The sequence below is a fragment of the Aricia agestis genome, chromosome 12, assembly GCF_905147365.1.
Source record: "Aricia agestis chromosome 12, ilAriAges1.1, whole genome shotgun sequence".
NCBI lineage: Eukaryota > Metazoa > Arthropoda > Insecta > Lepidoptera > Lycaenidae > Aricia > Aricia agestis.
In genome coordinates this window covers 3240185-4229779 of record NC_056417.1, presented here as the reverse complement: position 1 = coordinate 4229779, position 989595 = coordinate 3240185, and the positions used below count along the sequence as shown (strand labels likewise).

Here is a 989595-nt window from a genome sequence, read left to right as displayed (position 1 = left end):
TGTAGAATGTAGAGACACATTATGTAAAGCCTTAGTAGCAATGGAAATAATACACCGGAGCTAATGAAATGAAATGATATTTATTTGGATAAAATATGGTTGCTTAAGATGTTACATAATGATATTACACTAATGATATTACACTTAATAAATGTGATGTTGGGTATTAATGTGGTCGCTGGGTATTATATACTAGGTCGTAGTTATTACGACTCTATTTATAACTTTATCATAATCTACTGCTCGTTTAGTATTGTAGTTTAGGCACTACAGTATATTAAGTAGTAGATAATAATATAGTATGTGATGAGATGTCTGATACAGTAAGGCGGAAAGACAAAATACAATAATATCTAATTGTAACGCGTATCTATGTAAGTTGGGATGTGTATGATGGGTTTTTATTCGTTTTCGTGTATACTTTTATGTAAAGGTAACGAATGTACTGTACGATATTTTATGCTTTCCCAGTTGAAGGTTTCGTCCTTCTAAAAGCCCGCACCGTCATCTCTCGTATGGCCTACGGTCCTGGAGCTGTGGGCGTAGCTGCGTGCGGCGCGTGCGTGCGACACAGGTGCTCGCATAAACACCTTACGTAATAGCCCCCTTATTTATAAACAAGTAATTACTACGTGCATCTGCATCCGAAAATGGGGGTAATTCACCATTTGTGGCTACAGTTACTCGGGTACTTTGACTGAAAATTCCATGTAATATGATTGGATGAATTCATTGATAAAAAATTCAACGCGCAATAGCCCCCTTATTTATAAACAAATACTACGTGCATTACGATTCTATTTATAAAAATTAATTACTAAGTTCATATTCTGTACCCGAAAATAGAGAAATATACGTGTTGTGAAAATTCTTTGTAATTTGATTGGGTGAATATGAGTAATCGAATCTAATTATTTATAAAAAGTAATTACTACGTGCTTCTGCACCCAAAATTAATCTGAATAATATTATACTGACGACTTACGTTTTGGGTGAAAACGTTGAGAGTCTGCAAAGTTAATCGGGAAAAAATCTTGCAGAATTACGCTTTGGGTAAAAATTCATTGAGTAAAAATTCTAACCTCATGTCTTATCTTTATACAAGTATCTTCTCTTCTTATTTTTATATTTATACAAGTATAATTACAGCGTGCATCTGTAGTTCTGTACCCATACCAGTAACTAGCACCAGCTACTTTATCAATGTAAATCAACATTCAACACTGAGTTTTCAGGACACAATAAAACTTTGGAATGAACTGTCACCAGCGGTATTTGCAGAACCGATCTGCAAAGGTTTTCACTGATATTATAGAAGTGAATTTGGGAGTGTGTATATTTGTTACTGCCTCACAACATACAGATTTTGATAAAGTTTGTCATAAAAGGCCTTTTTATTTGGGTATTGATCCATGATAGTAGTGAAGATGCCGCACTTAAAAACACAACTTTAATTTAATAAAAAATTGACAAAAAGTGAATGGTGTTTATGACATAATATTAATTAAATTAAAGTTAACAAATCTTTTAATGCAGTGAGCTAGATTAACAGATCTGAATCCCAAAAAACAGTGTCCCCTATGGATATTATCTACCGTTGGGAGTAAAAGCTTTTCCAATAAACAAGCTAATCCAAAATCAACTTAGAACTTAGAGCCCAAAACACATTAAGATCACAAACACTCGCAATTTATTTGTTTTCAAAACTGAAACTGTCCCGTGACCCAGTTCAAGTCACGATAAGTCATAGCATGACCTGGATTACGGAATACAAGGATCTAAGGGGTGTAAGGAATTTTTTATCCCGGAGAAAAAGAAAGCAGGGTATTTAGTTACATTACATATTGCATTAGATAATTTTCGACAGCGAATTTGAACGTCGAGGGGATTTTACATAACCTTGAGTCAAATCCTAAACATAGGTGTTTCACACAAAACATTTTTTTTTTTTGATGATCAGACAACAATAAAGTATTGTATTTACCAACTATAAAATCTGTGTGCACATTCCGCCTAGTACCATCGAAAAAATTGAGAGATAAGATAGACTTGCGTCTATCGCGGAATTATTTTTCTTGACTGTACCTTCATTTCCACCACTGAGGCAGAGTAGACAGAATGATAGAGTATACCGACTTAGAACTGATGCTGAAATTTTTAAATTTGACGTATTATGACGAAAATCGTCGCTAGGCTTGTTAACTTGTTACCTACGAATTTAAAACTATGACATATTCGATGGACGTGTTCCTCTTTGGTCGTATTGTTGTTTGTGTTTTGGCACATGTGATTAAAATTGTCAGAATCCAATTTTGAAATCTTTATTTTAAATATTTAAAAATAAATTATATCAGCCAGCGCGAGGCACATTCCGTTCATAATCCTAGTGAAACCCGACGAATTTGACAGATATTGAAACCTGTCCGTCTCTTTGCAGTCGAACTACTGGTCGTTATGTCTATTGTGACTGAGGCCTACTTTAGTAACTGTTGATATGACGACTTCTGAAGTTTTATCATGCTGTCGGCCGCCGTGTGCGGGGTGTGACTGTCAATACTCTTTGTGATGCGACCTCCTTAGATATTTTACATCAGTGCTATGGTATAATAGCTTAATATTATTATAATCAGTTGTAAGCACACCAGAGACACGACAGTTTTTAGGCAGATATATCGCATAATAAAAAGTACTAGACGCGCACATTTGAAACAAAACGCCTCATAGACAAAGTTTTTTAATGCGTACAAGAACTGCACCGCTACAAGTCTGACTAACGACTGTCGGCTTCTGTTTGAAGTGTATGCGAGCGCGCACATCAACGACAAAACTGTCTAGCGGTGTTCCTAGTCTGATCCGAGCGTTTTCTACTGATGAATATACAATTGTATGCGTTGCGTCGTCGTAGACAAAACAGTTTCGTCTTGGTGTGCGCCGCGTGGTAGACACAACTGTTTCTCTTTAATCGTAAATCTGACTCGTATGTGTGAAACAAGATTGTCTAAAAACTGTCGTGTCTCCAATGTGCAGTGGCCCTTAGTATATGTCTTTGACATATTATTATACTTTGACAATATTTTTTATTGTATTATTTTATTTATACATGATTTTAACTTTACAATTCTAATTTAATTTTTATTGCTAAATGTCTTTTAGTTCATAAGTTTTTAATTTTTAATTTAACTTTAAATAGTATTTTTTGCATACAATGATTTTAAATTTATTTATACAAAGATATGGTGATTAACTGTGATTTTGATTTACTTATTTATATTTTAAATTGTATTTTTTTTGACAATTTTTATTATATTATTTTATTTAAGTAAGTATGCATAATTTTAACTTTAAAATGTTTATTTAATATTTATTGTGAAATCATATATTATTTTAAATGAATTGTAATTTTAATGTAAAGACTTAGCTATAATGTTAATGTTACGAAATTTTCAAAAATTTTAAATTGTAATGTTATGGGTCGCAGAAGCCTGAAATAAATGATTTTATTTTATTTATTTATTATTATGTACAACCAAAGACTTCTTTAAATAGAATTCTTTGGTTATAACCAAAGACTTCTATTTAAACTGATGGTTATTAACTTATTGTGATTTGTAGAGACTGATTTTTTTCTGAGTCGATAATCTAAAATACATTAGAATAAAATATTGAGTGTTAAATATGCAGTTATGTATTTTAACGAGCATTCCCACCACACATTATCACCACTGCGACTTTTGTAAGCCAGACTCTACATATCGAAATGCAGAAAAACCCCTTGAAATAATCTCAGGGGTGTCCAAAGCCCAAACTGAAACATTTATTTAAATATAGGCAATATAAACTAGCGAGCTGCATCTATGTCGCTCTCAAGAGAGTAATATCATTGCCAAAACGCGACGATTAGGCCGTGCCCAGGTGTATACGGCAACGCACCTGCAGCTCTTTTAATGTTGCGAGTATCCATGGGTGACGGTAGATGCTTTCCATGGTGACCCGATTTCCCATTTGCCCCCTTATTTTTTTTCGGTCTGCGTAATGTAATAAATTGCTTAACAATGCACATCAAACACACTCAAACAAAATGCCCGTACAAAAAGCTATCCGCCTACATTATGACTGCAATTACCAGCTCAGGTCTCCCGTAAATTGTGCTAGACAAATCACTACGTAGACGTTTAAATCTATATAAAATGAGAGTTGGGAGTTGGCAGGCCGCCCGTACTAACATGCAGGCGGATTGCTGCATGTTGCCGCTCACGGCTATCTCCAATAAACTTATGTAATCCTAGTAGCTGTTTGCCTATGTGCTGAAGATTTTTCAAGTAAATGAGAGTTTCAGCGCCTCGTGGTAAAACTTAAGGCCCAGTAGTCCCTTAAATAAGCAGGTCGATGTCTGTCAGTACGAATATCGACGTTAAGGACATTAAAATAAAATTCATATCAGCGCGCCTTGTACAGTGGCTGTTACGCGCTCGCCGCGTGCCTTGATAATAGAAAATAGGAATAAAAACCTTTTGTTTTTAGTATTACACAAATCAAATATATCAAATCGTTTACGTTAGGTTACGACACATATACTACATTTTTTGTTTTTTCTAGAAAGTGTGTAATTTAGCCATAAAATGATTTAATTATGAAAAACAGCGTTATAAGAGTCATATTTGAGATTTTTTCTATCGAGCAGAATTTTTCAAATTGTGTAGGTACTGATATACCTTTGCGTATAGGAAATTTTCTCAATTTTAAAACGGTACTTATTTTATACTTAAATAATGACATTTCCTTTACTAAAAACGTGTTTTAAAAAACCCATTTTACGTAGTTGCAACAACCACCACCACCATAACCACAGCGCCTTAAGGGGCGTCCACAAATTACGTGAGGTGTGAGGTGAATTTTTTGACCCCCCCTCCCCCCCTGGTGAGATTTCATGAGATTTTATTCAACCCAGCCCCCCCCCCCCCCCCCACAAGTATCACGTGAGATTTTTCAAAATGTAACCCACATTTTGGGTACCTTACGTAAACGTATGGTTTGACAGTCAGTATATTTTCTTTCGAACGCATATTTTGTGAATGATCTTAATCGTATAACGATTACGCTTACAATTAAATCTTAAGCATACGTACAATCTGGATGAAATGGACCAAAATAGTATTATTATGTTGAGAAATAAATTACGTGAGATTAGATGAGATTTGACTCGACGTCGTTTCAAATTCAGAATATTACCTACTCCCGTGAATTTTTTCATATTTCTAGAAGCTACCGTTTACCGCAGCTGGTAGAAGGGGGGACACCGGACACTGGACTCTAACGATTTTTTCCGCTTTGAAATTTCATATTTCACAAATGGATCCCTAAATTGGAAAATAATCTATGAATACTCGTAATATTTTAAAATAACCTACCCAACGACACCCCACACGGTAGGATGGACGAGAAAAAAAATATCATCCCCGCTTGATGTGTAGGGGAGGTACCATAAAAAATATATTTTTTAAGATTTTATATACCACTTCGTCGGCATCATTAATATCTGCATTCATGCCGAATTACAGCTTTGTGGATCCTATAGTCTCTGAGTAAAACCACGGACAGACAGACAGACGGACGAACAGTCCAAGACTATAAGGGTTCCTTGTTAAATACGGAACCCTAAAAAGGAAAGGAAGTTAAAAGCTATTGGTTTCGTCAACTGTAAATATAATATTTTTTTAGAAGCGACGTATTTTCCATTCCCATAAACCACCCCAAAGTGTCAAGTTTTATTAACACTTTTTAATGTTAAAGAAAACTTAGTGCCATGAAGGGCTTGGAACTTATAGAACCACTAGCTAACTGTTATTTGGTCGAACTATTTAGTAGTAGGTAGATACATCAAGTAATGTTTTTGTATAGATTAACAAGAGCATTAACAAAACTACTCTACAATTCAATCAAGATAGGCGAACAAATTAAAACCAAAACAAGTCGACAAGTTGGCGAACAATTTGGGATATTTTAAACCCCATCTGATGCCAAGTGTGTTATCACATAGCTGTTAACCCCCAACTGTTGCGCCTGGCGCCGGTCCAGGCGTCCAATTATATACAAACCCATTTACAAACGTACATCATGTCAAGTTAAAATATTATGGCTTTAAAGGCCCCATGAAAATATTTGAGAAAACTTATAAATCGCGCATTTTTGTATATACAGGGTGTAACAAAACAATGTGATGATACTTTAGGGTGTGTATTGTAGGGTTGTTGAGGAAGTGATTATGAGGAAGAGGAGGAGGAATCCTCAGCAACCCTAGTGTATTGGTCCCCTGTAGTATAGAGTTCACTGTGAACTTAGTGCAGCGCACAGAGTTACTTTTTAAACTTTTGTATAATATTATGGTCAAATCCATGACGCTGGGGCGTCCGTACAAATCACAAATTAAATTTTACTCTTTTACCGCTGCTACTTTCACAGTGAACTCTATATAGGTATTAAGTAGGTAAAAGACACAATATAGGAACGCAGGACGCAAATACGAGTGAATTTATTAATCATAGATGCACTAGGTATTTATTTTCTTATTCTAATTTAAAGAAGTAGGTACCTATCAGTTATAATAATATTATATACTTAGTCAAATGGTGGATAAAGCCTTTAGATAAAGAATTATCTAAGTATAGTGAGTGTGGCAAAGTGCGCCTACCCGGCAAGTGCCCCATCTAATATATAAAAATAAGTCTGGTTTTCCTTCCTGTCGCTATAACTAACGCACGAACCGATTTCCACGGTTCGTTGGAAAGGTCTCGGGCTCCGTGAGGTCTATAGAAAAAAAATCAGAAAAAACTTCAAGAGAAAAGCAGAAAAACAGGGAAAATCATTTTATGGCAAAACAACGTTGCCGGGACAGCTAGTATAGCTATAATTCCATACTGCTAAATGCTGAAGTGCATGCCCTTGCCGGAAGGCGCATTCTGCCACACTATATTATGTGAAATACGAAATGCGAGTGTGTAGACTGTCCAAAAACCACCGATTTAGAAGAAATAAGAAACACATACTTACCGCGAAAAATATAAGGCTTCCGCGCGATAAAGTTGCAATAGCGCAGTTGATCCAATGTGTTTAAATCCGTGCCCAAACTTCATAAAACTTTGAAGTTTTATACAGACCATCTTTCAGATTTATTAAAAACCCTAGATGACCATGTGGAGACATAGCAGTTATAAATGATTGTACCGTACTTTAAGGAATTGTTCGGAATCATACCTCCTGCAACTTTTCGCCATTGTTCCACTCGAAAAATACTTACCTATATCCTACCATCTTACTATATCCTACCATCCTCATCACCTTGATTAGTGTAGTTTTTATTACTCGTAGGTAGCAGACCTATCTGCCATGCACTGTAAAACTCTGAAACGAAATGTCGCCAACAGTAGGTATTTCAGAATCAATACGACCGGCAAAGGCGGCAAACCTTCAAGAAGAGAGGCTGCATCTCTTCTAATGTTGCGAGTGTCCATGGGCAAAGGCACGTAGTGATTATAGGCGCCCAAAGGTATTCTCTTTGGGCGAAGGAAGTTGCTTTTCATCAGGTGATCTGTTTGCCCCCTAATTTTATAATAAAAAAAAAAACTCAACCTACTTACACCTCCTGAGCTGTATTCAATATTTATTGCAATTTTACGTATCACGATTCCGTCCTCAGCAGCTCAAGCCTTCACAAAACCTCTAAATGTTACCGCTAGAAGGCGCTATCACATGAAACTTGGAATCACCCTAGGCTGCGTTTCCACCTCATCAAATTCGAGTCCCAGAGTGCACGATGCACAAAACGCTCCATGCATCGTGACACCAGACAGGGCGGGTCCAAGCAAGCCCCAAGTGCGGCCTCTGTCGGCCTGCGGGGCGAGAAGCGCCCCCAAATGAGTGTGGTCTAACAAAGGTCGGACGGCCACTGACGGAGTTGCGGTGGGTGTGTCGTGCCCGTGGCTTCGTCTTGGGTGGCGAGAGGAGCGTCGCAGAGTTTTAGTGGGTAGGGTCGCGGCACATACCATCTTCGCCGCGATGAGCCCCACATATCCGCAGCGGGAGTCCCCATCCCCTGCGTCGAATGCGTTAATGCATTTCTCTGCGTGAAAAAAAAAAGGCTGCGTTTCCACCAGAGATGTGCGACTTGCGAGTAATGTGTTTTTGAGAACCAATAGAATCGCTTCATTGATGTGAGCTTGCCATGACATCGCTCTTGAATCTTAAAAACACATTCCTCGCAACACATCTCTGGTGGAAACGCAGCCTAAAAAATTGCATTTTAAGTTTTTTTTTTTTTATATTGTAATGTCGGCTGTACACTCTCGCCGAGAGCTCTCGGGCGAGAGTCTCGTGCGAGAGCCCCTTGCCCGAGTGCGATCATGTACATTCTCGCTTAGTTCAATCGCAGTTATGAACTCAGAGAAGATGGACCATTATTTTTCTTTATGAGATGGACGAAAACACTTCCTTACAGCTGCCGTAGCTCTAGAGAGCTACAGCAGCTGCAAGGAAGTATAATAATATGTGTAATATTATGTGTAATTTTTGATAAATATTTATAATAGATGCTATGAGCTATTATAAATATTTATCAAATATTTACACATTAACATAACAATATTTAAGTAGATACATATTAAAAATACAAAATTAAAAAAATGGCGAAAACGTAGATGGAAATGTGGATGATCACCATTCACCATATATACATCGAAAGCCATCATAGTAAACCAAAGATTTTTAATCATATTAAATTTTATTTCTAATAGACAATGACTGATAGTGACGTTTATTGTTGTTATTTTTCTGTTCTGCACTGTCTAGCGGCGCGACTAGTAGTGAAAAACGCGAGAGTGTACAGTAATGCGCTCGCTTTCCTCGCGAGACCCTTTGTCTCGGGCGCAAAATACCGACACCGGCCCGAGAGGGTCCGAGACAGGCGAGACGAGGCGAGCCATTAATACTCTCGCACTCGGGCCGCCTCGCTGTGTCTCTGCGAGAGTGTACAGCCGACATAACGGAAATTAAGGGGTTGTTTTAAATTCTGTGTGGAGTTTCGAATAGCCTATACGAAAGTAGTTTTATCCGCTACTTTGTACTGCGCAGCAACAAATTTATGAATAACTACTCGTCATTATTATGAACATCGTCTATTCAAGTCTATTGTATATTAGTGTTACGGACACACAGAGCATCTAGCGTCAAACCAGCGCACCTTATCGAAGAAACGCAGACAGCGTAAATCCGCTATTCGATACTAGATGGCATTAGGCTTCTAGAAATATACCACACTTGTTTACGCGAATCGGGTTTATTCTAGAAAGGAATGTTCCGGAACATTATGAGATTCGCCTCGGCCCATATAAATAGTCGCAGGCAGACGGGCCGGTAATTTAGTTCAGTTCGAACGATCCTCAAAGCGACTTCGGAGTGAAAACAAGCGATCAATGGTGAGTGAACCAGTGAAACCAGTGAAAATACACCAGTATTTGGTTGGGTTGCACCAGAGGCGTGGTTATAGTTAAAGTTAAATATGGTGGTGTCCAAACACCCCATATTCTCATACGACATCTGTCAATTTTTCCGGTTATAGTTAAGTTAAAGTCAAAGTTAGTTGGTGCAACCCAGTCTTATTATTTTATATTAGTCTACATATTGAATAAAAATGAATTTAAAATATTGTTAGTCTGCCTTTATTTTTACATGCTTTACGCATCCCCGGCATTGGGAATACGGCCGGGATATGTGGGACTCCTGCGTCTACCCACTAAAGACCCATGGTGCTCCACTCCTCGCTTAAGATTTACCACTCCTCGCTTAAGGATACACCAGTCACCAGGGGCGAGAGAAATTGAAAATAGGTATTTAAAAATGTATTGCTGTCTCACCAATCTCGAGTCTCCCTCCGCAGAGCGTGATAGAAACAACACGACAAAAGTTCTAATGAAAGAACAGAAATCTTCGATTCGTTGTCCGCTGATTCCTTTTCCAAAACTTAACCGATTTTAGTACTTTTTTCATTAAGAATTAAAGCAAGGCTTGAGCTGTGTTCCTATATTATTTTTTTTTGTATATTTTAGCCAGTTTTGTTTTCTGGGTGTTTGAACACAGAGGAGAATCTAGTAATAGTCTGCTAATAGTGGCCATAGATATTCAGGAAAAAAATTATAACTCTACCGGCATTATCCAGGGAGGAAACAGGGGACAACGTTTGTATGGAAAAACGGCGGTGTGGACTCCTCTTAAGGCAGAGTTGCGAGTACGATAGAACCTACCGCAAAATGATTGTTAGTCTGCATAAAATTGAAGAACGTCTGAGTGTGATTTGGCTAATTTTAGTCTTAAAATATTCATGGATGTCTAAGGAAGGTTTATGTTAGGATGGAACTGATACGAAGTTCATCTAGTCTAAAATAAAACGACAAATACAAAATAACATTTACTTACCATTATTAACAACATCCATTCAAATCCTCTTAAGATTATAATACACTTTCTTATATCGAACAGTCCTCATTTCGAACTTATAAACTCAAAAGGCTAATATTTTAAACCATGCAACGGTTTTTTAGAATCCACAGTTGACTGTTTAGTGTCATTTTAATCCCATTTTCTGGAGTTTATCATTTTTTGACTTGAGTTTATCTTCTCAATAGCGTTGTTGGTAAATGTGTATGTAAGCCAATCAAACGAATAGATAAACTCTGACAAAAATCTAAAAAAATGGGCATTCGACAGTGATCATTATGACTGTTAACATACGGCCCTAATAGGAGCAAAATAACTCGAAACAGTCTGTAGTTACAAGATATTTTACTGACTACAATAAGCTATATTTTAGAAGTCAAAAATTAAAACCATAGAATAAAACAGCAGTAGCTAAGCGACTATTTTAGAAAGTTCCCCATAATACTATGCGAATAAAATAAATAATTTGTTATCGCTTTCTCTTTATAAGCATTTATCACAAAAAAATAAAAACAAGAATTAGTCAGCCACAATTTAAGAAACTTTTTGTAACCAAATATTAAACAGTAATTTCCATAAGGGGAAACCAGAAAACAAACTTGTAGTTCTCTCTATTAAAGTTTTTTCCACATTACAATATATTATTCTTTTCGTAACAGGATTTGTTGCTTTATATTTACCTCTTTACCAATAACAAGAACCATGATTTTTCCAACGACATTATAAATCATACTATCCTTGTCTGATACATTAGAAAAGTCGCTTGACAGACTAGGACAAACATAGTTTAACTATAACGTATGTCTATGTAAACAGTTTAAATATTTTTATTAGTAGGGAATAAGTGTTATAATTGAGATCTTTTATGCCTCAAGTCTAATAAAACATAATAAGTTCTTGCCTTACTATGTGCTATTTACCAACGCATGGTGTAAGGGTCAATTTATACTAGCGCAGAGTCGGAGCGCATGGAAGCGAACTATTACAACTGAACATAACATATTCAACCTTAACTGCAAAGCGTTAACGCACATATTACTTCTGAGAATTTAAAAAGGCGCACGCACTTTCGCGAATTCGCTTGACCACCGCTTTTTGGTGCGCGCGCATTCTCGCGCATCCAAGCGCACACAAGCGAATCTACGCGTCATCACTGTAGGCACTCTGGCGAATCCGCGCGCATTCGTTCGACTTGTTGCGAATTTGACGCTTCGACGCGCTTCGCTGCGCTTCGACTCTGCGCTATTATAAATTGACCCTAACTGTCTGTCAAAAAAATATTCCCTTTCTTCCCTTCATAACGGGAGAGATACTAGATACATATAGGTAACAATCAACAGGCATTAGTGACAATGGTAGATATTAAAATTATGGAATCATAATGATTATTTAACCATAATATTATCAGATTTAAATGCTAAGACTGGATAGGCGTCCGCGCGAACGCGTGTTGTGATCACGAGACCATGTATGTATGTAATGATTTATTTAAATAATGGTACTGTCGCGCTGTCATTATACTATTCCCTTATAATCTCGCGGCCTAACAGCCAAACCGCGCATTTGGGCGGACGCATAAAGGGTGCAATTAAACCTTCCGGCAAATTTCAATATATTGATCCTTGTTAAAAATAAAAATACACGTATTTTTTCTTTTATAATCACTCAGTACTAAAATGTTGAGACATAGCATCCGAAAGTTATCCTAAAAAGCATCCGAAAGTTATCCTAAAAAGCATCCCAATTAATGGACACGAGTCGCTGGCGCGTGCCGCGGTCGGGTCTCCCCCCCCCCCCCCCCCCCGCGTCACCCCCGCTATACCCACCGCCGCGGCGTGACCGTTCTGCAACTATTTTAAGTGGGATAAAAATATGTAACTGTAAAAAAAGTAACACCCCATTTTTTGGTTTAATGGACTCTCGCAATGATACCTAAACCCTGAAAAAAATTTGGCAGGTAGGTAACTAACAGCGTTTAAATCTGATAACAATGCTATATTAAAAGTATCTGTAAATGATTTCTACAGTGATAGAACTATACATATTGTCGAGGTGTTAGCGAAATAGCACGAACTGTCATTTACAATATAAGCTTACAAACCTATTTTTACAACTCTATAATGTGCACTTACATTAGGAGTTTATACATTTTAATAAATACTAACTGTCGCACACAGAGACAAATATAAATTACTTATAATAATTGAATGAAGAATTTGTGTCTAAACACACTAGGCCGAAAAAACGCGGCCGAAGGTCACGATTCCGCTTGCAATTTATTTTAAATTACCGATGACACACCATGCCGAAATTACGTCGCGTTATATTGTATGCGTAGCGCATTGCTGACGTAATCATGCGGAACTTCAGCCGCGATTTTTCGGCCTAGTGGGTTTAGACTTTGACATAAGTCCCATACAATAGTAGTAATTAATATTCGTCTGTGATAACGGCAGTAATTCGCCTTGACTCTACATTGGCAAATCGGATGTACCATCGAGGAAGTTGATTCCTATGCAATAGGGATGATGACAAGGTCAAAGATTAGCGAATTTTGTTAATAAAATAAAGAAATCACGGTGAAAAATAAGTGTTCCCAAAATTACAGCTCGATAGCATTTTTATTTTTTTTTTGTTATGCGCCTCCAAATTTAGATAATCAAGTCGATTTTTTTTTCAATTAAATTTTTTAATATTTGTATACCAATCGATAACTTATGCAATTAAAAGCAACTTTTGTTACGAAACCACTTTCATAAACGCAATATTTAATATACCTGTCGAACAAAGTTGTCTCCCGATGCGTACAAACTACGAAAGACTGACGTCAGTCTTTCGTAGCAATTTGTATGAAGCGTTTCGGGCAGGTCTATTTTATGAGATGTTTGAATTGTCATATCTTGGTGAATTTTTAAGCTATCAGAGTCATTCTTTCAGCGATGTTCCTATTTTTTAAGGGTCTTTCAATTACCAATAAGAAAAAAATAGTCATCTAGCCTATTGACAGACCAACGTTATTTGGTCGAATATGTCAATTCAATGTTAATTGTGATCTGTCAGCTGGGTTTGACGTAACGCAACCAAACTACTTAGGTCCCCGATTTGCATAGGAATCAACTTCTCTGATAGTACTTTAAAGTCTATAAGCTCAATTTTCATACCGTGAATCAGAATATTACTTCTATAGTTTGAACATGCAGCAAGCATGTTTTAAATGTGCTACATATTATCAGAACTAGATTATACTCTGTTGGAATAAACTATTACAAGGCTGGTAATTTGTGATCCAAAATCCGGAAGACCCAAGAAAACTTAAAGAGTTCTCTAAGGCTCTGGTTTTTCTCCGATATTCCTTAGTTTATTTCACAATCTTAAAAAAGCGTCGGCTTAGTTAGCAGATTTGTCTTTGGTCGAATTTCGTTTAATTTAATAACCTATCTGCTTTTACAAAACATGCAGAAAAACCGACACTTTTAGAATCAGAAATAAGTCTAAAAGCAAGTACTAATATATTAGTTTATATTTGCCATAACGGATAGGAAAAGTTTTCAAGTTCAAACTGCCATGATGCCATCTTTCGCCATAAGATTATTTTTAAAGATGTGAATTATTTACAATATACATCAATTTTGGCACGTGTTTTGCCATTTACAAATTCGAAATTCAAATCATTACAGTACTTACTCCCAAATTAGTAAAGCGCATGCAAATCTTCGGTAATTGTCGTAATCACGAAAACACCCGAATCTATGAAACGTAAGAGCCCCATGCTTTTGCATTTTACACCTTGTTCAAAGGAAATAGAAGTAAATATCATATAGCCGGTAGCTGTCCGCTGTCGCCGGTCCGTCAATAAGACCTATAACTCAACGGGAAGCCTTCGCGACGTTGCCAGTGACGTTACCATGGTAACGTCCAAGCCTCTACGTCCTCGCAAAACGGTGTTGTTCTTAAAGTTAAGTTTAAAAACAGCGCTTTGCAAGCGACGTATTCTGACGCTCGGGAAATACGACCGTTGCCGAAAATTTCTTTGCGCATTATTACTTTGGGAGCACTGCGGGGCTAAAATGGTCGCTTTGAAGGATCATGATATGAATCATAATATGATTCATTTTTCTAAAATCAGAAAATGCAACTCTGCTTGCAATTCATTTCTGTATTTTTGTACTGATTTGACATTTGTCAGTTTGACAGTTTTGACAATTCATTTGCTGAATTGATTGAGAGGAATTGCTAAATGTGACCATTTTAGCCCCGCTGTACTATGTACTTATATTATGTCAACATTAAACCTCTTATAGTTGTCTCGCTTAGTTTACTCTTAAGGCTTCAGTCTCGAAATTGGAAAGCGGCGCGTTTCCAATGTATAGATTAATTAGATCGGTTCTCGAAAATAGCGGCGCGCGGCGTACTAGACGGCTTATCCATATAAATCTATACATTGGAACGCGCCTCTTCCGCCCCGCTGTCCGCTGATTTCGAGACTGAAGCCTTAGCACGGGATAGATACCTTAGTATGAAACCGCCATAGACCACGCGCACCTGGCCGCACGCTGTCAAGCGGCCACACCATACTTTCGATGGCCGCTGCGGCCTGGCCGCTAGTGCGTCCCGGGCTTACACTATTCAAGGTGTCAAAGAGTACACTATATTATTTTTACTCACATACTTAACTACAAAAACTTCTATTCTTAATCCAATGTTATAATACATTCTCTTTGCTTCATTTTCTGATTGTTATTTTCTAAACGTTATGATATAATTTTTAGGAAAGTACGTTGAACATTTGCGACATGATAATTCAAATAAAATAGAAACATATTTTTCACAGCCACAAATCATAATAACGTCTTTTATATAGAAACAATGTAGTCGCATTTTAAAAAACTATAATGTAAGATAATTTTATGAGTGAAGCAAGTTACTAGCATGAAATGCTTGAAAAAAATTAAATTGATGGTCAAAACAATAAAAATATAAAAGATTGTAATATACCAGCAGTGTTCATAGATATTTTGACCGGGTTACACTCCTCATTTTTTTAATATTGATATAATGCAGTGCAGTTTAACGATGCATAATAACAATTGCGTTTCAACGTTAAGAAAACGCGACTTTTGAAAGAGAAATTTTACTCTCGCGTAATTTTGCAGAGAGAAAACACTTAGAGTGTCAAAATGACAAACATTAATGACAGTTAAGTCATAAGAGCCATTTTGACGGCAACACTGATGATTAAGAGCTATAACTAAGGGCCGGGACACATAAACACGACACGACGTCGTGTCGTACCACGATGCGGCGTCGTATCGTGTTAATGTGTCCCGGCCCTCACCGGGACGCCATCGCGACGTAGCCAGTCACCTCTACGTCGCAGCAAAGCGGTGTTTTTAAACTTAACTTTTAGAAAAACACCGCTTTGCGGCGAGGTAGAGACGCCAGACGTTGCTTGGACGTTTCCATGGTAACGTCGCTGGCTACGTCGCGGTGGCGTCCCGGTGAGTTATAGCTCTAACTGCAAACGTGAATTGACTTTTGATTTTCTACAGGGTGTATGTGTCCCTCATATAGAGTTCACTGTGAAAGTAGCAGCACTGAAAGAGTATTTCTTTGTAATTTGTACCAGCAAGCACTCCAACGTCATATGAGAATTTGTCCATACAAAAGTTAAAAGAAAATTACTTTTTCAGTGCTGCTATTCATAAAACCACCTGCCTGTATACAGGGGATTCATAAAAACACCCTAAAGTTGTTTTGTTACACCCTGTACAGTGTACAGTCTATTTACGTTCGCAGTGTTTTATAACAAAGGGACTGTAGAAAGCCGACCCTGGGGCCGTACCACGAAACCGTTTTGAAACTCAAACAATTCTACGAAAATGCCACGTCCTACTATAACAAATGAGAAATTATGTTGTTAGAGCAGGACGCGGCATTCTTGTCCGATTGTTTGAGTCTCAAAACGGTTTCGTGGTAGGCCTACTGGTTTCACTTTTAAAGCAGGTATCACATCATACAATATTCAGAGATCCTTACCCTAAAGGTTTATAACAGGATTATAGTGTCCATGTCCTGCTGAAGGACAGCCTCTAGTTCGGTAGACCGGGCCTACCGAACCGGATCCAAAAAAATGTCGGCTTTTGAGACTTTCTCAAAAAGATGGCTAAAATTCAGCTGTATTTTATAGATTTTACTATCAACCGACTATAACAGTACTGAGCAATGCCAATACAAGTTAGTAGTCGAGTGCCCATTCGTTCTCCTGCAGAAAAGCGTCGACAACTTCCTTCATAGTGAAGTTGGGTATCAGCTGGTCCGCAGTCAACTTCACACGAGTCACCGGGTCGAAGTGGCCGACGCGCTGAAAATAAATCATCAATATCAATTCAAAAATTCTTTATTAAACACACAATAATATACAATGGTATAACCTAGGTAGCGTACATCGCGTCGTCTAATTCCATGGTAGGTAAAAACTTTGGCAATCAGACAATGGATGCAAGCCTAACAATTTTATCCTAATATACAGGGTGCAATTAAACCTACCGGCCAAATTTTTATTAAGGGCTTAGGTATCAATAGAGTCCATTTAACGAAAAAAATAGGGCGTGTTAATTTTTTACTTTACAAACTCAGCATTATGACTATATACTTAAAAAATTAAAAGGTAGCTTATCAATAACGCCATAAAGTTGTTTTTCTAAAGACACCAAGTTCATATTTTTGACTTCAAAATTGGGATAACATTCATCCTTCAGACACAGGCGACAAAACTGAACGATACCATTGATGTACCCTACACAATAGACAGACAGAACTTTACCATCGATGTACCTACACCATAGACATACCTCTAGATGCTCCTCGATGTCTTTCCTCTCGTAGGTGATGCCGCTGGGCGTGATGACGGGCTCGCTGGGGATCTATAAGTCGTGCGCGGCCTACACCACCGACCATAGACAACACACATACCTCAAGATGCTCCTCGATGTCTTTCCTCTCGTAGGTGATGCCGCTGGGCGTGATGACGGGCTCGCTGGGGATCTATAAGTCGTGCGCGGCCTACACCACCGACCATAGACAACACACATACCTCAAGATGCTCCTCGATGTCTTTCCTCTCGTAGGTGATGCCGCTGGGCGTGATGACGGACTCGCTGGGGATCTATAAGTCGTGCGCGGCCTACACCACCGACCATAGACAACACACATACCTCAAGATGCTCCTCGATGTCTTTCCTCTCGTAGGTGATGCCGCTGGGCGTGATGACGGGCTCGCTGGGGATCTATAAGTCGTGCGCGGCCTACACCACCGACCATAGACAACACACATACCTCAAGATGCTCCTCGATGTCTTTCCTCTCGTAGGTGATGCCGCTGGGCGTGATGACGGGCTCGCTGGGGATCTATAAGTCGTGCGCGGCCTACACCACCGACCATAGACAACACACATACCTCAAGATGCTCCTCGATGTCTTTCCTCTCGTAGGTGATGCCGCTGGGCGTGATGACGGACTCGCTGGGGATCTATAAGTCGTGCGCGGCCTACACCACCGACCATAGACAACACACATACCTCAAGATGCTCCTCGATGTCTTTCCTCTCGTAGGTGATGCCGCTGGGCGTGATGACGGGCTCGCTGGGGCTCTATAAGTCGTGCGCGGCCTACACCACCGACCATAGACAACACACATACCTCAAGATGCTCCTCGATGTCTTTCCTCTCGTAGGTGATGCCGCTGGGCGTGATGACGGGCTCGCTGGGGATCTATAAGTCGTGCGCGGCCTACACCACCGACCATAGACAACACACATACCTCAAGATGCTCCTCGATGTCTTTCCTCTCGTAGGTGATGCCGCTGGGCGTGATGACGGGCTCGCTGGGGATCTATAAGTCGTGCGCGGCCTACACCACCGACCATAGACAACACACATACCTCAAGATGCTCCTCGATGTCTTTCCTCTCGTAGGTGATGCCGCTGGGCGTGATGACGGGCTCGCTGGGGATCTATAAGTCGTGCGCGGCCTACACCACCGACCATAGACAACACACATACCTCAAGATGCTCCTCGATGTCTTTCCTCTCGTAGGTGATGCCGCTGGGCGTGATGACGGGCTCGCTGAGGATCTCGAAGCTGATCTTGCCGCACAAGTAGTCGGGGACGTCGCGCTTCTGAAATATTGTAGTGTATCATTAGTAGATATACCATCGAAGAAATTGATTCATAGGGAGTTGACGGACATGCGTCATTTTGTCGGATTATATTACGGCACATATTTTATTATATTTAGTATGTACGGTAGTTCTTTCTCATTCTTGTTTCTGGTGCAGTGTGAATTCCTAAATCATTACTATTAAAACTCCGAGCAAAACTTGGTTTTCTAAGTACGAGATTTTTATAATATGAATACTCCCGCGAGAGCCTATAAAAGTTGAATTTATCGATTTAAAAAAATCCTTTGCATTAAATAGGCTGCAAAACTAGACCGATTTTGATAAAGACACGATGATACATAAATATAACGGAAGGCCGAAGGACATGGACAAAATTGTATCACGATAAAATCATAGTTTTCACAGCGTTTATTTGTGCGCATTCGAAGTCACAAAAAACATCAAATGATAGTTATATTTTTCTAGTCCGTTGTTATATTTAGTAGGTACTACTTAAGTAGACATAATATCCTCCTATGTAAACATTATTTTGAACATCAACCTTGATGTATTTCGTTAATTCGATTACCCGTATGAATGGTGTCATCATGTGTGGGCGTCATACAATTGTACATGTAACACGATACATGGTAATACGTCTTCAATGAACATCACACTTGGCTGGGTGCGTAAGTATATACTTTGTAAGTTTGTATAGATAGAACTACGAGAAATGGTGCGGTTTCGTATAGACAAGAAATTGCTTGTTTTTACTTAATATGATTATTAGTCCCTTGACATATTGAACTATATTTTAATTATTATTGTAAATGAATCACAATAAATTTTAATTTCATTTCGATATAATAGGTAGGGGGAAATTATTGTAATATACTTTCATTAGGTCTGAAATCTGAATGATTATTATTATACTGACTTAAACTTTGACAAATTATAATGATGTAAAATTAAAAATATAATACGAATATAATGTACTTAATAGAATTAGGTATGTAAAAACTAACGAATTAACTGTAAATTGTAATAACTTGACTAACATTTATCTAACATTTTGCACGTCGATTAAGCGACAAAATATGTGAAACACTTCTTGAATTTTATCACCCTCTGTAGGTACCATATTTATGCAAATAAAAAAAATATTATTATTATTATTATTGCATGGTTTCGACTGTACATAGACAAGGTACTAGACAAATCGAGACAATGAAAATTATCATGCTCTCTCAGAAACATAAATATCAAATTATTAAAATTTCTCACACTTTTTTTGAAATCGATACATGTAATAGCGAGTGCAGGTACTCAATGTTATTTCAATCTATGAAATAAGTTTTATGCTTCAATCTAGTTCAGGGTCTAGGATCAACTATAGTTTGTGCGTTTTATGATGATATGCGTGACACATTATAATTGACAATAGTAGAGAAGTTACCTAACAAAAATTAATCGATAGTTTAAAAATATCGAATCACTTCGTAAAGGAATTGCAATCGAAATTATCGATTTCGTACCGACATTTCAGTGGTGACGGTGATTTAAGATGGCCGCCCTTTTTTATCGATTTGATTTCGATTCAACAGAGTCAATCTCTATTGACATAAGTTCCGTTTCATGCATATGACATTTTTCAAATGTTTTCGTAAAAATAATTTTATACTCCTATTTCACAGTTAATATTTATAATTTTTATTAATAAGTTAGCATTTAGCATCTTTTCGTTTTTATTCATTTACAATTATAGGAAACATTTGTTTTTGTAGATGGAATATAATTTATTACATTTTGATTTTTTTTGCTTTCTTGTAAAAAACCCGTAGCAAGGAACATGAAAACTGTCACCCATATCATCTTAGAACGCACAAACTATAAATTCGCTAACTGCTCTCAGAGAGATTTAATAATTACTCAACTTTAATTTAATGCAGATTTTGACAATAACTCAATACATTTTATTCAGTATTTAACCCAAGAATTTAACATTATAGGCTGGGTTGCCCCAACTAACTTTAACTATAACTGTAACTTTAACTATAACTACAGTGCGAAATATTAAATCTTTGGTTAAGGATGCCATATTTAACTATAACCATAACCGCTCGTACCAACTTAAATCGAAATTTTTTCGTGAAAATTTACTGTGTTGTTTAAATAAGAAATATTTTCCTGTTGATTTTTACGGATAATGAAATTATACTCTTAATCCCGTTACCTGTAGCTTGAATAAAAAAAATAAACGCAACAGACATCTATCAATTTCTCCGGTCAAAGTTAAGGTTAAAGTTAAAGCTAAATTTAGTCTTAACTATAACCATAACTTTGACCTTAACTTTAACTTTAACCACGCCTCTGGTGCAACCCACCCTTAGAATAGTATTTAAGTAGTGTAAGTGTAACTTGTAAGTAATGTGTGTAAGACTATTCCTAAGTAATTAAGATGTAGTGATAAGCCTAATTTAATTTCTAGTTTTACGTTTATTCCAATTCAAGCTGCACTGTGTTGTAATTTGTTTCCATGCGCCAGAGGTTAGGATGGGTGGATAAGGAGATAAAGCCGCCTTTGTGGTTATGCTGAGTTCATGTGAAATTCCTATATTTCATTTGTATATTTTGAGCACAATAAAGCATATTCATTCATTCATTTTCAGTAAACTTTTCAATTAATTAAAGTTAAGTACCTACCTAATCATTTCATGTCTCTAAGTGCTGTCGGAATTCAGCGCTTGTGGCATCTCCTAACTGTATCAATGTAAATCATTATGTAACTTAAGAAATGGCAGATATGCTGGAAAGCTATTTTAACGCCATTCAACATTACAGTTACATAATGCCAACATAGTAAGGCACATCTTAGACACAATATAAAATACAGTACACTAACTTAGTTTTCTTTAAGTCCAACTTGACTTGTCCTAAAGGCCTGAGCAAGCGAGATGTCATTATCAGTACCACTACGTAGTAAAAAGAGACGTGTGATACATGACAGCAGGACTCTATTTTTGACGTCCAGTCGGCACTTATCGGCACGTTGACAATTGATCTCTTGTGCAAGTGTATATATACACATATTTTTACACACAGACGTAAACCAATTTCGGTTTCGTTTGACAGCTCGAGATTGTTGCTCTATTCCGCTAGGTATATTAACTTTATGGTCTCAACACAGTCAAGTCGCACGCAAGACGAGACAGACGCTCCATTTTTTACTACTTTTTAGGGTTTCGTACCCAAAAGCTAAAAACGGGACCCTATTACTAAGACTGTCTATCCGACAGGCTGTATCTGAAGAACCGCGATAGCCAGATAGCTGAAACTACTAGACACAACAGCAAAGCCTAATACAAAATAAATATTTAACATGGGCTCTCATACATAAAACACCATTTCTTGCCCCTTTTAGCCCGATGTCAATAAATGGTACGGAAACCCTCTTGTGCTCCGGCTCGCACTTGGTCGATTTTTCTGAGATCAAGTCTATGCTGCCCCTATTTAGTATTAAGATGATCTACTGTTCTCAATAATTTTGTAGCTCAAGTGAACTAGTAAGCGACTTACATAATCGCCATTCAAGCGAGCGGTGGGCGTAGGTTCAAATCCGTTTAGGCGCTACAACAATCCCATTTGCGGACAATTGACATGCGAGTCCTAAAATATATACGTGTGACGTCACACCCCTCTCATTCGCACCGACTTTTGTACTTTTATTGGATGTTCCTTACTAATATTATTAAGTGTAGGTAGATTCATAATTGGGTAAAAACTACTAAGTGGATTTTGATTAAGTTTTGTTTGGATGTAGTTTAATCTCTGGATTAACGCATTAACTACTGTTTGTCATTCAATATTTGGAGTGTGAATTACAGCATCAAAAATTTACTTATTATGAAAGTATAATATTATGGTAACAGATGCAGGGTTTTTAATAAAAAATATCATTTCTTGTTCTTACTTTTGGGTATGCCAATAAGATCGATAACAACAGGACACAAAGACCTGTTATATTGTTTACTTTGTTATACTTTATTATAAAATGGGGACTGTCGAATCTGATTCACAGTAGATCATAATACGATTCGATTTCGATTCATGCGCCAACAAAAGCGGAAGTACGACGAATACGAATCATAAATTAATACATTGGTGTAGTAATAACCTGAAGTACATAATAGAAGTACATACAAGCTTCATAATACTTTTGTATATGCGATAGCAATTTACCTTGCAAAATTACCTTTGTTCTTTAAAATATCGGCCAAGTGGGAATCGGATTCGCGCACGAAGGGTTCTGTACCGGTATAGAGTGAAAGTAGACAAAAATTTGTGTTGTGTGGGACGACTTAAATATTTACTTTATTATAATTTTATTATTAAGTAATTATTAAAGTACGAAATATATAATTAAGGATTTTGTGAAAATTTCAAGTGCCTAACTGTTACCATTATTGATTACGAGCAAAAAAGGCCATAAATACAAGAAACATGTTCTTGTATGGGAGCCCCCTTGAATATTAACTTTATTTTATTTTTAGTATTTGTTGTTATAGCGGCAACAGACATACACAACCTGTGAAAATTTCAGAAGTCTAGCTAGAGCGGTTCTTGAGTTACAGCCTGGAAACAGACAGACGAACAAAAGGACACACATCGAAGTCTCAGAAGAAGTAATAGGGTCTACTTTTTCTGAGACTTCGAAAATGCTAAAAACATCTTATACATTAGATGATACACAATTCAAGATGTGAGTGGAAGAACCATGTAAGTAACATGAAAAAAAAATCCAGTTTTTGCATAAGTAAATGGAGGCTTTAGGGCCCGAAAACTTATTTGAAATAGAAAAACTAGGTGATGAAGTAGATAAGTTACAAGGTTTATTTAAATAATAAGGGAAAAAATTAGTTACTTTATGTTACGTTACTTATTTGAGTCTTCCGTCTTCAATTAAATTAACATACCCTTCTCCTCTCGTCGATCTTTGAGAACAAATTGTTCAACTCGCTGCTATAATTATTCTGAAATTAAAAATTTACATTGTCAGTCAGAAATTACGACAGCAATGTTTCATTTTAATTGTTATGCGTAATATAGAAAAGGCACAATGTTATTAATATTAAATTTAGTTTATTAACATCATGCCTCATATCTAATATAGTCACAATAGATCCTCAGTTACATCTGCCTGCCGAGCATACGCCAAAGAGATATCTCACTCTCGAGATAATTAAAAACTACTCGTCTCATAATGTCAAAATCTCGACATCATCTCGACAAAACTCTATAAAAATGTATTATTTCGATGATATATCTACGCGAGAAAAAATGTTTGTCATGCTAGGGTCAATAGAGATGAAGAGACAAACCATCAAACATCGAGAAAACATGTAGAGTGAGATATCTCATTAATTTTTTATACATATATAAATCATTCTTTTCAAAATTTGGGCACCCCTGATGAACTATATTGAGAAGACAATGTGGCATACAAGGCCAATCTTCGGTAGAAAATGTAGCCCTGATTCTCCTTAATGAATAAAAAAAAATCAACTTAATACTTACACATTCCTCCTCCACCTTAGCAACTTTACTGTTAACCTCTTCTTCACTGATACTCTCTAGTTTCACCGATTCTATTCTACGCTGCATGTCTTCATTTATTAACCTAAAAATTTATTCCAATCATCATCAAAACAAAGTCATTCTATTACAAAAAGAACACATAATGATAATAGAGGAAAAATATTATCTAACCTGAATTAAATTTTGTTCTATAAATATATTATGTATTATCAAAAGGATGTTTTGCAATTTTTTATCAAAGTGTACTTTAAATGTATTGTAATAAAAGTTCAAGTGATATGTGTTTAAATGTTAAGTGAAAGACTGTTGCTCAGTAGTAAGTAAATATTTAGGATAAGTCCTAAATATTTTCTATAATAATGTCCAGGTTCTAAGACTAGTTTTATGGGACTTTAAATATATTTAACAGCATTTTTAATTGGTTTAGAATTCAGCTATCCCCAACCCGATGCGACAAATAAAGTCCCTTATCTGTGGTCCACGTGCTGTTAAACCATTTTGAAATTCATGCCCACCGACAAAATATTTATATTATAAAGTCATCGTGAAAGTCGTGAATTTTTTACACTTTTAAATCGTTAATTTTGAAGAACATTATTTTTTACTTAAGTAAACCTAAAAAAATTTGTTGCGGCCCGTGACACCAAGACCAAAACAAAGTTTGTGGCCCGCATGAAAAAAAGGTTGGGGACCACTGGTTTAGATAAACTTCAGCTAAAAATAAAAAAACAGGCATTAAATGTAATTTAACTTAAGTTTATCCTCTTACCGATTCAAATAAGTCTGTAACTCTATTTCTTGTGATATTCTTTTCTCTTCTTGGACATTCCATCTCTTCTTTCTGGCAATTCTAATCTGTGCTGCTATGTCATCACCAAAGTTCAACTTTTGATCCCTTGCCAAATCATTTGCTGAAAAAGTAAATTATTACTTTAAAATATTTTATTATAACATCTACTTTCTTAAAAAAACATTTATCTACTACAAGAATTATAAATATAGAAAATAATAACTTTGAATTTGACATTCAACAAAAATTAATGGATAACTTAATTTCTTATTTGAATATTTGAAAGAATAGTACACTATATTATGTTTTACAACATGCCAAAATCAACTAGTCACCTGTGAATGTGCTTATCTTAGAATGATGTGCCTAGTATCTGTAGTGTAATATAAAATACTAGAGATCGCCCAATGGTCGAAATTCGACCTTAGTTTCAGCGACATTAGGACTACTACGTATATTTTGTAAAAAATATTGACTTTATCATTTTTTTTTTCAACTCTTGTCTAGGACTTAGCTGACCTTAGACTGGCCGTGTAAGCATTGTCTAATAGTATCTTAGATTCAATAAAAAAAACTATAATCCATTTTCAATTTGTCATCTTGTTGTCAACAGGGTGGAGGTATACTATGTCAACAGACTTCAACCATAAATAAAAGAGTATAATTCGTATGTATAGGCTTGTCACTCAAAAATCTGTCATTTCTCATGTGTGTGTGTGTTGTAGTTTGTGTAATGTTTTATTTGTTAAAAAAATATATGATAAAAGAATAATTTCAAAATAATATTAGTTTGATGCACTCCTTCACCATATAAACTATAACTGTGCAAAATTTCATGCACCTACGTTTCCCCATTTTTCGTAAAAAGGGTTACAAAGTTTTTCATTCGCGTATTAATATTATGATAAGAATTCCATACCTCTATGCAAGTGTTTGATAGCCTCGTCGTAGCATTCTAGTTCAACAAGAGCCTGTCCGAGGAAGAAGTGCCCTTTGACCTGGTTGTTGTCGATGTCCAGAGCCCGTCGGCAGTCCTGACAGGTGGACTCCCACCTTTTCATCTTCAAATGGCATAGTGCTCTATTTGTAAAGTATGTTGCGACTGACGGATTCTTTATCTAAAACAGAAGACAAGCTATTGTGTCTGGTTTTTCCACAATCGAGGTATAGTAAATTTTAATTCTAAATGTTAAATATTTATCATTAATTGATGTCACACTTATTTGAGCGTTTTACTTGTAGGCAATCCAGTTTCAACAAAGGTTTGTATTTGTATAGTTATATTATTACAGTAGTGAAACCTAATCCAAGTATGCTGTTACCTGCTTGGGAAAATGTGGACAATAATATGATTGACATAGACTTTAAAGTGATTAAGAGTTGTCGACAATTAAAATTAGAAATCTGGAAAATCCTTGGGCTAGATTAAATACAAGCTGTTGAGGTGAGTAAGCCAGTTTGCGTCTGTTTCTCATTACATAATTGTAATAATGAAGGGTAGCAGTAAAACTTACGATTGCCTTAGTGTAACAGTTCATAGCATCTTCGAATCTTCGCAAACTGAACAATCTATTGCCTTGTTCCTTTAATTCTTTGTCAGAGAGATTGGCGGTGGAATACATGTGTTTATTCATGGCTATCGATTGACACTATTACTTTGGTCTCAAAACAAACACAACACCATTTTATAATGTATCCAGTGATCCTATTTTTAATTAACGTGGATTTGAAAATTATTTTCAAAATAATATTCGCAATGAAGAACTTTCGTGTACGTAAACGTCAACTGTCACTTATGATGACATTGCATGACGTTTGACAAATTTTTTTTCTTATTATGGCGCTCGGCTTTTTGATAAATATGGCGGGAGAAAAAAAAATCGCATAATGTTTAGTAAAATGTTTAAAAAAGGTCTAGTAAAAGTCTAAAAAAGTAGTCAGAAAATCAACGAGTCAAGTCAGTTGTTTTAGTAAAGTGGTAGACCCTTTACTAAAACTTTCGATGGAGTTTTGGATGGAACACAAAATGGCATGTTTCTTGAAGTTGTATCACTCGCCCACACTTGTGCACGACATGGAATATTTAATGGTTAATATTCTACCAACATTACACATAAAAAACCGAAATAACACAATTTTAGGAAAATAATACAAAAACACAACGTCAAGCTTGTCACACACAGAGCAGGTAATGTAAAGATGTATCCCATCAAAAACATCCTGTAAAAAAACCAAGTCTCGCAACTCAGTTTTTATACCGTAAAAATTTATGAGATCCATGCCGTCCAAGTCGGTTAATTCATTCAGTCCCTACCTAGGGGACCTTCTGTCTCAAGTTATTACGTAAGTTACTATCATATCAATATTAAAAATATTTTACGTTTAAAATAAATAGATCAACTTAGACATCGCATGGAGCGCATTTAGACTAAACAATCTAATAATAAGTATAATAATTATGTTTAAATTGTAAGATACATTGTGTTTTCATGCGATGTCCAAGTCGATCTATTTATTTAAAACGTAAAAGATTTTTAATATTGATATGATAATAACTTACGTAATAACTTGAGACAGAAGGTCCCCTGGGTAGGGACTGAATAAATTAACCGACTTGGTATTGCATGGATCTCATAAATTTTTACGGTATAAAAACTGAGTTGCGAGACTTGGTTTTTTTACAAAATGTTTTTGATGGGATCTCACTTCTTTTTGTAGAGTCCTACTTTTCTCCTTTTTGGTACCTTTTACTACTAAGTATAAAAAATATCAATAACGATTTTTATAAGAAACAAATATAACTAGCAATTAATAATAATATAAGCATTTTGTATACAGTATGACTATACTACTTGCCTTTCATGACTATCCAATATCCATACTAATCTATACTAATATTATAAATGCGAAAGTATCTATGTCTGTCTGTCTGTCTCGCTTTCACGCCAAAACTACTGAACCGATTGTAATGAATGAAATTTTGTACACAGATAGTCTAAAGCCTGAGAAAGGACATAGGCTATTTTTTAACTGGAAAAAGGGGTTGTAAGGGGGTGAAAATGCGTAAATTTGTTCAAATCAAGTTAGTTCCAAAAACTCAAAATAGATGGTGCCAAGAGTCGCCTAGATCGCGCTATCGCTTGCTCGTATGTATTTCTATAAGAGGTATTACCATGTAGAACTACGTTTTTCGATTTTTTCGATTGTTATACACGTTATTAATTAATAACTCACCTACCAACTTTGATTAAACCAGAAACAACAGCGCCAAAACTACTGAACCGATTGTAATGAAATTTTGTACACAGATAGTCTATATATATATATATATATATATATATATATATATATATATATATATATCATATTTCTTTATTTGCTTCAAAAGTGGTACATCTAAAGCCTGAGAAAGGACATAGGCTACTTTTTTACTAGAAAAAGGGGTTGTAAGGGGGTGTTTATGCGTAAATTTGTTCAAATTAAGTTAGTTCTAACTGATAATATATTACTACTAATAATACTAATAATAGTTCCAACTCATAACAGATGGCGCCAAGAGTCGCCTAGATCGCGCTATCGCTTGCTCATATGTATTTCTATAAGAGGTGGTACCATGTTGAGTTGAGTATTTCGATTCTTTCGATTGTTATACACGTTATCAAATAACTCACGGCTCACCTACCAACATAGATATCAGAAACAACAGCATACCCATAAACTATTTAGTATTTATATCCTAAATAATTTATGGGTAAAGCTAAAGTTGTGTAATGCAGCTAAGTTGTGTAAAGCTAAATAAGCTTTAAAATTTGGTATAAAAAAGTTTAATAAAAAAAAATATTATGTGCACACTACACGGCTGTTTTGGGTATTTTGATTTAAGGGGTACCAGGGTTTTAAAAAGCTTTTGACACCAATTTTGTTGACACCGCACGCTATAAACTGAAGTCCACGCGGACGAAGTCGCGGGCAACAGCAGCTAGTATTATTATAAATGCGAAAGTGTGTTTGTTTGTCCTTCCTTCACGGGCCACGGCCTAGCGAAGCAACCAATCGACTTGATTTTTGACGTAGACTTAGTTGAAAGGATGAAGAGTAACATAGGCTACTTTTTGTCTTGGAAAAACGTCAGGTTTCCAAAGGAGGGTCACAAGAATATTCGTATTTTACGCGATTTTTGAACTTATATATCTCGGAATCGGCTCCAACGATTTTCATGAAATTTAGTATATGGGGGTTTTCGGGGGTGATAAATCGATCTAGCTAGGAATCATTTTTATAAAATGTCATTTTATTCGTGTTTTATCGAATACCGAGCAAAGCTCGGTCAAATAGCTAGTTTTTAATTTTATGAATGTTAATATCTTAACTTTTCGGGAGGGGGTTTGAACCCCCAAAACCCTCCCCCTGGCTACGCCCGTTAACTCTATGCCGTCTAGGGAATACCTACTTCTCAATACTAATAATTATCTAATATTAAAGCGTTGTAACTTGTAATATCGGCAGAGCAGAAGTACGCAAACATAATCATTAGGATACCTTGTATGTATTGAGCACGTAGGACCAGAAATTATTACTAATTACGGTATTTACTAGGTACACAATAATTCTAAATAACCTGTTGTACGGTAAGCCAATACAACAGGTAAATACAACAGGTAAGTAAATTAGAATGTACATCAATAAAAACTCCAAAACAATCAAAATGTAAGCACACAAAACTATACAACCACTTTTCTTAACAAAATGGTTAAATGTCCAGTAATTGTAAAATAGCCACGGCACTCGCAGACCAAGGTCAGTAATTTTGTAGACCAATCTTCTTATTGTGATACGGAACCTCTACGGTGCGGTGTCAGTCAGAAATTGCAATGACACGAGCTAGCACGCTATCCCAAAAAATCGGCCAAGCAAAAAGTTTGAAAACGAGAATATTTTTCATTATTGGCACAATAGTTTTAATAACTTTGGTCTATTTTATTCTGAGAAAGCTATACTCAGTAGGGTCTTCTGGTGATTTTGTTGCTAAGCGTATACCAAAATCGTATTCAAGACCAGAAGTCTTAGTCCCAGAGGATCGAGATGTGTTCCAAGGATTTCAGACCTCTTTCTTACCGTCAGATGAAGTGGTGATTGCTAGAAGACCAGAAACTGACCCGGTCAGTTTAATATTTAACAATGAGCTTGAAGAATACACGCCTAAAAGGGTAAAGCGCAAAAGTCACCATTTCCCTAAGAATGCAGGGTAAGTAGGTAGTAGTTAGTACTACGGCTAGTACCTAGTAAGCAGGCGCGGTCCGAAGGGTGGGGGGGGGGGGTCACAGGGGCCATGACCCCCCCCCCCAATCCAAGGTCAAATCTTAAAATCTTGCCCAATAATGACAGGAAATTTTTGCCAATATTTTTTTTGTATAGTGACTCCCTCCAAAATTTCAGGCTGCGACCGCACCTTCTAGTAAGAAGTCTCAACAGAAGTAAACCTTTAAATTATTATTGGCGGGAAATATCTAGACACTTTAAAACGCAAAAGCAATTCATACAACTGTACATTTTAAAGCTATACCTACCTAGTGATTTAAAAAACTGCATGCTTGCTGTTGTATAAGAATCTATAAGTATAAGTAATGTTCAATATAATATTATGTTTGTCTATAATATTAATGGGTAATATAGGTAGGTATAAAAGTATTGACATTTTAGTACAATACCGAAATATAGAAGAGACATTGATGACGATGATGATGAAGGTGAGAAAGAGACAGAAGAATGCACAAGCTCTTCGAATGAAGATTATGAAGAAGAAAGCAACATTCAGAGGTAAAAGGCTTACAAATACGCTCCGGTTCAGGAATAAAATTTTAATTATAATTTGTAAATCATCTTTTTATACCTACTTTAAATTCATCAGCGTTGTTCATCCCGAGATGTATGTCGATCGAGGGCCCTTGGATGACGTAGAACAAGTTAGAAGACAACCTGAACTTGAAGAAGGTGAAATGGTCTCATCGGCTCACATTTTTAAGCCTCTCAGGTGTTATTCAGGTCAGTACCGTAACATACGTAAAAGTTTAGTCAGCACCTTTTAAACTAGATGTATCCTGCAGAACTTCAACAGTCGTTTAGTTCGTAAAACTTAATTTCAGCAATTATTGTCAAGTCTACAAAATTCCAGTAAGCTAAAGACGTCATAAACCAATTTTCCAATTGCAGGAATCCACGCTTTCTGGAAAGGGCAGGGAGACAAACAGACAATACGAGAAACGCAGGCGAACATAATGAAACAGTATATGGACGAAGGCGCTGACCCATGTCATGATTTCTACCAATACGCGTGCGGAAATTGGGCTGCTGTCAACCCCATACCTGCAGATAAAGCCGGGTGAATAGCTTTTTTATATGAAATAAGGGGGCAAACGAGCAACCGGGTCATCTGATGGAAAGCAACTTTCGTCGCCCATGGACACTCGCAGCATCAGAAGACCTGCAGGTGCGTTGCCGGCCTTTAAGGAGGGAATAGGGTAATAGGGGAGAGTAGCGAAGGGAATAGGGGTTAGCGTGGGAGAGCCATGCTTCGGCACGAATGGGCCGGCTCGACCGGAGAAATACCACGTTCTCACAGAAAACCGGCGTGAAACAGCGCTAGCGCTGTGTTTCGCCGAGTGAGTGAGTTTACCGGAGGCCCAATCCCCTACCCTATTCCCTTCCCTACCCTCCCCTATTCCCTTCCCATCCCTACCCTCCCCTATTACCCTATTCCCTCTTAAAAAGGCCGGCAACGCACCTGCAGCTCTTCTGATGCTGCGAGTGTCCATGGGCGACGGAAGTCGCTTTCCATCAGGTGACCCGTTTGCTCGTTTTCCCCCTTATTTCATTAAAAAAAGAAAAGGGGAGGGTAGGGAAGGAAATATGGGAGGTAGGGAAGGGAAAAGGGTAGGGGATTGGGCCTCCGGTAAACTCACTCACTCGGCGAAACACAGCGCAAGCGCTGTTTCACGCCGGTTTTCTGTGAGCCCATGGTATTTCTCTCGTCGAGCCGGCCCATTCGTGCCGAAGCATGGCTCTCCCACGTCAAAGCTTTAAGTTTACGCCTTAACCTTAATAATACTCGCAGAAGAGTAAACTTGTCAGAAATCCTACAGGCGCTGCAATAAAAATAGATCGTATTTACGCCATGCATGCAATAACATTTTATTAAGGTAGATTTTGATTGCAGATACGATACATTTGAGATATTGAGAGAAAGTCTGGACAGCGTACTAAAGGACTTATTGGAATTTAAAGAACATGAACAAATATCATCAATGTATCCAGGTGTTAAATTAGATCTTCCAGACAATATTTTAAATTTGATAAATTGCCCAGTATGTAGCTGTAACACACGCGACGTTTTGGATGTAGTGATGACGAATTCCAAAGAGTCGTTGAATTATTATTCCGGAAAATTAAGACATAACGATGCGTTTAATACGATGAACCGCAACAAAAGATATCCAAACATAGTTTTGAAAAGAAAGTTTACGAAAAGAAACAACAGAGCAAACTACAAATTCAACTATAACTCCTTAAATACATACAATGCTATTAAAGTCGATAAGGTTGATCATGTTAAAGGAAAACGGAAAAAGATAGATGAAGGGAAGCATCAGCATCGAAAGAAAATATCGTTTTATAAGAAGAAACGACGCAAAAGATCGATCGACTTAGCAAACAATAATGAGAAAGTGAATAAACAAGATGGCTTAGCTGTGGGCGACGCTACTTTAAAAGCACGATATCTTTTCAAATCCTGCATGAACCATGACATTTTAAGCGAAAGGGGTTTCCAACCTCTATTAGATCTCTTGGATGTTTTTGGAGGCTGGCCAATTCTAGATACCAATTGGAAATCAGATGGATTTGACTGGTTGGAGCTAATGGCTAAGTTGAGACTATTCAATAACGACATTCTCATATCAGAATGGGTTGGACCAGATATAAGAAATTCTGATGAGTATGTAATACAATTTGATCAAACAAGTCTAGGTAACTATACAGCGATCTCAAAATAATATTTAGTTGTAGATAAACGACTTCATAATATATTATTTTTCCTGTGTTATGAATTACGATGTAAATTCCATTTTAGATAAAGATCTATCTCAATCAACTGGTCCGTAAACTACATTGTAGATAGAGTATCTAATCTATGATAATAATATAATCTACTAAAATTTTAGGTCTACCAACTCGAGACTATTTTATTCAAGAATCAAATAAAATGTATTTGGATGCGTACAAAGAATACTTGATCAAAATTGCTTTTATATTAGGAGGTAGTCCTAATCACATCGAGCAAAGCGCTGACAAATTAATAGATTTCGAAATTCAGTAAGTTCCTACATTATTTTTCTGAAGTAACAACAACGAATTACGAAACACGGAAAAGTAAATCAGATAGGTAATAATTTATACAGCAGATGCTCTGAGCTTGTTGTTTGACTAAATAATTAGTCTATTACTAGAATGAGACCTGGTCGCAACTCGCATACTTAAACGCTTTTTAATTTAAGAAGCTCAAAACTAAATTATATTCCGTCGTTATAATTTGACAGTCTCTATTGTCTTTACAGTAAGATAGTGTATTGAAAGATACCGTCAAGTATATTATATAAGAATTTGTCTGTTTAACTTTTAGGCTGGCAAAGATAACGTCTGCTCCAGAAGACAGGCGTAACGTATCGGAGCTTTACAGACGAATGACGCTATCAAAATTAGAAGAATTAGTACCAGAAATAGATTGGAGAAAATACCTGTGCATAGTCATGAACAAGACAGTGCAATCAAATGAGCCTGTTGTGTTGTTTGCACTGACATACGTCCAAGTGAGATGAATCAGTGATATTTCTTTTCTGTGGGAGTTGTAATTATAAGTTTTTTTTATTCCCTACCATATTACTCTTCCTCATTTCTTTGCAATGCTTCGGGGAACCGAAAATCCCCCTTCATCTGTAGCACACTTTTAAAATATGCAAAGACCAAATCTTTCTGCTAAGGGATTGCTATTCGTTTAATAGGAAGGTATGCATAGGTACTTTGTAAATGGTATATTATATTCACAGCACTTGGTTCAATGGATACATAGGACGGATCCTAACACTTTATCAAATTACCTGTTGTGGCGCTTTGTGAGACACCGGGTGAACAATTTGGACGATCGGTTCTCGTCTGCCAAACAGGAGTAAGTCTATTTATAAATTTCAATAGCGTCAGATAAATCGAACGAACGACGTAAAATATGTTCACAAGCAACAGCTGAGCTTACAAGCAAGTGCTGAGTAACTGATACAAGTGCTAGATATCCAGCTAACAGCTATATTCTGAAAACTAGCGACCCGCCCCGGCGTCGCAGGGCTATAAAATATATAGCCACTTAAAAATTAATAAAATCGATAGTAGCCTATGATCCTTCACGTGGTCTACTTCTTATCAGTGCCAAATAACATAAAAATTGCTCCAGTAGTTCGCGAGAAAAGCCCTTTCAAATAATTTCCCCGGTTTTTTTTTTCACATTCTCCTATTAGCCTTAGCGTGATAAAATATAGCCTATAGCCTTCCTCGATAAATGGGCTATCTAACACTGAAAGAATCATCAAAATCCGTTGAGTAGTTTTAAAGTTTAAAGGGAACAAAGGGACATGAGGGAAAAAAAAGTATAGATGATGGAAATATTTAACAAAAAGCAGCAGTATGTAAGCCAACACTCTTTAACTTGCTAATAAAAATATGCTGCAGAGTATGATACCGATTTCCACTAACTTATTAAAGACGCTTTTAGTTAAAATATACCCCAAATTTCAGATTCTACAACATCCTGTTCGGTCGAGAGCAATCGCCGCCTAGATGGAAAAACTGTATAACTCAAGTAAATTCAAATATGGGCATGGCATTAGGATCAATGTTCGTCCGAAAATACTTCGACGAGATGAGCAAAAATGACACATTGACCATGACAAGAGAAATACAACAATCGTTCAGAGATCTCCTCCGTATGACCTCCTGGATTGACGACGAGACGAAGAAACTAGCGGCTCACAAAGTTGACACGATGATGCTGAGAATCGGATATCCAGATTATATTCTCAACAAAGACGAATTAGACGATCGATATAAAGATGTGGTTATACACCCAGAGAAATATTTCGAAAACATCCTGAATATATTACATCATTTGACCAAAACTGAACAGTCCAGGTAATAATTAAGAAGAAGTGTTTTATGAGCCAAATCTTAAGTAATCCATCAAACTATAAAATTTCTTTAACAGGGTAGGTCAACCTGTTAACAAGACCCTATGGAATACCGCGCCGGCAGTGGTAAATGCCTACTACAGCAGAAACAAGAACCAAATCATGTTTCCTGCTGGGATTCTCCAACCACCGTTTTACCATAGGCATTTTCCACGATCTCTTAACTTTGGAGGCATTGGTGTTGTTATCGGTAAACTATACAAAAGTACTCAACCTACACAGTATGTCTTTAATCCTATTTTGTTTTTCAAAACGATTTTCGGAGCTTTTGCTTTGAATTTTTGTCTGTCATGTTGGTTTCTTACTTTCTTCCAAAGCTTCCCCTACTTTTCCTACTGGTTTTAACTATCTTCTCGTATCTCAAAGCCGTTAATTTTGTAGGTCATGAAATAACACACGGGTTCGACGATAAAGGGCGACTCTTCGACTGTGAGGGTAATCTTCACAGATGGTGGTCGGACTCCGCCGTAAGAGCCTTTCATAAGCACGCTCAGTGCCTTATCGATCAATACGGAGAATATATCGTACCGGAAGTCAATATAAGGCTAGATGGAGTTAATACTCAGGTAAGATAAAATGGCTAAAGAGAATCTATGACAATTTTTGCATGTAACGTCAAGATATCTTTTAGCCTCTTTTTGGCATCCCTCGATCATCGGACTTAAACAAAACTGCTGGTCATCATCCTTAATTTGGCCTATAAGTACAGAAGTTTCAGATCTAGATAATGTAATTAAATCTGATGCAGTATGTATTGAAAGCCAGGATAATGTCGATCCTGTCAACACAGGAGATACAGCCGCGGTGGGTACGCACTACGCCAACGAGATATCTCACTCTCGAGATAATTAAAAACTACTCGTCTCATAATGTCAAAATATCGACATTATCTCGACAAAACTCTATAAAAATGTGTTATTTCGATGATAGATCTAGGTACGCGAGAAAAAATGTTTGCCATGCTAGGGTCAATAGAGATGAAGAGACAAACCATCAAACATGAGAAAACATGTAGAGTGAGATATCTCGTTGCCGTATGCTAGGCAGGCTGTACAGTGACGGATTAAGACTACTTGATGCCCTAAGCAATCGCTTGTGGGCCCCCCTATCCGTATGACAAGTGACTACTAGAATCGGTCTTTAAACCTTTACCGCCTAGAACATTAGTTTTTTCCTAGAAACTTTTTTGGTTTGGTTTTTGGTGATGTGAGAGTGAGACGTGATGCCCTATTACGGATTTTTTGTGCTTCTTTTGGTGCCCCCTCAGACGTGATGCCCTAGGCAATTGATTAATTTGATTAAGGGTTAATCCGTCACTGAGGCTGTAGTGGGCCAAAGCCCGATAAAAATTATGGGTCGATCGACCCCGTAAAAAATTCCATAATGCCCGTTATTTTCCAGGGAGAGAACATAGCTGACAACGGCGGCGTGAAGCAGGCTTTCCACGCGTATCTGCGCTGGCTGGAACATCACGACGCCTCTGATGAGCTCATGCCCGGCCTCAACCATACGCACAAGCAGCTGTTCTTCCTGAACTTTGCTCAGGTGGGAGTTTTGAAGTGCGAGTTTTGATACATATACCATCAAAGAAATTTTGATTCATTGTGATTGGCAGTTGACGGACCTACGGTATTTGGTCAAATTATATATCGATTCAATGTCTCAGTTTGTAATTTGTTGATTGTATATCGATTCAATGTCTCAGTTTGTAAATTTGTAATTTGTTAGCTGAGTTCGACATAACGCAACCAAATTAGTAATTACATAGGTCCGCCAATCGCCATCTGCCTATGAATGAACTTCTCTAATAGTAGACCTACATAATACATAAGTGATATAACATTGTATATTATTTTCCGCGCGAGATCCGCGGATTTGTAAAAACCCAATAATTCCTCGGAGCTCGCACGCATACCTAGTATATATTTTTTAGTACCGTACATAAATTTCGATTTCGACAAAACAGGTTTAGGATTTGTTTTAGAATTTATACAGCAGACCAAAGCCAAACCGAAAGCAAGTTTACTTAGTTGTTTTAAAATATTATGTCGGTCTTTTTTGTACAAATCAAGTACACTAGGGCCTTGAAGTACAGCCTATTGCTACTCTGAGGAGCCGAGCAACACCATCAAAGCGAAGAATATATAATACTAGCTGTTGCCCGCGACTTCGTCCGCGTCAATGATATTATATTATGAAAAACTCAAAGCAGATATGTTTCTACCGCGCGCGTTGTAAAGATTCAAATACGACCCAATTGGGTCGTCTTTTATTTAGTCTGTCTCTTTTATGTAAATGGCATTTCGTATCTTTTGTTTCACTTAGCTGTCAAATTTGACAATTGAATTTGAAAATTGCTCAGAAGAGCCGGAAAACAGTATGAACGTAACAGATCTGTATAAGTAGAATATCATTGGTCCGCGTGGACTTCAGTTTATAGCGCGCGATGTCAACAAAATTGGTATCAAAAGCTTTTATAAAAAAACGGTACGGTACGGGGTACCCCTTAAATCAAAACAGCTGTGCAGTGTGCACATAATATTCCATTTTTTTTACTTAATTAAACTTTATATTTTAATTACGTCACTGCATAAATAGAGGTACTGAGTTAATTAATAACGTTAATAACGTTAATAAGAAATAAAATCGAAAAAAAAAACGCAATTAGAGTATAAGATAATACCACCTCTTATTACTTATAGAAATACTTTCGAGCAAGCGTTAGCGCGATGAAGGAGACGCACGGCGCCATCTATTATGAATTTTTGGAACTAACTTAATTTGAACAAATTTACACATTTTCACCCCCTTACAACCCTTTTTTTCAGTAAAAAAGTAGCCTATGTCCTTTCTCCGGCTTTAGACTATCTGTATACAAAGTTTCATTAGCTCGGTTGCTTTAGCGTGAAAGCGAGACATTTACAATTTATGTCGGTTCGGTAGCTTTAGCGTGAAAGCGAGACAGACAGACAGACAGAGATACTTTCGCATTTATAATATTAGTATAGATTAACCCATTTACCACCGCCGTACCCAATTGGGTACACATACAAAATCTATACTAATATTGGGTACACATACAAAATCTATACTAATATTCAAATCGGACCAGTAGTTCCAATGATTAGCGAATAGCGCATTCAAATAAGCCCTTTCAAATAATTTCCCCCGTTTTTTCCACATTTTCCTCTATTTCTTCGCTCCTATTACTCTTAGCGTGATAAAATATAGCCTATAACCTTTCTCGATAAATGGACTATCTAACACTGAAAGAATTTTTTTTAATTGGACCAGTAGTTCCTGAGATTAGCGCGTTCAAACAAACAAACAAACTAACAAACTCTTCCGCTTTATAATATTATAATAGTATAGATGGCTAGACGTTCCGCGCGGCTTCGCCTGCGTAAATTAGATATTTCACAGAAAAAATAGTCCACAAAAAAGCCTATGATCCTTCACGTGGTCTACTTCTTATCTGATCCAAATAACAGGAAAAATGCTCTAGTATTTCGTGAGATAAGCCCTTTCAAATAATTTCTCCCGTTTTTTCCATATTTTCCTCTATTTCTTGGCTCCTATTAGTCTTAGCGTGATAAAATATAGCCTATCGCCTTCCTCGATAACTGGGCTATCTAACACTGAAATAATTTTTCAAATCGGACCAGTAGTTCCTGAGATTAGCGCGTTCAAATAAGCCCTCTCAAATAATTTCCCCCTGTTTTTTCTACATTTTCCTCTATTTCCTCGCTCCTATTAGTCTTAGCGTGATAAAATATAGCCTATCGCCTTCCTCGATAAATGGACTATCTAACACTGAAAGAATTTTTCAAATCGGACCAGTTGTTCCTGGTATTAGCGCGTTCAAACAAACAAACAAATAAACTAACAAACTCTTCCGCTTTATAATATTAGTACAGATAATATATTATTTTTTCAGGTATGGTGCGGCGCTATGCGTCCAGAGGCGATGCGCAACAAGCTGAAGACGACAGTTCATTCTCCTGGCAGGTTCCGTGTGGTCGGTACCCTGTCCAACTCGGAGGACTTCGCCAGGGAATGGAACTGCCCGCCAGGGAGTAGCATGAACCCCGTCAATAAGTGTAGTGTATGGTAGGGATCCAAGTGCTAGACCGACCGACCATTTTGAAGGAAGGATAGAATGATATTTGACGATCGACGACGAAGATATGACGTGGTTTTCCGCATTGTATCGCAACTGAAATTGCAGGTTTTGATACTGAAAAAAAACGAAATAACTGATTAGTGATTCTTTGCACTTTTAGACTGAAGAAAACAGGGTTGAGAGGTTAAAAATTCATTGTTAGGGTTCTTCGAACGGCACTTGTCGACGGCTGCCGTTGACGCGCGCCGTCGACAAGTGCCGTTCGACGGGCTCTAAGTGCCTGTCCAGATGAGGCGTTTTACGCGCAAAGTCCATACGCGCGTTTCAATTTCTATTGCATCCAGATACCGCGTTTTACGCGCGTTTTTACGCTACAAACAATATGGACTCGAAGTTATCACGCTCCAATCTAATGCGTCCATTCGCAACGGATTCGCGCGTAGTTCTCGACGCTGCAAATATGGCACCCAAGTATCTCGACTCGCGTGTCGCTCGCGCAAAACGCGCGAGCGACACGCGAGTCGACGGGCGAGTCGAGAGTCCCGCTCATTGCAAGCGTTTTACGCGCGACTAAGAAAACGCGCGTAGGCATCTGGACGCGATATATTAATAAGTAGCTCTAGTATCTCAGGTACGCACTTAAAACGTGCGAGTCGCTCACTCGCGCGTAAAACGCCCTGTCTGGACTCTGGACAGGCTCTAAACCTCTAATTTTTCTACTCCTCAAAAATGTACGCCAAATAACAGCTGATGTTATAACTTTAGTACCTACCGTATATTAAATACTGGTTACCTAGTAACGTACTTATTACTATGAAAATATTCACATTTTATGTGGTGTAATTAATTTATCTATGAACACATTGTTTATTTTGAACTAGCTTTAAAATATTATGTGAATTTATCTTTTGAGGAATTAAATAATTATACACAACAATGTGTTAATATTACATCTTTTATCTTAACTTACGGACACCTTGGCGATTATAATTACTTAAGATTTTTAAAATTGCTTGTGAACCACGATAAGTTTTTATCAACTAAGAGCAACACGCAAAGGTGCACAGCCCATAGTATAGGGCTGACTAAAAGGGAACATTTTTATTGAGTCGAATATAATATCATTTAATCGTAATTTGTAATTATATTCGGTCTTAAATATATTTTTTTAGAAATGACTAAAGCAGTTCTTCCCAACCTGTGGACGCGCCCGGCGCCCCCCGAGGGGTGCCGAGGGGTCGTAAACTAAAGTGTCATCTGTTTAAAGGTGGATTAGTAAAAATATGTGGTTTAGGTGTTAGGGCCATGGTTCTCCTTGACATAACATTTTTGGGAAAACATAGACTAAAGAATTAAATGGCTTACGTTTTTTACTACTTGTCAGTAGTTCCTGAACTTATGAGCAAAGCAAGCATAGTTGTAAATTATAAGCAATTGTAGAGGCAATTATAAATACGTATGCACCTAAGTATAGCAATTAAAAAAAATCTACAATATAATCCAACATTATACTCGTTTAAAAATTAAAAAGGACATCTCAAACATCACTATACTTCGCTATTATTAATAATTAAATCATTCAGTGGTGTCACGAGAATCGATTCAGAACGATGATTCTCCATATTTTGTAGACTGTAATCATTACTTGCGTACGATTATGAAGGTAAGTGAAAGAAAACGATAAAAGTCATTGGAAATCAGTTGATGTTACAATTTTATCAACAAACCACGTACGACACGTAGCATACGCCAACGAGATATCTCACTCTACATGTTTTCTCGATGTTTGATGGTTTGTCTCTTCATCTCTATTGACCCTAGCATGACAAACATTTCTTCTCGCGTAGATCTATTATCGAATAACACATTTTTATAGAGTTTTGTCGAGATAATGTCGAGATTTTGACATTATGAGACGAGTAGTTTTTAATTATCTCGAGAGTGAGATATCTCGTTGGCGTATGCTAGGCAGGCTGGATCATCAGCGCCTAAAGACAAGTGTCGAGCGATTATCGTAAACGCCAACAAAATATTATAATATTTGATATATTAGTATTCGCTAGCGAAGAGATGACTTATGTCAAATCGCATACATTTTGTTGGCGTTTACGATAATCGCTTGCCACTTGTCTAGTAGGGCGGAATCTTTATTCTTTTATAGATTACCTACTAAGGTCGGGTTACACCAACTAACTTTAATTATTACTGTAACTTTAACTACAATGCAAAATGTCAAATCTTTGGTTAAGAGGAGTCCACACCGCCGTTTTTCCATACAAACGTTGTCCCCTGTTTCCTCCCTGGATAATGGCGGTAGAGTTTTAATTTGTTTCCTGAATATCTATGGCCACTATTAGCATGTCCCTATGTTTTCTTTTTTTTCATAATTTTATTATTAAAAAAGATAAGAACGTCCAAAAATCCGAAAAATGGCCAGATTTTCCTCTGTGTTCAAACACCCAGAAAACAAAACTGGCTAAAATATACAATAAAAATAAAACATAGGAACACAGCTCAAGCCTTGCTTTAATTCCTAATGAAAAAAGTACTCAAATCGGTTAGGTTTTGGAGAAGGAATCAGAGGACAACGAATCGAAGATTTTCTGTTCTTTTATTAGAACTTTTGTCGTGTTGTCTCTATCGCGCTCTGCGGTGGGAGACTTGAGATTGGTGAGACAGCAAAACATTTTCAAATACCTATTTTCAATTTCTCTCGCCCCTGGTGTATCCTCTTAAAGTTAAAAATGGACGCCATCAAGACGCCATATTTAACCATAATAGCTCCCACACCGGTTTCGGTGAAGGTGGCCGGTTTCATTGAAAACAGGCCAGCTACGCAGCAGTAATTTTTTATAGTGCCCAAGTGTGTGCGCAGTACACAAGAGCGCTCTCTATTCCTTTACTCTCAAAACCCAGTGGGACGGAAGACCGACACGACTGGCGAGAGATCAGGCGCAGGACCGACTTTTTACATGCCCATCCGACGCATGGATCATCTTACTTGTCAGACAATCAGGTGATCAGCCTGCATTATCCTAACCAAACTTGGAAATAACATGTTTCCAACGCGGGAATCGAACCCACGACCTCCGAGCCAAGAGCCGCGCTCTATACCACTGGAGTCTGGACCACGGAGGCGTAACCATAACCATTATACAGCTCGACAAGGTTTAAAATGCACGTGGCGAAAAAAGGAACTAACGCTGTCATCATACAAAAACGCCATTTTTGACAGTTCTTTACCTTATTGGACCAACTGTCATCTGTCAATTTCTCCGGTCAAAGTTAAGGTTATTTTGTTAAAGTTAAATTTAGCCTTAACTATAACCATAACTTTAACTTTAACTTTAACCACGCCTCTGGTGCAACCCAACCTAAGTAATTTTACCTTATTATGATCGTCACCCATTTTCTCTGTAAATTTTACGGTTTTTCATATTATTTAGGCTCTCTATAATACAAAATAAATAATTATTATTGTTAACTGTTACCTGCAGTTTATTTTATACTTAACATAGAATGTTAGCGTATGGTAATAGGTTTCTCACAAAATAGCCAGTTTGGAATGTCTACGCATAATTATGCGTATTCAAAACTTGTATAAAATGCGTAAATTTTCAGAGATTTTTGGAAACTCAACGAAGTGCGGCCGTATTTTAATTGAAGTATACTTTGTAATTCTCAAAAATTTGTGTGGACTGTTCTTGGTAGTTACTAGTTTCAGTGACTTATGTTCTAATAATATTAACTTATACGTGGGAGAGCCATGCTTCGGCTCGAATGGGCCGGCTCGACCGGATAAATACCACGTTCTCACAGAAAACCGGCGTGAAACAGCGCTTGCGCTGTGTTTCGCCGAGTGAGTGAGTTTACCGGAGGCCCAATCCCCTAACCCCTACCCTATTCCCTTCCCTACCCTCAACTATTCCCTTTCCTTCCCTTCCCTACCCTCCCCTATTACCCTATTCCCTCTTAAAAGGCCGGCAACGCACTTGCAGCTCTTCTGATGCTGCGAGTGTCCATGGGCGACGGAAGTTGCTTTCCATCAGGTGACCCGTTTGCTCGTTTGCCCCCTTATTTCATAAAAAAAAAAAAAAAAAAAAGTATACCTAGTGGTTACTTCCATATAATTTTACCAATCTATTATCAGATGTAAGTAAAGTCGCTCGCGAAATTGTTATAATTTTGAGTACTGGTTTGTAAACCAAATAACAAATTGTTTCAGATAAATCATATTATGGTGAAAGCACGAAAATATGTCGTAAGGAAACATTTTCAAGGTCTCCCAAAGAGGTTCGACTATGAGATTGTTGAATATGAACTGCCACCTTTAAAAGACGGAGAGATTCTTGTAAAAACAGAGTGGATAAGTGTCGATCCATATTTACGAGCTTTTAATCGGAATTTGCCGGTGCCTTACGATCAATTCGGCTACCAAATTGGACTGGTGGTGGAAAGCAAGAATCCCAAATATCCCAAAAATTGCAGAGTCGTCTCCCACAAAGGTTGGTGTGATTATGCTATAATAGAGAAAAAAGTGTTAGAACCTGAATCAGAAAGCGAACAAACGTTAGAACTACAAGCGTACAAGCTGCCTGATTTGCAAGGCCTACCTGATGTTTTGGGAATAGATGCGATCGGCATGATAGGAGCTACTGCTTATTTCGGGTTCCTAGACATCTGTAAGCCTAAAGCTGGCGAGACGGTTGTAGTTACTGGTGCAGCAGGCGCTGTCGGTACGTTAGTTGGACAAATCGCAAAAATTAAAGGATGCAGAGTCATCGGGATCGCGGGATCAGATGCAAAAGTTAAATACTTGGAAGACGAACTAGGTTTCGATACGGCTATCAATTACAAAACAGAAGATATAAATTCTGCTTTAAAAGAAGCGGCTCCGAAGGGAGTAGATTGCTATTTTGATAACGTCGGTGGAGAGATAAGTAGCATTGTGATGGGTCAGATGAATGATTTCGGCCGAGTGTCTGTATGTGGTAGCATCAGCGCATATAACGAGGATCCGCGGCAAATGCCAAAAGCAACGATAATCCAGCCTAGCCTAGTCTTTAAGCAAATAAAAGTAGAAGGATTTTTAGTTGCGAGATGGGCTAAGCCTATCAACCAATGGCCCAAAGCGTTTGAAGAGCTTCTGAATTGGGTCAAAAAAGGAGACATAAAAACGAAATATCACATCACAGTTGGTTTTGATAAGATATTCGATGCATTTGTTGGGATGCTAAACGGTGAAAATATCGGCAAAAGCGTTGTCAAAGTTTAAACTTAAAGTTGTAATAAAAATTAAATAAAAGTGCTTAATGGTTATGTCTTTTTAATTATGTTATTAGCTGTATTACGTTGGTTTCTAATTGGAATATTTTGTGCTTGGTGTGAATTTATGCCAAAGACTTCTATTTAAACTTAAATAGAATTCTTTGATTTATGCAACCTCAAAATATGTCTATCTTGACTGGGGTATTAGTCCACCCGAATAGTCAAAATGAAGGTGTAGAGTGCGTGAGCTACAAGCCTGCAACCTAAGCAATGTGTTCAGGATGGCTAGAAGGTAAACATAAGTACTAAAAGTCCCCGCTCCTAGGGGTGGAGCCGGAGTTGGGGGAGGGGGTTAAAGTTCCAAGTTTTGAGTTTTTTGCTAATATTTTAAAACGGTGCGTTTGTATTACCGGCAGAGAACGTGTTATAGAACTGATAGCCTGTACATGTTTGTAAGTATCGACGTTCTTTTAAGAATTTAAGGCATAATTATGCTAACTAGAGATCGTCCAATGGTCGAAATTCGACCTAACTTGCAACGACATTACGAGTACTACCTATATTTTGTAAAAAATATTGACTTCATCATAGTTTTTTTCAATTCTTGTCCCTGGGACTCAGCTGATCTCAGACTGGCCGTTTACGCATTGTCTAATAGTATCTAAAATTAAATAAAAAAAAACCAATAATCTATTTTCAATTATTTTGTCAACTTGTTGTCAACAGACTTCAACCATAAATAAAAGAGTATAATTCGTATGTATAGGCTTGTCACTCAAAAATCTGTCATTTTTCCTAGTAGTAGTGTCGCAGTGTGTGTAACGTTTTATTTGTTAAAAATATATATGATAAAAGCATCATTTTAAAATAATATTAGCTCGATGCACTCCTTCACCATATAAACTATAACTGTGCGAAATGTCATGCACCTACGTTTCCCCATTTTTCGTAAAAAGGGTTACAAAGTTATTCTCTCACGTATTAATTATTATTCTTCATTAGTACATAATATTCTATACACATATTCTATTCCAAAACTAAACCTCAACTAAGTACTTCTGCACTCAATTTTCATTCTTTTGAAGTCGGTACCGGGCACCGGCTAAGTTCTATGTCAAGGATCTCAGTTCTGAGCTAGTACCGACTTCAAAAGAATGAAAATTGGGTGCAGAAGTAGTTGAGGTTTAGTCGAACTTTAAAAAAGGCACTAATGAAGCATAAAAATTATTTTATACTTTTTAGATCATTTTAAGAATATCGTTTTCATCTTGGAAGTCGGTTTTAATTTTTTGTTAAAAAATAATCCATCTAGTAGACTTTAATCATTACTTGCGTACGATTATGAAGATAAGTGAAGGAAAACGATAAGAGTCATTAGAAATCAGTCGATATTACAATTTGGACAGCAAATCACGTGCTACACCTGGATCATCAAAATCTTTCAATGGTACTCATTTAACTTTATTATGATCGTCACCCAGTTTCTCTGTAAATTTTACGATTTTTCATATTATTTAGGGTCTCTATAATATAAAATAAATAATTATTGTTAATTGTTACCTGCAGTGTTATATCAAAAAACATAGAATGTTAGCGTTGGGTAAAAGGTTTCTCAAAAAATAACCAGTTTGGAATGTTTACTCTACTTGTGACTTATGTTTTAATATAATATACAATGGTTACTTCCATATAATTTTACCAATCTACTATCAGATCTGTAGTAACAACGCTCGCGGAATTGTTTTAATCGCTACATAATAATATAAAACTTTTAGTTTTCTTTCTTTAGTATATAGAGTATTTAAAGAGGAAGGTTTATAAGTATAATAACATTAATTAAATGACTGGGGAAATCATGTTAATTTTGGGGTTTCTAATGTGATGTCGTAAATAATTACATTTTTTCCGCTTACATTGCAAACGCAGGCTGAACCCTACGAGATTTATCAAAATAATGTACTAAGTATTCTACACTATGAATAGGTCTACAGAAAACTCCGCGATAGTATATTATGTCTAATGTCTATCTCTAATGGATATCCCACAATAAAAAAATTTTGTCATTTACTTTTAACTTCAAATAATGGCTAATTTTCGAAGGGATTTTAACCAATACGGCATATAATTAAAATTTAAATACTTTAAATACATTATTGAATTCAGTATAGATATATATGGCCCTAAAGGGCCAAAATATTCATTAAAATCATATGCTGTAAACAGCATAATATGATTTAGATGAATATTTTCGAAGAGATTACAGATTTAAAAATTGCGGGACGTAGCTTTTGCGGCGGTACCGACCAATGCCGGCCACGAGTAGTAATGAATATAGGTACCTAATTAAAAACTACTGAATCGATTTTAATCATTTCTTCAGTGAGTGACATAGGTTCTAATATATTTTATACCCGTGCGAAGCCGGGGGGGGGGGGGGGGGGGGGTCGCTAGTTTTTAATAAGTACTCGTTTTTAACCCAATAACAAATTGTTTCAGATGGTAAAAGCACGAAAATATGTCGTAAGGAAACATTTTCAAGGTCTCCCAAAGAGGTTCGACTATGAGGTTGTTGAATATGAACTGCCACCTTTAGAAGACGGAGAGATTCTTGTAAAAGCAGAGTGGATAAGTGTCGATCCATATTTACGAGCGTTTAATCGGCATACGCCGGTGCCTTACGATCAATTCGGCTACCAAATTGGACTGGTGGTGGAAAGCAGGAATCCAAAATACCCGAAAAATTGCAGGGTTGTCTCCCACAAAGGTTGGTGTGATTATGTTATAATAGAGAAAAACGTGTTAGAAGCTGAGACAGAAGCGTACAAGCTGCCTGATTTGCAAGGCCTACCTGATGTTTTGGGAATAGATGCGATTGGCATGGTAGGAGCTACTGCTTATTTCGGATTTCTACACATCTGTAAACCTAAAGCTGGCGAGACAGTTGTAGTTACTGGGGCAGCAGGCGCTGTCGGTACGTTAGTTGGACAAATCGCAAAAATTAAAGGATGCAAAGTCATCGGGATCGCGGGATCAGATGCAAAAGTTAAATTCTTGGAAGACGAACTAGGTTTCGATAAGGCTATCAATTACAAAACAGAAGATATCAATTCTGCTTTAAAAGAAGCGGCTCCGAAGGGAGTAGATTGTTATTTTGATAACGTCGGTGGAGAGATAAGTAGCATTGTGATGGGTCAGATGAATGATTTCGGTCGAGTATCTGTATGTGGTAGCATCAGCTCATATAACGAGGATCCGCGGCAAATGCCACAAGCAACGATAATCCAGCCTAGCCTAGTCTTTAAGCAAATAAGAGTAGAAGGATTTTTAGCTGGGAGATGGGCTAAGCCTATCAACCATTGGCCCGCAGCGTTTGAAGAGCTTCTCAATTGGGTCAAAAAAGGAGACATAAAAACGAAATATCACATCACAGTTGGTTTTGATAAGTTATTCGATGCGTTTGTTGGGATGCTAAACGGTGAAAATCTCGGCAAAAGCGTTGTCAAAGTTTAAAGTTATAATAAACTATGTACTTTATTAAATTAAGTAAACGTACTTAATGATTATGTGTTTTTAATTATGTTATTAGCTGTATAACGTTGGTTAGTTAGAATATATATATATATATATATATATATATATATATATATATATATATATATATATATATATATATATATATATATATATATATATATATATATATATATATATATATATATATATATATATATATATATATATATATATTTAATTAAAACGCCTGAAACTTTGACAAAAGGAAACTGCGATGATGAAATAGCCTAGTGTGGTCCTTTCCTCAGGCTCAGTTTTGTTAAATTGTATATCTTTGTTTTTTTAAAAGCTTAGTAGCTTTGGAACCTTAATTATTATTTAAATCTTTTATTTTTGTGACTTGAACCTACCTAAATTAAATGGCGATATCTATCTTTGCAAGGCAAACAATAAGCCGGACGCCGGCCAATAAAAATAAGCATTCGTTTCTTATTATTATTATCAGCATCAATATTGTTTTTAATGCTGTAGTTTAAAGTCATGATACTTAAAATGGCAGCATCATGAGCCCGCGCACATAATATTATATCGATACTGTCATATTATTGTGAAGTTGCATGCAAATTGCAAGTCATTGGTCAAGGCTATCAACCTATAATCTGCAACTTCACGCCTGTGTCCACAAACACAATATTATGTTGCGTCACTGTCACTAGTAAGTATAAAATATATCCGTATTATCTATTATCATTTATTTACCTGTGAGGCTGTGCCAGTACCGGCTTCCAGTACAGTTCCAAAACCAAAGCACGTAAGTACGGAAACTTTTTTTCTACTAAATACACTTGTGAAATCTAGATCATTGAGTTAAAAAGACAATATGTAGTTTAGTTACTACGTATAGATAGTATTTGCTTTTAATAATAATTAATATGTTGTTTAAAAAACACTTTTTTTTAATTAACAAATTGTTACCTACACCTACATGTCATAAATTAAGTTTCTAATTAATTAAGCTACTGAAGATACCTAGTAGTCAGGGTTCCCCAGAACAATTTTTGTTTTGATTAGGTAAGTACTAATTACTATCAAGCAAATTTTTTGTGTGTAGCTTCATTTTGATAAGACGTACAACATTTTTATCTGCGATAAATCTTGAAAGTGTTAGCTAACAGATATAGAAAGGATTTCATACTTTGATTTGATGGTCCCAAAATATGGATTGTTCTATTTGTAGGACAATGCAACTCTTAAATTATATAACTAATACCTATCAATATACAAAAATCTGCTGGTTAGGGTTCCGTTTTAGGGTTCCGTAGTCAACCAAGTTTTGTTGATCACAGAACCCTAAACGGAATTCTGTGCTAACGGAGTAGGTAGGTTAAATTCGCGGTCAAAGATTCCGTTACATAGTCGTACGTACAGCCCGAGCTAATAAAAGCATGTTAATAAATTGATAACATCCGTTTTTATTTATAAACGGAATTACCATTATTGACCTAAGCTACTATTGAAAGTGTTGATACGATTGTTAATAATATGAAATAATAACAATACGTTGAAGTAATTCAAATCAGGGTTTCTCAACCTTTTTTATAGAGGTTGTTTGTTGTTGTTTTATAACCTTGAATAACAAAAATAGGTACTAATTATGCATGTCATTATATTTAGTATTTTTAACGGCGTTTTTATCATTAAGTATGTAAAATGCATTTACACACGACAATGCATGCAAAATAAACATTTCAATTCAGGTTATAGACTGGGACCGATAATTTTAAAACAAAAAAAAAATACAGTAGGAAACCCATTAGAAAAGAGGAGAATATTAAAAAATTGAGGGTAAAATAATTTACGGGCGATCTGAGTTCGAGAAAAGTGTGGGGGGAGGTTTTAAGGGAAAACGGTTTATCTCGATTTCTGGCAAAACTAATATTCCCATAAAAAAAAGTTAAATGGCAAAGTTGTAGGTAAGAAAAAGATCTAAAACTTTTGTACATACACTTTTTTTCCATAACCTCAAAATGTATGTGAAAATTAAAAAAAAACATGTTTTTGTTTTTTTATTTACTTACTTATATCTTTTAGAAAAAAATTTTTGTTTTCACGAAATTTGGTGAAAACTTACATTTTTATGTCCCAAATACGCTGCCATTTATTTCATTACAAATATTTATTTTTTCACCTAATTTTGAATTTATATCGAAAAAATACCCTAATTTTCAATCGAAAATTCACCCTTCAAAATATCAGCTTTTTTCAAAAAGTTGGTATGCTTTATGTTCGTTGAAATATCTACTTTGCGATGGGAAAAATATATGTTTTTCACCATAGTCTTCTCAGAAAATGCAAAGAATCGAAAAAAACTCGAATTTGAAAAAAAATCTTTAATTATTATGAATAATTTCATCTAAAAAAAATGTGATTGCTGCAATTTGTTACAGTTAAAAAGTTGATTTATATAATTTTTATTCCATTTCTGTCATAGAAAATCTCATTATATATAAATATAATTATATATGTAGATCTATACTTATAAAATAACATGTCCTGACTGACTGAATGATTCATCATCGCTGAGAAAAAACTGTTAAAATTACCGCCAAAAAATTTGGTGAGTGGGTGTTTTATTAAGTAGAAACCCACTAAGGAAAGAATTCCGGAAACTTTATCGAAGGGGGTGAAATAGGGGTTGAAAGTTTGAATGAAAGTCCGTCATTAATGAAGACGTGAGTGGAAGAATCGAACAAGTAACATTTCGTAACATACGGACAATAATTACTCATTTTTTCACTTATTATTTTAATAAAACTTGTAACTTATCTACTCCATAATCATAACCCAGCTAATATATCTGGCTACACATATAATCCACAGTCTTTCTATTTCAAATAATTTTTCCGGCCCTAAAGCCTTCATTTAAGCAAAAAAAACGATGTTACTTACCTTATTCTTCCACTCACGTCTTGATTTCTCAAGTTAGAAACGTGAAAGTTTATGTTTGGGCTACTTATTGAACGTGAATGGATACTTAAAAAGCGTTTTTGGAAATTTTACCCCCAAGGGGGTGAAATAGGGGTTGAAAGTTATAATGAAAGTCCGTCATTTCTTTAGTCAAAATACATAAAAAATAAATTAAAAATCTATAAAAAATATATTAAAAATAGTCGATCAACTAAAAAACTTCGGCGAAGTATTAAGGAACTTTTCATTCAAATTCATTTGATAGTAACTGAGATGATGTTGTTAGTAGTGTAAAACACGTTATAAATGTACATTCATTGAACATATAAAAACTATCAAAAACTAGCGGTACCGTACTACGGAACCCTATATTGCGCGTGGCCCGACACGCACTTGGCCGGTTTTCATTATTTTAAATTAAGGGGCCCCTAATCCCTATATGTTGGGGATCTCTGTTCACAATGCATGTCGTTCAGTAGTTTTTCAAGTATAAGTAGGTTTCATGTTTTCATAATATTATAGCAATGAGCACTGAGCAGTGACTAGTGATCATTAAAGAAAAATATTTTTGTCTAAGTATTCACAAACATATTGGTAGTACATTTAAAAACAAAATAGTATAATATTATAATTAGGTCGCTGTTAAGCATTTGTGTCCTAACCCACAAATTTTTTTGCTGTTGAATTTTTAAAGCAGCCTTGTTCTAAATGATCTAAAGAACCATTCAAGTCATAACTCAATAGGTACGTAATTTTTGTGTTGGTTAGTACACAAATGCCTGACAGCGTCCATATCATATCTTCCGCGTCATAGTGATAATGATAAGTTTATTTTATCTAAAGGTGCTCCCTCACCGCGAGCATTCACTTGTAAAGATTCGAATATGAGCATTCCATAGCTAGTTGATGTTACAAATTAGAAGTTGTATCAAGATTCAAGATATTATTACATACTGTATCATGCGTGCGGATGGTGGTGCGCATTGCGCATTGTAATGCTCGACTCTGTAACGTTACATTACTTGACAAACGAATGGTACCGGTGACGGAGCACCAAATAGCGATACATTATCTTAGCCATAAGTTAAGGATAAAGAAGCATGCTTATCACATTTATATTATTTTTTGTCACACTTACTATCTAGGTACTTAAATATTTTATTAAGTCATGATTATCAATAGGTATCACAATATTATAGTGACATGATATTAAATTTTGGTTTTCAGCTTTTCATTACTTCCGAATTTATCAGACTCTTATATTATATTATATTGATCTTATGTTATTTAAATCGTTATAATTATGTTGTTATGCCACTTTGAAAATAAAATACCTAACTATACTTAATAAAGTTGGACCACCCTCTAATACAACTAAACTAGACGAAGATCAAACCGGTTTGTAAGAACTAAAACTCTTTAAACACTAAAGAAAACAGAGTAATAAATAATAATAAGCATTTAAAACAGAAACTCAGCTCTACCAGTCGAAGCCATTAAGTCTAGACACTACTGTTATATTTAAAATTAAAGTTAAATTTTCCAATATTGGCTAACGTCATTCCTATTGTTATTCCAGGTAACCTAGGCTCAAAATGGTGAAAGCACGCAAATATGTGGTGAAGAAGCATTTCCAGGGCCTGCCAAAGAAGGATGACTACGAGATTGTAGAATACGAACTGCCGCCGCTGAAAGATGGTGATATCCTGGTCAAAGCGGAATGGGTCAGCGTGGACCCTTACCTGCGTGCGTACAACCTTCGGAACCCAGTACCCTACGACCAATTCGGTTTCCAAGTCGGCCTGGTCCAGGAAAGCAAGAATCCCAACTACCCAGCCGGAAGAAGGGTCGTGTCACACAAGGGCTGGTGCGACTACTGCATCATCAATGAGTCCCAGGTTAATCTCCTCAACGTTTATCTACTGCCAGACATGCACGGTCTTCCCAATGAGCTTGGCGTTGGAGCTATTGGCATGCCGGGAGCCACCGCCTACTTTGGACTGCTGGAGCTCTGCCAGCCCAAGGAGGGCGAGACAGTCGTCGTGTCTGGAGCCGCAGGGGCTGTAGGCACTCTTGTAGGACAAATCGCCAAGATCAAGGGATGTAGAGTCATTGGATTCGCCGGATCAGATGATAAGGTGGCATACCTAGAGAAGGAGCTAGATTTCGACAAGGCCATCAACTACAAAACCGCCGACATCAACGCGGCCCTCAAAGCGGCGGCTCCGAAAGGAGTGGACTGCTACTTCGACAACGTTGGCGGTGAGTTGAGCAGCATCATCATCGGCCAGATGAACGAATTCGGCAGAGTCGCCGTCTGCGGAAGCATCAGCGCCTACAACGACGACCCGAAGCAGATGCCCAAGGCCACCATCCTCCAACCCAGCCTGGTTTTCAAGCAGATCAAGGTCGAGGGCTTCGTGGTTCATCGTTGGAGCCCCAAGGAGAAGTGGCCTCAGGCATTCTCGGATCTCATCAAGTGGATCAAGAGTGGGCAGATCAAAACCAAGTCTCACGTGACCGAAGGCTTTGAGAATATTTTCGACGCGTTCGTCGGAATGTTGGTCGGAGAAAATACGGGCAAGGCCGTTGTTAAAATATAAGTATCGTCTTTCGACTGAAAATCTTATAAATTTCTATCTTTTTTTTTATTGTAAAAAACGAAGGGAGTAGATAACTATTTCGATAACGTCGGTGGACAGATAGTACTAGCGTTAAGTTATGGGTCAGATGAATGATTTCGGCCGAATGTCTGTAATTCTGTATGTTTTTTTTTTTATGAAATAAGGGGGCAAACGAGCAAACGGGTCACCTGATGGAAAGCAACTTCCGTCGCCCATGGACACTCGCAGCATCAGAAGAGCTGCAGGTGCGTTGCCGGCCTTTTAAGGGGTAATAGGGGAGGGTAGGGAAGGGAATAGGGGAGGGTAGGGAAAGGAAAAGGGTAGGGGATTGGGCCTCCGGTAAACTCACTCACTCGGCGAAACACAGCGGAAGCGCTGTTTCACGCCGGTTTTCTGTGAGGACGTGGTATTTCTCCGGTCGAGCCGGCCCATTCGTGCCGAAGCATGGCTCTCCCACGTCAAATGTGGTAGCATCAGTGCATAATATAATTAATTTCATAATTAATTAATATAATTTTGTCATGGGAGAGCCGAGAACGGAGAAATACCACGTTCTCACAGAAAACCGGCGTGAAACAGCGCTCGCACTGTGTTTCGCCGAGTGAGTGAGTTTACCGGAGGCCCAATCCCCTATCCTATTCCCTTACCTACCCTCCCCTATTCCATTAACTTCCCATTCTTACCCTCCCCTATTACCTTATCTCAAAAGGCAAGCAATGCACCTGCAGCTCTTCTGATGCTGCGAGTGTCCATGGGCGACGGAAGTTGCTTACCATCAGGTGACCCGTTTGCTCGTTTGCCCCCTTATTTCATAAAAAAAAAAAATATATATATATATATATATATATATATATATATATATATATATATATATATATATATATATATATATATATATATATATATATATATATATATATATATATATATATATATATATATATATATATAACGAGGATCTGTGGCAAATGCCAAAAGCAACGATAATCCACTATCTAGCCTAGTCTAGTATTCAAGCAAATAAAAGAAGAAGGATTTTAGCTACGACATGGCTTAAACCGATTAACCAATGGCGAAGCGTTTGAAGAGCTTCTGAGTTGGGTCAAAAGAGGAGATTGTTGGGATGGTTAACGGTGAAAATGTCGGCAAAAGCGTTGTCAAAGTTTAAAGTTGTAAGAAACTGTGTAATTAAAATATAAAATAAACGTATACTTAATGATTATGTGTTTTTAATTATGTTATTACAGAGTAGACAGAATTGATATTACGTAAAATATATACGTCATAACATCTCTGGTCATAATAAGACGTTTTCAATATGTTAGAGCAGAGGCAGTGATGCCAGATTGGGGGGAATCCCCCCAAATTTGGGGTTTTTTTAGGTGATGGGGGGAAAATTGGGGGGAACAATTTTTTGGGGGGATTGTTGGAGGAAAAAAATCTGGGAACAGACGGCGAAATCTAAGTACTATGGTCCCGTTTTTACCCTTTGGTTACGATTTACGGAACCATAAAAATGATCAAGGAGCTCGCGAAGATGCTGATTCTGTAAATATTGGACGCTATTGCAGAAATGGTGTACGTTCATCGTATCCATTTGTGAAATTCCCATTCATAATGAACAAAAATTTTCTTTTATAATTTGTGGGGGGATTTTTCTTGAAATCCCGAATTTCGGGGGGATTTCGGGGAAGACTTGGGGAGAAACCGAGTTGGGCATCTGGCAACACTGAGCAGAGGTCACCAATTAGTTTCACTCGGCGTCCATTTTAAGAAATAAAATGACCTTCTAGCCTAGTCATTACGTCGAAAAAATCGGGTTAGAAATGCAAATGAACCGAGAAAGCCGAATTTTGGATATTACGTGGGGAATGGCTAGAAAAGCTTAAGTTTAAATTGTCGACCAAAATATTAAATAGCCTTGTGGGTTTTCCGCCATCTTGAAAAAGGGTTAAATTCAGTTTTTTCATCATTACTCAGTTCCCTTTTGAACTAAAGCTTTTCTAGCCATCCCCCAGGCTTTCTCAGCGGTTCATTTGCATTTCCAAATGTATAATAAATAATGACTGGAGTATCGCGAACCACACATTTTATAAAAAAATATATTCATTAAACAGAGGTAGGTAATTACTAATTACGGAAATTACAAAGGTATTTATTTACATAATATTATATCTATCAATGACAAAAGTGACAAATTTTGTTGCTTGTTTGGAGTGAAATTGGTGCAAGCTATTGACTTTAAATCCTGGAGATATTCATCAGTAAGCGAAGACAGAAATTTATTTTCAACGAAGTTCATCTTCGAAAATGCTTGGTCCGCACCATGTCCGCACACAATGGGTCGGCGGTCCGGATGCGGACCGCGGTCCGCCATTTGGTGACCGCTGTGCGAGAGTCTAGACCAAACAGATCTTGAATAGTTATCCACCGTGGAAATACCTCTATTTATTCACGTAGATGAATATTTTTATTTTTTATTAATGAGGATGTCAAAGTTATTCATTAAAGGCCAAATCCAATCTTAATACTTTACAATCTTTTATTTTTCAAAACAAAGTAAGTAAACACATAATCAAAATATTATATTTTATTATTTGGGTCTCTCGATTGTCTTTTTATCACAACTAAAATTTTAGTAGTGGAAATTCCCAATTTCGACGCTAGGTACCTCTCTGCGTACCGTAACATGTACAACAGTTTCTTCTACTCTCTTCTCTCTCTTCATCACGACTATTCGAGCTACCTCCAACCACACACGAGCTTCCACTACTAGAAGACAAAAAAATTATAATTTTACTGTATTCGTCTTAACTCTTTATGATGCGTTATGACCTATTTCAGTGTTTCTCAACCTGTGGCTCGTGTAAGTCTCCTGGGGGTTGTGAAAAGTTTTTTCATACGTCATTTTCTCTCGTGATGATTTGGGCATCACTCAGTGAAAAAATCTAACTGCCGCACTCAGAATTAATGATGATTAAACTTAAAATTTAATGAAGATTTTGACAGATAATGTATGGGGCTTATTATGTCAAAATCTTAATTTTATAATCCGTCTCTGTCAGTACGGCAGTTAGACAGATGTTTGATAAAATTACGATCGACACAAGAGTTGATGTATGAACCTATATCGAAGTAGAATAATCAGATAAAATTTTGTATAACCATTACTATAATATGAAATGTTACTTATAATTTGTATCTTAGCATATCCGCAAGGCTACTGCAAAATAGCATTACTAATTACTATACATTGTAATAACGAATAGCTAATTTAAATGCCAGGATTCTATCTTATTCTAAGAACCTCATTTCACATTTTTCTGTAAAGAATTAGGCTCCCTGGCCTTACTGACGCATTCACCTCCCAAGATCTTGGAGCATACTTACTCAAAAGAGCGCAGAAAGTCGACAGGAACAAGAGATCCAGGTTATTGTTGATCACTACCATGGTGTACAACAGCGCTGCTGCAGTCGGTGCCTGGCGACATAGTACCCCACGTAGGACAACACCAAGCCATGGCAGAAACAGGTGGTTACGGAGTTGAGGTCGCTGGAACAATTTTTTTTAACATTATTGGCTGGTAATTGGTATGATCTATCAGATAAGTTGTGGATAGTCTATCCGGCACTTATCAAAAAATGGTTAGAAGAGCCGTAATTATTGTATTTTTTGAAGTGAAAACTTCTTTAGCGGCGTGGAGCACTTTTGTGGGATGGGTAAAAACTGTGAAACTCGCGTCAGATTCTCGTGCTGATCGGAAAACCGTAAGACGGTTGGAGAGTAGTGTAGTAACATCGAAATTGATTAATCGAACAATCGATTGTTTTTTTTTCGATTGTCGATATTTTTTAATCAATTGTAAGGATTTCAATTAATTAAAAAAATCTTTTTTTTTTAATCGATTTTCATAAAAAATGGGTTAAAAATTTAATCGATTGTAAGGGTTTCGATTAATTTAAAAAAAAATATTTTTTAAAAATTGATTTTCATAAAAAATGGGTTAAAATTTAATCGATTGTAACGGTTTCGATTAATTAAAAAAATCGATTTTCATAAAAAATGGGTTAAAAAAATAATGCACAACGTTAATAATCAAGTTTTCACTTCTGCCGGCACTCCCGGAGTGCAACCCGTCTTTTTTTTATTACATTGGCTACTGCTTGGAATATTACTAACTTATACATAAATAATAAGTTGCCTGCGATTTTGGGCGCGCAAAGGGAAACTGCGATGATGAAATAGTCTAGTGTGTCGTTTCGTCAGGGCACAGAATACATATTAGTTTAACAAGTAAGGGTGTATTCTGTTAAATTGTATATCTTTACTTTTTTAAAAGCTTAGTAGCTTTGGAACCTTAATTAATATTTAAATATTTTATTTTTGTGACTTGGACCTACCTAGATGAAATGCCGATATCTATCTAAGTTGCAACGCAAACTCAAAGCCGGTCGCCGGTCAATAAAAATAAACATTCGAAAGCATTAATGTTTCTTATTAATAATTATTATTATTATCAGCATCAACTTATTATTGTTTTTAATACAGTTGTTTTAAAGTCATTTATAATTTAAAGTCATTAATATTTGCATCACAGCGTAAGCTGTATCATGAATCCTCAGATCAAAAAATCAGCCAAGTGCGAGTCGGACTCGCACACGAAGGGTTCCGTACTGTTATACAGCAAAAGTAGGCCAAAATTTATTTTTTTGTACGGGAGCCCCCCTTAAATTTTTATTTTATTTAAATATTATTATTAATTATTAAAGTGCACATATAATTAAGGCTTTTGTGAAAATTTCAAGTGCCTACCTTTTGTCATCATTGATACCGAGCAAAACATGTTTGAAAAATCACGTTTGTTGTATGGGAGCCCACCTTAAATAATTAATTTTATTTGTTTTTACTATTTGTTGTTATAGCGGCAACATAAATACATAATCTGTGAAAATTTCAACTCTCTAGCTATTACCGTTCTTGAGTTACAGCCTGGAGACAGACGGACAGACGGACAGACATCGAAGTCTCAGTAATAGGGTCCCGTTTTTACCCTTTGGGTACGGAACCCTAATAAAAAGCATGAATCATGATTCATGAGCCCGCGCAGTCGATACAAATACCGACATTCAATATTCGATACGTCATGTGAAGTTACATGAAAGTCGGTCAACGCTATCAACTTATAATCTGCAACTTCACGCCTGTGTCCACGAACACGTGATAATGTATTGCTTGTGTCACTAGTACATATCTCATTATCTTATTATCATTATTCCATGCCAGTGCTGACTTCAGTTCCAAGACCATAGCACGTAAGTACGAAAACGTTTTTTAGGATTCCGAATCCAAAGGGTAAAAACGCTATTAATCTTCGTTGTCTGTAAGTCTGTACGTCTGTCCGTCCGTCCGTCTGTGTGTCTCCAGGCAGTATCGCAAGAACCGATAAAGCTAGACTTCTGAAATTTTCACAATTTGTGTATACCTATCTGTTGCCGCTATAACAACAAATACTAATTAGCGGTCCCCCGACACACCTTGACAACAATTATGGACTAAAATATTACTTTACACAAGTTAGGAATTATTTGAACTTAAAGGCAGTAAATATTATTTCATTACTTTTTAAAGTTGTTTTGGCGGGGTTTTCTTTTTTAATTTCTTAATTTAATTTTATTTCATACTTTTTAAACTAGTGTTGGTTATAGTGCAGAATAATTCCTATCAACAGAATCATATTCTCATGATTACCATCTTTCAATGTCCTTTTCGATGAGGCCGTTAATATGAGCCCAAACATGAAACCTCCACTTTAGGTTCATAAGAAGCTCGGTTCCTATAGAATCCAGGTGATGCTGCAGCAGCAGCATGTAAATATTTACTGTTTATATTTTATCTACTTCTTACTGGTCGTCGCAATTAAAATGAGCCCAAACACGAAACCTCTGCTTTAAGTTGGCGAGGAATTGGATATCCTATTGATTACCAGGTGATGCTGCAGCACCAGGTCAACTTTCCATTATTATGTGTATACGTATATTGTATATTCACAAATGTCACGAACTAGAATGAAATATAAAACCCATCAAACGACTACAAGTTGCTAACGGCCTTTCATGAACTAGATAAACCCTGATTGTCCAGCACTGAGCAGGCTGATGATGATGAATTATAGCTAAGAACACTCTCGATCATGTCAGCTGTCAAACAAAAAAAACTAGATCAAAATCGGTCCACCCGTTTGGATGCTACGATGCCACGGACAGATACACACACAGACAAACAGACAGACAGACAGACAGATACGTCAAACTTATAACACCCCTGTTTTTTGTCGGGGGTTAAAAACAAAATAAAATTAATATCTAAGGGGGGCTCCAATACAACAAACGTAAATTTTTGGCTGTTTTTGCTCGTTATCAATAATGGAAACAGGTAGGCACTGAAAATTTTTCAAAAATGCCCTAATTAATAATTATATGTGTACTTTATTAATCTATAAATATTATAAAACAAAGTCGCTTTTTTCCCCTCATGTCCTTTTGTTCCCTTTAATCTTTAAAACTACGCAATGGATTTTGATGATTCTTTCAGTGTTAGATAGCCCATTTATCGAGGAAGGCTATATATTTTATCACGCTAAGACTAATAGGAGCGAAGAAATAGAGGAATATGTGGACAAAACGAGGAAAATTATTTTAAAGGGCTAAGTTGAACGCGCTAATCTCAGGAACTACTGGTCCGATTTGAAAAAATATTTCAGTGTTAGATACTCCATTTATTGAGGAAGGCTATAGGCTATATTTTATCACGCTAATACTAATAAGAGAATGTGGAAAAAATGGAGGAAATTATTTGAAAGGGCTTATCTCGCGAACTACTGGAGCAATTTTTATGTTATTTGGCACAGATATTAGAAGTAGACTACGTGAAGGATTATAGGCTATCGATTTTAATCATTTTTTCAGGGGCTATATATTTTATACCCGTGCGACGCCGGGGCGGGTCGCTAGTTAATAATAATATTAAAATAAAAATAAAATATACCATACAAAAAACACAATTTTTGGCCTATTTTTGATCTATAACGGTACGGAACCCTTCGTGCGCGAGTTCGACTCGCACTTGGCCGATTTTTTTTTAAGATTACAATGTGATAGGGTTGCCAACCATCCTATTTTCCCAGGACATGTCTTGGTTTTCGTAGTGTCCTGGGACGTCCTGGATAATTTTTAAGCAGCGTCCTAGGCTTTCTACATTTTATGTTTAAAATTAAGTTACAATCAAAATTGTTTGTTTTACATTATGATAATTAATAACTAGTTTTAACTATATTGTTTCATTGTTATACCTCTATTTTTGTACCTCTTTTCTTGATATTAATTTCGCTATGGCAAGTATATGTGACATGTTTTTGGACGAAATTATTGTCCTGGTAAAATGCGGAAACGTAGGTAAATGAAACTTTGCACAGTTATAGTTTACTAGACGTTCCGCACGGCTTCGCCCGCGTAAATTAGACAGAACAATAAGTCCACAAAAAAAAGCCTAAGATCCTTCACGTGGTCTACTTCTTATCTGATCCAAATAACAGAAAAAAAGCTGTAGTAGTTCGTGAGATAAGCCCTTTCAAATAATTTCCCCCGTTTTCTCGACATTTTCCTCTATTTCTTCGCTCCTATTAGTCCTAACGTGATAAAATATAGCCTATAACCTTCCACGATAACTGGGCTATCTAAAACTGAAAGAATTTTTCAAATCGAACCAGTAGTTCCTGAGATTAGCGCGTTCAAAAAAGCCCTTTTAAATAATTTTCCCCGCTTTTTCCACATTTTCCTCTATTTCTTCGCTCCTATTAGTCTTAGCGTGATAAAATATAGCCTATAGCCTTCCTCGATAAATGGACTATCTAACACTGAAATAACTTTTCAAATCGGACCAGTAGTTCCTGAGATTAGCGCGTTCAAACAAACAAACAAACAAACTCTTCCGCTTTATAATATTAGTATAGATGTCGCAGCCGACTGGTTTAAATAGCCTTTCAATCAAACAGCTAGCCCTTTGACTGAACAACGCCATTCAATCACATGGCTTTACGTCATTTAGTCGACTTGTTGACTACAACGTTCAACACTACAGCTAGACGACGCTTGGCCAACTAGTTTAATGGCAAATTAACTAGGGTGACCATTAGTTTAATATGTAATTTGGGAGAATAGGAAAACTTTTTGTATTTTATTGAAAGATTATTCTCGGATTAAGTTTAAGGGGTGACCAAAAGTTTAATGCAATAGCCAATAAGTAAAAATAAAAAATTCTGAGGCGTGTTTTGTGACGGTCGCCGGCTGCTGCCGCAGCACAGTCACAGTTCTAACCTAACCTACTTTTGGACTTTCTGGATTGTGTTTTTGTTTTGGCGGGGGGCTGCGCCCCCCGAGCCCCCCTTTTATTTGATGACGGTCCCCGGCTGCTGCCGCAGCACGCTCGCTGCGCTCGCTCGGCTCCCTCTGTGTTGTGGTCTAAGTTCTAACCTAACCTAACCAACTTTTGGACTTTCTGGATTGTGTTTGTTTTTGTTATGGCGGGGGGCTGTCCCCCCAAACTCCCCTTTCGGGGGGGCTGAAAAAACTGTATTCTAACTAATTTTGAACATATTTAGCACATACTACAATAATTATAGCTGATTTATTATTTATGGAATTGCAATAAATACCTTGGTGATGTATTTCAAAATCCCGTAATTTCTCCTCGAATATTTGTTGAAATTTTGATTCACTCGTATGTGCCTCCATAATTTTTGTCTCTTTAATAACACTTGTAACTTTTATTAACTACTTTCTTTCCGAAAAACAACCACAAACACCAACAAACACCTGCTAGTTGACGCCATATTGTAAATAAAACGCACCTAGCGCCGCAGCGGTGCGCGCTGAACTACTTCAATTAGACGGCGGCTTTTGAATCAGCTGTAGTGTTGAACGTTTTGAGCGACTAAAATATTCAGTCTAAAAGCTAGACATGTGATTGAATGGCGTTGTTCAGTCAAAGGGCTAGCTGTTTGATTGGACGGCTATTTAAACCAGTCGGCTGCGACATAGATATGGTGAAGGAGTGCATCGAGCTAATATTGTTTTGAAATTATGCTTTTATCATACATTTTTTTTACAAATAAAACATTACACACACTACAACTCACACACTAGGTAGAGTTTGACTGACAAGCCTATACACACGAATTGTACTCTTTTATTTATAGTTGAAAAAAGGCTGAAAAAGATTGGGAACCCTGCAGGGGTTCCCAATCTTTTAGTAGGCAGTTAAATCTTGGATTGGGTCGAAGATAACCTGCTTCCCCTCCTTTTACCATGCCGATGTTCACAATGCATATTATGTTGTTCTGTGTTCAGTAGATTTTAACCGACTTCCAAAAAGTAGGAGGTTATTCAACGACTTATAGGTTTTAATGTTTTTATCAAGTAGTGACCAGTGATCATTAAATAACTTATTTTTATTCCATACTTATTATATACTATCTAATTCAACACCTTTCCAAATAACTAATCTGCATCCTTGAGATCTAGATACAAACGATAACAGCTACACGTTTATCGATTTTACTACGTAATCACACACATGTTGGTAAATGGTAGAACATTAAAAAACAAAATAGTAAGTATATCATTATCGTCATAGTCATACATTAAGTTTATTTTATCTAACGAATAACGATACACTATCTTAAGGCGCTGTGGTTGTCGCAACTACGTAAAATGGGTTTTTTAAATAATGTTTTTTGTAAAGGAAATGTCATTATTTAAGTATAAAAAAGTACCGTTCTAAAATTCAGAAAAATTCCTATAAGTACTCAAAGGTATATCAGTACACAATTTGAAAAATTCTGCTCGATAGAAAAAAAACTCAAAGATGACAATAATTTTATGGTTAAGTTACACACTTTCTAGAAAAAACAAATAATGTAGTACTATTGTCGTAAACCTAACCTAAACGATTTGATATATTTGATTTGTGTAATACTAAAAACAAAAGGTTCTTTCTTCTATTTCCTATTATCAAGGCACGCGGCGAGCGCGTAACCGCCACTGTACAAAGGCGCGCTGATAATGAATGTTATTTTAATGTCCTTTACGTCGATATTCGTACTGACAGACATCGACCTGCTAATTTTAGGGACTACTGGGCCTTAATTCTTAGCCATAAGCACAGAATATATTATATTAGTAGTGCCATAAGTAATTAAGGATAAAGAAGCATGATTATGACATTCTTATTTTTTTTCACACTTACTACTCAATGATCACAGTATGCTATGACTACATAATATTTTATTAGGTCATGATTATTTTTATTACAATTATACAGTGACTTGCGATTCGGTTTTCAGCTTTTTATTACTTATACTTCCGAATTTAACAGACTCTTTTAATTAATGTTGATCTTATATTATTTAAATCGTTATAGTCAATATGTTGTTACTTGTTATGCCACTATGAAAATAAAATATACTTAATAAAGTTGGGCCACCTTAATGCAACTAAACTAGACGGACGGTTTGTAATCTAAAATAGTACAGTTAATGAAGGCAAAAATCAGGCACAACCTCCGATTTCGTTGAACCTCAATCGATTTGGATGAAATTTTGGAATTGAGTATGTTTTACCCTCTACTTCAAAAGTGACATACGCTCGTATTGCGCTTTTTGCATTTTAGGGGTGAAATTCACCCCTTTTTCAAAAAGGAGGAAAAATGCAGATCTAACCATTCTGGCTTTAGTAATTGTGTTTAATTAGATAAAATAAACGTTTTTTCAATATTTTTTTGCCTGATTTGTGATTGTAATAAATTTTTAACCCTTTTAACAACCACCAACCAACAAATGAAAAACTATGAAAAAATCATTTTTTGTATTTCTGAGTTTCTAAATATTACATACAGGGTTTGTTTCATATTTATGATATAATTTTTGTTTGACGATGAAATTTCGACACTTACAAACTACTCTCTTGATGCAAAATCACTGTAATACTATTGGTTAAAAAACTTAAACCTATTTTAGTACACGAGTAAAATCTTATTTACTAAGTATGTATTAAAATTATAATTATTGCGAAATTTTTTATCCTTAAAAACTACGGCTTGTCTTAAGGCGGGGATTAATCTCAATCAAAAACGATAACCTTGCACACAACCAAAGACCAAGCGTATACGCATCGCAATAAGATTCATTTTAGCTTAGCATAAAACTGTAACAACTCTAGCGGATCTTCTCTATTTTTCATGTTTTTTTTTAAATATCTTTGGAAAAAAATATTAAGAAACAAAATTGTTCGGTTAAAGAAGTTTTAATATAGATTTACTAACAATTTATTCAAATAAAATGTATAATTATCCTAGTTAATACTTATATTTCGATGAAATAGAGTTTTTTCGGAGGTGAGTTTGTAAATTAATTACAGCCAAAGTATAACGTTTTATTAAAATATTTATGGTTTAAGGTATTTTAAATATTGTGCTTTATATCTCATATTTTTTAACACTTCGTTATTATATTAGAACTAGGTAAACCGGGAGTCACGGAATAACAAATTGGGGTTTATCCTCGCCTTAATAATAGTTCTAACATTTTTATCAGCTGATAAAAAAGTTAGAACTATTATAATTATGCCGCGTGTGAACAGTTAAACTTGATAAAAAAGTTTGGATGGAACGTTAATTTATCTTATAATTAAATAGTAAGTATTTTAAAATGACAAAACCGACTTCAAAATTGTACGAAGTTGAGAATTAAAATTGACTTATCTCAAAAACTACTGAACCGATTTTGGTGAAACTTGTAGTGTTCCCTAAGTTGAATAATACCCAGTACAACAAAAAAATAATTACTTAAATCGGACTTGTGGTTCCGGAGACATGCGAACACAAACATAAAAACATACATACATTTGAAATTTTGCACATTTGTTCAGACACTGAAATAGACTAACATATACAAAAACTGGGCAGTTCTGGATATATTACATACATACGTGTCGAATTGATAACCTCCTTTTTTGAAGTCGGTTAAAAAATAAACACATTTTTATTCTAGTTCATCACAGCTCTCAGCTGAGCCGTTACCCAAAGGGTAAGAACGGGATCCTATTACTAAGACATCGATGTCTGTCCGTTTGTCCATCTGTCTGTGTGTCTCCAGGCGGTAACTCAAGAACCGCTATAGCTAGACTTCTGAATTTTTTTACAGATTATGTATATCTGTTGCCGCTATAACAACAAATACTAAAAACAAACTAAATTAAATATTTAAGGGGGCTCCCATACAACCAACGTTATTTTTTTGAAACTTTTGCTCGATATCAATAAGGGCAACACATAGGCACTTGAAATATTCACGACATACTCAGTTGTATTTGAACTTTAATAATTAATAATAAAATTTAAATTAATTAAATAATTAAGTTGGGCTCCCCATACAAAAACACAATTTTCAGCCTATTTTTTGCTCTATTGTGGTACGGAACCCTTCGTACGCGAGTCTAACTTGCACTTGGCCGATTTTTTATTTTTGGATTGTCTATTGTTTTCCTACTGATCTGAAATTAATAGCAGGTTATCCCCTTTCTATCGAATCTCACTAACCTAGTGGGGATTTGGAGAGTAAAGGAAGAGAAAAGGCTCAAGTGTACTGCGCACACACTTAAGCACTGTATAATTATTCCTATCTATCACCAAAACCGGTGTGGAGGTATGTTAATTGTTATAATTTAGAAAATATACTAAAATATTCAATAGACCACGTCATCCTCGAAAGCCCCACCACTTTTTCCAGTAAATGTTTACCAATTCTTTCACTTTTTCCATCATGAAAAGACACATACACGTACCCATACATGACGTGTATTTAGTTTAGTACCTATTGACACGTTTTCCTACAATTTAAGAATACCAAATCTCTGCTTCAAATTTTTTTCAAAAAATAATTTATTTGTTTTATTACCATAGCTCCCTTAATTTTTTAGTTATCAGGTTCATTTAAAAAACATTTTAAAGGTAATTTCAAGAGCTTTGATATCATGCTAAGAAACCCTTTTTAAAGCCCTTAATTTTTAAAATAAAAAGGGTTAATAAATGCTGGTTACGTGGTTATCGCAGTAAAAGTTTGGCTTTATACGTCTCTATCTTGGCTATTTTTCATCCTACAAAAATAAAAAGGAAACCAAAAGCTTTTTTAGGAAACGAACTCAAATTTTGTACTTAATGTTTTTTACGAATATCCAATATTTTAAAAGTTATATCCAAAAGAAAATTAAATTTACGAAAATTTGAAAAATTTAAATTTTATGAAATCATCTTTTTTTTCAAAAGTAAGCATTCTAAAGCAGGTTAATTTTTTGAGGTCATAACTTATGCTAAAATAAAGAAAAGCCTTTAGGGATAACCATAAATTTGAGATATTGTAGAAATGGTGAACGTTTTATTTTTCGTTTTTTCCAAAAAAATTCGAAAGTGTCATCTTATTTTTATCATAACTTGCTCAATTTTAATGCTATTAACTTTTTACAGTACTCAATAAAAAGGTAATTTTAAGTAAGTACTTTAAAAAGTGTTCAAGAAGTATATGTCATAAAATGCATTAATTTTCCGTTATTTGTGTATGAATGTTTAGATTAAAGTAGTCGCCGAAAAAAAGTATGCATATAATCACCTATATTTCACTTTAAACAAAAATTAGAAGGTTATTAAAATTAAGCATTTATTTGTTATTTTATTGACTTTAATTTAGGTTATAAAACATTTTTCGTAAAAACGTATAGTTTTTGAGTTATTTATGAAAAACAGTTTTAAAACATGTAGTTTTATCTCAAAAAATCACAATCTTCGATCTTTAATTACTCAGAAAGTATTGATTTATTCCAAAAACTTAAACTAATTTTGCTTAAAAATTGTCTGTTTATCGATTTTTACGGTTTTTTTATTTGAAAATATTTCACCCCCGAGAAGGGTTGGCATCCACCCCCAGGGCAAAAGCGCAAGTTGGCACTATGTCACTTCTGTTTCTTAGGGTATCCCCCACCTACTCACCAATTTTCATGAAAATCGATGGAGGTTCAACGAAATCGGAGGTGAAAACCTTCAGTGACTCCACTAAAACTCGTTATGGATTAAAGAGAGTAATAATAAGCGTTTAAATAATCGGCCAAGTGCGAGTCGGACTCGCGCACGTAGGGTTCCGTACCGTACCGTATAGAGCAAAATCTATACTAATATTATAAATGCGAAAGTATCTCTGTCTGTCTGTCTGTCTGTCTGTCTGTCTGTCTGTCTCGCTTTCACGCCAAAACTACTGAACCGATTGCAATGAAATTTTGTACACAGTTATTCTAGAGTCTGAGAAAGGACATAGGCTACATTTTGATGTGGGAAAATATCTTATTTCCATGAAAATATCGATGAAAATTACTTCGCATTGCGCGTGGCCAGCGCTCATCCCGGGGGTCCTGGGTTCGAGTCCCGCAGGCGGAACAAAAAGTTTTCAATGTTCCTGGGTCTTGGATGTGTATTAAAATAATATTTCAAAAATCTTAAATATATTTTATGTATAATATTATAAAAAATCCAGAAATATATCGACGCGATGCAATGAACATTTTAGTTCTAATACGATTCAACAGATGGCGCTTTTTTTTTTACTTCGTTGGAACATAGAACTAATCATACTTATTAGTTATTATGTTTTTGTTTATAGTTTTTAATACGTTAGAATACTTATTATGTTTAATAATATTATCACTTGCTATAATAATAATCAATCTACCTTATCTTATAGAACTCCTACTGCATTTCTAAGGAGTTCGAGTGTGTTGTGTTGGCCTATATTCCATCCAGAAAATATATCAATGCAATCAACATTTTAATTCTAATATATGAAAACAGATGGCGCTTTATTTTTTACTTCATTATTATAACAGAACTAATCATACCTACTTTATTATATATTATTGTTTTTATTCATAACTAGCTGTTGCCCGCGACTTCGTCCGCGTGGACTTTAGTTTATAGCGCGCGGTGTCAACAAAATTTGTGTCAAATTTAAAAACTTTTTAAAACCCTGGTAAGTGGTACCCCTCTTAGGGCCGCGCTACACCGGAATGGCAGCGCTGAAAGTACTCGCCTCGCCGCTGCCATTCCGGTGTAGCGCGGCCCTTAATTAATCAAAATACCCAAAAACAGCTGTGCAGTGTGCACATAATCTGTACTAATATTATGAATGCGAAAGTATCTATGTCTGTCTGTCTGTCTGTCAGTCTCGCTTTCACGCCAAACGCCAAAACTACCGAACCGATTGTAATGAAATTTTGTATACTGATAGTCTAAAGCCTGAGAAAGGACATAGGCTACTTTTTTACTGGAAAAAAGGGTTGTAAGGGTCGTAAATTTGTTCAAAAAATTCATAATAGATGGCGCCGTGCGTCTTCTACATCGCGCTGACGCTTGCTCAAAAGTCTTTCTATAAGAGGTGGTATCATCTTACATTTAAGTCTCGATTTTTTTCGATTGTTATATCTATTCTACGGTATTAAATAACTCAGTACTTTATCTGTGCAGGCAGTGACGTAACCTTAAGACCAAATTTCACCAACGACTGTTAAAGTTAATGCTCGAATTAGTATCACGTTAGCTGTTTTGTTTTTCATATGAATGAAAGAGAAGACAGGATATTTTAACAAGCTGTTAACACTAACAGACGTTGGTGAAATTGGGGCTAAACCTATCAATGATAAATAGTTTATGGGTAAAGTTGTGTAATTGGGGGCTAAATAAGCTTTAAAATTTGGCATAATATATAAAGTTTAACATACAAAAATGAAGTACTTATTGTTTGCACACTGCATAGCTGTATTGATTTAAGGGGTACCAGGGTTTTTTTTATAAAAGCTTTTGACACCAATTTTGTTGACATCGCGCGCTATAAACTGAAGTCCACGCGGACGAAGTCGCGGGCAACAGCTAGTTAGGCCATAAATTGTGTTTTTTGTATGGGATCTCCCCTTAATTTTTTTATTTAATTTTAATATTATTATTTAATATTAAAGTACACATATAATTGGTCGCTGTTAAGCATTAGTGTCTTAACCCACTAATTTTTTTGTTGATAAATTTTGAATGCAGTCTTGTTCTAAATCATCTAAAGAACATAACTGCATTCATAACTCAATACGTAATTTTTGTGTGGGTTAGTACACAAATGCTTAACAGCGTCCAATTAAGGACTTTGAGAAAAATTCAAGTACCTACCTGTTGCCATTATTGATATAGAGCAAAAAAGGCCAAAAATTCACGTTTGTTGTAATATGAGAGCCCCCCTTTCATATTAATTTTATTTTGTTTTAGTATTTGTTGTGATAGCGGCAACAGATATACACAATCTGTGAAAATTTCAGAATTCTAGCTATAGCGGTTCTTGAGTTACAGCCTGGAGAGAGACGGACAGACGGACAGACGGACAGACGGACAGATGGACAGACATCGAAGTCTCAGTAATAGGGTCCCGTTTTTACCCTTTGGGTACGGAACCCTAAAAAGCAACTCAGTTGCCAATAGAAGCCTAGTCCCAAAAAATATAGTAACAGATTTATCAACTATTTTAAACTTCAAAACATTTACCAATGAGGAAAATAAACAAGCATAAAACTAAAGATAAAATTTGCAATATTTGCTAACGTCATTCCTGTTGTTATTCCAGGTAACATAGGCTCAAAATGGTGAAAGCACGCAAATATGTGGTGAAGAAGCATTTCCAGGGCCTGCCAAAGAGGGATGACTACGAGCTTGTAGAATATGAACTGCCACCGCTAAAAGATGGTGAGATCCTGGTCAAAGCGGAGTGGGTCAGCGTGGACCCTTACCTGCGTGCGTACAACCTTCGGAACCCAGTACCCTACGACCAATTTGGTTTCCAAGTCGGCCTGGTTCAGGAGAGCAAGAATCCCAACTACCCAGCCGGAAGAAGGGTCGTATCACACAAGGGCTGGTGCGACTACTGCATCATCAATGAGTCCCAGGTTAATATCTTCAACGTTTATCTGCTGCCAGACATGCAAGGTCTTCCCAACGAGCTTGGCGTTGGAGCTATTGGCATGCCGGGAGCGACCGCCTACTTTGGACTGCTGGAGCTCTGCCAGCCCAAGGAGGGCGAGACAGTCGTCGTGTCTGGAGCCGCAGGGGCTGTGGGCACTCTTGTAGGACAAATCGCCAAGATCAAGGGATGTAGAGTCATCGGATTCGCCGGATCAGACGATAAGGTGGCATTCCTGGAGAAGGAGCTAGGTTTCGATAAGGCCATCAACTACAAAACCGCCGACATCAACGAGGCCCTCAAAGAGGCGGCTCCGAAAGGAGTGGACTGCTACTTCGACAACGTTGGCGGGCAGATAAGCAGCATCATCATCAGTCAGATGAACGAATTCGGCAGAGTCGCCGTCTGCGGAAGCATCAGCACTTACAACGAAGACCCGAAGCAGATGCCTAAAGCCACCATCCTCCAACCCAGCCTGAACTTGAAGCAGATCACAGTCGAGGGCTTCCTGGTCCACCGCTGGAGCGCCAAGGAGAAGTGGCCCCAGGCATTCGCGGATCTCATCAAGTGGATCAAGAGTGGGCAGATCAAAGTCAAGTCTCACGTGACCGAAGGCTTTGAGAATATTTTCGACGCGTTCGTCGGAATGTTGGCCGGAGAAAATACGGGCAAGGCCGTTGTTAAAATATAAGTGTCGTCTTTAGACTGAAAGTTACAATTTTTATCTTTTTTATTGTAATAAACAGGAGAATTTTATTAAATTTTAAGATGATAAGTGAAATGTTGAGAAAACTGTTTTTCTTGCGTTTTTTTACAATTTTTAAAGCAATAATATCTATATATTAATACGTGAGAGAAAAACTTTTTAACCCTTTTTACGAAAAATGGGGAAACGTAGGTGCATGAAATTTCGCACAGTTATAGTTTATACGGTGAAGGAGTGCATCGAGCTAATATTATTTTAAAATTATGCTTTTATCATATATATTTTTAACAAATAAAACGTTACACATACTACGACACTACTACTAAAAAAGATGACAGATTTTTGAGTGACAAGCCTATACATACGAATTATGCTCTTTTATTTATGATTGAAGTCCGTTGACAACAAGTTGACAAATTGAAAATGGATTATTGTTTTTTTATTTAATTTTAGATACTATTAGACAATGCTTAAACGGCCAGTCTGAGATCGGCTGAGTCCCAGAGACAAAAATTGAAAAAGACTATGATGAAGTCAATATTTTTTTTTTAATATAGGTACTTAGTAGTCCTAATGTCGTTGCAAGTAAGGTCGAATTTCGACCATTGGGCGATCTCTAGTAATATCTAAAAGATGTTCATAATATTGATAAAATTATGCAACACAATTCAACACATACCTAATTTACATTATGCGAAAGTGATTAATTTAATCACTTTTTTGTCCTACAAAAATTTAAGTTATTATTTTTAAGTAGATAGATTTATAATAAAAAGTACCTGGATGACCGAGCTTTGCTCGGTATAGCAAACACTCATTGACTTCTTGTTACTTAACAACGCCATCTGCTGGAATAGCTTTAGCTGTTGTTGTGTCTTTAAAGCAATTACTTGCTCACGAAATAGTTTTATTATTCGCCAATAGATGTCAGGAACAGTCATATTTTTCAGTTTATCGATTATCGATAAAACACGAATAAAAAGACATTTTCTAAAAATGATTCCTAGCTATACTAAATTTCATGAAAATCGTTGGAGCCGATTCCGAGATTTCAATTATACATATATATACAAGAATTGCTCGTTTAAAGATATAAGATATAACAAAAAAATCAGCCAAGTGCGAGTCGGACTCGCACACGAAGGGTTCCGTGCCGATACAGAGCAAAAATAGGCAAAAAATTGTGTTTTTGTATGGGAAACACCCTTAAAATTTTATTTTAATAATATTATTATTAAAAATTAAAGTACACATGATATAACAAAAGAATGTGTGAAAAATTAAAGTGCCTACCTCTTGCCATTATTGATATAGAACGATAAAGGGCGAAAAAAATCACGTTTGTTGTATGGTCGTCCCCCTTAAATATTAATTTTATTTTGTTTTCAGTGTTTGTTGTTATTGCGGCAACAGATATACACAATCTGTGAAAATTTCAGAACTCGAGCAACTCTATAACGGTTCTTGAGATACAGCCTGGAGACAGACAGACGGACAGACAGACGGACAGACAACGAAGTCTTAGTAATAGGGTCCCGTTTTTACTCTTTGGGTACGGAACCCTAAAAACGACAAAAAAACTACCACATTAATTAAAATCGGATTGAAACGTAAATTATATTAGTGTGATAGAGTGGTTATAAAATTTATCTAACAAATATGGCGCTGAAATTAAAATGAATGAGACCCATACTTTTTCCGATGCAATGTGATCCAAATTAAACTTAAAACTCATTCATAAAATTATTAGATACTTTATGAAAAAAATACCTACAGATAGGTATAATACTAACTAGTTTTCGTAAGAAATACCTGTGTACCTTTTATAAGATAATTATTAAAATCCATTCCCAGTAAACACATTTACGTAAAATTTACGTCAGGGTGACATCATGTTAAGTCATGATTACGTAAGATATCGGTCACATATGAATCATATACAAGTCACTATTTCATACCTCCTGACGTAACACTTTTTACGTAAAACATTGACGTAAATATGACGTCTATTTTACGTCATTATGACTTACCTGACGTCAACCTGATGTATTAATGATGTCATGATGATGTCGAGTTTTTTTTATCCCCTAAAATTACCTTCATGTGATCTTAAATTGACTTCAATGTGATTTAACTGACGTCGAGCTGACATAAAAATTTGAATCTTTGTTTTCATTACCATGCGACTTTAAGAATTTTAACATTTATTCTGCTGCTGCATATATGTTGCTGCGTAGGGTAACCTCAATGAAACCACCACACTGCTGTTGGAACTTGGTTAATTCGAAACTAACTCAGGCTTATATAGGCTCACATTAGGTTTTCGATAGCGCGATGTAGCGGATTACAAAATTTGTACAGTGCCATCTATTATCACATCCTATAACTAAAATAACAACTATCGAACTAACAACTTCTATTTAACCTGCCTAGATATGAACCTATACTAGGTGGGATCTTTATATGTCAACGTTCTCAATTGGCAATATTATTTTGTGTACTTATGTCATCTGTCATACCTCTTATTCGTATTAAACAGATATGATGTTCTTTTTACATCAGTTTTACGTAAAAATGGGAACTTTTGTCTTACATAGAAGTGTGATGGTAATATTATATCATTTCTACATCAGTAAACTGATATGTATCTTATGTAATCATATGACTTACTAATTACATAAATGATACTTACATCTAATTATGACTCGAATATGACGTCACAGCATGATGAAAATATGATGTACTTAATATGGACGTAACAGTCAAGTCACAAAAATGACATCACATAGAAGTCAAGTTTTTACGTCAAATCGAGGTCATAGTGATGTCATACAACATGACATCAAATGAAAGTCATCAAACATAGTCACTATTATGTCATGCCTACGTAAAATTTTGTGGACCTCTGTGTGACCTATGTATGACGTCATTTTAAAGTCATGTGTTCACTGGGTTCCTATTTATTTTTCGTGATGTAATCATGTAACTACCTCAACAACTTTATAAGGATCAAAGGTTTATTCTGCTGCCTAATGCCTACTAATCTATTAACCTTGAAAACACGTGCGGTCAGAGAAATTGATTGTTATCGGGTAAAGATTTAGGTTGGGTTGCAGTTTGCACCAACTAACTTTAACTATAACTTTAACTTTAAATTTAAGTATAATGTAAAATGTAAAATCTTTGGTTAAAGTTAAAAATGGACGCTATCAAGACGCCACAATATTTAACCATAGCCATAGAGCTCGACAATTTTTTAAATGCACGTGGCGAAAAAAGGAACTAACGCTGTCATCATACAAAAACGCCATTTTTGACAGTTCTCCTTTACCAGCAGCGCCCCCGCCCACGTTCATTTATAACCTTGTTGGACCAGCTGTCATCTGTCAACTTCTCCGGTCAAAGTTAAGGTTAAAGTTAAAGCTAAATTTTAGCCTCTAGTGCAACCCACCCTTAAATGTAATGCTTTATAAAATATGTTAACTGAGAGACGAATATTAATGACTTAATTGTAATTGAATGAAGATTTTGACATAAGCCGCATACATTTAACATTATGGGTACGAGCGTAATTTGTGAGTTGAGAGTCGCAGAATTTCGTCTGGCAGAAATTCTGCTGCATTCAGTTTCAGACAAAAGTCCTGTTTGATTCACACGAGCGTTTTTGTGAGTCATGATTTGTATGAAAATATATATTTACGCGGCAGAAATTCTGCGACACGCGACTCACAAAATTACGCTCGTTTGGCTTCATCCTACCTATATGATTTGCTAAAGTTTTCCTTAAATTGAAGTTTAATTAAAGTTAAAATATTACGTCTCTGAGTGCGGTCGTAAGACTTCTGAAATTAGCAATGATAAGCGACTGGGGGCAAATCAGTGCAAGACGAACAAGAGAACCATTAAAATACTAAAAAATTAGAAGAACCATCAAACTACTCAACATCAGTTTTCCACGAATGTACATGGATTTAATTGTTTTTAACTTGGTTTGATAGTAAGTGTTGCCAATTTCGATATACAAATGCCCACCAAAAGTTGTTTTACCAAGCGAATAACTAGAAGAGCCTATAAACAAACTCATCTCATGAAATTAACCTACGTTAATAACGCTCAGATAATAACTGTGAGCAATTAGCTCTACTTTTCTTTATGTGACATATTGGACAGTGAACACCTAATACATGACAGACGAAGGACTTAAATAAATTATATTAAGTATTTGTATTTTATTATGCTGTTATTAAAACGCGTAATTCATAACACAGACTAAGTATTCATAAATGAAACTATAATATCTATCCTGTGTGTAGTTGTTTATTTTCTGTGGTTAGGCAGTTTTGGAAGCTATTATTTTGTATTTGGCGGAAATCGACTAAATTGCATTTGTTGAACGCAGCCGGCTATGATTCTGCCTTATGTTCAAACTACTTTTCTAGAAGTTAATAGATTTAAGTAAGTGAATATTTTTTTACTTTCTTTAATGTACCTATAAAGATATATACTGGGTGCAATTAAACCTTCCTGCCAAATTTTTTCCAGGGCTTAGGTATCATTAGAAGAGTCCATTAAACCAAAAAATTAGGTGTTATTTTTTTTAATGACATGTTTTATCCCATTTAAAATCGTTGCAGAACGGTCACTCGCGGCGGTGGATTTGAGAGGGGGTGGCGCGGGGGGCGGGTCACGCGCGGGCATTCGGAAGCTCTTTCTCAACATTTTTAGTACTGAGTGATTATAAAAGAAAAAATACGTGTATTTTTATTTTTAACAAGGATTATGTACCAAAATTTAGCAGGAAGGTTTAATTGCACCCTGTATTTATAACTGATAAAAATTAATACTTATCACTTAAACCGACATAAATAAAATAGGACGACAGAGACAGGAGACATTTGAGCGAGCCAAAAATAAAAAAATATATATAACTTTTATAACATTATAAGTATACATAATCATATAAGTCCAAGGCAAATTTTAATTCCTAATAAGTAAAGAAATTTAAGAAAAAAAATCGCCCATACAACGTGACACATCCTGGATACATCATAGAGTTCGACAAGGCTATTTATGAACGTGGCGAGAAAAGGAACTAACGCTTCTATCATACAAAAACGTCATTTTTGACAGTTCTCCTTTACCAGCAGCGCACATTGACTGACATTGACAGATTCAATTAAAGCCTTGTTGAACTGTACACGCATAAACCAATCGTCCTTATATGACTATCTTCCCAATTCCATTCCTCGCCCTATAAATTTTAAATCGGTTTTATCTTATGTAGATACCCCATTTATTGAAATTTTGTGTACATATATTCGGGTTAACAATATTAGATTGTGATGTTTCTACTAACATTTGTGTTTGTGTTTGTTTTAGGTCAATCAACTTCTGTAAATAGGTAATCTTGTAACTGACTAACCGTACACTTGTTACTTCACCAGACCTTCATTTCATAGAGCAAAGTCTTTCAAACCACTCTGACATTGGCAACTCACTGAGTCGGCCATTTGTAAAGAAGAAGAAGAAGAAGAAGAACTGTACACGCAAATCGTCCAATGGTATCGTTTTTAGCACGAAGCTTCGCGACGATAAACGCATGTGCGGCCGCGGCATTAGTGTTACAACTTACAAGCATTAAATTACTACATATTTAATATCTATGATTATGATTGTAGTAAAATCTGGGTTGATTTGCATTTACGTCTGTAACGTAACATTATCTATACATTAAAATATATAGCATTGTAGTATTGATAGTAAACAGTAGGTATCATAATATTATAAATCCCACACTCGCACTGTGCAAGATTACTGTGAGTATAAAATCCACCATTTTTGTTGGACATGTTTATTAACTGGCAAGTGGCAACAGTTCTTTATCAGAGCAATGAACTTGAAAATATCACCAGCAGTGTGCTGGCAGTGTACATAATATTTAGCACATTTAGTTGCTTCATCAGAGATATAAAGACGCAAGACGTTCTGTTCAAAGTTCTGTTTTATTTTTTTAACCGTGGAATTTGAGATATCGGTCAAAGGTAGGTTTTGTTTTTTTTTTCTGTGATTTAGTTACACGAAGAACATGTTTTTGCCACTACTCACTAAACTCTATTAAATATTATGGTTTTCATTCGAAAATGTGTAAAATTAATAAATACTGATGACTGTTCGAACTATTGAATAAAGGTGAATGATTAACACGTAAAGTTTTAAGTACTTATATTAACGACTTGCGTTCAAAGTGCACTTAGATAAAAACAAAATGCGTTGTTTACAGTTTCAAACGAAGACGGAAGACCTCCCTAAAAATGAACAATTCACTGATGACTTTTGTGAGAAATGGCCACTTCCAAAACTGTTTGAAATGCTCCATTGCTGCTGTACAGCCTGGAAATCGGTCCTTCCATACTGTGAGTATAGCAAACTTATTCCAAACTTACTACCGGTGTTGCACCGGTACTTAAGGCGCTGTGGTTGTTGCAACTACGTAAAATGGGTTTTTTAAAACACGTTTTTAGTAAAGGAAATCCCATTATCTATACTAATATTATAAAGAGGTAATTGTAATGAATAGGCTTTGTATTTGAAAACTACTGGACCGATTTTAAAAATTCTTTCACCATTCGAAAGCTACATTATTTACGAGTAACATAGGCTACTTTTTATTTTGGAAAATATAGGGTTCCGTAAGATATTTCAGTTTTTCGGAAAGAACCAGAAAATTTAGTTATTTTGCGTACGCTGCCTAAACTATAAAATATAGAACCATACAATGTTCTAAATAAATGTAGATCTCATAAATATCTACAAAAATGTCCGCGACACACTATACCTATCTATGTCAAGTGAGGCACAACAACCATTTTTTTATTTAAAAATCTTGATTTTTTGGACTACATTTAAACGCATTTAATTTACTCATGCTAATAATCCTTATCAAAATAAATTATTTCATCTCTAAGTACAGTTTATGTAGACAATATTTGGTCTTTGATTGATTAAAATTGGACGTTTGGTTTAGAAGTTATGGCGAAATTAAAATATTGCGATTTACGCCCGAAGTGGGCGCTGCTACCAAGGCAGGGTCGGGGGTGCGCTCGCGGCAGAGGAGTTTAGATCTATTCAGAGTATTGACTATTGAGTAGTAATATAGATCTATCAGTAGTATCGACGGAGAGCTGACGACCAAATCAGCCATGTAGCTTCAACTGTGTTAAAACTCCGTTAGCTACTTCCCTGAACAACCCTTTCTGATAATTTGCGTGCTGGCAGGCTGTGGGCGGTGGGTGTGGGAGTAGTGGGGTGGGGAAAAAAAGAAAAAAAATGTAGGTTCAGCTGTATTAAAACTCCGTTAGCTACTTCCCTGAACAACCCTTTCTGATAATCTGCGTGCTGGCAGGCCGTGGACGGTGGGTCTGGAAGTAGTGGGGTGGGGAATGTAGTTTCAGCGACTTAATAGTGTTTGCGATGGTACCTACATGTTAATTTATAATTTTTTCACATAGATAATAAAGAATAACCGGCCAAGTGCGAGACGGGCTCACGCACGAAGGGTTCCGTATTTCAGAAGTCTATCTATAGATATAAATTTCAGAAGTCTATCAATAGATAGACTTGTCCTTGGTCCTTGTGATACAGCCTGGAGTCATACAGTCAGACAGACAGTCATATTTTTTTCATTTTTCCCCACCCCACCACTCCCACACCCACCACCCACGGCCTGCCAGCACGCAGATTATCAGAAAGGGTTGTTCAGGGAAGTAGCTAACGGAGTTTTAACACAGCTGAAGCTACATGACTGATTTGGTCGTCAGCTCTTAGTCGAGTAGTAGTAGAAGATCTATGAGTAAACAAACAAAGATTACCTCTTTATAATATTAGTATAGATTAAAAACTACTGAATCGATTTTAATCATTTTTTCAGTGAGTGACATAGGCTATATATTTTTTACCCGTGCGAAGCCGGGGCGGGTCGCTAGTTTAAGTATAAAATAAGTACCGTTTTAAAATTGAGAACATTTCCTATACGCAAAGGTATATAATATCAGTACACAATTTGAAAAATTCTGCTCGATAGAAAAAAATCTCAAAGATGACTGTTATAACGCTGTTTTCATAATTAAATCATTTTATGGCTAAATTACACACTTTCTAGAAAACAACAAAAAATGTAGTATATGTGTCGTAAGCTAACGTAAACGATTTGATATAATATTTGATTTGTGTAATACTAAAAACTAGAGATGTGCCGATCATGACTTTGGGCGACTAGCCGATTAGTCGGCTGCAAAGAAGCCGACTGATCGGCCGACTAGTCGGCCAAGCCGATCATGGTTTCGGAAGTTTTCGTAACGTATTTTCAGAAACACTTCATTTAATTTTAAAATAAATAAAAATCAAGTATAATTTCAATAATAGCAAAAAAGTAAAAAGCCGATTAGTCGGCGCTTTTTGCCGACTATTCGCCGACTAGTCGCCGACTACAAAAGTGACCGGATAGTCGGCTTTACCGACTAGTCGGCGACTAGTCGGCACATCTCTAATAATAAATAAGCCTGCGTTTGTTGTAGAAATAAAATTTATAATAATATAATTTCGATAACAATAAGTTTACACAATTTAATGAAAATAAAACGAAGAGCTAATTTTTGATTTGGGACAAATGTGGAAAACATAATCTCAAAACACGATTAAATAGATGGTGCCGAACTGAGCCGGGCCTCGCTGGCAAGCAAGCACGAGTTAACTGCGAAGTTTACCGTACGACGCATGAGTTTCGGCGGGGCCGAAAGTTTCGGCTATATTTTGGCCGAAACCGAAACTAAGGCCGAAACTAGATTTTTTGGCCGAAACTGGCCGTAACCGAAACCGAAACCGAAAGTTCGGTCGGTCACTAATAATTAAGCACTTACGGCCGAACTCGGAGACATTCAATCATTGCTTAACTTTAATTTAATGAAGACTATGACAGATCACAGAAAATATATTTTATTTTGTAGAGATGTGCCGACTAGTCGGTAAAGCCGACTATCCGGCCACTTTTGTAATCGGCGACTAGTTGGCGATTAGTCGGCCGATTATCCGGCTTATTACTTTTTTAATTTTTGCTATAATTATTGAAATTATAGCAAAAAATATAGAAAAACGCTTAATATTTATAATGTGTTTCATAATGTACTTCATAAGTCTTAAACACATCTTAAAATTAAATGATTGTTTCTGAAATTACTTGCTAGTAAAGAAATATTTTTTAATATTATAGTTTTTAACAACAAATTAGGTATGTATTATTAGATCAAGATTGCATGTAAGTATATGAAATATTTCCTCAAAACCATTAATTGTATTATAAAAAAAGTAACGTACGCGAAGTAAACAACACGATCTGACCTTCGCAGGCGGCGTGTGTGACTTACCCGCGAATCAGCAGAAAAAAAAGTGTTACAGAAACTTCCGAAACCATGATCGGCTTGGCCGACTAGTCGGCCGAATAGTCGGCTTCTTTGTAGCCGACTAATCGGCTAGTCGTCCAAAGTCATGATCGGCACATCTCTATTTAATATACATAACTGTTGGCAAATTACGTGCTATTTTAATAATGTTTCCCAAACAAACGATTTAGTAAAAGCTGTAATAAATTGATTATATTGTGTATGAACTTCATTTACTTAAGAATTTTGTTTGATTATAGGATATATTAGGATATATCTTGCGAAATTTATCTACTAAATCATCTCGCCTCACTCTTTTCCTTTTACCACGCGTTTTATTAAAATAATTTTATAAAATTAACTTTTAACTATGGACACACAATCTCTTAGACCGTTCCTACCCTGCTAGAATTAAGATCTAGCCCACTTCCCCGTAAGTTTCACTCTTGCGGCCCTCAAAACGCCTTCTGGAGCAAAAAAAATGTGACGCCAACTGCAAGTTCGCTTAGTAATTTCGTTTTGAACTTCGACCGCGGTCGTGTCCATGTTTCCCATAAAAATAATATATGTACTACAGTTGATTGTGTTTTCAGCTGGTAGTACGTCGTTAATGTCTAAGGGAGGATTTCACCAATCACACAACTTCGTTTTGTAAAACTTAGTTCTCATTAAACGCGTTCCTACGGGGATATAAATCTCGTTTTGTTTCTTCTGGATTGATAGATTTTATAATCTTCTCTGAATCACGATTAATAAATCTAAGTTTATGTGACGCCACGCGATGATTTTATCATTTTGGAGTCTAGTTACGTCATTTTATCAACAAAAAAGCAAGAAACGATACATAAACTACTCAAACACATCTATCATCATGTCATCTTGACATTTTTTTCGTCTATGATTTTTGATTCACCATGACACTACACTAACAGGGCTTAAACGGCTTTTATAAAGTTTATCCGTACAACATTGGACGTTCTGAATACAAAACTCGGATTTGCTGTGAACGTTATGTTGGTGAAATGCAATTTGGTGCTATAAACGCATTTAGAACCGATTTAGTATACACTAAGCGCGTTCTATTTCTTGTTTTTTAGGGTAATCATACGTTGTAATACATTAAGGTGAATTTTAACAATCACACTAAAAACTTCGTTTTATTAAACTAAGTTCATTGAACAATGAACGCGTTTATATGGCGACGTAAATCTCGTTTTGTTTCAAATAGATTTTACATTCTTCTCTTAATCGCGATTAATAAATCTTAGTTTACGTTACGTCACGCGATGATTTGTATATGTTTTTATCATCTTGGAGCCTTGTCACGTTGTTTCTTTTTTAAGAAAATAGCAAGAAACGATAAATATTAAATAAGCTAACCAAACACATCTGTAAAAACTGTCGTCTTTTTTGCGTCTATTTTTTTCGATCTGTCATGACACTACACTGACAGGATTTGCTGTGAACGTATTTAGTTTATGTTGGTGAAATTCAATTAAGTGTTATAAACGTGTTTATACCGGTTAGTGTGCGCTAAGCGCGTTCAATATCTTTGGTGAAATCGCACCTACTTGGAATCGTATAAAAAGACGGAATGTAGTACAAAAAGTTTCTAGGGAATATTTGAGTCTAAGATTAGTAATATTTATTTTAAGAAATGTCGCAAAAAGTAAAAAATTCAATGTGGTTTTTCTTTAGTTTAAAAAGTTGTAATTAATATTAAAAATCAATAAATTTCAGTAAATAATCGTAATTTTAAATGTTTTACGAAGTTTCGGTTTCGGTTTCGGTTTTGGCCGAAACTGAGCGTGCGGCCGAAAGTTCGGTTTCGGTTTCGGTTGAAAAATCAGTTTCGGTCGGACACTAATAATTATAATTAGTCATAGTAACTTATCGTCAATCCCTGTTCCCCATGTATTCTTCTTTTTATTTTCAGTCCAATCCTGAGAGGCAAATCGCAAGAAAGTATGTAGTGAAAAACTATTTCCAAGGACCTCCGAAGAGATCCGACTTTGATATCGTCGAGCACGAGCTCCCAGCGTTGAAAGACGGAGAGATCCTGGTTAAAGCAGAACTGATCAGCGTCGACCCTTACCAGAGAGCATACAACTTGAGGAGCAAGCTACCCTACACCCAATATGGGTACCAGTTGGGTGTGGTCCAAGAAAGCAAGGATCCAAATCACCCAGTCGGAAGCAGAGTAATCTCGCTCAAAGGCTGGCGAGACTACAGCGTGATCAACACAAGTAGCCATCCCTTTTCGGACTTCTACAAGCTCCCCGACTTACAAGGTCTTCCAAATGAGTACGCCATGAGCGCAGTCGGCATGATTGGAGCGACAGCCTACTTCGGTCTCCTGGACATTTGCAAGCCGAAATCTGGCGAAACCGTTGCAGTGACCGGTGCTGCTGGCGCAGTGGGCACCATAGTAGGACAAATCGCCAAAGTCAAAGGATGCAAAGTCATCGGATTCGCCGGATCAGATGACAAGGTGGAATTCTTGGAGAAAGAACTGGGCTTTGATAAAGCATTTAATTATAAAACAGCTAACATCGGTTCAGCACTGAAATCCGCTGCCCCCGAAGGGATAGATTGCTATTTCGACAACGTCGGTGGTGAAATAAGTAGCACCATTATTGGGAGGATGAGGAACTTTGGAAGAGTCGCTATTTGCGGCAGCATTAGCTCCTACAACGAGGATCCTAGGAAAATGCCCAAAGCAACAATTCTTCAGCCGAGTTTGGTGTTCAGACAACTAAAAGTCGAAGGGTTTCTGGTGCAGAGATGGGCCGGACCGGAAAATCGTTGGCCCGAAGCTTTCGCTGATATCACGAAATGGATCAAAAACGGACAGATGAAAACGCACCATCATGTCACAGAAGGATTTGAGAATATTTTCGATGCATTCACAGGTATGCTAGAAGGTAAAAATACAGGAAAAGCCATTGTAAAGGTCTAAAAATATCGTGCCTGATTTAAAAAACGCGAATAACAAGACTGATGTAAGTGAATAAATTACTTTTTATAGAATCGTTTTTTTCCATATTTTTTAAGGACGCTAAAGGGGCAAATCAAGTCATGGCAAGTAGGTACCTATCATATATAATTTGCTCATAACATAACTTATCTTTTATCATTTATATTACTGTATTTACAATGAAGAGATATGTATTATGTAATGTTCCCAATATCAGTTTAAACTAATCCAGCCATTTTGAAACTGATATACCTAGGTGAGATTGTAAAGTACGGACGCTGCAGGGCCTGTAGAAATCATAAAGTAAGGTATATTAATACCTAGCGGAATAGAGCAACAATCTCGAGCTGTCAAACGAAACCGAAATTGGTTTCATCTGTGTGTAAAAATATTTGTACGTATACACTTACACAAGCACGATTGAACATGATTTCTTTGAGATTAAATTGTCAACGTGCGGCACGTGCCGACTGGACGTCAAAAAAAGAGTGCTGCTGTCATGTATCACACGTCTCTTTTTACCACGCAGTGTTACTGATAGTGACATCTCTCTTGCTCAGGCCTTTGTTTTCTCTATTCCGCTAGGTATATTAACTTTATGGTAGAAATACAACCACTGAATACCGACCCATCGCCATCTGTCCCTCCCTGTCTTTTTCATTCGCACAAGAGTATAATGCTATCTCGTTTCGGAAGGTACGCAATAGGAGCGTCACAAAAAGCAATAATTGAATGCACCTGACCCTAACTTGACTACATACTTAAACCTAGATCTCAAAATCTGTAAGGTCTAGAAAACTGATTTTTTTACACAAGTAACTTCAGTTCATGACGATTAAATGCTCAAGACGAAAACACGATTAACTGAAAAAATGCACGATAGTTTCTTTTCTACAAAAAAACCTTGTACCTTGTAGACACATTTTGGATTTTCGAATTTTGCTGTCTTTTCTTTAATTTTTTTTAACATCTAAAAAGGCATTGATAAAACCTAAATTTGCTCAAAATACTTTTTTCATATTCATTATAGTTCGTCTTTTATTCATAGTAAAACCGCAACTAACTTGCCGATGATTCCGCGTCGTCCTTTTTCACCTAGCATATGAAAGACGGGCGTGAGTGTGAGGAGAGAAGGACGATGTTTAATTTTTTGGGTCAGTAGCCCTCTTAATGCACGAAAGAAAGAGCGGTGTAGCTTAGGGTCAATAACGTTTTAACCTTCTCCGGGACTTGCAAGAAAATATTATGACTGACTAAAGGACACCCGCAACACCGTTTCGCAAAAACTCGTCCAACGCGCGGTAACCGTACATTTTTTCGGGATAAAAACTATCCTATGTCCTTTCCCGGGACTCAATTTGACGACCTCTGTGGCTCAGTGGTGAGCGCGTTAGTAGCTCAAGCTGGGGGTCGCGGGTTCGAATTCCGCCGACGGAACAAAAAGTTTTCCAAGTTCCTGGGTAATGGATGTGTATTAAATATGTGTATCATATAATAAAAATCTTAAATATATGTATTGTATAAAAGTATTAAATATATTTCCGTTGTCTGGTACCTGTAACACAAGTCCTTCAGGTACTTAGCACGGGGCCAGACTGACGTGGTGTGAAGCGTCCATAGATATTATATTATTATTATTATTAAATCGCCATACCCTGCAAAATCGGTTCAGCAGTTTGGGCGCAAAGAGGTAACAAACAGACACATTCGCATTTAAATTATTATATAGTATGGATGGGTATTAACTTACCGCATATGATGACAGCCATACCAGACTGGAGCTGATGATGATTGCAATAGCATCTGATGCCTCGAGACATAACATGACTTCTGAAAACAAAGTTATAATTAGGATTCATATAAAAACCCACTAAAAACTCTGAGACAGATAATATGTTTGTGTATTTAAAACCTAAGGATACCACAAGGTTAAAATTAATAAAGTAATGTCTAACACGTGGCCTAACAGGTGTAATGTAATAACATTTTGTATGCGCTGAAATTCATTGCTTTTTTTTCAATAAAAACTATCCTATGCCATTTCCTGGGAGACAAAGTTCATACCAAATTATCAAAATCGGTTCAGCGGTTTAACCATAAAGAAATAATTGAAGTAGAAGAACACAACAGTAAAAATTGCCGTTTTTTGCATAAATGGAGACTTTAGGGCTGGAAAATGATTTTAAATAACAAAAACTGTGTATTTTATGTGTAGCCAGATGATGAAGTAGATAAAATAATATAAAATATAAGGTTTGTTCCAATTATAAGGGAAAAATTAGTAAATGTCCGTATGTTCCAGAATTTTAGTTATCCTGTTCTTCAACTCATGTCTTCAATTGAATGGCCAATTTCAAGATGTCCCTAAATCCTTTTTTAAAGTTTTCAAATATCAAGCCTTAAACATTTCGTTTGCTTCTCAAAACAACACCTTATAGTTCTAGGATATAAGGTGTTGTTTTGAGAAGCAAACGAAATGTTTGAGGCTTGATATTTCAAAACTTTAAAAACGGACTTAGGGACATCTTGAAATTGGCCATTCAATTACAGACAGAATATACTCCTTCGCAGTTATAGGTAAGTAATATTAAATACTAGCTGTTGCCCGCGACTTCGTCCGCGTGGACTTCAGTTTATAGCGCGCGATGTCAACAAAATTGGTGTCAAAAGCTTTTATAAAAAAACCCTGGTACCCCTTAAATCAATACAGCTGTGCAGTGTGCACACAATAAGTATTTCATTTTTTTATATTAAACTTTATATTTTATGCCAAATTTTAAAGCTTATTTAGCCCTCCGATTACACAACTTTACCCATAAACTATTTATCATTGATAGATTTAAGGTTACGTCACTGCACAGATAAAGTACTGAGTTATTTAATACCGTAGAATAGATATAACAATCGAAAAAAATCGAAACTTAAATGTAAGATGATACCACGTCTTATAGGAAGACTTTTGAGCAAGCGTCATCGCGATGTAGAAGACGCACGGCGCCATCTATTAAGAAATGTTGGAACTAACTTAATTTGAACAAATTTACGCATTTTCACCCCCTTACAACCCTTTTTTCCAGTAAAAAAAGTAGCCTATGTCCTTTCTCAGGCTTTAGACTATCTGTATACAAAATTTCATTACAATCGGTTCGGTAGTTTTGGCGTTTGGCGTGAAAGCGAGACTGACAGACAGACAGACAGAGATACTTTTGGCGTTTGGCGTGAAAGCGAGACTGACAGACAGACAGACAGACAGTGATACTTTCGCATTTATAACATCGCATCGCAGCGGCGAGGCGAGCACTTTCAGCGCTGCCATTCCGGTGTAACGCGGCCCTAAGAGGGGTACCACTTACCAGGGTTTTAAAAAGTTTTTAAATTTGACACAAATTTTGTTGACACCGCGCGCTATAAACTAAAGTCCACGCGGACGAAGTCGCGGGCAACAGCTAGTTATGAATAAAAACAATATTATTATATAGTAAAGCAGGTATGATTAGTTCTGTTACAATAATAAAGTAAAAAATAAAACGCCATCTGTTTTCATATATGAGAATTAAAATGTTGATTGCATTGATATATTTTCTGGATGGAATATAGGCCAACACGGTACACTCGAACTCCTTTATTTTAGAGCGCCTTCTGTTGTCAACTTGTCACATATATTAGAAATGCAGTAGGAGTTCTATAAGATAAGATAGATTGATTATTATTATACCAAGTGATAATATTATTAAACATAATGTTCTAACGTATTAAAAACTATAAACAAAAACATACTAACTAATAAGTATGATTAGTTCTATGTTACAATAAAGTAAAAAATAAAACGCCATCTGTTGAATCGTATTAGAACTAAAATGTTCATTGCATCGATATATTTCTGGATTTTTTATAATATTATACATAAAATATATTTAAGATTTTTGAAATTTTATTTTAATACACATCCAAGACCCAGGAACATTGAAAACTTTTTGTTCCGCCTGCGGGACTCGAACCCAGGACCCCCGGGATGAGCGCTGGCCACGCGCAATGCGAATTCATTTTCATCGATATTTTCATGGAAATAAGATATTTTCCCACATCAAAATGTAGCCTATGTCCTTTCTCAGACTCTAGAATAACTGTGTACAAAATTTCATTGCAATCGGTTCAGTAGTTTTGGCGTGAAAGCGAGACAGACAGACAGACAGACAGACAGACAGACAGACAGACAGACAGAGATACTTTCGCATTTATAATATTAGTATGGATCGATAGCGAAACATTACAACAGTCCATACGATACGGTTACATTACATCGAACCAACTACCTTCGAGTCGAGAGCCAAGCTGTAAACCACTGAACCAGAAGCATTATTTGGCTTCCATATGATATATCTACGAATAATAAAAACTAAGGAAAAGTAACTCCGTCAAAAAACATGCTCCACAATACTTGTCAAAAAAGTGTACCTTAGGTACACATTTCAGTACATTTGCAATATTTAGGTGACCTTGAGCGGTACTAGGCTGACGTTACATGACAGATCAAAAGGAACCAAATTTAAAACGGTAATAGTATGGGAGTTACGATTCCTTAAGTTTTATAATTTGTAGTGATATATGAAATAAATAAGAATAAAATTAAATTAGGAAATTTAAAAAAAAACCCGCCAAAACAACTTTAAAAAGTAATGAAATAATATTTACTGCCTTTAAGTTCAAATGATTCCTAACTTGTGTAAAGTACCTAATAATTATTTTAGTCCATAATTGTTGTCACGGTGTGTCAGGGGACCGCCAAGTAAACTACAATACAACCTACAACCGCCAAGTCGCTGATTACCTATCTCGATTCAGATCGCTGTGAATTGATCCTTAAACTTGTTAAGTGAAATTAAACATCTACATTAGCGGTCCCCCGACACACCTTGACAACAATTATGGACTAAAATAATTAAGTAAGTATTACTTTACACAAGTTAGGAATCATTTGAACTTAAAGGCAGTAAATATTATTTCATTACTTTTCAAAGTTGTTTTGGCGGGGGTTTTTTTTAATTTCCTAATTTTATTTTATTTCATACTTTTTAAACTTGTGTTGGTTATAGTGCAGAATAATTCCTATCAACAGAATCATATTCTCATGATTACCATCTATCAATGTCCTTTTCGATGAGGCCGTTAAAATGAGCCCAAATATGAAGCTCGGTTCCTATAGAATCCAGGTGATGCTGCAGCAGCAGCATGTAAATATTTACTATTTATACTTTATCTACTTCTTACTGGTTGTCACAATTAAAATGAGCCCAAACACGAAACCTCTGCTCTTAGTTGGCGAGGAGTTGGATATCCTATTGATTACCAGGTGATGCTGCAGCACCAGGTCAACTTTCCATTATTATGTGTATACATAGTTTACATACGTATATTGTATATTCACAAATATCACGAACTAGAATGAAATATAAAACCCATCAAACGACTACAAGTTGCTAACGGCCTTTCATGAACCAGATAAACCCTGATTGGAGCAGGCTGATGATGATGAATTATAGCTAAGAACACTCTCGATCATGTCAGCTTTCAAACAAAAAAAAACTAGATCAAAATCGGTCCACCCGTTTGGATGCTACGATGCCACGGACAGATACACACACAGACAAACAGACAGACAGACAGACACGTCAAACTTATAACACCCCTCTTTTTTGTCGGGGGTTAAAAATATACTCACTCGAAACATCTATATCATCGGTATACAAATTGTCTTCTTTGCTCAGTAGAATATTATGCAAGTCATTACTCAGAGGTTCATCAGTAATTATGGTACCCACTTCAAACTTCACATTGGTAACCACACCAAGGAGGAAAGCAGTTATAATCAAGAATGGTGAAAGAGACACTTGGCTCTTTTTCTGATGCAAAATCTCTCCTTGGACAAAAGACTTACTTTTCACATATTGGTAACTTTTTGTAATGTAGTCTATTAGTCCACCAATAAAAGGTGCATTGGAGACAGAAAATCCTAAACGTCGTGATGAAATTTGGGAATTAGACATTATTTAGTAAGCACCAAAAAGGCGTTGAAAAGTGTATGTAAATTTGGATGTTTGTGATAAAATTTTAATTTGATTTTAATGACATTCATGAATTCATGTACCGACAAACAACCGACAAACGACAAACTAGTTTTTAACCTCTTTGTGACACACTCTTTTATATGACAAAAATAAAGTTTTTTTTTATGTAAGTAACAAAATCATTTGATACAAAATATTTTTTACTAAAGTGTCGTAAAATATATTTGTTAGGGTACGCTAAGATATCACTTCCCACCTAATATAAACCTTCCCTAAGATTCCACTAATATTCAAGACTAAAATTAGTCAAATCGGTTCAGCCATTCTCGACTTTTAGAGAAGATTTACGAAATTCAAAATTCATTTTTATTTACTGATTATACATATAGTTGATTGTAGATATATGCGTGTTTTCCAATATGAGCATAATTTGACTCAGTGGGTCACAATGCCAAAATGTTCTAATTTGTAACGCTTACTTGGAACGTGAAAAAATTTCTTTGAGAGTGCTTGTAGGCCGGTGGAAATTAACATTAAATTCGCAAAGCATGATGTAGTGCTGCATTTTTGGTATGTTGTTTGGATCAGTTAGGGTGATGTAAATCCCAATTTGCAACTTCGAAAAAGTTGTGCTCGCTGCGCACCACGTGATAAACTGCGAAAATTTTCGACTTTTTTTACTTTTTGCTCTAAAAGTCATAAACTATGCGTTTCCGACAAGTAACATTCATTACATAAATGTAGCTAATTAAATTGGCAACAATTTAAGACTAACCGCAGCTCTCTAAACCTTATAACAACTAAGCTGTGGCCCTTCAAAGATGGTCCGTCTTTCCCGAAAATTTGAAATTTTTAGTTTTGGTCCCGTTTGAAGCAAAATATTAGCTAAACCGCTCGTTCTATGAGAAGGTCGTAAAATAAAGTTGTAGTACATTTAATTTTCTTTTATTAGAGCACAACACAATCACTCACAATCTGCATATATCAAAACATAAGTTGGGAGTACCTCCACAACAACAGTTAACAGTGTAAACTGGCTAAAACTCCCATTAACTAAACAAATGCCTTCGGGCTTATGTTTTCATTTTAATTTTCGCACAAGATAGTACTTGGAAGTAGCCTACCCAGTAACGCAGGGGAGCAGCCAAAAAAACTATTATCTTATTAACGCGAACGAAGTCAGGCTAAACAGTCATAAAAATGTCGGTTCCACCGGGAGTCTGCTTTGTGTGTCGGCTGGCACTCAAGGAAGGTGACAGTACAGTGGTAATTGTAAAAAACGTGGCATCCAAACTCTAATTAACTCGAGTGTGGAGCGTGGCCTCAAAGATGATGAACTTTTTTTGAAAAAGCTAGACGAAGTCAGTGTTCACGATGCTTGCAGAAAGAGATTCATCGCTGGGCATAATATTGAAGCATGTGGGCGTCGTGGAGGCGATCCAATTCCACAACCTCACCCATCAACCTCTAGAACATCGGGCCCTATGAATCTTCGGAGCATTTGTTTCCTTTGTGCGGAGGAAATCTCTGAGGAGTTTCTCCAGCTTCAAAACAATCAAAGTAGAATCAATGACAGCTAGGGAATCAATGCTCGATGCAGCCAGTCGTCGAGGTGATACATGGGGACGGCAAGTCATTGACTGCTGCTCAGGAAAGTCATGCGATAACGTCGCCTTGATTTTGATAGATGAAGATGATAATGATCCCGAGGAAGCTGATGAAGAACAGGAAAGTGAGCTTAACGAACCAGAGGAACGTGACAAACCTGAGGAGGAAGGAGAAATTGAACCTCAACCAAAAAAAACGCCGAGTGACTGCAGCTTCTTAAACATTCAATTTGCGTATAAACTTTTATTTTACTTTGTCAAATTTTGTACTTTTGTTGATTTACCTAGCCTGCAAATGAAAAAGTATTATCCTTTTTATGATTTTATATGCCTTCTGTTTCAATTCTTTAAAAATCTATTTCTACACTCTTTTTGTTTTTCAGATATCGTGAGTGAACTGTTTGTCTCACAGACTTTGTTCTGTGCTCTAATGGAAGAAAATTAAATGTACTTCAACTGTATTTTACGACCTTCTCATAGAACGAGCGGTTTAGCCAATATTTTGCTTCAAACGGGAGCAAAACTAAAAATTTCAAATCCCCGGGAAAAACGGACCATCTTTGAAGGGCCACAGCTTAGTTGTTATAAGGTTTAGAGAGCTGTGATTAGGCTTAAATTGTTTCCAATTTAATTAGCTTCATTTATGTAATGAATGTTACTTGTCGAAAACGCATAGTTTATGACTTTTAGAGCAAAACGTGAAAAAAGTCGAAAATTTTCGCAGTTTATCACGTGGTGCGCAGCGAGCACAACTTTTTCGAAGTTGCAAATTGGGATTTACATCACCCTAACTGATCCAAACAACATACCAAAAATGCAGCTCTACATCATGCTTTGCGAATTTAGGGTTTTTTAGTGTCGATTTCTACCGGCCTATTGATTGTGCGAAGCCAAACGAGCGTAATTTGTTAGTCGCAGAATTTCGGTCGCGTAAATATCTTTTCATACAAATCGTGACTCACAAAATTACGCTCGTGTGAATCAAATAGGACTTTTGTATGAAACTGAATGCAGCAGAATTTCTGCCAGCCGAAATTCTGCGGCTCACAACTCACAAATTACGCTCATTTGGCTTCACCCTACAGGTCTACCGAATCTGATGGCTAGTTTTGATGTTAGATTTTCAAAAAATATCCTTGATCATTGGATAAATTTTTATATTTGCATGTTTCACACACAGAATAAGCCGCTATAAGGAAAAAAAATATCAAAATGTTTTATTCCAATTACTTACCCCGGTATTTAATTTCTCACTTTTTGCCGTCAGATTCTGGTAGACCTATACTGTAGTTGAAACATTCGACGTTGAGCATTATGTCGCATAATGCCCTCTAGTGCAACCGGAAAACACAATAAAATAAATCGATATAGATATCAGATCGAACCCTTCTTCGACATATTGTTTCCTTCCAAAATAACTATTAAAATTCACTTCAACAAAAGCATTATTATGAAGCATTATTTTTAAATAAAATAACTCTTAAAAGGTCAGTATATTTATTACTTACATTACAATATACTTTATCAAAACAAATTATTTGTAACACTTAAAATCTAAAGATTCCTAGTTTTTACGAGTGATTCATGAATATTTACATTGTGTAAGACTTTTGTAATTATTGATGTGTACCGAAACGTTATCACCGAAAACAATAAAAAAAAAAAACAAAGCGCGAGACGAAATAATATATATTCTAGAGTCAAGGATTTTTATTTTAAAGACTGGCAAAAAATTATCTTTTCCAAGGCGAATTTCTGTAGCATACAAATGAACTTTTACGCATGAACTTTTAATATAATATTATTATCATACCTTCTGTTTATAAGCATTTTATTTAAGATGCTCATAAACTAATAATAAAATATATTTTATTGTGAATCAAAAATGTGAAAAAAGAATCAAGAATGTTGCCACAGCTTTAATTAATTTTTGCCAGACTTAAAAATGTCTAATTCAGTCAGTTGTAATAATAAGATTATTAAATTAGTTTTGCTTACTAAAACTAAGTCAATTCAAATTTAAGTTTTATATTATTACATCAGGACTTAATGTTTCTGATATTCTATTAATAAATAATGTTAAAATTAATTACTAATTTTATTTTATAATTATAAAACACAAAGAAAGTCGTATAAAATTATAAGTATAGATCAAATACAAAATCAAGTAGTTGAAGCGTTTACACAATATGCGATACGATAAATCGGAAACTCTCTTTTGGCATGGACATAGGCATAAGAACGCCCTTTCAAAAAGTAAATTTTAACCGTCATCACACAAAAATGACAAAGACGGATATAATGTTTTGTTCCATACGAAACATTATATCTCTGCCCTCACAACGAATGACGACGTATTTTATCGAAACGACGCGATATCGTACCGTAAAATGTATAAACCCTCTTACTTCCAAACAAACTCCAATTTTCTTACTACTAAAGATATTTATTCAGCGTATAATGCGCTGTCCAGCGGTTCTCAAACTATTTTGGTGGCGGACCCCCAAAAAAATAATCTTTTGTCTTTGCATTAATTATCTCCAAGCTGTTGTCTGATGATATTTCTATATAAAGTATCGCTTGCGACCCTTCAAGGCATCTACGGAGCCCCAGGGCGCACACTTTGAGAACGATGGTGCTAGACAAAGACAAGTAGACCTTGTACTATCAAAGAAGTTGATTCATAGGTAGATGGCGGACCTACAAATTTTGACCCCCTCCCCCCCAAATCTTTTTCTCAAAATCTTTGGGAGCTGTGTCACAGTTTTAACTAGTACAGCTCCCAACGCTAAAATCACTGATCTCGTATTGAAATTAAATATGCCTTACTTATAAGCTTTTCAATGTATATGATTTGATTTGAAATAAATAATTATTAAATCAAGGTCAAATTGAAAAATCTCAAAATCTTGCCAAATAATAAAAGGAAATTTCTAGTTATCCTATCACAGCGCTACATTTTTAGTATAGTGACTAGTGAGTGACCTCCAAAACTTCAGGCTGCGACCGCGCCTGCTTATGCCTCCCCTATTAGGAGTTGCCAGCGTCAGAGCGGAGGTGCAAATGCAAATAACGACTTACAGTTGACATAATCCAACCAAATGACGTGGGTCAACAGCCTATGAATTAATTTCTTCGATGGTACTGTTGTTCCCCGTTCAAAGACAAAACCTTGTACTATTCGCTGTATAAATATCTATTAATAAGTGGGTATATGTCTATAGTTATACACTTACATACTATGCTTATTCAACGTTTCACGCGTTCAGTCTCTTCGCCGGCGATGCTGTTTCCTCGCTATTCTTCCGTTTCCTCTTGATGAGGTGCGAGATGTCTGATGCTGCTGGCTTGTCGCTGCTTGATCCGGCACCGGAGCCAGAGCCGTTGGATCCGGAGAAGGATGAGCTACCGTTGGATGGACATAGCGTCTCAGCGAGCCTTTTCTTTGTCTGAAATTAGTGTTTGTTGTATTAGTTTTTTTCATGACGTTGGGGCATTTTTCATAGAAACAGATATCAAAATGTCAGCGCTGCTACTTTCCTAGTGAACTCTATTTTAAAGGACTCACAAGCATTTTATGCATTTGCATATTACTTTTTAGGCGATAGTGCATATTTTGGCAATTTTTCGTTAATAGTGCATATTTCGGCCATATTATGACCTCGTAGACTCCAAACTAGGTATCATAATACACACCGAGGTCACGAAACAGAGGTACAATATATGAAAATACTTCAAATATGTGGCACCACCCCTGTTTATAGACACCCACAATACACCCGATAGGTACAATATCTTTCTAGAAACAAAATGTTTTTTTTTTTTGTAGTTGGCAACATTAGAAAAAAATTGAATAAAGATTAAAGTAGCTAATGAACTTCTATGGGCACTAAGATTACAATCGGAAAGACGAAAAAAATCCTGAATTTGATGGAATTGTGGAAATTGGCGCATTTATTATGGGCAACACCGGAAAACTCTTCCAAAATAATAATTTTTAATAATAAGTCACTTTTGATTGTGCATATTTTCTGCATATTTCGGCCATTTTTCGTGCATATTTGCAAGCATATTTCGGCATTTTGATCGTGCATATAATCCAATGTCTATTTATTACACTATGCATAATAGACCAATACATTTAAAAGTAAAAGTAGAGAGATAGATTTAACAGGTTTCGTATTTCTCTATGCGACGGCGTATATTTTAGCTCTGATAGCTATCCTTACGAAGGCGTAGACCGTAGTGTAATTACTAATTACAAGGTGACAAGTAGTTCGATCAGTCAAAATTGGCTATGGCCAACGCAGCTTTACTTTCTAATTCACTTTATGCTTCTCATAAATAGAGAAACAAATGCCTGAGCAAGAGATATGTCACTATCAGTAACACTGCGTGGTAAAAAGAGACGTGTGATACATGACAGCAGCGCTCTTTTTTTGACGTCCAGTCGGTACGTGCCGCACGTTGTCAATTTAATCTCATAGAAATCATGTTCAATCACGCTTGTGTAAGTGTATACGTACACATATTTTTACACACAGATGAAACCAATTTCGGTTTCGTTTGACAGCTTGAGATTGTTGCTCTATTCCACTAGGTATATTAACTTTATGATGCTTCTGCTTCAGTTTAAGATGTGTGATCTTAAACTGAAGCAGAAGCATCATAAAGTTAATTTCCTTTAGGTACCTGTTTTTTTTGTGAAACAGGTATCTTGGGAATGTATGGAATGGATTAAGGATAGGTTGCCTTGAAAAATTAGAAACTATTTCTACTTATACCAACTACATTTGTTACTTCAAAAAGGGTGTGAAGTTTTAAAATCTATGGCAAACTACAAATTTATCATACTGAAGAACAAAATTGGCGAAATTTGCACCCGTACGTATCGCCATAGGACTTGTTAATAGCTACCTCCGCTCAGGGGCGCCGAATATTAGAAAGCTAAAAATGTGTACTGCCAAGTTTCGCAAAGTAATCTTAAAATTGTGAGCAGCCTATACTATTCATAGACAACTGTCATAGCTTGTTTTGGGTATTTAAAACTAGATCAGTGTTTCCAAACATGTGGTCCGCGAGTATATGGGGGACCGGGGTGTCTTCTCTGTCTGACCAAACAGTTAGATTTTCTGCTGTTTATTTTATTAGAGGGTCCGTGAAAACTGTGCTTGACTTTCTAGGGGTTTCGATGGGTAGGTTGGGAAACACTGAACTAGACAATAACCAAATGAACCACATTAATGGCCATAAAAATAACATTTTACCACATGGCCATCAATGTATGGGATACTGAAATAACACACACTCGTAATTTTCAATTATTTATTCCAAAATCGTGTCAAGTTATACAAAAATGGCCAAGTGGTAAATTCAAATTCTTAAAAGTAATCAGTACACTATACTTAACTCTAAGATCCAAACCAGAAGACGATTCACATAACGTCATAGCTCGTCTCATGGTTTTGACTATAGCAACCATGAGCAGTTAGAGTATATTAAGGCACATACTAATGTCAAAAAGGAACATACTACATAATATTATACCTAGATTAATTTTAACAACTAAGAGCCTGGACACAAAAACACGACACGACGTCGTGTCGTACCACCACGCGTCGTCGTTTCACGATGCGACGTCGTGTCGTGGGAAACTACGAGGCGCGTCGTAAAAAACTACGACACGACATCGTATCGTGTTTTTGTGTCCCGGCCCTTAAACAGAGAATTATCACAATCCAATAATACAATTTGGCACTAACAGGAACCACCAATTTTTCAAGCATTTTCATTTATAGTAAAAATTGGACATAACAAAGTAATACCATTAACAATACTGACAGATGTAATAATAATAATTGTATAAATGCAAAAACTGGAATGTCATCAACCTATCCTACAAGTCTTTCAAAGAAACTAATTCTAATAAGGCAGTTTAGTAAAATGCAACTATTTTGGACTAATTGAGATTCTTTTCAAACAATGACAAAATAAGTCTAGTCAGTCAAATGATTAAGAAATGCAAATTATGAATCTTAAAAATTACTTCAAAATTAGAATACCTAAATTTTACTATCATAGCAAAAATAAGTATCTAAAATTAGGATTCCAAGTAATGCCACCTAAGCTTGGACGGTACAGCACAGATTTTTCTCCTTAAGTATCATATTCCGGAGCATATTTCTCGTTTCCTCTATGCAATCACACGGTCTTACCTCAGCCTTGTAGTCCATCATATCCTGAATCTTCTCTTGGATCTCAGGCAGTAGACTCTTCAGTTCCTTGATTTCACCATCAATGGAGTAGAGTGGATCGTTTGCGGAGTACTTCTTGACGGACACATCTTCGGTGGCAACGTTGGGACTCTCCAAAGTCTTGATTCTCGTTTCCAGAATGTTTGCTGCGTTCTTGAAATGTAAGATCGCGTCTTCGAAGTTGGAAGCGAGAGAATTGGCGAGTCCTGAAATAAAAAGAGAAATAATTTACTACAAATTAACAACGCTTGAACATTTTGATTTTTTGTTTTCAAAAAAACGTTCATATAAAATGTTTTGATACATCGAGTCCTGAAAAAAAAAGAGAAATAATTTACTACAAATTAACAATGCTTGAACATGATTTTTGTTTTAAAAAAAACTTTCATATAAAATGTTTTGATACATGACGAATGTCGATGATAAAGAATTAAGACAACATACCAATTTGATAATGAGTCTCAGCAATTCTTCTGTTATCAAGTCCATACAGATCTTTCTGAATCTCCAGGCATGTCACTGAAACACAAAATTACAATAAATAGAGTGCTTACGATATAATTTTTGATTGGGGTTTTTGGGTTTTGTGGCCTATTTGCCTCATTACTTACTACTCGACCAAGCCAACTAGACGACTGTCAAATCAGGCTCTCTCGCACTTATGTATTGCTAGCGACGTGCGTAAGTGCGAGAGAGCAAGCTTTGACATTCATCTGGTTGGCTTGGTCGAGTAGTACGTAAAAAAAATAAGTTTTATAATTTTACATCATGAATCAAGATAATTATGATAGATGCAATCTACTAACTACCGAATTTGAGTTACTGTTACTTAAAGTTATTTAAAAGTGACATAGAGCAGGACTCCTATCAGCAGCATAATACAATACTTACACATATCAGTGACCGCTTTGTCATATGTTTCACTCTCGAGCGCCACCTCCCCGAGGTACAGGTGGACATCAGCCAGCAGTGCCTTTGTCTCGGTGGCCGCTGAACCCTCAGCACGCTTCTCCAGGATGTTACGAGCCAGGTCTGTAAATGGAAGTTGGAATATTGCTTACAAAAACATTACAGGGTATAACAAAACTAAGCTATAATACTTTAGGGTGTAACAAAACTAAGCTATAATACTTTAGGGTCCAAAAACTTTTTTTTTTTGTAATTTGTATTAAGACCGGGCTGGAAAAAATATCAAACCACGCTAGCCCCGCCTACACACCCCGCTATCCTCCAATCGTGATATAATGATTCCATAATTGTGCCTGCATGAATTGTACTTTGCGCTGCAGCTAATAGTGAACAATATTGCGTAACAACGGTTCCCGCATTATAACACGAAAGTAAAGGTCGTAAGTCCCAAAAATGTTTTTGATGAATACTTAAAAATTAAATACTTACAATACTAATATTTCCTTTAGCCATTATTTTATAAAGTGTGTGATTGTAGTAGTGCAAGTTATTTAATGATAGTTACTCAATCAGTGTAACAGATATTTGTTGAAAATCCCAGAAATATTCATAATTTTGAAAAATAAAACTATTGAGTCAATGTAAGTGAATCGTGTTTTCCGCTAGGCAAATATCAGATAAATATACAATGATTAAATAAACCTCAATTCCATTGAAGTCAATCGTCTTCCGGGATCGTAATGCTTATTAGAAAACACAGCAAAACTTGAAAGCTCGCTCTTAAAAAAGAAATTAAGCTTTCAGCACTACTACTTTTACAGTGAACTCTACATTATAAGGGACACATCACACAATACACACCCTAAATTAGGGGATTTTCAATTGTTATGTGGCAGCCGGCTGTTGCTTTGTTTTGTAACACCCTGTATTAAACAATCACTTATTGAAACTTAAAATCGAGAAACAAATGTAAAATCCAGATAAACAAAACATGTTTTATACAAAAATATATTATGATAAACAATCATATAATTTAATTTTATTAATATCTGTGCACAATAAACTACTCACCGAGCATTTCCCAGGCCAGCTGTAAATTATCTATTTCGTCTTTGTTTTCCAGATCCACAACAGACTCATCATGAGTCTCTCCATTTGACGTGCCCTATTAACAGAAAAATTAACTATTATACACTGTGTATTCCTTTACCTTAAACATGATTATAGTACAAGTGATACGTGGGTGACACTGAAAGTGTTTAGAACTAGCTAGTTAGAAACATTACTAATGAAAACTTTTTTTAAATTACAATTTTAGAACTCTTTGGTAACATAATCTGGTATACTACATTTATTTGTCATTTGTTTTGGTGAATTGGCGGCAAATCTAAAACTCTTGTTACACGTGAAAATGAACTTAACGCGAGAAAATTTTCAGTTAATGATTTTTTTTTTATGACTTTCGTTGTGGGCTTACTCAATAACAAAGCTTTGATAGGCTGCTATTACCATTTCATGATGAAGCCCCATCTCGTGTCACTATTTACAATTGGTTTAACGAGTTTAAACGTGGACGTAGCAATCTCACTGATGATCCGCGTGAGGGACGTCCTTTAATAGCGACTACTGAAGTTAACATTAGTGTTGTGCGACGCATGATAGAGGAAGATAAAAGAGTGACCTACCAGCAGATACGGGCAAGCCTAGGCATTGCTATGAGTCAAGTTCAACAAATATTACATGAACATTTAGGCGTCAGGAAGCTTTGTACCAGATGCATTCCCCATACTTTAATCGACGACCAGAAACGCCTTCGCATGGACTGGTGTCGCCAAATGTTAGATAAGTTCAACGGCGGTGACTCAAATGCTGTATTTGACAACCTCACAGGTGATGAAAGCTGGATTTATTGCCTCGAACCCGAAACCAAAAGACAATCAGCTCAAGGCGTGTTTCCTTTCGAGGTTTGGCCAACTAAGGTAAAGAAAGGAAGAAGTCAAGGAAAAAGATGATTGCCTCATTATTTGGTCGGAAATGTAATTTTGCGACAGTTGTGCTAGAAGATGAAAGGACAGTTACTGCAGAATGGTATGTCAATCGCTGTGTGCCTGTCGTCTTGGAAATATTTCGACAGCAGCGCCCTCGAAGCAGGACACTCGTTGAATATTTGACAAGGGAAGGGGTTGAGATATTGAGTCATACGTCATATAGTCCTGGCCTGGCGCCCTGCGGCTTTAATTTATTCCCAAGAAATAAAGATAAAATTCGAGGTACTCGCTTTACGAGCCCTGAAGATGCGATGAAAGCGTACGAAAATGCCACAGAAGAGACCCCTAAGGAAGACTGGGCCCACTGCTTTTTTCGGTGATTCCATCGAATGTGACGATGTGTAGAGAGGAACGGAGATTACTTCTAAAAACAATAAAAGCATTGGCAACTTTCTACATTAAGCCGTTTTTCATTTTCTAAACATTTTCAGTGTTACCTAGGTATAGTAGTAAACACACATTTAAAATAACTAAAAGTGAGGTGTCTAAAAGACGCAAGACTCAGCTAGATATTTTTTTCCTTCAAAACATCCTACATATTAAGCTGATCGCCTATTTGTTACGCGCCGCGCGCTTATTCACAGACACTACACAAGCGAAATGAGTTGATCATGCCAGCTTTAGTTAACTGACCTACAACAAGGTCACATTGTTAGGATGTTAATTGGAACGCAACGTATAGTCTGTAGTTTTACATATTTGCCGTTTTCTTAATTGTCAATGTCACTGCTGACACTTCCTTTTCCTGCTCTGGCGCCTCTGTACTTATAGTAAAATATACGTCGTTGCATTTTCTCTGTGAAGTTTCATTTATTTCCACGCAAATATCAACACACATACGCATCCAAAAAAAATAATATATACATATAAACATTATATACAAATACTGAAATGACGTCTGTGGGCTTCGGCCTGAACGGGCATACCACTTCACTAAGGCGGATAATCTTCCTTTGAGGCACCTATCAGGAAAAAGAGCGAATGGCGTGACGTGCTCGCTCCATCTTGTTATGTATCTTTATAAATGACAGATGGAGCGTGATATTTCCTTATAAAATACTCTGTGGCGGTACACACACCATTCGCCTAACATTCCTGCATCGCGCTATCGAAGTTTCGGAGAACGGCAATATATATACAACGTCTGAAATGACGTCAGTGGGCTTCGGCCTGACCGAGTATGCTATCTCGCTCAGTCTGAAGATCTATCCGAAGATGAATGTTATGGTTTAATCTGAACTACAAATCATGTTCCTAAAGCTAGGTACCGTAACTGTTGCATGCATTGTAACAAAAAAAAGTAACTTAATAAAGATTGTATAGGTACCTAAATTAACCAGTAATAGGCATGTTGGATTACCACGGGCGCCGGATTAGACAGGGGCCGGATTAGCGTGGTTCTACTGTACCTACAATATTATTTTAAAGAAATAAAATAAGATTATTTCAATTTCATTATCTCACCGGTTGTTCATCCGCATTATCCTCACTGGGTCCTGGTTCGGCATCTTCTGTGGTGGATTCAGCTTCAATTTTCTCCACTATTTCTGCCTTCTTCTCTTCTCCATTGTCGTCTGCTTTCTCTTCTTCACCACTATCTTTTTCATCCCCATTTTCTTTTTCATCTCCATTCTCTTCTTCATCTTCTAAAGAATTACCAAAATATATGGTAATTAAATTATGTTCTCACAATTTTTTTGTAAGATGTATAATTTCCGAGATATCACGAAAATAGTGTTGAAACCCCTTTTTTCAAGATGGCGGCCGGGGGACAAAAGTGGCAACCCCACAAACTTGAGGTTAAACTTCTATTGACCCCCCCCCCCCCCCCCCAACATATTCCAAAAATATGCAAATTATTTTTACTTACATCCATCAATCTGATAAGTTTTGTGCATTATGAAATATTTACTAGATTTTATCCTATAAGGAATGGTCTCATTTACATGCTATGGTACAATCTAACACTAACCTTCATTTTCTTCATCGTCTTCATCAGCATTATTAGTTCCTGGCATTCCATCACCCAGCACGCCATTTTCTTCCCTTGATAACCCTAGTAGAGCTTGACCATACCTAAAGAGTATTTTAATTTAAATAATGTTTTTAAAATATGTGTATTTTAAAAACATATTTTTTTATGATTTTGGTCTTATTAATGACCATTTATTCTTTGAAATTATAACAATAGAATTTATGAAATCATACTGTCTTGGCATTTTTCAATGAAAATTTAAGAACCATTAGAACACAGCTGTAGCACCAACATTTTGAAAGAGTTTGTTTCAAATCCATTTAGAAATAAAACAATTTTTATTTCTTGATTTACTGCTGCAAAAATGTTTTAAGTATATTCTAAAGAAAATAATGTAACCAAATTACAAGACTTTACAAAGGCTTGAGAAAGGGCAATGATAGTCTACATAGTTAAGTTACAGTGTGTTTTTCTATTCAACTTTTTTTTTCATACCACAAATAAGCTTCAGCACATTCATCTGCCAATTCTCCGTGTTCCTTGGCTAGCTGTTCACATGCTGTGGCCAAGGCTTCAGTAGCTGCATGGTAGTCTTTGACGGCAAGATGTCTCCTTCCTGCCGCTATCAGCTCAGATGGTGAGGTTGTGCTTACTTCTGGTACATCAACCATCTGTAATGTTGAAAATTAACATATCATTTTCTATGGATAATTTTAATTTTGGAGGTTTGTACAAACTTATTTTACAAGAATACGGTAACTAAGTCATTAACGATTATTTGTAGGGTAATATGTATGTTTCAGAATACCCACATACTAAAAAGAGAAAATTTCTTAATAGCATGGTTAACTTTCTAAATAACATCAAATAAAACTCAACATTTATGAATGAATTCTCCAACACAACTTTACAACTCAGCATCTGTTAGCTTTAACTAAATAATTGACATCTAGTGTAATAATATAATAATAATATTTTTGTACTGTATACTACGAACATTTTATTAACGTTGTTCCTTTTAAAACTATAAGCTATATACGATTAAGAACTCGATTAAGGTTGTATCGTGTAACGGACAACGGTTTCTTTGGCGCTTGACATTTTGCTTTCTAGCAAAGGGCCACGTGCTCAAAACAACTTTTAAATTGTGCACTTCGAGTCTGCAAAGCTAAAACACGTGTTATAATAGATTAGAAGACGATAAATATGTAAAATAATATAAATATTACGTTAGAACAAAGCGGCATGTTGTTCTAACAACTCGAAAGTACTTACGTTTGTGATGAAGTGTCGTATAATTTATGTAATCAAAGGCGTTACTAATTAAAATTGATGAATTAATTTAAATACTAGAACAAATAAAAGACTATAATGTAGGCAGAGAAATTGAAATTGAAAGTAAAATGCAGTAAAATGTAAATTCAGCCAAAGCGGCACTGGCGGCAGATCACAAATCACAAATGTCAGAACCACAGATTACAGTATATATTTGTAGACAGAACTCAGAAGTCAGAAATCAGAATTGACTTTGACATTTCAAAACAGTGTTGCCAGATGGTCTCGGCGCCGTAACCCTGAACTAATTTGATTTCCCTCTAGAAATCCCCTAGATTACTTTTTCTTTTAATATTCAATAAAAATATATTACAAAACTTTTTTTACAGCTCGACAAGGCTTTATATGAACGTGGCGAGAAAAGGAACTAACGCTTCTATCTTACAAAAACGTCATTTTTTGACAGTTCTCCTTTACCAGCAGCGCCCATTGATATCATTTACATATTCATTTAAAGCCTTTTCGAACTGTATTCATCTTTTCAACATCTCGAATCTCGACCTCGCTTAGTTGTTGTGGCGCTCAAGTAATTTAAACATGGTTAAAAAAAATTAGGAACGTAATATTTGTCAAAAAAAAACTGTATTTGACGTGTATTTTGGATTTCCCCTAAATATTTTTTCCCCCTGTTCTGCCCCTAACTTGGTCAAAAACCCCCTAAGTCTAGGGGGAAATCCCCTGATCTGGCAACACTGTTTCAAAACCGACTTTGACATAATATTTATTTTTTAAATCCATGGAATGAAAAGAAGCATGGAGCTTCCTACAGGTGAGACCGCATTACCGTATTGCCATATTTTGCCACACAGTGTCGCTCCTTCGATCGCGGATTCTTGGAAATCTATTGTTATTCTATTGTTGTCGCGGTCGCCGGTGTCCTTGTGGTGGTTGAGAGGCAGAGTTTTTTTCTCCTTAAGAGTTAAATTAAGTTGCGTGTCCACCGGAGCTGAGCTAATTAGCTGCGTTGCGAGGAATGTGTTTTAAGAACCAAAAGGAACGCTTGTTGCCTGACTAAGTTCAGCGCAACGATTCTATTGGTTCTTTAAAACACATTCCTCGCAACGCAGCTTAGCTCGTCTCCGGTGGAAACTTATAGACTGCATTTTTCGGGAACCTTGAACATTTTTCGCGTGACCGACGCTTGCGAGCTCATGCGATAAAGTAGGCTTAAGAAGGTACGAAACTTTCGGTTGTAGCAGCCGTAAGGCTGCGTTTCCACCAGAGATGTGTTGCGAGGAATGTGTTTAAATTAACCGACTTCCAAAAAGGAGGAGGTTATACGTTCGGCTGTGGATGTTTTTTTTAAAGATCCAATAGCATCGCCGCGCTGAGCGATGTTGTCAATAAAGCGATTCTATTGGTTCTCAAAAACACATTCTTTGCAACTCATCTCTGGTGGAAACGCAGCCTAATACAGCGGTCAGTAAGCTTTTTAGCACTGACCTCCATTAATACAAGTACGCGGAGGTCAGTGTTTTTAGTTAGCGGGAGAAATTTGCCATTTTTTTTTCAGTACTTTTGTAAAAAAACAATGTGATTTAAAAAATATACTTAGGTATTAAAATACGTGAGGCGATCGGATAAAGCTAATGCATAGCATTTTTATCAACTTACGCAATTATAATTCGCATACCGTACGTTTAGTCGTACGCATACAAACACCGTGCCGACTAGCAACGCCGCACCGGGGCCGGGGTTTGTTAGGTTTTTTCGTTGTACGGAATTTCTTGATTCGGTCACCGCGCTCAAGCGGACGCGTTAAAAGCTATGCAATAGTGTGCGCTGCGCAGTCACGTGGCTTTCAAATCGCTCGCTAATCGCCACTGTGATAAGGCCCTAAGTCGTATTCATAACTAACGATGTATTAGCTGCTCATCTATAAGAAAAAACATATTAGGCACCCCAAAGAATTCTAACTACGCTACTGACTAAAGTTCATAAAAGCTTGCGATAAACAAAAGCTTGGTTCCGAGAGCTTCTCCACTCTTAAGTGTCTTTTTGTTCTAAGCGTCAAAGTTTGCGACCGTAGGGGTCCTTAAATGGTTTTAACAATAAACACAGACAGTTTTTTAATAGAAAAAAATACGATTCTTTCGACATAGAGTTCTAGCAATAGGAGTGCCTACTAGTATATTTCCTACGAAAAATATGGAACATATTTTGTGGAGGGCTTCGAAAAAAGGTTTTCATAAAATGCATTTTGGATAAGTAAAATCAGGCTTAAACTCTTAAAAGTGAGTTACTTACATTATAATTATTTATTTTTGTTAATATTTTTTTTTAAATAAAAATAAAATACTTATGTATTAAATACTCACTTAATCGACTATCCTAGTTACTTACATAATATAAAAAACAATCAATAATTTTTCGTAGCCTCCGACTTCTAATGATATTAAATTAATAACGACAGATTTTAAAGCAAAAACTAAATCAAAATCGGTTCATTCGTTCGTGAGCTAGGAAGCCACAGACAGACACAGTGATAATCCAAACACGTACGCCTTTTTATGTCGGGGTAAAAAATATAATCTAACCTATTCCCGGGTGGAGTGTACCAATGAGACATTTTCAGATCTTAAGTACATCTGTACATAGTACGGACGCTCTTTCGGAGAAGAAAAACATCATGAGGAAACCCGCACATGATTGTTCCCAGACGTATTGACCTGCTTAAAACCTAACCTACGTCCTAACTGCCGCACTCAGAGTGGAACATTAATTACTTAAATGTAATCAATTCAAAATTTTGACAAAAGTCTCATACATTATCTGTCAAACTCTCCAAAATTGAAGGTTAATCGTAATTAAATGTCTCTGAGTACGGCGATTAGGTACAAAATATTATCCACAATTCTATCGTATCATTATTGTGAGGAAAGATATTATTAGGTATATTTGTTTTGCATTTAGTAAGTTCCGAAACTATAACTGACTTTGATGAAACTTTGCACATATATTGCGTAGAAATGAACGATTCCTATGTCATACTATTTCGCGCGTAAAGTCGCGGGCGGCGTCTAGTATTGCTGACTAGACTCATACATAACTAAATAATTTAGTACATAGTAATTTTAGTAATTATAGTGCATTTGATATTGTAACGACACGTACATAGATATCGACTTTTCCCCCGCCACTGCGATTGCCCACCCAGTGGTAGTGATGTGCCCTTATCTATAAAGCATCGATGTCGATAAAACCGATTCAAAATTTTTGGTAACACCTTGAGACTTTTAGGTATTTTGAGTTTATTTTTGCTGCTATATTTGTTTGCTGTTTTGCTGCTTTATTTGCACTAGAGATTGCCCAATGGTCGAAATTCGACCTTAGTTTCAACGACATAAGGACTACTACCTATATTTTGGAAAAAATATTGACTTTGTCATTTTTTTTTTCAACTATTGTCTCAGGGACTTAGCTGATCTCAGACTGGCCGTGTCAGCATTGTCTAATAGTATCTTAGATTCAATATTAAAAAAACTATCATCCATTTTCAATTTGTCAACTTGTTGTCAACAGACTTTAACCATAAAATATAAAAGAGTATTATTCGTATGTATAGGCTTGTCACTCAAAAGTCTGTCATTTTTCATGTGTGTGTGTGTTGTAGTGTGTGTAATGTTTTATTTGTTAAAAAAATGTATGATAAAAGCATAATTTCAAAATAATATTAGTTCGATGCACTTCTTCACCGTATAAACTATAACTATGCAAAATTTCATGCACGTACGTTTCCCCATTTTTCGTCAAAAGGGTTACAGAGTTTTTCGCTTGCGTGTTAATATATAGATAATAGATTCTATCAAAATTACATCAAACAATAGGAATTTCGAACAGCTTATTTTTTATCAATCGAAGTATTTGTGTTTATAAAAGAATCAATTCAGCGTTTGAAAGCTACATACAATATATAAACAAAGTTATTATTATTAAGTATATTTTTAATAAAATTTTAAAAACAGTAACAGAATTTGCAAAACTTAATTTAAAATCAAAGTACTTTAATTTAAAATCAAATAGTTTTCCAAATACATGAAAATAAAAGTGATTCTACCTCTTACAACTACTATACCAGCAACAGTTATAGATGCGATCTCAAAAATTCTATAATTTCGTAGATATCTTGTCAAACATTTATATTTCCTTATCAAATCACGTTCACCTCTCTTCAAAGTAAGCAATAAAAATCCCAATTTAAAGCTTATCGACTCGGTTTTTCCATCACTATTGATTACTTCATTCTCCCATTTTCCCCAAGCTCAGTAGTTGCAACAGAATCGCTGCTGGAGGTGGTTGTCTCGAAACCGCTGGTTGTTTTCGACCCGATAAATCGAAAAAATACGCGATATATTATGACTTATTCCGAAGAAATGTGACTGAAAGTGGTACATAAAGCGAACGAAATCGTGTAGAGAAAGTAAGTTTGGCTTATTATATCGAATTTATTGTTTATTTGAAGTAATTTTTGATATCGATTTCGTATATATTATAATTTTTTTTCCATTGGGTATATTTTGAAAAACGTTTTATGCTGATAAAATGAGAACCTCCTTTTTGCAGTCGGTTGTTTACATATGAGTCTTAGTATTCCGTGTCAATTTTCATTCCATATGGTAACTAGAAACCGGCACTTAGAATAAAAGACCAAGATATATTACATTATCTAGCTTTTGCCTGCTCTAAATACAGTAGTTTATCCCACTAGAACACTGTATGTAATTGTACTATAATGAAAAAATGTACGTATAGAGACCTCTACCATATCAAACCAATCCATCCACAATTTTTTTGAATGAAAACAATCATCCATCATTATGAACTTTCACATTAATTCAGTTGAGGAATTTGAGGTTCAGTTATCGACGAGACCTTTACCGACCTTTGACCTTACAGCTACTGCATAAAACTCTGCAGTTAATTGCAGCTGGGTGTACAAACAAATTTATACTACATAATTATAAATGCAAATGTCTGTGTGTCTGTTACCTCTTTACGCCCAAACCGCTGAACCGTATTTGCTGTTTGGTACGGAGATACTTTGAGTCCTGGGAAGGACATAATTTTGACGTGGGAGAGCCATGCTTCGGCACGAATGGGCCGGCTCGACCGGAGAAATACCACGTCCTCACAGCTTGCGCTGTGTTTCGCCGAGTGAGTGAGTTTACCGGAGACCCAATCCCCTACCCTATTCCCTTCCCTATCCTCCCTTATTCCGTTCCCTTTCCATCCCTACCTTCCCCTATTACCCTATTCCCTCTTAAAAGGCCGGGAACGCACCTGCAGCTCTTCTGATGCTGCGAGTGTCCATGGGCGACGGAAGTTGCTTTCCATCAGATGACCCGTTTGCTCGTTTGCCCCCTTATTTCATAAAAAAAAAACAATATGATACATTTTATACCGGAAATATGTACGGTTTCCGCGCGATAAGCGAATTTTGACGGAACGAAGTTGCGAGCTCACCTGACTCTAAATATCAAACATCGTCCTTCTCTCTTCACACTCACGCCCGTCTTTCATATGCCAGGTGAAAAAGGACGGCGCGGAATCATCGCCGAGTTAGTTTTACTTGAATAAAAGACGAACTATAATGATTATGAAAAAAGTGTTTTGAGCAATTTTAAATTTAAAATTTAGGTTTTATCTATACCTTTATAGATATTAAAAAATATTAAAGAAAAGACAGCAAACTTTGAAGATCCAAGCAAAAATGTGTTTAAAACAAGGTTTTTTGTAAAAAAGAAACTATCGAGCATTTTTTGAGTAATCGTGTTTTCGTCTTGAGCATTTAATCTTTATGAACTGAAGTTACTTTTGTCAAAAAATCAGTTTTCTAGACCTTACAGATTTTGAGATCTAGGTTAAAGTATGTAGTCAAGTTAGGGTCATATGCGGTCTTAACGCCCGCAACTCCGTTGCCCCGAAAATTGTTTTACACGCGGGTACTGTACATTTTTATTTTGTCAGATGTAAAAATCATATGCATCCGCCTCTCAAAGCATCTCCATACCTAAATTTCATTAAAATCGGTTCAGTGCTCTGGGCGTGAAGAGATAAAACACAGCCAGACAGACAAAAGGACAGACATAGTTTAGCATTTAAAACATGAGTAATGCCTTTTTCACCAACCGCCTCCTAACGCTAAGTGGTTCCCTAGCGGCCATTAAAGGTACATATCCTTCAAGATTTCACGAATTTTTGTGTGTCACATTCGTCCTTAGGGCGTAAGAACTTTTGCAAAACATTACTTTTTTTTTAAATGTGTTTGTTTTAAGAGACATTTGACACTTAGCGTTAGGAGACCGTTAGTGAAAACAGGCATAAGGATTTTATAAACCATACTGCATGCTACACTAGCCTACTGGTATTCCGCGCCTGTTTTTACAACCTATATAAGTAAATAGCTTTTGTTTTTGTTACTATAACATTATAGGTATATTTTGTTAAAAGTACATCCCTTTATGTATTTTATGGAATACTTAGCGCGAGTTACCAAGAAGTTTTCTGATGAAATTTTAATAGTATGCTTATTTACAAGAATTCAAGACCGATATTTATTTTTAACGTTCATCTTCAAAAATGCTCGGTCCGCACACAATGGGTCGGCGGTCCAGATGCGGACCGCGGTCCGCCATTTGGTGACCCCTGATCTACAGTAAAACATTTTCTATTCAGCAATCGGCCAACTGTAGGCCATTTAGAGTTGACCTTTGACCTATACTCTCAAAATATTATCTCAAAATATCTCCATACTATTGCAAAATTGGTTCAGCGGTTTGGGGTAAAGAGGTTACAAACAGATAGATATTAGCATGGTTAATACTGTAAACTAAACATAGTCATAACCCAATTTTAACTTTGGTGCCTTTATTTTTATGACGTAATTGTAAGTACTTCCGTATTGCGGCAAGTTAGTGGCAGTTAAAATATTCAGCATTTTACATTTATTGCTGTACGCTACGGAGCCGTCATGAATTTTATTAGTTCGTTTCAAATTCACGACCATACCTCACTAGGCTAAAATTAACGGTTTTTAGACGCTAACCATAAAATACGGAAAGTAAAATTTTTGAAGAAGTGTTAGTTAAAGAAAATTTATCTCATACTTATTCAAAATGCTATTTTTACTTTCTAAATTTTTCTTCACATTTATACTCTTTACTTTACGTGGTAGAGCCATGCTTCGACACGAATGGGCCGGCTCGACCGGAGAAATATCACGTTCTCACAGAAAACCGGCGTCTTCTGATGTTGCGTGTGTCTATGGGCGACGGAAGTTGCTTTCCATCAGGTGACCCGTTTGCTCGTTTGTTATTTCATTAAAAAAAATACTCAATAAATTATTAAAGGAGGATGATTGTAGCGATTACCATAGACGTCGTAGGAGTTGCGTAGAGCGGCGTAGAGGTTTTGTAGCGCATTGTAGGAGGTGCGTAGCGCTTCGTAGTAGTTGCGTAGCGGAGCCGCGTAGGAGTTGCGTAGCGGAGCCGCGTAGGAGTTGCGTAGCGGAGCCGCGTAGGAGTTGCGTAGCGCTTCGTAGGTAATGCTTAGCGCGTCGTAGGAGTTTAACGTAGCGCGTCGTAGATAATGCGTAGCGCGTCGTAGGAGTAACGTAGCGCGTCGTAGGTAATGTGTAGCGCGTCGTAGGAGTTTAACGTAGCGCGGCGTAGGAGTTTAACGTAGCGCGTCGTAGATAATGCGTAGCGCGTCGTAGGAGTTAGGTAGCGCGTCGTAGGTAATGTGTAGCGCGTCGAAGGAGTTGCGTAGCGCATCATAGGTAATACGTAGCGCGTCGTAAGAGTTTAACGTAGCGCGTCGTAGATAATGCGTAGCGCGACGTAGGAGTTACGTAGCGCGTCGTAGGTAATGCGTAGCGCGTTGTAGGAGTTGTGTAGCGCGTCGTAGTAATGCGTAGCTCGTCGTAGGAGTTGTGTAGCGCGTCGTAGATAATGCGTAGCGCATCGTAGGAGTTACGTAGCGCGTCATATGTAATACGTAGCGCATCGTAGGAGTTACGTAGCGCGTCGTAGGTAATGCGTAGCGCGTTGTAGGAGTTGTGTAGCGCGTCGTAGTAATGCGTAGCTCGTCGTAGGAGTTGTGTAGCGCGTCGTAGATAATGCGTAGCGCATCGTAGGAGTTACGTAGCGCGTCATATGTAATACGTAGCGCATCGTAGGAGTTACGTAGCGCGTCGTAGGTAATGCGTAGCGCGTTGTAGGAGTTGTGTAGCGCGTCGTAGGTAATGCGTAGCTCGTCGTAGGAGTTGTGTAGCGCGTCGTAGATAATGCGTAGCGCATCGTAGGAGTTACGTAGCGCGTCATATGTAATACGTAGCGCGTCGTAGGAGTTACGTAGCGCGTCGTAGGTAATGCGTAGCGCGTCAAAGGAGTTGCGTAGCGCATCATAGGTAATACGTAGCGCGTCGTAGGAGTTTAACGTAGCGCGTCGTAGATAATGCGTAGCGCGTCGTAGGAGTTTAACGTAGCGCGTCGTAGATAATGCGTAGCGCGTCGTAGGAGTTACGTAGCGCGTCGTAGGAGTTACGTAGCGCGTCGTAGGTAATGCGTAGCGCGTCAAAGGAGTTGCGTAGCGCATCATAGGTAATACGTAGCGCGTCGTAGGAGTTTAACGTAGCGCGTCGTAGATAATGCGTAGCGCGTCGTAGGAGTTTAACGTAGCGCGTCGTAGATAATGCGTAGCGCGTCGTAGGAGTTACGTAGCGCGTCGTAGGAGTTACGTAGCGCGTCGTAGGTAATGCGTAGCTCGTCGTAGGAGTTGCGTAGCGCGTCATAGGTAATGCGTAGCACGTCGTAGTAGTTGCATAGCGCGTCATAGGTAATGCGTAGCGCGTCGTAGGAGTTGCGTAGCGCGTCGTAGGAGTTACGTAGCGCGTCGTAGGAGTTACGTAGCGCGTCGTAGGTAATGCGTAGCGCGTCGTAGGAGTTTAACGTAGCGCGTCGTAGGAATTTAACGTAGCGCGTCGTAGATAATGCGTAGCGCGTCGTAGGAGTTACGTAGCGCGTCGTAGGAGTTACGTAGCGCGTCGTAGGAGTTACGTAGCGCGTCGTAGGTAATGCGTAGCGCATCGAAGTAGTTGCGTAGCGCGTCGTAGGTAATGCGTAGCGCGTCGTAGGAGTTACGTAGCGCGTCGTAGGAGTTACGTAGCGCGTCGTAGGTAATGCGTAGCGCATCGAAGTAGTTGCGTAGCGCGTCGTAGGTAATGCGTAGCGCGTCGTAGGAGTTGCGTAGCACGTCGTAGGTAATGCGTAGCGCGTCGTAGGAGTTACGTAGTGCGTCGTAGGTAATGCGTAGCGCGTCGTAGGAGTTGCGTAGCGCGTCGTAGGTAATGCGTAGCACGTCGTAGTAGTTGCATAGCGCGTCGTAGGTAATGCGTAGCTCGTCGTAGGAGTTGCGTAGCGCGTCGTAGGTAATGCGTAGCGCGTCGTAGGAGTTACGTAGTGCGTCGTAGGTAATGCGTAGCGCGTCGTAGGAGTTGCGTAGCGCGTCGTAGGTAATGCGTAGCACGTCGTAGTAGTTGCATAGCGCGTTGTAGGTAATGCGTAGCGCGTCGTAGGAGTTGCATTTTCGTAGGCGTTTCGCAGCAGATCGTAGCGCGTCGCGTCGTAGCTTTATTGCGATGGCTTTGACGTACAGCGTAAAACCTTGAGTACTCCTTTATAGAAAATGAGAATAATATTTTATCTTCCATGTAAATCATTATAGAGTTCAAAAGAAATTCCTACTTTAAATTCTGTACGTAGGTTCTCGTTACGTAGAACGACTACCAAATCACGATTGCTTTTATGCAAAGTGTTACTTGAAATTCAGTCCAAATTAAATTAATTGGACTCGACTAATGTTCTCAAACTTTGACAGTTTTCGGCGCGTTCTACACAGTTTCAATGTCGCGTAATAAAATTTGTGAGACATTTTGTACAATAGGTACACTTCGTACTAGCTACGATAAATTATAAGTAACTAGATAACATTAATTTATTTCTAGGAAATAGTATATTTTCTAGGATACCAACTTTACGATTCTTTTTCCGGGGCTTAAGGCACATCCATACCTAATTTTATTCGGTGTTCTAGTTTAAGCATAAAGAGGAAACATAGACGTACATGTGGATATTTCAGGGAAGTGCGAGGTGCGTCAAGTATTCTTTACAAAATGTTCCATAAAGGTTACCTATGCCGCAGTCGTCGCATTCAATTATTTCATTCTAGATAGAGAACGCAAATGGTGAGCGGTAATTGCGCATTTTGCTTCAATAATAATAGCCTATTTTCTTTCTTGTACTTCTTCGTCTGTGCCAAATTTTATTTAAATAAGACCAGTAGTTTTTAAGCCTATTGCTTTAAAATAACCAATTTTTGTCACACTTGCATATGATGTAGGTTACTACAAAATTGAGTTTACACGGTCATAGATTACACGGTCATTCTGGCATCAGTTCAGTCCATCAGTCTGATCCAGACTGAAAGGAGAATTATCGTGTAACCGTTTGTCTGACGGACTATTCATTTTTTTAATATGTACTTTCCGGTCATCATTCTGGCGTCCGTCTCAGACTGATGGACTGAATTGATGCCAGACTGACCATGTAACTATAGACTTCTCTTTCTCAGGTGGTGGGAGCGGTCGTAACGGCGACCAGATGAGCTTGTGTGCTAGCGAGACAGGACAGCCACAAAAATTGCTCCCCACGGCAGCCCCGCGCGCGCCTACATCGCCTACCACAAGCTGGGCGCTGACATGGATGCCCAGACGCCGGGCGACGACTGCGCCATACATCCCAGCGGCTTTTACCTGTTGGCAACGCTGCTGCTCACCAGGTACGCACACATACATAGCGTCACATGCATGTGCATCGTCCGCGTGGGCGCACGCACACAAAAATGCGCGCACGCTCTAATGTAGGTACTATCAGAGAAGTTGATTCATAGGCAAATGGCGGACCTACGTCATTTTGTTGGTTTATGTCAATTCAATATAAATCGCGATCTGTCGAGCTGGGTTTAAACTTACTTCTAAAATCTGTGGTTTAAACTTTGACATAATGCAACCAAATTACGCAAGTCGACAATCTGCCTCAAGGAATCAACTTCTCTGATAGTACCTATATTGTACACACCTGCGTTCTAAATACTAACCACTTACGCATACAGGCAACTCCTAAGTACGAGAGCGCACATGCGCATACACACGTAAGGATAAACTATAACCATTTTGATAATTCTGGCTGAGCATTGTCTATGTTTTTCTGTGCACACTATCCACAGAAGAAGATGTATTGTAAACATACTGATAGCAAATATTTTTTCTGCATCGTAGAATATTTGAAGCTCCTAATTTATACCCAAACTAAACACATATTCAATAAAATATGTGGATATAGATAAGGCACGATTTGCTCTCGGTGGAAACTCAAGATTAGCCATAGCTCGGGTGTAAAATAACATTTCGCATACTGGATAGAAATATTGAATTTCAGGCCAGTGAGTTATGTGTTGTGACTTGTGACAGCTGATATTGAGTAGGGTCCGCTAATACAGAAACGGTGTAACGTTCTAGTAACTAGTTATTACTAGATCTTAAGTTAAAAAGTAATACTTATTAGATGAAGTCGCAATGCTATGAACGGTGCATAAAAACAAGGGAATCCGTACAATTTGACGTGGTAAAAGTAGCACTATATTTCTACCATTGTCTTCTCTGTGTGCAAATTTTTATGAAAATCAGTCTTAGTATTGTTCACTAATATCTAACTGGCTTTTTCTTACTGTTCTAATTCGTCGTTTCTTCAAACAAACATACAAAATGTCGTATGTCTTTTGACGCGGCTTCACAGTTTGGCTATGATATTTTATTTAAGTACCAACTGTAACTTTTTAATTTTTATGCAAATCAAAAGGCAATTTATCACGCGTGTCTCGATGACTCGTTCTTTTAACCCTGTCGTGTCGTTTGATTCACCCCACCCTTAGCTCTCACCATAGATTCATATATAAGTAGATGTCACACGTAAAACCTTAAAAAGAATTGTTTTTGTATAGTATAGTAACAGCTTAGATAGCATCGCAACACGCATAGATCTTATATTTACGAGAAGTAGAGTGAATCTATTTGTGCTTTCTCTATGCAAAAAACTTTCATACCTGAATAATATACTAGTATAAAATATAACGCCTCCGTGGTCTAGTGGTATAGAGCGCGGCTCTTAACTCGGAGGTCGTGGGTTCGATTCCCGCGTTGGAAACATGCTATTTCCAAGTTTGGTTAGGACAATGCAGGCTGATCACCTGATTGTCTGACAAGTAAGATGATCCATGCGCCGAATGGCATGTAAAAAAATTCGGTCCTGCGCCTGATCTCTCGCCGGTCGTGTCGGTCTTCCGTCCCACTGGGTTATGAGAGTAAAGGAATAGAGAGTGCTCTTGTGTACTGCGCACACACTTGGGCACTATAAAATTACTCCTGCGTAGCTGGCCTGGTTTCAATGAAACCGGCCACCGTCACCGAAACCGATGTGGGAGCCATTATTATTATTATAAAATATATACTTTCTGTCTACATAAGACACGTTTCACTTTTACCTAAATAAATAGTTCGGATAACCCCAAAAAAGGTGAGGCATTTTATGAAGCGTCTACTACTACTTAAATCTACCTAAATCTGTGGTCGTCCTTGTCAGATCGACCTTGTATGGGCGGGGACCGGGGTTCAGTTATCGACGTGTGAATTTAATAACCATTACGCCTGTCAACACTTTGGGATTGTACAGTATAATGAGCAAAGGTTTCAAGCATATTAAGCGGTTTTCATGGTAATGTTTAACAAATACTATTATGGCGGACTCTCGCAGCACGCTACAATCCTGCATCGCGCTATATAGAAGTTCATATTATAAACTTACAGCGGATTTCGGAATAAACGACAGCTAAAAATTAATATTATACCATGTTAACTTCGGCCAGACCGAGCATACCATAATATTGCTCGGTCTTAATCTTCCTTTGTGGCCCTCGCTCATATTCTCATAATAATTAGACATTGCTTTCGTGAAAATGTAATATGTATGTCAATTATTTCAACCCCGTCTTTTGTTTTACCCTTTCAATTGTTTATCCAAGTACAACTTAAGTGTATAAGTCACGAGCTTACGAAGGTAATCACTCAATTCAGGCGCATTTCATATCGCCTGTCCTACTACTGATTTTTTTTTCAGTTGTTTTGTTTTATTTTGTCATTTCCAGGCTAATATTTATCAAAATAATACAAATGACACTAATCGCTTTTTAAAGTACCTAATTAAGCGAACGTTAATATTGTCGTAGAATTCTAAAGCTTTTGTTTATAGAAATTATTTACAGAAAGCTTTCAAAAGTTACAGTCGTTATAAAGCAATAATTATTGTTGTAATGACTTTATTCTCTAACGGCCTTATTTAGATACATTTAATGATATTCAACTGTAATTTAATGATGACTTTGGTATACCCATAAAACCTTTCCTTTAAAGTCACACTGAATTAAGTTTGAATGCTCATGTTGGTGTTGTTTTGTTGTTAGGTTTAAAAAAAAATCGTTTAAAAAATCATGCACAAATTATTAAGAGGGAGGAATAACTTTTAAGTCATTTTGAGAAAATAAAGTCCCCTCGTTCCACTTGACGTTAAAAACTATCAAAACGCTCAAAATAGGAGGCATTTTGAGCGTTTTGATCGTTTTTAACGTCAAGTGGAACGCGAGGTAAATTTTGAATTTCAAAATGGCGGAGTGTTAAGAAAAATCAAAACTTTGAAAGTAGGCCGCAATACGGCGTTGTCCCAGTAGTAACAGGCACTTCGTTTAATAAAACTTCACTTAAACTTGGCGGTAAACTTTACAGTTTTTTCATATTTCCAACGACACTTTGTTGTTAAATGCTAAATATCATCATCATGGTTATTAATCGCGATGGTATTCATGGCGATTATGATTAGAATTAGGCACTTAGTCCGAATATGCCGTGATATTTCTACCTTTAAACATATTATACTTATTACATCGTATATGTACTATACCGATACGTGGGAGAGCCATGCTTCGGCACGAATGGGCCGGCTCGACCGGAGAAATACCACGTTCTCACAGAAAGCCGGCGTGAAACAGCGCTTGCGCTGTGTTTCGCCGAGTGAGTGAGTTTACCGGAGGCCCAATCCCCTACCCTATTCCTTTGCCTACCCTCCCCTATTCCCTTCCCTTCCCTACCCTCCCCTATTACCTTATTCCCTCTTAAAAGGCCGGCAACGCACTTGCAGCTCTTCTGATGCTGCGAGTGTCCATGGGTGACGGAAGTTGCTTTCCATCAGGTGACCCGTTTGCTCGTTTGCCCCCTTATTTCATAAAAAAAAAATACCTATATAGAGATTCTTATTTGCAGGTAAAGTTATTTTCCCTAAAAAATGTAATACATACAATACAATAGACAGGTACTTTTCTCGTATAATTGGAGCCGAAAAAATACCTTTTAATAATTATTGTTTAATTACTGTACTCTAAAACAGGCGCATTTCCTATTCGCCGCTTTTGACCAAATGTTGTAAAGTTGGCAACCCTACCGTACCACACGCAATAAATATTCTAGAACACATAAACTTCGATGTGCCGCCATTATTACAAATTGCATTTCAATTTTAAATCACGCCTTTAAATCTAATTTAAATCCTGCTTCTTCGTTTCGAATCAAGACTTTATTATTTAAATCTTTCTTTGTCGACCTGCTGAAATAGGGACGGTAATATACATACCTACCATACATACCATAATATATATTTTATTTCTCGCGTTTTATAAAAGCAAATTATAGTGACATGATAATGTCATAGGTACCTAATACTTGGTTAATTAAAATATGATTACCTACTGTCTGACCTAGAAAAATATGCACAACTACAGTAGGACAGGAGTCAGGATGAACATTAAAATAGTGCGCTGTTTCCGAACAAATAAAAGGATAATACGATAAGCGATTCTACGCTAGTTTACGCATTCCAACGAGAAAGAATTAATGTTGCTAGCACATAAATATGCGACATCTTTTAAAAATTCCCCCTAAATATTATTATTATAATATTCTCATTTACTTAAAACATTTTGATTCTTTTTAGGGTTCCGTAGTTTTCCTTATAGCGGCTTATTTTGTGTGTGAAACATGAAAATATAAAAATTTATCCAATGTTCAAGGATATTTTTTGAAAATCTGCAATCAAAATTTACCATCAGTTTCTGGTAGACCTATAAACATAAGGTACTAATTATGTATTCTGTGCTATAAGTATTGCTATTACCCCGGTATTGCTAGAGTCAATATTTTATTATCTCACTTTTAATTATTTTTAATTATTATCTTATATCTTTAAACGAGCAATATATATATATATATATATATATATATATATATATATATATATATATATATATATATATATATATCATTTTTAGAAAATGTCATTGTCATCGAATACCGAGCAAAGCTCGGTCAAATAGCTAGTGTACTTAAAATGTTATTATAATATAATTTTACTGTGAAATATGTCTTAGAAATGGTCCATAATATTCCGTCCAACTTTGCGCTGCAGGTTTTAATGAACTAAAAAATTTCTACACAATGTCGCTTCATCATATACTAAAGAGGCTAATTAAAATGGCGGCTTGTGGAATGGCGCCAAAACCTACTTTGCATATAATTTGAAAACTGTTCTTGAAAATAAAGCGCGCTTTTATGAATGGAAACCTAATTTCGCGACCGAAATTACATCAAGGATTCTGAGAAGTGCCTGTCGACAAATTTTATGAAAGACAATTTATTTAGAAAGGTGCTTTATAAAATACAAATTCTCTTTTTATAAAATAAAATTTGAGCATCACGTGCTTTATCTATTGGGTACACAATTAAGAATAAAAAATGATTTTAGGATGATCGTCTTACGGCCGTTCCCAATATTTGATCTATCTCTGGTTTTGCCCTACTAGAGATAGGAATAGCTCACATTAGACATTAGAGACATAATATAATATTTTATGTCAATTATGAGCTATTCCTATCTCTAGTAGGGCAAAACCAGAGATAGATCAAATATTGGGAACGGCCGTAACGGACTGATATTTTTTTATGATGAGCTTTCCAGCCATCATTCTGGCATCAGTCTCAGACTGATGGACTGAACTGCGGGGCTAAAATGGTCGCTTTGAAGAATCATATTATGAATCATATTATGATTCATTATTTTAAAATCGCAAAATGCAAGTCTGCTTGCAATTCATATCTAGTAATTCGTACTAATTTGACATTTGTCAGTTTGACAGTTTTGAAACTTCATTTGCTGAATTGGTTGATAGGAATTGCTAAATGTGACCATTTTAGCCCCGCAGATACCTGGCTGACCGTTGTCAAATCGTCTTCAAATACAATGAAGTAGTGTAGATCTTAAACTATCTTCTCTGGGGTCAACCCGGGTCATAAACACCCGACCCGACCCATAAACTCCCGGTTAACATACGACCCGATCCAGGATTACATACTTTATGTGAGGGATTCTATACAGGGTGTGATTTGTGTATAGCATAAGATGTAGTTTATACAGCGTGTTTATACCTCTTGCTTTATAGATTGTAGAATTGATCGTAATGTTTTTTACTGCGCAATAAGTTTGAAATAATTTTAAATTTGGAATCACAGCTTTGTTGTTCTTTAATTATTTTATTTTGTGTAAATTAAGACGCATTCGTTGTGCTTGTTAATTAATAAAGTTTAATATTATGATTACCTGATTTTTTAGAAATACATAATATGTTTAGCTCACAATTAAACATTTAAAAATTGAAAAATCTACTACTCAACCTTAGTTGAGTAGTATGCACCAACTAACTGTAACTATAACTGTAACTTTAACTATAACTACAGTGCAAAATGTCAAAAGTTAAATATGGCGTCCAAGGACGCCATATTTAACCTCCGCTCATACGTATACATATAATCTGAAAATTTACTATGTTTTACAGTGTCATATTTTTCCTGTCGATTTTTACGGATAAGTAATTCAATTTTTTATACTGTCAATCCCGTTACCTGTAGCTTCAATAAAAAAAATAAACGCAACAGACATCTGTAAATTTCTCCGGTTAAAGTTAAGGTTAAAGTTAAAGCTAAAGGACGCCATATTTAACTATAACTTTAAACTTAACTTTAACTTTAACCACGCCTAAGTATATATATTAATATTTAAATGCACTTGGTAAGAATTTACCAACATGCAAGCTGCATTTAAAATCTTAAACAGCTTGAAAATTTCACAGTTTCGCTTACATAATATGCTCCAGGGAATAAAGACAATTTTCTTATTTTAATCTTATTTTACATTAAAACCATTTCGTAAAAACAGATTGCATTTTATGTTAGAACTTTTTTTATTGCAATAAAAAGGTGAATGTACTGTACATGTGTTAAATCTTCAAGACATCTGAGCAATGAAATTCAGAAGTCTTGTACATATTTTATCGTCAGTACTTAAGGATTTACACTGCGACCGTAAAAGGCTTTATATCGCACATAAAAAGAGGTTTTGTAACATTTACATATCTACGTGTTTTCAACGTCTTTCGTATACGATTTACGTTTTGATTGTTTTCGAATGATATCTAAAACCTTGTGTTAACCTTGTGAGACATACAATAATATTACTAGCAAAAACCCGAGCCGAGCAGCTCTGCATTGTGTTGCTCTACATCTCATATTATAATATGATCATCTGCCATTTCAGTAGAAAACTTTGTATCAATAATTTACTCGTGCTGTACTTTAGATGAATTTCGTAGACATTCGTAGACAGACTACGCGCCGTAGCGTAGACTATAATCTACGGAATACTTTTATCACAACAACATAACACACACAGCTCTGACCTTGAAGTCAAGCATGATTAGCACAGGCACAAATTTTATGCACGTGTGATATGATACTAAATTGAATACAACCTACATTGCTACATTCACTCATCTGAAATCACGCCATTGTGTGAGTGCGCCGATCCGAGTGGTCTAGTTTCATTTAAGCATACTAATCAACAAGAATAGCATCGTAATTAACATATTCTTTTGTTTCAGTTGCTCCACGGCGATGTTATGCGCGGCCATCATGACGGAGCACTGGGAGCACGTGTCCTGGGAGAGGAGCGCCCTCACCGCGCTGGCCAACGCCTCCAACACGGCGATACACTGGCTGCTGGACGACAAGGTCGCTAAGGTGAGAGACAGCACGATATACCTCTCTCGCTAAGGTAAGAAGAAGCAAAGAAGAACAACCTAACTCTCTCCTTAGGAATAAAGTTTTAGTAAACGTGTCAGGTATTTAAACACCATGAACGTATGTAGGATTACTAGATTCATGCTGCCTACTAGACTATAAGATTGCTAAGTTAAGAGATAAAATGGTCATTCCAACAGTGTTGGACCAAAACAGAAAGAAAAGAGAAAGCACGGATAAATGACGTCACGCAGTGCTTTACATCAGTATACTTCTCGATGATAAGAAATTGATGACGAAGATTATACAGGGTAAAACAAAACTAAGTGATAAATGATAATACTTAAGGGAGTTTATGACTATGTCCCTCGTGTAGAGTTCACTTTGAAAGTAGCAGCGCTGAAAGCGCATTTTTAGGGTTCCGTAGCTAAATGGCAAAAAACGGAACCCTTATAGACCTCGACCTCGACGACCTCTGTGGCTCAGTGGTGAGCGCGTTGGTAGCTCAAGCCGGGGGTCGCGGGTTCGAATCCCGCCGACGGAACAAAAAGTTTTCAATGTTCCCGGGTCTGGATGTGTATTAAATATGTGTATGATATAATAAAAATCTTAAATATATGTATAGTATAAAAGTATTAAATATATTTCCGTTGTCTGGTACCTGTAACACAAGTCCTTAGGTACTTAGCACGGGGCCAGACTGACGTGGTGTGAAGCGTCCATAGATATTATTATTATTATTATAGATTCGTCATGTCTGTCTGTCTGTCTGTCTGTCCGTCTGTCTGTTTGTCTGTCTGTCTGCCTGTCTGTCTGTCTGTCTGTCCGGCTGTCTGTTTGTCTGTCTGTCTGTCTGTCTGTCCGTCAGTCCGTCCGCCCATAACTTTCATCAAATCAACTGAAATATAAAAATAAACCTTTGAATTTCATAGAAATAAACATTATTGCTGCTGCGGAACCCTTCATGGGCGAGTCCGACTCGCAATTGGCCGGTTTTTTACTTTAGTTAGTTTGCAGTAGTCATAAAAAGTTAGTTTTCGACATCGCAAAAGAGCATTATTTTCTAAACAATATAATAAATGTCAAAGTTCAAATGAAATAGAATCCACTATATTGCGAGTTTCTATTAATTTCTCTTTACAGTTCAGCTGTGAACGTCACCAGCGCTGCTATTTTCAGTGCACTTTGAGCTAGCAAAGTGAAGTTTTTCTATTATAAACTTTGTCTTTACAGCTTATTGTTCAAGCTAAAATTAAGAGCTATGCTTGTTTGTTGATAACTAGGGAGTTCCAAAGTATGAGCACAATTAAAATTTTGAATAATAACAGTAAAGAAAAATCAATAATATTATCTTTAAACACTAAAATGGTGAACATTAGTTAGAGACAAAAAAAGTTTAACTTTTAGTGTAGCAAAAAAAAATTATTTTTGGCTATGAATTATGTTGTTTTGAGTCTTTTCTTGTATTGTTCTGACATAGAAACCATAGAATGACATAGCCGTGAAGAAAAGAAAAATGAAAGAAATTTTATAACATTTCACAAACTGGAAATTTCTCGAAACTTTGAACTCGTACAAGCTTCGTCACCTGACAAATTCATACAAAACTGAAGCGACGGTTGATCAAAGTTTTAACAAGTTGTATGAATTGTTAAACTTGAACTCGAGGGAATCAGGAGACGAGCTTCAAACAGAATCATGCAAATTAGAATGAACTTTCATCCATACATTCATCTATTTATAAAGTAACTAGCGACCTGCCCCGGCGTCGCACGGGTATAAAATATATAGCCACTGAAAAAATTATTAAAATCGATAGCCTAATATGATCCTTCACGTGGTCTACTTGTTATTTGTGCCAAATAACATAAAAATTGCTCCAGTAGTTCGCGAGATAAGCCCTTTCAAATAATTTCCCCCATTTTTTCCACATTCTCCTATTAGTCTTAGCGTGATAAATATAGCTTATAGCCTTCCTCAATAAATGAGCTATCTAACACTGAAAGAATTTTCAAATCGGACCAGTAGTTCCTGAGATTAGCGCGTTCAAGTTAGCCCTTTCAAATAATTTTCGCTACTATTAGTCTTAGCATAATAAAATATAAAATATAGCTTATAGACTTCCTCGATAAATGGGCTATCTAATACTGAATGAATCATCAAAATCCGTTGCGTAGTTTTAAAGATTAAAGGGAACAAAGGGACATGAGGGGAAAAAAGGGACTATGTTTTATAATATGTATAGATTAATAAATCAGTAGGTAAATCTTATTTATATAAATCCTGATTCTCCTTGGTCTAAGCATTGTGATTTGTGAACGACTGAGCTGAATTTGATGAAATTCATCGCAAGTGTAGAGCAGACCACGGAGAATGATCTGTTGTAACTTGTAGCAGTAATCTATAAAATAGTCGTATGCACACCCACATCAGATTACTGCTAGCTAAATAATAAGGCTAATAAAAATTATAGTATTTAAAAAGACTTTATATTCCAAACAACATTAATTACAGTGTTGGTACTTAGGCATACATTTTATACGTTTCTCTCCAGCATACATTTCCGTTTAACATTTCTATCGAGAGCGTTGAACGTTCGTTATCACTAACTGCCGCCTAGGGCTGCTCTCTACCAATTTACTCGTAATGGCGTCGTAAAAAGACAAAAAGATAACCTATTTCCGGTACAAAATAGGAACAGCCTGAGAGTATTGGCAACACTGAATCGATTTGAAAAAAATTTGAAAGTAGAACACTTATTTTGCAGTATAACCGTATGGCAATCAAAATAACTCGTCTCGTTCTCTTCATTGAAAGTGTCTCGACTAACTACCTATCTGGTGACACTTTACAAGGTGACGGCATTATTTCCAAATGTCACCGTTTGTTAAAAGGCCCTTGTTGGTCTGTAATATTAAATAATATTTTGTTATCAATGCCTTATCGACTATATTATGAAAAATCGACCACATGCGCAACGCACATGAAAAATTCCTTTAATTAATGTTCGTGGTAAGTATTACCTATTTTATTCTCAGCATCGACAATATCTATCGACAATAATACGCCGTCACATTACAACTTGGCACGATCGGTAAGCTTATTTTCAGAGATTACAAGCATTAGAGCACTCAGTCGTTAAGGCTTTATTACACATTAGCATTTAACACATTTAAGGAGCATTTACATTAATTAACACAACATGGAGTGCTCCTGTATTGATGCCGCCATAATCCCTCCCTAGAGACCCGAAACACGCTAGCTTTCGCGCCAAGCCAACAAATATTTGAATTTCGAATTTGAATTAATTACAGTGTTGCCATGTTTGTCACCAATATAATCAACTTTGTATTTTGTGAAATATATGGTTTTTAATGTTGTAAGCTAAACTGCTGAAGGTGCGTTGGTAATTAAATTATTTAAAAATGTTTAATTTGATGAGACGTCTGCGTTCCATATTTTATGACGAGCTTTTGCCCGCGGCTTCGCTCGCGTTAAGAAGCATTATTATATACAAACTTTCATCCCCTATTTGAACCTATTGGGGTTGGAATTTATCAAAATCCTTTCTTAGCGGATGTCTACGTCATAACATCTACCTGCATGCCAAATTTCAGTCCAATCCGTCCAGTGGTTTGGGCTGTGCGTTGATAGATCACTATGTCAATCAGTCAGTCACCTTTGAGTTTTATATATATTTATGATTATGATTATAAAATAGTGAAAAAAAATCAATAGTCTATTTGTGTCGTTTTAGCATTAGCACATTCAAAAAGAGATAGCATTTTTATTATTGTCGTTTTAGGTGAAATCTGTATTTAGACCACGGCCATCCCTAATATCAAAGATGCGAAAGAGGATATAAACTACGTAACACCTAATATAAAAAGCTTCCAAAACATTACAATACGGAATAATTATTGTTTAAGTACGCCTTATCTATAACGACGTCCGCGTCGTCGTGTAAAACGCAAACAAAAGGGACGAAACCCCGAAAAAGCTGTTTACCATTCACCATAAATATACTGTTTATTGGTGGATTTTATAGCTTGAATGGATTGTTTGGATCTCTTTTACGCTTTTAAAATACATATACAGATAGTTTTTGGCACATAATATAATACTTACTTACTTCTTATTTCGGAAAACGTATGATTTAAGTACACTCATAATATTTTATTATATTACGCGAAATCGTGGGCGAAAGATACACAAAGTAAGTGTACATTTATGTAACATATTTCATGCTTACAGCTTATGTAATACAAAATATGTAAATTTCTCAATCTCCAAGGATTCTTTGTACGACAGTTCTGATAAACCAATCATAACTTGGAAATAAAATCCTAAATAGGATTGAAGATACGAAAGTTTGTTATCCCCTAGGAATTGCAAGAGTTTGAGAGTAGGTAAATATTAATTTGCTGATCGCTCTGTATAAAATTTAAAAAATATTAATGTGGGAGAAAATTATGAGTTAATAGATCGGAGACGATTGGGGTTACGAGGTTTTTAAACAAGTGACAAGTGAAGTTAAAACTTCATCAATAAAAACAACCCGCTATTTAAAACTTTAATAAGATTAGAATTTAATGAAATGAGCCGACCAAATCACTGAAAGTTGTTTGCAACCTTTCATGAAGTAGAGGAACCAAATTTTTCACCACTGACCTCACATTCATACATACATACCACCAGTGCTGGATTTATATTTTTTATGAGTGTTGGCTCGGGGTTTGTCAAAGAGCAATGAAGCGCAGCATGATAGGTGTAAGACTAGTTGACCGAATAAGAAATAGCACGCTCCGCTCCAAAACAGGTGTTAAAGACAGAAAGCAGCAAAATTAAAGTGAGACTGGGCGGGTCATACCAGCCGCATGCATCCTGACCGTTGGGCAAAGGTCACCACAGAGTGGGTACCAGAAGACGAACGACGCCGCCGTGGACGGCCTCCAAAAAGATGGCGAGATGAACTGGATGCCTAAAAGCCAGACTGGCCTGCGGTGACGTTGGAACGAGACAGATGGAAGACCTTGGGGGAGGCATTTGCCCAGCAGTGGGATAGTATAGGCTCGTAAAAAAATGAGTGTTGGCCACTTCATTTCCGCCGCCCCATGTATCTACGTAATCTGTCGGCCCCACAGAACAATAAAAATGTTTTTATTGTTCTGTGGTCGGCCTCTTATGGACGCTGCCGCACCTAAGCCGCGGCCTATACGGCCTATCTATAAATCGGGGGCTGCATACCAATACATACATATTATACTGCCAAAATCATCACTCTTTTTTTGTATTCGCTGTAGTTGAGTAATAAGGGCATGAGGCTTCAAGTCATATTTCTTCGAACACCTCAAATACGAAAATCTGTTTGCCCTAAGGCATGAAAGGGGTAGAAATTGAACAATAATTTCACCTGCGCCAAGGTCGTTATTCCAGTCACCTTGGCGTTTCGCACGCGATGTGTTATGATCGTCAGCTGACATACATTATATGCGAATTATATTTTCGCACACATCGGCCGTGACTACGCGTACATTTTGCTATTTTTGCTGATAAAAATGGTCATTTTATCCAAAGACTCCGGCAAACTTACGAGTATCAAATACTTGATAATTTTATGTATACAATATAATATTTACATTCATACCCAATAGTGTGAGTGTCCATGGGCGACGGTAGTTGCTTTCCATCAGGTGACCCGTTTGCTCGTTTGCCCCTTATTTCATAAAAAAATAGATACATTTTACGTTGTGGTAATCTTGGTGGTAATCGCTTGCCACCCAGCAAATGATTTGCTTGATTTCTTCGATATGATTATATCCGTTTTAGGGTTCCGTAATCAACAAAACTTGGTTGACTACGGAACCCTAAAACGAAACCCTAACCAGCTGATTTTTTGTATATTAATGGGTAATTTAAGAGTAACATTGTCCTACAAATAGAACAATCCACATTTTAGGACCATCAAATCGAAATATTAAATCCTTTCTAACAGAGATTCTGTTAGCTACCACTTTCGAGAATTTTCGCAGAGGAAATTATTCTTCGTCTTATCAAAATGAAGCTCACGACAAAATAGCTTGATAGTAATAAAAAAAAATGTTCTAGGAAATCTGTACCTACATATAGTACCTACTATAGCATATCCGTTGTATAGCGTTTAGTAATAGAAGGGGGGGAATAAGACGTATACTGTGCTAATAATGATGATATTGTGGACTGAAATAATTTACTGAAGCTTCCACGTTGTTAACCTTGGCCTTAAATGATTTAAGGTTAGGGCTATCACAATAATTAATAGTTTGTCTTTTACTTCGACGAAACGTTTTTATGGAATCAAAATTACAATAGCATGAGTCATGCCTTTGAATTTGATAAACACAATTCGAAACAAAGAAAATGATCACTCGGTGTATGTGTCGCAGGCGGATTGTCTATTTAGCCGTATTACATTAGGGCTAGCCGTTTTAAAAAACGGCGCGGTTTTGTAATGCGGCGTGTCGACGTTTAGCCGGATTCAATGCGGCTGAATAAAAAACCGCCGGAATGCATTCGGCGCTATACGTCATTCAATACGGTTAGCCGTAATGTAATACGGCTAGCCGTAATGTAATAAGGCTACAGACAATGACATAAGAAGTGTTTCATATGTCATTGGTTAGAGACTAGTCGCCTTTTTGACAGTTTTAGTTTCGTAATTCATTTCTTAACACCCGTGGCGCTGCCCGTGTCACAGATTAATATATGAGAAGTAATTAAATTTTGTGTATGCCATTTAAAAATTTGGTTTGCAAGAAATAACAGCTAATAAATAATTTTGTCAGAATACAAAGATTTTGTTAGCAATAATTAAAATCAGGCTGCAATTCGTGTTCTGTAAATAATCATGACAATGGTCAGCAATTTAAACACATAACTGGCAGCGAGTTTTATTATGTATCTGCAAAATAAACAGTCACTCGGCAGAATAATTACTTGGTCGGCAAGATTATACATTCGGTCAGCAGAGAAAACATTTCAGTATTTTATTTCATTTCATTATTAATTTATTTATTTTATTAATTAATAAAGACTTAACAGAAGGCCTACTTACCACTGATACCTAAGCGGGGGGACGGGGGGGTGCTGGCCCCCCGTCAAAACAAAAACAAACACCATCCAGAAACTCCAAAAGTAGGTTAGGTTATGTTAGAACTTAGACCACAACACAGAGGGAGCTGAGCGAGCGAAGCGAGCGTGCTGCAGCAGCAGCCGGCGACCGTCATAAAACAAAAGATAAATCCAGAATTTTTTGCTTATTCTATGAGTGCTTACCAAAATTTAATGAAGGCCACTCATTGCAGCATTGTTTTATTTTGCAATCATGGTCACCCTATAACTTACATAGGACTACGATGCGGCTAAATGTGGGCCGCCTTATTGAAGAACGTATCTCAATTACAATCCGGCTAAACGTCGACACGCCGCATTACAAAACGGCGCCGTTTTTTAAAACGGCTAGCCGTTATGTAATAGGGCTAATTATACAATGTGCCTGCGACATATGTATTACTCTATCTATATCTATACATGTTATAAAACAGTCGCTTTTCTCCCTCATGTCCCTTTGTTCCCTTTAATCTTTAAAACTACGCAACGGATTTTGATGATTCTTTCAGTGTTAGATAGCCCATTTATCGAGGAAGGCTATAGGCTATATTCTATCACGCTAAGACTAATAGGAGAATGTGGAAAAAGCGGAGGAAATTATTTGAAAGGACTTATCAGTTATCTCGCAAACTAACTTACTGGAGCAATTTTTATGTTATTTGGCACAGATAAGAAGCAGACGAAGTGAAGGATAGGATATCGATTTTAATCATTTTTCAGTGGCTGGGTATATATTTTATACCCGTGCGACGCCGGGGCGGGTCGCTAGTATTTCTCTATGGGCTAGATAATATAAGAAATTCGCTGTCTGTCCCAAAAATATAATAAGTAGTTATGAGGTTTTTGGAATCACGCAATGGATTTTGATGCGTTTTTATAGATTGAATCAAAAGGAAGGTTTATATTACTAAACTTAACTCAATATATTATAAGTGTTAAATGCTTATGACAAAACAACGTGCGACACGAAAAAAAAGGTGAGCTAACCAACATATTTACTTTCTATTTTGTAGTCTTTTAAAAATTTTAAATGAAATCGTAAATTAAAACTGGAAACCCTAACACCTCATTATCGCTTAATCCAATGTGACCCAATTCAAAATAATTACCGCGAGAGAAAACCTGCAATTAAATATAAGTTGTTTATTTAAAGCTTTCCTAACAAGCCAAGGATACTCTAAAACTCTTTAGGTGAAAGATTAAAGAATATTATTCTAAGGACCATTAGTAGAATAAATTTTTAGTAAATACTTTTAAATTGGGTTACTAAAGATGTAAGCTGAGCATTACTTTAATATCTCTCTACTAAATTGCGAGGATGCAATCGACGCATACAGTGTTGCAAACACAAACATAAAACTTACATATATTTGGCATACGAGTATAATTGAAGTTTAGACGCTGACATAGACTAACATATTATACGAAAACTGGAGATTTCTGGATATATTAAATACAAATTGGTCGAATTGACAACCTCCTTCTTTTGAGGTCGGCTAATTAAGGACCATGCTTGATATCTATCTACTGCTCACTCTTCGTTCTATCAAAGAGACCTTTCCATTTTTGCCGAGCTTTCAAGTGGTGCGCGAACTATACTTTCTTACAATATTATGATTTATATTACAGATAAAATTCTTCCGATCGAAAATAAATCAAAAGATAAACTTTAATACCCCTAAGCAATCACCATAAGCACTAAAGTGCTTTCACGACCTAGGCATTAGCAAATGACCTTAACCTAGGCTTTAACCCTGAAAGCAGGTTCCGGTCGCATTACCTCGATTATCGGTTGCATACGAAAGCACTATAAAATGTGAAGGAATTTGCTTTTAGGTATGTTATTTTCTGTTCACAATAGTTTTTGTAGTTCCCGTTAAAGTCGAAAGTTCTTTACCGTCTAGTTTTAAAATAAGGGTCCAAACATTATTTGAGCCGATTTTAATAAGAGTAGATCACAGGGAAGGCTTTTTTAACCGATTTCAAAAAATGAGGTTATCAATTCGACGCGTATACAGGGTGTAACAAAAACAAGTGATAATACTTTAGGGTGTGTATGTGTCCTTAAAGAGAGTTCACTGTGAAAGTAGCAGCGCTGAAAGACCAAAAATTTTTTTCATTTTTGTATGGGCAAGCGCCCGAACGTCACGACTCACGAGTTTCCCCATATAAAAGTGAAAAAAAATTTGGTCTTTCAGCGCTGCTACTTTCACAGTGAACTCTCTATAAGGAACACATATACACCCTAAAGTATTATCACTTATTTTTGTTACACCTTGTATATGTAATATTTCCAGAACTACCCAGTTTTCGTATATGTTAGTCTATATCAGCGTCTGAACAAATGTTTCATCAAAATCGGTTCAGTAGTTTTGGAGATAGGTACTCGTAGTATTAATTCTCAATTTTGTTGTTAGTAAGCTACGTACAATTTTGAAGTCGGTTTTATCTTTTTAAAATAAGTACAGTTATTATCGTAGCAAAAAAGACAGACCATACAAAATACAGAATTTCCTTTTGTGTGCTTCAAGTCGCAGGCAACATTAAAATCAGGTTAATAATAATAATAATATTATTAATCATTTAATTCGTTTCCATTGAAAATTACGCGTAAACTACGTTTCCAGAAGTTTTAATTGTAAGTCCCTATCAAAGGCAACTTACATTTACTAAGCTCTAAGTAAAGACTAGAATCTAGAGCACGCTCTTTGAAAATAAAAGGTATCTTTCAACAGTGATTTATATTATACCCTACTTGTATTCCTGCCACAATACCTGAGCGCAGCCCGACAGTGAAAAAGTGCTGTTAGTTGATTGTATAAAATTGCTGAGGTCGTCTTTTGTACGTTTCGATTCTAACGACAAAAGAAATTGAAATGGACATTTTTATTTTTTACATTAAAATCTTTGGTACATGTTCAAATGTCTTTAAAAGAAATTGAAATCGTCGAAGTGATAAATAAATGAAATTTATTTATTTCTAAACGTCCATAGAAAGTAAATCAAAAACCAAAATATACAGAAAAATATTGGTTAGCATCCAACAAATTTTAGGAATTTTTTTTTCTATACTCGTAAGAATCATTTAAACTGATATTAAATATGCGAAAGTGTCTTTCAGTCAGTCCGTCTGTCTGTCTATCTGTCTGTCTATCTGTCTGTCTGTCTGTCTGTTTGTCTGTCTGTCTGTCTGTTACCACTACACGCCCAAAACGCTGAATCGATTTTGCAGTTTGGTATGGATAATGGAGATATTTTGAGTCCCGGGAAAGGATAGGATACCTTTCATCCCGGAAAAATGTACGGTTCCCCCCGCGATAAACGAATTTTGGCGCAACGGAGTTGCGGGCATCATTATAATTAATAATAAAAAATAAGAAATGTTTTATTTCTGAGTAAAGAATCAAATTTTTTCAGAATGTCTACCTGATGCCTACCACCGGTTCGAGAACTACCCCGGCGAGAAGAACCGGCGTAAGAAACTTGCACGGGGACATTAAATTCACAAGATTTAAAATTTCTTCAAGATTTAAAAACACTGCAACCAGACCTTATTGTTTTCATTCCTATTTCATAACAAGCTGGCAACTTTCCAGAAACATTTATTGACATTATTTTGCAGGTCGAAGACGGAAACCGAAAAGGCGGCGGCACGTTTTTGGTGCCAATGAACGGGGGTATTTGGACGATGTGCGTGTCCCTAGAAGGTATTGATTATATGACTCACTCTTAAATTAGATGTGATTTGGTTTTTGTTGGAGTTGGGTTTATGAAGCATTGGTTGAACGCTTTCGAATTCATGTTGGTTAGCTAAGATTTAATTGTTTTTATTACCAAAAATCTGGTAATAAATCTGTGAAGAATTATGCTGCCTTCTTTTTATTTGATAAGCTTGGGTACCCGACTTGCGATAAAAATACAACTGTAAGTATATCTACACAAAAAAACAAGATAGGTCATGACCACACGACAAGACCTATAAAAGACTTAATATTATGAGAAACTGTATTTAGCAAACCTGATGATGATGATGAAAATAAAATGATGATTAAGTAAGTATCCAAATATCGATGACAGATCATGTAGAAATAGAGTAAAAGAGCCGAGTAGCGATGAGCCAAAGTATGAAATTCTGTGTTTCCGTAATCTTACTTTTTTTTCAGATGAAGAAGTCTCAATACTATCCAGGGTGGGTTTCCCCAAACAGCCGCTGTGCACAAACTATCTCGCAGACAACGACAGCGAGGAGCCTAGATCCGACTGGCAACACCGTAAGTTGACTTAGATAAGGACTAGTTTTTATTTATTTATGCGCAAGGGAAACCCTTTATGGGTGCCCCGGGTTGGGGATATGCCTCAGTTAAGCTGAAGCACCCCGGGTGTATGTGGGCAGTGGGACTCCGGACTCGCCGTCGGCCGACGAGAAGCGCCGAGCCTGCCCACTAAAACCACCTGCGATTTGACATCAGCCGTATTTAAAATAAGGATGTCCTGGATCATATATAGTAGATAGTTAACATAACGTTTATACGTGGGAGAGCCATGCTTCGGCACGAAATGGGCCGGCTCGACCGGAGATATACCACGTTCTCCGGAGGCCGGAGGCCCAATCCCCTACCCTTTTCCCTTCCCTACCCTCCCCTATTCCCTTCCCTTCCCTTCCCATCCCTACCCACCCCTATTACCCTATTCCCTCTTAAAAGGCCGGCAACGCACCTGCAGCTCTTGGTGCTGCGAGTGTCCATAGGCGACGGAAGTTGCTTTCCATCAGGTGACCCGTTTGCTCGTTTGCCTCCTTAATTTTATAAAAAAAAAAAAACCTCTAGACCAGTGGTACTTAACCATTTTATTGCACTTTTTCGCCGGTGGGTGGAAAGGAATAGAGAGTGCTCTTGTGTACTGCGCACACACTTGGGCACTATAAAATTACTCCTGCGTACCTGGTCTGGTTTCAATGAAACCGGCCACCGTCACCGAAACCGGTGTGGGGAGTATTATATGAATGCAGGTTGATCACCTGATTGTCTGACAAGTAAGATGATCCATGCGTCGGATGGGCATGTAAAAAGGAGGTCCTGCGCCTGATCTCTCGCCAGTCGTGTCGGTCTTCCGTCCCACTTGGTTATGAGAGTAAAAGAATTGAGAGTGCTCTTGTGTACTGCGCACACACTTGGGCACTATAAAATTACTCCTGCGCAATAGGCATGATGACTATTTTTTTTTTCTTATCGGTAATTGAAAGACACTTAAAAAATAGAAACATCGTTGAAAGAATGACTCTGATAGCTTAAAAATTCACCAAGATATGACAATTCAAATATCTCATAAAAAGACCTGCCCGAAACGCTCCATACAAAGTGCTACGAAAGTATGACGTCAGTCTTTCGTAGTTTGTACGCATCGGGAGACAACTTTGTTCGACAGATATATTAAATATTGCGTTTATGAAAGTGGTTTCATAACAAAAGTTGCTTTTAATTGCATAAGTTATCGCATTGTATACACATATTAAGAAATTAAATTGAAAAAAAATTCGACTTGAATATCCAACTTTGAAGGCGCATAACAAAAAAAATACAAATGCTGCTCAAGCTGAAATTTTGGGAAAACTTATTTTTTACCGTGATTTCTTTATTTTATTAATAAAATTCGCTAATCTTTGACCTTGTCATCATCCCTATTGCCCTAGTTTCAGTGAAACCGGCCACCGTCACCGAAACCAGTGTGGGGGTTAAAAATACCCCGATGGATGAGCCTGGTCGAGGGCACTATCTCACCACTATACTCGATTTTTTTCGAACGAAATTGTAAATAGTTTGTTTTCAGACTATGTCTCAATTATTGAGCGTTCAATCTTAAGGTTCGGCTCCCGTTCAAAAAATATTTGTGATAGATTTACGGCTGTTCCTAATATTTGATCTATCTCTGGTTTTGCCCTACTAGAGATAGGAATAGCTCACAATTGACATAAAATATATGTCTCTAATGTCTAATGTGAGCTATTCCTATCTCTAGTAGGGCAAAACCAGAGATAGATAAAATATTGGGAACGGCCGTTAATCTTTACAAGTTTCCAGTACCAAATTAACCTCACCCGAACAATTTTGGTTAACTACAAACTATAACTTACTTACCTGACGTTCAACTTAGATAACTTATAGTTAATCTGAAAGTTTTCGCAGTTTAACTTTGAGGTTCACGTGTGCATAAACGGAAATTTAACTTCAGTCTACATTTTACAATTTATCTTCATAACACTCAGCATAATATAAGTAGTTGTTAGTAGATATAATTTTACCCGATTTCAGCAAAAGGTAATAGGTAACTTTGGCTATAGACTGATCTATGTTTGTTCTACTGTAGCACCTTTTTTTTTATGAAATAAGGGGGCAAACGAGCAAACGGGTCACCTGATGGAAAGCAACTTCCGTCGCCCATGAACACTCGCAGCATCAGAAGAGCTGCATGTGCGTTGCCAGCCTTTTAAGAGGGAATAGGGTAATAGGGGAGGGTAGGGAAGGGAAGGGAATAGGGGAGGGTAGAAAGGGAATAGGGTAGGGGATTGGGCCTCCGGTAAACTCACTCACTCGGCGAAACACAGCGCAAGCGCTGTTTCACGCCGGTTTTCTGTGAGAACGTGGTATTTATCCGGTCGAGCCGGCCCATTCATGCCGAAGCATGGCTCTCCCACGTATGAAACCTTTTGAACTTTCTACTGATTCTGATCCTTTTTTAACGAATGAGCTATCAATAGATTCCTAACAGTAGTTTGGTTAACTATTAGGCCTATTTTTGACCCAATTGCGATTGGAAGAACGATTACTGTATAACGTTTTATGGTTTAACGGCTTACAGCTTTTACCCAAATGCGACTTGAAGAAGGAAGGGTCTGTATTTTTGTTAAGGTTGCTTTTTCTTATTTCCAGGTATGCAGAATCTATCGATATCGTGTGCGCTGGTCTGCCTCATAGTGCTGGGCAGCGCGGCCCTAGTGGGAGCATTCGGCGTCTGCAAGCATCAGATCAGTGCAGTACTTGTTACTGGCGTTATGTATTTACTGGCCGGTAAGTTGGCACAGTAAAATATTGTTGTTAAGTCCTCGGGAAATGTAGGGAAGGGCAGGGGCAGGTAGCGTAGCATAGCCTAGGGTCAGGGTATGTCAGGGTAGCGCAGAGCAGAGCAGCATAGGGCAGGGTAGGGACTAGGGGCAATATGTGAATTTGTACATATTTGGTGACTCCAATTTGTCTATTTGAGTCTTACGTTGATTAGCTTCGACATAATATTGTTTTTTGAGATTTGTTCATTGACATTGTTGTTTGATCATTAAGTTTGACAGGATCTTAACTGGATCGAACTCTTATCTATTAATGATAAATTAAGTCATCATTTCTTTAGTAATAGTACATGAATAACAGAATCAAGGGTTTTTAACCAACTCATTTTTCCCTCCAGGCCTCTTCGCGATGTTCACCCTAATGATCATCCACGTGAAGCGTGTCCAGCGAGTCTCCACCCGGGGCTCCTCTGACGACACCGACGATGGGGTGCTCGGCCCCCGCGGCCCCGCCCTCACGCTACTATCAGCGAGGGAGTTCACCACCGCCTGGTCGCTCGAGCTGGGCTGGGGCGGAGTCGCCCTGGCTACCATCACATCGATACTATGGATACTGTTGTCCAAGATAATGAGATATAACCCGCTGTCGTCGATGCTGCTGTAAGCTCCAGGGCCCGATCTAAGGGATGAGCTGGCCATTTGCCCAGAGCGGCAAAAAATTAGGGGCGGCAAAATTGACTAATTTATATTTTCCTAGCTATAAAGCTGCCCACGTTTGAGAATTTTAACTTACAACCAACTTCAGGTTGGATAGTGGAAATATTTAAATATTTAACCAAAATTTGCCCCCATTTCCAACATAACTAGCTTATTAATTATGTATGTAAAGGGCGGCAAACAATTTCTATGCCCAGAGAGATTAAATAGCTAGATCGGGCCCTGGTCAGCTCCTTTTTTTGGATATGAGATCCAATGCGATTTTGGTTGGTTTGAGACTTTTTACTCTACTCCTTTCAGATGTAGGTAATGTCGACAAAATTGGAATTCGATAAAACCCACTATTTTGCGTCTGCATTTGAACGCTTTAAAAAATAATTTTGTGAAAGCGATTGCAACGATTACAGACATGTTTAAAAGAACTTGCATAACGCGCATGGGGGCGAAATGCGAAGATTGAAACGCTTGACCAGCATAAGCTGAAGATATGCTAATTAAGCGCCATTATTCTGTCGATATTATACTAACAATCTACATTATAATATTAACACTACAATATTACTAGATGTCATTACCTGTAAATTGTAATATTTTTATGTTGTTGCCGTTTTTAGGATATTCCTAACTTTGCAGTCTTACTTTTTCCAGCCTCTCTTCAAGGTTAATGTTAAGTAGATGTCAATTATGTGATAAATAAAGTTTATATACTGTTAAGAAAATTAGTTAGTTAAAGTTTAGGTAGTAAAATACATCTTGCTTCTACCTATTCATAAATTATAACATTACTTTCAATATCGGTTTCTGAAAGTCAAAATACGAAATAAGAAAAACCTAAGACATCCTAACGTGAAAGAATTAAAAGCAAGCATGCGCAAAAATAATACTTACCTAAGTTAAGTACAATAAATATTATAACTATAAGTAAGACGTAATATTGTAATTAGTAATTTGTACACGAGTGAAAGAAGACTAGGTACTAACGGTAGGTCGATAGCCAAAAATCTACTTGTTCTGTGCCCCAGCTATAGTGAACTTTCAGGAGCCGATAACATAAACAACTGTTAAGTATTTTATACATTCTCGCTTCAAATAGTTTGGCCTGCGCCTGTTTGTTGCCGTCCATTTCCAATAACAAACATTTCATTTCTTGCCTAAATTTTTGTCAGCAACATATTTCATGCCAAGTTTTCTAGCTCTAAATAAGAGTATGCTGCATTTAGCTTTTCTCGCATACCTTAAAACCAAACCTATTGATGACAAAAAACTGAAAAAGTTATGCCGTGGGCGAAAAATGGCTGACTGGAAAGAGTGAGAGCAGAAGCGTGCCTTGGTGGGGCTCGTATAAAAAATGTTCGAGGCCCTCTAGGAAGGATAACTTACGCACATTGGGTGCCCGTTTAGTTGATACGGTAGCTACGCCCCTGAGTGACAGACAGCGATCGAGTTTTTAATCAGAATTTGAAATTTTTAAGGAGTTATACAGGGTGTAACAAAAATAAGTGATAATACTTTAGGGTGTGTACGTGTTCCTTGTAGAGAGTGCACTGTGAAAGTAGCAGCGCTGAAAGACCAAAATTTTTTTTCACTTTTGTATGGGGAAACACTTGACGCTCGGGCCCTTGCCCATACAAAAGTGAAAAAAATTTTTGGTCTTTCAGCGCTGCTACTTTCACAGTGTACTCTCTACAAGGAACACGTACACACCCTAAAGTATTATCACTTATTTTTGTTACACACTGTATACATGCAAGTTGTGATAACGCGGTAGCTTTCGAAAATGGTAAAATCAGTGAGAAATTGCTTAGACGAATTTTGTGTGTGTGGGAATTTTTCAAAGTGTGTCCTCATCTTCAACGCTGCACGTCTGTTGCATGTTGCATCGAAATTGGACCGCACTTTCAATAATATTTACGAAATGTTGACGGATTTATTGACGATGCAATGCTTGCACTATACAAAGAAATACTGGCATTTCGTACAGCACGATACCGATCATAAAGTTAATATACCTAACGGAATAGAGAAACAAAGGCCTGAGCAAGAGAGATGTCACTATCAGTAACACTGCGTGGTAAAAAGAGACGTGTGATACATGACAGCAGCACCCTTTTTTGACGTCCAGTCGGCACGTGCCGCACGTTGACAATTTAATCTCATAGAAATCATGTTCAAATGCTTGTGTAAATGTGTACGTACACATATTTTTACACACAGATGAAACCAATTTCGGTTTCGTTTGACAGCTCGAGATTGTTGCTCTATTCCGCTAGTTATATTAACTTTATGATACCGATGCAAAGGAAATGCAGCTTAGGGCCTGATCACACGATGATCAATTTCATTGGCTACTGTCTCGCCACTCTACTCGGTTGGTGTCAAGTTGGTGTATGTAGCCCCTTAGGACTGAAGTGCACTAACGCTTTTAACATGTTTACCTTGAGCTTACTACATTTTGTACCTTTTTAATTAGCACTTCGCTTTATATTTGATGCTGTTTACAAGCTGTTTACCTATTGTATACCTATCTTAAGATATACTTAATTTGTAATAATTCTATGTCTAATAATAGTTTTAAATTAATAACTTTAATGGTTGTATGTTCTGTTTTTTTAATGTTTTCGTGTAGTGGCTTAAGAAAGTTAATCCATAACCTACTCTGCTTGTATTTTCAAAATATAGATCCCTCTAAAACTTGTGTAGATGTAGTATGCTGTTTAAAAGAGATCTTTAGCAAAACATATTATACACAAAGAATAATAAGTATTTAAATAAGGTTGAATTTGTAAAGTTTATTATTTGTAAGGTTGTTGTAAGAAAAAATCTAGTCAAATTCTGGTATTGGAACTGAACCAAGATACACTAAAGCTGGAAACCGTGAAAAATTACTGATAGATCTTCTGTCTCATATTACGTTACCTACATGTTTGCGTCTCGCTCTTTCACATTTTCGCGGTTTGCACCATCTGTATGTAAGCAACCTATAGTGCAGCCAAATAAAATAATTTAAAAAATATTACCACTGAGAAACTTTATTGATATGAAACTTTAAAATATATTTCAGTTTCTTCAATAAACAATAATGGACATGTTACCCTTGTGAAAACTTTCCCTTTTTTCACCTTTGGAAACAGGCAAACATAGAATTCAAAATTCAATCGCCTAAGGGCAAAGATTCATTTCAAAGGTCCATGATCCATATTATATACAAAAATATTAAGTATCTTTATATTTGGCTGTAGTTTTAGGCAAGTATAGACGTGTATAAATCAACAAAAACAGCGAACGTGAAATGATATAAGGGAAATATATGCATGGATAATGGATATACTTTTTGTTGTGATATTAATTTTACGCTGATGTTTGTAAATTGTTTTTTATGGAATTAAATTATTATTTTCAATAAACTTGTCTTTAATTTTATATTGAAACAAAAAGTTATTCAATTATATAATTTATTCGTAACAATATACAAAATATTGAATACAATATTGTATTCATAACTTTGTGGTCTATAGACCGTCACAGTCATACGATTCTAATAAATAGGTTATTGAAAACGTCGATTTTGAAGATACCTCCTTGAATTCTAATAGAATAATAGGCGGTTGTAATTATTATTAATTCTACCTAAAACATCATTACAGTAGAAATCCAATTATCCGAATTAATGGGGACCGGGGCTCATTCGGATAATCAAATATTCGGATAATCGGATTTTTAAAAAAAAATTGCCATTGGAGAGAATAAAAGCTACGTTTTGATATTGCACTATTTTTTTATTGAATTAAATGAAAGAAACATGAAATTTTCACATGTTTTAAATATAAATAAAATGTACTTATGTACAAGTTTAGAAATAAAAATCATTGTTTTTTAAACATCTCCGTTAATGTAAGCTGTTTTGCGGTCTTCAACCGTTTTCGGGCAGCCAGGTCACGCATTCGCTTGACGGTGAGCAGTTGCAAGTGGTCACACTCGGGCTGACGCGTGATTCGGATAATCGGCGATCCGGATAGTCGGAGTTCGGATAATTGGAGTTCTACTGTATTAAAATAAGTTATCAAATTCGTAGTGAAAATTATTTGCATATCTTTCCACTTTTTGTAACATTGGTCGTAACAGAATTAAATTTGAAGCACCATTCATAACAAACTCAAAGTAACTCACTCGGAATATCTTGCGTGAATTTCTAACTTCTCGATTCAATTTAAATAATTTAATCATCTTTTAATAAATCATCTTCTAGATCAATATCTTCTGCTTTTCTCTTCTTGGGCCTCGGTCGTTTGCCGTGCATCATTTCTAACTTGATTTTCTTCGCCACTTTCTTCTTTTCCTTCAATTGTAATTTCCTCTTTGCCGCTTTTTCTGGATTATTCACCTTCTCTTGTAACAATACCTTTAAAAACAATTGAAATATTAGAAATATTCACATGTTACAGCTCGACAAGGCTTTAAATGAACGTGGGTGATATTGACGGGAGCGCTGCTGTTAAAGGAGAACTGTCAAACACATGTAAAAAATGACGTTTATGTATGATAGAAGCGTTTAGTTCCTTTTCTCGCCACGTTCATATGAAGCCTTGTCGAACTATACTATTATTTTATGTCATAGAATGCTACTTTCAACCTCATACGTTTTATATCATGCTATTAGCTGATCGCACATTTGTCAGCACTCCGCACCGTACGCGTCGAACGCACCGCATAATACCCGAAATGCGGCGCGTAAACGAATTCTAAGATGCGGTGCGTACAGCGCGTGCTCGCTGATAAATGTGCGATCACTGTTAACCGAAAAATTTCCGTGAATTCAGTTGTCAGTGGAGGAATTGTTAACTAGTCGCAAACCTAAGTCGAGACTGTCGGGTATTTGGGGTTAGCCACTAACCTAATGAGGTAATTAACCAATCAACAAAGCTATTGAAGAGATAAACTAGCGTCGAGAATACTCAAAAACTAAACTTTAGTCGAATCCGTCGTCGATGTTTGGTTTTTCCGCTGCTGAATATTTGCAAGCAGTGATATTACATCCACAAAATATGAGTGATTAACTTATTGTATATTTTACTTTACAGTGAGTGGCGACCGAAAAGGAAGATCTTCCGACCGAGCGAGATAGCATGCTCGGTCAGCCAGCCGAAGCCCACACACGTAATTTCAAATGTTGTATATATCTCGGAAACTTCGATAGCGCGATGCAGGATTGTGAGACTTAACGCAGGCGATGTCACAGCCTGAATTTTCGGACTGAAGATCGGACGCAGTGGTGGTTAGGGGATAGCTAGAAATTACCTTTTATTATTTGGCAAGATTTTAATGTCCCCCCTCCCCCTTCGGACCGCGCCTGATGTAACGCCACACTACAATATTATGTTTACGCAACGCGCAGATGCATTTCTAAATGGCGGTTTTGAAATCTGTCAAATCCATACCAATTTAAAAATGCATCTGCGCATCGCGGTACCGTCTGAATTAACATTTATACTACAAACATACCTTCTTCCTCTCAGCCCGTCTGATGTTCAGTTTGGTCTGCACGTCGGCGGCCATCTTGCTGAACTCGATATCACCCAGCTTCCTCCGCAGCTTCTTGCCCAGCCGCCCCGCGAGCTGCTTAGCCGGGGACGCTGCGCCTTCGCCTATAGCATAAAACAAAACATGATGATAATGTTGAATGTCCTCATTTTTTCGAATTAAGATTTAAATATAGAACGATGTACTATCAATTCAGAGAAGTTGATTCCTATGCAAATCGGGGACCTAAGTAGCACAATAGACATAACTACCAGTAGTCCGACTGCAAAGAAACGGACAGGTTTCAATATAGCTGTCAATTTCGTCGGGTTTCAATAATCAACGGAATGTGCCTCGCGCTGGCTGATATAATTTATTTTTAAATATTTAAAATAAAGATTTCAAAATTGGATTCTGTCAATTTTAATCACATGTGCGGTGCCAAAACACAAACAACAATACGACCAAAGAGGAACACGTCCAGCGAATATGTCATAGTTTTAAATTCTTAGGTAACAATTTAACAAACCTAGCGACGATTTTCGTCATAATACGTCAAATTTAAAAATTTCAACCTCAGTTCTAAGTCGGCATACTCTTTAATTCTGTCTACTCTGTAAGTAGTTTGGTCACGTTACGTCAAACCCAGCTGACAGATCACAACTAACATTGAATTGACATATTCGACCAAATAACGTTAGTCTGTCAATTGCATAGGAATCAACTTCCTCGATGGTACATTTATTATTATTATAAATCCGCAAGTGTTAGTCTGTTTGTCTTTTTGTTACCTCCTCACGCTCAAACCGCTGAACCGATTATCTAAAATTTGATATGGAGAGGATACTTTTTTTTTGTGGAAAATTGTTGAGTTTCCGCGCGATATGCGAATTTTGGCGCAACGGAGTTGCTGGCGTTATCCAGTAAATAGCTTGCTTACCCGTGGAGAGTTCTCTAACGATCGGCGGCAGTATCACGTCGACAACCCGCTGTATGTCCGCCGTCTCGAACGAGCTGATCACGTGCTGCCACATCGTGAATATCGCTGTTCGCTGGAAAGTAACACCATTTTTTAATCCTTTATTAACCAATAAATAGTTACAAAGTAAATGTTATACGGCGCAATATAAGCTTATACAAGTTTTACCATGCGCCGATCATCATTCACCATCATTATCATCACTTAAGAATTTCCCTGTTTATTCACAAGTGAAAACATGTTATAATGTAAAGGAACAGACTAGGATAAAATATGATGTTTAAAGTAGCTGCAAAAGTATAAAAGTGAATAATTCACCCACCTAGTTAGTTTTGCAATAATATGTATGTTATAATAATATGTTTACTGTGCAAATTACAAAATTGTTTACTTAAATACTGATTAATACAAAGCATGCATCATTATTTCAGCAAACCATTTTGTCACTTGCACAGTTGTTTGTTTTTATTCCCTGTAAATTATAGTTAGGAACCTAAATTTCTTCTCTCTTGAGAGTAAGCTAAACTGAGTAATAACTTAGCACATAAAAAACTTGATACATCGCTAGAGTTAAGTTTCAACGAACACAATCGAGGCTTGAAATAGCAACTTAGATATACCACTCGCTTATAGTAATGGGAATTAATGTAATTTTCTATTAATTTCATTTACATGCTAATTTTGATGTCACAGAATGATAAGTGTTATTGTTTTGCTATTTGCTAAAAACGCGGTATTGTGAATTATCGGTTCGCATCGAAATCGCTTGTGTCGAGTATAATTTAGCATCCAGTGAAAAATAGCAATTCATTAACAGTTAGCGCAGCGGTGCGTAACAGCGCTGACGTGAATATTTTATCATGACCGGAGAAGTGTTGGTGTGCACGATAATATTAGCAATCGTATTTTTTAGCAAGTACTATTAATTTAATTATTGCTAATGGGCATTAAACAATAAATTATTATTGCTAATGCTATTTTTGCCAACACTACTTGCGTATCTGTCGCCGTCATCTGGTTGAATCTGCTACTTGATTGAATGACCAGCGTATTCATCAAATGAAACCATTTAATTGACAGTTAAAGACTTGACGAGTTGGCCTTTAGTTTAGACTTTAAACGTTACAGTCATCGACTTCACAAGTTGGCTAGTCATTCAACAAGAAATTCGCTAGTCATTCAATTAAATAGCAAATTCAACCAGATGACTGCGACATATATGTCATTACTAGCAGAATTTGTTAATAATTATTAACATTTACAATTATTGTAGATATATCAACAATAATTGTAAATGTTAATAATTATTAACAAATTCTGCTAGTAAAAACAAAATACTCACAATATTCATACACATTGGCGCTTTAGCGACCTCAGCGTTCACAGCTTTCCGCAGCTTGTATAATATCCACCGCACGTTCACTTTAGACGACTCCTCTATCTGTTCGTCTGTCTCTCTGTTCGATGACGTGAAGTAGGGCAGACAGTGGACTAGCTTGAGTATGGCGAACATCACTTCCGTCACCTGAAAGATCAAGTATTAAAAAAAACATAATCGAATATTTAACAGAACCTAGACAAATACAGTGTTTAAATATAAAGAGCTTGTTGCTAATAATTATGTAATAGGCTGCGCAGATAAAAAGAACGAAAAAAGAAAAAGCAAACTTGCAATTTGAGATATCTACCAATAATTAGTAAGCAATTAATAGCATGCCCCCGTCTGATCGACCAACTACACAAAGCCTACAATGTTTAATTCTTGCCGTACTATCTAATGCCTAGTTACTGAGATATTTTAATTGGCTAAATTCACTATAGCTTTTGACTGGCTAACCTAAAAATTCCCAATCAACATCGCTAATGAAAACATAAACTTTTGTCAAAAACCCTCAGAAACTGGGCATTTGAGTTTTGACTAGTTTTTGTTTGTATACCAAATATGTAGTGTTTAAATCCTTACCTGTTCGGCCATATCCTTTTCAACATTCGGCACATATTGAGCGCACAAATCTAATATCAAACTCCTCAACGCTTGTTCCGTATCATTGTATATAAAACCTCTATCACTTTCCAACTTGCCAGACACAATTTGATTAAATTCCTCCAAATCTATAGCTAGGATCATCTGACCGAGTATTTTAGCTGCCTTTAGTCTAACCCACGAATGGGGGTAGGCTAAGAAAACTTGACACTGCTGCCCAATCTCATCGAAGTCAGATATATACTTCTTGTTCTTCAAACTTGTAGGACAGTTAGTAGTTATCCTATCTATTAAGTTTAAGATCTGTATTAGACTGTGGTCTTTTTCCTTTTGCGTCTCTTCGTCAGTTTGTTTGCTGTCGAGGTTAATTTTGACAAATCTACCGATGCTTGTGTTGGTGCTTAGTTGATGAGTCTTCGCGCTTAGCATCGGGAGTAGATCTGGAAGTCTGGATTGGAAGTTGGATTCTTCGATGTTGACGAAGCGTATGCAGAGTTGCGCAGCAAATTCAAAGTGGACGGGCTGAAAAAGGGAATATAAGAATTATTACAAAATTGCTTTTATTGCGTGTCAGTGACAAGGATTCACATTGATTCAGTAGCGGGTGGGTCACAATTCAAGATATTTGTCTAAAAAATTGTAACCATACAAACATGTTCAATGTTTATGTTAGTCCAGTGCACTGTGCAAGCATTCAGAGATTTCTAATGCTTGCACTGGACAAGCATTAGAAATCTGTATGGTTACAATTCTTTAGACAAATTATTATTTACTTATGTACTACGAATAATAAAAACTAAGGGAACGTAACTCCCATACTTCAATAGTTTTGAATTTGGTTCCTTTTCGCACACTAAAATATGGCAATAGCAACGAAACACTACATTCAAATTGACAAATTAAAGCCGTTGACTATAATTCTCGTCGAGTCTCTTTTTGCATAAAGTATGCATGTATTCGGCTCTCTTTTTGCATAAAGTATGCATGTATTCGGGTCACATTTTGTAGAATCGGAACATATTTTTTGACACAGTTACTCTTCCTTCGTTTTTTATTATTCGTAGCTTATGTATTTATAAAGAAAAAACTACATGGTGAGGCTAAATAGTTTGTATATTGCCAGCAGTTTCTGTTGAAACGCTTCGACGCAGCGTTAAAGAAACAGCCTTAAATCTGTCATAAATCTATCACAGCTGATTGAGCCTAGTCTCAGCTCTAAACCTCACACAGCTGATATTTTTTTTTAGAAGGCAGGTCGCTGTAGCCCTGACGTCACTGCGACCCATGAGGATCTATTAATTATTATATACATATATTATTACATAACTGATAATATACTCACCTTAGTATCGCTAAAGAACTGCACAGCCAGAGCGAACAGTTTGTTTCTGTCTGTCGCTGGTAACTTCTGTAGTAATGCTTCAATGCAAGCAGCGGCGCTCGCTCGGCACGCCGGCGCCGCGTCGTTCATCATACTCGCACCCAGAGATATGAACAGAAACTCGCTGTGGTTTGCTAGCTGGGCCTGAAATTACATTATTTAGGGCCTGTTTCAGCACTTCCTGATAAGTGACGAATGGGCTATCCGCCAATTAACTTGACAGATCAAGTATGGAGAATCTGTCAAAAAAGTTGTGACTAGCGTATTTTATCAGAAAGTGGTGAAACGGGCCCTTAATATTATTAATCCCTGATTCCCGATGTGTTACTCGACTAAGATTAAACACATAACACATTCATAAGACAATAAACATGAGGTGCGCCTATCACTGACAACTAAACGCGCCAAAAGAATCCGAGTCGAATGAGAATTTAATTATTAAGAATAAGCATATCGCAAATCAGAATAACCTTAAAGAACAATAATACATACAAATTTTATTTGACCTGCTAGATTGACACACGGTGTTATTTTTTTGGTATTAGGGATGAAATATTTTTATCAGTATGTATTGTATTAATTATTATTAAAACAAAGTTTACCTACCACATGGAGTTTCTTAATGATCATATCCAGGAACTGCAATGCAGATTCTCTGCCGTGTTGCAGCTCATAGTTCAGTTGGGCCACGAAGAATTCCAGATGTTTCTCCAGTCTTTTGCCCGGGGAATAGTGAGTTAGGTAGGTTATAAAGATGGCACGGGCTTCTTCCCTGAAAAAAAACAGACATAAATATAACGATGACTTACAAAATTTGTCGTCAAATACATCGCATCTGTTATATGGATAAAATCCAAACCCAAAGAGTGTAATACAGCTATCCTAAACCCGCGGCCCGCCGGGACTTTATCAGTAGCCCGCGTAAAGTTCAACGAAAGTCACGCCCACCGGCAAAATAGTTCAAAGTCAAAGTGAAAGTCGTAATAAAAATTAAAAAAAAATATTTCCACAGCCGAAAATATAACCTCCTCCTTTTTGGAAGTCGGTTAAAAAACCATATGGAAACCACCGCTCATTTTGAAGAACGTCATTTTCATAGAGAAAAATAATACACGGGGCAGTCATATTTTAACCATAAAAAATTTTGGTTGCGGTCGCGACATACACCAAAACATAAAGGTGTTTGTGTCCCGTGTGAAAAAAAGGAGTACCACGTCCACTGGTGTAACTGCTTTGGTGAAACGAAAGTCCGTATGGTAGCACTGTATAGTTTTTTTTAATACTTAGCATTTCTGCATTTTCTTATTCTAATTTATAATGTAACAAATAAAATTATTCATACACAAACATGGTCTACCTATGTTTTATGAATATTTTTTTACACAATAGGCCCATGAATTAGTGTCTTAACACACTAGGCCGAAAAAACGCGGCCGAAGTTCGGAATGACTACGCCTGCAATTATTTTTAATTCCTGATGACACACCATGCCGAAATTACGTCGCGTTACATTGTATTGCTGGCGTGATCATGCAAAACTTCGTACGCGTATATTCGGCCTAGTGTGTCTAGACGTGTCAAAAAATGCTTACCTAGACCTCGCCGACTCGCTAAGTATACACACTTTGGACACCTTAGCCATTACTTCATGTAGCTCATCGGAAACTAGCCTAGCCTCTAATATAGCCTTCAGCAGAGAGAAGGAGTTAGCCTGTCTCTCATCATTTTGACAATCCTCTTCGGCATATAGAAGTAGAGTCTTCAACTGATCTGCTTCTAGAGTGTAGTATCTTACGTTGCGAATCAGTACTGTTACTGCCTGTAAAAAGACAATCTTGTTGTATTTCGATTACAATTAGTTTCAATGACATATTTTATGCCATTTAAAATCGTTGCAGAACGGTCACTCGCGGCGCGGGGGGAATGAGCGGGGGTTACGCGGGGGGAGGCGCGCGCGCGGGGGTCGGCATAATTAATGGTCGTGTCCATTAATTATAGTTTTTTAGGATAACTTTCGGAAGCTATTTCTCAACATTTTAGTACTGAGTAATTATAAAAGAAAAAATATGAGTATTTTTATTTTTAACAAGGATCAACACATCAAAATTTGGCAGGAAGGTTTAATTGCACCCTGTATGTTTTGCTTAAGTTTTAAAATACAGAAAAAAAATCAGACATAAAAGATATTTTTCAATCTCGTTATAGATTTGTATTTAAGCTTATTAAGGGTGGGTTGCACCAGAGGCGTGGTTAAATTGGTGATGGTTATAGTTAAGGCTAACTTTAAGTTTAACCTTAACTTTGACCACAGAATTTGACAGATGACAGTTGGTCCGACAAGGCTTGAAATGAACGTGGGCGGGGGCGCTGCTGGTGAAGGAGAACTGTCAAAAATTGCATTTTTGTATGATGAAAGCGTTCCTTTTCTCGCCACGTTCATTCAAAGCCTTGTCGAGTACAAGGTTATGGTTAAATATGGCCTCCATTTTTTACTTTAACCAAAGATTTTACATTGTACTTAAAGTTACAGTTAATGCTAAAGTAAGTTGGTGCAACCCCCCCTAAATAATTAAAGATATATAAATAGATTAAAATATAAAATATGCCTTACCTTAAAAGCATTTCTAACTAGATGATAATTATCATTTTGCTTGCTAATCTCAAACGTGGCATACTTATGTAATATCGTGAAGGTAGTTTTGACGATATCTTTGGTCATTTCCTCCAGAGTAGGCGTAGTTACGCGTATTGTCCATAGCGTAGTTATACATTTTAGTGCAACAGTAGTAACTTTAACATGATCACTGTTTAAAGCGTCCACTAGTATAGGTATCAAAGGATCGACGAAGGCCTTACAATCCATCCTAGGTACCTTCTCTCTTTTGAGTATAACATACAGAATATTCAAACTGAATTCGACCAAAACATGAGCGTTGGTTTTAGAAGATGTGCGTACATGTCTAGCTTGAGACTCCTTATTTCGTTTAGGAGTTTCCGGTATAAGAAAACAGTCCGGCTTCGCTCGTAACATTTTCTCCCTCTGTGCCTCAGTTAACTCTCTCTTTGGGGCACTCAAAACAAACTCTGGTATACTCTCCGATGCGACACCATGTAGGAAAACGAATAAAGACTCCAAGTCAATATATTTATTTGTAACTAATCCAGTAGTTATATGCATTAACGCTTCTTGGACTTTTACTACAACCTTCTTTGAATGATGTTTCTGTAATACCTCTTTGAATGGTAAAAGTAGATTGATTAAACACTGTTCTGTGATATTTTGGGCAGCTATCATCAAAGTCACATAACTCTTTTTACTTGGTTTTGCTTCTGGCGTTTTATAATGTAGCTTTTCAACCTCTTTTTCCTCTGATAGAGCTCCAAATAGGTCGTTAGTGCATACATCTAGGATATAGTTTATATTGTCGTTTATATCCCCAGGTTTGAAGTCAGATTTCAGTGCTTCTAACACTGTATGTATGGTAGCTACTAACACATGAACTTGGAAACCTCTAGTCAGCAGCAGAGTTAGGTGCTCCAAAAGTATACCTAGATAAGATGTGCCAACTGTTAACATAATTTTCTTCACTATATCCCTGGCGGTTATTCTAACTTGCTTTAACGGTGACTTCAAAAATGAACAGAGTTTGATGATTATTCTGAAAATAATTAAAATGGTAATGATAAAGAATTTAATTTAATTGTTGAAGTTTATTTTCATTGAAATGATAGCTCGGCAAACGCCTTACGAATAAGCAAAACTTCTAAAAAATATTTTTTATAGAACTAATTTCTACAAAAATATGTAATGCTATTTAGTTAATATCCGGCTACGAATAATAAAAATCCGGTTAACATAATATATTTTGCAACTTACTTCACACTAAAATAAAAAATCGTCCAAGCGCGAGTAGAAGTAGGGTTTCATTTACCCTTTGGGTACAGATTACAGAACCCTAAAAAGTGTCGTTTAACAAATATACACAATGATGACGTCATTATCAAAGAACTTACCCAGGCAATTGATGCTTCAATATCTCTCCAGGCAGTCTCTGTAGTAGCTTGACAAGCGCCAACGCTATCGGTACACGCAACATGTCTTCCTCCTGACGAATAAATCCCGTTTTGCGACGATTCACCTTGTGGGACTCTTCGTGTTCAGTCAGTTTTCCGATAGCTCTGTAAATAGCAAAATAAGTTAATTGTATACTAGCTACTAAGTATTTTATCTAATAAAGAAGAAATTCATTCATCACGCGGAAACCGTACATTTGGCAGCGGAAAATAAAGTATCCGATGTCTTTTCTTGTGCTTTAAAACACCTCCATACAAAATTTTATCTAAATTAATTCAACAGTTTAGGCGTGAAAAGGTATCAGACAGGCAGAGACATACTTTTACATCTTTCTGTTGTTGTTGATGTTACGTTAATAACATGGCGTTTTTTTTTTCTTGTTCCCCCGTACTTTATACAGGACCATTACTCCTCTTGTTATTTATTACATTTCATTAGTTTGTTTAAGTTTATTATTTACTAAGCTTTAGAACATGGCATGTTACGTTAATGTAACATGTCATTTACTTTATGTACTTATGTACTTGGATGTAAAAAGTCTTTTATAGAATAATAATTATTTATTATAAACCTCTTGCATTATTTCAAGCTTTATACTATGGCTACTTTCAAATTTGTTAGATTTTTACTTACCGATTTAGTTGTGGCAGCAACCCAGTAGTCAAAGATTTGATGATCCTATTTCCTACAGACGGAGAAACAATAGTCACTCTCTCAAATGCCGGTATAGTTGCTGCTTCGTTATTGCCTTGTTCTTCGTCTACCTTATCATCAACAGTAAGTAAATCAGTTTCCATCGCTTCTAAATCTTCATTTGCATCACTTTCAGAATCTGAATCATCATTTTCGTTATCTTCTTTATTTTCTTTACTTTCACTATCGCCTACTTTCGATTCTTTTTCAGAGTTATCTTTTTCTGATTTCATGTTATCATCAACAATCTTCTCATTATCCTTTGCTAGTTTATCTGATTTATTGCCCTTAAATGACCTTATGTTTGTCGTCAGTGCTCTAGGGATCTCAATATTTTTCACTTTAGAGAAGTCGTAATGGAATACATCAAGAATAGCCACGAGTATTCGAGTCAACTGTTTCTGATGTTCCGTAGAATGGCGCATTTTGTTTAAATACAATTTCAGTATAACCTCATAGTGATACCACGGTAGAAGCCTACAGCATGTAGCTATTGTTTCAATGCATGCGTCTATTAGAGAATTCTTATCTGAATATTTGTCATCACAGATATACATAGTTGCTAACGGCAAAATGAAATTAGTCAAAGTTCTAGGAGTAGGACATTTATTCATTTTTCTAGCCACTTTCGAAAATTTTAGCAACGCTCTTACTCTTCTATGTAGTTGTAAATGGCATGAATTCTCGAAGAAATCTACTTCTAGATCTTGCTTGTTAGTGAAATGTGCTAAATCTGATAAGACAACATCCGCGTCAGGACATTCTCGTGCTAACTCACCCAATAATTGTATACTCTCATTATGTAGCACTTCGTTTTTTGTATCTCTTATACCAGTAGATATAAGAGATAGTACTGTATCTCTTACTAAAAACTGGCCGTTCGGACTAGATCGATATTTCATTAGTAGTTTAGGCAAGATCTTTTTCAAGCATAGACCAGCACTGTCTCGTAAACCGATATCCTTTTCAGTTCGAATAAAGAAGAAACAATTGTTTACGATGAGTATTGCTAGATCAACTCCAATTTCATTGTTATCAACCATTCTATATATTTCCTTGTATGCATCCAGTCTTCTGTCAAAATCTGGTTGCTCAATCCACCTTTTATTAAAAGCATTCATTTCGGTTATTACATCGGCTATTTTTGTTAAAGCCTCCTTGTCACTCTTAGCATTTTCAGCCATAGATGTTAATAGTTTTATTAGAAGTTTTCTGACTTCAACTAGACTAACTTTGTTGAATAGTACTGCAATATTTTTGATGTACACCTGTGGGTTCGTACTGTGGCCTAGTAAATTAATAATAGTTGTAATGGCATGTTCCATATTCTCTTCTGCCATGTTCATACAAACTTTTTTTACTAATATTGGCAAAAGTAGACTGAGCAATTCATCACACATTTCAGGAGTAGTCACCATTTCTGTAACGCGTGACAGAATCAACAAATCCCTTTTATTAACAGTATTAGATTTAGCTGTATTTGCGATACGCCGTTTCATTACTTCTAAAATATTTGGTAGATGTGGAATCAATATTTTACTTCCATAGTTTATGTCACTTCTGTCGCTACTGATTTCCAGTGTGTTAAATGACTTTATTTCAACTACTTCTTTGTCGTCCTCGTCTGTTGTTAGTGTTAAAAGTTTTTCGACCATATCCAAAATCATATTCACTACTCCAGGAACAGTTTTAGGAGCTAAGAGCAGTTTGAATATAGCTGAAACTGCATTATTAGATACATCATTTGCTGGACACGTAACAAGTAAAACATAGTATTTTGGATTTTGGCACCACGTGTTAATAAGTTTTAGGAGAGCAGTTGGACTATGTATTCCTTCTATATGCAGCTTTGGCAGTATCGGCCATATCAAAGTTTTGTATATTACAAACAACTCATCTGGGGTCCAACAGTATCTTTCAAACTGGTCAAACAATTTCCCTAATATGCCAAGTGCGATGGTTCGCAAATGTTTAATAGTTTTTACATAACCAGTATGAACTTTATCAGTTTGGGTTAAAACTGCCCCCAAATTGGAGCAAACCGCATAATATATTTTAAATAGATCCGACAGCAGTTGATCTTTCATATATCCACCAAAATATTCTCTGACTACATCAAAGAGATTTAATACGCTATGTAACTTTCCTGGACTAGTAACAGATTTCAAATCAATACTCTTGACAATATTCTCGTAAATTTCTTTAGGTTGTAAACTCATGTTTTCTTTGAGATTTTCGAACGCCATTTCAATGAACATTCGTAGTTCACTCTCATTACAACCACTCAAATACCTCATGACGAGAGATCTTCGAGTTTGGCCTCCGCCTTTTTTATCGGCACCAAGTTTCGACGTCATTTTACCGTACAATATCCTCAAAATTATCGGCACAACATGTTCCCTATCTTCAAGCTGTATGGCTTGTGAATCTTCTGTTATTTTAAATTGAGTCATTGCGTCTTTAAACTTATTTTCATCTACCAAATTATACAATTGGCTCTTGTAAGCTACAACACTTTTGTTCTTGTAATTCAACACACAATCTAATGCATATTTCTGCAATCCAGGATTTTTGTGCTTCAGAAATTCCATGTACAGATCCCAGAATATTGGTTCCTTATAAAGTGCCCTTGGATTTTTGAATTGTGCTAGGACTTGCATAATATTTATGAGTGTTTTAAATATTATCTTGCCAGTAGCAGAGTCAAGATAGCTATTTTCTTTTTCAATTGTTTTCTCTATATCTATATCATCATCATGAATATCGTCTACTTCCATTTCATTCTTATTATGTGCTTCCATATCTACTTTGAGAGCATTCGTTTTGTCGTTTCGTCTATATTCTTCATCTATAAACTTTAGAAACAGTATAACAACATCCCTATTCTTAGCTTCACACACTTGAATGCAGTTCCCCATAACTTTTAAGAGTAAAGTCCTGTAATTATACAGATCAGGTCTTTCTTTTAAATTATTACATTCAGCATACAGTCTAGTGACATATTCGTTGTCGATCTCTATATCGCAATCGAATTGGAATGACTTGAAATTCTTCTTGGCGTTATTAAAAGCAAATTCTAGGGATTTGTGAAAGGTCGGCCAAAATTCTTCAATCGGTAGAGCATTGCCGTATGACGCTATGAATTCCACAACAGGCTCCCAGAGCAATTTAAAGTTGAAAAACAGAACACCATGCATATAATTTAAGGCATAAAAGTGAAAATCTGTTTCCTTGGCCAACTCATATTGGGTTGTATTAAATGTCATTTTCTGTAGTGTATTTATTTGCACTCTATACTCTTGGATAGAAGGAGTTATCGATTCCACACTAAAGCATCTAGTGAATATTTCAAATCTTTCCATTTCCCCTCCTACTTCCACAGTTTTGTTGAGCTCCTCTATATTTTCGAATAGTTTATAAATGTGGGTAGTCAACAAACGAATCTGAAAAGAAAATTTAAATAAATACATGAATATTTTATTTAAAATCACTGTTTGAAGATTTTAATAGATAAGATCAAATAATTAGTAAAGTACTCACCATGTGGAAAGGAGATGACACATTACATCTTAAAAATGAATCTATTAATGATAGCATAGGGTAATTCAGACCGTTTTCTTGTTCATATGCCGTCAAATATAGATCTAATGTGTGTAAGGACACAACAAAACTAGGGTTAGCCGCGCATGGTAAGAGCACAGGCAGCAAGTCATCTTTATCACATATTTTGCCAATATTTTTGCAACTGGATATATGAATGGCGCATTCTATTGCATTGGCCAGCACAAACATAGCTTTGCGAGCTTGCTTCATTAATCCTGTATCTTCATGATGAAATTTATTGCATTCCACTGTCTGCTCAATGTTATAAATAAGCAGCAACTTCAAAAGTTTTGAAATAAGTGCGCTCAGTTCCGTGACACATAATTCTACATTAACTTTTGCGACATGTGGCAATATGAAAAGTACATTTAATAATTTTAAAGGATTTTCAATAGTGGTTTCTTCATTTTGGCTTAAAACCTTCTTCACATAATTCATAAGTGATGGTAGTCCTTTGCCAAAATCCAGAGGGTATTTCACCCATTCAAAGAGTTTTAGACCATTTTTGGACAACGGAGATTTATTGAGGCAAACTTGGGCTAGAGTTGATACAGCTTCATCATCAAAATCCGATTGCAGTACAAACTTTACAAATGGTGGCAAAATGTGCATATCAAATTGGGAGTAATCCATAACATTTTTGACGAAGTTCATCAGAATTTTCGGGAAAGGCAACGGCAGTAGGACTTTAACAATAATGCCTGCATGCTCCTGAGACAATGTTATATTCGACGACAAGAGCAGTAAGGATCCTATTTGAGCGCAAACTTCCAATATACTTTCTGCAGATTGTGAGCATATAACTTTTATAAGAAGTAAGGCAAACTGGGGTGGATTTGTCAGGAATTTACCATTCTGGTGTTCAATCACTTGACCTGCTAGCCTCATGATGTATTCTAGACCTGGATTTTCCTCCTCATCAGCTAAACAGTGTTCCACAAACTTTTGTAGATTAGTCCAGAATATATGAAACTCTTTATGTGATATGCCCTGTAAGCAATCTTCTACTGTCTGTGTCATTACTTTAAATAGTGTTTCTTGATCTTCCTTTTTCTCTTTTAAGTGCTCAAATAATATTGGAAAAAAGTTTTCTATACAGCTGTGAAACTTGTTTGATACTCCTTTTAATATTTCAAATATAAGATGACCACAACCAGTTATAGCCTGAAAAAATAAATTATAAGTATTTGTAAAAATTATTATTGCACTAAAAATAATAAAAGCCTCTAAAATTGCAACTTTCTATTCAAGTTTTACATACTTTTTTATTTAGTATAATGATTTACTCCAAGCAGTGTTTATAAATTTGTTTAAACATACTCACACTATCGTTTTTCTTTAAATAAACAAGCATCAACTCTATAAACTTCTTTTTATCCCTTATATCTCTAGCAACAAATGCAAAACTTTCTGCTGCAAAATTATTTATGTACTGTGGCTGGCTCTCACTCAAAAGTGGTATGATCCTTGTCAAAACCACTCCTATGTCCTTCTTCAGGTATGGTTTAAGTGTTTTGAACAAAAAGGCCAAACAAATGAGTGCCCATTCCAATCTTTCTGCATCTTTTGTATTTAAAAGTCTCAAAAGAATGTCAAGAAACTTAGGAAAATGCGGGTAAAAGTCACTTCTTAAATCTTTTGCCAATGATACTAATATTCTGAAACAAAATAGAAAATTGTGTAATAACTTTGACTTAATACTTTGATTTGTAGGTCCACATGGCATATATGTACTATCAGAGAAGTTGATTCCTATGCAAATCGGGGACCTAAGTACTAAACTAAGCATTATGATGAATTGACAAATTTGACCAAATAACATTGGTCTGTCAATAGCATAGGAATCAACTTCCTTGATGGTACAATTATTAAATTTTTTCTGTATATAAGTAATATTTGTATAAATTAAATAAGTAGATGAGACAAATCCAAAAATATAAGATATAGATTTTAATGAGTTATGTGATCTAACACATTTATCTTCATTTGATTGCAAATATTAATAACATGGTTAAGACTTTAAGTTAATTATTACTTAAAAATTAAAATAACAAATTATACACTACTAAAAACTCTCGAGACTTACTCTAACAAGGGCTGTAGACACAACTGGTCCTCCAAATTCAAATACTTCTCTAATATTTCTAAAACTTCATCTTTTTTATGTATCAACTGCGCTACTGTGACCACACCGAAAACTTCCTTTTTAAACTTCTTGAAATTCTCGGTTAAATTTAGAGCGTGCCATTTTTGTACCGCCAAGTGGAAGTGCGTTTCGTTTTCCCCTGGGTGGGTCGTGTAAGCGTGTTCTATGTGATACAGTGCGGCATGGCGAATATCAATAGAATTGATTCTCTCCGCGAACGGAATGAACTAAAACGGAAAACACACAAGGTACAGGTTATCAAAAATAATTTAAAATTTAATATGAACTTATATATTTTGTTTGAGCCGCACGAAAAGAATATTATTTACTTACTCTGAATGTGTTGGTTGTTTTATGTTTTACAGGTTTGCTTTTCATTTTGGAACCTTACTTACAGGATATGATAATAATGTTTCACAATATTTAGAACTGCATTTTTGTTCGTAATGATGTTATTTTTCTGATTATATAAAGCTTTTGATCCCAAATTGAAACTCGTTCACTTGCACCTCGCACGTTCCAGTATATAATAAAGTACTCTGTGCTCGCACGTGCCCGTGTTTTGGTTTATTTGACACTGACAAGTGACAGGCTCAGCTCTGGGACGTGCTACAGCTATTTTTTGTGCCGATTTGAAGCGCCGCGGTAAACGTACCTACTGCGAACTCATTTCCAAAATTCTCATTATCAATGACATTTCTAAGGGATGTCAAAATTCATATCGATATTATCATAATATTCATGTACCGTATAGCGACATTATTTTTTGTTCTTAAACGATATGTTATTCAATAAATAATGTTTACCATTAATACCATACACTATAGCACTACTTTGATATTAGAAATGAAATTAGAAAATACAATACAACAAAGTTTTTGTTAAAAGCATTGGAAGCTCATCTTCAGTTTTGTTTTTATTAGTTATCGTAGTGCTAACTGGTAAAAATATATGGATTAAAGATGGGTACTACTACTTTACGTTATCTACGTATGAAATCGTTGTTAATTTATTACGCCTATCTTTTTTATTACGGAGAGGATTAAGTCAATATAATTTGTATTATAAATTAATAAATGTAATATTTTTAATTCTAATGGTCAAAGTCGAGGTCGATAGAGGTCAGTGGCCACCGGTGAACGTGAACTAATTACATTGCAAATGGCCGTCGTTCGTTTTTTGGTGCTAATATGGTAAGCGTCTCTGCGGAATTCATAGTAATAAGTACCTATTTACAGTTCGATAAGGCTATAATTATGAATATGTCAATGATGTCAATGCACTAACCTCTATAATACATGTGGGCATTTTCAAAAAAACGTGTACCCTTGCAAAAATATGTCTATATTTTTTAAGGTCATTTATTTACCTTTATTTGAATGTCATATACAAGGAAAAATATTGAACTAATGGAATAAGTAAAAAAGAACGCTGAAAACGTTATATTATTCTGATATTATTGAAACAAAATCGAATTTTCGACGAAACAGATTCCGTTGTGCGACTAAATGTAAAATATAATTTAATACAAAAAAATACAGCAATAAATGGATTTCTTCGTTAATTTAATCTAATGAAATGCATATTTAATTGTTTATTAAAAAAAATTTTGATAATTTCAAGGATCAACAAGAGTAGCAATTATTTTTAATCCATAGTGTGACTATGTGACCTATCCACTAGGTTATTTTTCATTTTTTTACATGAGTAAGTAATATTTAATATATATAAAGAAGTTTTTATAACACAAAAACCTTTTCTTTAAACATTTTTATTGTTGCACTACTTATAAAAGTAAAAAAATCTTTGATTTCATAGATTTAACTTCATTAATTAGAGGGACGAACATCTCATAATCATAAAGATGTGTTCACATGTCTACGAATTCCTAAGTTATTAATGACATCGGATTATATGCACGATCAAAGTGCCGAAATATCCATGCAAATATGCACGAAAAATGGTCGAAATATGCACAAAATATGCACAATCAAAAGTCACTTAATATTAAAATTTATTATTTTTTTGAAGACTTTTCCGGTAGTGACATTAATAAAAGCGCCAATTTTTATGATTTCATAAAATCCCGGATTTTTAATTTCTTGAAATAAAGACTTTTTATTTATTTGTTATACGCCAATAATAATTTTCTACCAACATTTTCCGATTGCAATCTTAATGCCCATGGAAGTTAAACTACCGAAATATGCACTATCGCCTAAAAAGTGACATTATATGCATTTGCATATGCAAGTATGCAAATGCATATAATCTGATGTCTAGTTATTATAAATCTGCAAATATCAACGACACAAAATGATTTTCAACTTTACTGATAGAAAAGTAGTGGAAATAAAATCAAAATTATTAAAAAAAAAAAACTTTTAGTACTTACTTAAATTTTAAATAGTATATTTGTTATTGTTAAGTAAAGTCGACGCCTTTATAATTTGGCTGTAGCGATATCGATTTTTCTCAGCAATGACTAAAGCTAAAAAATTAAAGTTCATTGTCAGTATTTAATCAATCAATCAAAAGTAACTTAATATTAAAATTTATTATTATTTTTAAGACTTTTCCGGTAGTGACATTAATAAAAGCGCCAATTTTTATAATTTCATAAAATCAAAATTTTTAATTTCTTGAAATAAAGCCTTTTTAGTTTTTATTTATTTATTATACGCCAATAATAATTGTCTACCAACATTTTCCGATTGCCATCTTAATGCCCATAGAAGTTAAACTACCGAAATATGCAAAATTGCCAAAATATGCACTATCGCCTAAAAAGTGACATTATAATATGCATTTGCATATGCAAGTATGCAATGCATATAATCCGATGTCTAGATGCAAAGAAAACTAGCAATCTAATACATATCCAAAACGGTTTTTTACTTTAACGCGGCGTCACCTTAACACATAAGTAATAAAAAATATATTTGTACGTTAATCGTACCAGTTTAAAAATCACCAATTTTCTTAATAAAATCTTTGAATAAAAAAATAATTTATTTAAAATGTGAACTAAGCCTTATGCTTTCCGCCTGTTGTGACTTGTCCGTTCCATTATATGTGACCATACGAAAAGTCACAAGTCGGAAGTCACGTAATATTACTTTCTTTTACTTTTAAAGTGTTTGTAAATAACCGATAATAGTTATCACAATTTCATTTTTTTTACTAAATACTAAGCTAATTTTGCAACGTGTCAACAGTAAAAACAGTTGGAGAAAGTATAATAATGCTTACAAAATATGGTCACTTATCTGAACAAATAAACCGTTCCTGAAGAACCATCCAACCTGCGTCCGCGTCTTGTAGCAGATTTTTAACGACTAAATTCAAATTGAAGTTTCTCGATGTATAATGAAATATAGTGCTATCATTTAGTGCCGAAAATATTTTTGTAGTATGTTTATAAAACTAAAAAAAACGGTCACTAAACCGAACATTCCGGCCGGGTTGTTTTTTCATGATTATAATTTTAATTAATTTGTAGTTAAATTATGTTAGATTTTTCAATAACAAGAAAAAACAATTGATACATTAAGTATTTAGGAATCTAACATATGTTTTTTAAGTAACTTACTTTAAGAAAAAAAATAGTTATTAAAGATTTTGTTACAACTTCTGGGAAGGGGACAGGTGAATTTAATAGGTTTCGGTACTTAAAAACCCTTATAAATCTCATACTAAATAAAATTTTATACAAACGTGAATGTATTTTAATAAAAGAAAACTTGTTTTTGCTCCTACATTAAAATTACAAAATGTTAGTATGTAATTTTTTACAAATAATCTGTAGCGAAGTCAAGGGACAAGGTAAAAACCAGGGGTACACATTTTTTTGAAAATGCCCATGTATTATAGAGGTCAGTGTGCAGGGGGGGGACAGAACCATGTAATTGGTGCCCCTCAAGGTCACACTCACACATACAAATCGATACAAAACTTTTACTCCTTCTTTTTATATTGTTTTCCGGAGCTTTGATCATAACATTGTAAATTGCCAGTGGCAAAGTAACTAATAACATTGTAAATTACCAGTGGCAAAGAAACTTAAAAAAATTGACGTAAAACCAAAACAGAATTTTGGTAAAGGAATTGAATATTCTTTTACATAATATTATTATTATAAAATTAAGAGAAAGTATAAGGGAGCTCAAAGGGGTTTCTTTTTAAAGAGTCGTCGAATGAAGTAATTTTCAACCTTATAATAGTTTATTTAAAGTTTCTTTTATTATGATGTCTGTCAGTTGACAGAAAAAATGTGTAAGTGGGCAAATTTACTATATAAACATAACAAGTAATTTGCTTAATTCATTCATGAAGCCCTAAGCGGCCGCATCCGGCCGCGATAACAATAGAAAAGCTATTGTGTCTCGTTATTCCACGATCGATGGGTTAAAAGGTAAAATACACATGACAATTATTATCGTAATGATTTATCTCCTTGATGTTAAAATCGAACGACAAATTGAACGTGTGTAGCAATATCGCAAACGATTTTACGTTCAAAAGATCGATTGGACGATTTTCTTGACGATCGATCGGAACGACAAATTGTCCCGTGTATGGGCACCTTAACAACTAAGTTTGTTAAGCAAATTACTTGTTATGTTTATATCAGCATAATTAATTATAAATAATGTTTAGTTTTGATTTTTAGCGCATTATAATTATTATTCATTATTAACTACGCTAGCAACATTTCGTGTAATAATTGGGCAGATAAACAAAAATAATTGGCAACATTCGAAAATGGCTGCCGTTAAAGAAACTGATTTCTAATTTATTCAAAATTTGTTTATTATTCATAAAATAAAATCAGAGATAATTATTTACAATGAGCAGTCGTTGCATTTTTGGAGGGTTCGCCACAGGAAAGTAAGTATTAAAGTAGCGTATATTAGAACTTAGTTATTTGCATAACCTCGCAGCCTCGTAATATTGTAAGTTTATCGTAATTATTTATCAATTAGTCATTTATCAGTTACAATTATTGTAAATAAAATCAGAACCATCACTGGCTTTTTTCGTGTTTTAACTATATTTATTCGCATTGAGTGGTACATACTACGTAGTACATATTAGTACAATGTAACCTACAATCTAGATTTCATAATATTATGGTATGGTCAGACTATTTTCTATTTATTATCTTTTGGGATCATATATCACACGTTTTCCGTCACCGGATTCTTATGAGGTTTAACTATATTGATACGCATACGGCATATAGTTGTACATACGTACGTACGTAGTACATAGTAGTACAATACAATCCAGATTTCATATGCTGTGGTCAGACGATTTTCTATTTATTATCAATTATCTTTTAGGATCAACCTTAGATACCGTCACCAAATATCCAGTTATATCCAGTTCTATACGAAGAGTGGTTGGAAGTCGTCCCAAGCAGATTTAAAAACGAAAATTGCTATCGCAAGTATAGAGTTTGCGATAGACATTTTGAACCAGAAGGAAAGTACGGGAAGGGTCGCCTTCAAAGATAGCGATTCCTAAACTACATTTACCTAGTGAGCCTACCACAGTTGGTAAGTACATTAAAAGTAATTATAGAATTAATTTCCTGCAATGCAATGTAACTACTATGATTATCTAAAACAGTGGTTCTTAACCGGTGGTCTGCGGACCACTGGTGGTCGCTGAAAGCATTCCAAGTGTTACGCAAAGCCATTCTAATAATATGTATGTGACAATTCAGAAGTTAGTTAATAGTATGGACTATGCAGTCACAAAAATCACATTTTATTAAAATCTGTAACTTTTCGATTTTTGCAAAATAAAAAAAATGTATGTGCTAATATTTGTACAGTTGTCCTTGTTTTCTTTATCAATAAAACCTTAGTTTTGGTAAACCAGCGGGTGGTCCCGGCTAGACAATCATTTGGTGAAATGGCCCATCATGACTAAAAGGTTAAGAACCACTGATCTAAAATTATAGTAGCCAAATGTGCGTATATTATTTAATAATAAAACAACACACACAAAGTAGATAATTTTGTATTGGAATATGGTTTGGTGAGTTTAATGTTATTCATCACAAGATTATATTATCATCTTTACAGATACACATTTTCCCTGTGCACTCTACACTAAACACTGATTTACCAACCTTAAGTAAGTAGTGATGTAATGTAATATATACACATTAATACAATATAGTACAGGATTAACGCCTCCGTGGTCTAGTGGTATAGAGCGCGGCTCTTGACTCGGAGGTCGTGGGTTCAATTCCCGCGTTGGAAACATGTTATTTCCAAGTTTGGTTAGGACAATGCAGGCAGATTGTCTGACAAGTATGCTCCATGCGTCGGATGGGCATGTAAAAAGTCGGTCCTGCGCCTGATCTCTCACCAGTCGTGTCGGTCGTCCGTCCCACTGGGTTATGAGAGTAAAGGAATAGAGAGTGCTCCTGTGTACTGCGCACACACTAGGGCACTATAAAATTACTCCTGCGTAGCTGGCCTGGTTTCAATGAAACCGGCCGCCGTCACCGAAACCAGTGTTGGGAGCTATTATTATTATAGTACAGGATTCCTAGATAATTTTTGAAAAGGAAAGGCAATACTTCAACATATTATAATATATTTTATGAATGTTTCAGGAAATCAAGTGGTTGATGATGCGGGATGTGTATTACAAAATCCTATAGAAGTTGAGGTTGCTTCAAGTAAGTAACTAGTCTTTATATTAAAAGTTATTGTATAACACAATAGTATAATAAAACAAATGTGCTATTAACGTCAGCTGTATCGACACACATGACAAATCATTAGATCTAAAAAAAAATGGTTGACTTTTTAAATGAATATAAAAAGAATAATAGTAATAATATCTATGGACACTTCACACCACGTCAGTCTGACTCTGGCCCCGTGCTAAGTACCTGAAGGACTTGTGTTACGGGTACCAGACAACGGAAATATATTTAATACTTTTATACTATACATATATTTAAGATTTTTATTATATTATACACATATTTAATACACATCCACGACCCAGGAACTTAGAAAAATTTTTGTTCCGTCGGCGGGATTCTAACCCGCGACCCCCGTCTTGAGCTACCGATAGCCCACCAACTGAGCCACAGAGGTCGTCGAAGGAAAGGCAATACTTCAACATATTATCCATACTAATATTATAAATGCGAAAGTATCTCTGTCTGTCTGTCTGTCTGTCTCGCTTTCACGCCAAAACTACTGAACCGATTGCAATGAAATTTTGTACACAGTTATTCTAGTCTGAGAAAGGACATAGGCTACATTTTGATGTGGGAAAATATCTTATTTCTATGAAAATATCGATGAAAATTAATTCGCATTGCGATTTTGCATTGGCCAGCGCTCATCCCGGGGGTCCTGGGTTCTAGTCCCGCAGGCGGAACAAAAAGTTTTCAATGTTCCTGGGTCTTGGATGTGTATTTTAATATAATATTTCAAAAATCTTAAATGTATTAATTTATGTATAATATTATAAACAATCCAGAAATATATCGATGCAATGAACATTTTAGTTCTAATACGATTCAACAGATGGCGTTTTATTTTTTACTTTATTGTAACATAGAACTATTCATACTTATTAATTAGTATGTTTTTGATTATAGTTTTTAATACGTTAGAATATTATGTTTAATAATATAATCACTTGGTATAATAATAATCAATCTATCTTATCTTATAGAACTCCTACTGCATTTCTAATATATGTGACAAGTTGACAACAGAAGGCGCTCTAAAATAAAGGAGTTCGAGTGTACCGTGTTGGCCTATATTCCATCCAGAAAATATATCAATGCAATCAACATTTTTAATTCTAATATATGAAAACAGATGGCGTTTTATTTTTTACTTTATTATTGTAACAGAACTAATCATACCTACTTTACTATATAATATTGTTTTTATTCATAACTAGCTGTTGCCCGCGACTTCGTCCGCGTGGACTTCAGTTTATAGCGCGCGGTGTCAACAAAATTTGTGTCAAATTTAAAAACTTTTTAAAACCCTGGTAAGTGGTACCCCTCTTAGGGCCGCGCTACACCGGAATGGCAGCGCTGAAAGTGCTCGCCTCGCCGCTGCCATTCCGGTGTAGCGCGGCCCTTAATTAATCAAAATACCCAAAAACAGCTGTGCAGTGTGCACATAATCTATACTAATATTAAAAATGCGAAAGTATCTCTGTCTGTCTGTCTGTCTGTCTGTCTGTCAGTCTCGTTTTCACGCCAAACGCCAAAACTACCGAACCGATTGTAATGAAATTTTGTATACAGATAGTCTAAAGCCTGAGAAAGGACATAGGCATAGAAAATGCGTAAATTTGTTCAAATTAAGTTAGTTCCAACAATTCATAATAGATGGCACCGTGCGTCTTCTACATCGCGCTGACGCTTGCTCAAAAGTCTTTCTATAAGACGTGGTATCATCTTACATTTAAGTTTCGATTTTTTTCGATTGTTATATCTATTCTAGGGTATTAAATAACTCAGTACTTTATCTGTGCAGTGACGTAACCTTAAACCTATCAATGATAAATAGTTTATGGGTAAAGTTGTGTAATTGGAGGGCTAAATAAGCTTTACAATTTGGCATAAAATATAAAGTTTAATATAAAAAAATTAAATACTTATTGCGTGCACACTGCACAGCTGTATTGATTTAAGGGGTACCAGGGTTTTTTTATAAAAGCTTTTGACACCAATTTTGTTGACATCGCGCGCTATAAACTGAAGTCCACGCGGACGAAGTCGCGGGCAACAGCTAGTACCTAATATATTTTATGAATGTTTCAGGAAATCAAGTGGTTGATGATGCGGGATGTGTATTACAAAATCCTATAGAAGTTAAGGTTGCTTCAAGTACAAGTTGTAAGTAACTTGTCTTTATATTAGAAGTTATTGTATAACACAATAGTATAATAAAACATTAATGTGCCATTGACGTCAGGTGTATCAACACACATGACAAATCATTAGATCTAAAAACATCTATTTTCATATGTGTTACCTAAATATGTGGCCATCCGCTATAGAAGGAATTTTAAACATCCACCCTGAAAATGGTTGACTTTTTAAATGAATATATAAGAAGAATAAAATATGTATACAGATTTTCATGATATTATTTATAGGTACTTGGGGTGGACTAATACATGAAGAATCTATACCCTATGTAGGAGTTTATTGTGCTTCTGGTAAGTATTTTTACTATTTAATATTTTTATAGTGCTTGCACTGAAGTGCAACTCTAAGTAACTCGCCTTAGCGATGTCCCGGTGATAGTTAGTGTAAAAGGTTCTGGGAACAAAAAAGGCCGAAAAAACCGTTTTTTTTTTTTAATTATTATTAAATAAGGGGGCAAACGAGTAAACGGGTCACCTGATGGTAAACAACTACCGTCGCCCATGGACACTCGCAACATCAGAAGAGCTGCAGGTGCGTTGCCGGCCTTTTAAGAGGGTATACGCTCACTACTTCGATGCTTTTAAAAATTTTTAAAACCATCTAAATAGTCCATTTGTTTATAATTTTTTTATAAACAAATGGCGGAAAAATTTTTTTTTTTAGTTAATACATGTCTTTCATTGATATAAAAACAATTATGTGATAATAAAAACAATTTTTTTTTTGACAATATTACTTTGATTTCTAGTTTTTTGTTCAAGTTAAAAAAAAAAATATACAAAGTATTAAACATTTTTAAACTTTAATGGCGTGATCTTGTTAAGTATGTTTATATCAAGGGCTCCACGAAGTGAACAATTTTTACGAAAATTATTTAAACATTTTTTTTTAATGTACAATGAGGACGGAAGTTCGAAAAAATTTCGTTAGTTAACATTTGTCTAATTTGTTGAAAAATTAACTTTAAGTTAAATTTCCAACGGGAGCGAATTCTTTGAAGTGTTCGGAATACACCATAAGTTTTTTTTTTAATTTTAAATTAATATATAATACCTTAAAAAAATAATTAGTGTGACGTGCTCGGTTTTGAAGCCGCGCGCGCTACCTAAAAATGCCGCGCGGCCTACTTTCAGCGTTAAATTAAAATTATAAATACTAGAGATAGAATTCCGGGAGTTGAGAGTCTTTTTATGGAAATTTCCTCCTCTTAAAGAATCCTTTTTTTTTAAATTTCTTAAATGTTAATAGTTTCGGTGTTTCTAACAAAAATCCTAATACCTTTTTTTGCAACCTAATTTGCTTATAACTTTTGCAATTTTTTGTGTGCTAATACACGCTTCCGTTACATTTTTCAAGACGTCTTCCCGAATCTAATGAGCTATCGCACGTAGTTTTAGGACCCTTATCTCTATATTTCGCCATTCTCAACTTATCGCTTAGACTATATCGTCTAGGCTCTAGGGCATAAATAAAAAAAAATCTACCAAGTGCGGGTCAGACGCAAACGATGTGTTCCGTGAGATTTGGCGATTAAAATAATTTTTGAAGTTATTTTCTAGGGTCTAGAAAAGGTATTTAAAAAACAAATTAATATTTGTTTTTTGAATAATACCTTATCTAGACCCTAAAAAATAACTAACAGTACGTTAAAATAAATCATTTTAATTTTACAGTGACATGCATCAAGAAAACGAAACCAACAGTTTTGATATGGGAGGAGATGAATATTGATTTGGAGAAAGGATGACAACGCCGAAGCGGACCTACGCATCAAATACGCTACTGAATAGAATATATTATTCTTACAGATAATAAAACCTAAGGAAGCGTGACTGTCAAAATATTCGGCCAAGTGCGAGTTGGACTCGCGCACGAAGGGTTCGGTACCGTTAGAGAGCAAAAATAGGCCAAAATTGTGTTTTTTGTATGGGAATTTTTAAATTTCCCTTAAATTTTTATTTTATTTTAATTAATTATTGCCGTAGACATACAATAAGGGCCTTCGTGAAAATATAATGTGCCTACCTGTTGCCATTTTTGATATAGAGCAAAAAAGGCCGAAAAAATCACGTTTCTTGTATGGGAGACACTCTTAAGTATTTTTTTTAAGTATTTGTTGTTATAGCGGCAACCGAAATACACAATCTGTGAAAATTTCAAAAGTACCTATAGCGGTTCTTGAGTTACAGCCTGGAAACAGACAGACGGACGGACAGACATCGAAGTCTTAGTAAAAGAACCCTAAAAATCCATGAGTCTACAAAATTAGTACCGAATACATGCATGATGCTATTGTCATATTTTAGTGTGCGAAAAGGAACTGAATTCAAAACGGTGGAAGTGTGGGTGTTACGTTTCCTTAGTTTTTATTATTCTTAATAATATGAAGAATATTACAATAATACAATCATCAATTGTACAAACATGTATAAAATTTATATTTTTCTAAATCTTAGCAGTAAATTAAGGATTGAGCTAGATAAGACTAGGACGAGTCGGCGCATGAGTACCGAAAACTATTCCACCTCAATTTTTTTATGCGATCCTCTTCAAATTGCCCTCCTGATGATATAAATGCATGTTGTTTAAACAAACATTGTTTAAACAATTGCAAGGAATTGTTATTTTTTCAACCGAACAAATTTTTTTATATTTTTTATTGAAATACCAATAAAAAAGGTTCTATGACTTTTTACGATAAAGTTAATATTTTTAAAGATATGAATTTTAAAAGGTTCGAAAAAACTCAAATTTGGGTACTTTCGACCGATGAAAAATGTATTAAAGCAAAAAAAAAAGGCCAAAGTAATATATTTTTTTAAATTTATTTTTTTTAAATAGTTAATAATATTGTTAATAGAGATTTCAAAAAATTTCATTGTTTATATATTTTTTTATCTTAGCAAAAGTAGACAAAAAATTGTGTTTTTTTGTATGGGAGCCCTTAAACAGTTACATTATTTTAATTTTATTATTAACTAGCTGTCCCGGTGAACTTCGTGTAACCTCCCCTGGACATCTACGAATATTTTAAGACTAAAGTTAGCCCAACCCGTTCAGCCGTTTTCGAGTTTTAGCGTTACTAACACAATTGAAAATCCATTTTATATATAAAAGTGCTGTTTTTAGCCTTTTTCAGAAAATTTTATTTTTTTTTTAGAATTTTTCTCTCCGTAAGAACCATCCTCGTACTTCAAGGAATATTTAAAAAAAAGAATTAGCGAAATCGGTCCAACCGTTCTCGAGTTTTGCGCTTAGCATCACATTCAGCGACTCATTTTTATATTATAGATTATTAAATTACAAATATAATTAAGGATTTCGTGAAATTTTCAAGTGCCTCGCTGTTACTATTATTGATTACGAGCAAAAAAGGCCAAAAAAATCACGTTTCTTGTATGGGAGCCCCCCTAAATATTGACTTTATTTTATTTCTAGTGTTTGTTCTTATAGCGGCAATAGAAATACACCATCTGTAAAAATGTCAGAAGTCTAGATATAGCGGTTCTTCAGATACAGCCTGGAGACATATAGACAAACAGGCAGACGGACAGACAACGAAATCGTAGTAAACCCTATTATTAAGACTTCTGAAATTTTCACAGATTGTGTATATCTGTTGCCGCTATAACTACAAATACTAAAAATAAAATAAAGTATATCATTTAAGGGAGGCTCCCATACAAGAAACGTGATTTTTTTGGCCTTTTTTGCTCGTAATCAATAATAGTATCAGTTAGGCACTTGAAATTTTCATCAAATCTTTAATTATATTTGTACTTTAATAATTAATAATAAAATTAAAATAAAGTAATTGTTTAAGGGAGTAATTGTACAAAAACACAATTTTTGTCTACTTTTGCTAAGATAAAAAAAAAGATATAAACAATGAAATTTTTTGAAATCTCTATTAACAATGTTATTGACTATTGTATACAGAATTTAAAAAAAAATGTTACTTTGACATTATTATTTTTTTAAATATATTTTTCATCGGTCGAAAGTACCCAAATTTGAGGTTTTTCGAACCTTTAAAAATTCGTATCTTTAAAAATATTAACTTTATCGTAAAAAGTCATAGGACCTTTTTTATTGGTATTTCAATAAAGAATATTTATTATAATAAAGAATATTAATTTGTTCGGTTGAAAAATAACAATTCCTTGCAATTGTTTAAACAATGTTTGTTTAAACAATATGGCACCGGGTTGCGCCCTGGCAACATGCATTTATATCATCAGGAGGGCAATTTGAAGAGGATCGCATAAAAAAATTGAGGTGGAATAGTTTTCGGTACTCATGCGCCGACTCGTGCTAGTCTAAGATTAACAAAAACCCGTTATTATGAATAATTATAACATTTTTGTAACTATTTTGAAACACTTAATTAAATTGTGTTATGAATGTAACGTTGTAAACTCAGTTTAATTTCAATTGAATATAAATAATAAGTTTATTCGTAATATTCTTCATTAACAAAGTCAAACGGAAAAAATGCAAACTGTATATCTACAGTTTGTTAAAAAAATCTTCAGACTATTTATTATCAATTGTACAAACATGTATAACTTAATATATATTTTTCTAAATCTTAGCAGTAAATTATGGATTGAGCTAGATTAACAAAAAACTCGTTATTATGAATAGTTATAATATTTCTGTAACTATTTCAAAACACTTTATTGAATAGTGTTATGAATGTAACGTTGTAAACTCAGTTTAATTTCAATTGAATGTGAATAATAAGTTTTGATTGAGTGATGCATAACAAAATGTTTTACGGAAAAAATGCAAACTGTAGGTAGATTGTTAAAAAATCTTCAGACTATTTATTATCAATTGTTATACAAACATGTATAACGTAATATATATTTTTCTAAATCTTAGCAGTAAATTATGGATTGAGCTAGATTAACAAAAAACTCGTTATTATGAATAATTATAATATTTCTGTAACTATTTCAAAACACTTTATTGAAAAGTGTTATGAATGTAACGTTGTAAACTCAGTTTAATTTCAATTGAATATAAATAATAAGTTTATTCGTAATATTCTTCATTAACAAAGTCAAACGGAAAAAATGCAAACTGTATATCTACAGTTTGTTAAAAAAATCTTCAGACTATTTATTATCAATTGTACAAACATGTATAACTTAATATATATTTTTCTAAATCTTAGCAGTAAATTATGGATTGAGCTAGATTAACAAAAAACTCGTTATTATGAATAGTTATAATATTTCTGTAACTATTTCAAAACACTTTATTGAATAGTGTTATGAATGTAACGTTGTAAACTCAGTTTAATTTCAATTGAATGTGAATAATAAGTTTTGATTGAGTGATGCATAACAAAATGTTTTACGGAAAAAATGCAAACTGTAGGTAGATTGTTAAAAAATCTTCAGACTATTTATTATCAATTGTTATACAAACATGTATAACGTAATATATATTTTTCTAAATCTTAGCAGTAAATTATGGATTGAGCTAGATTAACAAAAAACTCGTTATTATGAATAATTATAATATTTCTGTAACTATTTCAAAACACTTTATTGAAAAGTGTTATGAATGTAACGTTGTAAACTCAGTTTAATTTCAATTGAATGTGAATAATAAGTTTTGATTGAGTGATGCATAACAAAATGTTTTACGGAAAAAATGCAAACTGTAGGTAGATTGTTAAAAAATCTTCAGACTATTTATTATCAATTGTTATACAAACATGTATAACGTAATATATATTTTTCTAAATCTTAGCAGTAAATTATGGATTGAGCTTGATTAACAAAAAACCCGTTATTATAAATTTTGTAACTATTTTAAAACACTTGATTGAATAGTGTTATGAATGTAACATTGTAAACTCAGTTTAATTTCAATTGAATGTAAATTAATTAGTTTTGATTGATTGATGCAATGAGTTTCTAAAATACTAGAGTAGCAATGTCTTACAAAAGATTCTCAGAAATGCGTAACCACTTTTTTGTTCAAAAGACAATGTCAAGTCATATATTCGTTATGTCATTATGTATGTGAGATATGCCTGCAGGCATCTTCGAAGTGGCAACGCGTTGCTACCGTAAACTTCCAATCTAGTTACGTTAGTAACATAGAATATCATTGGATTGATGCATAACAAAATGTTTTAACTTTTATTTTACGAATTCAATTGTATCTAAACACAGTGTTTATGATGTAACTATGTATTCTAGCATTGTTTGTTTAAAAAAATAGACTCATCGAGTTTCTTACGCCGGTTCTTCTCGGTGGGTGGGTCAGCGAACCGGTGGCAGGGACTTTATATTGACCAAAAACAATAAATAATCATATTCGTCAAAATTTTGTTTTTATTTGTTTTATAGTGTCGGATTTTTATGTTTCAAAGACTTTGTTTTTGTGAAAATTGTGTATTGTTATGTGAACTAAACTTAACAAACTCAGTTTTTACAAATTCAAGGTAATTGAAACATAAAAATCTGACAAGGATATCCTATCCCCATAATATCCTAATACACACATGCAAACATAAACGCACACATACACACCTGTAGAGTTTTATCGCCCCAATTTAAGATGGCGCTAGCTGTCGCATCAAATGTCAATTCGTGAGCCGTCAAACTCTTCTAAGACGCTTATCTGTCTACAAATATATACTAGTAATCTGTGTCAGTGTGTCAATGGGTGCTGCTGGTAAAGGAGAACTGTCAAAAATGACGTTTTTGTATGATAGATCATAGAAGTGTTAGGTACCGTTCCTTTTCAGTTCTCTCGCCACGTTTATAAACAGCCTTGTCGAACTGTACTGTGATTGTGATTCAAATTAAGTATTTTAGTAGTGACAGTGATCGTATAAATTATAATAAATTTCATTATTCTTTCAACATGAGAACGTGTGTTTATTGTAAAACCCGATACGAAAAGGGCAGTGCCGTCACTTTTCACAAGTAAGTGGATCTAACATCTAAGTAATTATTTATTTTAAAGCTGCTATCATGTCATGTGCATTGTGTTATTACAATAATAAACGTAAACTGTTCGAGTTTACGAGATTTTATGAAAATTTTCAGTATCAATGACATTTCGTAGGGATGTCAAAATTGATATCGATATTATCATACTTATTCATATATTGCGAACATTATTTTTTGTAAACGAAGATATGAAATAATAGATATGTTATTCATTAAAAAATGTTTAACATCGTTGTTGGTAAATTAAAATAATACAAACATTAAAATGGTCTCTAATTTTAATAAATAATAATAAACACTGCAAATTGTATTTGTACCCATAGGCACTAATGTTCCTTTTAATTACAGGTTCCCCTCCGATCACACTTTGAAACTTTGGTTAGAAAACATGAATATTGTTAATTGGATTCCAAAAAGCCATGATTGTCTTTGTTCTAAACATTTTACCGATGACTGTTTTATTAAACATCAGTCACGGACCACTTTGAATAAATTCAGTATACCCACAATATTTCTTGGTAAGTTTTATTTAACATCAAATAATAATGAACACTTGTAACTGAATATTATTATGTTGGAACAAAGTTCCTTATTTTCCTTATGGTGTGCATTAAAGAATCTACTTTACTCAATATAAACAAACACTATGTTTTTTACAGAAACTGATTCGTCCTTGGTCACTGCACAGTCTGAGATGTCGTCATCCATGCAAGTCGAGTTACCCAATTTTGACTTTACACATCATACTAAAACAGCAGGTAAATTATTTTCGGAATATTCATGTACATACAATACAATTCCTGTCATTTTCACTATCTTCAGTCAATTTTCGTCTCTGAACAATATAATTCAGAGCTTCCCAATCTTTTTCAGCCTGTTGTTGTGTATATTTTTTACAGAAACTGATTCATCCTTGGTCACTGCACAATCTGAGATGTTGTCATCCATGGAAGTCGAGTTACCCAATTTTGACCTTACACATATACCTAGTACAGCAGGTAAATTATTTACGGAATATTCATGTATGTACTATCAGAGAAGTTGATTCCTATGCAAATCGGGGACCTAAGTAGTTTGGTTGCGTTACGTCAAACCCAGCTGACAGATCACAATTAACATTGAATTGATATATTCGACCAAATAACGTTGGTCTGTCAATTGCATAGGAATCAACTTCCTCGATGGTACATACAGTACATTTCCTGTTATTTTCACTATCTTCAGTCAATTTTCTTCTTTGAATAATATAATTCAGAGCTTCCCAATCTTTTTCAGCCTGTTGTTGTGTACCTACGTTTTTTTTACAGAAACTGATTCATCATTGGTCACTGCACAATCTGAGATGTCCAGTCCAGTTCCAAGTACAAGTTACACCACAAGCCATTGTAGAACACCAAAAAAATCTAGAACTCATGCGGAAATCTGTGCCAGTATCAAGTTGGATCACCGATACGAAAGCACTCCAAAATCATCCAAAAAGGAACTTCAGAGGGTCAAAAAAGCTTTAAAAATGTCCCAAGCCCGAGTTAAAGTTTTGTCTCAAAATGTAAAATTGTTAAAACTTCGCGTGTCTAGCTTAAGAATAGTAATTGCAGATTTAAAAAAGAAAAAGCAGGCTTGTGACGATTGTGTATACGTGCTAAATCAGTATGATGATTTTAAACCTCAGCTTTTTCAAAGAATGAGCAAGAATGTGAAACGTGCTAAGTATGCTCCAGAATTAAGATCATTTGCCATTACTCTACATTTCTACTCACCGAAAGCCTATTCCTATGTGCGTAAAAAATTTGACTTGGCTTTACCTCATCCTCGTGTGATTCGCTCATGGTATAGTTCCATTGATGCTAATCCAGGTTTCTCCGTTGAAAGTTTTAATGCTTTGCGATATAAAAGTGAATTTGCAAAACAGAAAGGAAAAAAACTAATAGACTATAATCACTGACCTCTATAATACACTGGACAGGCTATGCCGTACAAAATGACAGCTATTTTTGTGCCGATTTGAAGCGCCGCGGTGAGCGTACTGTGAACTAATTACATAGAAAATTACAACCGCCATTTGCAAAATAGTAGTTCCAAGTACACGCACTACTGCTTTCACATAGCAATCAGCGCCAATATGGCGACTTTCAAATAGGAACATTAACTTATTGATAGCGATCGCCTGTCCAGTGTATTTTAGAGGTCAGTGACTATAATAGGGGCATTTTCCAAAAAAGTGTACCCCTGGTTTTTAGGCTGTCGCACGTCTTTGAACTTTAGGTTGGGTTGCACCAACTAACTTTAACTGTAACTTTAACTACAATGCAAAATGCAAATCTTTGGTTAAAGTTAATAATTGGACGCCATTAAGACGCCATATTTAACCATAGCCATAAAGCTCGACAAGGTTTTAAATGCATGTGGCGAAAAAAGGAACTAACACTCATCATCATACAAAAACGCCATTTTTGACAGTTCTCCTTTACCAGCAGCGCCCCCGCCCACGTTCACTTTAAATAACCTTATTGGAGCAGCTCTCATCTGTCAATTTCTGCGGTTAAAGTTAAGGTTAAAGTTAAAGTTAAATTTGCCTTAACTATAAGTTATACAGTTCGACAAGGCTTTAACTGAATGTGTCAATGTCAGTCAATGTGCGCTGCTGGTAAAGGAGAACTGTCAAAAATGACGTTTTTGTATGATAGAAGCGTTAGTTCCTTTTCTCGCCACGTTAATAAACAGCCTTGTCGAACTCTAACCACAACTTTAACTTTAACCACGCTTCTGGTGAAACCCAACCTTAATTACAACAATATGGATAAACTATATAAGTAGGTTAATTTTTTCAAAAGATGATTAAGATAATATCTTATTTATTAAATTATATATTATCTTTAAATTTGGCTAGCACCTCTGGGACCCATTATGAAGACGTCTGGCCAAAATCGCAGCAGAAAATATCGTTTTTGATACAATTTCGACATTGGATATTTGATATCGATATATCGTAACAAAATATATCGCCCAAAAATATCGATATGTCGCAGCCGACTGGTTTAAATAGCCGTTCAATCAAACAGCTAACCCTTTGACTGAACAACGCCATTCAATCACACGTCTAGCTTTTATATTGAATATTTTAGTCGCTCAAAACGTTCAACACTATAGCTGATTCAAAAGCCACCATCTAATTGAAGTAGTTCAGCGCGCACCGCTGCGGCGCTAGGTGCGTTTTTTTACAATATGGCGTCAACTAGCAGGTGTTTGTTGGTGTTTGTGGTTGTTTTTCGGAAATAAAGTAGTTAATAAAAGTTACAAGTGTTATTAAAGAGACAAAAATTGTGGAGGCACATACGAGTGAATTAAAATTTCAACAAATATTCGAGGAGAAATTACGGGATTATGAAATGGATGGACGCAGCCTCCCTCGAAAGGGGGGTCAAAACAAAAACAAACAGAATCCAGAAAGTCCAAAAGTTGGTTAGTTTAGGTTAGAACTTAAACCACAACTCAGAGGAAGCCGAGCGAGCGCAGCGAGCGTGCTGCGGAGAAGCCGGCGACCGCCGTCAAATAAAAGGGGGGCTTGGGAGGCGCAGCCCCCCGCCAAAACAAAAACAAACCAGTTGGCTGTAGTGTTGAACGTTGTAGTCAACAAGTCGGCTAAACGATGTATAGCCGTGTGATTGAATGGCGTTGTTCAGTCAAAAGGCTAGCTGTTTGATTGAACGGCTATTTAGACCAGTCGGCTGCGACAGATATATCAAATTGAAAATATCGATATATCGATGTATCGATATTTATTCGACAAAGCAAGGCTTGAAGCATATATATATTATGTCTATGGCTTGAAGCCTAATGTACCATAGACATTAGACAGCAACTATCGATTTCCCATACTGGTATAATCGATTTGTTTACTCAGCTCGGAAGTTTAAAAAATATAACCTATATAATCTCATCATAAAATACTAATTTGAGCAAGATAAAGGATACCTAAAAATCAAGAGTCAATACTCAAGAGAGTTGAAGACTCAAAAGTCAAAACTACTCAAAGTCAAAAGGACTCAATAAAAGACTCGATAATCGGGATGATTAATTCGATACAATCGTGTTTATTCGCAAAGATACATCACTATCAGGGTGACCATATGTGACAGGTTCCTGCCATTTTGGCAGGATTGGCGTCTTATTTTGGCCTGTGGCATGATCGGTTGACGTTTTAAAAACTTGGCAGGTTTTGGCAGGATTGGGGTATGAAAAATAAATGTTATTTTTGCATCAAAGAAGTCAGTGATTTATTAGAATCTGGTGGTAGTAATTCAAATTAATATTACCAAATAAATTTATTTTCTTTCTTTCTTTCAAATTCTGTTTTAAGTGTAAATAATTTTTGGGGTGCAATAGGCAAAATGCGAAATTCTAATAGACAATAGACAGTATAATTTTAAATGTTTCAAAGGGATTGTTATGCTTACCAACGCTTCATGCGAAAGAATGTTCTCCCAAAATAAATACAAAAACTCGGAACCGTTTTTAGGGTTCCGTACCCAGAGGGTAAAAACGGGACCCTGTTCATGAGACTTCGATGTCTGTCTGTCCGTCTGTCTGTCTCCAGGCTGTATCTCAAGAACAGCTATAGCTAGAGTTCTGAAATTGATTGCCGCTAATTTGCCGCTAAACCAAGCAACCGGAGCAACAAATACTAAAATCGCACTTGGCCGATTTTATAAACAAACATGTTGCATCGATGTTGCATGAATGGTGAGCATAGTGATTGCAAATTTTCCTTCAAACCTACAAAATAAATTTTGAATCGCATGAACAAATCTATGTATAAAGGTGAAGAAATGGAAGAAGACGATGCAAATCTTATAAAAAATGCAATATGTGTATTTTTACTTTTCTTACTTTAAAACAACACTAAATAAAGATGGCAGTATTTGGGCATTTTTACTACAGGCTTTGGCAGGATTTGGCAGTTTTTTGACCAAAGTTTGGCAGGATCTGTAATTTAAATATGGTCACCCTGATCACTATTTATAATTTTATTATTTGTGATAAGAAATCCTGATAACTGATAAGAATTTTCTTGTTAATGTTGAATAAACCTTAATTATTACAGCATAAACTGCGCCTAAATTAATTAAATAAGTTAAGTTTGTCTTGTGTTACTATCTTTTCGGTGCCGGTTTGTTTAGGTCACTTTTTTATACGTCTGAACTTTCAATGCTTGCAAGATTTGTTAATTCTATGCCGAACGGGCTGTCGCAGCGAATCACCAAACTTTATTTTCAAGGTAATAATTTAATGATATACAGGCAAAATACCTACCAAACCTTGCAATGAATAAAGTATAAACAAACATACTAATATCGACGTGAGGTTTGCTGTATCTTGAATCTTGATACTTATCAACAACTTACATAATTTTTGTCCTACAGTACTCGTCCGGAATCAGCGCAACTCCCACAGCGAGCAAGTTTTCCACGAAGGCCGAGCCATGGACGTCAAAGTATTGCCGGCTTTACAAGACAATTATATGTATCTAATTGTTGATAAGGCTACAAAAGAGGCGGCTATTGTCGATCCTGTGGCGCCAGAAACTGTTTTAGAAGCTGTAAATGAACAAGGAGTGAAGCTAACGACAGTGTTAACGACACACCATCATTGGTAAATATCTAGCCTTTTGAATATTATTTTCTTTCACACTTAAATGATGTAGTATCTGATTTAAGAAAGCTTTTATGTTCATCAATGACCAGATTATGTGTATACAATATAGTAAAATTAGCTTTTTCATATGCATATTTTGGGTTATGTTGTTATAACATAGTCAAATTAACTAGACGCACAGTTTAACCCTTAATTTACCCGGTAGGTCCCTGGGACTCCCTCGAAAACTTTAAGCGCTCATAAAACCGTTCGTTCTTGGAATTATAACTTATACGTCCCAGTACCTTCAAGAAGTGACGTGCAAAACGCAGGGTAGAGAGGACGGCGCTAAGCGCATCTCCAAACTGTAGGTAAACACGTTATTGGAGTCCGTGGGACTCCACCGGGGTATTAATGTTATAGTTTTAGCCAATTTACAGTATTTGCATATATACATATATTGTTGTTTTCTGTTGATGTAATGGCCTCTCGTAGTACTATAAACGTCTTCGATGAAGATTTTGAGTCCGTGGTGAACAATTGGGTTGTGCAACTAACTGACAGCGATATAGATGATGAAATTCAGCAAAATGTAACATTGAACCAGCTTATGAGTCTAGAGCCTTATGTGGTGGTGTCTAAAACCGAGGATGACTGCGAGCTCTCAGACCATAGCTCTGCTTCGGAGTGCTCAGATACTTCGAGTGATGATGAATACCGTATATGTGCCATATTTGTACAAAGCCTGTGTGCTTTAGCTGGACAAAAAATATGTAATGACTTTGTCAACAACCGCGATTGAAAGGTCTTGCACGTTTTTGTTTTTTATTTTACCCATGTTCTTTTTTTTTTGCTTTTAATGAGCTTTTATGATGTCCTTAATAAGTTTGATAATTAGTTATTTTAAAAATATGTTTTAAAATATATTTTTTAGAGGCTAGAAGTTAGACCTCGTAATTTTATGATAAAAAGTGCCTTAGTCTTAGTCTTTAATTTTTAAGTAAAAACCAATGCCATATTAAAAACAAATAAATAATTAACAAATATAATAAGTATTTCACTTTAAAAATGTTATTATTTCATATTAAATTTACCAATTTGTTTCCAGGAGTCCGAGGGACTCCACGGGGTATGTTGCGCAGGTATATAGTCACCGGGTAAATCAAGGGTTAATGACATCATTATTGAGCTTGCATGTTATATGTTCTCGCATATTTCAATGCGTCAAGTTAATGTGACCATGTTGGAAGTGCATGATGGAAGAGACTGGTCTCCACGACACAGGAAATCCTAGTATGGAGATCAAAGTTTGTGTAAGATAGCGTGTAAGTTTCAGAAATAAAGATTTGTTTATTATTATTGTACTTGAAGTTAGTGTATGCCGTATGGTATGGTGGTACTTGCACATAATACAAAATATACTGATAATGTGTGTTATAAATTTATTTAATGTAAACTACCATAGAGTTATTTTGATCTTTTTAGGGATCATGCTGGTGGTAATGAAGATTTGGTGAAGAAACATCCAGGTCTTAATGTGTATGGAGGTGATGATAGAATTGGTGCCTTAACAAAGAAAGTAACGCACAATACAAAGTTTAATATAGGCAGTTTGAATGTGGAATGTCTTTTTACACCGTGCCATACGTCTGGCCATATTTGCTACTATGTCACTGCACCAGAAGATAATGTAGATCCCGCTGTGTTTACTGGTAAATTCAAATTCTTTATTAAGCATTCCTCCATATAAACTACAACTGTGGGAAATTTCATGCTCCTACGTTTTCCACATTTTTCGTAATAAGGGTTCCAAAGCTTTTTGCTTGTGTATTAATATATAGATATTTTGCTCTTTCAGGTGACACACTCTTCCTTGGAGGTTGTGGAAGATTTTTTGAAGGTACTGCTGATCAAATGCACAAAGCACTCATTGAGGTTTTAGGAAGTTTGCCAGACAAAACCAAAGTCTTCTGCGGACATGAGTATTCTGTGCAGAACCTCAGATTTGCACTCAAAGTTGAGCCTAACAATAGTGACACAAAAAGTAAATATGACTGGTGTACAAAACAAAGAGCAGAAAAAAAACCTACTGTAAGTAAAAATATTTGTAGAGTATTTCTTTAGTTCCCTTTTTTCTTTCGAGTTTTTTTTATTCATAGTTTTGAGTACTTATTTCAAGTCTCTTAACAGTTGTTTTATTATTTATTCTAACCAGTTTAATTAAAACTCTCATCTCTCATTAATCTCATATCAATTCAAACTTCAAAGCATACAACTAAAGTCTTTTCAGATGATAATCACTTCACCTATAAGAATTTAAAACCTAGGCTGGTTTTAAGATTCAATGCTTCCATATTTTTATTGCAGATTCCTTCAACAATTCAATAATCACTTCACCTATAAGAATTTAAAACCTAGGCTGGTTTTAAGATTCAATGCTTCCATATTTTTATTGCAGATTCCTTCAACAATTCAAGAAGAAAAGCAGTATAATCCATTCATGAGAGTTAATGTGCCATCTGTGATGGAACATGCTAAAAGTAATGATGCCGTAGAAACTATGAAAATTATACGCCAAGAAAAAGACAGTTTCAAATAATTGAGGATAGGTACCTTTTTATATCTTTTCTACTTTATCGGGAAGTGTAATAAAATATACAATCCTTTAGGTAAAGTGTAAAAGTTGTTGCACAATGATTATATTCTTAAACTTATTAAGTATGTACCCTTTTTCTAATAAACAAAAAGAAACCCATAATGTTGTTTTAGTTACACCCAGTTTAAATGTTTATTTGGAAATTATAAATAAAACCCTTAAAAAGTATAATAGAAAACACTATATTAGTTATAATTAACTTAAAGCTTATGATCACAAAGGAATGGATAATTTTCATGTTTCATTGTTCTTTTTTTATGTATGCAGACATTTCTTCTACATATTTTTCCTTTGATCTCTCAAACATAGCAACATATACCTGCAAAAGACAAAAGGTGCAGTTAGATAAAAGGTATTATCTAGTAGTGTTGGTAAAAATAGCATTAGCAATAATAATTAATTGTTAAATGCATATTAGCAATAATTTAATTAATCGTACTTGCTAAAAACTACGATTGCTAATATTATCGTGCATAACAATAGTCTGCGATAATCATGAAAATCACGTCCGCGCTGTTTTGCACCGCTGTTAATGAATTGCTATTTTTCACTCGATGCGAAATAATACTCGACGCGAGCGTTGCGATGCGAACCGATAACTCACGATGCCGCGTTTTTAGCAAATAGCAAAGCAATAATATTTAGCATGCTGTGACATCAAAATTAGCAGGTTAATGAAATTAACAGAAAATAGCATTAATTCCCATTACTATTATCCAGTGCTAAAATTATATTTTTTATGAGAGTATGCCACTTTATTTCTGTTCCCTGTACGTAATCTGTAGGGCCTCTATCTATGAATAAAAACTAAGGAATTGTAACACCCATACTATTACCGTTTTAAATTTGGTTCCTTTTGATCTGTCATGTAACATTAGCCTAGTACCGCTCAAGATCACCTAAATATTGCAAATGTATTGAAATGTGTACCTAAGGTACACTTTTTTGACAAGTATTGTGGAGCATGTTTTTTGACCGAGTTACTTTTCCTTAGTTTTTATTATTTGTAGGCCTCTATAGATGTTGTGGCCTATTTATAAATCCGGGGCTGGGATACTTACCCTCTTCTCTTCGTTATTTAGTGATCTCCATCTGGATGCCAACTGTCTAGTTATTTCCTGTTTTGAAGGTTCCGAGCCCATTTCTGTTGTGGTTTCAGCGACTACAACTGGCCTTTGTTCCTGACAGAATTGGAAGAATGCATTGCATGGTTTCTTTGGAGCATTTGGATCTCTTTCAGGCTGCAAATATCAATGAACAATTATATAGCAAAAAACAATACATATTCTATTACTATCCAATATCCATACATTATATTGTAAAGGTAAGCTTTACTCAACTGTGCCATATGACTGAGTTGCTTGTACTTTTTACTCAGATTACATTTTGTAATCCTAAAAAATATAAACAGGACTAACATACCTTTTCAGCTTTAGTTTTTCTTTTTGTGGCTGGTTTTTTTGTGCTGTTAGACTGAGTTTTGTCTGAAGGTTGTTTGGCTCCTGTGACATTTTTTGTACTCGTTCGCGGTGCTTTTTCCACTACTTCTGGTTTCGTATCAATCTCCAATGAAGCAGTCCTAAAGGCATCTCCATGTTTGTCGAGGCGCTCGACTAATAAGTCGATGTCTTTCTTGTACCTTCTTGTGATTTTTTTCACTTCGTGTATCCTAAAACAATAAGGCCTTCGTACACTCCGTTTACACACAATATTACAACAATATCGCTACAATTAGCGGACCTATTAACGATTCGTTCGTTATCCTGCTGTAGCACTTCACATCGTTCCAAAAGCATTTGATATTTACGCCTATAGGTTTCCTCCTCGGACGGCAAACTAACCATATCATCCGAGTCGTCAGAAATATTCGACTGGACTTGTTGTACTGTCATTTTAAATTATTTCCGAGCTTCAAATCGCACTCCAAAAATTTCTTGTTTTCTACTTGTCAGTTGTCAAATTGTAGCCATGTTATCTGTCAAAAGCCGGAAACAGTTTAGTTCTGTTTATTGGCAGCACTGCGCAGAGTGCAGACGACAGTATATAATAAGTCTATGGTGCAGACAGACTGAAGTAAACCAGAAAGGGATAAACCAGAGACAATCAATTTACAAAATATATATTTTTCTCATTTCAGTAAAAAAAAAAACATGAAAAAGTAGGGAAAATATTGCCCGGAAAATATAATATATTACTAGCTTTGCGGAACTGATTGGACATCATTAAAATAAACGCAGCATTGATAATAGAAAACCATCTTAGAACTTACAAGTGTACCGTCCAATCATAAAGATATTATACCTGGCGTAGGTAGGTATGAATCCGCTACGTAGGTATATTATATAACTTTATGCGTCCAATAATGTTATATATTTTATGCCATCACACAATACACGTAAGAAAAAGGAGTATGATTTTGCTAAACTTCTTAAAGGTATTTGTCCGTCGTCCTTCCTAAATCCTAATATAAGGATATAAGGGATTAGTCATTAGGGACGCATGCCTTAAATATTTAACATTAATAATATATAAATAACGTAGTGTGTTGTAAAATAAACTAGAAAACGTTACAGCAAAACATTTCAATATTATCTTTTTTCAATTATAGATGGCGCTTTTGCATAACTTGGATATCGTAGGTATAGGAAACACCGCAGCTCTGTTTACAATTACACCTCATTTGCCATTGAAAGTTGTAAACTCCCATGTTTGTCCTCACCCTCGTGACCCGGCGCGCGGCGGGGGTTTCATTAATTCATGAGAGGTGTCTTCTAGGTACGTTTTCCGCGGGGAGATTGCGCAGTGCGACTCATTTCATCAGATGCGGTAAAGATACCGCAGTCCCCGGTCGTGGTGTGTCGCATTAACTTTTGTTTTGTTACATAAAATGTTATAATTTAAATACGACTGATAAATAAAACTGCTGAATAAAATTAGTTATAGTTCAACATATCGGTACATATCGGTAAAATGTTTCTAATTTACATAATTTATACAGCGTACTTAGGTCGTGCGGAATTTTGAATAGCAAATGAAAATAAAAATATTTACAAATGAATTCAAAACTCAGCAATGAAATGGAATCTAGGTCTAACGAAACGCAGTTTATTTATATATTTCACATTGCTGTTTCTATTATATTTATTATATGTTACGAATATTTATTTAGTTGACGAAAAAAAGGTGAGTTTAATTGAAAAACAGGTAGGTACTATAATCATTATTAATTAAATAATAATTAATTATGAATTGGTAATCAGTAATCACTAATCACATATTAGGTATTATTATAAAAATATTTAAAAATATATTTTTACCATTTTTAGCTGGGAATGCAATATTTAAATTTAGGACATCATGTTTCCAAGTATAAAGGTTTAACTATACGAATTGGCGCGCTTTTTGGTTACACTTTTAAAGAAAATATGTTCCGTGATTTTTATAACAGAAGCTTGCCTACGAAGAGACTGCCTGATGCCTTGATAATAGGAGTTAAGAAATGTGGTACACGTGCCCTTTTGGAGTTTTTAAGGTGAGGATAGACATAATCAGAGCGAGCGAAGCGAGCCCTAGTATTTCCCACAAGTCACAACCTGTACATTTTGTGGTACACTTTACGGAAAAAGTAAAAACTATCACGCCTTTAACATAGTAATTTTTATAAATTTATATGTAGATGTGACTGTGTTATCATCAGTCAGTTAAGTTTTTTATATGTAGACGTGTCATCATCAGTCAGTCAAGGTGTGATGACGCGAGCCCTCACAAAGCTCGGCTTTTATAGCTAATATACAAGGTCTGCTTATCTTTGCCTGGCTTGTTAATAAAAAATTTTTACACGTCGTATAACTGTACAAAGTATGTTTATGTTTGTCTGGAATATTGGAAACTAGATGATGCCCGCAACTCCGATGCGCCAAATATTTTTAATCGCACGGGAACCGTACATTTTTCTAGGACAAAAACTATCCTATGACCTTTCCCGGGACTTAAAGTATCTCCATACCAATTTCATCAAAATCGGTTCAGCAGTTTAGGCGTGAAGAGGTAACAGACAGGCAGACACACTTTCGCATTTATAATTTAAGTATGATAATATGCCAGGCAAAGACAGTACCTAAACCTTTTTTTAAATCTAAAAAGATGTTTTCAGGTTACATCCAGATGTGCGCGCTGCCGGATCTGAAGTGCATTTTTTTGATAAGTACTATTATAAAGGATTCCAATGGTACAGGTATGAAGATATTTACTTATACAATGTTGCTGTATCTCTCAAACAGCTTTTCCAAAGTATCACAAAAAAGGCGCAACAAATAACATTATTTATTACGCCATGTAATAATGTTTATTCTCTTGTAACATAATATTTTAAGGCCCCATAAGGTTATTCATCTCCGAAAGCGAAGGACTGGACTCTGGAACAATAATATAGTCTGTCAAGAAAGTGAAGAAATTATAAAGTGGCAACATCGGAGTGTCATCCCTTTCAAATCAATCTAATAAAAAAGGGATGACACTACGATGTTGCCACTTTTTAATTTCTTTACTTTCTTGACGGTCTATACGTGCGTTCTAGTATTTCATTATATACTGTACTGTGCCATTTCAGAGACAGAATGCCACTTACCATCGAAGGCCAGATTACTATGGAGAAGACACCGTCATACTGGGTGACGCGGTCAGCGCCAAGAAGGGTGTATACTATGAATCCTGCGGTCAAATTGATAGTGGTGGTTAGAGACCCCGTCACACGCGCCATTAGTGATTATACACAGTCTGCCAGGTATGTATGATCTAGAATATATAAAAAAACATAATAAATAACAGTATTTTAATTAAAAAAGATAAAAACGACTTCAAAATTGTACTAAATTGAGAATTAAAATTCCCTATCTCAAAAACTACTGAACCGATTTTGATGAAACTTGCAGCATTCCCTAAGTTGAACAACACCTAAAACAACAAAAAAAGAATTTACATACATCGAACTTATATTTCCGGAGATATGCGAGCACAAACATAAATAAATACATTGCATACATACTTTTGAAGTTTGTTACATTTGTTCAGATGCTGATATAGAATATCATTTACGAAAACTAGACAGTTCTGGAAATATTACATACATACGTGTCGAATTTATTACCTCCTTTTTTGAAGTCGGTTGAAAAACAGAAAGAGTTATTTTGCCGCTTATTGCCCGGATAGACTGAATAAATAACATGAAAACAGAATAAGCCAGCAGGAAATAACGCTTGCGTTATCAATCTGTGTCATCAGTCATCACCTCAGTGAAGCCTATCTCTTCTTTAGAAATTCTAAATCGCAGCAAAACTATGCAGGCATAGATATCTATAGTATCCTAAGCTATATTTTTTTTTCAGTAAGCGTCCAAGTTTGCCACGCTTTGAGGATCTGGCGCTGATAAACGCGACAGTGGGCTGGGGTGGTCCATGGTCAGTGATAGACTCGTCTTGGCCGCCACTGAGACTGGGGATCTACGCTCGGCCGTTGCGTCGCTGGATCCGACGGTTTCCGAGATCGAGGATCTTGTTCATAAGTGGCGAAAGACTCGTTTTGGATCCTGCTGCCGAAATGGCTAGGGTACAGGTATGTCACCTTCACCATCTTTTTAATGGAAAAAAGACATAAACATCAAAGAATAAACTAGTGAGTTATATTTAACCATACCATTTTTAACTCCCAAGTTCCAGTCGAAGAATCATATAGTTAGCGTCTTTTATTTAATCAAGAAAAAATTAACGCGAGGCAATCGTGTCTACTCCTCCGGCTTTCAATGAAATTGCAGGCCTAATCATTAAAAATAAAAATAAATAGTAAGGTATAAGTTATAAAGAACTACTAATCTTTTTCCAGAAATTCCTCGGACTCAAAATTGTGATAACTGAGAAGAATTTTTATTTTAATTCTACTAAAGGATTTCCATGTCTGTACAAGTCAGAGAGCAGCACTCCACACTGTCTTGGTAAAAACAAGGGAAGGAGTCATCCGTTCATTGATCCAGTTGTGATAGAAAGGTTGAGAGAATTTTATAAACCGTACAACGAAAGATTTTACGAACTTTCCGGTATTAATTTCGGTTGGCCATAGACCGTAGACCATAGAGTTACTTCCGTCAATTTAAATTTAAATATAAAAAGAATAATTTGCTAGCTAGTAGCGACTAGCGATTTGTTAGGACTTAGGTACCTACCAAGCATAGACATGATTATATACTGTCGTCTACCAAGAATGTAACCTACACATTTTAAAAAGTAAGCTTAATTATTATTTATTTACAATTTAGATTGTAGATACACAGTAGAATTCTTACAAAATTAGTAGATAATATTAGTAACACATTACGCTTTTTGATTTTCCTACAGAAATAGATATATTGTATAAGTACACGTAGCTCAAACTAGTAAAATATTTTTAGTCAGTAGGCACGAAATATACATTCCTAAAGCAATAATTAGCTTTAAACTAGTGAACTAGACGTCCGAGAAGTGATTGCCAAAATACCTGTTATTATTACACAATTTACTTACTAATAATAATTTTTAATTTTAATGGATCAATAGGTACCACAGAAATAGATCAAGATAGATACCGCATGTCGCTTTATTTGTATAAAAACGAGCGTGCCACTTTTTACCACATACTGTGACGTACCGATGATAAGAAACGTGTCCATTATCAAGGCCAACGTTTCTATTTCAATTTCTACAGCTCAATACGGCACTTTTAGGCATTTGGGCATTTTTAAAATTCCGATTGACTTCCGATTCCGATGGCAGACTAAAGAAAAGACTTTCGAAAGACGATCATTGCTCGTCGTTTGGGAACGCGATATGGCACGCGAAGTACATACACATGCGGTATCTATCTTGCTCTATGTCTGTGATAGGTACCAATTATTTTCCTAGATAAAGGTAATGAGTAATGACTAAATATGAACCACCTCTTTTTATACAGTACCTAATGTCTAATATATTTTGCGATCAAATCACTGATTGGATTTAATTATTTTTCTCTAATATTTTTGAACGTTGTACCTATTTTTGTTTTAGTAATGATAATATTAAATATTTTATTGAATCTCTAATAAATACAATATTTCTAAGTATTATATTATTTACTGTTAATAACTTATGCGATGATGCTTTGTGATAATTTTTAATTAAAAATATAACAATGCCAAAGTGTATTTTATTTCGACGTACAAAATATAATGTCAGAAATGATAATATTATAACAGTTTTAAAAGAGCTGAGACCTCGCTGAGACGAATCATATTATTCAAAATATTATGTCTTTCATAAACTCAAAATAAATATTATATAGATACATATAATAGTATTGTTAAGTTTTTATATATGTTACGCTCAAAGATCGAAAATTATGAGAGTGTAAATAAAAAATCCGGGAGTTGACGGTATGTTTATAATTTTAAAATAATTATTATATTTTATAGATTTATTGATAAAAACTCTAAAACAATACAAATAACGAAAAAATAATTATTGATTTATTTTATTTTACATTGAAAAAAATGTATTTATTAACTGTAAGTCACGTGTTTGGAAACGCTAATCTGAAGCAGTGACGTCATCGTTCAGTGTCAAACAAAATTGACAGTTGTTAGGTTAAACACTTTAACTCATGTATCTATATATTAAGTCTATGCTTTAACTCACTTTTGCTCTGTCTACGCTTGTTTTGTTTCATGAACGATGACGTCATACATCACGTGACCATAATGCCGCGTTTTTGTGACAGATTTTGAATTCAGTATTTATCTAATTTTTTACTCATTCTAGGGCATAATAATGAATAAAATATTAATTTACAGGTATTATTGTAAACAACTGAAGCGCTTATAACTATTTTTAAAAAGTTGTCAACTCCCGGAATACAGCCGGAAGAATAAAAAGCAAAAGTTCACAATATAATAATCTGTTATATATTATATCTTATTACTTGGTATATACATAGGCAAATCGCTTGGGTTCATTCGAATATAAGATATAGAACCGATGCCAACGATTGCGAATACAATCGTAATGTTATCATCATATTCTGCGTTGAGAGAGACTATTTCTTCCCCATTTGGCACTCCATCTTGTTCACTGAAAAATATTTAAAAAATGTGTCAGAAATTATGATCAAATAAAACCTTAAGTTTGTTTCCTAAGAGTAATAATAATAATGATGATAAATGTATGAACCCAGATACAATACATGTGCAAGACGAAGCTGCAAAGTAATAATATTTTAGAGTTTAGAGTGTGTAGAGGATAGAGTTCACTGTGAAAGTAGCAGCGCTGTTTTTTTATTATTTTACTTTTGTATGGGCAAACCACAGAAATAGATCAAGATAGATACCGCATGTCGCTCCATTTGTATGAAAACGAGCGTGCCATTTTTTTACTACATACTGTGACGTACCGATGATAAGAAACGTGTCCATAATGGACACGTTTCTTATCATCGGTACGTCACAGTCTAGGGTAAACTCATGATGTCGCTTGTCTGTACAAATCACAAAAAAATGCAGAAAAAAAATTAGGCACTGCTACTTTTACAGTCAACTCTATTAATATGGGATACATACACACCTTATGAAAATTCGGGAATCCTTTATCCATGCATAGGTTTGTCACCACAAAAAGGTGATAATGGTCAAAACAAAAATCAAAATTGTCGAGATATAGTCTGTCAAAAAAGTGAAGAAATTAAAAAGTGGCAACATCATAGTGTCATCTCTTTCCAATTAATCTAAGAAAAAAGGGATGACACTACGATGTTGCCTTCTTAACTTTTTAATTTCTTCACTTTTTTGACAGACTATAGTAATTCTGCTATAAGCCGTTCTATATCTTGTTATTTAACTTATTCATCGTTACTTATTGGAAATACATGTATAATAATAATATTTACTAGAGCAAATTATTTTATGATATGTTTACAACATTGAAAAAGATAATTATTATACTTACTTCAAACATATTAGCCGAAAATGAGGTGGCGGTGGCTTCGATTTCTTAAAGTTTTGTACATTCCTATTATACACATCAAAATCAACAGTTAGGCTAGTCTCTATATTTACAGTATTGGTAGTCTTGATTATTTTCAACTTATCGATTACATTTTTTATATCAGCACCATCTTTTGTTAACGAAACATCATGACTTTCTTTTACACTCTGAAATTCTGATACTGCTTTTCCGAGGCTTTTAAAAAACGATATCTTCAAATCTAACCAGTTGTTAAACTTATTTTGACGAAGCGTCAGAAAATCGTACAAAAACTCGTCATGTTTGTCATCTATCAGACAGTAGTTTTCATCTCTTTCTACTATTTCAGCTCTACCAAAGTCATCTTTGTTTGGGAGCCAGTTATTCGGAAACAGATCTAAAAGTCGTTCAGAATATTCCTTATCTCTTTCTGTCACATTATTAGACGTATGCGAACATTCAGCTATTTCATTTTGAGTTTCCGATAATCGTTTCATAATGTTGAATGGATTCTTCAGTTTTTTACTCTTACTTTTAGGTTTTATTTCTTCAATATGACTATCGGAATCGGATGATGCAACAGTGATGTATCTACTATCAATAATTTCGAATTCGTTATTAGCATAATACTCCACATTGTATGTATCATTGAAAAATTTTAGTGCTTTCGTAAATGCTCTTCTATGCTTAGGTGTTGAGTTGCCTTTACTCTCAATATCTTTGAATTCATGTGCTAACGCTTTAATTAAATTCAAACTTTGTTCGAAATTTTCATCAACGTCGTAACTCTTATGTCGTTTTCTTTGTGGTTCGTCGTCATCTAATGTTATTGTTTCCACTATATCCTGTTCTGTATCTATTTCAAATTCAGAATTCAATCTTATTCTCGTTTTATACCTAACGTTGTATGTGTTAATCAATCTTTGCAATGCATCTACATTTTCAGGATTAGCGTTGCCAGTAGCGAAAAAACGTTTCAACCTCGTCGCCAACTTCTGAATTTCTTCCAAATGATCGTTCTGTGCATTACCCCTTCTTCTTCTAGGTCTACTAATATTGGTATTAAACTGTCGCATACTAAAGTTATTCATGTATGTATTACCAAAATACGATTGTGTTTGGTTGAAAAGCAATCTGAAATTTGTGCTGAGACGTGGCATGTACTGACCGAATTGTCTCGGTACAAATGGTCTTTGAAATATAAAGTTGAAATTGAATGGTGATGGTCGCCAATAATTGAAGAACCTTATTGGTATATTTTGTGCAGGAAATGCGATACCTGAAGCATGCATTATATGAGGTGGATGACCAGTAGATAAATGTCTTATCCTTCTAATATGAGAGCCATTGACTTCATCATTTTGGCTGTACAAATTAGAATCAGACGACGCCGGGCTAACCACTTTCTTCTGTATATTTTCTATATTTATATTATAGTTAGTTTTTACCATATCAATATTTTTTGGAATATATTTCTTTTCAGGAACATTAATAGAGACTGTTTCTGCATTTAATAAAATAGGAAGCTCATCAAAACACTTCTGAATGACTTCATTATTACAGGGCTTTATCCTTTTCTTCTTTAATTTTTCAACATATCTTTGATATATGTCTGCTCCCTTATGCTTTTTTATTTCAGCACTAGAGATACTTACCATTTCAATATCATTAATATCGCTTGTATCAGCAACTGAAAACATAAAAAAAAATTTTTTAAGCCACAGTTCTAAGTATTATTAGCACTGGATTGGTTAAAAATTATTATTAAACTACTTACTTAATGAAATAAAAAACTATTTTATTTAGAAATCTTTAGTTGAAGTCCAATAATGTGTTTTTGTTTGCAAGTGGTCTCATATTAGAAGAACCGGCCAAGTGCGTGTCAGGCCACGCGCAATATAGGGTTCCGTAGTACCGCTAGTTTTTGATAATTTTTGTATAGTTAATGTATGTACACTATGTACATTTATAATGTGTTTTACACTATTAACGACATTATCTCAGTTACGTTCAAAGGAATTTGAACGAAAATTTCCTTTTAACTTGGCCGAATACATTTTTTTAGTTGATCGACTATTAATTGAAGCCTAAAATTAATAATGGAACCAATTTTGATTAAATTTAGCACAAAAAATAAAACAGTGATAAAATATTTACTGGAAGATTTCTTTGCTTATAAAGACTTACAAATTATTATATACTAGCTGTTGCCCGCGACTTCGTCCGCGTGGACTTCAGTTTATAGCGCGCGATGTCAACAAAATTGGTGTCAAAAGCTTTTATAAAAAAACCCTGGTACCCCTTAAATCAATACAGCTGTGCAGTGTGCACACAATAAGTAGGTATTTCATTTTTTTATATTAAACTTTATATTTTATGCCAAATTTTAAAGCTTATTTAGCCCTCCAATTACACAACTTTACCCATAAACTATTTATCATTGATAGATTTAAGGTTACGTCACTGCACAGATAAAGTACCGAGTTATTTAATACCGTAGAATAGATATAACAATCGAAAAAAATCGAAACTTAAAAAGATGATACCACGTCTTATAGAAAGACTTTTGAGCAAGCGTCAGCGCGATGTAGAAGACGCACGGCGCCATCTATTATGAATTGTTGGAACTAACTTAATTTGAACAAATTTACGCATTTTCACCCCCTTACAACCCTTTTTTCCAGTAAAAAAGTAGCCTATGTCCTTTCTCAGGCTTTAGACTATCTGTATACAAAATTTCATTACAATCGGTTCGGAAGTTTTGGCGTTTGGCGTGAAAGCGAGACTGACAGACAGACAGACAGACAGACAGACAGACAGACAGAGATACTTTTGGCGTTTGGCGTGAAAGCGAGACTGACAGACAGACAGACAGACAGAGATACTTTCGCATTTATAATATTAGTATAGATTATGTGCACACTGCATAGCTGTTTTTGGGTATTTTGATTAATTAAGGGCCGCGCTACACCGGAAGCACTTACCAGTGTTTTAAAAAGTTTTTAAATTTGACACAAATTTTGTTGACACCGCGCGCTATAAACTAAAGTCCACGCGGACGAAGTCGCGGGCAACAGCTAGTATTATACATAAAATATGATTAAGATTTTTGAAAATTTTATTTTAATACACATCCAAGACCCAGGAACATTGAAAACTTTTTGTTCCGCCTGCGGGACTCGAACCCAGGACCCCCGGGATGAGCGCTGGCCACGCGCAATGCGAATTCATTTTCATCGATATTTTCATGGAAATAAGATATTTTCCCACATCAAAATGTAGCCTATGTCCTTTCTCAGACTCTAGAATAACTGTATACAAAATTTCATTGCAATCGGTTCAGTAGTTTTGGCGTGAAAGCAAGACAGACAGACAGACAGACAGAGATACTTTCGCATTTATAATATTAGTATGGATAGTATGGATTAGAAATGCAGTAGGAGTTCTACATAAGATAAGATAGATTGATTATTATTATACCAAGTGATAATATTATTAAACATAATATTCTAACGTATTAAAAACTATAAACAAAAACATACTAACTAATAAGTATGATTAGTTCTATGTTACAATAAAGTAAAAATAAAACGCCATCTGTTGAATCGTATTAGAACTAAAATGTTCATTCCATCGATATATTTCTGGATTTTTTATAATATTATACATAAAATATGTTTAAGATTTTTGAAATTTTATTTTAATACACATCCAAGACCCAGGAACATTGAAAACTTTTTGTTCCGCCTGCGGGACTCGAACCCAGGACCCCCGGGATGAGCGCTGGCCACGCGCAGTGCGAATTCATTTTCATCTATATTTTCATGGAAATAAGATATTTTCCCACATCAAAATGTAGCCTATGTCCTTTCTCAGACTCTAGAATAACTGTATACAAAATTTCATTGCAATCGGTTCAGTAGTTTTGGCGTGAAAGCAAGACAGACAGACAGACAGACAGAGATACTTTCGCATTTATAATATTAGTATGGATAGTATGGATTAGAAATGCAATAGGAGTTCTACATAAGATTGATTATTATTATACCAAGTGATAATATTATTAAACATAATATTCTAACGTATTAAAAACTATAAACAAAAACATACTAACTAATAAGTATGATTAGTTCTATGTTACAATAAAGTAAAAAATAAAACGCCATCTGTTGAATCGTATTAGAACTAAAATGTTCATTCCATCGATATATTTCTGGATTTTTTATAATATTATACATAAAATATGTTTAAGATTTTTGAAATTTTATTTTAATACACATCCAAGACCCAGGAACATTGAAAACTTTTTGTTCCGCCTGCGGGACTCGAACCCAGGACCCCCGGGATGAGCGCTGGCCACGCGCAATGCGAATTCATTTTCATCTATATTTTCATGGAAATAAGATATTTTCCCACATCAAAATGTAGCCTATGTCCTTTCTCAGACTCTAGAATAACTGTATACAAAATTTCATTGCAATCGGTTCAGTAGTTTTGGCGTGAAATCAAGACAGACAGACAGACAGACAGACAGACAGACAGACAGACAGACAGACAGAGATACTTTCGCATTTATAATATTAGTATGGATTAAAAATCTGACAACACTTACCAGTATTATCAGGTAAATCAACATCTGCACATTCTGATTCATTAACTTCATTACATTTCTCATCACCACAATTGACCATTGCAATATTATCTGTACAATTGGCAAGTAATTTAATTTTCCTCTCGTATTCTGTGAGTTTAACCTTTTCATGTCTGAACAGGCGATAACCAAGTCTGCTAAGTGATGCGTACACTTTATAGTGTAACAATGTAACTTTGCCTCGTAACAACAAAGAATAGGCTTGTTGTAGTGACACTTTCATATCATTATGTAAAAGTTGAAGGCAATTCTGAAAGTAATAATGAATGTGTTAAAAAGTTGTGATTAAACACAATGACAAGCTAACATTTCTGATTCATATACTATCTTGTCTAGAGAGCACAATTTTTTTTTTTTTTATGAAAGGGGGCAAACGAGCAAACGGGTCACCTGATGGAAAGCAACTTCCGTCGCCCATGGACACTCGCAGCATCAGAAGAGCTGCAGGTGTGTTGCCAGCATTTTAAGAGGGAATAGGGTAATAGGGGAAGGTAGGGATGGAAAGGGAACGGAATAAGGGAGGATAGGGAAGGGAATAGGGTAGGGGATTGGGCCTCCGGTATACTCACTCACTCGGCGAAACACAGCGCAAGCGCTGTTTCACGCCGGTTTTCTGTGAGGACGTGGTATTTCTCCGGTCGAGCCGGCCCATTCATGCCGAAGCATGGCTCTCGCACGTCAAAATTTTTCTATGGAAATAACAGACAAAATTAGAAAACAATGATTGCAGAGCGCACTTGGCAGGATGACACATCGCACAGCAGTAAATTAATATAATGTCAAAAACAATAGACATTTGATTTCTAAATAACATGCTTAAAGTACCCCAAAACATCTTGTCTTTGTTAAATTTTCACATAATATACATAGAACTAAAAGGAGTACCTACAGGTATTTATTTGTGATGCATTAGATTCATATAATCTAATAATAATAACTCCCACACTGGTTTTGGTGACGGTGGCCAGTTTCATTGAAAACTGATATATGAATTTATACTAGTATTCAAATTAGGAAATTGTATCTTTTACCCCTTCACATCTAAACTGCTGAACCGATTTTGCTGAAATTTGGTGTGGAGATACTTTGACTCTCGGGAAAGGACATAGGATACTTTTTATACCAGAAAAATGGTTCCCTGCAATAAGCTAATTTTGGCGTCCCTTGCAAGTGTCATCTAGTATTGATATAATATTTCTAAAGTAGACTTGACACTCTCAATAATACTTACCACTTCCATTAAATAAAGGGCTTCCTCTGGATAAAGGTATAGTTGGTTGCCTACGTTGTGACCAAGGAATTGCCAGTGTCCACCCACTTTCTGGGTCACCTCTGCTAGCATTTTCTCCTCATACCACACAGCCACACTCAGGGCTCCGCTGAAAACAAGGAATAAAAAAAAATGTTTTATTTTTGAATGAAACAAATATTTTCAGAAAGTACATGGTGCCTACCACTGGTTGGGAAACTAGCCCGCATTAATATTTGGTTCATAATCTTCCTTAAAATTAAATTATTAATCTTTTATTTCAATAGTTGACTCATTATTAAAACAGATTTAAAGTAGCTAATTACATAGTAAGTTTGAGTTAACAGTATCTCAAATTAGTGCAAGATATTTTAGGCTTAGAGTAGTTGTATGCTTTAAAAAGTAATTAGAAAGAATGAGTAAAAAAAAACTTATTGATAAAAATATTTATTACCCATTTAAGCTAATCAATGTTCCTGACATATGTGGCTTATCTAACATATGACAAAAAGAGAGCAACATGGGTTAGCGCTGGCATGGAGTAAATATTTTAACCTATGAATTCCCAAGCGGCTGTCGCATAACAATTTAAAATCTATTGTGTCTGCGATTCCCACAATTGAGGAAGGAGACTGTACCTGACCTTACTGTTGAAGGAGTAAAGTTACACTGCTGATTGAAATTTAACAGGCACATGCATGAACTAAGTTATTCATATAATTCTTTTATTGATAATTTGTTTTACAGCTCAACTGTATACAGGGTGCAATTATAAGGTGTAAGGTTACCTTTTTTCTATTCGTTCTACTTCAATCAGATGTTTCCTTGCCTCCAAGGCGGACTGTATTTGTTTTTGTTCCAACCAGCTTCCATTTGGTTCGACATCTTTGAGGCCAACTTCGGGTAACGTAGCTTCGATTTTTGTGAATCCCTTTGCTACCAATTCATGTCCACTGAAAATAAATTTGCAAGTTAAAAAAGACCAGAAAATTTTACACATGCCGTCCTTGTAATACACCAATACAATAGAACTAACGATAATATTTTCGTCTTCGAAGTCATGCTATCGTTTACTTTATTATTCTATGGTAATACATAGTTTTAAATTCAGCAAAATAAATTAAAATCTGTTTTTCATCGTGTCGCACAATGTTTACAAATGTCAGTTCTCAGCTGTCAAGACTCAAGTCTCAACTCTCAAGTGTCAGCTGTCAAGTGTAGCTTTTTATCCATTTATTGCCGAAGGCAAAGCAAATACCGTATGGTGGACGAGTCAAGTACAACAAAACAATTAGTAAAATTTTAACTAGTTTCGGGGATCACGATACAAAATATAAAACGGATCAAACCATTGGAAGTTGCTTATAACTTTTCATGAAGTAAATTTTTCAGCATTGAGCGGGCTGATGATGATGAATCTCATCGTCTTTTAACAAAAAAAATGACTTAGATCAAAATCAGCTCACCCGTATTGATGCTACGTACGACCATCGTACGACAGTATATATTAACGGCGGTTCCCAATATTTGATCTATCTCTGGTTTGGCCCTACTAGAGATAGGAATAACTCACATTAGACATTAGAGACATATATTTTATGTCAATTGTGAGCTATTCCTATCTCTAGTAGGGCAAAACCAGAGATAGATCAAATATTGGGAATGGCCGTAAGTCTATGATGCTACGATACCACGGATAGACACACACATGACACAGCGAGGGAATAGACAAACTAGCAGACAGACTTTTTTGTCAAAGTTAAAAACAGGGACACGGGACAACAGCTGACAAGGCACGTGGGAGTTGGGACAGCTACAAGAACAAATAACAGGGACATGGGACAGGAGGTAGGGCCATGCGACATGAGAAAGATAAAGGAGCAGGGGGGAGAGATGTGGGATAGATAAAGAGACAGGGGACAAAGAACAGGGGACAGTCGACAAGGAACAGGGGAGAGGGGACAAGGGACACGGACAAGGATCAGAGGACGGGACTTTATAAATTTAAAGATTACCCTTTTTAAACATCTCATGAATCTAATCTCACCTTAGGTAACACCAAATTAAAAAATACATTAAAAAACAAAATATTCCATTTTTAGGGTTCCGCACCCAAAGGGTAAAAACGGGACCCTATTACTAAGACTTCGTTGTCCGTCCGTCTGTCCGTCCATCTGTCCGTCCGTCCGTTCAGCTGTACACAATTTTGGCCTAATTTTGCTCTATGATGGTACGGAACCCTTCGTGCGCGAGTCTGACTCGCACTTGGCCGATTATTTTCTTTCAAGTACGAAAATTTTATCCCTACAGTTCAATGTTTCAAGTTCAATAATTTATGACATTACTATGTATCTTATCTTATATCTTTAAACGAGCAATTCTTGTATATATGTTACGCTCAAAGACCGAAATCGCTCAATGAGCGAAAAAATGGCTCACAACGCGTTGTGGTCACAGTGAAACAGCCACGACGCGAAATTCGCGTCGTGGCTCTAATGAAAACGGCCACGACGCGTTATGGCAATCACAAAAAGACCATAACGCGAAATTCGTGTCGTGGCTGATATGCTATTCGTTTTTCTTGATTTGTTCTTGATTGGTTAATCGTCCATAGCTATAGAAGATTATATTTAAATTACCACGCACTACTACAATTATTTTTACTTTTACTAAATCACTGCATAACGTGTTTTTCATTATTATTTGAAAATATCCATAGGTCCATAATATCCGTGCTAATATTAGTACTTCTGTCTGTCTGGCGCAACGTGTTATTGTTTGTTGTTGTTGTTGTTTTTTTTTTTAATATAAGGTAATCTGATGTTAATAAATTATAAAAATTTTGCTTAATTTTTATTTATATAATTTAAATATAATACTACTAGTTGATGCCCGCAACTACGTTGCGCCAGACATACAGTAATAATACGTAAGTAAGTACGTATAGTATGGAATTATGGATATTTTATAAATAATAATGATAAACACGTTATGCAGTGATCTAGTAAAAGAAAAAATATTTTGTAGTACGCGTGGTAATTCAAATATAATCTTCCATACCTATGGACGATTAATCAATCAAGAACAAATCAAGAAAAACGAATAGCATATCAGCCACGACACGAATTTCGCGTTATGGTCTTATTGTGATTGCCAGAACGCGTCGTGCAGCCACGACGCGTTCTGGCAATCACTGGCAATAAGACCATTTCACTGTGACCACAACGCGTTGTGAGCAATTTTTTCGCTCATTGAGCGATTTCGGTCTTTGAGCGTAACACACACATATATATATATATATATATATATATATATATATATATATATATATATATATATATATATATATATATATATATATATATATATATATAATTCCAATTATATTATATATAATTGGAATCTCGGAATCGGATCCATCGATTTTCATGAAATTTAGTATATAGGGGGTTTTGGGGGACGATAAATCGATCTAGCTAGGAATTATTTTCAGAAAATGTCACCTTCATCGAATACCGAGCACAGCTCGGTCAAACAGCTAGTACCTACTTATAGACGTATGTATAAGTATTAAGTAGACGCAAAGTAGACGTCTACCTTGAGACTGTTTAATTTTAATACATACCTATAATACAAGTATGGGAGATAATTAACGTATGTTTGTTTAGTTTGGAAACTGTCGCATTGCAGTATAGACTAGTGTATAGTGTATACGCTTACTTTTAAGCTCCGACATGCGACAGGCAGCAGGCTTAATAAATTGGACGTTTCAATCTTATAAAAGTCAATATTAGCTTGACGCGGCCTTTTCACGTTGCGCGTTGGTCTTTTGGTTGGTCTATCACAGGGGTCACCAATTAGTTTCGCTCGCGGTCCATTTTCAGAATTGAAATGACCTTCGCGGTCCACACATTTTATAAAAAAATATTTTTTAAACAATTAACGGAAATTACAAAAGTCAATCAATGAGAAAAGTGTCAATTTAAGTTGCTATTAATTATTAATAATTAAGTATATGTCTGAAGTTTGAAGTGAAATTGGTGCAAGCTGTCATTAAACGAAGTTCATCTTCGAAAATGCTTGGTCGGTGGTCCGCACACAATGGGTCGCGCGGCGGTCCGAATGCGGACCGCGGTCCGCCATTTGGTGACCCGTGGTCTATCATCTATGGACTATGATGGACCAATGCAAGTGATTATAATAAATAATAATATTATAATAACTGTCGCACCGGTTTCGGTGACGTTGGCCGATTGTCGAAATGTTTGAAAGTTGAAACCAAGCCAGTTACGCCGGAGTAATTTTTAAATAGTGCCCAAGTGTGTGCGCAGTATACAAGAGCAGCCTATTCCTTTACACTCAAAAGTCATAAGTTGATGGGTTATGACTTATGAGTTATAAGTCATAACCTAGTGGGACGGATAACCGACACGACTGGCGAGAGATCAGGGGCAGCAGGACCGACTTTTTACAATATTATCCGACTCATGGACCATCTTACTTGTCAGAATGATCTGCCTGCATTATCCTAGCCAAACTTAGAAATAACCTGTTCCCAACGCGGGAATCGAACTAACAAGTAACAACCTTCGAGTCAAGGGCCACGCTCTAACCCACTGGGCCACATAGGCGTAGTACTACTGATTAGGAACATAATAAAAGTGCATAGCTATATTTTGTTTATTATTGCCCATGATGTCGAAGGTGCATGATTAAAGGGCCATCTCCATGCTAATCCATGATGGCTTTCCATAACGTCTTGATTGCGAAGCAGCTTCTGAGGGGTTAGTGCGAGTTTTATTCGATCATACGCATCGAGCACGTTAACGCGAATTTATATGGAATCAAAGCAGCGCCATCTACTGGCTGACGTGGATACTGCTTTGATCCCATATAAATTCGCGTAAACGTGCTCGATGCGTCGGATCGAACAAAACTCGCACTAACCCGTCTGGACAATCGATGCGTTCGTAATCACATGCAGTAGGGAGTTCGTTATCATTAGCGTCATGGGAAAGCAGTTTGACAAACGACAATCAAGACAGTCCGAACGAACGCGCTGCGCCTAGGGCCAATAAATCATAATATTATATCTATTATTGTAGATTATTATACATCTATTAATTATATTTTAGGGACATTTTGTTTTAAGTTCGAGTATGTTGGGCGACGGATAATTAGGGGCGCTGAAGGCACACAAAAGGGGCGCCAATTTTTTCAGCACTAATTGCAGCACCCCGGGCGCCGAAGAAATCTCGGCCAGGGCGCTGGTAGTTAAAACCGACACTGACTTTCGCTTCTGATTCCGCTCATGTTTCCGCTTACGTTTCCACTCCGTTTTCTTCCCGCTATCACTCAGGACAACGCTATCAAACAACCCGCTATCAAACAGAAACAGCTACCATGCTCCGCGCATAGCGTCATAGTACAGCTGTGCAGTGTGGGCCTAACGGCCATGCACATATACTCTATAGTGCCTTTAGGGGCATTCGCTGGCAGGGTCGCTGTTGTGTATCCCGCGTATCCCGTGACTCTGCCTAAAGCGGAAAATGGGAACACTCGTTGGGGTTGGACCAAACATTATTTTTCTTCAATAAATGGTAGAAAACGAGCTTTTCTTAATACATAATTTGTATTTCTACCAAGATTACTAACGCGTAGCATGTTTCATGTTTGATGTTGATTTTTGTCATAAGGTCAACTTGGGTAAGTCCATCTAGCGGCAATAACTTCCATATTTAAACGACAAATTTCATATTATGGCTCAGTGGGTAAAACAGTATTGCAGAGTTAGTTTGACCCACGATTGACCTAATAAACAGACATGTCGCTACTAATTACCTGTTACAAAAAAAACGATCGGCAATTTTTTTCCCGTTTTGTACTCGCATTCGGAGTGTAAGTCTCTGCCAAAAAAAATAAAAAAGGAGCAATACGAAGGAGTTTTTGGAGTTTCTTGGATTACGTAAGTAATTTAGTGATCCGTTTACTTATTACTGGTGTTCAATTCGTTAATATCGCTTTAATTTGGTTATTATCACCTGCAAAATATTTCTAACCTAAAAGTGCAATAGATGGGAAGTCCGTCTAGCTTGCATAAGGAAAGGCCGTCATATGCCGGTCTTGCCTCCAATTGTCAACCTTTTCAAACCTACTAGATAGCATTGCCCAAATTTTACTGTGCACGAAGAGAGCGTACTCCTTTTTAAAAACTCGACAGCGCACTTGTGAGTTGTGACTCCCCTTGTATTACAGGTATCCAAGGGCGACGGTAGTTCACTTACTATCAGAGGATCAGTTTCCTCGTCTACCACCTGTATCGTAAACAAAAAACTTGTAAAATTAACTTTTTCATAATGTCAGAATTATTCGTTTATACTTAATAATAGTAATATAATAAGTGCGAGTTTCTTACGCCGGTTCTTCTCGGCGGGGTAGTTCCCGAACCGGTGGTAGGCAACGTAGTTTCTTCGTTCGACTTTCAAAAAGTGTATCATGATAACCATTTTGAATAAAAAGATATTTTATTATTTATTATTATTATAAAAAAATAAAAACTAAATGAGGCTTTAAAATTATAACAGTATAGTTTCTTTTTCTTTGCGGTATTTTAAATGCGGTCTTGTTCTGAATCATCTAAAGAACTGCATTTATAGCTCAATACGTAAAAGTACCCGAATTTTAAATTAAGTTAAGAGCTCACCTGACTCTAAAAATCAAACATCGTCCTTTTCTCTTCACACTCACGCCCGTCTTTCATATGCCAGGTGAAAAAGGACGGCGCGGAATCATCGCCGAGTTAGTTTTACTTGAATAAAAGACCAACTATAATGATTATGAAAAAAGTGTTTTGAGCAAATTTAGGTTTTATCAATACCTTTTTAGATATTAAAAAATATTAAAGAAAAGACAGCAAACTTCAAAGATACAAGCAAAAATGTGTCTAAAACAAGGTTTTTTGTAAAAAAGAAACTATCGAGCATTTTTTGAGTAATCGTGTTTTCGTCTTGAGCATTTAATCTTTATGAACTGAAGTTACTTGCGTCAAAAATCAGTTTTCTAGACCTTACAGATTTTGAGATCTAGGTTAAAGTATGTAGTCAAGTTAGGGTCATATGGGCTCTTAATACCCAAATGCCTAACAGCGTCCAGCCATCGCCCAACGTAGAGAGAGGCCTTAAAAGTTAAAGGCAATTACTATGATGCAGATGTTTATTCACCGGAGTTCCAAAATTAAATTGGTGCAATAGTAACAACTTCGGGACAATGCACTTAATGAAATAACGAACTTCTGACGTAAACTTGATTTGCGCCCAATTGCATTTGCAATATCTGTATCGTACAATACAAACTAACTGGCAAACTAACCTAACTGAATATAGTTCTGAGTCTTCTGACTCCTGAGTAACAGACGGCAGACCTATTTCGGAATTCGGTCGGGTTATAATTGTAGCGTAGGCTGCGTAACGTAGACTCGTAGTAAACAGCTACGGCGAGCGTAGCCGGTAACCCGACGGCTATCGATTAGTCGGCTTACCCGATCATAGCCGAAAACACCCGAACGTTCCCGACAGTGAGCTACCAGCCGTTCGGATATATTTTGCCTCGAAAGAACCTCAATACTTTGGACATAAGGATCTTTATAAGAAACTCGAAGGTAGGATAAATGTGAACGAACTGTACGTCCATACATAGCGGAAGTAATGAAATGTACAGAAGGATATGATCCGGAAAAATTGTCGTTCCCTTTTTCATCGCGTCCCATTTTACCCTTACCTACGTAAACTTATAAATATTCAATTTATCTTAGATAATCTCGCTTCGTATCAATTTCGGCTAATTAGCGCTTTTTATAATTTCTACTGTAATACATAGGCTTTGCCACCACATGCATAGCTTCTCTGAAATATCTTCATGCATCTTTGCAGTGCACTCAGGCAGAGCGATTAACTCGCATTGTTCATAAGAGCCCCTTATTGTTCAAGGAACAGTCGCACGCTAACCCTTGCATAAGCCGGCCGGCATTGAGCGTCGCTTAAAAAATTTCAAATTCGTAATCGCAATTTAGCCCCGTTGACGCCGTCGATCGAAGGGGGACGCACCCCGCCATGCCATACGGTTTTATTTATGGTGTATTTTGACGTGCGCGCTCGTTGCCAACTTCAAGTCGCCTAGATAATGGGGTGATGGATAGTGTTATCGGTCGTATACGACGTGAACTGTGTCCGAATCGTGTGTGTAGTGGAAAACCCGAGGAAATCAACTGCAGTGAAAAGGCTCAGTGCAATTTAAAAGCCGGTTTATGGAATCGATGTAACGAGTAGTCTGTAAAATGTTTTTAAAAGCTTAAGTGTTTGCCACTGTGTGCTATTTTTGTTTTGAAGCTGTTCTTATGTTAGAATCTCGGCTCTCCGAACGTCTTTGAAAAGGTAAGTCCTTTTATGTGTTTTTAGATCAAAATCCAGCAATTATATAGGTGATTCTTCAGAATATTTGACTAGAATAATACACATTTCGTTTATTTTAAATAGTTTTTAAATATTATATTACTCTTTAGTGGTTTCCATTTACATACTATGTAACATTTTCTGCAGTACTCATAAAACACAAAAGAGATAGGTAAATAAAAGAAAATTATATTTTATTATAATATTTTATAACGTAAACAAAAAAAATATGTATACTCGTGAAAGCGCCATCTATGACGCAACTTGGGCAACTCTAGTTGACTAACTTACCACGACAACAGCGCCAAAGTGTCAGCAAGCGGGCAGCGGCACGCTTGTCTTGCAAGTTGCAGTCACGCGGGGTTGTCTCGCGTTGTGTGTTGTGTGTGGGATTCCGTGTTGTTTTATCGATAAAAATTGTGTTGTTAAAACATAGTTTATACCATCGGAATGCTTATGTGTTAGTGGATAGTGGTATCTGTGTGAGTGTTTTCGAGTCAGCTGCAGCTGCAGGATTTTGGCTGTGCGGAGGCTTAAGCCGGCATGAGAAAAATTAACGGTAAGCTATAAAATATTGTCACAAAACGACGAGGCAAAATAACTGGTAGCTATCTCTAATATGGCAAATGATATTAGAATTTATCACTTGCAGTTTATTACACGTTATGCCCGAGTTGATAACCTTTTGCGGAGTTATCCGACACATACATAGATGTCGTGACACTATAGTTATTCGTGTTAAGTATGCAGTGAACGATCCGTGCAAATGTCAAAATTTTGCAAATGACCCACCTGTTTTCTACCGTTGTGTTTACATTTGCCAATTTAAACAACCTGTAGTAGGTATATAGACGCTTGACTCATTGCCTTCTACGTGCATAGACAATACATAATATTTAAAAAATATTTTGTGTTTATGAATCCTAAGTCCTTGAAGAAATATTGGTACTAGTACCTGCCCTTAATAATTTTGACCATCTGGTATCGCACTAACATCATACACACATTGTCAATTTACTAGGGGAGTGGGGACGACCAACCATTGTTAAGTCAAATTTAATATTTTATTGTGTGCATTTGGGTAAATAAACAATTATTGAGTCTCCACAACGCATCCGAATTACCTAATTGCGTTTTTATCATAGACTACTTAAAATTAATTGATTTTATTACAAGTTACGACTGTTACGAACAAACCACTCAATCGATTAATTACTAATGAGCAGACAGACCAGCTGATGCTAAACAATAACCATACGGAATAATTTGCGTTCTTCATCCTTAAAATAATTTAAAAAAAGTACATCGAACCTCATGATCCTTTTTTTGTCGGTTAAAAATCAACACAAATTACACTCAAAATTACATTAAACATTGCGTCGTTACTAGTTCTACTAATTACGGTTTTGTGTGAGACCGTGTTATTGGTAGTCAAGTCCGCCAATCCGTGCTGAAACTAGTGATATACGAACAGTCAACGAAATCTATGTAGAAGAGTTTTTCTTTTGGTAAGTAAGGAACCCTAAAACAATTACGGTCTTAAGACAAATAGAATTTTGTTCTGTACGTCTGCGAGTCTGCGAGTGACAGGTCGTTGCAGGACAGACTTTAATTTCTCTCTTGTCCTTAGTCTTGGTTTAGTCTCGGGCTTAGTTTCATACCTATAAAATAATTGGATTCCGTATTTACTTGAAACTGGAATCTGGATGCTTTTGACATAACTTAAAAACTTTAAAAGTTTTTCGGTAGTTGCTTTAATTTTTTTACAAAACATGGCTTTCTTGTATGTTGTGAAAAATTGTATAAGAAAATCTAACCTAACTAAAGATACTGTTGTTATCTTGAAGAAAAATCTGTAAGTATATCGTTCTTTTTGAAATTCGTACAATATTTTTTCATTAAAGGTAAAAAAAGTAGCCTCAGAACGTTTAAAGTTACTTTTGTATGACGATGGATTTTAATAATAATGGTTTTGAAAAGAAATTGGTGTCACATATACTCGTACATTCAATTCCATTTTGCCTTTAGTATTCGCGTCGCCGAAGTTTTCCATATTTCCATCTTATTACCATGCAATAAGATTTAAAAGTAGTACACCGTGCGTTACCTGAGGCGCAACGAATTACCGAAACAAAAGATTTAACTTGTACAATAATTTATTAACTGTTAAGGCTTGCATTCGTCTGAATACTGGAAAATGTAGAGATGTATGAGAATGTAGAGACAGCCGCGACTATGGGCTAATAACGGCCGCAATCCAGCTATGGATTTATGTATGGCAGTATGGGCCATGGCCTAGGCGGCAGCGTCCTATGGCGTCTTAGGGGGGTGGCAGCGTCCTAGGAATAAGATGGCAGCAGAGTTCGTACATAGGGGCTGCAAAATTCATGTGGCCTATACTCATAAAAAATATAAATTCGCCCCTGCCGCAATGTTGAATTGCTTGCCGCAATGAGGAATTCGTCAGAAAATGTATTATGTCAAAATCTTAGTTAAATTAAAGCATGTTATCGTAACTTTAATTTAATGAGGTATTTGACAGAAAATGTAATGTCAAAATCTTAGTTAAATTGAAGTTAATTTATCATTAAAAACGTCTTTGTATGGTACACAGGGCCCCCGTAAGGGCTATTGGCGCCTGTGTGCAAAAAAAGGATTTTGGCGCCCCTAGTTAGGCATATATTTTGGGATCTTGGTTTTAGCGCCCCTAAAGATGGCAATTTGCCCCTAGAGGATGGCGCCCGTGTGCATTGCATACATTGCACATATGGTAGCGGGGGCCCTGATGGTACATGAAGCTAATGGAGAAGCCACTAGACAAAAACAGCCACATGGATTAAGCGTCAAGAATCAAGCGTAATTCAAATATTTTTATCAACTACTACGAGGAGTATCTAGATCTCTATTACGTCTCTACCCCTGCAAAAATTGCGGTTCCCATGGAATGGTAATGGCTTGCTGTTGTCCACTTGATGACAACACAAGATTTATAGATCCATGATTGCTTTGGACGTGGACCGCGGTTCTGAAGCTGCTATTTGTTTCAATATCACGCTACAATGAAGACACGTTCTAAGAAACTGGTCTTGTTGTTATTTTATTGTGTTCATGTCGTTGAAGAGTAGCTGTCCATAGGCCCGTTCAATGTGGTCAAAGTTAGGACTTTGGCTTGCAGTACAGTAGAAGTACGAAAGAATATTATAATAAATTATAATAGAATTAAGTAGTAATAGATTTTAGGGACATGAGTAATGGCCGATTTGTCTTTGAAAATGTGTCACTTTTTTATTCCTTAGCAGAAAGAAACTCATGGTAGCCATGTTAAGAAAAGAAAGAAAGAGCATCTAACTTGTAACCATTGCTTCATTACGCTGGTTGAAAAAAAAAACCAACGAGATTTGAAATTCGAACGCAGCCTTTGAGAGGCGGGATTAGATGGAAATGTATGGCTGACAGCGATAGCACTTAGTATGCACGTAGCAGAAAATCAAATAAACAGTCGCTTTCATCTCCGGTGTACGATGCACTTCGCAGCACTGTCTTCGTATACCGTCAGGGCTGGCGAAACTGACCTACAGGACCATCAAGCCGATTTATATATAACTACAATACTATTAAAATAGTGATATAGCTATTCATACTTCCATACAGTTAAGTAACATTATCATTAATTTATGTGAAAGTGTGTCTTTTTGTCCTCCTCTTCACGCCTAAATCGCTGAACTAATTGGGTTGGGTATGGAGACACTTTGAGTCCCCAGAAAGGACATAGGATACTGATTATCCCAGAAAAATGTATGGTTTCCGCGCGAATTTGAAATTCTGAGAAAAAATAACTCTAAATGGAATAGCTTAGCTCTACATCAGAATTTTCCGACTTAAAAACCTAAAGAAGGAAAATTATATTATGTCTGTCCAACACTTACTGACACTGCATATTTTCTACAGGAAAGAATCTAATTCTACGCTTGAACTAAAAGCATTATCAAACTTTTAAATGGAAATAATGAACATTTCCAATCACGTAACGTGGTTAGCTTCCCTTTCACTGTCTGTCAGCCCTACGACGGCTCCAGAGGTTATCGACTTAATTCTCTATCGATCTTGCATTCCGACATTAATTTATGGCGCTTTTGTCAATTAGTTAATTTAAACACACTATCAGTAGTATTCCCTGATACATCCGAAGATACCTTCGTGAGGTCTCAATCATTTCTGTGTTCAGCGGAGGATTTAAAATAAAAGTACCTAGTCTGAACATGGATAATATTGTTATGTATTTCATTGCACTATAAAAATACAGTAAAAAAAACAACCCGTCATCAAATGTCACTTAAATTTCGAATTCCGCCGATACCGGGGTTAAAGTAGTTATGTCTATTGTGGTTAAATTAAAACAATTTAGCATTATTTGTTGGGTACACCGGGATAATATCTATTGATTTAACGACTGGGATCTCTCTATTGACAATGAGCGGTAGTTTAGACGCCACTACGTGCCCGGCCGCCTGATGAAGTAACTACGTGACCGCCGGGTTCATTGCTCCACTTTTTTGTAACTTTTTCCCTTGAATGAGTTCGCGGGGATGTACGATTTATTGATACTAAAACTCGTTTTGTTACGCGGAAGCGTAATTGTGTGATTAGAAAAGTTTTTTACCTTCATGAGATAAATCTACGTGTATAAACTATAAGGGCCTCATTATTATCAGGGGCGTAGCTACCGCCGTATATGCTGTTTCATTATAGGGGGCCCCTGACCACAGGCTCAAGTTAGCAAAAACCTTTCTTAAGGACTCTAAACAAATTTTATGCGGACTCCGTATAAAAATTTGTTTAGGGAGCGTGCCTAAGCGAGGCTCTTATTAGGTACTAGGCTAATACAAATCCGTTGTCAAAATTTCAACTTGCTTTTCCTACGTATAGCAACAAGGAATTGCGGAATCGTAAAGTACTTATTACCTTTATTTTTATTAATAAGTGGACATAAAAATAAAGTATTACCAACGAATGCAATTAAACTATTAAATTAGAAAAATAATCTATAATAGGTAAGGTCGAATGCTAATTGATATACTTAATTTATACGTGGGAGAGCCATGCTTCGGCACGAATGGGCCGGCTCAACCGGAGAAATACCACGTTCTCACAGAAAACCGGCGTAAAACAGCGCTTGCGCTGTGTTTCGCCGAGTGAGTGAGTTTACCGGAGGCCCAATCCCCTACCCTATTCCCTTCCCTACCATCCCCTATTTTATTTATTTATTTTATTTTACTGGAAAACAAAACAGTAATTAAGTAACAATATGAGTAAATACATAGCAAGAAGATACACAATTACATTGTTTTCGCATATAGATAGTTACAAGAGGAAATAAAGACATTTAACAAAACTCAATTAAACTGATTAACAATTAGTAACAAATTATTTTGAGAACCAGTCTCTAGAAAGTGTATTTCTAAAAACATTCGGCGAAGAAGTAAAAAGATCGAGTGCGGAGCCATCCGCCGAATGAGTGCTATAGTGGTTGAAGGTAAACATAGACCTTATAAAGAAAGAATTTTTCTATTCCCTTCCCTACTCTCCCCTATTACCCTATTCCCTCTTAAAAGGCCGGCAACGCACTTGTAGCTCTACTGATGCTGCGAGTGTCCATGGGCGACGGAAGTTGCTTTCCATCAGGTGACCCGTTTGCTCGTTTGCCCCCTTACTTCATAAAAAAAATAAAATTATCATGATTAACAAGATTTAAAATAGTTGGCTCATAAGTTGTCCACAGTTATCAAAATCATAAATTCCGTTCGAGAATTTGAACAGACTAAACCTAAACAATCTTTTGGCAGACTTTACAATTAGTTGATTACAAAACGCTTTCTTGATTCAATAAACACATGGGCCTCCAATTGACTCAGAGGTGTTTTTAATTTTTATTTTGTTACCAGTCAAGTCATTTCAGGTTCAATAACCCACTCTTAATTAACGATTTTAAGTTGCAACCATAACATGTATTTTGGGATTTGCACGTACACGCAATTTTGTTCTCATGCAGGTTCCATTGAGAAGAATCATAATATTATTGAATTATTACGCTACATTCATGAAGCCCTAAGCGGCCGCATCCGGCCGCGATAACAATAGATAAGCTATTGTGTCTCGTTATTCCACGATCGATGGGTTAAAAGTTTAAACGTCAATGTTTGAGAAGTTTGCTTAGGTAGGTACGAAGGGGGAGGCCTTTGCCTAACAGTGGGACAGAATGGGCTAAAAAAAGGTACGAAAGAAAATTAAATTCGACACAGCTAAAATTAACGGGTATTGGGGAAAGCAGATATTTTTTAAGTAATGCTTATTTTTTTTTATAATTTATTTATATCAGGCATCTTGGCCCATATTATACAGTGTGTAACAAAAATAAGTGATAATACTTTAGGGTGTGTACGTGTTCCTTGTAGAGAGTTCAATGTGAAAGTAGCAGCGCTGAAAGACGAAAATTTTTTTTCACTTTTTTATGGGCAAGGGCGTCACGAGCTTCCCCATACAAAAGTGAATAAAAATTTTGGTCTTTCAGCACTGCTACTTTCACAGTGAACTCTCTACAAGGAACATGTACACACCCGAAAGTATTATCACTTATTTTTGTTACACCCTGTATATTATATTAGACTAACATACATAACTGATAACATTTATACTAAAACTAACACTAAGCATTAAACACGTATTGTCAGCGACGTGGGGCTTAGTAATGCGTTCAATATCAACCCTAGAGGCTAGACGGTCAATAATATTGCACAAATACGTGATATTGCACAATAAAATTGATCGTCTAGGGCAGAGGTTCCTAAACTTATTTTGTCTACCGCCCACTTTAAGAACAAATTATATATTTTAGCGTCCCCATTGTTTCAATTTAAAATAAATCACCCCCAAGCCTCTACACAACGCCCCCATTTTTTTTCTGGGTCCCACACCTTAATCAGAGTTCAGACCTTCAGCGCCCACAAGGGGGCGTTATCGCCCACTTTGGGAAAGGCTGGTCTAGCCCGCTTATAAACGACAAAAGAAGTAGTAATTTTTTTTCAAGAATAATATTTCAAGACGAGACAGGCTTTTTCTAATAAATAATTATTATTCAATGAGCATGATATTTCCTTAGCAATTTGCCAATATAATATTCCCAATTCCCATATAGTCTTTAGAAATAAACGTTTGAGAACTTTAAACGCTGAACCTTAAGCCCTTTCTCGGCCTTTGAGGAGGTCATGGTACAGCATTACGCCTGTTTGAAGAGGGCAAAAGGCGGAATAGTTTACACGTTAAGTAGACCCAGGCTAAAGGTTTCTCCTAAGAAGTAATTTCACATGATAGAAACGTCCATGGTAGAAACGACACTTCTCAATGTTCTACTTATCTGTGTTATGAAGACAGTGAATTAAAAATATATAGTGTTAAATCAAAGTAAAAAAATCATGTAATGCATCCAGGGTTAAGTAGTAAATATTTAGTAATCTGTGGTATGGGTGACTATACCCTAGGAGCAAATGACTCTATGAGACTCTATGAGCACAGAGTCTTTGCATAGAGTTTTTCCGGGAATGTGAAAGAGTGCTGTTGTGTTTTTGTATTATTTTCCTAAAATTGTGTTAACTGGGTTTTTAATGTGTAATATTAGTGGAATATTAACCATTAAATATTCCTTATCGTGCACAAGTGTAGGCAAATGCTGCAACTTCCAGAAACGTGCTTTTTTGTGTTTCCTCCAAAACTCCGTCGAGTCAAGTTTCAGTAAACCTACCACTTTACTGAATTGACCGACTTGACTGTTTTGAGTCTTTTGACTTTTACTTAGACTTTGACTAATCTTAAGACTTGACGATATTACTATATCGTCAAGTCTTAAGTCTGATGATGAAAAATATTGTAAGAAGATTATTATACCCTTGTATGTGGCAAAGTACGCCCCCCGGTCACTGGTGTCAGTGCCAAAAGCCTACAAATAAAATGACTTAGGGCATTTCTCATAGAAACAAAGGAGTCAAAAGAACTGCTACTTTCACATTGAACTTTATTACAAGACCTCACCCTAAAGTACTATCACTTAATTATAGTTGTCATGACGTAAACATTAACCAATTACAGCTATATAAACGGTTTAAACGTGAACTGCTAAAACTATGCTTGCGTGATTAATTGACACTCTGTCTTAACGCGAATAATTTACACATTGTCGCGACAGATAGATCAGAAATACCAAGATACAAGGCAATGAATCTTCATTGCAAAGTACATGTCCGTGAGAAACCGATGAATCGAACATATTAGCAATAAATATGGCGTAACACGTGATCGTTTTACTGAACACAGTTACATTACATAACACGACGCTACCAATTGATATCCGATACATTTGTAATCGAAGGCTGTCAATCACAATCATGGCTAGAATCCAGCTTTTAGCGAAAAAAAAAAAAAAGAATCTGTCAATGCTATTTTGAAAAGAGAATTTTCGCATTCTTTTTAATTTTGTTTTGTTCGGATTCATTCATGTTGGTTTGGACGATATAATGAAACGGATTACGGAACCATTTAGGAACAATAATATTTATAAGTAACAGCATTTAAAAAATAATAGTTTATATGTCTTGTTAATATTGTTAATTTAGATTGTAAAATTATACTTGCTTAAGCCCCAATTTCACCAACGTCTGTTAGTGTTAACAGCTTGTTAAAATGTAATGTCTTCTCTTTCATTCATATGAAAATCGAAAGAGGTAACGTGATACTAACTTCCGGCGTTAACTTTAACAGTCGTTGGTGAAATTGGGGCTAAGCCTTTATTTATAATGGATTATAATATGACTGTTTATAATTACTTGAAAAAATAATATAGCAAATTACAATACTTTTAATTCATTCAAAATCAAAATCATGAAATAATATTCGACGAATGCACAGGTAAAGCTCCAGATGAATCTGTGATATTCGGATGACAATGAAATATTCCCAAGGGATGGAACCCCTGCCAGGGTTATGAACTGGCTAATCATGTTCCATTTAAAAGCAACCGATACCTAGCTTTTAAAATAGTTTATTGAGATTGTATTATAAAGAATATGGTATTTAAAGTTAAAATACCGTGTTAAGTACAAATACATTTACCTAGGTCTATTTAAAAATACATACTAACTGACCCGTTGTTTTGCAAATACCGTTATTTCGGGTAAAAAAAATTAAGTCGTTGATTTTCCCAAAAAGCGCACTAAAGAAAAGCAGTCCAGCCGTTTCGGAGGGGTTTAGCAAATAGCAGCAAATAGCAGCAAACATCGCAAAACTAGTATTAAACATTATATTAAAAGGTACAAACATTTCTACTTACTCGTTTCCAAATAATTTTATAGCTCAGGTTAAAGTTGAAGACGATAAACGTCTTGTTTTCCTCAAAACTCCTTATCACGCGCCGTTATCATTTCGGGCTAAGGTTGCATAAAACGTAAATATTGGAATTATTTTATCTACGTTACGTATAAAATATTTATGTAATATTTAACGTATAATTTTATTTAGTCTATGTTTTTAAACTTAGCTCTACAAAATAAAAAATAAGCAAGAGTCAGGAAATCCTCAAAAAAGCGACGCATTATTAATTAGGTTCTCTTATTCCATGGTATCCAATAATCCAACCATGGGATCCTGTGCTGGAATTTACTTTATGCCACCTTCATGACCAAACATGCATAACTCTTAATCTTACTCTTAATCTAATCTATTTATTTCAAAACGAAAGCGTACCATTTCTATCGGCAGCTTTCCTCACTTATAGACTTGTAAATACCCTGGAAATTGCTAGAATAAACTTGTACCAATAACTAGAATACCAAGATGAATATTCAACAATCCTTCATTGATAGTCTCTGGTGAAATTGAATACGGAGCAACTTTGCGTTAGCGGTCTGCATTTTGATGAGCTATTAAAATACTGTTTTGATTTATGCTGCCCTGTCATACTTTGACCTTCCGTGGGCTTTCCACTAATTTGGGAATGTCCATTTTGGGGATATTAGATGAAATTGAAAGTGTAAGCAGCAGCAGCTAAACGTAAACTCGTGGGAAATGCTAATGTTACATATAGAGTGATCCTACCGACAAAATGACGTATTTCCTTTTGTTGATCTACCACTTTGTCTATCCTTCCGTAGAAAGAAACTCTTGCTTTGGTGGCCATGCCAAGCCCATACAAATTCTTATCAGAGACTCTAATAACTTGCGTAGCTTTGGGAATATGGTCCGTGACAAAATCCGTAAGAGCTGAATACGCGAAGCATAATCACCATTTTGAGAACATTTGCGAAGAATGGAACAAGGTCACTTCCTTCTTCACAAGTCATCTTTTAATTGATCTATTCTTCCGTCAGCAGCACAGCAGCACTTAAAATGTATCGACAGCTTACACCGGTCAGGTTTAGTTTACCTCCTGGTGGGCCATAATACCATGATATTACTTAATGCGTATCGTGCCTCAGCATATGTTAATAGTGCAGTGGCCCAGGAAGTGACGTTATCCGACCTTCACCCGCTACCAGTGTCTGCTTACACTATTCTGATAATGATGATTGTTATGCCACGTCAGAAATTATAAAACATAATATGTTTTCAACCAACTTTGCCATACAAAGTTACCTAAATAAGGCATTTGATAAAAACATCGAGTACGGTATGTATAACCTACCTATTGCTTTGTAAATATGTTCAACTACCGTCATTGCGGTCTCTCAGAGCACCGTTCTTCATATTTTGAGGCTTCGAAGTGCAAAAATAGGTAACGTCCTAAATCGAGCACTAAAATTTAAAAAATATGAAACTCTACATTTGCAAATTGCAACACTAAAAACTTAGCTCCGTATCTCTAAACCTCCAATCATAGAACTTTGGTAGCTGGGAAGCAATAAAGCTTCAAAGTTTGCTGCAATTGCATCCTGCAGTTATGACTTCAAAAATTCTTCGCATTGAATCAATAAACAAGTTTTTACTACGCTTCCGCGTTTGGAATATTTCATTAATACTTTGATTGCTGGTTGCGGCCTCAACGCATCATATCTATAAATTCCAAGCTAGTTTTACTTCATTTTGTCCTTAGTATAACTTGTTTTACAAGTTCATCATAGCTAAGTTATATCCGCCAAGCACGATACATGCGATGGTTTCTGTCATAGTTATTTTCAAGTATTGATAGTTTACAAAATATAATAATTGGCTAATTGCTTTCTTATAAATATGCTAGTGATAATAACTTATAACTAGAGCCTTTTATTTATCAGAATTACTTTAATTAGATCTGCGGGGCTAAAATGGTCGCTTTGAAGAATCATGATATGAATCATAATATGATTCATTTTTCTAAAATCGCAAAAGGCAACTCTGCTTGCAATTCATTTCTGTATTTTTTGTACTGATTTGACATTTGTCAGTTTGACAGTTTTGACAATTCATTTGCTGAATTGATTGAGAGGAATTGCTAAGTGTGACCATTTTAGCCCCGCTGAACACCTGTAGACCGATTTGTATGAGAGGCATAGATTTAGCTATGTAAATCTCTTGAAAGTACATTTAAAGCTTCTTTTTAACCCCCGATAAAAAAGAGGGGTGTTATTACGCAAGAAAACCTAGTGGGATATTTTATTTACTAGTATGTAATCACGGCAAAGCTAGTGTTTACTGTTTGCAAGTAACAAATTAACTTCTAGGTTAAATATGCAAATCAGATTTTTATGGTTTGGTAAATTTATTTTCAGAAGAAGTAGTTCATATCACGTCGATATTTAATATAAAGTTTTGACACACCTCGTTATTTGCTCCACTGCAGTCTGCAGCACTGTACAATTACACAATACAATGAAAACAGTAGCAATACACTGACCACTACACAATTAGGTCTTCAGGGCGGGGCCTGAGACAAATAAACATTGTGCGACTTTCCTACCCGATTAAACTCCACTCGTGACTCACGATCCTGTCGAAATACTAAACATCGCTACTGTAAATTGTTGGAGAACAGTAGCACAACGATTTTCAATAGATTTTATTGCGCCACGTCATATACTTTTAACCTTTCTTTGACCCTCAAACGCGTTTTAAATCACTGCAATCGGGAACCAATATTTGCTGCATACACTGCCATGTGTTGAATTTAGAATTCAATTAGATTTTTTACTTCCTATCTTGTCGTTATACCTCTAGAATTATATAGAAATTCTATAGGTTAAATCGAATCATCGAATAACAAGTCAATATTTTTTGTTACAGTTTTGAATGGTAACGTCTTGTGATAGTTTGTAGATTGTAGCACAACAAGAAAAGATCCACTAATTTATCCGCTATTTACATTTTAAGCAACGAAATTCCATTGTTTATTGTATCTAACTATTCCGCCCATAAAACTGCAATATAAACGGGGATAAACCGTAGCTCAAACTCAAAGTAAATTGAACGTCGAACATAAAACCGATACAAAGAAGCAAACGTATATAGATAAGCATTTGATACTGTTGATCAGTAGCTCTAGCTCCTGCTACCGGATAGCAGTTATACTGTATATGTTTAGTTTTACTACGCTACTATCTAGCTAGTTGCTACTGTAACACAATGCAATGTTTTGTCCGCACTACAATGTTCGGAACTGTCGGGATCAGCTTTTCAATGGACGTTTCAAAGTTCAACGTAATCTATTCAACGTTTTCAATTTATGCCCTTCTACAGCTCTTTCAACAATACACGAACCGTACACGAATACGTTTATAACGTGAAGTCTTTGTTTAATTAAAATGAAGTTTTACGATGCTCGGTTCGGAGTGCCCCATGGGGGTATTGTAGGTCCGGTACTCTTTATAATTTATGTAATGACTAAATTATGTGCAGAAACCGAATAATAACCGTTTTAATGTGTATTTCGACGATATAATATTCTTACAGCTTAACTGGCAAGGAGCCGACTAAGACATTCTTTGGAATAGCCTAGCCGAACTCTTCAAATGTCATTCACGCTTATAAGTGTACTGTTTGACTGTTCGAAAGGCACTTTACCTTTCTGTTCCTTGAATTCTCTAATGAACTCAGATGTCGCATTCCGAGTACCTATTCAATTTCTGCTTTCATATTATGTTGCGAAATCATAAAACTACAATCAGACGGAATATTAAAAAAATTTTACTAGGGTACCATACCTACATCTCAAAATTATTTTTCATTATAATATGAGTTATAACTTATAAGACATTTAATTAAATTATGTAAATTACGTTTGTAACATTATACAAATTCTATTTTAGATATTTCCTAGCAATCATAAGGATTTGAATATAAAGTATGATAGAGAGTCAAACTAAATAACTAAGTAGTAAGTTAATTACTAAGTAGTAGACCTTAATATTATGGTTAATGGTTACGTAATAACTTTTTTTAACCCCAACACTATGACACTAATCACCATTTCTAACCATAGACATTTTTTTTAATTCGTCCCGGTCGGGACAGGCAAAGGCCAACCATAGACAATAATATTTTGAAATTCGAAAATTTATAATAATTCTTAATTTGAATTATGCAAACAATGGCGTCTTACGTAAGCCCACACACGTTCAAGATCACGACCGCGGCTAACGGTGTGTAACAGATTGCGTTTTTGATTTATTTTCACGAAAATACGCAAGAATTTCTTTGCTTTGTTTTCAGAATTACTTTTATTTATTGCGTAAGCGTTACAAGATCTATAGGTATGGCGGTAAGGTGTTTTGGATCATTACTTTAAAGCCAAGAAAATAGAATAAAAAAATAGAATACGGGTGAAATAAAAAAATATACAATTGGCACAGAATATTATATTAGTATATAGTATTTGTATGTAGACTAAGTATATGAAACGAAGCACTTGAAGGTTTAAAAATATGAATATAAAAGTCGGTCATTGAACGCATTTTATAAAATATCGTAATAAAAAAATACAGAGAATATACTTACGATTCGAAATATTCCGTACCGAATTCATCGAGGAGGTTATTAGTCTATGGCACAGAATATATATTAGTAGTACCAATCTATGGCTAAAGTAAATGTTGCCAGCCGTAAAATATAACTTGGCAGATATATCCGAGTTAAGTATTTGGCAGCGGTACGGCGTACGTCGTTATCATAACGACCCAAATTTTATACGTCGCTTTATTATATCCGTCAGAAGTTTATTGTAACTCAAGACGAATGGGGAGGTACATTTTCAAAATAACCTAACACATTTTAAAGTAAGTTCAGTTTTACGACTTATTGGCTGACGAATATTGCGCCTTTGTGGAGACTCAGTGGCATTTTGTTGGAAACTGTGAAGTTCGCGCGTATAATATTATATTAATTTGTCTCCAGTGTTATATTGTTTTGAAGTAAAACTTTTTTTGGAATGAGTTAAGGCTAAGCGTACCTCAGGACACTTCATATGAGGGTAGACCGCCAGCACGGCGTATAGGATAGGAAGAAATTAAATTAAAATTAAATCTCGGCCCGGAGAAAAGTTTGCGTACTCTTACTGTTGATTGTTTAGTTCATGCAACTTTTTTGCATCAGATAAGCCTTTTAAAATAATTATGACTGAATGACATTGTAACTTAAAATATATATTGTCCTATACTGGCAACATTGAATCATTTTCAACTACCTCGCATTTTAAACGGAGAATATGCTCACATATTGCAGTGCATGCATTTAGCGAAACGCGGAAGAGCACGCGTAGCGAGACAACCACGTTCAAATTCTCTTATTTAGATCGGTCGAAATTAAAAACGCAATATTTCCGCCATATTGAATACACGAGTGTCAAGTGCGATCCTCCTTCTCCCTTCCTCTCCCTCCTTCGAGTACCGCTCATATTTGTCGTCGGATTTGAATACGGGTTATTAATATTATATTGCGTTTTAATATGCCGCTTTACCTACAACCCCCGCAGCAGTAGAGTTCACTAAATATGGAAAAAATCTGAAAATATGTCGTCTTTTCTGATACCTCGTAGGGTAGGATAATTTTATAACAAAATACTAAATAAACTCTTTATACTAACATGAGCCAAGCCACAATTTTTTTTTATTCAAGGCTATACGCACAACTAATAAAAAATAATGAGCAAATTTTGATTTACCGTTTGCAAGCTTCTTGTTTATGCTGATTGCACTTGTTATGAGGTTTTTAATCTTTTTTTTTTTCTTTTAATGATCGTCGAAACGAGTATTTGCACAGCGAGTGATTTTTCTTATCTCTTCAATTTAAAATTCGCAAAGAATTTTCAAGGTAATATGATAATTTTATGTTGAATACACTTTGAAATAATTTTGAAACTTGCGGAATAACTGTAGGCTGTATCATGATATAGTTATCATAAAATTTAGATTTTTAAATTAATTTTTAAAATTTTAGAAGAATAATTTTAAACCGTACTTAATTAATTTTAAGTCAGTGAATGCTTTTACAGTTTTTTTAACCGACTCCAAAAATGGAGGTTATCAATTCGAACCGTATCTATACTATTTCCAGAATTGCCCAATTTTCGTATAATATGTTAGTCTTTATCATATTTTGACGACCTCTGTGGCTCAGTGGTGAGCGCGTTGGTAACTCAAGCCGGGGGTCGCGGGTTCGAATCCCGCCGACGGAACAAAAAGTTTTCAATGTTCCCGGGTCTGGATGTGTATTAAATATGTGTATGATATAATAAAAATCTCAAATATATGTATAGTATAAAAGTATTAAATATATTTCCGTTGTCTGGTACCTGTAACACAAGTCCTTTAGGTACTTAGCACGGGGCCAGACTGACGTGGTGTGAAGCGTCCATAGATATTATATTATTATTATTATATATCAGCGTCTGAACAAAATATGTGCCAAATTATCTTTTTTTTTAATTTTTATTTCCCTCCATGACGTCAATTCCGGGCGAATCGCGCTAATTTCAAATTACCTCTTTAATCAGTTATGTAAACTTCTTTATGAGATCTATATTTGCGAAACAGAAGCTTTGTACATGTTCTTTCTGTATAATGTCGTTGTAATCTTGTAGCGATAAAAAATAATGAGCAAAAACGTTGTTCTCGCTATCAATGACATTATATTTTAGTCTTCGGTAAACGAGCCACAAAGATTATTCTACAAGCTAATACAAATTATAATATTTCAATGTAATCGTAGAGTTCTAAAATGTTTTATCTCTTTTAATGCAGCCTGTAATATTATGTGCGCCGCAGACTCGATCACACAAAAAGTGCCGTCTGCGATCATCCTTAATATCAGGGTAAAAACTATAGACTTACAATAAAGAAAAGGACTCTCGTTAGGGAGAGAGAAAACGGTCGTGCGGCCAATGCTTATTAAGAGGGCGACTAACCTCAAAAATTAAACATCGTCCTTCTCTCTTCACACTCACGCCCGTCTTTCATATGCCAGGTGAAATAGAACGACGCGGATTCATCGCCAAATTCGTTTTTTCTCAATAACTCGATAAATATACAACATTTTAAAAATCCGCTAGGTCGATCTCTCAATGATAGAATTTTATACAATGTGTTAAAATATTAACTTAGTTCAATACACGGTTATGGCAATAAATGAAAAATTCGTGAAAATTAGATGCATTTTTGTGATTTTTTTCTATCGAGAAAATTTTAAGATATCGTGTTTTTGCTCAGATCGAATTCTCGGAAATATAATGTAGTATGTAATTTTAGAAAATGAAACAATTCGGGGCTTATTTTCAAGTATAAAAATGAGTTATAAAATCGACACTTTACGGTTAGTCGCCCCCTTCATTTAAACTGTACTTTGTCTTGTAGATGTGTACTCTGTACTCTATACTCTGTACTCTGTAGTACTAAAAGACAAAGACAACTGTTGCACATACGCTAGTTCCATTTTTTTTATGAACTAAGGGGTCAAACGAGCAAACGGGTCATCTGATGGAAAGCAACTTCCGTCGCCCATGGACACTCGCAGCATCAGAAGAGCTGCAGGTGCCTTGCCGGCCTTTTAAGAGGGAATAGGATAGGGATGGGAAGGGAATAGGGGAGGGCAGGGTAGGCAATAGGGGAGGGAATTGGGCCTCCGGTAAACTCACTCATTCGGCGAAACACAGCGCAAGCGCTGTTTCACGCCGGTTTTCTGTGAGAACGTGGTATTTCTCCGGTCGAGCCGGCCCATTCGTGCCGAAGCATGGATCTCCTACGTATAAACTTCCAATTTTGCCAATTAAACTTCCATTACTTCCATTACTTACTATTAAACTTTCCTGCCTGTATTTGCTTTATAGTTTATTAAAGAGAACATTGTAATTTTTTTTAATTTATGGTTATAAGCCGTGCGTGACATTGACAGATGTGCGTGACATTGACAGGTGTGCCATAGACAATGCAGTACTCTGCCTGCACGGCCCTTAAGCATGAACCTAAGGACGGTATGCAAATGACTTGCAATTTATGACGGAGAAGTGACCCTGGAGATACAAAGGCTGTACCTCGTGAGTCACGACAAAGTGACAACTTTCAAGGACAATCGTACACAGAAGTGCTTGTCAAAATATTTGAATTGAGAACCTGCTTGGAGCTGAAAGAAGTTACGGTACAGTTAATTGTTCCATTGTAATTTTTTTTTTTTTTAAATGAGTTGCATTCCAGGGAGTGCCACCAGAAGTGTAAACGGAACAGCAAGATAATAATAAGTATTTAGCATACAGAAAAGGGGATATTACGTGATACGCCGCTTTGGCTGTCTACTCTCGCTCCACCGAATTTTCAATCGGATCACGTGTCCTGATTAGAGTTTATTAAGACTCCCGGGCAAGGCCATAGGATACTTTTTACCCTGCAAAATGTATGGTTCCCACGCACGTAGTCAAGGGCGTCATCTACTTAAATAAATTTGTATTTTGAGCAGTCACTCAAATGTCACTTTCCGATGCGTGAAAAAGGACTATCGAAGTCCAAATAAAATGAATATTGAAATGCTATTGAACGTGCAGGAATGCCGTGTGCACCTGTTAGCTGTATCATGTATGTATACATTCGTTAGGTATGTTTGTTTACAATATTATGTTTTATTGTCTACGTGTAGAGTCAGCTCGATGCACCTAAGTCAATACGCCAGGATAAAGGGTTGAGAGAAACACACAAAAGGCTTTATCAAGATAAAAATATAGTGTTATTGTTACTCTACTTGATATGTAAAGAATAACCTATATTTAAGAGGATCTAGAAGTTTCATAAATTTTTTTAGGTAAAAAATATTTTTGCGGCGTTGTACACTTTTTTGGGAATGAGTTAAGACCGGGAACTCGTAAACGGAGTTCTATTTTTTGTTTTAAAATGGCTAATGTAACATACATGAGATGATATCAAAATGGAGCTTTTACATTTAAGAATATTATGTATATTGGACCTGTTGCAGTAATAATTTTCTTCTCGACTGTACAATAAAACACAAGGCTCACTTTTGAGTTCTGACATGAGTAATTGGTGTCAATTTTGACACCTCTTGTTAGTCTTGTTGTAAACCTTTATTTTATTAAAAAACAACTTATCTTTGAGTTGAAATATATATATATTTTCTAACGCTTTTTATTGAGATCTGCGAAAGATCTGCAAGCAAGTTCATTTACTTGAATAGAGCTATGTAATCGTAACATTACCTCTGTTAAATGTATCGGTACTGTCAAAAATTTTGACAGCTCTCACAGCAAAAAGAAGACTATGTTTTATAATGTCACAAAAAAAAAACTTTATAATATTCATTGATGAGTTGATTTTTTTTTGCTGAATTTTTTTACTGTCTACATAGTAATTAATAATAAAATCAATAAATTGTAGATCAAATATTATGTTTATTTGCATATTCTGTATCAACTTTTCAACTTTGAATAGATTGTTTACTCAGGTTGTTGCGTTTCAAAATTAACCTCACCCTCGTCGTATTATCGCAAATTTGTCAAACTTTTCTAATCTTCGATTGATGTTTACCATAAAAATCAAAATTCCCATTAAAATTCCATTGCAAAATGGACCCCACGCCCGTCGAGTTAAAGTTTAATTTTGTTTACAGTTATCATTTTAAGTACTTATTTCAATTCCGTATAATCGGTTTAGTATTTCCGCAGTTCCGCTCCGTAATTGGATTGGAGGAGAGAGAGAAAGAAAGAAAGAGACAGAAAGAAAGGGAGAGAACAGCAAACCGTTTTAAAAATTCTCTCCCTAAAGTTTCCACGGATTAGAAGTGCGTTTAATCAATGCTTGAATCCCTTTGCTTTTCTATTAAATTAAAGTCCAATAAGCTCTGTAGAATTTCCAGGTATTTCCTGAAGCTTATTCTTTTCAGTACTGGCGGAAACGTTCATTTGTTTTTGATCCATTTATATGTTTAATTTTCATTGTGCTGAAAACACCGGCAAAAATATTCGAACCCAAATTCTTGATACAGCATCGTTGTTTGTTTCAGCGCATTTCCTATCAAGCTACAAAACAGTATTCTCATAAAATATCATTTAAATTATTTTTTTTATGAAATAAGGGGGCAAGCGAGCAAACGGGTCACCTGATGTAAAGCAACTTCCGTCGCCCATGGACTCTCGCAGCATCAGAAGAGCTGCAGGTGTGTTGCAGGCCTTTTAAGAGGGAATGGCGTAATAGGGTAGGGATGGGAAGGGAAGGGAATAGGGGAGGATAGGGAAGGGAATTGGGCCTCCGGTAAACTCACTCACTCGGCGAAACACAGCGCAAGCGCTGTTTCACGCCGGTTTTCTGTGAGAACGTGGTGTTCCTCCAGTCGAGCCGGCCCATTCGTGCCGAAGCATGGCTCTCCCACGTATAAAACACCCTATTTTAATTATACTATCTTACTTTAGAAATAGACTAGATCGAACAAGGAACAAAGCAAATGCTAAACGCATCATAATAGTAGAATAGGTTTTTCATGCACGTATTTGAGTGCTAACAACTTAAAACTCAAGTGAAAACGTCACTTCTCATTTATTACAACAATGTAATACATCAACAGATCGTAAATATTGCCAAGAATTACACTCCATAATAGGTTCGAGAATCGATATAAAATATTCACATTGGTTGAGGAGCCCTGGAATTTTATAAACTCACGCCCGCACTTGATGTTTTAATATAAGGGGAGCAGATGTTGGGAACCTTTTACCATCTTTCACTTATTTCGTCACGAGAGGGGAGTATTTTAATGTTTGACACGGAACGGAATTTGGCGGTAAAGATACGTGTCTGTAAATAAGAGGATTATTATTGTGTTTTAAATTAAAATAGGGTGTTTTCCGATTGTTACTACCTCTATTTTTTAAATTGAAAGAGTAGATAAAATATATTTAGTAGAGTTTTTAAAATTTTCTGACCAACTATTAAGTATGTTATGTACTTAATCATTAATTGTCTCGAAGTGCGACACATTGACTGAATATAATGCAATTATCAGGGATGGTTCCAAATCCCTGATCAAAAACACTTAAAAGAAAAAGCAAACGTCAAGATCCACTCAACACTAATCTTTTAATCCTAAGAAGAAAAGCGATAAAGTACTATGTTTTAACAAGACATGGCTTAACGTCTATTTCCAAAGGAAATATGGTACCATTACACATAAATATCCCGCGCAGGCTTCGGAAAGGACTCACGCTCGCACCATAAATTGCTAGAGATTTATTAAAAGCGTTCGATTGCGTACACTGATCGGTCGTTCCCCTATTAATTATTGATACAGTGACAAAATTAGAGGGTTCTAAATTTGAATGTTTGTGTTTTGTTGCCGGCCAGGTAGTTTAACTTTTTTAAAATTTGTTTCTTTCTTATGTGCAGTGGCCAGTGGTGCAGCGAGATGTACAGTCTGTCAAGAAAGTGAAGAAATTAAAAAGTGGCAACATCGTAGTGTACCCTATTGTGTAACAATCCCTTTCAAATCAATCTACGAAAAAAGGGATGACACTACGAGGTTGCCACTTTTTAATTTCTTCATTTTCTTGACGGACTATATATTTTAACCCCATCTGATACTATTAAAAAAATATAACTTACGCCAAAAACATTTTTTTTATTTTAAAAGTGGAAGAGCGATGATTCGGCACCAAAAGGACGGCTCGATTTGTGATTGGAGTGTTTTGAGTTTTGACTTTTAACAAGTGTGAAGTGAGTAAGTTAACTGCAAATTTATATACCTCCACTTTTTCTTCAAGTCCGTTGCTTTTGATTTCGTGCTGTAGCGGCTAAACCGCTCGTTCACGCGGACGCATCCATACTAGTTCATACTTTAATATTATAAATGCGAAAGTGTGTCTGTCTGTCTGTTACCTCTTCACGTCCAAACCGCTGAACCGACTTTTGCTCAAATTTTGTATGGGGATACTTTGAGTCCCGGGAAAGGACATAGGATACTTTATATCCCCAAAAAATGTACGGTTCCCGCGTGACAAACTACTTTTGGCGCTATGGAGATGCGGGCGTCATCTAGAATATTATACAAATCGAGGGAGAGTAGGGATATTAAGACCCAAGCACGAGACTTACAACACTAGAGGACTAGCAAATGTAATTTCAAGGGGATTGCTCGTCTCCAAAGCCTAACTTAAGGGGGTTAGACCTCAGTTTGCTCTATTAAGGCTAGGACTATAAAGACATAATATGAACAGATTCTGTCAGTATTTACGCAACATGTAATATTAAAGTAATTAGAAACATAGCCACGATTGTCTAGCCAGACTAGTGTGGTATGTTGATGCCTTGACGCAAGTACCTACTACTAGACTTGCATATTAATTGTGCAGTTTTATTTATCAAATAGTACTTAGTAGACACTAAGTACTTACCTACTTACGTGCCATAATTATTTATCTACTACTAGATGGTCCCCAATGATGTCGCAAGTCGCAACTGCGACAGTTTCTATGGGACTCACATAGGCAGTAAAAGCACGTCATTTTAACGCATATAGAGCATGTATGCTCTAAGCTGAACCGATTTGTTTATGCTCTTTTCAGATTGAGACAAATATGTGTACTATCTACAGTTCTCGCGATGTACCATGCTTACGTAGCATCTGTTCTTAGATACGGTCTAATGCTCTGGGGAAACTCGACATAAATTAATAAGGTATTCATAGCACAAAATAAATGTGTAAGAGCAATTTGTGGTAGACCCCCCTATGAATCATGTAGACCACTATTTAAAAGACTAGGACTGATGACATTGCCTAGCCTATACATATTCGAGCTAGCCAATTTTGTAAAGCAGAATTATGGACAATTTACAGAAGCACATGAAATATATTCACGAAGCAATAAAAATGCTGACAGATTGGTACTCGACACTTTACCACGAATAACCTTGTATCAAAAACAATACTACCCTATGTGCATCAAAGTATACAATGCGGAATGCCATACCGAAAGAAATTAAAGAGTTACCTTATATTAAATTTAAAAAAGAACTAATAAAGTGGCTCAAATCTAAAACATTTTATTCTACAAATGAACTTCTACAAACCTGAAATTATTTATATTATGTATTGAAAAAATGTTGACGAAATTGACATATAATAATATTGTAACCCCTATGTAAATTTACTTGACTAATTATTAAAAAATATAAATAAGATTATGCATATTATATTATTGGTATATTGTTTGTAATAACTTATAACAATTCTTAATGATGTGATTAATGTAACTCATAATGAACTAGCTTTTATAATAATTTATTATAAGTAATTTATAATTGTAGACTAAGTGACATAATATAATTAAAATTTACTAGATATAATATTTGCATGCTATTGTATAGCTAAAAGTGTCAGAACCACTAATATTGTAAACATCTTGTATAACCACCACTTTTACTGCAAATAAAGAACTGATTACTGATTACGTTCGCGTTCGATTACAATTTTATTTATTTATTTATTTATTTGAAGTGTAGTCGTGACTAATTTAAAGGTCTACCAGGTGCCTTACTCCCGAAACTGTTATCGATTTCGATTTGCGATTTCAACGGTTTTTTGACACTTTAGCCATCTAAAATGTCTAAAAAATGTCAAAAAACCGTTGAAATCGAAAATCGAAATCGATATCAGTTTCGGGAGTAAGGCACCAGAATCTTATGGCTGATGGCAGATTTTCAAAAAATATCCTTGATCATTGGATACATTTTTATATTTGCACATGTTTCGCACACAGAATAAGCCGCTAAACCCTAAAGGAAAAAAAAGGATCAAAATGTTTTATTCCTATTACCCCGGTATTACTAGAGTCCATTTATTTTCTCACTTTTTGCCATCTGATTCTGGACTATAGCTAGTAGTATTGTAATTTTAGACTTTATTTTTTTTGGTATTAACTATTTTCTTTGATAAACGAAGAAAAATTACACACTGACACAAGTCAAGTCCTATGACAAGTCTTTATGACACATTGAAAAAGTCACATGGTACACAATAAGATGCATAAAATAGCCCCACTAAGGGGGCGAATTACAATGATCAAAATGATCTTAGCAATTTAAAAGCTATATAATATTTTAATATCGCTTATTTATCTTAATTATTCGTAATACACATTAAAGATCATTTCCTTAATTATTTCTTTGCGTTGCTGTCAATTTTCAAAATGGTGGACGTTAAAAATTAACGAACGCTCTAATGTAGGATCAAAGGGACGCGTACAGTAGTGGAGTCCCTTGTTACTTTGAGATTTTCTCTCTTTGCTCGAAAGAGACCGACGTAAGTGGGTAATTAGGAAGTTATTAAGACGCCATCTTGTTTGGTCCTTCGAAAGTTTGAAATTGTTTTTAATGTGACACATCTGTTTGTGTGTAACGCGTTGCCAAAATAATGTTACATGAAACTTTAAAAACAACTGAGATTATTAATAAAAAACAAGTAACAATTTTTATGTTTAATAATTACTTTTTATTTACGCGGAGTACCTACTTTTCTTATTCAAATGAAAAGTATCCTATTGTCCTTTCCTAGAACTCAAAATATCTCCATCCCCAGAGTAATCGGTTCAGCGGTTTGGGCGTGAAGAGGTAACAGACCGACAGACAGACACACTTTCGCATTTATAATATTAGTATGGATATGGATATTCGGGTATAGTGTATACCAGGGATGTCGCGGATCCCAATTTTTTCACATCCGCGGATGCGAATGCGGATGCGAAATTTAGAGGTTCACATTCGCGGATGCGGATGCAGATGTTTCGGATCCTACATAAATATAGTTTATAAAATGAAAAAGTATTATTTAAATTTTTAATTAATGTGTTACTAATAGTACAGGTTCCCTAGAACAATTTTTTTTATTAATATCAAGCAAATTTTTTGTGAGTAGCTTCATTTTGAAACGCATTTTGAATAGAACAATCCATATTTTAAGACCATCAAATCGAAATATTAAATCATATTAGTCTTTATCAGCTACCACTTTCACAGAGAAAATTGTTGTTCCTTTTATCAAAATGAAACTACTTACAAAAAATTACCAAGATAGTAATAAAAAATGTTCTAGGGTACCTGTACTATAATAATACTTTTGTATTAAAGAGATAATAATTTGTAAATGAAAATTACATTAATTTCCCAGTATTAACCTCTAAAACTTTTTTGTTAGTAAGTACACGAATTTATAAATAGGAGCATAAAGCATTATACTTAAATTATTTAATAGTAATAATGCCGCTTTTTATTAAGTAAGAAGCACAAACAAACACGTAGTGATTAATTTACACAAGACAATAATTAATGCACCACAATAAATGCGTCGGTTCTTGTGACTGTTTTTAGGGTTCCGTAATCAACAAGGAACCCTTATATTTTCGGTCTATCTGTCCGTCTGTCTGTTTGTTTCTCTGCGGTTTCGCTCAGAGAATAGCCTACGAAGCCGAAATTCGGCATGAATGCACATACATATAAACGGTGTCGACAAAATGGTATATAAAACCTTTAAAAAAAATTATGGGACCTCCCTTACACACCAAGCGGGGATAAGTCTTTTTATTTTGCGTCCACTTCACCGTGTGTAGTTGTTGTTGTTGGATAGGGTTTTAAAAATATTACGAGTATTATTATTCGAAGAAATATGCAAAGTTTTAAAGTGGAAGAAATCGTTAGTGTCCAGTGTCCTTCTACCAACTATTAGCTAAACGGTTGATTCTGAAAAATATGTGGAAAAATTCACGGGAGTAGGAAATATGCTAAATTTAAAAAGAAAATTATCACGGCTAAGAAGACTTTATAAGTTATTGAGAAGTACAAAGGAATTTTTCGTTCAAATTCCTTTGAATGTAACTGAGATAATTTGTTAGTAGTATAAAACATGTTGTAATTGTACATTCATTGACGATACAAAATTTATCAAAAACTGGCGGTACTACGTTACCCTCTATTGTGCGTGGCCGATACGCACTTGGCCGGCTATTTCGCTCCCATTGGTCATTTGACACGCGCAAACGGCACGCGCCATTCACAGACCCCGCCGCTTTTTTTTCTTGTCGCAACTCGCAACTTCTATGACATTCGCATCCGCATAAAAATCCGCATCGATTTAATGCGGATGCGGATGCAGATGCGGATGCCCAAATATATGCGGATGCGGATATTCGCAACATCCCTGGTGTATACCTAAGAAATTATTCTTTCTTTTACGAATGGCCGGGCTCTTGTCGTGGTTCGCAATTCACATTAGCTATAGCGGTTCTGGGTAAGTGGTAATGTCAGTAAACCAGTTTATGAAGTTTCCATCATGTGCTCACGCGTATGTAAATCATTCGTTCAGTGCGATTAACGCATTCGTTCAAATTGTTTATAACATGAGAAAAGGAAAAATAGGAATAAATGCAAATTGTTTAACTCAACAACTTTGTTTAACTCCGTTGCGCCAAAATTCGTTTATTGCGCGAGAACCGTACATTTTTGTGGGATAAAAAGTATTCAATGTTCTTTCCCGAGACTCAAAATATCTCGATACCAAATTTCAGCAAAATTGCGGTTTGGGCGTAACGAGGCAACAGACAGACATACGGACAGATAGACAGACAAATACACTGTCGAATTTATAATATGATGAGTTGTGGTAAAAATTGTGGTTTTGTAGCATATTCAACTAATGATAACTAAAAAAATTAGAAGCCGAATAAAAAAGCTAGAGCCTAGAACAGGGATCACCAAATGGCGGACCGCGGTCCTTATCCGGACCGCCGACCCATTGTCTGCGGACCGAGCATTATCGAAGATGAATTTGGTTAAAAATAAATTTCGCTCTCGACTTACTGATGAACATCTCCAGGATTTAATGTCAGCTTGCATCCCAAACTTCAGACAGAAATTAGCAACAAAAATTTACACTTTTCTCACTTATAATACCACAAGAGCTTCAAAATTATCGGATATTTCCCGATAGGTTCGTTGCAAACAAATAAAGTCGTCAAGTTTTTCAGGAAAAATCACTCGCGCGAGGGAAATGCCAGATAATTTTGAAGCTCGTGTGGTATTCGGGGGATTATTTTTCCGTCCCAAATGTCGGCCAATATAATTGCACCATGAGACACAATTGAATTCAACCTGTCAGTTTGACGTGTTTGTCTTTTATATATAGCAACTACCAGAGAAAATTTTCAAAAAATTATCAGTATAATACCATGTAGGTTGTACCACGTGACGTCGAATGGTGCAATTCTATTGGTCGATATTTGGGTCGGAAAAATAATCATTGATATTATGTTAATCTTAAAAATACCTTTGTAATTTCCGTAATTATCTAAAAGTGTGGACCGCGAAGGTCGTTTCATTTCTTAAATTGGACCCTGAGCGAAACTAATTGGTGAGCCCTGGCCTAGACGATGCTATCTTTTCTTTCTCTATGGAAGTATTTGGAACCTATAAGATTCAAATTCTTCTTTGTCTATTCGACCTTTTGTCCAAACAGTAGTCGGCAGTCGTTTCATTTTCTCGGAATATGATTTAATATTAATATTATTTAAGGTCACGTCCCCCGTATGTTTAATTCAGTACGTACCGCCGGGCGCGTGCTACTCGCAGCTGGATAAAAGTAGCCTATCAACCTTTATTTTAGGGATTTTTGTTCCTTTAAGGAGTGAGCACACTGAGACGGGCCGTGCCGGGGCTTAGCGTGCCGGGGCTCATCGCAAAAATCCGCCTCCATACAATTTGTATGGAAGCGGATGCGCGTATCGCACACTGTGTCGGGGCGCAGCGGATTTCCGCTTCCATACAAATTGTATGGAGGCGGATTTTTGCGATGAGCCCCGGCACGCTGAGCCCCGGCACGGCCCGTCTCAGTGTGCTCACTCCTTTAATCGACTACGCGGTGAAGCCGAAAGGGAGGGTAATGATTTGTTTATACGTATATATTGTGCCTTTTTAGCGGTTAACTAGTCTGATTTTTACAAATAAGGTGCCAATGGATTAGTAATTTAGTTTTTTTTTCAAAATGTTGTATTTTCAGCCTATAGTTTTTTTTTAATTAAAAATGTACCGTACCAGACATTCATTCTAGTATTGGATCCGACCGTAAAATCCTGCAGGAATCGTTTTTTTCTCAGGCAACTCAACATTAATCCATTCTATACGTTCTAAAGATTATTTTAAAATATATTTGATCGAAAAAAACGATTCATGCAAAATTTTACGGTCGGATCTTAGGATATTTGATAACTGTAAATTTTGTCCAATTTTACTTTTGAATAAAAAGTCAAGTCTTGTTGGCATTAATTTTTTTTCTTCCTACACTCATCCATGACCTTTCATTTGCAAACACAAAACTAAGCCAACAGAAATACCATTTTCGGCAATCGATTAAAAGTATAGACTATCTCCTACATTCTTTCACCATATAGGATTAGATAAAAACTAGTCTTCGTGTTCCCGTTCACCGTAACTTTGAACCGCAGACGTTCAGCCAAGCTGTAGGGTTGGCGATTTCCAGTTATTGATGACCTAAAATCTAAATTATCTATCTTCTGTGTAACGTGCCGTAACTGCCGTAGCGTTAATTAAATATTTCACAGACAAATTAGTCCACAAAAATAGCCAATGATCCTTCACGTGGTCTACTTATCAGTGCCAAATAACAGAAAATTGCTCCAGTAGTTCGTGAGATAAGCCCTTGCAAATAATTCCCCCCGTTTTTTCCACATTTTCCTCTATTTCTTCGCTCCTATTAGTCTTAGCGTTATAAAATATAGCCTATAGCCTTCCTCGATAAATGGGCTATCTAACACTGAAATAATTTTTTAAATCGAACCAGCAGTTCCTGAGATTAGCGCGTTCAAACAAACAAACTCTTCCGCTTTATATTATTAAAAAAATAAAAGTATAGATGGGTATTGAGTATAGGCCACTTTAATTTTGCTGCTCCTATGTACGAACTCTGCCGCCATCCAAGGACGCTGCCGCCCTCCTAGGATGCTATAGGACGCCGCCGCCCATAGGCCATGGCCTATACCTACTACCTATACCTAATTATCCAGAGCCGGTCCCACATATAGAGTGCACTGTGAAAGCAGCAGCAACTTTTAAATACCATCTTAAATTTATAGATACTTAAACTGTCACTAACAAATTAAAATCCTATTAGTTTATATTGTAATTCGTAATTTAGTTTATTAAATTATTCATTTGTAATTATAACACAGCGGTTTAAATTAATTAATAATAACCATTTAACAATGTGACGACCTCTGTGGCTCAGTGGTGAGCGCGTTGGTAGCTCAAGCCGGGGGTCGCGGGTTCGAATCCCGCCGACGGAACAAAAAAGTTTTCAATGTTCCCGGGTCTGGATGTGTATTAAATATGTGTATGATATAATAAAAATCTTAAATATATGTATAGTATAAAAGTATTAAATATATTTCCGTAGTCTGGTACCTGTAACACAAGTCCTTTAGGTACTTAGCACGGGGCCAGACTGACGTGGTGTGAAGTGTCCATAGATATTATTATTATTATTATTAATGTTGGCGCTGGCTATTAGTAGTGTTTAATTTATGTGTGCTTTTAACTATAATAAACAACGATTAAATAATTTATTACTATGAATACTTAATTAATTTTTAATATAAGTAAACTAGATATGATTAAACGATATGTCTTAATCCATGCATAATAATGCGAAAGTATGTCTGTTAACTCTTCTCGCGCCGAATTAGATGAAATTTCGTATGGAAAAATAAATTTTGTGTTCCGATTTAGATTTTTAAAGTTTCTTAAGAAAAAATGTACGGTTTCCAATAGATAAATGAGATACGGACAACATTTAGTATGCAATCACCTTAAGACCTATATGTCGGAGAAACTATTTGGATTGTGGAACCTGCAGCAGAATTATTTGCAAAATATTTAATAGTGGGCAGTATGATTCAGTATTTACTTAACAAAAATATTTATTGCCTATTGAATTGTACATTGTAGGTGCTGGTGATCTATGTAAATGGTTTTAGATAATCATTATATTGTAATTTGTAATTAATTATTTACTTTGCTAAGCGTTCTTAAAGTACTTATTACTAACATAATGTTTCTCGCAAGTCGCAACTTCGTTTATCGTGCGGGAACTCTACATAATATTTTATTCGAGACAAAACCTATCCTTTTGTCCGAACACAAAACTAGTATTTGCATAATATCTTTCAGAATCGATTTATCGGTTTAAGAGTGAAAGAATAACAAACAAAAAGGCAGACAGAGACCAGCTTTGGCATTTATAATATTATTAATATTAGTATCTAAGGTTAGTAATATTAACGCAACGTTAGAAACTTTAGCAGTCCCTTAGTTATATTGTGTTCAGATTCCTTAAAATCAAGTATTAAATACTTTTTTGTGCCTTGTGGCAACCCTAGACGAGCGATGCATTGCTCTTCCCAAAATGGCGCGACCGGATCGGGCTTAGCGGTCACGGCTAGCTGTTCCGTGTCACCGGCGCCACTGTATCCATTGGATTCCATCATCATCAGTCTTCGATCACTAATATACTCATCAGTGCCGGTGCTAACACCAGCGGGCGAGGTTTCTTCGGCGCCCAGGGAGTTGGTAGTAAGTACCTACTAAAAAGGGGCATCCCATTTTGTTTGCCTTCGGTGCCCTTTTTAGAACGAAGTTCCTTACCGCGCGTTGCGAATGGGGGCTAGACATAAAAAATTAAGACGAAAAGTTGTAACGACACAAGTGTCTTACAACTATAGCAAAAATGCTATTATACATTTGTGAGCCGTGCGGTAGCGCGTGTTTCTCTCTCTGTCTCTCTCTCTTGCATTGAACAGTTTTTTGTACATAAGAAATAATAAACTGAAACTTCGTTCCATCCGGGTGTCCCTTGACACCTCTCATTTTTATCCGGCGCCCATAGGCATAGGAATAGTTGAATCTTTCGTCCCAAAATTTTTCGTCCCAACAGGACGAAAGATATTAACATGAATTTTTATCATTTGTGCGCGAAGGGAGTTGCGGGCAACATCTATTTATTTCTTTTGTTGATCCAGCCTATTGGTGTAGAAGCACTCTAAAATTATCATAATAAACAAGTTATCAGACTCATACAGATTCCCTATAGATATCCGTCAAAGCATGTAAACGTAATTGTTTGGTGTTCCGCGCGTGACGGGCATACGCGAAAATAATTCAAATCGTGTGCGCGGAGCGTAATATCTGTTACCATTAGGGTTGCCACAAAAAGATTTTTTTTCTCGGATTTTTGTGTTTTTGCTTATTTAAATTGGAATCCAAGTACCTATATACCTTATCTAAAATACTTTTTATTGTAGAATAACAGTGTCTTGTCTGACAGTTGTACTATAGTACTAAAATGTACTCTTGTAGAAATATCTTAAAATAAGTAAAGCCATACTCATTAAGCTCTATCATCTATGATCAGCTTTATGTAAAACCTACAAAAGATACGTATTAGAATAATAATCTTAATTTATAAGTTATGTTACATCATGAGAAATATAATATGAGCCAAATAACATATTTCGTCGTTTTTATCTTCGCAAGTTTCTCAGTGATACCTAACGAAGAGATTAAATTTCTTAGAAACTTTCTGAGCCTCACACGATTTTGGAGTGAGGAATTATTGATCTTCGCTGCTTAGCAACAGAACAACTTACAGATTCAACTGAAAAGGAAAAAAATATTATATTTCGTCCAAAAACTTTAACAATAAGTAAAAAGGTGTACCTTTTTGTGAACTCTCCTAGAGGCTTTTGCACATAGGCTATGCTCTTTATAATATTTATAGGAATTGATAGTAATAGTTTATCCATATGCATTTTTTACAATAGCACTATTTCTATTAGCTGGCATTCGGAAGATATGATATAACATCAAGCCATAGACAATAAAAATCTTAAGAATTGTGAAAAATTAAAATCAAAATCAAATCAAAATCAAAAATATTTTTATTCGGAGTAATTTTTTTTACAAAAACTTTACCGAACGTCGATACTACGGTACCTACCACCGGTTCGGGAACTAACCCGGCGAGAAGAACCGGCGTAAGAAACTCGCACGGGGCCCTCTTTTACTAAAAAGATGGAAAATTACAATTTTAAACATATACAGTACAAAACGGTCACATTAACCTGACGCACCACTGGAATGTACATGCAAGCATCGTACTGACGTCATCACTATGCGTTTAGTTAATTTGACTGTGTTAAGTGGTGACAACCCTAAGAAGTCGTGTTTCCAAAACATATCAGAGTGTTTTACCTGTTTTTCATGCTCGCATAAAATATTGTGATCAGTGTTTTTATAGCTCCTCCTCCTGGCTCCTCCTCATTGTCCAATAGAGTTGGCCATGGATAACACGGGCAACTTTTGATGGAGGCAAAATATACGGTTTTAGCATAGTTCACGCAAAAGTCTTGGATGAATAAAATTTATATAAAATCTTTTTTTAGTCACACGTTTACTGTGTAACGTTTTTGTCGCAAAAGAGGATGAAACGGTGTCAAGTGTCTCTGTCAGCACATCAAATATTTCTTTCAATTAGAAATTCTCTTTTTTTCTTTATAAGGTCAATTGCTATTTTAGTGCTTTTGATGGTGCAGGTTCGATGACCAATTAGCCAATGGGGTTTACTGTTATTAATATGAAGAACTAGAGGTGTCAAGATATCGAACTAGGATTAACTTTAACTTAGATTTGAAGAAGTGGGCATTTAAGCTTCATCCTGCTGCATTTCAATATGTATGGAGAAGAACCTCTCATTCTTCTTAATATAATAAAAATAAAGTTAAAAAAACTAAAACCCGACTACTAAAACACGCTCTAAAAAGTACGAAACAAGAAAACAGTTTATAGGTATATAGAAATGTTTAAAGTATAGCCGTGGTCGTATGTATGCCCTTTATTATATTAATATAATATAATAAATCTGTTTTGCTCTAGTAGGTGGTATACGACCACGGCTATCCTTTAAACATTTAGTCTATATCCCTATAAACTGTTTTCTTGTTTCGTACTTTTTAGAGCGTGTTTTAGTAGTCGGGTTTTAGTTTTTTAAACTTTATTTTTATTTCAATTATTTTGGGGCTAAGATTCACTCGACCTTAAACTATCCAACTCCTCAAATGATCGAGGATCATGAGAATGTTTTACAATTTATTTGGTTCTGATTCACTACCTGTTGCCCGCGACTTAGTCCGCGTTAGCACTTAGCATAGTATAATAATTTTAAAGGAGATGGATAATTTTTTTCCAAAAAAAGTGTATGTTTAGTTTAGGGTACAATTGATGGAAGTTCCAGCTGAAGGCTTAGCCCTTCATATAGGTAATTAAATGATAGTCAAAAAGTGTGTGTTTAGTTTAGGGTACAATAATTTTCCTTTTAATAATTTATAACTTTGTTCCTAAAAGAGGAGAATCGAAACTCAACAATAACACTTCCACGAGGGATGTTTGGAGGGGCGCAGCCTGACGACGCGACAACATTTCCAGGTGGGGGAAGTTTGGTACAGGCCAAGGCGAAGCCCCCCACACCATTTTGATATAAGCAACATTTACCTCCGACCTACCCCCCCGCTCCTACTCCCCCCCCCTCGATCCTCCCCTTCCTATTCCCGTCCCCCCCTCCGATTCCGATTTTATTATAATATGTATTTGTATAGATATTGTATTGAAGTGATTTATGAATTCTTGCAATTATCAGGTGATTGCTCGTAAACCCGTGAGAAATTGATAATAATGTTTACATATTTGAAATGTGCTAATAAGGCTCTTTCTTTTGATACCCCACACGACATTGTCAGGAAAAATATTTTTTTTGTTCTTTACTTTCAGTCCCCTAGATGGTGCTACAGTTAATGTAACGTGATGTCGTGTAGCCTATAACCAGCGGACAGTCAAGAGGCTTCTAACGACCCCTCATTTGTCCAAATGCGTTAAGTAGTTTTAAAGTTACGAGGGAACAGATGAACATCCATATCCACATACATACATACATACATACGTACAGGCCAAAATCATAACCCTCCTTTTTGCTTCGCCGTAGTCGGGTAAAAAAAAAACATTGCAACCTAACAAAAATTTAATTGCTCTACGAAAGCTGTTTTTCTCCTTTTTTTATAATAGAATATCATAGGTTTTTCTCTATATTATACAGGGTGTAACAAAAATAAGTGATAATACTTTAGGGTGTGTACATGTTCCTTGTAGAGAGTTCACTGTGAAAGTAGCAGCGCCGAAAGACAAAAAATTTTTTTCACTTTTGTATGGGGAAACTCGTGACGCTCGGGCCTTTGCCCATACAAAAGTGAAAAAAAAATTCGTCTTTCAGCGCTGCTACTTTCACAGTGAACTCTCTACAAGGAACACGTACTCACCCTAAAGTATTATCACTTATTTTTGTTACACACTGTATATCTCTTTGCCACTGACCAGTCAAACATGTCTTTAAAACAGTTCAAGGTATGATGTAACACAGTATTTCTATTGTGAAGCGGTTTTTTCTCACATACATTATGCGTTTAACCCAGAACCGGAGTGGTGTGCGGAATGACAAGTATTTTAATAAGGTGCAAACGTTGGGGACCTTGCAAGTGAAATTGTTTTTATGCCGGTAAGATCAGACTGTTTCTTTCAATTTCACTCGTGTAGAATTTGTCTGTCTGTCTGTGTATGTGTGCCAGTCCGTGTTTTGATTTAATCTAAGTAGTATTTTTGCTTGGAAACTTATATAAATTGAAAGTGTTTTTGAAAATATTTCACCATCATCAACTGCTCTGTGGTGAAAGATTAGTGATTTATAGAGTTTTTTAAATTCCGTAACGAAACTAAACCTAACACTTTTGCGGTTTTGAAAGCCGTGCATCGTCCCACGTAGCGCGTCGCGTCGTCACAACTCACAGTATTACAATATGCGTCGTTTCAGTTCGGCACGGTGTTTGTGTGCGTGCGACTAAATATATGCTAATTATTTCTTTACTGCGACAGTCCGCGAGTGCAACACAGGTATATTTTATTAATTTATTGTTTAATATTATATTTTAGGGAAATGTCGACTAAAATAAAACGATACAAAGGCGAACACGTGTTGATGATCATGATTCATGAACAACTGGGTCCTACCCGACAATTTGTCAATAAGTTTGTTAATACAATTGCTGAGTATCCGCGATTCGGCGACCCTCGTTACCAACTCGCCATAGAACTCGCTAACTGCCACAGTTCCATGTTAATTACATGACAGTATGCTCGAATAATTTCACCATAGATCTTCATAGCGCTCGGGAATATTTTATCTACTAGATAGCGCCCGTAACTCCATTAATACGCAAATTCGTTCGTCGCGCGGGAACCTTAAGTACATTTTTTCGGGATAAAAAGTTCTCTATGTCCTTTCCCGGGATTCAAAATATATCCATACCACAGAAATAAATCGAGATAGAACGGCGACGCGCGTGCGTTGCTAAGGAATCGCTCGTGTCAAACTAATAACATACCCGTGGAAAGAAATACCTCATTTTGACCGATTTACTTTCTTACTTCTGTTTTTACAATTAGACACTGCACAACGAGGCATTTTTGCACATCTGCTCCGGTGTAATCTAGTCGAGACGTGCGCGCTGACTGAATGAACGTTCAACGAATCTTGCAATATACTGCAAGATTGAAACATGCGTACTCCACCCGCTTAGCCGTTCTATCATGATTTCTTTCTGTGATCCATAGCAAATTTCAGCAAAATCGGTTCCACGATTTGGGCGTGAAGAGGTAACAGTCAGACTGACAGTCAGTCAGACAGACAGACAAACTTTTGCATATTTATAATTTTAGTTGGGATACATCGAGTAATCAATGGACTTCCTTGATAGATTTTCGTTCCATTGGAAGTATCGAGAGGTGATGCTGAACATTGAAGTATCATCCTATACACACCAATTTACTCCCAATACCCGTATAATCTAATATCCCACTTCATCTATCCATCAGGGCATCGTGTACAACATTACAATACATGTACCAACTAGGGATGTACAGACCTCGATATCGATTATCGATAAGGCTATATTAATACCTAAATCGCACAGGCAATACAGATAAATGGGATTTGGCTAGGTATATAGAATAAATTCGTTTGTTTTTCTGTCTGTTTAATGTTTATTCTTTCGATAACGACGCCCATTGAGAAAATAATATTGTAAAAGTGTTTTTCTTCGCTCGAGAGAAAATCGTATTTGATAAAATGTTTTTTAGTTGCCAACAAACAGGATTTGTCGATTGCGTCCTTACTAACAAAAAGATTTACACAGCGAAAAACTATACAAGGTCTGCTCTTCTTTGTACGTATAGTGTAACAGTCACAAGACATACAAAGACTGTACAATTTTTATAGTTAGTCACTGTGTATATATTTTATTAGTAAGAGGCTACGAGGAAAATGCTTCATTCTGACATAATTTACACGATTTAATTAACAACATAATCAAAAACTATCCGTGATTCGCTAAAATTTGTTAGCCAAATTCACTCAATTAAGTCCAAATTGATTGCAAAACTAAAACAAAGAGAACACAGCCATGAGAGCGATTAATTTACATACAAATTGAAACAGTTACATAAGTTTATCGACGAATCCGTCCGTGACACGTTTAGAGCCCGCATCGATCAATTAGCACTCGATACATCGATATCGACATGATAGCGGCGCATCACTAGTGTATAAATGTGCTAACATCGAGCATTAATAGACGATATTTATTACGATTGGATAGAAGATTTACGTCGAGATAGATTCCACAGATAATTTATGTTATTAATACGTTTGATGACTGCGTAGACGTAGTAGGTTTATTCTGGAAAGGTACAAGACGCCATACTAATATTGTAAATGCGAAAGTGTGTCTGTCTGTCTGTTCCTCTTCAAGTCTACACCACTGAACGGATTTTGCTGAAATGTGCTATGGAAATATTTTCGAGTCCGAGTTTGAGTCGAGAGGAAAGTTGCGACTAAATGAAATGATTTTTGAGTTTCACCCAAATTAAGAGGATACAACAGGGGCTAGAGAAATGAAAAAAAAAGTACGTGTAATATCTATAGCTGTCTCCCTTACCTCAAGCCTATACCGCAGAACGCGATAGAGACAACTGCAGAAAATCCAGAAAATCAACGATTCGTTGTCCCCTGATTCCTTCTCCAAAACTTAACCGATTTAAGTACTTTTTTCATTAAAGATTAAAAAAAGGCTTGAGCTGTGTTCCTATGTTTTGCTTTTTTTGTATAATCTAGCCAAATCTGTTTTCTGGACGTTTGAACACAGCGGAAAATCTGGCCATTTTTTTGGGTTTTTAAACGTTCATATCTTATTTAATAATTAAATTATGAAAAAAAAGAAAACATAGGGACATTGTATTAGTGGCCGTAGATATTCAGGAAAAAAATTATAACTCTACTAGCATTATCCAGGGAGGAAACAGGGGACAACGTTTGTATGGAAAAAAGGGCGGTGTGGAATCCTCTTAATCTTCCTGCAAATGTTGTGAATTACTTACTATGAAACTAATATGACATAATGACATAATATACTTATTAGGTATTAATTTTCATTCATTCTTTCATTATCTTAGAATAATTATAGACCCCTAGTAAGTTTTAGTTATAAACAAAAGACATTATATTTCGTCCCCTTTTCGTCTATAAATAGTTAAAATATCTCATCTATGACATGATGACGACGTCGAGGTTCTAATGAAACAGTTAATATTCATACAACGTTCATACAGTTATAGGGTCCGCCATAGATATTCATACAATATGTAACTAGATGACGTCCGCCACTCCGTTGCGGCAAAATTCGCGCAGAACCGTACATTTTTCCGGGATAAAAATTAAGAGCAAAGCTTGGCCACCCAACTTTCTATTAATTAAAAAATATAACACGTTAATATAAACAAATAAAAAAGTGTTTTTAGGTAGGCACTATCTTCGGTCAACATCCTGTGTACTACCTACATTCGATTTTATTGCTGTACCAATATGGTCCAAAAGTGGTACATCGGAAACGACAGGTTGTGATTAAATTTGGGGTATATTTTATTGCTTGAAACTGCACAGGTTTTTTTTAAACATTGCATAAAAATTATAGGAATCCGTAGAGGTATTCCAATAAGTTTGGGAAAAACCTTTTTTTTTTAAGTAAAAATTATGATAATTAGCTTTTTTCTTGAAAGTTTTAGGCTTTTTCCTTGAAAGAAAGAAAGGTGTAGTGTGTACTCTTTACTGAGATACGAAGATACGAAGCTAACGACCACAATCGGAACATTTAATGATCCCTTAACTTTAATTTACATTCAATTGAAGTTCAGTAATCATTAAATCTTCTGAGTGCTGCCCGAACATTCGCGTTCGTTAGAGATATTCTAATACAATATCAAGTGATGGAGAGTAAATTCGAGACGCTGCTGTGATGTGCTCCTAATTTGTATTATACCCATTATTACAAAGTTACGAATGTATTTAATGATATAACTCATATATGCGTTAATTGCTTATGCTATTATAATTGACCAAAAAACTTGTTTTCATTAAGAGGGCGACTAACCCAAAAAATCAAACATCGTCCTTCTCTCTTCTCTCTTCACACTCACGCCCGTTTTTCATATGCCAGGTGAAAAAGGACGATGCGGATTCATCGCCAAATTAGTTTTTTCTCAATAACTCGATAAATAATATTATGTATACAACATTTTAAAAATCTGCTTAGTCGATTTCTCAATGATAGAATTTTATACAATGTGTTAAAATATTAACTTAGTTAAATGCATGGTTATGGCAATAAATGAAAAATTCGTGAAAATTAGATGCATTTTTGTGATTTTTTTCCATCGAGATTTTAAGATAATGTCGTGTTTTTGCTCAGATCGGATTCTTGGAAATATAATGTAGTATCTAATTTTAGAAAATGAAAAAATTCAGGGCTTTTTTTCAAATATAAAAATGAATTATAAAATCGAAAATTTTGGGTTAGTGGTGGACTACTTTTACCTGCACAAAGTGAGTGTAGTGTCGGTCACGTTTTGGGCTGTAGTGTCGGTCACAATTTCTTTTGCTAATAAATATTTTTTTTATAACTTACAGGTTTTAGGTAACCATTTTATAATAGTTTGTTTCATGCACTTTCCATAAAAATACAAAGTAGAGTTATTTAGCACACAGAGAGGAAGATTATTGGTGTTTACAAACACTCTCGGAAACGACTTCCTTTTGCATGTAGTGTCGGTCACGTTTATGTTTGACTAAATAAATGCTATTTGAAAACAACAGTGTACACCATTTTTTCTGCATAAGTTAACTTGTTTAATCTGCTACAAAGCCATCTGAAAATTGATATTAACGACATGATAGTAACCATAATATATGACAAAATAAAACGCAAGTCGTATCAAATGTAGAGTCAGTCACATATGGAATTGCCCTATAGCTATGATCGAAGTGCAGGCAACTTGTTGTATTCGTGACAGTACTCTTCTATAATGCAGTTGTCAGCACTTATCAAGTATCAAGTGTTGTGAATGGGCCCGCTGTACCACTTGCGAGCGTTTACCGCGCTGACTGCAGAGTGCTGACCTTTACCGGACTGGCGGCCGTAACATTGACATTTGACAGTGTTGCCGTCTGTTGCTGAGGTACAGTCGTGGAAATGTGTACAAAACCATATCATTGTATTTCATATTAATTTCTTAGTAATCCATTAAATGTTCTGGAGGAATAATTATGTTTGTTACTACAGAACCTCAGATGTTTATTTTATTTACTTGCTACTGCGACAAGAGAGAACAGCATGGGACTTAGGGTGAAGCCAAACGAGCGTAATTTTGTGAGTCGTGAGTCGCAGAATTTCGGTCGCGTCAATTATTTTTCATACAAATCATGACTCACAAAATTACGCTCGTGTGAATCAAACAGGACTTTTGTATGAAACTGAATGCAGCAGAATTTCTGCCAGCCGAAATTCTGCGACTCACAACTCACAAATTACGCTCGTTTGGCTTCACACTTAGAGAGGCAGTAAAAGAACGTCGTTTTAGCTCTTTGGGTACGGACTACGGACTAGGGAGCCAAAGATAATAATAAGAGTCCAAAAATAAGCAACAAAAGTTTTCTTCGAATACCAAACACTTTTTCTCAATTTTCTTTAACTCTCCGTATGTTTTTAATTTCTATTAATTGTATTATACTTTTCATATATTTTATTAACTCTGCTGTCACAATATTAATATAAAATTTCTTGTTTCAGGTCAGTATTTCTCAATCTTCAGTGCTCAAGTCTATTAACTAGTCGCAAGAAATGTGAAACGGTGAGCTAAGCTTTGTGTGTGTTTATTGGACTGAAACGGATGAGGGTAGGCGACAAAAAAGATGTCAGTGCCAGTGGTGACTAGACTAAGCGAAATATCACGATGTAAAATCTTTTAGGTGTAATAGCTAAATACTTCTACGACTTTTAGTAAATAGGTGGCATACCTATTTACTCGGAATTAAGCAAAAACTGGGCCTTTGCATCCGTTATGCATGATTTATACAGTATTTTCAGAGCGAAGTATAACCTCTCCTCTAATACTGTAGTGCCTGGGACAGGGTAATGTACGTATGGTTGCCCAAGCACATACGACATTCTCGCAAGTCGCAACATAGTCGGCCTAGTCCAGCGGAAAGAACAGGTAAATACGTCTGGGACCAACTATGTGCGCGTTTCCTCACGGTGTTTTCCTTCACCGTACGAGCGTCCGTATTATGTACTTGAGACTTGAGATCAGAAAATGTCTCATTGGTACACGCCTCCACCCGGGATCGATCCTGCACCCTCTACGAGTGCGAACCAAAGGTCTACCAATTTAGCAAGTAGGCTACGTATCAGACATAGTCTAGAAAGGACTTTACGAAACGCTACCTAAGGAGCTACTCTACATAGTACTTACTCTAAGGGCGTGAAACGGGGGTTGTTAGTTCGTATGAAATTAGATTGTTTTAAAGAGGGCGACTAACCAAAAAATCAAACATCGTCCTTCTCTCTTCACACTCACGCCCGTCTTCATATTATGTCAGGTGAAAAAGGACGATTATGAAAAAAGTATTCTGAGTAAATTTAGGTTTTATCAATGCCTTTTTAGATATACTTAATTAAAAAATATTTAAAGAAAAGACATCAAACTTCGAAGATCCAAGCAAAAATGTGTCTAAAACAAGGTTTTTTATAAAAAAAACTATCGAGCATTTTTTCAGTACCGTAATCGTGTTTTCGTCTTGAGTATTTAATCTTCATGAACTGAAGTTACTTGTGTAAAAAATCCGTTTTCTAGACCTTATAGATTTTCAGATCTAGGTTTAAGTATGTAGTCAAGTTAGGGTCAGGTGCATTCTAAGTTCATGTTTCTAGTAAGTACTCTGTTGAGTCTAGAAAATTTTGAAATTATTACTTGCGTCGTATTTTGCGGCTTGTCGAACGGGTAAAATGATACAACAAAGATAAGAATGTTATTGGCACAATCTGCTTTTAGGTGCCAAAGTAATAGCTATCTATTGGTGGGATGAAGTCTATTGACTAAGTAGTCTGAGTGCGTTGAGACGTTACAGGCTCCTCACAGTGATAACTAGCTGTCTTATTGCCTTCCCACGGGAATGAGCCAGCCCCTATGTAAGCCTTTGACACTATGTGACGTGTCAATTTGTGTTGTGTGGCCCACGCTGGGCGATGATGGACAAATTTATACGAACGTGTAGAGCGGCACGTTCGTTTGTGATTGCTTATGAATCATGATTTACCCAAAAGTAACGTAAAAAATTAGAACTTATGTCTGCAAATACGTTTTGTTCGTGTGTGAAGATGGTCGCCGTCTCTAAATGTTGAGCCATGCCTGGCAATTAAAGACGTGAGTGAAAGAACCAGAAAACTAACATTTTACAACAATTTATTACTCATTTTGCAACCAGAAAATTAACATTTACTCATTTTGTCCATTGTCTTGTTGGCAATCATGGCGCATTCTGCGATTGTCCATCATCATGATTCATGACCCTATACGTAGAGATTGGAGGCCAATTAGTCGAAATAATCACTATACTTAATATAAAGCTGTAAGCTGACCATAAAACAATTAATGTTTTAAGCAAATTATTATGTTGGCATCGTTTTTGATACACACCTGCCTATTTAATTGTAGTTCGTCATTATTTTGTGGCAGATGTTTCTGGCAGTTATTAAATTACAGAATATGATGTTTAATCATAACTGCTAAACAATAATTTTCCTTTGTGTACTTTTGTAGAGCTTATAGTAATTTTGGTGCCGTGTTTGTTTTTTTATTATTTTGTGGTTACCTTCGGTGGTTACTTACTCAATTTGCCATTAGATAGTTTACATACCCTGACATGTCCTACTTAATTCATACTTATATTATAAATGTGAAAGTCTGTCTGTCTGTCTATTACCTCTACACGCTTAAACTGCTGAACCAATTTTCCAGAAATTTGGCATGAAGATATTGTAAAAAAACATAGTAAAATGTACGATTCCCGCGCGATAAACGAGTTTTGGCGCAACTGAGTTGCGGGCGACATCTAGTATTTTTACAAAGCTAAAACTTAAATACAGTAAGTAAATACTGAATTGTTTAAATTGTCCCTTTTAGGCTAGTTAACATTAATTCTAGGTATCGTATAATTTTAATGAATAACGGTTCTTATTTACGCCATAAATTGTGCAAATAAATCAAAAACATCCTCGAAAATACAATGAACGAGGACTTGAAAATGTCAACGTACCGTTTTATAATTTGCAGGTGTCTTGTTAAAGTTGGCAAATATGCGAGTTGATTCAACCGGTAAAAAAAAAAGTCTAGTTATAGCTTTTTAAATATTAAGAACGCGGGAAGTTCTTTTAAACTTGTTCTGCGTCTGATTCACTGCCTAAAATTATTGTATGTCAGGAGAATTGTAAATATTATGTCAGTTGTTTAATACTTTTAATTTAACTCACAACCAACAACTGCGAATGTTACAAGGAATTTTCATGATTTGTGTCATATCTGTCTTATGGGTGCTGTCACCTACCAAATTTGTTTTTTTTCGATAATATTATTATAAATTCGTAGCTGTCAATTGTTTCTATTTAGCTTTATGATTTTTGGGTAGGTGTTACTGAAGTGGAAACTTCTTGGGTAAATGGGTAAAAAATTAAAAACTCGCGCCAGAACACGTGACGTGATCGATAATTCGTAAGACAGAGGGAGAATAAACCGCTGGCGCGGCGTAACAGCCCCCCTAGACAAGTGGCAAAACGCTAGCGCTAACGCTAACGCTACAAAATGTATGGATTTGACTTTAGTATTCGCTAGCGAAGCGATGACTTATGTCAAATCGCATACATTTTGTAGCGTTAGCGTCAGCGTTTTGCCACTAATTGTCTAGGGGGCATAAGTAATGTCCTCCTCTCTTCCAAGTTTCTACCGCGCAGCAAAAGTCCTCTCTTCCTACTGCGCGACGAAAATGCTTTTCTGCTGTTTTTTTTATGAAACGGGTCATCTGATGGAAAGCAGCTTTCATCGCCCATGGACAATCGCAGCACCAGAAGAGCTGCAGGTGCGTTGCCGGCCTTTTAAGAAAGAATAGGTTAATAGGGGAGGGTAGGGAAGGGAAAAGGGTAGGAGATTGGGCCTCCGGTAAACTCACTCACTCGGCGAAACACAGCGCAAGCGCTGTTTCATGCCGGTTTTCTGCAAGCCCGTGGTATTTCTCCGGTCGAGCCAGCTCATTCTTGCCGAAGCATGGCTCTCTCACGTAAAAAAAGTGTTAAATTCTGCCGGCACTCCCGTAGCACAACCCGTTGTTTAAAGGAGTGTGCACACTGAGACAGGCCGTGCCGGGGCTCAGCGTGCCGGGGCTCATCGTAAAAATCCACCTCCATACAATTTGTATGGAAGCGGATGCGCGTATCGCACACTGTGTCGGGGCGCAGCGGATTTCCGCTTCCATACAAATTGCATGGAGGCGGATTTTTGCGATGAGCCCCGGCATGCTGAGCCCCGGCACGGCCCGTCTCAGTGTGCTCACTCCTTAACTAGTAATTAGTAGAACTTACTGTGGTGTGATTTGTGAACAATATACCGATACGCTTGATATGATCAATACAGTATAACAAGCTTTGTACTATTCTCATTGTCACCGCGAGTCACCCATGTGAGACATTTCAATAGCAATACGTTCCGATCGGTAGACACAATTATGTGCATTGTTAATTACTGCATTCGGAAATGCATGTACTCAGTGACGGATTAAGACTACTTGATGCCCTAAGCAATCCATGCCTGTGGGCCCCCCTATCCGTATCTCAACTAGAATCGGTCTTTGAACCTTTACTTTTCTGGTGCCCCCTCAGACGTGATGCCCTAGGCAATTGCTTAATTTGATTAAGGGTTAATCCGTCACTGCATGTACTGTATCATCGAAGAAATATCGCATCCGATAACACTCGTTAACACAAACTAAAGGTGCAGTAAAGATTACTGCGGCCAATCGCGACCGACAAAAATTCAATTAAAGTGCCACTTTATGACAGACTAAAGTAGGATATTATTTAAATTTTTAGGACTATAGTCTGTCATAAAGTGGTATTTTAATTGATTTTTTGTCGGTCACGATCGGCCGCAGTGATCTTTACTGCACCTTTAGTTTGTGTCCACAGTTTGTCTATACTTTCGCATTTCTACTGGTGGCCGTGCTAGGGCTACAGGTATACAAAACATGATTTCCTATTGAACAGTGAACACTCAGGTGGAATTTTTCTATTCCTTTTTTTGGGAACGAAAAAAGATCGGAACGCTACCTTAAGTTTACCTCCACCTTTTGTCCATACATTCGCATTTCTACTGGTGGCCGTGCTAGGGCTACTGGAATTTTGAATCACGCTGGCGAAGCAGCGAGTAAAAGCTTCTATATCTATCTTTGCAATAAAGTAGTAAAATCGTTATAAAATGGACTCCAAGTCGTCAAACCTGGGGACACAACAGCCTTTTAGTGTTTTCTCTATGCTCTAATGTCCATACTCAGTCACAGGTATATTTGGCACAAAATTTTGAATCAATTTCGTCACACATGGACTCGCCTGTAAAAGCAGAAACTTAACACTTTTTTAATTAATGACATGACATTAATATTTTTAACGCAACATTTTTGATAAATGAACATTATTAATGACAATCAGAATTATTGCTTCACCGTGCGAATACAATGTTCTTAACACCCTAAATATTGATCTTTAATGTTTTTGATAAACTTGTTTGTGATTAATTAAGGAATATTTCGACAGTGTTTCTCTTAATTAAATTCATTTGTTTGCAATTCACGTTTCATTTGGAGTGCTGAATTTGTGAAATACAAAACGCGTTACTTATCTTCTGTAAATAATTTAAGTAGATGATTTAAATATGTAGTTTGTTTTAATCCTTTGAGCCATAATACCACGCATAATAAGGATAAAATAAAATCGGCCAAGTGCGAGTCGGTCTCGCGCACAAAGGGTTCCGTACCATTATAGAGCAAAATTAGGCCAAAAATTGTGTTTTTTGTATGGGAGCCCCCTTAAATTTTTATTTTATATTAATATTATTACTATATATTAAAGTAGGTACACATAATATAACTAAGGAATTTGAGAAAAATTCTAGTACCTACCTATTATGATATCTAAGACTATAGAGTAAAAAAGGCCAAAAAAATGAGGTTTGTTGTATGGGAGCTCGCCTTGAATATTAATTTTATTTTGTTTTTAGTATTTGTTGTTATAGCGGCAATAGATATACATAATCTGTAAAAAAATCAACTCTCTAGCTATTACCGTTCTTGAGTTACAGCCTGGAGACAGATAAACGGACAGACGGACAACTGACAGAAGTCTCAGTAATAGGGTCCCGTTTTTACCCTTTGGGTACGGAACCCTAAAAAATGATTGTGATTTTACTCATCCCAGAATCCTACCACGTTTTCCTTAAAAGAAAATGCATTACGGCTGACAGTATTACCTCTACTTCTCTAATATGGATAATCCGTTCAGTGATTTGAGCAAACTATTATGTGGACAGATACAAAATATGACGACTTTTAATACGTGTCTTAGATAAAGAAAATTGTATTTTGCCAATAATATGCCTTTCATATTCATTCATTTTATTTCCTATCATCTTACTTGTTTCATCCAAAATATTACACTACGTATTACGCAGCATTTCCTTCTTTATATTAAATAAAATTAAATATAAAGAATAAAATATAATAAAATTGTATTTTGCCAAAAATATGCCTTTCATATTCATTCATTTTATTTCCTATCGTCTTACTTCTTTCCTCCAAAATATTACACTACGTATGTAGCATTTCCTTATATAGAAGAACCGGCCTTTACAAGTTTTCACGTAGAAATACGCATGATAATATCACAATAGACAATTCTGTCTACTCTGATAATACCATCGAGGAAGTTGATTCCTATGCAATTGACAGACCAACGTTATTTGGTCGAATATGTCAATTCAATGTTAATTGTGATCTGTCAGCTGGGTTTGACGTAACGCAAGTCGCAACCAAACTACTTAGGTCCCCGATTTGCATAGGAATCAACTTCTCTGATAGTACACTTAACAGGTGTACAACTGCTACAGCTAGGATCCTTACAGCCCACCTGTCAGCTGTCAGATATCACTTGAGTCTCAAGATGAGTATAATTTACAATTCGAGCCGCACCACTATCCACGCTTTCACTCTCATATACTGAGAACTCGACGCTTACGTTATATTTTGTACTTTTCAACACATTAGAGGGTCTTGTAGTAATAAGATAAAAAAATTGAGCCTCACTCTTTACCTTTGTCAGAACTATCCACCTCCTAAAGTAACCGCGACTGCAACTCCATAGCTGTTGGTCGTTCTTACCTCTATACAGGTAAACTTGTATAGGATGACGAAAGTGTGGCTGCCGCTGGCTCTTGGGTTATAATATAGTATTTTTTTTTAATAAGGGGGCAAACGAGCAAACGGGTCACCTGATAGAAAGCAACTTCCGTCGCCCATGGACACTCGCAGCATCAGAAGAGCTGCAGGTGCGTTGCCAGCCTTTTAAGAGGTAATAGGGGAGGGTAGGGAAGGGAATAGGGGAGGGTAGGGTAAACTCACTCACTCAGCGAAACTTTTTCTGTGAGAACGTGGTATTTCTCCGGTCGAGCCGGCCCATTCGTGCCGAAGCATGGCTCTCCCACGTATGAATTGTTCGTCAAACTGTTGCATTTGCAACAGTTTGACAAGTTGAAAACCGTCGTTTATGTCAAACGCGTTTAAATTGGATCGCCATTTTGTATGACGAACCCGCTGGAGATTTTGCAAAATATATTTATTGCGAAATCGTTTAATTTTACCATCCCACTATTTTACCCCTGAACGGACCTGTATGTCCAAGGAATAAAGAATATAAGTCTGTGGTTATTACTTGAAGTGGCGAAGCAATTTTAGAGCACATGGCTATCTAATTCATCATTTAAATTAAATCTACTAAATTGCACGTTCACTCTACTATTTAAATGTTCTATCAGAGAAATTGATTCATACGCAGATGTCGCGAGCCTACGTAATTTGGTTGCGTTATAGACTATAGTCAAGTCCAGCCATCGAGGACTAAAATTGACTTGACATGACTCTACCATAACCTATGAATCAATACATTTGGTCACAGCACACCAAAAGAAAAGAAACAAATTTTTTTTTGGTAATCTTACAAAATATAAATTTACCTCTTAGCAGTAGACTAGACATTTCATTAATAGTACAGTCAAACCACGTTGCTAAATCTTTCTCTACCACCAAAATTAACTGCCGAATGCCATCACAAACTTGATAATACAACCCAAATTGACTGATTGAATAAAAACGAACAAGATGAAACGGGCTGGGTAAGTGGAACAAATGTACCGAAATGATTTAATAAGAGCTCTCCCACTGAGCGCGCAGCCTGATCAATACTCCCATAAGCTGATAAGAGCAATATTGATAACGTATCAGATTTCGTGAATACGCAATCTGGGGTATAGATATTGAAAGATTGGGGAAAGAGATTCTTAGTTGGCTTTCAGACGTTGAGTAATTTAACCCGGCTGTCGCATTACAATTGAAAATCTATTGTGTCTGCGATTCCCACGATCGATGTAGTAAATAACAGTTACTCTATTACCTGTAAATCTTTTGACCTGAAAGAAAAATCTTATTCGTCCAATGTAGGTACAGTAAAAGAAAAAAAAACATGGAGTTTTGAATAATTGAGGTTCCAAAAGTAATGAAGTCTGGTTCATCAACTTCCAATTACATAAAACGCGTTAAAACTTATTCCTTGAAACCCTTACTACATTCTACATGAAAATACTTTCAGCGGCTGTCGAATAACTATATAATATACAAAAATTGACACATTTGAACTACATGTAGAGTAAAATGTTTCCGGCGAGTTGCAATTTCGTAGTGTCAAAATTCGTTTAGTGCTCGAGAACCGTAGGTTTTCTGAGTTTTCTATCCTATTTCCTTTTGCGGGTGTAAAAATATCTCCATCCCAAATTTCATTACAATTTCAAGTTTCTAGTGATAAAAATTTTTACAAATTTTAAAAATTACAATTGCCGCCAACCAAGCAGAGATTAACCTCAAGCGGCGCAAATATGAGAACCTCAGCGGAGATCTCATATTTGAACCGTTTGGGGTAGAAACCCTAGGCGCATGGGGTCCGGGGGCACATAGGCTTTTTAGAGTTTTTAGAGAAATATCTAAGAAGCTTATTGAAGCCACCCGAGACCCCAGAGCCGGGAGCTACCTGGCACAGCGGATAGCAATTGCCATCGGATTATATACCAGCGTTGCCAGATTTTTTCTGAGCCAAGTCGGGACTTTGGAACTTTTTGAGTGAAAAAGCGGGATTCTTTAGTCAAAAGCGTGACAAAGTAAAAAAAAGGTATAAAATCAAAAGTTTTTTTGAATTTTTATCTTTTTATTTGCGTTAAAATAACGTTTACGTCACAACAGATAGCTAAAGTAGCCAAAGAAAATCCACCCCTCTACCTCCCACACTCTTATCTTCATTACGCACCTTTCTTTCTCAGCACGCTGCACGTACGTTTGGGCTTACCCCGAAAAGCGGGACTGAGCTTGTCCCGCGCGGGACATTTAATTTTGATGAAAAAATCGGGACGTCCCGCCAAAATCGGGACGTCTGGCAACCCTGTTATATACTCATATAATTCATCCTACTCAGGATGGATCATACACGTAATAATCTAGCCTACATTCAAGATCATATCATCTCCAGACTCCAGTAGTCAATCCCACAGCACTTTCTCCAAGTAGGCGGCAGTCCCACGTCCCAGGATGCGTCTAATTGTTGCCATTCATCATCACTAACCCTGGGGTCACCAGATATATGCGTATACAAATTGATTGTGATTGTGGACTGTGGTCAGGCTAAGCCGCTTAACGATTTATGCGTGGAAACGTTAGGATAATGTGACTTTGAATTTTAAGTAAAACAGAGAGGCATGAGATGAGTATAGACCATAAAGTTAATATAGAGGAATAGAGAAACAAAGGCCTGAGCAAGAGAGATGTCACTATCAGTAACACTGCGTGGTAAAAAGAGACGTGTGATACATGACAGCAGCACCCTTTTTTTGACGTCCAGTCGGCACGTGCCGCACGTTGACAATTTAATCTCATAGAAATCATGTTCAATCATGCTTGTGTAAGTGTATACGTACACATATTTTTACACACAGAAAAACCAATTTCGGTTTCGTTTGACAGCTCGAGATCGTTGCTCTATTCCGCTAGGTATATTAACTTTATGGTATAGACCAATGAAATGTTATAGTTAGGTATAGTGTAGAGACAGATATCTTTATTAACTTTATGGTATAGACCAATGAAATGTTATAGTTAGGTATAGTGTAGAGACAGATATCTTTATTAATATGTTATTGAATACTAAATGTCAAATGTATGAAGCTGTCAAAAATTTATTAAAGTTCCCATTTGATACTTCCCATCACTTCGCACTCTCTTCTGCAGGCAAACATGGCCATTGGCCACAGAAGAAATGGGAAAAAATAGAAAATCTGACAGGTATTAGGGACATAGTACTTAACAGTCTTCACTTTGTCTATTCTACAGTACAAATAAACTATTCCTTTAGTGACTATGCTAAGCAGGAGGGAAATGACCAAATGGATGGTTGAAAACGATTAAGAAACATACCTTTAAAAGAAAACTTTATACATAAATAATATTTATTTAAGCTTCTTAGATATTACTTATTAGTTAATAAGTTAGAAGAAGTTAGTAATGTTTCTTAGATAAGCTGATTTAGGAATAAAAGTTAATCCATAAAAGTTAACACAACTTAGAGGAGTTGGCGTTACAACTAATAACAATACTTTCACAAATTACGGCCATAGATCAAAAATCTACGCCGCTCTCGATCATTTGCATGGCATAGATCACACGTTTCCTTTTTAAGTCATAGATCCTTATCGATCTAACTCGATTAACTACGGCGTATAATTTTACTCGGGGGTTTTATGAAAGTGGATAGGGGGGGACTGGCGAGGCGAATTCTATGGCTGAGAAAGTAAACTCTACATTGCAAATATCGTTCGATTTAGTTTGTGTGCCAGTAATTAATTTTAAATAACCAGTTCTATACCAGGCAGTGCCTTGCACCGAACTTATGGGGTCTATGCAATGATAGTTTGCAGGTTTATAGTTGGCAAAAGTTTCCGGGTCAAGAAATATACGGGAATAATTATTACTCGCAGATATTACTCGTGGATATAAGTTTTTCCTCTGACAGCAACTTATCAACTTGAAATAAATCAGCTGTTTAATACTGAAGCGCGTTAGCACGTTGTGTAAATCAGCTGATGATTTTCAAGTAAAAAAGTTACGGCTACAGAAAAAGTTGCTGATATTCAGGAGTGCATTCATTCTGCAAAGTTTCGAAATGAAATGTATGTTCACATTGTATTTTTCCGGCATCTACCTGTATAAACTATAGACTAACGGCCATTCCCAATATTTGATCTATCTCTGGTTTTGCCCTACTAGCGATAGGAATAGCTCACAATTGACATAAAATATATGTCTCTAATGTCTAATCTGAGCTATTCCTATCTCTAGTAGGGCAAAACCAGAGATAGATCAAATATTGGGAACGGCCGTTGCTGTGTGGTCTACACACTATCTCCGTCAAAATCTAGAATCTAGTTTAAAGAATACTTAAGCTCTTCAAGCCTATCACAAAATCAATATTTCGTAACCCAACACCTGGGAGTTGCGGCAACGATTTAATGCTTTCATCAAATATGAATAATATAATAAGGTAAAATCAATACAACAATGTGTATCTCATTTCGGTGGACCTAATGACAGTCGTGATAGGGCTCTTGCGTCAGGTGGACCATGGAGTGGCCACGAGAATTGACCGCTGCGATGCGCCTGGACGCTGCGATTCGTAAAGTTTAAAACTTTAAAGTAGTGATTGTGGTATTAAAACTATGACTAAGCCAGACTGGCGCAAATAGCCAAAAACGTGTAAGTGTTAGTTGTGTTATTTGTATTCACATCACAAATTAAATTTTGCTGTGGTAAATGTTGCATGCGTCAAGATGTTAGTATGTTTTTGTAAGTTACAATGAATTTAAACTTTGTTAATGCCTTTTTTTACCCAAATAAACCATAAAAAAGTATATTAATGGTAGAATTATCTATGTAAAGAACCTCTTGAAATATTCTCGTAAACAAAGACCGAAGAAAGAGTGCAAAAAGAAGATAGAGGTAATGTGTACGTTAGCTAAAAGCAATATTCAACCTGTAGAAAACCTCAGAAATCGTGCATGATCAGATTTCAGAATCGCAGCGTCGTACGCTAGCAGCCTCTCAACGCAACACCGCTAGACTTCATAGCCCAACTGTAATGTTAGCGATTCATCGACTCATTCGAATAATCATCGATACTCAACTGGAATACCAATTGCTTACTATAATAGGGATGTAATGCGATGCAGCTATCGATATTATAAATTGGTAGTGGTGTCATTATGGTAATGTGTGGTTGAAAGTTGAATTGATGGGTTAGTCGGATAGCACCTGAATTTAAAGACCATTTTCACGCTTTTACTATGTAATTTTATATGAATTGATCTGATGATCGTACGTTAAATAAAGTAGGATATTGAACCTCTTTTGAAGAAATGTAAGATTTTTCTAAAGCTATAATATACGGTCGCTACTTTTTTGTGGTGAAGGCAGGTCATGGTAGTCCTGATGTCACTGCAACCCTTAAAGATCTATTGTGAACCCTTCGCATTAGAGTAACGTCCCCAACCCAATGCTGCTCATAAATTGAACGATGTGGTTGGGGTTGGTGCCACGAATTTCCTTTGTGGATGAGTATTTGTAGCGACCAAGGTGTCTGTTTCTGCTCTGTAGTAGAGCAGGACAGTCAAGGCGAAGGTGTATACTGTATAGTGTATAGCTGTGTCTCGTCCTCCTCGCAGAATCTGCAAGTCGTTAAGCTACTAATACTTATTCTGTTAAGGGTCTTATTGAGCTTGCAGCGCCCAGTTAGGCTTCTGGTAAGGATTCTTAATTGATTCTTTTGACACAAGCAATTATATGTACGTGTAGAGGGCAGTTTGTGGTGATACTTATGGTATTCTTTCATTGTCTATAACGAGTCTTTAGGATGCGGAATTTCAGCCTGTATTTGCGTTATTATAAAATTATCTAATGTCTGCTTATAGTTTTCTTATTCTATCACGCCTTATTCTAGGATCTGAAGTTCACTTTCTAATCGTAATCTGTCGTATTCGTCCATCATTGGGTATCGGCCAAAGTGAAGAAGCCTTATCACAAGAAAACAATTGTGAATCTAACTGCCAGATTTCCTGTCAACACTCCACATCCGAAACCGCCAATATTTCATAGTAAAATGTCACGGCCTAACAAAACAAAACGTTACGTAAGGTAACGGAGCCCTAAGGGAGGCCTGATCAAAGACGGTGTGATTTAGTACGGTCGAACGGAACAGCTTACACCGATGAAAGGAAATGCCCACTCAGTTTTACTATTTTTAACAATCCGGTGAAATGCTGTTATATTTAAAATAGTTTTTGTTACATTTGATACAATCTAAGATAGATTTTTTCTGGATCTATAACTAGACTTTCCGCGCAAAAAAAAGTTTATGGAACAATTTGGATTTGAAACAAAATCAATAAACAAATCCATACTAATATTATAAATGCGAAAGTATCTCTGTCTGTCTGTCTGTCTGTCTGTCTGTCTGTCTTGCTTTCACGCCAAAACTACTGAACCGATTGCAATGAAATTTTGTACACAGTTATTCTAGAGTCTGAGAAAGGACATAGGCTACATTTTGATGTGGGAAAATATCTTATTTCCATGAAAATATCGATGAAAATGAATTCGCATTGCGCGTGGCCAGCGCTCATCCCGGGGGTCCTGGGTTCGAGTCCCGCAGGCGGAACAAAAAGTTTTCAATGTTCCTGGGTCTTGGATGTGTATTAAAATAAAATTTCAAAAATCCTAAACATATTTTATGTATAATATTATAAAAAATCCAGAAATATATCGACGCAATGAACATTTTAGTTCTAATACGATTCAACAGATGGCGTTTTATTTTTTACTTTATTGTAACATAGAACTAATCATACTTATTAGTTAGTATGTTTTTGTTTATAGTTTTTAATACGTTAGAATATTATGTTTAATAATATAATCACTTGGTATAATAATAATCAATCTATCTTATAGAACTCCTACTGCATTTCTAATCCATACTATCCATACTAATATTATAAATGCGAAAGTATCTCTGTCTGTCTGTCTGTCTTGCTTTCACGCCAAAACTACTGAACCGATTGCAATGAAATTTTGTACACAGTTATTCTAGAGTCTGAGAAAGGACATAGGCTACATTTTGATGTGGGAAAATATCTTATTTCCATGAAAATATCGATGAAAATGAATTCGCATTGCGCGTGGCCAGCGCTCATCCCGCGGGTCCTGGGTTCGAGTCCCGCAGGCGGAACAAAAAGTTTTCAATGTTCCTGGGTCTTGGATGTGTATTAAAATAAAATTTCAAAAATCTTAAACATATTTTATGTATAATATTATAAAAAATCTAGAAATATATCGACGCAATGAACATTTTAGTTCTAATACTATTCAACAGATGGCGTTTTATTTTTTACTTTATTGTAACACTAGCTGTTGCCCGAGTTAAGAGTGGCAGCCCTGCCCAGATCAGCTTTGTCAGCTCTTCCTAAGTGGAACAGCTGACAAACACATTATCAGCACTTTAGTTATATAAAAACGTAGACTTAAGTTAGTTAAGGGATTCTTTCGATTGTTAAATTAGTAATAAGAACTCTGTTGGTCTGAAATAAAATTATTTTTTTTAAGTCAAAACCTCGACTGAGTATTTAATTGGCGCAGCCGGTACGGAATCTCCGAGTTGATATCCTTATCAAAATCTAAGGCATCAACGTGCGTCTCAACGCTTAACGGAGATAAGATCGAACAAATAAATTTATTAAATACACATCGGAGGGGTCCAGCCAAGCAGAGTTCCAGCCAATCGACGGATCCAGAGCATGGTGAAGACGACGGGACTGTGAGTGATCTAATTCTTATTCACTTTCCTACTTTTCTTTGCTTCTTATTTTACTGTGTGTGTATGTGTTTCTACTCCACAGGGATTTTAGGTATTTTATTTGTTTAGTTTTTTTTTCGGGGGATAATTATTAATAATAAATTAAAAATAACAATAATTAATGATAATTTAATTAAAGAGATTTGACAGAAATATTTTCGAGCAATTAATTAACGTGTCGATTGTTTATTCTCTTCTTTATTTTTACTTTTTGTGTGTGTTACTTACAAAATGGAAGGTGTAGTCCGTGTTCCCAATGAAATATTAAAAATTATTCCAGTATTCGAGGGGGACTCTAGGGTTTTACCTTTGTTTATAAAGAAATGCGAATATGTATTGCAAACTTTTCAGGGCGATCATTTACAAAATGAATATTTGTTCCATGTCATTACTAGTAGATTAGCTGGAGAGGCCGCTAGTTTAGTAGGGGAGCGAGATCAAATTAATAATTGGGATGAATTAAAAACTCTCTTGAGACAGCATTTTGGCGATCCTAGAACGGAAGAATGTTTAGCCTTAGAACTTCAGGGCTTAAAAATAAATAGAGGCGAAAATTATTTAGACTTTTGTCATAGAATCCAGAATATAAGGAGTATTCTTTTCTCAAAAATTAACGAAACAACGGCAGATGCCAGTATTCGTCTGGCGAAGCAACAAATATATACGAATACGTCGTTTAACGTTTTTCTTTATAATTTGCCATCATATTTAGTTAGAATTGTAAGATTACGGGACACCTCTACTTTAGAAGACGCATTAAAAATTGTTTTGGAGGAACAAAATTTCAATACGGTATATACGCAGAAACATTCTAGCAATAATGGCAACAGCAGAAATCAAAATATTCCACAGCATTTGAGATCATCGTCATCAACATCACCACAAAATAATTTTAATAAATTTTCATTCCGAAATTTCGACAATAACTCATTTAATCGTCAGAAAAATTTTAACTCATTCCAAAGTAATAATAATAATAGCCCACAACAAAATAATAATTTAAGAAATAACCAGTTTAGAAGTCATTCATTCCAATTTAGAAATAATAGGAATTTTAATAATTCGTCTCATCAGGCGACAACAATGCATCCGCAGTTTCAGCACATTCCTAACTCGGGGTCAAACACCGATGTAACAATGCGAACTGCTAATTCAAGGCGTATTAACTGCACAAATAATAATTACCACGATAACTATGAACTTGGACAAAATAATATGTTTAATAATAATCATCATCAATCCCAGTCGATGGATAGTGTTGAAAATTTTCACATGCGAGCCTCAAGGGACGAGAAAAGATAAATGTAAATTCTAATAGTATTCGTTCGTTACCGTACATAGAAGTTCCAGAGTTAAATTCTATTTTTATGATAGACACTGGTAGTTCCCGGTCTTTTATTAGCCCAGAGGTTGCATATAAATATTTTAAGGAATTTTTAAAAACAGAACCGTTCGAAGTAGTTAGTACTCACGCTGCGAGTAAACACGATCAAGTCATTTTTATTCAATTACCAGAAATTTTCCAAAGTTCACAGTGTCACAAGTTTTACGTTTACAGTGTTGATAGTCGTTACGATGGACTATTAGGTAGCGATTTGTTAAATCAGATTGAAGCGAATATTGATATGAAAAATAAATTATTAAAAATGCCTAATACTTGTATACCAATAGTTTATTCACCGCCATTTAGATTTACGTATGAGTTACCGTCGCGTTCAGAATTAAGAGTTAAATTACCGACTAGTATTAAAAATGGAGAAGCTATTTTAGAATATAAACAATTTGGCGAAGGAGTTAGGATGCCCACGGCATTAGTTAACTGTGTAGATGGTTTCGCATATACTGTTATACAGAACTGCACGTCACAAAAAATGATTTTAACTATTACTAGTCCCTTTATCGTGCAGCCCTATGATAGTAATTTACATGTAAATTCGCAATGTAACGTAAATTATACCCGGGATAGAGATAATACTGAACATTTATTGACGGAAAATTTAAAACGTCTTAAACTCGATCATATGAATACCGAAGAAAAGAAAGCTATTTATGATCTTTGCAAGTCATATAAAGATATTTTTTATTGCGAAAATATTCCTTTAACTTTTGCTAATGATGTAAAACATAATATTAGGACTAAAAATGAGGACCCTATTTATATTAAAGCACGTAGGTTACCCCCAATGCAGACTGCAGAAATTAAAAAACAAATAGATCAGATGCTCCGAGATAATATTATACAGGAGTCATTCTCCCCTTGGAGTGCTCCCGTTCATTTAGTACCAAAAAAACCTGATAGCTCCGGTAAACAAAGGTGGAGAATGGTGATTGATTACAGGCGCCTAAATGAAATCACTGTCGATGATAAATATCCTTTACCAAATATTAACGATTTATTTGACACGTTAGGGAAAAGTATGTATTTTACTACGTTAGACTTGGCTAGTGGGTATCATCAAATTGAAATAGCTGAAGAAGATAAATCTAAAACAGCTTTTAGCACACCGTTCGGGCATTATGAATTTAATAGAATGCCGTTCGGATTAAAAACAGCGCCTGCCACTTTTCAACGAGCAATGGATAATGTTCTTAGAGGTTTACAAGGAATCCATTGTTTAGTTTATATTGATGATGTTGTTATATTTTCAACTAGCTTAAAGGAGCATGTAGATAAATTAAAACTAGTTTTCGATAGATTTAGACAGACTAATCTTAAAGTGCAGTTAGATAAATCCCATTTCCTGCGTAAGGAAGTATTATACTTGGGACATACGATAACTAATGAAGGATTAAAGCCGAATACTGATAAAATAGATGCCATCTTAAAATATCCCCTTCCAAAAACTATAACTGAAATTAAAAGTTTTCTTGGTCTTATAGGTTATTATAGAAAGTTTATTAAGGATTTTGCTAAGATTACTAGGCCTATGACGTTATGTTTAAAAAAAGGAAGAAAAATTGTTTTTGATGAAGCTTATATGGAATGTTTTGAAACGTGTAAAAAGTTATTAACAAATGCCCCATTATTACAGTTCCCTGATTTTTCTAAGCCTTTTGTTTTGACTACTGATGCATCAAACTTTGCAATCGGTGCAGTTCTGTCACAGGGACCTATAGGCTCCGATAGGCCTATAGCATTTGCTAGTAGAACATTATCACCTACAGAAGAAAAATATAGCACAATAGAGAAGGAACTGTTGGCTATTATATGGGCAGTAAAGTATTTTAGGCCTTATTTATACGGAAATAAGTTTACTATTTACACGGATCATAGACCCTTGGCTTGGTTATATTCATTAAAAGAACCGAATAGTAAGTTAATTAGGTGGAGGCTACGCTTAGAAGAATTTGACTTTGAAATTAAATATAAAAAGGGACCACAGAATACAAATGCTGATGCACTATCGCGTATTAGAATAAATGCTTTAGATGATGATTTAGATTCAGTTTTGGTTAATGTTGATGACTCCGATGTACAGGGCATCGTTAGGGAATTAGAAAATGATTTAGTTAATATAAGTGAACCTGAGCCAATGGAAACGATAGAACTCTCGGATTCTGATGATGGCGAAACGGCACATTCGGTTTCAAATAAGGAACATGAAGGTTTTCCCATTCTAAAAGAAGCCATTGATAATAAAACTAAACAAATTCTAGTATATTCTTGGCTTGTAGATAGATTAACTGTAAAAGATTTGTCAAATAAAAATCAAAGAATTTTAGAGGTACATTTACCAATAAACAATGAACAGTTAGTAAAAGATTTCTTTAAAGAATATGTAGACCCTAAGCATAAATATTTTATTTATTTTGAAGACGATTGTTTTAGACGTACATTTTCTAAAGTGGTAACGGAATTATATAAAAAGGGAACAATGAATTTAGTTGAGTGTACTGAGAGAGTAGTGAACTTATCGGAATCAGAAGTAGATCAAATAGGTGTTGTACGTAAATATCATGAGGGCAAAACATGCCATCGTGGTATAAATGAAACATTAACAAAAATAAAAAGGCATTATTGGTGGAATAATATGAAACAAACAGTTTCAGCTTTAATTAACAGTTGTGAGCAATGTAGAAAAATGAAATATGAAAGGAAACCGATTCAGCCGCACCTTCAATTAACGCAAACTCAAAATAGTCCTTTTCAGGAATTATTCATAGATCTTTTATATATAGAAAATAAATATTATTTAACTATAGTAGACGCATTTAGTAAGTTAGCCCAGGCCATAGACATACCAAATAGAAGTACTCCAGAAGTAGTAAAAGCATTAATTAAATATTTCAGTATGTATGGCATACCCGATAAAATAAATAGCGACTCAGGAACGGAATTTAATAATGAATTAATAAGGGAATTATTGAACTTGTATAAAATTGAAATTCATGTTGGTACTCCTAATAATCCAAATTCAATGGCTATTGTGGAACGATTTCATTCTACAATAATCGAAATTTACAGGCTTGCTAAATATGATAAGAAAGATTTGGATGCGTGTAGTGTTATGACTTACGCTATTATGGCCTATAATAATACGATTCATACTGCAACTAACTTCACACCTTTTGAAATGGTATTTGGACATACGGATTCAGGAAACGTTTTTGATATTGATAGAGATAGAAATTTGATGCAAAAATTATTACAAGATCATAGGAAGCGACTTAAGGTTCTTTACGAATACGTAGCGGAAAAAATAGTAAATGATAAAAAAGAAGTAAGGGATAAGAAAGGAGGAGAAAATCCGGTTCCTGAAATTAAGAAAGGAGATAAAATTTTTATGAAGAATACTAGAACTAGGAAAGCTAAGCAATTACCTAGGTTTGAAGAAGCTGAAGTCACTGGGGAGGTTTCACGAAATATAATACCGGTTAAGCTAAAAAATAGAAATACTAGAGTAGCAATAAAAAACATAAAACGGCCTCCACAGGTGGTGCTTCCTGGTACTAGCAATGGCGAGTCCGACATGGCATCTCAATGTTCACAACATGACCAGGAATCCAGGCATAGCTCCGATAAAACTTGGTGCAGCAGTGATGAAGACTGATCACTGGAGCATCATTAAAACGGTTGATTTAGAATATATTAAGTTACAGTTAGATAATAATATTGGGGAATATAATAGGTTAAGGTCTTTAATTCAAGCAGACTTTCTGGTTAAGAATGAATTTTTAGGATTAGAAATACAAATAAGCTCTTTTATAAAATTAACTAAGTCTAGATTGTCACAAATTCTCCCTTATTTAAGAACCAAAAGAGGTATTATTAATCCATTAGGATCTTTTATAAAACTTATTACTGGGAATTTAGATAATAATGATGCAATTAGATATAGTAAAATAATTAATAATTTACAAGAGAAAGAACACTCCGTGGAAGATAGAATTTCAGTTATGCAAGTAGCTTTTGATAAATTAATTAATATATCTAGCGACATGAATTTTAATGTTAAACAAATTTACGCTAAAACAACTGAAACTCAATCTTTGCATAAGAATCAAACTACGTTATTTAACTTTATTTCGGTGATGAATAATTTGTATCAATTGCTAAATAATTTTCGCACTATTTACAGCATAATCATGGAAATAGAAACATCAATCGCTTTTAGTAAATTGTATACTCTCCATCAGTCTATTATTAATTCGACGGAACTATTGTCTATTTTATTAAATGTCGAAAAACATGCTCGATTAATTTACCCAGCAAACTATGATACTTTGCCAGCCCTAGAACGATCAATAATTTTAAAATCGTATATTCACCAGCATAGATTAGTATTCATTTTAGAAGTACCATTAGTAGATAGAAACACTTATACATACTATAAAATAATTCCTATTCCTATACATAATTTCCTTTCTAAAAGTACTTCCATTATTTTTCCTGAATTTCCATACCTTATTGTGAATAAGTCACTCTATCGGTCTCTAGTAAGTCCATGCGAAGAATTAGACAGCAACATGTTCCTTTGCGACTCTGACAAAGAGGCACAATACAAAGAAACTTGTATAGAACAAATTATGCTACTGAAAAATAACTTTTCAAGTTGCCAGTCACACCGGATCATTTTAGAAAACAGTAGAACTTATAGAATTGCTGCAAACCAATGGCTTCTGTTCAGTATGAAGGAAATAATCATAACAGAAAATTGTAAAGACCAAATAACTAAGACGAAGCTGCAAGGTACTTTTATATTGGCCACTGATCCTGACTGCGAGACAACAATTGGCGACACTTATGTTGGGCAAGTGTCCAACACCACATCCAGCAGCCTGCCAGACGTCACGGTTCAACTACCGGAGGTGCAGTTGGAGGTTCCAGCTCCGGATACTTCGCTTGATGTTCGTGGAGTTGACTTTGATAGTGTTAAACAGTTAGTGCAAAGTATGAAAGTAAAATATATTAGTGAAAATAATAGTGTTAATAGTGACTTAAAAATTTGGACAACGGTTTTATGTATATTAACTATTTTGATAATTATTTGTATATTCGTTATGTTCCTTATGTTGTTTTTTAGAAATAAATTTTTAGATCTTTTTAGAACAAAAAATTCTCCGAAGCCGTCTTCCTCGGTTTCTACGTCTTCGAATAATTTTTCTCTAGGGGAGGGAGGAGTTAAGAGTGGCAGCCCTGCCCAGATCAGCTTTGTCAGCTCTTCCTAAGTGGAACAGCTGACAAACACATTATCAGCACTTTAGTTATATAAAAACGTAGACTTAAGTTAGTTAAGGGATTCTTTCGATTGTTAAATTAGTAATAAGAACTCTGTTGGTCTGAAATAAAATTATTTTTTTTAAGTCAAAACCTCGACTGAGTATTTAATTCCCGCGACTTCGTCCGCGTGGACTTCAGTTTATAGCGCGCGATGTCAACAAAATTGGTGTCAAAAGCTTTTATAAAAAAACCCTGGTACCTCTTAAATCAATACAGCTGTGCAGTGTGCACACAATAAGTATTTCATTTTTTTTATATTAAACTTTATATTTTATGCCAAATTTTAAAGCTTATTTAGCCCTCCAATTACACAACTTTACCCATAAACTATTTATCATTGATAGATTTAAGGTTACGTCACTGCACAGATAAAGTACTGACTTATTTAATACCGTAGAATAGATATAACAATCGAAAAAAATCGAAACTTAAATGTAAGATGATACCACGTCTTATAGAAAGACTTTTGAGCAAGCGTCAGCGCGATGTAGAAGACGCACGGCGCCATCTATTATGAACTGTTGGAACTAACTTAATTTGAACAAATTTACGCATTTTCACCCCCCTACAACCCTTTTTTCCAGTAAAAAAGTAGCCTATGTCCTTTCTCAGGCTTTAGACTATCTGTATACAAAATTTCATTACAATCGGTTCGGTAGTTTTGGCGTTTGGCGTGAAAGCGAGACTGACAGACAGACAGACAGACATACAGAGATACTTTTGGCGTTTGGCGTGAAAGCGAGACTGACAGACAGACAGACAGACAGAGATACTTTCGCATTTACAATGTTAGTATAGATTATGTGCACACTGCACAGCTGTTTTTGGGTATTTTGATTAATTAAGGGCCGCGCTACACCGGAATGGCAGCGGCGAGGCGAGCACTTTCAGCGCTGCCATTCCGGTGTAGCGCGGCCCTAAGAGGGGTACCACTTACCAGGGTTTTAAAAGTTTTTAAATTTGACACACATTTTGTTGACACCGCGCGCTATAAACTAAAGTCCACGCGGACGAAGTCGCGGGCAACAGCTAGTAGAATATAAACACTCGATAACAAATTTCTTATTCATACTAAATATAAATGTAAACCATTTACTTAAAAGTGCTTTAAAAACGACAATAAAATAATCAAGAGTTAAGTATACATACTGTATATACTTATAAAATATTATGTCAACCTAAAATCTTTCGAATTTCATGCAAAACTTTTACCTGCAGTCTATTAATTCAGAAAGTAACATAGTTGAAGAAAAATTTGCTCTTAATAAAAATAACAATTAAATATTAGCGAAGCCCTTCTCAGAAATAATCTGTTCCCAGAGCCCTACCACCAGTAGCGTAGCTAGGTAACCGAGGACCCTTTGACAAAAAATATAGTAGGGCCCCAACTCTCAAGACGTAATGTAGGCAAGGACCCCTGATTAGATGAGTAGGTATTTGGAAAATCGGCGTGACAGTTAACTCTTGCAGTACAATCTAATTACATTAGGTATTTACTCTTTGAACTTTAGGAAAAAAACAGCTACAAAACATCTACAAATTATGATTCATAGATTGTAATTGAGAGATTGAGGGGCCCTCTGAGCTCAGGGGCCCGCCACCATTGCCCCTTAGTAGTAGCTACGGCACTGCCTACTAAAATGTTTCTCGCTTTCTTTAAGTAATGAAGTTCTTTCATAAGATGATGAAGATAACATCATTACTGCCTATTCACTGCCTCGCTTGTGTTTCCTCTCATTATGTTTAATGTTATATACTCTACGTGATCAATACTTTGTTGCTTTTCATTTTGTTTGTAACATACTTATTTCATATTTCTTGTGTATGAATTGTAAAAATAACATATTCTTCTGAATTGGGTGATTCAAATTCTTGACACCCTATTCAGATTAATCAGTGGAAACAAAGTTTATGTTGATGTAATAGAACTAGCGTAAGAAACTCACATAGTAGGTATAAAATATAACATACGAATAGCTCCGCAATAGCAAACTTCGTGAGAAATTCCGTCCTTCCAAATGATGTTATATCAAGTGAATATCCAACATCTGGGACAAATTGTTGAACATATCTCACTTTTTCTGCCGACACCTATAACACGACAGGCGTTAGCATACGCGCATAAATCATAAGGGATCCGTTTGGGGGATCGCTGACGCATCAAAAGGTACAATCAATAATCGCTCCAATTTCTTTGACCTTCCACTCCCCCTGGATCACAAACAGTGGCGGTGAAAGACCTTTTGGTGTGGGCAAGATATTTTGCGAGGCCCCCTGATGACACAAGAGGACGGATTTTGTTGAGAGGAAGAACTTTTTGATACTTTTGATAGTATTCATTAAATTATTTGTAAAAAATTGAGTATCAGAACTCGTAAATCCTAAAAAAAACTCGTGGTTCAAGGAGTGCGAGGAGAAGGTTTTTTTAGGATTTACGAGACACCGTGGGCGGTGGCCCACATCGCCCGCGCCTTACTCCGCCTCAGATCACAAATACCAATTTCTTCACCTCACCAGCTCGAGAGCTCAAGATAATCTGGTCGTGACTCGTGAGCTCTCGCGTTCTTATAATTCGGTGAATAACATAAATTCGCGGGCTCTCTTTATTGGATTTATCGGGCGAACGAGCTATTGAGTCGGATCCGATGAATGGGTCCCGGGATTTTTGGGACCTCTCCACGTTGTGACTCAATTTCGACCCATGAAATTTACGGCGCACACGAATTATTGCGATTTACCCAACCTTCACTTTCTTAATTTTACAACCTTGTGCATTTAGGGTGGGTTGCACCAACTTACTTTAACTATAACTGTAACTTTAAATATAACTTTAACTATAGCAATGCAATATGTCAAATCTTTGGTTAAAGTTAAAAATGGACGCCATCAAGACCAAGACCATATTTAACCATAACCATAGAGCTCGACAAGGCTTAATTTAAATGACGTGGCGAAAAAAGGAACTAACGCTGTCATCATACAAAAACGCCATTTTTGACAGTTCTCCTTTACCAGCAGAGCCCCCGCCCACGTTCTTCTAAAGCCTTGTCGGACTAGCAACGTCTTCTGTCAAATTCTGTGGTCAAAGTTAAGGTTAAAGTTAAATTAGTCTTAACTATAACCATAACTTTGACCATAACTTTAACTTTAACCACGGCTCTGGTGAAACCCAACCATAGAGATCTAGCTAAACTAAATCAAGGTTTTCTATCTACATCGAGGTAAATATATCAGACAGCAAGATGAACGATACATGAGTGATATTTCAGACCAACATAATATTATATTGCGTCACACTAAAGGCGAAAGTTTGTGAGTTTGTATGTTTGTTACTTCTTCACATCTAAACGGCTGAAGCGATTTTTAAATTTATTATTAAAATAACTAACTCCATACCATTAAAATTTGGTATGAAGTTGGTTGATACTCTGGAATTGGATTACCACAGGTCACAGGCTACTTTTTAGTGCGGGAAAATATCTCAATTTATTGTTCCTAATAAACAATAAATTGAGGAACGCTGGCAAGGAAATTCTGAATTCAAAACATAAGTGGATGAAGTGGGTAACTACAATTTTATAACATAAGGACAATTTCACATTTTTTCCCTTTTAAGGTACAATTCAGACTGCAACACGACGCGTAGGTGCATATTTTCTTTTGAATGGATTTGACAGACTTCAATTGCGTGAGACGTCTTGCAAATCTGTCAAATACATTTAGAAATGCATCTACGCGTAGCGTTTCGGTCTGAATTGACCCTAATATAAACAAACCTTGCAAATGTTCTTCATCATCTGACTTATCTATCCGGCTATAAATAAAATCCACATTATTTTTTTTGGATTTCAAATCATTGTCCTAAAACTCCTAAAGCCTCCATTCATGCAAAAAACGTAAATTTTCAATTTGTTAGATACCCACTTCATCCTACGACTTCAATTCTGATTGCTCGCGAACCATTCGCTAGAAATTCCTTTGTGAAGCTTGTCATAGTCTGACAAAACAATTAACGTTTCAGTTTATGCACCGCTTCTAATATTAATAGTTCCATTCTCTAGGGCGGAGTGTTCTGATAACTGTATTTCTTTGTGTGAATAAATTGACTTTGATTTAGTTTCTTCTTGAGTTTATTTATAGTTACTTTAGTTTCTTTAATTTAATATGAAAGTTACATTAAAAATAATTATCTATATCAATATCGGTGGCTGGTTTTCGTAGAATGCCAGACTGCAGAAGCCGAAATACAACACAAATTATTATAAATCGATATACAATTTTCGGCAACGCACCTGCAGCTCTTCTGATGTTGCAAGTGTCCATGGGCGACGGTAGTTGCTTACCATCAGGTGACCGTTTGCTCGTTTGCCCCCTTATTTAATAAAAAAAAACAAAAATTAATTCAAATCAGCAGTTAGAGCGAAATTGGAAAATAAGCGATTACATTAAAGACAACAATGCAAGTATGTTGTAGTAGTCCCAAATCCCAATAGGGAATATTATTGTTAATCTGTAAGGGCCGGGAGTCGGGACACATCGTAACGTGCCACGAATGCCACGATACACGGCACGACCGCGACGCCGCGTCGTAGAAACCCACGATGCGTGTTATTCAAAATTCAAGGAAATTGACTGCGACAATTCACTCTGGACTCTATCGACGGCGGCGTGGCACGTTACGATGTCGCGACGTAGTTTTTTTACAATGCTCGTCGTAGATTCCCACGATGCGACGTCGCATCGTGAAACGACGCCGCATCGTGGTACGTGATTATGTGTCCCGGCGCTTAAGGTCGGATCAGAGGGCGCTACTATAAGCACTTAAAGTTCGACAAGGCTTTAAATGAACGTGGGTGGCAGCGCTGCTGGTAAAGGAAAACTGTCAAAAATGGCGTTATTCTATGATGTTAGTTCCTTTTTTCGCCACGTTCATTTAAAATTTAAATCCTTGTCGAGACTCGAGCTCTACACAAAAAATCCGACATATTGCACACGTCATATACTTTTCGCTGGTGCTGCCCCTAAAGTGGAAACATTGTCATAATTAATTTAATGCTATTGTATTATTAACTTCAGCATTTTTAGCGAATCATGATCGATAATCCCATATTTAATAAGATCTAATTTTACATAATTACTATATCCGGCGTATGCATCATAATTTCGCATTTAATTACACTTAATCTCGGTCATTTAATTTATTAATACCTTACCTGGCGTACACATTAAATCGCTTTAGCCATGCGCGAAACACAAGTTACCTTAAAAGGAGACCGATTTTTCTTCAAGAGAAAGTTTTGTATGCAACTCGGGTACGGACATCCCCGGGCTTTTAAATATTTGCATTTCTTCGCATAGTGGTCGCCGGTTCACTTTGAGCAATCTCTTTTATTTTTTTCTCTCTCGACGTGAGCTCTTATTGCGTTTTTAGTCTGTAATTAATTGCGCTGGCTTGATAGAAGATTCCTCGCTTCGTTTGTCTGCGTTTGAACACCACCATATCGTTATAATGTAGACTAGAATTATTGCTGAAATTGTTTCTTGCATTTCACAGACTTTTAAGTGATGGGTACTTAGACAACTTGCATTTTGAAATTTAAAAAATGTGATAAAAACATTGGAAATGCCGTGTCTCTTAGCGATGCGATTGTAGTCAATTCTGTCGTTGTATGTCGTGTCGACACTCGACACGACATACAAGACACACAGACACTTCAATAGCGCGATTCAGTAGGCCTACTAAGAAAACGTTTTGAGACTCAAATAATCGGATGAGAATGCCGCGTCCTGCTCTAACAACGTAAATTCTCGTTTGTTACAGTACGAGACGGCATTCTCGTACGATTGTTTGAGATTCAAGACGGTTTTGTGGTACAGCTCTAGAATTGAGCTTTAATCACTTTAAGCTGCAGGATATAAATCTGGCCCTTAGTCAAGACCTTTTATTTATCGCTTCTTTATAGAATCGCCGATCAAAATGTATAGAATTGACATAACACGAGTCGAACGTCAATTCATATTAACGATCGCATAAGTCAATCCTATACATTTTGATCGGCGATTCTATAAAGAAGCGACAAAGGAAAGGTCTTGGTTAAGAGCTCAGATTCTCTTCACAAATATCTAAGCTTATTAAAAATTCGAAGAATTTATCAGGCATTTCTGTAGGCATTTGTTTACCTCGTTGTCAAGACGTTGGGTTCCGTCCAAGTCGAGCCAATACGTGTGACTGACTGTTGAATTGCACATTGTAAGACGAGCCACCATTGTACAGTCACATCATCATGTCATTACTCCAACGTGAGACCTTAGCGCACCTCGGTGTGACTAGTTTTTAACCGACTTTTTTCGACGAGGTTATTATGTTCGGCTGTGGATATTTTTTTTTGTATGTTCAACGATTACTCCTCCGTTTGTGAACCGATTTTCGAAATTTTTTATAAGACGTATCAAAGTATCTTTTCGCGAAGTCTTTAATAGATATCATTTCCTTTGAACCTAATTTATGGTACTTGGCATAGTTTAATATGTGTATAACATGATAAGTGGTTTCTCTATGGCTGTTAACTAAATTGTTTTTCCCCTAAAGCTCTACTTACATACATACAAACAACACGGTCACATTAACTTGACGCATCGCTGGAATGCAATAACATGCCCGCTCCATGATGAAGTCATCAAACCATGCGTTTACTTAATGTGACCGTGTTATACTTACATACAAAATTTAATGAAAATACTACCAGCCGCTTTTATAAATAAAATAAAATAAAATATAAACAGACGAACATATAACCTCCTCCTTTTTGGAAGTCGGTTAAAAACTCTATATTATGTTTCCAGCCGATTATCTCATATACCTTTAAGTCCTAATCTAAGACTAAAATGGGATTTTAACTTAAGACATCCTATGATTTAAAGTTTAAACTTTAAACCCATAGCTAAGCATTCTGAATCATAAAGATAAAAAAGCTTCATAAATAACCAACAAGCTTGAAGCATACTTGGCTTCCACTCATCCAGAGCAAATTGGTTGTATGGATATGTATGAGGTAATTAAGTCTCTACACGTGGAAGGTGTCAATAGGGGGGGGGCTGATTAACAAAGCAATACATTCAACAGCCTTTGAGATGTTAGATGACTTTATGAATGATGCCGGTGCCTTTGGAACGGAGGAAATTGGAAGAGAGGTGACAATTAGGGCATTTTTGATTAGCGATTGGTTAGGAAGTGAATTTTTGCTGTTTAAGTTGCTTTTTAGGGTTCCGTAGCCAAATGGCAAAAAACTTCCGTTTTTTATATATATTCCCTTATAGATTCGTCATGTCTGTCTGTCTATCTGACTGTCTGTCGGTCTTTATGTCACAGCCACTTTTCTTCGAAACTATAAGTGCTATACTATTGAAACTTGGTAAGTAGATGTAGTTGGTGAACCGTATTAAGATTTTGATACAAAAATGGAAAGAAATATAAAAAATTTCAGGGGTTGTTTCAGTTGTACCTTTAGGGATAGGTACAATACAACTGAAACAAAAAATATTTTTTTCATCTAGCCTATGCGTGTGGGGTATCTATGGATATTTGTCTTCAAAAATAATATTGAGGTTTCTAATATCATTTTTTTTAATCTGAATAGTTTGACCCCCTTACTAATAAACGCTGTATAAGCTTTGAATAGTTATACAGTGTTTTGTCTTCTTCAATCCAATTAAAAATCTCACTTGTGTGACAGGAACAAAACACTGTATAACTATTCAAAGCTTATACAACGTTTATTAGGGTTAGTGTACAAATTCATACAACTGAGAGAGATAGTAATGTCTTTGAAGTTTTGTTTGTAGTTAGTAGTTTCAATTTCGATAAGAAATGTTCGATTTAGGGCCAATCCACACGCACCACAACCACACCACATCGCAACCAGAAAATGCCGTTAAGCAGTGGTTAGGGAGCATACCCATACTACGTGACCCATTTAGGGGGGGGGGGAGGGGGGTCTTCAAAATACGCTCGGTCACGAGAGGGGGGAAGGTGTCTAGAGTTTTGTCACGTAGTCAATTTCGCCGAGAGAAACGTCATACGATTATTTTTTCCTCGCCATTTAATACTTAACACTGGCATTTATTATGGTTATAGCGAACAGCCATAAAAAAAACAGGCACTGTTGTCACTTGTCAGGCATTTTGAAGTTTGGTGAAGCTGTCAAGCTTGGTGATAATTTACTATATTTGGTGTTCGATTACAATTTGAATTACAGTCGTGACTAAAATAGCTAGTATGTACCATCGAGGAAATTGATTCCTAGGTAAATGACAGACCAACGTCATGTAGTCGGATCATGTCAATTCAATGTTAATTCATACTTGTGATCTGTCGGTTGGGTTTAACTTTAAACGCGACCAAATTACTTGAGTCCGCCATCTGCCTAGAAGTTAATTTCACTCATTGTTCTATTGTAATTTTATACTATTATATATATATATATATATATATATATATATATATATATATATATATATATAAAACTCGTTGCACTGGGGCGCTTGCCCATACATTTAGCGCTGCTATTTGCACTATATAAGGAATACGTACACATCCTAAAGTATTATCACTTAGTTTTGGTACACCTTGTATAGTATATCTTAATTAATATTAGTGTCAAGTATTTCTTTTTGGCAAACTATTGGGTATTAATGTATTTTTGGTGATCGTTATTTTTATTCTCATATTTAATTAAGTAGTACTTAATAATTATTATAAGAGTCTTTTGTAATAAATAACTTAAGAGGATACACCAAGGGCTAGAGAAATGAAAAACAAGTATTCGTAAAATCTATTGCTGTCTCCCTAAACCTCAAGCCTCCCGCCGCAGAGCGCGATAGAGACAACTACAGCTTGAATTGAAAATCAACGATTCGGGCGTCAAAAAATCTTAAAAAGTAGGTCACGTAGTATGGGTATGCTCCCTTACGTGTGAATGGTGTTGCTGCAGCTTTATGTAGTTGCGTTGTGGTACCGACTACCCACAAAATATCGACGTGGTTGCGTTGTCGCCAGTAGTTGCGATGTGGTTACGTACGAAAGTCAATGAAACGGAGGGGGAAGAGCGCGAACTGTGCACGGTGTACGCGCACTGTCATTGCATCGACGCAACGTTGTGGTTGCGATGTGGTCGGCCACTAGTTCGCTTGTGGTTGCGATAAGGTCGGTATCATACAAGTGGTCGACAACGACTGCAAAATGTGGTACGTGTGAATAGTCCAGTTCATTTACAACACGAAATATACGCCCGACCACGTGGTGTGGTTGTGGTACGTGTGGGTTGGCCCTTACAAAAGGTAATAAAATAAAATCGCAAAGGAACTGAAAATAGGGAAAATAAGTGAAGCATTAATATGAAAAATCAATAAGTGTTAAAAAAAGATTCAATAACGAGGAAATGTTAAATTACAAGAAACTCCTGAATAAGTTTTTAAAATTAACTAAAGAATATGTTTTTAAAATTAGTTTTTTTACTTCAGCCACAGATTACTCTTGGTTAAATCCAGCTTTTAGTTGCAGCTGCAGCTAATTATACGGTGTATCTTTGAACTGTATTCGACAAAGTTATAATCGATTTAGAAGCGCACCTTAGATCCATTGGGAGTCTATTTATCATGTCTCCCCTATGGCAGGGCGTCGACCCGGGAGGCGCTTCCATCATTTTAACCCGCCATATTGTTGTTCGAATTTCAAATTATTATTTTTCTTAATTTTTTCAGGAAAATTCGTTAGCAATGAATGTTTTTTTAAAAGAGTAATGCCTCGTGTCTAATGTTTATTGACGGGAGTTTATCTTTTCATTGACGCTTTTGATTGTTTTACAACAAAACATTAACCAATTTACAATGCTGTTGAAATGAATGAATTCTTGCCAAAAACCTCATAAAATTGCCATAAGTACTTATTACTTACTTACTTATTAGTAATAACTTGAACATAATAATTGTATTTTTTTTTACTAAAGTTGTAAATATAACTTATTTTGACTTGAAATGAACAAGACGTGTTGACTAGTATTTTACCTTCTTACTCAGTGAGTACCAATCGAAAGAACTAACTCCTCAGTATGGATGCTGGCATTTTGTAGGTCGGTTCGGGCATGGGAATATGGATTTTGCTGTTCCTTTTTCAAACATCAAAACCTGTGCCATTTTCTTTTGTTCGTTGGTCCTAGTTTTGCGTACGACTATTGATTTTTTCGTTGGCTTTACTCCAATATTTCTTTGCTTAGTTCACGGCGACGTGCCTTAAAAAATAGACACCCAATTAGTAGAGGTAGAGACATTTATGAAACTGATAAAAATCCTTTTCGTACAGTTTGTGTCAAATAATAATATTTGCGTCTGATTTGCTGACAGAGTTTAAACAAATGTTACATCTGACAGAGGTTAAACAAAAAAAAACTAAATTATCGGATTGCTAGCTCATAGCCGTTCCTCGCAAATTCGTACACGTAAAATAATATCCCGTGGGAATTGTGCATTTTTGAAATAGTGCCCAAAGAAGGTTGCTCTGTAGAAATCCCCTATTTATATTTTCTCACCGGAATATTGAGGTCAAAGTTTTCCGACTCAAAACCGTAAACACCTCAAAGTGAGAAATATTCATCACCGATGCATAAAATATCCCCTCATAACCCTCCAGACCCTTTTATATCAATAAGTAGGTGGGGGTAAAATAGGCAATCTGGCAAACGAAACAAACGGGGTACGGGTTTAACTCCTGAAAGGTGCGGTCGATTCTACCCCGCGGGGATAGTTTGAGAGTGATTTACTCATAAGTAATCGGGGATGGAGTTTTACGGGTTGGGATATTTTTTAACCCATGAAGGGTTGAACGTAAATAATTCTATCATCTTGTACTGGGATGCAGGAGTTGCTAAAAGCAACGAGCCTTTGCCATTTTTTTTAATATCAAAGATGTATTGTACTACACACTGTATACTGTGGTCTGTGATGCGCACACACTTCGACGCTATAAAATCTCTCCGTAGCCTGTCAGTCATTATTATTACCACATCAATTTTGTCGTGGTTCAAAAACAAATACAAGGCCTGGCAAAATAAAGCATGGATCTTTCTCTCTCTCTTTTAGGGTTCCGTACCCAAAGGGTGAAAGCGGGACTCTATTACTAAGACTTCGATGTCTGTCCGTCTGTCTGTCTGTCTCCAGGCTGTATAACCGCTATAGCTAGTTGTGTATTTCTATTGCCGCTATAACAACAAATACTAAAAAAAAGTTAAGGGGCCCATACAATAAACGTATTTTTTGTGGCCTTTTTTTCTTGTAATCAATAATGGCAACTGCACTTGAAATTTTTCACAGCATCCTTATTAGTTATTATTATATTTGTACTTACTTTTATAAATATTAATAATATTAAAATATTATATAGGGGGGCTCCCATACAAAAAACACAATTTTTGCCTACTTTCGCTCTATAACGGTACGGAACACTTCGTGCGCGAGTCCGACTCGCACTTGGCCGATTTTTGGTCGAAACAGCTAACGTTAAATATTTTCTTTAGTATTTTATTTAGTATTTTAAACAAAAAAGTGTGCTCAGCCAGTCTTGAGCTATTAAATTAAAATACAGCTCGAAATTCCGAACTGCACGTCGAAACCGCCTTTATGTGCCGACTGCCGCCAGCAGAAATTGAGTTTTCATCTTAGTTTTGAAAGCTTCCGACATCACAAGTTTGCGAAGATATCAAGTATTACCGTTCTAATTAATGTTTATTACTTGTTTGAACGTTGTTGCTGGTGATACAAAATATATGTGTTTGGTAATTAAATGTATGTTCAGACTTCAGTTGTTTGTTGCTCAAATATAATAAAGACAGTATTAATATTATTATTTCGTTGAATTTTTAACATACTTAGTACTTACCTGTCTACAGGGTGTAACAAAACAAAGTGATAATACTATGGGGCAAGCGCCCCAGCGTCATGAGTTTGCCCATACAAAAGCTTGAACGAAATCGCTCTTTCAGCGCTGCTACTTTCGCAGTGAATTCTATACATAGGATGTATCCTATGTATATAATTCACTGCGAAAGTACCCTAAAGTACTCATTATCACTTAGTTTTGTTACATACAGCAGAGTACGAAAATGTTTTATGTATGCAACGATTTATGTAAGCATCCAAACATTATTATTAAATCATAAAAATACGAAAACATTATTAATACGCTCGCCAAACTGGGTTTAAATTTATACGGTGGTAAATTAATACCATATTAATACACTGACTTACGGGTGCACTTTCATGTTATTTTATTGGTGTGTTAATAAGATGTATTAAGATAAACATGTCGCTCCTGTCCAGTGCATGGAAAAGATTAATGTTGACAAAATTCAGTGCTACCAACTGTTTAATTGTTATTGTGCTTTCGTAACGCTCAACGTATCCGATTACACTAAAATATGCGAATAAATTACAGAGCCGAGTCAAGTATCAAAATTGTTTTTCGCTGCTACATTCGGTGACGTTTTTAATTTGACTTTTTTACTTTTTAATGAAAAAATGTTTTATTTTTTTATTTATAAAATGTGGTCCATGGATTAAGTTTCGAAGACTTGAATTATTGTTCTTGTTATTTCTCTCTTTGATTTAAGAATTATTTATCTGTACGCCCTTTTAACAAAAAGTATGTTGCATATTTACCATCTTCGATGAAGGTATTAAATAGCTTTTGAAGTAACTTTAGGGGATGCGAAAATTCAAAATGAAATTCCGTCTGCTCTCGAGACGGGTTCAAAAATCTCTCGCGCGTGTAAGTATTGCATACATTCTCGACGTTTTTTAACCGACTTCCAAAATGAGGAGTTCGTCGGAAACTTTTGTCAATGAAATTTGAGAGGGGATAAGCTTCGGCACGATTGTATTTACTATTCATATGTAAAATCTTACGGAAAACTGGCGCAAATTAAATAGAGACTTGATTTAATGGACTAAAATGTAGATCCTAGAATTTGCTGGCTACTTCGTCCCCATAGTTCCATAAAATTTCATCAAAATCTGTTCAGAGGTTTGAAATTCCTTCGCGGGAACCTTACATACGCGATGAAAACAATCATATTTTGACGTTTTCCTCAAAATGGGACTCAAAGAACTATAAAGTAATAAAATTGTCATACTTTCATCTAACGGCGGTTCCCAATAATTGATCTATCTCTGGTTTGGCCCTACTAGAGATAGGAATAGCTCACATTAGACATTAGGGACATATATTTTATGTCAATTGTGAGCTATTCCTATCTCTAGTAGGGCAAAACCAGAGATAGATCAAATATTGGGAACGGCCATAAATCGGTTAAGGGGTTTACGCGTGAATATGTATCATTTTAATTTGTAATATAGAGAATGACTAGCATAAATAACTTTTTAAAATAGCAATAAAATACAGTGCGAAAGTTTTCCATATTGGAAAGTTGGCAAAGTTGTCAGTTGCAGGCTGCAGGGTGAGGTAAAGCCGCGGTTACATCGCTTACTCACTTGCGGTCAACACGTGTTAAGCCTGGATTACACATTCCAGCATGCAGAAGCTAAATCTCGAGATCATGAGTGCGAGTTTTTACAAACTACAAATAAATGAAATGGTTGTTACACGTCTATGACTGTAGTCTGTATAGCACCACTGTCCACTGTAGCACGAAATAAGGTCTGACACCAACAACAACGATAGCTTAAGTTAATAATATCATCAACAATAACACTCTTTTAATCCTTCGATCGTGGATTCTTAGAAATCTATTGTTATTCTATTGTGTCTCGCTCACCGCTGAGCTTATGGGGCTTGATGAATTAATGTAGATACATGGTTTAATTATCGCTTTCAGCCTACACTCTTAGGCTGCGTTTCCACTGAAGCGGAGCGGAGCTTAGAGGTGCCCGAGTTGACCAATCGTGCTATTCCAGCGGAATGACAGCGAAGATTTCGAGCTTGGTGATTGGTCAATTCGGCACCGCTAAGCTCCGCTCCGCTTCAGTGGAAACGCAGCCTTAAGAATATGTGGTCTTTAAGAAGTAGTCTAGAAGTCCCTACGAAGGTCTTGCAGCCCTTCTCGTTCAAGACAACCTTTAAATCTTAAACTGCAAAGTTAAGGGCGTTGTCCCCAATTTTCGTTTTTTATTTTCTTTTCTCATGTAATTTTAATGTAATAATGTGTGTCTGTTTGTCCACAGGTAAACATTGTTATGTTCATCGAAACACCGTGACGCGTCGCTCAACCTTAACTCGCCATTGTTAAGTAATCTTAAGGATCGCTTACACTTTCCGATTTGCAGAATAGTCTAAGTGCACGGTCTGCAGTTATACAGCCGTTCTCAACCGTTAAAGTAATACTAGATTTTGCCTAGAAATACGTTTAAAAAAAGAAATTCGTCTATCCTTTGCCCTTTTTTGGGACACAAAATATCTTCATCATAAAATCGGTTCGGCGGTGTAACCAGGAAAAAGTATCGATAGTCCGACAGACATACATTCTCATTAAAATATAGAATTTAAAGTATAAGATTTTTCAATGTTGGACTTTAAAAAACTATTTTCGAATAGATAACGCCTGCAACTCTGTTGTGCTAAGATTGGTTTAGCGCACGGAAACCGTACATTTTTCTGGGATAAAAAATATCCTTTAGCGGGACTCCAAGTATCTTCATGCCAAATTTTTGCTAAGTCAGTTCAGCGGTTTAGTCGTGAAGAGGTAACAGACATACCTACACACTTTTATTACTAACTGACCCGGCAATTGTTTTGCCATATAAATTGTTTCTAGTATCAATATAAAAGTAGATAAAAACCTATTCTCTAGCCTAACGAATGTACACTGACTAGCCGTTTTGCAGAAGTTCGCGCACAAATACTGTGACACGAGAATTTTATATTATACATATAACATAATATATAACTAGCTGTCCCGGCAAACGTTTCTTTGCCATATAAAGTATTTCGCCCGTATTATTTTATTGAACTGACTAAATAAGTATGTCACCATGGCAACGTCCATCGCTATCCCGTCGCACAAACAATGGTCGCCGTCAGTCTCGAGTTGTAATAATTTACTATTATTTATTCAATAAATTCACTTATGAATATAAAAAGTACCCAGTAGCCGATTCTCAGACCCACTGAACATGCATATAAAATTTGGTTAAAATCAGTAAAGCCGTTTCGGAGGAGTACGCGGCCTAACATTGTGACACGAGAATTTTATATATAAGAAGATATATTAGAAGTATGGATTTCTGGTTTCAAACAAATACTTCTATTTAAACTGAGGATTTCAAAATGTGCATTGCGGGTTATTTCCTGCTTTTCCAGACACGCGTAAATCGCATCTTTAAGGATAATTCTTGTTTAATTCAATAGACTTTTTATTGTGCTGGCAACGTAAGTTCTTGTAAAACTTTATATGGCTGGATAAGCCAGGATTGACAGCGGCAAAAACACGCGGAAATACTGGAAAAGGACTTATGTTCTATGTGGATCGAATGATGGGTTTTTGATAAGGAAACAAGCAGATGAGTTGACTGGTAAGCGGTAGGGTACCCCATACAACAAAAGTTACTTTTTTGCTCGTAAGTCGGAATCAATCATGGCAACAGCAAGGCACTTGAAAGTTTTATAATTTTCATGCGCGAGTCCGACTCGCAGTTGGCCGATTATTTTTTAATCTAGAAACTTAACACGTACAAGAAGGTTGTTTTTAATTAAGAAAAAGTGTAGTAAAGCGGTAAGAAAAGCTGATGGTACTGCCACGGACTGCGATGAAGAAATGCGGTCTGAGTCGTCTGACCAAAAGCGACGTGCTGCGGCCGCGGTACTTATTACACGGGGTAAGGCTGCGATTTGATGCGATTAGCGTTTTAGAATAATTTTTTTTTTGGAAAACACCCGAGATTGTCAATGAGTGATAATGATAAATTATTTTATTCTGTAGCTTAGGGACCTAAAAGTTTTTATAACTAAAACCGAATTAGACATTTTAGTTACTTATAATATGCAGTTGTAAATTGTAATATTATGTAGTAAGCAACAGAAAATTCTACAGGAAATAAAACTCTATTCTGTCACTGTGACATTCGTTAGTTTGACAGTTTTGACAATTCATTTTCTGAATTGATTGAGGGGAATTGTTAAATGTGGCCGTTGTAGCCCGGCTGTTCGGTGTATTTAATTGCATTCATATGCGAGATGTAACATATTAAGTAGTTTATTTTTATTTTTATTTTTAGCTCGCCAGTTCTGTTATACTTGAACTTGGCTTAACACGCCACCACGTGTCTAAATACTACACAAATTAATAGCTATCATTCGAAGTAATATTCGCTGTCCGCTCCGCTATCCGCTCCGCTCCTCTCAGTTCCGTCATAACAGGTCGAATGCGGAAACGTAGCTCGTAGCAGTATACAGTACAAGTTCACAATTGTATGACGGGCAGTAAGAAAAACACAATTTACCTCATAAGCGTCAATAAAGACCGCGACGCGTAGATGCATTTCAAAATTTGCAATGGATTTGACATATTAATGCAAGACGTCCTGTCAGTCAATCAGCAGGGCTAAAATGGTCGCTTTGGAGAATCATATTATGAATCATAATTTGATTCTTTTTTTTTTAAATCGCAAAATGAAAGTCTGCTTGCAATTCATGTCTACAGCTCGACAAGGCTTTAAATGAAAGTGGCGAAAAAAGGAACTAACGCTGCCATCATACAAAAACGTCATTTTTTGACAGTTCTCCTTCACTAGCAGCGCCCCCGCCCACGTTCATAGCCTTGTCGCACTTTAGTAATTCGTACTATTATAAGTTTTGTACGCTCAAACTGCTGAACCAATTTAGGTTAAATTTTAGGAGCCACTTTGAGCCTAGAGAAAGAATACTGTTTATCACAGAAGACAGAAGTATTCACGACTAGATAACGCCCGCAACTCCGTTGCGCCAAAATTTGTTTATCGCGCGGGAACCGTAAATTTTTCCGGGACAAAATGTATCCTAAGTCCTTTCCCGGGACTCAAAATATCTCCATACCGAATTTCAGTAAAATTGGTTCAGTTTTTTTTATGAAATAAGGGGGCAAACGAGCAACACGCATTCACGCCGGTTTTCTGTGAGAACGTGGTATTTCTCCGGTCGAGCCGGCCCATTCATGCCGAAGCATGGCTCTCCCACGTCTCTCAGTGATTTAAGCTTGAAAAAGTAACAGACAGACTTTCGCATTTATTAATAATATTAGTATGTGCTCCTATGTTGTAAAGTAATAAACGAATTTTAGCGTAAAGAAAGATAAGGACTAGCATACTAGTTAGCATAGTGGCCAAACTAAAGATAAGCTGCTCTTTAAGGCGCTGTGGTTGTTGCAACTACGTAAAATGGGTTTTTTAAAACACGTTTAAAACATAAAATTTCCTATACGCAAAGGTATATTAGTACATAATTTGAAAAATTCTGCTCGATAGAAAAAAATCTCAAAGATGACTGTTATAATGCTGTTTTTCATAATTAAATCATTTTATGGCCAAATTACACACTTTCTAAAGAAAAAACGAAAAATGTAGTATATGTGTCGTAACCTAACGTAAACGATTTGATATATTTGATTTGTGTAATACTAAAAACAAAAGGTTTTTACTCCTATTTTCTATTATCAAGGCACGCGGCGAGCGCGTAACAGCCACTGCACAAGGCGCGCTGATATGAATGTTATTTTAAAGTCCTTAACGTCGATATTCGTAATGACAGACATCGACCTGCTTATTTTAGGGTCTACTGGGCCTTAAGTCCCAAGAATACTGATAAAAACTCCATTTGGGAAGTCGGTTAATGATTGTCGGTCAAGCCTGAACGGTAGTTCCGTCATAAACACGGACCAGCTGTAAAGCTGTTAGAAGTTTTACAGCTTAGGAATTATGTATTTTCACGTAGCTTTGAGTGCTTTTGTTAGGTTAGGGCAGCTTTCTCTGAACTTAGAGGTTGTAAATACTAACCTCCACTAATAATATCCATACTAATATTGTAGATGCGAAAGTGTATCGTTCTGTCTGTTACCTCTTCACACCCAAACGGCAAACCGCTTAACCTATTTTGCTGAAATTTGGTACGGAGATACCTGAAGTCCCGGAAAAGGACATAGGATACTTTTTATCCCGAAATAATGTACGGTTTCCGCATGAAAAACGAATTGTTGGCGCAACGGAGTCGCGGGCGTTATCTAGTAATTCATGAAGATACCTTTACAGCGTATGTTTTCAAGGTCCGCTGTGTTTGTCTGATGTGTTTAAAGAGCTAGACAAAAACAAGCATTTGTAAAATTATTCGCAAATCGCAAGTAAACGAAATTCAACCGCTAACCAAAAACGCTATTATAGTATTCTTTCACAAATATCAGCGATTTTCAGGTACCATTTTAAAGAATTAGGAGTCACGCTGCGAGGATATTTTGGTTTCAAATTAAAGATAATATATTCATCTCCACGTCTACACCATAATTTTACAGCCACATACAAAATTTTCACATAAATACTTTTTAACCATCACAATAATCGCAAAAGATAAAGAAATGGGGTTTGATTTCTTACCATTATAGCTAAATAGACTGAACTAAGGAAAATAAATATACAAAAACATTGTTGCTTATTTAGTCCCCTGTACGAATAACTAAATATTTTATATTTTTTATGTGATTGCGTCCTTAAAAACTATCCTCGATTCGAAACTTTATATACTTTGTCAGGCAACACAATGCAAAATATTGAACCGATCTAACCCCTGGATTATAGCCTTCCATTAAAAAGATAACCCTTTTCAGGAGTGGGACCAAGTTCTTCGTTTAACAGTTCATAAATCATGATGATGAACTGATGATGAAATAAAAGGTGGTAGGCATCGTGTAGACCAGGGATGTTACGAATATTCGCATCCGCATCCGCAAATGCGGAGCATCCGCGCAAATTTGGACATCTGCATCTGCATCCGCATCCGCATTAAATCAATGCGGATTTTCATGTGGATGCGGATGTCATACGAGTTGCGACAAGAGAGAAAAGGGGTGGGTTTGATTTGTGAACCTCTACGTAAGTCGTAACCTCCTTCAGTGCCGTAAACAGTCTTTCTTGCGCCCTGTGCGAGCTACTACAATTGCGCCCTTGCTTTTGTAGACATTATATTACCCAAAGCAATGTATAGGTCTATTTTACTGTTGGAATCGTGCTCTAGGGGCGCAGCGGGAAGTGGGAACTATTATCGGGAGCAAAAAAAAAAATACTCCTGCCTGGTTTGGCCATTTTTGCGCCCCCTAGAGTCTACGCCCTGTGCCTAGGCATCGGTGGCACCGCCCTATTTATGGCACTGACCACCTTGACTCGGAAAAACGGCAATTTTACTATTTATTAAATACTAGACGTTCCGCTCGGCTTTACCCGCGTAAGTTAGATATTTAACAGACAAGTTATTCCACAAAAAGTAGCCTATGATCCTTCACGTGGTCTACTTCTTATCTGTGCCAAATAACATAAAAAATGCTGCAGTACTTCGTGAGATAAGCCCTTTCAAATAATTTCTCCCGTTTTTTCCACAATTTCCTCTTTTTCTTCGCTCCTATTAGTCATAGCGTGATAAAATATAGCCTATATCCTTTCTCGATAAATGGGCTTGCTAACACTGAAATAATTTTTCAAATCGGATCAGTAGTTCCTGTGATTAGCGCGTAAAAATAAGCCCTTTCAAGTAATTTCCACCCGTTTTTTCCACATTTTCCTATATTTCTTCGCTCCTATTAGTCTTAGCGTGATAAAATATAGCCTATAGCCTTCCTTGATAAATGGGCTATCTAACACTGTTTTTTTTTAATCGGACCAGTAGTTCCTGAGATTAGCGCGTTCAAACAAACAAACAAACTCTTCCGCTTTATAATAATTAGTATAGATAATGCTCCTTTTTTAACTTCGAGTATTAATTTAAAAAATCGTGAAGTTAAGAATGTTTTAGATTCATAATGCGGTTTAAATTAGGAAAAAAGGAAATAACCGTGGATAATTAGGAAAATTAAGAATTCCTTACCACCGTATAGAATTATGTCATTGGTCATTACGCTATTGACAATTCAAACTTCATAGATATGAGTTATGATCTTATGACGGGACGTCGTCTGTCGGGCCCGCTAGTATAGTATATTTATATTTTATATAGGATCCGAAACATCCGCATACGCATTCGCGGATGTGAGCCCCTTAAAATCCGCATCCGCATTCACATCCGCGGATGTGAAAAAATCGGCATCCGCAACATCCCTGGTGTAGACGTTCAGAGAATATTTGAAAAAAAATTATTCTGAATAAAAAAAATGTTTTTTTAACTTTATTTCTTTAAAATAGTTTTTTTTTTAACTACGGTATATAATAGAACTAAGAACTTGTTCAGAAACATCAAAATCGAGAATTTCATAATATTATGGCTAGTTTCATTTCGTTAGATCGCATGAAGCCCAAACTTGGCGCCGCATTATAAATTACCTTCTTAGAATTCTAAGTATATCTTGATATTGGTGATATTGCCAATCTATTATTATCAGATAAGCTTTCTCCTCTCACTATAAGTTCAATCAAAACTGGTCTAGCTTTTGTCCTGCAGCTGGGGCTGAGGGAAACTGAGGAAGTGCCGGTTGGGACCCCGCTGTTTGCATGTAATTCTTGTTTATTGGAATAGAAAAGGACGCATATTAATTCGACACTTAGATTAATGAAAATTGTGAGTGATTTAGTTTAGTTTAGTGTTGACTGTTATATTATAGTTATTTCTACATCAACATCTTAAATCTTAAAAGAAGTACCCCTATGTCTGTATCCACAGCCCCGTATATTCGGAGTACTACAAGTACATTTAAGTAGGTACCTGTTGAGGGGCAGATTCGTCCATGATCAATGGTCGATGTCGATTGTTTTTTTTTTTTTTTATGAAATAAGGGGGCAAACGAGCAAACGGGTCACCTGATGGAAAGCAACTTCCGTCGCCCATGGACACTCGCAGCATCAGAAGAGCTGCAGGTGCGTTGCCGGCCTTTTAAGAGGGAATAGGATAATAGGGGAGGGTAGGGATGGGAAGGGAAAAGGGGAGGATAGGGAAGGGAATTGGGCCTCCGGTAAACTCACTCACTCGGCGAAGCACAGCGCAAGCGTTGTTTCACGCCGGTTTTCTGTGAGAACGTGGTATTTCTCCGGTCGAGCCGGCCCATTTGTGCCGAAGCATGGCTCTCCCACGTATAAATGTGCATGTGCATGCAATAGATATTATCTTAATTTTTAATAATTATTTACTACATTGGCTCACTACTTAGCTTATACTTTTGTAGAGTAACAATAATATAGAGACTATAGAGTACAACTTGCTATGTAAAGTTATCATAATTCCTTCCCTGTGGTAGAGTCGTGATTGAAATATTAAAGTAATTATTAATAACAGCGGCAACTTGTACTGGGGACACCTTGATGTATCGGTGTGGACAACGCGATGTTGCTCTATGTTATTAATTTTCCATTACCAGGCATTGAGAATAGGCTAGCTAAAACTAGATAGGGCTTGTCTAACTTAAATTGACGCGCCCCTCCCTTGTATTCACAGACCACAGTACAAAATTTTTCATTTATATCAACTAGTGATAGTGAAGTGTTGGGGTGCTCATTTCAAATTAGACAAACTCTACTATAAGCTACGTAGAAACACTGCTAAAGTCTTATCCTTGACTAAAACCGTACTTTTTAGTAATCTGTGACTTGACCAATATAACGCTACCAAGTAACATGCGTCCGCCATTTGCTTATGAATCAATTTATCGGATAATACTATGTATATAAATAAGTCTATGGATAATACCTACCTTGTAGTTAACCAAGTTTGTTTGTGTAGACAAAGCTTTATTGTACATACTGTTTTTTTTACTACACTCTAATGTAGAGTCAGTAAAGAGGTAACTGAATTCAAAATATGCACTAATAAATCATTCGTTTGTATACCTACTGATTGAACAGTAATTAATATTATTGTAACTTAATATCATTCATTTTATTACATTTAAAATTATTATGTGAATATTATGTGCATAACACGTTCAGGTGTCGAAAATTCGATATTATAAAAAGTGTACTTAATCATGTGTGCATAGCGCGGGAAAAGTGACAGCTGACACTTGTCAAACAGAACGAAATGGCGGCGAGCGTGTTTTTTTTTACGGAATATTTTTATTGGCACATGTTTTAATTTGCAAGCCTATTGGTAATTATAAAACGAGTTACTTTCGTTTTCAAAAAATCGAAAGTTTTATCTTCATTTAAGACTTAATGATGATGTAGGGTAGTTAACCATAAGTTTTATTTATCATTATTTGCTGTTTTTCGACAGCAGTTTTGACTTTTCCCCTTATCTGATTTGTGTCCCATGTCCCAATACGTATGTGTGGAACCATAAAATAACTCACAAGACCATAAACTAACACCACAAGTGCCCGTAGAATTTAGCACAATATTAAACCACAAAGACTTTCTCAATTGGCGACGCACTAAAGAACCATAGATTATACTACCATAGTAAATTGATAACGGTTACGGGAACGGTTTAATCTTTGGCCATACGTTAAATGTCAGTCTCGTCACTATCCGATAAGACGGAGTGCCTAACAAGTGATAAGGGGTCGTTGACTCATGCGACAGGTTGATAGTATCTACGCCATTCCTTTGTTAAGTTAGGTAAGTAAGAGTACTTACTACAACAATATTGCTTATCATGTCTATAGAAGAAATTAGAGAAGGAAAATTTACCGATTTTAGAGACGAAATGACACATTTTTTTGTGGATTATTTCGTTGCTTTCTACGGTCAACCCTTCGTATGGTGACCATTCTAAGCGTGCAGGACTCATCATGAAGAATTCTTTCAATACATAGCTCAATCCAAAATATGAGAGAATTACAACAATGATTCGAAACCGAAAAAAAGCTTTATTCTAATTTCGATTACGATAAATTCCTATATATCAGCACAATATTTAGACTTAAAAAAACTGCGTCGAATATTAAAAATTGAGTTTCTTCCTATTTTTCCTTTATTTTAAACCTTTTCCAAAATTATAGCGATATAAAAAGCGATTTCACCTTCATAACACTTTTTCCAACCGAAACTAACTTGGCTAATGACTAGCTAGCTAATGAACGCTTAACAAAGAGTCAGACACATAGACTTATGTGCTCAGTGCTACTACAGTTTGACAATGGCGTCAACGTTCAGCTCTCAACCGCGAGGGTAACTCGGAGATTAAACAATAACAGATACAAGCAGGATGCAGGAAAAACGTGACAAAAAGCGGAAGATACACTGTTTTACACGTATGTTAGGTGAAAATAAGCAAGGAAAGTCCAGGTAAGAGTTTGACAACAATAGAAATATTACTCTAAGGCCGGTATAAATAGTCAGTTATACTGATGCGACCCGGTCTCAAGACGCGGTTCGGATCTGTGATTGGTCCAAATTTTGACAGCCAACCAATCACAGAGCCTGAACCGTGTCTTGAGATTGAGATGCATCTTGAGTACTGACTATTTATACCGGCCTAAGTACTCACATAATATACGGTTTTGCTCGATCGAGCAATAACGTCGAGCAAAACTCGCGGCTCGGAATTTCGTCCACACATTCAGCATTGCTCGATAGTTTTATTCTAAATCGATATACATATTATTATTTGATTCCATCGAGCCGGCTCGATGCGAGCCTTCGAGCTGTAAGTTTTGAGGTCCACAGTCCACATAGTAAAAAATTTATTACTCGATTTGGAGTAAAACTATCGAGCGAAACCGCATGTGAGTACTTAGCATTAGCCTGACAGAAAATCTAATACTACTGCATATTTTTACACAAAACAAAAATGTTTAAATCTAAATCTACACTGACTTTAATACAGAGGAAAAGTTTGTTTGCGTCGAATATTGGGCCGTACCACGAAACCGTTTTGAGACTCAAACAATCGTAAGAGAATGTCGCGTCCTACTCTGACAAACGATAAATTACGTTGTTAGAGCGGGACGCGGCATTCTCAGCCGATGGTTTGAGTCTCAAAACGGTTTCGTGGTAAGGCTCAAGGTCGAGCCGGCCCATTCATGCCGAAGTATGGCTCTCCCACGTATAAATTGTGATAACTAAACTACGTAGGTCCCCCATCTGCCTAGGAATCAACTTCTCTGATAGTAAATATACATAGTTGATACTGTACCATCGAGGAAGTTGATTCCTATGCAATTGACAGACCAACGTTATTTGGTCGACTAGTCAATTCAATGTTAATTGTGATCTGTCGGCTGGGTTTGACGTAACGCAACCAAACTACTTATGTCCCCGATTTGCATAGGAATCAACTTCTCTGATAGTACATGCGAGCAACTATGTAGTACACTTTTTTTTTTAATTATTATTAAAATAAGTACTAAAATAAAATAATGTTTTTACAGTTTTCACTTTTCAAATATTTAATACTAAAAATACAGGCAATTACTACTAATGATTTCAGACTCAAAGTTTAATTTTTCCCCAAATTTATAATGAACTTAGTCTGACTTCCAAAATTAGTTTGTAAACCTAATTATCTTGAAGTGTATTGTCTCGACTACAATAGCGAATACTCAACAAACTATTGGGTGAAGAGGCGAACTAGATAATCAAAACAAAAGACAACTCAAACTTGAATTACTAAGAACTTGAACACTCAAAACAGGATCAACTTAAGTGGGAACGTTCTGTCAAAACCGTTTTTTTTTTATGAAATAAGGGGGCAAACGAGCAAACGGGTCACCTGATGGAAAGCAAATTTCGTCGCCCATGGACACTCGCAGCATCAGAAGAGCTGCAGGTGCGTTGCCGGCCTTTTAAGAGGGAATAAGGGTAATAGGGGAGGGTAGGGATGAGAAGGGAAGGGAATAGGGGAGGGTAGGGAAGGGAATAGGGTAGGATAGATAGGTAGGATTGGGCCTCCGGTAAACTCACTCACTCGGCGAAACACAGCGCAAGCGCTGTTTCACGCCGGTTTTCTGTGAGAACGTGGTATTTCTCCGGTCGAGCCGGCCCATTCGTGCCGAAGCATGGCTCTCCCACATATAAAATAATAATGTATAAACGTTTTTTATTTAAACTGTAGATTCTCTGTGACTATGTCAATATGTCCCCTTACACAAGTAACTTAAAAAAAAATTTAGTGCGATATTTTCAACAACCTTAAATCTCCTACTCCTCCTACCTTTCTTCTGATTAATTTCGTTGCGGGGCCCAAGACAGATTTAGCTTGTCCCTCGGGCATCCCTGAGATCACATCAAAGGGTTTTCGTGGTGGTTAACACTGTTGATCCTGGTGACACAGGAGTTGCAGTAGTGGAAATGTGTGGCGTGGTAGTACGTTTATAAAAATATTACGAAAACCTATAATAAGTACCTTTACCCCCTCAGTGACCAAACATGTTAGGTACTATACTGTACTCGGCGAAACATGGCGGTAGCGGTCATTGACTCCCTGTCAAAAACTTGTCATTTTCTATATAAACCGCGATTGACAATGAAGTGACCAAACATGTTAGGTACTATACTGTACTCGGCGAAACATGGCGGTAGCGGTCATTGACTCCCTGTCAAAAACTTGTCATTTTCTATATAAACCGCGATTGACAATGAAGTGTCAGATGTTGTCAATCGCAGCTTTGTATGGAAAATGACAAGTTTTTGACAGAGAGTTAATTGCTTTGTCCACACTGTGCCTTTTTCTGTTCGTCAAGGGCATGCGTTATAGCGCAATCAACGGCGAACGTGAGGCATGCCCGCGACGTATGCCCTCTGATCGTATCCAAAACTTAAAAAATGACAATATTGGCGTTGCGTTCCTTGACGCATTCAATTATTGAATGCGTCAATATGAAAGTTGATGACGAAAATTGAAGATGAAAGTGCACAATGTGGCTAATGACCGCTACCGCCATGTTTCGCCGAGTACAGTATAGATCCCCTTAATAGGTCACGTAGTTAGAATGTGTTCCCTAACATGGTGTTGTCATCTTACTAATCAAAGACGGATTTAGGGAGCCCAAAATTTCAGCACTTCCGATCAAAGAAGCACCAATATTAGCATACTGTTTACTCAGAGTTATATTACCTTTCTGTTTCTAACAGTGACCCTTAAACCGTAGCTATAAGGGTGATTTTAGAGGATAAAGAGGATTCTAGAGTGTTCTACAAGTTATGTTAATCGAGAAGTTCCAAGTAGTTTATTAGGGACCATAAGATTTTAGTTTAGCTGATGCGACTATTGTTTGTCTCTAGCTTGTTTTGTGGACATCCCATTTAATAATATTATTGCTGGTAATATACTTTGGTACAGTCTGAATTTCATTCTGCTAATAAAATATTTTATTGGATTATTTTATTGATATTAGAAAATATTGAAAATGCATCACTAGTTTTCGATACCTATAGTTCACTTACGTGTACAGTAATGCAATGTTTCTAAAATCGATTAATGCAGAGCTTATTAGTATCGTTTCAATCCATCACATCTCATGTCTAAGTCTAGTTAACATCAGGTGCCTTACTCCCGAAACTGATATCGATTTCGATTTTCGATTTCAACGGTTTTTTGACACTTTTTAGACATATTTTAGATGTCTAAAGTGTCAAAAAAAACCGTTATAGATAAAGTAAGTTTTTTTTTAAAGGAGGGGAAATGCATTACGCATCCCCCGCCCTCTCGGGGGAAAGGGAAGGGGTATGTCGGACTCCCTCCGCAGAGGTTTACCGACTAAAACCCCCCATGCCTCGTCAACACTACACGCGGAGGAGCGGGATCGCTACGCATTCTACCACGTCCTCCGCAGCGCTTGCCGCTTCCGGCACCACAATCACTGCAGCAGCCTATGCTGCCGCCTGACTTCACCGAGAGGCTCCCCGGGCACCGGGCGAGCCTATCTCCTCGGGGCCTATATTGTGGGCGGTGATCCCCCGATCAGCCGCCCACAGGCCTAGGCTTCCACCTCCATAGCGGGGGCGATTTCACTCGCCCCGGCTTTATCGGCTCCAGGCCACTTATGCGGCCGAGCCTTGGAGGGAGCCTTACGCTTCTGCCTCGTGCCGGGAGGCTTGCTGGCTGCTGTGATACAACCTTTAGTCCCCAGCACGTGGCTGCTCTCTTTGCCGTACTCTGCACAGAAGAAGCAGCTAGGTTCCTCCGCGCAGTCGGCGGCCTTGTGCCCCGGCTTCCCGCAACGGAAGCAATTCCCGCTACGGTCTACCGGGGACTGGCAGCTCGATGCCAGGTGGCCGGTGTCCAGACATCGGTAGCACCGCTTTGGCCTCGCGGCCAGCAGCACTACCTTTGCCAAGACCCATCCCACCTGTAGCCGCCCAGAATCAACTAACTTCTTGGCGGCAGCATTGGGGACGTGGAGTCACACGCTCCGTGCGCCCTTGGGGCCCACCGTAATTCTGCCCGACCGGATTTCGGTGGCCGGGCAGCTGCCTTCATTTGCCACCGCCTTAGTGACATCGGCGGCGGTAGCTGCGTCGTCCAAGCCGGAGACGAGCAGATCAACTCTTTGGACAGGGCGAGCGATCCTCACTGCGTCGTTGTCGAGGACCTCCCTCATTCTGTTCGCGAGGGCGTCCGCCTTCTGCTGGGCGTTCTCCCCGGTCACTTCTAGTATCCGGGTGGCCGTCCTCGCTAGCCGGAATCGAACCTTGTTTCTCTGGGAGATTCCTACTTCTTTAAGGTCGATCCGGCTCGTCGCCTCCTTTAGTATAGAAGCGTACGTCACGCTTTGATCCACCCCCTTCTCCAGTGTGAGAGTGATGGCGGCGGACTTGAGCGGACGCAGCTTTCTCTTCTTTTTCTTAGGAGCTGTCTTTTTGGCAGCTCCCTTCTTCTTCTGTCTTTCTCGCGGTTCCACTCTGGACCACGAGGGGTCTGTCGCAGACGGGGCGGCTGTTTGTGCCTTCATCTGTTCGGCCTCACGAGCGGCCATCGACGTTTTCTTCCTCTTCCTTCTTTTATCTACTTCTTTGGGCGGCACGCTAGTGGCGGGTGCCTGCGATTGCCCTGCCGCTTCAGTTGTCGCCTTCTTCCTCTTTTCGGCCGGTGGCTTACTTTTAGACTTCGGCTGTCCGCTCTCCGCATCCGCACTTCCAGCCGCTGCGTCGGCAGCCAGCGGTGGCCTCCGCCTCGGCTCTGGTAGGAGACGATCCTCCAGACCGGCGAGACGTGCATTCAGCATGTTGCCGAAGGTCTCGATATTGGTACGAGAAACCTCCGCCAACAGCTGTTGCAGGTCTTGTGTGGCGGGCTTGATCGCCTGTTTGCGCATCTCCTCTAGCTCGTGGCGTAAGACGTCCACTTGCTCTTGATCTCCTCCGTTGCGGAGCGATCTTTCACTTCTTCGAAGACCATTTTAATGGTCGCCACCGAATCTTTAAGGTACCTTACGTAGGTACCTTTAAGATTGGAGGACTTCGTGGCGACCATTTCAATGGTCTTCAGTGAAGTCTCCATCTTCTTCATCAGGTCAGAGCGTGTCCGCTCCATAGCTTCTTCTCGCGAAGGAGAAGAAACGGGGAGTCCGGATTGGGAGCGGGTGGAGCTGGTGGTCGCTCGCGTTTTCCTCGCCTCCCGTGCTGCCTCAGCGATCTCTTCCTCGTCCTGCAAACGAAGGGCCTCTTCCTTCTCCCGATTAAAGTCGGCTTGTGCCTTCGCCAAACCGACATATTGGCCGGTTATTGGCGGGCGGCCACGTCCTCTTTTAGATTTAGGCACCGCCCCCTTGCTGAGAGGCGGCGCCATGTCATCATCCGAGCGCCTCTTTCGGCGCGTCCTGTCCAAGAAGGCGGGCAGGCACTCGGAGTCCAGCGACAAGCCAGACATTTCGCTGGAATCCGAGAGCAAGTCCTCGCTGTCTAGTCCATGAGTGTCTCGTCCGGGTATTCGAGTCGGGGGCGGCATGAGCACATCGCGTGTCAGCAGGACACGCGGAAAGTCTTTGTCGCCTTTCAACTTCTTGTCACTCAAAGCCGCCGCCGGCGCGGTAATGGGCGCCGGCTTCGGGCTGTCGCGCTTCTTAGGGGCATCGCCTCCTAGCGCCGCCAAAATGGCCCTCTGCCTCGCCGCTTTTGCGGCCTCCGACTCACTCATCGCAGTTGTTGGTCCCTCCGTATACACGGACCTCGCACCCCCTTGCGGAGGTGCACGGGATTCTCCGGCCCCAGAGGAGCCGGGACCCGCCCGGAGATTCTTTTCACAATTGCGATCCTCCATAGCTTCAAACTCCAACACCCCGGGTCGCGGGCCCGTTCATCACACTGCGGGCGCAGCCAAACACACAACAAGCACGCACACAAACACACGCCATACCGGCGTTCAGCTACCCCTCCCGTGTCACCGTGAAAACGCTCACGATGGCTCGGGGGAGGTGGCCAGGGACACGACGTGGACGGACCGGTATCGCCCCCAGATAAAGTAAGTTGGTGCAACCCAGCCTAAGGTTTAGGTTGGTTAGGACTTAGGAACCGGTGGTAGGCATCATGTAGACTTTCAGAGAAGATTTCCAAAAAAATATCCTGAATAAGAAAAAAAAATTGAATTTGAGTTTGTATTTAAGGTCTACTATGAGATTAGTCTTACATACACGCTGTCTACAATTTTGTAATTTAAAGCATTTCACATACGTGTAAATGTAGCATTCTCGCTCCTTTATAGCCCTTTCCGCCCTTAACAATTCCGTAGGAACAGACACGTGAAGGTAACATTCGAAGGGACGGAATGGCGGCTCGGGGCCCTACAAGTGCTATTCTGTATCATTACGCACATGTGTCAAGCCCTGCGCCCTTACAATGTTCGACGAGTGCAAACAATGAGATCATCTCACACGTCCTACGTCTAAATAAAGAAGTAAGTATATTGGGAACGTAGAATTCGAGTTTTGGATAGGCTACGCCGTATATTTGATAAGTCTGCATACAAAAAAAGTTACATCAAAACGCCCCCTTAACAACCAACCGTACCAAAATGCCTTTCAGAAGATAACGCTGTTTTGGTTAGCTTGCCATTTCTTAATGCAAATGTTAAGAGGAGTCCACACCGCCTTTTTTCATACAAACGTTGTACCCTGTTTCCTCCCTGGATAATGCTAGTAGAGTTATAATTTTTTTCCTGAATATCTACGGCCACTAATACAATGTCCTTATGTTTTCTTTTTTTTCATAGTTTAATTAATAAATAAGATATGAACGTTCAAAAACCCAAAAAAATGGCAAGAATTTCCCCTGTGTTCAAACCATGAAGCTAATAGTTCAAACATCCAGAAAACGGATTTGGCTAGATTATACAAAAAAAAAACATAGGAACACAGCTCAAGCCTTTATTTAATCTTTAGTAAAAAAAAGTACTTAAATCGGTTAAGTTTTGGAGAAGGAATCAGGGGACAACGAATCGTTGATTTTATGCAGTTGTCTCTATCGCGTTCTGCGGTATAGGCTTGAGGTAAGGGAGACAGCTGCTATAGATATTACACGTACTTTTTTTTCATTTCTCTAGCCCCTGGTGTCTCCTCTTAAGGATGAAAATAAAGCAGTTTCTTCACCTGGAAGAATCATTATTATTATAGATGGACTAGCAGATCTTATAAATCTTAAGCAAACAAAATATGTTGACGTTAATCGTTTACACAACGAAATGTCTTGTTCTATTCAATTACGTCTGACCAAAACAAAATTGTGCGTCTACTGCAGTTTCTCCAATTTATCGTCCTATTGGATATCTTAGGGCTGCAGGGCTGCGCATGATGTATTGCTAGGGCAGACTAAGGGCCCCTTTGCTAAGTAGTTGTCATTTGTTTTGTTTTTACGCGGCGTCTGTTGGCGCGCGTTTTTGGCTCCAATTATTTTTTGACTCATTTCGCCCTAAAAGGGTCTTAAAGTAACCTATCAGACAAATTGCAGTACTTAGAATTTTTAGACGTAAGTATATAATAAATAATAATAGATAGATGCAGTAATATATATGGAACTTTTAGGGTTTTTTGGCGCCATTTGAGGCGTGATATTTTCGTAAATGATGACAATATAAAATATAAATCAAAGATGATTACTTAATTACTCTTTAATGGCTGTTCCCAATATTTGATCTATCTCTAGTTTTGCCCTACTAGAGATAGGAATAGCTCAGATTAGACATTAGGACATAATATACAGGGTGTAACAAAAACAAGTGATAATACTTTAGGGTGTGTACATGTTCCTTGTAGAAAGTTCACTGCGAAAGTAGCAGCTCTGAAAGACGAACATTTTTTTTCACTTTTGTATGGGGAAACTCGTGACGCTCGGGCCCTTGCCCATACAAAAGTGAAAAAAAATGTTCGTTTTTTAGAGCTGCTACTTTCACAGTGAACTCTCTACAAGGAACATGTACACACCCTTAAGTATTATCACTAGTTTTTGTTACACACAGTATTTTATGTCAATTGTGAGCTATTCCTATCTCTAGTAGGGCAAAACCAGAGATAGATCAAATATTGGGAACGGCCGTTAATGACACTTAGCACTGTTAGCAGTCTCATTTTTTGATTTTGTTATTACTTATTTTATTTAATTACTTCTGTTATTTTGTCTTAACTTAATGTTTATATTTAAAAATGTTTTACTCTTTTTAAATTATAAAAAATGAACATTTGCATGGCACTAACAATTTATTAGCGAAGTGTGCTAGTTTTGTCATCCCTTGTACAACCACATTTCGAGCAAATAAAGATATGATTATGATTATGATTACGCTTCTTTAATTAAGATTATTTTTCTCAAATTGGAATTTCAAATATTTACCCCTTCCTAAAAAAATTTTTACCAAGGTCTTCTTGTCGTTGTCTGGCATATTAGAAAATTATCTTGACAATGACAGCAAACCTTGAATACGGTGTGTAAATCCATGCTAGTATTATAAATGCGAAAGTGTGTCTGTTACCTCTTCACACCCAAACCGCTGAACCGATTTTGCTGAAATTTGGTATGGAGATACTTTGAGTCCCGGGAAAGGACATAGGACACTTTTTATCCCGGAAAAATGTACGGTTTCCGCGCGATAAACTAATTTCGGCGCAACAGAGTTGCGGGCGTCATCTAGTATCTTTATAAACGACGGGAATAATGTTTATGGAAAATGTCCATGTGCAATGCAATAAATAGAACCAGTAGATGTTTTTAAGGTCGTTCACAGTAGTAATTGAGCTATTAGTACCTAACTGTCCGCTGACATTCTACAACGCCGTTACTAGTGCTCAAACTCAGACATAGCATAATCTATAATTGCTGCCGATTGGAATATCTTTCAAAGTATTTTAGCTATCGTTTTGTTGCACTTTACATCGACTTCCAAGAAGTCGATGGCCTTTTAGTTTAGAAGATCATTTGATGCGAACAAACAAACAAGCTTTTTATCTTTATAATAATTTTTATGATAAAATATTATGTTAAAACCACTGATCTAGTAAAGGTTCGCGCTCTACATTCTATATATTTATGGTTAAAACAGTTGTTTTTGGGCAATTCGAATATTCCAAATTCGAACGACCCTGTATTGAGGCTTCTTACAGACGAACGGCACTTATTGTGGCTGCCGTCGATAAGTGTCCTGTGTCGTTTGTCTGACTCTGTAAGCGTTTTAACTTTTTCGTGTATAAAACGAAGAGATTATTTAATACGTTCAGTAAACACAAAGTTTCAAAAAAAAGCTTTTAATCCAAAGTATCTGAAGACATACAAGTGATATTTCAAACTTTTTTTGTACTTGGGCATAATTTCAGCAAATTCACTCGGTTATTACGCTCCGAAGTTGAGTTGTCGTAAAATTTTATTGCACTCTGTGGTTTCATCTTTCTTTGTTCGGTTTATGATGTCAATATTTTTTACCGGGTAGGTATCCGATTTTACCGTTTACGCCTTTATCAATCACGTCTCTAAAGTATAATAACCTTAAAAAGTGTTCGAAAAAGAACAAACTTTTTTCGAATTCAAAGTTTGAATTAAGAATTGTTTTTAAAATTAGGGTTGCCTTCCTTGAGGACTGATTTCATAGATTTTTTAATTTGCTAGCAACATAAGCTGGACTCCAAAACTAAAATAACTTCAGGGAAAAGCGAAGAAATAAATATATGAATTATAAGTATAATATCTTTCCTTCCGTACGTCTCTATCCTTTGCTGTGTTTGGCCACTCTCTATCAATAGCGTAAAGTTCGTCGTGACTCGCGCCACCTTTTCTTGGTCTTTGCCCAGCCGTGGGACACAAACGGCTAATTAGATTAGATTAGATATCTTCCTCTTTTACTCTTATGCGTTTTTGCATTTGATGTTTTTTGAAATATATTCTACAACTTCCTTGTTTCTCCTGTGGTTACCTTAGAGCCTCTTTATTTTAAAGGTCATGATTTGTGTTAGTTGCACTTAATAATAATAATGAGAGGTCTCCTCTATATTTTAAACGAAGATTTTGGATCTACAAACTTACGTTTCATGTTCCCACAGCAATATTTCAAAGCTCCTAGTAATTAGTAATTAAAAATTTCCTTACGCCTGCCTACCAGACCACTTTCCAATATAGTAAGTATACGATCTCAGGTTCTTAACCACGATTAAAATGTAACATTTTAACGATTTTATCATTCAACTCGTTAAAAAAGTCGATATTTTAATTTAACAAGTATCTTGATTCTACTGTTTTAATGCATTATGCAGCTTCGTTTAATGTTCGATTCAGATTTTAGTCCGTTTGGTAATCTGTGATTTTAATTTGTGATTTTGCAATTTCTGACTGAACAAAACTCCAAAAATCTGTCATTAGGATGCCGTTAACAAAGAGTTTTGTAGTTTCGATCACAAACTGACTGAATTTAACAATAAACGAAGCTGCTGTATGAAAACAGTAGAATGCCAGAATAGACTAGATGACTATTTTTTTTTCTTATCGGTAATTGAAAGACACTTAAAAAATAGAAACATCGTTGGAAGAATGACTCTGATAGCTTAAAAATTCACCAAGATATGACAATTCAAATATCTCATAAAAAAGACCTGCCCGAAACGCTCCATACAAACTGCTACGAAAGTATGACGTCAGTCTTTCGTAGTTTGTACGCATCGGGAGACAACTTTGTTTGACAGGTATATTAAATATTGCGTTTATGAAAGTGGTTTCATAACAAAAGTTGCTTTTAATTGCATAAGTTATCGAATTGTATACAAATAATAAGAAATTTAATTGAAAAAAAATTCGACTTGAATATCCAACTTTGAAGGCGCATAACAAAAAAAATACAAATGCTATCAAGCTGAAATTTTGGGAACACTTATTTTTTACCGTGATTTCTTTATTTTATTTACAAAATTCGCTAATCTTTGACCTTGTCATCATCCCTATTAACCAGACTTTAGAACTGACAGTTGGCAACCCTATTTGGACTCCATTTTCAAAACGTCAACATTTAAAACAAGAACGTTTTCGACGTTCACATACTCCAAGTTAATTACTGAGTGCTCTCGTCTCTAGCCCTAAGCCCTTAGGAAGCTTGTGATATAGTAATTATAATCCTGATAGTACCAACAACTCGCTCGGTTGAAAACTTTAAAATATAAACTTTATAGACGCGACGTTTTAGGGTTGATCATAAATTCTATCGATTTTATGTTTTTAGCGATTCAGCGTATAAGTACAGGGTGCTTCGTTAAGCTACCGAAAGTTTAGATACTGAAGTTAGTAATAAATGTCTGGGATTTGACATCTTAAAATTACGGCTTTTGCAATTATTCTTTACGTCAATTCTCATGATAACTTAAGTTGTACTCACTTGTTAGGTACCTCCAGTATCTCGATTGATAAGATTTTTTATTTAGAACCGTTTGCATATTTTGTCAAAAGATGCCTATTGTGTTAGTTCATATTATAACAAATAATTGTGTTTTTTTTTGTGTAGTCATTTCCTTTATTTTTCATGAGATTTCCAATCATATTTCTTATTTTGGCAACCCTACATTACTAGTTACGGGATCATTCGATTAATTACTATCGATATTGAAATATTACATCGAACATCGATTTAATTAGTAAAAGAGGGTATAATTGCTAGATCACAATAAATTGGATTGTTATCTGCGAACGAAGATAATTAATTTGAGCACGATTCATAATGATTTAAAATGATTTATGTGAACTGTTTAATACGTAATTTTGATTATATGTATGTATTACTAGCCAGGCGCGGTCGCAGCCTGTTCGCAAATTTTGGGGGTCAGTAGTCACTACACTATTTTTTTTATCTGCGCCTTCGGACGGTTCTGGGTTTTATTTTATTTTCAATTTTACCTTAAATTTTGGGGGGGGGGGGGGCATGTCCCCTGTGACCCCCCCCCCCCTTCAGACCGCGCCTGTTACTAACAAAGCACTCTGAAGATTCAGAGTCATTCTGACGCTAGATAGTGATATATTTTTTTGTCTGTGTCTCAAGACAATTTCTGATTTTCTTCTCATTTCAAACAAGAACGAACTTTGTATGACCATCAACGTCTGTATATGCAGTAGACATTTTTATTAGTAGGTAAGGATATTTCCTTGTCAGCGTCGTCGTCTGATATTCAGGATTTCGAAATCTTTTCTATCCAATGTTAAAGTGGTAAAGGCTTTAAACTGCACAGCTCTACAATGTATTGAACCCTTTGTAGACCAAATGGAAAATCCAATAAAGTTAAGGATTTCACCTTAGAAAGACTTACGTAAAGAAATAGAAATTTAGCAAGCTTAGCATGACAGTAGGAATGTGAAATTATAGGAATACTGACATGCAGGGACATGATAACATTTTTTTTGCAAATGTACATAGTTTGTCTATAAACATACTAATGTAATATTATACACATTACACATGTAAAACGCATTGGCGTGCAGAAAGCTATAATATTTTTGGCATTCATTCGATAAATAATTCTCAAGCTTACTGGAAGCAGGCATTCGATAAATAATTCTCAAGCTTACTTATAATCATTAGTAAAAAAGTCGTTTGACAGATGACCAGAGATAAAAGACCATTTCGGATTTGGAACGCTTTTAGCGGGGAAAGTGTGAACGATTCAGTTTTTGCATTAATTAAGTTGCCAACCGGTTACATGTGGAGTAATGTAAAGCAATAAACATATGTAGAACTTACTGACTCATATGACTTAACAATAAATTATAAAAGTGACTTAAAATTATGACCATAAACAATTAGGGCCTGTTTCAAAATTTCCTGATAAGTGCCGACTGCCGAATAGGCTATCCATCACTTAACATAACAGATGAAGTATGGAGAATCTGTCAAAAAAGCTGTGAATAGCCTATTCGGCATATATCAAAAAGTGTTGGTAGTTATGTACTCCAGTACATAACTACCAACACTTTTTGATATATATATATTAATAAAACGCAAGTCGTATCAAACGTAGAGTCAGTCACATATGGAATTGACCTAAATACAAAAAAAAAATAATACCAAAATGGGCTAAACAGCACTGAATTGTCCTCGACACTTTTGCTTATATCCTCAACATGTCTATAAGACCTTTACATAATATTATCGGTATATACAGAAAAAGTAAGAAATAACAATAAACACCGCAGAAGAGAATTACAGAAAAGTGCCGATAAAACTGAACACGAACAACAGTCCTTTGTCTAACGTTGTTCGGAAGTAATCGGCAGACTTCGGCTATAATCGTTAAAGCAATGTCTTTTACTAATAACACCCTGTATAATGTAGGTATAATAATATTATGAACTTCCATTGTTACTATTGAGTGTTAGAAATTGTATGGGTATTTTAGAAACGGCATGTCTGTTGACATGCAGATTTGACTGACTGTCCCAGAAGGGATGTGTTTTTGGGTGAAGGAAAAAGTAATTATACTATTGTGCTACTAAAGGTAAAAACGATATGAAACCAAATGCCTAAAGGATTTATTTCCAGATTGGCTAAAAGTTTTTTTTTTATTACAAAAGAAAGTTGTGATCTGAAAACTTTTTACAATTGCAAGATTGCATCATGGATATTGTCTTAGGCTTGGCTCTCTTTTTACGTTTCATGTTTTTGGGGGGAAAATATGAACTAAATGAAAATATTAAGTGTAACAATAATCATAATTAATTATTATTATTAAGTATATTAAAGCTTTAGCAGTAGGGATCGAGACCACAGATTACTAAATAGTAACTACTAACTATACTTTAACAAAATCATGATAAAAGTGTATTTTTTCTTTGTATTTTCACAGAGAACGCTTATTACATTTTATACGTGGGAGAGCCATGCTTCGGCACGAATGGGCCGGCTCGACCGGATAAATACCACGTTCTCACAGAATACCGGCGTGAAACAGCGCTTGCGCTGTGTTTTTTTGCGCGCTTGCGAGTGAGTGAGTTTACCGGAGGCCCAATCCCCTAACCCCTACCCTATATCCTTCCCTACCCTCAACTACTCCCTTCCCTTCCCTACCCTCCCTTATTACCCTATTCCCTCTTAAAAGGCCGGCAACGCACTTGCAGCTCTTCTGATGCTGCGAGTGTCCATGGGCGACGGAAGTTGCTTTCCATCAGGTGACCCTCGTTTGCCCCCTTATTTCATAAAAAAAATATTGTCACCTTGCACATTTTTATCTCGAATTAATAAAGTTCTCTTATTTTTTATTTCATTTAAAAAAAATCCCGCCTGTTATGAGTTTCTTGACGGACTATACTTCACTTTAGCCAAAGCTATCCGAAGCTAAAGAACCCTATAAAGAGCTCTAAACGGCCAGTAAACACAGTTGCGTGATTACTAATTTATTACAGTCTAGATAGCCAGTTTTAGGGCTTCCCTGAGCCAATTCTTTCAAAACATAACCTATTTCTCTGCGTCATTTATTTGTAAAGCCGGGTCCAGACGAGTGTAACGTGTAATGTAATTCACCGTGTTATGTAACACGAATTCTACGTGTGGAGTCTGTGGACGGCACTACGAGCATTGCATGTAACGCTCGGGGTTTATCCATCGGCTGTCGGTTTTCGCGCGAGCACAAAGGCTCGTTTGGACACTTCAAAATAATAACCATGATTTTTAGGGTTCGGTAGCCAAATGGCAAAAAACGGAACCCTTATAGATTCGTCATGTCTGTCTGTCTGTCTGTCCGTCCGTATGTCACAGCCACTTTTCTCCGAAACTATAAGAGCTATACTATTGAAACTTGGTAAGTAGATGTAATCTGTGAACCGCATTAAGATTTTGATACAAAAGGTACATAGGTACAACTAAAACATTTTTTTTTTCATCTGACCTATGCGTGAGGGGTATCTATGGATAGGTCTACAAAAATCGTATTGAGGTTTCTTATATCATTTTTTCTAACCTGAATAGTTTGCGAGAGAGACTCTTCCAAAGTGGTTAAATGTGTGTCGCCCCCTCTAACTTCTAAAGCAGGGGCATGATAAATCTAAAAAAAAATATATGATGTACATTACTATAAAAACTACCAACGAAAATAGGTTTGATGGAGATCTAACAAGTAGTTTTTTTTACGTCTTAAATGGTAAACCTTAAATTAACTTTCATTAAATCAACAGCTGAGATATGAAAATAAATAAAAAAAAAATTAATTTCATAAACCTTATTGGTGCTGCGGATCCCTTCATGGGCGAGTCCAATTCGCACTTGGCTGGTTTTTATGTCATGTTATTATTGCTGTTTAATTTTTAAAATTAACATTATAGGGAAAGATAGAAACAATGCTAAAGTTAGGTTTGTAGATGTTTTAATTTCCTCAAAGAACATTGAAATTTTCATTGAAAGAGAAACTTAACTTTAACATAAAATCTAGCCTGGCATACTGTTATAGTCTGTGCATACTGTATACAATAACAACTTTAGGAAAATAACTCCTGAATTTTCGCCAACTATAAAAAAATAAAGTCACAAAAACCATTTTTATATTTTATAATTTAATTGTACTGGAAATCCCGTGAAAGAATCGGTGATTGGTTTTGGAATTTAACTTATTAATCCATGTCCAATCTGATAATCAATTCCTGGAATACAATAGGAGAGTGATTCGTTCCCTTGGCCCTTAGATGTATGAAAGCTGTCGTTTCGGCCCTTCAATCAGGATGTGTATGAAGTGATTTTCCTACTCTTTGGAAAACCTTTTTGATTGTGGCTATATAAGAGAGATAACTTACCAATAATATAAATGCGAAAGCCTGTCTGTCTGTCTGCCTTTTACCTTCAAGCTTAAATGGCTGAACCGATAAAAATGAAATTTGGTATGCAGATGTCTTGAGAGACGCGAAAGGACGTAGGATAGTTTTATTGCAGAAAAATGTACTTACGTTTACCGCGCGATAAATGATTTTTTATGATTATGTATATCGTTATGAATAATGGGTAAGAATAAGGGGTAAACCTTTGGTTCGCACTCTTAGAGGGTGCAGGTTCGAACCCGGGTCTGGAGGCGTGTACCTATGAGACATTTTCTGATCTCAAGTACATAATACGGACGCTCGTACGGTGAAGGAAAACATCGTGAGGAAACCCGCACATAGTTGGTCCCAGACGTATTGACTAGTTCTTTACTCTGGACTAGGCCGACTATGATGCGAGAATGCCGTATGCGCTTGGGCAACCATACGGACATTTAAAATCTTGTCCCAGGCACTACAGTATTTGAGGAATGGTTACTTCGCTCTGAAAAATACTGTATAAATCATACATAACGGATGTAAAGGCCTAGTATGAATAATTGAATATAGTGTAATACATTTTTAGCGATTAGACTGGTATATTTTGTTATTTTGAAATAGAGCCCTCAGTTTTGTAGCTTACATACACACAGATTGCTTATTATACTGCTAATTAAACTGTTTTGGCGCCGGAAATACATATACTTTTTTCGTTGTAACTTCGAGTTTCTATCTTAAAATCCACATTGTATATTTAACGACAATTCAATAGAAATGTTACAGCACTAGAGTCGTAATTCTCAAATACCTACCGAGGAAATGGTCTAGACTCTAGATTTTTCCAGTGCGACGTTAAATTGCCAAATGAAGCCTGCACACGTGGACCCAATAAACTATATTACACTTGTTTGCTGGAAGAATATCCAATACATAATAAATTTTTTTTTTGTAAAAAAACTAAGGGCCTGTTTCACTACTTCCTGATAGGTGCCGGATAGGCTATCCACCACTTAACTTGACAGATAGAGTCTGGAGAATCTGTCAAAAAAGTTGTGGATAGCCTAGCCGGCACTTTATCAAAAAGTGGTGAAACAGGGGCCGTACCACCATGTACCACGAAACTGTTTTGAGACTCAAACACTCGAAAGAGAATGCTGCGTCCTGCTTTAACAGCGTCATTTCACGTTTGTTAGAGTGGGATGCGGCATTTTCGTTCGATTGTTTGAGTCTCAAAACAGTTTCATGGTACAGCCCCGGCCCTAAGTATGTTAAAAGAAATTCAAATATTTAAACCAGTGTTTTTCAAACTGTGGGTCCCGACCCCCAGGCGGGTCGCGAAGCTTCTGTAGGGGGGTCGCCAGAGATTATAAGGACTATTTTATTAAAAAAAATTAACAGGAGGATGCAATTTAACAGAAGGAAATCTTCAAATCTTCTAATTCCACAGACACCTTTAAGTTCGTAATAGGTATACCGGTTATGAATTAGTAAAACATTGCATTAAAACATTTTCCTTAGAAATCTTTAACTTTAAGACACAAAATTACCCATTTTATGTAGGAAGTAGCAGTGTTGCCATGAAATAAAATGATTTAGCGCCAGACTGCCGACGGAAATAACAAACGGCAACTATACGAATCACATTGTTCCATTCCCCACCGCTGCGTTTTGTTGTTACATGCTTATGCTGAAGTTATAGTCCAGTATATACAGTGGTAGGTGTAACAAAACAAAGTGATGATATTTTAGGGTGCTGGGTGTGTACTGTGTATGTGTATCTTATGTATTTCTCTGTGAAACTTCAACTTCAACGTTAGATAGCAAAATATACAAGGTGTAACAAAACTAAGTGATAATAGGTGATAGACGTGGGAGAGCCATGCTTCGGCACGAATGGGCAATACCACGTTCTCAACCGGACAAAACCGGCGTGAAACAGCGCTTGCGCTGTGTTTCGCCGAGTGAGTGAGTTTACCGGAGGCCAAATTCCCTACCCTATTCCCTTCCCTACCCTCCCTTCCCATCTCTATCCTCCTCTATTACTCTACTCCCTCTTAAAAGGCCGGCAACGTGCCTGCAGCTCTCCTGATGCTGCGAGTGCCCATGGGCGACGGAAGTTGCTTTCCATCAGGTGACCCGTTTGCTCGTTTGCCCCCTTATTTCATAAAAAATAATACTTTATTGTATTTATGTGTTCCTTATTAGATCGCAATTAGCAAAATCGGTAACAGAAAGAAGAACATCCGCACTTACAATATCTAGTATAGATGTTGGGAGTTGGGATTTGGGCTTAAAAATTATTGTTATAACATTTTCTACGTATGTTTTGTTGAGAAGTTTACAGAGTGATTAACTGCCAATAGGGGCGGGAAATGAACTTGTGTTGTAACAACTTTTCAATCTACCCGCGGAGCCGGATTCCAGGAGCCGGATATTAAAAAAAAAAACTATGTGTGATTTAAGACTCTAATAAGATAGTTCTGTACAAAACGGCTACACGTTTGTTCCAGCCAACCTTTGAAAATTGTCTGTTCAGATTTTAGAATTTCAAATATACCTCTAAAGTAACAGATTGAGTTGCGTCGAAATTCGTTTATCGCTAGAAAAAAATCTGGGTGCATGGTAGTGCACCCGCCGAGACGAGCTAAGCGAAGCGCAAGAGCACTATCTTTTCTTTTCTAGAAGCGGTTCGTCGTTTTTTGAACCCTAATAGAGTTGGTTTCCTATGTTACTATGTCAATTATGGTGTACTAATTAAACTTACAAAGTCTCAATTGAATAGCCCTTATACTTTAGATTTTATTGATATCTAAAATACACCGATTTCGTCACTGATTTCGATCGTCGATCAGAAACTAAATATTCGCATCACCTCCGCGACGGCAGCGAAAAGGCGAAGCCATACATATTTACTGGTATGTAGAATTTGCTTATGTTAGGGTCAGTAGAGTTAGGCCGTGTAGATTCAGAAGCTTGGCACATTAGATCTCACATCTTTTTCACAGGGTTAACCTTATGTGTGAAGCCAAACGAGCGTAATTTGTGAGTACTGAGTTGTGAGTCGCAGAATTTCGGCTGGCAGAAATTCTGCTGCATTCAGTTTCATACAAAAGTCCAGTTTGATTCACACGAGCGTAATTTTGTGAGTCATGATTTGTATAAAAAGATATTTACGCGGCAGAAATTCAGCGACTCACGAGTCACAAAATTACGCTCGTTTGGCTTTACTCTGTGTGGTCGTCTCGGCAACATTTTACAATAAATGTTTTTGGTGGGATGCATTTTCCACAACAAAAACTATCCTAGTCCTAGTACTTTCTCGTTTCTCAAAGAATCTCATACGTTTTAATTCTACTAATCTACGTCGGTTGCCGTTTAAGCGTGAAAGATGACATAGACAAAATTTCGTAGGGATATTATTTAGGTTCCGGTTTTGCCCCTAGGGAACGGAACGCTAAAAGGAAAATATATTTAAGCATTACGTTGTGCAGGATGTGGCATGCCAGTATGCAATTGATTCGTCAGGGCGGTGCCAGTTCTGACGCTGTCCAGTGTCCATGTTAATTTACTACTGGTATAGCAATGAACGCCTCAAGATACTAGCTTTTGCCTGCGGCTCTGTTAGTTTGTTAAGCGAATTACTTTTAGATAATGCCTGCAACTCCGATGCGTCAAAATTACAGTAGGTACATTTTTCCGGGATAAAAAAACTTGAAATGTCAGGGGACACCCGAATGGGACGAAGTTATTGCTTATGTTCAAAAAAACCTGTTTACATGTTGTATTTACAGGTTTTTTGAACACCTTTTGAACTCAAAAAAATAATTAAAAAACGCCATCTAGTTGACGTACAGGAATACTATCAACGCCCTCTGCCCCTACCATGCAGGTACTTACAAATAAAAAAGTGTCGAGGTCACGCCTCCTTTACGCCGAACGCGCGATAAGAACTTCCATACCAAATTTAAGCAAAATTGATTTAGCGGTTTGGGCCTTAAGAGGTAAAAGACAGATAAATTTCGCATTTATGTTAATAGGTGCTGCACGCAAAACAGTATCCCGTGGTAAACTTAGATTTTCCCTCGACGAAAAGTATCCTATATCCTTCGCAGTGGTCTACAGCTGTATGGTCTGTATGTATGTCGTTCATCAAAATCTTACCAGCAGTTTTAGAGTTTTTTCGTTCATCATCACTTGCATGACTTTGTCGTTTAAAAAACAAAATTCTGTCCATATTTTTTATCAGTCTGAGGCACGTCGGGCGGTAAAGGCAAAAAGTGTTGTAACAGAGAGTTTTGGAACGAAGTTTCTTATCGCGCGTTCGGCATAAATCTGAAGACTAGACAGAACAATATTTGACCTTGATTTGACCTCGATACTTTTTTATTAGTACGTTAGGGGCAGAGGGCGTTGATAGTTAGTATTCCTGTGCGTCAACTAGATGGCGTTTTTTAAAAGAAACAGCGACGCGTTGTTAGTAGTCCTGGCCGTCAATAGATGGCATTTTTTAAATATTTGTTTGAGGGTATGTACATACAGGTTTTTTGAACATAAGAAATAACTTCGTTCCATTTGGGTGTCCCTTGACATTTCTCAAGTTTTATGATTTCTTTTTTACCATGTAAATTCTCTTGTGGTTTCTGGTCGCATTTTACAACCGGCTTGAATTCTATAAGCACATTATTTCATAATTAAAAACACCAAAAATTTAAAAAATTCGCATGACCAACCGATGTTTCGATATAAATCGAAGCTTGTCTTAATAAAGGTAATTATTTCTGTAAATATCATTGTATACAAGTTAATTAGTGTTTACATAACTCGATCGTTAACCTATTTACGATTATAGTGATGCAACTCTGATGTAAAGTTCGACCGAGCCGGTCAATGTGCACTAGAATCATATCTGATAACGCTAAATACCAAATTCCAAGCTATTCCAAGCGATTCGATTTGGTAATCGTGATTTCGTGGTCGCGAAAAAAACTTAATTTGAAATCGAAAATAGAAGTTCTATTGTCGATTTCGAATTGAGTTTTTTGGTCTTGGTTACTAGTTACTACTCACCTACTTACTTCCTTAAATCGCATGAACCTATTGGCATGATTCTTTCAGCTCTGCAGAAGCATTTTAAACCGATTTAATGCGGCGCACCTTTTTGAAGACTTTCAGTCGTGGCGGCATACAATTTTCCCGTGACAAGTGAGCCGTGTCATACGCCATAGAAGTAGATGACACGGCTACCGTGTCATCCGCCACGTTCAAAAAGCTTTATGGTTTTTTTTGGTTTTTACGCTTGTATTAACTTGATTTATTTAGTTGAGCCCAAACCATTGTTGTTGACGGAAGGCTACGTTGTTTTGAGTTGATTTCGAATAGTTTTACTAAGTTTAAACCTGAAAATGGCAGGTAAGCGATTTTTTTATTCAGATATTGCAAACCTTTTGTAGGTTTCAAAGTTAGAAAAATGAGTACCTACCTATATTAAATAGATCTGGGTTTCCAAAGTAAATATTACGTTCGTAGATAAATTTAAAGAAGTTCGTTGTTAAGTTTTTTAACCAACTTCCAAAAAAGAGAAGGTTATACGTTTGGCTGTGGATATTTTTTTTTATGTGTGTTCAACGATTACTCCGCCGTTTGTGAACCGATTTTCATAATTTTTCTTTTGTTGTATGGGGTATTTGTTCCGATTGATCCGGTTCCGAGTTGATACCATGTTCACAAAAGTGGTGATCTGATGATGGGAACCATGAGGAATCCAGGGGACTTCTTGAAAATCAAATGGGAACATATGGTTATTTTGAACTTGAAAGTCTAAAATAAAAGTTTACTACTAAAAAGCCCGGCCGCACATTATCCGAATTTATGATCAGAAAAATTCGGACAATTATACATTTTGACACGCCAGAATTCTGAAAGTATGCGGGGTCCACAACAAAATTTATGAACAGAGTACCTACGTTCCGGCGGGCGTCGGAATTTTGGTGATCAGAAATTTCGGATAATGTACGGTGGGTTAAAAAAGAAGACAGCACCTATTTTTTCAATTCACAGAATATTCAGAGAGGAAGCCTATAAGCTTGTTTTACGTAGAAAATTTAGACGGTTTTGTTCGGAGTAGAACCTTCTAAAGTGTAATTTGAGGGACATACAATCGTTTTTTAAATGACACGGCTCACGTGTCATACGCCACACGTTAAAAACCCATAAGACGCGGCTGCCGTATAATCCGCAATGTTAAAAATTTAAAAGGTGCATTAAGTACCTTTTAAAAATGGTTGACGGCACCTACTTTTTTTCAATTCACAGAATATTCAGAGGCGAAGCCTATAGGCATGTTCTACGTGGAAAAATAAGATGATTTTGTTAAGAGTAGAACCTTCTAAAGTGTAATTTGAGGGAGATATAATCGTTTTTCAAATGACACGGCTCCCGTGTCATCCGCACTGAATCGGTTAAGTCCTGTGATTTAAGAGTTACAGCGGCGGTAATCGTTTGTCATAAGTAGGGAATTTTGTTCGTAGTAGTGAATCTAACTATCCTATGTCCTATTCTGGGACCCAGTCAACCATCAAAATCGGTGCAGTACTTTAAAAATGAAGAGGTAACAGACAAACTTTCGCATTTATATTAAGTATAGATTTAATTTAACTTTTCTCATGTAAACGAGACCTGCAAACCGTGTTTGTGAAAGTGAAGTATCAAGGTCACTCTTTGTTTCCGTTTCTTCCTGGATAAGTGACGTGAGATTAACACGTGATTAATGTCAAAGCTGAATGTTGATAAACTTACCACTCACCAGACCACCAGAGTTAAAATATAATTATTTTGAGCGCTTTTTGGTCAGATTTTTTAGGATTAAAGCGTGTTTATAGAAACTAGCCATGTTCTTAGAAACCCTAAAAGGAGGTTTTCAAATTAATCAGGTTCGTTAGGTTATATGATTTTTGTGCAATTCTGACGATCTCAATCAGAATCACCAGGAACCGTAATTTTTCCGTGATTTGGTGCACTATGCTGACATATTATTTCCTTCCTAAATCCAGATAGTCTTTACATTTCTGCTAAAATTCATAAAATAGTACTACAATTTCAGAACATAATATTAGTAACAAACAAATCTTACCTCTTAATATTGGCTTACATTTTCCATTTATCACTTTTATTGTGACTTAAAACGGAACTCCCATAAAACGACAAAATATGAAACATACAGTATTCCAACATGGTCACATACAGGCACCGTGCATACAGGAGTCGGGACGGATGCAAAAAATGTGTAGGAAACGGCTGGAAAGTTAGAGCGCGTCCGGTTTTCTCCCTTGTAAAATCGAAAGTTATTCAATACATCATATTAGCCGTTTAGTTAAATAACTAGTTGTTATGAATGCGAGTCTGAAGATACCGTAGCTTAGTCACTAGTCTCTTTTGCATGATATGTCTTTTCCTGTTTATTTTTTTATAAGTAATATTTTTAGTTTTCAAAAGATCTAGGAGGCCCAAATCTAGAAGTTTTGGAGTATTTTTATTTCTGTAATGATATTTAATTAAGAGAAAAGGTTTGTTTATTGAAAATAGTGTAAGCTAGACCGTTTTTGATTAAATTAGGCTTTTATAGAGTAGATCTTGGGCAAGGAAATGGGCTAATTTTATTGCAGGAAAATTATATACCCCCGAAGACTTTCAGTCTTGACTCTTGACTATTTGATGCAGCGAAGAAATCTGAGTTCTCATCACAGACATAGATCAAGATAGATACCGCATGTGTACTTCGCGTGCCATATCGCGTTCAAAAACGACGAGCAATGCTCGTCTTTCGAAAGTCTGTTCTTTAGTTTGCTGTCGGAACCGGACTACAATCGGAATTTTAAAAATGCCTAAATGCCTAATTATACCCTATTAAGCTGTAGAAATTTTAATAGAAACGTTGGCCTAGATAATGGACATGTTTCTTATCATCGGTACGTCACAGTAGGTAGGAAAAAAGTAGCACACTCGTTTTCATACAAATGGAGGGACATGCGGTATCTATCTTGATCTATGTCTGTGGTTCTCATGAAAATTACACAAGCAGTATTTAAGTAAACAATCAATAACCGAAAATCATCTTTAAATATAAAGACATAATATACGGTGATTATATGATAGCGATCTACTAAGTAATTGCAGGTATATAAAAATGGCTATCGGAAATCGCAGGTAGATGCGAAATAAATAGTACCCCGCAGCATCAGTTAAGCAGCGAATCAGAATTCGTGAAATTAGGGTTGTCGCTACATAAATAATATAATATCTATGGACGGTACATAATAATATTATGTAAATGACTCGGCGGGTTTCATCTATACTATCTATACTATATTAATATTATAAAGCGGACGAGTTTGTTTGTTTGAACGCGCTCATCTCAGGAACCACAAACCAACCAAAACAGGAACAGTCCGGGTCCGATTTGAAAAATTGTTTTAGTGTTAGATAGCCCATTTACCGATGAAGGCTATAAGCTATATCTTATCACGTTAAGACTAATAGGAGCGAAGAAATTGTGGACTAATTTGTCAGTGAAATATCTAATTTACGCGGGCGAAACCGCGCGGAACGTCTAGTAGGTCATATTTTTTTAACGTACGCGGGTTATAGTTTAGTTAATTTATTAGGGCTGTTTATTTCTAGAAAGTGCAATTAGTAGCTTCCTTGCATACATAATTATGTACTCTTAAAAAGTGACGCGGTGAACTTCGTGTCACTTTCCTTCTAATGTAATAACCTTCCCTAGACCCGAACATTTCAAGGCTAAAATTAGTCAAATCGGTTCAGCTGTTATTCATTTTAGTGAAATTATGCTTAAGATTAATTTTTTGTATAGATTGGCAAACTTCCACTTTGACCGCTATATTCCACTTTGGACCGCTATACCACAATAGACATAACTACCAGTAGTTCGACTGCAAAGAAACGGACAGGTTTCAATATCTGTCAAATTCGTCGGGTTTCACTAGGATTATGAACGGATTGTGCCTCGCGCTGGCTGATATAATTTATTTTTAAATATTTAAAATAAAGATTTCAAAATTGGATTCTGACAATTTTAATCGCATGTGCCAAAACACAAACAACAATACGACCAAAGAGGAACACGTCCATCAAATATGTCATATTTTTAAATTCGTAGGTAACAAGTTAACAATCCTAGCGACAATTTTCGTCATAATACGTCAAATTTAAAAATTTCAACATCAGTTCTAAGTCGGCATACTCTATCATTCTGTCTACTCTGGCTATACCACAGAATACATATTAGTAGTACAAGCCTCGTATCGACAGCCCTATGAATGTGTGTCATAACTCCTCGAGTGTTCTTATCACCGCTCATGTCGATGTAAAGGGGTCGGTACAATTTATTTTTACACGTCAACTTGAAATACATATATAAAAAATATACAATAACTTGTATACACAGAAAAATTATGTTATACACAAGTTCTAATAGACCAACTTGTTTTAGTGCAAGAACAGAACTGACTTTTTCATAATTAATCATAGATAATATCTTTTCCACAAATTAAATTTCTATGGACTTTATAATATAGAGAATAGAGATGGATATGAATCTCTATGGACAATCATAGATTATAATCAATTTTTTCTACAAAGTTATTTCCTGTCTATAATATTATGTAGCAAATAATAAACTCGTAACATAGGGACTGTTCCCTATTTAAATAAATAAATTTTATTGCGGACGACTATACAATTGCGGACTTTTGCTCGTAAATCTATTGCGGAGAAATTCGTTTTAGCGCGTGAACCTACATTTTGCCGCAAAAAAAAAACTATCCTACGTTCCTTTCCGAACCTTACTGTATATCAATATTAAACTTCATCTAAATAGGTTTAGCGGTTTAAGCGTAAAAAGCTAAAATACAGACAGAAACATCTAAAAAGTTTGTTTGAACGCAATAATCTGCGCAGACCACCAGAAAGGTTTTAGTCTATACATCTACAACTTTTATTTCGGGGAAATGTACAGTTCTCACGAGATCCCTTGTTTACGCGGGCGAAGCCGCGCGGAACATCTAGTTTTATGATGTTAGAACTTAGAAAGGATGCTCAATCCATTCCCTGTTCTATTGATTGCTTACTAAATAAATATCGTTGAGTGGTTACTACAGATTTATTTACAGAGGGAGCTTCCTGATTCAATTATTGTGATGATTGTTGATGGATGGTTAACGATTGCTGTTGACGGATGCTAGTTCACTTTCTACTTGCGCAATCGACAGTTTATTTTTAAGATAACTTAGTTTCGGGTGCGAGTATGAACTGAGTTTTTTATGTTTTCGTGGTTTTAAGGATATGATTTCATGTTACCGTCTTGAATATAGAATTAGATTGTTTGCAGTTTAGAAAGTGATTGAAACCTTCCTGTTTTAAGTGATTTAAATAGCATGATTTACTCAAATCGATAGGTTCCATAAAGCAGCCAAAATATTGTGTCTTTAAATTAGTTTTTTAGCCGGCATAAATGTCCAGATTTCTAGGTTTCCATCAAAAAGATATGATACTAAATCCACATAATTATTATCGAAAAAATCGCATATTCCCACAGACATAGATCAAGATATGTAGATATCGCATGTGTATGTACTTAGCGTGCCATATCGCGTTCCCAAACGACGAGTAATGCTCGTCTTTCGAAAGTCTGTTCTTAAGTCTGCGCTCTACCGCACCGATTCGGAATCGGACGTCAATCGGATTGAAAAAAATCCAAATTGTGCCGTATACAGCTGAAGAAATTCGAATAGAAATGTTGGCCTAGAATCTAGATGGACACGTTTCTTATCATCAGTCAGAGTAGGTAGGAAAAAAGTGGCACGCTCGTTTTCATACAAACGGAGGGACATGCAGTATCTATCTTGATCTATGTCTGTGCATATTCCTTAATTTAGTTGTAGCAAATTGACGTGGCAACAATTTCCCGCCAATTCTGCCATTTTAGTTTCAAACTATTCAACTGTCAACCGCAGAAAATGGCCTAATTTGGGCTGAACAAATCGCTTTATAACCATGTAAATCAAGTTGCGACAGAAAATTCTATTTCATTTTAATGGCAACCGTGTTAATTTATTACTTTCAATATTACCTTTTGTGCGTTGACAAAAATGGCGCCCAATAGATTTATTTTTGACATTATTGTCGCAATGAACTTTATTAAGGGGCGACTAACCCAAAATTGACGATTTTATACTAACTTGAGAATAAGCCCCGAATTCTTTCATTTTCTAAACATAGATACTACATTATATTTCCATGAATTTGATCTAAGCCAAAACAGGATAAGTACAGAGTACTTATCTTAAAATTTTCTCGACAGAAAAAAAATCACAAATAACACATCATCACATCTTAATAATAGTTAATAATTTAACACATTGTGTAAAATTCTATCATTGTGTACTTACTGACCTTTAAATTGAGAAGACATTCTCAATTTAATTTAAACTATAAATTAATGTATTCATGCCGAGTTCATCGTACTTAATTTTGTCATTTCTACTGATGGCTCTCTACAATTTACACATTCGAGTTCATTCCGGATGTGTGACGCCTATGTCCGCTGTAGCCCCGCGCGTGTGGTCACCAATAGTTACAGTGCGGAAATGTTGAACGCTACCGTCCTCACATAGGTAAAATAGCATCGTAGAGCCATTGCAGGATCTTTATGCAGTGGATATAAGGATCATTCTCTTAAACAAGGGAGGCAAAATAATTCTGAACAAGAGTATCAGCAGGGAACTAAAATCATTGAACTGAAATAAATATTTTGCAGTTGTATCAAAAATTTATTGCACATTTTAAACTATACATTGCCTTATTTATTTTTAATGGTCGTACAGAGTCCATTGACCGGCCCTTAGCGTGCCTTACCCTTAATTGGGTAGGGATGCGTTAAACAAAACAACAATCAAACCGGCTCTGCACAACGCGCGATCTTCCGATTGTGCAAATTGAGAGGAGTGTGTTTTGTACCAATCTTCTCCCTGCGAACTTCGTATGCTCAAAATTAAATCGCCCCAGAACCGTACGTTTTCCAGCTAGTTTTAAAAAGCAGCCTTTCATATTCACTGGGAATGCCGCGGCTGTGACCAAAAATTACGTCTTTCTCAATTGTATCTTCTGTCTACTAATATATATTCTGTGCTTCTGCCTGCCTAGCATACGCCACGAGATATCTCACTCTACATGTTTTCTCGATGTTTGATGGTTTGTCTCTTCATCTCTATTAACCCTAGCATGACAAACATTTTTCTCGCGTAGATCTATCATCGAAATAACACATTTTTATAGAGTTTTGTCGAGATAATGTCGAGATTTTGACATTATGAGACGAGTAGTTTTTAATTATCTCGTGAGTGAGATATCTCATATTTTATACGTGGGAGAGCCATGCTTCGGCACGAATGGGCCGGCTCGACCGGAGAAATACCACGTTCTCACAGAAAACCGGCGAGAAACAGCGCTTGCGCTGTGTTTCGCCGAGTGAGTGAGTTTACCGGAGGCCCAATCCCCTACCCTATTCCCTTCCCTACCCTTCCCTATTCGCTTCCCTTCCCATCCCTACCCTCCCCTATTTTATTCCCTCTTAAAAGGCCGGCAACGCACCTGCAGCTCTTTTGATGCTGCGAGTGTCCATGGGCGACGGAAGTTGCTTTCCATCAGGTGACCCGTTTGCTCGTTTGCCCCCTTATTTCATAAAAAAAAAAAATCTCATTGGCGTATACTAGGCAGGCTGTTGTTATTATGATTAAGTACATCGAAAATCGTTTGAAAATGGTGACTGCAGATATTAAACAATATGGAGTATATTATATAACATAGTCTCGTCTACCACCGCAAAGAATAAGGTTCCGACGAGATAACCAAATTGCTGAAGAGTTATTTCTAGTAGTTCCTAGTTTCACATCCTATCAATAGCCCTGGCTACAAACCCCCGCATTCCACTCAGATTCCCCCACAACAGAATCGTTTACAAGCTGTCCTCGATTCCTGTAATATAATCTGTGCTCGGATAACAGAGGGCTGGTTATTAAATTGTCAACCCGCCCTCACTTCATTATGCTTTATTAGGTTCTAAAAACCTCTTAAATGAGTTGAAAAGTGTTGGAAAAGAAGTTTATTTGGTTTATGAGTGAAATAATTTTTGAATATACGTCGTGTAGTAGAAGTATTTAGTAGTATGTATTTTCTTAGAATGTTTTTGGAAAACCCAAAATAATGTAAATAAAATATTGTCAAAAAATTATTATACTTCTTACTTTTAATTAAATTACTAATTGAGTCTATAAGTAATAATATTTTGCGCTCTTTTTTAACACAACATTTTAACTAAGTATTAGGTTGTCCATATTCTGTCCAGTATAACTTGCGGATATTTTCCAAAGTAAACATCAGTTTGCTTAGTTTTTGTTCACAACTAAAGTGACTTAATCCAAAAATTTCAGTTTTCGTCACATAATCACTTAATTTATACGTATTAGGTTGTCCATAATATGTAATATAACTTGCGGATATTTTCCAAAGTAAACATCAGTTTGCTTGGATTTTGTTCACTTTTTTTTGACTTAACCCAACAATTTCAGTTTTTGTCACAGAATCACTTAATTTATACATTGGCGTTTTCTTAAAGTAATTTCTTAGTTCATCAAGTTTATCATATCAATTCTCAACAAGCGTTATGTAAACTCGAGTATTATCTAATACTTCATCTCCCGTATGAACCCGGATAGGAGCTATTTGCCAGGTTAGTAGCACGCAAACAGTATCCTAACCGCTTAATACCCGAACTGGCTTAAAGCCAAGGTCAATAAACCCCCCGGCCACATCAATTTCGGCCTTAACTCCAACTAATTAGGTCTCATCTCGCTCGAAGGGCTTAGGCAAATATACAGGGTGTCACGGAAGCTGAGCTACTGGTTTAAAACCCCTTATCGGGCAGGGGATTGTGTTTAATTGTACCGGACGAAATATTTGAATATTAAACCACCTCTGCAAGGTCTGGCCGGGGAAGTGTAAACCCTTCTTGCTTGTTGTTTAGTGCTAAACAAAGCTAAGAGTGTAATGCGAGAACTAAGTTGCAGACAACATCAAATCTACGATTTATCATAATATCTCGCGTAACTTTCTGCCGCGCACTGTAAAGCCAAGTTAGTTAGGCCAAACCTACGCGACCAGGCGACTGCGAAGCGGAGCGTCAATTTGTCTTAAAACTCTGAAACGAACTGTAACCAGCAGCATTTCCGGACGTATACGACCTACAAATCTTCAAGAAGAGAACTTATTCCCTCTTAAAAGGCCGGCAACGCACCTGCAGCTCTTTTGATGTTGCGAGTGTCAATGGGCGACGGCAGTTGCTTTCCATCGGGTGATCCGTTTGCTCGTTTGCCCCCTTAATTCACAAAAAAATTATCCTGTTAATTAGTCAAAAAATCAATTGCATGCACTAAAGCCGAAGCTATCTTAAGTTTTACTGGCACAGATTGGAAAAGTGATTAAAAAGTTTAATATGGGAAGGAGTCTATTCTAATTATAATTAAAAAAAGGTAAGAACAACGATCACTAAAAAGTACTGACTTCATCCAAGTTTACTTTTTTGGCCGCAAAGCTCAAAATATCAAAAGCAATCATAATATTACCGAAAAGTTGGTCATAGTTCTAAATTCGTGAATGAACAAACAGCCACCTTTATGGCGATAGCACACGCTATAATTAATATTAGTGTCGGGCCGTGATGGTATGTCGGGGTGAATTATGATCCTAAATTATCATAATTACACCCCCGTGGTTCAAAGGTTGAAACGTTCATATCAGGTTCGATGTCTGTAAAAACTGGGGACACCATGTGTGAGTATTGATGTAGAGATTGGTTTCTGCGTTATTAAATTGCTTTTTCTCTACGGAAAATTGTAGGGTCCATCCACATATAAACAGCTAAGGGAAAGGCGGATCATACCAAATGTGACAATAATCACAATACAATATGAAGTAATTAAAAATGTATATTGGGAGGAGGGGTTCAAAAATCGACATTCGGTGTATCTGGATGACTTGGTATGTGATGTAAAAGTTAAAACTCAAATTAACAACTTCAGAATTATTATGTAACTAGATGAAGAAATGAGTTTATAAAAGCAAAAGTATCCTATATTCTTTCCCGAGGCTTTCCCGTCGATCGTGGAAAAACGAGACACAATATAATTTCTATTATGACTCGGTCACCGGTGACCGTATGGGGCTTGATGAATTAGTACGTTTATACCACAGCAAAGTTGGCTCAACGGCTTGGGCATGAAGCGGTAACAGACGGACACATAAACAGACCGACAAAAATACTTTCGCATTTATAATTTCCCATAACCTGGCTGAAAAGTTTCATAAAATAGTCTTCCACCAAATCCATACTAGGCTTTGGTGATTTAATTTCTCTGCAAAAGACTATTTTATGGAACTTTTCAGGCAGGTTATGGGAAATGTAAACATGAAAAATTGAGTTTCCTATCCCAAACACAAAGATGGCAACGTATCAAAAGAATATAATAAATGTATGGACACATACAATATTTATGGGACATGTTTAGGTATTACAGACTGAACACTCGATTTTGATTCCTCACATATCATCGAATTGCAACTCTACACCTTTGGGATAGAGTTGAGATTTCTATGAGGACGTCGTCGTCTTATATCGGCAAGGACCTCTATTCACAGCCTATGAAAGCCCGTCACATATGGGGCTACCAAACGTCCTGAATTGAGTGGACATTTCGGACATGAAATTTCCGTATAAACGTCGCAACACTTTATCGAAATTCCGTTCGTATTTTTGTCCTTCGTTTTCAATTTATATGGCGAGCGTAGTTGTAAAAATGATTTATTCATTCTAGATAGCTTATCGAGTTCAGGTAGATGGTGTTAAGATAAAGGATGTTTGTCCTTTTGCATCGTAAATATCTTCTGACGTGTTTTTTATCTACGCCCCGAAGTTTTGTTTTCGTTTCACTTGTTTACAGAATCACAAATCACGGCATCGATAGGAAAGTTGGACTTTTGGACATATTTATTAAGAAAGAGTTGTGTTTATATTTTTAATTTGTAAGTTGTAACATAAAGCTACGAATAGAGCTTGTCCAAGTTAAAATGAAAATTGTATAAAAATACGTCAAAAAGGCAGTAAAGTTACTTGCTTGATCTTCTACAACGCGTCTAGAATTTTTATATATATAAAATTTGGGACAAACGAGCAAACGGCTCACCTGATAGAAATCAACAACTGTCGCCCATGGACACTCGCAACATCAGAAGAGTTGCAGGTGCGTTGCCGGCCTTTGTTCTCCTTTTTAGAAATGCTTAAAATAAATTGGATCCCATTATTCTCATCCAAAGCGATCCTAGTTTAACATTCAAAGCATTTAGTTTCGTACAGATGACGGAGTAGAATCCGTCCTGCATTTGTATAACGTTATGCGAAACGAATAACATAGCTTGTTAGACGAGTAGGGTGACTATGTTGCATTTAGAAACTAAGACTCCTCTTTAATTCAGTAATTGATAGCCTTTTTTCGCTATATGAAACAAAAATGCGGTGTTTGCTGTATTCTGTCACAAAAAGTAACATTATATTATTATGTAACACTTAATCTTAAAATATTTTTAACACTTAATATTTTATATTTAACACTTTAACTTAAACTTATTCAAGTTTCGTTTAAATTTAATAATGCTTAAAACAGTTATGTAAACAGTAAAAACTTGAGCATGATGTCAAAAATATATATAAATTATTATAATTTTTATTCATTTTGTTTTTTTTTTTCAAGTAAGTACATGGTCTTAATTCGCATATTTTACCTATTTCCTTATTCTCTTGATATATTTTATTGACACTTTGTTCACACAAATTTGAATCAGGACGGTCCGCAGTGTTCCAAAAAGATGGTAGACCTACAGATTGGTACTAAATTCGCCTAGCTCCCATTTCAGATGTTCGGGAATTGTCTAGATTTGGTCTAGATCAACAATCTTGTATTTAGATCGTATTTGATATGCCGGGAGTATTACTGTTGTACGTGACATCGGTTTTATTTGAAACAATACTATTTGTTATCATGGCACCCGTTTTCAATCGGTAGAAGACATAAAGGAGAATTCGCGTGGAGAACTGGGCTCAATTCCGGAAACAGCGTTTAAAAATGTTTTGATAATTAGATTATTCGTTGGCGTAAGTGTATCGTTTCTGTAGCATACTTTGAAGGTGATTAAATAATTTTGGATGAATAACAAACAGTTTGTGTATTATGGATCTTTTCCCGGTAGTTGACAGATTAGTATTCTTATTATTAACCGACTCTACATTATTTTGTTTCGCATAAAGAAGTAGAAAAGTGATTAGCTGTACAAAAGAACACTAATCTTTTTTTTTTATTGGGCCTCCGGTAAACTCACTCGTCGAAACACAGCGCAAGCGCTGTTTCACGGCGGTTTTCTGTGAGAACGTGGTATTTCTCCAGTCGAGCCGGCCCATTCGTGCCGAAGCATGGCTCTCCCACGTATAATCTATTTCGACGAAAATAAATAAACTACACTCATAAATCTGTTTTCACCTTCTCAATTTGTTATAATTACCAACATTTAGTGGTAGGCAAAAAATTTACCGGGTCAAAGGGAGCGAAAAATGCAAAAATGTGTGGACAAGGCTATAGGGGCCCGATGTTGCGGGAAAAGGCCTCAAGGTGCGGGGGCCCGATGTTGCAGAAAGAGGCCCCAAACGGGCCCCCGACCGGGGGCCCTGTGGTGCGGGGCCCGGGGCAGCGGGGGCCCCATGCGGCGGGGCAGGAGCGGGGGCACATGATTAATGGTCGGGCCCTATCGCAGTCGGCGCTGATCGAACCTGATTGCCCCATATTGTTTTTGCTTAACCATGTGGCGTGCTCGCCTACGTTTTACACGACCATAGGAAATATATGTAAGAGAAATCGGTTTGGCTGTTTGAGAGATAGAGATCTAGATGTGAATGTATATCTCATTTTCTGCTAGCGTGTTTTACGTAAAGTTGGCTAATTCAGTGTTCCGCAAATTTTGTGTTAGAAGTAGATACGATTACAAAAATTGGAGGTACACCATAAAATACATTGGCCGATCATCCTAAGTCTTTTTGGTGTTCAAATATAATAATGACCGCGGTTCACTATTACATTATTTCATTTTATTAATGCACAGTTCTTAAAACACTTACATATTTCAATACGTAAATTGTACAAAATATTAAGCTGTATTCACACAAATAATGATAATTTCCAAGGGATCTTAGAAACGATCGTAATCAAAGGAACAAAATCATTCCATACGTAAAGCACAAAAGGTACACTCGTTAACAGAAGTTATTATTCGGTGTCCTGAGTCCTGACCTGCCACGCATTGATCCTCAATCAGAAAGCGCTTTACGGGTTCGTGTCAAACGCGAACAAACAGCGATAAAGCGATGTAATGTAATACTTAATCAAACTAAACGATGGCTTAACGATGGCTGTCTGCCGTCTGTGATGGCCGATCGTGACTTACAGCGGCTGTTCGGGAATTCGCCATGTACACGATTACGTACATCTCTATTTTCTAAAATTTTCTCTCTTGGGGCCTTTCATTTTTTTCCGTGCAGTATTATTGCGTTAATATTTCGGAAAGCCATCATTATGGCTAAATTGAACGTTTGCAGATTTAAAGCAAAGAAATCTATTTAACAAAATAGAAGTCTTTGATTTAAAGTCTCTTATTTTAATAATTAAGGGCCTGTTTCACCACTTTATGATAAAGTGCCTTATTAGGCACTTTATCATAAAGAAGATGAAGAATCTGTCTGAATGGAGAATCTGTCAAAAAAGTTGTGAATAGCCAATAGGCTATTATATAGGATTCCCCATACTTGATCTGTCAAGTTAATTGGTGGATAGCCTTATCAGGAAGTGGTAAAACAGGCCCTTAAAGTTAGAAAATTTGACAGTGCTAGGCGTATATTATGTTAGTAGTAGCATAATATAGGTTATAGCACACATTTTTTAGTTCCAACAATAACAGTCGAAAATTCCACACATTACGTAATATCCTTCAAAATGAAACTAAAATTCTTATGTTCCCTAAGTTGACATAAAAGAAAAACTTCGTAAAGAAAACGGACAGGAAACAGGGGACTGACCTGAAAACAAACGCCGGGTCCGCAAATGTTATTTTATGAAGGAGCTTTTAAAAAGAACTGTAATTACCTCAAAGGGTGCCCCTGCACACGTGGCGCGGGGCCGCGGGCGGGGCCCGAGGCCCCTGCACCTAAATCCGGACATTATTTTAATCACACTTTTGTGTGTGTCTGTATTTAGCTGCAGGTATTGTGCTACCGATTTAATGACACATCTTACCCTTTTTAAAAGCTTTTCTGTTTACATATTAGAAATAATGTTACTTTTTGCCATATTTAATGGTAAACATTTTTTACTCTTTCCTACATAATATATTATCTACATTCTTGGTACCGTCACATGTTGGACTAGGTGCAACAAAATAATTATATTATATTTTGGTTACTTCATTGTACCTACATTAATATTTGCCCGTGACTCTGACCGAGGAAAATATTATACAGAGTTACAATGGAACACTGCCATTTTCCGTAACGTAAAGTGGTATCGTTCATACGAACTGGAACTACCCTACACAATTCTATCAGAATTTATTTAGTAGTAACTCGTACTGCATATTGATACTCTCAAAAGAATATTAATTAAACTATAGGGTAAATATTATGGTTTAGAAGCTGCCCAATTTCCTAAGCCATAATATTGGCTTTGTAAGAGACTTTATCTGACAACAAACTAACTACAGGGTGTTATAAATCGTCCTTTAGGTTTCGGAGTAATGATAATATAGTGATGACAAACGACCAGGCCTCGGTCTAGACTCCAGACAAAACACTGGAATATTCCTACAATGAAATATAGTCTTAGTCTTAATTCTGATTTATATCTAGATAGGTATTGGAAAAGTTTCTGAAATCATTTTTATTGATTGCTGGAGCTAAAATGTTTCGAGTCAAAAGGTCAAATAATAATAATTATTATATTATACACAACTAAATTCCAGGTCGAAGTGCAAAACATAATGTGGTTTAAGTACATTGCCCTAAAACGTTACATTATTTACTGACAAAAGTCTTACCTTTTCACGACGAAAGACTGACAATTCTCATAACTAAGGTATCTTCAAGCGAATGCTCTGATATTTAATATTTCAGCTTCGTTTATCCCTTTCCTGTTTAGGATATTGACAATTCTTTATTATACTGTCTAGTGTCTAGACTAGGTAAATATTTTGTGCAAAGTCTGCATCCTCAAAGTTGACTTCACGTTTAAAGTTACATTTTTCATATCCTTCTCGATACAATCCGTATGATAAGCTTGTTTAAGTATTGAGTACCAGGATATTTGAATGAATTTGCTCTTTTTGACTGATAACATCATTTAAATACAAAAGCAGCTATTAGGTTACATAGATAGACAAAGACAGCTACATTTCCTTCGAGTGTTTGTAAAAAATATTTCTGACATATTCTGAACCAGATATGTATATGAGAAACTACACTTACTCGCAATTTCATTGTGCAGAAATTGTCAATCGCGCGGAAACCGTACCTGTTTCGGAACAAAAACTATCCTGTACAGGTAACCAAAGATGGAGATACCCAGAAAAATCGGTTTAGTGGTTTAAGTGTAATGATCTAATTAGACAGACAATGTCTGTGTCTTCATAACTTCTAGTATGGATTCTATTATACATGCTTCTATTAGGTAGATCGGTATCCAATATGAGGAATCGGAGCAGACAGGCAAGAAATACCCGTCACGATCAGGGGCGGATAACAGCAGGGGGGCGGGGGGCGATCGTTTGCTGGGGACAAAAAAATTTAAGCCCCGCCGTGCGGTGTCCCCTTCAACGTTTAAAATGTGGCCATCTTGTTTTTAACTAGTCCTTATTCTTGAGAGTTGGTGGTTACTGGTTTAATCCATACTAATATTAGAAATGCGAAAGTGTGTCTGTATGTCTGTTGCCTCTTCACGCTGAAACCGTCGAATCAATTTTGCTGAACTTTAGTATGGAGATACTTTCGAGTCCCGGGAAAGGACATAGGATACTTTTTATCCCGGAAAAATGCACTGTTCCGGGCGATAAACGATTTTTGGCGCAACGGAGACCGCGGGAGTCATCTTTTGTTTTTTATAAATTGGTGTTCAACATTTTTTTAGCCACGTGTCTTGTAAGTTTTAACATAAGGAACGAATATCTCCTACTCCTCCTACATTTCTTCTGATGAATTTCGTTGCGGGTCCCAAGACAGATTTAGCTTGTCCCTCGGGCATCCCTGAGATCATATCAAAGGGTTTTCGTGGTTGGTTACCACTGTTGATCCTGGCGACACAGGAGTTGCAGTGGTGGGAATGTGTGGTGGGCCTTTTGCCCGTTTTAAATAAGGAACGAATCGTGATATTAAATAAATTGGTATTAGCGAATCCCTTTGTTCCTGGGTGGAGCATTAAACCGAGTTTAATGATATTGCATGTTTATGGCGCAGTAAATCTGACGAAGATTTATCGGACCCACAAATTATGTTCGATGCCCGGTTTCGTTGTATAAGTGCCTGTCAGTATTCTTTTACGGTATATCATAGAGAATTCTTTGGGGGCCTAAATGTGGTAAGTTGATTATTTTGTTACGAGTAGATAGTTAAATATTATTCAGCGTATTTATATTAATCGTGTCAGAAAACATTTTATTTTGAAAATGCTACAGGCCGGCTAAAAGTAAAAAGTTAAAAAGGTCTGAACGAATTTCTTTTATATCGTTTTCCTGTATACAGAGTGTTAGTACGCTAAAAACTCTACAATTTTGCCAAGACCTCAGCAAGAAATTATATAATTTTCCCGATCTCGTATTTAACATTTCATACTTTTAATAAGTTACAAAAGCATTTTGACTCTAGGATGGAGCCAAGAAAGAAGTGAGAGTAAATATGTTTTTGTATAGCATTATAAATCCGCTCTATTTTTGATCTTTAGCTATGATTTATTCCTCAATATAAAATGTAATTCTGTAATTCTATTGATGCCCTTCTTAGAACAATACATGGCAGTTCCACCCTCTATTTACTGCACTTTAAACTGCTCTACAATGTCGTATGCGGGCATTCCCTGCTGCAAAAAGACTGCAAAATGTTCACACTTAACTTCGTCGCAAACACAGTCTTTACCTAGAAAGGAGGTAACGTAGTCATATTTTATAGTTAACTTGACTAGGAAAATGATTCATTTGAAGTAACTCTACAATTTTAAGGTATGCTCTGGCCGGGTAACCAATAGATGAATTTTGAAGAGACGATTTGAGAATGGATTCGAGACTTGAGACTCGTAATACAGGTCAAAAGAATCGGCCTCGGAACACTCAGAAAACCCTTACAAATTTTTATTGTTGCGTGGTAAATAAGTGACTTTTAAATTAGTCGTATTATAATTTATAGTGCACTCTGATATGTTTGTTTCAGACAAGCTGCTCTATCTCTTTCTTTTTCTGTAAAGTGGTTTATTACAACAATATTTCCTTATGTGTTGTGTTGTGTGTGTGTGTATTGTGCAATGGTGTAAAATTAATCTTTAGCATTTCCCTCCACAATGCTATTAAAACAGAGTCAATAGTAGTCTTCCTTAGCCATAAAACGCAATATTATGCAAGTGTACGCGTAGTACTATGAATGATTCATCACAGGCCGCCTACGGCTCTCATTTACAAGGGTCAGTGTTCCTAAGTAATAAGATTTTGACAGGGACTTGTTCTTGGACAAAGCTGAAATACTGGCTGAAAATAAAATTGAAATACTCGTACATCACTATCTATCGAATACTCTTTTACAGTAGTCAATTACTACGTAGATTATGTGCGCACGCGCACGTAATCGCGTTTTCTCATATATGTAGGTAAGTATGAATGAATGAATGAATATGCTTTATTGTGCTCAAAATATTATACAAAACATGAAATAAAGGAAATTCACAAGAACACGGCATGAGCACAAAGGCGGCTTTATCGCTGTAAAGCGATTTCTTCCAAGCAACCTCTGGCGCATGGAGACAAATTACAACACAGTGCAGCTTGAGTTGGAATAAGACAGAACTAGAAATTAAATTAGGCTTATCATACATCTTAATTACCTAGGAACAATCTTACACTAAATCCTATTCTAAAAATATACTAATACACAAATACTAAATATAAACAAACTAATATATATTTTAATAAAATAAAATATAATACACAAAGGTAAATAAATACAATAAGTATATGATATATACCTACACGCGAGAATGGGACAGGCCTGGCAACACTGAATATTACAGCCGACTTCACCCGATTCACAACAAAACGTCACGACATCGATTGAACGAAACCTAGCGCGCTATTTTTTTCAGCTATTCGTTATATTAACCACCACTACACAGCAGTATCACATCGCACGCGCGTCTACTTTGTCCTTGTCTTGATTGAGTATGATTCAAACTGCAAAAGTTAAAAAAAAAAGTTGTGTTAAAGCCTGTAACAACTTTTACCAAGCCGATCATAGAATGTACGATTTTAAGGACTGAAACTACATAATATAATATTGAATAGTCCCCTAGCCCTAACTAAAGTATTACAAAAATAGGGCATAATATTATAACCTCTTACTAAACAATCTTACAAAATCTCTTGTACATTTTTTTCGCCATAATGATGTCGAAAAAAAACAATTTCCCATACAAGTATCAGATACGGCGATTACAGCATATAAATCAAGGGCCTTCGCGTCGTAAGTGCCTGTTACTGAGAGAAGGATCGGCGAGAATTACCTGCTTATAAAACCATCCATCCATTCATTAATATTATGAATGCGAAAGTGAGTCTGTCTGTATGTCTGTTACCTCTTCACGCCCAAACTGCTGAACCGATTTGGCTGAAATTTAGTATGGAGATAATGTCGTTTGAGTCCCGGGAAAAGACAAAGAATTGCGAGCGGCACTGTCTGTCTGTCCGTCCGTCTGTCTGTCTATCTGTCTACTGTCTAGGTTCACAGCCTCTTAAGGTTTCGAGCGACTATATGTCGAATATGTAAGTTTGAACTGGGAGGATTTAGGTGTCTAAACTTGCTAGGAAAATTTTCTTTACAAAAAGTAATGATATCCCACCAAAAACATAAATGAAAAAAGGAGAGCCAAGTTCAATTACAAACATTATGCTTGTCTAAGGACTTCGCCGTAAAAATAATGGAGATCTAAATGAGTGCCAAGTTCTATGGAAAATCTAAATATGTATTTACAGGAACCAAATAACATTAAAAACAAATAATAAATTCTATTTCTTTGCTTTATTAAATATCTATAACAATTGCTGTTATTTCAGTTATGTGAGATCGTAAGGTAGAATAACTGTGCCAGTTTTTATGCACATACTTTATGCATACATATAATGACTGATGTAATGAAAATTGTCCAAGTTAAATCTAATCAACTTTAAGATCTCACATTATTTAAATAACAGCAATTGTTATAAAATTTTAATAAAGCAAAGAAATAGACTTTATTATTTGTTTTTCATGTTATTAGGTTCCTATAAATACATATTTCGATTTTACATAGAACTTGGCACTCATTAAATATATCTCCATTCTTTTTACGGCGAAGTCCTTAGACAAGCATAATGTTTGCATTGAACTTGGCTCTCCTTTTTTACATTTATGTTTTTGGTGGGATTTAAATTACAGAATAATATTCGTATATGAGCGCGGCAGTTAGCTGCAGTTAGTGTGGTCTTCTGAGTCCCAACTATCCCTATGTGCTAACTTTTTTCCTCGATATGAAGCACGGCAGCGTGGCCGAGTGGTCTAAGGCGCTGGTTTTAGGCACCAGTTCGAAAGAGCGTGGGTTCGAATCCCACCGCTGTCAAAATCTTCTTTTCTTTGTTTTCGTAGGTGTTAAAATTGTTTACCTAAGTACTTTTGTACCTTATTAATTTATTTTTTGTTTTGTTTTCAGGTAAATACGCAATTTCCTCTACTACTCCACTCTCCAGTCATCGAAGCTGCGGATAAGTACATAATTTTATTCAAATCACTTTTATCAAGGAGCTAATAAAATTAAACGCTCTGCGAATAAAAGCGCAAAATAATTTGTTTACTGAGACATCCTTATTGTTAGTCTCGATTAAACTCGGGAACGGCTGAACCGATTTGGTTAATTTTAATATTGAAATGTTCGTGGAAGTCCTGCGGGGCTAAAATGGTCGCATTGGAGATATTATGAATCATATTAATAAAGTTCATTTTTTTAAATCGCAAAATGCTAATCTGCTTGCAATTCGAGTCTAGTAATTCGCACTTATTTATCAAAACTGATAAATGTCAAATAAGTGCGAAACGACAGTTTGACAATTCATTTGCTGAATTGATTGGGAGGAATTGCATGTGACCATTTTAGCCCCGCAGGGATGGTTATATTTAGGACGGAAGTGATACGAAGTTTACGTCATCTATAAGTTATTATAATTTTTATTAAGAGCCTATTTTATATTAGTCAAAGGCCTATTGCGATTACCTCAACAAAACCAGTTAATTTACAAATCGATTAGAATCACATTTGAGTTATAAGATTACGCCAAAAAAACTACGTTCCAGCGATATTTCTAAAGAAACCCCTATTGAAGTGACCGTAATAGGGTCATTTTTGAACTCGTTTTCATTATATTGGAGTTAAGAGGGTTTTTATGGTCACTTTATATTATTCCAATCCAGTGTATGTAAACGGGCACTGACAGACACTAGAATGCAATTCACCGCTAATAGTCGTTTTTGTGTGGTTTAATTTTAGTCAGATGATAACAATTAATGTTCTCATGGCTTTATTAATTCTCTATTAAGTAACAAACATTCAATATTTCACGTCCGGTCTCATAGTCGTCCTCCAACACAATATACAAAACAGTATCGCATCTGTCTGCTTGAAATAAAACTTCATAATATAATATCATAAATAAAAGTTTTATGGACACGTGACCTAAAATGAATTATTTGTTCCAAAATCGCGCATAAGTGTCCATGCCCCCGATTTGAGCGCTTAAGTTGAAGTTGGTCCACTGTTTACATTTATACTGTGGTATTGAAAGGACTTAGAGGTCGCGGAGTTCACAATAACAGTTGTACAAGACGTATAAATGTGGAACGTACGTGACCGGCACATAGGCGGCTATTTGTATAACCACATAGGCTATATTTAGTAATGAGTTGCGCGCACGGCGGTCCAGGTACTTAGAGCTTTACTTTTCAGTCGTGGATTGTGGAAATTGTTTTGTTTTTTACCTCTACATACTGTCAGTCGCCATACTCAATAGCCATGTCCACAGACCACACTATGCACTTTCATCTTAAATTTTCGTCATTTTCTTTCATTCAACTTTCGTTTTGGCGCATTCAATAATTGAATGCGTCAACGAACGCATTACGCAACGCCAACATTGTCATTATTATTCAGTTGCAGTGTCTGTCAGATTATTGTAACATGTGCGACGAGAACATTTTACTGGGTGGAATATGTGCAGCATTATTTGGTCATAAAAAGTTCCAGAAAAAAAGAACAAAGCGAAAGTTTTGGATACGGTTGGAGCGCATGCGTCGCTGACATGCCTCACGTGCGCTGTTGACTGCACTATAACGCATGCCCTTGATGAAGAAAAAAGGCACAGTGTGGACATATCACATAGCTATAGATTTTCAAGAAATATAATATAAATTATAACTTATAAGTTTATGACAATTAATTTCGCGAGATCATTATAACGTTTATAACGTAACGCTCGAGCATAACTCGAGTACAATCGCCACTTTTTTCGACCGAGATCAATCTCTCTTGAAAGACCGAGATCTCGCGAAAACAATAATACACAACAACGTTAGTTGTCAATATGGAATCGGTCATACTGCCATGGGCGTACCGAGGGGGGGGGCAGGGGGAGGGCAGCTGTCGGAAAGCCACCTTTTTTCTTGCGATTTGGGTATATTTTAGCCATAGAAGTGTTAAAGTATGTTTTATAGTCTTAAGTCAAAATCACCAGCCGCCCTATAAAAAGTAAAACAAAACGTGCGCGCCCGATGCCTCGATCCTCATTAATAAACACCCAACAGCTGGTCAACGTGTGAACTGCAATCACAGGCCAGGGTTACCACTCGGTAGATGTGTTTTTTTAATTAAAAAAAATGTGTTTTTTATTAAATACTAAATGACGCCCGCAACTCCGTTGCGCCAAAGTTTGTTTATCGCGCGGAAACCGTACATTTTTTCTGGGATAAAAAGTATCCTATGTCCTTTCCCGGGACTCCAAGTACCTATGCCACAGCAAAATCGGTTCAGCCGTTTGGGCGTGAAGAGGTAACAGACAGACAGACACACATTAGTATTTGTAATTATATTAATTAGTATTAAATATATTGTACTTAGTATAGCAATGTCATTTTCTTTTAGTCAAAACAGAAAATGAACATCGAATAACATAGTTAACCCTAAAACCATCATAAATGCGTCATAATTGCGCCAAAATTTCTTTCAGCGCTACTTTCCCAAAGAACTCTACATCAGGGACACTTACACGTTCGTGTCCATCCTTCGACATTCCTTAATTTTGCAGCAACAATATTATTACTTGTTACTTAACAGTTTTTCCCTTTTTACAAACTTATAAACTCTGCACTGGCAGCCCTATGACGTAACCCGACCTTCGTCTCATGTGTGAACTGTATGATTTGAAGTATGAACAAGGACTCGTGCGAATGTCGTGTTGACTCCACAGCGTCCGTGTAAACACGGCTTTAGCTAATGCGGTAATGACTAATGCCAGTGCTAAAAGTACTTTTATGGCCGAAGATTTTGTAACTTTACGGTTTACGCACACAAAGTACACAAAGTTAGATAATGAAGCGAAAGAGAAAAAAATATCGTTTTTATGATAGACTAGAGATCGCCCAATGGTCGAAACTCGACCTTAGTTTCAACGACATTAGGACTACTACGGCTATATTTTGTAAAAAATATTGACGTTATCATTTTTTTTTTCAACTCTTGTCTCTGGGACTTAGCTGATCTCAGACTGGCCGTGTAAGCATTGTCTAATAGTATCTTAGATTCAATAAAAAAACTATAATCCATTATAGTATAGGCTTGTCACTCAAAAATCTGTAATTTCTCATGTGTGTGTGTTGTAGTGTGTGTAATGTTTTATTTGTTAAAAAAATGTATGATAGAAGCATAATATCAAAATAATATTAGCTCGATGCACTCCTTCACCATATAAACTATAACTGTGCAAAATTTCATGCACCTACGTTTCCCCATTTTTCGTAAAAATGCTTACAAAGTTTTTCGTTCGCGTATTAATATTATGATGATGATGATTGCTAATCGCTATAATTTTACGTCATAATTTATACTATAGTAGAAAAGAGATGGAAAAATAGTCATTTTGTTTGCTTGTTATTTTTATCGCTTAAACGTATTTCTTCCATTCTGACCATTTAAGTATGAATTTCATCAACCAATTTGAATATAATATTAATGTGTGAAATTCTATACCAATTGAATACCCTGTTTAGTTTATATCGTAAATGATAAAAAATCAGGCCATTTAGCCGAAACTTTTTCGTTTTCGCTTCGTTATAGAATCGCCGATCAAAATGTATGGAATTGACATATTTAGACTAGTCGAACGTCAACGTCATATTAACGAACGCTTATTCCATACTATTCCATACATTTTCATCGGCGATTCTATGACGAAGCGAAAACGAAAAGATTTTGGCTCATCCTATCACTATCAATTATTTTCGAAGAGATTTAGAGCTTAGGTAGCAATTATCTCTTTTGTTGTTAAAGTGGCAGGCGGCCTAATTGTTAGCTTCAGGCAGGTACCTACCCAATTACAACAACAACCTTTAAAAGTCTAAAAAAATCTAAAATCCAACACGTTACGAAGTATAAGAATGTTTGGCAAAACTTTAACGAGTGGTACACAAAGTATAAAGAAAATATTGGACTTTTTATCGAGATGCAGATTTGCCACTTTTTATGGTTCCGTTGCCAAATGGCAAAAAACCCTTATAGATTCGTCATGTATGTCTGTCTGTCTGTCTGTCTGTCTCTCTGTCTCTCTGTCTGTCTGTCTGTCTGTCTGTCTGTCCGTCTGTCCGTCTGTCCGTCTGTCCGTCTGTCCGTCTGTCCGTCTGTCCGTCTGTCCGTCTTTCCGTCTGTCCGTCTGTCCGTCTGTCCGTCTGTCCGTCCGTCCGTCCGTCCGTCTGTAGATACAACTGAAACAAAAAAAATTTTTAAAGTAAACATGATAAGTTTAAAAATATATATATATAATGTACATTACTACAAAAACTACCAACGAAAATTGGTTCGAACGAGATCTAGCCAGTAGTTTTTTTTAAACCTTAATTCAACTTTCATTAAATCAACTGAAAAACCTTTTAATTTCATAAACCTTATTGCTGCTGCGGAACCCTTCATGAGCGAATCCAACTCGCACTTGGCCGGTTTTTTATTTTGTTTTTTGTCACCAAACAAACGCTACGCAATAATTGTACCTACATATAAAAGGTAATTCAGGATGTAGTACGCTCGACGCGAATTTGAGGACTTAGACAAAATAATTAAACAATCAAAGAGAAGGGAATCATAAGTAACGCCTATGTTACAATTTATTAATACATGATTTTATATTATGGCAAACCTCAAGCAATGATTTTATGCAACTCCAAAGTATGGCTATCCTTTGACCACAAAAAATTGAAACTATTAAATTCATTTAGTTGAAACTATAACTGTATCATGTATAACTATTGTATATAAATATTGTACATTAGAACATATGTTTATCGTTTAACATACTTGACTCCCTCGACTCTTCCCCGAAGCTCTCAAAGTGGAGGATGCGGTAAAAATACTTCCTTTATAATTGGGACATCTCTCGCCACGTGCTTCCTATCTCAATACTTCACGGAGTTACGTCCATTCCATTACTATTTGGGATTTGGTTATACTTAGAAGATTCAGTTAAACTTATATTTTCAGTTGTGCACGAAATACATAAAGCTTACCATAGTAAGTATCATACATTTTATTAAGAGGATACACCAGGGGCTAGAGAAATGAAAAAAAGTACGTGTAATATCTATAGCTGTCTCCCTTACCTCAAGCCTATACCGCAGAACGCGATAGAGACAACTGCAGAAAATCCAGAAAATCAACGATTCGTTGTCCCCTGATTCCTTCTCCAAAACTTAACCGATTTAAGTACTTTTTTCATTAAAGATTAAAAAAAGGCTTGAGCTGTGTTCCTATGTTTTGCTTTTTTTGTATAATCTATCCAAATCTGTTTCCTGGACGTTTGAACACAGTGGAAAATATGGCCATTTTTTTGGGTTTTTTAACGTTTATATCTTATTTAATAATTAAATTATGAAAAAAATGAAAACATAGGGACATTATATTAGTGGCAGTAGATATTCAGGAAAAAAATTATAACTCTACTAGCATTATCCAGGGAGGAAACAGGGGACAACGTTTGTATGGAAAAAAGGGCGGTGTGGAATCCTCTTAAATGCTGCTTGCAGCTTTTATTGCGGGCTTCAAGCGCGTTAGCGCGGAGAACGAATCAAGAAATTCAGTAACGAAAAAAACCTAACATCCATCAATATCTATTGCTGTCTCCCTTACCTCCAGCCTCCACCCGCAGAGCGCGATAGAGAACTGCAGAAAATCAACGAGTCGTTGTCCCCTGATTTCTTCTTCAAAACTTAACCGATTTAAGTACTTTTTTCATTTAATCTGGCCATTTTTTTGGGGTTTTGAACGTTCATATCTTTTTTAATAATTAAATTATGAAAAAAAAGAAAACATAGGGACATGCTAATAGTCGCCATAGTTATTCAGGAAATATATTATAACTCTACCGGCATTATCCAGGAAGGAAACAGGGGACAACGTTTGTATGGAAAAACGGCTCTAGTGTATCCTCTTAATCAATCAACAACTATGCCAAAAAATCTCACAACTGACATAAGTCAATTTCTTTAAAATCAAATAATCTTAATCCTCTGCATAACATTCACTTAATTATAAAATTAGTAATTAAAAACATGATACACATCGCAAAGTTAATATAAAATCTAATTTGTGTAGTTAGCGTATGCAGGAGCGGCAAATGACTTTTCCACACAAGATAAACGTCAAAGACATTTATTCCATGAATAATAATTAAGATTTTTCAAAGGACGGCGCAAAAACTGAAATATGCGATTGGTTTTTGCGACATTTTGCGGCGAAATTGAAGCGCTCTGTGGACTTTAAATTGATATTGTTGTTTATGCAGGGACGATTCTCGTGCCTCGGATTTCTCTTCGATCACAGGCTGTTTCTCTCGTGCAGATGCTGTCTCACGTGCGAGTAAGAGCCTAAATCGAAGAAGTATAAGAATCAAATCCCAGGATGTGCTGTCATTTGAGAACGATAAAAACTTGCCTTTGAAAGCTTCAATTTTTAAAAGAGGTGGCTATAACATTTTTTCTGTTACAGTTTATGAGAGCAAAGTTAAATATTTACTTTACATCTCTTTAAATAATAGTTAAGATGAAAAATATGCTTTAATTATTCCTGAATGTGCTCTTTAATATGTAAAACCCAGTAACTAATACTGTTTCCAGTGTAAGGTCGAAGCTTTATTTATCAAGCAAACAAGTAAGGGTGGGTTGCACAAACTTAATTTAACTTTAACTGTAACTTTAACTATAACTACAACGCAAAATGTCAAATCTTTGGTTAAAGTAAAAAATGGACGCCATATTTAACTATAACCACAGAGCTCGACAAGGCTTTAAATGCACGTGGCGAAAAGAGGAACTACATCATACAAAAAACGCAATTTTTGACAGTTCTCGTTTACCAGCAGCGTCCCCGCCCACGTTCATTTAAAGCCTTGTCGGACCAGCAACGTCTTCTGTCAAATTCTGTGGTCAAAGTTAAGGTTAAAGTTTAAATTATTATTAGCCTTAGCTATAACCATAACTTTGACCATAACTTTAACTTTAACCACGTCTCTGGTGCAATCCACCCTAAAAAAGTGCACCGTTTAGAATGGAATGTAGCAGTCATTTTCTGAACCAACCCCCGTTGATTAATTAAGCTTAGAATGTGTAAATAAGTTGACAAAAAACTGCGCACCCGCTCTGCCGTTTGTAGGGTGACTGCTATTTACGGTTTATTCTTGGTTTGGGAGGATTATTGACTGAAGTTTATCTAATGTTAGTGTTTATAATTCAGTTTAGAAAATTCTATTGTTGTTGTGAGGGTTATAATTCGAATTAGGTGTTATGGCAAACAAGGTGGTAATTTGAACATGGAATCCATAAAGCTATAAAAAATTAGATTCTTGACATAGAACTTACGTTTAACTTGGCTGTACTTCAAACGAATGAAATTGAGAACCTATAGAAATAGTTGAGGATTTCATACATTGCCGGCTTTAATTTGGCATTGTATAGAATGCCAGGCGTAGGCAATGTATAAAATAAATAATATTTCATACAGTGCCTACGCGTTTTAGGCATTCCATACATTGTAGAGGTAACTACATATTATATAACGGATTATTCAGATTACGGTAACATACATTACAAAAGTTACTTATCTATATTCTACCACATTACATAGACTTACACAATAAATCCTCGAAGACCAAAAAGACTGCTAAAATAACTGTTTTTAAGCAATAATGAGTTTTCAAAAATATCCAGAACATGGCCACCCCAGCAGTAACCCTATCGTCGTTGGCCAATTACGAAGGCGGGAAACTTAGCGTCGAATTTCCGACTTTTTGTCCGCCATCTTCCCGGAAGTGATGCAACATTCCGCGACAATGGGTTTTTCGGTAACATCCGGTTTTCAGTTTCAACTTCACTTTAGAACCTTTGTGATCGTGTATCGATTTGCCTGGAATTGAATATAGGGCAAAGATTTTGTTGGCAAGAAAAATCGTTACTTGATATAAAGGCATTTTGTAACTACATAATTAATCCTTCGATCGTGGATTCTTGGAAATCTATTGTTATTTTATTGTGTCTCGCTCACCGGTGAGCTTATGGGGCTTAATGGGTTAAACTGGACTATAAAAAGTTTTGACAGCAAACGTGTATCTGTGTATGTGTTTATTTATCCATACTAATATTATAAATGCGAAAGTGTATGTGTCTGTCTGTCTGTTACCTCTTCACGCTCAAAATATTGAACCGATTTTGCTGAAATTTGGCATGTAGATACTTTGAGTCCCGAATTTTATCCCGAAAAATGTACGGTTCCCGCGTGCTAAACGAATTTTGGCGCAACAGAGTTGTTAGCATCATCTAGTTTATTTTCTTGACGCTTACACAACAACAACATAGATTCGATTTCAATGAAAATTGTTACGGAGATACTTTTAGTCCTGAAAAAGAACATCTAAGGACAGTTTTTATCCCGCAAAGACTGACAAAAACAACAGTTTTCGTGCGACAAGTTAATGTCGGCGTAAAGGAGTTATGGGCTTCACCTAATTTAATACTTACTTTAACAATTCGACATCCTGTATGCAAAAGTTATGTAATAAGTTTAAGCTAGGGTGAACATGACTAGTGATTGGACTGTACTAGTCATTGGACAGAGCACAAAAACACTATATTTATTAAGGTTTCTTTAAAAACTACCTGTTTTTCTTAAGAGCTCATCTGACTCTAAAAATCAAACATCGTCCTTCTCTCTTCACACTCACGCCCGTCTTTCATATGCCAGGTGAAAAAGGACGGCGCGGAATCATCGCCGAGTTAGTTTTACTTGAATAATAGACAAACTATAATGATTATGAAAAAAGTGTTTTGAGAAAATTTAGGTTTTATCAATACCTTTTTAGATATTAAAAAATATTAAAGAAAAGACAGCAAACTTCGAAGATCCAAGCAAAAATGTGTCTATAACAAGGTTTTTTGTAAAAAAGAAACTATCGAGCATTTTTTGAGTAATCGTGTTTTCGTCTTGAGCATTTAATCTTAATGAACTGAAGTTACTTGTGTCAAAAAGTCAGTTTTCTAGACCTTACAGATTTTGAGATCTAGGTTAAAGTATATATTCAAGTTAGGGTCATATGGGCTCTTAAAAATCAGGCGTTCTTAACTTAAAACTTAAAACAAAAACTAAAAGAAATGCTTGGATATACTTACTCAAAAAATGTAAAAAATAATGTAGTCTCATTCTCACACACAAACACACCGACGCACACACACACACACACACACACACACACACACACACACACACACACACACACACACACACACACACACACACACATACACACACACACTTTTTAGTTAGTTCGTAATTATTTTTAGTGTTGTATTTTGTGTAAGTAATTACATTGTATTACAATTACATGTATTTTTTGTGTTTGAGCGGAACGCCTACAAACTGCTAGTTCAGTTTGGCGTATTATTGTATACAGTACAACAATAATTGTAATAAAGTGAAAAAAGTATTTAAAAAAAAATACTCTGCATTTCAGAAACTTTAATAACACCCTGTATAGTCAGCAAGTGAACATTGAAATAAAAAGTACTTACGCCAAAGTATAAACAACTCGGCTCTTCTTTACAGCTGAAAATGCCTTATTTGCACTGCATTCAAGATTTATTTTATATAGCACTATACACTAAGCATCAGGTGGATTTGCATTGCGGATTGAAAAGAGTTATGGCTAAAGAAAGCTCGGGCAAAGTAAGTGAAGAATATAAAAATCGGCCAAGTGCGAGTCAGAGTCGCGCACGAAGGGTTCCGTACCTTGCCTTATACCATGCTTATTTTATTTTTGTTACGAATTATTATTAAAGTGCACATTATAATAATTAAGTATTTTATGAAAATTTAACGTGTAAAAAACGCCAAAAAAATCACGTTTGTTGTAATGAGACCTCCTGAAATTATTAATTTAATTTTACTTTTAGTATTTGTTGTTATGGCGGCAACAGAAATACACAACCTGTGAAAATTTCAAAAGTCGAGCTCATAGAGAAAAAAAACATACCGGATAGTCTAGCTATAGCAATTTTTGAGATACAGTCTGGAGACAGACAAAAAGACGGACAGACAACGAAGCCTTAGTTATAGGGTTAGTTTTCACATTACCCTTTGGGTACGAAAAGTAATATTATAAACGAGCTTTTGCCCGCGTCTTCTAAGAAGTATTATTATATACAAACTTTCATCCCCTATTTTAACCCCTTGGAGGTGGAATTGATCAAAATCCTTTCTTAGCGGATGCCTACGTCATAATGTCTACCTGCATGGCAAATTTCAGCCCGATCGGTCCAGTGGTTTGGGCTGTGCGTTGATAGATCACCATGTCAGTCAGTCACCTTTGAGTTTTATATTTATTATATAGATGATCGCCCGAATTTTTGTCGCCCGATTCAGACAACTTGAAGCAGTTAAACGATGCATTTTCAAGTTTTCATTGTACAATATTTATGTTTTGTAGTACTACATAGTATAAACAACGAACATACTAAGATTAGATTAGGTAATATAGTATGTGATAAAAAGATGATGATCATTCACGAGATAAAAAATATGTAGGTCGATAGGATCAGACATAGAGATAAACTAGAGTCGAGTAGACTGGCTGACTACTTCGTCTCAATATGGAAGTCAGATTGCGTAAACATTATTATATTATGAACATTGTTATAATTATACTAGCTGTCCCGGCAACATTTCTTTGCCATATAAAGTATTTCGCCCGTATTATTTTATTGAAGTGACTAAATAATTAGTATGTCACCATGGCAACGTCCATCGCTATCCCGTCGCACAAACAATGGTCGCCGTCAGTCTCGAGTTGTAATAATTTACTATTATTTATTCAACAAATGCACTTATCAATATAATAAGTACCCAGTAGCCGATTCTCAGACCCAATGAATATGCATAATATATAATTTGGTTAAAATCAGTAAAGCCGTTTCGGAGGAGTACGCGGCCTAACATTGTGACACGAGAATTTTATATATAAGACTAGCTGTCCCGTAGAACTTCGTGTCACTTTAAAACCTTCCCTGGACTTCTACGAATATTTTAAGACTAAAATTAGCCCAATCGGTTCAACCGTTTTCGAGTTTTAGCGTTACTAACACAATTGTAAATCCATTTTTATATATATATAGATAATACAGGTCAATTTATATTCTTGTAACTATTTTATATTGTCATCACTGACGATTTTGATCACACAAGATACTAGCTAAGTTTACTTAAAAAGTTTGATTTTTAATATTATAATAATATGTATTATTATCTTTCAGAGATTATGGAACTTAACATAAACTGTTAATAATTATTATAACTTCTTATAATAACTCTTAAGTACATACAGTAATCTATCTTAAAGTGGCTAGATAGATAAACGTGAATAACATATCGTGAAGTGACAAAATGCTATCGGATTTTATAGTTAATATTGGAAATAAGTAAATAACACTTCGCATAAATAAATAAATGTATTTTCAATGTATCCTTTTACAGAAGTAATCAATAAACATATTTGTAATCAGCAAAATACCTCCATAAATTTAAATCCCAATGCAATTAAAAAAGCAAGAATATAAAAAAATATATTCAGACTCAAATATGAAAAACAACCGAAAGAAAGAATGGATGCTGCACATAAATAAATCTTTCTAAATGCTGTTATAAGACCTGCAATTTTAAATAATTGTTAGTAAAAATAAAAGATTAAAATAAACGGGAAACTGAGATGGTAAACTTTAAATTTCAAACAAGAATCTTATTATAATATAATTGTTAACACTTACCTAAAAGGGTTATAGGTGAGAATGTACGCATGCTAAAATTGTATTGTCAAAGTACATTTACCTTGCTTACTACATAATACTTACGACGAAAAAGGCCTCAAGGTTGGGCAGAGAACCTTATGGGCCTTTCAAATTGAGACCAAAAACGAGCAAAATCTAGATTTGTTGAATTGAATGCCATAATCATGGTCCCTTTGGCCGGCCTTGTGTGTCGACCTTCTCGGAACCCACGTCAAAACAAAACAAAACCCATCCGCTCTTGATTACTAGTTTAAAGGAGTTAAGTTACAACCTCGACTAAAAATAGGGTAAAAAAGCATGAAGTAACTACTTAAAGACCATACTATTAATGCTGGGTTATATTTTACAATGTTAAAGTGTTTGGTGTTTGAGTGTATTGACAAATAGAGTAAATAGTAAATGTTTCTGAAATGAAATAAGACTTAATGACAAAAAGGTTGCAGAGGAATACAGAGACGGAAAGGATTTAAGTAGATTTTCAGATAGGTAGTTATGAGTATTTCGCATCTATAGAAAAGTAAATCAACTTGTACAAAAGGAAGATTATGGACCAAAAGAAATCAAATATAGCATATCCAAATTATGCAGTCGTGGATACAGAAGAAATTGATGATATTGGCAAATCCAATAGATAATATTATTGGGAAGATAGGGCGATTCGACCGGCATAATTACAATAATCTAATATTTTGATCTCATTGATGAATGGATATTGTGATTAATGTTGTTCCCAAATGAGTTATCGCTAAGCTTACGACCCTAATGATCAAAGAGAATGTGAAATTCGCGAAGAATCTTGAACTTGGAAAGTTAATTTTAAACCCTTTAATATTAATCAATCAGCTATTGATGGATATGGCTTCATAGAATTTAGACGGTTGCCTCAGGGAAGTCAACTAAAATTATGTAATAGCGAGGAAGCACTAAAAGGTTACAAATTCAACGAAGAGATATGTTTCATGTTTCAAAGATTCAAAGACTTCATTAAGAAGTATACATATTAATCCTTCGATCGTGGATTCTTGGAAATTTATTGTTATTCTTTTGTGTCTCGCTCACCGGTGAGCTTATGGGGCTTGATGGGCTAAGTATCTGTATAGTGTAACATACCTAATATAAAATATGTTTGGGCATCCTGACAGATGGAATTATTCTCTCACAACATGCTTTGATTTCTGACAGTTATTGATATGCTTTTGTAGATCAAGCTCTAAAAATTGCTAGTGGTAAACATAAAAGAAGAAACATGCTCGTATTTTGTTGCAGAAATCGCAATAAACCTTTATGCCTTACATTCTTATTGGACATCAACAATAACTGTATCCACATTCCACATACCATTCTCGTTCATCTGTAATTGCGAGTTGTGACCATGAAAACTCGTTCTCGTATTCGCGCGTAAAAATTGGATATATTCAAAGTTTAATCTAATAAAGCAAGTCACGAAACTATGGATTCGATTCGGCGGGTGCAGCGCTCGCGGGGGGAGGGTGGTCGGCTACCGCGTCGCCCGGCAAGCCAGTCCGCAGTCAGTGTACCGACTGCATCGTGAGAGTGAGCACGCGTCACCCGTTGCGGATTGTTGACAAACTTGTGAACTTGTGCGGATATTTACAGTGGCAGTGACATAAGTGTGTGTGTGTACCAACAAGCCGATGGTCCTTTTGAATAGTAACATGAAAATTAACGGTAAATTTTATTGTTAATGCATGTTTTAGAATTTCCGAATTCCGATGATCTTGGCTTGCGAGCACGTCCGAATCTGTGTTTTTTCATCATCAAAATTCACGTATTACACGAAGCATGAACTGATGTAAGTCGGAAAGGCCTATGTGACCCTGTCGCGCCTACGGGACCAGCCAGCCGAGGTGGGTGGACGGCATAGTTCCGAACCGCCTAGAAAACGACAGTGGGTGTTTGAATGGAGCCAGTTAATAATAATGGTGAGATTTAATCACCGCCATAGAGAACACAAAGCATGCCCGTGGCCCGTAGACGAGAACCTTTGAATAACAGTTGACTAACACGACGCTTGTAGAAAATTAGTTAGGTACTAATCATAACATAATATTACGTTGCGTTAAAAAGTTAAGAGTCGTTCGCTGACGGTATTGAAAAATAGAACAAACGTGCGATACTGTTAAACAGATGCGTACATTACGGAAAGATAGAAGCCATAAAAGGTTTTCCTGTTGCGCGCCGAATTTGCACATGTCGCCTATCGGGCCTCAGATGGTCGGACAAAAAACAGAACACTTCCACACATGTTGGTTTCGAGCTATTAGCTCAACAAAAACAACATGCAACTACAAAAAATACATCCTTGACTAGACTAAAAATGTCGGAGGGGAAACGGATTTTAATTAAACAATGAATTTATTTCTGTAACCCTTCCACGGGCGCATCTGGTGCGAGAAAAACCATTATAAATAAAAAACATTTTGAGAAACCTGCGCGGGCGCGCACGTGGGCTGGCAGATGCATCGCCATCTTGGTATTATCTCGCAACATCGGTAACCTGGCGAAATTTATGATTCATTATTATACTCACTTAAACGATAACATCTCACTCATTATTTATGCCGAAAATTTTCATGATTATCAACTTAATTTAGGGACTTGTGGAGCTTTCTCCGTCGTTTTTTCTCAATCAGAATTTTTATCGTGTTATTATTTTTATTATCACTTTATTGTTATATTAATCTAATATACTTACAGCTTTCTTATCACATGGTCCAAAATCTAAGCAAAAATGCACAAAGATATTAAGGTTGAGTCCGGTTCGAAGGACCAAGTTTTTCTATGGAGTTCGTGCTAACTCGTAGACGGTCATGGCCATCTACGGCAGCTTGTACCGAGGTATTGACTATTGTGGCGTCGGCATCAATGTCGGTTCTGATAAATATCTACTCTCTAGGTGTTTTCGTGATTTCACCAACCTTATTTGCCTAGCCAATCTACATTGTACAAGACTGATGACTATATTCTTCAACACAATATCTGATGGTAACGTCTTTTGTGTTGCTTCTTGGATATCTATCGCTTTATGCTATGGAGTAAGCTCAGCAATATAATTTATTGTGTTATTTGTAGCACCTCCTCTAACTATAATAAAGCTTTAATGCTGCTGTATTAGGCGGCTTTTATTTGTATATTTTATGTACTTTGGTGATTTATTTATAAATTATTTATATTATTCATCATAATATATGTGCGGTCACTTCTGCCTCATATCAACTGTTGATGTTCACAAACTTTTACTAGTTGTTTTTATTTCACTTCCTGCCACATTTTTAGGTCACCGATCCATATGGCTAAACTTGTGCGATGTTTTAGATGCCATTTATAAATATTTAAGATATTTTTATTTGCTATTAAGTTGAGGAAATAAAACGAGTTATTATTGTCTTAAACTGTCTGTCCATTGTCGAAATTACCGACAAAAGCGAAAGTGATTCGATCCAGTGTTGTCATAGTGATATTGTGAGCAATGTTGGGAAATAAATGTTAAGTAATCTATTGTGTCTTATCATTGGCTTTACCCAATGATATACCGAATATTTTGACCTGAAGCCTGCACGTAATGATTTCTATTATTAGTTGTGTGGTCAGCTTAATGTCGCAGATATCAAAGGGAGTGCCCATAAGATGATAAGAGCATACAACAGAACTAAAACCCAACTACAAATTACAAAGAGTACTCCCTAAATTCAATAGTTTATTAGATCTTTTTATCATGTTCTTCTATTATATCTTACATAGCGCAATTTGCATCCTACATAGTAACTCTAACTTCTCAGAATCCGCTTGCAGAATCAACAAAAGGTAACGTTACTGTACACAACGCTATTTCAAATTTTCCAAGTAACCAACAAACTTAGAAACACCGTGTACTTTGTGAGTTTGTATTTGTATAATGGTCTGTGTTAATGAATATTAATGTTCCCGATGTAACTCATAAATTAAACGCGAACTTTGGATAAGTGGTCTTAAGTTTTCACTCGCATAGTAATCGGTGATTACTGATTGTTATCTGACGCTTAAGTTATTACAATTTAACTTATGTATCGAGTGATTTGTCAGTTTGAAAATAAAATAAGGCATTTTCTCTTGAGTCTTTACTATCGACAGCTCAGTGTCAATTATACCATGACGTTCATTACAAATGAAGACATCAAGTAGCATATTTTTTAATTGATGTAGTGTAGACTATAATAAAACAAGTAAGCTAAATAAAAGATACATTTAATAGCAATAATCTTGCAGCAAATGAAACCATGTGGAAACTTTTATTTTTATTACCGAGATGGCTTATAAAATTTTAATTTTGGTAGCACTGCCACAAAATTGCATCTCATTTATTACACAAAAAGGGTGTGAATAATTTAAACACAAAATTATATGCCGAAACATCTGCGACTAAAATTACAAGTTGCAAGAGTGATGGCAGTAAAAAATGACCCAATCAAAACTACGGCACGCTCGCACCTGCGAGCCAGCTGCAGATTTATAAAGATTCTCCCCAAAACAGCTGACAACTGCATTTTGACAGCTTTTCAAAATTCGAACGTTCTAAAGGCGAAGATCAACAATGGGATTATCGTCATACGAATCTGATGATACATTGTTATGTGTTGGAAAAAATGGCTTCCTTATCACGATTCAGATAACAACATTTTATACTTCCACTTAACGTGACTGTTACCGAATTAATTATGTTAAACCTACAAATTATTCTGATCTTTGAAATATAAACTTATAAATTCCAATTATATTGTCGACCAATCTTATTTGTCTGTTTAATTCTGACAAAACATTTGGGACAGTTGTTTCCCGAGTCACAATTTATCATTCAGTTAAACAACAGGTTATTCGGGTAAGAGTTATTAATGAATTCATTAATTTAATTCTCTCAAGATGGGCGCAGGATGCGGGACTTTTCATTTATTTCGTCCCACCTTTAATATTAAACTTCCTTTTTGAACTAATTTAAAACCCGTATTATGAAAATTTATAATTAATACAAGTTTCATTTTCGATAGAGGTAATTAAAGTTGTTTGATCATTATAAAATTAAAAAATTTTGACCCTTCCACAAATTGAAATTTTCATTGTCGATACCAATTTTAAAACTATTAGATTGGGAGTAAAAGGTACGTAGCAACTGTTAAGCAATTTATGGTAGGAAATATATTCCGCTATATGATCTAAAGATGCATATCACTCATAATAATATAAACTCGCTGCTGCACTAATGAATGTCCTTCATACAATAATTGTTGATAACACTGTGACTGGTACAAGTGGAATTTGTGACGGCATTGAAGTCCGGGAACATTTAGATTATCAGATTACTCGTATATGGCCGGTGATAACGATATAAAGTATTTTACACTAACGACACAACATCTAAATGAGTCCAATTATTTTTAAATGGATGAAGTAGATACTGATTTGAATGTAAGTATTGATAAGGCAATTTGAAGCCTCTAAGAACCTACTTTTAGATGTTTCAGTTAGACTGTTTTAAAGTCTTGTTAAAAAAAATGGCAACAGCAATTTCAAAATGAAAGTTATACATTTTAAAAACATACAGTTGTTAACTATGAAAAAACAAATGTGTTGGTAAGAAAAATAGCATGATTAAACCTTTCAAAATTAAACTAGCTCAGACATGGAACAAATAGTCTCTCAGATGTTTCACACGAATCAATTAAACGAATGTCTCGTACGAAAGATGGCACCATTAAATCCCAGATGAAGGACATTTTTCCACCGACCACCATGGACGTCAAATAATCCTTTTCGTTCATACAACAGCGAAGGAACTCATCAAGAAATATCACTCGCCGCACCGTCTGGAAGGAAATCTGAAAATAAATCGCCCTTAAACTAATACTAAAATAGTCTGTCTAGGGCCGTTACCGTTTCCTGTGAGCGTCCGTTGTATCTAGTTCAGAGTTATTTTACACCTCCAGGACCTCTATGCCAAGGACGTAGAGACTACTTTCAGAATCCGAGAGGTTATTAAACAAGTTTGAGCTACACTTTTATGATTGATGTCTTTCAATTAAGTGTCTCTATTGTCGCACCGCACCGCATCTTAATTATCTTAACAATCCTCCTACGCTTATTTTTAATTGATTGATTGTTATTAATGAAGATATACAAATAACAAGCTTCTTCAAATGTAACATGTCCGTTAGAAATTACCATACGTTGATTGATTAGAAGAAAGATATTGATACCTTCCTTTGGAATTTGGGTATCGTAAATTTTAAATGAGCTCTATATTTTATTACTGTGAACTGATTATTCTTATTAATCAGTAGTAGACAGTAGTACATAGTTTATTTTGCATCGTCGTTTAAGTTATTAATTTTAATATCGTTTTATTGAAACATATTATACTATTTTTATTAAAACGGCAAGTATGGGTTCAGTTGTTAACATTTAATTTAATCGTTCTTGTATTTATTGCAACTGTTTGAAATGTTAAGCAAACACATCTAAGTAAGTGTCATAACAAGTGCTAACTAATTTTGATCAAGTTGTGGTACGATGGCAAACAAAATTTACATATTTTTGTCTGCTTGTATGATATTTATTGCCTCTACTAATTGAAAAATTAATTATTTTTATCTCATTTTATGTAACTAGCCAAGTTTAAAAATGGGTGTAAAATATTTTTTTGAAAACAAAGTAAGTATTGAGTAATTCCACAACCAGTGATTATGGTTCGATAGCACAATATAGCTATTATGTGCCGTGACGAGGGGTGGTGACTTGGTGACGCCTCGTTAATCATTCCTAAATCATTTTTGACTTCGGCACTCGTGATAAATGACATTGGTTAATTCAACTTATTGTTTTTGGTGAAAACCAATTTAGCATTTACCTGACATTTAGCTGTTGACGTACTCTTTTAAACCAGAACGACCGTATTTCTATGGTGATAAGGTTCATGTTAAACTCACTTGGACAGTTGATAAAGCTTTATGGCTGTCTGATTAATGTTTTTGCTTTTTTTTTCATCATGAGCAATAATCTACAATTTTCCGCAAATATTACCTAAAATAAAACAATTACAAAGATTACTTTCAGTATTTTTAGTAAAGGAGAATATAATTGAGTTAGTTCTTATTATATTCACTAGAGAGTAGAAGTACTAACCTACCTATAAAATAAGAGCAACATATAATATGATTTCTTACTTTTTCGCTTAGCAATAATATTTTTACTTTCTTGAATAACTCTACCCAAGGTAATAAAAAGATTAAAATTAAAAATAACCGTCTCGAAGTCTTCTATAATATTTCACTTCATTTGTGTTTTTTCATCAAAAACTCCGTTACCTTGAGTTAGCACCTGTGCAGGATTTGATCTACCGGATGCACTTTTTACCTTGCTTCTTACTTTTTTACTATATTTCACTTTGAACAAACGGTAGATTCCCATGAGTTTGATAGAACTTAGAAACATATTATTAAATTATATAAAATTCATTTTACATTACTGGCAAAGTAAATAATAAATTCATGTCTATATGGAAAATCTTAATCTCGAGACTTAAGTTTGACATGGTCAAACTGATCATTTCCCTTGAATACATTTAGTTACGAAATTATTAAAAGCCCAAAATTCGTACTAAAGATATACAGTGTTATATTATTCTTATCCAAGAGTCGAAGTACTTACTATCAATCCGATAAGTAGGTTAGTTCTCTGTCAAACTTATCAGTTAAAAGGTAAACATGATGAAATATCTTAAATTTACTTGGCATATTTACATTTTAAGGTATGGTTGAACCGCGTGCTTCTTTACTGGTATACGTAACCTTGAAATAAATAATACATAAGGGACGCAGATGTTAATTCTTATCAAATGGGAACCCATAATTACATGGATCATTTTAATTTTATCCTCCATAAATTAGAAGGAGTCCATGAGGCAGTAGCAGTTAACGATGATGATGATGTGTCTTAAGCTCTGCATAATGAAGGTTTCGGTAATGAACCAGATCTGATAAACCCAAAACTGGACAAGACAATTTCGCCATCTGATACGACAAAGGCCAACTTTATTAAGTTAAATTCTAACATCAAATCGCATTATTTCAAAATGTCCGCCGAGCTAAATCAAAGCCAATCTGTAAGATCTCTGGTCTATCTGGCGGGAAGCCAAGCTCTGTCGAACGCTTACTGGGAAACTATGACATTATAAGGAGTAAGATTTACGCCGCCATAATTTTTAACGGGTTATAATTTTACGCGTCAGTTTGCCGGCCGTTATTGGAAATAATGTGAAAATGAAACTCGACAGGAAATAGGGGAATGATTAAGTAGGCAATAAAATTGTACATTAAAAGAATATTATAATAGTTCTCCAGATGATTTTTGAAGGTTTGATATAATATTATATAGAAATTATGGGAGAAAGTAAAAAAGAAACTTTTGGGACATGTTACAAAATTGCATTTTTGAAATCAAGAACAGATGTTGCGGCAAAGATTATAATACATATTGACATATTGTAAATGTAGGCATAGACTAGTAGAGACAAAAATAATGAAAGGTTAAATTGCAGCTGTTAAAATAAATTATTTCGTCAGATGTAAAGTTTAATATAAACGATTTTAACACGTTCGTGCCAAAATCACATTACAATACCGTCAGTCACGTCCAACTTTATAAGTACAAGTTTCATTAACAGAAACGCGAATGTAAAACGAATTAGCGGCTTGTCCGTCATCGTAATCTTGAAATCTTCACGGCTCGCCTTCGTTTTGGATTACGTAAATCTCGCAACTAAAAACACCGAGACTATATCGAAATTAAATCATTGTTGTTCATATCTTAGATTCGATCTCGGATTTGAGTTTCGACCTTCGTTCAATTAGCGTATCTACAAGTAACAATATCCGTGCCGTTCGAATTTCGAATTACGTTTAAAGTCTATGTTTTTTTTTAAATATCTAATTCATGTACTAAGTAATAAATAATAATACTTCGCAACTTTTTATTATTCGTAGTTCGCAACATTAAAATTGCAATTTGCAGAATTTAATGAAAAAGATAGGCGAGAATCCTTTGATATATTATATATTTTAATAACTTTTCTGTACTAGTCATACATAGTTTCGGCTGCCAGCCGTAGGCTGACCCATTTCATCTGTCATGATTTAGTGCGCCCATTTTTGCCGCGCTGTGAGTTGACACGTTGTAATCTTCTTCATCTTTTTTTTGATCTCACAATATTTTTTGCCACCTTGCTCTATTTTACGGACTATTAGCTGTCATATTGCATGTTCTGACTGTTTAATTGTATGTTTTGTGTGTTTGATATTGTCTTGTTTTTATTATTGTTTAAACAGCATTGTTGAATAGTCTTTAGGACAACTTTTGTTGATATTCTATTTGATAAAAACTAATACATGGAAAAATGTATAATACAGCTAAATTTGCAAGATGTACGTAGATGCCTCGAGCAATCACAAACAGCTACTAACAGTTACTAATTTTGTACAGTTTGCATTAAGTTGATTAACGACACAACAAAATGATTACTGAATGCTTAATATTTTGATGATCGCTCATACATTGAATTAATAATGTCGATGTGAAAGAGACAGCCGGCTGTAGGTTAAGGAAGGAATTTCTCTCTATCCGGCGACCGTGCTTTATCAGTAGATCGCAAAGCAAGTAATGAGCATTCCGGTAGGTCAGTATATCTTTCAGTACAGATAAAACTTTTAAATATGGCGCGGCGCATCGCGTCAAAGGAACACATAAATCTTATAACAATTTTTCACATGTTTATGCTAATTTCGCATATTGATTTTAACCATACATAGTGATATGATCTTTAATAACGTGATTTATATGTGAAAGTAAGTTTCTACCAAAGTCTTCCGTATAAGAAGACCCATGTTAGTCAAAAGTTTTTGGCGCCATCTTAACTGTCAATGTCATCATTCATCTTAGATGCCGTACCTTTTTCTTCTGTAAATGTTAATTTAATTGTAAATGTTTACTGACAAATCTAAGCCCCATCCTGAGTTTAAAAGTCTTTAAGAGAGAGAATGAAAAAGGTTATTCTTTCTCTCTTGTTCATAATCATCAGCCTACCAATTAATTATTATTATGAAACGTCCACCGGATACACGCGTCATAGCTACATGTAATTTCGATCAATATTTATAGCTAACATTTTATCAATTCTCTTTGCTCTTACCAGTGCTTTCTTTTTTAATAAAGTTGTTGCAATACATTATATTGGTTTTTAATTGAACATGTTAGTTTGAGTTGGAATTGATTATGAAAAATGATTCGATCAGTTAAATTCCAATTACATCGTTTAGGCGGGTAAAACCATTATTTTTACATTATGTATTACTAGTTTTGTATATTTCATAACATTATGTCAGTATATTTTATGACCAACATCTTTGTTTGTTTATAAATTCATTAATATTATTTGCATATTATAAAAAGTTGATTTTAATTAATTTTCTTTATATGTATAAACAATCGTACTTACTTACGTAGATTTTTGTTGTAGTTAATAGTTTTAATATTATACTCCCTGAGTATTCTAAAGTTTCTAATAAATTGAAAGAAAAAAAAACAGTAAGTCTGTAACAGTAAACGTTAAGAATAAGTACATATTAATATTTTTAACGTTTACTGTTACTGACTTACTGTTTTTTCTTCCTTCAATTTATTTTTATGCACTCACAATTAATATTTTTATACGCCTTTGAGATTTTGGATTAAAAATTTGAATGCTTACCTGCACATACAGCTTTCGATGTATTACCAGGTATGTCTAAATCAATTTCCTGTACATAATCGATGGTATGGTTTTTGCGATGTTTTTGCTCGATATACAATTAAGGCTAACGACCGGTCAATGTTTACAGCCTGTGTTAAACGCTTGGCTAACTTTCTAAAATTCGTCGTGGGATTGTCTAAATAACCTAGTGTATATTTTGACACACCCTGTGTCAAAATATACACTAGGTTATTGTCAATTTCTCATGATTAATTAAAATTTAAAGACGTAAGTGGATGAAGTGGCTAACATTAATTTATAACATAAGCGTATTTTTTTCTCCTGTTATTTGAACAAACCTTGTTACCTACTTCATCATCTAGCTAATATACATAAAACCCACATTTTTGATTAACCACATTAATCTTACCCACACTTCTAGCGAACATTTTCAAATTGTTATTGAAGGCAACTCCAAAGAGTTACCTTTCCAGACGAGTTTCAGTACACCACGTGCAGTCCTTAGTGGCTAACTTTGAATAAAGACACGATACAAGACACGATTAGTAGGCATCGACTAAACTTACACGTGGGAGAGCCATGCTTCGGCACGAATGGGCCGGCTCGACCGGAGAAATACCACGTTCTCACAGAAAATCGGCGTGAAACAGCGCTTGCGCTGTGTTTCGCCAAGTGAGTGAGTTTACCGGAGGCCCAATCCCCTACCCTATTCCCTTCCCTACCCTTCCCTATTCCCTTCCCTTCCCTACCCTGCCCTATTACCCTATTCCCTCTTAAAAGGCCGGCAACGCACCTGCAGCTCTTCTGATGCTGCGAGTGTCCATGGGCAACGGAAGTTGCTTTCCATCAAGTGACCCGTTTGCTCGTTTGCCCCCTTATTTCATAAAAAAAAAACTTTATGACTCTAGCTTTAAAACGCCATCAGCCAAATACTAAAATTAGTACCTATTAACAAGCTGTCATCAATCAATCAAAAAAATGATAAGAATACACTGGCGTATTTCAGTACTTGGCCGTATCTTAGAAAATTGAAAAAGGATCACGGATCCTTTTTCCTTTTCACCACTTAAGCATGTTCCTCGATGTTTAATCGCCGTTTTTAAAGCATTAAAGATACTTAACCTTATTTATAGAGTAATGAGATTACATCTGGTATGTAATGAGTTCTTATGGTAGTTAAGCCCATTACCCGACTACATTACAGCTGACAGATATAAAGACACGTCATTACAACGCACTATATGTTTAAGGATTAACAGGATAGTTTATACGATATTAAAACACTCTGTCATGCAATAATTATGCTGAGAAACAAAGAAAAGAAACTTGAGGAGTAAAATATTATTGTTAGTTTATTTAAGCTTATTAGAAAATTATTGTTGTTAGGAAAAGAGTTTTAAGTTCGCAGTCTGCCATTTCTTTGACTCTCAATATTTTAAAAATTAAAAACTCATTTCAGTCAAAACTCAAAATTAACTTTCATTATTTTTTTCCTTGAAACCGACTTAAACTGGTTGTCTGAGAAAAGTACCAAAAACTCTTCAAACGACTCTCGACAGTTCGATACCATCGGGTACCCTCGGATACGGTACAAAACACCCACGAGTGAGGTTCGCGACCTGCTTTCCTTTAACGATATCCCCAATGAAGCCCTTATTATTATTTATTTCAATTTCTCAATCTTCGCTGTCAGTCCACAATGTATTGTCCAAATTACTGTCGATATTTCGATCCTCTCGAAATTCGAACCCTAATGGATCGTACAGATCGTAAAAAGTTTCTTGAACTTGCCATCGATGATTTACGGTTGCGCTGATCTTGTAATTCTTTGCCCGCAATTTAGGTGCTTTCACTTGACTTCCCATACTTTTCCCCCCACAAATCATTTTGCTTTCATCGCTCATGTCTTATTTACAGACCGTTCATATTTTACCTTTGACAGGATCTTTATGGAGACGACATAAGGATCAGATTCGAAGAAACTCTGAAGTTGCAGCAGCACATGAAATTTCTAACTTGAGTGCCGGTATAATTGTGAAGGATGCTTGACAATTTGCTTTCTGTACGCAATTGGTATGCGAGTCAATTAAACACCCTAGTAGTTATTACCTATCTGTCTATTTGTTACTTTCTCTAGGGTCACCTATTGTTTGAGCCTATACAGTGTTATCCCAATGAGTTTCACCATTATTAATTACGAATCATGTTTCACCAGCTCTCGGAGTAATTACATGCTTCACTTGTCGACTTCCTGCTAAATTATTATTTGAGAAAACATGGCCGACGAAATCACATAAAAGACTTCGTAAGTACTGGACAATATTATTAGAATATTTATATTATTATCTTTAAGCTGATCAGCCCTAGAGTCTTCAGATTTCTCTTGTTTGGAGTCGACATTTTGAGGGCACAGTTCTAATGGTTTGACCCCTAACCTGTCTATATGTTTATGGAAATTTGGTCAGACGGTAGTAGCGAGATAGAGCTAACTGCCATATACAGACCACACACGCCTCACGATATTTATTTTGGTGGCTTTCGCTGGTTTTGCCAGGTATTAAATAACATTGGCACCTTTTATAGCCAAACTCATTTGTTTTGATATTGTTTTTTATTCGAAAACTGAGGCAATAGTGTTGTTAGCGGTATTATTTGTTCATCATAATCAGCAAGCCGCTAGCTCATTTCTAAACAAAGTTGGTGTTACCTTTAAAATCTTTTTTTATTTATTTATATTGTCTTGTGATAGTAGTAGTATTCTTATACTGATATGTGTGTGTTTGTGTGTGATTGTATGTCGTCCCACGTATGTCGGCCGTGACTTTCGAACCATATGTCATGGTGCGCGCCAAACGTGCTTGATTTATAACCTGATCCGAAGCTATCAATTATGGTCAGCGTATCAGCATTTTGCCGTGAAATCTAGAACATGCTATTAAACGTACCTTCTAATTTATGTCTTGTTTTTAACTGACTTCCAAAAAGAGAAGGCCATTCGTCATGTCCTTTTATTTAGTTGCGAATTTTCATTTCAACAATTTTTTTTAATTTTATTTACACCATTCTATTTTCGTTTTTAATTGCCTCTCATATAAACTAAAGAATTCCAAAACTACTTCCTCAAATGCGGATGCTCACTTTTTAGTATTTTTAAACTCCTCGAAAAACGCTTCACAGGTTTACTTATCTTTGATCTCAAGTTTATTTATCCATTTACGTTCGAAAAGCTTCGCCTTATAAGCTTTTGTTGAGCTTTTGTTAATCAAAGCTTCCTGTTAATTGAACGATGTTATGTCTGGCCGAACTCGAGTAGCTATTGCTTAACTCTAAAGTTCACTCATTCGAATTTAGTTTTGTTGACTTACATTGATACAGTAGGCGGTATTAGCTACTGGACTCACACTGGACTGGTCTGAACTTTTATTCAGTACTTACCAGCGACTCATCCCAGTATTACTGCCGTTTGTCATTGTACGGTAACGGATTAAGACTACTTGATACCCTAAGCAATCCATGCCTGTGCCCCCCCCCCCCCCCCTATCCGTATGTTAACTAGAATCGGTATTTATACTTTTACCACCTAAAAATATTAGTTTTTTTTTGGTGTGGTTTTTGGTGACGTGAGAGTGAGACGTGTTGCCCTAAGGACGGATGTTTTTTGTCCTTCTTCTGGTGCCCCCTCAGACGTGATGCCCTAGGCAATTGCTTAATTTGATTAAGGGTTAATCCGTCACTGTCATTGTATCAGTTTAAATCAATTTGAGTGCTCTCTTTGTTTATAGAAATGACATCATTGGAAATAATTCCATGGTGCTAATTCCATGTTTGCTTGACAAGTAACAACAACTGACAATGTATACTAACTACTTTTTTATTATTTTAGAAAAGGAATTAAAAACATTGATTATCATAGACCATAGTTAAATTTTAAGCTCACCTTTAAAAACTAGGTTACATCATTCGGTTATTGACCGCTTTTCGATTACTTAAACAGCTTATAATAAAAATGCCTGCGTCGTTTTTCGTGTTCGGTGCAAATAAAAATACGGCAATAATGTCATGTCGATGCCACATAACGTGTCATAATTTGTGTCATTACGTGTCATTGTGACGTGAGCTGACATAATTTGACGCTGGTAAAATATTGGCTAAACGGAGCATGCAGCGACACAATTTCGCTTTTTATTCGTAATTGTCTTGTAACATGGCGCTTATCTATCGTGGCACGGGTAAGGGTTATAATTAGTTTTGACATGACAAGTGCGATATAAATAATATATACATTTGAACGGTTCATTTACATATTTTTGATAATAGGTTATTAAAAGCTTTTATTTAACTTGCTTTTAAATTCTACATGTTGCCCGTAACTTTGTTGCGTTTTTGTTGCGCGGTGGAACCGGGTTAAAAAGTATACTACGCACTTTCTCTCTCTTAAATTAATCTTCAATCTTCATACCAAATTTTGTCAAACAGACAGACAGCTAAACGCACATTGAAAATAATTCTAACATGTAGTAATATGGATTGTCCAATCCCACTTCTGAACTTCATTTTCAGAAGTGGGATTTGGAATGCACTGTATCTTTAAAAAATATATCACGTGATTTTACTTTCGTGTTCTAAATTCAACTGAACCAATCGCGAATGATCCACAGAAGTATCAAAGAATTAGGAAGCCCTCTAATCCGTAAACAGGTTAATAGCCGAGCACTGGGCACCAAGCAGGAAGCGCTAATTCTGTAATCGTTGGGGAAACAACGATGTCCGCACTGAACGCTTCTGTTGAACTCCTACTGGTTTATATCTTGTAGTTTATACGCGGTAATCTTATTAAGGTTATGATATGGGTTTGTCAGTAGCGGCTGCAAGACATTTCGTATGTAGGGGATTTTGGCTGAGAAAAAACTAATAAGGCTTAATATTTTTGAAACGACATCATACATCGCTTAAACACTACTCAATTGCAATCTAATATATATCTATAATAACTTTCTGTTTAGCTCAAATGATAAAATAATGAAAATATTCGGCATATTTTCATTATTTTATCATTTGAGCTATTGTTTTTCTTGTCAAAGAAACATTTTCTCTACTAGAAAATTAATTAACAATAATTAAATATTTTTGTAATTAAAGATTTAAATTATTAACGATTGTTTGTTTTGCAATTATATTAATTGGAACCACCATTGAAAGTCCGAACAATAGTTGTCCATGAATTGAGTTTCTACAAGCAAATACATTAGTACGTATGTACAGACATACATAACCAGTATCAGCTGATCTCTATGGACAATAAATACAGGGTGTTTTAAGGTGCAAGTTGGAAGCCGGCTACATGAAGTTGCAGCAGGCGACGTGTCGCAGCGACACTACTGGTTTCTATGTATTACTATGAATAAGTGTCGCAAGCTTCGTTTCGCTAGCTGTGCAGAGTATTTCATAGAAATACATAGACGTCATGTCGCGACGACATGTCGTCTGCGGTTGCTTCATGTCGTCCGCTGCCAACCGGCACCTTTATTGTAAACTAGTGAAAACTCTACTAAAATTCCAACTTTGGGAAATATAGATTTTTATTTTTGTTTCCGACGATATAAACATTAGTAAATAAATTTTTACCTCTTCAAGTTTATGACATTGAAACTATTTTATTGAATATTTTTATACAGATAGTTTTAATCCTGAGAAAGTGCGTATAAAGGATAATTTTATTAATGAAAAAATAACAATCTTTTGGTGTAAAAATGAAACAATTGTACTGTACAGTAGTAAAGTTAAAAAAAAAATATGCTATTAAATTCTCTGAAAAGTCATGGCTAATGAATACGTTATTGGACACTAATATTTAGCTAATTGCGTTTTCAAACACCCCGTATATGAAGAGCTTAGTTAATATTGGCTAGGTACAGCGGCTTATACACTCAGTTGCCGCCCATTAGCCACTTCAGTTCATATCTCGAGTGGTGACCGCTATACAAATATAGTATATTTTACTGATACTCCCCGCAGTACCGACACAGATTATGTTTGCTGGTAAGTGGCGTTTAACGTTCCGACTAGGAAAAGACTTCTAAGTTTTGGACGTTCCGATGAGGAAAAGATGTTAAAACTGATAGGAAAATATGGGGAAACGAAAAACTTACGAAATGCTTCAGAAAAAGATGGTGCGGCTGTTTTAAAATTGTCAATAGTCTCACCATTAGACATAAATAAATATGTATTCAATTTAACTTACTCATAATAAAATAATTGAATTAAACTTCACCATTTCTGAACTAACCTAACAAACAATTGATTCGGACAAAATCGCAAGCCAAGATTCGGAAGATTCGCCACACAATAACTAAGGCGTTTCTTAACAGGTTGCTGACTAAAATGACTATAGACAGAGCAGGCAGACCGCCGGCCCCAAGGCGGTCCACTTACAGAAGCTACGACGAGCTGGGCGTGACAGAAAGAGACAGAGGAAGACCGCTCAGATGCCGCCACGGTGGCGTTGAGGACCTATCAGAACTAGACCACAGACCGTACAGAAGCTACGAGAACCCTGACCTAGACGACATAACGGTTATCAGCTCGGAAGAGATTGCCAGACCAAAAAGAATGACGATGGAGGGTCTAGCCAACGGATTTAGAAGAACCTTTTCCGTGCGCAATCGTAAGGAGCCAGAGAATATCCAGATGGAGTCCTTGAATCCTGGGGAGACGTTTGCAACGGTTCGCACTGCGCCGTTCCGCCGTAGATCGCTTTCGAGAGACCGAGGATCTTCGTTGTTGGGTCGCAGCTCATCGGAGGGAGATGTGAGGATGGCTCTGCCTCGACCACCGACGAATCCCACTCCACGGTTCAGCCGCTGTCTTCGCGCGTTGGGAGGTAGCTGGAAAAATCTTCTATTATGTGAGTGTCCGCGTCTTGCTTTGCTTGATTAACTGGTGTAGTTCTATTAACATTCCTATTAGGGGCAGTTTATTCTAGCAGAATCGAAAAGAAGGGTAGCGAAATTCCGAAAATTTTATTTACCAAATTCAGACATAAGTTCTCATTTATTCCTACTGACATAAAATGAGTTTGATTTTCTTCTTTCAGAAAAAATAAGAAGAACTTTACTATTTCATGTTTCCAGAATTTCGCTTCTTCGACTCTTCGTTAGTACGTAACCCTTATCCTTCAAATCCGGTTAACTCGTTATTGTATTAGTTAAACGTCTAGTTAACCATAATTACGGGTTGACGGTTACTAATGGTTTAGGGTAGCTTCGTTAAGCCGGACAATTAACTCAGGTTAAATGAATTATACGCTTTCTTTTATATGTTAATGAGTTTGTTTATCATTAATTGCTAGTTTGATCTCGTTTTAAGAGCCGTGGTGTCAGTGTTAATCTTGGTATTAATAGGCGAGAGTTGTCCAATAATATCCTCGTTTAATATTATTTATAGCTCCACTATGATAATACTTAATTGTTCAGGGATACGACTTTTTAAAGGGTTTATTATTATTAGACAGTTTTTTTTTCTTGCCTCTAAATTATTTTTCCTTTTTAAAATGGCTCCGGAGTGAATTGCTAATGTCAGAGTATTATGTTACCAACTAACCGTTTTAAACTATGTATAACATCTGTCATTTTTATGTTCTCCTTAATATTTCGTTTCAATTTTCAAAAGCACCTACGCCTGCAGCCTTCAGTGTTAGAGGTAAAAGAATAATATGTTCAGTGTTTTATGTGTTGTGTGGGTGAGCCTCAATGTAATATGTTGCTTAATTTCCATCAAATACAAGCGTGCGCGTGGGTCTGGTACAATCATTGTCAATAACATGTAAACAATGTAGTCCTACTTCCAAGATCAATAAATTGCCTCAATGATTACTTAAAATTTTGTTTTACACTTACTCTTCATAATGTCTGTAATAATATTAAAATAATTATTGTTCCCAAGCTGCCATATGAATAGATTCACAGTTCACTTTTGAAAGGAACGCATCAAAAATGGTGCTAAATGTCAAATTTCGAAAATGGAACGTTTATTTTTTTTAGCGTCGTAATAGCAACGAGTCAACAGCAGCCTGCATGTAGGTTTGCCATTGTTCTGCGCCCGGTGTGACGGAAAATTAAAAAGGCAATTCCCCAAATGAGGCGGGGTTAAGTGACACGAGATAAGCAAGGATGTTCTCACGTAATGAATTTTTGCACGTACACGACTTCTATCTTATCCTCATCCAGTATCTTTTGCGTAAATGTTTAATGCTAGAAAAGAAAGGAAAAGTTAAAGAGATAATGAAAGTTTCAGGTTACGTGATAAAGAATTTGTTTGTTTGTGTTTTAGACTGGAAATTCTTGATTTTTATAAATATTATAATATGCATAGCTTAAGCCCAATTTCACCAACGTCTGTTAGTGTTAACAGCTTGTTAAAATGTCATGTCTTCTCTTTCATTCATACGAACATCGAAAGAGGTAAAGTGATATTAATTCGATGGTTAACTTTAACAGTCGTTGGTGAAATTGGATCTTAAACTTAAATTAAGTTTAAAGCTAGCCTACTTTTGAAATACCGAAAAAGTGTGCTAAAAATCATTTATAATTTTATTAAAGTCCGCACTCCAAGAGATTTAATGATTACTAATCATAACATTCATTCAACGACGATTTTGACATAGACTCCATACATTTTCCGTCAAACTCTTCATTAAATTAAACTTAAGTAACCATTAAATGTGTCCGACTGCTGCCAGTAACAACCATTTTAAATAATTACATGAAAGCCAGTCCTTTTCAGATCAAAGTGCATAGAGTGAGAATCAATTTAAGAGTGCTTCACTTCCCCTACATCAAAAGATATTGTAGATCCATAATCCGGTGTCCAATAACTGGAAATATTATTAGCACTAATACGTGTCATTTGGAGGGGAGCGCAGTTTTTATATTATTGTTCCAAAGAATAAAGAAAAAAATTGTAGAGAACTTCTTTGGCGATAAAAAATGAGTTATGAACTTATGACATAAGGCCCAACGTGGATAGTCTTTTTTTAAATTCATGCTGACTTACTTATGGACTTCAAGATTAAAAAATTAGCCAAGTGCGAGTTGGACTCGCGCACGAAGGGTTCCGTACCACAATAGAGGAAAATAGGCTGAAAATTGTGTTTTTCCCTTAAATATTTAAATTTTTTTATTAATTATTAAAGTGAAAATTCTACTGAGTATTTCATGAATATTTCAAGTGCCTATGTGTTGCAGTTATTGATATCGAGCAAAAAATAGCAAAAAAAATCACGTTTGTTGTATGGGAGCCCTTAAATATTTAATTTGTTTTTAGTATTTGTTGTTATAGCGGCAACAGCTGATATACACAACATGTGACAGAATTCTAGCTATAGCGGTTCTTGAGTTACAGCCTGGAGACACACAGACAGACAGACGGACAGACATCGAAGTCTTAGTAATAGGGTCCTCATGTTTTTACCCTTTGGGTACGGAACCCTAAAAATGGATTTATTCGCCCTCGTTATTTTCCTGTCTTTATTTTTTTTATTAAGAGGTCAAAAAATTCTCCTTCATCTGCCGTAATGCTAATTTTGCTTATCCCGCTTTATATTTTAAAATTATCTCAATTTCTAACGTCTTTTGATAAACGGGATCTTACGGGATCATTTTTAACGAGCCCCCAAGTCCAACAGTTCTTTATTGATGTTTAAAATCTTGTTACTAAAATTAATGAAGTATTTTATACATTTTGTTCAGTTTTACGAGTACATGGACAATTTTATGTTGTACACATCCAAGTGAGAGGGTAGGGAGAGGAATAGGGGAGGGTAGGAAAGGAAATATGGGAGGGTAGGGAAGGGAAAAAGGTAGGGGATTGGGCCTCCGGTAAACTCACTCACTCGGCGAAACACAGCGCAAGCGCTGTGTCACGCCGGTTTTCTGTGACCCCGTGGTATTTCTCCGGTCGAGCCTGCCCATTCGTGCCGAAGCATGGCTCTCTCACGTCAGATTAAAGTTTAATAATTATTAAAGTCTCTGAGTGCGGCAGTAAGTAATGGTAGTAACTATCTGTTAAGGAGTGAGCACACTAAGACGGGCCGTGCCGGGGCTCAGCGTGCCGGGGCTCATCGCAAAAATCCGCCTCCATACAATTTGTATGAAAGCGGATGCGCGTATCGCACACTGTGTCGGGGCGCAGCGGATTTCCAACAAAAATACCTAAAATAACAGGCCATTTAGCCAAAACTTTTTCGTTATCGCTTCGTTATAGAATCGCCAACCGAAATGTATGAAATTGACATAAGCGTTCGCTAATATGACGTTGACGTATTGTGTATTGTGTCAATTCCATACATTTTGATGCGCGATTCTATAAAGAAGCGATATCGAAAAGATCTGCCCCCCCCCCCCTCCCGTGCAGAAACAATCTCGTTAGTAATGGGTGCCCTACAAAGGGAGAGTTATCTACCTCGCCCGCGTCGCCCGGAGTCCGGACAAATTGCCCACAGATAAGCTTTTCAATTTGCCAAATGAAAATATTCAACGTACGAAGTCGACCTATATACCCCCGTGATAAAGTAACGGAGGCTAGAAAAGTTTTAATCAAGAGTTTAAAAAGGTATGGCTGGGTCCATAGCTCCAGCATCGCGCAAGGGTTTAAGGGTCGGAAGGTGACAAAATTAACTTAATCAGTCAATCTAAGAAAGAGATGGAAAATGCTATTTTATTTGGTAGATTTTTCTTGATTTTATGCCTTCTTAAATCATAAAATTGCTCTCGAAAGCTCACAGTATTTATATTATAATAGGGCTAACCAACCGTTGTTTAATACAATATGATATTTTATTACTCGACTTGACGTAGAATTCTTATAAGCCAAGTTTCTCATATCTAATGTCAAGGATATTGTGCATGTGTTAGGAAAATTCCTACCAAATTGCGTTTTATATTACACATAATACAATAATGAAAGAGACAATATTATTATTATGATATTATTACTTAATACTTTATTATGTAATTTCTAGCTACATTCCTGATACATATTACTTCCTATTTTAATATTAAACAATACTATTGTTGCTACACATCTTCATTTTGCAGCTTCTAAGTTGGCACTTGGCGAATGATGCACCATTCAAACGTATATTATAGATATTATATAGATATACGTGGGAGAGCCATGCTTCGGCATGTATGGGCCGGCTCAACCGGAGAAATAGCACGCTCACAGAAAACCGGCGTGAAACAGCGCTTGCGCTGTGTTTCGCCGAGTGAGTGAGTTTACCGGAGGCCCAATCCCCTACCCTTCCCTATTCCCTTCCCTTCCCATCCCCTACCCTCCCCTATTAACCTATTCCCTTTTAAAAGGCCGGCAACGCACCTGCAGCTCTTCTCATGCTGCGAGTGTCCATGGGCGACGGAAGTTGCTTTCCATATTCAGGTGACCCGTTTGCTCGTTTGCCCCCTTATTTCATTAAAAAAAAAAAAATTGTGTATGTTTGCTCATGATCGATGACGATTGTGCATAACGTGCATGCTGTATTTAATTGCTATCATGTTGGCAATCATTGTTTTCCATCAAAGCAGATCATAGCCTTATAACCTTTGAAGTTCAATGATTGAAGACATACTGTAGAACGCAAACTAATTAATGTTAATTTTTAAAAATACGCTCTACAAAAAAAAAACAGCAGTTTTCCGTATTTTAGGTTACGACCTAAAATACGGAAAACTGCTGTTTTTTTTTCTTGAATTACCCCTTACTTCCCTCTCTTTCTTTCTCAGTTTTCGCTCTCATATAATTTTAACTTTATTTTCAAGTTTACCCTTTAAATATTATAAAATAAACTTTAAAAACAATGGCGGAAAATGGACTTTAATTAACGCAGTCTCCAGACGTTGGACGTATTATGTGGAATTAAGAGGGGGGAAGACGGTCTATTGTTGTACTAATTGTTATTGTGCGGAATTAATATGGCAAGGTAGGGGGTAGGGGGTTGACATTGCCCCAGGCTTCAGGTTTGACAGTATTTAATATACCCCAGGGGGTAATAGGAAATTGAATTAAACTTTTGTGTTTGTTGTATAATGGACACAGATACATAATATTTTAACGATTACTTAGGTATGTTTAATCATGCTTAAGTAATTAATAAAGTGTATGGACTTTATGTCAAAATGTCATGAGGGACTTAACAAGCATTCGTTAAAAAATGCGGGGGCTCGGGGGGCGCAGCCCGCCAAAACAAAAACAAACACAATCCAGAAAATCCAAAAGTAGGCTTAGGTTAGAGCTGTGACTTTGCTGCGGCAGCAGCCGGCGACCGTCACAAAACACGCCTCAGAATTCCGAAAATTTCAAAGGTGAGTAGCTCCAAAATTGGGGATTTTTTCAGTGTGGATTTTGTACGTGGGGGTGTTTACCCCTCCTCCCCACTCCCCCCTCACCCCCACTCCCCATCAATCTTGGGGTAGGTTTCCCAACCTTTACCAATGTTATTAAGGGGGCGACTTACCCTAAAGTGTCGATTTTATAATTCATTTTTATAATTGAAAATAAGCCCCGTATTGTTTCATTTTCTAAAATTAGATACTACATTATATTTCCGACAATTAGATCTGAGCAAAAACACGATACCTTAAAATTTTCTCGATAGAAAAAAATCACAAAGATGCATCTAATTTTCACGAATTTTTCATTTATTGCCATAACCGTGCATTGAACTAAGTTAATATTTTAACACATTGTATAAAATTCTATCATTGAGAGATCGACCTAGCGGATTTTTAAAATGTTGTATATTTATCGAGTTATTGAGAAAAAACTAATTTGGCGATGAATCCGCGTCGTTCTTTTTCACCTGGCATATGAAAGACGGGCGAGTGTGAAGAGAGAAGGACGATGTTTGATTTTTGAGGTTAGTCGCCCTCTTAAGTATTTATTATTATAAATTATGTCAAACACGCTCTGATTGGTCAAAGACAATTCAGATTTTACATATCAAACAAAGTTATTTGAAATTCTAAGTACAAGATGGGGTCAAATCTCAAATATATAAATGTATATTTTAATGCACTACCAATAAAAACAACGATTTACTTTTACAACTTAACACTTTACATGCAATAACCAATGAAATATGACGCTGGGCTTTTCTATTGTGCCCTCAGCAGTAAAACAACAAAGACTGTTCTTTTTTTCTTTTTTAAGCCGGTATAAATTTTATATTGATCTTTTTTGAGCCGGTAACCACCCAGTAGGCGGTATTATATTGCGTGAGGTCAGGGGTATGTCACATATTACATAAGTAAATGCTTTTTATAACAATGATAAAATGTATTCTTATTTCTGTGTTTTATATGAAATCCAAAAATGTTCTATAATGATAATATTATGTTGATTTTAATTGGATTTTTGAATGGAATGGAAATTTGGAAACTACATAATATTTCCCAGGCGCGGTCCAAATGGGGGGGGGGGGGGTCACAGAACAGAAATCATAAATAAAAGATAAGTGTAGACATAAGACTGTATAAGTGTTTAAGTGTTACATAAATTGTATTAAGAACATAAATCCCTCAACTTAAAATCAGGGACAAGAGCATTATAAAAAATTAAAAAAACACCGTTTGATGTGTAGGGGAAAGGGGGATAGGGGAGTATCAAATAAGGGTTCCTTGTTGACTACGGAACCCGAAAAATAATCATGCTATAATGTAACGTGATGTTATCAGCATGAAATGTATGAGCGCTGATGTCACTTTTAACATGACTTTACACAAAAAGTACAACGAATCTTGATTCTTGACAAGCGCCCTATTGGTTATTAATGTACCTACATGGGTATACCTTCCTAAAAATATACAATCCATTCCTGTTGAGCCCAATACCAGAGCCCATACATTTTTGCCCATCATCATTTTAGCTAGAAATGATGATGGGCAAAAATGTATGGGCAAAAATGTAGGGACCATCACTGCATTCGACCTTAGACAGCTGTCAACCCAGAACCGTCCCAAGGCGCAGATAAAAAAAATGTATTCCTAGACTTGGTTTCAGTAAAATCGGCTTAGCGGTTTGGGCGTGAAGAGGTAACAGAATTTTTTTGAGTATCGGTAAATGACATCACATACATTTTTACCGCGATCAACGAATATTGGCGCAACGGACCTAACGTCACCTAGTATTAAACTGAGAGCAAACACTAGAACATTTCCAATTTACCTAGTATCACTTGTAAGTGGTAACTAAACGGAATTCTACGTATATTCGGGAATTTCTGGAACATTCGGGAATTTCATTTGGTTCCCGTGCGGTTTTATAAAGTGCTTACAGTAAACTTAGGAGTTAGTGTTAGGAACTCGGATGATATTCTGGTGTTAGACAGCTAGGTATTGTTAGTTACTAATTAACTAAAGTTTAGATTTAAGACTGAAGTTTTGAGGAAGCCTAGAAGCTAGATTGACAAGTTATGCTGTTTTTACTTTTTAGTATTTGTCTCTTTCATGTGACTTTTTCAGTTTATTTGATTTTTATTACTTATTTAGCCAAAATTAGCGGCTTATGTAGATAAAAGATAACGCCCGTAACTCTAAAGTCGAAAATTCGAGCAGGAACCGTACATTTTTTCCGGGACAAAAAGTATATAGGCAATCCTATTTCCTTTGCCAAGACTCAAAGTATGTCCATACCTTCCAGCCAAATCAATTCAGCGGTTTGGGCGTGAAGTGGTGACAGACAGACACACTTTCGCGTTTATAATATTACTTAGTATGGATTCTCATAATACATAGTCGAAAGTCCTTGTAAATATTTTAATCGAACTAGCTTTCCTTTCCTGTATTTCATTGACCATAACTGGCTTTTGCTTTCAAATGACAAAACTCTTGTCATGCAATTGTACTGGCTATTGTCTCTGATGGTTATCACAGCCTAAACCATATATTACACACACGATTATAGACTCTAACTCCGCGTATTAAAGGCTGAAATTTAAAAAAAGCTCATGGGTATCACTGCCTAAAGTACCATATATTAAACTAACAATTATAGACTCTTATTCCTGGTATTAAAGTTTAAAGTAGTCTGATTCGACGTCATAATAACCCCATAGTGCCTGCGCTCGTATAATTTTCGCCTAATTGACACTTATGAGACTGAGAAAGTCCAGCGGTATGTAACCAGCTTTATTTGTCAAATTATGTAACTTTATCACCGATAATCCCGATTTGAAAAGGTTAAACGGGCGATGCTTCTTTTTATTCGTCTTTTATGGATTTGGCCATTCTTGATGTTTGGTAATCGAAATTTACATCTTTTTGTGTTATCGACATTATTATTATTAGGAGAGTTAAAAATATACGTAGTCTACAGTTTAGAAGGAAACAAAAAATGCGACAGTAACTTTTTAATTAAGTAAATAATAAAAAAACAAACAAATATCAATCCTCTATAATTTTATGCTTTCAAATGTTTATTCATACAATCTCTCAATAATACACAAAACGTCTGATTTTTATTCGCTCTCTAACGACAGTGGAAAAAGATGTCAATTTTAATAAACGTTGAAAAGGCATTGTCCGAAAATCCCCCCTTTTTTACTTACAATATCCTCCCTGTCCCTAATGTATTCACAATATTATGGAATATTCGTGTTATTTTGCCCAGCAAAAACGTTATTGTATGAAAAATGCTATTGGAAGATACAAAAATCCAAAAAACAAAAAGTAATTTTTTCAACATTCATAGACTTTATACGTATTTGAAAAATTGTATGTAAAAAATGCTACTAGCAGAAAAAAAACCTTATTTTAAGGCGTTCATAAAGATTTTTTTATTCGTAACAAATTGAAGATAAAAGACAACAAGTACCTCGCAAAAGGTCAAGTAAATATTTAAAAGTCGGTTTCGTCTCAACATAAAAAAGGTTTACGAGACGGATGTTGTTAATTAACGCGAAGCGTGCGATACTTTGTTCTGGATGTTTGTCTGTTTGTCGCTGTTTTATTATGTACTAGTTATAGTACCTAGATGACGCCCGCAACTCCGTTGCGCCAAAACTTGTTTATCGCCCGGGAACCGTACAGTTTACCGTGATAAAAAGTATCCTATGTAGGAACATAGGCGAAATAATGTGAAAGTGTGTATGTCACGCCCAAACCGCTGAAACGATTTTGCTAAAATTTGGTATGGAGCTATAATGGAACAGGGAGGAATAATCAGCCAAATACGAGTCCAACTCGCGCATGTAGGGTTCCGTACTATTATAGAGCAAAATTAGGACAAAATTTGTGTTTTTGTATGGGATCTAATTTTTTATTTTATTTATTTATTAACTATTAACTATTAATTAACTATTATTATTGAATATTAAAGTACGTCATATAATTTTATTTAAGGACTTTGAGAAAAAATTCAAGTACCTACCTGTTGTCATTATTGATATAGAGCATAAAAGGCAAAAAAAATCATGTTTCTTGTATGAGAGCCCCACTTCAACATTAATTTTATTTTGTTTTTAGTAGGCATTTGTTGTTATAGCGGCAACAGATATACACAATCTGTGAAAATTTCAGAATTCTAGCTATAGCGGTTCTTGAGTTACACGACAGGACAGACGGATAGACAACGAAGTCTTCGTAATAGGGTCCCGTTTTTACCCTTTGGGTACGGAACCTTAAAAATGTACGATTCCTGTACGAATTTACGCTTAGAAGAAGTCACGCTCCTCTAGTGTGCGAACAAAGTAGAATTTACACCTAGCAACAGCAAATAGCAATTCTAAATAAGGGTGTTTTGTTCATTGCGATTTGATTAAGAAAAAAATCCAAATTCATAGGTCTCAAAACGTATAGGCGTGTCAGATTCTTGGCCCTTATTGAAAGGTACTGGGAACTTTATACCCTTTGTGTCTACCCTTCGGTCTGCGAATGTGCCCTTAGAGAATCGCCAAAATATTCGCCACTGAAAATTTGATTTTATCTCCAGTGGTATAAAAGCTTTTTTCGAGTGTGTCCAATATTTTTTATTAAATTTACTACGTGCGAAACTTTTTTTAATTATTCAAAATTGATGACATATTTATGATGCTCGTTCGGTTCATATTTTTTTACTTGATATAGAATAAATAAATAAGCTTTGCTCTGATTATTATATACTATTGTATATTTGACCGAACTTTGCTCGGTATTCGATAAAACACGAATAAAATGACATTTTCTAAAAATGATTCCTAGCTAGATCGATTTATCGCCCCCGAAACCCCCTATATAATAAATTTCTAAGCCTAAATATTTTAGTAAGCCAGTATCGTTTATTTTTGCTTCAAAGATTTCGAATTTAAAAAAAAATGTTGATCTCCAAAATGGCGGCAGCGTTTTGGCGGGAATCTCCTATTCCGCGACACGTGCAGTTACAATGGATTAATCTATTCTCTGTGGAGTATAGAATTATTGATCCACGTGACCCTCACAAAACACTACAAAGAGATGCTATTATTCTCGAAACACCGCGGCAAATCTAAGAGATTTGTTTTTTACTCTCTAGTTAGCTGAATAGAGCTTCCTAGTTTCTTTATTCTTTAATTCTTAGCTTAGGTTCTTAGAAAATTTGTTGATAGAGCAGCAGCTGCTTATGTTTTTCATGTGGCCTCGTTAACCTTTGTTGGAGAAACAGAGGCAACCTAAAAAAAATAACAACTGGCTTCGAGTTCGGTGACAACCATTGCTTTATGGCCGGTTGTCATTCCAATCCAGTGATCCAATCAAGCGTTGGATTGCAACTGGAATAATGTAAACGGGCACTGGAAAGTGGAATGCACAGGAATGAACTGAATTAAAAAAAAACACTCTAGGTCCTAGAGTATTGTAAACGGGCACACAATTTAATGTCCTAGAGTCTGCCCTACAGGGCATTCCTGTGCCCGTTTACATTGCTCCAGTAGTTTCGGTAACTGGAGTGGCATAAATACTCTATTACACTTTTTTGCTTACTTTTTTGTGTATTTTGACCTTACTTATATCTTGTAATCCAATTAGAAACAACAATAAGGTGTATATGACAGCGGTTTCGTCAGGCGTTCCGACTGGCTGCAGGGTCGCCTAACGGTTACATCATTTAATTGGCTGTGTGCCGAAATAGGGACACCTATTTCGGCAAGTTAAAGGACAGATAGACTCTTCGGATTTCTAGAAATTGCCGATCAAAATTAATGGAATTGACATAAGACGAGTCGAACGTCAACGTCATATTAACGAGCGCTTATGTTCGTTTCATACATTTCGATCGGCGATTCTATAAAGAAGCGAAAACGAAAAATTCTTGGCTAAATAGCCTGGTTATGACCGTCGAGAAATATTTAAATGTTTCATGTTGCATTGCTGTGTTTTTGTAATGTAACTTAATGAATTTTGTAGTTCTTGCATTTTGCAATATTAATGTTATGATTTTTGTTTCAGGTAAGTTAAAATACTCAGCTGAGAACACCTATGAGTAAGAAAAAGAGTTTTCAATGTTGCAAGTTGCAACTTTATTTTTTAAACAGCATGTTACGAAATCTACAAACTATTAATAACAATTTAAAAGCTTGACAACGACGCGTTTTGTTAAATGCCATAGTTCATTTTTAAGTTAACTTAAATCGCAAATATTATTAAATGCTAGTTGTCAAAGTACCCTTTTACATTTTACAAGAATCGATTTCAAAACAATTTTAAAATTAGAACCATCGAAGCAGACAAAACAGTCAATTAAGAACTGTGACGTCACCTATTTTGCGGTGGGGAATTGAGGGGACACGTTGAAAGCATCCCCCTCATCAAATAATACGTATTGGGGACATCTGTGACTGCATTTTAGTTAAGTATCAATACAGCTGATATTGTTGCGAATTGCAGATGTTTTGCAATTGCAGCTGTATTTTGCAAAAAAGTGGGTTGGTTCTGGTTTTGAATCGTAAAAAATATTTCTAGTCCTGTACCTCAATTTCGCTATTTTCATTCGCCTTATAGTTTTAACGCAATCTCGGTAAATTAAAACTACAAAAAATGTTAAAACAATGTCTTGTCAAGCGCGTTCTCGTCGATGAAGTCAAAAAGTTCAAAACTAGAAAATGTTGTCTTTTGACGTTTGTTTAACACATTAGAATTTAGATGATTAGAATATTGCAAAATTGATGTTTCCTGGCATTCGGACCGAATTGAAGCTGCATCAATGTTAGATTTAGTTTAATTTCGACTCTACACTTTATTATTAATTAGACAAATATGAAATAAAGGAGGTTGGTCAAAATGTATGCAATCTAGTTTCCACTACGGTCTACGAGCAAGTCATATGTTATGTTAAAACTAGAATGATATTATATAGCCAATCACACAAAACATGGAACCGAATCGGAACTCGGACTTTCGCTTGTACGCCTATGTTCTCTTGTTTCATGGCCTGGTCAACTTTCCAACGTGGGACATATAAACGGCTGATAAATTGATAGTGGCTATCTGAGGTTTATTATTTTATAATTATTTATGAGGTGGCTGGTTAGAGCCGGGGTTCACAGGCAAGATTCTACTAAAACGAACAAAGGGTTTCACTTTCGAGACACACTTTCGCATATAATATATAATAATAATAATATATTAGTATGGTTTCTCCTGCGGTCTACTTTTCGCCGTCTTTCGAATTTTAGATCAGGTCACTTTTTTAAGTTTTTATCTATCTAAATGTACGCAATTTTGTTTTTACTTTTAAAGTTAGATATCTGTAGCACAATATGAATAAACTTAATAATTTAAGCATGTCTGCTTTTACAACTTTTAATCGCTGTAATGACATGTAATAGAATATCAAACTTTCTTACAAGCTATTTAAACATGTATCTGAGCTAAAAGCGGCAAGTTAAAAGCAATTAAAAATGTCCTATAAAAGATTACTTCCGTTAAAACCTGGTTAAAGACAAGTACGGTTATCTTCATATGACGGGTCTTATCTTACTAGGATGGGGAAATTTTATCACACTTTCTCATAATGGACACCTTGTAAACCTTTTGTTGAGAATGTAACAGTTCATTAACATCGTCCTTTATCTATCCCTTTATGTGATATCGCGATCGTGATAACTAGATACTTAGTCAAGACTCAAGAGGTATTCGATAAATTATTATTTTGAAAGGGAACATAGAAAAAAATTATGTAACTTGTCGTATTATAAGGTATTGCAAGCGCAAGCACCATATCACTATTAGTGACGCTTACTTGATTTTTTTTAAGTTTTTAAAACAGTGCGTTTGAATTTTGAATTACTATAGAACACTTACTATTTTCTAGAATCTAGTCCTACAGACTTAACCACACTCATAATAATTATTTTTATCCCTTTTATCATTTTTCAGCGTAAAATACCCGTCCATAATTAAGCCAGATGGGTTTGAAATTCAAAGATTAAAATGACTTAGCGTTTGTTTTGTTCGATGAATATTAATTAAATTTCCCGATGAGTTACTGGTCGCTCGTAATTCTATTTTCAAACATCATTGTTTTCGTATTTAGTGTTACAGACGATGAATTTTCGGGGATTTTGGATTTGTTTTTGACGGCTTTATTACCTCGATTTAAATTTAGGGTTAAATAATATTTTTCTATTGGTTACATTGACGTAACTATACTAATTATAAAGAACAAGATTTGTTTGTCTGTACAAGCAAATCTTGTTCTTAGAGACATAGATTAGACCTTGAAACCTTGCATACTTTTTTTATGCCGGAAAATGTACGATTACCGTGTGATACTATTTATACACGGGCAGAGCTACACGTCACCTCTACTGGTATTCGTCATGTTAGTTCAGTATGAAGAAGGTACCAAGATTCTGTTCCACATTAGAATTTAATAAAAACATGACAGAGCACACGAAAAGCATCTAAGACATTCCGAAGCGGAAAATAGCGAATTACGTAAAAACATGGCTGAACTAATCCGGTTTATGAAACGGGACAAAAAGTAAAAAGATTAACCTAATTTTTTTATTTCGCTCAGCTGCGTCGCGTTTACTTTTATTTAACTTTATTTAAAATAAACACGAAAACGGGGACGTGGCTAAAATTTTGAACACCCCAAAGTGGTGACAATAAAATCAAAATGGCGGCACAAATGAAGTAATGGGATCTCTTGGGAGTAAATGAATTTAATGATTTTCACGCTTAGTGAGTTTTTTGAAGAGTTTTTAATAAAAGACAATAATTTAACATAATATTATGTATGTATTACGTTAAGTATTGTCTGAACATAGTGTTGAAAAAAATATATCTTTATACATATTACTTAATGTAAATTTTTTGCGTGCCAACTGTTCTTTTTAATAAGGGTTAAAAGAATACATTTTCATGATATTCTACGTTTGTTGAATAATCGTTTGTAGAATAATCGTGGGTATTTCCGTTCTTTTATAATACACCAAATAATACTTAAACAAATATAGATCAACTAGCTGTCCCGATGAACTTCGTGTCACTTTAAAACCTTCCCTGGACTTCTACGAATATTTTAAGACTAAAATCAGCCCAATCCGTTCAGCCGTTTTCGAGTTTTAGCGCGACTAACACATTTTAAGATCCATTTTTATATATAAGATAATATAAAATGGAAAACTGGATACCACAGACAATAAAATTCGCAAATATAATATATTGTTTAATATAAATGTTTAAATTCGCGTAGGTCTTCTGTTGCAATGTAATGGATATCATCAGAGCTGGTCCCATTATGTAACACGTAAAATGCCCCAGTGTCGGGTTACCCAATACAACAATACGCGAAAAGATGGAAGCACAGATATAAGAAACCGGTAGAGGCGGTACACAGAATAGGATTAAATTCAAACTTTCGCGATGTAATGGCTCTTTGCGATTGAATTATATTTACTTAATTTCGTTGATAAATTCGTTGCCTACAATCGGTTTTTTGGAAGGTTGCCGTACATTTTCAGGCAATAAAATTAGAATGTTCTTTTACGGGATAAATCATACTACAATCCACATACCAAAATATGTTTTAATTTAATTTTTTGTTTGGTTACTTTAAGCGTAAAGATACAACAGGCAAACAAAAGAAATACCTTCTTTAAAATATATATTTTAAATATTATCTAGGATCTTGAAAGTTTTCAATAAAATGTTCTAGATAACTTCTAGTGTAATCCTATCTGTTACTTCCTAAGTTCGTCGTTTAGACCCTATAAAATACGCCTACTTGAAATTGCGCTTTCATTGAATACATTTTTTACGATTCGCCTCGTTTAGCCCTTGTACTGTTGAAATGTGAACGATTTATTTTATTGACATCGTCATGAGCAAGGACACACGTAAATTATATTCTTATTTGGCGTATACTTAAAGTGTGAATTAAATTTAGCATACATTTTAAGAGCAAAAGGACTGGCAGTATGACGTTCTCAGATAGAAAATAATATGAATGCCTTTGTCGCTCATAAGTGAAACCACCTTTTTAATCACACGCTAACACACACATGTGCATGAAACTACGCTAATCCGCGCTACCGCCATGCATTAAGCGTAGTTTCCATCACAAATGACTGATAGTTTTAAACAGACATTCAACAATTAACTAGAGTTCAACTGTGTTAACAAAATCGAAAATAACTCTTTCATAGAGGAAGTATATAAATAGATGATGGATGGCGGCTGCTCAATCTTTCATACACCAATAACAATAAATAGATCAATTATGTTTTCGTCTCGTTAAGTAGATTTTTAATTTTAACTTTCTTAAAATTCTTCGTGCTTTTAATGAAATGATGTACGCTATCTGTTATATAGTATGATCATTGTATTTTGATGTTACACGTTGAAGTAGTGTAAGAATCATAAAAATGTCATTAAAAATGTCACTTAAATAAAAATGCAGGGTCTCCTCGGCATAATATAACCTCAGTCAGAGTAGACAGAATGATAGAGTATGCCGACTTAGAACTGATGTTGAAATTTTAAATTTGACGTATTATGACGAAAATCGTCGCTAGGGTTGTTAACTTGTTATCTACGAATTTAAAACTATGACATATTCGCTGGACGTGTTCCTCTTTGGTCGTATTGTTGTTTGTGTTTTGGCACATGCGATTAAAATTGTCAGAATCCAATTTTGAAATCTTTATTTTAAATATTTAAAAATAAATTATATCAGCCAGCGCGAGGCACATTCCGTTCATAGTCCTAGTGAAACCCGACGAATTTGACAGATATCGAAACACGTCTCTTTGCAGTCGAACTACTGGTAGTTATGTCTATTGTGCCTCAGTCTAATTGTCTCCCACGAAACCCCTTGCAAACTAATTTAATTTTTTTCGCAATAGTAATTTCTGAACAAAACGTGATTTTTTTTTCATAATCATCGTCTGAAAGGTTAGAAAAATCGTTTAAAACTAAGAACGAAACATCGTTTAATTTTGACTTCCACGTGCACAGTGTGGATCGTTGTACAAAAATGTACAAAAGATCATAATTATGATACCTAACGAAAAAGCGTGTGAAGAATTTGAACACGGATATGCATTTCGTGTCGTCGATTAGATACGAGCTATCATATATTGGAAATAATTTGTAATTGCCGCGAAAATGGCGGAGAACAAGATCAAGAGTAAAGGTCGAATATGATGATGGATACGAGACAGTTCTCAAGTGCGGGATTGATATTTTTTATGGGTCTAGGCCACTTTATTTCCGCCGCCCCCCTACGACGCTGCCGCCCCTAGGCCGCGTCCAACACGGCCTATTTATAAATTCAGATTCTAAGTCTGCAGTTCTCTCAGTCAGGACTCAGGAGTTCTTATGAGAAATCTACGATTAGAAGGAACATTATGCCACGAGTAGGAATTGCAGTCCGGATATTTGAATATCCGAAAAAAAACTATTACTCTTTTATCTTTTTATATTTCCCACGTCCTACAGAAGTGCGACTCGAGAATTTCATTCATGTTCCAGCTGTGAGTACTTCACACATAGTAAAATGCCCAATATCCTTTGTACTTGTACTTGTACTAAACTCCTGATTCGAATTACTCAAAAGAAATTATGATGACTGCTTTGTTTTAATACCATAACTTCATTTAGGTAGGAAAAAAAGTGGATGATCTTAAAGAAATTCTACTAAATTAGAATTTTAATAATGGACTAGCATAAAACAGGTTTTTAATTAAAGAAAATATTAAACTGCATACAAGGCGAAAATAATACTGAGTCAATATACAAAAGGCTTAAAATATTATGAATTGACTATTTCGATAGTTAATTAAAATAATTATGAAACTTGATACTACAACAACTAAAAATGTTAGCTGTCCTTGTTAACACTATGGGTGGTCGGTTTCGCCATGTCAAAATATGAATATCTAGTAAAAATAATATTATGTATTAATAATAATAATAATAACAGCTCCCACACTGGTTTCGGTGACGATGGCCGGTTTTATTGAAACCAGGCCAGCTACGCAGGAGTAATTTTATATTGCCCAAGTGTGTGCGCAGTACACAAGAGCACTCTCTATTCCTTTACTCTCATAACCCAGTGGGACGGAAGTCCGACACGACCGGCGAGAGATCAAGCGCAGGACCGACCGATCATCTTACTTGTCAGACAATCAGTTGATCAGCCTGCATTGTCCTAACCAAACTTGGAAATAACATGTTTCCAACGCGGGAATCGAACCCACGACCTCCGAGTCAAGAGCAGCGCTCTATTATACCAATTACCACTAGACCACGGAGGCGTTATGTATTAGTTACTATACTAAATGGCGCCCGCAACATCGCTGCGCCCAAAATTCGTGTATTGCGCGGGAACCGTACATTTTTCCGAGATGAAAAGCATACCGGAAAAATGTCTCCATAAAAACAGGAACTCAAAGTATCTCAGTATCAGTTCAGTGGTTTGGGCATGAAGAGGTAACAGACGGACACACTTTCGCATTTATAAAATTAGAAAAAAATATATTTTACTAAGAATGAAATTAAAAATCAACTTTAACCTAGACAACATACACATTACACGTATTTAAACTCAAAAACTAAATATCATTAATTTTATCTAGTAGGTTAATTTTGACAGGGGTATAATAGCTTCCTCTAATGAGCGCTTCCCAACAGGTGATCAGCCAAGGTCGTTAGTGTCTAACAATCAAAATAATGGTTCAGTAACTTTATTAGCAAAAAAAAACACTTGTGTGCGTGAAAGTACGATTTTTATTTCTATTTGCCATAATACGAGACTACTGATTTATGTCTACTTTTAAAAGATTACCCATAATTTTCTATGTTATAGACTTATTACACTAAACTATAATTTTGCTGTGATCAAATCCTGTAAAATATACATTTAAAAGAAGAAACATTAAGGACAATGTAATTAAGAAATTATATTATGATACTCTTGGCACCAGTAACAAGGGGTATTCGCGTGAAAAAGTGCTTAAGCAAAAAAAAAATTACTGGATAATTTATTTCCAGCGTTGTCAATCATATGGCGCCTTGTGAACATCGGAACACTGTCATCCTATTAAACTTACATTCCGCGCTAAATTGAATCGTAAACGCAGGGAATAATGTTTAAAATCCCATGAAATACGATTCAGAAACTGAAGATGTTTCTGAATATTTGCTACGCGAATATAAACTTTCATCTGATGCTCATAAGATTGAATTTCCTTCGAAAGTGAAAGTCGGAGTAGTCTAGGAGGCATTAATTGCTATTTTTTATCGGCATTCTATTACAAATATAGAACTAACGCGTTTTTAGTGGCCGCTGGCCAGTGTTTCTGAGTTTTAATGTGAAAACTTGTTGTTGGACTTAACGGAAGATGATAGATGACTTGAATAATAGAGATTCGTAATGACCTAGCCTAGATTAACTTTCGTTTATAATAAAAAATGTATTACGTTTATGTATTTAGTTATTATCTTCAGATAACAAAAAAAGACAAACAAGATTATTTTTTTTAGATTTTTAAGAAAATACTAGCTGTTGCCCGCAACTTCGTCCGCGTGAGTGTATGTTATCTATTAAAATCGAGATTGAGAAAATTGAACAGCCATCTACGACTATTTTATTTGGATCTATATTACACACGAAATTTTTAATTTACATCAAAGACCCAGGAAACTTGAACCTCAGATACTTATCGTTTTGAAAAATCCTTTCTTCGAAGACCGCTTGGCGTGGACAGGGGATGGGGCCACAGGACAGGGGGAAGAAACATGTGACGGAGATAGAGGATAGACCATAGAAGACGGTATTTAATGTAGGCATCTATCCCTCTTTAACCTACCTCTTATTCTCAGATTCATAATCTACAATTAAATCACAATTTCGAGGAGTTTCATCAATTCCATTACTTATCAAGTCACCGTTTTTAGGGTTCCGTACCCAAACGGTAAAAACGACCGGGACCCTATTAGTCCTATTACTAAGACTTCGTTGTCTGTCCGTCTGTCTGTCTCCAGGCTGAATCTCAGGAACCGTTATAGCTAGAGTTCTGATTTTTTTACAGATTATGTATCTCTGTTGCCGCTATAACAAAAAATACTGAAAACAAAATAAAATCAATATTTAAGGGTGACCCCCATACAACAGACATGATTTTTTGGCCTTTTTGCTCGATATCAATAATGACAACAGGCAGGCAGTTGAAAATTTTACAGAATCCTTAATTATATGTATACTTTAATAAATAATTATAAAATTAGAATATAATTAAAATTTAAGGGCTCCCATACAAAAACACAACTTTGGGCCTATTTTTTCTCTATAACGGTACGGAACCCTTCGTGCGCGAGTCCAACTCGCACTTGGCCGATTTTATTGTAAACATGGTATCAAATTCGGGCAATCTATACAACAACAAAAGAATTTAAAAAATCTGACCACAAACAGCAAAGTAAACATTAACTCCTCCTTTTTTGAAATTCGGTTAAAAAAGTATCTAAGATGTTGACCAGAGATGTAAGGTATCATCATGCCAAATTTCATTGAAATCGGTCCAGCGGATTCAGAAATTAGCCTGTACAAACAGACAAACAGACAAACCGACAAACAGACAGAGACACAAAAATTTCAAAAACAGTTAAAATGTGTTCTATTACTCTTCTAACATGCCCCTGACTCGTTTTTTCAAGTTTATTTTCAATGTACAAAAATTTTACCTCTACGATTTTATTATAAGTATAGATATAGATATAGATTGGAGATAATCCGGAGATAGAAAAATTTTAATGCCTGTTTATACATTTTTCAAGGCAAAACGTAAAAATATAACAAGGTGCGAGTGTGTCGTAAAGTTGACAATTGTGAAAAATAACAATTTTCTTTTACGATAGCTGTTAAAGCGGTTTCAACCCGTCTGGATTTTTATTGGTCTAAGGTGTAAAGTAACGCGATAAATAGATAACACATTTTTTATGTTACTGAAAGATTCTGAAACATTAAAAATTTGGAAAAAAAATGTTTAAATTTTTATTACATTTCTTTGTCGTGCCTATTTTATATAGGTAGCTTAAAAATAGCATACCTACTTACCAATCTAGCAAATAAGCTATAAATATAAGTGTAAAAACTTAGACTAAAAAAATCCAGCCTGTCCACAAATCCAATTGACTTTGTCCGTATCACGTGTTCAAATCGATAATTTACTATCATTTATGTAGATTTATTAGCAACGTTGTAATATATTGGTCACGATAACTCAATTAACAATGCACATGAGCCGAACGGCCTCGGTTCGAATCCTTTTCATATATTACTCGTATTATGTCACACGATTCAGCAACTTTAATGTAATTATTGCTTTGTTTTGATATTAACAACTCCATATTGTATTATTTTACATGCATTATTTCTTTAATAAAATGATAAATTATTTGAAAATTTGATTTACTTTAAACTTAAAAAAAAAAGATTTGTTTCTGAATGGTTTCTGAAAAAAAATATTGTGATAAAATTGTTTTAAATGTGTATAAGTGACAAATACAGGTTTCAAACTCTCCTCGTTTTAATCTCTTAAATCAGGTTTTAAACTCGTGGCATCATCTCTTATATCAAATTTTGGTATTGGAAGTCCAAAATAACTTTTGAAGGCAAGTCCAAATCTGGTTTATGTGTCAGGTCTGTCAGGTGAGTTATGTGTCGACCAGTTTGTCCTGTCACAATAGCTTGTAGTCGTAGGCAGTGCATTCTCAACCTACGACACATTCCGAAAAGTAACGAATTACGAAATTCAAGGAATAGACCATTTGTCAACAGAAATTATGTGATCCGAATTATCTAATTTACTTCACAAGTTTTGCTTTCTATAGCCGTAAGAATGTTTACCCGACTTTGTCAGAAGGGTGCTTAGGTTATTCGATTTAGCTAATACATATTCGTTTGATATAAAAAAATACAGCAAAAAAAATCACAAAAATCTGGGGGCACGGCAGTGCCATCCTTTTCTCGAAACAATTCAGGCTGTTTTGACAACCCTATTGGATTTACTGAAATAGCTTTGTTTATGACGAATGGTTTCTGAAAAACAGGGATGTTTCAGAAAGTAAATCGAATTCCTTTAAAACTCTACCTATAGCTACAATGCCCTATCCCAAATCAAAGAAAGATTAGCAAAAAACCGTTGTGACTTCGACGACGCCGCGATGTCGCCGATAGCGGGTTCGAACCCGGCATAACTAATTACCATCGGTAAAAGGCCAGCTTTTGTCCCAACTCCCACTGGAATTTGTAGCGTGGTTTTGCAAGACTCTCGTTTAAAAAATATAATATGTTTCCTGCAACTTTTTTTGCGCTGGTTTTATTTGCGAGATGTTGACTATCCTATATAATATGTCCTTTTAACGGAGCGGAGAGAACGGAGTACCTTTATAACAAATTTTATAGAAATCGGTTCAAAGGATTTGGGGGAGTGGCGACACATTTGGATGTGATTGAGTAAAGTCACATGTTAAGATATGTGTTATTTATTTATTTAACAATTTATTGTACACAAAAAACAATCAACTTTAGACAACCTTAATTATTTTATTTGCGGACAAACCGTTACAGTTAACAATACGTTTAACTCAGAAAAAGTAAGCAAAAAGATAAACGTTAATTATCATGGACAATTTAATTTTCCATTTCCAAGAAAAGCTTCAGGATTTGTTACAAAAATTACTCCGACTTACCTTGAAGACTCGACAGATGAAATTGAGTTTTTCTTTACAAAATTAAAAGTTCTTGTTCCTAATTATAATTTGCTGTTGAGATTAAGCTTAAATAAATTAAATAAGATGAAGTTGAAAATAATTATGCTGGCTAGATAAGAGGCTGTAGTATATTTTTTTTAATTTCCTACGTTAGGTGTAAACTTTTGTCTATTGTTTGTGTTGTTTTCTATAATGTAGAGAACTGTTTCGCGTAAAACCACCAATGAAATATCAAAGTTACATCGCAATCCGGTTCAGCAGTGACAAATAAGATAAAAAACTTATCTAGAAATCCTTCGCACGATATAATCTTGAAGTTGTATTTTTACAAAACGATGTACAGTTATTTGACTGGTTTGCGATACAAATTACATGTTATTGCTAATTTAGGACGCAAGGTATAGGCGGTAAGCGATTTTCAAAATCTAAATAATGTTAACTAGAGTTAGACGTTTACTCTTTTCTATGCCCATCGTGGAACCGTGTAACCGAACACTTTTACGCGATACATTAATGTATCTCATCAGCATAATTTATTATTATGAAGATTGTTGATTGATGGAAACCAAATAAACTAAGAATTATAAAAAATTCGTCATCGTCAATCTTTATTATTATTTTATGTTTTTTAGTAACATTACATTAGGATATAGAGTCCTAACACTTAAAATAGTACATAATAATTATCAGATGAGACCTTAATATCTGTAAGTACGTCTAATTTCAATGAAATTCTTAAATTGAAGCAAGTTTAAAGCTTACAAACTGTACCAAAAAGTATCTATCTAATAATGTAATATGTAGTGAGTATAGTTTTTTACTCTATTCACTAGTAGAGACTTTTTGGTACAGTTTATGATAAATATAATATTGAGAAATTTAAAAAATCATGTGATTCTTTTCTTAATTCTAGAAATTGTCTATATAATCCATGCAAGTAAAACGCTATTATAATATCATAATACATCATAACACTGGATGAGGCTGTAAAATCGTCTTCTTACAGCTTTTATATGGCTTCTTAACTTTATAAAGCTGTGAGTGTGAGCTCCTTATAATATTATTATACGGTCTATTGCCTCGTGCATTTATTTATAATCGAATTAAAATATGTATAACAGGATTCCCGCGACTTCGCGAAATAGAATCCTGCAGGAACAATACATTTTCTGCGACAATAAGTCCTTACCTGTGTTCTGAACGTAGAACTTTTTAAATACAAGCCTGACTCTTAAAATCTTTATCCTAAAGAATATGAAAACATAGTTTATATATGTATTCATTATTATTTTTTACTAGACATGATGAAATAGTTCCATAAGATCTCTGGTTGAACGATTAGCATTTCGTTCAATCATGTTTTTTATATAGCTATTCACTCATGATTTGGACCATATCCCCACTTCACGTCATCTCTAATTGCAGTAAGCTGACCTACCCCGTATCTGTCCAATTAAGCCTGACCCCTCCACTCCGCGGATTCCACACAAAGCGTGACGGATGTGCTTCGGATGTGCCGAGGATCTGGCAGCCCGGAGCTCAACATAACTGGTCGTAAGATCGTACGACCTTGCCAGTAATGATATTTTAATTTTTAATATCATTCTGATGATATAAATATTACGTATTCGTGTACTTATTTAAGTATGATTTCATCTAAAGATTTACGTAGCATTAGATGTTGTTTTCTCTGTGACTTAAAAGGTATATTTTAAAGCAATACTCTGACCTGTAGTCAAAACCAAAGTTTCATTCGATTATTTTGCCAGTGAAAGAAATTTATCAAAAATGATAGGCGCCACTTACCGATGCCGTATGTCAAATCCCATAGATTTTTTTTATCAAATGTAACTTAACCGAAAGTCCAGTTTTTATAATTCGACCACCCATCGATCACGATTCATAAAACCTAAAAACAAAATTACAACTTAAACTTAAAGAAACGGTTCTAGATCGTTCCATCGGTCACAATTTTGCAGAAATATCAATATGATATTGAGTACGTGAGGCGCCTCGTCTGGACACCGACCAGTGTAAGCTGACCTCTCGTCGTGTCCAAGTGGCTGATACAGCCCCACATCAATCATCCCAGACGGGCCATCCTAAATGGTCGAGGCATTTGTATCAATTTGTACGCGCTGTTCCTATTGAAAATTTGATGAAGATGTGAAAGTGTTTTCGCTATGTTATATTGGCATTTTGAACCCTCGATGAAAACAGAAGGGTGTTATCACTAAAGGTGTTATAGTTTGACGTGTTTGTGTGTGTGTCTATACCATCGAAGTAATTGATTCATAGGCAGTTGACGTATCTACGTCATTTTGTCGAATTATGTCAATTCAATGTAAGTTGTGATCTGCCGGCTGGGTTTGACATAACTCAACCACGGTCCGCTATCTGCCTATGAATCAACTTCTCTGATAGTACCAGAAGCAGCAGAAGTACTATAATATTTGTATAGCTGACATAATCGAGACTGATCTTTCAGCCACAATCCGGGAGTTGACAGTATGTTTACATTTTTAAAATAATTATATAAATTTTATAGATTTATTGATAAAAACTCTAAAACAATACGAATAACGAAAAAATAATTATTGATTTATTTTATTTTACATTGAAAAAAATTGGATTTTTTAACTGTAAGTCACGTGATTGGAAACGCCAATCTGAAGCAGTGACGTCATCGTTCAGTGTCAAACAAAATTGACAGTCGTTAGTACTCACTTTTGCTCTGTGTGTCGCTTGTTTTGTTTCATGAACAATGACGTCACACGTGATCACGTGTGACGAGAACCATAATGCCGCGTTTTTGTGACATATTTTGAATTCAGTATTTAAAATAATTTTTAACTCATTCTAGGGCATAATAATGAATAAAATATTAATTTACAGGTATTATTGTAAACAACTGAAGCGCTTAAAACTATTTTTAAAAAATTGTAAGTATGCCGACTGTGATGAATACGGGAGTATTCATCACAGTCGGCATACTTACAAATGGGAGTTTTTTAAATTTCCATGTTTAGTATAGCATAGTTAATATATAGTAACTAATGGGTATGCCATCCATGTGCTTACTCCGCTAAATTTTGTCCTAACGGTTTGCCTAAGCCCACGTACATTATTTGTATGCTTCGAACTTTGATTATAATACTACACTATATAATCAAAGCCTCCGAAGTTCCAGACATGGTTTCACAGCATAAAAAGATTTTCAAGTTTCAACTGGTCCCAATACCAATGTTAGTTACACAGGTTAATGGCAAAATATAACAATGAAACAATTACTCGCTAGTCGCTAGCAATTAATAGGTGTTCGGTTTTACCCTTTCATTATCGACAGTAATCAAAGGCGGAAAACTATGTTCATGTAGTGACCGAGGCAAACTTTGCCAACACGAGTATTTATGTTTATTTTAAGTGATTAAAAACCTGGGAAGTGCCATTAAAATAAAAATAATAAATAAAATATATTTTATTCAAAATAAAAAAAACCGGCCAAGTGCGAGTCGGACTCGCGCACCGAGGGTTCCGACAGCTTAAAGGTATTATAGACCTGAGTATTTGGTATGAATTTCAATTTAATACCTCTACGCGTTTATGAGGAAATGGGTAGTAAGTTTAAAATTATTAAAAAAAAAATATATTATGTGATGTAACTAAAAATTTATGGTTTTCGTAATTTTTCCTTTATCTATGCTATAAGACGTTGCTTCGTACCAAATTTCAAGATTCTGAGTTCACGGGAAGCACCCTGTAGGTTTTGATTCCCTTGCAAGTGTCGAAAATTTGCGGCATAAACGGCTGTATCTTTTGATTGCGTTGGCTTAGAAGTTTGATTTTTTCACAGCTTCAAGGGACAGTAGACCTGAGTAATTGATATAAATTTCAGCTTCATACCTCCACGCGTTCCTGAGAAAAAGGGTCTTGACAGACGGACAGACGGACAACAAAGTGATCCTATAAGGGTTCCGTTTTTTCCTTTTGAGGTACGGAACCCTAAAAAGGTATCATAAATACTCTTTTTGAACGTCGTAGAAAAAACGAAAAAACTAAGGTTCCTACCACCGGTTCGTGCCTATCACCAGTGGAAATATTAGTGGCAAAATACATAAATAAAATTATAAAATTAGTGTAGTAGTACACTAAAGGAGGAAACTGTTTACGTAACGCTTCAATAGGTACCGCCTAGAAAAGGACAGACAGACAACTAGACATCAGATGTTGCCATTTTTTACCAATAGCTTTGGTAAAAATGGTATCGGAACCCTGAAAAAGCCGATCTACACTAAAGGAGTCACAAATCATCACTTTTCTATGTCTACCGTGTTTGGACTTCAAAGTGTACCGTCATATCATAGACTAATGTAGATCTACATGAGTCTATGGAATGATATGAGCGGTAGTCTACCTGGATGACCTTCTATGGTAGTCCAGTCAAAGTGTGACGTTGATGTATGATCGGCTAGAATGGCTACTTTTTACTAACCACTTCTTTGTCAACGGATATTTATTATTTAAATGGTTATTCATAAGTTTTAGTAGTACTGAATTAATAATTGTTTAATGGATATTATGTTCAGTAGAGTGTGAAGTCTCTAAATTGTAGAGCAGGATATTAAAAGTCCAAAACTGTACTATTGTTTGAGTTTTTGCTATTATTACTTTACAACTTTGTGAGCTTAAACTTGTTTAAGTTGACAAAGTTGTAAAGTAGGAAACACTTAATAAAATAGAGAAAAACATGCTTAATAAGTAGACTTATACTTTGCAAAGGTTAGTGGGTATTTCTTCTTGTAAAATGTACATAATAGTAAAAACGGTAATCAGACATGTATATATTTACTCTGCCTTTCCTCTAAAACTTCCCGTGTTATTATGATAATTGTAGTACTGTAAAATATATATTTACATAAACATATAAGGAGAAAGAGATAATTATATGATTTATGGATAATAAAGCAGGAAAATAGTAATTTTACATAAGAAATAAGGGTTGGTTGCACCAGAGGCGTGGTTATAGTTACAGTTATGGTCAAAGTGATGGTTATAGTTAAAGCTAACTTAACTCTTTCTTCATGCCAGAGATTGCACTCCCAGAGTATGTGATGAACAGTTTGTTCTTGTTGGCTGCTTCCGGTCGAGCACTCGCATAGAGGAGATGGAACTAACTTAAATCCATGAAGTCTAGCTTTGAAATTGCCGTGACTTAGGAATTGTGCAACACGGTGATCTATTTCAATCCAATACGTTTTTACGTGGGAGAGCCATGCTTCGGCACGAATGGGCCGCCTCGACCGGAGAAATACCACGTTCTCACAGAAAACCGGCGTGAAGCAGCGCTTGCGCTGTGTTTCGCCGAGTGAGTGAGTTTACCGGAGGCCCAATTCCCTTCCCTATCATCCCCAATTCCCTTCCCTTCCCATCCCTACCCTCCCCTATTACCCTATTCGCTCTTAAAAGGCCGGCAACGCACCTGCAGCTCTTCTGATGCTGCGAGTGTCCATGGGCAACGGATGTTGCTTTCCATCAGATGACCCGTTTGCTCGTTTGCCCCCTTATAAAAAAAAATACATAGTAAGTCGTTCGCGAACTGAAGGGAAGAATTTATAAAGGTGTAATGAATAAACTAGAACCAAAAAAAGCTTAGAAGCGGAGAGCATTAGTACGTTTCTAGAACAGTTTAATTCTAGAAAACAATTCGTAAATAGGTATGCTAGAGCCTAGAAATAAGAATCTGCCTGCCTAGCATACGCTAACGAGATATCTCACTCTACATGTTTTCTCAGTGTTTGATGGTTTGTCTCTTCCTCTCTATTGACCCTAGCATGACAAATATTTTTCTCGCGTAGATCTATCATCTAAATAACACATTTTTATAGAGTTTTGTCGAGATAATGTCGAGATTTTGACATTATGAGACGAGTAGTTTTTAATTATCTCGAGAGTGAGATATCTCGTTGGCGTATGCTAGGCAGGCAGGCTGGAATCGAAAATTAACTACAACAATCGAAAAATTGTCTAATTTGATCCCAGTTTCGTGTTATTCTCGTTAAGTTGTTACATAAAAGTAACATTTATAACTTTATGAAATCCGGCTGCGATAATGAGGTATTCGTAAACGCGCCGAAATGTTGTGCTGTCAACACCATAATGGGACATAATCGTCTTGCCTCATATTGTTATGTCAGTGTTGCGTACTTTATGCTGAGATTCAAGTGTACGGGGATTGTACTTCTTGTCGGTGATGTTTTTAATTCAGGATTATAGAATTTTGAAACAAGAAAAGACACCGGGTAGTGGGTACTTACTACTTGATTTCGATTATTTTGACAGCTAAGTGAGAAATTAAATAGGATTTGACACGTCGCTAAGTAACATGGCGTTTGCGATACCTAGGCCGGTATAAATAGTCAGTACTCAAGATGCATCTCGGTCTCAAGGCATGGTTCAGGCTCTGCGATTGGTTGGCTGTCAAAATTTGGACCAATCATAGAGCCGAACCGCGTCTTGAGACCGAGATGCATCTTGAGTAAGTACTGATCTATACAGGCCATAATGTGAAGTAAGAAATCTAAAGTGCGCTTTTGATCGAAATTATCGAATGCAGCTTGACTTAAGTACCCTAATCAATATTGTTGTTTCTCGCATCTTTTCAAGAGTCGGGAATTGGTATTTATTTATCATACTATATTTAAATTTTTATAATGAAAGTATTATAATATTATTATAAGAGTTAGTATGGTGGTATATTCCCAGAAACATACCACACCTGGCTTAAAAGAAGCCGCATTCGACTTATCAGAATGCAACGCAGCTGCACACAAATATCAACTTATGTATTTATTTATTGACACTTATTAATACCCTATTAAGTAGCTAGTTTATAGAAAAAAACCTGAAATAACAATTAATTTACACTAAGTTACGGCTTTCATTTACTATGAGTTATGACTGAAATTCTTAATAAGCTTGAGGTAATTTCGATGTAATTATTCTATTTATGCAAGTGTTCGTCGCTTTTGATCGTTTCTAAATATTCTGAACTTTATTAACTTTTAAGGCATTTAGGCTGCCTTTTAACAAGCCGCGCTTTCAATAAAGCTTTATTTATTTATTTTTATTTATTTTTTAACAAGCCGCGCGGCTCGTTTTAGTATAGAAGTCGCTCGGCTGCCGCACTACTCGCGACTTAATGTGAAGGCAGCCTTAAGCAAAAGTTCCTGGGATATCGAGCTTTGCTTAAAACAAAGAGGAAAACAAACTGAATCAAACATTTACAGTTTACCAAGGATGAGGTTTGTCGAGGTGGATGCCTCTCTACCAAAACCCGCAAAAGCTGTGGATTATGCCGACAAACAAACGTAAACACAAACTATACCACAACACAAATCATGTAAGAAGTCGGTCCTGTGCCTGATCTCTCGCCGGTCGTGTCGGTCTTCCGCCCCACTGGGTTATGAGAGTAAAGGAACAGAGATTACTCTTGTGTACTGCGCACACACTTGGGCACTATATTTTTATAGTGCCCAAGTGTGTGCGCAGTGCTCCTGCGTAACTGGCCTGATTTCAATGAAACCGGCCACCGTTACCGAAACCGTTGTGGGAGCTAATATACGTATGTAAAGCTAGCATGACAAAGTCAAAATAACTCGGGATTAGGTTATTAATTAAGTGCTAATTGAGTGCTATTTTGGTGCAAAACCGCGAATTCAGTGCTCCTCAATATTTGCGATAAACGCGAATACTGTTTTACGTCAAGCTAGCAGTGTACATAACCAAAAACCTTAATAATGATGATATAGCTCCGTGATGAATACTCAGCTAATAAGTGCTCATTATGTACTAGCGATATGCGAGGAAAAAAAATTAAAAATATGCATTTTTTTATTTCTTACACCGTATACTGCTCACTTGACGGAATCAGCAAGATGTTGTTCTTGATTTAGGTACTTTGACGAAATCCACAATCATAAAAGATACATAGGATTTATAATTTTTTACGGTGTAAGACACTACTTAACTAAATTCGCGCTTTTTGCACCAAAATAGCACTCAATTAGCACTTAATTAATAACGTAATCCCGAGTTATTTTGCTGACTTTATCATGCTAGCTTGACATACGTAGCTGTTATTATCATTCAGAAATAAGGCAAGACTCAAAACCACGGGAAACAGCTAGTTGATAGATGCTTGAAGTATTTATTAGTTCAGTGAACACAATTGGTCCGTGGTCGACAGAGTTATGACTATTACTCTCCTTATAAGTCGGTTAAGAACTACCTATCTCTAAATAGAACCTCATACATTTTCATCCAAACCATATTTCACGATAATGGTCAGTTTTATTATTAGTGATGAATTGTTATATTTATAATGAATAATTCATTAATTTAAAGATGTAGGAAAGATATTATATAGGGTCCAATGGGTCAGGTTGACGCAAAAAAGCGGCATAAAAATTGCTATTGGAAATTGGTCAAATTACATTCTACATATATTTAGCAAGTTAGATGTAAAAATGTAAGAATTTTGACTAAACGCATCGTTAATTGACAAGGCGCTTGCTATGCCTCATATCTTTGCTGTCGAAACTATAGAATGCAAATTGCAATTTGACTAATAAAAGTAGATCACACATGGCGTCTTCTAAGAACACTTGACAGGTTTAAGGCTTCGAAATTTAAATTTTAAAGGAAAAGTGTGCTGGTGAATCACGTTTGAGACATGTCCGGTTTAACCAAAGAAATATGGTGACATCATTACCCACATAGTGATAGTCCATGTGTAGAATGTATTTTGTATTTTGAACTTTTATAAGTGCTTATCTAGTCTATGAGTATTTGTTTCGTTTTTTAACTCTGTTATAATTATTATTTTTTAACAATTCACGCTACTATTATAATAAGTACTAATGTGTGGCCGTCTATCCGTTACCTCTACGCTTTACCCGGCCGCACATTGTCCGAATTCTGATCAGAAACAGTTGAATTTCGCCGGATCGCCACCCCGCACACTATCCGAAATATCCTTCCGGCGAGTTCGAGCTCACTCGGCTCAGTACAAAATGTAAGAGACAGCGCGGACGTTCAACTGCTTCTGATCAGAAATTTCGGACAATGTGCGGCCGGGCTTAGCCAGAGTTTAGACAGATCTAAATTAGATATTTAAATGATATACAGGTTGTAACAAAACTATGTGACAATACTTAAGAGTGTGTACGTACTACGTGTACGTGTGTGTGTTGTAAAGAGTTCACTGTGAAAGTAGCAGCGCTGAAAGAACGTTTTATTTTTATTTTAGTATGGACTTGTAGACTGTAAGCACAGAATATTTATTTGGTTTAAGCTGCCTTTCCACCAGAGCTGAGCGGAGCTGTGTTGCGAGGAATGTGTTTTTGAGAACCAATAGAATCGCTTCATTGACATGACCTTGCCATGACATCGCTCAGCGCGGCGATGCTATTGGTTCCCAAAAACTCATATGATGGGTTACCTGATGCTTCCCTTTTAGAATCTAGGAACTCTAAGGGCCTGTTTCACCACTTTCTGATAAAGTGCCTAATAGGCTATTCACAACTTTTTTGACAGATTCTCCATACTTGATCTGTCAAGTTAATTGGTGGATAGACTTATCAGGAAGTGGTGAAACAGGCCCTTACTGTAGTAACTAGCGAAGCCAGAGTTACTGATAAATATAGTATTTATTAGGTTGTTTTTACAACTAAACCCAAGATGAAATTCACATAACTTCTTGGGGTAATATTTGGCTCTTCCTTCATTCCTTGGATATCATTCAGGATGGCCCGTTTGTGCCGAGGATTGCTTCAACGATAAATAGTGAGCAAGCACTTAGCACAGTGTTACATTTTGTAATCCATTTACTAATCGTTGAACCATTTGCATTACGATGGAGGTGTGTAAGACCGATATGGCGATACAATGGCCAATAACTCTTATTGTCCAAATAAATTTAACACAAGGTCTACAGATCGGAATCTCTATTGCTAATACTAGAACGATAGTATATATCCATATTCCATACTAATAATATGAATGCGAAAATGTGTCTGTCTGTTTGTTACCTCTTCACGTTTAAACTGCTGAGCTGATTTTAGGTATGGAGATAGTTTGAGTCCCGGAAAAGGATATAGGATACTTTTTATTTCGGCAAAACGTGCGGTACCCGCGTAGCAGAGTAGACAGAATGATAGAGTATGCCGACTTAGAACTGATGTTGAAATTTTTAAATTTGACGTATTATGACGAAAATCGTCGCTAGGGTTGTTAACTTGTCACCTACGAATTCAAAACTATGACATATTCGCTGGACGTGGTCCTCTTTGGTCGTATTGTTGTTTGTGTTTTGGCAGATGCGATTAAAATTGTCAGAAACCAATTTTGAAATCTTTATTTTAAATATTTAAAAATAAATTATATCAGCCAGCGCGAGGCACATTCCGTTCATAATCCTAGTGAAACCCGACGAATTTGACAGATATTGAAACCTGTCCGTCTCTTTGCAGCCGAACTACTGGTCGTTATGTCTATTGTGCGCGTAGTATCGTCATCTATTTCTTTGTTTCTGACATTGTCTGTCAAACTCTTCATTAAATTGAAGTTAAATCCTCATTAAGGTTGACGTGAAAAACCGTGTTGGATATGTTTTAGATTGCTTGTTTTCTATGAGACGTCGGCCCGGCCTCTCATAGAAAACAAGCTATGGAACAGCAAAAAATGGACAGGGCGTAAGCGACAAAATAATTTTTGTCGCGTAATTTAAAAACCATAAATACATTTCATATAAGCTATGGGCAAATTAAAGTGTATGCTTGAACCAATCTATGTACAAATTTTGGAAGCTTAAATCACTCTCCTCTGTTGGCAAAATAGGAATCCCTTTTTTTACAGAGGTCTTTTTGATTGATTATTAATCTGTGTTATAAAAGTTGACCAATCGTGTTATGATGGGTAATTCAAAGACCTTTACATGATGAATACTAACAATGAACTTTAATTTCTTAGCTTTAGTCATTGCTGAGAAAAATCGATATCGCTACAGCCAAATTATCAAGGCGTCGCCTTAAATGTCCCTGAGTGTGGCCGTTAGGGGATGTTTGAGTAGCTTAAGTTTGCCATTGGTTGACATATTTTGGTTTCCCCTTAACATACAAAAAACATGCAGCGGTTCTGATAATTGTATTAAGTCTTTATTTCTCTGAAACAACGGCTAGACAATGCAATGTTTAAAATGTTTCTTAACTTACTACAAAATACTCAAGAAAATAACTGCTTTGTCTAAAATTTACTTACTAAACGGAATATAACATGGTATAAAATATGGTCCAGCTTTAATAAAGACAAAATCACACCTCGTATAATGGACGCCCTGTGGACATCGCCTGCTGTGTTTAATATTTACCTGTATGTTATATAAGACAGGTACTATATTCTAGCTAAGTCGTGGTATAAACATTTCATTAAGCACAGTGTCACAGAATGTTATTGTATTATCTATGGACTATGGTGTTATTGAAACTTACTTTCAAGAGTGCTGGTATTTACTAAAACAAGAGCGCAAAGGCGTTTACGCGTTTTAGTGGCCAACAGCAGATTTTTTTCCAGTTGAAAAGTAATAAATATTCTTCAGTATATTTCTCTAAATAAATATGTTCGTATAGTTGCGATTTTACGTACGTACTACGGTCTACGGTAGTACCAAGTAAATCAATTTTCACAAACGCCTGTATGTTTTTTTTAGGTTGTAATCCAATGGGCAAAGATACTTGTCGAAGTAAACGTGATATATTTAAACATAAAATGATAATGTAGAGATACTATTATGTGCTCTATTAGGTTATATTTTATAGCGTTATAATAACATATTAACGGTCTCTCACACTATGTCAGCTGATCCTTCACACTGTCGTCATGAAGACGCCAAATATTTGGTTTCCCCGATAAAAACTGCCATAAATTATATTTAGATTAACATAGTAATATATACATTATGTTATATGTGCATCAAAGTGGATAAGATCATAATATTATGGAGTTTTTTTAACTTTGCGGTTTTACTATGTCTTAATTACTTTTAGAGCATATTTTTATGATAAATATTATTTACAAGTACATATTGCATAGTTGTGTTAGAAAAACTTATTTGTAGAATAAGAGCTCTACTAATTATTTATTGTTTTTTTTTCCAGGTAAGTACCAAAGCGAGATCTGCAATCACATGTAAAAAAGTAAGCAACAAAGATACATTACTAGGCAGACCGACAAGCGGTATCCTTATTAGGTATTCTATATAATTATTAGCCCGGAGGTTGCTCTATCTCAGTGCCAAATTTCATCAACATCGATTACTTTTAAAATCCAAGTTTTACATACATGATTATCTACCTATATCTATTCTTTTTTAATAAAAATGAATTTTCCATTTTGTTAGGTTCATTAAACTCGATAACGGCTGGAATCTGGAGTCTGGACCGATTTGCCTAATTTTTGTCTTGAAATATTAGTGGAAGTCCAGGGAAGGGTCATCTAATAATTTATTTCCCTTGCCCAGAATCCAAACAAGCCATGGTCCAAATCACTAAGGAGGCACATCATTTCATACTGTCATTTAGCACATGTTTTAATGATGATGATAGTATCGTAAAGCAATAAACAAACATAGTATGTTGATATGTGAATTTCGCATTCAAGTGGCAGCCATTTGCAATTTGCATACGGCATTAACACAATCATTACATCTGGAAATAACATAATTAGTTGTTAATCGGTAGAACCTGATTATACTAGTGACTTTATAAACGTAGGTTTTCTGATATTATTGCTCATTTTATGTTTATTTTATATTTTACTAGATGTCGCCCGCAACTCTTGTTGCGCCGAAATTCGTTAATCGCGCGGGAACCGTACATTTTTCCAGGATAAAAAGTATCCTATGTCCTTTGCCGAAACTCAAAGTATATCCATACCAAATTTCAGAAAAATTGGTAAAGCGGTTTGGGCGTGAAAAGGAGGACAGATGCAATTGGAATTTGAAATAGGAGAAATGAACCAACAAAAACTGAAATTTTGACCCACTTTTACATTACAAAAAAAGAAAATATTTACCTATTCAAAGATACTTTTTTTCGCATTTTTTGTTTTTTTACAATGAAGTATATAAGTCATATTCAGAACTCTACAAAGAAACCAGTTCTTACTTTCAGGCTTGTAATATAATTATGCTGGTGACATATTCAGCCCTTTAAGCTACGGCTATGCTTAGCTACAGAATCGCAATACTCTGACTCTACCGGTATCTAGTATACTATATATTTGTGGGAGAGCCATGCTTCGGCACGAATGGGCCGGCTCGACCGGATAAATACCACGTTCTCACAGGAAACCGCCGTGAAACAGCGCTTGCGCTGTGTTTCGCCGAGTGAGTTTACCGGAGGCCCAATCCCCTAACCCCTACCCTATTCCCTTCCCTACCCTCAACTATTCCCTTCCCTTCCCTTCCCTACCCTCCCCTATTACCCTATTCCCTCTTAAAAGGTCGGCAACGCACTTGCAGCTCTTCTGATGCTGCGAGTGTCCATGGGCGACGGAAGTTGCTTTCCATCAGGTGACCCGTTTGCTCGTTTGCCCCCTTATTTCATAAAAAAAAAAATACTAACAGACAGTATAATCGGTTATTATACTGTCTGTTAGTAATAGGCATTAGCTGTATGATAAGTGATAACCTTTGCCGCATATTTAAATAAACTATACAGTATAGTGTGTTATACTGTATACAAACATTATACACAGTCTTCGTTACCGCACGCAGCTGTTACGTCGTTAACGGCCAAGATAGTGTTGAACTATGTATACATATTGTATAATAATATGTTATAGGGGTCTAGGTAAATAAGCCAGCCTATACCAGAAGTTTGGGGCTATCACTGACTTAAAATTGCATAGGAAATCCAATTTATTATTAATTAAGTATATGATCAACCTTATAAATTATAGAGTCGGAACTCGGAAGCTCTATCATGACTTTGCCTAAACTCGATGCTGTAAATCTACTCTCGTAACTTGCTCTATATCCGTGCCAAACTTCATCCAAATCAGTCCAATGCTCTCGGAGCAATTTAATCTAAATCAATATTAGTGTAGATATTGTGACACGATGGGTACAGGTTAAGAATATGTACCACTTTTGGAACATAATAACTAGGAATATGAAAACAAAAATAATTTGTTCATTTATGATTTAGGTACTATACAATCGTGTACAAACTTCGTAGCTATTGCGTTGACTGTACTTTACAAAAATGGAAAGATAAATCCCTCAAACTAAAATGGATATCACGCAAGATCTATTGGACAGATGGTTGTATGGATATGATAATGGGCCCATTCTTCTCCATACAACACATACATCATACATGCATATTGCATAATTATGTCGCACTCCAACGTACGAGTAAGGTACTGTACCTTTTACCTGACGAAATCCGTTTTTTGAAACGTTTTCTAAATCATCAACAATAGACCTATTTTTTATTAATGGTATTTAAAATTAAATTGTTTTTTATGAGCTTACCGGGCAAAGACCTTTCCCATGTTTTTTAACCGACTTCCAAGAAGGAGGAGGTTATATTATGTTCGGCTGTGGATATTTTATTTCCATTTCTCTTATTCTAATGCCTCCGTAGGCCAGCCTAGCTTGTAGCAGTTGAAGGCAAACATCATAATATGCAATATGTTTTTATTGTTTATGCTTTTTTAAATTAGAGTTTATGGAAAGGAAAGAAATTTTAAGTCTATCATATAATTTTGAACAATACTAAGATAATGCTTATATTTTAAAATCGCTTCCGCTTATACCTTGATGTCGTGTTCCGGACTTATTGTCCTGTCTTTGGCCAGGACTCAGGACTGTTACTATCTTCTGAACACGACAATAGGAGTTGCGTTTCATCTTTTATTTTAACTTAACTTAGAGCATTGACTTTGTTTTTCGTGGAAAATCTTTAATCATTAACATTTTATATACTTTCTTTAAGTATACACAGAATCTAGTCTCAAATAGTAAACTCCTAAACATGGGTGGTGGTGGTTATGATGATAATGAACTAATATTGCGGTGTGCCACTTTTGACCCATGTCATAGTAATAAGTTCCAAATAGAAACCGGGTCGGCGACTGTAATAACACAATATAAATAATATGTAGTAAACCAACTCCGTCTCACGCGGCGCCCATAAAACTACTCACTGTTTAATTTCAAGGACACGGATGAGTTTTATTTTAAAATAATAAGTAATAATAATTTTCCAACTTTTCAGTAAAAGATGAATCCGAGCAAAGTTTCCTACGCCGGTTTTTCTTGCCTACTTCCCGAACCGGTAGGAACTAGGAATCAATGCAGATTCGGCGTTCAAAAATTGTATTTAAACTATGTACATTATTTTTGGATTTTGAATATTTTGAATGTTACTTTACTGCCTATTAATTATACTGTACTAGCCTGAGTTACTTGTAAGCACATAATAAGACAATAAGTCATTCTTAAATCTTACCCTACTTATAAAATAGCGGTCCCTCATATTGACTATCTCCAAATTTGCAATCACAATGAGTAGTCATTATTTAAACTTTCTAAACATATTGAGCTTTAAAATAAAGAGCTTTTGTTGGACTTTGTAAGCTTTGACATGGCATTCAGCCTTTTTAGCTTGACAGTGTCAGGGAAGCCTTTTTAGATGACAATGTCAATGTTGTAACGCTCACAAGTCGTGAGAATGGTGGTAAAATAGGAAAACTGTCTATATGAAATGACAGGTTCATTTCATAAAACAGGCAGACTGATCACCTCATCTCATCAACGATGGTGTAAACTGTAATCAAAGGAAGTTTCAACTTAGTGTCTAAAGTCTAAACACACTAGGCCGAAGTTACGCGGCTAAGTTACGCGCATGATTAAGCCCGCAATGTCAAACGCATACAAAATACGGACGGAACGCGACGGAATAGTCATGTGTCATCGGTTATTTAAAATACATTGCGGGCGTAATCATGCGGAATTTACGCCGCGTAACTTCGGCCTAAGTGTTTAGACACTTACAGCAGCTTTTCTTGTAGTAGAAATAGTAGAGTTATGTTCCTGAATCTTAAAAATAAAACGCGAAATGCCGTAAACAAAAGCGTTTTTTTACGCCACTCTTCTGTAAGCCATCCGACAATACCCAAAAACAGTTCTGAAAATATTACATACGTAACTTCCTTTCTTGAAGTCGGTTAAAACGATTGCCGGGAGCTGTAATGAAAGTATCAAAATAATTTACTTTATTGCCATGTTATTAACATACAGAATTACAGACGCTGTTTTATCACCGTGCTTTCTCTATTTCAATAAGTATAAAATAATATTGCTGTACTTGATTGAAATCGACGCTGTTAAATAGTTACAGTATATGATCAAATGCAAAACTAACTAAAGTATATAATATTATAAACAATAACTGGTCGCTTTAAGTCATAAAGTTAATATACTTAAGGTATATTAACTTTATGCTTTGAGTCCATTAAAACTGGTAGACATGGCAGTTTTTTTTTTATGAAATAAGGGGGCAAACGAGCAAACGGGTCACCTGATGGAAAGCAACTTCCGTCGCCCATGGACACTCGCAGCATCAATAGAGCTGCGGGTGCGTTGCCGGCCTTTTAAGAGGGAATAGGGTAATAGGGGAGGGTAGGGATGGGAAGGGAAGGGAATAGGGGAGGGTAGGGAAGGAAATAGGGTAGGGGATTGGGCCTCCGGTAAACTCACTCACTCGGCGAAACACAGCGCAAGCGCTGATTCACGCCGGTTTTCTGTGAGAACGTGGTATTTCTCCGGTCGAGCCGGCCCATTCGTGCCGAAGCATGGCTCTCCCACGTATAAACTATCAGTTGTGGCTGAGTTTTGAGTAGCTCTTAAGTTTGAGACAGTGGCAAACCTTCAATTTTGTAGCCAGAGAGACGTGGTGCCCTTTTATTTTATGCGCTCACTTCACATTAGCCCATGATTGACAAATACAAGCGATCAGGAATGTGTCGAGGCATTCGTCTTTGCGAAATCATCGTTAATCATCATGATTTAAAGTAAATCCATCTTCAGTTTTTAACCGACTTCCAAAAAACGAGGATGTTATATGTTCGGCTGTGGATTTTTTTTTTAATTTTTTTTTTGTATGTTCAACGATTACTCCGCCGTTTGTGAACCGATTTTCGAAATTTTTGTTTTGTTGTTTTAGGTTTTCCATTTCATAATATACAGTGTGTAACAAAAATAAGTGATAATACTTTAGGGTGTGTACGTATCCTTGTAGAGAATTCACTGTGAAAGTAGCAGCGCTGAAAGACGATTTTTTTCACTTTTGTATGGGCAAGGGCCCGAACGTCACGAGTTTCCCCATACAAAAGTGAAAAAAAATTGGTCTTTCAGCGCTGCTACTTTCACAGTGAACTCTCTACAAGGAACACGTACACACCCTAAAGTATTATCACTTATTTTTGTTACAAACTTCCTAACTCTATTTTGAGTAATAAGAAGTTTATTGTTTTGCTTTCTGAGTTATAACTTACAAGAAGTTTAATATCAATTTTAGTCACTTCCTAGCTCTACAATCTACATTAGACAGCGTTTTCAAAGTATAATGTCCAGTCTATAACTCCCTAGCTCCGACAGCGGCTCTCAAAGTGTCACGTAGGCCCCCGCGCCCGGTCTGTAATATCCCCGAGGACCAAACAAGTGGATGTGCGACACATGATAATGACTCACTAACGGATTGTGTGTTTCCGGTTTACGTCGTTTAACTGTAGGTAAAAAAACAAGATGGATGTTATAAATAATAATTATTATTATTTAATGATCATGATAAGGTGTGTTTTTAAGTGAAAATTACTGTTTTAGCAGCGTTGTGCACTTTTTTAGAAGAGGAAAAAATTAAAAACTCGATGACCCGAAAATGTATGTTCAAATTTTCACTTCTGGCGGCACTCTACAAATAAGACAGCTTTAAACAATGCCAGAGGATTGTTTAAAGCTGTCTTGTTCATTCTTACTTTTTTAAATTCCAACGAGGATTTATTACCAAAATGCAAATTGTAATTAAGCATTTTGCCACAAAGAAGCTAATTACAAAACCTCTTATCTCCATGTAGACATGTTTATTTACGGGATTAAAAATATGAGTCGGCTGAGGCCGCGGGCATACATTATTCAAGGGACGAACCAGGCGAGCCACCTAGATGTTACCGTGTAATTATACTTTGAATATATTACTCATGTATGTAGTATCGTATACAGGGATCTTGCAGCCCAGAAAAATTGACAAAGATAATAAAATGTGGTAAATTATATTGAGTTTGTAGCTGATTTTTAAGAATTATGGCCTACAATGACAACGTTCTTGCAACGATATACATATACAAATGAAAAAGATTGAAATTTTGCAAAGCATGTAGAAACCGTCATAACTGTAGCCAACACTTTGACAACATCTGGTCTTTGAGAAATGTGAGGATTATGTATTCATAAGTTAACTGTATTTTGAAGTATGGCTAAGTGGTCGTAACACTTGTTGACAAAGTTCTTGAAGCAACTTTTTGCTATTTCATTTAATACTTTAGGTAAGTAATCTTGAATGCAGATTTTTAGCAATGTAAGGTTTCTGAAAACTATTATCAGATGGTTTATTTTCCTCTTTCATTGAGCATATATTTTTTTAATTTACATTTTACACTGATTACACAATTAAACATTAGTGCCGAAAACAATATCAAAGAAAATTAAACATTAATTCGAAATTGTTTGTTAATAGCTTTGGAGGATAATTTTTATATTTCATTTTACCTATCTTATATCTTTAAACGAGCAATATATTTATAATTGGAATCTCGGAATCGGCTCCAACGATTTTCATGAAATTTAGTATATAGGGGGATTCGGGGGCGATAAATTGATCTAGCTAGGAATCATTTTTAGAAAATGTATTTTTATTCGTGTTTTATCGATAATCGATAAACTGAAAAATATGACTCTTCCTGACATCTATTGGCGAATACTTAACACTTATTGCTTTAACGACACAACAACAGCTAAAGCTATTCCAGCAGATGGCGTTGTTAAGTGACACGAAGACAATGAGTGTTTGCTATACCGAGCAAAGCTCGGTCATCCAGGTACTAAACTTTAATAAGGCTTCTTGCAAGATTTTATTTTTTAGATTTTACGCTAATTTTTTTTACTTATTTTTTTTATTTGGTTCTATTGTAAGACCAAGACCATCTTCCAATTTCCACATAATAATATTAAAGTCAACATGTCAACAACCTCAGCATTCATCGAAATAATTTCAACGGTAAATGTTCTATAACGGCTTAGCGTCAACGATGATATAGCTTAGTCTCGGTGGGTTAAACAGCTGGTTAATAAATGTGTTATGACTACTGTCAAAATGATTGTCGAGTCTCGTCGCCTTGTTAAAGTTTCATCGCCTTTCGCTCAGCAAGAATCATATATTATGGCATAAACGGTAGAGATAGGATTAGAATACCCAAGAGAGGAACCGTACATTTTTGCGTGATTGGTCATAATAAATGTCCTTTTACGGAAACAAGAGTATTCCCATCATATTAGAAATGATTCAGCGGCTTAGAAGTAAAGATGATACACACTTTCGCGTCTATAGTAAGAAATCTCATTGCGTTAAAGAAATGCATAATAATTATTATTTATTAGTACTTAATTATTTTTTCAGTCCAAATAAAATGAACATATTTTGTAGGTAGTTTTATTTGTCTAATCTACCTAAAGTTCATGTTCTAGCTAACAAAATATATAGCTCTACGTTTGAAACATTGAACAATTTAAGCAGCTATTATGTCACAACTTATTATGTACGACATAAAACATTAGTTATTTGTTACAGCTAGCATTAGTATACCTGTTGTGGTACAGATTAAATTAATTCCCGCCCTATAGATACCACATCACTATTAATAGTGGTTTTGTCTTAAAAGGTTACACCTTGGTCAGTGTTTCTCAACATGTAAAATAATTGGACCCCGTTTGGTCACTTGATTATTACTTTACATCTAGATTATAATAATAATAACGGATGCTTCGCATCACGTCAGTCTGGCCCGTGGTAAGCACCTGAAAGACATGTGTAACGGGAACCAGATGACGGAAATAAGTATAGTTGTGATTGTTAACTCAAAATGGGTCTATGGTACCAAAGCAACCGTCTGAATTATAGAGAATAGAAAAAGACTTATGAGTTATGACATTCGCCCTCGTTAGCAAAAAAAAGAAACACTTTTTTGGTGTTGAATGTTTATGGTCCAACTTGTGTGTTTAGGGAAGATTTAAAAATACTAATTTCATAAATACAGTTGAAATATAACATAGAGTCTGTTTAGATTGGTAGTAAGGAGTAAGTAAATACTAAATATTATAATGTTTTTAGTTATAGTTCAAACTTTAATGAAGTTCAAAGTGGTCAATAAAATGGTATGTTTACTAGTTAACTTATAATTACTTAGTCTGAAAGTAATTAAGTGAGACCTAAATAAGCACCTAAATCAAGTTAGTCAGAATTGGCAAATTTCCTAGTATCTGTAGGTTGGTAACCCTGTTCTAGACTTGCGTAGGCGCAGGAATCGTGAGAGCGAATGGAGGCGCCAGCCAGGAGTGGACATTTGTAACCTAATAGCCTCTATTTTGTGGCTCATAAAGGTCATTTTGCCGTGCCCTCCCGTATTAATTGGTTATCGGTTACGTAAATATCTCGGAATGTTTATCTCGATGATGTTTACGAAGAGTCTCGGTGTTTTGGAGTAAGTGCGTATTATGCAAATGTTTCTTTTGATGGGTCTCTCAAATCATAATTTATAGCATTGTAAAGATTAAAATTAATTATTTTAGCACAGGAGCAACCGTTTGATTTTCGTCGCTTGGGTAAATAGATTTCATTTTATATGTAAGTCCTCTCTGGGGGTCGATTTTCAATAGCTATGTCCACACTGAGGTCCACACTATACGCTTTCGTCTTCAATTTTCATCATCTTCTTTCATTCAACTTTCGTTTTGGCGCATTCAATAATTGAATTCGTCAAGGAACGCAACGCCAATATTGTCATTTTTTAAGTTTTGGATACGGTCACAGGACATGCGTCGCGGGCATGCCTCACGTTCGCTGTTGACTGCGCTATAACGCATGCCCTTTACGAACAGAAAAAGGCACAGTGGACAAAGCTAAGGATATTAGATAATTATTGTGATTGCCACTATGGCTGCATATTATCTAACTAAGCGCAATCATGACCAATAATCCCTCAACGCCTTACCGGCCTGTATTTGCCTATCATGGTCTAATGTGTGGAAGCTGCATTAGAATAAATCTCTACCTAGATTTTATATTAAAAACACTTAGATTAGATGATTCCCGCAACTCCGTTGCGCCAAAGTGTTTATCGCGCGGGTACGATTTTCTGGGTAAAAAGTATCCTATGTCCTTTTCCGGGACTCAAAGTATCTGCACACCCATCAATACTTTGTATATCTTCTTATTTTTTTGCCGTGGGAGAGCCATGCTTCGGCACGAATGGGCCGGCTCGGAGAAATACCACGGGCTCACAGAAAACCGAGTGAGTGAGTTTACCGGAGGCCCAATCCCCTACCCTTTTCCCTCCCCTATTACCCTATTCCCTCTTAAAAGGCCGACAACGTACCTGCAGCTTTTCTGATGCTGCGAGTGTCCATGGGCGACGGAATTTGCTTTCCATCAGGTGACCCGTTTGCTCGTTTGCCCCCTTATTTCATAAAAAAAGATATCTCCGTACCCAGCATAATTGGTTCAGCGATTTTGGCGTGAGGACGTAACAGACAGACATACGTTCGTATATATAGGTAGGTAATAAGTATTAGAAATTAGAATTCAGAATGGATTTACATTATTCTAAATTCTTCATCAAAATGTCGGCTGTCGACAGCGCAATCACTGTAAGACTTAATTTTAATCCGTCTAGGCTGTAGCAAATTAATTTAGTTTCAATCATGAATGCGTGTCTCAAAGATATGGCTCGGCGCCTGTACCACGTGGGTGGTGAGCGGAGCTGGTGGATTGGGTGTGGTAGAAGAACCATTCACCTGATGCTGATTTATTGGTCAATATTTAGAAGGTTTATGGTTAAATTAGGTTTAACTTAATAATAGGCACATTTTTCTGTTATATGGGGGTAACACAAAATATTTTTTCGTACCAGGGGTCTCATCATAAAAAAAGTTGAAAAACACTTTAGTAGACTAGTTAAAAAAGAGCATCTATAGAGCATCTGTGATAATTAAAAAAAAAAGATTTAAAAAGGTTAGTCTGTAAAAAAGGCTGTTTACTGTAAAAAAAGGTAGTTGCGCAGTGCACTCTCCTCTACAGTAAACTAATAATATGAAAAATATCTAAAAGTTAGGTATGTATTTATGCAAACTTCTTTTCATTAAACAGTTGACACCACAAAATTAAAATTGATGAGTAATTTAAAGTTGGTGCCACCGTTTCAAGATGGCCGCTGCATTTTACGAGCAATTAACTTTATTTCAGCGCATCGAGAGGCGGATGCTTTATCCCCATCGCATTATTGTCCAGGATTTTTGCTTTTACAGCTATTTTAATTTTTAATTAGCTTTGTAAATATTTTCCTTTGAAATAGCCTGCTAAACGTCAATAATCCCGACTCTATATTATGTAGTTTGCTGTAGCTATTGCAGGTTCAATTTTTTTTAATATTTTTTGTCTAATCTGCAATATGGCGAGGTCAAGTGATTTTAAATTCCATATTGGTTATGGAGACGGTATTCTGCATTAAAGAAATTAAGAAATAACGAATGTAACTAGGATTGGTAATACGGAAAAATTAACGATGATTATTTTTCCGACCCAAATATCGACCAATAGAATTGCACCATTCGACGTCACGTGGTACAACCTACATGGTATTATACTGATAATTTTTTGAAAATTTTCTCTGGTAGTTGCTATATATAAAAAACAAATTCTAATTCTATTGGCCGACATTTGGGACGGAAAAAAATCCCCCGAATACCACACGAGCTTCAAAATTATCTGGCATTTCCCTCAAGGTTCCCTGCAAACAAATAAAGTCGTCAAGTTTTTCAGGAAAAATCACTCGCGCTTCGCGCTCGTGATTTTTTAACCTGAAAAACTTGACTCTTTCATTTGTTTGCAACGAACCTATCGGGAAATACCCGATAATTTTGAAGCTCGTGTGGTATTATAAGTGAAAATTGCAGTGACACGTACGTAACAAATGAACTTTACACCCGTCGGTATACACTCCGTTTATATTTATTTTGCCTCTGGTAGCTCCCTTACGACAACGAATTAAAGACCACCTTTGTACAAAACTTAGAGGAGTAGTATTTGCGTAAAATTATTGCCCACCATCAGTCTGCCATCCTCCTGCGAATTGCAGTTAGGTACTTGTTAAGCACTACAGCTACCTGATTTTGAATCCTACACCTTGGAATTAAAATTCAGATTCGTACTGTAATTATTGTACAAATAAAAGTTTGTACAGAAACATTAGTATTCATAACACATTACTTGAGTAAATATTCAAGTGTGATCAAAGTTGGCTTCTTGATTGAAATTATACTGTCTGACCTTTTAGTCTGCTGTGTTCTGTGTCCTATTACGATGTCCACTCTTTACCAAAGTCCTATAAAAATCATCACTAGCCGTTTTCATTTCTCGATGACTTAATTTTTACAATAACTTAAAAAATATTTAAGTATACAATGAATCTGGCAGAGAATTTGATTAATCAATAAATAGTTCAGAAATATTGGGTATGGAATATAGACAAATGGTATCACAAGATATTTCCATTTTCCATTCGATCAGTGAAATTCTATATCCTAGTGCATCTATTGAGTCTATTCGATATATCCCTTGTTAAATCAGCTCTACCGCTCTTAGCTTCGATACTCAATGGATGCCAAATTGGCCAATTTGCTGCATGTATTCTTGTTGAGTCTGATTGCAAATCTCTATTCGAATTTGAATAATTTCGTCGACGAATTTAGTAGCATAGTACTTTTTTCTTGTCATATTGTTATATTGTACTATGTCAGGAGCAAAAAGTTGGTTGTACGTACAAGTTTAAGAAACGGACAGATGTTCTATTCCAAATTTGATTTTTTTTTACCTGCGGAAGAATGATTAATTTTCGAATGTTGCATGCCTTGCGCAAGCGTCGCACTGGCGCCATCTCGTGATCTATTGGCGCCAGCGTTCACGCCTTATCGACGCAATGCAAATCCGACGCCATTTTAATCTTATAAAAGTCCGTTTTGGCGCGAATACTTCTTGTTCTAGCCTAGACTCTAGGCTGTGTTCAGATAATCGTGGGTGTACTCGGTCCGATTGTGAAATGGCCGCTTTTTAATAAGCGCGTAGGCGGATAATTATATGTCACTGGATCCAGTCAAATACGCCAGCAGGTGTTTGAATTACTGCATTTTTGCAACTAAACCTTACTTCGATAAACGTAAAACGACTATGATAATATGGCTAACGGTACTTTATTCTGTCGTCAATTTTTACATTGTCGCACGATAGCTGATATATTTCAATCAATGCAACTTCAATTTAGATTAAGTAGTAATTTGCTATAATGTGAAAAATAAATGTTTCATCCTCACTGAAATATCTTCTCAATAAAAGCTTGTAAGCCTCTGCTAGGGAACAGATAAATATTATGATGATATAATATTATGATGATATAATATTTTCTTAGATCATTCGTTGATATCGTAGAGCGACATTTTCATACACACTTTACAATTCCTTCTAAATATATTTTAAGTACCATGTTCTGCAAAGTTTCAATTTTCAACTTTCAACGACTTATTTTCATTTACTCTTTGAAACACCAGATGTATTTTATGCATTTTTACATGTTGCTTCATTTTTACAGGTACGTACCGGTTTTATCCAGTTTTATCCAGTTATATCCAGTTTGAGTAAGATTAAAAGCAGTTTATTCAACAATAAAAGTTTAATATTGGCATCCTGCGCAAGCAATATTCGTAAAGTGGCAGTAAAAGCGGCGGGCTTTCGGATGGTCTCATCGATTGAGAATGAAAATGCATAGTTCAGTGACATAAGTTACCTGACTGAGAAAAAATAACATTATTAGGTTTCTTAGTTTATCTTTTACGTTTTTCTCAAAGTTTTTAAATGGATGATGCTCGAAACTCCGTTGCGTAGAAATTATTTTGACGCGCGGAAAGTTAATTTATCCGCTACAAAAACTATCATTTTATATTGACCTTTCCCGTCTCTTAAATAATTATCTCCAATGGAAACATCTTAATCGGTTCAGCCGTTTAGCGTAAAGAAGTAACAAGCAGACAGATGTCAGACATACTTTATTTAAAAGAACCGGTGGTAGGCACCTTAGTATCGACGTTCAGAAATATTTTTGTAAAAAAATTACTCTGAATAAAAAATATTTTGATTTGATTTGATTTGATAATTTATAATTAATAATTATGATTAGAATTCGCATTTCGTACATTTACGTTTAGATACCTTCTCACAAAAATATTACTTATGTGCCTTCGTTTAACTATAACAGGTTATATGAGTAGGTGTAGATTAGTTTACCGGGAAAGCGTTTTTTTTCCTCTATATTTCATCACAAGGCAGTTCTTAGAAGCGTGGGCTTTCAAAGTTATTTTCCCTCTGAGTCGTCCTTATGTCAAAGGCTTAAGGACTACCTTCCTATGAAATATCAAGGTGTAGTAACTATAGTTCTTTCATTGCTTGTGTGGTTTCTAGAACTCCTTTATGTTCGTGTGGTTTATGGTCGCGGATTAAGTCTATGGTCCGGAAATATTTGTTCATATTTTTCTTTTGGTTCATATTCTATTCGTCGTTGCTTGGAAGCTTGTATCCCAATTATGAGTAGATCTGAAGGAAAATACCACTTGCCTATCTACCAATTTTTTGGCTTAAGAATAGATACAAAAGATAAAAATCCACTGCCAAATAAATTACCTCCTTCTATTTGGAAGTCGGTCAATGAAACTGGCTAAGTTTTTGCCGGGCCGTTCCGTTTAAGAGGATACACCAGGGGCTAGAGAAATGAAAAAAAAGTACGTGTAATATCTAATATCTATAGCTGTCTCCCTTACCTCAAGCCTATACCGCAGAACGCGATAACTGCAGAAAATCAACGATTCGTTGTCCCCTGATTCCTTCTCCAAAACTTAACCGATTTAAGTACTTTAAGTACTCAAGCCTTTCTTTAATCATTAAAGATTAAAGAAAGGCTTGAGCTGTGTTCCTATGTTTTTTTTTTGTATAATCTAGATTCTAGCCAAATCTGTTTTCTGGATGTTTGAACACAGCGGAAAATCTGGCCATTTTTTTGGGTTTTTGAACGTTCATATCTTATTTAATAACTAAATTATGAAAAAAAAGAAAACATAGGGACATTGTTTTAGTGGCCGTAGATATTCAGGAAAAAATTTATAACTCTACTAGCATTATCCAGGGAGGAAACAGGGGACAACGTTTGTATGGAAAAAAGGGCGGTGTGGACTCCTGTTAACGTTGTTACTTCATTCTTCCTGTGGTGTCCCAGAGTCTCTTGTAGAGAAACCATTTTGTTAATTATTTATTATATTCTAGAGTCTACATTTCTACAAAAAATTGCTGATGTCGCAGATAAATGTGATGGATGCGTAAATTCTTAACGGATTCAGAGGATCCATTCCACATTCAAAAGTGGGTACCAAAATGTACACTTCCCGGGCGTTGATAAATAGTGTTCTCGCGAATGTGCTTTCACTGATAACCGGTGATTTATCGTCCGTATTTGCGTGATACACCTGCATTTGGCGAAACTTTTTTCTCATAATCATTTATTTGCAAAGAATGCTTACTTTACGACTTTGCTCAGTGTTTGAGTAGTGATAACTGAAAAATGAATGGTTATTGAAGAGTAAGGTAAGTAGATCGTAGGTATTCCTTAAATCCTTACCCTTGGAGGCTTGAATTTTACCTTAGAAGCTTATGTTATTGTATGAAGATTTTGAAATCTCCGATTCAATACAAAATATTATTATATCGCTGTTATCAGATAACAAAATGCTCTGCTACATTTTTTGCGTTATATTGGCATTTATGCTAAAAGCTTGTTTACTTTCACACGTCGAAATATTTATTTAACAGTGAACGATTAATATTTATTTATTTTATCTCGTATTTGCTTAAAATGAGAATTTCATTGTGTGGTCAGTTTTACTGTTCCAGAGTTTTGAATTTCGAACGCCAACTGCCAAGCTTGCAAACGCCTTCTTTCAAACCAAGGCCTGCAACTTACAAAAATATACCAAGAAATCTTTTTAAACATCGAATCAGCAAAGAAATTTGTATACAGCCAGTACAAACGCAAATCTAATCTTCACCGTCAACGCCGCGTTCCATTTTCGAGTGGCACATTTAAAATCTTATTAGAGGAGAATTCGGCCTATTCCCGCGCAACGACTGAATCGCACGAAATGAAGTCGCCCCAAGACTTATCTTCGGAGTAAATTGTTTTAGACTGTTTCACCCATTGCTTCGCGATGTTTTACGTTTATTGTGCTGATATCTGTGTTGTGACTTGTGACCCACGCCACGTGACAATTTTCTAATTCTTATTATTATTCGTTGCCTTGTTGCGGTTGCAAGACAGACAAGTTTCAGACAAAATTAGGATAATAATGTCTAATAGACTCCCCTCTTTTTTTAATAAAAAATATGCACTCTTCTTCTCCTTTGTCCTCCTATATTAGTTGGTAAAGGACAAATTTGCCATTCACACCGAAGTAATAAACAATCCTGATTTGTTTAGGAACGATTTCTTATCTTAACAATTATCTTAATCGCTTACCATAACTTCTGCATTACAGTTTGGCGCCAATCTTATTACTAAACTATTTGACATTACCATAATAACAAGTTTTGTTTTAAATTAATAGATGAGGCAAAAAGCGTACGGTAGCCAAAACTTGTGGATTTGGGGCCATTTTGACATTTCGTGTATGACATTGACGTAACTTTTTGAAGTTTTCTTTTCTGTCAAATGAACTCAAATGTAACGTAGGGATAAGACATTATTTTCTATTCAATTTTACATATAAAAAATGGCTGTGACATACGTACAGACAGACATGATGAATCTATAAGGGTTTCGTTTTTTGCCAAAACCCTAATAACGTTGCTACAAATACAACAGTTGAGTTTTTAACAGCAATCTTCTCGGAGAGCTCATGATGCATTCGCTAGAAACTTCCAAAAGTTAATTTTCTCAAATTACCGTTTGGAATGAGGCAATGAAGAGTTTCTTCGTCAGACGTCAAAAAATGTCCAAAGAACTCCCTCTGGTACATTCATCTCGAAATGAATTCTTTTCATTTCTCTAATCTGACGTTTCGGCGCGTCAACTGGCACAGATAAAAAATACACGGTAAACGAAACAAAATGGCGGCGCTATTCTTTTTTTAAATACCGTTATGCATCTGTTAGTTTATGAGGCGATTATTAATGTAAATAATTCGTTGGTATTTGTTAATTTGTAGGTCAACAATACAGACGGTAACCGTGACACAGAATATTCTAATGATCAGAACTCGGCAGACTAATTATTATTACATCCATAGTTTATAATATTTTAATGATTTCTACTGTCAGTTTATAAAATGACTAACTTGAAACCTCGCGCAAAAGAATATTGAAACGAAAAGCGGACTATTTTTCCCAAAAAAAACATGCGTATTTTCTTCCATTTAGTAATTCGTAGATCTTTGCCTATCTAGTCGGTGAAGCTTGCTTGCGTTGCGGTTGGTACCTAAATTAAAAATTTTGACCGACTTTCAATGAAGGAGGCGGTTATAAAACAAGCGTAAAATAGGTACATTAAATGGGTCAAAATCGTAAAACATCTTTAATGTCATTCTGTGGTTCTCTAAACATAATCCTCTCTGACCTGATTATGACAAAAAGTTACAAGTTTTACGGGCAGCCTTCGAATTGGAGCTCTTTGCTCCAATTCGAAGGCTGCCCGTAAAACTTTGGATATAAAAACACTTTTTAATATTATAATGAATACTTAATATAACATAATTAACTTCAATTTAAAAGAAGAAGTTATTTATTTATAAGAAATAGCTAAAAAAGTACCAAGTGGTGCTGGCATAAAAAAATGCTTTATATTTTGTGCCCAGACGATTATTGGGCAGCAAGGTAGCAAGTCAAATAAGTAATACTTTTTACTAAAAAAACCTGATTTTACTCGAAGATAGATAATTTTATTTTTATAACAATATTATCAAACGTACTCAAAACTAATATACCGTACTTTATTGTATTACTATGCTGTAAAATATCGCTATATTGTAGAACTGGGAGTAAGATACTCTAGTAGTGGTATACTTCGTAGTCTTTAGTCGTTAGTTCCTTACCATGTTATTTACTCTGTGGTAGAGCGATTATGAAACTCGACCTCTTCGCAGAATCAATTTTCTGTCAATGTTATATTAATTATTGGTGATGATTGTGCGCACAGCTTCATTGATACAGTCAGCGTAATACGAGAAAAAATCTTCTAAATTCTAAATTAGAATTTAGAAGAATTTTTTCTCGTAATAGCCCCAAGTTTATGTCAAAATTAGACGACGCCTTTTTTTATGAAATAAGGGGGCAAACGAGCAAACGGGTCACCTGATGGAAAGCAACTACCGTCGCCCATGGACACTCGCAGCATCAGAAGAGCTGCAGGTGCATTGCCGGCCTTTTAAGAGGGAATAGGGGAGGGTAGGGAAGGGAAAGCGCCTGTAACACCTTTGCGCCAAAATTCGTATATAGCGCGGGAACCGTAATTTTTTTAGGATTAAAAGTATTATTAGATGTCCTTACCCGGGATTAAAATATCTCCATGCCAAATTTCAGCAAAATTGGTTCAGTGGTTTGGGTGTGAAGACACACTTTCGTATTTATAATATTAGTATGGATACCATATATTATGATATTCATTATGAAGACTGTACGCGAATTGCTATGACATTTCCAATTGATTAGTTATCAATCGAAATATATCAATAGTTTAGACGTATTCTGTTTTATTGGTAATTTACGATCGTAAACTTTGCATCACAACTACCCGGTGTCTATAGTATTTGACAGGAGTTTATCTATTTAACAGCGTTGTTTAATCTTCTGTCAAAAAGTCAGGGGCCAGTTTTTACTTCACTCATTTCTCGAAAATCTACTTTTTAATATTAAAACAAAATAACACAATGAGCAAAAATACAGAAACTTTAACATACCTGCCAAAAAGCCCATAAAAACCTTTCATAACCTCAGTCTGGGTCTGATCAAGTTATAACGTAGGCACTAGGCACACAGCCGTGCCTATAGCCCTATAGGGACTGTTGCGAACAAACTCGAGGGCCCTCGGGAAATCAAAGTCGGTCTTGAAATTCATACCTAATTAATGTAGAGGTTAATATGCAGACTGTTCGTTGCCATCAGGAAGTTTCTACATACTTCTAGTTAACTGTACCTATGTTTTAAATTCATGTACCTTGTACCTAGTAGCTTACAAGGTTTTGGATTCATCAAAATTCAACTTACTTTTAAAGATATTCAAGTAGCGTATAAATATTCAAGGTCCGGTGACTTTGTCTAATTTGGAGTTTCTAATACGCCAGAAAAAGACAAGAAAACCTTGTTTAGTTATTCGCTGTGTTAATAATTTTGTTAGGGAGGGGGTCAAAATATTTTTGATTCAGGCACAGGCTAAAAAAATCAATAAAATATGAATCTCTGAATAAAGTATCCGAATCTAAATGCGCTCGTAGACAAAAAATAATTTGCTGGGATTTTTTCTAATTTGAAAAGTTCGAGCGACATCTGCGAGTAATTAGACGAATGTCAATATGGCCTGATAATTTACGATGCGATAAAAAAGTTAATTAAGGCAGCAGATTTTCCTTTTTTTTTTAAACAAAAGATTTGCAAGAACTTAATTATGCATAGTCCTGATTTATTTTTCCAAAATAATAATAACGATTATAGTGAGGAATAATCTTATTTTTTTTTTTATTTATTGGTGTAAATTTTATTAATATTCAGTAGGTACGTAATTAAAATATGAAAAATTATATTAAGTATGTACCTACCTATGCTTTATTGCTGTATTGACTTTGAGAACTATAATTATTATTATTTTTGTTAAGACAATGCAACATAAAATATAAATTATCATTTATGTACCTTAAATGTTATTAAATTAAATACCAAAAACATCACGATTTAATATTTTAATGTAATTTTAATAATAAATTACCACGTCATAAAATTAAGATTATTATTTTATGATACACATAATATATTTTAATACTAATCCATAACCCAGGAGCTTTAAAAACTTTATGATCCGTCGGCGGGATTCGGACCCGCGACCCCGAGCTACCAACTCGCTCATCCACTGAGCCACGGAGGTCGTAAAATTATTATAATATTGTATTAAGTAATTTTAAGTTTTAACTTAATCTGCTATTCCCTACTAGTTACTTAACATGGTACAATTTCTCCCGAGTTCAACAACACAGAATAATAAATTTGAGTAAGTTATGTGTACAAACTTGGTCAGACAAATAATCTTCCAGCGGCGAAGCCAAAACAGAACAGCAATTTATGGTGTTGCTCTGATATGGATCTGGAAAAGATATTAATGGTGAAAAAGATAACACCTCATATTATAAAGTGTTTTTAGACGAAAATAAACACCCCGTACAAAAAGATTTTTAATAAGTAACGAGTTTCTTTTTGTGTTTTTTCCGAACACTTTTAAAGACGAATGTCGATTGTCGTATTTTAAACGTAAAATTTTTTGAAATACTTATTAATACTAATATGTATTTTTAAAATATGTGACATATTTTTGGTTTAAAGAACATTCACAAAATTTTCTAACACCACAAACTTATGTCATGGTGTATGTATAAAACTTTTATTGCCGATTAACAAGATCAAGAAAACCACTTAAAATGAAGGTGTCATAGAGATAGAACGATTATAAAAATCTCATAAAACGTGACACTCTCGAAATCTACAAAGCTATTATTAGTTTTCATAAACCACTATAAACACAACGTTCAAGGCGTTAACCGCTACTAATTTACTCAAACCATTATCCAGAAATAGTCTCGTGATTCTAATCGTATTTTAAAGCTAATTTGCGAAAAGCATGGCGTATCTTTTCATCTTGTTGACCTACTGCGTATAAGGGATCTTTCGGCTTTTAAATTTTTACTTCGGCTACGGCTTGCGGCTTCGATAAATTACAATTTTTGACTTACAGCACTTTGGTAAACTGCGCTCTTTTTTTGGCGCCTTTACTTTCATCTCCTGTCAAATGCATAAATCCTTTATTTCGTCTAATTTCCTTCTCGTCCGACCATTTAGTCCATGTCTTAAATTATAAACATGCTTCTAACTTACATCACTTTCTAACTACCGATTTTAGCTCCGTTTCTACACAAAACCTGAAGTACGGTATATTATTCATTTAAGGCAAAATGGAGGATATTAAAATATTAAACAGTCCTTTCTAACGTATCCCTCCTCCTGTACGTGAGCGATATGGGTGAATGACATCGCGGGGCTTCAGGTCAACAGTTCAATGCTTCCACGACATAAAAGGGCCTATTTAAATATTAATACCTATCTCGGTTGTTTTGGAGTTAATAGCTTTTGTTATACGTCCCTAAAGGGATTGGTAGAGATATTATGTAGAGTTTCGATAGGTGTATAATGTATAATGTACATAGACGTTGAAAGGAAGCATTTTACATAATAATATGTTACTAACTTACAACAAATCAAATAGAATAAAATAACTTTAAAGAATTTTTAAGTTATTTTATTCTACTTGATTTGTTGTTTGCTGAGATTTTTTGACATAGTATTTTCATTCCATTATTTAATTATATAATAAAATAATGGAATGGAAAAACTTGTGTCTATGTTTGTTTGTAAGAATAGCTCATTTCATTGGCTTGCCTCAAACGTTAACAAATCTATTGAATGGATAAACTTCTATTAGAATATCTCAGAAACCAAGCAACTTACAATGTTTATAAATTATTGTTAGGTATTACTTACTATACATTTTAATAAAAATGAATATTTTTATTAACTGATTATTCTTTCTTTACAGGTAAGTACCAGAAGAATATTTATACTCACAAGTCACAACAATAAGAAGATAATAAAATATGTAAGTAAATTCATTTCTTGGTGGAAGATAAGGATAGAAAAGTCAGGTCGCCAAAGGATATGAAATAGTGTTTTATTTCCTTTCTTTTTTGACCCTAACTTCAAAGCGAGACTTAGTTACTAATATCTTAGAAATAATCTTTCTGAGATTTATAATAATACGATTAATGCTTTAGATTCGCTACCTTCGAAACTGAACATTCAACATACGACACTGTTAGTAAACTCCTGGTTAAAAACCTGTAAGCTCTTTAATTCTAGTTTCTACCTTTTTATATATTGTACCATAAGAATAAAGAATTATTACTGTTTACTCTTATATAAAGGTAAAATAAGTGTGAATAGAGTATAATATTAGTTCCAAACTTCAGAGAACAGTTCAGAAGCGGCGTACTATTGTTCCACCTCGTCATTATGCAACACAGCACGCGTCGGTACCTACTACCTACACACGACTGCTTAAAATGCAGTGGCAAGTTTGTTTAATTTTACTAGGTGTACTCTGTGCCGTGTGTGGTATTTTTTTTTAATTACCTTAGCAATGAAATTTTGGAATTCCCGTTCGAAATTCAAAAGTTTTGAAGCAATATTACTTCTTTAGCGGCGTCACGCGGCGTTGAGCGTTTTTTGGAAGAGAAAAAAAAGTGTTAAGCTGAGGTAGAGTACACTTGACCTTTATCGGGATTTTAATTGGGAGTTGCTATCAAATCTTGTCCAGAAACCTATTTACATAATTTAATTAAATGTAACTTTCATTTGCTCGACACAATGGTATAGTTCGATCTTAGTTCGAATTGTGTATTATTATGAAAGGTGCTGTTTAAAGAATTTCTTGGAATTTCAAAGGTGTGATGATGAAGTAAATATTTCAGGTAAGTTTTAAATATCCAAAACCGAAGCTACCAATAGAATGACAATATGATAATTGCCTCTTAATATTCCAAAGATGGCTGCGACTCGTGCTCACTATAAAAATAAAATTCACGACCAAACGGCTGGGGGTCTTTGTTTGTAAATCTTGTTTGTGGTTGAATTTTGGCCATCGACTAGCCATAGTCTATGGTGTAGGAATATTTAAATTTCGAACTTGTAATGGCTGGCGGCCGCCCGGATGACATTTAGTTTTTTTTTCACTATAAGTAAATGTGTAGATGCAAAAGCTTCATAATAATTTTATCGTTTAAGTTTTTTATCTAAATCTTACCAACTTCGTCGAAAAGGTCGATGTTGTCTTAATCCCTTCTTGTGGGGTCCAGCAAGTTAATTTGCATAGGCATATGTGTGCAGTGTGACTCAATATAAAAACATTTTACATAGTTTTGTAATTTATAATGATTTTATATACAGCGTGGGTATGGACTACAAAATATTTTAACCCACTGCCATCTTATGTAGTGAGTCATTGCAAGATGTACTGCACATTTAAAAACATCGTTTCTCCTAAATGTTTCAGATACTTACTAACAATTTGACCACAGTACTATCAGAGAAGTTGATTCCTAGGCAGATACCTACCTACCTACTAGTTTGGTCGCGTTAGGTCAAACCCAGCCGACAGATCACAATTAACATTGAATTGACATGATCCGATCAAATGAAGTTGGTCTGTCAACCTAGGAATAATTTCCTCTGGCAACTTGCTATTAAAAATATTTACTTAAATAAAAAATGACTTGTCGAACATACAATTCAGCTACATGGACTAAAAACAATTCACTATAGGTATTACTTACACAGCAAAATATACTCAAAAGTGATATTCAAATTCTAATTAGGCAAAGAGCTTTTGATATAATAAAATTCAAACCTACTTATGAAAAATTATCATTGAAATTCGAGCGTAGCATGGCTGATAATAATAAAAATGCCGAAATTATTAATAGAAGTTCCCGTAGGGCGCACCCTAAATTTGCATGCACTAATTTGGGTCATTCGACACCTAACTATTTGGGTTTCTGCACCCAAAGGCATTCATTAACTTTTGTTTGCCTTTTATAATGATTTTTTATTTATTCCTTTTACAAAAGTAAAAAATACGTGTGCCGAGTGCCGCGGTAAAGCATCACACATAGCATTTTTTTTCTACTTATGCAATTGTAATTCGCATACACAAACACCGTGCCGAAGTCTGCCAAACTGAAACGCCTTTAAAACTATAAAGGTAAAAGAATCCTAGTTTTTTTTAAACTATCTAATGCTAGCGATTTACGAACTCTTAAAAACCTATTATTATCATTTGTTGAATAAGGTTGCTATTTTATAGCTTAAGAGCAATAAAAAGTCCATTATAAAGTACAACCCTTAGAGGATATGAACATTAAACTATAAAACATTGCTTATTTTTGTTTTCTTTTCCAACTGCAATCTCTGGAGGATGTCAGGAATATTTTAAACTATAAAATAATAAAACATTGTTTTTTTATTTAAGTCAGTTAATAACGGGGAACATAACTAATGCATTATGCGCGACGAATGCGCGCGCGACGACGAATTTTAGTAACATTAATCCACCCACAACGTTGGCAGAACTTTTTTTGGGGTGTGCATACATTGTTAGGTTCAAAAGTTCATTCCTCTCCTTTGCTGGAACTTTCTTAAAAAAAAACTAAAATTTAAAGAGTCAGGATATGGCGCGGTGTATGTCTTTTTTTATGTAATAAGGGGGCAAACGAGCAAGCGGGTCACCTCATGGAAAGCAACTTCCGTCGCCCATGGACACTTGCAGCATTAGAAGAGCTACAGGTGCGTTGCCGGCCTTTTAGGAGAGAATAGGGTAATAGGGAAGAGTAGGGAAGGGACTAGGGTAGGGTAAGGAAGGAAAAAGGGGAGGGTAGGGAAGGGAAAAGGGTAGGGATTGGGCCTTCGGTAAACTCACTCACTCGGCGAAACACAGCGCAATTTCTCCGGTCGAGCCAGCCCATTCGTGCCGAAGCATGGCTCTCCCACGTTTGTTGTTTCTGAAAAAATTGCCATTTTCGTCAATGCTGTACACAAACCTCTATCAGAGCCATGCTGCCCATGTTGCCAAATCAATTATTATATAATTAAAGTTTAAACCATCTTCACGTCTTTGATAGAAGAGGCAGGAGTAAAAATATAGAGACCTTTTAAAAAGAGCTTTTATTGAGTCTAAGTAGTATATTTTAGAAAACACTTCGGCGCAAATGAGTTACTAGAAAGTTGTCAAATTAAGACTATCCTACAATTATGTGTTATTACAACTTTCATCGCCAAAAAGGTATCGGCTACTGTATAATCTAGGCACTGGATCCTTTCACTAATTTATTTTAAATTCCGATATCAATATACGATTAGTTTAATCGTATAGAAAAGCTATGCAAAATTGTCTCTATTATTAAAATGCCAATGCATTTTAGCAAACTTCAAAGCAAAGAATTTTAGTCGTAGAAAAAAACCGTTCTCTAATAATATTTAAAATGGCGCCAAAAATCCCTGTTGACGAAGTCTTCATATCCTTTGAAGTTTGAACTATAGTAAGACTAGATGACTAGGCTAATCTTCTTTCTTTTTATAAATGACTCCTTGTTGATGCTTCAATATCAGAATGAGCAGCTTAAACTCTACTATTGAAGAGTCTAATTTAAACAAATGTTGGTAGAACTTTTGTGGCATGAACCATCCCTTGTTTTAAAATGGCAACACTGATAACGCACTGTATAAAGTGGTATAAATATTCCGTTATCTCATTTCTTGACAGTTGCAAGTCATTATGAATTCTCTACAGCGACCCTTCACGTGACTGTCGGCTGAACTGAAACCTGAGAACAGCAGGCTTAGCATGGCCACAGTAGCAATGCGAAAAAAAACTTACTGACAGATTTTAGAGACAAAGCGTACTGCTGACTAAATACCAACTAAGACGTATGCAAAAAACACGTGCTACTCTAGAACTAGCTTTAGTTAGTTAGGAGCATTAGCCATATAAATAAGTAAAGCAATCATTGCTAATAGCTCTATTGTCTAAGTATGGCCCACGTAATAAGCTTGCTTCTCAGTAAAATACTCAACATAAAGTTTATATTTTTCACAACCATTACACACTTTAAAAGTCTAACATTTCACTCTTTATAGGAGTCCATTTGAAAAATGAACGTTCACACCCCACGGCTGACAGGTTGATTCGGTCGCCTGTGATTTGTTACGCATTGTTGTCGAGTAAATAAAAAAAAGTAAAAACCCAGGTGTGGTTGAAACGGTCTCTCGTATTAATGATCATTTGTTAGGGATACCTGTAACTTTTTACTTCCTTTTTATTAACGCTGGCTGGTATAATTCTGGAGCGAAAATATTGTCTTTGGCATTGGCAAATTACAAAGGCGCTGAAATTTAAAAAGAAAATAAATAAATAAATCGAAGAAAACAAAATTATTTCAAAGATATATAAACGTGCTTAGCCAAATTGCATGTCGATAGCTTCGACAGCCTAGTAAGATAATAAAATGTAGGTATTGAATTTGACATAAAGCATCGTAAGCGCCATGTCACTTGGCGTTGCGATATGTCAAATCCCATACATTTTTTCGAATCAATAAATCGAATCGAATGCATTTCAACTGTGTTGCGTACTTGTTTCGCTATTTTTATCTATCGCATGTCGTTAAAAAGAAAGTTCTAGATTACAATATAGGTTAATAGATCTGTTTCTATTAGGAACGGATCGAATCATTCGTCAGAAACGGTTCGGGTCAGGAAAGCGTGTCATGTCATATGCAATATATGCGTTTACGATATGCTGGCTACTGACCGATGTTATTTAGGGCCAATATATCATAAAGCAATTAGTCCAAGTAATTATATGATCATGTTACATATTGCTTAGTAATTTTCTAATGTCTCAATTTTGCGATTGCTTGGACTTGCCTACATGACTGGATATTTATCTCAGGCAAGACTTTTATGACAGTAAATTTATATCATACTCGAAATTATAATAACTTTAAAAAGTTGATAGAAGGGCTGGAGTAAATTGTCTACTTTAGACTCTACCTTGGCATATCCACATTAGATACTAGCAAGTAACATTCAAAGATTCGAGGGACAAAACAGTTTTACTTTGTCTATTCTACCCAATGATATTCTATGTTACTAACGTAACTAGATTGGAAGTTTACGGTAGCAACGCGTTGCCACTTCGAAGATGCCTGCAGGCATATCTCACATACATAATGACATAACGAATATATGACTTGACATTGTCTTTTGAACAAAAAAGTGGTTACGCATTTCTGAGAATCTTTTGTAAGACATTGCTACTCTAGTATTTTAGAAACTCATTGATTCTACCACTAAAATAATGTATCTGTGACCACAACACCTCATTTAGTACGCGCGAAAGCGACAAAATACCAACAAAAGTTATTATAGTCTGTCAAAAAAGTGAAGAAATTAAAAAGTGGCAACATCGTACTGTCATCCATTTCAAATCAATCTAAGAAAAAAGGGATGACACTGCGATGTTGCCACTTTTTAAATTCTTCACTTTCTTGACGGACTATACGTGAAATTACGTCAAACACAAACAAGTTCTTAATTAAAATGCATGCTCAATGCACAACCCTAGCTTATAGCTTCCATAATGCATCATTAGTCATTACTCATTAATTAAGACGTAGCGCCACCCGCGTGCTCACTGCTCAGCTTCTTAAGGGCCGGTTCATTCCTTTTTTGACAGTTCAAGTGACGGACATGCGTCAATCTTAGCGATTATTTATCACGTTTTCACACCGACTGTGAATTGATGTTGCACCCTAAAAACATAATTATGGCAGGCAATTATAAGATTCCCGGGTAGGCCACGATGCACTAGGTGTTCCAGTGCATCGTCGCGGAGTAATGTGGAATGTGTATCCACGAGTTGAGCCTCAGGTGAGGCAGAGGTGGTGGGGCTGCGGTCGTGTATCACGCGTTTCCCGTAGTCCCACCTTCAGGAGCAGGAACACCGTTGGGGTTTTAGTGGATAGTCTCGGGTGCGTCTTCCGTCCGCCCCGGGAAGTCCCACATACCTCGGTGGTCCTCCCCAGGCCCCAAGGATGCGTAAAAGCATTCCCCCAACGAAAAAAAGGCAATTATAAGAATACTTTTTATTGATATTTAATATTAAATTTACTATAGTGACTTTCAATTGCTTATTTGACAAGTATAACTTGATATGTCATTTTAGCTGCTTGTTACTTCTTAATCTCTACACTGACCCTGTTTCTCAACGGCATTCTAAAAGAAGAAGGGTAAGAGGATATTATAAAAACTTTTCAGCCTTTTTCACTGTGATGAATAATCAACAATTAAATGGCGGCCCTGATGAAGTGCATTAAGGCTGGGCTAATTAAAACATGCCACCCGCGAACTAGGAGCGGTACCTTAATATTAAAAAATTGCTCTATACTCTATGGTCGACCTACATAACACCGAATCTGGTTTATATATCCGTGGGTTGTCTAATTAAATACTAATATATCTTGTTAGTTGTTAGCCTAGTTTTGACGTATTTATAATTAATCATTAAATTAGTATTAAATTTTTGACAGAAACTTGCCTGTTTCTGACTTATCAGACACGCACGCAGGCTTAGCATGGTTATGGCAGAAATGAAACAGTGACAGAATTTGTGGACATACTGAATACTGATTAGATTTCCTTTATATTTGTCATTTTGTCCATTCTACAGTAGAAAGAAGCATTTTTATGATGGGTATGCTAGCCTAGAGATTACAAAGAAAAACTTAAAATTAAACCTGCAGAAAAAAATTACTAAACTTTACATTAATCCTGAAGATGATGCTGATGGTGTGTAATGAGATGCAAATCGTATGCCTATAGCTGTAAACACAGAAAAAAGTAGCGTCGAACTAACACATGTCTGCTTAATGATGTCCATAAGGAGCGAACGATTCAATGTCGAACATTCTCAAATACCTGAGAACTTGCATTAATTAGCACAGTTTTTGTCGCCTCTACGTACCATAGACAAACGCAATGGCTTCATTGATGAAGAAACTGGCAAAAGTAAAGTCCAAAACTTAGAGGACGTAAAGAATATAGAGTAAAAGACGGTTGGGTTGTCAGTTTTGTGGAGTTGGAGTCAAATTTTATGATGTTATAATTGAAACTTTATTGCGTTACAGATAAGTTGCTTTTCAAATTGGCAACCGCAGTAATTTGGACCCCAAAACTGGTACAGTTTTAGAAGAATCGCAGAGACAAAGATCATTCTTTTCAAATTATGGCTTTTTCAAGATTTAGCTTAAAATACCTTATGTATAATATCCCAGTTCCTATTACTGAGCTTGTGCTATTAGGAAATGGAAACAGAAGTCACCTAGGTCTCATTCAACTGGTTTCAATTGTGGAAAATCTATTGTAGGAAGCTTTTCACAGCGCAAGTGTCATTAGCCATTTCCCTCCATATGTAACAATTAGACTAATCCCACTTAATCACGATACATGTATTCTTTTAAAAAGGAATGCGCTTTTGTCTGACAATGGACGGCTAATGGCCCTCTATGATTGCACTGTAACACGTCCTGATGCGTTTTACACACGATAATGCTGGCTGTTCGAGTGCTGTTCCTTTGCCGCTTTGTTCCATAAAAAAAAAAAACTTTACGTCATAGACAAAGCAATTCCCTCGCAATCTAGCTTTGAAATTAGAAAAGTATTACTGAGCTATCAGCGTCCTGTTTTTATTGCATTACCGTTTCGTGTCGATTTGTGTCCATAAAAATTATGGCGATGATTTTCCTGACTATTGTCAATTAGTCATTACATTGATATTGTCCATTGAATGAATATTATTTTTTATTATTAAATCATAAGTCATAACATAATATAATTCTTTCAGACATCATTCGTTTATTATACTTACTCATAAATCATAATATTATATGATGCAAAAACCGACAAACAGTCTATAATCTAGAGGTATTGCTACTACACAATACTAATTGTGAATGAGAGTTCAGTGTCCCACATGTCTCGCGTTACAGAGTCTCACAACAACGTAATTAACAACAATATGTTGGTACACATAACACAACATTTGACTCATCTTACAATGCATATTCGCTTTATGTTTGGCAAAACATAAGGATATGGATTATTATTCGTAGGATATGGATTATTATTCTGAAAATGACTTTGAAATCACCACGCCAAAATGTTGGATAGTTGCCAAAACAAAATAGAAAAAAAGTTCTGTCAAATTTGACGTTTTATCATAGACAAAAAAATGAAATTAGAATTAAAAATTACTTCAAATGCATGGCCATTCAACAGTCGAAGCTTACTGACTCAAAGACACCATCGAAGGAATTAAAAATGTATTGCAAAGTCAGTCATGGGGATTTCAAGCATGTAGTAATGAGCTATACATTTTAAACAGCATGTTAATCATTCTCCCATCTCATTAACTCAGTGTCACCTCACTAACGAGGTTTATCGATAAAAAATGTATGGTCAGCAAAAACGCGGGGTTAGAAAGAAAAAAATATATCTTGTGAAATATCTTCGATAAATAGAAAGATTCTTCGATAGATAGATGGAAAATGGAAATAAAATTGGTATAAACCCAAAACAAAACTATAATACAAACAATAAAATAAACTGTACAAATATAATTGTTCTTAATAGCGGCTTAAACAAAGGTTATTCTCGAGAAATTTTACTCCACCGAGGTTGGCCCCATGGCATATCTAGCTATCCGTCTGTCAAATTACTTTTAAATATTTAAAAAAAAACATACTGTCTATTTTTTTTGCGGATCATACATTAATCGACGTCGAAGCTTAACCTGTAGGTATATAGATTATCATGTTTCGTGTAATTAGAAGGAGAGATTGACAGCCTTAATTATTTTATTACCGCTTAAGACTTAGGAATCTAGGCCGAAATAGTTTTTAGATTAATTAAGTTTTCGTAGAAAACTGTAATTGAAGGCTAGTAGGCAATAGCATTGGAAAATATTCAAGACGAATATTAAATTATATTACTTTCTGAAATAATTCTATAAATCGAATTATCCAAATTAGTTGTTCATCCGGCGCGTTCATTCTTGTCAATCAATAGATCCTACCCGAATTTTGAAACAACATAAGTACCTAATAATATGTAAAATGTGAATATTTGTACTTGTAACGAGGATCGAACCCACTATCTCAGTCAAGTCGAGATTAGAACCTATATTGTATAGCAAACATAACTGGAGATCCCGTGAGACAGAAATTAAAGCTATACTGTACTCGGCGAAACATGGCGGTAGCGATTGACAATGAAATGTAAGATGTTGTCAATCGCGGCTTTGTATAGAAAATGACAAGTTTTTGAGAGAGTCATGACCGCAACCGCCATGTTTCGCCGAGTACAGTATAGCTTTAATTTCTGTCTCACGGGATCTCCAGTTATGTTTGCTAAATTAGAATATAGACTGTAAGTTTTACAACACGTCTTAAGAGGAATCCACACCGCCGTTTTTCCATACAAACGCTGTCCCCTGTTTCCTCCCTGGATAATGCCGGTAGAGTTATGATTTTTTCCTGAATATCTATTGCCACTATTAGCATGTCCCTATGTTTTCTTTTTTTTCATATTTTTATTATTAAAAAAGATAAGAACGTCCAAAAACCCAAAAAAATGGCAAAATTTTCCTCTGTGTTCAAACACCCAGAAAACAAAACTGGCTAAAATATACAAAAAAATAAAACATAGGAACACAGCTCAAGCCTTGCTTTAATTCTTAATGAAAAAAGTACTTAAATCGGTTAAGTTTTGGAGGAGGAATCAGCGGACAACGAATCGAAGATTTTCTGTTCTTTTTTTAGAACTTTTGTCGTATTATCTCTATCGCGCTCTGCGGTGGGAGACTTGAGATTGGTGAGACAGCAATACATTTTTAAATACCTATTTTCAATTTCTCTCGCCCCTGGTGTATCCTCTTAATACATATGTATATTATTACAGTCATATCTGAGTTCATCATATAACGGATACAAACCAGCCAAAGCTCATATTAATTATGTGTTAATTAAACAGATACAGCTCTATTTTATGTTCCTGTGACAAACGCGTCACATGTAGACTTTGTATTACGTGTTTGTAATTTAGTGTTGTGAAATTATTGTTGTTTATTTGCATTTGACTAACAAAGCTTTGGTAAATCATAATATTATCAAATAGAATGTAAAAAAACTACGACAGTATATATTATGTCTATGAAAAAAAACTATCCACTGCAACATGTCGAAATTATCGATAACTATAGCACATCCCTTGTTTGAAATTAAGAAAAAAAAAATTTTTTTAAACATGGTATTTAACAATAGTAAATATTATTGACATAGGTACTTATGAGGTTTTCTGACTGGAGTTATATCTATTCAATAAAGCTTTTGATTGGCTAATGTCAAAACGTCAATAATGCTGTTATAGGTCTACCAGAATTTGATGGCAAAAAGTGAGCAAATAAATTGACTCTAGTAATACCGGCATAATAGCACAGAATAGATAATACAGTACAGTAATAGGAATAAGTATATCATTTTCATCGTTTTTTATTCCTTTAGCGGCTTATTTTGTGTGTGAAACATACAAATATAAAAATTTATCCAATGATCAAGGATATTTTTTGAAAATCTGCTGTCAAAAAATGCCATCAGATTCTGGACCTATAAAACTTACTACTTTTGCTAGTGTTGATTCTTGAACTTGTCTAGAATTTATCGATTTTTCTATCGACATCTTAAATACTGACAGACAGATTTCAATTCCGTGAGAAGTCTTGCAAATCTTTCAAATCCATACAAATTTAGAACTGTATCTACCCGTCACACGTTGAGGTCTGAATTATTGACCCTTACTATTTATCGAGATGGAAGGAAATGTTTAAGAGGCGGGAAAATAGAAGTGCCATAGCCCATACGGTATTTCAACACGTGAATAGGGTTGCCAAGTGATGCCATAACGCCGGACTTCATTTTTTTTTGTTAACTAGTATGTACGCATACGTGCAAAATTATTTTACGTATGTCGGTCGTCCGAACTCAGACTTTTATTATTGCTCACAGCAGTTGTTATTTAGATGTTGAAATAAGAGAAACCAAAAGATATAATAGTTAGCTATGTATAGCTTAGCTAAAAATTTGCAAAACGATGGGTATAATCATTCCCGTCGTTTTGCACAGAGTCCTCTTCTAGTTTTTTTGCCAATTTCTAAAAATAGACAGATTATATATATATATATATATATATATATATATATATATATATATATATGTATTATTATGTTTAGTGTTTTTCATTGTTATTTCCTAACATGTGTTCAAAAAAATTGTCTACTTTTTTAAGAAACATTGTGATTTACGTTTATTTTCTACTAGATGTAGCGCACAACTCCGTTGCGCTAAAATTCGTTTATCGCGCGGGAACCATTAATTTTTCCGGGATAAAAGTATTCAAGATGTCCTTTCCCGGTACTCGAAGTATCTTTCAACACTATTTCGCATTGATAATAATCAGGGCGAGCGAAGCGAGCCCTAGTATATCCCACAACCTGTACATTTTGTGGTACACTTTACGGGAAAACTGTCACGCCTATTGATTTGTGCTTTAACATAGTATTTTTTTATATGTACAGATGTGTTATCATCAGTCAGTCAAGGTTTTTTATATGTAGATGTGTTAATATTCGTCAGTCAAGGTGTGACGAAGCGAGCCCTCACAAAGCTCGGCTTTTAGCTAGTATTAGTATGGATTCCAATTCCAACTAGTTTATTTTTGTCCGGCATTTCACCGTCAATGTGGTAACCCTAATCGTGGGTGTGCAGTTAAGGACGTGATTTAACCTAATAGACAAGCAAAACAAATTGCACTAGTACACACTAAGTTGCCCTATCTATCCTTTAAATTTATTGACCAACGGCCGACTTATGATGTCTGTAATGTATTACATTGATTTAATTTGTGCTACCACATGTTTATTGTAATAGCTGTTTAATGTGTCGATAAATTATGTTTATACACTTCTAGTTATGATACTTCCGTTTATTCTGATACTAGACGCCCGCAACTCCGTTGCGCCAAAATTCGTTTATAGCGCGGGAAGCTGTCTTTCAGGGACAAAAAGTATCCTATGACCTTTTTATTTAACACTAGCTGTCCCGGCAAACGTTGTTTTGCCATAAAATGATTTTCCCTGTTTTCCTGTTCTTCTCTTTTTCTATAGACCTCACGGAGCCCGAGACCTTTCCAACGAATGCAAAACCGTGGAAATCGGTTCGTGCGTTCTGGAGTTATAGCGTTAGGTTAGGTTAGGTTAAACCCGACTTATTTTTATATGTATATTAGATTACGTATATACATATTATATTATATACAGGGTGTAACAAAAATAAGTGATAATACTTTAGGGTGTGTACGTGTTCCTTGTAGAGAGTTCACTGTGAAAGTAGCAGCGCTGAAAGACCAAAAAAATTTTTCACTTTTGTATGGGCAAGGGTCCGAGCGTCACGAGTTTCCCCATACAAAAGTGAAAAAAATTTTTTGGTCTTTCAGCGCTGCTACTTTCACAGTGAACTCTCTACAAGGAACACGTACACACCCTAAAGTATTATCACTTATTTTTGTTACACCCTATTATTGAACATTATGTTTTGATTGCTCCTACCGAATTACCAACAATTCGTAAAGTTGCATGTGTGGACAATGTACACTGTACACACACAAGCCTAAAGTTGGGTGCGCCATAATTTCTTTCGTCTTAAGAACGCCAAGTTATAAATTCGATGTAGGTACTTCGAATTCGAAAATCGCATGGGCATTGCACTGTAACACTGTAACTCGTGAAACTGAATTTATTTTGCGGCATGTTGCGATCAAAAACAATTGAGGCCAGGTTGTAAATCGGCGGTATTGGTTATTGAGTGGGCTGGCGCCGCGGGCCGCCATGTTGAAAAATGCGCACCGCTAACAAGCAATATGCATCTGACATATTGCGCTTTTACCGCCAAGTTGTGCATTCCTTTATAAAATGCAGGTGTTTTAATGCTTTAGGAATGTCGTTTTCGTCTGATTTAGATAGATGATTTGACCGTGACACTTTCTCTTAATTGGTCTATTTATTGTAGTGTGAGCGTGCACTCATAGGTAATTAAATTAGTGTGTACCGATAACACTCAAACATTGGCGAAAGCTTGCACACATATACAGGGTGCAATTAAACCTTCCTGCCAAATTTTGATATGTTAAAAATAAAAATACGCGTATTTTTTCTTTTCTAATTACTCAGTACTAAAATGTTGAGAAAAAGCTTCCGAAAGTTATCCTAAAAAGCACTAGAATTAATGGACACGACGCGTCACCCGCGCGTGACATGTCCCCGCGCGCGCGCCTTCCCCCGCGTAACCCCCGCTTATTCCCCCGCGCCGCGAGTGACCGTTCTGCAACGATTTTAAATTGGATAAAATATGTCATTTGAAAATTAAATGGACTCTCCTAATGATACATACATAAGTCCTGGAAAAAATTTGGCAGGAAGGTTTAATTGCACCCTGTATAATAAACGATTAGGAGGAGTAGTGGGGCGCGTCTTCGTGGATTGTCAAGTGGAGTGTAATATACGACTTTATTTTTTTAATTTTCACTAGTACAGCAAGCAAGACTGACTACTTGTTTTAGAATAAAGACATATTTGATATAGATAATATAAAACTAAACTTGTACTATTAATATAGAATGCAATAAATTAAACCCTAATTTTAAAACACCTTGTTTTTTTGTTTGTCCCGATCTGCAACCCTAAATCCCGATTTTCTTGACCTCATGTACCGTCTGAAAACAAATCGGACCTGGCAACACTAGCTGTAACACTATGTGTCGAGATGCACAGAGGCGCTACATCCATTCGTCGGTAGAAAGTGGTGGGACAGCTAAAACTTGGAAATTTTTAAAGTCGCTTGGTATAGCTTATCGAAGTGGGCAGGTTCCAATCAACACAGGACTTGAGGAACTTAATAAATTTTTCTCATCGCCATCAACAGCATTGAGTGCGACTGACAAGACTAAGACCTTACATCTATCTTTGCAGCCTCCTGAAAGTTATTCTCCTTTTTATTTCAGTCCAGTTACTTTCAGTGAGGTTAAGAAAAATATAATGTCGATTTCATCCAGTGCTGTTGGTAGCGATGAACTTGGTCGAAACATGATTGTGCCAATAGTAGACATAATTTGTCCCATTATAACAGATATACTTAATCACTCATTAATAACAGGTACTTTTCCAGAATCATGGAAAAGAGCTAAAATTATCCCTTTGCCCAAAAAATCTAACCCATAATCTTGTAAAGACTATCGACCAATCTCCATTTTGCCATTTTTATCAAAAGTACTGGAGCGTCTATTCCATCAGCAGGTTGAAAACTTTTTAAACAGGTTGGAATTTTTTAACCCCCTGCAGTCTGGATTCCGTCCTGGCCATAGCACCTCAACAGCATTAATAAAGGTAACCGACGATATTCGTCGTGCCATGGATAACGGCGAATTAACAATTTTAACACTGTTGGACTTTACTAATGCTTTTAACACCGTTGATCATGATATTCTCCTGCAACTCCTGGTCTCTATGAATTTTTCCCCTACCGTAGTGGGATGGTTCCGGAGCTATTCGAATAACCGTAAACAGCGTGTTGTGGTCGAGGATGACGCCTCTGAGTGGTCAACAGTCAAGGATGGAGTCCCTCAGGGCGGTGTCTTATCACCTTTATTGTTTAGTATCTTTATTAATAATGCTCTCACATGTATGCCGATGACCTGCAAATTTATCTTCACGCACCTGTTAATGACTTGCCATCAGCTATTGCAAGAACTAATGAAGACCTTAAAAGTATCTGCGCTTGGTGTAAGTCTCGTGGACTGGTTATTAATCCTGTCAAATCTCAAACAATTATCATTGGCAGTCCAGGGCTTCTGACAAGGGCTCAAGTTCATAACCTTTGTCCTGTAATGGTTGATGGTAAAATTATTCCATTCTCGCAAACCATTAAAAACCTTGGGATTCATCTTGACTCAACGTTGTCTTGGAACAAGCACATTAGTGAGACCAGCAAAAGAGTTTTTGGTGCGTGGAGTGCGTTGAGGCGCTTCCAGAATTTTTTGCCGATCCCGACTAAAATCCTGCTTGCAGAATCACTCATATTGCCCATACTCGATTACGCTGACATATGTTTCACAAATATTACAGAAGAGCAGCTAGATAAACTTGAGCGCCTCCAAAACCTCTGCATTAGATTTATTTTCGGTTTGCGAAAGTATGATCACGTTTCCCAATTTCGTGTCAAACTCAAGTGGCTGCCAATCCGACTTCGGCGGAATGCTCATATACTGTCGTGTTTATACAGTATTTTATATGACCCTAAGACACCACCCTACTTAAAAGAAAGGTTTACATTTTTAGATGACAATGTTAAAACATTTCGAAACACTAATTTGTCACTAATACCACCCACTCGTAATACAAAATTTTATGATTCTTCATTCACAGCTCGTGCTGTCAGTCTGTGGAACAAATTACCCACGTCTTTGAGACGTGCTCAGTCCTCATACGTTTTTAAAAATGACGTGAAGGAACATTTTTTGTCACAATTAGTCCATATTAACTGATAATTACCTATATTGTATTATTTCTATTTATTTATTATAGCGGCCCGGCCCGGCTTCGCACGGGTGGACATTGGTTTTTAAATTTATTTTTTTAAATAAAGGTAGTCAATCTTTAAGTTAAGCAGAACATAAAAATAGTTTACATTATTTAGCCTGCAACTACTATATTATAATTATTATGTACATATAACACATTTTTATTGTATTTTTTTTTATTTTTATATTTTAAGTGTTATGTTTGATTATTTTATCCTTACCTGCAGAAGATACTATTATTTATAATATTTTGCAATTTCTTCATGTTTTTTTTTTGTTTAAAATATTTTATGTTTTTTTTGTAGTTTTATGCTTTATTATTTTATGCTTACCTACATCTACTATTATATACATTTTGAAATTTTCTATTTGTTTTTGTATAAAGTATTTTTGTTGTACTTTTGCGCTTTATGTTTTTTTACACCATACTTCTTTTTGCGTAAAAGATTCCATTAAAATTGGGTTAAAGCTTCCCTGTAAACGATATTTGATGTTGTTTTATTTTGTGGCAGCAAAATAAATTGATTATCAGCAGCTCCAACTCGGGATAGGCCAACGTATAGTTGACCATGAGTAAAACATTCTTTTCGTAGGTCGATGCCTACTAATTTGAAAGTTTGACCTTGGGACTTGTTAATAGTCAATGCGAAAGATATTTTTACCGGAAATTGAAGCCGTTTAAATGGGATTGGCAGATCAGTTGGAATCATCGGTATCCTCGGTATATGAGCTAGTTGACCAGCTGCTGGGCCGGTGATAATGGTAGCTACAATTAAATTGTCCTTTAATTCTTTAATAAGCAGCCTTGTCCCATTGCACATATTTGGTGGGCATAAATTTCTCAAAAGCATGATTGGAATTCCGATTTTTAACGTCAGTTCGTGTGGTGGAAGTCCAGAAGGATTCAGCGAATTTAAAAACTCCTCTGGTAAGTACTAATACCTGCTGATAAGTAGTTTGGCATGGTTTGTACCAGCGCAGCGTTACTATTGCATATTTTTAGATTAAAAAGTAGTTCTTGTAAGATAATAATAATTGTAGTAGTCAGACATACGATATCGCGGACTTTTACGTTGATATTAATGTCCTCTATAAGACTATAGTACATCACTTTGCGATAAGTAAGTATAGTCTATAATTTATAAAGCATAAGCAAGAAGGAATATTTTGGTAGATTTTTCACACAATTATTAACACTTAATACGGTTCCCTTTTTTCTCTCATTAAATATAGCCTATATTCAGCAGAAATAGTGTGGATTAAAAAATATGCATTAATACTTCCATCGTGCATCGGCATCGTGGGTATCGCAGACACAATAGATCTTCAATTGTTATGCTGGCAGCCGGCTGCCGCTATTGGAGATTTATAGTTAAAGAAATTAATTAATTATAATAGCAATCAAAATTAAAATTGTCATTCAAAACTTATTTTAAAAAGTTCTAAAAATATTTCTTTCGTAGTCATAACTTTTAAAGCTTTTTTGAAATTAGGATTATAATAATGAAGCACGATAGTCTATATCAAATCAATAAAGCAGCACCCGGCTGTCGCATAACTATTGAAAATCTATTGTGTCTGCGATTCCCACGATCGAGGTAATATTTACGTGGACTCTCCGGGCGAGTCTGTGGCACTGATAATTAAATCTCTCCCCTACCGCACGCACACCCGCGCATCGCGCCTTGACGCCCAATTCGCAACGTGCAGCAGAAATCGTAATATTTTAATTTCGCCATAACATTAAAACCAAACGTCCAATTTTAATCATTCAAAGACCAAATATTATCTACATTAACTGTACTTAGTGATGAAATAATTTATTTTGATAAGGGTCAATAGCATGATTTAAATAAACGCATTTAAATATAGTCCAAAAAAAATCTAGATTTTTTAATAAAAAAATGGTTATTGTGCCTCACTCAACATAGATAGGTATAGTATGTCGCGGACTTTTTTGTAGATAATTAAAAGATCTATAATTACTTAGAACATTTTATGCCTCTATCTTTTATAGTTTAGGCAGCGTACGCAAAATAAGTAACTTTTCTGGTTGATTTTTTAAACCTTGCGTCCGAAAATCCCAAATATCTTACGGAACCTTATATTTTTCCAAAATAAAAATTAGCCTATGTTCAGCAGAAATAATGCAGGATTCCAATGGTAAAAGAATTTTTCAAATCGGTCCAGTAGTTTCGGAGCCTATTCGACTCAAACAAACAAACAAACAAAAAATCAAATCTTTCCTCTTTATAATAGTAGTGTAGATTTGTACCTATGTATTATTTAGTATGTATGTATGTATATTATATATGTATGTATGTTTTTGTAATTTACTTATATATTTTAAAAAGTTTACTCTTAAGTCTTAGCTGTCTATGTAGTCAGTAGTCACCTACCATCTATTACTACTGTTACTTTATAGTTTTACAATAAGGGTTGTCTGGAAGAAATCGCTTGTAGCGATAAGGCCGCCTTTTGTATTTTTTACTCTTATAGTTATTAAGTATTGTATGTCATGTTTGTTTTGGTGCAATAAAGTATTTTCATTAATTCATTCATTCATTATCTATAATGTTAACTAAGAATTAACTGTTAAGATTGTATCAAATTTTAAAATTTATGGTTGTTATTTTAAATTAAAAATACATTAAATTACTTTTGTTTTCGGGTGGTTTTACATACAAAATAGATATTTGGATGATATTGTCAGAAGGGTGTGCCGTGTGAGCTATTCTCTTAAATGACATTTTACATAATGGCAGCGTTAGTTCTGATTTTGGCTACACGCCAATACAGATTTGTATCAAAGAAGGAAATTCATAATCACTTGACGCCACTAGAGTTGGAATCCAATTTTATCGATAATCGATATCTCGTGGACGAAATCACGTTGCCAGATAGTGTTGTGCCGTTGTCGACATAAATCCACCCTTTTACCTCCCACGGCCGCAAACCTGTTCCTGTTTGCTCTACACAATCGTACTGGCCGCTGACAAAATTGTTGGATAGAAAAAAAGAAAAATATTATTTTTATTAAGGTGTTTTATGCCAGCACGTTTTTTTTTAAATTAAACTACTCTCTATGGCAAAGTACACTCTTGATCAGTGTTATGCTAAGTACTCACATACGGTTTTGCTCGATAGTTTTACAGTTTACTCGAAATCGAGCACAAACCACCGTGTGGACCGCTAAACTCACAGCTCGAAGGCTCGCATCGAGCCAATTTGAAGGCTCGAATCGAGCCGGCTTGACAATCTTTTTGACACTAGTTTTTATTATCCGTAACTAATTTCCTTCGAACAGGAGTAAAACTATCGAGCAATGCTGAATCTGTGTACGAAAGCCCGAGCCGTGGTTTTTACTCTACATGATTGCTCGATCGAGCAAAACCGTATGTGAGTACTAAAACACTTAAAAGTCAAAACTAAAAGGACGCTACTTCGTCGTCTTGTCAACATGTGGATTGTAGACATTGTAGATACCTAGACATTATTAAGTATTTGGTATTTTTCAAGTATTTTCTTCTTCTTCCAGTGCCTCTCCAATCACTGAAGGTTGGCAGTCATGCTCCGAAACTTTTCCTTGTCCAAAGCGAGTCTGAAAAGTTCTTTAACAGACTTTATCGCTGTCCATTCTCGGATATTCCTCAGCCAAGATGTTTTGCGTCTTCCTGGTTTTTGTTTCCCGGCAATCTTCCCCATCATTATGGTTTGATGAAGCTTGTACTGTTTGTTCCTGAAGATATGGCCCAGATACGCGACTTTTCTTTGCTTGATGGTACGAACAAGTTCCACCTTTTTACGCATACGTTTGAGTACTTCTGCGTTTGTAACTTTGTCCGTCCATTTTATCCGCAGTATTCGCCGCTAAGTCCACATCTCAAATGCTTCCAAGTATTTTATTAATATTTATTATTCTTTGATTTGGAGCTTCAATCCACTATGTCAGTAAATTAGCCGTACAAAACATTGCATAACTTTGTTTCTAACTTCAAAACACCAAAGAAATCACCAAAAAAGTGTGTTAAAGCCCAAATCGGCTGCACTAACCGTAACAGTTTAGAAAGTGTTAGTGATTTCGAAAGTGATAAGTAATTTGTACCTCCTAATTTGACCACTAAACTAATCACAATGCAACCGACGTACCCTAGGTAGTAATCTAGGACTTTCGATTCTAGTACTTTCAATTATTATTATTGTTGTGACTGTATACTTTCGAGTTTCATTATTCTACAATCTACAGGGTGTGCATTTAAAATTAAAAACATATTTTTTTTTTACTGAAAAAGTTGAAACTTAAAACCTAATTTGTGAACATAGAATTGATCATAATAATTATTTTATTTTCAGTGTTAATTGTGTCTTCAATATAGCGTCGCGTTGTTTGTATGCTTCTCCGAAACGGCTTGACCGATTTCGATGTAGATTTGAGTAGTTATCGGTTCTGAGAATAGGCCAACATTATATATTTTATAATAATTAAATCAGTTGTTACAATAAAATTATAACACAAAATATATAATAATAATTATATGAGGTATATGTATAGTAATAAACTTAATAAATGCAATAAGAGTTATGATCCATAAACCCAACCCGCTATATCAATTTTAATGATAAATAATTTAATTTGAACGATCACCAACATCTATCAACGTCACATTTTAATTACGAGATTAGAACTGGTGACCATAAGCTGACAGACACCTGTCCACTAATCACGGTAAGCCCTTTTGTAAACATTAACATTTAACGGAAACAATATTTTTGCTACTGTCAAACTCAAATTAACTGTAGTGTTAGCACGGCGACCAGCGGAAATGCGAAAGTATGGACAAACTGTGGAAATAAACCTAAGGTGCCGTTCCGATCTTTTTTCGTTCCGAAAAATTCAATTAAAATGCCACTTTATGACACACTATAGTATATGTCATAATGTAGGATATTATTTGAATTTTTAGAACTATAGTCTGTCAAAAAGTGGCTTTTTAATTGAATTATTCGGAACTAAAAAAGATCGGAACGGCACCTTAAGTTTATCTCCACAGTTTGTGACTATAGTCTGTCATAAAGTGGCATTTTAATTGATTTTTTCGGAACGAAAAAAGATCGGAACGGCACCTTAGGTTTATTTCCACAGTTTGTCCATACTTTCGCATTTCCGCTGGTCGCCGTGCTAACACTACTGGTAACTGAAGGTGAAAAAGTGAAGGAAGGTTATTAAATACATAACTAGATGACGCTCGCATCTCCGTTGTGCCAAAACTAGTTTGCCGGTCGGGAACCGTGCATTTTTCCGGGATGAAAAGTATTCTATGTCTAAGTCCTTTCCCAGAGACTTAATGCAACTACACACCCAATTTCAGCAAAATCGGTTTCGCGGTTTGGGCGTGAAGATCTAACAGACAGACACACTTTCGCATTCACATTATTAGTGTGGATCTTGCCAGTTTTCTTAACAGTGTTGCCAGATCAGGGGATTTCTCCCTAGATTTAGCTAGATTTAGGGGGTTTGTGACCAAGATAGGGGCAAAATAGGGTATGGTAGGTAATAGGGTATGAAGTCCTAGCCATAATTGAAACGGCCGTCATAAAAATAACTTGTATATTATAATTATAATTAATATCTAATAGCAATTATTACCTATTATGCTTTCGGTGCTTGAAGATTTATTTCGCAATATCACATTATATTGATAACATAACAATAAATACATCAATAATAATAATTTATGTTACAAGGTCTTTGTAATGCCTTTGGCTCTTTTCCAATAGGAATATTATTATATTCAAAGATTAGAATCAGGCTGTATGTAGGATCGTAAAAAGTACTGTTGCGTAAACCAATGTTATAAAATATAGCCAAAGTCTAAACCCTAAATAGAACAAAAAACTCGTTACAACTCCTATCAATTAATATAAATTACGTTTAATAAAATAAGCAACCAGCAACAACTCTAGCGTAATGGTCGGTTCCATTCCAGTGATCCAATCCAGCGCTGGTTAGGATGGAATAATAACTCGCTATAATGATGAATTGCACTGCAGTCTCTACAATAGAGCCTACTCAAGACCTAACCCAAAGCAAGCCGTATTCCGTAAACTCATGAACCAGTAATAATTTGATTCTACCTATCAAGTGTTGACATCTCATTAAAGGTACCCACTTAGAAAAATTGTTTTAAATGCACTTCTGAATCGAAACGCCTCAAGCGACGAGACGGCACGCTTTCACCATATACTCGATGGCGCCAAAATTCCTACGACATTATTCATTTGTTTATTTTGTGTACACATTCAGTTTTTTATCAGTGTCAATTTGTCACTCAAATGACATACCAATAACAAATAAGAATCGGAAAATAAAATTATTATAGAGCCTTGAAAAGTTGTGTAGTTCCACTTTCAATACAGTTCAATCTTGGTTATTTTGATTTAGAATGATTTTATTTACTTCTACCCCAGTCCCCGACTACTTCTGGATCCACTAAGATCATATTATGATGTGTAAAAAACTTAAAATATAGTATTTTTAATTTTAAAATTTCGATTTTAGACAAAAAAATATTTTTCTAATTGTTTCGAGCTACCGAATTCAAAATGGCGACGCACAATAATCCCAACTAATTTACACGGACTAGCCTAGCTTATATCCCATATCTCTCATCTGGTACGGGTTTACACATGATAATTATCATTTATTAGCGAGGTGCCCCACTGGCGAGTCACGACTCTTAACAGAATTTGTTGTTATTTGCTTCTTTTGTTACACGTGCTCGACACACTTTTGCACGTAACTGTACATGCAAATACATGGTGATTAAAAACAAACTCGTTTTTATTTAAATTTTTCGCGACAACTCCGTTGCGCCAAAATTCGTTTATCGCGCAGGAACCGTACAGTTTCCGGGATATAAAGTATCCTACGTCCTTTCGCGGAACTTAATTAGCATCTCCATACCAAATTTCAGCAAAATCGGTTCAGCGGTTTGGGCGTGAAGAGGTAACAGACAGACAAAAAGACAGTAGACACGCCCTCGCATCAATAATTAATATGTGGAATATTACTCATATTAGTATGGACTATGGGAGTATAGATATTAGTATGGATGTTTTGGATCACGGATTATTTGAAGCTCAGTTGAAAGGAGTTAATCCTACTAATCTTATATCTTTAAACGAGCAATTCTTGTATATATATATATTTATAATTGGAATCTCGGAATCGGCTCCAACGATTTTCATGAAATTTACTATACTTACTTATAGGGGGTTTCGGGGGCGATAAATCGATCTAGCTAGGAATCATTTTTAGAAAATGTCATTTTATTCGTGTTTTATCGAATACCGAGCAAAGCTCGGTCAAATAAAGGCGAAAGTTTGTATGTATAGATGTGTGGAAGTATGGATGTATGTATGGATGTTTGTTACTCTTTCACGCAAAAACTACTGAATGGATTTTAATGAAACCATAGGCTAAGGAAAATATGAAACTTTATAAAAATACATTACCTACATCAGAATAAATAATAATTTAATGTTTTTTTTTCTTTACAGGTAAGTAGCTGCATACTGTTTGACTACTGTCTGTGAGTAAACTGTTCTCGTGGAAATCGTACTTTTTCCCAGGCATTAAAGTATCTTTACCCCAAAGCCTCATCAAAATCGACTTAGTAAGTAGTCGATTTTGTATAAAATTGTGGATAATATAACAAATAGAAAGAACACTTTTGTTCTATCTATATTTTTTTTAATATTATAAAGCGGAAGAGTTTGTTTGTTTGAACGCGCTAATCTCAGGAATTACTGGTCCGATTTGAGAAATTCTTTCAGTGTTAGATAGCTCATTTATCGAAGAAGGCATAGGCTATAGTTTATCACGCTAAGACTAATAGGAGCGAAGAAATAGAGGAAAATGTGGAAAAAACGGGGTAAATTATTTGAAAAGGCTTATTTGAACGTGCTAATCTCAGGAACTGCTGGTCCGATTTAAAAAAATATTTCAGTGTTAGATAACCCATTTATCGAGAAAGGCTATAGGCTATATATTTTTATCACGCTAAGACTAATAGGAGCGAAAAAATATAGGAAAAAGTGGAAAAAACGGGGGAATTTATTTGAAAGGGCTTATCTGACGAACAAAGGAGCAATTTTTCTGTTATTTGGCACAGATAAGAAGTAGACCACGTGAAGGATCATAGGCTATTTTTTTGTGGACTAATTTGTCTGTGAAATACAGTATCTAATTTGAGCGGGCGAAGCCGCGTAGAACGTCTAACTTAATTTATAACATTAATAATATGGATACAACGATCGACTCTACAATTTTAATTATCTTCTTAAAAGTCTTCTCTTTATTCCACAATGCTAAATAATATAGTTATTAGGTAATAAAATTATATAAACGTCGAATTAATGAATAGGGCGTACAAAATTGGTAATTACAATCCTGCCGTTTTACGAGGTCACGCAGCCCCTAAGGCGAAGTACCGGTTAATTACAATTTTAATTTCGCCGTATAAAGGATGAATTAACTGAGGAAGCCTATTTTATTTAAATTGGCGCGCGATTCATAAATAGAACACCTTTCTTTTTTTATTTTATTTACATTTTAATTATTTCGTTACTGTGATCTAATCTTCGATCTAATAATATAATTTGTTATTTTGTTTTATACACAGAAAATGTTCTTGATGACTTAGATTTTGAAGAAAACGACATAAACACGTGCTATTGTGTATCATAGTATGTAATTTGATAGTAAAGTCAGTTTTATTTACTCAAAAAACTAGGTCAGTGAACTTCGTAACCCTTTCTTAGAACTTAGAAGACTGTTTTAGGCCTTACTTCTGTCGACATTGGAGTCATATTCAAATGCCTTGTATGGTTTTATTTTTAACCTACAGTGGTTTAAGGTTGAAGCTTTAGGTAGCATAATATTATGGTTCATCAGTCATCACAATTCACAAGATCTACATGGCCATAATTGTGGATATAATATACTTTCTTCTTACAGTTAAATAAAGTATTATTTAACTGTAAGATATCATTAATGATGTAAACGGGACAGCAGGATAATTTAATTATATAATGACTTGCGAAAACATCCTCACGTATGTGTTGTGAGTTGTGACTTGTGTGACGTGTCACTTAAAAAAATGATACCAAAATTTTTTTTTTTTATTGTTTTTGACACTGACACTGGCGATGTACTTTGCCATATAATACCAACATTTCTCTATAATATAATTTTTGAATCTTTTTTTTATTGGCAAAATATTAGATCAGGCAAACAGGAGTACTTAATTGTAATTTAAAAAGTAGAATGTCATTATCGACAAGCAACATCTCTAGGTCCGTCACGTCGTTTCTTCTTTGAAGCAAACTCGCAACTTTAATTATGTCATTGTAAAGAGAAAAAACACCTTATTACATGAGGATACAGTTTATAATGTATTACCATGAGTCTTTATTTGTAACATTAAAGCTGCATGGCCAGTGATGTAATGTCATTCGAACTTACGAATGCGTTGAACAAAATGATTAAATAAATTTTCTTACTCGCCAAACAAGTTTTTCTCTTGAATGTCGGTAAAAAATGATTCAAGCTTTCTTAGAATCAATAAATTACATCGCTTACTTAAAGCCGACAATATCAAGTACTTTACTGTGATTCTTTTTTTTTTTTTGCAGAAAAAACTAATAAAAGTAACATAACCTGAGGGCTGAGGTTAAAGTATTAAAATCGTGTGGAAATAAATTCTAATACATAATTGCATCTCGATATCTCGTTATCATAGAAGATCACGGGTTATTATTGTTAACTCGTTGACCTGCAGAGAATGCGGTGTCAGGGAAAGTGCTGGACCCGACGTAAAATGAATTTCAATAACGACACCTTTTCTCACGACTTCGGATAAACTATAAAATGGCTGTACATTTTTTTTTAACTTGGTGTACTGATTATTTTTTTCTATGACATTTTATTTTAAATTCCAATAAAGTCATTTTTTAAAATTCATTATTGATTATTATACTATTGTGTAATTTTTACATGAGTGAATAGTGTAGAAATATTTATTTTTTCCAATTTTTAACCGGTAAAACTTTTACAAGCGCACGCGCAGCTTTTCGACGCTGTGAACGTAGTTCGAACGTTCACCGCTAGATGGCGCTTTGTAACGCTGCGATAGTCAATCGTATTTTTAGCTTCATTTTGATAGTCGCGGTAGCGCAGCGGATACAATGACTAGCCTACTCATAAGATCAGCAGGTTCAATTCCTGGTAATATTATAGCACATTATAGTTTGTTGTAGTATTTCATTATTCCCATTATATTCTGGTGTCGATGACCGGTGTTTCGATGCCTTGCAAACGTGGGATAGATGACTGGTTGCAGCAACAAGTGGTCTGCCTCTCATGGTGTCTGCTTCTGTTAAGCTCTCCGACATTTTTCCAATCACCAAGTAACTTGGTTGAACAGCTATCCGTAACATTTTAACGTAAGTAAATAATATTAATAAGCTTCGAAATTGATATTAATTTGAATTTCGGTCGGTTCTTAAATGCATAATCTTTGATTTTAAATTAGAAAATAAATTAACTATAATAAAACCGATACCGATTCTAAATTTCTTAATAAAGTTGTAGAGACCATGATTTGAGGTAACTTTTTATAGGGAGAGGAATCGAAGGACTTTAGAATGTCACACCACATCAGTCTGGCCCCATGCTAAGTACCTGAAGGACTTGTGTTACAGGTACCAGACAACGGAAATATATTTAATACTTTTATACTATAGATATATTTAAGATTTTTATTATATCATACACATATTTAATACACATCCAGACCCGGGAACATTGAAAACTTTTTGTTCCGTCGGCGGGATTCGAACCCGCGACCCCCGGCTTGAGCTGCCACACACTCAACCAATTGAGCCACAGAGGTCGTCTAAGTATAATTATCTGTATTATAATTACCTGAACATTTTTTTTACCTAATGTTGACAGATACCGTAAGAATATTATAATTATTACTAGAAGTCCCGCGCGGCTTCGCCCGCGTAAATTAGAAATTTTACAGAATCCGTAGGTACATTTTCCCATAAAAAATATTTCCCCCGTTTTTCCCACATTTTCCTGAGTTTCTTCTGTCGTATTAGTCTTAGAGTAATAATATAATATAACCTTCTCGATAAATGATGAGTCTTACTCGATAAATGATCTATCTAACACTGAGATAAGTTTTTAAATCGGACCTGTAGTTTCTGAGATTGACGCGTTCAAGCAAACATACTCTTCAGGTTTATAATATTAGGTAGATATAGATTTTTTTTAATTATCGCTTGACAAACTCGAGTCTCGATCTAAAAGACTATGAAATGGTATAATATGGTAGTGATGATGATGATGATGATGATGAAGAATGTAATTTGCATAGTAGCATATGCTTTCTGTTCTTAAAACAACGCCGAAACTCCCAAACTTGTATCTATAAAGAATCAGGAATTCTCTCAGCACCTTCCGAACCACGGTATACCAGGTATATCTCGGTGCAAAATCTTACTTGTTGGTAGCATATGCTTAGAATACTTCTCACGAAACCGAAGTCACCATATGTTTCCCTATAAGTTTTGAGGAGTTCCCTCGATTACTTATGGATCCTTCATCAGATCACCACTTTTCTGAATATAATACCAAATTGGGATGATACCCTATATACCAAAAGAAAAATTTTGAAAATCGGTTAACAAACGGCGGAGTAATCGTTGAATATAAGAAAACGAACATAACACCTCCCCCATTTTGAAAGTCGGTTAAAATTGTAGCCTATGTGTTATTTATTTAATATTTTAATCAGCACATGAATTGAATAACAAAATTTTTTTCAAATTAATCGTAGCACCATCTGTCAGGACAAACTAAAATTGAAATAGAATAATATTGAATGCGATGATAGCGCCGTCCGCCGGATCTAATGTAAAACATTCCAAAATCAACAACTCCTTATAAATAAGAAATTAATTGAAAAAATATTTTCCAGTAGACCAAACTGTAAATCTAAACCATTCTCGAATCTCCACGAACACACACAAAAAATTTCATCAAAATTGGTCCAGTCGTTTAGGAGGAGTTCAGTCACATACACACGCACACAAGAAATATATATATTAAGATTACATAACGATTAACAAGTTCCATATGTGTTTATTAAGGCATTAAGGTGGCCATAATTGAAAGAAGCGCCAATTTTAACCAAAAAGGTGTTTCGGAGAAATACTGTACGTACAAATTACTGATTGTCGACTTTGATGTGCTCTTATGAAATATTTTGCATGCCATTTTGAAATTTTATGGCTCTGAATATTATTAATTTTGTTAATTGAGTTGCTTTAAAACAGACAGTAGCTAGAAGTTATGTATAGTATTTTTTAGTATTACCATATTGCACTGCCATAAATTATTAAATAATCGGCCAAGTGCAAGTCGGACTCGCGCACGAAGGGTTCCGTACCGGTATCGGTATAGAGCGAAAGTAGACAAAAATTGTGTTTTTTGTATGGAAGCCTTCAAATATTTATTTTATTTTAATTTTATTATTAATTATGAAAATGCTAACATGACTAAGGATTAAGTGAAAATTTCAAGTGCGTAGCTGTTACGTTTTAAATTTTTCATCTAGCCTATGCGTGTGGGGTATCTATGGATAGGTCTTCAAAAATGAGGTTTCTGAGGTTTCTAATATCATTTTTTTCTAACCTGAATAGTTTGCGAGAGAGACTCTTCCAAAATGGTAAAATGAGTGCCCCCCCCTCTAACTTCTAAAGTCATGCATACATAGCCATGATAAGTCTAAAAAAATATAATATGATGTACATTACTACAAAAACTACCAAAGAAAATTGGTTCGAACGCGATCTAGTTAGTAGTTTTTTATACGTCATAAATGGTAAACCTTAATTTAACTTTCATTAAATTAACCGAACTATAAAAATAAATCAACACCTTTTAATTTCATAGAAATAAACCTTATTCCTGCTGCGGAACCCTTCATGGGCGAGTCCAATTCGCACTTGGTTTTTTAATACTAGGTTTCTCAAACGACAAAAGGTTGTATTGTACTGAAATAAAGTGTTTATTAATTTCTATGAACATTTCCAAGTTTAAACACAACACCAGTTACAACTAAGTGGCTAACAACGAAATAAAAGTAATTACTTAATTACAAAGTCAGTTAATCGCTTTACTGGTACTTTAACTCGCAGTTAAATTTCGTTTGACGTTTGTAATTTTGTAATTAGTTTAGAGTTACCGTTTTGATGTTAATTTGAATTTGACAAGTGTTATTAAATTAGGATTTGGAACGTAACTCCAAATATTTATATTGCCCATATTAAGTACATAGTAAGTACTGAACTACCACCTCCTTTTAATTTAACGTTTTTCACGAATTGTAATGCACAGTCAGAGATTTTTTTAGTTTGACCATAATCATGGGCATATTATATTTTGTTTCCAACGCTCCATTTTGCGCAGAGCAGGTATTACACGTTTTTATTTCCCATTTGCCAGGAAAATTTGATGTATATTTCTGACTTGACTTCCACCTACCCTGCCCCTACCTGGGTACGCCCATGACCATTCCTACACTTAATTATAATGAACACTTACTAAAAAGTATTGATAATATTAAAGCAAAGTTTGTGAGTGTGTTTGATACTCCGTCATACAAAAACTACTGAAACGGATTTTAATAAATTTTGGCATACGTTATTTGTTTAGGCTTTGAATTATATTGCACAGGCTAACTTTTATCGCTAGACCATAGCTAGACAGCGTTCCTATAATAAAATAGGAATAACCCACCCTAATTTAGTTAAGGTTAATTTCACCCAAAAGTTCGCCATATTGCTAGGAGAAATGAATTTCAGTACCTCAGTTTAAGCCTTCAGCCATTTAATCTAATTAAATAAGGCTTTTAAGGCCTCGTCGAGTATTTAATAACTCGTAAGCACGTCGTTAAAGCAAATTACAAAATCTGCTAAGATTTACCCAAGTCTTAATTGACGGTCCAGTTTTGCAAATATAATACTTAATCTTCAAAAGCCTTTACATTCGTTCAGTTTGGATTCAGTTGGTCTGATGTATGATTTGTTATTTTATTAAAAAGCTTGTAAATAAATAAATCAATTCATCTTCTAGAGCAGGGGTCACCAATTAGTTTCGCTCGGAGTTCGTTTTAAGAAATAAATTGACCTTCGCGGTCCGCATATTAAAAAAATTAAACAAATGTAATTATGGAAATTACAAAGATATTTGACTATTTGTATCAATGAGAAAAGTGTCAATTTTTGTTACTACATGTTCATCAGTATGTCGAGAGTCGAGACCGAAATTAATCTCTAACGAATATCTTCGAACATGCTTGGTCCGCACACAATGGGTCGGCGCGGCGGTCCGCCATTCGGTGACGACTGTTCTAGAGTCAGCTAGACTTTTGTCATTTAATAACAGCAGCAGACAGCTGGAAGTTGTCTCGTATGTGACCCATAGCCCATAGGTAAGATTAAGAACTACCAGCAACCAGTGGCGTAAATATAACATTCGGGACCCGTGGCAAATTAGTGGGGCCCTGTCAGTAAAATTGTCATATTAATAATAAAACAATGTATAAAAAAATTCTGACTTCACGGCTTCTTGGGCCGGGGCCCTTTTTGGGTAGGGGGCCTGTGGCATTTTGCCAGCCCTGCCACCCTATAGTTGCCACTGCCAGCAACTGAGTTTCGGTCGTTGTTACTTTAGGAGTTTCCTGTTCTGAAGGTCTACCCGACCTTAAGTATTAGACTTTTATGTGGTCTGTCAGTGGTAAGCAACTGTCATATTATTAGTGTCCGGCAGTGGGAGACGAGATAAAGAAGAAAATTAAATAAATAAAACTTGAGAGGTGTCAAGGGACACCCGAACGGAACGAAGTTATTTCTTACGTTCAAAAAACCTGTAAGTACTTATACTAAAAAAAAATATTTAAAAAACGTCATCTACCGACGCTCAGGAATACTAACAACGCCTCACTGTTTATTGTCAAAAAACGCCATCCAGTTGATGCACAGGAATACTATCGACTCCCTCTGCCCCTACCCTGCAGGTACTAATAAAAAAGTGTCGTTACAACTTTTTCAGTCTAGCTCAAGGCGCAACGCGCGATAAGGAACTACGTTCCAAAAGTTGAGCTTTATACCTTATCGACGGTTAGTTAGTTAGTTAGTGAGTTAGACTGTATATCTCGTAAGTGTAAAGTGATAAGTCCTATAACCATCCTGCATAGGAGTTACATGTGCGTTCCCTTTCTACAGAGCTATGAAAGCGTAATAACTAATAAGGTTGTAACCTGAGATGTAATGATACCGTTTATGTCTATCTGTCTGTCTGTATGTCACATTCGCGATCACGAGCTCGCACGACGTATTAGAAAGTGTATGTCACGTTAGCATTGTTTCCGATTGATATAAACGTTATTGATAAGTACGTCACGATATTGTACTATCAGAGAAGTTTATTCATAGGACCTACGTAATTTGGTCGCGTTATGGCAAACGGCAAACCCATCCGGACTGATCTCGAGTCGCGACCATCTCGAGATGTCTCGAGTCTCGACCATAGAATTGACATAATCCGACCAAATGTCGTAGGTCTGTCATCTAATTATGAATCAATTTCTTTGATTGTGCAATAGGGTGTTTTGGCGCGTGGTCGAGTTGACGAGATCTTGTAAGTTGTAAACTAATGTACCTAAAGTGTCATCAATTTAAAACTCTCTCATTTTTGATACGGATTCCCGGGCGATAAACGTTTTTTGGCACAAAGGAGTTGCTGGAACCGTACATTTTTCATGTCACTTTCCGGGATTCCAAGTATCTCCATGATAAATTTCAGAAAAATCGGTTCAGCAGTTTGGGCGTGAGGAGGTTGTTACCTCTGCCTGTTGACAGACAGACAGACAGAAAAACACAGAGACATACACTTTCGCATCTCGAGCTATCAAACGAAACCGAAATTGATTTACTTACAGGCCCGATCTACGTTTTAAAAAGGGGGGAGCAAAATCCCAATTTGCCGCCCTCCAAGCAAAAATAGGTAATCATTTTCATGGTCACATAGATTTTAACCGCAGAACGAGTTCTACGGAACTTTGTTTAATTGAAGTGGCGGCGATGAGAAGTCAGGCCGAGGTCCCTGGTGACAAAGGACGCCTCCAAGTCTTTTAACAACAGATATAATTCTGCGAAACAACGTTGACGGGGTAGCGCGGTGGGCCACCGCACCGCGTTGTCAACGTGACGATAAGTGCCGACTGGACGTCAAAAAAGAGAGTTCTGCTGGCATGTATCACATCACGTCTCTGATTACCAAGCATTGTTACTGATAGAGACATCTCGCTTGCTCAGGCCTTTGTTTCTCTATTCCGGATAAATAACGTTGTGTACAGTGAAAAGTGATATAAAAAACTTCTCTTATCACAGACTCTACCCAATTAGTGAACAAACAAAGATCTGTGACAGACAACAATATCGATGTCAAAACGATTCGATTATTTTTCCTATTCGAATAGAAAATATTCTGATGAAACAATTATGTTTAGTTCAATATTACAAAGTAAATAAGTATTATATTTACTCACAATTTACTCACATAAAATAGGATTTGTTTTTGGACAAGGGACATAATAATTTTGCCTTTAAATTAAAGATAATAATTATTAAGGTTAAAGATACAGTATGTTGAGAGAAAAAGAATTCATTATTCATTCTTATCCTGTCTTAAAATATATGCATTAACTCATAAGGACTCAGATTTCCTGAGCCATACGTATATTATTATATGGAGTATGGCTCAGGAAATCTGTGTTTTTTTTGGCTCTTCATTATTTAGGTAAGCTATAATTTTAGGTAAGCTACAAAACACATTTCATTTAAAGGGAAACGTAGGGTTCCTTTGGGATATTATAGCCGCAGAATCTATTACATTGTTAATACATTATTTTGGTAAATTATCATTTTTAATACCTTATTACTTACTCTACATTAGACATGAGTATCTTATGAATATAGTATTGTTACGATACCAGAGAAATGCAGATTTAGTTCAAATGATCTACTTAATACTAGAACAAAGGCATATCAATCAAACTATATTGGACGCCACCGGGGCGATATCGTTAATCGTAATGATAAATCGATTCGAAATCGAACGGTAATCGACAAATTGCTGATGTTTGCTTACCATTGTTGTCGATTATGAAACTGAGTTGATTGAATCGAATAGTCAGTCTAATGAGCGCAGTCTACCGCAATACGAATTTCGAAATTCGAATTACTTTTTTTTGATCTGTAAGTACGTGAATTTTTGCCAGTGTCATCTGTCAAGTAGGTATTAAATGTTTTTGCCAATGCATGCCAGGCAATAGGATTTTTTTTTTTTATGAAAGAAGGGGTAAACGAGCAAACGGGTCACCTGATGGAAAGCTACTTCCGTCGCCCATGGACACTCGCAGCATCAGAAGAGCTGCAGGTGCGTTGCCGGCCTTTTAAGAGGGAATAGGGTCATGGGCGTACCGAGGGGGGGGGCAGGGGGGGGGGGGGGGGCGGCCGCCCCCCCTGGATCATGTTAACGTCCGTACTAAGTATATTATCTAGTACTTTTATCCAATCTTTTATCTATAAAATATTTTATTCTTTATAAACGCCTAGCTTATGATAAATCTGATTTGCCCCCGCTGGTCCAGAAACTGGGTAATTTGCCCCCTCCTGGCACCAGAACCTGGGTAATTTGCCCCCCCCTGGCCCAGAACCTGAGTACGCCCATGAATAGGGTAATAGGGCAGGGTAGGGATGGGAATAGGGGAGGATAGGGAAGGGAATTGGGCCTCCGGTAAACTCACTCACTCGGCGAAACACAGCGCAAGTGCTGTTTCACGCCGGTTTTCTGTGAGAACGTGGTATTTCTCCGGTCGAGCCGGCCCATTCGTGCCGAAGCATGGCTCTCCCACGTATTACATGAATATTAAAAAAACGTTTAACATAATCATCAAGGAATTTGGAGTCAAACTACTTATTTAACAAAGTTATAACCTTGATATAATAATATTATTATAATTTAAAACTATGATAAGGCATAGCCTAGCCCATCATTACCTGTATGTCAACACATCGTTTATAAAATTAGTACAGCATGCACTCAATAATATAATTATTTGCTACGGAAGCACATATTATGACATACCACAAAATCTTCTTTGTAGTCGGGTAAAAATACCATTTAACCCCTACACGGGGACAATTAACCGTGCTAAACTGAACAGACCCAGGATCACCCTCAGCATCAATCAATCACATTGAACCCTGATAATCCTTTCGGTGGCCCTCAATTAGGTTTACTCGTTAGGGTTCGGGATATACCTACATTATGTGTACCTACATAAATGAAATGATAATGATCCGATTTTCGAACCATGAATAGTCGCAAAACTTCTGTTGGCCAAGCCATGGTCAATTTAAAAAAATATATTTTTGAAATTTAAATACTTATTATGTACATTTTTTTGAACTTCCTCATTTTGTAGGTTAAAAATATAGTATTTGTATGAAGTTTTGAAATTCGCCTTCAAGGCTCGAGCATAGTTAACAGCAGAAGTTGTTTCTGATTTTCGAAATATATCATAGAATAGGATTGCCTGCTTTTGCTGTTTCACTTTCACCTCTGTCAGCACTCTCGGAGTCCAACCAATAATTTTTTCTCTATTCGATTGTCATAAAACTCAGCTCCAAGTCAAAAAATTAAAAAATAAATGTTCTAAATTCAATTTTTTACCATTCACTGCCAGTACTCTCGTGATACATGAATATTGAGTATAAGACAGCCATCATCGCAATCAGACATGAACTTTCACTTCCGTTTCACTTCCAATTCACTTCCAATCCTTATCTTTGTCTGCATCATCCCTCCTATATGATATGAACTCATGTATGAGACGCGATATACACTTATGGACGGATTTCTGAGTCTTTTAGACAGGAGGTTGTCTATGCATAATATGATTGGCTACTCGTAGATTCAAAAGGAAATCAACAAAGTAACTGAAAATATTGAAAAGAGATCTCTGAGTTAATTGAGAGGAGAGAGCTGCTCTCATAGAACTTAGAAACTTACTGCCGCACTCAGAGTGGATTATTTACTTAAATGCAATTAATTCAAAATTTTGACTTAAGCCTCTAAACTGTAAACCTCTTCATTAAATTGAAGGTTAATCATAATTAAATGTCTCTGAGTACGGCGGTTAGTATCGGAAGTTTTAGGGGTATTTACATTTTAAATTGTTATGAGCAACCATATGTTATGACTTATGACTTACTAGCGGCCCGCCCCGGCTTCGCACGGGTGGACATTGATTTTTAAATATATATTTTTTTCAATCTTTATTTCTTACTCAATCTTTATGTTAAGCAAAACATAAAAATGATTTAAGTACACTAAACGAAATTAATTAATGAAGCACTATAATATTATCCCATCAATGAAGCGGCACCCGGCAGTCGCATAACTATTATATTATAAATCTATTATGTCTGCGATTCCCATGATCGAGGTAATAATAATTAATATTTACGTGGACTCTCCGGGTGAGCACACCCGCGCGGCGCGCCTTGTCGACGCCCAATTCTCTACGTGCAGCAGAAATCGTAATATTTTATTTTCGCCATAACATTAAAACCAAATGTCCAATTTTAATCATTCAAAGACCAAATAATATCTACATTAACTGTACTTAGTAATGAAATAATTTATTTTGATAAGAATTAATGCTATGAGTAAAATAAAGGCATTTAAATGTAGTCCAAAAACATTTCAAGATTTTTCAATAAAAAAATGGTTATTGTGCCTCACTCAACATAGATAGGTATAGTGTGTTGCGGACTTTTTTGTAGATATTTAAAAGATCTACAATTACTTAGAACATTTTATGGTTCTATCTTTTATAGTTTAGGCAGCGTACGCAAAAAAAGTAACATTTCTGGTTGATTTTTACACCTTGCCTCCGAAAATCCCAAATATCTTACGGTACCCTATTTTTTTTTTCAAAATAAAATTTAGCCTATGTTCAGCAGAATTAATGTAGGATCCCAATGGTAAAAGAATCTTTCAAATCGGTCCAGTAGTTTCGGAGCCTATTCAAGACAAACAAACAATCAAATCTTTCCTCTTTATAATAGTAGTGTAGATGACTGATGAGTGGCTTTTTTCGGCTGAAAAATGCTACTTTGATGACATCGACAGGAGCACCCTACGGAGCACCTGAAATAGCTATCTATGAAATTATGGCAGTGCAGTTCTTTCTGATTTTAGCCACATGCCAAAAAAGCCTTGTTCGTACTTTGTTCAGTGTGCTCTTGCCAATTATATTGGTATTTGAAAGTCTAAAAAAATCTGAAAATCATTAGAATTCAAAATTGGAAAAAAAAATTCTAACGTGTTTATTGCGCTTACCAACTAAACGTGCATAAAATATTCCATGGCGAAATACCCGATAATAAGTTAAGGAATTAATTTGATCCGTGAATAAATTAGCGATTAAACTAATAAGCGCTAAATACCAGCCATTGGAAATCATACGTCTCTGCCTAATAGACTTAATAGTTTATTTTCAAGCTTCATTATTACTTAACTATGTAGTAAGTGCTCAGTTAACGGTAAGGGGCTATGCACACTAGTGTTCAAAGTATCTACAAACCAAATGAGTATGTTTTAAAATGTATGGAGTCTGGTCCAAATTTCCACCACTAACGAGACCTATATATAGTAAAATTGTCTACTAAATACTGAATCATTATAACCAGGCCTGAATACCCTGTCAGTGAAATGTAATGGCTGAATGAAAAAGTTTTCTACCGTTTTATTCCATAAAATAGTGTTAATAAGTCAATATGGGTCTCGTTAGTGGTGGAAATTTGGACCACTTTACTTCAATCTCCTTTCAGCAAAATTGACTCAGCGGTTTGGCCGTGAAGAGGTAACAGACAGACAGACAGACAGCCCGGTCGGACGGACGGATGGACAGACAGACAGAGACACTTTCGCATTTATAATATTAAGTATGGATAATATTAGTATGGAAGTATGGATAGTACAATCGAGGCAAAGTATTGAGCGGGCTTGGAAATTGGAAGATGTGACAGAGTTACTTTACTGTTCTATTTATACTAGGCAGCAAACTGCATGGGAAATGTAAATTATGCGCTTGCACAACGCTGGCGCCACATAATTGTATTAATAAAGTGTGCTAGAGACCTTTCATAGATTTTCCTCTTCACCTTTATGCTGACGGCATAAGGATCATTAATAGACACTCCGAGGTAAAATAATGTTGAGCTGTAACGCTAAGAATACTGTGAGCTATCGACTATGTTGTAGTTCAGAGTTATTTTAATTTTTAACTAACTTAACTTAAACCTGACGAGACCAAAATATGCTAACGACATAAAGATGCATATATATAGTAAGTTTAGACTATAGTTATCCAAGTACCAGTCTGGGAACTGAATACCAATTTGCCGATTTTGCTAAAATGTTCCTATCGCACTTCTATGTGTTATCGGCAGCTTTTTTAGCTGTGAATGGCAAAACTCGAATTTCTACCCATTCAGTGATTTGGCATTATATTTTTTATTTTTCACCTTTTTTATTTATTAGTATACTATTCTAGTAGTTATATTACATCGTAATTCTTAAGCTAAACTAGCGTCGAATATTTCAGTAATTGACCGCCGCGACTCTCCTTCTCCTCCTCCTCTCGCGTCGTGTTTACACTCTACATGTCGCTAGCACCGCAATTAACAATATACAGGTTGTTACTAAACACAATATTATTATGTTACGTAATGTACGCGATTACGCGATTTAGAATCACCATACACGGTTATTACTTTTTTAATGGGCAAAAAACACAAGGAATCCAGCCTACGTCAAGCCATGTCTTCCGGTCGCGTCATCTGGCAACACAGGAACGCAGCAACACCGGAACTTCCTTCACTTCTTCTTCATAACCCATCCCTGCAGGGATGCAACAACTAACTATTCTTTTAAAAACGTAATAATTTTATTCATTTTAATGGGCATTGTCCAAAAAAAATCACATGTACTTTTTATATTTTTTTTCGTTAAAATAGAGTATTTTAAGAATATAAATTAAATAATTTTGAAATTCATTGGCTAGTTTTTTCTCAATAAATTTTTTTAAGTTTCGCTCTGACGTCATCATCGGCCGCCAATCGACCTCTGCATATGTTTTAAATTTCCTTTCAATCTTATTTATAATGGCTGGTTCGTCAAATGCAAGTTCTCATTATGTGAAAGCTGATACGAGAAGCTTACCAAAAGTTGGAAACGTAACGTTGGTCGCATTTATTGCTAATTTAACGCCATTGAAGGTCAAAGGTTAAACGTATTTGTTCAAAAATATATGTAACTAATGGGTATTTTTTTCGTTTATGTACAGAAAAACGATCCCTGACCTGTCGAAATGTTTTTGTAATGAGCAAAATTAAAAAAAAATGGACAATACCCATTCTACATCTAACTTCTAATACAGTCCACAAGTTTGAAGTGATTAACACAAACACGTAATGACCGAGAAAATTAAAAATATGTGTATTGTTTATTTACATAAGTATTTAATTATAATAATTTACAATACAAACTGTAATTACGATTGATTACTATAATTATTAGCTTTAATTATTGTATTTTTTAATTCCAATTTCCAATAAGAAATATTATGGCTCACGGTCACCAGTCACGTTATCACGTTTTCACGTGTTAGCTTATAATAAATTAAAAAAAAATAGCAATCTGCGGGGCTAAAATGGTCGCTTTGAAGAATCATGATATGAATCATAATATGATTCATTTTTCTAAAATCGCAAAATGCAGCTCTGCTTGCAATTCATTTCTGTATTTTTGTACTGATTTGACATTTGTCAGTTTGACAGTTTTGACAATTCATTTGCTGAATTGATTGACAGGAATTGCTAAATGTGACCATTTTAGCCCCGCAGGTTTTAAGAACACTTCGTATGAGCTGGATGTCTGCATTCTAAACACATATTTTCATTAAGAATTGTAACTACTGATCTACCTCGTCATAAAAATACCTTAAAGTGATTATTTACATAGTAAGTACAGACTACAGATTAACTAGTTAATATTAATAAACAGTAGCAACAAATAAAAATTCCTTATAAAATTTGCTTATCATGTTAGGAGCACTAGGGAGTAATGAACAGCTGTATTTTAAATATTTTTCATTGTCAGGTTTTATTACGGAAAACGTGGCTTCACATTTTTTAAAATTAAAAAATCCAACTCGCTTTTTATGTGCGCGACGTAAAAACACGTAGTTTTTCTCGTAAAAAATTAATGAGGTCATCTTGTGGAGAGGCTTACGGGGTGACGGCCTCGTAAACGAGCGGCGGCAAATCCGTCACGGGCAGCCCGGGATAATCTCTCGAGTGTCATCGTTTATCGCTAATCGGGAGATTTCGGAGATCTTCGGCCGCTCGCGAGTCACGTGACATGATATGCCGTGTGACGTGTCGGACGCGACACCCTGTATTTAGGTGGTACGCTTGAGTCTTTAAAAATAGTAGGCATGTTTAATTTTATGATAAAAAATTTAAGTGCTAAATCAGGGGTTTCCAAAGTATGCGCCGCGGCGCCCCTGCCCTGGTGTGACAAAATAGTGTAACTTCAACGTGTAACTGCGCCGCAGGCTGAAAAAGATTGGGATCCCCTGTGTTAAATCATATCTCAGGAGTCAGGAGTCAGGAGTCAGGACTCAGGAGGACAAAGAAAATCTATTTCAAAATATAGTTTTTTAAAACGAGCTTTAGCTCTTAAACGAATTTTAAATTACAAAATTGTGTGCTACAGCTTGTCCTCGAAAAAAAAACACCGCGTATCTTTCCATATTTAAAAATGGCGCGCGATTTAATGGCCGTTTTATCTCGAGCATTAGTTTCTACTTGCATTTATCGGCGTAATTAGTTGTCCGATCTACGGCCGATCATGATTAATGGCGTTTTAAGGTTATTACCTCCCTCTAGGGGGAGTAGGGGGGGAATGGAAGGGGGGATAAAGGGGATAGTCGTTTCGCTAACGCGGTTGACGTACCGTACAAAGCTGATAAGGTTTGACTGTAACGTGATTTGCTTGGCTTCGTCTCAGGATCCCATTAGTATCGAGTAATGAAATTATAAGAATAAATGTTGCTACGTGGAAAAATGATATTAAAGTTTCATGGATAATAATATAAGTAGTAGGCCATATTACTGCAATGTTTCCACGATGGAAGCAGCATCATCATAAATATACAATATACAGTGTGTAACAAAACTAAATGATAATACTTTAGGGTGTGTACGTGTTTAAAAAAAAATCACTTTTGTATGGGGAAACTCGTGATGCTGCGGTGCTTGCCCATACAAAAGTGAAAAAAAATTTGGTCTTTCAGCGCTGCTACTTTCACAGTGAACTCTTTACAAGGAACACGTACACACCCTAAAGTATTATCACTTAGTTTTGTTACACCCTGTACGGGCTGTACAGTAAACAAGAATAATATTGATAATATTTATTTATTATTTTATAGTGTTGTCGTGTATTTGACAAAATATGTATTCGTGACATATAAATTACGGAGACTTTAACTAATTTTGAGGACCTATACGAGGGATACTGGTTAGCCGTGGCGTAAATTATTGTTTATAACCTTCTGTAACTCCAGTGTTCGGGTTAATATTTATTGGTTATGAATATTTATTGTCTGACAGTGTTATACTTTGCTAATTTGAAAACAAATATGAATTTTAATAACTCGGTTTTCTCAAAAAATATGATTTACTAGCTGTGCCCCGCGGTGTTACCCGCGATTTAAGTGATATATCATAAAAGACTATGAAAATTACCAATAATAGGGTCAAAACGGGACAACACATGGTTCTATGACGGTTTATGGTAGTGATGATGATTAGGATGAAGGTAATTTGCATAGTAGCATATCCGGTCACCGCTTTTATGAATATGGTACCAAATTGGAATGATAACCTATACACCAAAAGAAAAAAAATAAAAATCGGTTCACAAACGGCGGAGTAATCGTTGAAGATAAAAAAACGAACATAACACCTCCTCCATTTCGAAAGTCGGTTAAAATTGTAGCCTATGTGTTATTCTGATGTATAAGCTATATTATTGTAAAGTTTCATTAAAATCCGTTGAGTAGTTTTTGCGTGAAAGAGTAAGAAACATCCATACATCCACACATCCATACATCCAAACAAACTTTCGCCTTTGTTATATTATTTGTAGGATTAGTAGGATGGTCAACATTAACTAGAAATAGAGCATCTGTATTTAGCGAATATTCCTAAAATTCCTACGGTACCTATTTCACTTGTTTTAGAAATTCAAAGTCATGTGGGTAGTTTTAAAAATCGTAGATACTTTGTTTTTAATCTCTATCAAAACCTCAGTTTTTAAAAAGGGAAGAAGAATAGGGGTCCCCGCAGACTTACAATTTAAAGTTGGCCGACTATCGTACAAACCACAGAAATTGATCAAGATAGAAGCGCCATACGCTCGTGGTTTGTACGATAGTCGGCCAACTTTAAATTGTAAGTCTGCGGTGACACTAAAACTGCTACTTGCTACCGTCAGTTCAGTTTTTTTGCTAATCTCGGTAAATAGTCTTTCGACTTATTTTTAGGGTTCCGTACCTCAAAAGGAAAAAACGGAACCCTTATAGGATCACTTTGTTGTCCGTCTGTCCGTCCGTCCGTCTGTCAAGACCCTTTTTCTCAGGAACGCGTGGAGGTATGAAGCTGAAATTTATATCAATTACTCAGATCTACTGTCCCTTGAAGCTGTGAAAAAATCAAACTTCTAAGCCAACGCAATCAAAAGATACAGCCGTTTATGCCGCAAATTTTCGACACTTGCAAGGGAATCAAAACCTACAGGGTGCTTCCCGTGAACTCAGAATCTTGAAATTTGGTACGAAGCAACGTCTTATAGCATAGATAAAGGAAAAATTACGAAAACCATAAATTTTTAGTTACATCACATAATATATATTTTTTTAATAATTTTAAACTTACTACCCATTTCCTCATAAACGCGTAGAGGTATTAAATTGAAATTCATACCAAATACTCAGGTCTATAATACCTTTAAGCTGTAACAAAATCAAACTTCTATGTCAACGCAATCAAAAGAAACAGCAATTTAAGCTGCATATTTTGAAACTCGCAAGTACTCGCAAGGGAATCAAAACCTAAAGGGTACTTCCAGTCGACCTAGAATCTTGAAATTTGGCATGAAGCAACGTTTTATAGCACACATAAAGGAAAAATTCCGAAAACCTTAAATTTTTAGTTACATTACAAAATATATATTTTTTAATAAATATAAACTTATTACTTTTTTCCTCATGAACGCGTAGAGCTATCAAGTTGAAATTCATATCAAATACTTAGATCTAATTGCCTTTAACCCGTGAAAAAAAAAAAATTCTATAAAAATACCATAGTTATGACTCGATTGTCGTAATGAACGAACTTTGTAAACCTTGCAGGTTTGTACGGAACCCTCGGTGCGCGAGTCCGACTCGCACTTGGCCGGTTTTTTTTTTAATCTTCTAAATCAACGTTTCTCAACATGTAGTCCGCGGGCCCCTGGGGGTCCGCGAGTATATGTATAGGTCATGGATTCATGGTCAGCGGTGTCATCTCTGGAGTCGGGACCATACATAAATGTTAATATCTCGTAAACGCTACACTTACTTAGCGAGGCGAATCCGATTTTTTTGCTTTTTATTTAATTAAGGGGGTCTGTGAAAACTGTGTCCGTGACTTAAAAAATGTTGGGAAACACTTCTAAATGAAACACTTTTCTCCAGTGGGCGGCATGTCACGCGGCGGCGCGGCCGGCAAGACGACGGCGAAGCGCGTGCCGCCGCCCGCGGTGCCCGGCGACGCGTTCGCCTCGCAACACCGCCACTCCGGCTCCAGCTTCGGCAGCCAGGGGTACGCCAGCTGCGAGGAGCAGCAGTACCCGCAGCCGCCGGACACGCCCTCGCATACTAGAGGTGAGGATTCATTAGTGATTAGACTCTTCAGTATAGCCAGGGCCCGATCTAAGGGGGGGCGAGCCGGGCATTTGCCCAGGGCGGCAAAATGACTTATTCCTATCTTCCAACCTAGCCATTACCCATCCACCACCCAAGATTGAATAGTGAAAATATGGTTTAAATATTCCCCCATTATTTCCCAACAAAACTAGCTTTTGATTTGTATGGTTTTCTGTATGTCAAGGGCGGCAAAAATTATCTTTGCCCGGAGCGGCAAAAATTAGCTAGATCAGGCCCTGAGTACAGCCAGAAGCAAGAGACTTTTAAAAGAAAAGGTTCCGAAGTTCTGAATTCTGATTGACGATATGCGATGCGTACCTTATATATCTATTGCAGGGATTATTAGAGGTCTACTGACTACTGCTCACTTCCAGAACAAATTATTATGTTTTAGCGTCGTTTGTTTCGATTTAAATTGCATCAAGATGAAATCAAACTTTTTCTGAGTTCCACACCGCCTTTAGATCTTCAGAGCCCGCAAGGGGTCCTTATCGCCCACTTTGGAAAGGCTGATCTATCGGATTTGACGACGTCACGACATCGCAACACGTGACGTTGACGAACGTCACCGTCCAGCCAATAAACGTTCAGAGAACGGCCAGACGGCCTTTCAGAAAGAATAAAAAAAATTGTTAAGGCTCCAGCTACTAAAGCAGCTGCAGTTTATTATCTACCACAGACCACAGTCCACAACATAAAAGTTTGTATAACTTGCTATAGGTTTTGTTTCCTTACAAGGGTTTCTTACTTTAAAGTACATCGTCGCCTGTTTATTACAAACAAAGATAAAAAAGCAATTTCCATCGACCATATTTGAAAACACTCCTTATATATAATATATATAATATAATATAATTTTATAATATCTATGACGCTTTACACCACGTCAGTCTGGTCCCGTGCTAAGTACCTATAGGACTTGTGTTACAGGTACCACACAACGGAAATATATTTAATACTTTTATACTATAGAATATATATTTAAGATTGTATTATAAGATACGCATATTTAATACACATCCAAGAGTCAAGTCAACCCAGGAACTTTTGAAAAACTTTTTGTTCCGTCGCGTCGGCGGGATTCGAACCCGCGACCCTCGGCTTGAGCTGAACAGCCCACGAACTGAGCCACAGAGATCTCTCTAATTCCATATTGCAGTTGTCTGATTTTTTTAACCTCTTAGTAGATTCACTCACGATATCCTCCATTCCCATTCCAGATGACCACTCCGATTACGGCAGCACCGTCTCGGGCGTGTCTGGTGCAAGCGGCAGCATGGGCAAGAGTCCAGCTGGTGGGGGCACCTTCACCTTCCCCCCGCCGTCGCAGCCGCTCACACACAAGGCGGCGGTGTACTACCACCACCAGCTAGCGCTCAGCGATGACCAGGGGATTGATATGACACAGGTGAGGGATTTCCAGAAAGGATGGTTTAGCGTAGAGAAACTTGCCATTATTAATAGTTAAGTATCGTTTATTAAATGATTTTTTTAATTAATAGCTCCCACACCGGTTTCGGTGACGGTGGCCGGTTTCATTGAAACCAGGCCACATAAGCAGGAGTAATTTTATAGTGCCCAAGTGTGTGCGCAGTACACAAGAGCACTCTCTATTCCTTTACTCACATAACCCAGTCGGACGGAAGACCAACACGACCGGCGAGAGATCAGGCGCAGGACCGACTTTTTACATGCCCATCCGACGCATGGATCATCTTACTTGTCAGACAATCAGGTGATCAGCCTGCATTGTCCTAACCAAACTTGGAAATAACATGTTTCCAACGCGGGAATCGAACCCACGACCCCCGAGTCAAGAGCCGCGCTCTATACCACTAGACCACGGAGGCGTTATTAAATGAAGGATATCTCATATCACAAGTATTTTGATTTTAGTTTCTTGATCTTAGTTCAATGATAAAGTTTGTGATGTGGCACAAAAATAAAAACAGATTTACATAAAGACGAATGAGCAATCCCTTGGAATACAAAGGAATGCTGTCAACACTGGCTACAAACTCTTCTATTCATAAGTTTGTTGTGTCTTATCTTTAAAGACACTGGTATTCTAAGGCTTTCAAGATTATATTTAAAACTAATGGCTAAAATACAGCATGCATAAACAGTAAACGTCTATGTAGGATCAATCACTATCAGTGCTGACTGCTGTGCTCACACCAACGTACCATTATTATTATATCGCCAGTCGTTTCGGTCGTCCGTCCCACTAGGTTATGAGAGTAAAAGGAAGTGTGCTTTTGTGTATTGCGCACACACTTGGGCACTATACAATTACTCCTGCATAACTGGCCTGGTTTCAAAGAAACCGGCCACCGTCACCGAAACCGGTGTGGGGGGTATTATAATATATCTAACCCAAACCACATCACGTTTCAGAGCCCCGGGCGCGACAGTCCCGGTTCATCCTCCGGATCAGCCGGCTCCGGGTCGAGGCACTCGTCAGCGTCGTTGGACAGCGGGCGGGCGTCGGGCCGCCTGCCGCACCACCACCACGCCGCCTGCCACTGCGGGGACACGGTGGATCGGGTGCGAGCTATGATAGCTCAGGGGCTGCCGGTAAGTACTTAATCCATGAATTGGGGTTCCCATATTAACTGCGAATTCTCATCGCATCGCAAATATCTGCGACAAGCCGCGATTATTATAAAAATGCGACGCAATGTGGTACTACTATTACCATGCCGCCTGCCACGGCGGGGATAACGTGGATCGGGTGCGAGCTATGATCGCTCAGGGGCTGCCGGTATCCTTACCGGCAGCCCCTGAGCGTGGTCAAGTTACAAGTAGAGGGTCCGTCGGTTCTACATATATGATCTTATATCACCAATTCACCATTTGCCTATAATAGATAACAATCTCGAAATTCACGGCTCACCAACTTCTGTGTAAATGTCTGCCTGTCCGGTCGCTTAAATGACTTATAAGGGTTCGAGTGATAAGTTGCTGCGCAAGAAGTTGCGCGCAACATCTAATACGTACATAAACTTGACATATTCGTTTAAAAATCAGCTATGTTAGGCGTTGAGGGGTCAGTATTAGTCTTCTAATTCCCGTCATCTATACTTTCAGGACCCAGAAATCATCCACGCGTGGTTAGCCGATCTTCAAATGGAGGAGTACGCCAGGCTCTTCATTGAGGCGGGCTACGATCTGCCGACTGTCACCAGGATGACACCTGAAGATCTCACAGCGGTCGGCATCAAGAAACCCAACCATCGGAAGCGGTTAAAGGCTGAACTGGCTAACCTGAACGTGCCGGATAATCTGCCGGATTATATACCGGTAAGTGTTGGATACATTTTCCATCATCAGCCAAAGAAGTTTCCATTGTTTGCATCTTGGGGAGCAGTTTTGATGCCATACAATTTTAAGTTAGCTTCGCAAAGGCAGTTGATTTAATGAATGGCGGCAAAAATGCAGAGATGGCGCTGTTTTCAAACGCTCATGTAACTGCTAAAATCATTACTTTAAATTATATTGAATTTTTTCGTGTTCGGTTTTTGTCCAATCAATGTATTATGTAAGTCGTGATATTATTGCGGCTGATTTACTGGGACCAAACGTAGGAATTTCTCTGTAAGTGTAGTATGTTACTTAACAGCATGTCAATATGATTTCCTTTCCCAGGGTTCCATGGAGGAGTGGCTGCGCCTGCTGCGGCTGGAGGAGTACGGGCCGGCGCTGGTCGCTCAGGGCTACAGAACCGTGCATGACGTCACACAGTTGGCTTGGGAGGTGAGTATAGTCTATGCGTGTTAAGTTTTATTAGACTGTACCTTAGTATTAGCTCCGTGGACTGTACAGTTTAACATCTGATTTAAAGCGACTACCGTAGTCTATGGACTTTGAGCACTCATAAGTTCATAATAGACAAGTGCAAATGCACTGAAAGCCTTTCTGAAATAATCTGAATTGTCTAATTCGATTAAAATATCCGTAGCGGTTAAGTGGCTAGCTCATTGGTCGTACATTTTACAAAGGTCTCCTGAATTCAAATCTACAATGGTATTTTTTCAGGACCTAGAGGACATGGGTATTGTACGTCTTGGCCACCAGAAAAAGATACTCCTAGCTATCAAAAGAGTCAAGGACATTAGAGCTGGCAAGCGAAGTATCAGCAGCCAAGGATCGCTTGACTTCACAAGGTTACAGCCCGGACAGGTCAGTACCATAGACAACATTTATACTTTTCTATTGTCTTTGTAGTGATGTTTTAGAATTAGAACATAGAAAAATGGACTTGTTTAAAAATGAAAGTTTATGGTGTGTAGAATTTCGGAACACACAAACATACAATTTCAATATTAACAAGAGTGAAATAAGTCTATTTTTAAATAAAAAATATACTTTAGGAAGCAATCATAGATTCGTTTTCTTTAGAAACAATTATTTCAAAGCATCACTTCAAAACAATTTTATTTTTAAGTATTTAATTTCAAATTTTATTTTATATCATTTTCATTCCATTCATTTACATCATGATAGTTGATTTCTTAATATTAAGATTATAGTGTCATTTTTCCACTAATGATTTATACTACTTTTATTTAAATCTAACAAGTTCTAAAACTTAACAAATATACTAACTGCGCTTATTTAATTAAAAGCGTTATAGTTACTTAGCTGTTTACAAGATAGCTGGGCCATAGAGGGCTTCCTATGTTTTGCTCCATGAGTTAGCCTTCTATTATTTTTTTGCCTAACCTTACTAAGGCTATCGAATAAAACAACAAATAGTTACATCCAAGAACAGTTCCTTTAGCTTTGACGTTTAGAAGTCTGTTCCCATCATCATTGTGGCTGCCAACACACCTTTGCGGCTTTAATAATTAAATTAAAATTTAAAATACTAATTAAAAACCAAAAAAAGTACCCGCTAAATTTTAAACATAAACGGAAATTGCTGTTATTGGCACTATTGGCGCGCAATAGACTTTTTTTTTTCTAAAAGATCATAAAAGATCGTCAAAGATCTTCGACGTTCAGCCTTTGATTGTTATGGAGTCGCAACGGTGTCACCCTCACACGTCGCTACATCCTCATTCACTAGTCCAAAGCAGCATGTGAATGTTTTGTTTTCTTTTCTTTTTCCAAAAAACACAAACCGCACACGACGTAGATGGATATATATCCGAGGGAATGCCAGCAGTGGGAGAGAAACGCGAGGAGTTACCATAAACTCCCCGATCTAAAGTTCGATGCCATACCGGCGCCACTCTGTGGCACAGATTTGGTCCCTATTCAGGTATGACACTTATGACGCGCGCACCCCAGCACCCGGCTTTTATGTGCACCAGTGTTTAAATGTTTGCAGTGTGTTTTTTTTGTTAGTCGAGTTGATAGGCTCTACTTTCAATAGGTGCATGGTAAATTTTAATATCTCAATTAATTTAAGTAAAATATACTATTATAATAATTATTATGGTTTTTAATGTTATCTTTGATGCGATTGGTATTTTACTTTTTTAACATCAGTAATATAATAATCTCTGAGTGCAATTTTATTAATAATTATTAATAATTATAATTGATATGTAAAAATATTGTATATCGAAATATTTAAGTACTTTTATAGCATGGTAAAGCTCTAACAAAAGTAACATTGAGTGATTTTTTAACAAGTTTTTGGTAATGTAAATAATAAATATTCAACTTTTTTTAAAGATTTAGATATTATTAAACTCAGCGTGTATCTAATACGAGATAAAAAATTACAGATACGCCACCCACGAGGTAAATCCCTCGAGAGTCTAGAAGATCCGTCAGAGAGATCGTCGCACACGACATTCTCGCCCGAGGCCGGGTTCTACTACGGCGGGCAGTGGAGGCGCTCGTACGACGATGGGGACATCACTCCGACGAACGATAGCTCGTACGAGGGTGGCGGCACCCTGCCTCGCCCCAGGGGCCTGGTGCGGCCGCGACCAGTCGCGAAAATCCAGGCGACGCCCGCGTACAGGGACAAGTCGCCCGACTACACGTACGATGAAATCGCGTACTCCGCCCGACTGCAGCGCGTCGCGTACGGGGCGAGTCCCCACGTGGCCAGAAAACCACCACCCGAGCCGCCAAAGCGCCAGAGCTCGCAGTACGCGCCGTTCACGAGGTTCGGACAGACCACAGTGGAGATACATCCCGAGAAGAGTCTGCCGCTGAGTCTGCCGGCGTACCCCAGCTCGGACTCGCTGAGCGTGTCGCTGGACAGCACGGGGCTGCTGCCGCCGCCGCCCGCGCCGCCCTCCCCGCCACGAAGATACGACGACGACAAGCTAAGAACGGGTTCCGATTCTAGTTTTAAGGTACATAACATTTTAGAAGGTCAATTTTTATATTCACATATATATTTTTTGTAATGATTAATTAGTGTTTTTTCAAAATCAACAAGTCGTAACTTAAATATTTAACAGACTTAATTTGATATTATTATTATCAGGGCGAGCGAAGTGAGCCCTAGTATATCGCATAACCTGAACATTTTGTGCTACATGTTTTACGGAAAAACGCGACACGCCTATTGATTTGTGCTTTACCATAGTAATTTTCAATTATATGTAGTGTATGTGTTATCATCAGTCAGCCAAGGTGTGATGACGCGAGCCCTCACAAAGCTAGCTAGCTAGAATTTGTTGATATTTTAACATCTGTACGTCAAGAACTTAACTCACCTAACGATGTAAGTTGTAACCTATTTTTTCTTTATTTCCAGTCAAGTTCGAGTACAGAATCAGACAGCATTCCGTTCGCAAACGAGAACGCCGGCACCATCAAACAGAACCGAGGGCAGATCGCCGGCCGACCCCACACGGTCGACTATGGCCGCTCCGGCATAAACTTGTCCAGTCTGCCTCCTCGAGGCGATTTGAAGCAGCAGCACTCGCTTCCAGAACACAAAGACGAGACGAAAAGTTCTGAGCCCGTCGATGTCCTGAACGACATAGGGAATATGCTCGCGAATCTGACAGATGAATTAGACGCCATGCTAGAAGAAGAGAAACGCCAGGGTCTAAGCACTTCCTAAAATGACGCTAAAGTCGAATGGGTAGTCGACAATTTTCATCATAGACGTTGCGTCTTTTGGTGCGTAAGTGTGAAATGGTAGCTAGCACCAACCATCTGGTACTAGTTGGTTATTTGTAAATGTTCAACTTCTCGAATAAATTCGACACTGTTTAGAACGATATTTCAAATTCCAAAGATACTTAATAACATTTTATTAGTTTCGTTTCCGATATTATATAAATGAATCCACGTCCAATAGCCTATTGAAAATATAGCTATCCCGTTACTCAAGCCTCAAGAGCAATTATTTTTGCTAGGTATACCACAAATAAGTCTTAATATGTCGCCTGAAATAAGCAATAGGTATGAAAGTCGAGTTGGTGACTATAAGAAGTAAAAACTCTTTTACAAAATGACCATGTAACGTTTCAATTATATATTTTAGTGTGGGTTGTACTATTAGGTACATAATATTTTATTTTGTTGATCTTATATTTATTAGTTCCTTATTTAATTTTAAATTTACTTTTTGGGTAGTGTAAAATAAAATGTAGTCTGATCCAAAAACAGAAAAAGAATGGCTATTTTTGTAAATAAAGTTTACTTAAATTATGTCATAGATAAAATATATCCAGTAGCTAGATTTCCATGTACAATAAAATTGTAGATCGACTTTAGATGAGCTAGTTAGAATTTATACAGAACTTTAGCTCTAGATTACATAAGTTAGAGATAACATGTATGATAGCCCTCACATAAAGTAGTTATAGAACTTATAGACTTTGTATGTTAAACCTATAACATTACGTTATTAATATTATATTATGCGCATTATCCATTATTCTGTGTTTTCACAGAACGTACAAAGGGTTTCTTATTAGCTTTTCGCGTTGCGCAATACACATAGTCAATAACAATTATTGTAATAACACAGACTCCTCTTCAGTAAACGTGCTTTGTAACATTTAAATATTACAAACTGTTAGATAATTAATTTAAAAATAGTCCACAAAATGTGATATACAGTGGCCATTTAATATAACTTTTAATACATTTTGTATGCTCGAGACATCCGTATAATTATTATTTAATTTTGAATGACGAATCCAGGTTTTACGTGTCCATGATATACACGAGTTTAACAAATAAACTGCCTCTTGATAGACCTCAGTGGCAAAAGTTAATGGACATACATTTTTAATTTTATTGATGATATCGAGGATATATTATTATTTATTAGATGTCAAAGACTAATTTGATACCTACAATTACTATAGTGATTAATGTAGCGCACTATTAAATATTTTTAGCTTTGTACTGTACATAGAGATCAGTGTTTCTATACAACTTCCTTTGATACCTAACAATTTGTATTTAGAACTTTTCTAATTATTATGTTATTTGTTATCAAATAATTTATATTTCATTGAAAGGTTTCATAACATTATGGGATATACGCCACACGGTACCAAGTTTTACCTTACGACAAACTGATTACATTGCTTGGCGTGATTTGTGTCTGTTGGCTCCTTAGTGAAGTGTGAGAAGGCAACTACAACAAATTGTCATTTGACTTGTTTTTTTTTTTTTGTATGGAGTCGTCGTTAGCGCCATTTTAGGCCATGTTCATGAAGAGCCTTGAATTTACCGCCCTATATCCATGTCATCTTACACACTCGAAACAATGATGGCAGTGTGATGATATCACAATAAAAATATATTAACAAACAATCATAAACATAAATGAGTAACATAATGTTTGTGTTTGAGAACATAATATTATTATGATATTAGTTATTTATTATTAACTACTTATTTTGAGGTTTTAATGTAATTTTATGAAATAATTATGTCGTCACTGAAATATGCTAAAGCAAAGATAAGTAAATAGATTGTACGGAAATGTTTTGCAATTATTGTGTTTTAACTTTTAATGTATGTGTAACATCTAACTAGTCAAAATTTTATGTGGCGACGGTGTATCAAATAATTTCTATGACAACGTTTCATAACTGTAACTGGAAGCAGCTTATTTTCTTTTGTTTTTACTTATTTAATTTAAGTTTAAATCTAATTTGAATAAATATTTGTAATATCTAACTTGTTTTATTTGCCACATTTTAAAAATTATTATTATTATTTAGCGTTATATTAATTTAAAACAGAAGCATTGAACACAATTATATTACCATCATTAACCGTGGCCCGCGTAATTAAGGAATTTTACGGAAAACGTACATTTTCCCATAAAAAATAGCTTATGTCCCTACTCCCTTCACTTGGTCTACTCTATATATGTGCCAAATATTGCCATAAACATTGCTCCAGTAGTTCGTAATTTCTAATATTTCCCCCGTTTTTCCTACATTTTCCTGAGTTTCTTCGGTCGTATTAGTCTTAGCGTGATAATAATATACAGCCTTACTCGATAAATAAGCTATCTAAGGCTGGTTTTACAGTCACGCGTTTCGCAGCGCCGTTGGAGCGCGCGCGTTCGAAGCTGTAAGGCTGGTTTTATAGTTAAGGCTGGTTTTACAGTCACGCGTTTCGCAGCGCCGTTGGAGCGCGCGCGTTCGAAGCTGTAACAAACGTATGGACGAACGGCGCTGCTCAAGCGCGCGACTTTAAAACGCTACTACTACCCCCATACATCTTCGAACGCGCGGCGCTCCGACGGCGCTGCCGAAACGCGTGACTGTAAAACCAGCCTAAGCGTTTCGGCAGCGCCGTTGGAGCGCCGCGCGTTCGAAGATGTATGGGGGTAGTAGTTGCGTTTCTAAGTCGCGCGCTTGAGCAGCGCCGTTCGCCCGTACATCTTAGAACGCGCGCGCTCCAACGGCGCTGCCGAAACGCTTAAACGCTTAACTATAAAACCAGCCTAACAAACGTATGGACGAACGGCGCTGCTCAAGCGCGCGGACTTTAAAACGCAACTACTACCCCCATACATATCCGAGCGCGCGCGCTCCGACGGCGCTGCCGAAACGCGTGACTGTAAAACCAGCCTAACACTGAAATAAGTTTTTTAAATCGGACCTGTAGTTCCTGAGATTAACGCAACGCAAACATACTCTTCAGGTTTATAATATTATGTAGGTAATATGTATAATATATTTTTTAATTATCGCTTGACAAACTCGAGTCTCGATCTAAAAGACTATGAAAAGTTCCAATAACAGGGTCATTATAGGCTCATAAGTTATAACCATGGGACGATACATGGTATAATATGGTAGTAATGATGATGATGAATGTAATTTGCATAGTAGCATGTCACCACATATTTCCCTATAAATTTTGTGGAGTTCCCTCCATAACTTATGGATCCTTCATCAGATCACCACTTTTGTGAATATAATAAGTACCAAATTGGATGATACCCTATAAACCAAAAGAAAAAATTTGAAAATCGGTTAACAAACGGCGGAGTAATCGTTGAACATAAGAAAACGAACATAACACCTCCCCCATTTTGAAAGTCGGTTAAAATTTTAGCCTATGTGTTATTCTGATGTTTAAGCTATATTATTGTAAAGTTTCATTAAAATCCGTTTAGTAGTTTTTGCGTGAAAGAGTAACAAACATCCATACATCCAAACAAACTTTCGCCTTTATAATGTTAGTAGGATAGTAGGATTGATAGGTAACTAATAAATTAGGGAACTGCTATATTTTTATCGATGCTTATGCAAACTGTGTTAGTTGTGTGACGCTGATTATAATCTCACGATGACCTCTCGCTGACCGTCAGCGCTGATGATCCGAGAATCGAGATATATGATTTTTTTTTAATAAAGCGTAGTGGTCTGCGCTGATATTTCATACATTTTTTATGGAAATTTCCAACCAACCAATTCGAAGTAAAACCTACATCTTTCGAAATAAAACTTAACATTACCTATCTGAATTATTCTGTCCTAGATTGAAATAATAAAATACCATTTTGAAAATCCGCGCCTTATTTAATATCCTTACATTGGTAGAACTCGTTTCCGGAAAATCGTTTTTCTGACAGCTGACATTAAGTTTTTTTTTGTCTATGGCCGTAGATTAGATGTCTTGACAGTTGTCAGTTTGTGACTTTTGTAAACGATTTTGAGCTTTAGAGGCTGCGCTCGATCGATAACATTTATTACGAGATTTTGCTTTGCGAGGTCAGGTATTGATGGGTTGGTGTGGTGTCTCCAATTGAGAATACTAAGGCGTTGTAAATCGCGACCATGGAGGCTGGAGGTGCATACGGGGGTGGCAAGGCCGGAGGCGCCTTCGATCCTCAAGCCTTCGTCCAGAAACCTCAAGTAATAGTGCGAGCAGTGTGTTGGGTAAGCAGATAAAACGTTAAAGTATCTTAGATTTCTTATGTATCTTTCCAGAGTCCTAAATTTTTCTATTTCCCGTGAAAAGTATCAATATATTTAGGCCCTATAATCTTGTACCTGATTACCTCTATATTTTCAGTCGCAAAAACCTTTTAATTAAGTATACGATTTTTCATAGAATCGCCCATTCATTCAAATATTCAAGGCTAATTGTGTGGTTATATCTTCTTATAATATATAATTATTGACCTTGCAGGCAATGTATTCCCATTAGTAGCTATAATAGCTGTATCTATTTTTAAATAATAGTAATTTCTATGCCTACATCGTTAAATTATATAGCTCATTCATAAAATACCTATTTAGTATGTACTTTCCTATTAACACCTCCATTGTGGGTACCGCAGATACAATAGATTTTCAATTGTTATGCGGCAGCCGGCTGCCACTTGGGAATTGATGGGTTAAAGGCTTTTTGCAATCCTGAGAACACTATTGATTTTTTGCAATGTTTGTGTAGCAAATAGCAATTGTGTATTTTTCAGGAAGCTAGTATACTTATTGGAAAGGTATCCATAAAATTAAATTGAACTCATTGTAAATAACAGACCTAGGGTAATATTAATTATATTTAAATAAATAGACAATATCTCAAAAACAGATGACCTTCTACATTCCAAATATTATGTAGATGGATGTAAATATGTTATCTTTATGACCGCTATTAAGACATACATAAAATGCAAAAAGGATTTGTAACATAATCCAATTGTCACTTTGTAGACTCAGAATAATTTTATATTATTGTGTATTCAAAAAATGTATCACATGATCAGGCTAAGGAGGGCTCTATGCATGTGTGTTCTTTTCCAACTGCCTTCTCGATAATTTTCCTGCAGATTATTAAATCCTAATAATAATTTAAGAATAGGTAGCCTAACTTATAACTTAGAAGCCACTATCCAGGCTAATATCATACTTCAAAGTCTACTAAGACTAAGATAAAAGTCTACTAAGGCTAAGATAGTTACATGTTTAATGCTTCAACTCCCAAGCGGCTACAATAGATTTTAATCTTTTTGTGTCTGGTATTTCCACAATCGAAAGATTAAATGAAACTTGAATTTAAAAAAGACCTGTGCAAGGAGACAATTGAGAAGATATAATAAATCTTCTGTTTTCATATAGCTGTATCAACCCCTAAAATATTTAACAAAAACTCAGTTCCATATTGGGACTTGGACCATTACTGAAATTTAAAAAACTAAAACACCTATTTTAGTAGTAGCTCTAGGACTAGGTTATGTTAAGAATATGATGCAAAAATGTACCCAGGGTACATCATTGCTACATTGAAAGACCAAAATAAACACCGCATTTAAATTTCCTGACTACTGCTGAAACTTATGATACATCTATTGAAACGAAAGTCGCAGAAGCAACAACTTTAAGTTATTTCTTAAGTGTGTCAAGAATTTTATTGTTATAACTATAAATAGAGTTTTATCGTGTGACTTTTGTCGGCGAAATATAGTGTATTCATAATATTGAATGCCAATTTTTCTATATCGCAATTTTCTATGTTTCTGTATTTTTATAGCAAAAATATAAATATAATACTTATATGCTTCTGGGCTTCTCTGGATTTCTCGAAGGAATGCGTGACCTTTCGGAAAAACGCCTTCACATTTTGAAGGTTATTATTTATTAAGGTTCATAATACTGTCGATTGTCCCTAATATTATAATATTCCTTTCAAAGTATTTATTACTCAGATCATGTTTAACATAATTTATGCGATTATATTCGCCAATACTTTAAAATCGATATTCATCCGATGCATAGATCTTGTTAGACAATGATGATCAGTATGCATATTGCATAGTCCTAACTCCTAACCAAACTTGAAAACAAGTTTAACTGGGAAAACGCTCGGAAACGCGAGAGTCGAGCTTTGTGTATTTAAAACCACCTACACTGTAATACACCACGGCGACTTTAAATAAATCTACATTCTACACTACTACTAGATAAAATTATAAGTGGACTACTTTGATCACATATCCATATATACTTATAATATAATAAATATGTGATCGAAGGTGGACTAGCTTTAATTTTAAACTATAATACTTAGAGCAGCGGTAGGTAAGGTCCGCAGGCGGACCGCGAAAGGTCGAATCTCGGACCGCGAAATACTGTACTAATGTATTTTATACCAAGTATCAATTAATACATAGCTATGGTATACATATACTTTTCATTATTAAAACTAGCTATTTGACCGAGCTTTGCTCGGTATTCGATAAAACACGAATAAAATTACATTTTCCAAAAATGATTCCTAGCTAGATCGATTTGTCGCCTCCGAAAATTTTCCCACAGTATCCGGACCCCACCTAAAATTACTTGCCGACCCCTGACTCTAGCCTTATCACACTGGCGGTTTTGCGGACGGAGAGAGCCGCGAATTCGCCGCGATCAAACCGCCTACGATCTTACGATCTAGCCGCCGCCCACCCGTCCGCCCACAAACCTCTAGTGGAAGGAAGACGAACCTTTTTGTTTCAACTTGCTATTTGTCAAAAGAAACCTTAGTGAAGTCAGAAACGTGCTATAATATTTAAAAAAACAATATTTTTCTCTGTGAATCCGATGCATACCATCCCTGCGCTATTGTGATAAGGCACTTAGAGGAGTCCACACCGCCCTTTTTTCCATACAAACGTTGTCCCCTGTTTCCTCCCTGGATAATGCTAGTAGAGTTATAATTTTTTTCCTGAATATCTACGGCCACTAATACAATGTTCCTTTTTTTTCATATTTTAATTAATAATTAAGATATGAACGTTCAAAAACCCAAAAAAGTGGCCAGATTTTCCGCTGTGACATCCAGAAAACAGATTTGGCTAGATTATACAAAAAAACTAAAACATAGGAACACAGCGCAGGCCTTTCTTTAATATTTAATGAAAAAAAGTACTTAAATCGGTTAAGTTTTGGAGAAGGAATCAGGGGACAACGAATCGTTGATTTTCTGCAGTTGTCTCTATCGCGTTCTGTGGTATAGGCTGAGGTAAGGGAGACATCTATAGATATTACACGTACTTTTTTGTCCTTTCTCTAGCTCCTGGTGTATCCTCTTAAACATATAATTACTTACATAAAATTATGGTAATAATTCTACTTTGCTTCATAAGACATATTAACCACATTTTCAGCTATTCAGCGTTTTAGTGTCTAAACACACTAGGCCGAAGTTACGCGGCGTAAATTCCGCATGATTACGTCCACGCATACAAAATACGGACGGAACGCGACGGAATAGTGTGTCGGTAATTTAAAATACATTGTGGGCGTAATCATGCGGAATTGACGCCGCGTAACTTCGGCCTAATGTTTAGACACATATATCTGTGGGCTGTATAGTGTATTCTGCGCTAGCGTGATAAGACCCTGACATAAGTAGAATTAGGTGCTGTTTCACCACTTAAGCCCGGGATAGGATATCCACAACTTATCTGACACTCCATAGTCTATCTATCAGGTAAGTAAATCCTATCCGGCACTTATCAGTAAGTGGTGAAACAGGTCCTTAGAATAGAATAAATAGAATGGGATAGCCTATCCGGCGCTTATGTGTAAGCATGCAATTCATATAGTGATTCACTTAGATTAATGATTGGTCCCGCAGCGGCGCTCGCGCGCGGAGACCAATCATTAATCGAAGCGAATCACTTTTAAACTCCACTTTGCGTGCAATTCATATAGTGATTCGCTTACATCAATGATTGGTCTCGCGCGCGGTGACCAATCATTAATCGAAGCGAATCACTATAGTATATGTGAATTGCACGCAAAGTGGAGTTTAAAATTGAATCATATTATGATTCTCCAAATCGACTATTTTAGCCCCGCAGGTCCTTAGAATAGAATAGAATAAAGCCCTTACTGTAACTTATGATACTAATTAACTGCTTCATTTCCAGCTGTTTAGCGTGATTGTCATGGGCTGTATATCCGCTAAAGGCTGGTATATCAACAAGGAGAGCGGCCAGGAGCGTTGTGTGTACAACGACGACACCAACGCTTGCAACTACGGCGTTGGGATCTCGGTGATCGCCTTCGTGGCTGCCGTTGGCTTCATCGTTGGTGAATACTTATTTGAGCAGATGTCGTCCGTGAAGACAAGGAAGCATTATGTGCTGGCTGACATGGGATTCTCTGGTAAGTTGGATAAGAGGCTATTTTTTTTTTAACGGGCACTGGTTTTCGATTGGGCTGTTATTTTTTAAAATTTCTTATTGAATTTGTCGTTGTCTTGTGTTTTTTGTCCTACAGAGTTATGAAAAGCCCAAAACGTAACAGAAATATTATACGTGTATTGCGTTAATAACTGCAAAAAGTACTAACAATCTTAAAATATATAACCAATCAGTCTCCAACCTAAATACACAATATACTTATATTTTTCAGATTAAGTACCTAATATTCTAAAAATATTTTTTTCAATCACACATTTTTAGAATAAGTCGATTCCATTTCAATTTGTCGCTTTATCCCACCCACGAATATATATAAATGGAGTACGGTATTTAATTTGGTCCCTCTTGATCTCTGACATGTAAAAGTGGGGCGGCAGCTACCTGATATTAGGGTCATGGACGTATTAATTACTTATCGAAATAGGGTATAAATGAAGTTATAAATTTTATTAATTTATGAGATAGAGCTATGAATTAAATTCAAATTCACGAGTAAACGCTTTAGCATTCTTATATTCAGGTAATGGTAAAAAAACGATAATTGTCTATGGTCCACTGTCGTTCCATTTTTGAATCGTTTGAAAATGGAATCCCTTAAAATCCATCAGACAGTCATTACCGTTTTAATTGCTCAGGATAATGGCGCGCGTAAACTCTGACATTTGTTTTATTGTGGCTATTCCTCGTAAACTCACGGACTTTACAAACAAATAAAAGTGCTCTAAGTACAACGGACATAGGCTTTGTTTTGCTTACAAACGTAGACTTGTATTAAAAATTATAACCCTATAAATCAACAAAGTTATAAAATTGTTTTAACTACCCACGTTTCACATGACTTACTGAAGAGACAGAAAGAGTATGTCTGTCTGTCGGATACCTCTTCACGCTGAACCGATTTTCATGAAATTTGTTATGGAGATAGTTTGAGTTCCGAAAAAGGACATGGGATACTATTTTTATCCTGGAAACATGTACGGCACCCGCGCGATGAACTAATTTTGGCGCAACGGAGTTGTGGGCGTCATATAGTCAAGTATAAAATAGACTTGAAAGGGTGTGAAAGAACAAGGAAAACAAACATAGCATTAACATAAAGATAATCGATATTCAAAACCAATATACCAACTTCTAATACTTCTAAAGCCGCTATCCCCAACCCGCGGCCCGCGTGATGTTAAGCAATTTTGAAATTCACGCTCACTGGCAAAATAACGTAAAGTCTACGTGATAGTCGTTAAACTTTTTCCACTTTTAAATCATTAATTTTGAAGAATGTGACACCAAGACCAAAACATGTTTGTGGCCCGCATGAAAAAAAGGTTGGGAACCATTGTTCTAAAGCCATTAATGTACTATGTAGTATGTATGTGGAGGTATATTATTATCTTCAGTTTGTCCGCCTTATCTGAAACGGCCTTGGCATACTTTGTGTAACAAAAGGTTAATAATTCACTAACCAAGGATGTAAGGTATTGCATGTAATGGAGAAAAGCTTGGAAACTGATAGGTTTGTTTTGTTCGTCATTATTGACAACAGCTATTGTCTTTTTAAAAGTACAACCTCAGAGATTTATGAGTGATATTTAGTTCGTTGTTATACATATTCAGAAGTGTAGAAAATTTTGTTTGGCTTTCTTGATTTTTGTCAATTTCAATTATTTTTTTTATTAGTTTTTGCTTGCGCACGTTGGAACGGGGGCCCCGTTCCCCGGGGGCGGTTAATAATTGATACGGCATATACGGCGGTAGCTACACCTACTAATATATTCTGTGGCTAAACTCCTGTCTATATTACTACTTTTAAAAATAGAAACTACTAATTACTTTACTAATGAACTGATCATTAATTGCATCTGTGATCTTCTTCAAAAATTTATTTCGGTCTTATCCGATTTTCCACTTAAGCGGAGACGCAGTTATATTCTCCGAAGTTCGCTTGGCTCATCTTGGCGGTGGGCACTCCCGTGCCCCCAGTTTTGAGTTGAAAAATTTTTAGTGTGATCTAAGTACCTTAGTGCTTAAATACCATAGTTTCAACTTTCAGGTCACAGCAGCGCTACTCAAACTTTTTGAATCGGGGGTTGTTTTTAAATTGCGTAATTTAACGTTATTACTTGGTTGGGTTCCGATTCGAATTGGACAGTGCTACACCAATCTAAGTGTCTAAAGTTCTAAACACACCATGCCGAAGTTACGCGGCCGAAGTTCGGCCTGATTACGTCAGCAATGTCAAACGCATACAATACACGACGTAATTTCGGCATGGTGTGTCATCGGCAATTTAAAATACATTGCAGGCGTAATCATGCCGAACTTCGGCCGCGTTTTTTCGGCCTAGTGTGTTTAGACACTAACACTTGTTCTAAGTACACTAATCACGGTACTGTATTTTCCACTTTCCAGCGTTCTGGGCGTTCCTGTATTTCGTGGGATTCTGCTACCTGTCCAACGCGTGGGGCAAGACCGACAACCCGCCCATGGGCACCGCTAACAACATGCAGGGCGCCATCGCATTCTGTTTCTTCTCTATATTCGCTTGGGTGAGTGAAACAACACATACTCAATACATACTCAAACAATAAATAAATGTGTTTCTATCTCTAAACGTCACACTAAAACGTATACAAAGAATCCACGACAAAAGTCTTAAGCTTCTATCAAATCAAAATATTCTGCTCCCTGTCGTTTTTACCACTACCTTTACTTTCTTCGGCGCCCAGGGTGCTGGTAGTGTTAAAAAATTGGCCAAGTGCGAGTCGGACTCGCGCACGAAGGGTTCCGTACCATTATAGAGCAAAATTAGGCCAAATTTGTGTTTTTTGATTGGAGCCCTTCTTAATTTTTTATTTAATATTAATATTATTATTAAATATTAAGGTACACATAAAACTAAGGATTGTGTAAAAAATTCAAGTACCTATTATTCGTAAGTTTTCCGTCGCTCAGCGTGCTATGGAGCGCGCTATGCTCGGAGTTTCTTTGGCGGATAAGCTTCGAAATGAAACAATTCGTCAAAGAACTAAAGTCACCGACATAGTGCAGAGAATCAGTACGCTGAAGTGGAACTGGGCTGGTCACGTAGCTCGAAGAACAGACGATCGCTGGATTAAACTTACTCTGGAATGGAGACCAAGGCTGGGAAATCGGGGTGTAGGTCGACCTCCAACTAGGTGGGACGACGATCTCCGCTTAGTTGCAGGCCCATGTTGGATGCGAGTAGCAGGAGATCGGTCATCTTGGCGTTCATTGAGAGAGGCCTATGTCCAGCAGTGGACGACTATAGGCTGATATGATGATGATGATGATGACCTATTATTGGTATAGACCAAAAGAGGCCAAAAAATCACGTTTGTTGTATGGGAGCCCCCTTAAATATAAATTTTATTTTGTTTTTAGTATTTGTTATTAAAGCGGCAACACACCATCTGTGGAAATTTCAACTCTCTAGCTATTACCGTTCTTGAGTTACAGCCTGGAGACATACAGACGGACGGACAACGAAGTCTTAGTAATAGGGTCCCGCTTTTACTACTTGGGTACGGAACCCTAAAAAAGGTGGCGCCTCTTTTGTTTGCGTTCGGCGCCCAGCGTTTCCCTTCCCCCCCCCCCCCCCCCCAACGCTGCTACTGTCTGCTCCTATTCCTAAATCATATTGAACACATTCCAGGTGGCGTGCGCGTTCTTCGCTTTCCAGCGCTACCGCGTCGGCGCAGACGCGGCCTTCGCCCCCGCATACGAGGTGGAGGGCGGCGCGGGGAGCCCCGGCGCCTTTCCCGCGTACCCCGGCGCGCCCGACCCCCAGCCCGCCTACAGCGACCCGCCCTTCTCGCAGCAGCACGCCGGTGAGTGTGTGTGTGTGGGGGGGGGGGGGGGGGGGGGGTGATATACTTTCAATGTGTTCCAAGTCCCGACACCGGTGTCCGATCCTTTAATGTCATGATGCATTGTATCGACAAATTGGCTCTCAATTTTTTTCTCTCTCTCACGGTTGTAAAATGGCAGCCATTTTAGTTTTACTCAGGCTTTCACACTAATCTGACTATGAAGATAAAAAAGGTCTCATTTGATAGCTAAACTTGTGAACTAGGCTTACACAATAAGTTATGAATTTTGTGGAATAAAACATAGAAGTTATAAAGATTTTCTTATGAAGTATTGTTTAGATTAGCATGAGAGCCAGAAAATTTATTTTTTCAAAAGTTAGAGAAAAAAATTTTGAGAGGCAATTTGTCAATAAAATATGCCTACATTATAGGATCGGACACCGGTGTTGGGACACACTGTGTATACTGTGACTGACCTAATAAATAACTAAGCGTTGTATGTTGTGTTAGTGAGTGTGGTACCCGAAAGCCTAAGGCCGGCCATAGACGGACCTTTTTTTAAATTTAATTTCATTTAGTAGCCTCTTAGCTAAATGAAATTATAATATTATCACCCCGATGCCTCTATACAACGCTTTTAGCCCTGCAGCGCCCACAAGTGGGCGTTATCACTTATCACCCACTTGGGAAAGCCTGTTCTAGCTGTTATCAAGTAAAATTTCAATATTTTATTTCATTTTTTTCAGGCAACATCGACTACTCTGCCCCAACGTATTAAGTCGGAGCGGCTGCTATTACTATTTACTATTATTTGCGAACAGTAAGCATATACAATGAATGGCTTAAATATATAATACCATAATTTGTCACGATGCAACCACAAGTATTATGAAGCCTAATGACACTGCTACTTAAATGTTTTTCGTCCATTTATTTTTAGGTTTATTTTATTTAAGCGCTTACCACACGTAAAGTTCGGACCACAGAAAAGATTTGCCGTTCGAACCCTCGCTCCAAATATTTGATTTTCCCTACATGTGGGATCGGCAATATAAAGGATAATTTGTAGAAGTACCGTTTATACTTCTACAAATTATCCTTTAGACTATTTGCGTTTAAAAAAGAGTGAAGTGATGATGCTGAAAACGTAGTTATATTTCCTGGCAGGGTGATTACGTATCTTACGACAAGTAAGCAACAGGCATTTGACAGCATATATTGTGCATTATCAGCTGTCAAATAGCTGTTGGTTAGTAAGATACGACCCAGCAAGCTATTGGATCGGATGCGTCTTTGGTCAGTTTTGACATAATTACACGGATTATCTCACCACACAGTAAACAGTGCCGAATTTATATTTTTTATGAGAGTGGGTCACTTTATTTCTGCCGCCCTAAGTTCGAAATCTGTACGGCCTCTATAGACGCTACCGCCCCTAGGCCGTGGTCTATAACGGTCTATTTATAAGGGGGCTGACAGTTTGGAATGCAGTCTGATACGCAGTCCGAACTTTACGTGTGCACGGTATTGACACAAAGCGTTAAACATGATAGTACCTGCTTTACACAGACAATATCAAATATATTTGATGTAAATATGGAAAAGCTGAACAGTTTTTGTGATTATTTTGATTGTGATAAACATAATATATTGTTTATTTTGTGCCATTTTCTATCTAATTTTACTAGAATGGCCTGTCATAGATCTTTATTTTAAGAAATGTTTTATTTTTAAATTTAAATAATTTTATTTATGAGCATTATTATATGTACTTTAAGTATGAACGCAAAATTTGCCCACGTTTCTGAATCATAGGCACATTTTCTTTGTTTTTCTACGGACAGAAAATATGATGGGCAAAGTTTGCAGCTGTGATTTGTTTTTAATTTTGCTGTTATTAATAAACAATTATTGTTTCCGCTTCCAAATATTATCTAGTATTCAGTATTAATGTAAGCTTCTCCAAAGCATAGTATTTTTTTAAATATATGTAATCTTCTAACTTAATGCTAAGTATATTGAATGTTATTACTCTTTAATATTGAGCTTTCTGTTCTGATGCTTAAGGTCTAAAGTCGAGTACAAAGATGAGTAATAGCATTTTATCTATGTAGTAAATATTGTTGCTTTATGTTTATGACAATTAATATTTATATTAATTAAAAAGGCATTAATTACCAAAGATAGATCTTTACTTAAGTTTTATTTGTATGTAGTTAATTTTTAAAAGTATTTTCTAGAAATACTTAATACATTCATTTTGATCATACATGGCGCTTTTTAATCTAATAGTTCTAAGAATGTGTTGATAAACAATTTTGTTCCACATTCCAAAAACAGTAAGCGCAGAAAGCTGATCTCATCTAATCACCCAAAGATGTTACTTAAAACACGAATCTCGCGTTTTATAAAGAATTTCCATCTAAGCATAACTATTAATTGTCATAATAGTGTTTATATATAAGCGGTAGATATTCTCACTTATATAGCTTGCACTGTTATTTGTAAAGAAATCGTAGCAATAATTCTGTGTAGTGTTTCTCATTTAAATTAGTAGGGCTTCGCTTCGGTTTTCTTTAAATGGGAAACTATACATTAGTTACCATATCAGTCGTGTAAGAAGGGCATAAGAGATTTTAAATATTTTTGAACTTAGAAAAATATTGATCATAGACAATTTTTTTCTTTTTATTAAAATTTACTTCATGCAAAACCCCAAAATGATTTGGGCTTTAAGATTGTGTAAATTACGATTTAAGAAAGAATGTAATATTAATATTAATTTTATCAATAATTTTTATTTAATTTGTAATGTATAAGACATATCGTATTTATTTTATGCCCAAAATCTACATGATTGATAAATGTAGTTTTATGATTACGCTGAGTGTAAATGTACTTCTTGTAGATTCTATTTAAACGTAGCCATTATACTAGATCTGTTCTGATAATAAATGATAAATACTATGAAAATTACCCAAAAAAAATAATTGTAATAAGTGTTGATTAATGATTTGTTCAGTGTTGGTGAATTAATGTTATAATGTATAGTAAATATAAAATAATTAAGTAAATATTCCGATACAAATTCAATAATGTAATAAAATCAGATATCCATTAAAAAATAATAACATTGGTCTGTTTTTGATGTCACTAAATTACACTCGTCATCATAATATCTCTTTCTTTATTTATGAAGTTAGTAGGGACAGAGTTATGTATTTAAAGATCATTTGACATTTTACTGACCCTTGACCTACGAATAATAAAAAGTAAAAACTAAGGAAATGTAACTCCCATACTTGTATTCGGGTCACATTTTGTAGACTTGTGGACAAATTTTTTGACACAACTACTCTTCGTTAGTTTTTATTATTCGTAGCCCTTTGCTTATAAAACTAATTACATAGTAGTCTTAATGGGCCCCGAAGACGATCAAACGGTTTGATTCAAACCTTACGTGTTTGATGCAACCGTTTGATGTCGGTTTGAATGGTTTGTCAAACGACACTGCGCAGTTTTATTCAATACGCGCTGCTGAGTACACGTCTTGTGATGCAGAAGATGCTCTAGAGTCTAGATTCTAGAACGAGGATCGCGATTTTCTTTTCTTATGTTTATAACGTTAATGTCCTGCGTCAGAAGAGAAAAAAAAAGAAAGCGACTTTGGTCCAAATTAATAATATGGCCTATCGACTAAGATAATATCGTTTTACCCACGAACATCTACAGAAAGTGCTAGAAACTACAGCTTCTTTTTTTTTCTTTCATAATCCAGCACTAAACTAAGCGGGTTTGATCAAACCTTCAAACGCGTCGGAACACGATCAAACGGCGCGTCAAACACAACGAAAATATGAAATTTCATCAAACAAGCTTCAAACACGTAAATGTTTGACAAACCGTTCAAACTAGCTTTGTAAACGATCAAATCGGTTTGAGTCAAACCAAAATTTACGTGTTTGAGTCAAACCGTTTGATCGTCTTCGGGGCCCTTTATACAATGTATGTAACTTTTTGTGTCAAGTGACTTTACAATGTGTCAGCCAAAGATAGCAACATCGTATTGTTATCTGCTGGGTTCATATTTTTATTAGTTATAGGGCGAGATTAATAAAGTTTTAGGCCCAGTTTCACCATCGACTGTTAAAGTTAATGCTAGAATTAGTATCATGTTTCCGCGTTAATTTTTCATATGAATGAATGTGAAGACTTGACATTTTAACAAGCTGTTAACGCTTACAGCTAAACGTTGGTGAAATTTGGCCTTTCATTTTGGAGTAGTAAACTAATATTAAGTTTGTCGGATCTCACAAGTGTTAAAATTGAAAATTCTTGTTATTTTTTTTAAACTTTCGCCACCAAATGTCACTTTATGAGGTTTGAAAAATATAAAAACATCGACTAATATAATTATATTGTGTGGTTAAATTCATGCACATTTTTTTATTTCTATTCGGACACTATTAGAAGCACGTATTGTATTCCTTCTCATTAAATTCAATGGAGATATTTTGTCATACCAAAATACACATAGTTTGTATCAAGTATTTAAAATGCTACTTGTTGATGTATGAATGTAAACTGTTGAAATGTGTTTATTCTACAGAATATAATTATTACATTAGTAGAGACAGAGACCATTACTCTATGGTAGAGATAAGTACACAGAATTTGACGTGTAAGTTACAAACCGTACTATACCAAAAACTTTATTTACGTTAACAAAAATACATAAATTTTTTATATGTATTGATTTAAAACTAAATAAATTGGAGGGTTTCATGAAAAAATCTTGTCAACGCATTAGGCTGTGTAGTCATTATTATTTTATTTATTTATTATATTTTATTATACAGATACAAGCTGCATTAAAAAAATTAAACAAGCAAGGCGCAATTAATGTAATTATTATATTTTTGATGTTCGATTCAAAACTATCTTTGTGATGTATAAATGAGATAATAAAGGAAATAAAATATAGATATGTGGATAAAGGAGTTTTATTATATTACAATGTTGAACTTACATCACCCTGCAATAAACACTCAATGCGATCATAATATTTTATTGGAATGGATTACAAAGTGAAATAGGTAATTTACGTCTTTCAGAGGATGTATACAAAAGGCAACATGCGCACCGATAGTACTGCAAACTAATGTTGGGTTGGACCAGAGGCGTGGTTAAAGTTATGGTTGTAGTTTAGGCAAATTTAACTTTAACCTTATCTTTGACCGGAGATATTGACAGATGATAGCTGGTCCAACAAGATTATAAATGAACGCGGGCGGGGGCGCTGCTGGTAAAGGAGAACTATCAAAAATGGCGTTTTGTTCTTTTTTTCGCCACGTGCATTTAAAACCTTGTCGAGCTCTAAGGTTATGGTTAAATATGGCGTCTTGATGGCGTCCATTTTTAACTTTAACCAAAGATTTGACATTTTGCATTGTAGTTAAAGTTACAGTTATAGTTAGTTGGTGCAACCCAACCTAAAAGTACCAGGAGCTTATGAACTATAAAACTATTAAATATACAACTGTCCTTATATTATACCTTATTACTTATTAGTTAATAACTATTTAACTAAGGTTTTTACTATCCTCTTAGTATTGACTCTTATAAAACGCCATCTAGCGACAAGTAGATTAATTTTTTGCAATTAAATTTTACTCATTTCTATTAGTTAGTTAGTTTTGACGTGGGAGAGCCATGCTTCGGCACGAATGGGCCGGCTCGATCGGAGAAATACCACGTCCTCACAGAAAACCGGCGTGAAACAGCGCTTGCGCTGTGTTTCGCCGAGTGAGTGAGTTTACCGGAGGCCCAATCCCCTTCCCTATCCTCCCTTATTCCGTTCCCTTTCCATCCCTACCTTCCCCTATTACCCTATTCCCTCTCAAAGCGCCGGCAACGCACCTGCAGCTCTTCTGATGCTGCGAGTATCCATGGGCGACGGTAGTTGCTTTCCATCAGGTGACCCGTTTGCTCGTAGTTTAAAAAATTGTATTCAACTAAATTTCTAACCCCCTTATTCGTTATTACTTAGGTTGGGTTGCACTAACTAACTTTAACTATAACTACAGTCAGTGCAAAATGTCAAATCTCTGGTTAAAGTTAAATATGTGTATGATATAATAAAAATCTTAAATATATGTATAATATAAAAGTATTAAATATATATTTCCGTTGTCTGGTACCTGTAACACAAGTCCTTCAGGTACTTAGCACGAGGCCAGACTGACGTGGTGTGAAGCGTCTATAGATATTATTATTATTATAAGCGCCATCAAGCGATAAGTAGATTAGTTTGCACACGCACCAGGCGTAACTTGAGGTGTGGACGAATCCCAAAAAAAAACACTGCTGCACTGTGGTTTGGGTTTTTTTATTTATCGAATCGCCGTTTGGTCTTACAATAAAAGAAGTATCACAATTAAACAGTGAAAACTGCTGATTCATAGAATCCATACATAAAGATCTCCCGATACAACATCAATCTGACACGAAGCTGTGACAAATTGTTACATTATTGAAAACTTAAAACTAGAGCCCACCATTATAATTTCATGGAAAAATGGGGTTAGGTAATTTTTAGCTTCATGAAATATTTAGGTAACAAAATACAATATTTGCAAACATAACTTTTGTCTGCAGTTAATATTATAATTATTATTAGTGTAGTGATGGGCTTGACATTGTTCTTTTTAATTTCATGACAAATAACGGACAATATTTGCGGTTTATGCAGTTGTAAGTCCATTTGTTGAACTTGGATTTAGAAATTGACGAGACTCAACAAGTTATTATTTTTCAAAGTAAATTGTGAAAAATTATCTGTACACATTCTTCAAGTAACCACCGAAATAATAATCACTCGTTAAACTGGTTTCATTGAAGTCATAATTGCTATTTTGTTAATAAAAGCTAAGATAGCAACCATCAACAAATCACTACATATTTCTTACTATTTTAACATTATTTTAATAACATTAATTTTGCTTTATAAAAATATGCATTATTAAAGATAAGTTGCAACTTTAAAATTAAAACGTGAAGGTCAGCGCCAAATATAGATTAGTTTTTGTAAAACGCGCCAAGTTGTTGTGAATGACATTTAAACTAGATGGCGCTCTTATGTTGCTATATGGGCGGGTCGCGCTTTTTGTCTGATGATAAAACAGTTTACTAACGCTGTACTAATATGAATTCTGTGCTAACGCGGCGCACCAAGGTCAGCAATATTTGGCGCGAACTGCGAAAATCATGAACAAATCAATAACACTCAAAGATGACTTTACCATATTACTTTACAAATTCGGATTCCATTAACTTCAATGGAATAAGAGTATTAGGTAGAGCCATCCTTGTTTTCAGGCACATCTATAAAGACTTTAAACTTACATATTACTCTAACAATACTATCTGGTATGTGTTACCACAGAAATTGTTTTAATCCCTACCAGAATCTAATATCGGTTTCGTCATCTGAACTGCCCGGGGCAGGGTGGGCTGACAGGATACGGAAACATTCGAAATTTCAATTAAGAACATGTATAAATTACGTATTGCACTAGTACTATGCAATATGTAGTTTATGTTCTTTTCAATCTTTCCGTATCCTGTCGGCCCACCCTGACCCAGGGCACTTCGGATGCCAAAGTGCTATAATATTTACAGTATGTTTTTACATTAATCTTAGTTTCTAAATCTCTATGAAGATGTTGGGACTGGTTTTTGACTGAGGCATTAGAAGACAGATCTTGGAGCATAACATCTTCAATATGAAACTTCGATCCAGCTTATTTATCAGACTATGCAACAAATAGGTATCTTACAAAGTTATTTGACTTACAAACTTTGTTGTTCTATTTTTGCTAAAGCCTCTTCTCAAAATATTAAAGTACCTATATTGTTAAGGTACTTCCTTAATCTAGTTATTCTGAATTATAATATTATTTCTGTTTAATACAGAACAATATGACTATACACATTTTATGGATTTTTTTTTTAACATAGGGAATTATTTTGCATACTTTTTAAATGTATTTTAAAATTCTAAAACTTATAACTAATATCACTTAAACCAGTAAATTAAGGAACTGAATGAAATTAATTACAAAAGCAGATCTTAACCATTTTAATTTCTTTTCTAAAGATGTAATTGTTAAAAATGAATTATTATGTTTTAAATATTATAATGAAGCAAAAGATTATTTAAATTACCTTATTGTAAAATGCTTTTAAAATGCAGGTTTCAAGTTAATGATTTACATGCTCTAAATTATAATGTTGCAAAAATATTTCACTGTACAATTATTATTATCTAAAAATTGTAACAAGAAATTGTTATTGGACTTACTTGTACAAAAGATTGTACAAGTAAGTCCTACAAAAAATATATTTGAACAGATTGTAACCACCTGCGAATGTAAAATAAATTTAATGAAAAAAAATAGACACTGAAAAAACTATTGGAGTTTGAGCAAATGAATTCATTTTTAGCCTGAGTCTACAAATAATAAAAACTAAGGAAAAGTATCTCCATCAAACAACATGTTCTACACATTTTCAATACATTTGCAATATTTAGGTGGCCTTGCACGGTATCAGGCTGACGTTACATGACATTCGAAAGGAACCAAATTTAAAACAGTAATAGTATGGAAATTATGTTTCCTTCGTTTTTAATTTTTATTATTTGTAAGCCTGGGTGCTTGAAAAATTCCATGTTTGTCAATTTGTGAAGCGCCCATAGATAGACCAGAAAGGCTATTACAACAGAGTATTGACAAAGTCTAATTGCCTATTACATTCCTTAACACTGGATAAATTATAATACAAACCTATCACTACTGCTTTTAACAGGCATCTGGCTGGTGAATCATATTTGATTCACTATGCTCTGCCTGTCAGCCTATACTACTTTTTAGCTTTTGCTGAGTTCCCTTGTTTGTGTGGTGGGGTCCATCTCAAAGCAGATGGATCTACCGTCAACCTGGGCTTCTTAAAATGAGAACTCGCCAATTGTTCCGATACAATCTTTGGTGTAACACAGATGACATGTTGTCCCTTCCAATATTTTACCATATTCATAGATTGGAGGGTCGATATGATGTCTGTCTGAGAAATACCTGACATTTGACTCAGGTCCTTAATGCTCAGGGTGCCTCTACTCGCACTTAACACCTCCAATAAGACGTACGACCAGTACGACCTGTAGCTTAGCTTGCCGAGGTCTGACAGAGGTTTCTCCGGACTACCGACTACTTGTTCTAATCTAGATAGCTCGTAACTAAAAGCTATGAGCAACTTGCCATAGCCCTGTCTCTGATACGGAGGTAGTGTTAATATACAAGCTACATTATTACCTTCAGGGGAGTCCTTCTCTTTCGAGAAATAGCCAACTAGATGTGCTCCGTGCTTGTCCACTTCACACAAAATGTAAAACAAAAACTGTTCAATATCGAAATACAAAGTCTTATGGTCGAGAAACAGCTTGGCGAGTAAACATAAATTTTGACAGTAGATTTTGTGTTCCTTCCCGTCTGCTTCGAATATTGCTATGGTACCTTTTCTGTATATTTCGCTGCCGAGCGGCTGCCTCGCGGTGCACTCACTGAGATGGTACCTGTACGTTTTCTCCATCCTCATATACTTGAGACAGTACTCGCAGATCCAGAGTTTGGACTGTTTGCCGTACTCGTCGGGGTAGGGGCTGAAGTACCATGTGTCGATCTCGTATTTGCCGATTTGTATTCTATCGATGTATTTCACTTTGGTGATAGCTTCGTGCTCCTTCTCCAATGCCGCCGTGGTGGGGTCCATCTCCGCGTACGATTTCTGGACGTGATTGATTTCATCGTGCTTTCTTTTTTGGTTCCGCGTGATCTTTCTGCCGGATTTGTCGGTGAGTAGATGGTCGGAGTTTATGTTGTTATTGGACTGCTCGCACACGTCAAACCGATCGGACATGACTCGATGGCGGGAAACCCACTCGTCGAGCCTCCTGTCGTAGCCCACATAGTGTACGTAGTACTCGTAACACGAATCCGCGGCAGAAAACCGCGTCTGTATTATCTCAGCCGGGTGCCATGACTCATCGGAACGCCGCACTAAATAATGCTCACCGATGTCGAGAGGCGGCTCCGGTGCCGACTCCGAGTCTTCGTTGTCCGTGCTGCGGCACTCGGGATTCGGTAATTCATTGTTCACGATTGGTTTTTCTAAGTCTTTATCACCTTTTGCCATATTCTTTGAACTTTACTAGGATCACGCAATACCGCGCAACACAAATCGTAGCATGGCCATGCTTTTAGTGTTGCCAGTTTAAAAACCTAAAATTTCCGCAAACAATATTAAAATCAGATGTCAGTTTTAGCCAGACATTTAGCCAGATTGTTTTCAACAAAAATCAGGGCGAGCGAAGTGAGTCCTAATATATCCCACTTCCCACAGCCTGTGCATTTTGTGGTATACTTTACGGAAAAACTACCACGCCTATTGATTTATGCTACATAGTAATTTTTATCTACAGCTCGACAAGACTCTGAACGTGGCGAAAAAAGAAACTAACGCTGCCATCTAAAAAAAAGTCATTTTAGATAGTTTTCGACAGTTTGTCTTTACGAGCAGCGCCCCCGCTCACGTTCATTTAAAGCCTTGTTGCACTTTATTTGTAGATTATGTTATCATCAGTCAGTCAAGCTGTGACGGCGCGAGCCCTCACAAAGCTAGTCTTTTTGCTAGTTTTATGATGATAACTGCTGACTGATGATAACACATCTACATAATATTATAATAAAAAACCTTTACTGACTGAATATGATAACACATCTACATATAAATAAAAAATTAAATTATTATTAAAGCAAAAATCTGAAATCAATTTTGGAGGGGGTCATTCACTATACTAAAAATTTCCTTGTATTATTTGGCAAGATTTTGAGATTTTTTAATAATATAAAAACGCCCCCGTGGTCTAGTGGTATAGAGCGCGGTTCTTGACTCGCAGGTCGTGGGTTCAATTCCCGCGTTGGAAACATGTTATTTCCAAGTTTGGTTAGGACAATGCAGGCTGATCACCTGATTGTCTGACAAGTAAGATGATCCATGCGTCGGATGGGCATGTAAAAAGTCGGTCCTGCGCCTGATCTCTCGCCAGTCGTGTCGGTCGTCCGTCCCACTGGATTATGTGAGTAAAGGAATAGAGAGTGCTCTTGTGTACTGCGCACATACTTGGGCACTATAAAATTACTCCTGCGTAGCTGGCCTGGTTTCAATGAAACCGGCCACCGTCACTGAAACCGGTGTGGGAGCTATTATTATAATATAACCAGAGGCTTTGTGAAAATTTTAAGTGCCTACCACTAACCATTTTTGATTATGAGCAAAAGAGGCCAAAAACTCATTAGTTGTATGGGAGCCTCCCATAAATATTTATTTTGTTTTATAATTGTTGAATGTACCGTAACTTCTTGGTGGAAATTCATGTTTCACAGTAATAATATACACTTTTCATGCACTTTTTCCACTTTTATTAATTAACAATTATGTTTCACAAACAATTATGTTATTTTGTTTTATTTTTAGTACATTTTGTTGTTATAGCGACAACAGAAATAATCTGTGAAAATTTCAGAAGTCTAGCTATAGCAGTTTTTGAAGTACATCTTGGAGACAGACAGACGGACAGACATCGAAGTTTCAGTAATAGGGTCCCGTTTTTGGGTACGGAACCTTAAATAGGTCTTTGGCCGGCTAACCATTCGGCTATTTATTTAGCGACTTCTTAAAAATAATATTTTAAAAACTAGCAACACTGACTTTGACTGCCGACTTGCCGAGTGTCATGGCCTGTGTTGAGAAATGAGCTGTCGAATCGCGAACGTAATCGTCATAGGCGTTTCGCGTATGTTTTAGTAAGATTGTTAATTTCTAAACAGCAAAACCAAGATATGGTATCTCTATCGTTGGCTGAGAACCGAGTGAATTATCGTGTTTATTTACTGTAAAGTGCATCGATTGTCGTGATCAAAAGTGCAGTGCTAAAGATTTGAAACTGAAATTTTGTGTTTCTCGTCCTTGTTTTAGTAGAACGTAACAGTGTACATTGAAAATGCAAGCAATCAAGTGTGTCGTCGTGGGTGACGGGTGAGTTGATCGTAACATTCTTTCGTAAGAAGTAGTAGTTAGCCTGACGTCACACTCCCGAACGGCAACCGTCGTTATTATATCCTAATAAAGCTATTCCACAGCCCGGCAGTAGCTACAGCGCCGGTACGTACCATAATCTGGCGAATGCGTAGGAGTTTTGATAGTATTACTATAGTACACCTATTTATTGCTTTATTTCGGAAATGCTCCAAATATCCTTATATAACCGTGTTTAAACAATACACCTTATCGCATTTTATCGTATTAGATAAAGATTTACAATGCCCTGAGTCATACAACTTTATTTAATCACAAGTATTGTCAATAGGTTATTTCCGTTGTTATGAGTTTTAAACACCAACCACCACCACTAGAGACTAAGTAAAGAGTATAGATAGAGTTCTACAAAAAAAAATAATGGACCGGTTTTTCAATCAGTGTGTCAAACGAAAAAGCTACTGAAGCACCTAAGTAGTAAAAAAGTACCATATTTTGATGCCAGTATGTGTACTGTGCTAGTCCATATACAGTAAGGTTTATCACTTCAGTAATAATTCTTAACAAAAGTGTTACATCTTATTATTTTATTTGATCTGATCAGCTAAAAAGTATTTATACATATTCAAACTACTAGTAAATCTTATCTTTATCGAACATAGGCTTATAATAATCTAATACCTTACTTCCTATGTTATTATTATGAAGGCATATTAGGTTCAATTATTTCAGAAACATGATCTCAAGATTTAGCAGCTTTTTTACCTTTAGAGATCTGCAAAAAGTCATAAGTCATAATAAAATATTGTTTTTATTTAGAACTGTTGTAAATGTTTCATCCAATAATTAATTATTTTAAGGTTATAACAAAATATGAATATTATAGTAAGTAGGTAATTGTTTATGTTAATTTACTGTTATTAGTATTAGTCATCATTAAAATGGTGCTTTCATTGACCTAAATTTTAAATATAAAACTTGGCGTGGCCATTTAGCACAATAATATTTTGTTTGCAAATATTGGCTGATGTTTAAATAACCTGTTTAGTGAGAAAAGTCATTATCTCTCTCCCTCTCTTGTTTACACAGACCTAGATTAATCTTGGGTTAAATCTGTCATTTTTGTTAATTATGAAAGAGGAACAACATAGAGATAACTTTAAACCAGACACATGAAAGTGGACTTAACCAATATTTTAATACAATATTTTAGTACTTACGATTTCTTTTTTTAAAATTATATGATACACATATTTAATACACATCTATGACCCAGGAACTCTGAAAACTTTTTGTTCCGTCAGTGCGATTTGAACCTGCAACCCCCGGCTTGAGCTACCAACAACCCACCAACTGAGCCACAGAGGTTGTCAAATTACATATTATTTAAAAAAATGTGAATGTATTGAGTATAATTTCTTACTGGTTCTCTGAAAATATATTATAGCTGGTGCGGCCAGATTGATGCTAAACAGACCATCTTTATAAAAACATTAATACTTTCCTAACACTTGCATCTGCACCTCAATGTTAAAACTTCTCAGAATATCTTATTCATAGAACAAAGCATGTTTATTTTCGTTTAATCTCAGTGCACATGTTATCTTGTAATACCCATAATCCTCCCTGTAAGCATATGCTGCCATTTTTTGTCGGGCACCTGTTTTTCTATGAAACATGATCAGCTTTTTGCTTGTGTTGTAAGTAGGTCAAATTTAAGACAACTTCTTTTATTAATTTGTATAATATGATAATATCATTTTTACAATTAACCCTCCGTGTACTAGGTGACTAATCTCACCATGCTGTACTAGGTATACCCCAACAATAAAAGGTAGTTAAATCCGAAAAATTGTTCCTCATGATTGTAAAATAATAAGTAATATATTTAAATAACTAATAATGAATTGGTTTATGTAAAATAAATTCAATTTTACATTATAATATACATATTATAAGCAAAATTACAAAAACTTAACTTTTTCTTCTAACTGTAAACTATAAAATCTTTTCTACTGTACAAAAATGAAATGGCACCTATTACAATCAAATTCTTCAGAATTTCTAAGACTATAGTATGTCTAGTTTTAACCTATTAAAAATATAAATTTAAAATAAACAATGTAAAACAGATCTTGATCACTTAAGTTTCCGTAATATTGACAGTTATTTAGACACAAAAATTTGTATGTCACATACATAATATGGACAATTGGACATATAATATATTTTATAAATGTGCCCTATTAGTATAGGGCATACCCGGTATCACTGATTTGATCTTTATTACTAGCCGATTCTTGTTCGGAATTCATAAGCTCAGCGTTACAATCATCATCTTCTTCGGTCAGTGCTCGAAAATAATTTTTTTTTCAATAACCAAGACATTTTTTATCTAAGCCTATACCAGAAAATAATATTTCATCAAATTAAACATCAAAATAAACATGTCAATAAATAAAAACAAAAGAAGTTATACTTACCTTTTTCGCTACGTGCTGTACTAGGTGGGGTATGTGATACCCCAGCGCACTTTAAGCACATGTCACAGAATTGGTGACAGACATAGGACTCATTATTTTGCAGGAATTAAAGCAGCAACGTCTCATTTGCAGCTACTGAGAAACCCATCTCGCACGCTTTATTCGTTAAAAAATGGTATCAATTTTTTGAGCGCTGGGGTATGTCATACCCCACCTCGTACACGGAGGGTTAAGAGAAATCGATGCTTAGTTTGCCTTTAGGTAAAAAAGTCTATAAGCACACAGCTTTAGCAGCATAGCTTTGCTTTAATTATTCTTACGAATGCTAAGGCGCAGCGCAGACGACAGACTATCCGTGACGCACTTTTTAGTCCGTGGAAATAGAACCTATGCAATTATATGCAGTAACGTACACGTCTGCGCTGCGCGTCGTGTGCGTTACTGCATTATATAATTGCATACGTTCTATTTCCGCGGACTAAAAAGTGCGTCAGGGATAGTCTGTCGTCTGCGCTGCGCCTTAAGTATCGTTCCGTCTGTAATGCTCAATAATAGCAATGCAGTATTAATCCATACTAATATTATAAATGCGAAAATGTCTGTCTGTCTGTCCGCCTGTCCGTCTGTCCGTCTGTCCGTCCGCACCGATTATGCTGAAATTTGGTATGGATATACATTGAGTCCCGAGAAAGGACATAGGATACTTTTTATCCAGGAAAAATGTACCTACAGTTCCCGCGCGATAAACTAATTTTGGCGCAACGGAGTTGCGGGCGTCATCTTGTTCTTAATAAGCAAGCAATAAAAAATGTAATAGCTCTTTCGTGTCGATAGCGCCGATACTAATAAATCTTCGATTTCGTTCCGAGAGGCCAAAACTGCTTTCGTATCACGATCATTGATGCGAAATTGGAGCTTCCCGCCTCGTATTCCCACGGAACCCATCTCGCTAACTTCAGTGTGTCACGCGAAATCAGAGATCGGCAGGCGAATGAAAAAACATCGGTTGAAAATTGATACTCTATTATTTAAATGTCGTAGTCGACTGGTTAAGAAAGCCATTCAATCAAACAGCTAGCCCTTTGACTGAACAACGCCATTCAATCACACGGCTACACGTCGTTTAGGCGACTTGTTGACTGCAACGTTCAACACTACAGCTATAAGACGCTTAGCCAACTGGTTAAATGGTAAATTAACTAAAGTGACCATTAATTTAGCGCTATTGTTGCACAAGCGTAATGATAACAAGCAGATTAATTGTCTTCTAAGTTCTAACTAATTTTGAAAACAATCGCAATAAATACCTTGGTGATGCATTTCATAATCCCGTAATTTCTCCTCGAATATTAGTTTAATTTTGATTCACTCGTATGTGTCCCCATAATTTCTGTCTCTTTAATAATACTTGTAACGTATATTTACGAAAAATATCTTAAGAGGATTCCACACCGCCCTTTTTTCCATACAAACGTTGTCCCCTGTTTCCTCCCTGGATAATGCTAGTAGAGTTATAATTTTTTTCCTGAATATCTACGGCCACTAATACAATGTCCCTATGTTTTCTTTTTTTTCATAATTTAATTATTAAATAAGATATGAACGTTCAAAAACCCAAAAAAATGGCCAGATTTTCCACTGTGTTCAAACGTCCAGAAAACAGATTTGGCTAGATTATACAAAAAAAGCAAAACATAGGAACACAGCTCAAGCCTTTTTTTAATCTTTAATGAAAAAAGTACTTAAATCGGTTAAGTTTTGGAGAAGGAATCAGGGGACAACGAATCGTTGATTTTCTGGATTTTCTGCAGTTGTCTCTATCGCGTTCTGCGGTATAGGCTTGAGGTAAAGGAGACAGCTATAGATATTACACGTACTTTTTTTTCATTTCCCTAGCCGCTGTTGTATCCTCTTAATACAATCACAAAACACCGGTTATTTGACGCCATATTGTAAACAAAACGCACCTAGCGCCGCGGTGGTGAGCGCTGAACTAATTCAATCAAACGGCGGCTTTTGAATCAGCTGTAGTGTTGAACGTTTTCAAATTCAATTCAATTCAAATTGTTTATTTCAGACATGGTCCATATTATAAATTTAAAAATTACATAATATTATAACAATAACTGCACAACATTAAATAATCACGTGAGACTGTGTGACTGTGCATGCATTAGAGTCCATTTTATCATGAATGGACACTCAGTGTCCATTCGACTCGCAATGAGTTGCAGGTAACTGTTGGAGCTGCCGCGTACTCTTCTCATTAGGGATGCAGGTCTTTTTCGCATTACTGCTGCAAAACCGTCCACTCCGGCGTCTGCGAACATCCCTGACGCGCTACAGAATCGCGGCAGCCCCATCAGTGCCCGGAACCCATTATTGTATTGGACCCGCAGGGCACTATAAGCTGCTAGCGTATGTTTGACCCATAGACTGCACGTATAGAAAGCCTGACAGTAGGCACGAAACAAATTAATCTTCACCTCTGCAGTGCATTTAGCAAATCTACGAGCCAACATATTCGCCCTGACTGACAGTGCCCTGCGTTCCCTTGACATGTCCAGGTCATCTGCCAGCGACTCGGTGACCCAGTGGCCCAGGTACTTTACGCGCTCGACTCTTCTGAGCGGCTCGTTTGATCAGTGTTACGCTCGGCATAGAGTAATTCTTGGTTCCCGCCTTAAACACGAGTATCTCGCTCTTGTCAGTATTGTACCTGAGCCCATGCGCCTCCGCGTAACGCTCGCAAATTCTTATTAAGCGCCTAAGGGCACTGACAGATGGGCTCAGCAGTACCATGTCATCAGCGTAACTTATACTATTGATGCATTTACCATCAATAGAGCACCCCACCCCGGTACTGTTGAGCTCTCTGATCAAAGAATCCATGTATAGGTTGAAGAGCCGAGAAGAGGTTCGTCCACCCTGTCGAACTCCACTCTTCAACCTATACACCTCAGAGAGTGCCCCGGGCCAACGTACATAATTGGTTTGGTTGTTATACCAAAACTTAAAAATTAAGATGATCTCGGGGAGAATATTAGTTTTATTTGACATTTTTTGCCACAGCTTATCGTACTGTACAAGTTCGAAAGCCTTGGAAAGGTCCAAGAAACACGCATAAATAGGCATGTTTCTACTGGTGTAGTAATGGACAGTGTGCTTGACAATTAGTATCGCGGAATCCGTAGACAGCTCCGGTCTAAAACCGAACTGTGCGTCGTGTAGGTGAACGGTAGATTCCAAATGACTATCAAGCACAGTGTCCAATACTCTGGCTATAACCGTCGCAAGTGATATAGGCCTGTAGTTACCCAGACTAGACACGTCTCCCGTTTTGTTCTTAACTATGGGGACAACTACAGTCCTCATCATCAGTTTTGAGCGACTTAATTAAATATTCAATTAAAAAGCTAGACGTGTGATTGAAAGGCGTTGTTCATTCAAAGAGCTAGCTGTTTGCATTGTTGACTGCGATATACACAGAACATAGGCGGAGTAGACAGAATTATAGAGTATACCGCACCTTCGGTACAACAAAGTCACAACAGCTCATTTTCAAATTGTGCAGGACAAGGGTTTTAATTTTTTTTCCGCATGTTTTTCTACATTTAAGGATAACAATTCATAGTAGGTTTGATATCTTTAAATAATTAATTCTATATTTAGTTGGCTATAGTTCTAAGTAAAAATCTTCTACTTAATTAACAAAAAAAATCTAATAAAAGACATAACAAAAAAAATGTTCTTAATTATGCCTTTGTTGCTCCAGGAGTTATTAAGTTTAATGACTTAAGCAAGGTATGTTTTAAATGAAATAAAGTGTCTTAATCAAACATAATCGTATATTTTCTTCTCTAAAATCAACTACTAATAAAAGGTAACGCAAAACAATTAAATTCTAATGACATTCACAACAGTAAATGGCATCATTTTAATACTTTGAGTTGCATTCTGACGCCTCCGTGGTCTAGTGGTAAAGAGCGCAGCTCTTGACTCGAAGGTCGTGGATTCGAATCCCGCGTTGGAAACGTGTTATTTCCAAGTTTGGTTACAACTAACAATGCAGGCTGATTACCTGATTGTCAGACAATTAAGATGATCCATGAGTCGAATGAGCGTGTAAAAAGTCGGTCCTGCGCCCGATCTCTCACCAGTAGTGTCAGTCGTCTGTCCTACTGGGTTATGAGAGTAAACGGAATAGAGAGTGCTCTTGTGTACTGCGCACTATAAAATTAATCCTGCGTAACTGGCCTGGCTTCAATGAAACCGGCCACCGTCACCGAAAGCGGTGTGGGAAGTTATTATGCTTGACCATAATGCTTGTTTTTTTAAATACTTTCTCTGGTTTTTTTGCCATTGACTCGGGTTTCTGGTTCTTTTTTAGACTTAGTAACAATACTTCCTTGTTCAGTACTTGGTATATTCTCACAGACTGCATTATGATACACAATTATTGGCACATTAGAGAGACGTTTGCAGCGAAATGTAGATTTAGAGTGTTTGGAACGACTGCCAGATGAGAGCTAGATGAACTTGAGCTGGATGTACCGCCATTTGAGCTGGAAGAATCGCCGTTAGAATCGAAGGAATCACTGCTAGAGCTGGATATACTACGGATTGTCGGAATAACATTCTTTTGTACCTTTTTTGCGGTGGTTCATAGTCAGATCCATCTAGAATAAAAATATTATTAATAAATTACATTTTTATAATGCAAAAGCCTGAAGTCAGTAACAACAGTAAAGAAATTGTGAATTGTCTTCAATTTTATAGTTAATCTAATTGATCAACCCTTAATTAGATCAATTAAAATTGAAGACGAAACTCTTTCGGTCCAGCGTGGATCTTCAAGTTTATGTTCTAGAATGTAGGTCATAAAGTTGGAAATCCATTGGGTACATGATTGTAGTTTCGGTGACGAGCTCATCATACAGCCTTTCAGAAAATAACATAGCTGATCATCACTATCGTCATCAAATTATTAATAAATAAAAATATGCGGTTTACTTGCAACTTTGATAAAAAAATGAACATAAATGAACCTATGGGGTAACAAAGTCTCAATTTTATTTTTAAACTAAACAGATAGTACTCATGATACAAAAAATTGGAATCAAAAAGTCACAAGTCCTTTATAACCAAGTTTTAAATAATAATATTGAACCTTTACAGCATTATTATAGTTTATGACTTTGTAGATCCAATTTGTATAGTTAAATAATATAATAATTTTGGATCAACAAAAACGGTTATTAAAGAAATGCCGTTGTAGCTCCAAAATTATTGTAATTTTTAAAAAAATATTGAGGTGTTAATAACAGATACGTTTTTGTTGCTCCAACATATAAGAATAAAAATGGTCATAAATACCTTTGTGTGGCTGTAGCTCCAACGTACGTCAAATACTTGCGGGCGCGGGGACACTACTGAATAATGAAACTTTGTCGGCCCAAAACGCAATGGAATAACCGCCAATAACCACAAAGGCACTTGCGCCATCTAGTATAATTTCGAGAAACTTTCGCGAATGTCTTTATTGCCCCAAGTACAGGCATGGTTTAGAAACAATTTGGCATAATTAGCTTGATTTTGCAGTTTTGGCTATTTGTGACTTTGTTGCACCGAAGGTGCGAATTACCGACTTAGAACTGAGGTTGAAATTTTTAAGTTTGACGTGTTATGACAAAAGTCGTCGCTAGGGTCGTTACCTACAAATTTAGTTATTGTTTATATTTTGGCACATGCAAAGAAAACTGTCAGAATTCAATTTCAAAATCTTCATTTTAAAAATAAATTATATCAACCAGCGCGCCAGCCCTTAACTTATCCTGGCGAAACCCGAAAGAAATGACAGGTATTAATACTCGTCCGTCTCTTAGCAGTCGAATTACTGTTAGTTTTGTCTATTGTGACATAGGTATGGCATACTTTTGAAAAGCGAGTGACAAGACAGGTAGCAATAGGCCTAATTCTACGTGTTTAGCGACCAGACCATAAAACAATGGCCATGCATGCCCTTACAAAGTTCCACATTGGTAAGAGATAAGCCATTTTGCCCGTAAATTGATTCTTATCGAAATAGGCTAAAGCTTTCCCGCTTTAGTAATCTAAACCGGGCTTTTAGATGAGTTGCATTTGATAAATTTAATTAAAAAGTTTGGAAAAAAAATGTACTTGCATGAATTTTGACATAAAATGTGTCATGGCTTCTTTTTTTAAATGTCACGTTAGAAATCTACATTTTCGATTTCTATCTTCGCTGTCGAAATTATTGAATGGAACTTTAGTAACTGACGCACTCACACGAATATTAATTACGTAATTAAGTGAAGATTTTGACATAATCCTCGTACATTTTCTATATATTAATACGTGAGCCAAAAACTTTGTATCCCTTTTGACGAAAAATGGGGAAACGTAGGTGAATGAAATTTTGCACAGTTCTAGTTTATATGGTGAAGGAGTGCATCGAGCTAATATTATTTTGAAATTATGCTTTTATCATACATTTTTTTAACAAATAAAACGTTACACACACTACAACACACACATGAGAAATGACAGATTTTTGAGTGACAAGCCTATACAAACGAATTATACTCTTTTATTTATGGTTGAAGTCTGTTGACAAATTGAAAATGGATTATAGTTTTTTTTTATTTAATCTAAGATACTATTAGACAATGCTTACACGGCCAGTCTGAGATCAGCTAAGTCCCAGAGACAAGAGATGAAAAAAACTACGATGAAGTCAATATATTTTTTACAAAATATAGGTAGCAGTCCTAATGTCGTTGCAAGTAAGGTCGAATTTCGACCATTGGGCGATCTCTAGTCTTTAGAATTGTTCGTTTTAAATTGAAGTATAATCATTAATCATCATTATATTCTCTGAGTGCGGCCGTATCTTTAACTGAGGCTTTCAGATAGAACTTCCAACAATCAACAATGATAAGGTGGATAAGCGCTAATTAATCGGCTTAAACTGTCTCAAACATATCCGTAGTTTCCAGGACACTTTCTCGTTAAACTCACTTTCCACAAGCCTCTATATTTGGCTGCTATCTAGAAACACCAGGTTTCTAATTAGCAATGCAGTCTCGACCGAAAATGGTCTGGAAATAAAGATCTCGATATGAAGACACGTCAGTTTTCACAGACGTTCTGTTATGTAGCGAGATGTTATGTTGATTATTATTTGAAGTCGAGGACTGATTCTAAGCAAAGTTTAAATCCGATTCGAAATTAGGAGAATTTTGCTAAATGCAGCATTCCATGAATCAGGGATTTTAGATATTTCTGTAATATTGATTTAGGGTTTAAAACTAGACCAAAATTAGTTTACTTGTTTGGATGATACGATGCCACGGTCAGACACACATCGATAGAAAGACGAACGTACCCGTGAAAACATCCCTTTTCGTCAGGTTTAAAAACAGCTTAAACTAGCACATTTTAAGAATTGAAACACCGAAAGAAACTGACTAAAAAGAGCTAATAGTACTAATCAATTCCGGTGCGGGCTCATCCCTCTCGTCCAGAGTGTTCCGACCGCCCGGTAATTGCTCCAAGTGGATTTGGCTTCCATTAATTAATAACTCGATTCTGGTAAGTGGTGAGCCGACTGACAACTTTTGGAGCAAATGCATTTTGGCTGCATGTTTTTAAATTATTTAATTTTGTCTGCATGTTTTTTGTGTTATGACTTAAGGCTAACTTCCCTTACCTTCTGGAGTACGGTCGCAGAGCGAATAATGCTCGAAAATTTTCTCTCTGCGTTCTCGTGCTATTAAAATTCTACTAGAAGGGCATCTAATGCATACTTTTGTCATTACTTAAAGCCAACTTTCCTTTCCGTTGTATAGTACGGTCGCGGAGCAAAGAATTCTTGATTGCTATTTGGCTCTTTCTCTCGCACACGAAAATACTGCAATGGCACTACTGTTCCTCCAAAAGCGATTCAACAGGGTCAAAGTACGATATTCTAACCGCAAGCATACTATAGAAGCAAGAGTTGGCCTGAATACGAACGCTGTGCAATACTATAATATGCTAACGAAATGGCTCAGCCAGTTAAACGGACAAGTCAGGTCGTTCACATGTCAAGGGGCGACGGCATTGTGCCCATATTAAACGATACACAATATCAATATTATTCATACAGCATTGTCGTGTTCCATCAACGAGAAATGTACTTGATGACAAAGATAGCAATATACGAGGTCATCGTGCCTCCTCTTTCATTTATGCGACCCGGTGAAAATGACTGCCAACTAGCTAAGTATGACCACAGCAAAAATGCGAAAGAATGGAAAAATATACTGACAGATTTCAAGGTGGAAAAGACAGACACCTGTTTCTGTCAATTTGTAGTTTGAAAGCAAGTGAGCCAGGAAAGGTGAGCTGTCTAGCAAAAGTTTCCTGAGCTCGGTGTTGTGGAATCAATCGAAAGAGAAAATGTACTTTATAACTTGGCTCAAAGATCAGAATGGAAATATCGTCACTGACCTCTGACACACGCGAAAAATGAAGCAACACTACGTTTTCGGCTTCAAAGGTTGCGCATGTTTTGCATAATTTAAACGTCAAACCGCCTACACCCAGGCTACCTAGTTCAGAAAGAGTTAATCGATATCAATGTGGGTGGGCAGTTAATTCGAAAGTAAAACAAACAATCGTACCTGTTATGTACACTGTACGTGTGACCCAAATTTGCATTCTCAATGATCGATGTGATACGTGCAATCTGATATCGTTTTTTTTACATGGATGATATTTTATGGTGAGTGCACATAGATAGACGTAGAATGCCCCAACCTCATTGTTTTCGCCAATTGATATAATATAATTTCCAAAAAAGTTACTTTTAGCGCGCTTGTACTTCTACAGTCATGGACTCGATAAGGGATACAACCAAGCCCTAAAATATTATCACTTCTGTTTTATTACACTCTGTAATCAGACAAGTTTTCACGAATTTGGTTTCGAATTTCAATACAATATTGCGTTTCATTTATCGTCTTACAAAAAGCTATTTTTCCCTTTCGAATTTCGTGTCCCCTTCACTTTAACAAAACCTAGCTTGGGCAACCGTTTCTCAAACAAATGCAGTTAGATTTGTTCCTTCCCATTATTTCTGCGTAACCTTGCACGCCCCTCGATAGCGGACCGGTTCGTGCGGAACTTGAATTATTCGTAAACTGAATTGTACAGACTCGATGTCAGGATGAGAAACTTGCAGATTTCTAGAAGTGAAGGACCTAAATTGGCGTAAAGGTAGACCAATCTCCAAATTTTTGGAGAGTATGCAAGAAGAGGCAAAAAAGATGTTGTGACAATTTACAAAATATAGATAAGTAATTTAAAGAAATAAGATTATAGCCTTGAAACTCGCAACAATAAGGCCATGTTGTATTACGTTAATGCCATGTTGTATGTTGTATGATGTATATCACATTAATGTCTCAATTTTGTCCCAAGGCGGAAACTCCAAATGGAACTCGTGCAATATTGATCTAACAATCAAACTAAAACCAATATTGCATTAGGTAAGTTTATCAGGAATTCCAATCTAAATATGGGTTTATTGATTCTATAAGGGGTTTGGCTTGAACAAATACGAATTGGTCGATATCTCACTGATATCGGCTCATTCAACCACCCATAGAGTATAGACAATGGCCACGCTGAACATTCATGGCTTTATTAAAAAGTCTAGACATTTCTATAGATCCTTCATTCCGGATCGGTATAATCACCACATTATGAGGAGAGATTATTAATAATTTGTAAAGAGATACTGTTATAGAGTTTACACTTTAAAATTTACCAGTTGTAGTCTAAATAGGTATTCGATATTGATAACAGAATACGAAGATGCTTCAAGTAATTAACAACCCGATTAAAGTGTAAATTATTTTCCGATGCTCTCCCTTCTCAACGGAAGTAGAATTCCGCTTTGCGTCATGATTAAAGTTGACTCTAGTATCAGTTAAAATAAACATCTATATTAGAATTATTGTATCTTTTAGAAAGATGGCAATAATTCTAATATAGAAGATGCAATGTACGCTATGTCCTACTTGGTAAGCATTGAAGGTGCTTGAAACTCGAAACAAGTTAAAGCTAAACTGGAGCCGCAATCAAGCGAACTAGGGCATTCGCAGAAGATACAGCACATAATGCCCGTATCCGAGTGAAGCCGCAGGAATAACTATACTCCCTAGTTATCCTGTGTCGACTGACCTGATTACGCTCACTATTATTTGCTTCACAAAGAGTTTGCAGCTGAAAAAATGTTGCATTTGCATACTTGAATAATGTTTTTTCAAGCGAGGGTCTTCCTGGAACATTTTTAGATGATTTCGCGTCCGATTGTTGTGAAACAAGGATTTATTGGGGATGCATTGAATTTCTTATTAGAACATATTGTATATAAAAAAGTATTTTTAATAATAATTAATGAAATATTTGAATAGTTTTTCAAGCAAAGTACATCTTCAAATTTCAACATAAGGATCTTTCAGAAGAATTTCTAGATGATTATTTTTGAAAAAATGTTGCATTTGCATACTTGAATAATGTTTTTTCAAGCGAGGGTCTTCCTGGAACATTTTTAGATGATTTCGCGTCCGATTGTTGTGAAACAAGGATTTATTGGGGATGCATTGAATTTCTTATTAGAACATATTGTATATAAAAAAGTATTTTTAATAATAATTAATGAAATATTTGAATAGTTTTTCAAGCAAAGTACATCTTCAAATTTCAACATAAGGATCTTTCAGAAGAATTTCTAGATGATTATTTTTGAAAAAATGTTGCATTTGCATACTTGAATAATGTTTTTTCAAGCGAGGGTCATCCTGGAGAATTTTAGTTGATTTCGCGTCCGATTGGTGTGAAACAAGGATTTATTTGGGGAATAATTGAATTTCTTATTAGAACATATTGTATATAAAAAAGTATTTTTAATAATAATTAATGAAATATTTAAATAGTTTTTCAAGCAAAGTACATCTTCAAATTTCAACATAAGGATCTTTCAGAAGAATTTCTAGATGATTATTTCTCGTCAGATTGTTGTAAAACTAAAATTAATTGAGCACGCAATAAATGGGAATCTTGAAATATGTTTCGTGCTACAGACAGGTACTTAGTTGAATAACAGTTTTCCAATTTTCAAGCATGGAAATTCTGCAAAAAGGCGAAGTTTCTGAAGAATTCCGACAATGATTTCTCGTCCAATTGTTAAGGATTTAATGGGCATGCAATGAAGTTTTTATTGAAGCCAGTTTCGTGCTTAAGCGGACATATTTGAATAATTGCATAGTTTTTCAATTTTTCATCAGCGAACAAATTCTTTAAAATGGGATCATTCTGAACAATTCCAATTTCCAAGGCGATGATTTCTCGTCCGATTGTTATGAAGCAAGGATTTGTTGGGCACGCAATGAATTTATAATTGAAACACGTTTCGTGCTAAAGGTTAAAGTGCTGTTAGTTAGTTCTTGTCGACCGTTTAACTTGAATTCGTCGGACCTTGGTTTAATTATTATTTTATGTCCATTACGTGATTGTTGCGTCGCTCGTCTAAATTATTGCGCGCAATTTATATAAATGCGACGTCTATTATGTGCCTCTTGTTTGCCAAATTCCTCTTGCCAATATTTCTTGCATTTCAAGAAATGAATCGCTGAATTGCAGGAGCCTTGGGATGGAAGAGTTAATAAAGTAATTGGCCGATTAGTTTAACGAGCCGGCAGTTTTATCTCTTTTAAACAATCCTTAACTTTTTGCTCGCAATTATCTTGGATGCAGTTAAATCTTTTAATGCTTACGACCTTGTATATATAGGGTTGTATTTGCCTTGTATCTAAGAACAAATCTTTATACAATATTTTGTGTTTTATAATCCTGATCACAGAATATCGCCCTTAGGGCCTGTTTCACCACTTCCTAATAACGCTATCCACCAATTAACTTGACAGATCAAGTTTGTAGAATCTGTCAAAAAAGTTGTGAATATAGCCTATTAGGCACTTTATCAGAAAGTGGTGCAACAGGCCCATAATGTCATTATTTTTATCAGTTCTTTATCATTTGTCTCATAAATATTCTATAGCCAATTCCGATTATTCTGTTATATTGACCTTGTAGTTTATTTTTTATCGAATGAACTGAAAAAAAAAATGTTTCCGCTCGTGTGGTTTATTCCTTCTCATTTTCATACCGCGGGGGAATGGAGTGGATGCGAAATTTAAGTACTTGAAAGGATGTCTCGTAATGAGAGCTCCCTTAATTATTGTTCCGCTCGCTACACACTTCGAATAATAATTTATTTATACTACCGTGCATTAAAACTATAAGTATCCGACCTGATTACACTTACCGAGTAGTGTGGCGAATGCGGAATGTGCTCTCGGCCAAGCACACGGTATGTTTTGCATGGATGTGTTCGGCCGAGGGCACTGTCTTGCCACTATACTCAACAGGTCTCTACCATAAAGTTAATATACCTAGCGGAATAGAGAAACAAAGACTTGAGCAAGAGAGATGCCACTATCAGTAACACTGCGTGGTAAAAAGAGACGTGTGATACATGACAGCAGCACCCTTTTTTTGACGTCCAGTCGGCACGTGCCGCACGTTGACAATTTAATCTCATAGAAATCATGTTCAATCATGCTTGTGTTGTATACGTACACATATTTTTACACGCAGATGAAACCAATTTCGGTTTCGTTTGACAGCTCGAGATTGTTGCTCTATTCCGCTAACTTTATGGTCTCTACACTCTATTTGGTACTACTAATATACTGTGACTCTAGTCGGTAAGTCTTAGCTATGGTCTTGGAATCGAAACTCGCTTAAAGTTAAAGTCTAAAGAGAGCGCCCTTTTCCCTAAAAATATGGTCTGGTGTGAAGATACTCATTAGTCATTACTCAGTATTGTTTAAAAATTTTTATTCAATATATTTTTAAATATTTTCTTAATTCTTGAACAACATTTGTAGAGTTAGAAATGCTATATTAGTCATTGATAGATTCATGTATAGGTCAAACTCTTAAAGATAGAGACTTCAAGTTTAGTATAGCATTTCTCCTATGATATTATTATTTCACACCGGCAAATGCGCGGGTAACAACTATACTTGTATTTGTGTTGTTAAACCATTATTAATATTATGTTATTACATGTATTTTGAACAGCAAATAAAGGAAAACATTTTCAGGAAAGTGTTGAGTCATTATTTTGTGTATTTATAGGATGCTACTAAACACATAATGTGGTCAATATCTATCATGTTATCATGTACCAACATTACCTACTAACGTAAATGACAATTCCATGCATGTTTCCCGTGAAAATGATAATGATTTAGGATTTAGGATTTTTGTTTATTCTGAGCTGAATAATTTCTTAATATTATTAGGTTCACACTTCAAAGTTGCATTTTCGATAAAGTCTCGTTATAAAAACCAAACTATGGCTTTCAAAGCATACAGCTGCGCTCGGAGAGATTAATTAGCTTTGTCCACACTGTGCCTTTTTCTGTTCGTCAAGGGCATGCGTTATAGCGCAGTCAACAGCGAACTGAGGCATGCCTGCGACGCATGCCCTCTGACCGTATCCAAAACTTCAAAAATGACAATATTGGCGTTGCGTTCCTTGACGCATTCAATTATTGAATGCGCCAATATGAAAGTTGATGACGAAAATTGAAGATGAAAGTGCACAGTGTGGACATAGCTATTGATTATTTAACTCTAATTTAATGAAGAGTTTGACAGAAAACCTATGGAGCTTATTATCTTTAATCATAGTTAAGTTTTCATTAAAATATCTCTCTGAGTGCCGCCGTTGGTGGATGGTGGATCTTTCTAGCTGGTCTCAAACGAATACGTATATTTTAGCATATTTGAATGAGTGAAGTAGAGTGGCGCGTGATATGAAAGTGCTTGTTGACGAATACATCATCATTAATTAATATAATGATGGTTTCATTTACATTAGGGCGACCGCTCATCATAATATGCGATAGTCGGCCACGCACGGGCCAACCAAGTAAGGGGTTCACAAGGGGTGATAAGTCCACAAATTACGTGAGGTGATTTTTTACATTTTCTGACAATCCCCTCCCCCTGGTGAGATTTCGTGAGATTTTATTCAACCCCCTCCCCAACCCCCACAAATCTCGCGTGAGATTTTAAAAATGTGTGTTTCTTACGTAAACGCGTTGGATTGTTTGGCAGTCAGTCGATGTGGAGGTATAACGTCAAAGTATGAATGAAATTATTTTCTTTTTCGAACGAAGAGAATGATCTTAATCGTATTACGATTACGCTTAAGATTCTTAAGCATACGTACACGTTACAATATGGATGAAATGGACCAAAATAGTATATTTTTTTTATAACAATGATTTAAAAAAAAAACGTGAGATTTGCCGATACAACGTAAGATTAGATGAGATTTGACTCGACCCCCTCCCCCCTTAGACACCTTTACGTAATTTGTGGACGCCCCCTAAGATGCTTGAGAGAGGTTAAAGGAGTGAGCACACTGAGACGGGCCGTGCCGGGGCTCAGCGTGCCGGGGCTCATCGCAAAAATCCGCCTCTATACAATTTGTATGGAAGCGGATGCGCGTATCGCACACTGTGTCGGGGCGCAGCGGATTTCCGCTTTCATACAAATTGTATGGAGGCGGATTTTTGCGATGAGCCCCGGTACACTGAGCCCCGGCACGGCCCGTCTCAGTGTGCTCACTCCTTTAGGCTGCAAGTAAATAGGGAATATTATGCAAAGATCAGGCGTTTGGGCGTCAAGGAGTAACAGCCAGACAGACAGACACACTTTGGCTTTTAATAATATTGCTATGGAAGTGTGGATTTTAAAATACACTTCTAAAATATAATTTAAAATCTACTATTAATATTACGTGATTTGATTAATTGAGGTCACAATTTTATCGCCAGCTTTAAACTGTAATGAGATAAAAATGGCGATAAAAATAATACGTATTATGTTAAACTAATTAATTAGTATGGATGTCGCTAGTTAATAGTTATAACATTGCAATGTAACTGAATTAGGTAGTATTAGTTTATATATAGTTATTTTATACCGCGGTTAATAATATGTCAGTGATCACTGATCACTATGTCGTCATCGTAGACTACTAACGGCCGTTCCCAATATTTGATCTATCTCTGGTTTTGCCCTACTAGAGATAGGAATAGCTCACAATTGACATAAAATATATTATGTCTCTAATGTCTAATCTGAGCTATTCCTATCTCTAGTAGGGCAAAACCAGAGATAGATCGAATATTGGGAATGGCCGTAAGGGTGAAGCGAAACGAGCGTAATTTACGAGTTGTGCTTGTGAATCGCAGAATTTCGGTCGCGTAAATATCTTTTCATACAAACATTACTCTCAAAATTACGCTCGTGTGAATCAAACAGGACTTTTGTATATGAAACTGAATGCAGCAGAATTTCTGCCAGCCGAAATTCTGCGACTCACAAGTCATAACTAGGGTTGCCAGGTGAGTCACGAAAAAAATACCGGACAACACCAAATGTTGATGTTTGTATGGTAGGTCGCAAAAATACAGTTTTTTACATTATTACTGCGGTTATAAAATTGTGGTCGCCATAAACTAACTATAACTTACATATCTAAATAAAGACCAATATAGGAGCTTCTAAAAAAATTACCAGTAACACCGATGTCCCTCAAAATACCGGACATTGTTCTGTCCGGTATGACCGTTTATTTTTTACCGGACAGGCCTCGAAAATACCGGACTATACGCTTAAATACCGGACATCTGGCAACCCTAGTCATAACTCACAGATTACGCTCGTTTGGCTTCACCCTGTGCCTTATCACACTGATGATTAGCGAGCGATTTGAAAGCGACGCGACTGCGCAGTGCACACGCCGCGATTGCGCGGCGTGCACGTCGCGACAGCGCAGCGTCGTGGCGTGGACGACATTTTGTACACTTGTCTACACAGATTATTATTATATACTAGACGTTCCGCGCGGCTTCGCCCGCGTACGGCGTAAATTAGATATTTAACAGACAAATTAGTCCACAAAAAATAGCCTATGATCCTTTACGTGGTCTACTTCTTATTTGTGGCAAATAACATAAAAATTGCTCCGTGAGATTAGCCCTTTCAAATAATTTCTCCCGTTTTTCCACATTTTCCTCTATTTCTTCGCTCCTATTAGTCTTAGCGTGATAAAGTATAGCCTTATCAGTTATCACACACAAGGCCTTCCTCGATAAATGGACTATCTAACACTGAAAGAATTTTTTAAATCGGACCAGTAGTTCCTGACATTAGCGAGTTCAAATAAGCCCTTTTACATAATTTCACCCGTTTTTTACACATTTTCCTCTAATTCTTCGCTCCTATTAGTCTTAGCGTGATAAAATATAGTCTATAGCTTTCCTCGATAAATGGGATATCTAACACTGAAAGAATTTTTCAAATCAGACCAGTACTTTCTGAGATTAGCGCGTTCAAACAAACAAACTCTTATAAAACTTATAATATTAAGTATAGATAGTAGACTCGTCTAGGGAGTGACGTCAGAATCCAATTTGCTGCTGAGTGTCCAAAACGCCGAAGGCAAGCTGCGTGCACGACGCGCAATCGCGGCGTGTGCGCTGCGCAGTCGCGTCGCTTTCAAATCGTTCGCTAATCGCCAGTGTGATAAGGCCCTAAAGGTCCTTGTGGTTTGTTTTCCTTGAACCCGTTGTCCAAAGCTATTTAACCACAATGCTAATTAGGAACACTTGTCTTCCCGTTACGCGTTAGTTAGACACATCCACAAATTAATACATATTTCTATCAAATTGTAATAATCCCACGGGTTACGGTGACGGTGGCCGGCGTCATTGAAACCAAGCTATATAATGCCCTTGTGTATTTTCGCAATGCACAAGTGTACCACGAAAACAGGTGCAGGACTTTTTACAAGTCCCCCCGGGCTCCGACGCATGGATGGTCTTTCTAGTGATCGGCCCACATTGTCCTAACCAAACTTGCGAACGGACCACGGAAGCATCGTCTTAATCTTAATATTATCTAAGTCATATTGTATAAGAGTTGCCTGTAACTTTGAGCAATGTAGTCTTCTCTATGTTTGTGCCAAATATGTCATTAAAATCGGTCCATATTCACTGGAGTCTACTGAACTCTACCTCCTCTCTTTAGAGCCTTTTAAACTCAAACAATTTTTTTTTCAGTCAATCTTTCCTCTTGTCGATGTGTAGATAGCATGAATTCAATTTCATTTCTCAAATATTTGTACTAGGCTTCTATTTATTTAGCGACATATATTGCTCTGAATGTCAACAGTTTTCATTCCGAAAAAGCATCGTAAAAAAATATAGAACACTACATGACGCCCGCAACTTCGTTGCGTCGAAATTCATTTATCGCGCGGGAATCGTACATTTTTCCGAAAAAAAAAGTATCCTATATCCTTTCTAGGGACTCAAAGTATCTCCATAAGTACCAAATTTCAGCAAAATCGGTTCAGCGACTTGGGCGTGAAGAGGTAACAGACAGACGGACAGACGCACTTCTACATTTATAATATTAGTATGGATAGAGCCTCCTCCTTTTTTGGAAGTCGGTTAAAAGTTAAAACAATGGCATGGCGTGGCATGAGGTCACTTCGACCAAATGTTACTTGAAGCCATAGTAGCGCTGCCAGATGTACTCTGCCAGAAGCCCAGAACATCTGGTCCCTTAAAGGGTTAAGTGCCTAATTATTTGAACCAAATTCCAAAAGGAGGGTTTTATCCAAGATATAATCTGCAAGAGCCAACACAGAGTCCGTTTGATAATGTGTACTCTACCATGAGTAACTGATAATTAACATAGGCGCTACCATAGGCGTGAATAATACTTAAATCAATGCTTACTATTGTATTGTAATCAGATTGTATTAGCAAAGTTTTTGATTCCTTATAGTACGCATAACCTGTTTTGATAAGATTATCTTGATCCGAGTATTTCGCTTGGTAGAATTATTTTTTTAGCTCAATTTATGAGTTACGAATTGGCGCTAGCTTGTTATACTTTTAAGGAAGGAGGTAAAGGCATCTTTAAATTGTATTTATAAGGTTTATTGTCATGTTGTAATTACTTATTATGTGATGCTTAAATGTAACGTCATCCTTAAGATATCGCCAGAGTAGATATCGCCTTCGTGGAAATGAGTGTGACGTTCTTGTGACTCACGTATAATGGTCCATATTTAAATAGACATTTCGTAAGTTAAGGACGCTATCACACTTTTTACAAATATCAGCGATATTTAGGTACCATTTTAAAGAATTAGAAGTCACACTGCAAGGATATTTTGGTTTCAAATGAAAGATAATAATATATTCATCTCCACGTCTATATTATAAAAAAATTATAGCCGCATACAAAATTTTCACATAAATACGTTTTAACCATCACAATAATCGCAAAATATTTGAAAAATAAGGTTTGTTTAGGTACCATTAGGTATAGCTAAATTATTAATACATTGAACTAAGGAGAATAGATATATACAAAAAAATTGTTGCTTATTAAGTCCCCTATACGAATAGTTAAATATTTTATATAAAAATAAATAACATTTCCATTTATAAGAAAAATAAGAAACGCGCTCAAATTTCTTCATACATTTTCGCCCTATTAAGAAAGCGGCGAGCGTCGTAACCGCCACTGTACAAGGCGCGCTGATATTGAACGTTATTTTAATGTCATTAAGGTCGATATTCGTACTGACCTGCTAATTTTTGACATAATTTTTGTGATAGCGTCCTTAAGGCTGCGTTTCCACTGAATTTTCAAGAGCAGTAGTCCTAATCCGACATTTAAAAGAGGGAAATTTCAAGTTTCTGGAGGTTTGGTCCATCCGTTGATCTGTAAGTCAATCACCAAATCAGGCATTTAGCTAACATTTTTACCTTTTATTGTTGTGATTAGCAGGTTCTGAACCAATAAGATATTCTACCAAATAATTAATATCTGTCTGAAATAAAAGAACTTTAGACATTGATGTAAGTTGATTCGTTCAACTTACATCAAAGGTTTATTTATTTATTGATAAAGTACAACCACATCGCATACATTTTTTAGGGCAAGGTTCATAATATTATAATACTACAAGGTTCATACAATACTATAACTGGTATAGAAGGAATCATATTATAGGGATAAGCAAAACTTGGTTGAAATACCGGCTGGAGAGAATAAACTGCCCTGTGGTAAGCTACGCATTACCCGGAAAAGACATGCATCATACAATTATCGCGATGAACGATTTAACCACTGCACCATTCAGATGTCAGTGAACCGGGAATCTGACACGACAATGGGCGGGTGTGAACAAGTGCGATGCCTCATGCTATCCTTACTATCCTTATTTCCTTAATGCTATTAAAGATAATATAATAAATCTTGAAGTGTGTCTATCTGCAGTACTTCTTCACACAAACAGCTAAACTTATATGGCATGGTCTTCCAATGAAATGTAGATTTCATATATTATTATAACTAGATGTTCCGCACGGCTTCGCCCGCGTTATTTGGGAATTTCACGGAAACCATAAATTTTTCCGCAAAAAATAGCCTATGTCCCTTCGCGTGGTCTATTCTTCGTGTGTCAAATAATAAAAAAAATGGTCCAGTAGTTCTTAAGATAATAAGCAATTTCATATAATTTCCCCCGTTTTTTCCACATTTTCCTCTATTTCTTCGCTCCTATTACTATTAGCGTGATAAACTCTTCAGAATTGTAATATTAGTATAGATTCAAAATAGGTACTGGCTCACGATAGTACAGGTTAATGAACTACTGTTTAGGTAAGCATGAGTATAATTATGATAAAACGAAGTAGATTCTCGCTGTATATGTTCTTGTGTGTGCTGCTCTTTGAAAAGGATTTTGTGCGATTTTTATAGATCACGTTATTTCTGATTCTTACTTTTAAGTGGAAAAACAAGTATCACGTCTTACATTGCGATAATACACTTTTTATTTTTTATTTAAGTATGAAATAACGGGACAAACGAGCAAACGGGCCACCTGATGGAAAGCAACTTCCGTCGTCCATGGACACTCGCACAGCATCAGAAGAGCTGCAGGTGCGTTGCCGGCCTTTTAAGAGGGAATAGGGTAATAAGGAAGGGAATAGGGGAGGGTTGGAAAGGAAATAGGAGAGGGTAGGTTAGGGAAAAGGGTAGGGCATTGGGCCTCCGGCCTCCACTTGTTCTGTGACCTGTGTTGAGCGAGTTTAAATTTAAGGACACACCTAAGTTACTCTACTGTATGTATACTGTGTTTCAAGTTAGCCCTTTAGCTTATCACTAGTAAACATAAGTGTATCCAATGAGTCATGGCCCATGGGGGCTGGGGCACGCTTCATGCACCTGAGTGTATCTGATGTAATGGCTACCTGAACCTTGGTCTTTGAAGGTTGTAATGGTTGACTGTAATTACAGATTTTGTTCGTCTTTATAGAAGTCTAATGCGTAGTTACCGAGGTTTTAGCTTCAAACACGATAACAAAGCTATTCCAAAGTTAAACTCATGGAAAAAATCTCAGATTACCGGTACCATTTACATTGTAAATGTTATGTTCATCTCTATCTAGAGTCATGCGTCTAATTTTTAAGGGTCTTTGACAGGAGTTTATCTATTCGATAGCGCTTTTGACTGGCCATTATCTTAACAAAGCCATTGAAAAGATGAACTCATGTCAATTATAATCGTAAAAAACTGAACTTGACTCTACATGAGTTAAAGAACAACTATTCTCCAAATTCACCGTTTAATATCAGACAAAGCTATTCAAAAGAAGAACTCATGTCAATATTCGTAAAAAAATATCCATAGCCGAACATATAACCTCCTCCTTTTTGGAAGTCGCTTAAAAACTGAACTTGACTCTACATTACAGAACAACTCCAAATAACCGTCATATTATGTTTTTTTTTATATAATAATTTATTATGTATATCATTTTATATATAATAAAATATAAAATGATATACATAATAAATTATACTAGCGAAAACAGGAAATGTTTTTTGACACTAATTTAATCTTCTTTTACATCGGAATTTGTAAATAGGAGTATCATTTATCATCTTTATAAGTGGTCGTATTTTTTTACTTTCACCACATTAAGATAAAATTGTAGCTAATTTCGTTGACAACATCATGAATATCAAGCCGTTTTTACTTTTTAGTGCTTTTATGCTTAGATTCTTATGTAATCGAAGTTATCTCTCATATTTATATAAATTTTGATGTTTCCACAACGGCCGCAAGCTTCGCCATCATTATTTAGGGGACCAAACGGCGCGCAATCAATCGCACTATCACTGAGTTGACTGATTGGGCATAACAATTATTATTAACACCTCGCTCGGTCGGAAGATCTTTCTTTGGGACTTTCTCGTATTAATTTTACAAGTAATTAGAGGGGGAAAACTAGTAACTAAACCATCATTGGGTAGATTGTTATTGAATTATTAACTTTACAATTATTTCGACTGTATAGCAATTATGCGGCGAAGATCAATCATAATAACTGCAGTGGAATCACAATGACGCGGGCTTTTGTAATCCATGATGGATGACTATTTATGGTTATTTCGCTACAATTGTCATGTTTAGTATACTTAAAAGGAAGTCCTTTTTGCACGTTTTCAAGTTAAGCTGGAAATTACAGAAAACTTAGTGATAAAAGAAATACTGACTTCTGTTAATTTTGTAGTTGTAAATGTTTGAATTATACAATACCTATTAGTTATTACGTTTCATTCGTTCATCGCACGGTAACCGTATATTTTTCCGGGATTAACAAATATCCTATGACCTCCAAATTTCTGCAAAATCGGTTCAGCGGTTTGAGCGTGAAGAGACAGACACACTTTCGAATTTCTAATATTAGTATGAATGGTGTGGAACTCCAGAAAGTATGAATGGTGTGGAACTCCAAAGATAGATCTTCGAAAAAGTGAGGTGGTATGGGTATTTGGTAGATCCGGCCCTGCCAGTAGCCCAGGGTCCCATGAGTTCAAGAGACTCCGCCCCCCAGCAATAGAATAATGCAAAAGAATTCATAATTTTATTAAATTTTTGTTGGTATCCCTGAGAATCCTACGATCAAGGTTTATTATACAATTTAGGTGTTGGACGTTGGTACTACGAACTGACCCTAAGTAGTTTCAGCCCAAGGCCTCGTAAGCTCACGGTCCGGCCCTGTTGGTCAGGCCTCTTAAAAAACTTTGATAACGCGATGCAGGATATTTTCTGTAGTAGACAATCGTGGAATTTAAAACGTAGAAATTCTCGGTCTTACCACAAAAGACTTAAACATCTATTGAACAGTTGTTTTAAGACCATTTTGTACTGAATTTTTTTCTAATCAACTGTTCAAGAGATGTTTAAATCTTTTATAGTAAGAACGTCTACGTTTATCTTCGTCTTTTGCTAACTTTAAAGTTGTAGATACGAAGTTCTTCAATTTTATTACACCCGTAATTTATCGCAAAGTAGAGACAAAGAAAAATCATTGTGGCTTTCTGTTACTAACAAGATCGAGGTCGGTTGAATCATTTAACAATCTCAATAATGTTGATGATAAAACACGCTATATATTAGTCATCTTTGACTTGTGTCTGTCTACACTCTACAGTTATCCGCTACTTGTCCTATTTTTTATATTCTGTTTTCAAAGTTCCTGGGTCATAGATGTTTAAATATGTGTATCATATAATAAAAATCTTAAATATATGTATAGTTTAAAAGTATTAAATATATTTCCGTTGTCTGGTACCTGTAATACAAGTCCTTCAGGTACTTAGCACGGTGCCAGACTGACGTGGTGTAAAGCGTCCATAGATATTATTATATTATTCTTTAGGTTTTCTTAAAGCTTCGTTCTTAGTTATTATATTTTTAGTCCTTTCTACTTTTTAGGGTTAAGAGGGCAAATATTCAGCTTCATGTATCAAAAACTCTTTACGTTATCAAAAACGCTAGCAAATAGTAGTGGTAGTAACTGCCGTCAAAAGATTATTATTGAAACTAGGCATAAATCTCGTTTAATAAAGCTGTTAGTAGAGTTAAATTACTTAAATATAATTATATGTAGTTGCGTCTCTTGTTTTTCCTAATTTGTGTAAGAGAAGGCAAGATATTTTGACTCCAATAAGCAATTTAAAATTGAAAATGTTCTGCAGTTTACGAACTTGACTACCTGATAAACAGCAGATAAACAAAAGACCGATATGCTTTCATCTTCCTCGACCCAGTTGCATTCGCTTCCTGGCCCTGATTTCATATTCAACATCTGTCTGCCCAGCGTCAACTAGTTAGAGGAAATGTATTGTTTCAAACTGGAATAGTAAAGCGCTGTTTATGCAGTAGAAAACGACAGAGATACTTCCGGAACTGGATGGAATCAGGTTGTCATTTATATAATTTTTTTTTTTATAAAATAAGGAGGCAAAGAAAACGGGTCACCTGATGGAAAGTAACTACCGCCGCCCATGGACACTCGCAACATCAGAAGATTCAGAAGAGATGCGCGGGTGCGTTGCCGGTCTTTTACATTCTCTTCTTGAAAGTTCAATTCTGATCCAGCCTGACTTAATTATAATATTCAAAGAACTTAAAAGTGATATGTAATCAAAGCCCTTACAACTTGTTTCGCAAAATAAATGAGAGAAAGACAAAGATAAAGAAGAAAGGGGCTCCTTGGTTTGTTGTCCCAGTTTTGGAGTCCAAAATATAGAATTGGAGTCTAATTTTACAACTTTGCAGTAACGACTTTATTGCCTAATAGACAACTTACCTCTTAAAATATGTATTTTATGAGGAGTGAGGACAGACCAGTCTCTAAGAACGGGAGAGACACACCATATCTAGAGTCTGGTCACCAATCAAAATACAATAGAACTTACGGCCGTTCCCAATATTCAATCTATCTCTGGCTTGACATACGACCGATCGCAGCTAACATTAAATTGACATAAAATATATGTCTCTATCTCTAATGTCTAATGAGAGCTATTCCTATCTCTAGTAGGGCAAAACCAGAGATAGATCAAATATTGGGAACGGCCGTTAGAGTCCGTCAGAAGTATCACAAATCAGAACAACAGACGTAACTCACGTAGTCATCAAATCTGCCGTAAGTCATGACTTATGATTTATGACTTACGACAATGTTTACTACACTTTATCACCAAGCCTTAAAGTGGCAGCAATAACACCTATCATTATTATTTCAAGACATATTTTACAGTGCATGAAGTGGGTAACAAATTTGAAAATAGTCGTGTTTTGCATATTTATGCAAATGGAGGCTTTAGGCCCAGGAAAATGATTTGAATCAAAATAATGTGGATTTTATCTATAGCCAGATATCTTAGCCAGATGATAAAGTAGGTAAGTTACAAGGTTCGTTCAAATTATAAGGGAAAAAATAAGCAATTGTTATAAAAATTTACTTTACCGGAGGCCCAATCCCCTTCCCTACCCTCCCCTATTCCCTTCCCTTCCCTCCCTTATTCCCTTCCCTTCCCTTCCTTACCCTCCCCAGTTGAAAGGCCGGCAACGCACTTGCAGCTCTTCTGATGCTGCGAGTGTCCGTAGGCGACGGAAGTTGCTTTCCATCAGGCTACCTGTTTGCTCGTTTGCCCCCTTATTTCATAAAAAAAATGTTAATTATCCACTTTATCCACTTATTTTCACTTATTCATTTGAATCCTCAGCCTATTAGACCAATATTCTGATACCATAATATAATTCAAGGTAGCGTATCGAAAATTTAAAACAAAGAAGTAGTACGATCAAATTAATAAAATCAGCGGAAATATTTCGTGTAGTTTTGAAAATCGCTACAGTTATTCCTTGTGATATCCAGATGAACATGTCAAAAGTCCTCAAGGGTGGGGGGTGAGCTAAGAGTGTAGGGGGGGGTCAAAGGACCCTTTTTTTAGGTTTTTGCTCATAAGTAAAAAACCTGCACAAATAGCATTACGGTTACTTCTAGGAAAATTTTCTACATAAAATTTCCTCTAAATTATGTCCTATAAATTTTTTTGTACGGTCGATACTTTAGGAACTACAGGGGGGGTCAAATTCCTCAAAAGTGCGAATCTCGAAAATAACACGCATCGAACGTCCGAGACTAAGAAAACAACTTATTCTGATTCAAATACCTGCTATTCACAGATAATTATTTGTCCTAGCTGCTATTATTACAAAACGTTAGACTAGTCACCATGGAATTAGGAAGTACTATACAGCTGGAAGGCTTACTTCATCATTTTGAAATATTAAAATGAACCTTACTTCCATGTGCTAAAGTATTATTTTTATTAACTAATATCTCCTTATAGTAGCGAGCACGAGCGAGAAATCGATTTTCTTGGTTTGTCCCTTTCGCACAATTGCCATGTAAAATATACGATAATACATTGGTAGTAAATTGAAAAAAGCATTTTTCGTAGAAAACGATAAAATAAGGCATAAATATTATATAAACGACATGTTTTAATACTGCGCTTTCCTGCTTCAGTTTAATATTATTTAATTTCAATAATTGTTATTAAACTGAGCTTCTCAGTTGTGCGATTTTCTTTTAAAATGTCTTAAGATTTACACATAGGCAAGAAGCATGGTTACACTAGTTTGAAAGGGACAGACCAAGATTAATGACCTCTCGCTCGTCGCATGCTTAATGCACAGTAAGCTTTCCAGCTGTACGAAGTTCTTACTAATTCCATGCTAGTCACTCTTTCCACACGTTTTGTATGTGTGCCTAATATCAAAGAGCTACGAGCGATAGGGACGACGCTATACGTAAGCAGTGCAAATGCTTCTCTTTCCTTTCTTACCTGGCGCGACACAACTTCAGCTATTTACAGGAAAGGCAAAGTGTCAGTTGTTAAGCTATTTGATCAAAAACCAAAAATCAAGGATATTGCCGCCATCTTCTACAATCCAACATCAACATCTGAAGAAATAGCAGAGTCAGGAGAAAGGATGTTTTTGACGATGTATCGTGCAGCCACTGATCAGCTTGATCTTAACAGACATCGATACTCAGTTTTTGTCAAATCCAGCACCAAATCCAAACCAGATCTTTCCTCTCTCCCACCTACAAAAGGATCAGCAAAATTTCACTCATTCCGAGTGTTCCACCAAGTACAAGAGTGGTTAGGTAACGCACTGCCTCCTGAAATGTGGAGATGGAAGCGAGGAGCTGATGGAAACCTCGAGCCTGTTACCACTCATGATCCTCCAGCTCCTGACACCGTGCTGAAGTCAATATTTTGTCGCTGCAAAAGTGATTGCACTGGTAATTGTGGATGCCGAAAAGCTGGTATCACGTGCAGTCTAGTATGCAACGGCTGCTTGGGTTCGTGTACAAATGGCGTACCTGTAGATTTGGTAGATATAGAAGGTGAAGATGATGATGATGTAGTAGAAGAAAATTATTGATTTAATTAAGACTGTCTAATTATTATTTTCTAGTTTTGAATACATTTTGAAAACATACCAATTTTATTTTATTTATAAAACCGTCTCATTTTTTATACCTATATAAAGTTGAACACTCTGTAACTTCTAAAGTATCGACCATACAAAAAATATTAAAGGATCAAATTTAAAGGAAATTTTATGTAGAATGTTTTCCTAGAAGTAACCGTTACGCTATTTGTGCAGGTTTTAGACTTATGAGCTAAAATCTAAAAAAAGGGTCCTTTGACCCCCCCCTACACCTTTAGCTCACCCCCCACCCTTGGGGATTTTCGATATGTTTATCTGAATATCTCAAGGAATAACTGTAGCGATTTTCAAAACTACACGAATTATTTCCGCTGATCGTCCATTTTCGGCTTAATTTTCTTAGGCTAAAGCGTGTAAAAAGATTATTACATCGACGCGTGAACCATAGCGTTGTGACCGGTTACTATGAATGAGTTGTTAATACGGTTATTTTTAACCGAGATCCACTCTCCCACGATGTGATTTGCCGCTCAGCTTCACATGTGCTGATATTATGGGCATAATATTCAAGGAAGTTAAGCTCGTTAGATTTAAGGAAAAGTTGATTATAAGCAGCGGGTTTTTTAAGAAATCCTTCATCTAACTCATAATTTTTTATTTATAAAATAAGGGGGCAAACGAGCAAACGGGTCACCTGATGGAAAGCAACGTCCGTCGCCCATGGACACTCGCAGCATCAGAAGAGCTGCCGGTGCGTTGCCGGCCTTTTAAGAGGAAATAGGGTAATAGGGGAGGGTAGGGATGGGAAGGGAGTAGGGGAGGGTAGGGAAGGGAATAGGGGAGGCTAGGGAAGGGAATAGGGTAGGGGATTGGGCCTCCGGTAAACTCACTCACTCGGCGAAACACAGCGCTAGCGCTGTTTCACGCCGGTTTTCTGTGAGAGCGTGGTATTTCTCCGGTCGAGCCGGCCCATTCGTGCCGAAGCATGGTATCTCCCACGTATATTTCATTACTCCCAAGACTGTATTTATTTAAGTATTTCATATTATGTTTAGTTGTAAAAACTAAGAAAGCGGACGTCCTTTATTGTTTTTATTTACATATTACTGAAGCCATTTCAGTCATACACGCGTACGCAGTACGCACACATATTATGCGTACATCATCGGTCGAGAAAAACTGGACTCAATTTGTTCTTAGAATTATCTATTACAGCTGGAATATATAATATCTTTAAATAATTAACTTCTACAATATGAAACGTGTAATAATAGCTCCCACACCGGTTTCGGTGACGGTGGCCGGTTTCATTGAAACCAGGCCAGCTACGCAGGAGTAATTTTTATAGTGCCCAAGTGTGTGCGCAGTACACAAGAGCACTCTCTATTCCTTTACTCTCATAACCCAGTGGGACGGACGACCGACACGACTGGCGAGAGATCAGGCGCAGGACCGACTTTTTACATGCCCATCCGACGCATGGATCATCTTACTTGTCAGACAATCAGGTGATCAGCCTGCATTGTCCTAACCAAACTTGGAAATAACATGTTTCCAACGCGGGAATCGAACCCACGACCTCCGAGTCAAGAGCCGCGCTCTATACCACTAGACCACAGAGGAGGAAACGTGTATAGTATTATTGAATCATTAACTTTATTACTTGCGCATTCTGTGATTACAAGTCGTCTGATGACAAATTCATTCCAAGTCCAAGATATCCTCTTACAAATATGTGTATTCTAATGATAACCAAAGCAAAGTAATGGAGCATATATAAATCCAATTGATTCGTCTCGTGCGGATGCATCGTAAAGAGTCCAAGAATTAGTAACGCTCCACTCACAACTATACAAATATCTCAAAAGATTCGTAGAATTTAATTGCTAACATAAACAGATGTTTGGTAACCTTCGTTACGCGGACGATTCGCATTTAGAATATTGTTTTGGTTTTTATTTGAATTCGAAAAAAGAATGTTGATGTTCTATTTTTTGTGACCTTGGCGTACCCCGGAAAAATGGGTCTTCACCTTAATACGGGAGGGCCGATCAAATGTGGTTGCACTTATGCAGGCAGACCTGACCGGATTCGTGCTCAAACACGGGAGTGCATATCGCGTCTGGTCAGGTTCTATCATAATGATTGATCGGCCTCGCCAAATATAGAGCCTTTATTAGTCCCCCCTGTGCCTGCTAAAAGTTCCTAAATGTCTGTTGCTTTATGAAAGAGCCGCTGAAAGTCCGCAAACCGCATTGTGGGTCATGTCTACCTTGTCTATTTTCGTGTAAAAGATTGATGTAGCGATTCTCGATCTATTTCCTTAGCATGGGCATTAGGCTATTTTGCAATCTAGGCTCATGCGATGGTGACGTTTTGTTGGCCTTTGGCCTTTTTCGCCAACCTTTGTGTGACCAAGTAAGCGATAATACGATCTATTGATTTGGCGAAATCGAAAAGCAAAGAAAATTAATCTTTTAAAGCATGGAATGGGTTATGGCCTATGGGTAAGGCTTCTGGAGGAAGAAAAGCATCAAGTCGAGATTGATAAATACGTTCACAAGTCACATCATTGCAACTTCATAAATGTTCTTTTTAAGTTATCCCTCTATGTTCCCTTTAAGTTATGTTATTGGAATGCTATTTAACCACTCATACGTATATTCCACCAAAACTACCAACTACCAAACACCAATATACGTGGGAGACGAATGGGCCGGCTCGACCGGAGAAATACCAAGTTCTCACAGAAACCCGACGTGAAACAGCGCTTGCGCTGTGTTTCGCCGAGTGAGTGAGTTTACCGGATTCCCTTCCCTATCCTCCCCTATTCCCTTCCCTTCCAATCCCTACCCTCCCCATTACCCTATTCCCTCTAAAAGGCCGGCAACGCACCTGCAGCTCTTCTGATGCTGCGAGTGTCCATGGGTGACGGAAGTTGCTTTCCATCAGGTGACCCGTTTGCTCGTTTACCCCCTTATTTCATTAAAAAAAAGTCTGTGCCAGTTCGTTTTGAAGCAAATGCAAGTCTAAAGTTTGACCCAGCTTCAGCCATCACGACACATTTATGCTAAGTAAGGCTGCGTCCCCATCAGACACGGCACGGCGCCGCCACCGTGTTACGGCACGACGCCGCCACCGTTATACGGTACGGCGCCGCACGGTACGGTGCACCGCGCGCCCCTATTCTGGTGAAACTTCCGAACAAAATTTGTGTCCAAACTTAAACGAGGCATAATATGAAAATACATCAAAGTCGCGTAATGCAAATATTGTCATGTATACCGAGGAAATAATAATATAATAAATAATAGATAAAATTTCCTCGGTTTCTTTTTAACCGACTTCAAAAAATATTTAATGATTCTTTTTCAATCTTCGTCTAAAACAAAAAATAACAACAAGAGAATAATTTTTTCGCGATCCATATCCATTATCCAGACAAGCATTCTCGTTCGAGCGCAAATATCGACTATATATTATATACTAGGGACGCACCGTACGCGGCACCGTGACACGGTGCGGCGCCGTACCGTATCACGGTGGCGGCGTCGTGCCGTAACACGGTGCCGGCGCCGCGCCGTGTCTGATGGGGACAGAGCCTAACGAATCACTAACGAGTAACGACCTAATTTCTGAAGCCGAAAAGAGCTTGCCTCGCGAAATACCGCTATTGTGGAGTTTCGGTAACATTTTGCAAGAATATTTTGATGAGAGACCTGCAGACTCGGTTGCTTTTGATGATTCTTATGCCCGTTTTCCGAGGTTTTTTCGTCTGAAGCTTTGATGAACTAATATTCACTAGCGCTTATTGGGTAACAACTAACAACGCTGTTAAATATACCGTCTTTTTAGAAAGTAGGGTCTATTTTCCTCAGAAACTGAGCACTAGACTTTATAGTTCCTGAAACTTTTAAAGTGTTTTACGGTTGACCGAAGCCTGGATGCTATAGGTTTGTTCCAAGAATCTATTCTCCAATAAAACAATCGATTCCAGGAAAATGTCTAATATTGACAAAGTTAGCTGAAATGACCGTAATTTGACTAGCAGGAAATTCTAAGTACCCAAAGAGAATTACCCAAAGGATGTAGGTAGTAATAATATTACGGGAACATATTATGTTAGGTTTCTTGCCAGGATGTACAAGACGCGCTTAGAATAGTTATGGTAGGAACTTTGAACAATACATGCAGATAACTGTGAGACCTAAGTTGGAAGTGTAGTACAATTAACTTAATTGAATTAAGGTACATAGTAAAATCATGATAAAGCTCGGAAATGTTAGATTAATTAGGGTTTTTAAATCTGGAAATAGTGTGTGAATATCCCCTGATTTGATGATCACATTTCGTGTTGAGTAATTTCACTCCCCACTTTGAGTGCAATACTTGCTGGAAATGACAACGTCCAGCCTTCATAAATTATTTACTTATTTCTGTCCGTAACTTCATTTTGTTGTCCTCGGGAGATTTGCAGGGATTGGAAAGTTTATTTTTCTTTTAAATACTGCATGTCTTAACATAAAAGAAAGATATATCTACTTTTAATGTCTATATAAATTACCTACTGAGCTGTCATCAAAACGTCTCGGACCTGTTCAGTTTCCTACTAACAGTTGTTAAAAAATCTTTACCATCCAAAAAATCTTAGCACCATTGAAGCCATGTTTTAAAGGTTCTCAATGACAATTAAGAACCTTTCTAATGATTATCCCCGGGGTTTTTGAGGTTTTTTGACAGGAGAGATTCACTAGCGCTTTTGATTGGCTAGCTTGAATGCTAGCTGCTTCCAAACAGTAACCAATCAACATCACTGTTAAATAGATAAAATCCTGTCAAAAATCCTTAGAAACCTTTAGAGGCTTTATACTTATAAGGTATTTTTCTACTTTATTAAGCCTCACCTTCGTAGCTTATAACGCCAATATGCTGGACACTATCTGGGGGCTATTTTTAACCTCCTCGAGTACAAACATAGTGATTTTGACCCCGACGGCCGCTCGGAATTTAATACCTCGTAAATAACCCTGCTGAACCGAGTTTAGCTAGTTTTATTGGCTGTAAATCATTTATTTGCAACGCGAGTAGTGTTTTTCTTGGTTCATGTATTTTGATGCGTTTTAAAATAGAATTCTTTGGGAGTCTGCTAGAGTAACTGCAAACTGTACTAAGGTTGGGCCGGGGCGTTTTTGAATTAAGTTTTCTTTTCATTATTATTAATAGTTTTTTGTTTTGACAGTAGTTTATTCATTCAATGGCTCGTTTTATTGGCTAACTTACTAAGCAATGAATATCTCTACTACATGCATAAACTTCCGTCAAAGCAACTACAAAAACCAAGTTTATGATCACCGTTGAAGACATGTTTTTGGTAAATATCTAGATTCTAGTGTATCCTTGTGTTAATGTATTTCTCTTTTGTTTTCAGTGCCGTCGGTAAAACATGTCTACTCATCAGCTACACAACAAACGCCTTCCCCGGCGAATATATTCCAACAGTGTAAGTTTTGTTTACTTTTACTAACTATAATTGGCAAATGTAATGCGGTCCAAGTTCTAGTTGGTGCATCGACTAACGCAAGCGGTTAGAGACGTGTAGAGGAGCCTATGATTATGTCTATTATTGCCCACCATCGTCCTTGATTGGGTATGATGTAGACAGCTGCGCAATAATATGATGGTGATGATTAAGGTTTTTTAAAGGTTTCTCTAAATTGAGCGAAGAGATATTGCAGCACGAAAAATATATGACGAATCTGGCCTCTACAGTCTACACGTTCGAAATAGCTTATATAGTTCCACCATGGGCTAAACGTGGATTTCATATTTTGATTTCCCATGAACAATGTCGATTATTATAGATAGCTGCACAATCATCGTCTTCCGTCGTAATTCATGGCTCTACGTAGAGAAAGCCTTTTTACGGCAATGGTGTTAAAAATTTAAAAATAGTCTATGGTTCTAATTTAAAATTGGAACTTGTTTATTTGCGGTCGTGGTCGTGATCATAGATCGGACTTCTGCTTCCCGCTCCGAACGTCTGTGTGAAATTAGTTGCACTCCACCGCCTGTCATAACAATGCAATCTTGTAATGCCGTGAGAAAGATGCAATGATGGAATACCGAATTGTTTAGCGTTAAAGATTTGATCTTTGTTTTGCTATTTTATGAAACAATAATTATTTTTGGTGCTTTAATCTAGTTTGGGGCATATCAATCAGCACAATAGTATTCACTTAAACATAAAATTATTGACTATTTGGAGTTTAGACTAGAACGCTGACGTTGGACAAACATAATATTAAGAAAATACTATTTTGTAGTCTTAGCTATAAAAGGTCTAAAGTCTAAGCAACGTTGGATTATAATAACAGAATCCTGTTTATTGAAGGGTGAAATCTGCATAGCTGGGATGCAATATTTTGCGGTTTTGTTGGTGGTCGGTTTTCTTGAGACATGTAGAATGTAGAAAGATATTATGCGCCATGATTGCCAACACGATTGACCAGCTGTTAAAAATAATAAACAATTTTAAACAAGTCTTGAATGGACCAATATTTCTTGGGAATATTTTATTCTCTTTTCACTACAGTCATGTTCAAAATTATTTGTCCACATAGTCATGGTCCAAAATGGCCTGCACAATATTTTATCTATCGTACTCATCTCCATAAGTTTCAGTTCTAAATTTCCCCTTAAATACTGATCTCCATTCCCAAATTCCAGATTCGACAACTACTCAGCCAACGTGATGGTGGACGGGAAGCCGATCAACCTGGGTCTGTGGGATACGGCCGGTCAAGAAGACTACGATCGGCTCCGGCCGCTGTCCTACCCACAGACTGACGTGTTCCTCATATGCTTCTCGCTCGTCAATCCGGCCTCGTTCGAGAACGTTCGCGCTAAGGTAAGAAGCGTTGTTACCAAATTACAGGTGACTACTTGGAGAACGCTAAAAACGGGTAATTAGCCCACCACATTGCCACTGCAACGCCAGATCATCTGAGGTTACCAACCACAAAAACCCTTTGATATGATCTTAGCGGTGCCCGGGGGATATTAGCTAAATCTGTCTTGGGACCCGCAACGAAATTTACCAAAAGAAAGGTAGGAGGAGTAGGAGACTAACGATCAACCTAGGTCTGTGGGACACGGCCGGTCAGGAGGACTACGACCGGCTCCGGCCGCTGTCCTACCCACAGACTGACGTGTTCCTCATATGCTTCTCGCTCGTCAATCCGGCCTCGTTCGAGAACGTCCGCGCTAAGGTGAGGATCGTTGTTATCAAGTTACAGATACGACAACTAAACGCGAACGATAAAAACGGGCAATTAGCCCACCACATTGCCTCCACTGCAACTCTCGTGTCGCCAGGATCGACAGTGGTAACCAACCACGAAAAATCTCTGATATGATCTTAGGGATGCCCGAGGGATAAGCTTAATCTGTCTTGGGACCCGTAATGAAATTAATCGGAAAAAAGGTAGGATAGACATTAGACATCGAAGTCTTAGTAATTGGGTCCCGTTTTTACCATCTGGGCACGCAACCCTAAAAGTGATGGAATACTATCCTCTATTGCGAAATAATATCAATTTGTGTACTAAAGCTTATTATAAAATGAATGATTTCATCGACGACAACACACCTTGGGAATAGGGTGGTTCTTACAGGCTACTTGAATACTCTTTATAATTCATGTTGTAAATAGATGTATGCCATAATATTGTTACAGTTCGACAAGGCTTTAAATGAACGTGGCGAGAGGGGGAACTAGCGCTGTTTTCATACAAAAACGTCATTTTTGACAGTTCTTCTTTACCAGCAGCGCCCATTGACATATTCATTTAAAGCCTTGGTGCACTATATATGTTCAAATTGTAATTTTCCATCTTTTTAGTAAAAGATGGCCCCGTGCGAGTTTCTTACGCCGGTTCTTCTCGCCGGGTTAGTTCCCGAACCGGTGGTAGGCACCTTAGTATCGACGTTCAGAAATATTTTTGTAAAAAAATTACTCTGAATAAAAAATATTTTGATTTCTTTTTTGTACTAAAGGAATATTAATAAATAAACCAAGGACCCTGCTATGACAGATCATCCATACGTATACGTGATCGTAATAATAATCGATTTCGCAATATGATCAGTAAATAATAATTTGTTTCTGTCATTTCCAGTGGTACCCCGAAGTCCGGCACCACTGCCCGAAGACACCCATCATCCTGGTGGGCACGAAGCTCGACCTGCGCGAGGACAAAGACACCATCGAGAAACTGAAGGACAAGAAGCTCGCACCCATCACCTATCCACAGGTAATGTGGTGTTTTAGTTCCATGTGAAGGTACAAGTTGGAAGCCGGTGATGAAGAGGCAGCAGACGACGTGTCGTCGCGACACTACTGGTTTCTATATATTTCTATGAAATACCCTGCGCAGCTAGCGACACGAAGCTAGCGACACTTATTCTTATGCCGCGGCCGCACATGCATCTATCGTACGAAGCTTCGTGCTTTGAGACGATACCATTGGACGATACACGCAGATCGTCCAATGGTATCGTTTTAAGCACGAAGCACTACGCAGGTGCGTCCGCAGCAACAGAAATACATGATAGAAACCAGTAGTGTCGCGACGACACATCGGCTGCTGCCGCTTCATGTAGCCGGCTTCCAACTTTTACCTTAAGGCTGGCACACACACGTTTTCCTTATTCGATTTCTGAATTAGTTTTCGGTATTCGGAATTTAGGAATTTTGTTTTACCGCGGCTGCATTAAAATTATATCAAATCTGTGTTCTTTGAAAGATCGTTTAGCAGAATCGACCTACTGTCCGTCTGTTCACGCCCAAACCGCTAAACCGATTATTATATACTTTGAGTCCCAGTTATACTTTTTTATCGGTAAAATGTACGGTTTCCGCGCGATGAACGATTTTTGGCGTAACGCAGTTGCGAGCATCAGCTAGTTTACAATAATTTAGGGCCTGTTTCACCACTTTCTTATAAAGTGCCTAATAGGCTATTCGCAACTTTTTTGACAGATTCTCCATACTTGATCTGTCAAGTTAATTGGTGGATAACCTTATCAGGAAGTGGTGAAACAGGCCCTTAGCAAAATAATCTAACCGATGATATGTTTTCACCAATTTTTTTTATCCGAAATTAATATCAATTCATATCATACTCGTAACTGATTACTCCGATTTTGATGATTCTTGTTTTATTTTCCAGGGCCTAAGTATGGCGAAGGAGATAAACGCGGAGAAGTATCTGGAGTGTTCGGCGCTGACGCAGAAGGGTCTGAAGACGGTGTTCGACGAGGCCATCCGCGCCGTGCTGTGCCCGCTCAAGCCGGTCAAAGTCAAAAAGACGTGTAGTCTGTTGTAAATAACGCAGGTGAGAGAGGTTGTTTTTAAATTACTAAATAAAATGCTTAAGAATTTCCATGATATATTATTAATGAAAAGTGTGATCTAAGATTAAAGAAGAAAATGTTTAAAATTTTGATACTGTACCTAATTATAAGAAGCAATGTTACAAATTTCCTGGTAATAAATATACTATTCTTTCTATTATATTCTAAGAAAGACTATCTTAAAGCTGTAACACGAAAATGTACTTCTTTTGAAGCAAATAAAGAATATCAAAAATACAAAAAAGTGAGTAGAGTCCCTCCATGCAGGACCGGATTTATATTTTATGAGTATAGGCCACTTTAATTTTGCTGCCCCTATGTACGAACTCTGCCGCAATCCTAGGATGCTGTTGCCCCCCCTAACACGCCATAGGACCTTCGCGTCGGCGGCTACCCATCCAAATCCAGGGCTGGTGAGAAAGGATGGTAGATGAGACATGGATAAGCTTTTTAATGAGTGCATCCACAGACATAGATATATACCGCATGTGTATGTACTTCGCGTGCCATATCGCATTCCCAAACGACGATCAATGCTCGTCTTTCGAAAGTCTGTTCCTTAGTCTGCTATCGGAATCGGACGTCAATCGGAATTTTAAAAATGCCTTAATGCCTAAAAGTGCCGTATTGAGTTTTAGTAAAACGTTGGCCTTGATAGTGGCCACGATTCTTATCATCGGTACGTCACAGTGGTAGGAAAAAAGTGACACGCTCGTTTTCATACAAATGGAGCGACATGCAGTATCTATCTTGATCTATGTCTGTGAGTGCATCAGTAAAAGAGCAGATTGATGCAGAGATGTGATGCAAAAGACTCAGGATATCTCATAACCGCGTACGCGAAATACTACAAATAAGGGTTGCCGAATGTCGGTATTCAGTGGTCGGTATACATTGGAGGAAACTAATAATTGGTGCCTTCATTTACAACATATTATTACCTGATTTTAACAATAGGCTCAATTGTGTTAAATTTTTTTAAATGAAATAAGGGGGAAAACGAGCCAACGGGTCATCTGATGGAAAGCAACTTCCGTAGCCCATGGACACTCGCAGCATCAGAAGAGCTGCAGCGTTGCCGGCCTTTTAAGAGGGAATAGGGTAATAGGGAAGGGTAGGGAAGGGAATAGGGGAGGGTAGGGAAGGGAATAGGGGAGGGTAGGGAAGGGAATAGGGTAGGGGATTGGGCCTCCGGTAAACTCACTCGGCGAAACACAGCGCAAGCGTTGTTTTACGCCGGTTTTCTGTGAGAACGTGGTATTTCTCCGGTCGAGCCGGCCCATTCGTGCCGAAGCATGGCTCTCCCACGTCTAATATTCGTGTGCTAGGTGCTATATTTGAAAGAGAAAAAAATATAGGTCGATGTACGAAATTCTACATGCTCAACGACCGGTCTTTAAGTTTTTAAACAGTCTACCAAGCAGACTACCAGGGTCTATCAAAGACTTGTAAATAAGTTATTTTTCTCCCCTTTACGCTTTTACAATATCATTAATAAATACTATATTTTCTTGCAGAAGAAGCCAGTGTAAGCAGCATAGCTATCAGCGCACTCCAAGATCTATGTCAAATTAGACAAGTGATGTTACAATCTGGACTGCAATTAAATAGTTGTATAGACTGCAAGTTAACTCTTATCTGTTGCATTGTAAGTGACTGGGGTATATGTAAACGCTTCTGTGTCTATGGTCTTCTATAGTCTGTGGTCAATTTTTGTCTATGGATTGTCCTTTGCTACTCGGTATGAAATGTTCAATAATCTAATATTGTTTAGTGATAGAAACTCTATGCTGCCACTTTAAATTGTCACAAAATTAAACAGAGTAGCGACTAAATGTACAGAATGTAATATTTGTCAACAGTTAATATATCAGGTGCTTTCATTTGCGCGGTCTCGCAATTAAAGATACATTCCTAATGTTGCTTATTACGTCACCACCCTTTTTTTTTACGAATTTTTTTACTGCGTTGGTGATTTGATGTGGAATTGTTATCGTTTGTCTCGTGAGTCGTGGTATGTCCACACCAAAAAAAAAAACAGTTTGTCACCTGTCAAAAATTACATAAGCAGATAATATCCGAAAACTGTTTCGGTGTGAAGATACCATTAGACAGAGATTATATTTTTCGATTTATTATTGCTTATTTTGTTCCCTATTGTTGTATTTCAATATAGATGTCTGTAAGTACATTATTCAGTATTCGCTAAGGAGTTAATGTTAAACAGTTAAGTGTATTTTAATGGAATATTCAACATACATCCAATATTTTTTGTGTAACAGATATTGTATAAAATAACTTTCATCGCTCGAGAAAAAGCACAAATAAATAAGCAGTTTCGTTTCTGTGTTGTCGGGTTAAAGTCAGTGTTACTAGCTCGAAAAATTAGAATTGTCATCATAATATATTGACACATTGCATTAATGTTGCCAGCGCAAAAATATTATGAATTATTCTTTGTATCACATAAAATGTCACTATTATAATTTTTCACCAATATCGAGCTAAGACATAAGCATATAAAAAATTGGATATGTGGTTAGCATGATTTGATGAAATTCGCAATTCAAGTGGAGTCTACTCGCGCAATTATACAGTGTTCGCATAGCAGGCATACATATCGATATCTATGACTCGAGGGTTCAGGGCGTTTAGCCAAAATGCATGGGATTGTCATAAGCTGTGTAATATGTACTGGGTCAATACCATACATTTTTTACTCATTGAATACATGTTGGCTAACTGCTCCCCTTAAACTGTCTTTATGACTTCACTGTAGTAAATTCTATGTAATTGTATTGAAATTTATAATAGAATGATGTGGTGTTATAATAACAGTTAACACAGTAGGTTCATCGTCCTTGGCTGTATTAATAAGATTAACGTATCAGCAAAGTTGCTGATGCAGTCAAATACTTAATTGTATCGCTACTGCCTACTTTTTATCTTTGTAAATGCATTTGAATGTCCTAAATAACTGGGAATCCCGCACAATTTATATTTAGTATACAATGACTGATGTAAATCCATTATAGAGGAATAACAGCGTTAAATATCAAAGAAGAAATGTTAAAAGAGTTTCAAATTTTTCCTATATAATTTAGGTGTTCACTTATCGCTATGTCAAACATGTTACGGCCTTAGAGCGTTGCCACACTGCCCCGTTGCGATGCCTTGCGTCGTCACAACGGAATTACAGTGCTCCCAAAGTGATTATGCGCATAGAAATTTTCGTCATTGTTCGGCAACGGTCGTTTTTCCCGAGCGTCGGAAGACGTCGTTTCAAGCGCTGTTTTAAACTTAACTTTAAGAAAAACAGCGCTTTGCAGCGACGTAGAGGTGCCTGACGTTGCTTGGACGTTACCATGGTAACGCCGCGATGGCTTCCCGGTGAGTTAGCGACAGCGGACAGCCACCGGCTATATGATATTTACTTCTATTTCCTTTGAACAAAGTGCAAAATGCAAGTTTCGTAGATTCGGGTGTTTGACAATTAGCGAAGATTTCCATGCGCATTATTAATTTGGGAGTACTGTACGTTATGTCACAAATGAATCGCAACAACACAATACAACACTCCCAATTCATTACTGTCTGAAGTTTCGTCAAAACACTTCGTCGGACGACGCAATGTCACGGCAACGACACGTCATAATATAATGCACGAAACGTCGGAGCATCGCCGCTGCGGCAACGCAATGAAGCAATGTTGCTACGCTCTTAGTTGACATTATAGCCCATGACGTGATGATGGGCTAGGTTTTAATCATAAAGTTAATATACCTAGCGGAATAGAGCAACAATCTCGAGCTGTCAAACGTAACCGAAATTGGTTTTCATCTGTATGAAAAATATGTGTACGTATACACTTACACAAGCATGGTTGAACATGAATTCTATGAGATTAAATTGTCAACGTGCGGCACGTGCCGACTGGACGTCAAAAAAAGAGTGCTGCTGTCATGTATCATACCTCTTTTTACCACGCAGTGTTACTGATAGTGACATCTCTCCTGCTCAGGCCTTTGTTTCTCTATTCCGCTAGGTATATTAACTTTATGGTTTTAATTGACTGCTTAGTCACCTACACGCCTAACTATTTCATTTTTAATCTATGAAAAATAGAGGATATTCCTCGAATTACTGTCTAAATCCACTCCAGTTCTAAAATAGTTTACCTACAATTTAATGTACGTGCAATTGTTAGTGTTGCCAGCATTTTTTTCTGTTGAATGCCATAAATATTTTCTTTTTTTAAATATAGACTTCAAATAGGCATTGGCAATTGCACAAATAGAGCATAGAGAATAAGGTTTTAATGTATGTATTGTTCAGATGCAAATATTTAGAAGAATCAACATGTAAATAAAACTTAGTATTAAATGTGTAAGGGACGTACCAATCGGTCGGTTTTAAAGTAAGAACAACTAAGGCGCTTGTCTTAACGCAATTTTATATTAGTTAGGTGCGTATGCGAGTTGTAATGGAATTATTATTAACGTTTCGTTCAAAGTTTGTGCGCTAACTAGTACCTATGTAGTGGAAACATACACAAGTGTCATAATGTAATGAAATTAGTATTGTATTTTTCTATGGGTCCGTTTTCGCAGCAATGTGATGTAGGAAGTTTAGCGTTTATGACTTTGTTCACTCGTAACGGTCATATTTTTTATATAAAAGAACAATTATTGTCTAATATTATTGACTGTCGTATTCAATCATTCATTAGTAACATTCATTAGTAGGTAATAGTAGTAAGACGTTTGTACTAAGTGTAAGGATTATTCTAAATTTTTATCGCTAATTCGCTATATTGTGTTATCATTTTGTCTGTTACCGCCAAAAGGGTTACTCTATCGTTCAGCTGTCATTGTGACGTTTGTCTTTTGTCTATGGTATCGCTAGGGTTGCCACTCGTGAATGTTTGTTATTTTTTGTAAAATTTAATCGAATTTTGTTGAAGTTTCTCGCTTTATAACATAGTTAGCGCATGTTTAGTCTAAATTTATTCCTGTCGTGTACACATATCTATGGGTGTCGGCTTGATGTTGATCGTTGTATACGCGTCCCTGCTTGTAATATTTTACTAATTATTTTTATACAGAAGGATTTAATGTATTTAGGGTTGCGCCGTCGTATGTCATTAACGCTGTCGAGTAATTCTTCCAAATATTGTGAAGCCTCTGAATAATTCAAAATATATTTATATTAACTGTTCAAATGTTTGTTTTATTTAAACCTACATGTTATAATTTTAAAGACGTTTTAATAGTGAAAGACGTTTTAATAGTCACTAGCATTTGTTAATACTGAAAGACAACTAAACCTTTCAGGGAGTGGCATAATATGGCAACACTTAAAGGATCATCAATTAATGTGAGTACAGAATAGTGGTAATAAAATTTTTAACATCTTTATGTTGATTTTAAATTGAAATACATATTGCCATGAAGAATTGGCAAGTTTTGTGTCTCAAAAGTAGGCAATAATTTTCTAACACTGAATGAGATAAAATATTAGTACACAAAAAATATAATTATATAATCATTGAACGATTTTAATTTATCATTAACTATAAACTAAGTATCTATATTATAATAATAATAGAAGAAAATTGTATTTTATCCCCTTGGTAACTTCTGAGATTAAGAACTAGATAAGCACCAATCAAATTAATACCTATCAGATAATAGTCACAGAATTGTAACAGTCAAATAATAGAGGTGTCGCCTGTCGGTGATGAAAGATGATTAATGAAGAGTACCTAAATGTAGTATTGAACGTATAATAATTTCAGTTTTAATTTCATTACTTAATTAAAATTTTGTAACTTTGATAAATTAAATTTAAATAAAGAACTATGCAAAAACAATGGCATACAAATTATTAATATAAGCCTTATATATTTTACATTAAGATCTACATTTTTTTTTGAGTTCCCAGCATTGTTCTCATAGAAAAAGTTGTTCATTTTGACGGGCTCATTTGATGGTTTCAAGGATAACGGTGTTTACACAAACACTGTATATTCAATATGAAAGCGAACTAGGACGGAAAATTAAATAACCAATAAAGAAATTAAAAGGACTAATAAGTAGTAACCACGTAGTAACTATCAAGTAGGTATATACTCAAACTAGTCTACGGTTTACTACGCTACTTCTCTATGAACAACCTAGGACGACTATAGGTTTTAATTTACATTCTAGCTATTCTAAACACACGTCTATGATTCCGTATTCCGTTAACCAGCAACAAACCTGCTATTTTGCTCCTTTTAACCGCGCAATACGATTTAAAATCGTTTGACTATCTTATATCGTAAAAATAAGTTTCGTAAACTTGAATTATCTCGAGAACTTTGCTCATTCGTCAGTTGTAGTGAAGCACTGCCAGTGAGCAGTCCACTGCTGCGCGAACAAACTATTTACAACTTTATTCCAACAACAAAAGGTTCAGATTCCGTCATGTCGAAAGTTATGTTGAGTCGTGAACTCCCAGATATAGAGGTCAGTAAATATTCTCTAAGATAAACGCGGGGCTTGTGAGTTGTGAGAATTGTGTTATCACCAAGGTCTTTCACATTGCTAACATATTTTCGTATGACACGAGTAAAATAAAACACGAAACATCGCTTTATTTATTCTTTAATCTGTAGCATACTTACTATAATAACTTAAATCTAATTTGCATTAATCTTAAATAATAGTTAATAAAGGATCGAACACGAGTTAGCTGACTTTGATAAGTGCTAACATTACATTGTCTTTCTGTTATAAATATGTAGTAGAATTTATTTACGGTTTACTTATGAATGAAATCTAGTTAATATGTGAAAGGACTAGATTCTAGGGCTGCTAATTTTGTAAATCAGGCAGTACCTAGAAATTGAAAAGCTTTGAGAGCCTACATTATATGTATAGAGAATATAGTCCCTGTAATACGAGAGAGAAAAATTATTAATGATGATTTTAGAAACGTTGCAAGTGTTGTAGATCAATTGTAGCAACAATTAATCTCTGACACTTATGAGATGATTAAATAAAAACGAACATCGTCATCTAAACGATATTCGCCAGTTTTTAATGAAAATATAAGCAATATTAAGCACACAATAATACCAATTGGTATAATGGGTTAGATAAATAAGTTTGAGTATCCTTATTTTCTACTAGCTGTTGCCCGCGACTTCGTCCGCGTGGACTTCAGTTTATAGCGCGCGATGTCAACAAACTTGGTGTCAAAAGCTTTTATAAAAAAACCCTGGTACCAATAATAAATCAATACAGCTGTGCAGTGTGCACACAATAAGTACTTAATTTTTTATATTAAACTTTATATTTTATGCCAAATTTTAAAGCTTATTTAGCCCCCTAATTACACAACTTTACCCATAAACTATTTATCATTGATAGGTTTAGCCCCAATTTCACCAACGTCTGTTAGTGTTAACAGCTTGTTAAAATGTCCTGTCTTCTCTAATTCGAGCATTAACTTTAACAGTCGTTGGTGAAATTTGGTCTTAAGGTTACGTCACTGCCTGCACAGAAAAATTACTGAGTTAGGTATTTAATACCGTAGAATAGATATAACAATAGAAAAAAATCGAGACTTAAATGTAAGATGATACCACCTCTTATATAAAGACTTTTGAGCAAGCGTCAGCGCGATGTAGAAGATGCACGGCGCCATCTATTATGAATTTTTTGAACAAATTTACGACGCTTACAACCCTTTTTTCCAGTAAAAAAGTAGCCTATGTCCTTTCTCAGGCTTTAGACTATCTGTACACAAAATTTCATTACAATCGGTTCAGTAGTTTTGGCGTTTGGCGTGAAAGCGAGACTGACAGACAGACAGAGATACTTTCGCATTTATAATATTAGTATAGATTATGTGCACCCGCCAGCTGTTTTTGGGTATTTTGATTAATTAAGGGCCGCGCTACACCGGAATGGCAGCGGCGAGGCGAGCACTTTCAGCGCTGCCATTCCGGTGTAGCGCGGCCCTAAGAGGGGTACCACTTACCAGGGTTTTAAAAAGTTTTTAAATTTGACACAAATTTTGTTGACACCGCGCGCTATAAACTAAAGTCCACGCGGACGAAGTATAGTATATAATAAGTAATATATAATAAAGTAGGTATGATTAGTTCTGTTACAATAATGAAGTAAAAAATAAAACGCCATCTGTTTTCATATATTAGAATTAAAATGTTGATTGCATTGATATATTTTCTGGATGGAATATAGGCCAACACGGTACACTCGAACTCCTTAGAAATGCAGTAGGAGTTCTATAAGATAAGATAGATTGATTATTATTATACCAAGTGATAATATTAAAAAACATAATATTCTAACGTATTAAAAACTATAAACAAAAACATAATAACTAATAAGTATGATTAGTTCTATGTTACAATGAAGTAAAAAATAAAACGCCATCTGTTGAATCGTATTAGAACTAAAATGTTCATTGCATCGATATATTTCTGGATTTTTTATAATATTATACATAAAATATATTTAAGATTTTTTAAATATTATTTTAATACACATCCAAGACCCAGGAACATTGAAAACTTTTTGTTCCGCCTGCGGGATTCGAACCCAGGGCCCCCGGGATGAGCGCTGGCCACGCGCAATGCGAATTAATTTTCATCGATATTTTCATGGAAATAAGATATTTTCCCACATCAAAATGTAGCCTATGTCCTTTCTCAGACTCTAGAATAACTGTGTACAAAATTTCATTGCAATCGGTTCAGTAGTCTTGGCGTGAAAGCGAGACAGACAGACAGACAGAGATACTTTCGCATTTATAATATTAGTATGGATAGTATGGATATAGTCCCTGTAAAACGAGAGAGAAAAATTATTAATGATGATTTTAGAAACGTTGCAAGTGTTGTAGATCAATTGTAGCAACAATTAATCTCTGACACTTATGAGATGATTAAATAAACACGATCTAAACGATATTCGCCAGTTTTTAATGAAAATATAAGCAATATTAAGCACACAATAATACCAATTGGTATAATGGGTTAGATAAATAAGTTTGAGTATCCTTATTTTCTATTTTAAAAGACCTAAATAATATGTATGTAGACTCAAAGTAGTGTAGTTTAAGTAAAATTGCTTATTGCCATTTGCCATTGTGATAAACATAAATGCGAGATAATATTATGTGTTATCACTTATCTTACTGTGCCAAGTTCTTAGCAAAACGTACAAAATGTTACTAAGTAAGTATTTGTTTTTTCAAGGTTTAAGTAAACCGCTGTGAATTGTGTTTTAGAACGCAATCCTGCATAGGTAGGTAAGTAGGTCTAGCAGCTAAACTCTAGCTCTGTAGTTTGGGACCTTGATTACCAGTTATATCTATGACCTAATTTACTTATATTTTTATTTCTGCTAATGTTAATATTTTTTTAGAATTTGCTTAAGCTAAATCCGACGGTCAAGCCATACACCAACTTGGTGCCATCAGCTCAGACCAAGAATAATAAGCAGCATTGGAAGAGAAATACGGATAGAAAATGCACTGTAAGTATGAGTTTCTCTCTTTTGGTAGATACTCCCGTCAGTTCTTTATCTCGCAGGTCTAAGCTCATTCATGTTACAAAAACGAGCAATGTTAAAAAGTTAAAAAGCGGGTTACCGTCACAGTAACCCCTAAAAGTTACTTTGAGACCAAATCATAAGATTTTTAACAAAATAGAAATAAAAGCTATCAAGCTTATCTACTCTTGGTGAAAGGGAAGTTGGCTAAACTTTAGCAACTTAATTTTAAAATTATTACCAGCTCTGGGAATTATTAGTAATTAAAATACCACTTATGTATTGCCGATTCCCACCACTGTAAACCCTCGAGTAAAGTGTGTGACGCAAATCGTCAAATAGCTATGGGGGCATGTCAAGGGCATGCGATATAGCGCAGTCAACAGCGAACGTCAGGCATGCCCGCGACGCATGCCCGCTGACCGTATCCAAAAAACAAATATGACAATGTTGGCGTTGCGTTCGTTGACGCATTCAATTATTGAATGCGCCAAAACGAAAGTTGAATGAAAGAAGATGACGAAAATTGAAGACGAAAGCGCATAGTGTGGACATAGCTAATAAGACGTAGTGCGAAAGCGCTCTTCAATCTCTTTCACCAGATTGTGCGTTGTCACTTATCTCATTTCATTACCTTCTCTTCCAGACCTGTCCATCCCTCACCAAGAACTTCGAGGACATCAAGCACACGACACTCTCGGAGCGTGGCGCGTTGAAGGAGGCAGCAAGATGTCTGAAGTGCGCCGACGCTCCGTGCCAGAAGTCCTGTCCCACGCAGATTGATGTGAAGAGCTTTATCACTAGCATTGCTAATAAGGTAAGCCCAGGTAGCACAAAATTGCTATATAAGCGCTGTGGGCACGTTTTTACATAGCCATTGACTATGATAGTAGTCGTATAATGGCTATGTAAGCTTCTATACGGCGTCTATATGACCAAATTGGGCACACTTTATATTGCTAACAGTTTTAAAGATTGACAAAATATTGTAGGGTTTCGAAAGAAGTAAGGCGTCATGTCCATTTCATTGCCTAGTTTATTACGCCTAGTGCAGTTAGTTGTCCTTAGGGTTAAGACTTCAGACTATAGACCCTGTGGAAGACAGTGAAGTCAAGACCCTGGGATTCTCTTTACGATTTCAGTTCAGTTTCTAACTTGTCACTCCCATGATCACACCTATCGGCTAAAATTTAGAAATCCATCAAACCCACCTCACCATCAAAATCCCACGATTTTGGTGGTGAGATGGGTTGAGGGTGGGTGGTTTGGGCAAGGAAAACCCCCCCATACTACTCCCACCTTTAGGAGACCCCTCGTCCAAAACATGTTGAAAACTACAAAAAAAATTACAAAAGAAATTTCTCACTATCTTCCAGAACTACTACGGCGCGGCCAAGGCCATATTATCCGACAACCCGCTGGGTCTGACCTGCGGCATGGTGTGTCCGACCAGCGACCTATGCGTCGGAGGCTGCAACCTCCACGCCAGCGAGGAGGGTGCTATCAATATTGGTGGGCTGCAGCATTTTGCCGTTGACGTGAGTTCTAATTTGGCTGGTTTATTGCTTGCTTTAATGACTTTTAAAATAGGGAGGCATGTACCAAAAGAAGCGAAAAACTTAAAGGACTTACTATTGTAACTTGTAAGATTGTTACCACTCATCTGTATCAGACAGAAAGCTGATTAGCTGGGAGAAGCGGTACTAAAGTTGTAACAGGGTACCACTTGTAACAGAGAAACATTTGTCCGCACCGTACGCGCCGTACTCGCTGCATTTTAGAAATCGTTGTATGGAATGACGTCACGAAATGCAGCGCGTATGGTGCTGACAAATGTGTGATCAGCTTTATTATACCACAAGAAGAAAACTTGTAAGAGTTATTATAATTGCATTGTCAGCAATCAGACTGAAAGTTGATAGCAACAACATTTAAGTGGTATACGGCCTATTCTAGCAACTCAAGAGGGAGGTAGGAAGAAGGGGTTTTAAAATATATGAAACGCATTTGCATCTATGATATTGTGTGATTTAATCGCGTACTGACTACTGAAAAGTTATTATAACTTATAACGTCATTTAGGATTACTTTAGGGACAATAGTTCGCCAACAATCGGATAGATCTTCTTAAAATTCCTACTAAATAATTCCAGATATTCATGAAGATGGGCATACACCAGACCCTAGACCCAAAGACGAAGCCTTTGCCGAAAGGTGGAGACCAGAAGATAGCCCTCGTCGGTGGTGGACCAGCCAGCATTAGCTGTGCCTGCTTCCTCGCTAGACTGGGTTACAAGAACATCACTGTTTATGAAAAGGAGAAATATCTTGGTGGACTTAGGTACGTATTTCCATTAAAATTGCTGTCACTTCAGGTTGTTTTTGACGTCACCCGCAATGGTGATTGGTGGCAGTTTTTTTGTCAATCTTTCATTGTGTCTATTCCACCGTAGGAGCCTGCTTTACTTCTACATGTCAGTTGCTATTTAATGCTTACAGTATTGGTGTACCGAGTTTTTATCATATCTTTCTGAAACTCATTCTTAGGCTATTGGTTTACTTTTCTTTTATACAGTTCGTCGGAAATCCCCCAATACCGTTTGCCATACGACGTAGTGCAGTTCGAAGTGGAACTCGTCAAAAACCTGGGCGTTAAGTTCGTTACCGGCAGAAAACTGTCCACCACTGATATCACTGTTGATGTAAGTTTATTTGTTGAATAAAAACCCACACCACACCACACTCTAGGGCAGCTTAGTAGGAGTAGTAGGATTTAGGAAGCAAGGAAGTATCGAGCAAGTATCGACGCCTTGCAAAGGGCCCTGAAAAAGTGTAGTGTACCTAATACCAGCCTTGAGGGCCTCACCATCAAAGTAAGTGAGCTTTTGCTACTGCTTGTGTCTTGTCAAAAATAAGTTGACGAGTTTGCATTTACAGTGCCTGTAGTGGCAAAGTTTGGTAACTTACTCACAAAGTCTCATCGTTTGCCTACAATAGACCTGATTGAAGAAATTATACCAAGTTTCAATACCTTGAATGCTGCTTTTGAGGGCTTTAAACCCCTACTATACAGTTCGTACCTACTTTTTCTCAGTTTTATTTTTTTAAATTACAGAAATTGCTAAAGGAAGGTAACGCTGCTGTCTTCCTCGGTATCGGTTTACCAGAGCCCAAGAACGTACCGATATTTAAGAACCTCACTCAAGACATGGGCTTTTACACCAGCAAAGATTTCTTGCCATTAGTATCGAAGGGCAGTAAAAAAGGTACCGCTGCTTTAATGCGTTTCTTTGCACAGTATTTAGTAAAATATTATACAACGATGCTATCTTCGTCACTCAGGTTATTTTTCCGTTAAATTTTATTATGAAAAGCTTATGTTTAAGTTAAATTTGGCTTCATTTAACCACACTTAATAATAATTTTAACATAATTTTAAAAATACATTAATATAAATCCTCCTTTCGTTTACTTGGTCGCTTAATCGTCTACTAAAAAAAATAACAATTTTCAACAACAGGCATGTGCGCCTGCAAGGCCTCTCTGCCGGAGCTCTACGGTAATGTCATAGTTCTCGGCGCGGGGGACACAGCGTTTGACTGCGCGACATCCGCGCTGCGTTGCGGCGCGAGACGCGTGTACGTCGTGTTCAGGAAGGGCTTTACGAACATCAGGGCTGTGCCTGAAGAGGTAAGTAAAAAAAAGAAACTGTCAGTTATAGAGTTCGTTTTTCGAAATTCAATCTTTGTAACATAACATTTTTTTTATAGGTCGATTTGGCAAAAGAAGAGAAATGCGAATTCGTACCGTTTATGTCACCACAAGAAGTAATCGTACGGGATAGCAAGGTAAGGTTAACACATAAGTAAGTAATAAACGTTTACATAAAAAGTACAAGGTACATACAAAGAAATACTGAATAAATAATTGTTTTAAGACCTATTTTCCTCTGCTGCAGTCGGGTAGAGTAACATATTTTTGGTCCATTGCAGATTGCAGCTTTGAAAATGTGCAAAACCGAACAACTGGACGACGGTGAATGGATAGAAGACCAAGATCAAGTTCTGCAGTTAAAGGCCAACTTCATCATATCTGCCTTCGGTTCTGGACTTTATGAAACTGATGGTAAGATCTACCTAGGTACTCCTATAGTAAAAAATAAATAAAAAATAAAAAACTCTTTATTCAAACCATTAATGAAACAAATCAGATATTTACAAAGAGGGAAAAAGAAACAGTTTGAAATGGCAGCCTTACTGCTGGAAGCAGTTTCTTCCAGGCAAACGTAAGCTTAATTACTTAACTTAAAACAAATAACTGAAAATATTAATTAAAAACATAGATCATATAAAAAATAACAAAATGACAAACTGAGATACAATATATTACAATAAGATAAATAAATATTATACACAAATAAATATAATAGATACAATTTCTATTAATAAACATAGTAGTTTGATTTTTAAAGTAGTGAAGCGAAGCTACAGTTTTTAGGGGGAAACCGTAGTCTCAAAATACGAAGAGATTTGGATGACGATCTTTAAAAATATGTACAAAGCAGAAGAAGACGATAGGAATGTAATACCCACATATTTATTTTGCAAATTTTCTTGGATGGACTATTATTATTAGACAAAAACTACCCATAGTAGCTGCGACTTAGAATTTTAGCAAAATAGACCTATCTAGTTTAAATAATTGTTTCACAGTCAAACATGCGATGGGCGACGTGAAGTTAAACAGATGGGGCCTACCGGAGGTGGATACAACTACGATGCAGAGCTCCAACCCTAAAGTGTTCGTTGGCGGGGATTTGGCTGGGGTCGCAGAGACCACGGTCGAGTCTGTCAACGATGGCAAGACCGCTGCGTGGTACATGCACTGTTATTTGCAGGTGAGGGGTTAAATGTTTTTGTGATCTTCCGCAATCATAGACAAATATATTTTATTTATTTTTGAAACTCGTAATTAAATTGAAGTTCAATATCTCTAAATGCAGCCGTCAGCGACAAATTAATTGAATGATTACATGCTTATAGTCTAGATCCTTATGCTGCTAATTCTGCTTAGTTCACTAATAGAGTTTCAGACTTTTAATAGAGCCTTAGGCTACTAATAGAGCCTTAAACCGCTTAAATAGCCGTAGCCGCTTAAAAAGCTTTATGCCATTAATAAGAATAAGAATCATTTATTCAATTTATCGCAACAAAAACACCACCATTATAAAATACACAGAATAATAACAAAAGAAGAACTTAGAAATAAAAAATAAAATGTTCCAAAAGAAACAAAACATGATAATACAGAAAGTAATTTGTCCAAAATTCGATATGTTGCACACGTCATATTAGAACCTTGTCAGAAACGTCGAAAGAACATTTTGTTTACTGTATATGCTGGTGCTGCATTCTAGCGTGAAAACATTGCAGTAAAATATCCTATTGAATATTTCCAGGGTCTGCCTTTCAATTCGACAGTGGAGTTACCCAAGTTCCACACGCCAATAGACGATGTGGACCTATCAGTTGAGGTGTGCGGGATAAAGTTTGAGAACCCCTTCGGGTTGGCCAGCGCGCCGCCTACTACCAGCGCCGCCATGATAAGACGAGCCTTTCAACAGGGCTGGGGCTTCGCTGTTACCAAGACCTTTGGATTGGATAAGGTACATTCACTTGTTAACTGACATACTCAGAGTTAATCCATATTAAATATATATTTGTGTCTGTCTGTTACTTCTTTATGCCCAAACCGCTGAACAGATTTTGCTGAAATTTGGTATGGAGGTACTTTGAGTCCCGGAAAAGGCCATAGGATACTTTTTATCACGGAAAAATGTGCGTTTCCGCACGATAAATTTTGGCGCAACGGAGGGCATACCTAGTGATTATCTAACTTTTTTTCTATTTTTAGTGGGTAGAATTCAATATTTATTCAGTGCCATCTTTCGTATGTTACAGGATTTAGTCACCAACGTGTCTCCTCGTATAGTGCGTGGAGTGACGTCCGGTGAGAACTACGGGCCAGGCCAGGGTTCGTTCCTGAACATCGAGTTGATCTCCGAGAAGTGTGAGGCGTACTGGTGTCAGAGCATAAAGGAGTTGAAGAGAGATTTCCCTAGTAAAGTAAGTCAGAAAATCCTATTGTGAAAGAACATATGGATGGATAACTATTTCACGCATAAACTGCAAAGAGGATTTTGATGAAGAACATGTAATTATAACCCAGTAGCTGGTAATTGGGTGGATATGGAGCCGCTAAAAAACATACAAAATCCTGACTTATTGGTGACACCCTCTTTATAGACACTGTAAAACACCGTATTATAGGTATTTTTTTAATTTATAGCGTTTTTGGCATCGAAAACTGCCCCGGGGCACAGTAGTCCGAATGCATACGAAAATAGCCGAAGTAGGCGATATTTGTCAATAAACTCTATTTTATTGAGTGCTTATAATATTTCCGTATCCATTCGTCCTGCCCAGCCCCGGGGCAGCTTTTGAGGCCGAAAACGTTATTAGAAACGTTTTCTATTTTATTTATTCATTTAAGAGAGCAACAGCCGGTTAAAAGTAAAGAAGCATTGGAACAGCATTTCTTATAACGTGTATTCAATTCTACAGGTGATAATAGCGTCGATAATGTGTTCGTACAACGAAGCCGACTGGGTGGAGTTGGCGCAAAAGGCGGAAGCGGCGGGAGCTGATGCGTTAGAGCTGAACCTGTCTTGTCCACACGGGATGGGAGAATCCGGCATGGGATTGGCTTGTGGACAGGTAAACTACCTTCATTTCATAGAGCAAAGTCTTTCAAGCCACTCTGACATTGGCAACTCACTGAGTCGGCCATTTGTAAAGAAGAAGGAGGAAAACTAATTATAAGGGCATTTACCTGGTACTGAAGATATTGATATTGATTTAGATATTGATAAAGGGTACCTTGGTAGTAAAATATTTGCAAATCTAATATATTTGTTTATTCACGAAAGGGAAAAAATTATATTTTTTTTCAAAATGTGTTTAGCCGTTAGCGTTAGCTACGACAAGAATAGGTAGCTACAATATAAGTACTATTGTTGTTGTTTAGGTATAAAATATGAACTTTGTTAATTACTTTCCAATTTATACCTTTACATATTTACCTAACCATGAGCGAGGATCAACACTTCAAGAAGACACGCACAATTTTTCGAAGTTTGTACTTTGTAGGGTAGTTACAAAAGTCTTAAATCCTCTAACTACCCTTCAATTTATAACTTTTTTATAATTTTTTTGATTCTAAATCTCTAACTACCCTCCAACTTCCATTTTCAAATTTCAGGACCCAGTGCTAGTGAAAGGTATATCAGAATGGGTGCGGCGGGCGATCAAAATTCCCTTTTTTGTCAAACTCACCCCCAACATTACCGATATAGTGGGCATCGCTATGGCGGCCAATGCAGGTTCGTATAGTATGTACTTTATACGAGACAATCTTGTAAATATTATATTATAATCGGTTACCTCAACGGCTATCAGTATTTCTATTAAAAATATTAAATATGAGGTTTTTCCGCCCCGGGATAAAAAAAAAAAAAACTAGTTATGTAACGTGTGTGAGGTAACGAAGGGTCAATGAGTTGTAATTTATACTTTTTTTTTAATGAAATAAAAGCAAACGAGCAAACGGGTCACCTGATAGAAACCAACTTCCGTCGCCCATGGACACTCGCAACATCAGAAGAGCTGCAGGTGCGTTGCCGGCCTTTTAAGAGGGAATAGGGGAGGGTAAGGAAGGGAATAGAGAAGGGTAGAGAAGGGAATAGGGTAGGGGATTGGGCCTCCGGTAAACTCACTCACTCGGCGAAACACAGCGCAAGCGCTGTTTCACCCCGGTTTTCTGTGAGCCCGTGGTATTTCTCCGGTCGAGCCGGCCCATTTGTGCCGAAGCATACGTGGTAGAGCCACGTAAATTCTGCGAGCAGACTTACCTACTTATATAAAAATATAAAATATCATCAAATTCAGGTGGTGCGAGTGGAGTTTCTGCCATCAACACAGTGCAGGGACTAATGACAGTTAAAGCCACCGCCGAGCCGTGGCCTGGAGTCGGTAAGTCATTTGAATATTGATTACTATTGGCATTTCCTCCATAACTTAGTGAATATTTCGGTTGCTACTTAAGACGCTGTTTTTTGGGGAAAACGGTACCCAACAGTTTTTACCCACCTAAGCCAAAAAGAGATCCGATGTTTATGAATGTTACGTCTTATTAGTTAATATAATTGTTCACTTTAGCCCTACTGGATCTTACTAAAAAACTAATTCATAAAAATAGAGCAGGGGGGTGAGTCAAGATCTTTTCTTTCTCACTTTATAGAAGCGCCGATCAAAATGTATGGAATTGACATAAGACGAGTCGAACGTCAACGTCATATTAACGAACGCTTATGTCAATTCCATACATTTTGATGGGCGATTCTATAACGAAGCGATAACGAAAAAGTTTTGGCTAAATGGCCAGGAATTAATTTCTAACTTCCCTATACAAACCATCGAATGAAATATATCCCTAGGCACCGACAAGCGTACCACCTACGGCGGCGTCTCCGGCAACGCGACGCGGCCGATGGGGCTCCGAGCGGTGTCCTCGATCGCGAACAAGCTGCCCGGCTTCCCTATACTCGGCATCGGCGGTATCGATTCCGCAGAGTCCGCGCTGCAGTTTATACTCTGTGGGGCTCCAGTTGTACAGGTAACTTTAATATACTTACTTAGGTATAGCAACCCACCTACGAGTATAATTCATAACGTTACGAGAAGACGCGCTCTTTTTTCAAAAAAATTTGTGCGGTAGTCAGAAGAATGAATGCATGATCTAAATTATACTTAAAGAATAAAGTTTATGACGTAGTAGGGTAATCGCTAGGTTTAGGTACCTACTAAATATATATTTTTAGGGTTCCGTACCTCAAAAGGAAAAAACGGAACCCTTATAGGATCACTTTGTTGTCCGTCTGTCCGTCTGTCAAGACCCTTTTTCTCAGGAACGCGTGGAGGTATGAAGCTGAAATTTATATCAATTACTCAGGTCTACTGTCCCTTGAAGCTGTGAAAAAATCAAACTTCTAAGCCAACGCAATCAAAAGATACAGCCGTTTATGCCGCAAATTTTCGACACTTGCAAGGGAATCAAAACCTACAGGGTGCTTCCCGTGAACTCAGAATCTTGAAATTTGGTACGAAGCAACGTCTTATAGCATAGATAAAGGAAAAATTACGAAAACCATAAATTTTTAGTTACATCACATAATATATTTTTTTTTAATAATTTTAAACTTACTACCCATTTCCTCATAAACGCGTAGAGGTATTAAATTGAAATTCATACCAAATACTCAGGTCTATAATACCTTTAAGCTGTCGGAACCCTCGGTGCGCGAGTCCGACTCGCACTTGGCCGGTTTTTTTAGTATATTTCCACCAATAATTTCAGAGAAAGTAAAATCTTAGTATTAAAATACCAATATAATATAAATACCAATATTAAAATGCAAAAGTCTGCATATTCTACGCTAAAACTGATTTTAGTATCTGGAAAAGACATAGGATAAAATAATTTTATCAAGGAAAAACGTACGGTAAACTACTACTCTCCCTCTGAAAAAAGCTAAGAGAAGTTTTTTTTGCCAGATCTGTAGCGCAGTACAAAACCAAGACTTCACAGTAGTAGAGGATTACATAACAGGGTTAAAAGCCCTCTTGTACCTTCGGTCTATCGGACTGGACGGATGGACGGGACAATCGCCACCGACATTCAAACACCAAAAGGGCAAACCCGTACAAACCCTGTATGATGATAATGGCATGGTATGTATAGTGACTTAGCTGAACATTATAGCCTCATCCTGCTCTGGATACCATAACAGTATAGGCTATGGCCTATGGGTGGTAACGTCCTATGGCGTCCTATGGGGGGGCGGCAGCGTCCTAGGATGGTGGGAGAGTTCGTACATAGGGGCGGATGGCCTATACTCATAAAAAATATACTTATATTCGGCCCTGGCCTTATCAAAGATTCAGAAAGGTGTTTTTGAAACCCGACAAAAATTATTGTACTAGATTCTAGAACATCAGAATATTGTTAATTTACGAAATTTGGTAATAGGTACCTACGAGTACCTATATTATCTGGAATTCCGCACGGAGAATTTTAGCGTCTCTTTATAGGCAATATAAATTTTGTTTAGATTCCAAATGACAAAGCGTCTGTCCGCACTGCCAATTTTTACGATTTTTACTCTCGCGAGTTTATTCATATATGTACTTAATTTTTTCATCGGCAGTGCGGATACTCTCAAATACAATCCGCGCGTCTGAAACTCGCAGTGCCATTAAGAAAGAAAAAAATTTAACTACCCTCACTTTACTAAATTAAAAATATCAATTTTTCAGGTCTTAGCCCACTTTGGTCCTTACAACAAAAAACGTGAAGAGCTACTAACTAAAATGAGATTAGAATCCGATCTATTGAACGGTGCGGATTGTGGATACAAGAAGAATGGAGAAACTAACGGATGTAGTCAAGTACCGAAAATCCAAGATGTCCTTGGAGAGGCACTGCCGAAGATTGGGTCATACAAGAGTTTGGACAATACGAAGCAAGTTGTGGCTCTTATTGATGATGTAAGTCATATTTTCATACAGGTTGTAACAAAACTAATAAAACATTATGCTGGATTTACACGGGTGACTAAAGCCGCACGATTTACGCCGCACGCCGAAAATCGACCGTCTAAATGGCAATTCGACTACGCCGCATGCGGCTAAAGCCGCAAGCCCCAAAGTCGTGCGGCCAATGGCCGCATGCGGCTGGTGACTAAAATCGACCGTGCAAACGCTCAGTCGCAACTCGCAAGCGATCGCTTGCTGCTAATACATAGCGGAGATCTCGGGCGGCACAGGCGATTTTTGTAGAATGTGTAAATGGGGTGGCGATTCGACTGGTGACTTGCCGCGCGACTAAAATCGACCCGTTAGTCACCCGTGTAAATCGAGTATTAGGGAGATCGCAGACGACAGACTTTTTGTGCGATCGAGTTTGCGGCGCCCCTCCCTTAGGGTGTGTAATGTGTCCCAAATATAGAGTTCACTTTGAAAGTAGCAGCCTCCAGTAGGAGTATTAGTGTTTTGTGGTAGCAGCGTTGAAAGAGTTGCCTTTTTAAGTTAGATATTATTATATGGAAATTCTTGGCAGTATTTCACAGTAATATAGCAGTCAATAAAGTTACCGTTTCTTGCTCCTATCTGAATCTTTTAAAATACGTACCTACATAATATTAATTTGTATTTGTTTCAGGACATGTGTATAAACTGTGGTAAATGTTACATGGCGTGCGCTGATTCTGGATATCAGGCGATTGAGTAAGTAGTAAATTAATATACTTATTACGATTCAAATTCAAATTCTCTGGGCTACAGGACCAAGTAACTAGAACTAAACAAGTCTTTACCTAGGCCAGGTTTTGGTGAAGATTGCTATGCCACTATCTTAGGTTGGGTTGCACCAACTAACTTTAACTATAACTGTAACTTTAACTACTATAATGCAAAATGTCAAATCTTTGGTTAACCCTTTAACCGCCGAGCTTAAAATCAATTGTCGTGCCTCTAGCGCCGGCATCATAAATCGAAAAATTTATAGCTACAACAAATAGTGATGTGCAATACTTATCTTTTTCGATGTCGATAATTTATTTCTTAATTTATAATTTATATAAAGTATAAACTGATATCTAGTATTTGAATCCATATAATGTTGTTAGTAAATATACAACGCTGGCAAAAACATTAGATAAAAACAGCTTGAATAGTGAAGTGACATAATTCCCGATATTTGTTATTACATTCCAAATAATATTAATTTCATAGTTTCCATGGATTAAATAAATGAGTTGTTTAAATATATAACCTACTACAAATATAGATTTTCAATAGTATATCGATATCCCCTTTACACGCATACAATTTCATCTAAATGTCTTAGCAGACAGACAGATAGGAAAGCGTTACTTTGTAAATTGTTTTAATTTTATTTCTAATTTAAGTATCCACTACAATCACATTTATCGATAGCATCATCATAAGCACAACACTAGTGGAAAATTCTAGAAGGCGGCACTCGCTTATGACGTCAGAAGCGGTCGTCTTTTTCCGACCGTGGCGCAGGGTGTGCTGACAACATTAGTTTCTAAACATGCAGGCTAGGGATGGAATCGTCAATTCAATCACTGAAATTTTTATACTACATATATTCATTATAAATTAATTAAAACAAACACGTTTATTTGTTCAGTAACCATTACTTTATTTGTTTTATAATAAATTTGTTAGTAAAAACAGAAATGTTTTAATTTTTGATTTTTATCAGTAAATCATGCTTATGTCCCGTCTCTACTGTCGGATTTTTCCGACACGGGCGTTGGACATCAATACACTTTTCTAAGAATATTTTCGGTAATTTATTTAACTTTAGGCATTATTTTTAGGTCTTCTAATTAAGAAACTAAAGTGTAATCAATTGTAAATGATTACTTCGTTAACTATTTACCAAGTATAAATTTTATTTTAATATAAGTAATACAGTGCTATCAAACAAAAAAGGCAGATTAATCGAGTAGTGGTACTGGTCGTAAATATCCGACCTTGGCGAAATGGGCACGAAAATATTTGTCGGATTATTCCGACCTTGGCGGCTAAAGGGTTAAAGTTAAAAATTGACGCCATCAAGACGCCATATTTAGCTCGACAAGGTTTTAAATGCACGTGGCGAAAAAAGTAACTAACGCTGTCATCAAACAAAAACGCAATTTTTGACAGTTCTCCTATACCAGCAGCGCCCCCGCCCACGTTCATTTATAACCTTGTTGGGCCAGCAGTCATCTGTCAATTTCTACGGTCAAAGTTAAGGTTAAAGTTAAAGCTAAATTTAGCCTTAACTATAACCATAACTTTAACCACGCCTCTGGTGCAACCTACCCTTAAACATATCAAGCTGCCGCTGGTAACTATCACGCAAAGAACCTCAGATAATATTATGCTTAAGGTTTTACTTTATTTTTTAACATATTTAACTTTTTTACAGGTTCGATCCCCAAACGCACTTACCCCACGTGACTGACGACTGTACTGGGTGCACATTATGTCTGTCCGTCTGCCCCATTATTGATTGCATTTCGTAAGTATCATATTAAAGAGCTCTTATTTAATTTTAACGACCTTTTTTTGAGGTTATGTGACATGTATTACATACTTTTGCCATTATGTTAGCTCATTAGAAATAACATTTTGTTTCTTTTTCAGAATGGTGCCCAAAACCATCCCCCACATTATAAAAAGAGGATTACACTATCAAGTTCATCCGGTAAGACCGCTGGATGGAGTGTCTCAATAAAAGAAGTATTCAGTTCTTCTGAATGATATATTGTAAAGTTTGTAAAATATTTTATAAAAGCAATAAAATATACTCAACCCATAACTTTCTTATATACAACTTGAGCTTTTTCTTTGGCAACCTTATATGAGAAAACCCAATCATTTTCGGGGTTCACGTTTAGCGATAGAGCCGATATTGGTTCAGGACAATTGTAATGGCTTTTATTTACAACATGCTCTTTAATGTCTCCGAGCCTTCTCTTATAAATAGCCTCACAGACGTAGCATTCAAATTTAACTGCCGTCTGCAAAGGATCATTCTCGTACGGTCTTATTTCTAGTTCCTTTAAAAGTCTAGTATTAGTTATCACATTTCTAGTCTTATGAGTTAGGTGCGTCTCATATAAATAGTCATCGTTCATAAGTTTCTCGATATATTCCGCCATCACCTTCGGAGTGGGATAGTCGTCCAGCAAAATGGCTGACTTTTCGTTGGGTAACCAGTCCCTTATGGTCGGCGATCCGAAATAAATCGGAACACTACCGACTTTAATGGCCCGCCAGAATTTCTCCGTAACATAATCCTCGCAAACCCCATTTTCTATGGCCAGAACAAATTTGTATCTACCCACAAACTTCAGGAAAGCGTCGTCGTTGAGTTTATTGAGATAATCTACAGCGAATTCTCTCGGGAGTTCTATATTCTGCAAACAGCTGCCGTACGAATCGATATTTATGTACTGCATCAATTCCCTCGCGTAAAAGTCTCTTTCGGTTGTAGTTTCACAGTCTGTTTGTAGATATAATATAGGAGATAATTCGTTGAGAAGTTTATTCTTTTCTGCAGTTGGCACGAAATATTTTGTGGACGTGATATCGTCGACTGATTCCAAATATTGCAACGGATAAGGAACGTCACTGTACCTACTAAAAGTTGACGAGAAATTGAAGATACTAAGAGCCTCATAGTGCATTAATTCTTCGACATTTCTTGGGGACTCCTCATGGTATAATCCCCATATTATTTTTCCCGGTCTCCTAGGTAGAGGTAGATTTTCAAAGTTGATACTACTGGCGTAAAACAAGAAGGCCTCGACTCGAAGGTGCTCGCTGTTGTTACGATTGCTTATGACGTCACACTTTATATTACGAGGGCAAACTCGGGTTTCCGATGTTCCCGGGAATCCAGACGTCCACCATAATATTATAGGATTTGGATGGATGTGGTACTCCTCTATTTCCTCATTATTGTCACTTCTGTTCCAGTTCCAGACAAAAATAATAGCACATAAAGTTAGAATACACCAGAGGAGTTCTGTTAATGTTATTTTCAGTATCCTGTATAACACCCTGGCCAGAAATTTACCCAACAACTTGGTGAGGATTTTCCCGAACTGCTTTAAAAGTGTATCTTCTTTAACACACATTGTATAAAATGTTTATAACACTCACTTAACGTTAACGCCCATATTGTTTTATCACTTTAGACTCAACAGAGCATTTTATCAATGCAGGATCATTATCAATTTCCTGTCTGCCAGTTGAGTAATACTACTCAAGTGAAACGTCCAGCATATTTTTCACTACAGTCAGTAATCACTAATCAATGAAACATTTGCTTACAGTTTACTCTTTTAAAATGATCTACCATAAACATATAGTTTTAATATGTCTATGGATGTGGCATCTTAATATTATATTGTATGTATATGCCTTTATTAACCTTCCCAACCTTAAAACTCAGTGAATTGTAATTTTATACAACTAAAAATAAAATAATTATTGAAATAAGACAATTTAATTAAAATTTTAAACCTCTCTCCCTGCGTATACAAATCAAATCGAGCAAGAACACAAGTATCAAATCAACATAGAACATTGCATATATTGTACCAATAATTTTACCAACTAATATTAAATTTAGCAAGGCTATTAAAATTAATACAATTTCAATTATAATGTAATATGTCTCTGCCTCGTATTGGATTTGATCAACTACATACAGCACCACAAAATAAGCAGACAGCATAACAGTGGATCCCGAAATCAAACAGTGCCAGATCTCCACAGGTGGCACAACATAAGCTATTATATTTAGAAGCAGAGCCACTACCTAAAATTAAGACTTTATAAATATACAATATTAACAAATGCTACTCTTGTAATTTCGTATCAAAATATTAAGGCAGAGAAAAGTTTATCATACAATCATACATACATTAATATAATTTAGAAATTATGATAAATTGAATATTTCTAGAAAGATCATTGTTTGTCCTTTATTAGTACACAACCTCTTTCTTTAAATACAAAGTACTGGTCAACACATAACGCTAAAAGTAAATGACAGTAAAACAATCCATACAAAACAAATGTGGATTTTTCAGACGTTATTATAGTTATTACAGCAGCTATATTCAAAATTATTTGTATCAGAAGGTACAACTGTTCGGCCAAGTTGTGCACTTGGTCCACAAGGTAAAGTACAATGAATATCACGGACAATACAAGCGTAGGGGCTACGGCTAAGCAGTGAAATGTTCTCGGGTTTGCCAGAATAAATGGCAAAAACATGAGGAGCAATGATATTACCTACAAGTAAAAATAGCTTTAAGTGTTTATTAACATGACTTGGTATACCTGATACCGCTTTCAATGGAGCTCAACATCTGAATGGTTTTTTAAATAATACTCAAGCAAATTTAGCTCGCGGAGGGCATTAAAAATAGTCTATCGACCTTCAGTAGTGACTATAAAAAATAATAAGTATTTCAAAATGGCTTATAATTAACTGATCACCAGAAATAGTAACATTTCACAGACAAAAATAGTAAACGATCACCAAAATACAGACCACCATTTTAATGTAAAATGATAACCAAAGATTTAACATCTTAAAGCCAAAAATAGTAAATGATCACCAACATTATACTAGCATTTTAAAGTAAAATGATCACCAAAATTAGTAAATGATCACCAACATTATACTAGCATTTTAATGTAAAATGATCACCAAAGATTTATTATCTCGCTATCCTATTTATGCAAAATGACTCCAAATATATCATTGTTATTTAAACCAAAAGTAGTAAACGCTCACCAACATGATATGTTAGCATTTTAATGTAAAATTTTAACCAAATATATTTTTATTTAGCAAATATGCTATTAAAGAGAAGAAGACAGATAAACGGACAGACAGACATTGAAGTCTTAGTAAAAGAGTCCCGTTTGTACTCTTTGGGTACGGAACCCTACAATGGGCCTCTATTACTGAGACTTTGATGTCTGTCCGTCTGTCCGTCCGTCTGTCTTTCTCTAGGACCTAGGCTGTATCTCAAGAACCGCTCCAGCTAAACTTCTACAAATTCACAGATTGTGTATATCTGTTGCCGCTATAACAACCAGTACTAAAACAAAATAAAATAATTATTTAAGGGGGCTCCCATACAACAAACGTAATTTTTTTGGCCTTTTTTGCCCGATATCAATAATGGCAACCGGTAGGCACATTGATATTTTCGCAAAGGCCTTGATTATATGATGTTAACTTCAATAATTAGGTAATAATAATAATAAAAAAAATAATTCAAAAGGGGCTCTCATACAAAAACACAATTTTAGGTCTAATTTTGTTCTATAACGGTACGGAACCCTCCATGTCCAGCTCACACTAGGCCGACTATTTTGTTAATAATATGCTTACATGTTTTGTCAATCGTAGTGATTTATTTGGACAGAAATATCGCATTGATTTGCTCACAAGGATTTGGTGATCATTTACTATATTTGGTGATCATTTACTATATTTAGTGATCATTTACTATATTTGGTGATCATTTACTATATTTGGTGGTCATTTACTATATTTGGTGATCATTTACTTTATTTGGTGATCATTTACTATATTTGGTGTTCGATTACAATTTGAAGTGTTGTCATGACTAAAATAGCTGGTAGTATTGCAATTTTAGACTTTATTTTTGTGGTGTTAATTATCTTTTTTTTGGTAAACAAGTTTAGGGTATCAGTGCATTTTTTGGTGGTCATTATATTTGTTCCCTTTCAAAATAGCAGACAAAAACTTTTGGTATGGCATATTTTGAACTTCTAAATGTATCTGTCAAGAACACTGTTTTTGTAAATTAAATTACTTATGTACAAAATATTCCCAGTAATAAAAAAACAGTTGATTTTTATATTATTTTTCTCACACACGCACTCACGTAAAAAATTTACTTTAGTACATTATTTAGAATTTAAAATTTAAACCAAATAGAATTTTAAAATGCAATTTTAGTGCCAATTAACAGCTGTCATTTGTCACAGTCAGCTGACATACTGACAATTCTATTTTTTAAATTAATTTTACGGACTATTGCACAATGACTGTACGTTGCTGTACCAATTTAATAACCGATATTTGATACCCAAGCTTTATAATAAACAGCATATTTCATGAGAAGGTATTAAATGTTTATATTATATAATATGTTATGCACAACTAAAGGTACAGCCTCTTTCATTTGCTATTAAAAACAGGTCAATGCATAATGATACCAGTAGCCCTAAATAAAATATTCCATAAACTAACCATAACCATACTCTAGTTAAATTAAGCAAAAAACATTGTAAAAATGCGCCAAACGTGAATAAAATTTGAAAGAAAAGATACATTTTCTCCATAAATAAAGGTACTTTTCTTCTTAAGTACAATATTATGAATATAAACGATATAACTATTGTGGGGCCAGTAGATATGCAATACATGTGGCCTTTTGGGTGTACACCAATAATAATTGGTAATAAAGTTAAAACAAATGCTAGTACCTATGAACAATGATATTATAATCAGAATTATTGTTACATCAGTGATTATGCATGTAAGTATGTTTATTGTACTTATAAATGCAATAATTACAAAAATCATACTTACAAATTCCACTATTTTCATTATAAATATGTTGTATTTTATTAATTCTCCAATTTTTTTATCAACTGGTACAGAATCTGTAACAAAATTTACTACGTATAAAATCTTTTAAAATATACTTAAACGAAAACCTACTCCATAGTTTTATCATTCGTCATCATCAGCCTATCCATAGCTGAACGGCCTTCCCCAACCCCCGCCAACCACCCTTCCCTGAGTGTTCTGTTGGGACTTTTGGAGTGGTGTAGCTATGACTACCTGCCACCTTGAAATCGACGATCCATGCATCCAACTGCAGCTTGCTATTATAGTTGCTGCCTGCTAGGCATCCTATTGCCTACGCTGTTTGTTTAATTGTGGTTTCAGTTTAATAAATAAAAACTACATAATAATATTAGAAACTATCATGGGCGTACCGAGGGGGGGGGGGGGGGGGGCTGGGCAGGGGGCGCAGCTGCCCCCCTCCCCCTAGATCATGTTTCCGTTCCTACTAAGTATATTATCTAGTACTTTTATCTATAAAAATTAAAAATCAAAAATTAAGAAAACGAATTTTTGCCATTTGTTTGAAATACAATATTTATACAACTAAAAATGATAAATTTTTTATTCTTATAAACACCTAGCTTATAAAAAATCTGATTTGCCCCCCTCCGTGGTCCAGAACCTGGGTACGTCCATGGAAACTATGGTAAGTGCAAGTTGGGTATGGTAGTAAGAGTAAAGCGCTTATTCCACTTGTCCTATTTAGAAGTCCTAGCTCCTATCCTAGATCCTACATAGGAGACTAATTAGTTCGCTTCTTATTCCACTTGTCCTAATTTAGTGACTAAATCAGTTGTCATTTTGGTCAGACGTCTTCTTAATGGCTGCAGTTCTATCAAAGCAACAAAAAATTGGTCTTCTCATAGGCTTAGCTGTTGGCACAATGAAAATAAAAATAAATAAAAGGCGAAAAAGATGGTTGAAAGAATTTTTGCTCCACGTAAAATTATGAATTATGAACTTTCTGAACTACTTGGAACCAGCAGACTTAAGAAATTACCTACAAATGGATTCCAGATCTTATAACATAATATAAATTGACTTTAATACAGATTTAGCAGTTCCCTCTACAGATAAAAGGTTGAAACCATTTGGCAACACTGATTTAGTCATTCAGGAGCCACATTTTTATCCGATTTAGGATCCTAGCTAGGATCCTAGCTTTCTAAATGTTATTCCACTTGACTAATTTTTTTAGGATCCTAGCTAGGACTTCCTAAATAGGACAAGTGGAATAAGCGCTTAACCAGATATAATAATTGGAATTTTTGTTTTTACCATTTACTATTACATCAGACATACTGACGAAATCAACTTTTAAATATTACAAAAGAAAAATCAGTATAATATATTATAAACTTGTAAAACAAAATAAATAAAACAATTTACAAACAACTAAGTCAAAACGACAAAATTATTCCGTCAATAACATTACGTAGTAAATGACATTCTCTTTGGTCAATAATTTGATTGAAGTTTATAATTTTTGCGATTTTCCTTCTAGCAGCCACTGGCCACTGCCACTTGCCCAAGAGTCTGGAGTCTGGACTCTGGACACATTTATTTCTGCTGTACATATAGAAAACTGATTAACACATTGGCCTAACAAGTGAAAAAGTGAAACCAGAAAATGATTTTTGTTTATGCTTTTCTTTTGGTAAGAGGATAAATTAATTAAGAAGTTTTTTGATTGAATATTGTGGAATATTGGGTATTTTTATGAAACAGAAAGAGAAGAAGATTGAAATTTGAAATGACCGATAAGCATAAAGCGTCTCCCAGACAGACGCAGCCTGCGGTGGCGCGGCGGTGGCGGTGGCGGTGGCGGTCAGTTAGATGACTTGGCCGCGTGGCCGCGTGTGTCTGTGTCGTTCCTAGAACTCTCAAGTCATCCAACTGATCGCCACCGCCACCGCAGGCCGCGTCTGTCTGGGAGACGCTTAATGGGTTGACGGAGTTTTGCCGGGAATGTGATAGAGTGATGTTGTGTTTTTGTATTATTTTCCTAAAATTGTGTTAACTGTAAAAATTGTGTATGAAAGTGATGCAATATCTAGAAACGTGCTATTTTGTGTTCCCTCCAAAACTCCATCGAAAGTAGACTGAATCAACCGACATCACTTGACTTGACTTTGACTAGACTTTGGACCTGACGATATAGAAAAACGATGCTGAAAATTGTATACCTACAAGAATATAATAATTGTTTTCCCAATGTGTTTTCCGCCATAAAATACTCGACAGTCGATACTGGCCATGGTTGTATAGCCGAAATGCCGTAATAAGAAAAAAAAAAAAAATAAATGGGTTGACAGCTTGGTGGCAGTTGACACTTGACAGTTAAAGCTAAAAAAAAAAGTGCGATTTCGGATGGACTTCAATAAAGAGCAAAGTCTACCCAAAATCACTCTGACATTGGCAACTCACTGAGGCCACCATAAAAAAAGAAGAAGAAGAAGAAGACTTCGGCGTGTCAATGTTTTCCTCATTATTTTAGAGATAAATTATTAATATAGAAATCAAACAAGGGAAAATAATGCAATAAATGAATAGCACATATTCTTTTAAAAATGGAAGAAGATGACCCAATAGTGCAGGAGGTCGAGAAAAAGTATCTAGTATGAGGTTATGTTGTTGTCGAAAAAATTTACTTATTTTTGAAAATTATCTTTCAGATTCCTGTTTACCTTTCCCAGGCTTTAGCACAGCATTTATACTTGTATCAGTATCCTATGAGACCAGCTAATAGGGAATGGAAAGATATAAAAGTGACAAATGCTTCCATCAAACCAAATAACCAAATTGTTAGACTTGAGATGGGTTTGGACACATATAGCGACAAGTATTGCCCTTCCAAAGCTGAACAGATTGCCCTTAACACTGATGGCGCCCAGGTATAGTCCAGAACTAGTTTGTATCAACTTTTAAGTAAGATTTTTGAAGCTTACTTTTAGCTTAAAATATTGTAGTTGTCTCCAAAACCATGTGTCATTTGTGTAGTAAAGCATATTATTATTCTCCTCAACCCATCAATCCCGGCACCTGGCTGCCGCATAATAATTAAAAATCTATTGCATCTGCTATTCCCACGATCGAGGTAATAAATGTTAAACCTGCTAATTTACAGGAGTCAAGGTATATAAAAGATAAAGAAAAGGAAAAAGCACAATACTTCAGAAGTGGAATGATGGACAAAATAGTGTATGAAAGCAGCACACCCTGTACGGAAATACAACATTATGCTGTTGCTATACTACAGGACAAGGAGCTACATTGTACTCCCATCAAAGGTAATTTCTAACAGCTTAAGTTTCCATAGTTGAAATTAGACAATCTATACTTAATATTATATTATATATTGGGAAGAGTTTGTTTGTTTGTTTGAACGCGCTAATCTCAGGAACTAATGGTCCGATTTGAAAAATTCTTTCAGTGTGAGATAGCCCATTTATCGAGAAAGGCTATAGGCTATATTTTATAACGTTAATACTAATAGGAGCGAAGAAATAGAGGAAAGTGTGGAAAAAACGGGGGGAAATTATTTGGCAGGGCTTATTTGAACGCACTAATCTTAGGAACTACTGGTCCGATTTGAAAAATTATTTCAGTGTTAGATAGCCTGTTTATCGAGGAAGGCTATAGGCTATATTTTATCGCGCTAAGACTAATAAGAGCGAAGAAATAGAGGAAAGTATGAAAAAAACGGGAGAAATTATTGGAAATGGCTTATTTGAACGCGCTAATCTCAAGAACTACTGGTCCGATTTGAAAAATTCTTTCAGTGTTAGATAGCCCATTTATTGAGAAAGGTTATAGGTTATATTTTATCACGCTAAGACTGATAGGAGCACAGAAATAGAGGAAATGTGAAAAAAAACGGAGGAAATTATTTGAAAGGGCTTATCTCACATACTACTGGAGCAAATTTTCTGTTATTTGGCACAGATAAGAAGTAGACCACATGAAGGATCAAAGGCTATTTTTTGTGAACTAATTTGTCTGTGAAATATCTTATTTACGCGGGAGAAGCTGCGTGGTCACGACATCACGCGTAAACCCATTTTGCTGAAATTTGGTATTTAAAAGATGCTTTGAATCCCGAAAAAGAACAAAGGATACATTTTGTGCCGGCAAAATGTACGGTTACTGCACAATATACTTTTATGATTCTCTCCTAAACTATTTAATCTATTTTGATGAAATTTGGCATGGAGATTGGAGATACTAATTTGAATCTGTGCCAAGGAATGTTTTTTGTCCCGGAAAAATGTGCGGTTCCCACACAATATACTTCTTTTCTGATTTGCGCGTTAAACGACTCAATCGGTGTACGGGAACAACTATAAACTAAAGTCCACGCGGACGAAGTCGCGGGCAACAGCTAGTTAATTTTATAAAATTAGACAATTAATTTTATATTTATTTTGTTAATTCATTTAGCATCTTTTGCTGGGACTTGGGAGTTGTTTGACACTTCCAATTAATACAAAACGAAAATTGTTATGAGCATTCAATCTACATTGTTTCAAATCATTTTGATGAAAATGCAAATGAAAAAAATTGCTAGCTTAAAAGTAAATCTATCATGTTTAAGTAACATTTTGATGAATTAATAGATTTGTAATAAAGTGTAAATATTGAATACAACAGAAGATATAATATTATTTCCTACATTATGGACATGCTCAGCTTTAAATAACTTTTTTGCATAGCATAATACTTATTATATTAATGCATTTAAAATATTATAGAGTAAAATTTGTGTCTCAAATTCTTTTCAATTTAGGTATAGTACAAATGAGACCTTCATATTCATACTATGATAAACAAGACAAGAGGAAGCAGGACAAAAATAAAGCGGAAAACTCTGATGATGAGGAGAAAGAACCAGAAGCACAGCAGGTATTTTTTTTTATTTATGTTTTTTAGGCTGTCAATACTTGAAAGGTAAATTGAAATCCTTCTATTCCTAGTAAACATAATGCTCCATGTTCTTGGAAAACTCTGACAGCGGTTGGACTGGAGGAAACGGGGCACTATGGGAAAAAGACAATAAATTTTTGCATCAAAATTTTAACCTCTTATAACCACCTATTTTGAATACACCAATCGATAGGGGGGCCAAGGTAAGCAAAAAAAGCTCAGATAAACTTTTCTCAAAAATCAACCCCTGTCGAAAAACAGGCCGAAATGTGACCCTAGTTAGTTTTTTTTTTTTTTAAGTGGCCCCTTATACGGGACCTCTTGTTCCCCCTTCCGAAGGGAAGAGACAATTATTTGCATGTTACATTTCATCCTTTAAATTGTTGACAAATTGTTTACATTAATCATTTTTACATTTACATATTGACACATTTATTATATAACTTAAAGCTTCATACTACATCAATTTTTATATTATTACTTTACACATTTTTCTACACTTCGCGTGGAGTGTTCGGTGCGAATTAGTTTTGCTGGAGTTATTTACTTACGAAATAATTCTTACAATTGAGTGGGATGTATGACATTATTATTATTATTATTATTATCAGCCTACAGTGTCCCACTGCTGGGCAAAGGCCTCCCCTCTCTCTTTCCAAAGTTCACGATCCTGTGACATGACATACAGTTGCATATTGTTGGTATAGTTCTATAGCATTGACATTCCATTAAGATCTTATATATACCTATATATAATTTTAATTTGCTTTGCTTTACAGTATCTTTTTATAATATCTATTTAGTACATATTTTATAATTCCTCAGTGTTGTTTACATTGTTATCTATAAGTTACATATTATTGATTTGTTATATTACATACACACTTACATGTATTCATTCTAAAACACTTTTCTATCTTCGACTATATTATGGCTCCTTTATAATTACCTATGTATAATTTTACAATTGTTTGTTACAGTTCTGTTTCATACTATCTTTTTGACACATATTTTATATTTCTTTAGTATTGTTTACATCGTTATCTATAAGTTACATATTATATTCTTCTGTTATATTACATATCACACAATTACATATATTCAATTACATAAACATCTCTACGTAAATACTTTTCTATGTTATAGGTACTATATTATTCGTATAATAAATATTTAATAATATATTCTTATGTATACAAAATAATTTTTACTGCTTATTTATTTGCTTAGTCTATATATGCTTTGTTATTTTTATGATAACCATATTATATGACAAGGGTTTTTATATATATATATATATATATATATATATATATATATATATATATATATATATATATATATATATATATATATATATATATATATATATATATATATTGCAATAGCGAATCCGAATCCGATAAGTGTAGCCACTGCGGAGGGGACCATCGTAAGTTTGAGTGTGACAAATTGGAAGAAAAGCCGAACTGTATTAATTGCGAAAAAGACGGCTGTAAAGACACCAAACACGACGCGTTCAGCGCGGAGTGTCCGGTGCGAATGAGATGGGATGCATAGCGCGGGTAACCGTTGCATATGACCCTGATGACCAATAGCATTGACAATCCATAAGTCATCGTTCAATAATATTATGTAAGCAACTTAAAATAAATATGTATAATAAATAAATATACTATATTATATATACATATAGTATGTAAGGAATGCAAATTGGAAATCCCTTAAACTGAGTTTAAGAGACCCAAAAAACGCAGTATATAATTTATAACAGTTTATAATATCAACAATGTAATAATATAAAAAAATATATATATATATATATATATATATATATATATATATATATATATATATATATATATATATATATATATATATATATATATATATATATATATATATATATATATATATATATATCAGGGTCATATGCAACGGTTACCCGCGCTATGCATCCCATCTCATTCGCACCGGACACTCCGCGCCTCCGCGAACGCGTCGTGTTTGGTGTCTTTACAGCCGTCTTTTTCGCAATTAATACAGTTCGGCTTTTCTTCCAATTTGTCACACTCAAACTTACGATGGTCCCCTCCGCAGTGGCTACACTTATCGGATTCGGATTCGCTATTGCAATGTCGCCTCCCATGTCCGTGCCCTAAACAGCGCGAGCACTGTATAAGGGGGGACTGGTCGGCGACACGCACTCGCTGCATACCTATGTAAACATATCCGGCTGCTGTAAAGGTTTGCCACAGCTGAGGGGACAACGTACACACCACATGATTTGTCTCTTTGTCTCTTCCCCTTCGTCTATATTTTACGCATAAGTCGTACACAACACCCGGAGGTGGCAGCGGTTGGAGGTGCTTATTTTGATTTTTGATGGCATAGAATATGTCGTCATCCGTTGTCGACTTTAGCACCCCATACAGCGCTACCTGCGGGTTTTTATTAGCTATGGTCTCTACATTAAATTTACTATCGCTATTCTCTATTTTCTCCTTTATTTTATCCCTTTCTTGTTTATTACTTAACCCTATAATTACTTTACGACCCTTCGCTCTTCTTATCCTATCTATTTTAATTCCTTCCTTGGTGGGCTCTATTATCTTCCTTACTTCCGACACAATGTCGGTCGTCGACATAAAATTCTCTTTGTCAGTGACTACAAGAGAGTGGAGGGTCTTGGGCTTTGGCTGTCGCGTACCAGCTACCGCTGCGGGGGCGGCGGGCGGCGGGATTTGTCTCCCGCCGCGCGCTACCTCCGCATACGTAGTGGTTTGCGGCTCGGCCGAGGCCCTGGCCTCCCACTCCTCTATAGCACTGTTTACGTTGTTTTTAGTTTCCTCTATTATATATTTAGCCCGAACCATTCCTACTTCCTCTGTTCTAACGGTTTGAGAGCCCAGCTGAGATTTTATTTCATCTCTCAGCCTGGTTCCCAAGCGTTGTAAATTGTCTTTAATTTTATCATAAATTTCTTGGATAAGAGCCTTGCAATCACAGTCACAGCTTCCACTTTTGACTTCCCTATCACACTGGACTCCTGAATCTTTTGTCTTCCTATCTTCTTTCCTTACTTTTCCTACATTTTTGCTAGATTCAAGGGCTTTTCCTATCCTATTCTGTATGTTTTTCAAGTTGTCTGCTAAACCAGACTTTAACTCTCCCTTCATGTTCCTAGTCTGGTTTAGCAGGCTTATACTATGCTTCGTCAAACGAGATGTATCCATTAATATAGATATATATTATCCATTAATATACCCTAGTTAGTTATAGTTAGTTAGATGGAGAAAATAAGTACTTAGAAAATTTTTAATGAAAATATTCAATCCCTGACAACCACCCCTTTTGAATACACCAATCGAAAGAAGGTGCCAAGGCAAGCGAAAAAAGCTCGGATAAACTTCTCTCAAAAATTAATGCCTGTCGAAATACAACCTGAAATGTGAGTGCAGGTAAATAGCAATGTTGGCCCAATACGACTTGATTGGGTTAGGTTAGATAGGTTTATAAACCTTTACCAAGATAAGGGGTTGAAGTGTTTTTTTCCATACTAACGAGGGTCACACATTTCGGCCTGTCTTTCGACAGGGGTTGACTTTTGAGAAAAGTTTATCTGATTTTTTTTGCTCCTCTTGGCGCCCCATATCGATTGGTATATTAAAAGGGGTGGGTCATAGGGGGTTGCATTTTTTCGTCAAAATTTTTGTAAGTCTTTTTCTCATAGTGCCCCGTTTCCTCCAGGCCAACCAAAACATGGTTAGACAAGTCATTTAATATAAACCTATAATAGTAAACCTATAGTTCCCTTACAGAAGTGCATAATATTATTATAATTGAGAGCTCCACTATTTATTTTGCTAAAAGCTAATGAAGCCATAATATTGTACTTTGATTGTAAGCACTTAACAGTACTATTTATTTCTAGGTGACAGTAAAATTCGCACGTCCCGAAACGGAGGTGGCTAAGAAAGCTCGCGAGAAGTCGTATGAGACCATATCACAGAGAGTGGCTACTGAACCATGGTATGACGGCTTATGGAAGCACCCGGATAGTGATCATGCTGATGTAAGTTTGTCCAATTTTGAAGCTCCTGTTAGAGCCTCCGCAGACTGCAGACTTTTAGTTGGCTGATAGTTTAATCAAAAGCTTAATCAGTACGAAGATGTATGAAGGTGTGCACACTAAACGATTTGTATCGGCCGATAATAATGTACTGGAACCCCAACTTGGTCAAACCATCGGCAGACTGAAAGTCTGTAGTCTGCGGGGGCTCTTAGCGGAAATTTTTGAAATGTCACGCAAAAGTTAGTTTTGTTAAACCCTATGGTACACATTTTTTATATCACACCTTTTTTAAATATGCTTGAACACTTGTGTCACACGAACAATGTGACGCCCCTCCTCTTAAGCTATTGTATAGTTTTTACGTAATATAATATGTAACTTGCCTGCTCTAAAAGTAACCTAATTATATTACAGGTAACACTTTGCAAATCCAAAGTGTTAACTGTAGTATAATTATTATTACGTAAATTTTTATTTTTCGTTACGATTTTTTCTGAATAGTATTTCTGAATCCATGTATAAATGTCAATAGACTATAGCAATAGATAAAAGTTTTATCTATAAGTACACTTAATCACTATATTTGGTATTATTAATGACATATTAATATTTTACAGCTTGAACGTCTCAAGCTATTCAGTTCGACGAGCTCAGATGGATCAACTTTAACCCTCAAAGCCGGCGAATACATCCGGACACTGGTGCCCGCCCCGCCCGCGGATGAGGCAGACACTGCACCCACCAAGTCACTGTCCCTACAGGATCAGATACGGGAAATACTTATTAATGGTTTGTATTATAATATAATATTAACTGCATGATGTATTGTGGTATCTTATTACACCACATATCATGCAATTCATATTTTTTTACAATAACCAGGAGAATGTTGGGCCCATAAGGTCCAACATTCTGCCTTGTCAGTGGCGTGCAAAATAATTTAGTTCCTTAATAATTTCAATAATGGTTTGTATATTTTCTATTAGAAGTGGCCTGTGACTACCACGGGCCACGGGCGTGCTGACTTCTCAAGCGATACTATGTTTTACAATAATGAAGATAAAGTTTAAAATCATATGACACTGACAGTGCTCGTCGCGCCACTGCCATTCCGGTATGGCGCGGTCCTAAGTTATATGATTATATTGGGGACATTTTGACTGGATGAAAACTACTCTATGTCTTTTTTAAAGTCTACATAGTACCTACATACCAACTTTTATTAAAATTAATTTAGCTGTGTAAGCTTGAAGAGACTTACACTCTTGCGCATTTATGATATTTTAGTAGTACATACATATGAAAATCTTTAATTTATGGAATGTTGTTTTAATAATCAGTTTTTTGTTCTACATTTGTGTGTATTCTGTGGAAAACAATACCCATTCATTTTTTTTGTCCTGAAGAACCTTGATTATATTGATGATGCTCTTACAGCCAAAATGCTGACATTCTCGGAGCTGCGCTCGCTGTGCGGAAGCGGGACGGGGCTATCGAGTAACTCGGGTGTCAGCGAGACGGCGCTACTGGCGGCGCTGGGCGGCGCGGCGTGCTGCGTGCGCGGGCTGTGGACGCCGCGCTCGGGCGACCTGTACACGCGCGCCGCGCCCGCCCCGCCGCCGCTCATGTGTGCGGCGCGAGACCACGTGGTGAGTATAGTGTGAGCGGGACGGAGCTAGCCGGCGGTGCGGGTGTGAGCGAGACGGCGCTACTGGTGGTACGGCGTACCGCGGACTTCAAATTTCCACTCTTATCGCTTTAGAGACACACATAATATAAACGAAAATAAATCATATATAGTTTTAAATCAATATTTTTCTCATTTCAGTTATATCTCTTCACACAACATTCCTACGTGGAGCGACGTAAAATAGCAGCAGCGGTTCGCTTGCCGCCGCAGCAAGTCCTAGAAATACTACAGTCAGTGGCCAAATTCAATCCGAAGACTGGGTGGGAGCTGCTTTTGCCACCTGACACAGCGTTCGAAGCGAAGTACCCAGAAGTGATGCAACGGCAAAACCTGTACTTGGAAGCTAGACAGAGGCAGTTCAACGAAATGCTCATCGGTGAAAGTGTGCCCAAGCGTCAAAGGAAGAAGTCCCAACGGGATTCCACCAGTTCTGACACCATGCTGAGCCCCAAGCCCCGGAATAATAGTGTTAGTGAGGAAGACAGTGACCGTAAACGACATAAGAACAAATCTGCCACTGGTACCGGAAAACGGACTAGAAATATAAGTTCCAGTAGTGCGCACGATACGTGAACGGTGTATATAGTTAGGTTATCAAATTGTAGTGCTTATTGCCTTATATAGCCTCGAAGGCGTTTGTACTTGTTTTAGAAAATTATGTTTTAGGGTCAATTTATACTAGCACAGAGTCGAAGCGCATCGAAGGGAATTATTAAAACTGAACATTACAAATTCAACCTTAACTCCAAAGCGTTAACGCACATATTACTTCTGAGAATTTAAAAAGGCGTGCGCATCGGAGCGCACACAAGCGAATCTACGCGTCATCACTGTAGGCACTCAGGCGAATTCGCGCGCATTCGTTCGACTTGTTGCGAATTTGACGCTTCGACGCGCTTCACTGCGCTTTGACTCTGCGCTATTATAAATTGACCCTTAGATGACCCTTAAATGTTAGAAATTGGGCTTTACAATTTTTAACCAACTTGCAAGAATGATGTTTGTCTGATTCTGTTTATTGAACCAAACCAAACCAAATCGGTTTAAACAGTTTAAAAATCAAGTTTTTTTGTATGTATTGTTAAAAAAAGGTTTATTAATTTTGGAAAAATTACGTGTACTGAAAGAAATATTAGTTCGCAGTTCGCACATACACATGGTTGTATATCACAGTTTTAGTTTAAGTAAATAATTGTTTTAACGTTAAATATAAATTTTGTATGTTTATGATTTGTATAACGGTTATTGTTGATTTATGATGAATTATAACAAACTGTAACAAACTTAACTTCAGTATTTTTAATAGTCTGTGCAAGGACTCATATCATACTAAAGTGTGACAGACTTAGCTATAATGTATATAAATATTTTTATAGCTAGGCATATTACTATATATTTTCTATACTAATTTTCGCGTGACCGCACACTCAGCTATAATATATATTTCTTGTAGCTACTATAATATATATTATAGTACGATATATTAATATATATTATAGCTAAGTCTGTGACGGGCTTTATAGTTTATATGAACGTGGGCGGGAGCGCTGCTGGTAAAGGATCACTGTCAAAAATTACGTTTTTGTATGACAGCGTTAGTTCCTTTTTTCGCCACGTTCATTTAAAGCGTTGTCGAGGTAACCATAAGTTTCGAGAGCTATGGGCTCTTGTTAACAAACTTATATCATATTATGTGGTAGATAAAATTCTAAAACAAACAAAGAGCAGAGGTTCCCAAACTTATTTTGTTAACTGCCCAATTTGAGAGGAAATTATGTTTCAGCGCCCCCATTGTTTCAATTTAAAATGATCACTCCCCAAACCTCTACACAACGCCTCCTCTCTTTAGATCTTCAGCGCCCACGAGGGGGCGTTATCGCCCACTTTGAGGAAGGCTTCTCTAGAGTAACAAACACTTAAGTGTTATACTAAAACAAGTTTTCAGCGATATGTACCATCGAGGAATTTGATTCCTAGGCAGTTGACGGACCTCGTCATTTGGCCAGCATAAGTCACTTCAGTGTTAGCTGTGATCGGTCGGATGGGTTTGACGTAACGCGACCAAATTACTTAGGTCCTCCATCTGCCTAGGAAATAATTTCCTAAGCAGATGGAGGACCTAAGTAATTTGGTTGATTCCTAGTAGGAATCAACTTCTCTGATAGTACTTCCAAAAGAAAGCTTAGGTGTATAGTAAAGAAAAAAACAATATTTTTTTATTAACTTTAATTTATAATCGTGCATTTTATATTAAAAACATGATAAACTTGTAAACGGACAACAAACAAAAATAACAGAGTTACTGATAATAATGATTAAAAACATTTAACATTTATACTGACTGCTATTATACAACAGGTAATAAGTAATTTCGAACAAGGAGATATTTTGAAAGAGTCTCACACTACTTGTTTTGTTCACTTAAGGAGTGAGCACACTGAGACGGGCCGTGCCGGGGCTCATCGCAAAAATCTGCCTCCATACAATTTGTATGGAGGTGGATTTTTGCGATGAGCCCCGGCACGCTGAGCCCCGGCACGGCCCGTCTCAGTGTGCTCACTCCTTTAAGCATGAATTTGCTGCTAACTTATTAACAATATTTTCGTGAGTGAAAGAGAAGTAATTTTAGGCTTTTCCAAAATTCCACCTTGTTTGGACTGGTGTATACTTAAACAAAATATTTGAAATCTGTTAATAGATCGTGCAACACTTATTCTATATATAATACAGATTTTTGGTTCAACAATTCTTACAATATTAATTTAAATAATGTAAATAAACCTAGGTATAATACAAGAATACTGTTAGTTCTGCTGGCCGAATTGCAGAAGTTTAGGTTGCAGTTATCTGCTATGAGACCTAGACGATTCTTGACGAAGGACCAATCGCAAAGGCCGACCCTGCAGCCCTCCAAATATAAAGGCAGTTCGTTCTCAAGGAACAAAACTTGGAACTGTTCTCTGATTTGAAAATTGCTGTTTGGTGTGCATCTGAAAAAAAATTTAGGTTAGTACCATTTTGAAGTCGCTTTTGTAGGTGGTATTTTTGAAAGTTACGCAACTACTTACTACATAATATAATCCAATTAACCTTGGAATATGTTTACTTTGAATTACTGGATAGTGCTGACATGATTATAATTAGGCTGACAAATATATTGATGCTGACATGATTATACTGAGGCTGACATGATCATGATGATGCTGACATGATTATAATGATTATAAATATTATATTGATGTTAACATGATTCAAACAATGCTAACATGCTTAAAGTAAGGCCACCGTAATTATAATAATGCTGACATATTCATAATGAATGCTGACATGGTTTTATTGATGCTGACATAATTATATTGATGCTGACATGATTATAAACAAGCTGACATGATTATTATTTTCCGTTAACTCACTTGTACAACACAGCCGCCAAGTTAGCGTTATATGGCACCATGGTGGAGGTGGACCAGCGCCTCGACTGCGCCGCCCCGTGATAGTTGTCACCGGTCAGTGGGGCAGAGTCCCGCCGCGCCCCAGCCGCCCCCAGCCATAGAAGAAGTGAATCCGCCTCTGTTAGTTGTACTAGCGTGCGCGGCTGTTGTGGTGTGTCTGTAATTGTTTTTTTTATTGTTGTACTAATAAAATAAAAATTTACATAGCGAATTACAAGGTCTGCTTTTCTTCGTTTGGGTGTTGAAAATGAAAAGTTACATAACCAAAGCAGCGGACCTTGAATAGTTATTCGCTGTAAATTTTAGCAATTCCAAAGGTATGTAGGTATATTTTGCCAGACGACGCCCATAACTCCGTTGCGCTTAAATGCGTTTATTGCACACGAACCGTACATTTTTCCGAGAGAAAAAGTATCCTATGTCTTTTCCGGGACTTGAAGTATATCCATACCAAATTTAAACAAAATCGGTTGAGCGGTTTGGGCGTGAAGAGGTAACAGACAGACAGATGGACAGAAAGACTCACTTTCACATTCACAAAATTAGTATTGATAATAATGTGCTATAGTCTGAACGCGGTGGTCGTTGATATTCGTACACATACAAGAGTTAGGGCCAACCCACACGTACCACAACCACACGACATCGCAACGACAAAATGACGTTGCGATGTGGTTGCGATGTGGTTGCGACGTGGTTGCGTCATGTGCAAGTCGAACTATTGTAGTTCGACTCCGGCTTTTATAGGGGAAACACGTCTTGCCCAAAGTCATGGATTTCGAAGAGGACACTTTATTGTTGCTATCCTTGCTATATGTATTATTGATAAGAAGAAGACGACGGCAATGTCAGCGTAATCGTCGAAATAGAGGTCCCGTTTTTACCTCTTGGGTACGGAACCCTAAAAAAACATAATAATAATATTATTATATAAAAAAAATTCAATAGACAAACATTAAATAGGGGGGGAAGAGCGCGGGCGGCGTGTCGTTGCATCGACGCAACGTTGTGGTTGCGATGTGGTTGCGATGTGGTTGCGATGTGGTTGCGTTGTGGTTGCGACGTAGTTGCGACGTGGTTGCGATGTGGTCGGTATTTGACAAGTGGTCCAGTTCATTTACAATACGAAATATACGCCCGACCACGTCGTGTGGTTGCGGTTGTCGTGTGGTTGTGGTACGTGTGTGGGTTGACCTTAATCTGTTTCATGTCTGGTTTGGGTGATCTGTTCCTATTATATCTCACCATGATCAGCGTGCATCCTGAAGAAGTCCATCATGTCCTTGATCCCTGAGCAGCCGATGTCCCGGTTGAGAGGCGTACCGTAACCGTACTTGTAGTATGTAGCTAGATCTTCAGAGTATTCCAGACGTTTGAGGTCCTCTTTGCTGAATACCTGGAAAATTGTAGTAGAAATTAGCCCAGTCTTTGGTAAATAAATTGGTAGAAAGCCTAGGCCCTGGAGAAGAAATGGCTTAGCACGAAAAGAGGAGTTGGTAAGTTAAATAAAACTGCCATTTTAGGTCTACCTATGTGTCTCAAGGGTTCGTTTTCACTAAGCTTCGTTGCGAGGATTCAGTTTTTGAACACCAATAGAATTGCCTAATCTTACATTCCCTGCAATGCAGCTTAGCCACATATTTAATAATAATACCTACTCTGTGTAAGCTTAGTTCAGCTTCAGTGAGAACGCATCCTAACGCAGTCTAAGGGCCGCGCTACACCGGAATGGCAGCGGCGAGGCGAGCACTTCCAGTGTCATATGATTTTAAACTTTATCTTCATTTTTGTAATAAGTACATAGTATCGCTTGAGAAGTTTACGGCCGCCCGTGGCCGCTCATGGCCGCTTGAGGCCGCTGGCGGCCGCCGGCTGCCTCGATTTCTCAAGCGATACTATGTATTACAATAATGACGATAAAGTGCTTGCCTCGCCACTGCCATTCCGCTGTGGCGCGGCCCTAAATGTCAGCAGGATTACAGCCTATGATCACAATTCACAGCACACAAGATGTAAATACACAATCTCTCTTTTTAAGTCGGTCAACTTACAGCGCACCACGGCGACACTTTGGCCACATCCCAGGCCTTGTTGTACCGGCACATGTCGTACACGCTGCGAACTGTCTCCATCTCCACGTCATAGTTGAACCCCATGCGCTTAGAGATGTTGGATATCATCTGGAATAACATCATCAAGATATGATAGAAGATGTTAATAATGCTTAGATACTAATCAGCTTTAATTTTTAATTTAAGTTTTATCACTGTATGTTTTCCGTTCAAATAAAAATAAAATAAAATAAAAATAAGATTAGACGTTTTGGAAAAACGAGGGAGAGCCATGCTATACTTACCTATCATTAAAAGTAAGAAGAGATCCAAGGTTGATTCTATAGTGGGTCCTAGCTAGGTGGATAAAATAGTCTCCTTTGCCACAGTATTACAATATTTACCCAACCTTTGACTTTTTTTATATGAAATAAGGACGCAAACGAGCAAACAGGTCACCTGATAATAAGCAACTACCGTCGCCCATGGACACACGCAACATCAGAAGAGCTGCAGGTGCGTTGCCGGCCTTTTAAGTGGGAATAGGATTACAGGGTAGGGGATGTAAGGAAGAGAAAAGGGAAGGGAAGGGTATGGAATTGGGCCTCCGGTAAACTGACTGACTCGGCGAAACACAGCGCAAGCGCTGTTTCACGCCGGTTTTCTGTGGGCCCGTGGTATTTCTCCGGTCGAGCCGGCCCATTTGTGCCGAAGCATGACTCTACCACGAATAGTGGTATTTCAGGACTTTATTATACCTACTCATGCATAATAATAAAATATGTTGGCTTATTAATCCAAGGAAAAGACTGAATGGACTAACCTCTTTGAATTCCTGTTTGGACTCGAAGGTGTGCTGCTGCGTGAGGGTCTCATTGTTGTCTCCAACTCGCGTCAACCATGATGAACACGACTTGTGAGGCTGTAAGGAAGTAAGCGGACAATTCATATTCGTATATTTTTTATGTAATAAGGGGGCAAACGAGCAAACGGGTCACCTGATGGAAAGCAACTACCGTCGCTAATGGACACTCGCAACATTAGAAGAGCTGCAGGTGCGTTGCCGGCCCTTTAATAATGCACCTGTGACCCTAATTTGACTATATACTTAAACCTAGATCTCAAAATCTGTAAGGTCTAGAAAACTGTTTTTTTTAACCGACTTCCAAAAAACGAGGAGGTTATATTTTTTTTTATTTTTTTATATTTTTGTATGTTCGACTACTACTCCGCCGATTGTGAACCGATTTTCAAAGTTTTTGTTTTGTTATATTAGGTTTCACTCCAATTTGGTCCCATTTTCACAAAAGTGGTAATCTGATGATGGGATCCATGAGTAATCGAGGGAACTCCTCAAAAATTATATGGAAACATATGGTAATTTTGGTTTTATGAGAAGCGTCCTAAGCATATGCTAACAAAACGCAAGATTTTGCACCAAGGTATACTATGGTTCCGAAGATACTAAGAGAACTCCGGATTCCTTATAGATACAAGTTTGGGGGTTTAGGCGTTGTTTTAAGAACTGAAAGCATATGCTACTATGCAAATTACATTCATCATCATCATCATCACTACCATGTCAGGGTCACCAATGTCACAACTCACATGGTTGTATATGGATATAATATACACACAACACCATAAAATATAATCATTCACCACGTTATGTGTATGTCCTTATTTATTTGGCATTTCAAAGCGATTTTAATACAAAAAAATATACTTATAAATGTTGTTTCAAAATACATAATATTTCAAGTACCACAAAATTGAACATAAGTAACAAATTCAACCTTTACTCCAGAGCGTAAGGCATACATTTGGGTTGGAATGAAGGATCGGGTCACTATGGAAAAAAGACTTAGAAAAATTTTTCGTCATATTTTTAACCTCTTATAACCCTTTTTGAATATACTAATCGATAGGGGGCGCCCCCTATCGATTGATTCAAGAGGAGCAAAAAAGCTCAGATAAACTTTTCTCAAAAATCAACCCCTGTCGAAAGACAGGCCGAAATGTGACCCTTGTTAGTACGGAGAAAATACTTAGAAAAATTTGGCTAAGGTTTAGGAACCTACGTCAATTAAAATATGTTGGTGACATGGGTTAAGGAGGATTGTTTTGGGTGAGAAAAACTCCTACTTACCGTTTCCACCGCCAGTAAACTCTCTGTTTAGAAGAAATTCGCATTTGAGATTTTCGTAATCTTCAAATAAGATCATCTGTTTTCTGATGTTTACGAAGTATTTTTAAGGCATCTCAAGGCGGCTAGCACGTGTTTACTGTTCACTTCACTGCACTTCGATTTTTTCAAATGTATTGTTTAAAATTATCTATCTCCCTGATATTTGTGAGCACGACGTCTGACTCTTAACAAATTGTAATAAGAATTAAGATACGTAGAATATTAAGGTCCAATTTCACCAACGTCTGTTAGTTTTAATGGCTTGTTAAAATGTCATGTCTTCTTTTTCATTACTATGAAAAACGAAAGAAATAACGTGATACTAATTCGAGCATTAACTTTAACAGACGTTGGTGAAATTGGCCCTAAATATACTTACGCGATGGTTAGTAGGTAGGTACCTAAAAAGAGTGAAATTATTATTTTTAACAAAAAATTAAAACCGACTTCCAAGGTAAAATAATAATAACATCCTTATAATATGAACTAAAAAGTATTAAATAATTTTTCCTATCTAATAGTGCTTTTTTCCGAATTCAGCTAAACCTCAACTATTTCTGTACTCAATCTTCATAATTTTGAAGTCGGTGCCAGTTCCAAAAGTTTTAAATATTCTGTCAGAGAACTAAAGATTCAGCTATCTGGTACCGACTTCAAAATGATGAAGATTGAGTACAGAAATAGTTGAGGTTTAGCCGAATTCGGAAAAAGGCACTATTAGATAGGAAAAATTATTTAATACTTTTTAGTTCATATTATAAGGATGTTATTATTATTGTTACCTTGGAAGTCGGTTTTAATTTTTTGTTAAAAATAATAATTTTACACAAGTAACTTCAGTTCATGAAGATTAAATGCTCAAGACGAAAACACGATTACTGAAAAAATGCTCGATAGTTTCTTTTTTACAAAAAACCTTCTTTTAGACACATTTTTGCTTGGATCTTCGAAGTTTGCTGCCTTTTTTTAAATATTTTTAATATCTAAAAAGGCATTGATAAAACCTAAATTTGACAAAATACTTTTTTCATAATCATTATAGTTCTTTCATAATCATCATAGTAAAACTAACTTGACGATGATTACGTGTGAGTGTGAAGAGGGAAGGACGATGTTTGATTTTTGGGTCAGCCCTCTTAAGAAGGAATACGCTCTATTCTGGAAGGTTTAGGAGAAAATTACAATGACATAATATGTTATCAGCGAACGCCAGTATCATTGGATTCTGGTATTGGATCAGCACTTAAAAATGGTCAGCATCATAAAAAAAAAAAAAAAACAGTATCTGTGTGTAAAATACAGTCTCTGACCAGTATAGCATTAGAATCAGCTACTAATTCTAAAGATACTTTGGGACTTTCTTGAGATAGGGAAAAAATATAGGGAAATCTGTAGGGCCACTTTGGACGCTGCCGCCCCAAGGCCGTGGCCTATAACGGCCTATTTGTAAATCCGGAGCTGGAGAAAGGCCTTACTCAAGAAAGTCCTTTTTACTCACATTGACAAGTTTATCGTCAGTTTCCTTCACGATGTCCACGTTGTTGTGCACATCCCTGAAGAGGCCGGCGATGAACGCGTTGAAGGTTGTCGTCATGCGCTGGTCGTTTCCGTGTCTGAACTGAAAGTGGGAGAATTCTTTAGCGAGAGCAGGGCTGGATTTATATTTTTTATGAGTATAGGCGACTAGTTTTGTTGCCCCTATGTACGAACTCTGCCGCTATCCTAGGACGGGGGCATATTCTAATAACAATATTTACCGATTTTCAGCTTGGTGGGAATTTATGCAACCTCAAATGTCTAACTTGACTGGGGTATTTATAATCGTACGAAACCTTTCATGCGCGAGCCCGACTCGCACTTGGCAGTTTTTTTTCCTTTAAACTTTTGGTTTTCGCACCATCTGAAAATTTTAATAGCACCGACACTGCGCTGAGCGCTCTCGTTACTCGTAGGACGCCATAGGACGCCCCCTTACTACCTATAAAACTACCAGCACCTTGGGCGCCATCGAAGAAATCTCGCCCAGGGCGCTACTATTTCAAAACACTGACAAAACTAGAACCCATACCTTGTAATCATGTCTGTTGTCCGTGAAGAGTCCTGGGAACCTCTTCTTCCAGGCCTGAGCCAGCTGCTGTGTGGACACGTAGCCGTCGCTGGTCAGGTCACCAGCAAAGCTGCTGTTGGGACTCCAAGACCACTCGTTGAGTAGGTTCACGTCGGACGCGCACATGCGCATCTGGAAAAAGGTAGGGATTTCAGAACTTTTTTAATACGCTTTTATTAGCTTGGGCTGTATGTGCGTAACGGAATCTTTGGGCACGATTTTACCTATCTCCAATAGTCAAATTGGGAAGTTGGGACGGCTGTGAGGTCACGGAAGGGGTCAAGCGGAAGACCGGCGTTGGATACCTGCTAGGTGTGCCAACACTGCCGAGCTTGGTCCAATTTGCGGCTGATTTATTTAAGAATTTTATTGTCATGATTTTGTTGTAATATTATCATAATTTAATTTTTTTATCTTATTGTAACAGTAAGTAATAGCTGCAAATAAATAATTATTCTATTCTATTCTATTCAATTAATTCGAAATTTTGCATACTTACTTATTAAGAGCCAATGACAATGCAACAATTTGTTAAGAAATAAAAAAAGTGTTTTTTTAACCGCCAAATAGAGTAAAATTCGGGAATCGCATAGCTCTGCTTATCTTTTTCTCATGTAGGTAGGTATGTAGGTACACGTAAATATTTTGCACCATCATTTGGCCTCGTCATAATATACAGTGTATAACAAAAATAAGTGATAATACTTTAGGGTGTGTACGTATCCTTGTAGAGAGTTCACTGTTAAAGTAGCAGCTCTGAAAGACGAAAAAATTTTTTTCACTTTTGTATGGGCAATGGCTCGAGCGTTACGAGTTTCCCCATACAAAAGTGAAAATTTTTTTTGGTATTTCAGCGCTGCTACTTTCACAGTGAACTCTCTACAAGGAACACGTACACACCCTAAAGTATTATCACTTATTTTTGTTATACTTACCCTGTATAAAAAATCTACATTGACAAGAATGACAAGAATTTAATATTAAGTACCTCGGTATTCCGGAAATTTCCATTTCTGTAATTATTGACGACGTTGTCTTTGAGGTTGCCGAGTTTCTTCAGGTCTCCTACTTCTCCCACCTCGGGAGTGTTGGAGCCGTGGCGCTGCAGCAGGTAGATGGCGAGTGGCTGGCAGCCTGGAGTAGGGAACAGTCATTTTTAATAATTTTACGAAGGCAGCAACAGGAAGATGTGTGTATGACAAGTGTGTGCAGTAGCGGCGTTAGGGGGGCGACGCAAGGCGACCGCCTAGGGCGCCGTATAAAAAAGGAGGGCCCTTTGTTAGCACAACCAGCTGAGCCTGGGCGCCTAATAAATTTCGCTAAGAGCGCAGCTGCCCGCTGGTAGTGCTAAAACCGGCACTGAGTGTGTGTTAGATGTCGCATAATATCTACGATCCACTTAGATTGTTGGAGAACTATAGTTGTCTATTTGATAACCATTTAATTTATAACATTATAAATTATATTAGGGATGGTTTTTTTATAGTTGGCAATACTTATACAGCGCTAAAGCCTCAATCTTGTTGTTGAGGCTTTAGCGCTGTATAAGTAGATATTTACCTTGCCAAAAGCCTTTAATTTAGTCAGTGATGGTTTTTAAATGCTCAAAGGGACTATTGGGTATTCTTTTGTGTCCTGTTGCTAAGACGTTTAAAATCGCACTTCAAAGCCCTTGGAAATTGGAATCCTTCTCGACTTATTAGCTACGAGTAGAACACACGTCCTAGATTTTAAGAGGTAGTAGTCCGGTATCTCAATCACATTTCGACACTCATGCGCGTTCATGTACAATTATAGCAAATCTAATTGACCTTATTAGTAAAGGGTCTCGACTGGTCACATTCATGTCTATATTAGCACGGCATGGACCATGTTTTTACTTTTTAAGTATGGTAAATATATGCTATAAGTCTAAATGGTCCTCTTTACGTTGATATACGATGGGTAACCATGATTTTCACCAAGATTTCAAAGCTGTCTCTGTAGCATAGACGAATATAGCTACCTATATACCTACACATTCGTAGTGTCAGTGCCGGTTTTAGCACCAGCTGCAGCGCCTTGGGAGAGATTTCTTCGGCGCCTCCTGTCAAGTGCCGCAGGCGGCAGGTGCCCCTTTTGTTTGCCTACCGTCGCGCGTCGCCCTCTCAAACGCCGCCGCTACTGCGTAAGCTCTTCTGTTGGTACTTTCAACATGGAGGGGCCGCGTAAAGTAAATACGTATAAAAGGCTTTTACTAACGTTAATGCTGTTGAAATAGTCAAATTACTATTTGCAAAAGTAAGCTACTAATGACTAAAGTGATAATTGCCAAGTCAACAAAATTATGAGGACGGCAGTTGGACAATTTTGCTACTATTTATATTCCGTGTCTGTTAATAGCTATCAAACCATGTCCGTCTTTATGCCTTTACAATGTGGCGATAAAGGTTTAAAACTGATAGGTAGCCTGTAGCCAGATAGCCAGATATGTACCCAGAATCTTTAAAAATGCTTCAGGATTTTGCGCAATTCATATAAGTAGAATATACCGAATTTCCTCCCAAGTTTTTCCCCTCATTCTATTCCAGAAGTTATCACCCCAAAGATATTATTGTCTATAACTCAGTGACCTAAATCTTCTACCTGGCTGGTCCCTGCTCGTCATTGTTGGCCAGGCTTCACGCATCAATGCCGGCTCATCGAGCGAGAGAACAATAGTTTTATTTAGTCCCGGTCAAGGATAAATGTATGACATTCATATCTTTCTCTTAAAAGGGGTTATAGACGTGCAAGTAAGTAGTACGCGGACATATTGCTCGACGATCTTTTTCGCCTTAAAAATGCGTTACAAGTGAAAAAGATCGTCGAGCCATAAGTCCGCGTACTCACTCGCACGTCTATCAGCCATTTTAGGCTTTAGAAATAGTCAACTCTCACGCCTCAGCTGTAATTTTCCTAAAAATTCAGTCTTTGGGATGGTTTTTGGTGGTTTTTGAGGTAGAACATTTACTGGCTGATCTAATAACATTCGGATTATACCATTGAGTGGATTGCGCCATTGAATATCAATGCGTCTAAGGTACCTTCTAAAATCTAACTTAATATAAAAGTTTCAAAAAAATCATGAGAATAAATTAATGGTTTAGGTTGAGTAGCAGGCAGGTAAAGATTAATTACATATGACAAACCCTTTCCTTAATAACTGAATGATAAGGCAGTATTTCTTCAGCCATATTTTACCTTATTGAAGTTCTAGAAGCTACAGAAACACCATATTTGATCGCAATAAAAGCTCTTATCTTGGCTTGGTAACTGTTGGTAACTGGTAAGGTAGAGTCCACTTTTCAGCGGGATAAGTCATTATTGTCGTCGGCATAAGGTCCTATCATAGGTAAAATAACTTTAAACGCACTATAATATATGACCGTATCCTACGATCGTGTTATGCAGTAATCATAATCACAAAACAAGTACAACTGCGTCGTTACCTTTAGCGGAAATATTGATGACATAGTTCAGATGTTATGCTAACCTAGCCGAGAAAAAAAAAACGTTCATGCGCCAAAAATGTGGCAAGATAATAATTTTCTTTAATGAAGTTCTATATTAAGTTTTATTTTAGGGTACTTAATGTACCAGTTGTACCTCGACTATTTTAAAGTTGCATTAGTAGCTCCTTCATTTCCCAAGTAAAGCGTCGAGAGATAGGTACCACGTTTACACAGAAAGCCGACAGTAAGACATAGGTTACAACTAACACGGTAGACTGGCATCAGTTCAGTCCATCAGTCTGATCCGGACTGACGGGAGAATGATCGTGTAGGTATCGTTTGATTGAAGGACTGATCATTTTTTTAATATGCACTTTCCGGTCATCATTCCGGCGTCAGTCTCAGACTAATGGACTGAACTGATGGCAGACTGACCGTGTAACCTATGTCTTACTGTCGGATTTCTGTGTAAACGTGGTACCTATCTCTCACTTTACTTGGGAAATCGAGGAGCTACTAATGCTTAAAATAGTCGAGGTACAACTGGTACAAATCTTTTAAAAAGTGGACTCTCAAGGCTGTCTAAAAGTTTCGACTTTTTCAGCCTGGCCTCCACACATTTACAGCATTGTGATTCCTGTACACAGGATTAAGAGTGGTAAATAATCTAGGAAAACCCTTTGACAACCCTTTGATTTTCTTTTTTGATCTCAAGGGTGTCCGAAGAATATTCAAATTTGTCTTGGCATAGGAGATGTAGCGTAGGCATTGCATTAGCAACATACAAATAATAGAGATTCACCCACCCATGAATAAATATATCTGGATGCATGATGGCATTACATAATATAATATCTATCCTTGTACATAATGGTGACCTTAGCCCAATCCCCATGACTGGTGATGGGCTGATGATGACATCCGGTTCACAGCTGAATGTATATTTACAAGGCTGCTTATTGTATACAGACGTGTGTCATTATGTATGTCACCTGTTGCTGCCTCCCATTTCATTAGCATTTTTATATCTAAGGGCTCCCACACATAACTGCGAATTCGCACCGCATCGCAAATATCTGCCACAAAATCGTAACAAAACGACATTACGATGGGATGCGATGCGAAATCGCAGTTTTGTGTGGGAGCCCTAAAATGGCATTAACTTCTAGCGCCTGAAATCTAGATTCTAGAAGCACATCTAAAAGTTAACTACTGGAATCCAAATTGCAGTCCCTCATAGTCTCATTTGACTGGTGTGGACTGGTGTGTGGCATATTAGAATAATAATAAAAATAAAAAAACCCTTATTAATATAATTTGGTGGCTCTCTTCTGTCTAAGTAAAAGAGACTGGTCACGGCCCATACAAAATTTACCCAGGCCCGACACGAGTTAACTGAAGAAAAACAGAAAGCAATAAAATAACATGTAAGCCACTGCTATTGAATTTAAAAATTACTTGCATATCTTGGTTACCCATAATATAACGAAAAAAAATGGCATATGTCTCTTTTGTGTCGGGCCTGGGTCACAAATGACCCGTCACCTTTGGTTTTAGTTCGTAGTGGATGTAAATGTATTATAGTACTCGTAAGTAGTAACCACTACTTCTAGTATTCGTAGTATTATAGCATTGTAGTCTGTTAATGTAGTTTCCAAGGTCAACGGTTACATCATTCATTGGACCTTGGCGTACTCCACAAGTAAGAAGTATGAACATTCTTTTAACGTCTTTTTCAACGCCCTTTGCGCATACAATCAGAAGAAATTAGAAAGGTGTTGCTATCGCATGTATCATTGAAGAAATTGATTCATATACATTATAAGCACATGGCAAACCTACAGCATTTGGTCGGGTAACGGGTTGTGTTAATTATTCAATATTATGATCGGTCGGCTGGGTTTGATATAATGCGTCCAAATAACTTACGTAATATCACCGCCTATGAATCAATTTTCTCTGATTAATCGTTGGCTTAACTCTCAGCGAACGTACGCCTATCTATTAGCAGAGAATATAACTAGCACAAAAGGTAACACTACTCAACAAATTTTCAACTTTTTTTTTTTATCTGAGTTCCTACTATGTAATTATAATTCCTTGTTATTGCCCTAATATAAATGTGTAAATAAAATTTTTGGATCACATCTCATTTCCGAGATAAATGTAATTATTCAAACATATGATTTTCAAGCAAAATCAAGCTCATCCATTAGGATTTTTTTATTTTTTTATATAAAAAGGGAAATATTTCTTGGTGCAGCTGGCTTTATGCTTGTATTAAGATCCTGGAGATTCACTATAGGGCTCCAACAGTAATCTGCTAGCATAACAGACCCCCATCTTGCAAAAAATTTCAGCCGTATCTTCATGAAAGCGGTTCCCATGTTTATGGCTAACTGATCCCATATTTTCGGGCAAAAAGTCCAAGTGCAGATTAAGTAAATAACATATAACATTCCTTTTTAAGGACACAGTCCAACATCAGTTTTATTTTTGGCGAAAGTCAGCGGATTTGTTGTGACCGAGAAAATTCTTTGTCACATCAATTAAAGCTTTCTCTGCTTTTTTTTTTCAGAATGATTAAGAGTAAGTTGATGTAAAAGATGAATCTTCGATCAGCTTTCTTATGCCCTACCTACGAATAAGATTTGATTTTGACTTTGATTTTCGCCTAACTAAGATTTGGAAACTTGCTAGGGAAATTGTAATGCAGGACTATCTTTGTCCAAGTGTTTTACGAAAATATTTAAATAGCCTAAATTTATGTGTAAAGGCAGCAAAATAATTTAATCGGGCTGAACCAATGAACCAAATTGAGCAATTTACGTCCCACTACGAATGACTCTCGTGATGGCCAGATTTTGGCATAAATTCGCCAAAAATGTAACAAAATAAGTTAGCACTGCTAATATTCACGCATGTCAAATAAAAGTTCATTAATTAAACTAACGTATAAAGTAAGTTTTGTTTGTAAAATAATCTTATTTTCGAAATACCAGCTACATAAACATCCAACTTAGGTCTACGTTACAGAAAGTTTGAATTTATATTTCTCAGTTTCCAGATGTGATATCAAAATAAAATGCCTACAATTAGTTATTAGTAGTCAACCTCGATATGAAATCATATGTACCAAATCAGATTTTTTTTTAGTGTTGAGTAGTGTAATTGGTGTAATGCACTTTCTTCACGTTCAACCATTATGGTAACAAATTCGAACATGTAGAATTGACGTGGGAGAGCCATGCTTCGGCACGAATGGGCCGGCTCGACAGGAGGAATACCACGGGCTCACAGAAAACCGGCGTGAAACAGCGGTTGCGCTGTGTTTCGCTGAGTGAGTGAGTTTACCGGAGGCCCAATCCCCTACCCTTTTCCCTTCCCTACCCTCTTCTATTTCCTTTCCTACCCTCCCCTATTACCCTATTCCCTCTTAAAAGGCCGGCAACGCACCTGCAGCTCTTCTGATGCTGTGAGTGTCCATGGGCGACGGAAGTTGCTTTCCATCAGGTGACCCGTTTGCTCGTTTGCCCTGCATGGATTATCGTCACCCATGCAGGGTAATCCTGCGACGTTGATTTTCGCAGTCATGATGGTAATAAATAATAATCCCCCACTTTACCCTAATCATGATTCACAGCCTTCTTACCCCAACTTACCAGGTATCTCATGGGCCTTGTTAATAGGGATGCCCCTGTTGGCGAAGGTATATGCTGTCTTGCTGGCGAACAGCACGTAGGGGTCGTCGTCGACGGAGAGACATGTGTCCTCCCCCCACGCCGGGGCCAGCATCACCAGGGTTAGCGCCAGCCAGATCATATCTGGAAAGAAGTTCTGCATTCAAAAAGAGACCATGCGAAAAGTAGTTAAAGTACATGATACGTCACACGATTATTAAGATTTTAATACTTACCTATGTGTGAACAAATGTACCTATTTGTTCACACATAGGTATTAAAATATTGAAACCGCAGAATAATATTATTATACTAGACGTTCCGTGCGGCTTCGCCCGCGTAAATTAAATATTTCACAGACAAATTAGTCCACAAAAATAGCCTATGATCCTTCACGTGGTCTACTTTTTATCTGTGCCAAATAACAAAAAATTGCTCCAGTAGTTCGTGATAAGCTCTATCAAATAATTTCCCCCGTCTTTTCCACATTTTCCTCTATTTATTCGCTACTATTAGTCTTAGCGTGGTAAAATATAGCCTATAGCCTTCCTCGATAAATGGGCTAGTTCCTGAGATTAGCGCGTTCAAACAAACAAGCTCTTCCGCTTTATAATATTAGTGTACATTGAGTATATTCTTAAAATATACAAGGTGTAACAAAACTAAGTAATAATACTTTAGGGTGTGTATGTGTCTCTTATATAGAGTTCACTGTGAAAGTAGCAGCGCTGAAAGAGCTTCTTCAGTCTTCTTGTGATTTGTATGGACAGCTCCAGCGTCACGAGTTTCCCCATATAACATTAAAAAAAATTGCTCATACAGCGCTGTTACTTTCACAGTAAACTATTTACACATACACACCCTAAAATATTATCATTTAGTTTTGTTACACCTTTTATATTATAATATTAAATGATAATATGTTCTTACTAAAGTAAAGCATTTTATAGCTATCTATTTATTAATATTTTGTTCACACGTAAGTATTAAATAAATGATAAGTACTTCTTGTTATTTTAAAACATATTATACCCAACTACCTACCGTATGTGGTAGAGTCGATCTATTGTTTCATTTGATGACTAAATTGTTTAAAGAATATGAGTCATTGATAGTTTTTCTGGGCTTAGCTTGCTAAGTAAGTTTTCCGAAAATGTAGAGCAAAATCTTAGCAATATAATTTTGATATATTTGTCTTTTACACTTACTACCCTACATTTTTCTGCAAAAAAAGTTATGGTTTTACATTACATCAGTTCTAAAACGAAATTTATGCATATAGAATTACTAAACGTTATTAAATGTTTTAACGATATACGTACAAAAATGTATGACGACGCACGGCTCTACAATTTTCGGAAAATATTACACGGAGCTCACGAGCTACCTACGTACTTTATAAGCATAGCCATAGTAAGATACATACCTTACTATCAATCTATAATTCTAGAGTTTAGATTTTCTTATGTGAACTTAACAATTATTATAATCTGCCAAGTGCGAGTCGGACTCGCACACGAAGGGTTCCGTACCGTTATAGAGCGAATATAAGGAAAAATTGTGTTTTTTGTATAGGAGCCTCCCTTAATTATTTATTTTATTTCAATTTTATTATTTAATATTAAAGTAAATAAATAAATAAAATAAAAAACTCTTTATTCAAACAAACAAAACAAATCAATTTACACAAGTTACAAAAACAGAAATAGTTTGAATTGGCGGCCTTACTGCTGGAAGCAGTCTCTACCAGGCAACCATAAAGTACATGTACAATTGAGGATTTTGTGAAAATTTCAATGTCTAATATATGTTGCCATTATGGATTACGAGTCAAAAAGACCGAAAAAAAACGTTTGTTGTATTGAAGCCCCCCTTAAATATTAATTTTATTTTGTTTTTAGTATTTGATGTTATAGCGGCCACAGATATTATATTATAATATAATCTGTGAAAATTTCAGAAGTCTAGCTATAGCGGTTCTTAAGTTACAGCCTGGAGACAGACAGACAGACGGACAGACAGATGGACAGACAGACGGACAGACATCGAAGTCTCAGTAATAGGGTCCCGTTTTTACCCTTTGGGTACGGAACCCTAAAAACTGAGATATAGGCCAGGGGTTCCCAAACTTATTTTGTCTACCGCCCACTTTCAGAACAAATTATGTTTTAGTGCCCCCCTTGTTTTAATTTAAAATGCATCCAGATAAAATAAATCACCCCCCAAGCCTCTACACAACGCCTCCACGCGTAATAATTGGCCTATTTGGGAACGACTGATATAGGCTATAATAGCGGTCTACAAAAAATATAACGATTATTGAGTTATTCCCATTTCCCAATTTCTCACACGTGCACAACTTTTATGACACCGCGACCGGTAGAGTCGAGTCACCGAGTGACCGGATACATACTTGTTTATAAACAAACACTCACCTATATTTCAATCCTTTTTACACAAGAAAAACTATTTTACTACAACTGGCACGAAACACATGGAATTCCAAACTTGAAAATCGAAATTTAAAAAGTTTTTCATTTATTTTCTCTATGGAAAATGCGCGGGAAACACGACGTCACCGCTTCTACGGTAGAGTCGGACTGGTAAAACAGGCTCTGTAGGTATGCCGTTCGTGCGTACTCGCTTGTTCTACAAAAACTTCCAAACACAGGCGCTGAATGATCGAAAAGTAGGCTTTCGTCGTGGCATGCCATAATATTAGTTTCTACCATAATAACCTTAAACAAAATGTAAACATTGTTTTTGTCATATTATATTTTTACTTAATACCTCGATCGTGGGAATCGCAGACACAATAAATTTTCAATTGTTATGCGACACCCGGGTGCCGCTTGGCGATTGATGGGTTAAAGAATTTCAGATACAGTTTGATATTATATTTTACATATTATACAATTTGATATTAATTTCTATGTAATCAAACATTATGTAATTTCGTCTTTCAACTACGCTAGTAATTAATATATATAATAGCTATATCAGTCAATTTATCAGAAACGTAAAATTTTAATGACGGGATACCAATCTTAACAAAGTTCTCTTTTTTTTTTACAAAACAATAAAGTAGTAACTACCACTACGCACTACTACCTACTTACTTAGATAAAAAACGTGTTTTGGATGTATTTATTTAATTTTTTTAACTTTAACTGCTTTTTATTAGAATTATGCACTTATCAGAGTACTATATAGGCTATAGGCATCGAATAGCAACTATAGGCTGCTTACTATTCGATGATAGTTGATATCATATGACCTACAGGCTACAATATGATCAATGAAGTAGGTAAGTGACATAATATTAAAATTGTTGAATAACTTTCTTGACAATTTCTCGAGAGGGATTTTGCTCTACTTTTTAATTGCGTTAAAAACCTATTAGCAGCTGACTAGTGTCCGGTGTTTTCAACATTATTTTATTCTTGATTATTTCTACTTTAACAAAAAACAAAAAATTGCTACCATTGTCAATAATTTGCCAACTGAAACCACAAGGTTCGCTTCACTTCATAACGGGGTTTAACATCATATTTTTTGTCTTTTTCAAACCCCAATTTGAAAAGTAGTTGGTATCTATACATACACAGTGTGTGGTAGTGTGTAGTGTACCTAATATACCAATATCCATAACCGTGTTTCGTCAATTGGAATACTAAAGTTACTCCAAGAAAATGGTAGAGTTCACACTTTATTTTAAGCTCTAGGTAGTTATCCATTTTTGGTTTATTATGCCTATGGTATTAGTTAAATTCATCAATTACGTAGGTAAGTATACATAATTATATGGGCTTAAACAGGCATTTCTAAAATGTTGAAAAAAAAAGCGTTACATACTTATTTCAAATCTTTTGCTGAGGGTCGGAGAAAAGTTTTGATACGTTACGTCACTATTATGTAGCTTGTTGTAATTCTGAGCATGTTTCTAAGTACAAAAATCCTGAAAACTAGTGCTAAATATTCTAATTCGGTAGGTCATCGATATTTGAAATATAGAGCTCATTGTTATCCTCATTAGAGGCTATTAGGGCGGTGACATCATGTTCTCACTTCTCAGGTTCACAATAATATGTGACGCCATCTTGGAAGTTAATACATAACACGACTGCAAAGAAAAAAAAAACAACTCTGAGTCCTGAGATACTGAGAACCTCATTTTCTTGGTATTTATATTATTACTTACTTAATAATAATTAATATGTAGGTATATAATAAGTATACTAAAGATCGTGCGAAAATCGTAACAAGTTTCGTGATAAAAACTATCGTGCGTATTCTAGAATGCAAGGTATCTCTATACAAAACTTAATCGCATTCGGTAGAGCGATATAGGGATGATGAGGTAACAGACAAACACACAATCGTATTTATATGACGTGTTTATTTTATAAGCAAAAAGTTTTAACGCCCACAATGAGTTACGTTTACATTTTGGGTAAAATGAATTGGAAACAGAGTGTAGAGCTTTGGGCTCATAAAATACGTGATGAAAGGCTTATGGCTGAGTTATGTAATACTTATATGTATTTTGGAAATACTTTGCACAATCATTTTGGGATTTACTTAATATCTTATATATAAAATTCTCGTGTCACAATGTTTGGCCGCGTACTCCTCCGAAACGGCTTTACTGATTTTAACCAAATTTTATATGCATATTCAGTGGGTCTGAGAATCGGCTACTGGGTACTTATTATATTGATAAGTGCATTTGTTAAATAAATAATTTATAATAGTAAATTATTACAACTCGAGACTGACGACGACCATTGTTTGTGCGACGGGATAGTGATGGACGTTGCCATGGCGACATACTTATTTAGTCACTTCAATAAAATAATATGGGCGAAATACTTTATATGACAAAGAAACGTTTGCCGGGACAGCTAGTTTAGTAATATTATTATGAGCTATTGCCTTATAGAGAGTTAACGTTTCTTATATTTTTTACGAACGTACGTGCTCTACAATCTTGAAAGTAGGCCAGTGCATTGTTTGTATTGTAAGTCTATGGGAATTATAGAGTTTAATGTTATGATAAGGTAACCGTAGGAATTTATTTTTTAGTTATAAGTATAGAGGTACTATTGAGTCCCGGGTAAATATATATCTTATCGGATAGGATAGGATACTTTTTATCCCGGAAAAACGGGCGCCACGTAGTTTCGGGCGTCATTTAGTACTAAATATTATTCTAAATACAAAGGTGTCTGTCAGTCTGTCCGTTTCATGTCTGTTACGAAACCTTGCTACGTAAGTTGCGGCCTGCGGGCAACATCTTGTATTTTATAAGGATGTTAGGACTATGTTAGCAATGCATACTCCATAAAGTACCAAGTAATACTTACCATTTATCAAATGCATGGTGCACGCATGAATAGAATGCAGTCGGCAGGTGACCTCAATTTACCTACGCATCAAAGACCATTATTATATTTAACCTCCATAACCTTTATGCCACTGGCATAAGGCATAGAATCTTGAAGGTAATTAAACTCTGAACGAATTGCACTGACCAGTGGCCACTGGCCAATGACCCTAGCGGCGAGCCGCATTGATTTTTAACAACTTTTGGGAATTCCGTGTCAAAATTACCTTCCGCCTTAAGACAAAAAGACTCTAGAAAGTGTAGACTTTTGAGATAATAAAAGAACAAGAGGCTAGTTATTGGGAACTCTAATGGTTGGAATGTAAATAGGCTAATGCCATAACATTACAGACACTTAACGGTACATTCTCTCACAAAGCACAATCCTACAAGTATGTTTTGGCGCTTGGTCGGAATACGTCAATATCATGTTAAAACAAAAGTCGTTTGAGACTACTTGCTATGACTTGACACTTCAGAGTTAAAGTTTAGCATTTTTAACTTAACTCAGAGAATGCTTTTTTAACTATTGATATTGAATTTATTACTATGCAGTACCTATATTATACTAAGGCCGCGTTTCCACTGACTCGGAGCCATCGCGGAGCGGAGCGGAGAGGAGCAGCTGACTTGCCGTGCCCGATCGTGCTATTCCAGCGGAATGACAGCAAAGCGGAGCAAAGATTTCGAGCATGGTGATTGGTCAATTCGGCACCGCTAAGCTCCTCTCCGCTCCTCTCCACGTTAATGGAAACGCGGCCTAATGCAGGTAGGTAAGCATTGAAGATACCTTTCTGAGTAAATATTATGCGGAGCATCCGTCAATAATCTTCGTCATTCGTTTGCCATGGCAGCAAATTATAGTGCCCAGACTAAGTGCCAAATGCCAACAGTAATTTTGGACTCCAAAACCGGAAAACGCCGAGGCCAGTCATGGAATGGAATTTTTATTCTATATTTTTCATAGACAATAAACTAAAATTAAGAAAATGTAATGTCACTTGTCATGATGTCGGAGCATCTCTTGTTTGTGGTTTTAGTCCACTAATGGCGTGTCTTCCGGTACCACACGTTACAACATCAAAATGGCAAAGAAAAAGGGTGATGATAAAGTGAATCCCGCTCCACAGAGTGACAATGAAGAGCAAAATCTTGAGGAGGAGCCAGATTTTGATGATCCGGAGGGATTTGTGGATGATATAACCGAGGAAGGTAGGTTTTTGAGTGGTCAAAAGTTAACCCGGCCATATGCGTCATCCACGTATTTAGATGGAAATATTACAGTGTTTATTAGTGGTTTTGGGTTTTAGGGAGTCAGTGTTACAATATATTTCATAGTGGATGGCGTTGTGATAGTGCATTCGTGTTGGAACAAACTTTCTGTAGGTTACAAATTCTAACCTCACTTTGACGTTGCAGAATTGTTAGCGGACCTTTTAGAACAGAAACCGAAGGAATCGGACGGTTACGAGAATGTTATCATAGTTGACGGATGCCCGCAGGTAGGGCCGGAACGTCTGGAGAAGTTACAAAGTGTAATCAATAAGATCTTTAGCAAGTTTGGCAAGATTGTCAACGAGTATTATCCCACAAATGAAAATGGGAACACAACGGGTTACATCTTCCTTGAATATAGTAATCCGCAAAACGCCGCCGAAGCAGTACAAGCCACAAACAACTGTAAACTAGATAAACAACATACATTCTTAGTAAACCTATTCACTGACTTCAAAAAGTGAGTATTCTTTTTTTATTTTGTGATGATTTTTCTTTTATTTTCGAGTTATTTATTTAGTAGCCGAAACTCTCACTCATGGGCACACAAAAGAGCGTCTAAAAGATGGGAAGTTCATTATGTGAACTCACTTGTGGTATATTAGGCCACTTCCTATCTAGTGCCACCACCATAGACAGGAAATAACTGCAACAAGAAACCTTTTTATTAGTAAAAACAAAATCATAACATAATGTTTGAGTAGCTATGACAAACACTATGTAAATCATTGTAATTAATCTCTAGTAAAAGTATAAGATAGAAAACTGCAAAGACATTTTATCAGTGTTAGTGTCTTGTTATAGTACAATTTAAATATTTGGAAAATACTTGAAAAGAACTGTATTTTGCACAAATCAAACATTAGGTATTATTACTTTACTATGTTATATTTCTGCTAAAGCAACTATGCATAATATGCTGAATTTAAATATTTTATTTTAGGTATGCTGACATCCCCAAAGAGTGGGAGCCACCTGCGCCTCAGCCGTTCAAGGTCCAATCAGACCTGCAATGGTACCTGATGGATCCTGATGCATATGACCAGTTCCTCGTCGGAATTGGTACTGGTGTGGCTCTACAGGTGTGGCAGAATGCTCTTCCGGAGCCTGTTGTGTTGCAGGAGAGACCGGTGAGTACTATAATATTATGCTTTTTTGTCATTTTAAAGTTTTATGACTAATAAAAAAAATGTGGATTAATGCCTCAACCCCCAAGCAGTCACCTTCAACCGCGATAACAATAGATTTCCACGATCGAGGGATTAATATTGAAGTAATATGCAAAATGTGTGAGTGCTTGGTATTAAAAAAATTCTATTCCATTAAAACCAATTTTTAAATACAGTGTATAAAAATAAGTCAATTACTTCAAAATGTACAAATACAAGTAAAGTGAAACAAGTTTAGATCTTGCAGAATAACAAATTGACAAAGTGAAAGTTTACTGTATACTTTCATTTGACTTTTAAGAGGATACAACAGGGGCTAGAGAAATGAAAGAAAGTACGTGTAATATCTATAGCTGTCTCCCTTACCTCAAGCCTATACCGCAGAACGCGATAGAGACAACTGCAGAAAATCCAGAAAATCAACGATTCGTTGTCCCCTGATTCCTTCTCCAAAACTTAACCGATTTAAGTACTTTTTTCATTAAAGATTAAAAAAAGGCTTGAGCTGTGTTCCTATGTTTTGCTTTTTTTGTATAATCTAGCCAAATCTGTTTTCTAGACGTTTGAACACAGCGGAAAATCTGGCCATTTTTTTGGGTTTTTGAACGTTCATATCTTATTTAATAATTAAATTATAAAAAAAAAGAAAACATAGGGACATTGTATTAGTGGCCGTAGATATTCAGGAAAAAAATTATAACTCTACTAGCATTATCCAGGGAGGAAACAGGGGACAACGTTTGTATGGAAAAAAGGGCGGTGTGGAATCCTCTTAATAATATTATGTGCTATGTGATTTTATAGTTTTCCCTTAAAACTAAGGAAAAAAGGAAAATTATTTTTTAATTTTAATATGATTCTTATTATTTTTAGCATAATTAAAACAATTTTTTTAAAAGGTCAGAGTTTTTGTGTCTCTAATGTTACATGTTAAAAAGACATGTCATTGAAATGGTTCCTTTTACATCCAAATATCTAGTCCCTTAAAAGGCATCACTGCAATAGTATAATTCCAATAGAAAAGCCTCATGATTTTTAATAATATTGTTAAGTTTCACGCTGCCTTATTGTAAAAAAATGACATATTTTAATTTTTTACAGAATTGGACTGAAACATACGCAGTATGGTCGCCACTCGGTACGTACCTGGCTACCTTCCACTGGAGGGGTGTGGCACTGTGGGCGGGGCCCAAATTCAGTCAGTTTCAAAAATTCTCTCACCACGAGGCTCGGTTCATCTCCTTCTCGCCATGTGAGAACTACCTTGTCACATTCTCACCCAACAGTGACAGGGGAGAGGATAAGAAACTAATTATTTGGGATATCAGGTAATTGAATACTTAATGACCATGTTCCTAAAACTGCAGTTGTACTGATATTTTGATTTACGAGTCTGATTAGTTCCAAATCTGCTAGCAGCACATGATCTTGCTGCTAGCAGATTTGGAACTACTGATTAGTTCTATTTGACGACCTCTGTGGCTTAGTGGTGTGCGCGTTGGTAGCTTAAGCCGGGGGTCGCGGGTTTGAATCCCGCCGACGGATCAAAAAGTTTTCTAAGTTCCTGGGTCATGGATGTGTATTAAATATGTGTATCATATAATAAAAATCTTAAATATATGTATAGTATAAAAGTATTAAATATATTTCCATTGTCTGGTACCTGTAACACAAGTCCTTTAGGTACTTACCACGGGGCCAGACTGACGTGGTGTGAAGCGTCCATATATATTATTATTATTATTATTTATACTTATTAGCTGTAAGGAATGGGAAAAGCCATTGAGATTGAATTAGTTCCTAATTGAGTCACAGCACGATTTTGCGCTAGTGTATGTGTCAGCAGTGGGAAGTTGCAAAAGCTAGTGAGATCGAGCTGATTCGATTCTCGATTCGATTTTGTGAGTGAGGCTGTTTACTTATAAGTTATATACTGTTTGCACAGTGTATAACTTACTATTGTTTCTCTGTTATGTTGACACAGAGGATAACAACAGCAGCTGATGCTGCTATTGAAATGTTTTGGAACTCATTGAAAATTGACAAAAGAGATTGAGTAACACTATGGCAATAATATTATCCTGATAACATTAAATTGTGAATCTTTGAGGCCATGGTTTGAGGGCACTAATATTACCAGGACTAGCTTGGTTACCGCTATGAGGATGCGATCAGGACACGTTCCACTCAACAAGTTTAATCACATGATAGGAAAGAGGGAGTCCCCTCTAAGTGTTCACTGTGGGGTTGCAGAGGACTTAATGCACTGGTTGGTGGATTGTGGACGGAATCGTGGTCTCAGGGGCCGGTTGTTTGTTTGGGGGACAAATTAATATTATTTTGGCGTCGCCTCTTTGGCAAGAGGCCCGCACTTTAATAATATTTTATTTATTGTCAATGAAGGGTCGCATAGTTTAATTTTTAATAATTTTGAATAATACTATGAGGCTGGCATAGATGCCAAGTGCATTTTTAAGCCTCGTTAAAAATCTGATGATGCAAATATTTCAAATTCTTTTCAGGACTGGTCAAGAGAAGCGTAGTTTTCCACCGCCAGAGGAGTACGTGACGTGGCCCATATTCCGCTGGAGCAAAGACGACAGGTTCTTCGCAAGGCTCAGCACTGATATGCTGTCCGTTTACGAAACGCCAAGTTTCGGTCTGTTAGATAAAAAATCTATTAAGATTCCTGGTATAAGGTAACTTCAATTCACAATTTTAGTATTTCCCATGAGATTGTTTGCTTTATAAATTTTGATATAATATTTTAAAAGTTTCAAAATTCTTATGATATTAATTATTGCTTTAATTTAATTTTCATTCTGACAAATATTGGTGATGTAATAGAACTAAAAAGCTATTTTCTTATTTCAGAGATTTCTCTTGGTCACCATCTGACAATGTGTTGGCATACTGGGTAGCGGAAGACAAGGATGTCCCCGCTCGTGTTACACTCCTCGAACTGCCCAACCGTACTGAAACAAGATCCAAGAATCTGTTCTCCGTAGCCGACTGTAAGATACACTGGCAGAAGAGCGGTGACTACCTCTGCGTGAAAGTTGACCGGTACTCCAAAGTCAAGAAAGACAAGAACGAGATAAAGTATTCTGGAATGTATTATAACTTTGAAATATTCCATATGAGGGAGAAAGAGATTCCGGTCGATTCCGTGGAAATCAAGGAACCGATTCAGGCGTTTGCTTGGGAGCCAATTGGATCCAAGTTTGCGATTATACATGGCGATCAAGCGAATATTTGCATCAGTTTCTACCAAGTTAACACCGGTCAGGCTCCGACGCTGCTGAAGAAGTTTGAGAAGACAACCTTCAATCATCTCTTCTGGTCACCCATGGGTCAGTTTATCGTGCTAGCCAACTTAGGTCTGACTGGTGGTGCGCTAGAGTTCTTGGACACTAATGACTTTACAATAATGAATGTGTCGGATCATTACCAGGTAAATATTTCTATCAATATTAATATTATAAAGTGAAAGTGTATCTGTATGCTCACGCTTAAACTGCTGAACCGATTTAGATGAAATTTCTTATGAAAATAATGTAAGTAAAGTTTTAATGACAACGACACTATTGACAAATTTCTGTGCGAAATTTTGCGGGCACCATCATAGCTAGTATGTAATGTTATGTTATTGCCATTATACCATTTAATATAATAAAGAGACAACATTAAATTTTATATTTTAATTTGTTAACAGATGTCCGGCATTGAATGGGATCCTACGGGTCGTTATGTGGTGACAGGTGTGTCCTCACTCAAGTGTAAGATGGACTGCGGCTACTATCTTTGGTCCTTCCAAGGAAAGATTTTGAGGAGGTTAGTTTTTATAACAATGTATTTCTTTTTATAAAAATATGAACACTACCAATATCGCCTCGCCCTTTAAAGAATTTAGGCGTAAGTTTAAAATCCATCATTTTTAATAGCGCCATTTGCAATCATGTGAAACATTTAAAGAGGATTTATCAATTATTCATAACTTGTATAATATGAAACTGAATAATACAGTATAATCCAGTTGTGTAAAATATAATGTTTCATAATATGATTTATGATAATCCATAGTTATTTAAATTATTACTTTTGATGTTTTGCTGTGTGGTGGCTAAAACGCTAATAAAGTAAAAAAACTTTTAATATTTTTTTATTTACAGAGTAATGAAAGAAGGATTCGCTCAGTTCCTCTGGCGACCTCGCCCGCCGACGCTTCTGTCTGATAAACAACAGAAGGAAATTAAGAAGAATCTTAAGAAATACTACTCCCAGTTCGAATCCAAGGATCGTATGAGGAGCAGTAAAGCTAGCAAGGTAATCAATTCAAATCATTTATTTCGGGCATCAGAGGCCCATAAAACGAATACCTTAAATCTAACATACATATAAATTATATAATAAATACCTTAAAACTAACATACATATTTTAGATATTATACTTAAAAACTAATACCGTGACGTTTTGCCGGCGACTTGCTTCATTCTGGAGTCTCCCCCGGAACCTCTGGTAAACCACATCCATCGGCTAAAACTCCGTAATGTCGAATTAATTTACGTGAATATATTAGGTAATAAATCTTGAGGCCAAAACAATCATTAACATTATTTTGATACTGCTAAAAAAAATTTAAGCTTTACATTTAGTTTCCGACCGTATTCCAATTCTTAGAATGTTTCTTTGTGACCATACCAATCGAATGGCAAAATACATGTTAATTTACAACATAATATATTTGCTATAAACCCCAAGATAAAAATAATAGTTATGGTATTTTCCTACCAATTACGCGGATTTTTAATTAAATAATGTAAGTAAATGTTACGAACCAAAGTCGGAACACCAATTTTTTAAAAGCTTTTCTAAGTGCGACGGTCTATAGTATATAATATACCACTGCTAAACTCTAATGTAGTGACTTCGGCATGACCGGGCATACCTCGCCCGTAAAATCTACTAGTTGGGCAAAGTATCCCACAATATTTACCGTTTCATTCCTACTTGTAGGAGCTGGTGGCGAAGCGCACGGAGCAGATGAAGAAGCACGTGGAGTACCGCGAGGCGAAGTCGCGCGAGTGGGCCGAGCAGAAGCCGCGCCGGCTCGAGCTCAGAAACTGTGAGTAACCTTTTGACGTGATAACGTCTAATAACTCGTTTCTACTGGCTGCATTCACGAAATAGTTGACGTCACGGGCGTATATATAGCTTTGATAAGGGGGGGGGGGGGGGGGGGTCGCCCATGAAGGGTTCCGCAGCAGCAAATAGGCAACGAGTTTAGGAAATCAAAAATATTATTTATACATGTACCGCACCGATTTTAATCGGCGAGGTACATAATATATTATTGTCGAAATTGGACAAGTAGGTAAGATGGATAGTAATGGGGGGGGGGGGGGGGGGGCCGGACCCCCAGGACACCCGCCTTATATACGCCCATGGTTGACGTCATTGTCCTGTTCCGCAAGCGAAAGCGCGGCACGTAACGAGCGATCGGCTACATTATCACGTAAAAAAAAAATATCCACAACCGAACATAATATAACCTCCTTGTTTTTTGGAGGTCGGTTAAAAATAGCGATCAACAATCCACTAGCAATAATCGCGCGAGGGATTGCTGGGTGTCATGAATGTCACAAACAATGATGTCATGTATAGTGATCGATTGCAATCGTATTGTTTTGGCTGATACGTGATACGAAATTGCGATTTTGGAGCAATTATCGCGCAATTGCTATCGCATTGCTCTCGCAAGATACGTGATACGGGGCGGCTTAGTTCGGTTGTCACGTCAAACTACCGTCCGTAAACCTACTTTACAGACAACCAATTTTTTTTACACACTATACTAGCTTAGGCTGTATGTATGTAATGATACTTGCGCACGATTTTTACGTATCTTCAGTGGTCTAATTAATTCAACACTTTGCATACGTATTAAGAGGCAATAACTTGTTATAATTTTTGAAAAAAAGATTGTTTTTTTGAAATATTATTTATTATTTAACGTCCTTTTCTCTCCTACTCTCTTTTGAGCCAGTGTTTTCGAGTTTGACTTCCATCATTAACTAATTTATTTTGTTGCAGATGTCGATACTGACGGTCTCGACACCGACCAATCTAATACTGTGGAGGAGGTAGTTGAATTCTTTGTGAAAGAGGAACAAACCGTCATCGAGTAGTCAACATAGAGCCCCCGCCGGGGCGGGGGGTCGCCCCTGCCTCACGTTTTTAATAAACGGACATACAAGCATACAAGTTTTTTTATATCACCCCATACTGTCACAATGTGTAATGTAATTCAGTTAAATTATACAGCTAATGTTTATAGAAGTAAAATTAAATTCGTACGTTTCAAAAATGGTCTTTCATTTTGTATATGATTTATAATTTATGTATTTGTTTAAAAGTTTATAATTTTATATTTATTAAGTTTAGCTGAAGTACTGTTAGTGTCTAAACCATAAAGTTAATATACCTAGCGAAATAAAGCAACAATCTCGAGCTGTCAAACGAAACCGAAATTGGTTTCATCTGTATGTAGAAATATGTGTACCGTACGTATACACTTACACAAGCATGCTTGAACATGAATTCTATGAGATTAAATTGTCAACGTGCGGCGTGTGCCGACTGGGCGTCAAAAAAAGAGTGCTGCTGTCATGTATCACACGTCTCTTTTTACCACGGAGTGTTACTGATAGTGACATCTCTCTTGCTCAGGCCTTTGTTTCTCTATTCCATGGTTTAGACCATAAAGTTAATATACCTAGCGGAATATGTAGGGTTCGGTGAGTGAGGCCCTCTCACTCACTGAACGAAGCACAAGAGCGATAATCTTATTCAAACAGAAATAGAAAGGAATATTTAAAAATAAAGCTTTTCTTAATTTTTACTTTTCCTGAGCGTGTAGTTCGAAAACGGGTGAGAATTTGGAAAAACTGTATAGAATCTAATTTTTAGAGAATTTAATAAGCTCTAATGTCGTCATAGAATATTTTTTGCTATAACGCATAGTTTTTTAGTTATTGACGAAAAACCAAAAATTGAGACCTTTGTTGCCCTCCCCTCCCTCCGGCTCACCTCCTAGGCGTCAGGACTTTTAGTATGTTTTGTCCTTAACCACCCTGAATAAGTTCCTGCAAAAATTGCTTAGGTTCCCGCTCACGCATTCTACAACTACTTTGTTGACTGAGCTACAGTGTGAGTTGAGCCTAAACAAACTATGGAAGTGCCACATTAATATTTGCGTGTTGTAGTTATTATTATGATGATAATATAATATTATAAAGTTAACATGGGCGACGGACACTCGCAACATCAGAAGAGCTGCAGGTGCGTTGCCGGCCTTTTAAGAGGGAAAAGGGGAGGGTAAGGAAGAGAATAGGGAAGGGAATAGGGTAGGGGATTGGGCCTCCGGTAAACTCACTCATTCGGCGAAACACAGCGCAAGCACTGTTTCACGCCGGGTTTCTGTGAGCCCGTGGTATTTCTCCGGTCGAGCCGGCCCATTCGTGCCGAATCATGGCTCTACCACTTATTTTTTTTGATCCTTTTGTTTTCCTTTAGCGGCTAATTCTGTGTGTGAAACATGCAAATATAAAATTTATCGAATGATCGAGTAGGTAGATATATTTTTTGAAAATCTGCCATCAAAAGTGCCATCAGATTCGTAGACCTATAGAAACCTATAATGATTAAAGAGGTTAAGCAGGTTAATAATAATGAACAAATATTTTAATATCTAGTACTTAACTACTTTACATAATTAATTTTTTTTTTATAATATTTGTGGTTTCGGATAATGGAGGATCGACCCTCTTGCCTGTCCACGGCGCACCAGGGCGCCACGGCGCACACTTTGGGAACCCCTGGGCCATTATTAGACTATTATCATACTATATCCAAGCTATTACAAACGTGTAGATTTTTTTCCGTGGACGCGTCCACGGAAAAAATCTACTATTGGAACCCGCGACCCCGGCTTGGGCCACGATCACGCTCGACCACATTTGGTCTGACTAATAATAATAATAATAATGAATGTTAAGTAACTTTTCCGATCAATGGTAGGCGAAACTTGAAAGGTTTATACTAATTATATTTAAAGTACCTACCTACGTACTTTTTATAATTAATTTTTTTTACTTAAAGTTTTTGCACCTCGCGATTTTCAGATTGTTCAGTACATTTTATTGGTAGCATTTTTAGACAGTCTTTCGTCGTTATCTTATGCGTAGTAACGACGAGACATCGATTCGTCGAGTTATTCTAGACGTAAAGATTTGAGTAAATCAGACTAAAATCATACATACATTTAACATTTTACTTTGAAAACAATAATATTTAATATCACATCGGAGTAAATGAACGCGCATGACCGTTTCGCGTCCATCCATTCAGTCCTTCAGTTTGTCTGAAAATTCCGTAGAGGCGGCCGCGCGGCGTTTTCCCGCCCCCAACTGACATCGAACGAATTTGAATTTCAGCCCATAGACTGTAGTGAAGTTTTTTCGAATACGTGTTGTACGAATTGTGTTTTTGTGACTTTTTTGTGGCCGTTTTATTTTTTGGTAAGTGATTTTAACATTCCTATTATTTTAATAATAATTCGTGCGTATAATTATTAGAGTCATAGGTATTTCAAATTATCTGAATAATTAGTTTAAATAATAAAAATAATTGGCCAAGTGCGAGTTGGACTCGCGCACGAAGGGCGAAAAATTGTGTTTTTGTATGGGAGCCCCCCTAAAATGTATATATTTTAATTTTATTAACCCCCCCCCCCCCCCCCCCCCCCCCACAGACAGACAGATAGATAGACGGACAGACTCAGTAATAGGTGTCGTTTTTACCCTTTGCGTACGGCAAGGGTATACCTTTGGTACCCCTAAAAACTAGTTTTTTTTAATGAATATGCAAACGAGCAAACGGGTCACCTGATGGAAAGCAACTTCCGTCGCCCATGGACACTCGCAGCATCAGAAGAGCTGCAGGTGCGTTGCCGGCCTTTTAAGAGGGAATAGGGTAATAGGGAAGGGTAGGGATGGAAAGGGAAGGGAATAGGTGAGGGTAGGGAAGGGAATAGGGTAAGGGATTGGGCCTCCGGTAAACTCACTCACTCGGCGAAACACAGCGCAAGCGCTGTTTCACGCCGGTTTTCTGTGAGAACGTGGTATTTCTCCGGTCGAGTCGGCCCATTCGTGCCGAAGCATGGCTCTCCCACGTATATAGTTGTATCTTCAGTGTGGTAACCTTGACTTAAGTGCTAGACAGTAGACTTTAATGAATGCAGCCCCATGTACGAAATGTGTAGGGAAGGCCCTAGGACGCTGCCGCCTTTTGGCCTCGGCCTATACGGCCTTGTTATAAATCTAGGGCTGCATAGAAGGAGTTGAGTCAGTGCTGATAAGTGTCGGTAGCGCTCGCCTTATCTCGCCATACACCGCGACATTATCGTAGAGAGGTCTACCAATTACTTTGACATTAGAACATACACGCGTATGTCACCCCAACCGGACTCGGAAGGGGAGAGGGACGGCCCTCTTTTAAGCAATAACAATTAATAACTTGAGCTCATCTACCGCGATAACTCGTACGCAGCTAGTTTGTGCTACCGCGCGCGAGCAGCCTCACTCGTCAGTCGTTAGAGAGTGAGTAAGGGGTCGGACCCCTTAAGAGCAGGGGGGACCCGTGTCTCTACGTCAGATAAAAATAGCTTATTTTCGTAGCTCTCCCCAATATTGCCCGATTAGAATGTCACACGTGTGACTTTAAGGGAGGCGGCCAGCCCCCCCTCATTGTTTATCTCCAAACCAACTAGCAACAGACTAGTTATAGCCACGATTAAACTACCATGGTCTTAACCAGACCAGTAGCATAGACCCTTTCGAAAAAAAATGAAGCCTTATCTCGCCATACAATTTATCTCATTCCGATTCATTTACGCCCAAATTCGGCATGAAATCCCGCTTTCCAAGAAATTAATGTGAAACTAGATGACGCCCGCAACTCCGTTGCGCCAAAATTCGTTTATCGCGTGGGAACCGTACATTTTTCCGGGATAAAAAGTGTCCTATGCCCTCTCCCGGAAGTCAAAGTATCTCCATACCAAATTTCAGCAAAATCGGGTCAGCGGTTCGGGCGTGAAGAGGTAACAGATAGACAGACACACTTTCGCATTTATAATATTAGTATGGAAGTATGGATATTTTTATTAATTTTGCGATTCTTGGTTACGATTAACTATTTAGCGGTTTCATTTTGATTATTTTTGATTTTCATTATTTACCATATTTGATTTGACTAGATATGCCGGTATACCTTACCTCCGTGGGTATAAGTACCTAATATTATAATATGACTCTAAAATCTCGCTCTCACACTCCCAGATCGTAATCAAAATGAAGTGAGGTGCATAAAAGAAAAGCAATACAAAATTGAAAATATTAAGTATAATATTACCCATGTATAGACTATCGCGTCACGTTTCCTAGCTTCTCTATTCAGTGAGGACTGACCCTAAAGTCTTGACTCTACAATTTCTAGACATTCAACGTAAATTAATTAAATTAGATCCAGCTTAATAATTGACATAAATTATTCTCGTGGTGCAAAATTCTTTGACATTCTGTGATTGTGTTTGCAACTTTGTGCTGTCTTCCGCTTTTTTGGGGAGGGAAAACTGTATACTTACTTCCTACTCCTATGATCTATCTTCTTCTGAATAAATTCGTTGCGCGTCCCAAGACAGTTTTAGCTTGTCCCTCGGGCTCCCTGAGATCATGTCAAAGGGTTTTCGTGGTTGGTTACCGCTGTCGATCCTGGTGACACAGGAGATATAGCCCGGCCGCACATTGTCCGAAATTTCTGATCAGAAACAGTTGAACGTCCGCGCTGTCTCTTACATTTTGTACTGAGCCGAGTGAGCTCGAACTCGCCGGAAGGATATTTCGGATAGTGTGCGGGGTGGCGGTCCGGCGAAATTCAACTGTTTCTGATCAGAATTCGGACAATGTGCGGCCGGGCATAAAGTGGTGGGCCAAAGCCCGTTAAAAAAATTCAACGTTAATTATTTTAAAACCTTTATTTAAAAGCAACGTTAATTAATTTGTAAGTATGAAATTATAAATATATTATGTTTATAATTTCGTACAAAATATAACACGGGCGTAGCCAGGGGGAGGGTTTTGGGGGTTCTCATTTATTACTAACTATAATTGCACTAAAAAAACATTTTACATCTTTAATATTTTTCTTATAAATATAGTTATTTTATGTACTTACTTTTATTTCTTTTATTTTTTTGAAACCCCCCCGATACTAAAACCTGGCTACGCCCGTGATATATAATATGAATTTTTGTGCTTCGATTCACCGTTTGGTATTTTCCTATAATTACTCTATTTCTTATTTATTTATTAGGTACTAGTTGACGCCCACAACTCCGTTGCGCCAAATTCGGTAATCGCGCGGGAACTGTACCTTTTCCGGGATAAAAAGTATCCTATGGCCTTTTCCGGGACTTTCTCCATACCAAATTTCAGCAAAATCGGTTCAGTGGTTTGGGTGTGAAGAGGTAACCCATAACAGACAGTCAGACAGGCAGACACAATTTCTCATTTATTATAATATTATTATGGACAATATGATGATTAAAGTGTGTATGCTAACATTAGTAGAATATCTGCCCTACTTTTTGATTCATAATTTGATGAAATTGCAGATTATCTAAATACGATAACATTGACATTCTCGGCAGCATTGCCAAATAATCAATTGTCAATAGTTTTAGGAATACTAAACAGTCATCACGTCTAAACATATTGGCAGTCTGCCGGCAGGCTTCAAATTATAATTCGGATTGTCCTTTCTAGAAATATTTGCCCTTGTATAATCTTTGGCGGCTTAGTTATTAGAACTATTTCTAGAACTTATCGTGTCGCTTTCTGTCTAGATTCTGAGTAGTCTTAATCTATATGATAATATTTCAATACAATAAGGTAGTTTCTTGTACTTTATAGGTATAGTAAGAAAATTTCAAATCTTTTTTAACTCTCATCCTCCCTTCACAAAACATAATATAAAGTTAATAGGTACTTAAAATACCTATTAGAAACTGTTGCCCCATTTAAGTATTATAATAAGGCTATCTTTAATGGTGTAGTAAGCTTTTATCAATCATCTTTCATCGTCACGTTATAACAAGATATTTTGTGCTGACATCAAACATTTTGGATCCTCGACGCGTGTCAAACTTGCTCACCGCCCGCGCCACTCTGTATTCCTGAAGCATCATCATGTTTGCACCTTCGTTAGACTTAGGACCAGCCAGTTACGCAAAATTTTATGCTTTATTGGTAGAAAATAACAAGCAATTTATCACCAAATATTGTAATTCCGTTGAATTGTTACGAATTTACGATCCTAAGTGATAAATGGTAAAACTGACGAGTTTTTAATAATAATAATAATAATAAAAACCTTTATCGAACATCAAATTATATTCCATACTTATTATAATAGCCCGCCAAACTTCACAGCAGTTTGTCGGCGGGTTTCGCGCTCATTATAGGTACAAATAGGCTCCTTTGTGGTGAGGGTCCCGACGCATCATCTACCGACCTTCGAGAAGGAGGAGTTCTGGCCGATTGGAGTCGTCTACGGGAGGTTCCGAGCACGACTTTCGAACACGTCGCGCACCACGTCGCAGACAATACGTGTTTAGTGCTTAGTGTTAGTTTTAGTAATATGAATGTTATGTATGTTAGTCTATAAGGTATATACAGTGTGTAACAAAAACTAGTGATAATACTTTAGGGTGTGTACATGTTCCTTGTAGAGAGTTCACTGTGAAAGTAGTAGCTCTGAAAGACGAACATTTTTTTTCACTTTTGTATGGGCAAGGGCCCGTGCGTCACGAGTTTCCCCATACAAAAGTGAAAAAAAATTTTGGTCTTTCAGTGCTGCCACTTTCACAGTGAACTCTCTACAAGGAACACGTACACACCCTAAAGTATTATCACTTGTTTTTGTTACACCTGTATAATATGGGCCAAGATGCCTGATCTAAATAAATATAAAAAATAAATAAGTTATTCTTAGTTACTAAGTAATTAAGTAGGTACTTACTACAATATTTACTTAATGCTTTTTATAAAATACATACTTTACTAAAACAATTATTATCTACTCTAGTATAGTAGTGGGGAAACTGGGGACACTTGACCCCCCACTTTGATTTTATGATCTGGTGTACATTTCTTAAGAAATTATAACACGTGTTTAGCTTAAACGATGCATAATTTAACAAAATTTAGCGAGCGGCGGCTCAAGCCGGGGGTCGCATGTTTGAATTCCGCCGATAGAACAAAAAAAAATCGGCTAAGTGCGAGTTGGACTCGCGCACGAAGGGTTTCGTACCACAATAGAGCAAGAATAGGCTGAAAATTGTGTTTTTTGTATGAGAGCCCTTTTTTATTATTTCATTTATTTAAATATTAATTAATTCATTTATTTAAATTTTATTATTCATTATTAAAGAACAAATAAAACTGAGTATATTATCTTGAATATTTCGAGAACCTATTGCCTTTATTGATATCGAGTAAAAAATAGCAAAAAAATCAAGTTTCTTATATAGGACAACCCCCCTTAACAATTTAATTTATTTTATTTTTAGTAAGTATTTGTTGTTATAGCGGCAACAGATATACACAATCTGTGAAAATTTCAGTAGTCTAGCTATAGCGGTCCTTGAGCTACAGCCTGAAGACATACCTACAGACAGACAGAAGGACAGACGGACAGACAGACAGACATCGAAGTCTTAGTAATAGGGTCCCGTTTTTACCCTTTGGGTACGGAACCCTAAAAAATCGATGTTTCTGAAGTGCCGTTTAAATGATAAATTAGGGTCTCGCAGTGTGTCTTTATTCTTTTGATTAAATTATGCTTGAATACTTTCAACTCCTTTTAAAACAATGGAACTTCGGAATGAAAAGAGGAAATACATTTATAATGAGGTTACATTAAAAATAGAGTCATTGATTTTAACCCCGATATCAGCTTCAGGTTGTATTGGCACTTGGCAGTCGAGAGAAATCTGAAGATTTTAATTCTGGTTAAAGGTTTAAAATAGTAAAAATATAATAAAGATAGAGGGGCTCGAGTTCGAAACGTGTGTAATCCATACTAATATAATACGTCATACGTGGGAGTACCATGCTTCGGCACGAATGGGCCGGCTCGACCGGAGAAATACCACGTTCTCACAGAAAACCGGCGTGAAACAGCGCTTGCGCTGTGTTTCGCCGAGTGAGTGAGTTTAGGCCCAATCCCCTACCCTGTTTCCTTCCCTATCCTCCCCTATTACCCTATTCCCTCTTAAAAGGCCGGCCACGCACCTGCAGCTCTTCTGATGCTGCGAGTGTCCATGGGCGACGGAAGTTGCTTTCCATCAGGTGACCCGTTTGCTCGTTTGCCCCCTTATTTCACAAAAAGATTATGTAAATGACAAAGTGTATCTGTCTATTCCTCAAACCACAAAACCGATTATTCTGAAATCTGGAATGGAGATACTTCGAGTCCTGCAGGGGGATTCTTTTTATCCCGAAAAATGTATGGTTCCCGTGCGGTAAGCGAATTTTGGCGCAACAGAGTTGCAGGCGTCATCTAAGCAATTATCAGCTATTATTATCCTTAGCACTATAAAGAATCGGAAGATAATTGATAGGTATGCCGTATAGGTCTAACAGAATCTGATGGCAAAAAGTGAGAAAATAAATTGACTCTAGCAATACCGGGGTAGGTAATAGGAATAAAACATTTTGATCCTTTTTTCCTTTAGCGGCTTATTCTGTGTGTGAAACATGCAAATGTAAAAAAAAATCCAATGATCAAGGATATTTTTTTTAAAATCTGCCATCTAAATTTGCCATCAGATTCTGGTAGACCTATAATATTATGTTGTGTCTGTTTATAGCATTTTAAAAACTTTTATTTTTTTAATTATTATTACTACATGATACGGACTACGGTAAACAGACCTCCTAATAAAAACGGATATCTTATTTTATACTTTATATTATGGCAAAGAAACGTTTGCCGGGACAGCTAGTTTCATTATAAAGTCAGCCAAATCTTTTCAGCGGTTCTTGAGTTTTAGCGAGATAAATAATATTTAAAAATAATTTTTTGAAATAATAATAATAGCTCCCACACCGGTTTCGGTGACGGTGGCCGGTTTCATTGAAACCAGGCCAGCTACGCAGGAGTAATTTATAGTGCCCAAGTGTGTGCGCAGTACACAAGAGCACTCTCTATTCCTTTACTCTCATAACCCAGTGGGACGGACGACCGACACGACTGGCGAGAGATCAGGCGCAGGACCGACTTTTGACATGCCCATCCATGGATGGGATTTTTAGAAATATGTCAGATACAAGTTACACAATTTATTGTTTTTGTCTGTAAAATCACTTTTCAAACTTACCAAACATATTATGAGGTTTGTAAAATATTTCGCTTTGTCTCCACAAAAACAAGATAGAATTATTCAGAGTCGCCACTGACAGTTAAAGGTCAGATCATGAATATAAAATGGCCAGTCATCTCCAAGTAAAATTATCCAATATCCAATGTGGCGGCGTGTTTTTTGGAATGAAATCGGAAAACGTGTGGTGTGATGGTACCAAAGTGGTACTACAATAGTAGTTCGATTGCCAAAGTGGTCCTAGTGCTAAAAGTGGTCTTGATGGCAAAGTGGTCCTTTTATATTAAATGAAAGGGTAAACGAGCAAACGGATGACCAGCTGATAGAAAGCAACTACCGTCGAACATAGACACTCGCACCACCAGAAGAGTTGCAGATGCGTTGCCGGCATTTTAAGAGTGAATACGCTCTCTTCTTCTTTCTTTGCCGCAAGCGAAAGCGACCGATAAAAAATCGAATAACATGTCACTTTATTATTTATTCGATTTTTTATAGGTCGCGGTCGCTTGCGGCAATAATATATAAGGCTTATACACTACGAAAACCATAAAGTTAATATACCTAGCGGAATAGACCAACAATCTCGAGCTGTCAAACGAAACCGAAATTGGTTTAATCTGTGTGTAAAAATATGCGTACGTGTACACTTACACAAGCATGGTTGAACATGAATTCTATGAGATTAAATTGTCAACGTGCGGCACGTGCCGACTGGACATCAATAAAGAGTGCTGCTGTCATGTATCACTAAAGGGAATCTAAAACTCGGAAGTCGGTTTGAAGCCCTGGAAATCCCTATGACGTCTCGTTCCATTTGGCAGCGGGCCAAGAGATTACCAGCTTCTTTATATTTTTTATGATATCTTTATGAGTTTTCAATATTCAATGATGAAACGCGAATAGCTTAAGGTTATGGACCTCTTAAACCAGAGTTTTTCAACCTTTTTTATGATGCGACCCCCTGGTATAAAAAAATATTTCGCGACCTTCATGCTTTGCTTTTTTATTAAGTAACTATGTACCTATCTTTGTGAATATAATATTTTTATACTTAATATGTTAAAATTGTCCTACCTAGTATATGTCTTTTTTATTCTCTTTAGTCTTTTTAATCTTTATTATTTTTTTCTTTAAATAGTAATTTCTTCACAGATTGAAAACTACTGTCTTAAACCATAAAGGGTCAGTTCACATTGTGACTTTAAAATCTGATTGAGAGCTCAACATCACAGCTTTATAAAGTGTTGAATAATTTCATGAAAGTCAAAGTTTTGTAAGCTCAAACATTTTCTAATCTGCGATTATAATAGTGTTTTCTGTACGTTATATTATATATTCTGTAATGGAAGATTTCTTACAATACCGTACTAATAATAATACTCCCCACACCGATTTCGGTGACGGTGGCCAGTTTCATTGAAACCAGGCCAGGTACGCAGGAGTAATTTTATAGTGCTCAAGTGTGTGCGCAGTACACAAGAGCACTCTCTATTCCTTCACTCTCATAACCCAGTGGGACGGAAGAAGCGACTGGCGAGAGATCAGGTGCAGGACCGACTTTTTAGTTTTTACATGCCTGTCCGACGCATGGAACATCATTCATCTTACTTGTCAGACAATCAGGTGATCAGCCTGCATTGTCCTACCCATAAACTTATCAGTATATTATAAGTCTATGGTCCTACCTAACCAAACTTGGAAATAACAATATGCTTACAACGTGGGAATCGAACCCACGACATCCGAGTCGAGAGCCACGCTCTTAACCACTAGACCACGGAGGTGTTAGAATACTAATAATAAAAGGAGGTCGAAAGTTTATGTTTCTAGAAAGAAAAAGAAAATATGAAAGTGCTCCTATGGATTGCATTATGGAGATAAAAACTCACAGACATAGATCAAGATTGATAATATACTAAGGAAAAGTAACTCCGTCAAAAAACATGCTCCACAATACTTGTCAAAAAAGTGTACCTTTGGTACACATTTAGGTGACCTTGAGCGGTACTAGGCTGACGTTACATGATGGATCAAAAGAAACCAAATTTAAAACGGTAATAGTATGGGACTTACGATTTCTTAGTTTTTATTATTCGTAGTGTCCAGGTGTAAAAACTACACTGTGACAAACCAATAGTGATGAAGTGAGTACGAAAATAGCCGAAATTCCATATTTAAAAATGAAAATGTATAACTGAAATTCTAATCGAATTTAAATTTAGAATATTTTAGAAACATGGCCACGTTTTGTTTTGTGGTTTTATCAGTGTTTGCTATTCAAAACAATGTTTACTCCAATAGGAGCAGACATTGTTTTACAATACTTAAATTTTAGCTATATACAGTGGCAAATTTAATATCGAAAACCATTTTTTTTTAAATAATAATAGAGTATAGATACAGAGTACAGACAATAGAATATACAGTAACAATAGATTTCCAAGATTCCGCGATCGAGGGAATATTATGTGGGCAAAACAAATTCCTAATATAAAAACAACAGAGAGTTTATTAAATATCCTGTTATACTCGGGTACAAGAATAATTTGGATGTTCATTTTTAATTATCAACTACGATGTTGATAATTAAAAATGAACATCCATTTAGCGTGGCAGCATTATGCGTGGAAATAATTAATGAACTCTTAGTAAATCACACTCCCTTTCACCTTAAGAGGAGTCCACACCGCCGTTTTTCCATACAAACGCTGTCCCCTGTTTCCTCCCTGGATATTGCCGGTAGAGTTATGATTTTTTTCATGAATATCTATGGCCACTTTTAGCATGTCCCTATGTTTTCTTTTTTTTCATAATTTTATTATTAAAAAAGATAAGAACGTCCAAAAACCCAAAAAAATGGCAAGATTTTCCTCTGTGTTCAAACACCCAGAAAACAAAACATAGGAACACAGCTCAAGCCTTGCTTTAATTCTTAATGAAAAAACGGCCAAGTGCGAGTTGGACTCGCCCGTGAAGGGTTCCGCAGCAGCAGTAAGGTTTATTTTTATGAAATTAAGACGTTTTTGATTTATTTTCGTATTTCAGTTGTTTTAATGAAAGTCAAATTAAGGTTTACCATTTATGACGTATAAAAAAAACTACTGGCTAGATCTCGTTCGAACCAATTTTCGTTAGTAGTTTTTGTAGTAATGTAAATCATATATTTTTTTTAGACTTATCATGTCCCTACTTTAGAAGATAGAGGGGGGGGGGGGGGGGGTACACATTTTACCACTTTGGAAGAGTCTCTCTCGCAAACTATTCAGGTTAGAAAAAAATAATATTAAAAACCTCAGTATGATTTTTGAAGACCTATCTATAGATACCCCACATGCATAGGTTAGATGAAATTTTTTTTTTGTTTCAGTTGTATCTTACTACTTACTACTCTACTTACTAAGTTTAAATAGTATAGCTCTTATAGTTTCGGAGAAAAGTGGCTGTGACCTATGTCCTTTCCCGGGACTAAATTGCATAAATTTATAGTGGTTTTACATTATTCCAATTCAGTGATCGAATCCAGCTCTGGATTACCACTGGAATGTAAACTAGCATTGGAATTTACTTTATTCCATTAGCAATCCAAAGGTGGATTGGATCGTATGGAAGTATCGATTGATGTCATCGTATCGATGGAAGTTATGTAAACCGGCCATTATGTCCACTTCTTGGTTTCTAAAAATAATCTCTGAAACACTTTACCTCTTTTACGTAGTCGAGTAATCAGTCGTGTCGGAAGGTCTCTTGACAAAGTGGGTTAGAGCAGCTCTTAATGGTGAACGTCAAATATCATCGCGATCAAAGACGTTGATAGTCTTTATATAGCCCAACGTTAAATTCATTACCGAAAGGTAAGGGTTATGACTTTAGAGTTTGAAAATTTAGATATGGCACTAAAACTTTAATTTGTAGAGTCTCTCTACCTCTACATTTGCCCTAAGTCTACGAATAATAAAAACTAAGAAAAGTAACTCCGTCAAAAAACATGCTCTACAATACTTGTCAAAAATGTGTACCTACCTTAGGTACACATTTCAATACAATTGCAATATTTAGGTGGCCTGGAGCGGTATGAGGCTGACGTTACATGACAGTTCGAAAGGAACCAAATTTAAAACGGCAATAGTATGGGAGTTACGTTTCCTTAGTTTTTATTATTCGTAGCCCTAAGTCTTGTGGCGGTAGTCGGTACCCACAAATAGCGCCACTTTTTCAAATGTATTATGACAGCTCAAATTAATCACGTGGGCTTCGGCCTGACAGGAGCATAACACGTCGCTCGATCGGAGAATCTTCCTTTGGGGTCGCCACGCATATCCCCACAGTGTTACTTCCTACTCCTCCTTTCTTCTTCTGATTAATTTCTTTGCGGGGCCCAAGACAGCTTTAGCATGCCCCTTGGGCTCTCTGAGATCATATCAAAGGGTTTTCGTGGTTGGATACCGCTGTCGATCCTGGCGACACAGGAGATGGGAATGTGTGGTGGACCAATTTGCCCTGAGGTATTACTTTAGGCTTTGAGATCCTTTCAAAATTGCTAAAATAGCGACAGGATTTTTATGCTCATTAAAAAAAAAATAACGCATGAGATTTTTATCGCTCGACTCTATATAAAACTTTTTCATACTAACTCAAGGTTCACAGGAAACGTTGGGTGCTGGATTCGTATTTTCAAAAGCTGTCAATAAGAATATAGGGCCATTGCAGTCAATTTTCATGTGAAACAGCTGTCACATCTCACGATTCAGCGGGCAATAACAGTATAAAGTGCATCAAGGCTTTATATGAACGTGGGCGGAGGCGCTGCTGGTAAAGGAGAACTGTCAAAAATGACGTTTTTGTATGATGACAGCCGCGTTAGTTACTTTTTTCGCCACGTTCCTTTAAAGCCTTGTCGAGCTGTAGTCAGACCTAAGTAGACAGCGAAAGCATATACCACCTCGCTTGATCGGGGATATCTAGCCGAGATGGGCGACGCTACAGGCGTTTCATTAGCAAATCCTTTTGTTTTTTGCCCCTTTTCAAGGGCGTCGCCAGCCGATGGCGCAGGGGGGGGGCAAGTTGACTTTACCTACTACAGTCTACAATTCATACTTTACTCACTCTCTATAAATGAGAAAAGTAGGTATGAATTGTAGGTAAAGTCGACAGCACATGAAACTTTTCACTTGTACTACGAGCCTTACATCTATTACCAGATTTTAATATTATAGTGGTCGTTGCTTTTGCATTATATTTGGAAACGTTTTTTAGAGTCTCTCGAGGGGGTACAGCTGCCCCTCCCTGCCCCCCCCCTGGCGACGCCCTTGTCCCTTTTTAATTAGTTAACGACGTTAATAACAGAAAAAAAACCACGAAAAACTCCTTAGGGTCGTATTTTATAAATCCAGTCATCTCTATTCCTCCTTCGCTCTGCGTTTTAACAGGTGATGTGGCCTTGATGCTCTCTACTCTATTACAGTTATTGTCTATGTTTTTATTAGCGAGCTTTACGCGCAGCCTTACACGTGGTTACACAAATAACCTCCAACAATAGCGCCAGATAAAAGTGGGATGAAATGTTTTCAGAGTGCTTTGAATAGTTGCATTTGATAATTTAGTCAGTGAAGCAGTAGATAAAGCGTGAGTTACAAAATTAAGGCCAGTTTACAAGCGTGGTCTAAGCCAGCCTTTCCCAAAGTAGGCGATAACGCCCCCTTGTGGGCGCTGAAGGTCTGAAGGGTGTCAGGTGTGGGACCCAGAAAAAAATGGGGGCGTTGTGTAGAGGCTTGGGGGGTGATTTATTTCATCAGGATGCATTTTAAATTGAAACAATGGGGACGCTAAAATATTATAATTTGTTCTTAAAGTGGGCGGTAGACAAAATAAAGTTAGGAACCTCTCATAGAAAACCGGCATGAAACAGCGCTTGCGCTGTGTTTCGCCGAGTGAGTGAGTTTACCGGAGGCTCAATCCCCTACCCTATTCCTTTCCCTACCCACCCTTATTCCCTTCCCTTCCCATCCCTGCCCTCCCCTATTACCCTATTCCCTCTTAAAAGGCCGGCAACGCACCTGCAGCTCTTCTGATGCTGCGAGTGTCCATGGGCGACGGAAGTTGCTTTCAGTCAGGTGACCCGTTTGCTCGTCTGCCCCCTTATTTCATAAAAAAAACCTCTGGTCTAAGCCATAAAACTTGTTAGAAAATGGTCATATGAATTTTCGTAAAATTTTAAGTCAATATAGAGGCACAGGGATGTCATACAAATTTTGTCATTTTTTACGAATAACGAACTAACTAAACGGCGAATCGAATTCCAAACGAATTCGATTCGCCGTTTAGTTCGTTTTTGGTTTATCACGTAGCCGTTAGTATTTTACTCATTTTTTTTTTAATTAGACAGAGTCGAACTTGAGACGTGGCTTGAATAAGCTTAGTTTGCTTCGTTTGTTCAGTTTAACGTTTCTTTAAACCTAATGCTCCTACTATTTCTGATCTTTAGCTTTATTGTTTTTTCCGAAATGGTTTTCTTGACCTCTGGCGACCGCGACCGATAAACAGAAGCGTTGCAAAACACTGCAGTAGAGATAAGAGACGTTACACTGTTTAGTCCTTGTCTTTTAGTCTTTTCTTTCGTGTCATACAAAGACTGTAATCTTTTTATAGTCTTCCTCTTAAATCACTGGTTTCTTGATGATTTCATGAGCGCCTCAATAAACCCACCATTAAAAAGATCTAAGCGGAAATCTATTGCTACAATCACATTAAAATTTAAAAACTGCGTAGTTTTCAAGATTGAAACGAAGTACGATTTTTTTCAGGCTGATAGTTTATTCCGTTTCGATACTTTGTAAAATAAATTACTCCTAAATAGAAGCAATATTACAACTTCTGTCGCATATAAAAGCGCCCAAAAAATCGTTTGACGTGTGATGACCGTAAAAATAATTGTGGATATTCTCCACAATTATTTTAATAAATTTCCTGGTACTCATAGTCATTTCCAATGACTCACAAATCAGTATAGTCTTTACCAAACACCTACTAAGCGTAGTCTATGTTACAAACATCCATCAATTTATAGGCCCCATAGTAATATATTATAAACACTTTCTTGCACTTAATATATTATTATTTCTTACCATTTCAATGTTTTATAGTTTTTACACGATCGATTTCGATACAATCATTTTAAATAAAATAAAATAAAAATAACTTTATTAAACATGTGAAAGGGACAGAACACAGCCAGAGTTAAATAACAAACAAAACAAGGAATTCAAGTAAATTGACATGACGCATACAACATTTAACTACCTACTTAAAATTAAAACTCGGTTATGGCTGTGCAATGCACACACCGCATGTTTAAAGGGGTAATCCACTCAGGCATCGACCGCGGCAAGCCGTGGCGCCTGATCTTCCGTGGCCCTCTTTTAGTTGGCAAATTAGGCCTCAAACTGCGGTTATACCGAAGAATATCATAGGGTTATACCCTAAAAATAATGAAAACAGGAAAAGTAAATTTTCAATATTACTAAGACGTAGTAAACTTTTTGGCTAGCTATTTTTTAGCAAGCGAATTTAGGATTTTTTTTCATTAATGAAAGTATCCTCGTCGCGTATATACTCGTATACGCCCGTGTTTATTACCCATAAATTCTAAGAACATTATATTTTACAAGATTACTTCGTAATATAAATAATATTCCATGCAAAACTGTAAATTGGCCGAAATTTAATTTTGGCGGGAAAAAAGCAATATAATATGTCCCCGGCCCGAGGACCCGGTAATGGCCGCCATCCATCCCTACCCGCCTACGCGTGATGACTTGATTTTTTAATTTATCTCCCTTCGCATAATTGAGCGTCAACCTTTTTTATTATTTAATTTATTGTCCAACGCGTGTAGAGTGTCTATCATTTTTTTATAATAAGCCACGGATTGTTTCATTTAATGCGGATATACAGAACTCATCTCTCGTTTTACTTATCGAGTTATCGCCATCGTTCCACGCGAAAAATAATACCATCCTCATCACATTGATGAGTGGCAGTCCTTCACCGTGCGTTTATCGCGTAACTTTTTGTCACGCACTGAAAACCCCTGGAACGAACGTCTGAAAGAATTACGACCTGCAAACCTTCAAGAAGAGAACGTAATCTTAAAAGGCCGGTAACACACTTGCAAGTTGCAACTCTTCTGATGTTGCAAGTGTCTATGGGCAACGGTCGCGGTAGTTGCTTTCCATCAGATGATCCCTTTGCTCGTTTGCCCCCTAATTTAAATAAAAAAAAAATGTTATTTAATACAACATTCTCGTATAGTAGTAGTATCGCCTAATGGGTAGACCTTCGGTTCGCACTCCTAGAGGGTGCAGGTTCGAACCCGGGTGGAGGCGTGTACCTATGAGACATTTTCTGATCTCAAGTACATAATACGGACGCTCGTACGGTGAAGGAAAACATCGTGAAGAAACCCGCACATAGTTGGTCCCAGACGTACCTATTGACTAGTTCTTTCCTCTGGACTAGGCCGACTATGATGCGAGAATGCCGTATGCGCTTGGGCAACCATACGGACATTTAAAAATCTTGTCCCAGGCACTACGGTATTTAAGGAGTGGTTACTTCGCTCTGAAAAATACTGTATATAAATCATCCACAACGGATGTAAAGGCCTAGTATTCTCGTATATTTATATTAAATATAAACGACAAATGTCTGATTTTTTGAGTTCTGATATAATATTATCACACGAGCGTACTTATATATTATTATATTGTGCCACTCGAGTCATAAGAATACAGGCCATTTAGCCGAAACTTTTTCGTTTTCGCTTCGTAATAGAATCGCCGATCAAAATGTATGGAATTGACATTAGACGAGTCGAACGTCAACGTCATATTAACGAACGCTTATGTCAAATTAACGAACGCTTATGTCAATTCCATACATTTTCATCGGCGATTCTATAACGAAGCGAAAACGAAAAGATTTTGGCTGACCCCCCAGGCCCTCGACTGCTTTTTCTAGTATCGTAGCTGCAGATACTAGTCTAGAATAGGGGTTTCCAAACTTATTTTGTCTACTGCCCACTTTGAGAAAAGATTATGTTTTAGCGCCTCCCTTATTTCAATTTAAAATGCATCCAGATGAAATAATTCACCCCCCAAGCCTCTACACAACGCCCCCATTTTTCTGGGGCCCACACCGCCCCCTTTAGAACTTCAGGACCCACGAAGGGATTAGGTGTTTGGCATTAGGCTATTAGGTATAATACTTTTAATAATATCTTTCCTAGAAGTCATTATCCATTCCGTTACATTTTTTATCGCATCATTGGATTAAGTTTGCGCACAAATAACAGACAATTATCATTAAATGAGATTATTAAGTTCGTATTAGGAAACATTGCCAAAACTATGAGGATGATGAGTCTATTATAGAATATATTTAGTGATTTGGCTTTTTTTGGCCTTCCTTCAACAGATTCTAGTTTTTTGGCATGATACCATACGTTTAATGTTATTTGGGTATTATCGTTTATTGTGATAAAAGTGATAGAAATATTAATATTTAATATTTTTAATTTCTTTATTTTTTTACGTCACTATCATAAATACTAAAAAGAAAGTTGCTTCCGCTGGCTGTCCCTAGGTAGGCTTAGGTAGATCTCTAAAACTTTGTATTGGATTTTGGTGTTTTTTAAATAGATAGATTCAAGAGGAAATGTATTGAAACATAGTAGAGAAACACTGCTAATTAAGAGATTATGTAGTATAAACAGTGATGGATTAAGACTACTTGATGCCTTAAGCAATCCATGCCCTATCTGTACGTCAACTAGAATCGGTCTTTAAACCTTTACCGCCCAAAAACATTAGTTTTTTCCTAGAAACTTTTTTTGGTGTGGTTTTTGGTGACGTGAGAGTGAGATGTGAACGCGCCCTAAGGACGGATTTTTTTGTGCTTCTTCTGGTGCCCCCTCAGACGTGATGCCCTAGGCAATTGCTTAAGTATAAAATAAGAATGAATACGTAAATGCAGAATTTATAGTAAATAACCAAAAAATAAATATTTTTCATGATGTAGAAATGGCTGTTGCTAGTCGTCCGGTAAACGGATGAATAAAATAAATCTTAGTCGTCCGATTACCGGACGACTAGCAACAGCCTTAAAGATAATTTAGGTGGGTGAAACTTTCGAACAAAAAAAAATTGGGTTCCAAATTTAAACGTAGCAACTAAATTAAGTTGGATAATCTTTACAATTTTTAAGCAAGATCGACTGTGATTGGTTGATAAAAAAGACGAAGAAGAAGTTTAAAACTCAAAATTCGATTTTCAGTTAGTGAAAATTATTTTGTAGCAACTCTTTCAAAAGTTTGTAAATTAGTGGATTAATTATTGAAAAAAAAAGGTAAGCCATTGTAAAATGTAAATATAACCGTAAATTGATAAATTGAAGCAAAACATAACTATGTCATACCGTGTTCTAATACAAAGTATGTCATAGTGATTATTTGCATATTTGTATAATAATTTACAACTTAAACTATAATAATATGAAAAAGATAGATTATTATTTCATGGAAAATATTATAATGTATCAATATGTATGCAGTTAATTTCGAAAATGTTGAAATGTGTCTATTGATTTATTGTAGTAATTAATTGCACGTTAAGGTCATTAACTATAATAATTTATGTATGGAAATGTAGTAAATGAAAAACTTTTCATTAATTTCAGATTTTTAGGTCCCTGTACTAGTTTGCAACATTTTAGTCTGCAGGCAATGGTTGTTAAGGAGATTTAAGGAGGAGGAGAAGGAAGGTATGGGATTATGAGAGGTGCGGCCACTAAGGGAAAATCCTCTAATCAAGTGAGGTGGTAGGTATACAGCTGACCTGAGCCCACGCGATAGATTTCAGCTGTCGTATGTACAGGGTGTAACAAAACAAAGTAATAATACTTATGTGTGTATGTATAAAGATGCGCGTCCACTGGATCGGAATCGGAGCGTACGCAGCGGTCGGATTTGTTGCCTAAACCTTGTGGATTAAATCTGTTTTATTGTTTTGTGTTTATTTAGCTATTTACAATAATTTTTATTGAAATAAAACATTTATTTGAGCTCATTTCTTTTTTCTTAATTTTTGGTATGTTTAGAGTGGAAGGTTTTGCACTTAAAAATTTTAACTTTAGTTTCAATTTAAAAAAATAATAAATGTTATTTTTTTTTCTTCTAAGTCCGACCTCTTGATACGTGGTATATGACATTCTCTTTGATAATTTATTAGTCTGATAATAATCGGACGATTTCTTTTTAATTCATCCGGTAATCGGACAACTAGGCACTTCATTCAATCTTTTCAACTTTTTTTTTATGAAACAAGGGGGCAAACGAGCAAACGGGTCACCTGATGGAAAGCAACTTCCGTCGCCCATGGACACTCGCAGCATCAGAAGAGCTGCAGGTGCGTTGCCGGCCTTTTAGAGGGAATAGGGTAATAGGGGAGGGTAGGAAAGGGAATAGGGTAGGGGATTGGGCCTCCGGTAAACTCACTCACTCGGCGAAACACAGCGCAAGCGCTGTTTCACGCTGGTTTTCTGTGAGAACGTGGTATTTCTCCGGTCGAGTCGGCCCATTCGTGCCGAAGCATGGCTCTCCCACGTATAAACAACAAAAACATTAAAAGAAGTAGGTACAAAAATATCTAGACTTCTGCAAAAATTAAAAAAGTTTTCCTATCAACCGCAAAAGCACGCGCAAAACGCGTTTATCAAATGTAAGTATAAAAAATACCTACTCATTACTAACTTGGAAGAAATTAAAAAGAAAAGAAAGAAATCTCAAACAATGATTCATCACTGTCACCTCAACCACAATATTGTAAAAACATTCAACTCTGCATAGCCTTTTATGTTTTAACCGACTTAAAAAAAGAGGATATCAAGTTGACCGGGGTCGAATTGATAACCTCCTTTTTTTGAAGTCGGGTAACAAGTAAATCCAGACGACCTGTACCGACTTGTTAGAGTTGTTATATAGTAAAGGTCGACAGTATATAATTAAGTCTATGGTAAAGGTTGTTAAACTAATAATATGTATTCTGTGGTAAAGGGGATATATTTTTGTTTCTGTGGCTATACAAAATTCTATTGCCAGCAAAATTTGAATGTGCAAATTGAATTTAGAACGCAATATGCAGCCAAATTGCAGTTGTAAACATTTAATTCAAGTACGCGACATACATTTTAATACAATTCAATATGTTTCATACACTTCATACATTTCTGTTTTAAACATTTATGAGGAAAGTTTGATGGATATGAAAATAGCACAAGTTCACTAACCGTATTTGGCGGGTTCGAAATTCAAATGCTTTGAGCACTTAGCCAAATTACGTTCGATAATTTCGACAGCAAAAATAGAAATCAAAATGAGGAAATATGACATATTACTGCAATTTTATCATGCTAGAATGCACCGCACCGGCACGACAGTATACAAAAAGTTTTTTTCGACGTTTGACAAGATTTCTGTCAATATCATATTATAATATGACGTGTGCAATATGTTGGATCTTGTCGACTCGACATGACATGTCGAGTTATTTACTGTATGTCTATGCTAGTAGTGTCCTCTGTTACGACCTTTGCGTAAGCTGAGCACTTAACAAACTCATCAAGGATCTCTTAAAATCTTATCACATCCTGAAGTATCTCGTCTGATGACGTCACGTGGTCGTCACAGGTGTGACGTCACACGTCGTGGACAGGTCAACGACCGTCTACGGCGGAAAATGTTTACTGCCATCGATCATGGAAAATTGGAAAGCGAAGGGAAGGAAAATCGAAGAGTAATTATTTATTTATGTATCCAAAACAAGATCATGTAATTGATTAAGTACTTTGAACTAAAAAGCACAATAGACATAACGACCAGTAGTTCGGCTGCAAAGAGACGGACAGGTTTCAATATCTGTCAAATTCGTCGGGTTTCACTAGGATTATGAACGGAATGTGCCTAGCGCTGGCTGATATAATTTATTTTTAAATATTTAAAATAAAGATTTCAAAATTGGATTCTGACAATTTTAATCACATGTGCCAAAACACAAACAACAATACGACCAAAGAGGAACACGTCCATCGAATATGTCATAGTTTTAAATTCGTAGGTAACAAGTTAACAACCCTAGCGACGATTTTCGTCATAATACGTCAAATTTAAAAATTTCAACATCAGTTCTAAGTCAGCATACTCTATCATTCTGTCTACTCTGTAAAAAGGGAGTCACAAAAATTCGTACCAAATGCCAAATTGTGTATAATTTTCTTTTGAGGTTTTTAAAGGCAATTTCTGTAAGGGTTTGGGTTTTTAACAGGCCCCATCTTTTATTCGTTCCGACATCGACACACTAAGACTAAAATTAGCCAATTCGGTTCAGCCGTTCTCGTGTCTTAACGAGACTAGGAAAAATTTGAAATTCATTTTTAATTAATAGTTTTTTTTTTTATGAAATAAGAAGGCAAACGAGCAAACGGGTCACCTGATGGAAAGCAACTTCCGTCGTCCATGGAAACTCGCAGCATCAGAAGAGCTGCAGGTGCGTTGCCGGCCTTTTAAAAGGGAATAGGGTAATAGGGTAGGGATGGGAAGGGAAGGGAATAGGGGAGGGTAGGGAAGGGAATAGGGTAGGATATTGGGCGTCCGGTAAACTCACTCACTCGGCGAAACACAGCGCAAGCGCTGTTTCACGCCGGTTTTCTGTGAGAACGTGGTATTTCTCCGGTCGAGCCGGCCCATTCGTGCAGAAGCATGGCTCTCCCACGTATAAAGACTATTTTGTTTGTTATTGATTTTAGGTATTGATAACCAAAATGCCAGAAGCTGGCATTTTGGTTATCAATACCTAAAATTTGATATCGGTTTATCTATTTCCGCACTAACATCTGAAATTCGCAGCGCTCCAAGTTTGTATTGTAACAGTTTCTGTGAAGCAATCAACAATTTCGCTTCTAGTATTTCAGTTTTCCCGGTACTGCAGTTTATATAAAGTTTGATGAATAATACTTGTAAAATATTTTTGAAGTAAGTAAATAAAAATGATTTTTTTTTTGTAAGTCTTGCTTACAAAAATGCGTGCTTCCCGTTATGACCTACGGGGCGGAGAGAGAGAGAGGCCTATGTCCAGCAGTGGACGACTATAGGCTGATATGATGATGATGATGAAGTCTTGCTAAGTGACTAAACACACTATGCCGAATTTCCGCGGCGGAAGTTCGGCTTGATTCCGCCTGCAATGTATTTTAAATTACCGATGAGTGATGACACACCATGCTGAAATTCCTTCGCGTTATATTGTATGAGTTTGACATTGCTGGCTTTCATGCGGAATTTACGCCGCGGAAATTCGGCATAGTGTGTTTAGACATTGAAACTTGAGAACGGCTAAACCGATTTGGCTAATTTTATCTTGAAATATTCGTTGAAGTCCAGGCAAGATTTATATTACGAGGAAAGTTAATATAATATTAAAGGAAAGTTAAGTTTAATTTTCAATTAAAGTAAATTCATGAGTGTCTAGTCTTGAAGTGCAAAAATCATGAAAGCCAGCGCTTCAAATATCGCCCTATTCAGAATTCTATTTACGAATATTTCTCTTTTACCGCGAATTTTTTATTCAATAACCCCTGAATGTTTGAATATAGATAAATTGGGCTGAGGACAAAGCTTTGTTATAATCAAAGTGTTTCAGGTGCGTGTGTGGCAACACTCTTAATAGTCTGTGGACTGTTTTCTTGGTTTAAGTATAAAGTGTTTTTGGTGAAGTGTTTTTTTACTAAATGGAAGTGCTTTTACTTTAGATAATGATTTCAGAAGTCTATACAGGGTGTAACAAAACACGTTGTGATAATCTATACATATTATAAAAGAAATAGTTTTTTTCCCGCATGTCCCTTTGTTCCCTTTAATCTTTAAAACTACGCAACGGATTTTGATGATTCTTGGAACTACTGGTCCGATTTGAAAACTTCTTTCAGTGTTAGATAGCCCATTTACCGAGGAAGGCTATAGGCTACATTTTATCACGCTAAGACTAATAGGAGCGAAGAAATAGAGGAAAATGTGAAAAAAAACGGGGAAAATTACTTGAACGCGCTAATTTCAGGAACTACTGGTCCGATTTGAAAAATTATTTGAGTGTTACATAGCCCATTTATTGAGGAAGGCTATAGGCTATATTTTATAACGCTAAGACTACTAGGAGAATGTGGAAGAAACGGAGGAAATTATTTGAAAGGGCTAATCTCGCGAACTACTGAAGCAATTTTCATGTTATTTGGCACAGATAAGAAATAGACCACGTGAAGGATCATAGGCTATCGATTTTAATCATTTTTTCAATGGCTATATATTTTATACCCGTGCGACGCCGGGACGGGTCGCTAGTACGTAATAAAAAAGTGATAATACTTCAAGTTTGTATGTGTCCCTTATATAGAGTTCAGACAAAATCATAACGGGGCATTTCTTTAAGAAATAAAAAAGTCATAAGTAAATCTTTCAACACTGCAATTTTACAGTGAACTCTATTTAAGGGTCACACACACACCACAAAGTATTATCACTTAGTTTTGATACACCTTGTAGACTATACCACTAGATGCCGGCAACTCCAATTCGTTTATCATGCGGGAACCGTACATTTTCTAGGATGAAAAGTATTCAATGTCCATTTCCGGGACTCAAAGTATACCTATACAAAATATAAGCAAAATCGGCTCATCGGTTTGTGCGTGAACATTTAACAGACAGACTGACAGACACACTTTCGCATTTATACTATTAGTATAGATATGCATTATGTTAAGAGTAGGTAAAATTAACATTTTTTCTTGAACATGGCCACTCTACAAGGTAGATAAAGGTGTCTTTACAGGGCTTCGAGAAAATCCCGCTTCGAGAAATTTCTATCGCTGTGAAGAGTTTTCCTATAACGAGAACATAATATATTATCCACAATATGTCTATTCTATTATATAAAATTCTCGTGTCACAGTGTTTGTGCGGTAACTCCTCCAAAACAGCTCAACAAATTTTAATGAAACTTTGTATGTACATTCGTTAGGCCTGAGAATAGGTTTTTATCCACTTTTTATATTGATAAAATAAATAATTTATATGGCAAAATAACGTTTGCTGGGTCAGCTAGTTTCTTTATAATATAATCACATTGCTATAAAAGTTAAGAGGGCGACTAACCCCAAAAATCAAACATCGTCCTTCTCTCTTCACACTCGCGCCCGTCTTCCATATGCCAGGTGATAAAGAACGACGCGGATTCATCGCCAAATTAGTTTTTTCTCAATAACTCGATAAATATACAACATTTTAAAAATCCGCTAGGTCGATCTCTCAATGATAGAATTTTATACAATGTGTTAAAATATTAACTTAGTTCAATGCACGGTTATGGCAATAAATGAAAAATTCGTGAAAATTAGATGCATCTTTGTGATTTTTTTTCTATCGAGAAAATTTTAAGATATCGTGTTTTTGCTCAGATCGAATTCTCGGAAATATAATGTAGTATCTAATTTTAGAAAATGAAACAATTCGGGGCTTATTTTTAAGTATAAAAATGAATTATAAAATTAACAATTTAGGGTTAGTCACCCCCTTAAATGGATGTTATACTCGTATATTTAATAGTACTAGAGATCGCCCAATGGTCGAAATTCGACCTTACTTGCAACGACATTAGGACTACTACGAGTACCTATATTTTGTAAAAAATATTGACTTCATCATAGTTTTTTTCAATTCTTGTCTCTGGGACTCAGCTGATCTCAGACTGGCTGTTTAAGCATTGTCTAATTGTATCTAAAATTAAATAAAAAAAACAATAATCCATTTTCAATTTGTCAACTTGTTGTGAACAGACTTCAACCATAAATAAAAGAGTATAATTTTTATTTTTTTTACGAAATAAGGGGGCAAACGAGCAAACGGGTCACATGATGGAAAGCAACTTCCTTCGCCCATGGACACTCGCAGCATCAGAAGAGCTGCATGTGCGTTGCCGGCCTTTTAGAGGGAATAGGGTAATAGGGGAGGGTAGGGATTGGAAGGGAAGGGAATAGGGGAGGATAGGGAAGGGAATCGGGCCTCCGGTAAACTCACTCACTCGGCGAAACACAGCGCAAGCGCTGTTTCACGCCGGTTTTCTGTGAATAATTCGTATGTATAGTCATTTTTCCTAGTAGTAGTGTTGTAGTGTATGTAACGTTTTATTTGTTAAAAATATATATGATAAAAGCATCATTTTAAAATAATATTAGCTCGATGCACTCCTTCACCATATAAACTATAACTGTGCGAAATTTCATGCACCTACGTTTCCCCATTTTTCTAAAGTAAGTGTTTCTGTCCGTCTGTTTGATATCTCTTTACGTCCAAACCACGGAATCAATTTTGCTGAAATTTGTTATGGAGATTCTTTGAGTCTCGGGACCTTTCCCGAGAAAGTATACTTTATTTATGTACGGTTCCCGCGTGATTAATGTTAGTTTATAGTCCATAGAGACGCTGCCTAATACGCGCGTAGAACCGATTCGCATATTATCAAACGCGTATAATGTCGTAACGATATCGCCCTTTCCGTACAAAGTTCAAGGATTGCCAAGGGAGCGAACAAACTCAAGATTCCTCGGTCAGCCCCTGTGCGACCAAACTTCTGACTTTTTCATTTCCTCTCTCCCTCGACGACTGTTCGTTGTGTAAATGTAAATAACTGCTATTGTCGTTCCCAAATTGGCGTATTTTTCCTTATGTTTAAGTCAACTGTTTAAACTACTCTTTTCTTCCTAAAATGTGGCTCCTATTTGTTAGGAGTTTATGTATTCAACAACTTTGAATAGGTCCCGTTTTTACCCTTTGGGTAAGGAAACCCTAAAAATGAATTTTAAATGATGTTAGACTCGCTAAAACTCGAGAACGGCTGAAGCAATTTATGAAATATCCGTAGAAGCCTAGAGTTATTACTAGGTTTATTTTGGAAAAAAAAGTAGTACAAAGTTGAAAAAAAAAATCGCGTTAGTCGCCCCCTTAAATTACTGCTAAATAAACGACTCGTGCAGTTTCTAGAATCTAGCTTCTAGAATGTTGCGGTTTCCAAACTATTTATAGCTTGGAGCACCCTACATCACACTTTAGAAGGCGCTGACGAGTGGGAAGATTGACATAATAGCTCATTAACTGGCAGCCTCAATATATTAAGTGGAAGCGTTGACGTGCCATCGAGGGATGTCACACTTGGCTAAAAATATTTTATTATGAAGATACATGACACCCGCAACTCCATTGTGCCGAAACTCTTTCATCGTTCGGGAACCGTTCCTTCCCCCCCCCCCCTTTTTTAGCAAATAAAAATTACTATCCTTAGATGTCCTTTCCCGGAATTCAAAATATTTTCATACCTTTCTACAAAATCGGTTGGGTTGTTTGGGTGTGAAGAGGTAACAGACAGACATACAGTTTCATATTTTATAATATTATTAGCTATATTAGCTATTATTAAATAAGAGGATGCCCGCAGCTCCGTTGCGCCAAAATTCATTTATCGCATGGAAACCGTACATTTTTCCGGCATAAAAATAATCCTATGTCCTTACTCGGGGTTTATAGTAGTACCATAACAAATTTCAATAAAATCGTTTGGAAGGTTTGGATGTGAAGAGATAACAGACAGACAAACAGATACACTTCACATTTTTAATCTTTTCTTCTTCTTATATATAAAATTCTCGTGTCACAATGTTAGGCCGCGTACTCCTCCGAAACGGCTTTACTGATTTTAACCAAATTTTATATGCATATTCAGTGGGTCTGAGAATCGGCTACTGGGTACTTATTATATTGATAAGTGCATTTGTTGAATAAATAATAGCAAATTATTACAACTCGAGACTGACGGCGACCATTGTTTGTGGGACGGGATAGCGATGAACGTTGCCATGGCGACATACTTATTTAGTCGCTTCAATAAAATAATACGGGCGAAATACTTTATATGGCAAATAAACGTTTGCCGGGACAGCTAGTATTAATATAGATATCTGCTACTCTTCCGTAGTATTTATTATACATAGGTAATAATTTCCCGCATATTTTATCCCCGCAAGGTGATGTAGCTCAGTGCTATCTAAATTATTATTAACTACCCTCCACGAAGGGTAATAAATTCCGCTTTTATTCCACGACACGTTAAAGAAATAAAGAATAATATAGGGTGAGAGAAAAGATTCTCAAATGTTTGCAGAAGTGTGTGACATCTTTACCCGATTACAATCAAGCCAAAAGGAAGGGTTCTGATTTCGTTAGTCTATTTTTATGACTGTGCCCGCGTCGACTAAACTACTGGTTCAATTTTAACAAGTGACGTGTATTAATCTATATCTTAATATAACATACTAGCTGATCCGGCAAACGTTGTTTTGCCATATAAATAATTTTTAATAATGTGAACAACCCTTATTACTTAGGTGTATGAAAAATAGATGTTGGCCGATTCTCAGACCTACTCAATATGCTCACAAAATTTCATGAAAATCGGTCAAGCCGTTTTGGAGGAGTACGGGAACGAACATTGTGACACGAGAATTTTATATGTATATAAGATAAAACTCAAAGGTGACAGACTGACTGATTGACATAGTGATCTATCAACGCACAGCCCAAACCACTGGACGGATCGGGCTGTGAAATTTTGCATGCAGGTAGATGTTATGACGAAGGCATCCGCTAAGAAAGGATTTTGATAAATTCCAACCCCAAGGGGCTAAAATAGGGGATGAAAGTTTGTATATAATAATACTTCTTAACGCGAGCGAAGCCACGGGCAAAAGCTCGTTAGTTATAAAACGTTAAAAATACTTTTTATAGCTTTTATCGCGGACATTGAGCGCGACGCGTCGTTTCAGTTCGGCAGACTTCGGCACGTTGTTTGTGTGCGTGCGACTAGACGTATGCGAATTACAATAACCGCGGCAGTACCCGAGAGCTACGAATTTACAAAGACTTTAAAATTCAACTAAAATATACTAGCATTGTTTTAAGTTGTACTTAGTTATAACTTATGCCGGAAACTCAGAACTTGGCTTTGGCAATTTTATCAGTATTTTAACAGAAAAGCTTAAGTTTTATCAATGGGTAAAGTTCACTTTAACTAACGCTTAATGTGAAATGGAGGACACTTTGCCGGTGGGCGTGAATTTCAAAATGGTTTAACATCACACGGGCCAAAAATAGTCTATCATGTAAAACTGCTATCATATCCTCCGAACCGGTGGTAGGCGTCATGTAGTATCAACATTCTGAAAGCATTTTCTTAAAATCTATTCAGAAATAAAACAATTTTTATTTATATTTTTTTTATTTATTTATATATCACGACATAGCTGCCAAGTATCACGATATAGCTGTCATGTGTCACGATATAGCTGTTATGTATCGCGATATAGCTGTCATGTAACACGATATAGCTGTCATGTATCACGATATATCCGTCATGTATCACGATAGACCTGACGGCTATATCGCGGCACCTGATGGCAAATAGAACTTCAACAACCCTCATTGCCCAATATGCTAATATTATTGTATCGTGCGCATGGGTATAAAACATGGCTTAGCGCGAAAAAGGGCCTTTACTTTCAGATTTTCTCGAATAAGTAAAACGTGTTAGAGCTTTATTTTATAATACAAGTATTCGGAACTCATCTCGCGGTGATTAATGAGCGTTGGTGGAGGGATTACTGAAGTTGAAATATAATTTTGGTTTTCCGAAACCACAATGTTTACACAACCAGAGGCTTAAGACTTCGCACCTTCGATTTATAACTGGAAAGATTTGAATAAATTGAAGTTATCCACGTCCTCGTTAATCGTGCGGTAACCGTACATTTTACACATGACCGCAATAATAACTGATAGCTTTTAAAATATTAGGTAATTTCGGTTCAGCGAAAAGGAAACAGACAAACAAATTAAAGTTTAAACTCACTTACGCATATTTTGTGATGATGGTGTGATTCTTAACCATTCCTTATTATTTATTAGGTAAATCGTGCTCGGTGGTGTCACATAATATGCGTTTTAAATCTAATTCCCCATATTTGGTCAGTGTATCCTTCGTACCCTCTTTGTATCCTCGTAGTAGCATTCATACTAGAATAAATCGCATTAAGTCCCAATTTAAACGTTTTAATTAGGGTATCCTTGTTCAGTAGTGACTCACCACACGATCAAAATTTACCGCCAGTTTTCTTTCAATGTAACAGCGGTTTTCTGTGAGCCCAATCAGGGGATTACCCATGTTTTAATATCCATAGGAATAAACAGCAAAAAACGATATTCTAAAATATCTTAACAAATATAAGTCATCATAAACTTCCCTTATATTCCGAGGTTTCCACGCCTGCCCGCTTATGATAAATTCCTTTACAGCCGTCTGGGAAATCTATGGAATGTGCACATGAGAAAACTCGTATTATTATATCGAAAATCGAGTCAAACGTAATAATATTTTGTATTATGAGTTCAGGCTTAGCTTTTCTATGGGATATATTATTTTGTATTATTTTTATTTATTTATTTATTTAAATCTGGCTACGTAGGCCCATACAATATATACCTTAATGACTAACATACATAAAAATTATATAAACTTAACAACTACACATTATCACGAATTAAAGGCGACGTGACGCGCGCTTCATTCCAGAGTCTCCCCCGGAACCTTCGGTAAACCACATCAGTCGGCCAGAATTCCTCCGCTTCAAAGGTCGGGAGAAGATGCGTCGGTACTCTCACCACAAAGGAACTGAAGTTGACCTTGTGGCGAGACTGCAGACGCTCGAGTGGAGGGATGTCTTCTTACTAATGTAGTCCACGACGTAATTAAACTTTTTAAACTTTTTAATCGGGACTTAACGCCCCTTCGTGACCACGGCCGTTGCAACACGGCCGAAACGTCGAGAAAAAGTATGTACTCGTAGTAGCATTACTACTTAAATAAGTCGCGTTAAGTCCCGATTAAAAAGTTTAATTATAATGCAACGCGAAAGTTTAAAATGTTATACTAATGATAGCTTCTGACGCCTGCAATCTACCCCGAACTCCGGTCAGCTCCTCCTTCAGGAACCTGATGTCCTTCAGTAGGCTGACGACGTCGACGTGGTCCAACGGGACGGGCGGCAGCTTGTGCAGCTCTTTAGCCACAAAAGCCGGTACCTCATCTGGATCAGTCTGCTTCAGCAGGGAGATGATGTCCTGCACGCTCCTTTCGGTTCCGTCTCTTCGTCGCGACGGCATGTTCGCGCTCTGGCCGAGCGTCTCATACAGCAGCTGCTTCCCCTTGCAAATCTCCTCACTGGTGAAGGAGGACTTGCAGATCTGCTTGATGCTGACCTCGTCCATGGTGTCGATGGCGTGCTGGATAAACGCCAGCAACTCGTTGGCTACGAGCGCCATGGTCACGTGCAGCGGCAATGTGCCGCGCGATTCGCGAAAATATTAATTAAATAATATTTGCGGCGTGTGTAACGTGGAGCACGACCGTTCGCTAGCTCGACACATTACACGAACTATATGCGCATATGCGCACGTAAAGTATTTCTACGTTTTAACCATAAAGTTAATATACCTAGCGGAATAGAGCAACCTCGAGCTGTCAAACGAAACCGAAATTTGTTTACGTCTGTGTGTAAAAATATGTATACGTATACACTTACACAAGCACGAATGAACATGATTTCTATGAGATTAAATTGTCAACGTGCGGCACATGCTGCCAACTGGACGTCAAAAAAAGAGTGCTGCTGTCATGTATCACACGTCTCTTTTTACCACGCAGTGTTACTGATAGTGACATCTCGCTTGCTCAGGCCTTTGTTTCTCTATTCCGCTAGGTATATTAACTTTATGGTTTTAACAGGAAAAGCGTATGTGACAGAAAAAAACGTGATAGAGTGACCGACAGAGATTCAAATAAATGCCACTTTATGATATAGGGCCTAGATTATTGGCCCTATATCATAAAACCGGTCCCTAGACGATCGATTTTATTGTGCAATATCACGCTTCAATTTTATTGAACAATTTATTTCACAATTAAGTTGAATGCGCGCTATATTCAATGTCAACCCCAAATGTAAACCAATGTAAAACCCTAGAGGCCTAGATGGTCAATAATATTATGCAATACGTGATATTGCACAATAAAATTGATCATCTAGAGCCCGCTAAGCAGCGGCGGTATCGCTCGCTACTCGCTAGCGGCTAGACCAATGTCGGTAAGAAATGAAACCTTTAGGATGGGTTGCACCAGAGGCGTCGTTAAAGTTAAAGTTATGGTCAAAGTTATGGTTATAGTTAAGGCTAATTTAACTTTAACCTTAACTTTGACCACAGAATTTGACAGAAGACGTTGCTGGTCCGACAAGGCTTTAAATGAACGTGGACAGGGGCGCTGCTGGTCTTTCCCAGCAGTTTTGAATACTGTGTACACGCTTCCGTGTATCCCCTGGACAGCATGCGTAGCGTAGCCAGCGTTGAGCTACGTGTGCACCATATTCGAGCAAGCTACGTGAGTCAATTCGTGCGTAGCGTGTCCGTGGGTTGCAGTGGACACAGTCACATAATATTATATTTTCTTACAAAGCGAAGCTTGACGCACGTGCGTAGTCTCTCCGTGCGATGGCGTGGATTGGCGGCTTAAGAATTATTTTTCAATACTAATTCAAAACATCTGTAGCTTTTCGGACTCCGGCCCAGTCGCAGCCTTTAATATCCTTATGTAACAACTCTGAAGTTTCCGTAATTACTTTTGCAGTACATAAGTGAATATACAATCTGCCTTACCCCAACACTCACAAGTGAGTTTACGCAAACACTTCAGTCGCAAAGTGAGCCGGTAGTCGTATGTAAATAACTCAGGATTATTCAAATGTTTGTTTGTTTGAATTTTAGTCATTCGCTGCTGGATTTGAGATATAAGATATTATATAATCGGCCAAGTGTGAGTCGGACTCGCGCACGAAGGGTTACGTACCGGTATAGAGCGAAAGTAGACAAAAAAAATGTGTTTTTGTATAAATATTTACTTTATTTTAATTTTATTATTAATTACAAAAGTACAAATATAATTAAGAATTTTGCCTCAAGTACCCTAGCTGTTACCATTATTGATTACGAGCAACTTTTTCAACACTCTAGCTATTACCGTTCTTGAGTTACAGCCTGGAGACAGAATAAATCAATGAGTTTCTAAAATACTAGAGTAGCAATGTCTTACAAAAGATTCTCAGAAATGCGTAACCACTTTTTTGTTCAAAAGACAATGTCAAGTCATATATTCGTTATGTCATTATGTATGTGAGATATGCCTGCAGGCATCTTCGAAGTGGCAACGCGTTGCTACCGTAAACTTCCAATCTAGTTACGTTAGTAACATAGAATATCATTGGAATAAATATTGAAAACGATGCAGCGGGGTCATACATTTCCGACGCGTGGTTACAAGATGTTACTTCCTTTTCAATGCATCATCGGCAGTCTACTACTCCTTTGATCTTACGAATTTTCGATCAGGTCAAGTGTCCTGACAAAAGTGTAACATTTATTTGCTATCCATCAAGTTTTCACTTAAAAACACGCTATTTTTGTAAAGAGTGTAGAGACGTGGAAAGAAGCTAACTTACTAAAAGTAAAAACATATTATTGGGACTAACACTACGTTACAATTACTAAATACTAGTGTGACTACTACAGTATATTTTGCTGAAATTTGGTTTGGTGGAAGCAGTCAAAACTCAACATTTATTTTAAGACTGACTTTGGCAAAAACATAACCATCTTTCTGGCGCAGTCGTGTAAAGCCACATGAGGCTGGCTGCGTGCTCACTGCGCCGTCATAATCACATCAGCTCCGTGTCACAGCTCCGAACTAACTAGTCATAGCTATATGAATATGATAATACTAGACAAATTCGTTTATCGCGCGGGAACCGTACATTTTCCGGGATAAAAAGTATCCTACGTCCTTTAGGGGGACTCAAAGTATCTCCATACCTTTCATCAAAATCGGTTCAATAGTCTGGGTGTAAAGATATAACAGACTGATAGACAGACAGACAGACAGACAAATTTTCGATTTTATAATATTAAGGCGACGCCTTGATAATTTGGCTGTAGCGATATCGATTTTTCTCAGCAATGACTAAAGCTAAGAAATTATAGTTAATTGTCAGTATTCATCATGTCTTTGTCTTTGAATTACCCATAGCATAACACGATTAGTCAACTTTTATTACACAGAATAATCAATCAAAAAGACCTCTGTAAAAAAAAGCTAAGCTTCCAAAATTTGTACATAAATTGGTTCAGGCATACACTTTAATTTGCCCATAGCTTATATGAAATGTATTTATGGTTTTTAAATTACGCGACAAAAACCATTTTGTCGCTATGCCCTTTCCATTTTTAGGGTTCCGTAGCCAAATGGCAAAAAACGGAACCCTTATAAATTCGTTATGTCTGTCCGTCTGTCTGTCTGTCTGTCTATCTGTCTGTCTGTCTGTCCGTCCGTATGTAACAGCCACTTTTCTCTAAAACTATAAGAGCTATACTATTGAAACTTGGTAAGTAGATGTAGTCTGTGAACCGCATTAAGATTTTGATACAAAAATGGAAAAATTATTAAAAATTTTAGGGGTCCCCATAGGTACAACTGAAACAAAAAAAATTTTTCATCTAACCTATGCGTGTGGGATATCTATGGATAGGTCTTCAAAAGTCATATTGAATTTTTAATATAATTTTTTTCTAACCTGAATAGTTTGTGAAAGAGACTCTTCCAAAATGGTAAAATGTGTGTCGCCCCCCTCTAACTTCTAAAGTAGGGGCATGATAAGTCTAAAAAAAATATATGATGTACATTACTATAAAAACTAAATTGGTTTGAACGATATCTAACAAGTAGTTTTTGTTGTAAATTGGTAAATATTATAATCTTATAATTTAATAAGTTTAAGTTAATGAGGCAACTAGCGCCATTTGTTTGTCTGTAGTACTGTGTAGAGAAATATATTTTGTATCTGTGCTTGTCACTATGGTCGAATAGTTTTTTAATCTGTTCTCTTGCATTTTTGCCTCCCTTGCAAAACGTGTGTCCGGAATAAAGATATTCAAAAATTATAGTAAAAGTTATTTAATATTCATAAAACCATTTCAACAGGGTAGCAGAGCGTGGTTGAAATATTTGAAAAGAAAAAGGAAGTTAAATAGGTAAGTGAAGTGAAGAGTTCAAGTAAGATTCGAGGTTATGTCATACCGGCGCAACGAAAATAATTATTATCTTCGGAATATACAGTAATATATTAATAATACATAAATATGGCTAAACAAGCAAAGATAGAAGATATAATGATACCTATTTTTGATGGCACGAACTATTCCAGCTACAAATTAAGATTGTCAACTTTGTTGGAATCAGTGTTGCCAACTTAGACTGGATTGCACCAACTAACTTTAACTGTAACTTTAACTTTAACTTTGACTACAGTGCAAAATGTCAAATCTTTGGGTAAAGTTAAAAATGGACGCCATCAAGACGCCATATTTAACTATAACCATAGAGCTTGACAAGGTTTTAAATGCATGTGGCGTAAAAAGGAACTAACGCTGTCATCATACAAAAACCGCAATTATTGACAGTTCTCCTTTACCAGCAGCGCCCCCACCCACGCGCATGTATAACCTTGTTGGATCAGCTGTCATCTGTCAATTTCTCCGGGCAAAGTTAAAAGTAAAGTTAAAGTTAAAGTTAAATTTACCTTAACTATAACTTTAACTTTAACTTTACCCACGCCTCTGGTGCAACCCAGTCTTAGTGGAATTTCCACTAGATCTGGTGGTTTAGACGTACCTTTCGGCGGGAAAAAATGGTTTTAGTGGCTAGTGGATTTCTTAGTGGATTAGATTATTGGGTGGGAATTAATAGTTGTTGCTGAAAAAATTTATAATTTGTACTTTATAAAAGGTTATGTAACTAAAAAGGAAATGTATGCACATTCTGTAAATTTAACTCAGAAAGAGAAATGGCACAGGGCACTCGGTCATGTAAATTTTCATTATTTGAATAAATTAGTCGACGGATTGCCTGATAAGATTGAAAGCACAGAAATGAAATGCTCGAGTTGTATTTAAAGTAAAATGAATCTTTTGAATGTCCCTTTTGAAAATAACAGAAAAAAGACTTCTGAAGTTTTAGAATTAATTCATACGGATTTGAACGGCCCACATAACACCACTGGTTATGGCGGAGAAAAATACTTTCTCACATTCATTGATGACTATAGTAAATGCACAAGGATATTTTGTATTAAAAGTAAAAGTCAGGTTGCTAATTGTTTTATAGAATTTGTAAATTTAGTAAAGAATAAACTCAAAAAAAAAGTTAAGAAAATTCAGTGTGATAATGGTAAAGAATATATGAACAAGGATATTTATAATTTTATAAAGCAAAAGGGTATTGAGTTATTGCCATGTCCACCCTACGTCCATGAATTAAATGGAGTAGCGGAAAGATATAATAGGTCTGCTATGGATATAGGTAGGTGTTTAATGAGAGAAGCAAAAATTCACAGAAGGTATTGGCCGGAGGTTATAAAGACAGCAGCATATTCAAAGAATCGAACCATTGCAAACACAGTAGAAAATAAAACCCCTGAAATATTTTTTAAAGTAAAACCAAATGTTGAACATTTAAAAATTTATGGAAGTAGAGTTTTTGTCAGGGTTCCTGAAGTTTTAAGAAAAAGTAAATGGGATGATAAAGCACAAATAGGAATTTTAGTGGGTGGATGAAAATAGTTATCGAGTTCTATTAAACAATAGAATAATTAATGCTCGGCATGTAAAAGTAATTGAAGAAAATACTGAACTAATATGCTTAGAAAAACTAAATGATCAGACAGATGATAATTTTGAAATTGAACAAACTCTTGATGAAAAAGTTAAAATAAATTATGAAAGCGATGAAAATTATGTAGATGCAGATGAGACTAATTCTAATAATTCCTTGGAGTACTTAGAAAATTATAATAATTTAAATAATAGTAATAATAATTTAAGTGATTGTAATGATAAAGATGTTGAAGAAGCGAAAAAAAGAAAGAGAAATCCAGTTTCTAGATATGGCAACCTAGTTTCACATTTCATATATATTAATTATATTGATGCAAATGCACCAAATACGTTTGAGGAGGCGGTAAACTCCAGTGATTGTAAAAAATGGCAAACGGCCATGGAATCAGAAATAAATAGCTTAAATAAAAATAATACTTGGCAAATTGTTGAAAAGCCAAAAGATAAAAAGGTTATCGATGTAAAGTGGGTATTTAGAAGAAAAGAAAATAATGATTATAAAGCTAGATTAGTTGTAAGAGGTTTTCAACAAAATGAATATGTCGAAAATGTTTACTCACCAGTAGGAAAAATGCAAACATTGAAAATTTTATTGTCATACAGTTGTAAAAATAATTTATTTGTGTACAGATGGATGTTGAAACAGCTTTTTTAAATGCTGATATAAAGTCAGAAATATATATAAATCAACCACAATATGGTTATGAAACAGGCGACAATAAAGTTTACAAATTGCAAAAGGCACTATATGGTCTCAAAGAAAGCCCTAGAGTGTGGTATGAGTGTTTTGATAAATTTATTTCCACATTAAATTTTGTTAGAAGTAACTATGATTACTGTTTATATGTTAATAGAGCAAGCAAAGATCCAATATACATTTTATTATTTGTTGATGATTTTTAATTTGTTGTAAAGATAAAAACAAAATTAAAAATGTTAAAACTAGTTTAATGAAAAGATTTGCAATGAAGGATTTAGGGAAAATTAAAAACTATGTTGGCATAGATATTGATTATAGCGATGATAAAAGTACAATGACTCTAAACCAAACAAAATATATTGAATCTTTGGCTGCAAAATATGATTTAAAAAATACTTAGTTGTACGATACTCCAATGGAGACAAATTTAAAATTAGAACAAGCTAGGGAGGATGAAAGAATTAAGTATAGAAATATAATAGGCGAATTATTGTATATTAGTACAGGCACAAGCCCAGATGTAGCGTACAGTGTTAATTATTTGAGTAGATATCAAAGTTGCTATAATCAAACACATTACAAATATGCAATGAGAATTTTAAAATATTTGTATAAGACTAAGGATTTAAAGTTAACATACATATTATGATAATGTGGATACTAAAATATTGGATTGTATGGTAGATTCTGACTATGCAGGAGACAATGTCGATAGAAAATTCACAACTGGTTTTGTAATTAGATTGTTTGGAAACTTAATTTTTTGGAAAACCCGTAAACAAAATACAGTAACTAAATGCTCAACTTTTGCAGAGTATACTGCTATGTCTGAGGCAGTGACAGAAATAATTTTTATTAGAAACTTGCTAAGTGAATCATTTAATGTTAAATTTTGTAATCCTATAAAATTGTATGTAGATAATTCAGGTGCAATAGCAATAGCTAAGTATGGTAACTTTACAAAAAATTCAAAGCACATTGAAGTGAAATATCATTATGTAAATGAGAACTATAAAAAGAAAATTATAGATATTATAATTTTCCGTAACATATCTGCAAAGTTAAATTTTTAAAATTTAACTTTGCAGATATGTTAACTAAGAGTCTGGATAAAACAAAATTTATTAAAAACAGATTAGAGTTACGATTCATTTAGTTTTGTAAAAGTTTTTAGAAAAAGGTTTTGTAAAAGGTACTTAGAATCATAAGTATATATTAAGTCTATGCTTAGAATAATAATAATATTCAGTAAACATATATAAAGGTTGTAAGGGAAAGGTCATAAATTAAATAAGAGGTTTTGTAATTATTAAGATAAATAATTATAAGATTATAAATTTAAGGAGGCGTGTTGTAAATTGGTAAATATTATAATCTTATAATTTAATAAGTTTAAGTTAATGAGGCAACTAGCGCCATTTGTTTGTCTGTAGTACTGTGTAGAGAAATATATTTTGTATCTGTGCTTATCACTATGGTCGAATAGTTTTTTAATCTGTTCTCTTGCATTTTTGCCTCCCTTGCAAAACGTGTGTCCGGAATAAAGATATTCAAAAATTATAGTAAAAGTTATTTAATATTCATAAAACCATTTCAACAGTTTTTTTTATACGCCTTAAATGGTAAACTATTAGCTCCGTGGGTAAACCTTTAATTAACTTTCATTATATCAACTGAGATATAAAAATGAATCAAAATCCTTTTAATTTCATAAAAATAAACCTTATTGTTGCTGCGGAACCCTTCATGGGCGAGTCCAACTCGCCCTTGGCCGGTTTTTTGCTGTTCCATTGCTTGTTTTTTGAAAACAAGCAATCTATTAAAACATATCCAACATGGTTTTTTACTTTAGCGCGGCGTCACCTTAATAGATGACGCCCGCAACTCCGTTGTGCCAAAATTCGTTTATCTCACGGAAACCGTACATTTTCCAAACAACAGTTGCCCGGTCTACAGCAAATATCAAAATCGGTTCAGCGGTTTGGGAGTGAAGACGTAACAGATAGACACACTTTCGCATTTATAATATTAGTATGGATTAAAATGCATGGGTTAAGATGATGATGATGATTGTAAACGTTAACGAACGTATCTCTTGAGAGTGCAGGCTGCATCGATGTCATTAAACGCCCCCAAATTAAGTTATTACCGAAGAAAATTAATATGGAAAACTTAATTGAAAAAACATGACTTCCAATTTTACATTATTTAATTAAAAGCTTTTAGTACTATCGTAGTAAAATGACCAAAAATATTATAACCCATAACCTACGAGAAATAAAACTAAGGAAGAGACAGGGCTGGGACATAAAACACGATACGACGTCGTGTCGTACGATGACGCAGCGTCGTTTCACGATGCGACGTCGTGTCGTGGGAATCCACGATGAGCATCGTAAAAAACAACGACGCGACATCGTGACGTGCCACGGTACACGGCACGACGTCGGGTCGTAGAAACTCCTTCATTGAATTTTGAATACAACTGTCGTAAGTTTCTACGACGCGACATCGTGAGTTTCTACGACGCGACGTCGTACGATGTCGTGTCGTACTTTTTTACGACGCGCGTCGTAGATTCCCACGACACGACGTCGCATCGTGAAACGACGCCGTGTCGTGGACGTGGCACGACACGACGTCGTATCGTGTTTTTGTGTCCCGGCCCTAACTGTGTCAAAAAATATTATATTCCGCGAGCTACAAAAAGAGACCCGAATACATGCATACTTTACGCAAAAAGAGACCCGAATACATGCAAGAATTGTGTAGTTATAGAGGTGATAATAACTATTGTCAATAGCTTTATTTCGTAAATTTGAGCGTCAGTGTCTAAAGTCTAAACACACTATGCTGCAAAATACGCGGCCGAAGTTCGACAAGATTACGCATGCAATTATGTATTTTAAATTACCAATGACATACCATTTCGAAATTACGTCGCGTTATATTGTATGCGTAGCACATTGCTGACGTAATCGTGCCGAACTTCGGCCGCATATTTTCGGCCTAGTGTGTTTAGACACGTTTTTCGTAGCTATAGTCATATTTTTGTGTGCGAAAAGGAACCAAATTCAAAACGGTTGAAGTATGGGAGTTACGTTTCCTTAGTTTTTATAATTCGTAGCTAACAGACATTATAACATTGCTATATTGTCATAATATTATGTCTTCTTATTTATTTTAAGTACGTAAAATTCTCGTGTCGCGGTGTTGGTTGCCATCACCGCGACGCGAGAAGAAAAGAAACGACTGAACCAATTTTGTTGGAATTTTGCGCCCTTATCGAGTAAAGTCTAATTCTCATTTTGACTGTTAAACGATGCTTTAGGCTATTTCAACCTGTGAACAGTTTGTTGTTTTTATTTTTCAGGATTCAGCTTTGAAAAGTAGTTAATTATAGTAATTCTAAATTTTCACCCATATACGATCAATCCGTGATTTAATAACGTATTGTATGTGAAATCAATGTTTGCTGGGTTTGCTAGTAAGTAACAAAATAATTCACTCAATTGTATTAAACATAACTTGTTTAAAACCAACTCGGAAGCCGGGATTATATTTACGGTTTCCAAAAAACTTTGAACCCAACAATGAATGAAAGATGAGGCCGGATTCGGGTCGGATGTGACAAAATAATTCCATTCACTCGTTCTCTCGTTCACAGCTGGTGAAAAAGTGTTTATTTGGACAAAACATGACTGATCGGTGTGTGTGTGTGTGTGTGTGTGTGTGTTTTGGAGTCTGCTGCAGTGAGATGTGGCATTTAATTTAGCCTTATAATACAGAATTATTGCTACACTGGTTTGATTCGGATTGATTTAATTTATATTTAAATTATAATGAATAAAAAAAATATGCAGTTTTATGAAACCACGCACCCTTTCAACCAAGCCCTTCTCCTTAAACTAATTATTAGTTTTGAAATTTGTTGTCGCCTATACCTGCACGTTTTCTTGTACAAAGAAAGTTTCTACTGGTGTCACAAATTCAAAACGTGTAATAAATAAACAAACACCTATAGTTCCTGCACGTTCCCTACATCAAAGTTCTTCCTGCTGGAATTCGATCAATGAGTAATAACAACAGAGGCGTTATTTCGTTTGCCCAGACTCCCGAAGTCAATCAGCACTTTCATCACTGTCACGGCTAAGTGTTTTATTGCGTCCGAGGAACGATTAGATTTCTTGATTTAACAGGTTTTATACAAACGTTTTGTCTGTATGAGATTATTAGAGTTAAGGATAAGACGCAATATTGATGCCTCATACAGTTTTCATCCAAAATTGTTCACAGATTCAGGCCAATAAAAAAAACCACTAGGAACTTGTACTAAACTTTTGTCCTCTATTTGATGTAGGTATTATAACTCCATCCTTATTCTAAAATCTAGAATTTAGACCGAGTCATATTATATTATTGTCCTAGGACTATGAAATTAAATCTAAAGAATGTTATGTATATTTTAATTGTTATATTTTAGCAACGCCATTTTTGCAACATTGGAAAATTACACGTCGTGTCCTGCAGTAGTCACATATTAAAATTACATCATGTATTTAGACATTAAATCTGATAATACAATAACATTGTAACCCTTTCGCTCGTAAATATTAGAGATTCAAGTCTAATAAACGGACATTGATATACTTGATATGAACGTCGCATTCTGGCTACCATTGTGATTGTCTACTGGCCGAGTGACCAAATATGTTTGAATATTATTAATACACAACTCGTATTTTTTAATATTTGATCTTAGGTATTACGCTAAAAATAAGAAAATACAGTGTTTGAACCATGAAACATGATTTGAGATTTCGCATACACACAAACACCTCGCTGAAGTCTGCCGAATTAAAACGACGTAAGGCGAGTCTTAGGTTTATTTTCGGTACGGAATTTCTTGATTCATTCTATGTAATATCTTCAAAAAGGAAATAAAATAAATAAGTTCGATGTCCCTATATGGTACATCGATGTCATACTGAAATAAATGATGGGGAAGACCGGTCTAACTCAATCGATGGTCGCGAGAAAATTGCGCGTTTCCTCCGCCGTCATCGAGTTATGTCGAGTCTTGTTATGCACTCTCGACCATTTATAGTAGAGAGAAAAGTTAAACTTAAGGTACGCGCATATTGTGACGGGGCGCAGCGGGTAGGGCCGAATTTTTATAAAAGTTTTATGACCCAACGAGCAATCGGTCATAAAACTTGTATGAAAAATGTGCGCGTACCTTAAAGGTGAGACCGCACTAGGCGACACTGCGCGACACTTCACGTGTGACCCATCACACCATGGCGTCGCTGCCGCGTGTCCCACGCCATAATATGATTTCATAGTAAACAGTATTTGACCGTAATCGTGTCGCCCTGCTATTCACTGTCGCTATTTTAGTTTGTCAATTGACTTTTTCAAGATAGCAGACAATAATTTTTCGCTGTTTTTTCTTTGTTTGTAAAATGTTTAGAATTTAATTAATCGGTGTTATAATATGAGTATACAAAAGGCGTTATAAGTACCAAATTGAAATTATTAGCATACAATATAATGTCCTTGATTCAGCCATTTGGCCCTAGTGTGGGATTTCTCAAAACCCAACTGTCACCAGTCACGACTGCCACTCACGCAACACGAAGGGCAAGTTCCGAAATATAAACCAGTATACTGTCTCATGACATAATATGACGCCATAATATTAATTATTCGATGCGAAATATACGCCAGGTTATTGACGTACATATGACTCTCTAAGTTGGGATGTCATATTAGCACGTCACACTTGTCTCACCAGGGTTTTGTACGTATCCCTTGTAAAGAGTTCCTTTATTAATTTTTAAAAATATGTATTATTTCATTCAATTCATAACGTTTAGGTGTTTTACATAGAAGAACAATAGAAGTCAAAAGACTTCCAGCTACTTTCTCAGTGAATTCTATATAAGGGTCAATTTATACCAGCGCAGAGTCGAAGCGGATTGAAGCGAATTCCCAATAACTGAACACAAAAAATTCAAACTTAGCTCCAGAGTATACATTACTTCTGCGAGGTCAATCAGCGTTGGTCGGGCGCATTGACGCGAATTCGCGCGAATCCGCGCGCCTTTTTAAATTCTCAGAAGTAATAAAGTGCGTTAACGCTTTGGAGTTAAGGTTGAATTTGATATATTCAGTTTTAATAATTCGCTTCGATGCGCTTCGACTCTGCGCTAGTATAAATAGACCCTACGTGATACAATATGCACACCCTATAATATACTGAATATAAACTGAGTTTTATTTCAGAACCTACGCGAAGTGTGTCAAGCCGTTAATGACAGTTTGTAATCACGGAAGGGCGCCGTAAAGTTTTATTGCGACTTTGTCGGTTTATCGACAAGCGATGCGCTAATCCCATCACTATAATTAGTGTCGCGTCAATGCCTATCTTATCGATACGCGAAACAACACTAATCCGTATGCAAGTATAAAATATTGATATATAAAAAACGGGCTGATGCAGTGATGCATCACAGTCATGATGGTAGAAGAATACAAATTTTGGCATCTTTACACAAATGCTTAATAGCGTCCGACGCTGTTAAGCATTGTATATCATCCCACAAAAAAATACGTATTGAGTTATGAATGAATAACTGCATTCATAACTTAACACCCAATTTTTTGTGGGCTAATAAGTAATAACTTAATACACAAATGCTTAACAGCGACCACTTAATATTCGATGATTGAAATCCCATCACTACAATTGCTGTTGCGCTAGTGCCTATCTTATCGATACGTGGAACAACACTAATCTGTGTGCAGGTATACAATATCGATCGATAAAATCGATGAAAAATGCTAAATGCTAAAAAAGGCTAATGCATCACACGACGGAAGAAAAATCAGTACAGTAGCTTCAGTGCCTACTGACAAAACCTACCTACAATCAAAATGTAACGAGAAGCCATTTACAGAACAAATAGTATAAATAAAAAAATACATTACAAAATCATAATAATTAAAGGTACATGGTGATTTTGAGTGCCATCTGCATTTAAAAATATAAAGAAAAATGAATTTTAGAACTAAATGAAATACTCAGCAGACAGTTTTGATGCATAAAGAAAAATATACGAAATAATCAGAGCGTAAACATTGAACAATATTCTTGGATTTACATTTGAATACCAACAATGAAAAATTTGAGATGCAGTTCTCAAGTGACTCGTCCGAATGATAAATGCCAGTTTATTTTGAGCTTATTATATGACTGTGCTCTAGTTGAATTGTGAAAATATTATTTTGTAAAGGTTTTATCAATATTTTTAAAGCAAAAGCTTTCGAGCTAGATAATCATAGAACTTTCACGCTCTATGATTATCTAGCTCGTAGCACCCTCAAGCTACGGTCGTAGCACTTCAAGCTACAGTCGTAGCACTTCAAGCTACGGTCGTAGCACTTCAAGCTACGGATGTAGCACCTTCAAGCTGCGGTCGTAGCACTTCAAGCTGCGGTCGTAGCACCCTCAAGCTACGGTCGTAGCACTTCAAGCTATGGTCGTAGCACTTCAAGCTACTGTCGTAGCACTTTAAGCTACTGGCGTAGCACTTCAAGCTACTGTCGTAGCACTTTAAGCTACTGGCGTAGCACTTCAAGCTACTGTCGTAGCACTTCAAGCTATGGTCGTAGCACTTCAAGCTACTGTCGTAGCACTTTAAGCTACTGGCGTAGCACTTCAAGCTACTGTCGTAGCACTTCAAGCTACGGTCGTAGCACCTACAAGCTGTACGGTCTTAGCACCCTCAAGCTACAATCGTAACAAGCCACTTTTAAGCTACGGTTGTAACACCTTTAGTTTCGGTTTGTAACAATCTTAAGCTACCAATATCATTCAAAACAATTCAATAGTTGCTACGTGAAAGACAAACAAACTTGCGTACAAACTTTACGACATCAAGGATATCGCAACATACTCATAATAAGCAACCTCCTGTAGGTCCGGAACATTCCGATTTCCGTCATTAAATGACGATGTAATGACGCACTTTATGACGTCATCAAACCTGTCCCAAGCATCGTAACATGTGGCATAATAGACAGTTCGGAGCTGGGGTTATTGACCTAGGGAGAAGGGGGGAGTGGGGGGAACCGATGAGTTATGATGATTAATGGCTCATTAGCGCATTTAATTATGAGGTATTGGTTCAGTGAGTTTTATTGGTAACCTAAAGCCATTGTGCGGGCTGCTGAGTGTGAGTTTTTGATGACAAGAAGTTAACTGTTTAGTAGAGGCGTTGCTTTCATGTCACATAAATTATAGTTACTATTTAACTTCTTCATGGCAAACAGTCGCCTACTACGAAACTGTTTTGAGACTCAAACAATCGGACGAGAATGCCGCGTCCTGCTCTAACAACGTCATTTCACGTTTGTTATAGTAGGACGCGGCATTCTCGTCCGATTATTTGAGTCTCAAAACAGTTTCATGGTACAAGGCCAATTACAAAAACTTATACGTGGGAGAGCCATGCTTTGGCACGAATGGGCCGGCTCGACCGAAGAAATACCACGTTCTCACAGAAAACCGGCGTGAAACAGCGCTTGCGCTGTGTTTCGCCGAGTGAGTGAGTTTACCGGAGGCCCAATCCCCTACCCTATTCCCTTCCCTACCCTCCCCTATTCCCTTCCCTTCCCATCCCTACCCTCCCCTATTACCCTATTCCCTCTTAAAAGGCCGGCAACGCACCTGCAGCTCTTCTGAAGCTGCGAGTGTCCATGGGCGACAGAAGTTGCTTTCCATCAGGTGACCCGTTTGCTCGTTTGCCCCCTTATTTAAAAAAAAAAAAATTAAGCTCTGTCCTGAGTTCATGTTTTTGTAAGCCGGCCCCTAGAAGGTCAATTATTGTATAATATTATGCAATATCACACTTCAAATTTATTGAACAGTTTCTTTCACAATGAGATTGAAGGCACGCGATGTTCAGTATCAACAGGTCCCGTCTAGGACGGACAGTAATATTACACAATACATTATATTGCGCAATATAATTGCTCGCCCTACTTAGTTACATAATATTATAAAGGTTTGTAAACCTTTTTAAGTTTCTACAGTGTACTTCGTGCACTAAAAGGATATCAAAACAAAAAATAAAATGTACTTTTACTGTTCATTATAGTAATAATTGTACATCAGAGCTGCGCTCTCAGCCCCCACAATGAACAATGCGGTTGAGAGCGTTTCAACGCCATCCTGTAACTAAAAGATAAAGAACATGGATCCTGTTCATAATTTCTCTCTTACTAGTTGTGGCTAGCTTTTCCTAAAGCTCTCTCAGATTAGAAGGATAAAATATCCCACGGAGTTTTGCCGGAAATGTGAAAAAGTGATGTTGTGTTTTTGTATTATTTTCCTAAAATTGTGTTAACTGGGTTTTTAATGTATATTGGTAAGATATTAACCATTAGATATTCGTTATCGTGCACAAGTGTAGGAAAGTGATGCAATATCCAGAAACGTTTTTTTGTGTTCCCTCCAAAACTCCATCGAAAGTTTCAGTAAAGTGTTCTACTACTTTACTGAATCGACCGACTTGACTTCTTGACTATATTGACTTTTACTTTGACTAAACTTTAAACCTGACAATATAGAAAAATGATACTGAAAATTGTATTATAGAATAATGTTTTCTCGCCATAATATACTCGACACTCGATAATTATAGTTAAATAGCCGAAGTGCCATAATAAGAAAAAAAAGTATCCCACGGGAACATTGCACTATTTCAAGCCAAACGTATGCGTTGCTAATGTGTTAATCTAGAGTCTAAACAGAAACTGCTGCCAGCTACTACCATAGGACATTTGCGATTTGCGGCAGCTTTATGCCATTTTTTTTCTTATTTTAAAACAGTCGAAATTATCGAATGCAACTTGACTAACTGTCCAGATCTGTAAAAAGTATTAAGCCCGGCCGCACATTGTCCGAAATTTCTGATCAGAAACAGTTGAACGTCCGCGCTGTCTCTTACATTTTGTACTGAGCCGAGTGAGCTCGAACTCGCCGGAAGGATATTTCGGATAGTGTGCAAGGTGGCGATCCGGCGAAATTCAACTGTTTCTGATCAGAATTCGGACAATGTGCGGCCGGGCTGATGTGGTACAAAAATAATGTATGACAAAGTGTAATTCATATTTTGGGAGTCATTTAATAGGACTCAAAATCATTACCGTACTTTCTCGGTTCTTGGTGCCGAAACAAATACATAGCTTTAAATACTTCTCAAACTATTATTCATACTTATTATTTTCATAAACCAGTAAATTAATACGTCTAGAGTCTAGACCATTAAGTCTATGAATATATTTGTCTCGGGCTAACGAAAGACTTAGTTATCAATAAATAAAGTCTAATGTTGCAATGAAAGTAAATGTTGGTAATTTGTTACTTAGATTATACTGGGACTTAAATTTTACAGAAGACCTTGAAATATTTCAAGATCAAGTGTCGTAGTAATGAGAAGTGTAATGATTGGCTCAACTCACACTTGGGCAGAGCCGAAGCATCGCGTCATGTTTTTCGACCATAGCATATTCACCTTTATTGTATCTTATATCTTTAAACGAGCAATTCTTGTATATATGTGTATATATAATTGGAATCTCAGAATCGGCTCCAATGATTTTCATGTATATAGGGGGTTTCGGAGGCGATAAATCGATCTAGCTAGGAATCGTTTATAGAAAATGTCATTTTATTATTGTTTATCGAATACCGAGCAAAGCTTGGTCAAATAGCTAGTTATTATTTATTTCCTCTTTACGTCTTGTAACAACTTACAACCGTTACAACTAACGGTGTGACTTGACCTTGTTTTTAGTACTTATTCGTTGTTATAGCGGCAACATAAATACTTACATAATTTTATCCGTCTAGCTATAGCAGTTATTGAGACACGACCTGCATAGCTAGCACAAGCACGTAGACAAACGAAAGAAACTAAATTTTGACAGTTTTACCGGAAAAACATTGGAGTAAAAGTTTCTTTCCTATCTCGATATCTTTCGCTTTTGAAAATCTATAAGTCAAGCATGACGATCCGCTTTTGACATTTAGTTTCTTGATTCTGTTTTTATTTTTATTATGGCACTTGGCTATAAAACCATGGCCAGTGTCGAGTAAATGGCGGCAAATTCAAAAAATCGATGTATAGCAACCCTGTCTATAGCCGGAATTATAGTTTTGATCTACAAACTACGAATAATAAAGTTCCTTAGTTTTTATTATTCGTATTTCGTAGATCAAAACTATAATTCTGGCTATAGACAAGGTTTCTACACGTCGATTTTTTGAATTTGCCACCATTTACTCGACACTGGCCATGGTTTTATAGCCGAGGTGCCATAATTAAAAAAAAAGAACCAAGAAACTAAATGTCAAAAAAAAAAAAATGCCGTTGCTTTAATGGTTGCTATCAAGAAGTTTACACCCTATAAACTTCTTGGTTGCTATGGAAAGAGTTTCTTGTCTTTGTCCACTGAAACTCAAGTCGATGGGTGGTGCCATGCTCGGGAATAAGATATGTAGACATGGGAAAGAAACTGCCATTACTTTCTTCCGAAGAATCGACTGGGAAACCCCGTGCTAGCTACGCTGGTAATAGACAGGAGGACAGATGGCGTTGAAAGCGTGACAGACTGGTGGACAGAATGTTAGTAATAACGTTCCATTTTTAGCCTTTGGGAACGGAACCTTAAAACCGCTCAGTTGTTCATAGAACTCTATAATTTCTATTCGGTATCGGCACGGACCTAGGTATCGGTAGATATTTTAACCTTGTTAGTGGCGGCCGAAAAGGAAGATCTTCCGACCGAGAGAGATAGCATGCTCGGTCAGGCCGAAGCCCACTGACGTCATTTCAGACGTTGTATATATCTTGCCGTTCTCCGAAACTTCGATAGCGCGATGCAGGAATGTTAGGCAAATTGTGGGTACCGCCACAATATTATACGGAACCCTGAAAATTGTTGCCAACTTCCCGGCTTTGCAAGTATCAATTTCCGCGGTGGAAAATAATTGGCAGTGCAGCCCGCACCGACATGGAAGTTCATTAGTCTCATCATCTTGGAATTGTCTCTGATTTTAATTACTCTGTACCTCGCGGGAAATAATGATTCCGATTCGTAAGAGGATTGTGGCCAATTAAAAGGTGATTAATGAATATAGGAATATTACTTGTGTTCCGAAATCGAACTCAGTATACTGGCCAGTATTCGTGACGTCTTGAAAAGTCTTGGCATGACATAAGTCGAATATCGACTATATTATATATCAAACGTTTATGTCAATACATTTTTGGTCGGCTATTCGATAAAGAAGTGATAAAGAAAACATCTATTGAATGAAATGACAGTTGAAATGTCAAAAATTGATAAATGGATGTATCAATGCGGTGTGCATTGATACATCTATTTATCCTAAGGGCTAAAAATATGGGTTTACAAATGGCTTTGCTCCGAATTGTCTCTGTGAAATGAGTGGGCAAAGATTAAGAGGGGTCATTCCAGTAAACGCTTTATCTTGAGAGCAATTTTCTCAGAGATATTCTGGGTCAAATTTCCCAAGGATATGGACTGATATGCTAGATTTATTATTTATTTTTAGTACTTAATAGCTTTAAAAACAAAGTAAAGTAAAAATACTGGTGCTTCACCACAAGTGTTTGCGACCGATGCCGGAAGTCGACTTCGCTTATCGACGCTCAACGCGTTTCCTTAATTTCATAACAGAAATTTGTACGTAAATAGAATAATAGAGCTGATAGAGCGAATTTGCCCATACAACAATTTAAAAAGTGACACTATTAGCGCTGCAACTTTTAAAGTGAACTCTATACGGAGACTCATATACACCGTAAATTATTAAGACTCTGTTTTGTTACAGCCTGTATAGCCGCTAGTTAATTCATTCAGAATGTTTACTCATAATACATCATCTTTATAATATCATGTAAATGCAAACTGGAAACTGCAAACATGCATCATCAGAACATTAATTTATTATAAGTACGTACTTAGCGTATGGCATAAAGTGTGTACATTGTACACTGTACACACTACATTTACTTAAAATGACACTCATATTGAAAAATATATATTTTTGTAGGCACTCTATATCTTGTATTTTTACTCATTCAAAGACTTTGATTTTTTTTATGGGCGCAGGTACCATCGAGGAAATTGATTCCTAGGTAGTTGACAGACCAACGTCATTTGGTCGGATCATGTCAATTCAGTGTTAATTGTGATCCGTCGGCTGGGTTTGACATAACATTACCAAACTACGTAGGTCTCCCATCTGCCTAGGAATCAACTTCTCTGATAGTACATGCGCCTTCTCAGCTATGTGTGTCTTTTGGGTAACAACTAAGTAATGCTTACGCTCAAGGGCGTACCCAGGATTTCAGCAAGGGGGGGGGGGGCTCCCTCAAGCTCATAGATAAGGTGGTCGGTCTGGTGTATTGAAATAAAAATCATACTTTTATTAATTAATCTTCTATTAATATCTAATATACTACGGGACATTTTAATGGTTGTTTTTCTGGTTGATTCTCACTTGCCTGGAAAATTGACGTTTATTTTATCTTCTAGGGGGGAGCTACCCCCCCTGCCCCTACCTGGGTACGCCCATGCTTACGCTACTTAAATTAAGTCGTGCCTGGATTCGTTTCGGTTTGAACTTTTGAGATTATGTTATATTATACTCTATTGATATACCAGACACCTTTTGAAAAAAGTTAAATGTGGATTTAAGGCATAAGGAAAAATGTCACAACGCAAAGGCTGACATCAGAGATAAACTGAATAAACTTAATGGGGGTGATGACAAGATCAAAGATTAGCGATTTTTGTTAATAAAATAAAAGAATAACGGTAAAAAAGACGTGTTTCTAAAATTTCAGCTAGCTATCTTTTGTATTTTTTTTTGTTATAAGCCTTCAAATTAAGAAAGACAAGTCGATATTTTTTTAATTAATTAACTTAACATTTATTAACCACTCGATAAGTTATGCAATTAAAAACAACTTTTGTTATTAAACCACTTCCAAAAACGCAATATTTAATGTAGCTATCGAACAAAGTTCTGCCGCGATGCATACAAACTACTTAGACGTGACGTCATAGAATAGCTAACATTTTGTATGGAGCGTTAATATAGGACGGTTATTTTATGTGATGTTAGAATTGTCAAATCTTGGTTAATTTATAAGCTATCAGAGTCATTCTTTCCCCGATGTTTCTATTTTAAGAGGTCCTTCAATTACTAATAAGAAAAAAAAAACACTTATGAGTTATGATGCCTATTTATGTACAGTATCCGCGTGACACACGATTTTTGGGGCAGAGCAGTTGCGGGCACGGCGTCATGTAGTTCCAAATATTTTGTTCAGTAAACTATTTTAAATGAAATATCAACGACTGTGTTATTACAAACTTCGTTTCGCACCAAATCCAATTAAAATTTCACAGGAGTGGTCCTGTGCAAGTCGTGATGCGATTTAAAAAAAATAGGAAAATTCAGGAAAACGGGGAATTTCATAATTGGAATTCATTTTTGATGTGTTAATAGTTTTTTGTTGACAACTTTGTTACACAAATGTAAATGTAGAAACATTTAGAAATACGTTTCTCGTCGCATAAATTCATTTGTCACGCGGGAATTTCCCGTTAAATAAAAACTGTTTTTATCCTTTTTCTGGACTCAAAGTTACATTTATTACAAATTTCCTAAAAAACGGTTCAGGCTTAAAAAATAAAATAGATATTAATACACACGTTTGCATTTAAGCAATATAAATAAGGCGACGTGGCCAGTGACGTTACCATGGAAACGTCTGGCGTTTCAACGACGCCGTAAAGCAGTGTTTTTCTTAAATTCTATGAATATTTAAGAAAATACCTTGAAATAATGTTTAATTATCTGAGGATGTCACTTAAATCAGCGACTGATTGATAAAAAGACGTGCAAACAACTGGCAACGTCAATTACAGTCGCCGCATGCGGAGCGGTCGAGGTTGGCTACGCTGGCGCCGGCGACGTCCCAAGCAGCAAATGGACGTGCTATAATGGTCGAGAGCACGTTCTTGTTTTCGCTTTAAGTTCTATAAAAGTTCTTAAAACAGTCGAGTAAAAGTGCTGTAAACGTTTACTCGACGCGAAAAAGGCGCAAATTATTTAGACTAAAGTCCTATTAAAGTGGAATAAGCGCTGAGTAAGCAACAAAAAGATGCTGTAAGATTTGAGTAAAAGTGGTAGAAAACACTAAAAGAGTTTTAAGAGTAACCAAAATGCGTATATAGGATATTTAGTTCAATAAACGCAATTGATTTGCTATTATACAGATAAAGTGTGCTATAATAGCAGACGAATTGCTTTTATTCTCCTTTTTAGTTCTATAACAGCGAATAGAATGCTTTTACTCGACAAATTAGTGCTGTAAAGAGTGCGAGCTTGTGTGCTACATAAATTTAATGTAAAAAAATTATAGTTATTAAACTACATCTCAATCCTTATTTATATTATCAAGTTTTTGAGAAATCAATATGTGATTATTTTTACTGTTCGTGTAGCTACTCCAAAACATCATGCGCAACAAGCTTTATTGATAAACCCAAAGGCATTTTTACATAAACATTCATGCGCTGCCTATTTTCTTAAATTTGAAGACTAATTAATATAATTAAATTTACTTAAAATATATTTTTTTACTGCCATTGTCCACATTGATAATCTAGTTGCAGTTACAGCTAACTTATTCCATTAAAAGTCGAGTAAGAGTGCTGGTCACCACATTTATAGCACAAGGTGTCGCCATGATAACAGGATTTAGGGTTCGCTTCGTAAATATCGTATAACAGCTCTTAATTACACTACAGCTCCTATACGAACGTTTTTAATTCTACTATAAGAGTTAGTCTGTAAGCGTGCAGTAACAGCAGCAATGTTGCCATAAGCAATTCGATTGCGTTTATAGAGCTTTTATAGAAACATAAAAGATAGCTGAGTAACGGCTATATAAAAGCACCCAATTCAGCGAATCATCTATTCTACAGCTATTATACGACTGTTAGAGATCAAACGATCGAATAATGAGTATTTTAGCCATATTAATTCAGCATCTGCTAAAAGGTGGAGTAAAAGGGCTAAAACATAGTGCTGTAAACGTTTATTCGACGTCCTTAAAGCACACATTAGCAAATATTGCCAAATAGTCGAGATAACCGCTATTATACGATAAATAGGTGTTTTATGAACGGTTACCCGGCTCTTATACGATTAAAGGCTGAGTAAAAAAATCCTTATTCGACTGTTTTGCTGCTTGGGGTAGAGACGTTACTATGGTAATGTCAATGGCCACGTCGACGTGGCATCCCGAAGAGGTATGGCCCTAAGTTGAAACAATGAACTAAAGTCGATTTTTCATATTTTTTTATTTGTAGTACCACCCCGATACATTTTAGTATTAAGAAAAAAATAGTTAGCTTTATTTTATTAACATTGTGAAATATTTTTTTATTAATTTATCTAAAGTGTTTGCTAGCTATTCTACTTGGTTTATAGTGATACCCATGTCGTCACCAATGGCTCTTGCGGAAGACCGGCGCTGAATATGCCCCTGGGTGTACCAGCACATGCCGAGCATGAGCCAATTTGCGGCTGCTAATTGGAATTATATATTATCTTGTAAATCTGCACCATGTATGAATGAATGTAGTTGCAAATAAACTTTATTATTATTATTATTATTAATTATTTCTTTATTATGAATGATTATAATTTATAATATTATCGTGGGCAGACTACAATATAATCATTTTTATCATAATAACTACTACATCTTATCAGCAAATTGTTTTGGAGCCTGTTAAATGTTAACAAGCAAATCTATCGACATCAGAATTATTGACACTATTTCCTATCAAAACAACAAAATATCTATCGATATCAATTGGTTTACTGACACCCATTTCCTGTCAAAACATTTCCAGGTAGGTTCTATTTACGAGGTATATTCATGCAGAAAAGGTATAAATTAAAGCTATTGATGCCAGAATTCGCCGGAAGCCCTTTTATAGAATAGATCTACACATCCATTTAGTTTCAAGGTCTCTCTCTACGTTAGCCATGATGGAAAATCAAGATTGCCACGATTGCGAAGCTACTACATCTACACTACTACAACTACATAGTCAGCGTCGATCAAGGACAATCGTAGACGAATATGGCCCCTCTATACGTAGTCACCCATATTGTCCATCAATGGCCAACGTAGAGAGGCCTTATTAGACTATGAACTATCAAAGAAGTTGGCGGCAGTTGACGGACCTTCGTCATTTGGTCGGATTATGTCAATTCAATGTAAGTCGTCACAATATGCCGGCAGGGTTTGGCATAACCCGACCGAATTGCGTAGGTTCGCCATGGCTGTTGATTCCTAGGCAGTTGACGGACCTACGTCATTTGGTCGGCTTATGTCACTTCAGTGTTAGCTGTGATCGGTCGGATGAGTTTGACGTAACGCGGCCAAACTACATAGGTCCCTAGGAATCTGCCTAGGAATCAACTTCTCTGATGGTACAATCACGTCGTATTTATTTATTTATAAAATCAGAAATAATACGCACTTTCTGAACAAGGTCTTACAGTAAGTGGGGTCTTTAAAAGGAGGTTTTTATAAGACGTATAAATAGCACGATTTCGACCCTTGAGATAGAAACTTTGAATATAGATTTTCCTTAACATTCTGAAGTGGAAATCTGCGATAGCCACTTTCGGATTTTTTTACCGTTACTGGTTATAGGGGTTCTGTATGGTCTGTATGAATTTTAGAATAAGATTTTTGCTAACCCAACTAATAACATAGTAGGAATTCAGAACGGTAATATTTTCTTGTTTTTAAAAATCGAACGTCGAAATAAAGACAGTCCGTGTTTTTTGTGTGATATTTTCATGAAAAAAACAAGGATGAGTATCCAAGTTATTTTATTATATTTTTCTAGGATAATACTATCAAGTTTTCTTTCTTGGGTTTTAAAGTATGTATCTCCATTCTCCATACAAAATTATTGAAAATCCGTTCAGCAGTATAAGTATAAGGAGGAAATAGAGTAACATATAGACGGCAGAAGGACAGACATACGCTTATTTTATATTTATATTCAGGTATATAGATATAAATAAATATTTATGAAAACCCTGGGATTCTATTTATGATCTAAGCATAAACTCGCATAACGTTCCAAACAAAAGTGCTTAAATTCCTCGACTGCCGTTTCTTCATACCCACTTCCCCTCTTCCCACTTCCCCAATTCCCCACTTCTCGTTTTCCCATTTCCCTATTCTTGACGTGTTCTCGTCCCATGAGTGTTTAAACAAGCCCCGAGTTCGTCATTTTACAATCACAGAATAGGGCTTTTGTATGTTTAGGTGGAGTCACGATGCTTTGAATATTTTTTTGCGATAAATGTAGCTTATGGCTTTTAACAACTCTTTGTGTGTCTATCAAAATCGATCTAGTAGTTTTGAACCTGTGTCTACATAAAATTGTATATTTTATATTAAGTTATATAGTTAAAAGTTTATGATTTGTCACTCATGGTTGCATCATCTAGGATTCTAGGCCCCGGCACCATTCCCAATTTGTACAGGAATTTCTAAACATCTAACATAATCTATAAAATATATAGCTACTGAAAAAATGATTGAAATCGAAAGCCTATCCTTCACGTGGTCTACTTCTTATCTGTGCCAAATAACATAAAAATTGCTCCAGTAGTTCGCGAGATAAGCCCTTTCAAGTAATTTACCCGTTTTTCCACATTCTCCTGTTATTAAGATAACATTTTAAACTTTCGCGTTGCATTATAATTAAACTTTTTTAATCGAACGAAAACGAAGACGTCGCGCTGCTGCAGTCCCCTCGTGACCACGGCCGTTGCAACACGGCCGAAACGTCGAGAAAAAGTATGTACTCGTAGTAGCATTACTACTTAAATAAGTCGCGTTAAGTCCCGATTAAAAAACTTTAATTATTCTCCTGTTAGTCTTAGCGTGATAAAATATAGCCTATAAGCCTTTCTCGATAAATGGGCTATCTAACGATTTTGACTTTGCTTTAAGCTCGCTATATTGTAACTCAGTTTTTAAATGATTCCTATACCTCCACACTAACATAGGTAAAAACCCACTAAAACAAACTAACATTTTATTTTTTTATTTTTATAATATTAGTATGCGACGATAGAAAGACGCCTCACGCATAAATCGAACCCACGACCTCCGAGTTTGAGCCACGTGGTCTAAGCCACTGGACTACGAAGGCTGTTACATATTGGCACAAAAGATTCAAGGTTTTATTAAGTTACGTCAATTGCCAAAAAGTTAATACTTAATAGAACTGGGTTGACAATTTGTGAGAGCTCAAAACGGCGTGTCTGAATCATAAAGTTAATATAGGTACTTACCTAGCGGAATCATCAACAATATCGAGCTGTTTTGACAGCTCGATATTGTTGATATTTCGTTTGCGAAACCGAAATTGGTTTCATCTGTGTGTAAAAATATGTGTACGTATACTTACTTACACAAGCATGATTGAAGATGATTTCTATGATATTAAATTGTCAACGTGTGGCACGTGCCGACTGGACGTCAAAAAAAGAGTGCTGCTGTCATCACACGTCTCTTTTTACCACGCAATGTTAGGTACTGATGGTGACATCTCTCTTGCTCAGGCCTTTGTTTCTCTATTCCGCTAGGTATATTAACTTTATGGTCTGAATTCATATAATATATTTTGTTCTATCGATCCTGAAATAAATAAGATACTGTTTGTTCTTCTGCAACAAAGGCATTAATACTACTTAAGCCAACTCAAGACTTGTCAATGGTGTTAGAACTACATTACTGTGACAAGAAAATCCCCACCTAGAAAACTGTCACCAGTACAAATACACCCAAAGCCTAAATCAATAAGGCACCTGTATCTACACCAAAAAGCCACGAATAATCTGTCTTTCTTATTATGGCAGTAAAAGAAAAAACAAAGGAGGATAATCTTTTCCCTCGTACTCTTCCCCCAACATTACTGAGCGGCTCATCTCGGTTATTTTTCTTCGCAAAATATATCAAATAATTGGACTCTTACTTAATCTTATAGACGGTGGTAGGGCTGAGCTTGTTATCGATGTATTTGTGGTTTAAAATAATATATAAGATAATGAGAATTAGATGATGGATTGTATCCCTTATTGTAACTTTATTATTATTTTATTTTATTAAATAAGTGGGCAAACGAGCAAACGGGTCACCTGATGGTAAGCAACTACTGTCGCCCATGTACACTCGCAACATCAGAAGAGCTGCAGGTGCGTTGCCGGCCTTTTAAGAGGGAATACGCTCTTTTCTTGAAGGTTTGCAGGTTATTCGTACAGTTTTTTCCGAAAATTTTCTAAGAACATCAAGCACTGCAAATCAAACAAGAAAATTTGCGGAAGGATATTAGAATGCCTTAAAACTGAAACACAGCTTTACTTTCATGCATGATGTACTCATATTTAGCCGGCAACTATTGGGCAAATATTATGTGGCACATTTTTAACACAGATTATTTTTAGGTTTATGACTTATGCCGTTCAAAATAAAAATAAAAATTCAAGGTATAAACTGTGGGGCTAAAATGGTGTGACCATTTTAGCCCCACAGTTTATAGCAATTCCTCTTAATCAATTCAGCAAATGAATTGTCAAAACTGGCAAACTGACAAATGTCAAATCAGTACAAAAATACAGAAATGAATTGCAAGCAGAGTTGCATTTTGCGATTTTAGAAACATGAATCATGTTATGATTCATATCATGATTCTTCAAAGCGACCATTTTAGCCCCGCTGGTCTCCTATTATGTAGTTTATGGCATTCAATCACGCGATTTACTAGTATCGATAGTTATCTTCATCGATATGTCTGTCCATCACTCCAACTAATTTATCACGAGTACAAATAATTGTATTATGCTGTCAAATTATGACTGATGAACGTGATGTTCCCCTAATAGGTATGTGATAATAATGGTGTTCCAAACAAAAAAGGTACTTTTTGATCCATGCTTCTGTCTTTTATGGCCGAGCGAGGATTCCTTCTGGAATAATTGCAGTAAACGGCCCCTGGAATGCTCTGGAATGCAAATTAGTGCATTCCAAGTCATTTAGCCGAAACTTTTTCGTTTTAGAATAGAATTGCCGATCAAAATGTATGGAATTGACATAAGACGAGTCGAACGTCAACGTCATATTAACGAACGCTTATGTCAATTCCATACATTTTCATCGGTGATTCCATTTAAACGAAGCCAAAACGAAAAGATTTTGGCTCACTCCAGCGCTGGATTGAATGACTGCACTGAAATAATCTAAGCCCGCACTAGCACGTTATGTGTTGCCGCATTTGTTTTTATGAATTCGGCGAAGCTGAAAAAAATATTTTTCAAATTAATGACGACGAATTAATCTTTATTGTGAAAACAAAAGTGTATGGAATTATTGTCGTCCGGGAGATATTATATTAATAAAAAAATTGTCTCTGAGTACGGCGATAAACTAAATTAAAGTTAAATAATATCTAATGTGCTTAAGTTCCAATATAGTGTAATGAATTGATTACATTTCTGTCAAATTTATAGATCCTTGGAACCGGGTACCTTTTTTGAACTACGTCGTAATCGGTAAAGGCATTTATTATTTTTATCCTTGTAATAAGAGACAAAGCTAGTAATATTATGTTTCTTCAGCGAAATAATAAAATAACAAACATAGACCATAAAAAGAAAGAAGTACTTAAAATATTTATAGGAATAGGACCGTTAAAGAAAAAGGTTTTACTAACTTTAGTCTATCCACTTAAAAGCATTTGGTTTGAATATCGCAAGTCAGTTTTGAATAACCTTAACTGGATGAGTCGGCGTTTTTGATCAGTGTTTCAATAGTTTAACACAATTACATTCTGTCTACTCGGAATTTCGTGAGACTAGCGCGTACGTTCGTTTTTTTCCACGCGCACGCGCGCCGTAAAACATACGTGAAACGTACGTGCGGATTCATTCCGTTCGGAAAAAAACGATTCCATGCATTTACCGAATTTTTCATTTGCGCGTGAAATACCAACGTTTACGCTACGGAATTCCAAATCGTAATTCCACATTAGATCGAATACGGAAAAAGGGTGTATGCGGCCAGCCTAGTTGAACGTTGCGATGTTCGATGTTTAAATAAATTATTTTTTATTGTTTATTTAATCGGCACAAGCCATGTAATGATAGTCAATTTGTATTCCTAATTTTTATAAAGGTCAAGGACAAATTACAACAAATTTTCATCTCCCTGTTTAAATTCATCAGGCGTAGGATTTTTGGTGGTGCGTAAATAAAAAACTAGCGGCTAGAAATTGAGAAAATGTTATTATCGCCAGCTGGCTATAAAACTTTTATATTAACAAAACTAAGTGATAATATTTTAGGTATATTGTACGTGTCCCTTATAGTATAGGTACACAAAATAAAGTACTACACAGAGCAATTTTTTTAATGTAATTTATTACCTACTTTAGTATGAACTAATATGGATTCTTCTCTAGTTCTGTATTATAGCTATGTACTCTATAATGATATTCATTCCCATTTTAACCGACTTCCAAAAAACGAGGAGGTTATAATATGTTCGGCTGTGGGTTTTTTTTTCTTATTTCAAAGGTAGATGCATCCATTGGGAACTATTCCGTTTATAACATTCAGGACACTTAATTAGTACCACTTTGCTGATTTCTATACCAGCACAATATTACGTTTTCTTAAAAACTTTATTAGTAGAAGTGCATAATTCTAATAAAAAGAGATTTTCTTAAACTGCGGCGTTTGATATAATAGTTGTATGCTGGCAGTCAGCCAACCACTTGTGTAGGCCACTACTTAATAGCTATCGGTCTAATGCCGCTATGTACCCGACTGAGGCAGAAAGAGGGTTATGTTTTTCATATGTAAGGCTGTAAGTATATATATATATATATATATATATATATATATATATAAGACACTTACTGCCGCACTCAGAGTGGAACTTTGATTACTTAAATGCAATTAATTCAAAATTTTGACATAAGCCCCATACATTATCTGTCAAACTCTTCATTAAATCGAAGATTAATCGTAATTAAATGTCTCTGAGTACGGCGGTTAGTGTCTAAACACACTATGCCGAAGTTAGCTCCTAAGCATTTGTATATTGTCACACAAGTACAAAACAGAAAATATTTAATAATGTATATCGCACATTTCTTAGTATGAAAATTTTATTAATTACTAAATATCAATAATTTTAGAACTCCCAGGGCCTGTTTCACCACTTCCTGATAAGGCTATCCACCAATTAACTTGACAGATCAAGTATGGAGAATCTGTCAAAAAAGTTGTGAATAGCCTATTAGGCACTTTATCAGAAAGTGGTGAACAAGGCCCTCAGTCTAAACAAGCTGTTACTTAACTTTAATGTTACAATGTAAACAGTAGATCTCATTATGTGTGAGGGTGACATTAAGTACCTGGGATAACCTTATTAAGTATTAAGTGATCATTACGACCCCCAAGCTAAAAATAGCCCCATCGATGGTTAAAAATACCCTGGCCGGTTTGAGTGGTTGTTGAAAACATTCAGCGCTTTTTCTTGAAAGCCAATGTGGTAATATACAGGGTGTAACAAAAATAAGTGATAATACTTTAGGGTGTGTACGTGTTCCTTGTAGAGAGTTCACTGTGTGTTGTTTTCACTGAGCGTCACGAGTTTCCCCATACAAAAGTGAAAAAAATTGTTGGTCTTTCAGCGCTGCTACTTTCACAGTGAATTCTCTACAAGGAACACGTACACACCCTAAAGTATTATCACTTATTTTTCTTACACCCTGTATATCCATATCTTATACAGGCTGTAACACAATAAAGTGACAATACTTGAGGGTTTTTATTATACACGGTGTAACAAATTAAGTAATAAAACTTTAGGGTATGTAATATGAATGGGTCCCTGTTAAAGAGATCACTGTGAAAGTAGCAGCCGTGAAACTTTTTTAAAAACTTTTTATGCGAAACTTCGACATGACGCTGTAGCGCTTGCCCATATAAATCACAAAAAAATGTTGCTCTTTCCGCGCTGCTATTTTCACAGTGAACTCCATACACACCACACATTCTGAATTATTATCACTTTCGTTACACCTTGTATATCTACAGTTCCATGTAAAAGTAGCAATGCTTAAAGTAAACTTTATTGTATGGGAAATGGATATATACAAACCATAAAGCAGTGTTTCCCAACCTGTGGTGCGCGGACCCGAATATGTGTTTGGGGATCCACGGTGTCATCTCTGGACCGTACATACTCCGAATTTTTTGCTGTTTAATGTTTATTTTATCCTTGAAAACTGTGCTTGATTTCTCCTTGAGGTCCGTGGCTAACAAAGGTTGGGAAGCACTGCCATAAAGTATTACCACGTTGTTCCGTTAAAGTCTGTATATAAAATTCTCATGTCGCGGTGTTTGTTGTCATACTCCTCGAAAACGAGAGAAGGGTGTGTTAAATTTTTATGTGCTTATTCTGTAAGTCTAAGAATCGGACCATCTATTTTTTTCATTGGCGCACAGTCCTAAATGGCGCTATATCGAATTTTTTCTGGGATCTTCGCCTGAAATAATAACAGTGGGTTTGAGCGTATTCCCATACCGTATATTAAAGAAAAAATATTTGCCGAATCAGGTAGTCTAAAAATAATATACAACACGATTAAAACGTTACATTTCCCTTTTCGTCGGGATAAAAAACAGCAATTTACAAAACGTACGTAACATTTACCTGTATATTCTGACAATTTTCAGCGCAGAAACGGACAGAAATTAATTAAATAAAACTGAAGTGGCTATGAAAGAGTGACTTTTACTTTTTGCCACGCGGTTCCCAGTAGGTCTTTTGTATGAATTTGTATAATTGTAGCGATGCAAAGGTGTATTGACAGAAATGTGGATGGATGTGGAATGTTTCTGGACGGATTACCTGTTTCCATTACATTGTATATCTTCATCGTCATCAATACTATCAATCTTTTAGACAAAATTTTGTCTAAAAGATTGATTGAACTAAAAAAATTCTGAAATTTTCCCAAATTGTGAAGTATGTCGAATCTGTTGCCGCTTTAACAAAAAACACAAAAAATAAAATAAAGTTTAGGTATTTTTAATGTTTTCATTCCATTCAACAAACGTGTTTTTTTTTTTGGTTTTTTTTGCTCGATATCAATAATGGCAGTAGGCAGGCATTTGAAATTTTCACAAAATGCTCAATAATTATATTTGGCCGATTTTTAACATCTTACTTCGCTATCGAAACTAGCGAATGCATTTTAATTTTTGACCAAGCATTCAGTTCATATTTCATTTTGCGACGAATTGACACGATCGATCCCAAATAGCTACGAATAAAAGCGCTCTCCTTTTTCAAGCTGTTTGATTTCCCAAAATAGAAACCCGATTAAATCTAAGCAGTATTTTCCATTGCATATTAATCCTAAGATTCCCAAGAATAAACTTTATTCTCGTTTGGCGAGATTGCATACATTACAGCTAACGAGCTTTACATCCATTTGGATGTCATTAATAGTGTTCGACAGAAACTACGGCTGTTCGTCTAAGCCCTCGGTTTCGGCTAAAATATCGGCCGAAGCCGGAAACTCGCCTTAGGCTCTTTTCCTAGACAGTAAACTTTAAAATAAGGGTTTTTTAAGTTCACAACATTGACCTACGACAGATAGGCACGAAAAAGACACAACTGCCCCCGTAGACAAGTGGCAAAATGCTAACGCTAACGCTAACGCTAACGCTACAAAATGTATGAATTTGACATTAGTATTCGCTAGCGAAGCGATGACTTATGTCAAATCGCATACATTTTGTAGCGCTAGCGCTAGCGTTAGCGTTGCTTTTTTTGCGCGTTGAAGCTAATGTAGAGTAGCTTCATGGTTAGCGCTTTGCCACTTGTCTACATGCCCAGATATACATAGCTCCTACTCCCGCATTGTATCAGCAAGTGAACTGGGCAAAAATTGTTAATCAGTTTTTAATAAGAACCCGAAGCGCTTCGGAGTCAGCAACCTGGCGGTCAAAAAAGCATCAACATTTTTCTTCGAATGTTTACCAAAAAAAATTGTTCTATTTTTTATTTTTTTTAGTAGATCTTTTGAGAGAATTGAGAGTCACGTTTTCGGCTTCGGCTTCATCCAAAATCGGCCTCTCGTCTCCCACTAGTCATTAATAAGCCACAGGAATGTTTCAACTTGAACTAAATCAACCCTGCCCAAATAAACGGAGTAACAATTCACCATTTGAATATTAAATATCGAGGCTTTGTGGTCTCGTCCGCGTGAAATGCTTTGAACTTGGAAGTTCAAATGGAAATAGAAATCAGACTTGAAAAATACTAAATTAAAAAGTTACAAGACGTCTGGCAAATGTTAAAGCAGTAATGGAAATAAATATAAAATATTAAAAATCGACCAAGTGCGAGTCGGACTCGCGTACGAAGGGATCCCTACCGTTAAAAGCGAAAGTAGGCAAAAAATGTGTAAACATTTATTTTCATTTGTTTTTTGGAATTTTTGTTACAGCAGATGTCAGGTATACACAATATGTGACAATTTCAGAGAGATTCAGCCTGGAGACGGCCAGATAGACGGCCAGACCTCGAAGTCTTAGTAATGGGGTCCCGTTTTTAGCCTTTGTGTCCGGAACCCTAAAAATAAACTTTTGTCTCTGATTAATGTACTTTTGTCCTTTGTACAAGTACGCTGTAGATCTAAATAGTTGGTTAGCCTTTTTAATGTAAGTGTATTTGTGTTAAATATAGACTTTTTAAGGGATTCTCTATTACTTGAATAATATTTTCACGAGTTAGTTCACAATTGCAACATGAAAAAGCTTAAAAGAGCCAGTACACACGGTGCGCTGCATCGGCATTGCGTCGACGCAGCGCTGCCGTTTGACCACAGAACAATAAAACTCCATACAATTTGTATGGAAGCGGAAATCCGCTGCGCCCCGACACAGTGTGCGATACGCGCATCCGCTTCCATACAAATTGTATGGAGGCGGATTTTTGCGATGAGCCCCGGCACGCTGAGCCCCGGCACGGCCCGTCTCAGTGTGCTCACTCCACGAAGCAGTCTTAACGTCAACACCCCCTCCCGCTTCGTCTCGGGGGCTGCTGTCCGCACGAAGCTAAAACACAGTATATATTAAGTCTATCGCTAAAACCATAAACATATAATGCTAGGACAGTATATATTAAGTCTATGGCTAAAACAAAGGCTGTCCGTCATGTGTGCGTTGCGACGACGCGCGACGCAGCGCGCCATGTGAACATCTTGATTATATTTTGTATGTAAAACAACGCAAAGGCAGCGCTGCGTCGACTCAACGCACCGTGTGGATTGAAGGTAGGGTTGCCATCGCTATTCCGTCCGGATTTCCCGGATATGTCCTAGTTTGAAGGGCGTCCGGGGTGCGTCCGGCCGGGTTTTTGAAAAGTGTCCGGTTGAAATCCAGAGTATTTTGATGAGAGAAATTTAACTTTTAAGTCATGCAGCATTGTTGGAAAAGCAAAAATTGGCAAGACGTTATCGTAAATACTGTTTAAGAGGTGTCCGGGGAAATAACCACATTTCAGCCAAATGTCCGGGAATTTTGTTGTGCCTGACCGGCGAAGGGAATTTGGGTGACGGCAACCTTAACTGAAGGAGATGCTACGCATTTTTAAAACGAGGTATTTACGAATTTAAAAATAATATGTGAGTTCACATTCTCTTTCACAAGAGGAAATTTAAAATTCCTCGAATCACGCAAAATCACGTAAAATGGAGTTTATAACCACGGAACATATTTCTGAAAATAATTCGAACGTGTCGGTTTTAAAACCGTCTATAAAAGTGGATTTGATCGCCGGCTTAACGGCTTTATACTTCGCTAGTTCACACTAAACCCACACTATAAGTTTAATATAGTAGAATATTACTACAGTAATATCATATTAGACCGCCCGAATCAGGCGCACGCAAATATTAGCGGGATTTACCGCTAATATTTCCGTGCGCACATTTGGATAGTCCACAATATTATTATTATACCAAAGAGGTCACCCTTGCTAACGGGTAAAATTGTCTCTTTGTTAAGTGAACATACGCTGTAGTCAAAGTAAAAACTACCGAGTACGCCTACTCAGAAGAGACGAGATCTCGAAATTTACTACTACTAGTACTATTTACTAATACGTTAGAATTGTGAAACATGTTGAAAGTGACTGCGCCCAACTCGCGTATATTTGCCAGTTTGTTTGAAGTCGACTGTCGAGGTACTCCTACTCTCTATTCTGTTGTAGTTACGACTTACGAGTATGTCTATTGTGCGAATATCGACGTAAATTACATTAAAATAACATTCATATCAGCGCGCCTTGTACAGTGGCGGTTACGACGCTCGCCGCGTCCATGATAGGGGGCAATAGGAGAAAAAACCTTTTTATTTAGCTAAAAATAGTATAACTAAACATGTATCCGTACATTTCCCTGTAAAATTTTAATAGTAATCAAACTATCCAAATTATTTTTTGATTGAGCCCTGTAAGTCCTATAAAACTCAAAATGCTTTTAAAATCGAGGTTGTTTCGGATTTTTTTTATCGAGTAAAATTATCTGTATTGTGTTTCTAACCATAAAAGTCACTAGTTAAAAGATCTATCTATACATGTATATATTTTTCAGTTATTTTAATGACGCTTTCTTTAAAAATTACTCATTCTAGAAACGTGAATTTGGAATAACCTACCCTTAATATATTTTAACTCCTTGTTTTCTTAAGTCTTGCCACAATATTTTAAATACCAGTAGTGTAGTTTAGCTGTGTTCCTGAATATATTATATTCAGAAACACAGCAGTCAGACAGCAGGCGCAGTCACTTTCAACATGTTTCACAATTCTAACGTATGGGTAAATAGTACTAGTAGTAGTAAATTTCGAGATCTCGTCTCTTCTGAGTAGGCGTACTCGGTAGTTTTTACTTTGACTACAGCATCGCTTAAATAATAAAATACTCGTATACTTACCTCTCGTTTTTCATAGTTTTCTAAGAGCTCATAAAATCTAACTAAATGAGTTTTTATGCTAAACTAACCTAAAACCTGAAGCTACGGGCAAAAGTTTGTGATTTTTTAATCTCTTATTTGAAACATTATAAATAGTTGCCTTTTTAGTAGGTATTTCATATTTTAATATTCATTCCATTTTAACTTATCGCATACCGCGTTTAAGTGTGTACACACCTTTATACCTCGTCCTCAACACGCAATACAGATAAAACATAAGAATAACTGAATGGTAAATGGATAATAAAAAGTTAGCTACTTAGGAGTTCGGGCATTATTTATATATTTTATGACAAAGAAGATCTCCCTTCATAATAGCACCGATTTGACTTCGCACCTGCGTTAACTTATTTTGTACAATTTTGCTTCTGTTTATATTTTTCTGGAAATCTTAAAAGATTATGATTTCAAAGTGATTAAATTTTAAAATATTTTTTAGTTATCAAGGAAAACTGCTGCCAATAAATATTTAAAGCCTTCTCCACACTCGCGGCGCGAATTGCGGCCGCGATTCACGGGTGCTACGCGCCGTGAACACGACGCGAACAAATACGGCCCTCTACACTCGCAATCTTCGCATTTACGTTCGCGCATTTGAGTAAAATGGACGTTGAAGTCGCTGTTGCTGATGCTCTGACATTGTGTGCGACTCCGAATAAAGAGTGTGGATGATGCTCGCGTTCGAGCTTCGCGAGCCCTTTGTCGTGGGCTAAAAAACTGATGCGGGCTCCACACTCGAGGTGCGAATTGTGAACACGATTCGAACAAATACGAAGCCGCAAAGCGCGAATACGAAGCCGAGAAACCCTCCACACTCGCGGTTCGCGGCCTTCGCGGGTTTTCGCACCGGGAGTGTAGAGCCCGCATGACACCGGACGGAGAAAGCCGCGAAGCACGAACGCGAAGCCGCGAAACCCTCCATGACACTCGCGGTTCGTGGCCTTCGCGGGCTTTCGCGCAGTGTTGAGCCCGCTTAAGTGTGATCAAAACAAATTGCGCGAAAGTCTGTCTATCTTTATGTTTATAAGGCACAGATTTATCCAGAAAATATAGAGAATTGCTGTACGAAAGAATTAAAGGCAACATCTTTTAGATGATATGATTTCTTTTTGTGTAAAAAAATTAGGGGTTGCACTCCGGGAATGTTAGCAAAAGTGATTACGAACCTTTCTGCAGTGCAGTAGATGGAGCACTCTCCTGCAGTGTGTTGTTGCTCTAGTCTACTAATTAACTTACTAATACTATACTAAGGGCCAGTTTTACGACTTTCTGATAAAGTGTCGAATGGGGCATAGGCGTCTTTTCCGTGCAGTGCCGTAAATAGCCTTTTTTGCGCCCTGTGCGAGCTTATAACTGCACCCTTGTTTTTTAACTGACTTTCAAAAAGGAGAAGGTTATACGTTCGGCTGTAGATTTTTTTTACTACATTAAAAAACATCTCTGGGGCGCAGCGGCAAGTACTTATCGGGAGCAATTCAAAAGAATAAGAGTCTGCCTGGTCTGGCCATTCTTGCGCCCCCCCAGAGTCTACGCCCTGTGCCTGGGCACCGGTGGCACTGGTTCTGTGGCATAGGCTATCCACCACTTAACTTGACAGATGAAGTATGGAGCATCTGTCAAAAAGTTGTGAATAGCGAATTTTAAGCTTTACCTTTTATTGATCTTGAGCACGGCGATCGAATCAAGAAATTCCGGAACGAAAATAAACCTAACTAGGGGATGGGCCTCCGGTAAACTCACTCACTCGGCGAAACACAGCGCAAACGCTGTTTCACGCCGGTTTTCTGTGAGAACGTGGTATTTCTCCGGTCGAGCCGGCCCATTCGTGCTGAAGCATGGCTCTCCCACGTATAAGTAAATACGTTGATGAAAAGTTTCATGCAATATCTTTATCGCGGCAGTCCCTGCGTACCACACGTGTAAAGAGATTTCAACATTGTTGCCCATTCCAAAAGAAGAAAAAACTAAAGAAGTTTTCATTTGAAAAATTATGATATTCTTGTTCATTTTTTGAGAGCCTATGCTGTTCCACTGCTGGGCAAAGGCCTCCCCCAAAGTTCTCCAGTTCTCTCGATCCAACGCAGCCGTAGTAGCCAACCTGGGTCCGTACCACGAAACAGGGCTTGTACCATGAAACTGTTTTGAGACTCAAACAATCGGACGAGAATGTCACCTCCTATTCTAACAAACGTGAAATGTCGTTGTTAGAGCAGGACGCGGCATTCTCGTCCGATTGTTTGAGTCTCAAAACAGTTTCGTAATTCGTAGTAGGCCTACTGACTCGTGTTTGTTTAGCTCGTCGCGCCATCTTGTTCATTACTCAATCCATAAATTTTAAAATTTATTTACACGAATAAAACAATTCACAAGATTGTTTATATTAACGAATGTTCGGTCGGATTATGGCAAATGTATCCACATTTTGCTGAACTCACTGAACACAAACACAAACTCGAAACAAACACAACAAAAGCAATGAAACGTAGGTGAGTCAAAGTTATTTTGTGTACATCCATCACAATTCACAGCTATCCGTCTTGAGGGATTTACACACGGCTGTTGTAAGAATTATATTAACAAACGCCGACCGAAATTCTGTAACTTTCCATTTAGGTCTAGGGGGTGGGGGGCTACGCAAAAAATACCTACGTATATTTCATTTTATTAATTAATTGAGTACTACCACGTTTAAAATATAAAATATGGGTTATGATATCATGCTAATACAAAAAAAAGGCAAATGAAAGCAAATTTTTAATTGAATTTGTACTGGTTTAGTAATTTTCATTTTACTGTACGCTTCCGAACCCTTCTATTTATTTCCTCGTCACGTTTTCGCGTAATCACAGCTATTGAATGTTTTGTTAAGGGCTAATCATTAGGGTTCCGTACCCAAAGGGTAAAAAACGATCCCCAATTACCAAGATCCGCTGTAGTCTATCTGTCGAGAGGCTATAATATAAACTATGCTAAACTAGAAACCGTTACAAATTTTCTATTTAATCTTAAGTTACTAGGACTTTTGAAACTTACTATTGTTTTTTTTATAGCCTACCTCTTATTCAATGAAGAGTTTCATAGACTACAATGTATGGATCTTAAATTGAAACTAACTGACGCCCGCAACTCCGTTGCGCCAAAATTCGTTTATCGCGGCGGAACCGTACATTTTTCCGGGATAAAAAGTATCCTATGTCCTTTCTCGGGTCTCAAAGTATCCCCCTACCAAATTTAATCAAAATCGGTCCGTTAGTTTGGGCGTGAAGAGGTAACAGATAGACAGACAGACATACAGATAGACAGACAGACATACAGATAGACAGACAGACAGACCAATTTCGCATTTATAATATTAGTATGGATGGCCCCACCTGATCGTACCTCTTAAAAAATAGTCATGACCCGCATTCCATTTAGCGTAAAAACGATCAAAACGCTCAAAATGGAGGCATTTTGATCGTTTTTAACGCTAAATGGAACGCGGGGATAGCATATGTGTGACGTCACTGAACGTTGATTGGTGTTTTGAAATCCGTTCCGTTTCAAGTTACTTTTATTTCGTAATTTTTGTAAAAAAAAAACAATCTATAATATTAAAATAAGTCGCTGAATGTGTTGCTAAGCGCAAAACTCGAGAACGGCTGAACGGATTGGGCTAATTTTAGTCTTAAAATATTCGTAGAAGTCCAGGGAAGGTTTTTAAGTGACACGAAGTTCACCGGGACAGCTAGTATTTTATAAAATATTAACCTTGCAGTTGCCCTTCTTTTATATTTTTTTAATGTTTTAATAGCAACATTTTCATAAATATTATATATTTTGCATGTTCCCTATTATGCTATGTTTTACTTTGTATGCTATGTTAAACAAAGCTACTATAGTGTATTGAAAACCTTCTTTGAATAATCTCGTATCTAGTAGGAGGACATTCAAGGATATTAAATTTCAAGAAGCGTATTATGAATTGCAATATCCAATACCGTACTGAGATTTATTTCTTTGCGAGATTCCCGGCGTTTGCGGTGAAATATGTAAGGGTCAATTCAGACCGCAACGCGACGAGGCGAGGCGAGGCGCGGCGCGGCATAAATTTGTATGGATTTGACAGATTTCAATGGGGATTGTCCAAAAAAAATCACATGTACTTTTTATTTTTTTTTTCGTTAAAATAGGGTATTTTAAGAATATAAATTAAATAATTTTGAAATTCATTGGCTAGTTTTTTCTCAATAAATTTTTAAAGTTTCGCTCTGACGTCATCATCGGCGGCCAATAATTGACCTCTGCAGTATGTTTTTTCCTTTCAATGTTATTTATAATGGCTGGTTCGTCAAATGCAAGTTCTCATTATGTGAAAGCTGATACGAGAAGCTTACCAAAAGTTCGAAACGTAATGTTGGTCGAATTTATTGCTAATTTAACGCCATTGAAGGTCAAACAAAGGTTGAACATATTTGTTCAAAAATATTAGCAACTAGTGGGTATTTCTTTCGTTTATATACAGAAAAACGATCACTGACCTTATTCCTCGAAATGTTTTTGTAATGAGCAAAATTAAAAAAAAATGGACAATCCCCATTGCGTGAGACGTCTTGCGAATCTGTCAAATCCATATTATAAATTTAGAAATGCATCTACGCGTCGCGTTGCGGTCTGATTCTACCCTAACTCCTAAGGGTCAATTCAGACCGCAACGCGACGCGTAGATGCATTTCTAAATTAGTATGGATTTGACAGATTCGCAAGACGTCTCACGCTGACGACATCTGTCAAAGCCATACATCGCGTCGCGTCGCGTCGCGCCTCGCCTCGTCACGTTGCGGTCTGAATTGACCCTAAGGATGAGTTGCACCAGAAACGTTGTTATAGTTACACTCACAGAGTTACAGTTATGGTCAAAGTTAAGGTTATAGTTAAGGTTAACTTTAACTTTAGCTTTAACAATGACCAAAGAGTTTGACATAATAATATGTCTGTTGCTAAAGTTGTATTGTTTATATGCGTGAATTTCTGCTATAAAAATATGGAAGTTTTGAAGAGGGAATGCGCGCATCGCGCGTACGCGCGTTTTCATAATATTTTAGTGACAGAATATATTTGTACAGTTTAAATAATAGAAAAATAAAGATTAATATGCTTTGGCGAAAAACATGACGCTTCGACTCTGCCCCAGTGTGAGTTGAGCCTTATACGGATTGCGACGTAGTAATTCCGTTTCGTGTTTTCGTTGCAGAAATACTTTTAGAACCATTTTTCGTCTCCCACTGTGACATTTCATAACCAGCTCTTTGACGCGTATTACCTCGTGTAAGCTTTTGAAGAATTTAGTTTTAAAGGAAATTTAGTTTTAAAAAGAATTCATTCAATCTCATAATTTTTCAGCTATTTACACTAATATTAACACTTAGGACACTGAGGACGGACGGATGTGAGGACATTTATTATAATTCATTGCAATTTGTATCTAACTTCTATTTAGATTCTAGATGAAACAATCGTTTCGACCTGTTGGTTGCTCCCCTGTGTTACCGGGTAGACTTCCTCCAAAGGTTAAAATAAGATAAGAGACGATAACAACATAATCCCGAAGGCATAGGTAATAATGAGAATCTTCGATCACTAAAGGTAAGAATGGGATTATCATCCAGCACGATTGCGTATTCTGTGACTGTGGGCATCGGAAATATGAAAAGAAAAGTGATGACCCACCTTCGCTCCATTACCCGCTTTTGGTCGAAATCGCGATCTCAAACTGTACCACTTGGAGGTACTCCCAGCTTATGCTATCAATAAAATATGTAATTTATAGTTTTCAACTTCAGATAACGGGCTATGCTGAAAACCGTTCATTCTCTCTATTTCAGAGCGCGATACTCGAAAACTATTAGAATTTCAAAAAAGTATATAAGGCAAAAGTTGTAGGAAATTTTATCAGCTTTCATTGTGTAGAAGTCACTTTTTCTCTACGACGCACCGTTTTAAAAATATGAGCAAAAAACTAAAAAATGGGAACTTTACCCCCCTCCCCCCACTCCGGCTCCACCCCTAGGAGCGGGGACTTTTAGTATGTTTACCTTCTGGACATCCTGAACACATTTCTGAAGAAATTGCTTAGGTTGCAGCTCACGCACTCTACACCTTTTTTTTAAGTGGACTAATATTTGCTCTATAGCTATAGGTATCTTTAATCGCGAGATTTGAGCGCGGCGACCGAATCAAGAAATTCCGTAACGAAAACTAACTAACACCCCATACTAAGATGGTTATCTGGATGGGGGTGTTAGTTAGTTTTCGTTACGGAATTTCTTGATTCGGTTGCCGCGCTGTGTGCCGATCGGTGCGACATTGCCGAGCATCATCTTTTACAAAAGACTAGACGTATGCGAATTATAATTAATAGCATAAGTTGATAGAAACGCTATGCAATGGCTTTACTGCGGCGGTTCCCGAGTGTCACACGTATTATTTTTTTATTTATTTTTATTTTTTGAATAATTATTAGTAAACAGGCAGAAATTTTCCTTTTTCGTTTTTACTTTTAAGTCGTTGTGTATTGTAAAGTGTGTGTAAAATAATGTTTGAGGCTACGTTTGAGTTTACATATGAGTAATTTCCTTTGAAGAGTTAAAATCCAAAGTTAGAATAGTAGTAACTCGAGCCTGAAAATTCGTACCACAATAGAAAACCGTTAAGGCACACAATAATATTACTAAATAGTTACTACGTAAGAAAAGACGATTACACTGTGATCATGAAATTCATTACAAGACTTGATATTGTACTTTAGAGAAATTATTGGTGACTATTAATTAATATATAAACTATAATATTTAAAAATATTGTCGTGATATAACCCAACTAAACAATGTAGGCTAATCATTGCATCAATTTCTTTCAATTTTCTGATAGTACAAGTCTATTACGGTTTATTATATCTTTATAACATTTTAGTGTCCAAGGCCTCTATCATCTCTCCATTAAATCCATTCTTTTTACGTCCTTATCTGACTGTATAAGGACGTAAAGTGAATGGATTTAAGAGCTCATAATAGGGCCCCAAGTAGCACAAATGAATTATTATTATAGTCGTAGTATCCGATGCGTAGAAATAAACGAAGTCGTTATAAATGACTGTCACTGTATTTTAAGTGTGTTCCCTCACTCTGTGGTTCTGCGGTCGCATAATTTACAATTTCACGCGAGTGCGTTATTAAAACCCCGGAGTTCAAGCATTTTAGGGTTTTATCCCTGCCAGGACCCTATGTCGACAGCATAAGGTACATTATCGTAGAAACTCCGAGGTAAAATACGTGTGAACGGACTGTAACTCTCAGCGCGGTTCAGTTTATCATTTTGCGGTAGGGTCACAGTATACCTATCATACAGTAGATTAACTTTGATTCTAATATTACAAATGCGAAAGTCTGTCTGTCTCTTACCTCTTCACGCCCAAACCGCTTAACCAATTTTGCTGAAATTTAGTCCCGGAAAATGTGCTGTTCCAGCGTGATAAACAATTTTTGGCGCAACGGCGTCACCTAGCAGTCATATAAAATATCCTAGAAATCAAACTCGCTCATAAAGCATATGTTAAAAACTACTCAAAAACCTTCAGAAAAGTTTGTAAAGCTGCTAAAGCCCTTTATATAAAAAATAAAATTAAAAACTCTAAAAATAAAATCAAAACAACATGGCAGGTAATAGCGGGTGAGACTGGAAATGTCACCTGTCGTAGCTCTGATTTTGAACTATACTTTGAAAATAAAAAGATTACTAATGATCAAGAAGTTGCGACGGTCTTTGAAAAGTTTTTTGCTGACATTCCGGTCTCAACGACAAAAAATTTAAATTCTTCGTCTGAAGCTGCCGAAATGCTACTCAGAGACAATGTAAAGGAATGTGATGTCAATTTTAAGTTTAGAGAAATTAACCCCAGAGATATTATTGATACCTTTAAATTGTTGAGTATCAAAAATACTGCTGATCTCTGGGGCATGTCCACAAAAATTATTAAATCAATAATTGACATCGTAGCTCCTCATTTAGCAATGATTTTCAATGACTGTATAAAAAATGGTGTTTTTCCTGACTTAATGAAGCATAGCAAGATTGTTCCTTTATTCAAAGCCGGAACTAAATCGGATCCCACGAATTTCAGGCCTATATCAATTCTACCGACCTTTAGTAAAATATTTGAAAAAATTATTTTAAAACAATTACTAGTACATTTTAATTCTAATAATTTATTACATGATAATCAATACGGATTTACTAAGGGTCGATCCACAACGGATGCTGGTATAGGACTCCTTTGCAGTATTTTTGAGGCTTGGGAGGAGTCGCAGGATGCCTTAGGTGTTTTTTGCGATCTCTCCAAAGCCTTCGATTGTGTTGAGCATGCTACATTGATCAGGAAATTGCGCCACTACGGAATTAAAGACTCTGCTCTCAGCCTTTTGACTTCTTACCTTAAAAATAGGACTCAAAGGGTTGAGGTTAATAGTAAAAGGTCCAAAGGAACCAAAATAGAATTAGGTGTCCCACAGGGATCTATATTAGGCCCATTTCTTTTTCTCATCTATATAAATGACTTACCTTATCTAGTTAAGGATAATAATAATGAGATAGTGCTTTTTGCTGATGACACTTCACTTATTTTTAAAGTGAAGCGACAACAGTCGAACTACGACGAGGTAAACAGTGCTCTCTCAAAAATAGTACATTGGTTTAATGTTAATAACTTACTTTTAAATTCTAGTAAAACAAAATGTATAAAGTTTACTTTGCCCAATGTTAGGCAAGTCCAAACCAATGTAGTATTAAATGATGAGAAGATGAATTTGGTAGACAACACTGTATTCTTAGGTATTACACTTGATTTAAGATAAATTACAGTGGGGTCCTCACATTGTTAATCTTGCAGGTAGGCTCAGTTCTGCAGCATATGCAGTCAGAAAAATTAGGGAAATTTCTGACGAAGATACGGCACGATTAGTATATTTTAGTTATTTTCATAGTAGGATGTCATATGGAATCCTTTTATGGGGAAACGCTGCCGACATTAATACAATATTTGTGCTGCAGAAGCGAGCCATACGTTCTATTTATAAAATGTCTGCTTTAGAATCCCTGAGAGATAAATTTAAAGAAATTGGTATTCTAACTGTTGCTTCTCAATACATTTTGGATAATGTAATATATGTTAGAAAAAATATAAGTAAATTTAAAGTTAAAAGTGACATTCACTCTAGGAATACTAGAAATAAGCACAAGCTAGATATGCCGGTGATCAGACTTAGTAAAGTCAGTAAATCTTTTAAAGGTCAATGTATACGCCTTTACAACAAAATCCCAGAAAACGTTCAAAATCTTTCCATTAATAAATTTAAAAAAGTAGTTAAAGAACGTTTGTGCGAGTTTCTTACGCCGGTTCTTCTCGCCGGGTTAGTTCCCGAACCGGTGGTAGGCATCATGTAGGACTTTCTGAAAACATTTATTTTAAATTTATTCAGAAATAAAACAATTTTGATTTGATTTTGATTTGATTGCTCAACGAGACAAGTTTTACAAGTTTTACGCGTTCCCTGTGAGTGAGTGATGTGACCCTTTTCGGACCTCGCGTGGCATAAAACACTTGTCTACACATCTTTCTGTTAAGAGGATACACCAGGGGCTAGAGAAATGAAAAAAAAGTACGTGTAATATCTACCTCCTATCTATCTAGCTGTCTCCCTTACCTCAATACCGCAAAACGCGATAGAGACAACTACAGAAAGTCAACGATTCGTTGTTCCCTGATTCCCTCTCCAAAAATTATCTAGCCAAATCTGTTTTCTGGATGTTTGAACACAGCGGAAAATCTGGCCATTGTTTTGGGTTTTTGAACGTTCATATCTTATTTAATAATTAAATTATGAAAAAAAAAACATAGGGACATTGTATTCGTGGCCGTAGATAATATTCAGGAAAAAAATTATAACTCTACTAGCATTATCCAGGGAGGAAACAGGGCATAGCGTTTGTATGGAAAAAAGGGCGGTGTGGACTCCTCTTAACGAAAATCCGAAAGAGTGACTCGTCACTCGAGATAGAAAACTTCACACAAAACATCAAAAGTATGAAATTGTTGTGTTGTTGCCTCGTTATTTTGAGTATAATATAAGCGTTTAATACTTGTTTTATACGTGGCTTATATTTGGAAATTCTCTTGTAAGCGAATTTCTACCCAGTTTATGTCATCTTGGTGACGTAAGGAGGATATTGGAGTGTAAAAAATCAAATAAACCCGGTTGTAATCTATAAAAAGTGGTTTTATTACGAATTGTCCGACGGATACGGATGTCCGGGAAAGTCCAGAAGGATTGTCAAAACTTTCAGGTCAAGTAATTATTCTTTTGTGTTTCGGCCCACTTCTAGGAAATTTGATTACAAAAGACTTTTCTGTGCTTAGTTTGTGAAGGTCCTTTGCTAGATTTTTCTGTATTGTATGATTTGTTTGCAGTCCGATCTATCTTTATATTATAAGAGGGGCTGAAGCCTAGTGGATAGCTTTTGATTTGCACTCAAGATCAGGAGAGCGCAGGTTCGATCCCGGGTTTACAAAGAAAATAACATCTGTATTGTAACAAATCATCTAGATCTCTACAAATCATCAGAAAAATCTAGCAAAGGACCTTCTCAAACTTGGCACAGAAAAGTCTTTTGTAATAGAAGTGCGCTGGTTGGTTCGATCCCGGGTTTACGCTATTACCCGGGATCGAACCTGCGCTCTCCTGATCTTGAGTGCAAATCAAAAGCTATCCACTAGGCTTCAGCCCCTCTTATAATATAAAGATAGATCGGACTGCAAACAAATCATACAATACAGAAAAATCTAGCAAAGGACCTTCACAAACTAAGCACAGAAAAGTCTTTTGTAATCAAATTTCCTAGAAGTGGGCCGAAACACAAAAGAATAATTACTTGACCTGAAAGTTTTGACAATCCTTCTGGACTTTCCCGGACATCCGTATCCGTCGGACAATTCGTAATAAAACCACTTTTTATAGATTACAACCGGGTTTATTTGATTTTTTACACTCCAATATCCTCCTTACGTCACCAAGATGACATAAACTGGGTAGAAATTCGCTTACAAGAGAATTTCCAAATATAAGCCACGTATAAAACAAGTATTAAACGCTTATATTATACTCAAAATAACGAGGCAACAACACAACAATTTCATACTTTTGATGTTTTGTGTGAAGTTTTCTATCTCGAGTGACGAGTCACTCTTTCGGATTTTCGTTAAGAGGAGTCCACACCGCCCTTTTTTCCATACAAACGCTATGCCCTGTTTCCTCCCTGGATAATGCTAGTAGAGTTATAATTTTTTTCCTGAATATTATCTACGGCCACGAATACAATGTCCCTATGTTTTTTTTTTCATAATTTAATTATTAAATAAGATATGAACGTTCAAAAACCCAAAACAATGGCCAGATTTTCCGCTGTGTTCAAACATCCAGAAAACAGATTTGGCTAGATAATTTTTGGAGAGGGAATCAGGGAACAACGAATCGTTGACTTTCTGTAGTTGTCTCTATCGCGTTTTGCGGTATTGAGGTAAGGGAGACAGCTAGATAGATAGGAGGTAGATATTACACGTACTTTTTTTTCATTTCTCTAGCCCCTGGTGTATCCTCTTAACAGAAAGATGTGTAGACAAGTGTTTTATGCCACGCGAGGTCCGAAAAGGGTCACATCACTCACTCACAGGGAACGCGTAAAACTTGTAAAACTTGTCTCGTTGAGCAATCAAATCAAAATCAAATCAAAATTGTTTTATTTCTGAATAAATTTAAAATAAATGTTTTCAGAAAGTCCTACATGATGCCTACCACCGGTTCGGGAACTAACCCGGCGAGAAGAACCGGCGTAAGAAACTCGCACAAACGTTCTTTAACTACTTTTTTAAATTTATTAATGGAAAGATTTTGAACGTTTTCTGGGATTTTGTTGTAAAGGCGTATACATTGACCTTTAAAAGATTTACTGACTTTACTAAGTCTGATCACCGGCATATCTAGCTTGTGCTTATTTCTAGTATTCCTAGAGTGAATGTCACTTTTAACTTTAAATTTACTTATATTTTTTCTAACATATATTACATTATCCAAAATGTATTGAGAAGCAACAGTTAGAATACCAATTTCTTTAAATTTATCTCTCAGGGATTCTAAAGCAGACATTTTATAAATAGAACGTATGGCTCGCTTCTGCAGCACAAATATTGTATTAATGTCGGCAGCGTTTCCCCATAAAAGGATTCCATATGACATCCTACTATGAAAATAACTAAAATATACTAATCGTGCCGTATCTTCGTCAGAAATTTCCCTAATTTTTCTGACTGCATATGCTGCAGAACTGAGCCTACCTGCAAGATTAACAATGTGAGGACCCCACTGTAATTTATCTTAAATCAAGTGTAATACCTAAGAATACAGTGTTGTCTACCAAATTCATCAACATCTGTATTGTAACAAATCATCTAGATCTCTACAAATCATCAGAAAAATCTAGCAAAGGACCTTCTCAAACTTGGCACAGAAAAGTCTTTTGTAATAGAAGTGCGCTGGTTGGTTCGATCCCGGGTTTACGCTATTACCCGGGATCGAACCTGCGCTCTCCCAGATCTTGAGTGCAAATCAAAAGCTATCCACTAGGCTTCAGCCTCTCTCATAATATAAATTATAAAGATAGATCTGATTGGCCCACTTTCAAGCAATACACGTGACATTTTGCTGCTTTTAATGTAATGTTATTTTCTTCGTCAAAAGGAAGGTCAAAGGTACGGAATCCTCTTGGATATTTAGTATTTATTTTGGTACCAAATAATCTTACTAAGCACCTTTCGTATTTCAAAATTAAACCCTTTTTCACAGTCAAATGAACATCGCAATCAATCAAATCGCAATTTAATCAGAAATCAGCCATCTAAATTACAAAATTTCAAAATCAGGTTATTTGTGATGTCTCAATGACAGTTTTAAAACAGCGTAAATTGTTCATCGTAACTTTCATCTTATCAGCAAAAACCTTTGCAGACCGTGACAAAGTTGGGCCTATAATTTAGAAGCTTTTTAGACGTTTGAAAACGGCTGAAGTGGAAGTTAATTTGACAGTGATTTTAAACAAGATCTTGAACTAGCTTATATTCTTCAGTATCAGTAACCTTTTTTTATTTAACAGTTTAAGAGCAATATTGACTTTTAGGCTTGATTTATGTCGGCTAGGCGCTCTGTCGTTCCAAAGTAAATCAAGCCTTAATAATTTTCATATTATGATATTTTCTCTAAAAAGTCATGACTAATGAGTATCATTTTCTAGATATTTAATGTATTTTTTTGTTTCAGGTAGACAAGCTGAGCCGTATACAAATAATTTGGATGAATGACAAATGAAATTAGAAATAAATAGTGACTAGTGAAAACTGAGTTGTGAAACAGAAATCAGTGTTTATAAGTGAAGTGAAGTGATAGTACTAACAAAAAGAGTAGTGTAAATGAATTGATAAAACAAATGCAGTAGACAATGTTCTAATAAATTATCATGATCTAAACGGCTATTAGGAAAGCTTAAGACAAAGTTTGACTATTAGAATATTGAAACAAAAACAAAAGACAGAAACCAAAAATTATTCGCTCAGAAAATAAACGAAACAAAATAGTGTAAAAGTAGCAAAAGAGATGAAGTAGAAGATAAAGCTAAATATATAGATAAAGATCTAGAGATAATACGAAGTGTAAAATTAAAGAAACGTAATAGTGGAGTAGTAATTATAGATGCAAATGATAAAGCTAGTGATCTAGAACCTTCTAGACGAATTCTAGATAGACACAACGAGAAACACGACGAAACAACGATGGCTAGGCCTGAGGTTGTGCGATGAGCCGGCTGACGAAGACGAGGGCATGGACGAACCCAGCCCCGCGAAGCGACCGTCCGTACTGACCATAGACAGAGCTGCCTTTCTCCTGCTCCGAGTGAAACGGGCGTTCAAGAAGAAACGACAGCAGAGGAAGGAGAAGCAGTAAGTAGAAGCTTTGATATTTTAATTTAATGCTTCAACTCCCAAGCGGTCACATGCGGCTAATAATAGATAAGCTATTGTTTCTGGTTTTTCCACGATCGAGGTATTAAATTATATATAGCATTGACCTTGAACTGGCGGTTGTCTTTATTTCAACAATGTGTTCTTTATTAGCTATCATTTGAGCACTATTAGTCAATTCAAGAACTTTAATATAGTGCAAGTGATGCAACACCACGATAAAACCACATAATACTAAAACATTTTGTTTTCTGTAGCTAATCGTATTATCATAATTCATAATATACTACTACAATGTCCATCAGTTGTATGTGTGCGGGTACCGCCACATAGGTATGCTTAGTAATGCGTCAAACACCATTCATTGACTAAATATTTTTACTCAAATTGCAACTTTTTACCCGACTGCCAGGAGGGTTATTCTCATAAATGTATGGGTAACCAGTTTGAATGGACAAAAATAAGGTCAATAAGACAACTGGGGTTGAGAGATTTTTTACCCAAACATGCGTACGTGGGTCTATTATTAATCTTCGTTTCTGGTAACCATCTAAAAAGGTTTCATTCAGTCAGGATAACTCCATAAAACCCTTCTCAGATTTCAGTTTTTGCCTTTTACAATTTGAGGGACACTTTATATGGGTAGCGCATGGTATAACTAGCGCTACCTGTTTGTATAACTGTATAGAGTTTTGACTGTACACTCTTTCGTCATTTTATAAAAGCTGAAAGTTTTCCTGTATAATATGATTCCTATGAACTAGTAGTTTCTTTTTGTAAAACTAGTATTATTAATAAACTAAACGTTACTATCTAGCATTGTTAAACATTACACTCCGGACAAACCTCAGTGGCTTAGGGAGATCGCAGATGACAGACTTTTTGTGCGATCGAGTCTGCGGTACCCATACACTGTATGGGCGCGCCATGCCGACTGTATGGGCGCCGCAGACTCGACTCGACTCCCTTATGGAGGGTAAATTCTTTGACATAAACACATGGTTTATGTAAAAGTAAATAAATAATAATAATAATAATATAGAGTTAAGAACGACCAGCAACTATGGAGTTTCGGTTGGTCAATTCTTGGCTAAAAGACATTAAAGGCATACATTCCTCTTAGCCAAGAATCGCTTTATTTTGGATCAAGATCTATCCATATGCTTCCCTAATAGACAAAACAGCCTTAACGCGCAGACGTGCAAAACTTAGGTCCCCTCTTTGCATCAAGTTTATAAGAAATAAGAAACTTGAGAAAACTTGATCTACTAAATGTGATAGCCTTGCGGAAAATCTGCCTCTTGAGTCTTGTGACATATTTTCACCGCAAGTTAAAAGTAAGTGCAAAGCCAAATTATACCGATGCGGTGCGTCGTCGCACCGACATCGCAGCGACATTTTATCGCCACGTCAAAAGTACCGGTTCGAAGCCAACGACATGAAACAACTGCAAACTACAGACAGGTTAGGTTTCTGTGTATTTGTATAATAACTCCATAACGCTGATTACGGAGGGAATTTATAGAGTTTATACTCATAGAAACCAGTAGTATGCGACACGTAGTCTGCAGTTGCTTAGTGTCGTTGACTCCCAACCGGTACTGGAATTTGCGTCTTCAGACGAGAATCGAGATATTTTGATAGATCAGAAACAAAGTGGTAGACCCCGGATTTATAAATAGTCCGTATAAGCCACGGCCTAGGGGCAGCCGCGTCCATAGGGGGCCGGTAGATTTCGTACATGGGGCGGCGAAAAAAAAGCCTACACCCATAAAAAATGTAAATTCGAGATCCGTTCTGATTAACTGTTGTAATGCTGTTGTGGCTGCACAATACACATGTTATTTCACAATTTTTTTTTTGCTTCTGCATTTCCCAATTGCAGCGCTGCAGCGTCGTCGTCGCGATGCAGATGTCAGTTTTACTTGCGTCGATGCGTTATGGCGACGCAACGCACCGAAGTAACGTGGCCTCAATCTAAAGATTGTATTACGTATGGCACGTGCGACTGTAGTCTTAACTTTAAAGTGTTCTCAAAATATCACTTAGTTAGCTCGTGACCTTTGTATCGCTTAACAAAATGCCTCTTAGGATGGTATTACACTTAACAACTTACTCCAGTATGTAACCAATATGTATTGGGACAAAATTGGACCACTTTATCAATATCAAATACAACAAAAGAAGGTGATATAAAAGAAAGTGTTAGCCTACTGTTTACCTAGCTAACTCGAGAAAAATATATTATATTATCGTTTCTTCTATGATTTCTTTTCGTTTCTTTTATTTGTCGAACCTTTACTTATATCTCTTTTTGAAGAGGTTTAATTTTGTATGAAGTATGTGCAGTCGCCGACAGCTGTATATGCGCTACATCTTTTTAAATTATTTAATTATAAATTATTCTCAAAATTATTTAGGGAACCGAAAAATACCACTTGTCCGCTCCCTTTCTGTCTTCTATAACTATAAAGTAGATCAAGGTGGATAAGTGTAATACCACCCTTACATCAGCTGAAGTATTAAACATTATGCCGGGCCCGTAACACACTTTTATGGAAATTTTGCTGTTGACATTCTACTCACGTATCGGCTCTGTGTAATCCCCAGTGCCGTACCAAATTAACTTATCTTGGAGACTTTCTACGAATATTTAGGTACAGCCCGTTCCATTACTCGCTCCGCCGGCTACACCTTTTAGAACTACGTATTCAAAACGCAATGTAACGTTGAATAGCTTACGCGTTGGTAAGAATAGAATTTTCCGTGTTTCGTGGTAGAGGTTTTTACTACTTTGTTATGTTAAGGCGTAGGAAGCCTGTAATTTGGAACAAATTATATCATTAGTGCTTTTTCGAGCGGATTAAAAAATTATTAAAACACCGTCTTACTTCGCTCATCTTTATACTGATCTTTATTTTAATCTTTCTTATTTTACAGAAATTTTACGTATAAAGATTTAATCTGAGAACTAAAAAAATATTTATTGCTTAATATGTGTACCTTATCTTAAAATTTCAATGCATTTTATTGAAATGCCACTAACAGCGGCACTCGGGGCATTTAATAAATACTTAAGGAGTTATTTAATGATGTTTTAGTAAATTTACGGACTTTAATATGTCATCAACTTCGCTAATTAACTTCTTAAGTAATTAATAATTAGCCTAAAGTAATATATTTTATATTTTTATCTTATATATATATTTTCAGCTTTTCTTTCTTTAAGGAGTCTTATCTTGTGTCTTATTATCCTTTACTTTCTCTGTATTTTCATCCAAATTATTCTGCACTACAGGAACGGGCAGCAAATCCAATTTCTTGAAATTTTTTTCTTCATCACCTTTAATTTCCTTTTTAGGGTTCATATCTTTTGTAGTCAGTTCGTTTTCTACATCTTTTCTTTTAGGAAACAGAACTATTTCAATATTCTTATTTTTTTTTTTGAACTGCTGGTAGTTTTAATTTCGTTGGGTCCATTAAGAGGTTTAAAGGGAAGGGGATGGAGTTAAATGGAAGGGAATTTTGTGAATTTGCACGTTTTGGATGAATTTTTGGTGTGAACGCGAATATTATATCCTCGTGGGCATCTTTCTGGCAGCATTTGGTGGAGAAGGCGGGTTGGTTGTGTGAGTTATGATGGCTACTGATGAGGTTGTCTAAAAATCTTAGTTCATCATCATTACCATTTGAGCAAGTGCTAGTTTTCGTGACCTCGCTTGATTCTTGATAGTGTTTATGTTGATAATCTGAAATGAAAAAAAAGCTTAAAACATGAACAAAATATAAAAAGTTACCGATACGGCATAACGTGCATATTACGTTATTACTTATTTGGATTATGATAATTTATGATTACGAATTAAAGGACATTTTTGGATCACTTAACTAAGATTTAGACTAGATCAAAGCTAAATTAATGTTGAAATAGCACAGTAGAATTTTAGCACCTTATTTTACACAAAAAAATCGCTACTAAGGGCCTTTCCACACGAAGTATTTTTTGCGCACTGGCACGCGTTTCTGATGCGCTCGTCTGCGCGTATTCATTGCGTTTTGGCAGATATAAAGTTAAAACGTGTCGACTTCCTTCCTTTTGCTGAGCGTTCAACTTGCGATTGTATCGATGTAAACGAGCGTAAAATAACGCTCGCGATCGCTACTAAGGGCCTTTCCACACGGGAAAGGCCCTTAGTAGCGATTTCGTGTAACGCTGGATTTATATGCGGTAGTGCGAACGCGCTGTTAAGCTACTACACCATAAGATCACAAGTGATTGTACTTATATGTAACAATAACTAACCCAAGAAATCAAACATCGTCCTTCTCTCTTCACACTCACGCCCGTCTTTCATATGCCAGGTGAAAAAGGACGACGCGGATTCATAGCCAAATTAGTTTTTTCTCAATAACTCGATAAATATACAATATTTTAAAAATCCGCTAGGTCGGTTTCTCAATGATAGAACTTTATACAATGTGTTAAAATATTAACTTAGTTCAATGCACGGTTATGGCAATAAATGAAAAATTCGTGAAATTAGAAGCATATTTGTGATTTTTTCTATCGAGAAAATTTTAAGGTATCGTGATTTTGATCAGATCTAATTTTCGGAAATATAATGTAGTATCTAATTTTAGAAAATGAAACAATTCGGGGCTTATTTTCAAGTATAAAAATGAAATGATAAAATCGTAAATTTTGGGTTAGTCGCCCCATTAATATATTTGCTTCTATGTAGCCCAAACTGCGCGTTCGCATCGACGCATAGGAATCCAGCCTAAGTTTTATTGGTTTATGCTTCGTTTGGAAGCGATTTGCGGATTATTTCGGCTAATAAAACTTCGTCTATAGTTTCAATACCTTTAAGTTGGTCTATTGCTGCTATAAGAGCTCATGGTATTGCTGATCTATGCAGAATTTCATCCCAATCGGTTCTGCAGTTGCATCGACAAACTGACAGGATATATAGACTTTCAGAATTATTATTAAAATATTTGTTTGGATAAGTAGTGGATACTGTAGGGCGTAGGTTGTCTTAAATTGAGGGGTACTAATACCTTCTGGTTTCCCATTCATGTAGAAGGAGACGTCCATCTTGCCAAGGTTGATGATGGAATCCCTGATTCCAGGTACGGCTCTCATGCCAAAGTCCCTGGCTTTGACGATCGACAGAAATGCGACAAAGACGATGCAAAGCATTTTCTAAAAGAGAGATAAAATATGCAATGAAGAAATTTTAAATCTTATATCTTTAAACGAGCAATTCTTGTATATATATAAATATATAATTGGAATCTCGGAATCGGCTCCAAAGATTTTCATGAAATTTAGTATATAGGGGGTTTCGGGGGCGATAAATCGATCTAGCTAGGAATCATTTTTAGAAAATGTCATTGTTCATGTTTAATTGAATACCGAGCAAAACTCGGTCAAATAGCTAGTATTATTAATTTGTGTTTTAATGCATATTATACTTCTATCTTCACCAAAAACTTTTTCATTAAGAAACAAAAGTATAACAATATTATAAAAGAAAGCAAAAACTGAAATCCAATATTTAAGGAGTTACGCAATAGACTAATATTATTGGAAGAAAAGAAAAAGTTAACGTTACCAAAGTAAAATATAAAGTTTTGATATTGTAAAGTTCCTTACCGTTCTCCGTATTGAATCCGATAACAAAGATTTGATTGAAATTCGCTCGAAATCAAATTCGACCGATTTCGCAAAGTCAATTCGTTTATGGACTCCGTTTTATGGGAAATTGTGAAATGCCCCGACTACACGGTCCGCCTTGCAGACGTGCTCTTTAATAATTGTAATATTATATTAAACTTGTTATAGAGAAAACTATTCAGAAACTAGGTGTCCCGGTGCACTTTGTATCATTTCCTTTCTAATACAAGCCTTCCCTGGACGAATATCTCAAGACTTAAATTAGCTTTCGCTTTCGAGTTTTAGCGAGACTAACATTACAAAATACAACACTAAAAAAATTTAAAATTTATTTTCATAATAATATGTTATTATTATAGCTCCCATACCGGTTTCGGTGACGGTGGCCCGTTTTATTGAAACCAGCTACGCAGGAGTAATTTTATAGTGCCCAAGTGTGTGCGCAGTACACAAGAGCACTCTCTATTCCTTTACTCTCATAACCCAGTGGGACGGAAGACCGACACGACCGGCGAGAGATCAGGCGCAGGACCGACTTTTCACATGCCCATCCGACACATGGATCATCTTACTTGTCAGACAATCAGGTGATCAGCCTGCATTATCCTAACCAAACTTAGAAATAACGTCATGTTTCCAACGCGGGAATCGAACCCATGAACTCCAAGTCAAGAGCCGCGCTCTATACCACTAGACCACGGATGCGTTTTGATGATATGTAAGACGACGTGTGTAACAGGGGCTAAAAGTGAAGGCAGAATTTTTGATGAATTGATTAATCGAATTGGCCTTCCCGTCGTTCAGTTCAGTCAAATTGTTCAAATATTAATTGACCAATACTTTTCGGATATTGCTTTAGATGGATCCCATCGATGGGGAGGTTATGGGTCTTTGATTTTCCCCATTAGGTACTTAAGTTTACAGCTTTCTTATTCAATAGCAAAACTGAAATGCAGTGTTCAGATTTTGTTTTTAAACTCTCCATGCCGTACTCAAGTTTAGTAGTGATATTATTTTTCGACATTAGGTAATGTATAATATGTTCTTTTTTTAAAAATAAAATAAGGGGGCAAAAGAGCAAACGGGTCACCTGATACTAGCAACTTCCATCGCCCATGGACTCTCGCAGCATCAGAAGAGCTGCAGGTGCGTTGCCGGCCTTTAAGAGGGAGTATAATAGGGTAATAGGGGAGGGTAGGGATGGGAAGGGAAGGGAATAGGGTAGGGAAGGAAAGGGGTAGTGGATTGGGCCTCCGGTAAACTCACTCACTCGGCAAAACATAGCGCAAACGCTGTTTCACGCCGTTTTTCTGTGAGAACGTGGTATTTCTCCGGTCGAGCCGGCCCATTCGTGCCGAAGCATGACTCTCCCTCGTATCCATTTTATCTTATGGAATAAATTATTATTGCTTCGATTTTAATAAGTTTTGCGCTTATTAATTTTTTTAATACTGTAAGTGTAGACTGTAGAGCAACTAAACCATTTCCTTGAAATGTTTAATTACAATCCTAAAAAAAAATAATCCTTGTAATGCTCTCAACACTGAGATAGTTTTTCGGGTTCCGTACACAAAGGATAAATATGGGTTCCGTACCCAAAATTACTAAGACTTCGATGTCTGTCCGCCTGTCTGTCTTCAGGCTGTGTCTCAAGGACCGCTATAGGACTTCTTAAAACTTTTCCGATTGTTTTACTAAATAAATTTTATGACCAATCATCTACACGGATTCACATTAGAAAATGATTTTAAATAACTATATTTTAATAATTTACCAATTACTTAGGGTCTGTTTCACCACTTCCTGATAAAGTGGCGAATAGGCTATTCACAACTTTTTTGACAGATTCTCCATACTTTATCTGTCAAGATAAGTGGTGGATAGCCTGTTCGGTACTTAGCAGGAAGTGGTGAAACAGGCCCCTAATATTATAAATGCAATAGTGTGTAATGTGTGTGTAAATAAATGCAATAGTATGTAGGTCTGTGTGTCTCTTACTTCTTCACGACCAAATCGCTGAACCGATTTTGCTGAAATTTGGTATGGTGAATGGTGATACTTTGAGTTCCGGAAAAGGACATAGGACATTTTTATCCCGGAAAAATGCATAATTTCCGCGCGATAAAGAAAAATTTGCAACGGAGTTGCAGGCGTCATCTAGTTACTTCATAAAATTCATTCTTTCGCTGGTAATCTTGAGCTTTTCCTAAGCTTAATTTGATTAACGACGTGTACCTGCACGAGTATAAAACTGCAACTCATGGACATTGGACGTGTTCTTTGTAAGGGCTTCTTTGTTTATTGTCTTTCTTTGAACGGTAACAACCATCCGCCAAATCAGCCTTAATAGCCTTTTTCGATTAATTATACAACAACCAGACGATGTAACTTAGTTCGGGACCGGGCTACGAATGCGCTCCGAACCTTGGGCTTGTACCACAAAACCGTTTTGAGACTCAAACAATCGAACGAGAATGCCGCATCCTACTCTAACAAATGGGAAATGACGTTGTTAGAGCAGGACGCGGCATTCTCGTCCGAATGTTTGAGTCTCAGAACGATTTCGTAACTTAGGCCTACAGGTTTGACCGAGTGTTGCATGGCCCGCCGGACATTGTTTATATTAAGAGGGTACGCTAGCACTGTTTTTCCATACAAACGTATTCCCCAATTTACTCTTGACAACTTCAACACACTGGACAGTATGTCTAAACAAATTATTGCCTCTGCGTTCCATTTTTTCTGAATTTACTAATAAATAAGAAAATATGACCGTTCAAAAATTGCAAAACAAAATGCCCCGTACCCCGCCAATCCACCGACCATAAAACAAATTTGAAAGATACTTAAGATAAAATAAAAACGTAGAGGCATAGACTCACTCTTCCTGAGGATATTTAAAAAATAATAATTAGATAGGCTCTATTTTGAAGGAGGAATCGGAGGACTACGTTACCTCGATTTACTGTATCTGTCACTATCACAATACACGTGCCGGCGCAGTGTGAAGCGTAGGTAATGTCAATAGTTTCTTTGTTTAAATTCTGCAGCTGCACCCACGTTCCCTTTTAATATCGGTAATAATAATATCTAGACGATGCCCGCAACTCCGTTGCACAAAATTTAAGGCTAGGTTCTTCCAAATTCACGTTTCTAGAATTAGTAATTTTTAAAGAAAGCGTCATTAAAAAAAACTGAAAAATATATTGAGTTTTATAGGACTAACAGGGACTCAATCAAAAAATAATTTGGATAGTTCGATTACTATTAAAATTTTACAGGGAAATGTACGGATACATGTTTAGTTATACTATTTTTTATCTAAGTAAAAAGGTTTTTTCTCCTATTTCGCCCTATCATGGACGCGGCGAGCGTCGTAACCGCCACTGTACAAGGCGCGCTGATATGAATGTTATTTTAATGTCATTTACGTCGATATTCGCACTGACAGACATCGACCTGCTAATTTAGGAATAACCTCCCCTTAAGTTTATCGCGCGGGCACCGTACATTTTTCCGGTATCAAAATCTAGTATAGCTATAAAAAGCCCTTAAGTGTTCGTGGCCAGACACCTCAATCAAACAAGATAAGTTCTGGATTCGGCTTAAGAGCTAACGTTAAACGGCTTAAGTTTATGTCCGTCCCTCGTGATTTAACCCTATTTCTGTCTGCGTTTGCGTCAGTGAACATTTAAATCGCTTATTTATACTTTGATTTGAGTCCCGCTCGTAAACTTGAGTCTGAGTGTTGAGTGCTGTTTGCAAGTTAAGAATTTAGTGTAGACTCGATCGCCTCTTGTCTTATCTTGAAACTTTAAGTTCCTTACTAATATTATAAATATTAAATATAGACGTACGCACAGTAAATACAGATTACAGACATTAATTAGGCTGGAAATCGCGACTTTTTGCATGGTTTCTAGTTAATGAATGTAGTGTTGGACGTTTATTAAGAATCTGACTATATGAGGTTTATTGTGTTTTCAGAAAAATGAGTACTATGATCTTTTTATGCTTTTATGTTTTGTGTCTAGCACTACGAATAATGAATAGTTTTTATTATTTGTAGGTCTAGCATAATTCAGTTCTTGGTCGTGTCTGATACGTCAAAAAAGTCTTGTCAGACAAAGGTAGATGAATGAGCGTCATGTTTCCTTAGTATATTTTATTATTCATAGATGAGACATTTAATAAATTGTATCTGAGTTATTTATGTTTTCTAACCTAAGTATTAAATATTGTCAAAAAATGAAGAAAAGTACCTATAGGCCTCATCGATTTAATCTTCGTTCCTTATATCCTTTCTTATATCAATTTTCCTCAAAGGTACTTCGGTATCATCCAATATAGGTTATTGGACAGTCATGCGACAGCTGAGAGTGTCATCAAGACTACAAAGGTATCTCCCGATAGGTACTTTATACCATAAAGTTAATATACCTAGCGGAATAGAGAAACAAAGGCCTGAGCAAGAGAGATGTCACTATCAGTAACACTGCGTGGTAAAAAGAAACGTGTGATACATGACAGCAGCATACTTTTTTTGACGTCCAGTCGGCACGTGCCGCACGTTGACAATTTAATCTCATAGAAATCATGTTCAATCATGCTTGTATAAGTGTGTACGTACACATATTTTTACACACAGATGAAACCAATTTCGGTTTCGTTTGACAGCGCGAGATTGTAGCTCTATTCCGCTAGGTATATTAACTTTATGATTTATACTCGACTGTTGAGGAGGGATTGTGTTTTTCGAAGATAAAAATTGCAGTAAACAGGACTATATCACAAGTAAAGTTAAACATGAATCTGTTAAACATAATTATATTTTATTTATTGCGTGCGTAAGAAGTTAAGCAATTCATGTTTTATTTTTCATTTTAAACATCATACATATTCGCTTACTATACCGATTTCCATAAAATTTGGGATGAAGATATTTTGAATCCCGAGTCTTGAATAGTTTCTAACGAGAAAAAATGCTCCCGCATATGAAACAATTTTTTTAAAGAAGTTGTTGGCAATATTATCTAGTTTACAATGACAATAATCAAAGTAAGTAAAAAAAATGTTTTGAATCCTCTTTGCAATAGACCGTAGTATGTATACACCGTACCTACTGTAATAGCAAATTTTCTTGTATACTTACTCAATATTATAACAGTTTTATCGAAAAAATTAAAAGAAGTTTCGAAGTGAGAAAATTGAAGACGATTCAGCTGAGCTCAAATGGAATAATTATGCGGAAGTCTTAAATGATAAGACATTTTAAACCCTAATTTCAATTTCAACGAACAAAAGACGTTCTATTCGAGGGTGTAATTTATAATTTGTCGATGGAATTTTTAAATGCCTGACTTGTTTTATTGACTGCATGACCTTTGGTATATACAGAACCTCTATAAGCCAACACTTTTTTTATGAAATAAGGGGGCAAACGGGTCACCTGATGGAAAGCAACTTCCGTCGCCCATGGACACTCGCAGCATCAGAAGAGCTGCAGGTGCGTTGCCGGCCTTTTAAGAGGGAATAGGCTAATAGGGGAGGGTAGGGAAGGGAATAGGGGAGGGTAGGGAAGGAATAGGAGAGGGTAGAGAAGGGAAAAGGATCCCCTACGGATTGGGCCTCCGGTAAACTCACTCACTCAGCGAAACACAGCGCAAGCGCTGTTTCACGCCGGTTTTCTGTGAGCTCGTGGTATTTCTCCGGTCGAACCGGCCCATTCGTGCTGAAGCAAGGCTCTCCCACGTTAAAAAGTAAATGCTTGACTTGTTTTATTGACTTGACTTGTTTTATTGACATGACCTTTGGTATATACAGAGCCCCTATAAGCCAACACGTTCTCTTAATCGCTTCTTAATCATGGTTACAAATTACAAAACTAACTGATAATACTTCAGGAAGTGTATGTGCTCCTTGTATAGAGTTCACTGTAAAAGTAGCTGCGCTGAAAGAGTAAGTATATTTTTGCGTTTTGTATGGTTGACTTCAGGACGCTCACGCTGGGGCGCTTGTCCATTACAAATCACCAAAAATATTCCTCTTTTAGCGCAACAACTTTCACAAGAACTCCATACAAGGGAAAAATGCACATATTTACACTCTAGTGTCTAAACACACTAGGCCGAAGTTACGCGGCGTAAATTACGTCCGCAATGTCAAACGCCTACACAATGCGGTCTCAATGTGCTCACTCCTTAACATCGCAAAAACAACCTTAGTGTCTAAACACACTAGGCCGAAGTTACGCAGCGTAAATTACGCATGATTACGTCAGCGCATACAAAATACGGACGGAACGCGACGGAATACAGTGTCGTCGGCAATTTAAAATACGTTGCAGGCGTAATCATGCGGAATTTACGCCGGTGTAACTTCGGCTTAGTGTGTTTAGACACTAACAGAAACCCTCCTGGCGCGTTCTTATAAAAGCGCAAAGACATAAACAAATAAAATAATTCATTCTCTGCATAAAAGTTTTGCCGAATATATTGCTAGAATATTAAGTGGCAGACCTATATTCTTATGGTGGGTATGCATACCGGCACATAAAAACTATTTTATTACATATTTTGAATAACAAAGCGCAACAATGTAGGAGTATAATTATTTTCTTATATATTTAGTATGAGGCATGTTTAATTGTTTAATGTATCTGACGTGAGAGAGCCATATGCTTCGATACGAATGGGCTGGCTCGACCGGAGAAATACCACGGGCTCACAGAATACCGGCGTGAAACAGCGCTTGCGCTGTGTTTCGCCGAGTGAGTGAGTTTACCGGAGGCCCAATCCCCTACCTTTTTCCCTTCCCTACCCTCTCCTATTCCTTTCCTACCCTTCCTTATTCCCTTCCCTACCCTCTCCTATTTCCTTCACTACCCTCCCCTATTCCCTTCCCTACCCTCCCCTATTACCCTATTCCCTCTTAAAAGGCCGGCAACGCACCTGCAGCTCTTCTGATGCTGCGAGTGTCCATGGGCGACGGAAGTTGCTTTCCACCAGGTGACCCGTTTGCTCGTTTGCCCCCTTATTTCATAAAAAAATGACTATATGTGGGCTGCAACTCCGTTGCAGCAAAATAAGTTTTTGTACATTTTTTCGCAACAATAACATCCTATGTACTTTGCCGTCATTCAAAGTATCGTATCGCCATCTTCTAACGCCCAGGAATACTAACAACGCGTCACTGTTTATTCTCAAAAAACGTCATCTAGTTGACGCACAGGAATACTATCAATGCCCTCTGCCTCTACCATGTAGGTACTAATAAAAAAATGTAGAGGTCAAATATCGTTCTGTCTAGACTCCTTTACGCCGAACGCGCTATAAGAAACTTCGTTCCAATACTTATACTAGTTGATACCCGCAACTCCGTTGTGTCGAAGTTTGTTCATCGCGTGGAAACCGTTCGCATTGCCGCAATAAAAATTAAAAACTATCCTATATCCTTTCCCGTAAATATCTCTACACCCAACTAAATCGGTTCAGCCGTCAAAACGTGAAGAGGTTACAGATAGACACAATCACATTTGTAATATTAATAAGGCTTAAATAAATAAACGGGGCTTTTCAAAATCGTAATCTACAGTCAGCCTTCCTAATTCCACTTCGAATGTATATTGTATAATCTTGATTATCTGATAAATTTTCACCATCAATATCCTTGTATTGATTAATCTGTCACCATTCATTACCTTGTCTTGTGCATATTTAACAATTTGTTAGCTTGACCTATTTTAACTTCCCTGTGAGCAAAAGTTTACATAAACAATATCTAAGGCTTTATTTCGCAAGATTATAAAGAAATGTATGGTAACGATTTATTTAGCCCATCAATCCCCAAGCGGCACTCGGCTGTCGCATTACAAACTGGTAAAGTAATTCTTGTTTTTTAAATATCTTAGGGGTGTAGCCAAAAACAGTCATTAGCCCGGGCGCACACTAGCGGCCAGGCCGCGGCGGCCATCGAAAGTATAGTGTGGCCGCTTGACAGCGTGCGGCCAGGTGCGCGTGGTCTATGGCGGTTTCATACTAAGGCATATAATATCTCGATGGCCGCAGCGCCCTGGCCGCCGCGGCTTGGCCGCTAGTGTGCGCCCGGGCTTAGTACTAGTACTAGAGTACTTAGTCAAAATGCATTCGTTAGTTTCGATAGTGAAGTTGGATGTCAAAAATTTTAGGATTAATTGACATAGCGCATCGCTAAGACGTGTCATGGCGCTTGCAATGCCTTGTGTCAAATTCCATACATCTAATTTCGCTACCGAACATCGCCAGACCTTAGATATTTATACTTAACTAGAGATCGCTCAATGGTCGAAATTCGACATTAGGACCACTACGTTTCATTTCTAAAAAAATATTAACTTTATCATATTTTTTTCAACTCTCGTCTCTGGGACTCGGTTGATCTCAGACTGGCCGTGTAAGTATTGTCTAAAATAGCAGCTAAGATTCAATAAAAAAAAATATAATCCATTTTCAATTTGTCAACTTGTTGTCAACAGAATTCAACCATAAATAAAACCATAAATAAAAGAGTATAATTCGTATGTATAGGTTTGTCACTCAAAAATCTGTCATCTTCTTGAGTGTGCGTATTGTAGTGTGTGTAATGTTTTATTTGTTAAAAAAATGTGTGATAAAAGTATAGTTTCAATATAATATTAGCTCGATGCACTCCTTCACCATATAAACTATAACTGTGCAAAATTTTATTCATCTACGTTTCCGCATTTTCCGTCAAAAGGGATACAAAGTTTTTCGCTTGCGTATTAATATATAGATTAGGCCGTATAGGCCGTCCTAGAGCGGTGGCAGATTTCATACACGGAGAAATAGAGTGGCCTAAACTCATAAAAAACAAATCCAGCACTGAAACTAGCGCATTTGACCAGGGACTCCTGCTTCTTGCGGTCAAACTGTACCATACCATTATAACATTGCTCGATAACTACATTTCAATAGTTGAAATTGTCCGAAGTTGAATTATAAATTGGACATGTGCAGCGAAGTTGGCGCAGTGCACGTGCTTCAAACTTTAACTTTTCGTTCGGAACTTCGCAGAGGAAGTTAAATGTCAGATCACTGTTAAATAAGCTGGAAAGTTCCGGCTTTGAGGATAGATCTAAAGGTTATATTACGCACCAGCTGTTGCCTGCAGCGACAGCACAATAAAAAAAAACATTCTCTTATGATTTTTTGCTCCTATTGGCAATATTAGTGTGATGTGATGCTAATAGATTAAAACCTTTCTTGATAAATGGACTATCCAACACCAGCAGCAGTTTCTGTGATTCTGAGAAGGCCTAAAGATAGAATGGAATGGTAGTTGCTAAAAGCCTTTTTCAAAAGACAAGCGTAATGAAATATTGTTACAAAAAAGCTACATAAACAAATAGATAAATCCAATTTAAACATATATTTTTTTATGAAATAAGGGGCAAACGAGCAAACGGGTCACCTGATGAAAAGCAACTTCCGTCGCCCATGGACACTCGCAGCATCAGAAGAGCTGCAGGTGCGTTGCCGTCCTTTTAAGAGGGAATAGGGTAATAGTGGAGGGTAGGGATGGGAAGGGAAGGGAATAGGGGAGGGTAGGGAAGGGAATAGGGTAGGGGATTGGGCCTCCGGTAAACTCACGCACTCGGCGAAACACAGCGCAAGCGCTGTTTCACGCCGGTTTTCTGTGAGAGCGTGGTATTTCTCCGGTCGAGCCGGCCCATTCGTGCCGAAGCATGGCTCTCCCACGTATAAAATAAATACGATAAAGCCGTGTATGTGATCTTACCGTTATGATTTATTATCAATCTCGTACGAATTCAATTAACTAATGACATATCAACCTTAATTATATCATTCATGTTCAAATTGAAATTATATTGTGTTGTACAATTAATAATTTCCATACAAATTGACGGGATGCCTCCTCGTTTATTATATTTGATAATGTTATGTTACATAATAATATGATGATATCAATACTCACATACTAATATTATAAATTAGAAAGCGTGTCTGTCTGTCTGTTACTTTTTCACGCCCAAACCGCTGAATCAATTTTGCTGAAATTCGTATGGAGATACTTTTAGTCCCGGGAAAGGACATAGGATACATTGTATCCCGGAAAAATGTACGGTTTCCGCGCGATTAACGAATTTTGGGTGCAACGGTGTTGCGGCCGCCTTTTAGTTACTTTTATTGTTTTAGTTGCAGTGGTGGGAGTGGGTGGTAGACCAATTGCCCGTTTACAAAAGTGAAGTCCTGATGACAACCTTTATAGGGTTCGGTACCCAAAGGGTAAAAACGAGACCCTAAAATTAAAATATATTAAATAATGAAGGGAGGCTCCCATACAAAAAACACAACTTTTAGCCTATTTTTGCTCCATAGTAGTACTTTGCTCTTCGTGCGCAAGTGCAACTCGCACCAGCCGAGCTAGCACGGCCACCAGTAGAAATGCGAAAGTATGGACAAACTGTGGACATAAACTTAAGGTGGCGTTCCAATCTTTACCGCGGCTAATCTCGACCGACAAAAATTCAATTAAAGTGCCACTTTATGACAGACTATAATGTATGTCTAAAGTAGGATATTATTTGAATTTTTAGGACTATAGTCTGTCATAAAGTGGCATTTTAATTGAGTTTTTTGGAACGAAAAAAGATCGGAACCGCACCTTAAGTTTATCTCCACAATTTGTGACTATAGTCTGTCATAAAGTGGCATTTGAATTGAAGTTTTCGTAACGAAAAAAGATCGGAACGGCACCTTAAGTTTATCTCCATAGTGTGTCTATACTTTCGCATTTCCACTGGTGGCCGTGCTAGCTCGGCTGGTCGACTTTTTAATAAATTTCATAGTTGTAACTAAATTCACCGTATATTTAAAGAACTTCTCAATTGAGAAAATCTCTTTCGTCCTTTCTTGGGACTCAAAGTATTTCCATATTTCCGCAAAATCGGTTCAGGTGTTTGGATGCGAAGAGGTAACAGACAGACACACTTTCGCATTTATAATATTAGTATGAAAAACGAAAGTGACGGTTTTGATGATATTTATATAAATACAAAATGGCGACGAAATCTACATACAGCTAATGAATGTACACTCGTTGTGAGTTCATTAATTTCGTGTTGTGTATTCTCGGTGGGCTAACTTTGTAACAGATGGTGTAAAGTTGGGGCCAAAAATTAACCCTTGTATGGCACCAAGTAGCATTTAGCATTTTTGTAGCAATATGTAACTTCAGTCTTTACTTTTCGTAACAATATTATGTAGCATCTATACTTTTTCGTAGCAATACTATGTAGCATTTTCACTTTTTTGGGACAATTTGTAGCATCTTTACATTTTTCTTAGCATTTTGGAGCATCTTCAGTCTTCGCATTTTTCGTAGTAATTTGTAGTATCTTCACATTGTCGTAGAAATTTGTAGTATCTTCATATTGTCTTAGCAATTTGTAGAGTCTTCACTTGTTCGTAGCAATTTGTAGTATCTTCACATTGTCGTAGAAATTTGTAGTATCTTCATATTGTCTTAGCAATTTGTAGAGTCTTCACTTGTTCGTAGCAATTTGTAGTATCTTCACATTGTCGTAGAAATTTGTAGTATCTTCATATTGTCTTAGCAATTTGTAGAGTCTTCACTTGTTCGTAGCAATTTGTAGTATCTTCACATTGTCGTAGAAATTTGTAGTATCTTCATATTGTCTTAGCAATTTGTAGAGTCTTCACTTGTTCGTAGCAATTTGTAGCATCTTCAGATTTTCGTAGCACTTGTAGCTAACGGTATATGATTCGTAGCAAATAGATTTTTCGTAGACTTTCGTAGCATTCTCGTAGACATTGAGATGTTTCATTGCTAGTCGTAGCATATTGCAATTATTTTTAGCATTCTGTATACACTATACAGTATATACTGTATATTATAATTATTAGTGGATAGGGTTTTAGTATAGGTACAGGTTAGAATTTCAGCTGTTTTTTAGCATCAATAATTGTAGTTATCTATGGCATCTCATAGCTAATGCTGAATATTTCTTAGCCATGTGTTGACGATGTTTAGTAGCTTTATTTATGAAATAAGGGGCAAACGAGCAAACGGGTCACCTGATGGAAGGTCCGTCGCCCATGGACACTCGCAGCATCAGAAGTGCTGCAGGTGCGTTGCCGGCCTTTTAAGATGGAATAGAGTAGTAGGGGAGGTTAGGGATGGGAAGGAAATGGAATAGGGGACGGCAGGAAAGGAAATAGGGTAGGGGATCGGGCCTCCGGTAAACTCACTCACTCGGCGAAACACAGCGCAAGCGCTGTTTCACGCTGGTTTTCCGTGAGAACGTGGTATTGCTCCGGTCGAGCCGGCCCATTCGTGCCGAAGCATGGCTCTCTCACGTTTAATAGCTTTATATTGTACCTTGATTCTACGACTTTTGTATATCAATACGACGACTACTAATGTCACTGTAAAACAAATATTATATAACTACAAATCGTTTCCTGATCGTAGTCACTAGGAGATTTTTTAAAATATTAGTGAATTATAATTGGAATTTTTAAAATATTATTATTATGTAAATCTGCACCATGTATGAATGTAGTTGCAAATAAACTTTATTATTATTATTAAATATTAGAGGCGTTACATCTTTCGTAATGCCAGATGGGTAAAACAAACATTGTGTTGATCATGATGATTTTTATTGTTACCTTCTGTTTACCACTGCATTATAAGCTTTTATTATTCCAGCAAGATATTCTGAGCATATTATGGTACGGACGTCGGACACGCCACAGCATCGTTTCTGTGACGTAACCACGTAGACGACGTAGTTTAACGTATATATTACGGTGTATTATGTTGTCTGCAGCTCCGAATATTCGGTGACGTAAATACCAATATTGTAAGATGGGTTACCTTACATTTAAGCTTCTACAGACGAACGGCACTTGACAACGGTTGGCGTCGACTACCGTTGATTGCCGCCTACAAGTGTCGACGGCTGCCGTCGGCAAGTGCCGCTTGTCTGTAGGAAGCCTAACACTAGAAGAAATTATTATTACAAGTATTAATACATAGATTTTTGTTTGAAATTATTAGGAATGACGTTCGCAAATAAATTGCGCTAAAATGAAAATTTTCCCACAGCAAAAATTATCCTTCATCCTCTCCGGTCCCTCGAAGCATCTCTTTATCAAATATCATCTTAATTGGATTAGCCGTTTTATTTAAGAACGCTGTACATTTTCGCATTAATAATATATATTATTAATGATTTAAGAGGAGTCCACACAGCCCTTTTTTCCATACAAACGTTGTCCCCGGTTTCCTCCCTGGATAATGCTAGTAGAGTTATAATTGTTTTCCTGAATATCTACGGCCACTAATACAATGTCTCTATGTTTTCTTTTTTTTTATAATTTAATTATTAAATATGATATGAACGTTCAAAAACCCAAAAAAATGGCCAGATTTTCCGCTGTGTTCAAACATCCAGAAAATAGATTTGGCTAGATTATACAAAAAAAAAACATAGGAACACAGCTCAAGCCTTTCTTTAATCTTTAATGAAAAAAGTACTTAAATCGGTTAAGTTTTGGAGAAGGAATCAGGGGACAACGAATCGTTGATTTTCTGCAGTTGTCTCTATCGCGTTCTGCGGTATAGGCTTGAAGTAAGGGAGACAGCTATCACACGTACTTTTTTTTCATTTCTCTAGCTCTTGGTGTATGAATGTCAATAATAGGACTTTCTATTCTGCCAATAAGAGGGAATTAGTTGCAAAAGTAACCTCTTTGTATTTACAGTGCGGCGGCGGCTGCGGAGGCGGTGTGTCGCCGCGCGCCGCCGCCGCTGCTGCGCTCGCGCACGCTGCCCGCCATCGTCGCGCCGGGCTTCTCCATACTGCACGCGCAGATCGACCCGCATCGCACCACAGGTATTTATAATGTATAATATAGTACTAGCGTTTAGGTAAAAAAATACTCTAAAATACGCTTTCAACAAAATTTTTCAAGACTTAGGTATTCGACGTTACGCGACGCGACTAAAACTCGCGTGCGTGCAGGAGGCCTACCATGAAACCGTTTTGAGACTCAAATAATCGAACGAGAATGCCGCGTCCTGCTCTAACAAACGAGAAATGAAGTTGTTAGAGCAGGACGCGGCATTCTCGTCCGATTGTTTGAGTCTCAAAACGGTTTCGTAGTAGACCTACTGAATCTCCGCCCGTGCAGAAGACGCGCATGTCTGAATGCGGCCTTACGCGTAAGTGGCGTAAGGGCGCATACTAATATGCGTGTATATTAACAACAAATTTCGTAAATACTATTGGTTTTTTATTATAATCCAGTGCCCTTTATGAGCACTGTGACACATCACGTGTCACATCATGTAAAAACCCGCTCTCTCTGTGTTCTATTTCTCCATTCGAGTCGCATTTTAATGCTGAATTTAATACAAATACAAATCTTTATTACCATAATCTTAGTTTACAATTTTAAAAGTGGCGGTATATATTATGGTGCAACGCAAATATGATAGCTCCTTATTCTGCAAGATCGTAGTATTATAAGTTTTATTATAATCATGAAGAACTCTACTTAACCTCAATTTACTAATTGCTGTAACGCATCTCCATAATATAATATCAACGTACCAAAATTAACTAAAATGCTTTAGTTCACTTCATTTTACGATGTACTAACGACGTAAACGCCTACCTACTTAAGTACGAGGGGCTTAATTCTTATACCTCGATTGCGTTGCTCCTTCGTTTTCATTTAGGGCCCTTTTACACGGGTGACCATAGCCGCACGATTTACGCCGCACGGCGAAAACCGACTGTCTAAATGGCAATTCGGTTTGCGGCGTATTGCCATAGACAGTCGATTCTCGCCGTGCGGCTATAGTGACCCGTGTAAACCCCGCATTACGTGTAAACAGATCCACTCGTAACTTTAACTCGTAACACAATATTGTTTCACTCGTAACTTAGAGCGAAGGAAACGTTTGAATCATGAGAATTGGTTCCCTGAATTCATAAATAAACTAAAACAACTTATGGCTGAATTCTTGCGCTTCTAGAGTCAGAGACACATAAATCATTGTTACTGTCTCTACTTAGCTAGATGAAAGGATTTGGCTATTTAGCTGTTACATTCTAGTTACGTTCTACTAAGAGCTCCAAAAAAATTGAAAGTGATAAATAAAAAAGCCTAAATTTGAAAATAGTTTAACAGTAGGTACAGTAAAATATGTTAGTGGTATTATTATGTTTTTACTACAGTAAATCTGGATGCTTAAAGAAAAAATAGGATCGAAAAAGAACCCAAAAAAAATTTTGTCTTTATTTATAACGAATTATTGTATTCATCTGGTATCTGATGACATTTTCTAAAAAAACATTTATGTATCGGTCGCGGAGCTGCAACAATGACATTAAATTCTTAAGCTCACTTTAAGAATAATGTGATTTAAGTCAATGCAAATGGATAGGATCGAATCAACATTCAATAGTGTGACGTCTATACTGGCTGGTCGGTACACTAAGGTAAATTTCAAAACGTACCCTAAATAAAGTCAAAATCGGATACCAGCTACAACTTTTGAAAGCGCTGCCATTTTTAATTGAAGACGTAAGTGAATGACGAACGTTTTATAACTTTAGGACTATAACTCATTATTTTCCTTATAGTTTGAACAAACCTTGTAACTTACTTGCTCCATCATCTGGTTCATCTATACATAGAATTCACATTTTTTTTATCCCAAATAATTTTCCCGGTCCTAAAGCCTCCATTTATGCAAGAAAACCGGAGTTTTCAAATTACCCACTTCATCCACTCATGTTTTCAATTGAGAGTTAAGAGGTTTTGTGAAATTTCACAAAGCCTCTAAACTTACAAATACTTTCAAACTAACTTAAATGAAGTATTGAAATAGTTTTACATGTTCAACTTGTAATGAATTTGGACTCACAATTGATGGTTCTAAGTAGTCGGTCGCGTGCTGAAAAAGTTTGTAACGTTATTTATGTCGCGCTAGGCTTCACTGTATTAACATAAAACAGCAATTATCCGACCAGCATTTAAGGTATCTGACTATCATTACCATTTACACTGGTTTTATTTTGTTGGTTTTTCGTTTTGAGAACACGAAATTATTTTTTATTTCACTTTTGTATATCATTATATACGAAAATAGGAATATTTCAGATAACACTTATTTATTTAAACGTGAGTTTGTTGATCGGCTTAAAATTACTAGGCCGATGATGTTAAAATTTAACACAAACTATTATAATCTTATATATAAAATTCTCGTGTCACAATGTTAGTTACCGTACTCCTTCGAAACGGCTTTACTGATTTTAACCAAATTTTATATTATGCATATTCAGTAGATCTGAGAATCGGCTACTGGCTACTTTTTATATTGATAAGCGCATTTGTTGAATAAATAATAGCAAATTATTACAACTCGAGACTGACGGCGACCATTGTTTGTGCGACGGGATAGCGATGGACGTTGTCATGGTGCTATACTTATTTAGTCTCTTCAATAAAATAATATGGGAGAAATACTTTATATGGCAAAACAACATTTGCCGGGACAGCTTGTTATAATAATATATAAGCTACTTTTCCTCACATTAAAATGTACAGTAGTTGCGGGATTATTATGAGCCTACGAGAAAGCAGACAAGATCTAATTAATTCAATATCGATCAACACAATAATAATCATATATTTTATGAGCCTGAAAATATTATTACTTATGTAAAATATTCATCAAAATCATTATTTTCTGTCTAAACTCATTAAAAATAATTCCTGCGTATAAAATATTGGAAGCTTCGTTAGTTTTATATTACAAGTAGTTTAAAACGTGTTTTCTTTTTGTAAAGAAAATGTGGAAAATCTCGAAGGCTGTAGGAATCGCGCACTTAATGCTTGTAAGAGATCCACGGAATTTTGTACTCGAGGGAGTGCTCTCAGAAAAGGTTTTAAAAATATGTTAAAATACACATTTGTTTCGTTAACTAAGTGTGTTTGAGATTAATACGACTTGAATTTATCTAGTTACTCTAGAAACTTGAGAACGGCTGAACCAATTTGGCTAGTTTTAGTCTTGAAATATATGTGAAAGTCCAGGGAAGGTTTATTTAGGAGGAAAGTAATACGAAGTTTACTGGGTCATCTATTAAACAATAAATTATTTAATTTTAGTCATAACCTAGTTTGGTTTTTGCCAAAATGGCGTTCGTAAAATTTTTAATTTTAAACACTGCAGAGCAAGCTAAGCAAGTATAGTCACAATAGATCCTCATGGGTCGCAGTGACGTCAGGGCTACAGTGACCTGCCTTCTTTAAAAAAAAAAAAAGCTAAGCAAGATTGTTGAGGTTTGGGAAGAGTAATATGTAATATGCAAAAATGTGTCTTTATAATATAGGTTACCTCTCACATGTAAACTGGTGAAGTTTGGATAAAATTTAGTACGGTAATAGGTACTTTAAGTTTCGAGAAAGAACAAAGGAAAATTCTTATCTCGGCAAAATATATGATTCCGACGATAGAAAGTAATTTATTTCATACTAAGTTGAACTCATGAGTTACGAGAAAGGATATAGAATTTTTGTAGCTGAACAAAATGTACGGTTCTCATGAGATAAAATTTCAAACAAAGTTGAAAACTACGTTTATTTCAATACAAATTCGAGCTCTGTATCGCATATTCAAATAAAATTATTGCAAAGTGCAAAAGTATAAGGTTTCCTTTGATACGGTATCTATTCAACGTTTGTGTGTGACAATCGGTAGGGTTTTAGCTCAAAGGCAAACCCTTATACAAAGTAAAATATGTTTCAATTTAATGTTTAAACATTGCTAGATCTATATTAAAATTATATTGAGTCCTTTTGTCTGTCTGTCTCTAGGCTGTATCTCAAGAACCGCTATAGCTAGACTTCTGAAAATTTCACAGATTGTGTTATATCTGTTGCCGCTATAACAAAAAATACTAAAAACAAAATAAAATAAATAATTAAGTGGGGCTCCCATACAACAAACGTGATTTTTTTGGCCTTTTTTGCTCGTAACCAATAATGGTAGCAGGTAGGCACTTGAAATACTCACAATATTCTTAATTACATTTGTTCTTTAATAATAAATAAAAAAAATTTAATAAAATAAATAATTAAAGGGGGCTCTCACACAAAAAACATATTTTTTACCTATATTGCTCTATAATGGTACGGAACCCTTCGTGCGCGAGTCCAACTCGCACTTGGCCGATTATTTAATGTTACGAAAAGTATGATTTCCGTGGCATATGCGATTTTCCGCAAATCCTACGACACACAGGTGTAGGATTTGCGTACGGAAAAGCATTCTACATTTTCCGGAAAAAGGAAGTAATAAAAATATTTCGTTGTGTGAAAATATGCAAACGTCGCAAGCATTTTATATACGACGAGCTTTTGCCCGCGGCTTCGCTCGCGTTAAGAAGTATTATTATATACAAACTTTCATCCCCTATTTGAACCCCTTGGGGTTGGAATTTATCAAAATCCTTTCTTAGCGGATGCCTACGTTATAACATCTACCTGCATGCCAAATTTCAGCCCGATCCGTCCAGTGGTTTAGGCTGTGCGTTGATAGATCACTATGTCCATCAGTCAGTCACCTTTGAGTTTGATAAATATAGATTTTATTTTGAGGTTATTTTGTAAAAACAACTATGCGAACAGCTAATAAAATCTGTGTTCTATCGTTTGCGGGGTTTTGAAAAACAGAGATCGCAGTATGAAAGCTATTTTTTTGCGAAGGTTCCGAAACAAAATTCAGTATATTCGACGCCATATTGCATCGGTGTCACACTGACAAGAAAAGTATGACGTTTAATACACACACTAACAAAGTAATTACATCAATACACAGCTGGCGCATATATTATTAGGACGAATAATTAACCTTTTATGGCGTCGATTCTAAAAGTTATGAACACTTAAATTAGCCAGTAAACTGGGTTATAGTTCGGAACATAACCTATAAAACATGGACAAAGATTTGAAAAAGTATTTTTTACAGAAAAAAAAAACAAGAAATAGCAACGCCATCTTTTTATTTCGACGTGCATTATTATACGTCTACGAGTACGAGGTTTAGGAGATACTTGGAATAAACTCTTAGAGCTACCTCCTCCTTAACAGAATTTATAGTCGTTCCCAATATTCGCATATTTTTCAGGATAATGTAATCTTGTTTCCTTGTTTCTATTTTTGTACGGTACTTTTTGCCAAAGGCATGAATACATTGTACAAATGTTTGGTCGTTTGTTTAGATAGGTAAGTATAATTAATAAGCTCTACTTGGGGTTTTCCCATGTTATCTTCTGTAAACCTATAATATTGTTATTTTGTACTATAAAATTTACAACTATTTACATAAAAAACAAAGTGGAAAAAGTGAAGCTTCTAAAACCCTCTTAACGTGCCTAAAGATGTTTCACATTCAAATTATTATAAGCTTTACTTTATCTAGAAAACATAAAGTAAGGGCCGCAATTAGAGACATATTTTAATGATAACTCAACCTTAATAAAGATTAAAACTTAAGCTTCATTAATTTACTGTGTAACAGTTCATTACACTTAAGCAAACATTAAATATCTCTAATTACGGCCGTAAGATCTATTTTACCAATAAATTACATACATTTCTAGATTTGCCTCCTAGGTAAGTCTTATCGGCCGCCTAGACGAGCAATTTTATTGCGTTATATTATTGACAGTCTAGAGTTGATATTGAACATCACGCGCCTTCAATCTAATTGTCAAATAAACTGTTTAATGAAATTGAAGTGTGATATTGACAATAAAATTGCTCGTCTAGGGGACCGGTTAGTTTTTTCCATTTTGTTCTTACTCAGATCTGTACCTAACCAATTTAGGCAGCCGTGAAAGCCGCTGTCAATACGAAGACGCGGATGGAATAAAAGATAAGTTATTCAAATATATTTTCCCCTTTGATAAACGATGAGTAAGAATTGTGAACACTTTTCTTGAGTCGTGAAGGAGCCAGAACTGTTTTCTAACTCAGTTGTGGCACGTTTTATCTCTATATCTTTTTTTTCTATATATCTTTTTCAGCAGTAGATTTTAATTATGTACAAAATTAAAACAAATAAATAAATACATACGTGGAAGAGCCATGCTTCGGCACGAATGGGCCGGCTCGACCGGAGAAATACCACGTTCTTACAGAAAACCGGCGTGAAACAACGCTTGCGCTGTGTCCTAAAAGGCCGGCAACGCACCTGCAGCTCTTCTGATGATGCGAGTGTCCATGGGCGACGGAAGTTGCTTTCCATCAGGTGGCCCGTTTGCTCGTTAGCCCCCTTCTTTCATAAAAAAAAAAAACTACTGCAAATCGTTTATCGCTCGAGAATCGTACATTTTTCCATGATAAAAAGTATCCTATGTCCTTTCCCGGGACTCCAAGTATCTCCATTCCCAGGAAAGTCGGTTCAGTGGTTTGGGCGTGTAGAGTTAGCCAGACATACTTACATATTATTATGGATAAACAATAAAAAAAATATTTAAACTTCGAACTGTTATAGTTTTAGTACTTATCCCATGGATTACACTTAAATATCCTCGTTAATATTAAAATATTATTTCCGATTATAATTTAAAATACATCCGATTTAAGTCCCAAAACAATCAAACATTAATTAAATTTTCCAATAATAATTCTGAAATCACTCCAATAAACGCAATTATTGTTCGCTCCACAAAAGTCCAGGTATTTACTATTGCTGGCTGTTTTCCAGTTGCATTGAGAGCTATAATAAATGCCATTATTTCATTTTATAGTTGTTGCCTATTATAAATAGCACTTTAGTTATTGATGTTTTAATTATTGGAACGTAGTTCGTTATCGCGCGTTGCGCCTTGGGCTAGACTGAAAAAGTCGACACTTTTTATTAGTACCTGCATGGTAGGGGCAGAGGGTGTTGATAGCATTCCTGTGCTTCAACTAGATGGCGTTTTTTGAAAATAAACAGCGAACCTTTGTTAGTATTCCTGGGCGTCAGTAGATCGCGTTTTTTTTCAATAATTTTTTTGAGTGTTTATAGGGGAGTGTTAATGTACAGGTTTTTTGATCATAAGAAATAACTTCGTTCCATTCGTGTCCCTTGACACCTCTCAAGTTTTTTCTAGCTTTTGCTATGGTTGGAATATAAAAATGGAATTCTTTACATTTTTCAATTAAAACTACGCAATGAGACCACCTCGGCCATTATTGGCCAGTATAAGCAATTTCGAATGTGTAGTAAACGTGTTCGTCTATGATTACCATCACGATGTGATGTTTATTGGTTATTCATAATGACCCAATGTTAAGAAAACCCATTAGACTAAAGACTCGGCACGAATGTGTCGTTGTTGTTCGATGACGGGACGCATTTGTAAGTAGTTTTTTTTGAGTTTTGGTGCTTCCACCATCAGGTTATATTTTAATTGCTTAATCTGTCTTTTTTTCATGATAATATCACCTACATGCCTGCCGCCCATGCTTAAGCATTTTTCACATATATTTCTTTAACTAGATGACGCCCGCAACTCCGTTGCACCAAAATACGTATATCGCTCGGGAATCATATATTTTTCTGGGATAAGAAGTATCCTATGACCTTTCTAGGGACTCGAAGTATCTCCATATCTCTCAGCATAGTAACAGACAGACAGACACACTTTCGCATTTATAATATAAGCAAAAAAGTTTCCATAATCACACCTCATCAAGGCCACGCACCTTTTCACAAAAAGCGATTTATTCATGTTCGATAGTCGATGATCGCGACAAAATGTCCGCCACGTGTCACGTTGCGGCGCCATTAAAATTCAAGCAGGAATTATGCAAATACCCCTCTCCTAGGCGTCGATACCCCTCGTAACGTAAGGCTGTGGACAACAAGGAAATTATATCGTACCTCTAGTATTTTCATCAAAAACTTCTTTAGTTTCGTTAGAATTGTTTTATTTTGCCTGAATGTTCTTAATTCTCGTAACGTTAAGCGGCCTTCCAGATGATCGAAACTTGTCGACGACACGTGTCCACGGCAATCGGCAGCAGCCAACGGCAGTCGACGGCAAAGAGGCCTTACAGACGAACAGCGCGTGCAGTCTAAAAGTGCCGTCGACAAGTAAGACATGGAAATTATTTTGTTGTATTTCGATGAAAAACTTCTTTTGTCGCGTCGGGAGTGTTTTAATTTTGATGCAAAGTGCCGACAGCTCCTGTGATAATATAAGGCTAGTGGACAAGATTGAAAATCATCTTGTCATGTTTTGATGATAAACTTCTTTAGCCACGTTAATATAGTGTTTCAGTTTTGTTCTGAGCGTCGATATCTCCGCGATATAGAGCCGTGGATAACACAGAAATTATCTTTTTAATTGATGAAAAACTTCTTTAGCTGCGCAAAAGCATGGTACGTTATTACGTGTTTCAAATCGATGACTCAGTTTTAGCGTGGACACATTCGTCTATGATTTTCAATGAACGCCGGTCTATAGACGCTTCACAATCGTGGTAGCATTCATAGTTTAAATTTATCATGACCCAACGTGGCCTTTAGAGAAAATAAATGAATTTAGCTAGAGTTACTAAATGAAAATTGCGAAGTTGACGTTTCGTGTTGAAAAAGTAAAACGAAATTTTTTGTGTCAATTTTATGTTTCCCTTCACGAGTTCGCTCTCTCAGCTTTCAGCAGAAATTTGCTTTAATTTGTGAATTGTAAGTATTTAGTTCACAATTCTGTGAACCTTTTGTACTTTTCTATGTTTTAACAACTATTTAAAATATTTCATATTATTGTTTGTTTTCTAAAATACGTCTAGTATTTACAATGTATAAATAGCTTAGCTAAAAGCCGAGCTTTGTGGGGGTACGTCATCAGTCATCACATCTTGACTGACTGATGATAACACATCTACATTCTACACATTAATAAAAATTAATATGTAATGTTATTATGTAAATTAATTGAAATTAATATGTAAATTAATCGAAATGCATGAATCAATAGGCGTGATAGTTTTTCCGTAAAGTGTACCACAAAATTTTCAGGATGTGGAATATAATAAATACCAGCTGTTGCCCGCGACTTCGTCCGCGTCATCATAGTATGATAACAAAGATGGATAGTCCGCTAACAAATATGAAAAAAGTAAAACATAACCTCCTCTTTTTTGGAAGTCAGTTAAAAAGTAGCCTAAGTTACACCTTACTACATCAGCTATCTACCAAAAAAAGTCCTGGCAAAATAGCTCCAGCCGTTTCAGAGATTAGCCGGAACAAACAGACAGACAGACATACAGACGAAAATTAAAAAAAACATTGTTTTGGCGTATGTATCGTATATAGATTAATATGTATGTAGTAAAAAACGGTTCTTTCAATATTACAAACAGACACTCCAATTTTATTTATATGTATAGAATGTAAGTATAGATGTATAGATAAAAATGATAAATGCCTAATTAATAATATTATTATGAATGCCCCTAAGTCCTAACATTGTTTTATTGACATCTCCTGTTTCATTTTGACCATGCCAGTTGGACAGTATCTTTCCAACGTTGAAATCGAACCAGAAAAATCCTTCGCCATGTTACATCGTTTCCCTAACTGCAGGCGTAGCATGGTCACCATAGAAACGGTTTCTTTCTACAGAAGAATATACAAAGTGACAGTTAGACAATGGAAATCCGCCATTTTGTCGATAAAATCTGTCAGTATGTCGATTCTTCCGTAGAAAAAAACCGTTTCTATGGTGACCATGCTAAGCCTGCTGGTTAGGTAATAGTAATCATGGTTCAAGTTATTTAATATGTCAGAGTAGTACACAAGTCAGGTAGTACTTGGCAACTAGTTAAGAGTTTCGTGGTGTTAAGTATTGGAGGAACTTTTATCTTTTATCCTCATATTAAATTCCCCTCACCCAAATGTTTGGAAAGAGTTCAATCACCCCAAAAGTTACTTGAACTTTTAAATAAAAGTATATACTTAATCAAAACTATTTCGGTTTAAGGTGCTGATCACGTATAAAATATTTTTTTTTTATGAAATAAGGGGGCAAACGAGCAAACGGGTCACCTGATGGAAAGCAACTTCCGTCGCCCATGGACACTCGCAGCATCAGAAGAGCTGCAGGTGCGTTGCCGGCCTTTTAAGGGGTAATAGGGGAGGGTACGGAAGTGAATAGGGGAGGGTACGGAAGGAAATAGGGGAGGGTAGGGAAAGGAAAAGGGTAGGGGATTGGGCCTCCGGTAAACTCACTCACTCGGCGAAACACAGCGGGATCTATTACCCATCAAGCCCCATAAGCTCACCGGTGAGCGAAACATAAAAGAATAACAATAGATTTCCAAGAATCCACGATCGAAGGATTAAGATCCATTGCTTAGCATTTATTTTACTCAGACAAGTATTTTAGCAATCTAGAACCTCTGGCTCATTAAAATTCAGAGGCACACTTTACATCTATCATAATCAATGATATTCTACTTATACAGACATGTTACCTCCATACCATTTTCCGGCTTAAATCTCTTCCGAACAATTTTCAAATTCAAAATTGCAAACATTGACAAATTTGACAGATAAGTGAAACAAAAGATACGAAAAACCATTTACATAATAGAGACAGTTCTATTTTTAAACGTCGAATCGTATCAATTCGTATCGCTGTCTTTTTCTTCGCCTGAGCTATGAGTTATGACGAGAATTCGATTTTTTCCAGATTGTTCGAAAAAATAATTGAAAATGTAAATAATCGAGGTATTTATTGTAATCAAGACATGTGGAGATTCCATGTGTTTTGTTTACTTTCGAGTCATAATTGGTACATTTTCGAAACACGCACGACGTCATTTTCCATTTATTTAGGTAAGACAAGACGTGGCACGTTCGTGACTGCGCGCGATGCAGACTAAACAACAGACGGCCCAATTGGGCCGTATTTGAATATTCACAACGCGCGCGGTGGTAACATATCTGCTTTGAGTTTTTCATCATTGATCATAATATTATTTATCGACAACTCTTTATTTGCACATTATCAACATTTTAGGTATTACCTAACCTAAACTAATTATTAATGGCAATAATATGACCCCTATTTTCTTTCTGTTTACAATAAGTATAATAGTTTCTTTCATTATAAAATGTAATTTTATCGGGCTAAGTCAAGTCAATGTTGATCATAATCTGATTTGATATTACCCGACCAAATGACGTAGGTGCACCATCCGCCTGTAAATCAATTCCTATGATAGTTCTACATAAATAATACCATATCATAAAACCATTGTAGTCGGAGCCTTACCTGCGTCGTCTAGATAGAAGTTCGGTTCATTTTAATGTCATTACCATATTTAAAAGTTTGTAATAGAATAACTTACCGACTTACCTACCCGTGTTCAGTGATATCAGTCTGCAAATTGTTAACTAAATAACTCCCGTTAAAGAGACATTCAACTTCTAAAATTCTGTAAAACCTTGAATAGGTTTATGTAAAGTTTAAGGAGCCTTTAAACTACTAATTTATTTGTTGTCTATTTCTTTAAAAAAATGATACCTATGCTAACTATGATATTATTAGGTACTATAATATTATTTTCTTTTAATACAAATCTTTACTAATATTATAAAGATAAATGATTTGTGTTATACAAATCAAATTATGTTTGCATGCAATGGACTCTGAAACTACTAGACTGATAAAGAAAATTTGCCAAATAACTAATACAGAAGACGAGGAACTACATAGGCTACTATTTCCTTGAGACAATGTTCCCTTGTCCCCTTGGGATACTCTATTTGCGATGGTACGGGATAAGATGAAATCCATAGTATACTTTATATAATATTATAAATGCGAAAGTGTGTCTGTCTGTGACCTCTTCAAGGCCAAATCGCTGAACCGATTTTGTTGAAATTTGGTATGGAGATACTTTGAGTCCCGGGAAAGGATATAGGATACTTTTTATCCCGGAAAATTTTGCGTGCGTTAATTATATATAGTCTTTTCGGTTATACTGCCTTAAAAATTATGATTTTATTTTCTACTCCTAAGTTTAAACAACTCAATTCAATTTATTTTCTAAGATATTTCTAGTCTAAATAATTTCAAACATTCAAATCAGCTTTTAGTTGGCTAGGGTTGTCAGGCGTGCGTGTTACTTAGAATATTAAAATTAATCTTAATAAATTATGTAACACGCGCAATAAATTACATAGCTAGTATTTAAAATAGCGCAATAAAATAACAAGTAAACTGTAATATTTAAATTTAATTTTAAATATTTGTCGACTAAAAACTGGGTCATTCAGGAAATATTAAACACTTTTTAAGCGGTTTTTGATAAAAATATCAATCATAAGTTGTTATTGTGTGTGTTTATTTAAATAAGTTTCCTTAATACTAGTCTAGACTATTTTTACTGTAGCCTATTTCTGTCCAGTCAAAAGGCTATCCGACTATTTAGCGACATGCCAACCCTAATCTCAGCCAATCACGCGTTTAGATTAAGTTAGTAGTTATTGCTAAATAACGTGACATTTCGTATGTGGGTACCCACTATACCAGCGATACTCAACCTTTTTATGTACGGGCCACAAACACCTTTAGTCTTGATGTCGCGGGCCGCAACCAAAATTTTAGTGGTAACTTTGTTAAAAATTGAATATTCGATAGTGAAAAAAATTTCACGACATTTTTCAACATCAAACAAATAGCTGCTGGGATTCTGTTAGTAACAACAAAATATTCAATCACCCACTCATCTTGAAATAATTACGATCTTACTATAAAAGATTTAAGCACTTGTTGAACAGTTGATTAGAAAAAAAATCAGTACATAATGATCTCAAAACAACTGTTCAATAGATGTTTAGATCTTTTGTGGTAAGACCGTCAATGTTTAACTTTAACTTCACGCGGGCCATTGACAAAGTGAGGGGGAGCCGAATACGGCCCGCGGGCTGCAGGTTGAGTATAGCTAGTATACTATACGTATTGGGTACAACTATACAGAGTATGTTAATTTAACTATTTAATTAAACTTGGCTTTTGCCCTCCTCTGTTAGTTTAGGCTGGAGACATGTTTTGACAAATCACATTAACAATGTGAACCTAATTTAGCTGAATTGACATGACTTTATCAGGTATCCGAATTCCGTACTAATATGATTTCCAAAGTGTGTCAGTCTGTTAGCACAAAGCTAAACCGATTTTGATGAAATTTGATTTGCTGAAGATACCTTGGGTCTCAAGGTATAGCATATAAGGAGGCTATAAGCAATTTACTGTATGATTGTAGTTGCTGGCAAAATCTAGACGTTTTATTATAGTACTTAATCTATAATGTGTCAGGATATATATTGTGTCTAGATCGTCTGGAGACAGCATAATAATTGTATATTAATCACCAATTCAAATAGTATGTTTTGGCTCAGTTGTATTGTTATGTTGTAATTAATAGTTATACCTAATAGTTGGGGAGGGGAAGAGGGGATTTCGGGAGTAGCTCGAGCGTGTCAGATTAAGCTTGCATAGGCTTCCGACATGTGTCTAGATATCATGGTACAGAAATCAGATTTCTCCCATGGTGGGTTAATTTTTTTTTTAAATAATGGAATGTCATCGGATCTGTCAGATTAAGATAGGGGATGTTTAGTATACCCCAAAGAAGGTTCCATAAGGTTAGATAAGCCTGTAGGGACATTTTATAATATAAAAAAATAAAGCTTCATATTTTCCTAACTAAGCTTCGCAGATATTTTATTTTGCACTAAACTAAATGATTTAGTTCTTGTTGTCTAAAATATATTTATAATTAACCTAAATAAGCAATTTTCTGGATATATTTCCTTTTTCAAAACTTTAAAATGGCTGCAGTTTCTAAACCCACCGCTAAAATAAAAAACGCTCTTATTATTTTTTTATCAGTTTTACCTAATGTACAATACCTACCTACTAGGTCTCCATGACGCTCTGACCACAAAATTAGCAACCCTCCCCTACTATATTGTGGTTGAATCATTAGCTATTATTATTATTTGTATATGTAATTTATATTAATTTATAAAGTATTTACAATATGGGCCAAGATGCCTGACTTAACTAAATAAATTAAAAAAACAAATTAAAAACCAGAGATTTGAGCATCTTTCTGAAAATTATTAATATTTATGAAGCCATTATTATGGTTCAATTTATTAAGGTTTCTGGGCTAAAGAAATAAACAAACTCTGAATTATGATACATACGTAAACATGAAAATCAAACATAAGGCAATTCTAAATTACTATAACATTCGCGAAGTAAAAGGCAATACCAAATTACTAAAACCTCAATAAAATCGAGGCTGATTTGTTACTTGTTTACGACTGGAAAACAAATTTATTGTATTACATTGACTAATTTGTAATTTGTCTGCTATTTTGGGTGATAAAAAGCTGTGATATATTTCAAAATACCTCTATATTATCGAATCTACATATAAGTTACTTTATATTTTTGTTGATTTAAGAAATACGTTTATCGCGGGGAAACCGAACATTTTTCCTAGATAAAAAGCATTCTATGTCCTTTCCAGTGCCGTAAATAGGGCGGTGCCACCGGCGCACCGGTGTGCCCAGGCACAGGGCGTAGACTCTGGGGGGCGCAAGAATGGCCAGACCAGGCAGACTCTTATTCTTTCGAATTGCTCCCGATAAGTACTTCCCGCTGCGCCCCAGAGATGTTTTGTTTTCTAATGTAGTAAAAAAATCTACAGCCGAACATAATTCGGAACTCAAGTATTCCCAAACCAAATTTCAGCAAAATCAGTTCCGTGATTTGGGCGTGATGAGGTAACAGACAGACAGACACACTTTCGCATTTATAACATTAGTACAGATACCTCTTTTGTAAATTCAATAATAACTAAATTTGTATATACAAACCGCGAGGGTATGGTATATATAACGTTGTGTAAAATAATAAAATTGTGAAAAACGTTGTACGTCATATAATTTAAAAAAATCTAGGTCTACGTATAAAACTATAATATTTACAGCGCTGAAGCCCCCGTAGCTGATTTTAAAACGTCTTCTAACACTTAACTCAATTAGTTTATAAAACAGCTGATAGCTATGTAAGTTTTCTGACTAGATTTTTTTTGTATTTAAACTTCTTTACCGAAAAAGTACACTAGCTAAAAGCCGAGCTTTGTGAGGGCTCGCATCGTCACACCTTGACTGACTGGTGATAACACATCTACATATAAATAAAAATTACTATGTTAAAGCACAAATCAATAGGCGTGATAGTTTTTCCCTAAAGTGTATTACTAAAATATTATATGTAATCATTTATCATTGTGGCATAGCATTGTGGGATAATATATACGACATTTGGGATATTATGCTTGCTTCGCTCGCCCTAATTATTATTATGACTTAAGAGATATCTACTCAATATAATATTTATTTGCCTTGTTTAATTAAGAAAAATCATAAATAATAATAATTAATTTCAAAACAACAGCAGGATAAAAAACTTTTAAATTGAATTTCCTTCAAGTTGTAATCCGTAACAGGATCTATAACGTTTTAACAAGCACTATTGTTTACGAGATCATCCACATCTGGGGGCACGGGAGTGCCCCCGCCAAGATGAGCCAAGCGAAGCGCGCAAGGGCACTATCTACCTTTTCCCGATCTCGAAACGTTTCGTCGTATTTTTGAACCCTCGTAACTTTGGTTTGAATAATGCCAGATAGTTGAAATTTTTAACATATAGTGACATGGGTATAGTTATTAAATGCGCAAAGTTTGAATATCGTAGCTATTATACTTTAGATTTTATAGGTGTCCAAAAACCAACAATTTGGTCACTGACTCACCGATCATCAAAACTGTTAGGGTACTTCCTGAAGTCTTAGAAAGCTGAAATTTAGTATGTAACATGATATTAGTACTAAAACAACAAAAAAATTAACAAACCCAACTTAACGTCTATCCGTACCATTATAGAGCAAAATTAGGCAAAAAATGGTGTTTTTTGTATGGGAGCCCCCCTTATTTTTTTATTATTATTATTATTATTATTAAATATTAAAGTAGACATATAAATAAAGACTTTGAGAAAAATTAATCAAAATTGGTGGCCTGGCCATTTATCATTAGTTACGGTATATTATTAAGTTTAAAGTTCTGACGAATAACAAAATAGCCAAGCCACCGATTTTGACTAATGTGTAAAGTTTTTAGATTCTTCTCGTGCGGCTGACATATTATAATATTATTATCAAATATTTTGCCGCGCTTTAGTGTAAAATTAAGGTTTTTAGATTTAGGGCTGAGTATGTAAGGTTAGAAACTTGGCTCTACATGAGATCTCAATACTTTTTGACACGACGAACTATAATATTATTATGTTCTCATCTTGGCAACATTTTTACATGAAAATGTTTTTGGTGGAATAAAACTTTCAAGTTACGACTTTACATAATACTTTTCATACTTTAAGCGACAATGTGTCCGTCCGTCTGTCTGTCTCTTTATGCACAAATAGCTAAAGCGATTTTTCCGGCGATACTTTGAGTGCTGGGACGTAGGATACTTTTCATCTCGGAAAATTGTATGGTTCCCGCGCGCTAAACGAATTTTGGCGCAACGGAGTTGCGGGCATCGCATGATCTAGTGATTAATAATAATAATCATAGAAATCCATAGAGTCTACAAAAGCATCCAATCATCTAAATGCCAATAAATATTTTACAGTACAAAGCTCAGTCTAGGTAATCTTTAGAATTTTCTAGAATATTCCTCAATAGGAACAGATTCAGTGCGACGCTAACGAATCTGAATTCCTCTGTTCCCCTTTCCAATTAAGCTCAGGCCAAGTCTCCGGCTTTGGATGAGATTAAAAGGCTACGAACTTGGATATATTATGTGCAGGATTGACGTAATGTTGAAAGTACCGTATTTTCATAGGATAACTAGCTGTTCGTTTTAAGTAAAATAAAATCTTACAGGAACCGTGCATTTCTTATCGTAAAAAAGTAGATTATGTCCTTCGTGTGACGTACTCCATATTTGTGCCATATTTAATCAAAATCGGTTTAGTTTTTATCTATATTTAAAAACTTAAGACACTACCCGCAATTTCTTGTTTATGTAAATTTTGTTTTATTAATTTAAATAATTCTAAATCAATATTTTACGTAAGCCAATTAAAAGAGTTTTTGAATAAATTCGAATTATACATTTCAAGATTTTGATCTTGATCACTGGCTTATTTTTTATTTATTTTATATTTTACGCTTACGATTAAATCTTAAGCATTCTGGTTGAAATGGACCAAAATAGTATAATTTTGTTGAGAAAAAAATTAAGTGAGATTTACCGAGACCCCTATTGTACCATGTATGGGGAGTTGTCCCAACAATCGGCTGCAATGCAGTATTTTTTTTTGATAAATTTTGCCAATTAAAATATGACACTGCGTAAGAGGCGCGCGTGCGCCACGAGTCAGTGCGCGGCAACCATTGAATTGCCCCGACGTCGTTGAATCTCGTATGTACTTGCAGCTCGGCGGCGGAACGGCGGAGTGTCACCCCCCTGCTAAAACTAACACTAACACTAAAACACTAATCACGTATTGTCTGCGACGTGGGGCGCGACCTATTCGGAAGTCGTCTTCGGAACCTCCTGTAGACGACTCCAATCGGCCAGAACTCCTCCTTCTCGAAGGTCGGTAGATGATGCGTCGGGACTCTCACTACAAAGCAGCTAAAATTCACTTTGTGGCGGCACTCCAAGCGCTCGACCCTCAAGTCGAAGTGGGTGTTGCTCCTGATGGAGTTCAGACCTGCTCGGCCGTCGTGGACCAGTGCAGCCTGGACACGTACAGCGGCGTCGCGAGAGTCTCACGCCGCAACAGCTGCTCGGGTCCTTCATGTGCGGTGCCGCGATGGTTGCGGACGACGGGTTTTAGAGAGACTTTAAAAGTAAGTCCAAGGCATTGACTTTTAACATACACATAGCATGTCATATCAAAAAGTGACTAACGGTTGACCCACACATACCACAACCACACCACACTGTCGCAAAAAAATGTGGTCATTTGTGACACGCGACTGATAACGACTGCAAATTGTGGTGCGTGTGAATAATCCTTAGATTCATTTTCAATACAATGTATACGCCCGACCACGTGGTGTGGTTGTGGTGTTGTTGTAGTACGTGTGGAACATGCCTTAGGGCAAACCCACGCGTACCACAACCGCACGACAACTACAACCGCACCACATGGTCGGGCGTATATTTCGTATTTTAAATGAAATGGACTATTTACACGTACCACATTTTGCAGTCGTTGTCGACTACTTGTGTGATACCGACCACATCGTAACCACAAGCAAATTAGAGGCCGACCACATCGCAACCACAACGTTGCGTCGACGCGAATGACAGTGCGCGCGCACCGCCCGCGCTCGTCCCCCCTCCGTTTCATTGACTCTCGTACGTAACTACATCGCGACTACAGCTGGCGACAACGCAACCACGTCGACATTTTGTCGGTACCACAGCGCAACGTTGCGACGTGGTGTGGTTGTGGTAGGTACGTGTCATATTTTAATGGTTTTGGGGCCGTTTTGGTATTCATGCTGCTTTACTGACGTAGATGACGTAGCTTTTTAACCGACTTTTAAAAAGGAGGAGGTTATATGTTCGTCTTTTAAATTCTTTTCCCTATTTTTTTAATATTTGTTTTTAAAAAACTCAAACCGCAGGCAGCAGTGACCATCAGTGTGATAAATACGTTGCAGGAAAGTATTGAAATGATGGATACAAAAGCAATTTACAATTGAATGCAAATTGATTGTGGTATTTAATTCAGAGGATATTAAAACATGTATTTCATTAAATATACTGCAATACTAATTACCCAAATAAAAGCAATCTTTACGTTTTTACTTACCTAGGTACAATTATCTACCTACCAGATCTTACCCTCGACATGCACCCAAAAGAAAATACCGTGAGTAGGTACCGTACACTTTCCCGCCTTAAAAATCAGTCACGGCATACCTCGGGTTGTAAGTTCTAATTTCTATGAATAAATTATTACTGGAAAATTATTATATTATTATTACTTAGAGCTAGCCGTTAAAAGCATGTTTAAACAACAAATGGGCTTACACAAAAATCTTCCAAGTGCGAGTCGGACTCCCGCACGAAGGGCTCCGTACTGTTATAGAGCAAACATAGACCAAAAATTGTGTTTTTGTATGTTTGCCCTTATTTTTTTAATTTATTTTACTAATATTCTTAAATGTTAAAGAAGACATATATTTAAGGCCTTTGTGAAAATGTCAAGTGCCTACCTGTTGCCATTATTGATATCGAGCAAAATAGGCCAAAAAATATCACGTTTGTTGTATAGGAGCTCCCTTTAAATATTAATTTTATTTTTAGTATTTCTTATTATAGCAGCAACAGATATTATGTGTAATCTGTAAAAAATTCAGAACTCTAGCTATAGCGCTTCTTGAGATACAGCCTGGAGGCAGACAGACGGACAGACAGACATCGAAGTCTCTTGAATAGGCTTTCACCCTTTGGGTACGGAACCCTAAAAATATTCATGTATAGTTGTCACCTTATATTTACTAGAGTTATTGATTGTACAGGGAAGTAATTTTGTTGTAAATTTTTCATGGAAATCGATTTTAGATTTAGAGAGCGTCTGTTCCGGGAATATTGGGGCTTTGTGCAGAATGAACAAGGTATTACCAAGCACTAAGCAATATCTACATCGGTACCGGGTACACATACTATCGGGTCTTTGTGTTATGATTTTGGTATTAATCGGTTTCCACTATGTAGTCATGTAACGTCGGAGTTTATTAATTATGGGCCGATGGCGGGCCTACATTGGTGGGGTTCTGATAAATTAATGTTAGACGTCATCTAGCTATCAGACAGGCTCGATAAAATCCGTCCAAATTGCGTAGAACAAGGCAGATGCCTTTGAATCAATTTCTTTGATAGTAACATTAGATACAAAATAATAGCGATTCAATTAAGACGTGCCTATAACGTAATGTAACGCGTCGCCAAGCTTAGACATGAATTATTCGTGAATCACGAACGCCTCCGTGGTCTAGTGGTATAGAGCGCGGCTCTTGACTCGGAGGTCGTGGGTTCGATTCCCGCGTTGGAAACATGTTATTTCCAAGTTTGGTTAGGACAATGCAGGCTGATCACCTGATTGTCTGACAAGTAAGATGATCCATGCGTCGGATGGGCATGTAAAAAGTCGGTCCTGCGCCTGATCTCTCGCCGGTCGTGTCGGTCGTCCGTCCCACTGGGTTATGAGAGTAAAGAAATAGAGAGTGCTCTTGTGTACTGCGCACACACTTGGGCACTATAAATTACTCCTGTGTAGCTGGCCTGGTTTCAATGAAACCGGCCACCGTCACCGAAACCGGTGTGGGAGCTATAATAATTCGTGAATCATGTTTTGATTTTGATATTCCATATATTTTGTTCCATATTTTGTCATTTAAAATGTTTACAGTGCTCCCAAAGTGATAATGCGCATAGAAATTTTCGTAATTTTTCGGCAACGGTCGTATTTCCCGAGCGTCGGAATACGTCGCTGCAAGCGCTGTTTTAAACTTAACTTTAAGAAAAACAGCGCTTTGCAGCGATGTAGAGGTGCCTGACGTTGCTTGGACGATACCATGGTAACGCCGCGGTGGCTTCCCGGTGAGTAATAGTACTTATCGACGTACCCAAGACGGACCGACGACAGCGGACAGTCACCGGCTATATGATATTTATTTCTATTTCCTTTGAACAAGATGCAAAATGCAAGTGATTGTTTGGTAGCTCTTACTTTTCATAAATTCGGGTGTTTTCGTGATTATGACAATTAGGGAATATCAAAATCGCATAAACAATGAGGGATTTTGATATATTATTTGCCAACAGAGGACGGTATTCGGTCAAAGTATTCTATTTAAATAGAAGTCTTTGTACTTGGTAGGGTCTATCGTGTCAAATGTCGTGTCAGACAGACATATGACAGCTATATTGTGACATGTGGCAGCTATTTCGTAACATTTGACAGCTGTTTGTCACGACAACTGACATGATAGGCCCTACGGCTACATCGCGCCATTTGTCCCTCATTACATTAAAATGCATTTTCTTAGCATCGAGCTCGGAGGAAATATTATCATGAAAGAGTATAAAATAAACCTTTCAGGTGTCTAGTGTTTTAATAAACACCATTTTCCTACGTATCAACAAATAGTCTATAAGTCTATACTCTTTACAACCCACATCATCATATCACAAAGTTCGCGGTGACATGTAACTTGATTCACCAAAGGGATCTGCGTAGTTATGACTTGTACAATGTTACTTCTCTTTGTAATGGAAATTATGGAGCGATGTTGCAGTAGTACTTAGTACATAAAATTACTAGTTTTTTTAAGGTTTTCGACAGCTGGGAGTTTAAGTTTTCAATAGGTAGACTGTACTACTCAGGTACATACTACGAATAAGACTACCCATAATGGGGATTGCCCATTTTTTTTTTAATTTTGCTCATTACAAAAATATTTCGAGGAATAAGGTCAGTGATCGTTTTTCTGTATATAAACGAAAAAAATACCCATTAGTTACTTATATTTTTGAACAAATACGTTTAACCTTTGTTTGACCTTCAATGGCGTTAAATTAGCAATAAATTCGACCAACATTACGTTTCGAACTTTTGGTGAGCTTCTCGTATCAGTTTTCACATTATGAGAACTTGCATTTGACGAACCAGCCATTATAAATAAGATTGAAAGGAAATTTAAAACATATGCAGAGGTCAATTGGCGGCCGATGATGACGTCAGAGCGAATCTTTAAAAATTTATTGAGAAAAAACTAGCCAATGAATTTCAAAATTATTCAATTTATATTCTTAAAATACCCTATTTTAACGAAAAAAAATATAAAAAGTACATGTCATTTTTTTTGGACAATGCCCATTGCTGTCCGAGTCCGAAAAGGATTCACGGCAATCGGTTCAGTTAGGTAACAATAAACAGACAGATCTGTCTGCTAAGGTAGACCCAATATACACATTTGCACTTTTAGGGCCTATTTCACCACTTCCTGATAAGTGACGAATAGGCTACCCACCAATGAACTTGATAGATCAAGTATGGAGAATCTGTCAAAAAGGTTGTGAATAGCCTATTCAGCACTTTATCAGGAAGTGGTGAAACAGGCCCATAATGTTATGGATTTTGAAGACATGTCGCTATTTACTTATAAGGTACTAACTCCTCTATGGATAGGATAAATACTTGCTATTGTGGATACTGTATAATTATTCTTTTAAACTTAAGATCATGTGGAATTTAAAGCTTCAACCCACCGCTTAAGGAATCCATTTGGCTCTTTCTTCGATATCTTCTAACGTTTTAGAGGAACAAACATGGTTGAGACGTCGGTAAACATCGCTAGAGAGGATGATAAAAGTTTAAAGTCAGATATTTACTTTATCTAGGAATGATATAAAATTCCTTGATAGATAGGTAATAAATATTGAGATAATAAATATATATACTATGGTATACTGTACTCGGCGAAACGAGGCGGTAGCGGTCATGGTCCTTCTTAGTCTAGGCGCTAATTGAAAAATGCTCGCACTGTATTTAGAATATTGAAGAATAAAATTGACCTCTTATAAAGACACAGATTATTACGGATCGGAAAACCTCTTGGTAACTCTTAGAATGATAATATCCAACTTTTTATGAGTTCGTAGTGATATGCTTCATATTCAGTTCACATCGAGTGTCCAAATACGATATAGGCTAGGAACACCTGACACTTCATTGTCAATCGCGGTTTGTATAGAAAATGACAAGTTTGTTGACAGAGAGTCAATGATCGCTACAGTCTCGATTCAACGAGTACACCATAGTCTTATTGGATATTTTTCGAACTATATAACTGTAATTAAGTAAGTACACAATTTTGTCTACCACCGATTTAATTTCTGACAGCCACATTTTAGTGATTTCTTAAAGCGTTACTATTATGCTATATAGTAAAGGTTTTGATAAAAAGTTTGATTTTCTGTCTAAATGACGCACTTTGAAAGGAATATTAATTACTAAAGGAAATTAAATTAAGATTTTAATAATAGCCCCATGCATTATCTGTTAAACTCTTCATTAAATTGAAGATCTTCATATTTTAATGTCTCTGAGTGCGGTAGTTAGTCTTAAATAACAACTTAAATTCCTACTGTTATCTATATATATATATATATATATATATATATATATATATATAAAACTCAAAGGTGACTGACTGATTGACATAGTGATCTATCAACGCACAGCCCAAACCACTGGACGGATCGGGCTGAAATTTGGCATGCAGGTAGATGTTAGGCATCCGCTAAGAAAGGATTTTGATAAATTCCAACCCCCTTGGGGTTTAAATAGGGGATGAAAGTTTGTATATAATAATACTTCTTAACGCGAGCGAAGCCGCGGGCAAAAGCTCGTGTATACTAAAATTAATGTTATGTGCATTGTACCTGTTAAAAGGTATCAACCTTTTTACAGGGCTTAAAACATAAATACGTTTTTCACGACGAGTTTTGTTAAGCCTACTTAGCTCTACAAACAGCTTACACCTTGAGGCTATCGGTAGGTCATGACGAGGTCACAATTTGTTTTGACTCAGTCACTGGACGTCGTCTTAGTGCAAATCGTAATAGTGATAAATTTAGAAGTCTAAAAATACCCCCGAAATACTAGACAAACTCCTCTAGCAATGAACGACGCACGATGATCAGGGCCCCCGCTACCATATGTGCAATGTGTGCAATGCACACGGGCGCCATCCTCTAGGGGCGCCAAAACCAAGGACGCAAAAAATTTGCCTAAGGGTCAATTCAGACCGCAACGTGACGCAACTGAATTAGTATGGATTTGACAGATTCGCAAGACGTCTGACGCTGACGACATCTGTCAAATCCATACAAATTTAGGTCGCGTCGCGTCGCGCCTCGCCTCGTCACGTTGCGGTCTGAATTGATCCTAAATGGGCGCCAAAATCCATTTTTTGCACAAAGGCGCCAGGAGCCCTTACGGGGGCTCTGGAGCTGATGATGAAGAACGATTGCCATTCACACTCTCAGTTTTAAAATAAATAAAGCTAGACGAAAATCGGTCCACCCGTTTGGATGCCACAGACAGAAACCCACACAAATAAATAAACACGCCAAACTTATAAGTTATAACAGAGTGGCTGGTTTCGTCGGGGGTTGAATAATTTGATGGCTGCGTTTCAACCGAAACCTATCCAAGATGTGTTCGAGAGATATTATGTTTTTGAGAACCAATGGAATCGCTTTATTTGCGTGACCATGTTCAACGCAGCGATTCTTTGGATATTATAAAACATATTGCTTGCAATATAGCGTGGCATAAACTCCGGCGTAAATACAGTCTAGCTCTACCAGACTCTACCCACCAAAATCGGTCCTGGGTCCTTTGCGCGCACACGTCCCTCGTTCCTCCAAATACACCTAAAAATTGAACACTGCCCATTCCCCTTCGATCTCTGGTCTTAAATTATGCGTGATTTATAGCAGATTTGTTTGTTTTATCTTTTATTGTTTTTTTAATTTCTTATTTTTTTTTCTTCCAGATATTACCCAAAGCCAACTGCTCTGCAGGGGCGTATCTACGCACAAGGTTTGTGGGCTCCGCGCGCACGCCCCGCGCCTGTCCTTCATCAACAAGGATGACCAGGAACCCACGGACCTCCGGCGCAAGAGCGCCAGCAGCCGCCTCGGCAGTTCCCCCAGATCCAGCATAGCCAGTGAGGACCGGAGTGATGGGATTGTGCTCAAGTGAGTGCAATTCTCTAGAGCAGTGTTCCGCAAAGGGTGTGCCGTGGCACACTGGTCAGTTGGTGTGCCTCAAAAATGTCATCGTACCTACATATTCCTAGTTTATATAAGAACCAAAAAATGCAATATCTCCGGAGGATCGACGAAAGGAATGGGAATCGGGAACAGAGCACCCCCGTTCACGCTGATTAATTTCTGGTGTACCTCCAAAAATTTTCTTTTTTCTAGAAGTACCATCAAGGAAATTGATTCCTAGGCAGTTGACGGACCTACGTCATGTGGTCGGCTTATGTCAGTTCAATGTTAGCTGTGATTGGTAAAGCGACCAAATTACTTACATCAACATCAACAAAATCAACTTCTCTGATAGTACCTTGAACACAAAAAGTTTGCGGAGCACTGTTTTAGAGCTTGCTAGTATACCTTAAGAATTAGAATAATAGGTTTCAAAATCCATACTTATATGATAAATTCGAAAGCAATCTGTCTGTCTGATACCTCTTCACGCCTAAACCGCTGAACCGATTTTGCTAAAGTTTGGTATGGAGGTACTTTGAGTCCTGGGAAAGGGACACAGGATACTTTTTATGCCGGAAAAATGCACGGTTGCTGCGCAATAAACGAATTTTGGCGCCACGGAGTGTCGGGCGTCATCTAGTACAGAAATATTTAGTTTATGCTTAATAATAAAATAGGTCAATGATTTCAGCGGCGAAAGATTTATTAATGACTCGTAAATATTTTCGTGCTAAACATAATAACAACTATTATCTATTCTGTGATAATATTTACATAAATAAATAAATTATTATGTTCCTTTCAAAACATGATTTGAGATACTTCTCTGCGTCATAAACCAACAATATTGCGAAATAACTACGCTTCGGCAACTAATATATGTATGTTCTGTAGCTTCGGTACGAATGGGCCTGTTCAACCTGAACACAGCGTTACAGTATATGCCACTTTAAGTCGATGCGAATCAATGATTATGTTGAGTTTCGAGTAATGTGACTGCAAGCCTATCCACATACATACTTAATAAAATAAATTCAAAAATGTGTCCGTCTGTCTGTCACCTCTTCACGTCGTACTTGACTCTGCTGAAATTTAGTATGGAGATACTTTGAGTCCCGGGAAAGGACATAGGATTTTTATCCCAGAAAAATGCTCGGTTCCCGCGCGATAAACAGATTTTGCCGCAACGGAGTTGCGGGCATTATCTAGTAATATATAAGGTAGGGATTGATGTCACGAGTATCCATCAGGTGATCCAACCGCTCATTTCTTTATTTACTTCATAACGAAAATTATGAAACGTTATAGAATCTTAAAACGCAATAATCCAACTAACCTAACTCCAGTAAACGCTTTAATTTATTCGAAGCCAATGTAATAGCTCGGCAAATTGATATTTCATATGAAGTGGAGCAAAATGTAATTACGAGTTAAGACGAAACGCTCCTGCCGCTCCTCCCGTATTGCACGTGTCACGGAATGGGTACTTACACATGCAATTCCAATTTATTGAGGATTTACGCTAGAATGCAATTCACAATCTTAAATCTACGTTTCTTAGAATGTACTTAGCTTAAAGAGAATTTAGAAAACTACCCAATCGTCGACAGTAATTCTGTTATTGGCATCTTAGATTGTTATTTAAATATACAAGGAATGCCAATGATAAAGGTTTATGTAGTGCCAATAATTGGGTGTTCCCCTTATACCAAGATGCCCATAATAGGGTTTTTAGTTTTGTTACTTTTGTATTATTCGGCAAGTTTTCTCATATCCTAATATGAGAAAGTAGAAAGAACAAATCGACCAGCCCCCGTAGACAAGTGGCAAAACGCTTACGCTAACGTTAACGCTAGCGCTACAAAATGTATGGATTTGACATTAGTATTCGCTAGCGAAGCGATGACTTATGTCAAATCCATACATTTTGTAGCGCTAGCGCTAGCGTTAGCGTTAGCGTTTTGCCACTTGTCTACAGGGGCTGTGACTCTAGTTTTGAATAGAGTTTGAGACTTTAAAGTCCACAATTACTATTCTTCCATACTAGGATTATAAAGGAAGTGTGACTGTATGCCTGTCTACACGCAAAACAGTTTTTATGGCGGCAAAATGCCTCCTGCTTTAGGCTGCGCTTCCATCGGAGCTGAGCTAAGCTGCGTTGCAAGGAATGTGTTTCTAAGAACCTATAGACACTCTTCATTTGCCTAACCACGTTCAGCGCAACGATTCTATTGGTTCTTGTAAAACACATATCCGGTGGAAACGCAGCCTTATGGTTTTCGAACAAACGGAGTCAGCGACATATACTAGGTAATATTCTCAGCGAGGTGTATTATAAGTGAAGTATAAAGGCGCGACATAAACATAAAAATCTGAGAGTAATCTAGGTTTACTACCGAGCGTCGTTAAATTAACTTTATTTGTACTCACTTCATTGTGCCGCGGACCTTATTAATTTCTTTATAACCTTGATCAGTGTTCCGCAAACTTTTTGTGTTCAAGATGCATCCAGGAAAATAAAAATATTTGGAGGTACTTACACCACAAATTAATCAGTGTGTAGAGTTACATAGGGCTTACTCTGAGCTCCCATCCCTTCGTCGATCGTCCTTAGATGTCCCTTTTTTGGTCCTTAGCACTAGAACTATGTACGATGACCTTTTCCGTGGCACACCAACTGCTGACCACGGCACACACTTTGCGGGTCACTGACCTAGAAGACTATAATTGTGACTTAACTTTACGTGAAAGAAACCCCGGGAATCCTATGTTTTGTGAAAAACGGCCTTTGATTACTGATAATTCATATTATACTGTACTGATATTCCTTTAACCACTGGATACTCGTAAGAGCCCATAAGAGCACCCATAATAATAATATAATAGCTCCCACACCGGTTTCGGTGACGGTGGCCGGTTTCATGGAAACCAGGCCAGCTACGCAGGAGTAATTTTATAGTGCCCAAGTGTGTGCGCAGTACACAAGAGCACTCTCTATTTATTTACTCTCATAACCCAGTGGGACGGCAGACCGACACGACTGGCGAGAGATCAGGCGCAGGACCGACTTTTTACATGCCCATTCGACGCATGGATCATCTTACTTGTCAGACAATCAGGTGATCAGCCTGCATTATCCTAACCTAACTTGGAAATAACATGTTTCCAACGCGGGAATCGAACCCACGACCTCCGAGTCAAGAGCCGAGCTCTGAACCACTGGACCACGGAGGCGTATAAGCACCCATAAGAGCACCGGTGATCGCGACAACTGCAATAGAATGCAATAGCATTTCCTGGAATCCGCGATCGAAGTAATATTATAAAATATGCGAAAGTCTGTCTGTCTGTTACCTCTTCACGCCCAAGCCACTGAACCGATTTTGCTGAAATTTGGTATGGAGATACCTTGAGGCCCGGAAAGGGCATTGGATACTTTTGTCCCAGAAAAATGTACGGTTCCCGCGCGATAAACGAATTTTAGTGCAACGGAGTTTTAGGGATCATCTAGTCTAAATATATAAAACTCAAAGGTGACTGGCTGACATGGTGATCTATCAACGCACAGCCCAAACCACTGGACCGATTGGGCTGAAATTTGGCATGCAGGTAGATGTTATGACGTAGGCATCCGCTAAGAAAGGATTTTGATCAATTCTACCCCCAAAGGGTTTAAAATAGGGGATGAAAGCTTGTATATATTAATACTTCTTAACGCGAGCGAAGCCGCGGGCAATTGCTCGTACTTACTAAAATTAACATTCACAGTACAAACTTACCTTGGAGTTTCCGAGAATGAACTTGCAGAGTTAAATTAATATGGACGCTTCTCAGTACCTCACCTCCACCCAAATCCAGATAATGATAAAGTATATAATATTATACAGGGTGTAACAAAACTAAGTATTTTTTTTTATGAAATAAGGGGGCAAACGAGCAAACGGGTCACCTGATGGAAAGCAACTTCCGTCGCCCATGGACACTCGCAGCATCAGAAGAGCTGCAGGTGCGTTGCCGGCCTTTTAAGAGGGAATAGGGTAATAGGGGAGGGTAGGGATGGGAAGGGAATTGGGGAGGGTAGGGAAGGGAACAGGGTAAGGGATTGGGCCTCCGGTAAACTCACTCACTCGGCGAAACACAGCGCTAGCGCTGTTTCACGCCGGTTTTCTGTGAGAACGTGAACGTATTTCTCCGGTCGAGCCGACCCATTCGTGCCGAATCATGGCTCTCCCACGTATGAATATAATAGAGTATAGAGTTTGTATGATTTTGATTTTGATAATGAACTTTATAATCTTACATTATAAAGTTCATTATCAAAGTAGGAACTTTCTTTCTTTAATATTCTATGAGAAAAGATGCAACATCATAAAGTTGCCCATGCAAAAAATGTATAATAATAATAATATAAGTACACATATTTAATACACACCCATGACCCCAGACCCAGGAACTTTTGAAAACTTTTTGTTCCGTCGGCGGGATTCGAACCCGCGCCCCCGGCTTGAGCTACCTGTTTATTACACCCTGTACAGTGTACAGTAATGATTTATTAATTACACGCTGTTACCCGCGACTTCGTCCGCGTCAACAAAATGTAAAATACATAGGTAAAAAATAAAAAAGTAAAAATATGTCCTCCTCCTTTTGGAAGTCGGTACAAAGTAGCCTAGGTTACTCCTTATTACATCAGCTATCTGCCAATAAAAGTCCCGTCAAAATCGGTCCAGCCATTTCGGAGATTAGCCGGAACAAACAGACAGACATACAGACAGACAAAAATTCTAAAAATTGTTATTTTGGTGTAAGTACCGTCTAAATATTCATATGCATGTAGTAAAAAACGGTTATTTTAATATTACAAACAGACACTCCAATTTTATTTATATGTATAGATGTATAGATTTATTACATAACTAGATGACGTCTGCAACTCCATTGCGCCAAAATTTGTTTATCGAGCGGGAACCGTAGAATGAAAGTATCTCCATAACATCAGCAAAATCGGTTGAGCGGTTTGGGCGTGAAGAGGTAACAGACACAATTCCGCATTTAGAATAAGTATTAGCATAGAATGGACGCTGTTAAGCATTCGTGTACTAACCCACACAAAAATTACGTATTGAGTTATCAATGCAGTTATGTTCTGTAGATGATTTAGAACAAGACTGCATTCAAAATTTTAACAACAAAAAAAATTGTGGGTTAGGACACTAATGCTTAACAGAGACCAGATATTATTACTTTTTTACTTGATATGACCCCCGCATCTTCAAATGTTCGTCTGCGACCTATTACCTACATAGTATCGATAAATCTATGTATCGAAATAGCGGGATATAAATTGGCTAGTAAATATGTTTACACAACATGAATCAAGATCGGCCGATGACCTCGTATATTAGATTATATATTTAGATTAAATTTAGATATATTTAGAATCCACTCGATGTTCCCGGCGACTTTGTACGGGCAAAACGAATTCTTAAGGAACCGTGCATTTTGGAGCGATGAAAAATAGCCTATGTCCTTCCCTGAGGTCTTTTTCGTGTACGTGCCAAGTTTCATCGAAATCCGTTTATCCCACTATAATAGTTAAGAGTCTTAAAAGCAAGTTTTTAATAATAATCTAAAAACACAAAGTAAACATAAATAAATCACATTTTACGTACTTAAATAAACAGAACTTATGTACCAAATATAACCGTCTCTCTTTTGGAAGTCTAAATATAAAAGCATGTAAAAATAGACTTCCAAATTGCAACAGCAAATTGGCGGGCTGGTGGAATACTCGCAGTTTTTCGTGCAAATTTTCATTGTAATTGGACAAGTTCTGAAATTACAAGTCTTTAGCTCATGTTCTGTTGAAAAAAGTTGTCAAAGTTACGAAAACTCAGCAGTTTTTGCTTGTGTAAATTTAAAGGACTTTTAAAAATGTTTACGTGGAAAATTCTTAAATAGTGTAATACTCAACGCGACTTTTACTGGTTGTAGCAGGAAGTTTGGTAATGAGGACTATAATGTATTTAGCATAGATAAAGTATTATAGTATAGATGTAGTCTTAGCCCGTCATCGCGTGGCCATTTTGTGCTTATTTTCATACAAGTAGTGTGCGTTTATTTTCTGGAATATTTCTATTTGTCGATTGTTTCGAAGCACATTATGATACAGGAAACAAAGTCAATTAGTTCATGATATCGATTAACTATAGTTCAAGTGATGAGAATCCGTAAACACACGTAAAAAGCTATGCAATTTTTATAGCCAAATTATTAATTGATGTGACATTTTTAGCACTAATGCCTTATATAGCACGAATAAAGGATTAATAAACTTATAAATTATCTTTTTAGCTTACAAAAATACCGATTGAAAAGCCCAAAAAACGTTGTTCAAAACTTACGTACCTATTTAATGTTAAATCCACGTGTTTGAGGCATTCTTTGACCATTCTTATGGTTTATTATTTAGCGGAACCACAAAACTCATCGATATCTAGCATTAAATGTTCACTAAAAACCTTTATTAACACTTTTGTTACATGAAATATAGACCGACTCGTTTGTTATGTCCTAGTAAGTAGGACATAACATTACACGCTTTTGACGCTTATACACCGATATAAGGCTCTCTCCAGTCTATAGTACCTCAATGGTATTTAGGCTGAGCAGCGCAAAACAAATGTTATAAAATTTAAATTTTAGAAGTCCAACTTAAGTATTCTAAATTTTGCAATTTACAACGTACAAGCAGCTAAAAATCAAACAATACAGTCGCGCCTGTCCTTAATTTGTACATTATGATGGGACGCAGTGGACGGGCCGCATTTTGCATACATTTTTATGACCTCGTACGCGTTAGATCATAATGTGCGCGTACTTAAAAGGTTACACGAGGCACCTTAAGGAGTTTATAAACTGTCCGACTTTGAAATTATCAAGTTACCAACCGCGGGTTTGTGGCCGAAACTTGCTTAACTTAACTTTGTAAGAGGCAGATTTCGTTATTAAAATACCCGCGCTGCAACTTTTGACACTCAACATGCTAAATTGTTAATGCAATGTTTAATAATAACAGTGAAGGTAAAATACATATTGTTATACTTCCAATTGACGAAAATGTGTCTGTCTGCCTGTCTGTTACCTTTTCACGCCCAACCGCTGGACCGATTTTGCTGAAATTTGGCATGGAGATGCTTTGAGTCCCGTGAAAGAACATAGGATAGTTTTCAACCCGGAAATTTGTGCGGTTCTCTCGCAATAAACGAATTTTGGCGCAATGGAGTTGCGGCGTTATCTAGTTTGTTATAAAGAGGAAAGGTTTGTATAGCCCTATAACTACAAGACCGTGATGTGGCGGTACCCACAATTAGTGCCACATTCCTGCATCGCGCTATCGAAGTTTTCTAAGTGCGTCAGTATAATATATATATACGACAGCTAAAATGTATCACGTGGGCTCCGGCCTGACCGAGCATAACACCTCGCTCGGTCGGAAGATCTTCCTTTGCGGCCTCCACAGAATATAATATGATTAAAAAAAAACGTGTTAAGATCATTTTTCGTGGAAAAAATGGTTCTTAACATCAGCGACGTTGTATTGTTAATCAGATGAAAGCAGGATATATCGTATTTCGACAAAAGAATATTATCTTTAATTTTTTGTAATTCTTTAATTACTTAATATGACACCCGATAAAAATCATATTCAATTAAGCTTCGTTCGTAAAGTTCGCTTTAAAAAAAACTGATAAGTGTGTAACACCTTAATTCTGTATCTTTTAAAAATATGCAGTGTGAGCCATCCCTAAGCCGCTCACGTCAATATCGCGTTGATGGCATATCAGTCCGTGACCATTTCGACGAAATCGAAATCAAATCGAATTCGGCATTTGATTTGATTTTGTAAGATTTCGGTAATTGATAACACAGATACAACCGGAATAACACGGATATTTAAACGCTATTTTTAGGGTTCAGCATGTAATATATATTTTCATGATTTATTTTGTTACTATTATTATACTTCGTCCGAATTACCTGTTGATCAATTTCAATAGTGAGGGGTAAGACCCTTTAATAATAAAAATATCCACACTGTGTCTTGCCCACATCGTAGATGTATATAGTCTGTCAAAAAAGTGAAGAATCAATCTAAGAAAAAAGGGATGACACTACGATGTTGCCACTTTTTAATTTCTTCACTTTTTTGACAGATTATAGTGATAAAATGTTTGTTCTCGTTAATACATACAAGTACAAAAAATAGAATATTATAATATTTTATTTAAATTATTATTATTATTTATAGCAATATCCCGCGAAATTAAAACGAGAACATTATACTTTTCGGAATAAAAGTAGCCTACGTATTAATAACAAAACCTAAACTACCACGCCAAAGATGATAAAACCGTTAAACAGTTTTTTTCTTTAAGAAGTTATAGGCATACGCATTACGCAATAACAAACTTCCACGATTTATTTACTATCGAAATTATTATTAAAGATCTTCTATTTATAAAAATTATAGGCTTAGTACTTCTTACGAGATAATATTAAAAAATAATCATAAAATTATCCCAAATTATCTCAATCTCAAGATGTCATTTACAGGAATTCCTGCATAGTCCCATATTTTATCCTACTTATTTATTTTGGGACCAATATATCGCTTCTACGACAATATGTAAATCCGACAGACAATTGAAAACGGTCAAGACTCTCGAATCGAAAATGAGTGTTCGGACTTAATTATTTCTGGCTAAATTTAGACCGCATAGAATTTAATTCTTAATAAGGCTGGATATATACAGGTTGTTAGCTTTAACACCGTAATATCCTGATAACCATCAAATGAGCCCGTCAAAATGTTCATTTTGCCGATCCGGGCAATTTGTATGGGTATGAAGACGGATTTTTTGAGTACCCATACCCATACAAATTGCCGATCCGGGCAATAACCAACAACGCTGTTTAATAGATAAACTCCAGTCACAAAACCTTAGAAACCGATCATTGTACATACTACGAGAATGCTACGAGCTACGAGCTACGAGAGCTACGTCGTAGCAAAGTATTTATGGTTGACATTTCAGTTCATTAAATGTTTGTCGGTTGCGGTCTTTGCAGTAATTTCACGCTATAATTGGTAATAAGTATACTTAAATATATGGTTTTTATTTGAAACCTCAAATAAAATCATTCAGAACTAAATCGGCATTCGGCAATCACACCGTTACTAAACCGACGTTGAGAACTGTGGAAAATCTGCAATAAAAACGAACTAGAGGCAACATAATGGATAAACCGTTTGATATTATATGACAAACAGGAGACCTCTTAAAACGGCTTCTGGCATCATAGACGAAAATAATATGCCCTTTTTTCAACCATAATCTCTTGTATTCGTCCATCACTGACCATGGAGAGGCCAAACGCCTCCGTGGTCCAGTGGTTTCGAGTGCAGCTCTTGATTCCTAAGTAGTGAATTCAAATTGCACGTTGGAAACATATCATTATTTCCAAGTTTGGCTTGAATAATGCAGGCTGATTATTGATAAGAAATATTATATTATCCATGCGTCGGATGGGCATGTGAAAAGTCGGTCCTGCGCCTGACCGCTCGCCAGTCGCGTCGGTCGCCCGTCTCACTGAGTCATGAGATTAAAATAAATAGATAATGCTCTTGTGTATTGCGCACACACTTGGGCACTATAAAATTACTTCTGCGTAACTGGCCTGGTCTCAATACAAAACTGGCCACCGTCACCGGAACCAGTGTAGGGGTATGATTATTATGGAGAGCCAGCAAAAAAGCTATTAAACAGATAGCGTCACTAAAAGTTAAAAGCCTTAGTGACACCATCTCCGTGTAAAAAGTTATAATGTCATTACACTCGCAACACGAGTCGAGACTCGAGAGACAGAATGGTGTAACTCAACACTGGGGGTTAATTGGGACGAAGTTTTATTGAGATAAAAGGGTTAGTTCATTTTCAAGGTTTAGGGTAGATTTCTATTATGCGTCCACGCGTTAGAGCGGCTTGGCCGCTACACCGCGATATTACAAACAACAATTGTATGTTAAATATAGTATTTAAATAAATATTTACGTACATTTTCTTGTGATCTTGCGGTGTAGCGGCGAAGTCGCGCGGACGGGCGCTTTAAAATATAAAAATCCTGCCATAGATTTCGTACACTCGCTGATACTTATAAGGCGCAGCGCAGACAACAGACTATCCGTGACGCACTTTTTAGTCCGTGGAAATAGAACCCATGCAATTATATGCAGTAACGCACACGTCAGCGCTGCGCGTCGGCGTCGTGTGCATAACTGCATAATAATTATTATAATTGCATAGGTTCTATTTTCACGGACTTAAAAGTGCGTCACGGATAGTCTGTCGTCTGCGCTGCTCCTAAAACCTACTACAAATCTAATAAAATATTTTTATTTACAAAACATAATATTATGTACCTACAATGCATCGTAATAATTATCATGCTGAGTGAGAACCAATGTGGTGAAATACTTTATTCTGAGGCCTGTGTTTGTACATTTTTTTCCATATAAATATGTTTGTATTATTCTTAATATATAAATATGTACGTTTAAAATTATACGTGTATAACATACTCAAATTATATTTAAAATCGGATCAGAAGCTCGGGCACTACTTTGAAAAAAATATACAGCTACAATCTACGTACAAAAACTAAAATCACATGATATCTTCTGGTTTCCGTGTATTTTGCATCCAAATTAGATATTTTAAGGATTTTCAAGCATTTTCAATATAGTGAATTATGTAACGTCACTATTCGCTTAACACTTTGACCTCTAGTAGTAAAGGGCTGTGCCCTATAAATGATGTGTGGACTTCGGTGGCCCTAAAGGGCCGTCCGGACCGAACTCTATTAGACAGGGTTAATTGAATAAGTCGGTTGGCCCTTATGTTACACCTTCAAAATACCCATCAAATCCTGCAACTGCATTTAAAGTTGACTTTATACCTCAAATGAAATAGACTTAATTTTAGCAACGGGCTTATGTGGATTGAGAGGCATAAAAAATTAATTTATAGATTAAAGACTAAAGATTTTTCTCTGAGGGATTGGCGTATTAATATTCTCCTTTACCTGCTTAACCTATTACTGAAATATTAATTTTAATAAAACAATATTGCACCGATCCATTCCATCCTATCCGAAGTCAACAAAATGGTATTATCTGCGTTCAAACGACTGATTTTAAGTTTAGACCAATCAAAACGTGTTTGACATTTTATGATAACACCATTTTGTATTTCGAATCAAGATAGCAATCGATATTATATTTTATAGCAGGTAAAATAATTAACGAAGACATCTTGTCTAAGCGCTCCATCTTGAGCTGTCCATTAAGATTTCCTTCGTATAATTAAGGCAACCTTTCCTCTTTCACGTAGTGTCACCCGAATCAGTGTTATTAAAAGATCTTATTTCCATTTGGGTCCTAATTTTGTAATTGTCACGCGTCGACACGAACGTGACTCGAACTTCGCACCTGAGCTGCATACAGAATTTGAAGACTTAAGGGATTTTGGGGGAGTATTTTTTACTTTTTAGTTACAATTTTATAATCACAGGACTTTCTAGGTTTATTTTTTTATTTTATTTATTATGGAGTAATACTAGCGATTACAGACGTGCGGAGTGGCACATCGACGTTATAAAGCTGAAGAGTATGTTTGAACGTGCTAATCTCGCTAACTACTGAATTTATTTTTATGTAATTACTAATTTGGCAAATACAGGGTATTACAAAACAAAGTCATAAAACTATAAGGTGCGCATTGGGTGTGCGTGTCAGGAACGTATGTAAAACCAAATCGAACGAGGAACAAAAAAACTTGAGAAGTGTCAAGGGACACCCGAATGGAACGAAGTTATATCATATGTTCAAAAAACCTGTATACATAAACACTCAAAAAATTATTAAAAAAACGTAATCTATTGACGCCCAGGAATACTAACAACGCGTCGCTATTTATTTAAAAAAACGCCCTCTTGTTGACGCACAGGAATACTTTCTATTAACACCCTCTGCCCCTAACATGCAGGTACTAATAAAAACGTGTGGAGGTCAAATCAAAGTCAAATATCGTTCTGTCTAGCCTTCAGATTAACGCCGAACGCGCGTTAGGGAACTTCGTTCCAACTGTTAATTTTGCACAATTGGGGTAAAGATCTGTATAATATGTTACAATAGCACTACGAAAAACGCCGCTTAAGCCTTTCGCTGGAGTCCGTTAAAACCTCTGGCAATGTTCCAACTACTAAAATGTGTTTTCGATGACTGTTTAGTTTTCTATTGGACGTTTTCAAGCAATAATACCGCAGAAACGAGGAGAATGGACCTTAATTGGCTATATTCGGTCCACAGCGCTGGAAAAAGCTTCTTTAATTTATTATAGTTGGTTGACTATGACGTTCTTTTTCTGCTAGGCGAGACTCTAAAGGAAGAAAACGCTTTTAGTTATTAAATTCTGCCTAGACTTGAAACTAAAAATAACATTAAAAAGAAAAATACACGAAACTATGCTACTTTAGGGATATACAAAAGATACATACAGCCGAAAGTATTACTTCCTCCTTTTTGGAAGGCGGTCAAAAAGACGCTGCGGCATTTTGAAGATGCAGCTCAAATTTTGAATCAGCATGGCAAGTTATAACTTGTTGTTTTGTTGGCAATAAACAAGTTTTGAATCTAAAGGTTAACTGGAAGAGATTGCTTATTAGCAATAAGTTCGCCTTTTGTGCATCATTATAAATTGTTGTTTTGTGAAAAATGTTTTTATTTTGCATTTTTTGGTGTGCAATAAAGTGTTTTTGTATTGTATTGTATTGAGTCTCGGTGTGTCCATGCTTCTACTCGCATTGACCAGAAATCCTTAACTATATCAAGAATGTAATTAACTAGATGACGGCTGCAACTCCGTTGTGCCGAAAGATGAATCTCGTTTATCGCGCAGGAACCGTGCATTTTTCTTTAATTCCCGTTTTAACATAGTAATTCTCCACGTCTTTCCAGGGTATCCACCCCCCGCGGCTCGGTGTCCAGCACCAGCAGCGGCGCGGGGCTGCGGCTGGCGCGCCTGCTCACCCAGGTGCGGGGGACGCCGGAGGAACCCAACTGCGACGCGCCGAGACGGCTGAGCTGGGAGAGGTGAGACTTTAATGCCGAAAAGTTCTAACGATACTGAAGACTTACAACGAAACCCAAACGATCGAATCAGAATGTCGCGACCTACTCTAACAACGACATTTCACGTTTGTTAAAATGGAACGCGGCATTCCGATTCCTTCGTTTGAGTCTCAAAAAGGTTTCGTAGTACGCACCCCTGGTTTGGTTAAGATCGAGGTAGTTCTGAAACAGCAACTGCTAGTTTAAAGCAGTTAGTCTAATCTAAAATTGGTCTGGTTGAAACCAAGTCATTTTTGATTGATTTGAAGACATTACATCGATTGCTATTTACAGGCAGCGTACAACTGTAAACTTGACAAAATTAATAATAATAATAATAATATCTATGGACGCTTCACACCACGTCAGTCTGGCCCCGTGCTAAGTACCTAAAGGACTTGTGTTACAGGTACCAGACAACGGAAATATATTTAATACTTTTATACTATACATATATTTAAGATTTTTATTATATCATACACATATTTAATACACATCCAGACCCGGGAACATTGAAAACTTTTTGTTCCGTCGGCGGGATTCGAACCCGCGACCCCCGGCTTGAGCTACCGACGCGCTCACCACTGAGCCACAGAGGTCGTCAAAATTGATGGAGTATGTGCCAAAACTCGTTACCACATAGACCCAAAGTAGTAGTAACAAAATAGACCCAAAAATGTTTTTTGGGTCTATTTTGTTACTATCACGATTAGTGATCAAACAAATATCAAAGGCAGTGGCTGGGTAATTTTGTATGTTGCAGCGTTGTACAATTTTCTCATGTTGTTTATCACATTTTATTTGATTATCACATTGATACATATTATTATAACCGTCTTCTAGATCGATCAAATCAAATCAAATCAAACTCCTTTATTGCCAGAATGTAGTACATAATCATGGTCTTATAATAAATAATGAAAGTTCCAGTACATTCTTGCCATTACAATGGCGTGCAATTCATTATATAAAATTAATTAAAATTATAAAATTACATAAAATTTACTAAGTAATAAATACAATATATTATAAAATCACTGTTAAAATTGATATAAAATTAAACGCTGTACACCAATAATAATAATTTAAAAGAAATATGTAAAAGATAAAAGAAATAAAAAATATTGTCGAATAACTAATCATGATAGAAAAAATTAAAATAATGTCATTGTTAATAAGAAATTGAAATAAAATAATATAGTAATCTATTTTATCTCTTCAACATATTTCATATATTCGTCAAGTTTATAAAAAGAGTTTTCTAATAGCCACTTCGTTATTTGAGTTTTAAAATTAATTAATTTCAAATCTTTTAATCTGTCAGGAAGTTTATTATATACTTTAATAGCACTAATACAAACATTTCTTTTATATACATCTAGATGACATGGTGGCATATATAATTTATATTTAAATCTTGGAGTGGCACTCCTATTATTTGCGTCTGAGTTAAGTGTAAAGTATTGTGGATTTTGCTTAACGAATACACAAAGATCACGAATATATAAACACACAAGGGGTAGTATGCGTAGTTTTGTAAATAGAGGTTTACAACTGTGCATAGACCAGGCTCCACAAATAGCCCTTATGAATTTCTTTTGCACCCGAAAAGCCCTTTCAAAGTCTACCGAGTTCCCCCATAACAACAGACCGTATGAGAGAACCGATGCCACATAACCGTGATAGGCAGTTAACGCTGCCTCCGTAGAAACTTTCAATCGTAATGTTTTGATCGCGAACACAAATTTATCTAGCTTGTCGCATATGAAATTAATATGTGACTTCCAGTCACAATGCATGTCAACCATAAGACCTAAAAATTTTGTACATTTAACGTTGTCAATTTTAATACCGTCAAAAGATATATTCATGTCAATAGGGCGAGTACGATAGTCACGAAATTGTATTAGATCTCCACGTATGGGGCTTTAGAAGCACACGAAAGCCATATCTCCAGCAAGCAAGTCTCCATTTCGAATATAATTTAGGATCGCCATAAATCGTGGTGCAAATTCCAGGATCCCCGTCAGCTCACACTTGTCACTCGCAGATTTACAGAACTAATGTGATGCAGGTGCGCTGCACCGTTGGCTCGCTATATTACACAGATAAAAAGCAATTTGTCGCGCCGAAGTTTGCGAACATCTATTTCGGAGTTTTAAATTCACAACTTTAACTACAATCGTCAACTCTTGAGTCTTGACGATTACTTCACTTTAATTCTTCAACTCCCAAGCGGTAACATTCGACCGCGATAACAATAGATTTCCACGAATCCACGATCGAGGGATGAAGTTTTTGACATAATGTTTTTTTCTGTAAAAGTCTTCATAAGATAGGGTTATGTAAATAATTTATTATTGTTATTATCATGTTTAAAGCACAACAAATGCAAGACAACTATATTGCACTTTAACATAATTAAAAAGATCAAAGAGTTTATGAAAATGTCAGGAGTTCAAAGAGCTCTGAAGAAAGTAATTAAAAGTCTTTCAAAGAGAATTAATAACACAATAAAGGTGTAATATACAAATAATAACTTTTATATTTAGTAAGTTTTTCGTAAAAAGAAAAATTGCTTCGAAAATCGTTTGGGAAATTCATTAGGGTTGGAAATTAGAATACAGTTCCCTCAGGTATAAGAAGGGTCAAATCAATTTGTGAAAGAATACAAGAGGTAAAAAATATTAATCCACGATTAAGGGGCGATTTCACCAAAGAAATGGAACGCGTTCAATGCATACTGTACCGGTTTAAAACGTATAAACGCGATTATAACATCGAATTGCATTTCACCAACATAAATTGAACGCGTTCACAGCAAATCCGAGTTTTATCTTCTGAACGCCTAAAGCCCGAAATTTAACTTCATAAAACCCGTTCAAGCCCTGTCATGGCGGAACAAAAATCATCGAAAAAAGAAAAATCAAGACACAGTTTTGACACATGCGTTTGGTTAGTTTATTTCTTGCTATTGTAGTTAAAATAACGCAAAAAGGCTTTAAAATTATGAAAACATGTAAAATAATCGTGTGACGTTACGTAAACTTAGATTTAATAATCGCGATCAAAAGAAGTTTGTGAAATCCATTTGCAATAGAACGAGATTTATGTCACCGCGTGAACGCGTTCAATGAGAACTAAGTTTTATAAAACGAAGTTTTGAGTGTGCCTGGTGAAATCCCACCTAAGGATACGCGAGCACTGTGCCGGGGCGCTGCGAGGCGGGCCGCATTTTTTACGGTTTACAAATTCCTTGATATTATAACTGACACTAATGCTGTAAGACAGATAGTTACGTAGCGGTTTAAACAATCTGAATCGCGCTGTTTGTGAGCGCTACAAAATGTCTTCAAAAGGACTGGGTGGGATTTTGTCTTACCAATTTATACCTTGCTTTCTCAAAAGAATATAATTTCTGGTGCCACGCATATCCCCACTACTAGGTCACAAACTAATATTTTATGTATATTTATAAACGAAAGTACAAAATTACATTCGGTCCTGTACAAATCCCTCCTCTCCTCCTCATCCCTCCTCAAGTTACTCCTGATTTCATTTATAAATATGGCGATGTGAACCATTGGAACTGTACAATTATTTTCGAATTTCACTGTTTTGGAGTCAATTAATAATAATAAGGCCATACATTATTGTAGCTGAAAATGCACAGGACGCGGGGGATTTTGTTTCGACTAAATATGTCACACCATAATATCACATAATAATATGAATGCAAGAGTAGTACTAAGAAATAACAAGTAGCTTATAATATCAATTCCTATTGATCCAGTACAATATCACAAGATTTATCTTTCCCCTAAAAATAATATAAGTAAGTAAATCATATTTTTAAAGCAATTCACAATTATTATGTACTTAAAGACTGTATTTAAAAACTTTGCGGTCTTTTGTGTCCTGCTTAATTCGTGCGACGAAAACTTAAATCAATCTCATAGACATAATCCAATATTTCATTAAAATAAAAATCAAGATTTTAAAGCAATTTACAAATACTTTTATTGAAAATTCACGGGAACCGCGAAAGACGGGAATTTTCGTCGGCTCTATTCGTTGCGCGCTGGGGCGGCTAACACAGAGTGGCATGTCGCTTTCCGCCTCCGCACCCGCCCCACCCTAATTCCATTTGAAAACTTTTTACGGAATTCTTATTCGGATTTTCACACCCGGATGTAGAATGTTGTTTCCGGCAAAACGTTGAGATTATTGCGACAGCTGTTTTAGACGTGTAGCGCTGCGTTTCATTTTAGGTTTTGGTTATATTCTGACGCACTCGCGTGAGTGCTCTTGTGTACTGCGCACACACTTGGGCACTATAAAATTACTCCTGCGTAGCTGGCCTGGTTTCAATGAAACCGGCCACCGTCAACGAAACCGGTGTGGGAGCTATTATTATTATTATATTCTGACGATTTAATAATTTTTATTATTTTCTATTTTAAATATACCTGACAAAGATAAATATAAATTGAGGTATTAAGATAAGGGGGCAAACGAGCAAACGGGTTACAACAAAACAACTACCGTCACCCATGGACACTCGCAACATTAGAAGAGCTGCAGGTGCGTTGCCGGCCTTTCAAGAGCGAATACGCTCTCCTTTTGAAGGTTTGCAGGTCGTAAGTATTAGCCCGGAAAATACTGCTGGCGACAGTTCGTTCCAGAGTTTTACAGTGCGCGGCAGAAAGTTACGCGAAAAACGCACTGTGGAAGACTGTCACTCATCAAGATGATGAGAATGGCATATTTTTAGCGTGGAACGATGGCGAAAAGTTGCAGGAGGTACAATTCCGAACATTTCTTCAGAGCACTCCCCGTGATACAACCAATAGAAGATGCAGAGTGAAGCTACATCTCGGCGTAATTCTAAGGGGTCCAAGCTGTTTGAAACACTATGGCAGTCAACAATTCGAGCGGGCTTTCGTTGGATAACTATCCAGTAGGGTTACTACGAAACCGTTTTCAGACTCAAACAATCGGAAGAGAATGCCGCGTCCTGCTCTAACAACGTCATTTCACGTTTGTAAGAGTAGGACGCAACATTCTCGTACGATTGCTTGAGTCTCGAAACCGTGTCGTGGTATGGGCCTAGACTATTCAACTACTCTCATATTTTGGTTGGGTATTTTGGCGCCCCTGCCCAGAGATGAGAACAGTATTCCATAATATGAGGCCGAACCTGTGCCATGTATTTGATATATTCGAAGAGAAGAAAAATGTTAGGAGTTCCACATAGAGCTCGACAAGGCTTTTAATGAACGTGGCGAAAAAAGGAACTAACGCTGCCATCATACAAAAGCGCAATTTTTGACAGTTCTCTTTTACCAGCAGCGCCCCCGCCCACGTTCATTTAAAGCCTTGCAGCACTTTTGCCCTCAAGTAAAATCCCATGCAATTCTTCACTACTTATCAACATTATCGAAAACTCAGTCTGTAGGAGCACCTATTTACAGCTAAAAACCTAATTAAATAGTTGAACGTTTCAGTACACGAAATATTTAACCGTTGCATATTATAATTCAAATAATAAACGACTCAAAAGACCAAGATATCCCAGGGGACCAAAACCAACGTCAACTGTCCTAAAGGAATTGAACTGACGAATTATTAAAATACTGACTTCATAATAAATGAGGGCAAATAGTTTAGAATTTAATGCTTAGTATATATAAAAATTTCACAAATCCATACTAATATGGACGTTTACGTGGGAGAGCCATGCTTCGGCACGAATGGGCCGGCTCGACCCGAGAAATACCACGTTCTCGCAGAAAACCGGCGTGAAACAGCGCTTGCGCTGTGTTTCGCCGAGTGAGTGAGTTTACCGGAGGCCCAACCCCCTACCCTATTCCTCTCCCTACCCTTCCTTATTCCCTTCCCTTCCCTTCCCTACCCTCCCCTATTACCCTATTCCCTCTTAAAAGGCCGGCAATGCACTTGCAGCTCTTCTGATGCTGCGAGTGTCCATGGGCGACGGAAGTTGCTTTCCATCAGGTGACCCGTTTGTTCGTTTGCCCCCTTATTTTATAAAAAAATTATAATGTTATAAATGCGAAAGTGTGTCTGTCCGTCTGTCTGTCTGTCTGTTACCTCTTTACGCCCAAACCGCTGAACCGATTTTGCTGAAATTTGGCATGGAGATACTTTGAGTCCCGGTAAAGGACATAGGATACTTTTTGTCCCGTAAAAATGTAAGGTTCCCGCGCGATAAACGAGTTTTGGCGCAACGGAGTTGCGGGCATCATCTAATATTAAATAAATATTATTTTTTTGGTAGAAGAAATTGTTTTATTAGAAAATTGTACTAAATGGTAGAAATTTTTCATGATGCTGACAACACTATTTTTGTTTACCAATTTTATATAATATTAAAATTATCTGCACTAAACCTGATGATGATTTTATCGAAACCGGTCGTGTGAAACATAATTGTAATAAAAGAAATTAATAAAAGTGGAAAAAGTGCATGAAAAGTGTATGTTATTACTGTGAAATATTAATTTGTTTGTTCATGTTTAATTTTAAATTAAACATGAACAAACAAATTTTAGTCACAAAAGTTACATTCTCTAATATTTCCAACGTAAAATAATAATTAATATTATGTTAAAAGTCTCAAATATTTACCTCTCTGGCTTAAAGTGCAGCGCTGCAGTCGCGCTGCACTTTAAGGTATATTTTTAAGCAGTCATTTGGTGACTCTGGCATAAAGTCCGCTTATTACGAATAATATATATTTAATATCTATGGACGCTTCACACCACGTCAGTCTGGCCCCGTGCTAAGTACCTAAAGGACTTGTGTTACAGGTACCAGACAACGGAAATATATTTAATACTTTTATACTATACATATATTTAAGATTTTTATTACTTATATCATACACATATTTAATACACATCCAGACCCGGGAACATTGAAAACTTTTTGTTCCGTCGGCGGGATTCGAACCCGCGACCCCCGGCTTGAGCTACCAACGCGCTCACCACTGAGCCACAGAGGTCGTCAAGTACGAGTACCCAGTCATAGTTCCAAATTAAACTACTTTAGTAATCATTGAAACATAATATTATGACTTTGATCGTTACGATCTAAAAATTAAGAGGATACACCAGGGGCGAGAGAAATTGAAAATAGGTATTTGAAAATGTATTGCTGTCTCACCAATCTCAAGTCTCCCACCGCAGAGCGCGATAGAGACAACACGACAAAAGTTCTAATAAAAGAACAGAAAATCTTCGATTCGTTGTCCGCTGATTCCTTCTCCAAAACTTAACCGATTTAAGTAATTTTTTCATTGAGAATTAAAGCAAGGCTTGAGCTGTTGTTCCTATGTTTTATTTATTTTTTTGTATATTCTAGCCAGTTTTGTTTTCTGGGTGTTTGAACACAGAGGAAAATCTGGCCATTTTTTTGGGTTTTTGGACGCTCTTATCTTTTTTAATAATTAAATTATGAAAAAAAGAAAACATAGGGACATGCTAATAGTGGCCATAGATATTCAGGAAAAAAGTCATAACTCTACCGGCATTATCCAGGGAGGAAACAGGGGACAGCGTTTGTATGAAAAAACGGCGGTGTGGAATCCTCTTAAACTTTTCCAAAGCACATACCGCCTTTGACTTTCACGACCCAGCATTTAGGTATAAGTAATAAACAAACAATCCGTCACCACCAGATTATCCCGCGCTTATCTCCCATACATCCCCGTGACATATATTTCATAAGGAAAAGTTGTTTATCTCCGTAACCCTATACAGTTTGGGGGGGGTTTAATGAGGTTAAGGAGGGTCACGTGACCCCGCGAGGTGGGTCCGACCCCCCGGCTGTGGGGGACACATCTGGGTCACTGGTGGAGTGTATCAGTCGAATTATGTAGATAAGAGGTGAGGAGTTATCTGTGACAGTCAGTGGGGGTGAGAAAAAGTTAGGGTTGCATTGCGCAAGGTCACAGTTATAATGGAATGGATTAAAAAAAAATAGTTACTCCGTTGCGCTAAAATTCGTTTATCGTGTGGGAAACATTTTTCCGGGATAAAAAGTATCCTATATCCTTTCTCGGGATTCAAAGTATCTCCATGCCAAATTTCAGCAAAATCGGTTCAGCGGTTGCGGCGTGAAGAGGCAACAGACAGACAGACAGATAGACACACTTTCGTATATTTATAATATTTAAAAAAGTATGTATGGATATGGAAGTACTGATTTGAAACAGATTTACTAAACTAGAAAATACGTATTGAATTTGTAGACTTGGGCAGGAATCGTGCTGCCTGTTCCAAATTTAAATAGCTTGTTTTAAAAAGTTGCCAAGTGCGAGTCGAACTCGCGCACGAAGGATTCCGTAGGAGTACGTCCGTAGAGCAAAATTAGGCCAAAAATTGTATTTTTGTATGGGATTTTATTATATTTTTTTCAAGATCGAAGAATTATACCGAAAAAAAATTTCAAGACATTCATGTTGACATTATTGAAATCGAGCAAAAAAGGGCAAAATATTATTTGTAGTATGGGAGCCCTCTTAAAAATTAATTTCGTTTTTAGTATTTCTTATTATAGCGGCAACAGAAATACACAATATGTGAAAATTTCTGGAGTCCAGACGGACAGACAGAACGACAGACAGACAGACTGACAGACGGAAGGAATTCTTAGTAATAGGGCTTTTACCCTTTGTGTACGGAACCCTAAAAAGCAAGCTACATCTCGCGACGTTGCAATATTGTCTGCCAATTAGGGTAAAAACTTTTTGCCTTTCCAGAGCAAATGGAAGTCTATAAGTGGGCAGTGCTAAATGTACTTCTTGAAGCCGAAAAGAAATTTCTTGAAAACTTAAGAACATGAAACATCGTTTTATATAGGGTGCAATTAAACCTCCCTGCCAAATTTTTTCCAGGGCTTAGATATCATTAGGAGAGTCCATTTATTTAAAAAAAAAATCGGTTGTAATTTTTTTAATGACATATTTAATCCCATTTAAAATCGTTGCAGAACGGTCGCTCGCGACGGTGGGTATAAGCGAGGGTGACGCGGGGGAAGGCACGCGCGCGGTGGCACTTCGTCACGCGCGGGCAACGCGTACCTAGTGTCCATTAATAATTGTAGTGTTTTTAGGATAACTGTAATCCGGAAGTAATTTCTCAACATTTTAGTACTGAGTGATTATAAAAGAAAAAATACGCGTATTTTTATTTCTAACAAGGAGCAATATGTCAAAATTTGGCAGGAAGGTTTAATTGCACCCTGTATATATATTTTTATTTTCATAATTTTAAAATATATGTTCCAGACTCCAGTTCTTGAAAGAGCACTTTCCATCATTTCCACATTTCAATGTTTCGACTTCTAAGTTATCAGGGTGACCTCTAAAGTACAAAAGATATAGCGACCTTGGTAAAGTGCTCCATATTCATAATGTTTTGGCAGCGACACAAAAATCTTTGTCATCGCCGTTCGCTAAATGTAGGCCGAAATACATTGTCATTTGACACTTTAAAAAGCGTAATGAACTATCAGACAAGTTGATTTATAAGCTTTATACGCGTCCCGCGGACTAACATTTAAATAATGACAAATGGCGTAGGCGGTAGATCCTTCATCTACCTATGGATCAATTTATTCGATGGTACATTGTACCTATTCCTTATGCGTTAAGGGGGCGACTAACCCTAAAGTGTCGATTTTATAATTCATTTTAATACTTGAAAATAAGCCCCGAAGTAAAATTAGATGCTACATTATATTTCCGAGAATTTGATCTGAGCAAAAACACGATATCTTAAAATTTTCTCGATAGAAAAAAATCACAAAGATGCATCTAGTTTTCACGAATTTTTCATTTATTGCCATAACCGTGCATTGAACTGAGTTAATATTTTAACACATTGTATAAAATTCTATCATTGAGAGGTCGACCTAGCGGATTTTTTAAATTTTGTATAGGTATTTATCGAGTTATTGAGAAAAAACTAATTTGGCGATGTCACGTCCTTCTCTCTTCACACTCACGCCCGTCTTTCATTTGCCAGGTGAAAAAGGACGACGCGGTATCATCGCCAAATTAGTTTTTTCTTATTAACTCGATAAAACAACATTTTAAAAATCCGCCAGGTCAGTGTCTGAATGATAGAATTTTATACAATGTGTTAAAATATTAACTTAAATAATATGAAATATTCGTGATTATTTTTCCGACCCAAATATCGACCAATAGAATTGCACCATTCGACGTCACGTGGTACAACCTACACGGTATTATACTGATAATTTTTTGAAAATTTTCTCTGGTAGTTGCTATATATAAAAGACAAACACGTCAAACTGACAGGTTGAATTCAATTGTGTCTCATGGTGCAATTATATTGGCCGACATTTGGGACGGAAAAATAATCCCCCGAATACCACACGAGCTTCAAAATTATCTGGCATTTCCCTCAAGGTTCCCTGCAAACAAATAAAGTCGTCAAGTTTTTCAGGTTAAAAAATCACGAGCGCGAAGCGAAAAACTTGAATCCTTCATTTGTTTGCAACGAACCTATCGGGAAATATCCGATAATTTTGAAGCTCTTGTGGTATTATAAGTGAAAATTGGATATATCTTTGTGATTTTTTCCTATCGAGAAAATTTTATGATATTATCGTGTTCTCGCTCAGATCATATTCTTGGAAATTTATTTTAGTATCTAATTATCTATATGTAGATAACAATTCGGGGCTTATTTTAGCACCATCGGGTTTTAGGTAGACCTTCCTCCAGGGGTGTCCCACATACCCCGGCCGATATCTTCAATCCGCATTCCACTGGGATTAGTTAAGAATTGTAGCCTTAAAATATCGAAGAAATGAGGCGTAAAGGCTTGAGGCGTAGTCATATTTCATTTAAAAATTGTTAATAACTAGTCATAAATCCTAATTTACTATGACGTTTTGTTGAGCCAAAGGATAATAAAATAATAAAGTCTTTGTCCCTACTGATAACATGATCCGTCCTGTCTGCCCTTCGACATCAGATATGGTCAACCTACATAGCCGTTATGTACATATATTGTATTATGAAAAGCTGTTATGTGGTAACTGTATAAATTGTTATTATCGCTACTAAGCCACGAAGAAGTACGGTGCATGTTCCGAAATATAACCCAGTATATAAGGTTGTCTGGAAGAAACCGATTTCAGCTGTAAGACCACCTATTTGTACATATTCTTTGAGTGTTTTATTTTATATTGTAATTTAGTTTGATTTTGGTACAAATAAAGAATTTTCTATTTATACTGGCCAGTGTTCATGACATCTACATTTAACATTATATCCCAAAATATACACCAGTGCATTGAAGTCATATGACATGCATTAGGACGTCATTATTTTACGTCAAACTTGTTTCACTAGTGGCACACCAGTAAAATAATATGACGTATGACGCACTGGTTAGTACACTGGATTTTATTTCGGAACACTCAATTGATAATTAATATTGTTCTCACTGACTAAGTGTTGATTCTAGACAATAGCCTTGTTGTACTAGTGAGTAGATCAACTTCCTAAAAAAATACGTGCGGCACTTGGGGACTGCCGCGGTAAAGCAATTGCATAGCATTTTTATCAACTTATGCTATTATAATTTGCATACGTCTATTCGCAAGCGCACACGTGCCGAAGTCTGGTAAGTCTGGCAGGTCAGAGTGTTAGGATTTTCCCGTTACGGAATTTCTTGATTCGGTCGCGCTCTATTTTATGTAATAAAAATTTGATAACGTATTGTTTTTCACGCTACATAAGAACCCCTTAAGAAACGAAATCGACACACTAGAAAGTATTAATGAGGTTGTAATAAAATGCTTGAGCCCGTTTATGGCTTATTAAAAAGTTAAACTGAGGAAAGTTCAGCCATGATAGAATACTGTGTGTACACTATACTGTGTCGTAGAGGCAGCAAAATGAGTGAGTGTGGACTGTGGAGGCAAAGGCTTACTTGGAAGTTGAAACACAACAAACACAACACAACACATACACAACACAAGTCACAACACAACAAACTACACTGTGTTATGGCCATTTTTTGAGAGTTTTTTTATGGGAATACATCTATTGAATAGCGTCGTCGTTTGATTTATATTTTGACATCAGCCTCTATCTATATATCTAAAAAGCTAGATAAATGGCTCTCAAAAAATTCGCAAGACGCGGCAATGGTCGATATTAATTATTATAATTATTTATTTACTAGAACTATTCACCTTTCAAAATTCTACATACATAATAATTATGTCAGTCGCTCTTTAGAATACTCGTGAAAATGTTAAAAATAATAATACTATGTCATTAAATCCCTACCACACTGGTGTGCCAGTGGTACTTGTATTCCAGAGGCCATAGCCAAAGTACCTTTCGTTAAAAACGATGACGAAATTCGTTATCAAAATGTATGGGATTTGACATTAGTCTTCACTCTTCGTAAACGAAATGCCATTTAGCGATGACTTATGTCAAACCGCATACATTTTGTTAACGAATTTCGTCATCGTTTTTAACGAAAGATACTTTGTCTAAGGGGGCTGTTGATTTTCTTCAAGACCATCATCTTCATCGTATACCCGTATCCGGAACATGCCAAAGTGATCTAAAAGTGGCGATTGACTTTTCCGCTGTCTGTACTTGTTGGTTTATCGTAATTAAATTGGATAGCGGCGACAGAGCGCCGACCTGCTTACCAGCTTATTTGCATTTTAATACAACTAAAAACTTCCCAGCAAATAAGGCGGCCCACGCACTTTGGCGAGTTTATTAGTTGTTTATAAATTATAAGAGCCCTTATAATGTTTATAAGAGCTCTTAGAAAACGGCTTTTATGAGTCCTCTTGGTAATGTCAGTGGGTAGAGAATAGAGATTTGACGGCCGTTAAGATTATTAGTTCCAATGTCGGAACTAATAATCTAAATTCAAAAAAAAAATAAAAAAAAAAATCGATTAGGACATGTGTCCTAATCGATTTTTTTTGAGATTACATGGGCCCCTAGACCAGCGGTCGGCAACCTTTTGGTAGGCAAGGGCCACAAGATGGCAAAACAAACTAAAGGCGGGCCCTAGACCTCATACTCGTATTAAGAGGATACAACAGGGGCTAGAGAAATGAAAAAAAGTACGTGTAATATATATAGCTGTCTCCCTTACCTCAGGCCTATACCGCAGAACGCGATAGAGACAACTGCAGAAAATCCAGAAAATCAACGATTCGTTGTCCCCTGATTCCTTCTCCAAAACTTAACCGATTTAAGTACTTTTTTCATTAAATATTAAAAAAAGGCTTGAGCTGTGTTCCTATGTTTTGCTTTTTTTGTATAATCTAGCCAAATCTGTTTTCTGGACGTTTGAACACAGTGGAAAATTTGGCCATTTTTTTGGGTTTTTGAACGTTCATATTTTATTTAATAATTAAATTATGAAAAAAAAGAAAACATAGGGACATTGTATTAGTGGCCGTAGATATTCAGGAAAAAAATTATAACTCTACTAGCATTATCCAGGGAGGAAACAGGGGACAACGTTTGTATGGAAAAAAGGGCGATGTGGAATCCTCTTAACCCTAGAAGCTCAGTATACCTACAGATAATGAAGGGAAATAAGTTTAATGTTTGTTATAAAATGACACAAACAGCTGCGTTCTTAAGAGGCAATTACTGCTGGCAATATTAGAAAACACTATTTTTGATACGTCTTAATATAACTTATTCATAACACATTCACGGGCCGCAAGTAAGACGTTCGCGGGCCGCGTGTTGCCGACCGCTGCCCTAGACGATCAATTTTATTGTGCAAAATCACGCGTCAATTTTACTGAACAGAGGGATGTTTTGTACGATAGGTAGACGTAGATAGGCGTGTATAGGTAGACGTAGATAGGCGTGTATAGGTAGACGTAGATAGGCATAATCCATGTGGAACTACGAATCAGACACAATATTGATTCTGCAAATTAGTTCACACCAATAGATGACATAGCTCATAGACTAATTATTACAAATTATGTTAGATGAATAACATAATATGAACCCTTAATTAGTCGCATGGGGTCAAATCACTTTCAAACCGAAAAAAATATGTGCTAGAGTTCTAGGAATACAACGACGCTCTTGGTAGTCTCCTAACTCCTATCGAGGTATCCTAATAAGTGGTAGCCGGTCAGCTAACGATGGTGCATGTGTCATGCGACCACTTACGTAACTTTTTTTGTCACAAGATAGGTTTCTATTATTGTAATATTATGTTTAATTTTTACATTATGTTTGTTATAATTTAGGATGTTTCATAAATATATGTGTATATCATTCTATTAACAGCAATTTTTCACAAAATTGATTTATAAAAATGTCAATATGAGTCAAGACAGTAAAGTACGATAGGTTTCTGAAGATCAAAGATATTTTTGAAGCTAGCCTCCGAACTTCGAAACTATACACCGATTTATAATGGCTATGAACCAGCAAGCAAGATTGAAGAGTCCAGTAATGATTAAAATTATATCTGACCACCCAGTCCAGTGATGATGACGATGATCAGATGGTGATAACCAAAAGTGCGTAAAAAATCATAAGATGAGGAAATTATGTTTGCCAATATTATCTCAAGATCTAATTCCTTCGGTGCTACAAAAAAAATCTGGTTATCGGAGTAAAAAGTATATTTTTTTCATCTCGATCTCAGCTATGGTGAAATTGTGGAGATTTCGAGACAGAAAAGAAGTTGCATGATTTTTTTGTTATAAAGAGGCATACCAAGGTTTTTGTTTAATAATAATAATCTATATATTAAAACGTGAGCCAAAAACTTTGTATCCCTTTTGACGAAAAATGGGGAAACGTAGGTGAATTAAATTTTGCAAAGTTATAGTTTATATGATGAAGGAGTGCATCGAGGTATTACATAGTTTTTAAGTTAAATGTTTACTAACACTATATGGTCCACAGACCGAAATAAAAACGTTTTTTTTTTTTTTTATTATTATTATTTTGAAATTATGCTTTTATCAAACATTTTTTTAACAAATAAAACATTACACACACTACAACACACACACTAGGAAAAATGACAGATTTTTGAGTGACAAGCCTATACATACGAATGATACTCTTTTATTTATGGTTGAAGTCTGTTGACAACAAGGTGACAAATTGAAAATGTTTTTTTTTTTAAATCTTAGATACTATTAGACAATGCTTACACGGCCAGTCTGAGATCAGCAGCAGACCAGAGAGAAGGGTTGAAAAAAACTATGATAAAGTCAATATTTTTTTACAAAATATAGTAGTCCTGATGTCGTTGACACTAAGGTCAAATTTCGACCATTGGGCGATCTCTAGTAACAAAAAGCCATCTAACAATTTGCATAATTAATACTTCGTTTTATTCATTTCTTCACCTTAATTTTCACTATTTTATTTGGGGTCAGTAAAGACCCCATGCGACTACTTGTGTGACTTTCTTGATGCGCCTAATTAAGGGTTAATATAAACATTGGTTAGACAAGGACGTTGGAATAATTGTGAGCTACAAACTGCTTTAAAAAAGATAGATAGCCTTCTTTCTAAATAGAATAACATATTGTTAATAATCCCTGTATTTTACCAACCATCGCTTCGGCAACTAACCAGGAACCTTCCAACTTCCAGGCGGGAATCCGACGGCCACCTACCCCGGTCAGCCAGCATCGACTCCATGGTGGAGGCGGTGATATGCGCGAGACACTCCGAGCCCAGCCCCACCACGTTACAGCTGCCCAGAGCTGACAGAGCACTGAGCCTGGTGTCACCCGCCGTGGGCAGGAGGAACAAGACTCAGAGGGGACAGCAGGGTAAGGAGTAGTTTTAGAAAAACAAAATATAAGTGTTTCTGTTCTTGAGGGGAGAGCGAAGGTACCCAGGGAAGTTGATTCATAGGCAGATCGCAGACCTTACTCGGGGTGGCAGTGTGGGGACACCGCCGCCAATTGCACCGAATGGGCCAGCTCGACCGGAGAAATACCACGTTCTCACAGAAAACCGGCGTGAAACAGAAGAACAGCAGAAAACAGAAAACTATTCCCTCTTAAGAGGCCGGCAACGCACCTGCAGCTCTTCTGATGCTGCGAGTGTCCATGGGCGACGGAAGTTGCTTTCCATCAGGCGACCCGTTTGCTTGTTTGCCCTCTTATTTCATAAAAAAAAGAGCCGTAATGCGCATGGTGCTCCTGCACATCGTGATTCGCGGCCTCCATGTGGGCTTTTCTCGGCCACCTCGCGGGATGACCCAGAAAAGCCTACATGTTTGATGAGTCTGGCGCAGACAACCGTTGGTAAAGTTGCGGTGGGTTGATCGTGCCCGTAACTATGCCTAAGCGGGGAGTAGAGCACCATGGGGTTTTAGTGGGTAGATCTTACGGGGAGTCCCACATACCCCGGCCGATGTCCTCAATCCGCTGGGAATGCGTAAAGCGTTTTTCCATGTAAAAAAAGGCAGATCGCAGACTTACGCTATTTGCTCGGGATCTGTCAAACCCAACAGATAGATCACGACTAATGGCTGGATTTACACGTATTAATAAGTAGAAAAGCAGTAACTTAAATTCTAATTGTCATCTAGTTTAGTACTTACTAAATTTTAACTTGCTACTTGTTAAAATTTAGTTAACTACTTATCAACTTAATTACGTGTAAACCAGCAATTAATATTGAATAAACCGACCAAATGACTCTGGTCCTTCATCTGCCAATGAATCAATTTATTCGATGATACAAGCTTGAATATCCAAATTGGTCGACTTTCCTGCATTCTGAAATAGAAGACCGAAAGTATTAAAATTAGGCCCCGAAGCCTTATTCTCGAATCTCGATTCGGTTAACGCGCTGAGTAAGCATATAGGCTCCAATCGCTTTAAAACGAGAAGTACCCCGTTGGGTATATTCTCTGTCGTTGGAACATTTTAAAGAACGTTTAGTAGAATCTATTCATTTTGACAAGGCGTCTCCAGATTGAAAAACCGGACAAGAGCTCCCCGGTTGGAACGCTCGGAAATTAAATGTTGCGACGTCATATATTATGTAATTAATTATGTAATATTAAATAACCATTTTTTTTTATGAAATAAGGGGGCAAACGAGCAAACGAGTCACCTGATGGTAAGCGACTGCCGTCGCCCATGGACACTCGCAGCATCAGAAGAGCTGCAGGTGCGTTGCCGGCCTTTTAAGAGGGAATAGGGTAATAGGGGAGGGTAGGGATGGGAAGGAATTAGGGGAGGGTAGGGAAGGGAATAAAGTAGGGGATTGGGCCGGTAAACTCACTCACTCGGCGAAACACAGCGCAAGCGCTGTTTCTCGCCGGTTTTCTATGAGAACGTGGTATTTCTCCGGCCGAGCCGGCCCATTCGTGCCGAAGCATGGCTCTCCCACGTATGAATTTTAGTAATAATCCTTCTAAAATGTACACGCCGAATAGAAAACCTACTAATAACCTAAAATTATGTAACTGAGACAAACAAAGGATTATGGGCGACTGGCCCATGGACGACCTTAATAATTATTATTGTAATAAAAAAAAATAACCTAAAAAAAAGTTCCTTTGTCAGTTTTTAATTACTTCAACGTAACGTCTCCTTATATTTTATAATATTACTTCCTACTCCTATCTTCTTCTGATTAAATTCGTTGCGGGTCTCAAGACAGCTTTAGCATGTCCCTCGGGCTCCCTGAGACCATATCAAAGGGTTTTCGTGGTTGGATACCGCTGTCGATCCTGGCGACATACAGCGGTGGGAATGTGTGGTGGGCCAAAGCCCGTTTATATAAAAAAGTCTCCTTAAAATAAACTAGGCTTTTATGTTACAATAGTGGGTTTGTATTATTCCAATCCATCTCTGGATTATTATTTATTCCAGTGTCCGTTTACATTATTCTAGGTAGTAGCAATCCTCCAGGAGGGAGCCTACGCCAGCCTGCCATGAGTGCGGCGCTGCGGAGGACACGGCCCAGCACACCCTCGAGGTGTGCGATCGTTGGGCCGTGCAGCGCCATGATCTCATGGCGGTGCTTGGGCGGGACCTCTCGCTCTCGAGCATGGTTCGCTGCATGCTCGAGAGCGATGAGGCCTTGGCAGGCGGTGGTCTCTTTCTGCGAAACTTTCCTTTCGCAGAAAGAGGCCGCGGAGCGGTACAGAGAAGATGACCCATCCTCCGTTCCGCTCCGCCGGTGTAGGACGGGAGTACGGAGGCGTCGTTGCGTGAACCTCCAAACTTCCGTCTAATCCGGGGCTCCGGGCAAGGATGGGAACCTGCCCGGCTTAGCTAGTCCTTACTTTGGTGGAAGTCCGGTCCTTTTGAGGTAGACCGGCCGGTCGTGGATCCCTTGACGACCGGAGATTGACTGTGTTAGACATATCCAGGATATCCCTCCGCATACGGCTGAAGGCGAACCGCAGGTGGTTTTAGTGGGTAAGAGTCCCACATACCCCCGGGGTGCTTCAGATAACTGAGGCACATCACCAACCCGGGGCACCCATGATGGGTTTCCCCTGCGCAGCAAAAAAAAAAAGGTAGTAGCAATCCAGCACTGGATTGGTTTAATGTAAACTGGCCATAAATTAATTCCTAAGTTTAATATTTAACTTTTCAGTTTGAATATTTAGTTTTAACTTGTTTAAAATAAAGCTTGGAATATATTCATATCTATCCCAAGCTTTATACAAATAAAAAGAAATGAATATTCATGGCACTCTATTGGAGTTCTGTATTTAATTATATTAATCTAAACTCGGTCAGAATTGGATCCTGTTGACTTTTTGCTACCATCTGCATCATCGTGTTAAGTTTTAAAAATATGTGAGTTTCACTTTTATTACTTCGAGTCTCTAGATACATATTGTTTGCTAATAGGATGCAAATGAATATTATATCTTTAGTAACCATGTTTAGACCCAATTTCACCAACCTCTGTTTGTTAAATCCTAACAAGGCATTACTTAACGGACCTTGGAAAATTAAACAGACTGTTAAAATACTTATGTCCCACAGTAAAAATTTAACAGCGGATTAGTAAATGCAATGTTATATGAACAACGAGTGAACAACTATCAATTCGTTCATTCTTATTATAAGGCGACGAAATTGCAATGTACAAGATTAATACGACATGTTTGCTGCAATGTGTCACTTTCTTCCATAGTAGTATAATAGTAGATAATGCGACCAAATTAAAATATCACTGATCGCATACATTTGTTACGCTATAATAGTTCTTCTTAATTTACCAGGTTAATAATTTTTATCTGTCAAAGCTGAAAACATGATTCATAATACAAACTTTTATTTACATATTTCGGTTTGGTAATTTTGATACAAGTTAGTATATTTGCAATGTCAAGGAAAATCCGAAGGCTGAATTTTTGGTAAAGTGAAAATAAATAATTATTCATAACTATGAAAAATTATTAATAAAGACGTAGCGGAAACATGGCGGAAAGACTCAAAAGTCAAAACAGATTCTTTTATTGATATTGCATATTATTGTCTTTGAAAGTTGTTATTTTGACTCATATAACAGCCTGTTAAATGGTGGCATGGTGGAACGCTCGATAGCTCTAACAGGCCATTAACTGATTTAACAAGCCATTATTTATTTAACATTGCTTGATGAAACTGGGTCTAAACCTTTAAAAAATCCGTAATCTTAACGAGAAGTTTTACCCCTTTCAAATCGCTCCGGAAATTCCTACTTGTATTATTTTTGCAAAAGAAAATCATTCGCTAATGTATCCATTCATTCCTATCTCCATTCATTCATAATTCATTCGACCGCAGCTACGATCGGAATCTGAGGGTAGAATAAAATTGGGTAGGTACCGAGATCGATTCAATGAAATTTTACGGCGCCGACTGGAATTCGAATTCTAGGCTAGAGAGGCTTTTTTATTTAGGCGTAAAAAACGTCGTCAAATTCCGCAATAAATGTTAAATGTCATTGTTTCGCGAAGGTTCCTAGGGGGTAATTTGCAGTGGCTCCAGTGAGTTATCAGTGCAAAAGATGAAAAAAGTGAAATGTCGAGTTAAGACTATACTTTTACTCCAATAGGGCTAAGTTTTTGGGTTTCAAAAATTTATTATTCTAGCTGTCCCGGTGAACTTCGTTTCACTTTAAAACCTTTCCTGGACTATAATTATTATATGTTAAGACTAAAATTAACAGAATCGATTCAGCCGTTATCGAGTTATAGCGTTACTAACACAATTGGAAATCCATTTTTATATATATAGATAGTATAGTTTCGGGACCACCAGGTAAGCCTAAAATATGATTACTTTTTGATCGCTATTGGCCAAAAAATTTAAGTTTACAATTTAGCTATGATACGAATTTACTAAGGTACGAACTTGACAAAGGTATAATAAACTATTAGATGACGCCCACAACTATTTTGCGCCAAAATCTGTTTATCGCGCAGGAATCGTACATTTTTCCTGGATAAAAAGTATCCTATGTCCTTCGACTCGGTTTAGCGGTTTGGGCACAGATATAGATCAAGATAAATGCCGCATGTCGCTCTATTTGTATGAAAACGACCGTGCCTTTTATAGCTACTGTGAAGTACCGATGATAAGAAAAGTGCCCATTATCGTACATACGCCAACGTTTCTATTTAAATTTCTACAGCCAATATATCACTTTTAGGCATTTAGGCATTTTTAAAATTCCGATTGACGTCCGATTCCGATAGCAGACTAAAGAACAGACTTTCGAAAGACGAGCATTGCTCGTTGTTTGGTAGCGCGATATGGCACGCGAAGTACATACACATGCGGTATCTATCATGATCTATATCGGTGGGTTTGGGCGTGAATAGGTAACAGACAAACTTTTGCATTTATAATGTTAATATGGATTACTGTTTTCGCTTCTCTGGCAAATAACTGACGGCGTATGAAAATATCGACAGTTCGTATGAAAACATACAAAAACCTTATTTTCCGAAACCGACACGGATTTCGTTTATAATTGCTATTTGCTGCAAAACTTTTCGATATAAAGTTGTATAATTGACAAGGCTTTATAGTAAAAAGTGTTTTGCTTGTGTTTCATCTAATATACAAAATTCTCGTGTCACAGTGTTTAGTGCGAGAACTGCGAACTCCTCAAAAACGGCTCAACCGATTTTAATGATATTTTGTTCGTTAGGTCTGAGAATACGTTTTTATATACTTTTTATATTCTTCTCTCTTCTCATTTCCTTAAGATATTTTTGTAATAATTTTATAAATATTCATATTACTTTGACACCTACTCGTTTAATATTTGTATTTTAAAATTGAATTGAAATGGAAAATTGTATTATTTTAAATTCAATGCATTTATCTGATATCTTTCTTTTTGATATGATAATGAGTTCTCGATCGCAATCGAAGTATTTTTAGCGATAGGTATCTATTTCATATTGAGTATCTATCTATTTTCTTATTCTGTAAATCATCTTTAAATTTTCTTTGTAATTTATGTAGTGAAAACCATAAATTATATTTTAGTTTTCGTCTACGTGAAATACATTATTTATCTATTCAAATAATAAATATTAAAATTATATTGCTATTTTAACTATCAAAAAAATCATCTCGATTTTTTTGGAAAATGTTGTATGGAAAAGCTTGTACAACGATGGATGATCTGATGAAGCAGTCAAACTGTTGAAAAACAACAAGTTACAATCTAGGCTAGCCGGTAGAAACGAAAACGAAACAGCGGCCGTAGGCATACACGTTTTCGACGTAAGGTGGAAAAGAGAATGGGTGGGTGATGAGGATGGTATTCCTCATCACCTCGATGAGTGGCAGTCTTCCACCGTGCGTTTTTCGCGTATTTTTATGCCGCGCACTGTAAAACTCTGGAACGAACTGTCGCCAGCAGTATTTCCGAACCAATGCGACTTGCAAACCATCAAGAAGAGAGCGAATTCCCTCTTAAAAGGCCGGCAACGCATCTGCAGCTCTTCTAATGTTGCGAGCGTCCATGGGCCACTGTAGTTGCTTTCGAACACGTGAGCCATTTGCCCGTTTGCCCCCTTATTTTATATTAAAAAAAAAATCCTCTTCCATGCTGCGCACCAGCGCAGTCTTCTCATCTGAGTCTTACGATTCGTCCTGACCCTTTTGCATTTTTACACGTCCCATAAGAGCATAGCGCCGCAAAAGGAGTTTTAAGTTTTTTCTTATGTCGCTAGTACCTCTTCGTTCATAGCCCCCATTCATATCATACTTATTTTAAATGGGATTACGTTTTATAGACGTGGCCAAGGATGATCCTAGCCTTTAAGGCCCGAGGGGACGTAAAAATAAGTAGGGCATAATATATACTATACTCAAATAAATTATTTCCAACAATAAAACCTTTTCACCAAGTTTAACGTCGATTTTATTAGGGATCGTAAATATTACCGTTAGCGCGATATCTGATACAAGTTGGGGAATGGGTTGAAATTCACAATGCTATTTTGTATTGTGCCCATATTGCTAAAACGTGGCTTTGGCACGAATGAGCCAGCTTGACTGGTAGAGCGATTTTATATCTTGTGATAGAAATGTAAGAAGCGAAAATTGTACCATCGAGGAAATCGATTCCTAGGCAGTTGACAGACCAACGTTGTTTGGTCGGATCATGTCAATTCAATGTTAATCGTGGCTGGGTTTGACGTAACTCGACTCAGGCGCGGTCGCAGCCTGAAATTTTTGTACTGAGTGACCCCCCCACTCTGTAGTCACTACACTATTTTTTTTATCTGCGCCCTCGGACGGTTCTGGGTTTTATTTTATTTTCAATTTTACCTTAGATTTTGGGGGGGGTCATGTCCCCTGTGACCCCCCCCCCTTCGGACCGCGCCTGACTCGACTAAACTACGTAGGTCCCCCATCTGCCTGGGGATCAACTTCACTGATAGTACAATATTGGTGTCACTCAGAAATTCTACTAAGAATTTAGAATTTGTGATTTAAGAAATCCAACTTTGTTACATTCAATTTTGGCGTATTCAATACTGTCTGGGATATTAGAGCCACGGACGTAAAAATTTTACTGGCTTTTATTTTAAATTTTATTGGCTGACATTATACTAAATGCGTTATAAGATGATATGGGTATTCTCATATTCCTTGCTAGGGATTTTTTACAACAAAACAAAAAAACATAATGTAATAAATTACGCTCGACCGACAAAAACAAATAAGTATTTCCTTTAATATTGTAAATGAACAAAAATAAAAAAAACTGCTAACTGTTATTAAAATATTTTATTAATTGTGAGTTATATGTACAAAATTTACGTAAGTTTTTTTATTTCAATTCTGTAATAATTTAGCACATAGATTTTTGTAATCTGAAAACGTCTTCTCTAGGTGCTAGGCAGTTTTAGATTCGCCCGAGTCGTACAAGGTTTGTTCATAATTATTACAAGTATATTATTAAGGATCAGAGAAAAATGTTTGATTTTAAAATAATAATTATTATGTGCTCGTTTCTTCGTGATAGTAGATGTGCTTGGTGTATACTGCATAATACTATCCGCTTTTGACAAATTGTAAACTTTATTTTAAAAGATTAATTTTTTTTTCACTTTTTTTGGTAAAAAAGTGGGCCCCGTGCGAGTTTCTTACGCCGGTTCTTCTCGCCGGGTTAGTTCCCGAACCGGTGGTAGGCATCATGTAGGACTTTCTGAAAACATTTATTTTAAATTTATTCAGAAATAAAACAATTTTGATTTGATTTGATTTGATTTAACTATGACAATGACAATAACCGCGCAGGCTGTCGTCCGGCGCGCAATATTATGATACGTTACCTGGGATACGACCTTGGCGAAAATCTAAATTGTCATATTTTAGTGTTCGAAAAGGAGCCAAATTTAAAACGGTTGAAGTATGGGAGTTAAGTTTCCTTAGTTTTTATTATTCGTAGGTTGTCATAATATTATTTGATAATATTATAGAGTCCTAACTTAGGGTGCTCAGACCTGGTCATTGACCGAGTCGCATCGGTCCCAGCTCGGGGTTTGTCAAAGAGCGATGGAGCGCAGCATATTAGGGGTCAGACTGCGGACCGAATAAGAAATAGTACACTGCGCTCCAAATCTGGTATTGCGGACGTCGGCATAAAAGCTGCCAAGCTAAAATGGGACTGGGTGGGTCACACAAGTCGCATGCACCCTGACCGCTGGGCAAAGATCACTACAGAATGGGTACCAGAGGATGGACAACGCCGCCGTGGCCGGCCTCGAAAAAGATGGCGCGATGAGCCAGACAAATACGAGCCAGGTTGGCCAACGGCTGTGTTGGATCGAGAGAACTTTGGGGGAGGCCTTTGCCCAGCAGTAGGACAGCATAGGCTCTTAAAAAAATATTATAGAGTAACAGACCTTTCTGAGTTAATATTTACTCTAAGATTATAGATACATAGTCTGCTGACATAAACATAGTAATATTATGTCATAGTACATTAACTTAGTTATTGCATAAACCTAACTTAGTTTTAATCCTCCATAATAATCACACATTTAGTTTAAATTGATTTTATTAATAAGCATAATAAAAATTTAACGCGCCTAATAAAATCGAATACGCGTATAATTTTATTGCCAATACATTTGTTGCAGGAATTGAGAAATTAATGGTATCGGAAAAATATTAACGTTTTAGGTTATTAATGGTAGCGTTTGAAGGAAAAAGTTTTTTCATTAGTGATTGTTGAAAGTTAAGGGTATGTGATCGTAATTAACGCAACTAGTTTTCCATGAATCTCTACTTACGTCACTCGACTTTAGAAAAGCAGAAGGGTGCAATGCTAAGTACTCACATACGGTTTTGCTCGATAGTTTTACTCCAAATCGGAGGAAATGACATATTTGACATATTTAATTCCATCGAGCCGGCTCGAAGCGAGCTCGAGCTGTCAGTTTTGCGGTCCACACGGTGGTTATTGCTCGATTTGGATTAAACTATCGAGCAAAACCGTATGTGAGTACTTAGCATAAGACTTATTTATAGTCCGTCAAGAAGTCATGACAGGCGGGAAAATTTTCTAAACGTAATCACGCTTATAAGGTGTATTTTTTTCTTTGTATTTTCACAGAGGACGCTTATTGCATTTTAAATATTGTCACCTTGCACATTTTTATCTCGAATTAATAAAGTTCTCATATTTTTTATTTCATTTAAAAAAACTAGAGATCGCCCAATGGTCGAAATTCGACCTTAGTTTCAACGACATTAGGAATACTACGTTTAATTTGTAATAAAATATTGACTTTATCATAAATTTTTTTTTCAACTCTCGTCTCTGGGACTCAGCCGATCTCAGACTGGCCGTGTAAGCATTGTCTAATAGTATATAAGATTAAATAAAAAAAATATAATACATTTTCAATTTGTCAACTTGTTGTCAACAGACTTCAACCATAAATAAAAGAGTTTAATTCGTATCATAGACTTATAATATATACATGATTCGTATGTATAGGTTTGTCACTCAAAAATCTGTCATCTTGAGTGTGCGTATTGTAGTGTGTGTTATGTTTTATTTGTTAAAAAATGTGTGATAAAAGCATAATTTCAAGCCAAGCTCTGATCATTATTGTCTATTGCATGATTATTCGGGTAATTTTGTGTTTCGACTGCAATAAAATGCACATATAATATCTCATTGCAATATTATTCGGGGAAATTGTTTGAGATAAGAATATTGGTAAACACCTATTACTTTACTATTCGGTGATTAAAAAATATTGTACACTTTATAATTATAGTCATTGTCGTGTATTCCAATGATTATCTACTATAGGTAAAATAAAAATAATATGTATTTTTGTTTAAATACATTCATTATTTGATGATATAAATGACATTCTTGCAATCAAAACAGCTCTAGGTTCAAAAAAATACACTCTGGAGACTGGCTCTATCATTTCATTAGTACTTATAATCATTGCAGTTAATTATGTTAATCATAACCCTCATCGACACCAGAGTTGGTGTTCAATATCATATTGTGTTCTAATAAAATGAATGATAATGGCAGGAAATTGCTTTAGACAGTCTTCCGAGAGGATCATAGGCCTTTCTTATGTGACGGTGCTTTAATCATCGACTTCTATCTACATCGTAATACAGTTTAATGTAATCAGGATCAAAACTATGATAAAAACTTCTCAAGTTACAATACAATACAATATTCACACAACACACTATAACAGCACATCTTTTAGTAGCTAGCAATCGCAATCCTAATTAAATACTGAATTGGGTCCCATTAGGACCTGCAGGACAACTTCCACGAATAATGTTTGACTGTGTGACAGCTGCTTGCAGGCGTAAAACTGTAACAAGTGCTGTCGTGACAGTTTTAAGCACTTCTTAGGAGTCTTTGCGAAAGAAGAAAATATCTAAATACGTTCTCGTCTATTTGTAACAGATCTCGCTGCTTATCGGTCACGATTAGTTTATTTTGTAGCAAGTATTGCCCAATGCCCATACATCCTTGTTTGTGAGAAAACTCGCATGTGGATTACAAAAATCGAAACAGAATATGATTATATATCCTGAAAACTGAAAAAGACTGATTCCTACAATAACCGTAAAGTATAAAATAAATATATGAGCAATGTACATAATTTAACGAATGTTTGGAAGGAAAAGGACTTTACCACTTGATGTCTTACAAAACGTCCGCTGGTCGTTCTTACGTCTATGACGACTTAAGACATCCAAAAAAGCTAGCCAGGGACAGAACAAAAGTCTGACTATTCCTGACTCTTTGGTCCTGTGTAAACCTCTGACTGATCTGATGCTGGTTTGAGACTGGAGGCTGGAGGTGAGTGGACTGAGATGATCACCGCGATATGATGGTCGTCCGACTCAGATTCTACAAGTTGTCCAAAATAAAACCCAACCAATATGCCTTTATGCCCCAAAGGTGCACCGAAGAAGGTGAGTGAACCACATCAGAAAGAAGAGAGAGAAGGAGAAAATTTCTGTTGTGGTATCGCTGGACACAGAGGGGGCCTTCGACAATGCTTGGTGGCCAGCTGTAAAGGTTCGGGTAGCTGAAATTAGGTGTCTGGGGAACCAGAGGCGGGTGATCGGTGGCTACCTGAGTGGAAGGAGTGTGAAAGTGAGATGTGCAGGAGTGGAAGTGTGCAGTAGGCAGCAATGTATTTACCCGAATAGCCGTTTATCGTCAAATTATTTTGACATATTTTTTCACAATAGCCTATTGCCCAGTTTTTGGTGTAAAATACAATTTTAAGTATTGTTATGGAATAAACACATAATTTTTTATATCTTTGTAAATATCCACAGAAAAACTCTGAAAAAAAATCACATGATGTATTTTGACTTCTAGATGCCAAAAATCGCATAACAGCAAAAACCCCACAATAGCACGTAGTCTGATTATTCGGTGGGGGCGTCGATATAAACTATAACTGTGCAAAATATTTTTATATTAATATATAGATTCCCGCAAGGTATTAATATATAGATTCCCGCCCGTCATGACCTTCTTGACAGACTATAGGTAGGTAAGTTTTATTTGTGACATAGATAATTGTTATTTTTGTATTGAAGCCTGCAATTCCGTTGCGCCAAAATTCGTTTATCAAGCGGGAACCGTTAATTCCTGGATAATTATTATGTCTACTCAAAGTATCTTCATATCTAATTTCATCAAAATAAATCGGTTCAACGATTTAGGCGTAAAGTTTCGTATTTATATTCGTATCATAGTTTTATTACAGCGTAAAGGCAGATGACACCTAAACTGAGTTAAGTTTTTTTTATTAATAAAAAGAAAGTCATAAATAACGTTGTGTCATTTTTCATAGAAACATTGATGTCAAAAGGAAATGAAGACGTGAGTCCAGATAAATGACAGTTGTAAATTTGCCTTTTTAGCATAAATAAAGGCTTTGGGACCGGAAAAATGATTTGAAATGAAAAATCTGTGGATTTTATATGTAGCCAGATACAATATAAGCCAAATGATAAAGCAGGTAAGTTACAAGGTTTGTTCAAATTGTAAGGGAAAAATGAGAAATTGTGCTTATGTCACAGAAATAAATCTTGATTTATTTCTGTGGCTTATGTTATAAAATGTTAGTTATGTGGTTCTTCCACTCACGTCTTTAAATTTGTTGCCAGCATGTCAGAAACATAACGATTAGCAATATAGGGGATTTAATAAAACCACGAATTAGAAAAACTATGGTGCGTCGGAGCGTTCAATAAGTAGAGTGTCACTTCGCGTGCGACTTGCGTGCGGCTTTGGTTGCGACTAGGTTGCGACTGTGGGTCCCGGGGTGCCGGGCTAAGGGCCTGAGCCCTTTCCTATGGGAACGCTCTTTCAGCACCTAATCTTTATTTATCGAAAGCATACAAATCACAAAGTGTTAGCAATATTTCAAAACAAATACAAAGAGCTTATTATTTAAACTTACAACATAGACCATGCATTCAACACTGTTTCTTACACAGAAATAATTCTAATAAATTATCATAACTTATGGCCTATGGTGTAGTGCGTCGCCTACAATCTGCCTCCTTAGTGCTAACTAGTTGGCACTACTATCCTATGATGCCAGTAAGGCGACGCGCGTCACAGGTCTGCGCAGCACACTGGTGCGTGTGCGCACATCAACAATGCGGACTCGTCCGTCGCGGCCCGCGTGGGTCGTGCTTACAACTGCAACCCCATGACGCCAGCAGTTACGTTTCTGTCTCGTTCGACCTACAGTGACCTCGAGTGGTCCAAAAAAAAATCTACTCCGGTGCCGGTGTAACCAAAGGGATGTCTATTACCTACTGCTACCAAATGTACAACTCGTTCCTCGCATTTTGCGTCATCTAACATCTGTTTAAACTTACGGTCCTTGGGCCATTGACCTTCAGGTAGCTTCAAAAACAAAAAGCCTCGATTGCTAGCTATAAAACTAACTAGTACACGTCCGTTGGCACGTGTCAAGCGCCAATAAATCACAGCTGCGTAAGCTTTAGAAGAAGCATCGCAAAAATATGCATTTGTTTTTCAACTATGTCGCACTCATTTTTTGTTGTATTGTTGAAGTGCGTAAACATCTGTTCCGCTGAGTAACAATGCGTCCACTCATGTGCGTTACCGTAATATCGTGGAATTCGAAGCGAGGGCAGGCACTTCAAATCTTTCAGCCACGATCTTTTCTCTCTACGATATATTTTATATGCGTACGTAGAGTCAAACTTAAACTTATTACCTAAGCTTTTTATCCTTTTTCGTGCATAATCATACGTATTGGGAAATTCCAATTTATCTTTCGTGAAGGGTAAACCTACCTCCCATTGATTACCTACATTTCGTGCAGTTTCATCTAACATACGCACTGCTCTTAAGTGTGCCGCATTTTCGCGGCGTAAGGTCGATACTCCTATCGAGTCTAGTTCGAATGATTGTTTAATTAAATTATTTAATTCTGTAATGTTCCTATCGTGTTCCTCTGAGTGAGCGAGATGAGAGGTGTGGCCGTTCACGGGAGTGTGAGCGAGACCGATGCGGCCATGAATGGACCAGCCTAGGAGGCATCTCGTGGCATATGGTTCCTGCTTGTTACCGTGCAGAATCTCAAGAGGGGCGATAAGAGAGTAGTTATCCTGACCTATAAGTAGACGAGGCACTACACATTCGTTACAAACTTTGTCCTTAATTTTTAACAAATGATTGCATTTTACATTTTTAACAGAAGACAAATTTTGTTTAGGCAAATTTAATTTGTTAACAACACGTAGAGTTACATCAAAACTTTTATTTTCGAAAGCTCCAGCTATAGTAGCGGACACTTTAGGTACATCAGATTGATATATTTCAATTCCAAAGGCACAAATAAATTTTATGGGTCTAGACTGACAAGTTATAAGACCTAAATCACTCACCAAGTCCTTATCGATTATGGATATGGATGCACCGTCGTCTAGTAACGCGAATGCACTCACCGTGCCCTTTGGGCCACTGAGATTGACTTTCACAACTTTTAGTAGCACTTCACTATTTACTTGGAGACCGGCGTCGGCGACGTCGGCGGCCGGGCTCGCGGGGCCGCTCGACTCGCGCCGAGGGGCGGCCATGTGCGCCACGGTCTCGTTGCACGCTGACGATGATGACTCGCCGTCGGCCGTCTGCGGCTCGTAGGTGGCCGTGCTCGCTGTAGCCTGCTTGTTGACTGGGGGCTTCTTGAAGTGTAGAAGTCGGTGATGCGACAGTCCGCAGTTATCGATGTCGCACAGAGGTGCGGGACATGCGGTCTTCTCGTGTCGCTTCTGCAGGCAGCAAAAACATAGGTATTTTGCTTTCACAAAATTCCATCTGTCCTTTCGCATTGCTCTATTGAAAAATCGGCATTCGGCAAGTAGATGCGCAGATTTTGAGCAGAACGGGCAATTTATCGATGCCGTCGGTCGAAAGGTCTTCGTTGCCGTCGCGAGTACAGGGCGATTGTAGTACATAGGCTGCCTCTGTTTCTCGTCCGGCTTTGCTCGTCCGTGAGGCGCCGGGTCGGCTTTCCGGTTGTCTCGCAGGTGAGTAACTCCGACTGTCGAGGCCACAGTAGCTTCTCGTTTTAGAAATGTGGCCAGTAGCTGCAGTTTTGGTACGCTGCTAGCTAGCTTGTCGTAAGCGTAGTCCGACCACTTACTTATTAAAACACTCGGCAGCTTGGTGACGATTGACGTCAGTAATTCAGGACTGCGTAGATAATCGTGCTGATTGAGTGTATTCAGCGTCGCAACACAGTTATTAACTTTCATGGAAAAGTTAATAATATCATTGTGATAATTATTCGAGAGTGGCGATAATTTTCTCATTCGTGCAGTGAGCTGTTGGACGATTAAGTCTGGGTGTCCAAATCTGAGCTCTAGCGCCTCCATTACAATAGCTGGCGAGGTGCCGCCGATTAGTAAGTCGGTGACGGCTTCCTTGGCCTCGCCTCGGAGCGCTCTGCGTAGTCGCCATAAGTTCTCGGAGTCGCTGAAATGGCATACCTGTGTAGATTCCTCGTAGGAGCTTTTGAAGTGTAGCCATTCGTTACATTCACCGCTGAATGTCGGTAATTCTCGTGGGGTACATAGGCGTGAGAGTAGTCGTTCGTCTTGATGTTGTTGTGACGAGATCATGATGTCTTTCAACGTGTGAGCGAGCTGAATAATTCCTCCGGCGTCTGGAGCAGTAGCCCGACTAGGTGCGCATGCGTTTGCGCTAGGTGCCGGCGCCACCTCCGCTGCCGTTGCTACCGCCACTGGTGACGGCTGTTCACTACGTTCCAGCCAACTCTCAACGTTGTTGTGACTCCCGTCGATGCTAGCAGGTTCACTACATCTGGAGGAACTCTCGACCAAGGCTAAGTCACATTTGAGCCTCTTGTCGATTAGTTCCATGGCTATTTTAGCCCTTTCTTCGGCTGCCGCTAGTTCCAACTGTTTTCGCCTCAGTAGAGACGATGACGATATTGACACATTAGACTCACTTTTCACATTGTCCGACTTAGATATTTTACGCGATTCTGGTTGTTTGTGACACTCTCGCGACAACACGTGCTCCGAAGCGCTTTCGAATTTTTCTAACAATTTAGCGCGGGATCTAGTTGTACGATGCATTGTATTAGTTCGAGATCCGGCTCGAAGGACCAGAAATTATAGGGGATTTAATAAAACCACGAATTAGAAAAACTATGGTGCGTCGGAGCGTTCAATAAGTAGAGTGTCACTTCGCGTGCGACTTGCGTGCGGCTTTGGTTGCGACTAGGTTGCGACTGTGGGTCCCGGGGTGCCGGGCTAAGGGCCTGAGCCCTTTCCTATGGGAACGCTCTTTCAGCACCTAATCTTTATTTATCGAAAGCATACAAATCACAAAGTGTTAGCAATATTTCAAAACAAATACAAAGAGCTTATTATTTAAACTTACAACATAGACCATGCATTCAACACTGTTTCTTACACAGAAATAATTCTAATAAATTATCATAACTTATAGCCTATGGTGTAGTGCGTCGCCTACAAGCAAACTGTAGCAACACGTGAATTTGAACAATTGGCGTTCTCTAGAGCTGATGAATTTATAAGCGGTGGCCCGGCGTGAATTTATACCCCGCCGATTTGCATTTTAAACTACCCAATATTTAATATTGTGGGTTATATTTTATTAAATTAACAATTTCGAATTGAGAATAAAGCTGTACGAATATTATTTTAGTTTTGAAATATATATGGATGGATAGTCCGCTAACAAATATGAAAAAAGTAAAATATAACCTCCTCCTTTTTGGAAGTCGGTTAAAAAGTAGCCTAAGTTACACCTTACTACATCAGCTATCTACCAAAAAAAGTCCCGGCAAAATAGCTCCAGCCGTTTCAGAGATTAGCCGGAACAAACAGACAGACAGAAAGACATACAGACAAAAATTGTAAAAAATATTGTTTTGGTGTATGTACCCTACATACATTCATAATATGCATGTAGTAAAAAACGGTTCTTTCAATATTACAAACAGACACTCCAATTTTATTTATATGTATAGATTTAAAATACCAGGGTAGTTTCAGTTAATAATACCTACTTCTTAAATTAAGTCCATACTTATAATAAATTATTATGTATAACATTTTCGCATATTTAATGCGAAAATGTGTATGTCTGTCTGTCGCCATTTTACGCCCACACCGCTGAACCGATTTTGCTGTTTGGTATGGTGATTTGAGAGGACATACGATACTTTCATCTCGAGAAAAATATACAGTCCCCGCGCCATAAAAGAATTTTGGCGCGACGGAGTAGCGGGTGTCAACTGTCAACTGTCATCTAGAGTGTCTAGAACTCTAGACTCTAGGTGACTCTAGAGTAATAGAGCTACGGTGATAAGGACTCTCCTTTGTCTTTTATTTAAAAGGAGGGCTCTTGTCGCTAGAGCTTATTCGCCACTTTTCTCTTCCGCCTTTTTCTTAACTCTCCTATAAGACCTGACGTTTGGATTCTCAAAAGTTCACTTAATAATTAAACATGTTTTTTTTGAGCTAATGGCGCATCCACACATGCCGCCGGGTTTGCCGCCGGCTTTCAGACTGCCTTGCTACCGAAGTCGGCGGCATATTGTGTGGTTACATTATAAGATTTTTGTGCCCTGAGGTCCAGAGTGTGGCAAAAACTTAAATTGATTAATTTTTAGAAGTGTCATACAAAGGACTTAAAACTAAGTTAAGTATTAAGTCATTTGTATACTAACAACATAATATTATAATATCAGTTGTAAGTGGCCTCAAATAAACGTATTTTATAATTTTTATTTATTCATTTTAGATGTAGTTAAACAATACGTAAAAACGCCAATTAACATTTAATCACCCGATGATAATGAAAATTAGGAAAATTGGGGAAAACTTCCGCCGTGGGTGTATATTAATTAATCTAAAATTTACACCCGTCAACTTCGACCCTGAAATTCTTGGGTAAATGTTTGATCGAAAAATTTCCGAATATCTTGTAGGGAACTTTTTGGCTTAAATATTAGGATAGCGAAATTAGAATTGTGTGAAAATGACAGCCGTTTTTGATTGCTGTAAATTATCCCTATTTTATTTTTAAACTAGATGACACACCAAAATTCGTAACCATACATTTTTCGGGGATAAAAAGTATCCTATGTCCTTTCCCGGGACTCAAAGGAACTCCATGCCCAGTTTGGGCGTGAAGAGGTAACAGACAGACACACTTTCATAATATTAGTATGGATTTGTTTCATTAAACTCTTTTGCCCAAACTAACCTTGAAAGACCTTTTTACAGTATACTAGCTGTCCCGGCAAACGTTTATTTGCCATATAAAGTATTTCGCCCATATTATTTTATTGAAGTGACTAAAAAAGTACATCACCATGGCAACGTCAATCGCTATCCCGTCGCACAAACAATGGTCGCCGTCAGTCTTGAGTTGTAATAATTTACTATTATTTATTCAACAAATGCACTTATCAATATAATAAGTACTCAGTAGATTCTCAGACCCACTGAATATGCATTAATTAGTTCCAATAAATATTTGTGATTTAAACCATCATATAGATGACTGTATGATATTTAACAGCTAGTGTCTACTGTTTCACAGTTAACAAGCGGTTATTGGACTAACTATTGGAACTGATCAATTGTAGCCAATTGTGGTGGTATGCGGGACTCGGGGGCTGGTTAAGCGCGAGTTGGGGTTTTTGGGGTTCCGGAGACGTTTTGGCTGGAAAATGACAGTAAAGCTGTGTAAAACTGTGGAGAAGTTTTAGACGCTTATGAACAATTTCAGAGGTTTTTTTTTAACAGGAAAATATGCTAATTCACAAAAAAATGAAAACAGGGAAAGGATAATGATTTCTAATATTTAGAATAGGGTTGTATTTAACATTTATACAACAGAATAGTTCTGAATCTATTTTGAATGCCATTTCACTAATGTATTAAACCTCTTTTAAGCCCTTAAGTTTTACCCGGGAAATGACAAACAGTGAACACTATCTGCTAATGCAATGTCAATTTCTCAATTGTTGCCATTACGACATGTTTACAGAAAAGTACAACGTATTTGCTTTCAATAAAGCATATTATTGAATCAACTCATCTCTTTGAAAACTTTGTTGAGCTTTGAATCCCATAGTAATGGAAAAACTTTGCCCCTCTAAGCTGTATTTAATCTCTCTGTTTGAAGTTCGACGATTGTAAATAGAGATAAAGAATTAATTAATCATTGTTGAAATATTATTTCGACGGATAGCCAGACATATCGATATGTCTGCTTAATCAATTTTTTTTTATTGGATATTAATCTGACAGGTTTCCAATAATCTGACAGCTGTCAAATTATCGAGCACTCATTTATAAATTACTTACATCTATAGTTGTAAATAAAGATGATTTCCGTGAGATATGGAAAAACATTTCGTAGAAACACTAAAATTTTCTGTGGATTTATGTATTTTCAGATTAATATTTGTAAGTATGGATTAAGTACCTATATGGAAATTTATGAAAATTAATATATTATATATATTTTGTATTGTATGGATTACTAGCTGTCCCGGCAAACGTTTCTTTGCCAATTAAAGTATTTCGCCCGTATTATTTTATTGAAGTGACTAAATAAGTATGTCACCATGGCAACGTCCATCGCTATCCCGTCGCACAAAGTACAATGGTCGCCGTCAGTCTCGAGTTGTAATAATTTACTATTATTTATTTAAAAAATGCACTTCTCAATATAAAAAGTACCCAGTAGCTGATTCTCAGACCCACTGAATATGCATATAAAAGTTGTTTAAAATTAGTAAAGCCGTTTCGGAGGAGTACGGTGACTAACATTGTGACACGAGAATTTTATATATAAGAATATGTATGGATAATCAAAATAATCTCAAATCATTGTGATATTTTTTGTCTATTACATTTTTTGGGTATCAATAAGACTTTCTAACATAAGAAACTCAGCAATAACAAAACTCAATTTTCGCGCATTTTTTATGGACGTTTAAGACACTTTTATGGTAAAAGTCCAATCCATTAATCATCACTTTCCCGCCCAATTCATTACTTCAGACGAAAAAGGTCGCATCTGTAAGTTGTTCTTAATTGGGGATTCAACCCCTAATCCCATAATTAAATATAATCCATCAGTTAAAGATTAGGAGGTCGGTCTTGGGACGGAATCTTGTGACATACTATATTTTATTACAATACAGTAATTTATCCCGCGGCTTCGCTTCTGGTTCAAAATATATTTTATTTGTTTAAAAAAATATAAAAAAGTATCTAGATACTGTATAAAATTATTATTAATTTCTTATAAGTACCTCCAAAAATGTATACTTTCAAAGTTGCATAAATGATTGATTGAATAGTTTTCGCTTGAAAGCATAACAAACGTATTACTTATATACTATTATTAGATTCACTTATTTCAAAATAATTTTGTAGCCCCAAATAATATTGTATTTTTAAATAACTATTTTCTTTTATATTTTATTTTTTTACTTAGTAGCTTATAACTGACATGACTTTAAAATACGCATATTATTATAGGACCAAAATGGCGTAAAAATTTAAAATTTTCCTGGCAAAATTATTAACGATAAAATTTACCACAAAAATACAGCTTCTCAATAAACTAAATCTTACAATAAATTTCTTATAAATAGAATAGGCGTTATCCTTTGGTTTATCTGGTTCTCATTATTTCAGTACTCCAGGGAATATATTCTGATTCTGTATTTGCCTTCAAACGTCGCGAATACATTATTTATGTCGCGGTCGTTAATTTTTGCATATTTTTGCTTTCTTTTTAGGTTCATTCATGAGTAAGAGTATATTTTTTACTAAATGTAATATTATTATACTTAAATATTAATCATTTTTAGAAAAGTCGCCAGACAGCATGGACTCAAAATCAGACAGCAAGGACTTCTTGCTACAGTGGCTCAAATTTGAATTTCTAAAGAGTTGCACCGTTAAAAAAGTTAGAAAATCGCTGACCTAGACAATTGGGTACACACTTTGGTAACAATGGGACAACCTGAGTCGAAGTGTCTTTAGATTGGGCCGTGCGTTTGCCTACAGGAACCAGACCGAAACCGACTTGCTTCAGTAGCCAAAGGGTCATTTTACGGTGACTACCAAACAAGACAATTTTGAAACAATCTGACATCTGTGGTTTGAGACAGATGATAATGGCAGACTGACACCCTGGGAATGGGTTAGCCAAACTTTGCTCGGAGTTCAAAATGTAAAGAAAAAAGCGAAATTTAGGTTGAAAAGCAAAATTTAACTAAGAACACGCGATTTTTAGATGAGCTTAAAGGTGCCGGTTGGCAAATTTTGCGAGTTTCGATAATCGCGCAGGAACCGTACATTTTTCCGGGATAGAAAGTATCCTATGTCGTTGGGGACTCAGAGTATATCTCCATACCAAATTTTAGCAGTAGTTTGAACCTGAAAAGGCAACAGACAGACAGACACACTTTCGCATTTATGATAGATATGGTATGAATTAGTAAAGTTACCAAAATTGACTTTTTGTTAGTGCTAATGAATAATATAAAATTATGTTTTGTTACATAACTAATGGAATACATAAAAAATAATATGTTTACAGTTTTTATCGTGTTAAACTTGTATAACCCATTAAAATTAAAGTGATCGTCGAAAATTAACGATTCTGTTTACTTAGCTACTTAAAATACCGGAATTTATGTTCAAACATAAATTAATTTAGCAGTTCCTCATCATGGTGTAAAGATTATAATATGAGTCTCACGCTAATATTTTTGTTACATTACTTTTATGGGTTCCGTACCCAAAGGGTGAAAAGTAAAAACGGGACCCTATTACTGGGACTTCGATGTCTGTCCGTCTGTCTGTCTGCCTCCGGAAAAATAAAATAAGTATCTTTTTTTAGGGAACTCCCATACAAGAACACAATTTTTTTCCTACTTTGGCTCTATATCGGTGCGCAACTTGGACGATTTTTTTATTATAAGCTTATACGAGTACTCTCCCACTGCTGGGCAAAGGCCTCCCCAAAGGCCAGCCTTGCTGATCTGCTTCCAGCTCATCGCGTAAGCTTTCTGTGAAAACTTTTCTGTCTGGGAAAAACATTTTTTGTAAATGTTCATTGACATTAAATTTTTGACATTACCTGCTATACTGTACTCGGCGAAACATGGTGGTAGCGGTCATTGACTCCATATCAAAAACTTGTCATTTACTATATAAACCACATTGACAATGAAGTGTCAGATGTTGTCAATCGCGGCTTTGTATAGAAAATGACAAGTTTTTTGACATGGAGTCAATGACCGCTACCGCCATGTTTCACCGAGTACAGTTATTAATTAGGTATATTTTTTGTGAATGTATATTGAGATTTTGATTACCTGCGTAGAGTTATAGTACACAATTCATCACGATAAAGTGCTTTTCCTGAATTTAAAGTTATTTTAAAGCGTTTCTCTTTACTCTTTGGTATTACAATATATTTTAGGGTAAATATTGTGATAATGTGGTAGAGCTGAAAGATTCAAATGAATTTGCGACTTCCGCTTCGAAAGTTTCATGCAAATTGTTACTTTCAAATTTTTTACATAATATTCAAACAAAAAACAGCCTAATTGCCAAAATAATAATTGGAAAGCAGTAGAGCGTAGTAACAGTAACAAAGACAAGAACCAAATCAGTGCGTTATGCATACAGGTACAGCTTTGAGGCTTTGCTACATCTATCTCTTTCGCACGCATTATGTTTTATTGCTATCTCCCTCCGCTGCGCCTGGCGATGGAGTATTGTACTAAATGACAGTTGCTCACACGCAAGACCGCGATATTGTCGTAAAAATTACGTATCCCGTTGAAATAATCGAGTTTCGTCACAAAAATGTGTGAGATTAGATCGAGATGTGTCAAATGTGTTTGTTTTGTGAAACAAACATGAGTTTGTGTCAGTAAATGAATGTGCGGGGCGCTGTTGACATTACAGGCCTGTTGACTTGGAGTCCGAGGAACAAAATCAAGATCAAACTAAAACGTACGTATTCCTTACGACCTAGATGTTAAAGCTTAGTTTCCCATGCGTTAGAATATAGAGTATCCAAAATAATGTACATACATACATATACATATAAATCGGTCGAAATCTTTCATACGTATTTGAGTTATACTCATGATAACTTCATTTCATTATGTTATAGGAATTACTCTATTAATAAGACTCTACATAATATTATCCAAAGTATATCATATACCCATGGGCAACACCTATTTCATAGTTTTAGGTAACAGATAAGTAAGACTGTACATAACCAAAATATAATGTATTTCATTTATACGCATACACAACTCCTTTCATTGTTTTGGTTACAAAGATATGTAAATTATAGGAATTTAGGCTGTATTTTTTACAGCATAAGACCTAGACTCTACATCTACTAAATATAGTGCGTGATGCTACTCAGATTTCATTGTTAGCACTAACAAGTGTTGAGTTAATGTTTGGTTTTGATTATAACAGCAATTAAATTTACACGAACCATAATCATAATGATCGCTAAAAATATAAAAACATAATCATAACATTGTACTTAAAAATAATAGAGAAAGGCTCTGCAAACTCTATGTTATTACTAATTGTTATTATCATAATAATGAGACTTTTCTTTTATTAAAAATGTAAAAAAAATATAGTTCAGATAGTTAAATTTGTCAGCCAACTGAATGCCTAGTCCCATTTACTGAATTTCAAAGTTGTATTTGCGTCATTTGGAAATTTTTAAATTAGGTGCTAGTTAAATATTTCTTCATAATTAGGTAAGTAGTTAACTTACGTCAAATGTTTAAAGTATAATATTTCTTGGTCTAAACATTCTTGTTGGTTATTAATTATTATTATGGAAATTTATGACCTCTCAAATATTTTTGATGAGAAATGCCGTTTCAAATTCTGCAGAGGATTGGGGTAACCGCAGAATTGTGGGACTCGCTGCGCCCAAATAATAATAATATAATACTCTCCACACCGGTTTCGGTGACGGTGGCCAGTTTCATTGAAACCAGGCCAGGTACGCAGGAGTAATTTTATAGTGCCCAAGTGTGTGCGCAGTACACAAGAGCACTCTCTATTCCTTTCACTCTCATAACCCAGTGGGATGGAAGACCGACACGACTGGCGAGAGTTTAGGCGCAGGACCGACTTTTTACATGCCCATCCGACGCAAGTATCATCTTACTTGTCAGACAAAGGCCACGCTCTAAACCACTAGACCACGGAGGCGCCCAAAGAGATGGTAGTGGACACTCTGCCTACTAAATCTTGGCAGTACCTTGTAATATGTACTCGACTGTGGCGGTACTCCAAAAGATCTTTGCCGAAACCACGGAAACATGATAACCTCCGCAACTACGGCGAAGAGCTGAAGCGTTCACAAGTTGCCCAAAGGCAAAGTTGTCGTATAGGTGCCCTAGAGGCGTTCGAACACCCTCAACGCGATAGGTGCCACAGTGTAAGCCATCGCTAGAGTGGTGGATGTCAGGATGTTGCCGAGAATTTGCCAAGGTGCTGTTAGAGTACCGCTGAGTTTTATTGGGTAGAGCTGCGTCCAGTCTCCACTCTTTGGGCGTAGCAAGTCCTACAGATATGTAGGACTTGCTACGCCCAAAGACGCGGGACGCCACATTCAGAGTGGATAATAATATGTAGGACTTGTTACGCCCATAGACGCCACATTCCTCGAGAATTGGGGATTACTGTGGAGTATTCCCAACTCTCGTGTAATGCGGAACGGCATCTTTCGGCGAAAAAAACCAGTTGCCAGCCTAATTCAACTAGATGACTAAATATAACATCCACGCTATAATAACGGTCTCAAAGTAATTTTGATTCGATCATTATGACCAAACAGCGTTTTATTGATATCATAACGACATAATAAATTAACAGCTACTTTTCGTCGGCAGTTATGCAATATTATTGTAAAATGGTATCTCAATTCTCATTGAAATAGAATTTTGGACGTTAAAAATAAATTGTGTTCTTTCAAATTTCTTTAAATCGAAGTCTTAACACTTTAAAGTCGATAAAAAATAATGTGCTAATTTATATTTATTTAATGCACTAACACTAACACGTTACACGAGACATTTTAATTGGTAGCATTATAGCTGCCCTCGATACTGCCCATACTGAATTCAGGTTTTAGAGTAAAATAATTCGAAATGGAGTATGGAGATTAAAGTGTAATCGTGGGTGGACAAACATAGTACATAATATTATTATATTACATACATAAAGACTTTATGTAGCTTCGCTCTATTCTGGCAAATAGTAAAGTATGAAAAAAATAAGTATTACATAAGTAAATAAAAACACATCAAAAATTTAAATACCTCGCCATCAAAAACTACTATAAATTCTAATTACATCCGTATTAAAGAAGATCTTAACAACTCATTCATTTATTTTCTTATTCAAATTAAACCTCAAAAGCTTTAGCTGAGGGGAACCGGTTCATTCACTGTGAATGAACCTCGAAAGGTTTATTCAAACTTCAATAAACTTCTAAGGCTTAATCAAAGACTTGAAAGGCGTAGGAACACGGATTGTCTTTCTTTGCTGTCGTATTGTCATGTCCTGAAGTGAACAGTTCATAAAGCACTTTTTTAGGATAGATAAAAAAGTAGGCCAAGTGCGAGTCTTTATTTTTCTGACAGACGGGGAAGAATTTAAAGGGGGGCACCCTTTAAATTCTTCCCCGTCTGTTACCTCGTCACCATTGAACAGAATTGAACAGAATTTGATGAAATTAAGTAGGTATGGAAATACTTCTAGTCTCAAGTTAAATACAGGATAGTTTTTATCCCGGAATAATGTACTTGCTGTGCAGGTTCCCTAGATTCTAGATTTTTTTTTATTACTATCAAGCTAATTTTTTCGTGAGTAGCTTCATTTTGATAAGACGAACGACAATTTCCTCTGCGGAAATTCTCGAAAGTGGTAGCTAACAGAGATGTAAAGGATTTAATATTTTGATTTGATGGTCCTAAAATATGGATTGCTCTATTTATAGGACAATGTTACTCTTAAATTCCTATAACTATTAACCTATCAATATACAAAAAAACAGCTGGTTAGGGTTCCGTTTTAGGGTTCCGTAGTCAACAAAGTTTTGTTTATTGAATTCGTTTCTCGCGCGAGCACCGTACTAGTCAGAACTATTACCGGCAACTTCATATTTTGTCGAAATTCCGCACGGTTAGTAGCACGAGTGCGAAAACCGTGCGAGAAACGAATTTCAGAGGAATAGGTACCTTACTTGCTAGAATATACACTAACACTATTCACTACCTAGTAGTCTATTCTATAGTATACACTCCATACAATTCAATTTCCTAAAACGACCAGAAATCAATATTCCCCCGGGGTCAGTTTAATGAGAATTGAGAACGAATTCCGGTGTATTCCTAACACAAACCTATTTTAGAATGTGTAGAATAGTATCATTAACATTTTCATTATTAAATAATGAAAATGTTACTTTTAAAAGAAATTATTATTTATTATAATTTATTTGTATCTTGTTTCCAGCTACTAGCTAGAAACTTATTAAAAACTTACTGATTTCAATAGTATCAATTGGTAGTGTAGTCAACTACTTGGTTCGCCTAGTGGCTGGCTTTTTCATTATTTTTAGCTTAAATCCATATAAATTTTATAAATTCCAGAGTGTGTCTGTCTGCTTCCTCTTTACACTAAAACCACTAAACCTATTTTGATGAAATTCGGAACAAAAAGTTTTCAAAGTTCCTGAGTCATGGATGTGTATTAATTAATACTAGAGATCGCCCAATGGTCGAAATTCGACCTTACTTGCAACGACATTAGGACCTATATTTTGTAAAAAATATTGACTTCATTATAGTTTTTTCAATTCTTGTCTCTGGGACTCAGCTGAACTCAGACTGGCCGCTTAAGCATTGTTTAATAGTATTTAAAATTAAATAAAAAAACAATAATTCATTTTCAATTTGTCAACTCGTTGTCAACACACTTCAACCATAAATAAAATAATATAATTCGTATGTATAGGCTTGTCACTCAAAAATCTGTCATTTTTCCTAGTAGTAGTGTCGTAGTGTGTGTAACGTTTTATTTGTTAAAAATATATATGATAAAAGCATCATTTTAAAATAATATTAGCTCGATGCACTCCTTCACAGTTCACTATATAAACTATAACTGTGCGAAATTTCATGCACCTACGTTTCCCCATTTTTCTTAAAAAGGGTTACAAAGTTTTTCTCTCACGTATTAATATATAGATATGAATATATAGATGTGTATCATATAATAAAAATCTTAAATATATGTATAGTATACAAGTATTATTTAATATTTCCGTTGTCTGGTACCCGTAACACAAGTCCTTCGGGTACTTACCACGGGGCCAGACTGACGTGGTGTGAAGCGTCCATAGATATTAAAAAAGATGGACTTCAATTCATTTAAACCTGGATGAAGATTGAAGTATGATTAAAATCAGATACAGTTCAGTTCAGTCAGAGCACTCTCTATTCCTGTACTCTCATAAGCCAGTGAGACGAAAGACCGATACGACTGGCGAGAGATCAGGCGCAGGACCAACTTTTTACATGCCCATTGCCTTCACCATCTTACTTGTCAGACAATCAGGTGATCAGCCTGCATTATATTTTATACGTGGGAGAGCCATGCTTCGGCACGAATGGGCCGGCTCGACCGGAGAAATACCACGTTCTCACAGAAAACCGGCGTAAAACAGCGCTTGCGCTGTGTTTCGCCCAGTGAGTGAGTTTACCGGAGGCCCAATCCCCTAACCTATTTCCTTCCCTACCCTCCCCTCCTTTATTACCCTATTCCCTCTTAAAAAGCCGGCAACGCACCTGCAGCTCTTCTGATGCTGCGAGTGTCCATGGGCGACGGAAGTTGCATTCCATCAGGTGGCCCGTTTGCTCGTTTGCCCCTTTATTTACATTTAAAAAAATATATCTTAACCAAACTTGGAAATAACATGTTTCTAACGTGGAATTCGAACCCATGACTTCCAAGTCAACAGCCACGCTCTAAACCACTGGACCACGGAGGCGTTAATATTACTCCTATCACCTATGTACCCGCGCTATACGGGATTGACAGGAACGAAATAGAATAGTAAATGCGGGATTGACGTGACGTAATTTATTATTCCATTCCATTTTCTATTAGCGAGCCATCCCGCTTCACTAGGGGATGATTTTATTCGATTTAAGCTCGTAAACACGAATAAACGCTCAGATTTAATGCATTTAATGGTCGTTTAGAAAATAATTTCTTATCGTTTTAAAGTTACTAAAAGCCTTCTTGAGTACTTAACAGCACTTAACCCCTTGTTATAGTCCAAACTTCATAATAATATAATATGTACTATAAAATGTTAAAGTATGTTGTCTGGTTATTTTGATTACACCTCAATAAAATATCATCAACATATAATATTATGTTACAAAAGTTATAGTAACACATTGTTTTGTCCAAGATTGAGTAGGTACGTTACAAAAATCGCTATATTAGACAAATACAATAAATTGTCTAACCACACATGTGTATGCAGTTTACGAGTAAATGTATTTTTTTCGCGACGTTAGTCGAGCGAATCATAACGTATCATCTTTAGTCCTTATCCACAGAACACCAGAAAAAAATATCAAAATTCGAACGCCAAACGATTGTGTTAATTTACTTTCAAAGAGACAATTTCGGTGTGTTTATGTTGTGTGTACAAACAGTTTTCTTGCGGTTTTCATCCCGGTATACATATTAATCGCCTCGGTCTGCTGGCGAATGCATAATGGATGTGAAATTGCATAATCGTCGTGTATCGTTGACCGTCATTTTTTGCGGATCTCGGTAATTGTCATTAATCATCGTATACAATGTGCCAAGAGGTGGCTATTGAAAACAACGGCACATTAAAAACCGACTGACAGCGGAAGTTAAAACTAAACAGCAGGAGTATTTATATTCGCCGTACAGTAGAAAAAGACGGCATTTCTGCCCTACGCCGCGTTGGAAGTCTCATCTTCCTCAGACTTTCGAAAGACGAGCATTGCTCATCGTTTGGGAGCGCGATATAGCACGCGAAGTACATACACATGCGGTATATATCATGATCTATGTCTGTGGATCACACGCTCTTACTTCTTACGCGAGTTTGACATTTTTTACCCATCCAAAAACGCTCAACGCCGCTAAATAAGTTTTTACTTCAAACCTTTTCTTTCCATATTGATTGGAACCGAAAACTTTTGGAATATCTCCTGCATAATGCCTACCACGGTAACGGGAATCCAGTGTCTAATCTTTTAACAATTTGAGTCTTATCAGATATCACACAGGGAATTTACGTGCGAGGCAATCGCGAGGCGCCCATAGATCTTTAGCAAATCCCTCAGGCTCTCTGAGATCATATCAAACGGTTTTCGTGGTTGGTTGGCTGGCGATCCTCGCATCACAGAAGATGCCACTACACATTCAGATTAACATGTAGTGACCTAGTTTGATTTTCGGTTATTGCAACTTTGTGCTGTCAAATGAAGTGCTGTGCTTTGTATGGGGAAGGAAAAATTGGAGTACGTTCCTACTCCTTCTATTTTCTTCTGTTAGTTTCGTTGCGAGTTCTTAGACAGTTTTAGCATGGCCTCTGGCTGAGATTATATTAAAAAAAGGGTTTCGTGGTTTGCTCAAAGAATTCTATTTGGGTTTGCTACGGCTGGGGATTCTGGCAACACAGTAGATATAGTAGTAGGTACATGTGCCATCGAAGAAAGTGATTACATCAAGAAGTTTACACCCTAATGGAGTTTTCCTACAGAACAAAAAAGTGAAGATCAAATATTTGAACTCTGTTGACCTTTTTGTTATGTCCTGTTCTTTTCTTTTGATAGTTCTCACTCGCTCACTTGTAAAACACAGAGTTGCCAAAGTGTTTTATATTTTCCCTATTAACAAAATCAGTTTTAGTTTTTAAGCCTAAAATACGTCCCATATACACGATTAAAAAAACCTTACAATTAAATAAATAATAATTCAAGGGTGTTTTTTGGTTGCATAACATCAAAAGCAAAAAGAAAAATAAACTTATGTTTTTTTTTTATTCACATTACTCCCATTTTATAATGTTAGTTTTTTTTTAATAGCAACACAAGCAAATGTCAGAACGTAGTCAAAACATTATGGCTGCCGATTGTTGACAGCATCTCTGTTCGATTTTTTTACATAAAGTAAATAAAACATATTATTTTTAATACAAAATACAATGAGTTGTGTACTTCGAGGTTGTAAAAGTGCATGGTATCCAAATTGTGGTGTGAAATTTCACGGGTAAGTTAATTAAATGAAATATTTTTTACATTTCGCTAGGGTGACCATTAACTGTACTTTGGATTGGATTGTCCTCGTAGTTCGTACATATAACTGCAAATGATTTACTACCCGATAAAGGTGTTATGGACAAAAGTTTTATATATTAGGCTAGGATGACTATTAGTTAGTTTGGATTGGATTGTCCTTGTATTCCAATGGTAATACTTTACTTAGCATTTTACATTTATGGCACCTATTTTACGTTACAGGTTCCCTAGTGACCCTGACCTGAGGCAAGCTTGGTTATCTAAAATACCATTAAAATCAAATTATTATAAATCTGCCAGAATTTGTAGCCTACACTTTCGATCTGAACTTGAAGACTATGATGTCAATAGACCTGACCGCTTATTGAAATCTGCTATACCAAAGATTTGTGGGTGTTGCGAAACATTGGTAAGTTCTAATAGTGAATTATTTTACTAAATACTAGAGGTATCTTGCGGCTTCCTTGTGGCAAAATTAGGTTGTACCGTTTCCCATGGGAACTATGTATTTATACACAATAAAAGTAACCTATGTCCTTTCTCAACATCTTATCTATGTTTATGCCAAATTTCATAAAAATCGGTCCAGTTGTAAAGCATGCAACAGACAGAAAGACAGACACACAGACGATGAAGATAGTACATTAGTATGAATAAAGAAATGAGATTACTTCAGGTAATTTTATACGTGGGAGAGCCATGCTTCGGCACGAATGGGCCGGCTCGACCGGAGAAATACCACGTTCTCACAGAAAACCGGCGTGAAACAGCGCTTGCGCTGTGTTTCGCCGAGTGAGTGAGTTTACCGGAGGCCCAATCCCCTACCCTAACCTCCCCTATTACCCTATTCCCTCTTAAAAGGCCGGCAACGCACCTGCAGCTGATGTTGCGAGTGTCCATGGGCGACGGAAGTTGCTTTCCATCAGGTGACCCGTTTACTCATTTGCCCCCTTATTCCATAAAAAAAAAGGTAACTAATCATTTAAAGTTGTGTCTTCTTCTTCTTAATATCACTTATTTTTTTCAGGAATGTCTTAATATTCCTTCAAGCTCACAAGAAACTCCTTGCGCTAAAGCGTCAGCAATGCCGATACTTGAAAAATATGTAAGCATTAAAATTTTATGGCTGACTTTGAGACTTAGATTATCATTTACATTTTCATCTCACATTGCTACCTCTTTCAGCTCGATGAAAATGAACCACCTAAAAAGAAACAAATTGTGGAAGTGCAAGAAGCTATCGTTTTACCTGTTTGTTCATTATTTAAAAATAACAGAAATATATTAAAACCAATGTTAAAAAGGTTTAAAATCAGATGATCAGAGAGATATAAAATGGAATTTGTCAGTAATTTATGTAAGTCAAATTGTGATAATTACCATGTATTAATGTATCTAAGAATGAGATGTTTATTTTGTAATAACTATTTAAGAATCTTGACGTTCATAAGTGTTACCGTGTGACCTATATGAATAAATTATTTTGATTTGATTGATTTGATTAGAATACTACTTAAAACCCATCAATCCCCAATTTTTTGTTTGACTTTAATATAAAAAATCTTTCATATGAAGCTGTCTTTTAATTCTACTCCATTTCATATACAAAGCCAAGAAAAATATCTTACTTCATACCAATATTCTAAAGTGGAAAGATTTGTTTGTAATGGATAAACTCAAAAACTACTGGGCTCATTTTAAAAATACACATTGGGCGTTTTGAAGCGCGCGCCTAACGCGCGCTTCAAAACGCCAAACTTGTCAAAAAAGTGTACCTTATAGGTACAGATTTCAATACATTTGCAATATTTAGGTGACCTTGAGCGGTACTAGGCTGACGTTACATGACAGATCAAAAGGAACCAAATTTAAAACGGTAATATTATGAGAGTTACGATTCCTTAGTATATAATATTCGTAGTGTATGACTAATGCCGCGGCCGTACATGCGTCTATCGTACGAAGCTTTGTGCTATGATTACGATACACGCAGATTGTCCTGGATACGGTATCGTTTTAAGCACGAAGCACTACACAGGTGCGGCCCGGGCATTAGAATAATTAGTAAATTATAGCAAGGTTCTCCCCCTGTATAGTACGGAAGCCCTAGAACAATTATTTTTTTATTTGTTTGAAAGTTTGTTCTAGGGCTCCCGTACTAATAGTTAAGACTACTTGTTTGTCCTAGAATATTCAAAACTTTGGTTACCCTAAAGAAAAGGGATAGCACATAACAATGACGTCATCCAAGGACATATTTTTTATCTTCAATCTATTGTTCACTATGATACCTCCATTAGGGTGTAAACTTCTTGGATTACATATGCAGTTGACGGACCTATTGGTTTTTGTCAATTCAATGTTATTCGTAATCTGTCGACTGGGTTTGACATAACACGACCAAATAACGTAGGTCTGCAATCTGCTTAAGAATCAACTTCTCTGATAGCACTAGGGCAATTTCCATAAAAATATGTGATCCACCTACTCGCTTACTTTAGAAATCTCTAATCAGCAGTGCTTTATTTGTACTCGTAATGTGAGGAGGGTGTGACAGAGGCAGGTCGATGACCTTCACAATTCGTATATAAATTCTCAAGAGCTGCGTCAGGACCTTAATTATAATTTCGGGTGCGCTCGCAAAAACTTGTCAGGGTACCCGGTACAGGCCCCAGACTGAAGGGGGCAGTATTCTCAGAATGCATGCAATTCACATTGTAATTTTTAGGTATGGCTGATGGCTCTTTGTCTTCTTAGTTCTTAATTCTTTTTTTCTTTTTCTGTAACATAAATTTACAGTGTGTTAGTGTAAACACCGTTATCCTTGAAACCATCAAATGAGTCCATCAAAATGAACAACTTTTTCTAAAAGAAAAATGCTGGGAACTCAAAAAAAAAAAATGCCGTCTTCATACCCATACGGATGCCCGGATAGGCAATTTGTATGAGTATGAAGACGGATTTTTTGAGTTCCCAGCATTGTTCTCATAGAAAAAGTTGTTCATTTTGACGGGTTTATTTGATGGTTTCAAGGATAACAGTGTTTACACTAACATCTTGTAGGGGAGAGGGAGGCTAGTTCTAACAGATTTTAAATATTGTCATTTATCTTCTTAATTTGAAAACTTTATGTTATTATTTTTATACCCGAGTAACGGAAATTTATATGACTTGCATATACTAAGCATAAAATTTATCTAAATTACTTGGATTCGAAGGGAGACGCATTTTTTTTTAAATCAGCGGTTAAAACTTGCCCCGTTTCGGGGGCAAATATTAACAGTGACGGGGTAAGTATTAACGCTAGCAAAACTTGTTAGAATTTCATTTAACCATGGAAGTAAAAAACAAAACAATATTGAAATGTTAAATAACTTAAAAACTTCTCTCAAATAACATAAATTTCCTTTTCTGTCATCCACACTGAGCTGCTGTGGATTCTGGCGGACCGCTTCCAACACAAATTGAATCTGATTGAATCCTCGGAAATATGAACATCGGTGGTATGGTGTTTCCGATAGCGTGTACCGCTTCCGCCAGAGTGATCGACGTACCTCTTTCGGCAGATGTGGCAGCTCCAACTGGCTTGTAATGCCAAATATTAACGGGTTAATACTTACCCCGTTTCATTTGTTAAAACTAGCCCCCGAGGACCTTTTGGAATATAACTAATTATTTTTAAAAAATTATACGTATATTTAATCAAATAACACGGAAATGTAATTAACAACTTAATAACCTTTAATTATATAAAAATCTGCAATCGCAAAACCAGCATGAATCAAAAAATTCGAGACGTACAATGTTCGATTACCTGTATTTTTGTACCGACGTACAATAACTTCATGACGCGGCGGCCGGTGGACAACTCAATTGTCGCAAATCATTCACCGACCTCGCCCGAACTAATAAAATCGAACGTCTTACCGTATCATCATTTAATTTAGTAGTTAGATTTGTTAATACTTACCCCTGTTAAATCTACCCCCCCTCTCCCCTACTTATATCTGTAATAAATAAGTAGAAACTAAATTTATTTAAACATTGCAAATTTTTCAAAACACTCAAACAATCAGTAATCACTTTGCTGGAAAATAGTACGGTACTTGACCACTGTGACGTCCTAACCCAACCTGACTTGAGTTGGTTGAGCACTGACATATTTTAATTTTTCTCTTTTGAGAACTTTCTCCTGTTTAGCGCTTCGACCCCCTACAGCTAATAAGAATAATATTAACATAGCGTCTGTAATAATAAGGACTGATTGTTTTATCTGGCATATTAAAAACGCCAGGTGACAGAAAAAAAACAGCGGGCCTTGAATTAGTTATTCATGTAAAATATATTTTTATAAGAAAGAAAATATGACTACGGTATCAGAGAATTCCCTCAAAATCGAGACGTCGGACAGACAGAATATTAAACAATGCGCATAGTTTGTTTTGCCATCGCGCTTAGTGAATTTTAAACATGGCTTACTCATATTGGAATTCAAATTCACTCAATATAATAATACGTCATACGTGTGGCACTCTAAGACTGCCGCGGTAAAGTAATAGCTAGCCTACACGCATACGTCTTGTCAACCACCTTGCCGAAATCTGCCGTACTGTAACGACGTTGGACGATGGGTTTTTTCGTTACGGAATTTATTGATTCGGCTGCCGCGCTCCAAGCCATGTGATAGCTTAAAATATAATATTTTATACGAATACTTGCAGCTGTCGACAACTCGAACTTGGTCAAAAAATTAAAAAAGCGTAACGACACCGAGAATATTTTACAGTCATAAAAATATCCTTTACCGATAAACTTATAATGCACTGTTGGAGTGTGAACGAAAACTATTTGGAATTCATATTTGGAATTTAGGAGAAAATATTTTACTTGTCAGAAAAAACATTCGCTCTCTGACATAGAATAACATTGTAACTAGCTACGTCCGTGTACAATATATTTTGTGTTTCTTTCAATAATGTAATATTATATCTTTAGTCCTCGCGTGTATCATTTCATCATGCACAGTATATTATAAGTTTATGCCTTTACCAGATCACAAGGAATACCAAATTCCATGAAAATTGGTTAAGTGTAGGTTCAGTGGCTTAAACGTGAAGAAATAGAAACATACATCGCGTACTTCTAAATAGTGTTTTGTTTTATTGTCAGTACTAATATTATAAAGGCGAAAGTTTGTTTGGATGTATGGATGTATGGATGTTTGTTACTCTTTCACGCAAAAACTACTGAACGGATTTTAATGAAACTTTACAATAATATAGCTTATACATCAGAATAACACATAGGCTACAATTTTAACTGACTTTCGAAATGGGGGAGGTGTTATGTTCGTTTTTTATCTTCAACGATTACTCCGCCGTTTGTGAACCGATTTTCAAATTTGGTACCATATTCATAAAAGTGGTGACCTGATGAAGAGATCCATAAGTAATCGAGGGAACTCCTCAAAATTTATATGGAAATATGTGGTGACTTCGGTTTCGTGAGCAGTATTCTAAGCATATGCTACCAACAAGTAAGATTTTGCACCAAGGTATACCATGATTCGGAAGGTGCTGAGAGAACTCCTGATTCTTGATAGATACAAGTTTAGGAGTTTGACGTTTTTTTAAGAGCGGAAAGCATATGCTACTATGCAAATTACCTTCATCTTAATCAATCATCTAAATCATCATCACTACCATAAACCGTTATAGAACCATGTGTCGTCCCGTTTTGACCCTATTATTGGTACTTTTCATAGTCTTTTATGATATATCACTTAAACCGCGGGTAACACCGCGGGGCACAGCTAGTAAGCCTCTAGTTATCAGAGAAAATTTATACACAAATGGTGTATGGACCTAATTTATTTGGTAGAGTTATTTCAAGGCAATGTTATATTGTGTATGTATCTGCTGGGCTTGATACAGTCCAAACAAATTACGTGGCCATCTGCCTGCAATTTAATTTGTCCGTAAGTAGCTATTTCTCATATCTAATCCAACCAAATTACATAGGCCATTAAATTTGTCCGTAGCTACGTCGTCCTCTGCTCCTCAAGATATGAAATTAGTATTCAACACTTATAAAGTGATCGATAGCGCTTTCACCGGTACTGGTATAATTTGGGTCAGGTAACGGGACCAGGAATATGCAGGGTTTTACACATATTATGTTAGCTAAATATGCATATAATATGGCGGATTGTTCGTGTGTCATCACAACATACAACAAGTAAGACAAGAAAAGAAATACTGGATTGGTAAAAATGTTCTCGCTGTTTTTTGAGCAGCTCTAAAGAAGAATATTTAACTGCATTTCTGGACACTACATTCAAATTGTATGCACTGAGGCACGTAGCTCCCAAGGAGCAGTTTTACTTCGAAATAGGAAAAAGTAGAGTCCTACATCGGAGTCCTAACTATTATCTATTCTGTGGCCGTGGCCAAAAATCGTAAAGGCATAACGCCGCGCGTTAACTTCGCTAGGTCATTTCTAATAGCTGAATCTTTAAAAGTAGTCCAAATCACGAACGTGTTACAAAATTTTACATAAATATCAATTTTGCGTATGTAAGTATGTGAGATGTTGTTTATTGTGATTTAGACGTTTATATTAATAATATTCAATTGGTCACTGTTCAACTTAGTAATAAATGGTATCTAATAATTGAATATTTGAAGTAATAACTTCTTGAGTTATTAGAGAGAGACAAGTGGAAGCCCCTAGGAGAGGCCTTTGCCCAGCAGTGGGATATAAAACTCAAGAAAGTAGAGTAGACCGCCTTGATGGGTGCGGCCACAGAATATATTATAATAGTACTCTGGCACGGCGTAGGAATCTCTTTCTAATGTGCAAGTTTTCACTCCCGGAGTCCAACCTGTTGTTAGTTTAGCAGCAGGGAGAATTATAATTTATAGCACATAAACATGACTGCGAATCCTCTAAAGTCTAAAGTCTAATAAAAGTACGAAATACTAACAATATTTTATGCTATACCCAGTCTCTTCGATCACAATGCCCAGTATACTTACATCAATATTTCGTAACCCGGTTATTGGCGTGGAATATGACTTATTTGATCACGGCTTGTTCATTAGGCGACGGAAGTCGTTCGCAGACTCTTGTTTGACTTGTGAGTGTGTGACGGAGTCAATAAAAATATTGTGTGGGTGATAATACTTTAGGGTGTGTACGTGTTCCCTGTAGAGATTTCACTGTGAAAGTAGGCCCTTGGCCATACAAAAGTGAAAAAATTTTTTGGTCTTTCAGCGCTGCTACTTTGACAGAGAACTCTCTACAGGGAACACATACACACCCTAAATTATTATCACTTGTTTTTGTTCACCCTAACTAAAACTCAAAGGTGACTGTCTGACATAGTGATCTATCAACGCACAGCCCAAACCACTGGACCGATCGGGCTGAAATTTGGCATGCAGGTAGATAATAATCAATTCTACCTCCAAGGGGTTAAAATAGGGGATGAAAGTTTGTATGTTATAATACTGCTTAATGCGAGCGAAGCCGCGGGCAAAAGCTCGTTTTCTTATAAATCAGTGCCACAAAGCACACAACACAACCGGCGAAACATTATGCGGATTAGCGTCATTTACAATGGATATGATACGAGTATGACATGGACTTTATGTTATATCAAAAAGCATACTAACCCCGCGTTCTATAGACTCTAAAAACACCCTTAACTTAATAACCCTAAAATGCATCGCCACAATTATATAACCCAGTGGAAAGCTCGCAACAGATGTTCTTATGGGACTCTACCACTGGTGAAATTCCCACTCTCTTACCGCTCCGATGAGTCAGAAAAAATGATGCTACTTTAAACCTTAAGGCTATAGTTATAATGATCGTTAAATATAGTCAGAACATGTGGTTTTGCCCTTGATGCGTATCTTTCGATGGGTCATTTTGACCCAGCAGGTGGTTGTTTAAACTCAACTCAACTTGTGCTTGGCAGACAGGATCATTATAATTTTAGTAATTCGTCATTGTTATAATTAGAATAATTATAAATATAAACATAGCCATGTATGTGTGCGCATTTGTGTGTCTTTCTGTCGGTGCGTATCGTCGCGTCGTTCGTTTCCAATTCCATCTGAAAAATTAGATGAAATTTGAAAAGGAAACCAGAGAGAGACCCAAAATTCAAACATTGCGTGTTCTCTTGCACTTATGCTGAGTGATCATAAAATTACGCGCAGCCTATAATAGTTTTAAACTTCACTGGTCATTCACTTTTGATTACACCTACCTACGTAAACACAAAAACCTTACGGCGTTAGGCGTAACGTTACGTAAGCCGACGTAAGCGTGAAAGCCTAATTTAAACTCGAGTTATGAAATTTTCATTAACACCGTTAACTTATAAGTTATAACCTTTTCGCCAAACAAGGTTATGAGACTAAGAAAGAATTCTCAAAAATAAAAGAGAGAAAAGAATAGTAGTTACTAGTTATGCCACTGTACAGAGTGTTTAGTCAAAATGCGTTCGTCAGTTTCACTAGGGAAGTATAATGTGCACGACAGACAGTAAATAGTGTATGGACTATGGACATTTTAGTGAGAAATCAGTGTACAGTGAAAAATAGTGCCATTCAATGGGATGGGTTTAGAGCCAGTGCGGTAGTGCCGATTTCTGTAACCAAAAAGTGAGGGAGATAGGATACATCTCGAGCGGGCTATCCTTGTCCCAGACAAGGAAGTCCCGTGCGAGAGGGACAGCCAGAGGCGACCGTTATATCGGGGGGCGGCGAGGTAGTATAAATATAGCAAAAATAGATTTTTGCAATTATTTCGGTTACGGAGGTCGGCACGAACATGTTTATTATGTAAAATTATAGCTAAGAGAATTGTACAAATAAAACCAATGTATATTTTGTAAAATAATGTAATTTTCATCGAAATTTAATAAATTTTCCTTCCAAGGGGGTGAGGCATGGAATGTTCTAGAAGCTGGGTACCAGGGCCGATATAAATATGGGTCGGCCGCCATAGTACGACTCTCGCTCTCCAACGTTGCCCAGCTTCGGAACTACTGTGTGCTTGCTACCTGGAACAAGACTGAAAAAGTGTTTAAATTCATCTCCTCATCAAGTAATCATCATCATCATCACCCTCATCTCTTCAAGAAACGCTGACCTAGGCGATCTACGGGGAATTAGCGCAAGCTGTCCCCCACATATAATGTCAATCAAAATTAATTTATAATTTACAGTTTAAAAGCCATAGCATCATAAAATATTAAACCGCCGCAACGGTAAGAAAATCTTTACAAAACAACACTAAGGAATCTTGAAAATCAATGAAGCAGACAGTACAGCAGTTGGAAATTTTTCAGTTAAAAGAAAAAACAAACTTAAAAGTGCTGCAAGACGATTAAATACAAATCACAGTAATTGCAACCTTACGTATATACAATAAGGCACAAAATGCATTTGTAGGACAATCTGAAATAACATACATTTTCACTAGGTGGGTATATTTCCCTCTGTTCTCTGGGAAAACTGTAATTTGTGCAGATGCGGGTCGACGGGGATTTTCTTACACTAGCTTAACCTTTTCTACACTTAGGAGAAACGAAGCGAAATGGCCATGTTGAACCGTTAGCTTTGTCCACACTGTGCCTTTTTCTGTTCGTCAAGGGCATGCGTTATAGCGCAGACAACAGCGAACGTGAGGCATGCCCGCGACGCATGCCCTCTGACCGTATCCAAAACTTCAAAAATGACAATATTGGCATTGCGTTCCTTGACGCATTCAATTATTGAATGAGCCAATATGAAAGTTGATGACGAAAATTGAAGATGAAAGTGCACAGTGTGGACATAGTTAATCCATACTAATATTATAAATGCGGAAGTGTGTCTGTCTGTTATCTCTTCGCGCCCAAAATACTGAACCGATTTTGCTAAAATTTTAGTATGTATCTAATTGGATCCCGGGATTCCCGGGAAAGGACATAGGATACTTTTTTCCCAGAAACGGACTTAATAAGTACTATAACTACAAAAGTAATAATAAAAATAATAATCTTTATTTAAAACTTTTAGCATCTGTTACTACGTTGAACTTACGAAGACAATAAATAACAGACTTTACACATATTGTATAACTTTGGCGCCTGCACTAGGCTGAGCCTGTCCTGCAGATCACCAATATATTTTCCTTCTTTTAGACATATAGTTTAGTTAAGATTTAGATTTAAAAAACAGGTATAATATTTGAAAAACAAATAAAAGAGCCTCTGGCTACTCATTAAAGATTTTAAATGTTAAGTTTTAAGTGCGCGCTGTGTGTGTGTGTGCGTGTGTGTGTGTGTGTGTGTGTGTGTGTGTGTGTCAGTGTGTGTGTGTGTGTGTGGTGTGTATGTGTGTGTGTGTGTGTTGTATATATATATATATATATATATATATATATATATATATATATATATATATATATATATATATATATATATATATATATATATATATATATATATATCTCGTAGCAATTGTTCTTTTTCTTGATAATCTAGAGTTTTGAGCCAGTTTTTAACTTTTCTCTTTACTTCTATTAATGAACTATCTTCTAGGACGCATTTTCGTTTTACATTATTGTATATAAATGGGTGTAAATATGGACTAAGTCGTCTTGAAAAACTAGAGTTAGTTTGTGGTAGAGGCAGCTTCCAAGTTCTTTTTTTACGTAGTACATCATAATTTGGGGATTTAAGAAAAGCATGATGCTCCTTAACACAAGCCTGAAGTATAAAAATGGCACGAACTGTGACCCCTAAATATTTTACGAAGGTAGCTTTTTTTAGTTGCTCACAGTTACATTTTACTAATAATTGTTGACTATTTAAAGGACATGTATGTACCGTTACATTAAGATTAACAGGAGGTGCTGATGCTCCTGTTTTATGAAAGAATAGAATTTTAGACTTGGGGATACTCAGAGTAAGTAGGTTATATTGGAGCCACCTAGCGATTTTTTTAAGTGAATTTTCCGCCGTGCTTACTGCCTCAGCCCAATTATTTCCATAAAAAATAATTGCTGTGTCATCAGCGTAACAAATAATATCGGTTTTGTGGAGTTTTATATTAAATATGTCGTTCATATATAAAATGAAGAGTGTAGGGCCTAAGATACTCGCTTGTGGTATGCCAAAATTAATATTTTGTAAATTGCTTCTTTGATGGTTAATTTTAACACATTGTTTGCGATTAATTAAATAACTGTTGAACCAGGCTAAGGCGTTACCTCTTATTCCCATTAATTCTAACTTACGCAACAAGATTTTGACGGAGATTGTATCGAACGCCTTAGCGAGGTCTATAAATGCGCCAATACATGAACGTTTCTCATCAAGACGTCCTGAAACTATATGCGTCAATAATTTTACTGCATCTTCTGTTGACCTGTTTGCGCGAAAACCGAATTGTTTGTCGGATATTAAATTATTTTTATCTAGAAAGCTAACTAGACGTTTGTGGACAATTTTTTCTAAAATTTTTGAAAATGAACACAGAAGAGAAATAGGTCTGTAATTACTAGCATCTGATCTACTACCATTCTTGTATACCGGTGTAACAGCTGCTGTCTTCCACATTGACTTCCATAGTATCTTAATGTTACCTCTTCACGGACAAACCACTGAACTGATTTTGCTAAAATGTTATATAGAGATACTTTGAGTCCCCGAAAAGGATAAGGGATACCTTTTATCCCGGAAAATATACTTTTTGCGCGAGAACGAATTTTTGCGCAACGGAATTGCGGGCTATTATAGTATAATAAAAAAAAACTATAATATTGCTAGTAGTTATAAATATAAAAATTAATTAGAATACGTCTACACGTTATTATTATGTAGAAACTATTTAATAATATTCTAGAGCTTAATAGTATGAATCCTTGGGAGCATAATTATATTATTTTGGAATCCACAAAATGTGTAGTGTGTTAGAAGTTAGTTCAGTTATTTTGTTATTATCGCACAACCAGATGTGCTTCTGTTTTAATTAAAACTATACACTAGGAAGGAAATTACAGAACTTATGAAATAATTATTTTACTTAAGTCATTTTTGGGTTACCGGAGCTATGTTTAATTCACTTTGTATGTTTTAGTAATTCAAATTAATTAAATTTCCCATATACCTATGTCCTATAAGTAGTTATTATATACTCAGTACTCACTTATTAGTTATTACTTATTACACAATACAATACTAGATGTAAGTACTGTGCGACTCCGCACACATAAATAAGGAATTGCGCGAGAACCGTACATTTTCCCCTCAAAAAAAAATAGCGACTTTTTGAGGGGAAAATGTCCTTCCCTTTGGTCTTTTTTATACCTGTGCCAAATTACATCAAAATCGATCGTCGTCGAATGAGCGACAGGGTCAAAACATGTGAATAAGCTATTGATTATCTTATCTTATATCTTTAAACGAGCAATTCTTGTATATTATATAGAATATATAATTGGGATCTTGGAATCGGCTCCAACGATTTTCATTAAATTTAGTATGTAGGGGGTTTCGGGGGCGATAAATCAATCTAGCTAGGAATCATTTTTAGAAAATGTCATTTTATTCGTGTTTTATCGAATACCGAGCAAAGCTCAGTCAAATAGCTAGTTATTGTTAATGGCCTAAGTCCGCAAACGCCTTTTCATTATGTACGGCAATCGCCGACCGCACGATTTACGATACATAGGCCACTCACCGCTGTATTTATTGCAGTAGGTACATAGGTCGTTTTATTTATTGTTATTTTCTGAATGACATGTAAGTATTAAGTATAGCCTGGTATTTAACTTTGAAAGGACTTTTATCTTGAAACTGATTTGTCTGCTAGAAACGAATAATTTGTAGTTATTTAATTTAGCAGAAATCATTAAAAAAACTATTCAGGCTAAAGCTGTTCGTTGTACGTAATTATAGACGAAAAATATAAAACGTATTAATTTCGATCAGTGTTTCAATGTTAAAAATAACATAGACGTGGGAGAGCCATGCTTCGGCACGAATGGGCCGGCTCGACCGGAGAAATACCACGTCCTCACAGAAAACCGGCGTGAAACAGCGCTTGCGCTGTGTTTCGCCGAGTGAGTGAGTTTACCGGAGGCCCAATTACCCTATTCCCTACCCTTCCCTCCCTTATTCCGTTCCCTTTCCATCCCTACCTTCCCCTATTACCCTATTCCCTCTTAATAGGCCGGCAACGCACCTGCAGCTCTTCTGATGCTGCGAGTGTCCATGGGCGACGGAAGTTGCTTTCCATCAGGTGACCCGTTTACTCGTTTGCCCCCTTATTGCATATAAAAAAAAAGAACATAACAATTAACACCCTTAAGAATATATTCCAAATTTCATTACCTTGCTTTTCTTACTTTTTGTAGATCACGGCACCTCTTTCGTGAATACTAAATACCATGGCAATTATACATTTTTCTGCAACAAAAATTAACCTATTTTATTTCCTGTAGCCTTTCCTAAATTCCTACCTACGTTACATTTCAACATAATATTTAATTTGACCCAGTAATTTTTATTTGTGGCAAATAATCGTTCTCTACTTAAATGCTCAATTTAAAAAAAATCGAACCAGTAATTTCGAAGCTTATACGTGGCAAAGAAACAAATCGTTCCTTTTGTTACTAGGCGTAATATTTTAACCTACCTGCAAAGGTTAGCTAAGTGATGGCATAATGTCTGCATTACAGCGCTAAAAGAGTGATTATGTATGATAGTATCGCCCGTGACCTCCATTTCCTGGCTAGTACGGCCATCGCCGGGTTTTGGCACCATGCCAATACAGCCTACCGTCTGATATAGAGTAAACGTACAGAACATAGAAATACCATATACCTATTAAGTCTATGGAAATACCATAGTATGGGAGACTAACGAACTGTTGTGGCTCTCAGAGACAATAAATTAATAAATACCTTTAATTTTAAGGTGTTACTTATTAGTATTACTTATAACATTTAAGATTAATAATTTTGACATATTATACTACATAGTACATTAAATGTCAAACTCTTAACAAAATTAAAGTGAAGTTCTTATTTCATGTCTCTGAGTACAGCTATAACTCATAAGTCAAAAATATAGTTCCACGAAATGCTAAGAGTGCTTTTACTTGGTTTGGTTGGTTTTATTCCTAGGTAGGTCAAAAAAAAAAAAAAAAAAAAGGTAGGTCATATAAATTTCATTGCCCCAGCTAAGTTTTTATGTCAGTAGCTGAAGCCATATTTGACTGATTAAGTCAATACTACTTTTCCATTTTGTTTGCATGCATAATTGTACTATGTGTGTGTGTGAATGTGTGCATAGAAGCTGACTCTCACTCTAGATAAAAGTCTTGCAAATCTGGACATTGTTATTTTAATTTACTTACACCATGGGGCAAACGTGTAAACCTGCAATGGAAAGCTACTGCCATCGCCCATTGTGCCCTATTTGGAGCTCTAAATTTGATAGCAACACTACTACAAGCAAGCAAGTATAGGTCTACCAGAATCTGATGGCAAAAAGTGAGAAATTAAATTGACTCTAGCAATACCGGGGTAATTGGAATAAAACATTTTGATAATTTTTTTCCTTATTCTATGTGTGAAACATGCAAATATAAAAATGTATCCAATGATCAAGGATATTTTTTAAAAATCTGCCGTCAAAATTTGCCATCAGATTCGTCTACCAGAATACTTATAATAACTTCATCTATACATAATACTATTATGTTATTTGTCACACGTACGGCACGTTATGAGCCTAAAGCAGCCATCATCAAAATGTGCTCCGCAAAGGCCTTGTACGCGAACAATGCTATTGTTTCTAGAATTGTCATCTGCGGGGCTAAAATGGTCACCTTTAGCAATTCTTCTCAATCAATTCAGCAAATGAATTGTCAAAACTGTCAAACTTACAAATGTCAAATTAGTACGAATTACTAGACATGAATTGTTTTAAAAGAAGAAGAAGACATGATTTGCAAGCAGAATTGCATTTTGCGATTTAAAAAAATGAATCATATTATGATTCTCCAAAGCGACTATTTTAGCCCCGCAGACACCGCCGTGGAGACCATTCAAAGACAAAACATTATTTTTGGGCGTTCCTTAAAAAATGTCATTTCTTAAAAGAGTTCCGCCACCAAAAAAGTTTGAGAACCGCTGGCCTTAAGTTATTTATATGGACACTTTATGCTTGTTGTGATCAGATTTACATTACGGGTTTTTTGTATATCAATGCACAACGCTGTTGTTTCTCTGTACGAAAATGTACGTTTTTACTCTATGATGCTACAATAGCTACAATATTCAAGCCATTCATCCATTCATTTTACGCCGGTCCTATGAAAATGATCTCTACGTAGTTGACATAAAGCTTTACTAGAAGCAGAATAACAGTGAACGGAACAGTTTCCATGTAACCAGCTGGCGAGGAGGAAGTCACATAAATTGCAGGGGTGTTTATCATATTATCATGATGCCACCTCTTTATTACTCTATCTTTTTCTACGTGTCTCTTCAGGGTAACACAACGTAATACGTTGAGATTGGAAAAGGAAGCCATGTTTTAATATTTAATAGCATTTTTTAACCTTTTGGACAAGTTTTTTGTAATTTAATATCATTTTGTGCCGTTAAGGCTTGCATCGAAACATTTTATAGGAATATAACTATAATATAATATAACAATTTATAGGAATAATACTTGGTGTCAACATATCGAGCGAAGTCCAGTTCCGATATCATCTTGAGGGTAAGGCCAAATTAGCCTCGAAGAAGCTTGGCGTTCTTAACAGAGCGAGACAGTACTTCAGCCCGGACCAACGCCTACAACTGTACAAGGCGCAGGTTCGGCCTCATATGGAATATTGTTTTCATCTCTGGGCAGGGGCGCCAAAATACCAACTGCTCCCTCTGGATCGTATCCAACGAAGGACTGCTCGAATTGTTGACTGCCATAGTGTTTCAAACAGCTTGGACCCCCTGCAATTACGCCGAGATGTCGTCGGCGTCGTCGTCGTCGGCGGTCAACGTCGAACAGGCTCCATTCGACGCTGACCACGAATGGAGAACATGAACATGCTCACCGTTTTTTCTGTTGAAAAATGCATGGTTTTCGTGGGATTTACGCACACGCAGTCACAGAAAAATATAGTTTCTTATAATAATTACAACAAGAATGTCATGTCAAATGTCTAGGTACCTAACTGTACTTAAAAAGTACTAAATACATCTTAGCTGTCTTTATACCAAAAGCAAGCACTATTATGACAGGCCACTGCCTAAATAGGTCATGTCTTAGAAACTTAGGCAGTGTACATAAATTCTGCGGAACCCGGAACCGGCCCACTTCGGGCACAATGGGCAGGGAGGCAGCTTTGTCTTTGCCTATAAAACTCTTTAATGTATGTTTAGAAACTCTGCTAGTGTGCGATTTTAAGCAAAGAATAAGTTTTTTTTAATGAAAAAACGTGATTTATAAAAAAGTAGATGACGCCCGCAACTCCGTTGCGTCATAATTACTTTATCGCGCGTGAAGCGTAAATTTTTCGGGGATGAATGTATCCTGTGTCCTTTCCCAGGATTCAAGGTATACCCATAAAAATAAATTCAGCAGTTTAGGCGTGAAGAGGTAATAGATAGACACACTTTCGCATTTCTAATATCTATATAGATTGTCATGCTATTTTAACACATGGTTAACTTAAACTAAGATTGGCGTGAATGGGCCTTAGATAACTGCGGTAATAATTATGAGATGGTTAGATAAAGTTGACGTGAGTTTAATGGCATCATTAGGAAGTGCGTGTGCAGTTTTTGCACCACCATCACAGTACAATCTGTTAGCATCAACGTGACGTGCTAAGCGAGAATGCCTCGAAGAAACTTTTGTAAAATTAATTTTACTATTTAAGAGGAGTCCACACAGCCCTTTTTTCCATACAAACGTTGTCCCCTGTTTCCTCCCTGGATAATGCTAGTACAGTTATAATTTCTTTTCCTGAATATCTACGGCCACTAATACAATTTCCCTATGTTTTCTTTTTTTCATAATTTAATTATTAATTAAGATATAAACGTTCAAAAACCCAAAAAAATGGCCAGATTTTCCGCTGCGTTCAAACATCCAGAAAACAGATTTAGTTAGATTATACAAAAAAAAAACATAGGAACACAGCTTTAAGCCTTTCTTTAATCTTTAATGAAAAAAGTACTTAAATCGGTTAAGTTTTGGAGAAGGAATCAATCAAACGAATCGTTGATTTTCTGCAGTTGTCTCTAATCTCTATCGCGTTCTGCGGTATAGGTTTGAGCTATAAGGGAGACAGCTATAGATATTACACGTACTTTTTTTCATTTCTCTAGCCCCTGGTGTATCCTCTTAACTACTTCTGATACGCTATGTTCAATTAGCCTCATACCTTTTTTTTTTTTTTTTACGCCAAGAAATGCATTTACGCATTCCGCGGGGTATGGGAGATCCTGACGCGGATATGTGGGACTCACTCGAAAGCCCTACCCACTAAAACTTGGCGGTGCGCCCTCTCTCCGACGACGGAGCCACGGGTACGACACCGCGACCGCAACTCCACCAGCGGTCGTCTGCCTGGTGGTCGGCAGACCCCTCTTCCTAAACACTTTAAAGTGTCGTAAAATCCAGCGTAAAATAACGCTTAGTGTCTAAACACGCCATGCCGAAGATATTCGGTCGAAGTTCCTTGGCCGATATTACGTTTCGACTTTCGATGCATTCTGCTGATATTAATATGACACACGATAAGAGCCGAAATTACACGGTGGAAATTCAGTTGCGTAACTTTGTCCGAGTATTCAGTATATCGAACGCCGCCGAATTGACGCCGAAAAAAATATATTACCGCCGAATCGCTGCCGAACTTACACTTGACCGTAGTTCGGCTGGAGTAATTTCTACATGGTGTGTCATCGCCCATCGGTAATTTAAAATACATTGCAGGCGTAATCTTGCCGAACTTCGGCCGCGTATCTTCGGCATGGTGTGTTTAGTTAGACACTAAAGGTCAATGCCGAACTACGGCCACGTATTTTCGGTTTGCTGATACACTTATGCACAGTTTGTGGAGTTTTTTGTAAGGAGCTTATCATTATTGGGCTAATATAACTGGTTAACATAAAATATTATTAACCAATCAACAACTTTTTTAAGTTTCCCTATTTTTGCTCGATACAAATTGATAATTATTTCCGTTAGTAGGTACAGTCATATTAATTCTTGTTGTTGTCATATTAAATCTTACAATATAATTTTATGTTAAATCCTTCCATTTCCCACTTTCACTCTCACAATGACGAAGACTGAACATTGAACAATGCTCGAGATTTTCCGAAGAAAGTTTACGTTAACCCTCTTAGACAAAAAGAAGATCTGCCATACTGTGTAGATTGTTATACTATAATATAGAAATAGACGTCATTAGCTTTGTCCACACTGTGCCTTTTCTATTCGTCAAAGGCATGCGTTACAGCGCAGTCAACAGCGAACTTGAGGCATGCCCGCGACGCATGCCCTCTGATCGTATCCAAAAATCAAAAATGACAATGTTGGCGTTGCGTTCGTTGACGTATTCAATTATTGAATGCGCCAAAACGAAAGTTGAATGAAAGAAGATGGCGAAAATTGAAGACGAAAGCGCATAGTGTGGACATAGCTATAAGGTGTAAGCCGTGTAACAACGCAATGTGATAGTGCTGTGTGTTCGGTGTGTAGAGTTCAGTGTTCACTGTAAAAGTAGCAGTGCTGTACGGCGCGGTGTACTGTGTACCTATATTTAGGTATGCAAATTGCAATGTTGTTTCCTTGTCTGTCAAGCCAGTTTCTTAACAAATTGCCAATCGGACATTTATTTATTTAATTTTATTAGGAAAACATACAGAGTTTATACGTGGGAGAGCCATGCTTCGGCACGAATGGGCCGGCTCGACCGGATAAATACCACGTTCTCACAGAAAACCGGCGTGAAACAGCGCTTGCGCTGTGTTTCGCCGAGTGAGTGAGTTTACCGGAGGCCCAATCCCCTAACCCCTACCCTATTCCCTTCCCTACCCTCAACTATTCCCTTCCCTTCCCTTCCCTACCCTATTCCCTCTTAAAAGGCCGGCAACGCACTTGCAGCTCTTCTGATGCTGCGAGTGTTCATGGGCGACGGAAGTTGCTTTCCATCAGGTGACCCGTTTGCTCGTTTGCCCCCTTATTCCATTAAAAAAAAATTCAGAAATTTAATAAACAACATTAAATACTTACTACATTTAAAACACTATTAACACGTTTTCACAGTTAGACACTCAATAATAAGAGTAATTGTAGTGAGCTAGTGTAGTGTATTCTAGTGAGCTTACCTATCATTAATTAATAGTTATTGTTACATCATAAGCTTTAATTATTATTATTAATAACAATGCTTATGATCTAACAATAAATTTACTATTAATTAATGAGAGGTTAGCTTACAGCATAGTAACTCACAGTACGGTGGTTACAAGTAATACAAAAGTTGAAATATATAACCATTAAGTAACAATATAACACAATAACAAGACATACTGTGAAAAAAAAAACTACTGTATAGCAGAAATAATTAGAACTTTATTTTACAACCCTTAAAGATTATAATGTAACATAATAGGTAACAAGTACGCCGATTTAAGGCCATCCCCTGAGCAAACAACCTTGACATACATTTGCCGCGTTGCCGAGATCGCACCAAAATCCATTTTTTTTTTACTTATTTTAGTTCAAAATTGTCCTAAAAAAAAATTCAAACGGCGAATATGTATTTAATGAAATTGTCGATCTATTGGCATGTGTTTCATATAAACGTAATTTGTAAACACTACAGAGATACTGAATGTATGCTTGAATTTAAATAAATAGGTATTACTTTGGAAGCTGTTATCATGAGTCTAATAAACAAAAATAGGAAATTAATAACGGAGAAAGGAATGTTCATAATATGCTGAAGATGATTGCTGTATTTTTATTATAATTTTGTAGCTTTCAAATTATGAGTTAATAAGACTCTAAAAACGGTAAATTGCCGCATCTCCGTAGGGGGAGCGCCTTAATACAAGATAACACATAAAACAAGTAAATTACATAATATGTAATTACTATTAAGTTTATGGAGATCCCATGATGATTAATATTTATCTTGTGCCTACATTAAAATGAAATACCGCTGTTATTAATAATAATTGATAGCGCTATTAATGAACATTAGTAACGGTTCTTAAAAATTAAACCTCTTTTTCTGAAGCGTAAGTTGATTGACAAAATGTTAATAAAACATGTTATGACATCGCGATCGTTAAAAGCATAGATAATAAATATATATACTGAGAGTTAAAAGTGTTCTGCTTCAATTCAAGCCCTCAACATTCATCTAATCATTCACTATTAAAACCGATCCAATCATAGAGGCCGTTCACATTACAGACCTTTAAGAAATTTAATTATTTATCTCAACCTTACGCTAACTGCGTAAGGTCCACTTTCATGGAATTCTGAGGTAACATAACTCTAAACGCACGATACCTGAATGACAAGATGAAACAAAACGAGCCCGCCATTGACATCCACGCGCGCCGACATCCGCCATCTTGATTGTTGTTTATTCCGTTGGCAGCACTGACGCGCGGCGCTTGCGCATGTCTCGCAGCCAACTTCGCATCGTAGCAATTGTTTACGGACAGAAAACGTTATGTTTTGAGTGCACTAAAAGTATTTCTTTCCTATTTAATTGAGTGTTTGTGATAAAAATGTGTGAATCTGATGCATTTTGGATATTTTTGATGTCGTATTTGTGCTGTAGTGTTTATGGTGTAGTGTAAAAGTTACAACGAGTGTACGAAGTGGGGTTATACATTCAATGCAAATTCTAAATTGGAAACCAGGATTATTTTATAATCATAAATGAACTGCCTACATGAAATTAACTTTTTAACATAGTGTAACTACAAGGAATACGAAAGTAAGCAACGATGATGTTAATATTACGAACTATATCAAAATGGTTCACAACTTTATTTAAAAACTTCTCTATTAATTACATTGCCATGACTACAGTAACTGATATCGTTACCAGCCAGATAATAACTATAAGACCTTCTAATTTCAAATATCGTTTCGGTTTACAAACTTGTTCGTTATTGAACATAATACGTTGGCCTCGTTTTCGACATTCGTAATAGAATCTATAATTTATTAGCTCCACAACACTTTACAGGAAATACAATATTTATTTATGGTACCTATTAATAAATTAATATATTCCAACGAGGAGATAGGTTATTGCAACAAATTGCTCAAAAAATAAAAACTATCCAGAGAATAAATTCGAACATCTATTCTAAAATTTAAATAAAAATTACGCCACTTATTCCGAAATGAATCTAGTAATTAGAATATAGGTAACTCATTAAGTGCTTCAATACTTTGTATAAAATAGATTACATGGTTGAGTAACAATTTAAGTGCCTAACAATAATTGTTAAGTAATTTGTTGTAATAATTTTGTAAAATACAAGACATTGCATGTTGAGATATATAACCCTCATTGATTGAAGCATTTAGCCTAATAATTGAAATTGGATTCTGTTATCATAGGAAGAAAGTTCTAATTCGTATTGTGCATGTACATTACATTTACTTGCGGCAGAAGTTAAGCTTGATCCACGATTCGATTAAATATCGTCTTATCTTTCTCATTCTTTTCATTTATGATTTATGAAAGAGAAGGCATATTTTGATAACTGATAAACCTAGATTTGCGCAACTGAAGAGTTTTTAGCTCCTGAAGCATCGAATTTCCCAATTTCTAAAGCATTTTTAATCATAGAATGATGGGGACGACGTTTTTGTAAAACAAAACAGCAAGGGACAAAATACAGGAAGAGGATATTCTTGAGAAGTCACAACCCTCTGATTATACTTCCTACAACTGACAGGTTGAGGTCTTGAATTCTAGCAAGATCTTATCAAGACCTTGTAATTTAGTCCAATTAATCATTTATTTGCCAGCAAGGTGCTCGAGTAAACCACAAATTGGGTTTTAGAATCAAGAATGATGTAACGAAATATGGTAGAAAGTTAAAAATTAATGATGAACCGAATTAGAGAGTCATCAGTGACAAGACACTTATAAGTTATGAGCTTTGCACTTCTAAGAAGAAATTATAATTATAAGTAAAAATCAAATTATTACAACAAACAAAATGGAAGAGATAACAAAATAACAGATATACAAAGAAAGATCCAAGATCGTCAAAACTATGTACTCGTACTCTCCACATTTCAATTTCCTTGGTACTTTATCCTTCCAGACAAATTTTTGAAGAATTGCTGAAAACTACGAACTAATTATCAGGATTTCCTTTAATTAAGATAAATTAATGAAACTAGTACAAAGATTTAAACTGTGCTAAAACCTATTTTACGTACGAAAAAGTCTACAAAATCCACGTGGGTAAAGAAATATTATGTCGATGTAAAATACGTAAGTCCAAGGAATATATTACATAATACATATTATAGTGATTTTTGTACGACACCCGACCCCTTATCGTACGTACGATACTACGGTACGGTACTCCTAGGTAGGAGTGACTCAAAATGATCCTTATGACGTTGTAATATGGTTTTATCAGAGGTAAAATAAATTTGAACGGTATTTGTTGCACCTGCTACCTGCGTTGGACCCCTTAATTATTACGTCCGTTCCTTTGTTCGAACATTTAACAAAATATATTGAAATCTTTCGTAGAATTAAAAATAGGGTAAATGTTGGGTTTCTTGGATAATATTTTAAGAAAAGTAGTTCTAGTTGCTATTGGTTCCTAATCCCTATTTCCAACATCAATTGATTAATGAAAAAAATATAATAATTTAAACCTTAAAATTTCTCAATATAATCTGGTTCCTCATTTTCGTCAGCAAAACATTTTTTTTTTATAAGTTTGGTTAAAAATATAATAGAAGGATTTCTACTTCCACTAACATCAAAATAGCTAAAACGACGAACATCTCGCAAACAGCCGCACTCAGAGACATATGTCGATCAAGGCGCTCCCCCTACGGAGATGCCGTAATTTACCGTATAATTAGAGCGTTATAAACTGATAATTTGAAAGCTACAAAATTATCATAAAAATACAGCATATTCTTCAGTATTCCTTTCCCCGTTATAATTAATTTCCTATTTTTGTTTATTATACTCATGATATTAGCTTCCAAAACAATACCAATTTATTAAAATTGAAGCATACTTTAAGCATCTCCCTAGTATTTACAAATTACGTTTTTTGAAACACACGACAATAGATGACAATTTCATTAACTACATATTCCCCGTCTGAATTTTTTTAGATCAATTTTGAACTAAGATAAGTAAAAAAAACAGGATTTTTGTGCGATCTCGGCAACGCGTCAAATGTATGGTCAAGGTCGTTTGCTTAGGGGATGACCTTAAACTTCAATTTAATGAAGAGTTTGACAGATAATGTATGGGGCTTATGTATGTCAAAATCTTCATCTAATGACAGTAATATTCGTCTCTGAGTGCGGCAGAAAGAGATCCATCAATTTTAATTCTCGATCAGAAATTTCAAAGTTACCTAAGATAATTTCTATCAAGCCAGACTAAAAGAAGGACACATTATATTAATTACATTGCCAAAGTTTCAACTCAAATATAAACGAAATTAGAAACAAACATTTAAAAAGTTTTTATTACAGATTACAAAGTAACTTTGAAAGATAAAAGTTTTGCATTCGCGAATAACATACGGTCGCTACAATCAAATTGAACATGGCTTCGAATATTTTCGGAAGTTGGAAAATACAAAGTTTTGTTGTACTTTTATCCATGTTAGATAGTGGAGAGATAGTATTTCTGTTAGCTTTCAAGGCTTAGCATATAATACTTAGCAGTAGAAATTAAAAGGAACAGAAATATTGAAAGATTTTAGAGACATAATGATTTCCTATCCCTTTCTATGGTTACCAATTATTATTACCATGCATCCATGCATGCAATGACGGTCAGAAAGGGGTGTGTTAGGTTTTTTCGTTACGAAATTACTTGATTCAGTCGCCGCTTTCAAAGCCCGCGATAAAATCTTAATAAGCGATACCAATCAGTTTATTATTGCTTAGCTCAGAAAAGCGACCGATCACTTTTATGTAACTTTTCGTTTTAATCGACCAAACTTTGCTTCATTAAGATGCTGAAATGCTGAAACCGCTTTTCTTTGAAATTTAACCCGAGAGCAGTTTTAAAAGAACTAGAAAAATAACGTTGAATTGAAAGTTGGTAAACATAATAAAATCTCTTCTAATATCTACGCAATTCTGCTACAATAATTCGACATTAAAACCGCTTCGATACAGCCACAGTATAATAAAACTACAAAATGGTATATTCTTGTAACATAACCGACTTGTTCTGGTAAGTCAAAACTCAAAAGGAGAAAGTATATTTCGTTAAAAACGATGACGAAATTCGTTATCAAAATGTATGTGGTTTGACATAAGTCATCGCTAAATGACATTTCGGTTTCGAAGACTAATGTCAAATCCCATACATTTTTATAACGAATTTCGTCATCGTTTTTAACGAAAGGGACTTTGACTACGGCCTCTGATTTTTGATTTTTGTTCAGATTTATTTCGTTGCGGGTCTAGCCCGTCTAGGTACCTCGGGCACCTCTGAGATCATATCAAAGGCCCAAAGGGTTTTCGTGGTTGGATGCCACTGTTGATACTGGCGACGTGGCCGACCTCGTAAAAGATGGCGCGATGGACTTGACACATACAAGCCAGGTTGGCCTACGGTGGCGTTTGAGCGAAATGAATGGAAAAACTTGGGGTAGGCCTTTGCCCAGAAATGGGACAGCATAGGCTTAAAAAAAGAGAATACTTTTGCTTTTGGATTGGATTCAGAATGTACCAAAGCCCATCAAGCCCCATAAGCTCACCGGTGAGCGAGACACAATAGAATAACAATAGATTTCCAAGAATCCACGATCGAAGGATTAATGCTAGACTTAGCTAAGTGAAGCTGCACTGAAACGACGTTAGACGAATATTAAGGTGTTTTTAGTTACGGAATTTCTTGAATCGACTGGCGGCAACAAGCTAACATGGCGCTGATTCCGCGTCGTTCTTTATCACTTGGCATAGAAAAGACGAGTGTGAGTGTGAAGAGAGAATGGCGATGTTTGCTTATGCTTTATTCGCCCTCTTAGTAGCAGGCTTATAATGAAGTAGAAAATCACGTAGGTAAATAGAAAGTACCTACTTCTAGTACCTGATGAATGTTATCGGGAAATCATTGAGTATCTATTGGAATCACATTATATAATATTGCTCCGCCATTGGAGCTTACAAATCCTATCAAATTATGTAAATGCGATCCTATTATAGAACTCAGTTCTAGCTTAATTAGCACAATATGGGTATTAATTTACACGTAGGTTTAGAAATGATGAGGTAAGTAGTTGTATTAATCAATAATTTTGATAATTATTATAACTTTTTAGTGATTCTGATAGCTTAACGAATAAAGTCTCCGTTGTGTTAAAAGTAAGTAACTGACAAAACTATACCTTTATCTTCATCGGCATCTGCCGAAAAAATTGAAAAAAAAAACAAACATAAAAAAGACGGACTGTAAATTTTCTTCGCCTTTAAAACCTATACGTATATATTATAATCTCTTCCGTAAATACCCTTTCTATAGTTGCTACCAGGACCCACTTGCACGAATGTTGGGTGAAGTTGATCCTGGGTTAAATAATAATATTATTATGTTGTCTAATAAATACAAAGAACTAAAGGTTACATAATATGAAGGTAGCCAAAAATTATCTTTAACCCAAGTTAACCTTTTTTTAAACGGGGAAATGCTTTACGTATCCTCAGCAGATTGAGGACATCGTTCGAGCGCTGAGGTATGTGGGACTCCCCAGTAGGGTATACCCACTAAAACGTGGGAGAGCCATGCTTCGGCACGAATGGGCCGGCTCGACCGGAGAAATACCACGTTCTCACAGAAAACCGGCGTGAAACAGCGCTTGCGCTGTGTTTCGCCGAGTGAGTGAGTTTATCGGAGGGCCAATCCCCTACCCTATTTCTTTCCCTACCCTCCCCTATTCCCTTCCCTTCTCTACCCACCCCTATTACCCTATTCCCTCTTAAAAGGACGGCAAAGCACCTGCAGCTCTTCTGATGCTGCGAGTGTCCATGGGCGACGGAAGTTGCTTTCCATCAGGTGATCCGTTTGCTCGTTTGCCCCCTTATTTCATAAAAAAAAAACCCCATGGGCTCCACTTAAGGCAATATTGCGGGTACGGTAGAACCTACCGCAACTCTGTCAGCTCTGTCACCTCGAACAAGTGGATCTTAGTGTCTTAAAAAAGAAGAGAAAGAGACCATAGAGCTTTCATCATCAATCTGACATTATTACAGATAATAGGGCATTTAATAATGTTGTCAAATCAATTTATTGCCGGTAAAGAGACAAATTGTTTTAACGATTGCCATAACCCTCGGCCAATGTCATCCAGTTCCCTCTTATGTACAACGCCTTATATAGTTTAAAGGAAGGAAAGACAAAGTACTTTATTTCTATGGCTTTTACTATGGCTTTGATAATTTCTAAATCTATTTGATTACTAGATGACGCGCGCAACTCCATTGCGCCAAAATTCATTTATCGCGGAGGAACCGTACTTTTTTTTTGGTATAAAAAGTTTCCTATATCCTTTCCAGAAACTCTCCGTACTAAAAGTATCTCCATACCAATTTTCAGCAAAATCTGTTCAGCGGTTTGGGCGCAAAAATATAACAGACAGACCGTCAGGCAGACTGATACACTTTCGCATTTATAATATTAGTAAGGACGTATGGATTGTTTCTAGGAAAATCTAACTTAGAAGATAAATTATAGTTTTTATGTAGGTAATAAATAGGTGCCACCTCGAATAGTTGAAAAATGCTTTACAGAGCCGTTGAATTGTTTCACAAAATATTCATTAGTAGTTCAATAATGTCTACAGAATTTGGTAATTTACAGTGTTTTAGTTTGTTTTTAGTAAGTAGAAATAACAAGCTCATCTAGGCTTAGCAAAATATAGCATACTAGCTATCCCAGCAAACGTTGTTTTGCCATAAAATGATTTTCCCTGTTTTCCTGCTTTTCACTTGAAGTTTTTTCTAAATTTTTTTCTATAGACCTCACGGAGCCCGAGACCTTTCCAACGAATGCAAAACCGTGGAAATCAGTTCGTGCGTTCTGAAGTTATAGCGTCAGGAAGGAAAACCCGACTTATTTTTATATATTAGATTATTCATTATTATAACAACATTAGAAACGGGAAAGAATGGACATACTGACAGATTTTAGTGACAAAATGGCGGATTTCCTTTGTCTAACTGTCATTTGTCTATTTTCTCGTAGAAATAGAACCGTGATTCCATGGTGACCATGCTAATAGCTACCTGGTGTAGGCACCACCTATGTCCTTCCTTTGCCGATTTCGCGAGGCAATCTGGACGTTTTACGTTATGTAAATAGCCATTTCTTAACAGTATTTTAGATTTACAATCGTACCTTACATAATATCTTAAACATGTCAATTATCACTATTCTAACACACAAGGTTGCTGTGGCCTGTGAGGTCACACGATCCCAATCCTTACTAGATCTTCGTCCCAAGTGTTTGCCTTCACGCTTGCACTACTGAATGGATTTTGATGAAATTCGGTATAGAGATACTTCGAGTTTTGGGAAAGGATATGGGATAGATCTTCAGAGGGGAAAATTGTACTGTTCCCACAGGAATCTTTGTTAGGTTTCGTTTCGGAAGATCAGTATTCAGCATCCAATACCCATAGGTCAGTGCACGAATGGCCACCTCCACACCGAATAGCTTTGTCCACACTGTGCCTTTTTCTGTCTGTCAAGGTCATGCGTTATAGCGCAGTCAACAGCGAACGTGAGGCATGCCCGCGACGCATGCCCTCTGACCGTATCCAAAACTTCAAAAATGACAATATTAGCGTTGCGTTCCTTGACGTATTCAATTATCGAATGCGCCAATATGAAAGTTGATGACGAAAATTGAAGATGAAAGTGCACAGTGTGGACATAGCTTATAGCACGGGTTCCCAATCATTTTCAGCCTGCGGCACAGTTGCATATCACAATATTTTGTCACGGCGCCCGACTCTACCTAGCTAACACAAAAATACAGATAAATACATTTAATGGTTCGCCATCTACCGGCTTCACATTATAATTAATATTATATTTTTATTTTATAATATTTGTGGTTTTGGATAATGATGGAGGATCGACTCACGGCGAACCTCTTGCATTTTCAAGGCGCACCGCGCCGCGGCGCAAAGTTTGGGAACCCCTGCCATAAAGCACCCTTTACTGCCCTTTGGGGCACCCCCCTGCCATACAGTAATGTCAGGTTTCAATGAAACTGGCCACCATCACCGATACCGGTGCGGTAGATATTCTATTACTATGCAGTCGTTAGAAGCCTGCTATTGTTGAATATTATGTAACCGACGCCTAAAAGCCCTAAACCGTTATATAGTTAACGCATGCTCCAATAAAACGTTTTACTTCACATCCGCGTTGCCAAAATGGCTGTTAAGTGCTTATTGCAGGCTTTCTCAGATAATGACATATTGCCTTTATATTGTTACTCACTAATAAAAGATCCACGCTGTCTATACATGTATATCAGTTTAGCCGCTTTTCTAATAAAATAAAGTCATGGACAAAACCTTTTGCTCTTGTCTGTCAAGTTTATAGAGTATTAGTCAAAGACAAAACCTTCTTTGGATTTAGATCCTTTATTAATATTAGTAAGGTTTAATATTAAGAGCTCTGTATGAAAATTATACTACTTCCTTTGATAACCTCGAAATACTATTAATTGTTCTAGCAAATATACTTTGTTCCTATTATTCCTTTCAACTTTATGTAATTATGTAGAACTTATGTAATGTCACTAACGATCCTTTAGGGATGCCTGTGTTCTAGGAAAAAATAAGAGTAATTATAAGGACAGCATATTATTAAGACACACTGTAGTCTGAAATAAAGATATTTGAATTAAAATTTGAATTTGAATTGAAATATTATCAAAGAGGCTTTAATTCTCTAACTTCGGTAGTCAATCTTTTTTAAATAATAATAAGTGCAAAAATGTTTTGTATAAAATTGATGGTTCATTTCACACACATTTTTTTATTTAACTAACCTGAAATTCTAAGACGAAGAATTATCCTGCTAGCGACTGATAGATCAAATATAATGGTTTTACATTGTACTAGGTAATAGGTTGTAGGTATACAGGGTATTACGTAACTAAAGGTACCATAGAGAGTTGAACTTCGTAGGAACTACGCTCTCTGCTTATCAAACTAAAACTGTAGTGCCCTTAGAGGCAGACCCATGGAAACAAGGCCAACGTATTCAAAATCGACAAATGAACGCTTTTTTTATCTGAAACGTCACGGCAAACAAATCTCGTTCTTAGTGACATGCGTATTCCAAACAGTTATTATCTTATCTGCAGAGATTGTGCAAATGGGAACAGCTCAGACAGCCGTGGACTAGCGCTGCAGCCCTACCTACACCAGCCAGCACTCGGCCGACCGACGGCGCCCCGAGTGAACGTAAGGAAGCGGCTCACGTAACTATTGTTAGTGAATAGCGTGCGAGTAGTCGATCGTGACGTGCGATGCCCAGGGACATCTCTCCCCCCGCCGGGCTATGGAGACCCTCCTCGATAAGTTCAAGAGGGAACAGGGGGGGCTCCGCCGCTCCCGGTCCGTCCGCGCCTCCCTCCGCCTGATAGGAACCCGCTGGCGGCCGGCCAAGGAGGAGGAGCAGGGGCAGGAGGTGATCTTCACGGCGCCCATCTTCAGCGCCGATAAGGACTACGACGCCTACAAGGGCATAGAAGGCACGTACAAAGCGAAGACGCCGGTCATGGCGAAACGAAAACCGGAGGTCAAACCGAGGAAGAAGAGTGGGGATATAGACCTCGCCCTGAAACCCCAGCGGCACAGACGAGCGGAGAAGTCGAAATTCAGTGATCTGTTCAATAAAAATAAGAAGAGCGTATCGGCGAAGGAGCTGCTCATCCCGGACAAGATACCGCCGAAAGCGGCGGCCATCTTGCACATCAACTCCCCGGATCTCAAAGGGAAGAAGTTAAAGAGTGTATGCGGCGACACCAGGGGCGCGGACATAAGGCCGAGCCGCACGCGCCGCGGCTCCGAGAGCGACATGTGCGCGTCGGAGGCTCGCGGGTGCGTTAATCCCGCCTTCGTGTACAGCACCCCGCCCAAGGACAGGAAAATACCGCTGTCGCCCACCGCTTACTTGAGTACGTATGTCTTTAAGTTAACCGCATTATATTATGTTACTCCAAGGGAAATCTACCGCGTCGTTGGCATCCTGTTATTGATAACTTAGTTTTTTTTTAAATATAAATTGCCATTGTTACAGGACTTTATGTAGTGTGAACTTTTAAACTTGTAAGCCAATAATAATAATTGAGAGTGGGTTGTACCAGAGGCGTGGTTAAAGTTAAAGTTATGGTCAAAGTTATAGTTATAGTTAAGGCTACTTTAACCTTAACTTTGACCACAGAATTTGAAAGAAGACGTTGCTGGTCCGACAAGGCTTTATAAGCACGTGGGCGGGGGCGCTGCTGGTAAAGGGGAACTGTCAAAAATGGCGTTTTTGTATGATGACAGCGTTAGTTCCCTTTTTCGCCACGTGCATTTAAAGCCTGGTCGAGCTCTATGGTTATGGTTAAATATGGCATAGTATAAATAGTTGCAGTTAAAGTAAGTTGGTGCAACCCACTCTTAGTGTTTACTTTATAGTTGACTAGATGATGCCCCGTGCCCGCAACTCCGTTGAAGAGGTAACAGACCGTCGGACTGACACACTTTCGTATTTATAATATTAGTATGGATATCCTAAAAAAATTGAATTAAAGAGCTTCAGACTTTAAAGTAAATCTCAAGAAGTAGAGGCATTAAAGAATAGGACGTTATCGTTATATTTGCTCTTAATGATGGTTCTTGTGTCAATATCATGACAATGCAATGTTCTTCAAATGCGTTTAAGGTACTTAACGAAACCTTAAAGGTACGCGCACATTGCGACGAGGACATAGGGGCGGGCCGAATTTTTAATATATTTTGGCGCAATGGATTTGTTGGCGTCCGCGTCATGTAGTCCGTCATAAAACTTGTATGAAACATGCGGCCCCTAGGCGTCACAATGTGCGCTTACCCTAAATCGTCCACGTGTAAGTGAGCCTTAACAGTGTGTAATCCTATATCATTAATTGAATCGTTACATCGTAACATATTAATATTGATGTTACGCAGAACTTAAACAACATAATTGTTACAAATTGTTGCACATTTTCAGTTGTTTTGTAAATCAATCATTATATAATTAATTCTTGAAAATTTAACTTTACCAATGTCTATTTATTACACAGGTACTTGTATACATAATATTAATTTAATAACATTTCTATATTCTTACAAGGGTAATAATTATGATTCAAGAATAATCTTGTAATTATTAGGTTAGTTAGGGGTTTCAATAATTAACTTTGTAGGGGACAAACAACATTTTTCCTTCTGCTTTTACTATTTGCATGGCATTAATCATCTTTACATAAGTTGGGTTGATATGACGACGGTCAATGCCCAATTTCTAAGGTTTTTTGACTGTTTTTTATGTTTTCAACTGTGCTTTTGACTGTACTTTATGTTTTCAATAGTGCTTTTGACCGTACTTTATGTTTTCAATTGTGCGTTCGACCGTACTTTATGTTTTCACAAGTGCTTTTGATTGGCTTAGGCGTTAAAGCAGCGACAACGCTGTTTCATCTTCTGCCAAAAATCGGGAACTGGGCAATCACTCGCAGCTAATTATATTATGACAATTGACGTTATCAATACTTGAAAACAAAACGATATTAACTATAAGCTTTGGCTCTACAACGTGTAACAAAACTAAGTGATAATACTTACTTTAGGGTGTGTATGTGTCGATTGTATAGACTATAAAGTTTACTGCGAATGAGTAACTTTTTTAAAACTTTCAACAAAAAACCATGACGCGGGGCCACTTTCTCATACAAATCACAAAAAAAATTTGCTCTTTCAGCGCTGCTAATTTCACAGTGAACTCTATACTTAATAACAAGGGACACGTACAATATGCATACCCTCAAGTATTATCACTTAGTTTTGTTACACCCTGTATATCACAACTTGTTTAGAGTTTAGACTAAACAAGCCACAAGTTTTGCTTCAATAAATTTCAAACGCTTATCGCGATAATTGTTATACAATGTAATACACAATCGCATTATCGTAGCTCTGTGTAATCACCTTAATAGTCCAATTAGTGTCCAATATATCCTATATCCTATAGCTCCCACACCGGTTTCGGTGACGGTGGCCGGTTTCATTGAAACCAGGCCAGCTACGCAGGAGTAATTTTTATAGTGACCAAGTGTGTGCGCAGTACACAAGAGCACTCTTTATTCCTTTACTCTCATAACCCAGTGGGACGGACGACCGACACGACTGGCGAGAGATCAGGCGCAGGACCGACTTTTTACATGCCCATCCGACGCATGGATCATCTTACTTGTCAGACAATCAGGTGATCAGCCTGCATTGTCCTAACCAAACTTGGCAATAACATGTTTCCAACGCGGGAATCGAACCCACGACCTCCGAGTCAAGAGCCGCGCTCTATACCACTAGACCACGGAGGCGTTGTCACCTACCTGAAATGATTTCGATTACGTGGATAATATAGGTAATCCTTACGGTTATCCAAATATCCACCTTCCTACCAATACATGTTTATCAATTATAATTCAATGCGTAGTTGCTTTCTTATTGGATAAAAAAAATGTTAAATAATTTTTGGATAGAAAAAATTAAAATGTGTGTAATTCGTTACAATAATATATTTTTTTATTAGCTGTTTGACAGTCGTTTATCTAACCAACGACGTTGTGGATTGGTTAATGATTTTGCGTTTGGCCATCAAATGGACTACTTTACCTCGTATCTACATTCCCACCCAAATATTATGCGAGAGCATAATAATTCAAGTCTTAACTCTCTTCAAATCTTCTTACGGACTCTTACAGTTCTTTGAAACTTTTAAACCTCTTTTTACCCCGGTATTTTGCAAAAAAAAAAACAACATCAATCATTCTGAGCGGCACATTATGTGCTTATCTCGGCAGGTGCCCATTTCCGGGAATGTAAGAGCTTTTCAGAGTAAACCTACCAAATTGTATAACGCATAGGAATGATTTAACATCCTTACTTGCACAGATTCGCTGAATTTAAACCCAATTTAGGTTAAATTTAATACCAGTGGGCCTAAAAGAGATGATTTAGCCAAGGATTAACTTTACATGTGGACCTTACTCATAAATATTTCTTTTATACGTGGGAGAGCCATGCTTCGGCATGAATGGGCCGGCTCGACCGGAGAAATACCACGTTCTCACAGAAAACCGGAGTGAAACAGCGCTTGCGCTGTGTTTCGCCGAGTGAGTGAGTTTACTGGAGGCCCAATCCCCTACCCTAATCCCTTCCCTACCCTCCCCTATTCCCTTCCCATCCCTACCCTCCCCTATTACCCTGTTCCCTATTAAATGGCCGGCAACGCACCTGCAGCTCTTCTGATGCTGCGAGTGTCCATGGGCGGCGGAAGTAGCTTTTCATCAGGTGACCCGTTTGCTCGTTTGCCCCTTATTTCATTAAAAAAAATTAGATGCAAGTGGGCCTAGAAGGGATAATATTTAACCAAGGATTAACTTTGCTTGCGGGTATGTGGTCATAATCACATACATTTCATTCAGACGTGGGGTTTTCGTGTTGGTCAACTTTTTCTCTATTCAGATAGACTAGTACATACGCTGCAATCAACAAAATGCAATGGCTGGTTCTGTGGATGTTGACAAGAGTTTATCTTTTCACTGGCGATGTTGACTGGCTTGCGTTTGGAAGCGTTTCCATTAGCCAATCAAAAGCGCTTGTATAATGCTAATATTATGTATTACTAGCTGTCCCGGTGAACTTCGTGTCACTTTAAAACCTTCCCTGGACTTCTACGAATATTTTAAGACTAAAATTAGCCCAATCTGTTCAGCAGTTTTCGAGTTTTAGCGTTACTAACACAAACGAAAATCCATTTTTATGTATATAGATAAATGCGAAAGTGTGTCTATCCGTCTTTCTGTCTGTCTGTTACTTCTTCACGACTAAACTGCAGAACCGATTAAGCTGAAATTTAATATAGAGAATAGAGATACAAGAGAGATACCTACTTTGAGTCCTGAAGAAGGACATAGGATACTTTTTATCCCGAAAAAATATACGGTTTCTTTTTTTATTAAATAAGAGGGCAAACGAGCAAACGCGTCACCTGATGGTAAGCGACTACCATCGCCCATGGACACTTGCAAAATCGGAAGAGCTGCAGGTGCATTGCCGGCTTTTTAAGAAGGAATGCCCTCTCTTCTTGAAGGTTTGCAGGTCGTATAGATTCGGAAATACTGCTGGTGACAGTTCGTTCCAGAGTTTTACAGTGCGCGGCAGAAAGTTACGCGAAAAACGCACTGTGGAAGACTGCCACTCATCAAGATGATGAGGATGGTATGTTTTTCACGTGGGAAGATGGCGAAAAGTTGCAGGTGGTATGATTCCAAATAATTCCTCAGAGCACTCCCCGTAATAAACAAATTTTGGCGCAACAAAGTTGCGGGCGTTATTTATTCATTTTATAAAAGCCAAGCCTAGGTCATATAATATTGTCTAAATCAGGTTAAAAAACTATAAAATATATCAGGAGATATTGTATATTTTAATTAAAATCAAGAGGATATTTAAAATGTGATTTTTGCCTTGACAACAAAATCGTCGCCATTGAAATCTCTACACAAACAACTAACAAGTAGAGCTAACTTAATATTTATTGTAATTTCCTCACAACTTGGCTTTTAGTCTTAGAGCTTTGCAAGTTCAATAGTTGATTAGTGAAGGAGGTATTTAATGTAGAGAAAGAATAGAGAATAATAGAATGTCGACTTTTTTTACTACTTTACAAGTTAAAGTTACATTAGCTAAAAAATATTCAGTTATTTAGTTAAAAAAGCAAGATACGTTTATGTATCGGAGGCACAGCGGAGTAAGCCGCAATTTCCACTCATTTTTGGTTTCGAGTTCAGTAGCTCATTGAGATAAATTACATGGAAATGCGTCCTGATACGTTGCGGTCCGCATTATGTGTCTTGAGGACTTTTTTTATTATGGCACTTCGGCTATAAAACCATGGCCAGTGTTGAGTAAATGGCGGGAAACAATGTTCTAATAAAGTACAGTTTTTAGCATCGTTTTCATTTAATATCGTCAGGTCTAAATCTAAAGTCTAGTCAAAGTCTAAGTAAAAGTCAATACAGTCAAGGAGTCAAGTCGGTCGATTCAGTAAAGTGGTAGACGCTTTACTGAAACTTTCGATGGAGTTTTAGAGGGAACACAAAATATGTAGCACGTTTCTGGATCTACGTACACACTTACATCACTTTCCTACATTTGTGCATGAAAACGAATATCTAATGGTTAATATCCTACCAATATTACATATTAAAAACCCAGTTAACACAATTTTAGTAAAATAAATAATAATACAAAAACACAACATCGACTCTTTCACATTCCCAACAAAACTCCTCTTCAGGACTTTGTCAAAAAGCAGGGGATTCCCCGGGGGTACATTTTTAAATTTCACACTTTCGGTAGCCGTGACGTCACACGTCTCATGATTGATCGGTTCCGAGTCCAGCCGATAACAGGTTCTTCACTGAGATTTTTGCTACGTCTGCCGCACTTGAGACTTATCGCACTTGACACTTGACATGAACGGTCTACTGGAAGAGATAAAGTGTAAGGTGTGCGTAAAGCCTATATTTTAAACTGTTCAGAATCATACCTCCTGTTACGATTCGCCGTCGTTCCACGCGGAAAATATACCATCCTCATCACCTTGATGAGGGTCAGTCTTCCACAGTGCGTTTTTTGCGTAACTTTCTGCCGCGCACTGTAAAACTCTGGATCGAACTGTCGCCATATCAGCAGAATTTCCGTACCATTACAACCGAACCTTCAGGAATAGAAATTCCCTCTTAAAAGGCCGGCACCTTTATTTTATATAAAAAAATCTTATTTTGTAAGAGGAGGTTTTCTATACTTGAATTAGAATAATATGTCCATTCTCAAATATAAATGGTTTAATAAAGACAGATTATAAACCCAATTTAAGTTAGATTCCTATAGTTCTAACTTCTGAGCAATTAAAAGCGAAGTTACGCGATTAGAAAACCACATTTCTCTCAGCGTGGGACTGAGCTCTCCCTTATTGTGTTTTTTGTTTATTACGCAACGGATGTCTTCCTGGCGTCTTTAGGTCCGCCATTTTGTTCAGGATAATCGTAAATCGTTTGTGTTTGAATTAAATATTTGAATATGTATGTACTATGTAGTTGTCTGCATAGTGCGTACCTAAACCTAGAAAATTGGTAGCGGAAAACTCTAATACTGAATAATTTACGTCCTGCCAATTAAAAGATCTATACTGTTTATAAAAACGTTATCGCTGTAAAGCCTTTTCTAAAATGATTCTGATTAACAAACAAAACTTTGTAAGGGGATAAACTGAAATTTTCAAAGCAAAAAAAGCAAAGTAACGACCGTTCAATTACTGCAGATGCCTAAGACAAGCTATTTTTGTTGTGCAGGTTTCCTCGCGATTTCTTGGACTTGAGATCTGAAAATGTCTCATTGGTACACGTCTCCACCTGAGATCGAACTTGCATCTCGAGTGCGAACCAAAGCTCTTTCCAGTAAACCAGGGTTTCTCAACGTGGGGTACGCAAACCCCTAGGGGTTTGCCATTCGACGGCAGGGGTTTCGCGAAAAGATTTACGCAATGGTGGCTTGATAACTGGCTAGAAAAGATGGCTGGATTTATAACCCGTTTGCGGTCACTAACGAGGGCATAATTTCTAGTTTGAACAAGCAACAGGAGTAATTATTAGAAATGACCGTAGATGAAACTCATTAGTTAGTAAGGTCTTCGGTGTCACCTGGAAATTTATACGGGGGTTCGTGGAGCCGAAAGTTTGAGGAACCCTGCAGTAAACCATTGACACTTGAAAAATAACTGGGTGTGCTATTTAACTTTTTTATCGCTCATAATTTTCTAGCCCCAAGTAGAGTTAAAATCTATGTCAGCGGGGCTAAAATGGTAACATTTAGCAATTTCTCTCAATCGATTCAGCAAATGAATTGTCAAAACTGTCAAACTGACAAAAGTCAAATCAGTACGAATTACTAGACATGAATTGCCAGCAGAGTTGCATTTTGCGATTTAAAAAAAATGAATGATATTATGATTCATATCATGATTCTCCAAAGCGACCATTTTAGCCCCGCTGGTTTTCGGAGCAGATCACGAATGTATGTTTGTTTGTTATAATGTGATAACGTGACGTCACACCAGCCATTTCGTGAGCGCACGTACTAACCATTGTTCAACTTTAATTGTTCTCAACTTTATGAAGAAACTTATTCCCCAGATAAAATTCCTAGCGTTAGGAAATTGTTACAGAACTCTTATTATATTATTGTTTTGTAATAATGAAGGGCCATTTGTATTTCCCGGTGTAGTGTGAAAAATTTAAAATTCTTCACAGTTTCATTAAAATATACTACTCACATAACTAGATGTTGCTGAATTTCGTTTATAGCTCGGTAATCGTATTTTTTCCGGGACCATATATTTTATTATTTTAATATTATGATACCACCTGCAACTTTTCGCTATCGTCCCACGCGAAAAACATACCATCCTCATCACCTTGATGAGTGGCAGTCTTCCACAGTGCGTTTTTCGCGTAACTTTCTGCCGCGCACTGTAAAACTCTGGAACGAACTGTCACCAGCAGTATTTCCGGACCTATACGACCTGCAAACCTTCAAGAAAAGAGCGTATTCCCTCTTAAAAGGCCGGCAACGCACCTGCAGCTCTTCTGATGTTGCGAGTGTCCATGGGCGACGGTAGTTGCTTACCATCAGGTGACCCGTTTGCTCGTTTGCCCCCTTATTTAATAAAAAAAAACCTCCACAACTTTTTAATTGTTTGTACTTCTGATGAAGTAGTTGAACGCTCTAACTGTTAAACATTATTTTGAAGATTTCTATAAAAATCAAGAACAGTTCAGCAAAGTCCAGTTCAGTAATGCTAGTGAGAACGTGTAGAGGCATAAAATAAAATTGTAGAGGCACATAATATACAGTGTGTAACAAAAATAAGTGATAATACTTTAGGGTGTGTACGTGTTCCTTGTAGAGAGTTCACTGTGAAAGTAGCGGCTCTGAAAGACGAAATTTTTTTTTCACTTTTGTATGGGCAAATGCCCGAGCATCACGAGTTTCCCCATACAAAAGTGAAAAAAAATGTTGGTCTTTCAGCGCTGCTACTTTTACAGTTTACTATCTACAAGGAACACATACACACCCTAAAGTATTATCACTAATTTTTGTTACACCCTGTATATCCATTATTCATTTTACAACTAACAAGCGTTAGTGTGAACTGTGAACCACAGGTGTGAACCTACATCAAATCAGAACTAGACTTCAATTGTTTAGACATAAACATTTGTTTTACGTTCCACTGATTTTGTTTACGTTGTTACGTAAAACAATGTAACACGACATTTCAACAGAATAATATGTTATAGGCAGAATTAGGTAAGGTAAGGCATTGCTTAATAAGGTGGGAATTAAAAACGCCTTAAAAGTACCAATCCATACTAATAATTAAATGTGAAAGTGTCTGTCGTCTGTCTTTCTGTCTGTGCGTATGTCTGTCTGTTACCTATTCATGCCCAAACCGCTAAACCGATTTTGAATCCCAGGGGAAGACAATAGGATACTTTTTATCCCGGAAAAATGTACGGTTCCGTGCGGAATTTTGGCGCAACGGAGTTGCGGGCGTCATCTTATTTAATTATTTATTCAGAGTAAATTAACATTACAGTAAACATTAAAATTTGCCAAACTGCGCAGCAGTTTGTTGGCGACAAATTACAAATTCGCTAAACATAAAAAACGCAACATTAAAATATCTTAAAAAAGTAAAACATTAAAAAAATATATACTTCACAACATTTCTATTTGGTTGTATGATCCAGTATAAGATATTATTTTATGATAAATAATAATTTATTAATTTTTCGTTCCCTTAAAAAATGTTAGGAAAATAATAAAATTGATCCCTGAATGATGGTAACTAATTATTGGGTTAAATTATTAAGATAACGTATCTTTATACAACAAAATCTATTTTTTCCCGGGACTTTCATAATAATATAATAATAATAATAATAATATCTATGGACGCTTCACACCACGTCAGTCTGGCCCTGTGCTAAGTACCTGTAGGACTTGTGTTACGGTTGTAAATATATTTAATATTTTTATACTATACAGTATACATATATTTAAGATTTTTATTGTATGATACACATATTTAATACACATCCATGACCCAGGAACTTTGAAAACTTTCTGTTCCGTCGGCGGGATTCGAGGGTTCGAAACCCCCGGCTTGAGCTACCAACAGCCCACCAACTGAGCCATAGAGGTCGTCAAAATTTTCATAAAATTGGTTTAGTGTAACACAGACACACTTTTCCATTTACGATATTAGTATTTCATTTGACCGTTGTATTAATTACTGTTATGCATAGCATAATTGGCTGCTCATTATAATTGATACTCTGTCTCAATGATCGACCATTTAAAGGAAACGCGTGCGTTGCGTAAAACGAAACTTCCTAAGTTCCTACGTCACATTTATAAAGGTGAGGCCATAAAGTTAATATACCTAGCTTAATAGAGCAACAATCTCGAGCTGTCAAACGTAACCGAAATTGGTTTTCATCTGTGTGTAAAATATGTGTACATATACACTTATACAAGCATGATTGAACATGAATTCTATGAGCTTAAATTGTCAACGTGCGGCACGTGCCGACTGGACGTCAAAAACAGAGTGCTGCTGTCATGTATCACAAGTCTCATTTTACCACGCAGTGTTACTGATAGTGACATCTCGCTTGCTCAGGCCTTTGTTTCTCTATTCCGCTAGGTATATTAACTTTATGGGTGAGGCACTGAAACCTGAAAAGTTACGCGCGAATTTTGCGACGAGGCGCAGCGGGCTGCATTTTCTATACATGTGATGAACCACGGAGCTAATATTGATGAACTGATGACCGAGAGCGCGACAGGTCGTAATAATGTATGGAATATGCAGCCCACCCCGCTGCCAAACCGTAATGTGCGCGTAACTTAATCTTTTAGTACCCCTAAATGTTCTTTTGCATGACAATACCTTTTTACTTATTGCTTCAACTCCAAAGTGGTCGAATTCGACCGCGAAAACAATAGATTTCCAGGAATCCACGATCGAGGTTGTTTGGTTTTAAAGAACCTTTCCGCTTATAATGCCAATCAAGACAATTTCTTTCTGTATCTTTCTTTGTCTATGCCTCTCTCTGAACTCTGAAGTATATTTGAATTATAGAGCAGATATGAGATAACACAGACAAAAAATATAACCAGATCCAACCGGATTCGGGTGTAAACGTTTGCATCGAAAATAAAAACAGATAAGAGTTAATTTGCGCCTCTCGAGATAAACTCACCGAAAAACTTTTTAAATTCATAATTAACGCGAATAGAATCTGCCAAACTTGTACTCGCTAATTAGTTAGTTTTGAAATTAATTCGTAAAATAATGAAAGTCTCGAAATAAGCCATGGCAAATAATGAGATTGTGAAATTAGACGACTAATGTCACAATGGCTGGGATTTAAGTAACTCTCCAAAATAATGCTTTGTGTTCGATTCTCACGCGCAAATAATGACATAGATGTGGAGCTAAGCTGCTCAGTCGAAACTATGTTACTGGAATGGAGTGACATGCTCGAATTCTTCAAATGCGGTTCGTGTTCCATTTTAAATTTTATATTCAGCCAGTGTTTGACAGCTTTAGTGCTAGTTCGTGTTCCATTTTCAAAAAAAGTTATTCAGCCAGTGTTTGACTCTTTTATATTTTTATTCAGCCCACAGATTAAAGACAATTCAGCCAGTGTTTTGACACTTTTATTTTTTTATTCAGCCAGTGTTTTATGCCGGTGCTAGTGATGGGATAGTGTTACTTCCGAATGGAGCAGTAACCGATTAGTTCTCGTGTTGTTCCGCTTCGCGACCCCAGCGTTTCCGCTACACGGAGCCAAACCGATACATCACTGTTACTTTCGTTGCTCCTCCAACATGAAATTGAGTAACGATTACCCACGCAACGGTAACCGAGTCACGAGTCACGACTCACGAGTTCGTGGTTCGTGTATGAAATGTGTGAATCGATTTTAAATTGATAATGTACTCTTGATATTATTATGTCCAGTAAATAGTAGTAACTGTAAAATCTGCAACTAACATGGATAAAGATTTTTGTTAAAATGACAGCGCCGGCATTGTTACGTGAAAATGTCCAATTTTAATTTTTATTATTATACTTACTTTATTTATTCCTAATTGCACTATTATACTAGACAAAATATTCTACTTATTATATTATTTTATACTTGTTTACAATAATTTAATTTTAGGAATTCGTCTCTAAATACGTCCCTTAATTCAAATTTCATTTCTCTATGTAGAGCTTGGTAGCTCTATTTTGTATTTTGCATTGTAATAATAAGTCACCATTCCAATCCGCCACTCATAAAATCATGTAGGCAAAGTCCTTCATATTTGTGACTTCAAACGCTATGTAATTGTCGAATCGCGAGGAAAATTGGTACCTCAAGGTGAAGCTTAATGTCCTTACGTGCTATGAAATATTTAATAAGTGTCAAAATCCACCGCTTACTCCTTTGTCTTTGTAAATTAATCTCTCGTGTCAGTTCCAAAAACCAATTAAAAAGTTGAGTTCTTGTATCAAGATGTTTTCCATTTTCGAATTTTAAACGTCATATTATTCGATCGTAGAAAAGTGTAAATAGAAAAGACCATGACTATTTTTATAATATAGGTACCGTATATTACAATACTTGCCCCGCGTTCCATCTAACGTTAAAAACGATCCAAATGTTTTGATCGTTTTAAACGCTTAATGGAACACGGGTTTTATCTATATAGAGACTATAATGCGTGTACGCAGAATTGTAGAGAAACTTGCAAAACGTTTTATTGTCTATTGAAACCCTACAATGAGATTTTTTTGTATTTAATAGAGTAAATAAAAGATATTTCTATCTAAGACAGCTTTCGCCAGTAGTGCATTACAGATTACATTTTTTTTTTTTGCCCAGAAGTATAATTATAAGTTATAAGTATGTAAATAAGTATTGCCCGCGAAATTTAACCTGCGACGAGGGGTATGATATGTTTGACATGTTTGTTTGTCTGTCTTTCTTATGTGTCTGTTCATCGTGGTATGCAAACGAGTGGACCGATTTTGATTGTTTTTTCTTATTAAGTTGACATCATGATCGAGAGTGTTATTAGCCATAATTCATATTTTAATCAGCTCGCTTACTGCTCAAAATTCTCGGAACTTCTTTCAAATTTCTTAAAACCTATTGTTATACATGTATTATTTAAACGATTCTAATGTATTTTGAGTTTTTCAACGAAACCCGTTAATGAATTTAGCTGTGGCAATCAGACATACATTTAACTAATTTCGCATACAATATTACAAGATATTTTTATTTTCGTTACTTAAAATTACCTACTTTCTACTACTAGTACCTTATTGTCAACATTAAAAAAACATTGCGATAAAAATCTTTAAATATTTCAATTTAACAAAACCGCGAAATGGATTGTACTAGTTATAATTTATGAAGATTAATTATACTACTTTCATTACTTGAGAATTGAGAGTATGATTTCAAAACCTTGCTGTCTATGGCCAATGGCCATCTCTATTATCTCTGGTTCATGTTATACTGTCGTCAAATCCCTCGACAGATCACCGCATCTATTACACGCCTCGATTACTCCTGATGGCCACTACACGACGCTTGGCTAAACTTCACTAAACTAATGATGATATAAGGTTGAGCTGAGAAATAAGGGGAAACAGAGCCGGTAGCCAAGACTTTTTCTTTATCGCTTCTTTATAGAATCGCTGATGTATGGAATTGACATTAGACGAGTCGAACGTCAACGTCATATTAACGAACTCTTATGTCAATTCCATACCTTTTTAACGGTGATTCTTTAAAGAAGCCATAAAGAAAAAGTCTTAGCTAAAGGGCCTGCAATTTGGCAGTCTATTATTGGATAGTTTTGTGTTTATAAAATACTAGGAAGTAGGAATGCTAATAACAGGATTTTCTGTATGAAATCCTAAAGAGTGAATAATTGGGTGTTTTACCTTACATATAGGGTAAAGTACCCTTTTGTTGGCACATATTCTTAAAATGAGAACGGTTGGGCGTTGGCTATAGTATAGGAAGAACCTAAAATAATTATAAAGCTATTGAAAGTCGCAATTGAACTCATCTGGTTACCAAACGACTTCAATGGATATACAACAAATGTAGTATATTTAAAAGTGCTTAAATTGTGTTTTGCTTTTGATTTGTTTCTTTACTTTATCTGAATTATTGACATATTATATCCAATTTTTTTTTGTTTTTTTTTTCCTTTATTTTTTTGTTCTCCCCTCCCTAGAGCTCCAGTACGGCGCTCTCCTCGAGGGGTGCGGGGGGGAGCTGCCATCGCTGAGCGCGTGCGCCCCCCTCCCCCACGACAAGACGCGCCGCCAGAAGGACGTGCGACACCAGGACAAAGTCGCACAAGTTAACATTCATTTGCATGGTATTTGTTTTTTTTTTATGTTCCAAATTCGAAATTTTTCAAGTTGTTTACTTTTTTTGAATTTTCGTTTTGATGGTTTACTTTTTTTATTTTAATGTTTTTGTTGACACAGACTTTTAATTAAGGAGCTCTAAAATGTTAAACTAAGTTAATTTAAAATTTTGAAATATTGAAAAATCTTTTTATTTCTTTTCAGCGCTCTTCGCTGCCGTCGAACATGGGTACCTGGATAAAGCAAGGAACATCTTGGAGTCAACCGATGTCGATATCAACAGGTAAAAATATCACGAAGTGTTTTTCTTATTTAATCTTTAACATAATAAATGAAAGAATATTTTTTTGGTTCATATTAGAATTAATTCTTCAAGCCCCATAAGAGCATTGGTGATCGCGACAACAATAGAATACAATAGCATTTCCTGGAATCTGAATCCCAATCTTAAATCTTAATCCCCAAGCGGCCGGATCCGGCCGCGCCAATTGTACTGCAGCTATATAACAAATTCCTCTATTTCCAGCCTCAACCCTGACGGCCTGTCGCCGCTGGACGTGGCGGTGCTGGCCGGTAACCGCCCGCTCGCCAAGATGCTCATGGAGTTCGGCGCCAAAGAGGGCTCGCATTGTAAGTTTGCATTGGACAAGCTTTGAGAGTGAGGGGTCGATTTTAGTTTATTAATATTAAACATAATATCTTATCTTAGTCCACATAAGCTATAATTTATAGGCGAAATGTACGGTTGCCGTGTGATTATGTTTATTGCGTGAAATCTCCGGCATCATCTATAGCAGCTAAGTATAAAGTAATGCTAATCGTCCTCAACACTTCTAGAATGCCATGCTACCCTACTTTCTATACTGGACCCATTCCAACTCTTCGATTTCGCCTGATCGAATGTACTACCAGGAAATTGATCTGGTCAGTTGGCAGACTTACCTTATTTGGTCACGTTATGTCAACCTAAGATGCTATGCATTGGGTGGGGTGGGTTTGACTATTAACATTGGGTATGTTTTAATGTAAGGTCTCTAGATGCTAATTGCCAGTGCCGTAAATAGGGCGGTGCCACCGGTGCCCAGGCACAGGGGGGCGCAAGAATGTCCAGACCAGAGAGGCCTATACATAGCATTACTCTGGGTACCTATAATATCTAACAAAACAAGGGCGCACTGCGCAGTTATAGAAAGCTCGCACAGGGCGCAAAAAAGGCTATTTACGGCACTGCTAATTGTTATAGACAGCTTAATCAGTACTATCCATCATGGTCCAAAGTGGATAACACTATATTAATATTATTTGATCGTATTACAGTCAAGAACCCCGAAGCCCTGGGTGCGCACCTGCGTCGGTTGTCGCGCGAGGCGGAGGCGCGTCTGCACGATGTCGTTGGCTTCGTCCCCGATAAGGCGTGCAGAGATGAGGCTTGCAAGTGAGTAGCGACGCCTACTGTCGCAGTCAGATACATTGAATGATTACTTCACTTTTATAATTTAATGAAAATTTTAGACATGATATTATGTATACTCCATAATATCTACATTTTGTGACAAAATCTTCATTAAACGATCATAAATGTCTCTAATAGCAGCCGCTAAACATAATCCCCCTTAAGGCGAGACAGCACAAGGCGACTAACGCAGCAGCGGCGCGACGCTACACTTCACGTTCCATAGAACCAAAATTTTTTGTCGCGTAGCGACGCCTCCGCGTAGTGTGACTTGGCTCTTACTATGTTATACAACGAACATTTGGCTGCTAGCATTTGGGAACGGACGCATTTTCATCTACGGTCTTATGTCAAAACTTATTATTAATTATTATGACTTCATAATTCTAGATCAACAGCCGGTCAGGCGGGCACGCTGGGGTGCGCGGGCGGCACCGGCTCGGAGAAAGACAAGCAGGTGCAGCACTGGGAGAGGCGGATACGGACACTCAAGTGAGTATAAGACTTCAGTCTCGAAATCGGCGGGTGGCCACTAAGTCGTCTAGCGGCAAACGGCGCGCGGCGTACTAGACGGCTTATCCATATAAATCTTTACATTGTCAGGCGTCGCCGCCGCTACCGTTCCGCTGCCCACTAACTGATTTCGAGACTGAAGCCTTATTGTTCGCAAATTGTTGGGCAACTAGTGAAGAAAATGGCGATATGGCCCCATATTGTACTTGTAAACGGTTGTCTAAAATTGTTTGACTTCGCAATCGACCATAACTGCTTTTGCTACTATAGATCCACTTACGCTAGATTTTGCTAGAAGTTAGCTTTGTGGGTCTGCCATCTGCCTACGAATCAACTTCTCATAGTAACTACAATGTTTTGGAACGAAAGGTCCATATTCCTCTTCTCTCATCCCCAGACGCTTGCTAACGGGGTGGCAGCAGGCGCGGCCGCCGGCGGCGCTCGCCCCGCCCGAGCTTGAGGTGTGTGGCGCCCACGCCGTCGCCGTCCGCCTGCGGACCGCCGCCGCCCAGCAGCTGCCCATCATCACCAAGTACCTGGGTGAGTAGACACCGAGTATGTGTGTCCTTCCTTGCTACGTATCACCGAGGGACGACACATACCTGGCCTGTGGCCATGGGTCATTTACTAAAGTTATGTTATGAACGTTTGACAAAAAACAGTTATTGCTCGTGGAATAAGTCTTGAATTTTCATTTTTACATGAATATATAAAACATGCAATGAAAAGCAGATGTTGGCCGTTCAGCCATAAATCTGGATCAGGAGCCTGTATATTGCTATTTAGTATTTCGCTAATGAAAACTTTTTGTACTTTCCAGTGGAATGGTCATCCCGGGCGGACTTCTCCAACGTGTGCGGTTCCCGGGAGGCGCACGCGGGAGCGTCGCGCGTGCACGTGACGGGGCTGACACGCGGCCGGCGGTACTGGTTCCGCGCCGCCGCCGGCAACGTCAAGGGCTGGGGGCCGTACACCGTCGCCGTGCCGCGCAGTGTCGTGCCCAGCAGTACGTATAAAATGTGCATGTGTTAGCGTCATGTCCAGCAGAACATATTAGTGAACTGTGTAGGTGTTTAGGATGGCGAAGACTGTGCTATAGTGTTTTGAGGGCAGAGATTCTTAGACACTATACTGCTCGGTAAGGGCGAAGATCACTCGATTCATTTCAAATATACTTACTTAGTCGTACTCATATTGCATTCGTTAATTTTGCGAGCGAAGTTAAAAAAGCTAAGTCGCTAAATGTCATGGCGCTTGCGATGCGTTATGTCTAATCCCCATACTGTTTTGTAATAGCTAATCTTGCCGGGCTCGCTATTGAGTTTAGCGAATGCCATTATAAGACTAAAAACTTGTGGCATAATAATATGTCGTATCGATTTCAGAAACTATTCAGGATTTTGCAAATGATATTTGATCTGCCAGACTTTCATTTTTTTTTGTCATGTCGCTAGTTATAAAATAGCAGTAAGTATATCTATTGCGAAATTCTGCCTACTGCATAACCAGACTTTTCATTTGTCCTTGTATAAAACCAAAAAACTGTTACATCCCAGGTTGGCGCGACGTATCAGCGACACGTCGCGGTCGCGGCGCGACTGGCGGCGCGGCGGCGGCGCTCGAGGCGCTGAGTGTAGCCGCTGCGGGCGCGCGCTCCCGCCCCGCGCCCCCGCGCCTGCCCCGCAAGAAAACCACCATACGACAGCTGTTTACCGCCGCTAGCAAGTTCCAGAAGAATCTACGCAGGTAAGCTGTAGATTAATGAAGAAGATCTGAATGAACGAATAAACATGACGGTAACCATTACATGCCATTACATAAGAGTTAAGACATAGTAAAAGGAGGGGAAGTAAGTTATCTTCATACAAAGGCACCGCGCGCGGCTTGTATGTGTGCGCCATAGTATCAATGCGTCGCCACATGGCACACAACAAAGACTCGGCGGTACCAGCCTCTAAAACTGGCCGAGATTTTGTTGTGTGCCGTACGTGGCGACGCATTGATACTATGGCGCACACAGCCAAGCCGCGCGCGGTGCCTTTGTATGAAGATAACTTACTTCCCCTCCTTTTACCATAAACTTATAAATTATAAGTTTATGCCTTTTACTATGGTTAAGACCTTTGACCTTGAACCCAAGTTAAAACACATGCCTGGTTATAGTGGTTATGCAGGGTAATAAACTAAGTGATTATACTTTAGGCTGTGTATGAGTTTCCTATAATTATATTATAGAGTTCGCTGTGAAAGTAATCTGGGGGGTGAGCCAAAATCTTTTCGTTTTCGCTTCGTTATAGAATCGCCGATGAAAATGTATGGAATTGACATAGGCGTTCGTTAATATGACGTAGACGTTCGACTTGTCTAATGTCAATTCCATACATTTTGATCGGCGATTCTATAAAGGGCACCCGAGAAGGTCAAACGGTTTGACTCAAACACGTAAATTTTGGTTTGACTAAAACCATTTCGATCGTTTACAAAGCATGTTTGAACGGTTTGTAAAACATTTACGTGTTTGAAGCATGTTTGATGAAATTTAATATTTTCGTTGTGTTTGACGCGCCGTTTGATCGTGTTCCGACGCGTTTGAAGATTTGAACAAACCGGCTTAGTTTAGTTCTGGATTATGAAGAAGAAAAAAAGAAAGAATCTGTAGTTTCTAGCACTTTCTGTAGATGTTCGTGGGTAAAACAATATTATGTTAGTCCATAGACCATACCATTCTTTGGACCAGTCTTTTTCTTTTCTTTTTTCTCTTCTGACGGAGGACATTAACGTTATAAACATAAGATAAGAAAATCGCGATCCTCGTTCTAGAATCTAGAGCATCTTCTATATCACAAGACGTGTACTCGACAGCGCGTATTGAATGAAACTGCGCAGTGTCATTTGACAAACCGTTCAAACCGACATCAAACGGTTGCATCAAACACGTAAGGTTTGAATCAAACCGTTTGACTCAAACACGTAAATTTTGGTTTGACTCAAACCATTTTTCAAAGCTAGTTTGAACGGTTTGTCAAACATTTACGTGTTTGAAGCTCGTTTGATGAAATTTCATATTTTTGTTGTGTTTGACGCGCCGTTTGATCGTGTTCCGATGCATTTGAACAAACTTTGTACCATTCTTTGAAGTAGGTACATTATTTTTAACCGACTAGAAAAGAGGAGGTTATCAATTCGACGCCTAAAATATTACATAATATACAGAACAAATGTGCAAAATTTCAAAAGTGTATGTATGTTTTTATATTTATGTTCACATATCTCCGGAACTACATGTCCGATTTAAATATTTTTTTGTTGTACTAGGTATCGTTTAACTTAGGAGACTTCTGCAAGTTTCATCAAAATAGGTTTAGTAATTTTTGAGATAGGGAATTTTAATTCTCTAATCTCAATTTCGTACAATTTTAAAGTCAGTTTTACCTTTTAAAAAAATACTATTTATTCGTCACAAGACGTGTACTCGACAGCGCGTATTGAACCAAACTGCGCAGCGTCGTTTGACAAACCGTTCAAACCGACATCAAACGGTTGCATCAAACACGTAAGGTTTGAATCAAACCGTTTGATCGTCTCGGGGGCCCTTAACGAAGCGAAAACGAAAAAGTTTCGGCTAAAATGGCCAGAGCTGAAAAAGCAATTTATTTTTTTACTTTTATATGGAAAAATTCATGACGATACAAATCAGACTAAAAAAATGCTCTGTCAGCGCTACTACTTTCACATCTAACTCTATATAAGGGCCGGACACATACATCCCCTAAAATATTATCACTTTTTTACACCCTATAATATAGCTAAGATAGAGTCCCAACCACTGCGGTCGCAACCGATCCAAAGCCCTACATAGGTACAATGATTAACATTTGACACCTTACCACTTTCATAAAGAAGTTTACACCATTTCTGTATTTTTTCAGGGGCGTATACCTAGCGTGTATAGTGTACCACGAGGACAAGGTGCTGGTGACGAGCGAGGAGTTCCTGCCCGTGATAGAGGTGGACGAGACCTACCCCGCCTGCATATACACCGACTTCCATTGGCTCATGAAGGTATAGGGTTGATCAGTAGAAAATACCATTTAAAGAGACTTTGTAGAATTATTCTCACCTATGTTTATTAAAATTTTGTTATTTTTTATTTTTTATCCATGTTTTTAAATGTTTTTAACCCCCGACAAAAAGAGGGGTGATATCAGTTATTTGATTTGTCAAGTTTAGTTAAGTTTATGGTTGCCTGGAAGAGACTGCTTCCAGCAGAAAGACCGCCATTTCAAACTGTTTATTTTTTCTCTTTCTATGTAACCACTGATTTGTTTATTTAATGGTTTGAATAAAGAGTTCTTTATTTATTTATTTTTAAATTATTATTTAAAAAAAACTCTATTAGGTAAATGCTAACCTAGTACTTGGTAGCTACAGCAGTAAAGCCGCCAATTTAAACCATTGTCTTCATCATTTTAGTCTATTATGGTTTCATACCATTTTTAGCTCCGAATTGACCTTTTATAGTTACAATGATATTTGTGCTTGTAATGAGATAAGATAGATAAGATAGTAGAATCTGATTAAAGGGGATATATTCGTGTATTCTGAATGTCTATTGTAACTTCTATTTTCCTCGTCCAGGTGTCGTGCTCGTGGGACGAGGTGAAGGCGCTGCGGTGCGACATGGAGAAGCACACCTCCTCCTCCATCCACTTTCGCCTGAAGCTGCTGACCGCGGCCGCGCAGATGCAGTCCGCGCTGGGCCTGCAGGACCTGGGTGAGTAAATCACCTGTTACAGGTTGTGGTGAATCCAGGTGTCCAGGTGTCATTCAGGCGGCAGCAAACTTCATAGAGCGATACAACCATGTTCATTAATGCCACAAGCACAACTAGGTAGTGGGCTTTCAGCTCGAATCACTCCCCGACTCCGTGAAAACTAACGAATTGTCATTCCTACGTCGTTACTATGCGCCATAGCCTATAGAACTATTTAAATCAGCCAAGTGTGAAAAATATGTGTCAAGCGAAGAAGAAAGAAGAACTAAACTAAGGTTAGTGAAGTCTGCTCTTTTCCCTCCTTTTTATTTCCTATAATACAGTCCATTGAAATATAAATCACAAATGGTATTAGAGCTACCATTTTTTCTGGTGTTCTCACTACAGGTCTAGTGTCGTCTTTCTTTGTGTTTATATTTTCATTTATGGGCAACAAAACATAATATTATATTTTTAACATTTCTAATATTATGTCAAAATTAATTAATGCAACTAGACTTGGCTGAAGTGATCGATCTGGCCAAAGATACTTTTCATCTGTGTGATATAGTGTGAGGATAGAACAGGGCCCATCCACCACCATCATCTATCACCATCCACCATCACCATCTATCAGTAGGTTTAGGTGAAATGAAACACTTGACTACTCTTTAACGACTGCCTTTATTGAAATGAAGATTACATAATTACATAATTTATACCTACCACAATAGTGTATGATGACTTTAAATGTCTGAAGCTTGACTCATGGTAACATGCTCGGTCTGAGATAGTTTTCAGGTGCATTGCATATTATGTCATAAACTGAAGATATTTCTTTAATCTCCAGGTCAACTGTATCACAAACCGCTGCGCGACGCTCACGGCACCGTGGTCCTATCCTGCGTCAGCGTCGTCAAGTCAGCTAAAGCGGTCTCCGTGTTGAATTCCCGCTGGGTTCCCGTCGCCAAGCTCCGCCGGCGCGTGCTCAGCGAGGACAACACCATGGGCGAGCTACTGATGGCGAGCGTGCATGAGCAGATAGCTTATCACCAGGTGTGTAACAAATTTTTCAGATTATAGATAGTTTTTGAGATATTTAATGCCTGTTTCACCACTGTAATCGTACCTACCACGGAGAAATACCACGTTCTCACAGGAAACAGGCGTGAAACAGCGCTTGCGCTGTGTTTCGCCGAGTGAGTGAGTTTACCGGAGGCCCAATCCTCTACCCTGTTCCCTTCCCTACCCTCCCCTATTCCCTTTCCTTCCCATTCCTACCCTCTATTACCCTATTCCCTCTTAAAAGGCCGGCAGCGCACCTGCAGCACTTCTGATGCTGCGAGTGTCAATGGGCGACGGAAGTTGCTTTCCATCAGGTGACCCGTTTGCTCGTTTGCCCCTTTATTTCATTTAAAAAAACTAACCATATGGATCAATTCACATTGCAACGTCGCGAAGCGTCACGATGCATTTTTGAAGCCACTCCAATTTGTAACAGGCAGCCCAACGCCACGGGCTGCAAGTCTGTCAATTTAATATGTATATTCTTGTCTCCAAATTTTAGTTTTGGATTTAGAAATGCATCGTGACGTCGAGACGACAGTTTACTTATTTTTGGGCTACATTTCATTAAATTTCTAGGTGTGCGGCGTGGTGCTGCCGCGCGGGCTGTACGCGGGCTACCTGAAGCTGCAGTCGTCGGTGGAGGTGGTCCGCATCGTGGCGCCGGCGCGCGCGCCCAACGTCCCGCCCCACGTCCGCGTCAGGGACAACCCCCACGTCTCCGCGTACGTACACACACATACACACTTATCTAGGTTTATACACATACAGTTTAATTTGTATCCCTTTTGGCCTCAACCTGGGTACGCTTTACAGTTCAGAATTACTTGCCTTGCAAAATATCTACCCTTTATGGCGCTAGTATACTATCGCTGTCAAGATAACCTAACGTGAGACGTAATAAATGGGACCATAGTAAAAAATAAAAGACTTCGTACTTTGATGCTATGTAGGTAAATATTTCAAATGTGCTTTTAATTTTTTCAGTGAGGAATGGGAGTATCTCAAGTCTCTATCGGGAAAACTAAGCGGAGATGAGCTCCAATCGCTAAACAGCCTCGTGCCGACCACCACCGACGACAAACCCTCGGAATCTCAGGAGATGTTTCTGGAACAGATCGCCTCCGCCGCGCGCCGCCTCTTCAAGGACATGGAGATACCAACAGAAAGCGCCAACGCCCACCGATTATACGATCTCGAGGTCATAGAACTGAATACCGACGTCAGCTTCATAATGATATGTCCGCCCGCCGAGCAGGCATGCTCCGTGCCCGGCCAGAAAGAAATCCTCCTGCAGAAGGGAGACCTGCTCAGTCTTCCCATTCAGGCGTTCGAAATGATCCACCTGCAAACCTACCATACCAATATCCTAAATAAATACTCCAAGTTGAGCTGCGTTCTGGAGCTGGACGTCGCGTTAGCCGCCCACTCGCAACGAGAGGCCTTCTCGTGCACCGAACTGGCGACCGCCAAGGAGAGGCTGACGAAATTAGAAGATCTCCAGAATAATCTAAATCTCGTTTGGAAGGCGGAACGGTGGCTCATGGATCTCATAGGGTTCGCTAGAGATAAGGAAAAATCCGGCCACTCCTCTGGAATTTTGCTCAAATATGTACTCGATAAGACGCCGTCCAAATCCGATATCTGCGAATGCGAGAGCGACGGGAGCGTTAAGATAGATTTGCTCCAAATTCCGCCCAGAGACGGGAAGATCACGAAGACCTCGCCTGGAAGAGGCTCGTGGCCCGGCCCGGCCGGAAACGGAAACCACGCGAATTTGCATCCCGAGCTCAGCAAATCCGAGCAGCAGCTCAGTCTGGCGCCGCGACAGACGTCCGTCTCCACGCTCAATCTAAGTTCGTCCCAGTACCTGAATACGGAGCTCAAGTTCCCCAGAAAGGGGAGCGCCGACTCTCAATACACGCAGTCCAGCGTCAGCAATAATTTCCTCGGCAGCAGCTCGCAGTTCGACAAATCTTCCGCCTCCAGCATCAACAGCAATCGTCTTCCACCCTCCCGAAGCGAGGACACGTTGGTCCTTCAAAACGTAAACGTGGAACCGAAGCCTCGACCGCACAGTATTAACACCAGCGTCTCCACTTCTTCCAGCCCCCTGCTCACCGTCAAAAACTTTTACCCCGGTAGTATGATAAGCGTCCGAACCGTCAAAGGCAACGCCGAGTCCGTTCAGAGTCTGTCCAGCGATTCCGAAAGCCAAAGTTGTCCCATAAAAATCCGTCCGCAGAACAGAGTTGTGATATCGTCGAAGAGTATGACTAACGTCAAGACATCCGACGTAGACTACACCGACACTGGACAGGAGTTGTTCCAGAAGGGTCACAGCGTGAAACGCCAGCCGCTTCTGGAGACGAACGAGGATGAGTACAAGAAGGTTCCAAAGACTGATGAAGATAACAGTATTAAAGAGCAACGGACTGAGCCGGCGGGTATTCTGCAGGTTAGTTCAATAATTGACTCATCTTTGAGACTAAAAAATGATGAAGAAAGGTTTGTAAAATCTTAAGCGAACGTGATTCAACTTTTAGAGTGACATAGATTTCATAATCTACTTGCAACGGATGTACTTACAAGAGTCTAGTCTTTTTTTATGTAATAAGGGGCAAACGAGCAAACGGGTTACCTGATGGAAAGCAACTACCGTCGCCCATGGACACTCGCAGTATCAGAAGAGCTGCAGGTGCGTTGCCTTTTAAGAGGGAATAGGGTAATAGGGGAGGGTAGGGAAGGAAATAGGGGAGTTTTGGGAAGGGAAAGGGTAGGGGATTGGGCCTCCGGTAAACTCACTCACTCGGCGAAATACATCGCAAGCGCTGTTTTCTGATAGCCCGTGGTATTTCTCCGGTCGAGCCTGCCCATTCGTGCCGAAGCATAGCTCTCCCACGTCAGTGAATATGAATTGATTCTTAGCTGCGTGTCGTTAAGGTTACTTAAATGTTCGTTCGTATGCTCTTTAACCTTCATCCTGCTCTTGCTCTGATTTACTTTATTCTTAACATCTATTATTTTCTGTTCCAGGTATTCGCAGCGTACGAGACGGGGCTAGCAGCGGGCACGTCTCTCAAGTTACATGTCACCCCACGAACGTCAGCGAGGGAGGTCATCGACCTAGTTGTCAAACAACTCAACATGGCGGCCGTGTTGAAAGGCAAGAACGGCCCCGTGTACGGCCCCGAGAAACTCCAGGACTTCTGTCTAGTCGCTGTCATTGGGGCTCGCGAGAGGTGTCTCCGAGATGACTTCAGACCGCTCCAACTACAAAACCCCTGGAGAAAAGGGAGATTGTATGTTCGGCTGAAACATGACGTGCTAGCCGCTTTGCAACACTCGGCAAAACAGCCCGCGTTTATATGAACCATAGACAAAATATGGAAGGAAGTGTCAAAATTATGGAATATAAAGCCTGACCATAAAATGCAGCAATACCTCAAAAGTAGGAATTAATGATATAATCTCGATGATTTGGCAAATATATATATTAATTTAGTTATGCGAATTTACCGTAACCTATAGTGTACCTAATAGGTACCACCTAAAACATAAGTTTTTTAGTTAATTTAGAAGAAAATATAGATCAAAGAAATAATTATTTTATTGCTAGTAAACCGTCTTAAACGACATAGAGTTTTCGTTAATAGCTTGCGCAGTACATAACGTCTGTAGTTAAAAAAATAGAATTCTTAGAAAAAAAGCAAAAGTGATTATGTTAAATCGAAATATTTTTATACAACCCTTAAGACATGGACATAATATTTTAAATACGTTTATTTAAAGAATGAGGCTTGAATTACATTATTTTCAGTGCCAATTTATTTGTTGATGCTTTATAATTATTGTAACTACTTAGAGATTTTACAGAATTTATGGTGCTTTTATTGTTAAAGCTTAACAATTACCAAATATAAATGTATTGAAATATCATACTGGGGGCTAGATGTTCTAAACCTAATGTTTAACATAGACGATGATTTTTTTTTTGTATGTCTATTAGTTCTATTACCTACTTACATTAATTTAATTTTAGCGGATCTCATATGAGCTGTATTTGTGTTGGATTAAGCATACCTATAAAAATACTCGTTATTTTAGTACATTGTGTGTGTTTAGCTCTTTTTCAACATCTAGCCATACCCGAACCCTGTAGAAATTTTAATAAATGTCTATGGTATAATAATATTAAAAACTTATCGTAGGTAGGTATATTAGGTAACATAAATAATTATGGTTGTAATATTTTTAAACGAAAAAAATCTAACATTATATTTTGTTATAGCAATATTATGTTTCGTTTTTATATTATTAGAAATGTAACACATTTTATTTGAATGATAATCAAATAATACATTAATATTCACTAGATGTATGTAATTATAACAATGATTTTACTAGGCGTTCGTCTATATTATATTGGTTTTTTAAATGTAACTGGGGTCTAAGAATATAATATTATAATGCCGCGGCCGCACATGCGTTTATCGTCCAATGGTATCGTCTCATAGGCCTTAGCACAATGATGAAATACTCAAACCAGATATGTTACTACCGCGCGCGTTGTGAAGCTTCAAATACGGCCCAATTGGGCCGTCTGTTGTTTAGTCTGCATCGAGCGCAGTCACGAACGTGCCGCGTCTTGTCTTACCTAAATAAATTGAAAATGACGTCGTGCGTGTTTCGAAAATGTACCAATTATGAAACAAAACACATGGAATCTCTTACCACATGTCTTGATTGCAATAAATACCTCGATTATTTACATTTTCAATAATTTTATTCGAACAATCTGGAAAAAATCGAATTTTCGTCATAGCTCAGACGAAGAAAGAGACAGTGATACGATTCGACGTTTAAAAATAGAACTGTCTCTTTTATGTAAATGGTTTTTCGTATCTTTTGTTTCACTTATCTGTCAAATTTGTCAATGTTTGCAATTTTGAATTTGAAAATTGTTCGGAAGAGATTTAAACCGGAAAATAGTATGGCCGTAACAGATCTGTATAAGTAGAATATCATTGCCATAGCACGAAGCTTCGTACGATAGACGCATGTGCGGCCGCGACTATCGTAAAGATGTATCCAATGATCAAGGATATTTTTTGAAAATCTGCTTCAAAAATTGCCATCAGATTCCGGTAGACCCATAAAGTTAATATACCTAGCGGAATAGAGCCACAATCTCGAGCTGTCAAACGAAACCGAAATTGGTTTCATCTGTGTGTAAAAATATGTGTACGTATACACTTACACAAGCATGATTGAACATGAATTCTATAAGATTAAATTGTCAACGTGCGGCACGTGCCGACTGGACGTCAAAAAGTGCTGCTGTCATGTATCACACGTCTCTTTTTACCACGCAGTGTTACTGATGGTGACATCTCTCTTGCTCAGGCCTTTGTTTCTCTATTCCGCTAGGTATATTAACTTTATGACATGGACCTAATGACATGATTCGGAAGCCGGTAGGAGCACTGAGTTCTACAAAGGCTGTGTGTGTGTTACCGTGAATTCGATTAACGATATTCAAATTGTTTAACCCAGAGTTATAATAATATAATATGTATTTAAACTTTCCGAATTGCGCATTCCGATTTCCTGTTTGCAAGCGAATATTTAGAGATTCCTATAGAATATTAATTATTATTATGAAATTAAGTAGATGTTTAATTTTTTTAAACCATAGAACTTATATTATCGTCTTCGGATGCCATAATTTTATGTAAGCAATTAATAATTTCCGGATTTCTTATTCAAATGTAAATTTAGTTAGCCGTGTAAATGTATCTAGACTGTATTAAATTATGGTAATAGATTGAAATTGTAATAGATGAACCGCAATTATGGATGACGCCTAACTAAATGTCTTATGATAATGTTACGATGGAATTTTTATTTTAAATTGAGTGGGCGTAAAAATTATGCACAAAATAAATGTATTTTGAAATCTTTTTCTCGTGTTTTAGTTAATATCATACAGGGTGTAAATAAGAAGAGGTGTTTGCAAAATATTCAAAGTCAAAATTCTTTATTTGAATAAAATTCCCACTAATTCTAAGAATTCTATTGTGACTACCCTAAATATTTTGTTTAAATTCTTGTAAATTGAAAAATTAATAGGGGTAGCCCACTTGTTTCAAATTATGAAGTACCTGCAAGATCGCGTAACGTATATAAAAATATAAATAACTTTAAGAGTTGTTTGCGTTCAATTTTTTCCCAAAATTTTGTTTTAATTCTTGTGAATTCTAGACTAGGTATATTTTTTTAAAATATTATTAATATAATATAATCTTAGCTACTAGTCATTACAGGACTACATTAAAACAAAGAAAATTCGAACTAAATTCGAACCTTCGAACTAAATTTGCCAACCCTTTTGGTTTATTTACGTTATTTACCTCTGCTTTCAGCTACCATGCCTATGTGTGAGTGTTCAAGTACTAAAGAGAAGCAAAGCAAAAAAAAGGAAAGGTACAAGGAAAAGTTGAAACTATGACTGGGTTGCACCAGAGGCGTGGGTAAAGTTAAATTTAAAGTTAAGGTAAATTTAACTTTACCCTTAACTTTACCCGGAGAAATTGACAGATGACAGCTGATATATAGCAATACGCGTGGGCGGGGGCGCTGCTGGTAAAGGAGAGCTGTCAAAATTGGCGGTTTTTGTATGATGACAGCATTAGTTCCTTTTATCGCCACGTGCATTTAAAACCTTGTCGAGCTCTATGGTCATGGTTAAATATGGCGTCTTGATGGCGTCCATTTTTAACTTTACCCAAAGATTTGACATTTTGCACTGTAGTCAAAGTTAAAGTTAGTTGGTGCAACCACGGAGCTAATACTAAGAGGAGGTGTTGTAATCAAGTTTCCTTATGAAACGACGCGTGACAATTTGTGGGGTGAGGGGGTGTCAAGCTCCGCCCACTTCTCAATATTTCATCTATCGGCTAAAAGCCAAACTACTAGCTTAGGTCGATGTTGATGTTACTACGTAGTTCAACTATCTTACACTAGATGTCATTTTGTCTTGAATATTAAGGGACGTACTACGGCCCTGGATATTTTTTACGTTTCAAATAGTTATCATAGGTGACGACAGATGGCGGTTTATAAGTAATATCATAATAAAATCTATATTATCACGGTTTTAGCTATTAAATGTGTTTAAGACTAAGTGTATAACGGTTTTCAGTATTCAAGTATGATTATTGTAATAAACTTGTAAAAAAGCCAAAAATTGCAAAATTATACGCATTTACGTCTGTATTATCTTTCAAAGGTTTGGCCACCCAGTGTCAAGTAGTATAATTAACGCTGAAAGCTGAAATGTTCTAGAACTTTTATATTTAAATTACATTTAAAATTATTTCCGAATGAAATGTGATGGTATTTATATTATCAGAACGTCTGTCTGAGTGTTTTCGACATTGTAAAACACAATACTTCATCCTTTCCTTGTTAAATACGCAGAAAACACCAATTTATTGGGAGTCTCGTTACGTGACAAACCCTGAAAGTGTACTGACTTAAGCCCCGCCCACAATGATGACGTCAGGACCTAGTTGAAAATCACAGTGCACAGTTGCTTAGGCCAGCTCCTCTTTGTATGAGCTCCGTGGGTGCAACCCAGTCTAAATAAAGAGAAGCAGGAAAACTATATTGATCTCACTTTTCATACCTTTTTGGAAGACTTTTTCTGTTTCATTACGACTTTGTCTATGAATAAAGTATTTTGATCTATCAATATCTTTTATTATATTTAGGTTGTTAAATCCAACTAATTTAACATGACATATTTTTTTACAAAAAACCCTCAAAAAGTCGACGAAAATCGGTAATGAAGCTATAAAATTAAATGCATATATTATAATTAGGATGATTCCCTATAGTGATTACTGATTAGTAAAAACCGGCCAAGTGTGTGTCGGGCCACGCGCAATAAAGGGTACCGTAGTACCGTTTTTTTTCTCTGGTCAATGAATATATACATTTATAACGTATTTTTAACCCCCCGACAAAAAAGAGGGGTGTTATAAGTTTGACGTGTCTGTCTGTCTGTCTGTCTGTCTGTTTGTGTATCTGTCCGTGGCATCGTAGCATCCAAACGGGTGGACCGATTTTGATCTAGTTTTTTTTGTTTAAAAGCTGACATGATCGAGAGTGTTCTTAGCTATAATTCATCATCATCAGCCTGCTCAGTGCTGGACAATCAGGGTTTATCTGGTTCATGAAAGGCCGTTAGCAACTTGTTGTCGTTTGATAGGTATCATATTTCATTCTAGTTCGTGACATTTGTGAGTATACAATATACATATACACATATTACTGGAAAGTTGACCTGGTGCTGCAGCATCACCTGGTAATCAAAAGGATATCCAACTCCTCGCCAACTTAGAGCAGAGGTTTCGTGTTTGGGCTTATTTTAATTGCGACAACCAGTAAGAGCAGCAGCATGTAAATATATAGACTGTAAATATTTACATACTGCTGCTGCAGCATCACCTGGATTCTATACCTAGGAACCGAGCTTCGTATGAACCCAAAGTGGAGGTTTCATGTTTGGGCTTATATTAACGGCCTCAATGAAAAGAACATTGATAGATGGTAATCATGAGAATATGATTATTCTGCACTATAACCAACACATCTTTAAAAAGTATGAAATAAAATTAAATTAAGAAATTTAAAAAAACCCCCGCCAAACAACTTTAAAAAGAAATGAAATAATATTTACTGCCTTTAGGTTCAAATAATTTCTAACTTGTCTAAAGTACCTAATATTTTAGTCCATAATTGTTGTCAAGGTGTGTCGGGGGACCGCTAATGTAGATGTTTGATTTGAGATTTCACATAACATTATAGTTTAAGGATCAGTTCACAGCGAACTGAATGGAGATAATCAGCGACTTGGCGGTTGTAGGTTGTAGTTTACTTGGCGGTCCCCCGACACACCGTGACAACAATTATGGACTAAAATATTACTTTACACAAGTTAGAAATTATTTGAACCTAAAGGCAGTAAATATTATTTCATTTCTTTTTAAAGTTGTTTGGCGGGGTTTTTTTTTAAATTTCTTAAATTAATTTTATTTCATACTTTTTAAACATGTGTTGGTTATAGTGCAGAATAATCATATTCTCATGATTACCATCTATCAATGTTCTTTTCATTGAGGCCGTTAATATGAGCCCAAACATGAAACCTCTATGAAAAATTACTTTTTAAAGTTGTTTGGCGGGGTTTTTTTTTAAATTTCTTAAATTAATTTCATTTCATACTTTTTAAACATGTGTTGGTTATAGTGCAGAATAATCATATTCTCATGATTACCATCTATCAATGTTCTTTTCATTGAGGCCGTTAATATGAGCCCAAACATGAAACCTCTATGAAAAATTACTTTTTAAAGTTGTTTGGCGGGTTTTTTTTTAAATTTCTTAAAACACTACTAACAACATCATCTCAGTTACTTTCAAATGAATTTGAACGAAAAGTTCCTTTATATTTCGCCGCATACATTATTTTTAGTTGATCGACATAAGTTATTGAGTAATAACTCAATAACTTATGAAGTCTTCTTAGCCGCACGATAGTTTTCCTTTTAAATTTAGCATATTTCCTACTCCCGTGAAATATTTCACATTTCCAGAAGCAACCGTTTAGCTGGTAGAAGGGGGGGCACCTGACTCTTAACAATTATTTCCACTTTAAAACTTAATACTTCACACGGATCCCTAAAACGGAAAATGAGCTATGGATATTCTTAATATTATAAAAAACTATCCAACGACTATCCCCGCTTGATGTGTATGAAAGGTAAGTACAAGTAACAAGTTTAGGATATCAGAGCATTTTTTGTGGTCATTATATTATTTTTTAAATTTATATTAAATTTTAATGGTAAATACATCACATAATTTGACGACCTCTGTGGCTCAGTGTTGAGCGCGTTGGTACCTAGCTCAAGCCGGGGGTCGCGGGTTCGAATCCCGCCGACGAAACGATAAGTTTTCAAAGTTCCTGGGTCATGGATGTGTATTAAATATGTGTATCATATTATAATAAAAATCTTAAATATATGTATAGTATAAAAGTATTAAATATATTTCCGTTGTCTGGTACCTGTAACACAAGTCCTCCGGGTCCAGACCGTTATGAAGCGTCCATAGATATTATTATAAAAAAATAAAAAAAACAAATTAATAAAATACCTTTTTATTCATAAACAGTTACTTATAAGAACGTGGAATCTACGGTGCCTACCACCGGTTCGGGAACTAACCCGGCGAGAAGAACCGGCGTAAGAAACTCGCAGCGGGGCCATATTTTACTAAAAATATGAAAAATTACAATGTCAATAAACAACTTAATACAATTATAAAAAAGTTATTAAGTACATAATTGTAAATCAAAAATGAGAATTAAAGTATACAATATGTAGAAGTAAGCTAATTTAATGTTTTAAAAACAACGCATTTACATAAACAGTAGGAGTATTATGTAATTCAGTGACGACATTTTGCAGTGCATATTAAGGGGATATTACTTAAAAAGGAAGACAGCTGTATTAAGAAACAAAATGACAACACAAAGGGCTTCAATTCTAAGAACAATAATAATTAAGAGGGTACACCAGGGGCGAGAGAAATTGAAAATAGGTATTTGAAAATGTATTGCTGTCTCACCAATCTGAGGTCTCCCAGCGCAGAGCGCGATAGAGACAACACGACAAAAGTTCTAATAAAAGAACAGAAAATCTTAGATTCTTTGTCCGCTGATTCCTTCTCCAAAACTTAACCGATTTAAGTACTTTTTTCATTAAGAATTAAAACAAGGCTTGAGCTGAGTTCCTATGTTTTTTTTTTTTGTATATTTTAGCCAGTTTTGTTTTCTGGGTGTTTGAACACAGAGGAAAATCTGGCCATTTTTTTGGGTTTTTGGACGTACAGTTTATCTTTTTTAATAATAAAATTATGAAAAAAAAAAGAAAACAGGGACATGCTAATAGTAGCCACAGATATTCAGAAAAAAAATCATACCTCTACCGGCAGGGAGGAAACAGGGGACAACGTTTGTATGGAAAAACGGCGGTGTGGACTCCTCTTAATCAATAACATAATAATATAGCATGTTAATGAAAAAAATGTGAACATGATCACACAAACATTTAAATCAGATTCACTTGAGTCTTGCTCAACATGTCGTCGCACTTCTTTCTAATCTTGAGATCAAAAAAGTGATATTATGTAGGGCCCGGATTTATACGTAAATACCATCGATATAAGAAGCTGAACTGACCACGAAAGACGCCTGCCTTCAAATTATGTAAACTAAAAATGGCGGATTTTACTAGAGATGTCACTGAATAATAAAAAAATATCGATATCGATATTTTTCCAAAAGACTAATAGGTCTTTGAATTCAAAATTTGTGGACTAGTCTGGCGGATTTTACTAGAGACGTCACTGAATATTATAGTAATATATTATTCGTATTGTTCAATGATATTCTATGTTACTTTGGTATTGTTAAATCTTACAAATAATTGTGACAACAAATTATTTATAAATTATTAATAAAATATTTTATGAAATTATTTGTGAATCCATATTTATTAGGACACAATAATAAAAGCACTACCAGCAATATCAATTAATGTTGGTGACTGAAAATGAAAAATAATAAGATATAATTAAATATAAATATAAAATATGACCAAATGCAACGATCTCTCTTATCGATCTTGTCGCACAGGATACATCTGTCTCGCCAGGTCAATATCTGCAATATCTGCATATATCTGGATATCTGCAAAATCAAATATATTACGCAGAAAAAATTCACAAAATATAAAAAAACTCATTTACAAATAGAAACAAGTTCTGCTTGAATGAAATGAAATTAATAGAAAACAACAGTCAAATACAACAAATTCCAATATTAATTTAGCTATAGTAATCATGGGCATGTGCATACGAAACTCGCACTTTTACTAAAAAGATGTAAAATTACAATTACTGGTCCCGAGGCAATAAATAAAATTTATTTTTATGCAAAATAGGTATCATCAATACTCTTTTTGAACGTGGTAGAAAGAACGAAGAAACTAAGATGCCTACCACCGGTTCGGGAACTAACCCGGCGAGAAGAACCGGCGTATGAAACTCGCACTTTTACTAAAAAGATGGAAAATTACAATTGGTGGTGTTGATCGCAAGAATCAGAAACACTGTAATAAATAATTGAATATATAAAATAAAAAACGTGGAATATTTACATAGAATCACCTTGAGCCACCGTGCGTTTTTCGCGTAACTTTTAGCTTTTCTGATGTTGCGAGTGTCCATGGGCGACGGTAGTTGCTTTCCCGTTTGCCTTATTTCATAAAAAAGAAAAAAATATATATATCTTTTTTAAAATTAAAATATTATATATATATATATATATATATATATATATATATATATATATATATATATATATATATATATATATATATATGAAATACCTACATAATAGATAAAATAAATTAAAGAGTCTCTAAAGTATGGAAATCTCTCCAACATTGGCCAATACAAAGAAAAACTTTGCAGTGGCTACATAGTATGTTGCAAACTTTCCTTTCCTTTTTCGCTAAGCAACGGGCGCAACTACCTCGTTGAAAGCGAACTTGCTTATTACATGTTCTAGAAGCTTCTTTGTGCTGAGGAAAGTGGTCAACTGATGTATTTAGTCGGTCACAGGGCTCTGCATGGCGGGGCGCTGCTCGACTCACCAAGTTTTCCTCTAACTGAGCACAAAGCTCTTCTGCCAGCTTATAACGAAATTGCCTGTGCGTCATTTTTTTGTTTTTGCCAATGTTGGAGCAATACAATATATACGAATTGAGGACAGATATATTAATGAGCCGGCGAAAGACTTTCACGTACCATTTCAGACCACGTTTTCTTTCTAATGAATACATAGAAAGTTTCTGATCCTTAAGATCAACACCCCCCATGAACTGGTTGTACTCATGGACAACTTCCGGTTTGTGGACTACCTGACCTGATCGCCGCCTTCGAACCATATTTGCGTTGTGGCAAGTCGACACTGTAGTAACAAGCCTCACGTCTTTCCAAGCGACAACGGAAACGTCACCACAGTGTCGGCTTTCCACAGCCCCTCTTTGCACCTGCTTCTCTTTCAGATCTTTTATTACTTGAGGACAATCGACACACCGGCGGTTTAAAGTTCCAACCACGTCGGTCCTCTGGGATTTTAGGAACCTGGTTAATTTAATGGAATTATAAAAGTTGTCCATGAATAGTTTATAGCCTTTGCCAAGATAGTCCTTGAAAAGCTCAAGAACTATCTTGGCTGTTGAGGACGTAAAGCCATAAACAGCTGTAGCAGCTGACGTACCCTTTCCGGTGTATATTATTATATTTAACACATAGCCGGTAGCCGCCTCGCAGAGTTCGTAGCTCTTTATGCCGACTCGTGCTGCTTTAGTGCGAATATATTGGGTCCAACTGAGGTGACCCTTCCAAAGCAGCAACGATTCGTCTATGCTGACCTCTCGGCGAGGCGTGTAAGCGGCTTTAAATTTTATGTTTAAATAATCTAAAATAGGCTTAATTTTTGCAAGCTTGCGCTCGGGACCACGGCCGCTTATAGTGTTGTTGTCAACGAAATGTAAGACACGCATCAGGAGTAGAAAGCGGCCCTTACTCATTAATTTCCGGAATCCAGGCATGCCCAGGACTCCGGTGCTCCAGTATTCGTCCATTCGACCCCTGATACACATGCCCATTATCATCATTACCCCAATTAATTTATAAAGCTCGGCTACCGTGGTCTCGGACCATTGATGCAATCGGCTATTTTGTGGTAAGTCTTCCTCTGTCTCAAAATGAGTTGCAATTAGATCTTCGGCGTACCTATTTGTTTCAGCTTTGATCAGTTCCATGAGAGGCTCGTCCCATAGTTGAGTAAACACCTCTAAAGGGCGTGTTCCCTCAATTTTGGAACCAGTAATCTCATGGAACTCTTCTTGAACGCCTCGAAAGCTAGTATAGTCATCCGTCCAATCAAATACATTGTTATCTGCTTCCCAAGTATTATCAAGGACTTCATCTTCTTCGGTCTCCAAAATTTCTTGAAGCTGTTCTATAGCTGTTATGTTCTCGTCCTCCTCCGCTTCACTTCCCGAATCCACGGCAGGAGGCGCGGCAAGTGGCGGGTCAAATATATCGTCTTCATCCTAGTAAAACATGAAACCAGATTATGCCAAAGCACCCATAACACGGTTAATTGCTTAGGGGGCGCGTCCACAAATTACGTGAGGTGTTTTTTTCATAATTTTCTGACCGCACGATAAACGAGTTTTGGCACAACGGAGTTGCTGGCGTCATCTGGTTTAGTAATTACTAATCTATACTACTCGTAATATTATAATTGCGAAGAGTTTGTTTGTTTGTTCGTTTGTTTGTTTGAACGCACTAATCTCAGGAACTACTGGACCGATTTGAAAAAATATTTTACTGTTGGATAGCTCATTTATTGAGGAAGGCTATAGGCTATATTTTATCACGCTAAGTATAATAGGAGCAAATAAATAGAGGAAAATGTGGAAAAAACGGGGGAAAATTATTTGAAAGGGCTTATTTGAACGCGCTAATCTCAGGAACTACTGGTCCGATTTGAAAAATTCTTTCAATGTTAGATAGCCCATTTGTCGAGAAAGGCTATTGGCTATATTTTATCACGCTAAGACTAATAAGAGCGAAGAAATAGATGAAAATGTCGAAAAAACGGGGGAAATTATATGGAATTGCTTATTATCTTATGAACTACTGGAGCAATTTTTATGTTATTTGGCAAACATGAAGAATAGACTACGTGAAGGGACATAGGCTATTTTTGCTGCAAAATGTACGGTTGCGTGAAATTCCTAAATTACGCAAGCGAAGCCGCGCGGAACATCTATATATAATAAAATCGTAGGAAAGTCAATTCTGTATATTGAATATTTTTGTACCATAAATAATACTTGGGATGTGATCTGCTATGTTAACGCGGGCAAAGTCGCGGGCAACAGCTAGTTAGTAATAAAAGAAACATGCTTACGGGTTTGTAGTGTCGTTCCGCAGGAAAACGATTGCGCTGTCTAAGGGAAGGCTCCGGCCGCGGCATTTCGTCTATCAGCATTATATCGTCCGCGACGCTAATAGTTTCAGGACGATAACTCTGTAAAATATATTTACTTGAATGTTTCCAACGAGTATTCTCATCTGTAATCAACCTATAAAAGGCCGTGATCACCATGATTATCTTGTTATGTTAAATGGAGCCTATGATGACGAACAAAATATTATGTTATGTTATATTATTCTAATTTTCCACCTTTTTGGTAAAAGGTGGCCCCGTGCGAGTTTCTTACACCGGTTCTTCTCGCCGGGTTAGTTCCCGAACCGGTGGTAGGTCTCACGTAGACGTTCTAAAAGTATTAACTTTGTTAATAAATAAATAAATAAAAAAATCTTTACAAAGAAACAAAACAAATCAATTTACACAAGTTACAAAAACAGAAATAGTTTGAATTGGCGGCGTTACAGCTGGAAGCAGTCTCTACCAGGGAACCATAAAATATAACTAAAAATATTTAAAATCAAAAAAAAAAAAGATAAGATACTATTAGAATAATATAAATAAATATAATAGATACCTCATACCGAATAAAATGAATACATATAATTATTATCTTATATCTTTAAACGAGCAATTCTTGTATAATATTATATAATATATGTATATTATATAATTGGAATCTCGGAATCGGCTCCAACGATTTTCATGTTATAGGGGGTTTCGGGGGCGATAAATCGATCTAACTAGGAATCATTTATAGAAAATGTAATTTTATTCGTGTTTTATCGAATACCGGGCAAAGCTCGGTCAAATAGCTAGTATAATAATATGAATCGAAGAAGAGGAGAAATCGTAAGGGTTTTAAGAGTTTGCAGCTAAATCTAAGTAATATTGTTTGAGTCTTTTCTTAAAAGTATCAATAGATTTGGACTTATTTGTTAACCTATTTAGAAAAAAATATTTTGATTCTTGATTTTGTTCAAAATGTGTTATTTATAACGTACCCGTAACCGCCCTGATGCACTCCTTTCCAGCAACACATTGTCGGTCACCCTCAGGCTTCCCTGTGCCGTAATAACCACCTCCTTGCCAATCACGAATTCCTTGCAATTTCCGCTCGTGCTAGGGGTAGCGTCCATTTTAACTCTAAAAATACCATACGAGTAATTATGTTTGCTGGTTGAGAAAATATAGCATCGTATATTAGGCAGAAGGACATAATATCAGGAGATAGAATAGAAAGACATTTATTTTTATACAGCATGACTGGTGAGACATGTTCAATGCTCGAGGACATGATATTTGGCTATTATATTAGTTGAAAAAAAAATACATATTATACATATTATAAAAAAATAATATCAATTAATCACTGAGTAAATGTAGCTTAAAGTTAATTAATTATTTAAGAGGATACCACAGCGGCTAGAGAAATGAAAAAAAAGTACGTGTAATATCTATAGCTGTCTCCCTTACCTCAAGCCTATACCGCAGAACGCGATAGAGACAACTGCAGAAAATCCAGAAAATCAACGATTCGTTGTCCCCTGATTCCTTCTCCAAAACTTAACCGATTTAAGTACTTTTTTCATTAAAGATTAAAAAAAGGCTTGAGCTGTGTTCCTATGTTTTGCTTTTTTTGTATAATATATCCAAATCTGTTTTCTGGACGTTTGAACACAGTGGAAAATCTGGCCATTTTTTTGGGTTTTTGAACGTTCATATCTTATTTAATAATTAAATTATGAAAAAAAAGAAAACATAGGGACATTGTATTAGTGGCCGTAGATATTCAGGAAAAAAATTATAACTCTACTAGCATTATCCAGGGAGGAAACAGGGGACAACGTTTGTATGGAAAAAATGGCGGTGTGGAATCCTCTTAACGAACGCATGGACACCGCGCGCGGGAGGTGTAGCGCGCGGCGCGGAGCGCATGCCACCGCGGCGGCCGCATAGTAATTTACTAAGGGGCCGTTGTTTGATCGCTAGTTAAGATTACTAATAGTTAAAAACTGTTAGTTAAAGTAACTATTGGTTAAAAATATCAAAATGTTGTTTTTCAATCGATAGTTAAGCTAACTGTAGTAAAAGTTTTTGACAAATTGTTAAATAGGTAATTAGACCACGCTCGGACTGCGTAGTTAACATTGACCATTAGTTTGATTTGTTTGTTGTAATTGTAATATCTAGTCGAGTTGAAATACTTTACTGCCCAAAAAGATTGCTTTTATAAAAAACCGGCCAAGTGCGAGTCGGACTCGCGCACCGAGGGTTCCGACAGCTTAAAGGTATTATAGACCTGAGTATTTAGTATGAATTTCAATTTAATACCTCTACGCGTTTATGAGGAAATGGGTAGTAAGTTTAAAATTATTAAAAAAAAATATATTATGTGATGTAACTAAAAATTTATGGTTTTCGTAATTTTTCCTTTATCTATGCTATAAGACGTTGCTTCGTACCAAATTTCAAGATTCTGAGTTCACGGGAAGCACCCTGTAGGTTTTGATTCCCTTGCAAGTGTCGAAAATTTGCGGCATAAACGGCTGTATCTTTTGATTGCGTTGGCTTAGAAGTTTGATTTTTTCACAGCTTCAAGGGACAGTAGACCTGAGTAATTGATATAAATTTCAGCTTCATGCCTCCACGCGTTCCTGAGAAAAAGGGTCTTGACAGACGGACAGACGGACAACAAAGTGATCCTATAAGGGTTCCGTTTTTTCCTTTTGAGGTACGGAACCCTAAAAATAATGGATTTAAATGTACTTATACATTTCGATGACTCGGAAAGTTCTTCTGATGAAGAAATCATTCTAGAATGCGTTTTAACACGCCGCCCGAAAACATTTCGCTCTAGAATTGTGCAGCTAGCTGCTAGACTATTGGGATGAAGTCGAATTTTTCGAAAGGTTTAGAATGTCCAAAGAAACAGTACTTTGGATAGCTGCTAAAGTGATTAAGTCTACATTGTGTACTATTTACTAAATAGGTAAGTAGCCAGTAGGTACCAACAACAACAGTGCTGTATTACATAAATATTGAAACGCTACCATAAAAAACACAAAAAGGGGTATTTTTATGCAAAAAGTTTAAGTCATAAAGTTTCTAAAAAAATGAGAAAACACGTGCAAAAATTAAAAACAATTGTATTTTTTTACAGAAAGAGTCCCCATGACCCAATAAACCCATCTTTATTGATTATTATACCCAAAGAATTTGAGTTAAGTTTTAAATTCCGTCCGTATGTCAAATACTTTAAGAGCTATTGTTCTTTGAACATTGGTTGTGCGTGAGCGCAAAAGGTTCGGTAGGTACAGCCGACGTTTCATAAACAATATTACCAATATTAAAAAAATTCTCCCGACAGAATTTTGGGTTCCCCATGTTCCTTCAAATAGCAACACAATTGACGATTGTTACTTTTAACTAAAGTCAAAAATCAGTTGAAACAACGTATTTCTATATTAACAACTGATCAAGGTTTAAGAGGATACACCAGGGGCTAGAGAAATGAAAAAAAAGTACGTGTAATATCTATAGCTGTCTCCCTTACCCCAAGCCTATACCGCAAAACGCGATAGAGACAACTGCAGAAAATCCAGAATATCAACGATTCGTTGTCCCCTGATTCCTTCTCCAAAACTTAACCGATTTAAGTACTTTTTCCATTAAATATTAAAAAAAGGCTTGAGCTGTGTTCCTATGTTTTGCTTTTTTTGTATAATCTAGCCAAATCTGATTTCTGGACGTTTGAACACAGCGGAAAATCTGGCCATTTTTTTGAGTTTTTGAACGTTCATATCTTATTTAATAATTAAATTATGAAAAAAAAGAAAACATAGGGACATTGTATTAGTGGCCGTAGATATTCAGGAAAAAAATTATAACTCTACTAGCATTATCCAGGGAGGAAACAGGGGACAACGTTTGTATGGAAAAAAGGGTGGTGTGGACTCCTCTTAACTACAGTCAACTAACTAAGTAATGGTTACGGATACTATTAGTAATTTTTTACTAGTGATCAAACAACCGGCCCTAAGTGTCCATGATTCATTTATTTAAAGGGAAATTTTGTCAAAAATTAAGTACCTACCAAATTTTATTACATAATTATAATGAGAATCGAGTACCGAGTACTTTCCTTAAGTATCGATCATGTATCACCAGTTATGTTGTATACAGTTATTGACTATAACTTTATACGAGGAGACAATCCTGCAGTTGAAGATCCTGACAAAAATCTAGTTTCGCTACTTAAATTGAACGCCTACACAAAGTTTGCTGACTGAGCCGTTCGCCGTTGAGGAGTTCCATCCTGGGAAGACAATCCTGGCTGCAGCTGAAGATCCTGACCGAAATCTAGTGCCACTATCTAAACTGAACGCCTACCTACCATTATAATACATATTATCTTCACCAAAACCAAATAGTCCATCGTAATATCAATAAAATCTAATACTCTTTTTAACAAAATAACGCACAATCGTACAATGACTGCCTACCTGCTCATGACCCTTTACGCCAGAACATCTGTTTGCACTTTGCTAGGCCGCCATTTTGCTAACTTTACGTGTTTAGCGTCCAAATACATATTGTACAAAATGAAAAATAAAATAAAATTTATTTTGTTTGAATTTCTGCACCATGCTGTTTAAGCGTAACGGTCCGTTCAAAAATTCTTGTATTTATACAAAGAAGATGGCGGACTTCTTGTATATGTGTGCGTGTACCGCAGTGCAACTTCATGGAAAATTACGGTTTTGACGATTTTTACGTAATTATTATCAAAATTATAGTGCAAAACTAAGAAGAGAATATTAATTTACTCATAATTTATGAAGTGTATTATTGGACAACAAAATACTTAGGCGTAAAAACACTAAAATCTTTCACTTATGGCTGGTTTACACGTATTAAGTTGATAAGTATTAATTAAGTAGTAACTAAATTTTAACTTAATTTGAAGTGCCTGCCCGAAATGTGTCAAGTGACAAGCCCCGCCTGCCAACTTAACAGAAAATAATTTCCTCGTAGTAGGTAAGTACCTACATAACTAAATTTTAACTGCTACTTGCTACAAAATTGTGTGTTTACATGCAATAAATAACTTAAAATTAAGTTAAAAATTAGTTAAATACTTATCAACTTAACACGTGCAAACCAGCCATTAAGTAGGTACTGACTGAACAGAACGGACATTCAAACTTTATAAGTATGTATATCACATCGATAAATAAATAAAACCAACGGAAAATTTAACGTGATGCAGGTAGTAAAATACCTAAATATTTATAAAATGTAAGTATCATTTTCTTACCTTTCGTAGGAAAATCCCAGTAAATAACACTTTTTTCGCACTCAGTGTTTCCGCACCGGCATCCAAGTTTGAAAAGACTTGAAAAGAGTAGCCAGTAGGGCAGACTGCAGAGGGCTGTAAGCTGACATTGATAAAATATCGATATATCGAAAAATCGATATTATTATTTCGAAATATCGATGTTATTATTTGGAAATATCGATATTTATTACTAATATTTTCTTGGACGAAATATCGATAGTTCGAAATTGAAATGTCGATATCGATGGTCGATATTTTTTTAATATAAATAAATATTTTTTTCGTAATCTACAAAATCATCGTACCTATAACTTAATCTACCTGCTTTTAGTGCCTACTGCCTAAAGCACTTATTCCACCTTACTAAATTTAGATGTCTAAATGATTCAGTAACTTTTAGTCAAGTGGAATAGCATTTAGTAACTTTCTAAATGCTATTCCACTTGACTAAATTAAGTTACTGAATCATTTAGACGTCTAAATTAAGTAAGGTGCAATAAGTGCTTAACAATCGTAGTAGCCAAACAGCTGAACATAATATAAAAAACCGGCCAAGTGCGTGTCGGGCCACGCGCAATATAGGGTTCCGTAGTACCGCTAGTTTTTTTTTTAATTTTTGTATGGTCAATGAATGTACATTTTTAACGTGTTTTACACTAATAACAATATTATCTCAGTTACTTTCAAAGTTATTTGAACGAAAAGTTATACAATACATTTTTATAAGTTGATCGACTATTACTCAATAACTTATGAAGTCTTCTTAGCCGTAATAATTTCCTTTTAAATTCAGCATATTTTCTACTCCCGTGATTTTTTTCAAATTTCCAGAAGCGACTGTTTAGCTGGTAAAAGGGGGGGAACACTGGACTCTAACGATTTTTTACACTTTAAAACTTAATATTTCACAAACGGATCCCTAAATCGGAAAATGATCTGATTATATTTTTAAAAAAAACCTATCCAACAACACCCCACACGATGGGGCGGACGCGAAAAAAAATCATCCCCGCTTGACGTGTAGGGAAGGTACCATAAAAACATTTTTTCAAGATTTCATACAGTACCATTTTATCGGCATCATTAATATGTGCATTCATGCCAAATTACAGCTTTGTAGGTCCCATAGTCTCTGAGCAAAACCGCGGACAGACAGACAGACAGACGGACAGACAGACGGACGGACAGACCGAAACTATAAGGGTTCCTTGTTGACAACGGAACCCTAATAAAACAGAGTATTTTTAAAAACTCTTACTGAAAAATATTGGTACAGTTCGACAAGGCTTTATTATAACATATTTAAATGAACGTGGCGAGAAAAGGAACTAACGCTTCTATCATACAAAAACGTCAATTTTGACATGTGTTTGACAGTTCTCCTTTACCAGCAGCGCCCCGTCCACATTCACTTTAAAGATAAAAAAAAATTTACTAAGAACTATAAGTCTATAACCTAACACAGTTTATGTAAATTCATTTTAATAAATATACTGGACTATAAACTGTGTAGTTAATCATTTTTGAGCTGAGTTACGATTTTTTTAAATGAAGACGGTATATCGAAATATCGATATTTTTTTTCGATATATCGAACTCCGATATAATTGATTTAAACAGTTCGACAAGGCTTTATTTGAACGTGGGTGACATTGACGGGAGCGCTGCTGATAAAGGAGAACTGTCAAACACAATATGTCAAAAATGACGTTTTTCTATTATAAAGAAGCGTTTAGACTTTAGAGTTTAGTTCCAATGTGAGAGGATTCTTTCTCCTCTAGACCGCCATGCTTGTGATAATATAAACATGAAGGAGTATTATTTTCTCAGTGTTTTGATAAAGGGCTTTTAAAATACCAAAAAAATATAAATAAAACCATTTACACATTTATAATAATTACCTATAAATACAATAAATCGGTGCAAAAGTAACTATTCCTACATTGACCACGTTATATATTAGAAAATAGTATATTTTATAATAAAAAATATCAAAATGTTTTTAAACTATATTTTCATCTTGATTTACAATTTTTCCGTTAGTCATTGTGGCTAAGCCATTTCAATTCCTAAAAAAAAAAAACCAATTCCGTTAGTCAAATTTGACGTTCGTTTTTGACATATTTTCTTATCCAGTTCAGAGACAAATATTACAGGTTAAACCATTCAGAAGTAAAAGTGGTAGTGATACCTAAACAGAACAATTCACTTTACAACTGTTTACTGCGGGGCTAAAACGGTCACATTTAGCAATTCCTCTCAATCAATTCAGCAAATGAATTGTCAAAACTGTCAAACTGACAGATGCCAAATTAGTACGAATTACTAGACATGAATTGCAAGCAGACTTGCATTTTGCGATTTAAAGAAAATGAATCATATTATAATTCATAACATGATTCTCCAAAGCGACCATTTTAGCCCCGCTGATCTGCGTGGATTAACCCAGGTTTTGTCAAAGATACGGCAGCTGGACGGTATCTCAAATAAAACCCTTAAATTACTACCTTCCACTATAATTGAATTACTCGTAAACATCTTTAACGCCCTTTTACTAGAATGTTCATTCCCAGATATTTGGAAAGTAGCTACCTATAATAATAAGTATCCACAAACCGGGTAAATTCCGGACGGAGGCAAGTAGTCACAGACCAATAATTGGTTTAATTAATTGCCTCGGTAAAATTTACGAAAGAGTTATACTACGACGCCTAAAAGATGTCATAGTTAATAAAAAAACTCTTACCTGATGAACAATTCGCATTCCGCGAATTCCACAGCTGTCCCGCTCAGGTACACCGCCTAACGGAGTACATGTTAGAACAAAAGAACAATAGGAAACCGACTTGCGCTGTTTTCTTTGATGTCACAAAAGCATTCGACAAAATTTGGCACAATGGGCTAATTCATAAACTTTTTAAACTCGGCATTCCCGATAGTCTTGTAATAATAATAAGTAACTACCTCAAAAACCGTAAATTTCGTTCGAATCGAAGGCATTCTGTCTTCACTTAGAGATCTAGAGGCTGGAGTACCGCAGGGCTCGGTTCTCTCCCCGACCCTCTACAATCTCTACACGTCCGATTTGCCCACCCACCCTCGAGTACAAAAATCGCTATTCGCGGACGACACGGCCCTTTTCTTTGCTCATCGCCAAATAGCTTTCGCGTCCAAAAAACTCCAAGAAACTGCTTCTTGGAGTTTTTTGGACGCGAAAGCTATTTGGCCATATAACCGAACTCGGTAAATGGTTCGCTAATGGAGAATTGCACTTAACCCCGACAAAAGTCACGCTATATTATTTAACGGACTAAAACGTAAGAAAATGCAACCTATCATGGAAAATTAATTCCCGAAGTCACGGCTGTCAAATACTTAGGAGTAGTACTAAACGATGAACGACGAAACGAAAAGTCGATGTCATTCACGAACTACAGTCGGGGCAATTTAATAGGCCACATTTGACATCTGTCAGAATAATCTCCAGAGTGAGGTAAGCTGCTTAAAAACATCGACCAAAACTAATAAATCGATATGGACTTGAAATAAAATATTAAAATTTTATATGTTATTTATAAAACCAAAAACGAATTCCTGTCCTATTATTACTTTTTCTTTTGTAAATTCAAGGAGCAAAATAAGACAAGTACATAATTTACTAGAATGGGGATATATCGTTACAACTAACTACTGCATCTGATTCTACTTATTCGCTTTCGATTTTTAGAGTAACATCCCTAGAGTTTAAAAAGAAAAAAGGTCAGCTGACGTAACATTGTACCGACGTTCAGTTCTTTAAATCATAATTTGTTTTTTATGTTAAAAATTGTTTATCAGTGAAAATAAATAGTAAAAGAACTCGTATTGATTATGTTTATAATAAATATGTAATCGTTATTAGAAAAAGTGAATAAATTGTGCAGTAATAACAATGACAAAATATTTATTTTTTTATAGCGTCGTTACAAGGCTACCAGGCTCAATTTTGTTGAACTGTCAAATGTGGCCTATTAAATTGCCCCGACTATACATATCGATACGTAAAGCAAAATTTGTACTATACAAATTATAAATCCTTTACTCAACGCGAGTAGCAAAATGTCCAGCTCACCTTATACAAAACATGAATAAGAACGATACCCGAATTCTTACACCACATGTGGCCGCTTGGGAGTTGTAGCGTTCGAGACCGGTTTCCTGCACGATATAATTTGTTGCTAATAGTTTGTGTATCCTCAAAACTTCACACTCGAAATATTTCGTGTAAAGATCGCTCGAGTCATACAAGTGCTAGGGACCGGTAGATGTCCGAATTCGCACACAAATTCACCCTCCTATTGGTGGATAATGGGTGGATATGTAGCAAAGTAGTTGTCAAATAAATAAATTACGAACAAAATATTTTCGTGCTTGTGTTTCTTTTACGATATAATTCCCTACTTATAAGTTAATGTGTTTAAAATAAACTATTTATAATATCGTTAAATTAGAGTAGCTTGTACAAATGTGTATTCTGTGGAGGGTGAATTAGAATATTAAAATTTTATCAGAACTTTGGTTCTATTAAGTAGTTTATATACGTTTTAGGATAATTACGTTTATTATAATATGGGAACTAATTTTTTGAGCAGTTATTTAAATATTTTGACTTCACTGGAACTGCTTGTGCCACCGCGTACTTACTACGGAACGTAGGGAGGGTTCGGATAGGCGGCTTATCTACTGTCAACTGAAAATAGCAAACACCTATCTGTAATATTGGGATAGCTTCAAAAGACAGATAGATGCTTGTCATGGGTCGAGGATAGCTATCTGTCTTTAACCATAGATAGAATTTTCGAAACGGCCGTTAACAGAAGGCCTACTTAACCACGGATACCGTCGCGGGAGACGTGGGGGCGCAGTCCCCCTGAAAGGGGGTTCGGGGGGCGCAGCCCCCGCCAAAACAAAAACAAATACAATCCAGAAAGTCCAAGAGTAGGTTAGGTTAGGTTAAAACTTAGACCACAACACAGAGGGAGCCGAGCGAGCGCAGCGAGCTGCGGCAGCAGCCGGCGACCGTCTTACTTTCGCTTTATAACGGTACGGGACCCTCCATGGGCGAGTTCGACTCGCACTTGACCAATTTTATTATATTTTACCACCTCATTGTTTAAAGAACAGCTTAGGATGAGATTTCTTACTGACAAATTCCGATTCGTTACTGCCCACACGTAACCGCTCATTCATTAATTTTTACCGCTCATTTAATTATTTTACTGTTCAATAATATTTTCAATGATCCATTTCATTATTTTTTAACTTACCAAAACTGCAATAATTTACAACTACCCTAGTTTTTATTATTCGTAGAACTGCCCATTTAATAGGCCTTATAATATTAATATTTAATATAATAAATTAGTACATCTTCTTATCTTCATAAATATTATAGTGCGTCAAGAAAGTAAAGAAATTAAATAGTGGCAGCATCATAGTGACATCCCTTTTTTCTTAGATTGATTTGAAAGGGATGGCACTATGATGTTGCTACTTTTTAATTTCTTCACTTTCTTGACACACTATATTTAAAATTCTCGTGTCACAATGTTAGTATAATCAGTAAAACAGTTGCGAAGGCGTATGGTAACGCCTTCGCAACTGTTTTACTGATTATACTCCTATTAATCCTTCAAAAGTGGATTCTTGGAAATCTATTGTTATTCTATTATGTCTCGCTCACGGGTGAGCTTGTGATAAGATACGTAGAATAATATACAGGTGCATTATTCTACGTATAGTACGCGATAGTTTACTAGGTAACTAAAAGGAGTGAAATTATTATTTTTAACAAAAAATTAAAACCCACTTCCAAGGTAAAAACAATAATAAAATCCTTAGAATATGAACTAAAAAGCATTAAATAATTTTTCTTATCTAATAGTGCCTTTTTCCGAATTCGGCTAAAACTCAACTATTTCTGTACTCAATCTTCATAATTTTGAAGTCGGTGCCAGTTACAAAAGTTTCAAATATTCTGGCAGACTGAAGATTCAGCTATATCTGGTAGCGATTTCAAAATGATGACATGGCTTTGGGCTATTCGGAGCATTCGAAGTGGGTGGAGGGGACAAAGAAAGCGATTGCCGTGCTTGCCGTGGCAAAAATATGCAACCAAAGGGGCTCAGTTAGTAGTCAAACTTTGTCAATCTTGTTTTGAAATTTTTAGAAATTGGTCTTTATGGTTTTTGTATCGTAGACTGCAAAAATAACAGCAAAAATAACAGCAAAAATAGGTAGTCAGTATACAAATTTAATGTTTTTCCTAAATCCACTAGGAAATTACATCAGATAGCTGCTGTAAAAATGAAAAAGTATGTGATTTGATATAACCTAAAATTGCATTATCAGTCAAGTCAATTTTATTTAAGTAGCATTTTATAAAGATATTAATTGAGTACCTAACTATCGTTTTAGTGTTGATGAATGATGGACCACTATGTTCTCAAAAACCTGATGACAAAACTTGCAGTGATAGTTTCATAGAATACTTACCTATTTTATTTAAATCCAAAGTATCAGTGTTTTAGTAAATTTATAGACTCCGATTTTCTCCCAGAGTATTAATATTGTAAAAAATAAATAAAAACAAGATTTTTAAAAACATAACATTTATTTTTTTCAAGTACTTACCTATTGCTTGTATTTTTGATACTGATTAAAGCAGCAATATGTTTGCACTTGCCGCTCTGGTTATAAACGCAGCTGCATTTTACTCCAGCAACAACCGATCATTATTATCTATCTGTAAGAATGATTAAAAATGTTTAGACTTTTTATCTAAATGCTTAGTTACGTTTTTGGTTGGTTCATTACTTACGTTTGAACTTGTTTTATAGGGTGCTAAAGTCACCGATGTTCAACGAATTATATTGGCACGTATTAAATAACATTGCAATTCGTTTTTAGCTCTTTTACATCCCTTACATGTCCTGCTTACACCAATTTATTTCCTTTTAGCATAGATTGGGCCTTGAAACTTATTGAGTGTTTTATACTTTCAAAACCATAACCATAACCTAACCCAAATACCATTAATTATTGTTCTTCTTCTTCTTCTTTTAAAAATGGCCGCCTCGGTGAGTTGCCAATGTCAGAGTGGCTTAAAGGACTTTGCTCTATGTAGCGAAGGTCTGGTGAAGTAACAAGACGTGTACGGTTACAAAACAAAATTACATATTTACAGGTTAATTATTGTTCTAAGTGTATCCTATTTGCTATAATATTTACAAATAATAAACAAACTCTTGTTGTTTATTTTTTGACACATGCCCCTAAAACTTCGTTTGAAATATGTCACTACTGACGTGCACGTTCCAAATACCTACTATTATATTTTATACCCGTGCAAATAAAAAAAAGGTCAAAACAACAAGTATCTGATACACGGTTGCCAACGGCGGTCAACAGCAAAAACGGGCCTTGCGCGTATAATCCGTCAAGAAAGTGAAGAAATTAAAAAGTGGCAACATCGTAGTGTCATCCCTTTTTTCTTAGATTGATTTGAAAGGCCAACGCAGACATCGCTACCAAGGGCGTTTAAAGGTCAAACCAAATTTGGCATAAGGCGGGCGCCAGACATGTGATCAAATACGCAAATTCGCCAAGTGTGGCACTGATATTTGCCTATTTGTGCAAATTAATTGCTGGCATTTTCCTATTTGTGCAAAGTTTGCTCAAACTTTGAAGCCCATGTCTGGTGCCGGCTTAAAACAACTATCTACACCATAGATAAAGTATTATAAATTATAATATGATTTAGATGTAGTCCTAGCCCGTCATCGCGTGGCCATTTTGTGCTTATTTTCATACAAGTAGTGTGCGTTTATTTTCTTTAATATTTCTATTTGTTGATTATTTCAAAGCACATTATGATACAGGAAAGAAATTCAATTAGTTCATGATATCGATTAATTATTATAGTTCAAGTGATGAGAATCCGTAAACACACGTAAAAAGCTATGCAATTTTTATAGCCAAATTATTGATTGACGTGACATTTTTAGGACTAATGCCTTAAATAGCATGAATAAGGGATTCATAAACTTATAAATTATCTTTTTTGATTACAAAAATACCGATTGAAAAGCCCAAAAAATGTTGTTCAAAACTTACGTATTTAATGTTAAATCCACGTGTTTGAGACATTCTTTGGCCATTCTTATGGTTTATTATTTAGCGGAACCACAAAACTCAATAATATGTAGCATTAAATATTCACTAAAAACCTTTATTAACACTTTTATTACATGAAATATGCAGACCGACTCCTTTGTTACGTCCTAGTAAGTAGGATATAACATTACACGCTTTTGACGCTTATACACCTATATAAGGCTCTCTCCAGTATATAGTACCACAATGATCTACACGGTTGGAACAACACGGTTGGCTAAGACTACATCTATACTATAATACTTAATGTATGTGGGTTGGAAACTTAAGTTGTCAACCGCCGTTGTCAACCGTGTATCAGTAGCATAAAGTATCAGAATTCAGATACACGGTCGTCAACGGCCGTTGACGACCACGCAAAATGTATGAAAACTTTGGTCGACAACACGTTGACAACAGTGTGGCTGCCGGCTGGTAACGCGCATACTATTTTTTTACTTTTGACGACCGCCGTTGCCGACCGTGTATCAGATACTTAAAAAGTGCGTCACAGATAGTCTGTCGTCTGCGCTGCGCCTAAAAAAAGGGTAAACTGTAAGTGTCAGACTGACATTATTGAGTCGTGCTGTTTATCGTCAATGTCAATGTCAAAATTCATTGCAGACGGCACTGGCTGGCAGAGGTTGCAATTGCATTTTTTGTTTAGAACTCTTAGGACCCAAAAATATTTAAATATTCAGCGTCCACAGGTCTTGGGTATTGTTAATTGTAATACAAAAATACGTAACGTGTTTGCAAATAAATATATTTTATTATAACAATGAGTTTAGTAGCAAACACCGGGTAAGTTGAAAATACATAATATTAAGCTACATGTTTTCGCTGCTCCACTTTTTCTGATTACAATAATAATTTTGTAGGAAGTTAGCAGGGCGAACCCTGTTTATAACAGGTGCTTCCCGTGGCATCGGCAAGGCGATTGCTCTGAAAGCGGCTAAGGATGGTGCTAACGTCGTTATTGCTGCGAAAACAGGGGAGCCACATCCTAAACTGCCAGGCACTATTTACACAACAGCCGAAGAAGGTAAGGCTCCTGTACTTTATTATATGATAACGTGTACATAAATACGTAATTATAACGCTAAAACACTTTTTGTTGCTTATCTAAGTCAATAAAAATAAGCTAGGACTTTGAACTCATGTACTATATTTGTATGTGACCTTTGATCTCATTTATAACTTTCTACAAGAAAACAATAAAATCTTTAATATATATGAGAAAAATACTTAGTAGGTAATAAATAACAAACTTAATTAACATAAATGTATAATTTAATAAATAAACAGTAATAAGCAACACATTTAATTTTATTGCTAATCTTATATCTTTAAATGAGCAATTCTTGTATATACATATAATATATAATTGGAATCTCGGGATCGGCTCCAACTATTTTTATGAAATTTAGTATATAGGGGTTTTGGGGGCGATAAATTGATCTAGCCAGGATAGGAATCATTTTTAGAAAATGTCTTTTTATTCGTGTTTTATCGATAATCGATAAACTGAAAAATATGACTCTTTCTGACATCTATTGGCGACTACGAATAATAAAAACTAAGGAAACGTAACTCCCATACTTCAACCGTTTTAAATTTGGCTCCTTTTCGAACACTTAAATATGTAAATTCAGATTTTCGCCAAGATCGTATCCCAGGTAACGTATCATAATATTGCGTGCCGGACGACAGCCTGCGCGATTATTGTCATTGTCATAGTTATGAAACAATAATTGTCAAAAGCGGATAGTATTATGCAGTATACACCAAGCACACGAAGAAACGAGCATATAATTATTATTTTAAAATCAAGCATTTTCCTCTGATCTTTAAGACATTGGTAATAATAATACAGGGTGTAACAAAAATAAGTGATAATACTTTAGGGTGTGTACGTGTTTCTTATAGAGAGTTCACTGTGAAAGTAGCAGCGCTGAAAGACCAAAATTTTTTTTCACTTTTGTATGGGGAAACTCGTGACGCTCGGGCCCTTGCCCATACAAAAGTTAAAAAAATTTTTCCTCTTTCAGCGCTGCTATTATAACGCCTCCGTGGTCTAGTGGTTAGAGCGTCGCTCTCGACTCCTGAGGTCGTGGGTTCGAATCCCGCGTTGGAAACATGTTATTTCCAAGTTTGGTTAGGACGATGCAGGCTGATCACCTGATTGTCTGACAAGTATGATGATCCATGCGTCGGATGGGCATGTAAAAAGTCAGTCCTGCGCCTGATCTCTCGCCAGTCGTGTCGGTCTTCCGTCCCACTGGGTTATGAGAGTAAAGGAATAGAGAGTGCTCTTGTGTACTGCGCACACACTTGGGCACTATAAAATTACTCCTGCGTACCTGGACTGGTTTCAATGAAACCGGCCACCGTCACCGAAACCGGTGTGGGGAGTATTATTATTATTATTATTATTAATAATTATGAACAAACCTTGTACGACTCGGGCGAATCTAAAACTGTCCAAGCACCTAGAGAAGACGTTTTCAGATTACGAAAATCTATGTGCTAAATTATTACAGAATTGAAATTAAAAACTGATGTAAATTTGGTACTAATAACATTTATCAGTTTTTTATTTTTGTTCATTTACAATATTAAAGGAACTTATTTGTTTTTGTTGATTGAATGTAATTAATTATTACATTATGTTTTTTTTGTTTTGTTGTAAAAAAATCCATAGCAAGAAATATGAGGATACCCATATCATCTTGTAACGCATTTAGTATAATGTCAGCCAGACCCTAAAAATTCGTTTATGATTAAATTGTTATATCTTGCATAACATTGTCCATGGCGACTTTGTAAAAATTTTGTAATTATCACGGACATAATTTTTACGTCCGTGGTAATTATATTATTTTTTGATTATTGCACTTTTAGAATAACATGTAAATTTAATAAGACAAATTATACAAAGAGACCAGCTTAATTTTACGCAAATACCCTAGCATCCAACTTAAATAAACCATCTTTTTCGGGTTGACAAAAATACAAGAAATTAAGCATAATTTTAAACAATTCACTTACAGATGAAAGGTTATTCCTGTATTAAAAGTCGTATCTGTATGACTTCTACACCATTTCACAGGTCATTTAGGCATTTTAACAACAAAAATATTGTAAAAAGTAAGTAAACAAACCTATGTAAACAAATTGTAAAATGAGTTTGACAAAATTGTCATGTCAACCTGGTTGAATGTCACTCGAATATATATACACGAAAAATGTGTACCGAACACATATGCATGTATTCGGGTCACATTTTGTAGCCTTTTGGTGCACTTTTTTTGACGGAGTTACTCTTCCTTAGTTTTTATTATTCGTAGATTGGCGAATAATAATACTATTTTGTGAGCAACTAATTGTTTTAACGACACAACAACAGCTAAAGCTATTCCAGCAGGTGACGTCGTTAAGTAACACGAAGTCAATGAGTATTTGCTATACCGAGCAAAGCTACTATAAATATTAAACCATCAATTCCCAAGTGGCAGCCGGCTGCAATTGCAGCAATTGAAAATCTTTTGTGTCTGTGATACCCACGAAGGAGGTGCTAATTGTAATTATTACTTAGCCCTTTGTTACAAGTATTTTTGTAACAAAGGGCTCAACAAATACCTCCTCCATCTCTTGGATCTTTCGTTCTTTTGCCATTAAATATGTATTTTTAGTCTAAAATTTGCATGTTAAAATATATTATAATATTATTATTGAATTATTTTATTAAGAAGTATTTTTATATACAAACTTTCATCCCCTATTTGAACCCCTTTGGGTTGGAATTGATCAAAATCCTTTCTTAGCAGATGCCTACGTCATAACATCTACCTGCATGCCAAATGGGCATTGTCCAAAAAAATCACATGTACTTTTTTTTTTTCGTTAAAATAGGGTATTTTAAGAATATAAATTAAATAATTTTGAAATTCGTTGGCTAGTTTTTTCTCAATAAATTTTTAAAGTTTCGCTCTGACGTCATCATCGGCCGCAATTGACATTTTCAATCTTATTTATAATGGCTGGTTCGTCAAATACAAGTTCTCATAAACGTAGTGATTATATTCTCTTTGGTTCTCATTATGTGAAAGCTGATACGAGAAGCTTACCAAAAGTTCGAAACGTAATGTTGGTCGAATTTATTGCTAATTTAACGCCATTGAAGGTCAAACAAAGGTTAAACATATTTGTTCAAAAATATAAGTAACTAATGGGTACCTTATTCCTCGAAATGTTTTCGTAATGAGCAAAATTAAAAAAAAAATGGACAATCCCCATTTCAGCCCGATCCGTCCAGTGGTTTGGGCTGTGTGTTGATAGATCACTATGCCAATCAGTCAGTCAGTCACCTTTGAGTGATATTATATATATGATGCCATTATAGAATATGTTTTGCCCAAAATAACATTATTCCAGTACCTACATTAATGATTTTGTTTTTCAGTGGAAGCCTTAGGAGGCAAAGCATTGCCATGTATAGTTGATGTGAGAGATGAGAAGCAGATACAAACTGCTATTGATGAGGCTGTTAAAAAGGTATTACATTATTTATTATTTATAAAAATGTTTAAAATTAAATTTAAAGAAGATTCATAAAACTGTGGTTCTGTGATATGAACATAAAATTGGTTGTCTGGCTGTCCATCTGTCCTTCTGTCCGTCTGTATGTCATCAGGCTGTATCTCAAGAACCGCTATAGCTAGACTTCTGAAATTTTCACAGATTGTGTCATATCTCTTGCCGCTGTAACAACAAATACTAAAAATAAAATAAAGTTTTAAGGGGGGCTTCCATACAAGAAACATGATTTTTTGGCCTATTTTGCTCATAAATATAATCAATAATGGTAACAGTCAGGTACTTGAAATTTTCACAAAATCCTTAATTATATTAAGTGTACTATAATAATTAATAATTAAATTAAATTAACTACTTAAGGGGGGCTCCCCCATTCAAAAAACACAATTTTTAGTCTACTTTCACCCTATACCGGTATGTCCGTAGTCCCACTCGCACTTGGCCGATTATTATTAAGTACACTAAATTACTTCAATATCACTGATGTTAAATATAGATGCTATGTTTCAGTTCAACGGGATCGACATTCTCGTGAACAATGCTTCAGCGATCTCACTGACTGGCACCGCTCAGACGGACATGAAGAGATACGACCTCATGCATAACATCAACACAAGAGGCACTTTCTTAGCGTAAGTCTGATAAACGAGGCCTCTGCATCCATTGTAGACGATTTATACTGTATTTTCACAGGGAAGAAACCATTCTTCAAATGACAGTACGAGATTTTAAATGACCGTATTGTTGCCCAAGAACATCTGGGTTACCCACTAAGGCACGGACGCTCTAAAGTCAGTCGATAAACAAGTTATTATTATATTGTGCCACACTAGCAGCCAATAAGCTGATTTGTGTGTGTCAAATCGTTTGAAGATTCCATCTCCCAATTGGTCCAGTTTGTTTTTAAAGCAGTTCACAGAGGTTGCCATTACAACACTTTTAGGAAGTCTGTTCCAGACTTCCTAAGAGTGTTCCACTTCCACTCGGTTAGATAAAAAGTGCCTTCTAGGTAACTTCTTGCTGGGATTTTGGCATAATTTTAGAGAATGTCCTCTTAGGTGCTTATTCGCATTCAGGGTGTATAGTTCTTGGAGACAAGGCAAGTTGATAATCTATAGGTCTACCAGAATCTGATGGCAAAAAGTGAGAAAATAAATTGACTCTAACAATACCGGGGTAATTGGAATAAAACATTTTGATCCTTTTTGTTCTTATAGCGGCTATCTATTGTTATTCTATTGTGTCTCGCTCACTGGTGAGCTTATGGGGCTTGATGGGTTAACATGCAAATATAAAAATTTATCCAATGATCAAGGATATTTTCTGAAAATCTGCTGTCAAAAATTGTCATCAGATTCTGGTAGACCTATAATTTTTAAACAACTTTGAAAAGACAAGACGTTGTATGGCTTTATGTATATTTTTAAGTTAAAAAATTACAATTTCCATGTAAATTTAAATTAATATCATTTAACTTATTTTAATGATTAAAATTATAATTTTACTATCCCCTATTAATTAAAAATTATAATTGTTATTACTCTTATACAAGTAATAGACAATAGTACTACTAATAGTATAAAAATCTACTTAATTATATTTTATCATGATTGTAAAATAGATAATTAAGATACTACAATACAAAAAAACAAAATATTTTATGTCATTTTCTATTATAAGGCGCTTTGTAGACGACGGGGCGGGGCGGGCCGGTCAACTTCGCCGCGTACGCCCGTCGATGTCTGCGGTTGCCCGCGCCGCGTACACAAAGCACACGCCGTCTGCGTTATTGCATGTAAACTGGTTTGTGTGATCCACGGCGGGCAGCCGCGGACACGCCGTCTTTTTGCCCATCGTGTGCAATATAGGATTCCCTTTGTGCTATCGTTCGCAGCGAAACTGACCGGCCCGCCCCGCCCCTTCGTGTGCAAAGCGCCTTATAGTTACCAAGCAGAAGCATGGTTCCACTTTTGAGGGTGGGTCGGCGAATTTAGGTTTATCATTGTACAGTTTTTCACTTGACAATTTTTTCATTGTATGTACACTATAAGCTATTGCTCTTTGTGTTCAAAAAGTTGCATAATACGAGGGCTGCTATTTATGTATCCGGAACTGGCCACTTACAAGAACAATATTTAAAAAGTAATGACAACATTTGAAAATAGAACTCTTTGGTTGAAGAATACATTTTGTTTCATGTGACTGTCAATTATTTTTCCATTGTGGCGTCATTTTGAAAATTGCGTGTCTTCATTTGCCATGGATTTAACGCGTGAACATTTTCGTGCAATGATTTACTGTGATTTTCGGCGTGGGCTAAATCAACAACAGTGCTTTATTCAACTCACCGCAACTTTTGGAGATGAAGCACCATCAAAAACCACTGTTTATCACTGGTACAGTGAGTTTAATCGTGGGCGGTCTATGCTCACGGATGAAAATAAAGAAGGTCGCCCAAAAACAACCACAAAATATAGATGCTGTGCGGGAACTAATAATGCGTGATCGTCATGTTACATATTGCGAGATAGAGGCGTCCTTAGGCATAAGTATGACGAGCATAAATAAGATATTACACGAACATTTGGCTGTAAAAAAAATATGTTCGCGTTGGATTCCGCACAACTTGACAATCGATCAAAAACGGGCTCGTGTCGATTGGTGCAAAAAAATGATAAAAAAATACAACCGTGGTACGTCAAAAGCCGTTTATAATATCTACACAGGTGATGAATCTTGGATCTATGCATATGACCCCGAAACTAAACAACAGTCAACGGTGTGGGTGTTCCAAGATGAGCCGAAACCAACAAAAGTTACTCGTGCAAAAAGTACTTTGAAGCAAATGGTCGCCTGTTTTTTTGGAATTAATGGACATGTGGCTACAGTGCCATTAGAGAATCGTAAAACGGTTAATTCTGAATGGTATACGACCATTTGTTTACCAGAAGTCTTTGAAGAAATAAGAAAGGACAACCGACAACGCAGAATCATATTACATCACGACAATGCTAGCTGTCACACCTCAGCTGAAACAACTCAGTTTTTGGAGGGTCAAAAGATCGAATTGACTGGTCATCCGCCGTACAGCCCTGATTTGGCACCTAACGATTTCTTTTTATTTCCATACGCGAAGAACAAATTACGTGGTCAACGTTTTTCGAGCCGCGAAGAGGCTGTTGATGCGTTCAAAATGCACGTTTTGGAGATACCTCAATCAGAATGGAAAAAGTGCTATGAAAATTGGTTCCAGCGTATGCAAAAGTGTGTCGATCATCGCGGCGAATATTTTGAAAAGCAATAAAACCATATTAAATGATATATGTTTGTTTCTTTTTTTAATTCCGGATACATAAATAGCAGCCCTCGTATAAGTCCAGAAAAATATTAAAGTGTTAAAATTTATTTTAGGTCTAAGCTCTGTCTGCCACACCTGAAGAACAGCAACCATGCGCACATACTGAACCTGTCTCCTCCGCTCAATATGAACCCCTATTGGTAAGTGCTCAATTGAAAACACCATATCTACAGGGTGTAACAAAAATAAGTGATAATACTTTAGGGTGGGTACGTGTTCCTTGTAGAGAGTTCATTGTGAAAGTAGCAGCGCTGAAAGACGAAAAATATTTTTCACTTTTGTATGGGCAAGGGCCCGAGCGTCACGAGTTTCCCCATACAAAAGTGAAAAAAAATTTTGGTTTTTCAGCGCTGCTACTTTCACAGTGAGCTCTCTACAAGGAACACGTACCCACCCTAAAGTATTATCACTTATTTTTGTTACACCCTGTATACTAATATTATAAATGCGAAAGTATCTCTGTCTGTCTGTCTGTCTCGCTTTCACGCCAAAACTACTGAACCGATTGCAATGAAATTTTGTACACAGTTATTCTAGAGTCTGAGAAAGGACATAGGCTACATTTTGATGTGGGAAAATATCTTATTTCCATGAAAATATCGATGAAAATGAATTCGCATTGCGCGTGGCGCGCTCATCCCGGGGGTCCTGGGTTCGAGTCCCGCAGGCGGAACAAAAAGTTTTCAATGTTCCTGGGTCTTGGATGTGTATTAAAATAATATTTCAAAAATCTTAAATATATTTTATGTATAATATTATAAAAAATCCAGAAATATATCGATGCAATGAACATTTTAGTTCTAATACGATTCAAGAGATGGCGTTTTATTTTTTACTTCATTGTAACATAGAACTAATCATACTTATTAGTTATTATGTTTTTGTTTATAGTTTTTAATACGTTAGAATATTATGTTTAATAATATTATCACTTGGTATAATAATAATCAATCTATCTTATCTTATAGAACTCCTACTGCATTTCCAATGCCGGCACTCGACATAGGCGAACGCGTTGGCCAACGCGTCTGCAGACGCGTTGGCCCAATGTGTAGAACAGGCGTTCGCGCGTTGGCCGTAGGTATTTAGACGTTGGCCGACGCGTCTGCGAGCTTGCCGCGCGGGTCGGAAATGTCGGCAAAGATCAAAGGACATTTGTCGCAAGCTTCGTGCTTCATCCACACATAGGCCGCGCGATCAGTTCGCCCGGAGTTATAGTTATGATAATTATAATAATATGTAATAATTTTTATATGTAATAATTTAATAAATAATAAGTAGGTAATAAAATAATTACTTACATTATTTTAATATTATAAAATATTATGTAAAAGTGAGTTTATTTCTTTGTTTGTTACGTTTTCTCGCCTTTTATTTATTTATTTCGAGAATACCCTTTTTTAAAAACTTTTTCTTGTCCACATTTACAAAGTAATTATATGCTGTGAATAAATATATAGCTACAGCTGTTAGCGACATCCATTTTGAATCCGTCCGCACATTGGCGCGATCCAAAGCATACTGAGCGACCTTCCTATGTGTGGATTACTCACAAACGCCGTTACAAGCGCACTGCCAACGCGTCTGCGAACGCGTTGGCCAACGTGTTCTCCTATATGGGGAGGCGGCCTAAGGAGTTCGAGTGTACCGTGTTGGCCTATATTCCATCCAGAAAATATATCAATGCAATCAACATTTTAATTCTAATATATGAAAACAGATGGCGTTTTATTTTTTACTTCATTATTGTAACAGAACTAATCATACCTACTTTATTATATATTACTTATTATATATTATACTTCGTCCGCGTGGACTTTAGTTTATAGCGCGCGGTGTCAACAAAATTTGTGTCAAATTTAAAAACTTTTTAAAACCCTGGTAAGTGGTACCCCTCTTAGGGCCGCGCAGCGCGCTATACCGGAATGGCAGCGCTGAAAGTGCTCGCCTCGCCGCTGCCATTCCGGTGTAGCGCGGCCCTTAATTAATCAAAATACCAAAATACAAACGCCAAAACTACGGAACCGATTGTAATGAAATTTTGTATACAGATAGTCTAAAGCCTGAGAAAGGACATAGGCTACTTTTTTACTGGAAAAAAGGGTTGTAATGGTCGTAAATTTGTTAAAAAAATTCATAATAGATGGCGCCGTGCGTCTTCTACATCGCGCTGACGCTTGCTCAAAAGTCTTTCTATAAGAGGTGGTATCATCTTACATTTAAGTCTCGATTTTTTTCGATTGTTATAACCATTCTACGGTATTAAATAACTCAGTACTTTATCTGTGCACACAGTGACGTAACCTTAAGACCAAATTTCACCAACGACTGTTAAAGTTAATGCTCGAATTAGAGTAGACAGGACATTTTAACAAGCTGTTAACACTAACAGACGTTGGTGAAATTGGGGCTAAACCTATCAATGATAAATAGTTTATGGGTAAAGTTGTGTAATTGGGGGGCTAAATAAGCTTTAAAATTTGGCATAAAATATAAAGTTTAATATAAAAAATTAAGTACCTACTTATTGTGTGCACACTGCATTGATTTATGGGGTACCAGGGTTTTTATAAAAGCTTTTGACACCAATTTTGTTGACATCGCGCGCTATAAACTGAAGTCCACGCGGACGAAGTCGCGGGCAACAGCTAGTTTACTATATTTTTGGACTGGTCTGGACTAACTAACGTCTTGTTGATGTGATGTTGTAGGTTCTCGGTGCACGTGGCGTACACGATGGCGAAATACGGCATGTCCATGTGCGTGCTCGGCATGAGCGAGGAGTTCAAGCCGCTCAACATCGGCGTCAACGCGCTCTGGCCCAGGACTGGTATGACCTTACCCTAGGAGGTGGTCCAAACGTTTTTTTTATATTTTTTAATAAGGGACAAACGAGCAAACGGGTCACCTGATGGAAAGCAACTATCGCCGCCCATTATAGGTGCAGGAGCGTTGCCGGCCTTTTAAAAGGGAATACGCTCTCTTCTTGAAGGATTGCAGGTCGTAACAGTTTTTTTTATGAAATAAGGGGGCAAACGAGCAAATGGGTCACTGCTGCTGCAGCTGCAGGTGCGTTGCCGGTCTTATAAGAGGGAATAGGGGAGGGTAGGGAAGGGAAAAGGGTAGGGATTGGGCCTCCGGTAAACTCACTCACTCGGCGAAACACAGCGCAAACGCTGTTTCACGCCGGTTTTCTGTGAGCCCGTGGTGTTTCTCCGGTCGAGCCGGCCCATTAGTGCCGAAGCATGGCTCTCCCACGTCATAATACTGCTGTTCTGTGGTGACAGTTCGTTCTAGAGTTTGACACATACCCCGGGCTGTTTCAGGGCTCGATTTACGGCGGTTCCCAATATTTGATCTATCTCTGGTTTGGCCCTACTAGAGATAGGAATAGCTCACATAAGAAATTAGAGACATATATTTTATGTCAATTGTGAGCTATTACTATCTCTAGTAGGGCAAAACCAGAGATAGATCAAATATTGGGAATGGCCGTAAATCAGTTCCTATTAACGTTTTTTTTCTAACGTTTCAGCGATCGCGACGGCGGCGATCGAGATGTTGACGGGCGACACGTCGACGAGCCGCAAGCCCGACATCGTGTCCGACGCCGCGTACGTCATGCTGTGCAAGTGAGTAACAGTAACCTGACGTCAAAACATTTTCAAAATCGGTTCAGTAACTCCAGAGATTACCCCCTAAAATGTCACAGACTTACATAATTTTCCTCTTTAAAAATCATTAAACATACTATTTACAACTTAGCTGCTACAATTAATCACTGTGTGGAAGTGAAAAAATCTGTTGTTTTTTTCTTTTAAATAACAATTTCTCACTTACTGATTGATCAACTTTGTACAATAAACTTGTAATTTCGCATAAGTATGTACGTATTCATTTTATGATGTAGATTGTAGGATTTAACTTCAATATTTTTCGCTGGAGCCGCTTGCAAATTTTATTAAATTTAATTTGAGTGTGTGCATGAGGAAATTGATTTCTAGGCGGACCTAAGTAATTTGGTCGCGTTAAGTCAAACCCATCCGACCGACCACAGCTAACATTGAATTGACATAAGCCGACCACATGACGTAGGTCCGTCAACTGTCTAGAAATCAATTTCCTAGATGGTACATCACACACATACACTGCCTAGCCTTACATTTAAAGTAAAACTAAATGCAATTTCCAGGGACCCGAAGAGCTACACGGGCAACTTCGCTATAGACGACGACGTGGTCACCGCCGCCGGGGTCAAAGACCTCACGCCATACGCCTGTGACCCCAGTTAGTATACTCATTGAAAAGTGCTTGATAGTTAAGAAAGTGTTGAGATGCGAGATTTCTTCATATAACAGGTTTATCTCTTCATATAACACGTTTATCTCTTCATAATACAAGTTTATCTCTTCATATTAACATGTTTATCTCTTCATATAACATGTTTATCTCTTCATATAACAAGTATATCTCTTCATATAACACGTTTATCTCTTCATATAACAAGTTTGTCTCTTTGTATAACACGTTTATCTCTTTATATAACAAGTTTATTATCTCTTCATATAACAAGTTTATCTCTTCATATAACACGTTTATCTCTTCATATAACAATGAAAGCAAGCAAATTCATAGAACAAGTATGCTCTCAGTGTCACGTGGAGAGGCGTCCAATTTTGTAATGTAAACCAATTATTTATTTTAATTGTCGCCTTTCGCAAATGACATGCTAATATTTTGTAAATCTATACTAATATTATAATTCTGCAGAGTTTGTTAGTTTGTTTGTTTGAACGCGCTAATCTCAGGAACTACTGGTCCGATTTGAAAAATTCTTTCAGTGTTAGATAGCCCATTTATCGAGGAAGGCTATAGGCTATATTTTATCACGCCAAGACTAATAGAAGCGAGGGAATTGTGGAAAAAACGGGGGGAAATTATTTGAACGCGCGAATCTCAGGAACTACTGGTCCGATTAAAAAAAATCTTTCAGTGTTAGATAGCCTATTTGTTTGAGGAAGCTTATAGGCTATATTTTATCACGCTAAGAGTACTAAAAGCGAAGAAATAGAGAAAAAACGGGGGAAATTATATAATTATACTACTGGAGCAATTTTTATGTTATTTGGCAAACATGAAGAATAGACGACGTTAAAAGGGACATAGGCTATTTTTCTGCGGAAAAAAGTACGGTCGCATGAAATTCCTAAATAATTACGCAAGCGAAGCCACGCGGAACATCTATCTATATATCTATATATATAAAAATCAATTGCTGTTCGTTAGTCTCGCTAAAACTCGAGAACGGCTGAACGGATTTATCTTATCTTGGTCTTGAATTATTCGTGGAGGTCTAGGGAAGGTTTAAAAGGTGAGAAAAATTCGAATAATTGCCGGGAAAATCCTCAAAACAGCATTTTTCTATTTCCCATACAAACGTTTTCTAAATAAAATGGAGAGTCAATTTGTAATTTATTACCGCTGCATAAAGTTCAAATTCGCGTGCGCGTTGGAGGACCTAATATCGCGTTCTGAAACTCAACTCATATTCATTATACAACCCGTGGCCCGCATTGGTCGGTACCGACACAAAAGCTACGTCTCGCATTTTTCAAATATTGTAATATCTTCAAAAATATTAATTTAAATCATACGCTGTAAAGGGTCATCTATACTAATATTATAATTGGGTAGAGTTTGTTTGTTTGTTTGTTTCTTTGAACGCGCTAATCGCAGAAACTACTGGTCCGATTTGAAAAATTCTTTTACTGTTGGATAGTCCATTTATCGAGGAAGGCTATAGGCTATATTTTATCACGCTAAGTATAAGAGGAGCGAAGAAATAGAGGAAAATGTGAAAAAAACGGGGGGAAATTATTTGAAAGGGCTTATTTGAACGCGCTAATTTCAGGAACTACTGGTCCGATTTGAAAAATTCTTTAAGTGTTAGATAGCCCATTTATTGAAAAAGGCCATAAGTTATATTTTATTATTCTATGACTAATAGGAGCGAAGAAATAGAGTAAAATGTGGAAAAAACGGGGGAAATTTTATGAAATTGCTTATTATCTTAAGATTCTTAAGAACTACTGGAGCAATTTTTATGCTATTTGCCAAACATGAAGAATAGAGCACGATAAGGGACATAGGCTATTTTTTTGCGGAAAAATGTACAGTTGCGTGAAATTCCTAAATTACGCAAACCAAGCCGCGCGGAACATCTATATATATAATAAAATCGTAGGAAAGTCAATGCTGTACATTGAATATTTTTGTACAATAAATAATACTTGGGACGTGATCTACTATACTAACGCGGACGAAGTCGCGGGCAACAGCTAGTATCATATATATATCATATATATATATATATATATATATATATATATATATATATATATATATATACTTTGAATATTTTTGTACAATAAATAATACTTGGGACGTGATCTACTATGCTAACGTGGACGAAGTCGCGGGCAACAGCTAGTATTATATATTCTGTAAAGAAGACTCTTCTTCAATAGTAAGTGTAAAACTATATCGTTAAGAGGTCGATAGTATTCCCTAGCTGCTCTTAGACAACGGTTACACAGTCAATCTGGCATCAGTTCAATCCATCAATCTGTGATTGACCGAAAAGTACATAATAAAAAAATTATCAGTCCATCAATCCGTGGGTTAGAACGTTAAGTTTCGCGTCAATATTTACCAGATAGAGATGGACTGAACTGAAGAGAAACTGAGCGTGTAATATACGTCTTATGTGACAATAACGTTATTGTCACAGAGAAAGCCGACAAACTCCTACTGGACGGGTTCTTGGACGAGGCTACGCGAGGCGGCGCCAAAAACGTGTCCACACAACACGCGCGCGGCTACCACACCTCCGCCGTGCTCAGGTCCGAGCAAAAGGTACGGTTACCGTGACCCATACACTCCCATTGTACTATCAAGTGTATTCATAGGCAGATGGTGGACCTACGTATTTTGGTCGCGTTACGTCAAACCCAGCCGACGGATGACGACTTACATTAACGGCCGTTCCCAATATTCAATATATCTCTGGTTTGACATACAACCGATCGCAGCTAACATTGAATTGACATAAAATATATGTCTCTAATGTCTAATGTGAGCTATTCCTATCTCTAGTAGGGCAAAACCAAAGATAGATCAAATATTGGGAACGGCCATTAGTTGACATAATCCGGCCAAATACCGAAGGTCCGTCAAGTGCCTAGGAATCAATTTCCTTGATGGTACACGTAGCTTCGATTTTTGAGCACCATGCAAAAAGTAGAAGAAGTTGTTTTGGCTAGACTCGCACACGATTAAAAGGTACGGTATCAAAGGGCTGCCGTTTTCCCGTAGCGCATTTCATTTCACGCTTTTGTGATAGTTTAATAGCAAGCTTCGGGACATTCGGAATTTTATCGGTATGTGAATGTTGCAAACATTGAGTTTATATTTAGCAAAACTATAGTTCATTTTGCGCATATTTTAGTTAATATATTATTAGTGCTTATTTTTAGTAATTTACACAAAATGTTTTAATATATACAGGAAAATGCAGAAAAATATTAAATGCAATGAATTAAACCACTCATATTTTCCTTCACTGGACATAAATGGCAGAGTTAGACAGATTTGTGTATTTTTTTTACATTGCTTCTTAAGTTATTATCATTAGCATGTCATTAGCGACTACAAAATAATTTTACTTTATATAATTATACTAGACATTCCGCGTGGCTTCGCCCGCGTTATTTAGGAATGTCACGGAAACCGTACATTTTTCCGCAAAAAAGAAACCATGAAGAATAGAACACAGGAAAGGACATATCTTTTTACGTGGTCTATTCTTCATGTGTGCCGAATAAAATAAAAATTGCTTTGCATAATAATTTCCTCCGTTTTTCCACATTTTCCTCTATTTCTTCGCTCCTATTAGTCTTATCGTGATAAAATATAGCCTATAGCCTTCCTCGATAAATGAGCTATCTAACATTGAAATAATTTTTCAAATCGGACCAGTAGTTTCTGAGATTAGCGCGTTCAAATAAGCCCTTTCAAATAATTTCCCCCGTTTTTCCTACATTTCCTCTATTTCTTCGCTCTTATTAGTTTTAGCGTGATAGCCTATAACTTTCCTCGATAAATGGACTAACACTGAAATAATTTTTCAAATCGGATCAGTAGTTCCTGAGATTAGCGCGTTCAAACAAACAAACAAACAAACAAACTCTTCCACTTTATTATATTAGTATATATACATTGTAATTTAACATTATCTTTTTTTTTCTTTCTTCATGGCACTACCTTTTCCCGAAGTAGGTTTTAGTGATATTTTTATTTACTTAATTCTCAATATTTTTCAAATAATAATTTTATTCGCACTGTACAGTAAAGTAAAGTGAAAAATTTATTTTGTTTCAGGTAATATACAAAATCTGTTGCCAGACTTCTTTTTGGAAGCTCCCGGTGAAAGTAAAAAACCCGAAGTAAAGGTGTGATGTTGAGACTAAATTTAGGCTTGCACTAATCTGATTTAAAGTTAATCATGGATTTAATATAAAATATTCTTCTTCTCTCGTTCTTCGTACTTATGGAAGACAAGTGATTACAATGACATATAATTAAACCCAGTGCAAGCAGTTCTTATTGTAAATACTAATTAATATTGTTTGGTATTTGGATTTTGGATGGTCTCCACAAACTAAATGCATATGTTTTTAATGCTTTCTATGAAATTGTCAGAAAACTTACATGTTTTATACAAGTTTTTCGAAACTTTGTAGAACAAATACCCTCCAGTAAATAATTTTTCATTAAAGTTTGACAAAGGGGTATGAAGATTTTTATATGAAGCCTGGCCGACCTACTGTCCGCCATTCTGTTTTCTCGCGTTCACGAATATTTTTTTCAAAAATGGATAGCTAACATCAATACAAACAAAAAAAATCTTGGACAAAACCGCGTAAAGTGTCACATTTCGAAGATTTGAGCTGCCAAAGTTGCAATAAGTTCCAATAAAGTATTTTAAATATATTTCGCGGGAATGGTATTGCAAAATAAATAGATGTGCATATAAATTTATGTAGTAATAGACAATAGTATGAAATTAGCTAATTAATGTCGATTGTTTTTTTGTATGGGAAACGAACCACCTAAATTGGTAAAACTTTGTCAGCTCATATCTTCGAAATATGACACTTTACGTGGTTTTGTCCAAGATTATTTTTTGTTTGTATTGATGTTAGCTATCCATTTTTGAAAAAAATATTCGTGAACGCGAATAAAACACAATAGCGGACAGTAGTTTGGCCAAAATCTTCATACCCCTTTGCTTACATACAGTAGGGATTTTTCTGCACGGTTTAGGAAATGATGAGTAATATATTTTATCCTCTTTTTTATGTAATTACAGTCTGAATCAGCCGGGCAAATCCCCACGTTGTTCGAGCTGATCGGCAAAACCATCACACCGGAGCTAGTCAAGAAAACGCAAGCCATCTACCAGTTCAATGTTAAAGGTAAATATAATTTTTGAATAACTAAAAGACCTACTTTAACATATTTTTTAACCATTTTAAGTTCTTACCTAGAATAAATTTATATGCCTCCTACATATTTCATGGTAGATACTAGATCTTATACGGATATTTTGGGTAAGCAAGATTTTTATAGAAAATACAGTGACAAGTGTAAAGAAACTAACCTAACCCTCTTTCTCAAATGCAAAACTTAGAAAATCAAATATTTTAAATGAAAAAAGCAATTTCTTATTTTTTTTTCAAATAAAATCAAAATTAAATTAACTGTCCAGGCAAGGAGGAGGGAGTATGGCACCTAGACCTGAAAAACGGCGACGGTATGTGCGGCCAGGGCGAACCCAAGCACCCGGCCGACGCCATACTCACAATGGACAGCAACAACTTCGCTGATATGTTTGCTGGTAATTTTGTGCTATCAGAGAAGTTGATTCCTAGGCAGATGGCGCATCTAAAGATACGCTTACACGAGCAATAATTGCTCGGCGAAACGAATGCACCGATCTGAACTCTGGAGCAATTAGTGAAGCAATATGGAGCAATTTAGATAAATTGTGGCAATTATTTCGGCAATATTGCGTCTAATCGCTCCAGAGTTCAGATATTCGTATCGCAGATACGAATTGACGTATATCCGATGGACTTGGACATTGCGCAATATTGCTGCTTGTTGCCGCAAATGGCTTGATGTAGTCGTGACGTCATAGTTGACGAGAATTGACTAGAATTGAATAATTTTAGTTGCCCGTATAAGCGTACCTTAGTAATTTGGTCGCGTTAAGTCAAACCCATCCGACCGATCACAGCTATAATTGAATTGACATAAGCCGACCAAACGACGTAGGTCTGTCAACTGCCTAGGAATCAATTTCTTCGAAGGTACTAGATGTTGCCGAAATTTTTTATCTCGTTGAAAGTTATAGGTACATATTTGTGCGACTGGTATGGTATGGTATTCCAATATATCTCTAAGCCCAATAGCGCACTATAGTTTGTGCGTTATAAAATAATATGAGTGACAGTTTTCATATTCCTTGCTACGGGTTTTTTACAAGAAAACAAAAAAAATCAAAATGTAATAAATTATATTCCATCTACAAAAACAAATGTTTCCTATAATAATTATAAATTAATAAAAATGAAATGTTGCTAAATGCTAACTTATTAATATAAAATTATAAATATTAACTGTGAAATAGGAGTATAAAATTATTGTTACGAAAACATTTGAAAAATGTCAGATGCATGAAACGGAACTTATGTCAATAGAGATTGACTCTGTTGAATCAAATCGATAAAAAAGGGCGGCCATCTTAAATCGCCGGCACCACCGAAATGTCAGTACCAAAACGATAATTTCGATTGCAATGGGCATTGTCCAAAAAAAAATTACATGTATTTTTTATATTTTTTTTCGTTAAAATAGGGTATTTTAAGAATATAAATTAAATAATTTTGAAATTCATTGGCTAGTTTTTTCTCAATAAATTTTTAAAGTTTCGCTCTGACGTCATCATCGGCGGTCAATAATTGACCTCTGCAGTATGTTTTTTTCCTTTCAATCTTATTTATAATGGCTGGTTCGTCAAATGCAAGTTCTCATTATGTGAAAGCTGATACGAGAAGCTTACTAAAAGTTCGAAACGTAATGTTGGTCGAATTTATTGCTAATTTAACTCCATTGAAGGTCAAACAAAGGTTAAACATATTTGTTCAAAAATATAAGTAACTAATGGGTATTTTTTTCGTTTATATGCAGAAAAACGATCACTGACCTTATTCCTCGAAATGTTTTTGTAATGAGCAAAATTAAAAAAAATGGACAATCCCCATTCCTTTACGAAGTGATCCGATATTTTTAAATTATCGATAAATTTTTGTTAGGTAACTTCCCTACTATTGTCAATTATAATGTGTCACGCATATCATCATAAAACGCACAAACTATAGCGGCTAGGCCGCAGCAGCCATGTGCGCGTGGTCTATGGCGGTTTCATACTAAGGTATCTATCTCGATGGCCGCCGCGAGTGCGCTATTGCTCTAAAGCTTCCGCTCACTTGATACTCGTCATACAACAGTCTTGAAAGAGATCATACAACATGCACACAAACTAAAGACGTATGTGGATGAAGTGGATAACTAACATAAGAACAATTACTTATTGTAATTTACCTACTTTATCATCTGGGTAATATAACTGTAAAACATTAAAAAAATCTACGTTCTTTTGATTTCAAATCATTTCCAAATTGTTAGTACTCACTTCATCCACTTACGTCTTTAGTTATGTTCTTATGTGAGTCTAGGACTGTACAATTTTCATCCCCACAGGTAAGTTGAAACCAGCAACCGCATTCATGATGGGCAAACTCAAGATCAAAGGTGACCTGCAGAAAGCTATGAAGTTGGAGAAGATGATGGCATCCCTAAAGAAAAGGGCCTAAATTATATTATATTAGTTGAACAAGTGACAATAACACTAGCAACTACTGTTACAGAGATTTAGAACTTGACTGAACCAATGAATGCAAAAAGATTTTATATACAGATTCTATTTTGTAAATGAGTTGTAAAATAGAGTTGTGAGATTGTTTTTATTATCAAATTTATTGTTGAAAGTACATTTTTTAAAGATTTATATTTTTAATCTCAAGGCAGCTTATGTCTTATGTAAGTTTGCAATGCTTTGTCGAGTGCTCACAAATGTTTTACGTTATTGATTTATGTTGTTGGTAGTTTTTATCCTTCATTTTGGATACAGTAAGTCCACATACTAATATGAAATATCTATGCAGCAAATAATTATTCGAGGTATGCCCTTTTTCTGACATGTGGAGTCAAGCGGACTTTGTAAAGTTATTTGCCATGTATAATATATTTTTATAAAGGTTCTATGGGCGACGGCAGAAAAAAAATTCCAAGGGGTGCAGATTTTAGTTTCCTTCCTTTTTTTTTTGGGCACCCCCCTGCCGTCGCCCATGATAGGTTCTTATAGTTTGACGTAACCAGTAAACTAAATGCTTTAATAATAATCTATGCTCATTCTTATAATTCTTTTACGAAAATTGGAAATAATAATTATGTACGTACACTATACCAGAAATGCCTGGTTTTTGTGTATGTGTATCATAAGTAAGAAAAGAAATGTAGCGCAATATAGGTTCCTTAAAAGACTGTCTTGTAAGGTGCAAAAATTGTATTTTTATACAGAATTATAAAAAAATGGTGTAATTATTTGAAAATATACAGTATTTATAAGGTATATGCACAGATATACAAAAATATTATGATAAAAATAAAGAAATGTATAATTGTACATCAGTGTTTTAATATAAATCTTAGGAATTAGTTGTTTATTCATCACCAAACTTTAGTAATGTTAAATAAAATAGCAAACTTTATTAAAAAGGAGTAATTTAAGTTTGTAGTAAGTTGAGTACTTTGTTTTCTTAGTTAGAAGCAGTTTTCAAACTTAAGAAAAACACAATACTTTTTAAAATACAAAGGGCGTAGAAAAATAATTTCAAAATCAGCAAAAATTGGCAGTCATGACTAGCAGGGCTGGGTCTACCATAATATGGGACCAGGACCCCTAGCCAAGTCTAGACAAGTAAATTAAATTAAACAGATTGTGTTGTACTTTGCAGTCCTGTTTCAATTCATTTAATTCAAGTCTACATTTAGGAGTTGGTACCTACTTCGAACTGACAGTTAAAATATGTAACCCTAAGTAGCAGTAACCTGGGGCCCCCTAAACTCACAGTCCGGCCCTGGTGACTAGGTACTTTTCCATGTGCACTGTCACATATTGTAATAATAACGTAATATTTACAGCTATTAAAGCAATCCTAGTATAGTGCGTCAAGAAAGTCATGACAAGCGGGAAAATTTTCTAAACATAATCACACTTAATAGGTGTATTTTTTTCTTTGTATTTTCATAGAGAACGCTTATTACATTTTAAATATTGTCACCTTGCACATTTTTATCTCGAATTAATAAAGTTGTCTTATTTTTTATTTCATTTAAAAATTTCCCGCCTGTCATGACTTTCTTGACATACTATACATGGCTATACTGTACTCGGCGAAACATGGCGCTAGCGGTCATCGACTCCCTGTCAAAAACTTGTCATTTTCTATACAAAGCCGTGATTGACAACATCTGACACTTCATTGCCAACCCCGTTATATATAGAAAATGACAAGTTTTTGACAAGGAGTCGATGACCGCTACCGCCACGTTTCGCCGAGCACAGTAAAGTACACACGACGCAATACAAACAAGTTATTAATTTTTAAATTACATCACATTCGAACGCGATAGCTCATGACCCCATTATCGGAATTCAATTCTCCCGCGAAGTAGAATTGACACGACCTTGTAAATTGTTTACTTTCTGCTCGTCTTTGATTAGTCGAGCGTCGAGTGTCAACAGTTTCGTTACGGAGCCGAAAATTGCAATCGAGCCAAAATGTTTTCGATTGACGCACCTGCTGAAATACAAAACTCCGAATTTTGCAACTACCGGTCTCCACTAAGCACGCGTTATGCATCGAAAGAAATGCAATACAATTTCAGTGACCAAAAGAAGTTCTCGACCTGGCGAAAACTGTGGGTGTACTTAGCTAAAGCAGAAAAGGTAAGGTTTCATTTGATTTTTATCATTCCCTTTAGTCATTTTCACAGAAAAAATAGAATTATTCAATTTAAAAACCAAATATCCTTAAAATTTTGAGGTTATATTTATAATTTTGTCAATGTCAAACGTTGACTGTTGACAAATGACACTTGACATTTCTTCTGACGTTTTTTTTTTTAATTTGCAACCCTTTTAGGCGTTACAAAGTTTCTGTACGGACAATTTTAAGTAGGAAGGAACTAGGAAGGAGACTGTTGGCAGTATAAAAACGTCTGATAATAAATATTACTTTATTTATAAAAGCATACATGTTTAATCTCTAGTTATATCTATTTATTTATTTTATATACAATAAGCCACGTACTGATAATTTGATTATAAGTTTATTATATTATATTATTATTCGTTAACTACCGTATTCCCTACCTTTTCTTGAGGTACACTTACGGCTTACCTCACCATACCATATTAAGGTAACATTAGCGCCAAATTAAATTGAATAGTCGTATACTAAAAATACCACAAAAAATGTTCTATGAAAAATATTATGTTCATGTACAGTCAGTCAAAAATTTAGATTCGACTTCATAAACATTTTGATCATGCAATACAATCCTTTATCAAAAATTATAATAATAATATATTAATGCTCGTAATATTGATAATAATTTGGTGCTATTAATAAAAGTAATTTAATAAAAAAACTTAACTAACACTGGACGGATACTGATTACTGCCTTTCTTAAGTAAAATATTATATAAAATTAAACATGCAATAAAGTTGTAAATGTTAAAAAAATCATAAGCTTAAAATCTGCATAAAATATAAAAACGTTAGTCATGCTGAGATTAAATTGTTTCTTTACATAATAAAAATGTGGAACCAATCTTGCCAGTAACTACAATCATTATGCAATAAAATATTACCTTTAGCAAATATTTTTAAAATAGTCGATAACAATATTTTTTTGTCAACCGTGTCTTAGGTTAAAATTGTTAAAGTTTTAGTAATATCTTAACATATTGACGGTGGTTTATTTCGTTTAAGAAACTAAATTTTTAGTGTTATAACTTATTCAATATCTACAGATTATCAAAAAGGAATGATTACGAAAGAGCAACACATAGTAAATAAGAAATAATTAAATAAAATAGTAAAATAATATATTTTTGTGTTAGAGTACCTACTCACTACTTTAAATATAATATTAAGGATTTACCTATTTTATAAGATTACAATAAGTAATTATATTTTCTTTATTTACCGTGAAGTTCTACAATAAAGGCATTTTATAATACGCTTTCCTATTGCCTTAATTCGTTAAACAAATATAAAAAAAAATCTTTAACAAGAAGTTACTATACGAGACAGTGGATATTGGATATTATTATTATTAGCTGCACCGGATAAAACTTCGAGCTACAGTATAGGGCAACTTTTTTATGTATGAATAAAAGTTATGTAGGCTTGATAAAATTTACAATTTCTAAAATGATTAGCTGCACTAACAAAAAAATAGGCTACACCGTAGGACAACATTTGTGATTATTTACATTTTATCTTACGATACGACAAAATACACGATACATTTATAATATAAACAAGCAAATAATTTACTTACCTTGATCTAAATTACAACTAATACTTTGGGAGTAAATAAAAATGATAATCTTACATTAAATTAAAACTAGCATTTATAAGTTACAAACTTATTTCTAAAAAATATAATTTTATTTATAAATATAACGTTACAATTTAAGTTTAACATTTTCTTAGGTGTAAAAAACTTTAGTATTCCGCTTCCTTTCTGAAAGTTAAGAAAGCGTGAACGAGGAAAACGGCGGCATTGATGACCGCGAAAACTCCGGACGAGATCAGGAGATCGTACGCCTCCTTGTTCGGACGGATATTGGCGTAGTAAGATCTGTGCCAATCTGTAAAAAAAAATATTTAAAAATATAAAAAAATATATGCAATTATTGTTCTGACTGTACTTTTGAAATAAGGAGTTGCCAGCCTTAACTTTATTGCAATATTTTCAGGAAATTTGCACATTAAGACAAAAACGCATTTTTTATATTAATTTGTTACTCTGGCGGTCTATAATGTGTATATAATATAACGTTGTACTTTATTATTAGCGGGTGGTTCTTCTGACATTCAAACTTTTTTAAAAACATTAAAATTAGGCCCATGGCAACTGAACTTCATACTTTGGCAGCTGGCCAAATAATAAAAAACAAACCGTAAAATATGACAGCGGCGGCGGCGGTGAACATGATGACTCCTATCGCGGAGAAACCGAGCGACGTCCGCCAGCCCGCTGCCTCGCCCAGCAACCGCGCGATGATCAGCACACCAGTGATGATGATGAAACCTGTGATGATTATAATAGAGTCGATTAATTAGAGAGTCCATTAATTACGTGGGTGTATATGTATAATATTATATACTTTATAATAATTATAGAAAAAGAAAATTTTTAAATATAAAAGGGGTTCATAGAGATATTTAAATTGGGTTTTTTGGCTTTCCAGAATTGCAAATTCATTAATATACTAAACATTCATATTATTATTATCACGAGGCCCGAGGGTTATTCCGGTATATTTTGGATACAATATTTGTGCAAAAACATTACATTATCAAAACCATTCAAAACTAAGATACTTCTTAAATTTTTCTATTATTATTTACAATTAAGGCGAGGATAAACCTCAATTTGTTATTCCGCGACTTCCGGTTTACCTAGTTCCAATATAATAACGTAGTTTTAAAAAATGTGAGGTATAAAGCACAATATTTAAAATACCTTAAACCATAAACATTTTAATAAAACTTAATACTTTGGCTGTAATTAATTTACAAACTCACCTCCGATAAAAATCAATTTCATCGAAATATAAGTATTAACTAGGATAATTATACATTTTATTTGAATAAATTGTTAGTAAATCTATATTAAAAATTCTTTAACCGAACAATTTTGTTTCTTAATGTTTATTTCCAAAGATATTTAAAAAAAACATGAAAAATAGAGAAAATCCGTTTGAGTGACTTCAGTTTTATGCTAAGTTAAAATGAATCTTATTGCGATGCGTATACGCTTGGTCTTTGGTTTTGTGCAAAGTTATAGTTTTGGATTGAGATTAATCCCCGCCTTAAGTATAAAAGTGTTTATTTTTAATAATAATATATTTATTATTTAACCATATCAAATTCATTTATTTAGCGGACGTAAAAAGTTAGAATTTAAAACGAGTAAGACCCGACAAAAACAATAAGTCACTAACTGACCGTTAGCAACTTTCACGACAGGTTCATTGAATTCGATTTTCCAGCGAAGTGAAAACTGTTGGCGACGGACTGTCGATAATACTGTTAATGAATTTCAGTGTTTATTTCACGAAGGACTCTTTTCAAAAAATTTTTAATGTCTTTGGCATTAATAGCAGACTCTATTAAATCGCCGAAAAACTAACTTTAATTATCTTATATCTTTAAACGAGCAATTCTTGTATATATATATATATATATATATATATATATATATATATATATATATATATATATATATATATATAATATATATATATATATATATATATATATATATATAATTGGAATCTCGGAATCGGTTCCAACGATTTTCATGAAATTTTGTATATAGGGGGTTTCGGGGGCGATAAATCGATCTAGCTAGGAATCATTTTTAGAAAATGTCATTTTCATCGAATACCGAGCAAAACTCGGTCAAATAGCTAGTTATTACTTAACAGATAACGAAATTTTAATAAGGAAAGTTATGTGGGTTATTACTTATTTTTAAAACGTTGTTTTTTTATTTACTAGCTAAAAACTAGCTTTGTGAGGGATCGCGTCGTCACGCCTTGACTGACTGATGAGAACACAATATCTAAGTACATACAATAAAACAGAAATCAATAGACGTAATAGTTTTTCCGTAAAGTGTACCACAAAATGTTCAGGTTGTGGGATATACTAGGGTCCGCTTCGCTCGCCCTGATTACAGCGTCGTTTATCCAAAATACTTACTAAATAAACTCTGCCATATCACGACTAGTAGTTAACTACTTAAATAATTGTTTAATTAATTGTGTTAATTGCGTCAGTCTCGAGTGTCGAAGTAAACAATTACACGCTACTATCCGAATTTAAACTTAATCAGGAAAACTATTTGTAATGAATAATAGATTTCCTAAGTTACCGAAAGCTAACTAAAAAAAATTAAAAGTATGTATTTACTTAAGTTGTTGACGATGTTCAAAGTCTCTCAAGGACATTGGTGTAAATTAATGTGCATCTACAACTACACAAATATATTTCATATTTAATATTAGACATTAGACAACCGAACATTTTTACAATGAAAATAGTCCTATACCTATCTTTTTCCGAGACCGTTAAGATACATTTTCACATAATTTACAACATCATCGCCTCCGTGGTCCAGTGGTTTAGAGCGTGGCTCTTGACTCGGAGGTCGTGTGTTCGATTCCCGCGTTAGAAACATGTTATTTCGAAGTTTGGTTAGGACCACAATTGTCTGACAAGTAAGATGATCCATGCGTCGGATGGGCATGTAAAAAGATCGTGAAGGATCGACATACATACATGCCGTATGGCGATCCTGCGCCTGATCTCTCGCCACTCGTGTCGGTCGTCTGTACCACTGTGATACGAGAGTAAAAGGAATAGAGGGTGCTCTTGTGTACTGCGCACACACTTGGGCACTATAAAATTACTCCTGCTTAACTTGCTTGGTTGCAATGAAACCGGCCACCGCCACCGAAACCGGTGTGGGAGTTATTATTATTTATTGCATAAAGTTTATTATTTTCTCGATACAGGTTAATGTAGAGAATAAAGTTGGCTTATGAAGACCTTCATAAAATACCTATCCAACAGATTTGTTAACAATTTTCTTCAGGGCTGGCGGCAATCAGCCGTGAAACTGTCGTTTGCGAACAATAGACAAATTGATAGATTGAAGACAACGGTGACACGGTTCCGTAGTTGTGCAAAATTTTGTTCGTTTTGTCGTAGGATATTGCTTTATTTATTTGTTCACCAACAATTGTTTTTATTTTTTAGTTTCTATATTTCAATTTAGCTTTAAGAAACATTAAAGTTCTCTAGATTTTTTGAAAAATGTGTTTTTTGTATGGGTAACCCTTAAATATTTATATTTTTGGTATTTGTTCTTATAGCGGCAACAGAAATACACATTTTGTAAAAATTTCAGAAGTGTAACTTTAGATATTTTTCAGATATAGCCTGGAGGCCTGGAGGCAGAGTTTTAGTATTAGGGTGCCCTTTTTACCCTTTAGGTAGGAAACCTTAAAAATCTTGAATCTAAATTCAAAAGTTTTTCGAAAGGTTTTTTTACAGTTTTCGTTAGAAAATAGTTTTTTTTTAGGTATCGTTGCTGTTATTTTTTCTCACTGCACTGAGATATTGTCACTGCCAAAGTAATGTGATGATGGCCAATGTAGAGTTTTAACTTTTAACCTATCAAGCCCCATAAGCTCACCGGTGAGCGAGATACAAATTACAATAGAATAACAATAGATTTTCAAGAATCCACGATCGAAGGATTCAGGCACATTGTAGTAAATCAAATTTAAAGGCCGGCAACCTACTGCATCTCTTCTAATATTGCGTATAAGCGTTCATGTGCGACGGTAGTTGCTTTCCATTAGATGGCCCGTTTGCTCGTTTGCCCCCTTATTTTATAAAAAAAATGGTACTGACTGGAGTATGCGGAGTAGATGAGCGCGATGTGGCGGTGGTCAGAATTCACCACTTGCGGGGAGTACAGCGCGCCCACCACCAGCCCGATTGCGATCACGGAGCACACCTGGAACAACGTTTTTTTGTTAAACGCTGGATACAATATTTTGACATACTTACATATGGCATAATTAGGGGTAGGTTAACTTCAAAATGATGAAGATTGAGTACAGAAATAGTTGAGTTTTAGCCGAATACGGAAAAAGGCACTATTTGATTGGAAAAATTATTTAATACTTTTTAGTTCATAATATTATAAGGATGTTATTATTGTTTTTACCTTGGAAGTCGGTTTTAATTTTTTGTTAAAAATAATAATGAGATACAATTTTTCGGATAAAAGTTAGTAAGTTGGCGGCTTCTTTCTTTGAAAATACATATTAATGCAGATAATAGACAATATATTCTGTATTTAATTGTAATGTAGATTCTTTGCACGAATACAATGTCGGTTCCTATACTTCACCAGTGAAGTTAATAAGTTTTTAACTTTCTGTCGAAAGTCAAAATCCAAAAATTTAGGTTTTTCCATAAATTTTAAATACCTATAATAGCGTCACGGTCTTGGCTAATAAAACCCAGAACGATTAAATATGAAAATAGTAGGAAAATAGTTTATTTTTACACAGAATAGTCAAATTGATAGGTAGATAAGGAGATAAAGAAATGTGTAAATTTGACAGTATTGATTTCTTTTCTTTTGCATTTCTTCTATGGCCATGCTTAACCTGTTTATAATATCATAAATCATAATAATCTAAGCCATAACAATAAACCTCTGATAAAGTAGAATAAATAAGCAGAAAGCTAGAATTCTCAATGTGTAACACTGTACTGTTAACTACTGTTATTATTAGTACAGGTATTCAGAATAATTTTGCCTCTGTCAGGAACTTATTCCAACGTCATAAGGGTCAAGCTAATAGAAATTAGTTACAAGCAAAATATCTGAACAAACGTACTATACAACCGTTGCAGTGAAATTCTTTCTACAAATTAGATTTACGTATGCATGCCTGATGTAGGGTAATGCTCTTACCACGTATCATTTTACAAGTTACTAAAGGTAATGCTTTCTCTAAGTGTAAATGATTAGCCTATTTTTTATGTGGGCTAATTAGGTTTTTGTAACTAGCAACATTGGGGATAACGTTCGAAGTTCAAATTTAAAATTGCGTGAACTTTATTTTTTAAATCGATAGGTCCACGAGAATGTTTTGGCATCGTTCATTATTAATTTTACCGACTTATTTTACCTATGTAGAGCGTATTAGAATATCTTGAGTGAGCTGATAGCAAATTAAATTATTAGTTCTCAGTTTTCCGCGGTACTCCTTTGCGGACGATTTAGTTTTTGCAGGAGATTATGACGTATGAACACTTGCGTTTTTAATCAGCTAACGTCAAATAGGTAATAATTAAAAAAACGCTATTGAAAAGATAAACTTCTGCCAAAAAAAAATTAACTGGGCATAAAATCAATAAATTGTAAAGTTGACTACTTATTGCAATTTGCAACTATTAGTGAAAGTGTTTGTCATTTTCCTTTTTCTCGCCGCAACCTAATGGTATTTGTGGTATTTCTTTTATGACTGGTTTTCACTTTTACTTTCATAAACGATTTTGTGATGATAAATGATATAATTAAATACCTAGGCACTATTATGGAGGTATACAGTGAATATAAAAGAAAAATCAAAAAGGAATTATTATATTTGATATTATAAACTTAATACTACATGGCCTGATGAACTTCGCATCACTTTTCTCCTAATATAAACCTTTTTTGGACTTCCACGAATATTTCAAGACTAAAATTAGCCAAATTGCTTCAGCCGTTATCGAGTTTTAGCGGGACCAACAAAATTCAATTTTTTTTTATAAGTACAGGATGTAACATATTATTTATGTGATAATAATATAGAACAGGGGCTCCCAATCTTTTTCAGTCTGCGACGCAGTTACTCGTTCAATATTGTGTCATGGCGCCCTTCTTTACGCTAAATTACAAGAAAATACATGAATAATAATTTAAGTAATAATTATTATTATAGTTAGATTAAGCAGGTAAATAATAATAAACAAATATTTAATCATCTGCCCGCTGTGTATAATTCATATTATAATTTTATTTTAATAATTTTTGTGGTTTCGGATAATGTCGATGGAGGATCGACCCCTCTTGCCTTTCCACGGCGCATCAGGGTGCTGCGGTGCACAGTTTGAGAACCCCTGCTATAGAAAGTGGCAGCGCTGAAAGAGTTTTATTCACTTTTGTATGGAAAAACGTATGAGTTATGACGCGGGGGTTTTTGCGATGCGATGCGATTGCCTATACAAATCACAAAAAAAATCTCCTCCAGCGCTGTTACTTTCACAGTGAACTTTATATTGAGGACACATACATATTAGACACCCTAAGTATAATCACTTAGTTTTGTTACACCTTGTATAGATAATGTTATCTAATACTAGCTGTCCCGGCTAACGTTTCTTTGCTATATAAAGTATTTCGCCCGTATTATTTTATTGAAGTGACTAAATATTAAATAAGTATGTCACCATGGGGCATGGCAACGTCCATCGCTATCCCGTCGCACAAACAATAGTCACCGTCAGTCTTGAGTTGTAATAATTTACTATTATTTATTCAACAAATGCACTTATCAATATAATAAGTACCCAGTAGCCGATTCTCGGACCCACTGAATATGCATATAAAAATTTGGTTAAAATCAGTTAAGCCGTTTCGGAGGAGTACGCGGCCTACCATTGTGACACGAGAAATATTATATACTAGCTGTTGCCCGCGACTTCGTCCGCGTGGACTTCAGTTTATAGCGCGCGATGTCAACAAAATTGGTGTCAAAAGCTTTTATAAAAAAACCCTAGTACGGGGTACCCCTTAAATCAAAACAGCTGTGCAGTGTGCACATAATATTTCATTTTTTAAAATTAAACTTTATATTTTATGCCAAATTTTAAATCTTATTTAGCCCCCCAATTACACAACTTTACCCATAAACTATTTATGATTGGTAGGTTTAAGGTTACGTCACTGTATATAATGTATATAAATAAATAAATAAAGTACTGACTTATTAAATAACGTAAAAAAGAAATAACAATCGAAAAAAAAATTAAAGTCGAATATATGATAATACCACCTCTTATAAAAAGATGTTGGGCAGCGTTAGCGCGATGTAAGAGACGCACGGCGCCATCTAGTATAAATTTTTGGAACTAACTTAATTTGAACAAATTTTCGTATTTTCACCCCCTTACAACCCTTTTTTCCTCATGTCCTTTCTCAGGCTTTAGACTATCTGTATACAAAATTTCATTACAATCGGTTCGGTAGTTTTGGCGTGAAAGCGAGACAGACAGACAGAGATACTTTCGCTTTTATAAAATAAGATATAAAAATAAGTCGGGTTTTCCTTCCTGACGCTATAACTCGAGAACGCACGAACTGATTTCCACGGTTTTGCATTAGTTGGAAAGGTGAGGTATATAGAAAAAAAAATCAGAAAAAGCTTCAAGAGAAAAGCAGGAAAACAGGGAAAATCATTTTATGGCAAAACAATGTTTACCGGGACAGCTAGTGCATTAATATTTTAATTGATTATTATCTATTCGCGAACAAATCCATACAGTCCAGCTGCGTATTCCCATACCTATTAGTTTCAAGGTCTAGTGCATGTAAATTTTCTCATTGTGGCGCGTAGTCGATTGTTCTAGAGATCAATGGTGTACTGTGAGTCAGTGTTCCGGTATTATGTCAAGTGATTATGGTGGAGATAATTATGTTATAGTTTAAGTATGGTCAACAAAATATTGGCACAACAAGTTTCAAATTTTTTTTTGATTCGCAGCGGAAACCCTTCATGGGTGCCCCGGGTTGGGGATGTGCCTCAGTTAGCTGAAGCACCCCGGGCGTATGTGAGACTCTTACTCACTAAAACCACCTGCGGTTCGCCTTCAGCCGTATAAAGGAGGGATGTCCCGGATCTAACAAATACAGGACTCCCTCCACGACCGGCCGGTCTACCTCAGAAGGGACTTCCAGGCAGATGGTAGATCTACTTCATGAGGGTTTTATGGCGCTTTGTAGCCGTCAGGTCTATCGTGCCGAATGTCGTGTAAGACAGAAATAAGACATCAATTTCGTGAGTCGTGGCATGTGGAAGCTATTTCGTGTTTGACGCGACAATTGACACGATAGTCCTGAGTCCTGACGGCTACATAGCGCCATACAACCCTCATTTGTTTTAACCTCCAGTGACAGATCACAATTAACAGGGAGTTGACTGGGCTGGGTCTTTGCAGGTCTGCTCGAATTTTTCTGATAATACTCGGACGCTTTAATGAAGAGCATCCGTGGCATAATGGGTAGACCTTTGGTTCGCACTCGTAGATGGTGCAGGTTCGATCCCGGGTGGAGGCGTGTACCTATGAGACATTTTCTGATCTCTAGTAATTACGGACGCTCGTACGGTGAAGGAAGACATCGTGAGGAAACCCGCACATGGTTGGTCCCAGACGTATTGACTAGTTCTTTCCTCTGGACTAGACCGACTATGATGCGAGAATGCCGTATGCGCTTGGGCAACCATACGGACATTTAAACTTGTCACAGGCACTACAGTATTTGAGGAGTGGTTACTTCGCTCTGAAAATACTGTATAAATCATCCACTACGGATGCAAAGGCCTAGTTTTTTTTAATGAAGGCAATAACCGAAATCCTCCTCGCTGTAAACTCTACATAATATACTCTACTTATTACCTACCTATATGCCCATTAAAATCAGTCTAGTAGTTTCAGAATCCAAATTCATAAATTATAGACCAGTGATATTTTATAGGTTCTACAGCCTGTACATCTTCAGAGGAGTCATTTTGTCTTACCTACTTATCATACCTTGTCTGTCAAACTATTCATTAAATTCGACAGTATATATTAAGTCTATTATTAAATTAATGTTAAATATAATCGTCAAATGTCTTTGAGTACGGCAAAAAATAATAGAAGCACTATTTGCTAGCAACATCTATTAGGGTTACCTACATAGAAATTATGTATTTTATCAGATGTTATAAAATGCAACGACCTGCAATAAAATAATAAATCAAAAAGCAATAACAAAGTTTATGTGTACGATTATAAAGGAATCTATATAATCTAAATATTTATAACTTCCTAAATACAATCAAATTAGTTCTACGATTTCCTCCATTTTAATTAATTATTCTGCCCAAATTATAAAATTCAATTATGCAATTAATCAAATTTATTATCTGATTTATAGCATAATTGCATTTTATTGCATATTAATTTAGTGAAAACGTGTAATTGGCCTTGTGATATGAAATTTGGGAGCGCCGCACCTAAATATAGGTACTAGACAGATAATAATATAGTTTTGGCGATTTTCTATACAGTGTGATGCGATCATGCGAAGGATTTTAGTCGTCTAAAGGCTGCCAACCGTCCTGTTTTCCCAGGATACGTCCTAGTTTTCATTTCCTGGGACGTCCTAGATAAATAATTTTTAGTCAACGTTCTAGATTAACTACAAATTAATAATTATACAAGTTTAAAATTTTGTTTTGAACAAAATTGTTTGTTTTACATTATGATAGATAGTTTGATTAAGAGACATGAAAGACAGACAAACTCAGACTACATTATTTGCATAGTTTGATATAAATTTTTAAACGTCCTCTAACTCTATTATATTATATTTCTATAAGACCGTTATCTCTATCTCTCTATCTCTTTCTCGTTACCCCAAAATAATCTGCCTAGCCATTTTCGGTTCGGTGACTTAGTTAAATGTTTAGGGAGATAAATATAATAACAGCTGTGTAACACATTACACAGGTGAACTATGGTACGCACCTTGGTGTTATGCGTGACTGCACCAGTATTATTGACTTGGAAAGTATCGTATTACAACCCGTAGTAAAGTAACACAAAGGCTGGACTGATATAAAACCTAGACCAGTGGTTCTCAAACTTTTTGACGGCGGTAACCTTTTAGGAAGTGACATTTTTGACGGACCCAAAAAAAAGAAAGTTTTGTCTTTGAATGAATGTTTGTTTGGAGTTGAAATTGGAGCCCCTACAAGCCCCAGGGCTCCGCGGTGCACACTTTGAGAATGGCTGACGTAGACCATTGAATCTACCCTCTTACTAAATATGCTCTATGCTCTTGTTTCCTCTGGACTAGGCCGACTATATTGCGAGAATGCCGCATGTGCTTGGGCAACCATACGGACATTTAAAAATCTTGTCCCAGGCACTACAGTATTTGAGGAGTGGTTACTTCGCTCTGAAAATACTGTATAAATAATCCACAACGGATGAAAAGGCTTAGTTTTTTACTAATGCTCTAAGGTCTGCTTGAATCTGTCTGACCCATTGGAAAAATCACATGACACGAAAATAGCGGACTTCAAATAGTTATGGCTGCGTAAATATATTAGTCCGAGTTCCGTAGAATCAATTTTTTTTAATAACTATCACTTATAATACCACAAGTAGGTACGAAATTCATTGAACAAGTAATTTTTATACGTGGGAGAGCCATGCTTCGGCACGAATGGGCCGGCTCGACCGGAGAAATACCATGTTCTCACAGAAAACCGGCGTGAAACAGCGCTTGCGCTGTGTTTCGCCGAGTGAGTGAGTTTACCGGAGGCCCAATCCCCTACCCTATTCCCTTCCCTACCCTTCCCTATTCCCTTCCTATCCCTACCCTCCCCTATTACCCTATTCCCTCTTAAAAGGCCGGCAACGCACCTGCAGCTCTTCTGATGCTGCGAGTGTCCATGGGCGGCGGGAGTTGCTTTCCATCAAGTGACCCGTTTGCTCGTTTGCCCCCTTATTTCATTTAAAAAAAAATGGTTACGCTCCTATGACTCGCTGACACGCAATTTTTGACCCGAGGTGCGTTACCATGGCAACCGTAACAACAAGTTTCGATAAATAATAAAGTATACCACCTGCCTATCGTCTACCATACTCTGTCTTTACGATAACTCCTAATTACCCTGGACTCTGGAGGTTTCTTCCGTCGTCTAACACCAGCCGGCCTATTAGATGCGCAAACGAGAAACTTTTGTCTACATGTTTTCTCGATGTTTAATGATTTGTCTCTTCATCTCTATTGACCCCATGACATACATTTTTTCTCGTGTAGATATGTCGCCAAAATCTATCGACATACAAAGATTTTGACATTATGTCGATATCGACAAATTCAGAGTTGCCAATTTAGCATATTCTATGCTAAATTTGGCATATTTTTACGTTGTTTAGCATATTTATTTGTTGTTTAGCATATAGCATATTTTTTAGCATATAATTATTTAATAAAAATTAAACCATGAAACAAACGATCCGACTCAATTCCTAAGCGTGTGTTCTAAAACAGAATAATAATTACTCTGAAAAATAGTATATTATACTACTCATTATTTATCACTAGGTACCACAAAAGGCAAAATTTTAACAGCAGTTTAGCAAATTTTGTATGAGTCCTATTGGCAACACTGTCGACAATATAACTGTGGGAATATGTTCGTAGAGGCCACAAAGGAAGATCTTCCGACCGAGCGAGGTGGTATGCTCGGTCAGGCCGGAGCCCACGTGATACATTTCAGCTGTCGTATAATATATACTGACGCGCTCAGAAAACTTCGATAGCGCGATGCAGGAATGTCAGGCGATTTGTGGGTACCGCCACATAACTACACACGAGAGTAAGATATCGCGTTGTACGCGCATGCTAGACGCATAGATATACCTCTAGCAGAGCCTCTCACCAATTCCATGATCTTCAGAACCACACACACTATCCTCTACAGCGCAGCAGCTCTGCTCACGCTGTTTGAGCCTCTATCTCCTTTTGCCCTAACACCGGAATTATTGCAGATCCTCTCGACGACTTCGTAATTAAGCCTGCTGCTCTACTGTTACTGTTAATCATCCCCTACCTATTCCTCTAACTAATTCCACTCACCAGCTCCACGACCCTCAGCCCCACACACCAGTTCCTCTTCAGCGCGGCTGCCGCTCTGCTGTCGCCGCTGCTGGAGCCGTCATCTCCCTTCTTCGCCGCTGCCTCCTCTCTGTCTGCCGACATAGCCCACACAACACGAGCGCCGCCCCCGTACTCTGATACCTGGAATGTTCCAGAACTGTTAAAAAAATTTGCACCCAATCCGTGCATCCGTCCTTGTTGGTCAAATGGTTTATCTAACTTGTCGAACAAAGAGGCATAGTGGTCGGTAGAAACTGATTTCTTAGAGGTGAGTTTTTATCGATTACGTGACTCCACTAGGCCTAGGTCTATACAAAGCCCTAAGTGGAACTGAATGAACTGGTTTCTAATGGGAATTACTTACGATTTTTTAAAGGAAAGTCCTTTGCGATGGATTTAAACGATCGATCGCAAACTACCCTTAAACTTAAAGGAAATCGCCAATAAACTTTCATCTTTCGGACTCGTTAATGAAGGAATTCATACATTTTAATGTCATGTAAATTAAACACGTAAATTGTCAATGCGGCGCGGGCGCAGCGAATGCCAACCGCTGGACCGAGACGCACGCTACACTTTCCAATACCGCATATAGAGAATACACACGGGTATAACTCCTCCCTAACAGCCCCGGGAATCTGATTCTCGTAAATCGAATGTCGGTTCGATCGCAGGCTATCGCACGCAATTCGAACTGTAATCCAGACCTGTAATGGAGGTACCATTACAGGCTACAGGTCTGGGACTAACTCAGGGGCTCTGTCTTTCTGTCACTCAAGACGTATCAACTCTCTGGTAGAGTGCTTACGGCTGATCAAAATTATGATAATACATAAATACATCAAACGAAGAAGTTAATTAATTGATAAACGCGTGGCTGGCAAATAACTTGGAGCCAGAAGTTTCATACGTATGTGTTTCCCTTGTAATGTAAGCATCAATTAAGAAAGGATTTTTACTAAATTTCAAAATTAGAGGATCAATCAATTAATCCCCTTAATTTGCATGCTAGGCCCGAGTACCTACTGTTTTACTCTAAAAGATCTAGTAAGTTATGGACCTACTTAATTTACAAAGGTTTGACAGTATTCAAACGTAAAACTAAAACAAGAAAAGGTTTTATTAATGTGTATGGATTGTAACTAATGCACACTAAAACTGATCCAAAGACCATATAAGTCAAGTATCATGTAAGTCAAAGGCCAAGTATATGGAAAATCAATAATTTTCTCGCGAGATTTTCTTTTGTGAGTCTCTATCGCGAGCAAACTAATCAATTGTTATAAATGAGATCGAGGGCGAAATTAAAAAGTCCACCAAAGGGGTACGAAGATTTTGGCAGACCTACCGATACCGTACCGCTATTGTGTTTTTTCGCGTTCACGAATATTTTTTTCAGAAATGGATAGCTAACACCAATACAAGCAAAAAATAATCTTGAACAAACCCGCGTAAAGTGTCACATTTCGAAGATATGAGCTGCCAAAGTTTTACCAATTTAAGATATTGCAGAAAAAAATATTCGTGAATGCGGAAAAACACAATGGCGGAAAGTAGGTCGGCCAGGCTCCATACAAAAATCTTCATACCCCTTTCTATGCATTTAAAGAGCCGATGATAAAATATAAGAAACAAAATCTGTTGTCCGTTTCAGAGCTACGATGCTACAGGCACTCCACCTTACTATCTCATTTCAACCTCCTTTATTTACGTCGGGGGTTGAAAATTCGCGAAGAAAAAGTAGAGATCTATGCATTCTTGCTTTAAGCCCGTCACAGACTTAGCTATAATATATATTATAGTAGCTACCAGAAACATATATTATAGCTGAGTGTGCGGTCACGCGAAAATTAGTATAGAAAATATATAGTAATATGCCTAGCTATAAAAATATTAATATAATATATTATAGCTAAGTCTGTGACGGGCTTTACGTTGTTCACTACTTGAAACCGGCGTAGCGTAGAGCCTTGCATGACACTATATTATAACGGCACGAATCGTACTACGATGTCATATAAATAATTTATTTAAAATATTGTAGAGCAGTCGATGGTATCTTAACTTAACTCCAAAAGAGAAAAGAATATATGGTAAATTATAATAAAAGCTAAGAAGATCATTAGACGAGGTCCAATAGAGCCTTTGGCTTTGTCCCTAAACTAAGCTTCAAAACCCAAAAAAATATGATATTTTTTATACCGTATTTATTTATTTTAAGAAATTAATAAAACAATCAAATATATAATAATTATTTATATAACTAATTTCCAAAACATAATGTATCTAATTTTATAATGGCTATGCAAGAGCCATCAGAAAAGGTCTAAGTTATGAAGGCTTTCCGGCCCTTAACTTGGCTTTAAAATACTTGATAATAAAAAAAATGCTGCAATGTAAAACAAATAATTGTTAAAAGTTGCACTTAATAGTCTCATAATATTATAGTATGGATGCAATGACAAATTACTCTTAACTACGTTTAAACAAACGTAACACGAACGTAACTTGAATACAAATTATGTTTTTTTTATTTCATATTTTATGTACAGCTAAGCCGCTGTAATAATAATTATTGTAGCTTACAGTCATTCAATTTATTAATTCGTTCACATAAAATTAACATAATAATGCACTTTGCTCACGACAAGAATAATTCAATTAAAATATTTTTTTACTCACCAAGTAATTCTTATACGAGTTCCACTTGCCAAAAAAATGGCTGAAAGTCACAAAATCACTGTCCCAATTAGTTTTTAAAAAAGTCACTTTTGAATTTGGAACGCAATGGCGTCTGCACTAGGAGGCGACTGTGTTTCACGTCGAACGCGGCCCGACTAATGCTCATAACATGACCAATGTACCTTAACACTTCATTAAGTACGCACAAAGCTGGTTTGAGGCATCAACATGTGGCCCTATAGAGAAAACGGCTCTAAAGGGCAGTAAGCTACTGCATTTTGAATTTGGAACAACATAGATAATAAAGGCATTTCTATAATGGGTACAGATAATCTATGGCTAATGTGAATTCCCATTAATCCCTCCCTTAGAATAATATTATGCCGCTTATGAGGTACTCACATTACAATACTTTAGGTACTTTATGAATTTACTTTTAGCGCTCAGTGGTTTAAAGCTTTTACTTATCTTAGTTTTTAACTTTTTATTTACTACAGAAATATGACATGATAGCAGAAATTGGTTCGATTGTTATTGTTTACAGGTGATATAATAAATAGCAAAGTAGTAAGGTTGACGGTTTCTTTGTCAGATCAAGGTTAAGGTCGCCATACTGCGCGGAAAAGCCGGACAAATATTAGCATGTGACCAATTCTGTTGCATTTCCTTTTGTGGCTAACAAAAGTTAGGCTTTTTACCAAGGTAATTATTAATATTAATCAGAATTGAATACTATTATGTACAATTCCAATTGATATTAATTACATTCAAAAGATTTTTTGTAACCACTACCTACATAAGCAATGGATTTCATAACAGTTCTATACTTCTTAATATCTCTTAAAATAAAAAAAAATAAAAAAAACTGGTAGAGCCATTTCATTAATAACACAGTTCTTATGTCACATTAAAAATGTTTGGGAAGTAAAACGAGTTTGTTAACTGATACAAAGTGTACCGAGATTATTATGGAGCTATTCGAAAATTGAAAAGTCACTTTCTAGCGTTTTCCGGTCTACAAGCGCATAACTGCATATGCGCGCACGCACGCCGCGCACGCGCATAGTACACATACGAGAGTTATACATAGAGGGGGGAACGAGCAAATATCACCTGATGATGATGATTGATTATTGTAATGGACTTGAAATGTTTACAAACTTAAGATACGGATGTATATTTTAAGAAAATTTTTTAGAAATGTCTTGCTTCAAAAGGCGAAATGGACCCAAACAACATCAAATTGATCCCAGTTTTTTGGTCCCGCATTTTGTCTATGTCTATGATGTACCTTTAATCATTTAATCTTCATCCTTGGGGTGTTGAAAACAGCACAGACAATGTAAAGTAAAAATCATTTGGTAAAACTTGATAAAGCTGGTGTTAAAAAAACTACATCACTACTAAGTCCAGATACTTAGAATTAAGGTCATCAAAGACATATATTAGAGAATCCCCCATTTTATTGTGAAATAATGTTAAAGTATTTGAAACATTTCGAAAAGAAAACTAAGTAGTCACGTTTAATTCCTTATTATAAAGGAAATGTGTAAATGACGAAAATGTTTCATTGTTCTAAACACATTTTTGTGAACGGGGCTTATTAAAAGCAATCACATGTTTAGTTGACTTTTTTACAATTATATTCAAAGGTACCAAAATATTTGTGACGTGGGAAGGCCATACTTCGGCACAAATGGGCCGGCTCTACCGGAGAAATACCACGGGCTCACAGAAAACCGGCGTGAAACAGCGATTGCGATATGTTTCGCCGAGTGAGTGAGTTTACCGGAGGCCCAATCCCCTACCCTTTTCCCTTCCCTACCCTCCCCTATTACCCAATTCCCTCTTAAAAGGCCGGCAACGCACCTGCAGCTCTTCTGATGCTGCGAGTGTCCATGGGCGACGGAAGTTGCTTTCCATCAGGTGACCCGTTTGCTCGTTTGTCCCCTTATTTCATAAAAAAAATTATGGAGTAAAAGTTTTTCGAACGAGTGATAAAATGGTTTCTTTTAGGGAAACATAAATATGCTAAAAATAATAAAGGACGATTCTGCTATATAATGATCTTACAATATTACAGTTAAAATAAAGTTTCGATAAAGAATGATCCCTAAAAACCGTCTACAGAGTATCAGAGGAATCCATACTAATATTATAAATGCAAAAGTGTCTGTCTGTTACCTCTTACCACGCGATAAAAGAATTTTGGCGCAACGAAGTTAAGGTTTTACAATATTGCAGAATTCCAATAAAGTTTAAATGCAGTAATAAGTAGTAAGATTCCGTAAAACCATCTACAGTGTAGGGATATTGTTATAACTAGGTTTTTTGCCAATTCTTGTGGTCTATACCTTTAATCACTTTATGGTATATGAGTCACATTGAAGCTAGATGAACAGAATTGTATCTGTATTACACAGACCTGAAAATTTTCCTGCTGCATTGTTCTACGTATACTGACTAAGTTTATGAGTGGTTGTAAGCTGTAACCGCAGTTTCAGATTATGACTATGAGTAGATACTTGATGACCTATATGGTTAACCCGGTCGGAAAAGGGCCAGTACTTTATTCCCAGGCTTGATTAAATATTATGAAACTTATCATTCCACTTCATATATATTTTTTTATAAAAGAAGGGGGCAAACGGGTCACCTGATGGAAAGCAACTACGGTCGCCCATGGACACTCGCAACATTAGAAGAGCTGCAGGTGCATTGCCGGCCTTACAAGGCATTATAATATGGACCTAGACGACACTTGAACTTCGTATCACTTAACTCATGATAAATTTTCTTACCGTATAAACCTTTTCTGGATTTCCACGAATATTTAAAGACTAAAATTTGGCTAATCGGTTCAGCCATTCTTGAGTTTTGGCGAGACTTCAGACTAAGGACCTGTTTCACCACGAGTATGAAAGATCTGTCAAATAAGCCTATCTGGCACCTTATCAGGAAGCGGTGAAACAGGCCCTAAGGGACTGTTTCACCACTTCCTGATAAAGTACCGGATAGGCTATCCACAACTTATTTGACAGATTCTCCATACTCTATCTGTCAAGTTAAGTTGTGGATCCGGCACTTGTGGTATAGGTTTCATGAAGTGGTATAACAGGCCCCAACAAAATTGAAATTAATTTTTATCCGACTTCCAAAAAGGAGAAGGTTCTATGTTCGGCTGTATATAATTTTATTTATATAGGTAGATAAGTATTAAATAACAAGCGTTGATAAGTTTAGGTCTTAGGACTCAATTAATCATTCACAGATCTCTTTTAAAAGTAGAGAGAGTGGACTGTGGAGAAAAGGCAACTCTTTCGACATCTCACCAAGTCGAGGAGGTTAAAAAATTACCAAAAAAACATTTCACGTATTTTAAATATTCTACTCGCATACTTCCTTAATAATCATTATCGATAACCAAAGTTATTCAATAGTAGAAAGCTATACTAAATCACAGTAATTTTAAATCAGTTATATTGAAGGCTAACCACGATTTCCTACTCAGAATTGTCATAAATATAACGTTTTCATATTTTATAGCGCTATTATGTTTTTACGCCATAAGATCGTTCGCCGTGAAACTTTTTCAACGTTTCATGACAAGGCTACCTCAATCAATTGGTAGATACTTTGGTTTATTTGCGCTTAGAGGACAGTAAATCATCAAGGACCAAAACTATCAGCTAGTTTGCCGTTTTTTTTGCCTCTGTTTCGACGGGGGAGGGTTTTCAAGGTTTGACGTATTTGTATGTGTATATCTGTTAGTATGTCCGTTTACACTTTACATTGATCTTATTTTTTTTTAGTTCTTAGTCATAACTCATTCTAATGGAAAATTTCGGGGCTTTTACATTTTTTTTAATTTATACACATTATTCATACTTCGTTGATAAGTTTGTTTTTTAAAATTGCAATTTTGCAAATCTTTTAATATCTTTTTAAGTTTACATTTTCTTTCTCCCTTTGTTATTAAAATTACAATATTTTCTAATTATTTTTTTATGATATGAGGCGGCAGCCGGCAACCATCAAATGGGCCACCTGATGGAAAGCAACTTCCGTCGCCCATGGACACTCGCAGCATCAGAAGAGCTGCAGGTGCGTTGCCGGCCTTTTAATAGGGAATACAGTAATAGGGGAGGGTAGGGAAAGGAATAGGGCAGGGAATTAGGCCTTCGGTAAACTCACTCACTCGGCGAGACACAGCGCAAGCGTTTTTTCGCGCCAGTGAGCCCGTGATATTTCTCCGGACGAGCCGGCCCGTTCGTGCCGAAGCATGGCTCTCCTACTTATATCAACGTATATTCTTACAAAAGGGACGAGATTTTAGGGCTTCTGTTATCCCGGAAAAGTCTCTGTTCTGGATCATAACAAAGATATGAACACACGATATTGTTTATAAGTCGGGGTCACGAGCAGGGGGTGAATACTGAATGCGTTATAAGCTCACGACTAATGCGTTAGTATTGATATAGAATAAAGCGCCACAGAAGATAAACTTTGTGACATACCAGAACTACATGGTGATGCAATTTTATTCGCACGGAAATTCGTTTTACGCACGGAAATCTTAGTAATACGTGGAAACTGAAAAGTTGGCCGCGATAAAAATTATAATATTGTAATAAAATTTTGTTCTTTTCTGAGACGAAAAATAGGTAAAAGTCACTGTATGAAATTTAATCAAAATCGATTCGGCAGCTTACAGCAGATATATTATTTGTATGGTGAGCCGTGGGCATTTTCTACTCTTTGTACGAAAATATGGATAATTCTGCTCTGGAAAATGTCACGAAAATGCTGTGGAAAAATGTAGAGTTCAGAAACGTCCACGTGTATATTTTAATCATATTACAATTATAATTAATACTAGCTGTTACCCGCGACTTCGTCCGCGTCAACAAAATGTTAAAATACATAAGTAAAAAATAAAAAATTAAAAAATATCCTCCTCCTTTTTGGAAGTCGGTTAAAAGCCTAAGTTACTCCTTATTACATCAGCTATCTGCCAATAAAAGTCCCGTCAAAATCGGTCCAGCTATTTCAGAGATTAGCCGGAACAAACAGACAGACATACAGACAGACAAAAATTCTAAAAATTGTTATTTTGGTGTAAGTACCGTCTAAATATTCATATGCATGTTGTAAAAAACGGTTATTTAAATATTACAAACAGACACTCCAATTTTATTTATATGTATAGATAATCACTAATCAGACTTAAAATTGTAGGGCTAGGCTCTGCCTAACATAATAAATAACACTACATAGGCACAGAGTTTTTTTTTTTTTTTTTACTGATAAGTATACCTATTATGTGGTTAGGCTTATAGTATGCATGTCTTTTTTTTTCTTTCTCTGTCTTTATTGTTGTGTGCTTTGTTCTATTGTAGTGTACTGTGAACTTTGTTGAATAAATGTTTATTATTATTATTATTATTACAGAGGCAATCTTATGTCTATCTCCCGTCAAACGAAGACCTGGATGAGGTTAAAAAATTAAAAGTATATTTTTTTTTTATATTAGAGGCTAAATGGATTACTTGCTGGAAAGCAATTACTATCGTCGCCCAACGAAATCCGCAACATCAGAAGAGTTGCAAGTGTATTGCCGGCGCTTTAAGAGGGCAAAGGTCTTTTAGTTTGCCTTCTGTCTGTACGTATATTATGTATGCGTGGAATAGCCCATTGTTTCACGTGTTGACGTCGTCGCTGCCATAACATGCATGTTATGGAATTTCGAGTTATTTGTTTTTTGCACAGGAATTTAAGGAGTATGAGTTATGACGTATTGTAATGTGAGTTATAACTTCGCCTTTGCAATCCATTCAGAGTTAACTTACCTCCGGCTTGACTTTTAGGCTGGCCTCACACAACCGGAATTTCATAATCGGATATTCATATTCTTACAGATCGATCTATGAAATTCATAATCTGAAAAAATCAGAATGTGTGTGGAGCGTACTGATATTGTATGATATTCCGGTCTTTCTGAATTAATAATATGAATTCAGATTATGAATTCAGAGATATATTCCGGCTGTGTGAGGCCAGCCTTATTCTGATCAAATAATGATTATTCTCGTTTAAAAAATCAAAGAAAAGTACATAATATCTAGTATCTACTAAACTATTATTATAAACATAAAAGTTTGTGACAATGAATTATGAATTTTGAAAGTTTTGGTTACTTTTCATTTAAAAAAATACCTACTGTTCCCGTAAGATACTATGACCGTAGGAGGTGTATTGATATACTCACCACCAATTATATTCTACTTATACAGATCTGTTACGTTCATACTATTTTCCGGTTTAAGAGCTCACCTGACTCTAAAAATCAAACATCGTCCTTCTCTCTTCACACTCACGCTCATCTTTCATATGCCAGGTGAAAAAGGACGGCGCGGAATCATCGCCGAGTTAGTTTTACTTGAATAAAAGACGAACTATAATGATTATGAAAAAAGTGTTTTGAGCAAATTTTGGTTTTATCAATACCTTTTTAGATATTAAAAAATATTAAAGAAAAGACAGCAAACTTCGAAGATCCAAGCAAAAATGTGTCTAAAACAAGGTTTTTTGTAAAAAAGAAACTATCGAGCATTTTTTGAGTAATCGTGTTTTCGTCTTGAGCATTTAATCTTTATGAACTGAAGTTACTTGTGTCAAAAAATCAGTTTTCTAGACCTTACAGATTTTGAGATCTAGGTTAAAGTATGTAGTCAAGTTAGGGTCATATGGGCTCTTAAATCTCTTCCGAACAACATTGACAAATTTGACAGATAAATGAAACAATAGATACGAAATGCCATTTATATAAAAGAGACAGACTAAATAAAAGACGACCCAATTGGGTCGTATTTGAAGCTTCACAACGCGCGCGGTAGTAACATATCTGCTTTCAGTTTTTTATATAATATATCATTGCTCACCGCAAATACTTAAGTATAATATATACCTACTTAGGTACCACATAAAAATTAGTAGTACATAAGTATAGCGTAAGTCAGCGCTATATTATGTGATTCGGTCGTTGATGAAAGTGGATGATCTACTGTTTATTTTAATTGTTCAAATCCTCAAAATAAGAACAAAAGCGTTCACTTCGTCAGCCTACTATCAATACTAATATCTGTGCTAATATTATAAAGGCGAAAATATGTATGTCTGTCTGTTACCACTTCACGCTTAAACCGCTTAAACCGATGTTGAATTTTGTATGGATATACCAAAGTATCTTTATTTTGACTCAAAAGTCCCGAGAGAGTACAAAATAAATATACTTTTTATCCCACAAAAATGTACGGTTCCCGCGCGATAAAATTATTTCTACGCAAACTCTAATATCAGCAAGAATAAAGGGATGGAATTTCCGTCACATGACAAATTTTGTCATGTGACGGAAATTCCATATTCCTATTTCTATTCATATTCCCTATTTAATAGGAACAAAGGAGGTCACTTCTCAGCTTACTAATATTGTATAATTATTATGACTTTCCACCATTTTCCTCCGTGTCCCGTCAACCCCTCGCCGCGGCGCCATGGCGCCAGGTTTCTGTCTGTGTCAGGGTCTGACCTATATCTATAGCATACTGCCCTCCATATACCCTCACTAGTCACTACAGGGACGTCTTTGTAACCTTTGGCCGACTTTGGCGATAATTTGAAACAAACATGGGCTATAAAGGGCAACTCTTTGTACTACGTTAGGTATAGTGTAAATGCAAATGTGTGTGTATCTATTGATCTATTGAGCGCATATTAATCAGCCCCCTTAAACAAAGTATCTTTCGTTAACAACGATGACAAAATTCGTTATCAAAATGTATGCGGGTTGACATAAGTCATCGCTAAATGACATTTCGCTTGCGAAGACTAATGTCAAATCCCATACATTTTGATAACGAATTTCGTCATCGTTTTTAACGAAAAAGACTGGCTACGGCCTCAGATTATGTATGGAAATATATGGGCTTTGATTCGCAGGAAGGATTATGGGATAGTTTTGATCTCAGAAAAGTGTAGGGTTTTTGCGATAATTAGTGAATTCAGGCGTTATGAAGTTGAGATATATTGCTCGGCTTCTTTGACGGAAGTTTTTGTTTTTACTGGCGATTTTGATTGATTTACGTGAAACATTAATTGTTAACCAATGTCCCATGCTATTGAAAACATAAATTTCTATCATAATGCTATTTGCACTTATTTTAATGTCGCTCTCTAGGTTTTACCTTTTAAGGTGATGTTTATTTAGCGTTTTTTGCTGCAATACAGCCAGATAAATGTCACGCCTAATATAGCAATGAAAGGAAAGATTTCTCCTTTGCCCTTTATTCCATAATGGTACTAATGCTTAAGCCTTTTTGTTTTATATAAAGATTAAAGGTACTAATGATAAAACAGTTATTACCTACTTTATGTGCGATAATGTTACTTTCATAACTATTCTCCATCAAACTTAAAACGCCATTAGAACGCTTGTCATCATAACAATAGAATGTCATGGAGCCTACTTTTTATGCAAATCGGTCCCATGTCAGCGCATGCGCAGCGCATTTGGTTCATAGTACTTTGTACCGTTAGCCGGAAAGCTAGCTGGCTATAATTGTATTTGCTTTTTATTACCTGTTTACCACCTAAACTAGCCATTTATTTATATTCTCTACTACTTTACTACTTTTGTATCTTTATAAGCGTGCACAATAAAGAATATTTCATTCATTTCATTCATTCGTTCATTGATTCATAATTTATACTCTACATTTTGTTTTCATTTATGTTCTAGCACTGCGCACGACAGCAAAAAATGCACGAATCAAAAATATACCTATTTTACTTATGATGTTTCCAAAATTGATATTTTTTGAAAACTATGAAGTTCATTACCTACTTTTTATGGTTTATTATAATTGAATAGAACTTGTAGATATAATTGCAATAAGCAGATTTGGAGGTAGATCTATATTATATATTTCACTAGGCAGTAAAATATATAGATCTACTTACCTGCAAATCTGCTTATTACAATTAAATTCTACAAGTAGGCAGGCACCTACTCTACATAGTTACAAGACGTATTTTTAATATAAGTACAAGTAGTAAATTTAATTCTGTGATTTTAATTATTGATTTGGTAACAATTTTTCGTCCCGAAAATAGGTTGAGTGTATACTTACGTTTTCCGTTAGAGGAGCAATTTTGGCGTCGTATGTGTCCTCCCGCCAAAAATCCGTCGAAAACGGCGAAATGGTTACAAGAGTGTCGGTGTACAGATACTCCAGTTTCAATGGATAATATATTGCCAATTAAACAATTGTACACGATTAATATATCCTTGAAGTTGTAGTTAAACACCCACGAATAAAGATTTTCAGTAATAAAATCGAGATCGCGCGTTAATTGTGTTCTATTTTCGAACTTCGTTGGCGGTAAAAAAATTTGACACTTTTATTTTTTATGCTCGTTGCAAAGACGTATAACTGAATAGTCCACTGGCCAGACTACAAGTGAGTGTTCGCCGTGGGTCTCATTTAACCCCTGACCCGTCTAATTTGACACTTGCATTGACCTCAAATTTCATTCAGTTAGAGGACCTTCTAATCTAAGATAACCTTTTTGTGTCATAGAATATTGTTACTTCTAGATATTTAAATACTACATGGACCATGGCTACACCTTAGGTAAATTATTTCTTAAAGTACACTAAAAGCAGCAGTAAAGTAAAGGTATGAATATCTCTACAAACATACTCGTAATAGTTAAATTAGATTCAAGTTAGAGAAACAAAATTATTTTTATATCGTTTATTTCAAACTATTATAATATTAAGTAAGTACAACTATTATTTTGTTAAATACAAAAATTACTTAAGAGGTGGGATAGCATTTTTGGAGAGCTTCTTGGTGCTACGCAGCTTTTCGTTCGAAATTTGAATTATGTAGAGTTCTATTAATTGATTTTCGATCTATCGCTTGATTTCAGTTTTGTACGTTTTAAAGTCAAATTGTAATTAGTAAATTTCGTATTAAATATTCGTTTATTACTAGGAATATGACCTATTTTTAATTTTTATTATAAAATCTTAAGAATAAATACGTCTTAAGTACAAGTTTATTACATCTCCTTAGTGTAATGTATGACGGAAAGTGCGGTATCCAGAAGGTAGACTGCTCCTTGTATGACACACAGGGCTCCCACTGCAAGACCGACCTGAAAAAAGTAAAAAGAGAAATTTAAAAATGGAACCATATTCGAACTGTATTTTTTATTGTGAGCTTAGATGTAAAGTAAGTCACTCACTTGTTTCTCAGCGAATACGAACTGGAACTGGTGTTCGCCCTGGTAACCTCCCCAGTAGTGCAGCGCCACCGCACCCACCGCGATCCATAGGAACACACCCACAAAATTCATCACGATCTCCGATAGAGCTCTGAAACATTTGGTTGGGGGTTAATGGAAACTTTTTGGTAGAGCAAAATATCCTTTTTCCATTTTCAAATAAAATCGGATTCAAATAAAACTGGAATTTTGAAAATTTTGCTGGCTGGGAAAACACCAACAATTTAAAAAAATAATTACCTAGTTAAATTCAGATTAACCAGCGACGAAACGATTCCCAGACTTAAAATATCCCAAATAGAAATCAGATTCGATTAGAAACTATAAAAATTATGAGTCGTTTTTTATTTTTTTCGCCTCTATGAAACAGTACCCATTCCAAGACTCTCTGTTAGGATGTTCTTATTACCTCTTATGCTCCGTAGTCCCAAACAAAAACGTGACCACCTGGACAAGGGTATATATGAGGTACCCCACGATGACGCCGGAAGCCACGATCTCAGCGTCAGGGTTCTTCTCCTCATTGAGGTTCCACGTACCTCCCACCCCCAGGAACTCCCCATTGTAACCTGTCCGGTAGAGGACGAGGATTACTATGTTTAGCACCTGTAAAGAAAAAAAAATACTGAGTTTAAGAAAAAGGCTCGAAAAATCGGCCAAGTACGAGTCGGACTCGCGCACGAAGGGTTCCGTACCGTTGTTGAGCGAAAGTTGGCAAAAAAACTGTGTTTTTGGTATGGGTGCCTTTATTTTATTTTACTTTTATTATTATTTACTAGCTGTTGCCCGCGACTTCGTCCGCGTGGACTTCAGTTTATAGCGCGCGATGTCAACAAAATTGGTGTCAAAAGCTTTTATGAAAAAAATCCTGGTACCCCTTAAATCAAAACAGCTGTGCAGTGTGCACATAATATTTCATTTTTTAAAATTTAACTTTATATTTTATGCCAAATTTTAAAGCTTATTTAGCCCCCCAATTACCTCCACAACTTTACCCATAAACTATTTATCATTAAGGTTACGTCACTGTACTGACTTACTAAATAACGTAAAAAACAATTAATAACAATCGAAACTCGAACGTATGATGATACCACCTCTTATAGAAAGATGTTGGGCAAGCGTTAGCGCGATGTAAGAGACGCACGGCGCCATCTAGTATGAATTTTTGGAACTAACTTAATTTGAACAAATTTTCGTATTTTTACCCCCTTACAACCCTTTTGTCCAGTAAAAAAGTAGCTTATATCCTTTCTCAGGCTTTAGACTATCTGTATACAAAATTTCATTACAATCGGTTCGGTAGTTTTGGCGTGAAAGCGAGACAGACAGACAGACAGAGATACTTTCGCATTTATAATATTAGTATAGATTAAACAACAAAATAATTAAGAATATTGTGAGTATTTCAAATGCCTACCTGCTACCATTATTGATTACGAGCAAAAAAAGCCAAAAAAATCACGTTTGTCGTGTGGGAGCCCACCTTAAATATTTATTTTATTTTGTTTTTAGTATTTGTTGTTATAGCGGCAACACAAATTACACAATCTGTGAAAATTTCAGAAGTCTAGCTATAGCGTTTCTTGAGTTACGGCCTGGAGACAGACGGACAGACATTGAAGTCTCAGTAATAGAGTCCCGTTTTTATCCTTTGGGTACGGAACCCTAAAAAGGGTTACTTACTGAATTTTACTTCCTATTCTTATAGTTTGTTTTCTATCTGCAGGTACAGTTAAGGAATATTTCAGGTTTTAACCAACAAGCAATATTAATCCTTCTGGTCTGTAACTTTAGGGTCTGAAGTTCATACAGGGTCTATCTGTTTGTCTGAACTGACGATTAAGTTATCAAGTGTTCCTAAAGCCTGGCTATGAATATATTTTGTGTAATACTTTTCTTTATCTATGGGCTATGATTATACAGGGTGTAACAAAATTAAGTGATAATACTTTAAGGTGTGTACGTGTTCCACGTAGAGAGTTTACTGTGAAAGTAGCAGCGCTGAAAGACCATTTTTTTCACTTTTGTATGGGAAAACTCGTGATGCTCGGGCGCTTGCCCATACAAAAGTGAAAAAAATTTGGTCTTTCAGCGTTGCTACTTTCACAGTGAACTCTCTACCAGGAACACATACACACCCTAAAGTATTATCACTTAGTTTTGTTACACCCTGTAGAGTAGGTGCCACAGCCCTGACTGAGAACAAATTACTTATAAATAAAATAAAATAAAAATAAAAAAGCCTTTATTATCTGCGTACATTATTATGATAGCTTGCATAACATCACATATATTTTATTAAGTATATTAGATATTATGATTAAGTACTTTATAAAAATATTACTTAATATTTTTATAAAGTAATATTAGTACAGTATTCTTTAAATTACTTAATACAATATAATAACTGATTTTCATAGGCAAGTCGGAAGTTGAAACTCACGATTCCACCTAAGGACAAAACTTTTCCCGGAAATATATTTTATATTGATTTCTTAAGCGGGGAATTGACTATCGGGCCGCCCGTAGCGGTGCCCGTACCTAGGAATTGACGAGCAGACATGCGACAGACCTGCCCGTGACGGGCGGCCCGTAGCGGGCGGCCGGTTGGTCAATTCCCCGCTTTAGGTTTAGGCGAGTATCACTCATTATCAATAAATTAGACGCCTGTCACCTCAGTCCACCCGTGACCACGGCCGCTGTAAAGTAGCCGAAACGTCAGGATTAATAAAAGTGCTCCGCGACAAAATCCATAAGTGTTTGAACCTTGTAATTAGGGTATGTTATTCGAATATTCGAATACTCGTTTTATTCGAATATTCGACGATTTTATTATTCGAATATTCGCCAAATTATTTTTCGAATAATTCGAATAGTAAAAATATTTTTTACTTTTGTTTAAAATGCTATCAAACATAAAATTAACATGGAATAAGAACACAATTAAGTTTATTTCAGAAAAATAATATTATTTATGAATATTCTACATCTTTAATGTTAATATTATAACATATAAATCTGTTTCAGTAGGGGTCGCAATACCGGGTCATTTAAGCAAAACCGGTATTTTCGGTATTGGCTCCAGACCAATACCGGTATACCGGTATTTTCGATATTTCAGGGATTTAAGCTAAAATTTTTAAGATCTCAGATATTTTAAATAACATGAACTGTTATTATAGGTATCCAATAGGTAAAGCAAAGAACTAGAGTTTAATACTTGTTTATAATGTTATTTTATTTCTACAAATACATAATATTTCGATTTTTTATAGACCTTTATTAGATTAAATTAAGGGGGCAAACGAGCAAACGGGTTACCTGGTAAAGCAACTACCGTCGCCCATGGACACTTGCACCATCAGAAGAGCTGAAGGTGCGTTGCCGACCTTTTAAGAGGGAATACGCTCTCTGCTTGAAGGTTTTCAAATCGTCTTGGCCCGGAAATACTGCTAGTGACCTTTCCCTTCAATAGCTTTGGCCAACGACCAGAATGCACGGGTTCCCGAGGGGAGGCACTCGAGTCTCTTACTAATTCTATTGACGTGCTGTTTCTTTGCCCGAGTGATCTCTCTCTTGAGAGATCTAGAGGCAAGGTTGTAATCCATTTTATATGTACTGGTATTTAAATCCCGAGCAGACACTGCATTGGCCCAGGATTGGTAAACCTCCTGCTTGGGGAGCTTTTTTAGGAGGATGAACCAAACCAGGGACGAAATCTGCCACCGGTTGGCACTACAGAGGACGGAATGAAAAGCTCGTCGGGATCATTGGGATGCAAAAAATGACCGCATCCCATCCCAGTCTGCTAACTTGCACACACGACGGTAATTAACAGTACGCTGTCGCAATACCGCCGTAAGTGGCACAGAACTCCTAGTAAGGCAATGATCCGATGAACCAAGTGGTGCGGTCATGGATACTAGCCATCAGGATTTGAAGTCAGCAGAAGGTCCAACAGGGAAGGATTCTGACCGTCTACATCTGGGATTCGCGTAGGCGTAGCAACCAGTTGTGTTAAGTCGTTCGCAAGGGCAAAGTCACAGACAGATCTCCCAGCATGATCAGTTTTCAGGAACTGGATCATTTATGTTTTTGGTCGAATATCATTGCTTTTTCGATAGGCGTTTTGAAAAATTGAATCTTTTAAGATAAGCGTTATAAAAATTTTGGCGCTCCTCATATGTATAATAATTGCAAGCATTTGAATTTTATGAGTTCAAGAGTTGTTAATGAATCCGAAGTTATGAACATAGCTCTTGAGGCTTTCGAGATAGACACGAGAAAATTTCGGCATTTGGGGACGTAAAATATGGTGTTTGAAGTAGTATAAAGCTGTGGCTGATAAAAGATCCACTTAATACGAATATTTTTGAAACGTACTTAAGTATTAAGTGGGTACTTATTTAATAATTATGGTTACCTATCACTAAATCACTTGTTTTTCATTTATTTTACTAAAACCGAAAATACCGAATATCCCGGTTTTCGTAAAATGAATACCGGTATTAAGAAGACCTAAATTTGGCCCGGTATCCCGGTATTTTCGAAATTCGGGATCCCGGTTTGCGACCCCTAGTTTTTAGTCTAACTAATGAGTACACGACCATTCATCGTCGCCGTTGACCATGTTTTAGAAACGTCTAATAAATTAATTTGCATGTTTTAGGCAAAATAACGATTTTGCCTAAAGACATGAAAATGAAGATATTATAAACTCCTTTCAGTCATGGATTTCAGTATCGTCAGTAATAGTCGCTAACGATCTGTATCCATTGACTTCTTTCAAGCATAATCACAAGAGAAAAGTAAAAGGTGCTACGATCGAAAACGGTTTACATTTTACAGCCTTTCTTTTATTGCCCAGCTATAGCCTTAAAATATAATTTTTTAAAGTGTTTAACGATAAAAATTAACTATGTCATTTACAAAGATTTATGTTGATAAAAGTAAAAATTAGAATTGCTTACTTCGTAGTAGTAACAAAATAGGTTGTACATGGTTGTACGAAGTTTTTTGTTACTTTTGTTCAGAGTTTTCAGCATTTTTCAAAATTTTTGAATTATTCGAATAATATTCGAATTATTCGAAAACTTTTGTAAAATATTCGAATTATTCGAATAGTAAATTTGTCGAATAATAACATTCCCTACTTGTAATATAATATTTTATATTTATAAAAAATGTCTTTTAATCTACGCTTTTAATACATAAACATAGACGTCATAATCGCGTGGCTAGAATATATATAAGTCACGCCTTAAACGTTTTCTAATTGCATATTGTTCGTGTATACTGTATCGATTGGTAAACAGTTTTATACACGCGGAAATAATAAGGAAGAATCGTTAATTCTAAAATATGATCGAGTTTGGTTTTGTCTAGTCATATTTTGTCAATTACACAGTAACAATAATAATAACTCCCACACCGGTTTCGGTGACGGTGGCCGGTTTCATTGAAAACCGAGCTAGTCACGCAGGAGTAATTTTATAGTGCCCAAGTGTGTGCGCAGTACACAAGAGCAGTCTATTCCTTTACTCATATATGACATAACCCAGTGAGACAGAAAACCGAACCGACTGGCGAGAGATCAGGCGCAAGACCGACTTTTTACATGTCCATCCGATTCATGGATCATCTTACTTATCAGACAATCAGGTGATCAGCCTGCATTGTCCTAACCAAACTTAGAAATAACATGTTTACAACGCGGGAATCGAACCCACGATCTCCTAGTCAGGAGACACACTCTTAACTACTGGACCACGGAGGCGTTAAAAGCTAATACGTTGACAGCCTAACGGCCGTTCCCAATATTTGATCTATCTCTGGTTTTGCCCTACTAGAGATAGGAATAGCTCACATTAGACATTAAAGACATATATTTTATGTCAATTGTGAGCTATTCCTATCTCTAGTAGGGCAAAACCAGAGATAGATCAAATATTGGGAATGGCCGTAATACTACCATGTCAACCAAGATAATATACCAGGCTCACATGAAATGGTTTTTAATTGAATCATGAGTAATTATTACTTACACCGGGCACCCGGGACATGTGTTATTAGCTGAATCACACGGGTCAGGAGTCAATGGGATTAACAGCTGAAGCGCACAGAGTAATGTGGTGGTAGAGGAATAATCAAAATTGATGCTAAGTTTTTTATTTTATTTAATAGTCGTCCAGTAAAGGGAATAGTTTGTATGTATTTTTACTCATTCAAGTTAAGAATGTGCGTAGATCAACGGGGTAGTAGTTTAAGCTTGATTACCACATAAGCTACTCTACATCTAGACTCTGGTTTCCAAACTTATTTTGTCTACCGCCCGCTTTAAGAACAAATTATATTTTAGCGCCCCCATTGTTTCAATTTAAAATGCATCCAGATGAAACACATCACCCCACACGCCTCTACACAATGCCCCCATTTATTTTCTGGGTCCCACACCGCCCCCCTTTAGACCTTTATCGCCTTAATCTAGACAAAGTTCCCGTAGGATATAGGCTGTAATGACGTTATAATTAAGTTAGTTATTAATTTAACTAGCTAAAAGGCGAGCTTTATGAGGGCTCGCGTCGTCACACCTTGGCTGACTGATGTTAACACATCTACATATAAATAAAAATTACTATGTTAAAGCACAAATCAATAGGCGTGATAGTTTTTCCATAAACAAAATGTTCAGGATGTGGGATATACTAGGGTCCGCTTCGCTCTTTTGACTAGTAGAAGTAATATTATTATTACTTCTACTAGTCAAAATCGTTTGTAAGGCACATTTTTTAATTTTGAAAAATAAAAATGGTTCATGTGGGTAAAGTTATGTAGAGTTAAAAGTGAAAATGTGTTTGGTCTTTTCCTCATAAAGTTATAATTTATTCGACTAATTAGAAATGTTAGTTTTTATTGATATAGGGTTTTACCTACTAATAATTTATTAAATAATGATTCTATAAAGATGTCAAATATCAGCAATATCTCTATGACATTAAAAGTACTCTGTCCAGTGCAAAAGTTAAACATTAACGAACGTCTGAACAGGAAACAGTGCTAACAATTATCGTCCATCACTTGAGGAAGTTATGACGATTTGCCGGACGTTGACATCTTTGGAGAAAGCCGATAAATTAAAAAAAAAACAACAAAAGAAAATTCTATGTTCCAAATTCAAATTATGCTTAAAACAATGGTACGTGGTTGGAGACATTATAAAAAAATAAAATACTATTGTCCCAAAAATTAGAAAATAGTTATAATGATATGATTCTAAAATCAGGAATTAGGAATGAATCAATTATTCCTCTAAGCAAATTCTGATACTACTTTCTGCTACCATCCGGATAAAATCTCGTTAATTAATTTTTTAATTATTTTGTCAATTAAGTACTTATATAAAAACAGGAAAATCTGTAAGAAAATCTACATGGGAGTCTGTCCCGACTCCCGAGGCAGTTTCGTTCGCTTCGTTTTTACGAAACACTCTACATAATATCTTTACTTAGGATTAACGCATCACATCATTAAACTCATCACCATATTTACTTTACCACGCTGTAACGCAATAATGATGGTGTTTCCATCCACCAGGCAGTACGCGTGTCGTCGCGTGTTGTTGCATGTTGTGGCTTGGCGTAGCGTGTTGTTTGATGTGGCCACGGCTGGTGATCACGTACGAAATGATTGGCTCACGGTCTGATTGTTGGACATTATTCAATGCCAATCTTATACCCAGATCCTGTAGCCATGACTTTTCTTTATGCTTCTTTATAAAATCCCCGATCAACATATTGTATGAAATTGACATTAGAAGAGTCATACGTCGACTTCATATTAACGAACATGTGCCTATGTCAATTTTATACATTTTGTTCGACGATTCTATAAAGAAGCGATAAAGAAAAGGTCTTGACTCTTAGCTAAAGATCCAGTTGCGCCAGTTGATTGCGGATTATCGCTATCTTTTTTATTCTGAGTGTTTTTGAAAGAGGAGGAATGATGTTTTGTCAAATTATAAGTATTACCTAGATCGATGCTAACGGGATTTGGCGTAAAACTCTTGTAAAAGATAACCTCGTTTCTAGTGCTCTGTAGTTTTTTTTTTTAGAGAAAATGACAGATGATGTAAGCTTAAAACGGGGTTGAACCTACGGGTTAAATACACAATAATAGCCGGCGCCGTTTCCATCCCTATGCGAGTATAGAGGGTGAATTCATAGAAGTAAAATCTGAAACTGGAGAAGGTTGAAAAAAGTCGCGAGTTTGATTTTGATAACAACTTACAACTTCATCATTGTATTTTTGATAAATCTTTTTACTTATGCGGGAACTACTGTTTTTATGCCTTTTTAATTCACTCTACACAGTTTGGCAATCTCTGCAAAATTCAATACTATGAAAAGCAGATGCATCTACCGCTTTAGCAGTAGAAACTATCGTGCGCCAAAGTTGATTTAAACTTAACATAAGAACAAGCTAATTTTGACTTTTGAGTCACAACCTACGGTCACAACCATAAAGTTAATATACCTAGCGGAATAGAGCAACAATCTCGAGCTGTCAAACGTAACCGAAATTGGTTTTCATCTGTGTGAAAAATATGTGTACATACCACTTGCACAAGCATGATTGAACATGAATTCTATGAGATTAAATTGTCAACGTGCGGCACGTGCCGACTGGATGTCAAAAAAAGAGTGCTGCTGTCCTGTATCACATGTCTCATTTTACCACGCAGTGTTACTGATAGTGACATCTCTCTTGCTCAGGCCTTTGTTTCTCTATTCCGCTAGGTATAATAACTTTATGGTCACAAGTCACAACATAACATACAAATAACAATTTTGACTTTTGAGTCACAACACGCTACTTGATAATAAGTGCGTAAATCACGTTAGTCATAGCCACAGTAATAGCAGGTACATGCCCTGAATAGATAAGGTGTTTGTTCTACTGTTTCGTAATATTCCCAGCAGAAGGTTAGTTTCATAGTAAATACTAAACTCCATAGAGATGAGTCAAGGGAGTTATGATGAATTTAAGTAACATATACACTTTTTGATTTAGGCATTAATGTAACAAAATTGATTTTGCGCCGTTGACTTTAGCTCTATTTTGTAGAGATTATAAAAAGTAATGTCTACCGAAACTGTTTATAAATTGGAAGGAACCTACCAACTTAGCTATGTCCATGCTCTTTAAGAGCTCACCTGACTCTAAAAATCAAACATCGTCCTTCTCTCTTCACACTCACGCCCGTCTTTCATATGCCAGGTGAAAAAGGACGGCGCGGAATCATCGCCGAGTTAGTTTTACTTGAATAAAAGACGAACTATAATGATTATGAAAAAAGTGTTTTGAGCAAATTTAGGTTTTATCAATACCTTTTTAGATATTAAAAAATATTGAAGAAAAGACAGCAAACTTCGAAGATCCAAGCAAAAATGTGTCTAAAACAAGGTTTTTTCTAAAAAAGAAACTATCGAGCATGTGTTTTCGTCTTGAGCATTTAATCTTTATGAACTGAAGTTACTAGTGTCAAAAAATCAGTTTTCTAGACCTTACAGATTTTGAGATCTAGGTTAAAGTATGTAGTCAAGTTCATATGGGCTCTTAAGGATTGTTTTTGTGTCAACTCTATAGCTTTGTCCACACTGTGCCTTTTTCTGTTCGTCAAGGGCATGCGCAAAAAACAAAAATGACAATGTTGGCGTGACGTATTCAATTATTGTATGCGCCAAAACGAAAAAGAAGATGACGAAAATTGAAGACGAAAGCGCATAGTGTGGACATAGCTATTGGATACTGGAACTCTTCAATTCTAAAATTCAACTCTTTGGAACTCTATAATATTATGCCGTGACAATATGATTACTATTAAGATAATAATTAATTACTTGACAATCTACGAGTACATAAGTTGTACTTCTAATTAAGAAGAGCAATTGAAAAAGAGTCCTTCATCTCTTTTGACTCGTGAGAATAGGATTACTATTATATGTATAAATTATTGCTCTACATAAGTTTAATAACTTTTAATGAGACGCCATATTTATCAAGTCGATTACAGATGGGAGTGCCTTTATCGTAAAATAAGGACGTTCGTTCAATGGAATGGAATCTGCATTAATACGTTCAGCGTGACTCATGCCTTATTCATATAATAATGATACTTATTATGTGTAATTTTATTGTATTTACTGTGAAATACATCGGAGTAATTAGAAGAGCAAGTATTTTACAAATACTTTATACACATCAGCGTGCATGGCTCTATTAAAGAGAAATGCTACGTTTTTAATGGTTTTAAAAACTTTATTAGTACATTATTATTTAGTTCTTTACCGATTCACTATTTAACTGACATATTATTATTTAACAATATACATATTATGCAATATATACATATAGGCAAAACACCTTTAACTGAACTTACTTATCTATACTTTAAATACTTCTATACTAATATTATAAAAAGGTAAACTTTGTTTGTATAATTGTAATGAATAGGCTCAAAAACTACTGGACCGATTTTTTAAATTCTTTCACCATTCGATAGCTACATTATCCACGAGTAATATAGGCTAAATTTTATTTAGAAAAAAAATAGGTTTCCGTAAGATATTTGGGTTTTTCGGAGACAACGTGTAAAAAATCAACCAGAAAAGTTACTTATTTTGCGTACGCTGCCTAAACTATAAAAGAAAGAAAGAACCATAAAATGTTCTAATCAATTGTAGATCTTATAAAAATCTACAAAAAAGTCCGCGACACACCTATACCTATCTATGTCAAGTGAGGCACAACAACATTTTTTTTATTTAAAAAATCTTGAATTTTTTTGGACTACATTTAAACGCGTTTATTTTACTCATGCTATTAATCCTTATCAAAATAAATTATTTAATCACTAAGTAAAGCTTATGCAGATAATATTTGGTCTTTGAATGACTAAAATTTGACGTTTGGTTTTGAAGTTATGGCGAAATTAAAATATGTATATATTTCTACTGCACGGCCCGTTGCGAAGTGGGCGTCATCAAGGCGGGAGTCGCGTACGAGAGGGGAGTTTAGATGTATAAATATTACACGCTATTAACATTTACTTAAATATTTGAAAATGCCTAAGAGAGCCAGGTCTCTTATATATTAGTCACTTCAATAAAATAATATGGGCAAAACAACGTTTGCCGCGACAGCTAGTACTTACTATTTTCAGAAGTACATAAAACTATGGACCTAAAATTGGCTGACTTTTTTGTAAAAACCTGTTTGAAAATGTCAATTTTTTTAGAGTTACGTACCCAAATAGTAAAAACGGGACTTTATTACTAAGACTTCGTTGTCTGTCCGTCTGTCTGTCTGTCGCCAGGTTGTATCGCACGAACCGCTATATAAGGTAGACTTCTGAAATTTACACATATTGTGTATATCTGTTGCCGCTACAACAACAAATAGAACAAAATAATATTAATATTTAAGGGGGGTTCCATACAACAAACATATATTTTTTAGCCTTTTTGCTCGATATAAATAATGGCAACAGGTAGGCACTTGAAATTTTCACAAAGGCCTTAAATATATGTGTACTTTAATAATTTATAATACGAGTGATATTTAAATAAAATAAAAAAGGGGGGCTCCCGTACAAAAAAACACAATTTTAGCCTATTTTTGCTCTATAACGGTACGGAACCCTTCGTGCGCGAGTCCGACTCGCACTTGGCCGATTATTATTTTATAGGAAACGGACTATATCGATCGAGGAATGTAGTAAAATTGGGGTATTGTTTCGCCCTCGAAAATCTTCGTTTAGTATGGTAATATCTGTTATTGTATTGCCGAGCACTATGAGCAGCTGCAGTATGGTAGAAAAGTCAATTTTTGGTATAGACTTAAGTTTTAGTGACTCTCAGTGACTCTTAATTTTCCATGCATCATCATTCATCTGTTATTGCTTAATGAGACCTAAGAATGTTGTTTAATTTTACTTTTTGACGGAGGAATGCAGATAAAAATTATTCATTTCTGTGGTATGTTGTGCAAAAATGCCAACATTGCTATCTCGTTTACTCGTAAGAGATGTGAATGAAACGGATGTTTATCGTAGATAACAGATATGAGTCAAAGTAGCCGATAACATTGATATTGATTATGAAGTCGTACAAATAGTTTTTTTTTGTTATATAAATAAAAAGTAAAAGAAAGTTATGATGGTAAAATATAATTGTCAAGTATAGAATCTACTTAATACACACAATAAAAAATTAAAACTGGAAGATAATAATTAATTATATAAACTAAAAAATTAAATTTTTGGAAGGTCATCAAAACGTTTACCACAACATAATATTATAAAACAAAGTCGCTTTTTTCCCCCATGTCCCTTTGTTCCCTTTAATCTTTAAAACTACGCAACGGATTTTGATGCGGTATTCTTTAATAGATAGAGTGATTAAAGAGGAAGGTTATTAAGTATAATAACATTCATAAAATAGTGGAAAAATACTGTTAATTTTGGGGTTTCTAATGTGATGTCGTAAATATTTTCATTTTTTTTCCGCTTACATTGCAAACGCAGGCTGAACCCTACGAGATTTACCAAAATAATGTACTAAGTATTGTACACTTTGAAAAGGTCTACAGAAAACTCCGCGATGGTATATTATGTCTATCTTTTATGGATATCCCACAATAACATTTTTTGTCATTTACTTTTAACTTCAAATAATGGCTAATTTTTAAGCGATTTTAACCAATACGGCAATATTCCTTATTCAATTAAAACATTATTGATTTAATATAGATCTATATGGCCCTTTACAGTATATGATTTAAATGAATATTTTCGAAGATATTACAGATTTAAAAATTGCGGGACTAGCTTTTGCGGCGGTACCGACCAATGCGGGCTACGGATGGCTACAGGTAGAATGAATATAATTAAAAACTACTGACATCTCGTACTGAATCGATTTTAATCATTAGTTCAGTGAGTGACATAGGCTATAATATATTTTATAACCCGTGCAAAGGCGGGGTGGGTCACTAGTCTGTAATAATATTAAGGGCCTGTTTCACCACTTTCTGATAAGGCTATCCACCAACTAACTTGACAGCTCAAGTATGTAGAGTCTGTCAAAAAAGTTGTGAATAGCCTATTAGACACTTTATCAGAAAGTGGTGAAACAGGACCTAAATGTAGTAAAATGAATAATGATCGGTATTTTGCTGTTTTTACAACATACAAATACGCAAAATAAGCTAAATCAGCTCATTGAACATTATATTATTACTTAATTTAGTTTTAATAATTGTCCCCTATTTAGTAAATTAGAGGGAAAATACTAATCTCTATAACTCCCGTACTAAAAAAAACATAATGTATCTGTAATACAATGTTTTGTTTTTGTCTGGTACGCTAGAATAGGCGCTTGATAGAAAAGGGGATAATCTTTGACTTGGCTTACCGCTTAACGTAAAGAAAGAAAAATCAAAGGTGCTGTCACTTACAATTTTGAAAACCTTCACCACAATAGTGGCGATCGTCTGGACGGAAACCATGGTCACTTCACTTTTAAAAAAAGAAAAAAATTAGGTCACTTCACAAATCCTTTGTTCGGTGCGTTTTTGTGCACAAACCACATTGGACTGGTACTATCACAGGTGTTATATCTTATCTTATCTGTTCCACGAATACTAGGGCATGGAGTACCTGTATGATAATGACACTTATGCCTATAGCAATAAAGGTGAGTTCTAGGAAATACGTCACATTTTTGTCGTTTCGACCATGCATCATGCCCTTAATTATTGTCGATTAAAAACGTGGATACGAGTACTTTGCCAAAAGTTACTTGCTAAGACTACGATAAAAGATTTTCCACATACGACTTCTTACTTGATATTAAGTATTAACGTATTGTATTTCCAGTAAATTTTATGCGAGCAAAGTTCGGACTCTATGTTTCATTACAAATGAAAATATTGAGCCTCGTGAAATGTGGCTTCAAAAAAGATTTTAGACGTCGGAAACGACGTGGTAGCGCCATTAAATGAAATGCATCATCAAATTTTAAATCGTTTGTAACAGATTAACGATTAACTTTGACATTTCAAATTGTTATATACTTATAATTGTTATAACATTTAATGAAGCTAACTTTTTAGTCAAGGAATTTAAGATAACTACTTGATTAGGAATGCCCAGCTATGAAGATTTCAGATTCAATCATTACAATAATAAGCTCTAACAAGTTACTTTTCAAAGAAAACTCTCTATTCTTTTCAGGAATTGGGTCTCGACATCACGAACGAGCAAATCGCGGAATTGGAGTCAGCGATCCATGACATCGACTTCAAGTCAGCAGCGGAACACGAGAAGAAGTTCCGTCATGATGTCATGGCCCACGTCCACACCCTGGGCGAGAGGTGCCCCAAGGCCGCCCCCATCATCCACCTCGGAGCCACCTCGTGTTACGTCGGAGACAACACCGACCTGATTGTACTGAAGCATGGATTGGACCTGCTCCTGCCAAGACTCGCAGCTGTTATCAGCTCCTTGGCGCAGTTCGCTGATGAGTATAAGTGAGTTAGCTTATGTGCTGTTTGTTTTAGAATGATTCAATATTGATAACTTAATAAATGAGTTATGCGATAGGTTGATCAAAGGTTTTCTTTGCATCTTAGAAAAATATTTGCAATAAGTGTCTGAAGCAATTTTGATTAATATATTATTTGGTAATGAAGGGTTTGCTAATGAAGTTTCTAAACGTTTCAGGTCCCAGCCTATCCTAGGCTTCACTCATCTTCAGCCAGCTCAGCTGACAACTGTTGGTAAGCGTGCGTCTCTCTGGTTGTACGACCTTCTGATGGACGAGAGAGCTCTATCTAGAGCTAGAGACGACTTAAGATTCCGTGGTGTGAAAGGAACTACAGGCACCCAGGCATCTTTCCTTCAACTTTTTAAGGGAGACAGCAGCAAAGTAAGAGCTCTTGACAAGAGAGTTGCAGAGTTAGCAGGATTTGACAAGCGCTACATCGTCACTGGTCAAACTTATTCCAGAAAAGTTGACTTGGAAGTGATTTCGGCATTATCTGGATTGGGAGCGACTGTTCACAAGATGTGCTCGGACATTCGTATATTGGCCTCCAGGAAGGAGCTCGAAGAGCCGTTTGAGTCTTCTCAAATTGGATCTAGCGCCATGCCTTACAAGAGAAATCCGATGCGATCGGAACGTTGCTGCGCTCTTGCACGACACTTGATCACTCTACACGCTAACGCCGCAAACACACATGCCGTGCAATGGATGGAACGCACTCTCGACGATTCAGCTAATCGCCGTTTAACTCTGGCCGAAGCATTCCTGACTGCGGATGCTACTTTGCTGACTCTTTTGAACGTTTGCCAAGGATTGGTCGTCTACCCCAAAGTAATTTCTCGTCACATCGCCCAGGAACTGCCGTTTATGGCCACCGAGAATATAATTATGGCTATGGTCCAGGCTGGTGGCGATCGCCAAATCTGCCACGAGAAGATCAGGGTTTTGTCCCATGAAGCCGGCGCCGTAGTTAAGCAAGAAGGCAAAGATAACGACCTCATTGATCGCGTCAAAAAAGACAAATACTTCGCTCCGATTTTACCACAGCTTGAGAAAATACTCGATGCATCGACGTTCATCGGCAGAGCTCCGGAACAAGTGACCGAATTTTTGGAAGAGGAAGTATATGAAGTACTTTCCAAATACAAATCCACTCTGTCGGAGGTCGCCAAACCAGTTACTTTAAACATTTAATTAAGTGAAATGATATAAATGAAACAATTGGTACATGAATATAAAGATTTATTTACATTAGTTTAGTATAAAATAATAAAAAATGACTCCACATCTTCGTGTCTACCCTAAACTAGGTAATGGTAACTTCATTCAACCTTCAAATTCTAAAACAAATCGCTTTACAAGCACAAGCTTCATAAGAGTATGCGTAATAAATAACTATGAATTAACATTAAAACAAACAAATAAATAAGCCTATAGCATTAAAAGACTCGAATTCATTAAATTCTTGAACGATAATAATATACGCTGTAGGATTTTCTGTGAAACTTATCACAATTGATGGCACTTAGTAATTCGTATTCCTTATTACTTGTTAACTTATCAAAGCGTATTGAGAAGTGTGTCTCCTTGGCACGCTGGACCCTGGCTGGGCCAGTTACATGCGCCAATGTTGGAGTCGAAGCTTAGCTGAACCGGGCAATCAAACACGTGCAAAGTGAATTTCTCCTTATTGCAGTCCCATCGGCACGAGTAGAACTTGTTACAATGTTTCGGGTGACGGAACAATCCTGCTCTCTGACAGTCCACTGATCCCTGTAGAGTTTCGTCTTTGCCTCTCCATCCACCAGGTCCGTAACGGTTGAATGATTTAGATTCGATAGCAATAGATTCCGACCCATCAAGTTGAGGTGATGATGTAACTTCTTTTTCTAATAAAATAGTTTGGTAAGTAGGAGCCACAGTTACTGCGTTAACACGTGGTCTGATCTTAACGATTCTCTGGGTTGATGATACCACAGGAGTACTTGTACTGGACTGAATGATTTGCGACGCACCTTTGATTTCAACATTTATATTGGAGTCCTGGTAGTCTTGATAGAAAGAATCATCGGGTACTATTATTGGGTTAAATGAGCTAGAAACTAAAGGAGATGTTGTTACTGTATAAGCATTGGAAGATTTTTGTGTGCCGTTTTCAATTTCAATATCTTCAGTATTTGCACTAGGTTTGCTTCCTCTTAGTACTACAACAGGCGACTGACAACTACAAACAGCTCCCAGCTTCCTCACAAGAAGTGGGTTAAAGTCGTTCAACTTTGTAACAACAGCCACTTTTGGTCTGGTTCTTCTTAAAGGTTTTGCTGATGTGACCTCGATAGCTTCTAAATCAGATTCAGATTCAGCCCTAGCAGATTCAATCACAATATTCTGCTTTCTACCTGCTCCTGTAAATGTTACTTCACTGAAGGGATTATATTTCACTTTAGGAGTTATTGTGGTGTATTCAACAGTCTTAAAGCTCTGTTGATTTGACCCGTCTTTTGGTACCAAGTAATCGGATCCTTTGAAAGTACGAGCCGTACTAGGCTGGTAAGAAACTGTAGATATGGGTGTCGTCGAACTTAAGATTGGTCGCACTGGCTTTGTTACTCTTGAATATGTTGTGACTGTTTCGGGAGATAAATAGTCAACTGTTGAAGATATAGATGGACGAGCAGTAGAGTACGTAGTCGAAACCAGACCTGCATTGTTACCAACTGTTTCAAAACCTAATACATTAGACTTTGCGGTTTCTACAACAATGTTTTGCTTTCTAGTTGAATATGAAGGTGCTCCTGTTGATATCCTTATCTCTTCCGATTTTGGCAGGTCACCTCTGTATTCGTAAGCAGTCTCTTGTTTTACTGCTGGTGGTAGATATTCGAGTGTTTTAAGTTTAGGTTTGGCTGTCGTTGGTGGCAAGTAAGTATTTTCGACAGGTGGTAAGTATTCTGGTGCACTTGTAGAAGTAACAATTGGTGGTGGTAAATATTCCGGTGCTTGCGTAGAAATCACAACTTTAGGTGGTAAGTATTCTGGAGCACTAGTAGATGTAACTATTACTGGTGGCAAATATTCAGGTGCATTGGTTGAAGATGGTATTTGGACAGTCTTTTGTGTGGGTGGGAAGTACTCAACAGTCTTAACTCTTGGTCTAGATGTTGTAGAAGGCTGTGCTGTAATTTCTAACGGAGGAAGGTACTCCGGCGCTTTAGTTGAAGTTTGAATTTGTATCGGAGTAGTAGCTGTTACCACTGGTGGCAAATATTCTTCTCCCTTATAAGCTGTCTGTATCTCTGGCGACTGCTCTTCTATTCTGTTGTAATTGTTTATAATTTGTGTAGTCGGGTAAGACGCAGATGATCTCTGGAAATTCGTTTCTTGATGATATTGAACATGCGGTTTGACTTCAATAGATTCGTATTTGATGGCACTCTTTGGACTTTCGTATCCAGTGTAATGATCTTCGTAAGCCAGTACTGAGGGTGTTGTAGATACAAACATCGTTTTTCCATTTTCATATTCAGCATTAGTGGTACCAAAGGATTGGCGGAATTCTTGTCTTGAAACGAGAGTTGCATCAGAATATTTCTGAGTGTACTTCAGGAATGGATTTACATTTACTGAGACACTAGGCTGCTCGTATTTAATGTTTATCTGCGGCTGAGGCGTCGACGAGACTAGTGTAGGAACGTACGTTTTCTGTTGTATTAGTTTTCGATTATATGTTTGGTACGGCGCAGGTGTTGAAATGACAGTTTCAAGTTTTTCAACTGGTCTGGAATATTCATATCCTGTTATTGACGCGTCGTTATAGGTATTTACGCGTCCAACATCAACTGTGTGGATATTTTCTTCACCGAATGTAGAAGGATTCACTGTTGTTTGAATAGAAATAACAGGTCGTGGTGTACTGACTGTAATAGTTTGTGGCTGTTCGTATTTTATTTCTGAGGTGTATCCATAATTATTACCAGTATTCAAACTTGTGTCTTCTCTGTATTGTGTTTGTTGTTTCGCTGCTTGAGAATATTTAAGGAAAGGATTTACATTAATAGTGCTAGGAGTAACTGAAATTGTGGATGGAGTAGATGATACAAAACTTTGTGAACTGTAGATATTTTGCTGATATTTAGGTTCAATGGTCACTGACGATCCAGTTGTATAAGCTACAACCTTTTTGAATGGCTCTTCAGTTACAGGGCGTGGCGTAGAGTATTGATAGCCTAAATTGTTTATTTCTTGTAGTGTTTCTTGATTGTAGCCAAAGCCTCCGGGAATCTGTTGAGTTACGCTTATCAGCGGCGACGGAGTTGTGTAAGTAATGCCAATGTTTAAGTTGATGTTTGGTAATCTACTATCGTAGCTTCCAGATTGGCCATCATTATAATTTTCAGTATACTGCTTTGAGCCTTGTTGATAATTTGATACTTCGATCACAGGTTCTGTTTGTTTGATACTGACTAACGCGGGTTGTACGGCGGTTACAGCTGGTTGGTTGTAAGTGAATATTTGCTTGATACTGCTCCTAGGAGGTTGTGGGACGTAAATTGATTTATAAGTTGTAACTGTAACAGGGCTGGGGGTGGTTACTGTAATTGACGACAAAGGATTCGTTACATATTTACTTAAGTCTATATTCTGGTAACTCAAACCAGGGTTGGTTATAGACACGTCAGGTTCAATGAATACATTAGGTTGTTTTTTATGAGGTGATTCAACATCGACCAAACTTGTTTTGCCTACATATCCTATATTTACAGTATCGTAGTTGTTGCCATTGTTACCATTATTATTATCTACGTAAGCTGGCCCCTCGTTGAATTCGATCGCTGGTTTTGGATAGTCGTATCCACTGTGAGTTACATCATAGCCATCAGTAGTCGGAATGTAGGGTCTGTCTGTATGATCGTATCCTAAGGCAGGTACAGAAACGTGCTCGTAAGGCTTCGCATGATCTCCAATGGGATTATGGTGGTATTTTCCTCTGTCATCTTTTTTGTAATAGGCGTTGCTTTGATATCTTGTATCGTATTTTGGGGACACTCCAGCGTACGCTTCAAGACCTTTGTATTTTCCAGCATTATCTGGTCTGTATTTACCAGCATCATTATTCGGTTGGTATTTTCCGACATTACTGGCTATATACTTTCCAGTTGAGCTACCTCTGTACTGCCCGTCGTCACTAGGTCTGTATTTTCCAGCATCGCTAGCTACATACTTTCCGGTGGCGGTTGCTCGGTACTGACCAGCGTCACTTGGCCTATATTTACCAGCGTCGCCAGCTATGTATCTTCCTGAGGCACCTGCATTGTATAGACCAACGTTACTTGGTCTGTATTTTCCTGCATCACTTGCAACGTATCTACCCGATGCACCGGTGTACTGACCGGCGTTAGTAGCTACGTATTTACCAGCATTGCTAGCAACGTATTTACCAGTGTTGCTAGCAACGTATTTACCAGCATTACTTGCAACGTATTTACCAGGATTAGCAATAACGACATTTCCGGAGTTTACTTGAATAGAGTCACCATTGCTAGCGCTAGCGAATTCAACATTGTCTTTATCGCTGAATCTAAAATCATCAAGGACGAGAGAACCACTTGAGTAGTCGGAGGCTCCTATAAGGGCTCTATTAATACTTTCGGCGGGCACAACATTGTACGAAATACCGCTAGATTCACCTTGGCCTGCTTCAGACAAATCAGTGAACCTATCATCGATACTAAACTCTTCGGATTGTGCTCTGTTCGCTGCTTCCTGGGAAGCTATAAAGTTAGCACCTAATCTATCGCCACTCGAAAGAACGTTGCTTTGTACTCCTACGAGGTTGTTCAGTGCTGCTCCAGATAATAAACTTTGATGAGCGGCTATGTTCACAGAGTCGGCAGTTTTTCCTTGAAAGCCGGCTGCGCCTGAAATTTATGAGTAGATAATTATTGTTCCATCGTTCAGAAGACGTTAATTTTCTACATATTTGGTACTTAAAGTTTTAGAGCAATAATAATATCTATAGAAACTTCACACAACATAGTCACAGAGGTCGTCTAAAGTATATACAACGTGTAACAAAACTAAGTGATAATACTTAAGGGCGTGTACTGTGTCTGTGTATGTGTTTCTTGTATAGAGATCACTATGGAAGTAGCAGCGAAAGAAAAGAAAAGCTATTACACCCTATATAAATGTTTCTTTAAATTACCTCCAAGAGCAGCTCCAGAGAATCCAAACGCCTCAGCTTCGTACCGGCCAATACCGGCGCAGGCTGGCACGAGCCAAGGCCAGTCGCACGTCAGTCGAGCTGGGTCGAACCCAAGGCCGAAGGGACAACGGAACTCGTAGGCCGTGAGAGGAGACTTCCCGTGGTCCAAGCAGGCGAAGAACCAGCGGCAGTTCTCCGGGTCTACGTAGTAACCTGAAAATGGATTGTGATAAATGATACTTGCCATGAAAAAAATTGTAGGCGCATCTAAGCATTTCTTTTATCAAAGTTAAAGTTCCTATGTTTGATGATTGCTATTGAAAAATACAAGGCGCAAGTGAAGTCTTCGTGTAAGGCCGGCCGCGCACTAGCGGCCAAGCCGCGGCGGCCATCGAGATAGATACCTTAGCATGAAACCGCCATAGACCACGCGCACCTGGCCGCAATGCGACCTGCGGCCTGGCCGCTAGTGCGCGCGCTAATACTCGCCGTTATTTTTCTACTTCTCTAATTTTCTTTTTCTAATTTCCTGCTACCAGTTTCTACTGTTGTATGCCCAGGTGGTGGGGAGACATCTTACGCTTCGAAGACCAGATTGTGGCCTTTTAAAGCCTTAGGGTGATGGCACATTTATCAGAGCGTTCGAGAGAATTCGTTGTAGGAAATGATGTGAAACCTCGCACATTGGTCCGCACCGTACGCGTCACATTTCGTGTACAATGCGGTGCGTTCGTCGCGTACGGCGCGTACGGTGCTGACAAATGTGCGATCAGCTTAACTCTAACCCTCGAACGAAACATAAAATTCGAACGCCCTTTGGAATAGTCGGTCCCGAACACCTAAGTTCCACATCCATTACATACCTTCAACATTAGGACAGACGAATCTGGTGCGCGGTACAGGTGCGATCTCGGAGGAGCCGGGGCAGGCGGCGGAGTCCGGCAGGCTGCCGGGCCACACGCACACCTCGTAGCGGGAGTCGAACGCCAGACCCGCGGGACAGTCGAACTCGAACACCTGGTAAACAAGGGGTTTTGAGTTTTGTTAACAAAGGGTTTCTGAATTTTGCTAACACGGGTTTGTGAATTTTGCGTTTTAATATGTTGTAGATATGTCGGTTTTTTCGGATCTCAGATTTTACGGTTGGTTTGAAGTTTGAGTTTTTCTGTTTGTTTTGGTCAAAGATGTGAGGCATAATATTGCGGAATCGAAGACAGTATATTAACATTTTAAAGAAATTGTTTAGAATGTACTATCAGAGAAGTTGATTCCACACAAAAACATAATGCCGTTTTAATCGACTTTTTAAAATAACATCTAGTTATTGTATCGTAAATATTTTGAAGTATGCTCAAACATTATAGACTCGTCCATGTATTTTTGTAAGTATAATATAACTTACGGTATAGTCGGCAGAGAGCTGGTCGAACTTCACACAGCGGTAGAATCTCGCGCACGAGCGAGGGTGCACGAAGTAGCCTTGACGGGAACAGGTGAACTCCGTACGAGTATCCTGGAATTTCATCATCATCATAATCTGCAAATGGTCTATAAATGTGTTTAGACTCAGTTTTACCTACTGCTGCAGAAAACTAGTTTTTCAAAAGACTTAGGTAAAAGGTGATAAAATTTTCAACTACCAGCATCGACAGTAGTTACCAATAGTTATGAAAAACCCTGTGAATGATCTCAGGGAACTGAGGGACAAGTTAAAATCCTAATTCCTACTCCCTCTAATCTCTAAGCGGGATACAATCGATACAAAGTTACAATGACTAAAAACTTCAAAAAAAAAACCAAAACACCAAAAAAAGGCATTTGTGAAACTATGTTTATCATAATTTAAGGCGCAGCATACCTCTCTGATGGAGTGTATGACGCCGTCGGAGTCCACGACCTGCGTGATGCGGTATGGCGACACCTGCAGCGCGTCCAGCGCGCGGCTTGGTGCTGACAGGATCTCGTTCTCCAGAGATCTGCAAAGTCAAAGTTTATGCAATTTTTCTATTAAAATATAATGTAAATAATTAATCTCTTAGAACATGGACAAGACAAATAAAAGTATTGCTTTTATGTCCATTCATTATTTAAGCCTAGCGAATTTTGTAGATAGTATTTTAAGTAGTAAAGGATACCTTCAGCACTAGTTATATTATTATGGATTCAGCACAAACCACAGCTACGTAATTTAACGGGGTGCCAACTGCCATTTCGCTATCATTTTTCTTGGTGGTTCTTTTCAAATATGTTTCTTTGCAGTGTTCCAGGCCGCTTTTCTTGCTATGTATCTACATTATATCAACATTACAATTACCTCAGCACAGCAGCCCTGGGCGCTCTGCTCTGTTGGTTCAGCACCTTTGCTAACGCAGCCCGGAGCGGTGGACCGCACGGCGTTTCGTTATCTGTGTGAGCGTCGTACAACGCCAGACCGGCAAGACCACGCACACGCGCATACTTCCCCTTAACGTCCACTGAGGAGGAGTCCTCGAAAGATATCCATGTTTTGTCCCTGTAAATTGATTAAAAAATATCAAGTAAGTTCGCTATCGAAAGAAGAGAATGCAATTTGGCGCAGCCAGGCGAAGCACTGTATTTATTTCAATTACTTATCAAGAAATATAATTACCTACTACTCGTGCAGACAAGTGTACTTAATTTGTTTTTTAAGATCTGAAGCTACTGTACAGATTGCAATTTAATAGATTTTAATAGAGTTTAATAGAGTTACAATTGAAATTAAAAACTATAGTAAGTATATAGTGCGATAAGTAAATGAGTACCTATAATTGTAAAATACTTTATGTCTATAAAATTTAATATCTACTTATTTAAAAGAAATCTAATAGTTCAACCTACTTAAAAATGAAAGAATGAACTAATAAAGCTTTAATTATAGACACGTTTTTCATCTAATATCATTAAGATGTGGTATTATCAATTATGTTAATTATAATAATTACTGATAAGTACATTAATTAACTATGTGCATATTCATGGCTTAAAATATATAACAAAGTTCAATAACTCCAAAAAGCTTTCGATTCACCTATTAACCTTCAGAACATAATATAATATGAGTCTAGTTCGTATCCGGTAAGTGTATTGTAGTAATATTATTATTTATTACCTATTGCTTAATGCTCGCGGGTTTGATTCCCGCGTTGGAAACATGTTATTTCCAAGTTTGGTTAGGACAATGCAATTACAAAGAAAAAAACAATTGTCTGACAAGTAAGATGATCCATGCGTCGGATGGGCATGTAAAAAGTCGGTCCTGAAACTGATCTCTCGCCAGGCGTGTCGGTCGTACGTCCCACTGAGTAATGAGAGTAAAAGGAAGGTCAAAAATGGTCTGAATTGCTTCGAGAAAAGGATATTACGGCCGTGCCGCTTATTTGCTCGACTTGGCCGTGTCCCCAGATAGAGAGTGCTCTTGTGTACTGCGCACACACTCGGGCACTATAAAAATTACCCCTGCGTGACTGGCCCGGTTTCAATGAAGCCGGCCACCGCCACCGAAACCGGTGCGGGAGTTATTATTATTATATTGCTTAATATTATACTACTTTCAGGTTTTAACATGACTTACTTGCTTGTAAAGGTCCAATAGTACTTCAGTGGTCCAATACGAGCCATCCATATTACTAATTATATAATAACCTTTTATCGGATACTTTCACGTTGCCTATTTTCTTAAAATGCGGTTGACACGGTAAAGAATCTTGAATAAGAGTTACCTAACACTCACTTAAAAGCATAAGGTGCGGACAGATCCTGGTCTCTCTCCAGGGTCCACCTTCCGTCCTGCAGCTGCCTGCAAAGCTCAGCCTGGTCTATGACCTTGGGCTCCTCATCTTCTGTCGGGCTGCCCGGAGTACTGAGGGTTTCGTTCTGTAGGGTGAACTGGCGAGCCGTGGCCGGTAGACTGATCACCACCTTCGAAGCCGGGACTCCAAGACCAACTACCAAATCTACTACTGAGTCCTGTAAAAACGTAAATGTAACGTTAATTTAGCACATGGCAAATATTTTATTTTTATTCAACCGAAAAAGAAGAAGAAGATGTAAGTTGGCAGGCGGCAGCTTTGAATTTAAAACTGGAATATGAAATTAAATTAGAACGAGTGGGTTTGGAATTTTATACTTAATTTTTATAAAGCGATAAAAATATCAAATTCCTAAATAATTATGCATCGTTTTATCCTCATAAGAACCTTATAAATAATAATGGATATAGCCTTCGTGATCTAATTTAATTTAAAGTAAGTATAATTTGAACTCTAATGGCAGATTAAACTGTTCTATTTGGATGATATTAGGATTATTATGCATTTTATGATGTGGTGGAGAAAATAACTAATTTCGTCGTAGGTAATAGAAAAACTGTTTAGGGTAGAGTTTAAGGTTAAATTAAATCAGACAACTTAAAAAATAGTAATATATAATATTAATTTAATTTAGAACTGTCAAAACATAGGTCCAGCTTAAAGTTCAGCATGAACAGAAAAGTGAAAATAAACACGCGTATAATGTATTTTGTAAATTGTGATGTGGCCTTAATTTTTACTGTGTTTAATGTGTGGTAATTTCTGTGTTTTTATTTGGTCTAGGTTACCCAAAAATTATCTAGGCTGTGTAAAAAGATGACGTACCTACCTATGTAGTGACGGATGTATCAGAGAAGTTGATTCATAGACACATGGTGGATCTACGTAATTTGGTTGCGTTATGTCAAACCCATAGATCACGACTAATATTGAATTGACATAATCCGACCAAATGACGAAGGTCTGCCATCTGCCTATGAATCAACTTCACTCATAGTACACCATTTTTTCATAAAAACTTCAACAATTATTTCTTATCTAAAGAATGAAAATATGTTAAATAATTACCCTAGCTGCCTTCAGTCAAATGTTATATGCTAATACTTGGTAGGCGTTTAATATGAATCATGACATCTCAATATGGATACAGGATGTTGGTCTAGTGATCTTTATAATAATGGTATCTTCTGCAGCCATTAAAGATGTTAAATTTGATAGCGTGCTGTATTCGAAATACTCCGGAAATAAAGGTTTCATTGATCTTTTGTTAAGTGAGTTGACATTGAACTAAATAATGCCTAAGAAAAATGTACTAAGGTCAGGATCTATATCTGTCATATATATACATTTCTTTTAAAACTTGCCGTAGAGAAGATAGATCCAGTACGTATGAATCCTTATGCAAAGGAAGAAAATCGCAAAGTGGTTCAATTATCTTTTGTCTTCGATCTTACCTAAATGCGATGTAACTTTTTACCAGATTAATGTATGTTTATCATAATTATAGGAACCTCCCGGCTCTGGGGTCTCGGGTGGCTTCAATAAGTTTCTTAAATATTTCTCTAAAAAGCTTCTGTGCTCCCCGGACCCCATGCGCCTAGGGTTTCCACCCCAAACGGTTCAAATATGAGAACTCCGCTGAGGTTCTCATATTTGCGCCGCTTGAGGTTATCTGCTTAGTTTGCAGCTGCGCCCGCACAGCTTGAAATTTTTAAATTCTACATAACATGTTAGGTTCCCATAATTAAGTAGTACGTAGATAATAATTATAGGTCACTTATGACGTAAGTTTCATTAAGATACTAATTGATTTAATTTAGCCCAGACCTTGATCTTGAATGTCATCAAATTATAAAAAATTAAATTATCTACAAATTACAAATCACGCTCCTGAAAACAGGAAATCAATAATCATTTAGATCAAATTAGATTTTAATACGTTCAATTTATAATGCAATAAATTATAAATTATATTGAAAAACCTATTTAAAAATGATACTTAATATAAATTTAATTTTTATGATTAAAATATTATGGTAGGTAAGTACTTAATATTAATTTAATTTTTATGATTAAAATATTATGGTAAGTACTTAATATTAATTTAATTTTTATGATTAAAAGCTGCATATTGGCTTAACTTTAGATCAACGCATTACCTACGTAATAACGCCAAACCATTATGAAGAGCTAGAATTTGTAACAGACCAAAGCTTTAAGCTTTAAAGTTAGATTAACTAAAAATTTCGCATATTATATTGTGTTCCTCGTATAATAAAGGCACTTACTAAATAATTTCCCTTTTTGCGACCACACTCAGAGAGGTTTATTATTGAAGACATAAGCTCCATTATAATACATATTTTGATAAAATCTTCAATAAATTAAAGGTAATTAATCATTAAATATTATGGAGAATACGGCCGTCAAAGGGTAAACCAGGGGATCAAAGTTGTATGCCATTTTCCTTTTTTGACGCAGGAGGAACCGCAAAAAACTAGTTATCGAATAGACTTACAGTATTCATCATGTCCCACAAGCCGCTCAGTCTACTCGGGTGATACGTCATCTTCTTCACCAGACCCAGGGCATGAGTATGCACCATGAAGAGGTCAGTCTTCTTCACTAGAGCCCTCAGGTCGTAGTACTTCGCCAGCAGCTCCGGATGAGCAGGGAGGGCCAGGTACAGGGGTCCTCCTCCGTGCGAGCTAAGGGCCTCCTTGGCTGCCTCCACCGCTTCGGTAACTTTGGTCTTGTTGAAGCCTCGGTGGGCATCGTACACTTCGAGACCTTGGACGTTCTTGGATTTCAGCAGGGATGCTATGTCCTGGAAAAGAGAGTTTGGTGTTACAATAACTTAATGGATTCTTCTTGCTGCTTGTTTTAGGCCTTGTTATACCTAACGAGTAGAGTGGTAAGACAGTGCAAACAGACAATTTGATTGGTCGAGAGCACAGCTATCTCAACGCCACTGTCTCGCTACCATAGTAAAAGGAGGGGAAGTAAGTTATCTTCATACAAAGGCACCGCGCGCGGCTTGTATGTGTGCGCCATAGTATCAATGCGTCGCCACGTACGGCACACAACAAAATCTCGGCGGGTTTTAGAGGCTGGTACCACCGAATTTTGTTACGTGGGAGATTATACGTGGGAGAGCCATGCTTCAGGACGAATGGGCCGGCTCGACCGGAGAAATACCACGTTCTCATAGAAAACCGGCGTGAAACAGCGCTTGCGCTGTGTTTCGCCGAGTGAATGAGTTTACCGGAGGCCCAATCCCCTACCCTATTCCCTTCCCTACCCTCCCCATTTCCTTCCCTTCCCTAAACTCCCCTATTACCCTATTCCCTCTTAAAAGGCCGGCAACGCACCTGCAGCTCTTCTGATGCTGCGAGTGTCCATGGGCGACGGAAGTTGCTTTCCATCAGGTGACCCGTTTGCTCGTTTTCCCCTTATTACATATTAAAAAAAATACAAGCCGCGCGTGGTGCCTTTGTATGAAGATAACTTACTTCCCCTCCTTTTACTATGTCGCTACCTACTCTACTATCGAGTAGATACCAACTACCGGTGTTATCAAGGCCTTAGTTATTACTATATCATACCGGAACAGGAGCAAGGCTTTACGGCTTAAGTCATCACGGTGCTACCGTGATGACTTGGAGCGAAGAATCAATGAAAAATAGGGAAAAACGGAGAAAATATAACAGCAACATTTTAGAAACAAACATCTATGATTTTCTAATTTTGTAAGGAAATCTGATGCTCTAATTAATTTCAGTAGATAACACAAGACAGAATAAACCAAAATGTTTATGCCTATTCCGCGTTGTTTCCTACTTTTGGAGTGACGGAAAGCGCCTAAAACTAAATTTATTGTGCAATAAACTTAAGAAACTATTTAAATGATTTTAATATATTTAAAAATTAATACGCACTCGTGTATGAATATCTTAAAATTAATTTTGGTTTAGCTTTTTGGTGTTTCTTAATCTGAACTTTAGTGATGTGCGATGACTGTACGATACATGTTATGTAACATTAACGCAAATATTCACTTGATCTTACACTTTTCGCGTCCTAGTTCGTGTTTTTTCTGTTTATGGAATTCATTTATCAATGTCCAAGTCATACGTAACCTCAAAAGCCTTAATTGCAATGTAATTAAAATAAACACATTGCATGATAAAATAAATTAAAAGAATACTCAAGAGAATTTCAGGCATTTCACCGTGCTTTGCTAATTTAATATATTTTTTATGTTTTATATATTGTATCACTGACTTCTTATTTTATTTTTGTTTATGCGACTTCATTATTTATCCATACTTTTATATCCTTGCTTCCAGACTTGTAAGTTGTATTACACTTGTCAGTCTGATTGTCCCATACCTCTTCACACTTGAATCGCTATATTTATGAAGTTGGTATCATTAAGAAGTAAATAAAATATATAAAGTATATACATTAAATTACCCATGATATCAATGTTAACACATTTCATCGATATGTAACAATATCGATATCATCACATCCCTAGAGGCTCGGCTTTGAGAAGGTCGCGGCAACCAGTTCTGCAGCATATTCGTTACATCACTACGAACCATAACGGTGTTCCCAATTTCGTAATGTCGAACAGGTACTGACCCTCGGGCAGTGATGCCAACTTGGTATTTTCCTCAATTTAAGGAAAAACTTTAAAAGTTTTAGCGAAGAAAAAATTATATTATTATTTATTACTATTTTATTTAAAATAGCCTGGTGACAGACAACAGGACAGAAAATCAGTAAAGTCTTAGTAGATTCCGTTTTTAATTTTTTACTCTTTGAATACAGAATCCTAAAAATTAACTCCTGTAATCCGGGAGCACGGTAGTGCGCCCGCCGAGACGTCATCAATGATGATTGAGTCCCAAAAAATATCAATATTATTCTTATTATCTTATAATTGAAATTAATTTGTACTTTCTATAAAATATATTATAGATTGTACATCAAATAGTAAATTAAACAAGGGATTTTTAAAAGTTTTAGCAGTTTATATTTCTTTCAGTTGGCAACACTGGCCCTCGAGTGAAGTGCCACACGTTGTCCACAATTTATCGATACTTTTATCGTATTTAACATGCTGATCCTCCATTAACGTCACTGTCAACTGTCATTATTCGTTAAACTTTATCACTTTTAATATTTTATTGGGCTCAGTCATGCCTTTTTACCGAAACCAAGGCGGCAATTTGTATAAAGGAGTAATCGACGTAAAATATAATGTTCTCTCTCTCCATTACATATTTTACTGATGATAAAAACTATGACTAATGTCTTAAACTCCATTTTCATATTTTACTGATAATAAAAACTATGACGAATGTCTTACAGACGTTAAAAAATATGAATAGGATTTTGAGGTTTTCTGGCACTGATCGTCGTTACTCGTTTGTCTATTCAGTTAGCGTTTTTGATTGGCTAGATAGACAAAACTTTAACTAATCAACAACGCTGAATAATATACAAACTCTTGTCAAAAAATCTAAGAAGCTGCCCCCTTAGACAAAGTATCTTTCGTTAACAACGATGACAAAATTCGTTTTCAAAATGTATGCGGGTTGACATAAGTCATCGCTAAATGACATTTCGCTTGCGAAGACTAATGTCAAATCCCGTACATTTTGATAATGAATTACGTCATCGTTTTTAACGAAAGGGACTTTGGCTACGGCCTCTGCTGGCCGATTCTGTATCGTACATTTGTGAGTTAATCACTGAGTTAGTAACTCACAAATGTACGATACAGAATCGACCAGCTGGACATTAACCAATCAGCATTTATTTACAACTAGACTAGATGACACAACTACATTGCGCCAAAATCCGTTTTTCGGGGGCCACACATTTCTCCGGAATAAAAAGTTCCGAAATCTGTCCATTCCTGAAACTCAAAGTACTTATCACAGCTAAATTGGTTCGGCGGTTTCGATGTAAAGAGGTAACAAACAAACAGACACACTTTCGTATTTAAAATAGTAGTGTGGATTCTATCTCAATATCGTCGTGCTCGTTTATAACAAAATATTTGATAAAAGTTTATGAGATTAATTATAAAATAAACATAAATTAGTTTGCCTATGACAAATTAATAATTAATTATTATTTAAGTTATTGAAGTGTCGTTAAGATAAATGGACTAATTAATAATCTAGTTATTGACTTGACTAATTACAATTTACATGATATTATATTAAACTCGAGCAAAGCATTATGTCTGCTTATTCATACCAAACATGGGCGCCGGCAGGGCCAGGTGGTGCACTTGCACCCCTTGGGAATCTCGGGATCAACAGGGGGGTGATTCAAGATCTCTTCTTTATCGCTTCTTTATAGAATCGCCGATCAAAATGTATGGAATTGACATAAGACGAGTCGAAAGTCAACGTCATAATATTAACGAACGCGCTTATGTCAATTCCATACATTTTGATCGGCGCGGCGCGCGGCGATGCGATAAAAAAGCGGTAACGAAAAAGTTTTGGCTAAATGGCCAGGAATTATTGAAATAAAAAGCTGTCTGTAACCCTATTACCATGCCGTACAAAGATAGTTCGTAATGTTTCGGCACTAAATGTATTCTATTGACGTAAATGGTCACTGTTGTTCGCAAAAAGCAAAACGAAAAGAAAACTAAAATCTGCAGCCTTTGGAAATTATTTCTGCTGGCGCTCATGATACCAAGTACTCTGTAGATCAAATTTATCTTATTATATTATCTTTTTTAGAAAGAGCATAACGATGATAATGATTCATCCCTAACAACTTGCTTAGGTTAGGTTAGATAAGTAGATTCTTACAAAAGTCTACTTGCAGTTTGTATATAACATTTTATAGTAAAATTTCTTGTATTTTCATGCAAAATATAAAAAAGCAGTGCTAGCAAATAAATAGACGGCGTGTAGTAGTTTAAAAATAGAAATATGATGTAGTTATGATTTTCCTATAGTGTATTTTGTTCTTTTTTCCTCTTATATGTTAAAAAATGCAATAAATACATAATACATTGTTTAACTTTAAAATAGAATTGAAAATAGAACTTTCTCTGAGAGAGCTATCATCACATCTTCGAAAGAAGATTCCATTCAAATCATTATATCAGAATGCTGACATCATAAATTGTGATCGTAAACTATCAAATCGATAACAAGCTTCTTGTTAAGTTAGATATTAACCATAAACCAATCGTCAGTGGAAACTAAAGTGTGAACCGATTTTAATGAAATTATACAAAGAGATAAGGACAAACAACCACTTTTGTAGGTTTCTACAGTTTCAGTGTTAGAAATGAATTTTGGAGCAAAAAGTTTAACCCCAAAATTTCACAAAGCAGGACAACGCTGTCGGGGATAAGATTTAGTTAAGGGCTTAACTAAGATCAAGTACATACATAATTTAAGATCTTACGACCATTCTAAGGGATATTTAACGATGATTAAACTTTAAATTAATGAATAGTTTGACATTAAATATATAGGGTTATATCTACGAATTATGAAAAATATCGAAATCTTCATTTAATTAAGTACAGTTAATGTTAAAACCTAATTAATATTTGCCTGTGAGTTCAGCAGTGAAATATGTTGACTACCTCTATCACCAAGTCAGTTAATCAATTTAATTGAGTTATTACGTGCAAGTACAAATTACAGGATACAAATAATTGAATAATTACACACATTTACATTTTCACGCCTGTGACAGTTTTTATGTTAAATAACTAATTAGACTATTAGTAAATGCAATTACATAATATTTGAATGGTATTGATATTTTTATGATTATTTTTTACACGTTATAATGTATACAGTAGGTATACTACCTTTACTACCATTTAAAGTATACTACCATTTGACGACCTCTGTGGTTCAGTGGTGAGAGCGTCGGTAGCTCAAGCCGCGGGTTCGAATCCCGCCGATGGAACAAAAAGTTTTCAATGTTCCCGGGTCTGGATGTGTATTATATATGTGTATGATATAATAAAAATCTTAAATATATGTATACTATACAAGTATTAAATATATTTCCGTTGTCTGGTACCTGTAACACAAGTCCTTTAGGTACTTAGCACGGGGCCAGACTGAGGTGGTGTGAAGCGTCCATAGATAAAATAAAAAAAAAATACAATATTACTATATTTCAAATAATCAAATTACAATCCTGTTATAGTTTTACTATATGATACAGATGTTTTATTTATTTCGTTTCGAGATTTTGCAGAATGAAATAATGAATGTAATCTTTTTTTTACACTTTGATAAAAATAAATAAATTAGTAAAATATGACGATGAAAACACACAACTTTAGCGCATCTAACAGGAAAAAAGACCAAATATTAAAAAAAATACTACGACGAACGGCGAGGCCTTTCTATAATTGGCCACAAATCGGTCAAGTTCGCAACACACCTGCTGCACCTAATCGCTACCATTTAGAAAAATATTTTTTTCTTTAATTTTCTTTGGATGAAAAATGAGAAATGGATCAGCAGATAAGAAAATTGATACAAAGGAGATTGATGAATTGATGCTCGCAAAACACTAACTAACTCCTTTGTTTGGAAACTACACTTGCATTTCATCGACGGTGTACCGGTGTTAACTTAATTAGGAAAGTCGAAAGCCAATCAAAACCGCTCGTAAATAAAAAAATATTTCGAAGAATCGTACAAACCGGGCAGTATTCGGCGAAACGTAAACTTTATATGACACCTATTTTCTGCATGGCACTGCTAAAAAATATGTGTTTCTTAAATATGTAATAAAAAGTACTTAAGCATTAGGTATTGTTTTTTTATAGTATTATAATAGATTGCTGGATCTGTCTACATTTAAAAATATGTTATCGCGTATTTTTTTGTTCTTTTTTTTTCGCAGCTACCAGTCATTTTGTAAATAACATATGAACCCGGAATCAAAAATACAATACGGTGCCCCATATAAGGACATATTAGCATATTATAAAATGTAAATTGCAATCTAATAAATTTTATAAGAATCCGCGCATGTGGTTTTTGGTATTGAACATCTACGCTCTACAGTAATAAATAAATGCGAAAGTGTGTTTGTTTGTCTTTCTGTCTGACTGTTAACGATTAGGCTGCTAACCGATTTTGATATAATTTTGGGAAAGAGATTAGAGATACTTCAGCAATTTCTCACTACGTCCATTTCGAATCCGAGGTTCATGAACCTCGGATTGTAGAGAAATAGACCGGGTTGTATTTTCACGAAAACACTAAAAAAATCTCTCTCCCTCGCGATCTTGTCAGCTTTCGAACAAAAAACTAAATAGGTCCTCCTTGGATGCTACGCTACCACGGATAGATACACACACACACAGACAGACAAACAACAAACTTATCACACCACTTATGACCTCTGTGGCTCAATTGGTTGAGTGTGCGGCACCTCAAGCCGGGGGTCGCGGGTTCGAATCCCGCCGACGGAACATAAAGTTTTCAATAATCAAAGGGTATGGACGTATATTAAATATGTGTATGAAATAATAAAAATCTTGTAAATGTATAGTATAAATATAAAATTATTAAATTAAATATATTTCCGTTGTCTGGTACTTGTAACACAAGTCCTTCAGGTACTTAGCACGGGGCCAGAGTGACGTGATGTGAAGCGTCCATAGATATTATTATTATTACCCCTCTTTTTGGTCGGATGTTAAAAATGAATGGTTTCCGCGTGAATTTGGCGTAAAGTCGCAGGCAACATAATAACATAAGAATGCTGATCTTAATTAAACCATTACACAATAAATTCGTGTTATTTAAATGTTAAAACAATAAAGACATATCAACGCCCACGCATTTTCCATATCTGATCATCAAGGACGTGTCACATGATATAGATCAAATGAATAGCAAAAGTGAAACGATATAGGCCAAAGATTACAAAACTTAGGCTTAATCCATACTAATATTATAAATGCGAAAGTGTGTCTGTCTGTCCGTCTGTCTGTCTGTCTGTCTGTTACCTCTTCACGCTCAAACCGCTATACCGATTTTGCTGAAATTTGGCATGGAGATACTTTGAGTCCCGGGAAAGGACAAGGGATACTTTTTATCCCGGAAAATGTACGATTCCCGAGCGATAAACGAATTTTGGCGCAACGGAGTTGCGGGCATCATCTAGTTAATAATAATTATGCGTCTGCGCGACAGAGCGGTTTGTACTACGCAACGAGATCACAAGCAATTGTATGTTACGATTTATACCAAGACTCGCTGACTGTAGTCTGTAAGTCGCTAAGACAAGACTTCGACAGATATATCTGCACATGAGAAAAGTTACAAATATTTCGACGTCACAATTTCTAACCGGTAATATTAAAATGGCTCCAAAAACGTTCCAAAGTGATGCGCTTTTTGCCAATACGTGCCATGTGTGTAACGTATATAATGGACTATCCATATAATTTATATTATAAATGCGAAGGTAAGTCTGTCCGTCTGTCAGTTACCTTTTCACCCAAATTTACTGTTTGGTATGGAGATAATTTACCAGCAAAGGACAAAGGATACTTTTTTTTGTGCTTTTTGTTTTACCCAGTTACCTTCATAGTATTTTTCTATATTCTGTATTATTGTTTAAAAAAAAATCTTGATTGTTTGTATTGTGTCGTATTTTTGACGACCTCTGTGGCTTAGTTGGTGGGCTGTTGGTAGCTCAAGCCGGGGGTCGCGGGTTCGAATCCCGCCGACGGAACAAAAAGTTTTCAAAGTTCCTGGGTCATGGATGTGTATTAAATATGTGTATGATATAATAAAAATCTTAAATATATGTAATAGTATAAAAGTATTAAATATATTTCCGTTGTCTGGTACCCGTAACACAAGTCCTTCAGGTACTTAGCACGGGGCCAGACTGACGTGGTGTGAAGCGTCCATAGATATTATTATTATTTTCCTTTTATTTTAAATGTAGGTAGTTTGTGTAATGTTTAAATTCCTGTTGAATAAACGTTTATTTATTTATTTTATTTATTTATTTATTCCGGAAAAATGTACGGTTGCCACGCGACAAACTAAGTTGCGGGCATCAAGTAGTGGACCGTAAAGTATAAACCACATAATAAACCTTTTTAATTTTTAAGAATAATGTCCGACAATCGGCCTCGAAGTTAAAAGCTAGTTGACAAGGCCTGCCTTTGACGGCAATTTGCAAATCATATCATATATCAGAGTAGTTTAAAAGACTCAGTTTAATACCTTAGCCTTATTTATGAGGTCAGCTCAATGATCTATAGATCCTGCGCCCGAAAATAGATCCATAAATTAAATGCCGGATCTTGGTTTCAGAGAGCAAATCGCGTTTATGATAAATAAAGCAATAAATATTTCCAAAAGTTCAATTTCATTTCCAGACTCCATTAATTTTGTTTCAATAATCAACTAAAATCTACTGTAAACAATTTTATTTTAGCTGTTAGTATTATATTAGATGACCAGTAGCCCTAGCACGGCCACCAGTAGAAATGCGAAAGCATAGACAAACTGTGGACATAAACTAAAGGTGCCGTTCTGATTCTACTGGTGGCCGTGCTAGGGCTACTGGTGAACTTCGTATCACTTCCTTCCTAATACCTTCCCTGGGCTTCCATGAATGTTTCGAGATTAAAATTAGCAAAATTGGTTCTCGGGTTTTTGCGAGACTAACAAAATTTAAAATTTATTTTTTTGTACATATAATATAGATATTATAGATTGGCCATTGCCAATATGTTTTATCCCCCGTCTTAGTTATTGTGCTAAGTTGCATTAAATTCGATCAATTAAGTTATCTACTTACCTACTTATCTATAAATGTTATAAATAATACGTTAAGGTCTGGTTTTAAAATATGAATGAAACTCGTTAGCTGGTTTAAAATATGAGTTTTTATGAATGACCCTAAAATAAATAAAACATTACATATCATTCGATTCATAAGTAACAATGAGGCCACACGTATAAATATTTGCCAATTATTTCGCAAAATACTCTTGTTTACGATCTGCGTGTAAGTGGTTTTTGCCCTTTTCATGTTATATAACACTTACAATAAGATTCCTCGTCGCCATATGCAATAATTATACTTATTGACAAATATTTATTGCCATAAGTTTGCGAAGGAATCCGATAATTTATGTCTTTAAAAATATTGAAGCCTTTTCTTAATCATTGTTAAGTTGAGCTTAAGTTATAAGTTACTAGCGACCCGCTCCGGCGTCGCACGGGTATAAAATATAAAGCCACTGAAAAAATGATTAAAATCGGTAACCTATGATCCTTCGCGTGGTCTACTTCTTATATGTGCCAAATAACATAAAAATTGGTCCAGTAGTTCGCGAGAAGCCCTTTTAAATAATTTTCCTCGTTTTTCCACATTCTCCTATTAGTCTTAGCGTGATAAAATATAGCCTATAGCCTTCCTCAATAAATGGACTAACACTGAAAGAATTTTTCAAATCGGACCAGTAGTTCCTGAGATTAGCGCGTTCAAGTTAGCCCTTTCAAATAATTTCCCCCGTTTTTTCCACATTTTCCTCTATTCTATCGCTCTTATAGGCTATAAGTCTTAGCGTGATAAAATATAGCCTATTGCCTTCCTCAATAAATGGGTTATCTAACACTGAAAGAATCATCAAAATCCGTTGGGTAGTTTTAAAGATTAAAGGAAACAAAGGGACATGAGGGGGAAAAAGCGACTGTTTTATAATATGTATAGATATAGAGTAACTGTCTTGAAGATGTTAACTTTTAGACTTACTAAGTTCTACGACTTCCTTTTTTTTTGAAGTTTATTAAAATATTAGTCCTTACGAAACAAAACAGAAAAGTGAATGTAAAATAAATCAAGATTCATATTTTCTTGATGCTGTATAAATTACTAGTCTATAGACATTTATCTCCGATACGCAAAAACTTGAAGAAAAACAAAATTACGCCACCACGACGCGAATCACGCGTCAATGTGATTTTGTGTTTATGTGAATATGTCCAACTCGTACTTGACCAAATTTTATATAATAATTTCCTTTTTAGCATTTAGTAACATACACTATTAGGTATTTCAATATTTTTTAAAAATCCAGCTAAAAAAATGCCAAATTTTACTTTGTACATAGTTTCTAAAAAATAGTCCATACAAAAGACTTGGACGCGCGCGCTGCTCACACAAATTGACATACCTAACTCTATTTTGTATTTAATTTATTTGTACGTAAAAGTTACTTAGACTGATTTAAAGTGATATTATAATATTATTAAAAAAAATGAAATATGGGGGCAAACGAGCAAACGGGTCACCTGATGGAAAGCAACTTCCGTCGCCCATGGACGCTCGCAGCATCAGAAGAGCTGCAGGTGCGTCGCCGGCCTTTTAAGTGGGAATAGGGTAATAGGGGAGGGTAGGGAAGGGAAAAGGGTAGAGGATTGGGCCTCCGGTAAACTCACTCACTCGGTGAAACACAGCGCAAGCGCTGTTTCACGCCGGTTTTCTGTGAGCTCGTGGTATTTCTCCGGGATAATGCTAATTTAAATGAGAAATTTTAACATAGTAAAAGGAGGGGAAGTAAGTTATCTTCATACAAAGGCACCACGCGCGGCTTGTATGTGTGCGCCATAGTATCAATGCGTCGCCACGTACGGCACACAACAAATTCTCGGCGGTACCAGCCTAGTAAAACTGGCCGAGATTTTGTTGTGTGCCGTACGTGGCGACGCATTGATACTATATGGCGCACACATACAAGCCGCGCGCGGTGCCTTTGTATGAACATAACTTACTTCCCCTCCTTTTATTATGGTTTTGATTTATATAAATGTAAATAAAATTAAACAAAAAATGGAGGCAAATGAGCAAACGGATCAACTGATTTAAAGCTACCATCGCCCATTGACATCGGAGCATGTATGTACCAGCCTCATGGTATAGTTTCAACACCTAATCCTTATAATGTAACTAAATGACGCCCGCTCCGTTGCGCCAAAATTCGTTTATCGCGCGGGAACCGTACATATTCCGAGTAATATAAATCCTATGTCCTTTCACGGGACTCAAATTATCTCCGTCCCAAATTTTAGCAAAATTGGTTCAGTAGTTTGGGCGTGAAGAGGTCAGAGACAGACAGACACACTTTCCCCTTTATAATATTAGTTTCGATAGTTTTAACACCTCATCCTTATATAATTTATATTTCTGTCTGTACATAATAAATCACATTTAAGACTACCAGCGTTCAGAGAAACTGGTCCACATAAAAAACAACTAAAAAGATCCGCGTTTTATCTGTACTAATAAGATATACAAACAATTTATCTTTCAAACATTATTTATAGACGAAATCTTGTATTATGAAATAAATAATTGTGTTTGACAGGACACAGACGTTTTTAAACATTAAAAGAATTAAAATATATTAATTGCTCTATATTTTATTAGTGGCATAAATAAGAATAAGTTGATTTATGCATTAAAAGATTTCATTCAGAAAATGCCATTAAAAGTAGTGAAAGATCTTATAATGTTACCTACCTGAAAAAAATTAACTGAACCAAAGTAAATGGTTAACTGTATTACGCGGCTAACATTCTATATGATATTTAATTTAGTAGAATTGTTTTCTTCTAATTTTAAACACATTAAAGCAGAGTTTCGGAAGTTCATTGATTGAAGTTTGTCTATTCAATTATTATAATGCTTAATTGATTGACTAACGTCACAATGTCAAGAAAATAAAATACCTGTTGAATAAAACCTTAAAAACTGGGCATAAAAAGTAAAAAAATATATTGAACAGATAAACTACTGCCAAAAAACCTTCAAAACTTATCATAAAAAATAAAAATAAATTTAACATATAAAGTCCTGTTAAAAACTAGCTTAAAATAAGACATTAAGGGGCTGTTTACCACTTCCTGACAGTGACGGATTAACTCTTAATCAAATTAAGCAATTGCATAGAGCATCACTTCTGAGAGGGCACTAGAAGAGTAGGTACAGGTTCAAAGACCGATTCTAGTCGACATGCGGATAGGAGGGCCCACAGGCTTAGGGCCTATTGCTTAGGGCATCAAGTAGTCTTAACTTAATCCGTAACTGCTTCCTGATAAGTGTCGGATAGGCTATCCACCACTTTGCTTGACAGATAGAGTATGGAGTATCTGTCAAATATGTTGTGGATAGCCTATCCGGCACTTCATCAGGAAGTGGTGAAACAGGCTCTAATAAGTGCTATTCAAATATGGTTTAATTTGATACGAAATCAACACAAGCCGCGTCAAAATTTCGGGTCAAAGTCATAATCTAACTAATTTATGAATTAGATTATGACGCAATGTTGCCGTCACTGACTCAGACGGTAGACGGACGGACGGTCGGCGACACACCTTGCCACTTGAACAACAGACTGGGTTAAATTCTACGAATAATAAAAACTAAGGAAAAGTAATTCCGTCAAAAAACATGCTCCACAATACTTTTTAAAAAAGTGTACCTTAGGTACACATTTCAATACATTTGCAATATTTAGGTGACCTTGAGCGGTACTAGGCTGACGTTACATGAGAGATCAAAAGGAACCTTTAAAACGGTGATAGTATGGGAGTTACGATTCCTTAGTTATTATTATTCGTAGGTTAAATTTAATCATATTTTCTCTGTTTTTCTTTATATTAGTGAAAGGGAAAAATAACTTCACAACCGAAGTAACCCAGACTAGACGTGGGCTTTAGTGAACAGACTAGTGAACTTTATGCTAAGTACTCACATGCGGTTTTGCTCGATAGTTTTACTCCAAATCGAGTAATAATTACTGTGTGGACCGCAAAACTGACAGCTCGAAGGCTCGCATCGAACTGTTCGAAGGCTCGTATCGAGCCGGCTCGATGGAATGAAATATTATATCGATTTAGAATAAAACTATCTAGCAATGCTGAATGTGTGGATCAAATCCCTAGCCGCGGGTTTTGCTCGACGCTATTGCTCGATCGAGCAAAACCGTATATTATGAGTACTTAGAATTAAAGTATAATATTTTGTAACAATGACAAAATGTGTCTACTAATCTGCTACCTCTACAAATTCGCTAGCAAAGCGATGACTTATGTCAAATCGCATACATTTTGTTAGCATTTATGATAATCGCTTGCCACTTGTCTACTAGGGCAGAGGCTCAGAGCCCCTAGCCAACACGTTTTGCTTATCGTTTCCTTATAGAATCGCCGATTAAAATGTGTGAAATTGACATAACATGAGTCGAATGTCGACTTCATAATTATTTATTATCGAACTCTCATGTCATGTCAATTCTATATTTTTGATTGGCAACTCTATATATCTAAGAAGCAATAAAGAAAATATATTTTGTTTCTTTTACTTATCTTGCTCGATTAAAAAGGTATCGTAGTTAAAAGTTACGTAACATTTAGGTACAGGTAAAAGTGAATTAGCCATATCGGGCTAGCTTGTCTCCTGACCGGTACCAGGTCCAGAACTATGACCCTGACTTTCGCTTTCTCAAAAGAAAATCATATTATCTAGTTCAAATAAGTCTATGTGATAAAATAATCAAATATGGGGGCTCAGCAAACATGTTTCCTTTTCTCTCCTTTATTAGTTATTACATTTGCCGATCAAAAATGTAAGTCATATAATATAAATAATATATTATGAAGTCGACATTCGACTCATGGCATGTGAAATGCATAAACTTTGATCGGCGATTCTATAAAGAATATATAAAGAAAACGTGTTGGCTAAGCCCCCTGAAGTTCGTTCAGTCGTCGATTTTTGACTGAAACTGCAGCTGATAAATAGGTTATTCTTGGTTCTAAGATTTTAAATTCAGATTTGGAAATCGAAAATTCCATTGATTATGAGTTTATGACGTTTGCTTATTAGGATCCAACAAATTATGTTTTTGCTACTGGTATACCTTATAATGCAATAAAATAAGGTTACATACCTTTTAGTACAAATTACTAAAACAATAGTATGGATACAATACGAACACTATAACAACATCTAACATATTATACTCATGTAAAACACAACTCTAGATAAAAGCATGTTATATGCGACATCTTATTACACACATTTCATATTAGCATACATTATGTTTAGTATAAATTAACTAACATATATTTATGTCGTACCAACAGGATATAAACCTAGATTCCTTTCGATCTTAGTAATGTTTCCAAGTAAAAATGTCACTTGGTTTACAATTACATTTTAGTTAGATCAGCCATTCTCAAAGTGTGCTCCACGGATCCGCATAAGCCTTTTAAAGGCTCTGCGACTCGCGAGCGATTCATACATTTTTAGAATCAGACACCATCGTAAGATAATTCATTCCGATACAAAACCTTGTTTGTCTTGGGGGTCCTGTCAACAATGACACTTCTTAAAAGGGTTCTACCACAAAAATCTAACTGTCTGGCTCCTGTTTTCTTTACCATTCAGTCTAAAATCATTACGTACCTACAAGAATGGTTTGGCACTTGGATAAATTGTCATGGAGGAAAGGGTGCAACGCACGAAAGCCTACGTAAATTATCGTGTGTCCAAAAACCCAATTTTACAGAGGTGCTATTTTGACACATGTTTTATTTTAATTGGTTTCGACTTTCGACATCTTCTAAGTAGACTTCGTCTCAAGTCTAAAATCTTAATATACAGGATAGATTTATTTGAAGAAATATAATTATTATGTGGTCGAATTGCTCTCCTTTTCAAAAGAGATTTTGGACATACGATGATACACGTAGCAGGCATCGAGCAACTGTCACTTAAGGTGACGCTGCGTTAAAGTAAAAACCGTGTTGGATATGTTTTAGATTGCTTGTTTTCTAAGAGAGATGGAACAGCAAAAAACGGAAAGGGCGTAAGCGACAAAATGGTTTTTGTCACGTAATTTAAAAAACGATAAATACATTTTATATAAGCTATGGGCAAATTAAAGTGTATGCTTGAACAAATTTATGTACTTTTGGAAGCTTAAATCACTCTCCTCTGTTGGCAAAATAGGAATCACTTTTTTACAGAGGTATTTTTGATTGATTATTCTGTGTTATAAAAGTTGACCAATCTTGTTATGCTATGGTTAATTCAAAGACAAAGACATGATGAATACTGACAATGAACTTTAATTTCTTAGCTTTAGTCACTGCCGAGAAAAATCGATATCGCTACAGCCAAATTATCGAGGCGTCGTCGCCTTAAACTAACCAGATTGACCAGCAAAATTGTTAGTTTTCATTTCGGTCGCATGCAAAATTACATTTGAGATTTACAAGATAAAAACATAATATAGTATGTGTCATAATATAAAATATACTGCCCCCTTACATTATCGATCTTTGTATGCGATAACGTATAGTGTAGGTATTATGTGAATAGCACTTATCGCCTTTATTCTGACCATACTCGATAGACATACAATGTACATATTTGTAGGATTGAGGCGATAAACCCGTTTGAGTATAATCACAGAATTATCAAAATAGGTACATCTTAAGTATGTTACCCAATGTTTTAATTTAATTATACTAGCTTGAATACAAAACTATTTGCAACTTTATACTATGCTAATTTGTACGATTCTAGCCATGATCGCTAGATCTCTAGATATCTATCTAGGTTTTACTACAACACTAACGGCCGTTCCCAATATTTGATCTATCTCTGGTTTTGCCCTACTAGAGATAGGAATAGCTCACAATTGACATAAAATATATGTCTCTAATGTCTAATGTGAGCTATTCCTATCTCTAGTAGGGCCAAACCAGAGATGGATCAAATATTGAGAACCGCCGTAATATCGTAGTACACGATTTTAATAATTTTTACTAGGAGTTTATTTTGTAGCTTCCTTAGTGCTTAGTCAAAACTTAAACTGGTGATCTGTAGGGCAGGCTCAGCCTAGTGCAGACATCAAAGAAACTCGGCAGTAAAACGTCTGTAATCTTAAAATATTATATTGTACCTGTAAAAATATTTTGTAACAGATGTATTGTTGTTTTCAATAAATTATTATTATTAAATACCCTACAGAAATAATTCATCGCAAGTGCCATTACACTTAGCAATGCGTTATATGAAATCCCATACATTTTTGACATCTACTTTCGCTATCGAAACTGATGAATGCATTTTAACTAACTTTGATCGTTTTCGGTGACGAATACGTTCATTACCGAATGAACTATATGGGCTGGATACACAGACATATATCAAGATAGATACCGCATGTCGCTCCATTTGTAAGAAAACGAGCGTGCCACTTTTTATAGCTACTACTGATAAGAAAAGTGCCCATTATATTATACACGTTTCTATTTAAATTTCTACAGCTCAATACGGCTATTTTAGGCATTTAGGCATTTTTAAAAGTCCGATTGACGTCCGATTCCGACAGCAAACTAAAGAACAGACTTTCGAAAGACGAGCATTGCTCATCGTTTGGGAGCGCGATATGGCAGGCGAAGTACATACACATGCGGTATCTATCATGATCTTTGTCTGTGGCTGGATAAGATATAACGGTTACAGTTTACATGTTATATAGCTTTAATTATTTTGTTTCGGTCTGCGGGCTGTCGTGTAAGTATGAGAGGTTTCTAATCAGGACGAGCGAAGCGAGCCCTAGTATATCCCATAACCTGCACATTTTGTGGTATACTTTACGGAAAAACTATCACGCCTATTGATTAAGTGATAGTAATTTTTATCTATATGTAGATGTGTTATCACCAGTCAGTCAAATGTGACGACGCAAGCCCTCATAAGGCTCGGCTTTTAGCTAGTTGTAGATTTAGAGTGGGGATACAGGCTACGATGTATGTTTCACGAAATTATTTCATAGACGATATAGTAACGTTAAGTTATGTCAATTTTAACCTCAACCTCAAATGGTCTCAAACGACCTCAAGTTAGAGCCTTAAAACTGCTTAAAACACACTTTTTACCTCGACATGTCATGGCTATTTTAAACGTCTAATTTTTATACACAACTTTCCGCCAAAAGAAACCAAAAGTCAATAAATATTAATGTTAATTGATAATTATGTCTACACAAAATGAATATGTAGGCGAATTATTGCTAAAAAATGAAAATGCGATAAGATGTCACAATTTTATTGCCTACCTGAATCATACACTAAAATAGCGTTTGACGAATTAGGTAAAGTTTAAAGTCTCTTAAAGTTATGATAAAACTAACGATTACATAATTTATACTTAACGGCCCAAACAACCGAACTTTTAGTTTCTAAGCATTGGTTTAAATGTGGTTTAAATATTGGTGCAAAGAAAAAGTTATAAAAGGAAAGGCATGAATTTGAAACTAGATGCGTAAAATGCCTTATAACCCCTTAATAGCCGACATTTTTAGCAGCATCTAACTAAATTCAAGGTCAGCTTTTCTTCGACTGGTGCATTGGAAAAGTCGCATGACAGGCAAAGACCACAGACTTTTTATAGTTATACGCTGCTTAAATATCTTTTACGTAACAGGGCTAGTCTTTAGCCACTCAGTCAGCTGTCTGGCCCTACATTAACTTGAAAATCTGACGACATATTAATTGCTGAGTCAGTAAATAATACATGTCACACAAAAATGTGTTTCGTCACTAAATTGTTTATGTATAGTTAAATTTCAATGTTAAGTCCAAAGATATATGGTACAATATATTACATATTTAAGTATAAACATTTTATATTAAGATCGATGTCGTAATGTTACGCAAGTGTATGAAGAAATGAACTGTCAACTGACCTCTATATTTTGCGAAATTGCATCGACTGATCACCTATTAATTTGCGAACCAGTTTTTTAGATTTGTTTGTTTAATTATATAATTACTAGCTGTCCCGGCAAACGTTGTTTTGCTACATAAAGTACTTCGCCCATAATATTATTTTAGTTTGTATTAAAGTGACTAAATAAGTATGTCACCATAGCAACGGCCATCGCTATTCCGTAGCATGTAAACAATGGTCGCCGTCAATCTCGAGTTGTAATAATTTGCTATTATATTTTATTGAACAAATGCACTTATCTTGCACTTATCAATATAATTATTATTTTTTAACAAAAAAATTAAAACCGACTTCCAAGGTAAAAACAAAAGTAATATTCTTAAAAATAATCTAAAAAGAATCAAATAATTCTTATTATATTGCCGTCTTCAGACTTCGCCTAAGCCTCAACTATTTCTGTACTCAATCTTCGTACTTTTGAAGTTGCTACCAGCCCAGAAAAGTTCTGAGATCCTTGAAATAGAACTTACTCTAAGGTAAGCTGGTTAAAATGTTCTAAGTAATTACTTAGAACATTTTATGGTTCTATCTTTTATAGTTTCGGCAGCGTACGCAAAATAAGTAACTTTTCTGGTTGATTTTACACCTGGCGTCCGAAAAACCCAAATATCTTACGAAACCCAATTTTCCCCAAAATAAAATTTAGCCTATGTTCAGCAGAAATAATGTAGAATTCATTGGTTTTTGCTTGGAGTAGTATAAATAAAGCCAAAATTCTCGAACTTGTACCTATAAGGATTCAAAAGTTCCGTTGGGTACCTTCGAAACCAGGGTACATCCTGGTGCAAAATCTTATTTTTTTGTAGTATATGCCTAAAACACTTCAGAAAAAATAGAAATCACTATATATTTCCATACAAATTTCAAGGAGTCCCCTCGATTCCTCATGGATCCCATCATCAGATCACCATTTTTGTGAACATGGTACCAACCTCGGATTCAACCCTGTACAACAACAAAATAATCATGAAGATCAGTCCACGAACGGCGAAGTTATGGTTGAACATACAAAAAGAAAAACAGACGAACATATAACCTCCTCCTTTTTGGAAGTCGGTTAAAAAGTACCCAGTAGCCGATTCTCAGACTTACTGAATATGCATATAAAATTTGGTAAAAATCAGTAAAGCCGTTTCGGAGGAGTACGGTGACTAACATCGTGACACGAGAATTTTATATACAGTTTATAAGATTGTAATTAATACAAGCAAATTTTTACGGCCGGTCTTTAGTTGAGGTCGATAATTTTAACAGTGAAGTTACAAACAAAAATCGGCCAAGTGCGAGTCGGACTCGCGCACCAAGGGTTCCGTACCGTTACAAATGAAAAATAGGCTAAAAATTTCGCCCATGTTAAATTTTTATTTTATTTAAACATTATCTATACTTATATAGATATAAAAATTAATCCAAATATCCCGTGGTCATGACATCATCCTAAAAAGAACATAGGTTACATTTTATCCCGGAAAAATGTACGGTTACTGCACAATATACTTTTATGATTTGCGCGTAAACTATTCAATCGATTTTGATGAATTTTGGTATGGAGATACATTGAGTCGCGAGAAAGGACAAGGGATACTTTAGTCCCGGAAAATGTACGGTTCCCGCACAATTTGACGACCTCTGTGGCTCAGTGGTGAGCGCGTTGGTAGCTCAAGCCAGGGGTCGCGGGTTCGAATCCCGCCGACGGAACAAAAAAGTTTTCAGTGTTCCCGGGTCTGGATGTATATTAAATATGTGTATGATATAATAAAAATCTTAAATATATGTATAGTATAAAAGTATTAAATATATTTCCGTTGCCTGGTACCTGTAACACAAGTCCTTTAGGTACTTAGCACGGGGCCAGACTGACGTGGTGTGAAGCGTCCATAGATATTATATTATTATTATTATTAATGAACTTTTATGATTTTTGCCAAAACTATTCAATCTACTTTGATTAAATTTGGTATGGAGATACTTTGAGTCTCAGGAAAGGACAAGGGATACATTTTGTCCCGGAAAATGTACGGTTCCCGCACAATAAACTTTTATCATTTTCACCTAAACAATTCAATCTACTTTGATGAAATTTGGTATGGAGATACTTTGAGTCTCGGGAAAGGACAAGAGATACTTTTTGTCCCGGAAAATGTACGGTTTCCGCATTATAAACTTTTATGATTTTTGGCTAAACTATTTAATCTATTTTGATGTTTAGCATGGAAATACTAAAACTAGCTACGTCATTGGATGGCGGTCGAACAGCACATTCCACACTCTTAAGTTGCCGTTGAACTTGCAAATAAACGAAACACCCACCTGCAACCTTTCAAGAAATTGTGCGATGGTCAAAGTGTTGCAGCAGAGCAATCTAATAGTTTGGGATAAGTGCACGATGGCAAGGAAAAATAAACACACTTTTTTATTAATTATACCAATTTGAATTAAATAATCATCGTTAAGACAGGACAACGTCTGTCGGGTCAGCTAGTTATTAATATTTATTAAAGTAGACATATAACTAAGGCCGTTATGAAAATTTCAAGTGCCTAGCTGTTGCCATTATTGATTACGAGCAAAAAAGACCAAAAAATAACGTTTGTTGTATGCGGGGCTCCTTTAAATATTAATTTTATTTTGTTTTTAGTATTTGTTGTTATAGCGACCTCAGAAATACACAATCTGTGAAAATTTCAGAAGTCTAGCTATAGCAGTTATTGAGTTACAGCCTAGAGACAAACAGACAGACAGACAGACGGGCAAACATCGAAGTCTCAGTAATAGGGTCCCGTTTTTACCCTTTGGGTACGGAACCCTAAAATTGATTGGGATTTGACTTAACGCATCGACAACGCATCGAGCAATATGCGCTTGCGTTGCGGCGTTGCCTTATGTCATATCCTATATCTTTTTTTGATTTCTAACTTCGCAGTGAAAATTAATTATCGAATGAAACTTAACTGAAGCATCAGATTCAGCTAATAATTGTGGACTACAGAGAAATGTCAATTTTGGCAGAGAGATTAATGTGTAATTTGTTATTTCATAAATATATTTTTATTACTCATAGATTAAATTAGTTAGCTGACATATTATATCATGTAGGTACGTGGTTTATATGAGTAAAAAGTAGTAAAAGATCACGGTCATAGAGGATATACCGTATCATAGGTCCGGATATACAGCCAGTCAGCTAACATAATAGGTATATCTTAATAATTATCAAATCAACCTTCGTTTAAATTTAATTGGTGTAACTTCCAAGTTAACTCATCGGTCAGTTAAATGTTAGAAACTAGTAAGTTTGCCGGTTGCTAGTTTTTAGTTAATAATTGTAAGAATTGAAAGATCTTTTAATATTGGTAAGTATCTTTTTATACGCTTTTTATTAGCTTCACCTGTATATTTTTTAAGTAAGGGATTATTTCAATCGGCCTTAGTAGGCCGATTTTTCAATCCTCAGATAAAATGTCGGATAGTTAACTGAAGAATAAAGTTGTTCGGTGGTTTAACCGTCGAATAAGTTAAGTATAGTAAATTTTTCAAATGTCAGAATTCACATTTACACCCTACAGGCAGGAGTCAGCAACCCACGGCTTGCAAGAAGCATACGGGTCGGATCGCATTTAATAAAATATATCTGTAATAGATAGACGAAGATTCCTAAACCACACGACTTTCAACGGTGCGCTGGAAAAATAAGTTCAATTAGCTCATTAATAAATAACGATAAAAATAACCTTAAAAACATGCTTTTTTGTTTTTTTTTCACGATTTTAACATAATATTATGGCATTGTCATTGGCTCTTAATTACATAATATATGTATGCAAAATTTCGAATTAATTAGACTACTGGAGATAGGTGAAAATCGTGGTTAAAGATTCCGTTACATAAATACAGCCCAAGCTAATAAAAGCGTGATAAAAATTAAACGTTTTTTTCGTAACGTTAAAAATAAAAGGTTCGCGACCCCCGCCCTAGGGTCTGAGTCATCAGGCTTTAGAAAGTAGGTGTTGTCCAATGTCACATGTGTAAGTGCTGCATGCGTGACCTCGCCGTAATCCTTGCTTTAAATCTTGAGTTAACCCGAGCTTTTAAGGTTTCCGTATGAAATATAGTCGAAAGTTTCTCCTGTATTCCATAATATATAAAAAAAGGTTTCTTAGTACGGGAGCCCTAGAACAATAAGCGATGTTACTCTTAAATTATATGACTATTAACCTAGTTCCGTTATAGGGTTCTGTAATCAACAAAACTTTGTTGACTTCTGAACCCTAAAACGGAACCCTTACAAGCTATTTTTTTTGTATATTGATAGGTTAATAGTTGTATTATAATTTAAGAGTAACATTTTCCTAAAAATAGAACAATCGATATTTTAGGACCATCAAGTCAAAGTATGAAATCCTGTCTATTTCTTTTAACTACCACTTTCAAGATTTTTCGCAGATAAAAATGTTGTTCCTCTTATCAAAATTAAGCTACTCACAAAAAAATTGCTTCATAGAAATCAAAAAAAAAATTGTTCTCGGGCTCCCGTACTATAAGCTTTTGACACGAGTATGTTTTCAATAGTGTTGATGCCTAAAATCCTGTGGGTGACTAAAATCCATTCGAATATCATTGAAAAATATCAGAACCTTCACATAAGTCGACTTCGATAGTCTGTTCTCAGACTGTCAAGAAAGTGAAGACGCGCGCGAAAATGTTCTTTATGTAAACGTAATCACGCTTCAAAGTTCATAGGTGTTTCTTTTTTCATTGTATTTTCACAGAGAACGCTTATTACATTTTAAATATTGCCACCTTGCACAGTTTTATCTCGAATTAATAAAGTTCTCATATTTTTATTTCATTTAAAAATTTTCGCGCGCGTCTTTACTTTCTTGACAGACTATTTAAAATGCTCGTATTGCGCCAACATATTAAGTTTGTTGCGTGCGGTCTTTTTACGGGATTCAAATTAATTCTTATCAAAATCGTCATGTAGCAGTTGAAGTATGAAGAAATAATAGGCAGACACACTTTGGAATTTAAGAAGTTTTACAGGAATGAATTTCGTATACTTTGTAGCAACGGCGGGGCTAAAATGGCCGCTCTGAAGATTCATGATAATATGAATCACGATATGATTCATTTTTCTAAACAAGCAAAATGCAACTCTGTTTGCAATTCATTTCTGTATTTTTGTACTGATTTGACATAAGTCAGTTTGGCAGTTTTAGCAATCCATTTGCTGAATTGATTGAGAGGATTTGCTAAATGTGATCATTTTAGCCCTACTGATCGCTGTACGAAGTTCTTACGTCGCAGTTCGCACAAAGACACTTTCGGCAATTTATAAAAGCTGAAAGATTACCTGTATATTAGCCCTATAGAGGTAAGAAAACCAGCATTTATGGAGTTTCGGTCGCGGTTACTTTACGAGGTATCCAGTTGTGAAGGTCTACCTAACCGCGACTAAAACTTCATAGTTACTGGTCGTTCTTAACTTTATAGGGGTCATATACAGAGACAAAATCTGGTTGTCGCTGGCTCTTACTCAATAATGGCTATTCTTCTTCTTCTTTTTTATTTATAATGGCTATTCGACGTCTCATAAAATGTCCTCCCCTTCTTGGTCCTCCCACTAGAAATTTCTTCGACTGCCCACACTACACAGTGTCAGTAATCGTGTAACAATTAGCATACTTTAAATCTGTATCATACGACGAATGTCATGACAGTCACGTACGATATGACAGCTGACATTGACAGTGAGTTTGACAGTTTAACCTTGACATACAGCATTTGCTGTATCATTAAAATGATTCACGACTTTTTAATGATTGTATGTCACATGATCGAAATTAGTTCAATGCATCTGACTTTTGGACCAAGAGCCTGCGATGGCCAGACCTTCCTCCGTTTCATAAAGCTGAAATTTACCTGTTTATGGCCTTTACAGAGATAAGAAGGTCCAGCAACTGTGGAGTTTCGGTCGCGGTTACTTTAGGAGGTATTCAGTTCTGAAAGTCTACCTCACCTTCGAGAAGGAGTAAAGCTCAATTTTATAGCTTATATTCTTCGCGGTAAGTGGAGAAATCTCGTTTTGCAGTGTCGGACATTTTTGACAGTTGTTTCCCACCTCTAGACCATAAAGTTAATATACCTAGCGGAATAGAGAAACAAAGGCCTGAGCAAGAGAGATGTCACTATCAGTAACACAGCGTGGTAAAAAGAGACGTGTGATACATGACAGCAGCACTCTTTTTTTGACATCTAGTCGGCACGTGTCGCACGTTGACAATTTAATCTCATATAATTCATGTTCAATCATGCCAGTAAGTGTAACTTATGTGAAGGTTCTGATATTTTTCACACAGATGAAAACCAATTTCGGTTTCGTTTGACAGCTCGAAATTGTTGCTCTATTCCGCTAGGTATATTAACTTTATTCTCTAGACACCCTCAAAGTCTTTAAGAAAGTTTTATTTTTTACAGAAATAGTTATGAAATTTGCCTAAAAATTGCCAAACCAAAATTAGTTGTATGCATCTAGCAAATTTTGTAGCGACAATTAAATGGTATTCCACCGCTCTTACCCACAAACATAAAACTAATAACAAAAACTATCAAATTATTTTAGGGACAAATCATGTCAAAGCAAAAGGAGCAACTACCATATTGAATTTGGTTTCTATGTCCACTTGAGACCATAATATTATGTCCAATGTATTGGAAAATTATTAAGCTAGGTTAGGTGTACCCAACCTTACCTAATAATAATTTAAAAAAAACGATCATAGTGAACCACCTAGTCACTCAACATCTGACTAGAGAGTCAACTCGCATGTAATAAAATAACCCTCTTGGTGTAGTCGGGTAAATGTCCAAAAGATTTTATTGAACTTAAAGATTACAAAGTGATTGTCAACATAATATGGGACCGATAAGTGAGCAATAAATAACCGTAAACAATTGACGAGTTACGAATAAGGCGGTGTGGACATAAATATTATTATAATGAAGATGTTGAGAGATGTTTCATTAATAATTTCTTATCAGCAGTTTTGTTTGTTATTGATGCAGTATTGTAAGATAGTAACAAAAGTTGGAATCGTAGATATTATAGTTACACGTTAACGATTACGTAAACGATATCGAATGTCAAAAGCTGTCAAAGAGTTCGTAAATACATTTTCTAGCACTCCACCTGGCCTGTATTCCTTTTGATTAATGCAACTGCAGGTGATTAGTAATCAGGAGAAAGCAAGTGTGGACAGCGACAGATTAGTGCAAGTCCTTTTTCTCCTAATCACTAATCATCTACACTCGCACTAATCAAAGTGAATACAGGCCCTTAGAAAGCGCTTACTCGTACGCGCAAAGACTTGCCTAGATAGGCTTTAGGTCTCTATTGTATTTCAAAGCTACGAAAGTTAAAGACTGATAGTATACCAAGACTCTCGTGGAGCGCGAATTAAAAACGTTAATTTTCTGAAGGAGCATTTTTATTCGATGAAAACACTTAACAAGAGGTTATCTTTATTTTAATCGACACCTATTTAATCTAATTTATTATGTAACTTGGTTAACATTAAAACCTTAGTATTATAAATCTTAGATCTAAGGGCCAAATAAAGGCAGGCTCTAATATGGTCATGCGTCGCAACCGGCGATCAAATATAGAACAAATATATCAAATTTCCTGCGCATTTCATAATCTATAAACACATAATATTTTAAATTGCGTAAAAGATTGTGTCATTTTAAAAACTGCGCCCACAACTGCGTTTTGCAGAAATTTGTAATACATTTTGCAACAAAACTTTTGTTTTTTCTTTCCCGGGACACATCTGCCTGCCTAGCATACGCCAACGAAATATCTCACTCTACATGTTTTCTTGATGTTTGATTATTTGTCTCTTCATCTCTATTGACCCTAGCATGACATACATTTTTTCTCGCGTAGATCTATCATCGAAATAACACATTTTTATAGAGTTTTGTCGAGATCTCAGATAATGTTGAGATTATGACATTATGAGACGAGTAGTTTTTAATTATCTCGAGAGTGAGATATCACGTTGGCGTATGCCAGGCAGGCTGACATCGTATCACCATATCAATTTATTTAAATATGTACTATCACAAAAATTGATTCCTAGGCAGATTCAGGACCTAAGCAATTTGGTCGCGTTAAACCCATCCGACCGACAACAGCTAACATTGAATTGACATAAGCCTACCAAGTGACGTTGGTCCGTCAACTGCCTAGGAATCAATTTCTTCGATGGTTCAAGTAATAAGTATATCTGCCCTGTCCCCGTAGACGAGTGGCAAAACGCTAACGCTAACGCTAACGCTAGCGCTACAAAATGTATGGATTTGACATTAGTATTCGCTAGCGAAGCGATGACTTATGTCAAATCGCATACATTTTGTAGCGCTAGCGTTAGCGTTAGCGTTAGCGTTAGCGCTTTGCCACTTGTCTACAGGCCCTGCTAGACAAGTGGCAAGCGATTATCGTAAACGCCAACAAAAAGTATGGGATTTGACATTAGTATTCGCTAGCGAAGCGATGACTTATGTCAAATCGCATACATTTTGTTAGCGTTTACGATAATCGTTTGCCACTTATCTAGTAGAGCTGTACTGTAGCTCTACCATGAGTTTAAGCTATAGTATTTATCGATACTCGATACCGACTACGTAAATATTATAACCACTAGAGGCGCTGTAAAACTTGCCATACTAAAAATTTACGGTAGTCGGTATCTAGTATCGAAAAATACTATAGCTTTAAACTCATGGTAGAGCTATAACAGTACTCGTGTGAAGAAGTAACAGACAAATAGACACTTTCGCATTTATAAAATTAGCTGATACAATGGTGCTACGCGGCTCGTAGCCGCTACGACAATGCTACGAGATTTGAGAATTTCATCATCTTCCACTTTCGCTTCATTTTATTACTGATTTCCGTCAAGCCATTATAATTTATAAGTCTCAAAGTGATACCACGCCTAATAAATGACATTTATTTGGCGTGGTATTATTTTGAAACTCGAAACACAATATCTAGGATACTTTTTATCACGAAAAGATGTACGGTTCTTGTGTATTACGAATGTCTGTAGGAAAAGTTGTTGCGAACAATATAATTTAGTTTTAACAATATTTAAAATATGTATTTTAAGTTCTTTATGTACATTGTACAGTATAAAAACTACGTTATTAATGGTCATACAATTAATCAGTTTTTGAGAAAACGTCTTATTTCCTTAAAAACAACGATTGCCGAGAAACACAAAAAAATGTGATTTATATACAAATTGTGGTCTAAGACATATAAGTTTTTGCCATGACAATATTGTTAACAGAACTTTATATTAATTGTCAATATTTACTTTATAATTAATTGTTTTTTTTAGTTATTGCGGTAACTTTAACTTGTTGTGTTAAAATTATTTTAATGTTTTGCTCACGAGAAGATTTTTTTATTATTAAGAACTTTAAGTCACACGTTACAAATAAATTATAACCTTTTGGATTAATTAATCATAGTTTTGAGGTCATTCTGGCCGAAGCGTATCAGAGTTTATTACCTCTACAAATGTTAAGTATTTAATATTAACCAATTAAAATTATAATTCATTCAACGCTAAAATGAAGCTTCATTGAGATGTTTGAAGATTGTTTATAATTTTATGCAATAATAATTTGTGACATTTAAGTGTAAATACTTAATTAAAATATCTAACCGCAATAGAATTATAATATTTTTTTATTGCGAAACGTGAATGAATACTACTAAAACTATGAAATAACTTACTATTAATATAGGTCATTCTAATTTACTCCACAGTGTGCAAAAATATGTAATAATTTTAGACTTCGGCCTCAAAATAGATAAAAAAAAAACAGAAAAATTTTTTATAATACAACTTTGGATTTTAGGCTAAAACACATGTTTGTGTTGACAATAAAAAAAAAACTTACCTCGTCCGATTCGGTGACTCGCAGTATAATCTTGAGTCGCGGATTATTTTTTCTGTATTCCTTCAACAGCACCTCCAATTTCTCTCCCCTAGCGTCTCCCGCGTATATCAGATGGGTGCACTCATTGTAGTCGGATACTCCGGAGCCCTGCACGTAGCAGACGAGGCGAGCGGCTCCGGCGCCCGCGCCCTCGGCCGAGTACACGGCGGCCGCGGCCAAAAAGAACAGAAACCACATTTTAAAAAATCAAACTGTCATCTCCGGGCGCGAAATATGTTTTTGAAAATGGAAGCGCGTTTTTGAAAATGGAAGCGCGTTGGTCGTTCGGATACCGCAGTACGAGTGATCAGAGCGCGCGCTAGCATATAGTCCCCCTACGCCTCCAAGGTCGTCAGGAGCTGGAGGCAGTTCCATGCTTTCGCGTTACGTATTTGGCGTTGCGAAACTGATACACTTTTAATGGCGTCTCATTTCTGTCATTTGTCATTTCGGGTGGTCGCGTGACCAGTTTCGCGTTATTTATTATGAAATTAAAATAAAGTGTACGCTAATGACGGTCGATACTATCGCTACGACAGGCGCCATTCCGGCAATCTCTGTTTAAAATATTTGTTGCTGTCATTTACTAGAAAAGTTTAAAAGCATGTCCTATCTCCTATCCTATAATATACCTAAGCAATCCTCTTATATAAACTAAGTAAAAATTTTGATTGTAAATAAGTTCTATAATACTTAATTAAATTCTAAAATTCTTAAAACTGTGCGAACAGTTGCGTATGATTTGGTAGAGAAAAAAATTATGGGTAGAAAATTCCAGGAAATGCAATGTACTTACTTATAAGAAATAATTAAATTAACAACGGCTATTTTACTGATTCTGCAGTCACTTTCATAATATTGAATGTACTGTAACTTTTGAGTGGTAATTCATGTTTCACGGCAATAATTTAAATACACTTTATAATATACAGTGGAATTGCCGCAAGAAAAGTGTATCATAATTAATTAATATTGTTGTAAAAAAGGCCTAGGTATACTAACTGTAACCAATTATTATTATGATGATTGCGGATCTGTAAATATCATAATTTAACCTTTTTTCTTGACTACCATACTGGAAACATTATGACACTTTATAATAATGAGTCTGTCTCACGTTTTTTGCACCGCGAACGTAGGTAGAATGATTAACATACATTACTCTCATTAATCTTATCTTGTATGTTAAGTTTAGTTAAGTCTGACATTTTTCTTGGCATTTTAAACTAATTTAAGGACGGGATGATTCATCAGATGAAGTGGTGTATGACAATTTTTATTAGCAATAAACTTTAAGAGCATGAGAACTTTATCTAAACCTACATAGATCTCTACACGTAGTGTAGGTACCTATAAAAGTAAGTGACAACTGACATTTAAATTGGTGACATTTAAAAAAAAAGTATGTATGCATTTGTTTTTAATATGTGGCACATTAGGATACCGTGTGGTCAAATAGAATCATTCGGCGATTCTTTATAGAAGCTACAAAAAACCGCCTTGGCTAAAGGGCCTGTTGTGTATGTCAAAAAAGAGGGAACGAATTCATAGTATTATAACCTAGTAGAGGCTACGCTTTATTGCATACTATGTGCAATTAAGAGCGCACCTGACCCTAATTTGACTACATACTTAAACCTAGATCTCAAAATCTGTAAGGTCTAGAAAACTGATTTTTTGACACAAGTAACTTCAGTTCATGAAGATTAAATGCTCAAGACGAAAACACGGTTACTGAAAAAATCTCGATAGTTTCTTTTTTAAAAACAACCTTGTTTTAGACACATTTTTGCTTGGATCTTCGAAGTTTGCTGTCTTTTCTTTAATATTTTTTAAAATGCAATTAATAGGCATTGATAAAACCTAAATTTGCTCAAAACACTTTTTTCATAATCATTATAGTTCGTCAGTCGTCTTTTATTCAAGTAAAACTAACTTGGCGATGAATCCGCGCCGTCCTTTTTCAAACTGGCTTATGAAAGACGTGAGTGTAAAGAGACAAGGACGATGTTTGATTTTTTGAGTCAGGACTCTCTTAACGATGACTAACTCAAACGAATGACGGATGGAAAATACGCGACTTTGACTTTTTACTTAAATTAGGAAACTACCAAATGGAATGCGTTACAAAACCCTTGCGCCATATTTAATATATATATTATATTTAAAATATTAATTTATGTTAAACAATTTATAGGCCCACCGATAGAATATAATATCAGTTTACTGTGGATTATAACAAAAATGTTTTGCGTTATGTTTTAACCATGAGAGATCAAGGTCTGTCTATATATAACTTTAATATTGTGCACTGCCTCTAAAACGCGGAAAAGCCGCTTGATGCTCTATATACCATATTTGGGCATGACTGATAACGAAAATAATTAAAAACGATTGTATTTTTAACAATAACACAATGTTACATCATTTCATGAAACAAGAACAAAATTTATTAGTCGAGTTCCTGAATTCTATAAGTAATTATCTTGATAAAAATTGCCTCCCTCTTAACTCTGACTTTTGCGGGGGTTGAAAATTCATGATCCAAATAAATGCACCTAATTCTATTTTGAAAAAAAATTAAGAATTAGTAAATGAATAATTAATTTTATGTTTTGAGACACAAAATTTGAAATAAAATTATTATATGAACATAAATGATTAATCATATTTGACAAATGCTCTATCAACAAATTTAATGGCTATAGTGCGTCATAGTCATGTTCGTTATGACACGTAACCATTATAGTAATTGCATACAATGTAACAAACATAGTTTCATATCACTACATTTTCTTTGATATGAAGGAAAACGCACAGTGGACGCTTTGTAAAAAGTAGTAATTTAGGAAAAATTAAAAAGTCAACATTTTAACGTTTATTTAACAGAAAAAATTGTCGAATAATGTGGTAATAGCCCGAAACAGTGTTAAATTTGACTAATTTTTTTTGGCTACGCCTGTAACCACCATGTCTAATAGAAGTCTATATTGGTTAATACTATTTTGCTATGCTATTGTTAAACATGTTAGTCCGTACTCCCTGTGTGCATTTCTATATTTTCACATAATATACGTACACATACCATATTTTTTCGGGGCCCTGTAGTTACGGAGGCCTGGTCCCTTGCAGGATAATAATTAATAATAATCACGCTACAATATGTGCAATGTGTGCAATGCACACGGGCGCCATCCTCTAGGGGCGCCAAATTGCCATCTTTAGGGGCGCCAAAACCAAGGTCCCAAAAAATTTGCCTAAAGGGGTGCCAAAACCCTTTTTTGCACACAGGCGCCAGTAACCGTTACGGGAGCCCTGATAATAATTATCCTAAACTATTTCCCTAAATAGGATTTAGGGAGGGAGGAGCGCCTTACTCCCTAAATCCTATTACACTTATTAGGGGGATAAAAGAATATGCATACGAACATAAGCATACGAACATAAGCATACGAACATAAGCATACGAACATAAGCATACGAACACAAGTATACGAACATAAGCTTACGAACATAAGCATACGAACATAAATTGATTTTTTAATTATTATTTATTTCCAAAAAATATACAGGGTGTAACAAAAACAAGTGATAATACTTTAGGGTGTGTACGTGTTCCTTATAGAGAGTTCACTGTGAAAGTAGCAGCGCTGAAAGACCAAAATTTTTTTTCACTTTTGTATGGGGAAACTCGTGACGCTCGGGCTCTTGCCCATACAAAAGTGAAAAAAAATATTCGTCTTTCAGAGCTGCTACTTTCACAGTGAACTCTCTACAAGGAACATGTACACACCCTAAAGTATTATCACTAGTTTTTGTTACACACTGTATAGAGCGGAAGGCTACGCGGAAGGATTATTATAAGGATCTTTATGAGTAACAAATTCCCAGAGCTCCACCTGCGGGTTTCCAAAATGGGTAATAACGCCAAAATGACCCATCTACACCAAATATGTGGGTAATGATGAATGCGGCTGACCTTTTCCCACGACTAGTTGAATCAGCTTGCCGAATTAGTTTGCTTACATAGAGCATAACGAAGAAATTATGGCAACACATAAAATAGCCTATACAAGGTGTAAGAAAACTAAGTGATAATACTTTAGGGTGTGTATGTGTCCCTTTTATACAGTGTGTAACAAAAATAAGTGATAATACTTTAGGATGTGTACGTGTTCCTTGTAGAGAGTTCACTGTGAAAGTAGCAGCGCTGAAAGACCAAATTTTTTTTTCACATTTGTATGGGCAAGGGGGCGTCACGAGTTTCCCCATACAAAAGTGAAAAAAAATGTTGGTCTTTCAGCGCTGCTACTTTCACAGTGAACTCTCTACAAGGAACACGTACACACCCTAAAGTATTATCACTTATTTTTGTTACACCCTGTATAGAGTTCATTGTGACAGCGCAAATATTTTTTTGGGATTTGTATGAGAAAACGTCCAAGCATCATGAATTTTCCCTCTTAATTTTCCCATACAAAAGTTTAAAAAAGTTACTTTTTCAGAGCTGGAACATCATACACACCCTAAAATATTATCACTTAGTTTTGTTACACCTCTGAGCAAGTACTAGCTAGGCTTTACAAATAGATATTTTTACAGAATTATAATTAAGCTAATTAAGTTATAGTACGACAATTTCTAAACATTTCTAAACATTTTTTGACCGACTTCCAAAAAGGAGGAGGTAATACGTTCGGCTGTATGTATTTTTTTTTTATGAATGTTCAACGATTACTTAGCCGTTTGTGGTCCGATTTACAAAATTCTTTTTGTGTTGTATAGGGTTTGACTTGAATTTGGTACCATGTTCATAAAAGTGGTGACCTGATGATGGGATCCATGAGTAATCGAGGGAACTCCTCAAAATTTATATGGAAACATACCTATAATGATTTTAATTTTTTCTGAAGTGTTTCAGGCATATACTACCAAAAAGTAAGATTTTGTACCAGGATGTACCCTGGTTCCGAAGGTACCCAACAGAACTTTTGAATCCTTATAGATACAAGTTCGAGGATTTTGGCTTTATTTAAACTACTCCAAAAGCCAATGAATTCTACATTATTTTTGCTGAACATAGGCTAAATTTTATTTTGGAAAAAATTGGGTTTCGTAAGATATTTATGTTTTTCGGACGCCAGGTGTAAAATCAACCAGAAAAGTTACTTATTTTGCGTACGCTGCCGAAACTATAAAAGATAGAACCATAAATGTTCTAAGTAATTGTAGATCTTATAAATATCTACAAAAAAGTCCGCGACACACTTTACTTATCTATGTCGAGTGAGGCACAATAACCATTTTTTTATTTAAAAATCTTGAATATTTTTTGGACTACATTTAAACGCGTTTATTTTACTTATGCTATTAATCTTTATGAAAATAAATTATTTCATCACTAAGTACAGTTTATGTAGATAACATTTGGTCTTTGAATGATTAAAATTGGACGCTTAGTTTTGAAATTATGGCGAAATTAAAATATAACGATAGTGGGCGTCACCAAGCGGGGTGCGTGTGCGGGAGGAAGACAATCTGTGCAGTGTGCACTATATGCATCCCTTCGGATAATGGCTGCGTCCGCGTCGTCGATGTCAGTGTTGGAGTCTGTGAATTGACCTGGGAATCATTTTGCTGACCAAGTCTTTCCTGGGTAGGCTTTTTGCAGCCGTAACCGACGACGCGGCCGGAGCCGCGGGCGACCGCTAGTAATAATTAGACAACAAGCTATAAGTAATATAATCTTGGTACGTGACAAAATGATGTAAGAGACAAACATGGGATATGGGCGACTGGCCTATGGACGACCCTAATTATTATTGTAATAAAAAAAACATTTCTAAGGTTTTTTGTGTTTTTCTTTTTAGCAGCGTCGTTGACATTAGCGCACTTTGATTGGCTCTTTTTGATATCCACGAAGATAAACTCCAGTTAAAAATCCACAGAAACCGTGCAATAGTCTGCGTCTCAGCGCACGGGCAATTACCCTGAGAAGGCTGACGGCTCATATATCCGGATGATCATTGATTCAACGGTCCAGCAGGCATGCGTGTTCCGCTTGCCAACTGTGATAGTGGGGAAAAACAACGGGATAAAGGCCGGGACACATAAACACGATACGACGTCGTGGGAACCTACGACGAACATCGTAAAAAACTACGTCGCGACATCGTAACGTGCCACGAATCACGATACACAGCACGACGCCGTCGATACAATGCAGGGTGAATTGTCGTGCCAGTTAATTTCGAGTAAATGGACCGCGCACTAGACGCGTCCTACAGCAGGACGCATCTAGTGCGCGGTCCATTCCAGGACTCCTGCTCCTGCTGTTGATAAGAAGACGGAAGAAAAGACAGAAATTCAGAAGATACTGGATTCACCCACTTCTTTTAATCATGAACAACGGAAGCCACTTCATAAAGAAAAACAATGCCTTAAAAATAGATCACAATCGTCACTTTCTACGACGCTACGTCGTGCCATGTATCATGATTCGTGGCACCTAACGATGTCGCGACGTAGTTTTTTTACGATGCTCGTCGTAGATTCCCACGACGCGACGTCGTATCGTGTTTATGTGTCCCGGCCCAGTCTCCTTCACTCCGATTCTTCTTTGTTCGAGTTTTTTTATTTGCAAGCTGACATAAACGAGCGTGTTCGTAGCTAGAGTTCATCATCATCAGCCCGCTCAGTGCTGAACAATTTGAGTTGGATCTAATTTTTTTTAAATCGGGGGTTGTTTTTAAATTTCTTAATTTAACGTTATAATGTATTTAAACAGCTTTGATTGTAACGTAGAGACTTGAGAAATGTAAGTAGCGTTGATCGGGTCGCATTTTTTCTTCGTTCTTCTTGCTATTTTATTATAGGTGAATTTTTAACTTCAGAACCTCTACTCTCTATTTTTACTTGTAAGTAATAACGAAATACATATTATAAAATATATCAAAAATATCATTATCTCTTAATTTCTACTAAAGGATCAATTTCCCTGATAGCATATTGGAACAAAATTATGCAAAATATGAAGATATCATACTTAATATTAAATTCAATTTATAAACGGTAAATGATAAGGCATATTCAATTTATAAACGGCAAATGATAAGGCATCTCTATATATTAATACGTGAGCCAAAAACTTTGTAACCCTTTTGACGAAAAACGGGGAAACGTAGGTGAATGAAATTTTGCACAGTTATAGTTTACATGGTGAAGGAGTGCATCGAGCTAATATTATTTTGAAATTAAGCCTTTACTCATATATTTTTAAAAAATAAAACATTACACACACTACAACACACACACATGAGAAATGACAGATTTTTGAGTGATAAGCCTATACATACGAATTATACTCTTTTATTTATGGTTGAAAAGTCTGTTGACAACAAGTTGACAAATTGAAAATGGATTATAATAATAATAATCATTTTATTTTCAGATTAACATCCATAGTATTTTTTTTAAGTCATTACGTTACCAAACATTATCAGAACATTATACAAATCATCACTTCAAATGTTATTAATTTTACGGTTCACCTATCCTATTTTTAGTCCCATTAAGATTTTCATCCATTTATCTTGAATGGGACAGTCAAATCTTGCATATATCATTTGCAGGATGCTGTTGCTGCTTTCACGTAAGCGCTGACGCATAGACTCTACTTTTTTGCGAATAATCGCATAAAAATCGTCCATACGTGCTTCACAAAACATTGAAGAAGCACTACAGAAGCGAGGCAGCCGCAACAACACCCTGAAAATGTCATTATACTGTACACGAAGGGCACTGGCTGTCCGACGCCGATGACGAAACCACAAGCTACTCGAATAAAAGGATTGACAATAGGCCTTGAAAAGAGTTATCTTAACTTCACACGAGCAGCGCGCAAATCTGCGTGCCAGCATGTTGCCTCGAACAGCCAGAGCCCTTCGCTCCCGCTCTATATCATCGTCATCTGACAAATCATCTGCAACTATATGTCCTAAGTATCTAAAAATTTTTACAAACTCTAATGCAACATTATTCAACCTTATTGGCAGGTTATGAGCTATTTTATCTCCACTGCTTTTAAAGACAAGGACTTTGCTCTTCTTGGAGTTATACTTGAGCCCATGGTCCTCCGCGTATGCCTCACACAACGATAAAAGCTTTTTAACTGACCCAACTGATGGGCCCAGCAGAACCATATCATCGGCATAGCTAAGATTATTAACAGAAACTTCATCAATGATACATCCAGTATGTGTACTGCTGAGCTCACAGATGAGATCGTTTATGTACCAGTTAAACAAAACGGGTGATATGATCCCCCCCTGTCGAACGCCACAATCTAAGCCATACGCATCGGAAAATACCCCAGCCCACCTTACATAATTGCGCTGCTGACCATACCAATATTTAAGTACAGATATAAGTTCAACAGGCACACCTGCCCTGAATAGCTTTTCCCAAAGTTTTTCATATAAAATTGAGTCAAAAGCTTTGGACAAATCCAGGAAACTGGCATAAACTGCTGTCTTTCTGCTCGTGTAGTACGAGACAGTATGCTTAAGACTTAAGATTGCACTTTCTGTCGATAAGCCCGCTCTAAAGCCAAATTGTGCATCGTTCAGTTTCAAATGCGAAAGCAGTTCGACATTAAGCATACTGTCAAGCACCTTAGCAAAAATAGTTGCAAGCGAGATAGATCTGTAATTAGTCTTCTCCGATGCATCACTTGACCTAGACTTTAAAATCGGTACCACTATCGTTCTAGTAAGCTGTTCAGGCAAATAGCCGTGACAAACACACAAGTTGTAAAACATTGACAGTAGTCGTGGAAGATGTACACCTGCATATTTTAAAATATGCTCAACACTTAGACCGTCATGTCTCGATGATTTTCCGTTTTGAATGCTAAGTATAACTTTACGCACCTGTTTAGCTGTAAACCTCACTTTTCTTAATACATGATCAGTCTCAGGATAGGGCATCACTCTAGAAAATCCACGAACAGAAGGGCTGTTGCACGCTGGTTTCACTCTAAAATGTTCTTTAAATAATTCTGAAATCTTTTTGGGATCATTTGCATTATTAACACTCACAGGCAGGCCAGGCTTAAAATTCATTTTTTTGGTTTCGTTCCAAAACTGATTAAAGCTTTTGGCTGTGTGATGATAGGCTAGATTATCCATTTTAATTTGCTCTTGCCTATCTTGACACCATTTGAGCTTTTGTTTAAACTCTTTTCTGCTATTACACATATCAAAATAGGCACGGCCTTGAGCTGGTTTACCAGCTTCCACCCAAGCCAAAAACTTTAACCTGGCCTGTCTGTGGAAATAGGCTACGTGTTTGTTCCAACCAGCTATGTAACCGCCCTTCCTACGGGTTTTACCACGCTTACCAGTAACGATCGCAGCACTTGAGAGAGTAGAGACAATCTCGAGGTACATCTTTGCTATAACATTTCTATGTTTCTTATCCGAGCACATCCCATCACAGCAGTGAGATAACTCATCCGGAAAATGTATATTCCTCAATTTTGAATTGCAAATATTCTGATATTTTAAAATTTGGTCTTTTGAACGTCTTTCCCATACTACGCCACTCTGAAGTGCTTGGACATGCTCAGAGAGAGACTGATAATTAATTCTGCCCAGATCACACTCCACAAACAGCGGAAGATGGTCAGACCACTGCACGTCATAATCAACCCATATACGTTTAACCGATGGGCGAGCACCACGCGTAACTAAGCAGTGATCAAGCCATCACACACTACCATGGGCTTCACTTATAAATGTAAAAGTTTCAGAGTCGTGGCCTAGCGTTTCCACATCAACACATGTCCACTCCTGATCGATACAAAAGTTCACCAATTCATTATGAAAATGAATTGGTGAACTTTTTTTGCATTTCATGCAGGTCGAATTTCGACCACTGGGCGATCTCTAGTATTATTTATTAGATCTAATCCCACTTGTTAATTAAAATGTAAAGCAGAATGAAATGTGCAATTTGTTATAAGTTATTTCTTAATTATGATTAATCAATAATTATTTATTGACATAATATCGATTAATTAGTAAAATTATTATAATATTTGAATCTTAAAGGAATGTCTCATTAGTTTTAAATGATAGTTGTGAATCACGCGACAGCAATAAGCGCCTACTTCATATTTGAACAAGAAAATCCATCTTCTATCATATCTCTACCAATACTATAAATGCGAAAGTGTGTCTGTCTGGTACCTCTTCACGCCCAAACCGCTGTACCGATTTTGTTGAAATTCGGCATGGAGATACTTTGAGTCCCGGGGAAGGACAAGGGATACTTTTTATCCCGGAAAAATGTACAGTTCCCGCGTGATACATGAGTTGCGGGCGTCACCTAGTACACTATATTTTCATCCATAATTAATTCATGCATGAAAATATAGTAAATTTAAGTTTTTGGTTGCATGCTAATGTACATCGATCTATTTGTATGTTCACTCTGTCATCACAATATTAAGATAATATCTAAATCTTTAGTGAATGTTTGTTATGTTGAATTCCGTTTATCGTGAATAATCGAACATTTTAACAGTATAAAAACTATCCTGTATCCTTTCCTAAACCTAAAGTATCTCCATACGAAATTCTACCTAATAAAAACGTAAAGACATAACAGACAAACTCTTCAACGCATTTTTAATATAACTTATAGGTAATTTCTAATTTGTTACACAATTATTGTTCTCTAGGACAAAGTGATATTTATTGGGCCAGTCATCGTGAATACCAGTAATCCATGACGCGCTGTATCTTATCAGTGTAGATAGGGCGCGTTCTGTTAAAATGTCCTTCTACGGCAAAAAGTATCGACGCGTTGGCCACGACAACGTGCAGGAACTGCTGGCAGCCGCTAGTGAGTGAGTTGTTACTTTAACAGTTAATTAAAAAAATAGGATATAAAATTAGGACAAACCCCCAACGAAAACAGAAAGGTGTTATTGGTTCTTATCTTTAGTTCATCAATTTATTGCTGGATATTAGCGTTTTTTTATATTTATTTTGTATGTTTCGATATACATAATAATTATTATATTTGTGTACTTAATCGTATGATGGATACGTTTATATAGGACAGTCTCGTGCAGAATAAAAGATGTAGCCGCGTGCGGTTAAAAACAGTTTTCCGTAGCAATCGACGTTCATTTCCCCGCGTTAATAAGTTGTATAATATATATTTTGTGGTATACTCTATGTTTATACCAATTTTCATCAAAATCGTCAAAGTAGTTTTGGAGTCTCTTCAATGCAAACAAAGTACCAGCAAGCAATCTTTTATATTTAGTATAGACTATCTGTTCCAGCAACCATTGATTTGCCATATTTTACGCTTTTTATTACAATCGGTCCAGCCCTTTTAGGGACACTTTGGCAACAAACGCTGTGAGTGTGACAATAAATATAAAGTTACTTAAAATGATTTGCGAAAAACTTTACAAGTTCTGCTTGTCAAGTCTTTGTCTAGCACATATCACATTGATAGAGAAAGACAAGTTGTGCAATTTTTTTTAATAGTATAAGGAGGTTTAAATATTCGCATTATAATTAAAATTCACTTAAATTAAGTGAATAATTGTATTTTCTTTGAGAATTTTAATAAATAAATAAAATAATCAAACTATAATAATAATAATTCATCGTTATCTACGAGTTTATCAATTTTTACACGTGCCTCATTTGTTTGAGATAGTTATTTCCTTTCCCTGATATCACGAAATAGTTTACAATATTAATTATGAATATATGATTTTCCTTGTAACAAAAGCAGGGAAGCAACCAAAATATGGACGTTCCAATAAAACATGAGCCGCTTCCAGGAAGTGAATCTATCGAAATATTTTGGGAATTGGGACAGATTTACGGGATAGGCGTGGGATTATCTTAATTATTCTAGGAACCATTATTTTTTCTTTCAGGCAGTTTGTTGATTTTACTGGACTTTGATAGTTATCTTTCAAAGAATTAAAGTTCGTCCCAAGGACTTGGGGCTTAATATTAGGTTTTGCCGGAATTTGGGTTAATGAATCAATTTGAAATCTACATGTTAACTAACACCTTGGACATTCATTCATGATCGTATGGACATAATGAATAATAATTTATTGTATATATTTCAAGTTTTACACCTAAAACTGTAGAAGGTTACAACCCATATAATTATAACTAACCCAGCCCTAAGGTCAATAACTCGATATACAGGGTGTAACAAAAATAAGTGATAATACTTTAGGGTGTGCACATGTTCCTTGTAGAGAGCTCACTGTGAAAGTAGCAGCGCTGAAAGACCAACATTTTTTTTCACTTTTGTATGGGGAAACTCGTGACGCTCGGGCCCTTGCCCATACAAAAGTGAAAAAAAATTTCGTCTTTCAGCGCTGCTACTTTCACAGTGAACTCTCTAAGGAACACGTACACACCCTAAATTATTATCACTTATTTTTGTTACACACTGTATAAGGTGGTATATTGCGCAAGCACAGAAGGATATTACTTTGACCAAGAGAATATAATTTAATACGAGACAAAGCTCTACATGCAGCCTGATTTAGCTTGATGGAGCTTCAGCTTCAACTTAAGAGATATGTCATTAAGAGGAGACACTACCGTTTTTCCATACAAACGTTGTCCCCTGGATAATGCCGGTAGTTATATATTTTTTTAATATCTTTGGTCACTATTAACATGTCCCTATGTTTCATTGTTTCCTTTCTTTTCATAATTTAATTATTAAAAAAGATATGAACGTTCAATAACCCAAAAAATGGCCTTTTCTGCTGTGTTCACACATCCAGAAAACAAATTTGGATAGATTACCTGTACAAAAAAATCTGAAATCAGGGGACAACGAATTTATTAGATCAAGCTGCAGTTGTCTCTATCGCGCTCTGCGGGGGGAGGCTTGAGGTTAGGGAAACAGCTAGATTTTACAAATACTTGTTTTACATTTCTCTAGCATAGGGCTAGAGAAATGTAAAACAAGTATCCTCTTAATCCTTAGATCGTGGATTCTCGGAAATCTATTGTTATTATATTATGTCTCGCTCACCGGTGAGCTTATGGGGCTTGATGGGTTGAATTCGAGTTTACTGTTGATTGGTACATCAAAATCCGGGTTTTTAGTTTTTTTTTTATTTACGCTTGTATTATATTTTTTATTGCTCATGCGGGATAAGTGGTATCTTTGCGCAAGTTGTTTGGGTGATAACCACAATTAATGATGGGCAAACAGCGTCTTTTCGACCCAAACAGGCAACAGCGAGCGCGAAGACACCCCCACCCGCATCGGGGCATCAGTAATAAAAAAAAATATACGTGCAACTAGTGCGATGAGCGAATGAGTATGAGCGAAGCGTCGAGTTTTCATTCTTTCATCATAAGTCGTCGGTCGTCGAATGCTCACTCTCGTAGGCAATCGACAACTTATCGCACTAGCTGCACAATATACTATTAAACAATTCAATAATAAAACGTTCCAGAGGACAATGAGCAGCTCGCGGCCATCATCCGCAGCAAGCCGCCGACGATATGCTTCACCAAGCTGGACGCCCACCGCATACATGTCCACCTGGCGACAGACTGTCAGACGAACGAGTATGACTTCGTGCTGGGACAGCAGAAGGAGATAAAGAAAAATGATGGGAGCATTGTAAGTTCGATTTGTGCTATGTATAAAAATAGAACGCTAAATATCAGGAATAATAGTTTCCCCGACTTCAGTAGGATTAGCTGATTTCGGTGACACTGGCTGATATCATTTAAACTAGGTGTGTTTTTGTAATGTGTGTGCATACTGCATGCATTCCTTTACATTCATATATGGGACGGATTACCGGCACAACTGGCGAGAATCCGACACATATCTTGATACCTGTAAGACAGTCAGGTGATTATCCTGCTTCAGCTCTAACCAAACTTAGAACTGACATTTTTCCCACGCGAGAATCGAACTCTCGAATTCTTCGTCAAAAGCCACGCTCTTAACCACTGCAGGAACACGGTTAAAATTCAAATTTAAATAATAATATGAAAGCGAAAAAGGGCTCTATCAATTACAATGTTTTCCCACACAACATTTACCCAATTTGAATATTTTTTCAGATAAAAGTTATATTTACAGAGTATTCTGAGAACATACTGGACCAATATATTTTGATGCCGAATGGCAGAAGCGCCTTCTTCAGACGAGTGTTCGGGGAGAGAGACTGTAAGCTTGTAAGTTTCGTTTATTATTAAATATATATATATATATATATATATATATATATATATATATATATATATATATATATATATATATATATATATATATATATATATATATTTTTTTTTTTTTTTTTTATTGTGTTAGTAACGCTAAAATTGGGATTTTTTTAAAAATTGGGCTAATTTTAGTCTTAAAATATTCGAAGGAGTCCAGGGAAGGTTTTAAAGTGACACGAAGTTCACCGGGACAGCTAGTATTATACATGTATAATAGTGGATCTTAAAGACAGTCTGTTTAATTTTTTAAGGTCTGTTTATTGTTATGTAATGTTTCTTCAGGAATGTAACAAACAAAGTTTGGTGAAACTGGGTCTTAAAATAATATAACACCTTTTGTTACCTCGTAACGCATAAATCGCTTAACAGATTATGATGAAATTTGGTTTGGAGATCATTTGAAAGACGGAAAGGATATATAACAGTTTTTATTACGAAAACAATAAAGCAGAGAATCACTTCATCTCATGGGCGTACCCAGGTTCTGGGCCTGGGGGGGGGGGGCAAATTACCCAGGTTCTCGGCCAGGGGGGGGGCAAATTACCCAGGTTCTGGGACAGCGGGGGGGCAATTCAGATTTTTTATAAGCTAGGTGTTTATAAAATATAAAAAATTCATAATTTGGCAAAAATTCGTTTTCTTAATTTTTATAGATAAAGTACTAGATAATATAGTTAGCAATTAGTATAGGGACGTCAACATGATCCAGGGGGGGGGGGGGGGCAGCTGCACCCCACCCTTCCCCCCCCCCCCCCTCGGTACGCCCATGCTTCATCTAATACGTTACGTTAAACGTCTTGTGTTATATACCTTAGGTATTTAGAACTTATTAGATGACTATGAAATACTTGCTTATTACAATAAACTTTGTTTTTTTTTTTTGCAGATAATATCCATGCCTGAGACGAGTATAACAGCGACGATATATTTTGAAGTTATTGAGTAAATCTTTTTAACAGTTTTTGTTTTTATTATTCTTCAGCATGAACCTACTATAAGTTCGTTTTGCAAATAGAAAAGTAGACACTCTTTAAATTTTAAAGCATAATAAAGTGTAAATTGAAGATTTGTTAATAATTCACACAATATAACATTAATTTTAATTACCGTAATATTTCACCAACTAAGGTTGGGTTGCACGAGATGCGTGGTTAATGTTAAAGTTATGGTCAAGGTTATAGTTATAGTTAAGGCAAATTTAACTTTAACCTTAACTTTGACCACAGAATTTGACAGAAGACGTTGCTGGCCCGACAAGGCTTTATAAGAACGTGGGCGGGGGCGCTGCTGGTAAAGGAGAACTGTCAAAACGGCGTTTTGTATGATGACAGCGTTAGTTCATTTTTTCGCCACGTGCATTTAAAACCTTGTCGAGCTCTATGGTTATGGTTAAATATGGCGTCTTGATGGTGTCCATTTTTAACTTTAACCAAAGATTTGACATTTTGCATTGTAGTTAAAGTTATAGTTAAAGTAAGTTGGTGCAACCCACCTTAAAATAGGTTTATCTTAATCAGTCAAGCTCCAGGAAGTAACAATTATTAAGGTAAGTTATGAGTGCAAAAATTATATAATTCTGTCAACCTAGAAGAAGAACATAAGAAAGAAGACAGACAGACACTTTCGCTTTCAACATTAGTATGGATAATTATTATGCTCCATCGGTAAATTCTAGCAATACAACTACAGCTGCTCACGCTTAACCGGATTTTACGTAATTTATACAACTTCATTAATTCGTGACCCGTCTATGTATTGTTATGTCGGATTCCAGAGCGAATAGCTTCTTTTGTATGTTAATGTATGAAACATATACAGCCTGAAAACAAAACAAAATATTGTATCAAGGTGATTCTCGTTCAATATACAGATTGAGTTTATCAAGCGATTGGTAGACAGGTAGACGTAAAAGAGGGCTTTCATAATTCCAATCCAGTAATTGAATCAAGCTCTGGATTGTTACTGGAAATGTAAACGGGCAGTAAATTGCATCGATTCCAGTGCCCGTTTACATTGTTCCAGTTATAATCCAGCACTGGATTTTTTTTATGAAATAAGGGGGCAAACGAGCAAACGGGTCACCTGATGGAAAGCAACTTCCGTCGCCCATGGACACTCGCAGCATCAGAAGAGCTGCATGTGCGTTGCCGGCCTTTTAAGAGGGAATAGGGTAATAGGGGAGGGTAGGGAAGGGAAAGGATAGGGGAGGGTAGGAAAGGGAATAGGGTAGGGGATTGGGCCTCCGGTAAACTCACTCACTCGGCGAAACACAGCGCAAGCGCTGTTTCACGCCGGTTTTCTGTGAGAACGTGGTATTTATCCGGTCGAGCCGGCCCATTCGTGCCGAAGCATGGCTCTCCCACGTATAAATTTTTGTAACGTATAGATTGGACTCGCTGTAAAAATTAAAATGACAATGGTGAAAGATGCGAGCCCGATTTCACGAAATCTACTTTCTACCGATCCCCGGGGGGGTGAACTAAGATTTTTCTTTTACTACAGTTTTTTTTGTATCTATTTTTCTAACCAAGAATCAAATCGACTGATTTTACAAAAACCTTTGTATAACTATTCTATTTTAGTTTATGTCTATACAACGAACAACTTCTTCAATATTAATTTAAGAAAATTTCAATTTTGAATATTATTGAGATAAAAGTACAGCCTTTCCGTTACAGTATTTAACTTTACAATAATAATAGAAGGACATCAGTGGATGTACTAGTGGAAAGCATTTACTCATTTTTCCCGTATAATTTGAACAAATTGTAACTTATAGTCTGTCAAGAAAGTGAAGAAATTAAAAAGTGGCAACATCGTAGTGTCATCCCTTTTTTCTTTAGATTGATTTGATAGGGATGACACTACGATGTTGCCACTTTTTAATATCTTCACTTTATTGACACTCTGTACCTACTTTCTCGCTTGGCTAATATATCTGACTACCTAGGTATACCTCCATAAACATATTTTTTTTTTATTTCATTCACCTCTATTTATGCAAAAAAAACGCAAATTTTTAAATTGTTAGGACGAGCACCTTATTCTTCCATTTACGTCTTCAATAGGCAGATATTTTAATATCAATAACCCAATTTAAAATTATATCATTTGGCTCATAAAATTCTTATGGATTAAACTGATCTGTTTAAAATTCACTTATAATTTTCGACCTTCGTCATCTTGTTAAAGGCATTTTAAAATTAATAAACTTGTAAATCAAATCTTAATATTAATTTAATACAGATGTAGGTGTTTGTTTGAAAAATTAGACTAACTATATCAATTAGTAAAATATATTGTTCACAGTCGGAAAAACGCAAAATAGAGTTAAGATTCTTAGGCTAAGTACTCACATAATATTATACGGTTTTGCTCGAGCAAAAGTAAAACTATCGATAGTTTTACTCCAAATCGAGTAATAATTACTGTGTGGACCGCAAAACTTACAGCTCGAAGGCTTGCATCGAGCCAGCTCGATGGAATAAAATTAATCGATGTAGAGTAAAACTATGGAGCAATGCTGAATGTGTGGACGAAGACGAAATCCCGAGCCGCGGGTTTTGCTCGACGTTATTGCTCAGTCTAGCAAAACCGTATGTTAAGCATTACTTAGCATTACAGAAGCTATTTCAGGTTTTACATAAAAAATCAAAGTGTAAGGAATTTTAAAGAACGCGAAGATAAATTAATATAATGCATTAGGACACACTTTCGCAATTTATAATACTACTAGATGACGCCCGTAGCTTCGTTGTGCCAAAATTCGTTTATCGCGCGGGAACCGTACATTTTTCCGAGATGAAAAATATTCTATGTCCTGTCCCGGAATACTAAGTTTCTCTATTATCAGATTCGGCAACATCGGTTCAGCGGTTTGGGCGTGAAGACGTAAGACGCGACACGTTCGCATGTATAATATTTATAGAATATGATATAACGTCATTAATATGCGATATTAATATTGTTATAGTCTATAACAAATATCTTCTCAACGCTAGATGATGTAAAAACTGGATTTGAACTAGACCGAGATTAGTGGATTATTGTTGAGAAAGAGCATGGGTTTGTTCGGTTTTGTAATCGATCTAGAAAACTTTGTTAGGAAATCGTATTTTGCTATTTTACCTCTAAGCTATATTATGTTATTTTTCAATTAACAAATCGAAAGATGAAAAAGCTACTCGAGCGGTAAAACCTCCATTTGCACAAAATATGATCTAATTTATACAAATTAAGTACTTTTTTACCTGCATAATTCAAATTTGTGACTGAAAAATAAAGAAACATGCCCATACATTATATACATATAACATTAATCCTTAAGTCATTATCGGGCCTAAATAGAGGTAAAGTAACTCTTTACACAATAATATACAATATTAAGTGGTTTTATCTAGTTTTAGGTTCTAAAACTATATATTATATATATTATGTTCTAAAACTAGGTAAAACCACTTTATCAGCGTCGGAGGAAAATCTCATAGTATGCCGTATTAATTTTTAATTTTGCATGACATACAAAATCCGATTCTTAATTTTGTTATTAATACTAAAAGTTAAATATCCCTTTGGAATTACAACACAATCTTATAATACCTCATTCGTATGCTTCTTAGTTCTTATTTAAATAAATGCTCTATTTGCTGACAGCTGCTTATTAATAAAATATATTTAAAGTCGTAAATTAAGTTCAAACTTAATATTTAAATGTTGCAGCAATCGTTTCGTTTAGCTAGGATTATAGTAGATAATATATAATCCGAAGGACAATAATTTGTAGAGGATATAATAGTAGTTTCATAATAACGAGTCTCAAGTCAATTTCTTTTTAAAAAATCGGCCTAGTGCAGGTCGGACTCTTGCACGAATTGTTACGTACCGTGCGAAAGTGATCCACCTAAAACAATGCATTTTCATTTAGCAGCAACAGAAATAAACAAACTGAAAATTTCAGAACTCTACCTATAGCGGTTCTTGAGATACAACGTGAAGAGATACAGATAGACGGACTGACATCGAAGTCTCAGTAATTTACTCTTTGGGTAAAAACCCTAAAAATATCGGATTTGGCTTAAGCATTTCTATATCACTTATTTCTACATAACTTGGCTTGCAGACTGCAGTCCCTTCAGAAGGGATTTTAGTAGCCCTAACATATTATTATGTTGGGGCTACTAAAATCGCCCTTAATTGAATAAAATATGAACAATTGCGACTCATCGATCATGATGACACCTTAATGTGCTTATAATTGTATACATATTAATGACATAAACCGGATATAATCTAACTAATGTTGGTGACATTCTTCCAAAATTATTGTTTACCTGAGGTCACTGATTTGTTTATTTAAAAGGTTATTCCGATAATAATATCAAATGGTAGAACTTATTATTATCGTAGTGCATGAATCACCAATCAAATTCAAATCTTCGAACGACTTTCCGTAGCTCTACCATGAGTTTAAAGCTATAGTATTTGTCGATACTCGACACCGACTACGTAAATATTTAGTATGGCGATTTTAGTTCCGCAAGTAACCGCCAGAGGCGCTGTAAAATTTGCCATACTAAAAATTTACGTAGTCGGTATCGAGTATCGATACGAGTTTAAAGCTATAACTCATGGTAGAGCTGCAGTTCAGAGTAACGTTTGATGCTAGAGACGTCTCTTTAAGTTCGTTCGGTCTGAACTTCCCAACGGAAGTATTTCGTTGTAGGAAACAGCCCGATCAATAATCATTCGGCCTAAGCATTGAAATTTCAACTTGCGAGTAGGCCACCAGATTCGCGCGCGGGCGATTACACGCATGATAGGAAAAACGAAAAAAAAGTAAGAAAAATTAACGAAAATTGTCTCTTTGACTATTCAAATATATAACTACTATATCCTTACACGTGGGAGAGCCA

General features: G+C 36.4%; 34 protein-coding genes, 6 long non-coding RNA genes and 1 other non-coding gene across 62 annotated transcripts; 24 read left to right on the top strand and 17 right to left on the bottom strand.

The window, feature by feature from the left end:
• Positions 1–15055: 15055 nt before the first annotated feature.
• LOC121732580 (E3 ubiquitin-protein ligase CHIP) lies at positions 15056–26811 on the bottom strand. Of its 2 annotated transcripts, XR_006036398.1 has the most exons (8): positions 26545–26811; positions 25950–26148; positions 25010–25151; positions 24220–24322; positions 23619–23675; positions 18547–18663; positions 16228–16846; positions 15056–16196 (listed from the first exon to the last, which is right to left on the bottom strand). XR_006036398.1 is itself a non-coding variant. In XM_042122510.1 (7 exons), the coding sequence occupies exons 1-7, from the start codon at positions 26662–26664 to the stop codon at positions 16721–16723; spliced, it is 864 nt and encodes a 287-aa protein (XP_041978444.1). In that variant the 5' UTR covers positions 26665–26811; the 3' UTR covers positions 15056–16720. The 2 variants fall into 2 exon arrangements, 1 of the variants encoding a protein (XP_041978444.1); XM_042122510.1 differs by having other exon boundaries at positions 15056–16846.
• A 3080-nt stretch (positions 26812–29891) lies between these two features.
• Positions 29892–39642, top strand: LOC121732536 (neprilysin-4-like). The gene is made up of 13 exons (XM_042122451.1): positions 29892–30275; positions 30731–30847; positions 30939–31072; positions 31241–31409; positions 32244–33052; positions 33247–33397; positions 33705–33891; positions 34129–34247; positions 34868–35260; positions 35334–35506; positions 35698–35882; positions 36718–36861; positions 39254–39642. Exons 1-13 carry the CDS (start codon positions 29902–29904, stop codon positions 39428–39430), a joined length of 3132 nt encoding a protein of 1043 aa, XP_041978385.1. The 5' UTR covers positions 29892–29901; the 3' UTR covers positions 39431–39642.
• Positions 39643–43676: 4034 nt separating this feature from the next.
• LOC121732397 (prostaglandin reductase 1-like) lies at positions 43677–44714 on the top strand. The gene has a single exon (XM_042122263.1). The coding sequence runs from the start codon at positions 43677–43679 to the stop codon at positions 44712–44714; it is 1038 nt and encodes a 345-aa protein (XP_041978197.1).
• Positions 44715–46063: 1349 nt separating this feature from the next.
• On the top strand, positions 46064–48217 carry LOC121732430 (prostaglandin reductase 1-like). Of its 2 annotated transcripts, none has more exons than XM_042122299.1 (2): positions 46064–46154; positions 47204–48217. In XM_042122299.1, the coding sequence occupies exons 1-2, from the start codon at positions 46152–46154 to the stop codon at positions 48215–48217; spliced, it is 1017 nt and encodes a 338-aa protein (XP_041978233.1). In that variant the 5' UTR covers positions 46064–46151. The 2 variants fall into 2 exon arrangements, with proteins under 2 accessions (XP_041978233.1, XP_041978234.1); XM_042122300.1 differs by lacking the exon at positions 46064–46154 and adding an exon at positions 47066–47086.
• Positions 48218–48892: 675 nt separating this feature from the next.
• On the top strand, positions 48893–54000 carry LOC121732611 (prostaglandin reductase 1-like). Of its 2 annotated transcripts, none has more exons than XM_042122556.1 (2): positions 48893–48935; positions 52767–54000. In XM_042122556.1, the coding sequence occupies exon 2, from the start codon at positions 52783–52785 to the stop codon at positions 53788–53790; it is 1008 nt and encodes a 335-aa protein (XP_041978490.1). In that variant the 5' UTR covers positions 48893–48935; positions 52767–52782; the 3' UTR covers positions 53791–54000. The 2 variants fall into 2 exon arrangements, with proteins under 2 accessions (XP_041978490.1, XP_041978488.1); XM_042122554.1 differs by lacking the exon at positions 48893–48935 and adding an exon at positions 48943–49031.
• A 2444-nt stretch (positions 54001–56444) lies between these two features.
• Positions 56445–90117, bottom strand: LOC121732771. Its single transcript, XM_042122740.1, has 4 exons — positions 89738–90117; positions 85769–85848; positions 57202–57364; positions 56445–56583 (listed from the first exon to the last, which is right to left on the bottom strand). The coding sequence occupies exons 1-4, from the start codon at positions 90060–90062 to the stop codon at positions 56447–56449; spliced, it is 705 nt and encodes a 234-aa protein (XP_041978674.1). The 5' UTR covers positions 90063–90117; the 3' UTR covers positions 56445–56446.
• On the top strand, positions 59058–71668 carry LOC121732769 (prostaglandin reductase 1-like). The gene is made up of 2 exons (XM_042122737.1): positions 59058–59124; positions 70569–71668. Exon 2 carries the CDS (start codon positions 70585–70587, stop codon positions 71590–71592), a length of 1008 nt encoding a protein of 335 aa, XP_041978671.1. The 5' UTR covers positions 59058–59124; positions 70569–70584; the 3' UTR covers positions 71593–71668.
• LOC121732768 (prostaglandin reductase 1-like) lies at positions 77644–84075 on the top strand. Its single transcript, XM_042122736.1, has 3 exons — positions 77644–77648; positions 77888–78020; positions 82978–84075. Exons 2-3 carry the CDS (start codon positions 77919–77921, stop codon positions 83998–84000), a joined length of 1125 nt encoding a protein of 374 aa, XP_041978670.1. The 5' UTR covers positions 77644–77648; positions 77888–77918; the 3' UTR covers positions 84001–84075.
• A 4668-nt stretch (positions 90118–94785) lies between the features above and the next one.
• Positions 94786–104330, bottom strand: LOC121732767 (protein HGV2). Of its 2 annotated transcripts, none has more exons than XM_042122732.1 (9): positions 104152–104330; positions 103372–103547; positions 102874–102977; positions 102366–102547; positions 99925–100018; positions 98836–98976; positions 98389–98463; positions 97906–98150; positions 94786–95139 (listed from the first exon to the last, which is right to left on the bottom strand). In XM_042122732.1, the coding sequence occupies exons 2-9, from the start codon at positions 103545–103547 to the stop codon at positions 94948–94950; spliced, it is 1209 nt and encodes a 402-aa protein (XP_041978666.1). In that variant the 5' UTR covers positions 104152–104330; the 3' UTR covers positions 94786–94947. The 2 variants fall into 2 exon arrangements, with proteins under 2 accessions (XP_041978666.1, XP_041978669.1); XM_042122735.1 differs by having other exon boundaries at positions 102366–102544.
• Positions 104331–108502: 4172 nt separating this feature from the next.
• Positions 108503–137987, top strand: LOC121732770. Of its 2 annotated transcripts, XM_042122739.1 has the most exons (7): positions 108503–108631; positions 114841–115047; positions 122359–122497; positions 133269–133353; positions 133810–133917; positions 136573–136710; positions 137102–137987. In XM_042122739.1, the coding sequence occupies exons 2-7, from the start codon at positions 114968–114970 to the stop codon at positions 137365–137367; spliced, it is 816 nt and encodes a 271-aa protein (XP_041978673.1). In that variant the 5' UTR covers positions 108503–108631; positions 114841–114967; the 3' UTR covers positions 137368–137987. The 2 variants fall into 2 exon arrangements, with proteins under 2 accessions (XP_041978673.1, XP_041978672.1); XM_042122738.1 differs by lacking the exons at positions 108503–108631; positions 114841–115047 and adding an exon at positions 121684–121814.
• Positions 113179–114654, bottom strand: LOC121732673 (alpha-(1,3)-fucosyltransferase FucT-like). The gene is made up of 2 exons (XM_042122628.1): positions 114647–114654; positions 113179–113884 (listed from the first exon to the last, which is right to left on the bottom strand). The coding sequence occupies exons 1-2, from the start codon at positions 114652–114654 to the stop codon at positions 113179–113181; spliced, it is 714 nt and encodes a 237-aa protein (XP_041978562.1).
• A 3484-nt stretch (positions 137988–141471) lies between the features above and the next one.
• Positions 141472–158385, bottom strand: LOC121732766 (small subunit processome component 20 homolog). Its single transcript, XM_042122731.1, has 15 exons — positions 158132–158385; positions 157739–158025; positions 156977–157310; positions 155590–156816; positions 151990–155492; positions 151296–151460; positions 149893–150940; positions 148874–149100; positions 147888–148053; positions 147243–147425; positions 145880–146422; positions 145259–145441; positions 143878–143989; positions 142920–143062; positions 141472–141819 (listed from the first exon to the last, which is right to left on the bottom strand). Exons 1-15 carry the CDS (start codon positions 158174–158176, stop codon positions 141637–141639), a joined length of 8349 nt encoding a protein of 2782 aa, XP_041978665.1. The 5' UTR covers positions 158177–158385; the 3' UTR covers positions 141472–141636.
• A 3973-nt stretch (positions 158386–162358) lies between these two features.
• On the top strand, positions 162359–168560 carry LOC121732372. Of its 2 annotated transcripts, XR_006036359.1 has the most exons (7): positions 162359–162688; positions 163144–163359; positions 163894–163945; positions 164433–164498; positions 166623–166697; positions 166961–167023; positions 168407–168560. It is a non-coding gene; the product is annotated as an uncharacterized LOC121732372 (long non-coding RNA). The 2 variants fall into 2 exon arrangements; XR_006036360.1 differs by lacking the exon at positions 163894–163945 and having other exon boundaries at positions 162360–162688.
• A 4317-nt stretch (positions 168561–172877) lies between these two features.
• LOC121732274 lies at positions 172878–197247 on the top strand. Its single transcript, XR_006036345.1, has 3 exons — positions 172878–173411; positions 196111–196120; positions 197236–197247. It is a non-coding gene; the product is annotated as an uncharacterized LOC121732274 (long non-coding RNA).
• Positions 173484–175694, top strand: LOC121732270 (THAP domain-containing protein 3-like). The gene is made up of 5 exons (XM_042122094.1): positions 173484–173686; positions 174062–174231; positions 174373–174471; positions 174613–174711; positions 175021–175694. Exons 1-5 carry the CDS (start codon positions 173625–173627, stop codon positions 175653–175655), a joined length of 1065 nt encoding a protein of 354 aa, XP_041978028.1. The 5' UTR covers positions 173484–173624; the 3' UTR covers positions 175656–175694.
• LOC121732272 (hydroxyacylglutathione hydrolase, mitochondrial) lies at positions 178584–182093 on the top strand. Of its 2 annotated transcripts, none has more exons than XM_042122097.1 (5): positions 178584–178988; positions 179134–179362; positions 180830–181056; positions 181203–181435; positions 181803–182093. In XM_042122097.1, exons 1-5 carry the CDS (start codon positions 178919–178921, stop codon positions 181941–181943), a joined length of 900 nt encoding a protein of 299 aa, XP_041978031.1. In that variant the 5' UTR covers positions 178584–178918; the 3' UTR covers positions 181944–182093. The 2 variants fall into 2 exon arrangements, with proteins under 2 accessions (XP_041978031.1, XP_041978032.1); XM_042122098.1 differs by lacking the exon at positions 181803–182093 and adding an exon at positions 181712–181758.
• LOC121732273 (non-histone protein 10) lies at positions 182169–183967 on the bottom strand. Its single transcript, XM_042122099.1, has 4 exons — positions 183741–183967; positions 183423–183669; positions 183062–183241; positions 182169–182319 (listed from the first exon to the last, which is right to left on the bottom strand). Exons 1-4 carry the CDS (start codon positions 183890–183892, stop codon positions 182242–182244), a joined length of 657 nt encoding a protein of 218 aa, XP_041978033.1. The 5' UTR covers positions 183893–183967; the 3' UTR covers positions 182169–182241.
• LOC121732271 (heparan sulfate glucosamine 3-O-sulfotransferase 3B1) lies at positions 184659–188172 on the top strand. 2 transcript variants are annotated; one of them, XM_042122096.1, is made up of 6 exons: positions 184659–184775; positions 185327–185532; positions 186154–186234; positions 186610–186783; positions 187385–187610; positions 187878–188172. In XM_042122096.1, exons 2-6 carry the CDS (start codon positions 185333–185335, stop codon positions 188109–188111), a joined length of 915 nt encoding a protein of 304 aa, XP_041978030.1. In that variant the 5' UTR covers positions 184659–184775; positions 185327–185332; the 3' UTR covers positions 188112–188172. The 2 variants fall into 2 exon arrangements, with proteins under 2 accessions (XP_041978030.1, XP_041978029.1); XM_042122095.1 differs by having other exon boundaries at positions 184659–185183.
• Positions 189944–198075, bottom strand: LOC121732269. Its single transcript, XM_042122093.1, has 6 exons — positions 197957–198075; positions 197709–197873; positions 196903–197050; positions 195633–195921; positions 191003–192710; positions 189944–190132 (listed from the first exon to the last, which is right to left on the bottom strand). The coding sequence occupies exons 1-6, from the start codon at positions 197980–197982 to the stop codon at positions 189970–189972; spliced, it is 2499 nt and encodes an 832-aa protein (XP_041978027.1). The 5' UTR covers positions 197983–198075; the 3' UTR covers positions 189944–189969.
• A 7642-nt stretch (positions 198076–205717) lies between these two features.
• On the top strand, positions 205718–468119 carry LOC121732253 (caskin-2). 6 transcript variants are annotated; one of them, XM_042122072.1, is made up of 11 exons: positions 344399–344540; positions 360015–360526; positions 458977–459165; positions 460428–460615; positions 461605–461784; positions 462298–462510; positions 462856–462963; positions 463246–463389; positions 464348–464473; positions 464946–465527; positions 465935–468119. In XM_042122072.1, exons 2-11 carry the CDS (start codon positions 360028–360030, stop codon positions 466244–466246), a joined length of 2541 nt encoding a protein of 846 aa, XP_041978006.1. In that variant the 5' UTR covers positions 344399–344540; positions 360015–360027; the 3' UTR covers positions 466247–468119. The 6 variants fall into 6 exon arrangements, with proteins under 6 accessions (XP_041978010.1, XP_041978006.1, XP_041978005.1 ...); XM_042122071.1 differs by having other exon boundaries at positions 360015–360550; XM_042122077.1 differs by lacking the exons at positions 344399–344540; positions 360015–360526 and adding exons at positions 450258–450263; positions 452763–452765.
• On the top strand, positions 330758–330837 carry Trnal-uag. Its single transcript has one exon. It is a non-coding gene; the product is annotated as a tRNA-Leu (tRNA).
• LOC121732254 lies at positions 433753–458775 on the bottom strand. The gene is made up of 4 exons (XR_006036341.1): positions 458726–458775; positions 453549–453552; positions 440798–440807; positions 433753–433765 (listed from the first exon to the last, which is right to left on the bottom strand). It is a non-coding gene; the product is annotated as an uncharacterized LOC121732254 (long non-coding RNA).
• A 2182-nt stretch (positions 468120–470301) lies between the features above and the next one.
• On the top strand, positions 470302–481941 carry LOC121732484 (synaptogyrin). 2 transcript variants are annotated; one of them, XR_006036386.1, is made up of 6 exons: positions 470302–470549; positions 474536–474773; positions 477218–477354; positions 478482–478656; positions 479385–479709; positions 479983–480000. XR_006036386.1 is itself a non-coding variant. In XM_042122374.1 (5 exons), the coding sequence occupies exons 1-5, from the start codon at positions 470448–470450 to the stop codon at positions 479414–479416; spliced, it is 684 nt and encodes a 227-aa protein (XP_041978308.1). In that variant the 5' UTR covers positions 470302–470447; the 3' UTR covers positions 479417–481941. The 2 variants fall into 2 exon arrangements, 1 of the variants encoding a protein (XP_041978308.1); XM_042122374.1 differs by having other exon boundaries at positions 479385–481941.
• A 3066-nt stretch (positions 481942–485007) lies between these two features.
• Positions 485008–488953, bottom strand: LOC121732483 (histone acetyltransferase KAT8). Its single transcript, XM_042122372.1, has one exon. The coding sequence runs from the start codon at positions 488887–488889 to the stop codon at positions 487561–487563; it is 1329 nt and encodes a 442-aa protein (XP_041978306.1). The 5' UTR covers positions 488890–488953; the 3' UTR covers positions 485008–487560.
• Positions 488954–490484: 1531 nt separating this feature from the next.
• Positions 490485–532315, top strand: LOC121732485 (ras-related protein Rac1). 3 transcript variants are annotated; one of them, XM_042122377.1, is made up of 7 exons: positions 490485–490791; positions 525275–525346; positions 526573–526625; positions 526987–527114; positions 528024–528158; positions 529077–529236; positions 530776–532315. In XM_042122377.1, the coding sequence occupies exons 1-6, from the start codon at positions 490757–490759 to the stop codon at positions 529230–529232; spliced, it is 579 nt and encodes a 192-aa protein (XP_041978311.1). In that variant the 5' UTR covers positions 490485–490756; the 3' UTR covers positions 529233–529236; positions 530776–532315. The 3 variants fall into 3 exon arrangements, with proteins under 3 accessions (XP_041978311.1, XP_041978309.1, XP_041978310.1); XM_042122375.1 differs by lacking the exon at positions 526987–527114 and having other exon boundaries at positions 526573–526753; XM_042122376.1 differs by lacking the exon at positions 526987–527114 and having other exon boundaries at positions 526573–526753; positions 529077–529241; positions 530778–532315.
• Positions 532316–535648: 3333 nt separating this feature from the next.
• LOC121732481 (dihydropyrimidine dehydrogenase [NADP(+)]) lies at positions 535649–552356 on the top strand. The gene is made up of 22 exons (XM_042122370.1): positions 535649–535769; positions 538701–538811; positions 539473–539643; positions 540203–540364; positions 540980–541167; positions 541402–541528; positions 541942–542092; positions 542347–542516; positions 542597–542674; positions 542819–542951; positions 543539–543723; positions 544285–544491; positions 544787–544951; positions 545450–545602; positions 546147–546267; positions 546833–546916; positions 547381–547559; positions 548498–548674; positions 549260–549490; positions 550164–550228; positions 551949–552041; positions 552167–552356. The coding sequence occupies exons 1-22, from the start codon at positions 535728–535730 to the stop codon at positions 552255–552257; spliced, it is 3084 nt and encodes a 1027-aa protein (XP_041978304.1). The 5' UTR covers positions 535649–535727; the 3' UTR covers positions 552258–552356.
• On the bottom strand, positions 552331–553912 carry LOC121732482 (alpha-(1,3)-fucosyltransferase 10). Its single transcript, XM_042122371.1, has one exon. The coding sequence runs from the start codon at positions 553663–553665 to the stop codon at positions 552331–552333; it is 1335 nt and encodes a 444-aa protein (XP_041978305.1). The 5' UTR covers positions 553666–553912.
• Positions 553913–554058: 146 nt separating this feature from the next.
• Positions 554059–558516, bottom strand: LOC121732672. Its single transcript, XM_042122627.1, has 3 exons — positions 558495–558516; positions 557175–557248; positions 554059–554830 (listed from the first exon to the last, which is right to left on the bottom strand). Exons 1-3 carry the CDS (start codon positions 558514–558516, stop codon positions 554504–554506), a joined length of 423 nt encoding a protein of 140 aa, XP_041978561.1. The 3' UTR covers positions 554059–554503.
• Positions 558517–559683: 1167 nt separating this feature from the next.
• LOC121732190 (DNA-directed RNA polymerase III subunit RPC5) lies at positions 559684–568604 on the top strand. The gene is made up of 8 exons (XM_042121987.1): positions 559684–559816; positions 559892–560110; positions 560344–560506; positions 562003–562118; positions 566074–566214; positions 566832–567003; positions 567652–567863; positions 568043–568604. Exons 1-8 carry the CDS (start codon positions 559787–559789, stop codon positions 568475–568477), a joined length of 1488 nt encoding a protein of 495 aa, XP_041977921.1. The 5' UTR covers positions 559684–559786; the 3' UTR covers positions 568478–568604.
• A 1831-nt stretch (positions 568605–570435) lies between these two features.
• LOC121732191 (multiple inositol polyphosphate phosphatase 1-like) lies at positions 570436–587471 on the bottom strand. Its single transcript, XM_042121988.1, has 10 exons — positions 587291–587471; positions 584838–584999; positions 578691–578836; positions 577664–577834; positions 577094–577213; positions 574231–574329; positions 573408–573536; positions 572602–572752; positions 571318–571513; positions 570436–570894 (listed from the first exon to the last, which is right to left on the bottom strand). The coding sequence occupies exons 2-10, from the start codon at positions 584995–584997 to the stop codon at positions 570654–570656; spliced, it is 1413 nt and encodes a 470-aa protein (XP_041977922.1). The 5' UTR covers positions 584998–584999; positions 587291–587471; the 3' UTR covers positions 570436–570653.
• Positions 587472–591262: 3791 nt separating this feature from the next.
• On the top strand, positions 591263–599053 carry LOC121732189 (eukaryotic translation initiation factor 3 subunit B). The gene is made up of 10 exons (XM_042121986.1): positions 591263–591453; positions 591661–591976; positions 592460–592646; positions 593787–594013; positions 595208–595384; positions 595560–596139; positions 596401–596519; positions 596858–597011; positions 597703–597811; positions 598780–599053. Exons 1-10 carry the CDS (start codon positions 591327–591329, stop codon positions 598872–598874), a joined length of 2091 nt encoding a protein of 696 aa, XP_041977920.1. The 5' UTR covers positions 591263–591326; the 3' UTR covers positions 598875–599053.
• An 80522-nt stretch (positions 599054–679575) lies between these two features.
• On the top strand, positions 679576–840327 carry LOC121732232 (ankyrin repeat and fibronectin type-III domain-containing protein 1). Of its 3 annotated transcripts, XM_042122048.1 has the most exons (18): positions 679576–680212; positions 699725–699855; positions 724721–724925; positions 738022–738156; positions 753863–754044; positions 828539–828617; positions 828861–828964; positions 829652–829769; positions 830178–830279; positions 830698–830840; positions 831121–831306; positions 831857–832046; positions 834230–834362; positions 834939–835074; positions 835904–836109; positions 836698–836843; positions 837106–838576; positions 839155–840327. In XM_042122048.1, the coding sequence occupies exons 1-18, from the start codon at positions 680094–680096 to the stop codon at positions 839488–839490; spliced, it is 4122 nt and encodes a 1373-aa protein (XP_041977982.1). In that variant the 5' UTR covers positions 679576–680093; the 3' UTR covers positions 839491–840327. The 3 variants fall into 3 exon arrangements, with proteins under 3 accessions (XP_041977982.1, XP_041977984.1, XP_041977983.1); XM_042122049.1 differs by lacking the exons at positions 679576–680212; positions 699725–699855; positions 724721–724925; positions 738022–738156; positions 753863–754044 and adding exons at positions 804923–805258; positions 813885–814700; positions 828196–828342; XM_042122050.1 differs by lacking the exons at positions 679576–680212; positions 699725–699855; positions 724721–724925; positions 738022–738156; positions 753863–754044 and adding exons at positions 776611–776820; positions 828196–828342.
• LOC121732241 lies at positions 683591–686044 on the bottom strand. The gene is made up of 3 exons (XR_006036337.1): positions 685893–686044; positions 685295–685439; positions 683591–683982 (listed from the first exon to the last, which is right to left on the bottom strand). It is a non-coding gene; the product is annotated as an uncharacterized LOC121732241 (long non-coding RNA).
• Positions 751930–761404, bottom strand: LOC121732243. The gene is made up of 3 exons (XR_006036339.1): positions 761390–761404; positions 755819–755820; positions 751930–751987 (listed from the first exon to the last, which is right to left on the bottom strand). It is a non-coding gene; the product is annotated as an uncharacterized LOC121732243 (long non-coding RNA).
• Positions 784389–785676, top strand: LOC121732242. The gene is made up of 3 exons (XR_006036338.1): positions 784389–784620; positions 785239–785316; positions 785397–785676. It is a non-coding gene; the product is annotated as an uncharacterized LOC121732242 (long non-coding RNA).
• An 8333-nt stretch (positions 840328–848660) lies between the features above and the next one.
• LOC121732671 (piggyBac transposable element-derived protein 4-like) lies at positions 848661–856704 on the bottom strand. Its single transcript, XM_042122626.1, has 4 exons — positions 856584–856704; positions 852268–852409; positions 851243–851362; positions 848661–850376 (listed from the first exon to the last, which is right to left on the bottom strand). The coding sequence occupies exons 2-4, from the start codon at positions 852400–852402 to the stop codon at positions 848661–848663; spliced, it is 1971 nt and encodes a 656-aa protein (XP_041978560.1). The 5' UTR covers positions 852403–852409; positions 856584–856704.
• Positions 856705–865428: 8724 nt separating this feature from the next.
• On the top strand, positions 865429–885625 carry LOC121732237 (hydroxysteroid dehydrogenase-like protein 2). Of its 3 annotated transcripts, XR_006036336.1 has the most exons (13): positions 865429–865601; positions 865679–865842; positions 869263–869354; positions 869907–870028; positions 872808–872894; positions 875466–875584; positions 876290–876386; positions 876947–877041; positions 879545–879669; positions 882185–882290; positions 882584–882712; positions 884641–885197; positions 885295–885625. XR_006036336.1 is itself a non-coding variant. In XM_042122055.1 (12 exons), the coding sequence occupies exons 1-12, from the start codon at positions 865579–865581 to the stop codon at positions 884751–884753; spliced, it is 1218 nt and encodes a 405-aa protein (XP_041977989.1). In that variant the 5' UTR covers positions 865429–865578; the 3' UTR covers positions 884754–885625. The 3 variants fall into 3 exon arrangements, 2 of the variants coding, with proteins under 2 accessions (XP_041977989.1, XP_041977988.1); XM_042122055.1 differs by lacking the exon at positions 879545–879669 and adding an exon at positions 881194–881264 and having other exon boundaries at positions 884641–885625; XM_042122054.1 differs by having other exon boundaries at positions 884641–885625.
• Positions 885626–886640: 1015 nt separating this feature from the next.
• Positions 886641–929708, top strand: LOC121732235 (adenylosuccinate lyase). Its single transcript, XM_042122053.1, has 3 exons — positions 886641–886951; positions 928145–928440; positions 928634–929708. The coding sequence occupies exons 1-3, from the start codon at positions 886784–886786 to the stop codon at positions 929646–929648; spliced, it is 1479 nt and encodes a 492-aa protein (XP_041977987.1). The 5' UTR covers positions 886641–886783; the 3' UTR covers positions 929649–929708.
• LOC121732240 lies at positions 888155–927518 on the bottom strand. The gene is made up of 9 exons (XM_042122060.1): positions 927367–927518; positions 914258–914454; positions 913810–913939; positions 913627–913719; positions 912687–912797; positions 900796–900957; positions 892728–892833; positions 889198–889329; positions 888155–888886 (listed from the first exon to the last, which is right to left on the bottom strand). Exons 1-9 carry the CDS (start codon positions 927415–927417, stop codon positions 888741–888743), a joined length of 1128 nt encoding a protein of 375 aa, XP_041977994.1. The 5' UTR covers positions 927418–927518; the 3' UTR covers positions 888155–888740.
• Positions 929709–929714: 6 nt separating the features above from the next.
• Positions 929715–969653, bottom strand: LOC121732231. 2 transcript variants are annotated; one of them, XM_042122047.1, is made up of 10 exons: positions 969333–969653; positions 941008–941316; positions 938411–938646; positions 936974–937171; positions 936518–936635; positions 936062–936172; positions 935523–935676; positions 934660–934872; positions 931465–934372; positions 929715–931422 (listed from the first exon to the last, which is right to left on the bottom strand). In XM_042122047.1, the coding sequence occupies exons 1-10, from the start codon at positions 969567–969569 to the stop codon at positions 930015–930017; spliced, it is 5892 nt and encodes a 1963-aa protein (XP_041977981.1). In that variant the 5' UTR covers positions 969570–969653; the 3' UTR covers positions 929715–930014. The 2 variants fall into 2 exon arrangements, with proteins under 2 accessions (XP_041977981.1, XP_041977980.1); XM_042122046.1 differs by having other exon boundaries at positions 929715–934372.
• A 10556-nt stretch (positions 969654–980209) lies between these two features.
• LOC121732239 lies at positions 980210–984644 on the top strand. The gene is made up of 4 exons (XM_042122059.1): positions 980210–980279; positions 982900–983069; positions 983522–983635; positions 984570–984644. The coding sequence occupies exons 1-4, from the start codon at positions 980210–980212 to the stop codon at positions 984627–984629; spliced, it is 414 nt and encodes a 137-aa protein (XP_041977993.1). The 3' UTR covers positions 984630–984644.
• Positions 984645–989595: the final 4951 nt, after the last annotated feature.

What these genes read in the sequence shown, in the direction of transcription:
- LOC121732580 (XM_042122510.1), bottom strand. Translation starts at nt 26,664, where the DNA reads ATGAATAAACACATGTATTCCACCGCCAATCTCTCTGACAAAGAATTA. An exon ending in ACTGTTACACTAAGGCAATC is followed by an intron (nt 26,149 to 26,544) that starts GTAAGTTTTACT and finishes CTTCTGTTTTAG; the next exon opens with ATAAAGAATCCGTCAGTCGC. An exon ending in TATCAAACACTTGCATAGAG is followed by an intron (nt 25,152 to 25,949) that starts GTATGGAATTCT and finishes TTACTTTTTCAG; the next exon opens with CAAATGATTTGGCAAGGGAT.
- LOC121732536 (XM_042122451.1), top strand. Translation starts at nt 29,902, where the DNA reads ATGACACGAGCTAGCACGCTATCCCAAAAAATCGGCCAAGCAAAAAGT. An exon ending in TTAATAGATTTCGAAATTCA is followed by an intron (nt 33,398 to 33,704) that starts GTAAGTTCCTAC and finishes TTTAACTTTTAG; the next exon opens with GCTGGCAAAGATAACGTCTG. An exon ending in TTGCACTGACATACGTCCAA is followed by an intron (nt 33,892 to 34,128) that starts GTGAGATGAATC and finishes TTATATTCACAG; the next exon opens with CACTTGGTTCAATGGATACA.
- LOC121732397 (XM_042122263.1), top strand. Translation starts at nt 43,677, where the DNA reads ATGGTGAAAGCACGAAAATATGTCGTAAGGAAACATTTTCAAGGTCTC.
- LOC121732611 (XM_042122556.1), top strand. Translation starts at nt 52,783, where the DNA reads ATGGTGAAAGCACGCAAATATGTGGTGAAGAAGCATTTCCAGGGCCTG.
- LOC121732769 (XM_042122737.1), top strand. Translation starts at nt 70,585, where the DNA reads ATGGTGAAAGCACGCAAATATGTGGTGAAGAAGCATTTCCAGGGCCTG.
- LOC121732768 (XM_042122736.1), top strand. Translation starts at nt 77,919, where the DNA reads ATGAACAATTCACTGATGACTTTTGTGAGAAATGGCCACTTCCAAAAC. An exon ending in GAAATCGGTCCTTCCATACT is followed by an intron (nt 78,021 to 82,977) that starts GTGAGTATAGCA and finishes TTTTATTTTCAG; the next exon opens with TCCAATCCTGAGAGGCAAAT.
- LOC121732771 (XM_042122740.1), bottom strand. Translation starts at nt 90,062, where the DNA reads ATGTCTAATTCCCAAATTTCATCACGACGTTTAGGATTTTCTGTCTCC. An exon ending in TATGGCTGTCATCATATGCG is followed by an intron (nt 57,365 to 85,768) that starts GTAAGTTAATAC and finishes AAATTGTTCCAG; the next exon opens with CGACCTCAACTCCGTAACCA. An exon ending in GACTTTCTGCGCTCTTTTGA is followed by an intron (nt 56,584 to 57,201) that starts GTAAGTATGCTC and finishes TTTGTCTTCTAG; the next exon opens with TAGTGGAAGCTCGTGTGTGG.
- LOC121732767 (XM_042122732.1), bottom strand. Translation starts at nt 103,547, where the DNA reads ATGGTTGATGTACCAGAAGTAAGCACAACCTCACCATCTGAGCTGATA. An exon ending in AGACGATGAAGAAAATGAAG is followed by an intron (nt 102,548 to 102,873) that starts GTTAGTGTTAGA and finishes GTAATTCTTTAG; the next exon opens with AAGATGAAGAAGAGAATGGA. An exon ending in GCTGGCCTGGGAAATGCTCG is followed by an intron (nt 98,977 to 99,924) that starts GTGAGTAGTTTA and finishes TTCCATTTACAG; the next exon opens with ACCTGGCTCGTAACATCCTG.
- LOC121732770 (XM_042122738.1), top strand. Translation starts at nt 121,723, where the DNA reads ATGAAATTCAGAAGTCTTGTACATATTTTATCGTCAGTACTTAAGGAT. An exon ending in TGGACGACAAGGTCGCTAAG is followed by an intron (nt 122,498 to 133,268) that starts GTGAGAGACAGC and finishes ATTATTTTGCAG; the next exon opens with GTCGAAGACGGAAACCGAAA. An exon ending in TAGATCCGACTGGCAACACC is followed by an intron (nt 133,918 to 136,572) that starts GTAAGTTGACTT and finishes TCTTATTTCCAG; the next exon opens with GTATGCAGAATCTATCGATA.
- LOC121732766 (XM_042122731.1), bottom strand. Translation starts at nt 158,176, where the DNA reads ATGAAAAGCAAACCTGTAAAACATAAAACAACCAACACATTCAGA. An exon ending in TAGTTAGAAATGCTTTTAAG is followed by an intron (nt 149,101 to 149,892) that starts GTAAGGCATATT and finishes GTCTTTTTACAG; the next exon opens with GCAGTAACAGTACTGATTCG. An exon ending in AGTTCTTTAGCGATACTAAG is followed by an intron (nt 146,423 to 147,242) that starts GTGAGTATATTA and finishes TCCCTTTTTCAG; the next exon opens with CCCGTCCACTTTGAATTTGC.
- LOC121732270 (XM_042122094.1), top strand. Translation starts at nt 173,625, where the DNA reads ATGAGAACGTGTGTTTATTGTAAAACCCGATACGAAAAGGGCAGTGCC. An exon ending in TATACCCACAATATTTCTTG is followed by an intron (nt 174,232 to 174,372) that starts GTAAGTTTTATT and finishes TGTTTTTTACAG; the next exon opens with AAACTGATTCGTCCTTGGTC. An exon ending in ACATCATACTAAAACAGCAG is followed by an intron (nt 174,472 to 174,612) that starts GTAAATTATTTT and finishes TATTTTTTACAG; the next exon opens with AAACTGATTCATCCTTGGTC.
- LOC121732272 (XM_042122097.1), top strand. Translation starts at nt 178,919, where the DNA reads ATGCTTGCAAGATTTGTTAATTCTATGCCGAACGGGCTGTCGCAGCGA. An exon ending in AGATCCCGCTGTGTTTACTG is followed by an intron (nt 181,057 to 181,202) that starts GTAAATTCAAAT and finishes TTGCTCTTTCAG; the next exon opens with GTGACACACTCTTCCTTGGA. An exon ending in GAGCAGAAAAAAAACCTACT is followed by an intron (nt 181,436 to 181,802) that starts GTAAGTAAAAAT and finishes TTTTTATTGCAG; the next exon opens with ATTCCTTCAACAATTCAAGA.
- LOC121732273 (XM_042122099.1), bottom strand. Translation starts at nt 183,892, where the DNA reads ATGACAGTACAACAAGTCCAGTCGAATATTTCTGACGACTCGGATGAT. An exon ending in AACGAACGAATCGTTAATAG is followed by an intron (nt 183,670 to 183,740) that starts GTCCGCTAATTG and finishes TTATTGTTTTAG; the next exon opens with GATACACGAAGTGAAAAAAA. An exon ending in TAAATAACGAAGAGAAGAGG is followed by an intron (nt 182,320 to 183,061) that starts GTAAGTATCCCA and finishes TGTCTTTTGCAG; the next exon opens with GTATATGTTGCTATGTTTGA.
- LOC121732271 (XM_042122095.1), top strand. Translation starts at nt 185,073, where the DNA reads ATGAAATGGAATCTAGGTCTAACGAAACGCAGTTTATTTATATATTTC. An exon ending in GCCCTTTTGGAGTTTTTAAG is followed by an intron (nt 185,533 to 186,153) that starts GTGAGGATAGAC and finishes AGATGTTTTCAG; the next exon opens with GTTACATCCAGATGTGCGCG. An exon ending in AAAGGATTCCAATGGTACAG is followed by an intron (nt 186,235 to 186,609) that starts GTATGAAGATAT and finishes GTGCCATTTCAG; the next exon opens with AGACAGAATGCCACTTACCA.
- LOC121732269 (XM_042122093.1), bottom strand. Translation starts at nt 197,982, where the DNA reads ATGACTTCGAAGACGAAAATATTATC. An exon ending in TCGAAGACGAAAATATTATC is followed by an intron (nt 197,874 to 197,956) that starts GTTAGTTCTATT and finishes ATTTATTTTCAG; the next exon opens with TGGACATGAATTGGTAGCAA. An exon ending in GTAGAACGAATAGAAAAAAG is followed by an intron (nt 197,051 to 197,708) that starts GTAACCTTACAC and finishes CCTTGTTTTCAG; the next exon opens with CGGAGCCCTGAGTGTGGCTG.
- LOC121732253 (XM_042122071.1), top strand. Translation starts at nt 360,028, where the DNA reads ATGACTATAGACAGAGCAGGCAGACCGCCGGCCCCAAGGCGGTCCACT. An exon ending in CTGGAAAAATCTTCTATTAT is followed by an intron (nt 360,551 to 458,976) that starts GTGAGTGTCCGC and finishes ACTTTTCTCCAG; the next exon opens with TGGGCGGCATGTCACGCGGC. An exon ending in TGATAGCTCAGGGGCTGCCG is followed by an intron (nt 461,785 to 462,297) that starts GTAAGTACTTAA and finishes CTATACTTTCAG; the next exon opens with GACCCAGAAATCATCCACGC.
- LOC121732484 (XM_042122374.1), top strand. Translation starts at nt 470,448, where the DNA reads ATGGAGGCTGGAGGTGCATACGGGGGTGGCAAGGCCGGAGGCGCCTTC. An exon ending in TCTTCTCTATATTCGCTTGG is followed by an intron (nt 477,355 to 478,481) that starts GTGAGTGAAACA and finishes AACACATTCCAG; the next exon opens with GTGGCGTGCGCGTTCTTCGC. An exon ending in CTTCTCGCAGCAGCACGCCG is followed by an intron (nt 478,657 to 479,384) that starts GTGAGTGTGTGT and finishes CATTTTTTTCAG; the next exon opens with GCAACATCGACTACTCTGCC.
- LOC121732483 (XM_042122372.1), bottom strand. Translation starts at nt 488,889, where the DNA reads ATGGCAAAAGGTGATAAAGACTTAGAAAAACCAATCGTGAACAATGAA.
- LOC121732485 (XM_042122377.1), top strand. Translation starts at nt 490,757, where the DNA reads ATGCAAGCAATCAAGTGTGTCGTCGTGGGTGACGG. An exon ending in CGGGAAGCCGATCAACCTGG is followed by an intron (nt 526,626 to 526,986) that starts GTCTGTGGGATA and finishes CGATCAACCTAG; the next exon opens with GTCTGTGGGACACGGCCGGT. An exon ending in CACCCATCACCTATCCACAG is followed by an intron (nt 528,159 to 529,076) that starts GTAATGTGGTGT and finishes TTTATTTTCCAG; the next exon opens with GGCCTAAGTATGGCGAAGGA.
- LOC121732481 (XM_042122370.1), top strand. Translation starts at nt 535,728, where the DNA reads ATGTCGAAAGTTATGTTGAGTCGTGAACTCCCAGATATAGAG. An exon ending in TGCAGCATTTTGCCGTTGAC is followed by an intron (nt 540,365 to 540,979) that starts GTGAGTTCTAAT and finishes AAATAATTCCAG; the next exon opens with ATATTCATGAAGATGGGCAT. An exon ending in TTGTGGCTCTTATTGATGAT is followed by an intron (nt 549,491 to 550,163) that starts GTAAGTCATATT and finishes TATTTGTTTCAG; the next exon opens with GACATGTGTATAAACTGTGG.
- LOC121732482 (XM_042122371.1), bottom strand. Translation starts at nt 553,665, where the DNA reads ATGTGTGTTAAAGAAGATACACTTTTAAAGCAGTTCGGGAAAATCCTC.
- LOC121732672 (XM_042122627.1), bottom strand. Translation starts at nt 558,516, where the DNA reads ATGTCTGATGTAATAGTAAATG. An exon ending in GTCTGATGTAATAGTAAATG is followed by an intron (nt 557,249 to 558,494) that starts GTAAAAACAAAA and finishes ATTTTGTTACAG; the next exon opens with ATTCTGTACCAGTTGATAAA. An exon ending in TAATGAAAATAGTGGAATTT is followed by an intron (nt 554,831 to 557,174) that starts GTAAGTATGATT and finishes TTTTACTTGTAG; the next exon opens with GTAATATCATTGCTCCTCAT.
- LOC121732190 (XM_042121987.1), top strand. Translation starts at nt 559,787, where the DNA reads ATGGAAGAAGATGACCCAATAGTGCAGGAG. An exon ending in AAGAACCAGAAGCACAGCAG is followed by an intron (nt 562,119 to 566,073) that starts GTATTTTTTTTT and finishes ATTTATTTCTAG; the next exon opens with GTGACAGTAAAATTCGCACG. An exon ending in CGGATAGTGATCATGCTGAT is followed by an intron (nt 566,215 to 566,831) that starts GTAAGTTTGTCC and finishes AATATTTTACAG; the next exon opens with CTTGAACGTCTCAAGCTATT.
- LOC121732191 (XM_042121988.1), bottom strand. Translation starts at nt 584,997, where the DNA reads ATGATCTGGCTGGCGCTAACCCTGGTGATGCTGGCCCCGGCGTGGGGG. An exon ending in CAAGGCCCATGAGATACCTG is followed by an intron (nt 578,837 to 584,837) that starts GTAAGTTGGGGT and finishes TCCCTACTCCAG; the next exon opens with GCTGCCAGCCACTCGCCATC. An exon ending in CTGACGATAAACTTGTCAAT is followed by an intron (nt 574,330 to 577,093) that starts GTGAGTAAAAAG and finishes ACTTCCTTACAG; the next exon opens with CCTCACAAGTCGTGTTCATC.
- LOC121732189 (XM_042121986.1), top strand. Translation starts at nt 591,327, where the DNA reads ATGGCAAAGAAAAAGGGTGATGATAAAGTGAATCCCGCTCCACAGAGT. An exon ending in GGATGATATAACCGAGGAAG is followed by an intron (nt 591,454 to 591,660) that starts GTAGGTTTTTGA and finishes TTGACGTTGCAG; the next exon opens with AATTGTTAGCGGACCTTTTA. An exon ending in TTGTGTTGCAGGAGAGACCG is followed by an intron (nt 592,647 to 593,786) that starts GTGAGTACTATA and finishes AATTTTTTACAG; the next exon opens with AATTGGACTGAAACATACGC.
- LOC121732232 (XM_042122048.1), top strand. Translation starts at nt 680,094, where the DNA reads ATGGACGAACCCAGCCCCGCGAAGCGACCGTCCGTACTGACCATAGAC. An exon ending in AGGCGGATACGGACACTCAA is followed by an intron (nt 830,280 to 830,697) that starts GTGAGTATAAGA and finishes TCTCATCCCCAG; the next exon opens with ACGCTTGCTAACGGGGTGGC. An exon ending in GCGCAGTGTCGTGCCCAGCA is followed by an intron (nt 831,307 to 831,856) that starts GTACGTATAAAA and finishes GTTACATCCCAG; the next exon opens with GTTGGCGCGACGTATCAGCG.
- LOC121732671 (XM_042122626.1), bottom strand. Translation starts at nt 852,402, where the DNA reads ATGGACGCTACCCCTAGCACGAGCGGAAATTGCAAGGAATTCGTGATT. An exon ending in GTGCATCAGGGCGGTTACGG is followed by an intron (nt 851,363 to 852,267) that starts GTACGTTATAAA and finishes TATATTTTACAG; the next exon opens with AGTTATCGTCCTGAAACTAT. An exon ending in CGGAACGACACTACAAACCC is followed by an intron (nt 850,377 to 851,242) that starts GTAAGCATGTTT and finishes ATGTTTTACTAG; the next exon opens with GATGAAGACGATATATTTGA.
- LOC121732237 (XM_042122054.1), top strand. Translation starts at nt 865,579, where the DNA reads ATGAGTTTAGTAGCAAACACCGG. An exon ending in TGCTCAGGTCCGAGCAAAAG is followed by an intron (nt 879,670 to 882,184) that starts GTACGGTTACCG and finishes ATGTAATTACAG; the next exon opens with TCTGAATCAGCCGGGCAAAT. An exon ending in CTACCAGTTCAATGTTAAAG is followed by an intron (nt 882,291 to 882,583) that starts GTAAATATAATT and finishes TTAACTGTCCAG; the next exon opens with GCAAGGAGGAGGGAGTATGG.
- LOC121732235 (XM_042122053.1), top strand. Translation starts at nt 886,784, where the DNA reads ATGTTTTCGATTGACGCACCTGCTGAAATACAAAACTCCGAATTTTGC. An exon ending in ACTTAGCTAAAGCAGAAAAG is followed by an intron (nt 886,952 to 928,144) that starts GTAAGGTTTCAT and finishes TATTCTTTTCAG; the next exon opens with GAATTGGGTCTCGACATCAC. An exon ending in CAGTTCGCTGATGAGTATAA is followed by an intron (nt 928,441 to 928,633) that starts GTGAGTTAGCTT and finishes TAAACGTTTCAG; the next exon opens with GTCCCAGCCTATCCTAGGCT.
- LOC121732240 (XM_042122060.1), bottom strand. Translation starts at nt 927,417, where the DNA reads ATGGTTTCCGTCCAGACGATCGCCACTATTGTGGTGAAGGTTTTCAAA. An exon ending in TTGCTCCTCTAACGGAAAAC is followed by an intron (nt 900,958 to 912,686) that starts GTAAGTATACAC and finishes GGAACATTCCAG; the next exon opens with GTATCAGAGTACGGGGGCGG. An exon ending in CATCTACTCCGCATACTCCA is followed by an intron (nt 889,330 to 892,727) that starts GTCAGTACCATT and finishes TAATCATCACAG; the next exon opens with GTTTCATCATCATCACTGGT.
- LOC121732231 (XM_042122046.1), bottom strand. Translation starts at nt 969,569, where the DNA reads ATGTGGTTTCTGTTCTTTTTGGCCGCGGCCGCCGTGTACTCGGCCGAG. An exon ending in GAGTCACCGAATCGGACGAG is followed by an intron (nt 941,317 to 969,332) that starts GTAAGTTTTTTT and finishes TCTCTTTTCCAG; the next exon opens with GACATAGCATCCCTGCTGAA. An exon ending in CCCAGGGCTGCTGTGCTGAG is followed by an intron (nt 936,636 to 936,973) that starts GTAATTGTAATG and finishes TTGACTTTGCAG; the next exon opens with ATCTCTGGAGAACGAGATCC.
- LOC121732239 (XM_042122059.1), top strand. Translation starts at nt 980,210, where the DNA reads ATGTCCTTCTACGGCAAAAAGTATCGACGCGTTGGCCACGACAACGTG. An exon ending in AGAAAAATGATGGGAGCATT is followed by an intron (nt 983,070 to 983,521) that starts GTAAGTTCGATT and finishes ATATTTTTTCAG; the next exon opens with ATAAAAGTTATATTTACAGA. An exon ending in GGGAGAGAGACTGTAAGCTT is followed by an intron (nt 983,636 to 984,569) that starts GTAAGTTTCGTT and finishes TTTTTTTTGCAG; the next exon opens with ATAATATCCATGCCTGAGAC.